The sequence below is a fragment of the Eublepharis macularius genome, chromosome 4 (genome assembly GCF_028583425.1).
Source record: "Eublepharis macularius isolate TG4126 chromosome 4, MPM_Emac_v1.0, whole genome shotgun sequence".
Classification (NCBI taxonomy): Eukaryota; Metazoa; Chordata; class Lepidosauria; order Squamata; family Eublepharidae; genus Eublepharis; species Eublepharis macularius.
In genome coordinates, this window is record NC_072793.1 from 70,948,883 (window position 1) to 72,094,599 (window position 1,145,717).

Sequence of the window (1,145,717 nt, forward strand, 5' to 3'; positions counted from 1 at the left end):
TCAGCTCATCAAGAGCAACTGTTTCTCCTTCCCTCACCCAAGTCTCGGTCACGCATACCAGGTCCATATTAGCTGCCATGAAAGTATCACGCAGCAAACTGGTCTTATTTATGGACCTGGCATTGCACAACATCAGTGTCGAAGGAGGATTTTTCCTAGCTCCAACACCGGCGTGCCTCAGGATGGGGTGTAGTTTAGAAGGGCACCGAGCCTCTCCACATCTCCGTGACCTTCTCCCTTTAAACCAGGCCCCACCGCCATACCTCCCCCGTCCCCAGAGGACTGGTATCCCTGGCCCTGTCTCAGATGCCTTCCTCATATCCATCCCCCTATCACAGCATACAAACATCCTAAGCAACAAAAACCATAAAGCAGTTCCAGTTCTAATACATAGGGAGCAGTACTAATCTCATAATTTAATTTCCAATTCACATAGGGAAAAATTCTAATACATAGGGAGCAGTACTAATCTCACAAGCTAATTTCCAATTCTCATAGGGAACAGTGCCGGTCCCACAATTTAGTTTATAAGTCACACCACTTCCAGCACTCTAATTTAGTTCAAGATCATCCCTTAAAGTTGTTAATATCTGATATCTAACATCCAGTGTCTAGTATCTAACATCGCTTTTAATCTAATTTCTAATAACCATCCCCCATGTCTACCTAATTCCAATCTACTACTACTCTCTACAATTTCGATCTTTCATCACTTCGTCTTTGTTGGTTATTTATCTCTCCGTTCTTTGATGGTTTAGTAACTAAATGTTCTCTGGTATTTTGCTGATCAGACGCCCCCCCCCCCCCCGGTATGCTGCTGTTCAGACACCGCAACTCCGCTCACACTTCCTTTCAGCTCTTTCCTTTAATTCTTTGCTCTACTCACTGTTACCGTCACTTCTAAACATCCATATATAGTTGTTAGTTAATTTATCTTAGGTGTTATTCAGCATTTTAGTTGTTATCTGCTTACTCATAGCGGAGCTCAGTTCTCAACACGCCACTTGTGCCGCCATCTTGCTGCTGCTGCTGATGATGATGATCATGATCATGATTACAATGACCAGAAGGAGAACTTCCCACTGGATGGAACCCAATGGCAGTATTTGGTCTCAAATGAATACAACACTTCTTCACTCTCTCCCTCCCTCTCTGGCAGCACACGGCTCCTGGGCAGTGTTCTTAAAGTGCCCCAGGTGCAGAGCAGGGCGGGGCCGAGCATCTGGCTCACTCACCACAGCAGGCTGGAGCTTGTTCTTCTTTGCTCTCTCCCTTGCTCTCTGGCAGCACATGGCTCCTGGGTAGTGTTCTTAAAGTGCTCCAGGTGCAGAGCAGGGCGGGGCCGAGCAGCTGGCTCACTCACCACAGCAGGCAGGAGCTTGTTCTTCTTTGCTCTCTCCCTTGCTCTCTGGCAGCACATGGCTCCTGGGCAGTGTTCTTAAAGTGCCCCAGGTGCAGAGCAGGGCGGGGCCGAGCAGCTGGCTCACTCACCACAGCAGGCTGGAGCTTGTTCTTCTTTGCTCTCTCCCTTGCTCTCTGGCAGCACACGGCTCCTGGGTAGTGTTCTTAAAGTGCTCCAGGTGCAGAGCAGGGCGGGGCCGAGCAGCTGGCTCACTCACCACAGCAGGCTGGAGCTTGTTCTTCTTTGCTCTCTCCCTTGCTCTCTGGCAGCACACGGCTCCTGGGTAGTGTTCTTAAAGTGCTCCAGGTGCAGAGCAGGGCGGGGCCGAGCAGCTGGCTCACTCACCACAGCAGGCAGGAGCTTGTTCTTCTTTGCTCTCTCCCTTGCTCTCTGGCAGCACATGGCTCCTGGGCAGTGTTCTTAAAGTGCCCCAGGTGCAGAGCAGGGCGGGGCCGAGCAGCTGGCTCACTCACCACAGCAGGCAGGAGCTTATTCTTCTTTGCTCTCTCCCTTCCTCTCTGCACCCAGAGAGCCTCACTGCACCCAGTCAGTGCTGGGCCATGCAGACTCTCACTGTGCCTCAGCAGTACTGCTATGTGGGAGACCCCTTAGGCCCAGGGAAGACCATAGGCCTGGAAAAAAGGTAAACGCCAGGTCCTCTTTCTCCCACCAGGAGACTAAGGGGGCCTGGTAACCCTAAAGGGGCGGTAAGAGGTTTTGTGGAGGGAGGGCTTTACCAGGGAAGGAGGAGAAGGTAATGCTGCTTTGGAGGGAGGTGGAAGGGTAAGAGTGGGAGGGCAAAGAAATAGAGTAAGTTCTTTGGAAAGGGTGGGGGAGAAAGGAATAGAGTAGGATCTTTGGGAAGGGGGAGAACAGGGAGCGATCATTGGGAAGTGGGTGAAAGAAAGAGGGAAGGGTCTTTGGGAGGGGGAAAGGAACAATAAAAGGGGAGAAGCAAAAGCAGGAGGAATGGGATTTCCTCTCCTTGCAACTGCCCTGTTCCATCCCAACATCACCATCGCTGGCATCCTCTGGGACTGCCAGAGTTGCCAGACCTGGTGCAGCTCTCCTCCTCCTCCTCATATCACCCTGACACAGTTCCACTTGTCAATATATGTAATTCTCAACATGATCAAATATGTGGATACTTAAATCCAGAGACTGGGTCCATGAACAGAAAAAACAGATCTTTCAACAAATGTGAGAAAGCCCCAGGTTTGCAGAAAAATTTGAAATCTAAAAAATAATCCTAAAATAATGTAAGTGAGGACTGTAGCTTTAAGAAATGCCCTCTCAGTGGCCATTGCAGGGGTTGCTATGCAACCACTGTATTGCCAGTTTTCATGCCTTGGTTTCTGTCAGTAAAATGCTGGGGGATGAAGTAGGGTATTTCCAGGGCTGTTGTGGCCTTTGAGATAGGACTCATTCAGGCCACCAGCAACCACCAGGCAACTTGCTGCCATCCAAATTGTATGACTCACTGAGGCTGGCTGATGTCTACTGTTGAAAAGCTGCCATCCCACAAAAGCCAGTGTGCTGTAGTGGTTACAGTTTCCTACTAGAATCAGGGAGACCCACGATCGAATCCTCACTCTGCCACAGCGGGATTTGAGTTTAGTGGCACATTAGAGGCCAACTAAATTTTCAGAGTATGAACTCTGAAGAGTCATAACAACCTTCTTCAGATACAAGCTATTCTACTGCAGACCAACAAGACTACCCACCTCTACCTTGGAATCTTGCTGAGTGACTTTGACAGTGTCACAAACTCTCAGCCTAACCTACCTCACAGAGTTGTTGTGAAGATAAATGAGGCCAACTGCTTTGGGTCCCTATTGTGGAGAATGGTGTAGTAGAAATGAAATAATAAATATTGTTGAAGATGGGGTTAGATAAAAGATAGGTTTGTCGGTGAGTGGGAAGAAGAGATGGAAACAGGAAAAGGGGAGGATATAAAAGGTGCAAGAAGGAGGAGGGAAAGAGGAAATATTGTGGAGAGGAAATATGGGGGGAAAGTTAAACACCCTTGCAAGTCTGAGTGGGTTTCTCACTATGCAACTGGGCCCAGCCCAGCAGCCGACACTGTGCAAGTGGGTCACAGTTTTCCCGGGTAGAGGCTGCCAGGGAAGGGAAGGAGGGAAAGATGAAGATAGGGCAAGGCGGGTGGGGATAAAGGTAGATTTGCTGGTGAGTGGGAAGCAGGAAAAGGAGAGAAGCTATGGGGGCTTTCAGGGAAGGGAAATAAGAAATAGTGGGGAAGGTTAAAATGAGATGTCCCCTAAAAATCCTTGCAGGTCCCTAGTTTGTTTTTTCCTATTCTGATGCGCGTCAGTGCCTGCTCTTCATTCTCTTCTCTATTTCCCACAATGCCCACTTTATTTGACTCAGCACTTCCTCTTGACACCCCCATGTTTATTTAAACGCACTTTTGCCCTTCACCTTTGGTATCAGCAGAAGAAACTAATTAAATTTAGCTACACATCACCAACAATTTGCAGCAGTCACAAAAAGTAATTACATGTAATTGAAGATGCAGCTTCTAAACAAGGATGCATAGGTATCAAGCAGTATTTTTGGCATAGGAGGGCACAAACAATTAACCGAGAAAATGAAAAAAAGCAAGGTGATGATGGGAACGAAAAGCATTATTTTGCATTCTCTTTTTTGTTCTTGTATTTTGTTATTCATTGCAGGATGCTTTCAGCCTAAGTGTGTGGGGGTAACATGTTACCAAAAAGAAAAGAAAAGAAAAGAAAGAATGAATGGATGGATGGATGTTAGCATAAATTGTTATGTTGGAAATAATAGGAGTTGGGAAGGGAGATCATTTTTTTCTTTTCTCCTTCCCCTTCCAAACTTCTTTTCTACTTCTTTCTTTTATGTCTTGCAGTTAGCCCCCCCCCGCCCCCCCCCAAATTGGAAAGGAATATGATGAGGTTGCTGAGAAGGGGATGTCTTCCTGTTCTCATTTTTGACACTTTGAGCCAAACTAGATGCAGGTTTTTTTACATGCTCTCACTTGTTCTTTAATTTTGCTGGATCCCTTCCTGTCCTCTGCAGTGCCATTCCAAGCCTGTTTGGTTCTCCCTTTTGAAAAAGGAAGGAAGGAAGGAAGGAAGGAAGGAAGGAAGGAAGGAAGGAAGGAAGGAAGGAAGGAAGGAAGGAAGGAAGGAAAAGTCGCTTGCAGCTGTTGTGTGACTGTGGGGAACATGTTAAAATATGTGTGGAAAGTAACATTTAGTTACTTGATTGTCTGAAAAGGACCTAAGGGCCTCATTGTTTTGCTTATGGAAAATCTTAATCGCTAACCATTTATAGAGATTAAACCTGAAACCCATTTGTTGGGGTTTTTGGGGTTTTTTTTGTAACTATGCCTGTATGACCACTGTAAAGAAGGAAAGAAGAGCTGCTTTAGCACAGTGGTTAAGTGGTTCGGCTGCGAATCAGTACTCTGCTGGTTCAAATCCCACTACTGCCCTGAACTTAGTAGGTGGTCTTGGATAAGCCACTCCTCTCAGCTCCAGCTTCCCAGCTGTATTGTGGGGATAATAATAACACTAACTTGTTCACTGCTCTGGGTGAGGCACTAATCTGTCTAGAAGAGTGATATATAATTGCAGTTATTTTTATTATTATAAAAGCTTAAATACTTTCCACTCAAATAGTTGGACTTTGCTCACCTTAGAGTGGTGCCAAGAGACAACTTGGATGAATTTAAAGACATTATTTACTGCAAGTTTTTGTTGTATGATGTGTTTGGTTAGAAAAACCTATTTGTAATGTTCTGTCTATTGGAAAGTTTTTATTTAAAGAAATTCCTTAACTTACTTTTGTCTGGCAAGCTTGGTTCCTAATTTAGCCCCATAGAAGCCGTACAGAAAGAGGTTACAAAAGCTTCAGTTTATTAGCCTGCATCCACTCTGAAATGCCTCCAGGCACTGGTTCAGGGTTCCTAAAGCCTCTCTGGGATTTCGTGGAAGTGTGTTATAGAGGTGATTGTCATCTACATATTGGTGACAACCCGTCTGAAATCTCTGGATGACCTCATCCAGCAATTTCATGTAGATGTTGAAAAGCATAGGGGTCATTGCCTTGAGGGACCCCACAGGCCAAGCGGCTGAGTAGCACTCCTCCAGCACCATCTTCTGAAACTTACCCTCCAGGCAGGACCAGAACCACCACAGAAGAATGCCTCCCGATCCCAGTCTGGAAAGGTAGCACAGAAGGATACCATGATTGATGGTATCAAAAGCCACTAGAATTCAGAAGAATCACAGAATTGCATACTCTCTGTCCATCTCCTGATGCAGGTTCATCAACAAGGACAAGCTGTTTCAGTCCCATAATAAGGCCTAAACCCAGACTGGAAAGGAGCCAAACAATCCACTTCATCCAGGAAAGCTAGAAGTTGTCCAGACGCCATGCTTTCAATGACCTTGCTCAAGAATTTGAGGCTGGTCAATAATTATTGAAATCTTCTTGATTTAGACTGTATGGCATTATACCCTGCTGAGGTCCCTTTCATCCCCAAATCCTGCCCTCCCCACTATCCACTCACAAATCTCCAGGAATTTCCCAGCTTAGAGTTGGCAACCCCACTCAACACCTACATCCACACATAAAACCTGTGAGAAGCAAGGCCACAAACACTGGCTTTTGTGGTGGTGGAGGTTGGAATTGCTCTTTCAGTTTAGTTTATTAAGAAGATGCCCTGCCATGTAGCTTTTTGCTAACTATTAAACCAATAGCATGATTGAACAGTTGTGATGACCAGATAGCGTGGCTAACATCCCTCCATATGCAGACTACTGAACAACCATTTGCTTTGCTATTTGCACACACCATTTACTCTGCTGTGTGTACTCATCAAAATTGTGTGCCAAGTTGGCACACAACTTATTTAAGTACAAATATATGTTGTGTGGGCTGTTTGTAAGAGCAAACTTGCTTGTTTGAACCAACTTCAATCAGTCCCATCTTTGGTTTCCAAAATATCTGTGCAAGAAAGAAAGGGCTGCTGGAAGGCAAGGGTGTAAGTTTTTAAAAACCTAGCAAGAGTATTTTGTCAAAATATAATGCATAGTGGTAAAAAAAACTCCAAAAGAAACAAAAGGTTATACTTTTAGTTCAGAGGAGTTAGCCGTGTTAGTCTGTAGTAGCAAAATCAAAAAGTGTCCAGTAGCACCTTTAAGACTAACCAATTTTATTGTAGCATAAGCTTTCGAGAATCACAGTTCTCTTCGTCAGATGCATGGAGGGCAAAAAGAAACTGGTCAGATATAGAGGAGGAGAGGGGAGGGCGGAGTAGATGCAAACAGCTCCTTCTGATATGGAGATCAGTTTGCTTCTGTTAAGGAAATCAGTTACTTTTGATAATGAGATAACCATTCATAGTCCCTATTCAGTCCCAGCTTGACAGAGTCAAATTTACATATGAATTCCAGTTCAGCAGCTTCCTGTTGGATTTTGTTTTTGAAAGGTTTCTGTTGAACTACAGTGACCTTTAAGTCTTTGATGGAATGTCCTGGTAGATTGAAGTGTTCTCCCACTGGTTTCTGGATGTTGCCATTTCTAATGTCAGATTTGTGTCCATTTATTCTTTTGCGTAGAGGTTGGCTGGTTTGTCCAATGTACAGAGCAGATGGACATTGTTGGCACATGAGGGCATATATCAGATTGGAGGATGAGCAGCTGTAAGAGACAGAGACAGTGTAGTTGACGCCATTGGGTCCTGTAATTGTATTCCCTGGGTAGGTATAAGGGCAGAGCTGGCATCTGGGTCTGTTGCAGGGCCTGGTACCTGTGCTGGTGACTCTGCTAGCCGATTCATGATTGTAAGTGAGACGTTGTTTAAAGTTGGGGGGCTGTCTGTAGGCAAGGAGAGGTCTTCCACCCAGGGCTTCTGAGAGAGAGGTATCATTTTCCAGGATGGGTTGTAGCTCACTGATGATACGTTGGAGCTGGAAACTATAGATGACAACCAGTGGTGTTCTGTTGTTAGTTCCTTTAGGTTTGTCCTGGAGAAGGCTGTTTCTGGGTACTAGTTTGGCCCTGTTGATTTGTTTCCTCACTTCATTTGGTGGGTACTGTAGCCCCAAAAATGCTTGTTGTAAATCTCTTAAGTGGGAGTCCCGATCAAGAGCATTGGAGCAGATACGGTTGTAACGTATTACTGTAGCATAAGCTTTCAAGAACCACAGTTCTCTTTGTCAGAGAAGTACAATCAACTTAAATATCACAAAGTGATAACAAAACTTTTGCGTTTCTGAATAAACCAATCAATTATTGACTCATTCCATGAGCCTTAAGTAGTTCAGTTAGTAAAACAATAGAGCAGAGAAGCATTATTTCTCTCCAAAGTACATTGGCAGTCAACGTGTTAGGTTTTCAGGGGACTAGGCAGAGAAGTTTAGTGAAACAGTCTGGACCATTTCCATGGAAACATTACCAATGCCAAAAGGAAGAATAAAGTGATTGTTGACCAATGCTGGCATTAGAATCCAGAAATGAAGACAAGAGGGAGTAAGACAAGAATACAATAATGAAGATCAAGCTATAGAAAAGATGGAAACAGGGAAAAGCTGGAGTACCCAGTGGAGAAGACAGGAGATGTAAGCCAGGAATACAGGAATCTAGAGCAACTCAGCAAGTTACCAAAGGGGCAAGAGGGGTAAGATTTGCAAGCAGTTCAAGGCTTACTTTATTTTTGCTTTAGCAGCACTTGTCTTCCACAATCTGTAGAGAAAGAATTGGTTGCTCTAGCCCTGGCAAGAATGACTTTCAGAGCATTGTAATCATCAGCTTTTACAAGAGCCTTGAGTGGTTCTTGTGGCTCCAGATTTTGTAAATGGTTGTCTTTTGCTACTTCCCTGTATTGCGAAGCAAAATCTATAAGAGGATAGGTTGGAAATATTACAGAAAGGGAGCATTTCAGTTCCTTGTCTGTAATGATATTACTCAGTGACTTTAGTGGGGAAAGTGTCAAGTTTTCGTCAACTTTTAGCCTCTCAGCAATGAAATTGACTATTCTTTAGATCCATTTTCATTTCTATAGCACTTAACTTTCATTTGTCTGAAATTTCTGTTAGCATTAGTTGTTTTAGCATGTTCAAAGCTGAAACATTTCGGGCTATTCATTGTTCCTAAATTACTTACTGGATATCAAATCTGCTGAAATAATCTTGTCTGTAACCTTGGTGGATTAACGCCAAGAACGTTTCTAGCTCCTTTGTGATAGAATAGTAGCCGCATATTAGTGAAGCAGTTGCCTCATTACAATAACGAAACTGAAGAAATCCCAGTCTTGACTGTGGTTGGCCTAGTTTTGCTAGTTTCATTATTGTCATAAGACAACCACTTCAATAATATGGGGCTACTAAAGTGGCAGAAAAAGGTGTGTAGTAAATTAACCAAGAGAAAAGTTTAAAAAAAAAAAATAGTTTGGTGAAGACTGAGCACGTTTGAGGAGTCACAGAAGGTTGAAAAAGGGGAAATTGAACTATTCAACCCCTGGAGAGCTTACAGAATCCTGGAGAAGGACATTTGTGTGTGCGTTCAGAAATATTCAAGTCTTCCCTTTCCTTGCTGCAATCTTTTGCAGGTCTCTGGAGCAAGAATTATGGTTAAATGCCTATCATAAGGGCTTGGAACTATGGCCACCTACAAACAAGGTAGTTTTTTACATTCTTAGTGGAACTCCCCGTATGAGCTGAAAAATAGGTCTTTGAAATTAAACAAGACCTCTTTCCAAGTGGTCTGGTGGTACTAGCAAAGGATGCTGAGATCAAAAGTGTGTTGCCAGTTCCAGGGGGATTTAAAAAAAGAAAAACAGGGAATGGTGCTACTGACCTCCTCAAGCTCCAAAAAGTTTATAGTACCTTTGAGGAGAAATTTGACAGTGGTAGGATATGAGCTTTTGTGAGCCACAGCTCGCTTCAGCCTAAGCAGAGTTACATCACTGAAATCATCAGAGGTACACCCTTTTAAGTCCACTGAAATCAGTGAGTGTAGACGAGTGTAACTGTGCTTAGGATTGCAGTGTTAATCATCGATCCAGAGGAGTTAGCCGTAGCAAGTCTGTAGTAGCAAAACTCTTCATCAGTGTTAATCAGCCATTCAAAAATAGAAGGTAGAAAAAGCTGGTGCCAATATTGGCCAACCAAAACCTTTGAGGCAATAAGAAGATTCCAAATCTTGTGGAGGCCGACAGAGTTCTTCAAGTCATCACTTGATATTGACTATTGATAGCTTGGCTGTTTGAATATTTCATCACATGATAACTTTCCCTATAATGGCCTTATCGTGCTGTAGTTGACAATGCACATACACAACTCTCTAGCTAAAATGTAGCATGGAATAAGAAAAAACATGGCTTTATCTCAACAAGGCGTAGGCCTGTGCATGACTTTATTTGTTTGGTTTTTATGGATGGTTCAGAATGGCTCTGAAATTTCAGGGCTCACTCCCTCTCCCTTGGTTTTCTAGACATAGTTCTTGCATCTCTTTAGTGAAATAGTCTATATGCTTGACTAATATGTTGACTAGTGACTTTGTCTCATTCCTGTAGCTGGAGGGCATCTCTGCAGCACTGCAGGGGTTGTACCTCTGTATTTTGTCATTCATTCAGATGCTTTACTGAGATGTAATGTACCAGTACAATGTCAAATACATTTTGCCTGCAGCAGCAGTTAATAGACCTCCTGATGTCAATCTAAAGTCAATAATTCAGGCTCTTAATTGTCTGGAATGCTCTATCACCTATGATTTGTTCTAGGTAATAACATCAGGTGTTTTGGAGCCAAGCTTCAAGCCTTTTAGAAAGGCTTTGCAAAGCAGTCATGAAGAGTAAGTGCTTGCATTGTCTGAATATCTTTGAGTCCAAGATACTTTTAGTAAACAAACTCAAGGAGCGCCCCAAAGTTCAGCATGGCAAGCTAAATGCCAAGAGGACTTAAATTACCAAGCTAAATACTGCTACTTTACCTGTCATGGGAATGCAGAAAAGTAGCCCCAAACCTGGAGACAGATCTTAATGTCAAAGCAAATCATTTTCATAAAGTATAGCCGGAATTCAAATATTAGCCTTTTAAAAGGATTGGGCTAGTAGAATAAAATTAATATGAAGTGATCTTATGGGATCATATAGATATCTTCACCACACAGATTTGGTGTCTGACTCCATACCTTAAATAAAAGGCTGACCTTAAGCCATTTTACTCTTCCTCCTAGCCTGTCTTTTTAGACATTCCTGGGCACAAATGATATCAAGACAAACAGAGGAGTCCTTTAAAATGTGTTGGATTAAGCTTTTTACATGACATTGAAAAATGCAGGTCACTGCACTATCTACCTAGCCACAGGCAGAGAACCACAAGAAATATTTTAGAGGACTGCATAATCTTAATGGTTGCATGAACCAGCTTCAATTCATAACACTTCAGCAGCTTCTAAGTGGTATGGATTTGAGATCTGGGATCTCAAAGCACCTGGGCGGAGGCAAGAGCACATGATGGAGAGCTGCTGCTAGAAGGTAAGGGGTTGTTGTCTTTATGGCTCTTGGCCTGTGGCTCTTAGCCTGGGGATCTGCCTGGGGGACCCAAAATTCTGTTGGTATACTGGTACTGCTGGTATCTAGGTATATATTTGGAAGGCAATCGTGTCTACTGAAGCCCCCTTCACAGTCGCCTGCATGGAGTGTGCCATGTTTGTTTTCCTCCCAGAAGAGAAGACGGAGTTGACTTGCCAGAAGTGTAAGCTGGTCAGACTTTTGGAAGAAAAGGTTCAGAGCCTAGAGGAGAGGATCACCACCCTTCAGGAGATCAAGGAGGGAGAGGATTTTATTGACAACAGCTTGGGGGCTCTGCACAGCCAAGAAGAGGAAAGTCAAGGAGGAGGAGAAAGAGTCGATCTCCCTTCTGAGCCTCCTCTCAGATCTACGGTACAAACCCGAAGATGTTAACAAAGAAGACGCTCTGGTCCACTTGAGCTCAAGAATCATTTTGAAGTGCTAGAGATGGTGATGGAGATGAGAGTGGACGGAGAACCACAAAGATCTGGAAGAGGGTGTGCAGAGGACATGGGGCCACACGGAAGTGGAAAAAACCAGAAGGTGGTAGTCATCGGGGACTCTTTGCTCAGGGGTATGGAACGCCATGTCTCTGGGCCAGATCCCCTATTCTGAGAGATGTGTTGCTTGCCGGGGGCCAGAATTCAGGATATTACCGACCAGCTGCCAAAACTCATCAAACCTGATGATAAGTACCTGTCTGTGCTGATTCATGTGGGAACAAACGACATGGCTGTGAATACTGTCGCAAGAATTAAAGAGGATTATGAAGCTCTTGGAAGGCAGTTGAAGACATTGGGGGATTCGGGCGGTATTCTCTTCTATCCTTCCAGTCATAGGAAGAAGAACACGTAGGGAGCGGACCATACTTGAGGTGAATCGTTGGCTGAGATTTATTTATTTATTTATTTAATCGCATTTCTAGACCGCCCTCCCCGTCAGACGGGCTCAGGGTGGTTTAACGACAGCTTAAAACAATAAAAACATTATAAAAACATTAAAACATCATATCAAACAATTAAAATTGGCGGGTATAAAATATTAAAATACAGCATTGTCCTGCATGGGTGGTGGAAGGTCTTCCGTGGTATGGCCAGCGAGAGGACAGCCTAGCCCCCACCAAATGCCTGGTGGAACATCTCTGTCTTGCAGGCCTGGCTGAAAGATAACAAATCCTGCTGGGCTCTAGTTTCCTCAGACAGAGAGTTCCACCAGGTCGGAACCAGAACTGAGAAGGCCCTGGCTCTGGTAGAGGCCAGGTGGACCTCCGTGGGGCCAGGGACCATCAGCAAGTTCTTAGTAGCTGATCGAAGCGACCTCCGGGGAACTTATGGGGAGAGGTGGTCCCGAAGGTATGCTGGGCCCAGTCCGCATAGGGCTTTATAGGTCAACACCAAAACCTTGAACCGGACCCGGTACTCAACCAGTAACCAGTGCAGTTGACGGAGGATAGGTGTTATATGAGCCATGATTGGTGCTCTGGCAACCACCTGTGCAGCTGCATTCTGAACCAGCTGCAGTTTCCTGATCAAGCCCAAGGGAGTGAGTTGCAGTAGTCTAATCTGGAGGTGACCGTTGCCTGGATCACTGTTGTAAGGTCATGGGTTGATAGGTAGGGGACAAGTTGTCGAGCCTGTCTTAGATAGAAGAAAGAGGATCTAGCAACCGCTGCGACCTGTGCCTCCATAGACAAGGAAGCATCCAGGACCACCCCCAGGCTCCTCACTCTCGACACCGGCGTAAGTGGCGCTCCGTCGAGAGCAGGGAGCCAGAGTCCCGCACCCATGGACCCTAGACCCACATGCAGGACCACATGCAGGACCTCCATCTTCAAGGGATTCAATCTCAGCTGACTCTGCTTCAACCATCCAGTCACAGCTCCGAAGGCATGTTCCAGGACATCTGGGGCAGAGCCAGGGTCTGCCTGTTGGTGGTGCCAGCAGGAGCACTTTGGGTTCTGGGACCATGGAATAGGTTTTCTTAGAGAAGGCCTTCTAGCACATGATGGGCTTCACCTCTCAAGGGCAGGGAAGAAAACGTTTGGAACGAACCTGGAGAATTTCATCAGGAGAGCTTTAAACTGATGCCGCAAGGGGAAGGGGACAATCGACATGGTGATTTCAATGATGAAGTGAAAATAGTGGGGACCCACCTGGGTAGGTCAAACAAAGGTACAAGGCTACAAGTGTCTATATACCAATGCCCAAAGTATGGGTAATAAGAAAGAAGAGCTTGAGCTTCTATTGCAAACAGAGTGCTACGATATAGTAGGAATTACTGAGACTTGGTGAGATGATTCCCATGACTGGAATGTGCTAGTGGATGGGTATGAGTTGTTCAAGAAAAACCGGAAGGGTAGAAGAGGAGATGGAGTGGTGTTGTATGTGAGGAGAGGGCTTGATTGTCAAGAAGTTATGGAGAATGGGGCGGACAGCCTGGTAGAAAGCATATGGGTAGAAATAAGGGGAAGAAGGACAAAGGGTATTATTGTTGGAGTCTGCTACAGACCACCTGACCAGTGAGAAGAAACGGATGCTGCCCTCTTTGGACAGATTGGTAGAGTATCCAGACATCAGAACCTTGTACTTATGAGTGACTTCAACTTCTACGATGTGTGCTGGGAGACAGGCTCAGCAAAGCGTCATAAATCACGCAATTTCCTGACCTGCCTGGCCGATAACTTCCTTTTTCAAAAGGTGGAGGAAGCTACAAGGGGCTCAGCCATACTAGACTTGATATTAACCAACAGGGAAGAATTGATAAATGAGATGAAGGTGGTGGGGACCTTAGGGGGAAGTGACCATGTCCTCCTTGAATTCCAGTTGCTGTGGGGGGCCAAGGAAGTTCGTAGCCAGACTCGTAGGTTAGATTTTTGTAGGGCCAACTTCGATGAACTCAGAGGCTTGATGAGAGTCATTCTGTGGAGCAGTGTGCTGGAAGGGAAAGGAGCAAGTGAAGGGTGGGCCATTCTCAAACACAAGCTTTTGCAAGCTCAAGCCCTCACTATCCCAGCAAGGGATATCCCTTGCAGAACTCCTGTCCATCATCTTCAAGGCCTCCTGGAGGACTGGGGATGTGCCACAAGATTGGAGAAGAGCGAATGTTATCCCAATCTTTAAGAAAGGGAAGAAGGATGACCCGGGAAACTACAGGCCGGTCAGTCTGACTTCTGTTGCTGGGAAGATATTAGAACAGATTTTAAAGGGATCAATCTGTAAGCATCTGAAGGACTGCTCAGTGATCCGGGGAAGTCAGCATGGTTTTGTTCCTAACAGATCTTGCCAGACCAACCTGGTTTCCTTCTTTGATTGAGTGACCAGCTTACTGGATTGAGGGAACTCTGTTTTTTTTTTTTTTTTTTTTTTTGAAAATTTTTTATTGGGTTAGAATCCATTATTTCCACATTTACATTCAATTTTCCCCAATTTTTTCATCTCTAACCCCCTCCCTTTCCCCCCCCTTTTTGTTGACTTCCAACAGCTTTCCAACCCTTTGTCCCCTTTCCCTTACTTTTATTAGCTTCCTCTATCTAAAACAAATATATATTCTCCATTATTCTAAGCAGTACATCCTTAACTATTTTTAACATTATATGCCCAAACTGTAAGCCTTTGTTTCCATCTTAGATAAACAATTTATCCCAATTTTTCAATTTCAGGTATTTCTATATATCATAAACCATATAGATCATACATTCGTTTATATCAAACAATTTGACTTATTCTCTATATATATTACTCATTCTATCTTTTTATAATAGTTCTATATATCTCTCCTCACGTAATCAATCAATTTGACCCATCTATATCTTCAGACATTCAGTTTGGTACAAAACTTGTCAGAAAAAAAAGAAAATATTGTTAGTTAATCGCTCCTTATATTTAGTCCTTATAATTAATTATTTTCTCTATGTTCTATTTGTTAACCTATATATATCTATATATATTTCAATCTATTAATCTGACTGCTTATTAATTCACATTTATCTCTTCTCCCCCCGGTAAAGTCTCCCCCCTCTACTTCAATACTTCAGTAGTTCTCAAACTGCCACAGTTTTCCTCCCACCTCCCATTTCTTCTCCAGGTATTGTTTCAGCTTCTCCCAGTCTGTGTTGAACTGCCCTGAGTCCAGATCTCTCAATTTTCTTGTCATCTTGTCCATTTCAGCCATATACAGCAATTTGTAAGTCCAATCTTCAATAGTTGGCACTTCTTGTACTTTCCATTTTTGCGCATACAAAAGTCTAGCTGCTGCTGTCATATAAAATATCAACGTCCTGTGTTGGGCTGGAATTACCTCCATTCCCAAGTTCAGTAGCAGGAGTTCTGGGTTCTTATTAATTTGAAATTGTAAAATTTCACTCATTTCTCTTATTATTTCCCCCCAGTACTGCCTGGCTACCTCACACGGCCACCACATATGATAGAGGGAGCCCTCATGCTTCTTACATTTCCAGCATTTATTAGAAGTATTCAAATTCCCTAGCGCAATCTTCTTTGGTGTCATGTACCAACGATAGATCATTTTATAAATGTTCTCTTTGATATTAATACATGTCGTTGTCTTCATTGTAGTTTTCCACAAGTATTCCCATGCCTCCATTGTTATTTCTTTATTAAAGTTTATAGCCCATTTCACCATTTGTGTTTTAACTATCTCATCCTCGGTATACCACTTCAACAGTACTTGGTATACCTTGGATATTCTTTTCTTATCTTCTTTAAGAAGGGTCTGCTCTAGTTCCGAATTCTCTATTCGTATACCTCCCTTTACAGAGTCCGAATTATATAAGTCTCTGATCTGTCTATACTGGAACCAATCGTAGTTAGGTGATAGTTCCTCTTGTGTCTTTATTCTAAGTTTGGATGCTTCAGTTTTAGTTATTTCTTTATACGTTAAACATTGTTGTTCATTATCAACAGCTCTCGGGTCTATCACCTCATATGGAACCACCCACAAAGGGGTTCCTTCTTGTAGATAAATTCTGTACTTCTTCCAGATTGTGTATAGACTTCTCCGAACAAAGTGATGCAGGAACATCGAGTTGACCTTTACTTTGTCATGCCATAAATATGCGTGCCATCCAAATATTTTTTTATATCCCTCTAGGGCTAATAGTTTCTTGTTCTTTAATGTCATCCATTCTTTCAACCAAACTAGGCAGATTGCATCATGATAAAGTCTCAGATTGGGCAGTTGCATTCCGCCTCTTTCCTTTGCATCTTGTAAAACTTTCACTTTCACTCGAGGCTTCTTGCCTGCCCAAACAAAATCTGATATTTTCCTCTGCCATTTTTCAAATTGTTTGGAGTCTCTGATGATTGGTATTGTCTGTAGCAAAAACATTACTCTTGGTAACACATTCATCTTAACTGCTGCAATCCTGCCCAACCATGACAAATTCAATCTATTCCATTTAATCAAGTCTCTCTCTATCTGAGTCCATAGTTTTTCATAATTGTTTTTGAATAGATCTATGTTCTTTGCAGTTAATTCGACTCCCAAATATTTCACTTTACTTGTTACTTCACAATCCGTTGTTTCCATTAACAATTGTTGTTTCTGCTTAGTCATATTTTTGCATAATACCTTTGACTTCTTTTTGTTAATGAAAAAACCTGCCAAGTCTCCAAACTCCTTGATCTTATCTATCACTCTTGGCATGTTCTCCAATGGGTCCTCTACAATTAACATTATGTCATCCGCAAATGCTCTGACCTTATATGAATAGTCCTTTATTTTTATTCCACGAATTTCATCATCTTGACGTATTTGTATCATCAGAATCTCCAATACTAAAATAAACAACAATGGAGATAACGGGCAACCTTGTCTTGTTCCTTTACTTATCGTCAATTTCTTGGTCAATTCATCATTCACCACAATTGCTGCAGTCTGGTCTCTATAAATTTCCTTAATTGCTCTGATGAATCTTTCTCCCAATTGTAGCTTTTCCATAGTGGCAAACATAAAGTCCCAGTTTAAATTGTCAAACGCTTTTTCAGCGTCAACAAAGAAGAAACCAACCTCTTTGTCACTGGATTGAGGGAACTCTGTTGATGTATCTGGATTTCAGTAAAGCTTTTGATAAGGTTCCCCATGATATTCTGATGGGCAAACTGGAAGACTGTGGACTGGACTATAGGACAGTTCGGTGGATAGGGAACTGGTTAGAGGACCGCACTCAAAGAGTGTTGCTCAATGACATTTCATCAGATTGGAGGGAGGTGTCCAGTGGGGTGCCTCAGGGCTCGGTTTTGGGCCTGGTACTTTTCAATATTTTTATCAATGATCTGGATGAAGAAGTGGAAGGGCTGCTCATTAAATTTGCTGATGATACCAAATTGGGAGGAGTAGCAAACACCCAAGAAGATAGAATTAAAATTCAACAAGACCTGAATACTCTGGAGAAGTGGGCAGCTGTGAATAGGATGCAATTCAACAAAGACAAGTGCACAGTATTACATCTGGGCCACAAAAATGGGAAGCACAAATACTGGATGGGGGATACACTTCTGGGCAGTAGTATATGTGAAAGGGATCTTGGGGTAAGAGTGGACTGTAAACTAAATATGAGCAGTCAGTGTGATGCGGTGGCAAAAAAGGCTAATTCAGTCTTGGGTTGTATCAAAGGGGCCATAGCATCGAAATCGCAGGAGGTCATAGCCCCTCTCTATACAACCTTGGTCAGGCCGCACCTGGAGTATTGTGTGCAGTTCTGGAGGCCTCACTTCAAAAAGGATGTGGACAAAATTGAGAGGGTGCAGAGGAGAGCAATGAAGATGATCAGGGGTCTGGAGACTGAGGGCCAAGCTACACATGATGAATGACACTTGAATGGCAAGTGTATTTCTCCCTGTTCACTTGCCCTCCACTCAATCCACTTGCCATTCAAGTGTCATTCGTCATGTGTAGCTTGGCCCTGAGCCCTACGAGGAAAGGCTGAGGGCCTTGGGAATGTTTAGTTTGGAGAAGAGGAGGTTGAGGGGGGACATGATTACTCTCTTTAACTATTTGAAAGGCTGTCATTTGGAGGAGGGCAAGGAGCTGTTCCAGTTGGCAGCAGAGGGTAGGACCCGAAGCAATGGGCTTAAATTACATGCACAAAGGTACCGGCTGGATATTAGGAAGAACTTTTTCAGAGGAGTTCAAAAGTGGAATCAGCTGTCTAGGGAGGTGGTGAGCTCCCCCTCACTGGCAGTTTTCAAGAAGAGGCTGGATGAATATTTGTCAGAGATGCTTTAGGCTGATCCTGCACTGGGCAGGGGGTTGGACTAGATGGTCTGTATGGCCCCTTCCAACTCTATGATTCTATGATGATCATGCTGAACCAATCACACATGTAGTACCACACATTCATTCATTTGCAATTCCCAACAAACCAATTTAGTTGTGAGAAATGTGGCATAATGCAGCCCATCCAACATTGCCCTCTCTACTTTGACCTTTGTTTAAATAATGGTGAATTTCATGTATGATATCTCCTCCTCCTATCTTGGTGGCCTTTTGCGTTTTTAAGAGTTTGGTCAGTGGGTGAAATGTTAATAGACCATTTTAGCGATGGTAGCATCATTCAGTTCACTGATGCTTTCTGATTAATTTCTGCATGCTCAGTCTTTCCTTCAGTAGCTCAGCAAGGTTACCAATAATAAAAAAAGAAGTGAGAAGAGCAAAACAACATTGATCCAAAAATACATAGGAGTACAAAGCATAGGCTCAGGAATGCATTTTAAAGTGGCAGGATGACACCTTATTGATCTTAATATTAAAGAAGTAAGGGACTTGACCTAAATAATAATAAAAAAGAAATAAAACCACAGCCATTTTGCTGACAAGACAGTAACCTTTTTCTCGTTTTGTTTATATCTCAGTGAAAAATGCTTAGACTTCAAGAAAAAATGAGTAACTGCCTATGTATGTAAGAAGGCCAGTGTCTAAAGATGTGAGATAGTGAGAACATTCTGGGCTGGATTTTTTATTTGGTTGTATTCAGCTGAGCTGCAAAGTCTAGTCTACATGCCTCTAAATGGGAATATATGAAGATGGCTACACTATCCCTTGTCAGCTGAAGGGAGTTGTTAAAGGTATGTAATGAAATCCCAAACAGATGGTGGGAGGCAGAAGTTTGCAGCGGAGAAGCAGTAAACGGATGTGCTCTTTAAACTTCCACTCACATTCTTCTTATCTCTCCAAATGCTTCCCTCCTCAGCTGCATCTCCTTTGTGGGGTTCCAAACATGTTTGTCCCTTAAAATGCATATGCCTAGAGGAAGAAAATGCCTTAAATATCCAATGAGAAACAGAAAAGTAGCAGGTGGGGGAAAGGTGAAGCAAATTTCTCTTTCCTCTTTGCTTCTCCATTCCAAATTCCTTTCATAGAACATTCTTGTCCTAAGCTGTGGCTCAGAAACTTTTTGAAGGGAGACTCACTTCTAAATTTGCATAGCTTTTGGGGACTCACACCACTACAGTGACTCCAGCCAAGGCTCAGCTTGGCCCCAGGCATTTCTGGCAAGGCTCCAGGAACCAATGTTGTATTCTATGCTTACTATCTTCCATGTCAGCATCAACTGAGAGTCAGCATACCTCCAGCACAGGTACCAGGCCCTGCAACAGACCCAGATGCCAGCTCTGCCCTTATATCTACCCAGGAAATACAATCACAGGACCCAATGGCGTCAACTACACTGTCTCTGGCTCTTACAGCTGCTCATCCTCCAATCTGATATATGCCCTCATGTGCCAACAATGTCCATCTGCTCTGTACATTGGACAAACCAGCCAACCTCTACGCAAAAGAATAAATGGACACAAATCTGACATTAGAAATGGCAACATCCAGAAACCAGTGGGAGAACACTTCAATCTACCAGGACATTCCATCAAGGACTTAAAGGTCACTGTAGTTCAACAGAAACCTTTCAAAAACAAAATCCAACGGGAAGCTGCTGAATTGGAATTCATATGTAAATTTGACTCAGTTAGGCTGGGACTATGAATGGTTATCTCATTATCAGAAGTAACTGATTTCCTTTACAGAAGCAAACTGATCTCCATATCAGAAGGAACTGTTTGCATCTACTCCTCCCTCCCCTCTCCTCCTGTATATCTGACCAGTTTCTTGCCCTCCATGCATCTGATGAAGAGAACTGTGATTCTCGAAAGCTTATGCTACAATAAAGTTGGTTAGTCTTAAAGGTGCTACTGGACTCTTTTTGATTTTGCTACTACAGACTAACGTGGCTAACTCCTCTGAATCCATACCTCCTGGAGCTTGGCTTGGGCTTGGCCACCAGCCATGTGAATGAGGCAGTGGGTTTGGCCACATCTATTGCCTTCTGTACTGCTACTAATTGGGACTGAACTAAGCCTCTGGGAATCAGGATGCCATGCACTTTGTGGTGAACATGTTCAGTAAGTGAAGATAATATGAGTTGAACCTCTAATATGTACACCCATTGGCCATCTAAATGGTGTGCAGTAACAAAAGGTCTGTAGGGGAGAGAGTGGGAAAGAAGGAATACCATAGGGCTGTGTGAGGATGCAGATGTGTGAAACACTGTTAATTGCACTGCACTGTACTTTACTGTTTTCATCCATGAAAAGTACCCCTGCAAACAGTCTTGAACTGTTTGCTAATAGCCAAATTGATGAAAAACTGGCTCCCTATTTGCAGCTGGTAAATAGACTGCAAGCAGAAGCATTCATACTTGGGAATGAATGGTATGAAATTATATGAACATATGAATTGCTGAGTTAGATCGTTGGTCCATCTAGTTAAGTTTTGTCTCCTCATTCTGATAGTGGCTCTCAACACCTACTCTTGAAATCTGCCATGGGGATTCCAGGCACCAAACCCAGGGGCTTCTGCATGCAAGCATATGCTCAGCCATACAGGGATTAGTTCAGCTGCTGGTAGAACAAATAAGGAGCTGATGCTTTTAAAAGATATCTGCAATTGCTGAGGAGGAGGGGATGGGAAGACTTGAGATAATTACTCATGTTTGTTTCTCTTCTTTCCTCTCTGATGTCACCATGAGGCAGCCTTCAGTTCTCCTTTAGATGTCAGAAATATTTAGTTCTTTTAAAGTATACCTTTTTTTCCAACTAAAACACCCAAATAGAATAATAATTTACTTAAAATGCAAAATAATCTATGGAGCCATCAACACAACAAACTAATAAAATAAGGATCAACCAGAGAGGCATAAGAAACTGAAATACATTGTTAGCAGAAAATTAACACAAATGTCAACAGAAGATTTTCCCTTACCACAACCACTAATTTAAAAGGAAAACATATTAAAAGAAGATAGTCCTTGTCTGTCTTCTGAAAGGAAAGAGGGAGTACATCCAGCAGAGGAGATTTAAAGATATCAGTGTTGTCACCAAATGCTGGTTATGACCAGTGACTACCTGCTGAACTGCTGAAGGTGCATAGATCATGGAGCAGTGGCTCTTTAGCCGCCTAAATGCTTGGGTAGGCTTATGTTGAAGAAGGCAGTCCTTGAAGTACCTTGGTCTCAAATCCTTTAGTTTTAAAGATCAAAGCCAGAATGTTGAGCTTGGCCAAGAAACAAACTGAAATTCTGTAAAGTTGGATCAGGGTTGGAGAAAAAATTCAGAGAGTAAGCCTCTCATCATTCTGGGCCAGTTTTCATTTCCAAAAATATTTCAAAAGCAATAGAGCATATTATAATAGTCCGGTGTGGAAATCACCAAGATGTGTATAAGTAGCCAGGTCAGACTTCTCCAAATTGGCAGCTGTGGCTTCAACTCTTGGCATTGATCTAAATTTAGAGCCTCCACGTTAGAAAGCAGAATTGTAAAACTGTCACCTTGCTAGGAATGGGTCATTGATCACTTGGTTCTGCTTAAATGATGGTTGGCTATTAAAAAATTACAGCACTTTCATGCAATGAAGTCACAGAAAAGCATCTTCATGGAAGCGGCACTCACTAGCTTGTTTCCCCTGACTATTTTATTTATTTATTTTTATGTATTTAATTCAATTTGTATTTCGCCCTTCCCACAGCCTGCAGGCCAACTAGTGGAAGGTGCCACTTTGCCTTTTATTCCAATGTGTGAACTGAACCAAAGACTCAGGGGAAAAAAGCATTATTGAACTGAAGGAATGATCTCCTTACAAATTAGTAGTCAAACCAAGTTTTTAAATCCTGATTTGAAACACAGGTGCTAACCATAGTTGGCCAATTTGGATCTATTGATAGCAGTCACCAACTGATGGAATGTGTAAAGGGAAAGGGAAGCATGTGTGCACAGGAACATTAGGAACAAATTAAATATTGCCGTTATGGATGAACCATGTGGTGCCTCAACTGGAGTTCTGTGGATATGCATTGTTATGTTAATACATGAGTAAAGAACTTTGTGCATGCACTATTCTACAGCATGAGATTGTCATGGAGAAAAGGGAAAAAAGCAGCGACGATGTAATGTTTTAGGTGGATAGTCGTATTGGTCTGCAGTAGAATATCATGATTTGAGGCTAGTGGCACCTCAGAGACCAACAAGATTTTCAGGGTGTGAGCTTTCAAGAGTCAGAGAACCCTTGGTGCCACTGGATTCAAATCCTAATATACAAAGTAATGAAGACATGTGCAGAGCCAACTTAATACCATAGCCAGTTAGTTCAATTTGTCCATAACAGAATAAGTGGATTCATAGACAGATACTTGTGGCTTAAAAACCTCTTGTTAGGCCAAAAGATGGCACTATTTTTCTATTTCTTTCAACATGAAATCTCTCACTCTCAACTCTTTCATTCTCTATTGAGCTTTTTGCAATTTGCAGTTTTCTCAAGGCTTTACATAAAGTAAAGCCCATTATTTGCAAAGGCCAAATTACTGCTTTTGTATAGCCCTGTCGACCAGGAAAAATATATAGCTATAAAATATATAATATCACATTATTTTGTTTAAAAGTAACACAAGGAAGAATCGCTCCTTAATAATTAATGTTATGTTTGTTTAGTTGACAGAGCAATGCAGCTTCAGATTGCTCAATGCTATAAGGTTACAGAGGAAAAACAAAGACATAAGAACTGATCTGAAAAACATTATTTTAAAAAGTATTTTACCTATTATATATATATATATATATATATATATATATATATATATATATATATATATATATATATATATATATATATATATATATATATATATATATATGTGCGTGTGTGTATTCAGAACTGCTGTCTGCCCCTTCCCTTCATTTAACAAGCACGGTGTTAAGGAATATGGAATCTAAACTTGAGTGTGCTTTTGGGGGTAAATATATGTTTGAAATCCTGTAAGGTGGAAAAAAAGCTACTGGTCATCCTACCAATTTTTCCATGGGAATCTCATTTGATTTAACTTCTCACTGCAGCCCCCATCCAATGCGGTTTTCTTTCTTATGGGTTCCATGATAGCTAGCACAGCCTTTTCGTTGGTTAAAAGGGATCCCTCTTCCCTCCTTTGATTGTGAAACAGTTGATAGATTCTTCGGAGTTTAATTTGTTTAACATTCTTTGGTATACTGTTACCTGTGTTATTGGATAACATCCAGTTAGACCCTGAATGGAGTTCAGAATAAACAATAGAAAGATATCCAAAGCAAATCATGTCATTGTTTATTTTTTATTTAATGTTAATATTAAAACGTCTTTGTTTAACTAGGATGTAATTTCTGGTTTCCATGCATGGAAAGATGCCTTTCTTAGCAAAGTTTGCTTATTTTAAACTACAACTAAAAAGCAGGGAAGCATGTATTAAGAATGTATGTTACTTTTACCATTTTAATACCTCATACTAACTATACAATGTTAGCAACACAGGCCAAGTCACTTGTTTTCCCCTTTCTAGCAAAGGAATTCATGCCTTAGGCACAGATACCTATTACATAATTTTGTTTCATTAGCTATTTCTATAGTCACGTATAGAACCCCAAACACAGGGGCTATCTTTTGAATCACATGCTAATTCAGAGCTAAGAACACTATGATCCAGTCCTAAAAGTAAGCTCCAGAATTTAAGGATTCTGTGATCTGAACAGAGGTGTGATCAAGCATCCTTGCCCCCAAGTTACTGATATTTCTCTGTGGCACAGCAATAGGTGTAGCTCCTACCAAACTATCACTATCTAGATCTGAAAATTGTCATTGTATAATAAGCAGAAAGTTCCAGCCAGACTTCTTGTATGTTATTTTTTTCAATAGGTGCTAACATGATTATCAGTTTCCAATTATGCGGTAAGGTGTATTTTCAAGCATTGTATCACAAAAAGTAATAAAGCCATAAAGAGCGATAGGAATCCATCCTAAGTAGGTCTACTTGAAAGCAAGTCCTATGCCATTTAATGATGTTTACTCCCAGGAAAGTACTCATAATACACCTGACTCGTTAAGAAAATGAAGGGGGAAAAGAGTGAACATTTCAAATTTGCACTTATAATATGTTAAACCTTGGCCGATTCCAGACGACTAACCTGAAGGCGCTGTATGCCGCCATGTTCCGGATCGCGACGGGGAAAACGCGAAATATCACGTTTTCTCGCGACAGTTTGGCGCGATGTCGCGCCAAACTCACGCGACAAAACGCGATAGTTCGCGTTTTCCCCGTCGCAATCCGGAACATGGCGGCATGCAGCGCCTTCAGGTTAGTCGTCTGGAATCGGCCCTTATGAGGCTTCAGCGTTGTGACTTGAAGTCTTCTTTAGGTTCCCTGAAATTGGCTTTGCTGGCAGAGAAATTAAGGTGTTCTATAGAGGTCTGAGTTAATTTGAGCAACTCAGAATTTCACAAGGCTATCTTAATTAGCTAAAAGTCAAGCTGTCTTCTTCCAAAGCTTTCGTTGCTTTGGTCTATCAAGCACCTCTCTTGGAATGTTTACTTTCATTGCCAATAATATTGAGGGATTTCTGATAAAGAAAAACTTATTTTAGTACTGTAGGTGAACCTACTAGAACAAAGCTGAAGTGACAGATCTCAGAGTTCTATTGAGGACCAACCTTAAAACCCTGCTTCAAATAGAACAGCCAGATCTAAGAAGCTAGTTCCTGGAAAAGTGCGTCATCAGCTGTTATGCCTGAATAGTAGCCAATAGGACTTGGCTGAATAAAGGCAATAACTACATGATGGCTTTCCTAATTAGAGAGATCCTCTGGAATATCAGAGCTGAATGCATCATATTCCATTTTTAAAGCAATGGGTCTCTTATTTAGAAAAACAAATAGACAAACAATTTCCTGCAGATCCATTGGCTGAAGTTCTTCTCTGGTACCTAGAACAGCTTTTAAAAACTCCCAAGCATACACTGCTGCTGAGAGATTCACTGATAACTTTTTTTGTTAAACTTAATTTGTAAAGGTGTAATGTGCATCACTTACAAGTGTGCATACATATTGATTTTATTAATAAAAATGAAGCATGTAGAAATCTGCTGCAACAGGGACTGCTGGATACAGAAACAGAATGCTAATCGCTTTTAGTATCTGTCAGTTGCATCTTCAAAATTCTTTACACATCCTCAGTGTCAGTCCTTTGATTAGAACGCTGGAGTTCCCAGCTGCCAGCCAGTCCTTGGCTTATGCCTGGCGATTGTGACATGCACTCTCTGAACAACAGATGAAATGGAAATGTTAAGTGTCAGAAATAATGATCTGAAAGATATCTTAGAATTTCCAGCTGGTCACAGCATGTTTTGAGTGCATTGGTACAGGCTGAGAATTTAGCCAGAGAAATAGTTGCTTGATTCAAGTATAAATATTCTCTAGCTCTAGCTAGGATCCTGTACCCAGACCTGAAATGACCCATTGGGAATAATCTTCCCTTGGAGAGGGAGGCTACACAGACAATTCTTCAGAACATGTGCAGCCACCTACTGGGGCAAATAGTACCCTATGGGGCCATCTCAGATTGGGAAAATGGCAGGGGGAGAAGGCAGGAGTCCCTCTTCCTCCCATGTCATGATTCCAATCCAAATAAAGTTCCCAGACAGAACTTACAGTGCAGCTGTATGGTGATCATATGGCATATGTTACAAGTAGTTTGGACCTAAGAGTTGGTGTCTTGCTGAAGGTTATGATTTGGAATTTGAACCTGGCTTTCTCACATTCAACACTTTAGCAACTAGTTTTTTCTAGATGTCCACTTACAGATGGAAGCCATCTCTTAAGAACTTCATGGTAGAGAACAAATACACAGCCACCGCACCATTTATATACTCATTTGTAGAGGTGGGCACGATCCAAAAAAAATTAACGATCCAGCTGATCGTGGATCGGGGCTGGCAACGATCCCAAATAAACGATCCACACCGATCATCTCCCGTTCCCGATTCGTGGATCGTGGATCGTGGAGGCAAAAGTGGAGGGGCGCCCCGCTGTTCCCAGTGATACAGGAACGGTGGTTGATGCCGGCGGCCTCTGTGTTTGTGTTTGGCCGTCAGAGCTGCCTATCAGGGTTTGCAGGGATGAGATTGGAGTGCCCATGGCTACAGAACACCCCCTCCCCTCTCCCTCCCCTGGGTGTCTTCTCCCAACTGGTGACCGCTTTGCTGCTCCATGGTTGGAAGGAAGCCCTGCTGATCAAGGAAAGCTGGGCTTCCATTTGGGTTTCCAGGGCAACAGAAGGAGGGCAAATACACCTCAGGCATTCCCCTGGCTCCGTTGGCAGGGGAATAGATTGCTGGCGCCTGAGTGTCTGGCTTCCCGATCTGAGCACGATCGCCCAGATCCAGCCCCGATCAAGGCCCCTCCTGACCACTGCATCATTGGCCGTGGACGAGCACGATCTGCCGATTCATGATCGCACGAGCGCCATTATCGTGGGTTTTTTTCGATCATAATGCGGATCATGCCCATCTCTACTCATTTGTTTGCTGTAGTAAGCAGGATTATGGTTTTGCTGCAGCAAGAAGAAGTAAGGAAGGTTATTTGTAGGGTGGGAGGCACAGTATTGGCCACTCCTCTCCTCTTTGAAGGGGCAAGCACTGTTCCTGAATGAATAGTTTGAGCCCTCAAGCTCACACTGGCCTTCTGTGTTGCTTTGGCTTTGGGTTCAGCTCTGTATGTCCTACATGCACATCCTGCATTTATGTATGTACATCTGTTTATAAGAAAGAGTTAATGTAAGTTTATTCTTCAAATGAAACTAGGGATCAATATCTGGATAAAAGTGTGGGTTCAATCACTTGTTCATGTGTTAAATATGAGTACTGCTGAATATACGTATAAAGAACAAACAAGTACACAGATTTATGTGTGTGAACAGGGCTTTTATTCTGCTCCATTCCACATGCTGCATTCCACTTTGCAGTCATACATGGAGGTACGATGATTCTCTTCACAGATCTTTTATGATGGTCAAAGAGAACCCTCCATCCATTTTCATCAGCAGTAAAGCTGGTTGGATTTAACTTGTACACTTTTTCTGTTCTCATGCTCAGCTTGCTGGCTGCTGCAGAGTAGCTACTGGACAGCCCCTAGAAGAAAAAATTATGACAAGATCTGATCTATGGTTTCTTTTTAAGCTTTTGTTTTTTAGGTTTTTCTCTGTGCTGCTTAGCTGACAGCTTCATTTCTGGTGCTCTTGGTATTCTGTGTCTATACCAGTTTGGTGTAGTGGATATGAGCAACAGGACTCTAATCTGGAGAATTGGGTTTGATTTCCCACTCCTCCATTTGAAGCCAGCTGAGTGACCTTGGGTCAGTCACAGCTCTTCAGAGCTCTCTCAGTCCCACCCACCTCACAGGGTGATTGTTGTGAGGATAATAATACACACTTTGTAAACTGCTCTGAGTGGGTCATAAGTTGTCCTGAAGGGTGGTATATAAATCAAATGTTGTTGTTGTTATTATTATTAACTCATTTCTACTCCACCTTTCTCCCCAATGGAAACCCAAAGTGGCTTACTTCATTCTCCTCTCCTCCATTTATCCTCATAACAACCCTGTGAGGTAGGTTAGGCTGAGAGTGTGTGACTGGTCTCAGGTCATCACGGAAGTTTCCAGAGTGGGAATTCAAACCTGGGTGTCCTATGTTCTAGTGTGACACTCTAACCACTACTCTCCCTACACAGGGAGGGGACAACAAGCATAGTATAAATGCCTTTGCCACGTTTTCTAGAATCTTTTCTGGACTTCTGACCTGTTTTAAAAAGTCCAATAACAGCCATTTCACTGTAAGGCACAGATGAACACAAGAGCCCTGCTGCATCAGAACAGTGCTTTATTTAGTCCAGTATCCTGTTTCACACTGTGGCCAACCAATTACTCTGGAGGGCAACAACAGGGCACAGAGACCAAGGCCTTCTCCTTATGCTGCCTCCTAGCACTTGAATACCAAGTGTATAGGGTTTTTTTTGTTCCTAGTATCTTAAGACAGGGAAAAAAATAAATGCCACAAATATGCTGCTTATTTTACGCTTGTACATTTTGTCTTTCATTTCTCCTGAAATGAGAAGCCAGAGAGATTTGTTTAGGCTGTAGTACATAAAGAGTATTGGGATTTGCATGGGTCAGAAAATTCTGTTCTTTCTTATGAAGAGATATTTTAAAGGAATATTGCTTCCAATATGGGTTGCAGTAGTTGTCTGCTACTCAGTTACGTAAAGGCAACTGTATATGAGGAAGAAAAACTCCCTTGACAGAGATGAAGTGGAGAGGGTTTAGGCAATTCTGCATATAAATGACTTATTTATTTTGATAAGATTTTTTTATTGAAATCCAGGAAAAAACTATTTGAGAGAGAACTGTAAAATGCCTATGAGCATGAAATAATAGCCTATGCAGATGTAATGACCAGCATGAGTGTGATTGTGTGTGTGCATCAAGAGGACTGCGATTGTACCTCCTCACCCTGTTCCTTCTGCAGTCTTGATGTACATATGTTGATTATGCAAAGGGTGCTATGTGCATAGAGTGGAATTACAAGATCTAAGCAAGCAAAACTGGAATAGACAGATCATATGATTCTTTCACATTGGCTGTAAAGTTTGTAGAGTGCTTGTGGCCAGAGTTGTGAATGAACCCTCTTTACATACCTTAAGCCCAATACAAAGAATATGGTGTAATGGTTAGACAGTTTAAGTAGGACGTTGGAGAGTCAGGTTCAAACCCTCACTCTCCCATGAAGTTCACTGCCTAGTCTTGGTCCAGTCAATCTCTGTCAGCATATGATGTAGCTCGTTGAGTTGTCATGTGGACAAAAATGGGAGAGGGACAGCCATGTATGGCAAACTGAGCTATAACTATTTTTTAAAAAACAACTATGACTTTGACTGCAACAGCAGCTTTTGCTGCTATTATTACGTACATAAGATTGAAATCTTAGAGCTGATTTTAACGAAATATCTCTGTGAAAAAACATGCATTACTGACGTTGTGTAAGAAACGTCAGAATCCAAAATCCATATGCGCTCACGATTAGAATGTAAATAGTTTAAGTGGTCATATTATGTGTACCATAGTTATTGTTTCAGGTTATTCTGAGGCATCTAGCATAAAAGTAGGAAGACAAGGGCTTTCATTACCCACATGTTACCAAGTGTGCACACAACACTGCATGCTAGAAGAATATAATTTTCTTCTATGACAGTAAACAATGAACCAAAGCCAGGAGTAGAAATTCATTCTGTAGCCATTGCTCATTTCCAGTCAAAATTATTTTTAAATTGTTGCATTTGTATCAAGCAATGCATGACAGAAACATCATGTGCATGCCAGTGTTCTAAGTGACTTGAGATAAGATTAGGAGTTGTAATCTTGACTTCTCCTGAACTTGCATTTGGACCTCTTTGCTTCTCTATTTATGTATCCATTCATTGGGAATAATAATAAAAAAACCCTCCATTGTGATATCAGATAATTAAATTCCTAAAGGATCTCCAAGGATCTCTAATTCCATTTCCCCCCAAAATTGCAAGAATGAAACAACATATAACTACTGCAGATAAGATGACCTAACAAGATAAGGTTGATTTTTTTTGGCACCTTCTAAAAATAGCACCCTTTCAATGCATTCCTGAAGTAGGTTTGCCAGGTCCCTTTACCCTCTGGGTAGGAGGTGGAAGACCTGGCACTTATCTTGGTTGTTGTGCTCCTCGGCTGCATGATGATGTCACTTTCAGAAAATGATGTCATCACACAGGGCCTCATGGTGCCCTGGGAGTGCTCCCACACACTGCAGTGGGCCGATTTTGGCCTGTTTGGGGCCAAATTAGGCCCATTTGGGGCTTAAATTGACCCACTGTGCCAAAATCCACCTACTGTGGAGCACGGGAGCACTGCTGGGGTAGTATGACAGGCCTTGAAGTGCTCGCGTGCTTTGCAGCGGGCCAGTTTCAGTCCCAAATGGGCCTGATTTGGCCTGCTGTGGCATGCAGGAGCACTGCCAGGAGGGCCCTGGAGAGCTCCTGCACTTCACAGCATGGCAATTTAGCCCCAAACAGGTCCGATTTGCCCCATTTGGGTCCCAAATCGGCCCACTGAAGAGCATGGGAGTACACTGTGCCATCTTTCCTTCTGCTGGCCAGGTAAGTGGAAATGGGGGGTGGATGGTGGGAGCAGGGAATCCCCCATTCCCAGCAGGGTGTGTATGAAAGTGCACAGAGAGATAACTAGCAACTACGCCAGTATATGTCTGAGATATCATGGCGTATCTCCAAGATGCACCAGTGAAAGGCCCAGGCAGCACTGCTCCCTGGCTGGGCATTGATGTGATGCTAGTCAACTAGCAACCTATGCTAGTTGACTTGGCCAAGTGCCCTCTCCCACAGGTGCAGCCCCACCCAAAAGCCCTGGTAGAGCACAGGGTGCCAGCTACAGCTGCAACCAATCATTCCTTCACAAGCAGTGAACAGACTCTTTTCCCGCACTCAATCACAGCCCCCCCCCCAACACTGCATAAACCCCAGACAGGACACCTCATAATTCAATAGGTAAGGCATATGGCATAAAACGTTGTCTTAGAGGTCTTTTTTGTGCACAAATAGAACACACAGTATTGCTCTTTGGTGGTGGGAAAAGCACAAAGAGGCACTTAGCACAGCTGAGAGGGGACTTAGCACAAACACCCAAGGGGAAGAGCAAAGTCCATACTGTTTTGCTGATATGTCTCACTTCAAAATGCTAACACGAGCCCAGGTGCTACCTCAACAATGCTTTTTCCCACAACTGAAGCCAGTAGTGTGTGTATAAGGGGATGAGTCAAGGCAGGCGCACGAGGGGACCATGCCCCATGTCATGCAATGGGACATACTTTTAGGAACATGTACCTGAAAGAGTTGGCTATGATGGAGGAGGGGCAGACAAGTGGCACTGCTTTTGCATCCATGGCTGGCCACCTCTATCTTGGCGGCTTTAGGAGCTGGCTGTTCATATAGTACCCTACTTTCAGAAAGTTCTATCACATAAGTGATATCTAGTGCCATTCTAAGCAGAGTTCCACCCTTCTAAGTTCATTGAAGTCATAGAATCATAGATTTGGAAGGGGACTTACAAACCTACTAGTCCAATCCCCCTGCCCAATGCAGGAACAGCCTAAAGCATCCCCAACAAGTATTCATCCAGCCACTCCTTGAAGACTGCCAATGAAGGGGAACCCACCACTACATCCCTATGCAGCCGATTCCACTGCTGAATTTCCCTTAATGTGAAGATTTCATAATGTCCAGCCGGTACCGTCCCTCCTGTAGTTTAAACTTGTTTTGAGTCCTATCCTCTGTTGCCAATAGGAACAGTTCCCTTCCCTTCTCTAAGTTACAGACTTTTCAATACTTAAAGAGAGAAATCATGTCTCTCTTCAACTTCATCTTCTTCAAACTGAACATTCCCAAGTCCCTTGGTCTTTCCTCGTAGGGCTTGGTCTCCAGGCCCCTGATCATCCTGGATGCTCTCCTTTGCACCCGTTCCAATTTGTCCACATCTTTTTTGAAATGAGGCCTCCAGAACTGCACACAATACTCCAGGTGGGGCCTGAATGGACTTTGAAGGCTGTAGTTGCTTAGGATTGCACTGATCATTATCAAATTTTCTTGACTATATATGTGTGTGTCTGTGTGTGTGTTTGTGTAAATATTTAAAACATTTGTATCCTGCCTTTCCACCCAGTTGTGGAGTTTAACTTTCAACCATTATTTAGGATGTTGCGACCCAGTAGGTCTGAGTCTGCTTTTAGGTTTTTTGTAAATCTGTAAACAAGCAATTTTCACTGTTCTAGCTAACTTAATAGTTTTCAGCCTTGAGAAGAATAACATATGAATCAATGGCTTTATGCCCAGAATAAATCCTAGAATAAATAGAATAAAGTTTGCAACACTTAGTCTTTGGAATGTTCAAAGGTATTTAACATGATGTTTTTAGAGAAAACAAATTTGATGGGTTAAAAAAGTCATGAGATGCTCACTTAAATTATGTGTATATAGCACACCCACATCCTAAAACCCCCAAATCTGTCAAATCTAGGTAGCAGTCAGACTTCCTCATCTTTTCTGAAGAGGTGTGCTAAGAATTTTGGAAACTGTATTTCATTATAAAATGCCGGCTATGTAGGAGAAGGGATGACATATATGCTTTTATTTATAATCTCATTTACATATCTTAGCGTTTTCTGTGTAATTTTGATTACTGCTTATTTAATCAGTTTAGGGATAACTAGAGTAATTTTAAATAAAGTTCTTAAAAGACAACATTAAATGATCATTGGCTGGCATACAAGGTTTTCATCAAAAGCTGGAATAAACAAACTTCTGACTTCTCTTCCATCATAAGTCTGGTACCTGTACAGAATGCTCATTGAACAGACTGATAATTCTTCATACAGCCTCATGTTTTAGTGGTTAATGAATTGCTTTAAAACTGTTAAAGAGACTTTTAGTTTCTATGTGCCTGTTTTAAGTCATGCCCCCACAGGTGGAAATAACTCTTTAATAGTCCAGTTTGAGCCCTCAAGTTGGTGAGCAATTTAAAAAGACATTAAAATCAACTTTGAAAACAGTGCATATATATAAAACCAGCAATTAAAAATGAACAAGAAGGGGGTTCAGTAAGAGAACACTAGACAAAATAGAAAAGTGGAAGACAATGATCCAGGGGTATAGACAAACCTCTCTGAGGGTGTTGTTCTGTGCAGAATTATTTGGATGAACTCTTACTTGGAATGTAACATGTAACACTTGGAAGTTAACATCCATCAGCACTATGCTGTGAACCAGCAAAATTAATGACCACAATAAAAATAATTAAGCCTGAAAAGGAATAGTTCAAAATAAAAAGCTGTTTTCTTTTCCATTGAGAACACTGGCTTTAATTGCCATTGTAAAAAACTGGTTAATGTTTTGTTTTGACCTAAGGAGAATTTGGCCATCCCGGCCAGTGGCAACAGCCACTCAGGCCGGTGGCTGCTCTTTGCCTCCTTGGAAGGAGGAAAGCAGAAGGTGCACCCTAGCATCCAGGGCTAAGCATTGGGGGCGGAGTCTGTAGCCTTAGCTGGTGTCTCTGCCCCCATTGCCTTCAGTTGCGCCTCATGCTCGGCCTGAGCAGAGCTCATCTCAAGCTCTCTCAGCTGAGCTCTTCTGAGGCTGGTTTTACTAAAGGCCCTCAGGGCTAGGTAGCAGCAGCTGCCTTGGAGAAGCTGTTATATTCCCCTGCTTGCTACCTTCAGACTTCAAGAGGAGAGCCAAAGCCCAATGCCAGGCTCACTGGTTTGGCAGAGACATTTTTCTTCTTATTTACATTTGGGGCCTCTTGTCTATCAGTTAGGAGGGCTAAAGCAGGATTATACCCAGCCCTTGAGGCCTCTGGCCTACCTAGACTCCTCTCCCCCCAACACTGTTTTACTTCCAGCAGCAGCAGCAATAGGCTTTGCTGTAGGTCGCAGCCATCTGAGGAGTGGGTTAATTCATACTTTATTGCTACTGGCCTACCAGGGTGGATTCTAGTAGTCCCTGCCCCCCATCTAGGCTTTTCTTTCCCCTGCCGTTTACACTTTCTTGAGAGGGAGTATTTCCATCAGCAATAGCTCAGCCTAAGGCCTTCAGGCACCAGGGGCCATTTTGCAGGAGGGCTTGGTAGTTTATTCAGTTGGGTGCAGCCATTTTGAGAGTGGCACACAGTGACCTTCTTAGCCTCCTGGCAGTGCAGCTATGTTATGAAGGCATCACAGCTCCAAGAGTGGCCATTTCGAGTGTGGCATTTGTGTGGCCTGATTTGCCTCCTGCTTACTAGCAGTAGCAGTCATTTTGGTGGGGCTTGTGCAGCTACCTGCAGACTCATCCTTTGAGGATGATGAGACCAAAAGGATAAAGGAAATACTGGGCTATCAGTTTCTATCAGTCAGGAGGGCTGAGGCAGGGTTAGGCCCAGCTAAGGTTGACAGGCCCCCTCAACCTCTGGGTGGGGATAGGGGCCTGGCACTTACCTTGGGGGAGAGGGGTGCGCGTGTGCAAAGAACATGTGCGTGCACCCCCACAGGCATGATGACATCACTTCAGAAGTGACGTCATTGTGCAGCCCCTGGGAGCAAGTCCAGGCTCCACGGGGGCTCAAAACAGGCCCGATCTGTGCTGAAACACGCCCATTTTGAGGCACTGTGGAGCGAGGAGCGTTCCTGTGCTCCAAGGTGCCTAAAAATGGGTCCATTTTGGCACTGGTCAGCCCATTTTTGAGGTGCTGCGGAGCGCAGGAGAGCTCCTGCGCTCTGCAGCACCTGAAAATGGGCCCAATCCGTGGCAGAACGGCCCCGTTTTTGGGCACTGTGGGCGCTCTGCAGCACCTCAAAATGGGGCTGATATGCACCAAAATGGGCCCGTTTGGGGGCTCTGCGGAGCGCAGGAGTTCTCCTGCGCTCTGCAGTGCCCGAAAATGAGCCCGTTTTGCCACAAGTTGGATCTGTTTTCATGCGCTGAGGAGCACAGGAGTGCTGCTGTGCTCTGCAGTGGCCTGGATCTGGGCCAAAATGGGCCTGATCCTGGTGGCTGCTGTGCACGGGAGCGTGCAGCACCACGGGGGAGCACACAGGGAAGGTAAGTGCGTGCGGGGGATCCCCCCACCAGGTAAGTGGGGGCGGGGTGAGAGGAGCGGGGGCGGGGGATCCTCCACCCCCACCAGGGGTCTGGGATCCCTAGACACAGCCCCTGCAGGCCTCCAGCCTATCTAGGCCTCCCCCACCCCATTGTTTTACTTTATTTGGAGAGAGCAATCCACCCAACAGGGGTGGATTGCAGCCATCTGAGGGGCAGATTGCTTCACACCTGGGCTGGTAGCACACATTATTGCTTTCTCACTCATGCCACCAATGGTATATTGTGTTATTGCATCTGTTTTAGCAAGTACTGGGTTTTTGTGCAAAGAAAAAGAGGCACCAAAGGGTGAGAAGAAGTTAACCATTTGATTAGCACTGTGTGGGATTTGATGAATAACATTTCATTTATAAGAAACAGAACAAATTGATGTTGGAGGACAATTATCATAGTTACTAGGTGTCAGGCTTTGTAGGTTGCTGTAAGAGCATGGTGGACTGCCACCAAAGAAAGCTATCCAAAGCTTCTCCAAAGAAGGGGGAAGCATGTATGCCCCACAACCAGGAGAACGCTGAGGCAAGTTTCTTCCTCTGCTGAGTACTAGTGTCATCAGGGACCTAGTGGCACATCTAGATGCCAGGAAGGGCCTGGGCCCAGAAGAGGAAGCTAGGTGGGGAATCTTCTGTGGGGGGGGGGGGAGTGCAGAAAACTGTGATGTTGTCACATGGGGCACAGAAGTCTAAAATGTTATCTGTCCTTTCTGACAGTTTAGCACAACTGATGGATGGTAGCTGATCTGACCTAGTCTGCCTTAATCCAGTCCAGTTGCATGGCAGTGGAACCGATTGACAAAGTTGGGTCCATTTGGCTTGGGAGGATTGTTCAGAACCCCTGGCAGTGACAAGTCTGGTGAACTGTGAAAAACAACATGGATATGGCTGAAGGAGGCTGGTTGTTGGAGTCTGGGCCGGTAGCAGTGGCAGTGCAGTCACCTTATAAGGAGGTAATGGGAGCATCTGCCATGTTGGCAGTGAGGGAAGCAGATTCCAGATTATAGAGTGCATGGCTGTGAGGCAGTATCTATGGCAGGTATCTGGTGGTCAGTGATGGTAGGTCCATTTGGGTATGCCTGGCTGGGGTATGCAAACCAGCAAAATTAATGACCACAATAAAAGTAATTAAACCTGAAAATGAATAGTTCAAAATAAAAATCTGTTTTCTTTTCCATTGAGAATACTGGCTTTAATTGCCATTATACAAACTAGTTAATGTTTTGTTTTGACCTAAGGAGAATGAAGTTTGGAGATGTTGTTACATACCTAGTGTGTTTGTCAGAATGTACTTTAAATGGACTAATATAGAGTGTTGTCAGCTGTGCACTACGCAATCAAGAAGCCATCAACCAAGATTCCAAACATTGCCACAGCCATTATGAACCTCCTTTCAGTACAATAACACAGTGTTTAGAAATTGTTTTTGGTTGGCATATCTTATCTATTGAAACTTACAAGTATAATTTCCAGCTTGTATACATTTTCCATTCAATTACAAAAGCAACATTATTGGTGTGAGAAGTAGTAGGCAGGAAGGTTGCATTACTTTAAAAAATATGGTCTAAAGATCTTTATGGTCAGGTGATGCTCTTATTTCATGTCATCTCATTGCTGCAGCAGAGATGTCTATATTTCCATGCTTTTGGTAGAGAGTTTAAATTTCTTGCTCTGTACTTCACTGACTACTGCTTTCATGGTGTTAGAGAAATGCAAACATGATCATATCATATGGCACATTTTTGGATTACCAAGTAAACACCAAAAGATTCATGGGTCAGCAGCATCCATGCTATTCTCTTAACTTGTGATTAGGGTTTGAATTCCTGCCTGTGCTAAAGGAATTGACATGAAATATACTCTGCCTCTCTGTTTAAAATCAAACACTCAAGGTGGTGATGGAAGCATTTCCACCATAGGAAAGGATTTGCTAACTGACATTTGTGTAAACAGAGTTTTAGGGAACAAAAAGTTGATGTGAAAGTATCTGGCTGAATATCCCATCCTAGAAGTAACCTCACCAAGAGGGCATGTAAAAATTTCATAATAAATAATTTTGCCATTTTGGAGCAAAGTTCAAGCACCAGTCACTAATACGTCAGTACTATCAATGTGACACTTGACTTTTAAAAACACACAGACAATCATAAAAAAGCATGTCAGATGCACACAAAATACCAACAAACCATTCTCAATTAGTTGGTTAATATATTTATTGTATTTATTTATTTCTATTTATTTATTTATTTCTACTTATTTGTTTATTTAAAACATTTCTATCTCACCTTATCTCCCTGACCTCAAGGCAGCAGGACCTAAAGTAGCAAACCCCAAACTGCTTAGAACTAATAAAAGTACAAAAAAAAATAAGTCAAATGCCTGGAGGGGAAGAGCAAACAAACACACAACTGAGGGTCACTCTAGACGTTACTTCTTTTATGTGTTCACCATGGAGTTAACCCCTGCTCTGTGCTGTCAGCATAACAGCTCTGGCGAATGGGTTCAATAAAAAAAGGGGAGCACAAATGTCCTCGGAAGGCTGCTGCTGGGGAAAGGAGTGCTTCTGCCTTTCTTCCAAGCTTTTTCCCCCATACAAAAACAATGAAGAGGGGAGACATTTCCCCATTTCTTCTGTTGCATGTGGAGGCATTGTGTGCCCATGTGGCAGCAGAAACAGGAAAACTCTCTCCCCCTTGGCACTGTCTTTGCACAGGAAAAAAAGCTTGGGAGAAAGGCAGAAGCTCACCCTTCTTCAGCGGCAGCTTTCCAAACCCATTTGGGTTCTCCTTTTTTGGTGTAGTTGTTAAGAGTGACAGGACTCTAATCTGGAGAAATGAGTTTGATTCCCCACTCCTCCGCTTGAAGCCAGCTGGATGACCTTGGGTTAGTCACTGCTCTCTCAGAGCTCCTTCAGCCCCACCCACCTCACAGGATGATTGTCATGAGGATAATAATAACATACTTTGTAAACTGCTCAGAGTGGGTGTTAAGTTTCCCTGAAAGGCGTTATATAAATTGAATGTTGTTGTTATTCTCTTCTCCTCCATTTGTGTAATTTGTTTATAGAAGCTGTTCCCTGGAGCTACTGTGTGACTGTGTGGAGCATGCGTTAGCTCCATGGCAAACTCATAAAAGAAGTAACGTATAGACCCTAAGATGTTGCCACTGTTCCTTCCAATCTGCCCTCCCTGCTCATGTGCAATTACTGTATGTAAGTCTGGCCAGCTCTTTCTGTATCTTAATGCTCAGACACACAACACTGTGGTAGTTCCTTATTAGTATTAACAATTAGAGATGGGCACAAACGGCAATATGAACAAAAAACTCCCACGGACAGCCCAATCTGCTGATTGTGAACAAGCTGTTTGTGAGGCTCCATTCTAAATGAACAGGTGGGCGTTGCAAGCCTCATTCGTTGCTGTTCGTCTTGCTGTTCATCAAGCCAGACAGTCTGGCACCTGCAATCAATTTCCTTGGCAACTTAGGCAGGGATTGTCTGAACTCTGTCTGAACTCCTGCTGTTGCCCTGGAAATCCCAATCTAAGCCTAATTTAGCTTGATAGGCAGGTCTTCCTTTCAAGTGTGGAGTTCCAAATTTGTTACAACAAGGGAGCAAAGAGCAGGGGGGAGGGGGGCTCCCAGCTCCGACTTTGCAGACAGTGGAGAGGGAGAGAGACAGTTGCAGTTGGCATTTTGATAGAGAGAGTGCATTGGTGCTTGGATTTTCTTTGTGTGTGGTGGGATAGCCCCTTCAAGTTCCAGGGCTGCTGCCAGGTGCTGGAGCCAAGCTATTATTTATTATTGGTACCTTTCCTGCTGCCTGCTCAGGTCAGGTTTCTGGGAGTGGTGCAGTAGGGATCTTGACTTGGCTAATGGCTGGAGGAAAGCCTGCTGGATCCCACGAACAGCCAACCACGAACATGTTCATGAACAGGTCCATGTTCATGGTTGTTCATGAGTCCCTGTTCGTGGATGGCAACAAACAACGAACATCATGTACTGTTTTATTTTTCTGTTCGTGCCCAACTCTAGTCAGGACACTTTTAAAAAAAAAATTAGTTTCACCTAAACCACAACATGAAGACATCAGACAAGATGCATAAGTTCAACTACAGTTTATTATTAGTCTGAACTTCACAAACAATTAAACACAAACATCATGTTCGGGTTTTTTTTCTGTTTGTGCCCATCTCTATTAACAATACTAGTGTGGTTGTTGTTTCTTCATAAGTATCCTAACTCAGTTGATGGCAATTGTCACTAGTCTTATTGTAGAAGCTTGTTTTTCTGTACCTACTCTGGACACAAACATTGCATTGCATTGCATCTTACAGGTATGTTAAAAACATGGCAGAAATCAGAAGCTTGAATGTTTCCAATTAGAGAAGGGGAAGTACTTGGGGGCAGGAAAGGTGCAAATTGCTACAATCCAGGCTATTGATGATTGTACAGCAGGTAGCTGCACACATTTCCTTTGAATTACACATAATAGCAGAGTTTGAAGCTGCTTGCAGCCTGAGGCTCATTATTCTGGTCACAACTAGTAGCTCAGATGGCATTGTGACAGTCAACAAGTGAGAGCAAGGATGGCAGCAGATCTCCAGAAATTATCATCTGAAAGTATATTTATTCTAATTCTACTCTGTTTTTCTTTTTTCATGCACAACTGGGTGTATGAAGAAAGACCAACAGCTGTAACTCCTGATCAAAATGCAGTTTTATTCTATTTATTTAATTTAGAAAATGTATATGCTTCCTCTGCAGAGATCTGCCTGAGGTAAAACCTAATATTACTATTAAATAATTCCTTAAAATTAGCATTAAAATAAAACCACGTGAGAATGAAGGCAAAAGCCCTCCGAAGGGAAAAACAAACTATCCTATTATTCTGTCACTGAAACACCAACTGGGTGATACAAATCTCTTGCCAACATGCTGTATTGTTTGATGTGGTAATCTTATGCCTTTGATAAAGTTTGTATACGAAACGGGATTGTAAAAGCTGGCAATGCCCATTAGGCTCTGCCCATCTGCTACTTGGAGATGGTGAGAGTATCCTGTCTTCTAAAGTATTTTGGCTTCAAGCTCGTGTGCTTATAATAAGAAAGAAGAAACAGAAGATAAGCCTACTTTGGAACTATTTCCACCTTATTAATAGGATAGTTTGTTTTTTCCCTTTGGGGGGCTTTTGCCTTCTTTTTCACGTGGTTTAGTCCCAAAGGAGCCCTTTAATTTCCTCAGTACTTATTAAAATAAAACCAGAAAAAGGAAATACTTTTTTACTTAATGAATAACTGACGTGTGGAATTCACTGTCAAGAGGACAGATAGCTTTAAAATGGGGTTAGACACGTGAAGGTTCATCAATGGCTACTAGCCATGGTGACTGAAGGGAGCCTCCATATACAGAGGCAGCAAACCTCCAAATACCAATGCTGGGAGACAGCATCAGGGGAGGATCTCTCCCTCTATACTCTATTTGTTTGGGCCTACAGGGCAATTGGTTGAACACTGTGTGAAACAGTATGCTGGACTAGATGGACCAGCGATCTGATCCAACAGGCTGTACTTATGGCCTTATGGTGATAAACAAGTCATAAAAACCAGCCAGGGAATAAAAACAACATAAAACATTCAGCACTGCAACTGTGCAATCCTATGAAGAGTTACTCAAGTTTAAGCACATTGATTTCAATGGAGGTTAGAATGGAGTAATTCTGTGTAGGATTGCACTGTAAAAGATCTTCATAGTCCTCAGGCTACAAGCTGAGTGAATCTTTCAATTAAAACTTGGTAAAAAGGAAAAAAATGGCCTGGAACCTGAAGAAGACTAAGTGGCTAAAAATTTAATGTTAAAAATCAGTGTAAAACTAGTGTCATTCTACAATAACGAGAACAATCTGAACCTGGAATTTAGGGCTAAACAGATATTAAATAACACCTCAAAGAATTAAAAAATGTATAAGTGTGTGCATTCCTATGTAATGGTTTTGCTAATGGCATCTATTTCTGTGTGAGATGGCTAGGTTGTCAAAGAAGAGTTTTAGCAGCACTTATTCCTGAACTCTTTATTAACTATGGATTGAGTCAAACCTCATTGACTATGCTGCTTGATGTCTGTTTCTTTCAGATAGCCCCCTACAGGGGCTTCGTATGCATACAACAGACTAGGAAAGGGCTATGTAATGATGGACACAAAGTAATGGAGGTCAGAAGATGGAGGGCAGATGCTCTTTATCCTTAAAAGCCCTTCTGTGTGAAGTTTTATGTCTTAGAACAGCCATACATATCTGTTATTTCAAACAAAGCAGTACTTACAACAAGGATTCACTGAAATCAGAGGCATCTGGTCTTTTCCCCTCTCGTTTTAGCATCTCAGAACTCTCAGAGGGAGATGGGATACACACTAATTGAAATTGCCCACTGTCTTTTCTGGTGAAAGCATCTTATTATCTGAGGTTAGACACTGAAGTACTATTAGGTTGATCACTTCAAAATCAGCTATCATCTTGCAGTGCTTTCCCAAGAGATTATTCCTGTTCTTCTTTTCAAGAAAACCAACACATTATTTTAGCGGCTTATTTGTAACTTCAGTATTAATACTGCACAAGAATGATCCTTTGCTCCTCAGAAAGTCAAAGCAAATCAGACATCAAGATTAAAGTTTAATCTTGAAGAACAGGAAAGTAAAGTACAGAACAGTATATTCATTGAAAAATATTTGTAATTTGTTGGAAGAGCAAATACTTTGACATGTACAATGGTTTGGGGGAGGTTTTGTTGTTAGTTTGCAATGTTTATAACTTTATTTTCATTTGATTTCATGTTTATATAATCTATGTATGATAATGATTTGACCCGGGGGGCAGGGGAGGCAGAAGGAAAGCAAATCAAACTTCAGTTTGTAAAACAATATGAAACCTCAGCTCTTGAACTCAGCTGCCAGCTCTGGCTTTACCATGCAAAGGCTGTCTTTTGATTTGTAATCTTCGAAAACTAAGAATCAGAAATAATTTTTCTTCAGTTATTTTTGGATGGGTCACAAATGCAACAACATAGAGCTTAATAGTTTCCATGCCCAGTAGCTGCTGGCAATTGCTTGCAAATTATCCTTTTTGTACAGGTCTTAAGTATGGGACTTTTCAAGAGAGCACAGAGAGACCAAGAGAATTACAGTGTCTCTCCCCCCCCCATTACTATACCTCTAAACCTGCTTCTGGGTGGCAACTCAGCATACAGCAGAGCAGCTATTTGGATAAATGTCTTGTAGCCTTTCTCTCAGCCTCTGTAAATGGGGATTTATAATAAGCCATGGACACGCAATGTGTGTTGAAGGATTTTCTGTCACAGGTTCATTGTATGTGTTTAAGGATTTTCTGCCACAGGCTTTGTCTCTCTTCCTCCTATTTTCCCCGCATACTCTGAGCTTTTGAGAACAGTCTGGGGATTTGCTCTTGTAAATGCAGATTACCCTCTTGTTTGGGTATCTCAGTGTGGGGTGCAGTGGGAAGGAATTGCCTGTAAGGCTTTTTCTGCAACTTTCCCTGGTACGTGCAGTGTTGATTCTCTTTGTAGTAATGATTCAATGTCTGACTGAAGCATCACAAAGCATCTGACAATTGGTTTTATTTCTTTGCTCTGTTGATTCATTCTATATAAATAGGTCTTACTGTTGATTGGGAGGGAAGGTGACATGACATAGGCTGATCTTGTCAGGTCTAGAAACTAAGCAGGGTTGGCACTTAGATTGGGGGAACACCAAGGAAGATTCAGCAGGAGAAGACACTGGCAACCCACCTCTGCTTCTCACTTGCCTTGAAAGCCCTTGCTGGGGTCATCTGCCCTAAAACATACAGGGTGTCTTAGGGCATAAGGGTGCATACATACATACTGCTGCTCTTGTCCCTGGTTTGGATTCTGTTAGAGAACAGAAGGATGCATGATTCAAATATCACATGAAATAAGCACTTAATTAAATGAGTATGATGAATAACTTTGGTGAGTTAAGAGTATGACAAACCAGTACCTGAAACCATGGTTTGAAAGTGGATTATAGCCATATGTTGAAGGTTGTTGGGGAAAAGGTGAGCCTAGAAATATTTTAAATGAATAAATAAAAACTACCACTTTAAAGTATGTTTTCTCATTATGTATAAATTTCTGATTTAATACTGGTGTCTTGCCCAGTGTGTACCTCCTTTTTTCCCCAGCTATAAAGCTGGCTACTGCCAGAGCAAAAGCCATGAAACCAGCAACTGCTGAAGCAAACCAAGACCTGAATGATCTTCTGCAAGCTGAATTCTGGTTTCCTAAACTAGCATAGTGAAAACAAAGTACATTTCATCCTATGTCTAAACTGCATCATAAAAACATTTTCTTTCTTACTTTTATTTGTATATATTCATTTCAGTATTTTTAATATTTTCTTTGTGCACAGCAAGTGCACATAAATACCATGAGGAAAAAAAAGAATGTGTGGACAAATTCAAAGCACCTGATACTGATATAGATCCTGAAAAGAGCTTGGAGCAACAAGCAGGTAACAGTGCAATCTTAAGAAGAGTTACTCCATTCTAAACCCATTGATTTCAATGGGCTTAGACTGGAGTAATTCTTCTTAGGATTTCACTGAAAGGCTTGTAAATGTGGAAGTGAAGAGGGTGGAACAAGTTTTGAGCATCAGCAATTTTAGAGGGATCAGCTGCTCCTGGTATAAGGCATGACAGTAGAGTGAAGGTCAATGTATTATATTAGTTTCTTTAGTCTGAAAATGGACATCTTTATCGACCATAATTTAAGATATAGTTGCAAGATTATTTGGATAAGAACTGGGTCTTCATACATCAATTTTGATACCACCAGATATTAAAATAAACAAGAAGCAAACAGATTAACAAATTAATAAGTGTGGCAGCAAAGAGAAGACATTATAACTAGTCATGAGTTGGCAAAACAAGTTGAACAGAGCAAATAAACCCCTAACAAAGAACTATTATTTATTTTCTATAATGAACTAGTCACTTCCAGGTTTAACCAAGTTCAAGAACAATACTGCAAAATTTGCATATGAATTCTAATGCCGTAGCTTTATTCTGGAGTCAACCTTGAAACTTTTTTTGTTGAGCTATGGCTACTTGTTAAGTTACTGGTGCTTTCTTACTGGTTTCTGAGTGTTTATGTTTTTATTGCCTGATTTGAATCCATTTATACTGCAGACAGCACATTAGTAGATATAAGGAGGCAGCTGTGGTTTGCTGCAGGGAATAGGACCTGTATATCGCACCCCTAGATATTGTTGTCTGCTGTGAGAATGGACAGAATATGTTGAACTTTCCCAAACTATTCCATCTTTTAGCAGTAGACTTATACCAGTTCCTGGGAGAAAATATATTTACAAAAATATTAATAGTATTACATGTGTGTCTTTTATTCACAATGCAGGACTTTATTTGTTTCAGTTACACTTAAAATGAAATTGGATGAGATTCCATTCTCAATATTATTCTTTGGTTTAAACACCGATATTTAGATGGAAATCTTGTCTTAATAATGACATTCTTATTTGCCAGCGAAGGTTCTAATATGTTCTTTGTTTTTCTGTGATGGGAAATGTGAAACAGTTTGTATTAGGCAATGCATAATAAAGCGTAGGTGCTAAATAGATATAATTAGTTTCAGTAGAATGTTCTTGTGAGTAAGTGTAACCAATTTCTCCTACTAAGATTGGACTATGGTTCCTACAAAGGCACTTAGAGGTTATTTGATAGATATTCACATCTGGAACCTGTAGAAGAAAAAGTTAATACTCTTATGTCAATCAGTTATAATGATAATGACTTTCTACGAAACCAGAAAGCTGTAATGACTCATTTCTAAAATTATCTTGTTCCATTACTGTTTTATATTATTTAAGGATGCTGATTATTCTGCTAATGTTTTTGTTCTCCAAATTAATTGCAGGAGTTGAGAGACAGAACTATTAATAACAAAGCTTAATTAACCCACACACAAAAACGGAAAAGCACCTGGCCCTGACCTAATTCCAGTGGAATTATTTAAAATTGATCCAGATTGGTGGGCACAGATTTTGGCCTTCATTTTTACTGATATAAATAAGAGAGGAGATATGCCCAAAACTTGGCACAATGCAATAATTCTTTCAATTTATAAAAAGGGATCTGATGGACCTGATGAATTATTGTCCAATAAGTTTGTTATCCACTGTAGGAAAACTTTACATTGCAATGTTTTCTGAAAAACTCAGATCCTGGATTGAAGGAATTTTGGGGAATGAACAGGCTAGCTTCCGGAAAGGAGCAAGTACAATCAACCACTGCCATATACTTCAGTACTTGGTAGACAAATATACGAGCTCTGGAGAAGGCATGTTGGCAATTGCCTTCATGGATCTTAAATCAGCATTTGATACAATCTCCACTTACAGGGAAAGCTGAAGAAATATGGCATTGAACTGCGTCTCCTTTATTTAATATAACAGCTATGCTTCTACTCTACTTCCTGGGTTAGATGCGGAGAATCAGGACAGCTATCTGGACCATTTATCCAAGATAAAGGTATTGAGCAGGGGTGTATTCTTATGTCCCTGCTGATTGATTTATATATAAATGATCTTAGACCCTGTCTCCTGAGGAACGCCTGCTATCTCCCGTACATAGCTATGTTTGAAATTCCAATCCTTTTATACACTGATGATGCAGTGATAATATACAATAATGATGATGCAGTGATAATATCCAGATCAGTTGTGGGACTCTGCAAATGGATAAAGGATTTTGAATATTATTGTAATTGAGAAGGCTTGTCTATTAATGTAGTGAAATCTAAGGTCATGGTATTTACCCCAAAGAAAAGAGGTGGTATATAGTAGGCCAACCTATAGAACAGGTTAACCAATTTAAATATCTGGGAATCTATTCTGCAGTTAGGACTGTCAGTGGCTGATTTCCTTGTGAAACATCTTTGTGAAGATCATGTGAGGCACCTGCAAAAGAAATAACATTTGTTAAAGAAATAAAGGAATTACTCTTTGGATACGTACTTACCATCTTTTTCACCCACGGAGTTCTTGCCCTGTTCAAAGAAGGAACGGAATGGGGTTTGGAGTCCCCTGCGGCTATTGAACTTATAAGATATGATGTGAAAACACTAAATGAATTAGTACTGTTGTATATATGATGTGAAAACACAAAATGAATCAGTACTGTTGTACAATGAATGTAATTGATTGATGTGATTGCACTGTTTGCACTATATATTTATTTGTATCTTTTTAAACACAGATAAAGTTGATTTTGATAATTTTTGTGAGATATCCGGGTGGTTTCCACATTGTGTGTATTTGGCTGGTTACGGATATCAGGCTTGTGAATTGAGCAAGGTATGGATAAAAGCATTTCTTTTTAAAGTAAAGATTTTAAAATCTGAAGGAGGGCCTACTTTACTTGGACTCATCCAGGCAGATAAACATAACCGTCAATGGGACTACCTACTGGGAAAGAAAATGAAATGCCTAGGAATAACAAATGACATGATCAAGATTACAGAGATGAAAGATATAATCGGGCAAATAAAAATGTGTGTTAAGAAGTTGAATATTATGAGTACGTCAAGGCACGGAAGATATGTTTGACTCTTTATTTAGGTATTGCCAGTTTGGTGTAGTGGTTAAGAGCATGGGACTCTAATCTGGAGAACCGGGTTTGATTCCCCACTCCTCTGCTTGAAGCCAGCTGGATGACCTTGGGTCAGTCACAGCTTCTAGGAGCTCTCTCAGCTCCACCCACCTCACAGGGTGATTGCTGTGGGGATAATAATAACATACTTTGTAAACCACTCTGAGTGGGCATTAAGTTGTCCTGAACGTCAGTATATAAATCGAATGTTGTTGTTATTATTGCCCTCTTAATGCAACTGACAAAGTATTTTTATTATTTGACAGTACCAAAGCTTAGAAGAGCTTTTACTTTGGCAAGCATGAATACTCTTCCCTAAGCGGTTTTGGAGGTTAGATACAAGAAAGTACCATATACTAACAGAACATGCCCATATGATACAGTTGAAACCATTGAACAAATGATTGTAGAGTAGAAATGGGCATGGAATGGAAAAAACAAACTGGTTTGTGGTTCATTCATTTTCATGGAACATGAACCACGAACTTACGAACCTCAACCAGTTCCTGAATTGGTTTGAGGTTCGTATGAACCCAGGGCGGCCCCCTTCATGCGCAGAGAGCCCAAACTCACAGGGAGTTTTCAGAAGGCTCTCCTCCAGCCACCCTCCAAGTTTTGTGAAGATTGCAATACGGATCTCTGATTTATAGAGCTCCAAATCTGGTGCCCCCAGGAAAGTCCCATTCAATAGAATTGGAGCCATCAATAGTAATTGCCTTATGCCTCCATTTGAAGTGATGGCCCTCCAGATGTGGGTCATGTCAGTGGCCGCCCCCTCCTCACAGGCAGGCTCAGGGAGGCGTCTGACCCCCAAACCAGCCTCCACCCAGTCACTGGCCCCAGCTACACAGATGCTCAAAATGACAAAAAAACCAACAACAGTGTGGGCACTGATGGTGTGTGCACAAAGGAAAAGCGAGCTGCACTAGAAAAGTGTGCAAGTGGGGAGCCTGCAGACAGTAGAGCAACCCATGCGGTTGTGAGAAAACAGGCAGCCCCCCAAACCATCTCCACCCAGTCACTGGCCCCAGCTACACGGGTACTCACAAATAATCACAGTGTGGATGCTGATGTTTTGTGCAAAGCACAAGCGAGCTGCACTAGAAAAGCATGCAAGTGGGGAGCCTGCAGACAGTAGAGCAACCCGTGCGGTTGTGAGTCAGCAGGCAGCCCCCAAAACCATCTCCACCGAGTCACTGGCCCCAGCTACAGGTGCTCAAAATAAAAAAAAACCAGTATGGGCGCTGATCATGTGCGCAAAGTGTGCAAGCACTACAGAAGCATGCAAGAGGGGGCCTGGGCGATGGAGTGAATGGCTCCAAAGTGTCTGGCTTCCCAAAGCAGCAACGGAACTGTAGGTAAATTCATTTGTTCTGTAAAAACGTGGATACACGGAACACATTTCTTTGCAAACGAACCAGCTGTTCCGTTTGGAATTTTGTTCCATGTTCTGTTTCATGCCTATCTCTATTGTAGAGTGTCCCATATTTAGTGAGTTGAGGGTTAGTTTAATCACTCCTCTACTTAAAAATATGGAACTACCTGATATTAGAGCCCAGATGACATGGTTATTATTGGATACAAATGATTCCGTTACCCTTTCCATGACAAAATATATAGGGGAAATAATTAAATATCAGAGAAAAAATGTTAAGTAAAGTTTTTCCCATTTTAATTTCTGCTTAAGGCAATAGCTGTATGAGCAGTACTGGGTGGGTGGACGGACGGACAGATAGATAGGTAGACAAAACTGCAAATAGGATCCAAATGGTTTTGATAATATCATTCTGATGTTGTTAGGGCAAGGTAAGTTTTCAAACTGCACAAAAGTCTTCTTTATGAAGCAATAAAAAGAGGAAAAGATGAACCAGCAAACAGACATTTATGCACAGTCCAGTCCCATGCAAGAGACTTGTACCATAGCAGCTAAAATGCCACTTCGTGGGGAAAAAGTAGGCAATAAAACCATGTAAAGAAAGGCAGAATAATTTCCTGTTTTGGCACAAATATAAGTGTTCCTCAAGAAAATCCATCTCTCTGGTTATTATGAAGTTATAACCAGTAGTCAGCACATAATTTTGACTATATCCAGGAACTGTGAATCTTGCCTTCCTTGTCATTGTTGAAAGTTGTGCCCCTGATAGAGGTGGCTCAGGTACATCATTTGAGTAGTGTCAGAACTACACAAAGAACTATCTTGCTCCTGCTGCCAAAATCATTGAAAGTACAAATAAACAAGGTGCCTTGTCAAAGGAAGAAACTGCATATTCAATAACAGCAACATTGGAAAGTAGAGATCTGTCAATTTTTCTTTGATTGATGCTGTGATTGAGGAGAAAGTTTCAAAGAATTTGTCAGTTTAGCTAAGTTAACAACATTCTTTTCAGTACAGAATATAAAGTGCAGACCAGTAAAGAGTGACGATCAAGTTCAGGCTGTAAGAAATGGGCTACCTGTAAATTTTTTAGAGCCTCAAGAAGTTTTAAAACCTAGAAGCAGCAGTACTTCATAAAATCTTATAAATCTCTTTTTCAACTTTCCTCTGAGGAGAAAAGGCTCTTTTCCCAAATCATCTTCCTCTGTGTACTGTAAATCTTCCATTGCTTAGTCATTCTCTTCCATTAATCACACAAACCCATACCCTGATGGCTGAATTATTACAGGGTTGGGGGGGGGGGGGTTGGCCAGGGAATCTTTTGGAGTGGGTATGGAAAAACAGCCCACTCTTATTTTTTAAATTCAACCAGGTGTGATCTCCACATAACTTAAGATACCCAGTACGGCAATATTACACCACATTCCACAGGTAATTTGTAGAAAACCTATGGGTGAGAAATGTTTAATTTGTACTCTGCTGATGATCAGAGGTATAGAAAGTAGATGGTAGAGCATGTGGGTTTTTTTTCTAGTCAGCTTTTAGTCTGCCTGAATGGAGAAGATGATAAATGTTGGCAGCCAACAAAACCAAAGGATTTTTTCCTGCAGTATCAGAACCTTCAGACATGCTTAAAAATCTTCTGGATTCAATAGATTGTGGGTTAGGTTCTACAGAAAATTTCTACTGATGGAAAGGGAGAGGAATAGAAGGATAGGTGGCATTCTGATAAAGAGATTGAGGATACCTTGATTTACACTCAGGGAGGCCCTGACTGCAGAGAAATTCTTTCTCTGGGAAAGAAGATAATAAATTTCTCAAACTGCAGGCCAAAAGGAGTTCAGTTTCCTTTATTGAGACAAATAGGCAGGATGCAGAAAACTTTTGGCCACCTGCCAGGAAGAGACAAGAGAGATGGCTATTTGGAAATCCTTAGTTGGGTCATAAAGGGTTTGGGACATGTGCCTTAATTTGGTTGGAGAATGGCTCCCACCCCAAATTTCCTAATAGTAAAGTAAAACCCACCCAGCTGGGTCAGGAAGGATTAAAAGGTCTGGACATGCTGTCAGAAGTGTGCAAATCATGGTTCAGGGAGGGACCAGCCTCCATTTTCAAGTTCCTGCAAGTTTATATCCATTCTAGGGAAATGGAATGCCAACAGTGCCTGTATAATTTAGCCAACAGTTATACAACTTAGCTTCCTCTCCTCCCTTTCCCTCCCCCTCCCCCCCCCCTATCATCTCTTTTCCTCTCTTCTCAGTTTTCTATTGGGCTCTGGTGACTGGAGGTTGTAGTTTGATAAATAAAGATCTTTCTTTTTAAAGATCTCAGATTGTGGTCAAAGATTTTCACTCAGGGCACCTGATTGGTCATTCCTGACTTGGCTACAGACAGCTGTTTGGGAGGGAGGGTGTGTGAGGCAATATACAGTCACACACATGCATGTAGCCCCTATCTGTGACTTGAGCCACAGGTAGAGGAAGAAAGGGCAGAGCTTTAGTGGTGGCCTGCTACTCTGTTCAGCAGGAAGGTAGAAGGCACGTAGCGCAAGCCCTCTCAAATGCCCACAGATTCCCCTCTGTGTCTTGGGCAAAGACAGAAGAAAGGAAAGGGGAGGAGAGGAAACTGTTGTTCAAGTGGAACTAACATAACATAATGAATCAGTAACTAGGGGCAGAAACTTCTTGAATCTAGAGGAACATTCACCACACATTCTTGCGTTACACACAGAATTTTATAGCCTTCTGCTGCTCCTCCAATACCTTACATATCTCTAGTTTTAGTAATTTTCTGGCGAAAAAGAAAGACAGAAGGCTTCCACGTGTTTTAAAATAAGATGGCATGCCTACAGGCAATCCTAAGCATGCATACTTGAAAGCAAATTCCATTGATTACAATGGGATTTACTCACTAATAAATATTATGACTATACACCACTCACTCCCCTACTGAGAGGTAGTTTTTCCCTTCAAAACCAACAAGATTGTTTGCTCGGTCTCGGAAGCCTTTGGTAGCATCTATTTGGGTGTAACTTATAATTCCTGTGGTTCCACACTTAAAGAACATCTATATAGTTTATTTATTACCCATACCAAGATTAAGTAGAGGAAAAGCAGAGGCCCACGTCTCCTTAAAATGAAAAGGCACTAGAGGCTAAAGTTCAAAAAGTTAATAGCAGTTTTATTCAACAGGCAGGGTTGGTACGGAGATAGGCAGGGAAAGGAAAGGTTAGGTAAATTTTGTTTGTTGAACAGAATTAGAGATGAGTTCAAACTGGGAAAATTCCAAACCATGCAATTTGTGGTTCATCACGTTTCACGAACCATGAACTTTCATGAACTTGCCTCGGTTCGCGAACCGGTGTGTTCAGTTCATGAAAACGTCACTCCCAGGTCAGCAGAAGTTCTGCAGAGAGCCTGTTCCCCCCCCAACGTTGCCTAGGAAACTGATTGATCAGTGCCGGGCTGTCTGCAGTGACGAACCAAACACGAACCAAATGAACCAAGCTAAAATTCATTATGGTTCATGAGAAATGAGCTCTCATGAACCGCTGGTTTGCAAACCACAAACTAGCCTGGTTCATGACAAACTTTGGTTCGTATTTCAGTTCGTGCCCACCTCTAAGCAGAATGCTTTAGAAGTATGAGGCACAATAGACTTAATGCTTATTTTTAGATATTTACAGATCTTAGATGCGAGAGGTTGGTAGTTTCAAACTTCAGTTACTTAAAGCAAAGTTCCTCCAGAGATTTCACTTCACAGCTTAGGAGTACAGACTTCCACACAACACTGTTTTTCTTTTACTCCAGACCGAGGATACTCCACATAGTCAAAAAACCCTTTTCAGACACTGGGCAGGAATTATTCTTCCACTAAAGACATACTCTTGATTTCTTGGCTGAAGGGGAGTCTTTTTTTACTACCCACTTCCTTTGCCAACCACATGCTCACCGTTCTATCTTGTCTGAGTAAAATTAGTACTGGCTTTCCCACTTTAGTTAATCAACTAAAAGTTTTTTATCACCCTTAAGTAGAGGTGGGCACAAACCGGAAAATGGACCAAAATTTTGTACAGACCAGGCCGGTTTGGCGTTTGCAAGCCGGCAGGTCATGGGACATGCCTTTTTTTCACAGATGCGATGGACTTTGGCCATGGTCAAGTCACTTCCAAATTATGGTGACCCTATTAATTAACGACCTCCAAAACCTCCTATCATGAATAGCCTTGTTCAGATTTTGCATACTGGAGGCTGTGGCTTCCTTTATTGAGTCAAGCCATCTCACCACCCATTTTCACTCCACCTTCATCTAAATCTAATCCATCTTTCCTTATGATATGTTCTGCATATAAATTGAACAGATAGGGAGATAATATACAACCTTGTCTGTCACCTTTGCCATCTGGAAACCATTCTGTTTCCCCATATTCTGTACTAACAGTAGTCTCTTGGCTGGACTACAAGTTGTGTGTCAACACAACACCATGTATTGTTTTTATGATTCACATAGTCAAAAACTTTGCTATAATCTATAAAACACAGGCCGGTTTTCTTTTGAAATTCTCCAGTGTGGTCCATTAACCATCGTAAATTTGCAATATGATCTCTAGTGACTTTTTCCTTTTCTGAATCCACTTGACCATCTGACATTTCTGGCTCCATATATTGTAAGAGTTTTTGTTGTAGAATCTTGAGCATCATTTTGCTTGTGTGGAAAATTAATGTGATGATCCAATGAGTAAATCTGAGTTTTTAATTGTCTCCAGAGAGTTCTATTGAATGGGTGCAATTGGCTATCCCACTGATAGGATATCCAATTGCACCTAAACAGGGAAGGGGAAGAGCCTGTATGAAAAAATCAGGAGCCCCCTGCTTCTTCTTCTTTTTGTGCATTTGACAATGAGGTTTATATTGGTGGTTTATGAAGTGCAATTCTAAACAGGTTTAGGATTAGGTTTAGAAGGGTATAACTCTGTTTACAATTGCACTCTTAATTCCTGTGTTTGCATTGTTTGCAATCAACTTGCTCTGAGAGCAATTGGAATCAGTATTCTCCTTGAAAATAAGCAAAAACATGAACAATAAAATCGGCTGCTTGGATTTGATTTCTTTAGAACGAGACTTTCCCCCCTTCTTGAACATCAACCTTTATAACTTTCTGCATGGTGATTCTGATCCACATCATTATGCAAATGCAATAATTTGCAATAAAATCAATTAATGTGCGATCAAGCCTCATAAAAATATGTAATTGCCAGCTTACTGCTGAGACAGTACTTCTGCTTTGCTTGTGTACAGCCTAATGGTCATGGCAGGAGAAGGCACCTTGGCTAGTAGAGTTGCTGAATTAACATGGAGAAAAGTATAGCTAGTAGTTTGTTCATATTTGCCATGCAGTGATATCCTCCTGACCCAGAATTTTCAGCCATGCATAAAGGCAGGCGCTTTGTAATGAGATAATTCAGTTTACGTGGAGATGTGTAGTTTCCACTAATTTCTAAGGTTGTTTCAGTTCCTTTGTGCTTCTTATACAGTCATCTCCTTTTCGTTAGATACCATTTTGTCCTTTGTAAGATGTTTAAGGTTGGTAGCAATATTTCATGGAATATGGAAAAACATAATGACAGAAGTGCTTGGGAGAATGGCAGAGCAGGAGATCCAGAATTGGCAGTGAGGAGGAAGTACTAGGAAGAATGTTACTGGCTGATCATTGGACTTTGTTCCTTCAGAATGGCCACACTGAGTTTTTATATGGCTATTGAAATACAATAAATCTAGAGTGATTAATGACTTACACAGTGGGTCCTGGGCATTATATTCAAATGCTCAAACAAAAATGTATTGCCTTTTCCCATGGTCATTGAAATACATTGAAATGGCAAGGAGGGAAGAGCCTATATGAAAAATCAGGAGCCCGCTGCTTGTTCTTCTTTTTGTGTATTTGACAATGAGGTTTATATTGGTGGTCAGCCAGTAGCTACAATCTGTTCTGTCTTGTCCTCTTGTTTTAATATTGGTTTCGTTTCCATCTGAATGTCCCATTTGAATTAGATTTCCCCTTCCTATTAGGTTAATAATTTTTGAAAGGCTACATAACTTTTATTTTTTCTTGCATTATTTTCTTTAAGAATCACATTTTTGTTCTGTACATATCTAACAGTGCAAATCTATGCAGAATTACTCCAGTTTGACTGAAATAATTTTGTATAGGTTTGTACTGTTTGTATGGTAGTAGTGTATGTCTCAGGTAAAACTACATGGAGGTCTAGATGCTGTGGATGTATCTAAAGTATCTGCATTAATTAATCCATCTTTGACCTTAAAGATGTTATTGTGAATGTCTGAGGCTAGACCTGACTGAAGACAGCACAGGGGAGAGTGTGATGGGGTAATAAAGAATCCACTTCATTGCCAGGGCCACCTCTTAGTGTAGCCCTTTAATGCACCATAAACTCAAATGTACCATGTATTTCATTCCATTTCAAATGGCTCTCACAGGGACTGAAAATGAAATAGTGGCATCAGACCATATGCTGTGCAGACTGAGGTGCTGGTGAAATTGCAGTGGGAGCAACATGTGCATAAGTGCTTGCTTTCGTTTTTCAGTTTTTTTTTTTTACAAAATCAGGCCATAAAGCTTATCCAGTAAAATATAACTCATTTCCCATCAGTGTATTTATTATGTGTGTGTCCAACAAGTTTTAATGTGGCATATCAAATTTAAAGGCTGCTGCCTTCCTGGGTATTTGGGCTTAGCATTCTGATTATCAGGGTGGCCATGTTAAGCCCACAAACACACCTGGCAATTGTCTTCAGCTTTCATTTGCTCAGTGGACTAGGAATGCTTCAGAAAGTCCCCTATCTGGATTTCTTCCTACATTTTAGAGTCCAAATACTGTTATCTTGTTTCAGAAGTGGAACCAATATATGAGGAATTATCCTTCAAAACAAGCTTTCTGAAAGTTTTCAGTTAATTCAGATAATGCACATCTTTTACTGCCTCGGGTTCCCAATATGGACATGTTGCTTGATAAAACACTGCAGAAAAAGCAATCTTGATGTACTTGTATGTACAGCTGGATATTCTTTTTATGTATTTTACCAATACAGAGGACCATTTGTATGCATCAGTGAAATGCTGTTCAAAGACAATTTTGCATGCATCTGACAAAGAGAACTATGGTTCTTGAAAGCTTATGCTACAGTAAAGTTGGTTAATCTTAAAGGTGCAACTGGACTGTTTACTATTTTGCTACTACAGACTAACATGGCTAACTCCTCTGAATCTTGATGTTATCATATGAACAAATATATCAAGTCAACTTTTTTGTATGGCATTGGTAATTTGCGTGGGGGAGAGTTGAATATAAGGAATGGACTGCAGTACAGTAAGAAATCACTGAAAAATACAGAATTGAAAGAGGAGAAATCTGCTCATCCAAACCATGCACTCCGTCAGGATCTAAATGGGAATGTCTGACTAGTTAAATGTAAAAAGGCATCCTGCCAGATCTTATTTTCATGATGCTGTTGCAAAAATAGTATTGAAAAGATTTAAAACTTGAAAAATAAAAATAACCATCTGGGGGGATTTTCGACAAAAAACTAAAGGCAGGAAAGTGAATTAAGCACATTTCTGCCCGAATAGTGGCAGGGTTTTGCACCCCTCCCCCTCAGAATTAGAGCCACCAGATACTGGGGAAAGGCTGCCTCATACAGTTTAGCCAGTGAGAGGGTTCAGATCAGAAAGCTATTCCCTTGTTATCTATTATACATTTTTGTCATGTAGTTCCCTACCCTTTCCTCCCTGTGATAGCTATGTGGGTTTGTCTGGTCAATTTGGGGCTAAGCAGGACATTTTTAGATTCATATTTGATTGACTTGGATATGGGCCCTTTTCTCTTCTGCTTTTCTCCTGTTGCTGTGTAGTTGGGTTATACAAATTGATCCTGAGGGGTTGGTGAGGCTGTAACTGGAGTTGAGAAGTTGGAGTGTGCAGATTAGGAACTTGTTTAATTAGATTGACAAGCACTCTGAGGCATCCAAAGATGGGAAGAACCACCGAAAGCAGCCACTTGACAGCTACATGGTCCCAGAAGGCTGATGGGTGTTAATCCCTCACTGTGTGTGTGTTATGTGCCATCAAGTCACCTCCAACCTATGGTGATCCTATGAAGGAAAGACCTCCAAAACATCCTATCATTAATAGACTTGCTCAGATTCTGCAAACTGGAGGACATGGCTTCTTTTATTGAGTCAAGCCATCTCGTTTTAGCTCTTCCTCTTTTCCTACTGTCTTCCACTTTTCCTAGCATTATTGACTTTTCCAGAGAATCTTGTCTTCTCATGATGTGACCAAAGTATGACAGCCTCAGTTTTGTAATTTTAGCTTCTAGAGAGAATTCAGGCTTAATTTGACCCACTTATTATTACCCACTTATTTGTCTTTTTGGCTGTCCATGGTATCCACAAAAATCTCTCCCAGCATCACATTTAAAATGAATCAATTTTCTTCCTTTCAGCTGTCTTCAAAATCCAACTTTCAAATCCATACATAGTAATGGGGAATACCATAATTTGGATTATCTTGATCTTGATCCCCAGAGAGACATCTTTATCTTTAAGGATCTCTTCTCACTCCCTCAGAGCTGCTCTTCCAAGTCTCAGTTTTCTTCTGATGTTTTCATTGGTGTTTCCCTTTTGGTTGATGATTGAACCAAGGAATAGAAAGTCTTGAATAAGTTCTATTCCCTCATTACTTTTGTCTTCTTGACATTCAGCTACAATCCTGCTTTGGTGCTTTCTCCTTTAACCTTCCTCAGTAGCTGTTTCAAATCTTCACTGTTTTCTGCCAGTAATGTGGTATCATCTGCATATCTAAAACTGTTAATGTTCCTTCCACCAATTTTCACTCCACTTTCTTCTAGATCTAATCCAGCTTTCCTTATGATATAATCTGCATAGAGGTTGAAGAGGTAGGGAGATAATATGCATCCTTGTCTGACACCCTTACCAATTGGAAACCATTCTGTTTCCCCCTATTTTGTCCTGACAGTAACCTCTTGTCCAGAGTATAGGTTACGCATCAAAACAATCAAATATTGAGGCACTCCCATTTCTTTTAAGACTGTCCATAGCTTTTCATGATCTACACAGTCAAAAACTTGTTGTAATCTATAAAACACAGACTGATTTTCTTTTGAAATTCTCTAGTATGTTCCATTAACCATCATAAATTTGCAATGTGATCTCTAGTGCCTTTTCCTTAGTACTGTATGTTAAAATTTGAACCTATCTCTGCTCACTTGAACCTATCTCTGCTCAGGGAAATGCAAAAGTGAGACCTCTGGCCATGTCGAGCTTGGAGCAAAGATGGGTTGCCCAAATGCTGGCAACCTCTGAGAAAATCTGCATGATGGGGCAGGAAGTGTTTAATCGTTTGTGAAGTTCATACTAATAATAAACTGTAGTTGAACTTATGCATCTTGTCTGATGTCTTCATGTTGTGGTTTAAGTGAAACTAATTTTTTTTTAAAAAAGTGTCCTGACTAGAGATGGGCACGAACAGAAAAAAAACCCGAACATGATGTTCGTTGTTTGTTGCCATCCATGAACAGGGACTCATGAACAACCACGAACATGGCCCTGTTCACGAACATGTTCGTGGTTGGCTGTTCGTGGGGGCCAGCAGGCTCTCCTCCAGCCATCATCCAAGTCCAGATCCCTACTGCATCACTCTCAGAAACCTGACCTGAGCAGGCACCAGGAAAGGTACCAATAATAAATAATAGCTTGGCCCAGAGCCTGGCAGCAGCCCTGGAACTCGAAGGGGTAGATCCCTATCCCACCCCACACAAAGAAAATTCAAGCTCCAATGCACTCTTTCTATCAAAATGCCAACAGCAACTCTCTCCCTCTCCACTGTCTACAAACTAAGCCAGAGCTGGGAGCCCCCCTCCCCCCTGCTCTTTGCTCCCTAGTAACAAATTTGGAGCTCCACACTTGAAAGGAAGACCAGCCTATCAAGCTAAATTGGGCTTAGATTGGGGTTTCCAGGGCAACAGCAGGAGTTCAGACAGAGTTCAGACTATCCCTGCCTAAGTTGCCAAGGGAATTGATTGCAGGTGCCAGACTGGCTTGACGAACAGCAATGAACAGCAACGGACGAGGCTTGCAACGACCACCTGTTCATTTAGAATGGGGCCTCACGAACAGCTTGTTCGCGAACAGCAGATTGGGCTGTTTATGGCTGTTTTTGGTTCATATTGCTGTTCGTGCCCATCTCTAGTCCTGACTATGAGAAAGAACTGGAAAAACTCATTATGCAGTGATTGTTATCATTAAAACCACAGTATAAACTCACCCTAAATGTCTTGCTTGCATATGAACACCGGCTTGCCTCCATACTATTAAAGTTGTTATTATACAATGTTCAAAGAATACTCTGTATGTACAAATGATTCTGACCTACATGTACAAAAAAAATTCCTGGGCATTTAACTGCATCTTTAGCCTACATTAAACACTGGCTGCAGGAAGCTGTATGTAGGAGAGCTCAAGCCACTAGGAACTCCACTTCCTCTCTTTTTCTACTTTCTTCTTAACTTTGTTAAACATAAGTTGTTGCTGATCCTATGAAATTATTTGAATTTAGTTACTGTTGCTCATTTAAATATGGCAATTGGCTAATTAAAGTCCATGGCTTGCAGTTTTTGACAGTGGCTTCAGAATTCTTTGTGCTAGTTCCTCATGGAAAAATAGATCAGAAGTTAAAAATAGATAGGAAGTTCTGTGAAGCTTTTGGAGTTTGGGTTACTGATCACTAAGAACTGCAACTTTAATTCATTGAATCTGAGATTGCTGGCACAACCCAGAATTGCATTGCAGGACTCTGATGAGCCCTCAAGAAGAATATGGATGGAACAGTGGGGAAAGTCATAGCACCTTGACTTGCAGGAGTAAAAGTTTGAAGGAAGTTGGTGTATGAACAAGAAATATCTACCCTTTCCACAATCTATGCATTGTTAGGCATTTTATGTTGTCTCTGCCACTTGGGTATGTTGCACTGGCAACATAGTGTGCAGTGGGATTTTATCTGCACTAGACATGGGCACGATCGCAATTACGGTCTGAAAATTGCCCCGATTTTGGCGTTTGCGCCATTGGGACCGGGCTGATCAGTTCCATCCATGGCTCCCGGTTCAGCGCTTGGGTGGGGCGCTCTATCGGGTCTCGATTGGATTGATCGGTTTACGTTCGGGATTGCAGTCTGCAGACAGTCTGGCACCAGCCACCTGCTCCCGGGGGAACGGAGCCCCGTGGAAACGGAGCCTGGGGAATGCCGGAGCTGTTTGCCCTCCTTCTGTCGCCCTGGAAACGCGAATGGAAGCCCAGCTTTCCTTGATCAGCAGGGCTTCCTTCCAACCATGGAGCAGCCAGAAAAGAGCGCACCCGTCTCATCCATTTGGGAGAATAGAGGGGAGGGCAGGGGAAGGGGGTGTTCTTCTGTAGCCATGGGCACTCAAATCTCCTCGAATCTCCTCACCCACCTCCCTTCCTTAGCGGGGAATACGCCCCGCTCTACTTTGGCCCGACGGCTGGGCACATGGGGGGTGCCCCAGGGGAGGTGGCTTGCTGCTGCCTCCCCGGGCCTGCTGGGCCCGGCGGCCGCTGTCACCCACCATTCCTTTAGCACTGGAAACTGCGTGGTGCCCTCCTGCGTCAGCCTTCCCAATTCCCGATTCTCGATTCTGCATCGGAAACGGAACTTGATCGGTGAGGTTCGGGAACCAGGGGTTGGCGGTGCTGTGGAATCATGATCAGCTAAATCGGGATTATTTTTTGGATCGTGCCCATGTCTAATCTGCACAATGCTTGACTCACATCCTGAAACAAATATTGGATTTCAAATTCATAAATGGAATTCAGTTAGTTTTCAGTTTTTTTCAGATCAACAGGAAATGATCTTTCAAAATTCAGACATCAATGTCACGTGAAAAAATGTTCTTGGTAACCACTTCTCAGATTTGGAATGTTTTTCCACTGATGGTTCACTAGAACTCTAACCTTCAAACAATTTGGAAGTTTGTGTAGCCATTTGGTGTTGGATCATAACAACTGTGCAGCCAAGACACTCACAGAGGTGAATCATACTTGCCTCCCTGTTCCCCTAGCAGCTTCCTGTGCCCCACCCCCACAATGACTGCTCTGTTGGACTCCTCCGCTAGTAGAAGGATTCTCCTGAAAGCCACCCATGTCATTTGACATTTTGCCCAGAGGATTCCTTGACAACCCGCCCTCCGCCCCCAGTGTGAAGAGGTTACAAAAGACAGTCATGGAAAGAGAAAGACCTGTGTGATGATCACCTTCAGTCTGTGGTGCATAGGGCCTTGCTGGTTTGGTGTTATGATATGGACAGAGAAATAGGAAGGAACAGGCAGAACCATCCTACGATATACCACTGTAACTGCCTGCTAATGCAAGCATAACAATGAAAAAGCTTAAGCTGGTGTCCTAGCAGAGATACTGGCGAGAGGCAACCCCCCCCCTCCATCTTCACAATAAACAATAGAAAGCATTGCAAAACCACTGGAGCACAGTACGACCGTTCACCCATTAGAGAGCAGCATGCCACTGCCACCCTTTCATTAGTCATTATATTATCCTTCTATGACATTATCATGTTACACAGCAGAACATCAGTGGAGCTGAGTAGAGCTGGAGTCAGGGGGACCTCCATCTCAAGATACATTAGTGGGGTCAGGACGGAGGACCTCCACTGATAGAAAAGGCAGGAAAAGTGATTTTTTTCTTTTTTCTTAAAGCAGTCCTCCCACAAGGTTGATCATGTCATGTTTCATGGCTCTGAATTCAACTTAATGGTTCTAATATACTCCTGATGGCAGGGGAATGTGGGAAAGATCTGTCACTGTCGGTGTCTTCCTCTGACAGATCACGTGATCCATTCCCCTAACCTTTCATATCTGTAATTGTGGGGAGATAATCTGTTGGTGAGTAAGTTCAAACAACCCCACTACAAATGTGATGCCTACTGTAAACCAACATTGCCTGAAAATGCAAACCTGGGATTAAAAACGCTTTCAGTTTTTGATTTATTAATTTGATCATTTCCACATTTGCTCAGGTTTTAATGTTTGCATTTCCATAATCCTCGCCAGAAACACTTTGCTTTATGCTAGTTAGATTAAATAAGAAGACGCCCAGACTTTTTAGAATCTGGGTCTTGTACATGAGTCATTCCAAACTAATCAGTTTTTCTGTTACAAAACATGCAGTATTTCTGGCCTGCTATCCCAACTAGCATGAGATGTGGAATCCCCAAGTCTGTTTTGTACATGGTCCTCCATTAAGCAGAACAAAATTGGCCCATTTATAATTCATTTCAGGATCTAAATCTCAGGATGATGTAGAAATGGCTTTAGCTACTTGGAAGACAGCCAGGATTTGCTCTATCCTTTTCCTGTTCTTTAGAAGGAAATTCATTTTCAGCACAAAAATTCAATTAGGACAGCAAAAGTGAACTTGGCACCACAGGGAACCCAAGCTTTTTCCTGGGCTTTGACCTCCTTTCATCAGCTCTTCAAACAAAAGGTGAGTTTGGGTTCTGGCATGTTGGAGTTTGCTGACAAATGTATTCTTCAATGCCCTGTATACGTCATGCCACCTGAACCTATTACAAGATGTCCTTCATTTGTTTAGCTTTGAAAAAGTTTTTTTCTTTGCCTTCAGAGTCATTGATAAATACTAAAAATACTAGACCTGTCTCCTCAGAGACTAATTTCTAAATCAAAGGAGAAATTAGTGCTGCTCTGGGAATTCAACAGATTCGAACCATTAAGGGGAAACCTCGAAGCCAAGTTCATCACTCTACCTAGCACATTTAGGACATACAGGTTACATTTCAAGAGGAAACATTTTGTGTCAGAATTTTATTGTTAATAAACAGGAATTTTAATGAAAAATTCTGCAAGAATTTCTGATTCTGTTATTCTGAGTCAGTTTGCTGAGACAGTGTTGTGCAGTGGCTAGAGTGTTGGACTAGGATCTGGGAGACCCAGGTTCAAAGTTCTACTCTGTCATGGTAGCTTGCTAGGTTTCCTTGGGCCAGTCACACACATGATCTGCTGCCTCACAGGATTGTTGTGTGGATAAAATGGAGGAGATGAGAACAATCTAAGTTGTTTTGAGTTCCTATTGGAGGAAAAGGCAGGCTCTGTAAATGAAGTAAGTAAGTAAATAAATAAATTTTAAGCTTCAATTATTTGTAAGAATATTATAACTTTTTCACTGAAAATGTTCACTTCTGAGAAAGCAGTAAAACTTTCAAAACTGCATATAATTCAAGGAGAAAGTAACTTCAAAGACCAGCATTGACTAGCATTTTTCACCCCTGGGGTCTTATGAATTTTGTCTGGTTGATTTCTGCAAGGCAGTCATGTTTTCAGCAAGTTTCAGTTGGTATTGCTAATTATTTAAGTGCTCCCCCTCCTTTCATCTGGATTCTCCTTTTCTTGCCCAATTCTTCAAAACTCATGAAAATCGAATGCAAAGATGGCCTGAGATATTTTGCTGCCTGAGGCAGACTATCCCAGTGGCATCTCACTAGATGATAGAACACAATATGAGACTAAAGAAACTGAGAATTTTCTGCTTAAATGGTACCCCAGAGTCTCCTGCCTTGCCCTGCACAGTGTAAGGACCAGTCATTAGAATCCACTGGTCCTGACTGAGCCAGACAAATGTAAGCTCAGCAAACAGCTGCATGATCATTATGATGCCAAAGTTTGTAATTAGCTGGTTCATAATATGAATTTGTCAAGTTTGAAGTGTTCCGTGGCATGGCCGTCTCAACCTATTTTGGTGCCCCAAACAGTGTGAGCATGGCACAAGAGAAGACCTGCCCCCCTCATGTCATTGCTGCTCAGCTACAATTAGAACTAGGGGGGAAAGGATGGGGAAGACGTTCATAACCTCCTTCCTTGCTGCTCTGAAGGAGACTGAAGATGCATCTGCATCCTGCCTGGAACCTACTCTGGAACCTATTAAGTAAAATGTTTATATGTTGCCTTGCCTTGAGGCTGGAAGTGACTGAAAAGTCACAATGAAAAACATCCCATGACTGACACAAGTCACGCCTATTACCTTCCTCCCACCACTGGCACCAGGGTTTCTGGTGCCGGTGGTCACCCTCCTGTGCACGTGCACGCAGCACGCGCACGCACCCCCGGACTGCGTGATGACATCATCACATGATGACATCATCATGCAACAAAGCCGGGCCCATTGGCCAGTGGGTGGCTGAGGCGGCACGAGGAGGCTGCCCGTGCGGTGCCCGCCTCACCACCTCAATGGTGGCACCGGCCGTGCTTCCTCCACTCCTTATTTAACTATTTAGAAAATGTATATGCAGTCTCTCCAGAGACCTGCTTTGAGGTGGTTTACAGCTAAAACAATGTAACAAAGCCACCAAAAACACAGCACAGAGCCATTTAAACAGAGCACTAAAGCTGAAGCCTTTAAAACAAGCCACTAAAAGAACAAGCCATGGTATAAAAGCAGCATGACACATAATACTGAGCAGCCTAAAATGATGTGGCATCCCTGCCAGTTTGGCTCCTAAGCAACTTTAGAGTGAACTGCCCCTGCTCAGTGGTATGACAAATAGACCTCCATTTCCTCCAAAAAGAGCGTATGTAGCTCAAAGACTAAAATGATGTATGGTTCTGCACGTGTTCAGCAGACCAGACATCCAAAGCCAGCTGCCTTTGTTGGCAATTGCAAATCTTAAATATTAACCCCCTTAGCTTTTCTGAATTGGTTTCAGGTAGGTGCCCATATTAGTCTGCAGTAGAGCACTGGATTTGAGTTCAGTGGTACCTTAGAGACCAACAGGGTATAAGCTTTTGAGAGTAAAAACTCTCCTCTTCAAATACCAGTATCTGAAGAAGGGAGCTTTGATTCTCAAAAACTTACACCCTGAAAATCTTGTTGGTCTTTAAGGTGCTACTGGACTCAAATTCTGCTTTGTCTTTCTGAAATCCTATTGAATTATATGAACTACAAAGCCAAGTACTTTGTGAGTGCAAGTTCAGAACTTTTTAAATTGGCTCTTTAATCTCCATGGCTGATGTCTACGTACCTCCTTGTACACCATATTTTTATCCTATCATTCCTCCAAGCAGCTCAGGGTGCTGGGGGGGGCACTCTCACATGGACTATCTTTTTGCCCAGCCAGACCCGCACAAGCCATACAACTCTGTGTAGACTTGGAGGCCTATTTTAGATGCCTAAGACTGAAAGAATTCCTCAACCACTCTGTTGAACAAAACACTGAACAAAGCACTGAAAAGACACCATCACAGCAGCAATCACCCTCCCAAACAAGCAATGCATAATCATCGTTACAAAGTTCCAGAAACAAGAATTCCACATGGACACCCCCTGAGGGCTGCAACTCCTCACTTGACTTTTACATTGAATGCTTCTGTCAACGTATCCAGGCTGCGATAATTGACAAACAACATCACTTAAAGCAAAATCTCAGCTATGAAAAACGAGATGCCATAAACAGCCTCAAAAATAATTCTGGCATCGTAATCGAGGAAGCTGACAAAGGCGGTACAGTCATAATCATGGACAAACATAAATACATACAGGAAGCAGAGAGACTACTCTCCAACACAACATTCTATAAAACACAACCTTCTGACCCTATGGAGCAATACAAAAGAGAACTCAATAAAATATTAAAGACACTCCCCATGGACATACAAGAACGTATCCATATGGACACACCCCAGGAACCACAACCAGGAACATTCTACCTACTACCCAAAATCCATAAACCAAGTAACCCAAGATGTCCCATTGTTTCAGGAATTGGCACTATCACACTAGGAGTTTCAGGATATATGGACTCTATCCTCAGGCCCTATGCCACCAGCATATCCAGCTATTTATGGGACACTACTGACTTTCTCAGGAAAATACAGTCCATTGACAACCTACCAGATGACACCATCCTAGCAACTATGGATATTGAGGCTCTGTACACCAACATCCTACATGTGAATGGACTGCAAGGCATCAGGAATATTATCCCGGAGAAAACCAAAGCACATGTCACCATTGAACTTTGCCACTTCATGCTTACTCACAATTACTTGAAATTTGGCAACAGCCTATATTTACACGTTAACGGCAGAGCCATGGGCACACACATGGCACCACAATATACTAACATATTCATGACAGACTTGGAGCAATGCTTCTTAAGCTCGCATCCACTGAAACTACTCCTGTACTTAAGGTTCTTGGATGACATCTTCATCATCTGGACCCATGAGAAGGAAGCCCTTGAGAGATTTCATCAGAACTTCAACAACTTTCACCCTACTTTCACCTGAGCCTGGACCATGCTACACAACAGGCACACTTCCTGGACACCACTGTACAACTACATAATGGAAAGATAAATACCACCTTATACTGGAAACCCACTGACCAGTACTCATATCTACATGCCTCCAGCTACCACCCTAAACATATCACTCAGTCGATTGTGTACAGCCAAACCTTACAAGTTTGACTCAATCAGACTTAGATCGAATGAGACTCTGGATAGTTATCTCATTATCAGAAGTAACTGCCTTTCAGGCATTCCATTCAGATTCAGCTATGGAGGGGAGGTGGTCACACCTAGTCTGGGATTGTGCACTCCTCCTCTTTCATGACTTTTGCAACAGATTTGCATCCACTCCCCCGCTCCCCTCACCACCTATATCTCTGCCCCTCCATCCATCTGATGAAGAGAGCTGTGGTTCTCGAAAGTTTATGCTACAAAAAAGTTGGTTAGTCTTAAAGTTGGTTAGTCTTAAAGGTGCTACTGGACTCTTTACTATTTTCCCTGCTTAGGGCGTCGAAAGTTCTTGGGCCAGTCATGGATTAATATGGTGAGGGAATTCTCAGTGAAATCCCTCACAGAAGCTGTAATTGCTTTTTAGGCACTATGAGAAGCAGTAGGACAGTGCCTGGTCTTTGTCAAGAAAGCCTGTTGCCTTTGCTCTCAACTCTCAACAAGCTGATTGCCCTTAATTGATAGACTTCCATGGGTCTTCTAATTTATTTCACAAAAGGATTGTTCTTCAAATGTGCAGGTAAGGTTCTGGGATGTACATTGTTTCTTCCTACCCTTTCACATCAAGTACTTGTAGCCTGTTGTACTTCTACAACAAATTCTGATACAGGATCCCGAGAGTGCAAAGAAATCCTCCTCATGACAAATGTTCTAACGTGTTTATATTAAGTCATGTGTATATCAAGTATCAGAATTCACCAAAAGTCATTGGAATATGGTTATTAATATGGCATCAAAGAGTATAATTATTGTTAGCTGGGATTCTTAGTGGACATTTAGCTGCAGCTTCTTGTGCAGAGGGAGCCATGCTGAAGATGGCTGTGGTGGTAACACTGTACATGAGAACAAAGGCAACATGATTGTCTCCAATTTTAGATAGGAATGATTTGTGGATCAGTTCGAAAAACCATTTTCATTATGCGTTACCAGAACAATGAGGTTAACATATATAGAACAATGAGAATATTGTTATGCATCCTCCCACTCCCCTAAGTTGTGGAAAGTTCCAGTAGGAGTTTTCGTTTAGTTGGACTGAAAAAGCATTCTTATGATTTATTTGCAATATTTCCTTTATGTACAAACATACAAATAGAGCATAATAGAGGCAAACAAACTTCCAAATTGCTACTTGTGCATTACTTCAAGATTAGAGATGTGCACGAACCGGGAAAATTCCGAACCATGCCATTCGGGGTTCGTCATGTTTCATGAACCAAGAACTTTCACGAACGTGCCCCAGTTCACAAACCTATTCGTTCAGTTTGTGAAAACATCACTTCCGGGTCAGCAGAAGGTCTACAGAGAGCCCCTTGCCCCCTGTTGCCTAGGAAACTGATTGATCGGTGCCAGGCTGTCTGTAGTGATGAACCGAAATACGAACCAAATGAACTGGGCTAAATTCATCACAGTTCATGAGAAATGAACTTACACAAACTGCTGGTTCGTGAACCACCAACCACCATTCATATTTCAGTTTGTGTCTGCCTCTATTCAAGATACACCCCATTTTTCAGCTGTGGCTGCTGGAAACTCTTAGCTTTGCCCCTCTGCCTTGGACTCCATTTATTTAAAACAGGAAATGTATGTTTTTTATACAGCATTTGTGTACATGACAGGACCAAGATCCCAGTACTGCAAGAGAATTGCCTGTTGGACTATCTATAGACATTAGGAAGCATTACCATTCTTTTTTTCAGGTCACAAATCCTCAGCAATGAAGCTAGACATATGATTATTGATGTGGTCAAGGCAATTAACTTTTACTTATTTTGATAGCATTGATAAAATGCCAGCTTGCTCACTGTTATTAATATATTAAGTGGGAAGTAGAAACAATGGGGTTAACATATATATGCCACATTTACTAAAACACCAGTGAGACTTTACTAGTTTATGAAGCAGCTTTGCTATAGCTATGATTATGCTCATACAGATGCAGTATTATGTAGCTCAGGAGCACAATACATTTATTGAACAAATAGACACATGAATCACATATTATTCATCTGTATCTATGCCCAAACCGTCTAATAGCATTTAAGCAGGCAATGACATGCAGACTCAAATGGTAAAAAAGAATCGGATAAACTCATCTCAGGTTGTAATTTGTTTTGGCAGTGGGAAAAGTAGGTTAGAGTGAAGTCTGCATGAATCATGGATAATTATGAATTATCCACATGGAATTTTGTAGACACAATTAACTTCTTGTTACTGCTAATTTTAGTACTTTACAGATTGAAGAATGTGAAAAAAATACTAGAAGTCCAATTTATGTTTGAATATTAATGCTTCCAGAAATGTCTGGATAAATTAAGTTTTGCTTATTCCAGCTGTTTGTCCAGGAAATCACTGTAGCTGATAGTTCAGCATCATATAGATATGTTGATCCATGAAAATGTCCCGTATGGTGAAGACCTGTTTTACCCAATGACTACACAGAAATTGTTATTTTGCCTGAACATAATGTTCCATTTCAGTGACTAAGAAAACTATGTTCTCATGAATGTCAATGTAACAGAAAGACAACTGCTTGGGATACCTGGCAAATTCCCTGCTTCCTGAATCAAATATTTCCATAGCTCTACATCAGCTCTTTCTGGTCACTTGCCATTTGCATTGCCAGATGTAGCCAATATGCAAATTCATGACTACCTGGTCTAGAGGTTACTACACATTTAACAGAATAAAGCTGTCAGAAAAAAATCTTGATGAACAAAGCAAAAATTAGTGCTTAGTTCCTTCAGAAATTCTTTCTTTCACAGATTTGTACCCTCTGTCAGCAAAAACAATTCTCAAGGTGATGTGGCTGGACTAAACACTTTGCCTGTGAAAGTTCACTTTCTCTAGCTCAGAATGAGTACAATTAAAAATACAAATCTAAATTATAAAGTTGTTTTTTCGAGGAAGCACAAACAATTCTAAGAGGAAGACACCTTCTCATGGAAATCTGCTGTGCTGTGTGGCTGCAGGTCAGTAGACCTGAAGAATGAGTGTAGGGAGCAAATTGGCAAATACCTCCCTCCCTTCCTTCATAGGTGGAAAAGCTGTTCCATTGGAGGAGCTGCTGCTGCACAGATAGAATGGCATCTTAAGAATCCAAGCTACAGTTTTCTTTGCCCCACCCCTCCTGGTCTACCACTGCAAAGAATTGGGCTTTTCCCAAGAAATTGCAACATTTGGGTCTGATGTGGGGCAGGGTGGGTAGAAGCCATGGCTATTGCCACCGTGGCCCTAAGCCTTCGCCCACAGTGGCTTCTCCCTGGGGGTGAGATGGGTGGTTCACACTCCAGGCAGCAGGTGACTTGCCAAGACAGGTCAGAGCAAAGGTCCAAAAATGACCCCAGGGTCTGACCTGTACCGCTAGTTAGGCCCTTACTGTGTTAATAGTTATGTTGTTGTTATTTAATAAACCGGTCCTTTAGTTCCTAACTCTTGTGTCTGTCTCTTCATTCTGATTGGGGAGGCAAACAACATTTTAGGTAAAACATTCATTTTAATCACAGATATCTTCCCCAACAAAGAGTTGTAATTTTTCCCATCTTAACATATCTTTTAAAATTTCTTTCCATGTATTATCATAATTATTTTGTAATAACATACAATTCATATTTGTCAACATAATACCCAAATATTTTACCTTCTTTTCAAACTTAAACTCATTTCCCCATCAATTGTAATTGGTTTTATGCTTTCATATTTTTGTTAACATAAAAGCAAGTCATCTGTAAAGGCTCTTAGCTAATAGGTCTCTTTTTTGATCTTTTCTCCCTCAATTTTCTCATTCTGTTTTAGATGTCTATTCAATATCTTAAGGACCAAAATAAACCAAAGAGGGGATAATGGACATCCTTCTTGTGTTCCTTTTTGTATCTCAAAGGTTTAGTTAAATCTCCATTAATAATTATTTTAGCTGTCTCTGAAGTATAAATTGATTTCACTCATTTTATGAAATTCTTGCCAAAGTTCAAATCTTCCAAAACCTTAAACAAGAAAGTTGAGTTCAAATTATCAAAGGCTTTCTCCGCATCTAAAAACATCAAAGCTGCTTGTTTTTCATTGTTTTCATAAATATTCCCAAACGTCTAATACAGTTCTAACATTTATCTTTCAACTGTCTCTTGAGTAAAAAGCCACATTGGTCTCCACGAACAAAGTCTTGCAGAATTAGCTTTAATATTTCTGCTAAAATTGTGGTAAACAACTTATAATCATTATTTAGTAATGAAATTGGTCTATAATTTCTTGTCAAAGTCAGATCTTGTTCTTCTTTGGGTATCAATGTTATATTGACCTCCTTCTAGGTCTCTGGCATTCTTCCCCCCTGTAAAATAGAGTTCATTATCTTTGCAAAGGTGGTAAAATTTCATCTTCAAAACATTTATAATACTGACCAGAAAGACCATCTGGTCCTGGTGCCTTTCCTAATTTCATCTTTTTTATTACTTTTACCAACTCTCTTATTGTTATTGGACCATTCATAATTTGTCTTTGTGCATGCATTACTAACTGTAGTGGCTAAGTGAGAGAGTGGTGCTCCGGCAGCTGCTGAGGCAAGGAGGCTCAGGTGCAGGTCCTTGCACCTTCCTCATGACCACCACCTCACCATGGCAAAGAAGTCTATGTATGAGTGTACCTGCCACTGCCTTCTTGCCAACTAATGCCAGTGAAAAGGCAAGGAAATGGTGACCACACATACCTGGATTGCTGTCCATGCAATGAAGATGTTGTAGACTGCTGTTGATGCCTCCTCACAAAAACATAAGTGCAGAGGCAATCTTCTCTTGAAAAAGTTCTTTTTGCAACCCTTCCAAGAACTGGCCCATCAGAAAATCTTGTAGTCAGTGAAAGGGCCAGCTACAGGTTGCAGCTTTGAACCTTAAGAAGACATTACAAAAGCTAAGTATTAAAACAGTCTTCTAGTTTGAAAGCACAGTCCACTGTCTGGAGCAGCATTGCTCTGACAATTTTACTGCCTGATAAATATGATTCCCAAGAGAGAACTTAGAATCAAATAGATTTCCAAGGTTATGGGCCATGAGTATGGATAAATAAGGGGAAAAAACACCCTGGTAGGTCTGAAAAATGTTTCTTATCCTCTTCCTCTCTACAAATTACCCCTCCCATTGTCATCTATTTAGATGCTCCATCACTGAACGTGATTTCTTGCTTCATATTTATGATGAATATTGCTTATTATTTATCTTAATGTTTTCAGTAACCTTACTTACAGTTTCCACTTTTGCTTTTCTTATCTTTTATTACACTCCCTGAACTTCATTTGTCCTTTGTGACTGATGTTTCATAGCTCCCACATCCTGCTTTAAAACACTTATTTCTTTATCCCTCTCCTCTAACTCTTCATCTCCCTTGGCTTCTGTGTTTCAATGGAAGCCAAAGCTGTGGCATGTTTCAGTCAGAGCACAAATAAATCTGAAAGCAGCCTTCCACAATTTTACAGAAGGTAGCTATATACAAAAGCTTTCTACAGCGAATCAGGGGAAGTGGCTTTCCATGAAGATGGCTGGTGTTAATGGAAGGAAAGCGAATAGTACATAAAATAAACCAGGAGTTCATATTATGTAACTGGTCAATTCCATGCCTCTGCAAAGAATTTATGAAACAGAAACCTCAACATGTGCAACATTTATTGATTCACTGACATTTTTATTCCAGCTTCCCGAGAGTTAAATGCAACTTTCAAAATAATTTAAACAATGATAAAATATTTAAAAATGTAAATGATCAGCTGAAATGAACAATTAGTAAAAAAAAAAAGTGTAACAACAAACATAGCAACAGTTTTAGCACTGAAAAGATCACATTTAGAGGACACCATACCAATGGCAACCAGCAAATCATAAGAACACCAATAACTTAACTAAAGACAAGAGAAAATAGATAAATCTTCATTCTCAAAGGGAGAGAATTTTACAACTATAATGCCACTCCCCTCAAATGCCCTAACCATGGTCACCACACACCTCATTCAAAATGCAGAAGCATTTGAAAAAGGTCTTTGAATAAGACCTTAATGGAAAAGTACACTCATGCATAAGTAAGTTATGGGCAGCTCAATCCTAAGCCCTGAGGCAGCGCCATCACCCATGTGTCAACATAAATGCGGCACTGCTTCACCACTCTCTTTGGACTTTTGCAGGAGAGTCACAACAGCGCAAGAGCTCATTATGGTGAGGCGTGGCCGCTACCAAGAGCACCCGCCCGCTGTTCCCCTGATAACCCCACTCACACCTGCCAATGGCCACACTAATCCCCTGATAGGCAGGCAAGGGGCAAATGGCAGTGTAGCCAACGGGGATGCCATGATTCCTGCTGCCCACCAACATCTCCCCCCCCATCAGGGAGCAGGCATCCCTGCTGGAGAGGGGAGCGGAGGTAACAGTGAAGGTCTGGATCAAACACCCACCCTCTTGCCCATACAGCCCCCATTTCCAATGAGGGCCAGGCCTGTGTCTGCACCTGAAAATTCCCCTGCCACCGCCACTACCATGAAAAACAGGTTCCCCCTCCCTGAAAAGTAGGACCAGAAAGCCTGCAGCACTTGAGATCAGCCTCCAGGATCTGGAGAGGAAGGGGGGCGGTTCTTCAATGATTGACAGGAATGCTCATTGGAAACCACACAAGAGGCCAGAAAGGAGCAAAAAGTGCACCGTTTGAACACATCACTGCATCACAACAATATGAGAAGTTGGGTTGGATCTTGAGATCCATGCTCTGGTCCAGGGGTGATGCCCCTTCAATGGACTGACAGTCCGCAGGAGCAGAGAAACTGCTCCTGCGGGCTGCCGTCCACCCTCTCCCTGTGCCAGATTTCCCAAGTCCATCCCTGCTTCTGCAAACAGCAAAATGGAGGAGAAGCCCTAGAGATCCCAAGATGTTGCTCCTCATCCCCCACCTCCCAACAGCAACTTCCTCCTTCCCCTGTATGCAGCGATCATCTGCCTGGCTTATCAGATGCAAGCAGCTCAGTCTGTCAGAGAATGAACATCCTCAGTGATGCCCTGCCCTGCCTTACCAGACATTTCTGGGCCACACTTCAATTCCCACCCTACTGAGGAGGGAAAGGGGGCAGGGAAGCTAGACAGGGTGCCATGACACCTGCTCCTCCCATCAGCAGAGCCCACCCCATCCATCCCAGCCCTGAGCAAGGAAAAATTTGCAGGGATGTGTGAGAAGACATCTCAACGGGGAGTTGGGGGTGGCAGCAGCTACTGTCAATGTCAGAGGAACAAGCAAACAGACAGCAGTTTGTTGTTTTTCCACACATATTTGATTAAACTGGAAAAGGCACAGAGGTTCTCTGGATGTGATTCCTGCCAATGTCCCTTGGCTGGACAGGGAGCAAAGGCAATTTGCACAGCAGTCAGAGCTGCAAAATCCGTCCTGCCCTCATGCAGGCGTGGCTGAGCTGCGGGCTGCCTTGGGAAACTGCTCCCTGGACTGGACCTGAATGGCACTTGCGGAGGCTTGTGGTGGGGGCCCACAGGGCCAAGCTACACATGACGAATGACACTTGAACGGCAAGTGTATTTCTCCCTGTTCACTTGCCCTCCACTCAATCCACTTGCCGTTCAAGTGTCATTCGTCATGTGTAGCTTGGCCCTCAGACAGCCATGTTCCATTGTCTCCCGGATGAGTTGCGACCTGCCTGCAAGGGAAACAGACACGTGTTGCAAGTGAACCAGGCTGGTATGCAGCCGAGGCCAAGCCCAATCTGCAATGTCTAGGAAGGTGTCCATGGTTGAGAGCTGTGGCGGCAGCTCCACAGGTGCAGCTTGCAACCACATGATGCATGACCCTCTGGTGAGACAGCGCTCTGCCTTGGGATAACCTTATCCTGTGAAGGATAAGCAGGGAAAAAGCAGCAATGTTAGGAATTGTTCCTGATTTTGAAAAGAGAGAGAGAGAGAGAGAGAAAGAGAGAGAGAGCATACATGTCCAGGGGGGAAGGAAGCCAATGAAGAAGCAGCCTTGTGATCTTTGCCTTGCTTTAATGATAAAATGGCAGAAAAGGAGTTCAGATAGCTGAGATGGGTGGGAGTGGTTAATTCTGCACAGACCAATCAGCTCCTGGAGAAAAGAAGAGGGGGGAGAAGAGAAGCAGAAGGGGAGTATAGAGTTTCCACTGACATTAATTGGGCCAGATGCGGCTTGGTAGTGGCTTCTAAATAAAATCGTGACATGTTTGCAGGGGGAAAAATTGGGGATACTGAGAACAAACTTGGTTCTGCTTCCCATGACTGCCTTGCAAGTGTGAAACTCCTACAAACATGGGAAGCAGAACAGATACTGAAACGCTTTGAAGTCCCAGTGTGAAAAGGACCAAGATTGGCTGTATGTTTGTGAGAACTGCTTATATGATATATTTCTGATGGACTTAGCAAACTGCCTTTTGGGCCAGATATGGTGGAGAGGCAGGCTAAAAGACATGCTTTTAAGTAAATAATAAATAACATTTATAATAAATAAAGCTGTAACCCCAGAAGCAACTTATTTGCTCTTCTGTTGAAAATAAATGACTCACTGTTTCTGTCAGATGGCGCCCAGTAGGTTTTTCGGTGTGTGTGTGTGTGTGTGAGACGCTATTGTAGTTCATCAGTGCAACTCAAGCTCGTACTATTTCCAGTTATTTATTCATTGTTATGAATAGCAATTGTAGTCACTTTAACATTGACTAGTGCTATAAATATACCAGAAAAAACCACTCTTTTGGTATTAGTTTTGTTTAGTAAATTAGAAACTAGTGATTAGGTTTCTGCATTCAGGATTATTTCTTTCTCTCAGTTGGATAATACAATCAACATGATGGACTGCAGCCTTCTCTTTTAAGAAGAAGTGGATAAATAAGCTCCCCAATTGGTTCTTATTTCATTACCTGTGGATTTTGATTCTTATGTCCTCCTTTCCTCATGCTAAATAAATATGCACTATTTATGACCAGCAGAAGCATATAGGATTGGAGGCCACAAATCACAAAAGGAAGTCTGCGGAAGAAATGTCCCTCTTCTCCTTTCAGCCCCCTGTGCAATTCCCAGAGCTGCTGCTCAGGAAATTCTCAGTAACAGGGGTGCAGCTTGAAGGGACGGAAGCAGAAATCAAGAGCTGTTGTACGTGTGATTTCTGCTGATTTCCCCTTCTTGCTGTAGCCAGTCCTCTGTGCCACATCCCACTCTGTCCCCAGAGATCCACCAACATTCTGGAGCAGCTATTGGAGTGCAGGAGGCTGGAGCAGGAAGAGGGACAGATACGTTCTACACATATCTTTGATGGATGGACTGAGGGATGGTGTCTGGGGCTCATATACAATATCACAATGTGAAAAGTTGTGGAAATGTGAAAAGTTGAGCCTATCTCTAGCGTAGACATAGCAAAAACAACTGGCTGGCAGGAACTCCTGTATTCAGATGTATTGTCCTATAAGAGTTGGTGCATTCCTTGTAGGCTTGCCATTCCCTCACCCAGGATGGGAGATCCCCTGCTCCCAACTCCCCACCCCCACTTTCCTGGCCAGACAGGGGTATGTCCCCTGGGGTACCCCCCAGTGGCACAGCATACCCTCAAGGCAGCATGGCACGCTCCCGCGCCCCTCATCAGGCCTGTTTCAGGATGAATCGGGCCCTGCAGAGAGGGATTCAGCCCTTTGGTGAGTGCGGGAGTGCTCCCAGGCCATCCTTTGTCCTCTGTGATGATGTCACTTCCCAGGAGTGACATCATCATGCCCAGGGCTCATTTGGAGGTGGAACGTGCTGGAATGGCATTCCTGTAGCTCTGAAAAGAGGTCACGTGGGTTTTGGCCCTGCCCATGCTATTCCTTTTCCTCCTGGCTGTCCTTGTCTTTTGCAGCAGGCTCTGCTGCTTTATTTTCATTTGTGATTTGAGGGAGAGGGGGAGAGAGAGAGAGAGAGAGAGAGAGAAAGAAAATGAGTGAATGAGTGCAAGCCGAGTGGGGCTGGGCTCCAAAGGAATGTAAGCTGCTTAGAATTCATTCTGCTCTGCTGCTTGCTTTATTTTCATTTGTGACTCGTGAGGGGGGGGGGGAGAGAGAAAGAGAAAATGAGTGAATGAGTGCAAGCCGAGTGGGGCTGGGCTCCAAAGGAATGTAAGCTGCTTAGAATTCATTCTGCTCTGCTGCTTGCTTTATTTTCATTTGTGACTAGTGAGGGGGGGCAGAGAGAAAGAGAAAATGAGTGAATGAGTGCAAGCCAAGTGGGGCTGGGCTTCAAAGGAATGTAAGCTGCTTAGAATTCATTCTGCTCTACTGCTTGCTTTATTTTCATTTGTGACTTGTGAGAGAAAGTGAGTGCATGCATGCATGCGTGAGTGCAAGCAGGGCTGGCTCTCCAGAGGAGGGTAAGCTGCTTTGAGTTCATTCTGCTTTAAGGAAATACCTAGAGATTTTTGGGGAAAGGGTCCTGAAGGGTGGATGGTGCCTTCAGACACACTTCTGGTGATGTCTGGGGGTGTGGCATATGCTAATGAGATATGCTAATGAGTTCCTGCAGTTCTTTTTCTAGGAAATGACCCCTGATCATGCCAGCTGAGAAGAAGAGTAGAAGAATGGGGGAGGTAAGAACCAGCATCCCAATCTCCCACCAGGAGAGTGAAGGGACCTGACAGTGACAACCCTAATTCCTTGACAAATATACATTAATTGTGCTGCCACAACTACAAGAACCATGTGTGTAGGAGAGAAGAAGCCAAAGAAAGTAGGGAAATGATATAACATACCTCTGTGTAGCACCATCACTGCACATAAATGCCAACACTGCAAGTGGGACGAGAACCATCAGGAAACAAGCCTTTTCTAAACTTTCACACCCAAAATGTATAAACGCTGAGCCAATTCTGAATCAAAGCAAAAGGATCTCAGACTGATAAGAAATATGAAAAGTTAAACCTTAACACACGTACAGCTAATCACTGTCTGAAAACAAAAAGGCAGCTTAGACTTTATCAAGCATCGTACTGCGTAACGACGTTAAAAGTTTCCTCTCTTTTTTTGTTAAAAATTACCGAATAATCAAATACTATAAATTGTCAGTGTGAACAAGAACCAGAAGGATCAATGGTAGAGAATCTTGCTTCTTTAAAGGAACTAATTATTTTTGTGAATTAGGCTCAAGGACACATCACTGAGAAAATAAAGTTGCCTTGCATTATATAGCTCCTGTTTTTACATTCAGATCTGACATCAGAGACATCCATAACTATTGATACACAGATTGAATCAATGTCAAAAGAAGCAAAAATAATGATCTTGATTGCAGCAGATGAAAGGTTGGATCCAGCAAGGCACTGATGGTCACAGATTTTCCCACATCTCCTCCCCGTACCAGTTCTTCCCAGTCCCAGGAACGTTTATTTCCAGGGTTATGGGACCCACTAGGATTAATAGCTATGACCACTGACAGGCTGCAATGGGGAAGGGTACGAACTCATTCTTCCTGCTTCTTCTGTCAACAGAGCTGAGCAGAGCATGATTCTGCCCCTCTCCTCTGGCTATTAGTCCAAGCGGGTCCTGTGATCCCAAGAAAGCACTGCTAGGGGGAAGGGAAAATGGGAAAGATCTATGATCTTTGCATCTTTGGATTGCTAGATCTAATCCCAAACAGGGACACTTAGGGAAATACAGAATGTGCTTTTTGATCACTGCAGGCAGCATTCTTGATTTTCACATAAGGATTCTTGTACTCTCAGATGTCCACAGCTAGATTCAGCTGTCTTGATTGAAAAAGGCCTAGTAATCTGAAGACCATTATGTGTGACTTTCAACACTGCAATGAAGTACTGCACTTAAGAGAACTGTATCTTTTCCTGCCAGACTTTAACAGGCCTCTTATTATGAAAATTCAGATTAAAACAACAAGACTTTGTTTATTGCCCAAGATAAACATTCGTATGTTTTATTATTAACACAGAAAGGATGACAAATGGGAGACTCCCTTCAAGCAGAAAAAAAGAAAATTCATAATATGAAATTGTAGTTCAGTCGATTAATGCAAGCTTATCTTTTCTCCTGCAGCATTTAAGGTGGATAGTTATTTTTCTAATAGGGCCTGCAGAGACAAAATTTTAATTGATAATAGGATGATATTCCCCGCTGACATCAATATGAAGTCATTAGGACCCACCTTCTGGCTGGCACACATAACTTGCTACTATTCTCTCTTTCTCTTGTAAACTCCAGAGCTTCTCCAGTTTATTTATTGAGAACACTTTAAAACTGTTTTCCATGAAGTTGAGGGCAGCACACATGGTTCTCGCCTTCATTTTATTCTCACAACAACCCTGTAAGAGAGGATAGGATGAAAGACTGGCCAAAGTCACCCAGTACATTTCATGGCAAGTAGGACTTTGAACCCAGATTTTTCTCAGTCATACGCTGTAATCACCACACGATATGGGCTTTCTAATTGCTGCTTACAGTTTTGCATCAGGAGTATGGCAACTGCCTATGACAAAATGACACATAGCCTAAGAATAAATTTCCGGGTGTGAGAAAAGAAGAAAAATTCTAATTTTCAGTTTAGTTTAATTAAAACGTTCCTATTCCCTGTCTCAGCCTGAAAGTTTATGAAGCCAATTACCATAAAAACTTAGGTTGAAACAATAATACATTAAAATACATCTAAAGTAAATATTTATAAAATTAGTAATAAAAACAAATTCAACGTTCAGAAATTTCCCTACATAGAAGGGAAAAGAGGGGGAAAATCAGCGAGAATCTTGAGTGAATAGAAATGTTTTACCTGATACTTGGGAGCTGCTGTAACATAGTGGTTAAGTGGCTGGGCTCTGAGCCAGCACTCTGCTAATTTGATTCCAGCTACTGCTATGAACTCTGCAGGTGGCCTTGGGTAAGCCACTTCCCTCAGCCACAGCTCCCCAGCTGTATTGTGGGGATAATAATAACACTGACTTTGTTAACTGCTCTGAGCATGGCACTTATTTGTCCAGAAGAGTGATATATGAGCATGTTGTTGTTGTTATTGTTGTTGTTACTATTATTATAAAATTAGAGATACACTGTACCAGGGGGTTAGCATGGAGATAGCATTCCATAGTCAACATGCCACTGCAGAAAAGGCTATCTCTTGTGGTTCTCCACCTCACTTCAAAAAGTAAGGGGACATGAAGAATGGTCTCCAGGAAACATTAGGTGTTGCAGTTGCTGGGCAGGTTAACATATCCTTTTGGTCCTCAACCAATTTAACTGAAAGAGTTTTGGCAGTTAAGTGATTTTAAAAGCTGCAACTGATTTTTTTTCTTCAAAAGTTATGAAGATTCAATATTCATTTAAAAGTATGTTTTCTACTCTCATGGTTTAATTATCAGATAACCAGCACTCATAAAACATCACTAAACCTAGGAAATCATCTAAAGAAGCAGTTGCTCCCCAAACAGAGTAGCAAAATACCAGGAAACAGAGAAATTCAAACCAAGCGAAAGTGACAATATGCAATTATTGACTTGTTGAAATTTTAAAAGAAGTCTTGTCCTGGTGTTGCAAAATATATAAAGAAAAGGGGGAAGGGCATTCCATAATCAGGGAGAGAGTAGTTCATTGTGACTACTTGCTTGCCTCACCTTTGCTGATCGAAGATTTCTGTGCAGGAATATATGGGAACGGGTATCTTGAATTGGGCCCAGGAATGAGCAGACACTCAATGAAGATTCTTGATGCTTCCTGTTAGTTTCAGGTGGGTAGCCATGTTGATCTGCAGTAGAACAGCAGGAGCTGAGTAGACCTGGGCACGAACAGGAAAAAAAATGAACGCACTGTTCGTTGTTTGTTGCCACCCACAAACAAACAGTAATGAACATGACCTGTTAATGAACATGTTTGTTGTTTGTTGGGGCCAGAATGGCCCCGGTTAGACTTAGAGAGCCCATATTCACAGGGAGTGTTCAGCAGGCTCTCCTCCAGCCATCACTCAAGTTTGGTCAAGATTGCAATACGGATCTTGGAGTTATACATTCCCAAATCCAATGCCCCCAGGAAACTCCAATTTGATACAATTGGAGCCATCAGTTGACTTTGGTCCTGTTTAAAAATTGTGGACTTGAAACCCCATGGTGTGCCGCCTCCCCTCTAGGGGGTGGGGGGTTTGGCCGCTTGCTGGTGGCACCCTCCATGTGCCTGCCTGCCAGGCCTCAGAGAGGCCACTTTCCAGGAGCCAGGGAGATGGGTGATGTTGGCAGCCACCAGGCCTGGTAGGCTCAGGGAGGTGGTGGCAGGCCACCTCTCCTCTAGGAGGCAGGAGGTTTGGCTGCTCGCTGGTGGCACCCCCCCATGTGCCCACCTGACAGACCTCAGAGAGGCCACCTTCCGGGAGCCAGGGAGATGGGTGATGTCGGCGGATGCTGGGCCTGACAGGCTCAGGGAGGTGGTGGCAGGCCACCTCCCCTCTAGGGGGTGGGGGATTTGGCTGCTCACTGGTGGCACCCCCCATGTGCCCACCCGCCAGACCTCAGAGAGGCCACATTCCAGGAGCCAGGGAGATGGATGATGTCGGCGGCCACCGGGCCTGGCGGGCTCAGGGAGGTGGTGGCAGGCCACCTCCCCTCTAGGGGGTGGGGGTTTGGCTGCTCACTGGTGGCACCCCCCATGTGCCTGCCCGCCAGGCCTCAGAGAGGCTACTTTCCAGATGCCAGGGAGATGGGTGATGTTGGTGGCCACCAGGCCCGGCGGGCTTGGGAAGGTGATGGTGGGCTGCCTCCCTTCTAGGGGGTGGGGGTTGGCTGCTTGCTGGCAGCACCCCTGATGTGTCCACCTGCCAGACCTCAGAAAGGCTACTTTCCGGATGTCAGGGAGATGGGTGTTGTCGGTTGCTGCTGGGCGTGGCAGGCTCGAGGAAGTGGTGGTGGGCTGCCTCCCCTCTAGGGGATGGGGGGTTGGCTGCTCACTGGCACCCCCCCCCCCATGTGCCTGCCTGCCAGGCCTCAGAGAGGCTACTTTCTGGACACCCGGGAAATAGGTGATATCGGAGGCCACTGGGCCGGGTGGGCTCGGGGTGATGGTGGTGGGCCGCCTCCCCTCTATGGCATGGGGGGTTTGGCCACTTGCTGGTGGCACCCTCAGAGAGACCACCTTCCAGGAGCCAGGGAGATGGACGATGTCAGCAGCCACCACATTACCAAATGACCCAGCAACAATCTGCTAAGAAAACCCTCCAGCAAGACATGGTGGCGTACGTGGAGGCCTTACACACACAAACACACACCCTGGTGGGTCAGAGACACTAACATACTCCCAACAGATGGGGACCTCATAGCATCTGGGCCGATGCTGTTGTCCGCACCTTGCATGGTGCAGAGGCTGTCACTGCCAAAACACACTGGCTGGACATGGAGCATTGGATGGCTAGGTACATGGGATAGATAGGTTTCTCAATAGACAGGTGCATAGATGTATGAGATAAATGTATAGGATAGAGGGATGCATGGATACATTGAAAACCTGTATTGGATTGACAGGAGAGACAGATACCATGTTCAGGGATATTGGGGAGACAGGTGTATTGCATAAATATCTTGGTTGTCCTGGCATTAGACAGTTGGAAGGAAAGAACCAAGGGTGGGAGGTGGGCCCACCCCTAATGTGTAGAAGTGGAGGCTCATATGCTGGCCGTTGAGGTGGTGGAGGATGCCTTCCCCCGCGTTGTGGGGGAGGCATCATTTCCCCTAGGAAAGGGGATTGTGAGCAGACAGGTAGGTGCCCACATGGAGAGCTGTGGGATTCCCCCAGCATCACCCACTGGCCTGCCGTCACAGATGTGGCAGCCTATTCAGCACCCTACAGAAGCGGCATTGCAGTGAAGGCTGATGCCATTGTGGGTCCCTCAAGCCAGAAACGGTGGAGCCAGGAGGATAGTCAGCCCAAACTAAGCACCCTGGGTGACAGGGTTCACCTTTTGCACTGGAGACAATTGTCCGCCCCTCCTGTGTTGAAGTGGAGGCTGTTGCCAACATCACCCACCTTCCTGCCTTTGCAGAAAGGATGGGATGGGCAGGACAAGTCGTTGAGAAGGGACGTAGTGGTTCCAGAGAGGGAGAGGTTGAAAGAGGGACCGGGAACTTGTAAGGGAGAGGAGGACAAAGAGTTACCAGCCACATTGCGGAGCAGTACTGGGAAGACCCAAACATTTGCGAGCCATCATCCGAGAAACCTAATGAGCTTGGCACCAGACCGTTGATGCAGCTCCGAGAACTGAGGGGGGCTAGAGCAGCACCCCACCGTTCAGAGACACTTCACCAACACAGGCAGGACAGGCACTAATAACAACCAGTGTGAGCCCTCATCTGAGCTACCCACTGAGCTTGGCACCCGACCATGGAAGCAGCACCAGGAACTGAGGGGGGCTACAGCACAACACCCCCACTCACAAAAACCTGACCTGAGCAGCCATGGGACAGGAAATAGCAGTAAGCAGCTTTGCCCTGGAGCCAGTCAGCAGGCCAGAGATTTTGAGGCTGCTGCAGAGGAGCTTTGCCTAGAACCACAGCAGACTGGGTGTCTCGGTCCAGGTAGGTCCAGGTCCAGGGAGGGATATCCAAGCAGGTGGAGGTTGACCTTAATGAAGGTCAACATATCCACCAGTTCCGGGTGCAGACATGCGCGGCAGGGACAGAGGAGGTCTCCCAGATGGGAGAACACCAATTTGTTCTGCACGCTGGTGGGAAGGCAGGACAGGATGTTGGTTGCCACGATGGACAGGTCCGGCCATACGGCAGATTTACTCACCCAATACTCCAACAGGTTGGACTGGGGGGGCTCGGTGGGCTCCGCAAGGTACTCTCACACCCTGGCCCCCGCTGAGTCCTCCACTGTGAGAGAAGTGCCCACTGTGCTGCGGCCAACCACACAGCCCATAGCAGAGGATCAGCGATCGAGTGGTCCCGTTTTGGTGGGTCTCTCCTGGCATGGCTCTCTTCCCACCTCCTCCCCCTCCTCCCCCTCCTTCTCCGCCACCTGCCCCTTGCCCCTGCCTGGTTCCCTCTGTCCTGCCTTCTTTGCCTGGAAACAGAGCACTGCTCTATGGAGATCCTTCTTCCGGTGCTGCATCTTGCCCTCCCACATGGCGATGCTTCCCTTGATACGGGGGTCAGAGAGGGAGGCCATTTGGTACGGCACCTCATGGCACAGAGGATGCAAGTGCTCAGCCACACATGCCTGCATCCTCCTCACAAAGTCCCTGACCCTTAGGAGCAGCTCTCGCTTGTGCTTTTTTTAAAAAAAATTTTTTTATTTTATTTTAATTTGCTTGTGCTTGAGCGCTGGTCGAGCCCGTGGATCAGGGAGATGACCTGACCCAGGCTGGCCTTGTATGAGCACAAGAGCTCAGTGGCCTCCTTAAAGGGTTTCAGCAACTGTGACATCTGGGCAAGGACTCTCTATTCCATGGAGCTGAGGCTGAGCTCCTCTCCCTTCCTCAGAATGTCAGTGGATGACAGGATGTCCTGCAATGGGCCCTTCTGCTCCAACAGACAACATATCATGTTGTAGGTGGAGTTCCAGCGGGTGGGCAGGTCCTGGAAGAATTGGTGCTTGGGGTCCCCCCTCCCCAAGCCTCTGGAGCAGCTTGAAGAGTTGACCCTGCGGGAGAAGTGGAAAGCAATGCGCCAGCAGCTGTCCAGCAGTTTGTGCATCCACAAAGTTCCCTCATCCCAGCTGTTCCTCGGTTTGCTCCCTAGCCCAAGAATGTCCCTCATGACCAGGTGCAGCTTGTGTACCATGCACACCAGTCCTGGGAGGGAATGCCTCTTTCAGGGCTGCCAACATGTTGCTTCCTGCGTCTGTCATCTTGAAGCCATGGATAAACCCTTCCCCCTGGCCGTCCACTCCATCAAAGCCACCTTTATGGTAGTGGCAATGTTCTTCCCAGTATGAACAGCGTCCATTCCCCGAGCCTTGAGAAGAACTACCCTGTAGCCCAGTGTCAAGCATGGCACTTTTTTTCAAGTGCCAGTTCTTGGCCTGGGGAGCCATAGATCCTCTAGTTGCCACCAGTGGGCTGTGATACCAAGGTAGCTGTGATGGCAGCCACTCCACAGGTCTGCCGTGAAGTGTACAGTACAGCCTTTGGCAGGTGACAGCTCCCTGAGCACCATGTCTCGCACGCACTGGTTGAAGGCGGGAAGGACTCAACAGCCAATGGTTCACTGTGATGGCATGGAGAATCATGAGGTGAAATGCTGAAGCAGCCTGTGGAAGCCCACACCCTCCATGACGGATAGGGGGAATCCTTGCTGGGCAATTGTCTCTGCCACGATGTGAATGCCCGCCTTCTGAGCCCTCGACTTCACCATTTTCAACAGCAGTATCCCTGACCCCGAGGGAACAACCTCCCCAAGGGCGGCCTGCCTGACCATTCCGCTCCCACCAGCAGCAGCCTCGGGGCAAGGCTTCTTGCTCGGGGTGGATTCTGGTGACCCTCCCATTGATCCCTGGTCAGAAGAGCTGGTAGCCCTCTTTCTCCCCCCACCGGATGTTTTGCTGGGCAAGGACAGAGACCACAGGCTCAGGTGGTGCGTCTTCAGTTGCCTACTCAGGACCATCGATGAAAGGTGCTTTGGATCATTGCCCCATGCACACCAGGCAATCACAGGCACGGCACTGCAGCACCCGAAGGTAATTTGGAATGGTCTGAAAGTGCCTCCATACGGAGAGTTTGAAATGTGGCCCACTAACTGTTCCACAGGAAGGAGGATGAAGGGTTCCAGGCCATGCTGTGGAGCTTGCACCAGAAGATGGAATGAGGGGTAGACTGCAGGCAGGGACAGCAATGAGAGTTTGGGATGGGGACGGAATGGATGTTTCATTGAACCCCAACCATTCCTCCATGGATTCCTCCCCCTCCCCCTCCTCCACAAAAAGTTTAAAGAGATCCTCTTCCCCCAGCAGCAAGACCTCTTTGGCCTCCTCCACAGCCCCCACAGGTGAATCTTGGGGAGCAGGAGTTTCTGTTGCCCCCAAGCCCTGCCCAGTACTGCTTCCCACGGGGCAACTGGGACAATCTTTGCACTTCCCCCCACGACCACCCTTGGCCCCTGCCTGAAGCCTCATTGTGCCAGCAAACAAGAAGTAAAGAGGAAAGAAAAGGAGAGAACACTGTGAGCCCTCAGCCGAAGTGCCCACTGAGCTTGGCCCCAGGGCCTGGCAGCAGCCCTGGAACAAGAAGGAAGGGGCTAGAGCACTAGCCCAGCACTCCCAGATACCTGACAAGATCAGGCAATAACAATAATCAATGTGAGCCCTCAGCCGAGGTGCCCACTGAGCTTGGCCCCAGGGCCTGGCAGCAGCCCTGGAACCAGAGGGAGGGGCTAGAGGTCTAGCCCAGCACTCCCAGATACCTGACCAGATCAGGCCCTAATAATAATCAATGTGAGCCCTCAGCCGAGGTGCCCACTGAGCTTGGCTCCAGGGCCTGGCAGCAGCCCTGGAACCAGAGGGAAGGGCTTGAGCCCTAGCCTAGCACTCCCTGATACCTTACCAGATCAGACACTAATAATAATCAGAGTGAGCCCTCAGCCGAGGTGCCCACTGAGCTTGGCCCCAGAGCCTGGCAGCAGCCCTGGAACCAGAGGAGATATATCCTTATTCCACCACACACACACAAAAATTCAAGCTTCAATACACTCTCCCTGTCTCTCCCCCCAAATGCTAGCAACAGCTCTCTCCCACTCCACTGCCTGCTGAAACTGAAAGCCAGAGCTTGAAGCATGCTTCCTTTTATAACTAGAGGTCCCATAGAGCAAAACAAGATGTCTGTGGTTGGCAGTCAGAACTGCCTAACAGGGTTTGCAGGGATGAGATTGGAGTTCCCATGGCTACAGAACACCCCCTCCCCCCTGGTCTTTGCTTCCATGTAACCAATTTGGAGCTTCACACTTGGAAGGAAGACCTGCCCATCAAGCTAAGTTGGTCTTAGATTGGGGTTTCCAGGGCAACCGAAGGAGTGCAGGCAGAGTTCAGGCAGTCCCTGCCTCCATTGCCAAGGGAATTGATTGAAGGCGCCTGACTGTCTGGCTTCACGAAAAGCGGATGAATGCATGAATGAGGCTCACAACGACCACTTGTTTGTTTAAAATTCCGCCTCACGAACGGCTTGCTCACGAACAGCTGATTGGGCTGTTCGTGGCTTTTTTCGTTCGTATTGCTGTTCATGCCCACCTCTACAGTTGAGTGCAGTGGCATCTTAGAGATGCTGCTTATATAATCCATCAATGATAGCAGCCTTAAATGCTGAATCTTCACTAATTTTAAGTTAGTCAACCAACTTCAAAGAAACTCCTCACAGAGCTAAAAGACAGTGCTGCTGAGTATGTTTGAAAATAATGGCAGGAGTACTTTCTTTTGATACAAACCTGTCAGCTTGTGGCTAGATAAGGCTCTTCCTACAGGTTCCCTTTCAAAAGCAAACAAGAGTCCATTGATTGAATAAGGAAACTTTACTGCAGAAAAGGTCCATTATAGTCCACTGTCCTGAATAGGAGACTCAGGATGGTACACAGTCATTGTTACCAATGAAGGGCAAAGCATGAGGTACAGAGTAACAGTTCCCATCTGCATCAGCCTCCCCCCACAGTTCTCAAAACAACATCTTTCAGTCTTGGGAAGCTGCTCTCCGTCAAGGCCAATGCCTGGTGGAACGGTGTTAGACAAAACAGTCTCCTCCGGTGGGAAAGCTGCCTGGGAACTGGTGCACCTGCGGGGAAAGCACTTAGACACTAGAAACATTAGAAAATGGAGTCAGTACAGTTTAAATATACACTGGACCTGACACAAACCATCATATAGTAACATGCAACTGAGTAATGTAATTTAATGTGTTGGCAAATGGGGTTTGACTATCTGGCTAGGACTGAATGTGCAAGGTGGCATTGACAGACCAGTTATCAAACTTCCTGAGCCCACAAAAGCCTCCCGTGACCATCTTTGCAAATAAGTGTAGTCAGAAGACCGAGTTGTTGGAGCATGTGGCCATCAATCACATAGCCACATAGCAACAATAGAAGTATAGTTAAGCTTCCAGTATTAATTTTACTTGTTATTACGTAAGACATTAATTAGATTATTATTTTGCGACTGGGAATAGAGCTCAGTAGCACAACATATGTTTAGATGTAGAAAGTCTCAGATTTACATTCTGGCATCTGGAGGTAAAGGCTATCAAGAAGTGGAGCTGAGAAAGGTACTCTGCTTGAAACTATGAAGAGTTCCTGTCAAACTGTTTAGATAAACCAATGGTTGGGCTCTGCCTAACAGAACTCCTTTTATTTTTTCCCAATATACTTGGCATGGTATGTGATGTAAAATTATGTTGATACGGCTTTTCATGAACAACAACAACTTAGATATCAGGGCAATTTACACATTTCATTGCAGTTTAAGTTTGTACCAGATAAATGTGTACCTTGAAACTGATAAGCATGCAGAATGGATATTAAAACATTAGAACATGAAGCAGAAATGATGCAGACCTCCATAATTGTTTATAATAAACAAGGCAGGAAGCCTGAGAATCAAGAGGCCAATATATTTTGCCAGAATCCCAAGAGACAATTATAAGCAGTTTAGCTTATTTGATATGCAGTTATGGAAGCCTTTGGTTGCAAAAAGTCATAAATGTGTAATTTATAGGGAAAATGGCATTCATGCTTCCTCCTTGACAAACAGAGCCACTTAGACAATGATACCAGAAAGTGTCTCCATCCCTTCCTCTCTCTCAATCAATTCACCCTCAAAGTCTCTCTATACAAGACATCTTACACAGGGACGCTCAAGTGAAAGATCTTACACTTGTTCTCCCATTGTGAATACACATGCGGTGCTAAGGAGAAAGAGTACACTTGAAGATAAGACCACACAGAAAGTAAGTCACTTGAGCATCCCTGTGTAAGATACCTTGTGAAGAGAGACTCTCAGCCTACTTGCAAGCATGGCTGGATAATGTGACAAGTGACTCCTCTTCTTGTTGAGCTTCACAAGACTGACATTACATGGTTCCCCACCTCATTTTCATTGACTGTTCCATGGGATAGATACACAAAACCTCTCCTCCTCCTGTAGAAGAGTCAATGGAAACTTACTATAGCGCCTCCCTCCCTATCAGCTTACGCAGGGGAGTGGCTATGTGACTGATGGCCATGTGGTTTGGGGATGGTTACTGTGATTTTTCGGAACAGTTATACAAATCCAGGATTCTTAGGTATTACAACCCCCGCCCAATCCATGGCCATTTCCAGATGACTTACCTGCACCCAGTATGTCGCGCCACGTTGCGGGGAAAATGCGAAATATCGCGTTTTCCCCGCAACATGGCGCGATGTACCGGGTGCACGTAAGCCATCTGGAAACGGCCCATGTAGTTGTTCATGTTTAGTTGCTTACCATCATTATCATCAAGCTTTTTTTTTTTTTAATTATCTGAATTTCCCAGGCAGTGGCCTAGCAAAGGCAGCTCCTGGCCAGCACAAGCCAGGTGCGGGACTTGGCAGAGCTACAGTTCTGGCTTAGTCTTTCTCCTTCCCTCCATCCTTTGTGGGACGAGGTTGTTTTGTCTTATGCAAGTAGAATGGCTGGGGACACCTTGTTCAGGGGCCTGTAGAATTGTTCCAATTCACTTGAAACTTGGGGGTTCTTTAGTGGACAGGGAGCTCTTTTCATTTGGTTAAAGAACAGCCAGTCCAGCCTCCCCACTGAAAACGTCCCCTATAAGGAATAATCGCAGAGCTGCCATTCTCCTTTCCTCTCTCCTTCCTCACTTTGTGAAAGGAAACAAACAACAGACCACAACAAGGAAGGATGGCAAATACAGAATTTTCAAGGGAAAGGCAATTTTTTAAGTGTCAGTCTGTTTCTATAAAAGTAGGAAAATAAAATTAATGTGAACACTTTTTTAAAAAAAATACTGGTGGCCAGCCAGCACTCTCCTGCTAGACCCCACCCCCAGGAATCAGTAGAGAGAAAGGTGTGTGCGCTAAGAGGCACCTATTTTGGAGTGTGTGTGTGTTTGTAAAATCAACCCTCTTTGCTCAGTCTGCTTGAAATGTAGGGGTTGTTTAGATTAGAGGGCAAATTATGTTCTGTGTATATGTGATGCTATTATTTTTATAAACAGCTGACTATGAGAATGAGCAGTATGAGAATGAACAATGGCATGTCCATCTTCATAACTTCATCACAATATAGCATTTAGCATTCTACTTGACTTGGGCTTCTGCCCTGTAATTGATTGTCGTTTGATTTCTTTTGACTACTCAAAAACACTAAAAAGCTTCTCTGAACTCTGAACTCCTTTTCCACATTTTTATATTCTTCTTCACAGCAATTCTTTATCAAAGGAATTAATTGCTTCTGGATGAGTTGCTGATGCCAGTTCTTGATCATACATAGTTTTCATGTTATTTCTTAATATAATCCAGCAGGCAATACTGCTTGCTAGTGGTAATTATTCTAGTTTCCCACCCTTAACTTTTAAAGCTGCTTAATACTTGGCTAGCCTTGCCAAGGAGAAACCCATTATAGCTGGCAGTGCTAGGACAGTAGGATGGAATCAAAGAGTTTGAATTTAAACTATTTGGTTGAATAATGCATACTAGGAAATGTGCATTTAAGTCAATGTGACACAGAAGCTAAGCAATGAGTAATGAAACGGTACAAACATAGGCAGTGGGTTTTGTAGAGGGGGTCACAGGGTCACACACGGAGTGAACTGGGATGGGCCCTGAAAAGTGGCCCCCTTCTCCCAAAGGAGGGAGGGAGGGAGGAAGAGGTAGCCTGCTTGCCCAGCAAGACACATCTCCCCAAGCCCCATGCAGACCTCTAGTGAGCTGGATTCACCTCCCCCACTCTGTGCAAGCCTTGAGACGACCAGATGCTCCCTTCTCCAACTGTGCAGGCCCTGGGCAAATCGGGCACTGCCTCCCCTGGGCTTCAAGGACCTTGGATGGGCCAGGTGCCATCTCTTCTGTGTGGGCCCTTTTCTCTGCTAGGCTCTCCTAGCCCAGGTTGGGGTAAGTGGCCATTGGCCAACTAGGAGAAATCCCATTGGCTACAATGGCCAGTTTACCGCTTTCTTTGCAGGCGCACAACTTTCTGATCATTGTCTGATCTAAATAAAGGGGATTTACAAGAATACATTGTGTAAGCCAGTGTAAGCCAAGTAGTAAAATGTTAGGGCTGCCTACTAGCTATCTAAAGCGGGTTTGTTATTACCACAGGCTTTCTGGATGCTTGTACAAAATCAGGTTTTCAAACTTTCTCCACCACGGAGTTCTCTCCACAGTGCCTCGTCTGCTGCATTTTTGCCATGGAATGCCTGCATATTGTAAAGGGCTCTGAGGATCAAACTGGGACAGATACTCTTTCAAGCAGTGCTAGCCAGGCCTATTTAGCCTTGACAGATGTTCTGTATGAACTGGAATTGCTCCCTAGAACATACTGAATGCTCTTCTGCGCTATGCAGGAGAAAATCTGTAATGGTGAACAAGATCCAATTACTGAGGAACCCTTGATGGGCCTTTGATGAATTCCCTGGGACAAAGTTGGAAAACCACTGTCCTAAACAATTTGTTAAAATGACCTGGAAATCCTTGACACTACAAGATGATTTGTCCACACTTTGCTTTTTCTGTATTAGAAACTAATTATCTGGAAGAAAATGTTTATATGCTGTGGGAATAGCTTTGTATGAATGAAGGCCCTTCTCTATTTTAACCTCCTTCTTTCATTATTCTGTTACAACACTGTTGATTGAACTGTTGTGACCAGGGCCGCTGAGAGAGGGGGAGTAGGAGGACAAAATTCATGAGGACCCCAGAAGCTGGATTAATCATGCATTCAGAAAATAATTTCATTTTAAAATTATTTTTGGTGCAGTTGTGCCTGTGGCCACTAGGGAGCACATGGAACACTGAGCCCAGCAAACAGCTTCCTAATAATGTCTTCATTGCCTTTTTGTTGTTGTTGTTGCAGTGATTAAAAAAAAAAGTTCTCCATGTTGTGACGAGGCTGAAGCAAACCTGGGCTTGTCAACCAACTACCCCCTTCTATTTCTCCCTGTATTTGTATCTCACATCATCCTTACCCTGGCTGGGAAGTTAAACCGTATTTAATTGCAGCAGTACAGAAAACCTTTGTTCATATTACGTTCAGGAAGGGTGAATGTTAGGGTTGCCAGGTCTACTTCACTTCCTGGGGGGGAGGGGATGGGGACACCTGCCACTCATCTTTGTTGCTCTCTTTGCATGTGTGCAAAGTGCAGGAGCACTCCTGGGTGGTGTGTGATGATGTCAATTCCAGGAAGTGACATCATTATACAGGGCCCAGGAGCGCACCTGCACTTTGCAGTGGACCGATTTGGACTCCAAACAAGCCCGATTCTGCACATTTAAGACCCAAATCAGCCTGCTGCAAAGTGTGGAAGTGCTCCCAGGGTGGCATGATTTTGCTTCTCTGTTAGAGTTCACCTATTGTTAACTTGTGGCTCAGAAAAAACTGCATCATATGCTGTGTAATCAATTCATTAAATAAACTACTATAAAAGATGAAATCTGCTGGTTTAGAAGACTTTAAAAGGTGATTAAAAGTATTCATTGAGGTGGACAGGTCCATGAGTGGCCATTAGCTGTAATGGCCAAATAAAACGTTCATGTTCAGAGGCAGTATCCTCTTGAATGCCAATTCTGTGGGGTAGGTGTTGCCTTTATCCCCTGCTGGTGGGATTCTTAGAAGCATCTGGCTGGCCAGCATGGGAACCACAACATTGTACAATTTTATTTTTATTTATGTTATTTATAGTCTGCCTTTCTCACTGAGGTGCAAGGCAGATTTCACAGTATAAGTCAATATGATCAATAGCTGGGACATCCAATAAACAACACAATTGGGAAAGAATTGCAGAAATTTGAAAACTAGCAGAAATCCAATACAGAGCTGAAAACAATGCTGAGATAAAACACAAGCAAACTGACATGACATATTAAATGGACGTGGGATTAACGATCCAGTAGGAGCATGCTTATGGTAACACAGCTAAACTTTTTAAAAGCACATTTGCAAGTAGAAATAGAAGTAAGCCCCATTGTATAAATTTCTTACTTCTAAGGAGACCTGCTTAGGATCTCTCTCCAAAGAAATTTTCAGTTCTTTACCTTTTGATACGTATCTTCAATCTGATCAGGAGCATGTATTGGGCCACTCTGGAAATTATTTCCAGGGTCATTTCAATTGCCCCAATCTGCCATTGCTGGAGGAGAAGGGAGGAGAAAGGAACTGGACCTAGTGGGACTAGAATTTCTTTCTAAAGTTAGGGCAGGTTCAGGAAGACAATAGCATATGGTGACTCAGCTCACCAACCTCCTCTCTCTGCAGGATAAAACTGACTTTTCACATCTCCCCAATTTTCCTTCCCTCTTTAAGCACCTTCATGTTGCCGTGAGTTTGCTTTTTTGGGGCAGGGGGGAGGGTTGAAGAAATATTTTAAAGTATTTTTTTTCACTTTAGTACTTTTTGAGAGGCTGATGTCTCACTTTATTCAACGGTGCTCAGGCCCTCTGGCTTAGGCCAGCAGTAGCTGCCTTGGAGAAGCTGTGCTATTCCCCTGGTTGCTTCCTTCAAACTCCAGGATGGGAGCCGCCCTTTGGCCATACCAGCTTGGAATTCTGCTATGCCAGTCTCTATTAAGTGGGGCGGAACAAGCACTGCTGGAGCACAGTGGGAGGCTGGCCTTTAGGGCCCGCTTCTAGGCTTAACTGTGGGCAGAACCCAGCGCAAATGTACGGAGCTTGTGAGCAAGTTTGGAAGGGCCAAAGGCTCCCAGCAGGATAGGGATGATTCCAACCATGGGGCCACTAGGATTTTTGTTGGGCAGCTTTCTTTCAGCAGGTGTCTCACTGCAGCGTCACCCTCATGGAGAGGTTTCCCTGCCTCTAGGTGAATATCTGTTACCAGCCATGAAGCAGAAAATATGGAGGGGGGAGTATGTGGATATTGTGTCTTTACTATTTAGCGAGCCTGAGCAGAAAGAGGGAAGTAAGGAGGAGAACAAAGGAAAGACTTGGTCTAACTGGCTAGCCACCTAATTATGCAAGCGCAGCTCAGCGTAGCTTTAATGAAATATTTAGACATAATTCATGGAGCTTTTATAGAATATGCTGACCCAGCATGGTTTAGGTATGAGATGTTTAAGATGTGAGCTGCTCTGGATCCAGGCTTTCTATGGGATAGTTATGGGCACATAGTTATGGGCACAGCGTACTGGTCCTGCTCAGGCAGTAGTAGTTATGGGCACAGCGTACTGGTCCTGCTCAGGCAGTAGGTGAGCCAGTTTGGTGTAGTGGTTAAGAGTGCAGGACTCAGATCTCGAGAACTGGGTTTGATTCCTTACTACTGCACTTGAAGCCAGTGAGATGACCTTGGGTCAGTCACAGCTTTTAGCTCTCTCAGCCCCACCCACCTCACAGGGCTTTTTGTTGTGGGGATAATAATAACATACTTTATAAACTGCTCTGAGTGGGTGTTAAGTCATCCTGAAGGGCGGTATATGAATTGTATGTTGTTGTTGTTATTATTTTATTATTATTATATGGACAGTGGCCATCTGGTTTCCAAAGGTGTGGCTAAAGCCTCATGGAGTTCCACGAGTAAGTAAGCAAGAGTTACACCACAGATAACATTCTAGGTTCGTTACCAGGTATTGTACACAAGTAATACTATTACATAGTCTCTGCTTCCATTTTAAGCCTTTATATTTGCAAAATAATTATTCAGTATTCTTGATATTAAATCAATCAACAGAAAATCATACCATCATTAAAGGAGAGAAATTACATGAGCACAAAGGGCAAATGACCTGATGTCTTGGCTATTCATTTAGTTGAAAATGATCTGGTGTAGTCAAAAGGGGCTTCAGTCATAAATAGGGCATGGAAGGATTAGAAAGAATTAGATAGTTATACCCTGGACTGCTGCTGGTTTGGATGGACCTCCTTCAGAAGAGGGTCTGGTCGGGTGCAAGCAAACTAGCTGGAATCGAGAAGGCCAAAAGGAATGCAGATACATCCATTAAAAAGGCTGTTTTGGCAAATAAAAGGGCCAGCATTTCATATCCTTTGATCAGGCACAATATGCCACTCCTGTGTAGAAGTGATGGGGTTCATCTTTCTGAGGAGGGACGTGACCAATGTTTGGCTAATCTTCATTAGGGCCTGAAGAACATAATTGTCAGCAGATGGGGCAAGGGGTGTTAAGCTCAGCCAACCCCATTGTTTGCCAGGAATAGGGTGGGTTGCTCTGGAAAGGTTCAGTTAATCAGCAAACAACCTGAGGCACCTCAGTGATGGGATGTGGGTCAGGATCAGGCCATCACATGCCTTGCAACTGGGTGCACTGTGAAGGATTGCCCCAAGTGCTGAGTGGCATCTATTGAACCTGGTAGGTGCCTTGTGGCCCATCAGGGGAGGCACCTCTCAGTGTGGAAGGGCCATGCAGGCTATGATAAACAAGGTGGGTGAAACTGCCAGCCAAGTTTGGAGCCAGGGTGGACTTGCCCAGTTGACAACCAAGGAGGAGGCCTATTGCAGCCTGACCTCAAATTGTCAGCTTATGTTATATGTGTTGATGAAGATCAGCAGTTTAAAGTTAAATGGTTAAATAAAAACAAACTAGTTGAACCCAGATGTACTTGTCTATGTAATTATGGCTTTCTGGGTGCTGGGGCAAGTGAGGTTTATGGCTCTAGTTTGTCTCAGTCCACTTGATTATATTTGGCACGATGTCTGATTATTGGGGCTGAGGAGGCGCAGCCAATCAGATAGAGGCAGCAGGAGATGTCTCTAGCTGCCCCTTTTCTTCTCCCTTGTTGAGCGCATCTCAGGACTAGCTGGTCACCAGTCAAGGTCAAGCAGGAATTGGGGGGGGGGGGGTTTCACCAGGATGGACTTGCCCAGTCAGCAGTCAAGGAAAATACCTATTGCAGCCCATCCTCAAATTGTTAGCTTATGCTATAAGGGTCGACAAAGATCAGAAGTATAAAGTTAAATGGTTAAATAAATACAAACTAGTTGAACTCACACACTTGTCTGTATAATTATTGCATTGTGTCATAGTTGGATGCTGGGGCAAAAACACAGCTTGTAGTGATGAAGAGCATGTCTTCTGCTGAATTGTGGAAATGCTATTTACACAGACAATTTAATTCTGCAAAATAGATCAGGAATGCTTTCTCTCAGTGTTCACTATTATGATAAAAGCATCCAAGTTTGTAAGTCTGTTCAGTAATTAAGTAAAAATTGAATAAAGCATTCAATCAATATTTCAGTTCAGTCTTAAGCAGTGACTAATAGGGATGGGCACGAAATGAACCACAGAACAAAATTCCGTATGGAATGGCTGGTTCTTTTGCACTGGAACACGTGTTCAGTGGGAACGTGTTTTTCTAGAACAAAAGACTTTTCCCAGCCATTCCGTGCATTTGGAGTTTCACAGACCCCGAGGGCCTAGCTGGCCGGGTTGCAGCCATTCCTGAGATGGCCTACACCCGGGGCATTGGGGCTCGCCCAGACAGGCAAGGCGGTGGTCAGTGTGCTGACCCCAGGGCTTGACCTGTACCGCTTAGTTAGCTCTTGCCGTGCATTACCTTTATGGTCATTTTAATAAACGGCCCTTTATTCCAAGTCTGTGTCTGTCTCTTCCTTCCGGCTGGGGTTGCAAAAGACTTTTCCCAGCCATTCCGTGCATTTGGAGTTTCACAGACCCCGTGCTGGTTTCATCCCATCAGCAGCAGGAGAAAGAGGCTGTCAGTTTCACAGATCCCGCGCTGGGTTCAGCTGATGGGCTGAAACTGGTGCGGGGTCTGTGAAACTGATAGCCTCTTTCTCCTGCTGCCTGGACTGTCAGTTTCACAAACCCCGCATTGGAACCACTGTGGGTCTGTAAAACGGACAGCCTGGGCAGCAGGAGAAACGGGCTGTCAGTTTCACAGATCCCGCGCCAGTTCCAGCTCTTGTGGATCTTGTTTAAGAGCTCTGCAATTCAAAAATAGATAAGAGTAGATATTGTGTTCTTGTCTGGATCACCTGACATTGCCTTGAACATGGTAGAGTGCATCAGGGGAGGGGTTAAAACTTGCTTTCTCTCTCAGCCTAATCTATCTCACAGGGTTGTTGGGATAAAATGGAGGAGAAGAGAATGATGAAAGCTGCTTTGGGTTCTATGACCGCCCCCTCCCCCCATGACTTCCCCACTCCAAGGCAGATTTTCCCAACAAAATCTAGGTTGCCTGCTTTGGCTGAGCACCCCCAAGTAGCATGTTTCTATTTGTGCTTTTTAAGTTCTTTTGTGTCTCATCCTGATAAGCAGTTACAATTTTGGCTTTTTAGCCCATTCCAGGAAGTTGATGGGGGGAAAGCAGGAGGCCTCTTCCTCTATGTCTGAAACGGCACTGGGGACAGTGTAAAGTTCAAAAATTAACAGCAACTTTATTGAACAGGCAGGGATGGAATAAGAACAGTCAGGAAATGAAAGCACTGAGGTAAAATTTGTTGGTAGAACAGAATTCTCTTTAAATAACAAGCAGAATTTTTTTCTTTAAGCTTAGTTTCTATGTTCTTGATCCTTAATAGTGAGAGGTGCTTTGTTTATTGCTTAGGTTGTAGCAATGTTTTTTCACACTTTTACCACTCAGGTTTCCACCTGGGGCATGCCCTGGGAGGTGTGTTCCCCCTGCCAGCCAGGTAAGCAGGGACGAGAGGTGGAGGGTGGGAGAGGGGCATCCCCCGCCCCTGGCTTATCACAGAAGACAATTGAGTTATTTGAGGCTGAGTTATTTGTATTCCTACTACACTATAGACTGATTTGTGTATGAAAGAATTATTAATTTTCTATAGTGTGCGAGAGTGTGTCAGTACTGCTCACGGTTGTTACTGCTACTTATGTCTATGGGGATTCCAAGGGCCATGTGTGCCAAATTTATTATTGCTGCTTTTCTTAGGAGACTCAAGGACCATCTAATTTTATAACTGTATACACAGACACACACTTGGGTCTTACCACTCCACCGAAGTAAATGTAGAGCTTTTCAACAGTACAAAGAGCTTTCCTCCAGAGGAAGAGCCTCTTCCTCCAGAAGGAGGTTCTTTACACAAGTTAAAAGTTCTCTTTAGCCAAGTGGAGTAGTAGGATCAACCCATATGGGGGCGGGGGGAAGAGAATTATAATTTCCAGTGAAGGATGAGCAAAATGTCTGCTGCTGTGTAACTTTTACTTTGGGAAACCAAATGAGGTGTAGCTCTTAAATGCAAAGTAATTTTCATAGCGCTTAACAGAGCTCTGTTTTCTTTCAATCCCCTGCTTAGCACATGTAATCAGCACACAACAACAGTGCAGAGATTAAGAGGCCTATGATTGTTTCCCCTATCATCATCATCATCATTATCCAGGCATCAGTCTTCTCTGAATCTTTGAATACCTTAATGAAATAGAGGAGGTGGATCGGATGAAGATATGGGAACTGTGCCCATATATCTCATTTTCTCATTGCCCAACATACTGCTCATGTACACAAACGTGTGTTTATAAAAGAGAAAGGAGAAGATGAAAAGGGTAGAAGTGCACCCTATGGCATGGTCTGTCTAGGTGTCAGTACTATGCTTGTATGGAGAGGTATCATGATGACTATAGTTATTTATCCTTCAGAAGTTAAATTAATGATCAGCCGAAGTCAGCTACTTAACTATTATTCTTGTGTAATAATCCTAATCAGGTTTACTCATAAGTGTGTCCCACTGAGGTCAATGGAGTCTAGTTCCCAATAAATGGGATTTAGGATTGCTGTCTTTAGTTTAAGTGAGAGGATACTAATCATGCAATTGCAATAACTGCCTATGGTGGATAGTGAGCAGAATATCTCACAGCAAAATCTGTACTCTTTCAGATAGTTTCCACTGAGAAATGCATAAGATTTCAATTTCTACGGCTCCTTTGACCATTTATCGCCTTCTATTAATTCTTTCATAATCTTTTCAGGAGATTTTGCCAACTAGCTCTGATTGCTATAGCGACTGTAATGAAATAATTTTCCTTAAATAGCCCTCCCTATTTTACTGGGTCAAAATCTATCTTTTCCATCTAATTCTTTACCTTTTGTGGGATATTTTCTATCTTGTCCAAGTAGAAAATGTACTATAATGGTTATACCGGAATTATTAATCCATTTTTCCTTTGCCTGTGTCTTAAACAGTATTTTACCATCAGTGTATTGAACCATGCATATGCTGGGGAAATTTTTAAAACCCTCAAGAGATGTAATCATCCTCTTTCATGGCATGTGATCATTGGCACTGCTGTATATATTTCTCAGTGAAATAAGTGAAAAATTCATCATAACAAGCACACAAAATGATATAGTGGAGACACTTTAAAATAAACCTATGCAGAGATTTCTTCTCACTATAAAGTACAGCTTAGAATGACTCTGGATGTAATAAGCATCCTGTTTGTAGCTGGTGAAAAAAGTTCAGTGATGAACACAAAAATTAACACCTGAACCCATCTTGAGGAAAAAAAACTGTCATTAATCAAACAGTTGTATAGCAATGGGGCTAGTTCTACAGCTAGTCCTATTGGTACTGAAATTTGTCCTATTTGGGAAAATCTTAAAAAGGTATAGTCTCATCCTGGAGCCAGTGCAGGAATAGTCTTTACATCAGTCAGAATTGATCAATCCTCACAACTACAAGGGGGCTGTGAGGAAAGGGTCCAGGTTATTATTTGACATCTAAGTGATCCTGAACCAGAGCAGCAGGTGCGCATGTTTGTGAGTACCTCAAAAAACTTAAACCATCAGATAAACTCTCCTGAGCATAAAATGTTTTAATGCTGCAAAGCATTGTTACAGCATTAACAAGGTAGAGAAGCCCTTCCTCCCCCTGCATTCTGAGGCTGTTTGGCCTCTCCTTTATTTTTAAAAGCCACTCCTCACTGCTGAGGTGGGGCTATAGGAAACCTGAGTTGGGTCTGGGGAACCTGGACCCAACTCTTTAAAAATCTGCATGTTTTGTTTGACCTACAGACTTTGGGCCAGCAGCTTCTATACCACAACAGAGTTTTTACCACAGATCTGTCAGCTCTATCCATCCTGGTATAATAGTGGAAACCCTGAGGCGGTTGTCAGATCATGTCTTCAGGAGCAGAGCTTGGAGTTTTGCCAGGAAAGAACTTTTTTTTTTTAAAAGGCTTCTATTAATGTCTGCTGTCATCATTGCTTCTGGATCCAGGGCTGATGGTGAGGAACCTAAAGCATAGAAGGAACCAAGGTATGGGACAAGAAGTGCATCTTGGAGTTCCTAGTTATGGCAGTGTCCAGTGTTGGGTTGTCTTTCATAGTTGTTATTCCATTTCTTACTGGGGGTGTTGTGTTCTTCTTCCCCATCATGCGCCAAGTTCAGTGATGGGTTCCCTCTTCTTCTTCCATCCGACTGACTCAGGGAACATTAACAATAGTAGATCATTATTTCACTTTCCCAGGTAATATGCAGTAATATAAAATGTATGACAAAAGACTGTACATTTAACTGAAAATGGCTTGCTCAGACATGAAACCTGCAACAAGATGAAATCATGTTTCCCATTTTATATCACAAGAGATTACCACCAGTGAGATTGGAGAGTGAGTTACAGGACTGCTTGTCTGTGTGGTGGTCCCACATCATCCTGAGCAGCTTGTTCTGACCTGAGTACTGAAGCAATGTCTAGCTTCTGAACAAAGATAAACGGAGCTTGGTGAGCTTCTTCCCTACCTTTGGAGGACTGTTTTTGTTGCCAGACACTGGATTTTGGAAGCAATCTCTTAATCTTTAATTTTCCTGTTGAAAATTTATTCAGTAAAATCTCACTAACTCATTCTACCTAGGTGGCTGAATAATCTCTCTTCTTTATTGATACTGGTTAGAGAAGGACGTCTATGAACGCAAAAAAGCAACACATGCCTTTAATATTTTTCCTTCATTTCAAACATGAAATGCTTGTCTGATAACTGATGCTTATACATTAGGGTGAAAGAGTCATTTTGTCATTTTGACTTCTAGAATTAAATATTTTGCCACAATAAGAAATTTGTTCTCAGTACCTTGTGGTGAAAGCCTTTGCAGACTGTGTACTTTATTGAAACCATTTACTTTTCTAGGATGCAGGGCACATGATGAAAGCAAGAGTTCTGGGTTACAGTAGAATTCTGTATTTTGATTTGCTGAATGCACAGGAATGATTTGTAAATTCTAGAAATCTGAACTGTTCCTGAAACTAAATTACCCTCTGCTGCCTGACAAGTTTTTTTGCCAAATAAATGGCCTTAGTTGAGCCTATAAATGACAGTACTCTAATCATAAAAAGCCACATTTCAGAGGTTATAACCAATAGTCAAAGAAAAAGTCCAGCTAATGTGCATTAAGATGCTTTGAAAGGAGTATTGTGAAACTTCCATTATATCCTCTTACATTTTACATGAAATAAACCTTTGCTGCTGGATCCTCTTATGTACTTTTCCCATCATTCAGAACAAAGTACAGTATTTCCCCTCAGGCTGTAGACTTTGCGTGATTAAATAGTGTAGCAGCTCACAGGCCTCAAATAAAAGACTTGCTTTATCAGCATACTACCATGTTGCCAGATTTAAATTACTATTATTGGGCTTACTTTCACAGTGATAACTAAAATACCAATTGTCAGAACGTAGACTTTCAAGAGTCCCAAGGAATATTAGACTTGCAAAATCCCGAAGGGCCTAGATTACGCAGCTCCCTTTAACTCTTATTGACCCTTAGCTCTAACTTTGTGTGGGTCAAGAGAAAGGAATTCCCCTTGTTTGCTAGCAGTTCAATGATAAGAGCCTTGTGTGATGCATTTTCTCATTCGTTTACTGTTGATGCTCAACCAGTAGGAAATTTCTAAATAGACCTGGGCCATCTCCACACGGCTTACCTTGTTCTGGAAAACAATGAAATCTCGCATGAAATTGCGCAAGAAGACGCTGTTATCACGTGAGAAGGCGCGATAACAGTGTCTTCTCATGAGATTTTGCTGTTTTCCGGAACAAGGTAAGCCATGTGGAAACGGCCCTGATCTTATAGATTTTCTATTTTATAGAACCCTGACTTCAAACTGCTAATCAAATATACAAATGAAGAGGAAAGGATGAGTTCCTTCTCCATTCAGATAAAGTTCTCGCTTGGTTTGACATCTTGAGTATATAAGGGCCGATTCCAGACGACTAACCTGAAGGCGCTGCATGCCGCAATGTTCCGGATTGCGACGGGGAAAACGCGAAATATCGCGTTTTCTCGCACGAGTTTGGCGCGATATTTCGCGTTTTCCCCATCGCGATCCGGAACATGGCGGCATGCAGCGCCTTCAGGTTAGTCGTCTGGAATCGGCCAAGGAGTCACCATAGCAGATAAATTCTACAAGAAAAAGTGATGTTTCTGTTAAATGTCAAACACAAACATAATTACATTCATATTTGATAAGTAAGAGCTTGTGAGACAGTGTTGCAAGACTTGGTGATGGACATCATGAAGCAAACATATTCATAAAATGATAAAGCTGTTATTTATAACATTAGCATCTATCCAACAGCTGTTTCCCATCATTTAGACTTTTAAATTAGATTTCAACAACTTGTACCCATATGTGTCACATATTTAAATGCCATTATGAAATAAAAAGGACTGTCATCATTAATGGTCATACACAGATGCTTATTTTTGGGAATTCTGAGTCTCTTTTGCAAAAGAAACGTGTACAAGGTTAAAAATTACATCCAGTTATTTGGTGGTTGTTTGTTCTGGTCAGCATTGCTGGAAAACATGCCCACTTGACACAGGCTGTATCTGCACAGAATCTTTATGTGCCTGCATTTACTCAGAGAAAAAAGTTTACTAAACCATTTAGAAGGGACTCAGAAAATTTACAACAAATGAAGAATATGAGTTGGTCCAGATTACCATGAGTAAAGCAGTAATTTTTTATTTTATTTGTGAAACAAATCTGCCTTGAGGCAGCTTATGACACTCTCAAAGACAATGAAACATAAAATAAGAATAACAATTAAAATAAGCAGAAACAATAAAAATTTATGAAACAGCTCAAAAAATGCTCTGACCTACACTAGGAAAACTAAAACGGCCAACACAATAATGCAAAAGAACACCTCAAAGCTAAAAGCCAAACTATAAGCAAAGGAAGAAAAACTCTAGTATCAGCTCAACAAATGAAATTTATTCCATAGGGGTAGCCATGTTGGTTTGTTGAAGCAAAATAGAACAGAAGTCCAGTGGCACCATAAAGACAAATAAAATTTATTCCAGCATCAGCTTTCACAGGACAGATCTCGCTTCTTCAGATGCATGGAACAAAACTTAAGGAATTTATGTTGTGCTTAGTGCTGCATATGCACATTTTGCTGCAGCTTTCAGTTCCATTTCAGTTTCATATATATCTTTCCACCCCATATTATGGATGTGCACATGTGCATTAATAAAATGCTGCAAAAATGCAAATGTAATGTGACAGGTACAGTTACATCCTTTTTTTTTTGTCTGCTGCACAATGCACAGAAGTACATGTGTGATTAACTGCAGTAAAGCGAGCTACTGGCAGAGAAGAGAATCAGATAGTGCTTTCTTCCGCTTTGTCTATATTACAGCTGGCATCCAGATCAGAGTGTACTGGTGCTATTTTTCTGGAAATAAGTTTGCAAAGGTATCACAGTTAATTGCCTGTTCTTGAGACTAAGTTTCAGATTTAGGAGTCAGAAGATGTCAAGATACCTCAAACAATCAGGATGGCCATGACCTAGCTGATGCAATGGGTGCAGGGATTAATGTTGCTTCGCCACTGTCATCGCTGTTTCATAGGTTTTCCAATGTAGCATGCTCTATCAAGTTCAATGTGTGTTTTCCACCATTATCTTTCAAGACATCTTCTAGCCCTCTTTAAGTCATTCATCTCCATGGTAAACCATGGGACTGGCCTCCATCCCACAGGAGGGAACGTTTAATGAGAAACAATCTTGTCAATAGATTCATGTTCCAAGCATCCACCACAGCCTCGACAGAGTATGTGTTTGGCGCCACTAACTCCTTGGATTTACAAAGTCTTCTGCAAGTGCCACTACAAAATCAAGATTAAGGAAGAATGGGGCCATTTTCACACGTCTGTAAATAACGCAAAACTCACAGAATGAGGGCGTCTTTATGGCGCGATTTCTGATGTCATCATGCCATGAAAATGGAATCATGGTGCGATGATGTCAGAAATCGCACCATGAAGACACTCTCATTCTGTGAGCTTTGTGTTATTTACAGACGTGTGAAAATGGCCTAGAATGCAGTGCAGAAAGAAATAACTGAATGGCAAGAATCACCTTATTTCTATGAGAAATTGGTGAGATGAATATCCTTCAAAAATGTTAAAGAGATTTTAGTTTATTTAAAAAGGACAATCTAATTTACTTCAAACCTTTCAATGAGATGGGAATATCCCCTACAAACAGGTATCTTTATCACCAGCCTTTCAGGAAACTGTTAGAAAAAGAAAGAAAAAAAATGAGCAGAGCTAACTATTCACAGATGTTTGGAATGGCAATAATTAGAAACTCAGCCTTGGTAATGGATGTATTCTCTTCTGTAAAATGGTAGATTATTTGATCACAAACTCTGCAGCCACTCAGCCCTATCAAATGCCCTTGAAGATTTGATTGGGGTGTGCAAGTAGCAAATATTAGCTATTGTCATGTGAAAAGGCAATATAATATTATAAGGAACTGGAACTTACCTAATAGAATCTGGCATTCTAATAGCAGTACTAAACATATCTACTCAGAATGCTATCACATCTATTCAATGGGGCCTACTTTTAGGCAAGTGTTCTTAAAATTGCTCTGAAGTGTATTTAATATTAATTAAAATATAAAAAGTGACCATAGTGGTTTACAGTAAGGACAATATCTAAAATTACAAAATTAAGTAAAACATTCAGCATCAAAACAATCCAACTTAGAAAAATGACCTGCCCTTTAATAGAGTTTTAATATGTAGAAATGGGCAGCTGAAGATTTTTCATAGCATAGATATAAGTAACATCCTATTAAACCTCTATTAAAGGGACAGGACATTTTTCTCTAGGGTCCTTGACACTCTAGTTAAGGTACAGTGAAAGAACTAGAGGCTACAGAGGCTAGCCCCCACACTAAGTGTGGGGTTATACAGTGTCCACTGGCCTCAGCTGACAGATGCTTTCTTACCTGGCTGTTGCTGCCTGGTCTCAGCCAACTGTGCCTCTCGGGCCTCCGGGGCATTCATGCTCTCCCATCCCGCACACCAGATCCAGTGCCTTGGTGTCTCCCCCCAGGCATGGCTCTCCCAGGCAATCTGTGTGCCATTTGTGCTGCGGCTGCTGTCTCAGCTGTCTGTCAGTCTCGCCTCTCATTTGCTGCTCTCTTTGCTGTTTCCACTGACACCCAGCCCCTCACTGGCTGAGTGTCCACTTTTAAAGCACGCACCTCCCAGCCTTGGTCCCACTCCTCCAGTGGCATCCCCATGCCTTTCCTGACCTGGCCCTGTTTTCTTCTGGCTGGACCATCAGAGGCTTGCCAATGCTGCTTGGACTTCGTGGAATGTTGTCGAGAGTCATGCCAGGTACCACGTCACCACAGTACATATGGGGTCACAGAAGTTGTATCAAGAAACTGCAGGCTCTGCTGGTGAAGCACTTCATGACCTCGAAGCACTCATATAAGCAGCTGAACTTCTGAGTCATTGAAGAACTTCAAGCTGATTCTCTGCAATGGTATTGGCTTCTGAAGAAAAGGGAAATGTTTTGATTTTCATTTTGAGGACTCTGGTTCCAAATGGTTTAAGCAAGAAGATTGACAGATGTGTTTAACATAAAGGATTTCTGGGTGTCTCTGTTGGTTGATATTCTTTGCTATTAAGAGTCTGGTAGGATAGAGAAAAAGACTCTCATTCACTTTAATCCCTGTCATGAGGCTTGAACCTTAGGGAAACTTTCAGCACACTTGTTCCTTCGGTGGCAACTGTTTCGATGTAGAAAGGAACCACTTGCCAACCACAAGCTCCACTGGGCAACGGCCTTGCCCACTTCCCTGAAACATGGAGCAGGTGCCATATTGGTGGACAATGCTTAGAAGAGCCATATATGGCTCCCTAGCCACTGAATACATATCAGTGCTGTAACAGCTCACATACAAGTAGGGGGGCAAGTCATCACATTTTTAAAAATAATCAATATATTCTTTTAGAAATGAATTATTATAGTACTGGGGGTGACCTTTAAAGCCCTATATGGTTTGGAACCAACATATCTGAAGGACAGCCTAATCCCTTATGAACCTACCTAACCACTTTGGTCATCTTTGGAGGCCCTGCTTTGGATGCCCGTCTTCTGAGATTAGGTCAGTGGCAACACCAGGAGAGAGCTTTCTCAGCATTAGCACCAAAACACTGGCAATCTCTCCCCAGGGAGATTCATCTTTCTCCTTCCATTGCCATCTTCTGCTAGTGGTTGGAGACTTTTTTTGTTTTGTTTGGCATTCCATCAATTATTCCTCCTTGCTACTCAATGTTTTAATTGTTCTATGTATTTGAATGTATTTTAGCTCTGTTTTAAATTGTTTTAATGATGTGTTGAATTTTTTGGATTGGTGTTAATGGTTTTAAAATGTGGTCTTATTATGTATATTTTAATTTCTTAGCTGCCTTTTTGGCCTTTGTGAGGGCATAAAGATGGAGTAAAATTTTGTAAAATAAAATAAATACGTAAATAAATCCTTGATACGATACCTTTCCCCCTATATGTAGATGAAGAACTATGTGTAAACTATGGTCAAAATAGCTTAGAGTTTACTGACTGTTCACTAATTATGACCTCTCTCCACCCAGTAATCTGTTTTTGGGGACAGGGATATTTCCTTCAGTTGAACATTCAGTATTTTACAATAGCAGAATTTAAAATACAGATGGAATGCCATAAAAACATATATACATGTCTTTCTTCTGCATGGAGCATAATTCTGTGATATGATCCAAACAGCTTCCCCAAGGTGAGCCTTATTTACAAAACGTATGTGAAAATGGGGAAAAAAATGCTTCCCTCAAGGGGAATTCAGTCAACATTTCTAAAGTGTTGTTTGTTGACAGTGACATTATATCATCAATATACTACCACCTACAGATAATGGAAAATAGACAAGTTGCCTAGTATGATACAAATGTATTATATATATTTATATCTGAGCACTCAATATGAGAAGTTAACATCAGCAAGGTATGAAATGTTGTACTAGAAAAAATAATAATGCCTTTATCTCTGCCAGGTAACAACTTGAGAGTTTTATAATGGCCAAACTGAGGCCAGTGGCAGTAATCCCACTGTGGGGTCATTCTTCCATTGAAGACGGTGCATAATGAAAGGGAACTGATTGTTAGTATGAATCTGAAAGATGACATAGAATAAATGGAATCTGCAGAGTCCTTGGGAAATTATAAAGGATGCTATTGATTCTAGCAATGATCTGCAACAGGCAGAATATTCAACATACTCAAGCTCAGTGCAGGTAATAAAAACTACCTCTGTGTGGAAATGTCAGGTCTCTTTTGTCCAAGCACCCCTGCTGTCTAGGTAAGTCAAAAGCAACTTTGTGCATTTCATCTGCTCCTCCTTGCTAAACAATTACTTATGTTATGGGAAGGCATGTTATATCTTTTCTTGGTAGAGAATACCGTCAAGTCATAGCTGACTCATGGCGATCCTCTTCCCCCGGTGGGTTTTTCATGGCAAGAGACTAACAGAGGTGGTTTGCCATTGCCTGCCTCTACAATCCTGGTCTTTGTTGGAGGTCTCCCATCCAAGTACTAACCAAGGTCGACCCTGCTTAGCTTCTGAAATCAAATGAGATCAGGCTTACCTGGGTTATCATGTAATCTTTGGATTACTCTTCTAGACAAATTAGTGCAACACTTAGAGAGATGAATAAAGTCAGTGTTATTATTATCCCCACAATACAGCTGGGGAGCTCATTCCACATAATATGACCCAACTAGCCAACTCTAAGCAGTTGCGAGGGAAGATGGGTGCTGAATCCACTGAGAAAGAACCAGGGAAATGGCAGTACAGTGCCTTAAGGGGGTTGCCTTTGAACATCTCTCTTGTTGGCCAGCTGTGCAGCACACTGGTATGTCTGCCATTCTCCAAAAGATCACCTACAAGTACTGACCCCTTATCTGAGAGGGGCAGGAACTGCATTCTAACTGTTAACAAGTATTACACTATTCTTTTTCTGAAGGAAAGAATACCCACTCATCATTTTTAAACTGTAAATTACCTTTAGTATAAGAACAGAAATGAAATTAACTACATTTTAAAATAAATAAATACATTAATAAACTTTGCACAGTTTTGCAGGTAGCAAAGTAAAAAGGTAGAACTATAAATCCCAAGAGGGCTGGTGTAATTATTTCCATAAACAAGATAGACAGAACCACTGATTGGATCCTTACTGTTCTGGGGAATTGAGAGGTCTTAAGAAAGCGAAACGCTGACTGCTTTTCTTGCTTTTGTGTTGGTGCAACAGACAGCTGCTTAGAATGTTCTATTCTTAGTGGATCATATAATAGCTGCTTAAAATTTTACCACATGAAGGTTCTTGAAGAGGGTCCTTGTATGTAGCCTCCAGGCATGCATCTAAGCCCAGCATTACCATGATGACTCAGATAACCAAGCTGTTGAAAGAGTGTGATATTGCTGAAGCTATTATAGATCCAGAAAAATGAAGATTACTTTCCCCATGCAATGAGAGCATTGCTTCTGGCCTTGGTCCTGCTGCTGGTGTCCTATGGAAGGGTGAATGTATCCTTGTCAGGTGAAAGCTGCCAGCAGTGGCACAATGAGAGGCAATGGCATGATTTGCCAACCCAGCAGAGGTCATTGCAGAGCCCTGTGGTCAACAACAACAAAAAAGGTGTAATACAGCAAGCTGCTTTTGAGTTGGCTGGCACAGCAATGGGACCCCTGTAAAACACAGCAGGGTTGCAGAGTTTGGAACCAAGAGCAGGAAATGCCAGGGCTGCTATAAGCTTTCCTAGCCAAAGTACATGGCTGGGCAAGCTCCTCTGCCAGCCACTGAAGCTGAAAGCTATCAAAAGGGAGGAGGAAGATATGGGTGAAATGTCACCACATGCATATAAAAGCCAGCATAGAGCAGAGGTTAGAGTGTAGAACTTGTAACCCTGCTCTGCCATGGAAACTTGATTGGTGACTCTCTCTTGGCCTAACCTATATTACAGGGTTGTTTTGTGAGAATAAAATGGAGAAGTGGAGCAAGCTATTCATCTCTCCTTGTTAGAAAGAAAAGTGGCGTATAAATATCTAAATAGATAAATAACCCTCTTGCATCCCTACCTGAAAACTCACAAAGTGGGTGGATTAGTATGCAAGGATGCCCCCAGGCAGTAGTAAGACCAGTCTCAGCTCTGTACATAAGGATTATGTGTATTATCCTGAAACCTATGGAAGAAGAGAAAGTAAAAATGAGACTATGAGCGGAACTACAAGTGACAAAAGGCACAGATTGGACACTTGTCAGCTTCCCTCAAGTTTTGATGGGAAATGTAGGCATCCTAGTCTTGAAGCTTGGCTCTCTGACTGCTGTCCAATGGACTTTTCAACTGTCACTTGTCCAACATTCCGCCAAGCTGCCTACATTTCCCATCAAAACTTGAGGGAAGCTGACAAGTGTCCAATCTGTGCCTTTTGTCGCTTGTAGTTCCGCTGTATTCTGAACAATCTATTTTTATAGTAAAGAAATATTCTAGATGCAGTATAGACTAAAAGAGTAGAATAGTTCTCTGCTTGGATGCTGACTAAAGCCAATTTGCTGTAGTGGTTAAGAAGACCGCAGGACTCTAATCTGGAGAACTGGGTTTGATTTCCCACTCCTCCACTTGAAGCCTGCTGGATGGTCTTGGGTCAGTCACAGCTTCTTGGAGCTCTCTGAGAGCAGAACCACAAGTGACAAAAGGCACAGATTGGGCACTTGTCAGCTTCCCTGAAGTTTTGATGGGAAATGTAGGCAGCTTGGCGGAATGTTGGACAAGTGACAGTTGAAAAGTCCATTGGACAGCAGTCAGAGAGCCAAGCTGCGAGACCAGGATGCCTACATTTCCCATCAAAACTTGAGGGAAGCAGACAAGTGTCCAATCTGTGCCTTTTGTCACTTGTGGTTCTGCTCTCAGCCCCACCCACCTCACAGGGTGATAGTTGTGGGGATAATAGTAGCATACTTGTAAACTGCTGTGAGTGGGCATTAAGTTGTCCTGAAGGGTGGTATATAAATCGAATGTTGTTGTTGTTGTTACGGTTATTATCATCATGGGCTAGAGATGAAAATGTAGGGAGAAAAATCCAAGAAGCTTCTTCTTGTTTCAGAATCTCAAAATATATGTAAACACCATAAATAGCTTGATAGGGAGATGTTGGTAGTCCCATAATGACTTGATGAGAGACCAAGTGAGATTTGCTGAGCAACACTAAGAACATCTCCTTGGGAACAAGCCCTATTCAGTAGACCTGAGTAGGATTCTGAGTAGACCTGATTAGGATGGCACAGTTTGACTTATAGGTTGTGAAAACATCTGTGCCCAACATAGTTAGATTCATGGACAATCCATGTGGACTCTATTTCAAGCGTCTGCATTGACATGAAACCAAAATGAATTTTTCACATTGCTGACTGATGCATATGTTTTTAAAAATTGTTTTGAGTTTACCAAATATGTGACAACTGTTATTGCACTTGCAGGGAGCATCTTTGTGGAGTGTACTCTTCTGTCATGAATATGTGAGATGCCCAGTTGTTTGTGCTGAGTCAGCTTCATAAAGGCTTGAAGCAAACTTTGGCTCAGCTATGCCTTTATAACCTGCTTCACTATAAAAATTCATTGGGACAATGTATTATCAAGTTGGATCAATTTGCTGCTGTTAGCACATTACCACGTGTGGGAAAGGAATATTTGAAAAGAGTATGGAAAAGATAAGAGCCCAATTTTATAATAGTACTAGGTGAGCAAACAATAATGGTGCAGCCTGTCTGACTAAATCAATGAAACAGAAGGAAGGAGAATAATAGTACTCAAAGATCTGCTGCTGAAATCTTTATCCACTCATAATAGACATTTAGAGGCAAAGAGTAGTAGTGTAGCATAAGAGTAACAGCAGGGCTAAAATGTAGGTTCAGTACTGACACTGTGGGTACTGAGGGAAGAGAAAGCCTTTATTAAATTTATCTGGTCTTAAAAAGAACGGATTTCTAAAGAAAGGTTAGGGACATATACCTAACTACATTAACCTGTGATACCTCATTTTCTAATATTATCTTTATTATCATTTTCTAAGTCTTATGTAGGGGGTCTATTAGTAGCAGTGTAATTGCTGCATACAATATTTTATTTAACCACTTGTATGACAATTCTAGTGTCCACTGAATTTATAATTGGAGGGCCAAGCTACACATGATGAATGACAATTGAACAGCAAGTGTATTTCTCCCTGTTCACTTGCCCTCCACTCAATCCACTTGCCGTTCAAGTGTCATTCGTCATGTGTAGCTTGGCCCTGAGTTATGGACTAGAAAGGACCCCACTCCATTGTATTGCAAAAGATTCTGTAGGAATTCAGGAAGGTACTGTGATGGACAGGAGGCTGTCCTGCCCCTGAAAGGTAAAACAACACTCAGCTGTTTCATCCCTGAGTCTGTGGCTGATTTCCCACTCACGTTTTAAATCACCATTAGTGAGCTTTCGCCGCGATCTCAATGGCATTGGTTTTGTGCCCGCGCGTTTTACACTTTAACAACAGATTCAATTCAAAGTCCTGCATTTGATTTTATACTTCTTATCAGACACCATTTCAGTAGCGGGTTTTGTGGGCTTTGAAATCCACATCATGACTTTTTCCCCTTAACCCTCCCCCTTCAAAATGCCAGTCCTCCATTTGTCTAACATGCCCACGAGACAACGTTATGGGTGTGTAGTGGCTGTAATGTTGCATTGCATTAAAAAAAAAATAAAACCTAGGAAGTGATGGCGGGGAGGGGGGCACAATGGCAGGATGTTTTTATATTGGTGTGCGGGAGGATATTTGCCCTCCTGCACACCAAGCACTTCCAGCCCATCCGGTGAGGCATCGAATGATGCTTCACTGTGCAAGTTCGCAGGCTCAGCAGCACCCACCTGCCCCTCTACACACCAAGCGCCTCCAGCCCGCCTGGTGAGGCACCGAACGGCGCTTCACCATGTGAGTTTGCAGGCACAGCAGCACCTGCCTGCCCCCCCACACCATGCACCTCCAGCCCACCAGCAAGGCACCGAATGGCGCTTCACTGTGTGAGTTTGCAGTGGCGCCCGCCTGCCCCTCCCATGTTTAAGAAATGGAAAATTTGCTCAGCAGAGATCCTGAAGGATTGCAACAAAACGGAAATAGAGAGAGGATACTAGATATTAAAGAAATCAGTGTGCACACGTAGCAAAATAACACTGAAATGTTACTGCCATTTTAAAATCACCAAAATAAAGGAACAGCATGAATGGGATGTGGAAGGTGAGTGCGGTCAAATCAGCTACGACCAATCAAAAACCAAGAAGAATGGAGGGGTGGGGGGAAGGAAACGAAAGTGTACACACTGAGATGAATCGGGCTAACCTTGATTCTACAGCTGATTCAAATAAAAATCGGGGCATGTCCATAGCGAACAGAATTGGGGATGCCCCAGGCTAAGTCCGGAGCTGTGTCACATGACTAGCTCAGACATGTAAAATGCAGACAAACATGAGAAGTGAAAGGTACGGAAAACGATGCAAAGCCTGGATGTGAAATTACCCTACGGGAGTGCTGCCCCATCATCCAAGCATCTTTCAGAGTGGAGATGGAATGCTGGAGGGAAATGCAGCAGCCGTCAGTTCAGGGTTGCCTCAGCGAGAGAGCAGGCAGTTTCCTGTATAGCTCTGCCTAGTACTGAGACAGAGTGGTTTAACTCTACCTCAGGGAGAGCACAGAGTTGTGAGGCCTATCTCTGATAACGAGGCAGTATAAGCCTATTTGTAACCCCAAGCATTAAACGGAATTTCAATCACAACCCAAAGCCATAAGTAGCTTAAGTTTAAGTGCCTCAGCAAGGCTTCTCCTGTTACTGTCTGGAGAAGCTGGGCTGCTGTTCTGTTCTTTAAAATGTAAATAAATGTTCTTTGTTGTTTTGTTGAACCTCCTGCTTCAGCGATCTCTGTACTCTTCAGGCACAATACAATACATTGTTTACCTTAAAACAATGAACCCAAAGGCCTGACACTTGCTACCACAAGAATATTTAGTAACCAAGGGGAAGGTTCCCATTTCAAAACAAACCTACGTTCCCCAAATTATAGGAGGCTGTGTGGATTGCTTCAATTAATAGAAAAAGTCTGTCACAGGCAGAAAGCATGGCTCCTCAAACAATAAAGAACTCCCAAAGAACAAAAAATGTATGTAATTCTTAGTTTGTCTGCCAGTTTGACAGTCACAGCAACCTTGTAAGGTAGGTTAGGCTGAGAGTTACTGGCCCCAGGTCATCCAGTGTGCTTCTTGGCAAAGGGGAGATTTGAACCTGGATGACTCGGTCCTAGTTTAGCACTCTTAACTTGTACACTATGCTAGCACACTTATAGTGGAATCCTAAGGGGGGCAGGGAACTGATCAGGGAGCTGATTAGCCCTTACGCCAACATATCTCACATTTATGTTGACATATGATCAACTTACTGTGGTGCAGCTCCCAAGCACAACCCTGCCAGGCTGGAGAGCCAGTAAGGATCCCATTCCGCTGGTAGAGGAGGGGGATTCCCCACTCCCAGCCGCCACTGCCCTACCACCTCTCACCTGGCTGGCAGGGGGGAAGGCGCAAGAACAGGGCAAACCCCTCCCCCTAAGCATGCTCCCTTGTATCCTTGAGCACTTCTACATTGTATTGGGAATGACGCCATTCCCAGCATGATGTGGAAGTGCAGAGTTGCACCTGGACTTGATTGGGTAAAAATAGATTGGCCCCTGGCGAGCTAATTCCTCCCAGCGCACATTCTTCCAACCCCTCCTCCCATCTTCCACTTTCAAACCCGGGGGTCTGGCAATCCTAAGCACCGGTGGAGGTGTTGGGAGTAAAAACCTAGACTGGCATGGGAGGGGGCAGGTCAGGAGGCAGCTGCAACCAATCCTCTTGCACTCTGGTGGGGGCCAAGACCCCTCTCCAACACTCAGTCATGATCTCCCACCCTACACAAACCCCAGCCAGGACTCCCCTGAACTTAAAAAGCAGGGTGTGTGTGTCATAGGGCTGTGTTTTAGAGCTCCCTGCCCAGGGCTGGCACGCCCATAGAGGCCAGGTAGATGGTGGCCTCAGGTGCGAGGGCCCTGGAGAGGCACCGGGGGGGCTTTCGGGGGCGGAGGTGCGCGCTACGGAGCTGGCGTGGCTGGCCGACAGCTGCTGCAGCCAGCCAGCCCCGTGCTGCTGCCGCCACCACCACATGCCCCCAGCTGGGCGCAGCAGCCATGAGCTGCTACCGGGGCGGCATGCGGAGCGCGGAGCAGCCTCCGCCCGCCACCCCAGCCATCCGCCGTCGAATGCCCCGGCTTGCACTGCACGATGACGTCATTGCGCAGTCTGTGGTGCGCACGCACTGTGAGTGCATGGGAGGGGGTTGTTGCAGGCACCAGAGACCCTGGAGCTGGCAGTGTCCCTGCCTTGTGGACTTAGAATACAAGGCACCTTGGTGGCAGGAAAAGCAGAGTGGGCACTTTGCAAAAGTGGGCAAACAGTTAGCACTTATGCCTCTAGGGGACAGTGGAGTCCAAAATGTTTGATTAACATCTCTCATTGCAGACCACTAACAGGTACCCTGTTTTCAGTGGCTCAGCTTAAAGGACACACTGACAGGTAAGCAAGAGCAGGAGATCCTTCCAGCCCGGCTCTCTCATCTATATTTGCCTCCCCCTCACACAAGGCTGGTTGTTGCCCTCACAATGGTGGCCTCCACAATCAAGGCTAGTGGTGTGTTGGGAGGGCACCATGGCTGGTGTCTACAATGAGGCAGGCTCTCAGGGAAGCATACTTGACAGAGCTGCCTCAGATGGGGGTGGGGAGCAGGGATGCTTGTAGCTTGGCACAGGTCTTTTATCAACCTGCTTTGACCAGAGCCCCTCTGGGCATAACTGTGGGTCGGACTGTGCGTGTCAGTCCCTGGCAGTTAGATCCCCAAGTTCTCCACAGTTAACACATAGGTGTTCCAGTTGAAGAAGACTTATTAGAGATCCATTCAGTACAAGGTACTCAGACTCAGTTGGCAGAAGTGACATATATGGGGCCACCAGTGTTAGTTATAGGGAATATTCCCACCTTTGGGAAAAGGACCGTTAACAAGGGGGGTGGGGTGAGGTGAGACATTGTTTTAGACTAGACAGTGAGTAAGACGAACTTATCTTTGGCTCTCCAGAAGGATACATCTTGAGCCAGTTTCAGCTGGCATTCAAGGACACTGGCTCAGTGGAGCGTGAAAAAGAAAGTAAACAATTGCAAGATAACCTACTGGTGTTATAGCAATAAAGAACTTCCCATGCCCTCAGAGACCAGAGTCAGAGACAACATACATTCATGGCAGATATCTAGAAGGCATATATGACAGTGTGACAGCTGTCTGTCTGTACTCCCCCATTAAGGTGGCTACACAACCCCTGGACTCATTTCCTTGCAGGATCACAGCAGCAGCGGCAGGAGGAGCCAATCAATCTGACGCAGTTGCAGAGCATTTCCTTGCTGGATGATTATGTCATTTGGATGCCAGCTGCATCTGCCTCAGTGGGGTCTCCTGCCCCCCCCCCCCACAGGGCCATGGCTTCTCCTGAGGCACAGCAAACCTGGCTGTGGCTCACACAAGAAAGAGCCCTTTGCTTTGCTGCACATGTTTCTGTTTTCCTTCATGCAGTATGGAACGAAAGTAGATTTATTAAATCCCTCCAGTAATTTATAGGAAATTAATGAATATGTACAAAACAGAGAACAGACACAGAATAGAGTTAATGCTTATGGCCCTATTCTGCTGTTGGGAACTGCTGGAGACAATCATGGGAGGATTCTTGGTTCTGGCTGGTTGCATGGCAGTGATTGCAGTTCAGCCCAAGCTGAGATACTGCAGGGGAGGGGGTTTCTAAGACATATATAGATGCTAAGTTACAGTCCCATTGTTACGCTTGGTACTTGTTTTCCCCTTCAGAAAGAGAAGACAGGCTAACTGATAAGCAGTGCATCTGGTAAGTGTCCAAGATGAAGAGTGTTACTTTCCTCCCTAAACCTCTGGAACCAGGTGCTAATCTAAATACCTCACTCCTAAATGCAATAACATAACACCATGATTAGATAAATGGACATTAGATTGAAAAACAAGATCTTTAAGAGAAAAAACATCTTATGCTGTTAAAAAGGAATGTCCAGGCCTGGTCTGCACAGCAAACTGGGTATAAAATGGAGGAAGTGTGGCACACCTCTAAACTCCGTGAAACCACAATATTCTTCTGTATGTACCACTCCCTGTGGTACATACGTCCCTGTATATACCAGTATCTCCCTGGGGAAAGTCCTTAGGGAGCAGACTAGTGCCCAGAAGTTACATTGGCACTTGGATGTCTCCGCCATGACGCCTCTTTGGATTACACTTTTAGACTAACACGGCTAACTCCTCTGGAACTTTTAGTTCTGTGTACACAATAAGGCAGTGCTAAAGATTCCAAGTTCTGAGTTCGTCTGTTGTGAATGTGCTCGAAACCAGCTTGATGAGCTGCCCAAATATCAAAATTCCACAGTTCCATCAATAGGTTTACTATCCTCTTGGAATCTCAGCTAAGGGCTTAGAATGAAAAGGTCAGAGAATGGTAGAGCCTACCAATGAAGCAGTCATTTTACAATGAGCAAATGGAAACCTTCTGTGACTTCTGTTTATAGCAGCGAGATGAACAAAATCCCCAAGCTATTCCTTCCAAACTGAAGATGTTTAATTCAGTTGCAATATAAGTTCAACTTGTATAGATTGCTCCTTTGCTGGTGTTTGTTTATATAAGAGAACTCAGGAGTCAAAGAGTGCTATGTGGAAAAAAACAACACTTGTGGAACATATTTGCAAAAGAGTCAGACAGACTGATGGGAGGGGAAGTCTGGGTCAAATTGGAAGATGAAATGGAAAAATTTGGAGTGATTAGAATGAATAGTTAAGGAAGTATCTAGGGAGGCCCACTACTGAGACACTGCATACAAATAAATGAAAAAAAATTGCTGCATGGCAATTGAAAGCAATAATTAACTGGAAGAGGAAAAACAAATGTCTACCAAAATAAAAATGATCCAGCTTGCTTCTTTACAATTCTAAGTTTTGTTTCTCTGGAACATAATTTAGGAATTCCCAGTAAGCCTCAGGAAGTGGGAACTGTGCAGCCCCTTAACTGGTCCTTGAAATATGGTTGCCAATCTGGGAATGTTCAGTTTGGAGAAGAGGAGGTTGAGGGGAGACATGATTGCTCTCTTTAAGTATTTAGAAGGTTGTTACTTAGGGTCTCACCACAAAAGACACAATACGCTCGAATTAACATGGGTAATTCGAGTGTATTTTGTCTCCTGTGGTTTGCCCCTTAGAGGCAGGAAGGGAGCTGTTCTTGTTGGTAACAGAAGATAGGATTCAAAACAGTGGGTTAAACTACAGGAGGGAAGGTATCTGCTGGACATTAGGAAAAACTTCATGTAAAGAGTAATTCAGCAGTGGAATCAATTGCCTAGAGATGTGGTGGGTTCCCCCTCCTTGGCAGTTTTCAAGGAGTCGCTAGACAAATATTTGTCGGAGATACTTTAGGCTGTTCCTGCATTGGGCAGTGGGTTAGACTAGTTGGTTGGCAAGGCCCATTCCAACTCTTCTATGATCCTATGAATAGGTCTGGAGAAAAATGCCCTGTCACTTTATTGTGATGTTTTTGAGCTCCATGGCATGAAAAGTGTCAACAGCTCTTTTCTACATTTCTACATTTTCTACATTTCAAGCCTCTGTTAAAGGAATGGGACATTTTTCTCCTGACATGTTGGCAACCCTGCCTCAAAAACCATGCTGCTTTATAAGGAAAGAGCATAGCTCACCACTAAGGGCTATGTTCAGAACTGAAGTGATCGTGTGTTCATGACTATTCATATACCCTGTGTAAATGCTTCCTTGGGAGTGAGAATCGTGGTGACACTACTTAAGGAGGCAGTAATTAGACCTTGTTGAAAAAAAACTCTCCCTGAGCCCTACTATGTTGGAGAACTTCTGGCCAGTCTCTAACCTTCCGTTCTTGAACAAGGTGTTAGAGCAGGTGGTTGCTTCTCAGCTCCGGAGTTCTTGGAAGAGACTGATTTTCTTGACTTACTTCAATCTGGCTGCAGGCCAGGATTTGGAACAGAGACTGCACTGGTTTCCTTGGCTGATGAAAACTACTGAGAACTAGACAGGAAGAGTTTGAGCCTGCTAGTCCATCATCATCAGCCATGGTATTCTACTGAGTCGCCTTTTGGCCCGGGACCTAAGGGGCACCATGTTATAGTGATTTGAGTACTATCTGGATGACAGGTCTCAAAAGGTGGTATTGGAAGACTTCTGCTGTGCCCTATAGCCACTGTCCTATGGATTCCTGCACTGCTTGATTTTATCCTCCATGCTACTTAATATTTATATGAAGCCACTTAGAGAGATTATCAGGAAGTTTGGGCTGAGTTGTCACAAATATGCTGATGTTACCTTTCTTTTCCATCTAATTCCAAGGATGCTGTTGATGTTCTGAACTGGTGCTTAAAGTCAGTAATGGATTGGATGAGGGTGAACAAGCTGAAGCTTAATCCTGATGAGATAGAGGTTCTCTGGATTAGCAGAAAAGACGACCAGTGATGAGAAATCTCTCCTGTCTTGGATGGGGTTACACTCCCGTTGAAAAGTCAGCTTCACAGCTTGGGAGTACTGCTTGACTCAACAGTTGCCTTAGAAAGCCAGGTGGCTGCAGTGGCTCAGAGAGCATTAGCCCAGCTTCAGTTGGTGTGTCAGCTGTACCTGTTCCTGGTTCAGTCGGATCTAGCCACAGTGATCCATGCCTTAGATACATTTAGATTGGTCTATTTTGAGCTCTGTTTGGGGCTATCCTTGAAGAGTTTTCAGAAGCTAGTACAGAATGCTATGACTAGACTGCTGGTTGGGGCCAGGTACCAGGAACATGTGATCCTGATATTACAGCAATTATACTGGCTACCAATCCTCTCCTGAGCCCAATTCAAGGTGTTGATTCTACTCTTTTTACTGACTGATGTTTTAATTTATGCTACCATGTTTTTATTGTATTTATTTTATTTTGTGATCTGCTCTGAGCCTGCTTGTGGGGAGAGTGGAATATAAATAAATAAATCCCTACATGGCTTGGGACTAGGGTATCTGAAGGACTTTCTTTTCCCATATGTTTCTGCCTAGGAGAAGATCACAGGAAGAGGCCCTCCTGACTCTCTAATCAACCAAAGAAACTCAGGGCCAAGCTACACATGACGAATGACACTTGAACGGCAAGTGGATTGAGTGGAGGGCAAGTGAACAGGGAGAAATACACTTGCCGTTCAAGTGTCATTCGTCATGTGTAGCTTGGCCCTCAGTTGGTGGGTACATGAGAGAGGGTCTTTTTGATGGCAGCCCCATGATTATGGAACAATCTCCCCAGTGAAGTGTACCTAGCTCTCTTACTCTCTGTCTTCAGGAGGCAGCTGAAGACTGTTTTATTTAAAACAGCTCTTGTTTAGCCAATTTTAAATGTATGGGTTGTTTTTAACTGTGGTTCTGATGTATTTTTATGTTTGTTTCTGTTTGATATAGAAAGCTGCCTTGAGCTCCTATAAGGTGGAAAGGCTGCTAATAAATGTTATAAGCAAACAAACTAAAGGGGCGGAATATTTTTCTCCTGGCCTGTTGGTAACTTGTTGCACAATGAAGTGATACAGTGTATTCTACTTCCTTAGATCTTTAACAGCTACTTTCTACCTCAATCTGTTTCATGTGTTGACCGGAGACAACTTCAAAACAATCACTTTTGTTGTAACTTGGTGAAATTCAGCTTTCAAAAGGAAAGGTTCAAGCTACATGAAAATTAAAATTCAGGAAAATCTGGCTATCATAGAATCATAGAGTTGGAAGGTATCTCTAAGGTCATCTAGTCCAACCCTCTGCACAACACAGGAAATTCACAAATACTCCCCCCGACTGCCTCAGTGACCTCTGCTCCATGCCCAGAAGATGGTGAAACACCTCCAGGATTGCCAGCCAAACCAGCCTGTGGAAAACCGCCACCCAACCCTAAGATGGCGATCAATACCACCCTGGGCATGTAAGAAGGGTCACAAAAACCAAGCACTGATGCAACCCCCTCTGCCCTCCCTCTCATGATCTGCCCAGGCTCACAGAGTACAGTACTAACCAGAGTCACACTCTTCTAAGGCCACGGAAGTTAATTGGACTTAGAATGGTATAGTGCTGAATAGAATTGTATTATAAGCCCTGCTATCCCACACTCTTGACAATAAGAACAGAATTCATGCCACTAGAAAACTGCATTGGGAAAACCATGGTTCTTCTGTTTCTTCATTTTTTCTGCTTTTTCTAATAATGTGGTTCCTTTTTGACATTGTTTTACAGTGAAATTTTCTGGGAAAATGTATGAATCTCTTTAGTTACACTTGTTTCATATATTTCAAAATGCATTTATAAAGGATTCTGTGTGGTGTAGTAGTTTGAGTGTTGGAACAGTATTTGAGAAACCCTAATCTCAGCTCTGCTATGAAAGCTTGCTGAGTGATACTGGGCCAGTCATGTACTCTCAGTCTAACTTGGGTTGTTGTGAGGATAAAATGGAAGCATGATGCAAGCTGCTTGGGGTCCCTGCTGGGGAGAAGTATGGAGTATAAATGAAATAAATACTTAAGGGGGTTGAATTCAGGTTGCCAGGTCCCCATACCCACCTGGTGGGAGGGGGGAAGACCTGGCTCTTACCTTCTTCTTCCCCTCTTGAATGCTTACTTGTGCGTGTGCAGCACACATTGTCCCGTGGCTGCATGGTGACATCACTTTTGGTGATGCCACTTCTGGTGACATCACCACGCAGGTGCATGGGTGTGTGCGTGTCAGGTTCAGAATGCTTTCCTGTATGCTATAACCAAAGAGACTCCATTTTAATTCTTTTAGTATTCTGAGTGCTTTCTTCACAGGTGCCAAGATGTTCCCTAGCAGCTATCTCACAGAAGAGGAATGTTTTGACTACAGCTTTTCCAGCCCTGGGAAACTTTCACTTTCTCAGCTTCAAAGGGATTGTTTTGAGAACTATGGGGGGAGGTTGGGCCTGCTGGGTCTTGATACTTTGTATCTTATTCTTTGCCTCTCATTCGTAACAATACACGTGTACCAGACCAGATATTGCATCTGGGTCAGTGGACTATAATGGTTGCTTTTTTCAGTAAATCTTTTGAAAACAATGGACTCTTGTCTGATTGCAGAAGGTAGTCTGGATACAACTATTATTTAGCCACAGATCTGACAGTGCGCAGGGGCTCGTGCCCGTTTGGGGCCCAAATCGGCCTGTGGTGAAGCACAGGAGTGCTTCTGGGGCGGTATGATGATGTCAATGATATTGTAGCATTGCCCTGGGAGCTCATCCAGGAGGCCCATTCCCATGCCTTCCTCCCCCACCGGCCAGGTAAGTGGAGGTGGGGGTGGAGGGTGTAAGTAGGAGATCTCCCACCCCCAGCTGGGGGAATGGGATCCCTAAGTTGAATGTTTGTATCATAGAAACATGATTGTCTGAACCTCCTTGGATGCATGCATTTTTTCATAATAGTGTGGTTTAAATATCAGTTACAATATTTTGAGTTGTTTAAGAAAAGTGTTACATAAATAATATTTTTAAAAAATCCATAAAGAGTAGAGCTATATAAGCATAAATAACAGCACTACTTTCCAACAGACTTTCTCTTGGGATTCCTTTGTTCCTTTAAAAATGTGAATGTAAAAAGTAGAGGTCCTAGTCCATCAGAGAGCATGAAGAGCAGCTAACTTTTTTTTCAGACCCCAAGTCCCACAGATGAGCTGTCTGGAGGGAAGCAGAAGTAAGTAGCAACTTAATCTAGCCTATGATTCTACACCCAAACATCTAATAAGTGATATTTCAGCATTTAAAAAAGAATTACATCTATACTGCCTGGACTGCTGGATCAGAATGGAGAAATGCATGTCTGCAAGACTGATTCTTTATACAGTGAGGAATATGTACTTAGATGCAAAACTGGACCTATGTATGGCCACTAGTTAAGCTTGGGATAAATGTCTAAGTTCAGCCAATATTTAAACATCTTTAAGCTATATGTTGCATCTCCCTACCATCATATATAGTTCTGCCTAGGAAGGGAAGCCAAGAGGAAATGTGACACTACTCATATACCAGAATAGAAGGGGAGAACAAAAGCTTTAATGGTTGTGCAACAAATTTGTGGATTGGACCATAGGATAATAAGACTGGTTCTGTTGTGAGTACCTATGTGTTCAATTAGCTCTATCTCAGGGGATATTTTTAAAAAGACAGTTCCTTTTTTAAAAAATGAGGATGCTGTGATACTCATTTTGTTCCAGTTTTGCTGAGTTTTGAATCTGGAGTTTTCATTATCCAACTGTTACATTTTTACAAAAAAAAAAGAAAAGAAATGATTTTGTGGAAGTAGCCAAGCTCTTTATCTTAAAACACATGCATGCATGCAAAAACCCTTGAGTTTTTGAGAACCATCTGCTGTATGTAATGGATGAGAAAACGTTACAATGTGAACAGCATTCTCTTTGATTTAAAACTGTAGTGCAAGCAAGCAAATATATTTGATATATATATATTTAATATTGTATTTGAACAACACCTACATAGAGGAGGTATGGAGTAAGGTATAGTTCAGAATTTCCCCCTCAGTGCCCAGGTTGAGAGAGAGTAGTGGGTTGGGGGAGGGGGCAGCAATGCACATGCTTCCACACTCCTCTGTCACACCAGAAAATGACATCATTTTCTGGCATGACCAGAGAGCTGCGGGTCATGCTGAAGGCCAGTTCATTAAAAAATCACCTCCAAACAGGTGGTTTTTAATGGGCTTCCACATGACCTGCAGCTCCCCTATTGCACTGGAAAATGACATTATTTTCTGGCATGACAGGGAACTGCTGGTTGTCCTGAAGCCCAGTTCATTAAAAATTGTCTCCAAACTGGTGATTTTTAATAAACTGGGCTTCAGCATGACCCACAGCTCCCCCATTGTGCTGGGAAATGATGTCCTTTTCCAGCGTAATGGGTGAGTGTGGGAGCATGCATACTAGTCTGCCACTTAACCATCATTTAAGTATCAGTAGAGAGAAGTGCATCTGAGAGGCACCTATTTGGGGGGTTTATAAAATTGAACTCCTAGGCTAGATTAAGTTGCTACCTCCTTCTGCTTCCCTCCAGACAGCTCATCTATGGGACTTGGGGTCTAAAAAAAGAGTTAGCTGCTCTTCATGCTCTCTGATGGACTAGGACCTCTTCTTTATACATTCACATTTTTAAAGGAACAAAAGAATCCCAAGAGAAAGTCTGTTGGAAAGTAGTGCTGTTATTTATGCTTATATAGCTCCACTCTTTATGGATTTTTTTAAACAAAATGATATTATTTATGTAACACTTTTCTTAGTTTTTCCCAGTCCATGCCCACCTCTAGTCCTGAACTCTGGAACCCCTGAACCACATGGATATGAATCTTGAACCAGTAATTTCCTACCTGGAAAAAAGCAATCATGGTACCCCCACCTCCAAAGCCCAGATCTGAAACTGTAATGAATTTTTTCTGGGTGCACAACCCTATTCCCTCCATGTTGTTCTCTCTGGAGCACTGGTGGGAGAGGGGCAGTATTCTGAGCTGCAGGCTGAAACAGGAAACTTCTGCTATGCTGATGAAATCTCTTCTTCCAGTGAGACTTTTGTGCAGGGTCCAAGCCTAGAACTGACTTCCTAACTATGGACAATAGTACTTAAAAAAAATCTGTTTCTTGACTAGAACTCTGATTTTGTTTTTGGTTTCATCAGTGATATGGTACGTAGGGAAATTGTAACACTTAGGATTAGAAGAGTATCTATATGGTCTACAGCAGCAGTCCCATACTAGAGCAGCCTTCATAGGCTTAGCACATTTTCTTGAATGATGATGGTTAGAGACTCACAGTGCCATCCTAAGCAGATGTCCAGGGGCATAGATGTTCCCCCAGGTGGGTGGTGGCTCCCCTGGTGTGGGGGCAGCCATGAGGAGAGTGCCAGCCCCTGGCATGCCAGCTGCTGAGAAGGCTGCAGGGAGAGTGGTGGTGGCCATGTCAGGCTGGAAAGTGGTGGCGGCAGTTCACTTGGCCAGCATGGGCAACAGGGAATGGGGCTTGCACCTGTGTGAGCTGGAAGCTCACTGGCTGAGCCCAACAGGCAGAGGTGCCTTGGCAGGGGCTGGCCCAGCTAGTCGAGCCTCTTCCCACAGGGCTTGCAACTCCCACCGGAGGACAGGGGCTGCCACAGGGCTTGCATGAGATGCACAGCCCTATTTAGGGAACAGAGAGGAAGTGTGGCCAAGGAGGATGCACATGGGCCTGCTCCCTTTTGCAAGGGATGGGCCATATGGAGAGGAGGAGGAGTATGGCATTGTATATCCATTCCCTCTCTGTCTGAAGCCACAGGAGGGAAAATGAGCAGAGGGCCTTAAAGATGGAGGCATTAGTGAGATCTAGTGGCTGTCCTTCTTCTGTGCTGCAGCCACCCCTCAGCACCCCTCCAGGGATGTGCCCCAGCAGCCAGGATGGGTGTCTGAAGTGCAACAGAGCAACCACGTGGGTCTGCTAGTCATGAAATGAGTATGATGGCCCTTTCTGCTAATTTTCCAATGGGATGAAGGATGGAATTGTGGTGCATGTGCGCTGAAGATGTGCTGAGTGAAAACTGCCTCCAAAGGGGTGGTTTTCACTCAGCTCCATTTCAGCACACATTGGGATTCCTCTGCAAAGAGGAAGTGTGAGAGCATGTGCATGTGCTTCTCCCTATCTTGGTACCTCCCCACCACCAGCCAGATGAGTTGGCCCAGGGGGAAGCATGTAGGGGTGGGGAATGTCAAGCTTATTTGAAGCTGATTGATTGCAGTGGCTGTAGAAGTGTGCAATTTTGCTTAGAAGGGCACTATCAGGGATGTGTAATGATAGAGAATGGGAAAATTGCCTGGCAAGCAAAATATTATCATGTTATAAACAGCTCTAGACTTTGACTAGGCCGGTGCATTTGGTTGATTAATGAAGTTAAAAAAGTGCTGCTTTCTGTGTTTTGCACCCACCCCCATCTCTAATTATACTACTAATTTATCACTGGCTCTTGTCCCCTACTCAAACATGCACTCAGCATAACATAAATACACTCTAATTCAGTTTTACTATGCTTACAAATTTTGGGGGACAAGGAAAGCAGTCTGCTTCATCTTGGTACCTTGTTCAGTTTGGTGTGGATGGATCAGAATATATTGCAGGGCCAAGGTGCTCAAGTGAATAACACCCAAGAGTAACCAACAATATATAAATGAGCCTGTAATATGCTATGTAAGAATAGAGAAAGTAGGTTTTATTTTCTTTCCCATTCTGTTTTGTTTCAAAAACAATCTTAATTTTTTATTTGCTATATTTTTACATTTCTGTTCTTCCCTCTATATACCCTTCTTCTTATGTGAGTTGGATTCTAGGGATTGTGGCAAGATACCCGCATGATAGGAGCCAACAGGCTAATAAAGGCAGGAAGAAAATAGCTGTTTCATAGATACTCTTCTGAGACATCCAGAAGAATGGCGCTTTGGACACATTGTAAAAAGCATCCGAGCACCAGGGGAGGCTGCAACCAAGAGATTCTCTTTTCACCAACCTATGCCAAACTTGATGTGCAGAAACTATTTCCAGATTCAGCTCACAGACCTAGATTTAGTGAGTGGCTAAAGATCAGTAATAGAACATATGACTGGTATGACGATGGAAAATCTGTTGCCCAAATAGGCGATCTCCTTAATTTGTTGGGGGAATTAGCATTAAAGGAGCCACAGCGAGAAGGGGTAACTAGGAATCTTCACATATGTATAACTGAATTGTTCCCTTAGAGAATTCTCAAATAAATCAGGCAGATGTTCAACTGGAAGGGGCATTTTTTAATTAACAGGGCGGAAAAAAGGCAAGCATACAGAAAACACACAGAATACACACAGAGCTAATTAAGAAGACAATGAGGAAATGGGAAAGCAGTTTTGCAAGAAGGACAATAATTGCCAATCTTGGAGAAAAGAAGAGGTCCATGGAGGAGCAGCAAAATGACCAGCATTTCATGGAGAGAAGAAGCCCAAATGGACTGGGGATTCGTGGATGGATACTGAGGCACACATACGGAGCACATGGCTGGGTAGCTCAATTATTGAGCAAAATGTACCCTGTGGCAAAACTGACATCCTTGCCCAAAACAATGGCTTGTTTGGAGGTAGGACAATGAGTTAGGAGGACATGACTAGCATAAGATACTTTATTTATTTAACCCTTCCCCCAATCATAGTTTTGTAGAGGCACCTGAGAATAAATACATCCATAAACTTTAGCAAAACAGAATAAGCATTCATTCGGAAATGGGGAGGGGGGAATTAGGAAATACAAAACAAGCATTCAACAGTAACATGAATAAAAGGTAAGTTAAACAGCCGTGAAAAGTAATCATACATCATGAAAAGCCTGTTTTCGGAAAAATGCTTCACTTGTCATGTAAAACTGTTAAGAGAAGGCATCAAGCAAACAGATGCCGAGATTCAGCTGATTGTATTCATGGACTTTCTGAACTCTAAACCTTGCTGAAGAAGGCAATACATTACTGGTTATTCTCCTGCAGGCTTCTGAAGTTTGAACAAACTATTTGAGATGGATCATTTTATTGACTGTTTACAGACTTTGCTGTTGAACAGATAGGGCCATAATGCTACAACCTATGATTTCACGGGTTAATATGACTATTTTAGGAGTATTATGCTTACCACACTGAGCATAAAATCACTGGGACAAATAGATGTAGTGGGAAAACATCTATGAACTTATAGCAGTAGAACTCTACTCTATAGCAGTAGAACTCTATAGCAGTAGAAAAGAGCAAGAGTCCAGTAGCACCTATAAGACTAACAACATTTGTGATAGGGTATGAGCTTTCATGAGCCTGTGTCTGTACCTATCACAAATTTTGTTAATCTTATAGGTGCTACTGGACTCTTGCTCTTTTCTACTGCTACAGACAGACTAACATGGCTATCCACCTTGATGCCTCTCTATAAGGCTTAAGTAAAGGTTTGAATAAAACTTGTCTCCGCATAGGAGCTGACAAGGTAACCTATTGGCTCTGCTCTTGATAGTATACCTACTGTGGGATGTAAAGCTTACCACTTCATAAATGGCTGTCTATATCTACTCTTTTTCTTTTGCTCACATATAAAAATACTAAGGGGATAGTATTCTAGCTTTGGGCTGACTTCAGGAAGCTGCTGAGCAATTAGTATGATGTATGATAAACTGTACAACCATACTTCCGTATTCTTTATGCTGGGGAAACACCTCTATGCTAGATATACCAAAGTTATTTACTGTCATACATGATAATAGAAGGATGTTTGTTATTTTTACATTGTAGTATAATGATCATAACTAAAGCTGAGAAGGTTACTGGTTACTGACAAAAGGCAAGAGGATAAGACAGTGACAAATAATAGAAAGCCCTGTCTAAGTTTGATGGTTTCAGACTCAGCTCAGCTGCACATTTAGTTTAAAAGAAAACAAGTCCACACAAGTATAGCCAGGATAGAAAAAAAAATCTGGCCCAGTAAAAGGTTTTTCGAAAATGAGTGTGAAAACTAACATGAAACATGTGACACCCAATTCTAAATGGTTCTTTGAGGTAAAATATAAGGAAATAGGTTGAACAGAGTGTGAACAGAAAGGCAATAATACCATCTTTGTGGTTCTTTTGGTGCCTCTGCCAAAATTTCATACTAAGCCAACATACTATGTTTTTAAAATTGTTTCAGATTTTAATAACATCATACTCTCCTCCTGCCCCCTTAGTACAAGATTAAACTTTGCAGTGTTTCTGTAGAGGAAAAAGCCTAAGGGAAAAGTGAAAGTGAATCTGAGAGCTTAGTCAAAGGCTTGGTAACTGAAATATGTATTATTTATTTATTTCCTCCAAGAACCTTAGGGAAGCATACATGAATCTTTCCTTTTCCATTTTACTTTCACAACAATATTGTAAATCTGGTTGCCAACTTCCAGATCTCTTGGAGTAACAACTGATCTCTAGATTACGAGATCAGTTCCCCTGGAAAAAAATAGCTTCTTTGGAGGGTGGACTCCCCAAACCGCACCCTTCACAGGCTCCACCCCCAAATCTCCAGTACTTTGAAGCTCTACTTGTGATGTAGGTTAGATTGGAAGAGATGATGGCCCAAGGTCACTTCATGAGCTTCATGATCGATTTGGCATTTTAACTTGGATCTGAGCGGAAGGAAAACCAGCTGATAGTATTTTTGAAAGAGAATTGGACTCTCTTTGAGAGAATCTCTTTGAAAGACAATCTCTTCAGTTGAGCGGCTGTTCTTTGCAAGAAAATCCACTTCACTGGGGGGCAGGGTGGTGGTTAGACTACCATTCCCAGAAATGATTGTGTGACCAATCAAGTGCTCTTCACGTGAAGTTTGTCTTGTGTGTTCTGACTCAGCCCACGTCAGTATTCTCATATTCTTGTATTTTGACCTTCTCTGTTCTACCTTTTCTTTCCTTCAGCCATTTATGCTAAACCTCTGCTGTCCTTCTCTTTTCAGAGTAAAGCCAGTATGCTGTCAAGATTAAAGTGATGGAGTCAGATCCAAGATAAAATGCCAAATCAGTCATGAATCTCGTTTCCCCACTACCACTATATGTTTTCCAGCTGACTATCTGGACACTACAAGGAACAAATGTGCACATGAATTATAGAGCTGCCAGCTAAGGATGCCAACTGGCCTGAAAAAAATGTCCTGTACCATTCATAGAGGTTTAATGTATGAAAATGAGCAGTTGAAGCTTTTCATGGCATGGAGGTAAGTAACATCACCTGGTAAATAATAGCCAATTAAGCCTTTATTAAAGGGACAGGACATCCTTCTCCATGCCTGCAGGCCTCCCTAATTGGCAACATGTGTTTGCTCAGGAAGGAGGAATTGCCATCTTGGCCTGTCTAATCAACATGTTAGACAAACAGAGAAACAGTTTCCTGCCATACATTTTTTACTTCAAAGAAGGATCTGTAGAAAGCCGAATTAGGTCCATTTGGGGTGAAATTAGCTTGCTGTGGATCATGAGAGCACTGCAAGGGCAGTGTGAGAGGCCCTAGAGTGCTCCTGTGCTTTGCAGCAGGCTGATTTAATCCCCAAATGGGCCTGATTCGGCCTGCTGCAGAGAGCTGCCGGGAGGGCCCTGGTGAGCTCCTGCTCAATTTGGCCTGTTTGGGGTCCAAATTGGCTCTAGGGGTGTGCACAGGAGCACACCCCTACAGGTGTGTTCCCCAGCCTTCCCCCCCACCAGCCAGGAAGCAGGGGCAGGGGTAGGGTTGCCAGCTGCAGGTTAGGAAATTCCTGGAGATTTGGGGGTGCAGTTTGGGGAGGGTGGGGTTTGGGGAGCAGAGGGACATCAGCTGGGTATAATGCCATAGAGTCTAGCTTCCAAGGCAGCCATTTTCTGCAGGGGAACTTGTATCTGTTGCCTGGAGATCAATTGTAATTTCAAGAGATTTCCAGCCACCACTTGGAGGTTGGCAACCCTAATGGGGGGTGGGGTGGGGTGGAGGGTGAGAGTGGAGGAATCTCCTGCCCTCAGTGGGGAACTTGCAACCCTCAATACAAGGAGGAAAATAACAATGACAAGGTATTAACTGCCGCTGTGCAGATCATTGTATAAGGGATAAGAAGCACATGCTGTCTTCCTGGCTTGCAGCTCAGCATGTGAGGCTGACTGGCTCCATAGGTGCAGGATGAGGGCAGGCAGAGGAAACTGAGCAATCCCCCAGCATCTGTCTCTCACTTGATGTGTGTACTTAAGGCACACCAGCAGCAGCTGAATGGGTGGAGGCAATCTAGGGAAGCTACATTGTATTGTGTTGGCTATTGGAGAATTGTGTTCCTATGGTCCCCCTCTCTCAGTAGCCATGTTAGGTGATCCAGTCCCAATAATTCTCCTGGAAAAAAATGGTTTCCAATTTAAAATAGGTTAGGCATGTCATGTCTAACTTGGTATAACTGCATCTTTACGGGCACCTCCCTTATCTGGTGGAAGAGGTCAGGCAAAGCAATCTCATACTTAGAATCCACATGTGAAGTGCTTTGTAAATGTCTGTCTGTCTTTTTATTTATTTATATTCCGCTCAGCCCACAAACAGGTTTAGAGCAGATCAGAACCAAGAATAAAATCAACAGGATAGCATAAAAATATAAAAACATCAGTAACAATTCATTAAAACAGCAGCGCATGTATACTGCACAATATTCTTAAGAAAGTGCTTATTTTGATTAACAGTTCAGGCATGGTGTTACAGGCTATGATGTGACAGCACAGCATCCATGTTTACTAATACTACAACCTGAAGCCAGCTAGTAGTGCCATAGGGAAAGTTCATCCTCAATGATAGCTCTGTCTACTGTGCAGCCATAAGAATACAAGTAAATTGCATACACAAATGGTGTTACTCTCACCTACTGTTTCACAAACTCCAGGTGAATGCACCCCCCCCCCCCCAAGAATTCATGGTGAAATCTAGTGCTCTAGATGCAGGGTTCGGTGTTTTTCACACCCTCCCTTCACATAAGGGAACGAGAAAGGCTTCTTGCATATGCGAAAGACAAAGTCTTTCAGGCCATCCCGTCAGAAAAAACATAGCTGCTTCCTCTCCCTCCCCATCAGCATCTCTGTCTCTCTTCCACTTATGGGCACAGGGATTAAGTCTTTTAACTTAGAGCAAAGCTACAAGTGACGAATGACACTTGAACGGCAAGTGTATTTCTTCCTGTTCACTTGCCCTCCACTCAATCCACTTGCCGTTCAAGTGTCATTTGTCACTTGTAGCTTGGCCCTTAGTTAACGTAGTCATTTTAATTTTAATTCATATAGATTTGATGGTTCCCATGCCTGTCCCTGAATAAACTGGCAACTCCGCCTTATCTCAGGAAGAGTGCAGCTCTTTGCACCATCTCTGTACATTGATGGATAACCCATCAACTTATTTGGTATATCCTTCAGGGCAGTGCAACCCACTCCAGGACAAACTGTCTCTGTAATCCCCGTCTTCTTCATTGACCAACAGCTGCTCAGTTATGTCTGGAATGTGCTTCAGTTTATTATCCCTCATCCATCCAATTGTCTTGTCTAGGCACCTATTCAGGACTTCTAAAGACTCATCTGATTCAGCTGTTACAGAGAAATAGAGTTGGATGTTATCCACACATCAATGATACCTCCCACCCAGTGCCCCTCAATGACTGTTCCCAGGGTTTTCATGTAGAGAGGCTGAACAGCATTCCCCCAGTGCAATCTTCTGGAACCAGCCAGTCAAGTAAGGGTGGAACCATGGAAGCACAATGCCCTCCACTCCCAACCCAACCAACCTATCCAGAAGGATATCATAGCTGATGGTAATGAAAGCAGCTGAGTCATTAATGAGATTCAGTAAGGATGCTGTTCCTCTGTCACTCTCCCAGCGAAAGTCATATGTCAGGCCAACAAAAGCTGCTTCCATCCCAAACCCAGGCCTGAATCCAGACTGAAATGGATCTAGATAATCTCTCTCCTCCCAGACTGTCTGAAGTTTCTAACCATCGCCCATGCAAACATCTTTCTCAAGAAGGGAATATTAACCACTGGGTGGCAGCTATTTAGATCATTAGGGTCCAGGGATGCCTTCTGCAGGAGGGGGTCTCATGACCGCTTCTTTCAAAGCAGTTGGAAATACACCCTCCCTCACAGAGGCATTTTTTACCTCCTGGACTGACTCGGCTTTGCAAGTAAACATTGATCAAACAAACCTTGCAGTTAAACAAGAGTAACAGTTGGGAGTTTTTGTGTAAGCACAAACACATTTGGGTAAATTTTGCCCAATAGCAATGGTTTCTATTCAACCATGCAGTAAAAAAACCTTGAATACCCTTATGTTTTATTCAGAGGGGCAGTTATTTCTGCGGACTCTCCTCCTGTTGCAGCCCACTGAGCCCCACAACATTTTATTCCTGCAGATCTGTGAATCCCCAAAAACAGCACAGTGGGGATCTGTAGTGGGTGGGGGAATGAGTAAAAACTGTTGCCCCTTCTTAAGTGCCCTTACATCTTATTAATATGGATGGGCTCAGAACAATGAAATTATGTAAAATATACATTTTACCCAAGGAGGCCAAGAAAAGGAGGAATCTGTAGAGTGCCTTAAATAACCTCCCAAATTTTTACTGACTGTGGACTGATAACTGAACATGTACCTTTGAGCTCAAGAGTGGATCAATAATTAGAGATCTGATAATGCTGGGAAAGTAGTGGTTACCTGTGCATTATGTCCATTTCACAGTTTTAATTGTTTTTATTGATGTTTTCTTTTTGAGGTAATCATGTCCTGGGAAAAATCAATATGCTGTTTTTGTTTTAAATCACAGTAAAGGCCAAGCTAGCAAGGATATTTTAGTCTTTAGGCTGTAATAGAATGGAACTGATTCCTAGGGACACAGTGGGTGTAGAATGGGACGGAGGCCTTGGTTTTTATTTTCAATACTATTGACTACTGAAAAGGTTTAAGATTTGTATCAGAAACAAGTTGTAAAGAATTCTCCAGCCATGCTATTCTTGGAAATATATATATATTTAAAGACAGTCTTTAACTCAGATTTTATTACTAGCTCACTATTTTTAACAGTGCAGTCTTAAACAGTTACACCATTTTGAGCCCATTGCTTCAATGGCTTTAGAAAGGTGTAACTTTGCCTAGAATTGCACTGTAAATCAGACTAAAGAAGATACCTACAGAGTGGCATATTAGTTATAGTTCAGTATGCATCACTTAATTTTAATATTTATAGATTTCTCTCCATTTCTTTCATCTGCATTAAATCTCTGCTCATAACTTTTACTTTCCAATGAGGCACAGCAATAATTTCCCATATCACCAAGCTGTATTTGTACAGAAGTCAGCCTAATGAATTGGGCCCTTGAAACATAATTGTACCTCCATTTTCAAGTGTTGAGCTCAAGAATATTGTATGATTTTTTAAAAAATAATAATTTGGTATACAAATCTAATTGCTTCCCATAAGAATATGAATGGAGTACTTTTGTGAGTTGAGTCTTTCTTTAAGAGATGATGCTAAATCTACACATTTATAAAGGGCAAGCAATGGTAGCTACTAATGGTACACTCCTACAGAAACAAAAAATATGTGGAATGGAAGAGATAGCAGCCTTTGATATGAGGACTGGTTAGGGCTACCTGATCTATGTGGGAAATTATTGGAGATTTGGGTGTGGAGCCTGTGGAAGGTGAAGTTCGGGGAGGAGAGGTACCTCAGTGGGGTATAATGCCATAGAGTCCAAAGCATCCATTTTCTCAGGGCAACTAATCTCTGTAGTCTGGAACTCAGTTGTAATTCTGGGAAATTTCCAGGCCCCACTTGGAGTTGGCAACCCTAGGACTGGTAGTAACCCCTTTGCCTGCAAAAGGAGTCTCAAATGGTTGTAGGGCTATCTGGCTTCTTCAGGAGGGAAGGGGTAAGCTGAATGGACACAAAATATGGCTTATGTTAGAGTATTTCTTTTTAAAATTAGTAAACATTAATTAGTAGCTGGTGTGCACCACTGTAATGAGGATAATCATTTCTCAATAATTCAGTCAAATTTGAATTTACGAGTAGATAATTATTGAGCTAATCATGTATTTAGATCTTCTTTTTTAATAACTCACTGCAGAGAACCATAACATGGTGTGGCTAACTGGCAGCAATAGCTACTGAAAACAAGATCGAGTATTGAGGCATTCATTGATAATTTTAGAAATTCTAACAAAGGAATTAAAACTACATTTAACTAACTTGCATGCTTTCAATACCTCAACATAAAATGGCTTATAAGACAAAGAAGCGGCATTATATAAGAGCAATTCACATGTACAGCTGAAGCTGTGGTTGCTTTATCAGCTGCATCTGGTTCTAGGGTTGCCAGCTACAACGTGAAAAATTCCGAGAGATCAGGGGGCAGAATTTGGGAAGGAGCTCAAAAAGGGTGTGATGCTATTGAGACTGCCCTTTGAATCTGCTCTTTCATCTAGGGAACTCATCTCTGTAGCTGGAAGATCAGTTGTAATTTTGGGAGAATTCTAGGCCGCACCTGGAGATTGGTAATCCTATTGGTAATCCTGTCTGGTTTCACTGCTGAAGGGTCAAGCCACTCTTACAACTGAACAGTAGTTTGACTTTTAATCAGTAGAAGGGGAAAAATCCTGCAGCAGGACCAAGATAATGCCTCTGCTCTGAAAATCTTCTAATTGTATCCTGAAATAGGGCTTATACCTATTCTTGCTTGCTAGTTAGGTCAGCCTTATTAGCAGGTAGGTTTCAAAGAAATTAATGGAAAATAAATTATTTCTGCAGAAACTTCTAGAATTCTATTATCAAGCTCAATTTATAGTGCTATCCCACATGGAGTCACATGCCCTCCCTGAAAAATTGTGTTGTTTTTCAAGGGCTTTTTTTCTGGGAAAAGAGATGGTGGAACTCAGTGATGGAACTCAGGACTGCCAATGATGTCACTTTGGGTCAGCTGGAACAAGGGGGTTGTTTTTAAAAGTTTAAATCACCCTCAGTGAAAATGGTCACATGGCCAGTGGCCCCACCCCCTGATCTCCAAACAGAGGGGAGTTTAGATTGCCCTCTGCACTGCTCAGCGTGGAGGGCCATCTAAACTCCCCTCTGTCTGGAGATCAGGGGGCGGGGCCACTGGCCATGTGACCATTTTCAAGAGGTGCTGGAACTCTATTCCACCGCATTCCCACTGAAAAAAAGCCCTGATTTTTCATGTCCAGGCTCTTACCATCAGCAAGTGTTTTGTTTTTCTTTGATTCTCCAAATTTCCCAGGCACCAGAAAGAAGCATCCCTCACGTTGTAAAGGGAAACAAACAACAGATCACAACAAGGAAGGATGGCAAATGCAAAGATTTCAGCAGAAAGGTAAAAATATTTTATTGTCAGTCAGTAACTGTAAGAGTAGGAAAATGAAGCAAATGCAGACAGGTTTTTTTTTAAAAAAAATGCCAGCGGCTGGCCAAAGACCTCTTGATATTTGACTGCAATTTTAAGAATCAGTGGAGAGAAGTACAGTTGCACAGAGAGCCACCTACTTTGGGCATCTATAAAATGACCCACTTTGTTCAATCTGCTTGAAGTTTAAAGGGCGTTTAGATTAGATGGATGACTGTATTTGGTGGAAATTTTGTGACATTATAAACAGCTGCCACGGCCCTCTTATACTTTCCCCTTTGAAAATAATGGTTCTAAAATCTGGAACCTGAAAACCACAGTGATTTGAATCCCGAACCAGAAATGACCTATTCAGAAATAAGCAATTACTGTAACACCTCCCCCAACCCAAAGCCTTGATCCAAAATTATAACACATTTTTTCTGTGTGCACACCCCCCCCCCCCGGCCATCAGACTATTTTCTTCATCTGTTTTGCTGTAACAGACTAACTCAATTACCCTCATTAGTAATAGTAAGCTAACGACAGTTTCATTAAATTGATCCTTAATCCCTGAAAGAACCTGTGCATACTTGTATTCATATATAACAGCTAATTTTTGTTGTTGTTGTTAGATTACTAGAACTGGAAGAAGGATATCTTGGTAAGACTCTACTTGCTGCGAGGAGTTAACTGCCTTGCATCCACTACATTAATCTATCTAATCAGATTCCTATTGCCTCACTACATAGCGTTATCATCTAAACTTATTTTCCAGTTTGGGGCCACCATGGTTTTTCAACTCCTGTCAGCCTTCCACAGATCTGTGAATTCCAGATAGTATAACACTAGACAGGTTTCTGATGAACTGTTGATTTTTATACTTTCAAATAGAGAAACTCAATTTTTGTTTCTTCATCCCACTGGTTCCATGGCATCTTGGTATCTGATTTGCATCTAGTACCATGTAATCTAATTAAAACTGAAATGCCTCCTGGTCTCAGTTAAGAGAAAGCTACAAACTGCAAACTTCTGAACTTTTGACAAGCTTTGGAATATATTTTCTATCCACTTCCCCCACTCTTCTTTTGCACTTAATATTGAGCCCCAGGATGACTTTGGGCGAACTTGAAATCTTGTGCTCACTGTTTGGAGATTTTTCTGGGGGGTGGGATTTCCTCTAAAATCAAACAACGAAAACCAAACAAAATGTATTAGATGAACATGTAGAGTTGCCAACTCCAGACAGGGAAGTTCATGGAGATGTGGGCGTACAGCTGGGTGGTGGGAGTTGGGAAGGGGAGGGACCTTGGTAGGGTATAATGCCATAGAGTCCACCCTCCAAAGCAGCCATTTTCTCCAGAGAAACTGCTCTCTGAGGCCTGGAGATCAGTTTTAATTCTGGGAGATCTCTAGGCCCCATCTGGAGGCTGGCAGCCCTACCACTGTGGCTTTCAGGCTATAGTTGATCTATATGACAGTAGTAGTTATGTCACTTAGAAAATACAATATGATGGCAGCATATAAAAAGTCTGTGCTAACAAAATATGCTCTAGGCTAACGTGTTTTTTGCTTCTAGTATTTCTCTGTTCTTTGAATGGAGATCAAAAATGCTTTGTATTTTCCTTCACATCAAAATATTTCCATATTACATCCTTTGAAATATGTTTCCATTTCACTGATTTGTAGCCATAAACAATAAGTATGTAGACGCTGCAGTCATCTGTCCGATAGCATCATCTTAGGTTATTGTTTTTGGCCTGAATGTATATTTTGTTGAATTGTGTGCAGATGATCAGACAGGATGTCAGTTTAATTGGACTTCTTATCAAATCTATTTCTCTCCCCCCACCCCTGTTTTTGCCAATACCACAGCTGAAGAGTACAGTTTTATGACTCCCTCTGTGGAGTTCTTTGCCACAATGGTTTGTGCAGATGGTGATACATGGCTATGCTATTGTTAATATTGATCTTTGTTTCTTTCCCTTCTGAAGTGATTTGCTGAAAGTGTATAACAAATGAAAGAGATCTGGGCTGTATGCTTTCTTGCCTTTGAGAAGTAAAAAATAAAATAAAAAGACCATGTTTCTTGGCCAGTAGTCAGTATATACTTGGGACCTGGTTTTAAAATGAAGAAAAATAGACTGAATTAGATTCCTCCCCTCCCTCGAGGTAGTTAAATAACTTATTGGTCTAAAAACTAGATCAAGGATCCCTGACCTTTTGAACCTGAGGGAAAGTTGGAATTTTGAGAGGAGCTGCTGTATGCCACTTCAAGAAGGCTGCAACAAGAGGCGAAGCCAACCCACATGGCTCCCATAGAAGGCAGAGCCAAACACAATACCTCCCTCCTTGCCTTGCAAAAGAATTGCATGGCAACCACACTTAACACATGAAGCTGCGTTATTCAGAGACTAGCCATTGATCTGTTAAGGTTTGAACTTTGGTTGGAAACATGGTCCAGCCACTAGGAGGATAGCAAGCCTGGAGAAGGAGGGACTGGTCTTCTACTCCTACTCTCATCTCCCCTCATGCAACAACCCAGCTCCACTGACTGCAAGACTAGAACAAAGCTCCCTCTCTGCAAACATTTTTGGTGGTATTGAAAAAGAAGCTCATGGCAACAGTTGGTCAGGTTGCAAAGTCCACTCCATCACTCTCACCCAATCTACCTCATTTTATTCCACAATTAACACATGGAGCAGCCTTATACTGAGTAAGACAATTGGTCTACTAAGTTCAGAATTGTCTCTACTTGGACTGGCAAACATTTTTGGTGGTATTCTATTTAGCGACATGTCATTTGAATTTCTGTCTGGCTTCCCATGTTATTTGTATGGGGTGCTGTTTTTTAAAAAATGTTTTTCTGTAAATGTTTTATAAAAGCATTCTTTTCAAGGAGAGAATAAAAAGAAATTAAGGAAAGCTGAGTGCAGAGGGAGAAAGAGATTGGGGAATAAAAAGAGGGAAAACCTAAAGGGGGAATGGAACCACACACTGACTAAAGCCTGGGTGCTTAGCAGACCTCCTGATCTTCCAGTGGCTTCCTGAGGCTGCTATTGTAGTTGTGTAAAATCCTTTCATTTAGACAAGGGCAGTCGATAACAAACTGCCTTACAATGCCCTTGCTCATTTTCTGAAAGTTCAGCAAGTGACAAGGGAAGTACTGGTAGGTGCAATGGTGCCCACAGGCACCATGTTGGGGAAGTCTTAGCTAGATTATATTCAGATAAAGATATAAGGCAGAAAAAGGGCTAGGATGCTAAACATGGTGGAACTGAATTTAGTAGACCTGGTTGTAGACCACTGAAGGCAATGGATATGCCTTCCAGTGCCTTCCAGGCACAATGAACTATGTTAATCACATTCCTAGGATTAAATGGTTGTGATCTTCAGTAATATTTGTTAACTTGCCAGTAACTTGTCTAGGTGGGATGCAATGTATACCTGTCCACGTGCTGATCTGAATTCCAAAGTCTAATTTCACACCTGTTCTTTATAAAAAGTTGGTGGTAATATTCAGCTGTGCAAGAAACAGTGGCATGTATCCAACCATTTATGGGCTTTGTGAAGAAGGACTTTGAGACTACCTCCTCCTGATATAGTCCACTGATCCCTCCCCCATGAAATTTTGTTGGGGGAGGTCTGTCAGTGGACCATCACGAATTGTGATGGTGGAATGTGCTATCAAGTAGTGGCTGATTGATGGCGCCCCCTGCTGGGGTTTTCAAAGCAAGAGAATAACAGAGGTGGTTGGTCATTGCCTGCCTTTGCATAGCGACCCTGGTCTTCCTTGGTAGTCTCCCATCCAACTACTAACCAAGTCTGACCCTGCTTAACTTCTGAGTTACAATAAGATTGGGCTTTCCTGGGCTAGCCAGTCTAGGACTCCTCAGAAATACCATGGGGCAAAGTGGGGATCTATAGTGGCCACTTTGTCTTCCACAAACAGATACACTATTCTATTACAGGAACTGGATGATTGGATATGATGGATACATGCCACTACCTATACAAGCATCTCTAGTGAGGAGTACGTATATGCTGCTGCAGTGTTTCCTGTTCCAGCTATTCTGCCATTATTCCCTTTCAGATATGTCCCCTTATTTCCTTGCTACATACTTGTCTCCCCTCCTCTGATTTAGTAATGAGAAAAAAGAATAAGACTTGAGATTTGTTCTCACTGAGGTGGTAAACACTAAAAGAATCATAGTGATAAAATATAATCTAAATAACATTCCTGAAGAATTTAAAGACCATATAAAGAACACATTTGCATTACTGAGTTTAATTTACTGTGAACCAAAAGAACTGTGGGTAGAAACCAGAGGTATTATCAAGGAAGAATGCACAAAGACTATTCCTGTAGCCAAAAGACAAGAAAACCAGATAGATGACTGAGGAAACTCTTAAAATTGCTAAAGATAGATGAAAGCAAAGTGATGCTCAAAATTTTACAACTGAGACTCTTGCCATATATGGAATGAGAAATGCCAAATATCCAAGCTGGATTCAAAAAGGAAGAGGCACTAGAGATCACATTGCAAATTTACAACTGCTAATGGAGCATACCATGGAATTTCAGAAGAAAATCAGCCAATGTTTTATAGATTATAACAACTACTGATGAAGGTTAAAGAAGGAAGTCCCAAAGCAGGATTACAGCTGAACATCAAGAAGACCAAAGTAATGACTACTGAGTAATTATACAATTTTAAGTGTGACAATGAAGAAATTGATTCTATTCCTTGACTCAACCATCAACCAAAGGGAGACTGCACCCAAGAATTTAGAAGAAGATTGAGACTTGGAAAGGCAGTCATGAAGAAACTAGAAAATATCCTTAAGGATAAATTTGTGTTGCTGGGGTTCAAGATCAAGATAATCCACACTACAGTATTCCCCATTATTATATAGGGAAGTGAGAGTTGGACACTGATGAAAGCTGACAGTAAAAAAGTTGATTCATTTGAAATGTTGCTCTGGAGGAGAGTTTTATGGATAACGTGGGCAGCCAAAAAGACAAATAAGTGGGTTCTAGATCAAATCAAGCCTAAATTCTCCCTAGAAACTAAAATGATGCGACTAGTGCTATTTACTTTGGTTGCATCACGAGAAGACAGAACTATGTTATGAATAATGCTAGAAAAAGTGGAAGGCAGTAGGAAAAGAGGAAGACACAAAATGAGATGGCTTGACTCAATAAAGGAGGCCAAGTCTTCCAGTTTGCATGATCTGAACAGGGCTATTAATGATAGGACGTTTTGGAGATTGCCATAAGTCAGAAGCAACTTAATGGCACATAACACACGAACGATATATCTGTTGTATGACCTGAAGTAGGATATAGCGGAATGATACAGCTCACACACCAGTTTATGTTCCCAGTGAGTTTAGATTGATGCTACTCACTCAATTGCTCAGGAACCACATGTGGCTCTCTGACATGCCATTTATGGCTCTTCTTAGCACTGCTCCCCTGTGTGGTATTTGCTCCATGTTTAATGAAATCAAGCAAGGCTTTTGCTTGGTGGGGCCTATGGTTAGTAGGTGGTTTCCACGTTGAAACAGCCACCACCAAAGGTACAGGTAAACTATGAGCCTCCTTGTGGGGTGGGCATCATACCAGAGATGGATTTAAGACTCTTTTGGTTGATAGTAGTTGTGAATGTGACTCTTTGCAAGCTGCTGAATGAGTACCACTGGCTTAGATGGTTGCATAACTCATACCATGTGTAGACCCACACAGAGGAGGTGTAAGGTATTATGACAACTCTTAAAGAACCACAGTGCTGAAAGTTGCTAGAAGGTCAACAAATGTAGCAGAATTAATTACGCACATAAGGTATGTTTGTGTATAAGGAGAGCAGTGTACAAATTTTACTACATCAAGGTGGAAAGATCACCCCCCAAATAAACTTGTGCTGCTCCTGGGGAGGCGAAGAGCCATGATCGACAGCTGCAGAAAAATAAGAGAAAATCTTGGGATGAACGTGATGGAACACTCACTACAACTCATTTTAGACTACACTGAGGTGATATTGGTGGCAAAAATAGTTATTTTCCTGTCATCAGTACATCTGCTCAGAGCCATACAATGTAACTGGGTTTGAGTGATGAAGAACCTGCTTCGTGCAGGTCAAGCTGACAATTCTATGAACTTTCAACTGGCACTTTGCAGATAAAATTGCATGTAGTTTTTTTTATCTGAACACCAATATTGGTACAGTTGTGTCTTTCTGTCTTAGAATTATATCCCACACTCTCCAGAATCTGCTTGATACAGATCTGCTGTTATTAGGGGTTAAAAAATTCCTGGGGAACAAGTTGTTCTGGGTTCATGGCAGAAGGCTAATGCCTGTTGGGATCACTTTTATTCTCCTTCCCTACCACTTCCTTGATCTTCCAAAGGAGAAAAGGAGAGAGAGAGAAAACAAAGGAAGGGGGAAGGAAAGCTAACACTCTTCAGAGAATATTAGATTAGCCCTCTGCGATTAAAAACTGCATATTGTAAGGGAAAAGAATGCATTTTTTGTGTGAGAAGAAATGGACATGGACTGTGTTCAACTTATGTAAGACACAGTTATACTATGTTCTGGAAAGGAGCTGTATTTTTAGTCTTATACTTTAGGTAATCCTTTATTATATTTTTGGTATGTGCAGAAGGATGACTCTTGAGGCTAGACAGTGTCTGTCTGTGTCAGCTAGAGATGGGCACAAACCAAAATATGAACCAAAAAACCCCATGAAACAGCCTGGTTTGTGGGTTGCGAACCAGTGGTTTGTGGAAGCTCGTTCCCACGAACTTCCATGGAACTGGTCTACTGGTTCAGTTTGGTTCACATTAAAGGGCAATGCCCCTTTCCCTGCTGCTATAAAGCGGCAGGGAAAGGAGCAGTTTAAATGGCTATTTCCCAGGGGAAATGGCCATTTAAACTTTTCCTGCTGCTTGCAAGCAGGGGATCCCCCCCTCACTGCCTGCCAGCTGATAGTTTAAAGGGACCTGCCTCTTGCAAGTGGCAGGGCCCTTTAAACATCCCAAACCCCACAAACTCCAGCCCCAGCCCCCCACCTCCACCCCCCAGCCCCAATCCCAGCCCCACCCCCCAGCCCCAATCCCAGCCCCACACTTACCTTGTCTTGCAGCTCCGGTGTTCTCCACGGCTGTGGCATCCTCCGCCTCCTCCAGCGAGGGGTGGGAAGGCTGCCCTGTGGGCCCACAGAGCAGTGGAGGAGGCTGAAAACAGCCTTCCTGCCCCTCAAATGGCCACCGCAGCAGCCATTTGAGAGGTGGCCACACAGGCCCGCAGGGTGGCAAAGGAGGCCAAAAACGGCCTTCTCGCCCCTCAAATGGCTGCCGCAGTGGCCATTTTGTGGGGTTTGGGCCGTTTAAAGGGTCCTGCTGCTTGCAAGCGGCAGGTCCCTTTAAAGTCTCAGTTGGCAGGCAGTGAGGGGGGGATCCCCCCCACTGCCTGCCAGCTGATAGTTTAAATGGACCTGCCGCTTGCAAGCAGCAGGAAAGGGCCCTTTAAACGATCAAATGCTCCTTTCCCTGCTGCTGCTAAGCGTCAGGAAAGGGGCATTTAAACTCCATGAACCACGAACCACAAACTGGTTCATGAACTTGCCCCAGTTCGTGGGAGTTTGTGGTTCCTGGTTCGTGGAAACCCCATGAACCACAAACTGTATAGTTCGTTTTTTTTGTGGTTCGTGCCCATGTCTAGTCTCAGCCCCAGAACCAGTGTGTCTCAACAGACGCCACCAGTGTCAGGAAAGCTGATTTGGGATTGGAAGCCTTGGTTTGGTCAGCAGTAGGAAAAAAAGGAGGAATTTTTAGGACAGCTCATGACATTCTCAGCACCATCATGACGCATGAGCACCAATGGGATTCTGAATCATTCCAAGAATTGGCATGCGTGGGGGGAAATATACATATTTGCTTTCCCCACCAAAATAGCTATTGAACTAATTTTCATATTTAAGATTCAGGTGAGCAAGCCCATCTCCATTCTCCAGGGTTTATGGTAGAGAAATGTCTTAAGGCCTGCTGTCTTGTATGTGTTATGTGCTGTCCAGTCGCTTCCAACTTATGGCAACACATTATTACTTCCTTTATATAATGACCCGTAATGACTTCTTTCCCTGGCTTCCTCTATAGATTCAATCAATCACACGTTAGGTTTTCCTCTTTTCCCACTGCTTTCAACTTCTCCTAGCGTTATTGTCTTTTCCAGTTCATCTTGTCTTTTCATGATGTGATCAAAGTACAATAGCCTCAATTTAGTCACGTTAGCTTCTAGAAAGAGTTCAGGCTTGATTTAGTCTAGAATCAATTTATTTGTCTTTTTGGCAATCCATGGTATCCATAGGAAGAGCTATGCAGAGTGCTTTATAGTAGTCTAGTCTTAATGTTACCATGGCATGAATCCAGATCAGCCAGGTCAAGGTAGGGGGCCATCTACCAGGGTAGTCTGAATTGGGAGAAGGTCTTTTTTCAGCTAATTTAGTTGCTTCTCTGACAGTAATGCTGGATTCAGTATAATCTCAAGGCTCTTAACAGAGTTTGCAAGGGCCAGCCGTACCCCATTGAAGGTGGGAAGTACAATTTCTTTCAACATCTCTGCCTTCTCAACCAGCACCACTTCAGTCTTGACTGGGTTCAGTTTCAATTTGTTTCCTTTCAGCCATTTGATCACAGCTAGGATTGACATATAGCTGAAGCGAAGAAATGATCCAATGTATTACATTTGCAAATTGTCTCAACTTTGTTTCTCCATAAGGTAAGCAAGTAGTATATTTGTAATTGTGTAAGAATTCATTATGACCCTACAGAGAGATAAGAAAAACTCCAAGAATTTGTCTAGAGTCCACCTCCACTCTTCCAGCCTTTCCCAAGGACAGTTGGCGCATGTGTTGCCCATTCCATATTAGTGTACACTATTGGAAAGAGTGGAGTGTGGACTTGTGGAATGAGCATAGATACAGCTGAGACTCCTGGCTCTGCATTCGTCCACTAAAGGCTGCTCCAACCCAGCTGGAGGTAGTTGTGGAAATGGGAGAAATTATCACCTTTGACGAGGCCAGCTGGGTCTCATTGTTCTGGGAGAGGGTGGGGCATTTTTCCAGGTGATGACATTTGGATCTGGGGCATTAAGAGTCAGGAGTTGGGTCCGGGCCTATTCCATTACATGTGGAGCTCTTAAAATGGAACTCAGACATACAAGGAGGAGCTGGGTTGCTGGATATTCTCTGACAGCTCAGAGATGCCAGCCAGGAGGTGAGCCAAAAAGTGGGTAAGTAGGAGTGACTGGAACCCTTCCTTCAAGTTTGTTCTGCCTACACTGAGGCTGCCTCTTCTAAGGGAATGGAATGCTAGAGGGTGCTGCAGCATCAGACCCCTGTCTCAACTTTTCCTCTAAGGATTAAACAGCAGGATGTGGCTAAAAACACTGGACCCCTCGTTCATAATGCGAAGGACTTGACTAAAGTGAAGTTGTTGCTAAAGAATAGAATTGTGAAAAAACAACCACTGAAAGATCTAAGAATCCCTGAGTCTGCAAGAAGTGTTCCAAAGCTTATAGGTTCCAGCGGACCTAGGAAATGGCAAATTGCAGCATCCTATAGACCAGGAGTGGTGTCTTCTCTTTAATATTTTGCTTCACATTGGTGGTTTGAAGAGTTTGAAGTCTGGCCCCAAGAATATTAGAATCTGGGGGATTCTTTTACTTGCAGCTGGGGAGGGGAAAACAAGATAACTTCAGGTGGTCTCTAGCCTGCTGACTGTTATCAGGAACTGCTAACAAGGATACAGACTCTTGCTGTTGGGAATAATATTGGGAGTGTTATGAACCTCACTTTGAAATGCAGGGGAAGGGGGAGAAAATGCTAAGAATAGAATGCAAAGCTGTTGGCAAGATGAAACATAATTTATTTTCCTTGCAAAATGCTTCTGTAGCAACTGGGGATAGACACACTTCAATTTCTGCATTCCCTATAGTCCCTCTGAACCGACTGAATGTTTGCTTTGCCTTATTCTATTACTTTGCATTTAGATTTAGAAATGCCCTTCAAACTTTCATTGCATGTTATTTTTCTATGTTCAGCTTATGCCACCTTTTATGTGCCATTAGTAGAGATCAGCCAACAAGACAGCTGTGGGTATCAGATCTTACTATCCAATTTTGCAGTTATAAATAAGAGACATAATTACTATAATAAAAGGAGGCTTTCCACTCACCATTCAGGGGGTATGGGCAGGGATAAAGCATACAGACACATTGTGCTAGATGCTTGTTGGACCGGATACATTCTGCATGCTGTCTTATTGGGCTGTAGGCTATCTTGTTAGCAGACTGATATTCAGGGACAACAGTTCCAGTTAGGGTTGCACACTACAAGTTGGGAAATTCCTGGAGATTTGGGGGTGGAGCCTGGATAGGGTAGAATTTGGAAAAGAATAGACCTCAGAGTATGCCAGATAGTTCACCCTCCAATGTAGCCATTTTCTCCAGGGAAACTGATCTCTGTAATATGGAGATCATTTATAATACTAGGAGATCTCCAGACTCCACCTAGAGTTTGGCAACCCTAGTTCCAGTCCTTTTCCCAGGCCTCAGTGACTTAGAATGCTATATCTATGTAGTCCTGAGTGAACATGGTGAAAAGTGCTGAATTTCCAAACCTGTTAAAACTGACAACAAAGGAGTTGAATCTGGGAGACAGCTGAACAATTCATTCAGTACCTACTAACTAGCTTGTGAAGCTCAGTAGGCCCAATATTACTCATATTCAGCTAAACTACATCTAATTATGCTTATTAGCCTTGCCAGGCTATTTCTAGCTGATTATTCCCCATTGTAAAGGGCTGCTTTTATTTTTTTCATTTGTGTAATTTTTTTAACATCTTTATAGTATTTTAATTGATTATTAGATGTGCTGTGCCATGGTCCTGAATGTCATTCTGAAATTTTAATAATACTTTTAAAAATGTTTTTCATCTCTTACAGTTTTCAGTATCCTCAGATATGAATAGTGTGCTGTCCATTTCTTCAGGATGCTGCTAATCCTGTGTTTGCTTGGAAATATTCCAAGAATATGCACAAGATTATGGTCCAGATTACTAATGAAGGGGATTCCCTCATCCCATGGTTTTGTTTAAGCCTGTCACTTCCCCACCTCAGATGGCAGCACAACATTCTCTTTCTACAGGAGAAAGAGGCAAAATTTTGCTTGTCCTCCTAGGAATGTAGACAAATTTAAATAGGAAGGTGCCAAGGTAGAAGTCAGACCATGCTACATTCATGCCAAAGGCTATATGTAGATGAATTATACATGTATAGTCCATATGTAGATGAACTTGCATATGCACATTCAAGTAGTGCCTCATCAGAAGTGTAATTCTCCCCCCAGCCCCAGCCGGACCACCAAATTCCTTTGGTACCAAGGTTGTTCCACTATCTTGAGGAAATGTGGGTTGAGTTCTTGGCCTGTCACACAAGGATAACCTGTTATATTTTTTATATAAGAAAGGTAGGCAGTAAGGTTGCCAGCCTCCAGATGGTGGCTGGAGATCTCCTGGAATTACAACTGATCTCCAGTTTACAGAAATAAGTTCAGCTGAAGAAAATGGCTGCTTTGTAGGGTAGACTTCCCAAACCCTTCCCAAACGTGGCCCTCTCCAGGCTCCACCCCCAAATCTCCAGGAATTTCCCAACCTGCAGCTGGCCACCATATCAGGCAGTCTGCTCAGATGTGGAATATTTAATGCATGTGTATTCTCACAAGAGTAATAATTAACTTTTTTTTGGTGGGAGGGGGAGACCCATGATTCATAAGTCAGCTTTGTGTTTCTCATATTGCTTCAAATCACCACTCTAATTGACTATCTTCATGAACTGGCCTTATAGAATATGAAGCAATTTATGAAAGAATGTTTGTTGAAGAAGCTGTTCAGGTACAAAGCTGTTTAATGTGGTATTCAATTTGAACTTCAAACAAGGCCAGTAGGAGTTTGACTCATTTGTATATGGACAGTTAAATCATGGTTAGTTTGAAAGTGCACCCCACAGTACCACTCCTCCTTCAGCAAAGAATATTGTTGATTCTTCTTTATCATCCATTGTTTTTAAAAGTAATTTAGAACTGTCTCACAGGATTATACCACCTCCATTTTCACATGGAGTTACTTGTTTGAAAATAATTTAAGGTGGGTAGCCATGTTGGTCTGCAGTAGATGAGGAAGGTAGTACCTTAAAGACCAACAAAAGAAGTACCTTAAAGACCAACAAAAGTTTCCAGGGTATAACATTTACGTGTATCTGATGATGGGAGCTTGACTCAAAAGCTTATGCTTTGGAAGCTCTTTTTGGTCTTTAAGGTGTGACAGGATTCAAACCTTTTTTGAAAATGCATTGTTTAAAATATATTGCCCTCTGTGATGGAATTTGCTTTAAAAGGAAAGTTTACTTAAGTGCAGCACACAGAGAGTGGAAGGAAAGGAGAGCCTGGAAGGGAAGGAGAGCCTGGAAGGAAAGATTGATTGACAAGCCGCTCCCCCCCGCATCTCTGATTGGCTAGTCAGAATGACAGTTGATGCTGATAGGTTTTTTTTCCAGTTCAGATAGGATTTTGAGTGGAGTGTGGAATCTAATAAGGAGGGTCAGACTGGTACCCCTCAGAAATGAGGAAAAGGGAATGTTTGCCCGAACTCTAACAACATTGTCTTAAAGAGGACTTCCAGTTGATAAGTCCAAGTAAAAAAAAACAGCACAAATTGAAACCAGTTCACATAGCCAAGATAGAACTAGGGGTGGTTTTTTGTCAGAGTGAATGGGTAGTAAGTGGAGAGACTCCCATTCAGACAAGTGAACAGGGTTGTGTCTTACGAAGTAGGATAATTCTTGCCCAGTGTCCAGAAAGTGGGGTTTGGCTCTAAGGAGGACCCTGAGTCTGTTGTAAAGGGAAAATGTGTTGAATTAACATCAAAACACCTAAGTTGTAAAGGATAATATATGAAGAAACGTCGTTTTAACCAAAGTATGAAACTACAAACTTCTCACTCTTAAGGATTATAAACATTGAAACTAAGCTGCAAGCAAACTATTGGGCCTATTACTATTACTATTCTGTTCTACCAACACATTATACCTCTGCATTTCATTCCCTGACTACACATATTCCATCGCTGCCTGTTCAATAAAGTTGCTGTTTCTTTTGTGAGTTACTCAGTCTCCAGTGTCATTTCATATAAAGAAGAGGGCTCCTGCTTCTCCCCTATTCAGTTTCTAGGCTGGGCTAAAAAGCTAAAAACATAACTGTTTTTTAAGGTGGGACAAAAGTAACTTTAAACTATACACAGAGACACATTATGTGAGGCCACTCAGCCACAGTGAGCAATCTTGGATTTTGATGAGAAAATCTGCCTCAGAGTGGGGAATTGAAGGGGAGGGGTCCATCATATCCTCTTTCAAAATTTAGCAACTTGGAGAGAGGATAGATTTTTCAAGCGCTTTTTGGGGGGGCATGGCCTATGATACTCATATAGGGTGAAGGAATGCAGTACCAAGAAAGGATTATTCTCCCATAGCCAGTAAAGAAACATTTGCATGCCCCCTTATTTTTACTGGCTGAAATGGAAGATAGTAATGTATATGGCAAGACTACCGGTGCTCATTAGAAGCTAATCTTTATATTTTCATTTTGTAGTTTTCTAGTTATCTTCCAACATAAGTGGAGTGGAGGTAGGATAGATTATGTCTCAGAATGAGTGATGTATGTAATCAACAAGGACACAACCTTATTGATCAGAATGTTTCTGTCTAGCCAAGTGCAAAAGATTTACTCTTCATGATTTTAAGCTCATCTGTCTATAGACTGAGGGAATCATTTTTCCATGCATGTTATCAAGCAGGAAAAACACTTCTGTGCAGAAGTTAATAGGTTTCTAGTTTAGAAAATTAACATAAGAGGTTGTGATGAAGTTTTTAAAAACCATGCTGCTCAAGTTTTTTCAAGTTTGAATTTTATATGTACATGTATTTAATATGTATAATAATAGTGTTTTTACTACTAAGCAACTTGATGAAAAGGCAAAGGTTTTCTCAGTGACCATTGTCACTAGCTGATCTTGGAGAAAACGAATCTGCCTTAGGAAGTAACACACGATGGTGGTGGGTTAGGTGTTTATTATTTGGCAAAAGTCTCATAATCCAGCTGCAGTTCGCTGGTTACAATTAGTGGACCAGGTTAGGGATATTTATCCCCATCAGTTCAGAAAGACCTACATAAATTGTTATACAGTTTGCATCCATATGTACCTTTGCATATGCACTTGCTATGCATGCAGTGTGGGGGTATCTCCCTTGCTGGACTGAGATAAAAACCTCTTTGGTTTCATCTGTTCAGGATAATTAAATGCATAGTGCCTAGAAGTATATATTTAAATTCAGAATTTATATTCCATTCAGAGGACTCATTGCATGAACAAGAAATTCTGAGTTCAAGTGAACTGATTGTTGAACATCTAGAACTTGGATCTTATACTAATGTTTACTCCATCATTACACCTGCAGATCAGGTTAAAGTGACCTATTCACTACTTTCCTCATACATACACTGTATATTAGGATCTATGAAATATCATTTTAAATATTAAATAATAATGCTTTTTAAATTTTAACTCTGTGAAATATATACCAGCAATACCAAATAATAAAATAACAAAATGTAACTCTAAACAGAATGGACAAATTGTCTGTGTATGCTGAGGTGGCCATTCATCTGGTATTGGTGCAATGTTTCTTGGACATGGAACCATCAGAATATCAAGGCTGAAGGAATGGAATGGCTTGCTTCCTCCTAGGGGAATTTGGGCTTATATAAATAATAGAGCCTCAAAGGGTTACTGTTGAAGCATCACATAATTCTGTTCCATCATATAGGAAACAACAGAAAATACATAGCTTAGTACCTGACTACTGAGGGTGAGTATGGAGAAAGGTCATAGTACATTTTATGTGAAGTATTTGTGAATAAAATATTAGCTGGATAAGATATGAGTGAAAACCACGTTATTTAGACCTGAGGGGGAAAATCCTGCAGCTGGCCACTATTAATTATGGCAACAAAGTATCCAACTTTAGCACCATGCTGAACAGCTTTTGGGTTGTACAATAGTTGTGATAGTAGAATTTCACTTCCTTTGTCCTTGTGATCACTCTTGCACCTGCATAATAACTAAAACTGATTTCCTTCTAGGATCATGTTAGGGTCAGGTAATTAAAAGATCCTAGGTGTGGGATGAAACTATGACTCTCAGGGGATGTGCAACAATGAATATATGCTGATTGCTGCAGATTCAGACAAAACTGGCAGTCATTTAGGATGTGTCAGAAAAACACCAAATGGTAAAAATCTTTTTTTAAAAATACTAATTCTTCATTTAAACAAATAGCAATAGAGTACAGTGGTGTGGCAAAGATGAGTGGCATGATTAATGTGCACTCTGGACAACTGTCTGTAAGCGCAGAAAGTAACAGGCTCTTAACAGGCTTTCCAAGCATCCAGAACTGATGGCTGCACAATTGGCTCCCTACTAGTAATAGCAAGCAGGGCATGCACCATGATGTTTGTTCAACCATCTCATTATGTTGATTATTTGGAATGATTGGCTTATGTTTGGTTATTTAAAAAAACAGGAGATGTATATCGTTCCAGGCTTCATTTCACAGTGGAGAAGTTTTGTTTAAAGGAAATACTTTGCAGTAGAGATGGCTACGAACAGCAATACGAACAAAAAAAGCCACAAACAGCCCAATCTGCTGTTTGCAAACAAGCTGTTCATGAGGCCCCATTCTAAACAAACAGGTGGTCGTTGCAAGCATCGTTCATTGTTCTTCGTTGCTGTTCATCAAGCCAGACAGTCTGGCACCTGCAATCAATTCCCTTGGCAACTTAGGCAGGGATTGTCTGAACTCTGTCTGAACTCCTGCTGTTTCCCTGGAAACCCCAATCTAAGCCCAATTTAGCTTGATAGGCCAGTCTTCCTTTCAAGTGTGGAGCTCCAAATTTGTTACAAGGAAGCAAAGACCAAGGGGGAGGGGGGCTCCCAGCTCTGGCTTTGGAGAGGGAGAGACAGCTGCTGTTGGCATTTTGCTAGAGATAGTGCATTGGAGCTTGAATTTTCTTTGTGTGTGGTGGGATAGGGATTTACCCCTTCATGTTCCAGGGCTGCTGCCAGACTCTGGGCCAAGCTATTATTTATTATTGGTACCTTTCCTGCTGCCTGCTCAGGTCAGGTTTCTGGGAGTGGTGCAGTAGGGATCTTGACTTGGATGATGGCTTGAGGAGAGCCTGCTGGCCCCCACAAACAGCCAACCATGAACCTGTTTGTGAACAGGGCCATGTTCGTGGTTGTTCATGAGTCCCTGTTTGTGGATGGCAACGAACAACAAACATCATGTTTGTTTGTTTTCTGTTCATGCCCATCTCTACTTTGCAGTCAGCTAGGGATTTTCTCACTTGCTCCCCGTTTCCTCCCTCCATTCTTTATTAATGCAACACAAGTTACACATCAGGAGACATTGAGAAAGTGCTAACCACTAAAAATGATGGGCATAAAACATATAGAACAATAATGAAACATGGGTTCAGCAGTTATTTAATATTTGGATCATCCCAACTTAGATTCGGGGCAAAAGAACCAACAGAGGGATTGAAGCAGTGCTCTCTGAGCATTAAAGAGCCGCAAAAGAACTGAAAATTCACATCCCCAGTAGAATTACCTCTATAGCATCCCAAACAGCAGCTCTCTTCTTTATTGTGTGGAGGAAGGGATGATCCCTTCTTTGTGAGAATAATAAACGTATTTTACACAAACGAGCTGACCTAGGATAAAAGAACAGGCACCTTTCCAAAAAACGGAATTGTTCCTCATTAGTAAGAAAAGATTCAATGGATTTCATTACATGCAATCAAAAACCTAACAGTTACTCATTGTGAGTCTTTGTGTGTCACAAAAGTTCAGAAATATAAACTCCACCCTCCTTTGGTTGTATAGTTAAAGAAATTGTGTAGGGTTTATTGTAGTTAGTCTCTTTGAACACTAACACTAAACTCCTGTCAGAGAGGTTAGAATGGGAATGAAAATCCCTCTTTTGAACAGTTTCTTTTCTGAGGTATCTTCTTGGTTGACTTCATCTATATTTGGATGGCTGCTTTCTGCTTGTTCTTGTGCTGCTTCTCTTTCTCAGATGCACCCACAAAGTTCCATGCTCTGCTGGGATATAACAATGTAACTAATAGACACCAGAAAACTGTATGAAACTTGTCCATATGTTAGAGGCTTTGGCTCTATGACAGTTTTCATGAACATCAAACTTATCAAAAGGATATTTATAATTTAAATAGGCTGCCCTCCTGTTTCTACCACGAAGTATTTCTGTGTTTTGTTTTGGATTTGCCCTGCAAATGTTGAAATGCATTTGGTAACACGGTGAATTTTAAAGCACATTTTATTCATATCAAAAAGGGCTACTTGGTGGTGTTTTTCATCTCTGACTTCAGAGTTGTTAGTGTGAAATTGCCTGGTCAATAAGGCAAATGACATTTGTGATAACCCAATGAAGTATTACCTAATCCACTTAGTGTAGCAGATGCCATTAAATTATAAAGAAGATGACCAAGTACCAGTGTGTGTGTGTGTGTTCCTATCGTGCCTAAGATCTGAAGTATGTGTGCATCATTTCTGTTATCCTGGCCCTTCAAAAATGGATAGGAAGTCTGTGTGAATGCAGAACCGATATGATAGAAACATGCAAATAAACGTGTTCTCCCAGACCTAAATATACTTAGGTCCTGTGTGTGTTCCGGGACAACACACTTACTTGTATGCTTCTATCATATTGGTATTGCATTCAGGGGCATGCGCAACAGGACCTGGGGTGCTCCTGTGCTCCACAGCAGGCCAATTTAGGCCCATTTGGGGCCAAATTAGGCAACTTTTGGGGCTGAAATAGGCCCACTGTGGAGCATGGAAATTCCACTGGGCTGGCGTGATTGGCCCTGGAGTGTTCCTGCGCTCCACAGAGGGCTGATTTAGGCCCATTTATGAATCAGGCCTCAGGCTGAAATCAGACCACTGTGGTGTGCCCCAGGAGGCACATTTACCCACTTTCCCCCTTGCCGGCCAATGAGTGGGGATGTGGGGGTGGAGTGTGGGAGCAGGGGATCCCCCACCCCCAGCGGGGGACTGGCAACTCTAGGCCTTTAACATTTTAAAATGGAAAGGATCAAAATAACTTGGGGCTTACCATGTCTGCTGTCAGTATTGAAGGCCATATGGCCCACCTCCTAAGCCAGAAAATGATAGGTGGGCTGGTGGGTTCCTGGACTTTCATGAGATTTGGCTGTCATAGCAGCCATTTCCTTTCCTGCCACATGGGCTTTTTATTTTTTTAAAAACCATCAATTGAATAGCATTATATGGATATAACAGAATGGCAGTAAGTATATATGGTTTTCTGAATTCCCAGCTTTCACTTTAAGTAAGTCTCTAGCTTCTTTGGTTGTAGAGGTGTTTCCACAATGGAAGGAGACAGAGACTTAGGTGGTGGGCTCCACTATCTGTAGCAGAGAGAATGAAGCCACCAGTGGGAATGATGCTGGCATGGTAAGTAGAGATGGGCACGAACCAAAATTCGTGATGAACCAGGCCGGTTCATAGTTCACAAACCAGCGGTTCATCAGATCCCATTTCTGATGAACCGCCACGAACTTTAGGCTGGTTCATTTGGTTCATTTTTTGGTTCATCACTGCAGACAGCCTGGTGCTGATCGATCAGTTTCCTAGGCTACAGGGGATGGACTTCCTGCAGACCTGCTGACCCTGAAGTAACCTTCTGCTGGCCCAGAAGTGACAATTTTCTGATCTGGATGTGACGTTTTCATGAACCAAATGAACCGGTTCACAAACCAAGGGCAGGTTCGTGAAAGTTCATGGTTTGTGGTTCGTGAAATATGATGAACTACGAACCAAATGGTTTGTTTTTTTCCAGTTTGTGCCCGTCTCTAATGGTAAGTCTGAGACTGGAGTCCTCACTTTCCTTCCTTCCCTCTCTGCTACTGCTGCCTCTGAGAAGAAGACTTACAGAAAATTCTTAATTTTCAGGAAGCCAAAAAACCATGAACTGGTAGAAATACTTCCCAAAAATCAGGATAACTTCCAAAAACACTTCCAAAAAAATCAGTGACCATTATAGAGATTGCCAGGAAAGCATAACCACTTTGTCATCGTCCAAACTTTGGTTTCGGTCAGTAAAAAATTGAAGAGGGGGGGGGGACATTTCATGGGCTGTTTTGGCCTTTGATGGAGGACACCTCAGGACCAGACCTGGCAACAACCTCTGAGATACCTCCTAAAAGTCCTTGTGTGTCCTCTGCTTGTCAATATATCTAATTCTCAACATAGCCAAATCTGTGGATAATTTCATCCAGCGACTGGAACCATGAACAGACAAGAACATATTTCTACAAACTTGAGCAGTGCCCCAGATTTGCAAAAAAATTCTGAAATCTAAATAAATAAATAAATAAATAAATAAATAAATAAAGGAGGGGTTAAACCCTCCAAAATGACTGAAGCAGCACTTGTAGCTTTAAGAAACAAATGACCTTTGTGGCTGCTGCTAGGCAACCATAATAGTATTGTCAGCATTCAGGATTGGAATTCTATCAGTAAATGGCAGGGGACAGGGCTCTTTCCATGGCTGTTTCATGGGAACTCACTGGGTGACATTGGGTCAGTCATGCACTCTCAGTCTAACTTACCTCATAGGGCTGTTGTGAGAATAAAATGATATAAGGTGCTTTAGGTCCCCATTGTAGAGAATGTCTGGGTATAAATGAAGTAAATAAATAATAAATATAATTAAGATGGGAGACAGATAAAAGATACATTGGTGGACAGGTGGGTGGGTGACTGTGAAGGAGAGAAAAAAGTAGGAAGGGTGAGGGGGTTTGGCACCATACAGCTGAACCAAACCCAGCAGCCAGCCTGTATCAGATCGTTGGTCCATCAAAATCAGTACTGTCTACTCAGACTGGCTGCAGTTCTCTCCAGTGTTTCAAGCAGATGTCTTTCATATCACCCACTACCTGGTCCTTTTAAGTAGAGATGCCAGTTGACTGAACATGGGACCTTCTGCATGTCAAGCAAATACTCAACCACAGAGCCACAGCCACTCCTCAGAGTCAGTCAAGTGATTTTCTCTCTCCTTCTCCAGGTAGCTTAATACACAAAGGTGATTGCCTTTGTCGGTGCCACTTTATCAGAGGTTGCCAGAAATCACAAGTGAAAGAAGAGCCAGTGCTGTGGCTTTCAAAACAGTTTCCATCTAAAGGACTGAAGGAATAATTTCTAATGGCTCAATTATTGTTTTATAGAAATGCAATGAAAAATAAAGACACAGCTAAAATATTATAGTGATCTCAGTGTAGGAAGATTTGATGGACTGTAATCCTCACCATGTACCAAGATTAAATATAATCATCAGCTGAGAAATGAAAGCAGTTTTGTTTAAAGTGATCTGGGAGATGGTGTATATTACGCCATTCCAACAGTGTGAAGCATCATGCAATGCAGCCCATTTAAAATGCTGCCAGTCGTGACAGACTAAGCAGCTTGTTAAAACAATACATCTGCTGAGATGAATGTACGCCGCTCTCCCTGGGTTATGTATAATACATTCCCAAATCCTCTGCAAAGAGTGTTTCTGGAGAGAATAAACACATGAACTGAAGCCAGCTTCATGTGTCAAACAGTGGCATATGCTGATTACTATGCAATCTTTATGGCTAAACCTTTATAGGCAATAAATTCAGTGCATCTGTCATTGCTACCTAAGATGATGATTTCCATTTGAGGTGACTTACAACAAAAACCGATTGCCCATATTTGCGTTAGACCTGGCTCAATATGTGCATAAAGGCTTATAGTAAATCCTAAACAAGTATATTCAGCAGCGGGTTGAGTAAGTTTCTTCCAAGAAAAGCATGAATTACATCTATAATCTTGGGTATACTTACTTGGGAGTAAGTCTCATTGAAATAAAAGGATGAACTTACAAAAATGCATAGGGTTGGCTGTATTTTGCATCCAGCTTCTCAGAGCTAAGAATGTGAGTTTTGAGTGGGAAGTCTTTGCATCATGCTGTCCTAACTAGATGAACAGGCCAGCTATATTGAGGTACTTGTTACAAAGTCCTCATGTCCACTCTAGTCCTTTTGACAGATGTGCTCTGGAAGTTCTATGCTTGGAACTTTATTCATAGGTCTGAAACATGATGAATGAGAAAGAGGGAGCTTAAGCCTTCCCTCTTCACCACTTTTCCAATCTGAAATGGTCCTGGGGGCAGGGTGTGTGTGTCACTGACTGACTTGTGTGTCTGGTCAGGGTATGTCATTGGTGATATGGAAGTGGAGGAACTTTATGCAACCGTAATAGACTGATTCTTATCAGGTAGGGTTAAAGTGAGAGGTAGCACAAAGTCTTGCTGCAGTAGAGGGCCATTAGAAAAGTCTGCCTCTGGAAAAAGATGGCTTCAAATGGTTTCTGGCTGCTAGGGTTAGCCATTGTGTCAGTGAATTAGTAGGCCCTTGGAACTGGGCAACCACCTGTGTGATAGACGTAATTGCTTCCAAGGGCTTTTTGCTGTATTATATTACATCTAGCCCTATGGTTCTCAGTAGACTGTGAACTTTGAAATGGCAGGGATGGTGGCAGGTATGATGGGGAAAACAAGTCATGCTGAATTTGATTGAACACACTTTAGAGTCTGTGGTAGTGGTGGTGGTAAAGTAACTCTTCCTTTCTGCTGCTATTGACTCTGCATGGTGCCATCCTGTGATGCTTAGAGTTGTAAGTGGCTTGTTACATTTTGCCCCCCCCCCAAAGCAATAGCTCAGCAGCTCATCATATCCAGTTTGCTGTTTGCTTTGCAAACAAACAAGATTGAGTGGAGATACACATTGTGAATTACTTGGGGCCGCTCAAGTGCAGGATTTTACGTGTGGTCCTCAATCCGCATGCAGGCTGTGTCTTGCTCGACACACATGCATGCCACTTTCACAGGCGCTCCCTTTATGTGATTGTATTTGAAAGTGAGTGCAAACGCCAGTCAGGAGGGCAGCGCTCCAATTCAGCTCTGTTTTTGCAGCTAGAACTCTCAGAGATGGACACTGTAGAGCAAGTACTTTAGGTTCCTCTGACTTGCCAATTTGCATTTTTTTAAGGTGTGAGAAAGTGTCAAGATCTGCATTTCAATGAATGGATGTGGGAGGTAGGGGAAACTGGGAATTTGTTAGTTGTAAACAGCCTGGGATACTTTTAGCAGTTGAGGAGGAACTGATATCGAACGTGTGAATGTACTCACATGGAGCAAATTGAACTGTGACTGTGCGAGTAAGTACATGGGAAATTGGAGGAGGGGAAATGTGAAATGAGGTTCACTTCCACCCTTTGTATCTTATGAGACTTGAACATTGTACTTAGTACATAGGCGCTGAATGTTCCTGAAGTAGCATTGTTAAGACAAATCTCTTTATCCAATTTTCCTCTGAAATCCAACAGCCATGGCCCAGTGACGTGAAGGGGCAACACAGCTGCGGGAAGGGTGCTAGAGCACAAGCCGAAGGGCCAGAGGAGGCAGAAGCCCCCAATCTCTTCCCCAATCCATCCCTCGACTGATGCCGTGTGCAGAGGCATGGGGAGGAAGTGCTGCTAGGGCCCATTGTATTGTTCTAAACAGGCCTTATTGCTAGTGTTGCTAGTGTTGAGCTGCAGCAGACAAGTAAATGGCAAGAAGTTCTCACACTGATTAAAATTTGAGCTGAAGAAGAATTCAGGGAGCATAATGTTTTCCTTATACTGAGGGCTAGTGTTACGAACCAGCAAGGTTTTCATATTCGAAGAATTATGAACTTTGACAACAATACTTTTTGGGTAGTAGACGTTGCATGGGCTTCACAGGTGGGAAGAAGAAATGCCTAAGCTGTGCCAAGAAGACTTGGTGATGCAAACAACATCAATGTAACAAACCTAGATGGAACAGAAAGCTCAGAGTTATTCAATGAAGTGTTCTTATTGCTTATCTGGCCTCCAGCCTACACAGTGTATACCTTAGTCATTATAGCAATCCCTGGTTTTCATGATAACAAAATGAGCTTGTTTTTCAAGAGGAACAAATGTCTTGCTCACATATTCAACATCCATCAGTTGTAATCTTTAGATAGCATGCGTTTCCATAGCAGACAGGCCGAAGTGTGCCCAACTACCCTGATTTTATCTGATGAAAAGGTAGCCTAGTGTTGCTATTTGGGTCTTATTTTAGTCAGTCCAAATTTAGAAAATTCCAGAACTCCCCGTTTTTCCATATTGTTTTAGAGTGTCATTTTGATGACAAGGAAGCAGATGCAGAAAACCTATTATTCATTGTGAGTGGTTTGTAATTGCATTGTATTTATTTTCAGTTCTTTAAATAAAAAAAACCCCTCATTTGCTGGTAGGAACAGATGTTAAATGCAGGGTTCTTGTCAACTTGTTGATGATACATGAAATATTTTAAAATTAGAAGCTTGACTGAATTTTAAGTACACTGATCCCAGTGGCTAGATTCAAAGTTATTGACATAGCAAATCGTGATTGTAAGAAAAATATTCTATAATGGATGGATTCACTTTTTTGAAAGTTGTGATTTCATCAGCATAGTCTCACTATATGTTGATTGATTAACTTTATATATTTAAACATATATTCTAACCTATCCTGAAAGCTCTTATTTTAAACATATAGAGGACTTTCACAGTAATAGATAAGAATGATTTTTAATGCCTGATAGAGATAAGCATGGTCGAATCCACATTACTCATTCTAAGTCGCATGTTCCCCGCATTCCCCACGCAATCCCGAGTGCCGGTCACATTACCTCATTAAACAGACGCATTTCATTCGCATTTCTCCCGAATATGTGGTCACAGGTTTTCAACGGGAGTTTCACGGTGGCTGTGAACGGGCCAATGCGCAATTTATGCGGTTTTTTTAAAAACCACCCCCCTTCCTGTCTCTCCGGCCGTTCCGAGAGTTCCTATTGGCTGATTCAACTTGCAAGTGCTCCGTAGTCTGCAAAAGACTGTTTTTGACTTCGTAGCATTGGATTTATTGATTATGCTGTTTCTGAATCAAATCTGGTAGTTTGAAAAATCATTTTGGGGTGAAGCCATCCTCAGAACGGACTTGCAAAACTTCCTTTTTAACTGTTTTTTATTTTTTTTATTTTATAGTACTGTAATATCGAAATTATGAAATATTGAAATAATGACACTCCAAGGAAGTGAAACGTCAGTAAAATTCAGGCACTGAACTGTCCTGCATAGGAAATGCCCACGAAAGCTTCCCACATGCTTCCAAATTTCCAAAAAAGAAACGGGAGAGAGCCATCAGTGCTGTCAGTGGGGGAAAGAGAGGCATCATTATCTTCAATGGTGTTTCTTTATAAGGCAAGATCGAAATAACGGAAAAGTGCGCTCAAAAAAATAAAAAAAAATGGGCAGGAAAAAAGGTCCCGCCCCAAAAAAGCGGTTTTCGAGCGGCCGTGTGACTGGAGGGACGTGCGAGAAAGACGGATTGGAAGCAGGAATGTGAACGAAGAGGAAAAAATCACGGATTGGAGGCAAACGGAAGATATCCGATAAACATGCGGGTAATGGGTGAATGTGGATTCGACCCATATTTCTTCTTTTCTGTTGTTTTTTCTCCCTTGCATTCCACTTCTCTTGAACTAGGACAACTTTGAAAATTAATCCTGAAGTTAGAGCCAGCACAGTTTGCAACAGTACTCAAGTTCCTTAATTTGTTTGTAGCTTCTGATTCTATGCCACAATACATTTATATGTACTGATAAAAGATTGCCAAAGGGAAATATGACTTGTCTACATCATAATTCTTCTTGTACAATGTCTTAATTATGCACTCATACCCTAGTGCATTGGCAAATTTTAAAAATATGAGAGTTCTGTCATAGCCTCATATACAAAAAAATCAAGTTTAGGGATGATCCAAGATTTGCAACAGGATATAACAAGAACAATGTCACTTTTTTTTTTGCCATCTGGTTGAAGAAATCAAGGAAGCATTCCCAACCATCAACCCACAGAGTGCTGGAAGAGTACAGCCTTCACCACCAACCGTATCTATATTGTTAAGTAAGATTCTCACTGATGTCAATGAAATGGTGGTAACGGAAAGAACCCATCTTTCCCACTGCATCATACTGTCAGTTGGTGCAGGCTTCCTACTGCAGTTCCTTGGTTATGCCTATTTTGCCACTTGGATAGCTTTCTAATCTCTTTCCACTTCATCTCGAGTGTATTTTTCCAATCAGACAGTCCATAATATACCAAACAACTCAGTTCATCTCTGCTTTGAAACACTTGTGCCATATGCAAGCTCTGTAACAGACAGACAGACAGACAGACAGACAGAGATCTTTGTAAAATATGTAACCCAATCTTCAAACAATTTTCTCTTTGAACGGCCTGTGAAAAACAGGAGGTTTGCCACCAAAACACAAAGTAGCATTGATATTTGTTATGAAGACAAGTACCAATGTTTATTCCATACCTCAATGAAAAAAATATTTGCTAAATCCATATTTTGTTTACTGGATAAAGCAAATCCATTAAAAGGAAGAACCTATTTCCCCACCAGCATTGCCTAACAATAAAGCAAAGATGGACATAAGAAGTTGCAGATGCAATATCTGTTCCTCCCAACCATTTTCTCTTCCACTGAAAAAAAAATCCAATATGCATTGCTTGGTTAATTGAACGTAAAGAATGGGCTTTAGTTAAAGGCCTCCAAGGTGACACTAATCCTGTTGAGTTAACTAAAGAAGGTTAGATTCCTACCCAAAGGTGAAATGCCTTCATTGGACATTTGGCATGTGGCAGCACTGATCGCTCCTGCAAGATTTCTCAGGATCCAGGGGGTGCATCCTTCATATGACTGGTGCCAATCAATTTCTGTTGTGTTTGTAAAAATGGGAACTGGACTTCTCTGAATACACCCTTTCTTAACAACTTTCCATCTGTTTCTGTGATTCTAAACAATATGAATCAACAGGGGACACCCATTCATCCTTGATTAACTCATATTTGATGGTGATTTGAGTAATATTTTTCCTTGTCATTACAAAGAATTCTGAGAACCTCCATTTTACTTTTCAATATCAGTGTTACAGAAGAGGAATTTAGCTCAGTTTTTTAAATGGTGAGTTTGGAGTCTGTGAAGTTGGCAGATTAAAAAAAGGCATTTGAATTGCTGGCAAGCGGAAGGTCTCGTTTTTATTTGAAATTAAGGTGAAATTGCCTAGGTAAGAGTTTCATTATATTCTCTGTCATTTTTATGGTAAAAGATTAGTCTCACATTTATACTGCATTATTTTTAGAATAATAGGGTATGAGACAGTTACTAGTGATGAGGGAATAAAAGTCAGAAATGTAATGGAGGCAAGGCACTTACAAAGCTCTTATATTCTCAGGAATGCTTTTCTGTTAGTTCATTTTAGTTTAGTTGCTAATTATATTTTAAAGGTTCAAGGGTTGTTGCATACTTCCATCCTCCAATTCAAATTTAACATTAGCAGTTTTCTGTGGGTGGAGCTTCAGGGATGATGCAAACTACCAGATAAATCACATTTCCATTTTATAACCTTTATCCTAGCAGCAGAATCTCCCTAGGAAGATGCAGTTAAGGTGAGTACAAGTGGGGACACATAGGGAACTTATAGAAGTAGCAGTCCCATCCTCCCATCTTTACTTCTTTCCCTCTCCCTCCACCTCTTCTCTCTTTTTCCGGCCCCCACCCTTCTCTCTTTCTCTTACAATTTCTCTCTTTTCCCTTTCCCCTAAAAACTACTGTCACTCTCTCTCTTCTCCTCCCATCACTTACTGGGTATCCCAACTGCTGGCAACACTGCCACTCCCTTCTCACGCTGCTGCAGCAGGGGAAACGTGGTGGTACTGTGGTAGAAGGCAGGGGCAGGTCCCGGAGTAAGGGGCAGCTCCTCTTCTGGCAGAATGGTAGGTGGTAGTTCATCCTCATCTACCCACTGCACTGCTGAGTAATTTTAAAGACTTTTCTGCAAACTGAGAGGGTGTCTTCCAAGTTTGCAGAAAAATCTCCTTTTTCTCCACCTGGCCGCATTCCAAAAATCTATACAGATGGGGCTAGGCTCACTATTAGATCTATTGATGGGGTAAGCATTCCATGAGAGGATGCCAAATCATACATAATTCATTGTTCATAAAATTGATGCTACCAACATGAGAGCCAATCCACACTGATACAGATTTCCATAGCTGCCGCAATACTAATGTGACGCTTCAGCTTGCCAACTTTATGGAGAAAGAGGGAAAGTTTTGAAGAGCATAAACTTAATAGTCTGAGATTCATAACATACTAATTCTTGCTATCATAAAGACTATAGTCACCTGCAGTTCTTGTAGTCAAATAATGGTATTTTATTTAAAACATTTTCAGAAGAGTCTTTCACCCTCAGTTAAAGGTGACTGATTACTGGTAATTTCCTGCAGCACTTCTCAGAGTTCAAAATGTTCCTTTCCATTTTCATTTTACCTCAACAATCCTATCAGCTAGATTAGATAGTTCTCACACATTGAAGCCCAGTACTGTGCTTCCTCTGTTCCTAGCCTTCACAACCTGGAGTTGACCAGTCCACAAGAAAAAAATAAAAATAAACCCCAACTCAACCCCCGCCCCCCCCCCCTAAGCCAGGTGCCAAATTTTATGTTTAAAAGCTGGAATTTAGACTAGCTGACAGATTCCCCCATCCCCAATAAGGCTGGATATTTAGAGCAAAAATAAGAGTATCATTTTCACTTAGTGCACACATTTGAACTATATAGCTACATACACACACTAAGAACTGGGTAGCTGAGCTCATTCATAGTGGTACTTGACAGACATTCATATACATTAGACCCTCACCCTTTGCAGATTCATGACTAGCAGTTTCACTTATTCACTGTCCAATACATTTGTGCATTTCTTTTATTATTAATTACAATAATTATGATGAGGCGTTTTGTAATTATAGTAATTATTATGAAAACAAAACAAATTCCTTATGTAAGCCTGTACTGGAAAAAGGGTTTGGGGCCTAGGATCTAGGTCTGATTAATAGACTGCTGATACATAGATAGATCAGACTAGCAGATAACTGAGCTGTACCTAGGGTTGTATTAATTTGCATGTTTAGCAAAGGCTCATGGGGCATGAGTATAAAAAAAGAGGTCACCATGACTAGGAGAGGTGGTATAATACAGGGCCGTTTCCAGATGGCTTACCTTCACCCAGGACGTCACGCCTTGTTGCGGGGAAAATGTGAAATATCGCATTTCCTTGCGCGAGTTTTGCGTGACGTTGCATGACATCGCGCAAAACTCGCACAAGGAAATGCAATATTTCGCATTTTCCCTGCAACGAGGCGCGACGTCCCGGGTGAAGGTAAGCCATCTGGAAACGGCCCAGGACTAGGCTAGCTGGAAAGACTGGAGGAAAGAGAAGAGAGGAGAGCTGAAGCTGCTGCTCTTTGGAAGGCAAAGTTTGTTTCCAAGTTTTGGAGCTAAGATCATAGAGCTGAAACTGCTAGCTGGGAAGAGCTGAAGAATCAAGGGAAAAAAAGAGCAGGAATTGCTGGCAGCTGAACTTGTTGACTGCTTGAGACCAGCACCCTAGTACAGAGCTGCCCCATGTCATCTTGCTAGGAGAAAAGGGAAACTGCTCCTAGGGCAACAAGCAAATTCCAGGATTCAGACAGGGTCTTCACAAAAAGAGTCCTGCTGTGGCAAGGCCTTCTGGATATTTGGGCCTGTTCCAGGCGTAGCCTCTAGCCAAGTCCACAGAACTGTCTGCGCACTTTACCAAGGGATTGTGAGTAGGACTCTGCTCTGGGGTCACTGGTTACTGATCCAGTATTGATAATTTTGGGAATGTTTTCATAGTTGTGTTCTGTTATATTTAAATAAATTAGATCTATATTTTGAATTGGTAAACCTATCTCTAGACATTGAACCTGGTCCTCGGGACTCTGGGGGTTACACTTACCTAAGGCTATAATGGGAAAAAAAAAAAGATTTTCTTTCATTTTGTTTAGCAGCTTTATTTATTGCAGGACAGAGTTTCTCCAAATCTGTACTATGTTTTCCTAATAAAGGGATAAAATTACGTTCACTGTGGGAAGGGGAGAGAACCTCTAGGTTTGCTTGATTGATTGCAGACTGTAGCCAGTAAGATTACATATATGTGTGAGGTAGTCCAATCCTGAAGCATATGGAATGGGATTTTGAATCATATGAAAGTTGGTTTCACATATTGCAGCTTTTCTTTTTGTAGGAAAGAGGGAAGCAACTCAAAGGGAGAGGAATCAACTGCAAATTTTATTGTGCCAAAGTTCAGTGTACTGTTTTATACTATGTTATTTCTTTCTTAGCTGTGTGACTGAAGGTAAGCTGCAGCAGCCATTTTGTGGCAACCATTTTGTTGCTGCACCTACCACACTATGTCAGAATTCCAAATGTGCCCACAGGCTTGGAAAGGTTGGGGACTGCTGGTCTACTGTAAGTACTCCCTCCATACCCATCCCACAGAATCTGTTGGCAGAATAATATGGTAATATTGCAACAGTAATTGTAGCAATAGATGGGTTGTATGCAACCTTCTAGAAGTATAGCTAAAATGTGTTTTTAACAAGTTTTGTCTCCCCAACTCAACATGCATGGGGATTATGACCTTTAGTGGGTCATTGATAGAAAGCAAGCACTACCCTCCCCTTCTTTTTTTTACAGCTTCTGAAAGGGGGTGGGAATAAGAGCCCCTCTGCCCCCATGCATGTTGCATGCATGTTGAGTTGGGGAGACAAAACTTGTTAAAAAGATAGTTCATGGTTTCACCCTGATACATCTCCCCATGCATGTTGAGTTGGGGAGACAAAACTTGTTAAAAACATAATTCATGGTTTCACCCTAATATATCTAATTTAGAACTAATGTATAGACTTAACAGTTTTCCAGCTTCTGAAAAGGAGGGGTATAAGAGCCCCTCCACCCCCCCTCCCTGTGCATGTTGAGTTGAGGAGACTTAACTAGTTAAAAACATAATGTATGGTTTCACCCTAATACATCTTATTTAGAACTAATGTATAGACTTAACAGTCTGCCCTTTAAAATTGAATATTATCAATATTATTAGTACTTTTATCTTCTACCTCAAACTGAATGCTATATTGATGGATATACCTATATTATTGTTATTCTTAAACAAGTATGTTTCCTTATTTTGTCTCTTATTATTGTCTGGTCTACCTTTTGAGATGTAAATTATCACACTGTTGGCTAAACAATTAGTGGACAAGCAGGACAAGGAACACATGACAAAAATAACTGATAATTGTTTCATTTTTCTTCCAAATTATGGGTTGGATCTAGAGACATTGTGACAACTCTCCCCCCCCCCCCAACTCTCTGGGAGCAAAGTGTCATTCTGGAACTGTGAGGAGCCTTTCTCTAAACCTCGAAAATCTGCCAGAAAACCTTTCATAGGTTCAAAGGTGGTCTCAATAACAAATAAATACTATGGTTGTAAAAATATAGAAATCTTTATTAAATAACAGATAGAATAAAATTATTTAAAAGCCAGTACAGTCTCAGCAGATCATATAGCATTAAAATAACAAAGCTAGCTGACTAGATAATACAAAACCATAGAAAAGAGAGAATCACGGAAAAGGTAACCCAGCACAAGAATAACCGTGACCAACTAACTAAAAGTGAATAAACAATTGCAACTTCAAACAAATGTACAAAATATACTTTATCACAAAGTTAAATGAAAATAAAGTGAACTCTAAGTGGTATTGGAGCTGGCACAAAATGCTAATAGGTACAGTGCTCAGTTATATCATCTCATGCTCTACCAGATGATCTGTACTGACCAATAGAATCCCCTGCTTCTGAGAACTTTCCGAAAGTCTCATGTCATTACTCCTTTCTTCCCCCTTCCCAACTCTAAAATCAGTTAAGGATGTTCTTCTGGACATACAACCTTGGGGAGAGAATGAGGGAACAAGAGTATCTCAGGCCAGGTGCATTTCATTAAGGAGACTAAGAGACGAATATTCACACTAACTCATTGGTGGAATAAGGGTCCCACTGCATCACAGAGTTTTCCACCAATTGAAAGGGGGATAATTTTTGCTGATTTCCCTCTTCTGCTGCAGATCCCAGTTAGTTAGTCATGCTGACCATGAGGGTTTTCTGTCCCCCAGAAGCTGCATTTGGGGAGATTAATGAGCTGTATCAGAAGGGGCAAAACAGAAAAGTTACATTCCATTGAAGTACCTTCTGTTAGCAGTAACAGAAGAAGTAACCTTCAGTTACTGAATGCAACCCTATGTAATCACTTCTGTAGATCTGAAAAGGCATTGGATTAAGTAGGGTGGGGTATTTGTGTCAAACTTTAACTTTATTTTTGTTTTCCATTATTTTTATAGAAAAGATTAAAATATATTTAGTGGATTATGATTAATGGAATCTTTACCCAATATTTCTTTTTGACATGGAATATGAAACAAGGGTTCCTTTTTTGTTTTACCTGTTTCATTCACATCTAGAATCCATTGATTGAGCAATAAGGAATAACACAAATATTGTGAGAGTGGTGATAAATAATTCAGAAATAGAAACATAGACAACATAACAGTTACTAACCTTGGTTAACAAAGTTGCTTAATATGGTAGGAAAAGGTTAGTGGGTAAAATAATTGCTTATAGTACTTAAAAGACTAAGATGAAAAGATATGGTTTAACAGCATCAACTTCCATGTTAGGAATGTCCCTTTGTTATATAGGCTTGAGTGCCTTTTTAAGGGGAATTATATAAGAACAATTATGGAGTGCTGTTAAAAGCAGTTACAAAAAAGGATGGAGGAGACTAGACTCCCAGTATCTAAATACACAATTGTTATGAAAAGATAATGAGATCAAGACATGTCCAAAGGAACATGAATTATTGATATTTAATGTTAGTGCACCAAAAATAATCTATGCAAATACTGTAAAATATATTCCAAAGTTGAGGAATGGTTTAAAAAATTGTGTAACTTTACGGCCCAAAATTAAATCATACATTGTGTAAATGAAGAGTTTCAAAAAGTTGATAAAATTGGAGACTTGGAAATAGTCTAAACATTGTTCTAACATCAAACTAAAAGATATTAAAGATCAGACTTTCACCTTACGACATTGTATATTTTTTTGCATTTAGAGTTTGTTCTCTTTAGTATGATATGATGAATGTGCCATTTTAATGTAATGTAATGTAACTTATAATTTTAAATAAATGGCAAATGACTCTGCAAGGAAGGTGGAAACCACTCTCTACTTGTCATTTTTATGTTCAATTGAGACCATATAAGCACCACACTAATTGTGTTTCAAAGAGAGTTTAAGAAGATGAATGATTTTGAGCAAGGGCAAGATGAAACAGCCCCTGCTCCATGACATCTCTTTCTTCCTCCTAAATTAGTTTTTTTAGTTTTTATAAGTTGACATTACAAGTGTCTGAATGTAATGTATACTTTGATTCTATAGTTTGATCCTAAAGTGGCCCTTAGTCTTAGCAAGTAATACTAAGTAATACAAGATTTCTGACATATGTAATTTCTTATCTGGAGATGGAAGGTGGAGGGTTATTACAAAATTGAAATTAAAAAGGAATTGTGCCTTTAAGTATAACTTATTATGCAAAGAAAGCAAGCACAGAAAAAGAAAGCACAGAAAAGAAAGAATGTTGCAGACTACTGAATGTGCAGTCCTTGGGGGAAATGGGTCTGATTACACGTGCACTAAATGAAAATTTGATAGGGGGAAACCCCAACTCAAATCAGCTCCTATGCCAGGGGGAGCATCTTCATTGCCTTCTTTCCATCCTTTGGGGAGGGCTATTTGTCTTATTGCTGGCTCCATGCATTTGTCCAGGCATTGTTGCCAGCCACCCCCTTCTGAATTATGGACTGTTACCACTGCTAGTCTGAATTGGGGATTCTGCTATTTGTGCCTGTCTCTTGCCTTCCGGAGTTATGGACTCTGTCACCGATGCCTGTCCTCTGCCTCCCTGGATTATGGACTCTCTCTCTCTTGCCCTAAGACCCATTGCATGCCTTATGCTGGGCATGAACTTTCCTTGGGCCATGGACCTGGCAGCCAGCAACAGATCACAAGCAGGAAGGACTCTCTGTGAGACGGACCAGGCACCCCCTGGCCCACTTCCACAGGAAAGCCGCTGCAGGACAAACCTGGGTCCACCATCCTACCCAGAGCAACATGCTAGTGAGCCCACAGTCGTGTGTTATCAGTGAACCAGAGGAGAGCCATGTTCCCAGGCAACAGGCAGTTACTACGGACACTTTTCCTGAGTCCGCCATCTTGCCACAAGGCGAGATGTCATGTTCTGAGCTCAAGCCTTCCCTTGATATGCAGATCGCTTGCGAAAGCCCTGGGACGAGAGCAATGTGCTGACTGTCCAGGAGGAATAATGGATGCTTATCAATATGGCCATCGAGCATCGACATTCAGGGCTGATCCCATCAAGAGCAATCCGGCTTCTTGACAAATCCAATCAACCCGCCAGGCACTCCTTCCTTTCCTTTTGTCCCGTCCCCAAGGGTATCACAGTCACAGAATTAGACTCTAAAGTGACCCATCAAATTCCTAACGTTAATCCATCATATCTTTTGTTAAAACACCCTGAGAACCATTTCAGAGGCAGCCCCGAAGGGTCCTACCTCAGGACACATTTCAGCTATTTGAGCAGGCTCTGCACTGCGCCTACCCTTGCCTGATCCAGATAGACCCTCTGCGTGTATAGTGCGGGCACTAGACTCTAAAGTGACCCATCAAATTCCTAACATTAACCCATCATATCTTTTTGTTAAAACACCCTGAGAACCATTTCAGAGGCAGCCCCGAAGGGTCCCACCTCAGGACACATTTCAGCTATTTAAGCAGGCTCTGCGCTGCGCCTACCCTTGCCTGATCCAGATAGACCCTCTGCGTGTATAGTGCGGGCACTGTACATCGCTCCCCCATCCTCGCTGCTGGAATCTCTGCTTCTCACTGTGATCAGGTAACGTATTGCCTCTCTCTCATTGATCTCGTGGGAACCTGCTAATGCGAATTTCTTAATCCTCTCAGACCTTCTTTTCTTAGCTCTTTTTTTTTAAAAGATTTTTTATTCTTTTTATTAACTACATTAACTAACGATACAGAGGTAAGGAAGGGAGACAGGGGAAGGAGAGAAAAAAAACCAACAACATATAACAACACTACACTACACAAAATGCTTTCCCTTCATACTGCCATTATTAAAAAAAAAATTAAAGCTTTGTATGATATTGATGGAGTGATTGACCTTGCGAAATACAAATTACAATTCAAATTAAGTCTTCCTCCCCCTCCTGGGCCCCGGACGTAATTCTCTCTGAGCAACTGCAGCTGCAGTGCTCGTTTCCTCCCCCCCCCTCAGACTTCGCCTTTTCTTCTTGCTTGGTGTTTTGCTGGAATTCCGGATTTTTGTCCTCAAAATCCCTTAGTTGATCTTCTGATATAATCATGCAAGCTTGATCTTTGTAACTGAACCAGATACCTTCCGGAAATAGCCATTTGTACTTTATTCCACGTTCCCTCAGAAGAGCTGCGAGCTTTTTATACTTAAATCTTCTTTTCCGAACTAAAAATGGGACGTCTTTCAGTATCTTGACTTTATTGCCCCAAAAGTCCAGATCCGCATTATATGAGTTGTATAGGATAGTGTCTCGGATCCTTTTAGATGAAAGATCGATGATGATCTCGCGAGGCAACTGACGCTTCGTTGCATATTTTGAAGAAGCCCGACGGACTTCCAAAATGACGCTTTTAACCTCTTCTTTAGTTGCCATCGCGGGTGTCGCCAATAGTTCCGAGACCAGACCCCATAAATCCTCATTTTCCTCCTCTTTCACGTTCTGGAGGCGCAAAATTGTCTGTGTTCGTTCCACTTGTAGCCCGATCAGCTGGTTCTCCACCAGCTTTAACTCTTTATTCCTAGCCCTAACGAGTGACGCACTTTCCCGAGCAGACTTCTCTGTCCCCCCCCCGCTGCTTCCTTAATGGTTTTCACTTCGCTCTCAATTAAGCCCACCCTTTGATCTGTTTCATTCAGCTTGTCAACAAAGGTTTTTATGGCTTCGATAACCGACCTCTTCACCAATTCCTCGAGCGACTCTCCTTTCCCCTGCAGGGCAGCCGAAATTGACTTGCCCAAAGTGGGACTCTGTTTTTTCACTGCCATTTTAGGGGGGGGACCGCCAGCCGAATTCTGAAACTCAGTGAGGGGGAAGAACAAGCCTTCTTAGCTTCAGATCCCATCACTCCTTCGCGTGCGCTTGTAATAACAGAAGGGATTTGCTTACTTGCAGGCTTCCGCCTAGTTCTGCTCTTTGCCGTTTTCCATGGCCCGGCAGCACTCGAGGCGCCGCGCACGTCTGCCGGCCTCCATAGGGACAAACGGGCAATTTACCCCCCGCATTGATTTTCAGGGGGCTCTTCCCGCAGCGCCCCGGACCCTGCCTCCCTCACTGGGAGTCTGGGGGCTAATCCTCACAGATCAGCCGCCCGGTCAGGGTGCTCGGGCGCTTCCTCCCGGACCTGCGGAGAGGAGCGTCCGACATGGCTGAGAAAACAAAACCGAATCCTTCTTTTTTTTTTCTTAGCTCTTGAATGTTTGATGTGTGTAAGTGTTATATTAGGCATACTCAATACCTTTAGTAAACATTATTTATTTGAATATTGGCCTCCTCTTTCTTGTTTGAGTAATCTGGAAGACTGACTCTGGTATACATTAGCTAAAGATCTGCGCTAGCTCTGACCGAACTGTTTGCTAATTTCCCCTCAAAAGGCAGTTTGGGTAACAACATGATTAGATGATACGGGTGGATCTTGAGCCCTAGCCTCCACCAGCCTCTCCCCCCCACAGCTACTCACTTGATTGGCGGAGAGGGAGAAGGCATCTAGAAAAGCTGAGGAAGGCTTAAGTGACATGCATATGAGGTACATGCACAGCCACATATTGTGCTGGAAAGTGACATTATTTCTGACACAACGTAAAAGGAATGGGTCATGCCAAGGGTCTCTAAAAATCAGCTCCAAACACTAAATAAGTACCCAATGTCCCTGTCCCCCAATCTGGTCCTCAGGGGACCTGCTGACATGTGCAGGTGAGTCACTGAGAGCTAAGCTACAAGAGGCAAATTACACAAGGAGGAGTACATACAGGGAGTCACAATGTTGGCTGGGAATCTGAATTTTAAAAGAGATCGGAAGTCTTTGTCAATTTCCCCTCTCTACAGAACCAGGGAGATTGCTGCTCAGAGGGTTTGTTTATTTCCTCTTTGCCTCTTAGAAGGGGAGGTGAAACTGACAGAGCCCTTGGGAAGCAAAGAGGAAATTAACAAACCCCCTGAGCAACTACCTCCCTGGCTCTGTAGAGAGGGGAAATTGACCAAGCCTTCTGATCTCTTTTAAAACTCAGCTTCTGGCTAACATTGCAACTCCCTTCATGTGCTCCTCCTTGTGTAATTCATCTCTTGTAGCTTGGTTGTCAGCAGGGACGTCGTTCCTGAGCTTTGGGTGCCATGGGCAAGGAGGTCACTGAGGTGGCAAGTCTGGGATGGAAGGGTACTCTTCCAAGGACCCAATGCTGAGAACTGCCCCAATCCTGAATTGCCAGTCTAGGAGGAGATGGGGGTTGATGCGGGGGGAGGGGGGAGCCCCCAGAGCTCTGGATACAGATGCAGAGGGAGAAGAAGAGGAGTCAGTAACAGGGGTACAAGATAAGGCCCCGCATGGAGAGCCCAGGAGCCTATTATCCAACAGAGCTCTTGAATTTGTCCCCCGAGGTGTCTGCACATTGACATTCTCTGCTGGTGTGGTGGAGCATCTTCATGCTCTGACCCCATCAAGATAGACCATGGTGGCTGGGAATCACTGGGTCCTCAGAGCTGGTGGCTGCAGGGGATCCAGCAAAGCAGGCAAACTCAACAGCCTCAGAAGGAAGTGGGGTGAGGCTAACTGGAATTGGGGAGGGGGCAGCAGAATGACAGGGCAGGTGGGCCAGGAGCTGGGTGTTGTTGCCTCCACAGACCAGGGGGACATGGGAGACTTGGAGCCCATGCCAAGTGCCTGTACATGGGGCCCTCACCTGGCTCAGTGCATTCCTCCCACTCTCTCTACCATGTTGGCTGCGATTGAGAGGGAGTGGCTGGAGACCCACTGCAAGTGGAGGGAAGTTGTGTCCCAGGCACATTAGTGAATGACAGGGCTGGCAGCATCTGTGACAACAGTTACCGATTGCCTGGAAGAGCTGGTGGCTGTTGCTTGCAATGGACAGGCACACATTGAGGACTGCCTGGGCAGATGGTGGCTGTGGCTTGAGGCCTCGAGCCAATCCCCCTTTTCATTACACCGCTTGCAGGTGGAATGCACTGCGAGCTTGCCTTTGATGATAAGGGTGGCCTACTGGGAGACTCCTCCTGCTGTTGAGCATGGCTCAGGCTTGGGCAAATGAACCCTTCCTCTCTCACAGAGACCCTGCCATTGGCTCCCCCCTCCACCTAGGCCAGGTGAACTGATTCCTACCAACCTGACCCATCTATCACCAACTGCCTGCCTGACAGTAGTCTGCACCTTTGGTGGGTAGAAAGTAAACGGCATCCCTCCTTTGCCTCCAAGGTGAGCTGAGTGCTGGGTCTCACACCCATAGCTCCTGGAGTTGTCAGACCTTCTATGCCTAGTCCCATGTAGCTGACAGTGATGTTGTGAGGGGCTCTTGATTCCTTCCTTGCATGTCTCCAGGGAGCCACTTCTCTTAGCTGCAGGGCTGGGGGCTTTCCTGAGAGTCAGGGGCTATGGGTTCAAGCCTGGCTAGGGGCTTTGGACCTCCAGGCTTTCAGTTTTTAATTTCCCTAGGGAGGGGTGTGTGTGTCTTGCAGTGGAGAGGCATTTAAAAATAGGTGATGCTCTCACTGCTAGCCTGACCCTTGTAAACAATAGGGAGAGCTTCCTGTCTGCCATTTGGATGTGCTCCCCCACCCCCGTCCAAGCTGAGAAGGATACCTCTTGAGCCATGTGCCTCTCTTGGGCCATGGTGAACACACACACAGGGATTTTTGTGCCCTGTGTGCCTACTCTCTGCAGGTGAGGGGAGTGGCCTTGGCAGGTAGGGCTGTGTCAACAGCAGCTGCCATGCAATTGGTGGATGCTGCCAGGGTTTCCAGGATAACAAGTGAGCATGCTCGCTGACTGTGTCTGACTAGGTTCTCCAACCAGCATATCTGCCTCCTGAAAGTCCATTGGGAGAGAACAGGTGGTACCAAAGTTAGACAAGTGGCTGGCCACCTGTGCCTTGGCAACCCTGAGGATTGTACTGCCTGACTGGAAGTTTTCAAATTTTGCTTGGATTAGGATCTATGACACCATGGCTAGTTTCAGATCCCTATTACATGAACTACTTTATTTTTGAGCAAAAACATTTATTCATTTCATTTTTAACACTCATTTCTCAAAATAAAACTAACATTGGGTAGATAATGATTAAAATTGAAAAACAGACATTTAAGGAGGTGTCTCTTCATTAACACCAGACAAGTAAACCTTTTTCAAAAGATCAGCGGAAGGGCTTGCTAAGTCTCAGCCCCATCTCCTCTAGGAAAAAATGCCTAGCAATGAGGCTAAGCTTTACTGTTTATTAGGGTTGTCTACTCTAAGCAGGGAAATTCCTGGACATTTGGGGTCTGAGGAGGGCAGGGTTTGGGGAGGGAGAGACTTTAGTGGGATATAATGCCATAGAATCAACCCTCTAAAGCAGCTATTTTCTTCAGTTTGGTGTAGTAGAGAGCCAGTTTGGTGTAGTGGTTAAGAGTGTGGGACTGTAATCTGGAAAGCCGATTTGTTTCCCCATTCCTCCACTTGAAGCCAGCTGGGTGACCTTGGGCTAGTCACGGCTCTCTGGAGCTCTCTCAGCCGCACCCACCTCACAGGGTGTTTTCCTGTGGGGATAGTAATGACATACTTTGTAAACCGCTCTGAGTGGGCATTAAGTTGTCCTGAAGGGCGGTATATAAATTGAATGTTGTTGTTGTTGTTGTTGTTGTTGTTGTTGTTGTTGTTGTTGTTCAGGGGAACTGATCTATGTTTGGAAATCAGTTGCAATTCTTGGAGATTTCCAGGCCCCACCTGGAAGTTGGCAAGCCTGCTATTTGCCTATCTGATGAATTTTTGTTGTTGTTAATTTCATGTCAGTGCAATTTTGGAATCCACCAGGGATGAGAAGTTGTTAGCTCTGAACTGCCTTCGATACTTGCCTCAAATCTTATCTGCTTAGGCATGTTTCTAATTTGTATTGTCATTATAGTAGTACCATAGGAAAAGGCCTGCTGTTACTAACTCTCAGTAGCAGTTTATCTGTTCAAGAAATTATGTCTGTTTTACCAGAAAATACAGTTGTTATTCTAATACTTCAAATATTAAATCCTTGGAAAGCAAAGTTTATTTCTTTTCCTCTTACAAAATAAAAGCAAAATTAAGTGTCCCCCCCTTATTTTGTGAGTTCAAACATTTTCTTCCCCAAATCATTTACCCTTCCTCAGAGGTTAATAGCTCGAGGTGCCTTTTTGAATGAAACACAGAACTTGTGTTTTAGAAATTGACATTTTGTGGGTCGTGAGTGTCCAAAGGGAATTTAATAACGGAATACACTGAAGAAACTGAAATGCTTTGGGTACGTGCCCAAGAGTATTAAATCAAGGAAGGAAGATTAACTAGAATCCATTAATATAAAATCATGTACTCCTAAGACAAAGAAAGGCCACACTGAAGATTAGAGACTGGGATGGAATTTGAAGAGAGAGTAAGGTGTAAGATGATCAGTATTGGCATTTCTCAGGAATTTTATTGGAAATAAGACAGTTTGTGTTTTTGGTTTAGCATTCTGTTTACTTATTAGAGTCTCCTATTCCAATATTGCTTAGGTTTTTAAAATAATGTTATACTCAAAATGGGTGCATAATTATTTAAGCATAAGATTCTAAAGCCTCTGCTGGTATATAGAGTTTCTTCACCAGTGCTACCATATATGCAGAAAGAGTAATAAGTACATGTGTGTGTCTCCCCTCCTACCACTGTACATGCTTTTGTTGCTGAAGGTGTGGCAGATAGGTACGTAGGATAAGATACTCTCAGTGGTGGCAACAGAACTACCTTGTCCCCCACTTACAGCTTCTAGGTCATTGGTCAACACAATTTTGGTTCAGAATGCCTTTAGAGAAAATTGGTTTGATTACAAACTGAACTGTTAGCAGTACCACATGTCAGGTGCGATCTCAGCAAAAACTGCAATAGCTTTAAAGTAGAAATCACAAAAACCTACGCTAGCAAATTGGTACTCTAAGTTATGGGATCACTACATTATAAATTATAAAATCACAGATGGTCTCCTTCAAGCTGAAGTATGCCCCAGAACAACAGATTTTACAGAAAAATGGCTCCCCTTCATTGAACATATAGCCAAGAATGACATACAACCCAAAAAATCCAGTGTATCAAACCATGAAGTTACGCAAATTTCAAATCTACAAACACTCATGACTATACATCCTTAGTCAGACCTTGCCCAACAACAAATGACGTGCACACAGTTTATTCAATTGCATGATACATCTTAGCCCCCTGAATAATCGACAACAAAATAAAGCTTTCAATCTCATGTAACATTGAAAGAATCCATGCAGATAATCTGAGTTATTGATTCAACAGAAATGTAACATAAGAATGTCAATATTGTACCTTGCAGCAGCTGGTTTTATTGTTATCTTTAATGTTGTTGTTGTTTATAAGAAATTAAAATCAATTTTAATAAATGTTTTTTAAAAAATTTAAAGACCAAAAACTCCAAATTGAACCGTTTAAATGCTGTTTGCTTTTGGTCCTAATCTTTTTCTGCTGTAGACGTAGTGCTACTGCTGATTGTTTTTAATTGGTTTGGCATTGTGCAATTTATTAGGTTTTTTTACTGTAGAATTTTCAATGTTTGTTTGATTTCTGCCTTGTAACCCTTAAGAGGCCAAAAGGTAGGATAATTAACGGAGAGAGAGAGAGAGAGAGAGAGAGCTAGTACAGAAATTTCCTGCTTCATATACTGCAATAATATGATGTCTGGTGCTACATTTTATTCCTGTAGTGGGGTAAGTAATCTCACTATTTCTGGAGGAGACTCTGTGTAGCTCTTCTTACTTATTTGTGCGTCTGAGAGCCAGTGGTTGGCTGGAAGCTATCCCATTAATTCATTCCTCAGCTCAGTTTTAAACAAGGGTCTTCTCTGCTCATTACTCGTTCTCTAATCCACTGCTCTAAACATATATGATGTGATTAGGTTAACAAACAGGATCAGTTCAGGTTAAATTTTGGCTTGTTGTTATTCAAATGCAACCTTGACTTCAATAGCCCAGGCAAGCCTGATCTCCTCAAGGTCAAGAATGGGTTGATTCCAGTCACCAGTGATGCAATTTTACCTGGGAACTGCAGTTTTCAGAGACAGAGCCATGGGCTTGCTGGGGGACAGGAGAAGGGAGGGATTCTCTCACAACCCTCTACTGCCTCTGCTGGCTTTCTCTCTCCCCTCTCACTCTGGGTGGCAGCATGGCAGTGGCCATGTGTCTGGGGCTATGGGCCATCATTTGCCACCATTGCCTTCCTCCTGCCATTTGCTTCCTCTGGGAGTGTGGGGATGCAGCCATCCAGAGCACAGTGGAGGGAATCTGCTGAGCAGCCAGCAGAGACAGCCAGGCAGAAAACAGTAAGGGAATCCTTCCTGTCCCCCAGCAAGCCCTCACTGTTCTCTGTAATTGCAAAATAGTAAGAGTCCTGTAGCACCTTTAAGACAAACCAATAAGCTTTCAAGAACCACAGCTCTCTTTGTAGCTTATGTGCTACAATAAACTTGGTTAGTCTTATAGGTGCTACAGGACTCTTACTATTTTGCAATTACAGACTAACACAGCTAACTCTTCTGTCTTTGAAAACTTTAGTTCTCAGATGTTGTAATGTATACGGGCAGCCTCTAGGGAACAGCTTTCTTCTTTGCATGTCCTTTAGTTTTGGCCCTGTAGGGCTTCTATAAATAGTTGGCTGCTGCTGATGGGTGAGACTGAGAGCGACTGAGAGGCCAGCTGCAGGTTGGCTATGCTGGTGTGGTGACAGCTAACTAAAACCTGTTATGTTGCTATCAGCTGGTATGTCCTGATGTTCACAATACTATACTAGGTAAAATTGTGTCACTGGCCATTGGAATCAGCCCATGCCTGGCGTTTCATTTAGCTCATCCCTCAGATCCCAGATGCTACGCAGGATCAGCCTTGGTTAGTAGTTAGACCTCCAAAGAAATCCAGGGTCACAATGCAGAGGCAGGCAAAGGCTACCACCTCTGAATGTCTCTTGCTTTGAAAATCCAACCAGAAATTGCCATAAATCAGTTATGACTAGGGGTGTGCAAGGCCAAAGCGATTCAGTATTCCTGTTTCGGTTATAACCGAAACAGGAAACCATTTCGGTAATCGTGAATACCAAAATGGCAAGTCGTTTCAGTATTCGCGATTCGGTAATCGTTTCGGTATTTCGGCTTGTTTCGGCCATTGATTTCAATGGGAGAACCCTCTCCCGGCTTTCTGGAAGCCTGGGGGAGGCATTTTCCCACCGAATCACGCCAAACTTGGTGGGGACCTTCTCCTAACTCTTCTCTACCTCCCCAAGTTTCAGAAAGTTTGGACTTTGGGGGGCCACGTTATGCCCCCCCCAAAACAAGGTTCCCCATCCTCTGTGCTGGAATGCAGGCAGGGAGTCTGCCACGAGCTTCTCTAAAAGTCCAGAGTTCAACCAAGCCAACCGGGGAGCAAGCAGGGAGCGTAGTCCAGGGAGCCGAATTCAAAGGTCAGAGCCAAGAAAGCAGTCAGAGCAGAGCTGGGTCGCAGTAGAGCCAGGCGGGTCTGTGTGCAGGTGCTTCTGCAACGAGGGAAAGGGTGTCCTGGCTTAAGAGCTCTCACCTTTAGGGCAGTGCTGCATCCTGTTAAGACTCAAGGTCATTACACCGCTGTTTGAGTGCCTGAAGCCTTGCACTTTGCCTCCTTTCCTGTGCAGCAAGACACTGCCTCACTCTGCATTGCCTATCAGGCTCAGGGGAGCTGGGTGGAGATGTTGCCCTGGTCTCCAGTGCTGGTGCAGGTAAGGGAACAGCCTCTGTCTCTGAGTCTGCCCTGGATTCCTCAGCCTGCTCCGGCAAGGGTTCCTGCTGTTCCATTCCCTGCTGGTCTTCCAAGCGGCTGACTCTGGAGGGGCTTGGAATATCCCCACTCCTGTCGTCCTCCCTGAGGTCTTCATCCTCTGAGGACTCAGAGCCCACGACATCCTCCTACACTCTCCATTGTTCTCTATGGGGAAAAAAGTCCTCATCTTGCTAGGTGGCCTGGGGTGGCATTTTGCAAGCAAAATGCCCCCAACCCTCAGGGGCCCCTCTCCCACCTGTTCTCCCACCCTCCACCAAGGCTCAGCCTGCTCCCACTTTGGGGGGCCATATTATGGCCTCCCAAAGTAGGTGCCCTTTAACCCCCCTCCTTTTCTCCATTATTTACTAAGGGGGAAATAAGAGAGGCTTGTCTGGCTAGGGGTGGCATTTTGCATGCAAAATGCCCCCAATCCTCAGGGGCCCTTCTCCCACCTGTCCTCCCACCCTCCACCAAGGCTCAGCCTGCTCCCACTTTGGGGGGCCATTTTATGGACTCCCAAATTAGGTGCCCTTTAACCCCCCTCCTTTTCCCCCTTCTTTCCTATGGGGAAAGAAAGGAGAGACTTGTCTGGCTAGGGGTGGCATTTTGCATGCAAAATGCCCCCAATCCTCAGGGGCCCTTCTCCCACCTGTCCTCACACCCTCCACCAAGGCTCAGCCTGCTCCCACTTTGGGGGGGGGCATTTTATGGCCTCCCAAAGTAGGTGTTCTCAGCCTCCAAAATCCACCCACTACAGCCCCACACAGACCCAAATCCCCCCAGCAGCCACATATAGACCCCAATCCCCCCATCAGCCCCATGCAGACCCAAATACACCCTCAGCTGCCCCACACCCACCAGAACCCCTGGAGCAGGCTGCCCAGCCGTCCCCCATTGTTCCCTATGATGGGACCTTTTGAACTCTCTTTCCCAGGGCAATTCTGCACAGCCCAGGGGTGTCACAGTGTTGGGCGCAATCCTGAGTGCGAGCTTGTCCCTGTGAAAGAGCACCTGATACACAGACACCCTCCCCCTGATACCTCCACCACCCTCAGAGATGAATGGCCAGCCTGCCCCATTGTTCCCTATGATGGGAACCAACCTCACAACAAAGAATGAACCGCAAACACACACTGAATAAAGTTTAAAAAAAATTATTTTCTCACTTTCAAAGTACAATTGGGCAAAGCATCATGAATCATGATACATCACACTAGCAGTCTCCCACACACAAGAATAACACAATTCACTTCACATCAAATAATTGCAAAACAACAACTCTTTTAATAAACACTTAATTTTTCAACAGCTTTAGGTTACACAGTAGGGAACAGAAAGGTGGGATGTTAGCAGAGATTCATAAACTGCACAACCCCCAACAGTCAAGGCTCAGGTCTGTTTTGGGCCTAGCCAGGCCCACAGCCACGGTGCAGAGCCAGGCCAGAGAGTTAAAAGGCAGGAAACAAGCAAGCAGGGGTGCAACCCCCGCCCCACAGTAAAAATGCTCCCAGTTTGGTGCCATGGCCGGCCCCCAAAAATGAAACAGGGAACAATGATCCAAGCCATAAGCAAACCAAGGCCCACCCTGCAGTGCAGAGCCAGTGTCACAGTAAAACATTTTTTAGGAAAGGCCAGAAAATTGGCCCAGCATCAATTTGAACAAACTCTGTGCCTTCCCTTCCTCCCATCTCTCCCCTAAAAAGAAAAATATCATACCAGTCCTCTCCTGAATGTCCAGCCCTGAGTTGATCCACAGGCAGAAGTCCACTCCACAGGCAGAAGTCCACTCGGTGCAGTCCAGAAGGCCAAGGCAGAGAAGAAGCAGCAGTCTCTCACTCTCTCCAGAAGTCCACAGTCCAGCACAGCAGCAACAGAGGCTGTCCCAAGTCCAGCCTCTAATTTAAATCCCCTTCCTCATCTTCTGCCAAAGATTTGAATCTATTGGCTGGAAGAAGGATGCAGCATTGGGATTGGACACTCCTAAGTCCCCCCTCCCTTGCCTTACCCCCCCACATCCCCCTTGGAGTCCTACTCTATCACTCCTTCCTGCTCCCCCTCCCTTACCTGGGAATTTTGGTGGGAATCTTTTGCTGCTTGCTTTGCATTGCATTGCAAAGTGCAATGCAACAAGCAAGCACCTTGCAAAGCAAGGATTCCCTCCTTTCCTAGCAAGAGGGGTGAGGGGTGAAGAGGATGTAGTGAGTCATTCACTCCTTCTCCCCCCCTCCCCTCTTCTTAAGAGCCTGCTGCAGGATTTTGCTAGCCGCTTGCAAATGCAAATGGCTAGCAAAATGGCGATTCTCTGATTGCCGAAACGATTACCGAAACATACCGAAACATTTCGGTAATTGCTGTTTCGGTATTACCGAAACGTTTCGGTATGTTTCGGTAATGCCGAAACAGGTTTGTTTCTGTAATTTTTCGGTAATCAGATTACTGAAATGCACACCCCTAGTTATGACCTGACATCACTTTCTGCTGCCATCATCCAAATGCACACCCTGAGGGATCACAGGCAGAAAGGCTCATTTAGTGAAAACAATGGTGTACAAACCAAAATTAGGCTACTTAATATTTTAAGGGGAAAATTGTTGTATTAGATAGAGGCAGGTCAAAGGGACCCACCATTCCTTCTGCCACAAAATAAATCAATAAAGCCTGTAGGAATAAATTGAGGTATCAAAATAAAGAAGTCCACAAATGTTTCATAAGGTTGGACTTAAGCAAGTGCCTAGTGGATGGGAATTCACTATCAAAGGGGCAATCACTGAATAATCATTTGGTTTCCCTTTTCATTGTGGAAAGAGATACTGAGGTCAAAGCAATACCAGATTAATCTTGGACACTGAGAATGCAATAGTGATCATGATGGTGGTTCCTTAGATATCCTCTTAGTATACTTACATGTTTTAGAAGTATTGTACATAAAGATAATTAAGTGGTTGGTACAATGTGCCCCCCCGAGGCTGAGTTATAACTTTTCCCCCCACAAACATTTGATGCACATACTTGCTGGTTTTCTGCAGTATATTTAAATAATCATTTAACTGTGTGATTTTCATATTTAACTTCTCCACCAAAATTAAGAGTTGGTCAAAGTTCATTGTCCATCACAGCAATGTTTTACAATTGTGGTTCATTAATGTCTGGAATTTAAAACCTATATTTTTATTTGTTCTCTGATTCACTTGCTGGATACTGGAAAACAAGCACAAAATTATAGAAATTTGGCAGCTGACCTTACAGTTGGAGCAGTTAACAAGTCAGTGACATTATTATCCCCACAACAGACACCCTGTTAGGTTGGTGGGGCTGAGAGAGCTGTGAGAAAGCTGTGACTGACCCAAAGCCCCCCAGCTGGCTTCATGAGGAGGAGTGGGGAATCAAACCCAGTTCTCCAGATTAGAATTTTGCTGCTCTTAAATACTACACCAAATTTAACCACTACACCAGATGACAAAAAGGTTTTTAATCCTTTGACAACCCCCAAATCTTTATTTTTCTCATTGGCTTTTCTGGTCAATAGTTGGGTGGCTCATATATTTCAGATGCACATTTGTTTCATTTCAAACAAGAATCAAGAGATAAGACAGAATAATACTAGGGAAATTAGTCATTTAGGGTACTCCTGTGGATATTTGGAGAGCTATTATGGTACGGTGGTTACAGAGTCAGAACAGGATCTGGGATATCCAGCTTTGGATGCCCACTCTGCCATGGAAGCTTGCTGGGTGACCTAGAGTCAGTCATGCACTCTCAACCTAACCTGGCTCATAGCATTGTTGTGAGGATAAAATGGAGAAGAGAATGATGCAAGCCGCTTTGGGTCCACATTGGGGAGAGAGGTGAGGTATAAATCAAGAAGATAAATATAAATTAAGTAAAAAAATGTTTTTTCTCTTGAAGAACTTAACACTGTCACATTTATAATGCTGCTGAAATGCAAGAATCCAAGTCGAGTGGCCCACAAGACTAGGGTTGCCAGTGCAGGCTGGCAACTAGTAGGAGACTTGTCTGTGGAGCTTTAGGACTGTAGGCTGTTGGGTGGCGCAAAGCAACTACTTAATCTGCAGTCTGGGAGGACTGTATGTCGTTTAGGGTTCCCAAGTCCCTATACCCTCCTGGTGGGAGAGAGGGACCTGGACTTACTTGCTTGAGTGTCCTCTTGCATGCAAAGTGAGCATGCTCCCAGAGAGGTGTGATGACATCACTTCCTGGGAGAGACACTATCATATTGGCTACAGGCGTGTGCCAGTGCTTGGTGGGGAGTTTAAGTCTGGCCCATTTGGGGCCAAAATTGCCCCAGTGAAATGCACGAGCATGCCTGCGGCCAGTGCAATTATGTCACTTCAGGAAGTGATGTGGCCAGGCATGCTTTCTTGGGTTGCCTAATGGTGGAGGGAAATTGCCGGGGAGATTGCCACCTCCTGCCAATCTCCAGTGATCAGCAGGAAATTGGACAAACTCCCAGAAGATTGCCCGCCACCAGTGGCTACAGGCCAAGTACGGACATTACCTGAGACCTGCACTCTTAGGGGACTGTGTAAGGCTCTGGCTTCATAGGCCATCTTTCATCCTGGGACTCTGGGCCTTTGGGGGGGGGGAGTTTCATATCCAGTATTATAAGTTCTGTTTATCTTTTACAGTTTTGCTTATACCAAAGTGTGTGAATAGAAAGTGGGGTACTTGTGAACTCATACTTGATTCCAATGCGTAGGTTACATATTAGCTTGGTGGGCAGGGTGGCTTTTGATAACATCATGCTTTTGTCTTATGTTTAATCATGGAGTTTTGGGCAAATGCTAGAGAGTTGCCTTTAAACAGTGGCATCACTTCTAGGTGACTCCAGAAGGGATGTCACTGTGTGGCAGGGGATTCTCCTACCCCTGTTCTCCCAACCAGGCCACTAATTAGTAGTGGGGAAAGAGGGCTGCTGGCAGGATGTTCCCTGCCAGTCCAGGAGACCTGTCAGCCGAACCCATGGACTGGTCATGTAGTTCAGATCTTAAGTTCTAGACAGAGGCACTGGATCACATCAGTCTTTCATGATATCAATTACACACTGGCTGTAGTTGAAAGTTATGAAGAGGCATAACATTTCTTTGAAAGATTTATATTATTGCAATCTTCCTGCTGAAATGTCAGTTACAATATTGTCGTATTGGTAGATCATATTTTTAGCTTGTTGTGAGCTAACTTGTAGTAATAATTTGCTTATGTTAGAGCTTATTTTCCCCACAGATCTTCCAGTTCCCAAGTCAGCATGTAGCAGGTTGCAAATGGTATTTGGAAAAGGGACTGGAAGCATTTTAAAGACAGAATCTGAAAAAAGGAGCATGGATTACAGGCAGAAATCAAATTGCAACACATGGTAAGTTCCCTGCTGAATGTTTCTTACACAGCCAACAGATGGAAAATTTGGCATCAAATCTTAAGATTTCTCAAGAGATATTTCAGGTTACTAACATGAGAGGCTCATATCGAAAAAGAGATCTTAAATTGAAAATAATTATAGCAAAGGAAATATGGTTTGTGCAGCGAACCACTGTTACCGTTAAGTAGGTCTGGCAATGGAACATGCTGGTCTTATCTGTTTTATATTGAATTTTATATGAGGATATGGATTTTAGAATACAGATTCCTGGACCCCAAGCCATGCCTTCATAAACTGATGTTTTGGGAAAATGCCTATGGCTGCTTACCTTCCCTCTTATCTGCCTGGGGTTGCCAACCTTCAGGTGGGGCTTGGAGATCAGCTGGTATTACAGTGGCTCACCACACAACAGACATCACTTCTCCTGGAGAAAATGGCTACTTTGGAGGGTGGATTCTATGGCAGGTTTCTCCCCTCCCTAAACCCTGCTGTCCCCAGGCTCCACCCTTCAAATCTCTAAGAATTTCTCAACCTGGAACTAGCAATCCTACATCTGCCCCCTCCACTCTCCTATAGTCTACTCTAGATGTACCGCAAGCAGGCCGAGGAAGTGGATGAGCAGAAGAACCAAAAAGTAAATAGCTGGGAGAGAGTTCTACTGCCTTAATTCAGTACAGAAAATTCAAAAAGAGAAGTGAGAGAATTCCAGAAAAGGTGCTGTTTGAAGGACGCTCTTTGCTTTTGTGAGTGTTCCTGTCCATGCCTGACAGTGTCCTTGCATAAGAAAGAGTAATGCATGAGCTGAGAGCCCTAGGACCTTGGCTGTGGCAACGTTCTCTATCTTGGTGGCACATTTTACAGCTGCAGGGTATTAGAGGCTGAGCACAATACAGCTGGCAAAATCTGTGGGGAGGAGAGCCTGCAATATATTTTCTTCCACTTCTGCATGGATGTAATATCATTGTCTTCTGGCGCTGTCATAAGAATAGTGTACTGAATTAGGTTGTGGCGGAAGAAAATATGTTTTGTGGATATCCACTTAAATTGGTGTGGAGTACAAAGTGTCATATCTCATGAACAGAAAAATGGTAGTGATTAGGAATTATAATGACTATCAAGTATTGCTTTTTGTCTTGTGTTCTCTCATTCAGAATTGTCATTTTTTCTGCTGATTTGATTAAAAGTGGTATTCAGTATAGCTTACAAGATATATATGCCTTGAGTACAAAATATTTTGACTAAACCTCTTCGTTTTCAGTTTTGTGGCATATAATGCATCCTGCATCTGGAAAAGTACAGTATACATTTGGCTTCTAATGTACAGCTGCAGAAACTCTTTATATGTATGTTCTTGTCAGTAATAGCTACTTAACAGTTTAATCATAGATTCCATCAACTTCATCTAAAAGTCTACTTTCCTCAAGTAAAAACAGGAAGCAAAATGATAAATTAAGCAAGGTTAAGGAAAAGATTTTTTTAAAAAATTAATCTACATTTCTTATTTATGGGAACTAAAAAACCCAAGTTGTTAAAGATGAGAATTTTGTAAATCCTTTTTATCTCTACTAAAATTTCCTTATTTTTCCTAACTCCTTCTCCTGCACTCATACATCAAGTCAATGTAGTGTGACTTGCTCTACTAAAGTGGAACCAAAGGTCAAGGTTTTCAATCTCATTGTACTCATGGGGACACCTTTTTGTGTAACACCTGACTGATTCAAAAATGGAATTCTGGTTACTGAATCTATCAGGGCATGGAATAGCCTAATGCTCAATCTTTGCATGGGGTGAGGGGGGGGGGGGAATGAAGCAGTACTGTACAAGTGAAAAATAAACACAAATAGAGTTATATCACGGGTGGATTTGGAATAGTGTGGTTGTTTTCTTGTGTAGTTATTACATCCTATAACTTTTAAATAACAAATGAATACTGAAAATACTTAGACTTGAATAATAGTCACTTGGTTAACATTTTTAGAAACGGTCTATATGCTGTACTTTATGAATTACTTTATCAGTGAGGGCAGGAAAGCTACTGCTGGAAACTGAGGAGGGGGAAGTAATCTGTCTTGCATCCTTTCACACAAAAGCTTCCTAGATGCCAGAATCATAGTGACAATCATGCAGAAAACTTGGTTACGTGAATGAATCCTTGCTTCTTCACTTATGAAGTAACTTCTGGAGGTATGGCACTTTACAGAGGATGATATATATAAATTAAGATCTCTAGGATATGATCTGAGGAATGTGACTTTTCCTTCCCCTTACGCTTTAGGAGCGGACTTCAAAGATATCACAAAATGATAGTAAGCAGGCTAAGATGAGGCATGTCTTCCTCACAATCTGTGCATTCTTTATTTAAAACAAAGCCAATACTAAATAAAAGCATAGAAATATAATATAAAAGTTGTGAATGCCTCATTAGAAGATGTCTTTTATTTCTTCTAGGGTGGTTTTCATTTTATTTATTTACAGCATTCACATATGGCTTTGCTTTAGTAATAAAATTTTCAATTCAGTTAGCAGAAGCAAAAAACTCTTTAAATTAGAACATCGATCAAATCAAACAGAAACAAAGTATAAAAATCAATCTAAATATGAAAATGATTGAAACAAAAAAAAGAGACCAAAATAAAGCAGAAATTAATTCCCCAGAGCCAGGCAGACTTTAAATAAATACATCTTGAAACAAAGAATAGTTGTGTAGAACACTTCCTTCCAACAGCAATAGCATTGTCTGATTGTTACTGGCAGAATTTGTCCCAGTTATCCAAAAAAAGGAGGGCCTACCAGCCCTCCGTGCCATTTGCTTGCCCCGGTGAGGAGGCAGCCAGCTTGCCGCACGCTCCCTGTCCTGCTGGGCAAGCGAGTGGCACGGAGTGCTGGGAGGCTGCCCGCACCATTCACCTGCCCTGCAGGACAGGGAGCACGTGGCAAGCTGGCTGCCCCCTCACCGGGGCAGACGAGTGGTGCGGGTGGCCTCCCAGCTGCTGGCGCTGCCGCCGTTCCGCTGGCGGCATGCCGCCCTGCATGATGATGTCACAAAGTGACATCATCATGCAGTGCCGAGAGTGCGTGTGCACTGCGCGCATGCATGAGGGCAGCCAGACTTGTGCTGTTCTGGGTGCTGGGAACCCTAGATCCAGCCCTGGGAGTCTCACACCATTTTATGAGCTCTCTTTGTTTTGTGGTTGGTTGGATCCAACACACTGGATGTAACTGTGCCTAACTCTGTGTTGGATTTATCCAGTGTATTTAGGATCTCAGCCTTAGTGCCATAGCACTATGAATTAGTGCCATAGCACTATGAATTAAACAGACTGAGGCAGTTTCAATTGATTGACCACTCTTCATAAGTTTTGGGCAACCATTTTGACAAGATTTTTTTCCCACAGTTGCTGGCTGCCACTCTATCACCTTTCAAATAAACTGAGTTCAGGCACACAAATGTCAAAAGACAAAACCAATTCTATTCACAGCCCTGGATATCAAAGGGTGAGACGTTCACTCATCCCATTTTCCCTCAGCAAACAGAAGAACAAATTATCTCTCTTTTCTGCCAAAGCAAGCAATCTCCTCTCTCCCTTATGAGCTCTACAGGCAAGGAATGAGCTAGGTTTCTTATTGGTCCAGAGGCAAATCCTGGACAAAGTATTTTACTGTGTCTGAAAGAGAGTGGCTGGTTAAAGAAAATCAACCCCAACAAATCATTTAAGATAAATCTTTCTCACTTCCCATTTTTCTCCCTTCACACTAGCCGAGGATAAATACTGCATGCATTCATGTTCCTGGTGTGCTGCCTCCCACAGATGTCATTGTGTTCAAGCTGACGTATTACATTAGCCTGAGTGCCTAGCAATGAGGATTCCTATAGAATAGTACTGAGAGAATGGTGCTTGGCAGAAATTTAGAGAACCAGAATAAAATAAGCTTGAATTGAATGTCGCATGTTGGCAGCAATGTGTGGTAGCGAATGAATACTTTCCCTTCCCATTTTTGGATGTAATTTTAAGGAAAAGATGTTCCATTTACGCTATGTCATTTTAGTTCAATAGGCTTCACCCCACGAGAGAAAATGCTAGCCAGATATGATTGGGTTGTAAAGACAGGGGATATGAAGAGGAAAGCTCTGCACTGCACTTTTGCCAGCTTTAAAATTTACAAAGCTCATGAGTCACGGCTCATAGTCCAAATTACAAGGCATCAACAAGTTCTATTTGTTCCAATTCAATGTGTACACATCATGTAAACCACCCCCAAACACTTCCCTGACATCAATGGGCTTAGACTGGAGTAACTCTGCTTAGGATTTCACTGTTAGTAAGCAGCCTTTCTGTTTAGGTGAAATTAAATTATCTCAAGTTTTGGCTATGTCGAGGTTTATGGGTTATTTGGGTAGAGTTGAGTCAGATAGCAGAAGAAGGAAATGTACAGCTAGACCATATGGTGGTCCAGGAATCAATTCCTTATGCTGCAGAGTATGTGAGTGAGCCATGTCCATTGTTCTCTGTGCTTCATTGGTAATGTGTAAAGAAGAGAGTCATGATGAATCTTCTGTGCAGGATAAGATGCATGAGCTTGTATCTACATCAGATGTGTCTCTTCAGAAGGAAGGTATGCATTTCCAATGTTAATGTTAAGAAGCATGGAAAAGGAAGCATGACCTGTTTTGACCTGTCCTCATAATGTGTAAGGCTGCCCTTTATACAACATTTTATAAATGTCAGTGAGCTGGGACGAAGTGATTTGCTTTCTTGCCCTCGTTTAAGGATTGCTAGCCTGCAAAATAACCAGATTTAGTCTAGAGCAGTTTGACATCTTTATGCCTTTCTAAAAATGAAAAAAAGATTTACAAAGCATGTTGGGCTTCTTACTAATAATATTGATAATGTGGCTAAGAGTGTGCCCGTGCTTTAGCTCAGTGTCAGTGATAATTCAAGAATTTGTGTAGCTACCTGAAGTAACAATCTGAAATCCAGTGATTAACCTTCATTGGCTCAGTTATCAAAAAAAGGGAGGCTGCACCCAAGAAATCCGAAGGAGACTGACACTTGGAAGGGCAGACATGAAGGAACTAGAAAAGATCCTTAAGGATAAGGATGTGTTGCTGATAAGGATCAATTCATGCTATGGTATTCCTTATACTATGTACGGATGTGAAAGCCGAAAAATGTACAAAGCTGACACATTTGAAATATTGTGCTGGAGATGAGTTTTATGGATACCATGAATGTCCCAAAAGACAAATAAGTGGGTTTGAGATCAAATCAAGCATGAATTCTCCCTAGAAGCTAAAATGATGAAACTGAGCCTATTGTACTTTGGGCACATTGTGAGAAAACAAGACTCATTGGAAAAAAACAATAATACTAGGAAACATGGAAGGCAACAGAAAAAGAGGAAGGCCAAAATGAGATGGCTTGACTCAATAAAGGAAGTCACAGTCTCAATTTACAAGATCTGAGCAAGACAGTTAATTATATGTTTTGGAAGTTGGTAATTCATAGGGTTGCCATAAATTGGAAGCAACTTGACAAGACATCATACACAAGCACGTTCCAAGCCTTGAGTCTATATTATGCAAAGTGGGTTTTTTCTTGAATGAATTTCAAAAACATTTATTACAAAATAGGATTTTCCCAGAGGTTAGTAACTAGAGATGGGCACAATCTCCATTACGATCCAAAAAACCGCACGATGATGGCAATCACGCGATCGAGACTCAGCGGACCGTGATCGGCCACGGCCAATGATCCAGCAATCGGGAGGGAGCTGGATTGGGGCTGGATTGGGGCTGGATTGTGCTCGGATCGGGAAGCCAGACACTCAGGCGCCAGTAATCTATTCCCGGGGCAATGGAGCCAGGGGAATGCTTGAGCTGCGTTTCCCCTCCTTCTGTCGCCCTGGAAACCCAAATGGAAGCCCAGCTTTCCTTGATCAGCAGGGCTTCCTTCCAACCACGGAGCAGCAAAGCAGTCACCAGTTGAGAGAAGACACCCAGGGGAGGGAGGGGGAAGGGGGTGTTCTGTAGCCATGGGCACTTCAATCTCATCCCTGCAAACCCTGATAGGCAGCTCTGACGGCCAAACACAGATGGCCAAACACAAACACAGATGCCGCCGGCATCACCCACCATTCTTTTCTCGCCAGCGCGCTCCTTTTTGGCCTGGTGGGCGGGGACATGGGGGGTGCCACCGGCAAGCGGCCAGACCCCCTGCCCCCTGAGGGGAGGCGGCTCATCGCCGTCTCCCCGTGCTTGCCGGGCCCGGTGGCCGCCGCCAACACCCGCCTTCCCACATAGCTGGGAATAGCAGTGCGCCCCGCTTTGGCCTCCACGATCCACGATCCACGGATCGGGAACAGGAGATGATCAGTGTGGATCGTTTAGTTGGGATCGTCACTGGCGCCGATCCACGATCAGCTGGATCGGCAATTTTTTTTGGATCATGCCCATCTCTATTAGTAACACATTCAGCCTTTAGTCTCAATGAAGTTATTGTATAAAACAGTATTGGATTAAACAGTTGACATATAAAGCTGCCCACCTAAGTCAGATTTTCAGTATAACTGACTGAGAATTAGATTAGATTAATATAGCACCTCTAATATATGAGTCTATAAGGAATCAAGATTGCATTGTGGAAAGAATATTCTACAGTAAGTGAACATTTATGTTTTCCTCTTTGTTGCTATAAATCACTCTGTAAAGTTGCTGTATAGGTATGTCTACAAATCTTTCTGGAATACTTTTATTTATTTCCCTCTCTTCTCCCCATAGGAACCCAAAGTTGCTTACAACAGTACAAGAAAACAAATCAATATAAATAGACAATAGTACAACTGGAATAAAACAACAGCCCTCACATAATTATTGATATTTTGGGATAGTGCCAGATCTAGCAGGCCAATAAAGCCACCTGGTATGAACTAGGGGCTAAGAACCAATAGCTAAGAATCCTTTGGACATAGCCAGAATTTATAAATTGTGACAAGAATAGCAGACAGATGTTCAACTGTCATAGCTGGTAGCAATGTTCCTCTTATTCGGCCCTCTCTGCAAACACTCTAATACACAAATCTTGAAGAAACACAGGTTACATATGGAGCTGCCTTATACTGTTAAACAAGAGAATTTCCTGATTGGATCCTGTTCTCACAGACTTATGGTGACTCATCCAACTCCTAGTTACAGGTTTTCTGCAACTAACAGGGGCATATTGTCCATTATGGGGCAGAAAGACCCTGGGGTTTTTCCTGGCAGGCCAATGGCTTGGGTCCTCACCTTGGCTGGTCCAATCCAGTGGTGAGAAGGGTGGCACCCAGCCATGTGCAGGGCACTGGGAAGACAGTACCCAGTCCAGCTGTCCATGGTGAAGGGAAGGTGGTGCCCAGCTGAATCATGCTGAAATGGAGCTGCCTGGACAGGCAAGGTGGATGCTACAGTACCTCCTTCTAGCTGGGTCTTTTTCCTACCTTCACTATGGGGAGGTAGCCTTAGAAACCAGGCCCGTTTTCTCCCTCCCAATCCTCCCCTGCCAACTAAGCTACCTTTAATTTGTTATGCAAGGTAGTGGACCAATGGCTGCATCTGTCAACTCTTTGAGCAAAAATAGTGAATTGCAGGAAAAAATCAATATAGTATCCAGATAGAAATGAGTAAGCAAGGAGATATTGCCTATTTTGTACTCACACTGTTACTTAACTGGGCTATCTGCTTCCATAATGAGGGATATTTGTGCAAATTTTGATCTGTGATTTACAAAACCTGAAGTGATTATTTGAAGGAAGGCAGAAGATCTTTTTCCTAACGTCTCTTAGTATGGATCTTGAGTGTATAAGGAAAGTCTTTGAATGCTCTCTCTCTCTCAAAGCTGTGTGTTCCACATTTTATGATAAATAAATGTAACCATCCATTACTGCGAAGGTCATAGGTAGCATAGGCTGAGTTCTCTGTTTCGCCTATGCCCAGATCAACAAAGAGATATGTCTTTGTCTTCACCTAAAGAACTAAGTGCATGATTGAAAATAATTACTTAATGCATGATAAATCCAGTATGTATTACAGCTGGCTGGTCAATGAAGTTCGCATATGTGCATTATATTAGACGCTCAATCTGCTGTTCAGTGCATGATGAACTATTATTTCCACTATCTACTCTGTAGTTAGCCATTAGAGTACATGATGGAAGTACTTACATGGCTGGTGTTGCAAGTGGTCATCTATAACATGCTACATTTGCTTCCCATTGCAAGCTGGTATTTTGGCATATGCATTGGACTTGTTTATGCTTGGTGGTTTGGATGGGAAAAGGAAACTTTCTAAGATGGAATCTAAGCAGGTTTTGAAATAAGCCTTATTCTTAGGAATCATGACCACTAATTTCCCATAAGATGCGTATGTGTGAAAATGAACAAATGATAATAATATTTGGTCTCTCTCACAAAAAAATGTGGATTCTATACTGAGGAGTCTAGTCTCCTTGTAATGTTTGCATTTTAAAAAATTATCAGAACCACACTCTGAAACTGTAATGAAAATTGACTGAGCTTTATGCCGATATTTTGACATCATTCATTTCAGCCTGAACACATTGACGCGATGCATTATTTCCCCTTGAATGGTTTTACCACCATATGGGAGATCATGAATTCTGAGCCATCTGCTTCTAACAGTCTGTCCTTTGACTGCTTCCCTCAAGCCTGATTGTTTGTGAAAGTAGCACAGAGGAAGAAGAGGACGAGTTGACAGAAGTGAAGCTAACATATACATGAATTACTTCATTTGAAATATTATAATTAAGAAACATTTTTAGAGGCTGATGATAAATAGGAGCAGACTTTGCAAGACCACCATTTCTCAAGCAAATCAAGATATGAATGAAATGTTCATTAACATATAAGGAAATGAGACTCTGGTCAAATTCTAGCATCAGTCTAGTCTTGCTTAAATTCTTCAAATAATTGTATTAAGTAACATCATTAACTTTGTGCTGATTTATGCATCTTGAACACATGAAGCTAACTCATAATGAGTCAGACTATTAGTCTCTTATGGATAATACTGTCCAGTGTTCTGTGAAGCAGCCGCTTTCAGGTACAGGTGTTTCACCTCATCTACTACCTAATCCTTTTAATTGGAGACACCAGGAATTGAACCTGGTGGCTCCAATTAAGAGGATATTCTATTTATGGCCCCACCCCATTAACTGCAATGATATCTAAGCTATTTGAATTCAAGTTTCCAGTGATTTAAGTAGATTTGGGGTTGGGTTATCTTTGTGTAAACTTAATGTATTGCCAAGAGACATTGGTTCTTTTCCTCTCAGGAATATGGAAAATAACGAGTACACTTTGTGAAGGAAAATAAATTTAAATAGTATGATGTAATCTACAGAAGAATATCACATCTACAGAAAGGTTGATGCAGGAGAATAATGTGCATATGTCCCTCCAGCTGTCAAGAACCCCGAAGCATGACAACCGAGGGGGCCTTCCTCAGCAAACTGCTCTGCTTTATGAGATAAGTATGGGCTGAATATAAAACAATAGAATATAAAACAAACTAGCTAACTTTGGATGAGTTCATCAGCCTTTTGTTCCCTCAAATGCTCCATATTGATGAGAAGAAGGTTGCTGTGGTTAGACTTTGTATTAAATCCATCATTCGTATTATAAATAGAGTCTCTGGGCTAGTCCATGAGAATTTCTGCAGCAATCATATCTAGCTGTATAGATAAAGCTGAATATTCAACATGAAAGTCAACAAACTTAGGAAGGACTCACTGGGTATTCTGGAAATTCTTCAAAGGCTTCCTGTCCTTTACCATTAAGAACAGTTGCAAAGTATAACCCCCAGCAACATTTGTAACAGTTAGTTCTCTTGACAAGTCAGGATGTCTTTCACTGCAGCCTTCATGTCTTAATTAAGTGGAATTTGTTTCAGCAAATAATGCTTGTCACAAAGTGCTTTTTTGCCTTAGGATGACTTCAAAGATGCTATTACACATTTAGATGATCAGCCATCTGTGTCTTAGAATTATACTGGCTTCATGAAAGAAAAAAAAACATAGCCAAGCTAATTTTCTTCAGACTGGAGGAATAAAGTTAAAGAACTTATGGAAATGAAATTGTTAGTTCTGTAAGACAGCTACTTCTCATGTGCCTTTCTTCTATCTTAGAGGCTTTGTGATTCTACAAACCTCTTAATTGGATGGGGTATGTTCATACAATTGGTTGGAGCTAAAGGGCTTCTTCCACAAGCTGGAGATATTGTGTTTCTTCTTTCCTACTACACCACCCCTTAGTACATGCCAAACAGTTTTTGAGGATTCCTCTATCCACCAGTGCAGCTGTTCAGGTGGTGCTTGGGATGTGGTGGTGGAAGGCAAGAAAAGCCCCATTTTAAGAATGGAACTCTGCTTGCAGTTCCTGTTATCCAAACCAGGGGACATCAGATTCCCCCCACCCCTTTATTTATAGTTCACTTTCTTATTGATGGGTGCATCTCCTCTTTTCACAGTTAGAAAACATGGAAGGAAAAAAGAATCTACATCATGTAGACAGGAAGTGTGTGATGTTATAGTTAAAGTAGTACTTTAATAATAACGTTCGATATACACTGCCATTCCAGACAACTTAATGCCACAGAGTAGTTTACAAAATGTGCTATTATTACCCTCACAACAATCACACTGTGAGGTGGGTGTGTCTGAGAGAGCTCGGAAGAACTCTGACTGATCCAAGGTCACCCAGCTGGCTTCAAGCAGAGAAGTAGGGAATCAAACCCAGTTCTCCAGATCAGAGTCCTGCCACTCTTAACCACTAAACCAAACTTGCTTTATAGTAAAAGTCATTTTTACAACACCTTGTGGCAGTAATATTTCTATTCACCAACCCTATGTAATTGTGGACAGCCCAAGACCTTCTTGAAAGTATAGAGATAAATCAGCTAACTGTGGTATGTGCATATATAAGGAGAGATGCAGGAGTGAGCAGTCAGTGCTGAATGTGTGCATTTAAGACAGTGGGGGAAAGAGACAATTAATAGAAACCTAACTGCTTTTTATTAGCAAACCTCTGCCTTTGAAACACAGAATTTACAAGAAGATAATGATCTTTGATCAGCTGCTGTTTTCTGCCAGCAGTCTCTTGGATAAGTGGTTTTATTGGTCCTTTTCTTTACTTCTATTATCTCTCACTGGAGTGCAGGTAAGTGTTCTCATCTTAGGGTTGCCAACATAGGGTTAGGAAATTCCTGGAGGGGTGGATCTAGGAGATGGTGGGATTTGAAGAAAGTTGATCTCAGTGGACATCTTTCTGCATTTTTTTACAGAGTCCACTCTCCAAAGCAGCCAGTTTCTCCAGGGGAACTGATCTGCATTGCCTGACAATTAAGATCAGACAATGGAGAGCTAATTTTGAGAGCACTCCAGGCCTTGCCTAGCAGTTGGCAACTTTATGTCACATTCATAAAATTAGCCTTCAGGACATGGGATTGCATCTCCTGTACAACACAAAATATTGCCTTACGTTTGCTTTGAAGACTTAGGTTGGGTGGATTATAAAACGAAATTAATAAATATTAATGATGGTATATAATTTAACAGTAAAAAAACCAAAAGACCAGACAATTTGGCAAGCTGCCAATATACAAATGACTGTGGGAACTGAAGAGTAAACAACTATTTTTCAGCTGGCTTAATAAGAAAAGTCAGAAGGCATACAAATTTCACTGCAAAGGAGCATGCATAACCAGTCACATGCTTACCACCACCAGCAATATGAGGACAAACATGCTTAACCTCACTGAGGACTTGGTCCTCATTTCACCTAAGAGATTGCAGAGGAATTTTCAAATAGCTACTTTGTCATCCAAGCAGACATGTTTTGTGTCTGCTGTTACTTTGTTTGTTTTCTCATTACATGGTGTGCTATTTACTATTTACTAATTATCTTAATTTCATTGAGGGGAGTCTGCTTGAGGTGGAAATACACATTACAGATTACAAAGGGATGCTCAAGTGCACCTCATTTCATGTTTCCCCTCCAACTTCCCATGCCCTTGCTCACACAGGCACACTTCCATTTGCTCCATGTGAGTACATTCACACCTCTGATATCAGTTCCTCCTCAACTGCTTTTCCATCAATTGACACCAGGTGTCACTTTTCTTTTCCCTGAGAATCACTCCCCTCTTCTGTTCCCGTTTAACCCCTGCCCCCAGCTTGTTTATCTTCCCTTGTGAGGTATTTTTTAGTGACACCAAAGCCTTTTTCAGCATTACCTAGTTGAATTCCAAATATTAAGCACTGCAATTTTAAAACTATTTTAAACTATTTGTTGTATTGATTATAAAGATTTGCCTGTCCAAAGATCAATGTATCATGTTTACTAGTTGCCCCTTGCTGTTTTTTTTTTTAATTTACTGTGTGGCGCCAGTATTTTTCATTTTTCCCTTCTGATAACAATGTAGTTTAAAATTGATGCAAACTATTGCATTAAATTTTATAAATAAATAGTTTTGGCTATGCCTTTCTTTGCTACCTTTGTAGTTAATCTTTAACAAGGAAATTGTCTGTTTACATCTGCCAAATTCCCAGTTTCCCCCACCTCCCACATCCATTCATTGAAATGCAGATCTTGACACTTTCTCACACCTTAAATAAATGCAAATTGGCAAATCAGGATCCTACATTACTTGCTACATTACAACTTACTACATTACTGAGGGGAAATGTTAAATGGAGGAGCTTCCATGACATACTGACTCTTTGCCCACTGTAAGTAATGTAGTGAGAATTTCAGGTGGAACTGCAGAAATATCAGCACAAGATCTGCTTGTTGGGTGAAGGGTGTGTGTGTGTGAAATGGCCTGATGAAAGAATGGTGGGGGCCCGTTATTATACAGTGAGATATAACTCAGGAACAAAATTGAAATAATCCAGAGGACATCTGCTTTGACTGATGTAAATGTAAAGAAAGGGTATGCATGTCTCTTTTAAAACCCACTGAAGTTATTTGAAAGGGAGTAGACAAGAGCAGTGTCTTCCCATAAAGCACTGCCCTCCTGATTTGGTGGTGGTGTTCCTACTCCCATGCAGATGCAATCACATATATGGAGCTTCCTTGAAAGCAGCATGCATGTGCACTGGGCAAGAGACAGCCTGCACGTGAATTGAGGACTACACACAAGGTCCCCAGGTAATTCACAACATGTATTTCCACTCTTGGTTTCAAACCCTAGTGGCTTCTACTGGAATCCCCAAGTACAGGCATCTTGTTTTATGTAAGGACTAGGAATTTTGAAGCCATGAAGATTCTGAATGAGGGAGTTGGACTTATTTTCTGAGCCTCTCGGGTGGATAATATAAATGAATGAAAGAATTTTTGCCTTACCAATAAGGTTAGTGATGATTATATGGCATAGGGACTTGCTGAAAGGGCTAAGGATTTCAGTGAAGAGGCTGAAAGAATGCTATTAAGGTGAAACTTGTAGAACTCCACTTGATAAAAAATGATGTTTTATATATTAAACTCTGACCTGGATAGTTCAGGTGAGCTCAATCTCATCAGCTCTCGGTAACTAAGTAAGGTCTGCCTTGGTTAGTAATTGGATGGGAAGCCTCCAACAAAGGCCAGGGTTGCAGAGCCAGGCAATGGCAAACCACCCCTGTTAGTCTCTTGCCATGAAAACCCCACCAGGGGTCACCATAAGTCAGCTATGACTTGACAGCAGTCACCACCACCATATGCAACCACTGTAATGGAAGGAAATGTACCTATGGGAGCCATTGCTTGTCTTCTATTATCCACTGAAGGTCTCTTTAGTTGGCTGCCATGAGGTGTCCACACTTGACCATTTGACATTTAAAGTGCCTTTCAATCTTGGTGAACAAACTGCAGGCTATTTTTGTCAATGCTGTGGGGCTAGGGAGAGAAGGTGAATTTCATCCATGCACATTTTTTCTGAATGCCTGAATAAGGCTAACATTCTTCATTCAAGGATGAAAGCTAGATTGATCTGCTGAGCCATATTTTATGGGGCAGGAAATATTTATTACATGATAAGGCTTTATACAACATTAAGGTATTTTGTGGCAGTGAAGCTGTAGTGACTAAACTGTTGTGATGACATGTAATGTTCACAGATCTTCAAACTGCTCCAGAACTTGTAATTTCAACAATAACTTGAAGCTTTTGTGACAGAAAAAGCTGGATTGCCTGAGAATAAACTTCACACTGTCTTTCATACTGTCAAGGGAATCAAAAGAGAGTGATACAGGTTTAGAAAGCAAACTATACGTTATGTCTACCAAGTAAGTTATTAAAAAAGGTGATGCTGCCATCTTGAAAGCTGCCATCAACTCTCCCAGGCCAGGAGGGTATATAAGAGCTCCTTCCAGCCCCAATCTTCAGCTTTTCCAGCTCCCAATCTGATGCTGGGATTGAGGCTCGGTGGATATGAGAAAACTAGCACCTCCAGAATACCAGGGAAAGTCAGAAGGGACCCTCTCCCAGAGCACTCGGGGGTGCAGGAGATTTCTGGCCAGCCAGATGGTGAGCCTTCCCTGTTCCTGCACTCCCACCGTGGTGTCCTGCCTGTCTTCCTTCCCACTGGCCTGCCCCAGCGTAATCCATGGAAAGGGGCCCTTTTCAACCCATGCTGGCTCGCTTCAGCTGATCTGCGGGGAAGTCCCTGCTGGCCAGCTGAAGTCATGTGAGTTTAAAAGTTAAAGAGTCCCTTTCCCCATGGCTTGCAACCTGGCTTCAGCTGGCCTGTGGGGAAGTCCCTACGGGCCAGCTGAAGGCACGGATTTAAAAGTTAAAGAGCCCCTGTCCCCGCGGCTTCACATATCTGAATAATGTCTTTTTCTTTGGTGAGCCTCCTAGCTAATTTCAGTGAGCTTTGGCCTTTCTGATGGCTGCCCTACAGTGCCTAGCTTCTCCTAGATACTGTCCTTTGAATGCATTTCCTTCCCTGCATTTCTTGAACATCTGCTTTTTCCTCCTTAGCTCATCACAGAGCTCTCTGTTAATCCTTGCTGGCTTCTTAGATCCTTGACCGCATTTCCATCTTGCTGGAATGGTGATAACTTGAGCTTGCAAGAGTTCTTCTTTTAAGATGGCCCACTCACTCTTTCCCTTCCTGTATTCTTGTCCATGGAATAATTTTCATCATGTCTCTAACTTTATTAAAGTTTGCCCTATTAAAATCTAACCTGCATGTTTGGCTACAAACTCCCTTTGTACCCCACAGCAAAAGGACTTCTAGGAGAACGTGATCACTTATCCCAAAGGTTCCCACCACCTTTACCCCATCAACCAACTCTTGTTGGTTAATATCAATTCCAGTATGGCTTATCTGCTTGTAACTCCCTCCCCCATTTGTGAAAGGAAGTTGTTGGTCAGGCAGGTCAGGAAGTTTGCTGATGATACCAAATTGGGAGGAGTAGCAAACACCCAAGAAGATAGAATTAAAATTCAACAAGACCTGAATACTCTGGAGAAGTGGGCAGCTGTGAATAGGATGCAATTCAACAAAGACAAGTGCACAGTATTACATCTGGGCCACAAAAATGGGAAGCACAAATACTGGATGGGGGATACACTTCTGGGCAGTAGTATATGTGAAAGGGATCTTGGGGTAAGAGTAAAATATGAACAGTCAGTGTGATGCGGTGGCAAAAAAGGCTAATTTAATCTTGGGTTGTATCAAAGGGGCCATAGCGTCGAAATCGCAGGAGGTCATAGCCCCTCTCTATACTGCCTTGGTCAGGCTGTACCTGGAGTATTGTGCGCAGTTCTGGAGGCCTCACTTCAAAAAGGATGTGGACAAAATCGAGAGGATGCAGAGGAGAGTGATGAGGGTGATCAGGGGTCTGGAGACTGAGCCCTATGAGGAAAGGCTAAGGGCCTTGGGAATGTTTAGTTTGGAGAAGAGGAGGTTGAGGGGGGACGTGATTGCTCTCTTTAAGGGTCTGAATGGCTGTCATTTGGAGGAGGGCAAGGAGCTGTTCCAGTTGGCAGCAGAGGGTAGGACCTGAAGCAATGGGCTTAAATTACATGCACAAAAGTACCAGCTGTATATTAGGAAAAACTTTTTCACGGTCAGAGTAGTTCAAAAGTGGAATCAGCTGCCTAGGGAGGTGGTGAGCTCCCCCTCACTGGCAGTTTTCAAGAAGAGGCTGGATGAATACTTGTCAGATGCTTTAGGCTGATCCTGCACTGGGCAGGGGGTTGGACTAGATGGTCTGTATGGCCCCTTCCAACTCTATGATTCTATGACCCTGGGCACGTAGCAGAGTTGGTCTCCCAGCATACATCAGGAATGTTGAAGTCTCCCATAACTGCAAGGTTGTGTTTCTTGGATACCCTATTAAGCTGCTCTCAGAGGGTAGAATCCACCTCATCTCCTTGGTCAGGCAGTGTGTAACAGACACCAACCACAATACTGCTCGTCCTTCCCTCCCTTATCTTCATCCAGACACTTTTTACTGGTGTGTCACTCTCTTCCTCCAGTATCTCCTCACAAGGGACATTCATGACAGTAATGCCATGGATTCAGTTTGCCCTAGCGCCACATCAAAGTAAATGGGACACGAGACATTACTGGTGAGGATTAAAAGAGCCTCACTCAATTATGGGGAGGGAAACAGGAAGCTATTTGCTTGTAATACCTTCGCCTTCTTCCAGCAGGCATTTTGCCATGGTGACTGAGAGAGAGAGGTCTGGGTTCGATACCACCTTAAAAACCAACTAGATTTCCAAGGTAGGAGCTTTTGAGAGTCAAAGCTCCAGATGCGGTTGTTGAGGCTACTTGTTTGTGATCCAGGTTGCTAGGGTGCATATTTACCTTTCTTGCTATATCCCACCTTTTTACTCTCTTCCTGGTTAGCCTCACATTGATCTTGGCTGGAAGCAAAGAGACACGGCTAGAAAGGGGAGGAGGGGAAGGTGAGTGGAAGCAAGAGGGATAAGATTGTTGCTTTTACTTTATCATGGGCTACATAGAGGGAGGAGAGCAAGAACATCCAGACAACTGGCAGGGGTGTATCTGGGTGCCCTGAACCCATCCTCGGTCCCTACCCATCCTCACCCTTGTTCCTCCCCTTGCTCTCAGCTGGCCATCATGGATCGGTTTTGCTTCAAACAAACAAAAAGAGGGGAGAAAGGAAGAAAGAAGGTAGAGAGGGACAGGAAAGCAGCCAGAGAGGTCTTGGTGGCTCAAAGTGGTTGCACCTGCCAATTGTAGGGTATGGTATATCTTAGGAATGATCTTGAGTCTGATTAAGGAGTGAATGAAGAGAGTTTATTCAGGAACTACAACTTTGATAGAAAGCTGAGAGAAACAGAATAGATACTAACTGCCTCTCTAAACAGGGAGAAGGACTTATGGGAAGAAACAGGAAGTAGCCTAAGAATACCAATCTGGAGACATGCAAGAAGGGCAGAAGAGAGGAGGAAAGAAGGATCTTCTTTGGCTATCTAACTGTCAGATTTGCTGCCCCCTGCAGGTATACAGTGTCTTCTGCCTTCTCTGTAGACAAGACATTGTATTTCCAACACCAATTGGTGGCCTCTTTCTCCTCTGCACAAAGCATCAGGGACAACAAAGAAGTTCACACCTGGCTGAGCTCTGAGTGCACGAGGGATGGACAACAGGGGTGCCTTGTGGGCATATGCACATGCACATGCCCAATACAAAGAAGATGGAGCAAACAAGGTATCTGTTTATGTCTAGGACTGTATATCATTTTCACATTTGCAAATAAGCAGACAGAATGAAATACCATAGACAGAACTAAATTGAGGCTGCAGCCCAGTGATAGATCATCTGTAGGGCAGCTTGCTGATACTGTTTTCTCCTCCCTCCCGCAATACATCTTATATCTGGTGTTTTAAAGGCAGGAAGGCATTGTAGGTTTTGAGATTATATTTTGTGGCTAACTGTTTGATTTGGATGAAGGAATGGATACTGCTAAAAAATAGAAGATTACTGGACCTGGAAGGCATGATCTAAAATTTGGGAGGCATGGGTATCTATGGCATGACAAAGTTAAAGCCAACGCAGAGTTTAATAATCATTATGTAAGGCGTGCAATCCTGAAAATATGGAATAAGTAGAAACTTAGGTTTTGTTTGAAAATACCCCTTTGGCTGTCATCGCAAGAAGCTCATTTTAGAAGGGAAATGGTTAGTCCACCTAAATGGTTATCTTATCAGGATTTACTGGAATTCTGTCAGGACCAAGTTAAAATTAAATCAAGATTGGTCTTAGAAGCAGAAGGGCATGCTTGTCAGTGGTTTCCATATATGCAAATTTTGGAGACATTCAAACTAGACAAGAGTCATTATGACTTTGAGAAATCTAAAACTGAATTTGAAATAGCCCTTTGTTCAAATGAACATGTTATTTCTAAAATGTATAAACATTTGTTGAGGTTTGAGATGGAGGAAGAACAAGTAAAAGAATGTATGATTAAATGGGTGAAAAATTGTGGACATGATATATTAATGGAGAAATGGGGAAATATGTGGACAAGAGGGCTGAAATCTACATTATGCTCCAGTATTAAAGAATTTTTTTACAAAATGATGCATCGTTGGTATATGACTCCTGAAAAATTGGCTAGAATGTATAAGGGGCTTCAAATGTATGTTGGAAATGTGCTAAACAAGAAGGGACATTTTTTCATATGTGGTGGACATGTAAGAAATCAAAGAGTTTTTGATTGCAGATATAATCATCGATTCAGAAGATTTTGAAGATTAAACTTCAGCAGAAACCAGAGACTTTTCTGTTGGGAATAATGGACAGCCAGTTGGAAAAAAGTCTTAGAACATTGTCCTTATACTTAATTACAGCAGCAAGAGTACTTTATGCACAAAAGTGGAAAACTATGACATTGCCTACAGTGGAGTTATGGTTGACAAAAGTTTTGGAGTTTGAGTTAATGGCAAAAGTTATTGCATTAATTAGAGAAAGGACATTGCAGCCCCAGCCGGAAGTAAGAGACAGACACAGGCTTGGATTAAATGGGCCATTTATTAAAATGACCATAAAGATAAGCACGGCAAGAGCTAACTAAGCAGTACAGGTCAAGCCATGGGATCAGCCCACTGACCACCGCCTTGCCTGTCTGGGCAAGCCCCAATGCCCCGGGTATAGGCCATCTCACGAATGGCTGCAACCCGGCCAGCTAGGCCATAGGATCCCAACTCAAGCACCTGTTACGCCCCAGCCATCTAGCATGAGGTTAGGCCTTGTGTCAGGGGATCCCCTCAGGCGTCTGCCCGTGTAACAGTAGCTGCCACAAGCATACCGCTCTAATGGCAGACCCTGTTCCCCACCCTTGGGGAATGCCACAGGGGCTCACTGGCCTGCACCCTATTCCCAAAATCTCCTGCCACCGCAAGGATCAAGCCTCTGCTTAGACCCTCGCGCCCAACAGGTGGCCTAGAGCCACCTGAAGCCCTTGCCGCAGGTCATCTAAAAATATATCATTGCCCTCAGGTGACAGATGGACACCATCTCCTCTGTAGAGGTGGGCAAATTCGGCCCTAATCTTGGGGTGTGGCAAATAAATGCCCAAGCCTTGCCCCAAAGACCTCTTAATGGCGTGGTTAGCCTTACGTCGGGCCCTCTCTATCGCCGTGGGATCTAAGGCCTCTTGCCAAACCCGTCATTGTAGCATCTCTGACCATACTATAAGCATGCCCAACCATCGGCTGCTTACATAACTCAGGTCCTCAGCTACTTGCATCGACAGGGCCTTGCCCTGTACCAGCCCAAGGTCATTACCACCAAGGTGAATGATCGCAATGTGTGGGGTAGGACCCTTCCATCCCCTAAACAGGAGGGGCAGCAGGCCGGGCCATCTGAGGCCACACCGGCCCTGCCACTCCACCGTGGCCACAGCGCTCAAACCCAGCTGGGATCCAATCAGCTTGCTCTTGGCTTGATTGGCTGCCCAGAACACCATGCTGTGGCCACAAATCAGGATCCTCTTCCTCTCTTGGCCCAGCACAGCACCCGAGGAAAGAGCAATTAGTTCGCCATTTAAAACTGAGGCAGGGGCCATATATAGGACCAAAATGCCCTTGACCGCCACCTGCCCACTCTCTGAATCGCCTGCTGCGGGTATCCCATGGCCGCTGCTGTAGAGGCCGCTCCAATCCAGAAGGAGTGGGTTCCGAATTTGACCCCCGACAAACCAATTTTCTTAAGCACCCTCTCTGTCACAGCCCAAAATTGATATTTAGTCAAAAGGGCTTGATCTTCGTGGTGGAATAAGACCCCTCGGTCATCTCCATGAAGCATGACATACTCCCTGAGGGCCTTAACAGGGCACAGCTCCTGCTCAGCCCAGGGGCCCAAAAGCAAGGTGCTCCCCTGCTGCCGCTGGTCTGCCGCTGACCTTCTAATCCCAATGGAGACTTTGTCCCCAACAAATTTAATGTCCTGGGCATTCAAGGCCCTGCCAGACACGTCCATACACGACAAGGCCACCAGCTCACTGACTCGCAGGGCCCCAAAGAAAGCCGTTAAGGAAGCAGCGTGAAAAAGCTTCCGTTCAAACACTGATGAGCAGACTTCCGCCCACGCGGTCCCCAACCCCTTCAATACTGATGGGGAGATGGGCTGCCTAGGGTCACTCGGCGTTTTCAGCTCCCTGGCCCAGCCTTCCAGCATCTTTCGAATCCTGAAGGCACCCGTGAATTCAGGTAAGCCATGTGCTTTGCTGGCAAAGGCTAAAGCGGCCAGCTGTCCCCTGATAAACTTCACAGCAAGGCCCCGCCCACGCTGCACTACACAAAAGTGCATCAGGTGCTCAGGCAGGATGGGCCACGACTGCTGGAGCCCCGCCGACGCCCTAAACTGATAAAGCTGCCCTACCGCACGGTCGTAGGCCCGGCGTGTACTAGGGGCAATGGACAGCTGGATTGCTCTATTTACTTTCGCTGTCCAAGCTCCCACAGCTCCTGCGGCATCCTCGCTGGTTGCCTGTCGGCCCAGGGGGCAAGCTGCCAGAATCGTTCCATCTGTTGGCAAGACAAAACGTCTGCTACACCATTGTTAACACCTGGAACGTGTCTGGCCCTAAACAAAATGTTCATCTGCAAACATTTCAATGTAAAAGCCCTTACCAGCCTCATCACCCTGGGGGATCTAGAAGCCAGGGAGTTGACCACATGCACTACAGCCAAGTTGTCACACCAAAAGTGGACTGCTTGGTTCACTAATTGTGATCCACAAAGCCACACAGCCACTAACAAGGGAAAAAAATCCAAAAACGTAAGGTCTTTGGACAATCCCTGGGCTACCCAATCTGCGGGTCATTGGTCAGCACACCAATGCCCCCTAAAAAGACTCCAAAGCCTGTAGACCCGGAGGCATCAGAGGTGACTTGAAGTTCGGCTTCTAGCAAAAGCTCCTCCCTCCAAAAAGTCACCCCATTAAAGGTGTCAAGGAATTCCTTCCACACCAACAAGTCATCCCTCATACCTTTGTTAATGCGTAAGCGATGATGGGGCAACCGCAAGTTCCCCATAGCATTACACAGCTGCCTAAGGAAAGCCCTCCCAGGCACAACTGCCTTACAGGCAAAGTTCAAATGGCCAACTAATTGCTGTAACTCAAGGAGGGACACATTGTCTCTACTCAAGCAGTCCTCCAACCTGGCTCTAAAGTCCACCATCTTTTCCAGTGGCACCTCAAGGTCTGGTGAACCGTGTCAAGTTCAATGCCTAAAAATGTCAGGACAATGGCTGGTCCCTCCGTTTTCTCATGAGCCAGAGGAACCCCTAGTTCCTCAGTGAGCTCCATGAACCCTGCCAGTAGCCTGGCACACTGCCCAGTGCCAGCAGGCCCAGACACCATAAAGTCATCTAAATAATGGACGGTGTCTGGGCAGACACAGCGGCGATGCAACTCCCATTCCAGAAAGGAACTGAAGCACTCAAAAGCAGAGCAAGATATGGAACACCCCATAGGAAGGGCCCTGTCCATATAAAACTTGCCCTCAAATGCAAAACCCAAGAGATCAAAGTCTTCTGGGTGAACAGGGAGCAGGCGAAAGGCAGACTTTATATCACACTTTGCCATTTCAGCTCCCACCCCACACCAACGCACAACCTTGACTGCTTGGTCAAAGGAAGTGTAGTGCACCGTGCAGAGTTCCTCAGGAATGCCATCATTCACCGATCCCCCTTTGGAGAAAGACAGGTGGTGAATGAGGCAAAACTCTCCTGGCGCCTTCTTCAGCACCACCCACAAAGGAGAGACCCTCAAGGACTGGACTGGAGGGGCGTCAAAAGGCCCCAAGACCCTGCCCTCAACACACTCCTTCAAGATCTTTTGTTGGACCACTTCTTCCATGCCAGCCACTGACCTAAGGTTGGCTGCCATGAAAGGTGTCCTGGGACCCTGGAAAGGGATCCTGAACCGAAACTGAAAACCTGAAAGTAAATAGTCAGCATCCCTGCACCTCGGGTACACCTGAAGCAACTGCTCAAGTACCTTCAGCCTTACTGGACTGGGCCCATTTACCAGGCCCTTGCTGACCATCACCGCCCCCAAAGCTCTTCCCACCCTGCCCCCCTTGTTGTCCCTTGGGACAGGCGGAATGTGCGTGGGATCCAGCGCAGGTAGGGCTCTCGTGCCTATATTTGCACGCCCTTCTATGGCACACTCCCCTGGACGTAAAGTCCCAGCAGAGCAGCCGTGATTGAAACTGCTGCCCCGCGGGGGTGCGGGAACCTGAACCCTGAACGGGCCTAATAATCATATGACCGCTGTCGGTCCTGTCCCCAATGGTGGACTTAGAGGGGGCCATAATCTGAACCCAAAGTTGGATCAGTATTTGATCCCAGGGAAGGCCAGGGGTCAAAGCTGCACGCATGCGGAACTCTTCGTCATAACCAAGCCAAGCCGCCCCTTCAAAATCAGTATACCTCCTATATATTATGTTCATGTATTGAAAAAGGGGGAGGGCCCTGTGTGGCTGTACCCTAGCCAAAACCCCGGCATAAACCAGGAACCCAGGCAGCCAGTGTGCCCATGTCCTGTCAATCCGCCGTCAGCCAATCTTTTCTTTGTCCCTGTCGTCAAGATCATCCTTATCCTTCTTCTCCAGTTCCCTGAAGAGAAGGGTAAAGACGTCCATGTACTCACCCCGTATTATTTTATCACGGGTGGCTTGCGTCAAATGATCCCCTAACGGCAAGGCAGTATCCCCAGGGGGCAACGCCCTATAAGGGACCATGCCGTATCCCTGGGCTCCGTAAGGGGCTGGGCCTGGCTGGCTGCCATATCCGCAAGGCCACCCAATGGCTGGAGATGGATAGGCTTGTCCTTCCCAACCAGTAGCACTACCAACTGTTGGCAAAGCAGGCGCCTGCTGCTGTTGCAAGGAGCCGCTGGCATAATTGGGCCACATTGATGGCCCCGCCTGAGGCCAACCCAGCATGGGATAAGCACTAGAAATGGAAGGGGCCGAAACTCCAGAGGTGGCCAGTTGCCCCCAGGGCCCCCAGGGCCAAGCCGTGCTCTGTTGTGGCAGAGAATCCTTACCCGCAGGCACAGGCGGTTCCACCACTATGGTGACTTGTCCACTGTCATCTGGCCCTTCTAGGTCGCCGTCCGCCACTCCCTCCAGTGAGGTCGGATGATCCTGGCCTCCACCACTGTCAGTCGCTGCCATACCTGATAGTTTCTTGAGGGCAGAAAGGCGAGAGGCAAAATCTTCATTAAACCCCACCTTAGCGACTCTTTTGGCACCCCTGCGTGGCTGAGCGGTGGCACAGGCAGATGCCATGCCCCCCTTCTCCCTCTCGAGAGCGACAATGCGCTCCATCAGTTCTTGTCTACTCGGGCCTTTGTCCTCGTCCGAGGAATACAAAGCCGGAGGTGGGTTCCTTGGCGCTGGCCTTTTAACAGGCCGCTTTCCCTTGGAGGGACCCCCTCCCTTTTTGGGCAGCATAATTAATACCCCAGGCCAACCCGACAGCTGAGAACGAAATGATGTAACAACTGTTCACAGCCCAGCCACTTAACCAATACCACACCCCCCTGTAAGGTAGGCCGAACCTGTCAAATGTGCAAGAGCCCTGGCCGGGACAATAATCAACTCCACCACCAGGTGGCACCCAACTCCCCCAGCAACAAAGCCAGCAGGATCAGGTATGCTATGCCCCCACTAGATGGCAATAGGCGCACCACAAGAAGGCCACCCCACTAACAAAATGGCCCCCAGGCAGAGTAAATTGGCCAACACCCAGCAACAAGATGGCCACCCCACAGAACCGTTGGCCACCCAGCCCCAACACCACTTCTATAACCCTTTTCAGTGGTATATAAGGGGTTAAGCTAGGGTGGGAGGTGGTTAAAATCAGGAGGGGGTGCATCCCTGAATAACGAGGGGGGGCAACCAAATAAACACCCCCACTCCCTCAGCCGCCCAGGGCCAATGTATAGGCCAACCAACACCCCGGATTAATTAGGGGAGGGGGAAATTGACAATATCACTCAGGCTACGCAGCCACCACTGCAATGGGGCTGGATGAGCCAGGGACGTCCATTTCAAAAGGACAGACGCAAAATGTTGCCCTTGCTGCCGTGAGGCCACGGCTGTGAGCTGCCGGAAAAACAGCCCCCCGTTGCCGTCCTCAGGCCCCTCTAGGGCCTCACAATGACGCCAATGTGAGGCCAATGGCCGAGCCGACAAGGCCCACGTCCTCAGGCCCTGTAGTTGCCTCCCAAGGCCACCACCGCGGCAGAGGCCAGGGACGAGAAAGCAGAAGATGCTTGGAGAAGGGAAAGGAGAAGCCGCTCCTTCCTCTCCGAGCAATCTGAAGCAACTGCCGCCGGGGAGAGTGGAGCCGTCACGCAACGGTGCTTGGCTCCGCCCCCCAGCTAATCCCTGGATGCCCGGGAAGGGAGCCTGTCTCCCTCTCCGAGCGGGCTGGCAAAGGATGGCTCCCAGCCAAAGCGGCGTTATGCCGCGGCTGGGAGAGCTGCATTAGTTAACTTCTTGACTGAATGGAAACTGTTAATAGACTTTTTGCATGAAATGGATAACAAGGATTTGATGACATCTGGATTTATGGAGTAAGAAACAGGAACAATAGAAAAAAGAGGGTTTTTGTGACTAACTTAGAATAAGTGGGACTCTAGAAATGATATATACTTGTTGCGGGGAAAATTGGAACTCAACTTGTAATGTAATTTAGGGTTTTTTTTCTTTTTTCTTTTCCTCTTAATTTTATAGATATATGTATTGTTAGTGTGTTATGTTTAGATTTGTGTGTTTTTTCTTGTTCTCTATGTTTGTTGTTTATTGTGTTGTGATGTGTAGTTTATAGTTTAAATAAAGAAAAAACAAACATTTAATAACTCCCAAGGAATGAAAAGTTTACAGGCTTCTGCATTACTACTGAAGGGTTTTCCTAATAGTGCCTGTATCTCTTTGTGAGACTGTGGGGTTACCAATAAAGAAATTTGGCAGCACTGATCCCCTATCCCCTATCTCTTTAGTGGTGGATCAGCTACAGATGTTTCTGGAAGAGACCTCTGTCCAGGACCCATACCAGTCTGGGTTCCGTTTGGGTCATGGGATGGAGACAGTGTTGGTTGCCCTCATGGACGATCTCCATAGGCGCGTGGATTGGGGTGGGTCGGCACTGCTTATCTTGTTAGACCTTTCAGCAGCGTGGTCGATCATGAGTTGTTGGCCCACTGCCTTGCCGATGTGGGGATTCGTGGGACGGCTTTGCAGTGGCTTGTCTCTTTTCTCCACAGTTGGGGACAGAGGGTGGCGTTGAGGGAGAGACTGTCCGCATGCCAACCTTTGGCATGTGGCATCCCTCTGGGGGCGATACTCTCTTCCCTGTTGTTCAATCTTTATATGCGCCCCCTCGCCCAGTTGGTGCAGAGTTTCGGACTGGGTTGTCATCAAAATGCAGATGACACCCAGTTGTATCTGTTGATGGGTGTCTGACCTGACTCTGCCCCTGACACACTGTTGAGAGCTCTGGAGGCCATGTCTGTGTGGGTAGAACAGAGCAGGCTGAAGTTGAATCCCATGAAGACGGAGGTCCTGGACTTGGGCCGTGGACTGTCGGAGGCAGGGATCCTTCTGCTGACCTTTGGGGGGGGGACCACTTGTGGCCATATCGGTTAGGAGTTTGGGCATGATTTTGCATTCCTCCTTGTCTACGGAAGGATACATTGCGGCTGTGGCTCGGGCGGCCTTTTCCCACCTTCGGCAGGCCTGGCAACTGGCGCCCTACCTCTCAGCCCAGGACCCAATGACAGTGATCCATGCAACAGTCACTTCCAGGTTAGACGACTGTAACTTGCTCTATGCAGGGCTGCCCTTGGGCTTGATTTGGAGACTTCAACGGGTCCAGAATGCTGCTGCGAGTGTCCTAACTGGAGCTTTGTGTAGGACACACATTACGCTTATCTTGCAGCAGCTTTACTGGCTCCCAGTAGAATTCTGGATCCGGTTCAAGGTGTTGGTTTTGACCTATAAAGCTCTAAACAGACTGGGACCAGCATACTTTAAGGACTGTCTCTCCCTTTATGTGCCTCAGAGAGCACTTCATTCAACTGGAAAACATCTACTGGTGATCCCTGGCCCTAGCGAGGCTCAGCTGGCCTCTACCAGGGCCAGGGCCTTTTTGGTAGTGGCCCCAACCTGGTGGAACTCTGCCTGAGGACACTCGGCCCACCAGGATCTTGTACAATTTAAGCAGGCCTGTAAGACAGAGATGTTCTGCCAGGCATATGGAGGAGGCTAATTTTAGCCCATCGTTGCTGAGCCTTCCACTGGTCTCCCTCTATAAGGGGTATGGAGAGTCCACTCATGCTGGCTGCCCTGAAAGGGGTACAGTATTTTATCTGTTGCTGTTTTTATGATTGATTTTAAGTTGTATTTTAATCAATGTTGTGCCTCACCCTGAGCCCACTTGTGGGGAGGGTGGGTTAAAAATAAAATAAATAAAAATATAATTAACTATGTCTTAAAGTCAAATCTCACAGACTTTGTTGCTTGGTGTCCTGTCTTTCAAACATCCACCTACAGAAGCTGAAGGATGGACTCAAATTGGGGTGTTGAGAGGTTCCCTTTTAGACCTGTTGGGGAAATTAAAAAATTAATTAAATAATCAGCGTAAGAATAATAAATTAGAATCCAGATCCTGGTGGCATACAACTGGGAGTTTGTATGAAATTGGCCACTGCAAACTGGAGAGTGGTTAACGTTACTCCAATTTTAGCAAGGGGTCTGGAGGGGAATCAGGCAATTACAGGCCAGTTAGCTTAATATCTATCCCAGGCAAATTAGCAGAAACTGTAATTGAGTATAGGATTATAGTGGAACAAAGCTGATTGAGAACAAATCAGTATGGTTTCTGCAAAGGAAAGGCTTGCCTCACCAATATCTTGGAGTTATTTGGTAAGTTCACAAGCTGTCAAACACTTTGGATAAGGTTTTCCAGCAAATGCTTCAGGGTTTGCTTGGTATGGATCCATATGTTGGCTAAACAACAGTAAGCAAAGATGTGGAATAAATGGGTGTTTCCCACATGGGGAGAAGTAAATGGTAGAGTCCTACAAGGATCGTTATGGGTTTTTTTATTTGTTCATAAACTATCAGGAACTGGGAGTGAGCAGGATAGTGGCCAAGTTTGCAGATGACACAAACTATTCAGGAATGTGAACATCAGAACCAGCTGTGAAGAGCTCCAGGAAGATTTCCCCAAATTGTATGAGTGGCAACACTGGCAAGAGAAGTTCAATGCGGGAAGCTGTAAAGTGATGCACATTGGAACAAAACCCTCCAAACTCCAAGTACGTGCTAATGGGGTCTGGATTTGCTGACAGTGAGACATAAAGTGACCTTAAGGTCACAGTGCATGGCTCAGGTAAAGTGTCAACCCAGTGTGCTGCAGCAATGAACAGGCAAAACTCTCTGCTGGGGATTCTTAGGAGGGGGATTATTATGAAGACATTTCCCCTCTCTTCCCCTTTTACCCTATCCCCACTCCCTCAATCTACCCCCTCCCCCTTATAACTGACTACATTTCTTTTCAATATCTGTGATTTGTACTCAAAAACCAATAAAAAACTAATAAAAAAAGAAATAAAGTGACCAATGCTATAATGCCCCTATATCAATCTCTTCTATGGCCTCATTGCGACTGCAGTGTGCAGTTCTGGGCACCAATTTCCAGATAGGACTTTGCAGAGCTGGACAAAGTACAGAAGAGGGCAAACTGAGGTGGTTAGTGGGATAATTGGCAGGTGGAACACCTGTCCTGTAAGGAAAGGACAAAGGGTTGGAAACTGTCCCATTTGGAAAGGAGATGGCAAAATTGGAGCGGGGGGGAAGAGAGATGATAGAGGTTTTATGACATTCTGCATGGGGGAAAAGAGGGTGGAGAGAATCCCCCCTCCTAAAATATTAGGATATGGGGACATGCCATGAGGCTGAGGGACAGTAAATTCAGGGCAGACAAAAGGAAATACTCCTTTACACAACGAGAGATTGAGACACAGAACTCGCTGCCAGAGGATGTAGTGATGGTCACAACTGTAGCCAGCTTTAAAAGGGGATTGGAGAGATTCAAGTACAATAGGCCTATTAGTGGGTACTAGCCATGGCAGCTAAAGGAAGCGTCCGAATACAGGTGCCAAGAGGCTACCAAGGGAGGGCCTCGGCCTCTATGCCAAAGTAACTGGTTGGCCACTGTTTGCGACAGGATGTTAGACTAGCTGGTCCATGATTGATTCCAACACAGCCCCTCATGTTCTTAATCAGGGATATCTCATAATTACCGAGGAGCACATATAAGGAGGTTAACCTGGACATTGGTTAGATGGTTAGACTGGGATCAAGGGGATCCAAGAGCAACCCCCCTCCCATGAAGGGCTGCTTAGAGGATGGAGTCCCAAGAAGGCACTTTACAGGGGGTAGAGCTTGTGAAGAAACAGGAGGATGCTCATAGCATGGTCAAGCTGGCAATGGGGATGAAAGCTTGGAAGAAGGCTGCTCCACAGCCATGAGTCTCCATGGGGATGATCAGCTGGTTATATATGGGGGAGTCCCACCCCAGGAGATATGAGGGAGTCTGTCAGGCCAAAAGATATAGAGGAATGGCAGGTGCTGCCTTGTGCTGTGCAGTCTGGGATAAACAAGGCCAGCAATAATGACTTGCTGAGTTTAGAGCCAGGGTGGACCTGCCCAGTAGGCACCCCCAAGCGGTTGCCTAATGCAGCCTGCCCTCAAAATGGTTGGCTTTATTTAAATAAGCAGTGAAGTAGATCCGCTGTTTAAATGAATTTAAATAAATAAATAAATAAAACTATTTGAACCCAAACTCAGTTGATTTCCCCTTTATTGTCTCATGTTGTATTTGGGGGTGCAGGGGCAATCAAGCAGTGTCCTCACATACAGCACTGCTCCACCTCCTCTAGGATACTTCCTGTTCCTCTTGAATAACTCAGACCCATCCACTACTCTCTTCCAATCATGGAACTCATCCCACCAAGTTTCTGTAATGCCTACTAGTCATATATTTCCTTCTGCATTAGTAGACAAGTTCCTCTTTCTTATAGCCCTAGCTTTGGGCATTTGTATCTAGGCACCAGAAGTCTTGCAACGTTCCCCCTCTTTGGCCTGGACTTCCAGGTCAAAATAATTTAGGTTTTGCTCTTGAAAAAAGTATCAGTTATTAATAATGGCTGAATGACATCTGGACTGTTCTTTACTGGAATTTTTACTACAGTCCATTTATTTTTTCAATTTAAAAAGCATTAATCATAGAAATACTTTATCATGCTCTTTGTGTCCAAAATTTTAATTTAGTCTCAAGGATCAGGCCAGTGGTTCCTTGAACATTTACATGACAAAATGTTGCAGTCTTGCACAGAAGGTTTTAATCTTTTCATGGTAATGATCCTGCAAAACCTCAGCGGAATGGCTTTTTTTTGGTTTTAGGTATTGAAGAATACAAGCTCTGTTTTCATTCACTGTATTTTCTCTTGTGAAAAATTGGTTCTGGGCTAAACAAGCTGGCTTGATTCTGAACTTTGCAAAAATGAAAGAATAACAATGGAGTGAATGGATAATATTTTCTTGGATGATTGATTAGGTATCACTGTTTCATCTGGAGTATAGTGCATTAGTCCCTACATGCTTCATATTCTTTGTGTGTGCTCACCAAAAATATGCCATAAACTAATTTTATTCATTGGGATGATTCTCCTGTAAGTAAAAATACTATTATAAAAAATTGGAAGAGTACAGATTTGCTGTGGGGGCAGTAGTCTTGTGTGGCACTGACTGAGCTGCGTTCAATTTTTTTAAAAAAATGTGGTTACATGTTGACTCCTGCACGCTTCCACAATTCTTTTTAACTCAACAGAACACAGATAACCATTAAATAGAAACTAAAACAATTTTTTTGTAAAATTGCACCGACACCAGGGCAACGTGCAATTCATTGCAGGATACAGCAGCTGTAACAGCAAAGAATGGCCTGGTTCTTGTATTCAGCTGGGATGGCAGGAACAATGCAAGCTCCTCTCCTTCACGTGGACGTGTGAATGGGGTGAACTGGACTCTCTGCATTAGCACCTGATCGTGCAGAGACAGGGCAAAGGTAATATTCAACTACTTTTCTGAGGGAGAAGAATTTCTCACTTGCATATATAAGTTATACATCTGAAGAACTATGTGGCCTATGTGATATGGACTACTGTGGGAATAAATAAATACTGTGGTTATGCTGACTTCAGGAGCATACGACTCAGTATAATTACTTCATTCTTCTATGTATACATGGGCTTGTATTTCTTCCTTGACTGTGGCTGTGTTCTGTGCATTCTTGAGGATCTCCTCATTGGAACTGTAGTTCTGGCGCTGAGTGAATCCCTCATCATATGACTAGGCCGTTACAGATACAGATATCTGAGCTTATTACATTTGTATGCTGCACTTCCTTGTGAGATCTCTGGCTGGTATATACCTGCAAAATAACACTGAATCTGCACAACAACCATGTGAAGTAGGTTAGAGCAAAAATAATGACCACCTAGAATTAATAACTGAATATATAGAATTACCACATTCATACTTCAGTGAATTTGAGAACAGAGTAGACAGCATGTAGTTCCTGTTCTGTGCTCACCCCCCTTTTTTTGAGGATGTTGAGTGCTTCAGGAGCCCTTTAAACATTATCTTACATGCACGAGAATTTCTTTTCTATGAGGAAATCCCATTGTATAGTGGTGCCAAGCCTGGATTTGGAAGACCCAGTCTGAAATCTCCAGCCTATCATGGAAGCTGACTGTCTGACCAGTATTGTCTGACGGCTTACTCTGTCTGGCCAGTCCTTCTTTCTCAGCTAAACCTACCTCAAAGGGTGGTTGTTGTAAGGGCAAATGGGAGAGAATGATGCTGTAAGCTTCCTTGGGGGCCTATTAGGGAAAAATGATATAAATATCTAAATAAATAATAAGATTTCTAAATGATCCAATTGAATTACATGAATCTGCATGTGTTCTAATATTAATGTGGGGAACCCATGAATATGAGGAATACTGATTCTATGGGAACAATCCCATGATGCCGTTGCTTATACATATGGTTGGGTTGTTTTAGTGTTACCCTAGACACAGGGAGCTGATCGGTGAAATCCACGCAATGTGAGTGATGTAAAAAGGTCATTGGGTGATTTGTGTTTCTGAGTGCAGTACGGACTGATACTGATTATTTCTAAATGACTATTTTTCTTCAGGATATGCACTAAAAACATCACCAAACTATCCTTATGGGAGACATTTTCTTCTTGCACTCTGATTTACAAACATGGTTTTGTATTGCCTCTGTGACCCTTTTTCTGTTTTTATGAGATAGAAATCATGTTGACCCCCCCCCATGCACCTGTCATCTAGTGTGGCTTATAAGTGCAAGGGGAGGGTATGATTGTTGATTGGTAGTGGTGAGCAGGTCAACTTTGCTATTTTAGATTAGTAACTAGTTTTGCTGTTGTTCTCCATTCTAACTGCATGCCTTTCTAGTTCAGGCTGAAGGGCATACTAGAAACAAGAAAGTTTGATCTCTCCCATTCTGCCAACTTTCCCCATCTATATTGCATTGTCAGAATTACAGTAACAATGCATTTCCATGACAAATTGGGCTATTTGAATTATAATAGTTTATAAATATTCTCCCTTTGCACAGGCAACAATTCATAGCAGCAGTTGTCAAGCTGTATGATAAAACCTCCTGAGAAGGACAAAGAGAGATACAAAGCTATTAGAGAGCTAATATTGCTGACTAGAGTGATGGATGGCCCAGGGAGACTTGGGTTCAAATCTCTGCACAGTCATGAATTTCAATGTTGGTCCTTGAGGAAGTCATAAGTCTAACCTTTCTCACAGGATTGTTGTGAGAATTCGGCTCTCCCAGCCGCGGCTCGCCGCGTAAGCTGGGAGCCGGCAATTGGAGCCCTTGGACGGAGAAGGAGGCAGACTCCCTCCCTCTCCATCCGGGTTCTGGGAAGGGGCGGAGCTTAGCGCTTTTGTGCGCGTTCTGCCCCTTCCCGGCGTCAGAACGTCCAAGCGCTCGGAGGAGTCAGAGGACTTGCTCCGTGCTCTGGCGCTTTGCAGCACAGCAGCAGGGAGCTTGGCCGGGCCGGCTGGGCCTGCTGCGGGCCGTGCAAGGCCCGGAGTTGTTGAGCCGGCGGCGGAGCGTGTGGGGTGCCGACGCCGCGGTATCGGCGGCTAAGCACGGCGCGGATCTTTGCGGGCCCGGGGGGCTTTGGTGGGCTAGCCATTTCAGGGCCGTCACCACAGTGAATTGGCCCTAGTGGGCCTGGCTTTGCCCACGGCACTACCCTTGCCTGGTGGGCTTTTCGGGCCCGTTAGGGGCTCCCCCCCGGGGCTATTATTCCCCCCATTGCCCCCCCATTGCTGAAGGCCATTGGCTTCTTGTAGGGTGGGGTCATTTGGCTGGGTGTGTGTGTCTGATACCACCTGGTGGGTGTTAGCTGCACTGCAGGTGACTCCTGTTGCTGGGGAAAGTTGTGCGACATCTTTGGGGGAGTGTGGCCACTGCAGCCTTGGCTTGTTGCTGGGGAGGTTTGGGCGACTCCTATTGGAGAGAGCTCTAACTGCTCTGTCAAGGGCTTCTGGTGACACCTACTGGGACGAGGCTGATACTTTTGTTTCTTGTACTTCACCTTGAGCCTGCTAATGCATGCCACCCAAAACGGGAGGGGGCCCTTCTAAGGGCAAACAGCCGGTGAAACGGCCTGCACCCAAGAAACCTCCTCCAACTCTGTCCTCATCGGATGATGAGGATGGCCCTAGTAGGCAGGAGTTGATGGAGCGCATGGCCGCTCTGGAAAAAAGGGCAGCGGGTTTGGCAGCGGGTGGAGATTTACCTCAGCCACGTAGGGGTGCGAAGCGAGTCGCAAAAGTGGGATTTAACAAAGAATTTGCCTCTCATCTGTTGGCACTAGAGAAGATGACAGCCCTGAGCACAGGTGAACCCAGCTCCAGTCATCACCATCCTACTGCGCCTGAAGCGGAGGGAGAAGGCTATCTGCCTGGGCCTGAGGACTGTGGACAGGTGGCTGTGGCGGTGGAATCTCCTCTGGCTGACGGTACGGAATATCAGCCGCACTTGCACACACACCAGAACACTGTTTGGCCGTGGGGGGCTGGAGGGCAGTCCACTCCTTCTGGGGTGTCGCTTCCTTCTATCTCTGGCGGTTATAACACACAAGTTTGGCCCCCATTAGGACAGCCTATTTGGCCTAATTGTGCCAGTGGTTCTTTGTACCAGCAGTTGCCTCCGTTGCCATCAGGGAGTGGGGCCACTGCCTGGGACGGGCAGGGGCATAATCCATCGAGCACTGGCTGGCCCTATGGTTATGGGAATCAGCCCGGCCTGCCCCCCTATGGGATGCAAGGATTCGGTATGGTTCCATATAGGGCCCTACCTACTGGGGATACGGCACTGCTGTTGGGGAATCACCTGACGCAGGCCACCCGTGAGAAGATTTTGCGGGGAGAATATGTTGATGTCTTTACCCTTCTCTTCAGGGAACTGGAGAAGAAGGATAAAGATGATCTTGAGGATAGGGACAAGGAACGGATCCGCCAAAGGCGGATCGATAGAACCTGGGCCCACTGGCTTCCGGGGTTTTTGGTATATGCTGGTGTTCTGGCCAGGGCGCAGCCGCATAGGGCCCTTCCCCTGTTTCAATACATGAACATCATTTACAGGGGTTATACTGATTTTGAGGGTGGGGCCTGGCTGCGCTACGATGAGGAATTTCGAATGCGGGCCGCCTTAACCCCTAGTTTGCCGTGGGACCAGATTTGGGTCCAGCTTTGGGTCCAGGTCATGACTCCTTCAAAGTCCACGGTGGGTGATAGGACCGATAGCAGTCATTTGATTATCAAGCCAGTTCAAGGTTTGGGTCCCCGCACCCCTGCGGGGCAGCTGGTTCAATCACGGCTGCTCTGCTGGGACTTCATGTCCAAAGGGGTCTGTTTTAAGCGAGCATGTAAATTCCAGCACGAGTGCCCCACTTGTGCTGGACCCCATGCCCAATCTGCCTGTCCCAAGGGACGGCAGGGTGGCCAGGGAGGAAAACGATTTGGGGGCGGCGGTGGCCAGCAACCTGGTGCTGGTAAAGGGACCCAGCCCAGTAAGGCTGAGGGTACTTGAGGAATGGCTTCAGGTATACCCATGGCGTCTGGACGCTGAATATTTGATTTCTGGTTTTAAGTTTGGCTTTCGTATTCCGTTTCACGGCCTTAGGACACCTTTCATGGCAGCCAACCTTAAGTCTGTGGCTGGCAGGGAAGATGTGGTACGCAATAAGATATTAAAGGAGTGTGCTGAAGGGAGGGTATTGGGCCCTTTTGATACCCCCCCTGTCCCGTCCCTTAGAGTCTCTCCTTTAGGGGTGGTGCCGAAGAAGGCGCCAGGGGAGTTCCGCCTCATTCATCACCTCTCTTTCCCAAGAGGGGGCTCGGTGAATGATGGCATACCCGAGGAACTCTGTTCAGTGCGTTACACCTCCTTTGACCAAGCAGTCAAAGTGGTGCGACGCTGCGGGGTGGGAGCCGAGATGGCAAAGTGTGACATCAAGTCTGCCTTTCGCCTGCTCCCCGTTCACCCGGGAGACTTTGATCTCCTGGGTTTTGCATTTGAGGGCAAGTTTTATATGGACAGGGCCCTACCCATGGGGTGTTCCATATCTTGCTCTGCATTTGAGCGCTTCAGTTCCTTTTTGGAATGGGTGTTGCGTCGCCACTGTGCCTGCAGGGACACCTGTCACTATTTAGATGATTTTATGGTGTCTGGGCCTGCGGGTTCAGGGCAGTGTGCCCGGCTGTTGGCAGCCTTCATTGAGCTTGCTGAGGAGCTAGGGGTCCCCTTGGCCCATGAAAAAACTGAAGGACCGGCGGTGATCCTGACGTTTTTAGGTATCGAGCTCGATACCATGCAACAAACTCTGCGGTTGCCACTAGAGAAGGTGGTAGACCTTAGAGCGAGACTGGAGGACTGCTTGAGTAGGGACAAGGTGTCCCTCCTTGAGTTGCAGCAGTTAGTTGGCCATTTAAATTTTGCTTGCAAGGCTGTTGCGCCCGGCAGGCCCTTTCTCAGACGGCTGTGCGATGCCATGGAGAACTTACGGCTACCTCATCATCGCTTACGAATTAATAAAGGTATGCAGGAGGATCTGTTAGTCTGGAGGGAGTTTCTTGCCGCATTCAACGGGGTGACTTTCTGGAGGGAGGATTTGTTGCTAGAAGCTGAACTCCAAGTCACCTCTGATGCCTCCGGTTCCACTGGTTTCGGAGTCTTTTTTAGGGGGCATTGATGTGCTGACCAATGGCCCTCTGTTTTTTTTTTAATTTTTTTTTATTGGATTAGGAATCACCTTAATATCCATTACAATCAATTTCCTTTAAATATTCCAGTTCTAACCCCCTCCCTTTCCCCCCCTTTTGTTGACTTCCAACAGTTTTCCAACCCCTTATCCATTTTTCCCCCTACTCATTTCAAACTTATTTTATTCTATTAAACATATACTTTCATTCTCTTCTAAGCTTCTCTGTTATAACACAGTGCTATCTCTATTCCCTTTCCCACTTAACTTATCAACTAAATATTACATTCCTGGCATATATTCTTTAATAATAAAAATCATTTGTCTAATTTTTGTACTCTGTATTCTATCTTATTCATTCTAGTCTCGTCAATATGGGACAAACAATTTGTCCCTTATTCTACATAGCTTTAAGTACTTCTATAAACATTGTATACATTTAATATAAGTCAATCAATTTAACTTGTACTCTATATGTTGCTCTTTACTTCCTTCTATCTTATATTCATTCTATTTTGATTATATAATTTCTCCATTATACAGTTGTCTGCCGGAAATAATCTATCATTTTGACCCATACTCTACATATTTCTAGGTACTTCTGTAAACTCAATATGCATTCGGCATAAGTCGATCAATTTAACTTATATTCTATATGCTACTGTATATTTCTTTCCGCCTTTCTTATATTCATTCTGACCAATGGCCCTCTGATTGGGTGGCCCAGGGATTGTCCAAAGACCTTACGTTTTTGGAGTTTTTTCCCATGGTAGTGGCGCTTTGGCTGTGGGGGTCTCAGTTGGCAAACCACGTTGTCCACTTCTGGTGTGACAACTTGGCGGTGGTACACGTGGTCAACACCATGACTTCCAGATCCCCCAGGGTGATGCAGCTGGTGAGGGCCTTTGTACTTAAATGCCTACAGCTGAACATACTTTTTAGGGCCAGGCACGTTCCAGGCGTTAGCAATGGTGTGGCAGACGCTTTGTCTCGCCAACAGATGGAACGATACTGGCAGCTTGCCCCTTGGGCCGACAGGCAGCTTGCGAGGATGCCATGGGAGCTGTGGGAGCTTGGACGGCGGAAGTAGATAGAGCAATCCAGCTGTCCATTGCTCCTAGCACATGCCGGGCCTACAACCGTGCGGTAGGACAGTTTCATCAGTTTAGGTTGTCAGCCAACCTCCAGCATGTTTGGCCCATTCCGCAGGAACACTTACTGCACTTTTGCGTCGTGCAGAGGGATAGGGGGCTTGCAGTTAAATCTATTAGGGGCCAACTGGCCGCTCTGGCTTTTGCCAGCAAATCACGGGGCTTATCGGAATTTACAGGGGCCTTTAGGATTAGGAAAGTGCTGGAGGGATGGTCTAGGGAAAAAAGGATGCCCCCTGACCCTAGACAACCCATATCTCCTTCGGTCTTGCGGGGACTGGGGGCAGCATGGGCTGAAGTGTGCTCATCCAGGTTTGAGCATAAACTCTTCCATGCAGCAGCGTTAACTGCATTTTTGGGGCCCTGCGGGTTAGTGAGTTGGTTGCCTCATCGCGCTCAGATTTATCGGGTAGGGCCTTGATGGCCAGGGATATTAAATTTGTGGGAGACAAAGTCTCCATTTGCATCAGGAGGTCTAAGACGGACCAGCAGCAGCGCGGAATCACCTTCCACTTGGGCCCTTGTTCTGAGGCGGGCTTGTGCCCTGTTAAAGCCCTCAAGGAATACACCACACTTCGGGGTGATGCCCAAGGGCTGTTTTTCTTACATGAGGACCAAGCCCCTTTGACTAAGTATCAATTTTGGGCGGTAACTGAGAGGGCGCTCAAGAAAATAGGCTTGTCGGGGGTCAAATTCGGCACTCATTCCTTTTGGATTGGTGCGGCCTCCACGGCAGCAGTTTTGGGATACCCCCCAAAGGCTATTCAGAAAGTGGGTAGGTGGCGGTCGAGAGCGTTTAGGTCTTATATCCGACCCCTACAGCAGTTTTAAATGGCGAACTAATTGCTCTTTCTCCAGGTGCCGTGTCGGGCCATGAGAGGAGAAGGATCCTGATATGTGGCCACAGCATGGTGTTTTGGGCGGCCAATCAAGCCAAGAACATGCCGATTGGATTCCAGTTGGGGTTGAGTGCTGTGGCCACAGTGGAGTGGCAGGGATGGCGGGGCCTCAGGTGGCCAGGCCTCTTGCCTCTCCTGTTTAGGGGGCGGATGCAGCCGCCCCTGCACATTGTGGTCATCCACCTGGGTGGGAATGACCTTGGCATGGTACAGGGTAAGGCCCTGTCAGTACAAGTAGCGGTGGACCTAGCATACATAAACGACCAATGGCCTGGTGTGCTGGTTATATGGTCCGAGATGCTGCAACGTTGAGTTTGGTGGGAGGCTTTGAATCCCAAGGCTATAGAGAGGGCCCGCCGTAAGACTAACCATGACATCAGGAAGGCCTTGGGGCAAGGCTTGGGCATTTATCTGCCACACCCCAAGATTAGGGCCGAATTTGCCCACCTCTACAGAGGAGATGGTGTCCATATGTCACCTGAGGGCAATGATTTATTTTTAGATGACCTTCGGCAAGGGCTTCGGGTGGCGCTAGGCCACCTGTGGGGCGCGAGGGTCTAAGCAGAGGCTTGACCCTTGCGTTGGCAGGAGCTTTTGGGAATAGGGTGCGGGCTGGTGAGCCCCTGTGGCATTCCCCAAGGTTGGGGAACAGGATCTGCTGTTAGGGCGGTATGCATGGGCGGCTACCGTCAGGGAGGGCAGACGCCTGAGGAGATCCCCGGGAACAAGACCTAACCTCATGCTTGGTGGCTAGGGCGCAACAGGTGCTTGAGTGGGATCCCAGGGCCTAGCTGGCCGGGTTGCAGCCATTCAGGAGATGGCCTACACCCGGGGCATTGGGGGCTCGCCCAGACAGGCAAGGCGGTGGTCAGGTGCTGACCCCAGGGCTTGACCTGTACCGCTCAGTTAGCCCTTGCCGTATGTTATTGTTATGGTCATTTAATAAATGGCCCTTTTATCCAAGCCTGTGTCTGTCTCTTACTTCCGACTGGGGGTACAATTGTTGGAAATACAATGTCTTGTATACAGAGAAGGCAGAAGGCACAGAATACTTGCAGGGGGCAGTGGATCTGACAGATGGCAAAGTGGGATCCTTCTTTCCTCCTCTTTTCTGTCCTTCTTGCATGCCTCCAGATTGGTATTCTTAGGCTACTTCCTGTTTCCTCCCAGAAGTCCCTTCTCTCCCTGTTTAGTGAGGCAGTTACTATCCTGTTTCTCTCAGCTTTCTGTCAAAGTTGTAGTTCCTGAATAAACTCTCTTAATTCACTCCTCAATCAGACTCAAGATCATTCCTAAGAGATACCATACCCTACAAGAATAACATGGGACAACCTCATGTGTTCCCTCCTGAGTTCTTTAGCAGAAAAGAGACCTACAAATGTGATTAATTAAAAGTAATGTTTTGGACAAGTAAGTCAGGAGTACCACTGTATAAGCATAAGAATCTGTTTGAAAAAAGATAGTACTGCACAATTATGGTACATTGATTTTTCTCTTTTGCCAAAGTTAGCCAGTAGCAGAATTCAGTTATTGTGGTTCTATTGTGAATTCTGCAACATCATTGGTTCAGGATGCTTTCTGATTTGCAGGGAGCTTTATGAATACATAGAACAACTTTTGTCAAATCTGTATTTAAGTGTTTTTAGGAATCCAGCAAAAGGAATTCTGTGTTTTCACAATATCAGTATTCTCATTAGACTTTAATTATTTTGAACCAAATCACCTTCTATAATTTTGTGCAATGTGAAAACATCAGCTTTAAGTGCTTACTAGGGGCCCAAATTGTAGTGTGATCCAGAGGCACGATGACAGAAGGGAGGAGTTTTCCTTCTCTTTTCTTCCCTAAGCAGTGGGGATATCTTGCTGCTATGGCTAGCAACAATATGTTGAGGAGCCCTGTCTGCAGGAAAAACATGAATCCGCCCCCAGTGTCTGTGTTGTTAACTCAGTGGGGGGAAAGCATGACCTCTGGGGAGTGGAGTGCAAGCCAGTTGAACATTGGTTCTTAATATTCATCCCACACTAAACCTTTAACTGTTTCTACAACTTATTTCCTGTAAATAAATCTTGGCTGCTGTGTGCTGTCTGACCAGTAAAAACAGCTGCGGGAAAAGGGTTTTTAATCACTTCACTATCAAGGGCCACATTATTAGGGTAACAAAATCTCATTAGTGAACACAAAGCTATATACTACCATCCAGTTAATAAAAGCTTGCCCCCCCCCCCATTTTATTTTGATGGATGGGATTTAAACAGAAAGAAAGTAGACACCAGAGTGCAGGGGGAATAGGACAGTATTCCGTCCAGAGAGCTATTTACCTCAGAGGTCTCCCCCTCAGCTCTCCCACTTTCTCCTTCCACCACAAATAAAATCAGTGGCAACTCAAGCTATGCAGTCACAAAATACAGCAAAAGCAGTGACAACCAGAGGGGAGACTGTTTTGGCTGGCTGTGTCAACTCATTTTATATGTCCCCTTAAGAGATCTGGGGGGAAGCCATACATGCCCAGCTTGGGGGGCCAATGTTCAGCTTCACTCTTGGGTATTAGGGAACCACCGGGGTTATGCCCAGGTGGGGATCAGATCACCTGCTATCCCATGGTAGGCAGGGTTAAATGATACTATCAGATAGTAGGTGGGGTCATTTGATGCCTGATTATGTGCTCTATGCCACACTAATGCTCCAATGGTTGTATTCAATAAATGTTGTGGCCAGTTTCATCCCAACCTAGTGCATCTTGTTTTTGCTCCAGTGCCTTCCAACTCACTGCAATTTGAATGCTAAAAAACAAGTGACAAGATGTGTTAGTAGCAGCATTCAGCCTTAAATTAAATCAAGAAACTGTTGAACAATGGTAGCATATAGTGAAGTGGGTAAATTTTGAATCAGCAGATTTTTCTGTGCAAGTCTGTTGACTGACCATGTTGTATCTATGCATTTCTGCTTAGGAAGTGGACATAAAGCAGAAGTGGGATAAAGCATGTGTCATGGATATAGCTAAAACTATAGAAGAATAGTTGCCGGATATGACCAAGAAAGTCATAGAAAATTCCTTTGCATGCAGAAACCGGGCTAGACCAGCCCCATAACTAGAAATGCCACAGCAGGAGTCTAGAAGCGTGGAACAGAACAACCTTGGAGAGGAGCATGAAACAATCGAGTAATGCAGTTGTATGGCCTTGTGTAGATTAGAAGAGCCATCTAACATATCACTATATACAATGTACTAAGACCCAGGTGCAAAGAGTGTCTTAGAATGGCAGAAATGCCTAGCTGGTGATAGTACTCAAGTATAGATGTACTGGTTGAGGGCCAGAAGATATTTATATGTATGAGAAACTTGTAATCAATAATTTTACATAGCCTTGGTTAAAATAAGAGGGAGGAAGAATGAACTACCTTGTAAAATATATTTTAAGGAGATGTTTCAAATAAGGATAACCTTGTCTGATGTTTGAAGTTATAAGATAATAAGTTAGCCAAAAATGAGAATACCCTTTGAAGGGGGACAGACAGCTATTGTAAGGAGATGGTTCTGAAACCTCATAAATATGACCAGCTGAATAGATCAGGAGCTTCCTCTTAGAAGAGGATCCTTTCCTGTGAGCTTATGTTTGGGTAAGATACTTTTTCCGACTCATGTAATTGCTCTCCTTGAATGATCTATGATGGTATGATTTTCTGTTGATTAAGCTGATATTGAGATTACTAAATAATTATGTTTTATTAATAAAGGTTTAGAATGGAAGCAGAGATTCTGTAATTGTATTACTTGTGTACAATACCTGGTAACAAACCTAAGATGTTAGCTGCGGTGTACCTCTTGCCAGGAGTTACATTAGTTGATATAGGAAAGCTAACTAGATGCTCAGGGTTTCTTATTGCATGCCTATATCTGAATCAGGCCTGATCTTGTCTGGAATCCAGTGTGGATTGGTGAGAATGAGTGCCTTTGCTCACTACAAGAATGAAGGAAAATCACTGCAACAATTGGGTTGAGTGGATTTTCCAAATGGAGAACTCAACAAACAGAAACTGGACAACATCAGTTCTACAAGGGATGGTGCTTATTTACTGGACAAACATCTCAGCCTCTCCCAGCTTTCTCCACCCTTACATATTACAAAGTCCTTGGGTCTGTGAAGCAATAGCACAAGAGCTTTGAATCAGATGTTCAACTGGAATTTTGTACCTCCCAGACTCACGTGCTGCCTTAATCTCCTGGCAGAAGTGGTGACATCCTCCCCTTCACACTGTGTTCTGCTCCTTAACCTGTCCTGTGGAGTTGCTGCTGGCTATGCTGCAAAAATTGTGCAGCCACGAAGTAACATGAATTTGAAAATGGAGCCAAAAACAGCTTGATGAAGAAGAGAAGAGAAAAGGAAGACTGCAGATGGGAAGGCTGCAGCGCTTCTGCCCAGTTATGAGCTGAGAAGTGCACAAGTGAGTCTGGGAGACACACAACGGCCGCTGAATGTCTGATTTGAAGCCTTGGGTCATCATCATCACTAAAATAACACAGGGACTTTGTAACATGTAAACTGGCCCTTATAAAGGTGTATATGTATTACTGAATCAATTTCCAGCCTAAGGATCTTGCAGGCATCTACCAGTATAGTCTGGTTTTGTACGTAGCACATTTAGAGCTTTGCTGTAACTCAGGGATAGGCTGGGGATTTGAAGCATGAGGATACTGTAGAAAAAACTTACATGTTAGCACTGGCTCATGTCTAGAGGTTTAACTAATCTAATTCAATTTATATTGAATGCCTGTAATGTAGTTAAGGAGAGCAAACCTAGTGGACAAAACAGGTTGGTAACAAGCTATTATCTGCAATATAAAGCTGAGGAAATTCACATGATCTATTGTAATCTTGGTGATGAAATCAACTTAAGTAGTTGATTTCCCCATTGTTCCCCATTGTTTAACACAACAATATTCACATTTGAAACCATCAGATGATATACCCTGTCATTATCCATGTAGCGACACAGCAGCAAAACATTCTTATTTTTTTAATGGATAATAAATTTCAGCTGTCATATATGATACTTAATTATTCAAGAAGGACAAAATTATGCTGTTGCACAAGTAATTATGATAGATTGATATTATCATATTGTTTGTATCTACAGACTAATTTGTCTGTAGACACTTATCATTATATATATATGAAGTAGTAGTAGTCGGACCCAGACAGGGAAAGTATCTTGGGACTTTATCGAAGTATTACTTGGTGTTCACGAGTAATTGTAATAGTGGAAGAATATGCTGTTTAAAGTGTGTGTGTATTAAGCAAAGAAAATATGAGAGTTTTCCACATTCAGTGACCACATTTAAGAAGAATTACAATTTCTCTCAAGCTCCTTGCAGTATGCTCAAGCTAACTCACAAGGACACTTGGCTGTCTGTCCTTGAGCTCACCCCTCGCACTCTAAATTAAAGTCATGGTCAGGAAGAATCCCTGTCGTTACTTTTCATTTTCATAACTCTGTTCACCGCCGTGTCTGCAGCCACTTGAATTTCCCAAGGGTTTTTGCATTGCTATTTCTAGGCTTGTGTTTCATGGCAAACTAATGGACACATTCAGGCCCAGGATGAAGAGTAAGCCCTCCTGGGCCAATGGCAATAAACTTTCAAGACATCACTTCGGCAAGCAGTCAACTGCAACCCCATTAAAGTGCAAACAAGAGCTCTCAAATTAACCTAACATCTGCTATCACCACCATTGCAGCCTCAAGTACTAGAGTACTTTGCACAATGGGATGAATGATGTATGCTCATACATGGAGCTACAGAGCAAGAGGGAGCTCTGTCATGGAGTTAACACCCCCACCCCCTGCTGATCCCTGGAAATAACAATATTGTACAATTTGTGAGCACCAATGCTGTGGCCACTGCCATCTCCTTCCCTGGTTTATCATTCTTTGGTTTAGAGAATGTTACCAAAGCACATCATACTTGGCAACATAAGCAAAAAAGATAGGTCCCTGCTACCATGGAACTTACAATCTGGGGCTTGCCAATGGACATTAGTGCTGAACTGAATGCAGGTTCACATATTTTTTCATGTCTTTCCAGAGCCTCTGACAATGTTTTTGTACATCTACAGGTGTATCAATGTAAAGCAAGATGTCTTTCAAAACAGGCCTTTTCACACATCTTTAAAATGTACATTTAAAATAGTGTAATACTTATGGAAGGCTGGCTTCCTTGTGCAATGTTTGATGCCATCTGTGATGATGGTGCTTTCCTGGCTGCCTTCCTCCAATTTGTAAATAGATGGTGTCAAAAATCGCACAAGGAAGCCAGCAGGCAGACTTCTGTGAGTATCGGTGCTATTTTAAAGACGTGTGAAAACGACCACAGTCTTAAAAAAGGATCAGTGCATGACAATGGTGTGGAAAAATAGCACAAGTAATGTTCTTTCAATTAAAAAAATGGGACTGAAGAAGAATAACAATGGCTGTGAACAGGCATAAAAATGTATGACGGTGATGAAGATTAGGGATTTATGCAAGGGTTTGAAGAAACGGAGGTGATGCTTTTAGGATAAAATGGAGAAGAAGATCCAGAGGAGTTAGCTGTGTTAGTCTGTAGTAGCAAAATCAAAAAGAGTCCAGTAGCACCTTTAAGACTAACCAATTTTATTGTAGCATAAGCTTTCGAGAATCACAGTTCTCTTCGTCAGATGCATGGAGGGCAAAAAGAGAAACTGGTCAGATATAGAGGAGGGGGGCAAGGTAGATGCAAACAGCTCCTTCTGATGTGGAGATCAGTTTGCTTCTGTAAAGGTTAAGAGGACTTAGCCGTGTTAGTCTGTAGTAGCAAAAAAGAGTCCAGCAGCACCTCCAAGACCAACCAATTCCACTGCAGCACAAGCCTTCGAGAACCACAGCTCTCCCTGCCAGACGCATCTGACAAAGAGAACTGTGATCCCCGAAAGACAATGCCAGGTGCCACTGGACTCCCCCTGACCCCGCCTCTGTAAAGGAAATCAGTTACCTGTGATAATGAGATAACCATTCATAGTCCCTATTCAGTCCCAGCTTGACAGAGTCAAATTTACATATGAATTCCAATTCAGCAGCTTCCCGTTAGATTTTGTTTTTGTAAGGTTTCTGTTGAACTACAGCGACCTTTAAGTCTTTGATGGAATGTCCTGGTAGATTGAGGTGTTCTCCCACTGGTTTCTGGACGTTGCCATTTCTAATGTCAGATTTGTGTCCGTTTATTCTTTTGCGTAGAGGTTGGCTGGTTTGTCCAATGTACAGAGCAGAAGGACATTGTTGGCACATGAGGCCATATATCAGATTGGAGGATGAGCAGCTGTAAGAGCCAGAGACAGTGTAGTTGATGCCATTGGGTCCTGTAATTGTATTCCCTGGATAGATATAAGGGCAGAGCTGGCATCTGGGTCTGTTGCAGGGCCTGGTACCTGTGCTGGTGACTCTGCTAGCCGATTCATGATAGTAAGTGAGAAGTTGTTTAAGGTTGGGGGGCTGTCTGTAGGCCAGGAAAGGTCTTCCACCCAGGGCTTCTGAGAGAGAGGTATCATTTTCCAGGATGGGTTGTAGCTCACTGATGATACGTTGGATGGGTTTGAGCTGGGAGCTATAGGTGACAACCAGTGGTGTTCTGTTGTTAGTTCTGTTAGTTAGGTTTGTCCTGGAGCAGGCTGTTTCTGGGTACTAGTCTAGGCCAGGGAGGGGGAGAGGGCCAAGGGAGCCAACTGAGAGCATGAGAAGGGCAATTCCCCCCAGGGAGAGAGCATGGGCCAAGTTGAGGAGATGAACCTTCCCTGCTATCCTGGTCTAAAGTCCGTGAGGAGCCCTTTGGGCTAGGGTGGTCAAGACAGCAGATGTTCACAGATAGACCTGTGCCTCTTCAGAGTTCTTACAAATATCATGGCTAAATAAATGGTGCATGCAAGTGAAATTACATGACTTTTATGGAAACATCCTTGAGTATTACATAGGTTATTTTGTGTTTTGTCTGCTACTAAATGTAACAAACAGCAACCCTTGTACATGAGGAATGCATTTAAAATACAGCTTTCTGATTCTTCTCCCCCTAGTTTTGATCATTTCTATCAAAAAGTTTCTGGCTTTGTTTTTGAAATTAAAATGATGCACAAAGAACCTGCTATTAAGGAATCTGCTATTGTTATGCTTTTTTATTTCCAAATTTTGTACAGTGTTGTGCATGTGCAGTTTCCCATAGCCTACTATTCTTTTGGTCTGCATGTGCCTTTTTTATTTATGCTACTGATTCATTCATCCACATTGATAAAAAGCAGTAAGTTTTATCAAGGTTTGTTTCTGTGTTATGTTTTTCTAATTTACCAGAGTATGTGTAATATTAGTAAAAAAACCACAGCATAGACATGATCACATCAACATTTCTTTTTTTGCAGTGTTTTATCAATATGCAAGTATACATCAGGGCCAGAGGAAGGAAATTGAAGGAACTGAAAGCTGTGGCCAACTGCACACAATCCAATTCCAGGAATAATTTTAGAAATCTGCCTTCTTAGGCCTATGAGAAACTTGAAGGAGAGGGGAAATCTCCCCATGTTTCCCACTCCCCCCTGCTGCTTCATTCTTCATTCTGCCAACCCCACAACCTTTCTCGCCCTTGCACTTTTGCTACTGCCTTGTACTTCTTGTCTACGTTACCTTCCTTGCCATCTTCTCCCTTCCCCATTCCCTTGCCCACCCTCCTACAATATCACTGATTTCTCCTTGCCCTGTTGCCTATACTTCCACTATCTCCTTCTGATTCCCCCCTATCCTCCCCTCTTCCTAACTTATTCACCTGTTCAACCAACCAGTCGCCCCTCCCTTCCTCAATATCTTTACAGCTTCCACTGTCTCCCTACCTCCCTTACTTGGCTGACCAGCCACAGCCTCCTCTTTTCATTTTCATTGCCATACTGGTTGGTTGGTTGTCTGCCTGCTGTCCATGCAGCACTGCTCTTCCCCAGCTTGCCTTTCTCCCTTCATGTGGTGGTGGTGAGAGCAGTGGCTTCTCCCATTCATATGCCTTCCTGAAGGACTACACTACCTCAGTGTTGGGTGGGGAAGAAGCTGGTCATCTTCTATTGTCTGCTCGCCCACCTCTCCACCCACTGAGGACAGGTGGTGGTGGCAGGGCTGGCATCAGCAGTCATACCTGAGCAGAAAACTGTGCCTTGTACAGGTACACCATTAGGCCTGCCAGGCTCCTCCTCTCCTCATCCCTTGCACAGACAACATTCCTTTATTTTGGGGACGGGGATTTAACCTTCCTCCTTTTTGGGTAAAGTTTCTATGTTTTCTGCAGACCTGGTGGTTACTTTGTGTCACCACAGATGGGGCCATGATGAGAATTAAATATAGTGGTAACTAGACATGGGCATGAACTGCATTACAAACGGAAAAAAACCCATGAACAGGCCGTTTGTCTGTTTGCGAACGGGCCATTCGTGAGGCGCCATTCGAGACGAACAAGTGGTCGTTGCAAGCCTCATTCGTTGCATTCGTCTGCTGTTCACGAAGCCAGACACTCAGGCGCCTTCAATCAATTGCCTTGACAACGGAGGGAGGGACTGCCTGAACTCTGTCTGCACTCCTTCTGTCGCCCTGGACACCCCAATCAAAGCCCAACTTAGCTTGATGGGTAGGTCTTCCTTCCAAGTGTGGAGCTGCAAATTGGTTACAATTGGTAACATGGGAGCAGACACCAGGGGGGAGGGAGGAGGGGGGTATTCTGTGGCTAAGGGAATTCCAATCTCATCCCTGCAAACCCTGTTAGGCAGTTCTGACTACCAATCACAGACCTCCTACTTTTCTCAATGAGACCTCTGCTTATAAAAGGGCACTGCGCTCCCAGTTCTGGCTTTCATTTTCAGCAAGCAGTGGAGTTGGACAGAGCTGTTGATGATAGCCATTTGGGAGAGAGACAGGGAGAGTGCATTGGAACTGGGAATTTTTTTGTGGGATAGGGATCTATCCCCTGTGGTTCCAGGGCTGCTGCCAGGCCCTGGGGCCAATCTCAGTGGGCACCTCGGCTGAGGGCTCACATTATTATCAGTGCCTGATCTGATCAGGCTTCTGGGAGTGCTGGGCTAGGGCTCTAGCCCCAGCCTCTGGCTCCATGGCTGCTTCCAGGCCCTGGGGCCAAGCTCAGTGGGCACCTCAGCTGAGGGCTCACCTTGATTATTATTAATATCAATATCAGTGCCTGATCTGGTGGTCAGGCTTCTGGGTGTGCTGGGCTAGGGCTCTAGCCCCAGCCTTTGGTTCCAGGGATGCTGTCAGGCTCTGGGTGGGGCAAGCTCTGTGGGCACCTCGGCTGAGGGCTCACATTGATTATTATCAGTATCAGTGCCTGATCTGGTCAGGCTTCTGGGTGTGCTGGGCTAGGGCTGTAGCCTCAGCTTCTGCTTCCAGGGCTGCTGCCAGGCACTGGGGCCAAGCTCAGTGGGCACCTCGGCTGAGGGCTCTCCCTGACTATTATTATTAGTAGTAGTAGTGCTTGATCTGGTCAGGTCTCTGGGAGTGCTGGGCTAGGGCTCTAGCCCCTCCCTCTAGTTCCAGGGCTGCTGCCAGGCCCTGGGGCCAAGCTCAGTGGGCACCTCGGCTAAGGGCTCACCCTGATTATTAGTGCCTGATCTTGTCAAGTCTCTGGGAGTGCTGGCCTAGGGCTCTAGCCCCTCCCTCTGGTTCCGAGGCTGCTGCCAGGCCCTGGGACCAAGCTCAGTGGCACTGAAGGCTCAGTGGAGTGGGAACGAGCAGTTACTTGGGTGAGAGACAGGGAGAGTGCATTGAAGCCTGAATTTTTTCAGTGTGTGTGTGTGGGGGGGGGAATAGGGATCTATATCTCCTCTGGTTCCAGGGCTGCTGCCTGGTCCTGGGGCCAAGTTCTGTGGCGCGCACCTCTGCTGAGCACTCACAGTGTTCTCTCCTTTTCTATCCTCCTTAATTCTAGTTTGGTGGCACAATGAGTCTTCGTGTTGTGGTGGCCATGGGTGGTCGTGGGGGGAAGTGCAAGGTAGTCCTCTTGGTTTCCTCGTGGCAAGCAGTATTGGGTGTGGCTTGGGGGAAGCAGAGAGTATTTCCGCTCCCCCAGATTCACCTCTGGGGGCTATGGAGGAGGCCAAAGAGGTCTTTCCGCTGGGGGGAGAGGATCTCAACATTTTGAGGAGGAGGAGGGTGAGTGATCCCCGGAGGAATTGTTTGTGTTTTATGAAACATCCCTCCCATCCCCACCCCAAACTCTCGGTGGTGTCCCTGCTTGCAGTCCACCCTTCACTCTGTCTTCCATGGCCAGCTCCGCAGCACAGCCTGTAACCATTCATCCTCCTTTCCCTGGGACAGTTAGTGGTCCACGTTTCAACACCTCTGTATGGAGGCACTTTCGGGCCCTTCCTAATGATCCCTGTGTGGTGCAGTGCCCCCTATCCAAGGCACCTGCTGTCCTCTCCAAGCAGTGGGGGACGGGTCCCGCCGCTCTGTCCTTTCCGCAAAGGCAGGAAGTTGGCCAATGTCAGCTGCTGCTGCTGCCCCGTTTCTTCCTCTCCCTTGCTGGCCCCACTCTGACCCTTCCCAGCAACTTCTCCTGTCTCATCCATCCCCTCCTTTCTGCAAAGACAGGAAGATGGGTGATGCTGGTGACAGCCTCCTTTGGGCACTTGTGCAACAGCTCAAGAGATGTTGCACATGTTGTTGTGCCGCATGATGCCCTTTATCCAGGGCACCTGCTGTGCCCTCTGAGCAGGGGGGAATGGGTCCCTCGACTCCTGTCCTTTCCGCAAAGGCAGGAAAGGCTCACAGTAGGGAGTAGTGCCTGCTCAGGTTAGGTGTCTCTGAGAGGTGGGTAACTGCTCTATCCCCCCCTCAGATCTCGGGGCTGCTTCCACTCTGATCCTTCCTAGCAGCCTCTACTGTCCTTTCTCTCCCGTCCATTTCGTGAAGGCAGGAAGGTGGTTCATGTCTGCACATTTCATCACTCACATGGTCCCTGTTTCTCCTTCTACGAACCCTTTGGAGACCTCTGCTGTCCATCCCATCCCATTCTTTCCACGAAGGCAGGAAGGTGGCTGGCATCTGCTGGTGCCGTCAAAACTGTTATCAGTAGTGCTCATACTGCCTGCTCAGGTGAGGTGTCTCGGAGTGGTGTGGAACTGCTCTGTCCCCCCTCAGTTCTCGGGGCTGCTGGTCCCTCTTTCTACCTCTCCCCCTGTGGAACCACTCTGACCCTTCCAAATGACCTCTCCTGTCCTGCCCATCCCCTCCTTTACACAAAGGCAGGACGGTGGGTCATGTCAGCCACCGCTTCACAAGGGACTACCATGTTACTGCTGCCTCCTTTGTCACGAGGGACAGCTTGGCTGAGATTGCACATATAATTGTACAGTTTAGTGGTACAGCATGGTTGCACAGTATGGTGGCTCCCCTGTTAATGGGACTGACTGGACCCCTTTGAGCTGGGGGGTTGGAATGTATCCCACGACTCCCGTCCTTTCCGCAAAGGCAGGAAGGTGGGTGATAGCAGCTGCTGCCGCTGCCCTATTTCTTCCTCTCCTTCTCTGGAACCACTCCAACCCCTCCCAACTACCTCTCCTGTCCTGTCCATCCCATCCTTTCTGCTCACGCAGGAAGGTGTGTGATGTTAGCTGCCACTGCAAAGTACCTCTGTGGTTTCCTCGGATGAGGCTTTACAACGCTTGGGATCTTTCCAGTTCCTGGTCCATACCTCTCTCTCTCAGGTATTGCCATGACCCTTCCCAACGACTTGTCCCGCCTCGTCCCCTCCTTTCTGTGATGGCAGGAAGGTGGTTGGTGTCTGCCGCTGCCACTTCTCAGCAACAGGTCCAGCTCAGCTGCTGTTGTGCAGATGGTAGTGCAACACAGTGACCCCTGTCCATGGCACCGGCTCTCCCCTCTGACCGGGGGGAATGGGTCCCACCATGACTCATGTCCTTTCTGTGAAGGCAGGAAGGCAGTTCATGTCCACAGATGCTGGGTTCAGGCACGAGGGGCAGCTCAGGAACTGTGTCACATGCAGTTGTCCTTCATGGTGGCCCCAATCAATGGCACCTGCTGTTCCCATTGAAGAAGGGGGAATAGGTCCTGATACGTCATCCTTTCCACAAAGGCAGGATGGTGGGTCATCTTGGAGGCAGCCTCTGCTTTGACACTGGAGGGGCATCCAATGCTCCATGCATGTCCAGTTGGTGTTTTTTTTCCGGGCTCTACGCCACGTGAGGTGCGGACAACACCATTGGCCCCAATGCCCTGAAATACCCAATCTGGTGAATGTACGTCAGTGTCTGACCCACCAGGTTGTGTATTTGTGTATACAAGGCCTCCACATTCGCCAACTTGTCTTGCTGGAGGATTTTCTTAGCAGATTCTGGGTGGGTCATTTTGGACTGCGGTGGCCAACGACATCACCCACTGTTTATACCTTCCAGAAGGTACCCTCTGGGAGGACTGGTGGGTGGGCACATGGGGGGGTGCCGCTGGCCAGTGGCCAGACCCCCCTGGCCCCTCCAAGGGAGGCAGCCTGCCGCCACTCCCAGCCCACCAGGCCTGGTGGCGGCACTCATCACCCTCCTTCTGGCCTCCGCAAGGAATAAAAAGACTTAGGCTGGGCAGGTGGGCAAATGGGAGGTGCTGCTGGCAAGTGGCCAGACCCCCCCACTCCCTCCAGGGGAGGCAGCCCCCCACTGCCTCTCCTAGCCTGCCAGGCCTGACGGCCACCAACATTAACCACCTTCTGGCCTACGCTGGGAATAAAAAAAGTAGGCCTGGTGGCAGGCACATGGAGGGTGCCGCCAGCAAGCAGCCAAAGCCCCCACCCCCTAGATTCCACCACTTGTACATGGGGCAAAAGACAATTGGTGGCTCCCATTGTGTCGAATGGGAGTTTCCTGGGGGCATTGGATTTGGGAATGTATAACTCCAAGATCCACATTGCAATCTTGACCAAACTTGGGTGATGACTGGAGGGGAGCCTGCTGAACACTTCCTGTGAGTATGGGTTCTCTCAGTGCTAAGGGGGCTGCCCTGGTGCCAATGAACACCAAACACGTTTGTTAATGGGACATGTTCATTTCCGTTCATCTGTTTGTGTTTGTCGGTGACAATGAACAACGAACGGCATGTTTGTAGTTTTTTTCCATTTGTGCCCATGTCTAGTGGTAACACAGTGGAGACAGAAATTCTGGTACAGTAAAGGCACAGAATAGTTGTTCATCTTTACAGCATACACACTCAGAAGCTGCATTTAAACTTCATTTGAACAGGTATAAAATATGTTGGCATTTGAGTGAAATGTGAGAATCTGGCATTCCCATATGCAACTTTAGATTTGACACCTGAAGGACTGGAAGCTTGGTTTTATAAAAATGAAAATGACATTGTTAGATTGCTGACTTCTCTGCCTAGCAAATTCTACAATGGCAGGAAGTGTTTGCAGAGTACACACAAGGTGGACCAGCAACAGTACAAGCTTCAGCTTCAGGAATGGATTTCTGTATATTATAGATCCCAGCCAGCAGTTTTGAAGGCAGATCCTACGAGCATAATGAGCACCCACTCCTTGCAGTCCACATGCACCAATTGCTTCACCAGGGCCATTTCCACATGGCTTACCTGTGTCCGTAATGTCCTGGTAGATTGTGCAAAAACCACGGAAGATCGCGTTTCCTCGCACGAGATTTGTGCGACATCACGTGACATCACGCAAATCTAGCGCGAGAAAACGCGATCTTCCACGGTTTTTGCACAATCTACCGGGAAGTTACGGGCACAGGTAAGCTGTGTGGAAACAGCCCTGGTCACTCATCTGGCCTCTCTGTGCTCTGTAACTGCGTAAGGCAACTGCAGCAGTTGCCATGCAGATTGTATGGCACAAGTCACATTTTTCAAGACATGTTGGACCACCACAGCAATTGTTAGGATGGGACATATCAACAGTGATATTACTATATCACAAATCAGGGCATTATCCAGAAATGTTGTGCCCATGCCGTAGAGAGATGTCTCAGCAGAAGTGGTTTGAATTAAGATGCTAATCTCTCAGTGGCTGTCCTATTCAGTTATGTCTATCTATGAAGACAGGAGAATAGTTGAGTTTTCATCCTCTAGTGGATGCTCATCTTTTAATACAAGCTTGGGGGCTTGTGTCATAATTTTGAATTAAGAGCTTCTTGGAAGAGGCTTTGAGCACACATGCCTTTCAAATGAATCCAAAAAATGCCTGTAACCATTCTGAAAAAGAAAATCATTTGACTTGCATTTCATGAAATGCCAGAGCTGTAAGGGGAAAGGGCAGCTAAATTTGAAGTAACCTTTCAAAGTTCTGGAAGGGCTTGTTTGGCTTCGACTAAATGCATCTTGCTGTGCTCACTGAGCTCGGTCTCGTGCCCTGTCTGTCGTTTTGTGTTGACTGACTTTATCTGAACGTGTCTGACAAATGCGCCAAAGATAACATGCAATGCAGAGTGCTATGTGCTGAAGTACTTAATTAAGCAAGACTCAAAGAAACATAAGGCTTTCTGTTCCTGTTTTAAGTTGTCACATTTGGACAAGTTAGTACCTCATTAAAGAGCAATTTCCTCAGTAGCATCATGTTCTCCTTCAGAAAGCAGGCAATGCATTGAGCCACACTGGAGAATGAGATGCCTGTGCATGCCTCCCTTATCCTTATGGTCTGGATGGAGTACTAGGACTTTGAATGGGAATATGGGTGGTATGCACAGTTCTTCTATTTCCCATAATGGTCCATTGCGCTTCCTGTAGATATGTCAAGAAGGGAATGTGGGCGAATGCCTGATATTGGACTGCTGCAAAAAAACGTATCTGGTAAGTGGATGGACTGAATATTGTAGTTAATTTTTTTCTTTTAAAAATCACCCATTATAATAATGATATTTCTTCTGTACTGCCCCTTCATTTAATCTAAGCCATGAGAAAGCATTACACTGGATCTCAGGGCTTGATTTCTTATCTTAAATCAGTGACTTTGTTCATCGATTTCTATGTCCATCAAACAGAGCTTCAAGTGATTCATGAGCATGTTAGGGCAACTAATGACATGCTAGATCCATTTAAATTGCTTTCATTTAATCACTGTGACTATTAATTTATTGGCCAAAAAGAAGTAGTATGTAATGGTACTCCAAATGAAACATACAGACCAAAAGAATTAATCAGAAAATGCAACCAATAAAATTTAATATGTTTGAGAAACAAAAGCTGGAAGGAGACAAACATGATTTATACTTTTTGTGGTACAGAGAAATTGTGATCAGTGTATAATAACAGGAAAAAAAGAGTATCAAATGTGCAGCACTTCTTATATTAGATCAAACATCATTGGAACTGTTCACAAGAGGTGGGACATATCTAAATTAAACATCATTTTCTAAGAAGGGTGAAGCCATTACGATATTTTAAAAATACATCCATGGACCTTGAGGGCAGAGAAGAAAGGAGGATAAGGGTGTCTTTGGAAGATAAAGTTTTGGAGTTAACTCTAGTCTGCTGTGTTAAGATTAACCAAAAGAAGTGAAGTCTATTACCCATCCTTCACATCCTAATTTCAAATATATTTACTTGAAAATATTATTTACAAGGATTGGTTTTTAAATAAATGTATAAACATAACATTTTGCTATATCTATGTCACAAAGTTCTTAGGTTATGGGAAATGTACCTTAGTCAGAGTAAAATATTTTTAAAAATCAGAAAAAAGACATTGGAGCAGCGGCTAGATCCAGTAAACCCCTCCAAAATAAGTTCAATGTATGGATACAGTTTGATTTACTATTACTGACCAATGAATTTTAATAAAAAGGAGGTTATTTCCATTATTAATTATCTATGCTCTAACCTCCTATGGCTCTTAGGAAAAGTTCTGTAAGCTTTAGCAAAAATTATGTATAACTTAGCATTGATCACACTGGGATGGGTAGTAGACAGCCACTGTCTATTAATAGTTATCCTACCTTTCTTTCATGTAAAGGTGCTGGAGCACTCTACACTCATGTAAAGTTTAAGCAGTGGGTTCAAGATAATTTCAAGAGCTTTGTGCTTCATTAATTCCCAAGCTTCAGATCTTCTGCATTTGCTGTCCAACCGTTTCAAAGCAACCGGAATAAGCTGACTTTTAGTTAAATCTGCTCTACAGACTTCACCTGTTGTAAAACTAATGGCTTCACTGAAAAAAAGGGGGGGAGATGTAGGGTTGTGAGGACACTGAGAATACTTGGTTAGCAATCCTAAGTACTGTCACATACACTTATGGTTGTCTGTTCAACAATTTATATTCGCAGTGCAGATGCAGCCTTGAGATACACAGAGATAGACTTAAAAAAAGATATCATTGGGGGAAAACTAATAGGAAATGCCTCTCTTTCAGTACTGTGAATTGTATTTTGGGATTAATCTCAAGCATTTTTGTTAAATCATTCTTCCAAACATCACCATAAGTATTCAGTAAATGGTTTTGTGTTAATGTTGGTTGACAAGCTCACACCAAACAGAATAAATCAGCTTCCATATCCATCAATAAACTCAGTACAACAAATATTGCTCTTGAAAAAAGTAAGTTTGAACCAACTTTGCTGAGGCTCATTGGTAGAGCATCTGCTTTGCATGCAGAAAGTCCCCAGTTTGATCCCTGGCATCTCCAGTGAAAAAAGGGGGGGTGGTCAGGTAGTAGATGACGTAAACAACTTCTGCCTGAGACCCTGTAGAGCTGCTGCCAGACAGCATAGACAATAATGACCTTGCCGGACCAATGATCTGATGATATAAGGCAGCTTCATGTGATTTTTGATGGCTGAGACTATACTGAGATTGTGGCTGTTGATTATATAGTGTTAATTATTCCTTCTGTTTCCAAATTGTGATATTAATGGGTAGCCATGTTGCCCTGCATTAGGACAGCAAGACTCAAGTCCAGCAGCACTCATGTCTGATAAGGACCTTTGATTCTCAAAAGCTTTTACCCTGAAAATCTTGTTCATCTTCAAGATGCTACTGGACTTGAATCTTGTCAAACTGTGATTAGTGGCTGATTCCAACCTTAACAAGGTACATATATTTTACATCTTCTAACTATGAAAATGGATGTAAAGTTTTATGGTAAATCAGCTTACAGTTCTCAGTGTTTGCTGCTGCATCTTCGGGTATTTTTTAATTGGTTTTAGATTACTCTATTTTTTCATAACTGAATGATAATTGACTATAAATGAGAACATTATGAATGAGGCAAGTATGAACAGCAGCAGCAATGTCCCTGCTTCTTTTCCAGGCTCTTGGGTGACAGATGTAAATTAAGAACCTGATTTATACAAAGGCTAAAAGTTTTCTGCACAGAAATATGCTGCTGAAAAGGGTGCCTTTCAAGACATAGCCATTGTTTTTATGAAGAACCCAATTACTTCGAGTAATGGTAAATTTTTAATGAAGGGGAATAAATGATTTCTGGAAATGTTTCTCTCTACAATGGGGATGCCACTGCTTATTTTCATGTCTGCTAAAACAGCAGCTCATTTTACACACTTTGCATGGCTTCTGCTGCTTAAAAATAAATAAAAAGCTTTATTTCCTGATTACATAGAAGATTTTTGCATATTTTCCCACATGTTTTCTAGCTTTCAAATCTACCCCACTTTTATTTTTCAAAATGTCTCATACAAAATGTTCTTACCAGTACTGAAGAGGTGTGGGTGGGTTCCAACCACATCCATTTTAATGTGAAAGTAGAGGTGGGAAGGAGGGGAAAGGAGGTGACAGTATACGGTTCTGTCATGTTTGGTTTCAAAAAAGCATCTCAGCTTTTTAAGGTTATTGTTAAGCTTTCTCACAAAAGAAACAATATTGTTTCCTAAAGATCTGGTTTTTTTGTGGACCTTTGCATTCTGAAGGCTGTTTTATGTAACAATCTACACTCTCAGAGTGATTTCTTGTCTCCACTAATATCAGTTTCACCTCTTACATTTTTCCTTTGATGTTAAGGATGATGTCCTCAGTGGAGGTCAGAGGCTAAGGGAGGTCTCGGAGAGGAGCATTGCTGCCCCTGTAAGTGTTGAAATGATATATGTAGAAATTATATTATTGTTATTCATTCTTAAGTGAGTAGAAATTTTATCCGTTTGAATCTTTAAATTTTCTAACTGGATAAAATTTTGTATTTCTAACAGTAATATATGTATTTTTAAAAAGCTGTAAAAGATTTTTAACTGATACTGCATCTTCTGCAAAGTACATGAATTCTAAAACCCTCCATTTGGCCTGTTTGTGTCAAATAGTCTAAGCTACAGGCCTTGTTTTTTGCCTTGTGACACACACTTCATAAAATGGTTTGGTGGGCCAACAGAATGAATACTGATAAGCGAGATAGAATTTAAGGATTCATTGGCGTTCCAACTCAAAAGTGGTTTTATTCTACAGAATCACCAAGGAATGAGCTGTATGTAATCCCAGGTGGAGAAATTATTCCCTTTCCCAATATACTTTCCATAACTCAAGCTGTAAAGTCTATGACTTTCATACAAATTCTCAGCAAAACCAGTTCCTAGTAGCAGAGCATACCTTATATTATGAATCTTGCAAGTAGGCCAATGTTGCACCATGAAGCTTATACAGTTTTCTCCTCAGTGTAAAAATATACAATGCTACTGCATATTTTTTTTTGTGCAGTGAAAAGGTCCAATCAGTACTTTTCCCCCTGAAACTTGTCTTCTGTCCCTTTCATACATCTCCAACCCAAACCACTGTATTGCCCCTCTTGATACCTGAAACCTCACAGCGTAATGTGTTTTGTCGCCCGTTAATAATAAATAGTGAATCCTTGGCTGGTGTAATAAGGTATTGCCCAAATAATCCACTGTCTTGGATAATTCTGTTGTAGCTGCTCCAGGGCCAGTCTTTAGATTTGATAGGGTCCTTTAAATTCTTCAATATGTCCATTTTCCCTGTTGACAGCTCTACAAAAAGTACATCTGTTTGCAAATGTGAAGTAGCATATATATAATACTGATTGCCTTCAGTGAAAGAGGACAGAAATGTCAGATCAGATATCTGTATGGTGGTTTGTAAGTCATAAATCAACTTGATTTCCCCTTGGACTGTTATTGCCTGGACTCGGATCCTTCCGCTGTGTTCCTCAGTGCTGACCAAATAGCGTCCATCCGGGGAAATATAGGGAGTACCTGATACGTCACTGTTGGGACCAATAACAGAATCTGTAACACTGTCAATTATAAGCTGTGGAGTTATTAGTATTGATGTATTCATTTTACACTGGATGAACAAGTAGCCACCCAAGTGGGTATAGGCCATGGCTTGGGGCAAACAGCTGTAGTTCTTAAAGCTGATAGTCTTGATGAGAGCCACAGTTTCCAGATCTATTTTGTGAACTTCAGATTTCGATTTGTTAAAGATGAAACCAAATCTGAAAAGAAATAAATAAATAAATAAAACAAAATTGTGTGAAGACCTGTACTTGACAGGTACCTCAAGGCATTTGGCAATGTGGCTCAGAGAATACTACTAACTGTTCAATGTATTCTATTGATATGGTCAGAACTATTATTGCCACCAAAAAGTACTCAGCTGAGCTGAGTGTTTAACTGGTGATTCTGACATCATACCCTGACTCTTAATCATTATGTTATGCCAGAACAGCATTGCCTGTTAAAGCACTCAGATGGTTGAAAAGGATGCATATTAAAAATGAATGCTGTTGATAAGACTACTGAATTATTTCACATAAATGACTTGAAGAATTAGCTTGCTGTTCTACATATTATTGAGAACTGTGATTAATATTGGACTAAAATAAGAAACTTAAACTGCGATATAGCTGGGTGTGGGTGTGTTTGTTTAAAGCTGGTTTTAGTGTTTTTGATTGTTTAACAATGTAGTAATGCATTAAATTATTAGTTTTATCCTGCTACCCTCCAAGAAGCTCATAGTAGCATATATGGTTCTTTCCTTCTCCATTTTGCGCTTACAGGTATGTGATATAAATTGGGCTAAGAGAGTGTGGCTATTCAAGGTCGCCCAGTCAGTTTCATGGCTGCATGAGCTGAACCTGGAAATTCCCAATCCTAGTCCAACACACTAAGATTTTACAAGATATTGGGCTATTCATGCCACCTTCCCTCCCAAAAGGAAGTATGACAATGGTAAAATCCTAATTAGAGTGTTTCCAAGTAGATAATGAATTCACTGAAACTGTTATCTCTTCGGCACATGAAGAAAAAATTGAGAGTGGCTGCACAGCAAGAATGTTAATTGCATCTCATGCTGGTCATACTGCTTTATTGCTTCCTTGAGTGTTTCCTGTTTATTGGCCTTTTAGTTCTTGTATATCTATGGTTTATATTTCCTAGCTTGGTGAACCCACAGTTGATTAGTGAAGCTTCTAGTAATTGCCAAAAAAGTAAAGCAAGTAATCATGATTAATAACAGTATCAAAATGAAAGTACAAACTACTGAGGCTAGGAGGTTTCTTACCTGATGTGATTAATAATGAGATTTGTGGTTGGAATAAAGTAATCATCCATTCCATCCAAATGGGTATGAATGATATGCAGATTCTCTCCTGTACTTGCCTCTGGTATTACCTATAACAAACAATCAAAACATTGGGCATGGACAGAGCAATGAATGAGGCACTAAAATATAAATCTGAGGCTACCTATATGTATATTGCAGAATTCAATAAATCAAAATGATGGTTGGATTGCTGCCTGGAATAAAGGAATGTTAATGAAATGGTGTTTTTGTGAATATGACATTTTCAAGGCAAGAGAATAAGCTGCTTTCAAGCTGTTTATATCAAAAGACAAAGCAATCATGTGGGTGTTGAAATAGAGTCCTTGTTGCCAAGTAGGCCCCCTCCCCTGCTTTAAGGCCTGCCATGAACTGTGGTAAAGTTTCCTGCATCACTGTTTTACTGCTGCACCAAAGACTGCTTTGCACGTGTGTGCTCTGATACACGTGTCAGTTTCCTGCCTGCGTGTCAATTGCCTTGCTGCTGCTATAGACTGTGCAGTTTGCTGACTCCATGTTTGGTTAACTGCACAAAGGACTCTCTCTCTGGGCAGCCCTGCCCTGACCTGTATCTGGATTTCCCAGTGTGTGTTTGGACTCTGTTACCAGTGTTCCCCGTGCCTGCTTTGCCATCTGCCACGGACCGTGCCTGTTCCCTGCTTTGGACTGTGCTTTAAAGTGTTGTTCCCGCTGCCTCCATGGGAGCCTGCCTCATATGGGCCCAAGCCGCTGCTAGCAGCCGGGCGCCCGCCGGGGAAACCTCCAGCGAGCCTGGCTAGGCGCTCCCTGGTCAGTTCCCGCCTGGAGCCTCCCGCGAGCCGGTCCCCGAGCTTGCCCTCGCTACCGGGCAACCTGCAAACCAGCCCAGCTATGCCCAGCCGGCATCCATGTTCTCAGGCAGCCAGAAGACCCTGGGAAGAAGACTGCTTTGGGAAGCCATTTCGGCGAAGCGGGCACACCACGTCTGCAGCGAGAGCCCCTCGCCCCGCTCTGCATATCTTAGGAGCCGCCCCGGAGAAGAACTAAGTGCTGACCATCCCAAGCACTTAGCGAATGCATCTCAAAGAAACCTCCGCATTCCAGAAGCTGATGACATCAGGACAAGCCCTGTCCGCTGGAACATCCTTTCAGCCCACTTGGATTTCCCCCTCCCTCTTTTGTCCCCTCTTCCTGAGGTGTCACTTATCACAATCTGATTACCAAAGTGGCCCATCTAAGCCATTCAGTAGCCCATTAGACCCTTTGTTTTAATCTGTGAGAACCACCAAGTGCAGCACCAGCCCCAGGGTACGTTTTGGGGTATTTAAGCTGGTCTCTCAGACCACTCGGTGCTCCGGCCATTCCCTATCCAGACCTCCTTGCTGTCCGTCTGTGGTCCCAGTGCTGGCATTGGGCCACCCTCGCTGCTGCGTCTCTGCTTCGCTCCAGGATAAGTGAGTATTCCCCCTATCATCGTTGGGAACCAGCTAATGCGAACGTCTCTGTATTTCATACCCTGTATTTCTTGGGTCTTGTGTGTTCTCTGTATGATTGTGCAAGCTAGGCTTACGCTACACTCAATACACGTGTTTGTACCTGACTCGTTGTCTGCCTCTTTTTCACTAGAGTGTCTGGGATCGGGACCTCCGTAAACATAGGTTATGATCCTCGCTTAATATTAATAGTTACAGACTGCTACAGCTAATTCCCCATTATAATAAAAGAGCAGTTCTGGTAACAGTTTACTGGTGGAGAATGCGGGCATTACCCGGTTCGTGTGAATACACGTGAGTCGACACGCGTGTCTTCAGCGAACTGACTTAGAGGAAAATTTTCCAGACCTCAGTGTAAAGAGCGCAATTTTAGCTCAGGGAATTAAAAGTGTGATTGTGTGTGGCTCTAGCGAGCATTTCTATCTTGTGGGTTGGCTTTTCCCCATTTCCTCCTTCAGCCAGCTTTGGACTACTTGCCTTTTGTGGTGCACCGCGAGGCCCTCCAGCCGTTATAACCGGTGTACTGTGGGTGAGGACCTCTGAACTGGTGAAGTTCCTGGCCACCTTCCGGGCCGCCTAAACGCGTCTATGTGGGTGGGATCCCAGAAGTAGGCTCTAGATATATACGCATATATATACTTCCTGAAGCAACACATATAAAATTCTTTTCCGCCCTCCCCCGTCTCTCCTAAGTCCGTCCAAACCCCGTTCCTGCCAGCACTTAGGCTTCAATCCCCGCTCCGGAGGAAACGTGAAGGGATCGATAGTCCGTTTGGTCAGTTTAGCTTTGGGAATCTAAAGCCAGGTTCCTGAAGCCCCGCGGCAGCCAGCCGCACCGTGCTTAAGAGTTTTAAGTTAGACTCTTGGGCGCCTTTCCGCTTGCGAGTTTTAAGTCAGACTCGTGGGCGCACCTCGCTTGGGAGTCAGTGGGACTCTTGGGCACACTTTTGCTTGGGAGTTGTTAGAACTCTTGAGCGCACCTCGCTTGGGAGTACAGTAAGCTTTACTCCTGAGCCATTTTGCTTGGGGACTTGCAGAGGCAGTCCTTGAGCGCTTTCAGTCTTTTGGTCGAGGCTTGGAGACAGTTTAACCGTTTGTCTCTGAGCACGAGGCCTGGGGACACTTTGAGTATAGTTCTTGGGCAGAGAGCTTGAGAGCATTTTGGCTTCTGAGCAGAGGCTTGGAAGCACTTCAGTTCCTGAGTAGAGGCTTGGGAGCATTTCTGGTTGCCTGAGCAGAGGCTTAGGAGACCCCTTAGTTGCAGTTTCCGGGCAGAGGCTTGGGAACCCTTTTTGGTTTTCTGAGCACATAGGCTTGGGAGACCCCTGAGCTTTAGCTTCTAGGCAGAGGCTTGGAAGCACTGAGAAGTTTTTGTTCTTGGGCTTAGAGAGCTTGAGAGCACCCTCTGAGCCAGTAAACTTTTCCTGGTCCCGTGGCTTGTAGGCAAGCTTGAAACGGGAATAGGAATTTTCCTTCTCCCCCGGTGGAGAAGAGCTGAGTGTAGGACCCTTAAATACCCTGTAAACCCTAAAAGTAGAACCTTAAAACCCCCTGGTAAAAACCCTTGAGGACCTGAGGGAAGGATAAACCTCCCAAAAGGGACATAGAGAGGAAGAAGTTGTTAAAACCCTTGAATAGCTTTAATCGCCCCACCCCTGGTGTCGCTGATCCACTCTGTAACCTCCCCCGTGATCAGCCTTAAACGAAAAAGAAAGATGTACCGGGCAGCCCCCACCGTGCCCCGCCTGGAGAAGTGGCTAGTTAAGAAGGGAGATTGCCCTTGGGAAGCCGGTTCCTTCAAGGGACCCGACCCGCTCCAGATAGTCAGAAGCGCCTTCCAAGATTTTTGTGAAAAGGAGAAACCCAGGTCCAGTAAGAAAGATAGATACGGAGCTTGGGCACTTTTCACCGCCCTACAGGACAGCGTGTCCCTAATTAATAAGCTACAGATAGCTCAAGAAGAGCAGGAACAGGAGATAGAGCAGTTAAGGAAAGAAAAGAAGGAACATGAGGAAAAAGCAGCCGAGTGGCGTTCAGAACGCGTTAACTTCATGCTGGAGAAGCAGGGTCTAGCCGCTGCCCTCCAAGACGCCCAGCACAAGGCTGAAGTGGCCACCGCTCGTGCCGATATGGCTGAGCACGCAGTAATTGAAGGACAGGAGAAGATTGCAAAATTAACCCATGCTGCCCAGTTCATGGCAGAGCAGAAGGTTGCAAAGATAGCCGCAGCAGACCACTCCGCCTGTAAGAGGGAGCTAGAGGCCCTAAAGCAGCACCTGGGGATGCAGCAGGCCGTAATCTCCGCCGTGCATCCCGCAGCCCTCTTGGCCCTCCCCGAAGGTAGTACCGACAGTTGGTCACCTCCTTCGTCCCAGCCCGAGGAAGCTCCACAGCCCCTCCATCCAATAGCTACTAAAGAAATTGTCTCCACAGACGAGGATGGCAGGAAGACAGACCGAATAGTTAAGGAAACCCGCAATTGGAGGCCCGATGAGCTCCAAGCCATAGCGGACCGCATGGGACCCCTGAACCGAGATTCAGCTATACAATGGTTTGCACACGTGACCATGTCCCAGCCCTCCGCCAGTGGCTCCGATGTAGCTCAGCTGGCCCGCCATTGTGCCAGCCCCGAAATAGTCACCTCTCTCAACGCATATATTTCTAACCGGAGACTAGCTACTCGCAGTCAGTATGGTGCCATGAAAGAGTTGTGCGCCTTCCTGTGGCCCACCAAGAGTTTGAAAGCCCTGTACATCGCAGAGTCTCAAAAACCCGGAGAGGATCCAGAGGCATATTTAGCCAGGAAACAGCTCCTAGCCGAACTAGCAGACGAGGTAGATTTAGATTTGAGCGACATGCCGGACTTCGACGACTTAGAATTCAGGAGGGCAGTCATAGATGGACTAAACAGCACCACTCGCCTAGCCCTAGCAGGAGTCGAGCCCGGGAGCATTACATGGGGAGAACTGGAATCCCGCATCAGGAGCATTGCTGGCCTGTTGCGAGAGACCGGTGCCATCCGCCATGTGAAGTCCCCGGCCTCTCGTAGAAAGGAGAGCGAGCCGATAAGTGCAGTCACCTATGCCAACCATGGCCCCCACTCTCAGTACCGACCACAGGGACGCAGCCCGTACCCGGAGGCAAGGGGAGGGATCCTGAGGGGAAGGAGCAGTAGCTTTAACCGGGGAAGAGGGCCGAGGGACTACCGTCCGGGAGTTTCCTTTGCGCCCACCCCGAGTTACAGTTCCTCCTCCCAGCAGGGACCCCACGAGCCCCGATTACAGGAGGCGCCCCTAGCCCCTTCTCACTCGCGAGCATCACACCCGTACAACCATCAGGTCTACCCGCCTCCAGATCAGTCTAACGCTTGGGGAGCATCGCAGGGCGACCACGAGGGCTACCGGGACCGTGGCAGCACGCCCCAGTCCAGGGACTCCCTCCGTTGGGAACTATGGATGCGCCTCAAAAACATTGGAGCGAACATGGAGCTATTCGATGGGAAGCCCACGTCCGTTCTAATGAAGGCGATCATGGAGTGGGAAGACCAGCAACAGCCCCCAGTACCTCCGTCAGCGCCCCCTTTACCGCCGGACCCTCCCTTCTCGAGTCCCCCGATAGCTGCGGTCCGGGAACGACCGAGCCCCAACAACCCCTTTAGAGGAAGCGCCGCTTCCACCGACCAGTGTGCAGGATCAGAATAGGGTTGCCCCGAGTCCCAGTCTCCTTCCGTGGGCATAGTTGCCAAACTAAAGCCGGACACATGGGGGAGACCGACAGTAAAGGCAGGGATCGGGACTCCCGGGGAAAAGAAGAAGCCTGCCACTCTCCTCATAGATACCGGAGCTTCACTTAATATACTCCGGCCCACCTTAGTTACGAAGGGCACCCAGACCCCCACAACCATGCAGCTCGCCGGTTTTGGAGGCGGCATGCAGGAATCCCAGGTCTGGCAGGATATCCCCCTCTCCGTTGGGAACCTGGCCACCCGGATTTCGGCATGCGCAAACCGGGGAGAAGACGATGGACTTTTGGGCATGCCATTTTTCCGTGCCGAGGGACTGACCATTGACCTAGCAAATGGGCTCCTGTGGCGCATCCCAGGAGGCCCAGACTTCGTCAATGCAATCCATCGGTGCGCAGCCCTTAAGGCCCCCCTCCCTCTCGCCCCCATCACAGGAGACCCCTGGGTTCAGGACTTTCCCGAAGTGTGGGTGACAGACAAGGCCGAGTGTGGGATAGTGAAGGGCGCCTGCGTCCTGATTGAAGGAAAGGACCCCCCTCCCCAAAGACAGTACAAGTACCCAGCGGAAGCTGAGGCAGGGATAGCCAAAACTATAGAAGGACTCCTTGAGTGGGACGTCATACTCCCGATGCAGTCCATCTGCAACGCCCCATTGTGGCCAGTTCTAAAAGCAGATGGAGTGACCTGGAGAATGACGGTCGACTTCCGTGCCCTGAATGCCACTACCCCTCCAGTTGCCCCGGTTGTGGCCAAGTATAATGAGATCCTAACGGCCATTGCCGCTGGGTCCCGGTTCTACTCGGTCATAGACCTGGCCAATGCTTTCCACTCTATCCGGTTGCATGAGTCTTGCTGGTACAAGTTCGCGTTCACTTTCCGCGGCCAGCAATACGCATTCAAGCGGACACCCCAGGGATTCCACTCCAGCCCCAGTATTTGTCATGCCCATGTGGTTCAGATGTGGGAACGCCTCCAACCCTCCTCGAGGCCCCACGTACTGAGCTACGTGGATGACATTTTGGTCCACGCCCCCACGGAAGAATTAGCCCGCCAAATCACCAGGGAAGTCCTGGAACTCCTCCGCGAGACTGGGTTCAAGGCAAGCAGGGAAAAGGCCCAATTGGTTCAGACCAGCGTCAAGTACCTGGGTCTGACCCTGGGACCCGAGGGTCGCACCCCGGACGCCCAGCGAATGGAGGTCATTTCCAAGCTGCCTGCACCCACCGATGTCCCCTCCCTCAGAGCCCTTTTAGGAACTTTCAACTTTTCCCGAGACTTCATCGAGTCCTTTGCAGACAAAGCTCGCCCCCTTTATGCTCTCCTCAAGAAGAACACTCCCTGGGAGTGGGGACCGGAGCAACAGACAGCCTTAGCCGAGCTAAAGCGCAGCCTGGCCGCAGCCCCGGCCCTAGCCCATCCAGATGTCACCCAGCCGTTCTTTATTCAGTTAGCAGTGTCAGACAAGAGCATAGGAGCCACGCTCACCCAGCAGCAAGCGGGAACCGCTAGAGTAGTAGCCTATGCCTCTCGCAACCTAACCGCAGTAGAAACTAGGTTTAGCCCATGCGAGAAGACATGCCTTGCCCTGGTTTGGAGTCTGACCCATTGGGAATTTATCATAGGAGGTTCACGTACAATAGTGCAAACCACTCACACGCCTCTCAAATATATCCTGTCGGGAAAAATACAAGACGGACAAGTCTCAAACGCCCGCATAGCGCAGTGGACCCTGGCCCTAGTCAACCGCGGAGTGGAATTTAAAAAGGAGACCACCGAACCTCCAGCCCCCTATGGCCTATTGGTAACCGGGACCGAGCACGAGTGCCCCCTGGACCCGCCACCGCAGGTTGTCTGGCCAGTCACTTGGGGAGTCCCGCTAGAGGAAGCCCGACAGAACGGATTCACATGCTGGTTCTGTGACGGCTCCTCCTTTCACGTTGGAGGCTCTCCTCGGACAGGCTACGGCGCCGTGCGAGTGAGTGACGCCCATACTCTCAAAGGTCCAGCCCGCCCCCATTCCAGCCAAGCGGCTGAGGTGCAAGCGCTTCTGGCAGTGCTCGAGTTTGAGCCCCCAGAAAGCCCGCTGGCCATTTACACAGACTCGGATTGGACGGCCAAAGCCGCCACGGTCTGGCTCCCGGTATGGCAGAATCAGGGGTGGAGAGCTAGCGATGGGAAACCCGTAGCCCACCTACAGCTATGGCAGCAAGTAGCAGCACTCCTTCAGTCCCGCTCAGGCCCAACGCAGGTTACCCATGTCAAAGGACACCAGAAGACAAACTCAGAGACCGCTTATTGGAATGACCAGGCAGACCTCGCAGCCAAGGCAGCCGCCACTGAAAATGCTCCCCTACCGGAACCAGCTACCGATTGCCCCTTACACCCTGTCACCACTCGAGCACAAGCCCGCAGCCAGGCTCAGGGAACTACGGGAACACTAGACCTAGCGCAACTACAGCTATCTGACCCAGAAATAACTGACCTCCTAACCGCAGGGAGAGATCAGACAGGAAGACTAATGATCCGAGAAGAGGAAGGCGTAGTTTGGGCAGTAGATGCAGCCGGCGAACGCCACTGGGTAGTGCCACTGGAAGTCAGGGCCGACCTGATTCAGTTTGTCCACGAGCAGGGACACCGAGGCAAGGACCTGACTCTGGAAAGGGTAAAAGAGGTTGGATGGTGGCCTGGCATGCGCACCGAAGTAGCGCAATGGGTGGACAACTGTCTGTCCTGCGCTATGGTCAATGCAGACCCCACCGGACCTAGAGCCCCCCTCCAGCATCAGAGAATTAACGGACCCTGGGCTCGCATACAGATTGACTTTATCGGCCCCCTTCCCCCCACTCCTCGCGGCAATCGCTACTGTCTCACTGTCATAGACCCCTTTAGCAAATGGGTCGAAGCGTTTCCGTGCAAGCGCAACAATGCAGCCACCACAGCCAAACTATTGTTCAACAATGTCTTTTCAAGATGGGGCATCGTGAGAGTCATGGACTCTGATTTAGGCTCACACTTCATCGGAGAAGTCACCCAGGAGCTGTGCAAGGCGCTAGGCATCCAGCAGCGCTTCCACATAGCCGGCCACCCTCAAGCCTCGGGCGCCATAGAAAGAACCAACCGGACCCTCAAGGAGGCTCTCCGCAAAATGGTTCGCTCCTCCGGGAGAGACTGGGATGAAAAACTCCCCATAATCCTAATGGCCATCAGAGGCACCACCGCAGTTCACGGGCTCACCCCCCATATGGTAATGACAGGGCGAAGAATGCAGCTCCCGGAAGCCTTCTGGCTAGATACGCAGCTCCCTTCTGATATGCAGCCCGTAGTGATTAATGACGCCTGGGTCCAGGATCTGCTCTCATCCATACACGCTGTCCACATGCAAGTGGCCCAGAAGTTGGGCACCGCTCAGAAAGAGATGGACCGCAAATTAGGATGGGTCAGGAACCCCAGGCAGTGGGAGGAAGGACAGCTCGTTCTGTACAGGAAGTTCTCGCAGAAGGCGCATTCACTAGCAGCCAAATGGCAGGGCCCAGTCCCCATCACGAAAAGAGTCTCCCCAGCCGTCTATCAGGTAGCTATCCAGAGAAAGACAGGAGGCACTTGGCTAAAATACTTTCACGCCTCTCAATTAAAGGAATGGAAAGGGAAGCCGCTGCGAACCGCCCCTCCTGTGTATGACCCTGGGGGAGCCGCCACCAGCCTAGCCCCCCTCTGCCCAGTGATTCGCCAGATATCCCTTCACCCTGGGCCAGAGATACCCTGTGTCCCCTTAGACCAGACCTTTGTAGCTTTAGAATAAAAGAAATAGTAGAATATGTAGATATCGGTGTAAATGTCAAAAGTTTTTCCAGTTCTATTCTTTAACTTCATTAGGCGGGCCCCACAGTTGGGACCCTTGGGGAAGACACGGCAACCAAAGCCAAATAGGACCACCACCGAGAGTGATTCTTAATTGGATTGTCAGCCGCATGTTCGGAAAAAATTGCACAGGCAAAAGAGATTTGCTGTGTGAAAGTGGTTGGAGAGGCTTTAGCCCAAGAGTGAATGCATTTCCAATATTGGAGACACACCAATAAAGGTGATCTCTGTATTTGAAAACATTTCACCCGCCGTGCTGGTGAAGATCCCGCATCTACGTAGATTCGGGGTCTCACCTGCCAGACCCACGCTTTCGCATGATGGTCGGCTTTGGCTTTGAGGGCCGTGCCTCCCCTGGAAAAGGACCCCCAGGAAACCCAACATCCCTCTTTTACTAATGTTCATATTCGTCATGGTGAGTTGCTATACGGCGCCACCATCTAGTACGCTTTAGTGCAAAGGTAAAAGACCCGCCAGTATTTTGTAAATATGTTACCTCTGGAATGTGTTATTGGGGTGCGTTCGCCACGCACAAGGGGCAGCGTACCTCATTTACATAGCCAGAATCCCCCGCGCCAAGATGACCCCCAAATAACCCAGACCCAGTGGCGCCGGCAGATCTCGGCCGTCTCCGCCGCTTTTCGATAAACGCCGCCGAGCGCCTTCGGCTCCACTTCGGCCCTTTCCGCCAGCAGCCGTCTGCCCCACGTAATCTTTTCCCTTGCCCGTACCGCACAAGGGAAAAGAAGGGGGGGAGACATGTTGAAGTTTTAATGAAGCCCTGCCAGGCCTTCCAAGTGAGGGCAACCCAAAAGTACCCCACACCCGTATGCCTCTTGCTCCGTGTATTTTTCTTTTGGCTCAGTGCATTTTTCTTTTGCTCAGTGTATTTTTCCTTTTTGCCCGGTGTATCGTTTTTCTCTTAACTAGAAGATGGGGCCTCCCGAGGGAGTCCCCCCCAAAAATTGGTTGTCCTGCAAACATATGACGAAGGCCTATTTTTGAAAATTAAAAGCGAGGGCCCCCGTCTGCAGCAACCCTTATAGTTAATGGAAGCCGCTCTTTAGTTTTTTTTTTCTTTTTAAAACGGCAAGGCCAGGCCGAGCCGGACCGATAGCTCTCAGCCCGCAAAATAAAAGTAGCCCGCCACCGAGCAAGGGGCACCTGAAGGCCACATAGTCCAGGCACCCAGGGACCCCTGGGGCGAGTTTGCATAATCCCGCCTAACGCACAGCCGACCCTTGCTCGACGTAAAGACGTTCCCCTCTGAAATATACACGCTTTAGAAAGAAACCTTCACACAGGAGTTCCCCAGAGCAACAAGCTGGAAGGCTCGCTTAGTGCTCCGGGACTTCTCGTTCGAACCCCGCCTAATAAACAGTGCTGGCAGAAAAACGCCCTTTCCTTTTTCCCCACTTCACTTCATTCCTTTATTATGCTGCAACAAACTCAGGGAACCTGTACTTATATCCGCAGGTCTCCCCAGGATATTTTCACCACAAAAGGAAAAAGAAGGCCAGGAGATGGGGCACCTGGCTACTCTGTGTTTGCTCGTGCTGGCAAGCACCCTAATAGAGGGACGCCCGTCCAAATTAATGCCCTACCCCCACTGGAGATGTATTAATACACTGGCAGGAAACGAAATGATGGTCTGCAAGGTTGTGCAGCAGATTAATATGACCACCCCTACGGATCGCACTAACTTCCGCAGTTGTGAAGAGCAGTGGATCCGACCCCCAGAGCTTGTTATTTTATGTGTGGGAATAAAAACCATGTCCCAAGAATTAGTATGTTACTCGCCTACCGATACAGTTTCACCACTTGCTCCAATTCCATGTATGTTTCTTCCCCGTATAAGGCCAGCCCCCACCGCAGTCCCGGTGGTAGACAAATATACCACCCCTGCCAACTTCGAAACCTCGCCATTTGTCACTGAGGCTTTCGGACCATACTGTGAAGTCATTTTAGTGTCGGCCGCAGTATGGAAGGCAGGAGACCCCTTTAGAATGACCATCCTACTAGGCACCACTACCACTGAATCTGCATCAGTCACTATCACGCCCCCTTCAGGCGCAGTTCTCTCCTTTGCTATAGAACGCTGGGAGAACCTGACCTGGATTGTAAAGGAGGAAGACCTAGCCAAACATGGCCCACCCGATTGGATACTGGTTCAACAGACGCCCGAATGCCAAACTAAGCCCCTAGTAGAGAAATTTCACCGGCTTGGGCTGCTCTTTGTAAATTTGACTCACGAACCAGGCAATTATTCCCTGCTGATCCGGACCCAGGAGACCCACACCATCCAAATTGACCCTTTGATTGTTAACAATAAGCAATTAAGCCAAGGCGGCACGCATATAGTGGGCTCCCATGTTTTGAAAACTGACATTCGAGAGAGAGTTCTAGTCCGCCCGCAAATGTCTTTAAAAGAGATCCGCATAGACTTAGCTGAACTAAATATAACCCAGAGGCTGCCGCAGTGCGCTCCCTATCTGGAGGCCGGTAGCAAGGGTTGGAATGCATGGCTACAACTGTGGATCGATCCCTCCCCCTCTCTCTCGCGTGCCAGACGAAGCATTGCCGACTGGACTGCTCCTGCAGCCGGAGGCTTAGCAATCATGGATTCGGTCAATATTGAGACTCTCGCTAATAAGTTTGCCCATGTCACGACTAGCATCTCCGACTTAGGTAAGCCGGTGGTGCAGTCCCTAAATTCCATTTCAAATGGGCAACACGAGATCAGCTCCATTTTAGTTAACTGGGAGAGTCAAATTGAAAGAGATTTTTCTCTGCTGCTCAAAGGGACACAGTCTTTGGAACGCAACATGTCAATAGCCATGGCATGTATGCAAGCCCAACAATTAAACCAGGCTGTGGCCATGGGGCTAATTCGGCAAGCCACGGATGGGCATTTGCCCCTGGAAATTAAAAGATTGATTATGCCCAAATTGTCACCCCTAGAACTGGAGCTTGAATCCTGGTGGTCTCTTGTAAATTCCTCATTCTCACCGACCACCCAGGAGCTTAAATTATTTTTATTAACGGCCAGTGCGCACGAGTCATTCCATGTGTATCCAGTCGTGCCTCTGGGACTCCAAGTCAGCGACACCGAAGTCCTCTACGCTCGCCACCCCGACCATTGGGCCCGCTTCACCCCGACCGGATGGCAGCTCGTCAGCCTCCAAGGGTGCCAGCATCGAGACCAGACCGGCTTCATTTGCCAGGACCAAGCCTTTGCACCTCATCACCCCTGTGTAGCCCCGCAAGTCGACGGCCTCAACGAATGCCCCTTCGAGGTTGTCCGGGAGAACAGCTCCGCTGTGGTCTACCTTGGGAAAGGATGTGCCTGCGTGCGAACGGCCTGCGATTTTGTGGTCCTGAACTCGTTCCAGCTGAAGCCCGTGATCCCGGGAGTCAATCGCTGCTTTTGCAACCTGTCTTCGGTGGCAGCCTGCGACTTCACCTACACGATACCGGTCTGGACCCAAGAAGAGATCCTGGTGGCACCCTCCATCTATCGACATGTGAAGCCCATCTCCCTCGGCATCGGTCTGGAGCTAATCCACGAGCTCCTGACCCACCCGCAGCTCCACCGCACCCTCCAGAGCATCCAGAGGGACGGGGACACCACTGCTTTGGTTGTGTCCCACAACGGAAAGGAGATTTTGGATCTTGTCCAGCGGATTAAGACCACCGGAGAGCATTCGTGGTGGGAAACCCTCTTTGGCTGGAGCCCCACTGCCACTGGAATTTACAATTTGGCTCTGCACCCAATCGTTGTGATTTTGGCCTTTCAAGTTTTGTTGTGTGCCTCACTACTCTATTTGGGCTGTTGGAGCCGCCGACAGCTCCAGCAACTCCAGCTGTCTTACCGCTTGGATCACTATAGCCCCGACCTTCTTCTGCCTTAAGGGTTGTTCTTGGCGCCCCGTTTTAGCCTTTGTTTGTTTTATTGCTTGTGTTGTTATGATCATGTGTACGGATCCTGGACCAGCCCCATGGACGCTTTGCTGCCGGACACCGCTCCGAGGCCCTCTTGTGGACTAGGGGGGGACATATTTCTCTGCCTCCCAGCCCACGGCCCGTCTCCAGACGACCGCCAGCAACGCCACCGCCATGAGGACTAGAACTGTGTGCCTGAAGCCCTTCTTGCCGCCTGCCGACCCTGCTCTGCGGATTGACGCAGACAGCAAGGGGGGGTGGAAGTGTGTTTTGGAGCACATGGACTAAGTTTGCTTGTTCCTGTAAATATGCAACCCAGTCCAGCAGCTGTACTACGGACTGAGCCGTCTGTGATCTTTGTTACTCTATGGTTTTATGAATTTCTTCCCATTACTTTTATGAATTTTAACTCCCATGAATTTAGCCCCGAACTAGTCCCTCTCTCTATCTATTGCAAGTGCGCCCATGAACTTTATCCCTATGAATTTGATTTTAACCTTTTGAATTGCCTTCTTAACCCAACTCCCTCCGCCGAGGCAGTTCCAGTCTATGAGTTTGATTTTAATCCAGCCATATTGATTTGGTTTTTAATTGCAGAGTGTATTTTTCTGCCCCCATGAGCCCTTCCGCCGCCTACCCCTCATGAATTGTTTCCACGCACTTGCTTTTATTCTTGCTGCTTTTGACTTCATGAACTATTGCTTTTAATCACATATATGTATTTATGATTTTAGCCATTTATGAATTACTCTACCCTTGATGAATTATGCCATGCTTGCACATTCCACTTCACCCTGTATGAATTGCTTTTAATTGTCCCTGCTTTTAATCCTATGTATCTATTTATGATTTTAACTATCCATGGATTGATCCATGTATATTAATTGCTCCTGGTTTTTAGTGCTTTTAACCCATCATGAATTCCGTATGAATTACCTTCAATCATGAATTAATCAATGTACACAATTATGAATTATTGCTATTTATATGCATGAATTGATCATTGCTGCCTATTACTATGAATTACTATTGCTATGAATTATTACTATTTATTCTGACAATTGCACTTAGCACACCCCCTGGTGTGAACCCAGAGACCTGCAGCCCATTGGCTGATCTAAATTGCACTTATTCGGTCAGGTGGTTCTCCAAACTAAATTTTTGAGTGACGCCTCCCCCTCCTTCCCTTCCCACTCCTCTTTCGCTCGAAGCTCGACCACCGGACATTGCCGACCACCTCGCCTTTGAAGTCAAGTTCGGAGACCCGCGCGCCTGACGTCCCGGGGTCTCCGAGGGGGGGAATTGTTGCCAAGTAGGCCCCCTCCCCTGCTTTAAGGCCTGCCATGAACTGTGGTAAAGTTTCCTGCATCACTGTTTTACTGCTGCACCAAAGACTGCTTTGCACGTGTGTGCTCTGATACACGTGTCAGTTTCCTGCCTGCGTGTCAATTGCCTTGCTGCTGCTATAGACTGTGCAGTTTGCTGACTCCATGTTTGGTTAACTGCACAAAGGACTCTCTCTCTGGGCAGCCCTGCCCTGACCTGTATCTGGATTTCCCAGTGTGTGTTTGGACTCTGTTACCAGTGTTCCCCGTGCCTGCTTTGCCATCTGCCACGGACCGTGCCTGTTCCCTGCTTTGGACTGTGCTTTAAAGTGTTGTTCCCGCTGCCTCCATGGGAGCCTGCCTCATATGGGCCCAAGCCGCTGCTAGCAGCCGGGCGCCCGCCGGGGAAACCTCCAGCGAGCCTGGCTAGGCGCTCCCTGGTCAGTTCCCGCCTGGAGCCTCCCGCGAGCCGGTCCCCGAGCTTGCCCTCGCTACCGGGCAACCTGCAAACCAGCCCAGCTATGCCCAGCCGGCATCCATGTTCTCAGGCAGCCAGAAGACCCTGGGAAGAAGACTGCTTTGGGAAGCCATTTCGGCGAAGCGGGCACACCACGTCTGCAGCGAGAGCCCCTCGCCCCGCTCTGCATATCTTAGGAGCCGCCCCGGAGAAGAACTAAGTGCTGACCATCCCAAGCACTTAGCGAATGCATCTCAAAGAAACCTCCGCATTCCAGAAGCTGATGACATCAGGACAAGCCCTGTCCGCTGGAACATCCTTTCAGCCCACTTGGATTTCCCCCTCCCTCTTTTGTCCCCTCTTCCTGAGGTGTCACTTATCACAATCTGATTACCAAAGTGGCCCATCTAAGCCATTCAGTAGCCCATTAGACCCTTTGTTTTAATCTGTGAGAACCACCAAGTGCAGCACCAGCCCCAGGGTACGTTTTGGGGTATTTAAGCTGGTCTCTCAGACCACTCGGTGCTCCGGCCATTCCCTATCCAGACCTCCTTGCTGTCCGTCTGTGGTCCCAGTGCTGGCATTGGGCCACCCTCGCTGCTGCGTCTCTGCTTCGCTCCAGGATAAGTGAGTATTCCCCCTATCATCGTTGGGAACCAGCTAATGCGAACGTCTCTGTATTTCATACCCTGTATTTCTTGGGTCTTGTGTGTTCTCTGTATGATTGTGCAAGCTAGGCTTACGCTACACTCAATACACGTGTTTGTACCTGACTCGTTGTCTGCCTCTTTTTCACTAGAGTGTCTGGGATCGGGACCTCCGTAAACATAGGTTATGATCCTCGCTTAATATTAATAGTTACAGACTGCTACAGCTAATTCCCCATTATAATAAAAGAGCAGTTCTGGTAACATCCTAACTGTAAACCTGCAATAATTTTTCCACACTGCCTACAATAAGCATTGTTTTCATGTTCACATTTATTAATCTCACTTAAATGCACCCTGCTAATTCACTGGGTTGAATGACCGACAGCAAAGTCACAGCAGTTAATTATCTCTTCCTAAGGGTATCTTCTGTGCCAGTGGTGGAAAAATATGCAAGGAAAATAGAATTGATATTTTTATATTTATATGCTATTCTGGAGGATTATGAAGCCTTGTAGAAGGCTACTATAGTCTTTCATGTAACTCCATCATAATGTAGAGGCAAAACTTGTTAAATGTAATGTCAAAATACTGACATTAATTATTTGAGAGGCTGTTTGTGTATTAAGATGCCCACACATTAGGAATGTTTATTAAGGCAGCATATTCACAAGATGGCTTTAGAATTTATAGCTAAGTAATTTATTATGGAAAGTGCTAAAGCCTTAAAAGATGTGCTTCAAATATTTTGGCCAGGCCATTTAAGGTTTTCTAATCAAACCTCTCAAGACACTTGCCATTTCTTGAGTATTTTAACATAATCAGAAGAATGAGGAGGACTATGTGGTCCACCTGTGCTACTATTAGCAAAACAGATGCAGCACATTTTATTAATGAGACTTCATCTACAAGTGTGAAAATAACTTGTGAAGTGGCTCAGATGTGCTACCATGGTACCCCTCAGCTCTCTGACATATTTCAGCAACATCTCTACAGATGGTTACAGGATGTTGCCACAGATAGTGTGGTACAGATCAGGTGATATAATGGACCAATACAGTTCTACCTGATTTAAAAAATCTCTGAATTTATACCTGAGTGACAAGTTTCTCAGATTCAGAAGCCATGCCAGACCAAGTTGTTCCCAGGCTTTACATTTATCTTCTATCCAGGTTAATCAAGAATTTGCCAACAAACCTGGCATAATCTACACATACATGTATGAAATAATCCATGCAATTCATTCAGTTTAGCCCCAAGTATGCAGAAAAATCTGAAATCTGTCTGTCTACCTATCTACTGACCTACTTATCCTGGGGGATAACCCTGCCATGATAAAAGGAGTGCCATAGTTTTAAGAAACAGATACCTTTGGTAGCTGTATCTGGACAATCAAAATAGTATCTCCAGTCTTTGTCTCTGTCCGTAAAAGGCAGAGGGAGGAGCAGGGCATTTCTGGGGTTGTTTTGGACTTTAAGGGAGGCCAGGTTAGCCAGCAACTGCCTTGGTACTTGCTGACTTGCATTACTTATCCAGGCCTGACTGCTTTCTACTTTTTAATAGCAGCCACTAAGTGCAGTGTAGTGGATAAAATGGTAGATTAGGATCTGGAGACCTAGGTCTGAATCCCCACTCTTTCTTGAAAGCTCACTGGGTGACCTTGGGCCAGTCACACTTTCACTCTAACTAGGGTTGTTATGAGGATAAAATGGAAGAAGAAAGAATGATGTAAGCTGCTTTGGATGCCCACTGTGAAGAAAGATGGGGTATAAAGGAAAAATAAAGCTGAAGATGGCAGGGCCAGATAAAAGGTAGGTTAATCTATGGGTGGGAAGGAGAGAAGGAAGCAAGGAAATGTGAGGATATAGGGGCTGCCAGGAGAAGAGAAAGAGGAAAGAGTGTGGGCAGGGGGATACAGAGGAAAGTGATGTACCCTCACAAGTCCTATTTCTCCACACACATCTGGGCCCAGTGCAGATTGATGGCTAACACCACACAAAGAGTTTTCCTGGGGAGACACTGCCAGCAGAAGGAAAGGAAGGAAAGTTGAAGATGGATGAGCGGGGTGTCCCGCAGGTGCCAGCCTGCACATGGGCAAAATCAACAGCAGCCTATACACCAGGGCTTTTTTCTGGGAAAAGAGGTGGTGGAACTCAGTGGGTTGCCCTCGGAGAAAATGGTCACATGGCTGGTGGCCCCACCCCCTGATCTCCAGACAGAGGGGAGTTTAGATTGCAATCTAAACTCCCCTCTGTCTGGAGATCAGGGGGCGGGGCCACCAGCCATGTGACCATTTTCAAGTGGTTCCGGAACTCCGTTCCCCCACGTTCCCCCTGAAAAAAAGCCCTGCTATACACGGGCTTTCTCTGTGGTGGCCCCTATCCTGTGGAACGGCCTACCTGAGGAGATCAGGAGAGCCCCCAGTCTCCTGGCTTTCCATAAACAATGCAAAACTGAATTATTCAAAAAGGCTTTTTATTCAGATAGGAGAGCTGTATTGTAGGGAGGGATGTGTTGCTAATGAGTTAGGGACCATAGACTTCACCACTATGTTGTCTTACATATTATCTGTTGCTTAAATATGTATTCCTATATACTGCCTGTGCTTCATGTTGTCTTATGTTAGTCCTAAAACTGATTATGTTCTGTTTCAGCATTCCTTCAACTCTGTCTTGGATCCTTGATAATGTTATGTTTTTGTAAACTTGTATTTATTTACCCTATGACATTGTTTATGGAAATATCTTTGATACTGATTGCACTAATCTCACACTATGTAATCCACCTTGAGTCTCAGTGAGAAAGGCAGGCAACAAACAAACAAACAAACAAACAAACAAACAAACAAACAAACAAACAAACAAACAAACAAACAAACAAACAAACAAACAAACAAACAAACAAACAAATGTTGGCTGATGGGTGAGAGAAGAAAGCTGGAAAATGGAACAGGCTATGGGGGATTTCAGGGAAGGAACAGAGGAAATAATGGGGGAGAAGAAAATAAGATGTTCCTTACAAGTCCTTGCAGGTCCCCAGGTGGTATGTGTGTGCACGTGTGTGTGTGTGTATTAAATGTATTTCATACTACCAAAACCTTTTGTTAAAAATCCAATATAAAATTATTTTTCCCTGTTTTTCTTATGTGGAGTAAAGAAAATAAGAGGGAACAAACTAAAACTGAAGTTTGCTGTTAATCTTCTGAAATTCATGTGTATCTGCAGTATATGAGATATCAGAATATATATGCCTAACAAGTTTCCAGCTGTGCAGATAGCATATTTTGTTAATAATAACACAAACCCTGAGCCATATATCCTTTAATTACAGTAGCTCTGCACAGCTGGTCAGAAAAAATGAAGTTGGGAAGGCTAAATAAGACCTGTTCTGTCTTCTTAGTACCTAGTATGTAAAGCTGTTTTAGGCATTAGGGAAGCTGCCTAGGAAACTCTTCTTTGTGATTCCTTTAAAATGTTTTTGTACCTGTGCTTCTATTACTATAATTTTATTTATTGAAAATACCAAGGAGTCATTCTAGGGTTATTTTTGTGTATGGATGTAATAATCTATAGCTATCACTCTGCATATTGGTTTCCTTATTGGGGAAACTTGCTGAAGTTCTGTAGAGCTATGGACCCAAGTGGTTTGTAAATATTCCTTAGCAATATTATGCATGTTGTGAAGTACTATGGAACTCACTGAAAGCAGGCATTTGTCTACAGGAGAAACCTTCGGCCTAATGCAGTGGCCTTCAACTTTTCCAGAACCAGTACACATTTAACATTGGGCCCACCAAATTGCAACTACAGGAAGTCATGTGACATCAGTCATATGACAGGGGAGAAATTACTTGCATTATGATAATTATGAAAGCTGTTGTAGGTAGGGTTGCCAGGTCCCTTTAGCCCCCTGGTGGGGACTGGGACCCTGGCACTCACCCTCCATGGCGTTGCTGTCCCTTCTGCGAAGTGATGTCATTACGCGGGTCAAAGGGCGGCCCAGTGTGCACTCCTGTGCTCGCTGAAGGGCTGAATCACGCCCCTGCTGAATCCCCCCCCTGAAGGGAGGGCTCCCCACTGGCCAGGTAAGTGGGGTTGGGGGAGAGGAGGTGGGAACAGGGGATCCCCTGCCCCAGGCAGGGGATTGGCAGCCCTAGTTGTAGCATAGTGGTTAAGTGGAGGAATTGCTAATCAGCACTCTGCTAGTTAGACTCCTGCTACTGCCATGAACTCTGCACGTGGCCTTGGGTGAGACACTCCTCTCAGCCTCAGCTCCCCAGTTGTATTGTGGAGATAATAATAACACTGACTTTGTTCACCACTCTGAGTGTTGCACTAATTTTTCCAGAAAGGTGGTATATAAGCACACTATTGCTGTTGTTTTTATTATCATCATCTCAGTAGTGGGTAGGGAAACTCAGCATAACAAGCATGCATGGAGTACTGAGAACAAACAGGTAGGAGTGACTAAGTCTCCTGCAGCAGGAAAGAGAAGGCAATGGAGAGCTTTTGTGAGGTGGGTATCTCTGACTCTGCTTGTGCCCCAAAGAATACTGCTGAATAACTTTGTTGTCCTGCTGCTTCTGTTAACATGTATGCAAAAGGCAGATGCCACGGTACCTACATTTGTGCTAGTACACAAGCAGCAAGTCCTTCCCAAAAGCATTAAAATTGTTTCTTTAGGACACAGCCCTTGAAATGGAAAACATTTGGCCTAACAGCTTTTTAAATTTATTTATTTATTTCAAATTTCTATTCCGCCCTCCCCACAAGCGGGGTCAGGGCGGATAACAACGTATTAAAATACAATTAAAAAATCATCTACATTAAAACAACAGTGTATTAATACACATTTAAAACAGGATGGTGGGCAGCTTTCACAGGGAGGGTTAAGATTTTATACACCCCCTTTTTCAGGCCAGTGGAGGCCTGGTGGTGGGTACAAGTGTTTGGAAATGAATACAGAGTTCCTATTCTCTGACATCCAGCCCAATTACTGGTGGAAATGGACCCTCCTGAATATCAGGATATAGGAGTGTGCATTATGAAATTCCCAAGCTGAAGAAATACACTGAAATTACAGTTTCAGTTCATTACCATGATTTTCTGGAATAGTACCACAAATCCAAGATGTTTGGGTATTAAGAGACCTCCTTCCCCGAATAATCTATGGTATGTTTGTTTGTTTGGTTTTAGTTCAGGTACTTACCATTATGCAGCATTAGCTCATATTTTTCTTTGATTTCCTGGATGCTTGCAAGGGAAGAGCACAGAGCTCTCCCAGCCAATCATCTTTGGAGAAATGCAGCAGAGAGTTGCCGTTCTCCTTTGGTCCTTATGGGGATGGAGCCCTTTGTTGTTCTGCATGTTGCAACTGGGCACCTTGTTCAGTGGCCCATAGAACAGGAACCCTTGGTCCAATTCTCATGAAACTTAGAGGTTCTTTAATGGACAGGCAGTCCTAGATTCATTGAAATCAGACATGGGCACGAACCAAAAAAAATTAACGACTCTGCAGTTTGTGGTTCGGTGCCAACAACGATCCCAAGGTCGCGAACTGCAATGAACATTGTCCATTGCCGAACCGGTTCGCGGGGCACGGAACAGCCCCCATGGCATGTAGAGAGCCCATATTCCCAGGGAGTGTTTTGCAAGCTCTCCTACAGCCATCACCCAAGTTTGGACAAGATTGCAAAAGGGATCTTGGAGTTATACCCTCTTCAATCCAAGGCTCCCAGGAAACTCCCACAAAAATCCAATCTAAATTATACTCTCAGTCTTTCTCCCCAAAGGCTAGCAAGTGGCAAGCAAGAGCTCTGTCCCACTCCACTGCTCGCTGAAAGTGAAACCCAGCCTGGGAGCCCACGGCTATTTATAAGCACAGGTTCCATTGAGCAATGCAGGAGGTCTGTCTTTGGCCATCAGAGCTGCCTATCAGGGTTTGCAGGGATGAGATTGGAGTGCCCATGGCTACAGAACACCCCTTCTCCTTCCCTCCCCTAGGTGTCTACTCCCAACTTGTAACTGCTTTGCAGCTCCGTGATTGGAAGGAAGACCTGCCCATCAAGGTAAATTGGGCTTCCATTTGGGTTTCCAGGGCGACAGAAGGAGCGCAGACAGAGTTCAGGCATTCCCCCGGCTCCATTTCCAGGGGAATTGATTGCTGGTGCCTGACTGTCTGGCTTCCTGAACCGTGGCCGAAAGCAGCGAACCAGGCTTCTTCTGAACGCAGGTTCGTTGGACAAGAACAATCACGAACTGCTGGATTGCGATCGCCAATTTCGTGGGTTTTTGAAGTTCGCGATGCAGTTTGTGCCCATCTCTAATTGAAATTCTGTGGAAATTTTGTTGAAAAACAGCCACTCTACCCTCCTCCACTCCCCCAGCTCAATTCTTTGCAAGTACTTCGGCTGGAGGTACCTTGTTCATGGGTCTGTAGATTGGGCCCCTTGGTCCAATTCACTTGAAACTTGGTGGTTCTTTAGTGGATATATAGTACTAACTTCATGGTAATTTTGGTGCTATTTGGTTGAAAAACAGTCATTTTAGCCCTTCTCTAAGTACCCCACAGGAAATAATGGCAGACCGAAAGAACAAAGGTGGGGGGATCTGCAAAGGAAGTCTTCTTTACTTTGTGAAACAAACAATAGTCTGCAGCAAAGAAAGTTGGCAAACACAGAGTTTTCAGCCAAAAGATGTTTTTTTAAATTGTCAATCAGTCACTGTAAGAATTGGAAAATGAAATGAATGCAGACATTTAAAAAAATAATAATTACGGCCACCAGTTGGAACTCTGCTGCTGGCTAGTGTTTGACAGCCATTTTAGGAATCAGTAGAGAGAAGTGTAGTTGCACAGAGAGCCACCTACTTCAACATGCTGTAAAATCTAATCCCTTTGTTTAATCTGCTTGAAATTTAGGGGGTCTTTGGATTACAGATAGGGGTGCGCACTCAAAAAATTCAGTTTGAACCAGATCTGGGAATCAGGAAGACCATACAAATTTGGTATCCCTGATTAGAGAATCCCAAATTTATCCAGCCATTATACCCTATTGGGGAAACTATTATGGGGGCTTGGAGGCATTTTTCAAGCAACTCCACAAAATTTTCAGGGAACCTATGCCTTCCTGTCCACTAAAGACCCGCCAAGTTTCAGGAAGAGTGGACCCTGGGCTCCAATTCTATGGTCCAATTCTTGATTTTCTATCAAGAAAAGAACAGTCAGGAAGATATAGTAACCATAAATATGAGTGATAAAATTAAAAGCGGAACTCCGATGTTTCACATTTCAGAAGACAGAAAATGACTAGAAGTTATCTTTACATAGGGCTCTGCATCTGCATTTTGATTGAAACTGTGTCCAAGAGAGCAAAATAAGACAAGCATATTGATATGCAGGGGATGTTACTATAACTATATGACGAGAATAAATTATATATCAAAAATAATTCTTAATTGATTATGATGCTTACTTGCAGTGTTGGGTGGGACTTTTCCATATCCACCCAGCTAAGAAGCCACACTTGGTCATGTGATTTATCATAATGTAATTTCACTGGTAGAGGATCAACAGCTAAGGCCTTCAAAGGAACAGAAACAATTACATTAGCTTTTTAGGAAAAGAAGTGTAATCTGAGTATTTGATTCATATTATTAATAAATTTTCTGTGTATGCCATCTGCAAATTAGGTATCATATTGTTTCATGCCAGAGGTATACGAAGTACCAGATTGTTGCTGTATTTTGAAGCCTGCTTCATATTTATTGGGTGTGCCCTATGGCTACTCCCAAACATATTCAAATTCTGCCCAAATGTGTGGCATGCATTATATTATACTCTTTGAAGTGTCAGAAGAACTATTACACCTGTGCATATAGGTATTAAAATATGTATTTCCCACACTCCCACCAAGACTGCTGCTGAGGTGGCTTTCAATAATTAAAACAATAAAGCATAATCAGTAACATTAGTATACCAACAATAAAACCGGTATAGCAATAAATAGCAACATTAAAACATTTCATAAAATAGCAGCAAAAATGGCAAAAACATAATATTTAAAGCAACATGTTAAACATATTTCACAATTGGGGGGCAAGAAAGAAAAAAAGATGTGGAATTGCCCTTTAAATAAAGAAATAAAGTTATGGAGTTGAAATCAGCATCAGTTAGCCACAAAATCCCTTTTATCAGGGTTGGCAACCTGAATAATATGTAGCCCAATTCTACGTATGCATAAGTTTCACTGATTTTAATGCCTAGACTTCGAAGCCTCAGAATCGTATGTTGCCCACAGATCAGGGCCCATGTGGCCCTGATCTGTGGATACATAAATCCGTGTATTAGGGCCACTTAGCTACATGGCAGATGCTTCTGAAACCTTGGAGAACTCCCATTGGTTGCAGAAAAATCTGAAAACTATCAGAAATACATTGGGGGAGCGGTTAAGCCCCCCTCCCAAAAGAATAATATTGTCTGGGCAGGGACAAAGCATCATCTGCCTCTGGCTTCCACAGCTGAGGAGGCAACGCTGCCACTGCCCCAGCTGCTGAGGAAATGAAGCTGAGGTCTGGCAGAAAGTCGCTACTACTTCTGCCACTGAAAAGATGAAGCTGGGGCAGGACAGCCAACCGCCTGTGGAGTCGCTGTAGCCATTGCCAAGCCCGGCAACAGACGCTAGAAGCCCCTTCTCCAAGCTTCTTGCACTGAAGCTATATTGCTACCTGGAAGAGTCATTGGCACAGAGTGAGGAAGGTGCCTCTGCTGCTGGTGATAGTGCTGCTGAGGGGGACGGGGAGGCCAGTGGAGCTCTGTGTAACCCACCACCATGATCTTCACCCCCTGCCAACTGCATGCCACTTTACATTTCACCTGTTCAAAAATTGCCATGAGGCACTGATCCAGACTGCGTGCACAGCATGGCATCAGATTGGATCCTTTCACCAAGTTTTTAACATCTAAAAGCTCATGAAAAATGGCATTGCTGGATAAAGCTGATAAATAAATCGTTATGAAGGCCCCAGGAATCTAATTAAAGGATTTTACGTTTGGGCCGTTAGCAGAGTCTATCATTTGGCATAGGAAGCATGATTATAGATGGCTGTGAGCTGGTTCTGCTGGCTGGTGTGTGTGCAGGAAAGAAAATAATAAATCATACACTTGCTTTATATTTAGAAAAGAAATGAGAGTTCTTTATTGTAGGAACGCCATACTCTGATAGAAAAGAAGGCGAGACAGATCCTAACTATCTATCTAGTCTAAGGATGGACATGGATGGCAGGACAAGGCCTGCATGCATGTTGCCAAGATGGAGGGAGAAGAGGGAGGGATGTGTTGCCTGGAACAATGCCAAGAAGAGAAGAAGGGAGGAAGTTAGGAGAAGGAAATCCTGAGAATAGCAATCTACATATCAAAGGACAGTCAGAGCAGTAAACAGTAAACAGAGTGCCCTGACCTCTCTATCTTTCTAACTCTTTGATTTGTCCTCCTCTGAAACTTGAGGAAAAGGACAGCATTTAATCCTCCTCTTCCAACAAAAGCAGCATCAGGGGAAGCAAACAAAGCCAACTAGCTGCAAGGAGTTGGTTGGGGGGGCAAAGTAAGGAGGGGTTTAGCGCCAAGATCTTGCTAGGCTTGAGGGCAGGACAACCAACAGTAAGTTAAAGTCAAGGGAGTGTGAGTTGGAGGGGAGAAAGGGTAACGGGGAAAGTTTGGGGTGGGGGAACAGATTAATAGAGAACAGTAGATGGGAGGCAAAGGGTAACAAGGAAAGCTTGGGAGGCAAAAGGGTAACAAGGAAAAGCTGGGTGGGGGGACAGAGTAAAATGGAAAAGTTGGGTTGGAGGAAAGGGTAACAGGGAAAGGTTGGGTGGGTGGGAAGAGTAACAAGGAAGGATAAGTGGCAGGGGGGAAAGCAAAGCCAGGAGGAATGGGATTCTGACCTCCTTGCATGTTCTCTTCCCCCCATCAACCCTACTACCACCACTCTGGTATCAGGGCACCTCTTGGTGTCATCACCACACCTCCTGTGGTTCCCTCCCCTTCCCAATCATCATAACACAAACTGCCACATTTTTGCAGTCCTTTGCTTGTCTTATAAATTAATAGTCAAGTGGCCCTGATCTGAGGATACTTAAGTCTAAAGATTAGAGTCATGAATGAACCAGACAGATCTTCCTACTCATCTGAAAAATGCCCCAGGTTTGCAGAAAAATCTGAAATCTATAAAAAATACATTGGAGGGTTAAAAAAACCCAGTGATAAAAGGAGTGCCTGTAGCTCCCAGGCAATTGTAACAGTTTAGCCAGTATTCCAGGCTTGTTTTCTGTCAGTAAAAGGCATGGGGAGGGGACAAAGCCCTTTGCATGGTTGTTTTGGCCTTTGAGGCAGCACTCATTGGGACAAGGCCCAGAAGCAACCACCAAGCAACTTGATACCACATGACTTGTATGACTCACTCATGGCCTGGGTGCTTGCTACTGTTCAACAGCAGCTCCCTCCCCAGCCCCCAAGCCAGTGTATTGTAGTGGCTAGTTTCAGAATAGAATGTGGGAGACACAGGTTTGAAGCTCACTGAGTGACTTTGATCCAGTCATACACTCCCAAACTACCTGTCAGGATTGCTGTGAGGATAATATGGAAGCAAAGAAGGTGATGTTAGCTGCTTTGGGTCCTCATTATGAATGTATATAAATGAAGCAAATTAAGAAATATAGGTGAAGATGGGGAGCAGATAAAAGATAAGGTGTGTTGTGGGTTTGAAGGAGAGAAGGATGTAGCATATGGAGGCTGTCAGGAGGACAGAAAGAGTTAGTACTATGGGGAAGGGAATATAGGGAAAAGTGAAGTATCCCCTGCAAGTCCTTGCAGATTTCCAACCATGCAAAGGAGCCTGGCTCAGGTGGAACCATGCAAAAGGGTCATAAAGGAGAGGGAGACAAAGATGGCTGGGAGGTGAGAAGGAAGCAGGAAAAAGGGGAGAAGCTGTGGGGGTAGGAAGGGAAAGAGGACACGGTGAGGAGTAGAAACTGAGATGTCCCCTGCAAGTCCTTGTGAGTCCTCACTTGTCATATATCTAACAACAAAGGTATTTCCCCAAATGCAGATCAAATAATCCACAAAGGGGGGAGCAGCCACAACTACCACACTCCAGGTTTACAAATAATACAAAGCATTTAAAAAGCAAAAAAAAAGTGGGTTAAAAGAATAACGAAACTAAGTGGTTTTCCTCATAGTTTTTTTTTCATCAGTTCAGGCCCCATACTGCTTCAATTTATCCCCGATTTCTGCATGTATTTTTTTCCTTTTTGTTTTCTCTTTGCGTTTTTCAGTTTTTCCCTGTTTTTTTCCCCTTGGTTCTTTTGAGACCGTTTTTACCCTAGTCCAGGCGTGGGCAATTGTTTTGGCTTGGGGGCCACTTTGTGGGAACGGAGGTTAGCGGAGGGCCACACCTTTTAAAATGATTGCATTCATTAGTTAACTTTGCATTTCAGAAAAGGTATAAATTGTATCATAAAAATCACTGAAGTTTCACTAAAGTTGGAAATTTATAGATTTACTGTTGCAAAGACAAAATTGAAATTAACCAGATCAACCGGAAAAGCGCGTATCTACACTGTGCATGCATACTGACGTAGCCGTCCTAGTGGAAAATACGAGACGAATCTTTGGTCGCGCACGGGAAGGAAATCTCGGTTCAAGGTGGATTTTTCTGACTGTCTTGGCGGGTCACAAAAAACTCTGTAGCGGGCCGCATGTGGCCTGTGGGCCGCAATTTGCCCACCCCTGCCCTAGTCTTTGGCCGTTTCTACACAGTTTACCTTGTTCCAGAAAACAGCGAAATCTCGCATGAAATCGCACGAGAAGACGTTGTTATCGCGCAAAATTGCATGAGAAGACTGTTAACGTGTGAGAAGATGTGATAACAGCGTCTTTTTGTGAGATTTTGCGCAAGATTTCGCTGTTTTTTGGAACAAGGTAAGCCGTGTGGAAACGGCCTTTTTCTGGAAGCCGACTTTGAGTTGAATTTGTTCTCATGTGTAATAGTTTTGTTTGTCCCGCCCATTCTCACCCACCCCCACACATTTTTCAATGATTGGGCTTTCATCAACATTGAACCACTCCTCTCCTCTTCCTTTCCCTCCTCCTGGTTTTGTTTTGTATCTTTTTAAATCAACATTTTCACAGCATTGCATTGACCTACCATTATAGCAATAGCTGTAGCAGATTCTCTGAATTCCCAGCTTTCACTTTAAAAAGAGGTCTCTAGCCCATCCCATTGCAGAGTTAAGCCTCTTTCTTTATATCTCTGCAAGGGAAGGGGCTAGAGACTTTCTTTTTAAAAAAATGAAAACTGGAAATTCAGAGAATCTGCGGCATATATTGTTACTATGGTAGCTATGAAAATGGCCTTTGTCAGACACATGACAAAGGGCACTTTGATTCTCAAAAGCTCATACCCTGGACATTTAGTAGGTCTCTAAGGTGCTACTGGCGCTACTGGACCTGAATCTTGCTCTTCTACCACAAATCAACATGGCTACCTCCCTGAAATGATGAAAATAACGATTTTTTTAAAAAAAAATTGCAATCCTTGGGGGAGGGGGAAGTTGGCCACTTCTGGTGCCGGAAAAAGCAGGGCAGTTTAAAAAGCAGATCGCCACTGCTGCTCTGGGTACCATCCCAACTGAGGTTGGCTTGCCCAGCCTCTGCTTCCTAGTTTGGTGTCAGCCCAGGTGGGGTTCTCTTTTTTTGGACCACAGTGGGGGGACTTAGTAATGGGTGAAAGCTGTTCCCCTTTTAGTCTTCTGCAATGCAAAGAGTTCCTTATCTGTTCATTTTCAATCTTTTAAACAAAATTCAGCTCTTATATCAATATAAGCTTGTAAGTATGTGCAAAAAATAAGAGGTGTGAGGGTGCTGTGATGGTGACAGCATACTCGCTTGAAAATCTTGATTATTTAAGGCTCATGCAGAACAAAATAAATTGACTCAACAACTGTAAAATTACAGAGGTAGGGCAGACATACAGAAGAACCATACCCAAACCAATTCCAATGTTTGGGGAATCCAACTGCTAAGAAAATCAGAAATAACTTGATTCTGCAGAAAAGCCCTAACTGTGACATATGCGCATGGGGAGAAAGAGAAAGCATACAATGGGGGAAGCTAGAGTGAGCTATGATTTTCCACCTCTGCTTTGCTGTGCTGGGTAGGACTGGAAAAGTGAATGGGTGGAAGGAGGAGGCAGAGAAAGCAAAGGAAAACAGTGGGCAGAGGGACAGATGAGCAGAGGAAAAGAGCAGTAAAGTGAGCAGGCAAACAAATAGGTGGGCAGGTGAATATGCAAGAAAGTAAGACTGGGTTGGAAGTCCAGGAGAACAGAAAAAACAAACACCTGATGGAGGGAGGAAAATTGAGGATGTGGAGACAGAGCAAGAGAGGGGAAATGGAGGATTTTCCCTTCCCAATGAGTCCTCATGGGCCCCCCTCATGTCATATATCTTATAGCAATGGGTGGCTTTCCAATGCTGATCAAAAATACAGAATGGGAACAACCAGGACTAGGGTATTCTCCCGGGTTTGCAGAAATATTTTTAAAATTACACAAAAATAAAGTTTTTTTTAAATTAAAAAGTCTGGTATGGCCAGTGGTGGTGGCTGATTAGGTGGCAGGAGTGGGTGAAAGAAATAGGTGATTGGTGAGAGTAGATGTTGAATCCAGCAACAGTGGAGGGTATCTGGGGATTAGGAAGAGAAGAGGAAGCAACAGCCAACAGGGAGAAGGCAGGCGGTATTTCTCCTACCTTGTGAGTCCTTACATGTTGCCTATTTGTATGATGTATTCTTAATACAGGGTAATTGATATGTTATAAGCCTAGGAAGATTTGTGGCAAGAGAAACATGCTTTGTTATTCCTACTCCCCAGATCACATCTCTAGGATTCTATCAGGGTCTTGAGCACACTCCATCCCATTTGAACTTTTAAACTGAGATTTAACTCATGTTAACTTCTGTGGTTCCTGGAACACGTTCAGTTCTTATTATTCCATTTATAGTGTACATTTTGGTTAATGAATACAACAACAACATTCAATTTATATACTGCCCTTCGGGACAACTTAATGCCCTCTCAGAGCAGTTTACAAAGTATGTCATTATTAACCCCACAACAACACACCCTGTGAGGTGGGTGGGGCTGAGAGAGCTCCTAGAACCTAGACTCCTAACTAGACTCCTAACTAGCAGCAATTTAGCTGCCTGCATCCTCCTCCTCCTCTTCCTCCTCCTCATCAGAGGTGGTGGTGGTGGTGTCAGGTTGTAAATCTTGCCAATCTAATAAAGAATTTAACTTGGATCTCCTTTGGGAAGGGTCTTCATTCTTGGCAATATCAAAGCCTTTTTTTCCATCCTAAAGCAATCAGTTGCTCTGGAAAGTTACCTGAATGACTTTCTGAGTCTGGATATCGAGGATCATTATTCTATTCCACTTAGGTTGTGTTACATAAATATATTTATCTCTGACATTGACAGCAGAAGCCCACAGGCAGAACTGAATGTTTTCACCTTCAACTCTAGGACAGATTTCTGCCTGAAATAAAAAGAATTAAAGTCAGTTTAATCTGTTTAAGTTCAATACTATGATCTAGACAGTCTGCCCTGTAGAACGATGGCAGAAAATAATAGATGGTATGAAGTAAAAATGATGTGTTTGCTTTTGTATTCAGGGACATGAAATTATTGCATTGAGAAAATCCAAGTCTAAACAGATCTAATATTAGGGCATATTCAGCTTTTCTCTCATCAAAACAGGGTACTGAGCTGCTGTAGACTGACGTTCATACTCAGACAAGCAGATATTCAAACAAGCAGTCTCACTGAGAAAGACAGACCATAAATAAAGCAAATATAGACAATAGAGGAGTATATCTCTTGTTTGCTTCGGTATATGCTTAAACCCACACAAGATCCCAGGTTTAATCCCTTGTTTTCAGTTCAAAGAATTTCAGGTGGCCAGGTTATAAAAGACTTCTGCCTGAAAGGGCCATTCAGCACGGTAAAAACTATGTTGGACTGTGAAGAGCTCTAGGAAGATCTCTCTAAATTTGGCTGATATTGTGATGACCCTGTACAGATCCATGGTGCTATCTCATTCGGAATACTGTGTATAGTTGCTGCATGGCAGATAAGGTATTGCAGAGATGGGAAAAATGCAGACAAGTGCAACCAAGAGAATAAAGGGGTTGGAGAACCTTTACAATGAGGAAAGGGTCTGGGTTTTCAGTTCATGAAAAAATATATTTAAAGGGGATATCATAGCATTTTATAAAATAATGCATGGGTGTAGACCATAGATAGATGGAACTTTTTCTCCCTGCCCCATGGTACTAGAACTCAGGGTCACCCAAATGCAGTTGCTGAGCCGGAACTTTCTAGAATGATGCAGTGAATGAAAACAAAAATTTAATATTTTCTAGCCCATTCAGATATACAAATCATTTGTCTTAATTACTATGGATTGGATCTGATCTAAATTCCATACATGGAAGTGCAACTTCCCCACTTCCCCCTCCTGAAGCAGCCTAAGATGTCCCATGAAACACTGCTTTTGGGAATGACAGGGAATGCCTCACCTTGGGCATGCAGAATTTTCTTTTCTTGTTTGAAGACATTCCAAAGATGTGTCATTCAGCTAGATGAATGTGTGAAACTATGAGAGCAAGTTTAGGGTAGTGGCTAAAAGACTAACAGGAAATCTCTGGTTCAACTTTTGTTTCATCCATGAATCCACTAGGCAGCCTTAGACAAATCATAGTTCCTCAACCTCATAACAACATGTATGTGAACAACATTTGGGTCCAGTAGCGCCTTAAAGACCAACTAGATTTCCAGGGCATGAGCTTTCAAGAGTCAAAGATTTGACTTTTGAAAGCTCATTCGCTGGAAATCTATTTGGTCTTTAACATGCTACTGGACCCAAATCTACTACAGACCAACAAGGCTATCCACTTTAAACTACCAACATGTATGTGTTAAACACTCCAAAGTGCTATGCAAATGCTTGGTATTATTTATTACAGCAATGGAGTTCTGTGAAACTCTAAGGCTTCACTTAATAGTCTACAAGAAAACCAGGCCTACTTCTCTACATCTCCATGTCATTTCAGTCATAACTTTTTGCTTTCCCAAAATACCTTTCACAATTATATAACAAGGTCAACATTACAGATTACCCCAAACTTACATAACTTGTAAAAACCCTGTCATTTGGTTTGATGTGTCTCTGGATCTCACAGTCATTTGGCTGAATTATTGTGATACCATCATCAGCAAAGACATAGAACATGTTTCCCACACAGAGGCCTTAAAGAGAAAAAGAAAAAACAAAAAAGAGTAGGAAAAACATGGCATAACTTCTTAAGTCTGAAAATAAATATGCAGGCTAAAGAAACAAAACGCTATATAAAAAACTGGTAACAGATGCTTGTGGTGCATTCACAAAGTTCAGGTTCATGTCACAAGTAGGGCTTCAAGGTGTGTGGAGGGAGGACAGATAGGCTCAAAAATGCATTGTCTTGGTGGTAGTACTCATAAATTCAAGTAAGCAACTGGGGATCATGTGTTTACAAAATTCTCACCAAATTTATATGCAGGATTCTTTCCTTCCTATTAGAAACAGTTTGCTATTCATTTTATTTTTCAGACAATGCAAAAAATGCAGCTGATCTATGCACATAAACAGAAACATTATTTTAAAGTGGAATAAAATGCATACTTCATTGTTCCAAGAAATATGTGTTATGGTGTTGTATGGTCATTGGGAGGAAATCCTTGTAACCACCAAAACAAATACATTTTTGAAAGTCCGCAAACTGTAATTCACAAATGTGGGATCTTTTTGCATTACAACAGCACTCATCTATCAAAACTGGGGCATTCCACAAGCTTTAAGAACTTAGCCTCTAACTGAATTTCCAGCAAGATACCCTATGCCGCATAGGGGATCTTCTCTTTCATTTTGTTCACATTTAGATATTCCACAAGACATTATTATAATGGTTGTGTCATCTCAAATTATGCTGATAGTGTACTTATCTGCCAAACTTCCATAGTTGTGCTGCTGAGAAATTTTAACTGTTTTTTGTGCCACGATACGTAAATCCTTAGTTACAAAAAGTGTCTCCTCTTTTGCATGTGAATGTAAAATCTGTTTAGATCAGTAATCTATTAATCCCTTGGGGCCTGAAAAGTTACTTGAGGACATTAATCACAAAGGGCAAAACTCTACCAAAGTCAAATTTTCATTTCCATCTGTTACAGAGGGAGACAATTGCCAATGCAGTCCTAAGAAGAGTTATTCCAGTTTGATTGATTTCAATAGATTTAGACTGGAGTAATTCTTTTTAGGATTGCACAGTAAGAGTATGCTAGCAGTCCCATTGAAAAATGCTGTTCTTAAAAGTAGAGGTGGGCACGGTCTGGAAAATGGACCTAAATTAGACACGGTCTGGTCCGGTTTGTGGATTGCGAACACACAGTTCATGGGACTTACCTTTTTCATGAATTGTGGTCCATTTGGGCTGGTCCGTTGGTCCGTGGTCTGTGATTCCAGACATCTTGGCACCGATCTATCAATTCTCTAGGCAAGGGACCTTTTGCAGCCCTTGAAAACTTAATAGGTAGCTCTGCCTACCGAACAGAGAGCTCCCATTCTGCTCTATGGAGCAAGGAGCAAGAATGAATTCCCTAGGCAATGGAGAGGTGGATGCTCTGCAGCCAATCATAGCCCTCAAAACCTAGATAGGCAACTCTGACTGCCAACAGAGAGCTCCTATTCTGCAAGGAAGGGGTGGATGTTCTGCAGCCAATCTTAGCCCTCAAAACCTTGATAGGCAGCTCTGCCTGCCAATCAGAGAGCTCTCATTCTTCTCTATGAGAGCAAGGAGAAGAATTAATTCCCTAATTCCCTAGGCAAGGGGGCTCTTCCCCCACCCTTTTCTGTTTGATTTTGCCTGATTGCCACTTTTTGGTGCTGCTAGCCAATGCAAGTCAATTGGCATTTGTGACTCCAGTATCTACTGGAAGTTTCCTGGGGCAGCCATTTTGGGTGTCTGTAACTTGGACGTCTGAAATGCATTCTTGACCAAACTTGGAGGGTCACTGGAGGAGAGGCTGCTGAAGATTCTCTGTGAGTTTGGTCTCTCTGAGTATGAAGGGGGCAGAGCCTGGGCTGCCAGAAATGATGGACCACGGATCAACGAACCAGTCCACGAACCGGGCTGGTCTGTGAAAAGTTCGTGGTCCATGAAAATAGATGGACTACAGGCTGGTGGTCCGTGGAGTTTTCCTGGTCTGTGCCCACCTCTACCCAAAAGTGCTTAACTTGAGCTAAGTTGTGTCCAGACAGTTAATAAGGAAAAAATATTTTGCAGAATATCAATTACTTGGATCATTCATGCAATATTTGCTCTATTGATCTACTTGAGGTGTCATATGAAAGAGCAAATATATCTGTAGCACAGATCCTGCAAACTATTCTGCAATTAAATTTGTGTATTTGCAAGATCCCCACATCCCACCCCATGTTGATTACTTAACACCAAAGCACAGCGGTAACTAAACATACAGCTTTGTTTGATGCATTGAGAGTTTAGTATATGAAGTTTAATATTTGAATTATATCACAGAAATACCCCAGTTAAGGCATCAAAATGGATCTAGGAGCAATGATCCTTAATGTGATGCAGTGAGAGATCATGCATTTTCTGCAGCATAGCCTGTGCTATCATCACTATTGTAGGACTGAAGTAATTAGGCTTAAATGTTTTACACTGACATTTTCAACATAAGCGGACCAAAATCCCTTCTTGCCACATGTACACAGTTCCTATTAGTTCCAATGGGGACTGAATACATAAATGAGAAGGCAGGATTTTGCCCTTGATGCAATGAGTGCACAATTCTGCAGATGTTTAAAATAGGGACATTTTAAAACAAATGATAACAACCATGCAGTAACTTATGATAACTGTGAACTATGCCTATGAGCAGATACATGCACATTAACCATTCTATTCTCTGTGATCATTTTAGTAAAAATGCATGTTCACATATCATTTCATTTGCCCTGCCCTAAAGCAGATTTTAATAACAATGTCATTCAGATCTGTAGACTTCTTGTTACTTATGCTTTAGTGGTTTGTATTATGGGCTTATAAATTTTCCATTAAGGAAAACATTACAATTTGTGCTTTGATGATCTTCATTATCTCAGCATTGCATTACACAAGATTTATAAACCTAGTTTTAGTAATTAAAATATTTTCTTCTGATTAGTACATTTTAAACTAGATTTTAGCTCTTTGCTTACTGGACCATGAACTTCATATCAGTAGACACCAAAATCCTGCTTAATTTAACTATGCAAGGGTGCCTGCTGTTAGCAATATAGTTCTGTAGCAGAGAACAGAATTATAGACACAATGATGTTTCCATAGGCAAATCAACAAAACTTACAGAGCGATCCTAAACAGAATTACTCTAGTCTAAGCCCATTGGTTTCAATGGGCTTATACTGGAGTAACTCTGCTTAGGATTGCACTGTTAATCTATCATCGTATGTGAGGCATATTTGTAATCAGGAGTGTGTCTTTAACCTTTTCGCTGTAATAAATTTAGAACACCTAATAAAAGCAGCAATGACTCCTGTCATGGCATCTATTAATCAAAGGAGGTTAGTATTGCAACTATTAATATTAGTTTAGCTTAATAATTTTTATTTGTAGGAACTTCAGTAACTTCTTTCCCCTATATACAAAATATAGCTTGGATGGGATTACTTTTTAAGCACAATGATAAACATAATATGGATGCTTGAAACACAGAATCCTTAAAGCATCAGAATACCACTACAGCACCAAAGAAACTCTGGTCATTATAGGATACTGTATTCAAGTTTTCCCAAATGAATTTCACAAATATTTCCTTTATTGGGTGTTATTGCATTGCAGAGCTTTTTATCCCCAAGAGACAAAATGGCAGGGTCATATGCTACTTATAGAAACCTTACTACATTAGGTGAAGTCGATACAGAACAATTTAATCAATTTGGGCAATATTGAATAGTTCAAAGCTTATAAAGCTCAGTGATTAATTTACCACCAATACAAAAGTCATTTCCCACCTTACTTTCTATTTTAATAAGACTAATAAAGATTCTTAATACCTAGTGTGTCACAATTAAAAACTGTTGAGGAAATTAAATATATGTGAAGCTCCAATAAGTTTGTACACTTTTCTAATGCAGATGAACTTACAAACTGCGGATAGATATATTTGTTCTAGACTTGTGCATGGGAGTTTGTTCTGTTTTTCCAAAAGGACTGTTTTGTTATTGAGTTGTTTCATATGGTTTTGTTTCATTATTGTTTCTTTCATTATTGTTGTTTTGTTTTCATAACTCTATTTTTGATGGTTGTTGGGGGTTTTCCGGGCTGTATTGCCGTGGTCTTGGCATTGTAGTTCCTGACGTTTCGCCAGCAGCTGTGGCTGGCATCTTCAGAGGTGTAGCACCAAAAGTAACTCTTTTGGTGCTACACCTCTGAAGATGCCAGCCACAGCTGCTGGCGAAACGTCAGGAACTACAATGCCAAGACCACGGCAATACAGCCCGGAAAACCCCCAACAACCATCGTTCTCCGGCCGTGAAAGCCTTCGACAATAACTCTATTTTTGTTACTATTTCCCACTGATTTAAATAGAAGGCTCTACCCTAAATTGCTTTCCATCAAAATCTGACAAAATTCAGGGAGATTGTAGTATTCCCCAAGGACACCTACTCTACCAAATTTCAGACAGTAAAAAGCCCCTTCCACCTTTTGAGGCAATGAATGTTACTCATATTTAATATTAAAGTCTAAGGGAGAAACAATAGGAAAGATTTCATACAGTAACAGAAGATCAAACAGCACTGCAGCTGCTTTGCTAGAAGAACAATAGCATGAGGAAAGGAAGCAGACAGACAAAGGGCATTTGGTGGCACAGGGAGTTCAAGGCATCTGAGTAGGCAGGTAGGAGGGGGAGGACATTGAGGAGGATTTGCTTGAATGAGGTACAATGTTTGGAAAGCAGCAAGTAAGCAGGGGAGTACAAACTGCAAAGGGAAATTTGGCACAGCGCATTGGGAGGAAAGAGGAAGGCAAAATCCCTCCCCATGTCCTTCAGAGCTTGAATACCTCACATATGTATGCAGTCCAAGTGGCTACAGCTTGCAATCAATTAGAAAGCCCCAGAGCATCCCTCCCATTCCATCTAAGGAAAACGGTGCTGTCTTTATGCTCTTATTAGGTAGATGCTGGCTGTCTTGTAAAAGTGAAACCAATAGATGGTAGAGAGACTGCAATAATGAAAGAAACTAGAACAAAATGAAAGAAAATCATAGGTTTTATTGCTTCATTTTCATATTAATTATGATAATTATGAAACATTCCAGCTCAGTAATTATTATAATTAATAACCAAAGAAACACACAAGGCTGGTTTAATCATATGCCACATTTTATGCAAAAATTTAATATTCATGGCTAGAGTTGTCAACTCCGTCTTGGGCAATTCCTGGAGATTTGTGGGTGGAAACAAGGGTGGGTGGGGTTGGGGAAGGGGAGGGACCTCCATGGCATATAATGCCATAGATTCCATTCTCCAAAGTGGCCATATTTCCCCCCAGGAATCTGATCTCCATAGTCTGAAGATCAGTAGTAATTCTGAGGGATCTCCAGGCCTCACTTACAGGTTAACAAAACTATTCATGGCTTCTTCATAAGGCACTGCAGTGGCATGAGAGCAACATCCCACAATGCTACAGTAACATTGGAAAGGCTGGACCAACACTGACATGCCAATCCCATGTCATCTTTTTCTGGCTGAATTGCAATTACCTGGGAAGAACCCATACAAATTGTTCCACTCACATGCCTTTTCAAACATTACCTTGATGGCATTGGTAAAGACATGGAAGAATACCTTTTGCACACTGCAGTAACATGTGAAGGATCCCTCAGCTGATTCTAAGAAGATTTTTACAGTTATTTTAATTAGTATACAAACTACAAATCATATAATACCTGCAACTATTATATTTCTGATCAAGCTGAATGCATAAGTGTCAAACAAAATAAAAACAGATGGGATTTGCAATGTGCTACATTATTTAAAGGAAGGAGTACAGGAGCTTTTTAACATAATTATCCTGGAAAGTTTTGAATGTGGGTTATGAAATAATCATCTGTTTAAATAGTGAATATGCATGCATTATAGCTTGAAATTTTTGTGTGTAAATAAGAGCATGATGTACTTACAATTCACTTAATTCAATGAATTGTGACCATGATAGTGTTTTTGTTGAAGATTAAACATTTCATAATCTCTCATTAATTTTAATATTAACTATCTAAGCACCTATTTTGCTGCTTGGAAAAAACTTACCACCCCCAACCCCCCCGAAAACTTACATCACTATTGTACTAGCAGTATTATACTATTTTTTGTATTGGTCTGCCTGTAAATTAAGCTGGTATTCATACCAGAGACCCATATGGTTAGTGGCAAGTTAGTGGAAAATGGCCTGTTATGGAATTATTAAAGCAGACAAGCACATTATCACTACAACAAGACAATTTCACTGCAGTACCTTCCTCTCGCCACAGTATGTTTGCAACTGCAGCATCAGAGAAATAGGAGAGCCAGAAAATGGTCAAAGAAAGGAAACAAAAAACAATGTCAACATTTCAATGCAGCAGTTAAATGAATTTTACATTCTACTTTGGTTAATAATCTTATAGTACTAATTAAAGCAAACTAGGTCATTAGAGTAAGGGTTTGACAAAAAATTTCTCTCCAATTTAAATTATTTCCTTTTGGTGTCTTTCCTTGTCAAAGCCTTCCAACACAAGAAACTTCCATTAAAATCAATATTTCTTGAGTTCTCCAGAGTAAAGATCGCAAAACTATTCATATCCAACTCGGAGGAAAATTGTGAATCTGCAAAAAATGCCTTTGATTTTGCAGAATTCCACGAAAGCGGTAGTCAGATAAAAAACCTTCTGTAAAATAATATTTTGATAGGTAATTAGAACAAATACTAAACAGACATATTTCCTTTCAATGATAACGAACAGTTTTAAGGTGAAAGGGGTTTTTAAAATATACAAAAGCTGAATTACACAGATAAACATTATTAATTATTTTTACTATTCCATAGATATGTTATTAAAGAACACTATGAGTAATGGCAAATCTGCATTTGCCCCTAAATACATATTTGCTAGTGAACCACAGTCAACTCCTGTTCCTTGGAACTATCCCTCCATTTGGCAAATTAATGCATTACATTTTTAAGTATATGTGCCAAATATTTCATTAGTACTCCTTCAAAAAATAATATGTGTGCAGTGGTCTTCAGAGAATGTGACTGTCCAGTACAACCCAGTGCACACAAACCAAGCTTTTATATACCTAAAAAAAGAGTAAACTTTTGTTTGTTGTCAGTCTTCTGTGCAGTCACACACAGAAGACACTAGACAAACAACAGTTACAGGTAAGTGCAACCTTGTCATCTTAAAAAAAAATGAGTATATTTGTCTGTGGGAGTCATTTAAGGTCCTGTTCAATTTCACTGATGATTAGGTCCAAATCTGCCTACCAAATGTGTGTGTGACCTTTCCCCCCCATATCAGAGTCTCTTGTGAAGACATCATAATAAGTCCAAAAAGCCTGTAGACCTCAGCATATTACTGAATATGTCATCAGGCAAGGCCCACAGCCTAAATGCCTTGAAGATTGCTGGTATGGATGGAGTGGTCCCTGTGATTCTGACCCCTTGAATGACTCTGTTGGAATGGCATGGCATCAGGAAGGCTGTATTAGGAGAAGCACAGAAAGTTCAGAGGCCTCTAGGATCCAGCATACTCTAGATGACATAATTGACACTAGACACAGGCATGAACAGAAAAAAAAAATAAACATGGTGTTCGTTGTTCGTTGCCATCCATGAACAACAAACATTGATGAACATGATCTGTTCACAAACATGTTCGTTGTCCATTGTTCGTGGGGGCCAGCAAGCTCTCCTCCAGCCATCAAAATCCCTACCACACCACTCCCAGAAACCTTACCTGAGCAGACAGCAGGAAAGGTACCAGTAATAAATAATAGCTTGTCCCGGAGCCTGGCAGTAGCCCTGGAACCTGAAGGGGTAGATCCCTACTGCACCACTCCCAGAAACCTTACCTGAGCAGACAGCAGGAAAGGTACCAGTAATAAATAATAGCTTGTCCCAGAGCCTGGCAGAAGCCCTGGAACTTGAAGCCACCACACACAAAGAAAATTCAAGGTCCAATGCACTCTCCCTGTCTCTCTCTCAAAATGCCAACAGCAACCGTCTCTCCCTCACTGTCTGCAAAACCAGAGCTGGGAGCCTCCCTCCCCCCTGCTCTTTACTTCCTTGTAACAAATTTGGAGCTCCACACTTGAAAGGAAGACTTGCCTATTAAGCTAAATTGGGCTTAGATTGGGGTTTCCAGGGCAACAGCAGGAGTTCAGACAGAGTTCAGGCAGTCCCTGCCTCCGGTTGCCAAGGGAATTGATTACAGGTGCCAGATTGTCTGGCTTGATGAACAGCAACAAACAGCAACAAATGAGGTTTGCAATAACCACCTGTTCGTTTAGAATGGGGCCTCATGAATAGCTTGTTTGCGAACAGCTGATTGGGCTGTTCATGGTTTTTTTAGTTCGTATTGCTGTTTGTGCCCATCTCTAATCGGCACTTCATGGCCCTAGGGGTTTCCTTTTAACCTGTCCATCTCTCTACCTGGATGGAATCCATCTCCTGTAGAGCTTCCTGGTTGCCTGCCATGCTTATTCCTGCCCTTATTGTACAGAGCAGCAGGAGAGGAAATGAGGGTTGGGGATTGGTGCATCTACTGTAGGAATTTCTCAGATCTCTTGGGGGAATTCCTAGAGGATTGTGTATGTAGCAATTACACTTCTGGCGACTCAACAAAGTGATGCCACAGCATTTGTGATGCTCCCTTCACCAGACTCTGCCCACAAAAAGATCCCAGGGATTGCCAGGGGGTGACTAGTAATCCTAATCTCCTAGTTTAGATTATTTATTTGCAGGAAATATCCTGTTCACGTTCCAAGGAGCACAGTCTTCAGGGAGATCTATAAGTCTTTGTACATTGCTGGTGACATTGGAGGGAGCATGCTAAATGTTCAGTGGATGTCCCATGAATCAGTATATTTTCTAGAATTGATTCTGTATGGGATCAGAAAATAAAAACAAAAAAGCACAGTACCCATCACAGAATTGCACATGGTCTCTGTGGAATGTAGGACTGAATTTCAAATAGTTTTGCAAAACAAAAGTAATTAGTAGGGGTGTGTATAATGGATAAAAGAGCCAAAATAACACACAGAATTCACTGGTTCAGCTCATTAAGGCAGCTTCTGAAACACAGAACTGAATCTGGGGAACTAAATTGGAATGAGACCCTCCTGCCAAAAGGTTTATGTGTTCCATTTCATAGCACATGGCATGAGGGAGGCACTGTGCTCACCTGGCAGGGCAGCAGCTTGTTTTCCTGAATAGCACCAATCAGATCACAAGGGAAGAGAGACCTTATGTTATTAATTTACTTTGCTGGAAGGAGGAATAAGACCAATGTGCATGGCATGAGTGCATGTCCCCACTCGTCACCCCATAGCTACCCAGGAAAAGGCATTCTCTGACTCACTTCAAATCCAGTCCTCACAAGGGAAGACCACTCCCCTTCCCTCCTATCAGCTTTAGAAATGTTCCCTGGGAGTAAACACTATTGAATAACATGGGACTTACATCTGAGTAGACTTGTTTAGGATTGCTTCCATGATGTTTCAGGGCTCTCTCTTCTGAATCAAATGCCAAATGTGTACCTACTTCTCCCTTTCAAAACAATCCTGCCTGCCCCCACAGCAAAAAGAAAACTTGTAGGGAAAACATAGGTCTGTTTGGGCAGGGGGTGGGATTCAGTCAATCATTCTTCCTGCCTGCCTGCCTGCACTTGGGCAATGGAAAGGATTGGCAGCAAGAATGTCCTGTTTTGCAGTGGAACGCTGATCATCAAAAGGAAGGATTTAGATTCGCCTCTCTTTGTGGGAGCAAAGCACAAGGAAATCTGAAATCAACAGGCAACTGCAGAATGCAAAGATAATAAGCTATTGGTACTATAGAAAAAGAAAAAGTGAACATTGAGCAGGCTTGTTTTTAATGTTCCGGGACTGCACTTGTTGGAGGGCTCTCCTACTTGGGAATGCCCTGCAGCTCCACCCACAAACACTTGCCTTCTATGGGTTTGTTATTGTGTGTATATTATTGTGCTTGAAGAGAAGCTCAATGGATAAATGGTTTATGAGGGGAACTAATGGTTTAGGAGGGGGACTAATGGTTGATGCTGTTTTTGGTTAAGCATGAAAACAGCTGTCCCAGAGCCTTGTTTCCCCACCTCCTAGTCTAAACCCTTGAGAAGAACAACATGCATTTGTGCATGTCCAACCAACAGGCGTGCAATGGACCAAAATGAAAACCCCCCAAATGGATCAGTTCCGAGCTGGCACTGGCTGACCCAGAAAAAACTGATAATGGAACAGAATTATTCTGGAACCCTTCTGAACTAAAACGGAAACTTTCTTGGTGCACACCCTATTAATTAGACATTAGAAGAGATATGATTGTACTTTATTGATTTATAACACTGTATCCCATCATTACTCCACGTAGTTCAGGACAGTATGCATGATTCTCCCCTCTCAATTTTGCCTTCAAAATAAAAGTAGGTCAAGCAGTGAGAGAGATCAAACTAAAACAGAGTAATTGGGCCAAGGACCCCCCATGACTATTGAAGATTTAAATCCTGATTTTTCTGGTTCTAGTACAAAACTATGTCCTCTGGTTCACATTACCAAGGAAAACTGTGGAACATCTTTACATAAGCTTTAAAGAAACAGATTGGATAAGCAGCTTTTGGAGAAACTTTCATGAAAAGTGTGTTTAAGCTCAATATAGATATCTGACATTGGAACGAGCAAATCCCCCTGGCTCCAGTTTGCCATTCTTTTTCTGATTACCTGCATGTAAGTCTGTGTTTTTCCTGGTGTTTCACTTGGATATATGTATTAGAATATGTACTAGTGGGGACCAGCAATGACTTGCAGGGCACATCTCATTCCCCCCCCCCCACCACCATTTTTTTTTTAAATTTCAGATTTCTTTTTTCAAACCTGGAGCATTTTTCAGGTCTATAGGAAGATCTGTCTTGTCTGTTCAGACCTCCAATCTCTGGATTTAAGTATCCTCAGATCAGGACCACTTGGGTATTTGTCTATAAGATTTTCTATCTATCTATCTATCTATCTATCTATCTATCTATCTATCTATCTATCTATCTATCTATCTATCTATCTATCTATCTATCTATCTATCTATCTATCTGTCTGTCTGTCTGTCTGTCTGTCTGTCTGTCTGTCTGTCTGTCTGTCTGTCTGTCTGTCTGTCTGTCTGTCTGTCTGTCTGTCTGTCTGTCTGTCTTCATTTATACTTCTTTCTCTCCAATGGGGACCCAAAGGTGTGGGTCATTCTCCTCTTCTCCATTTTAGCCTCAAAATAATCCTGTAAGGTAGGTTACATTGAGTATGTGTGGCTGGTCCAAGGTCACCCAGCAAGCTTCCACGGTAGAGTTGGGATCTGAACTGGATTTCCCAAATCCTAGTCTGACACTGTAACCACTACACCATACTAGCTCTCAAATACATATCTGAAAACTTATTTTCCTTTCCTAGTTGATATGAGATTTCATATGTGATCAGCTGAATGAATAGTAGAATCAGACATTGTTCCTGAAAATAGGTATTTGAAATATGTACCATATTTTACTCTAGCATTTAATCTGCAAAGTAAGGAGGAAAAATGATCTACAAAACAAAGAGGAAAGGAAAAGGCACCATGGGGTCAGTTTTGATGTGTTGTGCTAATCAAATCAAATTTGGCAGAGAAATTCAGCAACACAGAATTTTGTGAGTATCCAAAATCTGTCTGATTATTAAACAAAACCAGTAAATGGACCATGAAACCTCCTTGAACTATAAGTGTTGCTAGTAATAAATAGAAACAAATTGGTTACTTGATGGTTAGGCCTGATGATGTAAATCAGGAAAATCCTCATTGCCCCTCCCCCTCCCTCCTTTGCAAAGTAAAGGTGCAAGTTAAGCTTACGAGTCTTTCTAGCTGAGTCTTCAATGAAGAGAGAAGAAATATCCTCATCGACTCCCACGTCATTTTTAGCAATGCAAGTATAGGCACCTGTGTCTTCATATCGAACACTACTGATGTGAAGTTCACTTCCATTTGCTGCAACACAGAAATCCATAAGCAGCTGTAAATTGTAACACATTTTGGAAATCAAGGAGATTTAGGCTGTAGTCCTCCTGAGCACATTTATTTGGCACAGAGCACCATTCAAATCAAATAGGATCAGAGTTAATGCCTTCTAGTCATGTAGCTTCAGAACTGAGGTGGTGGTGCAGATGGAGGAGTCAAGAATACTGAGGATCAATGGTAAATTAGCATGATTCTAGAATAGCATGAAACTAGCAAAACTGACACATTTTGTAAGAATGAGGAAAGGATGACTGTAGACTATTAGATTCTCAGACATATATGTTTGCCTTCAGAATACCATTTCTGAAAGCTTGAACACAGGAAACTGCTTTATGCTAACCATTGGTATATCAAGGTCAGAGTCTTTTGCTTTAGTGTTGCTTAGTATTAACTGAAAATTCCATGGAATGGCTAGGGACCTTCAGCAAGTAAAGCAGATACTGTACTGCTGAGCCATGGCTTCTTCCCATTATGATGTATTGGGCTGCCTATTATACATTCATTGGGTTGCCAATGGGAACTTCATCCTGAGCTCCCATTGCCCACTGCAATTCCAAGTAGTGGTGGGAGGAAGATTTTTAAAAAGGTGGTGGCATGGGCCCAGAAATTATTGCCAGTAGCTCTAGAAATTGCCAGAAACTCAATGGTTACCAGAGTTTCTCACAATTCCTAGTGCTTCTGGCCATCATTTCTTAGTTTTCTCCAAAAGCAACATCATCATGCCTGCAATGCCACCCCCTGCCATGTTCCCACTCCTAACCATCTGGTAGGTTGTCACGCTCAGCATTCATAATGTTTAATATCATAGTGCTTAATATCGATAGGCTGTGTGCAAAATGTCAAAATGGTTACTATGAGAAAAATGTGAAATTGTTCAGTAAGTATTTCATGCATTAGCTGGATTTGTTTTCTTTACACAAACATAAAGAATTAAAAACTCTTCATTTCAATAATGTCCATATGAAAAGAGAAAATATACAAACCTACATTCTGATTATGTAAGACTAGCTTGATACCTGTGCTTCACTACGGTATTTAACTACTTTAAATTGTTATAATACTTATGGGTATGTAACATTTTGGGTTTTTATTTTTTAGGTGGCAACCCTAATGAACTTTTAGGGGAAGACTGGGAGGTGCAGTTTACCTCAGGACACATTCAATGACTTCCAATAGCAACTGCATACTGTTTAGAATGTGGTGGGTGAGGACCAACCGGGCTGCATAGGCAAATGATCTTTGTGTTCCAACTGTCTCGGGGGAGATAGGGTGGGATAAGGTGTGGAATGTTGTGAGCCCCAATCAGCCCGCATATACAAATGACCTTGAAAGGCTGGCCCAATCAGGGAAGAGTGGCCAAGCTGGCAGTGGGAGGGGGCGCAAGCAGGCAGCAGCCTGCCAGCCACACGGGAAAGCTGTATCTGTTTGGGAAAACACATTTTACCCCTTTTTACCCCCTTAGGGGGATAATTTCTTAAAATCCCTTCTTAGTGGGTGTTTGCATCATGAAAGGAATGTTCTCCCCAAATTTCATGTTTCTGTATCCATGGGTTTGGGCTGGGCATTGATGAGTCAGTCAGGACACTTGTCTTTATTTATATAGATGTGGAACTAGCTATGTTTCATTACCACTGCCTTGGGATGGAAAGGCAGTATACAAATGTTTTAAAATAAATAAATAAATAATACAGCCATTGATGGAAGTTTTACCAGAGAAGCAGTAAACATATCTGGCATTAACCTACAGCTGTATGCTAATAAAGAAAACAAAACGAAAGTACAAAGATTGTCCTGTTGAAAAATATATAAACATCATTTTCTTACCCTTACCTAACAACATCAATTGCTTGGACGACTTAGGTGTGATACCAATGCCATTCTTTAGCCAGGAAATTTTAGGATTTGGAATGCCCTCAGCATGACATTTGAGACTTGCTGATATGCCAGGTTCTTGTGCCTGTGTTTCAGGATAGACACGAATCACTGGTGGCACTGCAGAGAGAGAGAAAAAAAGAATCAGTGTCTTCAAACTTTGCTGCCAGATGTTTCCTGATATTGTTCCTTAAAATTCAGTAATTTCAACCACTTGACAACCACTTACATATTGCATGAAGTACTGTGTTTTGTTCTCCTTTTTTTCACCAGAACATCCTCAGAACATGCAACTGAGAGCAGAAGAGTAGAGGGAAGGTTGAGCAAGTTTAACCTTTTCGCTACCTATTGCTTCTCAGCTTTTCCCCGTCTGCCAGCTAGAGAGGTATAGGATTTCTGTATCTTTTCCCACACAGGCAGAAAAGCAGCTTAGGAAGAATTACTTTGAGTCAACAAATAACAGAAAGAGAAATGATTAAGCATCTTCCTTTCTCTCCACTGCAGAATTTTGCTGAGTAAAGTCTGGAACTGTTTATGGTTTTATTGTTTGCAGGCTGGCTTGGCAACTTGGTTGCAGAAAGGTAGGTTAAGATTTAAATAAAATCAATGAATAAATCTTTTTGTAAGACTGGCTTTGATTTTTTCTGCAGTAAATTTAATTCTGATCCTTTTGTTTCAATAAAGTATTCCAAATAAGGTTGCCAGTCAGTGCCTGGAAACTATGGTAAGAACTCCTGGCTTTACCATAGAACTTTTCCTAGAGCTACCCTTTGTTTCATCTGGATAGCTCTAGGAATTGCCAGAACTCAAGGGTAAAAACTTCCTGTAATTAGAAAAGGAATTATATTTCTTTTTACTTTTTCTCCCACCTCCACTTCTAGCAGTGGTGGGCAACAAGACCTTGGAGGTGGGAGCTCTCTCACCCCTAACAGAGCTTGGCAGCCTTAATTCCAAGACTTGAATAAAAACTTGTAATTTTGCAACCAGTACACTGATCCTACGCTGGGCTGTTAACTAACCAGCATTTTAGTGATGACCTAGTAAAATCATGTTCTCTCCAGTATTGGGTCTGAAAAGCCATTGATTTCGGAGGCCCCTTTCACACTTACAGTTTAAAGCGCTATTTCTGAGCAGTCATGGCAATCACAATGGCTTAGGCACTGCACCTGCTCTTTTCACATGGCAGTTTCGATTTGGTGTCTTGTGATTTCTTTCAGACCTGCTTGGAAACCTCCATTCAGACTCAGGCTTTGGGGGCTTTGCAGTGCATGTCACCAGGGTTTTTAAAACTTTGAGCAGTTGTAGTAATGGGAGGCTTTCCTGTTGAAGTTGTGCTTATGGTTATGAATTTCAATGGCTTCCCTGTGCAATCTGACAAAGTAGTTGGAAGTGTTGTCCAGTATTTTAGTGTCCTGGAATAAGATACTGGACACTAAAATACTGGACAACACTTCCAACTACTTTGTCAGATTGACAAAGGGAAGCCATTGAAATTCATAACCATAAGCACAACTTCAACAGGAAAGAAGAGACTTTAAGAATGAATAGAGCATGGTTTCCAGTCCTGAAAAACACCAGGCTAACAAAATACTCTACATCTTACAATAGGCCTGCAGATAAGATTAGCATATCAAGCACCAATCCATATGCAAAAGAACCTCCTCAGGATACAGTGAAGCATTAGCATTCCATTAGCATTCCACACCCTGGGAAACTCTTACAGGATGACGCAACCCAAACCCACCTTCCTGAGTAGATATAAATTACCTGCTAACATCTTCTGCACAGTTTGACACTGAGAGATCTCTGTCTTTCAGTGCTACACCTCTGAAGATGCCAGTCACAGCTGCCGGCGAAACATCAGGAACTACAATGCCAAGACCATGGCGATACAGCCCGGAAAATCCACAACAACCATCGTTCTCTGGCTGTGAAAGCCTTTGACAATATATCAGATTTAGGAATGCTGATAAAGTCAATGGCTCACCTAATGCTAATAGCTGACCTGATGATGGCAGATCAAACAAGAACTGTTTAATTGTTGCCCCCAAATATGAAAGTGTATTTCAATGGGCCATTGATAGTGGTGCATTGAACCACTTGTGTAAAGATAAAGGATTATTTGATGAATTGAATACACATTATGAAAAACTCTTCGTAGCAAATGGACAAGCAATGATTGTTCAGGGACGAGGCCATGTAACGGTGTATTATGCACTATCCAGTGGCCAAGTTAGAGAAGTGCATATTGTTGACTGCCTCTATATACCTCAGCTGAAAAGCAATCTCCTATCCATCTCAGCAATGGCTCAGAAGGGGATAGATACTGCGTTCAGAGGAGAGAAATGTTTTATTAGCAATGAAGGTGAATTGATTGCAAAAGGCACATTAAAGGATGGACTGTATATGCTTGATTGCTCTGAAAGGGAAGTGAATCTAGTTAAAGGATGCAACCATAAGAACTGTTCTCAGCTTTTACATAGAAGGCTTGGACATGCTAACATAGATTATATATATCAACTTAAAAGGCAGAATCTGACTAATGATTTGCAAATGAGAAAATGTCCCGATACAGAGAAATGTGTTTGCTGTATTCAAGCCAAAGGCACCAGACCTTCTTTCACTAGGCAGAGTGAGAAGCAAACCACAAGACCACTAGAGCTGATTCACAGTGATGTCTGTGGACCAATGGGCATAGTAACATCCATTGGAAGTAAGTACATTCTAACTTTTACTGATGATTTTTCAAGATTTACTGTAACTTATCTGCTCAGAGAGAAGAGCCAAGTACTGGAAAAATTCAAGCTGTACCTAGCAATGGTGCAGAACAGATTCCAGAGAAAACCAATGGCTAGACGCACAGACAATGGAGGCGAGTAGGTGGGGAAGGAGATGACAAGCTTCCTAGCAGCTGAAGGAATAGAGCATCACCTAACTGTGCCCTACATGCCTGAACTCAATGGGATAGAGGAAAGAAAGAATCAGTCTCTCACAGAAATGCGCAGAAGTATTCTCCAAAAAGCAGAGCTACCTCAAAAATGTTGGGGAGAAGCTGTCAACACTGCTACCTATCTGCAGAACATGCTGCCTACAAAGGGTGCAAGCAGCACACCATTTGAACTGTGGTACAACCGCAAGCCCAATGTAAGGCATCTGAGAGTGTTTGGATCAAATGCCTACACTTACATTCCAAAGGAAAAGAGGTCTAAGATGGATCTCAGAACAGAAGAAGGCATATTTGTTGGATATGCACTGGGATGCAAAGGATACCGAACCCAGAGACAGACACGGTGAAGATTCACAATGTGATATATATTGATGAAAGAGAGAAGGCAAGCAAGCCAGACACCACAGAATCTACACCAAGAGAAGCTGATGCAGCACAGTAGCCAGAGATGGTGCAACTGTGGGACCTGACTGAGACACATGAGACATCTGCAGAGCCCACAGAAAGAGAAGGGGAAGCACAGCCAAGTGTCAGATGCTCAGCTAGAACAAACAAAGGAGTTCCACCAAGGAAATTTTCCTACCTGGAAAAAACAGAAGCTGTACCAGAACCTTCTAGCTGGGAAGACATAGAAGGAATGCCAGCAAGAGAAGCAGAGAAATGGAGAAAAGCTGCAAAAGAAGAAATTGGCTCCCTGATCCAGAACAAGACATGGATTCTCAACAGAACTACCACTTGGAAAGAGGACAGTGGGATGCAAATGGATCTTCTAGACCAAACTTGATGCAGATGGAGAAGTACAGAAGTACAAAGCAAGACTAGTTGCAAAGGGATATTCCCAGAAGTCTGGAGAAGACTATGAAGAAACCTTTGCACCAGTAGTGAAACACACTTCAGTAAGAACACTACTGAGCATAGCAGCTGCAAGGAAGATGCATGTGGAGCATCTGGATATGAAGACTGCTTTTCTACATGGAGAGCTGAAAGAAGATGTGTATATGACACAGCCTCCTGGATTTGAACAGTCCAAAAAGACAGAGGACTTGTATGCAAACTGCAGAAGAGCATTTATGGACTGAAACAGGCTGCAAGGGCCTGGAACCAGAAACTGAACCAAATGCTCATCAAAGAAGGATTCGAGCAAGGTGGGGCAGAACGCTGCCTGTACCCAAGAAAGACAGACAACAAATGGACTTTTATTCTGATTTTTGTTGATGATCTTCTCCTTTGTTATGAAAATCAACAAGATCGTGATGAAATAATTCAGCATCTGAACCAAGAGGTTGAGGTGAAGCGTCTTGGAAATGTCAGCTTTTACCATGGCATCCAGACAGAGCGAGAGGAAGATGGAAGCTATCTCCTCAATCAAAACTTCCTAGACTACATGAATATGAAAGATGGAAGACCAACATGCACTCCAATGGAAACAGATTTCCTGAAACAAGATGGAAACATTGAACCTCTGAGAAACATCAAAATGTACAGAGAAGCAATTGGAAAACTGCTCTACGTAAGTACAGTAACCAGACCTGACATAGCAGCAGCAGTTGGAATACTGTGCAGGAAAAGTGCATCACCAAGTGTGAATGACTGGAATGCAGTCAAAAGACTGGCAAGATACCTAAGAGACACTGCACAACTGAAGCTCAAGTTACCAACAAGCGACAATCCCAGACTAGTGGGATTCATGGATGCTGACTGGGCAGAAGACACTACAGACAGAAAGTCTACCAGTGGATGAGTGTTCTTCTACGGTGGAGGAGCAATCAGTTGGACAAGCAGAAAGCAAGACCTTGTAGCGGCATCAACTACAGAAGCTGAATACATATCAGCAGCAGAAGCATGCCAAGAACTCAAGTGGATTCTACAACTGTTAGAAGATTTTGGGATAGATGAACCCAAACCTATACAACTCTGAAGATAATCATTCATGCATAAAACTTGCAAAGACAAAAAGAATTGGATCAAGAACCAAGCATATTGACATAAAGATTCACATTGTGAGAAATATGCAAGAAGAAGGGCTTGTTGAGCTACAGTACAGTCCTACAGAAGAAATGATTGCAGACGTTCTCACTAAGCCACTTACCAAAGAGAAGTTTCAAAGTCTACGTGAAAGACTGAACTTTGTGGACTTTGTACACTAGACATTGAGAAGGGGTGTTGGAAATTGCAACGTCTAGTGTACTGCAGCAGCCAGAAAGGAAGAAGTGCCTTTTATGCAGGGGGCAGCAAGGATCACTTAGTTTAGACAGTGAGAGTAGCATCTCTCTTGTTTCCTGGGGGTAATTTCCTTGTCTTGTCTCCTATTGGGCTAAACAGGGCAATATCCTGCTTCTTCTCTCTCCTGCCTTATTCATTCTTCTACAAGATGTAGTCGGATAGCAAGGACCCTATCTCTCTCTCTCCACTTCACTCTCAAGTATCTATTTCTTAAATAAACTTTTAGCCTCTTTAATCAGCACAGCATAACTTCTCTGCTCTGTTAACACTCTGCCAACACAATCTCTCTGAAACTTGGGGGGGTCTTCGGAGGACAGTGAGGACTATGTCCCCTGCAAATTTGGAGGGTATTGGATATTGGGAAGGTCATTTTGTAACCCCTCAAAGTAGCTTCCAGCAGAGAGTCCTGTTTTTGCCACTGTGAAGAGAAAATTACAACGAAGGGGGAGACCCATGCATCATGCCTTTCCTGGGGTACAGTATCTCTGAAACTTGGGGGGTCTTCAGAGGACAGTGAGGACTATGTCCTCAGCAAATTTGGTGTGTATTGGACATTGGGAAGATCAGTTTGTAACCCCTCAAAGTATCTTCCACCAGAAAGTCCCGTTTTTGTCATTGTGAAGAGAAAATGAAAGCAAAGACCAATGGGTCATGCCTTTCGTGGGGTGCAATCTCTCTGAAACTTAGGGGGGGGTGTCTTCAGAGGACAGTGAGGACTATGTTCCTTGCAAATTTGGTGGGTATTGGACATTGGGAAGGTTAGTTTGTGGGGTGCTTAAATGGTCCTGCCCCTGGCAGGAAAGGGCCCTTTAAAGGGCCACAAACAACAAACAACAAATATGTTTGTGAACAGAGTTATGTTCGTTACTGTTTATTGTTCGTTGTTCATGGATGGCAATGAACAATGAACAGCTTGTTCATTTTTTTTTCTGTTCGTGCCCATGTCTAGTTGCAAGTTTGCAGCGGCTTAAAAATAAAATTGCGGTATGTCCTCAGGGGGTGGGGGAAATCAGGGATAATGTGGACAAAGAGCAGCACTGCATCCCATGACTAACTTGCAAGTGTGAAACCCCTGCAAACATGGGACACAGAACAGGTACAGAAACACTTTAAAATCTGAGTGTAAAAAGTACTGGATTCTCCCAGATTCTAGCCATAACATTTCAGGTTTGGCCTTGGTTCTACCTCTACACTATGAAGTCCAAATTACTGGATCCACTCTGATTAAGCATATTTTTCTAGGCCTAGGTTCTGCCTTTGACCTTCTTTGACCACTACTTTGGTCTTAGTTGAGATGGTATGTTACCAAAAAATAAAATCCTAACATAATGCTCTCTGAGTAAACATAAGCTGACAATCTGACAAAATAACAATATGCCAGAATTAGCAGGTTAGAAAAAGTTACTTTTTATTTACATTCTTGTTTATTAAAACAATTATACCCAGCCTGTCCACATGGTTCAAGCCACCTTACAATAACAGTTCACTGTTCAAATAATATTAAAAGGATAGCAGTGCCAAAGTTTTCCTTATCAAAACCTTGTCTGAAAACTTGCAGTTGTATGATAACAATCAGGTGAAACAATAAGGGCCGTTTCCTCACTTCTTTAAAATAGCGGCATGCTCCCAGAATGCAGGTGGCTTCTTCACGTGATGTTTTTTAAAAATGGATGTGGGGCATTTTTTCAGCGCATATTGTGTACAGAAGCGGCCAGTGTTCTGGGAGCATGCCATTATTTTAAGCAAATGAGGAAACGGCCAAGGTAGCAAAGTATACAGGTAACAACAAAATATATAGTATAGAAAATCCGAAGCTTTCCACCCCATTTTCAGACTGTTGAAGTCTTTCTCTTCCTGTTGCCTCAAGCTCTTACTTCCTAATTTAGGAAAGCTTGTTGAATATGTTTGGCATCTCCAGTTTTATCCCTTAGGTAAAAAAACCCCGAATGTGAAAATTTCAGCATTCCAGCTCAACTAGCAACCATGAAAAATTCTTTTATGCGCTCAGGAAAAAGCAATTTGTGGAGATTCTGATAAAATAGCAGAGAAAAGCAGTAAGCATCCCATTGCTGTTCTTAAAAAATTAAACAAAACAGTGTTTGGGGTGTGTGTGGCAAAAGCTGAATGTGCTTTTCAGTAATAAATAGAAAGGAGATGTAGCTTGGCCCTTAGCAACTTTAATCCCAAGGAGTGCATGCAAATTGGTAGAATATTCTATAGGAAACAAATCCACTTGAGACAGGTATTTGGGCTTGGATCCTAAGCAGCATGGGTAAAGTCACACTACAGAAAGGCAACTTTCTCAGTTCCTCCCTCATTGCAGCCTTCTGTGCTCCCCACTACTTCAATACTGTGCAGGTGGGTGACTGAGCCCAAAGAAACACTCTGGGAAGCACATGGGAAACCTCTGTGTGTGAAAGAGCAACAATCTCCCTCCCATCCTCCAAAGATGGGGAAAGAACTGTTCTTTCACCAGCAGCTGTTGCTGACAGAACACCATATTGGGATCCAAGCCTTACAGTACAATCCTAAACAGAGTTACTCCAGTCTAAGCCCATTGAAATCAATAGAGTAACTGGAGTAACTTCTCTTAGGATTATATTGCAAGTCTTATTAGTTCTGAGTTAGTTACACTTCTGAAGCACAATGGCCCCCTTCGCACTTATGGTTTAAACCACCATGTATGAACATTGGCCCCCATTGCAATGGCTTCGGCATGGCACTCCCATGCTCCACATTGTCCAAGGCAATTTCAATTTGGGCTCTTGTTTTTCATTTTAGACTGGCTTTGAAGGCTCGGTGCAGTTTCGGGCTTTCGGGGTTTTGCAATTTATGTCATTCTTCTTTTTTTTTTTTTAACTTTGAGAATGCATAGTAACATTGCAATGTTGGAACCCATCCCCCACCTGTATTTGCTGATCAGACTGTGGAGGGAGAGAAAAGCAGCCATTTATCCTTTTCCTGGCTTTTAAAGCCAGGAGGAAAGTGCAGTAGCATTACAACACTTCAACATTACAACACTTTTCTAGCACCAGTTTACCAATTTACTTACAAATGGAAACAGTGTTTTTGGGGTGGCATGGCAGAAGCTGAATGTGCTGGTAGCATATGTATTAAACTGACGGGGTGTGGGTTGGGAGCAGGAATGTGTAGGAGCTTTCTGAAGCAACCACATTCTGCTGTGGTAACATAAATAGGCCCTTAGTCTTTAAGGGACCAAAGACTGGCTATTAGCATGATTAATATTATCCAGACATATTAAAACTACATTTCAAGTAAAATTAATCAAATGTGGCAACAGGAGTTTAATGTATAATTAAATTGCCCTGAAAGAAGTGAAATAATGCAGGCTTAACTGTTCTACAGAATTACAATCTAGGAAAAGTGTACATATGATGTACTTGTAGTTTGGGCCTGATCTTCATTGCCATGCAATGCAAGTTAGTCATATTAGCATCAGAGAAAGAGTTGAAGGATGAAGAATGTTTCTTTTTTTCTGCCCGAAGAGGAGTTTTGAGATGACTGAAAATGTTAACGGTTTTTCCAACAGAAGCAGATCTAATAAAAGGTATTGTTCAGTTCATTTGTCTCTAAAAGGCCGCAAGGAAGGATTAAGACCCCATTTGCAAAAGCACACATTTATCCATCGACTAGTGCTAAATAAAAGAAACCCCCTACCAAAATGCACTATTCCTAATTTATGGAATGAAAAGGAAGTTTCACTCTATTAACAAGCATCTGAAACTTTTGTTTACGATCTTAAATTCTGTACCACAGAGTGCAGGGATATGAATTTTGATTAATAAAGCAATTGTTTAAACTATCAGTTTAAACATTTTAACATTAGGAAGCTCACAATCTATCTAAACCTATTGTTGCATATTATCAGCTCTGTTACTGATTTTTGCTCAGAAAACATAACATTGTTATCATCCTCCAGTATCACTCAACAATAAGGCCAGCTTTGGAAAACACGTGGAGGCACAGATGATGTGGAATCTACAACTAACCATTTATCAGTTTTCCAAGCTGTGCAAAATGTTTAAATATTTACAGCAATATATAAATATACAATTTTATATATATATATATATATATATATATATATATATATATATATATATATATATATAAAACCAACAAATCCTTATTGTGCATTGTCTCTATTAAGACGAGCCCGCTTGCAGGAAGGGCGGGGTATAAGTCAAATAAAATAAATAAATAAAATAAATGTACAATATAGGTGAAGTCTCCTGAGCAGGATTTGAATTGCCTTAATATTCACAAACTTTCTTGAAGAAAAGGTGCTTCGCCCCTCGAGCTTTCCCCTAGAAATGTTAGCATGTGCCTGTGGATGCATCTTATCATTTTTACTGCTTCTCAAAATTTCAATTACTTTTGCTCCAGTCTTAGACACTCAGCTCAGATATAACTTTGCAAAAATCCTGAAGTTTAATTTTAAGTCTCCAAGGAATATGCAGCATCTCAGTTATTAGGCAATAGGGGTAATTATTTCCATAGAATCTGACTTGAACAGATCTATTTGTTAATATTGTTACTGTAGCTAATTCAAATAGGAAAAGTAATGATGTTTAAAATAATGAGGGGAAGATAATTAGTCTTCCATTTATTCTCTGCTTTCTTGATAAACTTTGTTTCTGTTACATGAAGAAGTCAGGGAAAGAGGGGAGATACCATTTAGTGGATAGATATATACCTGATAAAGACATTGCCTTTCCAAAAGTGTTTGCTGATGTTTCTGTTGAACAGGATCATGCCAACTGGATTACCTGTACATGGGTTTTTTATTGTTTGTTAATCATTGCTCCATCTCAATGGCTTGTACAAAGGATGGGTCATTTCCTTGTGAACTATTTTATTATTTATTAACCTGGCTCCTAGGCCGTGGTTTAGGGAAAACTTTGCCCTCTAGTAGGCTGGCAGAAGTGCGGAGATTGATGGTGAGGAGTAGAAGCAGAGTTCCAGACTGCAGACTGCCTTGTTGACAGGTAGTGTCCTTTCAGAAGTAAATGCTTTACTTGCACTAGTTGGCAAGACAGGCAGGGGCTGCAAAGAATGTGACAGATAATTGCAATGTGGGAGCCAGTGTGGTATGGTGTATTCTTTAAAATACTGTCTGTGTACACCAAAATGTACTCCCGGCATCTTATTGACCAGTCACTGAAAGGTCACCACCATTCCATGGAGGCTGAAGGGTATCACCTTAAATTGAAAAAGCCTCAGGGGTGGCAAACATTTCTTTTCTCAGTCCTCTGGGGTCATAGGTGTCAGGGCTTGCCGCAGCTGCTGCTGGGCATGGCACTGAGCAGTCTGCTCCTGACATCACAGGGGGGCCAGGGACTCTGAAGGACCCTGCTCTGTGGAAGGAGGGGCGGTATACCTCACCCAGACTCCCTCTCAGTCCACTTGCTGGCCTGCTCAACCTGACCTGCTTACCCTCTGTGTCCTCCTTCATCTCCTCCTTCCAGAACTCTCCTCCAAGCCTCCACCCTTGCATCCTACTGCTCTCACTCCACATCATCACTCCTCACTCACACCCACCACCTCAGAGCTCTTCCCAGCCACCTTATATAGGGTTTCCTTTCCCCGCCCCGCCCTCCTTCTAGGCTTGTTCCCTCTCCTGACTTGGCCCAGCTGTGCCTTCCCTCAGGTGTTTCCCTCCTACCACTAATCCCTTCTTGGCTTCCTTGCCTTGCTGGCAGGGTGGGATTGAATGCGAGCCATCCCCAGCTGAGGTCTCCTTGGCCTTGCTCATGAGGAGCTGCCGCAGCCGGCTTCTGTGCTGCTGAGCCTGCCTGGCCTTGCTCATGAGGAGCTGCCCCAGCCGGCTTCTGTGCTGCTGAGCCTGCCTGGCCTTGCTCGCGAGGAGCTGCCCTGGCCAGCTTCTGTGCTGCCTGTTCATTGATGCCGGGCGGGGCTACCCATCTCCTCCCCCAGAATGCCTGTGGCAGCTCCACCTGGAGGGGCTTGGCTCCTAGCACCTCCTGAGCCAGGCTGCTGTCCTCTAGCCAGGGTGTGGCTCTGGGCTGTAGTGGCTGCTTCTCCTCCTTGGAAGGTAAGGGCTCTGTTTGGGCTGTTGCTGTATCCCTATTCCCCTTGCCTTAGCCCTTTTCCGCTAGCCTGCTTAGCCCCCCTCAAGTGTCCATATGTCCAAGAGTGGAAAAAGGACGTGTCCAGAGACACCTAGCCGACGGGCTACAGCTTGCTATTTCCAATTCCCGTTTCGGTCTTTCTTCATCCTGGGCTAGACTCTATGGATGTCCACTGGCATCTCCCCTTACTCCACACACCATTGCAGTTCCAAGTACACCGATAGTTACTATTGGAAATAGTATTGGAAATAGAATTGGAAATAGCAAGCTGTAGCCCGTCGGCTAGGTGTCTCTGGACACGTCCTTTTCCCACTCTTGGACATATGGTGGGGAAACATGCTGGACACATATGGACATTTCCTGTGTGCATTCTTCCATCTGTCTACACTCTCCCACCACCAGAATATTCATTGTATATAGAAATATATTTATTGTCTACCCGATAGACTACCTCTTCTTGTATATATATGCACTTTAAATCTTGTTTGATATATATTGCACCTCTGCACTGTTGCACTTTGGATTTAATACAAAAATTTATATCAACCTTACATGATTAATTTTTGTGACCCTGGTTGTTGTACTTGTGTTGTCTGTATAGCCAGGGGGTTCCTTTTGTTGGTTTGCTCCCAATAATCTACGCAGAACCTGATGCTTCCATCAGGCTTGGGAACCAGGATGACTAGACTCTGCCAGGCTCTGTATGAGGGCCCAATTTTATTGAGATGCTGCTTATCTTTGACCTCCCGTGCTATTGCTTTCCAGCATTTTTGGGGAAGGGGTCTCTAGGCCCCCCAGGAAATGCACCCTGGTGGACTGGGGATGGCTTGAGCCAGGACAGACATGCACCCTGGGAGGTGGGGAAACATGCTGGACACGGTTCCAAGCAAGTCCTTCACCTAGGAGATTTAGGTGGCGAACAAGTCATGATCTAGTTCTGGGAGAGCCTCTCTGTCCTTCATGAGCCCCTTGGCAAGCACCGGGGTGGGGGGAGGGGTCATCAGCCAACTGGCATTCTAAGGCCAGCCGTTTCCACCATTATTTTATGTTGTTTACATGGAGGTGCTTGCAGTGGCGCTTTGAGGGTCCTCATTGAACTTTGTACAAGGGGGTGCCCAAGGCCCATGTAACATGAAAGGGGCCCCACCAGGGTCCCCTGCTGCTGGCTTCCATGACCTTTTGGCTGACAAAGAATTGCTCCTCAGATGTAGCTGTCTCTCAGGAGTGCCCCTGTCATAGTGTTTTTTTGGTAGTCCTGGGTCACCTGGACTTTCAGGCCCACTCCAGTCTCTCCTGTAGCCTTTGGATACTGTGGTGTGCCCCATTTCTTTACTTGGGCCAGCCCATGGGCCACAGCCAAGATGCCCAACAGTTCGAAGGGTTGAGAAGACAATGGAGGCCTGGGGTGGTCTCTCGCATGGCGAAAGTAAAGGGTCCACATAGAGGTCTCAGTGGCTAGGCTTGTCGTAGTTCCAGTCTGTGGAGCATCCCTTTGAGGATCTGGTTGAATCTCTCAACCAGCACATCAGTCTGAGGATGATGGAAGGATGTGGAAGAGTTGGCGGATCCCCAACATCTGACAGAGCTGGCAAGTGATTGTGATGGTGAAGGGAGTTCCACAGTCTGTGAGGAGCTCCTGTAGCAGCCTCACTTGGGCAAAGAACCTCAGAAGAACCTTGCAGCCCCCATGGCCTGCATTGTTTGGAGGGGTATCACCTCTGGGTAGTAGGTGGCATAATCCATTAGCAATAGCAGGTAACAGACACCTCTCCATGTTCTGGATACGGCCCCACAAAGTCCATTGCAACGCCTCAAACCATGTGTGCACCCCTAGAAGAGTGGAAAGTGGGTCTGGGGGGGTGCCCTCTTGTCCATTGGCAGATCAGACAGGTACAGCAAAAGACTTTAACATCTTGTGATATAGACAGCCAGAAAAAGTGGACTAGGTTTTGGTCAAGTGTACTGGGGCCCCTAGTGCCTCACCCAGGTGTGGTCGTGGGCAAAATCTAACACTTTCCCCCGATACTGGGGCACCAGCAGCTGCTGGACCTCCCCCTTTTTGAGGGCCTCCTGGTACCATACTCCTACCTCCTGCACAATGTGGTGGAGCCTGTAAGACCAGCATTCATCCTATATCTCCCCCTCACTCACTGCCATGCTTTTGTGTAGAGCTCTTAAGGTGTCATTGGAGACCTGGATGGCCTGGAATTCATCGTCCAACTCCCAGGCATTGGGGTCGCCTGCTGGCCTAGCACATGGATCTACTAGAGGGAGCGCTGTGGTTGGTGTTGTCACCTCATGTAAGGTACACTGGAATCCCAACACATCTCTCCCCAGGAGGACCAGAAATGGCTAAGCAGGGTAGCTCCACCCCTCAGGTCTGCCTCTGGTACTAAATTGGAACCCAGACAACTGAGTATTCTTCTACATGTTGGTGGAAGCTGGCAATGGCTGCTGTATGGACCACTGGGAGGTTAGTGGGTAGGAAGTGTGACTGGGTCATTGAGACTGAGGTGCCACTGTCAACACTTCTATGATGTTGTTCTGCAGCTTTAAGAATAAAATGATCATTGAGCATTCAGTGGCCATTTTGGAAGTGTCTAGGCAACCACAACATTGCTGAGCATTACTAGCCTTGGCTTCTGTAACTGCAAGGCCAGAACAGCCCTAGAAATATACCCTCCCCCTCTCCTGCTATGTTTCCTGATGATGGGGGACTGGCCAGGAAAAGGCTTGGTAGCAACTCCTGAACACTCATCACCATGCAACTGGGCTCACCCCAGCAGCAGCCACCACAAAGAGGAAATAGTGGGTGAGGGTAATACAGGAGAAAATGAGATGTCCTCTGAAAGTCAACTTGTCTTATGTTAGTATAAATGTGGTATTAAAAGTCTACATTAAAATGATCTTAAAATGATCTTAAATTAAAATTATATTGTGCTATGTCACTATTTCAAAATGATGAACAGGAATTATTCTTTCAACTTCCAAGTAAGCACAACTGTTCCATTTCTGCACTACTTTCATCCTTTTCTCCCAGATTTAAATGTTTAGTTTATTTTCCTTTTTCTAGAAGATTTATGGCAAAGGTAAGTTATTGCTTACTATTGTTTTCTGGTGACTTGGAAACCATACAATGAGTTTCTATTTTACTTTGTTTATTTTATTTTACTTAATTTATATCCTGTCTTTTTCTCCAATAGGGATCCAAAGCAGCTTACCTCATTCTCCTCTCCTCCAATATTAATAAATTGTAGGTAAACAGGGGGTTTGGGGGGGGGGGTTATAATTGAAAGATCATCAGAAGATGACTGGAATTAATGGGAAATATCCTTCACTTATTGAACAAAAATCTTCTACATCCAAAAGCCATAAAGAATCATTATGAGCAAGAATCTGTATAATGGGCATATTTATTTATTTAGGCATTGAATCTGCCAATGTGAACACATATTTATTGATTTTCATTTATATGCTTTTGATTTGATGGATGCAATTTTCCCCTTTCTGTTGTGGTATTCACATGACTTGCCATTGTCTGCTTTTTGCTTCTAGATATTTTTAATGGGAAAACAAGCAACTTGAACATCAGGTGCTAAACACACAACTATGGCCTGTAGAGCTAACAAAGTTCATTTGGATGAATATTTCAGTATCAACTTGATGCACTGCTGAGCCATTGTGTTACTCTGGAGTTCCCATTCTCCTTATTCTTGTTCCATTTGAGTTCTAAATCTAACATCAATATTTATTTTTTACCTGCCTGCATATTCAGCATTTTCTGAGGAAAGGCAAATGTGACATTTCAAGAATAGTGGCATTATCCTGATAGTACTACCACAGTCCTGCAAACAAATGCACATTTTCTGTCCTGTTTTAAGATCAGGAAACAAAAATATGTTTTTGGAGATTTTCAGTGTGCAAAAGCTGGCCTATTGACATGACATTCCTCCAGCACACCTTCGTGAAACCCTGAACAATTTTTGCAACACTTTTTAAGGTATTGGTGTTTTTTTTTTAGGTAAGGAGAAGAATAAATGTACCTATAAACAAATACAGATATGCTACTTTATCAAAAACCTGCCTATGTAAAGGTGGGGTCAGATTAAGACCTGCCGTATTCCCTTGACATGGGAATTAATCACAAGTTCAATTTGCTAATATATGCGCTTATAAGGGGATGATGTGGTGTAGTGGTTAGATCTTGGACCAGGAAGACAGATTTGAATCCCTGCTAGAGTGATAAAGCTCACTGGATGATATTGGGTCTATCTATGTATCTTAGTGTAAGCAAAATCATGGGATTATTATGAGTGAGATAATGGTAATTGCTGTTTCAGTTCATTATCATGATTTTTGTGACTAGTTAGACAAATCAAGGCTTATAGGACATTACAAAAAATACACCCCCCTCTGAAAAATGAGTTCAGAGACAGGTTTTTTTTTTAAATGCTAGTTGTCAGTCTGTGCTGTCCTGCTAGGCCACCATTTGATCCTTCACCCCTTGTAAGAATCAGTAGACAGTAGTGTGCCTGCTCCAAGAGGTACTAGCTCTGGAGGTCTGTAAAAAAGTTCCATCAGCTTGAAATTTAAGGCACCTTTAGAGTAGAGGGACAACTGTATTGGTGCCATTATCTTTATAAACACCTGCCCCTGACACTCAAATAAGATCCCCATTGAAAATAATGGTCCCAAAAGTCTAGAACCTGAAAAACCAGAAGTTTGACTCCTGAACTGGTAATTCCCTGTCGGAAAATCAGCAACTACAGTAAAATTTCCCCCGAATCCCAGATCCGAAATTATAATTAATTATTTTTGGGAGCACATGCCTAATAATTGGGATAATTTCACCCATGTTCATCCACCTACAGCTTTTTGAGAAAGGGTGAGATAGTTATATAACAGCAGCAGCAGCAGTGCACTTATATGCCACCCTTCTGGACAGATTAGTGCCCACTCAGAGTAGTGAACAATGTCAGTATTATTATTATCCCCACAATACAACTGGGGAGTAGGGCTGGGAGGAGTGGCTTATCCAAGGCCATCTACTGAGCTCATGGTAGTAGCAGGAGTTGAACTAGCAGAGTGCTGATTCAAACTAGCACGATGCTGATTTACAACGCAACCACTTAACCACCATGCTACAGAAGAATGAATGAATATAACATATATGTTAAATCGAGTTCACACCTGCTGTGACTTCTTGAAGCGTATGTGCTCCCTCATCATTTACCAACAGATGCATCATTTACTCATATTCCCATTGTTTTTTGATATGTAACACACATTTGGCACAATATGAAAATCTGCTAAATACCCAATATCATATGATGTGGTATAACACCCATGGCTAAAAGACTTCTTGAAAGCAAGAGGCATAAAGGCAAAAATCAAGCATCAGATTGACAAACAAAATGTTAAATCCTGGTGGAAATAACACAAGGTAAAGCAAAGCTGAAGTAGCACTTTGATCTAGTATCAATTATTTACATAGATAAATAGATTGTCTTTGACATTTTTATTCTTTCTAATCACAAATGTGGAATGTGCTCCCTCTTTGCGTTTCTGCTAAATGCTAAATTGTTGTCCATTACATTGTTCAGAATGGATCTGTCTCCTGGTGGATCTCTGAAATTAGATTGAGGAGCCAACTGCCTTTGGTAGCCATTTTAATGGAAGATGTTACTATGATTTATGTCATCTTATTCTATAGTGCAGCAACCGAGGAAAATGATTCCCTGCACTCAGAGGTCTTTTGGTTTGCAAACTATCCATTTTCACAGCAGATTACTGTTTTATGAGTCTCTTTATTCCTGAAAGAGCTTTCTGTTAGAAATGATAAATGGCTTTGCTTCCACTTGATGTATAAAATACAAATATCTAATGTTATGTGAGCACATATAAGGGAGAAGGCATGTTCATGGCATACTGACTTTTTATGATGCATGTTAAATATTCATGCAAGGAGGATGGATTTAACTGGATTAAGTCCATTTCTTGACAAAACTGTTTTGAAAGGTAGCTGAATTCACAAAGGCACTAGCAGTTTTTTCTTTCGTAAAGCTATACTGGTTCAACCTAGCCCATCATGTGTTTCATGTTCCTCTTCTTCCATACCCTCAGTTCCACGTTCAATGCTACTTTTGTGGTATGGAACAACTGCAGCATGTGTTCTTCTCACGCTACTTCTCTAAAGTTGGAAGCTCCAGATCATATGGGAAGAGATCACATTGAGGTTTCTTTCCCAGTGTTGCTCCAGTTCCTTCCCTGATTCTTGGATCTACTGATATTATTGGAGCAACATGGAAAATACATGAATTTGCAGCAGCTACCATACAACCATCATAATATTGGGAAAGGGTCTTAGATATATATGCTCTTTCTTCCATTACTATTACTAAAATTACTGCAAGCTTGTTTAATCCACTTTGCAGACTGAGTTTCACTAAACAATATTTGGGTAGCTGTGAGTCCAAAAGGGATCAAAGTACTGGATTCAGATTGAAGCTTGCAAATTCCCAAAAAGCATAGAAGGTTATACTCAAAAGTGTTTATTAACAGAACTGCAAATGGGTACAAACATACAACAGTATTAGCAGAGAGGAAAACAACAAATACTTGATAACTAAACTAACAGCACAATCCTAAACAGAGTTATTCCAGTCTAAGCCCATTGAAATCAACACACTTAAACAGACTTCCAGTCTCCCAGCTCGAGGTTTCCTCTCAGGCTAAACCAAAAGAGTCCAAACAAAGTTCCAAGGTCTCAAAATCCAGAGACAGAAATCCTGGGCTGGCACCAATCCAGGTGAACAGGTCCAGAGCACAAAAGCAGGTAGCAGAAAACCCTTCAGCAACCATACAGAGTCCAAAAGCAATAGGGATCCAGGGGCACAAGTTCAAATGAAGACCCTTGTTTGTCCAAAACTGTAGCAATTGGCTTGGTCCCAAGTAGCCAAAGACAGTGCACGAGCTCTCACCCAATGTCCTTTGCTAGAATGATGCAATGTAGATGCCAGACCTTGAAACTATGACATCATTGTACCTGCATAGTTCAATCCCAGCTCTGAAACTGCAGAGTCATGATAACTTTACCGGCTTCAACCAGACCCAAAGCCTGAACTGAACTAAGACACTGACTGGGACAAGTCAGTTTCTCAACACTCCCCCCATTCACCCCAGCTCAATGCAAGAGGAAGGCAAAAAACCTCCAGGATCCCTGGCAATCTGACCTGGAGGAAAATTCCTTCCTAACCTCCAAGTGGCAATTGGCACACATAAGGAAGAGCCAGTGAACCAAGCACAGACTCATCCCCATAAAACACATCACAGTATTTTCATGACTCTAGTAATGAAAGCTTTGAATAATGTGTTCATATTTTACACTATAGTCAAGAAGATATATGAAAGGAGTTTGCCTTTGAGTGCTTTCTCAGAATGAAAGGGCTTGGAATTGGCAGCATTTCAAAGGGAAAGTTATGACTGATACACAAAACTTTTCATAACGAATGCAATGCATTTGCATTTTGTACTTCAATATTTGGAAGTGACTGAAAAAGATATTTGTAAGCCCATTATATTGCCTATTAGAAATAGGTACGGGGAATGTGTTTCTTCTGAATAGCCCTTTTTTCTAAAACCCAGTTCACATATTAATGAGTCTCTTCCTGAGATGATGAAGCAGATACCTAATCATGCATGCTTATGTGAAGGGCTGTACATGAGTATAGGTAGGAAGTGCAAATTGGAAGGGCTTATGCCTACACTAAAGGAAACGACTGAGTGGCTTGGTAGCTACACAGATTGGCCATAAAGTACAAGATGATTGGCTAAATAGCTACAGGATACAGTGGTCAGGTGAAGGGTTATGCATAAACTAACTCCTGAGTTTTATCAGCATATAATCATTAGGGGTGTGAAATTAGCTTTCCTGATCTAGCTGTAAAGCCAGATTTATGCTGATTCAGCAAAATCTGGCTTTGTCAGTTCATATTAGAGAATCCCAGATCAGATCCAGGAAGCTGGATCAAGCTAGCTGGATTAATCCGAGTTAATTCAGTTAATATGGCAAATGAAGCTTCAGCCTATTGGCTGGCTGCTTCCTAGACTTCCTGAGTCTTTCTGGGCTTTCTACCAAGATGAGAGGGGGAGGGGGAGGGAGTAAGGCAGGAGGGAGAGGGGAGTGAAGCAGGCAGAGGGACTGAGTGGCCAATCTGTGCAGGAGCTCTCATTGTCTGGCCAATGTGGATTCTTTGATAGGAGAGAGCATTTTTCAAACTGCCTGCAAAGATTTAAAAAAGCAGGCTTGGCTTCATTTTGTGTGGGACTGTTCTTCTGGAGACTGTGCTGAGTGTTACTGTTGCTTGCTCTTTGGCCTGCTCTTCTCTCTTTGCCTTTGGGGTAACCCAGGCAGAGGTAACCCAATGGATTTGTTGCCTGCTGTGATTAAATTGCATGTCTGTAGTTAGCTGATGTTTGTTTATTTGCTAACTGTTCTTTGGGGGACTTTCCCTTGTTGTTTTTGCTTGCATGTTGCTTTAAAGGCAAGAAAATTGCTGATGGCTATGTGTTACTGCTGTTCTTATGTGTGATGAGACAGAGAGCTGAACTAGAAGAGATGCCTGACATGTGGAGGACATGTGTCAGTTTCCCGCAAGTTTTGACAGGAAGTGTAGTGAGTGAACTGGCAGTGGCAAGCAAGGGGAAGTGCCAGCTCATGTGTCTGATGTGCAGCCCCGAACATCAACCCACTGACAGCCACAAGGAGCTCTCGCAGGCCGGAGACCAGCTGGGACACCTTTGCTGAGCTGAGCTGTCCTGCTTCGGGCTTCCTCTGAACTGCTGCCCTCCGCCATCCTGAGCCTTCCAGAATTGTAGAGCTGTGGCCTCCCTGCACAGCTGCATTCAAGCTTGAGGGCAGCTGGACAGAGGCTTTGCTCCCATGAGCTTGGCGGGAGAAGGGTGCTCAATGAGCCTTGGTGGCACCCACAGCAAAGCCCCGTGCCCAGGAAGATGCCACAGCCCTGTGTGCCCCCCCTTCCAGCCCAGCTTGCTTCTTGAGCTCTTGCCCCTCTCTGCCCCAGGCAGGTCACACTGAGGGGTAGAGTGGCTCAGCAGCTTGGGAAGCAAAGGGCCTCACCTCGCTCATCCCACGCCTGAAGCTTGCCTTCAGCGAGAGGGAGTAATTTGACACTCCACCATTTAGTAGATCCAGGTGATCTCCACCAGGATTGTTCCTTTAGATAACTCTCAAATAAACAGGCAGATGTTCTACACAAATGTTTCTTTTATTAACAGAGAAACAAAGGGCAAACATACTGAAAACCACACACAACATTCATACAGAGCTAGATAAGAAAATAGTGAGTAAAAGGGGAGAGCAATTCAGGGTAGGGTAATATTTACCAGACCTGAAGAGGGGGAAGGTCCATGGGAACAGCAGCAAAACAACCAGCGCTTCACAAAAGAGAAAGGAGGGCTCAGATATAATCTGAGAATGCATGAATGGGTTCCAGAACACACACACTTCACATGGCTGAGGGCAACAAAATTACAGTGCAAAACATACCCTGGGGCAGACTGAAGTCTTGCCTCAAAGACAATGGCTTTTCTGAAGGTTTGGACAATAAGTTAGGAGAGGTTTAATGGCTCTACCTGTGGTAGAAAAAAGTTGTGAATGGGGCTTGATGACCCAGCAATGCTGATGGGGAGAGCTAACAAGTTTGCTGACTAACTCTTAGGGAAGGTGGGTGAGGAAAGGTATGGAAGGGCAACGAAGAGATAAAGCAGGAACTCCTGGATGATCTGTTTGTTTCACTTAAGTGCTTCTCTGAGGCATGGAGAGGCAGCTACTCAATCTGACACCTTCTGGTAATTTTCCAACTCCAGCCACAGTTGGCATTTGTTCTACCTTGCCAAGAGGTGTTTTGTGCTTAAGGCACATGAGAAAAGGGGGTTTGTGATATTCCATATTCATAATCTGCCCTTTCAGTGTGAGGAAGGGATCTAACTGCTAACTCTATGGTGTTCCCCCACTGCCCCTGGGTTCTGCTTCTGTGAGTGACACTGATTCTTTTGGGCTTGCAACAGACTTACAGTGCAATCCTAAACAGAGTTATGCCAGTCTAAGCCCATTGATTTTAATGGGTTTAGACTGGTGTGTCTCTTCTTAGGATTGCACTGTTAGACAACTTAAATGGCACTGGAGGTGTTTTTAAATTCAAAGATAATACAATATTTTATTTAACATAGAGGAAAAGGTCAGGTGAAATCAGAGTTGAAAATTTCTGAGGTAACTCAATATAGATAACTCTGAGAGCCAAGCTACAAGTGACAACTGACACAGGTTGGACACTTGTCAGCTTCCCTCAAGTTTTGATGGGAAATGTAGGCATCCTGGTTTTACAGCTTGGCTCTCCATTACAGCTGCAAGACCAGGATGCCTACATTTCCCATTAAAACTTGAGGGAAGCTGACAAGTGTCCAACCTGTGTCAGATGTCACTTGTAGCTTGGCTCTGAGGTAAAATCAGTACATGCACAGACCTGTCTAATGTTTCAGATTAATAAGTTTTGTAAACTCTTCACAGATTATTTAAATCTTTATGTTGAGAGGCATTTGTTCCAATGTTTTCCAAACACTCTAGTACACTTCCTTCGAGTATTCTCTTACTCTTTTTGGTTTTCAGAAGGCTGGTACTCTCTTTCTAGTACCCAAACCTCTTCTCTTAAAACACCAGTACTCATCTTTAGTTTTTAACTGATCCTTAAGGTCTCCAAAAGCAGTTTATAACCACATCTGACCAGGAGTCTCTTCACTCTTCAGAGCTAACTCCCTGTTTGACTGTTTGACTCCCCTCCTCTCACTAGAAGATCTATCCTCTTTCTTTGTCCCAAATGGGAGTCTGTGCCTACTTTCCAAACTTCATTGTCAACTTTCTCCCAGTTCTCCTGTCTGTTAAACTGCTCACAGTCAGGTCTGAATCCTGAAACTGTCAGTACTCAGCTCCTCTCAGCTAGGGCTGAAATCAGACTCCCTTCTCCCCAGCATCCAGTTCAGAAGTCTTTCCCTGTTTAGCTCATGCTACCCAATCAGGTTCCTTGCAGTAACTTGTCACTCAAAACTTACTATTTCTATGAAGTATGAACTTTTCACAGTCCTTCAGTTGTTTCTACATCACTTCTAAGCTTTTAAAAAGTGCAGTCCATTACAGATCCCTACAAGTTTCGTTTAGTCCCCCTGGATAATTTTCCTCATATGGAATAATGGCCTCATAAATTCAAGATTTTCTAATCTTGCTGAATCAAATTAGAGAATCTTACCTAGATTTAAAGATCCCTTTAAAGATCCCTTTAAACTATCAGCTGGCAAGGATATCATTTTTTTTGTATCGATGTATCCAATTTTTTGAATCCATTTTTTTGTGCACAATGATCATTTGATAATTATTTGTGTACATGATTTTGTGACAGAAAAAGTTCACTCATGGATTTGCTGACAACTATAACCTTGACCTGTATAGATGCCTTTGATTTGGCATAAGGAAAAGGAATGCACATATATATTTACTCATTATTAGGTATGGGTATTTAACTATTAAAACTGCTGCATACTTGATTATCTGCAGAAGATTTCCAGATAAGTATGAATACTAAAGCTCATATCATAAGGATATTAGCAATGTAATCCTAAATAGACATGGGCACGAATGCAAAAAAACCGAACACGCTGTTCGTGGTTCGTTGCCGTCCATGAAAAAAAACAACGAACATTGACAAACATGATGCTGTCATGAATATGTTCATTGTTTGTTGTTTGTGGGGGCCTGCACCCCCCCACCCGCCACCAGCTGCAAACCCCCCCCCACTTAGCCACTTACCTGACCCTTTAAAGATCCCTTTAAACTTTCAGCTGGCAGGCGGCAGGGGGGATTTCCCCCTGCCGCCTGCCAGCTGATAGTTTAAAGGGTCCTGTCCTGCCACTTGCAAGCAGCAGGGCCCTTAAAAAACCCTACCCCCCACCCCCTTGCCCCACTCCAGTGCTGCTGGGCTCCTTCTGCCCAGTGAGAGTGGATAGAGCCGGCACCGCTGGGCTGCTTCTGCCTGGTGCCAGCACTTGCACCTGGCAGAGCTGGTGCCACGGGGCTGCTTCTACCCTGGGTGAGCAGGGCAGGGAGATTCTCCCCATTCCGGTGCCTCAGGGCTGCTTTTACCCAGTGCAAGCAGGGCGGGGAGATTCTCGCCATCCCGCTCACACCCGGCAGAGCCGGTGCTGCGATGCTTCTACCCCATGCGAGCAGGGTGGGGAGATCCTCCCCGTTCCACTCGCACCCGGCAGAGCTGGCACCATGGGGCTGCTTCTACCCCATGCAAGTGGGGTGGGGAGATTCTCCCCATCCCACTCGCACCCGGCAGGGCCAGCACCATGGGGCTGCTTCTACCCCATGTGAGCTGGGCGGGGAGATCCCCCCGTCACACTCACACTCGGCAGGTCTGGTGCCACGGGGCTGCTTCTGCCCAGTGCTAGGAGGGCGTGGAAATTCTCTCTGTCCCGCCCACACCCGGCGTAGCTGGCACTGCAGGGCAGCTTCTACCCCATGCGAGTGGGGCGGGGAGATTCTCCCCGTCCCTCTGACTCCAGGCAGAAGCAGCCTGGTGGCGCCGGCTCTCCCAGTGCTGAAAGGGACGGATTCTCCCCCCTCCCACCGGGAGAGTGAGTGCACCGGACTGCTTCCACCTGGTGTCAGAGGGATGAGGAACATCTCCTAGTCCCTCCGACACTAGGCAGGAGAAGCCTGGTGGTACCGGCTCTCCCAGTGGGAGGGGGGGAGAATCTTCCCGTCCCTCTCAGCACCAGGAGAGCCGGTGCTGCTGGGCTGCTGCAACCTGGTGCGAGAGGGGTGGGGAGATTCTCCCCATCCCTCTCGCACCTGGAGAGGGGCAGCTGGCACTCAGCCACTCGTTTTGCTGTTGCTTTGGGGCATGGCTGATCTAGCCGAGTGTTTTACTTTCACTGCGGAGGAACGGGACCAGCTGCTTGCCAGCAATGTTTCCCTTTTGGATACCCAATCCATGGTGCAATTGGGTTGGATTGTATTTAATTATTTACACTGTAATAGAAATTTTGGGTGTGTTTCCTTATTATTGCCCTGAGGAAGCCTGGTTGGTGAAACGGAAATGTTGTAGGATGCAAGCATTCGTCCGTTGGCGGCTTTCCAACAAAGTCATTTGTTATCTTTAATTGGAGCACTACCCCAACACAAATTCCTTTGATTCCATGAACTGTATATAAACCTACTGCATGAAGGACAGTACCAACAGATTTTTTGATTGCTGGTTTATCATTATTATTGTACTTGCAACTTGCTCTTTTCAAATATTAACTGCTTGAATGCTGGTCCATTATTATTGTGCTGGTTTATCATTTTTATTGTACTTGCAATTTATTTGCAACTTGCTCTTTTCAATTTTTGTTCTTTTCAATTTGTGTACATTTTTTATCAATTTGCATATTATACTATATAAACATTAATTGTTTATCAATTTGCATATTACACTATATCAACATTAATTGTTTGTTAACTGCTTGCTGCCTTCCTTTCTTCCAGGCAGAAGCAGCCTGGTGGCGCCGGCTCTCCCAGTGCTGAAAGGGATGGATTCTCCCCCCTCCCACCGGGAGAGTGAGCGCACCGGGCTCCTTCCGCCTGATGTCAGAGGGAGGAGGAGCATCTCGTGTCCCTCCGACACTAGGCAGAAGAAGCCTGGTGGTACTGTGTCCCTCCGACACTAGGCAGAAGAAGCCTGGTGGTACCGGCTCTCCCAGTGGGAGGGGGGGAGAATCTTCCCGTCCCTCTCAGTACCAGGAGAGCCAGTGCCGCTGGGCTGCTGCAACCTGGTGCAAGAGGGGTGGGGAGATTCTCCCCATCCCTCTCACACCTGGAGAGGGGCAGCTGCACTCAGCCACTCGTCGTGGAAGCCCCTGACGAGCAGGTGATTCAGGTGTTTAAATCCCTCTTTCCGTGCAGCTGAGCAGTGGCACAGAAACGGGCATTTAAACTCCGAAGTTTCCCAAAGCTATACAAATAGCTTCAAGAATCTTTGATTCGGGGTTTCCAGGGCAACAGCAGGAGTTCAGACAATCCCTGCCTGAGTTTCCATGGGAATTGATTGCAGGTGCCAGACTGTCTGGCTTGAGGAACAGCAATGAACAGCAATGGAGGAGGCTTGTAACGACCACCTGTTCATTTAGAATGGGGCCTCACAAACAGTTTGTTCACAAACAGCCGATCAGGCTGTTCGTGGGTTTTTTGCGTTCGTAATTCTGTTTGTGCCCTTGTCTAATCCTAAACAGAGTTACAGCCCTCTACGCTGACTGTTTTAAATTGACTTAGAATACTGTAATTTTGTTTAGAATTATAGTGCAAGTCATAAATGGAAGAATAAACAACAGAAACATACTGTTATTTTAAAGACTGTACTCACTTAGAGCAATGATAATGAAATCACTTGGATCATTTGTGTAATATATGCAAGACAAATTATTTGAGGGAAGTTAACTCCTTGTCTAGCATTCCGCCGCCTCCTTTAGCAGCTCTTCGTCCCAGGAGGAAATTTAACTCCTGAAAAACAATTTCTCTTGTGCTAGTACCACTGCCTTCTATAGGTGATATAGCACTGTTTGACCATCATTCTTTGATCCATTGCCCTAACATCAGTTGCCAGAACAAGTAATCACTGAAGTGAAAAAGGAGAGACATGGAGGGTAGTGAAGCACATTAAGAGCAGCAACAAAGCACTTCAGGGAAAAACCTCAAGAGGTAACACAGGAAACCTCAATGCTACATAAGACAAATATTTTCTGCAGACCACAGCATTTCTATGTCAAAACTGATGTCCCCACACTTGACATGTTTGCTTATGGTTAGTGGCAGTTTGGGCATATTACAAGCCAAACAAGGAGGAACATTTGTAATTAGAAGCTTTCTTTTTGATATAAAGAGCTTTTTTAAAAAATCTACTTCCTTCTGCTTTCATCTACAAAGAACATTCCTCTCCCAACTTCTTATATCGGAAAAGACAGGTTGGAGTATGCTTCTAATTTGAACTACCATCTACAATATGATCATCTTTGAAGTCTGGTTTAAATTTCAAATCCTTTGGGGCTTTAAATCTTAGAGATTAGAACATCCTATATTGTAACCTGACATTAAATATACCAACATGTCACTAAAAATATATACAAGTAAGCTGTTCTGCAGTTTTCCTTGTCAATCTTTCATCATACAAATAATATTTTTCTTGTTTTCACCATGAAACATGCACAGCATATCCAGCTGCATTTATACTGACCCATAGAAAAAAATGATACTCATAAACACTCCTTTAAGACAAACTAGTTCTCTATAAATTAGGTCATTTCAGGCCTCCTTCAACCTGCTCAGCGTGTATATATAACATGTTATATATAGTACACACAAGACAACTAGGCTGACGTGAACTAGGCTCAGAAGAGAACTTCCTACTGTTTGAGGAAGTTGGGTTGAGTAAAGCTGTGGAAGCAACAAACTTCTGTTGCTTTAGATTGCCTGTTGACGAAAGATGAGCCCTACCAATAGGAAGCAGTATTTGGCCAACTATTAATGTTCAGAAATAGAAAAGGTATGGATTGGGAATGACACCTGTCTTTTTAACTCAAAAGCTGTATTTGCTGTAGACAAAAGAAAGCAGCTGATAGTTTGATACATCAGTTGGGTTGATATCTCTTTATAGTTTCTTTTTTACTATGCATTTCTAAGTGGACAAGTTAACAATGAAACAGATTTTTTTTCTTTCTGCAGAAACAATGAAAAGCTATGGTATGCATTGTTTGTTGTTTTGTGAGGATAATATTAACATTCAGCATTGCTCACAGGAACATTTCAGTGGATTGTCATGTGTGCCATTTACTAACCATTCACCTGAAGAATGTGGGTCTGATAGAGTTCTTCATAGCCATAGGCATGACACGTGTAATTGCCCATGTGAATAGTTGTTACCTTGGTGATGTAGAGAGAATCATCTTCTCCAAAATCCTGTACGTAACAAAAGACAAGGGGGAGGGGAAAGATCTATTGTTTAGAAAATTCGTTTAAATGCTGCAAAAGGCTAAACTAACACTTTGGATTGTTTTGACAGGTTCTTGGCTTTCTACGGGGCTTAAATTTGAAAAGCCGTGTTTCTATATAGGCAATTCAGTAAGCTGGAATGAATAAGAGACCACTTATAAACATTTATAAACCCATTAAACTAAAACTAATTCAAGTGAAAACTAAACTTTCCCCAATTCCTGGTAAAGCGGCAGACATATAAAATGATGATGATCTGGGTCTAAGATTTAATATTTGACAACAAAATTATAAAGCACATGCTGTTTTGTGGGTGTGTAATGAAAATGGTTTAACCTCTGCAGACATTTAATGACAGGACCATAACCTAAATTTTCATTGAAGAATTGAAACTATCATGGCATTAAAATATATCTTCTCAACTATGTATGTTTTTTTTTTAAAAAAACCTCATTGTGAGCTAAGGAGTGAGAACAAAGAATATCTCTTTTTTTAAAAAAAAGAATCCTTTTGATTTTTAATTGACTTAGTTTGCAATTAAAATGATAATGCTAGAGAAGGTGAAACACTTGCAATTTTGCTTGGTTTCATATCTGGATCAATCACCCTTGTGTTCTGCTTACTGGGATTTTGCACATTATGCTACCCAAACTTAATTATATTGAGAAACTAACCCATGAAGTGGTTTCTCTGTCATTTCATTTGCATGTAGGTTTGCCAGGCCTAGTCCAGCCTGGAAATCAGCAGGAAACTGGGTGGGGAGGGGTCATGGGAGTGGTAGCTAGCAGCAAAGGTATGACATCACTTCTGGCAAAACCTGGAAATTACATGTCAGTCCTGTCTCAGAATCTCCAAAAACTTTATAGTTTTACACAGGGCCTATTCCCTTTTTTGCACCCCCCTGGGGAGATAGTGCTCAGGGCCCCCCATGACCACAACTAGGCTCCCCTTCTTGTCCTCCCACCAACATGCCCCCACTTGCCTGCTATGCATCCTTCCTTTGCCCACATGCAACCTTTCTCACCACTTGCAGTCTCACTTGCCCACACTGCCTGAACACCCTTTCTCTGATGGTGCTGGGTGGTGCATGCAGCTGGAAGTGTCACTGCCATGGCCACCAGGAATGCTGATGCTTCATGTACCATCTACATCCAGCAGCATTAGGTAGCATATGCAGCAGGGAGCAGAGATGACAAAGCACTCACAAGCAGACAGTAGAAGGGTGTGAGCATAGGTATCAGAGGAGATATTGAGTAGGGAGTCAGCAGCAGTGGGCCCCCTAGGCCCTGGCAACTGTACCACCTTGCTGTGTGCTGATACCAACCCTGTTTTTACTACAGAGTTTCTGGAAATTCCTAGAGAGGCATGACATCAGTTCCAATCATTTTTTTAAAAAATCTTTTATTTCTCCAGCTATCTGCTGGTGTGCCGGCAAGTAAGGCCCACTGGTAATGGGAGATCTCCCATCCTAAGTGAGCACAAGACAACCCTATTTGCATGCAGGTTTCTGCTACATTGGGATGTTAATACTTCTATAAACTAGTGGTTCCCAATGTTTTTGATATGGTGCCCCACAAGCCCAAATGTTCTTCGCATGGTGATCCATTCAGGGCTGGCCCAAGAAATTTAGAAGGTGCGAGGGGGGGGGGGCACTGGGTTGAGGAGATGCAGGAAGATGATAGATGTTGGCAAAGAGGTGGGTAGTAAGTGGCTCAGTGCAGTATATCTCCCACAGCAGGTAGAGGGCAATGAGGCACTTCAGGGGGCTGGACAAGAGATTGGGCTGCTGTAGGCCAAGACAGAGCCTACACTTACACATATTTATCTTTCCTCCTCTCACTTTTTCATGTGCTGAATAGCTCCTACCTACTTTTCCAGACTTCCTCTTTTTCTACCTACTATTGTAAAACTATTAGTTGCCAGACAACTCCCCCCCCCTCATTATTGTTGCAAAGGGGGAGGGGGAGACAAGAATGTGATAAATTGGAAAGGAAGAAGAGGATATTGGTATTGCTGACTTTATGGGCTCTTTCTCTTCAACCTGTTGGAAGCCAAGTGAGGCTGGAGAAGGGGCTTTTCTCTTTCTCTGCTATCACCAGCACTTCTGGGCTAGGAATGCCCTCTCCCATTTCCTTCCCTTCCTTTGGAGATTCCCTGAGTCAGGAACTGCTGCCAAGAGTGTTTCTCTGTTTTGTACCAGTTCTGCTCTTCCCTTACCCTGGGAACGGAAGAATAGCAGCAGGGAGCAGTGGAGAAGTGCTTTTGGTTGTAGTTTTTGATTCAGGGGGCTCTGAGGGGAGGGAAGAAAAAGGGGTCAATTCCCAGCCTCCAAGCACTGATAATAGTACACCTGAGCTTGGCTTTCAACAGCTTGATTAGAAAAGAGAGTGTGCCAAGCCTTTTGTAGTTCTAAGTATAGATGTATCTGCCTGATGGATGTACACTTCATGCCTCTCATGAAGAGAACTCTGACTCGGGAAAGCTTGTGCTGGAATACATTTTGTTAATCATTAAAGTGCTTCTGGATTTTAAGGCACTTCTGTTTAATTTTGGTCCATGCGATTACTTTTTTTCTGACAGGAGATAAATCTTTGCAGTTAGACTGGCAGATGAACTGTGCATGTAACACCCATTTTCTCAGCTTCTACACTGTGTGTGTGTATCTAGATCAAGTTGCACATCTTTCATTGGAGATAAACTCTTTACAAAAGAGTACTCTTCAACATTCATTTTTTTCTGATTTTATTTATTTACAAGAAGTTGTGACCCATATACTTTGCACAATTTAGGAGCAGGAAAAGTTAATAGCTTTTGAGACCAGAAAGGCAAAATACAACATAGGTTACAATCTCAAATCTCTACAAAATACATATAAAAAATACTTGAGAACAATTGTCATTATATTGTTGTTCCCATGTGGATTTCAGGTAAGATAAAACAAAATTGGATATAAAAACAATGCCAATGCCAGAAATGAAAGGAGCAAATAAAACAAATCCAAAGATAAATTACTAGAAGAAAAAAGGAACCCAAAAATTTGCCAAAATCATAAATATTAATATATTTCAAAAAGTGAAATACTTCATACCACATGCTTATGGGGGAGGGCCATTAACTATTCACACTTCATGGAATAAATAGTTTGTTCCTGATGTATAGTGCCCAGGTTGGTTTATACCACATTTCACTTTGGTCCAAATGGATGGATGGGAAGGAAAGCAAACTTTTGAGCTGCACAAAACACTTTTTTTAGATATGAATAAAGATGGTCTATGGAACTTGACTAAAGTAGCTGTGTTTAGGCTTTGCTATACACTGTGATTTGCATCCTAGATAGAATTGAGGACACTAAAAGCTATATGGCACTTTTTATGGGATGATTTATCACAGAGCTGAAGAAAAACAAAGCAATAACATTCTCTCTCATTCAAGTGTTGCTCTCTAATAGCATAGCATCTCTGACTAATATTATGAACACTTGGTGCTCTAAAATGTCTTTTTTGCATGATCTATTGTTCTCTGCTATGTAGTATAACTAAATATACTTGAAGTCTCTATTTTACTATTTTGTTTTATTTACTAAAATATTATTTATGATGTTTAAATTCTATATTTGATTCTTTGAAATTAGTATAGTGGGTTGGGTATGTGCAGTTGTTATTTTGTAACAGATCAACAGTCCTTATCTGACATGGAGGTATCCCTGAGAATGCGGTACTCCCGGCTGCCACACAGTGGCTTGAGCTGGGGACTGTACTTTGCCACTTTGGAAGGAGATACAATACACAACAATTACTGTATGATCGTTTATAAATTATTTATATAGTGCTAAGTGCAAAGTGCAAAATAACATTCAGTCAAGTGATAAATACAATAAATGAATATGATCATAAATCCAAGGTCTGTCTGTCCATTTTCTATATGTTAAATAAGCTACACTGAGCCAATCAATATCCAAAGAGCGGAGTACTGGAGGTGCGTGTGCAGGTAGGTGGTCAACAGTCCAAGATGGAAATACAAATGCCAAGGGGCATATAGCCGACGGGCTTGTGCTTGCAAATTTCCAGTTCCCATTTCGTAAGATCACTTCTTCCTGGGCAAATTTATGAAGGACTGGAATAAAACATTACAATAAATACAGTATAAAATGCCATAAATATCTGGTTAAAAATGCTTACAAAAATTACAAAGTTATATACAATCATTATTAAATACATTCCTTAACAGATCCTACTTACCCACTCTACACTCAGTGTAGCTTATTTAACGTATAGAAAATGGACGGACAGACCTTGGATTTATGATCATATTCATTTATTGTATTTATCACTTGACTGAATGTTATTTTGCACTTTGCACTTTGCACTATATAAATAATTTATAAACGATCATACAGTAATTGTTGTGTATTGTATCCCCGGTTTGGTGTTTGCTAGCGTACTCTATATACCGGCGGATCTCCCTTTGTTGCTTTACTTTGGAAGGAGAAGCAGGCAGAGGCATCTCCCAGGCATATGGGGATATGGCTGGGGGGGCAGAGACAAAGCCTACAGAAGACGGCTCCACCCTCCCTGCTGGCAGTTGCTCTGCATGCTCGGCCCACCCACCTCACCCTGTAGTAGTGCAGGATTAGCTGGCTGCTGTTCCCAGAGCCAGGTAGGAATTTTTTCTCCTCTCCCCATATTGGCAAGGTAGGAGAGGTGGTTTTTCGCCTACCTTGCACTGCAGGCAGAGGTTTGAGGTAATTGGCAATGGTGGTGCATCGTTGTAAGTCACTGGCAGGAGAGAGTTTGGGGATAGGGAGTGGGCCGGTGAGCACCCCTTGGCAATTCCCCATTGGTGGGGAAATGGGGTCTACCAGGAGCGGATGGTATGCTTGTGATGGCTACCACCACCAGGAGATTGCCTGCAGTGAACCCCATGTGTAAGTCCTTCCCTCATGCTGTATGGCTGAGGTTTTAGGAGCTTGAAGGGGAGAACCATTTTGCCTGGCTGGCCGGGGAAAAGCCATTACATGGATGGCTCCTACCCAGGGCTGTGGGGCTCACCCAGACAGGTCAAGGCGGTGGTCCAGGGGTGACCCCGTGGCTTGACCTGTACCGCTAGTTTGCCCTTGCCGTATTTAATGGTTGATGTTGTATTAATAAAGTGGCCCTTTAGTTCCAACTCCTGTGTCTGCCTCTTCATTCCAACTGGGGTAGCAATAGCAGGCTTCTACAGGATAAAGACACTGGCTGCAGAAGTTGAAATGAGAGAAACATTGATGAGAAATATCAGAGAAGATTCCTCTGACCTACTATCCAAATTCTAAAGACTCCAGCAGAATTTTATCCGGTTTCTTCTGGTGATATTAAAATGGTCTTAGCTTGATTATTATTTTTAAAGCTTAGCATCCTTTAAACATGTAAATAAACTATTCCTTCACAAAACAGGGCCCAAAATAATTCATTTGGACCCATACTCATGCTACAAAGAGGCAAGTAGAACCAAATAGTCACTTTAAAGTAAACCATTTTCTGTGCAGTCAAGTGACTCTTCTGATCATCCTGTTAATAGAGGTCTAAACTTTCAGATGAAAATTTTAAATCAACTTTAAATGATATATAATTAATAAGATTAGAAGTAATTACACTTTTACTGTATTTTGAGGGAATAACCAGTAATTCAGCCAGTGTGGTATAGTAGTCAGTGTCTTGGACTAGGATCTAGGAGACTCAGGTTGGAATCGCCACTTTGCCATGGAAGCTCTTGCAGAATGTACTTGGGCAAGTTACATACACTAAGGGGCCTCATCCTGCTCAAGGCTGTAGTGCAGGGAAGAGGATGGCTCCTGTCTCCCCCCTCCCTCCCCAATCTGGAGGAGATACAGGACCTCACCATCATGCCACATGAATTTTTAAAGCAAGATAATTTGGCTGCCCAATCTAACAGAGTTGTTGTGGGATAAACCAGAGGAGAAGATAAAACTTTTGGACCCATTACAGGAAAAGGCAGGGTATAAATGAAGTTAATAAATAACTAAGCCAAAAAGAGTAGTAAATTGCCCATAATGCCCTGACCTGGATAGCCCTGGCAAGCCTGATCTTGTCAGATTGGAAGCTAAACAGGGTCAGTCTTGGTTAGTAATTGGATGGGAGACCTCCAATGAAGACTGGGGTTGCAGAGGCAGGCAATGGAAAACCACCTCTGTTAGTGTCATGCCATGAAAACCCCACTGGGGTTGCTATAAATCAGCTGTGACTTGATGGCATTCTCCACCACCACATTGTCTATAATAATACAAGCAAGATTGCAAGGAATTTCAAGCAACTTCATGTTCAGTTAGAGAAATCCCACAACTGATTATAAATGAAACCCACCCAAATGAAAGGAGAAATCTACAACAAAAACAAAAAAGTCATTCAACTCACATACTCTCTTTCAAAGGCAACAGCACGAACAGCAGACATTATTTTAAAGCAAACTCTATGTGGTTTTAGTTACTGTTACCTTTGGAGGTTGTATGTTTTCCCTGTAGGGTAAGTTGAGTCATTTCCAGTTTCACCTCCAATACCAGAGTTTCAAAATGTTTGCGGCAACTCTACCCTGCCATTTCACTCATGGAACCATCTCTGCCAAAGATGAGATCAGCACTAGTAAGGGACCACACTATCACTTACTAGGAAGTGGGAAGAAAACCTTGGCAGGTCCTAATACATACAGGTGCCCTCTTTCCCTGGCCCTACATGATAGTATGTGCTGTTAATCTGTGCAGGTGGCAACAGGATCATCCTTATATGTTATGAATAGGACACTCACATGCTCATAACTGGCTAGGTCTCCCCATCTGAACAAACTCATTACAAAACTAATCCACATTCAGAAACTTTCCCCACATGACTGGCATTCACTAGATTGATATGTTTACTTTGAGAGATTCTCTAGTTTACTTGAGCCTAAGATTGTGTGGGGAATATCCTGTACGGAGTGGAAATCAACATGAGGGATGGAGGGACTAAGACTGAAACTTGCCAGCAACATGAGAACTCAGATCACACCCACACCCAAATGAAAACAAATGATTTTCTAGTTAGAGATTCAGCCACCATCCTTACCATTTACTGAATTCTAAATGTGAAGTCTTCTATTTAAGTTGTCTTAATTTTTTTTCTCAACATTGAAATTCTAAAGTAATTCATGAAGAAACCAAGGTAACATTTCTCTCCTTAACTTATATTTGTTTGCAATTTTAATGCCCAGTTTGTGTCCATTTATGTTCTTTATAGAGACTTTCTCTTTCAGCCCTCCTTAAATCATAGCTTTTTGTGAAATTGTTCATGGCTTTAACAGAATTCTTATGCTTCTGTATTCTCTTTGGCGCTATATTCACACAATGTCAGATGGCAAACTGCTTCATTCTTTGGTCTATTTTGCTTTTTATTCTCCAAAATAAAACTCTATATTCTCTAGTGTTTCTTTTACATTTTACAGATACTTTCGGAAAATAAGATTACATAAATGATCCCAATACACTTTCAAACTTTGTAAAAAAAAAATGTTCCAGTGTTGATCTCAGCTTGGTTTTGTATTCAATAATCTTTAAAAGCCATTCTTATACACAGACAATAAAAAAGTCTGGTGTCCGGGATCTCAGGCCCAGCCCCTGGACTTACCGGGAGGAGGGGATGGGAGGCAGCCAGGAGACAGCTCCTCAGCCACCCCAATGGACACTCAGGGCCAGAACCCACTGGCACCAGAGGGAGGGAAAGAAGCACCCAAGCCTCAGAGGGTTAGACGGGGCAGGTGGAAGCCAGCTAACCCCACCCTCTGTTGGGAAGCTATGAGCCCAGGCAGGGAGAGCGAGGACAACCAGGAGGAGACCAGACAAGAGGAAGAAGGCACAGGAAGCAGGGACAGCCAGCCAGCAGCAAGCAAGCAAGCAACCTTACCTGAAGTAGAGGAAAGGCAGCACAGAGCCACACCCCAACCTGCAGGCAGGCTAGAAGGGATCAGCCAGAACCAGGGCCATTTCCACACAGCTTACCTTTGCTTGGAATGATCTGGAACGTCACGCAAAAAACACAGAAGATCGCGTTTTCTCGCATGAGATTTGTGCGACGTTGCGCAAATCTTGCGCGAGAAAACGTAAGCTTCCGTGTTTTTTGTGCGATGTTCCAGGTCATTCCGAGCAAAGGTAAGCTGCGTGGAAATGGCCCAGGTGGGGCTAGGAGCAAAGCAGCCACAGGTAGGGCTGCTTGAGGCAATTAGCAGAGGAAGCCCAGCAGCCAGCAAAGGAGGCACAGGTGTGGCTGTCTAAGACAGCCAGGGTCATGGCTAGAGTGCTGGGGGCGTGGCTGGCAGGTGGAGCCAGGAACGGTTGAAGGGATATAAGGGAAGTCCACCCACAGGGCAGGGTGGGTTGTTGTGTAGGATTGTGGTAGAGTTTAGGAGCTGGAAGGAGGAAGAGTAAGGAAGATGAAGGAGAGGAGGAAGAGCAAGCCTGGAGGCTTTGGAAGGCAAGAAGAAAGGGGAGGTAACCGGGGCTCTGTCAGGTTCAGCAGGTCTGTGAGTGGATTGAGAGAGAGGAGGTTGAGGTATACCTCCCCTCCTTCCACAGAGAGAGAACCCGCATGGTCCCTAATGGCTTCCCAAGATCAAGGGCAGGCGTGCTGGTGACCAGCATAGCGGCACCCGTGGCAGAACCTGACATCTGGTGAATTGTCAGATAATTTTTCTGTGTCACATTTCCAGTTGCTGCAGAATGCCACAGCTCAATTATCAGGAGCAAGGCAGAGCATGCATAGTACTTCCATTCTGTAGTCACTCCATTGGCTGCCCATCAATTACTGGGCTCAATTTAAGGTACTGGCTATCACATAAAAAGTCCTTCATGGCCTTGGTCCCTCATATCTGCAGGACTGCCTCTTTCTGCACTCTCTCAAGGAAGCTTCACTCATCTGGGCAGGGCTTTCTGCAGGTGCTGCCCTACACATGGACAAAATCAACAGCTGCCTGTAAAAATGCATTCTCTGTATTGGTACCCACCTTATGGGATGACCTGCCTGAAGTGGTCAGTTCAGCTCCCACTCTCCTCGCTTTCTACAAACTGTGCCAAAGGAGGGCTTCAGGAGGGCTTTCCTTCACAGGTAATAAAGCTGCATTGTAAGGAAATGGTTCAAAGAGTTGCATTGATACAGGGATACTTCTGTGTAATGTCTGTTGCTGTTGCACCTACTGGATAGTTCTGCATTGTTTAATATGTTATAGCAATATGCTTATGTTTTGTTTTAGTGTTATTTTTCAGCTCTGTATTGGATTTCTACTTGCTTTCAAAATTCTACTATTTAATGTCCCAGCCACTGATTATATTGATTTATACTGTGTAATCCACCTTCAGTCTTAATGAGAAAGGCAGACTATAAATGACAAAAATAAAATAAATAGAAATAAATAAAATTTCCATTCTCTGATTGAGCTGAGGTTTTTATCTCTTAACAGAGGCATTTCCTATTTTGTTATCACATTCTTTCTTCTGAACTAATTTGGTATAGTGGTATATGTTGGGCAATGTGGTATATGTTGGACTAAAAGTATATGTTAGACTAAGACCCACTTCCAAATTTCCATACTGTCATCAAGGTCATTGGGTGACCTTGGGCCAGTTGCTTTCACTCAGTCCAATCAATCTCACAGGGCTGTTGTGAGGTCAGAATTGAGGAGGGGAGAAACCTGTATGCTGTCCTGACTTTGCTGAAGAAAAGGGCAGAATAAAAATATGATAAGAAGTATACATTTTTGTATGGTAATAAATGTCTGGCAGAAATTGCATGACAGATTGTGACAGACAGGACAAGGTTCCGCTCTCTGTTCTCCTCGGTCAGAGCAGACCAAACAGATTCAAAAGGCAAATGAAACTCTGAAGTGAAGAGAGGGGGAAAAAACTGAGCAGACAACTGGCAAGTAGGATAGTTGGGTTTTGGCGGGAGAAGGGATAGGCGGTATCATAGGCTAGGCATAGAATCTACTAGGGCCTGTAGTGATTGATTCTGACAGGCAGGATTTGGGTGCTATTTCCAGATAAAAACAGTGAAAAATGCCAAGTTTGTCTAGTTAACCATTGTTATGTTAAAAACAGCTGAAAGAATAAACATTGTAATTTACAATACGCACCTTTCAGTATTGGGACTGATGGGAGTGGTAAGTAGAGGAGGGCATAGACCAGGAAATGGCTACAGACTGCTGGTCCATGGGCTCTCATGGACCATGAACCTTTAAATGGACCGGCCTGGTTCGTGAACTGGTTTGCGAACTGGTACATGATTTTAAAGGGGCGGTCCCATGTTGACAGTGACCGCACCCTCCTTGCAGGGACCTCCTCTCCTTGAACTGGGTGGGTTGAGTGGGGAGAGGGCAGCCACCACGTGATAGGAGTCAATGACGACCGCCCCCTCCCTGCAGGGGCCCCCTTCCTGGGGACAGGGTGGGTTGAGTGGGCACTGGGCAGGCAGATGGCGGCCGCCACATTGGAGAGGCTGGTGTCGGCGGTGGCTGCCTCCTTCCTGTGGAAGCCCCCTTCCCTTGGACTGGGTTGGATGGAGTGGGGAGAGGGCGGCTGCCACATTGTAGAAGTCGGTGTCAGTGGCCGCCCCCTCCCTGTGGGGGCCTCCTTCCAGGGACAAGTTTGGTTGAGCGGGCAGGCAGAGGGCAGCCGCCACATCAGAGAGGCGAGGGTTGGCAGCCACCCCCTCCCTGCGGGGACCCCCTTCCTGGGGACAGGGTGGGTTGAGCAGGCAGGCAGAGGGTGGCCACCACGTCAGAGAGACAGGTGTTGGTGGCTGCCTCCTCCCTGCGGGGGCCCCTTTCCCTTGGACCATGTTGCAGAGGTGTCTTTTATTTGTGGCCTCACCCCTCCTTGCATGTGCCCTGGAGTCTGCTGGAACTGGCCTCTCCACTTGGCCTTAGTGTTCGCAGAAGCAGGATGGTTGCCGACGACACTCACTTCACTGAACGTGGCGGCTTTGGTGAAGGAAGGACATGCGGTTGCCGCGGCCACCTTCCCCAATGCCTGGGGGAAGGCTATTCTAAGTCCCCATGGCTGGGGGAAAGGAGCGGAACTGGCCTCCCCACTCGGAGGGGCCGCTGCACTTGCAGGAGCAGGAAGGTCACCAACAACACCCACTTCACCGAATGTGGTGGTGTCAGCGAAGGAAGTACGTACAGTTGCCATGACCGCCTTCCCCATGCCTGGGAGAAGGCTGTTCTAAGTCCACACGGCTGGGGGAAAGGGAGTGGAAGTGGCCTCGCCACTCAGAGGGGCCTTTGCACTTGCAGGAGCAGGACAGTTGCCAATGACACAAAGAAAAGGCCCCACGCTGAGACCAACAGGGACCTACTGAACCCACCTCACGGACGTGGCGGCAGAAGCAGGTCAACAACATAAGGCCTGAATGGGCAGGATGTGGAGGACTGCTCAAGTGAGTGGAGGACCATGTCCATCGCCAGGGGATCATGCACAACCTACACATGGGGGCCGTGAAGGATGCAGCCGCCAACAAAACCCATGGTCTGGCCGTGGCAGCAAGGATAGGACCCCCCCCCAGTGAACAGGAAACCATAGGTTCCATGGATTGGAGGGGTCTCAGGGTTGTAAAATTTCATGTCCAAAACCATTCCTCATGCAGAGGAGGAGTGGCGGTCATGGAGATCACCCACCTGCCTGATGTTGTGGTGATGATGGAACCTATTCCCCCTTAGTTGCGGGGAGGGATATACCAGGGTTGGGGTTCCTGCTATACTGCACAATTCTATGTGCAACACTGTCCCTTGTGCTCAACTGTGGCAGCACTAACAGGACCCTTTTCCCCAGCGCAGAGGAGACAGACGGTCCCATTAGAGACTGTGGAAGGATGCAGCCTGAGACATCACCCACCTGCCCGCCATAGTGGAACCGATGGAACCCCTTCTCCCCATTGGGGGTGACATACCAAGTCCCATGTATATGGGGCTTTAAGTGAGCAGATGGGACAGAAAGATAACTCTCCTTTGCATGGGACCTCTACACCACCACACACAGAGAACTGGCCCTAGCTGGCAGAATAGCTTCACAAAAAAAAAAAGGATGATAAGATGAAAAATAATGAGGTGAGCCTTTGGCAGAGGTAGCTAGAGAGATTGGACCCATAGCCAGTGGGTGGCTCTGAGAGCGGGGCGTGGGGGCAGAATCCTACCTTGCCACATGCAGACACTGGCCATGAACTCGCAGTAAAGGTGCCCAAAAGAAGGTGAAGCCCACTAATGTGGAGACTGGGAAATCCTGGGGTGCAGTTGCCAGCCCAGAACAGCATGAGAAAACCACCTCACTGACTTGGTAGCCATGACCGAAGCATTCCCCAACCTCCATTGTCATGAAACAATGGAGGGAGGGCCAGAGACAATGAGGGAGTGCCTAGCACAGGGGAACTAGTACGCATCTTCCTGAAAAACACGATTGTGACAGACAGTGCACCCACTGAAAGGAGCTTGCCTGGAACCCACCTCTCCGATGTGGTGTGCCTGTTGGGAAGGTGCCTGCTTGGTTGGTGCAGGACTATGCCCTTCATAAAGGTCAACCTCCCCAGAATGTTGTGTCAGGTGCTGATAAGGAACAACTACCCTTCCCACCTCTGGTCAACCAAAACCCACCTCACCGATGTGGTGGGTGGGAGAAAAGAGGAGGTTGGATGGTGTCATGATGAGATGGACATGGCATGAGAAGACAAGATGGAATAAGAAGCAGCAATAAGAAGTGGCTGTGGAGATCCCTCCACAGAGAGTGTTAGCAGCTGAACTTCCACTGGCAATGCTAGAAGTTCTCCTGCCTCCTCCTTGAGCCCGACACGCAAATCTGTAGAACAAGGCGCTGCCTCCAAAGTCTCCCTGTCCCTGGTACAGCTGGTACTGGGTACCGATGGGCACCCAGGACAACCTTTGCAATTCTTCCCACCACAACCACTCTTATTCCTCATTCCAACCCTCATGGTGCTATGATGAGAAAAGATCTCTACAAACAAGTAAGGATTTTAAATGAAGCACAGAGCCCCAAAAGGTTGGTGCAGGGTAGAGCAGAGCCCAGTGGCACTCAGCTGCACCCCTAAAGAGAGGTAAGAATGTACCCCAAAAGGCACTCAAGAAAGACGTTGAAAGAACTTAAGCAAAGAGCCCCCAAAGAGTGCTGCCGGTTGTCAGAGAGTGGGTGTTTCACAGAGCCCAATAGCAGCACCCTTGCACCTCTAAAGCCAGGCAGGAGAGCACCCCAAGAGGCACTCAGTATTTGGGGAAAGGCTTTGAAAGAACTCAAGCAAAGAGCCCCCAAAGCATGCTGCCAGTCATAAGAGAGTGGGTGTTTCACAGAGCCCAGTAGCAGTCCCCTGTGCACCTCAAAAGCCTGGCAGGAAAGCACCCCAAGAGGCACTCAGTATTTGGGGAGAGAAAGGTTTTGATTTTTGAAAGAACTCAAGCAAAGAGCCCCCAACGCGTACTGCCGGTCGTCAGAGAGTGGGTGTTTCACAGAGCCCAATAGCAGCCCCCTTACACCTCAAAAGCCAGGCAGGAAAGTACCCCAAGAGGCACTCAGTATTTGGGGAGAGAAAGGCTTTGAAAGAACTCAAGCAAAGAGCCCCCAAAGTGTGCTGCCGGTCATCAGAGAGTGAGTGTTTCACAGAGCCCAATAGCAGCCCCCAGGGAACCTCAAAAGCCAGGAAAGAAAGTGGGAAGAAAGTGACAAGAAAGGAAGAACTCAAGCAAAGAGCCCCATAAGGGGCCTTGTAACCATTGCAGGTCTGCGAATGGGTGGAGCCAGAGATCAATAGACCACACCAGGAATCCAAAAGCAAGAACCAAAGCCCAAGAACTGAAGGATTTAAAAGGGGAAAGAAATTAGGGTTACCCGATAGCATGATAGAGGATTTTAAAAAAAGGGCTCAATCAAGAATGGAAAGGTGAAAAAAATTAAACAGGAATGGAGGGAAGAGTAGCTTTCTCGCAACCAAATCCCGATATCCCCTTACTAAGGCACAAGCTGCTCTCGCAATGTGCAATGCAAAAGAAAAACGCGCATCAAGCAGTTGCTAACTTGCGCTCCCACCCACAAACTGAAGCCGCGCTCCGTGTGCTTTCTCTTATATAGGAAACACTGCAGAATAGTAGGCGCTCTCTGTTTGGCTGATAGAACTGCCCATCAAGGTTTCTTGGGCTGAGATTGGTGTGTTCCAAACAGGGAAGGTGACTCCACACCCTTGCCTAGGAAATTGATTGAGCAGCAATGGCGGGAATCCTGGCATAACCGACCAACAAACAGATGGACAGAACGCTCCAATGTTCAGCGCATTCATAAAAAAAAAACCGTGCCCATGGCCCACATGTTCCCAAACAACAAACAAGGTAAATCTGTGGGGAAATTAGGACCGTTATCCAGTCCGTGTCCACCTCTAGTGGTAAGGATTACAAGCCATGCTTACCACCTAAATACACTTTTTTGGTTCTATAAGCCTACTGTCCTGTTCTCAACCCCGATTTCCCCATTACACTGTCTGGAAAAGGATTCTGGACTCTTGGGGACAAGATTAAGTGTTTCAGAGTAGACACACAGAGTGAAACAAATCTATCTCACACACTGACAGAGGACTGTGACCCTGGTATTAAATAAATACATGGAGGGTGTGGGCGGTGAGGTAAGTGCACAACTCTCCAGCCTGAAGGACTTGTTAGTGTTAAAGTGGTACAAATACCCTAACATGAAGGGCCTGGATTGGGGTTATGACACAGGTGTACATTCAGCCACAGTAGCATTCTTCATTCAATATTTTTATGCTGCCTTTTGAATTTCTGTCTATCACACAGCTGTTAAAAGCAGGGAAAGCTGCCATTGATACAGATTTTGTGAGGAAATCATGCTGGGAGCTTAGAAGTTCAATATGAAGGTAAGCACCAAACTTCTGCACCAGAAGAATAATGCTCCTTTTTTGCTTCATGATGTTTGGAGGTGAGATACTCAGTACAGGAATGATTATCCCTGTGATGACAGTAATGTCTATAGTGATTCTTTTGCCATATTTCTGGGGTGTGGCTTAATAAGGATAGGTCCAGGTTTGCCACATCCCCAAGGGGAAAAAGTACGGTGGGAGGAACTTGACTGCACATGTACACTTACCTACAGAGCCAGAAAATGACTCTGCATAACACTGCATAACTCTGCATTTCCAGCATAACACAGAAGCAATGGGTCACACTGCAGGGGTGGGGTGGGGGTGATTATCTAAAAATCAGCTCAAAATATTGTTTGGAGCTGGTTTTTAGGGAATTGGTCCCTGGTACAACCTGTTTCTGATACCATGGGTGGGCATGTGCACACTTCGCACCGATGTCCGAGGTCTTCATGCCCCATTTTCCAGTGCCCTTTCTCCCTGCTGACCAGGTGAAAAGAGGCAGGGAGCAGAAGCTGGCAGAGTCTGGGGATTCCCCACTACAGTGAGTGACCTGCCAAGCCAATAGGTCCCGTGGCTTTAGGTGGTGGAAACTTTGTGTGGCACTTAAGCCCACATGCTCTGCTTACATCTACCCTTAATCCCCCCAGCTTCCAGCAGTTGATAAATACCTGCTTCAAAGGTGACATGAAAGGCCTTGTCAGTTTCCTAATTTGATGATGATCATGTGTTACCATTGCCAGTAATTGCCAGCAGCTGTCAAAAGGTTGATGTCAATCTCAGCTAATGATACTGACTTAGCTTTTTAGTCCATGAAAACTTATCTGTTGTGAAACATTGTACATAAAAGAAGTACTAATCAGTTTTATTGAGCTGCAAGATCAAGGCATGGCTGTTGGCTCTGACTGTTTTAGAAAACTGACCTTTCCAAATTTTACAGATTATACCTTCTCAGGAAAAGGTTTGTGTTAATTAAAAATAGTTTGTAATCATAGGATACTCGTTTTACTAACACAAAGCACAGGACAGTTTACATGTTTAAACAGAGAAGAAGAAAATAAACAGAATTTTAAAAAAAAATCTGGAAGAAGCAAACATAACTATAATCCCACAAAAAGCCCACCAACTTCACAACCAATTATATCTATTAAAAACCAGAATAAAAAGTGTTACAAGATTTCATGAAAATTCTGACTCAAGCTTAGGACCCCTGTGATGCTTTTCCTTGTTTTCACTGCATGGCCAGTTTATAAGAAATCAACAGATTTTATGCCAAGCAGAGGGAACATTTCAAAAATGAAGGGCTGCAACAGAAAAGGTGCTTTTCTTCATGAGTTCTCATCTCACCTTCGAAGGCAGGGGAACAAGCTCTGTCCATGACCCTTCCAATACCTTGGCCCCAAACTGTTTAATTTAACTGTATGAATTATATTCTTGTATTGGGCTCAGAAAGAAATTGGAAACCAATTAGAATCTTTAAGAACAGGAATGGTTTGTGATTAAAAAAAATTATGTCTGTAAACATGCTTGCAACTATATTCGGACACAGCTGACTTCCTAACCAAGGCAGCCCCACATGCAGTGTGCTGAAGTAATCTAATTTGTAAGGGACTGTGGCATAGATAATGGTAACCAGATGCTGCATTTCAATGAAGAGCCTAGCTAGCAAATCAGCCCAAACTGATGAAAGTGCTACAGATGTAATCTGAGCATCTATTCATAGAAGTGGATCTCATTGTGAAGCAACTCCTTATAGTGATTGTAACCTCTTCAAAAGGAAGTTGAATCTGAAATCAATTTGGAGACTCCAGTAGGTATAGGATGCCACACTTTATTTATTATCAGTAGCTAGATGGAGCATGCATAATACACCCATTCTGCAGTCACTCAATTGGCTGTCCATCATTTACCAGGCTCCATTTAAGGTACTGCCTCTTATATACAAGGCCCTTCATAGCTTTGGGACCTCATATCTGAAGGACGGCTTCTTCCCCTATGCTACTGTACAACAGTTTCACTCATCTGAAAAACACCTTCTGGGGATGCTGCCCTGCAATTGGGCAAGATTAACAACTGCCAATACATATGCAATCTCTGTTGTGGCCTCCATCTTGTAGAAGGCCAGGAAGACTACCATGCTTCTGTCATTCTGAAAACTATGTAAAACAGAATTGTTCAAGAGAGCATTTTTATTAAGGTAATAGGGTTATATATTACATAAACATAACAAAACCATGGAGCTGGAAGGTACACCCAAGGGTCATCTAGTCCTACACTTGCAAAATGCAAGAAATTCACAGCTATCTCCCCTGCCCCAACTCTCTCAGTAACCCCTGCTCTATGCTCAGAGGAATGCAAAAAATCTCCAGGATCCCTGGGCCAATCTGGCCTGGAGGATATTTCCTCCCTGATCCCAAAGAGGCAATAAGCATATAAGAAAGAGCCATGAGAACCAAGCACTGACTCTTCTGCTCTCCCTCTCGCGATCTGCCTAAATTCATACTGATTGGTAGAATCAGCATTGCTGACAGATGGCCATCTAGCTTCTGCTTAAAAACCTCCAAAGAAGACAACCCCACTGACTCCCAAGGAAGCCTGTTCCACTGAGGAACCACTCCATCATGAATTTTTTCCTAATGTTTACCTGAAATCTCTTCTGATTTAATTTTTTTTAAATTGCCCTTCCACATTTGTGACCATTGCTCTAGATCAATTGTGTCCTACGTTCTCTGCCCATTTTATCATAGTATCTTTAACGTCTTCCCCCTGTAGTTTTGCATTTAGGAGCATACTATATATTTTCTTTATCATTTTAACAGTGGAACCACACATTATCATATCAATAGTCTCATCCTTTTCATAGAAGCCCATTATCTTATCTTTTTTTATCTCTAGATTCCAGTTGTGCCTGGCCCCACCGTCCCAACTCAATGTCTGAATCCGTCATTTCTTTTGAGTTTTTTAATAAACCGCCTGGTTTCAACAGTACCTTGAAAGTAGGGGCTTTGCCCTCTTTTTTCAAGTTAGGTTGTGTAAATGCTTCAATTGGAGAAAACCACAAAGGAATTTTCTCATAGAAGGCAGATCTTATTCTTTCTCAGACCATCACTAATGCCTTCCTTATCCAATGGTTTTTAAAGTATTTATGGTATTCCCATTTTTTATACCAGAGAAATGCATGCCAGCCCATCAGTAAATCATGTCATTCCAGGTTTAAGAGTCTTTCATTTTCCAAAGTAATCCACTCTCTCAACCAGGTCAACGCACAGGCCTTATAACCAATCCGGTAAGGCACAACCTGCTTTTTCCTTTGTATCCTGTAATGCTTTCAGCTTTATTCGTGGTCTTTTATTTTGCCAAATAAAAGACTGTACAGCCTGGTTAAGTTCTTTGAAAAAAGCTTGGGGTACCCCCACTGGTATATTTTGAAACATAGAACTCTTGGGAGAACATTCATTTTTATTGCTGGAATTCTTCCCAACAATGATATCTCCAAATCTTCCCATCTTTCCATATCTTTTTGAATTGCTTTTATTAGTATCAAATAATTATCCTCATATAAAGAGCTACATCTATTTGTCATCCAAATTCCTAAGTATTTTATCCTCTTTTCAATTGCAAATTGTGATTTCTGGGTTAGTTCTTCCATCTGCTGTTTCTGGATGTTTTTTGTGATCAGCTCTGTCCTTTGGGTGTTTATTTTTAGGCCTGCCAAAGCACCATATTCCTTAATTTCTTGCAGGAGCTTCTGTACTGATGTTAAAGGATCTTCTAAAATAAAGACTAAATCATTTGCAAACGCTTGTACCTTATATTCTTGCTTCTTAACTTTAACTCCTCTGATTTCCTCTGAGTTTCGTATCTTATTCATAAGTGTTTCCAATATTAGTATGAACAAAAGAGGTGATAGTGGGCAACCTTGTCTCGTTCCTTTTTCTATTTCTATTGGTTCTGTTAGTTGGCCATTGACTAAGATTCTGGTTTTTTGCTTATCATAATTTTTTTGAATTATTCTGAGAAAATTTTTCCACATTGCATCTCTCTTAGTTGCTTAAACATGAACTGCCAGTTAAGATTGTCAAAACCTTTCTCCGCATCAAGAAACATTAGGGCTAGCTGTTTTTCTGGATGGGTCTCATAATATTCGAAGATATTTAATATTTTTCTTATATTGTGACTAGTCTGTCTTCCTGTTAGAAAGCCAGCTTGGTCTTGGTGGATCATCTGGTCCAATATTTTCTTCATTCTCCATGAAAGTATAGTTGCAAAGATTTTATAATCTACATTCAACAGTGAGATTGAGCTGTAATTTTTAATTTCTTTCAAGTCCGTTCCTTCCTTTGGTATTAAAGAAATCGTGGCTTCTTTCCATGTCTCTGGTAAAGATTCTGCATCCCATACTTTTTCCATCAAGCACTTGAATGGAGCTATCAGGGTTTCTTCAAAACATTGGTAAAATTCAGCTGGAATGCCATCTGGTCCTGGAGATTTTCCCTTATTTCGTTTTTTAATTTCCTGTGATATTTCATTCATAGTGATTGGATCTTCGTTAAGTTTCTTCAATCCCATTTTCTTCAAATAGGCTTATTGTTCTGGGTGAACAGGCACTTTCCCATAAAGCTTCTTATAGAAAAGTTCTGCCACCTTTTTTATTTCCTCCGGAAGGATTTTCTCTTCTCCTTTTTCATCCCTCAACGATATTTCTGAGAGACACTGAGAGATCTCTGTCTTTTGGTGCTACACCTCTGAAGATGCCAGCCACAGCTGCTGGCGAAACGTCAGGAACTACAATGCCAAGACCACGGCAATACAGCCCGGAAAACCCACAACAACCATCCTCAACGATATTATTTGTCTTTTGACTCCTTAAGTTATAGGCTAACCATCTTGTAGGTTTATTTGCATTTTCAAAATAGTTTAATTTTGCAAATTTGATTTTTTTCTCCATCTCCTCTGTTAGCATCAGGTTGAGTTTATGTTGCAGTATCTTTATCTTCAGTTTTACTGTATCTTTTCCAGGGGTGTCTTTTAAATTGCCAAGGGCAATCAAAACTCCCCTCTGTTTGGAGATCAGGGGGCGGGGCCACCAGCCATGTGACCATTTTCAAGAGGTTCCGGAACTCTGTTCCACCGTGTTCCTGCTGAAAAAAAGCCCTGCTTCTCTCTTTCTTTTTATGTGCTGCTTTACTTGCATCCCACACTACATCCACAGTCATTTCATTGTTTACATTTTGTTTAAAGAACCATTTCATTTCTTTGGAGGCCATTTCTTTAAATTTTTTATCTTTTAATAGGCCTATGTTCAGTCTCCACCTAAATTGTCTTCTTTCTTCTTTTATCCTTATTATCAGGGGGTTGTGGTCTCCAATCACTTTCGGTAGAATATCTATTTCTTCCATATCCGCCACTACCGATGTTGAGGCCCAGCACATATCTATTCATGACCAAGATTTGTGTCTATCAGAATTGAAAGTATAATTAGTTGAATTCGGGTTTCATGTTCTCCATAAATCCAAAAGGGCCATTTCTTCTGCAAATTCAAAAAAAATTGGGGGGAGAGTCCCCCCCCCTTTCCCCATTCTTCACCTGTTTTCTGTCCAAACTTTTGTCTACCACCACATCGAAATCTCCCACTATATATATATATCATTGTAGTTCAAGTTGGATATACGCTCTGAAAGTTTTTGGTAGAATTGTTCTTGTTGTTCATTTGGGGCATAGGTATTTACTACTAAAGTTTTTCTTTGGCCTTTCTGGAATTCAGTCATTAGGATTCTTCCTTGGTCGCAAGCATAAATTAGCTTTGGATTCAATCTTTCCTGTATATATGTTACTAATAGTCTTTTTAAAACTTTGTCAGCTGCAATAAATGGGGATCCCAAATTCTTACAATTAAGCAGCCTTCTTTCTTTATCCTTAATATGCATTTCTTGAAGACATATTATCTCTGCCTTAATTTTTTCCAAATATGTAAATGTTGTTCTTCTTTTTGGGGGAGAGTTCAATCCATTGACATTCATTGAAAATATTTCTAGAGATTTAATTTTAACTCACTTGTTCTGGTTTGACCCTCTGGGGCAACAGAAAACGATTCTGCTCCATCCTTTATGAGACAGCCCTTCAAATTACAACAGAATGGTTTGGGTAGGTGTCTTTATAAAGGGAACAGGACTGTGGATTATACCACTATTTATAGTATGTTTGCTGTATGTATTATCCTGCATTGTTTACTACTTACGTAATTCCATTTTCTGCATTGTTTTAACATATCATGTTTAATACTTTATGCTTTGTTTCAGATTTATATAATGCTAGTCCATTATTACATAGTTCATTAGATGTCTCATCCTATTGATTGCATCTCACACTGTGAAATCTGCTTTGAGTATCAGTGTATATAAATAAAATTGTTTAGAAGCTCTTTATAAAAGAAAGTAACATAAATTTGGGACTCCCATATCTCTGCACCATACCTGTCCCACTAATGGTCTTTCACCACCCTACCTTTAGGTGGTCCATAGCAAGGCTGTGTCATTTACCTGTGGTATAACTTTGGCCTTACAGATACCTGTCAGAACTCTTGGTCTTAGGACAGGAAATTCTATATTTAAGAGAATCTCAATAACAAATGCCTGCTCAATTTTTTCTCTTGATTATCTCCTATGATTCCCTTAAGCACCTCTATACTGACTATGAGCATCTTTATTCCGTTCAGTGAGAGAACACCTGTTTTATTTGATGGAAGACTGTGCAACAAAACTATAGTACTTACGAAAACGACTTACTCATCTGTATAGCAAAAATGTCTATCTGATGATGCTTACAGAATTTCACAACAAAATATCCCAGTATTTAATGAGATTGTCTTATGCAAAACTTGCAGTGTCTGTCACTTTGAAAATTACTTTCTCCATGCTCATCAAAATGTCCTTAATCTTAATTCTTATAATAGATTCATGAGTGATTCATATTAAAAAAAACAATAAATTTCCAAATTAATCATAAACTCCTAAATCATTTTCTTTGTCCCTCCTAATAATTCATTTCCAAAGACAAGCTGGAAGTGTATGCTTCATTAATGTAACTTTTTCTTGGCATTATGCATTCTTCTCATTTCTGTAATTTAAAGAAAGCAAAAGTCCCAAGTACTTAGAAACACAACCACAATACAGTTCTTGTTTCCTTTTCTTTTCTTATTTGGTGCAGATTCCACTTTTCATGACAGAATTAGACTTAAAGATTACAAACAGACCCTACATTGTAAACAACAACTCTCTCAGTCAGTATTATCCACATTAACTATTTATTCTCTTACATCCAAAATAAAGATTGCATTTCTTCATTTTCTAGCCTTGCCTGGTGACAGCAGGGCCAGAAGTCAAGGGTACTATAAGCTGCCACAGTCCCTCGCCTATAAAGATTATCTCAGGTCTCTCAAACGTTTAAACAAACACAAATTAAGAAGGAAAGAAAATCAGAAAGAAAAATGGGTATGTAGGTAGTGAGAAAATTATTTAAAAGCCTCACTGAACTCAATGGGATGTACTTTACTTTTGTCTCTCAGTATGCCAGATCAAAGGGAGAAAAACTACCACATATTGTGAGAAAAGAAGGGAGTAACTTGCCAGTGCTTAAGTAAGATGATCAGGAGAAAACCTCTCTACGAATTCAGATTTTCTCATTTGATTAACAAACAGATTATGCTGGGCTGCCTTTGGGCTTGACCCAGAAGTTACAATTGATCCAGAATGTGGTTGCACACATCCTCACTGGGACGCCATTTCAGGTACATATCCATCCTGTGCTGTGCCAGGGGCACAGGCTTCCAGTTCAGTTCCAGATCCAGTTAAAGATGTTGGTTTTAGTGTTTAAATCCCTTTACGGAATGAGACCTACATACCTGTGGGACTGACTCTCCCACTAAGTTCCCTGCAGGCCTTGTGATCTGCAGATAAGCAGCTCTTGGTAGTCCCTGGCCTGCAGGACATTTGCCTGGCCTCGATCATGGCCAGGGCCTTTTCAGCCCTGACTCCAGCCTGGTGGAATGCACTCCCAATTGAGATCTGGGACCTGTGAGATCTGTTACAGTTCTGCAGGGTTTGCAAAACAGAGATGTTCCACTAGGCCTTTGGTTGAGGGCCAGCGAATTGTCCCTTTTCTGTTTGCAACATCCCATGCTCTGCTGGCAGCTGCCCTGGGCCTGTGTCATAGCTATATCCATGGGTTTTAGATATTTGTTGTAGCCTGTATTGTTTATGGTGCCAGTCTTTGTTCATTTTGTACTGTTTTTTATATTGCTTTTTAGATATATGTATATGTTTTAATGTATAATTATATATGATGTACTTTTTGTTGTTAGCTGCCCTGAGCCCATTTGCAGAGAGGGTGGGGTAAAAATCTAATAAAATAAATGCAATAAATAAACATTGTGGAAAATATTGGTAACAGTGGATGCCAAGCTGTCCACTGGAGAAGAAGCTTGTTCATTGTTACTGACATCTTTCTTAAGGTATCTCTGATAAGTTTCCAAAATATGCAAGGCTTCTCCCAAACTTAGGTGAAAACCTGTTTTGTTGTTTTGATTTAGTGTTTGTTAATCATTTATAAATGCTGTACATTGTGAAATCAATCAGGTTCTTGTCAGCTATCTTAAGTTAGTGTCATTTTAAATGGTTTGGTGAATGTAATTTAAAACCTTGACAAATTACAGCCACTTAACACTTTATGCTGCAAATTAAAGCCACTTGGCAATTTAGACCCACTGATGTTTCCTAAAGCAAATGCATAAAAGGCAAAAGACAAATGCAAATTCCCAAACAGCCAGAGAACTCTGATTGGTCATGGCATGGGCCACAGCACATGCTCACTATACTTTTCAGAATGTTTCATGTTTAATGAAGGAAAGGAAGCAACAGGGTAAATGTGGGAGACACAATTACTGAGCGACGTAGCTTTTACATGTGGCTGTCATTGTACTTTTCTTCCTTAGCCCATTCAGGGTCTACTCTAAGCTTCCCCTTCCCTCCTTCCAAGTAGCCTGTACATCTGCCCCTGACAGTTGATGACCACACACACAAGAACTGCTTTTAATCAAAAGAAGGTGGAGGAAGAAGGTAAACTATCATAAAGAAAGAAACATAGCATAGAAGATATGAAGCAATAAACATGACAGAATTAGAAAGTGTTTTTTTCTCTTTTAGTCTTTCTTCTTATCTACTCATTGTAAAAGGACAGCTGACATCCTCATCAAGCTTCATATACCCACAGACATTTATTTCTCATTGAACAATTTTCCTCATTGCTTAGAACATGTCCAGTTGCACATCAGAATAAACTCTGACACTAATAATCCCACAATCAAAAAGAGTCCAGTAGCACCTTTAAGACTAACCAATTTTATTGTAGCATAAGCTTTCGAGAATCAAGTTCTCTTCGTCAGATGCATGATACAAACTGGTCAAATACAGAAGAGGAGGAGGGAGGCTTAACAAAGCCTCTGTCAGCACATGATGGGCTGCACCTCTCAAGGGCAGGGAAGAAAACGTTTGGAACGAACCTGGAGAACTTCATCAGGAGAGCTTTAAACTGATGCCGCAAGGGGAAGGGGACGATTGACATGGTGTTTCAATGACGAAGTGAAAAGTGGGGACCCACCTGGGTAGGACAGGTCAAACAAAGGTACAAGGCTACAAGTGTCTATATACCAATGCCCAAAGTATGGGGAATAAGAAAGAAGAGCTTGAGCTTCTATTGCAAACAGAGAGCTACGATATAGTAGGAATTACTGAGACTTGATGGGATGATTCCCATGACTGGAATGTACTAGTGGATGGGTATGAGTTGTTCAAGAAAAACTGGAAGGGTAGAAGAGGAGGTGGAGTGGCGTTGTATGTGAGGAGAGGGCTTGATTGTCAAGAAGTTATGGAGAATGGGGCGGACAGCCTGGTGGAAAGCATATGGGTAGAAATAAGGGCAGGAAGGACAAAGGGTATTATTGTTGGAGTCTGCTACAGACCACCTGACCAGCGAGAAGAAATGGATGCTGCCCTCTTTGAACAGATTGGTAGAGTATCCAGCCATCAGAACCTTGTACTTATGGGTGACTTCAACTTCCCTGATGTGTGCTGGGAGACAGGCTCAGCAAAGCGTCATGAATCACGCACTTTCCTGACCTGCCTGGCTCAAAACTTCCTTTTTCAAAAGGTGGAGGAAGCTACAAGGGGCTCGGCCATACTAGACTTGATATTAACCAACAGGGAAGAATTGGTAGATGAGATGAAGGTGGTGGGGACCTTAGGGGGAAGTGACCATGTCCTCCTTGAATTCCAGTTGCTGTGGGGAGCCAAGGAAGTTTGTAGCCAGACTCGTAGGTTAGATTTTCGTAGGGCCAACTTCGATGAACTCAGAGGCTTGATGAGAGTCATTCCATGGGGGAGTGTGCTGGAAGGGAAAGGAGTGAGTGAAGGGTGGGGCCTTCTGAAACACGGGCTTTTGCAAGCTCAAGCCCTCACTATCCCAGAAAGACGGAAACATGGTAAGGGCTCCAAGAAACCGATGTGGATGCACAGAGAGCTCCAGAATAAGCTAAGAGAGAGAAAGGAAATGTTCAGGAAATGGAGAGAAGGACAGACCTCTAAAGAGGAGTATATGAGGGTTACTAGGCACTGCAGATCAGCCATCAGAGAGGCCAAAGCTCAGTACGAGCTGGGTCTGGCAAGGAGGGCTTGCTACAATAAGAAAAACTTCTACATATATGTGAGAAGCAAACGCAAGGTAAAAGAGGCAATTGGACCACTGTTGGGAGTAGATGGAGAAACTTTGATGCAGGACAGAGAAAAAGCAGACAGGCTTAATGACTTTTTTGCCTCTGTTTTCTCCCTGAAGAACTCAGGCACATCTAGAGATAGTAGAAAATGTGGCAGGACACCTGAGTGGCTAATTGACATTGACAGAGAGGTTGTGGAGAGGCATCTGGCTGCATAGGATGAATACAAATCCCCTGGGCTGGATGGGATGCACCCAAGAGTGCTGAAAGAACTTTCTAGAGAACTTGCAGAACCCCTGTCCATCATCTTCAAGGCCTCCTGGAGGACTGGGCATGTGCCACAAGATTGGAGAAGAGCGAATGTTATCCCAATCTTTAAGAAAGGGAAGAAGGATGACCCGGGAAACTACAGGCCAGCCAGTCTGACTTCTGTTGCTGGGAAGATATTAGAACAGATTTTAAAGGGATCAATCTGTAAGCATCTGAAGGACCGCTCAGTGATCCGGGGAAGTCAGCATGCTTTTGTTCCTAACAGATCTTGCCAGACCAACCTGGTTTCCTTCTTTGATCAAGTGACCAGCTTACTGGATCAGGGGAACTCTGTTGACGTGATTTATCTGGATTTCAGTAAAGCTTTTGATAAGGTTCCCCATGACATTCTGATGGGCAAACTGGAAGACTGTGGACTGGACTATAGGACAGTTCGGTGGATAGGGAACTGGTTAGAGGACCGCACTCAAAGAGTGGTGGTCAACGGCATTTCATCAGATTGGAGGGAGGTGTCCAGTGGGGTGCCACAGGGCTCGGTTTTGGGCCCAGTACTTTTCAATATTTTTATCAATGATCTGGATGAAGGAGTGGAAGGGCTGCTCATTAAATTTGCTGATGATACCAAATTGGGAGGAGTAGAAAACACCCAAGAAGATAGAATTAAAATTCAACAAGACCTGAATACTCTGGAGAAGTGGGCAGCTGTGAATAGGATGCAAATCAACAAAGACAAGTGCACAGTATTACATCTGGGCCACAAAAATGGGAAGCACAAATACTGGATGGGGGATACACTTCTGGGCAGTAGTATATGCGAAAGGGATCTTGGGGTAAGAGTGGACTGTAAACTAAATATGAGCAGTCAGTGTGATGCGGTGGCAAAAAAGGCTAATTCAATCTTGGGTTGTATCAAAGGGGCCATAGTGTCGAAATCACAGGAGGTCATAGCTCCTCTCTATACTGCATTGGTCAGGCCACACCTGGAGTATTGTGTGCATCTCTGGAGGCCTCACTTCAAAAAGGATGTGGCCAAAATCGAGAGGGTGCAGAGGAGAGCGACAAGGATGATCAGGGGTCTGGAGACTAAGCCCTACGATGAAAGGCTAAGGGCCTTGGGAATGTTTAGTTTGGAGAAGAGGAGGTTGAGGGGGGACATGATTGCTCTCTTTAAATATTTGAAAGGCTGTCATTTGGAGGAGGGCAAGGAGCTGTTCCAGTTGGCAGCAGTGGGTAGGACGCGAAGCAATGGGCTTAAATTACATGCACAAAGGTACCGGCTGGATATTAGGAAAAACTTTTTCACAGTCAGAGTAGTTCAAAAGTGGAATCAGCTGCCTAGGTAGGTGGTGAGCTCCCCCTCACTGGCAGTTTTCAAGAAGAGGCTGGATGAATACTTGTCAGAGATGCTTTAGGCTGATCCTGCACTGGGCAGAGGGGGTTGGACTAGATGGTCTGAATGACCCCTTCCAACTCTATGATTCTATGAAAGGTGAGATTTTGGTTGAGCATATCTCCCTTAATTCCAATACCCTGTCCTGAGTCCAAGTTTATATTCATTGCACTACACTGAGTCTCTGCTTTTTTATGCTAGCTGTTTCAACCTTTGAAGATATTTAGCATGTGAGTAGTTTACAAGTAACTCTACTCTTACTGCATTTTTTCAGAGGAATTGGTACACACAAGTGACAGTAGTAAACAAATTGTATTTTGCAGTTTGTGAACTCCTGGGAGCAATGCAGGAAAGGGAAACTATTGATTTTTCATCAAAAGCATAGAGAATGAGCTTCTAGTTTCAAAGAACATTTGCCTTTCTACATTACATTCCCTGATGTGCCTTATGCAAACCCCTAAAGTCAAATGCTCCCTTGTAAATGTCCTTAAATCGAATCTCAAGCTAGCAAATAAGTTTCATTCCAGCACCCACCCTCATGTCACAGAGAAGAAAAAAAAAGTGCATGATGAAAACCATATTTTGAGACTAATGACTGAATGTGGTAAATGAATTAAATGAATTATGTAGGATAGAAGGATCAGCTACCAATGTTATGTTTGGTAAAATTACAAGGAAAATCATCTCAGATGCTGAAGTTCATTTGTTTTGTGGGCAATTCCAATAGATTTCATAATTGTACCACCTGTTATCCTGGAAGGTACATCTAATACTTTTATAGATTGAGACACTGTCATTCATTGAGTTGCTTTAAAACCATTCCACATCTTAGGGCTGTATATAGTTTATCAGAAGTATTAGTAATGAATTATTTTTATCTTCTATTAAGGAAGCTGGTATTACTTCATTTTTGAAATGTAGTATAGAAAGAACACAGCATACTTTTTCTACAGAAAATTATGCATTAGAGAAAGAATAATTTTTTGGAAAGTAAAGGTGGCATCCAGTCATAAAGGCATATTGCACTATCACTGTACTATGGATTTCCGATGTGGACAAGCCAATCCAGGTGCTAATGCTGTGACAAAATGATTGTGCAATACCCAAAGATTTACAGTCAAAGTTAGCTACTCAAGAACCACTGATGTCCATGGGAGAGTTTAATGCTTAAATCTCTCCTTTGGTAAAGCAGTAATACAAAGAAGTACAAGTTTGGTGTAGTGGTTAAGAGCACAGGACTCTAATCTGGAGAATGGGGTTTGAATGATTCCCCACTCCTCCGCTTGAAGCCAGCTGGGGGGGATTCCGCATGATCAATTTTGATCGGACTTTCTGAGCAGTCATGCCACAGTGGAGTCCTACGAATCCACTTCCCCCCGATTCCACATTAGGCTTTTGTTTCGCACATTTCATCGGCTCAAAGTCCATCATGCGGAATTTTTGACAGGATAAAAATCGATTCCTCATCGCTTTTTCCAGGGGAAGTGTCGAAACCCACACATTAGAAAAAAATTTATCACAAAAAAAGCTGCCACATAAAAGTTGCATCAAATAAACATATTGGATAGGCCAGAGCACTTCCCGCCGATATTGTGGAAGAGTATTGGCTATTGACATTTGGAGGGAAAATTGTTACCAATGACCCCGCATCTATCTTTCCCGCTTTCTTCGTGAGCAGTGTGGTTTAGTGATAGGTGTTGTGTTGAGGACGGTCTCTTTCTCCCTCCATGAAATGCCTAGACCACTAGTTGAACGCTGAAGTCCCTCCATCACACTTCCACTCTACCTCAGAAGCTATCAGCTGTCAGCGAGCAACAAGTAACAAATTTGGCGTGTTGTAAAATGGACCCGTTATTGGCCAGCTATTGTCATGTGACACAGGATATGTTTCTGCATAGATTTGTAGAAACGTTGCAATGTTTTTTTACATTTTTTTTTAAAAAAAAGAGGGGAAGGGAAAGGGTAGTGGGTGTAGCTTAGAAAACATGATTGGCCAATCAAATTAAGTTGATTCGAAGGGCAAGAGAAAAGGGCAAGGGTGGGGAGAACATCGTATAAAGAATTCCGCATGGTTAAAATCCCTAGTCTGCTGCGCATGGACAAATAAGTCGGGGGAAAGCAGGATGGGAAAAAAAACGGACAAAACATGCAGTGACTTCGAATCTGCTGCTAGGATTGCCTTCCCACGTGTGGAAACACAAGAAAAAATCGAGGTCATTTGGAAGCTGAAGCAGGGAAAACCATTCGTGTGGAATCACCCTGGGTGACCTTGTGTTTTCCACTTCCACTTCACAGCTTCTAGGAGCTCTCTCAGCCCCACCCACCTCACAGGGTGATTATTGTTGTGGGAGTAATAATGACATACTTTGTAAACCGCTCTGAGTGGGTGTTAAGTCATCCTGAAGGGTAGTATATAAATCAAACGTTATTGTTATTACTGTTATTACCAAACTCTAGCTGGATCATGCCCAGTATTATGGCATAATGAGTCCCCCCACTATATATCAACTTGATTAAACTGTCTAGTGTAATAACACATCTTTTAATTCTGACACTGCATCTCACAACTTTAAAAGTCTGAAATTCATTTTAATAATAGATTGAGATTGAAGTGATACCAAATATTTGGTATCTCAGTGATACATAAGAGCCAGTTTGGTGTAGTGGTTAAGAGCATGGGGCTCTAATCTGGAGAGCCGGGTTTGATTCCCCACTCTTCCACGAAGCCAGCTGGGTCACCTTGGGTGAGTCACAGTTCTCTGGAGCTCTCTCAGCCCCACCCACCTCACAGGGTGATTGTTGGGGGGTAATAATAACACTTTGTAAACCACTCTGAGTGGGCATTAATTTGTCCTGAAGGGCGGTATATAAATCGAATGTTATTATTATTAATATTATGATTATTATTATTAACTTTAAACAGACCATATGTTTTAATGTTAGCATTTCAAAAATTCACTGTGAGAGGATATTCTTACCAACAAACCCACTGTTTTTCACTATAGTTGACTACACCATCTCTCTTAACCCTCACACTACCACCTGTCCCTATCAGCTTGTGTTTTTCTCTCAATGGCTTCAAAATAGTCATTGTAGGACTCCCTGCCAGTGACAGAGCAGAAGAGGATCTCAACAGGTTCCTGGAGGGAAATAAGTTTGCAAGGTACTTCGTTTATTGTCTAGCAAGCCACCTAAAGGATTTCAATCTCAGCAGCAGAGCAGACCAAGGATGTTCTATAATTCTTGCTGTATTGCCTTCTCCCTGTTACGTTGCAAATCATTAAAGCTGCTAGAAACCTTTTCAGGAAGAAGAAAACTGAGTGACAATAATCTTCACTGCAGGCAGGACATTGCCAGGCATTGGCCACTTACTGCAACACAAGGACACTTGTTTTCTTCTGCCTCATTGGTGCTACATTATCAACACAAGAATTACAACTATATTGTTGTATAGTTTAAAATCCTGGCTTTTTTCTGAGTGAACTAAACTGACTTCTTTTTAAATGCACCCTACTCAACAGTGGTGTTCATTCATTACTATTAAATATATCATATGGTCAGTTAAAGCAATCTTGAATGTTTGCAACAGCATTTTTCTGCAAAATTGTCACAAAATTGTTAAGGTCTTAGCAGACAAGAGAAATTGCTCTGTTGTTTTGGAAATTTTTTCATTAAAGGAGCTAGAAAAAGGTGGTTTTTTTGTTGTTGTTGCCAATTGAAATAGTGAAGAAAAGGAAAACAAGAAAATAAAATAAAACAAGAGAGATTTATTTCTGTGTACACTTGGATTAGCTAGTCTTTTTATTCCAAAATTATCAATTTCTATTTCAGATTATATCACATGCCTGCCTTGGACCAGTATGGGGTATAAAGGAGCTGGGCTCACCGTGGTATTAGTGTCAGATCATTCAGAGTGAAGGATTTTCAGCCACAATCTGTCCTTATTTTGATATCTTTTCTGAATCACTGTTAGCTTTCAGAAGAGCAAAGCTTAATTGAAATACGATATGTGGATTTTTTTTCAAGTGTCTGAAAATTCTCTAAGCTTGTATGTGATTTTGACTGTGCCAGAAGCAGTGAGGATTTCCTTGAAGTTAAAAGGTACAATTAATCTCCTGTTGCACTTCCAATTAACTAAATTGCTAACCTTATTGTGAAAAGAAGAAATGCAATTGAGTTGCTGCTTGAGGCATGCTAAAAGGGTGGGGAATGAAGTAATTTAATTAACTGACTTCAAGTACATTAAGAAGCATGGTGCCTTTTTCCCTCAGTACCTTTAAATAGATCATTGAATAATGTGAATTTTTGTTCTCACAAGAGGCATAAAGCATAAAAATCTGGAAGAGTTCAGACTGCTTTCTTTTTGATTGGCAGAGGGCCCAAATGTCCCCTAAAGAAGGCATTCAAGACAAGTCTTGTTCTTAATATGTTACCCTACTTATCTGTGGTTGTTTCCTATATCACTGTGGTTTATACAAGTGGTGTCCTAGTCCTGAGGGCACTGCCATCAAAATAATAATATTTTATGTACTTCTGGTGGAGTCTTCTAATGAAGGAATGCAGTCTGATCATGGAAGTGCTGTCATTCTACTTCTTTAGGATGTATAAGTGCATTACAAGAGCTTATCATTTGAAATTGTAGACTGTGTTTTGAAGGACTTTTTTTTGATAGAGTTCTTCTTTAGCCATCTTGTATACAGTATTTCTCATGGCCTATGCTCTTTTCCCTTTTCAGTATATTTCAGATGGCACAAGCAAAAACACTTTCAGATCACCTTTTCATTTGTATGTCTGCCTGGTGACATCATGCCTACCTGTATTAGGAATTTTCATGCTTGTAGAAATGCTACATAATAATTTTCTACCCTGGGATGTTGCCATCACATCTCCATTTTGGCTAACATTTCTATTCTCCCCTCTATCTTAATTCTATAAACAACTCATTCTGCTACTTGTGCTTATTGAGGGGGGTTCAGTTTTCGGCCATTGTGAATTGCCAGAGAGGGGTCAGGATCAAGACACACCCATCTTGATTCCATTAGAACAGAGTTTCCCAGCCTGTGGGTTGGTACTAGACATGGGCACGAACAGCATTACAAATGGGAAAAAAAACCATGAACTCGGCTGCTCGTGAACGGGCTGTTTGTGATGTGCCACTCCAGCTGAACAGGTGGTCGGCGCAAGCCTTGTTCGTTGCACTTGGCCGCCGTTCGGGAAGCTAGACACTCAGGCACCTTCAATCAATTGCCTTGGCAAAGGAGGGGGGGAGTACCTGAACTCTGTCTGCGCTCCCTCTGTCGCCCCGGACACCCCAATCAAAGCCCAAGTTATCTTCCTTCCAAGCGTGAAGCTGCAAATTGGTAACAATTGGTAACGTGGAAGCAGACACCAGGGGGGAGGGAGGGAGGAGGGGGTTGTTCTGTGGCCATGGGAACTCCAATCTCATCCCTGCAAACCCTGTTGGGCAGTTCTGACAGCCAACCACAGCCCCCCCCTGCGTTTCTTCATGAGTCCTCAGCTTATAAAAAGGCACTGCGCTCCCAGTTCTGGTTTCACTTTCAGCAAGCAGTGGAGTGGGACAGAGCTCTCAATAGCATTTGGGAGGAGAGAGTGGAAGAGTCCATTGGAGCTGGGCTTTTTTCTGTGTGTGGTGGGTGGGATAGGGAGCTATCCCCTCTGGTTCCAGGGCTGCTGCCAGGCCCTGGTGTCAGGTTTGTTGCCCACAGTCCTTCCATATTGCCTACTCTGAGTATGTTGCAATAGTCTCATGTGTCTGTTTTCCACAGTTGCTGTCTAGTTCCCGGGACGGCTGAGCTCTTATCTGAGGTGGCTCGCTGCAGCGGCCTTGGGACAGCTCCTTCCTTCTCTCCCACTGACTGTACCCAGCTGGATGGGCACCGAGGGTGGGGGGCTTGTGTAGAGGGATAGATATACTGTAACAAGTATGTCATTCTCAACAAGAGACCTGTGTACAGTCAGATGCTTTTACTTGCCTCTGTGTAACCTATGGACATATATATATATATGCTGGAACTATGATTTCTCATTAAAGAACCTTTTACTCAAGAGAGCTTGGATTTCTTGCTGCAAGGGGTGGGAGTCAACTTCAACATATCCTGTTTCCATAGACTGACACCTGGGGCCAAGCTCACTGGGCACCTCAGCTGAGGGCTCACAGTGTTCTCTCCTTTTCTGTCCTCCTTAATTCTAGTTTGGTGGCACAATGGGTCTTCCTGTTGTGTTGGCAGCCAAAGGTGGTGAGCGCAGAGGCAGTCCTCCTGGTTTACTTGTGGAAAGCAGTACTGGGTGTGGCTTGGGGGCAGCAGAGAGTCCTTCTGCTCCCCCAAATTCACCTGTGGGAGCTGTGTAGGAGCCCAAAGAGGTCTTTCCACTGGGGGAGAGGATCTCTCTCAACATTTTGAGGAGGGTGTGGGTGACGGGTCCCTAGAGGAATGGTTTGCGTTTTATAAAAGATCCCTCCCATCCCCATCCCAAACACTCGGTGGTGTCCCCGCCTGCAGTCCACCCCTCACCCTGTCATCTGTGGCCAGCTCCACAGTGCAGCCTGTAACCATTCATCCTCCTTCCCCTGGGACAGTTAGTGGTCCATGTTTCAACGCCTCTGTATGGAGGGACTTTCAGGCCCTTCCTAATGACCCCCATGTGGTGCGTTGCTATGCCTGTGATGTCCTGGTGCACAGGGGCAAAAACCAGAAGCACCTGTCTTCGACGGTCCTGACTCGGCACCTGAAGATGCACCACCTGAGCCGGTCTCTGACCTCGCCCAGCGAAACATCCATTGGGGGGAGAAAGGGGGCGACTAGCTCTTCTGAGCGGGGATCAGCGGGAGCATCACCTTGCCCTGAGGGTGATGCTGGTGGGAGAGGAGCACTCCGGCAGGCCGCGCTGGTGGAGGTTGTCCCCTTGGGGTCTAGTACAGCGCCACTTATAATGGTGAGGTCGAGGGCTCAGGAGGTGGGTCATCACGTCTTGGCAGAAATGTTTGCATTACATGGCTTGCCCATGTCCATCGTGGAGAGTGTGGGGTTCTGCAGGCAACTAAAACATTTCGCCCCTTGGTTCTCCATGCCATTGCCGCACACCCTTGCCCGTCGAGTCCAGTGGGTGTCTCGAATGAGGGCTGGCACATTTGGGTCAGGTTTAGCCAGGCCCACTCCCACTGCTAACAGGCTTCTGAGACCTTGATAGGCCTTCCTGGGACAGCCAAATTATCATGACACCTCCTTTCTGCAAAGGCAGGAAAGTGGATGATGCTGGTGGCAGCCTCCTTTGGGCACTTGCGCAACAGCTCAGGAGCTGTTGTACATGTAGTTGAGCCACACGGTGCCCCTATCCACTGCAAACGCTATGCCCTCTGAGCAGGGGGGAATGGGTCCCTCGACTCATGTCCTTCCCGCAAAGGCAGGAAGGTGGCTGATGTCAGCTGCTGCTGCTGTCCTGTTTCTATCTCTCCCTCTCTGGAACCACTCTGACCCATCCAAGTGATGTCTCCTGTCCCATCCATCCCCTCCTTTCTGTGAAGTCAGGAAGGCGCTTGGTGTCTGGCGGTGCTGCCCAAACTGTTATAGTGCCCATACTGCCTGCACAGGTAAGGTGTCTCGAAGCGGTGTGGAATTACTCTGGCCCCCCTCATTTTTGGGGCTGCTGGTCCCTCTTTCTTCCTCTCCCTCTGTGCAACCACTCCGACCCTTACAAATGATCTATCCTATCCTGTCCTGCCCATCCCCTTCTTTCCGCAAAGGCAGTACGGCGGGTCACGTCAACCGCCACTTCACGAGGGACTATCCTGTTACTGCTCCCTCCTTGGTCATGAGGGATGGCTCGTTTGCGTTCACTCAGCCGATTGTACCATATAAGGATACAGTCAGTTGCACAGCATGGCGGCTCCCCTGTCAATGGGACTGACTGGACCCCTTTGAGCCAGGGGGAATGTGTCCCGGCCCGTGACTCCCATCCTTTCCACAAAGGCAGGAAGGTGGGCAATGGCAGCTGCTGCTGCTGCCCTATTTCTTCCTCTCCCTCTCTGGAACCACTCTGACCCCTCCCAACTACCTCTCGCTTGGGAGCTTTCCAGTTCCCAATCCATACCACTCCCTCCCAGGTACTGCCACGAGTCCCTTCCCCACCACTTGCACCACCCCATCCCCTCCTTTCCATGATGGCAGGGAGGTGGTTGATTCCAGTAGCTGCTGACAGATCAGGGTCTTCCAGGCCCTGTCACAGGATCTTCCAGGTGTGGCTTGTCACCGTGGCCGGAACCCCTGGGTCCCCCTCTCAGGTACTGCCACAAGTCCATTCCCCAACACTTGCACCACCCCATCCCCTCATTTCTGTGATAGCAGGGAGGTGGGTGAAGCCAGCAGCCACTGACGGATTGGGGTCTTCCAGGTCGCAGTATCTTCCAGGTCACTGCGGCCAGAACCCCTGGGTCCCCCTCTCCCACCCTGACCACTTCTTGTTCCCTTTTTCTTCCTCTCCCTTTCGGGTACTGCCACGAGTCCATTCCCCAACACTTGCACCACCCCGTCCCCTCATTTCTGTGATAGCAGGGAGGTGGGTGAAGCCAGCAGCCGCTGACGGATTGGGGTCTTCCAGGTCGCAGGATCTTCCAGGTCACTGCGGCCAGAACCCCTGGGCCCCCCTCTCCCACCCTGACCACTTCTTGTTCCCTTTTTCTTCCTCTCCCTCTCGGGTACTGCCACGAGTCCATTCCCCAACGCACCACCCCATCCCCTCATTTCCGTGATAGCAGGGAGGTGGGTGAAGCCAGCAGCCACTGACGGATCGGAGTCTTCCAGGCCCTGTCGCAGGATCTTCCAGGTGTGGCTTGTCACTGCGGCCGGAACCCCTGGGTCCCCCTCTCCCATCCTGAGCACTTCATGTTCCCTCTTTCTTCCTCTCCCTCTCGGGTACTGCCACGAGTCCATTCCCCAACACTTGCACCACCCTGTCCCCTCATTTCCGTGATAGCAGGGAGGTGGGTGAAGCCAGCAGCCACTGACGGATCAGGGTCTTCCCATCCCCCTCGCAGGATCTTCCAGGTGTGGCTTGTCACCGTGGCTGGAACCCCTGGGTCCTCCTCTCTCTGACCACCCTGTGGCCGCAGTCTTCACCCACCTTGCTGCACAAGCGGATGCGTTGTCCGCCTCCGACTCGGAGGCCTGGTGGCCGGGCACATGGGTGCCACTGGTGGGCACTTCCCCCAACACTTGCACCACCCTGTCCCCTCAATTCCATGATGGCAGGGAGGTGGGTGAAGATAGCAGCCGCTGATGGATCGGGGTTTTCCTTTCCCCCTTGCAGGATCTTCCAGGTGTGGATCATCACCGTGGCTGGAACCCCTGGGTCCTCTCCCTGACCACCTGGCGGCTGCAGTCTTCACCCACCTTGCTGCACAAGCGGATGTGTTGTCCACCTCTGACCTGGAAGCCTGGTAGGCGGGCACCTGGGGGGTGCCACTGGTGAGTGGCCAGATCCCCCGCCCCGAGGGGAGGTGGCACACCACCGCCTCCCCGTGCCCACCAGGCCCGGCGGCCGCAGTCTTCACCCACCTTGCCGCACAAGCGGATGTGTTGTCCACCTCCGACCCGGAGGCCTGGCGGGCGGGCCTCCAGGAACAGGACATGTTCGGGTCTGGTCGGCTGTTCATGTTTGTCATCGGGAATGAACAACGAACAACCTGTTCGGTTTTTTCCCCCTGTTTGTGCCCATATCTAGTTAGGACACAAAAATGGGCTTGTGAAGCCTCTGAAAGTGAGTCCCAGACCAACCATCCCTAATGCTGAATCCTGCCCTTTGCACTCTTCTCTCGCTCCTGTCTCCTGTGTGATTGCTTCTGTATTGTAGTACTCCCCCTTGATAAATTTTGTTTTTAGTATGTTCACATTTTACTGCTATTTTCAAGCTTTTCTACTTTAGGTACAGATGTGTCGTCCTCTTAAGGCAGGTAAAAATCTTAAGCCAGGAGCTTCTGTAGTACAGCAATGACTGACAGCAAACAGAAGCTCCCTTTCTTAAGCATTAGTTTTCCCAGAGTGAATTTGGACCAAATTGGAAAGTAGGCATTATTCACATGGACATGTGTCTAATATCCAAGTCTCACTGAGAACCCTGATAGTGTATTTCCATAAGGTAGTGCTGTTCATTTTTTGTATTAATCAGGTAATTATAGTATATATTATACAGCATTGATTGACAATACATTGATTGATTGACAATACATTGATTGATTGATTGATTGATTGATTGATTCATTCATTCATTCATTGCTTGACTGACAGATAACAGGTTTTTTCCCTGTATTAAAATGAAAGGCACTCTTAAATTCTGAATCTACACATATATTTTCTTGGTCACAGAACAGTGGGTGTATATGCAGATAGCCTAGTTAACACTGCCTCTTGCTGACTAGCTCTCCTTGTGCCCAGTAAGTCAGAACTCGGGAATGGATTTGTGTTCTCTGGGAACAGTGATTGCTTTGGACATTGCCCACAGCTGGCGGCTTGTATTCCATGTAAATTTCTGCTAATGGAAGGTGGGGATTTTTGCCAATGCCTGTCACTCACAACATACCTCCATTCATTTCTCAAGCTGTGTCTGAGTATCCCTTGTCCCCCAGGGTGAGGAAGTCTCATTCCACTAACAAAAATTCCTTTTGTTAGAGGTTTACCATAGGATCCAAGCAGTCAGCTGTATCAGAAAATCTCTGCATGTCCTTATTTTCTTTCTCAAGGTAAGTTCACTGTACATATATTGAAAGACAGAATGACGGATGTAGCACATCTGTACACAATTTGGAAACTTGCTGTAAGATAAACTGTACCATTTTCATAATCACATTAACAGGAAAAGATCATCCTTTATCTATTTCACAACAAATAGTGAACATTATATGAATTAAAAATGGCTGTTTCCTACATTACCTTACATTCTACACAATTGAACACAAGCTCAAAATCCTGTGCTAGAAACAAAAAGGAATATTTAAAATCACTTTTAAAAGCGGAGAGATACTGAGATGCCTATCAGAGATGTTCTTTCTTAGCTCTGATATTTGCTATAAGTTGTGTTTATAAGTTTTACTCACGGAAGTTTACAGAATGTATTAAAGAGAGATATATTACCCAGAATACATTTAAAACAATCTATATCCTGAAGATATAAGGTTATCTCTGTTGCAATCAAAAGAAATATTTGATTATAAAACTATACAGCTGAAAATAAACTGTTAAGACTTTAAACAAGTATAGTAAGTAGATAGATACACCAAGGTTGCCAGATACTCTGAGGGCCAGATTGGGAGACTGGTGGGATATTTACCCTGCACGTGCATAAAACTTAGAGTTTGAGACTGATTTTTAGATAATTGTCCCCTGGCATAATCCATCATAATCCATCACTTCTACATAGGGCTGGAAATGACATCATTTTCTGGCAGTGCAGGAACATGAGTGCTCATTTCTGCCCTGTGTCTCCTGGGCGGACTGCATGCAGTCAGCCAATTCCCTGCCCCTCCCCCTACTAGCCAGATGAGCAGTGCGGTGTGTGTGCGTGCGCGCGTGTGTGCGCGTGTGCGCGTGTGCGCGTGCGCGCGCGTGCGCGTGCGTGTGCGCGTGCGCGCGCATGCGCGCAGGGGACCGGCAGCCCCATTTTGCATAGTGTCATGATCAACAGATGATTGATACTTACCTGAAAGGGTCATTGTGATAATTGATTAGTAATGTGATTTCTCCACAGGCTATGGTTGTGATATGAACAAACCATTGCTCAGTTGTAGAAGTATATTACATTATTACATATGTTTTGACCAAAATATTGCTACACTTGATTTGACCTATAAATTGTATTTATTTATACTGAGACAATCTTCATTATTGTATTAGTGGTTTCTTAGGAATTTCCTCCTTTGTTTAGTGTGTAGAATAAGAACAACAAAGAATTAAATAGACAAGTCAAAGACGTTATTGCTTGTCAGTATTAAAATTATTATAATTTATTATTGCCAACTTCTGGTTGGGAAATTCCTGGAGATTTTGTTTTTTTTGGGGGGGGGATGCGGCCTGAGGAAGGTGGGGTTTGGGAGGTTTATACCTCATCAGGGTATAATGCCAGAGTCCACCCTCCAAAGCAGCATTTTCTCCAGGAGAACCGATCTCTGTCATCTGGAGGTCAATTCTAATTCTGGGGAATCTCCAGTCCCCATCAGATAACCCTATTATAATTCAATGTTTTTCATTCGTGTTGTACTTGTATTTCTACAGACTATTAGAAGTTGGAAAAATATTAACTGCTTTAATCTTGAATTAGATAAAACTCTCAGTTACCTTAACTATTTGAAACTGAAACTAAACTATGATTTGCTCTTGATCAAGATGGCTGCTAATTGCCTGTGTAGATGAGGTGCCTGTGAGGTGAGCAGTGCCACCGAAAAAGCCCTGATATAACCAATAAGTTCAGGGAAATCATTTCACACTACCTCTCCCTCAAGAGGAATAGGTGATTCATCAGGTGCCACTTCAGGTTATGATGAATTGTTGGTTGGGATGCATCTTGACTGGCTGTTTATGCTAGTACCATGGATATATCAATAATGTTACAGACATCTTTTTCACATGGGTAGGATTAGCTAGCATGTTATTTACCATGTCCATTTAATAAAATTGTGGCCCATTTAATCTGTGACTTGTGTCTATCTCTTTTTTTTCTTCCCTCCTGCAACATACCAGTTTTGCATCTCCTCTGGTCCTGTAGGGGGAGTTCTCAGCGAGCTAAAAGAATACTGTTATTCAAGTCACTTTATATTATCAATCTTTGACGTCTGAAAGAAACTAAAACAATCTAGTTCACTTACATCACCAGTAGTATAATTTGTTTTTTAATAATAGCTGCAGTTTAGTACATTCAGTTTCTTCATGGGTGAAACATGATGAAATAATATTTACAGATGTGATAAAAATAGTCATTGCATATGTCTAGACAAATTAAAGCAGTGACTGAATAATGAGAACCCTATATAGTTCTATTACTTTACATAGATTTTGTAACTGTTGGATCATTATCTATCTCTAATGGCATTTGAGATAGTAGCCTCTCATGCCAAAGAAACCAAAGGATCATTATCAAGATATTATCAACTTATTATAATGAAACACTGATTGCTTGGAAATAATATTAATACTGGAAGAGGTTCAAGAATCAGAGAACCTGATCAGAATAAGTTGTTTAAGGAGTTCAATGACTAGAAACTGAGAAGTATTCTCACTATTTACCCTGTTTTTCTGTGTCTTTCTTTAAAAAAAATCAGGTCCCTTATTCTAGCTTGGTATTCAAATAATAACACAACAGGCAACACTTAAAATCTGATAAATGATTAAAACATATTTTACCCATTTTCCTTGTAACTTGAATGTGAGGGAGGGCACTTGAAAGGAAAAATTAGTAGTTGGGTGGGGGCATTTTACTATTAGCTGCAAAATTTGTGTTTGGGATATGTATTTGCTGGCATAATGTGTATAACATTTTGGACCTATTGAAAGAGAGCTTTCCCTGAGGAACAATGGCCGTTTTCACACTGCTTACCGGCCATGGAACATTGCGCTGAGCTCCTGGAATGACAATGTCTTCCTGGCGTGATTTTGCGCAAGAATGGGAGTTCTCACATGAAATGGTGCGCCAGGAAGATGCTGTCATTCCGGGAGCTCAGCATGATGTTCCGTGGCTGGTAAGCAGTGTGAAAATGGGTAATGTTTAAAATACACTGGAAATCCTGAGAGAATTTCAAATCAGTTTTTCATTATGTCATTTCTTTGCATTTATTGACTTGGCCATTTTAGGGTTTCTCTGCTGATTGCCCATTTAAAAATCATGTTAACTTCCTACACAGAAAATTGCACAAGGTACCAAAGACTTACATTGATATCTTCCAAATCTAAAAAATTCAACGTGACTCCGTTGCGTTTCCAGATGATTGGAGGCCTCAGAGGTCCATGGATAGCACAGGTCAATACAGTGCTCAGCCCTACGGTTACTGTGGTCATGCTAACCATTTGATCTTCAGGAAGTGTGAGTTGGACCACCTCTGTGAAAGTAATAGCAAAAAGTAATTATTATCATGTACACAATGAATCTGGCCTTTACGCTGATTGATTGGGGGAGGTTTCAGAAATAGCTAAGATATGAACTGTAAAAAGGTCAACTTTAGAACAACAACATGAAATAGGATACACTTCAATAAACCAGATTACAGCCTAATGCTTTATTTCATGCTTCCTGGTTGTCAGACTACCTCCCAGCTATTTAGAGAAAGACAGTAATATCATCCATTCTCATTTCTGTCCTGCAGAAATCGAATTCATATTAAACAGACTGTAGGACAAACTAAGTATGATAATATTTTAAGTACAAGTTTTTCTGAGACTAGCAGGGATGAATAAAAGCACAATTTCTACTGCTCTTATAGGCACTATACCTGAGAAACTTCTAACTGTTTCTGGATCAGTACCAATTAAACCTTTCCTTCTATCCTCTTCTGGTTTTATCTTGATGTGCTGAAAAGCTCCTATCCATTCTCCAGCCTTTTCTTCTGGCTACTACTGTAAACGCAAAAGGTAGGAGTGGCCATTAGTGACCTGAGACCCACTTTTGGAGGTTTTGGACCCAAATTTGGGATCCCAACCTCTGGGCTGCAAAATACTGCATTGACGGATAAGGCAGGAAACTCAGAAACCACAGGAAAAACAAGCCAATCCCATTGATTCAAAACAAGTATTTAATCCCAGGGTATCATTTTGTATTGGTAATTCTTTGTCCTCCTTCATATTATAGAGGACAGCTCAGGATGAATCATGAGTTGTGCCTGGATCAAAGTAATGAGGATTCCAGGGTGGAGCACATTCAAACTAGTTAAAAAAAACCTGAGGAAACCTAAGCTTGGAACCTACATTTGGGTTTGCATAGTTTCAATTCAGAGACACTTCTCTGCTGTAAAACATGTTTCTCTGGACCTAGGGGCTTTCTCCTCATTGAAAAAATTGCTTGAATGCAAACGGACCCTTGGGGCACTTCAGATATTCAGATTTATGGATTAGAGCTCACTCAGATGCATCAAATGTATCCTCAATAGGCATATATAGCTAGAAACAAGACTACAGAGGGAGTCAAAAGGCTAGTAAATGCAAGTGGCAATGGGTTGGATCCAGCATTGTGTATTCATAGATGCAAGGACTTATTTGTCTGTGGCACACAGCTTTTGCAACTTCTCCTGTAACAGCCTGAAATGCCCCCCACCCCACTGCTCATACCAGGAACAGGAGGGGGAAAGTATTTTGGACTACCACAGGAAGGAGGAACTGTGAAAGTTGTACCTACTAATGGAAATCCTTGTATCTGAGGAAACACTGTGCTAGATTAGGGTTGCCAGGTTCCCTTACCCTCTGGGCAGGAGGTGGGAGACCTGGCACTCATGTTTTTAGAGGTCTTCATGCGCACACAAAGCACTCATGTGCTCCCAGGCTGTGCAATGATGTCACTTCTGGGAAGTGACATCATCATGCAGGCCACATGCCACCCTGGGAGTGCTCCTGTGCTTCACAGTGGGCCAATTTCAGCCCCAAATGGACTCGATTCAGCCAGCTGCAGAACACAGGGGTGCTGCCGGAAGGGTCCTGATAAGCTCCTGTGCTTCACAGTGGACCAATTTAGACCGCAAATGGGCCCAATTCAGCCCGTTTTGGGCCAAAGCCAAGCCACCGTGATGAGCAGGAGCCATATTCCCCTGCCTTTCCCCCTGTCGGCCAGGTAAGCAGGGCAGGGGGTGGTTGGTGAGAGCAGGGGATTCCCCCCACCCCAGCAGGGGACTGGCAACTCTATGCTAGATCCAACTAAATGTCAGTGGCATTTCTCTGCAAAGCTCAAATGTATGTAAGATAAGCACAGAAGTCATTCACAATTAGTAATGCACAATATCCCTAATACTGCTAAGCTAACCCTAAACAATTCTAATTCAGAGATTTTATGATGAAAAGTATCTTTGAAGGATTTTTTGCGGGGTGATGGTGGAATGGTGATGACTTTCAGACATCATAGCAGGCTGAAAACTTTCCTATCATTTCCTGAATTCTGCCATTATTATTATATCAATTTTATGTCCAGTATTCTTATGCATAGAGACTGACCTGTTTGACCTAAGGAGGGAGCTGTTGGAATGTGATGGCATATATTATTTTGGAATGTGAGTATGTAAATGAGTCCCTAGGTTTGCATTAAGGTAAAGGCTACTAACTTTTAAATGAAATGGCTCCTACATCTTTGACAATTGCATGGTATAAAGAAATTCAATCAAGACAGTTTTTTCAGCATTATGATGTAATAACAGGAAAACCTGATGGTTGAAATTCTACCTGCTGTTTAGCTGTTCAAGAGACAGATGATCTATGGGGAAAAGGTGGTAACTTTGGGTGAGATACATGATGGGGTATAGATCATACAAATATATTGAGAAAAATGGATGTGGATCCCTACATAGGCTTTATAGAATGACTAATTTTTTGTCTGGCTGACTGTACTTTGCCACTGAAATATTTCTCCTCTTCCTTTAACATTATATTTTGATTAATGTCAGCAAAAAGAAAAAATAACATTTCACAGAATTCAATCACTAGTACATTTTGTACTATAGACACACACATAGCCCAAATACCCCACAATAGTATTATTATAATTTGCCTAGTGGACTATTATAAAACATGAAAACAAACACTGCCTATACAGACAGGTAAGGCATTTGATGCTGGAATTACTGTCAGTAGCAGAGAGTTGTTATTAAGCATTTCAAAGAGAGACAGTGAGGAGTGGTAGAGCAATCAAGATGCATTGTCGAAATTGAAACATTTACAGTTTTATCATTCCCTGGATATCTTTTCTTGGCTCAGACACTAAGGCTCTGGCAAAAACAAGGCCTTGGAGCGATATCACATTTAAATGTGCCAAACCGAGCTTTCAAGTTAATAGCCCATTAAGATGAAAGGGAGGAGGTATTTCACACCACCATTGGTGCTATAATACTCCAGTCTTTGGATGCCAAACAAACAAGACAACAAGTGCATTGATTCCAAGAGGGTTGACATCTCTTGAATCCACATACTCTGCGTGCCTGCAATTTCAGTTTAGTTGTGGCTGAATATCACGAACTGAAAAGCAAGTGCCATAAAGAAAGAGGTAAAGAAAGGTGTTTTTCTCTGTCGTTAAAAAACAAAAGAAAGAAATAATAAACCTTGAAATCACTGAAAGAAAAAATTTGGTTGAAATCTGCAGAATGTCAGGTGCTTAGGAGGTTCACCTGTCATATTCAATACCCCCCTGCAGCTGAAGCTGGTGCTGTTGAGGCGACTCTGTTATTTGAACCTGTGGTGGGAAACTGAAATTGGGAGGTGTTTGTTCCTGTTGTAATCTCTCCCTGGTCTAGGAGTTTGCTTGACCTTGAGCAGTCCATGAATCACACAGCCTGTTTTCCTGTCTGCAGAGTTAGAGGACTGTTAGGAGAAAGGGGGGCGGAATTAGGAGTAGCCTTGGGGAACCTATATCTGCTTGATACTTGTCTGTAGCCACCAGTCCTAGCAAGAATGGAGTAAGTGGATGATACTGGCGTCTTATCAAAAAAGAACTTTTACTCATGAAGTGAAGTCTCTTGAGAGGTGCCTGGCATTCTCACATAGGAGTCTCATCATGATTAAAAAGCAAGAGTCATCAGACCTTGGATCAAGCAGTTTCCCTTCAAAGCTGACATTTTTTCTAGTGGCAATATTTTTACCACATTGAAAGATTGAGTACTCTTCATTTTGACAACAATGGCAGTGCTTTAGGAAATGATGTTGAAGTGGATGAACTAAACAAGCAACAGAAGCTGGAAAACCATTCTAAAAATACTACTCCACAAAATGTTGCAGCTAAGGATGGCAACACTGAGAGAACGTCTACTTGGTTTTTGTGATTGTCAAATCTAGTTAGCCTTTAAGAAAAACTTTGATTAGGGATTAGTTCACTGGATAATCTGACCACATCCCTTCTACTGCCTTGAAATATTTTCACTTTATTTATGTCCAGAGAAATTAAGTTAGCTACAATGAAACAAAAATCAGGAAACTAACATTGCCTCAGCCAGTTTTAAGAGGAAAGAACTTTTCACACTGCTCAAGTTGACATAAGGAAAGATATGCTATATTATTTTCTCTCTTTGTCGCAAATGATAGCTTTTGGACGCATAGAATTCACTTGGATGGTATTCACATACCAGTGGGAACGAACTGCTTGTCAATTAGGGTTCAAGAAACTGGGTGAGTTTAAATGAACATATTGAATTACAAATTCCAAGAAGTTGATGGTATCATCAAATATAAGCAGTTGAAATGGCATGAGTGTATGAATACACAAAAGTTTCTAACCTTTGGTAGATGAGACACTTACATCATCCGAAATATCAAACAAAATGAATATACATGTGTTGAAATTTAGATTTTTAAAAAATCTACAAAATTATAGAAGGGTGTTTCACTTTTCAATTTAAGGTCTCAGGAATTGTCCTTCCTGTCCTGAAGGCCTTTACCCCTACCCACAAGATGACTGGGGGTTAGTTCCAATGCTCTCGATGGGGACTCCCACTTAAGAGATTTACAACAAGCATTTTTGGGGCTACAGTACCAACCTAATGAAGTGAGGAAGCAAATCAACAGGGCCAGACCAGTACCCAGAAACAGCCCGCTCCAGGACAAACCTAAAGGAACTAACAACAGAACACCACTGGTTCTCACCTACAGTTCCCAGCTCAAACTCATCCAACGTATCATCAGTGACCTACAACCCATCCTGGAAAATGATGCCTCACTCTCACAAGCCCTGGGTGGAAGATCTATCCTTGCCTACAGACAGACCCCAACCTTAAACGACTTCTCACTTACAATCATGAATCGGCTAGCAGAGTCACCAGCACAGGTACCAGGCCCTGCAACAGACCCAGATGCCAGCTCTGCCCTCATATTGACCCAGGAAATACAATTACAGGACCCAATGGTGTCATCTACACTATCTCTAGCTCTTACAGCTGCTCATCCTCCAACGTGATATATGCCCTCATGTGCCAACAATGTCCATCTGCTCTGTACATTGGACAAACCATCCAACCTCTACGCAAAAGAATAAATGGACACAAATCTAATATTAAAAATGGCAACAACCAGAAATCAATGGCAGAACACTTCAGTCTATTGCAACATTCCATCAAGGACTTAAAGGTCACTGTAGTTCAACAGAAACCTTTCAAAAACAGAATCCAATGCGAAGCTGCTGAATTGGAATTCATATGCAAATTTGACTCAGTCAGGCTTGGATTGTATAGAGACTATGAATGGTTATCTCATTATCAGAAGTAAGTGATTTCATTATCAGAAGCAAACTGATCCCATTATCAAAAGCTACTGATTGCATCTACTCCCCCCTCCCCTCTCCACCTATATATCTGACCAGTTTCTTCTTACCCTCCATGCTTCTGACGAAGAGAACTGTGATTCTCGAAAGCTTATGCTACAGTAAAGTTGGTTAGTCTTAAAGGTGCTACTGGACTCTTTTCTATTTGTAACATTATAGGTGTTATCACTGTTGATATTTAATGCTAATATACAGGGGTTTTAAAAATAAAAACACTACTATATTTGGAATGCACTGATAGGATAAAAACTAGTAATTAGCACAACACATGTTAAGCAGCTTTAATAAGGATTGCTTTCTTTTGAAAAGATGTAAAGCAAGAGTACACTCATTGAATTTTATGTCCTTTAATAACATTCTCTTAATCCTGCTTCTTATACTGATTTGTATTCTCCAAAACACTTAAAAAATCTTTCAGCATAGTCTTCCACACAAGCTTTTGAGGGTTCTTTTGTAGTGAAGTGTAAAGGCTTATTTTCACATTAAACCAAACATTATTTAGTTTCAAATAATAGCAGAAGTTCAGGAATGCAAAAGTACTTCTGTTCTGAGAAAGAAGAAAATGTATCTATCAATTAGTGGTTAGAAGAAGCCACATATATTAAAATAATAAAGATTAAACAGAGGCAATAAGTTTGGAAATGAGCAAAGTAGCAACCATAGGTTGATTCACCACAGGTACTGTTTGAAAATACAAAATCTCAGAGTTGATAGCACTGTGGGGGAGGGTTGCCAGCTCTGGGTTTGGAAATTCCTGGAGATTCCTGGGTTTGGAATTCCTGAGAGGAGGCTCAGCAGACATGTAACATCATAGAGTAAACCACCTTTTTCTCCATGGAAGAATATAGACTGAAACAAGTTGTAATTCCAGGGGAATTCCAGGCCCTACCTAGAGGTCAGTAGCCCTCCTGTGGGGAGATGAAACTGGATTCTGAGAACAACTGGATAAGAAGAAAGCCAGTACAGAGAACAGTTCCTGGATCCAGTAATTAAATTCAGAACTAGTTCATGTGTCAAGAACTAGCAGGGCCAGGAAAGCAAAAACTGAGGTTGGGCCAACCATGGATTCAATTGCTTCTGGCAGCAGGGAAGAATGGAGGGATGCCATTTAGGGATGCTAGGTCCCCAGCTCTCCCAGCAGGAGAGCAGGGGACCTGGCATTTACCTCTTTGGCATTCCTGAGTTCTCCTGGGAAGTGATCACACAGCCGTGGGAGTGCGCACTTCTCAGTGGGTCGATTTTGGCTGTAGATGGGCCCAATTCAGCCCATTTGGAGCCAAATTCAGCCCACTGAGAAGTGCTGGAGCAGTCTCGGAGGCAGTGCAGTGACATCACTCCCAGAGATGACATCATTGTACTGCCATGGGAGCATGCCTGGGGTGGCGATCCTCCACCCCCACTGACGAGGTGAGCACAGGTGGGGGATGGAGGATGGGAACGGGGGATCCCCTGCCCCCAGCAGGGGAATGGCATCCCTAGTGACATTAAAGTCCTGATTAATGGCTATTTAATTTAATTTAATTTAATTGCACATTAACTGCTGGATGACTTGTTTATTTTTAGGGGCTTTATAATGAATTATTTTATATAAAATATAAAATTTGTTTGTCTCCTGTAAACCATTTTGATATGGGATATCAAATATTTAACATCAGTAATGGATAGAGAATAGTGGTCTTGCTTTACAGTCTGATAATTGGGGCTATGGGGTGGGAAGGCAGCATAGTATAGCCCATGCTTGTTAGATATTGGAAGCTAAGCAGAGTCAATACTTGGATGGAGGACTATCAAGGAAGACTCTGTAGAAGAATACAATGTCACACCATCTCTGCTCTCACTTGCCTTGAAAGCCCCTTGCTGGGGTGGCCATAAATCTGTTGTGACTTGATGCCACTTCACATACACACAAAACTGGGGCTCTAAAAGTGATTTTTGGTATATTCAGATGTTGGAGAAGAGCAGTACAAACAAATGATTGCCATGACAACAGCAGCATATTGATTTGGGTGCATCAAAGACTTGGGAGCCAAAACAAGTGTATGTATGGACATTCCAAAATGTGCACACATGTTCATCTGTTACCTGAAGGCAGTGGACAATTTTTGACTAGTAACAAGTTTTTCATTCATGATTTTTAGGGCATGTTTATGTTTCAGGAATTATTTGCATATTAGGAAACTTACTGCGGATGGCGTCTGTGCATTAGGTCTTAGTAAAATATGACTTGGCAACAGACCAACTATGGGGAGCAAAAGGGAAAGAAAAGTCAAATTCAAGACTTTTTGTCTATTTTATATGGTGGGTGGAGACATGGCCAATGGGTATGAAAAGTATGTGAGTATAGGGAGGAAAGATTCAAAGTTCAGTCTTATGCAAGATGACAATTTAATTTTAAACTTTATAGTTTTGAAAAATCCCATTGCACTTGAATATGACATCCCATCTGGTATCTTTGAAACAAGCATCCTTATCTTCAGTCATGTAATCATGCCTTGTTAACTTTTCAACTCTTACTAAAGTCCAGAAACCCTTGCCTATTTCTCCCCTTCTCTCATTTCCTTAAAAAAAATAATCAGATGATCTTTAATAGGGACTTCGCTGACTTCAGTAGCATGCTCTGCATGCTAATTCAGTCAGGTATTACTAGTTGTGCTATTTTATCATGGAAATCTTTCCTCTGCTGTCATTTGCAGCCCACCAACGGCAATCATAATTTCACAATGAAGACATGTATAATTGAGGTCATTACAGGGAGCAACCTGGAATGAGCATCTACAGAACAAAACTCATTGATTTAGCATGGCTCAGAGATAATTTACATAGCAAATGTCGGTTGCACGTTCTTCTTTTCTCATGTTATAGTATGCAGTGAACTCTATTTTAGTTTTGAAAATGCTTTTTGTATCTTTAATTAGATCTTTTCAGTTTAAACTTTGGACGTGCCATTTTGAAGTGAATTGTTACTACTTTTAAATCTTTCTTACAGTTACTCACAGATATCTTTCGAAGTCTGAAATAGAGAAACCATTTCTTTAAGGTATCAAGCAGGAATATTTTGAAAAGATAAGAATTGTTTAGTTTTTTTATTTACTATGTATTATTGACTGAGGCTACAATATCTACTGGCATGTATCCAATCATGAACTTCCAAAGACTAACAGGTACCGACTATTTCCATCAATTTTCTCCCCTAACGGCAGATCCCCTATTAAGTTTGTCAACCTTCAAGTGGTGGCTAGAGTTCTCCTGGAATTACAGCTGATCTCCAGACTTCAGAGGTCACATCCCTTGGAGAAAGTGGCTCTTTGAGGGTGGGTGGGAGTGGACTTGTCTGCTGACATGAGACATCCACATGTCTGCTGAGCATTCTCCCCAAACTCTGATTTCCCCAGTCTCACCCCCACATTTCCAGGAACCTGGAGTTGTAAAATAGAGTTGACTGTCATCTGCAAATTGGTGAAACCTCATTCCAAATCTCTCAATGAATTCTTGTTTCCAATTCCATGTTAATTGTGGTGTTTTTTCAAGTTTGCACTGATCCTTCTGCCCAAAAGTACAGTATAATTAACAGCCAATTTCATACATTTTACATGTCATAGTAAAAATCATAAATCACATTTTAGGGAAATAAAATAGCTGTCTAACAGTCAAGCAAAACTAAACATGTTTTTTTAAAAAAACTAGGTTCCGTAGTGATGAGCTAAAGCCCAGGGTGATTTTTTGTTTAAAGGGATCACTGGGTGAGACAGATGTACTTCCTTCAGGCCCTTCAGGTGGACCTGGAAAACTTAAAAAGTTACAGCTCTCAGAATTACAATTCTAGTCTATAGAGAAAAGTTGCTCAGGAGAAAATTGCAACTCTATGGCATTACGTCTATGCTGAGCTCTGTCCCCTCCCCAAACTCCTGTCCTCAGACTACATCTACAAATATTCAGAAATTTTCAACCCATCATCAACAACCCAGCTTCCATGCAATTCCACTTGCTCCCAAGGAACACAATTGGGAGGGCTCAGTGCATAGAACAGGGAAATGGGAGTCCCATTCTGTGGTGTCCATGGATAGCTAGATACCTGCCACTGTCTGTTGTTACACAAGAATAGGGGAGACTAACCCGGTTAGTCAGCTCAACAAATTACAAAGACCGGGAATCAACCAATTAACCAGTTCACACTGGTGTTTTAGTAACAAGTGCAAAGTGCAAGTGCAAGTAATGTAAACAGCGTACAATAATAAATATTCAAAGTCCGTATGAGCAATGCATAAATAGTCTACAGTGGGAGATCCAGAGGTAGGAGAGCAGTGTGTCAAGATGCCAGTTGAATAGTTCACAATCCACACAGGGATGGAGAATCGCCGTGCCGACGGGCTAGTGCGTACGTATATTTTTCAATTCCCGTTTCGTGTTAAAACACTTCTTCTTGGGCACATCAATCACTGAAAAATGCAGATCTCCTGGTCACATACCCTCCTGGATCATATTCTATCTCTACTGTTGCTCCGCAAACAGTCCGTTGGAAAGCTTGTAGTAGAGAGAGAATATGATCCAGGAGGGTATGTGACCAGGAGATCTGCATTTTTCAGTGATTGATGTGCCCAAGAAGAAGTGTTTTAACACGAAACGGGAATTGAAAAATATACGTACGCACTAGCCCGTCGGCACAGCGATTCTCCATCCCTGTGTGGACTGTGAACTATTCAACTGGCATCTTGACACACTGCTCTCCTACCTCTGGATCTCCCACTGTGGACTATTTATGCATTGCTCATACGGACTTTGAATATTTATTATTGTACGCTGTTTACATTACTTGCACTTGCACTTGTTACTAAAACACCAGTGTGAACTGGTTAATTGGTTGATTCCCGGTCTTTGTAATTTGTTGAACTGTCTGTTGTTAGGCAAGGTAGAATTAGCTTGTTACAGAATCAACTTTTTTCACCTTAAATACTGTTGAAAGATTTTAGTATATTTTATAAAACAAACATTATAACCTTTTATTGGATAGAACCAATTGTCTCTAGCTAGCAAAAACAGGCACTTGAAAAGAGAGATGTAGGGCTCAACCCAGTCAAGGTTAGGTATTGTTAAGTTGCATTGCTTTCAATAGGAGATTGAAAAATGTGCTGAACTTTCTTCCTTTGCAATCATTAGAACTAAAAGTGGATATTTGGCTGGATTGTACCCTTACTATCGTATTTACCCCAAAGGAAGATGACCTTGAATGTAAGATGACCCCCCACTTCCAAAGAAGAAGGACATAAAAGCTTCTGTTGGCTACATTGGACAGCAATCACAGCTTTTGTCATTGGTTGCCATTTTGGGCCAGAAAGCACCAATCATAATGATCCAGCTGATAGCATTCCCCTCTCTCTCCTTCCATGTCTTGTGACTGAGCCAGAAAGTGTAGAAGAAGCATGTATATCTGGCGGCTTGGTCAAGCAGCCTGCATGCAGCCCCCCACACCAGCTGAAGCAGAGGCTAGCCTCCTTCTCCCTCTACATTTTCGCACAGAGCGATAAAGCAGGGAGGAAGAAAATGTACCCAGCAATTGAGAGGCAGGAGTGGCCCCTGACTGGTTGGTGAAGTTTGCTTGAAAAATGGCTCAGTCAATAATATGTAGTAAATAAAAAACAGAAAACAAAATGCCCCTCAGATAATTTTCCCCACAGGACGTAAGGACTGGATAAACCCAGGATTCTCTAATCTGTCTGAACTGGATCAGATGGTCTTACTGGATTTCAGGAATCTCAGATGTTTTGAGGATTCATGAAACCAGATCCGGATTTACCAGATTTTGGGGGGGGGGGGGGGAGGTGTAATCATTTGTGCCCCTTTCTCACAATATCCCATGAAACTTATGTGATAAAGAATTACAATCTAATTTTCTGTTTGTGAGAACTAGGTTGGTATAAATAGAACAGGTTCAAGATAACTGTAGATGAGCTCTACTATTATGTCAGGAGTTCCCAACATTTTTTTAGCCTGTGGGCACCTTTGGAATTTTGAGGAGGGGCAATGAGTGCCATCCCAAAATGATTTTTCCAGCAGGCTGAGCCAAACCTCAAATGGCTTCTGCAGGAGGCACAGTCAAACATAATACTTTCCTTCTTGCTTTGCAACAGAATCACAGAAGAGGAATTAAAAAGAAATGAAGAGTCTGATAGGACAGGGAGGGGAAAAGAAATTAGGGATTAAGAAGAAAGGAAAGAAAGCCTGGGAGAGGGGGAGGAAGAGAGGAAAAGAAGAGGAATAAAAAGAAAGCTGAAGGGAAAATGGAACCACATTTCTGGGTGCTTTCCAGTCCTCCTGATCCTCCAGTGGCTGTGGCTGCTATTGCAGGGCATGGAAACCCCTGCATTTGCACAAGGGCAGTCAGTAACAATGCCTTACAATGGCCCTGCCCACCTCCAAAAAAGCTTAGCAGGTGGTAGGGGAAATATTGGGGAACCCTGTACTATGTTATTTCAACAGTACATTTACAATGTTTTTGCAGGGTAAAGGGAAACAACCAGAATGAAATGCTCATATGTCATTTCTAAGATGAATAAGCATGTGTTATTAAATGATTTCTGAAGCCTAGGAAAAATATGCTAATCTTAGCTCTATTTGGTAATTGCCATAATTCAAATTATTAATGTAATGCACACCCTGCTTACCAGAGGTATGTTACTTCAGTGCATGTTTTATTGCAAATTCTGTGCTAAATTAATTATGCTGTTCTTTTCATCATAAAAAGGAGTGACAAAGAATATATCATCTTCAACTTTTCGTGTCTGTTACCCATGAAGTCTATGACTCTGCTTAAGCTTATGTGCAAAATTTGTCAACTTTCTGCCAAAAAAATGACCATTCAGACCTCTTCCCTTGCAGTGTTAGCTTCTGAAATCTGACAAGATAGGGCTAACCTGGGTTATCTGGGTCAGGGTGTTTTTTAATTATCCAATTATTATTAGCAATCTAGTATTTATAATATGTAATAGAAACATTCTATATTTTAATTGAATTTAATTAATATCTGAATAATTAATATCTGAACCTAACAAACTTTTGTTCCTTTAAAGCTGTAGTATAGATTTTTACCTTCTATAAGGCTTAAAAAATAGCTTATGGTGTTGTTGTTGTTTTTTTAAGATTTTTTATTCTTTTTATTAACTACATTAACTAACGATACAGAGGTAAGGAAGGGGGAAAGGGGAAGGAAAGAAAAAAAACCCAACAACATATAACAACACTACACTATACAAAATGCTTTCCCTTCATACTGCCATTATTTAAAAAAAAAATTAAAGCTTTGTATGATATTGATGGAGTGGTTGACCTTGCGAGATACAAATTACAATTCAAATTAAGTCTTCCTCCCCCTCCTGGGCCCCGGACATAATTCTCTCTGAGCATCTGCAGCCGCAGTGCTCGTCCCCCCCCCCCTCAGACTTCGCCTTTTCTTCTTGCTTGGTGTTTTGCTGAAATTCTTGATTTTTGTCCTCAAAATCCCTTAGTTGATCTTCTGATGTTATCTTGTAAGCTTGATCTTTGTAACTGAACCAGATACCTTCCGGAAATAGCCATTTGTACTTTATTCCACGTTCCCTCAGAAGAGCTGCGAGCTTTTTATACTTAAATCTTCTTTTCCGAACTAAAAATGGGACGTCTTTCAGTATCTTGACTTTATTGCCCAAAAAGTCCAGATCCGCATTATATGAGTTGTATAGGATAGTGTCTCGGATCCTTTTAGATGAAAGATCGATGATGATCTCGCGAGGCAGCTGACGCTTCGTTGCATATTTTGAAGAAGCCCGACGGACTTCCAAAATGGCACTTTTAACCTCTTCTTTAGTTGCCATCGCGGGTGTCGCCAATAGTTCCGAGACCAGACCCCATAAATCCTCATTTTCCTCCTCCTTCATGTTCTGGAGGCGCAAAATTGTCTGTGTTCATTCCACTTGTAGCCCGATCAGCTGGTTCTCCACGAGCTTTAACTCTTTATTCGTAGCCCTCACGAGTGACGCACTTTCCCGAGCAGACTTCTCTGCCCCCCCGCTACTTCCTTAATGGTTTTCACTTCGCCCTCAATTAAGCCCACCCTTTGATCTGTTTCATTCAGCTTGTCAACAAAGGGTTTTATGGCTTCGATAACCGACCTCTTCACCAATTCCTCAAGCGACTCTCCTTTCCCCTGCAGGGCAGCCGAGATTGACTTGCCCAAAATGGGACTCTGTTTTTTCGCTGCCATTTTAGGGGGGGGGGACCGCCAGCCGAATTCTGAAACTCAGCAAGGGGGAAGAGCAAGCCTTCTTAGCTTCAGATCCCACCACTCCTTCGCGTGCGCTTGTAATAACAGAAGGGATTCGCTTACTTGCAGGCTTCCGCCTAGTTCTGCTCTTTGCCGTTTTCCATGGCCCGGCAGCACTCGAGGCGCCGCGCATGTCTGCCGGCCTCCATAGGGACAAACCGGCAATTTACCCCCCACATTGATTTTCAGGGGGCTCTTCCCGCAGCGCCCCGGACCCTGCCTCCCTCACTGGGAGTCTGGGGGCTAATCCTCGCAGATCAGCCACCCGGTCAGGGTGCTCGGGCGCTTCCTCCCGGACCAGCGGAGAGAAGCATCCGACATGGCCGAGAAAACGAAACCAAATCTAAAAATAGCTTATGGTGTTGGACTTTAAGTGCCAAATTCTCTTTGGAGTGAATTTCTATGGTTGTTCTTTAAGCCCCTGGGGCATATCATGAAAAATATTGACAGACTATTAAGCAGAGCAGCATTCATTTGAAAATTAATTTGAAAATAGAGAGATCACAAGCCATGGGATGTTTGAGGAGGGCTATTGGGGCAAACTGGAGGATAAGCGGCACAATTCTGATAGTTTAAAATTTTCTTTGTCTTAAAAATCCTTCAGTTAGAGTATTCTGATATACCTTTTTGCATTTGTGCTTTGTTCTTTGAGGATAGTATTTAAGAATGTGAAATTTGATAATGTAATATAATAATGTAGCTAGTATGAAGAACATAAGGCCAAGCAAAAAAAAAAAACAGATAACAAATACAACCAGAAAAATTGTTAGGATTATGAGTAGAGTTGCTAACTGCCTAGAAAAACAGTGTCTGTAATAAAAATGTAAGAGTAATTGTGCTTCATTAGACTATTCAGTCTGGCACCTTGTTTTCCTCATTGACCAACAAGATACTCCAAAAGTCCCACAACAGGGGCACAGAGACCAAAGCCAACCCTTCCCCCAAACAACAGACATTCTCAGCTATCCTGACTGAGCTTGAAAATTCTATTTAGCCCCCATGTCTGTTGAGAGACTTCTTTTCCATGAATTTGTATAATCCTGCTTTTAACTCATCTAAGCCAGTGGCCATCAATACAGCAACCAGTAATGAATTCCACAAGTTAAGTGTGCATTGTGCGAAGAAGTATTTTATTTTATCTGTCTTGAATCTACTGGCCAAAATTTTTATTTTGCATATCTAAGTCCTAGTACTTTGGGAGACAAGTTTTCTCTATTCACTTTTTCATACCATGTATAACTATAAATTCTTGTCTTATCTCTCTTCTCCTTGTCTTTTTTTCTAAACTGAAAAGCCCTAAACTCTTTACCATTTAGTCACTAGAAAGATGTTTCACTATCTTGATCATTTGGGTTATTCTTTTCTACAGCTATCCCAGTTCCTTTTTGAGACTGTGCAACTGAGCTGTATAGGATATTTCAAATGTGGGCACACCACCATAGAACAGATTCTATTCAATGGCACCATAATACTGGCCAGTTTAGTTTTAGTCTCATTCTTAATCCCTGGTGTAGAATTTGCTTTTTTCATCATTGCTGCATACAGAGAACTCAACATTTTCACTAAGATATACCTCAATGGCAACATCTCCTTCCTGGTCAGTCACTAGTAGACACCATCATTGTATAAATGAGGTTAGAAGGTACTGCTCCAATGTGCATTACTTTACACTTTCTTCATTGGTATTCATTTGTCATAGTGTTGTTCATTCATAAAATTTGGAGCTTTTCTCAGTCTACTTTGCATTTCAATATCCTTAACAACCTGCTATCATCTGTAACCCTGACCACTGCTATCTAAGATTCTAGATCATCGATGAGCCTTTATTTTAAAGCACTGGTCCTCCTAATCCTGGAAGACCACTCCTTAATGTTCTCCAATGTGAAAACTGTCCATGCTAGGAGACTCCACTGCTTAATAATGCTGTCTAATAACTGTCTAATAACTGTTTCCATCAATTTATCCAGAAAAAAGTTAACTAGAGTATAATTTCACAAATCACTTCTGATCTCCTTTTTAAAAATAGGTGTATTGTTTGGTAATTTGCAATTCTCATCCATTTGCAATGAGGATTCATGACAAAAGACCAGGATGGGGCCCCAGAATCACAGTCGTCCCCTGATCAAAGAAGTCAGAGATTTCATTCTTTTTGGACTGCAAGCAGCATTACTAATATTTTCTCATGCTGAAAAATTGCTTTTAAGGTGTATTCTCCAAAAAAAATCTTTTAAAAATGATCCTAGAAATTAGACAAAATATGGATAACAGGAATTGTATACTTTCAGTTCATATTGTTTTTGTAGAACTTTATTTTGACACTGATGCTTTGAAATACAGTTATCATACTGTATTTACTTGAAAGGAAGATTATCCTGAATATAAAACACACACACCAAACACACACACCTCCACCTGATGAGAGAGTCTGCTGGCCAGCTTGAGGAGTCATGCCACCAGCATCTACCTTCCAGCCCACTCAAGCCCCTCCTGCCTCCTCCTCCTCCTGTCAGACACTGCAATTCCTTTCGTGGACAATGAGCTGAGAGGCACCCCTGCTTTCACCCTCCACCCACCACCACCATTCACCTGGCAAGTGGGGGAGTAGGGTGTGGGAATGGGCCTCCCATGTTACTGGAATGGGTCTCTTTGTGAGTTGAGAGAATCAGCAAACAAGGAGAAAGCTGAGAGAGGTGGTAACAAGCGAGATTTTCCACCAATTTTTACCAGGTCCCCTCCTTGAGGAAACTAATAAGAGACAGGTGTTTTCCAAAACAAGAATATTTTTATTTAAAGGGGGAACTCACATACACACAGCAACTAGTAAGGCAACTCACAAGCACACAAGATTCTTAGGAAAACAGTGGAGAAAATGGGAATAGATTGCAGGATTTTTGGGTGATAATTACCAATCAGAGGAGTACAAAGGTCCACGGAGGAAGAAGGCTTCAAATGGCCCGTGTTCTCAACCAGGAGGCTCAGAAGGATTCTGAGACCACAGTGCTTGGATCTGAGTAAGCATGTACAATTTGGCTGGGGCAAAGCCATAGAACTTATAGGGCAAAATGGGCCCTGAGGCTGGAGAGTGATTTCAGCCCATGAAACAAAGACCTAAGTGGTTGTCTCCTGGAATACACAAAAGACTTGAGTAACTTTGACTGGCCTGCCGGGGTGGGACAAAGGAGTTAGCTTGCCTGCTCCCGGTGCCTGACAAAGAAACTGTGAATTTAATTAAATATCTCCGGGGCTGGCTGTGGAATAGTAGCCAAACAGCCTTCCCCCTGCCTCATTATTGTTGCAAAGTGGGAGGGCAAGGTGAGAATGTGAGAAACTAGAAAGAAAGGATAGGCGAGAAAGAGAAGGGTGCAAAGGGCAGGATCCACCATTAGGAATGGCTAGCCTGGGATCCACCTTCAGAGGCTTCACAACCCACTTTTGTGACCTCACCCACAGGTTGAGAAACACTGCTGTAGACTCTACTACTGTGTACTGTCTGTTACTGTAAGTATGCTTCTACTAGGAAATTTCTGCATTGTTTAATATGTTATGTTTAATTGCTTATGCTTCTTCATCATTGTTTTAGCTCTGTATCAGCGCTTATTATCCAATTTTATGCTATTCAAACCCTATTGCATTGTTTATTGGGTGTCCCAGACATAGATCATAATGACTTACATTATATAATCTGTTCTGAGTCTCAGTGAGAAAGGCAGACTATAAATAACAGAGCTAGTTTGGTGTAGTGGTTAAGAGCTATAAAGAGCAGACTATAAATAACAGAGCTAGTTTGGTGTAGTGGTTAAGAGCACTGGATTCTAATCTGGAGAGCCGGGTTTGATTTTCCACTCTTCTACTTGAAGCCAGCTGGGTGACCTTGGGCTAGTCACAGCTCTCTGGAGCTCTCTCAGCCTCACCCACCTCACAGGGTGTTTTGTTGTGGGGATAATAATGGCATACTTTGTAAACCACTCTGCGTGGGCATTAAGTTGTCCTGAAGGGCAGAATATAAATTGAATGTTGTTTTTGTTGTTGTTGTTGTTGTTATTATTATATATGAATGAATGAATGATCTAATTAAGCCTTTAATCAATGGGCTTATTAGAAGTGTACTACTCTGTCTATGCTTGGTTTGTAAGTTTACCACATGTAACATGTGGTTACAGAACATGTAAGTGTGGAATGCTTCTTGGTAATGGTCCAGAATAGAGATGGGCATGAACTGAAATATGAACCAAAATTCATGACGAACCAGGCCGGTTCATGGTTTGTGAACCAGCAGTTCGTCAGATCCCATTTCTGATGAACCGCCACAAACTTTAGGCTGGTTCATTTGGTTTGTTTTTCAGTCCATCACTGCAGACAGACTGGTGCTGGTCAATCAGTTTCCTAGGCAACAGGGGATGGACTTCCTGCAGACCTTCTGCTGACCCAGAAGTTACCTTCTGCTGACCTGGAAGTGGTGATTTGTTGGCCTGGAAGTGACATTTTCATGAACCAAAACAAATCAATTAATGAACCAGGGCAGGTTTGTGAAAGTTCGTGGTTCGTGAAACGTGATGAACCACGAACCACATGGTTTGTTTTTTTTCTGGTTTGCGCCCATCTCTAGTCCAGAACACTTTCTGATATATGTAGTTTGTTAAGTGCTTATATTAACAACTGTGTGCTAGTAGTCTCTTGACTGTAATAACAGCTGTGATGCACAAAAGTTTCTACTTAGTAAAATATATAGTGTTGTTTTCTAGAGCTATGATGTCTCCTTTTTTCATTTGCAAAAGTCATAAATATTGTAGCAATACTTTGCTTGGACTTTTCTTTTGCACAATATATGTAGACTTAACTAAATATCCAACTATATAAAAGGCTAACCATATTCCAGACAACTCACAAGGGGCTTTGTTACTAGTTTTGTATAAAAGCTACTCTTGAGATCATAGATGGATGGCAGGTAGATTTGTACACACACACACACACACACACACACAGAGAGAGAGAGAGAGAGAGAGAGAGAGAGAGAGAGAGAGAGAGAGAGAATACTACTTGGGTGTAAAATATTACGACCTGCCACTCTTCTCTATCATCAATACATAAACTGACTCTTGCAGTCATATCAATGGTAGTCATGGCAGGGAGGAGTATAACTTCAAATTTCTCTGGTTTGTGGTTGTCTTATGGCACTAGCTTACTTTCAAAATTCTACAGGAGAAATTTTTAGAAATTTTCTGCACTTTACCTGTGTTAACTAAATACACTCAATATAACACTGTTATATTCACTGTTTCTTCAGCTAGATGTGTTTTCAGCCAGCTCTGCCTTCTCCATATCATTATGAAGATTCTCCCCGCAAAGGACTGACTCTTCAAGTAAGTCCATTTTCAGTAGGTTCTAGCCAAAATGTAAAGACCTCCAGTAACAATGTACAACTAGCAAGCCTGTTGTAGAACGATCCTGATGATCTCTGAGTTTAAAACTGGCATGCCTTCATAAGCTACTCATGTCTCCTTCTCTTTTCAGAAAAGATGCTACAAATATCCAGAATCTTTTTAAATTTTTTTTTGTTTTTAATTACTAAACTCAAAAAACTACAAAAGGGAGAACAAGGAGAAAGGAAAGGAACAACATATAAAGCACACACACTACAACTACAACTAAAAGTCTTGCATTCCCTTCATAATACAGTTATTTAAAGTTAAACTTTCTAATATGCCATTAGATTGGTAGACCTTATAAAATACAAACTACAGTCAGGATCAGGTCTTCTTCCCCTCCCTGCGTCTCGGTCGCAGCTCTCTCTGAACAGCTATAGTAGCTGCGCTCACTGCCTCCTCCCCCCTCCCCCTTCAGATTCTGGATCTTCTCCTTGCTGAAACTCTTGATGATTAAATACAAAGACCCTCAGTTGTGCGTCTGATGTTATCTTGTAGGCTTGATCTTTATAACTGAACCAGATGCCTTCCGGAAATAACCATTTGTATTTTATTTCATGCTTCCTCAGAAGAGCTGCAAACCTTTTGTATTTGAATCTTCTTTTCCGAACTAGAAATGGAACGTCCTTCAATATCTTAACCTTGTTACCCAGAAAGTCCAAGTCCACATTATACGAATTATATAAGATGGTGTCCCGAGTCTTCTTAGATGAAAAGTCAATAATAATCTCACAAGGCAGCTGACGCTTCGTTGCATATTTTGAAGATGTCTGGCGGACTTCCAAAATATCGCTTTTTAACTCTTCTTTAGTTGCCTTTGTGGATGACGCCAAAAGTTCCGACACCAAATCCTTTAAATTTTCATTTTCCTCCTCCTTTACATTCTGAAGACGCAATACCGTCTGAGCGCGCTCCACTTGTAGCCCTATCAGTTGATTCTCCAAAAGCTTTACTTCTTTGTTTGTCGTTTTCATGAGTGCTGCGTTTTCCCAAGCAGACTGCTCTGTCCCAGACGCTACGTCTTTAATGGTTTTCACTTCATTCTCAATTGTGTCAACCCTTTGACCGATTTCATTTAGCTTATCAACAAAGGGCTTCATAGCTTCAATGATTGACCGTTTAACCACCTCTTCAAGAGACTCTCCTTTCCCCTGCAATGCAGCCGAGACAGATTTGCCCACAGCCGGGCTCTGCTTTTTTGTCGCCATCTTGGGGGAGGGGGGAGTCCGCCAACTAAGTTTCAAAACTCAATGAAGGGGAAGATATCCAAGCCTTCTTAGCTTCAACTCCCACCAATCCTTCGCATACGCTTGAAATAAGAGAAGAGATTCGCTTACTTACAGGTTTTCACCTTAAATCTGCTTGTTGCCGTTCTCCATGGCCCGGCAGCACGCGATGTGCTGCACAAGTCTGCCAGCCTCCGTTGGAGCAAACGGGCAATTTACCCCCTGCATCGACTTCAGGGGGTTCTTCCCGCAGCGCTCCGGACCCTGGCCCCCTCACTGGGAGTCCTGGGGGTTAACCCTTGCAGGTCAACCACCCGGTCAGGCTGCTCGGGCGCTTCCTCCCGGACCTGTGTAGAGGAGCGTCCGACATGGCCGGGAAAACGAAACCGAATCTCAAATATCCAGAATCTGATGGACTCTCATATCAGACTTTGTGTTGGATCCAGAAATCCATGGATGCAAGGATCACAGATCTTCCTCTATCTGCAGTGGTCCCTTCTGACTCAAGAAATGTTATTCAGGATGGTGGGACCCACATGAATTAACAGCCATACAGGTTGGGAGTAGAGATGGGCACGAATCCAATTACGACCCAAAAAAATGCATGAACCAGGCCAGTTCGTGGTTCACAAACCACAGTTTATGGAAGCTCCTTTCTACGAACTTCCATGAACTGGTTACTGGTTCAAGTTCGTTTGGGTCGTATTGGGAAAGGGACAGTTTAAATGGCCATTTCCCTGTGGAAATGGCCATTTAAACTTTTCCCTGCAGCTTGCAAGCGGCAGGTCCCTTTTAACTATCAGCTGGCAGGCAGCAGGGGGGGGATCCCTCCCTTGCCACCTGCCAGCTGATAATTTAAAGAGACCTGCCGCTTCCAAGTGGCAGGGCCCTTTAAATGGCCCACAAACCCCAGCCCCAGCCCCAGCCCCCCACCCCCCACTTACCTTGATGACTCCTGTGGCCTGTGGTGGGGGCTGGGGTTTGGGCAGTTTAAAGGGCCCTGCCACTGGCAGGTCACTTTAAACTATCAGCTGGCAGGTGGTGAGGGGGGATCCCCCCACCGCCTGCCAGCTGATAGTTTAAAGGGACTTGCTGCTTGCAAGGCAGGAAAGAGCCCTTTAAACTGTTAAATGCTCTTTTCCCTGCTGCTGCTAAGCGGCCGGAAAGGGGTGTTTAAACCCCACAAACTAGAAACCATGAACTGGTTCGTAACTGGCCCCAGTTCTGTGCCAGTTTGTGGTTCCTGGTTCGTGAAAATCCACGAACCACGAACCTCAGGTTTAGGGTTTTTTTGGTTCATGCCCATGTCCAGTTGGGAGGCCCCACTGTGGATGGGCAAGGGGGTGAAGCCATTCCCTTCCCCCTCTTTAGGCAGGAGAGCTGCACTTCTGTTGACAGAAGATACAGGGCAAGAACCTTCTTCCTTCTCATTGCACTCTCCCAACCCACATGGCCGTTAGTTTAAGCAGCTCCCATAACCCTGGAAATAAACCCTGGAAAGGACTGCTGCAAGAGAGAAATGTGGAAGTGATCCATGACCAATAGCACCGTCCATGGATGATTTGCTGGATCTGACCTAATGGCATTTACCATATGAAAAACAGAATTCCCTTTATAACTCCATATTGTTAAATATTTACACTTCATTGTACAGCATGCTCTTAGTAAGACAAATACATATCACTGCCTTCACTGGTATTATGAAGGTGTTCCATTTTATTTCTAAGCCTGCAAGCTTTCCTACTATACTTTTTTCATTTGCACGCATTTTGAATATTTCAGCAAGATTTTCCGTAGGCCCTTCTTTAAACATTACATGCGCATCTACTACAATGGTTTGTTGAAGACAGTGACACCCCACCCCCCAAGAAATCTGGTTAATTATCAGGGAAATATTATTATTTATTCTAATGTATTTAGCTTAGACTATGAGTATATTGATTTAAAATATTGAAATTCATACAATAGTAGTTATCTATATTCGTGCAAGATCAGGTTGTTTATTAACAGTGGCAATTGTGAAATGTGGGAACCACCCAAAATAAACGCAGTATTATAAAGGAACATGGCATTATTAAAGAGGAAAACCTAAAGAACCAAGGCCAAGAGAAGCAAGAGATGAAAGAGCAGTAAATCCCCAAGAAACCTGCTAGATTCATTTTATCAGCACCTCTATTGTTGCAACTGAGTTTTACTGCTATTACTTCTTTTAAAGTTGGAACCCCTGAAGTTAAGAACCTTTGACATTACTGCATAAAGTGAGGAGGTAATTCATCAGACTTCATATTTGATTCTTGGCAGGCTCCCGGGGCTTTTAACAAAATTTTGAATCAGCATTTCAAAGACATCATAGCTTGGTGTTTCTGTGGATTTAGCCTCCACAGGGAATTCTAGTATTCAGAATGAAAGACTCGGAGGAGACTGATAAATTAGTGCAGGCTCATGCAGCCAGTGAGGCAGTCTACCCTAGTAGAGAAGAAACATTTGTAGAAATTCAAAAGAGGATGGGATGGAAAGAAAAATATGTTTTAGCAAGTAAGGTGGTGTGTGATAGGCACATTTTTTTCTGAGTGATGACCAGCTATGTATTCTAAAGATAGCAATATTTTATGAAAGTATGTTGGCTGAGGTAAAAAAAGAGACTTGATCCAACAAAAGTTAATGCACACAGATTTAAAGACAAAACTAGCATTTGTGTTTATTGTGCAGAATATTGCAATAGATACCGGGTGTCCTACTGGGGTCTGAACCCTCAGGATATTCTATTTTGGGCCAGTTCAACATCTTTATAAATGACTTGGATGAAGGAATAGAGGGGATGCTCATTAAATCTGCAGATGATACTAAACTGGGAGGAGTTGCAAATACAGTAGAAGACAATCAAGATTCAAGGTGATCCTGACAGGCTGGAAAACTGGGCTAAAAATAAAATGAATTTCAACAGAGATAAATGTAAAGTTCTGCATTTAGGTAGGAAAAGTCAAAGGCATAATTATAGGATGGAGGAGACATGTGAAAAAGGATCTAAAGGTCTTAGATTATACACTGAACATGAGTCAGCAGTGTGGTGTGACAGCTAAAAAGGCAAATGCAATTTTAGGCGGTATCAACAGGAGTATAGTGTCCAGATCATGCAAAATGATAGTATCACTTTGTTCTGCTCTGGTTAGACCTTATTTGGAATACTGTGTTGGGTTTTTACTGCCCTCAAAGTCTTTCATCTTAGACCTCCACTGTTTAACTGGAATTACAGGAAGGCTTCATTATAGTAGTGTGACAGAATGGTCAGCACAAGGGGTTGCTGTGAGGTAAAAAAAAAGAACCTTTTTTGTTTAATCTGCAGTAAAATTTATTTATAAGTACATAAACGTAGTGCCTGCAGAGTTTTGATAAGCATATTGGTTTCAGAATAGTTCTTAAATTTGTTGGTTTCAAGATATTTATTCTTAAAGATATCTTCCAGACAGATTTTCACTAACGGCATAAACACTCCTCTTATCCACACAAACATAGATTCATTCAGGCCTTTCCACTTTGACTGCCTAAGCTAGATAGAATGAGCGCCTTTCAGACTTTCACACAGTTTTTAAGACTTAGACAGAACTGGGCTCTCAGGTTTCCCCACATTTCTCCTATCTCTAATCCCTTGTATCTCTAATCTCTCTCTGAGATACAAGAAGTGTTTTGAATTTCTCAGAACTCCACACATAACTGCAGTTCACTCTGCCCCCTAGGGTACAGCTACCATTCAATCACAGTACATTCCAATCACTCATCCAGCCCCCTTCCTTCTTTCCACAGAGGCCTGCATTTAAATCCATAGTAACAAATATTAAACCCATCCTTAAGCAGCAAAAATAAAATACTCAAACTTATTTACATTACAACTACTCACCCACAATGATAAACTACTTAACAGCAACATAGACTCTGGTACAAAGACCTGCAACAAACCAAGATGCCATCTTTGCTCTTATATAGAACCTAGCAACACCACCAGTGGACAAACTACATTGGACAAACTGGCCAGTCTCTTCAATGAAGAATTGACATAAGTCTGACATCAGAAACCACAATATTCAAAAACCAGTGAGAGAACATTTTAACCTTCCAGGACATTCAGTTGGTAGCAGTTATCCTGCAGAGGGAGATTGGAGAGACTGCTGAACTGCAACTGATAACGAAGCTCAAGACAATGCATCCACCTGGATTGAATTGAGACCTAGGTTTCCTGTTCTCATTACCAATGCTGATTTCTCCACACCCACTACCTCTCTGCATACCCCACCTAATCCAGTCATGCCTGATATTGTCATTCACCAGCTATTGTCTTTTGGCATTAGAAATCATTCCACTTGCCAACATATAAGGACAGATGGACTCACATTCTAGCTGTATCTGAAGAAGTGAGCCATCATGACTCACAAAAGCTCATACCCTACCACAAATTTTGTTAGACTTACAGGCGCTACTGGACTCTTGCTCTTTTCCAATTCTAGGTGAGGTTACCCTTCCAAGTCTATTGAAGTACTTAGGATTTCATTGTTACTATTGCAAAGCAGTATTAGAAGATATCATTATATTTCCTATCCACTTTAAATTAAAAAATATACACATTTATATTACAGTTAAGGCATAGAAAGAAATATCATTTGGAACCAAATATAATCACTCAGGTTCAGTGATTACTACCTGACAAAATAATCTCTTTGTATACAGAAAGCAAAAGCTAACCTTTTCTGAGTATAGGAAAAACTAAAGCAATCTATATATTATATATATTACATACAATTTGAGCACAAATTTTAAAAGCATTTTATAGCTTTGGGGCATTAATGGGCTCAATGGTTTGTTTGTTATTTCCCAAATATATGATGTGTTATTTACATCTTAGCTTTAGTAATGGAATGTTTTTTCACAACCATAACATGGTATTCATTAACTGGAACACAGTATGTACCTACAGGGCATTTGATAATTTTGAAACATGTTAATTTATGTGCTCTTCTTTTCTGAATAGTATCAAATCATTTAACATATAATTGAGTCTACCTCCTAAAAATAAAAAAGTACTAATCTAACCAGCTCTGACTGCTATAACAGTAGATCCAGTATGGTGTAGTAGTTAGAATGCTGGGCTTGGATCTGAAAGAGCCGGGTTTAGATTCCCACTCTGTTACGGAAGGTTACTGGGTGATCTGGAGTCATCACATCACTCTCACCCTAACCTATTTCACATATGTTATTATGAAAAAAAAAACCTCCATGGAAGACCAGTTTTGCAGAAGCAGACAAGACCAAACCGCCTCTGTTAGTCTCATACTTTGAAAACCCCAGCAGGGGTCACTGTAAGTCAGCTATGACTTGACACCACTCTCCATCACCATACCATCACCATACCAATTAACTAAAAATGTCTTTGATATTGACTGTACTGACTCACACTGTAATCCGCCTTGAGTCTCAGTGAGAAAGGTGGACTATAAATAACAAATAAAAGTAAAATAAACCATTTCTGGGTATACCTGAGTCATGATATTCTGTTTAGGAACCATGAAATAAAGCTCCTATATTTCTGTAATTGCACAGAATATGTAAAACAGAATTGTTCAGGGAGACATGTTTATAAAGGGAATATAGTTGTAGCAAACTGGAAATCTTCAAGAGGATGCTTTTATAAAGGAAATGGGGCTTATTGCACTGTGGCATCTATGATTATATTTCATTGTTTTTATGAGCAAGATTTGGGTCCAGTAGCACTTTAAAGACCCGACCAGCTAGATTTCCAGGATGTGAGGTTTCTTGAGATTCAAAACCTTCAACAGATAAGAACACAGGCAGAATTCATCAGATAAGAACATAGACAAGCAGCAAACACATACATGTTAACCATTTTGTGTATACACGCTATCTCTTGATGTGGCAGTTGCAAAATGGTTAACATGTATAATTGTTTGCTACTTGTCTATGTTCTTATCTGATGAAAGGAACTCTGACTCTCCAAAGCTTATACCTGGGAAATCTAGTCGGTCTTTAAGGTGCTACTGGACCTGAATCTTGTTCTTCTACTACAGACCAACAAGGCTACCCACAGGAAACTATAGTTTTTATGCTGGTTTTACCTATTTATTTTTAAGGGCAGAGAGCAAGGCATTTTAAATCTATTAAAATGCTTCCCATTATGTGAACTGAGAAAAAAAACAGTTTGCAGTTTACACTTCTAATAGTTGTGAATGATTTACATTATGCTGTCTTATTTTGATTTCCTTTCTATGGCAAACTAGAAGATAGAATCTCTTCTTTATAAATCAATAAATCTTAATAGGAACCTTCTTTCTATCAGCCAGTGGATATTGTTGCAAATAGAGCCTGCTGTTCTCACTCAGAAGGATTTTTTTAAAGAAATCAGTCCTCCAAAGGTTTTTAATAGCTCAATGTGACTTAACTTTGTGTTAATCTGCACAACTTTCTTTTAATCACACACAGAGAAACATGTATATCCCTAGGAAGACTCATCTCCTTCAACTTCTCAATATTTAACCCAATCTCCAGGGTGTGATCTTATAAAACTTACTGGCCATTGCCAGCCAACCATTCTGGGCCATTAACTCAAGAAAGTATAAGTCAACATTCACAGCAAAACTAATACAGATTACAATGGGACATATGAGTGTTACTCCTGAGAAAACACACCCAGCAGGGAATCATCATGATAGCATTCCAAGTTAGAAAAAAAAAACATATTGAAAGGATGTTTTTAAAACCTCAGAAAAATAGATCATGGAAAAAAACATACAAAATTGAATGATATATGATAGAAATACATTAGAAACACTGTGCCACAAACTTGATAAGCAATTAAAAAGAACTCGGTTGCATTTTCCCTGTACTATAGTACAAAGGAAACAATTTTTAAAGGTGTGCTTGAGTCAAGCAGACCAAGAAGAGAAATTCTTTTCATCTCCTAATATATCACTTAATCATGGCCCATCTCATTGTTTAAATAACATGGAAGGCCAGCAATAAGGACAGGATCAATGTGAAATAGAGACATTCTGAAACGGCACCTTGTTTGCTCTTGGTCTCTAGTGTGGACTCTGTGGAGGTAAAGTTTAGCAATAAAGACAATGGGAGGAAATAGAACTCCTTATGGCAGTTTTGGATCACTTTAAATTTAAAACAAAATTACATCTTCATTACTGTTACATGGTGATTTTATTTAGCGATTTACATCACAATAATTCCCTGCTCTGCCTTAAAGAATTAAAAAATTCTTGAACTTAAATTAGTTTCACAGATTTTTTAAAAAATTATATTAGTTTAACCGAATGGATGAATGGATAGATAAGCGGTACAAGGAAGAATACCTCCACAGTCACCAGTGGTGATTCTCTCTTACGACTGCAGTGGCTCACGTTGTGCTGTGGAGACTCTTTGGCTTGCAGGAATAGCTTTTGTGGAAATAAGAGGGGATTGTAGTATGAAGGGATGTAACATTTTGCCCCCTTTATGAGACCTATATATTGCTGCATCCCTGATTTCTTTAGAGTTCCCAAAAGATTTGGGTTGCCACTAAAGGCTCTTGCCTTAGTTTTCTGTCAGTTTGATGTATTGTATGATCAGTAGTATGACAGATCAGTTTGCACTTGGGCAGGGGGCTGTGAAGTAAAAAAGGGATCCTTCATGTTAGATGGAACAAGCATTTTGCTTAACCAGAAATTTCTAAGTACATAGGTGACTCTATGAATAAAAGACCTCCAAAACACCCTATTAACAGTCTTGTTCAGATCTTGCAAACTGGAGGACAAGGGTTTCTTTATTGAATCAAGCCATCTCATTTTCAGTCCTCCGCTCTTCCTACTGCCTTCAACTTTTCCTAGCATTATTGACTTTTCCAGAAAGTCCTGTCTTCTCATAATGTGAACAGAGTATGATAGCCTGAGTTTTGTCATTTTAGCTTCTAGGGAGAGTTCAGGCTTGATTTCATCTAGAACTCACTTATTTGTCTTTTTGGCCACCCATGGTACCTGCAAAACTTTCCTCCAGCACCACAGTTCAAATGAATCAAGTTTCTTCCAGTCAGTTTTCTTCACTGTCCTACTTTCACATGTATACATTGTAATGGGGAACACAACAGTGTTGATTATCTTAATTTTGGTCCCCAGAGAGACATCGTTATCCTTCAAGATAATTTCTAGTTACCTTATGGCTAGTTTTCTCAATCTCCTGATTTCTTGCTTGCATTCTCCCTTTTGACTGAAGATCAAGCCAAGGAACAGAAAATCTTTAACAAATTCAATTTCTTCATTGTCAACTTTAAAATTGTGTAATTCCTCAGTAGTTATTACTTTTGTCTTCTTGATTTTCTGCTGTAATCCTGCTTCAGCACTTTCTCTTTTAACCTTCATCAATAGTATTTTCAAGTCTTCACTATTTTCTGCCCATAACGTGGTGTCATCTGTATATCACTGTATATATCTGTATATCTGTATATGCGCACTTCCAGGGACCGACTTCCAGGGACTTCCAGGGACCGGTCCCTGGAAGTGCGCAGAGTTTCAGCACGTGAAAGAGTTTGTGGGAGAGTCGGAGAAATACCATCGTGGTAGGAGAAACCACGCCCCGTGAAGAAGTGCTCATCAAACAAGCTTGAGATACCCGGAGGCTTGTCGGGCGGGGAGGTCCCCCTCGGGGGCTCCCGGTTGCTGTTCTCCACCTGCACATTCCATTCTCCTCCCAGTCTTCCAGCTCCTTTCCACTTTGTCCGGAGGGACTTTTCATCTGCCCCCGCGGTTTCAGCGGGAATCCTCAGTGTACTGACTGAAGACAGCTCATAAGAGAACTCTTGGGATTCTTCCCTTTTCTGAGGATACACATGCTACTCGGTGTTGTAACACCTTGCTGTGTGTAATTGATTGTGATGATATTACAGTGATTATGATGTTTTAGAATTTCACATGTTGTATTCACTCTTGTATATTACTCTCAAATTCACTAAATTATTTTTGTGAATATTGTGTGAAGAATTTAGTTCACTGCATCAGTGCTCATTTGTGTTTTTTGGCAAGTTTGGGTGGGTGAGCATCTTTGATAGCCTCTTTTGGTTTGAGTTATATAAAGACCCAGTCACAAAGACAAATTTTCCACACAATTGCCACTTAGGCTAAGAATATCCCCAAAAGAAAATAATGGAATTGTCTGAGTTCACTTGGTACATAGGGTGATTTTCTACACCAAGGAAAGACACACAGATCTCTTCTCTCAGAACTTCACACACGCAGCAACTGTCTCTTCTCACCCACACAAAGCCTTCTATATAGATTGACTGATCCTGAATTGGACTGACTACCTGTGATTTGTGGTAAAGGGAAGGTAGATAGGGCAATACACTTCAAGCTTCTGCTGCTTTCCCCCTATTACTGCCCCCCCTAGCCACTTTGTTCACAAGCCACAGTCCTGGATGAATGTTTGCTTGTGTCATGATTGAAGAAAAGTGACTAGGGAAGGAGTTTCAGGGGAACAGTGGCAGGGAGGGAAGTTAAATTCTCATTCTTTGTTTGTAGTAGGTTGGCAGAATGCCAGGTTGAAAAGAAAGCAGGAAAGGAAAATATACATACAAAATGTGACATAAGCAAGTGAAAGAAATTTCTATGTTTTTAAGACAAGGAGGCACTTGCCTAGCATGGGATATGCTACAACTGATCTGTTCAATTGGTCTGCCTCTCTCAAATCTGAAAGCAGGCTGTCACAAAATAGTTGCATAATTACCAAATATTATTCCTATACTTCATTCCTTTTTGCCAACCTTGTAGGAAGATATTCCTTTTTGGCAGCATCTTGAGAAACAAATTACCATATCTAGGTAGATTTCCTGCTTTAAAACGTTCCAGTTTTAACATTTTTAAAATTGATTTTAATTTGATTGTGCAGGCCTAATTTTAACAACAACAACAACAACAACAACAACAACAACAACAACAACAACAACAACAACAACAACAACAACAACAACAACAACAACATGTTTATTGCTTTTCCGGCCGAAGCCATAAGCCATACAAACACCAACAAAATATGAACTGTACACTTGAACATACCCAATTCACATAGACATAACTCGTCATTATCACTTTAAACTATCTGAACTCATGAAAATCTTTTCTTGATCACCGTGGCTAAAAAGGAAGCCACTATAGCAGAGGTTTGATTGTCAGGAAAGTTATCAGACAAGGAAGGAAGGGAAGCTTTTCTTTTAACATAATAGGAATAATAAATCTCTCTCTTTCCTTACTCCACTTAGGGCAAAAAACTATTATATGATCCAAGGTCTCTAACTTTCCTTGTCCACAGTCACAAACTCATTCAGAATAAGGGAGTCCAGAGAAACGACCAGAAAGCACTTTAGAGGGGAAGGAGTTAAGTCTAGCCAATGTGAAGGCTCTGCGTTGAGCTGGAATCTTTAAAGAATAGCAATAAGATGGAATAGCCTCTGGGGGTGAAAGTCCCAGGGATAAGCCCGAACATGTACGTCTGGCTCTCTGGAGAGTACTGCTGTAATCGAGATCCTTTAGTTTTAATTTTATAACTCTTAGGGCCTCATTTGTCTGTAAAGATGTTATATCAATATCCAGAATTTTTAGTTTCTGGTTAATTAAATTAGTTTGGCTACTCTTATAGGTATCCTGAGAGATCAAACGTGCAAAACCTACTTTCCCTGAATTGTCCTTGTAAATTTCCTTGTTCAAGAACAACTTAAAGGCTGTAATCCATGCTCTCTTCTCAACTGAGGGTTGGACGTCTAATTTTACCTCAGTAAATAGGCTTGCTTTCTATGTTATCTAGAGTACATAACACAATAATGATCTTGAACTGACCTTGAGTGAGTTTTCTTCAACTATTTAGTTTTCCAGGTTCCTCAAAACATGAGATACCTGTCTTGTATAAAGTAATTTAAGAACTAGCTATCAAGCTTATGGCAGTTTAGATTTTACTGCTGTTAGTTTAATGTGTACTGTAATATTGTAAAACTGATCAAGTGGAGAAATGTCTTCATTGGATATCAAAAGCAATAGAGCTAGTAGCTTATCAGAAATAGTTCCCAGTATTTCACTATTTTTAAAAAATTGCATGTTCAGAATAACCTAAAGCAATAAGGAACAATAAAGCATGCTGGGTGCAATCATGTCATTATGTACCATTACAATACATTACTCCTATGATTTGACATGAATACATGACATGAGGATATATAAGATTTAAATTGCATGCTGAAATTAACATGGCATGATGAAATTAACATGTAATAATTGCTAACTCATATGCAGGTGCCATCCTGCACACAGGCAAAATAAACAGGTGCCCATATATTTGCATATGGTCCCCACTTTATTAAATGGCCTTCCTGAAGAGGTCAGTAAATCTCCCACTCTCCTGATTTTCCACAAGCTGTGCGAAAGTAAATTATTCAGGAGGGCTTCCATACACAGGTAATAAGGCTGTACTATACGAAAATGGTTCAAAGAGATGCTTCCATAAAAGCTGTTACTATCATTTATTTTGTCAAGTCAAATTGCTTATGTTTCATCATTGCTTCAAATTTCTGCAATCTATTGAATGTCCCAGCTGTTGATCACATTGAATTAACTATGTAATCTATTTTGAGTCTCAGTGAGAAAGGTAAATGATAGAACGGCAAATAAATAAATAAATAAATAAATAAACACTTTAAAACTCTGCCTTCCTTAGTGTTCAGACTGATGATGACCCTTCACAGATCACCAAAATATTACTTTTTATGAGGCAGACTCATCTGCTAAAGCAACAGAGCTATGGAATATATACAAAAAATAATGTAGAGCATTCATGTTAATCAGATTATTTCATCCATGACAACAGAGAGTAACATTAAAGACCTCATGCTCAGGAGTTAAGTCCCATTGATTTCAGTAGTATTTATTCTTCTGCAAATGTGTATTGGATTGCACCCATTATGGATATCTAGTGGACTTGCATCTGAGTAAACTTGTATAAAATTTGATAGTAAGAATTTGGTAGTAAGCTTGCTAAAACACCAGAACCATTTCAGCTCAGGGATGCTGAGAACTTAGAGATGAATCTGATCATTTATAATCTATTTGAACCCTGATTATATCACCTCACTGTATCTTTCAACATTCAAACTGCCTGTCATTTTGAGCAGTTTGTGCCTGCTCAGTCAGTAGCCCTTTATAAAAGTTTTAACCTTTAAAGCCCTTAGTGGATTGAGATCTGCATATCTATGGGACCATGTCTTCCTGTATGTTCCCTGGAGGGCATTACGCTCAGCAGATCAACATCTGGTGATCCCTGGTGCTCAGAAGATCAACATCTGGTGATCAATGCTAGGATATTCGCCTAGCATTGACCAGGGCCAGAGCCTTTTTTGCTCTGGCACCAGCCTCGTGGAACAGTCTCCCAGTCGAGATCCGGGCCTGTAAAATGGAGATGTTCTGCCAGGCTGTGGTTGAGGAATTGGCAAATTGTCCTGCCCATCCCTTGCCTAGTCTAACCTGTATCCAATGCCGTGAGTAGATCTGCTGTACTTATCTGCACCTACGCACAGTAATTTGTGTCTGATATATTGGATTGAAGCTGCATCTTGGAGGTTTTGCTGGATGTCTGTTTTACTGTTTTATACTGTTTAAGCCGTATTTTATAGAATTTTATTGTGTTTTATATATTGCTGTACCTATTTATTTATTTATGTCATTTATAATCCACCTTTCTCACTGAGACTCAAGGCGGATTACACAGTATGAGATTAGTACAATCAGTATCAAGTACATTTCAATACAGTATCAAGGACATTTCATACCTATGGTTATTTGATGTTGTGATCCATCTTGTGCCTGCTTGTGGGAAGGGTGGGATATAAATAAATAAATAAATAAATAAATAAATAAATAAATAAATAATTTTTTCTGTATAAGATGATTCATACAGTCTGGGGTCAAGCCTTGGTAAATAGGCTATATTTGCCGTTTGCAGTACCTTTTGCACTTCGCAGTCAGCGTATAGGAACTTCTTGATCACTGGTGAAATCATGTAGCTTGTTCCCTCTTTGCAGTTGTATAAGATGCATGATTTATAAGGGCTACGTTGTGATGTGCATGCTGATGACAAATGATGAGTCAAGCAGACATAGGAACACAGCTCACACATGTAAATCACCTTGAAAGATTTTTTTTAAAAAAATGAGGCAATGGTGAAAGCATCTCTCATAGAGGTTAAGGAAAACTTGAAGGAAAGGGGAGATCAAGCATCCACAACTGGCTTTTCAGCACAGTGGAACACACACAAATGATTTGAACCCCTATTAATGTTTTGTCAAATGTTTTACTCTGGTGATTACAAGCACATTGTAGGAGAGTGATTTCCTTATATCAGCTGCAATATCCCTTTGACTACAGAGGGCAGTGCCTAACAATGCTTAGAGAAACAGAAGTTTTTTCTCTCACATACATTGCAGAGCTGTTCAAACAGCATTTATTCTAAACAATGCCAAATAAGGCATTTATAGCAGTTGTATGATCCATAATACCAACCACTAGCACAAGATGGTTTGTAGATAATCCTTTTAAGATCAGAACCTACTGAATTTTTGGAAAAGTCTTCAGGATATATGTGAAAAATAACAACATTATTATTACAGTTTGATTACTCATAATATTTTCCAGGAGAAGCACAGTTTGGCACCAATAAACTAGAAATCTTTTTTGTGTTGCTGTTTGCTGAATTTAAGGAAATTGTCAGTCTATGGATGACAGGCTATGGCAGAAAGATCCCTGTACCATTGTAGCAAGAAATCCAGGCTCTTGGTTAAATGGCTTTATTCAGAAATCAGATCATTTCCACAGATATGTCCATAGAATTACTCAGAAGCAAGGTAAGCATCTAAGCAGCAAGAACAGGTTGATAGGAATAGTGACCTGTGGGAAAATCCTTCCTCTTAACACACGTTTGCTCCTTCCCCCTCCCAACAGTCAAACAGGACTTTTGGTGCAAACTCATCATGAGAACATCTCACGTATTTGTACTGTTAAGTCTAGACACTGAGAAAGCAAGAGATCAAAGTTGAGGCATAGCAGTGCATGGGAGTGAGCAGTATACAAGGTCAGAGGCACTGAAAGTTTCTACAGTCCATTAGATAAGGCACCTGGAGCTTCAATAAGTCTGTCAAAGGAAATAGTTATGGCACTGGCAATATGACATCAAGTTATAGCATGAAACATTGGTTCAGAAACAACAGGTCAGCATTGAGTAGTGGCATGGATGGGGCACAGACGTGACATTAATGATGTTGTTGGCAGTCAAACCAGCAGGCATAGCAGAATTTTTCTTCTTGAAGAAGCTAACACAACTAATTGAACTAAATAATGATTCAAGAAAATTAATAAAACAAGCACTTTAATGAATAAAACTGTACCTTTAAAAATTTCCAGGTGGACTGGTATATGGTAACATTTTGAAAGGGACCTAAGGGAAGTAAGTGCCTAATTCCCATTCTCCTTTAATAGTAAAAATAATTGGTTTCAAATCCCTTCGGCAGCTTTCAAAATCCTAGAGATAGTTTCCATTTATAGTGATTATAAAAGTGCTGGTAATAAAGAGTTAAGAGGACTTCTATATTAGTAAAAGTATACCACCCAAAAGCACTATTATTGTTTAGTTGGTGGCTTAGAAAAATGCTATTGGAAAAGTATTTTAGAGAGTTTAAAATGAGTTTAAAATTGGTTCAATATTTTATTTTTCTTTGCCAATTGGTCAGAATCCTATAGTATCATGAGTAGACATGGGCATGAACAGCATTACGAACGGAAAAAACCCATGAACAGCCCGTTGGTCTGTTCGTGAATGGGCCGTTCGTGAGGCGCCATTCCAGACGAACAGGTGGGCGTTGCAAGCCTCATTTGTTGCATTTGTCTGCTGTTCAGGAAGCCAGACACTCAGGCACCTTCAATCAATTACCTCAGCAACGGACGGAGGGACTGCCTGAACTCTGTCTACACTCCCTCTGTCGCCTTGGACACCCAATCAAAGCCCAACTTAGCTTGATGACTCCAAAACAAATTACAAACCTCGAAGGTTATATGTTAAATATATTTTGTAAATTTTTATATTTTTAATTCTTACAAAGGTGCAAGTGCTCAAATGTGATAAATATTCTACAATAAATATACAGCTAATAAACCTTCATAAATAATCCTAAATATTCATCAAGTGTCCAATCCTTCCAGTCCACTTTGAAAAATCAGAGTTGTAAACTATATATCCTTAGTACTTATTCTGTTTCAAAGCTGTTAATAGCTGTGTGGAGCTTGAAAATTATAAATATCTGTGTGGAGTATCCTCAGATGACAGCATTTCTTAGTGGTTACAGCTGAAACTCTCCAAGATTGGGCTATGAGAATCTGTATGATCTTGTTCTTTGTTCTGTTTCAAAGCTGTTGATATTTGTTTGAAGTTTCAGAACTGTTCATATCCATATGGAATATCTTCACACAACAACATCGCCCAGTGGTTATAGCTGAGACCATCCAAAAATAGACTGTAAGAGCCTGATGGGTATTGCCAGTCTGCTTTCCTGTTTTGACAATGTCTTTTTCAAAGGCTCAAATCAACATACACTGTAATCAAACCATATGATGTTGAATTAAGTATTACACTATTACAACCTCCCTTATTCAAACCATATGTATGCCTGTTACTTAGTTTTAAGTTTCAGTTTTAACAGTAATGAAGCCCTCCTTGAACTATGATGTCCAACAAAAGTTATTGCAAAGGGAGTCTGAATGGATATTCAAATTAAAAACATTGTTTCCTTATGGGTTAAATAATGAGATGGAACACTCTTGCTATTTGTGATATAATTATGCATCTGTTTAATACAACACTGTAACTTTAAATCTCTAATTTATGGCTGTAGAAGTGTATTTATATGACATCATGAGTATTAGAACCCTATGGCAATGGTCCGTCGGCTCCTTCATCTTCCAGGAAATGAGTGTGTTGGTGCTGGAGTGATTGTAAGTAACAGGCATACATATAGTTTGATTAAGGGAGGTTGTAATAGTGTAATATTTAATGCAACATCATATGTGGAGGAGGTCAAAGATGTCTTTCCACTGGGGGGAGAGGATCTCTTCAACATTTTGAGAGGAGGTGGGTGACGGATCCCTGGAGGAATGATTTGAGTTTTATGAAACATTCCTCCTGTCCCCATCCCAAACTCTCTGTGGTGTCCCTGCCTGCAGTCTACCCCTCACTCCGTTGTCTGTGGCCAGCTCCGCAGCACAGCCTGTAACCACTCGTCCTCCTTCCCCTGGGTCAGTTAGTAGCCTATGTTTCAACGCCTCTGTATGGAGGCACTTTTGGGCCCTTCCTAATGACCCCTGTGTGGTGCAGTGCCGTGCCTGTGATGTCCTGGTGCGCAGGGGCAATAACCCAAAGCACCTGTCATCGATGGTGCTGACTAGGCACCTGAAGAGGCACCATCAGAGCCTGTGGTCTCCGTCCTTGCCCAGCAAAACATCCATTGGGGGGAGAAAGAGGGCTACCAGCTCTTCTGAGCAGGGATCAGTGGGAGGGCCACCGGAATCCACCCCAAGCAAGAATCCTTGCCCTGAGGGTGATGCTGGTGAGAGCAGAGCACTCAGGCAGGCCTCACTCGCAGAGGTTGTTCCCTCGGGGCCGCTTAGAACAGTGAGGTTGTGGGCTCAGGAGGCGGGCCTTCAAGTCTTGGCAGAGATGATTGCCCTACATGGTTTGCCCCTACCCATCCTGGAGTGCGTGGGCTTCCACAGGCTACTAAAGCATCTTGCACTTTGGTTCTCCATGCCGTCGCTGCGCACCCTTGTCCATCAAGTCCAGTGGGTATCTCGAATGAGGGCTGGCATGTTTGGGTCAGGTGGGAGTGGCACAGTCAGGCAGACCACCTCTGTGGAGGTTGTTCCTTTGGGGTCGGGGACAGTGCCATTTAGAACGGTGAGGTTGAGGGCTCAGGAGGACTCATCAAGATGCGGGCATTTGTGCTACCACGGCTTCCAGGCCAGGGGCCAAGCTGGGGGGACACCTCTGCTGAGGGCTCACTTAAATCATTATTAGTACCTGAGCTGGTCAGGTATCTGGGAGTGTTGGTGTCGTGCTCTAGCCCCCCTCAGATCCTGGGGCTGCAAAGGTCCAGAAGCAAGCTCAGTGGGTTTCTCGGCTGAGAGCTCTCATAGGTTTGGGTCTTCTCAATCCTTCCTGTTCCACTGGGTAACCCTTTGTCCTCCTCTCCCTGAAAAGTTCCATGTCACTGTTTCTACCTCTCCCTCTCTGGATGGAACCACTCCGACCCTTCCCTACGACCTCTCCTGTCCCGCCTATTCCCTCCTTTCTGTGAAGGCAGTAAGGTGGGTGATGCTGGTGGCAGCCTCCTTTGGGCATTTGTGCAACAGCTCAGCAGCTGTTGTACATGTGGTTGAGCCACACGGTGTCCCGATCCATTGCAACCGCTGTGCCCTCTGAGCAGGGGAGAATGGGTCCCTCGACTACTGTCCTTTCTGCAAAGTCAGGAAAGGCTCTCAGTAGTGAGTAGTGCCTGCTCAGGTTAGGTGTCTGAGTGGCAGGTAACTGCACTAGCCCCCCTCAGTTCTCGGGGCTGCTTCCACTCTGACCGTTCCTAGCGACTTCTCCTGTCCTTTCTCTCCCATCCTTTCCATGAAGGCAGGAAGGTGGTTCATGTCTGCACATTTCATCACTCACACGGTCCCCGTTTCTCCTTCTATGAACCCTTTGGAGATCACTGCTGTCCAGCCCATCTCATCCTTTCCATGAAGGCAGAAAGGTGTCTTGTGTCTGGCGGTGCTGCCCAAACTGCCTGCTCAGGACTGCCTGCTCAGGTGAGGTGTCTCGGAGTGGTGTGGAACTGCACTGTTGCCTCTCACTTCTCGGGGCTGCTGGTCCCTCTTTCTACCTCTCCCTCTGTGGAACCACTCTGACCCTTCCAAATGACCCCTCCTGTCCTGCCCATCCCCTCCTTTCCACGAAGGCAGGACAGTGGGTCATGTCAGCCGCCGCTTCATGAGGGACTACCATGTAACTGCTGCCTCCTTGGTCACGAGGGACAGCTCAGCTGAGATTGCACATATAATTGCACAATATAGTGGTACAGCATGTTAGCACAGCATGGTGGTTCCCCTGTCAATGAGACTGACTGGACCCCTTTGAGCTGGGGGGAGGGGAATGTGTCCCATGACTACCGTTCTTTCCGCAAAGGCAGGAAGGTGGGCGATGGCAGCTGCTGCCACTGTCATGTTTCTTCCTCTCCCTCTCTGGGACCACTCTGACCCCTCCCAACTACCTCTCCTGTCCTGTCCATCCCATCTTTCTGCTCATGCAGGAAGGTGGGTGATGGTTGCTGCTGCCACAGAGTACCTCTGTGGGTTCCACAGATGAGGACTCACAATGCTTGGGAGCTTTACAGTTTGCAGTCCATATCTCTCCCTCCCAGGAACTACCACGACCTTTCCCAACGACCTGTTCCACCACATCCCTTACTTTCTGCGAAGGCAGGAAGGTGTGTCATGTCAGCAGCTGCTGTTGGACTGGGGTCCACCCATTCCTGTCAAGGGGTCTTCTGGGTCAGGCGCCTTCCTGTGGTTGTAACCTCTTGGTACCCCTCTCCCTGAAAACCTAATCTTCCCTCTTTCCTCTTCTCCCTCTCAGGAACTGCCACGACCCTTCCCAACGACTTGTCCCGCCCCGTCCCCTCCTTTCTGCGGAGACAGGAAGGTGGTTGGTATCAGCTACTGCCACTTCTCAGCAACAGGTCCAGCTCAGCTGCTGGTGTGCAGATGGTAGCACAACATACTGCCCCTTGTCCATGCCACTGGCTCTCCCCTCTGACCAGAGGGAATGGGTCCCGCCACGACTGAGGTCCTTTCCATGAAGGCAGGAAGGTGGTTTATGTCCACAGATGACAGGTACGGGCAGCAGGGGCAGCTCAGGAATAGGGGTGTGCAATTCGGGTATATGATAACCGGAAAACCCCCCGAAACAACCTGTTTCAGGTTGTTTCGGGTTTTTTTCCGAAACGTTTCAGAAAACCCAAAACGTTTCGGTATTTCAGCTTGTTTTAGTAATGCATTTCAATGGGAAAAAGCCTCCCCCAGCCTCCCCCAGGCTTTCTGGGAGCCTGGGGGAGGCATTTTCCCACCAAATCAAGCCAAACTTGGTGGGGACCTTACTCTAACTCCCCTATAACAACTCCCCAAGTTTCAGAAAGATTGGACTTTGGGGGGCCAAGTTATGCCCCCCCGAAACAGGTCCCCCTATCCTCACCTAAAAGGGAAAGGTTTTTGCTTGCTGCTGCTGATCTCTTACGTTGTGAATGCTGCTGCTGATCTCCATGTTTCCTATGGGGGGGAATGAAGAGGCAGGCTTGTCTTTCTAGGGGGGGCATTTTGCATGCAAAATGCCCCCAACCCTCAGGGTCCCTTCTCCTACCTTTCCTCCCACCCCCCACCAAAGCTCAGCCTGCTCCCACTTGGGGGGGGCATTTCATGGCCTCCCAAAGTAGGTGCTCTCCCCCCGCCCCTTTCTGCACTATTTCCAGCTGGGAAATAACAGAGGCTTGTCTTGCTAGGGGTGGCATTTTGCATGCATGCATTTTGCATGCAAAATGCCACCCCAACCCTCAGGGGCCCTTCTCCCACCTTTCCTCCCACCCCCCACCAAGGCTCAGCCTGCTCCCACTTGGGGGGGGGCATTTCATGGCCTCCCAAAGTAGGTGCTCTCAGCCCCCAAAGTCCACCCCCTACAGCCCCACACATACCCAATTCTCCCCCAGCTGCCACACACAGATCCAAATCCCCACAGTAGCTCCTCACAGGCCCAAATCCAGCCCCAGCAGCCCCACACAATCCCAGGAACAGGCTGGCCAGCCTTCTCCCTTTGTTTCCTATGCTGTGAACTATAACACTCTGTTTTCCAGAGCAAATGTGCACAGCCCAGGGATGCCACAATGGTGGACACACTTCTGAGTGCCAGCTTGTCCCTGTGAAAGAGCACCTGAACCACAGACACCCTCCCTCAAATTCCCCCACCACCTACAGAGATGGCTGGCCAGCCAGCCCCACTGTTCTCTATGATGGGAACCAACTGGACAACAAAGAATAAAACACAAACAACACGAAGTTTTTTAAAAAACATTTCTCACTTTCAAAGTACAAGTAGGCAAAGCATTATGACACATTACACCAGCAGTCCCCCACACAGAAAAATAACATGACTCACTTAACATCAGAGAATCACAAAAACACAATTCCTGTCAAAAACACTTTATTTCTTGAACAGCTTTACGATACACAGCAGGGGGGCACAACAAAGGGCATTCCAGCATTCCACCTCACAAAAATAACGACTCACTTAACATCAGAGAATCACAAAAACACAATTCCTGTCAAAAATACTTTATTTCTTGAACAGCTTTAGGTTACACAGCAGGGGGGCACACCAAAGGGCATGGCAGCAGTATCTTACACAAAAATAACACAACTCACTTCACATTAAAGAATCACCCCCAAAAATGCTGTCAAAAGCACTTTATTTCTTTTCTTTCTTTTTTAAAAAAATTTATTGGTGAGTACATAAAATAAAATACAAATTCCCCATCTTACCTAACTTATATCAACCCCCCCTTCCCCCCTCCTTATAGACTTCCAACAGCTTTCCAACCCTTAGCCCATCTTATTATTTAAATTACTCTTAACTATAATTTTTCTAAATCTTATATATATTGTATCACTTATTCTAAGCATATTCAAATTCTTCTATATCTCCAATTTACTAATATATCCAATCTACGTCTCCCTGTTTAACCGATCTATTTTTAATACATTCTTCTTAATACTAATATTAGCTTAGATTGATTAATAACTAAATTTCCCCATTAATGGTAAAGTTACTTCTCTCTCCCCTTTATAAAACCACGCATTAATAATTCTCAAACTGCCACAGTCCTCCTTTCACATCCCATTTTTTTTTCTAAATATTGTTTCAGTTTCCCCCAGTCTGCAATATATTCTCCTGGATCAAGATCTTTCAGTTTTCTTGTCATTTTGTCCATTTCTGCCATGTACAACAATTTGTAAATCCAATCTTCTATAGTTGGTATTTCTTGCACTTTCCATTTCTGCGTGTACAAAAGTCTTGCTGCTGTAATCATATAAAATAGCAATGTTCTATACTGCTTTGGAACCTCTTCCATTCCCAAGTTCAGTAGCAGCAATTCTGGGTTCTTATTTATTTGGGTTTGCAAAACCTCATTAATTATTTCTATTATATCTCCCCAGTATTGCTTAGCTACCTCACAAGTCCACTACATATGATAAAATGATCCTTCATGCTTTTTACATTTCCAGCATTTGTCTGACATATTTGCATTGCCAAGCTCAATCTTCTTAGGCGTTAAATACCACCTGTACATCATTTTATAAACATTCTCTTTAATATTGGTACAAGTTGAAATCTTCAAAGTGTTTTTCCACAAATATTCCCATGATTCCATTGTTATTTCTTTGTAAAAGTTTATTGCCCATTTCAAAAAGCACTTTATTTCTTTAACTGCTTTAGGTTACACAGTAGGAAGGCACAACATGGCGTAAAAGCAGTATACTACACAAAAATAACACAACTCACTTCACATCAGAGAATCACTCAAACACAATTGCTGTCAAAAAAGGTGAAGTGGGCTGTATTATTTTGTGTAGTACACTGCTTTCATGCCCTGTTGTGCCCTCCTACTGTGTAACCTAAAACAATTAAAGAAAAAGTGTTTTTGAAAGCAATTGTGTTTCCGGGTGATTCTTTAATGTGAAGTGAGTTGTGTTATTTTTGTGTAAGATTCTTCTGGCATACCCTTTGGTGTGCTCCCTGCTGTGTAACCTAAAGCTGTTCAAGAAATAAAGTGTTTTTGACAGGAATTGTGTTTTTGTGATTCTCTGATGTTAAGTGAGTCGTGTTATTTTTCTGTGTGGGGGACTGCTGGTGTAATGTGTCATAATGCTTTGCCTACTTGTACTTTGAAAGTGAGAAAATAATTTTTTAAAAAAATTATTTTGTGTTGTTCGTGTTTTATTCTTTGATGTGCAGTTGGTTCCCATCATAGGAAACAGTGTGGCAGGCTGGCCAGGCTTCTCTGTAGGTGGTGGGGGTGTCAGGGGGTGGTTGTCTGTGTGTCAAGTCAGGTGCTCTTTCCCAGGGACAAGTTGGCACTCAGAAGTTTGCCCACCATTGTGGCACCCCTGGGCTGTGCGGAATTGCCCTGGGAAAGAGAGTTTAGAAGTTCCCAGCATTGGGAACAAAGGAGGAGGGCTGGCCTTTGCCAGCCTGTTCCTGGGGTTATGGGTGTGGGGCTGCTGGGGGTGGATTTGGGTCTGTGAGGGGCTAATGTGGGGAACTGGGATTTGAGTCTGTGTGTGGCTGCTGGGGGGGAATTGGGTTTGTGTGAGGCTGTGGGGGGTGGACTTTGGGGGCTGAGAGCACCTACTTTGGGAGGCCATGAAATGCCCCCCCCCCAAGTGGCAGCAGGCTGAGCCTTGGTGTGGAGTGGGAGTAGAGGTGGGAGAAGGGCCCCAGAGGATTGGGGGGCATTTTGCATGCAAAATGCCACCCCTGGCAAGACAAGCCTCTCCCAGCTGTAAGTAGTAGAGAAAAGATCCCCTACTTGGGGAGGCCATGAAATGCCCCCCCAAGTGGGAGCAGGCTGAGCCTTGGTGGGGGGTGGGAGGAAAGGTAGGAGAAGGGACCCTGAGGGTTGGGGTGGCATTTTGCATGCAAAATGCCACCCCTGGCAAGACAAGCCTGCATGGCTGCCTCTTCATTTTTCCCCCATAGGAAACATGGAGATCAGCAGCAGCATCCACAACGTAAGAGATCAGCAGCAGCAAGCAAAAACCTTTCCCTTTTAGGCGAGGATAGGGGGACCTGTTTTGGGGGGCCATAACTTGGCCCCCCAAAGTCCAAACTTTCTGAAACTTGGGAGGTTGTTAGAGGGGAGTTAGAGAAAGGACCCCACCAATTTTGGTTTTATTTGATGGGAAAATGCCTTCCCTAGGCTTCTGGGAAGCCTGGAGAGGCTTTTCCCCATTGAAATGCATTGAAATGCATTTCCAAAAACCCAAAACAACCCGAAACGATATCCGAAACTCAAAACCCAAAACGGCTTGCCATTTCGGATTTTGCTGTTTCTGGATCAGATTCTCGTTTCGGATATATCTGAAACGAGAATCCCGAAACAGTGTGCCTTTGCACACCCCTACTCAGGAACTGTGGCATATGCAGTTGTCCTTCACGGTGTCCCCAACCAATGACACCTGCTGTTCCCTCCGAGGAAGGGGGAATGGGTCGCGCAATACCATCCTTTCTGTGAAGGCAGGATGGTGGGTCGTCTTGGAGGCAGCCTCTGCTTTGACACTGGAGAGGCGTCCAATGCTCCATGCATGTCCAGCCGCTATGTTTTGTCCAGACTCTACACCATGTGAGATGCAGACAACACCATCAGACCCAATGCCATGAAGCACCCTATCTGGTGAACGTACATCAGTGTCTGACTTGCCAGGTTGTGTATCTGTGTGTATGAGGCCTCCACATATGCCAACCTGTCTTGCTGGAGGAATTTCTTAGCAGATTGTGGGTGAGTCATTTTGGTCTGCAGTGGCCAACAACATCACCCAGGACACCTGGTGGGTGGGCACATGGGGGGCCATCAACCAGCAGCCAGATACCCCACCACCTCTGAGGGAGGCAGCCCCCCACCTCCCCTAGCCTGCCAGGCTCGGCGGCCACAATCATCACCCACCTTCCAGCCTCCGCCGGGAATATCAAGAAGTTAGGCCTGGCAGGCATGCATATGGGGGTGCTGCCAGCAAGCAGCCAGACCCCCCACCCCCTCCAGGGGTGGTGGCCCCTTGCCGCCTCCCCTAGCATGCCAGGCCCAGTGGCCACTGACACCACCCACGTTCTGGCCTCTGCCGGGAATAACAAGAAGGCCTGGCAGGCGGGCACATGGGTGGTGCTGCCGGTGAGTGGCCAGACCCCCACCCCCTCTGGTGGAGGCAGCCCCCCGCCACCTCCTCTGGTCTGCTAGGCCTGGCGGCCACCCTCATCACTCACCTTCTGAGCTCTGCCAGGAATAACAAGAAGTTACACCTGGTGGATGGGCACACGAGGGGTGCTGCCAGTGAGTGGCCAGACCCCCCACCCCCTCTGATGGAGGTGGCCCCCCACCACCTTCCCTAGCCTGCCAGGCCTGGCAGCTGCCTACATAACCCACCTTCCAGCCTTCTTCGGGAATAAAAAGAAGTTAGGCCTGGCGGGCGAGCACATGGGGGGTGCCGCCGATGAGTGGCCAGACACCCTGCCTCCTCTGGTGGAGGCAGCCCCCTGCCACCTTCCCTAGCCTGCCAGGCCCAGCGGCCGCCGACATGACCCACCTTCTAGCCTCCACCAGGAATAACAAGAATGTCTGGCAGGCGGGCACATGGGGGGTGCTGCTGATGAGCGGCCATACCACCTGCCCCCTAGAGTCCACCGCTTGTACATGGGGCAAAAGACAATTGGTGGCTCCCATCATGTCGAATGGGAGTTTCCTGGGGGCGTCGGATTTGGGAATGTATAACTCCAAGATCCGCATTGCAATCTTGACCAACCTTGGGTGGTGGCTGGAGGGGAGCCTGCTGAACCCTCCCTGTGAATATGGGCTCTCCAAGTCTAATGGGGGCCACTCTGGCACCAATGAACAACGAACGCTGAACACGTTCGTTAACAGGACATGTTCATTTCCGTTTGTTTGTTCGTGTTCATCGGTGGCAATGAACAACAAACAGCATGTTTGTGGGTTTTTTTCTGTTCGTGCCCATGTCTAATCATAAGTTCATCTGTTCTGGCTAAAGAAGGAAGGATGTATTAACAAATCTTAAGAGTTCACTAAAAATTAGTCAACTACATTTCTAACAGGGCAATCCAACAGTTACGCCCTTCTAAACCTACTGAATTCAACAGATTTATAAGGATATAACTCTGTTTAGGATTTGATTATTAATGTAATAACATACTACAGGTACATTAGCACATATATTAAGATTATAAGCAACATAGCTTTATATAGATTTTTATTTGGGCACACATGGTGATTGGGGTCTAAGCTGAGTACAAGTTTTTGGGCCTTCAGTCTATTTTGGGATAGAAAGTCATACATCCTGATATGAAAACTGATGGAGAATGGTCACCATGTTTTGGTGAGTTTTTTTGTTTGATTTTTTTATCCATAGAAGCTTGGAAATTGCTGAAAAGTAAGGACAACTAGAATTGTACTTGGAACTAAAGCTGCAGAAGGGAAACCAACAGGTAATATATTGTGACATGAAGGGGTTTATACAAACCTAACAACATATGATTGGATATCAGGGGCTAGGCATAATTTCTGTGGACCTAGTAGAAACTTGTAATATGCCTTTCTATCCATCCAGTAGCTTTCCATACATACAATCCCATGAACCATGAAAGGAAAAAGAATTTTCTGTTTCTGAAATGACATAAACAGGGTCCATGTATGCTTTCTGCTTTCACCACCAATCATTTTCAATGACAACAATGTTCCATATTTGCCACTGTTCGGTCCTTTTCTGTCTTCTTTTCTAGTAATGTTTACAGCTCCTCAAGGTCAGCATTTGAGTTGAAACATCAAGAAACAGCAGGAGACATCTAATTTACTTACTGAATGCTTGATCTCCCTCTCACCAGCAAATAAATACATCTGAATGCACCCTATTTACTGCTTTTAATACTGTTGCTACTCCTGCCTGGCCAATGGGTTAGTCCCATTGGGGAATTTGAGAAGTAGAGATCTACTGGATCTTTGATTTTAGCATCTCAAAAGAAGATGGAAGAGGTAGTAAACACACATTTTAAGTTGTTTTTATTAAATAAGTATCCCTTTGAAGTATTCCAAAACTCCTAAGTCACTCATACACCAACGGGATAATCAAATACACAGTTTGACTAAGCCTAAGAAGGCTTAGTAACAGATGGTAGATGGTAGAATGACATAATGGTCAACAGGTGGGGGGGCTGTGAGGTTAAAAAAGGATCCTTTATTCTAAATGAAACAGGTGTTTTATTTAAGCAGAAATAGAGTTTATTTATAAGTACATATGTATAATGGTTTCAGAGTAATTCTTAAGCATACTGGTTTCAGAATAGTTCATAAGGGTAGCGATTTCAAGATAAGTACAGATCTTCAAACATTTATAAAAGAAGTCTGTCACACTAGTTTTTCCCCAGTGGCTAACTTAGTCTGATTTCATCCACAAAATCAAATCTTTTCTTTCTTGCTCTGCTCTTCTGATTTATAAGTCTTAAGTAATAACTGAGAATATGAGGAAGGAAGGAAGAATTCAGGCCAGAGAAAGTTATACAAACTACAAAAGGGGTGATTCCTTATAAGTTGCCCAAATTCCCATGGCCTGAACTAAAAAATTAGCTATAATGAGTAAATTTTCCACTCTGTTAGTAATTTAGGGAATAGAATATCTGGTGTAAAATCTGCCCAGTCTAATGTCAGGGGTTTGATCCATTTCTGTCTTGCCTTGTTGTACCATGGACATTCAAATAAAACATGGGTTACTGTTTCGATAACACCCAGACCACAGCCACAATATCTGTTTGAAAAAGGTATACCCAGAATGCGGCCTTCAGAGACTGCAGAAGTAGCACATTTACAGTGCAATCCTATGGAGAGTTACTCCAGTTTAAGCCCATTGACTTCAATGGGATTAGACTGGAGTAACTCTCTATAGGATTGCACTGTTAGTCTTACAAGCGTAATTGCTCATCTTTATTTAGGGACTATATTTAGGGACAACTCCAACAAATACACTGGAGTCATAAAACTTGGAGGGATCCCCATATAAAGGGAAGAACAGACTCTCCTAGCTCTACAGATGGTGCTGTTCATATCTATCTTCAAAATTAATTCCTTGATGGTTTTACGAGCTGAAGACCATCCTAGAGCAGTGATTACATCCTCTGCACATTCATAAAATTAAATACTTCTTCACTTACAGAATAACTCCTCTCATACACACAGGCATGAAATGTATTCCTTTCTGACACATCTTGACACGTTCCTGTCCCAGAGGTATATAACTTGTCATCTATCCCTCAGTTCCAGAGATAATTCCCTCACGCCAAAGGTAAGGATTCAAGGAGGAAGGCATTACTGATAGGATTTCCCTCATTTCCTCAAATAGCTTGCTTGATGCACATATCAGTCACATATTATATGTTCATGTTTAACTTTTCTTTGACAAAAGATTAAAAATATTCACAACATTAAGGGTTTCTTTCCATGTTTTTGGTCAGTATTACCCCAGTCCTGATTGGACCAAAATTTATGGCATGTTAAAATCATCCAGACCTCCTGTCTACTCTCATGCATTCTGGACAGTCTTCTTATTTATATGTCACTAACCTCTTTTACCATTGGGCTTGAAATGTTTCTCTTATGACATCTTGATTACTTTTTTTTTTTGCCACAGCTTTGGACCCACCAGATGTAGCCATTTACAAAATGCAGTTGTCACTTGTAATAAAGTGCCTCCCACTGAGCTAGTCACAGTTACCTGAAACCATAGCTACTGAAAGCTGCTACAGTAACCTAGACAAGGTTCACTCTCTAGAAAGCTTATCACCAGGGGTTTGCGATTAGGGTTTCCAGTTTGGGACAAATACCTGAATCGGACCCAATTAGTAAAGATTTGGGATTTCTGAATCAGATCCAGCATGCTGGCCCCAATTAAGAAATGATAACTCAAAGCTTCCCGAAGTGATTTGGGTCGCTTAGGAAAGCTTCGGAGCACTTTCAAACCCCGTGGCTGGCTTCAGCTGACCAGCAGGGAGCTCCCTCCTCTGCTGGTCAACTGGAGCCAGCCTTAAATTTAAATTGCCTGAATTGAATTTGAATTTTGGGTTTGAATTTAAAGTGTCTGAAAGGGGCTTTAAACTCCAAATGGGCACTTTAAACTTCAGATGGGAGGTGAAGTATTCCCCCCTCCCAGCTGAAGCTGGGGAAACCCTGAAATGTGCTTTAAACTTCAGCTGGGAGGCAGGGGATTCCCTCCTCCCATCTGAAGCCCAGGGAAGTCCAAAAGGATGCTTTAAACTTCAGCTGGGGGTAGGGGATTCCCCCCCTCAGCTGAAGTGTGAGGAAGTACCCGTTTCCGTGCTGCTTGCAAGTGGCATGGAAAGGGATGCTTTAAACTTCACTTGGGGGGTGGGGGACTCCCTCACCTCCCAGCTGAAGCTCTGGAAGCACCTGCCCCCACTTAAGTAATAGTACGCTGACCCCTCCCCTCCATTTGTGTCAAGGCCACAGTGTGCAATGAAAAGGGGGGAGCTTCGGTGTTCTCCAAATCTTCATGGAGCATACCGAAGCGGGTCAATAAGAGATTTCCAAAGCAGTTTGCCACTTCAGAAATTGCTTATTTCCAACTCTTTTTCCTGCTTTGGAAATTCTGAAATGGGAAAACCAAATCTTTCTGGCATGTACACCCTTACTTCTCACATTTCCTAGGCTTAACCAAAACAATATAAAAATAAATATGTTCCACTCTGTGGGCTCCTAGGGTAACCAGAATGCTTGAAATTTTGTCCTTGTCAGCTCTGTCTGCTGTACCACATAAACCATAAACTTGTATGCCTCACTGTATATGTACAAACTTACATCTCAGTTATTACATAACAGAGATTCTAACATCAAACTTAAACATATTTCATAAAGACCTGTTCAAGGCAACCAAATAATTCTACAGGGAAGTAACATTGCGGATTAGAAATAAATGCATATCCCTTTTATTTACAATTTTTTAAACCGACAATTCAGGTTAGTATTCTTGGTTATGATTTTACTGTAGAACCACAGCTGCAGCATGGCCAACTAGACAAGGAATCAAGATGGCAGGACTAGGCTCATCCTGAGAGCTATATTTAAACCAGGGTAAAGTGGATAATGATAGCTTCTAAAGCAGGAGTTTTAAATGTACTATGATCCAGCCCAATGTGGAGTAGCAGTTAAATTATTTTACTAGGGTTAGCCACCAAGCAAACAGGGTGATGATAGGCCAGAAATCTCTGATACGGATCGAAACTACGGCATGAGAAGAGGGTTCTGGCATACAGTTTGTGAGTATGTTGCCTGTGTGATTCCTCTAATGGGAGAAACATCAGTTCTGTGAGGTGTTTCAGGTCAGAGATGGAATCAGGGAAAAGGCTGAAGCCTTTTCACTGCACACTGTGGCCTTGACACAAATGGAGGGGAGGGGTCAGCATACTATTACTTATCCATTAAACATTTAGGAGATCAATTCTCCTAACATCTTCTCCAGTCTGGCTCTTAGTTTTGGGAAAAGAATCAAACTCACATGGGCCATGTTCTCTGTGAGTTTCAGTAGGCAGATATATGAATACATTCATTCCAGTGGCTGCTTAACCCTACCCAATTTGCTTTCCATTATTGTTCCCAGGAGACTACAAATACTGAATGACTGGCATGCCACAAGAAGTAGAAGGGGGCCCTCTGAACCACTACCTAGATATCCCACCCCTCTTACCTATAATACATTTGTGGGCCATACATTCCTCAGACAAGTGGTGATTCTTTTAGGAAGTTTTTATCATTGTAGGGGAAATCACTGATTCTATTAAGTTACTTGAGGGTAGGAGTGACCTTCAACACAGAGAGGTTCTTGTGGCTGATGTTGCACTACTAGATGCCAAATGCAGATTCTTTTGGATTTAGTCACAAGTTAGCAATTCCCAGTAATGCTACTGCTCAATGCCATTTTGCATTTTCTGGAACCTTATAGTCTGCCTAACTACACTGACCATCCACATTTTCTGTGAATAAGCTGATAACTCTTAATATCAGCAGTAATTATAAATTATCTTACAGCCAAGAAGCCAGTTGGAAAACTTGTAATTTAATGCTTTGGAAGAAGTGCATTGACAAATTGCAGCAAGTAACAAACACTTGCTAAAATAGATGTCAGATTGATAGACAGCCAGACCACTAGGGCAGTGGTAATTGATTGATTTCTGTAGAGTTTTAAATACATGTTAATCATCTGAATATTCCTACTATTCCAATACATTACTCAGATGCAGGAATACACTGTGATTAAAAATTGTCACCCAAAAGATAATTTATGACATGTTCATCCTTTCGTGAATACTGCAGGTTTGATGGCATTCCATGTTGTAATATCACTGATTTTATTACTGTAGGAGTGACAAAGTTATATTTTATATTAACCAAGACCCAAGTACAGGAGAAGATTGCAATACAGTAGCCTCAATATCAAGACTGGAGAGCTGTTGGTACTAAAAAGAACATAGATATAGAGAGGGCATCAGGAAGCTGATATAATGGTGAAGATCAATGAAATACTGATATCCCTGGATATAAAATATATAAAAAGGACACGTATTGGGGGTAATAATTATTACTCTGCATGTTGCATATCATAGAGAAGATAGTATTCATAAAACTAGAACACTCAAGAAGAAAACTAGAACACTTAAGAAGAAGCTTAAGAAGAATAAAATCTTCAAAGTTTTGAGAGAGAGTACAGCAATTCTGTGTGGTACATATCATCTAACAGAAGATGCTAACTTGTCATTTGGGAAAAGTGACCACAACGGTCGTAAAATAACAATGCCATGGGGCTTAATGAACAAAATCATGACAGCAATAAAAGTCAGGATGTTTTCCTGTCAGACACAGAAATCTTCCAAAAGAAGGAAAATGAAAAGGAGAACGCATCAAATGCTAGTTCACTGCATCCATGGTGAAAATAAGCAACACACATAACTCAGAACAAGCATATTGACCTCATCCCCTGCGACATGTGTGGGGAAATGTGAGCACGGAGCCTATGTGCATACTAACTGGATGTACTTAAGCTCTTTCCTCTCATGCCAAAATCACTAGCTATGGAGCAAAAAATGTCCCCTGCAAGATAACTGGAAAGCAGATAATGTGGCATTCTGCTGGATCCAGCAGAGGATTTCCATGGACAAAAGGGGACTGTTCCTATGCAGACTTCTGATTCCCACCCCCATGCTGTTTCTGGGGACTGCTACCCCCCAGGAAACAGCAAGGAGGGCATTGAGGGCTACAATGAGAAAGGGGAGGGAAGAAAGTTGCACTCTTCTGGGAGAGATCCCTTTTGTTAGCAGAAATTTCTGGTGGTTCCAAGACTCCACTTTTGAAAACAACACCTTGTGAATATCAGAAATCACAGGCCCAGTACCCTGTGATGCCATGGACCAAGGACTGGCAAGTCACCACAGGTGTCATTCACAGAGCCATTTAGATATTCCCCCCTCCCCCCAGGACTACAGAGGTATGCACATATGTATGTATAGACTGTTGTTCTCTCTGAGACTCAAGGTGGATTACACTGTGTAACAGCTATTGCACAGAGGTATAGTTTATAGTCCCCATCCCTTTATTGAAAGATTTCTTTGAACCATTTCCTTACAATACAATTGTAGTAGCTGTGTATGAAAGCCCTCCTGAATAATTTGGGTTTTTTTGCAGAAAGCCAGGAGAGTGGGAGCTTTCCTGATCTCTTCACATGAGGCTCAGTATTACATTATAAATATCACTCAAAGAACATGGATATTTACCCTCAATCTCATGGAGATGCTGTAGCGTACAGTGTCTTGCCTTAATAGTTCTGCATAGGAACTATTACCAGCTGTTGGAGAGATTATTTTTGTCAACAGGGAGTGGGACATAGCTCAAGGAGTAACACTGGAAAGAAGTACCTCCTACATCTGATTCCAACCCACAGCTGTGAATATAGGTATACATTTGGCACACACAAAGAAGCAAAAAGAAGGCCCATGGCTAAAAGAATGGCTATGTCAACATAAAACTATAGTATAGTTACTTCTGTTTATAGTATAGTTACTTCTATTGGTTAAAAGAAAACAAATTTAAGAGACAAATGGATAGGCAGTGACCACTCATAAATATAAGGTGTGGATTGCAAAATGATTTGTAACTGTCAAAAGAGATAAATTTTAGAGAAGGAGCACAGAAATAGTCTGGACAGATGCTTAAATGATTTTGATTAGACTCACCTAGTCTGGTTTTTGCATATAGATCAAAGACACTTGTTTGACATGTAGGGATCAAAGATACTTTCTCATCTTCCTAGACTGGGAGCAAGGGAGGGATAGTGCAATGAAATCAAAACACATAGTCCACTAGAAACTCATCCTCATCTTCTTGATCCTATGAAAGCCAATCAATAAGGTAAGAGAAATCTTCAGTTGATACGGCTCTGGATATTTATGAGAAGGTTTTTTTTTCTTCTTCCATTAGGCTACAGGCAACATTTTGTTTTCTTAAATAACTGGAGCAGACAGGAAAACAATGTTACAGCCCTTCCATTCTTTTGCCAGATTGTTTTGCCTTTTCCGCAAACCTTCTGTCAGTCCAGGCCAGAGTGGTGCAAAACTCATCCACAGAGATGAGTCTCCGGCTGCATTGGGAAATTTACCCGTCTGTGTTACTTACTCTCTATCACACCTTCCCTGTTCTCCAGAAACAATAATTCTACTGAGGACATTGCTAATCTACTAATTTACAGTGATGACATCTATTCTCTTAATTATAAAAACAATTCAAGTAATTTTCCAAAGCAACTATCCTGAGGACACTAAAATAGTCAGAGTGGAAACAGATTTTCACAGTACTTTTTGTACATGGATTTGCTAGGGGGACTTTTCTTTCAGATGATGCTGAATTTTCTATTAGATCACATTTTCTAGTGGGGGGGGGCAGAATTGTATTTTTTTCTGAGTGTGTGATTGTATGCAGAGATTACAGATCACTGTTGCTTAGGCAGACCAATATCCAATTTTTCAATTAAGGAAGTAGTCTTAGTCCCCTGTTGTGTAATTTTCTTGTATCTTCTTTTCAATTTTACTGAATACATTACTTCAGTTCAACATCTGGTAAATGTATATTTATATACCTGTGATAGTGTACTTCTGTAAGTATCTTTCTATACTCTAATGAAGCCATTCTGTAATTAAGCAGTTAATAAACAATAACTGGTAAAAACAAATGTGGGATCTTCTCCTTTTTAGTAAAATTCCTACTATTTTCATTTCACAGTTAGCTACTTTATTCACTTTTGGATATCTGGGGTTCAATAGCACTAGATGCAAGTCATAAAATCTTGTGAAATGGTCATGAATTCTTAACTTTTTAATATTGGTTCACTACTACTGTTGGAATGTCACAATAGGTAAATATGGATTTTTTTGTGCCTAATCACTTTACTTGCTGTTATATGCCAGGTAATCTGTTATACACCTTTTGTGTATGCAGTGATACCACCTATGGCAAATTTTATAAAGTAGCCTTTATGAACATGAGTGAAACAAATCAATTCTGTCATTATCAAAAATAAGCATTAATTGTTTATGTGGGACCATTATTTATTTCTGATAAAAATTCTTGGTATTTTGATATATTCTATGCTTCCTCAACATTTCTACTTCAATGAGCCTGCTAGTAACTCTGTATCACACTGTATAAATAGTGCTTAGATGCCCTATGTAGGCAGGTATGGCACGCCCATCGAGGCCAGGTAGGTGGTGACCTCAGGTGCGCAGTGCCGGAAGGAGCGCCGGAGGAGGCACGGGAGGCAGGAGCACATGCCACAAAGCAGCAGCCTCCTATCTTTCCCTCCCCATGCCACTGCCACCACCAGCACAAGCCCCTGCCCGGGTGCAGCCGCCGCGGGCAGACATCTGCGGCAGCGCAGTCAACCGAGTGGGAGAGTTCGGAGGCTGCCTGCTGCAGCGATTGGGCCACCGGCGGTGCGCACGCTCCCCTGACGACGTCACACGTGACGTCATCACGCAGGCTGGTGTGCGCGCGGGGAGGGGGCGCCTGGCCGGCTGGCTGCAAACACCGCAAACCCTTGCACCGCCCCTGTATTTAGGGCTATCACAGCTTGATGAGGCAGCGTTTGTTTCCAGCTGGCTTAAGAAATACATTTTAGTTCTGCCAGTGAGGCTGTATGTTTCAGTGGAGTAGCTGTCATCATAACCATTGATTCTGTAATTATTTACAGGGATTTTTTTTACTTAATGATTTTGCATATTTTAATACACTGAAAACTGCATTATTTGATGAATGTATTGCTATTCTTTTCCCCCTTCACTTTCTACAAGCGTTATCAAATGTTATTTACATATAAGCATAGTTTATTCTGAGCACTTACAATAATATAGTAGCTTCTAAATAAAGGAAATGACACACCAAAAAAAAAAAATCTATCACAACTCTCAAAAGCTCATACTCTGGAAATCTAGTTGGTCTTTATGGTGTTACTGGAACCAGATCTTGCTCTTCTACTACAGACCAACATGGCCAGAATAAAACTGACTAGAGTCAAACTGATTATTCAAATGTTAAATAGGGGTATGCAGCAAAAAAAGGTTTTATTCAGATCTGGGTATCTGTGAATGTGTGAATATGTGCCATCATAACCAACTTATGGTGACCCCAGAAAGGGGCTTTCAAGTCACGTGAAAAGTAGAGGTGGTTTGTCTGCGCCTTCATCTACAGAATCTTCCTTGGTGATCTTCCATCCAAGTACTGATCTTGCTTAGCTTCCAAGATCTGATGAGATTGGGTTATACCATGCCATCTTCAATCCCCCAGGTATCTGTAATACCATAAATATTTTGTATCACAGATATTCAAGTCCAAATAAACGAGTATGGTATCTGGATTTTTTGGGGTGGGTGGGAGGGGGAATCCTGAATATTTGGCCATTATTCCTTATGGGGAACCTACTGGGGGGAGCTTTTTCAAGTAAACTCCACCAAAATTGCAGGGAACCTAGTCCGACTCCTGACTGTCTGTGACACCCTAAGTTTAAAGAAGATTGGACCCAGGCATCCAGTTCTAGGGGCTTCTGAACAAGTTGCCCCCACCACAGTCTCCATTGTTCCCTACAGGAAGATTCCAAGCTGGCTTTCAGGCAAAAACACACAGGGGTAAGGCAGCACAGGCCAAAGGCCCGGTCTCAATGCAAGCTGAACCAAGAACCAACATCAAACCAGAGAATACCAGCAGAAACAAAGTGGAACAAGGGACACTGTTGCAAGCGCACAGTCTCATTCACAGAGACCATGCAAAACCCAGGGCCAATGACATGACAGAACAGAATCAAGTACCAACACATAATTCAACCACACAGCAGCAAAACCACCTCCCTGCACAACTGTCAGCCCTGGCAATGGCAAGCAAACACAGCTGTTGTAACTTTATTTGACCAAAAGCAAGCAACAAGCTACTAGTACTCAGAAAGAGCTCAACCCAACAAAAAAGCCCCTAAATTCCACTAACCGCAATGATAAAGCAATTTCCCTCCACCCCCCCCGCCAAAGCAGCAAACAAGCAACCAATAACTTAAAAAAACAGCAATCAAATACAACACCCCCAACAAGGTGAAAACTCTGAACAGCAAGTAGGCAGCAGTAAAAAGCAACACCCCCTCAAGCAGCAGAAAAACAACCAACAACTTTAAAAAACAGCAATCAAATACAATCCTCTCCTCAAAGAAAAGGAAAACTCTTATAAATTAACAACAGCAAAAACCTCTTCAACCAGGAAAAAGCAACCCTCCCATAGACAGTCAGGCAACAAACTCTCAAAATTGCCAAAGCACTGCCCCACAACCATATAGGGTTGCCAGGTCCCCTTACCCTCTGGGCGGGAGATGGGAGACCTGGCACTTACCTTTGTTGGTGCCCTTGCACATGCACGCTTCCAGCCTGCACAATGACATCACCTCTGGGAAGTGACATCATTGCGCAAGCCATGTGCTGTCCCAGGAGAGCCCCTGCACTCCACAAGGGGGCTGAATCAGGCTGCTGCAGAGCATGGGAGCACTGCTGGGGTGGCACGATGGGCCCTGTAGTGCTCCTGTGCTCCACAGCGGCACTCTCCCATCTTTCCTCCCACCAGCCAGGTAAGCAGGGGTGGGGGTGGAGAGTGGGGGTGGGGGATCCCCACCCGCAGCGGGGGACTGGCAACCCTACCACCACAAGAAATTTATTTATCAAAATTAAACTTTAATTAACAAAAAGGTTGTCCCTTCCTCCTTTACTGTACCCCCACCCCCACCCAAGGCCAAGCCCTCTCCCCTCAAAACAATGATGGAAGAAGAATGAGGTGAAGGCCCTCCTCAGGCAGGCATACAACTCCTTCCTCCCCTCAGTCAGGTCTTCTTCTAGGCAGGCAGCAGTGGTTAATCCAAAAGCCAGAAAGCATCCAGGAAGCAAGCCCTTAGGGAGCACTCACAGCACAGTCTCTTTACTCTCCAGAAATCTACCACAAAATGGAGTCTGCTCTGAGCCAGTCCTGCTTTTTATGTCCTTGAAGAGTTTGAAAAAGCTCTCTCCTATCAAATAATTTCTGATTGACCAGATAACTTCAATCCCTGCAACCTTGGTTACTCAGTTACTCACTCTTCCTCCTTCCTGCCTCCCCGGGGGGGGGGGGGAGTCCAGGAAAGGAAAAAATCAGCTTGGAAGCAGCCAGCAAGTTTAAAGCAGCTGGAGCGGCATTTGCCGGGTATTCCAAATTCTCTAATTTGATTTGGTATAGCCAAATGGTATAGCCGAATCAGCATTAACAGCCTATATATTCAACATAGTAATACTGAATCGCACACCCTTAGTTCTAAACTGTTTCCTTAAATGTAAATACTGCAGTACAGAGTAAATGAAACCTCATTCCCCAAGAACCTTAGAAGCCACAGCATCAGGTTTTAAAGCATTCTGATTCATGCCAAAGCACTAAATTCACAGGGACCCCTTCTCATTATACTTGCAAATAAGCTGTTTATTCCTTACTAGAGCAGAAACAATTTTGCATAATTTCTTCTGCTTTGTGGCTGATAGCCAATGAACAAAATAAGGTTAAGATTTAACCATTTAACTCATTTTTCTGATAATAAGGAACCTGTTTGAATAGAGCCCATTGCATCCAGGTCAGTTTCCTAGGAGTTATTAGCTGTTAATATGTGACTAAGAAGGCTTCTCCTGCTTTTTAAAGATCACACAAACATAGTAAATGCAGATCTACTAACAGTTATTAGCCATGATGCCTCAAGTAAAGCTCTGACTTCAGAAGCAGTATACCTCGGAATGTCAGATACATGGGAATGAACAAGAGGGGAGGACCACCAGCGCCAGGCACAGCTCAGGTGCCTCCAGAAGTATCTGGTTGGCCATCATTGGAATAACAGATTCATTTAATAGTTTTGATGCACTGAAGAGTAGGGTATAACTGTAGTAGAAGTAGTAGTAGTAGTGAGCTAGGTATATCTTGGTCTGATATAGTAAGGAAATTTTTGTCTTATACTCATAGAAAGCAATAATATTCTTTGTTATTCCTTTCCTAATACACTTTTATGTATTTTTCATGGCTCTGATGCAAGGATGCAATCAAATTTTGCACGCTTGTTTGTTCAGTTCAAATATCCCCATTTAGGTCTTGCTTCTTCACTGGGTAAGTTGAACCTGTGTTTATTTTCCTGCCATTTTCCGTTTCCTTGCCTTGATTTTTCCCATAAAATGAACACGTTTAACTTTATGCTATCTGTATGTCAACGAATCAGTGCTAAAAATATTATACATATAAATTGCACATAAAAGCACAAAAGAAACACACAGTTCTATCAAAGAAAGCATGAAATACTAAAATAATTTACAATGACAACATGCAGAAACGAAGAAATGAAAATGCATATCACTTCACTGATGTTTGTGCTTTCTTTTCCTTGGATGCACTTACTGATTTCAGTCATCAATGTACTATGAGTCCCAGACCTCATTAACAGGGACCTGAGATGCTTTGCTAGCATAATATAAATTTCATAGTAGGAGACATATGGACAGCTTAGATGGGCCTAAATCTTGTTTTACCTGGGAGTCCCTTCTCTTGCCCCCCCCATGCACCAAGCATAGCAGTTCCTCACCCACCCAAGCCACTCTTGTCTGTGTTATCTATGTCATCATTTGCATTCCCTGTCTCTTTCATACACAGGAATAAAAATGAAGAGAGATGCAAGAATCAAGCTGACAATGAATTGGAAAGCTTATTCTTGTGAAATGTGAATTATAACAATTCAAAGAAAGGATCCCCAAAGACTTCTTTTTGAAGAAAAAAGAACATCAGACACTATTGCCTTAAGGAAGATTTTAATAAAAATATGTTGGGCTTTTTATGATTATCATTCTACAAGAACAAACCTTCCAATTCAAGCCAGCTTGAGGCCCCTTCTCTTTTCATGCTACCCCTCCCCCTTTGTTCTCTCTCATATGATCCAGCTTACTCATATTGCCTCCCTTGACTGCACCATCTCCATCTTCCTGATTAATGTAACTTGCTGGGAAACTACAATGCTGCAATGGACAGTTAAAGAGGCATTCACTCGGCTTGCTTTACAGCCAGTGCCTAGGACCATAAACACAATTTCTCTGCTCTGCTTATTGGATTCCTCTTAGCTGTTCTCTACAGCTAAATATTATATTTTTCTTATATTTTCTTATATTTTTCTTGCTGCTGGTGGTTTTTTCCGGAAATATGTCGGAACTGCACAATTTGTGATCTACCAGAGTGAATATATCATGGCAGCCTTTCATTTTATAGTCCCAGGCTAGAAATAACAATAACAGCAGCAGCAGCAGCAACTCCACAGTTGCAAACAGCCGCTCTGCATGGAACATGCCACATACTGTGGTGATACCTCACTGAATCCCTAGACTCTTGGACAAAATCCGAGTTGGTGATGGACCAAAACAAAAATCCAGTCCAACCATCTGGTGGACTGTGATAACATCATTATCATCATCCTCATTGTCACCATAACAACAACAACAACACAGAGATGTTTTATTAAGTTCCCCGTAAACCATTATACATGACTGACTGAGCTGTATTGTGAACTGGGTGGTTCACAAGTTGCAGAGGCCGCTCTAAATAACAAAGCCAAATATTCTTTTCAAGTGAATAACTAGGTAGGTGCTTTACAAGGGGAAGACAGAATCCCAAAATGTAGGGTACATACAAATGCACACAGCTTAGTCACCCTGATCTGGATGGCCCAGGCTAGCCTAGGCTTGTAAGATCTTGGAAGTTAAGCAGAGTAGGACCTGGTTAGTACTTGGATGGGAGTCCACCAAGGAAGGCCATGATTGATATGCAAAGGCAGGCAATGGCAAACTGTCTCATGCCGTGAAAACCCTACAGGGGTGCCCTAAGTCACCTGTGACTTGACAGCACTTTCCATTACCACAGCTTGGACACACATAGGCTCTGTTCAGAAGATATGATGAAGAAGGAAGGGAGCAGGATCAGCAGGCATGATCTTGAACCCCACACTGCCATGCATATATGACATGTTACCAACACAAATATTTAATTTTTATTTTTAAAATCTCTCTCTCTCTCTTTCTCATCCAATACAAAGCAGTTAACAATAAAATTAAAGTACAATATAAAACATCCATCACACCAGCATGTCAAATAAGCAATAGTACCACCAGGGCCTAATTCAAACAAGTTAAGGCAGTGGCAAAAAATGCTTTCTACAACCTCACTCTACCCTGGAAGATGGCTTCTTATCTTGACATGGCTGACCTGGCCACTTGGATCCATGCTATGGTAACATCAAGGCTTGACTATTGTAATGCTCTATACATTGGCCTCCCATCTAAGTTAACTAGGAGGCTCCAATTAGTGTAAAATTCTGCAGCTCGATTGTTATCAGGAGCAAGCAGGAGCATGAACATCACTCCCATCCTACAGTCACTCCACTGGCTACCCATCATTTACCGTGCTCAGTTCAAAGTATTAGTTATTACATACAAAATTCTTCACGGCTTTAGTCCGGCATACCTACGGGACCGCCTCCCTCCTTATGTTCCTCCACAGCAGCTTCTCTCATCTGAACAGGGTCTCCTGCAGGTGCCAGGCTACACACAGTTGAAGTCACCAGCAGCCCGTACACGGGCTTTCTCTGTGGTGGCCCCTATCCTGTGGAATGACCTGCCTGAGGAAGTCAGAAGAGCCCCCGCTCTCCTGGCTTTCCGTAAACGATGCAAAACCGAACTATTCAAAAAGGCTTTTTACTCAAATGGGAGGGCTGCATTGTAGGGATGGGGTCTCAGGTGCTTCACTAACAAGTTGGGGATCACAGACTTCATCACCATTTTTGACTCATATATTATCTGCTGCTTTAAATATGTACTCCTATGTATAACCATCGCTCCATGCTGTCTAATGTTAGTCCTAGAATTGATTATGTTTTGCTTCAGTATCTCTACTATGTCTTGGATCCTTGCTAATGCTATGTCTTTAAACTTGTATATGTTTACCTTATGGTATTGTATTGAAATGTACTTACTTGATACTGATTGTATTAACCTCATACTGTGTAATCCGCCTTAAGTCTCAGTGAGAAAGGCGGACTATAAATGACGTAAATAAAATAAAAATAAAATAAAATGGCACAGAACCTCTGGAGCCAAAAATGAGAAAAACCAGAAAATCCTAATCAAGATTGATCTGTAAAAGCCATTTGAACAGCCTTACATAACTGAATAAACCGGGACAGCACAGGAGTTCTATGAACCTCCATTACAAAGAACAGCAACATAAAAAGAATAGGACATCTCCAGGCAGGTCTGAACTTGGCAGTTGTGGTGTAGGTAAAAGCGTGTAGGGTACAACATGCCACAACACAAAGAATTATTACATGGGAGAGAGATGCGTACTAAATTAAATGTTACTGGATTTTCGAAGACAAGCTCCGATGTATTGTTAGAATATAATGTAAGTGAAAAAGTGGCTCAGATGCAATAAAAATATAAAGCTTATACAGATAAGTGCAGGGGTGCTAAGGGTGTTAAATTTGGATGTGGTTCATTTGTTAGAGTAAGACGACCTGGGATTTTGTGGAAGAGAGAACTCAAATTTACCTCACCTGTTAAGATTGTGGAGAAGAAAAGGCCATATACCTATAGATTGTCTGATGGACATGTATGGAATGCTTCCCACTTGGTACCAGCGTGTTCTAGGAGTAGTGAAACTGGTTCTGAGCCAGATGGTTCCTTTTTGTTATCAGTAACTCAAGATGAGGCTGGGTCTGATCAAGATGGGGTTAATTCAAGCCTTCAGTTGGCACCTCCAGATATATCTCAAGAGACATTACCACCATCATCTCAAGATATAACAGCAACATTCGATTTATATACTACCCTTCAGGACAACTTAACACCCACTCAGAGTGGTTTACATCTGTGAGGTGGGTGGGGCTGAAAGAGCTCGCAGAAAGCTTTGACTGACCCAAAGTCACCCAGCTGGCTTCAAGTGGAGGAGTAGAGAATCAAACCCGTTTCTTCAGATTCGAGTCCTGGTACTCTTAACCACTATACCAAACTGGCTCTCACCATCTGCTGGAATATTCGAGAAAAAAGAAGCAAGAATGAAACAACCACCTGTTTGGAGTAACAACTATATTATTGGCTAAGAAGGGGGGGAAATGTGTATGTATGCCTAGAATCGGGGGTCCCCTCCTGCCCGGCCTCACTTGGGCAGCCCTCCAAGGGGGCCGAAGAGGGGGTTGGCGAGGGAGCCTCTGCTGTCGGCAAGGGAACCTCCGTGGCTGCTGAAGCCAGGAAGAGGGCCACAACTGCAGGCAAGCCAGCTGGAGCTGCCAAAGTCCCAGGATGGGGGAGGCAAGTGGCACAAGATGCGGGTGGCCTCTCATTCACAAGGGAGCAGGCCATGCTGGGCGTGGCTCAAGGGAGGGCACAGGGCCCCGTGGACACGGGGCCGACAGAGCTGCCAGCAACAGCATACCAGCAGAGGCAGGCAGGGATGAGCCAGCCTGCACTCGTCTGGCTCAGGGAAGACCCTGCCACCATGACCAGGGTCTGTGGAAGCCCTGGCACACTTCCTAGTGGCCACAAGATGGCCAAGCCAGAAGGGCGGGGGCAAGGCAGGTGGCATGTGCCCAGGCCAGGTGAGCCTGGAAGCCAGGAACCACCAAAGGAACAGCACACCCTGCCACGGCATTGGCCGACTCTCTGCCACTGGCTGGGCCTGGCCAGCCCCACACTGCAAATGGACAGAGAGAGGCAGAGGAGGAGCCCTGAATGGGGGGAAGTCAAGGGAGTCTCTCCCACTGGCTGGGGGAGCCGTCCATCGTAAAGGGTGGGGGAAAGCGAGGCTGGGCATAAGGTGGAACCAGGAGGGGGTGGGGTAAGCTACCAGGATGGCCCCATAAATGAAGGCAAGGCAGGAGGACTGGGGAGGAGTAGCTGGGGGACCTGGAGAGCGAAAGGTGCAGAGAGAGAGGAAGCAAAGTTCTGCCCGGGGGGAGAGAGAGGGAGTAGGGTGCTGTAAACCCCTCTCCTCTCCCCAATTCTGAGGTCCATCCTGAGCCAGCGAGAGGGGAGGACAACCTGGCAACAGCGCCCCCCACTCGTTCCAATGCCCAGGAAGGTGACTCCCACAGTTTCTTTAACAGAACTGTTGCTGTGGGAAGAGGTGTATATAAGTCAGATGTAGGTAGTGAGAGTGCATACAGCTGTAGGAATGTTTTAATTGTTATCTTGTCAGAGACTTTAATAAACAGATTTTGGACTTGGGATGGAGGCATTATTGAGCAAACGTAACAGCAGTACAATGGAAGTAGAAACAGCATTTGTGGAGAGGAACTCAAGTAGATTGTAGGTTAATACAGAGAGGAGATCCTTCAGGTCCATGAATTCAGGTTTAAAAGGCTTTATAAGCTGTAACAAGGACTTTGAATTGGGTAATAAGTAACATATTAACATAATGATACACAGCTAAATATATGCACTACTTTCATTCAAATGCACTGGGGCAATATGAATGAAAGTTCTCTTTGTGATTACTGAGTTGTGGTGGCTACATCAATGCATACAAGCTATCTCTTGATGTGGCAGTTGCAATGTGGTTAACATGTATGTGTGTAATTGTTGGCTACTAGTCTGTGTTTGTATCTGACAAAGCGAGCTTTGACTTTCGAAAGCTCATACCTTGGAAATCTAGATAGTCTTTAAGGTGCTTCTGGATCTGAATCTTGCTCTTCTACTACAGACCAACATGGCTATCCACCTGAAACTGTTAGCTACTTGGTGAATGCTGACAGCCAATGCATTTCACCAGACAGATGTTTGATGTGGTTCTAAATGACTGGGTTCAAATATTTTCTCTTGCTTATTCTGAACCTACTGCTAAACAATTTAATTGGTTGACTCCAAGTTCTAGTATTATGGAAGAGTGCGAAAAAATGTTACCTTTGTCCATATCAGTCATAATTTTATAAACCTCTATCAGATTTATATCTAAAATGCCATACTTGATTCTTTCTTCCTAAGAAAGATGCTCCAGACCCTTAAGACTTTGATTTGCCATTTTATTTACTATGATGATACCTACTGGTAGGAGGGCAACTACGCTGTTGCTGTAGTTTTTTAAAAAAAAATACAAAGCATTTGATTATTAGTGCCTTCATGAATAATTCCTAAAATGGATGTTGCCTGTTTCCAACATCATCACTGTACACTGTGATCATGTTTTTAGGGAGTTGGCCACCACAACTTCAAGGTCTTATTCAGAAGAAGTCACAGCCATTTCAAAACCCATTAAGACATGTTAAGTTGATACTTTTTGGCCCCCGTGCATCACTCTACTCTTACATCAAATCTCATTTGCCATTTCATTACCCATTCACTTAGTCTGGAGCGATATTGGAGTTCTTCACAGTCTGCTTGGGTTTTTTATTATCCTGAATTATTTGGTGTAATCTGAAAATTTATTTTCTTCATTGCTCACAGCTGCTTTCTATCATTTATAAATAAGTGATATTGCAACAGTCCAGTTCAGATGCTTGGGAAACCACACTGCTCACTTCTTTCTTTTGTAAACACTCACTATTTATTTCTGCTTTCTGCTTCCTATTGAACCTATGGGCAATCAGTAACAGGACCAGTCCCCTAATCCAATGACGGGTGAGTTTTCTTAAGCATGTTTAGTTCTCCTAAAGACTTTCTCAAGGGAATTTATCTAAAGGTTTAGAAAGTCCTAATAGATAGAGTCTACCAGAGCTATATGATTTACACATTCAAAGAATACTTCAAAGTCTGTGAGGCTGATTTGTCCTCTACAGTGCATGCTCTTCTATAACTAAGTAAAACTACCAACGTTCAGAGACAGTAAGCCTCTGAGTACCAGGGACTAATAACAGAAGAGGACTCTTGACTTAACGTTTGCTTCTAATGTTCTCAGAGGTAGCTGCCTGACCACTTTCAGAAACAAGATACTAAACTGTATGGAGGTCTTGATCCAGAAGGGCTCTTACATTCTTATCCCCTCAATTATAAATGCCTTTGGCAAGCCATTATTGAACTGATTCAGGTCACTCCTTAAAAGTGTGAGCTAGGTTATTATAATTCAAAGTAGTTATGAAGATGAATATGGGAGATAAATAGATATCTCTACATGTTCCTCTACAGTTTGTGTGTGTATGTGCTTGTGTGTGAGAGAACTGAGAATCTATAGAACTGTGAGAATCTATAATTTATAGAACTGTGAGAATCTATAACAACATTGCTTCTATTTGCTAATGCTAAAGCCTTTGTCCTTCCTTCTGTGTAAAGATGTTATTATTGCTGAGGTGTCTCCTAACGAAACAAAGTGGTTTGGCAGGAAGCCAGACAACTGCACTTAAAATAAACCTCTCAGTGTGTGCATATTACACCACAGGGCACAATTGCAGAGCTTTAAACCAAAGGACATATTTGCAATGAGAAACAGCAGTAAACCACAGGACATACTTGTAATATTAATAGCTTCACAATATGCATATTGATATTTCTCTTAATGTAATAAATAGTTTTGCTTATGTGTATTTATAAAACCAAAGACCCCCTGCATGAAAAGGAATGGAAAGTTGGAAACTATGTCAAAAATAACAGTGCTTAATTGATTGCCACGCCTTGATTCAAATGTTTCACCATCTCCAAAGAGTTATTACTACATGCAATTCCCATGTTCTACTAATGCCTCTGAGGGGGGGGGGCGGGAAACCATGCAATTTAATTTCCTAACAAATGTCTATCATTGTATTAGTTCAACACAGAATCACTGTTTTGTGTGTTCCACCCTCTAATGTAAGGTGTATAGGGTGGGTATCAGAGACAGGGCTTTTTCTGTTGTGACACCTCATCAGGAGAAATCCTACATTTCTTTGCCTGGCAAGATTCATTTGAATTTTACTGCAGACATCCCCCCCCCAGACGTTTTACAAGAGGTAACACCTGTGTTTTAGATCCTGAGGAGAGCCGTGTTAGTCTGTAGTATCAAAATACTAGAGTCGAGTAGCACCTTTAAGACTAAACAACTTTACTGTAGCATAATCTTTCAAGAGCCACAGCTGTCTTTGTCAGATTTTTGCATCTGACAAAGAGAGCTGTGGCTAGAGATGGGCACGAGCTGAATTACGATTTGAACCCCCTCCCCCCCCCGATTATGGTGTTTGCGCCATTGGGACTGGGCTGATCAGTTCCGTCCATGGCAACCGATGCAGCTTTCTGGTGTGGCGCTTGCTCGGGTCTTGATCAGATCGATCGGTTTCTGTTCGGGATGCAGACACTCTGGCGCCAGCCATCTATTCCCGGGGAAACGGAGCCCTGGGGAAACGGAGCCAGGGGAATGCCTGAGCTGTTTCCCCTCCTTCTGTCGCCCTGGAAACGTGAATGGAAGTCCAGCTTTCCCTCATCTGCAGGGCTTTCTTCCAACCACGGAGCAGCCAGCAAAGCGCGCGCCCGTCTCGTCCATTTGGGAGAAGAGAGGGGAGGGCGGGGGAAGGAGGTGTTCTTCTGTAGCCATGGGCACTCGAATCTCATCCCTGCAAAGCCTGAGAGGCAGCTCTTACAGCCAAACACAGCCCTCCTGTGTTGCAGACCCAGGCTTATAAATAGCCATGTGCTGCGCAACTAAGTTTCACTTTCTGCTTGCAGTGGAGTGGGACAGAGCTCTTGCTTGTTGTCGCTTTTGGAGAGAGAGCTTTAGCTTTGGGCTTTAGCGCACGGATAGGGAATTAGGGAATAGGGATCTATCTCCTCTGGTTCCAGGGCTGCTACCTAGCTCTGGGGCCAAGCTCGGTGGGCACCTTGGCTGAGGGCTCACATCACACACTTTAGTAGTGCCTGGTCACTCAGGTCTGGGGGAGTGGTGATGGTGGTGGGCAAAGGCTCTATTCCCCTCCCCCTCTCTCTGGTTCCAGGGCTGCTGCCTATCTCTGGGGCCAAGCTCGGTGGGCACCTCGGCTGAGGGCTCACATTATTACACACTTTAGTGCCTGGTCACTCAGGTCTGAGGGAGTGTTGCTGCTGGGGTAGGGCTCTAGTTTCTCTCTCTCTCTCTCTCTCTCTGGTTCCAGGGCTGCTGTCTAGCTCTGGGGCCAAGCTTGGTGGGCACCTCGGCTGAGGGCTCACATTATTACACACTTTAGTGCCTGGTCACTCAGGTCTGGGGGAGTGTTGCTGCTGGAGTAGGGCTCTAGTCTCTCTCCCTCTCTCTCTGGTTCCAGGGCTGCTGCCTATCTCTGGGGCCAAGCTCGGTGGGCACCTCAGCTGAGGGCTCACATTATTACACACTTTAGTGCCTGGTCACTCAGGTCTGGGGGAGTGTTGCTGCTGGGGTAGGGCTCTAGTCTCTCTCTCTCTCTTTCTCTCTCTGGTTCCAGGGCTGCTGTCTAGCTCTGGGGCCAAGCTTGGTGGGCACTTTGGCTGAGGGCTCACATTACACACTTTAGTGCCTGGTCACTCAGGTCTGGGGGAGTGGTGCTGCTGGAGTAGGGCTCTAGTCTCTCTCTCTCTGGTTCCAGTGCTGCTGGTGGTGGTGGGCACCTCCTCGGCTGAAGGCTCACACAGTGTCATCACCTCCTGTGTTGTTGGCTGGCAGTATGAGGCTCTGGGTGGGGGGAAAGATTGGTTGTGGGGGGAAGTGCAAGGATTGTCCCAGTTGCGGCATGGGCAGCAGTGCTGTGCAGGGCTCTGGAGCAGCAGTGCCAGTGACTCCCGCTCCCCCCAAATCACCAGTTGAGGTTGTGGAGGAGGCCCAAGAACTCTTGCCGGCAGCGGAAGAGGAACTGCTAAAAAGTTTGGGGAGGAGGAGGAGGAGGCTGAGGGATCATTGGAGGAATGGTTGGGGTTTGAGGAAACCTCCAGCCCGTCTCCATCCCAAACTACCGGTGCTGCTGTCCCTGCCTGCTCTCCACCCACCACTCCATCTTCCGTTGCCAGCACCGTGGCACAGCCAGCAGCAACCCTTCGTCCTCCCTCCCCTGGAACCTTAAGCGGGCCACAGTTCAAGAGCAATGTTTGGAGGCACTTCCGGGCTGTTGGTAATGACCCCCACGCGGTGTGGTGCTGTGCGTGTGGGACCATGGTGCGCAGGGGCAACAACCTGCAGCACCTGTCATCATCGAACCTCACTCGGCACCTGAAGAGGTACCACCCGAGCCTGTGTTCTCCGTCCTCGGGCAGCAAAACTTCTTTGGGGGGGAAACGGAGGGCGGCCAGCGAGTCTGATCCGGGATCGGTGGGAGGTAGGGGTGTGCAAGCCAAAAATTTTCGGCTATAGCCGAAAGTAGAAAGCCGAAAGAAGATTCTCTATCGTTAAAGCCGAAAGCCGAAACAAGAATCTCTTTCGGCTTTCGGCTTTCGGGATTCTTTCGGCATTATTTCGGCATTCTTTCGGCTTTTTTCTATGGGAAAATGCCTCCGTCTTCCAGGACGCCTGGAGGAGGCATTTTCCCACTGAATAAGCCCAAAATTGGTGGGGACCTTCCTCTAACCCTTCTCTAACAACCACCCAAGTTTCAGACAGATTGGACTTTGGGGGGCCATGTTATGGCCCCCCAAAGCAGGTCCCCCCATCCTCCCATAAGAAAGCGAAGGAGCAGCATATTGTTAGCATGCTGCTGCTCATCTTTCTTCATTATTTCCTATGGGGAAAAAATGAAGAGGCAGGCTTCCTTTGCCAGGGGTGGCATTTTGCATGCAAAATGCCCCCTTACCCTCAGGGGCCCTTCTCCCACCCCTCCTCCCACCCCCCACCAAGGCTCAGCCTGCTCCCACTTGGGGGGGCCATTTCATGGCCTCCCCAATTAGGTGCTCTAATCTCTACCACTGACAGCTGGGGGAGGCTTGTGTTGCCAGGGGTGGCATTTTGCATGCAAAATGCCCCCCAACCCTCTGGGGCCCTTCTCCCACCCCTCCTCCCACCCCCACCAAGGCTCAGCCTGCTCCCACTTGGGGGGGGCATTTCATGGCCTCCCCAAGTAGGTGCTCTGCTCTCATCTCTACCACTGACAGCTGGGGGAAGCTTGTCTTGCCAGGGGTGGCATTTTGCATGCAAAATGCCCCCCAGCCCTCTGGGGCCCTTCTCCCACCCTTCCTCCCACCCCCCACCAAGGCTCAGACTGCTCCCACTTGGGGGGGCCATTTCATGGCCTCCCCAAGTAGGTCCTCTCAGCCCCTAAAGTCCACCCCTTACAGCCCCACACAAACCCAATTCCCCCCCAGCTGCCACACACAGACCCAAATCCCCACATTAGCCCCTCACAGACCCAAATCCACCCCCACCGTTTTTTCACCGTTTTTGACAGCAATTGTGTTTGTGTGTTTCTCTGATGTGAAGTGAGTTGTGTTATTTTTGTGTAGTACACTGCTTTCCTGCTCTGTGGTGCCTTCCTACTGTGTAACCTAAAGCAGTTACAGAAATAAAGTGCTTTTGACAGCAATTTTTTGGGGTGATTCTTTAATGTGAAGTGAGTTGTGTTATTTTTGTGTAAGATACTGCTTCCATGCCCTTTGGTGTTCCCCCCCTGCTGTGTAGCCTAAAGCTGTTCAAGAAATAAAGTGTTTTTGACAGGAATCGTGTTTTGTGATTCTCTGATGTTAAGTGAGTTTTGTTTTAATTTTTCTGTGTGGGGGACTGCTGGTGTAATGTGTCATAATGCTTTGCCTACTTGTACTTTGGAAGGGAGAAAATAATTTTTTAAAAACTTTATGTTGTGTTGTTCTTGTTTTATTCTTTGTTGTGCAGTTGGTTCCCATCATACGGAACAATGGGGCTGGCTGGCCAGCCATCTCTGTAGGTGGTGGGGGAATTTGAGGGAGGGTGTCTGTGGTTCAGGTGCTCTTTCACAGGGACCAGCTGGCACTCAGAAGTGTGCCCACCATTGTGGCACCCCTGGGCTGTGCAGAATTGCCCAGGGAAAGAGAGTTTAGAAGTTCCCAGCATAGGGAACAAAGGGAGAGGGCTGGCCTTTGCCAGCCTGTTCCTGGGGTTATGGGTGTGGGGCAGGTGGGGGTGGATTTGGGTCTGTGAGGGGCTAATGTGGGGATTTGGGTCTGTGTGTGGCAGCTGGGGGGAATTGGGTTTGTGTGGGGCTGTAAGGGGTGGACTTTAGGGGCTGAGAGGACCTACTTGGGGAGGCCATGAAATGCCCCCCCCCAAGTGGGAGCAGTCTGAGCCTTGGTGGGGGGTGGGAGGAAGGGTGGGAGAAGGGCCCCAGAGGGCTGGGGGGCATTTTGCATGCAAAATGCCACCCCTGGCAAGACAAGCCTTCCCCAGCTGTCAGTGGTAGAGAAAAGAGCACCTACTTGGGGAGGCCATGAAATGGCCCCCCCAAGTGGGAGCAGGCTGAGCCTTGGTGGGGGGTGGGAGGAGGGGTGGGAGAAGGGCCCCTGAGGGTGAGGGGGCATTTTGCATGCAAAATGCCACCCCTGGCAAAGGAAGCCTGCTTCTTCATTTTTTCCCCATAGGAAATAATGAAGAAGATGAGTAGCAGCATGCTAACAATATGCTGCTCCTTCGCTTTCTTATGGGAGGATGGGGGGACCTGCTTTGTCCAATCTGTCCAATCTGTCCAAGTCCAATCTGTCTGAAACTTGGGTGGTTGTTAGAGAAGGGTTAGAGGAAGGTCCCCACCAATTTTGGGCTTATTCGGTGGGAAAATGCCTCCCCCAGACGTCCGGGAAGACGGAGGCATTTTCCCATTGAAAAGCCGAAAGAAAGCCGAAAGAATCCCGAAACGTTTCGGCTTTTTTCTTTCGGCTACCCGAAACGTTTCGGCATTCCCCGAAACGTTTCGGCATTCCCCGAAAGAAGCCGAAACACTTTTGTTTCGGCATTCTTTCGGCATTCTGAATGCCGAAACGCACATCCCTAGTGGGAGGGTCTCCAGAATGCAGCCAGAGCAAGAAGCCATGCCCTGAGGGTGCAGCTGGTGGGAAAGGAAGGCTCAGGCAGGCCTCCCTGGGGGAAGTTGTTCCCTCGGGGTCGGGGGTGGTGCTGCTGAAAAGGGTGAGGTGAGGTCAAGGGCTCAGGAGGCGGGCATTCGTGCGGTGGCACAGACGATCGGCCTGCAAGGCTCCGCCTGTCAGTCGTGGAGGGCATGGGCTTCTGATTCCTGCTCGATCACTTTGCCCCATGGTTCGAGATGCCGTCACGGCGCACTGTTGGGTGTCGAGTCATGCCCACCCTGTACGAGGCAGTGTGAGACATGGTGCGCAGAGACCTGTCAGCTGCTGAGGGCAGAACAGTCCACTTCATGGCCGACCTGTGGAGCAGCTGCCATCACGGGTACCTGGCCATCACCGCCCACTGGTGGCAACCGCAGGAACTCCGCCTCCCCAGGCCAAGATCTGGCCGCCGTAAAAAGTCCAAATTGAGCCCGGGCTACAGAGCGGTTCTCCTTGAGGCTTGGGGGATGGACGAGGTCCACACCGGCAAGAACATTGCCACCACCATCAAGGCGGCTCTGAGAGAGTGGACGTCCGGGGTGGAACGGTTTGTCCATGGCTACATGGTCACGGATGCGGGAGCCAACATGTTGGCAGCCCTGAGAGAGGCATCCCTTCCGGACCTGGTGTGCATGGCTCACAAGCTGCACCTCGTCATGTGGGATGTGCTTGGGCTGGGGAGCAAGCCGAGGGACAGCTGGGACGAGGGAACCTTGCGGACATGCAGTCTGCTGGACAGCTGCCGTCGCATCACTTCCCACTTCTCCCGCAGCATCTACTCGTCCCGAGAGCTGTTCAAGAGGCAGGGGGAGGAAGGGGACCCCAAGCACCAGCTCTTCCAGGACCTGCCCACATGCTGGAACTCCACCTACGACGTGATCTGTTGTCTGGTGGAGCAGAGGCGTGTGGTGCAAGACATCCTGTCGTCCTCGGATGTGCTGAGTAGGGGAGAAGAGTTGGGCCTCAGCGCCGTGGACTGCTTTGGGGCAAGAGAGACGTCTCCAGAGAGGTTGCCGATGTCAGAGTGGGACCATGCGTTGTCTCCCCCTTTGCATGGGCACCTGCTGTCCTCTCTGGACAGGGGGGAATGGGTCCCCTGACTCATGTCCACCCCGTGAAGGCAGGAAGGAAGTTGAGTTCTATTGCTGATGCTGCTGTCATGTTTCTGTCCCCCCCTCAGGAACCACGCTGATCCATCCAGCCGATGTCTCCTGTCCTGCCCATCACCCACATTCCGCACAGGCAGGATGGCGGATCTGGTCTGCCCCCCACTTCACGAGGGACTCTCCTGTGACTGCTCCTTCCTTGCTCACATACACAGCTCAGTTGTGCGATCGAGCAACCGATTGTACCATATAGGGGTGGAGTTGGTTGTCGACGTGGCGGCTCCCCTGTCAACGGGGCTGACAGGTGAGCAGGGAGATAGGCTTGGGTGGTGCTTCTTCAGGTGCCGAGTCAGGGCCATCGAAGACAGGTGCTTCGGGTTTTTGCCCCTGCGCACCAGAACATCACAGGCACGGCACCGCACCACATGGGGGTCAACATGAAGGGCCCCAAAGTGCCTCCGTACAGAGGCATTGAAATGTCGACCGCTAACTGTCCCAGGGGAAGGAGGACGAACGGTTACATGCTGTGCTGTGAGGCTGGACATGGATAACGGAGTGAGGGGTGGACTGCAGGAGGGGACACCACTGAGAGTTTGGGATGGGGATGGGAGGGATCTTTCATAACACACAGACCATTCCTCCAGGGATCTATCGCCCATCCACCCCTCCTCAAAATGTTGAGAGAGATTCTCTCTCCCCTGCAGAAAAACCTCTTTGGCCTCCTCCACAGCCCACATAGGTGAATTGGGGGGAGCGGGAGGACTCTCTGAGGCCCCCAAGCCACACCCAATACTGCTTTCCACAACTGAAGCAGGAGGACTGCCATCGCACTTCACCCCACAACCACCCTTGGCGGCCAACACAACAGGAAGACTCATTGTGCCACCTAACTAGAATTAAGGAGAACAGGAAAGGAGATGACTCTGTGTGCCCTCTGCCATGGTGCCCACTGAGCTTGGCCCCAGGGCCTGGCAGCAGCCCTGGAACCAGAGGCTGAGGCTAGAGCCCTAGCCCAGCACACCAAGATGCCTGACCACCAGATCAGGCACTGAGCCCTCAGCCCAGGTGCCAACTGAGCTTGGCCCCAGAGCCAGGCCCTAACACCAGAGGGAAGGAGGGACTAGAGCCCTAGCCCACCACTCCCACAGACCTGAACAGATCAGGCACTAATAATACTGTGTGAGCCCTCAGCTGAAGTGCCCACTGAGCTTGGCCCCAGGGCCTGGCAGCAGCCCTGGAACCAGAGGAAGGGAGGGACTAGAGCCCTAGCCCACCACTCTCACAGACCTGAACAGATCAGGCCCTGATCAATAATCAATGTGAGCCCTCAGCCGAGCTGCCCACTGAGCTTGGCCCCAGAGCCAGGCAGCAGCCCTGGAACCAGAGGAGATAGCTCCCTATCCCCCAAATCCAAGCTGAATTATACTCTCAGTCTCTCTCCCCAAAGGCTAGCAAGTGGCAAGCAAGAGCTCTGTCCCACTCCACTGCTCGCTGGAAGTGAAACCCAGCCTGGGAGCCCACGGCTATTTATAAGCACAGGTCCCATTGAGCAACACAGGAGGTCTGTGTTTGGCCATCAGAGCTGACTATCAGGGTTTGTGGGGATGAGATTGGAGTGCCCAGAACACCCCCTTCCCCCTCCCTCCCCGGGTGTCTTTCCCCAACTTGTAACCGCTTTGCAGCTCCGTGGTTGGAAGGAAGACCTGCTGATCAAGGTAAGCTGGGCTTCAATTTGGGTTTCCAGAGCGACAGAAGGAGCACAGACAGAGTTCAGGCATTTCCCCAGCTCCGTTTCCAGGGGAATTGATTGCTGGCACCTGACTGTCTGGCTTCCCAAACCGCAGCCGAACGTACCTAACCAGGTTTCTTCCAAAAGCTGGTTCGTTGGACAAGGACAATCACGAACCGCAGGATCGTGATAGCGTGATCGCCAATTTCGTGGGTTTTTGAAGTTCGTAATGCGGTTCGTGCCCATCTCTAATCGGGACTAAATGCTTTTTATTCTAATCCCAGACTTGCAGAAGGGAGACGAAGTAAGCGTTGTTTCGAATTGTTTTGGGATGATCCATTGAACGTTTCCAAATTGTGTCACTGATAGTATACTGTTTAAGAAGTGATTGAAGTATGCTTGCCCAAATTGGGGGACCTGAATGATGCAAAAGATGTAGTAAGTTAACCAGTCTAGCAGCAATATGATATATAGAGAGGTCTGGGTAGTTAAGTCCTCCATTCAACCTTTTTTGACATAATATATCAAACACAATTCTTGGCTTATTTTGCCAGAGGAATTTATTCAGCGTCCCTTGCCATTGATGTATTTGCTTATGCGGAATGTTGGTTAGTCTTAAAGGTGCTATTGGACTCTACTATTTTACATCTGTGTTTTGTAATTTGATCTTTGTTTTATGATTTCCTGATTGTTTATAGTTTTGCATTGCTGCTTATACAGTTTTGGTTTATATTTGGGCAAGTTAAAGATTTTATTCTACGTTGAACACATAATGGGCTCCCATATATTCTTCTGTATATATTTGTTCTCCTGTATATTTCATTGTACATGTTTGTATAAATTGTGCATCCATGCTACTCCCTTGAAAATAGATCTGGTCAAATTACACTTTCGTTTGGGTTTATATTTCATTATATCCTTCCATCAGGGATTTATACATTACATATAACTTCACTTGATAATTCCTGCCTTTTTGATGCTCTGGATGGTCTTGGCTCAGTTTGACTGAGTCAGACCATTGGTTATCAAGATCCTTATTGTCTACAGTGGCTCTCCAGGATTTCATGTATTTTAAATCATGTACTACTTGATTATTTTTGGTGGCGATGCTGAGTGTTGAACTTTGTACCTTCAGCATGTGTAGCAGATGCTCTACAGATGACCCATGAATGATCCATCTTTATTAATGTTCATGTATACTGGTTGGATTGTAAATTTTTTGGAAGCCACTTCAAAAACTATCTTATGAATCTGCATAGAATTTTTTTAAATATGGAAACAAGTTGTTCATAATACACGAGAACTTCTGGTTGAAGCAATCTCTTGCATTAAAAAGTGCAACTGTAACAGCTTTGAACTTCAAGAGTTCAGCTAATTTTTTGTTTCTGGCTGCTATTATTAGTTTTTAATTTTATTTATATGTAATGATATCAACTGTTTACTCCCAAAGCAAGTTTAACCAACAGCCGTATTTTCAAGTGCTTCTGTCATTCAGTGCTGAGTATTGTTTAGATTCCATGTGACTGAGGAAGTTGAACAATATATTTTTATCCCCACAGATGTTTTACTTCTTTCCATTGCTGTTTATATGGCATAGTCTATTGAATAATATTGGCACTGGACAATTTAACATGTGCAGTGGATATGAACTTTATGAGTAAACCCATTCATATGCTTTCACTGGCACAATAGCATTGGCTAGTGTCCAGATACGCATTTGTACAATGGCAGTATATAAGAAAGAGACACTGAACACTTATTTCTTCTGCTCTTCAGCTTGTGAAGTCTTTAAGCAAACACTTTTCAGCACACTACCAACTTTCCTGCCTTCCTGAATGCAATTCAGCTGGCAGTGGGATGAAAATTGCAGGTTGAATGGGGGGGGGCAATTGGTGTCCCTGGTGTGGTGATGCCACCTCCAGTGTGATCTGAAATGATGCCATTGTGCCAGGGGTAATCATCTAGCAGTCGTCTCCCCTATTTCCCACCAGTTACCAGGTAGTATACGTTATCTTACAGCCCCTTCAGTTGCTTCCTACCATTTTAAGACAATTCCAGATACAGGCACAGAGGTACTGAGCTGAGGTAAGATTTCTAAAATAAAAATTAGAGCTCACCACACTAATTAGCACATTCTGTGGAAAATATTGAGTCAATCATGTATTATCTCCACAATCAATCCATTCTTCAGGATCTCACTGTTGCGGTGGTTTATGATGCACTGGCCTCAGTGGCAGGTTCAAGAGAAAGACACGACACACCAAGCTATAGTTCCAATGGTGTATTGTACAATATTTACAGGTGGATAAATATTCAAGAAATATTATGCTGACTGACAAACTGCTCCGCCAGACAACCTGCAGAGCTAGAGCCCCCAAAAGCAAAAGACTCTATTCTCTTATATAGTGTATGCTAGCCTATCACAGCCATAGTGCTGACTCACTGTGCCAGCCCAAATGTCCTTTGCATACAGAGATAAAATCATCACCTGGCTAAAGTCATGTGACAGGTAACTGTCATCTTGCTTCAACTCTAGATGACTTTGATCTGTCACTGCTAGCTGCCTCACTATGCATGTATACCTCAACACTCACCACAAACTGAAACCTCTTCATTTTAGTTAATATACTACCTCACAATATGAAATAAGGAGAAATTACACATAGCTTTGTTTTGAAATGTGACATTATCTTCACAGTTGCAGTCACAAGATAATACATGCTTAAAATGCTTTAATCAATAAACACTGTTTATGATGACATTTGCTCCATGAATAATCCCCCCATCCTGTTTTAATCAGTTTTCTTATCTGGCACCTTGCAGCTGTTGGGAGCATAACAGACAAATTTATTATGGAAGAATTATTTCTGTTGTATTTTGGACAAAAGGTTAACTAGGTATTTTCAGTGTTCTTGCATCTTATAGCTGATAGATTTCTTTGCTCATTTCTAATTTTAGGGAAATAATCATTGTGCCAGTGATAAATGTTATTGCACATAATACATTTAATATTATAAATATTATAGCCTCATTTTACAACAACGTCAATGTTCCTTGCACTAAGCTTGGTACTCCAATGAGAAAGGCAGATTTTTAGAGACTGCCCTGTAAAAGCCTTTTAAAATCTCAGACAAGGTTATTTCATGACACACAGATCTAATTAGCAGAGCACTGCAAAAATGGGTTATATAAGTCTCATTATTCCATTATGTGGCAAAACACTTCTGCTTCTCATTTGCCTTGAAAACCCTAGCAGGGCTCTCCATAAGTCAGTTGTGCTTTGATGGCACTTTACACACACATTCCATTATGTAGAAACTGGAATGGATCTTTAGAGTTGCATTGATTCAGACCCTGTTAAAGTGAAGAAGTTCAAGGATTGTAGCTATCTACTTTATCAATATCTCAGAGTCTAAAGCTGTTGTACACATTACATAGATTTAAGTGCTAGGCTGAGTTGGTAGAATTCTGGACTGCATCACTTCAGAATGCAGTTTGGGAGCTAAGTTTTTAATTTTTTTTCATGTAAAAATACTTACTGTATTCTAGCACGTAGGGGAGAAGGATATGTTAAACTTCTATTTGTCAAAAATGCCAGTTTACTATATAGAGTTTATTAATGGGGGAGCATTAAAAACATGATATCTACTTACAGTCTTCAGTGGCACAATGCAGGAATTTTCCACTTCGGCCTACTACCTCCTTCTGTCTGTGGAGGTCAGCTTGAAAAACAAGGTTAATGGGAGTGAGCTTAAGGGTTCTACAAGCCCTCCCTCCAACTCCAAGCATAGAGGATATATGATTGAGCCCATGGCTCCGTGTAAGATGGATATCTTTGACTTTTCAATCAATTATCCCTTTCAATAAGGGTGGTACTACTGGATAAAGGAGAATTCCATATACAGTAGAGCCACCTATCTAGAATGTTATAATTCTGCACTAAGGAAGATGGGAGAAGGATGCATGCAGACCAGTGATTTGCCTTCATCTTTCTTTCAGAAAATTTGCTATGTCTGTATTCAGCCATGAAGCTCATTGGTTAATCTTGGGTCAGGCACACACTTGCTCTTAAGATAAGCTTGATCACAGGATCACTGGAAAGATAAAATGGAGGAAGAGAGATTTATGTGTGCAGTCCTGAGCTCCTGATGGGAAAGGCAAGATAATGTTGTGATAGATAAATGAGCCTGGGATTCATCATGAACCACCAAAATACATGGAACTACATGAAGTCAATGGAAATTAGCATGCTAAAACTGGAACATTTCTGTTTATCTGGTTTACAGTTCAAACAATCCATTTTGAAAACAAGTTTCCACAATGGAAAGCACCTTTTATTCTGAATGCAGAAGTTCCTGGAGATAGTCTAGATATGTCTATATGGGGGGAACTGAAACACTAGAAACTCGGCAATAGAAGAAACCAGGGCTTTCCCCCCTCTATTATCACATGTGCACGTGTGAAGTGGGTGCGTGCCGCCAGATACACAAGATGACATCAATTCTGGAAAGTGACATCACTTCCGGAAGTGACCTCGCTTCCTGGAAGTGGTTTTGCTTCCCAGAAGAAAGGTCATTGAGCAGGGCGCAGCCACGCCCCAGAGTGCTCCCTTGATTCGGGCCTGCTTGCCTCCCCACCCCTTACCTGGCAGCAATGTTCCTCTAAGCGGTGCAGTGTTGTGAGCTAGAAATCTACTTTTTGAGCAGCAAATTGCAAGTTTGGTCACGCCTTTTCTAAAACCAGAATCCATTTGATTAAAGACTTTTGAATTAGATTGTCTGAGGCACTGTTATTGGGTGCCATCAATGTTTTGATGACATCCACTTATGCATATTACAGATGGATGGTTGAGAGTACCTAAGGCCACCTTGTGAGCTCCTGGAAGAAGTGAGATTTGAACCTGGGACCTCCTGGATCACAGCCCATAGTTATTATGTTACTTCAGCTTAATAGGAAACCCTAGAGCAACAATATCTCATGGCTTAGATTGGCTTGTCCAGATACCATAAAGGATATAGCCACCCATCACTAGTTTATGACTTTCTACCTAAATCTGACAGAAAGCAGTGGCATTAAACAGTCTTAAATCCAGATTCTTCTATTTTCCTAGGTTGTGGGACGAGGTAATGTCCAATTTATTTACTTATTTATGTTATTTATGGTCTGCTTTTCTCATTGTGACTCAAGGCGGATTACAGTGTAAGTCAATATGATCTACAGCTGGGACATTCAATAATACAATCGGGTATGGACTGCATACATTTGAAAAGAAGCAGAAAGCTGATACACAGCCGAAACAAAACAGAAGCAATTTAACATGACATACTGTTAGTCTCTTGACCATTTAAGTCATGCTATGCAAAAGACTGCATGAAAGAGTCAGCAGAAGGAAAAAAAATAACCGCTGGGAAGTAAAGATCTCTTATAAGCATCTCCTTCCCATTTCCGCATTGACTGAACACAGACTCCACTTGACCAATGAAGCTCCACACTGAGAGGTTGGCACCAGCTCATGAACTGATCTCTGCTGAAACATTTCATCTTTTTTAATTCCAGGTTTCTGAGTGTTTTCATTTTTAATGTCTAATTTGTGAACATTTGTTCTCTTCCATCCTCTCTCCTAAAGACCCCCCACCCCACCCCAAGAGGGGTGCTCATAGAACAACCCTCTCTACCAGAAAGAGAGGGGCTCATATATCTCTTCAGAAGAGGGGGGCTCATAGAACAGCCCCCTCTTTCCCATGTGGGACCGGCTGGCTGGACAAACAAGAGCCGGCCGTGAGCTCACCACTGGCTTCCACGGGGGAGTCTTCGCTCCACATGGCTGCTCTCAGCGTACAGCTGGGTGTTGCCACCTTGCCTACTGTGGCTCCTGCTGCTGGCTCTTTGCCTGGCTCTACCAGGAGTGGCAGCAGCAGTTGTCCCCCCTGGCGCTCAACCAGTGCCACCGTGAAGTTGGTGGGCAGGAAGGGGGCTCTTTCCCTGTAGGGCGGATGAGGGGGGAGTGCCCTGCTGAGCTGCTCTTTCACCATCGCTTCCAGCCAGCCACTCATCTCCTTCCTTCCCTCACCCCTTGCTTGGTGAAGTGGCAGTGGTGGTAAGACCAACAGGATGGTGGATTCCTCTTCCCTTCTTCTCTCTCTTGGCCTGCCTCTCAGCTAGCCAGGCAGTGGTGGTGCCTCAAGAAGAAAGGTAAAGAAAAGGAAGAAGAAAAGACATGGAAAGGGAAAGGGAGGGAGGAAAAGAAAGGATGAAGCAAGGAAAGATGGAAAGAAAGAGAAAGGGAGGGAGGGAGGGAAAGGCTAGGGAAGAGGCTGAGGAAGCAGGCAGCCTGGGAGAAGCTCCACCCAGTGAGACAGCCCATGGGTCTTTGGGTGCTGGGGGAGGGGCCACCAGGCACATGATCTTTTTTCAGAGGTGCTGGATCTCAGATCCCAGGATATCCCTCTGAAAAAAAGCCCTGGAAGAAACCTTGCAGACTCTCAATTACTTTGACTTTTAATGGCTCTCAATTACTTTGAAAAAACTAGATCTCTATATCAAAGGTTTCTTTTATTGCAGAGTCCCTGGCATTCCAGTTCCCTCCAGACACACAAGTTGTTTTCAAAATTTCTTTGTTAGACAGATCCAGGAAGTATCTACATAGCTATGGTTACAAACTAATTTCAGTATCAGATGAAGGAGGATGGAGGATTGATGCAGTGCTGGCAGCCTGATACCACTTCTGGTGAATACCTGGAAGTGACTTCAATGCTGTGAATCCTACAGCATTGGTCTGGTGTGATGATGTCACTTCTGGGTATGTAGTGGAAGTATCTACTTGGGCTGTTGGCACGATGCCAATTTTCCTTGGCAATTTTCTCCTGCTGCCTTGCTGAGTGGGGATGGGCAGAGAAGTCAGAGGGAAAGAGCTGAGATGGGAACCAAAGTGCAAGACCTGATTCATTTATGCTCCAAGTCTTTTAGTGGATTTTAATTGCTTTTTTACATATGACATTTTATTTTGAATTTTTTTTACTGCTGTTCATGTCGGTCCCTAATTATTGTTGTCTCTTTTAATTTTTTGTAACTGGTTAAATTTGATTTTTGAATTATTTGTTATTTGTAGAAAATGGCTCATGCCTTTCTTAATCAAACAACCATTGCAATTATGAATATATATATAGCAAGATGAGTGATTATGACATCCCTACTGACAAGGCACACAACTCTTTCCTATGCTTATAAATATACTAGCTTGATACTCATGCTTCGCTATTGGATTTAACTATTTTAAATCCAGTTATAATACTTATGGGTATGTAACATTTTGGGGTATGTAGGGGTTTTTTTCAGTTGGTTTTGTAGTATAATAGCATAGTACCTGAGCTTCACAAAGGTGTTAGAATAAAGCGAAGCATGTTGATGCCAAAAACTGATGAAGAGAATTTCAAAATGTAACATTTATTGAAGGGATGGTCACCTTTCCCTTGGACTCAAGATGCTCTCTGTCCCCTATTTTTAGTTGGAGAATTCCCCAGTGGACACTTCACCTCTCAAGTGGACTCTCATGTTCTGTCTTAGTGAGAGTTTCCTGATGAGGGGCCACAGATACAATGCCTTGACACACATGGTAACCTCATCAGCTCGAGTTCCCCTTGGGACTACTGGCAGATTCCACCAGAATTCTCCAGCCAGCAGTACAGTGACTCCCCTCATCACTCTCTTGTTGCCTCTGACATCTTTGAGGATTATGCTCAGGGCCTCAAAACACCCCTTGTGCACCATGGTGCTCTCATTCCAAACAATGAGCTTACATTGTCGAAGGCTTTCATGGCCGGAGAACGATGGCTGTTGTGGGTTTTCCGGGCTGTATTGCCCTGGTCTTGGCATTGTAGTTCCTGACGTTTCGCCAGCAGCTGTGGCTGGCATCTTCAGAGGTGTAGCACCAAAAGACAGAGATCTCTCAGTGTCACAGTGTGGAAAAGATGTAAGTCATGACCAACAACAGCCAATGAGCTTACAGTTCCACAGCACTTGGGCCATGTTGCTTGTTTTGAGATGCTGAACAGGGGTGTTTCTGCATGGATGGGGTTAAGAGGCAGCTTCAAGGTAGCGAAGGATCATATGCTATGCGCCTGAGCGAGCGTTGACCGTCCATGGAAGTGAGCACCTCTCTACTTGTCTTCCAGGATTGCTTTGCTCGTAGATAGACTCTGTTGCTCTGTGCACCTCGGGGTGCTGGTTTTTGGCCACTGCTTCTTGGTGCACTGCAGGAGTATGATGTGCACACTTCTTCCTCCTTTTAGTGTCGATGTATCTTGCTTGACATCTGCCAGGAGGCTTCTTGGGGGCAGTAAGAGGTGATGGCTGCAAGAGGTGAGGTGGAGTTGGACTGAAGGAGGGGTGGTGTGGTGGGAACTTGGCAGGTTCATGTGAGAGATTCACATTGAAATGGTACTTGGCCACTGCTGCTCGGTGCACCACAAGAGTAAGATGTGCATATTTCTTTGCCACATCTCTAAGTTGCTTTCCCCTTTTAGTGCTGTGTATCTTGCATGATGTCTGCCAGAAGGCTTCTTGGCAGCAGTAAGAGGTGATGTTTGTGAGAGGTGTGAGGTGGAGTTGGATTGAGGGAGGGGTGGTGTGGTGGGCACTTCAGCAGGTTCATGTGAGAGGTTCACATTGAAATGGCCCCTAGAAAGGTTGTTGCACCATCTCCCCATAAGCATTTAAAAACTTAGTAGCCATACTGACTTTTATATAAAATTCCTATTCAGAAGTCTTGTACTGTCTTTCTTCAACTGTATGCAGTTTCCTTTACCTGATTTTTACCTCAGAACACAGAGTTCCACAGCTGACCAATCAGGGGGAGGGTGCAAGCAGCCAGGAGCCTGCCAGCCACACCAGAAAGCCAGGCCCCACAGGGAGATTGGCAACCCTAGAGGGGGACTGGGAGCTATATTTAACCTCAGGACACATTCAATGCCTCCCAACAGCAACTGCATACTGTTTTGAATGTTGGGGTGATGACCAATCAGTTCGCATATGCAAATGACTTCAGGGAAGAGTGGCCAAGTCGGCAGTTGGCGGGGGGGAGCAGGCAGCAGCCTACCAGACCCACAGGGAAGCTGTATCCCTGTGGTAAAACACATTTTACCCCTTTTTACCCCCTTAGAGAGCAAATTTCTTAAAATCCCTTCTTCCCAAATTTCATATTTCTAGATCCAGGGGTTTGGGCTGGGCATTGGATGAGTCAGAGTCAGGACACTTGTCTTTATATAGACATAGATTAAAACATTTATTTATTATTTTATACTCTTCTTTAGAGTCTGAGTACTCCCATTGCAATTTCACTTTACTGTGGGAAGACTCATTTAGGACTTTACAAAAAGAAAATATGAGGCCAGCAAATCTCCCTTCAGCACTAAGGTGAATATGTCCTCCCTCTGTCTCCTTTCTTCATTGCATAGGAGAAAGGTATTAAACTCAATGATAGGTAAATTCTACCAGGCTCGAGAAGGAAAGGGCAAGACAATTCCTGAATAATAACAGATATTTCTGTAGAAAATATTTTTTGCCTTTTAATTCTGGAGTGCTTCCTTTGAATTCTACAATCTCCTTCCCAGCAGCTTCCATCTCATCGCTTTTGGCTATTTCTGCTCATTCACTGATGAGTGATGGTGACAACACAAAGGCAGGGATTCTTTCCACCTGCCATGGAAAGAAGGGACAGTGACAATGAGGTCTGTGCCTTCTACTCTTTCTCTCCCTTCCTCTTTCTCCTCTGGTGGAAATGATGAGTTGGAGAAAATCTTCAGGGCTGCATGAAGCTGCCTTATGCTGAGTGAGTCCATTAGTCCATACATGTAATACGTAATATTCAGATTGAAAAGCTCTTGAGTTTGTATTGTAAATTTTAGGAAAAGAAACCTTTTGACACCACTAATTGTGTATCACTGGCTCTGGGGTAAACTAGCATAAATTTAGCATGGAATACATATTTCTTAATCCTAGGAACACTTCCTAGAGCAACAGTCAGTATAGATAAAATGACCACCATCTGGAGATAACTATCTCCAGTGTGGCCAGTCTTCATGAGCTCAGATAATCTGGATGTGGTTTGCCATGTGCACAAGGTGATTTCTGCATCCTACAGCAAACAAATTTGGGGAGGAGAAAAACCTGAGCACACCATTTGTGGCAGCTCTTCATATGGCAAGCTGATTCATGTTGTGCACTGGTCGCGACTAGATACCTACCTGGTTCAACACACATGTTCACTCAAAAAATGATTTCTAGAGGCACATTCTGAATAAAAAATTATGACTATACTATGAAGCAACATTTGACAAACACACAGAGTCAGATTTACACCTCCAGGTTACTAATATTGAAAAGCCCCCGGCCCCGCTCTTACCAGGGCCGGCATTTGTGGAGCTTGCAGGTAGGGGAAGGATGAGCAGGAGCAGCTCCTTCCTTGCTGGCCCCGGCTCTGTTATGCACGGCTTTAATCTGAGCCGCACAGAGGTAATTCCCAGCCAGCCAATCAGTGATGCTGGCTGAGGAATTCAACTGTGGGACCGTTGCAGGACCTGAGGAAAGAAGTTTTCCTTCAGGTCCTCATGCAGCCCACTTAAGCTGGGGCCAGATCGCGTGCCCATCAGTCGGCTCCGGAACTGCGAATGGAGCAGTAGCCCGATTCGCAGCTCCGGACTCCCAGCTGCCTTGGGGACGCGCCGGCTGGCTCCTCATACCCGCGCCTCGCTGCAGCGGCCCAGACAGGGCCTGCGGGGAGAATCTTCCCCGTTTGAGGCAGCACCGGCGCGAAGGTAGGCCTGTTGGCTCCACGCCTTTTGGGACGGGTGGCGACTGTGCGCCTCGGGGGAAGGGCGCTGCCCATTAGGCAGCAGGCTCCTTAGGCCCAGGCCTTCGCCTGCTGACGTTAGGCCCCAGGCCAAGCCCATACTAGGCCCAGGCAGGGTGATAAGGCCGCAGACCATGGGGCGTTGCCCATCTGAGGCCCGATGGTAGGGCCTAGGCAGGGTGCTTCTGTACAGCCCGGGACCCCGCCCCTTGTTCAGGTCACATTATAAGCCGGCCATAAGGCGGCATGCAGCATGCCGTATAAGAGGGCAGTGACAGCCCTTAAGGGCAAAGGAATACCCCCTGGTAAGGCCAAGTCCAGAAAAAATAAAGGACAACCCCGACGTGGGGGAAGTGCTGGAAACACTCGTAAGGTGATGCCACCCTCTAAAAGGGGTGGAGCGCAGAGTGCGGAGCGCAGCCCTCAAAGGGATGGGGTACAGGTGCACCATGCCCCTGCCAGAGGCAGGGCCGTTACATCAAGGAACAAGGCTGATGCAGTCCAAGTTACTAGAGCAGCTAGACAAGACAGCCCATCGGTTGGCAGGAACAGGCCAGCCACTAGGCATGACATCCCATCGGTTGGCAGGAGCAGGCCAACCACTAGGCTTGCCTCAGGAGCTCTGAGGCATTTACGGGTGCCATCTGCGGCACCTCGTTCAACCAAGCCGTGGGCAGGGGCTGAGCGGTGTTCTGCCGCTACATGGAGGGGGCGGGAACCCGCTCCCGTCGGGTCGCCGAGGACACGTCTCTTCATGTAAGGGCTCTTCTCTACGTGGCATTTCCGAAGCACTTCAACAGCTGCAAGAAAGTGTAACTATGATGGAGGCTCCCAGCTCTTCGGGGTCCTTGGCCGCTGAGGGGGATGGCTCTCTGGGCCAGGAAGTAAGCCCGGGTCCAGCGCGAGAGGGGCCTTCCAGGAGTGGCCATCGGGCCTCTTCGCCTCCTACTGATCAGCCCAGACACCAGGAAACGCCCAGTGGTAAAAATAGAAGGACGATGGGAAAGACCCGACGGGCATCTAAGACATGGAGGAAGACAACTACTTCCTCGAGTGAGTCTTCCTCAGAGGAAGGGGATAGGGACTCAGAAGGGGATTACTGGGGGGTGGCTTCTCATGTTCCCAGGATCCCGTCTTGGGTGGCCCGTAGGCGTTCCAGTAAGGGGTCTCAAACACCAGGCCCCGGGGCAGTATGGGGGGAAGACCGGGGTGTGGAGGCAGGTTACCCCGTGGGGACCCGCGGGGAAGAGGAGCACCCCCTGGGGGCCCATTTATCTCGTAAGATGCGTAGGCGCATCTTGGATGGATATTATGTGGACTTTTTTTCTCTTATACGTCCGGAGGCGGAGGAGGGCCGTTCCCGCCCCCCTTTCCAAAAAATGCAAGGGAAAGGATAAGAAGGTAGAGGCCAACTGGATGGAAGGCTTTATGGTACTCATGGGGGTGGTCCAGCTGGCATACCCGGAAAGGAGGTGGCACTTGTCCAGTCATGTGTCTAATGTATTGCGGGCCAGGGCCCTGGCTGGGGACGGGGCGGCCATGGATTATGATGAGGCCTTCCGGAAGAGGGCTTCGCATAATGTCTGGAGACGATGGGATTTGATCAGCCAAAAATTGTGGTTGTTGTTGGTCGGGCCCAGCATGCGAGGTAGGGCTGACGCCTCTCGGCAGGGGCGCTGGGGCACCAGAAGAGAAAGGAGAGCTGTCTGTTGGGAATATAATCTAGGCAAATGTCAGCGTACTTGATGCAAATTTGAGCACCTGTGTGAGCAGTGTGGTTGTTGTTGGTCGGGCCCAGCATGCGAGGTAGGGCTGACGCCTCTCGGCAGGGGCGCTGGGGCACCAGAAGCGAAAGGAGAGCTGTCTGTTGGGAATATAATCTAGGCAAATGTCAGCGTACTCGCTGCAAATTTGAGCACCTGTGTGAGCAGTGCTACAGGTCCCATTCTCGCTCCTCCTGCCCATGGGGAGGCTCCAATCAGCCCTCTTGGGGGGGCGGCCCTCCAATGCAGGTGCCCGTAAGGAGGGAGGTTCCGCCGGCTCCAACGGCGCTGCCTCCCAGTTCACTTCCAGCGGTAAGTAGCGGGGATCCCTGGGGACTGGCCATTGCTCCCTCTCCCATTCGGAAGGAGGCACTGCGCCCTCTCTTGGATCTCTATCCCAACAGAGCTGCAGCGGATTACTTATGGGCAGGGTTTAATTTCGGTTTCCGCATCCCATTTATGGGTCCTAGGGTGCCCACTATTTCCGGCAACTTAAAATCTGCCAGGGATATGCCAGATATCGTTGCCAGCAAACTGGACAAGGATTTTAAGGCCGAGCGGATTGCTGGCCCTTTTCCGGCACCTCCATTTTCTAATCTTCGGGTGTCATCTTTGGGAGTGGTCCCCAAGAAAGCTCCGGGTGAATACCGCCTTATTCACCATCTTTCTTACCCTAAGGGTTCCTTGGTCAACGATGCCATTCCGCCAGAGCTTTGCTCTGTACGCTATGCATCCTTCGATCGTGCAGCGCACTTGGTACGGTCTTGCGGCACCGGAGCCCTTATGGCTAAATGTGACATTCAGTCTGCCTTCCGGTTGCTGCCTGTACACCCTGACAATTTTTGTTTGCTAGGCTTTAAGTTCGAGGGCTCGTGGTACGTTGACAAGGCCATGCCCATGGGTTGTTCTATTGCTTGTGTGGTCTTTGAGGCTTTTAGCACCTTCCTTGATTGGGAAGCCAAGGGTCAGCTAGGGTGCCCTCAGGACACGCACTACCTGGATGACTTCCTCCTGGCAGCACCCCCTGGGTGCTGCCAGGCATGGATGTGCCAACAGGTTAGCGGGTTTCCAGGCCCTCGCCTCAGAGCTGGGGGTCCCTTTGGTGGGGGAGAAGACAGAGGGTCCTGCATCCAGGCTCACCTATCTGGGGATTGAGCTGGACTCCATGGTGGGATGCTCCAGGCTTCCCCAGGATAAGATCTTAAAATTGCAGGAGCTCATAAGTGGCATGTTGGCTCGGCCCAAAACTACGCTAAAGGGGTTGCAGTTGCTTTTGGGTCACCTCAATTATGCCTGTCAGGTGGTTTCCCCGGGTCGCCCCTTCTGTGCTCGCCTGGCAGGGCCATGTGCATGGTATCTTCCCCCCAACACCACATCAGGGTTTCTACGGGCATGAAGGAGGACCTGAAAGTTTGGCTAGATTTCTTATCCCGGTACAATGGGGTGTCTTTCTGGCAAGACGCTTGGACTGCATCTCCAGCTCTTCAGGTTCATTCTGATGCCGCTGGCAGCGGGATTTTTTGGGTTTATCTCGACGGCCGCTGGTGTGCCCAGCCTTGGCCTGCCCGGTTGGATGGGTCTGGTTTGTTGCGTGATCTTACATTCCTGGAGCTCTTCCCTATTCTGGTAGCAGTCATCATCTGGATAGAGCAATTCAGGAATAAGAGGGTGGTGTTCTGGTGTGACAACTTGGCTGTTGTCAAGGTGTTAAATAAGCAATCCCCGCGCTCTGAGTGGGTTATGTGTCTGGTGCGCAGGTTTGTCCTGGTGTGCCTTGAAAGTAACATCTGTAAAGCACATAGCGGGCACGGATAACGGCATCACAGATGCATTATCTCGCTTCCAGACAGAGTGGTTCTTTGCCTTGGCACCAGAAGCATGTTGGGATCCGGATCCATTCCCGCAGGACCTCTGGAACCTTGGGAACATTCCATAGTGCAGGGAGTATTAGCATCTGTTGCTCCATCTTAATTGACAGCGTACCAAAGGGCCCTCACAGGTTTTTTAGCCATTTCTGTTAAGTGGGGTGGGTCAGGCAGGCTTCCCACCTCGGAGGTCCTGGTGCTTCGTTATCTGGCACACCTTCGGGAGAGAGGTTTTGCCCCCAGAACCATGAAATGCCACCTAGCCGCAATTTCCTTTTTCAGCAAGGCGTGTGGTCTGCCTGATCCCTGTGCAATTTATGCGGCTCGCAGGGCAATTGAAGGGTGGAGGCGCATGACCCCCCCTCCCCCGGATACCCGCCGACCCATCATGTATTCAATTCTTAAAGGGCTTATCCGGCAACTGGGGGGCATCTGCACTTCATCATTTGAAGCACTGTTATTTGAGGCAGCGTTCATTTTAGCCTTTTTTGCTGCATTGCAGGTGGGGGAGCTGGTGGCCGGCTCCTGTCATGAGGTAGAAGGTCGGGCCCTCCAGTTTGGGGATGTTTCCTTGCTGAGCAGTGGAGTTCTAATACGTCTCCATTATTCAAAGACAGATCAATGGGGAAGAGGGACCCAGATTTCCCTGGGTTGGTCTGATTCTGGACTGTGTCCCTTAAGGGCTCTCAAGGCTTACATGGGCGTATGCCCCACGGTTGGGGGCTTCCTTTTTGTTCACAAGGATGGGATCCCCCTTTCCCGTTTCCAGTTTGTCAGTGTCTTGCGCTTGGCCTTGGACGGGGCTGGTTTGCCAGCCTGGGAGTTTGGACCCCACTCTTTTAGGATAGGGGCTGCCACTGAAGCCTCTGATATTGGTTTGCCTCCGGGACGCATGTGGGCCATTGGCCAGTGGTGGTCCGGGTGTTACAAGACATATCTCAGGCTAGAGCTGGTACTTAATACATCTTCTTTTTAGCTCCTTCAGGCCATCACAAGCTGGTGTGGATCATGGGTCATAGCATCGTCTTCTGGGCGGCCCGATATGCCAAGGCATCTGGCTGGGGATGTGATCTAGGCCGTGCAGAATTGGTTACCATAAAGTGGATTGGATCGAGGGAATGACCTGGAGTTCACTGATGCCTCGTTTTCAACATCTTGCGGAGCATGAGGGACCACTGGACGCGGTTATCTTGCAGCTAGGGGGAAACGACCTGCCCAGAAGAACCAAGTTGGAATTATTACAGGACATGTTATGGGACTTGGGTTTGTTGAGGGATAGTTATACAAATTTGATGCTAATTTGGTCTGCTCTGCTTGAGCGTTGCACTTGGAGGGGAGCATGGGATAACTCTAAGGTGGACTTGGCCCGCAGGCGGCTATCCAAAAAGGTGGGTCAATCTGTTAGGGAGAATGGGGGACTAGTAATAGATCACCCTGACATTTCTTTCAGGATTTTGGCTTTGTATCGCCCGGACAGAGTTCACCTGTCCAGCTGGGGTCAGGACATATGGTTGCAGGATGTCTGGGACAGTCTGTTGTGTTGGTTGCAGGATTAGGAGCATTGGCGGGGAGCCATTTTGTGGCTCCAGTGGTGGTTGGGCATTGGGCACCGATCCCTTTGGGGGAAATCAGGGCCTGCAGGCACTGTTTTCCCATAGATGGGGATCCCCATAAGGGATCTTGGACCAGGCATGGCAGCGGCAGGCCCAGCTCGGGGGGCCGCCAAGGCATGCCTGCTTCCAGGTGATGGGGGAACCACCCAGAGGTTTCCAACCGGTGTGGACCCCTCAAGCATCATCCCGGGGTGTCCCCCTTCAGCAGGCGTGCTGAGGGGGTGAGAGGGTCATTGGCTGGCAGGCGGGTCACCCGATGCTGGGATCCGTGCCCTACGCTGCCAACGCTCCTTTCCCTTTTCTGTAACCAATAAAGTTGTAGCCTGTTTTTATCCAACAAAGCTGTTGCGTAATTTTTCCTGCTCTAGACCCCTGCCTTTGAGCTTGCCCCGCAAGCAGGTTTCACCACTATTGACTTAGTGAAGAAAAATAATAAAGTTTGCTTTTCTTTCCTTGATGATCCATTTAGTTTTCATGAATCCAGAGAAGAACACTGGACATTTTAATGGAAAATAAATACATGGTCCTTCTTTTGTTGTGTTGTACACACAATAAACAAGGGGGTTTATAGTAGAAATGAATGCAGAATTTCATAATATTATAGAGTACAAAAGACAGAACCTTTGTATCAAAGGTTCAGCATTTTACTCACAATGGGGAAAATGGAATAGCACAGCAATGCAACCGCCAGCATCTAATTATGTTAAGATGATTACCTGTGTATGCTGTTATTATTGCTTCTTTCATGATTATTAAATGTATATACAAAAATAAAAAGATGCCTTGCAACAGATTACCATAGCAAAATTATGCTACCCACCAATCATGCAGTACTCTGATTCATTCTTCTAAAAGAGCCACAACAACCAAACTATGATAATCTTGGATGGAGGGGGCATAACATTTTCCACAGAGAAAAGATCTGCTAGCTCTGGAATGGATGTAGTTGACATACATTTTTGAAGGAAAACTGGACCTGGGGTCAAAACACTTTCCAGCCACAAATGCACTGAAGTCATTACCTCTCAATTTCAGTTGCCCAAATATTAAATGTAAATTAGATCATGTTTATTAACAAAATTGTAATCCCAGGAACAAAGGAGAAAAAACAAACAAGGTTGCCTACTACTAGTATTGTTCCTTCTTCCTCTATGCATACCAGGAATGAGACTGGAAATTACAATCTGCCATTATCCTTTGAACAACTTATCAGTCATTCATTTCTTAGAGAGTTTTCCAGGCTAGCCCGATGATCTAATCAGATCTTGAAAGCTAAACAGGGTCAGCCCTCCTTGGAATTTGGATGACCACCAAGGACGTCTTGGCCTGGGTCACTATGCAGAGGTAGGCAATGGCAAATCACCTCTTAATGTCTCTTGCCTTGAAAACCCCTTGCTGGGATCACCACAGGCTATAACTTGATGGTACCTTCCACCCCCCCCCCCCATATCATCCTATTCCATATTGTTCAAAATAAATCTTGGGGCTCAACCTGGAACATACTTACAACACCATGCATTCTTACCCTGTTAGAATAATTTATTCTAATTGTTGTGTATCCATGCAGGGGCATGTTCAGGCTGGAGCCCAAACACTATGGCCCATGGATGCAATTCTCTTCCCAGGCCATGGCGGCAGTTTTATCTGCCATGAGTTATGAGTAACAATCAGACACTAACCCCTGTAATAAACACAATACTCAATTAATTATACACAATAACATTTCTAATAAAGTGCCAAAGGTAGGGACACTATCCTATATGATTTCAAACCTCTAAATACATTTCATTATTCAAACTCCACAATGTCTCATTTCATCCTAATTGGAGCTGCTAGAAATCCAAAAGTTAATTGAATAATGGCTATAGCTCAATAATCAATACAGTAGTCTTGAATACAATAATGGTTATACAGAACTCATTATTCTAATTCCTCTAAGTTTCCGGAGGCAGGTGCTGGAGGTAGATGTCGCTCTTTCTTTGTAGCATATAGGCGGAAAAACTGTCCGTTCATGTGATTCTCATCATAAGTCCACCGAGTACAGCTGTCACCGAAAGAACACCTCCTGAAAAATTGCCTTGTAGAAAGGGGTCAATGTCAAACACCACACCTCGGGTGCGCCCCTTATTCTCCGGTTATTCTCCTGTTTCATCACACCTCTTTCTCACGGGAAATTCTTCATATTTAAGTCACAGCGCTTTCTATTTACAGCCGCATCTGGTGCGGTCATTGACCAGAAGCACTTTATTAGAAATGTTATTGTGTATAATTGATTGAGTGTTGTGTTTATTACGGGGGTTAGTGTCTGGTCATTAGCATTTAACCCGTAATTGCCCTTTTTGCTTGTCACATGAGTTATGGGGTAGCTGTAGGAAGAATGACAGAAACAACCATTTTAGTATTTTAAGTATGAAAAAAGTTTGCAGGGCCAGTCTGAGGGGCACAACAAGAGGTAAAGCTGCCAGACACCGAGAAACATGTTCAAGTTAAAAAGGCCATGACTTCATTGAATACAGCTTAAATGAGCCTTGGTGCTACATGGGGCATGGATCTCCAGTATCAGCTGGCCCACCTACCAGCTGATGACCCCCTCACCCCCTCAGACCACTAGCTGAGAGGGGGGGCCCATGGGATGACAGCAAGTGGGAACCACCTGGGCATATGCCTCTTTTTCGCTTGTCTGTCACCTGGGAGCAAGCTTGCCCTGACAGCCCCCGAGCTGGACTTGTGTCTACCTTGCATTGTTCCCAAGATCCCTTAAGGGGATCCCTAGCTATGGGGAACCAGTGCATGCAGGGTGTGTTTCCCCCCAAATAGTAAAGAGTCCAGTAGCACCTTTAAGACTAACCAACTTTATTGTAGCATAAGCTTTTAAGAACTACTGCTCTCTTCATCTATGTATCTGATGAAGAGAGCAGTAGTTCTCGAAAGCTTATGCTACAATAAAGTTGGTTAGTCTTAAAGGTGCTACTGGACTCTTTACTATTTTGCAACTAGAGACTAACACGGCTAACTGCTCTGGATCTTTCCTCCCAAAGGGTCCATATACACAATGCCAAACTGCCAACCTCAAAGTTGCCACAGTATACAAAGTGCAGCCATGGAGACCCCACCCTGCACAGACCCAATACATATAATAAACAAAAATGTCAGCCTCTGCTCCCAGATGAGGGATGGTGGGTTGGATGCCAACCGCGCAGAATGACTCAGTGCCCAGTCAGCTAGCATTTGATTGGCTGGGCAGTTCAAACTGGTTGGCTCCGACACTGCCATCTGGAGCCTCCAGAGACTGCTGGAGCCAGTAGTGGAATGGCACCCCATGCGCCCCATGACACACAAACTGGGCCACTAGTATGTCTGCAGTCAGGGCTTCCTAGTAAAACTTCAAAATCTTCCTAGATTTTCAGAAAACAAGAAAAGGCATGTTTTGAGAAAGTTCAAAGGCATCTTTCTGAAGGGAAAGGATTTTAATTTGACATCTCATTTTCCTCTTCCAGCTCTACAACAGGACCATTGTTCTGGTGGTCAAATAAAGATTGTGTGTGTGTGTGTATGTGAACCCTAATCAAAACCAAACACGGCCATTAATATCTCACTCTGTCCCACAATTGTGCCAAGGGTTCCATGTCAACAGGTGCCCACACCGATGCAAAACACCTGCCTGAAAAAGATGTTAATGAGTTCATTTGATAAATTACAACAAACAACAGCTATGAACATGAAAGTATCTTATAATGTCATTCTCCCTGTATACTCCCTGATCCTTTGAACTGGGGATGTCAAGTGTTGAATACAGGGCTTTTTTCTTGCACAGCAAATGCTCTATAACCTTGTTCTTTTTACTTTTGTTTCCTACACAGTACTCTCAGAATAGTTCGAGCAAATGTAGGTTTCTAATTAGAAAGTGTTTACATTTGGAAAATCTGCATCAACTTTAACAGACACCCTGTGAGGTGGGTTCAGTTTCAAGGTGAAGGACAGGCCAAGGCCACACAGTGCATTTCACAGCTGACTGGAGGTTTTAATCTAGTTTCTAGGTTTAGTGGCATTTTCAAATGTGACATTAAGAAGTGCATCTGAGACTCTTTTGTATCTTTCAACTCACAATTATCCCTCCTATTACTCTAAGTGAGATGGTAGTACTGTTCTGCACAGGTCTCATTCAAATGTAAAAAACTTAATTGTTATTAGGATAAAAAGTCAAATTTAGTTTTTTTGGGCCAAAGCTTGCACTTTACAGGCACTTCATTAGCAAAATGGTGAAAATTAATACTAGCGTGATGATCAAAGTACTAATTTATCATTTTACACAGGACAAAGGTCACATATTAGTCCCATGAGAAGACAGAGGAAAGTTTGTTCAGGTTCCCCTTAACCACTAAATGCAATTTCGATTTCATAGAACTTTGAGCAGTTAATTTCCTGTATCCATTGCTCCCATCTGTGTTAGCAGCAAACTCTCTAAAATGTCTAATGAAGGATTAATAGAAAAACCACATAAAACCATCATGCTAATTTCCTTTCTCAGTGGAGTTATATTATGAATGTCACACTTACTGGGAGAGGGGACTCTTTGTGTCTTTAGTAGACATGTAATAAAATAATGAATCTGAATTTCCAAAGCAGTATGTGATTCTGAAATATTAAAATATGTTTTAGGTAATTTTTTCATTGAAGATGTAATTTTATCAGACATTTAAAACTAAAACAAAACCAGTTACCTTGAGTAAACAAACAGTATTTTAGAAATACCCCACACTATCAAGTTACTAAGCACATGTAATACATGTGGAATCAAATACTTGAATTAAAACTTACAACTGAAAAAACAAGTACAACAGCTCCAGGTAATGGAAAGGACACTGTATAAATACTGTGCCTCTGGAGATTATATTGCTTCTACTTCAGTAAATATACATTGCATTGCTAATCATGGATTTTTAATATACTCCAATGGCAGAATAAATACAATTACTTTAAACATGTATGTTGTACATTTTATATTAACAGAAATGCAGATAAAATTGAATATAATTACAAGTGTACTGCCAGGGGCAGGGTATTTTGATCAGTGTTATTTTGGAACCCAAAAGATTTCTAAAGCTACAGCTCCAATATACAGATGTCTCAGATGTGCAGGAACATCAAAGACCTTGCTTCTTCCCTGCCCACAGCCTGCAGGGGACCTTGTCCATCATCCTATTTGCCTCTGGTAAGTGATTCAAAATGACTGTGCATATTATTACATTGGTGTTTGCAGGGGTCGGGGATGAAGCACTATGTAAAAGATCTCTCTCATTCTCATTACAACAACACTGATGTGCAGGCCTATACAGAATACAGCAGTATATACTGGTTACGTAATGGAGATAAAAAATGGCTTCCCAAACTCACAGTGATCAAGGTTCTTAGAGTAGACAACTGGCCGCCTCTCACTACAGTTCCTTTTCATAATATTACACACAGCCCCAGCAAAATTTGAGATATAATTGCCTTTACTTCCATGTCTGACTCTCATGCTGTTTCAGTTTTAAAACATTTATAGACAAATCTTTCTCCAGGAAACTGGAACCCAAAGCAGTACCAACAATAAAACCTCTACATCATTAAAATTTCAAGCAAGAACCTTTAAAATAGCCAGCACTGAAAACAGAGCCTAAGCAGTTGTCCTTCAAATCCAGAATGTTTAAAAACACTCAACCAGATGAATGGAAAGCTCCTCTAAAAAGCTCCATCTACATTGCTCTAAAACTGCAGAAGTGGCTTTTAAAATGTCCTCTAGGAGACTGTTCATACCACTGGACTGGATATCAAAAGAGCCTATGAATGGATTTGGAAGCACTAGAAGGTACTGCTGTGCTGAGTGGAGCACCCTCATGGACTCATACAAAAAGAGATGGCCCTTCAGTTATGTGGCCCTAAGGGCATTTAAGATAAGCACCAGCACTAGGGGTGTGCAAAGGCACAGTGGTTCAGCTTTCCTGATTCGGGTATACCCGAATCGAGAAGCCAATTCAGGAACAGCTGTTCAGAAGCCGATTCAGGAACAGCGATTCGGGTATCAATTCGGCTTGATTCGGGGGTTCGGGAAAGCTTTTCAATGGGAAAAAGCCTCCCCAGGCTTCTCTGAAGCCTGGGGGAGGCATTTTCCTACTGAATCAAGCCAAAATTGGTGGGGGCCTTCCTCTAACTCCCCTCTAACAACCCCCCAAGTTTCAGACCGATTGGACTTTGGGGGGGGCATGTTATGGCCCCCCAAACCAGGTCCCCCAATCCTCGCCTATAAAAGGGCATAGCTTTAGGTTGCTGCTGCTAATCTCCTATTTTGTGCTTGCTGCTGCTGATCTCCATTATTTCCTATGGGGGGGAAATGAAGAGGCAGGCTTCCTTTGCCAGGGGTGGCATTTTGCATGCAAAATGCCCCCCAACCCTCAGGGGCCCTTCTCCCACCTTTCCTCCCACCCCCACCAAGGCTCAGCCTGCTCCCACTTGGGGGGGGGCATTTCATGGCCTCCCCAAGTAGGTGCTCTTTTCTCTACTACTTACAGCTGGGGGAGGCTTGTCTTGCCAGGGGCTTGTCTTGCCCCAACCCTCAGGGGGCCCTTCTCCCACCTTTCCTCCCACCCCCACCAAGGCTCAGCCAGCTCCCACTTGGGGGGGGGAATTCATGGCCTCCCCAAGTAGGTGCTCTCAGCCCCCAAAGTCCATCCCCTACAGCCCCATACAAACCCAATTCCCCCCAGCTGCCACACACAGACCCAAATCCCCACATTAGCCCCTCACAGACCTAAATCCACCCCCAGCAGCCCTACACCCATAACCCCAGGAACAGGCTGGCCAGCCCTCCCCCTTTGTTCCCTATGCTGGGAACTTCTAAACTCTCTTTCCCAGGGCAATTCCGCACAGCCCAGGGGTGCCACAATGGTGGGCACACTTCTGAGTGCCAGCTTGTCCCTGAGAAAGAGCACCTGAACCACAGACACCCTCCCTCAAATTCCCCCACCACCTACAGAGATGGCTGGCCAGCCAGCCCCATTGTTCCGTATGATGGGAACCAACTGCACAACAAAGAATAAAACACGATACCCGCTTGCCGATTCGGGTACAGCTGTTCCTGAATCGGCTTCTTGATTCGGGTATACCCGAATCAGGAAAGCCGAACCACTGTGCCTTTGCACACCCCTAGTCAGAACTCATGAAGACGCTGGCACTGCAATTGAACTAACATGTGAAGTCAGCATGGATCACATGGTGCAATAAACATCATAGAATGCTTGGGCATTGGTGCATAGTAAATATTCGGCCATCATGTATATAGCTACTGGTTAAGACATGCCATAAAGCTCCTTGAATGTTCTTACCCAGATCATAAGATACCCCCTTCTCCTGGTGACACTATGGATGGATGTGAGCACAAGCAAGAAAGTACATGTCAGATTTTGACCGCAGAATTTTGAAGACCTGCCAGAACTCTTTCCTACCCCCAACTGACTTCTTTCAGAGCCCTAGAAAAAGAGTTAGAAATGGGGAAGCAACAGAAGATGGGTGTAAAAATTGGATGTATATGCAAATGTGTTAAGTTGATGTTTATATGAAACGTGGTATAAAGTTATGGGATAAATCAATAGCTTGTATTGGTTTCTTTCCTAGATAAAGAGCAAATGGTACGCATTGACAGTGCAGACTGCTGCCTACAAGAGATGTTTGCAAACATATTGAAGCCATTGGGGAGGAAATAGTGGGGGGGTTTTTCAAGAACAAAAACTTGGACATTTTTATAGAAATGTGTCTTAGTTTTCTTCAAGCAAATACACCCAATACTAAAATCAGAAACAATTGTAAACTGCTGTACCCTGTGCTACTTTAGCACATTTCATCCACTCCAAATGAAAAAAAAAAAGTTCTTTTCACTGCTCCCCCAAATTTCCCAATTTTCCCAATGGAAAAATTGAAAAGTCCTCAGATTTTTTTCATGTTATACATTTTCAGTGAATGAAACCTTATCTTAAAAAGCATTTCACTCATTCTAAAAGATATATTTTCCCCAAAAGAGCTTTTTCAGTGCTTCTTGAAACATTCATTGGATTTTTTTCCCAAAGCCCTCACCTTTTCATGCTATACATTTTGAACGAGTGAAACTTTAAAAGTATTGTACTCATTGCATATAAAAAAATAATCATAGGAGGGTTTAGGGGGGTGGTTCTCTAAAATTTTGCAATTTTTACGCTGGAAAGTGGAGGGGAAATACAGGGGAAAAAACATGTTTTTAAAAATGAATCCTTCTTCCCCCCTCCAGCCTTCTGCACTACCAAAAACAACTGCCCTCCCCAAGCGAGCAACTGAATGTGCAGCACCCAGGAGCATCTGCCACCAATGTCCAGGGAGAGACATCAAGTTAGAAAGAGAAGGCTGCTGTTAGGTGCCACCACTCCATGAGGACAAGGGAACAAGTGCAAGGTGAGCATCTGTCATCCCCACCTGCCCTGCAAGGGGAGGAGGATTAATCATTCAGGAAGGCAAACAAGGAGGTAGCTGGAATCAAAGAATGCAGCCACTGGCAGCAGAGAACAACAATCCAAATCTCTGCCTTCCCAGATAAGGTATTGGGAAGATGAGCTGCAGCTTAGAACGGTGACCAAACAATCATCGGCAACAAAAAAGAAGCCAAGATTATCTTCTCCTCCATGATCATGGGTGAGGAGGCGGCTTCATACCTCAGAAGAGATGGGCCTAGAAGGGAACTAAGCAATAAATGAATGAAGTCAAAACCTCACTGCTGCTTAAAATGGAGAGGGCCAGTAGCCACTACTGGCATCAGTCAGCAGGTATGGATAGAGAAGGGAATTTGCGCGGGGCGGGGGGTGTAGTGGGGGTGCAGTAGTGGACTCCACTTAAGCACTGATACCTCACTAACTGATCAAGAAGACTGCTAAGTCTTGTGGCTGTGCTCCCTATTGGAATTTGACTTGTATAGCTTTGCAGATGAAATCCTCCTGCACTATGTCAAAAACAGCTTTTGAAATTCCCCTCAAATTCAGAACCAATTTTTCAAGCAGCATTCTGCGGGAGGGGGTGCTGCTCAAGCAACAAATGTACAAACCCGTTTTGAGAATGTTAACTAGTAGCATGGTTCTTTAGATGCTAGCCAGTGTTTTTTTTAACTTCTTGTTTTTCACAGCAGCATCTTAACTTTTCTCTCAGCTAAATTCCCTCTCATTCCATTAATGGAGGTGACCTTTCCACTGTGTTCATTTTAAAGTCTTATTTACTTGTTCTCCCTAGAACAATAAAAACATTATTTCATGGTTATTTGTACAGCCACCCATATGAAATCAATAGCACTTAGAAATGAATTAAGCGATGCAATCAGTAACAATGAACACAATCTGAACTTACCAAAGACCGCTCATAACTATTAGAATTACAATTTGCATTTAAAGAGGTAGCAAATTTCCCTATTAAATTATGCACATATAAAACACACTATGGTTACACCTCAGGTGCTGAACACAGTCAGTACAAACACAGTGGCAGAGCTTTCACTTCCCATCTGCAAATATATTATGTGCCAGGAAATCTAATATAATTAAAAATAATATAAAACACTGTGCAAAATTAATATTTTATGCATGCGCTACTCTGTGCTCTACTGGAAATGATATTTTTGTCAAGGTCCAAGTGGCAGGAATATTGCAAATATGCCAGAATACGTAGGCTTGGTGTTTCATTAATGGTATAATGCAGAAATATTGTTCCTGGACTGTTAATAGTGTTGAAACAATCTAAGCACATTATTAACATTTGTATGCCATTAAAAACTTCCAGACTGGATTAATTATTTTCAGGCCTCCACAACTTTCTTGTCTCTTTTAACTACTGACTTGCTAAGAGCAAGGAAATACCAGCTAACAAAAATATGGTTTCTAATGCAGAGATGTTCTGTAGCAGAGTTCATTTGACAGAGATCAGCCTCAAAAGTAGGCAATCAGGCCTAACTTTTTGTCTTGTTCACAAATAACAGTGAACGCATGTACAATCTGTGTGCAGTGTACACGTTATTGTTCTTTATAATGTATTAATTCTTACATTATGCCTGTACAATTGAACATGTGATTGAAACCTCACATTTATCCAAGTACTGTTTCCTATTTTCATTTGTAAGTGAATGCTCTAGGGTTGCCAGGTCCCCTTACCCTCTTGAAAGGAGGGGGGGCACTTACCTTCCTCGCACACGTACACATTGCCAGAGCAGTGTGATGATGACATCACTTCCCAGGAAGTGACGTCATCACACAGATGTAGGAGCGTGCACATGCTTTGCAGTGGGGTGATTTGGGCCCGAAATGGGCTGTTTGGAACCCAAATCAGCCCACTGAAAAGCGTGGGAGTGCTCTCAGGGCAGTACAATGACATCACTCTCTGGAAGTGATATTGTTGCGATGCTCCAGAAGTGCACCTGGGAGGCTCCCCCACTAGCCAGGTGAGTGGTTGTGGGGGCAAAGGGTGGGAGCAGGAGACCCCTTGCCCCCACCGAGGGACTGGTAACCCTGGAATGCTTGTTGGCGCTTCCTTACAAACCAGTGTACATGCAGAGGTGTACATACATTCATTGTAACATGTGAACAGGGCTTTCAATTTATTAAGCCTTACAGTGCCCAGATCCTTCACTATACAGTATACTCTTCTAACTAGTATATTGATTAGTGGGGTGGAAGATAAAGAACATATTGAAAGATCTCTTTTCTTGGACTGGGCTGTCCAGTGAAGTAGTGACTAGAGGTGTGCACGCAAAAAAATATTCAGGTTTCAGGATAACCCAGTTCAGGATAACCCAAATCCTGAAGTGGCAAGCTGCTTCAGGATTTGGGTATTTAAACACTTCGGTATGCTCCATAAAGATTTGGGAATCTTTACAGAACACACTGAAGCTCAAAGCAGCATTTGTCTTGCCATTTGCAAAGAGCAAGAAAAGTGTTGCTTTAAAATGCCCACCTCTTTTCAGAGGATGGGAGGAGGATCCCCCAACAACTGAAAAAAACTGCCAGCATTTGAAAGCAGAAACATGCCGTGCAAGAAAAGTGTTGCTGCTTTCAAATGTCTGCAGCTTTTTTCAGCTGAGGAGAGGGAGGAGGGGGTTCCGTCCCCTCCCTCCCACCAGGTGAAAAAAGCAGTGGGGCAGGAAGTCTGAAACTTTTCTTGCTGTTTGCAAATGCAACCTGAATCGGAAACATGAAGGACACACCCATAATGACATGTAAAAGTGCATTATATTGGAGCTGTGTAGTAATGTGAAGTAATTCAGTCTGCCTGAGTGGCAGTCATATCACTTCCATAGACTCATAACACATCAGGGTTGGGTCAGTATGTATATTGTATGCGTTTTACTGGCCAAAACAAATATTGTGTGGCTACCCTCAAGTTCTTTGAGAATATTTGTGATATATTAGACTTCCAGGTACAGCAATCACAGGTAGTTCAAATGAATTATTTTTTACCATTTCCTTATTGCAAATTTCATTTATTGCAATGAAAAAGCATATTTTTCATTGTGTATACCACCTGGATTTTCACAATGGAAATAAGGAGGGATGCATATGTAAATATTTCTTTTTCTGTTATTTCTACTGCATGAAGTTGCTATTATTATAACTGAAAAATTCCTTTTGACACAATACATTGCTTATGGGACTTGTTTGCCATACCTCCTGTGCTGCCTGGCAATATTCCCTAAATTTTTCAGGCCCTTCCATTAATTCATCTATGCAGTATTGCAGGGCATGAGAAAGTCAGATTCATTTCAAGGGATAATGACAGAATACTAAAGAGACTAAAATGACAAAACTAAGGCTATCGTATTTTAGTCACACTATGAGAAGATGACTCACTGCACTGGAAAAGATAATAATGCTAGGAAAAGTTGAAGGCAGTAGGAAAAGAGGAAGACTCAACAAGAGATTAATTGATTCACTAAAGGAAGCCACAGCCTTCAGTTGATAGTATGTTTTGGTGGTCATTAATTCATGTGACTTGATAACGCAAAAAATGTTTTCTTCCACCTTCATTTAGCTCAAAAGATGGCTTAGCTGATCCATGCCACTTAAGGTTAGACTAGTGCAATGCACTCTATATCAGTCTGCCCTTAAATTCAACTCAGAAACTCCATCTGATACAGAATGCTACTTCATGGTTATTATCAGGAGCTAAGTGAAATATGTATATTGTGCCCCCAGTTGGAATAAAGAGGCAGACACAAGGCTTGGGCACTAATGGGCCACTTTATTTAACAGCAACAACTCAACTGATAATGTGGCAAGGGCAAACTAGCAAGCCAGAGGTCAAGCCAGGGGTCACCCCTGGACTTCCTCCTTGACCTGTCTGGGTGAGCCCCACTGTCTTAGGGGCAAGCCATCCATGTGCATGGCTGGAACATGGCTGACCAGGCAAATGGTTCTCCCCTTAAACCTCCAAGCGCTCCAAGCTGTGAAGCCAGAAGGAAGGACTTGTACAGAAGATCCCACCGGCAGCCTGCCCTCACAGCTGGTACCCATACAGCACACCGGCTGATCCAGACAGACACTAATTCCCCTAACAATGGGGAGGTGTCAAGGGTGCTCACTGGCCTGTTCTCTTTTCCCAAACTCTATCCTGCCAGTGACCAAACTATTTATAGCTCTACCATGTCCAATTACTACAACCTCTGCCTGCAGTGCAAGGTAGGTGAAAAAACACTTCTCCCCATCAGTCAATTGTGGGAAAGGTAAAAAAAAATCCCTACCTGGCCTGACAACCAGAAACCAGCTAAACCTGCACTGCTACAGGGTGGGCAGTTGGGCCATGCATAAAGCAGCAACTGCTGAGCAGGAGGATGGAGGCACCTTATCAGGCACCAAACTCCACCCCTGAGCTCTGTAACTGGATGGTCAGGAAATGAAGCTGCCTCTCTCTCCTTCCGGGGCAGCAAAAGTGGCCCCCATTCCAAGCAGGTGATGTCTGCTGGCTGGGAGGGCCAGATTACACCTATACTGCAGTCACTCCATTGATTACCAATCAGTTACTATATTCAGTTCAAGGTACTGTTTTTCACCTATGAAACCCTTAATGGCCCTGGACCCACACACCTGCAGGACCACATCTCTTGCTTTACTCTGCAATGACAACATTCATGTAAGCAAAGCCTTCTGTAGGTGCCACCCTGCAAACTGCCCATATGCATGTATTCTCTGTTGTGGCTTCCACTTGTGCCTGAGGAGGTCAGGAAAGCGCCCATGCTTCTTAGTCCCATTGATGTAAATCGAACCCTCTGCCATTGACTCACTCTGACAGCTCAATTATGGCTATATAAATCTCCTATAAATTTTAACCCAAATATTTACACATAAAGTCCATGACATGCAATTCTTCTTTAAGGGACTTAAAGGAAAACCCTGTAAATCAACATGTCTATAAAGTTCCAAGTGATCTTATTGAATAAAGAACAACAAACAAACAAAACAAACAAAAAACCTCCTCTCAAAAAAACTTAAACATATTCCTCATGCACACAGCTGAGAACAATGAAAGAGCTAAAACAGAAATTAAGTGAAAGAAATTATGAGTTTGTACAATAGTAGATTTCTGGTACTTTGATTTTACTGCTTTTTAGTGAGTGAGTATTTGGAATAGTCGTGTGTCTGCAATATGGGCCATTTAGTTCTTGTTTGATCTGTTTTGGGCATAAATGAAAAAGTCAAAACAAAATATAGGATTGTACTTTCATGAGCTGAATGCTCTGTATTTTCTGATTTTACAACAAAGGCATCCAATTTCTGTTTTCACGGAATGAAAACTTTTGAACAGCAAGGATTTCATGTTCAAAGACAAAAGAGCACACTGTAACACCGACTACTACAGTATCTGTCTTAAAATGAAACATTCTGCATTTTCAAATTCAGTCAATTTGTAACACTTGAATAATTTTGCTGAATGTGAGATATCAGAAGAGGCTCAAGAAGTTGAAGAAGCTCAAGAAGCTGGAGAATGGCTGGATTCTTCACTACATGGCAAAAGAAGACTGGGCCAGATTACTAGAGTGGTAAATTACCACTATATAAATGATCATCTGTACTCCACTTCAATTGAGCCAATTCTCACAAATATATCTACAGTTTAGGCATGCTGATCTTGCCTAACAATATTTTAGAACTTTAAAGTTAATATTTCCTCCTAGAATTCTAAATTAATGTAAAACTCCCATCAACTACTTTACAATAACCTGCATTATATCCTTATTCCTATGTGCTTTAACACTTAGCATGTGGAACTAATACAGAATGATGCCTAAATGGATAAGGCTATATTAACAATTGTTGATTCCCCCACCCCCCAAGACCTCTTTGAATGTGGATCATAATAGAAAGTATATTATAAACCTGTCAACGGCTTTGCTAAATTCCATACAGTCTGTCAGCCCTAACAAAATTATTGACCAAACCTCTTGCTCAGAATATCTGAGTTAACATAATAAGGCTGCTAGAGAACATGCTTATTCTTGTTTTTTCCCCAGAAGACATAAGTAATGATAGGATATGACCTATGCTATCACTCCAAATTTTGGGTGGCTAGCCAAAACTAATAATTATGGTTTCCTTTTCTGCTCAAGGTTTAGCAAAGAAACTCTTTGCACAGTAGCTTGCTTCACCTTAAATCATAAAGACTTGTCCTAATTAGGGATGGCATCCTAATCAGGGATGCCACTGTGGTAGGAAACCTTGTGCTGGCAACTGTCCTTGCCTGCCATCACTCCAGGCAGCAATGCAAGATTTTTAAAAAATGTTGACATCCTGTACAGTGCTATGTCATTTCTAAGAAAAACCTGGAAGTGACATAGGGTAGCTCTAGGAATCAGCAGAAACTCTATGGTACCACCGAGTTTCTGGTGATTCTTAGAGCTACACTACATCATTTCCAGGTTTTCGCCAGAAATGACATAGTGCTGTACAGGATGTCATGCACCCCCAAGTTCCCACTCCTGAATGGTTGGGTAACTTTAGTCTTAAACTATATATTGCCTTTGTTCCCATTAGAAAGTGTTTTTTGCAGTCATATTATGGTGAGAAATATGTGTGGGGAAAATTTGTAAATGAAAATGTGTATTGAACTCTTTAATAACTACATGTTCAGTGAACCTTAAAAACATGGCTTGGCAAATATAAGATGGAATGCAATGCATGTTTGATTCATTTGCAAGGAGATCAGGAAGTCATCTATCTGGATTTCACCAAAAGATCCAGCTTCATTGTAAAAACAAGGCCCTGATGGTGATAGGATGTAATATTGTCCAATTATTGTTACTAATGTATTTGTACATGACATACAAGTTACAGAGGCAGATTGTGTTAAAAAGAAAGTAAATGCTGTCAGGGCTTGTGGAGGCTGCTGCTGGGCAGGGCACCAACATGTCCAGCCCTGGCATCAAAGGGATGTCAGGGATGCTGCAGGACCCTGCTCTGTGGAAGGAGGGGTGGTATACCTCACCCAGACTCCCTCTCAGTCCACTCGCTGGCCTGCTCAACCTGCACCACTCATCCCCTTTGCTCTCCGCCATCTCTTCTTCCTCCTCCATCAACTTTCCTCCTCTCCTCTGCTCTCACTCCATCACTCCTACTCAACTCCACCATTCCCTGTGGGTGGACTTTCCTTATATCCTACCCCTCATCCCAGGCTCCACCTGCCAGACCACACCCCTCCTTTGCCTTCCAGCATTGTCATGGGCTGCCTCAAGCAGTTGCAGCTGGGGTAGCTGATTTGGCTGCATTGGCCCGCTACAGCTGTCTCTCGTTGGCTGGCTGTCAAGCCTCTCTGGCTGAGCTGATTGCTGAAGGCAGGCCCAGCTGTGGCCCCTTGGCTGGCTGCCCAGCTTCTCCAACAGAATGCCTCAGGCAGCTTCACCTGGAGTTGCTTTGCTCCTGGCATCTCCTGAGCCAGGTTATTGCCTTCTAGCTGGGCTGTAGGCTAGGGCGTGGCTCTGAGCTGCTGTGGCTGCTTCTCCTCCCTGGCTGGTAAGGCCTCTGCTTGGATAGCTGCTGGGGCCCTGTCCCCACTGCCTTTGCCCTCTCCCTCTGCTCTGACTCCCTCAGGGTTGACCCCACTCTCCCTGCTTAGCCCCCTATCCTCCCACTGGAGGGTGGGGCTAGCTGGCCTCCCCCTGCCCCTTCTAGCCCCCTGAAGTTTGGGAGCTTCTCTCCCTTCCTCTTGAGTAGGTAGGGCTTCTCTCTCTCCCTCCTGTGTAGGTAGGTCCATGCCCTGGGGGTCTGCTGGGGCAGCTGGGTGGCTGTCTCCTGGCTGTCTCTAGTCCTCTCCTCCCAGCAAGTCCTGGGGCCGTGCTGCAGACCCCAGACAAATGCTTGGTTTTTCTAACTAATCATTCTGCAAATAGGTATGCTGGCATTCGCTCATTTGGTATGAGAGCTGTGGATTGCTCAAGACAAAGATTCAGAACTCATCACTATTGCTTGAATATTCCAAAACTAAGCATGGTAGAGGTTGATATTTCTAATCTATGATAACATTCCTTTTCAAATTCTGTTATGGTGGAAGGCAGAAAGAATTCTGTTATTACGGGGGGAAAGGCTGAATACTGGTCTGCAAGGTCTGGTCAACACTAGCAACTTTAATAAATTGTTGGTGGTATAATCGAATACTGAAGGCAACAAAGAAGTGGAAAATGGAGATTCCAGCCATGAGCTGAGACTATAGTGTTTTCTACACCACAATCTCGGCTCCTGTACAAAATGTCATGCTACGTACCTTTTGTTGGTCAGAAAACAATTTACTTCTTACTGCCAAGGTTAGCATGTACACACAACACATAACAATTATGACATTTCCATATGTTGATTGGCTGAAGTGTTCAGGAGGGAAACTTTAAAATATTAGGGATACAGGACTCTTTGTAGAGTTTTTCTGTTAGCCATAGTGCAGCATTTTTCCCATCTCATGTAGTCCAATGACCTGTAATGGTTTTGAATAGGGGTGTACACAGGGGAAAAATTGGTTAATTCACTTCCATAATACTGAACTGGGGGGGGGGGATTCAGAATTTGGGACAGACTTTCTAAACCACAGCCCAGTCCAGGAAGTTGATGAGGGAAAGCAAGAGCCCTCTTCCTTTTGCGCTAGAGACTCAAAAAGAAATAAAAATTTATTTAACAGGCAGGGATTGAGTAAGTGTAGTCAGAGGATGGAAGTGCAGAGGTAAAATTTTGTTGGTACCACAGAATACACTTTGTATAACAGGCAAAACAGTATCCTTCAAGCTTATTTTCATATATTCTTGGTTCTTAACAGTGAGAGGTATTTTACTTCATAATTTAGTTACAGCAACAATGTTTCTTTTTTTAAAAGTTTTTAAAGTTTTTAAAGAAGAAAAAATGTGAAAATAGAAATTGCAAAATGACATTTATAGCAATGATGTTTCTTCAGGAAGTTTCCTATGACAATTCAGGTTTTCTGGAGTTAGTCACTTTCTTTGTGTAACTTCTTTCCTGAAACTAGAGGATATTTCTATCTCCTGAGTAGAGATGGGCACGAACAGCAATACGAACAAAAAAAAGCCATGAACAGCCCAATCTGCTGTTCGTGAACAAGCTGTTTGTGAGGCCCCATTCTAAACGAACAGGTGGTCATTGCAAGCATTGTTCGTTGCTGTTTATCTTGCTGTTTGTCAGGCCAGACAGTCTGGCACTGGCAATCAATTCCCTTGGCAACTTAGGCAGGGATTATCTGAATTCTGTCTGAACTCCTGCTGTTGCCCTGGAAACCCCAATCTAAGCCCAATTTAGCTTGATAGGCAGGTCTTCCTTTCAAGTGTGGAGCTCCAAATTTGTTACAACAAGGGACCAAAGACCAGGGGGGAGGGAGGCTCCCAGCTCTGACTTTGCAGACAGTGGAGAGGGAGAGACAGTTGCTGTTGGCATTTTGATAGAGAGAGTGCATTGGAGCTTGAATTTTCTTTGTGTGTGGTGGGATAGGGATCTACCCCTTCAAGTACCATGGCTGCTGCCAGGGGCCAAGCTATTATTTATTATTGGTACTTTTCCTGCTGCCTGCTCAGGTCAGGTTTCTGGGAGTGGTGCAGTAGGGATCTTGACCAAACTTGGATGATGGCTGGAGGAGAGCCTGCTGGCCCCCACGAACAGCCAACCATGAACATGTTCATGAGCAGGGCCATGTTCGTGGTTGTTCATGAGTCCCTGTTCGTGGAAGGCAACAAACAACGAACATCATGTTTGTTTTTTTTGTGTTCATGCCCACTCTCTACTCCTGAGTAGTCTAAAACCATTTCCCCTTCACAACAGACCTGAGGTCCTCCTCAGAGTCAAAACCCCTTTAAAACTGGAGCAGAATTAATCTTCTCCTCAGAAGATATAACCCCTCTTTTTCTTTTTTTTTGCTTGAAAGCAAATCTCAACTCACCAATCACTCTAGCCACTGGTGGAAATACATGTTATGAAGTACCTAAGGATGCTCAGGTACACTTCAATTCACGGGACTCCTCCCAACTTCCATGCACTCGCTTGCACAGTCACACTTCCATTTGCTCCATGTGAGTACATTCACACGTTTGATAACTTTGCTTTGCTTTCTTTGCTACCCCTGTAGTTAATCTTTGACAATGAACTTCTCTGTTTACACCTGACAAATTCCCTGTTTCCTTCACCTCCTACATCCATTCATTGAAATGCAGATCTCGACACTTTCTCACACCTTAACAAAATGCAAATTAGCAAGTCAGAGGAGTCTACCATCCCTGAGAATTCTCACTGTGAAAACAGAGCTGAATTAGTGTTTTGCCCTCCCTGACTCGCTGGTGGCATTTGTACTCACTTGAAAGTGAAATCACACAAAGGGAGCTCTGGGGAAAATGTCATGCATCTGTATCAAGCAAGATACATGAATTGAGGACCACACATAAAATCTTGCACTTGAGCATCCCCAGGTACTTAGTAACCAACTGACTTCCTTCAGAGTGGTTCTAACTGACCAATCAGAGGAGGCAGCCTGTCACTCAAGCTCTTCATTCTAGGGAATAGTTAATCCTTCCCCTCCCAGCTCTCTGATTTTGCTGCATTGCGGAAACCTGCTGTTAAGTGCAGTCTGTCACAGTTATTCTCTGGTGGATGACTTTCAGGGTGTCTCCTTGCCCAGCCTCAATATACAAGTCTGGATCTTTAAGATGGATACTGCATTGGGCAGAAGTATAACTCTCTTCTCCAAATTTTCTTCCTGGTTTGAGTTGTTCAAAAGGGACCAAGGCAAAGCCTTTAGGCTTCCACATATGAAGACTTCCCCATGTGTTCATTTTCAATCTTTTTTTTAAAAAAATCAGCCCTCGTAATTAGTTATATAAAGATTATTGGTAGAATAGACTGCATGGTAGATAATATTGAAATATTGGCAAAAATTCAACATTGTTATTGTTAAATAGAGTATAAATAAAAGGTAATGATAAATATAGGGGATATAAGGATTTTTTCAAGATGAGTAGAAATAGGTTTTCCTAATAAGGGCATAATTTGTTTTTCTTGTGGCAGGGTGGGGGACGGAGAGCCTCTGGGTCTTCCTGATTGATTGCAGACTGTAGCCACTGAGATTACATTTATATGTAAGGTAGTCAAATCCTGAAGCATATGGAATGGGACTTTGAATCAGATAAGAGTCGGTTTCACTTTCTGGAGCATTCCTGTTGATAGGGAATAAACTCAGGTTTTCCCACATGCTTAATTTACTCCTGATTTTCTTAGCAGTTGATCCCCATACACTGGAATTGGTTTGGGTACAGTTATTCTGCACATCTGCCCTTCTTTTGAATTTTTACAGATGTGGAGTTGGCTTATTTTGTTCTGCACAGGCCTTAAATAACAGTTTTAAGGAGGGTGCTGTCATCGTCAGTGACATCACTGGTGATGTCATAGCACCTGCTCTTTTTAAAAAAATTGTGCATGCTTATAATGTTATCTTAATACGTGGGCTGATTTTTTTAAAAAAAAGATTGAAAATGAACACATGGGGAAGTTTTCATATGTGGCACCTACAGATCAGAGAGAAAAGTTGCTCAAACAGAACAAAATAAAAGCATGGTTAAACAATGGCTGATATATCTTCAGGCGGTTTCCAGATTAAATTAAGCTCTTAAGGATTACAGAGGCCAACTGAGGGATCTTTCTGATTTTGAGAAAATAATTACACAGAAAAAGAATCATATCCTGGTCCAAATTAACAACCTTCTACTTCAATATGACACAGAAACAGAACAAGTTAAAATGTTAAAACAAGATAAAATGGATACAAAATTTTGGAGAAGAAATAACATTTCAACAGTGGGAAAATGTATGGACTAAGGGCATAAAATGTATGGCAAGCCAAATAGAGAAAATTGGTACAAAATGTTTTTTAGATGGTACATAACACCAAAGATATTGAAAAAATGGGTAAGAAATATGTAGGGTCATGCTGGAAATGTAAAGAAGCAGAAGGTTCCTTTTTTCACATGTGGTTGACATGTAAAAAAAGTTTTAAAAAATTGTAAAGATCTACACACAGATTCAGAAGATTTTAAAAATTGATTTTGCCATGAAACCCCAGACTATGTTGTTGGGAATAATACCAGATAATTTTGATAGAACACTAAATGTACAATTTTGGTATTTGCTGACGGCGGCAAGAGTGATAATGGCAAGTAAATGGAAAGAAGGAGAATGCCCAACCAGGGAAATTTGGAAAGACAAAATGTCAGAATTTGCAGTGATGGCAAAATGGACAAACTAGAAAAATAGAAGGCCAATTAAAGAATTTGAATTGGGGAAATTATTTTGCTTATAACAGATAAAATTTATATGATGTCTTAGTAAATTTGAATTTGATTGTAAATTTGAAAATGATTGCATATTGATATATTTTATAATTTGATTGTAAGATAATTAGTTATATAAAGATTATTGGTAGTATAGACTGCATGGTAGATAAAATTGAAATATTGGCAAAAATTCAACATTGTTATTGTTAAATAAAGTATAAATAAAAGGTAATGATAAATATAGGGGATATAAGGATTTTTTTCAAGGTGAGTAGAAATAGGCTATAATCTTCAATAGTACTTTATCTTAATACTCTTAAAGGTTATGACAATTAGTTACATTCAGTAATAAGCACTGTTATTGTTAATAATTGTTATTGTTAGGAAAAAGAAAGGATAAGATGGAACAATAACCAAATAATTCTATTGTTTATTATTATTACTAAAATAATGAGTAGAAATAGATTTGAATTTTGCATGTGTTGTTTATTTAGAAAACCATACACTAAATAGGTTTAATTATTATTCCAATTACTATTCTAACATCTATAAAGGTTATCACTTTTGTACTATATATTTTAACAATCCTTGTAGCAAACAGCTTTATATTTGCCTTGCTTGTCCCCTTTCTTCCCTTCTTTTCTGTACTCCCTTTTTGTTTTAATAAAATAAAATACATTTTAAAAAACCATGTTTTTTCATTATAAGCTATTTAAATAGGGAATTTGTTTTGTTTTCATATTACTTACTATAATTACTATAATTAATAACAAAAGAAATGCACAAGTCTAACAATCATACTCTAATCTTCCTCATATGATTATGGTGAGGTTAAAACTGAGAAGGGGTGAACCCTGAGCTCCGAGAAGAAATGGACGGATAATGCTATAGATAAGTCAGAAGAGGAGCCAAAACATTCCAAGCTGATCATAGAAGAGCATGTTATCTATCATGCACAGTTGTGAAAATCATTCAGCTTTAACATTCATTTCCATATTATCATTTTCATCATCATCATTCCCAAGGTTATCCACTTTGAAGGTGTATGATTTGGATATGCCCTACTAAAACTGTCAGATTTTATATTGACTATTTACTGGTAAACAAAGGCAAACCTGTTACAGAAAAGGTAGCTTTATTTGTTTTGGCAGAAGAGAAATCCAGATGACAGTACATGAATATTCAAGATGTACATTGTTTTAAGGATGACTGACTATTGTAATTATTAGCTTTCCCTCGTTTTGTACACAGATCTGTAATTAGATATGCTTGTTGACCTTTACACTTCCTTCTTTTATAATCTATGGTCCAGATAAGAAATAATTTGATTTGGTATCTTACTGGGATACTTTTTTGTATGAAGTATCACCATGTATATCATTATGATGTAAACCAAAGGTACTTTCATTAATCTGTGGAATGCCCCACAAACACTCAAGGGCTGGTATTTGTTGTTTATATGTAGAAATCTCATCCTCTGCAATAGGCAGTGGCAAAATTGCCATGGGTTTTTGTCTTGCTGTAATGCTTTCAAAATTTTCTTCCACAGGAGAGCTCATTTTGTCCACTGATAGGTTCAATGCATAAGTTCAACCTAGCCAACTATATATAGCTCTGTCTTGCTTTATTCTTGAAACTTGGCATAATTTCCCATCTATTTGGGTCCTGCTAGAGGCGTATCATAATAGTACTTTGGAAGGGTACTGATGGCCAACAGATCAAGTCCAGTCTACAGATGACTGCCAGATTCTCCTCTTGACAAATCCCTTCCAAAAACTTTTGTTATCCTGTATTGCATCCTTAATACCAGATTTAGGAATGATGAAGCAGCTTTATTTCAATAGGAAAGAGTTTTATTCAGTTTCCATTCTGCATCTACAATTAGTGTTCTGGTGCCCGTACATACACACACACCCCAATCCATTTGGGCCTTCTCTTCTGGTCGTTTTGCTGCTGCCTCTCTGGATTTCCATCCTAAAGACTGGTAATGGTAGCCTTCCCCAAAACTGTTTTCTTCCCTCTCCTTCCTGATTTCCTCTTGGTTAGCCTTGCCTGTGTTCTGTGTGTGATTGTATGTTCTCCCTTTTATTCCTCTCTTAATAAACCTTTCTGGCTGAACATCTGGTTGGTATATTTTGAGAGTGCTCTTTGGGAAAAAAATCCTCATAAACGTTGGTAGAGAATTCCAGTTACCCTCTCTTGCTTTCAGAGGAGTTAGCCATGTTAGTCTGTAGTAGCAAAATCAAAAAGAGTCCAGTAGCACCTTTAAGACTAACCAACTTTATTGTAGCATAAGCTTTCGAGAATTTCCTATTCAAATTCAGAACTGTGATTCTTGAAAGCTTATGCTACAATACAGTTGGTTAGTCTTAAAGGTGCTACTGGACTCTTTTTGATTTTCCTCTCTTGCTTTGCCTCCTTTAAGCTAATTCCCCCCTAACTAATTAGGGGACTGCCAAGTGAGAGTTCTAGTTGAGGATGGTGGCCACAGGCTACCCATTGTCAATCTACTACTATTTCTCTCAGTTACATTCTGTTTGTAAATTATCATTCATCCTAAACTTGGCTGACCTAGCCATGCTAATCCTCTAGGCTGAACTACTGTAATACTGTACTGTACGTGGGAGGGCCCTTAAGGACAACTCAGAAACTTCAGCTACTAGAAAATGTAGTTGCAATTACTTTCCTTGTTCTCTATTCCACTTCTAGAGAGATGCATCATTCCTGAGCCCAGTGCTTTCTCTGTCAGTGCTCAAATGTTATAGAATGGCCTGCCATCAAGGGTTAAGGCAGGTCAGTCATCACCAGAATTTAGGGGAAAAAAATATGTCCTGAAATTTTTTTCAAAGGTCCTTACATGGAAACACCTTTGAGAATGTATTTTTACCTTGTTGACGGTGCTGCTGTTTTCTGGGCTATGAAATTATTAGAGTGGACTATGTTTGCCACAGATTAGCACCTGGGTGTGTTATTTTTTTATTGTTTTAATATAGTATTGCCTCACAAGCATACTGGGTTGCAAGCAGACTTGAGCCTTCCCTTGAGAAAGGCAGGATAAAATGTTTTAATGAATAATCATTATATCAATAATTAGGAAGTATGCATGTGTTTATTTTCAAAAGTAGGGGGTGATTTCTGAAAAGAGTGGCTTGGTCTTTAAATCTTGGAGACTGAAACTGAGAGAAGATCAGGAGGAAAGCAGATTCTTCTGTTGCCTTTGGATTTCCAATAAAGATGTTTTTTCCTCTATACAAATGTTTGCCGAAGATGAGTCCCAGTTCAACATATGATGCTGTGACTACCATGTCCATTGCATCTCTCCACAGCATCTAATTGTCAGTCTTTTCTCACTCCTTCAGATTTCCTTAAACATAGTATGGCAAGCTGTGTGTCGCCATTACAGCTTCCTGAAGTTCTGCAAGCTTCCTCCTTTTTGCAAGAACTGGACCATTATGGATCAACCCTGAGCTAATCCAGTTCTTGAGGACTTAGCACACTTAACGGTACTGAGCAAATGAAGAATAATTTATCTAACAGCAGAAGTGTTAAAACACAAATGTTTCTTTAAAAAAAAGATGGCCATTAATGAACAAATACTGTATTAGTGAAACCAATAAATGTAAACAAATAAAATGATCAACCTACAGTTTTCAGTCTGATTAATGAACATCGCCATGTTTGATGATCCCTCAGCCTTAAACCACAGAAATGGCAGCAGAGGTGTTTTTAAAACTCAAAAATAACCAAGGGAAAGCATAGGTGGAGTCAGGAGTTGAAGCTTTTTGAGGTAAAATTCAACATATGTACATCAAGATTAGGGAGCCCCATGGTGCAGAGTGGTAAGCTGCAGTACTGCAGCCCAAGCTCTGCTCATAACCTGAGTTCGATCTTGGCAGAAGCCGGGTTCAGGTAGCCGGCTCAAGGTTGACTCGGCCTTCCATCCTTCTGAGTTTGGTAAAATGAGTACCCAGTTTCCTGGGGGTAAAGTGTAGATAACTGGTGAAGGCAATGGCAAACCACCCCGTAACAAAAAGTCTGCCAAGAAAACGTTGTGATGCGATGTCCCCCTATGGGTCAGGAATGACTCGGTGCTTGCACAGGGGACTATCTCTACTGACCTACATCTAGATTACTGAAGCAACATTCAGAACATGCACAGACTTCAGCTTTTAGGCTCTTCGCTGCTACTTAAGGCTTATGTTGTTTGGCTTTTGTTTCCCCCCCCCCCCACTCCCAAGCACTTGAATATACTTTCTTTTTAGTATTCTCCTTCATTTTCGGGGTTAGGAAGGCTAGTACCCTCTTTTAGTCCCTTCCTTCTTCCTTCAGTCCTCAACTGAATCTGGACATTTCTTCAGGCAGTTATTCACCTCACCTGCCCAAGGATTTCTCCTCTCTATAGAGCTGTCTCCCTGTTTAACTGGGAAGGGACAATCTCCTCTCCTTTAGAAGATCTACTCTTTTCTTTTGGGCTCATTTGGGAGTCTGCACTTACTGCCCTAAACTTCCTGCCAACTTTCCCAGTTTTCCTGCTGGTGTTGAAAACTGCTTTCCGTGAGGACTTCATCTCTCAACTCCTTCACACGCTCTAATCTCTCTCTCTGCCAGAACTTAAAACCCTCCTCTCTCAGCTCAGCTACCCAATCCAATATCTAGGAGTAGCCTGCCACTCAAAGCTCTCTGAGTCTGAGAGAGGTTAACTCTTAATAGTCCTGCAAATGTTTGTGTACACAGCCCTTCCAGGCTTCTCAAAAAACATGCAGAACATTACACCATGCTACTTTATCTGCCAGGCTTTCTTTCTTAAGCAAGGAAGGTTGAATATAGTCTTCCACGAAGCATGAAATTCTACTTTAATAGAAAATTGTTCTCAGCAAACAACCTATGCATGCTTTTCTTTGTCTCAATTTCAGTCTGTCAGTACATATTAAGGCTGTTATTAATTTCATTTAAGAGGACAATGTTGTCATTTACCCACCATAAATATACACTGGTAGATTAAGATAGGGAATGTATGTGAAGCTTTTCACTCCCCCCCCCTTTCATCAGGTGTTGTTGCTCAACAATTGCCAAGTAGGGATGAGTAAATATTACTCATTTCAATTCTATTTACATCTTTATCATTTTGAAATGGTTTTGAGTCTCCAGTTTTCACTGTTGGTTTTGGAGATTTGTTTAAATTGTGTATATATTTCACAGATTTTACAACCTATGTGTGTGTGTACACAGACTGTCTTTGGATGCATATATAATGTTGATATAATGTATAACACTGAAAAAATGTGTAATGAAGAAACAGAAAACAGCATGAACACAAAGAACTGTGGATTATTGCAAGGGAGAAGTGAAATCTAAATGGAAATTTGTGGATCAAAACTGCAAGGATGACAAAATTGAAACTATATATTTTGTTAATATTCCTCTGATATTCTCAGTAGGATGGATCAAGAAATCTACTCATATAAGGATTGCAAATCTTCCTTACTTTCCCATCCCTTCATTTCTGGGTATGTAGGACATGTGTGGGGTAACCACATGGGGCAAAGGGTTGCAGTGTGGAAGGGCACGTTGCTTATCCTGCCTCCTTTGATGGAAGAGACAGGAGGGAGCAGTTTCATCTCCACTGCAGTCTACTGATCCATATGGGTCCTGCAACCCTAGGCATCAAGTTTCCTAGATTTGGAAATGGCTGCTGAGGGGAAGGGAAAGCATGGAAAATCTACAACAATCAATGCCTTCCATGCATAGATTCAATCCAGTATATTTATGTTACCTGGCTTTAATATGTTACCTGCAAGGGCAGCAAGCTTATTTATGCTCGCCCGCGGAGACTTATGGATCCAATTGGTTTCCAGAATGCTCTGCAGGATCCAATGCTCCCTAGCGGTTTGTTGGATGAGCTGGTAGAAGATTGGCAAGTCCGTCTTTCCAAAGCCATCGATAAAATCGCCCCCTGTCACCCTCACCACCCCCGTACCAAACTAGCTCCCTGGTATACAAAGGAACTACGTCAGAAGAAGCAGGAGCTGAGACGGCTAGAGCGAGTGTGGTGGCGAACTCATGACAAAGAGGCAAGAGCATCTTATAGGACGTTTATGAAGGCCTATGAGATGGCAGTGAAGGCTACAAAGAAAGAGTTTTATACAGCCTCCACTGCATCAGCTAGCTCACGCCCAGCAAAATTGTTCAATGTGGTGCGGTCCTTGGTCTCCTTATCAGGAGGGGACTATCAAAATTCAAATTCAGATACTAGCTGTGAGGCTTTTGGGAGCTTTTTTGCTGATAAAATCTTGTATCTCCGCTGTGATCTCCCAGCCACAGTTGATACAGTGTGCAAACTGGAGGCCCCTTGGCCATCTTCTGGGATAATATTAGACCATTTCAGTCCACTCTCTGGGGATGACATTGACAGGATCATGTGAGCAGTTAGGCCTACCACATGCTCCTTGGACCCGTGCCCTTCGTGGCTGGTGAAGGCCAGCATAGATGGGCTCCGGGATGCCCTGGAGGCCATTATCAACAAGTCTCTGAGCTCTGGGATCTTTCCGGAAGCATAGAAGGAAGCTGTTAGGCCTCTCCTGAAAAAAACATCTTTGGACCCTACCAACCCGGTCAGTTACCGCCCAGTTTTGAACCTCCTATTCCTGGGCAAGGTGATTGAGCAGGTGGTGGTAGAGCAGTTGTAGGTCTTCCTGAATGACTCCTCATCCCCAGATCCTTTCCAGTCTGGTTTCCATCCGGGACATGGGACAGAGACGTTGCTAGTCACCCTGATGGACGATCTCCGTAGACAGCTGGATCAAGGCAGGTCGGCACTGCTGATATTGTTAGATCTATCAGCAGCATTCGACATGGTCAGGCATGACCTGTTGATCCACTGCCTTGCTGATGTGGGGATTCGAGGGACAGCCTTGCAGTGGTTTGTCTGTTTTCTCCACAGTCGGGGACAGAGGGTGGCACTAGGGGAGAAGTTGTTATCCCACCACCCATTGGTGTGTGGTGTCCCTCAAGGGGCAATACCGGTAGCTGCACTGGTTACCAGTTGAGTACTGGGTCCGGTTGAAGGTTCTGGTGCTGACCTATAAAGCCCTATGTGGACGGGGCCCAGCATACCTTCGGGACCGCCTCTCCCCATATGTTCCCTGGAGGTCACTTTGATCGGCCAATAAGCACCTCTACCAGAGCCAGGGCCTTTTCGGTCCTGGCTCTGACCTGGTGGAACTCTCTGTCTGAGGAAACTAGGGCCCAGCAGGATTTGTTATCTTTCTGCCGGGCCTGCAAGACGGAGATGTTCCACTAGGCATTTGGTGGGGGCTAGGCTGTCCTCTCGCCAGCCATACCACTGAAGATCATCCACCACCCATGCAGGAGCTCATAAGTGTGATGCGGGGCATGATGCAAGAGCCAAGCCTTGCGTCTAAAATGCTGTATTTTAATATTTATATCCACCAATTTAATTGTATATCGAATAATGTTTTAATGTTTTTATAATGTTTTTATTGTTTTTAATCTTTATGTAAAAATTGTTTGTTACACCGCCCTGAGCCTGTCTGACAGGGAGGGCAGTATAGAAGTGTAATAATAATAATAATAATAATAATAATAATAATAATAATAATAATAATAATAATAATAATAATAATAATAATAATAATAATAATAATACTTAATAGTAAAAAGAGGCACAAATATAATACATTTCAAAGCAGTTTTGTTTGCTTTCTACATAGACATCTGTACATATGATCTGAACAAAAAATGGATATTAATTAGTAGCAGCTAAGCGGTTTCATTGAGACTGATTATATTATATGGTCTTAGGAGAATTTTCAACATCTGTCATTTCCCACATGAACTGAAAACAGAGCTGAAATGTTCTGATACAAGGATTCCTTCTGAGGCGCTGAACTGATGTGCACTCTGACTGTTGCATTCGTTACATGTACTCATCAAATAAAATTATAATCTCTGTATCATAATGTTATATTACTTAAGACATTGCTTTTCAACTGATGGATCACATCCTGGTCTAACAACAGTTTTCGTTTTTATTTCATAGTTTGAATTTCATTATCCTTACTCGGTATGATGGTCACTAGGTGCCCTTGCCCCAGGTACACTCTCTCTACTTAAACTACCCCATAGGGTAGAAGGAGGGGGAAACCATGTTGTAGTAGCATTTCTTTTTAACCTCCCTTGAACCTCCTTCTTACATTATCATAAACTTTTACCACTGGAGGGCTCTGGTTACAACCAACACTCATTTTTATTCCCCTACACACAGAGATTCAGATGTTCTCTACTGTATGTGATCGATATATTGCTGCCTCCTTGACTTCCCCATTGTCTTCAAAAGGTTTTTGCTTCCTTGAAAGGCTTTTGCCTTAAATCTCTTAAGTTTAACTGGTATTATAGGAAGGCTTAGTTACTGATAGTGTTATGACAGAACGGTCAGAGTGTGGGGGTGGCAGTGAGGTAAAAAAGAGATATCCCACTGGCATTTTGCTTAACTAGAATGTATTTATAAGTATATATACATGATGGTTGCAGAGCATGGAAGAGTACTTGTTTCAGAATAGGTTCATAGTCTTCAAATATTTGAAGTGCTGTCACAAAGAGGATGGAGCCCCAGAGGGACAGACCAGAAATAATGGGCTAAAATTAATTGATAAGAGTATTCCTGACAGACCGGTTCCTCAGTGGAACAGGCTGCCTTGGGAGGTGGTGGGCTCTCCTTCTTTAGAAGTTTTTAAGAAGAGACTAGAGGGCCATCTGATAACAATGCTGATTCTGTGACTCAGTATGAATTCAGGCAAATTGTGAGAGGAAGAGCATGAAGGTATGATCCAGTGTGAGGAGCTCGTGGCTTCTTATTACATGCCCAGGGGAATGTCGATTGCTACTTCAAGGCCAGGAAAGAATTTTTCTACAAGTCAGATTGGCCAGGGATCCTGGAGGGTTTTTTTGCTTTCCTCTTGGCATAGAGTAGGGTCATTGGGGGAGTGGAGGGGGCATTGTGCAGGGAATTGGACTAGATGACTCTTGGTATCACTTCCAACTGTATGTTTCTATAAGCTTGGTGGTTTAAGTGTAGTTATGTATTCTTAAAGGTATATTCACGAACGCAGTGACAACGACTAATTTTCCAGACAGTTCTTCATTCACAGTATAATTCTCTCCTTTCACCCACACAGACACAGTCTCTCTCAGGTGTCCACACAACTTGCCTGACTGAACTAGACTCCATTGTCACTTAGACTGTGTTTATCCACAAAGCAGAACACTCAGACTTCCACATTGATAGACTGAATCACTGAACTAGACATAATAATCTCTCTCTGAGATACAAAAAAACCTTAAAACCTTTCCTTCTGCACTCTCCTCAAAACTGTAGTTCACTCTGCCACTAGGGTACAGCTACCATCCAATCATAGCTCACCTTACTCAACCATCCATTCCTCCCCTTCTTCTCCCTTCTAAACACATTGAAAGTCCCACACGAAAACACACACACTGACCCATTACATGGCAAATATTACACTTCAATACTGCCTTGAGCTCCTTGGAGGAAGGGTGCGATAAATATATATGTGACAGTGAGAGAGAGAGAGGATGAAAATGGAATATTTGATTTAAAAAGGGAGTGAATCTCATGTTGAAATTTGAGATTAATTTGACTTCTTGATATTAAAAGGTTAAAAACTACTGGTTAAAAAGTTATGTTCCTCATGGGAAAGTGGATAAGAGAACAGTATAACTCTTGGTTGTTGTGGGTTTTCCGGGCTGTATTGCCGTGGTCTTGGCATTGTAGTTCCTGACGTTTTGCCAGCAGCTGTGGCTGGCATCTTCAGAGGTGTAGCACCAAAAGACAGAGATCTCTCAGTGTCACTGAGAGATCTCTGTCTTTTGGTGCTACACCTCTGAAGATGCCAGCCACAGCTGCTGGCGAAACGTCAGGAACTACAATGCCAAGACCACGGCAATACAGCCCGGAAAACCCACAACAACCATCGTTCTCCGGCCGTGAAAGCCTTCGACAATACAGTATAACTCTTATTTAAACCTGATGGCACAGTGATCAAGGGTTCTTTTGATATAATCTGATTTGTCAATGAATCAGGCTTTCCTTCCTTTTGGGCTGTTCCCTTGATAGACTAATCATGACTATTGTTCCAAAGAGATTACACAATGTTATGTGGAGGCATGAATCCAGACAATTATATATTATTTCATTTGGAAGCATAGCCTTGTGGCTAAGCAAGCTTGCCTTTCCGTTCTGGTTTCAGAGCTATTCTTCCGTGCAAACTAATGCTCTAAAAATGCTCATCAGGTCTGAAAATGAAAATGATGGTTTTCAGCAGCTAAGAAAGACTTGATCAATTTTATTGTCAATACAAAAGGTGCACACGGTGTATAAGTTTGCATGGAAGGGATGTGTAGACTTTATTCTTCCTGGCCCCTCGGTACAGGGTGGGGTGTTTGCTCAGCTTTCTGCCTGGCTCACCCCTTGGAGGGCGGAGTAGATGCAAACAGCTCCTTCTGATATGGAGATGCAAACAGCTCCTTCTGATATGGAGATCAGTTTGCGTCTGTTAAGGAAATCAGTTACCTCTGATAATGAGATAACCATTCGTAGTCCCTATTCAGTCCCAGCTTGACAGTCAAATTTACATATGAATTCCAATTCAGCAACTGCCTGTTGGATTTTGTTTTTGAAAGGTTTCTGTTGAACTACAGTGACCTTTAAGTCTTTGATGGAATGTCCTGGTAGATTGAAGTGTTCTCCCACTGGTTTCTGGACGTTGCCATTTCTAATGTCAGATTTGTGTCCATTTATTCTTTTGCGTAGAGGTTGGCTGGTTTGTCCAATGCACAGAGCAGATGGACATTGTTGGCACATGAGGGCATATATCAGATTGGAGGATGAGCAGCTGTAAGAGCCAGAGACAGTGTAGTTGATGCCATTGGGTCCTGTAATTGTATTCCCTGGGTAGATATAAGGGCAGAGCTGGCAACTGGGTCTGTTGCAGGGCCTGGTACCTGTGCTGGTGACTCTGCTAGCCGATTCATGATTGTAAGTGAGAAGTTGTTTAAGGTTGCGGGGCTGTCTGTAGGCAAGGAGAGGTCTTCCACCCAGGGCTTCTGAGAGAGAGGTATCATTTTCCAGAATGGGTTGTAGCTCACTGATGATACGTTGGATGGGTTTGAACTGGGAACGATAGGTGACAACCAGTGGTGTTCTGTTGTTAGTTCCTTTAGGTTTGTCCTGGAGCAGGCTGTTTCTGGGTACTAGTCTGGCCCTGTTGATTTGTTTCCTCACTTCATTTGGTGGGTACTGTAGCCCCAAAAATGCTTGTTGTAAATCTCTTAAGCGGGAGTCCTGATCAAGAGCATTGGAGCAGATACGGTTGTAACGTAAAGCTTGGCTGTAGACAATTGACCAAGTGGTATGTTTAGGGTGGTACCTGGAGGCATGTAGATATGAGTATCTGTCTGTGGGTTTCCGGTATAAGGTGGTATTTATCCGTTCATTATGTAGTTGTACAGTGGTGTCCAGGAAGTGTACCTGTTGTGTAGAGTGGTCCAGGCTCAGGTTGATAGTAGGGTGAAAGTTGTTGAAGTCCTGATGAAATCTCTCAAGGGCTTCCTTCCCATGGGTCCAAATGATGAAGATGTCATCCAAGAATCTTAAGTATAGTAGTGGTTCCAGTGGATGGGAGCTGAGGAAGCGTTGCTCCAAGTCCGCCATGAATATGTTAGCATATTGTGGTGCCATGCGTGCGCCCATGGCTGTGCTATTAACCTGCAGATATAAGCTGTCACCAAATTCGAAGTAATTGTGAGTGAGTATGAAGTGACAAAGTTCAGTGGCGAGGTGTGCTGTGGTTTTGACCGGGATAATATTCCTTATGGCTTGCAGTCCATCTGCATGTGGGATATTGGTGTATAAAGCCTCCACATCCATGGTTGCTAGGATGGTGTCATCTGGTAGGTTGTCAATGGACTGTATTTTCCTGAGGAAGTCAGTGGTGTCCCGTAAATAGCTGGGTGTGCTGGTGGCATAGGGCATAGGGCCTGAGGATAGAGTCCATGTATCCTGAGACTCCTACTGTGATAGTGCCTATTCCTGAAACAATGGGGCGTCCCGGGTTACCTGGTTTATGGATTTTGGGTAGTAGGTAGAATCTTCCTGGTCGTGGTTCCTGGGGTGTGTCCGTATGGATGCATTCTTGTATGTCCAAGGGGAAAGTCTTTAATATTTTATTGAGTTCTCTTTTGTATTGCTCCGTAGGGTCAGAAGGTAGTATTTTATAGAATGTTGTGTTGGAGGGTGGTCTTTCTGCTTCCTGTATGTAGTTATGTTTGTCCATGATGACCACTGCTCCGCCTTTGTCAGCTTCCTTGATTATGATGCCAGAATTATTTTGGAGGCTGTTTATGGCATCTCTGAGGTTCTGCTTTAGGTGTTGTTGTTTGTCAATTATCTCAGCCTGGGTACGTTGACAGAAGCATTCAATGTAAAAGTCCAATGAGGAGTTCCAGCCCTCAGGGGGTGTCCATGTGGAATTCTTTTGTCTGGAGTTTTGTAATGATGATTGTGTATTGCTGGGTTGGGAGGGTGATTGCTGCTGTGATGGTGTCTGTTCAGTGCTTTGTTCATTGTTTTGTTCAGCAGAGTAGTTGAAGAATTCTTTCAGTCTTAGGCGTCTAAAATAGGCCTCCAGGTCTCCACAAAGTTGTATGGTTTGTGTGGGTCTGGCTGGGCAAAAAGATAGTCCACGTGAGAGGACAGATTCCTCTGCTGGGCTCAGTTTGTGGCTGGAGAGGTTGATAATGTTGCTAGGTGGATCCAAAGTGTTCTTGTTCCCTGTTGCATGCAGGAGTTTTGAGAATTTCTTCTCCTTCTTGTTCTGTAATTCAGTAAGTAGTGTGCAATAGATAGTTGCTCTGGTTTTGGTAAATATCTGCCAGTTCCTGGTCTGTGCAGAGGGAATGTTTTTCATGGAAGAGTCTAGTTCAGAGATATCTTGCTTGATCCATTGTTGCTTGCTGTACATCAGTCCAATGAGGTGAATTAAGAGTTTCCTGGATAAGGTGTTGCATAGTTTCTCATTGTAGTCTGTGTAGTAAGTGGATTTAAGTGGGTTCCTCACACAGAGTCCCTTGGGTAGAATGTCCAGTTTTTTTGCATTTTGAAAGGAAAATGATGTCTGTTTGTATTTGTGCCAGTTTCTTCATGAGGTTGATGGATTTCCTCTCCATTCGGCTGTATGCGGTGCTTTCCATGGTCATAGATCCAGAGGAGTTAGCCGTGTTAGTCTGTAGTAGTAAAATCCTGGAAAATGATACCTCTCTCTCAGAAGCCCTGGGTGGAAGACCTCTCCTTGCCTACAGACAGCCCCGCAACCTTAAACAACTTCTCACTTACAATCATGAATTGGCTAGCAGAGTCACCAGCACAGGTACCAGGCCCTGCAACAGACCCAGATGCCAGCTCTGCCCTTATATCTACCCAGGGAATACAATTACAGGACCCAATGGCATCAACTACACTGTCTCTGGCTCTTACAGCTGCTCATCCTCCAATCTGATATATGCCCTCATGTGCCAACAATGTCCATCTGCTCTGTACACTGGACAAACCAGCCAACCTCTACGCAAAAGAATAAATGGACACAAATCTGACATTAGAAATGGCAACGTCCAGAAACCAGTGGGAGAACACTTCAATCTACCAGGACATTCCATCAAAGACTTAAAGGTCACTGTAGTTCAACAGAAACCTTTCAAAAACAAAATCCAACAGGCAGTTGCTGAATTGGAATTCATATGTAAATTTGACTCTGTCAAGCTGGGACTGAATAAGGACTATGAATGGTTATCTCATTATCGGAGGCAACTGATTTCCTTAACAGAAGCAAACTGATCTCCATATCAGAAGGAGCTGTTTGCATCTACTCCGCCCTCCCCTCTCCTCCTCTATATCTGACCAGTTTCTTTTTGCCCTCCATGCATCTGACGAAGACAGCTGTGATTCTCGAAAGCTTATGCTACAATAAAATTGGTTAGTCTTAAAGGTGCTACTGGACTCTTTTTGATTATGCCAATAAAGGACTGACTGACTGACTGACTGACTGACTGACTGACTGACTGACTGACTGATTGATTGATTGATTGATTGACTGACTGACGATTATAATTATGAAAATAATAATAATATATCTATATAATATCCGCAGAGCAGTGCTATACAAACAAAATGAATAAAAACCAAGAGGTCTCAACGCGAGCGGGGCAGACTTGGCACCTGTGTCAAGCTGGTGTCAGCAAATGAAATGGAACAAGATCAGGAAAACTGACAAAATGATGATACTGTGTCAAATAATGAACATTTCCAAACCTTTTGTGGTGAGGAGAAGGGGAAGACAGCATCACTATGACAGATACATTTTCCACACCAGTTTTAGAAACTGCTTTTATCAAATAATTCAGCAAAAGGAATTAATAGTCCCATTGCAAGTTAGGCAATTTTCATTGAAACAAACAGAAAAGCAACATGGTGTTTATCTAACAGTCAAGGTACATTTCCCCCCCCCCCCCCATTCATTATATTCAAAGCAAGTCAGGAAAAATACTCTCTTGCATTTTGCATTGACATGGACAACACAGGATGCGTAGAGCCTGTTTTCTCTTTTGAAAGAAATGACAGTAGACACCCATCAAAGAGTGTGAAATAATTAAGTCACTATTGTGTTTGGAATTACCTGTTACAATGATGGTTGAGATGTATCACCTTTGAAGTACCCAGGTTCAAAATAACAGACAGGAGTCATCCCTTGTCATGTGAACATGAATCACTGTTTTCTCAACAGATGGAGTGAGAAAAGCACCTATTTACCCATTACCTCTCAGACAATTTTTTCCATCAATTACTTGAGAGTTCTGAATGTTTAAGCTAACATGTATTCCAGAAAGGATGAAATTCTCCTGAAGAATGAAATGCCTTATTTCTTTTTGCTTTAATTCAGCCAACATGTTTCTCAGCTTCATAAATATAAAGTTAAAACAACATGCTCAGGAGTAGTAGGCTTTTTTTAAAAAAGACAGAGAAATATACTTCAATACTAATGACATACGTAACATTTTATGACCTTCATGGAAACATTAAATTCATTTTAACAGCCCTGGCAATAAAGTGACAAACTCCCAACAGAAGTATTTGCAGGCTTCCTGGGCTCATTTAAAGTCTTATTTAAAATGCTGTTTAGAAGTTCAAAGTTCATGTTAAAAATGGCTTGAGTGACACTTTCAATTGTTGAACTTTCTCATTCAAGTTCTTTCTGTGCTTGCAGTTATCTGGCATCAATCCTTGGTTACCAGTCACTGAGAAGGATTACCACAAGGGGGAAAAAAGCAGTTAGTTATAAGAAGGAAGTTATCAGCCTAATGAACCAGTACTATCCTCTCTCAGGGCTACGTTTCCCATGTCATGATTTTCAGCCACAAGAGTACTCTCACATCTGCCTTGGGGAAACTATAATATAGAAAAGAAACAAAACAAAACAAAAAGGAAGGGAAGAGAGGAAAAAAGGATGTCAGTTGAAGATAAGGCCTCTTTGCAGCACATCCTGCACAAGATAGAGATAACTTGATTAGATTAAGTGGTGTTGATATCAAGTTGCATCTCAGCCTTCTGTTACGAAGGTGGAAATAATGGCAGTCTCCATTTCAAAATAATGTAGTACTTGATCAAATCTCTCTCTAGTGCCAAATGGATCACACCATCCTTAAAAAGCTGGGAATATTGAGGAGCCATGGTAGTTTATTCCATAATTAATGTAGATGATCCGCTAGGGGAAAATTCAGTGGAAATCAAATTGGGTAATACTAGAAGTAAGCAAGAGAACCCCATGAGCACCATTTCTTCCCATTCTTTGCCACCTGTTACCATAATGCTTATGTGATATAATGGGAGCCAGACTGAGATCAGGGAGATCAAATCCTTAGTTGATGCTCACTGAGTGACTGTGGGATAATTGTTTTCGCAACCTAACCTACCTCACAGGATTGCTATGAAGACAAAATGTGGGGACCATATACATGATCCTAACCTCCCTGGAGGAAAGGTGGGATAAAAATGTAATAACAGGTGAGTAAAGGATTATACTTCTAGCCACTCACAAAACAGAGAGAGGGAAACTAGATAACTCTCAGGGTCTCAGCAAACACATTTCTGATTCACAAGGAAAAATAGTTCATTCATCCATCCACATATCCACCATCCACCCGGGCATCTGTGAACATATAAATGCTTTCCCAATTATTTTGTTTGCTACCGGTGTCTTGCAAGAATGCTCACATGGATGAAGATCCAGAAGTGTTAGCCTTGTTAGTCTGTAGTGGCAAAATAGAAAAGAGTCCAGTAGCACCTTTAAGACTAACCAACTATACTGTAGCATAAGCTTTTGAGAATCACAGTTCTCTTCATCAAATGCATGGATGAAGGCATTAAGAAGGAAAGTTGCCCTCAGTGGATAGATATTTGATTGTTCTTCTCACCTCAGTAAGTATCTCTGATAGTGGACACAGAAAGTAGGCATGTAGAGAGCCTTCAGTGCAACAGTGCCAGCTTTCTAGAAAACAATGTCTTCTGGGGACTGGGGTGAATGTAAGTAATTTTCTACTTCTGGCCTTAGCTCTCCCATTCTAATTTAGACTGCACATTTGACATATATAGTAGTCTCAACTTTCCTTTAATTTCAGCAATTGATAATCCATGTCATTAGTCTCATTCTGATTTCTTCCAGAAGCAAACACTGATACTAGACAAATTAAAAGTAGTCAAACCGTTGTGAGCCATTTCACCTCTCTTTTTGGTCGAAACTCAGTGACCTTTGATACTGTTGGGAGATTCTGCAAAGTGTAGGGTGAAATGTACAGAAGAGCAGCCATGAACACATTGGCCTTTAAATCATATAAAATGATGCAGCTAACTCAGTAGGGCAATAGCAAAGGTTAATACAAGACAGCAGAAAGTCCTGCTCTCTCTTGTCAACAAAATGTAGGCTATCTGAACACATACAACTCGAAGAGGGCAAGGATGTATTATTATTCTTAATATAGTGAAAAGAGAAGGGGGGGAACTATATCTGCCTCAAGCTATCTAGATTTTACAAATTTTATACCAAATCAATTACATGAATAAAGCAACAAAACACTTCCTGCGGTGCAAAGTGTGCTTGGGTGAGCAAAGATTGACATACATAATGCGTACAATTCAATTTCTTCAAGATTCAATAAACAATCATTTAAAAGGTAAGGATCCTTGCAGCTGCCAGCTGCCAGGTGAGAAAGGGATTTATATTTGCCAACAAAACAAGGAGGAGATAAGAGAGTATTCCCATTTGGCTTCTCAATAAAATTGGTTTAAACTTCATTTTTCTATTAATATTGCACTATAATTTATATTTATTCCAGTGAAAAAATGATCCTGAAGAGCAGCTGCTCACAAAAAGACATACAAATGATGCAGAAGAATTGCCTGAAAGTTTGCTTGAATATAAAAAGGGGGTTATTAATGTAATTTGTGTTTTCTACTTAATTTCCTGGGTTCAAATGTCAATGGATTAACATTGAAAATGGCTACAAGGGAAAAATGACTAAACTAGTACTATAATTTCAAAATTGTCCTCAGTAGTGCCTGGGGAGGCTTATCCTAGGTTGTCTTGTCATAAGGTTGATCATTGTGACAAAGCATTAGATAAACTTAGGCAATCCACCTCATTTACTATAAGGTACTTCCTTCATTGGGAAAGTGACATGGTATAGCCTGATCTCCTCAGAATGTGGAAGATAAGCAGGGTTGGTCCTTGGATGGGGGACCAGCAAGGAACACTCTGCAGAGGAAGACAATGGCAAACCACCTCTGCTTCTTACTTGCCTTGAAAACCCATTCATGAGGTCATCATAAGTCAGTTGTGATTTGACAGCACACACAGACATACATAATTCCTTCACTAACTACAAACTACATTCAGCATAATTGTAGGGCCAAACCAGATGAGATGCTAGGTGATTCATTTCTTGAGTTCCTGCCATTTTTCAAGATTCACTTAACATATGTGTGAGGGCTCAATTTGGATTGTGAATGGAGGAGGTGGTTAAGTTTTCCTTCATGTAATTTTCCCAAACTGAAATCCTCTAATTGCCCTACCAGGAAAACATGAAGTAATGCACGGGTTGGCTCCAGTAGAGGATCTCTGCTAGTTTTCAGCAAGCCCTACTGTTCCTGGAGGATCCTATACTCAAGAGCATCATTTCAGGCATGGCAACTGGGTCTGCAGCAGGGGAGGAAGAGATGAGGAAGTAACACACTGTGGATGGAAATTCTTCTGCTAGCAGATATGTTTGGGAGGATCCAAGCCCATATCTATACTTGCAGGTTTCTCTGAAGAGGTAAATATCTGCTTTCCAGAGCAATTCAGTGAGGTTGAATTTAAGTCCCTCTCCTCTCACATCATGATCTTTGCTCAAAATAGGGCCCTCACATGCATGATTATTTAAATTTTTTAAATATTGGGACACTGAGCTATGAACTCCTAGCATTTCATCAGTTTTATTTCACAGACTGAGGAAACTACAACTACGTTATCACATATGAAACCCCTCTCCACACTTAGTAGTCCCACTCTCAAATTAGTAGCCCCCAATATTCACCAATCGATGGCTGCTGCAAGGGTCAGCATGTAGTTCAATATTATCTCAGTTTTAGCTACCATAGGCCTAAAATGGTACTTACAGTCTTCCCCTCCTTTCATTTATGGAGAAATGGGATTCAAGATAAGATTACCTTCTCTCCACCTGCAGCAGCAATGAGAACACAATGGAAAATGGTCTCTGTGTGAAATCAACCGACAGCAGAGACAACTACATGGAACGAGAAGTATCTTTCTGGATAACCTTACTTTCTGTTCAATGCCTAATGTCTTCTTTGAAAAATCAGAAGTTCCTTAACATTCACTTTCAATACTCTCATATGAAAGGAGAAAGATAAAAGGTGTGAGTGGGCTGTTTATCTCAGATGCAGAATTATAACAGTACATGGAAGAAGCTGGCCACCATACAGGAAAATAAAACACTATATAGTGAGAAAACAAGTAGGAATAACAGTCTAACATCTGCTTTCTGTGGTCTGAGTTGTCAAGACATAATCAGAAAATGTTCACACTTAAAAGATGAGCTCCCATTATACCGACTGTTTCCCCCAACATCGGACAATCTCAGAAATAAACAGGCCAACCAGACTAGACCTTGGCAACATTTATACAGAGATGCAATTGAGAATTGGTGCCTCAATGCAGGGACAATTTAGATAGCTAACCTGATTTACACAGTGTCCTTTTCATAACCCACCACAACTGCACAAATTATAGCATCTCATATACTGCTTCTCACAAAGGTGTCTCTGCATGAGTGTTGCCAGGAGCACAGATGTATGGAACTGTTAATTTTGGGGTTGGGTTTTAAATTTTTTTATATAATTTTTTATTTCAATTAATAAACTCACAAACATAAAACAAACTTCAGTGTACAGTCATCTAAATCATATGTCTACAATTGTCCACTACTACAATTGTCTACAGTCAGCTCAGTCATAGATAGAGGGGTTCTTAAATTTTTGAAGAACCCCACTACAGCCCTCCGTGACCCCTTTACATACTTCTACCCACCACAAACCTGGCTTCACAGGTTTGGGGCTTCACACGTTTTAAGGCCAGTCACAATTTGCCACCTGACCCAAATCCACACCAGGTCCTCTCTCTCACCTTTGCAGATGTTCCACCAGACAGGCAGCCAGCTCCCCACATTCACCACCACCCCTCACCCAGCTACTGCCCAAGGCTACTGGGAAAAGGTTCACTCCTCTATACACTGCCACCATTTAGTAAATTAGGCCAATTGGTCATGACCAGAATGCTTGATGTCCATATGTATATTTATTTCCCCTTAGCCAACAGCTTCAAGACAGCCAGTAGGGGTGTGCATAATGGAAAAAGAAACCAAAATTACACACAGAGCTCACTGGTTGGCTCATTAAAGCAACCTCTAGAACACTGAACCAAATCCAGGAAATGAGACTGTAATGACTCCCCTCTGCCAAAAAGTTTGTGTGTTTTATTCGGTACTTACTGTGCAGGCAAGTCAGGCAGTCAGGGGCCATCTGGCAGCATCTTTTTCCCCTTAATAGCAAGTCTGTCTGTACATGCAACCAATTGGGTCCAAAGCGGAGTGACTGATCCCTTAGCATTAACTCTGTTGCCAAGAAGGGTATGTACATAGTACACTTGAATGTATTTTTTTCTGCACTTTCTGGTCAATGGGGTTATGGCATTGGTACTGAGTGGTCCATAGGGATCACAGGTTTGCTTTGCACCAGGGAGGGGAGCGGCAGCTGGTATGGTGCCATCAGCGCCAGCATTGCCAACTCTTTCTGTGCACTTTTATGCACATTGCAAGGAAAGGCTAGCCTTGGCAACATCCACATGAAACATGTGAGTTTCAGGAGGGAGGAGTCTGCTTCAGCCTCTAAGCCCCCAGCTGCCACAGAGACTCATGTTATGCAGATTAGAGTGAAAATTGGAAAGAAAACATAATTATTAAAGGAGAGGTGCACTGAGGAGGTACCAGGCATGTGGAGCTGGTTCATGCCCATTCAGTAGCCTTCTGCTGCTGTTGCCCTTTGCTTAGATGCCACAATGCCCTAGGAACACTCACTGTGACTAAAGAAGTCCTACAAAGATACCAGGTCGAGCAGTACCAGGAGGGATTTCATCTGGCCTAGAAAGCCATCAGGCTTCGGGGGCTTTTCTGATTAAAATTGTTAACTCCGTGTTAAATGATGAGGAGGTAGCAGACATGTGTATTGCATACTTGCTCAGGGACACCCCCCAACTCTTTCCAGATCAGTATTCCATGTGGAAGGACTGACCAGTTCTTCTCAGCACTTTTTCTTCTTCTTCAATTCATTCTGGGTTAAAGATTTTAGTTGGAAAGAGAGACTGCCAGCAACCAGTCCCGTCTCCCAATTTTACTAGTAAGAAATAGGGGTGGGGGAAGAGGGCCGTCCTCCCATGAAGGAAAAACCAACATCTAGCTCTCCCTTTCTGTGCACTTTTATGCACAGTGCAAGAACAGACTGGCAGCTTGGAGGTTTAAATAGGGAGTCCTGGGCTGCTGCAAAGCAGATTAAAGTGAGGAGAATTCACCCTCCCGTCATTGTAGAAATGGCACAGGGAAACAAGGCAGGAATAAAAAATAATAAATTATTGGCTTTCCTTTCATAAATAAACACTTTTTCTATTTTGCTGCATGGTGCTGGTTGGCAATGGAATGTTCTCCTGCTTGCGCATCGTGCTGGCATGCCATGCTAGCACTGCTTTGCCAGCAAGTTTCCCACCATTCTGTGTGCCTGCCAATGCTTGCCTTCTTTGGGGTATATTGCCATGTAAATTTTCATGTGTTTGCAGAGAAACTCATTGGAATGAAGGGTTTGGGACAATGTAGTTTTTGGTTAAGTGCCAACAGAGCCTTATTTTTCCAACTCCCCCCTCCCCCCGGCTGAAAAGAACAGTGTGTTCGTGTGCTCTGCAAAACATAATAATTACCTTGACCAGTACCTTGCCCAAGCATTCTTTGGGGTCCATAAACATGGAATCTCAAACTTGGTGTGTTGTTGGTTTAGAGGGAGAACTGTGTTCTGTGAGATTTTGGTACTGTTGTGTGCAAAAATAGTCGTACCAGAACCTCATTTCCCCACCCCCCACCCCTTGAAAAGAAGAGTGTGCATTTGTGCATGGGTGGCCAATGAGCACAACCGGACAAAACTCATGAATGTGGAAAAAAACAAACAGATCAGTTCTGAGCCAGCACCAGTCAACCCAGAACAAATCAGTAATGGAACAGAATTATTCTGGAACTCCCAGAATCAAAACTGAAACAGAATTTTTTTCAATGCACATGCCAACAGCCAGGGAGAAAACAGAAACAAGAACTTTTATTTACAAGATGTATAACACAAGAGTGAATTAGTTGTGTGTGTGTGTGTGTGTGAAGAGATACACCTATAACCCACATACTTATAACATGAAGGTTTATAACAGACATTATCAGGGATCAACAGCCAGTTATTATTTGCTGCTACTCCTCAGTCGCTCCAAAACATTCCCCCGGTCTCACTAAGTGCATTAATAGATTCCAGCCACTCCTAGCTCCAGCATTCTGCTAGCTCTCATTGGTTGTTCCCCAGGAGAGGCAGAGCTGAAACTTTTCCTGTCTGTCACACCCTCCTTTCTTCCCACCCGAGAAAGGGCCTATATGGAGGTGGCTATGAGAAAAAAGGGATCCTTTATGCTAGATAGGCATTTTGCTTAACCAGATATATACTTTATTTATAAGTACATATGCATAATGGTTGCAGAGTATTTATAAATGTATTGGTTTCAGAATAGGCTCATAAGCTTGGCGGTTTCAAAATAGTCATAGATTCTTAAATATTTGTTCACAGACCCTGTCACAAAGCCTGATTTTCCACAATTTTGCCTTTTAGGCTAAAAATAACAGACTCAGTCACAGAGTTATTTCCCTCAGTTCTTCACTCACAAAATTAACAGAATAGCTCTCTCTTCTCACATACTTTCACACAGACTTCCACATAGACTCACTGAACTAGACTGACTACTTTCCTTCAGTACTCTGACTATGCACTCCACCCCCTAGGATACATTTACCATCTTTTTCTTTCTTTCTTTCTTTCTTTCTTTCTTTCTTTCTTTCTTTCTTTCTTTCTTTCTTTCTTTCTTTCCCATCTAATCACAGCACATTTCACTCACCCATCCAGCTCCCATTCTTATTTCAGAGGCCTGCATTTTTAACGATATTCAGAACCCCTGAATTAACCAGTGGAAACAAAACACACACTATTTATATGGCGAAATGTTACATCTTATTTTAAATGTTTTAATGTTTTGATGTTCACCACCTTGGGGACTGTATTTGGATGGAAAGGCAAAATAGAAATGTTGTAAATAAATAAATAAAACAAAAGAGACTACACAATCTTATTTACAAAATTAAATTATTTTGTTCACAACGTAAATCTCTTTCAGAAAAATAAACATCATTGCTTCATGAAATTATGCACTATGTTATGAAACAAACTTAAGACTACTGTTCTTCTCATATATACAGACATACTGAGACAGTTTACCTCCTCCAAGATCCCATGAATAGTGAACAAGATCAACATATGGCTATCTCTGAACACTCATTGAGGAAGCAACCAGCCCACCATTCTGAGCCCTTAACCCAATAAAGTTATGGTCAGCCAACTTTTGCAGCAATATCAATGCATATTGTGAATGGTTTTGTTTTGCACCTTCATCTCCTAAAGCTAGTATCAGAATTTGTACTTTGGTTTAGTCAGCTGTTTATGACAATAATAATTTTATCATCAAGATTTTTGGATATGTTGTAAACAGCCATGAAGACTTAGTATGGAAAGAATCACAAAATCAAGTTAATAAACCCAAATCAAGTTTACAAAATTACTAGGTGTTATTGGGGCCTCCTTTCTACTCCTTTCTAAAGGAATAGAAAGGCAATCTTGACTTTGAAAGAGATGTACTGCTTTGGCCTTGACCATATGTAGTTATTAGGAACCCATTAGACCTTATCACAAGGAGAATATAAATCATGATGTGGCAAGATTCCAGTTTCTGTAATTATATTTTTTACATTTAAATGGACTGGCCTCCAATGTTTTATGGATCTATATAGGCAATCGTATCTTCTTTAACAGTAATCGAAATATAATGAAGGAGGGCCTGTCACTGAAAGTGAATAGGAATGGCACCATGTTAAACTGTTATTTTTCAAATATATGCAATTATCATTTTCTCACTAATGCTAAAAATGTTGCTAATCATGCTAAATCTTTAAATGATGTTCTCTTGTCCTTTCTTGGAATGTTCATTTTACAAATGAAGTGCTTGTACAAAGCTGGAAGGTTACCAAACTGTTATCAAAATACAACTACCAATTAAAGTAGGGAAAGAGAGCTATGTTCAGAAATGAAATGATGAATATTGTCAGCATGTGGATGAAAACTGGTTAGAAATATGAACCAGTGCTTGCTTGCCAAAGGTCTTGCTCTATCATTTTTAATGCCACCCTACAGGATAATAGTAGTTTTATGATATATTTTAATTATCTTTTGCTAAAGCTGAACAGAAACAGCCCTCATTTACCCCAATTATCTAGTACAGCTTTACTATTGGTTTCAGTAACATTAATTCTAATTTTATCAAGTGCATTCAATAACAGAACAGAAGTGAAGTGAGACCATCTCTACCTCAAATACATTACTGAAGCTCAGTATTCATTTACCAGCAGCAAAATATTTATAGCCCCCATTATACAAATTAATTGAGAGCAACAAACTCTGTTCACATTAATTCTTTTAACTGTAAAATGGATTGTCAGAAAGACTCATGCCTGATATGAAACTCAGCAATTTATGATACATAACTTTGTTCCACTATTTTCATCAAACAAATAATCAGCATACAATACCCTTATATATCCATAACTGTGAAAGCCTATTAGCCTGTCTTTTTGTTTTTGAAATCTAGTCTGTATTGAGTTCTTTCTAAAATCCTACTTGACTACCTGTCTACCTATGAACCTCTAAGATGACCCTTATGTATGAAGGGAAGGAGGGAGGGGAGAAAGAATACTTCTTTCATGTTTCCTTTTAGACAGCTATAGACAGAACAACTATAAACTGAAATCATGGAAATCAGAAGTAATACCTGTTAATGACAGTTACCTCCAATAGATTATTAATGAAATTACAAGGCATTGACTACAACTGAGGATAGTTATAGCTAGACATAGGCATGAATTGAAATACAAATCAAATTTTGTGATGAATCAGGGTGATTCATGTATCGTAAAAATGCATTTTGTGCGGCTGCGTTTTTCATGAAATCCACGGCTTTTGGAGCCAATTCATTTGATTTGTGAATGCTTCATGATGCCAGACAGGCTGGCTCTGATCCACTGATTCCCTAGGCAACATAGGCCAGGAATGTCTGCAGACCTTTTGTTGCCATGGAAACTCCAATCTCCACATAACCTTGATAGGCAGCTCTCCCTGCCAACCTGAGATCTCCCATTCTGTTCTATGAGAGCAATGAGCAGGGGGGAGATAGGCCTTCTGTAGCCATTGGTACACCAATCTCATCCCTCCAAACCCTGTTAGGCAGGTCTGTCTGCCAACCAGAGAGCTCCTGTTTTGCTCTATATGAGCATTTCTTATATAAGGCACAGCTCTGTGCCTCCTGCTTTCAGTTCCAGTAGACAGAGGGAGGAGCTGTTGCTGGGATTTGGAGTGAGAGAGAGTAGATTTGGGAGCTTTTCGCTGGATTTGCTGCTGCTTCAAAAGAGACTGAAAAGACTTTCTTATTTTCTGCTCTTGTCCTTGCTGGGAAGGTTATTGAGTGAGGGTGCCTTTGAAGTCTCCCTGTGAGTTTGGCTTCACTGGGTACGAATGGGGCCGTTGTAGGGCCCCGGGATCTGATGAATCACGAACCTAACAAATAGTTTCATGAAACAGGACAATTTCATGAAAGTTCATGGTTCGTGGAACACAACGAACCACAAAACTCAGGGTTTTTTTCCTGTTTCATGTGCATCTCTAGTTATAACATGCATAGTTCAGAAGGACAAAGCTTCACAATCACTATTTCAAAAATGGCTCTGACAGAGAAAATCATAGCAGCAAAGAATCACTAGATACAGTCCTGTTTGAATATGTACTAACAGGCAAGGTTGGGTGGGACAACTGTGGAGACAACTATCTCCATAAACTGCAATATTTTGTTGAGGAACTCCACTTGTACAAAACTATACTGATTTGTCATTTAGGAGCCCACCTGAAGCCACTGATCTGAGAATGTAAGTACTAAAAATATTATAAATTTTAATAATTATTTTCTATCCACAGTATCCCTTACATAGAGACAATTGATCACTATACCCCTATAAGCTAAACAGACAGTCTTCACTTGTTCTATATCCATATATTGGTTCATACAGAAAAATCAATGTGCCCTTTTGTAACTTCAGCCCTTGTGGAAGGTCCTATAGCAGGAGGATAGGAAGGCTTGGGAAGACATTGCCTGCTTCTGAGCATCTACAGATGCTACAGAGAATACAAGATTTCTCTTTTATTCTCTTAATTCCTTTTTACCCGGTTTATCCCTGAAATCCAACAAGCCTCTTCTTTTCCTCTTATTAGGAATTCAGAGTCAGTTTCTAATCAAATGCTTTTTGATAAAAGCGAAATTTGAAGAGAGGTGGGGCAGGAAGGGAAGTTCTGCAAAATTTCAGAATTGCTAACATATTATAAAAATGCCATCATATTATTCAATGATAGAATGGCATTTGTGAGTGGTTACCCAGATTAAGGTGCTTGCACTAGAATGCAAGTCGACACACTGCTTCCTTTACTGAAAAAGTCTTGCAACAACCCAAAAAAGTCAAGAGAACTAAATAGTGTGCTCAGTGAGATCATAAAAATTGTGAACTATGTAATAGAGAATGCTTTAAATGAGAAACTATTCAATGTGATGATACCAGAGCTGATCATATACAGCTCCTACTTGTTGCCAAATTTACATTGGTTATCAATGGGGAAAGTCCTGCCCAGTATATTTGGGCTACGAGACAAGCTTGCCAAGTTTCCTAAAGACAAAAAATCAAATTGATCACAAATTGTTCTGAGATATGATTTGAATAGCCGAGCTGGCAAATTTGGCTGATATGTTTGCCATCTTTAATGATCTTGACATCCCTATGCAAGGAAGGATGGCTTCATGTTTTCCATTGACAGACAAGATTGACAGACAGAAATGAAAGATAGAAGCATTGAAAAACTGATTGTCAAGAGATTGTTATGCCATTTCCATCACTGCTGATGAAGGTAAAAATTTTAATGTTGCATCTCTGCAAAATGTCATCAGCGAACACTTGATGAATTTGGCAGAATGTTTTGAATGTTGCTTTCCAGCAGAAGAACAGCCACTGAAAGGGACTAGATGGATCCAAAATCCATTTATTCCATTGAAAGATGACTTATCTGTCACAATGGAAGATAAATTGTTGGAGGTGGCTGCTGTGCTGAGTAAAAACTGAAGATGAGTTTCGAAACTACATCACTTGCTTCCCTTTAGATAAAAGTGAAAGCAGAATATCCTGAGTTTACTGAAATTACTCTGAAAACTCTTCTCCCATTTCCTTCAACATATCTCTGTGAGACTGGTTTCTCAACCATGAGTGTCATTAAAAAAAAGACAGGAATAATATGGATATCCATTCTCCCTCACGCGTGGCATGGTCTTCAATTGAAGCATGGCTGAATAAGCTGATGAAGAAGCATACTCACCTTTCACATTAGTAAAGATTAAGTTTTAACATGCCTATTATTGTGTTAATAAAATAAATCATCAGTTTCATATTTTAGTATTATGACATATTTTCAAAATTACTGTCTTTAGCTTAATGTTACCTATTCCTTCCAATCTTTTCAAATTATTTTTAACATCTTTATTAATTGAGATTTAAAATAATATAATATTTTCTTGGATCGTAAAAGAATAATAATCATTTCATACTATCCTCACAGACATACAGCCTTTCAGTTATTCTTCAACGTATTTAAATGGGATCCTCTCCAACAGTACGCTATACTTGGTATACACACTCCCATTTATATAGTGAAGAATGTTAGTTTTTCTGATCTCATATGCTATGTGTCTATGCAAACATGGTAATAATATGACACAAGTATGGTATCAGTCCCTGGGACTTTGGAAAAAACACGGCTGATCTGCCACATCACATCAGATAGTTGAGTAGAACTGGTTTAAACCCCTTAGAGCTGGTTTAATTTGGGTACATAAGCCCCATGGCTGTGGACAACCTCCCTTACTAGTTTAACAGCAACAATGTAGTGTAGGGTACAAAACAACAAATCCCAGACATCTCCTGCTATGCAGTCTTTGCCACACAGCTTAGGAATTTCAGAAAGAAGAACTGACTGGCATGCCTGGGGCCTATGATGGAAGTGGAATATGAAACAAGCAAGTGCACAGTTGCTTGATTTGCTCCTGTTCCTCTCATCACTTAGAAAACTAACTTGTTGGAGACTACATTAAAAAGTAGTGGGCAAACCATACATTTTGAGTTTTTGTGTGGGCTGAAGAAAGCACACACAAAAGACATTGTCGGGAGTTTGAATAGGTTTCCATTCTCATAAATAAATAAAAATGAATCACCAATTCTGTCTTTCTTAAACGGATTTTTGCACAAACCTGTATATCTAATGTCTTTTTAAAGCATAGACAGCAACAACATCTCACTAGATAATCAAAACTCACCCCTCCCCCTTTTTTGTGGTATGCTTTCAGTACAGACATGGCATTGTCACTCTCTCAGTAACAGCATTACTAGCCATTTGTTTTTCAGATTTACTTTTCTTCATGTGCTAGAGTCAGATTCAGATTTTCAATGGAAAGGAAAGCTCCTGGATGAATGGCAGCTCTTGTGAGATTCGAAAAGCTAGCTAAAGATTAACAGCCAACTCTCTGCCATTCAGTTCAATTACTGTTAGCAGGTAGCAAGCAATGAATGGCAAGGGACAATTAGGTTGCAACTCAGATATTCCTTTTGTACTTCTAAACCCACTTTTGAAATCTGAGACAAACAGAGCTGTTTTTCCTTGTCCTTCCCACATGCAGATACACTCTATTCATTTCAGCCCTATGTGTAATGCTTTAAGGATCAGCTTAAACCGTTTAGCAGAGATCTTTATCTTTTTAAACAAGTCATGTCAGAGCTTCAGAATTTGTGGATCAAAGAGATCTAAACTGAAGCCTGATGTTCACAGTGCAAGGGAGTTATTTGCTTGTAGGTGCCTGAGTGCATTGCTTTATTAAACAAAGCTAACATGCCAGACAATAGACATGGCTATACTGCATGCTGGCAGAAATGAGCTCTTATCCTTTTTCTGTAGGTGTTCCTACCTTTTCCACTGTTAGAGTATCAATCCACATATATTTCTCATACTCTTACTAGTTATTGAATACAACTTTCCATTTTCTTAGTGCTAAATTATATGTAGTGTTGTATAGATGTAGTCTTAGATGCAATAATTTTGTTTACATGCAATGAACTGGTTTGGGGGGGGCACAAACACATATACCTACATTTCCAGGGAGAAAAAAAGAAGCATGTACTGAAAAACCAAAAAGGAACACTTGGCAGATTGCCACAGAAAACTCTATTATATAGAACATATATAGAAAATGCCACCTACTTGTGTACTGTGATAAGAACATAAGAGAAGCCATGTTGGATCAGGCCAATGGCCTATCCAGTCCAACACTCTGTGTCACACAGTGGCCAAAAACCAGGTGTCCTCAGGAGATCTGTCAGTGGGGAAGGGACACTAGAAGCCCTCCCACTGATTCTCTGCCCCCCAAAACACCAAGAATACAGAGCATCACTGCCCTAGACAGAGAGTTCCATCTATACCTTGTGGCTAATAGCCACTGATGGACCTCTGCTCCATATTTTTATCCAATTCCCTCTTGAAGCTGTCTATGCTTGAAGCTGCCACCACCTCCTGAAGCAGTGAATTCCATGTGTTAATCACCCTTTGGGTGAAGAAGTGCTTCCTTTTATCCATTCTAACCCGACTGCTCAGCAATTTCATCGAATGCCCACAAGTTCTTGTATTGTGAGAAAGCGAGAAAAATACTTCTTTCTCTACCTTCTCTATCCCATGCATAATCTTGTAAACCTCTATCATGTTACCCCTCAGTCGTCGTTTCTCCAAGCTAAAGAGCCCCAAGCGCTTTAACCTTTCTTCATAGGGGAAATGTTCCAATGTTGATGAAAAGAAGGTCACAGGTTAGTCAGATTTCACAATCACTCACCCAGTTCTTATAGCTATACTATTTTCATTTTCTCTGATCAATTGCTGTAGTTTAACATGTGCACAACACATGAACTACACACACAGAGGGAGAGGGAGAGGGAGAGAGAAAGAGAAACCCAGTTCTCAGCAGGATGTCTGCCAATTTAGAATGGTGAAATAATTAAAACAGGAGTCCAGTGACAGCTTAAAGGTTAATAAAAATTAATCAAAGATAGTTTTCATTACAGTGGATTCTCATGTTTCTGGGGAATATTGGAGAATATTGCCCCCTCCTCCAGTCGAAATAGGAGGCAGACAAATTGCTTGGGTATAAACATGGGCCACTTTATTATTTTCAACATAAACTTGGAAATGGCAAGGGATCTAACTAGCGGTGCAGGTCAAGCCCTGGGGTTGCACAGGACCTCTGCCTTGACCTGCCTGGGTGAGCCCCACTGCCCTGGGGGTTAGCCCTGCAAAGGATGGCTGGTACCTGGTGGCCAGGCAGGTGGTTTCCCTTTAAAGTTCCGACCCCCACTGCCGTGGAGCCTGTAGGGGTGGACTTGTCCAGGGGTCCCACTGGGCAGTCTGCCCTCACAACTGGCTGCTGTGAAGCCTACCAGCTGCTCCGGACAGACCCCCCCAATTCCCCCAAGGGGATGCACCAGGGGGATCACCATCCTGCTCAAATCCCATCCTATCCTGCCAGTGACCAACTATTTACAGCTCCACCATAATAATTTATTAACCCCTACAGTGCAGGGTAGGCAAAAAAACTCCCATCTGTGGGTGCCAATAAGGACAGGAGAAAACATTTCTACCTGGCCCTGATAAACAGTGACTGGCTAATCCTGCACTGCAGTGGGGAGGGCGGGTGAGCCGATCAAAGGAGAAGGCTGTGAGCCTGGGAGGTGGAGCAGGTATATATGCCCTTCAGCTCCACCTCCCTGGGAAATCCCCAGATGCCCGGGAAAGGAGTGTCTGCCTCCCTTCATCCAGGGCTGCAAACCCGTCTCCCATCCCAAGCAGTATGCGCTGCCATCCAGGAGGGCCGCATTCTATCTAAAAGTGATCATATAGGAAAGGTTCGCACATTTATTTATTTATACCCTGCTTTTCTCCCCAATAGACATCTAAAAGACTTGTCATCATCTCCCCCTCCTCTATTTTACCCTCCCAACAGTTCTGTGATATACTGATAGAGAGAATGAATGGTCTATGGTTACCAGCAAATGTCCATGGCAAAATAGGTATTCGAACCTGGGTCTCCCAGATCCTAGTATAGCACTCTAATCACTACCCCACACTGGCTGTGCAGCACCCACATCATTAAAATGTTTATACATAATCTCCAGAGTTCAAGCTGGCGGAATGGGTTCAGTATGAAATGGCTCCATTCCATTGTGATGGAGATAAATCTAGAGTAAAAGTTGTGGCCAGAACAGGCTGTTTTTTCCTTAATGCTACAGAAGCTACACCCTGCCAACTTAGCGGCGGGCCAGTTTGCGGGACTGTGGAGTGAGGACAAGCAGCAGAGGCTCTTGGTTGTGGCTCAGCCTGGGCAGCTCTTGCATGAATATGTGGGAGCCTATCCCAGTGCAGGGCCAGGTTGGCCAATCAGGAGCTGGTGGCCAGCTGTGGGGGGCATGCTCTGTGCACACTTGATGTACAGTTGCCTGGGCCCCCTGGTCATTAGCTGCATGCCTGCACCTGATCAGGTGGCACAGCGCATAACAGCATCAGCCTCCTCTGGGCCTGTGACTAGCCTCCTCCAGGCGTTGGCCTCCTCTGGGCTTGTGACTAGCTCTGCTGCTCAGCCTGGCCAGTATCAGCAGAGGAGTGAGTGGGCTGGATGCTTCAGCTGACCCTGGAGCTTTGAGGAAAAGAGGTAGGCTGGGCCATGTTGTGCAGGTGCATGGTGGTGGCTTTGGCCTCTCCTAGGCCTGGGAGCTTGGCGGCCCTGGTGACTCAATCACAGCAGCAGCAGCATCCTGGGACAGTGATGGCAAGAGAGTAAGTGAGCCAGGCACTTTGGCAGAGCATAAGCTTCTGAGGAAAGGGGGGAGGTCATGCAGGCTGTGCAAGTACACGGTGGTGGCTTTAGCCTCCTCTGGGCCCATGACCCTAGCAGCCATTGCACTTTGGCCACAGCACCACCAGCTTTGCTTCTTGGCCCGGGCCAGTGATGGTGGAGGAAGCAAGTGGACTAAGTGCTTTGGCAGAGCATAGGCCTATGAAGAGAGGGGGAGGGGGAGCCAGGTTGTACAGGCACATGGTGCTGGCTTTGGCCTCTTCTGGACTTGGGAGACTGGCAGCCACAGCACAATGCTTGGCCCCGGGGCTGGTGGTGGTGCAGGGCTCTTTTGATGAGGCAGGGCTCTATTGGCAGAATTGAATGAGGAGGCTGGGCTGTGGTGCATGGCAGCAGCATCTGGCCCCTCTGGGCCAGCGATCTTGGCAGCCGAGGCGCCACGCTTGCAGCACTGCTGGCCCTGTTGAGGGTATTAGTGCCATTTTACATTTTAGAAAGGATTCCAAGTAGATTGAGTTTAACTTAGTGTGACTTTGGGCCAGTCATTCTTTCTCAGGCTAAACTAACTCACATGATTGTTGAAGGAAGAGAAAACCATGTATACTGCCATGAAGAATGGTGGACTGAGAATTCGACCATACCTCCGGGCAGCATCAGCTGCTCAAGGAGGGGAGTCATGCATTACTCCCCTGGATGGAGGGAGAGCAGTGTCCTTTCCTGGGCATCCGGGTTTGTGCTGGGGGGCGGAGCCAGCAGCCTTGTTAGGCGGCTCCACTTACCAAGCCTCAGTCGCCTTTTAACGCTCAGGGGAAGCAGACCTGTGTTGGTTCTCCTGAGCAACGAGGCAAAGGCTCCAGGCGGCAGCGTTTTGGTGGCAGTGGCGTGGTCCTGTTGCGGCACATTACAGAGTTCAGCCGCAGCTTGGCATTCAGCCAAGGAGGAGCGCATCGGAGAGCAAGAGGCCTCGGGCTCGGGCCCACCTTCAGCGGCAAGGCGGCAGAGCGGTCCAGTTGCGGCGCATTGTGGCTTCGGCCGCGGCTTGGCATTTGGCGGAAGAGGAGCACGTTGGAGGGCATGAGGCCTTGGCACTCGGGCACACCTTCAGCGCCTAGGCTTCGGGCTTCCCTGGGCCGTGGGCAGCACGGCACGAGTTCCCTTGCTGCGTTTGCACTTGGCACACTGTGCCGCTGGGCGGACAGCGTGCAGTACCTTTGCGACTGCGACCCCCCCTCCCCCTTTTGGGTCCTGGGCTTTGCCTTTGGGGATAAGGGTGCCCTATTTTACACCCCACCCCCAGTTCTGTTTGCTGGGGTGGTTGGGGCAGGTGGGCCTTGTACTCTTTCCCAGGGTGCCATTGGGAAGTGGCCATTTTGGGTTTTTTGCCTGGGCCTGGGTGCCAGCGGCCATTTTGGGAGCACCTTAGTATATTATCCCCTGGAGTGGTTCTTTGCTGGGCTTGTGGGTTGCCTTGGTTGGCACTTTCACACGGTGGTACAGGGGGCTTTAGGCTGTTGTGGGGTAACAGCTCCTGTCCCATTACTTGTCCATTGGTCGTTGGGGGAATTTTCTCACTCAATTTGGGGTATTATCTGCATTATGCCCCCCCCAAAAGGCACTGGCCCTTCTAAGAGCAAGCAGCCTGCTAAGCGGCCTCCAAGTAAGAGGCCTGCCCCTGTTCCTTCCTCTTCAGAGGAGGAAGAAGAGCAAATTGATCAACAGACCATTTTGCAGCATTTGGCCACCCTTAAGCGGCAGAAGGGGGTTGTGTTGGGGGCTGCATTCAGTAAAGGCCAGACTCGGTCAGCCCAAGGGGCTTCCAGGGATGCAGTAAATAGGGAAATTTTAAGGTGCCTTTCTGTTTTGGAGGGTGCTGCAGGTGAAGTTCCCATGGCTCCTGACAACTCCAGTCGAGCCCAGTCTTCAGAGGGCCAAGGCAGCGAGATGCCGACTGTGGACCTGGAACAGGAGGCTGCGCTGGAGTCCACACCTGGGCGTTGGTGGTGGATCCTGCTGAGAATGCTGGTAAGGAAGCTGCACCACAAAGTAGTTTCCAATGGCCCTGGGGGCCTTGGGGGCAAGGCACATCTCAAGGGACTCAAGCAATGCCTGTAGGTCCTGGTCCCCTATTGCCAGCTGCTTGGTTGGCTATGGGCCAGTACCCCTGGGCACCTCAGGGTGAAGGTGTAGTGGGTTCACTGCAGCATGCTCCAGCCCAACCAGCATGGGGAGGAGTGGACAGTTCGTGGGGCCAGGGCCAGATAGGAATGTGGCCTGGGATTCCAGGTGGACCCTGGGGCTTCTATCCTTATTCGGCCCTTGCTTATGGTAATGTACCTTTTGGTGCACTCCCCTTTGGAGACACAGCACTGCCATTAGGTGACCACCTGACAGAAGCAACTCATGACAAGATTGTCAAGGGTGAATACATTGACATCTTTACCATCCTTTTCCGCGAGTTGGAAAAAAAGGATAAGGAGGACTTAGATGACAGGGATAAGGAGAGGCTCAAGCGGCGGTGCGTGGATCGGACCTGGGCCAAGTGGCTGCCTGGGTTTTTGATCTATGCCAGGGTACTGGTCAGGACGCAGCCTCAGAGGGCTTCTTCCCTTTTGCAGTACTTGGATATTATATATAAAGGTTATACTGGCTTCTCAGGTGCTGCTTGGATGCAGTATGATGAGGAGTTTCGGATGAGGGCCGCTCTTAATCCCAGTATACCTTGGGATCGTATTCATCAGCAGCTTTGGCTGCAGGTCATGTCCCCCGCGAAGCCCAATATGGGGGATCGCTTTTACAGTGATCACGTGGTGCAGCGCTCATCCCCTGCTTCTGCCACTAACAACTGCTCCCAAGCGGGGCAGCAGGTTTAACCCCAGCTGCTTTGCTGGGAGTTTGCTTTCAAGGGAACGTATGTTAGAAAGCCCTGCCAGTTTAGGCACGAATGTCCTTCCTGCGCTGGGTTCCACTCTTACAATTCCTGCCCCAAGGCCAGAAAAACAGGGGGAGGCAGGAATTTGGGGGGGGGGGGTGCCAGCAAGCAGCAGCCTCCTGGTAAAGGGTCCAAGCCCAGTAAGGCTGAGGGTCCTTGGGCGCTTGCTGAGGGCTTACCCAAGGGAGCAGGATGCCCTTTTCTTGTTGCAGGGTTTTTTACCTTGGGCTTTCGAATCCCAGTTCAGGGACCCCGTTCCCCTTATATTTCTAATAACTTACGTTCAGTTATAGGGATGGAGGGCATAGTGCAGAATAAAATAGCCAAAGAGTGCACTGAGGGCTGAGTTTTGGGCCCCTTTGATGCTCCCCCAGTTCCTAATTTGCGGGTGTCCCCATTGGGTGTGGTACCCAAGAAGGCGGCAGGGGAGTTTCGCCTTATACATCACCTCTCCTTTCCTAGAGGAGAGTCAGTGAATGATGACATTCTGGAACATTTATGCTCAGTTAGGTATACATCGTTTGACCAGGCGGTCAGGGTGGTGCGTCGCTGTGGGGTGGGAGCTGAGATGGCGAAATGTGACATCAAGTCTGCATTTCGTCTTCTCCCAGTGCACCCTGATGATTTTGAACTGTTAGGGTTTTCGTTTGAGGGCAAGTTCTATTTGGACCGAGCTCTGCCTATGGGCTGTTCCATTTCTTGTGTGGCATTTGAACGTTTCAGCTCATTTTTGGAGTGGGAGTTGCAGCGCAGAGCACGTGGTCATGACTCCGTGTATTATTTGGATGACTCTTTGTTCATGGGGGCAGCAGGCTCGGGCCGGTGCACTCAGATGTTGAATACTTTCATCAGTCTGGCCAATGAGCTGGGTGTTCCTTTGGCGCATGCAAAAACGGAGGGCCCTTCTCAAGTTTTGATGTTTTGGGGCATAAAGCTTGACACGGTCCATCAATGCTATAGACTTCCCCCAGCAAAGGTGGCCGAACTTAAGGTTCGGCTTTCCGAGTTTAGGTCCAAGAGTAAAGTGTCCCTATTAGAGCTTCAGCAGCTCGTAGGCCACTTGAATTTTGCTTGTAAAGCCATTGCCCCAGGGCGGGCCTTTTTGTGGCGTCTTTGTGATGCCATGTCATCTCTGCGGGCTCCCCATCACCACCTCAAGGTCACTAGAGGGATTCAGGAGTATTTGGATGTTTGGTCCGATTTCCTCAGGGATTTTAATGAGGTTACCTTCTGGCGTGAGGACCTGTTACTCGAGGCTGAGTTACAGGTCACATCGGATGCATTGGGTTCATTGGGCTTTGGAGTATATTTCCGAAGACACTGGTGCGCAGACCAGTGGACCCCCGATTGGCATACGTCGGGTTTGGACAGGGACTTGACCTTTTTGGAGATCTTCCCCATCCTGGTGGCAGTGCACCTGTGGGGGGAGGAGTTGGCCGACCACGTTGTCCACTTTTGGTGTGACAACCAGGCTGTGGTGCAGGTGGTCAACTCCTTAACTTCAAAATCAAGGAGGGTTATGAGGATCATCCGGGCTTTTACTTTGTCTTGTCTCCGTAGGAACATTATGTTTAAGGCCAAACACATTCCGGGCATAGTGTGGCAGACGCTTTGTCTCACCAACTGATGGAGCGGTTTTGGCAACTTGCCCCAGAGGCTGACCCAGAACCAGTGCAGATGCCCCAGGAGCTATGGCTGCTTGGGAGGCTGAAGCGTACCGGGCTATAAGGCTTTCAGTCGCCTCCAGGACCCAGCGTTCCTACGACAGAGCGGTAGGACAATTTACAAGGTTTAGGAGGGATTTGGGCCTTCAGCAGGTATGGCCTATTTCTGTGGAGCACCTCATGTGCATCTGTGTTTATCAGAAAGAGCAGGGGCTAGTTATTAGATCCATTCGGGGCTAGTTGTCTGCCTTGGCATTTGTTAGCAAGGCTCGTGGGTTCCCTGAGGCCACAGGGAACTTTTGGGTCAGGAAAATGTTGGAGGGATGGTCATGGGAAAAGGTTTCTCATGCTGACCCTAGGGAACCTCTCTCTCCAGCAGTGCTGAAGGGGCTGCTGGTGACTTGGGGTAAGGTTTGTAGTTCTGGATTTGAGGCCAGATTGTTTCATGCAGCTGCACTGGTAGCCTTTTTTGGGGCATTACGCATTAGCGAGCTGGTGGTCCGATCTAAGGCGGACAAGTCTGATCGTGCCTTGCTTATGCAGGATGTTGAGTTGGTAGATGGTTGAGTTTCCCTCACAATTCAGAAGTCCAAAACTGATCAGAAGCAAAAGGGGATGGTCATCAGTTTTGGGGCTTGTGCAGACACTGAGTTGTGCCCAGTCTCTCCGCAAGTGCTCTCCGCAAGTACCTGCATGCTCATGGGGATGACCCGGGGTTTTTGCTTCATCACATGTATGGATCTCCCCTGATGCCTTACCAGTTTTGGGCCATCGCTGAACGGGCTCTAGCTAAGCTGGGGCTGGGGGGCGTTAAATTCGTCACGCATTCGTTTAGGATCGGGGCAGTGTCTACGGCTGCAGCTTTGGGGTACTCAGTGCAGGCTATTCAGGGTGTCAGTAGGTGGAAGTCTTCTGCCTACCGTTCCTACGTTCGTCCCTTGAAACAGTTTTAAACGTTTTACTAATGGTGTTTTCCTAGGTGCTGTGTCCTGCCGAGAGAAGCAACGAATTTTGATCTGTGGGCACAGTATGGTGTTTTGGGCTGTGAATCAAGCCAGGAGGACATATTTTGGGTCCTAGCTTGGCCTGAGTGAATGGGCTACTGTAGAATGGCAAGACAGGCATGGCCTCTGTTAGCCTGGTTTGTTACCGTTGCTATTTTCTGAACGGAGGGGACCAGTGCCCCACATATTGGTCATCCACCTGGGCGGGAATGACCTTGGTTTTGTCCATGGCAGGGCCTTGTCTCTGCAGGCCAAATGGGACATGCAGGAGGTTCTCTAGTGTTGGTCTGGAGTGCTTATCATGTGGTCCACCATGTTGCCTCATAAGGTCTGGTGGGAGGCGGAGGACCGTCAGGCTATTGAGCGGGCTAGGATGAAAGCCAACAGGGCCATTCAGAAGGCCTTGGCTGAGGGTTTGGGGGTTTACTTGCCTCATCCTAGGATCAGGGCCGAATTTGCCGACCTCTACTGAGGTGACGGGGTTCACCTGTCGGAGACTGGCAACGAATTGTTCCTCAACGATTTACGGCAGTGCACATTCCTGGGCATCTGGGTTTGTGCTGGGGGCGGAGCCAGCTGCCTTGTTAGGCGGCTCCACTTACCCAGCCTTAGTTGCCTTTTAACATTCGGCCCACCCTCCTTACCCTGTTCTTGGTGTGGGATTAGCCGGTTGCTGTATTCAGGGCCAGGTAGGATTTTTTCCCTCTTTTCCCAATTCAAGCTGGGAGGAGGGGTTTTTCGCCTACCTTGCACCAGGGCATGGATTGAAGGAATTGGCTTAGGGTGGTGCCTGTTAGTGTTGTCACTGGTGGGATAGAGTTTGTGAGAGGCTGCAGGCTGGTGAGCACCCTTGGCGCTTCCCTATTGGTAGGGAAGAGGGGTCTGCTAGGAGTGGCTGGTACTGCTTGTGACAGCTACCAGCGCGCGTGGGCAGACTGCCTGGGGAACCCCATGTGCAAGTCCTTCCCTCACTGCTGTACGGCTAAGGCTTAGGAGCTTGATAAGGGGGACCAAGTTGCCTGGCCAGCCAGGTTGCCTACCCATCCACAGGGATGGCTCGCACCCGGGGCTTCGGTGCTCACCCAGACAGGTCAAGGCAGAGGTCCAGGGGTGACCCCGTGGCTTGACCTGTACTGCTTTCCCCTTGCCGCAGTCATGACCTAATGTTTAATGTTGAGGTTAATTTAATAAAAGTGGCCCTTAGATCCAACACCTGTGTCTGTCTCTTCATTCCGACTAGGGGGGCAATTCAACTGATGGATAATAAAATATTTGGCCTGTTAGTAATCTATTCAGGACAAGTCTGCAGAGGGCTTTGAGTAAAACAATGCTGGAAATTTACAGTGCTTCTATAATAGTTTATTTATAAATGTACAAACACAGTCTACTTGAGGCAAACATTGCTGTTCTGCAGGCCTCTTTTACATACGTGCTAGACTGGATTACAAAAGCAGTGGGTCCTAAGGCTGTTTATTATAAGTGCTTTTAAATACTTCATAAAGATCAGAGATGGGAGGGAAGGTGGCATGGTATAGCCTAATCTCATCAGATCTCGTGAGCTAAGCGGGATCAGTGCTTGGGGAAGAATCTGAAAAGGGGGGCAAACTGCCTCAGTTTCTTGCTTGCCCTGTGGGGTCACCTAAGTCAGTTAGACTTGGCTACACTTTACTCACATGCACACAAGAATGAGAGATATTAGCCTAGGATATAACAACATCCTGACACACAGGATCGAGAGACTGCCCTTTTATAAATGACACCCCGGTGGCACATAGGCATTACCAATGGTATGATGTAGCTTAAAGTAGCTATTATACTCACTAAGTAGCTGAAAGATGTCACACTGACTTTCTCAAGGCCCCATAGCAAGTAAGAGTTCCTCCTCCTGCATGGAGCCATGATTTTCCCGTTTTATGCTATGATCTACTGAAGTACTCTTTCATGAACAAGAGTGGTTCCATTTTGCAAGGGCTGATAAAAATCCAATATTGTTGGAACAACAGGCAGCCTTTTATGACCTCTTAAGTCCACCTCTCTCCAATTTTTTGTATTAAACGCTTAGCTGACCAGATATCGGATGACACTTATAGCAACTTTATGAATCATTGTTGAAAGAAGTACTATACTTCCTTGACATATAAAGACATATGTTACAACTGCCTGCCATGTGCGAAATGTATTCTCTGATGGAATAGCAACCACTTATAGATGATTCATTTTAGGATAGACTTTGGGTACCTATTTCTGTTTACAACCAATTCAGTACGTTTTTCAGCATTTATACAGGACAGCTTCCAGATTCCACATCCAGTGGCTGAGTGGTATGAAATGGTGGAAACCACACTTAACAGTGTCTGGTTTACAGATAACAACCTACAACTGACTGACGCATGACGGAAGGGCAGGTTTGAACGAAACCTATTTGTTACATTTCAAGGCATAAGGAGAACAAGAGTGGTCCTGAGGAGTTTGAGTTCTAAATTACGCAGAATTTACTTCTGGTAATTCCTTATTTGCTTCAGAGAATGATTAGTAACAAATGGAGCCAGGGGTATGCAGGATCCCCTCGCCCATAAGAATAGGCTCACAATCCTCAGCCGGTATTGGAGCAATTTAGATACTGTTAAAGGATCTTCCACCAGTCTTAGGTTCCTCGCCACTCAGGTCTTCAGGACTGTCTATTATCATTGGCCTTTCTCACTCTCATCAGCTGTTTTCACTGAGAGGTGGGCATGCTGCCCAGTTGTTTTACTTGGACACACCACTGGGCAGGGGTCCCCTTGTGCCTCCCCCCCTCCCATGAATCCATTGTCTGATTGTATGCTTAAAGATAAAGTATACATGAAGCATCTATTCCTCAGTGGATGGTTTCGTCTCACCTGGCGCTATGTGGCCTCATGGACCTCAATAAAACATATGGCCCTTTCTATGCATTCATCTCTAGCGTCCCATTCACATCTTAGTTATTGAAAGCTGGAGAGTCCATGCACTGATGTATGTATGGTACTGCTCTTACTGCCTTATTGTTAGCGTCACCTTGCCTGGGGTCTAAGGAAGAATGGTGGACCATGAATGTAGTAAGTAAGGAGTAGCTTTGTTGGTGCAGAGGGTCCTGTTTACATATACTGGACAATTACCAGGTGGTACCACTGGTTTCCTTGTAGTGCTATACACACATTTAATTACTGGTAGCGCTCAGCAAACATAAATGTGTGAGCATGAAGTGCTCTGTAAACATAGGATGGGTTTCCAAGCAAGCATTATTATTGCACGGACAACAGACTGGCCACAGAAGAATCTGGTCAGGGATGAATTTGACAGAGATTATCTTTGGTGAGTTATGTCATTGTCTCATTACCTGAATGCTGAAATACACAAGTGATATCTTTACAACTTCATTTGGGATTACACACAAATGTGGTTCATTTGTTGCTTACATATCAATATTTCAGGGAGATGGCCAATTCAGGAACTGAACACACTCATTGCAGTAAACTGTTGTTCGCGCTAGGCAGTTTCTGTTTTGTGTCTGATTATAATGGCTGGCTACTTTGTGGATAGGTAAAAAAACCTTAGAGCTTCTGGAGCACAGTGATTAAGTGGCTGGGCTGTGAATCAGCACTCTACTGGTTTGAATTCCATGACTGCCATGAGCTCAGGAGGTGGCCTTGAGCAAGCCACTCCTCTCAGCCCCAGCTCCCCAGCTGTATTGTGAGGATAATAATAACACTAACTTGTTCACTGCTCTGGGTGAGGCACTAATCTGTCTAGAAGAGTGATGTATAAGCACTATGATGATGAAGATGGTGATGTTCTAGTTCAATCTAAGGAGAACACGGTAAACCAGCTATTAAACAGTGTAGGGCTACAGATCCAGAGGTCTGAGATCAACCCAGCTTCCATCAACTTGTCCATCAAAGGCAAAACCACCCGGTGCCACTTTCCATTTAACTCTTATCATTCGTACATCTTTCCGTGTGATTGGAGTGACGTATTTAGATCTGGCTGCCAGTGGTGGTATGTATGAACCAATTGCACAATGGAAATTCGTGACAATTTTTACCCTGGCAGTCCATCTTTGCCCTGAGGTGGTCTCTTTTATGCCCATGGAATCTCACATTTTCTCACAATGGGGGCTAGGCTCTGATGGCCCTTTCTTATGTAATGCTGATCATCACTTTGGGATCAGGAAGGAATGTTCCTACAGGCAGGATTGGCCAGGGTCTTGGAGGTTTTTTGCCTTCCTCTGAGCACAAAGCAGGGGTCATGGGAAGTAGATGGCAGGTTCTAAGCATGGCACCAGGGGGGCAACATCATGTCACCCACCATCCAGCAGTGGAGCAGTGGTCCTTGCCATGGGTGCAGGGAGGCATAAGTGTCTTGGATTCACCTGGGCCAAAACTCTCTCTGACCTTGTCTATTCCCAGCCTGACAGGCACGCTCATTAGGACTCATAGGTGTCCTGAAAAACTACCAGTTAAAGTTAGACTACTGATCTCCATACATCTTTCTCAGTCCTAAACAAATAAGTAGAAGTTACTTCCTTGGACATGCTAAGAGAGGTCAGGCTAAGGGAGGTTATTATCATTAACATGGATTCTGAAATATCAATGCACTGAAACAGAAAACAAATGATTCAACCCACTAGCAAATACAGTTCTGCCTTTGTGTTTTTTTCACTTTAGAGAAAGCATTAAAAAAAGAAGGAAGAACTAATTTTCACAATTGCATTTATATTCAAAAGCAGCAATGGTAGCTTCCCCCAGCCTTTCCTAATATACTGTCACTTGCCTGAAAATGCAACATATTAAAGCGCACAAAAAGCTTTTTATCCCTCGAAGAAGAAAAAAGTCAAAATGAAAAATGAGTGCTCTGAACAAATCTTCCGCAGACAATTCGTTAAGCAACCATGCAAGTTTCTTGTGCTTGAAGCAACAAGATTTGTATATACCACAAAAGACGCCCATGGATTAATTATTTGATATTACCCTGTGTGAATGTGAATATGGTAAATGAATGAAACAGAGTTTTATCTCGGCAGTTGGCAAGCGAAGAAGCTTGTTTAGCTGATTTGCTGCAGCAAATGAACACTGAGTTATAGACTAATCTATCAAGCTGCTCCTGGCCTTCTCCATACAGCAGTTTAACCTCTTCCAAGCTGAAGCCTGGATGATAAGCCAAACAAGAATGAATGCTTTATAGCAGAATCATGAAGCTATGCACACAGTCCAAAAGGGGGTAGGGGGATGAACTGTATGCATTACACACATCTTTTAAATGAAATACAAATAGAAGTTCCAACAAACCTAAACAAATCTGCTCCACAAACCAACTCTACCTCATTTTTCAGCATTGTTCATAGACAGTTGTCCATTTCATAGAGAAATATAGTGACTTGGGAATGGGATAGATTCTCATGTCAGTGGAATAAATGTGGAATAAATCTAAAGTTTGTGCTGATATAAGTATGGTAAGCATCTAGCCTCAAAGTAGTAGGTGAAACACAAAAGATTTGTAGAGCTTACATTCTGAAGAGGCTTCACTTTTAACTTGAATGAATTGAATAACCATGTGTTCAAGGAAATGTAATGCACAGAAATCCAATTTGGTCTGTAAAGAGCCTTTTGTAGCCAAATTATATCATGCTTTCCAAAGCAATGTAAATGTGTGTAGTGAACTAGTGATCTAAAATGCAGTCATATTAGTGACGATGATGATGTGCCAAGTGGAAACTGGCTATACGTTTTATGAATTACAAATTCACATGGGGGCATTCCTCAACATATAGTTGGATTAGATTTGTTTGGCAAGTCATTTCCATTTCAGAATGGATTGTTTCAGAAGCTCAAAAATGGTCAGACTTTGTCTGTAGGAGAAATGTTACAGAGAACTTCATTCAGGACTATCTGCAAGTATAGTGAGCTGCATTATGGGAGACATGGAGGAAAGAGAAGCTGTTGTCTTGCTCTCTGGTTTTGCTGGCAGTTCTTGTGTCCTTCATTGCAGGGACTTTAGAAAGCGTCCTTTGTCTTTACCATCCCCCCTAACTGACTCTTCTCTCAGTTCAGAACACAACTTCTAGAAATTTCCTCTCTCTGCTCTTCTTCACAGCAATCTTAAGACAATTAATGGTTCAACAGGCTCGTCCAAACACTAGGCAAACCTAGGTGATTGTCTAGGGCACCAGATATTGTGTGGCATTCAAAAGGCAAGAGGAGCTTCCTGTTTTGACTCGAAGGGGAACTTGGTGTTAACTGGCTCCTGGACTTTCTGTATCTGTTGACTTGGTCTTCTTTAACTGCCATGATGGAACATGGAGGACTTTCGAAGAACTTACTTGTTTTTTTACACTGTTCATTTCAAATGACCAGAAGTAAAACATTCATTCTAAACTTCTCACTTTCCCCTCTATTGGATGGAGTGAGTGCCACACCAATAAACCTTTGGCTGGTCTTACCATACAATTGTAAACATACTTACATGATCCTTCTAAGACTATTGACTGCAATGGGATTAGAAGGACGTAACTGTTTAAAATTGTGCTGCAACAGAACAATGTACAGCAAAAAAGCATCAGAGAATGACATTTCTGGTTTCAGAGTCATCATGGAGGAAATTCTCCAATACAGTCCTTTCTGCTTTGTTGCTGGCCAGTTGCTGCTTTGTTTTTCCAACAGTGACTAGCTAGATGCTTCCAGGAACCCCACAAGGGTGTGAAGGAAATAGTCATCCTCTGTTGCTAGTCTCAGCATATTGTCCTTATTAGTAAAGTAGAGGTTCCATTAACTATATCCTTATGCTCAAGTACTGTCATTTACCAAGAGCTACTGAGTGCTAAGCTACAAGAGACAAATTACAAGAGGATGTGCATGTGAAGGGAGTCACAATGTTAGCTGGGAAGCTGAATTTTAAAAGAGATCGGAAGGCTTTGTCAATTTCCCCTCTCTACAGCGCCAGCAAAGATGCTACTCAGAGGGTTTGCTAATTACCTCTGCCTCCCAAAGGCTCTGTTAGTTTCACTTCTCCTTCCAGGAGGCAAAGAGGAAATAAACAAACCCTCTAAAGAGCCATCTCTTATAGTTTAGCTCTAAGTGGCTAACACATATAAAAATTCCCAGGTGTTAAGCTGACAAACCATGACTGGGTAAGGAAAGAATATGGGGAAAATATATGTGCACACAGAAATGTTTGGTAGTTGCTGGATCTCAGTCAATGGGTTTTAGGAGCTGCAGTAGTATAACACACATGCAGTTTTGCAGATTTGTATTTTTATGTTTTGTGTTGCTGGCCATTTTTATATATTTTAAATAAAGCAGAATGAAATGAGCATATACATATAGCATCTTTGATCAGACTGACTCATTTATATAAAGTTTAATATCTATCTCATTTTTATTCCAACATCTGTCCAGGGTGCTCAGGAAAAATATTATTTATCACTCTCAGTGACCATGGTGGTTTACAACATGGTATTAGTAATAATCAAATAGATTTAACATGCACATGAACACTATGATGCATGCACTATTTTAAGGGAGCTACTTGAAATACAAGTATACAATGAAATAAAATAATTTGCAATGGCTGAACTTGTGTAACCTTTTACAGACGACCTGCCTTCAGAACTTCCCTTCACAGGTTCAGGGATTCAGGCAGGTAAGAAAGGTCTTTTCTACACACCTGATTTATCCCTGATTTTCTTAGCAGTCGATCCCTAAGTATCGGAATCAATTTGGGTATGGTTCTTCTGCACGTCTGCTCTTCCTTCCATGTTTACAGTTGTGGAGTCAGTTTCTTTTGTTCTGCATGTGCCTTAAATAATCATGATTTTCAAGTGAGGGTGCCGTTGTCATTGGTCGCATCATTGATGACATCATAGCACACACATCCTTTATTTTTTGCACATGCTTGCATTGATAGATAGATAGATGGATATAAGGCCTGATTTAAAAAAAATGATTTAGATGAACACATGGAAAAGTCTTTGCATGGGAAAGCCTAAAAGTGGAGTAGCTCACCCATATTTAACTGGAGAGTCCTGCCCAGGCTGGCCCAGAGTCAGGAAGTACAGGCTGGCACTCATGGGGTAAACTGACCTCTGTTGGGATGGAGCTCAGAACAGCAGCAGCTATGTGCTTTATAAACAGCACTGCTTTTTCTGACCTCTTCCCCCCACCCCCAGGCCAGCAGGGCTTTTGCCTTTTTTTTTAAAAATCAGATTCATTTTCATAGATCAACTAACATTGTAATAATACTTGCTGCAAGATTTTTGAATTCCCAGCATTAATTGTTTTAAAAGTAAGTCTCTAGCCCCTTCCCTTGCAGAGATATAAAGGAAAAGGCATACCTCTGCATGAGAAGGAGCTAGAGACTTACTTTTTTATATGAATGCTGGGAATTCAGATAACCTGCTGCATATATTATTACAATGGGAGGTCAATCTATCAATATGAAATTGATGACTGAAAAAAGATCAAAACGAAATGAGGTAGGGGGGAAAGGAAAGTGGAGGAAAGGAGTGGTTTAATTTTGATGAATGTCCAATCATCAAAAAGTCTGTTTGAAGAAAGCGGGAATGGGTCAGACAGACAAAACCAAAGGAAACATTAGACATGAACAAAAAATCAACCCCAAATCACTTTCCAGAAAAAGATTTTTTTTGGGGGGGGGGGGAATGGACTTAAAAGAACTGGGGGGGGGGAACATAGGGGAAAACAAAAAAAAACTTGCATTTCCTCTCCTTCCAGATTGCTTGTGACCAAACCACAATTCAGTAGTTTTTAGAGGCTCAATGAATTGTCTGTACATTCTACCTTTCCCCCTAATTTGAACCAAAGCATCTTATCCTATAGTTCTCCACTCTTCCAATATATCTTCACACCAACTCTGTGAGATTGGTTAGGCAGAGGAAGCTCAAAGTTACCCAGCAAACTTCCATGATAGAGAGGGAATTATGGGCTCTTTCACATTTCAGTTTTAACCTAGTTGTTACCTGTTGCTGCCCTGACTCCATGTAAAGGGTTGTGGGGATGGCAGTTTCAAACAGCACTTATATCAGTTTATGAACCATATGCAAACTGTATGTGAATCGCTGAGGCCATTTCAAGCAGCACCACTTTTTTAATAGTGTTGCACAACATGTTTTTTTAATGGTTTGAACTTTGGCACTATCATGCCAATCTACTAATATAATGATACCATGCCATATATGTGGTACCACTGTTTACTAGTGTAGAGCTATTGCATTACAGTGAAAACCACTCTCTCTTATAAAAAGGAGAAAGAACACACTGGAAATGGACAAGGAAAATTAAAATGGTGGCACAGGCAGGGCTGCAGACATTTCAAACAGTGAACTGTAGTGCATCAGAAGCACACTCAAATACACTTGAGAATGGAAGAAAAGGTTGGTTGGTTGGTCGGTTTGTTTGTTTGTTTTCAAAAAAAGCTCAAACCCACATGGCAAATGGGACACTAGTGGCTTTGTGGGGAAAAAGTTTAAAAAATGCATTAGCAACTAGCAGCCAAACAGGTTATGTCAGAAAGGGCACATAAATCCATTAGCAACCACCAGTCAAAACTGTTTAGAAAGGCTGTGTGAAAAGGGCTTAGGGCCCAGTTGTCCCAGGTCCTATGCTGCCACTAACTAATATGGCATGCCAGCTCTCAAGAGGCACTGCTCTCTAAGAGGTACTAACTGTGTGCCACAAAGAACACCCTAACTTGAAAATCTTGACTCCAATTGAAAGATTAAATAATAGAATAAGGAAAACACCCACTCACTTTAAGAAGCCAAGCACAATATACAGCAATAGAGCCGAGACAAAGGAAGTGGAGACAGTGCTGAGAATAAAGAAGCTACTTCATTTAGGTGTCTCAGCTGGATATTTTTTTATGAGTACCTGATCCATTTGACACCGTTATCACTATATTTTAAAAAAGGTTAAATTCTTTCAGTTCATTCAGGTCTAAGAAAAAGACCAAAATCTATGAAGAAAAAATAACCATTTTTTATTGGCAGAACCGAATATTGTAAGACATAATTGAAAGCAATGTGAACAATAAATCAGGAACAATGGTGAGAGGGGGGAAAAAACACAAAGAACGTGGCCTTGGGAGCAGCTGCTATTCTTAAATTCTTCCAGAGAAGCTGGTTTAACAGTATGCCTCATTCATGAAACCAACAGTTTAAACCAGAGTGTATCCTAAGAATTTTCCTGTCAGTCTGAATAACTAGAAAACAAACACAGAATTGCTTTGTTATTGTATTATTTGGACCAAGAACCCATTATTTAGGGATGAGTTAACGGTCCTCACTTAATTTTTTAAAAATTGATTTATGTTTTTGTCAATGGCTTCAGTTCTACTGTTCATTATTAATTTTAATGAATATTACATACAATTGTTACAGTAACACTCTAACTATACAGTTAATTGCTGATGTACTGATGTATGACGTAACTGAAAAACAGAGCCATTTTATGAGGGAAAATCAGCATGACCAAACAGAAATCCATGAAAATAATCAGAGGTTAGATTTACACAAGATCAAGCCAAATCTGAACAGTTTATTTCAGATCAAAACAACACTGGTAAGAAATCCACAATCATCCCTATTATTATTTAATTCTTTCTTCTAGAAAATTCAAACAGAAATCCAGTGACACCTTAAAGAATAACATTTACTTTAGTCTAAGCTTTTCTGAGTCAGGGTTCATCAGATGCATAGAATGTGCATCCATAGAAGATATATTTATACCTAAGGTTATGTGCAATAGAAAAATGGGAGTGGGGTGATAATGCAAAGAGGTACCAGTTAGAAACAATAACCAAAGTTATTGAAATCAATGGGCTGAGACTGGAGTAACTCTGCTTAGGGTTTCTCTGTTAGACTGGGTAAGGATCACTCCCAAGTGTAGATAGGTTAAGGATAAAATTGGATCTAATCGAGAAAGGTACAGCATAAGATTGATAAGCAGAACTAAGTAACATCTGTTAAAGGATGGGTCATGCTGAGCTATTATCACCTATGAAAAGAGAGGAAACAAATAGAGATAGGCAGGGACCGGGGGGAAAATGAACTATGCAGTTCATGGTTCGTCATGTTCACAAACCACAAACCACGAACTTTCATGAACCTGCCCCAGTTCATGAACCGGTTCATCTGGTTCATGAAAATGCCACTTCTGGGTCAGCAAATCATCACTTCTGGGTCAGCAGAAGGCCACTTCTGGATCAGCAGAAGGTCTGCATAAAGCCCATCCCGTTGCCTAGGAAACTGATTGATAGGCGCCAGGCTGTCTGCAGTGATGAACCAAAAAACAAACCAAATGAACCAGTCTAAAGTTATGGTGGTTCGTCAGAAATGGGCTCTGACGAACCACCGGTTCATGAACCACAAACCGGCCCAGTTCATGCCGAACTTTGGTTCATATTTTGGTTTGTGCCCATCTCTAAACATAAGTCCTTATTCAAGACTGTTAAAGTTAGCATTTTCATGCTGGATTTTCACTTTGAAGTTCTTTTGTGAAAATACAAAAGTTGCATCTTAATGACCAACAACATTTTCCAGGGTATAAATTCTTGTAAGAAATGGGCTTTCAGTCACAAAAGCTATCCTGGAAAATACTGTTGGTCTTTAAAGTGCTACCAGATGCCAGCCTCCTAGTGGGGGCAGGACCCCTGCCCCACTTTTCACCGTCTGGCCACCCAGCCACTGGCATATATAGAGAAATGGCATGCGTACTCCTGAAGCCCTGATGACGCACTGCCAGTTGAAAATTGGAAGCTACCAGGGCTCAGTGGGGCCAAGTCGGCCTTGGCAAAAATACTATGCTTGGGGCCAATTTTGGCCCCGCTGAAACCCCTACGTTTCCAGTTTTCAACCAGATGAGATGTTATCAGGGCATCTGGAGTGTGCACACACACAAGGAGGGTGGATTCCGGACCTTGGGGCCTCCCTATCAATCCCCTGTACCCCACTTTTCAGGTAAGGAGCTGGCTGACAATCCTATACTAAACTCAAATTTTGTTCTGCTACTGCAGACTAACACATTTACACATGTGAAACTTCCGGAAGAACAATAAACTTTAGGTCAGCAACAGAGGATTAAAACATTCCCTCACTGATTTTTAGATACTGCCATTTTTTGTGCCAAATCTGTGTCCATTTATTCATTTGAGTATTCTGACTCACAAAACTTTATGCTGAATCAAACTAATCGTCCTTAAGGTGTCTCTGGCCTTTTGTTTGATTTTTGCTGCAACAGACTAACATGACTAATCAGTATGACATTTTTGCACTATTGGTGAATTAGTGATAGGCATTAGTAAATTTATATTGATAGATATTACAGATTTCTTACTAATTTCATCAACTTGGGCATTGTAATTAATGGAATTTGCCATCACACACACACAAAATACACATGAACTATGGGGGAAAAGACGCATCTAAAGTCAAATTCATCCCCTTCTCCTAATCTTTTGTGTATCCATGTGTATCTAATATTTAGTATTTTTCAGTCTTGTTTTGTATAACCATGAGGACCACAAACCAATCATTCAAATTCAAATGGAGGTACTCATCTCTATAAAAAGAATTAGCTGGAAATACCTTCAGTTTTATGTAAAATGTTCAAACAAATTCTTTTTGCAAGTATATAGAGTTCCTGTTTGTCAAATCATTTTGGATGATTAACAGATGGACTCATGAGGACCCTGGGCCTCAGGAAATGTCATAAAAGGTCCGGCTGCATTTAGTATTCAGTAGCTGCTGAAATATCATGTTTACAGCAGAGGAAATTTGCTCCCCAAAGAATTATTTAAAATTGCTCTGATAACAAAAGAATCTAGCAGTTCATTATTTCTAAATGTTGAACATCCTCCAAAACATAATTGTATTAGCACTTAGTTGCAAAGCTTGAAATGTAACATTCATACACAGCTATATTTATTTTCCACCAGTACCATATTTACGCTAGTTACTCATTCACATAATTTCATACATTAGACTCAACAGCCAATTATTATTAATGTATCTGAGGAAACAATCTTACTTAACTTATAATTCATTGTTCTAAAAGAAACACCATTTAAGAAGCAAATTCAACCTTTTGAGGTAGTGAATTTATATACCCTTGAGAGAAACTAGATCTACACATAGCCTGGGGTTGGGGTGAGGTTAGGGAAAATGGATGCCAAAACAGAACAGTTCTTATGTTAGACAGTTTGTCTCTACTGTTTAACACAAGACTAAATCATGGTTTGGTATCACAGGCGGTTTTCACACTGCTTACTGGCCACGGAACATCACGCCGAGCTCCCGGAACGACAGCAAAATCGCAGCAGGAAGACGCTGTTGTTCCGGGAGCTCAGCGTGATATTCCGTGGCTGGTAAACAATGTGAAACCAGCCACATTTCAAATATTCCAAATATGGGTCAAAGGGCAGTGCATATTTATGAGATTCATTCACAAAATAAATTGGTGATAAACATAGTGAACTCTGGAGAGAAAGGTAGGCATTGTACGGACATCCAGTGCCAAGAGTTCATTAAAACAATACCATTGTCTCAAGGACACCAGAGAATGCCCTGTTTAAAGAAGGCAGGAGAAGAAATACATAAAAAGTTGGACAATTAAGAAAACTGAAAGAATAAAATGTACTCATTTGAAATGTGCTGTTGGGGAAGAGTTTTATGGATACATGAGTGACCAAAAAAGAAAAACAAGTGGATTCTAGATAAAATCAAGCCTTAATGCTCTCTAGAAGATAAAATGACAATTGAAATTTGGTCACATCATGAGAAGACAAAATTCACTGGAAAAGATAACAATGGTAGGCAGTTAAGGAAAGAGGAAGACTCAAAATGAGATGGAGGATAAAGGAAGCCACAGCCTTCAGTTTGAGCTAAACTCATCCAACTCTCACTACATCAGCTTTGTAGTACTAACTAGAGATGGGCACGATCCAAAAAAAAATACCAATTAAGCCGTTTGTGGATCAGGGCCACTGCCGAACCCAGGCCACCATTTCTAACTGATCAAGTCCCATTTCCGATCCGGAATCGGGAAGGCCAAAGCGGGAGGGCGCCCTGCTGTTTCCAGCGATATAGGAACGGTGGTTGGTGGCAGCGGAGGCCAGGCCCGGCGGGCAGGGGGAGGCGGCGAGGGGACATTCACACACACACACACACACACACTTAGAGTAGGGGGGGGGGAGTTTTTAACCCGGCAACGAGCCGTCTCCCCTCAGGGAGGGGACATTCCCAGGGCCAGATCTACGGTTGCCAACGCCCAGGGCAACCGTAGTCAGGCTCTTGCACGTGCACGCACGCTCCTGAGTCGCCCCCCGCCTACGCAGCAAGCTGGCTGTCCCAGTGCGCTGCGGAGCTGGCTGCAGCGCGAGTGGCTCGGCGGCTGCCTGTGCTGTTCACTTGCCCCGCAAGACAAGGGGTGGCCGGCTTGCCGGTGCACCCCTTGTCCTGGGAAAAGGTGAACGGCGCAGGCGGCCTCCCAGCCTCCTGGGCTGCCTTTTGCCTTTCCCCAAGACAAGGGGTGGCTGGCTTGCCCACGCGCCCCTTGTCCTGGGGAAAGACGAATGGCACAGGCAACCTCCCAGCCACCCGTACTGCCTTTTGCCTTTCCCCAGGACAAGGGGCGGCTGGCTTGCCCGCGCGCCCCTTGTCCTGGGGAAAGACGAACAGCGCGGGCAGCCTCCCAGCCACCTGCACTGCCTTTTGCCTTTCCCCAGGACAAGGGGCGGCTGGCTTGCCCACACACCCTTTGTCCTGGGGAAAGACGAACGGCGCGAGTGGCCTCCCAGCCTCTGTGCTGCCTTTTGCCTTTCCTTTGTGCCCATGGCTTCAGAACACCCCCTTCCCCCTCCCTCCTCTGGGTTGCTGTTCCGTGGTTGGAAGGAAGCCTGCTAATCAAGGAAAGCTGGGCTTCCATTCGTGTTTCGAGAGCGACAGAAGGAGGGCAAACACAGCTTATTCCCCTGGCTCCGTTGCCCCGGGAATAAATTACTGGCGCAAGAGTGTCTGCAATTCCGAACAGAAACCGATACATTCGATCAAGTCCTGAACAAGCAAACCCCCGACTGCCGGATCTGTTGCCGTGGATGGAACCGATTAGCTGAGTCCCAATGGTGCAAACACCAAGATCGGGGTTTTTTTGAAATCGTAATTCAGATCGTGCCCATGTCTAGTACTAACCCTTTTGTGTAAAAGAGCTAGGAGAAGTATGTAAGCAAAGATACCATCACATACATGCTCCTAGGGCAGCCCGGCTGACCATCTTTACAGTTCTGTTTTTCAACTCCTCTCTTCTCTATCCCTCTTTGTCATTCTCTTTCTGGGTTATTGTTTTCTATGGTTTTAACTGTAATTCTCATTGTAATTCTACAAGAAAACTTTTGTATTTTATTAATATTGTGAGCCACTTTATGAGGTTCTAGTTGCAGGCAGAGGACGGGGCCACCAAAACCTAGAACTGGCACTACTCATGATTGTTGATCAATCCTAGATATTGGTAAGGCAACTGGCCTAAACATTAAAAATTACATGGGAGTCCAATATGGCCTCTGATCTCAAGGACTTCCTTTCAGCTCTCTTATGTGGGCCCTTTTGTCCTGAGCTGATATGAAGTTCCCTCATCCTTAAACAACTGAAATGGCACCAGAGGCAACTTTAAAATTCCAAAAACTAAGTAGTTTATTTGCTTTAGAGGGGAAAGATCAGGTGAAGTCAGAGTTGAAAATTTCTGAGGTAATGCAACATATATATATCTGAGGTAAAATCAGAACATGCAGAGACTTCAATTCTTATGCTCTTCAGACTTAAATGCTTATGTTTGGGGGCTTTGATTTCTTTGTTTTTCTCCAAGCACTCTAGCATACTTTTGCTTAGTACTCCCTCTTCCGGAATTAGGAATGCTGGTACCCACTTTCTAGTACCCCCAATCCCCTTCTCTTCACACACCAGTGCTTTCCTTTAGTTGTTAACTGAATTTGAAGGTCTCCACAGGCAGTTTCCAACCACACCCAAACAGGGATCCCTTCACTCTCCAGAGCTACCTCCCTGTTTAATTGGGTAGGGAAAATCTCCTCTCCTTAGAAGATCTTTCTTTGGCCCGTTTGGAAGTCTGCACCTTCTTCCCAAACCACCTTGCCAACTTCTTCACAGTTGATCTCTCTCTGCTAGGACTCAAAAAAGACCCTCCTCTTTCCAGCTCATGCTACCCAATCAGACCCCTTGGAGTAGCCTGTCACTCAAAGCTCTCTGATTCTGTGAGAGATTATCCCTTAATAGTCCTGCAGCTCTGTGTGTACAGCCCTTCCAGGCTTTTTAAAACATGCAGTCCATCATAGCTGATATAGGAGTGGGAGTAGACCCTGTGGAGAGTGAAATTTGGGGACAAGAGGGATATCAGTGGGGTAGAATGCCACAGAGTCCACCCTCCAAAGCAGCCATTTTCTCAAGGGGATCTCAGTAGCCTGGAAATCACTTGCAATTCCTGGAGAACTCCAAGCCCCACTTAGAGGTTGGCAACCAATTCTTTGTAATGAGTTACCAGAGTGCCTTCATAGTCTACACCCAGGAAGGCACACAAAACTGGTTTATTTACAAGGGCATTGGATGGAATGCAAATTATTTTGGCAAATTTGGCTGCATTTTTATCAAATGTGTTTTTATCTTGTTGACTGAATATTGCATTATTTTTAATGTGTTTGTACCTTGTTTAAACATTTTCAAAACATTTGTGATATTATTCAGTTTTATATTTGGGTGTTTTATTGCTGTCATTTTAATGGTTGATATGATTTTTGCCTTGGTGTTTATAGTGATTGTAAAATACTGTTATCATATTGTTTATAATGTAAGCTGCTTCAGATATATTCATATAGGGAGGCATGGTAGAAGTACATTAAATAAATAACCGCAAAACAAAATCACTTGTATCATTCCATTTCTTTTTCTTCCCAGTGAGCTGAGGATTGGGATAAAAAAGCATATTAACACCCTCAAACATCAAAATTAACTAGCAGCCTACCTTCTTTGTGCTGATCCCAGTTTGTTTTAAAAGCATACTAGTTATTTTGATTTAAAAAGGTGACTTGCCTTTGAAAATAATTAGTTGTCTTTTGTGTTTTTTCTAAGTTTTCTTTTGCAGCTTCAAAGCATTTATAACTGAGGCTAAGCTCTATAGCTAGAACATTAAAGTCCTGGCAATGGAAAAATCCACTAGTTTTGTTTTATTTAGAAGTGCTTTAGAAATACCCACATCAGTAAAAACATGAATACATACTTAGCCCAGAGCAATTTGTTCTCATTCTTCAATTCAGTGTTGAATCAGCTTGATATCTCAATGTGTTCATTAGAGTCCAGTGTATGTGTCCATCATAGAAGAAAAAAGCATTCAATAAAAAGCAAATAATGACTAGAAGTCTCCATAGATCTGTCTTGTTTAACCAAGGGATAACTAAAAGGATCATTAAAAGGTGTCTGAGACCTCTAAAGAAGGGATGGTACTGCTCTTCCATGAAAAATTTAGGCAGAGGCACCTTTTGTATTTCAAAGTTGGCAGAGTGCATTAAAAGCAAAGCATTCTTCACCACATGCAAAGAGTCACATCTTTACATTGAGGCAGTTCCTACATATGAATAAGAAATTCAACATCAACCAGAAGTATGTAATTGTGCTGGACAGAATGTTGCAAAGAAGCTGCACCTTGAAGCAATGAGGCCAGTATCACCTAATTGCCTACATGATAAAACAGATTGCAATACAAAGCATCAGAGGTGTGTAGAAGAGTGCAATTTTTTTTTACATGTTCAGCTGATGCTGCTGGTGTTGATAACGATTTGTATAGCATTTAAAATAAATCAATCACTTTAAAGAGAATTTAAACTGGTGTTCAGGCTAAGAATAGCAGTCAAAGAGTTGACAGGAGGACAGAAAAATAAGTGTTTTAAAGTTTTAATATGTGTTCAGAGGAAGAGGATACCTGACTAGAAAATTTTGGTGTTTAGCAGTTTACAATGTTCAGAACATCTATTGTTACTTTTACATATTCCTTTAGTGTCTATTATGTGCCCAGAAGAGCAGAACAGAAATAGCATTGTCTCTTTTGCTCAAAGGACACAAACAAAATGAGATGGATGAGATAGAAAGATGAAAGTCAGGGAGTGGCAGTTGTCCCAGCAAAAAAAAAAACACTGACCCCCAAATGTATGAATTCAACTAGTTTTATTTATTTAAATTGCTGATCTATGTCATTGCTTATTACTGTAAGCTATCTATCCAAGGGCAGGTTGTGCTAGGCAGCCTACCAGTGGCTGCCTTTTATGGGCAAGTGTGAAGGCCAGGGTCTTAAAATGGTGTTGAAGCAGAGAGAGCATGATGTAAAGCTTGATCAGCATGGTCTCTACCCCAACACTCTACCTCACAGATTCTATCAGAGTGGAATGAAACAAGTTCAGCACCCGTGAGTAAAACAGAAAAAGGACAGTCACTTTTCTTAATACAGAGGGATAGAAAATACAATAGAAACTATTTACAGGTATAACCCTGGCTGATTCTGCACACGTTGAATAATGCACTTACAATGCCCTTTATCAATCGTTTGAGGTGGATTTTTTGTTCCACACACAAAAAAATCCATTCCAAATGATCTATAAATAGGATTGGAAGTGCATTATCCAATGTCTGCGGAATCACTCAGTCTTACTAAACACATTTATGTATAGGTTACAGATGATAAATTAGGAACAAAGTGAGCAGTTAGTAGCCAAGTTAGTATTCTTGTGCTGAATATTGGGCTCAGGGTTCTCACACTGTAAATGTGAGCTTATCCAAAAAACTACAAATCTTTTCCTAGTTTCCCTCAGAAATTGGGTCTTCAAGACTGGTCCAGCATTAGCCTGCTTATTCACTGACACATGCACACATGCATGCACATATACAAACATTTCAAACAGGTTCTGAGACTTTCAAAGTCTCCTGAGACAGGTTCTCTCCCAATTAACACTCTGGAGACTCAAACCTATCTGATCCAAGCTGACAGTGTAACTGCTTTTTCTCTCCCTTTCCCCTCCCATATGGCTCCTCCAGTCCTTTCAGGGATTCTGATTGGCTGGTAGCTGCTCTGCTCACATGCCAACTAGAACCAAAGGGTGTTTTTCAGAAAGGGACAGGATCTTCACTATGCATCACAAACGGTCTACACTGACTCCAAACTTGGCCAGCACTTCCACCAGTGTTGTTTATCCTCACCTGCACATGAACAACATACCAAGAGCTGCCAAGCTTAGAGATGGGCACGAACCGGAGAAAAACTGAACCATGAGGTTTGTGGTTCATCGTATTTCATGAACCACGAACTTTCACAAACCTACCCCAGTTCGCAAACCGTTTCATTTGGTTTGTAAAAATGTCACATCCAAGTCAGCAAATTGTCACTTCCAGGCCAACAGAAGGTCACTTCTGGGCCAGCAGAAGGCCACTTCCAGGTCAGCAGGTCTACAGGAAGTCCATCTCCTGTTGCCTAGGAAACTGATTGATCAGTGCCAGGCTGTCTGCAGTGACAAACCAAAAAACGAACCAAACAAACCAGCCTAAAGTTTGTGGTGGTTTGTCAGAAATGGGCCCTGACAAACCACCGGTTCACAAAACCATGAACTGGCCTGGTTCATCACGAACTTTGATTTGTATTTCAGTTCATGCCCATCTCTAGTCAAGCTCAGTAGGTGGTGTTGGATAAGCTATTCCTCTCAGGTCCAGCTCCCTAGCTATATTGTGGGGATAATAATGACACCAACACCGACTTTGTTCACCACTCTGAGTGGAGCACTAATCTTTCTAGAAGACAGTTATTATTAGAATTATTAAGTCTCATCCCCTTCTCCTAGGGTTTCCAGTCCCCTGCTGGGGGGAGGTCCCTCGCGCCCACCCCAACCCCCCACCCCACTTACCCAGCCAGCAGGGGAGGCACATGCCTCCTGGAGGCACAATCCCGGGTGATGCAGCATGTTCCCACAGGTCCAATCCAGCCCAGATTGGGCCTGAATCAGCCTGGATTGGGCCCAAATTGGCCTGGTGCAGGCCACTGCAGAGCGCAGGAGCACTCCCACACTTTGCAGTAGCCCAATTGGGGCCAAATTGGCCTGAATCTGACTCGGTGAGGGAGCGCTCCCGGGATGGCTGCAGCCTACGCAATGACATCAGTTCCCAGAAGTGATGTCATCACACAGGCCCAGGAACATGCGTACAAGGAAAAGAAGATAACCTGGGTGCCAGGTCGCCTACCTCCCACTGGGAGAACAGGGAGACCTGGCAACCCTACTTTCCCCTGATGTGTCATAAGGCCCCTACCAGGTTTGGAACAATGTAGCTTATTGGCATGTGATAGAGTCTTTCAGTCAGCCCCCCATCACATACAATGCCTCAGAGTGTTTGCTGATTATCCCTACCTATATTGAGCAACCCGTCTTATTCCACTAGTTGTGGCCTAACAGCTTTAAGAGCAGGTTGATTTAACTAAACTCTCCACCTTCTGGGACATCATAAAGCAGGGAAAAAATGTTTTACTAAAACCGATCCCAGTGAAACCTCCAAAATTCCTGTTTGACCTTATAAAAGTGACTGACTAATCCTACAACATTCCATAGGGTGAGGTGAATGGTCAGCCACAGAAACAAACGCTTGCATGGTAGGGGCCCCAGCTCCTCTATGTAGCTATTTGCTGCCCATTCCCCATTGACTAGACACTCTCCATCTCTGGCCAATGCTGCCTCGTGCCCCCTTTGAAAGAAGGGGCCAGGGCAAAAGGATCCACACCACTAATGCTACGAATGTCTCTTAACAGTCAGTTGTAGAGAGGATGGGAACACACAAATGAGTCCAGAATAATTTAGGATGGGATTTGGCAGATTATTCCTTTTGAAAATACAAGAAACAGTAATGTCTTACTCTGAAAGTAACTTTTCCTTGTTTCTATGAGTATAAAACAAATATTTTACTAAACCAAACAGGGAACACAAAAAAACATTAATCCATTAAATGCACTGGATTTTTAAAAAAATTAAAAAATTATTTACTCTATTTATACCTTACCTTTCTTCCCCATGGGGACCCAAAGTGGCTTACATAATTCTCTTCTATTTTACTCTGTGAGATAGGTTAGGCTGAGAGTGTATGACTGGCCCACAGTCACTTAGCAAGCTTCCATGGCAAAGTGGGATTTGAATCTGGTTCTCCCAGATCCTAGTCTGACACTCTATCACTGGTTTTTTATTAGCAGCAACAAACCCATGCTTTCATCCATAGAACTGAGTTAAATCTTGATATATCAACTTACATCTCAGAGCAGGCTATGACGCTTTTCAGTTAATATATAATATAAAATAACATTCGATTTATATACCACCCTTCAGGACAACTTAACATCCACTCAGAGTGATTTACAAAGTATGTCATTATTATCCTCACAACAATCACCCTGTGAGGTGGGTAGGGCTAAGAGAGCTCTGAGAGAGCTGTGACTGACCCAAGGTCACCCAGCTGGCTTCAAGTGGAGGAGCGGGAATCAAACCCGGTTCTCAGATTAGAGTCCCACCGCTTTCAATCACTACACCAAACTGGCTCTCATACTAACGCCTTCTGTCCCATTAACTATGGCAAAAGTGAGGGTGTACCACCAGTGAATGTTACAACCAGTCGAAACTTTATGGCTCCCATGTGAACATTGCTGAAAAATGCTTACTCATGGTTGGACTCCATGTAGAATGTAACAGTTGTAAACAACTTACCATATAGTTGAAGGTGAATAAGTGCCATGCCAGGACCAACTATAGCTAAGGAACAGCATTTCTAATGTAGAGACCCTTTGTGTGATCAGTTGAAGTAGTATGCTACGTTGTTTACAAATAAATGGCTTTTGTATGGAAAACAGCAAGTTTTCAGCTGCTTTACCATTCATTTAAATTTAGCCTTTAGGCTGCATCAAGACAGCAACTTTTTACTAATCCAATGCAGGTTTTAGTTGAAAGAGACTGAGGCTGATGTTCTTGCTAATTCTTTTCTCATCATAGAAAAATAATATTGAACGTTAACTTTTAGCATCTCACTCTATTCTCTTAGGCATGATCTTATCTTTTACAGTTTATTTCGGGAGCACAGAGATTAACAAGTACATTCTGAGCCTGTAGCAAGAACTAAGCAGGCTGTTTCGGCTTGTTTCATTGTTAACAAGAACAATAATCCCCACATACCACACTGGACATGAACTGTGAAGGACGATAATGGAAGAAGTGATTTTTATCTTTTTTATCATCTGTACAAAGGAAATTCTGGCAGCCTATAAGAATAAAACAACTGCTCTGGCATCTTTGCTGTAGCCTTATGATCAGTATCAAGATGTTCACATTTTTCATACATTCTATCCATGTTATATGTTGTATTCTGGCACAGATATCTAAGTATCCAAGTACAATATACATTTGTTTAGAGCCAACAAACAAGGGCAAATATAAATTAAATGTACAATTCTCTCCAAACAAAATATACAGATGCAAATTTCAATCCTTTTACAGTGGCTACTCTCTCCACCCCCAAGGTTGTGGCTTAAATATTGGTGTGTCAATTTCAATTTATATGCAACATGTATGATATACATACTACATATTATGTCCAGAACATAACTTGTTAAAAAAGTCGTTTCCTCCCAACATTTCCATCCCAATGCAATTGAGGCATTATAAAGAAAAACGATAGTTCTTTTAACCTTTCAAAATTGATAAAGCCGTAAAATATATAGGAAGATAATACAAGGTATTGATCCAGGTCCAGTAGCACCTTAAAGACCAACTACATTTCCAAGGAATGAGCATACAAGAGTCAAAGCTCCCTTCATCAGATATAAGGAGTCTATATATTGCAGGCAAAGTGGGGATGGGTATTTGCAAATAAACTCCATTCCAGCAATCTTGTGCTGTAATTTCCCTTTGCAGTTTCTCTGCTTGAGAACTGCTACTCTTAGGTCAGCAATAGAATGCCCTGGAAGATTAAAATATTCTCCGACTGGTTTTTAAATGTTGTGATTTTTTAAAAATCAGATTTATGCACATTTTTTTGTGAAGAGGCTGACCTGTTTGTCCAATACAGATAGTTGAAAGGCACTGCTGACACTCGATGGCATATATAACACTGGAAGTTGAACAAGTGAATGAGCCTGACATGGTACAGCTGGTGTTGTTAGGTCCAGTGATTGTGTTGTTGGAGTGAGTATGGGGACAGAGTTGGCATCTGGGTTTATTGCAGGCCCTAGTCTCAGAGTTCATTGTCTTTGCTTTAGTACTGTGCCTTTTCTACCAGTAATACTTTGCTTTTTCCAGTCAATAGAGAAGCCAACCTGGAAAAAAATCCCATTGATGCTCTAATTTTTAAAGTAAATTAAAACTCCTATAGGACCATAGCTATATTCATAACTTAGTTCATATTCAGACATGCTACCAATTTTGTTTTGTTTGTGTTTTGTTTCAGGTGGAGTGATAAATAGATTACAGAATGTGAACTTCTCTTTAAAATGATTGATGTTACACCGAAGAAAAAACCACATTATTTATTTATTTATTGTCCATGCCAGGGGCCAGATCAGCATGCTAATCTCTCTACATCAGTAAGAGGTAACACATGCTTAGGAAAGAAGTGAGCTTGGCAGACAATCTCAGTACAAGGAGGGGAAACCCTACTTATATCCTGCAGATAGCTTACAGATCAAATCCATGTCTCCCATTAATATCCAGGAAATAGTGCAATGAAAAGTACAAGTCAACTTCATAAACTCCACATGGTATGCTCCCACCTTCAGAAATTAAAGGGATCACAAACAAGGTTTTCTGTGGCACCTCACCTGTGTACCATCTTCAAACATTACCATTCTACCTGATTTTATATTGCCTTTGTTAACTGTTTTTTTTACCTGATGTTGTTGGTTGATTCTTGTTTGATTGTGTTTGTTTAGCTCCAATCATGGATTTATTTTATGGTAGGACCTATTATAGCTGGCTTTTATTGCTGTTTTAAAGGGTTTTTTGACTAGCTGGTTTGATATTATCATCTTCAGGGTGCTTATTTCATTGTCGAAAAGAGTCCAGTAGCACCTTTAAGACTAACCACCTTCACTGTAGCGTAAGCTTTCAAGAATCACGGTTCTCTTCGTCAGCCCAGAAAACTTTGATTGGCAGCTCTGTCAGCCAAACAGAGAGCGCCTATTATTCTGTAGCGTTTCTGTATATAAGAGAAAGTGCACAAAGCACAGCTTCACTTTGCGGGTGGGAGCTCAAGTTAGCAACTGCTTGCTGCTGAAGTTTTTCTTTTGCATTGCACGTTGCAAAAGCGGCTTGTGCCTTAGCAAGGGGCTTTGGTTGCAAGAGGGCTTACTCTTTCCTCCATTCCTATTTCCTCCTGAATAGGGGAGGGAAAGTTGTTGTTTGTCTAAGTCTTTGGAAAAGTGATAATTGAAGAGTGTTACATGAAAACCTTTGGGGGGAAAGTCTACTAAAATGAAAATCTGTGGGGAAAACATCTACTGAATAAAAACGGTTCGCGAACCAGTGGCCATTTCCCAGTCTGTGCCCATTGCTAATGATGAGACTGGGCTTGCCTGAGCTATCCAGGTCAGGGCACTATACCTTATATACCATTTCCCCCTGAACTTATTTACTTGGTTTTTGCCTTAACAGTCATTCAGTACCAATGGGGCAGGGGAGGCAGAAGGGCTATTTAGCCTGGACCTGAAGCTCAAGGGGACTCTTGTAAATTTAGGGACATTTGATAAAAGTTTCACAACTTTTTTTGATACACATCCCCTCTGGGTATTTTATTTTATTTTATTTTGTTAGTATGACTAAGAGCTACTCTGGATCTCTAGAGGTCCTGGACTCATTCTTTGTATTCTTCCATGTAGTTTCTTTTTAGTCTTACATTTGATCCACTGGTAAAGAACAGTATATGAAAAAGGAAATGTATGAGAGCATGTTTGTGTGTGAAAAAGAAAAAAAAAGTGAAGGGGACTTACCAGCCTCGAAGAACATGCAGCAAACTGATCATTATTTACAGATCAGAATAAGTTGATGTAAGGACATGCCATCAGGCAGCAAGAGAAAGAGAACTGCAGGTGTTCCCAGTGGCAAAACCCATTATTACTGTGCCACTGCCCAGCTAAACATCCAGCTGCTCAGATGGATGCTCAATTACCAGACCTCTATGTGCAATTACACTGTACTTGCACACAGAACAATACTCACAAATGAGCTGATAAATTTTCAGTGGACTGACCTTGTTTTTCACCAGAGTGTTAGCCTTATGAGAGTCACTGAGCTCCAAGAACAGGAGCACAAATGTTTGCTATTTATAGTACGTAAACATTTTCCCTTTAGTCAGTCTCATACATGGTGGCAACACAGATAAAACAAAGAAGCCAACCATGATAGCAGTGAAGGTTGCAATCCTATGTGCACTTCCCTGGGAGCAAGCTCCCATTAACAAGATTTTATCCTTAGCAGATGTACAGAGGGTTGCCTGCATGAATTCCATTCACAAGATTGCTCTCCAACTCAGTTGGGATCCAACAGAGCATTTCTGTAGGTGAAAGGATTCCTGCCACTGTAGCATGATTTTCCTACTAGCCCCAATAACTATATATTATTATATATTCAATGATGCAAACAATATAAAGTTTTGATTCTGTTTGCTGGTTTATGTCAAGTTGAGATTGATAACTTTTGTGACTAAGTTTTTAGACATGAGGCTAGTGTGACAGGATGAGTGCTTAAGAGAAAAATGAAAGAAGTGTTGAAGAATGTCAGATGGTCAGGCAAGATGTGTTAATGAGGTGCAGATCAAGAACAGAGTCAATAAGAAATCAGAAAAGCAGTCAGCTCCTTAAGATAAGGAGGCCAAAAGCAATGGAAGGAAGAAAATAACAAGACCAATTTTGATTTGAAATGTGGGAAAGTTATGCACAGATAATAATAATAATGACAACATTCAATGTATATACCACCCTACAGGACAACTTAATGCCCACTCAGAGCAGTTTACAAAGTATGTCATTATTATCCCCACAACAAAACACCCTGTGAGGTGAGTGGGGCTGAGAGAGCTCCAGAGAGCTGTGACTAGCCCAAGGTCACCCAGCTGGCTTCAGATGTGAGATGTTCATTCCAAAGAAGACAAAGACAGCAAAACTGTAAGAAGAGAGGCTAAACTGGCACTCATCCTGACACTGCATATGTACAAGACAGCCACTCCTTGGTCAACTATTCATATGTGTGAGCTGGCCACCCAAAAATATAAATATGGGAAATGACTGAAATGACCTTGTTCTAAAGTTTTGTTTCTTTTCTGCCTTTTCTGAAATAACTCCATGAAAACTGCCAAGCTTGCTTTACCAAAATCAATTTAAAAACAAGGTAAATCACCAATCACATGGATCCTTGCTCATTTGCTCCTGAAAGATCCTGAAAATGCTGCTTGTGGGGCATAGGGGTCCTAGATGGGGACAGGGAGGAGAAGCAGTGCTTGCACTAAGGTGGTGAGTAACCATTAGTGGTAAGAAATGGTGGCTAGCCACATCCATTTTACTACTTCTCTCTCCATTGGGGATGGCTAGGAAGGTAGGAGGTTATTGCAGCACAGATGGGAGCACCAAATCCTTGCCACTGCCTAGTGAATGCTGCCAGGGTCAGGCAACCATAGAGGCAGCTTCTTACAGCCCCCTTCTTAGGAGTGGTGAGCAACTGTTGGTCCTCCAAGAATGGTGTGAGCCTTAGGTAGTTCTGCAAAGGCACCAGCCCTAAAGCTAGTTGTGTCTAACTTCCACAGGCAGGGAAAATGAAAGAATACCCCCAAACCCCCTCAAGAGCATGTATTGCTGCCAATATGACCCCCCCCCCCCCAGCTCCTTTTTCCAGGGTGAAAAATAATCACAGAGGATTTATAAAACTTTTCTGAGTTACACCATGGATGTCAAAGTTTAGATTCCAATTAAATAAACAGCATAATTCACAGTATGTTTTAAAATGTAAAATCCATTTTTAAGTCCATATAAATGGTTCTATGTTTCATGTAAGCAAAAAAAGTCTGTTATAGTACGGTAATAGTTTCAGATAGGGATGTGCACAAGAAAAAATTCAGTTGATTTGGTTCAGTAATACTGAACTGCGGGGGGGGGGGGGGGAATCAGAATTTGGGAAATACTGAATTCATTCTCTAGTACAGTTCGGTAATACAGAGCAAATTTGGTAAAATTCAGCCATTGTTTTAAACCAAATTTCAACAAATTTGCAGGGGACCTACTCCTAACTGACCTCTAATGACCCTCCAAGTTTTATGAAGATTGGACCCCAGGGAGGCATTTTATGCCCCCCCCCCCAAGAAGGTGCTCCCAGTGAGCTCCAATCTCCATTATTCCCTATGGGGAAAACCTACAACTAGCCTATCTTAAAACTCTTTTTCAAAGTTCACACTTCACAACTCTCCCATAATACCCCAAAAGTACACTCAAACACTATTAGGTTAAGTAAACAAACTGAACCAAGAACCTGAACAAAAAACACCCAAGAAGAAGAACAACCAATCATTGAAAAGCTGACCAAACCAAATTTCTATGCCAAGAGAAAACAGAACCCAGCAAAAAACATCAACCACATTTCTGCAAAGAAAACCCAACAACAGGAGAAAACACTTCCCCCGCCCACAGAAGAACAAGAAAATTTAATAAAATTAACAGGAACTATAAAACTCCAAACAAATTACCCACAACAGGATAAAACACACACACCCTGCCAGAAGAACAAGCAGCAAAATGAATAGTAAATATAACCAACTTCAAAAGCCAGAAACCAAAGCCCCCCTACACAAAAGCCCAACCAAAATCCCCACTCACAGCAAAAAAGCTGTTTTTAAATGCAAACTCAAAGAACCCTGTTCCCTTTCCTCCCACCCCCGATCCCTCTTAGCCACCAGGCCAACACCCTTCCCAAAGAGAGAAAAAAGCCAGTCAAGAATCCACTCCACTCACTGGGCAGCAGGATCCAGTCACAGACAGTCCAAAGCAGGCCAGGAGAGAAAGCCAGCTGCCAGCAGCAACAATTAGGCAGTGTCAATCTTCAGGCTAGAGCAAGACGAAGGCAAGATGGAAGCAAGCCTCCTAATTTAACTCCTTGCAGCAGTTTTAAAAAGGCATTGCCCTTCTTAAAAATCCCATTATCCAGATAAGGAGAGCTGCTGCAAGGATTGGCCATTCACACTCCGCCATCCTTCCCCCGCTCCATCCCCCTTCTGCCTCTGACTCACTCCCTTTCCCTTCCTCCCCTCTGATAAAAAAAAGGTGGGAAGCAGTGTTTCTTTGCTTTTCCTTATCAAAGGAACAGTGTCTCCACACTTCCTGAACTTTACCAAATAAATTCAGTAAACTTCATTTGCACCCCCTCCCCCCAGTCAGAATGAAGAGGCAGACACAAGTGTTGGGAATTAAAATGGGCTGCTTTATTAATTTATAACAACATATTTGTCAACACGGCAAGGGCCTAACTAGTGGTACAGGTCAGGCCCTGTGATCACTCCTGGACCTCTGCCCTAACCTGTTTGGGCGATCCACCAACTGCCCCTGGGGCAAGCCATCCATTGTATGGCTGTGACTTGGCCGGCCTGGCAAAGTGCTTCACCCCCTTAAAGCTCCCCCCTGGCCGTAAAGCCCCAGAGGGGACCAGATTGTCCAGGGGTTCCCCACAAGGGTGTCTTACCTCGCAGCTGTGTTATACAGCCACCAGCCACTCCTGACAGATTCCAATTCCCCACCAATGGGAATATGCCAAGGGTGGTCACCGGCCCGCTCATTTTTCCCAACTCCTAACCTGCCAAAGGATAATAAACTTGACCCACCAGAGCCAATTACTCACCTTTCTAACAGTGAAAGGTAGGCGAAAAACTCCCCACCCGGTTGCCAATTGGGGTGAAAATTAAAAATTCCTACCTGGTCCCAGAAATGGCGACCGGCTAATCCTGCACTGAAAAAGGGTGAGGCGGGTGGGCGAGCATGAGGTGAACTGAAGCACCGAGGGCAGAGCAGCCGAACAAGGTCGGAGCAGCTCCATCCTACATGCGCATCCCCAAATTGTGGGGCAGAGCTCCGAGGCTGCCTCCTCAACCTCCAGAGGGGCAATGCACAGCCCCCGGCCGTAGTGGCTGTTGCCGCCAGCCAGGAGTGCCGTATTGGTAAGATAGATTTAAGTTTGGTAATACTGAATTTTACCCAAATTGCACATCCCTAGTTTCAGTTATGTAGCACTGTTAGTCTGCAGTAGAACAGCAGGATTTGAATCCAGTAGCACCTTAGAGAGACCAACAAGATTTTTAGGGTATAAGCTTTTCAGAGTCAAGGATACCTTCTTTAGGTATCTGAAGAAGGGAGCTTTGACTCTTGAAAGCTTATACCCTGAAAAAATCATCTTGGTTTCAAGTACTGTACTCAAATCCTGATATAGAATGATAATTCACACAGAGAGATGAAAGAAAGATTACATTTTTATTATTTTATTTATTCTTCTCTCCCATAGGGTTGCTATACATTTAAATTCCCTTTACACACTTTTCTCACTCATAGAGTTTGCCTTAAAATTATTTTTCTGTGTTCCTTTCAGCACATGACTCCATCTCAGTCCTTTCACTTTTCAATTCTTTTATGCCAGTTGATGAAAGTACTGAATGCTCATGCAATGATCCTGACTAATAAGGAAATTAACCTCTGGCTTGTTATAATTTATGAGAGTGTGGAAGTTCCTTTCTAACAATTTACTTGAGCTGGTGTGGCAAACTGAACAACAAGTAAAAGGGGCATTTCCTTCTTCTATGAACAAATCATTGGGGGACTACAAGTTGCTTTTCCATTTTTTTCTCAAAAAGAAAAATAATCTTTTTGCAAACTGCAAGCTTAAGAGTAATATTGCAAAGATGTTTTAGTTCTTTCTTGTGAGGAAACCTACAAAAACCAGTTTGCCACAAATACTGGTCTGTTTGATTGCATTTGTCAGCATGTCAGCATATCTGGACATTTAAAAAATGCACAATTCATGCATTCAGATGAAAAACTTCTCGGCAAGAACTGCAGGATTGACTTTGGATACACGATGCAACAACAATCTACAACAGATTGATGAATTGGTCTTGCTGTTTTCCTTTCTTTCTCATTTCCGGTCGTGGAACATGAAGAGTCAATAATGGTTTTTAAAATGATGTTTGAAAAAAACTGTTGCTGAATCACAGATATGATTGCACATGTTGCTTTCTACAATCTAACACATGAAATATGAAGTATGTAACACAATGGGCTTTTTATTAGAACAACATTTGTTTGTTTGTTTTAATATATTTTTTAAGATTTTTCCAAAAAGAAAGGAAAAAAAGAAGATTTACACATTTATGAGCTGAGGGCTCACATAAGTGCCTGAACTGTTCAGGTCTGTGGGAGTGGTGGGCTAGAGCTTCTGATCTTGTCATTATAATCCCAGAAGTTTGGGATCTCTACTTTGAATATCAACCTTTGCTTGGAACTAGCATAGATTCTCAACAGTATGTATCTACAGCTTTGGCCTTTTGCTACACGTACTTCTTTGGTCTCTTGCCTCTCCTCTTTGAGACATACACACACATTGCCCAGTGTTTGTAGGAGTTTGGAGAATTGTATTATTCTAATATTGATAGTAATTGCTATATGTTTAGTGTTACCACGGCTACCTGAATGTGCTAATTAACCCCCCGATATCATCATATTAAATATCTCATTTCTTCACTTATACTAGGAGTTACATCACTTTATCAATCGTGCCTTATTACTGCTTCTTTGTGTCACTGTGTCAGGCTATGGATGACAGGATATGGCAGACAGATCCCTGTACCATTGCAGCAAGAAATCCAGGCTCTTGGTTAAATGGTTTTATTCAGAAATCAAATAGTTCCCATATATATGTCCATAGGACTACTCAGAAGCAAGGTAAACATCTAAGCAGCAATAGTAAAAATTGACAGGAATGGGAACCTGTGGAAAAACCCTTCTTCTTAACACATACGCTTGCTCCTTCCCCCTCCCAACAATAAACATGATTTTGGTGAGCACTCTGTGTGAGAACATCTCGCATATTTGCACTATCAAGTTGAGTCACTAGAAAGCAAGACATAGCAATGGACAGGAGTGAATAGTATACAAGGTCATGAAGACTGAAAGTTTCTAGTTTGCTAGATAAATACCTGCAATCATTCTGTGAAAGAATTGAACAGAAGAAACAGTTATGGCACTGGTAATAGGATATCAAGGTACAGCATGAACCATTGATTTAAACAGCATTAGCATTGGCATGGATGGGGCTCAGACATGACAAACTGCACAAAATGGATGCATTCTTGTTGGCAGGTATAAAGCCAGCACCTTTAGCTTGGGAGTGTGATGCAGCCTCTTTTTGCTCAGGCTAATCTTTTATGAATTTGGGTTGAACAAGGAAAACAGGACCGATTCATATGGGTGAGTTTTTACGATATATGTACTCCTATTGTACACTGTAACAGTTACCTTGAAGACTGAAAATAAAATAATATTATGTTGTTTTCAATTATTTACATCATTTCAAAATAACATTGTTTTCATAACTGAGAGATACAAATATGTAATCAAAGAATATTTTAACTCTCTAAAGAATCATAATTCTTAGAGCAGTGGCAAATCATTTTCTTAGCTATACCACCTCAGATTGAAGCTCATGATTCAATGTTCTTCAATATAATAAAAAATCCCAGTAAATAGGAAACTCTATGGCGTAGAGAACGCTAAATGCAGGATGAGACTTTTTAAATGGAGGAATATTCAATTATATGACCCCCCCCCCCTCAGCAATCTGAACTGGTACAGCCCAGGCACAGGTTTATAACCTCACGAGGACTATGCCTTAATACATTTTCTTTGCAATTTGTATTCCATAGATTTCCATTATAAACTATAATTAGCTAAATTTATCTTATGCAGTCATTCTATCTTACATTCATTGACACAGTCTGATGGATACCAGTTGAAAGTAGAAGTATTTGAAAAATGGCTACTTATTTGTAAACTGACACATGTGTGTTGGTTTATAATTGGATTGGGTTATGGAGAAACAGTGAAACTGATTCTATGCAAAGTTCTTTCTCTATCAAGTGAAGTATTGAATAACATTATTTTGATGAATCTTTGCTTAAAAGTCATTAATCTCTATGAATACTAAAATCAATCTTGTTAATATAAATACCCCAGTTAAATCTGTTATAACAATTATTTGATGAAACTCGTTCATTCTACAGAGTTCCCAAAATCAGAACTAATCCCAGTAAACTGATAATCTTTCTGCTTTTGCTACATGTATGATGGCTCATATGAAGTTTTGCCAAGCAATCCCTTTTACCAAAAAGGTTATTGTTTTGATATGATTAATGGATTTTTATATGTGTTAAGTGATTGTTTTATATGTTATCTTCATTGGTAGATGGTTCATAATAGTTTAATTGATGTTTTAGATATTTATGATCTGATTGGTAATTTTTAGCTTTATTAATCATATGGATTAACGACTGTGTTATGCTTATCTGAATTTATTATATCTGTATTTTACAGGTTAAATAAAAAATTATAATTAAAAATGTATGATGGCTCAGAAAACTATTGACAATGATGTTGCCTTCATTTCTCTTACTTAATAGTCTAGGATATACTGACAAATTAATTACAACTTTTACATAAGCACACAGTGAGTTTCTAGAAGAGTACCCTGCCTTCCATTGGAAATGAAGGGTGTTCACTAATTCTATGCACAGAGGTGTGTAATCATAACCATAGTGTATTTGAATCTCCTTTCTAGGACACTGTAAATATCAGATTATCAGCTCTTTGCTCTTTGGAGATCTTTGAATCTTTGCAGTTTTGATGTCATACCATCTTTGATGTCATGTCCCTAAAGCCATCCTTAGATGGCTACAATCCAATAAGAGTGTTTAAATCCCACATTTAGCTGTGCAATGATTTTAGTGGAAATGGAGTACACATAATGCTCATGGCTTACAGCTATTGTTTATCATATCAGCTAAGAAGCCCTTTATTCCTTCTCTCTGTTGTGTTTATAGGCAGAAATAGGTGTTTCGGATTAGCAAAATGAGGGGTTTTTTCTATATATTTTCCCACATGGTGCAAAATCTGTTTTATATCCTCAGAAACAGAAGAAACGTTCTTAATAAAAACAAACAAAATAACCCATAATGAGAAATATGTTTCACAAAAAAATCTCACCAATCCACAGGCACAGCATATTTCCTGGGCATTGATTAATATTGTACATACTAGGCATAGGTGATAAATGATGTCCCCTACCACTTTGCAGTTGCTGAAGCAAAGCAAGCATTTTTTCATGGATTAAAGCTGAAAAATTATAAAGCATGAATGGGCCTGGGTTAACTGATCAGATCTTTTGTGCTACAAATACTCTGGAACTAAGTGATAGGCCCTACACATGAAAGATGCCACACCCTGGACATAATATTTTGCACTGAGTCTTTGAAGTAAACTCTTGTTTCAGTGTTGGAGATTCAGCCTGAACCATGGTCAAACCACTATCTGTTGAAGGCAAAAGTGAATACAGCCCCAACACCCCACAAAAAAGGGGAGTCCAATTAAAATGATTAACCTTCAAAAGCTCATGGATCCATCTAGATTCCAAAACATCTTGGGGGATTTTAGAATTCCAGGCACATGTTCCATGGAAGCTGCTGTAGGAGCATGGAATGTGAAGCTCCTTAAAGGTGTTGACCCCATTGCTCCTTGTCAACCCTGCCTGCCCTTGGGACAGAAGCCAGCCCCATGGTTTACCGCAGAACTGGCTGACCTAAAGAGGGATAGAAGACACTTATAAAGATGCTGGCAGAAAACTCACAGAGAAGCTAATAGAGCATGCTACAGACCACACTGGAGGACCTATGAATCAGAAGAGGACATCAAAGGATGTGTCTTTGACTGGTTTAAATTGTTTCTAATGGAACAAACTCAAAGGGTTGTCATCAGAGATCAGCTATCTCCAGAATAGGATCTATTTTGCAGGATTCTGCAGGGTGCAATCTTATCTCCCATGTTATTCAACATAAAACCTTTAGGAGAACTCATTCACAGCTATGGAGTGGGATCTCATCAATATGCTGATGACACCCAACTCTCTATCTCACTATCCAGATCCCCACAGGATGCCATAGAAATCTTGGATTGCTGTCTGACAACTGGTCAAATGGCTGAAAATGAAAAAAATTGAAATTTAACCCAGACAAGATAGAAGTGATGTTCGTTGGGAAGGCAAATATCTTGAAGGACATTGTACTGCCCACTGTTGATGGAGTTCGTTTGACTCGTAGACTCGGTTAAGAGCCTAGTGGTTATAATGGATTGAGCGCTGCTGCTACTACTAGAAAAGCAAATTAAGGCAGCCACAAAAAATGCTTTCTACAACCTCACTCTAGCCTGGAAGATGGCTTCCTACCTTGACATGGCCATCTGGATCCATGCTATGGTAACAGCAAAACTTGACTATTATAATGCACTATAGGTCTCCCATCTAAGTTAACTGGGTGGCTCCAATTGGTGCAAAACGCTGTGGCTTGGGGGGTTATCAGGAGCAAGCAATAGCATGAATATCACTCCCATCCTGCAGTCACTCCATTGGCTACCTATCAGTTACTTTGCTCAGTTCAAGGTATTGGTTATCACATACAAAGCTCTTCACAGTGCCCCCTACCCTGTGGAACAGCCTGCTTGAGATCAGGAGAGCCCCCACTCTCTTGGCTTTCCGCAAATGATGCAGAAATGAATTATTCAAAAGGGCTTTTTACTCAGATAGGACGGCTGTATTGTAGGGGGGGGTCTCAGATGCTTCACTTACGACTTAGGAACTGTAGAGTTCACTGCTATGTTGCCTTATGTCCTATCTGTTGCTTTAAGTATGTGCTCCTACGTGCTACCTATGCTCAAGTATGTTCCCACTGGGTAGTCATATGTTGTCTAATGTCAATCCTAGAATTGCTTATGCTTTGTTTCAACATTTCTTCAACTCTGTATTGGATTCTTGCTAATGCTATGTCTTAGTAAACCAGTATTTATTTAACCTGTGGCATTGTTTCTGGAAATGTCCTTGATGTTGATTGTACTAATCTCGCACTATGTAATTCGCCTGGAGTCTCAGTTGGAAAGGTGGACTATAAATGACCTAAATAAATAAAAATTAATAAATAGGCTCTTCTGAAAAACCTCCAGAGACAAGAGATTCTACGATTTTTCCATAAACCATAAATGTTAGGAGATTTCTGGAGGGCAATGGAAGGGATTAAGAATTATATCACAATGCATATGACTTCTTTGTTACATCCCAATCTAATAGGAAATAGAAACCTTCTTCTGTAGGTCAATTCAAAGGATTCTTAGCTGTTACACTGGGAATCAAGTATAGAGACAGGATGGGAAACAGGACAAATGAAGTACAGAATGCAGCTTTAGAGAATATTTTGCTCCCTTCCTCCTCTTTCACATTTTATCTTAGACAAACATATGTGTCTAGCTGTCATGTGTCTGCTGATCCCATGCCTTCATGCCATATCAAGGATTATATAGAGAGAAAAGAGAAAAATAACAAAATAATGAAGTATGGTTTCAAATATAGCACTGAGGTCAAGCATATCTGAAGCAATTCGCCAGGCTTTCTTATTGGCATGTTTATTGGAGGTGGAGGGTTTTCCCCAATAGATTATAAGGTTATCACAGAAAAATTGCTTATAATTCATTCTTTTGGGAGGCATTGAATAAACAGGCTGTTTAATAATACTGTTGCAGAGCATATTTTTGAGGCAAGTATGGCTCAAAGGTAGTTGCTTCAGTCACTTTGAAGGAAACTTCATTTCTTCCCTGAGGAGTCTAAGTATCATCTTCCAACATTGCCTCAGTCTGATGCACTAGGGAGTAGGGGAGGATGAAATCCTCTTGCTTTCTCTGGCATGTTTGAAGTTTAGCTATGGCATAGCTCACAGGAGAAACAATTCAATGTGAGCAAACTAATGAATTATTTCCCACTTTATTACTTTGCCATGTGGTCTTCTTTCAATGCTCCTGCAGTTATTGATACCCAAGTCGAATGGCTAAAGCAAAATATGAAAACAGCTGCTGATACTGCAAGACTCTTATAATTTACCCTGTGGATATTAAGGTTAAAATAGGATAAAGCAACATAATTCCTGTTGATCATTATGGAGGACACTTAACCTGTCCAAATAGGGTTGCCAGGCCCCCTCGATCTCCCAGCGGGAGACTGGGGCCTGGCTCTTACCTTGGAGGAGCTCGTGTGCGCGCACACTCCTGCAAGCGTGATGACATCACTTCTGGGAGTGATAACATCACGCAGCCCCCGTTTGAGCACTGATCGGCCTGTTGTGGGACCCCTGTGGAGCATGGGAACATTCTTGCGCTCCGCAGGGGCCCACAACGGGCCCAATCCATGCCAAAATGGACCCGATTCATGCCAAAATGGGTGCGGATTGGGCCCATTTTGGTGCAGATTGGGCCCGTTGTGGGCCCCTGTGGAGCACAGGAATGCTCCTGCGCTCCACAGGGGCCCCGATCCAGGCCAAAACAGGCCTGATCCTGGGGCTGCTGTGTGTGGGGGCGTGCAGCACCGCAGGGGGGTGCGCATGGAAGGTGCGTGCCCCCCCGCTGTCCAGGTAAGTGGGGGTGGGCATAGGAGGGTGGGGGGTGGGGGATCCCCCGCCCCCACCAGGGGTCTGGCAGCCCTATGTCCAAATGAAGTATTTTTTAGCAATAACCAAGTTCAAAAAGAAGCTTAAAACCAAAATGGTTATATGTGCAAACACAATGGGTGAGTATATAGAGATACAAATGCAAAATAAAGTGAATACGGCTAGAATACATATTTGCTGCTGTTATATCGGAAAGCTGTGAATATATACATTTATACACATAATTTTTATATACAGGAATGAGAAATGTGCCCCTGTTCTTTTGTTTATTAGACATAGATACATGCCTAAACACACACACACACACACACACACACACACACACACCTGCCATGTTGGGTTCCACATGCACAATAACTACAGTTCCCAGGAGATGGCTCTAGACCTGTACCTAAATCAAATCTTTTTTGCACTAGGTCAAATGCAAGATGCTGATTTTGAATTTAAATCCTTCACACCCTGGTACCTACTTTAAGGCACTTACTTCCCTAATATGAGCCCGTATGCCACCTAAATCTGGCCTGCAAGCTTTGCTGATAGTGTCATCATTCCTCCAGGTAATAACAGTGGGCTATCCCTCTGGCAGCTCCCACTCTTCAGAAACACATCCCAAAGGGTGTGCAGAAAGTTAAGCTACACTAACCAATAGAAGCACATGCACACATTCATCATTCAGTTGCTGCAACTTAAATGGGCTATTTGCTCATGTGAAGCAACCATTATGTATTGACTTCCATGGACAAGCTCGTATCAGCTTAAACCCACCATAATTCAATGGTGGCAGCTCACATATTCATCCAGATACAGTAAAGTGTTGAACAACCAATCCTGGGCCTTGCACACATGTGTGACTCAATCTCAAGCTGCCGTTTTTGCTTAGTTTCAACTAAGTATATATTATAATTTTTAACATTAGTGAGTGGGTTAGTCTATAAAGGAGAACAACCAATATGTAAAAACACAATTACTAATAGAAGTTTGATAGTTGGAGAGGGGACAGAATGGGCAGGGTAAACTCTCACAGCAAAATGGCTCTGTACTCACAGCATTAGAAGCATGTCTCCCAAATGTCTTTTATTGATAATGCAACAGAACTTATGTCTGTAGTATTCTGAGGTACATTTCGCACTCGGTTTTTAGAGCGCGTTTGTACCTGTTCCACATCCCATGTTTGCAAGGTTTTCACACTTAAAGGCAGTCATGGGATGCAGTCCTGCTTTTTGTCCGCTGTATCCCCGATTTTTCCCCCTGCGGACATACCCCGATGTTTTTTTAAGTTCGCTGCCGACTCGCAGCTGGCCCGCATCTTGCTAATGTGAACACTTTTGCCTCCTTTTTGCTTCTCTCCCCCCCTCCTTTTCCCTGGGAGCTGATTGGTTTGTGCAGAATTAACCACTCCCACCCTCCTCAGCTCTCTGAACTCCTTTGTCCACCATTTTTTTTTAGTAAAGCAAGCTGAGGGTCATAAGGCTGCTTCTTCGTTGGTTTCCTTCCTCCCGGTATGCATGCTGTTTTATTTTTTTTTCAAAAGCCAGGAATGATTCCTAAGCTTGCTGCTAATTCCCTGCTAGCTTTAAAATCAAGGAAAGTGTTAAATAGCTGCTTTCTCCTTCCTCCCTTAGGGTATGCACACACATTCTTTTTTTTTTTTTTAAGACAAGAATGGGTTGCAACGTTGTAATGTTCCTGCACTTTCTTCCTGGCTGTAAAAGCCAGGAAAGGATTAAATGGCTGCTTTTCCCTCCCTCCCAGGCATGTTTCAGACTTTGCCAAAGAGGGGGAAAAGCCCCAAGCATTTTGCACAGCCCTTTGGAAACAAGCCTCTGCTTCCTGGGAGGAGATTAATCGGCAGCATTTTAACCCTTTCCTGGCTTGATTTAAAAAAATGAGAGTGGTACATGTTTTCCCCCAGAACTCTGCCACCAATTCCCTCTCCCGTGGGCAGGGGACAGCCCAATCAGCAAAAAGGGGGGAAGGGTTCCAACATTGCAACGTTACTACGCATGCTCAATTTTTTTTAAAAAAGTGTGACGTGAATTGCAAGGCCCCAAAAGCCCAAAATTGCACTGAGGTTTTGAAATGAAGCACAGACACCAAATCAAAATTGCAGTGGATAGTGTGAAATGAACAGGTGCAATGCCGAAGCCACTGCGATCGGGGCAAATGCTCATAAATGGCGGTTTAAACCGTAAGTGCGAAAAGGGTCAGAGTCCTCTTCAAGGTACTACTCCCTTTTTAAGTAGACTGAAGGTTGTGTTACCAACTAATTGATACAACTAACCAGGGAGAAAATGAGGGAAACTTATAGCTTCATACACTGAATTCATAAGGCAACAATTGGCTCAAACACATGAGTATTGTCAAAGGGGTTAGTGTAATAGCTTGGGACAAGCAAAAGCTGTTCAGCATTGTTTTTGTCAGTCTTTCAATGTGTTTTTATTAACACAGAAGCAATGACTATTTTCTAACATTATCTTTTCTCTAATTCGTAACAAAATAAAAAGCAAAAACAGAATATTTCCTTATATACCTTATATATTCCTTATATAATAAGGAATATTTCCTTATATACATATACATATTAGAGCCAGGAAAATACTGAACCATGTGGTTCATGGCTCATTGAGTTTCATGGACCACGAAGCAAGAACTTTCACAAACTTGCCCTGGTTCGTGAACTGGTTTGTTTGGTTCGTGAAAATGTCACTTCCAGGGCAGCAGAAGATCACTTCTGGGACTGCAGAAAGCCCATCCTCCCCATTGCCTAGGAAACTGATTGATCGGCACCAGGCTGTTTGCAGTGACGAACTGAAAAACAAAACAAACGAACCAGCCTAAAGTTCATGATGGTTCATCAGAAATGGGCTCTGACAAACCACCAGTTCATGAATCATGAACCAGCCAGATTCGTGATGAATTTTGGTTTGTATTTCTGTTCTTGCCCACCTCTAAAACATATACACATATACATATATGTGAGTGTGTGTGTGTTTAGTAGAAATCAATAGTACATTGGTCAAAGAATTCACATATTTTTCTGTACTGAAGTTTAGATATTTCAAAATGTCACTTAAACTGCAGCAGCAAAACATATTATACTGAAAATCTGAAACAGCTATTTGGGAGCTTCTAGAGCTGTATTTCAAGACTACCCAGAAAAAAGAATGGAGAAACCTTTTTGAACAATAAAATGCAGTGAGAGTTAGAAAGTACCTTATACCATTATTTGTGGCTTGGCCAGCTAACAAAGCTGTGATATTATTAGCAGTTTCCCAAAAAAAGTTTAAAGAATGTGTGTGTTGTGTTTTTACTAGACACTAGAGCTCCTTAAACAGGTGATACATCTTCTGAAGAGCTGTTATATATTGTCCTGGTGCCTGATACAATGAGCCAAGTTGTCATAGACGGATGTCATCTTGTAGAAACCCTAATGAGTATTGAACTATAATTTAGAGGCGACTTTAAGTTCATCGTTAATGACATGTTATTAAATCAAACTGTGTTGACGAGACATAATCATTATGATTGAATACATGCTTTCCTTCTTTTTGACACATTTGTATTGCTAATTGACCTGCCCACATTGATTATATTATGTAGTGCTGGAAGATTTCACTATTTTTTTCCCTGCCAGAACATCCCATCTGCCAACTTTCTCCCCTTCCTCTCATTAAGGAATGACATAAAGGTAAAGCCAGAAGTGACTTGTCTATTTTTAATGTCCTCCAATCAGATTTTATTTCAGAGGTTCAATCACTTGAATGTCTTACTCAATTGAGATATGAACTTTCCATATTACTATACTTTCCCACTCCAATTAATTAGGAACATCTTGGGATCTAATTTATCCATAACTATTTATTTATGTATTGTTTTTATTTAGTTAGAAAGTTGAAAAGCTGGTAGGATAGTTCCCTTAACATGCCTCCGAGGTCTGATTCACACACAAACACTCATCACTTTGGTGACAGCAACAAGTGTTGGCTTTCACATGTGAAATGCTAATTTATTGTGCCTTCTTCCAAGTAAACATGCTTAAGTTTTGCAGACATGTTCAATGAATGGCCTTCCCAATTTTCCCTCCTTCAGATATCAGACATGTTCAGGAAGGGAGAGGAAGGGAAGGAGTTTAAACTTCCTCCTGCACATTTTCCACACCTGAAACTTCCTCACAGAGCTGATATTTTCTCCCCTAGAGAAACATACTTCTGAAATGGGTACTTGGATGTTTGCCCAAATAGGGCATATAGCACTTCTAAGAGGTGGTTTGAAAATGAAAATATTTTAGTGAAGCCTAGTCCTCACTGTCGAGATATCCAGTGACAGTATATGCATATATGAATCACCTTGAAGTAATTTGATATTGGCATCTTGAGATAATGTTAATGGTTTATTTCAGCCACCATTCTTCCAACTCAGATGTCATTTATTTACCATATACAAAATTCAGCCAACTTCCAAAATCTCAACGTGGCAGCAATGCACATCAAAATGGAAATGATAAAATGGTTGCACTGTTTTTTTGGGGGGGGGAATAGAAGGTCTGGGAAACGTTCTGCCAGCCTTGCAGCCCCAATCAGTTACAGAGAAGTCATAAAGGTTTTAAAAATCTAATGACAGTTTGACAAATTGAATAGTACAGCTCGTCAAATCTCCAAGGTCATCTTCATACTTCCTTCGAACTGCTGCACAATACAGATGCTGAAATAGGTCTAACATAACCACTTGGACAGAATAAATTTGATTCAGATTTAATGACGTTGGAACTATTGCAATAATTAGATTGCAAAGCATGCTGAACAACCATATTTTAAAATATTTCCCAACTTTTAAAAGGAAGGCCAACTTAAAAATATGCAGATATGAATGATTTTCTGTTCTCATCACCTGACCAGAAGCTCTGCAGATACAAAAAGGCATTCTTCTCTCACACCAGGTCATCAATAATACCAAACTGGCAGAAAATCCAAAAGTATATGCGCAAGAAAATAAAATCCTAAATGCAAAATGAAATCATAAGTTCTGAATAGTAAAATTAATAGTTGGCTTTCATAATTGTAGATTTCTTAATAGTAATTAGAAAAACTGAAGTCCTTATAAATAATATTTAATACCATCGTAAATTATAACAACAATATTGTTGGATTGATTGACTATAAGGATTATTTTCCCTTTTCATTGCATTGTGAATGTAGTGGTCCATTGGATCAGAAGAATGTGTCATCATAAGCCCCGAGGGACAGTTGTTCAATTACAGCCCAAATCAGTTATGAATGCTGCATACAAATACATCACAAAAGTGAAGTGCTGTACAACACAAAATGTAAGTTCAAAACCATTAGATTCAACTCACAAAATGCATCTTGTTTGCAGTGCTTGTTTGCAGGTGAGTCAAGCCCAGATGATTTGTTTGCAACACAAAACAAAGCAGCATTTCAAGTTGTGTTCACAAGTTGTGTTCACATTCAGCCTAGAGGCAGACTGAGTTGCTGCTGTTGATATAAGCTCATCATTAATTGGCTTGCTTGGACTGTGTATTCATCTGTGGGCAGTCCTATGTCATTTAAAATTAGCTATGTTAGTGTATGTGCGTGCGCACCATTGCACCTGTGCAGTTGGTTGCATTCACTGTTCAATGGCACTTGTTTTACTGGCAATGCTCAGAATTTCCTGGATTGAACTACATTTCTCAAGCTGCAGCATGGGAATTTGTAAATCAATTCAACTGAGACAAAAAATATATAGTTATCTTGAGATGGCATACAGGCAGGCAAAAATAAGCATGTCTGGAACACTAGAAAGACCCCCAACACAACGGACACAACCAAGCAAAACACCTCTTTCCCCTCCTGTTACATGCATTGGGTGCATGGATGGAGGAGGAAGAAGACAGCTATGAGGAAAATAGTGGAAGCATACACAATACCCCAACGGTCCCATGAAGAAAAGCTAAGTTGGCCATGGAAATGGGCAAGGTTCAGGAATAGAAACAAACCACACACCTCCACAGCCCCACTAGCACTGGCTCTTTTAAAGTAGGCAAGGCTAGATCAAGAGTGCTGATTGTTATCCAAACAGAGAAGTAATCAATCAAGTATCCCTGCCAAACTCAGGCAAACCAAGTGTGAAAAATCGGCCCTGTGTAGGTAGTCTAGCACTTGACAGAGCTAAATAGAGCTTCCAATAGACCATGCTAAGAATTTGTTTGATATATATTTCTCTACTGCCCCATCTGTAAAATGGTCATAAATTGCAACACAACACAAAGGGTTGGAAGGGGCTGCAGGAACAGAGAGGAATACAGAAAATGCTGCATTATGTGCCCAGAGTGGTCACTCACTCACCAATATTCCACCTCAATTGTACTTTGACTAAAAGGGAAAAGATTCTAGTCATCTGCTTGCTTCAAGAACTAACAGGTATTTGCACAGTAAGGAATGTGTTTAGAAAGTCACCTCCAGTGAATATTCTAGAATACAGCCCATAGTTATTCAGCAATGGACTATAGTTTAGTAAGTGCTTAACTACCCAATAATTTTGAACACCTCTTACTAATTTTGATCTATATGTAATTTCGTGCACCTGTCTCACATTCACTGCTTATTTTAAAACCACTGAACCACAAACACTTTCAAAGGGCTGTTGCAATTTTACTTATATTCCCAGTGACTTTGAAAATCCATTGATCCAAACATGCTCCTCAGTAACTGCATGTCACGTCTTTATGGACAAGGTTAATTCACTTTATAGCTTTCTTAATGCACAAGGCTTTATGTTTTATTACATATCTATTACATCAGAAAGGATGCAATGAATTAAGTACATGTGCAGTGCAAACAGATAAGCAAGAAAGCTGAGCTCAGTATTTATTCCTCAAAATTTTAAACTGCAACATAAAAACAGAAGCTTACAGCCTTAATTTTGTTTGCATTTGAGAAGGGTAAAGAGCCATGGGGGGAGAAGGGAAAATAAAACATGTCCTTCACACCCATGTGGTGCAGCAGACAATTCGTGTCCTCCGTGTCCAAGTGGAATAACAGACAATGTTACTGTTCATGTAATCCCTGATTAATAACACAAACACCACAACCCCAACAAAACCTGTACTTAAGTTCCATATATTAAAAAGGGAGTGATTGCCACAAATTAAAACTCCAAAAAATGTTTTTGCCAGTTGCACATTGAAACCATAAGTTCAAAATTTTGTTGGGAATGCTTCACTGTCAACAGTCATTCCCACAAGTTATCTTGTGAATCAATATTATAGCCGCTTCCAAATTTCTTCCCTGATTTTGGTTTTGAGTTAGCTAAACTTGTTTTCACAGAGCATCTAATGCACTGGAAATTATCCACTGTTCCCCTGCCCTCAGCGTAGAGAGAGCATTATGCATGCATAATTTGCACCAACTTCTTTTGATGACTTCTTTGCCCCTCTTCTGTATCACTGGGATTGCCAGCTCTGGATTGGAATTTCCTGGAGATTTGGGGATGGAGCATTGGGGAGGGCAAATTATAGGGAGAGGAGAGTAGAATCAGCAGCACTCAGCAGGTATAATCCCATGGGTTCCATTTTCTCCACAGTAACTGCTGTCTGCTGTTTGGAGATCTGGGAGATTTTCACACCCCAGCCAGAGGCTGACAACACTAAACATTGCCAATGCTCACTTATGTAATGATAACGTATTACAAAAAAGCCATCTTCATGTGATTATACTATAATTGCATCCTGGTTGTTTTGCTACTGTGTTTTATTGATTCACATGTACATTTATATAAAAATAAAACAAAAACAAAAGAATTGTGCTGTGCACATGATGGAACACATTATAGGTTCTTTTTGCATTTCTTCTTAAAATCACTGAACTTGAGTGTGTAAATAACAGTGATTAAAAATTAGTAACAGAAAAAGATGGAAATAAACTTAAGGGCCTGAAAACTGCTACAGATTGTTCAACTTCAGACTTAATTTTAGAAATATTTCCAATTAAACTGGAATTAAAATCAATGGAATGAAAAACAAGAATGAATTTACTGAACAATTTAAAAACTGATTGAGAAAAATCCCATCAACCCTAGTATCTTTAAGAGTGATGAGAGAGAGCTCTCCCATATTCATTTTGTAACTAGCTCAAAAAAATCTCTCAGAGCAACTTGGAATCATAGAGTTCTTTAAGAAAATTTAGAAAGACCAGCCAGGAAAAGTTTACCTGTGTTTGCCTTGGTATGAGGACAGGCTAATGACAGAAGAGGTCATCTAGGTCTTAAGGCAAGTTAGGTTGCCAGCCAGGAGTGTTGATGGAGCAAGACCAGTTAGATGTGGAGAATGGGGAAATGCTAGCTTGCAATGCCCTAGGAATCCCCCCAATCTCAATAGTAAAAACTATAGATAATATGGGAATTCCTAGAGCATTGTGCAACAATATGACATCACCAACTTGGAAGTGATGTCACAGTTTTGCGTTATGCTATCTCCCCGCCCCCTGTTTTTTTCTCACTACTCCACTGAGCAAGGGAGGGGGCTGCAGCAACAGAGGAAAGAGGTTGCCCATCATGGTTTGCAATCTGTTAATTTGAACTGCAAGCTTTCTCTGCTGCTAGTTTAAGGGACCACAAAAATGGAAAACTTCACAAAAATTGTGATTAACATTTGAACTTATCTTGTTTAAAACATTTTTTAATGTCCAGCCTCTTTTTGATCACCACAACGATTTGCTTTCAACTTTAGAAGCAGTAGCAGATCAGTTTTGTAGTAGTCCATAGTATGAACTGCAAAGCCTTAAATAAAATCATTTCCCAAATTCTTTGGCATCTGGAATGGTGACGTTGCTACATTCTAACACCAGAAAGGCAAAGCATGTAAGAAGAAAGGTGGACAGAAGGAAAACCTCACAGAATGAGATTTCCCTGCCAGGTATAATAATTGATAATACTAAGCTTTTCAAAAACACTTCAGTTTTCCAAATTAAATGAAAGGAAGTTTGAATTAAAGTCCACCTGCTCACCTCACAACCTACTCAACAGTTGCATTCAGCAAAACATTCAATAAACTGTTCCCTGAATTCCAACATGTGCTTAAAAGCCAACAGCACTTCCACCTCCCTTTTAATTTTAATAGGTTTTGCACACTGACTTAAGGATGTGAGGTCTTTCTGTGTCCCTTATGGCTGCCTGACTCAACATTCTTAAATGCCAAAAGCAGATGAACTGTCCAGATGTGGATGGATTAACACATACACATTCTCAGATCAAACTTTTCTTAGCTAAGGAGTACAATAAGACAGAGGCATTTCAACTTGCTCCCTAGGTCACTTTTTTAGCTGAGGAAAGAGGGCTCAGTCAGGTCACTCAGAGCTGCAAAGAATTATAAAAATGTAGGAAAGGAAAACAGGTGGTAATTATAGCAATGAGGGCTCAATGAGCCCATTATTCAACACCTCTAAACCTCAAAGAAGTTTGAGCCTGAATCATAATGGGCTTGGAGTAGGCAGTCATTTGAAGAATCAGCAATATTATTCATTATGACTGCACATTATCATGGTCGGAGCATGAAAGTTTCAGTTACAATCAATTATTTGTATGGTTTAATTCAAGAGTTTTCAATGAGAATAGTCCATTCTGCCAACAGCAAGAGAACAGGAAGTGGTGGGAGGAAGTGTTCGTATAAAAAAGGTTTGACACACTACACATTTTATTAAACTAAGGTAGTTGTTGAAGACAGTATGATTGCTGAACACAGTTCTAGTACCACTGCAAACTGAAAACAAAGCAAAGAGTTCCAGGTTCACACATCAGTTCTTTAAGATGAAAATCAAAACACTAAAACCACAATGTTTATTTGCTTCTCCCCAGTCTGTCTCCCCAGTGGGGACCCAAAGCGGCTTACATTGTTTCCTTCTCCATTTCATCCTCACAGCAAGTGTGAGGTAGGTTAGGCTGAGAGAATGTGACTGGTTTAAAGTCACTCAAAAAGTTTCCATGGGAGAGTGGGGATTTGAACAGGGGTATCCCAGATTCTAATCCAATGCTCTAACCACCACACAATGGAACAGTTTCATTTCTCTCAATGGTAAAACAAACCAAGAACTGTCAAGATTACTACAATCAAATCCCAGGAGGCAGAGGGGAGGAATGAAATACTATCAGTGATAAACTGCTTCTTCTGAGTAGCAAGGAACAACTTGCAAAGATATACATAAAACCACCACTAAAAATGAAACACCTCAATAATCCATCAATCAAAACCATTACCAAAGCAATTTTTCTACTAGCATCTGCTCCACAAATTCGTAAGCACAACCTCACAAAATCAGGGGGGAAACTCTGATTCTTTTACCACTTAAACTAATTTCTTCCCCATATCTTCACTGTAGGTGTAATTAGAATGTTGATTGCCCTCCCCTGCCCCAATAACAAAAACTTACCACAATGCCAAATTATAGAGACAATTAAAGAAACTATTTTCTCTTCCGCTCATTGAAGAATTGAGTTGTGCATGGTATACTTTTATAAAACTTCTATTTTGATGTCCTTAAAGTAGAAAAATGTATCACTTACGGAATGCAGTGTAGAGTTCTGGCAGATTTAAGTAACCATCATTGTTGTAGTCATCAAACTGGAGAAGATTCTCTGGTGTACAATCCAAAAAATCATCTTCCAAATCTTTCCTTTTCATCAGCTATTAAGAAATAGAAAGATGGAGTTATTAATATATGTGACCATTATTAATTAAATACAGATGTTTTTTCTTTTGAAGATACATGACAACTGAACAGTAGGTTCATAATGGGGAGAAGTTGATGGACCATGATGATGCCATAAATTTGACAGGCATAGACCAAATTTTTTTGCTACTAATGTACATGATCCTCTAATGAGATTTCCTGAGTTATCATTGTCAAGGTGAAGCGAAAGATAGCACAACACATAGAAATATTTTATGTAAACAATCAGATCACATAGCTTTATTTGTTCTAGCCATTGGCAGAACAATATGACACAGTATGCTGGAATAATACAAAACCACAATTAAATATCAGAAAAATATTTTTGGAAGAAAGAAGACTAATTTAGCTGAGAATCAAAATTAAAACCAAGTGACTAACACATAAGGAAATGTAGGGAGTGGACTCTCACCTAAGAACTATGACTTTTTGACATGGTAGCTGCCAGGGGATCATGCTCTCGCATGTACCAGTTCCAATAGGAAGCTGTGAGGGTGGGGACTGGGGAGGCGATAATTGTTGCATTCTGTGGGTATGGCATGGGGGACAGGCCAGGTGAGATGCAACACCCTGTTTCAGTAATTACTTCAATAATTCTGTCTCCTTCCTGACATTGTTCTTTTAACTCAGACAATGCCCTTCAGAGATGAAGAGGGTGGTTAGGACAGTGACACATTTCTTTGCTCCTTAAGCTGCCAAGAGGCTGCCTACTGAAACCAGCAGTTGTTCTGCAGCCCTGTAGAACAGGACCCTGCCAGTGATCCAGGTCAAGGTTGATACCAAGTCAGGCTTCAGAGATGGTTCCTCTTCTGCGCCTACCCTTTCTGAGAACAATATCAGCTGAGGCAAAATAACTGGTTAAGGAGGGTGGGATGCTTGTGTAGAGGAATGCTCTAAGGGTCTCACCACAGGGGACAAAATACACACAAATTACATGGGTAATTCAAGTGTATTTTGTCTTGTGTGGTTTGACCCTAGGTCTACCCACCCCCAAAGCCAGCAATGACTGCTAGAAACTCTGTGGGGAAAAACACTTTCCAGGAAAAATCACAACATATATGTTATTCTGCTCCAGCACTTTCTAAGGTATAAAGTTTTAAAATAAGGAAAACTCAGAATGAAAGTGAAGTTTGACTATTTTATAGTCCTGTTATACTCTAGATGAACAATATAACTGGAGAACCCACCAAATGAAAAATGTGTGTTGTTCCTTTTGTGGCAGATAGCTATCTATGGTATTAGTCAGCATAAATAGAGTTGCTTCCAACTTCTTCACAATCGCCATGGAAATGACCTATGAACCACACCAGTGGGTAGCACAGTTTGCTACAGGTTTTATCCATCTACAATTGATAGGATTAAAGATCTTTACTAGTCAACACAAGGTGACAAAGTACACTTTTTGCAGATTTTATTGAAATATTCATAAAACCATGTGCTTCAAAATGGGTCACAACAGCCCTATATCACAAAAGCTCAGAGATCCAGCCTCTTATCAAACCATACCCTCTAATCCCAACACTGCCATCTATTTATTGTCGAAGGCTTTCACGGCTGGAGAACGATGGTTGTTGTGGTTTTTCCGGGCTGTTTTGCTGTGGTCTTGGCATTGTAGTTCCTGACGTTTCGCCAGCAGCTGTGGCTGGCATCTTCAGAGGTGTAGCACCAAAAGACAGAGATCTCTCAGTGTCACAGTGTGGAAAAGATGTAGGTCATTTGTATCTACTCAGGAGGGGTGGGGTTGAGCTGAGTCATCCTTTAAGAGTTTCCCAGGGTGTGGAATGCTAATGGCGGGAGGCTTCACTGTATCCTGAGGAGGTTCTTTTGCATATGGATTGGTACTTGATGTGCTAATCTTCTCTGCAGGGCTATTGTCGGGGATAGAATGTTTTGTTAGCCTGGTGTTTTTCAGAACTGGAAACCATGCTCTGTTCATTCTTAAGGTTTCTTCTTTCCTGTTGAAGTTTTGCTTATGCTTGTGAATTTCAATGGCTTCCCTGTGCAGTCTGACAAAGTAGTTGGAAGTGTTGTCCAGTATTTTGGTGTCCTGGAATAAGATACTGTGCCCTGTTTGCGTTAGGCTATGTTCAGCCACTGCTGATTTTTCAGGTTGTCCAAGTCTGCAGTGTCTTTCATGTTCTTTTATTCTTGTCTGGATGCTATGCTTTGTGGTCCCGATGTAAACTTGTCCACAGCTGCAGGGTATACGGTATACTCCTGCAGAGGTGAGGGGGTCTCTACTGTGTTTTGCTGATCGTAGCATCTGTTGTATTTTTCGGGTGGGTCTGAATACTGCTTGAAGGTTATGCTTTTTCATAAGCTTTCCCATCTGATCAGTAATTCCTTTGATATATGGCAAAAACACTTTTCCTGTAGGAGACTGTTTTTCCTTGGTTGTTTGATTCATCCTGGGTTTGATTGCTCTTCGGATTTCATTTCTGGAGTAGCCATTTGCCTGAAGTGCGTGGTTTAGATGATTAATTTCCTCATTGAGAAAGTGCGTCTCACATATCCGTCTTGCACGATCCACTAATGTTTTCATTATGCCTCTTTTCTGTCGGGGGTGGTACCTTGCAACAAGGTTCCAAGGTTCCAGTAAAAGACACTATTGCACTTATTAATCAGATTTTCCCAGAGGATGTAACGGCCTTATTCCACCATTGTCTGACAACCAGTTACTTCCAATGGGACAACGAATTCTATGAACAGATGGATGGGGTGGCCATGGGGAGCCCACTCAGCCCAGTTATAGCAAACTTCTACATGGAACATTTTGAAAAAACAGCTCTAGAATCAGCACCCCACAAACCTAGTGTATGGTTTCGGTTTGTGGATGATACATTTATCATTTGGAGCCATGGGGAGGAAGAATTGATGGGGTTTTTGAATCATCTCAACAACATCCACCTGAACATACAATTCACAATGGAGAAAGAAATCGAGGGAAAACTCCCATTCCTGGATACCTTGGTCATCCGCAAAGCAAACTTTCAGTTAGGTCACAAGGTCTACAGGAAACCAACTCACACTGATCGGTACTTACACAAAAACTCCAATCACCACCCCCGACAGAAAAGAGGCATAATGAAAACATTAGTGGATCTCTTGTATGTACTCTAGAGCTGTTCCTTTTTGCTCTGGGAATGATGCCATTCCTGATGCAACAAGGGAGGGAAGGTCCCCATGGGGTGAAAATCAGCCCCCAAGTCAAATCAGCCCTATGTTCCCTTCTTTGTTGCACGAGGAATGATGTCATTCTCAGAGCAACAAGAAACAGCTCAGAGCTTACTCCTGCATGCTGGAGCTCCTGGGCCCATTCCTCGTGCTTTCCCTCCACTAGCCAGGTGAGTGGGGGGGGGGGTGAAGGCTGAAAGTGGGCAAAGATCACTCCTAGAGGATTTGTTAAGTTCTTCTTCACCTCCCCTAAGGGGAGGTGAAATTGACAGAGCCTTCAGCTCTGTCTTTTTAAACTACGCTTCCCAGCAAGTATTGCATATCCCTACACTTGAGCATTCTTGAGTAAGAAGTCTCATGTAGAGAGACTCTGAGTCCTACAGAAATCAGAGGGGAGCACTGAGCTTTGTAGCTGCCCCTACATCTACATTGCTCCATTTTAAAATTCCTGATCTTGGTTGCTCTGGTGATATATCTATATCTATATCTATATCTATATCTATATCTATATCTATATCTATATCTATATCTATATCTATATCTATATCTATATCTATATCTATATCTATATCTATATCTATGTATGTATAAATAATTTTATAGCTTTTTTGCAAAAAATAGACCTAAGGATGCAACTTGAATTGGGACTTTGATTTGTCTAAAGTACAATCTCTTGACAGTCTTTTGTTTATGCTGTTATTTGTGTATTTATTTTATAATATCAAGGCCAAGAGAAAAAAAGGTTTTTGAGAAGAGTACTGTCAGAAGAGTACTACTAGAAAGTCATACATGTTGAACTGGTTCTTAGCTAAAGAAAACCCTTCAGTATTTCTTGTGTTCACTTTGGAGGCTCAGTTGTAGAGTGGAAATGTTTTATCAACATAGAAAATATGAGTTGCAAACAGATAATTTTGGATAACCACTGAATCACTGCCAATTTCCTTCCTAAGGGACTCACCACACGAGACAAAATACACTCGAATTATACCAGTAATTCAAGTGTATTTTGTAATTCAAGTGTATTTGAGTGTAATTTGAGTGTAATTCAAGTGTATTTTGTCTCGTGTGGTTTGACCCTAACTCTCCCAAATGTTCATGTAAAACAAATGAAATAAGATAAAATATGGGATTTAGCCCTGCAAATGCTGCCAACTTATTTATTTCAGTGAATGTCAATGAAGGAGCCTATTTGGTATAGTGGTTTAGAGTGGCAGGACTCTAATCTGGAGAACCAGGTTTGATTCTCTACTCCTCCGCTTGAAGCCAGCTGGGTAACCTTGGGACAGTTACAGCTTCTTGGAGTTCTCTCAGCCCCACCCATCTCACAGGGTGATTGTCGTGAGACTCTGAGTGGGCATTATGTTGTCCTGAAGGTTGTATATAAATCTAATGTTGTTGATATTATTATTTTAAATGAGAAAATAACCTTAACAAAAAGGAATCAAAGGCAATTTTTGTCTTTTAGTTCCTGACCCAAATCCAGTTTAGGTCACTGGGAAACTGACTGAAATGTTCCCTCTGGGCTTATCCTCATGAAATATCAAACACGCGCCTGAGATGTGAGTATACAAGCATATTAACAGCTTTGGTAATTGGAATGTTATTTCCATTTAAAACTTTAATGCTTTCATGGAGTCAGTTTCATAAATCTAATGAACACATAGCTGCTAAAGTGGTTTCCTTCTTGGCATTAAATCAAAGAAGGTTGTCAGTATTATGTAAAATTAATCAATTTTTAATACAAAAGTAGACACAGGGAGATCTCCATCTTGAAAAGTTTGATCCTGGAAGTTATGGTTGATCTCACCTTTATTGAATATTTCTACATGGTAGGTGAAGGGTCATTTTTTTTTAGTATTATTACTAGAATCAATTAAATGACCCAACTTTAGTTTAAAACAATAAAACAAAAGGTACTGGTACTATATAATGGGGGGGGGGGAGAGATGAATGTCTTGGAGCCTATACATTTTAGAAATTTTCTTGTGATACAGCTTATATAAAAAGATTTTATACTAATCATCAGTCTCCTAATAATAAAGTGTCAGCCCTAAAGAATGAGCCAATAAGGCTACTTTCATTTCTTTTTGACTATGGAGGTAGTTAATCCCTCCTCCACCAACCCTGTGAGGTCACCCAGTGAGTTTCATGGCTGAAGATGAATTTAAATTTGGGTTCTCCAGGCTTATTCTGACACCCTATTAAACTACACTTATACTGTTAAAACAAGAATAATATGTTAAACTAGATCAATATATTATCATTGCAATGTGGGAAACAGTTCTGTATGGTCTGGTACCATCTTGCACAGATAGCACATGTAAGGCGCCACATGGTTCACTTGAATTATGTGCTTGTTTCTCCACCCAGTAGGGAGAAGTGACAGCAACAATGACTGGATCATGTGAAGTCTCTCTATGCCACAACATGGAGAACTGAGCCAGATATCTTAGCATGTCTGTTTGTACAGTTATCACTGGGCAACTTCCTCAGTGATCTTTTGCTGGTATACAACCTCAGATGATCAGGCATAGCAGTCCTATTTTGCCTGTGATTCAAATGTGGAAAAGTATAAGCAAGGAATTTCTTCAGACAGTACATACCATTTACTTCCCCCAAGAGAGTAGATGAAAGTGTGTGTGTGAGTCTGTGTGTGCACGCATGTGTGCACATGCGCATGCACGTGTATGAGAGAATAATAGAATCATAGGGTTGGAAGGGACCTCCAGAGTCATCTAGTCCAACACCCTGCACAGTGCACGAAATTCACAACTACCCCACACACACATCCAGTGACCCCTGCTCCATGCCCAGATGATGGCAAAACATTGTCAAAATCCCTAGCCAAACTGGCCTGGGTAAAATTCCTTCCTGATCCCAAAGTGGCAATTGGCATTACCCTGGGCCACAAGAACTAAGTACTGATCCTGCCCTCCCCCTCATGATATGCCCAGGTTCACAGAATCAGCATTGCTGTCAGATAGCCATCTAGCCTCTGCTTAAAAACCTCTAAAGAAGGAGAGCCTACCACCTCCTGAGGAAAACTATTCCACTGAAGGACTGCTTTAACTGTTAGGATGTTCTTCCTAATGTTTAGCCGAAAAGTCTTTTGATTTCAACTCATTGGTTCTGGTCTGACCTTCTAGGGTGACAGAAAACGACTCTATGCCATCCTCTATATGACAGCCCTTCAAGTACTTGAAGAGTTATCATATCACCTCTCAGTTGTTTCCTCTCCAGGCTAAACATACTGAGCTCCTTCAAGCTTTCCTCATAGGACTTGATCTCCAGACCCCTCACCATTTTTGTTGTTCTCCTCTGGAAACGTCCCAGCGTGTCTATATCCTTAAATTGTGGCGCACAAAACTGAACACAATACTCTAGGTGAAGTCTAACCAGAGCAGAGTAGAGCAATCATTTCAGGTGATCTGGACACTATGCTGTTGGTACAGCCCAAAATTGCATTTGCCTTTTTAGCTACCACATCACACTGCTGACTCATGTTCAGTGTATGGTCTACTAAGACCCCTAGATCCTTTATGCACATACTACTATCAAGACAATTCTTTCCCATCCTATAATTATGCATTTGATTTTTTCCTACCTAAATGCAGAACTTTACATTTATCTCTATTGAAATTCATTTTATTTGTTTTAGCCCAGTTTTCCAGCCTGTCAAGATCATCCTGTATACCGACTCTGTCTTCTACTGTACTTGCTACCCCTCCCAATTTAGTATCATCTGCAAATTTAATAAGCATTCCCTGTATTCCTTCATCCAAATCATTTATAAAAATGAGAGAGAGAGAGAGAGAGAGAGAGAGTTGGCATGCTCCCAAGTGGTCACCTACAATAAAATCAGGAATGGTTGCTAGTGACTTAGAGTCAATCTACAAGTGATGCCTTACACAGGTTGGATACTTGTCAGCTTACCTCAAGTTTTGATGGGAAATGTAGGCGTCCTGGTTTTACAGCTTGGCTCTCCATTACAGCTGCAAGACCAGGATGCCTACATTTCCCATCAAAACTTGAGGGAAGCTGATAAGTGTCCAACCTGTGTCAGGCGTCACTTGTAGCTTGGCTCTTAGAAACAACCACAAAAATCTAGTCTTCTCCTAATAACATCTATACAGTTCTCATTGTTTGATTTATACTTTGTCTTGTCAGCACCAATAGTGTATCTTTTGAATTTAAATTTCTATATCACACCTTATCTCCTTTGGTACTTGAAAAATATTGTTAACTGCTCAACAATAGCATTCACCTTACCTGCCACTATGCAAAATACAAGTTAAACCAAACACCATGAACATTACTCCTCACAGGTCAACTAGCATCGTCTGGCCCTTTTATCTGTGTTTCAAGGGCTTACTTGAAAAGTTAAATATGGTGAAGGAAGAAGTTTATGATAAGAACAGTAACCCAGTTACAAACATGCCTATAAATAAAGTGCAACATAACCCCAGCAAGTCCTTGCAAGTTCTCCACTATGCTACTGGGCCCAGCTCAGCCAGCACTAGAAAACTGGGTCATAGGGGAGAGGCTGCAGAAGGGTAGCGGGGAATGGGAAGGGTGAAGATGCGGGCAGAGAAAGGTGAGTGAGAAAGAAGAAAAAGGGGGAGAAGCTATAGGGGGCAGGGAAGGGAAAGGGGACATGGTGGGGGGAGGTGAAAATGAGATGCCCTCTTCAAATCTTTGCACCCCTAAGGGGTCTCCAGACCTCCTCTAGAAAGGATTTTTAACTTTTTTGCAAACTAGGAAAACTCCCCGTGTCAATATCAGCTTCCTCTCCACTTTAACATCTGGGCCTTAAATAATTTTGCAGCACTTTTTCCAGCTACTGCCCTTGTGTGGCACAGGTCCCTTGGAGACACAAGCTGATCTCTGTCTCTACACTCCACTCTTCTGCTCTTCACATCAGGATTCTACAAGATTTCCAGCCTCTGAAGGACAGGTCATATGCTTCCTCCCCTTTGTGTTACGGAAAGGTTTTTTTGTTTGTTGCTTTGCAATCTCTCTTTTCATTTCTTATAACAGTTGTTTTATTTGGCTTGTGTTATCTCAATAAAAACCCTTTTCATTTTAAGAGTACTTATTTCCCCCTTCTATGCTAGATCTAGACCTGGGAATACACTGGTTAAAAATCCCAAAGTATTGTTTCAAATGCCTTGCAATATACGTGTTTGTTCTGGGTCAGCAAAGGGACACCTTTGCTTACTTGTTACAGGGCCTCCATGTATATAGCAATTTGGGTCTCTTCATACCAGGCAGATCCAAAGTAAATCAAGGGGCTAGCTTCAGAGAGACTGAATGACAGAGAGGCTGGAAGGCACAAGAGTAAATATGTTGCTAGCTTATTATTCCAGGCTCCCAACACAGCTTTGACAGAATTGCCATTTGGGATCTTAAAATCCCTTAAGAAATTCCAGAAACCAGTTGAGTCCTTTAATCTCCACTGGAGATTAAAGGATCTCCACTGGAGATTAAAGGATCCATTTCAATTGGATCCTTATCACGGCAGAGCATCAGTGCAACTTTAATCTCCACTGGAGATTAAAGGATCCATTTCAACTGGATCCTTATTACTGCAGAGCATCAGTGCAATTTACGCCCTTATATTGAGGAAGCAATGGTAGGAAGTAGGGGTGTGCAAGCCAAAAATTTTCGGCTATAGCCGAAAGTAGAAAGCCGAAAGAAGATTCTCTATCGTTAAAGCCGAAAGCCGAAACAAGAATCTCTTTCGGCTTTCGGGATTCTTTCGGGATTCTTTCGGCATTCTTTCGGCTTTTTTCTATGGGAAAATGCCTCCGTCTTCCAGGACGCCTGGAGGAGGCATTTTCCCACCGAATAAGCCCAAAATTGGTGGGGACCTTCCTCTAACCCTTCTCTAACAACCACCCAAGTTTCAGACAGATTGAACTTTGGGGGGCCATGTTATGGCCCCCCAAAGCAGGTCCCCCCATCCTCCCATAAGAAAGCGAAGGAGCATCATATTGTTAGCATGCTGCTGCTCATCTTTCTTCATTATTTCCTATGAGGAAAAAATGAAGAGGCAGGCTTCCTTTGCCAGGGGTGGCATTTTGCATGCAAAATGCCCCCTTACCCTCAGGGGCCCTTCTCCCACCCCTCCTCCCACCCCCCACCAAGGCTCAGCCTGCTCCCACTTGGGGGGGGCCATTTCATGGCCTCCCCAAGTAGGTGCTCTAATCTCTACCACTGACAGCTGGGGGAGGCTTGTGTTGCCAGGGGTGGCATTTTGCATGCAAAATGCCCCCCAACCCTCTGGGGCCCTTCTCCCACCCCTCCTCCCACCCCCCACCAAGGCTCAGACTGCTCCCACTTGGGGGGGCCATTTCATGGCCTCCCCAAGTAGGTCCTCTCAGCCCCTAAAGTCCACCCCTTACAGCCCCACACAAACCCAATTCCCCCCCAGCTGCCACACACAGACCCAAATCCCCACATTAGCCCCTCACAGACCCAAATCCACCCCCACCTGCCCCACACCCATAACCCCAGGAACAGGCTGGCAAAGGCCAGCCCTCTCCCTTTGTTCCCTATGCTGGGAACTTCTAAACTCTCTTTCCCTGGGCAATTCTGCACAGCCCAGGGGTGCCACAATGGTGGGCACACTTCTGAGTGCCAGCTGGTCCCTGTGAAAGAGCACCTGAACCACAGACACCCTCCCTCAAATTCCCCCACCACCTACAGAGATGTCTGGCCAGCCAGCCCCATTGTTCCCTATGATGGGAACCAACTGCACAACAAAGAATAAAACAAGAACAACACAAAATAAAGTTTTAAATTTTTTTTTCTCCCTTCCAAAGTACAAGTAGGCAAAGCATTATGACACATTACACCAGCAGTCCCCCACACAGAAAAATAACACAACTCACTTAACATCAGAGAATCACAAAACACGATTCCTGTCAAAAACACTTTATTTCTTGAACAGCTTTAGGTTACACAGCAGGGGGGAACAGCAAAGGGCATGGCAGCACTATCTTACACAAAAATAACACAACTCACTTAACATCAGAGAATCACAAAAGCACAATTCCTGTCAAAAACACTTTATTTCTTGAACAGCTTTAGGCTACACAGCAGGGGGGGAACACCAAAGGGCATGGAAGCAGTATCTTACACAAAAATAACACAACTCACTTCACATTAAAGAATCACCCCAAAAAATTGCTGTCAAAAGCACTTTATTTCTGTAACTGCTTTAGGTTACACAGTAGGAAGGCACCACAGAGCAGGAAAGCAGTGTACTACACAAAAATAACACAACTCACTTCACATCAGAGAATCACACAAACACAATTGCTGTCAAAAACGGTGAAGTGGGTTGTATTATTTTTTGTAGTACATTGCTATCATGCCCTGTTGTGCCCTCCTACTGTGTAACCTAAAGCTGTTCAAGAAATAAAGTGTTTTTGCCAGGAATTGTGCTTTGTGATTCTCTGATGTTAAGTGAGTTGTGTTATTTTTGTGTAAGATAGTGCTGCCATGCCCTTTGGTGTTCCCCCCTGCTGTGTAACCTAAAGCTGTTCAAGAAATAAAGTGTTTTTGACAGGAATCATGCTTTGTGATTCTCTGATGTTAAGTGAGTTGTGTTATTTTTCTGTGTGGGGGACTGCTGGTGTAATGTGTCATAATGCTTTGCCTACTTGTACTTTGGAAGGGAGAAAAAAATTTAAAACTTTATTTTGTGTTGTTCTTGTTTTATTCTTTGTTGTGCAGTTGGTTCCCATCATAGGGAACAATGGGGCTGGCTGGCCAGCCATCTCTGTAGGTGGTGGGGGAATTTGAGGGAGGGTGTCTGTGGTTCAGGTGCTCTTTCACAGGGACCAGCTGGCACTCAGAAGTGTGCCCACCATTGTGGCACCCCTGGGCTGTGCAGAATTGCCCAGGGAAAGAGAGTTTAGAAGTTCCCAGCATAGGGAACAAAGGGAGAGGGCTGGCCTTTGCCAGCCTGTTCCTGGGGTTATGGGTGTGGGGCAGGTGGGGGTGGATTTGGGTCTGTGAGGGGCTAATGTGGGGATTTGGGTCTGTGTGTGGCAGCTGGGGGGGAATTGGGTTTGTGTGGGGCTGTAAGGGGTGGACTTTAGGGGCTGAGAGGACCTACTTGGGGAGGCCATGAAATGGCCCCCCCAAGTGGGAGCAGTCTGAGCCTGGGTGGGGGGTGGGAGGAAGGGTGGGAGAAGGGCCCCTGAGGGCTGGGGGGCATTTTGCATGCAAAATGCCACCCCTGGCAACACAAGCCTCCCCCAGCTGTCAGTGGTAGAGATTAGAGCACCTACTTGGGGAGGCCATGAAATGCCCCCCCCCCCCAAGTGGGAACAGGCTGAGCCTTGGTGGGGGGTGGGAGGAGGGGTGGGAGAAGGGCCCCTGAGGGTGAGGGGGCATTTTGCATGCAAAATGCCACCCCTGGCAAAGGAAGCCTGCCTCTTCATTTTTTCCCCATAGGAAATAATGAAGAAAGATGAGCAGCAGCATGCTAACAATATGCTGCTCCTTCGCTTTCTTATGGGAGGATGGGGGGACCTGCTTTGGGGGGCCATAACATGGCCCCCCAAAGTCCAATCTGTCTGAAACTTGGGTGGTTGTTAGAGAAGGGTTAGAGGAAGGTCTCCACCAATTTTGGGCTTATTCGGTGGGAAAATGCCTCCCCCAGACGTCCGGGAAGACGGAGGCATTTTCCCATTGAAAAGCCGAAAGAAAGCCGAAAGAATCCCGAAACGTTTCGGCTTTTTTCTTTCGGCTACCCGAAACGTTTCGGCATTCCCCGAAACGTTTCGGCATTCCCCGAAAGAAGCCGAAACACTTTTGTTTCGGCATTCTTTCGGCATTCTGAATGCCGAAACGCACATCCCTAGTAGGAAGCAATGGTAAGACCACAGCACAGGTTGAACTTCCAGCTGTCAAACTAGACACTTCCCCAGATATTCAGCAGAAAAGAAAATTAAGTCTGTAGTATGTCCTTTGTTGTGTGCGATCACAAAATACACAAAAATCAATACTACTTTCATTACTACGTTTGGTTAACATTACCTATTAGTTATATTCAAAGAGCCCAGCATGCTACTAATTAAAGATCACTGTTTTCTCAGAGACTGATTTTTTAAAAACGTTTTTTAATTTTCTTCTGATAATCGCTTCAGCAACTACAAAAGAAAATCATGTGCGTAAATGAGGGATAGAGGTTAATATCATTTTTGCAACTGAAGCATCTCAGAAGAAAGTGGGAGAATTTATGCTGAGGTTGCAATTTAAGTATTTTTGATGCAAATAAACTCACACTTGTGTTGGCAAGCTGGGCACTTTTTTAAAAAAAAGATGACTTCCCACACAAACCTTTAGTCACCAGGGTGGTAAAAAGCCAAGCTGTGACATGGCATATATTTTCATTTTCCAAAATAATATTCCTGCTGCTAATGCAGATGGGAGAAAGGATTCAGCTACAGCAAGAGATTTCATAGTCTAATTTTGAGTTGACTGTTACAAACGGCTATTCTCGTGAGAATTCCACTGTGTTACATTCAATTTACACTTTGAATGGAAAATGCAGTCCACTTCATAATTTAATTTTCATCTAACAACAAACCCACCTGAGCCAATTCAGGGCTGCTGAGGTGTCCATCACCATCTATATCCAAGTGATTAAACATATCTTCAACTAAGAAACGCTTTTGAGTTCTATCTTCTCTTGACTGAGTCTGCTGCCTCTGATGGTGAGACTGAAGATCCAGAAGTATACCTTTTAGTTGACTGTACTGTGCCATTGTGCATGTTTCACCTAAAAGACAACACATCATTTATCTATTTAAAACATTTTATATAACCTTTTCACCAAACCTAGGTCTCCAAGGTGGCTATCATTAAAACAAGCTTTAAAAATACTTATTATTAAAACAAGCTTTAAAAATACTTATTATTAAAACAAGCTTTAAAAATACTTATTATTAAAACATTTAAAATACTTATTATTAAAACATTTAAAAACAACAATTAAACAAAACCATAAATTGTTAAACAAAAACAGGATTAGTGGGGTATGCTGTACAAAACAGGCAAGTCTTCAGTTGATGGTGGAAGAGAGTGATGGGGGGTGGGATTCTTTAATTTGGTGTTACAACCAAGAAGGCCTGTTCTCAGTCTATCACCAATTATCACCAATACATGATAAGGGAACCAAAAGAAGGACCCCTGAAGATGACCACAATGGTTGGGTGTGTTCATATGGGAGTAGGCAATAAATTAGTAGTACATTGGTCTCAAGTAGTGTAAGACTTTAAATGTTAATACCAGCACAATGAATTGGGCCCAGCAGCTGATTGGGAGCCAGTGTAGGTGAACAATACTGGAGTGATATGGTCTCTAAAACCCACTCCAGTCTGCATTCTGGCTAGAACATTCTGCAGCAACTGTAGTTTCAGGTGGGTAGCCATGTCGGCCTGCAGTAGAAGTGCAAGATCTGAGTCCAACTAGCTTTCCAAGGCATGAACTTTCAAGAGTCAAAACTCTCTTTGTCATCTGAAAGCTCATACCTTGGAAATCTAGTTAGTCTTTAAGGCTCTTGGACTCAGACCTTGCTCTGTGGCAGCCGTAGCTTCCTAACAATCTTCAGGGGCAGCCACATGTAGAGTATGTTGCAGCAATCTAATCTAGATGTTAACAGGATATGTACCACATTAGAAACATAGTGGCAATATCTTTTTGTTTAGGAAATGCCACAGTTGGCTCACCAGCCAAAGTTTTTGAAAGGCACCTCTGGTCACTGCTGCCTCCTGCAACAGAATTCCTGGTCCAGCAGCACCTCAAGCTAAGAGCCTGCTCCTTCAGGAGGAGTTCAACCCTATCCAGAACAGGAGATAGCTCCATTCCTGGGTCAGTCTATTGACTGTGTACATCTTCCTTGATCTGTGTAAGAATTACACTTCTAAGAAACAAGGTAAGACATTGCCAAAGGCAGGTGACCTGCAACATCCAGCATCTCTCAAAAGCAATGCTTTAAAATGATTCTTGAGACATTCCTTTTGTGAAAGTTAGAATTTTTCTCCCTAAATCCTACCTTCAAGCAAGCTCATCAACATGTTACTTTACAGATTATAGAGTTCCAATCAGCAGACAGCCATGTAAATTGTAATAATACTTCATTAAATTTGCTCTAGATAGTTCTTAAAGGTAAAAGTAAATGCAGGTGATCTAGGATATTCATTCTTCTTTTCTCCCCAATACATAGAAATAATTTTACACAGAGCTTTTTTTTTCTGGGGAAAGAGGTGGGGGAACTCTCACCCAGGTCAACTTCTGGCAGGAGGGTTGACGCTCCTGTCACTACATGCATGCTCACAATGCACGTGTGTGCTCCAGGAACCATGTGATGATGTCACTTCTGGGAAGTGATGTCATCATGCAGGGCATAGCCCCCCCAGAAAAAGAAAGAAAAAGGAGAGAGAGAGAGAGAGAAAGAGAGAGAGGGAGGGAGGGATACATGGAGAGAAGGAAAGAGGGAGGGAGGAAAGGAAAGAAAGATGGAAAGAAGGAAGGAAAGAGAAAGGGAGGAAGGAAGGAAAAGAAAGAAGGAAAGACACAAAATGAAAGAAAAGGAAAGGGAGGGAGGAAAAGAAAGTGAGAGAAAGAAGGAAAGAAAGACAGAAAAACATGGAAAGAAGGAAAGAAACATGGAAAGAACGAAAGAGGGAGGGAGGAAGGAAGGAAGGAAGGAAGGGAAAGGAAGGAAAGACAGGGAAAGACATAGAAAGAGAAAGGGAGGGAAGAAGGGAAGAAGAAAAGGAAAGGAAGGAAGGAAGGAAAGAAGAGCCAGCTGGAAAAGGAGGGGGGAATTTTAAATCACGCTCCACTCTACTCTTGAGTGGCACTGAGCCCAATTTAAACTTTAACCCCCCCCATCTCCAGCTGACTGGGCCTCCCAAGCCAGCTGGGAAGGGGGGAGTTTAAATCATGTTTTGCTCCACTCTCGAGTGGCACGGAGCCCAATTTAAACTTTACCCCCCCCCTCCAGCTGACTGGCGGCCTCCACTAGTCAGCTGGAGAAGGAGGGGGAGTTCAAATCACGCTTCACTCCACTCTTGAGCAGCACAGAGCCCAACTTATATTTTCCAGCTTCTCTTCTCCAGCTGACTGGCGATCTCCAGCTGAGACATTTGATCTCTCTGGAGAGGTGCAGGAATGCCGGTCCCGGGCGTTCCAGCTGAAAAAAAGCCCTGATTTTACACATTTCTGTATTTCTACTGAATAGTCAAGTTTTTCCTCTACACAGCAACCAAAAAACCTTTCTATACCAGACTAGTAGTTTACCATCTTGTTTCATACATTGGCCAATAAGTTGTCTTGAAGGGCTAACAGAGTATTGAAGCCAAAGTCATCTGCTGATATTGCTTCCCAGCAATTACTTCCAAACGTTTCTTTTAGTCAAATGGCTAGTTCCCATTGAGGGATATATTCTCCAGGAGAACAGATTAGGGGTGTGCATAATGGAACCAACAAGCTGAAAATGCACACAAAAAGTACTGGTTCTGGTTGTTGTGGGTTTTCCGGGCTGTTTTGCTGTGGTCTTGGCATTGTAGTTCCTGACGTTTCGCCAGCAGCTGTGGCTGACATCTTCAGAGGTGTAGCACCAAAAGACAGAGATCTCTCAGTGTCACAGTGTGGAAAAGATGTTGGCAGGTCATTTATATCTACTCAGGAGGGGTGGGGTTGAGCTGAGTCATCCTGTAAGAGTTTCCCAGGGTGTGGAATGCTAATGGCGGGAGGCTTCCTGAGGAGGTTCTTTTGCATATGCATCCTCAGGATACAGTGAAGCCTCCAGCCATTAGCATTCCACACCCTGGGAAACTCTTACAGGATGACTCAGCTCAACCCCACCCCTCCTGAGTAGATACAAATGACCTGCCCACATCTTTTCCACACTGTGACACTGAGAGATCTCTGTCTTTTGGTGCTACACCTCTGAAGACGCCAGCCACAGCTGCTGGCAAAACGTCAGGAACTACAATGCCAAGACCACGGCAATACAGCCTGGAAAACCCACAACAACCATCGTTCTCCAGCCGTGAAAGCCTTCGACAGTACTGGTTCTGTTAATTAAAGCAGCTTCTGGAATGGTGGAACAAAATCTGGAAATGATACTGTAACAATCCCTGTCACCAAAAAATTTATGTTTCATTTCAGTTCTTAGCTGTGCAGCAGTGGCGTAGTCAAGCAGGCTAGCCAGGCAGTGTGGGCATTACTGTATAGATCTTGTTTTTCTTAACACCAAGTCTGCATGCAGCCATCCCAAGGGGACAGACTGAGCTGCCCTTAGTATTAACTTTGTTGGTGGAAAGTGAAATGTGTGCAGTGCTCATGAGTGCTGTGAGGCTCCTTCCTCACTGGCGCCCTCACCTGATGGCCTGCCATCCTACCAGCTCTCCAGGCAGGTGTCCTCCAGCCTCAGATGGGCAGGGAAGGGGGTTGCACCACCTTGTTCCTTCCCCTGCCCTGGGAGTAACAGCACACTCCAGCTGTTTCTCCCTGCAAAATCCTCCTTTTCTTTCACTGGAACCTGAATTTAAAGGCCTCCCCTTGCCCCACGTCACTGTCTCTGCCCCCAATTGTCACCCAGTCTCCCTGACTGGCCCTGCTCCCAGCCTATCTGATAGGAGGGCTGGGTAGACTCTACAGTCTCCTGGCCCCACCCACTCCATCCCAGCCTAGGGTGGGGCATTTGGTCTGTTCTCTGCCTAGCTCACCCCTGCTGCTTCTGAACCCTCCCCAGTGGCGCTCTTGGCATCTTGGGGCCTGGGCCTGTCTGGCATGTGCTGATGGCAATCTCCTGTGAGCCTGGATGAAGTGGAGCCATCTGGGCAACTGCAGGAGAATGGTGAATCTGCTGAGTGGCTGCAGGCTGTTCCCCAGAGTTGTGCCTGGGCGTCGGCTGCAACTGGCCTAAGGGTGAGAGAGGCCTGGAGGCCTGTAGAGGCTCCTGCAACTGAGGTACTGCCAGAGGATGCACTGCAGGGCCTGAAGAGGGTGTCTGCTGCTGCAGAGCTGGTGATGAGGGTGGACAAAAGGCCGGCATTGCCGGACAAGTGCATTTTTCCCAATGCATTTGGGTCATCGAAAAGGGAGGAGCACTAACCACTCCCCCTGCTCATAGGCTTTGAAATGTCTGTTCAATTTAACTCCATTGGAGTGGAGGAGGGAAGGTGCTGGGCATCTTTTGATGGGGGTGCCCCGCATCATGGGAACAGAACTATAAAGCACAGCAGGACATAACGTCAACAAGCAACAGTAAAATACAAAGGTATTTTATTGCTACTGTCATAAAGCAGGACTTTTTAAAAAATTCACCGCACTGGTTAGCAATGAAGAGCTCTCCTGCTTGGGCATCAGCCCACTGGCCCACCACCACTGCTTTGCCAGCCAGTTTTCTGTCATTGTGTTCACCTTTTGGGGTCCATTGTTCTTGTTTATGTGTATTTTGTGCTGGAGTAGAAACTCATTGGATCAATGGGTTATTGGACTAGAACAGATGAATCTGTGGCTTTTGCTTAATTAAGCATGAATAAAGCTTTGTCCCCGCTAATACCCTGAAAAGAACAGTGAGCATGTGTGCAGCCACAACTCTCAACACATTTCCCATCCTCTAGCATTCTTTGGTGTCCATGACTGAACCCAGTTGTTGTGGTGTGTGCTCTCAAACTCGGTGGGTCAATCAAACCTTTGTCATTCCAAAGAGCTGACCTTTATGGTCTTTGTTCCAATGGCTGAGGGGGCTCCCCAGCCTCAGGACATGTTTTGCCCTATAAGAACCAGGGCTTTGCCCCATTCAAACTGTGCATGCTGTGCCTTCAAATCTGAGAGTTGTACCCTTATGGCCACTTTCCGTAAGACTCTCTCCTGGCAGAGAACGCAGGACATTTGAAGCTCTCTTCCAACATGGACTACACTGCTCCTCTTATCAATAAATATACCCCCCTCTATTCCAACCTCTGGCTAATTTCTTAGGATTCTCTGTGTGTGTGTGTACCAAACCGTTTTTATTTGTCTTTTGTCTGCTGCCTTGGGGAGAGGACCCAAAATTGGTGGACTATCCCATTGTTACTCCTCTTGCATAGCCTTCCTCCTTGCTGCTAATTCCTCCCCCTTACTCATAAGGAGTCCTATTCTGGGATCAGTATAAGGAATTGATGATCATAAGGGAGTTCTGGGAGACTGTATTCCATTGGGCAAATATAGTTTATAAGCTGGGTATAAATTTCTAAATTTAATTCTGCAGCCATACCATACCATATAATAATGGTTTATTTTAGAGATGCTTGATGCTTTGAGTACTATGTCACAAAACGTGATAGATGCGGGTCTGGCATCAATACTTACGTAACCCAGATATTCATCTAAGGTTCTAGTAACCAGTTCTCAAGTCCTGATATAGTTGCAACTGTGGAATAAAAGAGGATAAAGACACCAACTAATTGGATCATTGTGCTGGCCCAAGATCAGAAACAGTACTGAGAAAGAACTTGGTAATTGGTTCAAGAAGTTATTCCTCCCTTCTTCCTATAGGTGACAGATAACTCAGGGGTCCTCAATTTTGATCAATCTGTAGGCACTTTTAGAATTTAGTGCAGTGGGTATTACTACAAAACGGCTGATATGGAAAGTGGGACCAATTGCAAAATGAAGCAATGAGGCAAAAGGTTGGGAGGTCCTCAAAACAAACATCCTCCTATGATGTATGTAGCTATTTCTGAATGGACAGTCCCTGCAAAGTAGGTGCCATACTGCAGATCTCAGAGTTAGCCTAACCTGGGGCTTGGGTCCAATTATCTATGTCCCTCAACATAGCATGGGGACAGGAATACCAAACAATATTATGCAAGCATTGCTGATTCTCATTGGGTTGGCTGTCTAGTAATGTGTTTAGTATTAGGATGCAAGTGATAGCAATTAAACACTATCAATACTTCTGCCCCATAGCAAACCCTTGATGGCTGATGGCTTCCCCTTATGTCAGTGGAGGTTGGGACAGGGCTGAAGGCTGAGAGAGGTAGTAGTAACACTGGAGTAGTAAGCCTTAAGGGAGAACTAAAATTCAGTTTCCAATAAGGAGGCTTGCTGACTTACCAGTTGGGTACATTGCAGCTGGGAAGCAAGGCTGGGGCAAAGGACAAGTTGTGTTGCAGTGGAAGCAGATTGTTGAGGGGGAGAGTAGGGATGATCACAAAAGGGACTTGGATCAGCTGCCCCTTGAGGTTTTCACCACCACTGCTGTGCAGTGGAGGAGGAGAACAGACTGTCTCCCTTCCTCCCTCTCTAGGTTTCAGCAGTCATTGAAGATGCCTGTTGTAACTTGAGTGAGATGGTTTGGGGACAGTGGACTGGATCTGCTGGGGTGAGTCATACTGGTGGGGCAGCTCACTCCCCTGTCTCCCATAGCCCCTTTGGAAAATCTGCAGGAAGCTGAAGGGTACATGCCTGGGTTGGCCATTGCAGGCTTCACCCAGGCTACAGAGTTCTATTCTTGGTAGCAGTTTGTGTAACTCAATTCATTGGCAATGGGAAAAAACAAAGGAAAGGAAAGCAGATTCCTTTTTGAGCCAACAGTAAGTAGGACTGTAAGCAGAAACTGCTGGATCAGCTAAACATTTAGTTGATTCATCAGATGAGGCCAGTTTTAATCACCAAGAGCAAATTTTAATCAGTGGGCTTGAGAATTAAGGCAGACAGTTAATTCTGTAGCAGTGTCACAGTAACACGGAATGAAAGAAGAAAATATTAAGGAAGGCTATGGCAATAGGATTTTACCAGCAATTCTAGCACTTGGGAACTTGTACAGAGTCTACACACTCAAGCAACTATTGCATAATTGCAACACAACATTACCAACAGTTTCTGCTTAACTGGTAGCTCTTCCAATGCTTGACCCTAACTACCACTATTCTGCTGAGAAGTGCCATTGTGAGAACACCATTAAAATACACTATTCACTTTTTCCTACCCCCATCCCCAAGGATATATTGACAAAAAACATGTATGACTACTTCGAATGAAAAAAGAAAGATGCCTAACTTACTTACATGCCTTTTCACCCATTTCAGAGATTTATATCAAACAACACTGAACACAAAATTCCATTTGACATAGCAGTCTTTCATATCAAATTGAACTAGCCTCACACACATACAATGACTTACAAAAGCTGTGTGAAACTTGCTTTTGCTGCAGGCTTGGAAGAAAAATGGGAGGAGGGTAGGTTAGTTAAAAGAACTTGCAAATCACAATATATGTCCGGCAGACAGCATTTGCTCAGAGGGACCCATCTTATAATCTGTTTACTACAGCTTTTGATTCTTTTACATAATATTGGATAATTTAGATGGCTTCAGTGCATGAGTCACTACCATATGATCCTATTAAGTTACAAACATCTTCACTGCCGGATCTTTTCTGTATGACTCCGACCCTCTGAGGTGAACTGGTTGCCTACTAAAAACAAGTCCTTTTCTGACATGGTGTAATTTGTTGAACTATCTCACTGTACTTGCTCACTTGGTTTTGTAAAAAAGAGTTTTGCTTCTCCTCTGTTCCCTTTTGAGTTTCTGATATTGTATGGTGCTAATATGGCTGCATGTTTGTTTCTTTTGTTTTCTTTTGGGTTGTTTGGGGATTTGAAAGAACATAGTTGCAGTAATGACTGATGTGCTCATTGTTTTCCTGTTATATATATGAATATATCTAAGTCTCAACATGGCCCCATCTGTGGATACTAAAATCTGCTGATTGGAGCCACTTTCAAACAAAACAGATCTTACTACAAACCTGAAAAAGCCCCAGTTTTGAAGAACAATATGAAAACACTGAGGGATGTTAAAAAAAAACAAATAGTTATAAAAGGAGTGCTTGTAGCTTTAAGAAACAGATACCTTCAGTGGCTGTTGCTGGGCAACCACAACAGTATTGTCACACCTTGGTTTCTGTCAGGAAGAGGCAGGGGAGGGGGCAAGGCCCTTTCCAGGGCTGTTTTGGCCTTCGGGGGAGGACTCATTGGAGCCAGCCCCAGAAGCAACTACTGAGTGACTTTCTACCATGCAACTTGCATGATGCACCAGGCCTAGCTGCTTGCTACTGTTCCACAGCAACCACCCCTCAAAAGCCAAGGTGGCAAAGTGGTTAGAGTTTCAGACTAGGGTCGTGGAGACCCGTGTTCAAATTTTCACTCTGCTGTGGAGGCTCACTGGATAACTTTGGGCCAGTCAAACACTGTCAGCAAAACCGACTTCACAGGGTTGTTGTGAGGATAAAATGGAAGAGAGGATGCTGTCAGCTTCCTTGGGTTCCTTTTGTGGAGAAAGGTGACCTATAAATGAAGTAAATAAGTAATAAATATAGTCTAAGATTGGGGGGCAGGAAAAGGTAGGGTGTCTGATGGGAGGGGAGAGAAGGAAGCAGGGAAATGGAAGAGGCTATGGGGGCTTTCAGGGAAGTGAAAGAGCAAATAGTGGAGGAAGGGAAAATCAGATGTTCACTTGTAAGTACTTGCAAGGTAGTGTAAAATACATTAAATAAATAAAATATGTGGTACAGGACAAGACTATGGTTTTAACTAAAACATAGAAGAAATAGGTTTGTTGAAAAAATTCTATGAATATTACAATAGGGAACAAATTCAAGAGCAATTTGGATATATGTGTGTGTTTGTGTTATGTACCATCAAGTCATCTCCAACCTATGGTGACCCTATGAATGAAAGATCTTCAAAATGTCCTATCGTTAACAGACTTGCTCAGATCTTGCAAACCAGATGATGTGGTTTCTTATATTGAATCAAGCCGTCTTGTTTTATGACTTCCTGTTTTCCTACTAACTTCCACATTTCCTAGCATTGTTGACTTTTTCAGGGAGTCTTGTAAATAGGGTTGCCAGGCCCCCTCAACCTCCTGGGGGGGATTGGGGCCTGGCATTTACCTGCGGGGGTGTGCGTGCACGACCGTGAAGTGCATGCACTCCCGCAAGCATGATGATGTCACTTCCAGGAAGTGATGTCATTACATGGCCCCTGGGCACGTGCCCACACTCCGCAGGGGACCAGATTGGGGATGCTGTGGAGTGCAGAAGTGCTCCTGCCCTCCACAGTAGCCCCAAATGCGCCTGTTTCAGGCCCGTTTTGGCACAGATTGGGCCCATTTTGAGCTTCTGTGAAGCACGGGAGCATTCTTGCACTCCACAATGGCCCGAAATGGGCCCAATCTGCACCAAAATGGGCCCAAAACAATCCAGATCTGGGCTGAAATGGGCTAGTTCAGGGCCACTGTGGAGGGCAGGAGCGCTTCTGCACTCCGAAGTGTCCCCAATCCAGGCCTGATCTGGGCCAAAACAGGCCCAATCCAGGCAGCTGCAGCACACGGGAGTGTGCATTGCCGCAGGGGAGCGTGCACGGAAGGTACGCTCCCCCCACTGTCCAGGAAAGTGGAAGCAGGGGGTGGTGTGGGGGTGGTGAATCCTCTGTCCCTGGTGGGGGTCTGGCATCTCTACTTGTGAACTCATGATGTGATCAAAGTACAATAGCCTCAGTTCTGTCATTTTAGCTTCTAGAGAGAATTCAGGCTTGATTTGATCTAGAACTCACTTCTTTGTCTTTTGGTCATCAATGGAATCTGCAAAAAAAAAATTTCCTTCTTTTCAGCTTTCTTCACTGTACAACTTTCACATTCATGCATAATAATAGAGAATACCATAGTCTGAATGATCTTGATCTGGGTTCCCAGAGAGACATCTGTATGTTTAAGGATCTTTTCTAGTTCCCTCACAGCTGCTTTTCCAAGTCTCAATCTTTTTCAGATTTCTTGGTTGAAGTCTCTTTTGGTTGATGATTGAGGTAAAGAATAGAAAATCTTGAACAATTTTAATGTCCTCATTGTCAACTTTAAATTTGTGTAACTCCTTAGTAGTCATTACTTTTGTCTTCTTGATGTTCAGCTGTAATCCTGCTTTGGCGTTTTCTCCTTTAAGCTTCATCAGTAGTTGTTTCAAGTCTTCACTGTTTTCTGCCATTAACGTGGTGTCATCTGCATATCTCAAATTGTTAATGTTCCTTCTATCAATTTTCACTCCACCTTCTTCTAGATCTAACCCAGCTTTCCTTATGATATGCTCCACATAGAGGTTGAACAGGTAGAAATATAATATGCATCCTTGTCTGACAGCTTTTCCAATTGGAAACCATTCTGTTTCCTCATATTCTGTCCTAATAGTAGCCTCTTGTCCAGAGTAGAGGATGCACATCAGAACAATCAGATGTTGTGGCACCTCTATTTTTTAAACAATATTCATAGCTTTTCATGATACACACAGTCAAAAGCTTTGCTGTAATCTATAAAACGTAGGCTTTTCTTCTGAAATTAATTGGTACGTTCCATTAACCATCATAAATTTGCAATGTGATTTCTAGTGCCTCTTCTGAATCCAGCTTGAGCATCTGGCATTTCTTGTTCCTTATTCTTTGCTGTAGAAATTTGAACATCATTTGGCTTGCATGAGAAAGTAACACGATAGTCTGATAGTTGCTGCACCCTTTGGCATCCCCTTTTTTGGAACTGAAATGTAGACTGAGCGTTTCCAGTCTGTGAGCCATTCTTTTGTCTTCCATATTGGTTAACAGATTCTTGTTAAAATGTTTATGGACTCAATTTCTGTTGCTTTAAATAGCTCTATTGGTATTCCATTGGATATTTGGGTATACCAGTGTTTGATACATATACATTGAGTTCTCTCATATGCTTAACAGTCATATTTGTGAAATTCTTCATCAGCTCAGCTCTTCAATTTGCTAACACTTGACTGCCACATTATTTTTCCTTTCTTATTTCTTTGTTTTTTCTGTTATTTTGGCACCATGTCATTTGGCTGCCTATTGAAGGGAAGATTCACAGTTACATCATTCTAACAACAAAATGAAAGTGATCTCTAACAGATTTTTTGCACTTTGCACTTTCACTGACATATTAAATTTATACTTTATATACAATGGTCTCTTAGGACTGTGTCTTTGAATGGGGTCCTCTGTGTATACTTGCAGGAAAAAAATGCCTTATCCCAAATAATTAAAAATTCTATTACTATAGTATACATATGGCCTTACTGACTAAAAGAATGGATCTCCCCCTTATTTGAAAACTTTCTTTTCACAAACACAATTTGTTTGAATCAAAAGAAGATGAAGAAGATAGGAATAAGGCTCTATATGTACAAACATTGATAGATCTCCAGACAAGATCTGTAAAATTGTTGAGCAAATTAGAATAATGTCTGGTTTTCTGTAGTAGATGGACACAGCTACGGATGAAGTCTAATCAAATGAGTGGAACACAGAGATGGCCTGAGTGATTTTGTCTATTTGGGGCAGAAGATGAGGAAAAGCAGGACCTGCAATAATCATGCGTAAGTGGTAGTGGGGAATCCTATCCTTCTTTTCACTTAACAGTAGCAACCCCTCCTGCCCTAGGTGACTTGGAACCTCCTTTTGGTCACCATTGACCAGCAGGCAAAGCACTGGGAGATTGCCCACCACTGTCCAGCATCTGGGATTCCTATGCATACTGTTTGATGTATGTATGAATGAGTGAGTGAGTAAATGAGTTTAAATATTTGTTAAAGAATCTGAGGCAAAGTACCAAATGGACTAGTAAAATAACTGGTGGATTAAAATCCACTTGACTCTGTCAGTAATTTATATGCCTGTTGATGATGGCTAGGGATTGTCAGGTGATGATTATGCAGAAGGATAATCATGTGCCTCAGTAGAGTAACTTGGCTGTTTGAAATGGGTATCTCTAAATGTGATCGGCCATTCATATAAAATTGTATCTATTATTGAAAGACAAGAAGAAACATATTGTGTCAAATATCTTCTTGAAGTGGTCATTTTTCATTGTATTTTAAAAGGATTTATGCATTTATTTTTAAGTTAAAATGCAACAAGGACTTTGGAGGAAAATGATATTTATTATCTTCCTTACTCATTTCAAAGACAGATTTATGAAACATATTGTTGATGTCTGAAGATATTTGTAAAACCAAAAGAACTGTAACATGCACATTTTTGATGGAAGAAAAGTTCTCCCTTCTGTTTGCGATACATACAAACACTTTATCCTTTACATTACACCTGTGTATTATCTTCAGGCATTATAATGCACCTGTTTTTTAAACTGAGAGAGAAAAACTCTCTCAGGTGGTCAATGTAATTCTGAAGAAACAGCTATTTTCTTCAAAACTTTATCCTAACTTTTCAATTGAAGATTACCTCTCTTTCTTCTTACACAGCCAGGTGCTGTTCTGTAATCCTGTAACTTCATTTCCTTCTTCACAGGAATGTTTCTAAAATCCTATTTGATGTGTCTGTACAAGGCTTAGCAAGTATAGTGGCTACATTGGTTATCATGTCCCTTGACCCTCTTGCCTCTGTCAATGACACTTGTAATCTTCTTACACTGTGCTTGGAATTCAGTAGCTTTATCTACTAAATACTCTCAGGTTGTTGTTTTTTTTATGGAAGCACCACTGGTTCATAGTTATTGGTGTCCTTTCAGACTGTCTCTGTGACTGACAGAATAATGGAAACATCATTTTTATAAACTCTTCACTTATTTCCATTCTGGTCTCTGCTTTGTTAGGTGGCCTCCAGCAGTTTTCTTTCATTTATTACATGAACTCATCATTAGTGGTTTATCTCATTTCAGAATATCCTCATTGATAGGTTTTGTTAATAGGTAGCTCACAGCTGGATTATCTTGTTAACAACTCCTGGGCACTCCAGAGTCTTTCATAATTGGAACCTTTTTTTACAGCCAGTTTAATGTCTTTAACCAGTTTTATGTCCTCAGAGGTATATCTGAGGTTTGCCACCTATTGCCCAAAACAGAAATATAGTTTCCATTGTTTCCTCTCCCCTTCTCAAGACAGGTTTTGAAAAAAAACCCTCCTTTTTGGAAAGCTTTAGAAACATTATAATTCTGAGATAATTGTATGAAGTCAAGTCTTAATCTTTTAAGTTTCTAACCCTTAGTGTTGAAAATATAATCAGAACACGACCCACTCCAATAACTTTTGCTTGGATAGTTTGTTGGGTGGACCAAGCTGATGTGGCAGTAACAGTGGTCAGATTGAAAGGGGGGGGGGTTGCCTCCCTTTTCTCATTTCCCTACATTTTACAGTCTAGTGAGAAGTGGAGGAATAAACACTTGCCAAGACTAATAAAGAAAATGATTGGGGAAAACAAATGAGCAGAAGGTAGAGAAAATTCAGAAGTCATGCAGTTGATTTGACATTAGCTTCAAAAGAAAAAGAAGTGGTTGGTCTGCAATCATATTGGTCATTAGATGTGAACATGAAATGCAGTGAATTAAAATCCAATCAAAAATATGCACTATTCATTAACATTGGAAAGGTAAGTAATCCAGATTAAATTTCCTTTCACTTAGATATTAACAATTCTGGCCAATTCTGGCATAAAGGGATCCTTATATATAGGATCAGGATGGCATCCTTCAATTAATTCTGATGTTTGTGGGCTGATTTTTTTAGATGTTTCAGCTGAAGACTTAGGAGTGTCAGTGTGGCCACACAGTTCGTCCATGGGATGTCTCCATAACAGTCCATCTGCAGTCTGCACTCTGTATGAAAGGAAACAAGGTCCCAGGAATGAAAATCAAGTCACTTAAAAGCACCAGTACTAGGTATAGAACCAAAACAAGATATAGTTTTTTTCTAATCAGTAATCTTCATATTTACAGTCAAAATGACAATACAACAAATGTGACAACATGAAATGCAGTCAGTATTTCCAACAATCAATATCACAAGTGGTCTATTAATTTTTGAAAGGAAAAATGAATCCTCCAATGAACCTCCTTCATTGGAGGATTCATTTTTCCTTTCAAAAATTAATAGACCATTTGTGATATTGATTGTTGGAAATACTGACTACATTTCATGTTGTCACATTTGTTGTATTGTCATTTTGATTGCAAATATGAAGATTACTGATTATAAAAAACTATATCTTGTTTTGGTTCTATTCCTAGTACTGGTGCTTTTAAGTGACTTGATTTTCATTCCTGGGACCTTGTTTCTTTTCTACTGTTTCCTTCCCAAGGAATACCTCTTGTTTGTTTGTTTATATGCACTCTGTACGAGACAGACCCTGTGACTTCCTTGATTATAGCTGGAACCCGCTGTGAACCGGTTCCATAGTTCCAAGCTAGCACTGGTTCCTGAGGAGAGAAGGTACGTAGATTCCTAGATGTCAAAGAGTACAGCTCCTGTTCTTTCTTTGACTGTAAGTCACTTGCAATGCCAAGTTGGACATGATCTTGACATGTCCTGAGATGATGTCCCATAAGCAACACAGCTGGGCTGGCCCCAGGGAATAACATGTTGTGCCAACAGGAATCTTGCCAAATCTGTTGCCTGAACCCCACAAATTATGCTTTTCAATGTATTGTTTGTGGTCTGTACCATCTGCTCTGCATGCCCATTCACTTGTGGTCTATATGGTGCCACTGTGATGGTCCTAATGAAATTGTTATTGGCAAAGTCTTTGAAAATTACAGAAGTGAAAGCCATGCCATTGTCTGAAACTATTGTGTCTGGCACTCCATGAATTGAAAAAGCTGTCTGAGAACTGTGATGGCAGCATTTGTGGTTAGGGCTGGGATGATGGCTACTTCAAACCATTTTGAAAAGAAATCCACAATAATTAGGAAGTTTTTGCCTTGGAAAAGGGCCAACAAAGTCTATGTGGAGACATGACCAAAGCTTTTTTGTCACTTCCCAAGGAAAAACAGGAGCTTTTGTTGGATTGTGGTGTGTAGCTTATCCCCAAAACATGCTATTAAATATTCTACCAAGCATTATTACAAAAGAACATGGCAAACTTTTCAAGTATATGGTGACAGCTGTGAGAGAACTATACTTGAGGGACTGTCTCTTCCCATATACTCCCCGGAGGATGCTGAGATCAGCTGGTAAGCACCTACTGGTGGTGCCTGGCCCCAGGGAGGCTCAATTGGCCTCAACCAGGGCCAAGACCTTTTCGGTCCTGGCCCCAACCTGGTGGAACTCTCTGTCTAAGGACACCCAGGCCCACCAAGATCTTGTCTCCTTCAGGTGGACCTGTAAGACGGAGATGTTCCGCCAGGCGTATGGTTGAGGCCATCAGGGTTTCCACCAAATGAGCCTTTCTCCTGGTCTCCTCTATGTCTGTAGGGGGTATTGACCATCTACCCCCTATATATGAGGGACCATGGATGGTTAAGCCACACCTCCACCCCCATCAGATGTTATATGGTTTTTATACAGTGAGCAGGTGTTTTATTAGAAAGCTGTGTTAATTTATTGTGATTTTATTTTGTATATTTTATCTTTTGTTGTAACCTGCCATGAGCCCGCTTGCAGAGAGGGCAGGATAAATATAAATATAAATATAAATATAAATATAAATATAAATATAAATATAAATATAAATATAAATATAAATATAAATATAAATATAAATAATATATGCAGCAAAACGAAAAACAGAATCTTGCTCAGATATATATTGATGGCTAAATTAACTTGTTATGTGCACAACAGGCCAACATCGGAATTCCGGAAAAATTGAAAGATTTCTTTGATTACGTAGCTCAAAGTTAAGAAAAATTAAGAACATATTGAAATAGATTAATTACAAAATACAGACCCTAAAAACGTTGAGTATAAAATATAAAATATATGATTGATTAGATTATTGATATGAAATTATGATAAGATTATTGATATGAAATTTTAGGTATAAGTAATTAAGGAGAGGGAGGAGAGAAACATTTTATAAGTTAGCTGTGTTACCTCCACATATTCTAAATATTCTTTTCTGTTGTAGCTTAAATTTAGTATTCTGTATTTTGTACAAGGTTCTATGCATTTTCTGTTGTTATTTCTATTTCTCCTTTCAAATAAAATTCTAAAAATAAAAAAAACAAAACAAAGTTATACAGACTACATCACTAGTTCGCAGCAGAAATGCCAACCATCTTTCTTTTGTTGTAATGTGGGGAACATCTTTTATTTCAGTATTTCCTAGTGGATAAGCATTCAGTTGCCATTAGAACAGCTATAAATATCTAATCTCCAAATGAGTGTGCAAAGTGCAAAAATACTGCAGTGGGACACTGCTCCTTTATAGAGCCTGTTGGTAATAGTAGCTCTAACAGTTTTTTTTTAATGCTCACCCCCATCCAAGATCTTCCTATTCATAACAACTGAGGAGGATGGACCCTTAATTTCATGGTCTTTCCAAATCTCATTTCATGACCTATAATTTAGGATCTGCTTAGAGTTTCATTTGATATATATGGAAATTAAGTGAAAAAATCCATCCCTTATTTCTCAGGTTTCTTTATAATTGGATTTTTTAAAAAAGAAGCCTTTAGCCCAACCTCATTACAAGGGTTTCAACTTTCAAAGTCATCCATTTCACCTCTAATGATATGGGTTCACTAAATACATGTGCCATGTAATCAGTCAACAATTATTGTGTCTTCTTTAGCAAAATCTCCCCCCACCGATTTTTTTTTTTTTTGCTGTTCAGATTATGGGAGCAAACTAATGGATTAGAAATGGTTTTGTGTATGTAATATGCCAGTGGGGCAACACATCTCCCCTGTGAACTGCCACTTGTTAATGTATAGGCTGTACTAGAGAAACATTTATGATACTATACTAATAGTGCAATCCTAAGCAGACTTACTCCAGTCTAAGTCCATTGAAATCAATGGGCTTAGACTGGAATAAATTTGTTTAGGATTGTACTATAAGTATACAATGTTAGCGGTCAGACTTGCCCCCACAAGATTAGAAGGTTTATGATTATGATGATTATGCCATAAGCCCCTTCTCTAATATGTTTTGAGCATTAAAATACTACTCAGGCAGGCAGAAACATGGAAGCTACTGCCCAAGCAGGCAGGTACATGGAAGCCAGATCCTGGCCGGGAGATGGAATGTGCAAATGTGGAGAATGACAGACAAGGCCAGCTTGCCCCCTTCCCACACCCCTGGAGGCATGCTAAGGATCCCGATACAATAGGGCCTTCCTAGAGTTCCTGAATTAATCAACACCACACATCCTATCGATCTTCGTTTAACCATTTTCCTATTCTTAGTTGATTCAGGGAACTGATAGCCTCACCCATCCATCTCACGGGTCGTCAATCATAATTGATATCTTGGGTTCCACCCAGGAGGACCTATCAAACCTTCCTAATTCATTGTCACACTCGGATCATGGTTTGCTGGTTCATTGTCCCACCTTGGAGACAGTGTGCCAGCTCTTTGTCTCACCCTGGAAACAACTTCTCAATCCTTTGTCCCACCCTGGGAACCACCACTCAAATCTTTGTTTTGGGGGCAGAAGATGCAATCTTGCTCCTGTGTAGGAGCCATGGTATAAATAAGACTACCCTTCTGCTATAAGCTTGTTTGCATGCTTTGGATCCAGCATCCATCCTTAAACCTCCGTTTGAGTCCTGCCTTGACATGCAAGTTGCTCAGTGCTCTCTTTCTCTCCTGGATGCCTGGATGGTAAATATCACCTATTCCCTTGAACTCTATCCAACAACTGCTTTCTAGTTAGTTTTGAATGAGTGTTGTGTATGTTTTGTGTGCCATTGATCTTTGTTATTTTCAATAAACACCCCCCTTTTGGTTGAAACATCTGTCTGGTCATTGAAAGAGTTCTCTAGCTGGGATATACTGGAGTGCTTGCCTAGATGCTGTCAAATCTGTTTTGCTGCAGTTGCCATAACTAGTTGGGGCATTATAGGAGCTTTCTCATGGTGCACATCTTGATTACAATGGAACACAAAGGTAAAAAAAAAATCCTAGCCATTTTTTTATCCAATTAGGGCCCCAAAGGCAGTAAATACTTTTAAAAACCCACCACAAACATTTTTTTTTAAAAAGCTCCTAAGTATAAACTAACAAAGGTTTGGATTGTGATATTTGGAGGAGGATTAAATTTGGTGCATCAGAAATGTAATTTTTGGTTTAAAAAACTGAGTGATGCATTTCTCAAGATTAAAAATAAGGGATTTCCCCTTATCTAGCTATGTTTTAGCTATGCTATGGATTGTTGGATTCTTTGACCCAGTGTTGAGTGATAAAATTATGTTCCCTTCCTTCTACTGGGTAGTTCCAAAGGGAACCAACTGTTGGGATTGTTTTGCTGCTTAAGCATTTTGGATGAACATGGACCAATGACGAAAGTGAGGAAACATTTTCATAGAACTTGAGACTGTGGCTCCTCTATAACAATATTTGTAATAGGAGTGCACAAAACTAAGCAAACAATCCACAAATAACACCCGGAAATTGCTATTTCATTTTGTTAAGGCAGCTTATGGAACAGTGAACTAAATCAGCGAAACCAAATGACACCCTTTCACCAAAAAGTTTGTGTCTTTCATTTCAGCAGGCAGGCACTGGGCCCACACAGCAGCATCTTGTTTTCCTTAACAGAATTCACCAATCGATCCCAAGTGGGGGTGAGCCCTTAAGTAACTCTGTTGGAGGGAAGAGGGAACATGCATAAAACACATGAGTGCATCTTTTATTTGAGGGAGTCTTTGGAAGGGGGTATGTGCACACTTCAATCATAGGCTTCAAGTGTAAAGATACTTCCTTGTGAATAAGCACTATTGAATAACATGAGACTTACATTTGAGTAGACCTGTTTTGGATTGCTCCCCCATCATGTGAGTCATTTGCCTACTCTGCCCATAGCAAAAGTAAAACTTATGGGAAAAAACACAGGTATGTATAGAAGTGTGTGTGTGTGGAGGAGAGAGAGCTTCAGACAATCATGCTTGCTGCCTGCCTGTTGGCACTTAGGTGATGGAGATTGGTGGCAATTAATGTGAGAACACACTCTCATTGTGGGAACAAAACTGCAAACCAAAAGGAAACATAGCACCAACAGGCAATAGCAGGATCTAAAAGTGATGATGTATTGGCCCTATAGAAAAAGAAAAAAGTGGACATAAAGCAGGATTGTTTTTAATGCTGCCACCACCCTGCTACCCCTTTGCCAGCCAGTTTCCTGCCATAGTGAGCACCCATCACTTGCCTTCTTCAAGCTCTGTTGTTGTTCTGTGTGTAATTGAGGGGAAAAAATCAGTGGATCGATGGTTTGGAGAGAGGACTATGTTCTATGAAATTTTGGTTCTGTTAAGTTCAAAATCAGTGCCCCAAAGTTCCTGGAAGACCTCATTGCAAGAATGGGGATGAAATTTATTTATTTATTTGATTTGGTTTATATTCTGCTTGCCCTGCAAGCAGGCTCAGAGCGAATTACAACGAAGAATAAAATCAACACGGTAGCATTAAAGTATAAAAACATCAGTAACAATTCATTAAAACAGCAGCACACATACATTGCACAATCCTCTGGTATCAGCAAATCTGTGGGCAGGGTGGCCAATTGATAAGCAACAAAACCAGAGGGGCATATGCCCCCCCTATTACCAGAGTAAGCAAATTGAAATAGAAAAGGGAGTGGTTAAAGAAGAAAGGGGAGGAGCCAAATGGAAGGGGTTTGTTTAGAGAAAAAAGGGGTTGTACCAAAGAAAAAGTGGGGCTGATTATACTTTGCTGTCCAAGGCCCATGGAAATCTGGAACCTTTTCTGTGTATGGGAGGAGGAAAGTATTCAGTTATATCAGCCTCCTGCTGCAGCTTGAACTGGTAGAACTCAGACACAGCTTTCCCATCTCAGTAAGAATTAGGACAGTATGTTCTGCCCAATACCGTAGGGATAAACTGTAGTAAGGGAGAAGATTTTTTTTTTTATCGATCAAGGCTATTAGGAATGTTGGCACAGAATCAAATGGGTATAAAACTGGTGATTATGAACACATTTGAGCTGAAAATAGAAATAATTTTGTACCATTAAGATTGCGGGTGCTGTCACCATCACTGTTAGAAAGCAACATGTTTCAGTAGATTTTTTTAAAAGTATGTGGTAATTTCATGACTGAGCCTATATTATGTGTTTCTATGATCAAAGAATTAGGCTTTGTAATTCAGAGCTCTCCCTACCTAAACACAGTATTCTTAATATTATTTCCCACTATGTCCCTTCACCATATTCCCTCTTTAATACCTATATCCATTTAGAGCCAGTACAGAATATAAGAGGCAGTTCAATATAGAACTGTGAGATCCACTTAGTAGTAGTGAATACTGGTGAGCGTAAACAAAACTTCAAGCCACAAAAATCATGAAAAAACCTGTTTTTGAGCCTTAGTTGTGACACTATGGAATGGAGATGCTGTCTGGGGCTGCTGGTAGTCATGAAAACCCTCCATCATGAAAGCCATGTTTTTTTCCAAGTTCCAGCATTTACCAGCATGGCAGCATGAGTGCTCATTTCATTTGAATATGTATACTGAATTTTCCCCTTCCAATGAGATGACCTACATCTTTTCCACACTGTGACACTGAGAGATCTCTGTCTTTTGGTGCTACACCTCTGAAGATGCCAGCCACAGCTGCTGGCGAAACATCAGGAACTACAATGCCAAGACCACAGCAATACAGCCTGGAAAACCCACAACAACCTTCCTTTCCAATTATCTCATTGGAATTATCTCAGTAGAGATAATTATCTCAGTAGATACATTGGATTTGTATCTACTCAGGAGGGGTGGGGTTGAGCTGAGTCATCCTGTAAGAGTTTCCCAGGGTGTGGAATGCTAATGGCGGGAGGCTTCACTGTATCCTGAAGAGGTTCTTTTGCATATGGATTGGTACTTGATGTGCTAATCTTCTCTGCAGGGCTGTTGTCGGGTGTAGAGTGTTTTGTTAGCCTGGTGTTTTTCAGAACTGGAAACCATGCTCTGTTCATTCTTAAGGTTTCTTCTTTCCTGTTGAAGTTTTGCTTATGCTTGTGAATTTCAATGGCTTCCCTGTGCAGTCTGACAAAGTAGTTGGAAGTGTTGTCCAGTATTTTGGTGTCCTGGAATAAGATACTGTGCCCTGTTTGCGTTAGGCTATGTTCAGCCACTGCTGATTTTTCAGGTTAAGCTTTCCCATCTGATCAGTAATTCCTTTGATATATGGCAAAAACACTTTTCCTGTAGAAGACTGTTTTTCCTTGGTTGTTTGATTCATCCTGGGTTTGATTGCTCTTCGGATTTCATTTCTGGAGTAGCCATTTGCCTGAAGTGCGTGGTTTAGATGATTAATTTCCTCATTGAGAAAGTGCGGCTCACATATCCGTCTTGCACGATCCACTAATGTTTTCATTATGCCTCTTTTCTGTCAGGGGTGGTGACTGGAGTTTTTGTGTAAGTACCGATCAGTGTGAGTTGGTTTCCTGTAGACCTTGTGACCTAACTGAAAGTTTGCTTTGCGGATGACCAAGGTATCCAGGAATGGGAGTTTTCCCTCGATTTCTTTCTCCATTGTGAATTGTATGTTCAGGTGGATGTTGTTGAGATGATTACTGATCAGATGGGAAAGCTTATGAAAAAGCATAACCTTCAAGCAGTATTCAGACCCACCCGAAAAATACAACAGATGCTACGATCAGCAAAAGACAGTAGAGACGCCCTCACCTCTGCAGGAGTATACTGTATACCCTGCAGCTGTGGACAAGTTTACATCGGGACCACAAAGCGTAGCATCCAGACAAGAATAAAAGAACATGAAAGACACTGCAGACTTGGACAACCTGAAAAATCAGCAGTGGCTGAACATAGCCTAACGCAAACAGGGCACAGTATCTTATTCCAGGACACCAAAATACTGGACAACACTTCCAACTACTTTGTCAGACTGCACAGGGAAGCCATTGAAATTCACAAGCATAAGCAAAACTTCAACAGGAAAGAAGAAACCTTAAGAATGAACAGAGCATGGTTTCCAGTTCTGAAAAACACCAGGCTAACAAAACATTCTATCCCCGACAACAGCCCTGCAGAGAAGATTAGCACATCAAGTACCAATCCATATGCAAAAGAACCTCCTCAGGATACAGTGAAGCCTCCCGCCATTAGCATTCCACACCCTGGGAAACTCTTACAGGATGACTCAGCTCAACCCCACCCCTCCTGAGTAGATACAAATGACCTATATCTTTTCCACACTGTGACACTGAGAGATCTCTGTCTTTTGTTGCTACACCTCTGAAGATGCCAGCCACAGCTGCTGGCGAAACGTCAGGAACTACAATGCCAAGACCACAGCAAAACAGCCCGGAAAACCTACAACAACCATCGTTCTCCGGCCGTGAAAGCCTTCGACAATACAAATTGGAAAGGAAATTTTTCAAAATACATACCCCTAGTAGTGACCTGTCCTCACAGGGCATCATGCAATATAATCAAAGACATATGTCTGTTGATATGGTCCGGAAGAACAATTGCGAGCATGGAGCCCATTGTTTAGTAACCTATTATAATGTGTCTGAAAGAATTTAGATGTGTCCATTATGACCCTTTTCTCTCAAAATTAGCCTTTCTTGAAGCTGCCACCCCTCTCAACTGCCACTGCCTCTCAATTTTAAAAGGACATATAGTAAAATGGGAAAATTAGAGAAATTTTTAGAGTTGACACTTACTACTGTCTCTATATGCCTTTGGTGTCTGCTCCTCCTGAGCCCAGCTAATTTTGCAATTAGTTCTTGAAATCACTTCTCAAATAGATGGCACCCACTGCATAGGTACAAAAAGTAGGCAATACAATCTATCCAGTGTCAGCCGATTAAAAGATGCATCTTACTGCACAAGCACAAAGAGAGCACAATCTGCTAGCAACTCCATGCTTTACACAAGTTGGTTAATTTAATGACCCAGTCCGCTATGACCCCAGGGGATACTGTCTCTTGTCCAGTAAATGAGATGATTCAAATGGACAAGAGCAGCCACAAGATGTAACAACCAAGTAGCATTTGCACAGATGCAAAGCTGCTCAGCATGATACCATGCTCCAGACAAACTTTGCCAAAAACCACCAAGGCAATCTAATCAGTAGCTCACCCAGGTGTAATTGAAGGAATTCAAATGAAGTGTAACAAGTGATGCCATACTCCCATCCAAAAATCTGTTTACTGTGTCTAAAAAATAGAACTCTGTGTGTGACACCAGACCCAATAATGCTGCAGATGTCAAGAAGGCATGGTGAATAAGTGGATGAGCCATCCAGAAAAGAATGGCAAAGCTGCCCCAAAGTCTAGCCAGTTCACTGAATACCATAGCTTTGGGAAGCTGACATGGACAACCTGCAACCTCTGCATTGGTCACTGGATCCCCACCTGACAAGTAAGGGAATTAGGTTTTATGCTGAAAATGAAGGAAAGATGGGAAAGCTGTATTTCTGCGAGAGGAATGGCAATAGGATACAACACTATATTTTTAAGTTTATACATTAATAGGCTATAAATTTTGGACAAATGATTTTGTTTTGCTGGAATCTGTATAAGCAGGTTTTAAAATGGCAGCAATCTATTGTTTTATGCTTATTTAGAGTCATATACCTGGGCCAGAGAAGCTACATACTTGCAGCATTCTAAACACTATGACAGACAGAAACACATAGAGTTTCAGACTGAAATATGTTCAATATTTTGAATATTCATTTTGATTAGAGATGCAGCCAGAGCTGCAAGATTAAGGCATTGGTAAGATTCTAGGTAGGTGGCTGGGAATATTACGGGGATAATCCAAGCATTACAAATAATTAGAGAACTTTCAGAAAAACAACATCTTATTGTCAAAATTCTCCAAAATAAATTATTTCATGCAATATCGTGCAACTTTTATGATTGTTGTGTAGATTCTTCCAAATTTACTGTGTCATACTCTTTCCAATTTATTGTTGATTGTGTTTTGGTATATAGAACTAGCCATTACTTTTCGTCTGCTACCATTTCAAATTTGATAGAGATTGTGTTGTTTTGTGGTCAAGTAACACATCTAGTGGCTCTGAGTAGAAAGGATGGCTTGTTTGTCTTGCATTCTTTATCCAGTGATCAGGACTCTGTGGACAGAAATGCATGGCATGCATCAGCAGTATTTGCATTCACAATTAGGGGCGTGTTTCATTTAATGTAGCTTCTAGAATGGTGAACCCAATTCAGGAAAAGAAGCTGTTAACAAGCCCCCACCAACCCAAAAAGTTTGTGTGTTTCGTTTTGGTTCTTACTATGCAACAGCAGTGCAAGAAGGCAGTCAGGCATTGGGCTGGCAGCATCTTGTTTTGTTTCCTTAACAGCAAGTTAAAGCAATCGGATTCAAAGGGGAGAAAGAGTTTAGCACTACACCGATTAACTCCATTGGTGAGAAGGGGAATGTGCATGCTCTGCGTTAGTCCTTTTTTTTTGTTCGGTGCTTCTTAGAGTCACAAGTACACAATATATATCTCTGCAACTGTATGCACAAAAAAATTAGAAAGAAGCCTCTTTTTGATGGTGTAAACATTTCACAGCCTAGCTGAAATAAATTACATTGAAATATTTTCATTCTGAAACTGTGCTGTTACCTGTTTTTGAAATACATAATTATGTACCCTCTGCCTTAATAGATTATGCATACCACACACCTTAAAACAAGTTTCGTTTATATCTCTTCCTTAAGAATTGCAGAAATTTCATATTTCTAGTCTGGTAACTCAACATTTTTTGTTGTTGCCTGAAACTGGGGAGTTAGGATGCCTGATTGGAAATTGCATTAGGAGCTGTCAATCTCCAGCCAGCATGCTGAATTACACATGATTATGCATTCACAATTGAGAGTACACAGTACCCGCAAAGTCACATTTTGAAATTGGTCCTTAGTTGCGGGTGTGTCATAGCAAGAGAACTTTGGCCTTTGGTGAGACAGTCACCTTGTGCCTTACCAACTAGGCTCTTAGCGAAAGTGAACTCAGATTTTCTGGACTACTCTTTACTACACTACCAAATGTGCTAATAAAGAGTTGCTTATTATTTGTTGCAGTGTGAAGAATGCCATTTTTAATGCATATTTACGTTGGAGGTGCCATTCCTTTGTCAGTTACTTCAGAATGCAGGGACTACTGCGTAGACTCCATAGTGAGCGTGCTGATCCACAGATTTTACAGCAATTATCTAGGTCAGGAAAAAACCCTGGCCTATAAAAGTGAAGAAAATAGTTTAGGCATTTGTTGTTTTTAAAATCTGAGGGCCAATGATACACTTACAGGTTTTTGTAAACTATTACTTTGTCAATTTTATTGTTCAGCTTAATGATCACTGGACACAAATCTATGCACATATGCCAGACTACTTATCGTGAAGAGATGTTGGATTCGACAGCAGGTAAGATGGTAGATGGTAGACAAGGCTGCAAGATTAGACCCTGTCATTGGAACTGTTCATGTATTATGCAACACACAACAGTTGTATTATGAAACTCATCCTCGATTATCCAACAGTTACTGAAGAGTTATTTTAACTAATTAAAAAAAATCAAGGAAACTTTCAAAACAGTGCTATCTTTTGTTGTTCACAGCTGCTGTGGTAAGTGGTTTGTGACTGTTCCTGTATGAGGACATCTATCACTTGCCCTCTTGCCTTCCACAGCAACTCTGCTCTTGTGATATGAAGATCACAAATAAAAACACTATACCAAACACTGATAATCATTTATTCCCTTGTAAAATGTATCATGATTGACGGCATCACCTGTATGTTATTAGAAACCCCATAAAATAAACTGGCATTTTCTGCAAATTCTTATGGGAAAGAATTTAATACATTGCTGTTACAATAAAAAACAAACAAACCCAGATTTTTATGATGCAGTGCTCTGTTCTTCAAATTTGGGCAAAATATGTTTGGTTTTAAATGATCTTAGTACATGCCATCTTCCTTCCCATTTTTCAGATCATTAAGCCCCTTGAAATCCAAGAACTTCTTTTTACTCCTAGTTTAAATTTATGAGCTAGCTATAACTTTACCAGAGCTGTGCTGAAAACTAGCAGATGCTTAACGTGATGTAAATTCATGAACATTAGCAGTCCTTTAAGTGCTACTTGTAGAAAATTTCAATTAACAATAAATGCCAAAACTAACTTGCTTCTCTTTCGAATATGTTTCAGTTAGCATGGTGCCACATTTTTCAAACTGTCATAGTTTGAAAAGGAGTCAACAGAGATATGCATGTTGAATAATATAAATCAGTGAAATACAACAGACTACAGAATCAGGTGCCATTAAAAAAAAACCTAGCGCTTTATAACCCACAGAAATTAAAAGTCACCTCATAAACGATTTATTTTTATTTTATAGTGAAAGGTGAAAAAACCACCACGAGTTGATCTAGGAGCTTTAACAATGTATTAACAGTACAATCCTAAGCAGAGATACTTCTTTCTTAACCCATTAAAGCCAACAGATTTATAGAGGCATAATTCTGCTTTGGGTTGCACTTGACTATTTATTTATTTACTGTCTGGCTTTCTCACTGAGACTCAAGGCAGATTACACAATGCAATTTAATATAGCCCCTGACCTCAGACTTACCTGGGGCCCCTGTTTGCAGACAGTGGGCTAAATGAAGATGGCCGCCATAGCTTTGGGGCCTGAGCAGCCCCCAGCAGCCTCTGTGTGGCTATGCAGGAGCCAATCAGTTCAGATCGTCCAGTCAGCAAATCAGGATTAGAGATGGGCACAAACCTAAATATGAACCAAAAAAATGCACGAACCAGGCCGGTTCATGGTTTGTGAACCACTGGTTCATGAAAGCTCGCTTTCACAAACTTCCACGAACTGGTCTACTGGTTCATTTGGTTTGTATTAAAGGGGCAGTTTAAATGGCCATTTCCCTGGGGAAATGGCCATTTAAACTTTTCCTGCCCCTTGCAAATGGCAGGGCCCTTTAAACGATCAGCTGGCAGGTGCTGCCTGCCAGCTGATTGTTTAAAGGGACCTGCTGCTTGCAAGTGGCAGGGCCCTTTAAATGACCCAAACTCTAGCTCCCTCCCCCTCCCCTCCAGCCCCAACCCCACACTTAACTTGCTGCTGAGGTGGTGGAGCCACCCTGTGGGCCCACGGCCTCCTCCTGCGAGGGGTGGGAAGGTCGTTTTTGGCCTCTTCTGCTGCTGTGTGGGCCCGCAGAGTGGTGGAGGAGGCCGAAAATGGCCTCCCCACCCCTCAAATGGTTGCCACAGGCCTGCAGGGTGGCAGAGGAGGCCAAAAATGGCCTCCTCCACTGCCACACTGACCCACAGGGCAGTGAAGGAGGCTGGAAATGGCTGCCTATGGGCCCACGATGACCATTTGAGGAGCAGGAAGGCCTTTTTCTGCCTTGTCCACCACTCTGCGTGCCCATGCAGCGCAGAAGAGGCCAAAAACGGCCTTCCTGTCCCTCGCAGGAAGAGGCCATGGGCCCGCAGGGCGGCTGGGCCACGGCCTCCACCACCCCAGCAGCAAGGTAAGTGTGGGGCTGGGGGTTGGGCCATTTAAAGGGTCCTTCTGCTTGCAAGCAGCAGGACCATTTAAACTATCAGCTGGCAGGCGGCAGGGGGGATTCCCCCCTTGCCAGCTGATAGTTAAAGGGACTTGCCCCTTGCAAGCAGCAGGAAAGGGCCATTTAAATTATTACAGGCCCCTTTCCCTGCTGCTTATCAGCCAGAAAGGGGCATTTAAACCCCACAAACCATGAATCAGAAACTGGTTCATGAACTTGCACCAGTTCATGGGAGTTTGTGGTTCGTGAAAACCCGCGAACCACAAACTCCATGTTTCGGGGTTTGGGGGGGGGTTCATGCCCATGTCGAATCAGGATCAGGCTGTTGGGCTCTCTAGGGCAGGTCCTACTGCCAGACCTGGAGAGTTCAGTCTCCAGTCAGTTCTATGGGATGGGCTTACATTCCAGAGCTGGCTGGGCCCCTGTAGCAGTTGTCTCTGATCAGCATTTCACCTAACCCTCCCTTGGCTTAAGTTCCTGATTTCAGCATCTGGTGGGTTATGTTCTTTTCTATGGGCATCTGGGTCTTCTATAGAGTGCTGTTTTCCTTGGCTGTTCTGCTCTTGTCCCAACTTTAGAGGGTAGTGGTTTTGGCATTGGGCACAGAACCTGGGGGGTGGGGGCAGGGAAAAGACTGCATCCTCATAGCTGTGGGTGCCCTTAAGGGATCTTGCAGGCTATGCATGACAGGGACAAGCCCGGCTCTTGGGTGATCAGGGCATGATCACTTCCAGGTGGCAGGGGATCCATGCAGACGTTTATGCCCATGTGGAATCCCACCTACTGTTATCCCACAGTTCACCCCCTTAGTAGGCAGGCTGAGGGGGTGGGGGTGTCATTTGCTGGTAAGCGGGTCAGCTGGTGCTTGGAACTACGCCTCATGCTGTGCCAAGGCTTCAGTAAGCTGTAATCAATAAAGATGTGGTCTTTTTAAACTCAACTTGGTGTTTCTGTGTCTTCCGCACCTTTGCCCTCACCCTTCACCCCTTGTGCTGGTCCCACAATCAACAGCTGAAGCATTCATTTAAATTTATTCTGACAAGCAGTAATAATCATTCCCATCTTCAGAAGGATCCCAAACCTGTCTATGTAGGGGAGACAGAAAGGAAGGAATCCCATAGAGGCCAGAAGGCTAGTTGCGATGGACTGTATTGTGGGCTTCCGCTTTCTGCTGCGTAACTTTGATCAGTGGTGAAAATGGAACTTTTAGAAGTCATTGAATCCAGTGGAAACTGAGTGATATTTTGATTTTAGATCTTTGCAGATTAAAGTTTATTGCTGGATTAAATCACTCATGTGCCTCCCCCTTGGATGGGATATTATATTAAGATTCCACTCAATGATTATAGAAATGATAGTTGTATTTGATTATATTCTGTTCATTTTTCTTTCATTGTCACTAGTGCTCTGTGACTGGTGAGGTCATAAGAGTTTACCTCCAGACAAATTCTTTAATATGCTAGGGACTACCAACTTGAGATTGTTAAAAGGTTTCATTGGTTTTATTCCTAGAGTCAGATCAAATGAAGCCATTTCCAATCCAGAGATGTTAAGCGCAAAGGAAATGAGGCAGGCCCCCTTTTTCCTATAATAAACATTCTTTCTATAAGGACATATATGACTTCTTTAGAACAATACTTCTCTCTGGGATATTTCTTTGACGCTCTTCCCTAAGTACCAGATCACCTGGGCACTACATAATTTGCTATAAGGTATTTTCCAGGGCTTCCACAGTGTTACTTTGTTATTGGGCTAGGACTGAGCTGGAAGGAAGCCTTCCCGCAGGCCAGTCTAAATGTTCTCAAGAGGTCCTGAGTGGTGGCAGCTAATTACCAGGGTGCTTTCCAGGGAACCCTTGGCCTAAGGGAGTTCCCAGGAAAGACTACATGAACACTCAAATCAGCACTTCTTTGTTTTGTCATGCTTGGGCAGTTCCAGTACTGCAGCATAGCAAAATAGGGAGTGTCAGGCAAGTTCCTCAGGAAATGGAGATGCATTCCCTCTGTATCAATGCAATATCCAGGCAGGATGGATTTTTGCAAATCAAACTTCAATGTTAGAAAAGCAGTATATTGAATAGTTTTGCATCTGTGCAGCAGGAGACATTCAGAATGGTGGCTGACAGGGCAGCTGCTGTTGGTATAGGTTCACAGTTGGTAGCCTACAGCGCTTATCCATGACTCATCATGGGCAGGTCAAACACCATTAAATACTGCTACATTTTGAATGTACATGTTGCTATCACAGTGATGACATTAATCAGACAGTGGCATTCATTGTGTTAGCACGTGTTTAGAATTTGCTGGAGTAAACTACACTTCATAGGCAGCAGTGTGAGGATACATAAAGCATTTGCAATCCAACTTAAAACATTGAGGCTCTATTTACACGATATGCTGGGAGTTCTGTGTACAGAGCACCCAGCATTTTTTAAACTCACCAAGAGTGCAGCGGGCTTGATTCAGAGTGGGACGTCAGTGTGAAAGGCTGGGGCTTTTAAGCCTTCCCCTACATTATTTTCTCAGTTAAAAACAGCCATGGGGTGCATGCACTGTGGAGTCCCACAGTGAGGCAAACAGGCTATTTTGGCTCAAGAAAATGCACACAGCAAGGCTTATAATCATATCATTGAATCATAGAGTTGGAAGGGGTCTTACAGACCATCTAGTCCTACCTGATGCCCAATGCAGAAACAGCCTAAAGCATCCCTGACAAGTATTCATCCAGCCACTCCTTGAAGACTGTCAATGAAGGGGAACCCACCAAATCCCTAAGCAGCTGATTCCACTGCTTAATTACTTTTAATATGAAGACATTTTTCCTAAAGTCCAGCTGGTATCTTCCTGTAGTTTAAACCCATTGTTTTGAGTCCTGTCCTCAGGTGCCAACAGGAATAGCTCCCTTGCCTCCTCTAAGTGACAGCCTTTTAAATATTTAAAGAAAGCAATCATCTCTTCCCTCAGCCTCCTTTTCTCCAAATAGAACGTTCTGAGGCCCCTTGGTCTTTCCTTGTAGGGCTTGGTCTCCAGGCCCCTGATCATCTTGGTTGCTCTCCTCTGCACCTGTTCCAACTTGTCCACATTCTTTTTGAAGTGTGGTCTCCAGAACTTCACACAGTGCTCCAGGTGGGCTCTGACCAATGCAGTATATAGTGGGGCAATGACATTCTGTGATTTGGATGTTATGTCTTTATTGATACATCCAAGATAGTGTTCGCCTTTTTTCTGCTGTATCACACTGACTGCTCATATTTATCTTCCAATCCACTCATTTCCCAAGATCTTGTTCACAGACTCTGCTACCCAGAAGTGTATCCCTCTAGTATGCATGCTTTGCATCTTTGTTACCCAGGTAGAGAACCCAGCACTTATTCATGTTAAATCGCATCTTATTCAACTCCGCCCACTTTCCCAGTTTGTTCAGTGTGTTGTCCCTCCTCACTGCACTAAGCCAAATCAGGCTCTTAGGAATATTTCTTTGATGATTACTCTAAGTCAGGTCAAGGGGTGACCCAACTCATGTCAAATGTAATGTCTAGTTTGGCCCTCAGCCAAGGTGAACTGCAATGCTGTATGATCTGTGACCTCCTCTTTCTATCAATGTGCACGTGCACACACAGACAAACTCGTGGTGTTTATCAAAATAACCTAGTAGGTATTTTCGGCTGTTTGGAAGTCATCTTGTTGACTGAGAGCATGTTAAATATATCATAACCTTCTCTTGTATAATTCAAAAAAATAGTTCTGTTCCTGGTATTATCAATAACATCAAGAGCCAGAAATAAGGTTTGCAGTCTTTCCTCATACATTTTGCACCTCATGCCTACAGCACCATCTGAATGCGCTGCCATTTGCAGGAATACTGAAAAGTCTTAAGCAAACCTTTTATATGGCATGCTTATCTCTTAACATCTGTGACATACATAAGCCAAATAGTCTTTTTCTTCATAAATTTGCTTTGCATTTTTATTTTTATTTTCGGCTGCTGTTAACTTTCTATTTCTTCTTACCTCTTTGACAGATACAGTTTTCTTCTGAGTATCTTGTCCAGAGACACCTTTATTCACTGTGAACACTAGAACAATTTTATTGAACAAACTACACAATCTTCCTGCATTTCACAATTGACAACTAACTTATATTTTATTGGTTCTGTCTCTTTTAGTTCTCACTTCCTATATAGGAGAGCTTCAGTCTCTTGAAAGGATGGCCAGACTATCGATAAAATATCTTTCTATAGAACTCTATCATCTCCTATTTATAAGTGTAACTTGCCACTGTAAGGGGGTGCTGCATAGTTTGGATTCATTCCAATTATGTTTTGTTTTCTTTATAACAGTATTTCAAATAAAGCTACTAATAAGCTGCATATTGCCAGTTTATTTCAAAATCCCTTTATCCAAAACTAATATGCAATTCAGACGACAGTAAGCAATGTAAAAGCCCTGCTTCTATATCATGTTAAGGACTACCAAATATATTATGGCATAAGCTTCATGGACTACAATCAGCTTTGTCAGAAGTGTGCTATATAATGTATAGAGAAAGAAAAATGCTAAAAGAAAAAATACCAACTAAAGGCCAAGGCTAAAGGAATTATTTCTTTAAGATGTATGGTTCCTTCCATCAGAAGCAATGTAATATGAATGATTGACCACCATTTGTAAAGTGGTAATATTTAATTACAAATGTTTTTTGGTCCAATTTTAGCAGTGGCTGTGATTAGAGATGGGCACGAACAGCAATACGAACAAAAAAAAGCCACAAACAGCCCAATCTGCTGTTCGCGAACAAATTGTTCATGAGGCCCCATTCTAAATGAACAAGTGGTCATTGCAAGCCTCGTTCATTGCGTTTGTCAGCCATTCGTCAAGCCAGACAGTCTGGCACCTGCAATCAATTCCCTTGGCAACGTAGGCAGGGATTGTCTGAACTCTGTCTGAACTCCTGCTGTTGTCCTGGAAACCCCAATCTAAGCCCGGATTAGCTTGATAGGCAGGTCTTCCTTCCAAGTGTGGAGCTATAAATTTGTTACAAGGGAGCAAAGAGCAGGGAGAGTGGGGTCTTCTCTGTAGCCATGGGAACACCAATCTCATCCCTCCAAACCCTGTTAAGCAGTTCTGACTGCCAACCACAGACCTCCTGTTTTGCTCTATGGGACTTCTGGTTATAAAAGGCACCATGCTCCCAGCTCTGGCTTTCAGTTTCAGCAGACAGTGGAGTGGGAGACAGCTGCTGTTGACATTTTGAGAGAGAGACAGGGAGAGCGCATTGGAGCTTGAGTCTTTTTTGTGTGTGATGGGATAGGGATCTACCCCTTCAGGTTCCAGGGCTACTGCCAGGTTCTGGGGCCAATCTATTATTTATTATTGGTACCTTTCCTGCTGCCTGCTCAGGTAGGGTTTCTGGGAGTGGTGTGTTAGGGATCTACCCACCCTCAGGTTCCAGGGCTGCTGCCAGGCTCTGGGGCCAAGCTATTATTTATTATTGGTACCTTTCCTGGTGCCTGCTCAGGTCAGGTTTCTGGGAGTGGTGTGGGGGATCTTGACCAAACTTGGATGATGGCTGGAGGAGAGCCTGCTGGCCCCCACGAACATCCAACCATGAACATGTTCGTGAACAGGTCATGTTCATAAATGTTCGTGAGTCCCCATTCATGGATGGCAATGAACAACGAACATCGTGTTTGGGTTTTTTTTGCTGTTCATGCCCATCTCTAGTTGTGATATAAAACAACAGTAAAATTGGGGGAGCAGGTCTGTTTTGTGGGGCTTACTCTCAAGAAAGTATCTTTGCTGCCTGCATCTCTCACCCTGGATACTTGATATTGGATACTTGGGCTACTGGTCAACAACCCACTGCAGTAGAATTTCAGTTAGTGATCCCTTTGTTCACTGGCTTTTTAAAAAAGAGCTCCCATCAGAGTACCAAAGTTCAAGATACCAGTTTGATCAATACTTTAAATCCAGAACCATATAATTCAAATTAGCAAAACAGGAGGGTAACTTTGGAGATAAGTGGTATGTTTACTTTGTATGTTAGCCTAGATAGATGCAGCTACACAATCAGCTATTTGACATTTACAGTGCTCTATCTTACTCATATTATAGAAAGCAAAATTGGATGGATCCCTCAGAGAACTATCCAGTGCTTGCTTTTAATGGAGGACTGACATATCTGTCACATAGGTCTAGATAGCAAATATATTAGTAAAAACCTTTAATAAATGTTAAACCCCGCTGGTATTAAGGGTTTTTACTGATATTCTTATGGTCTCAATAAGAAACATTTAAGGGTGCAATCCTATGGCCAATCAGCAACTATTAACCCCATGCTGGAAAACTAGGAAAAGCACCAGTTGGAAATTTTTCTCCTTTCCCCTTCCCCACCACAGCCTCCAGTCCCCTACGGTTATAAGTCCATGGCCATTTTCACACTGCTTACCAGCCACAGAACATTGCGCCAAGCTCCCAGAACGACAGCATCTTCCTGGCACGATTTCGCACGAGAATGGTTGTTCTTGCACGAAATTGCACCAGGAAGATGCTGTCATTCCAGGAGCTCAGTGCGATGTTCCGTGGCCAGTTAGCAGTGTGAAAACAGCCCATGTGGGTCCCATAACCCTGGGACTAAATTTCCTCAGGGCTGGACAGGGCTTTTGGGGGAGGGTTATGCAGGAAATATCCATGATCTTTGCATCCATGGAATGCTGGATCCAACATGTAAATGCTCCAACTTAATTCAGAGGGAGGGAAAAAAATTGTCCCAATTTTTCCCACAGCACCTACACACCCATGCCATGGTTTAGGCAATAACAACTAAGGCTGTAGTCAGTCATGGTTCTTCTAGCTATAATACAAACTGTATTCCAGGGCATCCATAGCTCAGATGAAAGAGTATACAGCATGGAGGTGTATCTGACTGGCTTTATATTGTGAGCACACATACTGGGGAGGGGGGGTTGGAATGGGAACCCTAGAAAAAGGACACTTTTCACAAAATGGAAGCACTTAGCACAGACAGCCAATTGTTATAGCATAATGTTAATGCTTTGAACCTTATAGATACTTTATCTGAGTACACAAACGTTAAATGCACCTTCTGTTCCTTCTACTAGGGATGCAAGGGCAATGTATCACCAAACAGGTGGTAGGATCCTATGCTTCAAACACCATTTCAAATCTCCTCTCCTTTCCGCAACATGTCTCTACTGTATATTGGTTCAACATTTCCTCCTCTTCCACATAAGGAGCACACGGTGTATACATAGTGCAGAAAGAGGAGGAGTTACATTGGCAGTACATCACTGTGATATTGGTGGGATGTTATGCCAGTCTAACCCCACAGTCAAGTGGCGGAAACAGGAGCACAGCTGGTGACTAGTCACCACTCCAGCCATTGCTATTCCTAGTTAAACACTCATGATGCCTTTGCCCCAACAAGTGAATCCTGCTGTTTGGGAAATGGGACACACCCCATACATATTATAGTGCCAACTACTTGCTGAGCCTACCAAATGGTCAACAACTGCAGTAACCCTTGAGCATCTAGCTGCTTTGCTGTGGACTTGATGACTCTGCTTCTCCAGCCTGGGTCCTATAACCATTGCAACATACTCAACAAATGACAGGTTAACCAACACAGTTGTACCCACTGGAAGGGTGCAACTCTACCTGTGAGTTTGCAGCTTTCAAAGTCACTGGAGTCTTGCTCATACTAGCCCATGTCTCTAGATCGTCTTCCAAAGCTCTGCTGTCTGTGACCCAGCCTACTGTATCTCAAGACAGGGCTCCCCTGGAACTGGCTACAGGATTCATGGATATGCTGCTTCGTAGCACTGAGTCGTGGTGCCCTCTGCTGATGTCAGTGAATAGTGGGAAGGGGCAGAGGCATGATTAGAACTGAACCACCTGCTGTGTGAATGGGAAAATCTGGAAGATGAATTATTTTAATGACATTATGTCCACCCAGTGGATCCCCCACTGCAGTTCTGCATGCAGCTGAATGCAGAATTCAAATGACCGAGGAACCCAAAGGACTTTTGTGTGTGACCAGCCCACTAAGTGGTAGCTTTTGTTAGTACTGTTAGAGTGTGAATGCTGCTTTGTGCAAACAATGTTTTACTGCTAACACAGTTCTTTGGCTTGAAGATAACCGTTCTAGTCATTGTTACCTACTTTGCACCGTTTTTTTCTGAAACTGTCACAGTGAAACATCAATCCAGGCAATATAGCAACATGAGAGAAGATAACCTTTATACAGGATTCAGTGAAACACTCAATCATGCAATTGAAAAACCATTCATTATATCAGCTTGTCGGTCAAGGAGCAGACAAGTGTTAAGCAAATAGGGCAATTTTGAGACTGCATATTGTGAAAACCAGTTTCAGGCGCCCTGGTAAGAGTTTTATCTGCTAAAAGCAATATATTTGGCGATCAATTACATGCAAAAAAGTTTATGATGAGCAAATAGTTGTGTAAGTATCACCATAGCATATATTTCCCAGTTATTTCAGATACAGAGCACATGTTCTGCACTGAATGCAACAGGGAGGGGGGTGAAGAGGGTATATTCTTGTTATTAACTAATTTCATATGAAGCCTCTAGTCTTTACACATTACAGACTGTGCAGATTGGGTCTGTAGTCCCCATCCCATGTCCTGTGTAATAATCAATATTCACTTGCAAGTTCTTGCTTTCCAGTTACACAGTGTCCAATTCAGATTGCAACTATGGCATTCATACACTCATGTGTTTCCCCAACAGGCCAAATAGCATCTACTGGACTGTTTCAGGATGGGAAAACAGTGTAGAGGAAAGGTTGAAGTCCCTTCTCCATGAGCACCACAACCGCAATCTGAGGCACAAAGGAATTGCAGATAATGTGCAATTTATATCTGGCTGTAACATGGAACACTAGGGAGGGACCACCCCAGACCCGCCCTGTGTGTTCTGTAATATCTTTCAATATGCCAAAAAACATAAAAATTGCCTTCACGTTGCCTAAATATATAAAACAGCAACAGTGAATGTTATTTTCTCTGTTAAATAACATGTTTCTTGCTACCCAATCTTGCAACTTATCATGACATCTATATACAAGTAGGATTCAGTTCAAGTATATGGTGTTGCAAGTGCATCCAAAATAAAGATTTAGAACAATGGCAACTGATGTCAGGAAAATGAACCTCTACTCTTGCCTGATATAACAGCGACATTGCATACTGCAGTGTCCCAGGACAAAAATGGGTAGGGATAACAGATTGGCACCTGCAGCCAGCCAGAGTTAATTACGATAATATATTGAAGTTTATCATTGTATATACTTATCTGCTGCTGATCATGCCACCTTGTTGAGGCACCTGGAGGCAGACGGGGGTATCAAAGGATGTGCCTTAGACTGGTTTAAATTGTTTCTCTTGGAATGGACTCAAAGGGTAGCTGTTGGGGACCAAGTATCTGCAGAATGGGAATTATCATGTAGAGATCCACAGGGCACAATCTTATCCCCAATATTGCTCAAACTCTATATAAAACCTTTAAGAGAACTCATTCATAACTATAGAATTGGATGTCATAAATATTCAGAAGCCATTCAACTTTATATCTCACTATCAAAATCACCATGGGATGCTGCAGAGATCTTAGGTTGATGTTTAATATTGGTGGTCAAATGGCTGAAATCAAACCAATTGAAACTTAACCCAGACAAGATGGCAGTGATACTGGGAAGACAGAGATATTGAAGGACATTGTGCTTCCCACTTTTGATGGAGTTCATCTGACCCTTGCAGAATCAGTCAAGAGCCCTGGGGTTATACTGGATCCAGTGCTATTCCTAGTAAAGCAAATTAAGGCAGCTGCAAAAAATGCTTTCCACAAACTCAGCCTAGCTTAGAAAATGGCCCTACCTTGACACAGCCAATCTGGCCACCTGCATCCATGCCATGGTAACATCAAGACTTGACTACTGCAATGCACTGTGCTTTGGTCTCCCCTCTAAGTTAACTTGGAGACTACAGTTGGTACAGAATGCTGCAGCTTAGTTATTATCAGGAGCTAGGAGAACTATGAATATTACTCCCATTCTACAGTCATTCTATTGGCTTCCTATCAGTTAACAAGACCAATTCAAGGTACTGGCTATAATCTATAAAGCTCTCCACGGCCTTGGCCCATCGTATCTATGCGACCGCTTCTCTCCCTATATTCTACCACAGCAACTTTGCTCATCTGAATAGGGCCGTCTGCAGTACCACCCTCCACATGGGCAAATTGAACAGCTGTCTATACACATGAATTCTCTGTGGTAGCCCCTACTTTATGGAATGGTCTACCTGAGGAGGTTAGGAAAGCTTCCACTCCCCTGGCCTTCTGTAAATGATGCAAAACCAAATTATTTCAGAGGCCTGTACTGTAAGAAAGTGGTTTCAAGAGATCCACCAGTAAAGGGACCACATACTTCACTATTATTACTGTAAATAGTGAGGGACTACAGACTTCACTACTATTGCTGTAAGTATGATCCTTCTGGATAGTTCCTATGATATTTAATATATAAGTCATAGAATTTACCTATGCTCTGTTTCAACATGGTTAAATCTTTAAACCTTTCTTTTCATTCTTTCTTTCTCTTTAAATCCTGCAAATTGCATGCATATATCCATACATGTATATTGAAATGTTGTGATTAGACATGGGCACGAACCAAAAATTTTTAATGAATCAGCAGTTCGTGGTTCGGTGCCGACGACGATCCCGAAGTTGTAAACCACAATGAACATTTTCCATTGCTGAAACGGTTCATGGTTTGCAGTTCGTGGCTGCCAGAACGACCCCCGTTGCACTTAGAGAGCCCATATTCACAGAGAGTGTGTAGCAGACTCTCCTCCAGCCAGCAGCCAAGTTTGGTCAGGATTGCAATAGGGATCTTGGAGTTATACCCTCTCCAATCTGGGGCCCCCAGGAAACCCCCACTCGATACAGTTAGAGCCACCAGTTGACGTTAGCCCAGTGGACAAGGGGGGACAAGGGGGACTAGGGGGCGGTGGGTATGGCCACTCGCTGGTGGCACCCCCCATGTGCCCGCCCGCCAGGCCTCAGAGGAGCGCGCCTTTATTCCCAGTGCAGGCCGGAAGGCGGGTGATGTCCCCTCTCTTTCTTTTTCTATCTCTATCATTTTCTACATACAATTCTCTAGCTCTGTAACATTCTCTAACTGTAAACATACATTCTCTAATGTATGTACACACATTCTAGTGTACGTTTATTATACTTATACATTCTCAAATATTTGTCTCTTCCTCTGTTTTTGATTTTCAATCCTTTTATCTATGGATGCGTCGTGTTCTTTTTGATTAAATAGCTCTTTGTTGCATTCACATTCTGTTTCTAGATCTAGAACAGTAGATATGTATGTACCCTCGGCTTGCTCCCCAGCCCAAGCACGTCATGAGGTGCAACTTGTGCGCCATGCACACCAGGCCTGGGAGGGATGCCTCTTTCAGGGCTGCCAAGATGTTGGCTCCCGCATCCATCACCATGAAGCCACGGCAAACTCTTCCAACCCGGACGTCCACTCATTCAGAGCTGCCTTTATGGTGGTGGTGATGTTCTTCCTGGTGTGGACCTCGTCCATCCTTTGGGCCTGAAGAAGAACTGCCCTGTAGCCCGGTGTCAAGCTGGGCACCTTTTTACGGCTGCCAGATCTTGACTTGGGGCAGTGGAGGTCCTCTGGTTGCCACCAGTGGGCGGTGATGGCAAGGTACCTGTGATGGCAGACGCTCCACAGATCAGCCATGAAGTGCACTCTTTTGCCTTGGGCGGCTGACAGGTCTCTGCGCACCATGTCTCGCACTGACTCGTAGAGGGCAGACACAACTCAACGCCCAACGGTGTGCCATGATGGCATGGAGAACCATGGGGCAAAGTGCTGGAGCAGCAGTTGGAAGCCCACGCCTTCCACGACCGATAGGGGGAAGCCTTGCAGGGCAATCGTCCATGCCACCACACGAATGCCTGCCTCCTGATCTGCTGGATCACAATCGCATGATTGCCAATTTCGTGGGTTTTTGAAGTTCGTAATGCGGTTCGTGCCCATGTCTAGTTGTGATACTGATTATACTGACTCACACTATGTAATCCTTTTTTGAGTCTCAGTGAGAAAGGCAGACTATAAATGACGTAAAATAAAATAAAATAAATATGTGTTGTGCTGTTCATAGCAATTTTTAGCTATCTACATTTAACTTTAGCTATTTTAATATAGGCTATTATGAATATCAACTAAGCATATTTGAAGGGCTGAGTGTTTCTATGTTTATCTGTGCATTCCTACAGACCCCAAATGAAGTGAACATATATGCAGCAGAATTAAGTCTCATTTCGCCTCTGTGAATTGTAGAAAGAACAAAGCCCTGTTTCTTACACTGACACCTGGGCTGATTCTAATTACCATATTTACTCAAAATGAAGAGGCCATTTTAAAATCCTTTTCCAAAAAAGGAGGTGAAGGGTCGTCTTCTACTTAGGTATACAGATCCACTGAACGTGAGAGGTGATTCTCTTTGGAGAAAGTCAACTTATTTACTAGCAGAGAGGAGTGACAGCAAAAGCCACCCTGCAACTCCAAATACTGTCCTTCAAAAGCTGCTTTGAAAAAAATAAAACCTGCTTTGCATTTCAATGGGAGAGATTAGTCAAGTGGACTTCCGGGTTAACTTTAGAAACTGCAGCTCCTTGCCTGGCAAATGGTAAGAAGCATTAGGAACAGTGTGTGTGTGTGCAGGGGGTGGGGACGGGAGTTTGAATTTGTTTCCTTACTGGTACAGTTGCCAACCTCCAGGTGGGGCCTGGAGAGCTCTAGAATTACAACTAATCTCCATACAACAGAGATGAATTCCTGCTTTGGAGGACCCTGTGATTCCCCGCCTCCCCACAACCCACCTTCTCTAGGCTCTACCCACAAAGTTCTCAACACAGACCTGACAACCCTATCTACAGACTCATGGTTTTGGGCTCAGAATAGCATCCCACACCAGCTATTGCTTCTTTCCCTGTGCCTCAGGCCAGAGTTGCTGGACTGTCTGGCTTTTTTTTCCTCCCAGGAGAAAGAAACTCAAAAATCTCCTGTTTTACTGCACTTTACAGCACAACATTAACTACAGCTGTAATGAGTTTGTGGACATTTTAGACAAGGAAGGATAAAGCAAGTAGTTCATTTTAAATGGTACTGCTGGATGGGAGATACAACGTCTTCTGTTGGGAAAATGTGACTTTCTAGACTGCAGAAAGCATTGTGAGCAATATGTGCATGTGTGCACATGCAGTTTAATGCCGCATTCCTAAGGAGAGTAACACCCTTCTAAGCTCATTCATTCCACTGGATTTAGAAGGCTGTAATTTTGTTTAGGATTGCATTACCAAGTGGTCAGTTTATCTGAGCCTTTGCCTGAGCTCTTAGTTTAAAAAGCTAGTCTCTTGCCTTTTTAAATTTAAAATAGCATGATTCAATACTACTTGTGAACAGTTACAAGGGAAGGAGGTAGAAAGAGTCAAAGAAATTATTTTCTTCTTTAGTTTACATTGTTTATTATATATTGATTATTATGAAATAAGAACTTGGTTTATACTGCTGCCTTTCGAGAAAGGGTTGTTTTTAAATTCAGGGTCATCTGCTTTTATGAATAACCTTCTCTTTTGGGGGGATGGTAATTTTACCTTCAAGTTTGTCTTCTTTTTAAGTAAATAAGATATAAAGAGCAACAATTTTTTAATTTAGATTGGATGCAGTACTAAACCAAGAAATACTTTATTATTTGCTAATTTAAAAATACTAACATGAATTAGGTGATATAAAGACTTTTTAAAAAAGTGTATGAATTCAATTTATGTACCAGACTAAATTCTTGGAGGAAACTTTCTATTCTCTTTTGGCATTTGTTTCTCATATGTTTTGTAATGATAGATGATGAATGGTACAGTCAACTGAACACTAGTTGTTTTTTTGCTGCTGACAAGGCAAATAACCTTTTTCTGGCTCAGGGTACCAATTCTGAGGTAGACCGACTTGAAGCTGTCAAGATAACAATATCCCCAAACTGAAAAGGTGGCTGTGGGATTTTTCATTATATGTCATTAAAGTACAAAGTAAAGCTTCTTACTGAAGAAATAAGAGGATGGGAACAGAAGCTTATTTCTTAAGCCTTTCAGTGCTAGGGATGGCAGTTAAATGGGAGCAAAGTGCAAATGAAAATTTGATGGCTGCAAATATGATTCACATGCCGGCCATGCTGACAGCTTGGGGGATGGGTAGAAACATCATTCACTCAGTTTGCAAGATCATATAGAAGAAAGAGATAGTGAATATTCAGAAGTAAGCACTTCATTTTTATAGAGCTTAGCACTTGTACTTTTCAGAGGCCTCTATGCAAAGTCCTAAATGCAGTTTCCATTCAAATAATTAAGATAATTAATTTTTTAAAAAAGAAATATATTATTTATGAACACACTTCCCAAACATTCTCCAAAAAGGGTGGCCGCCAACACCAATGAAACTAAATACACTGCTAAATTCCAACAATTACTGAATTCAGCGATGGATTCATGATTCCCCCTTGACTGGTGCTTTATTTGAATCCAGTGCTTGAGCACTTGTTTGTTTGGATCACAAGTTGTTCACAAACTGTAAGCAGGATTCTCAAAAGGTGTATTGAAAATATTCTGAGCATGCTCACTTTCATACTGTCTTCCTCATTCTCCCTCCATTATAATATGTTAAAAATCAATTTTAACAGGAAGCATTTGGGTCCTTCTGGTTTGCAGAGGAGGTGGGTGGCTTGTCTCTCTTGCCCACTTAACTAGTCTCATTCAGAGTTCATCAGGTCCAAATCCCAGATATTTCCCCATGATGCTCCTCTGTCCATCCAAGGTATCCAGAAAGAAAAAATCAATTTACAACAGAGATGATTTTCTTGATCATGTTGGGTTGGGTGCTGTGAAAACTGCATGTGTTCCAACCTTGCCCACTTTGTCTCCTGGCTTGACTTTAAAATAGGAGCATGTTTGTGTTTGTCTGCTTTAATGTGATTTATGTATTTTTGTTCTGCCACCTGGAAACTGTAGTTTGATTCAGTCAGTTCTAAGTATGTGTGAATGTGATGATTGCTACAGACTGAATAATGCCACCAATTGTGCAGGCACAAAAGCAGCCCTAAACAGATGGGGACCAGCATACCTGAGGAACCGCCTCTCCCTGTATGTGCCCTGGAGAACACTCCAATCAGCTGGAAAACATCTGCTGGTGGTCCCTGGCCCCAGGGAGGCTTGATTGGCCTCAACCAGGGCCAGGGCCTTTTTGGTCCTGGCCCCAACCTGGTGGAACTCTCTGTCTGAGGACACCCGAGCCCATTAGGATCTTCTATCATTTCAGCGGGCCTGTAAGACGGAGATGTTCCACCAGGCGTACGGTTGAGGCCAGCATAAGGTCCTCACTGAGCCTCCCACCAGTCTCCCACTAAGTGTGGGGTTATACAGTGTCCACCGGCCAGCTGCCTAACGTATGGGTACAGCACAGGGCTATGTAGTGCCCATTCGTTAGCTTACCCACGTATGGGTTGCAGTACATTATCTGTCCACTTCCCTCCCCCTGTATGCTGATGGGCAGGAATCTGGAATTGACCCATCGTGGGACAGTTATTATCTGTTTGTTGATTTTATGATGAACTGTTGTTTTATGAATTGTTCTTAATATTTGTATTGTATTTTTATAACTGCTGTACCTCGCCCTGAGCCCGCTTATGGGAAGGGCGGGTTAGAAATGTAATAAATAATAATAATAATGCAGTTTATGTAGGAGATTTTAAATCATGCATAACATGTTCCTAATGACCCTGGGAATACATAAAGCAGGCAGGCAGTAAATTATGTGCATGGATCAGCTGTGGTTTATCATAATGCCACCACTGAGCAGATGCAAAACTACTCAAAATTTTTGTTGCTTTGTATTTCAAGCAAATTACCATGGTGATCATACATGGTGTTCAGTTCAACACAAAATGAGCATTACAAATAAGGAAAGTAAGTTCATATGTTGATTACTGTGTGTGTGTGTCTATGACAAGCAGTGTCCTTGCTTTAATTGGGACAATTTTGCTTTGTTAGTAGTTCCTCCCATGGAAGAATTTCATCCAACCAGATCAGTGATTTACTTGAATCTGGACAGTTTTGCCATATCGGCATAAGAGGGATCTTCTCAGAATCTGTGATCTCTAAGCCTTTTGAAGCTGCCACAGCTCAGTAGAACTACTAGATTCCAGGCAATTTGAAGGCAAATATGGCTCTTCTCTACAAGCTGAGACAGATTCACAAAGAGAGGTTGAGGTGGGCACCTGGCAAAAAAAAGTCTTCCAAATTTATCACAAACTGAAAATAAGCAGCTCTATAATTAAAACATTTAGTATCTAAGTCATCAACAATAAAAGGAAAAATCCACAGCAAAACTAACAGAATAAGTCTGTTAAATAGCTGTCTAAAATAGAAAAAGCCTAACTAGAAACAATCTGAATTAAAAAAAAAATGAACTCTTGAATTGCCTGAAAGTTTAGATGGACATAGGAAAGACCACGATAACTCAATGTAGTGGTAGGCAAAGATCTTTTGCAGTCAACTGAAAGAATAACAGAGCATAACCACATGATACATTCCCAGGTCTACTCCATGTATGGTTAAACATATGTCTGCTGGGAAATCCCAAGCAGAATTTCAGTTTCCAGGTGGTCTAATTCAGACTGGGACCATGGTGTGCATTTTTTCTGATCTGGAAAAAACCCCATAGCTATTTGCCCTGTTATAGAAAGTTACACATAACCAATTAGTACATGTGTAACTCCCAGTGGGGCAAATAGCAATTCCTGGGGCTGATTCTGGTCAGGAAAATGGCACGGGAAAAAAGGTTTTAAGCCACTCTGCACACACCACACAGTCCAAATCATTCCCCATGCAATGTGGAATCACATTTCATTCAGGAATTGCCAACACTCATCTGCTTAACAGCCAGAGATGAACCCAGGAACAATATATTGTGTAATGAGGGTTTCAGTTTTTAGCTTACTACCATTGTTTGTGAAGTGTTTGCTGACAACATATCTAAAACTTGACCCTGTGTGTGATAGTGGTATACACAGAATAGGTTTTCATGCAGTTTTTCCATGGCTATAATCTGTTCATGGCCACATGGAACAGCATAGTATGAACAGTGCACAAGTAAAAAATAATTAAGGATTTAAAGCAAATGATGAAGTTAATGTTTCATCTGAATACTTTTTTCTTAATCTATTTCTTCCTAATGGGTATTTTAAACCCTTGTGATTATAGAGGATAGTGTCCTGATCAGTAGTGTCTCAGTTTCATCTTTTACTTCATATGAATAAATAATTTTTAATTATGTAAAAATGCTTGCAAAATAACTAAGATGTATAAATACAATGTGTGATGTACACCATTGCTTCTGGTACGAAATGAAAATCTGGTGAATGTAAAACAAGATGCTATTACTGAGTATCTGCTAGACATGCCAATGGTGATTTACATCCTCTTTCTAAATAATTATCAATTATGGCATCATTCTTCCATTTTCCATCACCATTTAGATGCAATACACATTTTATGATACTGTACTGGCATGGCTGTTGGAACACTTTTTCATAAACTGCTATGCAATGGCACAATAAATTTTAGAATTGGTCTGTTAGTATCAATTATACTATAGGTATCTGTGTATCAATAGTACAAGACCTAAACGGAATCACTGATGATGATGGGGCGGCGGGTGTGTGTGTGTGGACTTTGCATTTTATAACACTTACAAGATGAGAGTTCAGTCTTGCACAAAGGAATGATGCTAAGATTCTTTTCTGATTTCATTGTGGTTCACTCAAGTAGAAGACTTTGTGCTGGCAACTCAGTTGTAACACTATTTATGTGAATACATTGTATTTTTTATTACCTTCCAAGTAAGAAATATATTTTCATTCGACATTAAAATGTCCTAAAATGAAGGGGAAGACCACTTGCACTTTCCATAAATCTGACTGTTTGGACCACAGACAAGGAAGAAATGCTCAGAAACTGTATTTCAATCCACTACTTATTTAAATTCATTGTAATAAATAGTAAAATACACCTATTTATCTCAAGTCAACTCAAGATGCATTTTAAATGAGTGCTTAGTGTGACTAGCTGTATTAGGACATGGTTTGGGATATGCCTGAAAATATATCCTACTAGAAGTAAAGCACTACAGATAGGATCAACACTCAGATTCAAAAGTTATGCATACTGAATATACATTACAATTAAATATGAAGTTCATAATCCAGTAAGTGAAACACAGAAAGTAGCTAGCAGATGTGTATGGGTCTTCTTACTGGACTGCGGTAATTAAACTGTAAAAACTGCTGTATTTAATAAAGAGGGATAGAAAGGAGGCTTGGAGGTGGGGACACGGAGAATCGTGTATGATGTTGTCTGTGCTGTTCCATTGCTTTCAAGGGAAACCTGGAAGTGATGTAGGGAAGCCCTAAGAATAGACAAAAAAGGCCTTCCACTGGCTGAGGAAGTGCTGAGAAAGACCTAAGTCATTACAGGATCTGGGCCCCATTATTCCTCATGAGTAGTGGAGCTGACTCAGCTTGGCTATGACTCTGCTTGAAGAAAGAGCCCAATGAGGGACCCCACCTCACCTGTAGGGGAAACTACAGTGAGGCAGGAACCAGTGTGGGATCAATTTGTGTGTAATTGTGCTGAGGAACTTATTAATTGTCAGAGCTGACTGTTTCTAAGCTCTTGGGTCCTTGGTGCCTGAACATTGGACTACCTTTGAACCTTGATTTTGGAATATGTCACCTGACCCTGCACTTTGGCTTTGTGACTTGGGACTATAACCTGAGAACGCTTGTTGTGTAGCCTGTTATTCCTGTGACTTGCCTCTGACCTGGTGAGCGGAACCCCTACATCACTTCCAGGTTTTCCTGAAAGTAATGTAGTAGCACATACAATGTCACAATTAAAAAATATATATTGCTGCCATTGCCTTGAATGTCAGCATGTGACTGGTGAGGGAGGTCTGGCAGCCCTGACATGTTAGCTTGTGAGATGCTAGATGTCTGTATATGTTTTGTGGGCAAGCATTCCATCATGAGAATTATAGTCTCAATTGGTACAATTCAGAAACAAATCTGTTTTCTTGTAATAATTAAATCTAAGATTCTGATGCATCATGGTGAACAAAAAATTACAAAATGATACTCTGCAAGTACAGCAAATGACTTCCCTAAATCAGCATAAATAATACTTCTGGGTTTTGTGGAGGATTTCTGCAAGGTAACTAGCCAGTGAAAATGTTTTATCTTTATTAAAGACCCAACTGTGCTATTCTGCAAAGATTCCTGGTTGCTTTTTCACATCATCTCCCATCAAACTGCATAGCAAAATTATTAAGCCCATTCCTTTTAATACATAAAGAATTCTATAATAGGAAAGGATACAGGCTGGGTAAAGGTTTTTGGGGACACAGCACAGGCGCATGAGGGGCCTGTGGGTGCGGCTGCGCCAGGATAAAAACTGAGTTGTCAGTGTAGCAGGCCTCTGAGGGCCTGTGGAGCCAATGGGGAGGTGCAGCATGGGGAAGCCCTGCCCCCCTGCACGGCCTTTCTGCTGCCTCTATGTAGCCTGTGGGTCTTTGGGAGGTCTGTGCCGAGTCTCTGATAGCAGGCTTCTCAGGGACCAAGGAGCCAGAGGGGAGAAAATGTGGGGGACCCTGCCCCCCCGTGGCCTTCCTGCTACCTCCAGGCAGCTGCAGGGCCTTTGGAGGTCCATGCCAGGCCTCTTTGCCACCAGTGGCAGACCTCTGAGGGGCCATAGAACTGGCAGGGAGGCACAGCACGATTCTGCAGCCACCACACAGGTGGCAGGAAGGCCATGATGGGGGGCAGGGCTCCCCATGGCCACTGTGGGGCCTTGGAAGGTCCATGCTGGGGCTCTGTGCCACCGGCGGCAGGCCTCTGAGGGGCTGCAGAGCTGGTAGAGAGGTGCAGTGTGGGGAAGCCCCACTCCCTGTGCAGCGTTTCCACTGCCTCCGCAGTAGCTGCAGCCTTCCCACTGCCTCTGCAGTGGCTATGTGGCTCTCTCAAGGCCCTGCTGCTAGAGCTTGTTGTATTTATTTTCACAACAAGCTCTGTTGCTAGTAAAGTGACAAGTTGTTCTACAGTTGAATGATGGCAAGGAAAGGGAATTGCAATTCTAAATGGTGAATCTTTTAAGTTCTATTTTTCTGCTGTATGTGTGGTCAAGACAATCTGACAAAATATTTGACATCTCAGAAACATAAATACCATGCTGTTTTCTTTCATGGTCTTGGTATCTTCATGTTTTAGAGGCAGAAACTAAACATGGATGAAAACATGCACCATCAAAAGGATAACATTCCCCCAACAAATCCTCTAAAGGATGTATCTATATTCTACTGTTTAAATATGCTACTGTATCGTTTATGTATGCTTCATGGTCATCTTGTACAAAAAAGGAGACAACCTTGGTATCTGGACAAGAGAAAACCTCACCAAGGAAATACTACAGTCAACACATTTGCAAATTATCATGGAATTTTATAGACTAAATTTGACGTGCTAAAGTGCTCTTAGTGCAAAACCTACAATACATAAACTTAACTACAATAAATACCCATAAATATTCCCATATACAAAAATAACATTCAATAATTACAAATTGTACAAAAGTGTCAAGCCTGTAACATCCAAATATATGCTTTTGTTACAATTATAAGACCAGGGATGTCGAGTTCCTATCAAATCCAACAAGGTAAGTATGCAGTGGACAAACTACCAAGTAAACCTGTAGTGGACAAACGTTTTCAGTAATAACTGTTATGTTCTTCTCCCCCGCTTTTTTATAGACATAAATCTCCACACTGTAACAAATCTCATGAGAAAGCCTTGTATATCCAACAACTCTATATGCCTTGAGGAAGCAAGCTGAAACAGGTTACAATCAGCTGGCTAACTCATTGGGCATATGGAGCTGTTGGATGTACTGATCTCTTGTCTGATGAAACAATAGGCATTGTAAATCAAAAGCCTCTGAGCTTTCATGCTACATATTAAATATGACTAGATCCAATCTTGCTCCAAACTAATTAAAGGTGCCCAATTAGGAATTTTTTGTGATTGGAGTGAGATACTTTTATCACTATTATTGGCAATAGTAGTTTTAGTATTTTGGTCTTTGTTAACGCGGGATCAGGCTTAAGGCTATGGCCAAAAATGCTGTACAAGGAAAGGAAAGGTGCCCAATGGGAAAAGAAGCATATATGACATGTCTGTATTAACTTGCCTAATTTCCATGGCATATTAACTTGAAAGCTATGAAGATGACCCCCCAAAAATTGTTCTTTGATCACCTTGGGATTAAGTCCTTTGTGGGCCATTTTTCTCTGGATCTATTTTGTCCTTTTGGAATAAGTCCTTTTGTATCTGCTTGTTATCCTCTATGGAACCCAGTCTTTCTGTCTCTAAATCCTACTTTTGAATTTAGTTTCTCTATTTGGGCTTTCTGCAGTCTGCCTGCTTTCTCTTTCTTTCTGCTCAACCACTCTTATGCCCCTTTGCTCTACTTTCTGAGTCCTTTGTCTCTGGAAATATTTTACTTCTTATCCTAAGCAACTCACTTGTCTGTCACTCCTCTTGGCTTACTTTCTACTCTAAGTGTGTATGTATCTTTTGGCTACTTTTTAGTGTCTCTACATGCCTTTGACCTTTCTCTGTGTGTATGTTTGGTCTCATTTTTGCAACACTACGGATATGATCAGAGGGATGCTTCTAGAGACTAGGAAACAAACTTGGGTATCAATGGAGGGAGACAAGCCATACTGTCCTCCTACAGGCCCTGCAACTATAGGCCAGGATCCAAAAGTAACCCCTAGACAATTAAGTGATTATTGTGCAACATAAGAATAGAGAAAAAGGCCCATGGTTAAATCAAATTATTATTGGAATTGTGTTCAAAATGCTTCTGACATGTAGTTCAAGCTCACTTAAAACTGTAAGGAAAAATATATATGTGTTCATAAGAGTAAGCAAGCTCAGCTAGAAAAATCCTGGATACCATAATTGGTTTTTAGAATTGAAGACATACACAAAAAAGTAATCCCATCATATAATCTTCATCTTCTGTGTATTCTGCTTATGTTATGTGCCCTATGTATTCTGCTTATTTTAAACCCTTCTTGCAGTAAAAATTCCATTTTTTCCCCTTCATGGGTGGTGGTTCAGTTTTCAGAGGAGAGGTAGTTGAAGAGATTCAGTAGAAGAGACCAAGATCAAAGACCTACCCTTTTGGATAAATAGCATGTGAAAAGCCAACCCTGCCATTAGCCCACCTCCCAATGTCACTTACTGGCATCAACAATGGCCTCAAATTCAGGAAGGAAAGGGGATTCTTCTTCCTCCTGCTGGTTTTCCTTCACATACCCCCAAGCTTCCTTTTAAAGCTGCACACGCCCCACCCCTGATCATCCCTATCATCCCTCCTATCAGGAGGACCAACCAATGGTAGTGCATTTTTAAAGGGCTGAAGAGAAGAGCCACCATTAGGAGTGTGCAAAAAAAAAAAAGCCAAAAATTCACCCAGAAATCGCAGTTTCATTTTGTTAAAGCAGCTTTCAAAATGGTGAACCAAATCCAGGAGACCAAGTTGTAACAGCACACTCCAACCCAAACGTTTGTGTGTTTTGTTTCAGTTTGTACCTCCAAGCAGCACTAAGCACTGGGCTTGCACAGCAGCATTTTCTTTTCATGAACAGCATTCACCAATTGGATCCCAAGGGGAGAAAGCCTTTATGCTATGAATTAACTTTATGTTATTAAAGAACAGATCCGAAACTCATGACAATAAAAAAATGGACTAGATCTGAGCTGGCAATATCCCAGCTGGGAAAAAAAAACCAGTAATGGTGCATGGTTGGTTTAGAACCCCCGGATCTAAAACAAACTGAATTTTTTTCAGTGTGACTGTGCACCTCTAGTCACCACCAGTCAGATGTTGTGCTTTTTTAAAGGTGTGGCTTCTGGATGGACATCCAAATGGGTGGTAGCACGCCTCCTGTCCTTCAGCAACCCTCCCTTAAGATTAGGGGATCCTCTACTCCCAGATATAGAAAAAAAAAGCATAGGACATTAAGAGGTTGTTGTGGATTTTCCAGGCTGTATAGCCGTGGTCTTGGCGTTGTAGTTCCTGATGTTTCGCCAGCAGCTGTGACTGGCATCTTCAGAGGTGTAGCACCAAAAGACAGAGATCTCTCAGTGTCACAGTGTGGAAAAGAAGTTGGCAGGTAATTTATATCTACTCAGGAAGGTAGGGTTGGGCTGAGTCGTCCTGTAAGAGTTTCCCAGGGTGTGGAATGCTAATGGAGGGTGGCTTCACTGTATCTTGAGGAGGTTCTTTTGCATATGGATTGGTGCTTGATATGCTAATCTTCTCTGCAGGGCTATTGTTGGGTATAGAGTATTTTGTTAGCCTAGTGTTTTTCAGGACTGGAAACCATGCCCTATTCATTCTTAAGGTCTCTTCTTTCCTGTTGGGAAGTTGTATGCAAGATATTTGGCAAACAAACTTAAGTTGTGGATATTAGAACAACAGATTGTAGGCCCAGAACAAGTTGGTTTTTGTCAGGGGAAGTCAACCCTAGATCACTGTATTGTGTTAAGTCATTTGGTGAATAAATATACAAAAGTGAAGGGGCTTAAATTATATGTAGCTTTTTTAGCTCTTAAGGGGGCCTTTGACTCTGTTGATAGAGATCTTCTGTGGAAGAAACTAAGGGCCATGGGAATTGAGGCGAGATTGCTTTTGTTGATTAAAAAGCTTTATTCTGAAACCACATGTCAAGTTAGATGCTCCAAGGATGGTGATCTAACTCCTAAGTTTCCAATTAATATTGGAGTTAAGCAAGGATGCATCTTAGCCCCCATATTATTTAATCTTTTTTTAAATGACTTGGCCCCCTTTATAAAAGGAATTGATGGTAACAATCCAAAACTAGGAACAATGCACATTCCGCTGCTTTTGTATGCAGATGACGTGGTGCTCCTGTCTGTCTCGGAAATAGGAATGAAAAGGATGTTATCTCGCTTTTTAGACTATTGTGAATTGAACAAATTGACTTTAAATTCTGATAAATCCAAAATCATGGCTTTTGGGAAAACCTGGAAACCAGTTAAGTGGAATAAAAGAGGGAGAGTGATTGAACAGGTCAAAAGTTTTAGATACCTAGGAGTCTATTTCCACCATAAAGCTAGTTGGGTAACTCACAAAAAAGAAGTGATAAAATCTGTGAACAACAACGTATTAGCGATTACTCGCTTTTTCTACACTAAGGGAAATCAATATATCACAGCAGCCCTTAAAGTGTTTAATCATAAAATTAGTGCTAAACTGCTCTATGGCATTCCAATATGGATCACAGCCTTTAATAAAGAAGCCGAATGAATACAATCTAATTTTCTAAGGAAAACTTTAGGGCTGCCATCATGTGTGCCCTATGCAGCTATTTGTTTGGAGACCAACCAAAGACGCCTAGAGACAAAAGCCTGGATTCTAACAATTAAATTCTGGCTGCTTTTGCACTTCAGGAGCAGCCCCAATAGTATTATTGCATACATGCTAACTGAATCCCAGTCTTCTGCATGGTTAGCTGATATAGAAAAAAAAATCTCTGTAATCGGGCTTTGCCTTGATGAATTAGTTTTTCTTTCCAAGAGGTCTGCATTTGCTTTGATTAAACAAAGACTTGTAGATATTGAGATGCAAGAACTTAGGAGCCTCGCCTCTGGTAGATGTTCCCCTATGAGATGGGGGATTTCCTCTAATGGTTCTTTGGCAGAGTATTTTTCTGGTTTGACTTCCCCTCACCTTCAGAGAGCATTTATGTTAGCGCGCTTTAATGTTCTTCCTTCTGCGGTACTCCATGGGAGGTTTAAGAAAATTCCTTACTCCACAAGGTATTTGCCTGTGGCTTGAGGGATATAGAAAGTACTGAACATGTTCTCCTGTACTGCTTATTGTATTGTGATATCCGCGCCATTTATCTAGAACCTTTGCTTCAAAATCATGAAGGTCAGTCAGATGACAGTAAGACACGCCTTTTACTATCCACACATAATGCTGGGATCATTGAGTCTGTGGCTAAATTTCTTTGTTGTGCATTGAAGAGAAGAATGGTTTAAGTGATGGGGCAAGAGATTTTTTGTTGTTGTTGTCTCCTTGCTGACTGTGCATATGTATGTCCTGTTATGCCAATAAAGGTATTCGAAATAGAGCATGGTTTCCAGTCCTGAAAAACACCAGGCTAACAAAATACTCTATACCCGACAATAGCCCTGCAGAGAAGATTAGCATATCAAGCACCAATCCATATGCAAAAGAACCTCCTCAAGATACAGTGAAGCCTCCCTCCATTAGCATTCCACACCCTGGGAAACTCTTACAGGACGACTCAGCCCAACCCTACGTTCCTGAGTAGATATAAATTACCTGCCAACTTCTTTTCCACACTGTGACACGGAGAGATCTCTGTCTTTTGGTGCTACACCTCTGAAGATGCCAGTCACAGCTGCTGGTGAAACGTCAGGAACTACAATGCCAAGATCACAACTATACAGCCCGGAAAATCCACAACAACCATCATTCTCCGGCCGTGAAAGCCTTCGACAATACATCGACATTAAGATGGTTCATTAAGGTTGTTTTAATGCCCTGCAGGTGCTTCTGAGGAATAATCTCTTATGGTTAAAACTCTCCTGTCCTTTCTAAATGCATATTTTGTTCTGTTGCTCAGTGCTTTTTAACATCCTACTAATCCAGCTTCATTTTTTAAAACCATTACCTGAGAATTCATTCAAAACGTTTGTCCAAGCAACGTGATCATTCACCTTTTAATACTGCATGCTGACAATATAATTGTGACTCTTTAGCAAAGGAGAGTTGTGGCTAATCAGCAGTTGATCAGGCATCTGCCCATTTTAAGTCTGATTTTGTTTATTTTGTAATTCATTTTCCTGTGCAGTCAAATCAGAAACTCAATAAAAAGAGTCTACCACAGGGATGCTATTCATCTAAAGTACAGGAACAAATCAGAAAAGAAGTGAAGATCTCGGGTAAGCTCTTTTATCAGCCAAGCTTGCTAACAGGCTTGGTAATGGATTGTAGGAAGCTTATGAGCTAAAGCTTTGTTCTTCAGAGTTTGAAACTGTAGCTCTAACAGCATTATGTTGCATTCATTTCTGTCAAGCAAGTCACCCTTGGGGTAGATGCTGTGCCTCCCATTTAGCTGTTAAATTGAATTATTATCTGCATTGTCTTTTGATAGCAAAGCTGTGTTATTAATGTATCTGCAGATTATAACCACCTCCAATCTACTGCGGAACATACTGAGGAAACCTTAATCAGAGATCTTTGGAGCTTGGCTGTATAGATTCTTTCAGGCCTTAATCCTTTCCAAATTATTCAGTTTCAGCGTGGGGAGAGGGAGCTGTGGGGTTTTCTTGAAAAAAGAATGATTGCTTGTATTTCAACAGCTCCTTTTGTCTAATGATAGATACACACATATGGACATACATGCCTACATTTATTTCCTAAGTAAATTAAGCATTCAACAGTGTACCAGTGTACCTAGTTGTACATTAATTATCTGTCGCTAAAAGCCTATTTCAAGGATAGATCAAGGAAATAAGTCTAGATCATAGAGTCTGATTGATAATCTTTCAGTTCTACATTCTGGAAAGAATAGTGTGTCTATATTCCTACTAAAATAAGGTAGTGCTGTGGCTCAAGTGGTAGAATATCCACTTTGCATGTAGAAGGTCGCAGGTTCAATCCTTGGCATCTCCAGTTTAAAAAATAATCAGATAGTTGGTGATTAGAGAACCTGAACAGTTGCTGCCAGTCAAAGGAGACAATATTGACCCTGATAGACAAAAGGCAGCATAAGGCCACTTCACGTATTCATGTGCAGCATATGTGCGCTTATTGTTTCACATGCTGGACCAATATGTAAGATGTCATATAAGAACATTACTATGGAAAAGGCTTGGGGTACAGTTACCATAGTACAACTGTTCAGGACAAAGCAAAACACCTATAGAGAGAGACAATTGGTATAGTTCTTCAGTGGTATAACTACTTTCTTTACCACTAAAGAAAGAATCATCACTTTTTCACCACCAGAAAGAGGGAGAGGGAGCAGGAGCAAAAGCACAGCTGCTATAGTTCTGCATCACAGTTTCCACAACTGCAAAGAACAGGATAAGGGTCTCCAGTTTGTCTTTCTGTTATATTAAAGACCCCAAGGGGGCACTGTGCAGATATTCATGGGGATTTTTTTCCAGCTTCTTCGAGAATAATCCTAAATAGTTCTATTCAGAATCCTACTCAGGTGTATTCAATGGGGTTTACTCACAGGAAAGAGTTCCAAGGATGCATTGTTAGTGTAGTTTAAAAGGAAATTAATCAAACCACATATTCTGTACTTGATATCATTTTAATAACATGAAGGCTGAATAAATATATTTTAGTATCTGATAAAGAGAACACTAGTAAAAGCTACCAGGAATGGGGTTTTAATGTTATAGGCTAATATTTGGAAAAGAAGTGAGTTTAATGGATTGGCCAGAGACCTCATTATAGCAAGGTATTCAAACCACCATATCACTGTGCCTTCACCTCTGCTCACAGGAATTTTAGAATTTCAATAGTTGGTATCTATGAGTTAGGATGTTGGTTTCTAAGACCTGAAAATTGATGGAAATACAGATGTATATGTATTTCAGTGTCACCATCTGACAATCTTCTTGTCTAGCTAGTTAGGCATTAAATGTAAATATAATTTATATCTTATCACAGCCTTTGTGATTTGTTAGCATTAAGTCATTTAAGAGCCATAATCACAGTCATTTGATAGGCATGCATGAATTTCTGTAAGTGTGAAATAAATATAACAAATCTGCAACAAAAACTCATATTTGTCATTGATTTCTGTGTAAGCTACTTAAACTAGCAATTTAGGAATTTTAACTAATAATATTTATAGATAAACTGCTCACACACAAATTAGATGGAGAAAGATTAGTTTCCTGGTGTGCTTTTCAAGACCTGGATAATAAAATGTGTGGTAGACAATTTCTGAACTTACTATACTACAACAACAACAAGAACAACATTTGATTTATATACCACCCTTCAGGACAACTTAATGCCCACTCAGGGTGGTTTACAAAGTATGTTATTATTATCATCTCCACAACAATCATCCTGTGAGGTGGGTGGGTCTGAGAGAACTCCGGAGAGCTGTGACTGACCGGAGGTCACCCAGCTGGCTACAAGTGGAGGAGTGGGGAATCAAACTCGGCTCTCCAGATTAGTGTCCCACTGTTCTTTTAACCACTACACCAAACTGGCAAACAAAATGACAATTTACACAGAACAACCCAAACCCATTACCAATACTGTGGTTTTTAATTTAGGATGCCTCCTAAAAAGGGTAGTGGGCCATCCAAGGGTAAGCAGCCGGTTAAACGGCCTGCGCTGAGGAGGCCACCCCCGGTGCTTTCATCCTCAGATGTTGATGACAGCGGTCCCACCAGGAAGGAGCTTCTGGACCGGATTGCTGTATTAGAGAGGGAAAAGGGGGCTGCTCCGGTGGCGGCAGCGGTGCACCCACGCCGGGTGGCTAAGAAGGTGCCTACGGATGTGTTTTATAATGATTTTTTGTCTTGCCTCTCTGCCCTCGAGGGTTCCTCTTGGGACATGCCGGGTACTGGTGGCGGCGGCAAGCAACTTTTGATCTCTTTGACGGAAGTGGGAGTCGAGCCGGAGGGTATGGCAGAGGATGGTCAGGTGGCCTTAGCAGTGGAGCCACCTTTTGTTGATGCACCAGCAGAGCGGGCGCAGCTGCTCCAGCTGCGCAGAGAGAATTGAGACCGAGACGCAAGGGGGGGGGGAAGAAGTCCTGATCCTGAATATAATCTGTATTGTATAAGACCTACCAATCTGATAGCATATTAGAAAGTTAACTTTTAAGAAAAATTGCAGCATGAAGGGAATACAAGACATGTAGTGTAGTGTTTGTTTGTTTGTATGTTGATTTTCCCTTTCCCCAGTCCTCCCTTCCCTTTTTCCCCCCCTCCCCTTTATACTTTTGCAGTCTTTTGTAGTTTTTTGTTAGATATTAAATAATAATAATAATAATAATAATAAAAGATGATGCACCAGCAGGAGGGCACTTGGCTGTGGGGTTTTACGAGTCACCAGGAAGCCTCTGGTGTTACTGTTCATCCCTCTTTAAGTCAGGGCTGGCCATCATATCCACAGCCCTCTATGGGCTGGCCTGTGGCAGGCTTGCCAGTATTGCTGGGTTGCGCACCCGGCCTGTGAGGCCAGCCACAGGCGCAGGGTCCCCCTGCTTTTGGGGGTGGTTTGCCTCTTGCATCGGTGGGTTGGCCGTATGGGTATGGCTCCCAGATGGGGTCTGCTCCTGTGAGTTTACCTGCTTATGGCATTGTTCCATATAATGCATTGCCCCCTGGGGATACAGCATTGCCCTTGGGTGACCATTTGACGCAGGCCACCCGGGAAAAAATTATATGGGGCGAGTACGTGGACGTCTTTACCCTTCTCTTCAGGGAACTGGAGAAGAAGGATAAAGATGATCTTGACGATAGGGATAAGGAGAAGATCCGCCGCCGGTGGATTGACAGGACATGGGTACATTGGTTGCCTGGTTGCCTGGTTTATGCGGGGGTTCTGGCCAGGGCACAGCCACATAGGGCCCTCCTCCTCTTTCAATATATGAATATCATATACAGGGGGTACACGGATTTTGAGGGGGTGGCTTGGTTGTGTTATGACGAGGAGTTCTGCATGCGTGCGGCCTTGACCCCGAGTCTTCCCTGGGACCAGATCCTAATTCAGCTCTGGGTGCAGGTTATGGCTCTGGCCAAGTTCAACCCCGGAGATAGGACCGATACCGGTCACATGATTATTCGGCCTGCTTCAGGTCCTGGTTCCCGCGCCTCTGTGGGGCAGCAGGTTCAATTACGGCTGCTCTGCTGGGACTTTACATCCAAAGGGGTGTGCAACAGGAGGGCGTGTAGGTATAGGCATGAATGCCTGGTGTGCGTGGGACCCCACGCACATACTGCTTGCCCCAGGGGAAGACAAGGCAGGAAACGCTTTGAGAGCGGCGGCGGTCAGCAGGGGCCTGGAAAAGGGGCCCAGTCCAGTAAGGCTGAGGGTACTTGAACGGTTGCTTCAGGTGTACCCACGGCGCAGGGATGCTATTTAATTTTAGGTTTTACATTTGGTTTTAGAATCCCTTTTCAGGGCCTCAGGACACCTTTCATGGCAGCCAACCTTAGATCAGTAAAAGAAAAAGGGCAACCCCGCAGGAAACACAAACAGTACATGTTCACTTCCCCAATTTATCAATTAAAGTGCAAATGCTAATTAACTTATCAGCGCATGAAATATCAATAATTTAACAATCATTTCATATTAACATTTCCTATACAGTAATAGCAGCAATAAAGTATAAGGAGCAGAAAACAATTCATATGCATCTTATACAAATCCGGGCATAATCAAAGGTCCTTTCTTATCCAATCTTTATAGTCATAGTTCCTTTTCTTTAAGTCGGACTTCCTCGATCCCCTCGAAGTGTGGATGAGTCATAGACTGTAGTGCATGTGGTCAACACCATGGCTTCTAGATCCCCCAGAGTCATGCGGCTGGTAAGGGCCTTTACTTTGAGATGTTTGCAACTAAACATTTTATTTAGGGCCAGACACATTCCGGGTATTAACAACAGTGTGGCAGATGCTTTGTCTCGGCAACAGATGGAACAATTCTGGCAGCTTGCCCCTTAGGCCGACAGGCAACCGGCAAGGATGTCCCAGGAGCTTTGGCAGCTTGGACGGCAGAAGTGAATAGAGCAATTCAACTGTCTATTGCCCCCAGCACTTGCAGGGCCTACAACCGGGCGGTAGGGCAGCTCTATGAGTTTAGGGCATCGGCCGGACTGCAGCAGTCATGGCCTATCCCACCTGCACACCTGATGCACTTTTGTGTGGTGCAGCGTGGGAGGGGACTATCTGTGAAATCAATCAGGGGACAGCTTGCTGCTTTGGCCTTTGCCAGTAAGGTGCACGGCTTTCCTGAATTCATGGGTGCTTTCAGGATTAGAAAGATGCTTGAAGGCTGGGCTAGGGACATGAGAGTGCCTAGTGACCCCAGGCAGCCCATCTCCCCATCTGTGTTGAGGGGGTTGGGAACAGCTTGGGGGGAGGTGTGTACATCGGCCTTTGAAAGGAAGCTATTTCATGCAGCTTTCTTGACGGCCTTCTTTGGGGCTCTACGAGTCAGTGAGCTTGTGGCCTCATCTCGCAAGGATGCTTCTGGCCATGCCCTGGCAGCCAAGGATGTTAAGTTTGTGGAGGATAAAGTGTCCCTTTTAATTAGGCAGTCCAAGACGGACCAGCAGCAGCGGGGGAGCACTTTGCTTCTGGGCTCCTGCGCTGAACAGGAGCTGTGCCCGGTGAAGGCCCTTAAGGAGTATGTCACAGTTCGTGGGGAAGGCCAGGGGGTCTTGTTCCACCACGAAGATCACGCCCCATTAACTAAGTTTCAGTTTTGGGCTGTGACAGAGAGGGCGCTTAAGAAAATTGGCCTGTCAGGGGTCAAATTCGGCACCCATTCCTTCCGGATTGGGGCGGCCTCTATGGCAGCAGCCATGGGGTACCCTCAGCAGGCAATACAGAGAGTGGGCAGGTGTCAGTCAAGGGCATTTCAGTCCTATATCTGGCCCCTGCCTCAATTTTAAATGGCGAACTAATTGCTCTTTCCTCAGGTGCCGTGTCGGGCCATGCGAGGAAGAGGATCCTGATTTGTGGCCACAGCATGGTGTTCTGGGCAGCCCACCAGGCCAGGAGAACACCGATTGGATCTCAACTGGGTTTGAGTGCTGTGGCCACTGTGGAGTAGCAGGGCCGGCGTGGCCTTAAATGGCCAGGCCTGCTGCCCCTTCTGTTTTGGGGATGGAAGGGTCCTCCCCCGCACATTTTGGTCATTCACCTCGGCGGTAATGATCTGGGGTTTATGCGGGGCAAAGCCCTGTCGCTGCAAGTAGCAGAGGACCTGAGATTTATAGGCAGCTGATGGCCAGGCATGCTTATAATGTGGTCAGAGACGCTACAGAGACAGGTTTGGCGGGAAGCCTTAGATCCCAGGGCGATAGAAAGGTCCCGGCGTAAGGCTAATCACGCCATTAAGAAATCTTTGGGGCAAGGCTTGGGCATTTATTTGCCACACCCCAAGATTAGGGCCGAATTTGCCCACCTCTACAGAGGCGATGGTGTACATATGTCACCTGAGGGCAATGAATTATTCCTAGATGACCTGCGGCAAGGGCTTTGGTTGGCTTTAGGCCACCTGTGGGGCGCGAGGGTCTAAGCAGAGGCTTGGCCCTGGTGGTGGCAGGAGATTTTGGGAATAGGGTGCGGGATGGTGAGCACCCAGTGGCGCTTCCCCAAGGGTGGGGAACAGGGTCTGCCATTTAGTGCGGAATGCTTGTTGACGACTACCGTAGCACTGGCAGAAGCCTGTGGGGATCCCCAAACACAAGGCCTCCCCTCATGCTGTACGGCTGTGGCGTTAGGTGCTTGATGGGGGGATCCATTGCCTGGCTGGCCGGGTTGCAGCCATTCATGGGATGGCCTACACTTGGGGCTTTGGGACTCGCCCAGGCAGGTCAAGGCGGAGGTCCGGAGTTGACCCCAGGGCTTGACCTGTACCGCTTAGTTGGCCCTTGCCTTGTTAAGTTATGGTCATTTAATAAACGGCCCTTTAATCTAAGCCTGTGTCTTCCTCTTCATTCCGGTTGGGGTTGCAAAAGTTGCTAGAGTCCATTCCAGGTTCAAGTCCATGGCCCTCCCTAATGAAACCTGATCCCTTCAGCACACAAACTGATGATGGGGGGGGGGCAGAATTAGGAAGAATATATTCACAGACAGCCCACTATCTACAACATTTCTCAGTTTTCCATTTCTCAGTTTTCAAGTATTATGTACAACAGGCGAGGAGAATGCTAAGTTCAAAAAATGTTAATCCAATTACAAGTTCAACTGTGAGACATATCAAAAGGAAGCAGCTTTGGGGAGCAAATGCTGGAAAAAAAAATCTACCTGTGAAGACAGGGTTGCCAACTGATCAAAAGAAAAATATCCTGCCCCTTTAAATAATTAATATGTGGAAATGGGTAGTTTTAAGCATTTCAGGCATGGAGGCAAGTAACATAACCTGGCATTTGCTGAAAATCAAACTGATATTAAAGGGAAAATTAGACGGTCCAGTTTAAAAGGTGGAAACCTCTTTTGAAGATGGTGATGTGCCAGCAAACAAATGGTGATGGAGATGAGAATTATACATGGTCAGACCTACTGGGAGTAAACTAAAGTTGCCAGGTCCCTTTACCCTTCAAGCAGGAGGGGGGACCCAGTACTCACCTTATTCTGTGTCTTCACATGTGCACTTCATGCATGTGTGCTTCCAGGTGGTGAAATGACATCGCTTTAGGGAAGTGACATCATGTCACAGGGCCCAGGAATGGTCCTGCACTTCACAGCAAGCCAATTTGGGCCTCAAATGGGTCAAATTCAGCCAATTTGGGGCCAAAGTCAGCCCACTGCACAAGGGACCTGGGCTCCCTAGAGCAAACCAAGACTCAGGAACACTGCCAGAACCTCAAGGGATATCCTCAAGCATAAGTAATGGCTGCACATGTTCAGGAAGTGATGACAGGCATAACTCATGCCTGTTACCTACTTCCTTGCTGCCAGCTCCAGCTGCATTGCCCTTGCCCAAGAACTTCCCTGGCATACTGAGAAATGGTTCTGCATGGTGTTAGTAGGCACACCTGCAAGGAGATATAACAATTCTTTAACTTGATTCAATGTTTCATACTCAAGCAACTACAAATATCATATTTTTATATGCAGATACAGAAAAATGTTTCATTTTCATTTTTTTAATTTTGATGTTTGACTACTCCCAGTCATACATATTCTGTTATCTGTTTTTTGAAAAAATACAATATTAGACAGTTATGAATCTAAGTCAAGTCTCTTGCCCCTACTGAAATTATGTATATATCTTTTTTTTAGCATGAGTTCTTTTAAAGTCTTTCAAATCTGAATTAACTAAATAGGAGTCGGTTGGTAGAATTTGACAGGCATTATATTCTATTAAGTACTGATAAAAATAGTTTTTTCATTTCATGATATAAATTTATCTGACAGCCATAGATGCATTTTCTGCTTGACTTACTGTTGCTGAAAACACAGTGTGATATTATAAAATGTATTTCATGAAATATATTATATATTATCATTTTCAAAAGTTTCCAGATGTTTGAAGAGTATTATACTATTTAAAAAAAAGAATTACAGAGTAGATTGATGGGTTAAAGTGTATGCAATAAATAAATATATTACATTAAGAAATGTGTAACCCAGGTATTGAAACCAAAGGTGAGTTCAAAGGAGGGAAATACAATCTGTACCATTGGATATGGTATTCCCCACTCTCGTTTCAGTTCTCAAACCAAAGATGAGTGATGGCCTATTAAGCCAGGGCATTGCTCAAGGTCTATTAAGAGTGCAGCTGTTAAGGTAATGTGTGTGCTTCTGTAGCCAACATCAGGAAAGAGCCACTTTCTTGTAGAATCTGACAGTGCACCGCAGTTCCTTTGTATCAAACAACCCATTGGAAAATAAGATGCCAATGCTAGCTTCCTCGTTAGGAAGTGAGTTTAAGCAGGGCTTTTTGTCAGCTGGAATGCGGTGGAATGGAGTTCCGGCTCCTCTTGAAAATGGTCACATGGCTGGTGGCCCCGCCCCCTGATCTCCAGACAGAGGGAGGTTGAGATTGCCCTCCATGCTGCTCGGCAATCTAAACTCCCCTCTGTCTGGAGATCAGGGAGCGGGGCCACTGGCCATGTGATCATTTTCGCCGAGGGTGATTTAAACTTTAAAAAACTCCCTGACAGGCTATGGATGACAGGCTATGGCAGATAGACCCCTGTACTATCACAGCAAGAAGCCAAGCTCTTGGTTAAAGGTTTTATTCAGGAATTGGATCATTTCCACAGTTATGTCGATAGGATTACTCAGAAGCAGGGTAAACAACTAAGCAGTAAGAACAAGTTGACAGGAATGACAGCATGTGGGAAAACCATTCCTCTTAACGAACAAATTTACTCCTCCCTTCTCCCATCAGTAAAACAGAACTTTTGGCATGAACCCGTCCTGAGAACGTCTTACATATTTTTACTATCAAATCTAGACACTGAGAAAGCAGGAGATCAAAGTTGAAACATAGTAATTCATGGGAGCAAGCAGTGTACAAGGTCAGAAGCACTCAGAGCTTCCAAAGCCGTTAGATAAGACACCTGCAGCTTCAATAAGCCTGTGAAAGCAAAGCAGTGATGGTACCGGCAATATGACATCAAGTTATAGCATGAAACATTGGTTCAGAACAACAGGTCAGCATCAAATAATGGCATGGATGGGGCACAGACATTATACCGCCCTTGTTCCAGCTGACCCAAAGTGACATCATTGTGCAGTCCTGGGAGTGTGCACACACTTTGCGTGCATGCATGTGGTACCGTGTGTATCACCTCCTGCCAGGAGTTTCCCCCTGTGCTGGCAACCCACTGAGTTCCACCACCTCTTTTCCCAGAAAAAAAAATAGAGGTTGACATCAGAAGCAATGAGATCTGGTGTCTGGGGCCAACTTCCTTTCCATGAAATGAACAGCAGCAAGCTATATAAATGTATGGTTGTTGTGGGTTTTCCGGGCTGTATTGCCATGGTCTTGGCATTGTAGTTCCTGTAGGCATTGTAGGAACTACAATGCCAAGACCACGGCAATACAGCCCGGAAAACCCACAACAACCATCATTCTCCGGCCGTGAAAGCCTTCGACAATATATAAATGTAGTTTATCTAATTTACCACAGAGCAATTTTTTACATAAAATATGCTATTAATTCACTTTACCTCCCCTTTTTCCATTAATGCTGAATATTCATATATTCTTGTCTTGTCTGAGACCCTTTATTTCATGGCAGTGAAGAAAAATATTAAGCTTTAGTCTTGGCTTTGGGAGATGACTTTGGTTTCTCTGGTGGACAATCTCTATTGATAAATAGTAAATTGGTAATTGGATAAATTGATAAATGTTAAATTGATAAATTTATCTCTATAGATAAATGGAGTGCATCCCCCCATGTATCGCTTGATCTTGTAGCTAACTTAAATACAGTTGACCACAGTACGGTTGCAGCTATTTATTTATTTATAATCTATCTTTCCAACTGAAGGTCAAGGTGAATTACATGGTGTAAGTCAATAGAATCAACAATTGGGACATTCAATAAACAGTACAATAGGGAATTTGAATTGCAGAAATTGCAGAAATTTGAGGAGAAGCATAAATTAAAATACAGTAAAACAGAGAGAGAACATTGCTGAAACAAAAATTTAAGTAATTTGATGTGACAAACTAAACAATGCAGAAACTACCAGCAGGAACATATCTATATCCACAAACGGTACTCAGTAGTATAATCCTGTCCTTTTCCAAAGCATCTCTATGAACCATTTACTTACAGCACAGCCCTGCTGTTGGAGTAAAAAATCCCTTCTGAATAATTCAGTTTTGCATTGCTCTGATCAGATAAGTGAAGCTGCAATGGTGGAGAGAAGGAGAGAGGCAGTCATGTAGATATGAGGGGCCAAGGCCATGAAGGTCTTTGTATGTGATGGCTGCTGTATCACAGGGGTCAAGTGGTTCGGCTGCAAATCACCACTCTACTGGTTCAAATCCCACTACTACCATGAGCTCAGTAGGTGTCATTGGATAAGCCACTCCTCTCAGCCCCAGCTCCCCAGCTGTATTGTGGGGATAATAATAACACTAGCTTGTTCACCATTCTGAGTGAGGCATTAATCTGTCTAGAAGAGCAATATATAAGCATAGTTATTATTACTGAAACCTTGAATTGAGCTTTCTAACTGCTGGATAGTCAGTGGAGGGACTGAAGAATAGAAGTAATATGCATGCTCACCTAAATTCTGATAATAATCAGAATGCAGCATTCTATACCAACTGGAGTCTCTGAGTTGACTCTGAAGGGACAACTATGTAGGCAGCATTACAGTAGCCTAGTCACAATGTTACTGTAGTATGAATCCAGGTGGCCATCTTCCAAGTTCTCATCCTGCTTTTGGAGGGTATCTTAAAATATACTACCTCATAAGGTTATTGCAAGGATAAAATGCTGCTCAGATCTCCTTGAAGAAAGGACAAGATTGAAATTTAAAACTGTTTCATGCTATAAAATATAGATGGCATTGCATCCCTGTGGTAACAGTCTAGTTATCATGATTTTGAATCCTTGGCTATAACATAGTTTCTTAGGTTCATTTATTTTAATTTTCTAAAATGAGAATAGTAATCACAGAGTTTGGCTGAAGGCTGCACTTACAGTTATACATTCAAGCCAGACAAAGGTAACAGGCCAATTTAGATCTCTAACGAAGAGCTCGTTGATTACCAGAGGCATGGAATGTTAAGAGTACTCTAGCCATATTAGTTGAGAAAGAGATATATTTTTATCTTCTTTTAAATATATTTTTATCTTCTTTTTGTTAGACTCTTAACAAAGAAAGCTTAAAGAAGTAGAGCATGTCTTCTCTCCTTGTCTTAGAATGTATAAATATATAAATAAATAGGGTCAGATAAGAAGAAAAGAGTTCCCTCTAAATCCTAATTAATTGCATTCCCATCAGGTTCTTTAATCTGTGAAGAGGCAATGCCTCTAACAGCTTGAAATATCTTGAAAGAGGGATCGAAAATACAGATAGAAGTAAACTTGCCAGGTTTTCCAAACTTACCTCCTGTGCCCACCTGTCATGACAGAAAATGACATTTTCTGGTGTGACAAGGAAGCTACAGATAGGCCAGGGAGTAGGCAATTTGCTAAAAATTATCCCCAAATTTTGGGATAATTTGGTAAAAAATGCCCCCCTGGCATGACCTGTAGCTTCTGCATCCTGCCAGAAAATGATGCCATTTTTCAACATGATGCGTAATCACATGCATACTTTGTGTACATGAGTCCCTCCTTCTAGATGCCTTTCCCCACTGCTGGTCAGGTGAATGGAGACAGGAGGCAGGGGGCAGACCAGTGAGGGGTGGCAGACCTGGTCAAGAAACGTTCCTTTTATATTTATTACGTACAACATTTATATCCCACCTTCAGTCCAAACATTATAAAACATACCATAAAATCAATTACAACTCAAAATAAAACAGGTACAAAAACAGCAATTAAAACATAAGACAAGGAGGATAGTTATTTTAGTTTCCTGCACTGTACCATTCAAGTTCAGGACTAAACGATCAACCTACTGTTCATCAGTTAGAGATATGAGGCAATCACATTCAAGTGCTGAACTACTAAGAGCCAAGCTACTAGTGACGCCTGACACAGGTTGGACACTTGTCAGCTTCCCTCAAGTTTTGATGGGAAATGTAGGCATCCTGGTTTTACAGCTTGGGTCTCCATTACAGCTGCAAGACCAGGATGCCTACATTTCCCATCAAAACTTGAGGGAAGCTGACAAGTGTCCAACCTGTGCCAGGCGTCACTAGTAGCTTAGCTCTGAGATTCATGTCTCAGCAGAAATCTACGTATATAGATGGGGTCTTCAGCAATATCTATCTTACTCTTGGGAGAATAAGGACTGCACAATTGTTATCACCTGTGACTTTCCAGGGGCTCACATCTTGTTTGTGTGTGTGTGTGTGTGTCTCTCTCTCTGTGTGTGTAACATGATGATGAGGCTTTTTTACAGGGTTAAAATTTGCCTATGGTTTGTTGAATTCAGTGAACTGCCAAAGACATAAGATATATTATTTGTCATTCATCCTTTGTGCTACAAAGGAAATGTAATCTTCTGTTATGAGCATTTGATCTATTTTTTTTTACTTCTTTTCGGCTCAGTTTGGAATATATTTGGTGCACACATTACATACTATTTGTAGTGTATCCATCAGGAGGAAATACATTTTACAGTAGCTTAAGGTATGTAGCCAAATACATTTCTGGATTTTATTGAAAGCTATCACAGATACACATTGCTTGCTTAGTTCATACATAAACTCCTAAAATATGGGTACATGTCTAATAATTGTATCATGGGCAAAATGAAAGCAAAACTTTGTGGGAAACTAAGCCCACTTATACTTAGTTCTTCAATAACTGTCTTTACATCTTTCATTTGTGGTGTTCTTTTCTAGGGGCACTGTGAAGGATTGTTTTAACACTGTTGTTCAGGTAAGGTATTATTAAAATATTAAAATGGAAATCACATGTGAACAGCAGGACTAGTGCATATGATACATGTTACAAACAAAAACTGTGCAAATAATAATATATAATAATAAACTGTGCTTATATATCATGATTCTAGACAGTGTCCCACTTAGAATAGTGAACAAATTTAGTGTAGTTATTATACCCACAATACAGCTGGGGAGCTGGAGCTAATAGAAGTGGCTTACCAAAGGTCACATGCTGAGCTTGTGTCAGCAATGGGATTCAAACCAGCAGAGTGCTGATTTGTAACCCAACCACTTAACCGCTATGGATGTTGTTACCTTAGTTGGTATTTATTTAGATTAAAAATCAACCAACAGCAGCTGTTATAATGTCTAAAAATAATCACTATGAGCAAGGAGATATCCTGGGAAATATAGTTTTGAAGGACTGCAAAGCTAGAAGACTGTTTTATGAAGACATCTCCCAGTACTACTTAGTATTACCTTTAGCCACGGTTTCTCTCAAGAGATTCCAGAACAAAAGGTTTGGGCAGATCTCAGAAAAACTCATTCCATCAAAATGCCAAAGAAACTAGAAATATGTTTTTATTTTAATGATGTTTTAAAATGTTTTATGGAAATGGAATTTTATTGTATTTTAATGATCCACCCTGAGCCCACTCGTGGGGAGGGTGGAATAGAAATGTGAAATAAATAAAAACATTATAAATAAGATTTTACATCTAGAATAGATTCCAGCCTGGAATATTGTGTGGGAAGTAAATGTGCAGTAGGACTTAGTCTGGGTTGGTCTGTAATGAGACACTGCATCAGGTCTATGTTCTGAGGTGCCACAATGAGGTCATCATATTACATAATCTCATAAATATGCCAGATATGATATCCAACATCTAACTTTCAAGATCATGTCCAGAATGCATCTGAGTTCCTCATTCAACTTCATAAACAATTTGTTCCCAATTAGAATCACAAAGATCCACATCTTGCTAATTTGGTATATGCTGGATGTTGGTACTGGAAGAAGCATACATTTACACCCTTAGCATTGCAAAAACACATATGTCTAGATATAATGGATATTCTTTGGGTTATCTTTAGGCTGTGTCAGGAGCCACACCATGGCATGGCCCAAAGTTGAAAATGGAGAGGTAGCACCAGCCAACACCCTTGCAAGGGTTATCCTACCAGGAACCCTTAACAATTCTCATTGGGACCCTGCTGGGGGAGGCGATGGTTCGAAGAACCCCAGAGGCTGGCAGGACAATGCTGGGAAGAACAGAGGCCTAAAGAACAGCAGCAGCTAGTGGCTTGAAAGCAGGGTGAGAAACCAGCCCTTGCCCACATGAAAGATACAGCCAGGCCAGCAATGCCTGACTATGACATTATTATCTGGAGCTGCAAGGCAACTGGCTGCCATGGCCCAGGATGGCAGCCAAGGCTCTCGGCCCACCTCATACCCCAATGGGTGGGGATGGGGACAGTGCTGCTAAGGGGTAGCTGGGCTAGGTAGAGTTCATCTAAATAGGACAGAGACAGGGCTGGGGCAAGGCTGCACTGCAACCCCTGGCCCAGGTGTGGGGTCTCACCCTGGGGAGGGGCAGATAGGGCTGGGGCTGATTGTTCTCCAGAAACGGAGGGGAATAAAAGGATGGCTCAGAACCCCAGCTGATTGCCCGTGCCCCCTGCTGGCCAGCTGAGTGGTGGTGGAGGGCAGATGCTGGGAGTAGGCAATCCTCTGCCCCCATGGGAAGACTGGCAGCCCTAGGAATCAGTCACAATTAATTGTTGTCCATGTAAACTATACTCTGGAGAAACTGCATGCATAAATTTCATGACTCCCCTCTGACCAGCTCTCTGACCAGTCCACTGATTGTGACCTGGAGGGCTCAAACAAGGATCCTGAGGAGCCACAGCTGGGGAACCGGGAGAATCAGTGGGATCAAGAAAGGCCTGAGCCTGCAGAGGCACCTGCTTGACTATACTCTAGCAATTCCAGAGGCTGCCCTGTCAGAGCCTGCAAATGAACCCCTGCCATTGGCCCTTGAGAGAACAACTAGGCCTCTACCAGGCAGGACATGAACCCAGATCCATGCCCCCCAGGACCCTCTCCCACTCTGCAGAAATGCCAGAACTGTAAGTCCAGGCTGAGGTGGCACAGAGAAGGCGAAGTGCCATGCTGACTGTGCGTCGCCTCCCTGTAGATCCAGAGCAGAACACTGAGCACTGTAATTTCTTGTAGGATCCTAGCCAAAGCCCAGCACAGTCTCAAGAGTCTTGACAGCTACCTGCAGATAAAGCTCAGCCTGTTTAGGCTGGTGCTTGAGAAGGCTGCATTTCTGGATGAACTGATCCATTAGGTACAAGTCCTGTGTTCCAAGCACCAGCCTGCTGTTGGTCTGTGTTCCTGAACCTAGCGGGCCAAACCAGAGACCCTTTTCCAGAAGAGTCCAGGCAAGTCTGTAGAGTGCAGAACAATAAGTACAAACACATCTGAGTTACTTTATATTAAAAATTCCATCATCATTCCTTAAAAATGCTCCACAAACCCAATTAATGTGACCGCTAGGCTGCCAATTAAACTACCATTTTACAGCTGAGGAATACTGAGGCTGTGAGGTGATTATCCCTTATTTGCAATTTGAGTCAGCATTCTTATTTATGATTTTACTACAAAGAAGAGGCTGCAGTGCAGCCAGCCAGACTGGTTCAAATTAGACTTGTGCATTTCTTTTGTTATTAATTGCAATGATTATGAAAATTTGGTGTTGTAATTATAGTAATTAATATGAAAATTAAACAAATTCTCCATTAAACAGCCTAAAACAACAATGACAAAACCCATAATTTTCTTTCTTTTTTGTTTAGAAGATTTTTGTTCTGTTTTCTCTGCGCTATGTTTTCCTAAAACGGGTATAAAGCTGTGTTCTATAGGGACAAATGGCTGGAGCGAGGGGCGGGGGAGAGCCTCTGGGTTTCCTTGCTTGATTGCCATTTATAGCCACTAAGATTAGATATATATGTGAAGTAGCCCAATCCAGAAGCACATGGGGTGGAATATTGAATCAGATAAGGCCTGGTTTCATTTTCTGCAGCTTGCCTGGTTCTGGCTCAGAGGGAGAGAGATAATTTGCAGGTTTTCTCATGCCAAAATACAGTGTAATATGCTATACTTGGTTATTCTTTTCTTACCTTCTTAACTTTCATCTTGAACATAGTTTTTGTTTTGTGAGGGGTGTTATGTCTTCGAATTCTTTCTGAAGCATTTCATTGTTTTTAGTTGGGATTTGATCTGCCCCCTTCCCTGCGTTATTTGTGGCTTATCTTCTATATCTTGCTTCCTCCCTTTTTAAATGTAATTCCCCTCTCAGGCTGTCACATCTGCCCTTTGATGCTGCATATTCTTCCCACCAAAGCCAGAAGATCCCCTGCCAGTTGTGATGTGCTATGTTTGACACTGATGTCAGATAAGATACAATAATTTGTGTATAGGGCTACGGGGTCCAGGGAGAGGGTGATATGCTGATTAGATTGACTATCTGTTTGGGGGACTAACAACTGGCACAAGAGATACACTAGTTGTACATGTTTGAGCTCCTCTTCACCTCACAACTCAAGGAGCCCTGGGACAGGATTAGGCTGCAACCAAGAGCTATTCTTTTAGATCTTCTGAAGTAAATATGGCTGCTTTAGAAAAAGTTGCCAACATCAAGATACACTTATGGATTTATCTCTGCCTTCTTCTTCCTTCTCTGCCCAGATCCTTCCATATTTTTCAGTTGTGCCTGTGCTATGCCATCTGTTTGTGCATGCCTAAGTCTGTCTAAAGCTCTCTGTTGTTGTGCCTTCCAACAACTGACCTTTTTACACCCTGAACTGAGAGCCAGTTTCGTGTAGTGGTTAAGACCGCGGGACTCTAATCTGGAGAGCTGGGTTTGATTCCCCACTCCTCCACTTGAAGCCAGCTGGGTGACCTTGGGCTAGTCATGGCTCTCTGGAGCTCTCTCAGCCCCACCCACCTCACAGGGTGTTTTGTCACGGGGATAATAATGGCATACTTTGTAAACTGCTGTGAGTGGGCATCAAGTTGTCCTGAAGCGTGGTATATAAATCAAATGTTGTTGTTGTTGTTGTTTTCCTGAGAATCAAACCATACAATCTTCAACTGAGTGTCTGCCTTGATACTGACATCAAGACATACCAGTGGCTTGATAGACTCAGTTCAATCAAGACCAGCATCCATGCTACCCCATGCCCTTTTTTAGATGAAGTTTCCATCATGTAAAATAGATTTCAGTGGTCTTAGCCTTTGCATGGGGACCTACAACATATTAAGCTACCCCAAAATATGTATCTATGTACTTGAAAATGCACTTTAAAATGTTTAGCTCTATCTAATCCATAAACCAAGAACCCTTATGGATAGTGTCCTAAGAGCTACTCCCAAGAACTTCAGCTACTTCCATATGGGCATCTTGCTCCAACATGCATTCCAAACTAGACACTTGCCCAGCATCTGCATGATATTGTCGTGCCATCATCCACCTTATGTTTTTCCCTCTGCTTCACTGTGATCTTCTCAAACCTGCTTTGGTATGATCACTCCAAAAAGATCATAGTCTAATCAGATTTGTCCACCTTGGGGGAGGGGGGGAAGTGTGGTATATTGGGTTTGCCCACTCACACTGGCACCATTTTCCATTGAGATCTTCTGGTGCTTGTTATCACTCATCTCTGTTTTGATAGCTTCTAAAAAAAACCCAGTAGTTGCTAATGCTATAGCAACATAGCACTATTGTGATATAGCCGCTACATATAATTTATAAGACTTTCTAGTGGTATATGGGAAAGGAAGGCCCAAGGGAATACAAGGTGAAGCATGGGCAATACCCCCATATGGACTCTCCATTAGCACTGTTGATGCATCTACATTCATATCAGCAATGAGGGAATCATCACTGTGTGGATGCAGCCTTGGAGAGTATATGCTGAATTGTATATGTATTTCAAACACCTGGTGAGCAAATGAGGTGGTAAAATGGAATGCAATCAGTTTTCAATTGTCTGGAATTAAAAAGGCAGTTTTTGTTGAATAGCCAACTGCCCTTTCCTTTTCTCATTGGGTTCATTTCCGGTGTGTAGAATATGTTATTGTAAGTACTGCTTCTGATCTCTGGAGCATTATTGTGCTTCCCCCCTCCATATTTTTAATACCCACTAGCTGTTCTGTGATGCTTGGTGTCACCATATTTATATGTTGAGGAAAAGCCCTTTTCTGTTGTGAAATGACTCAAGAGTCAAGCAAATTAATAAATGACAACTTCACTTTATTTGAGGACAGAACTTCAGCTTAAAGTTGCTGGTCTGTATCAACAAGGGAGAGCTGATGACAGCGGAGAAGCAATTTCACAGTCATTAGTTTGTTCTCCTTTTTGAGTTAAGGAAGCTTCCAAAATGTGAAAATAGCTTCTCAGTTTTGAAGTTCATGAACATGATGTTATAAATTGCTTACCTGCTTCTGCCAGCAGTAGGAAGTGCTCTAACTACTACTAGTTTTCAAAGGGGGAAAACCAATGAATATTAGGGTTTAATTATTATATCGTTAAGGTTTCCTACATGGAATTTTGACATTGTAGTTTTGTGAAAGGATTGAGCACTCTCTGAGAAGATTTTATGGCACCAAATTTAGACCTAGAATATTATGTTGTGAACAAGAGTATGGCTTCAAGGAAAAGGTGGCGATAGGGGAAAGGAACAAAAAAAATAGGGGGTACAAAAACAGTAAAGTTAAATTACTTGAGCCTTCACACACACTGTCCAAGCTATAAGATTTCCACAGACCCAAGGAAATGTGGAGAAGTCCACAATGCAAAGTCTGGTTAATGAAACAAACTATAATATACAGAACTACATCAGACGAGTCTTTCATGGCTGATCAACAAGGTTCAAATTATGAAAGGGAAACAGAGCCAAGCTATAAGTGATGCCTGACACAGGTTGGACTCTTGTCAGCTTACGTCAAGTTTTGATGGGAAATGTAGGCATCCTGGTCTTACAGCCTGGCTCTCCATTTAATTGAAGTTTACAGAACCCCCCCCCCACACACACACCCAGAGGAGGGGAAGGGGGTACCCGGTGAGAGCCCAACACCTGCGTTCCCCTCCCAACTGCATGTTCTCCCTCCCATAGACTGCCGCTCTGTATACTTCAATTAAATGGAGAGCCAAGCTGCAAGACCAGGATGCCTACATTTCCCATCAAAATTTGAGGGAAGCTGACAAGTGTCCAACCTGTGTCAGGCATCACTTGTAGCTTGGCTCTCAGCTAAAATTAAAAGATGCACTGCAAATGCTTCAGATTTTGGAATTTGGAACAGCTAGGAAACATGGAGTAGACTTCTACATATTATATCTGAGCAAGATTCAAATCCAGTGGCACCTTAAAGGCCAATAAGATTTCCAGGGTATAAGCTTTCAAGAGTCAAGCTCCTTTCATAAGCAGGAATGGAAATCCCTGAGCCCACCTTGAGTCTCAGGCCAAACTAGAAGCGATGGCTTTCCTGGGTTTCAATCTGTGGGTGCAAATAAAATTTTAATTGATTTGTAGTTTTTTAACACAGAGATGTGAGGGCCTAACTTCAAAATAGGCATGCAGCAGGGCAGCTCTGGTCAAGTGGGCTTGCTGACCAACCAACTCACCCGAGGAAGAAATAGGAGGAAGATGGCAACCCAACTGCCCCTCTCCACACTGCTCTAATCATAAGGTGAACAAGTGCTGCCTGCCCGGACTCTCCTTGCTCAGCCTAGCATTGAATCTGCATGTGGTGAAGGGAAGGCTCAGGCTTCCCTTCCCTGCCCGGACTCTCCTTGCTCAGCCTAGCATTGAATCTGCATGTGGTGAAGGGAAGGCTCAGGCTTGGCTTTGGTGGTGCGTCCTTGCGAAGGGGCCAGGAGAGGGAGGGCAGGGCAAGCGTGCTGAGCTTCCGTGGATACAAGGAAATGGAGGCATCTCTCCCCCCCCCCCCCAATCCTGGCTCTTTTCAGTTTGGAAAGCTCCCTAAATCCATTGCTGTCAACATTCACAGGACCCTGTGCGGGGTCTGTAAGCTGGGCAGAATCTGTGCTTTCCTTTGAGCTCTTTCACAGTGCAAACCCTCCCTCCTCCACTGCTTCCATGTGCTCATGTGTCACTCTGTGCTTTTCCTGAGGAACACTGTGCCCCTGCTTTTCAAAAGAAAGAAATACAAGGTAGCTTATAATACAAAATCTGTTCACTTTTGCACACAGTGAGGATTGCCAAGTGACACCTCCAGGCAGAGTGAAAAGCCCAGCAGCCTCTTGTGCCTTGGACACATTTCATAGGTATAGTTAACAGCCCAGAGACAGAGGTGAGGGGGAGTCACCAGCCTGGTCACCATCTTCCTCTTGCGAAAGGAGGTGACAGCAGGAGGAAAGTTGTGGTGGTGGTACAGGGAGGGCTGAGGGGCAATCCCTCTGCTCCCCCCACCATGCTGGGTCGAGGTAGCAAGGCCATGCCTCCAGGAAAATGGCTGGCCAGCAAGCACGCATGACTAGGGCTGCCCTGCTGCACATCTATTCTGGAGGGGAAGGGGCTCATGGCTCTGTGTTAAAAAACTACAGATTAATTAAAAATGGTGTCAGCAGACATGGATTTAAACCCAGAGAAGCCATTGCTTCTAGCTTTGCCCTCTGTAAGAAAGGCAGGCTATAAATGATAAGTCCATATCCCAGTTAGATGATGGGAGGGTGTGGGAAAGGAGGGTGTCAGGAATCGGATATAAAGGTACAATGCAAAATGTAACCAGCTTAGGTCATGTAGAGCCTTGATGGTCATAACCAGAACCTTGAACTGAACTTGGAAACAAACTGGCAGCGGATGTAGTTGTTTTTCACTAGGTATGATGTGCTCTCACTGGCTAGCCCCTGAAAATAATCAGGTTGCTGTATTCTGAAGCAGTTGCAGTTTCTGGATTATCTTCCAAGGGCTACTAACTACAATGTAAACTTGTACAGTGCTAACTGTTATAATATTCTTGTGTTTTGGTTGGGAAGAGGTAAAAGCAATGTAGTTACTTTGCAGGAGGGCCTCCAATAAGGTGATCTTTAGATGTAGCTACAGCTAGGTGGAACCAATATTCCAAGATGACAGATAGAAGAGACATTGTGGTCAGCCCCACTCATGGTTTTGTTATTTGCATGTAGCCCCAAACTCCTGGGATCACCTTACAGAACTGCCACACGTATGTGCTTGTAGTAGCTACATTAAAAATATTAGCTGTTGTTGTTCAGAGCAAAAAAAAGAAAAATTGGGATATTTCAAACATTTCATCAGACCTGCACAAGCTGTTAAAACATTTTTGTTTGGAAGACTGTGCTAGTTCCATCACATTATCATTTTTTGCTCTTTATATAGGTTTATGAACTTCTAAAGACATGAAATTGGCTACTTTTCAGAAGCCTGCAAGAAGGAGATTGGCAAGGGAACTGATTCCCAGCCATGAACTTTATGAATGGGTTTCAGGCAACATCATATTCCAGCTCTTTAAATTATCTCTGCATTTTAAAGGCTCCACGACTGAACAGCATATTGAAGTCATAATTTGCAGCTACATCATGTGGCATAATTTGCTTGAATTTAGGGCCAATGTAAACATTATGCCCCCTATAAGGAAGTTGCCAAAAACATTCCCCAAATTTTATTCCTCTAACATGTTTGGACATTTTTATTGCACAATAGTAGTGTGCTTAGTGTTTTTGTATTCTATCTTTGTATACTATCATCTGTTTATTTAACAGCATTTTGTTTGATGAACAGACCTATGTTGGAAAAAACAGTCAGATTTCAATTTGGATTGTGTTATTTTTAAAATTTGAGCAGCATTCTTTAATACTGGAATTAAAATTAGCCATATGCTGATAATCATAAGTGACTGGAATGCAAAAGTAGGTGATAAAAGCAGAATGAAACATAGTTGGAAAATTTGAACTAGGATCACGAAACAAAGCAGGTGAGCAGCTCAAAGAATTTTGTGAAGCCAACAACCTGTTCATTGCTAATACATGCTTCAGGCAACCAAAAAGGCAATTGTATATGTGGGAATCACTGGGTGACCAATACAGGAACCAAATAGATTACATAATTGAAAGCAGAAGATGGAGAAGCTCTATTCTCTCAGCTAAAACAAGACCAGGAGCTGATTGCGATACAGATCATGAGTTGCTAATATCAAAAATTAGAATAAAGCTGAAGAGAAAAACTAAAATAATTATACTGCCAAAATACAATCTAAATAATATTCCTGAAGAATTCAAAGACCAGGTAAGGAACAGATTTTAAATACTAAGTTTAATTGATCATGAGATGGAAGAACTATGGGCTGAAACCAGAGATATTATCAACGAAGAATGTGCAAAGACTATTCCTGTAGCCAAAAGAAAGGAGAAGCCTAAATGGATGACTGAGGAAATGCTTAAAATTGCTGAAGATAGAAGAGAAGCAAAAGGCAACAGAAATATGGTCAAAATTCTAAATGCAGCTTTTCAGAGGCTTGCAAGCAAAGACAAACAAATCTATTATAATAGCTAGTGCAAAGAAATAGAAGAGAATAACAAAAAAGGAAGAACAAGAGACTTGTTCCAGAAGATCCAAGAAATCAAAGGGAGATTCAAACCACGGCTTGGGATGCTGAAAGATCAACACGGAAATACAGTATCTGATCAGGACAAAATAAAGGAAAGGGAAACAATACACTGAAGAACTATACAAAAGAAATGGAAGTATGACAGATACTTTTGATGAAGAATCTTTTGATGAAGAACCAGAAGTCCTAGAAAGTGAAATTAAAACTGGACTCAAAACAATTGGGAGAAACAAAGCACCTGGAGTAGATGGAATACTAACAGAGCTATTTCAAGCTATAGAAATGGAGTCCATCAGAATCTTAACAAGAATATGACAACAAATATGGAAAACAAAACAATGGCCCACAGGCTGGAAACACTCAGTCTACATTCCAATCCTCAAAAAAGGGGATGCGAAGGAGTGCAGCAACTATCGGACAATTGTGTTAATTTCCCATGCAAGCAAAGTGATGCTCAAAATTATACAGCATATATGGAATGAGAAATGCCATATTTTCAAGCTGGATTCAGAAAAGGAAGGGATACTGGAGATCACATTGCAAATTTACAATGGCTAATGGAAAGTACCAGGGAATTTCAGAAGAAAATCCGCCTGTGTTTTATAGATTAAAACAGCTTTTGATTGTGTGGATCATGAAAAGCTATGGAGAGTCTTAAAAGAAATGGGGGTGCCACAACTAGACATGGGCACGAACAGAAAAAAATGAACATGGTGTTTGTTGTTCGTTGCCATCCATGAACAATGACCAACGAACACTGACAAACATGACCTGTTCATGAACATGTTCGTTGTTCATTGTTCATGGGGGCCAGCAGGCCCTCCTCCAGCCATCAAGATCCCTACTACACCACTCCCAGAAACCCTACTTGAGCAGGCAGCAGGAAAGGTACCAATAATAAATAATAGCTTGGCCCCAGAGTCTGGCAGCAGCCCTGGAACCTGAAGGGGTAGATTCCTACCGCACCACTCCCAGAAACCTTATCTGAGCAGGCAGCAGGAAAGGTACCAGTAATAAATAATAGCTTGGCCCAGAGCCTGACAGCAGCCCTGGAACTTGAAGGGGTAGATCCCTATCCCACCAAAAGCAAAGAAAATTCAAGCTCCAATGCACTCTATCAAAATGCCAACAACAGCTGTCTCTCTCCCTCTCCACTGTCTGCAAAGTCAGAGCTGGGAGCCCCCTTACCCCCTGCTCTTTGCTCCCTTGTTGTAACAAATTTGGAGCTCCACACTTGAAAGGAAGACCTGCCTATCAAGCTAAATTGGGCTTAGATTTGGGTTTCCAGGGCAACAGCAGGCGTTCAGACAGAGTTCAGGCAGTCCCTGCCTCCGGTTGCCAAGGGAATTGATTGCAGGTGCCAAATTGTCTGGCTTGATGAACAGCAATGAACAGCAATGAATGAGGCTTGCGACGACCACCTGTTCGTTTAGAATGGGGCCTCACAAACAGCTTGTTCGCGAACAGCTGATTGGGCTGTTTGTGGCTTTTTTTTGTTTGTATTGCTGTTCGTGCCCATCTCTAGCCACAGCATCTGATTGTTTTGATGCACAACCTGTACTCTGGACAAGAGGCTACCATCAGGACAGAATATGAGGAAACAGAATGGTTTCCAATTGGCAAGGATGTCAGATAAGGATGCATATTATCTCGCTACCTGTTCAACCTCTATGCAGAGAATATCATAAGGAAAGCTGGATTAGATCTAGAGAATGAAAGTGAAAATTGGTGGGAGGAACATTAACAATTTGAGATATGCAGATGACACCACATTACTACCGGAAAATAGTGAAGACTTGAAACAACTACTGATGGAGGTTAAAGAAGAAAGTGCCAAAGCAGGATTACAGCTGAACATCAAGAAGACAAAAGTAATAACTACCTAGAAATTACACAATTTTAAAGTGAACAATGAGGAAACTGAAGTTGTTCAAGATTTTCTATTCCTTGGCTCAATCATCAACCAACATGGAGACTGCAATGAAAAAAACAGAAGAAGATTGAGACCTGGAAGAGCAGCTATGAGGTAGATAAGATCCTTAAAAATAAAGGAAAGAATGGGGGATCTGTGAATGTTAAGTTTGGAGAAGAGGAAGTTGAAGGGGAGATATGATTAAGTATTTCAAAGGCTGTCACTTAGAGGAGGCAAGGGAGCTGTTCCTGTTGTCACCAGAGGACAGGACTCGAAACAATGGGTTTAAACTGTAGTGGGTACCAGCTGGACATTAGAAAGAACTTGTTCACATTAGAAGTAATTTAGTAGTGGAATTGGCTGCCTATGAATGTGGTGGGTTCCCCCTCATTGGCAGTCCTCAAGGAGCAGCTGGATGAATATTTTTGGGGGATGCTTTAGGCTGTTCTTGCATTGGGTAGGAGCTTGGACTAGATGGTCTGTAAGGCCCCTTCCAGCTCTATGATTCTGCGATTCTATGATTCCATACTAAAGGAATTCATATTCTGAGCTTCAGTTCTGAAATCCTCCCCACTAGCATTGATGTGAAGCTGGAAGATCTGGGATCTCAGTATTTCTTAAAGGAAAATCACAGCTGTACAGGACCCTGATTCAGTTTGGTCCAGGTGTGCGTGTGTGTGCATGTGTGTGCATGCGCGCGCACACACAAGGGGTTAATTCTTACTCTAGTGTAGTTTAATTAATTAAAAAAACCATTTATCACCCTTCCCCATGCTCTTTCGAAGGAAAATCAGACAAAGGTAAGGTTCAGATTGTTAAAACTGCATTGGTGAGGGGGGTTAACACCTACCCTCTGCTTTCAAATTCCAATCCAAATCAGGGCCCCAAGGAATTTGCTATTTCCCTTTTTAATGGTAGAAAGTACTGCTGTTTGATTAGTCCCGGCAGGTAGCATTGAGAGTGACTTTAACGTTTACTCATGTCTCAGTGGAGAGGTTTGTGTGATATAGGGCACCTGGTGGTTCAAATTGCTGAGGACAGGAAAGGCTAAATGGCTGAGGGACCAGAAAAAGGGAATTTTCAGAGCCATTAACATTTTGAACCAATGCTTCTGAAACTCTGACATTCATTAGCTTATACATATATCACAAAATGAGAAAGAGGGGGATGGTGTTGATTTAGCATGGTGTTGATTTAGCATATTCCTTTTTCATTCTGATTCCTCGAAGACAACTGCCTTTTCAGTTTCAAAGGCAATAGGTCAGCTGTTGTACAAAAACAACAGTGACACCTTTTCAGGGTTCATGAATGGATGAATGCAATTCCTTCCTTCATCATTAATGTTCAGGGTTCCATTTCCCTTTCCTATGCAGCTTTTCATATGGAAGAGGAAGCATATGATGCTCCCTTTGAAGCTGCTTCACGGAGACTTTATTGTGCTGCCCATTGTCACAGCTTGTCAGCAACTAATGAAAAGCTTTTTGGCAGGGTATAGCAAAGCAGATGTATTAACAAATGTAACTGTTATTAAATCCTCGCTCCCTGATGATGCTGGCGGGGGAGCTGACAGCATGCTATATTGCTAGCAATGACCCTTAGTCTCCATGAAACACTCTCCAAACAACTTTCAGCTGTGAGTCAGAGCCTGCATACAGGGAATATTTTCAGTGACTTATGACCCTCGTAGCATAAAAAGGATTACTCACTGCCAGACCAAAGGTTATGCACACAGAAAGATTTATAATCATTAGAGGGTGTGTGATACTCAACCCCAAGGTCATCGGTGACACAAATAATAGCTGCCTCATTGAGGCTCCATCTCACCCCTTGTATTGGCATTAACCTATTCATGCTGAGGCTTGCCCTGGCACCTGTGTTTGTGTCCTCACACAAAATTACACCATAGCCAATGAGTGATTGCCTAGAGAGCAAAGCTTTTAATTGCAAGACACAAAAGGTGAGCCTTCCCTTCCAGTATTTTTTAGGGGGATAGTAGACTGTTCTTGGTTTGCAATAATACCGAAAAGAACATGGGCCTCCAGAAACTTGACCTGAAGCCAAACCTAGTATTTAGAAGCAAATTCATGAAACCACTGAAATTATGCTGAGTCAAAGGGCTTAGATACAAAGTTCATTCCAATTTTAGCAAGCCTGACAAGCAAATTTCTTGGGCACTTATCACATAAAATGGCCAAATTGGCTGGAAAAGAAAACAAGTGAGTGTTTCATTAAATGAAGCGGCTTAACAAAGCAGTACAATTCAATGAATGAAATAGATTAACTCTGCCTGGGCAGTGTTGCCAAATTATGTGCTGTCAAACCTTTGTAAAATTGTGCAGTGTATAATTCCAGTACATGTTTGTAATTGCTACATGACATGATATTTGGACAAATGTACAGAACTGTATTCATTTTGACATAATAAAGGCAGCAGTGTTTTCATTGCAAGTTACATTTTGACACATCTAGTGGTGACTTCCATAACTATAGAAACCAGAGTTACTGAAGCTACTCGTCTAACCAACTACATTTATTTGAATACAAATTAAAATGTTATGACACAATATGTGAAATTGTGCAGAACGGCACCTGTTCATTTGTTATTAAAAATGATGAATATCAAAAAATTGGAAGCATAATTTAAATCTATGTACTATATAGTACATAGAAGCCTATGTACCATATAGACTACTTTAAAGAAAGAAAGGATAAATAGATCCTTCTTGCTTGCCTGGTACATTCCATTTTATTTAAAAATAGCCAACTCCTTACTTTTTTTGATAGCACTTATTTGACTTCCCTATCAAGGCTAAAAGGAGCTGTAGGGGGACAATTTTTCTCAGGGAAATAGGTAGTAGAGGGAAAAGATTAAATCCTCAAATCACACTTTTCCCCATGGCTGCTTTTAAGGAACATTACAAATATTAAGAGATATCAGGTCCCGCTTCATCATTGATCTCTTTCATCTCATTGAGCTTATCTTTGTGTCTTTCTTTCTCCTGTTACTACTCATAGTGCATCCATATTAAAGTGGCACAGATTCTCTCTACACAAGATATCTGACACATGAAGAACACATGTTGGAAGATGCAATGGCATCCGAAAAGAGTAGTTTGAAAAGACAGAGCCAGCGGCAGGACAAAGTCTTTGCTATACAGTGGAGCTGTGTAAAGGGGGTGTGAAATGCCAAAAGGGAAAATTCAGCCCAATATAACCTCTTCAGGTACAAGCCTGGCTCTGGAAGGCAGCTCCATCCCATTTCCATTCCTTGCTGCCCTCTGGTTGTGATCCTGCACAGTTTTAGACTGGAGAGGTGAAACTGACAGAGCCTTTGAGGAGGTGAAGATGAAATTAACAAACCCTCTAAGAAGCGATCTCCATGGGCTCTGTCTTTTTAAACTACGCTTCCTGGCTAACATTGTGTCTGCCTACACTAAATCACGCACTGAAGCATCTCGTGTAGAGAGATTCAAAGTCCATGCTGCCTGGCATCCAAGGGAGCACACATGGCATTTGCTTATTTGCCTGCCCCCATCGGGAGCACTGTCTGACTGCATGGCAATTTATGCAAGCAAAACATTTGCTTCTATCTAGCTAGTGACAAGGCTGCCTATCACTTTGGAGGGAGGGGAAATTAAGTCCCTCTATATAGATGAATACTAAATAAAGGGTATTTTTGGTTATTTTTTAAAAAATCATGAATAGCTAAATGCATATCCCTAACTAATATTCTTTGTCACATCTTTCATGGTACAATTGTATGTTAACAGAACTTTATCAGTTATGGTACCATTATCTATTATTTTGGCAACCAAGATAATATTTTGATTTGAAGCGATGATGCTGTTGTGGCATTTGCCCAGGTAAGGAAGCAGCAAGAAACTGAGATGCTTTCAACTGAGATGATTTCAAAGTGTCCACAAGCTGCATCTGATGAAGAGAACTGTGATTCTCAAAAGCTTATGCTACAGTAAAGTTGGTTAGTCCTAAAGGTGCTACTGGACTCTTTGCCATTTTGCGACTACAGACTAACATGGCTTATTCCTCTGGATCAACTGCTAGGTGTCTTTACGGTTTCAGTTTCTGTTACTTCATGGATCTCAAAGTAGAACGCAGTCTCTGTTCACTGGGTTGGAGCAGAGGGCGGTGGCAACCCAGGAGATTCAATCCACTGTTTTTGTACACACAGACAATGGTGCAGCAACTGTTGTTGTAACAGTATCAGGATCCATCTAAAGAAGACATTCTATCCAGACAAGGAGTGTACTTGAGAAATGATGCCTATAGGATGAAGTGACATAAGAACAAAACAAGAGTAGCTAGCCATAGTGTGATTTATGAACAGCATGCCTTTGTGTTGCCCACAGTGTGTTAGACTTTCACCTGTGCCCTTTGAAAAAGACAGGGCACATTAGTGATGACATAGAGGTCAGGATGCATAATTGACGTAGCCAGCGCTATGGAACATACAATCAGGAGCCAAACACAATTGTGTTTGTTTTGTGCTGAGTCACTGTACTCTGCTAAATGTCTGATATCTGCATTCTTGAGACTGAATTTTAAAGCATCTCAGCGCTGAGTTCACAAGCTGTCACGCTGAGCAAGGCTGAATAATTGGAGTGGCAAACCAAAAAGAACACTGTGAAGGACTGCAAATTTCATATCGGAGTAATCTATTCAAGGCACTGGTGCTGACATATAAAGCCCTATGTGGGTTGGCAACAACATACCTGAAGGACCACCTACTCCCTTATGAACGCACTCAACTACTGCAGGCATCTTTAGGGACCCTGCTTCAGGTGCCCCTGCCTTCCAAGACTAGCCAGGTGGAAACTGAGGAAAAGGCATTTACTATAGTGGCACCAATACTAGTCTGGAACTCTTGCCAGGGAGATTTGCCTGTTGAATTCTGTTACTGTCTTTTGCCACTGGGCAGGGTCATCCCCCACCTCTTTCTCCAGTGTTTTAACTGTTCTTATTTTTTTGTATTAATTTTATGCTCTGGGTTTAAGTTGTTTTAATGATGTGCTTGTGTACTGATTTTAATTATTTTTAAGATGAGATTTTGTTTTAATTTGTAGACTGCCTTGGTGGCCATTTGAGGGTGAAAAAGAGGGGATAAATTCTAGTAAATCCTACTATATAAAAGGCAAGTCATATTGGCAACAACTCACTTTTTATCCCCGCACAGGCTCACTCGCGGGCCCCTCCACAGGGATAAAAAGTGAATCATCAGCAACACGGCTTTTCCACTGCCATGATAGCCTCCTTGGGGCCTCCAGAGGCCCGGGGAAGCCTAGTGTAGTGGTGGAAAGGACTGGCATGGCGCTGTAGCCCTCCAGAGGCCCAGCGCAGCAGCAGGAAGGCCCAGCGTGGTGGCCTGGCCCTCCAGAGGCCTGGGAGACCTGGCATGGTGGCACAGCCCTCCAGAGGCAGTTTGCTAGTGCTATTGGGTTTTAGTTAAGGCACGTTTATTTATCTAAAGAAATATATTTACATAAGTTTAGTGAAGAGAAAGAACTAATAACTGATCCAACTAGCTAGGATGGCCTTAGATTGAAAGTAGGCCGTCTCTCTCAGGAGGAGACACCATGCTGCCTCTCCTGGTGCATGCAGGGAAGAAGAGAGAGGAGGGGGAGAGAAGGGAAGGAAGGAAGTTGCCCTGGAAGGAAGGAGACTGATAGCAGCCTATCTATGTAACTGACTCTATGGTTGTTGCCTTCCTTCTTCTCTGCTGGCAATCCTAAAGGCCTGAGCAAGAGACATCACTGGTCCCTTCTTCCAATATGTTGCTAATAAATAAATATTGTCTGTTTGGATATTATACTTTCTTTTAATTCGATCAGTTCTCAAGTTAAACTCTATATTGTTATTATAAATTATTTATATTTTTAAAAGGTAAAGGGCAAGCACCATTACTGACCCATGGGGGGACATCGCATCACGATGTTTTCTTGGCAGACTTTTTATGGCATGGTTTGCCATATTTTGTTATTATTCTTATATCTATATTTTAAATCAGTATGTGTATATGTGAATGTGTGTATAGTTCTACATTTTCTTGAGTTTTAAAATTAACCATTTAAAATTTATGCTTAGATTTGACCCTTAGCTCAATAATCAAAAATGCTTTATTTCCTTCAAAGTAATCTCTACTGAAAAGGTTTTTTTTTTGTTATGGCTAAAGAAAATCTCAGGTCTTCATCCTTTAATAAACATGGCGCTGTCTTAGTTCTGTCAACAGATACTAAATTCCTTAGGATTGGGTTCAGCCATTTCACTATTTATAAATCATAGTATGGACAGTCCAAAATCATACAATCCAATGTCTCAAATTCTCTCTGTCTATATCCACAACATCTATCCTGAAATGTGATCTTCATATAATAGCCCCTCAAAATTGCTGATTTGTGCGCATTCATTGTAGCTAGGAAGAAAGCTGGACTATAATTGTTGGACTATAATTGTTAAAAAATTTTGATAAGCAAGAAGGGCAAGCGGAGGACACAAACCAATTGAAAATAACAAGTAAACCCTAGGTTCTCTAAAAGAGGTACTAATCCTATCTAATTCTACTATTCTCTTTTTTAAAAGTGAAATTGCTGCAGTTTTACCTAACTCCTGCAGGGTTTCCATTTTTATTCCTAACATTCTTATTTTTTCATCATCAAAAAGAGTCCAGTAGCACCTTTAAGACTAACCAATTTTATTATAGCATAAGCTTTCGAGAATCAAGTTCTCTTCGTCAGATGCCTGATCAAAACTGGGCAGATACAGAAGAGGAGGGGGAAAGAGAGAGAAAAAAGGGAGGGGGCATAAATCACAAGAAGGCAGAATGCAATTAGCATGGAGGCTATCAAAACATTCCTTTGCTTGGAAATGTAAACATTTCCTTTTGGTGTGCAGTCAGTTTGTAGCAGTGAAGGTATCCAATTCCTATGTAGTATAAGCCTTCGATGACCACAGCTCTCCCTGCCAGCTGCATCTGACAAAGAGAACTGTGGTCCCCGAAAGCCCACACCAGGCGTCACTGGGCTCCCCCAGATCACGCCTCTGTAAAGAGAATCTGTTACCTGTGGTAATGTGATAACCATTCATAGTCTCTATTCAGTCCCCGCTTGACAGAGTCAAATTTGCATATGAATTCCAATTCAGCAGCCTCCCGTTGGATTTTGTTTTTGAAAGGTTTCTGTTGAACCACAGCGACCTTTAAGTCTTTGGTGGAATGTCCTGGTAGATTGAAGTGTTCTCCCACTGGTTTCTGGACGTTTCCATTTCTAATGTCAGATTTGTGTCCATTTATTCTTTTGCGTAGAGGTTGGCTGGTTTGTCCAATGTACAGAGCAGAGGGACATTGTTGGCACATGAGGGCATATATCAGGTTGGAGGATGAGCAGCTGTAAGAGCCAGAGACAGTGTAGTTGATGCCATTGGGTCCTGTAATTGTATTCCCTGGGTAGATATAGGGGCAGAGCTGGCATCTGGGTCTGTTGCAGGGCTTGCAACAGCCCTGCAACAGACCCAGATGCCAGCTCTGCCCCTATATCTACCCAGGGAATACAATTACAGGACCCAATGGCATCAACTACACTGTCTCTGGCTCTTACAGCTGCTCATCCTCCAACCTGATATATGCCCTCATGTGCCAACAATGTCCCTCTGCTCTGTACATTGGACAAACCAGCCAACCTCTACGCAAAAGAATAAATGGACACAAATCTGACATTAGAAATGGAAACGTCCAGAAACCAGTGGGAGAACACTTCAATCTACCAGGACATTCCACCAAAGACTTAAAGGTCGCTGTGGTTCAACAGAAACCTTTCAAAAACAAAATCCAACGGGAGGCTGCTGAATTGGAATTCATATGCAAATTTGACTCTGTCAAGCGGGGACTGAATAGAGACTATGAATGGTTATCACATTACCACAGGTAACAGATTCTCTTTACAGAGGCGTGATCTGGGGGAGCCCAGTGACGCCTGGTGTGGGCTTTCGGGGACCACAGTTCTCTTTGTCAGATGCAGCTGGCAGGGAGAGCTGTGGTCATCGAAGGCTTATACTACATAGGAATTGGATACCTTCACTGCTACAAACTGACTGCACACCAAAAGGAAATGTTTACATTTCCAAGCAAAGGAATGTTTTGATAGCCTCCATGCTAATTGCATTCTGCCTTCTTGTGATTTATGCCCCCTCCCTTTTTTCTCTCTCTTTCCCCCTCCTCTTCTGTATCTGCCCAGTTTTGATCAGGCATCTGACGAAGAGAACTTGATTCTCGAAAGCTTATGCTATAATAAAATTGGTTAGTCTTAAAGGTGCTACTGGACTCTTTTTGATTTTGCTACTACAGACTAACACGGCTAACTCCTCTGGATCTATGACCTTATTTTTTCATCAATAACTGTGTGATCTTAAGCAGCATTACCCCAGTCTAAACCCATTGTGGACATGGCAAACTTTTGTTTTACTATTATTTTTAATTCTTAAATTGTGTTTATAGCATATGGCTTATGGGCTATTAAGTTTGAATAAACTGAAACTGAACTGGACTTTGACTGGATTAACTTCGTTTAGGATTGCACTATATGTTGGAACTCTCCACTCTTGGAATGGTCTTGCTTTACTCTGGCTAATAGTTCAAAGTCATCTGTAGAAATGAGAACCTTCATTAGTGGCCGATTCCAGACGGCTTATCTGCCTCCGGAACGTTGCGCCATCTTGCGGGGAAAACGCAAAATATCGCGTTTTCTCGCGCGAGTTTTGCGTGACGTCGCACAAAACTCGCGTTTCTGCGACGTGTTTTCGTGTTTTCCCCGCAAGATGGCGCAACGTTCCGGAGGCAGGTAAGCCGTCTGGAAACGGCCCATGACTTGGAGCCAAGCATGCTCCTCCAGCAATCTCAGTAGAAGTTCTTCCCTTAGGGCTGTACCAGACACACAATTAAAGACTCCCAGGATCCTTCTCACAAAATGTATTAGAGGTTGATCAATTTTATCATTTGCTTCCTCAATTCATATCTCTGCCCAATAGATTACCTGCAGAGTTATTTTAGCCTTAAATACAGCCAATGCTGAAGAAAATACTGTCACCCCTCCTTATAAAAGCATCTAAAGATAGCATTAGCTATTATTCTGGCTGTCTCTAGCATTGATATCTGATGGAATTTCCAATCTAAATTTTATCTGAAAAGAATCCCTAGGTATCTAAATTGTACCTGTTCCAGAGTCTTACCATCCATTATCCAATTAACTTTATTAGGCTGAGCTCAATTACTATGATTTATCATAATGAATTATTAATTTTTCACCTTTACAAAACTTTGAAAAATATCTTAGAGCTCAGTGTAGGCCAGTTTCTATACAAGAAAGCAGAACTACATTGTCTGCATAAAGTAGAAATGCAACCTCCTTATTAGCAAGTATGGGGGAATGGTAACTCTTGTCACCAAAATAACGTGGATGATTATTAATGAAGTGATTGAATGAGGTTGGTGATAGCAACAAGCCCTGCTGTACTCCCCTCTCTTCCACAATCCTATTTGATCATTTACCATTCAGCCCCCTTCTCACTCTCATACAAATGGCATTATGAAGTTTTTCACTAACCGTAAAGGCCTGCAGCCTTAACATATTAGGTAATGCACAGGTCAGGTCAGCTTGAGGTCTTTCCTTTCCATTGCTCTGAATTACTGGAGCACAGAACACAGTATAGTCCTCAAGATGAAATTCATCTGTGAACCAATGCTTCATGTAACCCAATTACATCAAAAGTAGTGAGTATATTCCAAGAAGAGATATAACCTTCTGAATCTATATGTAGTCTGATTATCTCCATAATTTGCTCCACTCAACTCCCCCATTCTAATTCTCTAGATCCAGTACCTGATCTTGTTAATAAATACTGTAAGTTCTAAGGGTATTACAGTATGTCCGCTTATTAGGCCAGTTTTTCCATTATGTCCCTCATACTTACCTTTAGACCACTACCTTCTGAATAAATGGAGATACTGACTTTCGTATAGATTCTACTACTAAATAGGAAGATATGTTCCCTTCTTTTTCTATCCCAGCCTCTACTGATTGCCTTCTACTATATATAGGATTCTTTCCCTCCCTAATCCCTATCAAAGTTAAATACAAATCATGCAACTGTTGAATTATATTATTTTTCTCTTCCAACCTCAAAATGTTAAAAGTGGGTAACTGATTTACTTCCACCATATCTAGGGTCCTTTCACCATTTTCTAAATGTTGGTTTATTGGCTTATTTCCAGTCAATTTCTTTTCTTGGATCTTTATTGGTGTCAGAGATATGAAATCAATTAAGGAAATATTCACAGGGTCTTTCACTTGTGTTGGCTTAGCCCTAAATTGGATCTTATTAGGAACCAGCAATCATGCTTTTTGATTCCAGAAATACTTCCTTTCTCTTATCCCATAAGATTGTTTGCCTATATGAAGGGCAAACAATCTCTCTTTTATCCTGCTAGACTGTAAGGTAAGGAGAATTCTCTGAAAATACAATGAACAATATAATACCTCAACTTGTTATAGAACCAACCTATATGTGGGGATATTTAACAATATAGCCAGATGGCAGCTAGACCATCATCTAGTATTCCATCTTATCAACCTGTAAGGATATATTTCTAAGGGTATAATTTGTACTTCATATTTTAAGGCTTGGTTATCTTATTCCCCATTCATCACCATGCCTAGCTCCTGTCTATAAATATTACCCCTTACAATAATTTGTCCTTGATTATTTCTTTATTGGGTTGTCTCTCTACCCCTTGCTGATTGATTATGAACATACCAAGTTATCAATACTATTTTCACACAGATTTTCTGTCATATGTAAGCAATTAAATAAGTTTATTTTGCCGGGAGGCTATAATTCTTTGAATTATTATTAAATCTTATGCAATGTGGAAAAGACGATGGTGCTATCATGCAAGAAGTTCCCTCTAATTCTTTAAATACTTTATCATCTATGTTTTTATCTGGGTCTAAAGTCTTACCCACTGAAGAGTTTAAAAACATAGAAGCTTCTAAAGGTTCAAATGTATTATGTAATTATATAGGGTAAAAGAAGTCCTCTAATTTGGATTGTTTTTTGTCCCTAACATCATGTTCTTCAAATGGGTAAACCCATTTCCTTCCCATTTTCTAAGCCCAAACTAATTCACAAATCTAAGAAATTAATGGAAATTAGATAATAATTAAATGAGGATACGTAACAATATCATTTTCCTGCTTAAACAAAACACACACAAGTGGGGATATAAAAAGTGGGTTGCTCTAGCTTGCCTACCTCCAACAAAATGACTTAGCCTGCAGTAGAATAACTCTAGTAGAATTTTCAACCATGCTTGTAAATACATTAACTTTTTAGAGATCTTAATCAAATCTTTATGAAAGAGGAATTGATTTAAAACTGACTCAAATTCCTTATAAAAGGAATAGAAACAGATTGCCAGATTTCAGGGAGAAATTTGGCAAAGAGAAATTAAGAGAATTCCATGCAACATACCTATTCAAATGGAATGATTTAGCCAGCTAAAAAGGTAATAAACAAAAGGTAATAAAAGATTTACCCTGACTGACATAACACCAGTGGCTTCCTCCTTCCCTGCTCTGCCTCTAGTTTTATATTCTGTTTCAAAGGCAGGCAAAATGTTTCACCAAAAATTAACAGATAGCACCTGGCAATAGGTTGACATGGCTCAATGTCTATGAATAGATAGAGACTGTTGGCTATTGCACTTATTGATTAAAAAAAAACCCCACTCATTCCTCCCAGCAGTCCCAAGGTTAACAGGTATGTCTCTTTTTTTCATACTTACAAAATATACTGTCCCTGGAGAACTAAGGAGTTCTTCTGTATTATAGTCTTTGTCCCATTAACACCATCTAATTTCTTCCCCTAGGACATACACTTGCATTATTGTTCTTGGAGCTGAAAAACATTTCTCTCTTTCTCTTTTGTCTACTGTTCTTTGGGTGAAATCTACAGTGCAATCCTAAACAAAGTTACCTGCTTCTAAATCCATTAACCCTGTCCCTTCCAAGACCATTTGGGGAAAAATGCTTATACAATCTCTATAATAGTTGTCTATATCATATGATAGTTGTCTATACCATAAATTTGAATTCCACATTGGTATCAATGAGTTGTAATTTTCCAAGATAAAATGAAATATTGAGGAAAAAGCAGAAACTGACATAATTTTAAAAGTACAGACTAGGATCAATTAAGTGGAGAAGGAGATAGGACATTAGGAGGAAATATAATGTCAGCCCCCCAGCTGAATTACATTGTCATTTAATTAAATTGTCATTTAATTCAACCAATTTTTATTCTCCTATATACAGATGATGCTGTCTTGTTATCACTCTCAACAGTTGGTATCTGCTGTACTTTAAAAATATTCGCCAAATATTGCAAATCTGAATCCTTGCACTCATAAAAATGCATCATTGAAATCGCAGCTACTGCAAAACTTACTAGTTCTAATTTATACTGTGTGAATCCTTTAACCTGAATTGTTTTTATATATGCAAGTTTTTATTAGCTCCAAACTAAGGAAGTCCAACAAGCAACTGGACCTCGCAGAATCCAGCCAGTAGCCTGTTTTCCCACCACTGTTGCTTTTTAAAAACAAGTATTTTCATTTTTCTGACACCGCTTTTTACAGCTTAGATTTAGCTCAACTATATGAAATCTGTAGACAGCTGCCTTATATTGAACTTGTGTTGAGCTGCTTCAGATTATTTCTGAGGAATGTATAAGAAAAACCCTCACCTAATGTACAGAAGCATGCAGTACATATTCTGGGTAGCTAATCAAATGTGACAGAACTTGTCAGCTGTCCGTTATGTATCATAACTGTGGATGATCTGATATTTTAGCAGCCAACCTACATGTCATCTCCTTAACAAATTTTGCAGACTTCAGCTCTTGTGATAAAGGAATGGAAAGAGAAAATCTGATTGTTGATTTACCTTTTCAGAGATAAACAGCTAAAATGTACAGAAGAAAACAAGCACAGCTGTCTGAAATAACTGAGATCCTAACATGCACAGACAGGCTTCAATGAAGAGGCACAACAGAACATACATGAAATCCAATCCAAACATGGATTTTTTAAATAGATACTTGATATTACATATAAAAAGGCAGGCCGATTATTCTCTTTAGCCCAAGATACATTTCCAAGCATTCAATGAAGCCACTTGAAATGTACTTTTGTTTCTGAATCCAGTTTTATATTTTATTTGCATCGGTCACTATAGAGTCCAACACATCTCATTTGCATCCCTCACTTTACCTTATTAGGCTATTTCACCTTATTACAGTAATATAAGTCCTATTAATTTCCAGTAATTGGAAAGTATTGAAGGTGCCCAATCAGCTCACCAGGCGTCCTATATAACTTCTGGGTGAGGTGCCCATGAATCCAGGTAAGTAGGCAGGCAGCTGGAGGCTCTGCTTGGCTGCCACCTGCTGCTAACGAGCAAGCTGGGATGCCACTGCCCCAGCTCCTTCTTACCTGTCAGAGCACCCTCGCCCCTTCACAAGTGGGACTCAGGTGTCAGATAACCTGCAAGGAAACTTGGGTGCCACAGGAACTTAAAGCTGTGGGGACTTTGAGCGCGAGGTGGGAGAGGGCGCTCACGATGGTAGAGCACAAATGCACTTGGGGGACTTTGAGGAATCAGGGAGTATTTTGCACTCACTCAAGGGAAGAAGCACCTAGTCCAGAATGTCATACTAACAAACTCCACCCAAGTTTCCTCGCAGGTTATCTGACACCTGAATCCCAGCTTGTGAAGGGGCAAGGGTGCTCTGACAGGTAAGAAGGAGCTGGGGCAGTGGCAACTTGGCTTGCTCATCAGCACCAGCTACCCCCTCCCCTCAACTGCACCCTCCTCTGCAGGTGGGGCTTGCCAGTCAGGGGCGGTGGCTGCCCCCACTGGTCACGCCCTTAACACAGCCATTCAAGGGGCTCCAGCTTCCCATTTGCGGGCTCTGTTCATATCCCCTCAGTTGGCACCCCCTGGCAGAGGAGGAAGTGCAGCCACAGGTTGGGGTGACTGGGTTTTTGTAACTCTCTGTTGGTGGTGGGTGCTCAGCCCCTCGATTGTCTCCCTCACAGGATTTGGCCATCCTGAGGCAGATGAGGAATAATTTCTCACTGGAGGAGCATCAGTCATCTGCCTGTGAGCTGCACCCATGCCAATGGAGCTGGCATGGCCACTCCCACCCATAGGCACCCTCCCAGAATGTGGCAGACTGTGCTGGGGCTTGCACAGGGCCAGGTCCCTTGCCACACATGTGTCAGGCAGGTCTTGACCCATCAGGTAGGCCAAGGAGCATGGCGGTTCCAGCCCCTGATGATCCTCCGCGAGTGCAATTCAGGTCCAACCCAGGGAACAGATGCCCCTGTGAGAGCAGGATAAGAAATGGATTTTGCGGCTCTGACTGCTGTGTAACCTGCCTTTGCTTCCTTTCCAGCTGACAGCCATTGGCAAGACACATGCCCAGACAACCTCTTCACCTTTTCCAGTTTAACAAAATATGTGTTGAAAAACAACAAACTGCCTGTCTGTTTGCTTGCTTGTGTGACCAAGACTCACTGTAGGGATGTCCTTTCACACATCCCAAGGAATGATTCCTGGCTCAGGGCTGGGATGGATGGGATGGGCTTTGCTGCCAGAAGGAGCAGGTATCCAGTGACACCTTGGGGCCCAAGCCAGCTTCCCTGTCCCCTTTCCCCCCTCAATGTAACTTCAGGCAGTGAGGTGGGAATTGTAGTGTGGCCCATGTATGTCTGGTGGGGCTCCATTGAGGACTCACATTCTCTGACAGACAGAGCTGCTGGCATGTGATGAGCCAGGCAGATGACTGCTGCATGCGAGGGAAGGGAGGGTTGCTGCCAGGAGGTAGGGGATGTGGAGCTATATCTTGGGATCTCTGGGGCTTTTTCTTTGGGAGCCTGGACCCAGGCTATTTATGGAGGCAGGGATGGACTTCAAAAATCTGGCACATGGGCATGTGTGTGGACAATGCCCCCTGGTGCAGTTTCTCTGGTCCCACAAGCTGTCAGTCCACTCTGGAGGGGCATCATCCCAGACCCAGAGCATAGCTCTTGAGGTCCAACCCACATTCTCCTCGTATCTTTGTGATGTAGTGATGTGTTCAAATGGTGCCGCTGCAAGTCCATGGGCGTTGTCATTCCCATCACCTCCAATGGGCCTTCTGGCCTCTCATGTGGTTTCCAATGGGCATGCAGCTGCAGCCACCTGGCCCTCACTGGAAATGGGGGGTTGAATAGGCAAGAGGGTGGGTGCCCAGTCCACACCTTCAGTGTTACCTCTGGTTCCCTGGGCAGGGATGCCTGCTCCCTGATGGGGAAGGGGGAGTTGTGGCCTCCCCATTGGGTGCATCGCTGCTTGCCCCTTGTGTGCCTGTCATGGGAGTGGTGTGGCCATTGGCTGGTATGGGTAGGGTTGTCAGAGGAATGGTAGGCAGGTGCTCTTGGTGGCAGCTGCACCTCGCCTTGCCAAGCTCAGGTGCTGGCATGGCTCTCCTGCAAAAGTCTATAAAGAGTGGCAGAGCGGTGCCACTTTTACATCGTTGTGCAGGCACTGGGACAGGCCTTAGGATTGGGCTGCCCATATGGGTTTGGAGAGATGTACTATAAGTTTGGTGTTAATATCTACATGCTACTAGGCACTCTAGATTTAGATTTTTTCTAATCTGGATTCACACTTAGACATATTATGGGAGCTGTCTGTTAAATAATCTATGCTGATCAACAGACAGGGATCTTGCAGGATCTTTCTCTGGCCTTTCCTAGCATTGAATCCCTCTGGACTGTTGGGCTGATATGAGTCTTGGAAGATCAATATTGTGCTGGCTTCAGTTCTTTCATGAAAGTAGATACTAGAAAATGGTGCTGGAGGGCTTTTGCTCAGTCCTGAAGCTATTGGGCGGTGGGATGCAACAGTGGTTGATCTTGTCCTCCAGGGATTTTTAACATCTTCATGAAATCACCTGGTAAGCTCTTTAAGAGATTTGAAGGCTATCTGAACACTAATAACATATAGTTCTCTCTGTCCAATCCACAAATCCAGGGAGGCAACAGTTGTTCCTTAGCAATGTCCAGAAGAACTGGCTTAATACTCTGAAATATTATGCAGTCAAGACAGAAATGTTCTGGGTAAGAAACAAAGCTAATACAGGAACATGTGCTTCACCTATTTTAGATACTTTCATTGAAGGATCAGGTTTCTGAGGAGGCATCTGGACTCCATCATTATCATTGGACAAACAGGCACTGGAAGCTGCCTGGAGCTGAGGCCACTCTGTCAATTTCAGCCACTTCTAACACAATGTACAAGAGATTGTCCTCAAAAATGAAAACTTCAAATGATTTAAAGAGTGTCTGGGAGGTGCTTATGAGGAAGAACTAGAATGACGATATAAATTCAGTTCTATCTCAACTGCACTGGTCTGTTTCCAGGTGCTATTTTTTAACCTTTGAAGCCCTACTTGGCTTGGATGTAGAGTATCTGAAGGACTGCTTTCACTCATAATAAGCTACCAGAAATCTGAGATCTAGCTATTGTATGCTTCTGTGGGAAGCAACGTTAGTTGCAACTAGTTGGCAGGAACCACAGGAGTGTCTTTTAAGCCACTACTCCTTGACTGTGGGACTTCCTCCTCTTATCAGCTTTATCTGTTGTTGGACGGCCGGCCTGGATTGACCCCTGATGTCCTGGAGTGTGTTTTTGAGGCTGTGGATGGTTGGTTGAGACAAAGTCGGCTGAAATTGAATCCTACGAAGACAGAGATCCTGTACTTGGGCCGTGGGGAGATGGCTTCGGGACCCCGGCTTCCTACACTTGATGGGGCAGTACTTACACTGGCCCAGAGAGTTAGGAGCCTGGGAGTGATTCTGGATTCCTCCTTGAAGATGGAGGACCAGATCGCTGCAGTTGCCAGGTCTTCCTTTTATTATCTTCGACAGACCAGGCAGCTTGCCCCTTATTTGTCCCCCCACGACCTGACTACAGTGATCCAAGCAATGGTCACCTCTAGGCTGGACTACTGTAACACGCTCTACACTGGGCTTCCCATGGGCCTGATCCAGCGGTTACAACTGATACAGAATGCAGCAGCGAGGGTTATTACTGGAGCACTGGTGTGGGAGCATATTACACCAGTGTTACGCCAGCTGCATTGGTTACCAGTGGAGTACTGAATCAGGTTCAAGGTTTGGGTGTGAACCTATAAAGCCCTACACGGACTGGGACTGACGTATCTGCGGGACCATCTCTCACCGTATGAACCCCGGAGGACTCTTCGATCAGGTGGAAAACATCTTTTAAGGATCCCTGGCCCTAGGGAGGCCCACCTGGCATCGACCAGGGCCAGGGCCTTTTCAGTCCTGGCCCTGGCTTGGTGGAATGCTCTGTCTTACAAGATTAGGGCCCGGCAAGATTTGCTTGCATTTTGCCGGGCCTGTAAGACGGAGCTATTCCACCAGGCATATGGCTGACACTGGGCGGTGCATCCCCCCCTCGTGGAGGGGGGGTTAATCCGTTGCCCTTATGCGAATTCAGATGCTGTTGCCCACACCTCCTCTGCACTACTACATGTATTTTCTCTGGAAGAACCGCTGTGTGGGATATCAAATTTATATTATGTGTTGCTTTTAATTATTTATATGTAAATATATGATATTTTTATTTTTGCATAGTTGTAAGATAATTGATTAGATGTAGTGTTTTTAAATGTTTTAAATGGTAATTTTTTTTGTATTTCTGTTATCCGCCCTGAGCCTGCGAAAGCGGGGAGGGCAGAATACAAATGTAATAAATTAAATTAAATTAAATTAAATTAAATTAGAGGTGAGGTTGGTGCCATCCCTGCAGGCCTCCTGGATTAAACTAGTCATTTCTTTTCCAAAAGACGCTTATACTAAATTGATATTGAGATGGCATTTACTTAGGTTTATTCTCCTGTATATGCAGAAAAAATTTAATGCAGACATTTTATAATGACTTTTTAAAATTTGTTGTGAGCCACCTTAAATTCCTAATTGCCAGTTTGACATGCATAAGTGATTAATATGGATGATGAGAAACTTGAATATCATGAAATGTAAAACTTCTACACATTTAATAGGTTTTTTTTAGGATGAAAAAGATCCTTCAATCTGCCTACAAGTAAGGTTTAGATGAATTTTTCAGAGCTAGGGAAAAAACAAAGTAATTTATTTTTGATGAGAAATAGTCAAATCAAACACTGAAAGGTTCCCAGCAATGTTGCTGATGACTACACTCATAATTTGTTTTTAAAAACAATGTGTCTGCTCTTCCTTTAGCAAAGACACATTTAGATAATGCAACACTTGCAGCTGTATCCTTGAATCCCTTTTCAGAATTCTTTCTTCTTTTCACTTATACTTTCTCTTTGTCATAATAACCTCTACCACTAGATTGGGCAGAGAAAGTGTTGTAGTAGCTGTCACATACAAAGCCCAGTAGGATGGAATGGATCAAAAGGATCCCTCTGAAGTTTCTCTCCTTGAAGGTAGAACTGTACCCCTATTGCACTCTCTAGGATCTTATACTCTTGCTGCTTGCACAGCAACCTATAAGACAATGTCACGGAATATCAGTCATATATTGTAGGTAATCAAACACATTAGAACACTCCATAATAAAGACAAATGGGTTTACTTGACACTGCAAGTCAGACTCTCAAAGCCAATAATGAAGCTCATACTTTACATTTCTAGAGAATTTCTAGCATATATCAGTGGGTACTATAGTAATGTAATAAAAAGGTGTTCTATCTCTATTGGAAGAAGAACATGGTAGAAAATTAAGCACAACCCAGCATATACTTGATCACATCCCAGGTGCCAAAAGCCCTTTCACAGATTACCAGTCTTGTTTCTATTAATGTATCATTTTTAATCAACACTCTTCCCAAATGCTTTTTGTTCAAAGGTTTGCTCCTAACAACCCAAGCCAATTCACACCTGGCCAAAGAACTGCTTTGAATGGTGGAAGAGTGAGCTTGCACACTATATACATAGCATAATACATGATGCAAGTACTCACAGGACCAACAGTATATGAGTTTGATAATTAAATCTCTCATCTTTTTAGAGGGGACCATTGTGTGGTTCAAGTTGACTCTTGGAACACCGGATCACACCTCACCTTAAGTGCTGTAGTGGCTGTGTATGTGTTAGTCCTTGACAGTTAGATCCCAAGTTCTCCACAGTTAACAGACAGGTGTTCCAGCTGAAGTAACTTTATTAGAGATCCATTCAGTTCAAGATGCTCAGACAGTGGAATTGGCAGAAGTGATGTATGTGGGGCTAGCAATGTTAGTTATAGGGAACATTCCCACCTTGGGAAAGAGGACCGTTAATGGGGGGGGGGGGGGTTGGAGTGAGACATTGTTTTAGAGTAGACAGTGAGAAAGATGAACTTATCTTTGGTTCTCAAGAAGGATACATTTCGAGCCAGTTTCAGCTGGCAGTCAAGGACGCCGGCTCAGCGGAGCAAGAAAGAGAAAGTAAACATTTGCGAGATAACCTACTGGCACTGTAGCAATAAAGAACTTCCCATACTCTCAGAGACCAGAGGGAGAGCCCATATACATTCATGGCAGATATGCAGGAGGCATATATGACAGTATGTGTGTGCCCACTCCCCTACTCTGTAAAGAGGATATTTGGACAAATGAGCGTGTGAATCAGCCCACTGGAGTGAACATCCTAAAGAGATATAATGTAAGGATGATCAAGATAGTATCTGGAAACATCAGGAATTGTGCAGATCTGAATCTTCCCACTCCACTCAGCAAAGTTTGAATCCTTTCCCCAGTCTAGGCCTCTTCCACATGGTGAACTTTATATCGGGCTTTTTGTGTATTCAACCCATGTTGATTGGATCCACTTTATGCATCGGTTCTGGCCCTGTACTGCTTCTGCTGCAGGCTTTGAGGACTCGTCAGTTTCTTCAGTCCGTCCACCGAGGATTCATCAGTTTCCTCAGTTGATTGCTGAGGAAACTTACAAAAGGGTTTTTATTTTGTCTTTTTTAATGGCACCAACATTGCCATTTAATTTTTTTTTAATGAAAAACGATTGATTGCTGTTCAACCGATCAGTATGCAGGTGAATAAAGGAGAGGGTGAAAGGCAGAGCAAGGGCCTGTCCTCACACCAAAGAAAGTATTCTACATTTCAAAAAAAACCCAACAACCCTGTTTGACTTTACTGGGGGAGAAAAATCGAGTTATGCGCACAGGGAGAAAAGCGGCAGAAAAGTCCAGGAAAGATCGATTCTGCAGCAGTTGCTGCACAAAAAAGTCTGGGAAGCAGTTTGGATACTGAATGGGAGTATTTTGACCATATGTGCAGAAAAGAAATCAATGCAGTATGGGGCCAGAACCGATGAAAAAGCGCTTGCAGAAAAGATCCTAAGGACATTTCCTCCATTAATCAGGCTTTTCCTCTGGTGAATGAGCTACTTAAGCAGGAGGATGGCTCCTTAGGCTGGAAAAAGACTTATTTTTTTTCCTGAGCAAAATGGTAGGATACCAACCAATGACTTGACTAGAGCTATTTATATATGTTTATGGCTGCATAGGTAGCCTCTGTCATGGATTGAGTGTAAATTATAGAACCTTTTAAACTAAGGAACCTCTTTCTCCTGTTATGAATTGTGATCCAGTCAAACTGGGAACCCAGTTATTCTACTGACTCAGATCTTTTAAAGAGAAAGTTAGCAGGAAATGCATTAATGAAACTCTGTGAGAAGTGCGGGTTGAAATAAGAAAACCGATATTTCACCTTTTCTTGCTTTTGCTATTTATTTTTCTGTCCAAAGACATGAGAGAAGGGAGGTACAGATGTCATTGCTAATTAGCTAAATTATTAGGATGGTAGCAGAAAATGGTGAAAGCTAGAGACAATAAGAAAAATAAAATACAAATTTCAAACCACACAGGAAAAGAAGTTATTGGGGAGGGAGATAGGATGTTACCTAACAGAGGTCAATCTTAGTTTTACCCACAAGACTATTTTCAATAAGGACAAAAAATGACTCAGGAAAGATTGTTTATATTCAGCATTTACTTAGATGTGGCCTGATCATAGCCTCTCTTGACTAGAGATGTTACCTTCAAAATAGCTGTAATCTAGCAGCTTGTCATTTCATATTGCAAATGGCTGCTTCTGCATCCACAATTTCATCTAAGGGGCTGTAACAGTGATGAGTTCCAGTTTTTCATTTTCCTTCTTTATTACTGTATTTTGCCTTGAGAAAGTTTATCGAGAAGCTCTAAAGGTCCTAAATTGTGTATCTGGTCATATTTGCATGCTTGCCTCCTTCCCCCCTAATATTTGAATTCCAAGAAATTGAAAGCTTGGATATGCAATAACACACATACAGTTCAAGGTATTTGATTTCTTTAAAAAAACCACACCATTTTCTATGCTTAATATTCTCCTTTACTTGTTTTCTCCAGTTTCTCATATGCAAACCAAGAGTTTGGAATGATGTTGCAATGATTGAGGACCCATAAACAAAGCACAGAGTGAGAGGACTATGCCCTCTTTGAATGACTCAGATCTACACACATGGCCTTTCAATGTACATTACATCACCATAGTGTCACTAACTAACCAATGAAAATGTAAAGTCGGGATGCTGGGATTTCTAATTTGGGGGGGGGGGGGTCCTTAGGGGGCTTCTTTAAAGTCTGATGAGCCCTGCTTCATCCCTTCAGAAATTCTTTCTCCCCAAAATTAAATTCAGATTATTATTTTATGCTCAAAAATTGTTTTACACTTATTTAAAATATCTCTTTCTTCTGATTTAAGAAGTCTTTTTTATTATTATTAAAATATGTTATTTTATGTACGGTACCACAAAACTCCTTTCTACTTTTCAGATACACGAATAGACTGGCAATCACTCCCATGAAAACCAGTGAGGCTTAAGGGTATGCTCTGAGAAAAAAATGTTATAGAAGTCGATTTTGCTGATGAGGGATAGCGCAGGTGGAGGAGGGGGCTCTTGCTTCCTCCTCATCCTTTTCTTTATTCCTAAAATATCCCCAGGGGAAAGTTATTCACATAAATTTGGAGCTGTATGTGGAGTGGTATGAGCACTGACAGACTCTTCCATGGAAATTCCTTCTCTAGGGCTTGTCTTTAAAAGAGATTGGCTGGAAGTACTCATCTCCTGATCCCTTGCAAGGAGCCAATTAGAAGGTAGAAGTACCACTGCCTGGGAAATTAGGAGAATCACGGAAAAATGACATGTCTGCTGCTGCTGGTAAGCACCTGAACACCAAGGAGAGGGGTGTGTGATTTGTAATGCGTAATACAGTTAAAGTGGAATTACCGTAATTTCTCTTCACCGAATTTCTCCCTAAAATCCAGCAATCCATTTCTATTCTTCCTTTTAGGAATCTGAGTCAGTTCTGAATCAATTTCTCATTCATGAAGAGGAAGATTAAATTGAGATCGATATATTGTCGAAGGCTTTCACGGCCGGAGAACGATGGTTGTTGTGGGTTTTCCGGGCTGTATTGCCGTGGTCTTGGCATTGTAGTTCCTGACGTTTCACCAGCCACAGCTGCTGGCGAAATGTCAGGAACTACAATGCCAAGACCACGGCAGTACAGCCCGGAAAACCCACAACAACCATAAATTGAGATCGCTAAGAAGAAATGTATTAAGAACAAGGTGAGCCATTAAGCAATGATTTAAACACAAGTCAGGACTTCTCTGAACATATCTTTGCTGCATCAGACTACTTTTTACCCTTTCTATCATGTTATTGTGGTACAGCAGGCAGAAAAGTGAGGAAAACTGTACTATCACATGGTTACTATCACTCAAAGATAAAGTAATGAGAAATCAAAGAAAACTCCTCTTTTGAAAGAGGAAAAGAGAATAAGAAGAATCAGTTGCTACTTCTAAAAATAAAAAAATTCAGAAAGAGAAATTCTACCCCCATAACAACCTAAAAAGAACCCCAGACTACCCTTCCAGAGAATCATGGTAATTACCCCAAATATGTTTGGCTCAGGAATTTTGGAATGCATACCCCTATTAGGGCTTCAAATGACCCTTTCTGTCTTCTACTCTAGGTTCTCCAGAATATTATATAAATTGAATTTCCCCACTGTACCCAGAATCAGTGTTTCAGTTTAGACACCAAAGGCTTTTAAGTGATCAATGTGACCTGATTAACTATATTTTAATCAGCAGTTTCACTTGTTCTTCCATTTTACACACACATGGACATACATCTTCTCCCTACACTCAGCTGGGCACGGTCACCTTCTCCAAACTTCTGTTTTCATTTAAGAGAACCTTTGAACAATTAATGTCATGCAGCCCTTTGAAACATTAACCTAATATAGGCATTGTCAGCCAATATTTGAAGCAATCCTATTACAGATGACAATGAGACTTGGTATCAGCTCCTAAGGGAACATGTCCAGCAAGGAACTATAATGACATCTTAGGTCACACAAAAAAAAAAAGACAGTAAAAGAATGAACATAAAAGACAACAAAAATTAGTGGATCAGATGTATATAAAAGGTAACATATATCATAGAAATTTTCTTCGTTTTGAACTTTGACTTCTGTCAAATGTGTTCAGTACTTGCTGTTAGACATGGGCACGAATTGAAATACAAATCAAATTACTTGATGAATCAGGCTGATTCATGTTTCACGAAACGCGTTTTGTGGGGCTGTGGTTTTCACAAAATTCATGACTTTCTGGACCGATTCATTCGATTCATGAATGATTTGTGATGCCAGACAGGCTGGTGCTGATCCACTGATTTCCTAGGCAACATAGGCCCAGAATGTCTGCAGACCTTTTGTTGCTATTGGAAACCCCAATCTTAGCCCACATAACCTTGATAGGCAGCTCTCCTTGCCAACTGGAGAGCTTCCATTCTGCCCTATACAGTGAGGTGCAGGAGGGTTAATCCCCAAGGCAACTGAGGAGATGGGCCTTCTGTAGCCATGGGAACACCAATCTCATCCCTCCAAACCCTGTTAGGCAGGTTTGTCTGCCAACCACAGACCTCCTGTTCTGCTCTATGTGAGTGTTTGTTATATATATGTGTTTATATATGTGTGTGTTTTATATATGGGTTTTATATATGTGTGTTTTTAGTTCCAGTAGACAGAGAGAGAGGGAGGATCTGTTGCTGGGATTTGGAGTAAGAGAGGGTGGAGTTGGGATCTTTTGGCTGGATTTGCTGCTGTTTCAAAAGAGACTAGAAAGCCTCTTTCTTATTTTCCTCACTTGTCCTTGCTGGGAAGGTCTTTCGGTAAGGGTGCCTTTTTTCCTCCACCCCACTCCACCCAAATCTCAAGCCTTTGCCTGGCTCTAGGGCCTAGCTTGACTGAGGCCTCTCTTATTTTTTCTTTGCTTGCCTTTGTTTCTTCTTAATTCTTTCTCTGCTCTTTTGAGGGTTCACACTCTTGTTGTTTCCTTTGGTTTTATTTTGTGCACCTCCCCCACCTTGGCAGGTGTCTGTGTGGTGGTTTTGGGGCCCTCCCCCAATCCCAGTCTCAGGGCCACTGCTTGGCTCTGGGGTCCAGCTTTGTGGGTTCCGGTCAACGTTTTGTAATCTTGGCCAAACTGGGAGGGTGGGTGGAAGAGAGCCTACTGAAGTCTCCATGCGAGTTTGGCATCTTTAGGTATGAAGGGGGCCATTGAAGTGCCCCAGGCTCTGACAAATCACAAAAACTAACAAATCGTATCACAAAATGGGACAATTTTGTGGAAGTTCATGTTTTGTGATTTGTGGAATGTGATGAAACACGAAACTCTCATTTTGTTTTTTTCCCGTTTCTTGCCCATCTCTACTTGCTGTTTCATCCAACAGCACAAAACTGTCTGAAACTTTGATCCGAGTTGAACTGGCAAATGTGAGAATTTCTTTAACATCTATAATCCAAAGTAGTATTCCAAACTTGTTCATTTATAAGATTTTATGGCAATGTACTTTCTGGCATTGACATTCTCGGTTTGTTTTTTCTCTGTTTACATTGCTCATTGCAAAATAAGCAGAGGCCATATAAGGTAGAAAAACCAAAAAGTGAAGCACAAATGAGAGCCAGTTTTGTATAGTGGTGAACCAAGTTTGATTCCTCCACTTGAAGCCAGCTGGGTGACCTTGGGTCAGTCACAGCTTCTAGCTCTCTCAGCCCCACCCACCTAACAGGGTGTTTTGTTGTGGAGATAATAATAACATATGGTTGTTGGGGGTTTTCCGGGCTGTATTGCCGTGGTCTTGGCATTGTAGTTCCTGACGTTTCGCCAGCAGCTGTGGCTGGCATCTTCAGAGGTGTAGCACCAAAAGACAGAGATCTCTCAGTGTCACAGTGTGGAAAAGATGTAGGTCATTTGTATCTACTCAGGAGGGGTGGGGTTGAGCTGAGTCATCCTGTAAGAGTTTCCCAGGGTGTGGAATGCTAATGGCGGGAGGCTTCACTGTAACCTGAGGAGGTTCTTTTGCATATGGAAGCCTCCCGCCATTAGCATTCCACACCCTGGGAAACTCTTACAGGATGACTCAGCTCAACCCCACCCCTCCTGAGTAGATACAAATGACCTACATCTTTTCCACACTGTGACACTGAGAGATCTCTGTCTTTTGGTGCTACACCTCTGAAGATGCCAGCCACAGCTGCTGGCGAAACGTCAGGAACTACAATGCCAAGACCACGGCAATACAGCCCGGAAAACCCCCAACAACCATCGTTCTCCAGCCGTGAAAGCCTTCGACAATACATCAATAATAACATACTTTGTAAACTGCTCTGAGTGGGTGTTAAGTCATCCTGAAGGGTGGTATATAAATAGAATGTTATTAAATATCACATAAGAGCTCCAAAGCAACGTTATCATGGCACAACACAACAACAAAAGTACTATTTAACAAATACCTAACTTTTGGGAAGTCAGATGCATCATTTTATATCCACTTTTAAAACACTTTACACATGACATGGCAGAGCCACTTCACTTGAGCCAAAATTCCAATATAAACACCATTTCCATATAGTGGTATTTAGGGAAAGCAGTGTGTAGTATCTAATATGAGATGACAGTCCATGTGCACCTTGTAATGTGTGTCCACCTGCAGAGAAGCTGTGATTTAGCATGGCTACCTAGCACATGCACACCATCTTTATACATGCAAAAACCCTGATCGGTAATCATCAGTTTTGTAACATACGAAGCAGCCCACAGAGCTAGAGTGCTATAGCAGTTAAAACATGAGACTAAGACCAGAGAGACCTGATTTCAAAATCTCATAACAATCCTTTGAGATAGGTTAGGCTGAGAGAGAGTGGCTGGCCCAAGGTCACCTAGTGAATTGGATCTCCAACTAAACCATAAAGTTCACTAGGTGAGATGGGGCCTAACTCATCCCAAAAGATTGTTATGAGAATTAAATTGAGGAGAGACAGTGTCAGGCTTTGTAGGAGAATAAAATGTTTCTAGTGAAGCGGCATGGATGCCAAACAAGCACTATCACTAGCTCCCCTAAGCAAATTGTGTGAAGAACTCTTTTTAAAAATTCCTTACTGGAAAAAGTACTAAAATATTAAAAATAATTAAGCATTAGTCCAATCCATTGCTTTGAATTCTCACCTGGAAACCATCATCATTGTCTTTAATTTATGATTGATTCTCAGTGAATTAGTGTTAATGGAATTTGTGAGTGTGCTTTCTCAGAGGAAATAAGTACAGAGAGAGGTGCTAACAATCTTTCTGTTTCATGTAAGGTGTTAATTCATATAAAGTAAAACCAACCAGCATTCACTTCTTGAAGGCACAAAGCAGTAGTTAAATCACCATAAACTGCATTCCTCCTATATAAATCAACTGCTACTTCTGACTCTTCCATACAGTTCATCCATTCTTTAATCTTAGCTACACATAGCTGCAATGCACTGAGATGGAACACTTGTTTTATTCAGTGATCCTGGATTTCCACTGAGCTATTTGTATGCAAAAGACATAATAGCTATACTTTTACCAAACCATACACTTTTAGATTGAGATTCCACACATTTAGCTTTGCTGTTACAAAGCTATCTGTTAAAAGCTTGAATCACCATCTAATAGTTCAACCTCACGAAGTACTCATTAGTTCTATATACGTCAAGTTATAATATGCCAGGTGAAGTTTCATAGTGTTTTGGAAACCATATTTTACATAGGTGCTAAATATACCTCAAAAAATCTGGTTGAAATACAATATGCAAAACAGCAACCCACAAATTATGCTGGAATTTTATCAACTTATCATTGTGCAGGTCTCCTGCTGAGACCTGATTTTAAATAGCATTCATTAGGCTTCCTGACACCCTCCTATAGGAACTTTTCCTCTGAACGTGCATTAACAAAAATGTTTGTTAAATCACACATCTATGAAGCTGGGGATTAAATGAACTCAAACAGGAGATATACAGTCTGTTTCTAAGCTACTTAATTGAATCTGCAGCACTGAGGCTTTTAGTATTCCCTAGCATTTAGAATTTCAATTTGCTCCACCAATTCTTACTCTGCACTCCCAGTAAAAATTAGCATTGGTGCAGAATAGCTTTTAATCAACTCTTCCCAAATCTCAGTCTCCTTTATCTTCAAAGTATTTTTAAAATTGCTGTCTACTACATGCCCACTTAGCTCTGAGACTGTGTCTATGCATTCAGTTTCCTTCCATTTCATTTCCATTGTTCTTGACTTTAGTTTCAGGTTTGTTTGTTTTTGAAACAATCACCTGTGTTGCTCAGGGTTCATTAATCTATTAAGGTTTCCAGATGCATCCATTTCCTAGCCGAAGAAGCCACTATATGAAGCTCCTTTTCAATAAGGTTTAGTTTAGTACATGGAAGGATAATTACTTGGTCAATAATGACATTAATTATTTTACCTTTAAGCTTCTTGCAATTTGTAAAATAAGCAAATCATTACATTGTCTTTGGTTGTAAAAGGAACTGAAAACAGTAATTTGGTATAGTTATACATCTTCAGGAACTAGAAATGTTGATGAAAGACTCAGTTATCTCGGTTACCTAAAAAGGAATAGATGCAGAGGAGTTAGCCGTGTTAGTCTGTGGTAGCAAAATCAAAAAGAGTCCAGTAGCACCTTTAAGACTAACCAATTTTATTGTAGCATAAGCTTTCGAGAATCAAGTTCTCTTCGTCAGATGCCTGATACAGACATCTGACGAAGAGAACTTGATTCTCGAAAGCTTATGCTACAATAAAATTGGTTAGTCTTAAAGGTGCTACTGGACTCTTTTTGATTTTGCTAAAAAGGAATATTCCTCATTTTCATTTTTCTTACCAAAAAAAAAAAAAGCTTCAATTTTCTTTACACAGGTTGCATTCCTAAGAACACTTTCCTGGGAGTAAATCCAATGGTATAAATTGAGATTTACTTCTGAATTAGGGTTTCCAGCTCCAAGTTGAAAAATTCCTGGAGATCTGGGAAGTGAAACCTGGAGAAAGTAGGGTTTGGGGAGGGGAAGGACCTGATCGTGATATAATTCCATAGAATCCACCCTCCAAAACAGCCATTTTCTCCAGGTGAACTGATCTCTGTGGCCCAGAGATCAGTTGTAATTCCAAGAGATCTCCAGTCTGGAGGCTGGCAACACTATTCTGAATAGACCTACATAGGATTGCTCCCATAGTCACAGAAACAGAAGATGAAAATGGTGACTAATTTTATTTACTTTCTTCTTTATGTTTATTAATGTAAGAAAACTTACCATACACAAGTTCAAAAATGATTGTAGTCACTTATGACTCCAGTATATTTTCATATGCTGGCTCACAGATCCTGGTGCATGTGGTCTAGTACTGGTTAGAATGTTGGACTTGAGCTAGGGAGGCCTAAATTATTGTGCCCTGTGGTGGTTGGGAGTAGAGATGGGCATGAACAGCAATACGAAATAAAAAAAAAACCATGAACAGCCCAATCTGCTGTTCACGAACAAGCTATTTGTGAGGCCCCATCCTAAATGAACAGGTGGTCATTGCAAGCCTTGTTCGTTGCTGTTCCTTGCTGTTTGTCAAGCCTGGCACCTGCAATCAATTCCCATGGCAGCTCAGGCCGGGATAGTCTGAACTCTGTTTGAACTCCTGCTGTTCCCCTGGAAACCCCAATCTAAGCCCAATTTAGCTTGATAGGCAGGTCTTCCTTCCAGTTGTGGACTGGAGCTCCAAATTTGTTACAAGAGGAAAAGACCAGGGGATAGGGGGGCTCCCAGCTCTGGCATTCAGGGAGAGACAGCTGCTGTTAGAGAGACAGGGTGAGTGCATTGAAGCTTGAATTTTCTTTGTGTGTGGTGGGATAGGGATCTACCCCTTCAAGTTCCAGGGCTGCTGCCAGGCTCTGGGGCCAAGCTATTATTTATTATTGGTACATTTCCTGCTGCCTGCTCAGGTAGGGTTTCTGGGAGTGGTGCAGTAGGGATCTTTTTTTTTTTTTTTTTTTGTGCAGTAGGGATCTTGATGGCTGGAGGAGAGCCTGCTGGCCCCCACAAACAATGAACAACGAACATGTTCGTGACAGAATCAAGTTCATCAGTGTTCGTTGTATGTTGTTTGTACAACGAACAATGAACACCATGTTCATTTTTTTCTGTTTGTGTCCATGTCTAGTTGGGAGCGGGGGCAAGAAGGGAGGAGCTGCTGTACCTTGGCTCACTTCTGCACCACCTTGCTGCAGGGAATGAGGGAATGAGAAGTCGGACACTGCTGTGCCTCTGTGGTGGTGGAGGGCTGAGGAGAGTGGATACTGTCATGCCACACTGTTGTGCTGCCTCACCACAGGGTGAGTGGAGTTGAAGAATTTGGGGAAGTGAGAGGGGCAGCTTGGGCACACAAATTGCATACAGTACCCAAAATCATTGGGCCACCCCAATGCTCCTTGTTGCTTAACTACTCAAGATCTTTCTTTCCTCTGCACCTTCTGAGTTCCATATGCTTCTACTTGATAAGAACTTTGATGGAAGGAGAATTGCCTGCTTCTGGAAGGTGACAACTTTCAGTTAGCGTCTAGGAGCAGAGAACAACTGGAACCAGTTTTGCAGTTTAGAATGACAAAGGGACAATTGAACACTGACTGAGAGAGTTTGATGCTATCAGATGAATAAAGCTGAAACATCGTGAGGTGCAGAAGCTTTCTCTGGGAATCATAAATGGTTGACAGATTTGTTGCCTGATGTTGGAATGTGTACTGGTTGCAGATTTACAAATAAAATACTCTCTGAATGTGGCTGCTTCACTTATGGGTAATATCAAATGACTATTTTAGATCTGTTATTGTTAACGTTCTGCACCTTCCAAATGACTGTAATGTTTCCTTATGTGCCAACTGTTCCCACTGTTGCAAAGTTAATAATTACATGTGAAAATCCAAAACTGTCTACAAAGGGCTTTCCTTTAAATATTTCCAAACTGATGAATCTTTCCCTATTCCTATAGTCTCAAGTTTTTCTTATTTTCTAGTTTTCAGCCCAGGCTTCAATTCATCACCCTGAGCCATCAATTTAACAAAATGATCAGCTAGAAATGGTGGTGACGGCAGGGATTACCTACTGTCTCCAAATCCTGAACAACAGACATTAATATCAATGACTACTTTTTATGTCAAATTTGGTCTTCAAGTCAAACATGTTTGGGATCCAGAATTTTGTTCTTCAGGTTAACAGTACTCATTCAAGGCAACAAAGTTCTGACTGAACCTGAAAAATCCTTTTACATTCTTATTTTCCTTCTAAGCATATATCTCCTTCCTTCATTCTCATTCCTCAGGGCTGGCGTGCCCACTGAGGCCAGGTAGGCGGTGGCCTCAGGGCGCAGGGTGCCGGAGGGGGCACTAGAGGCACGGGGGGCAGGAGTGCGTGCCATGGAGCTGCAGCCTCCTATCCCTCCTGCCCTGTGCCACCACCACCGCCAGCACACGCCCCCAGCCGGGTGCAGCAGCCATGGGCAGGCGTCTGTGGCGGTGCAGGGCAACCGAGCGGGAGAGCTCGGAGGCCACCCACGCATTGTCCCAGCCGCCTGCCCCAGTGATCGGGCTGGCGGCGCGCGTGCTCCCATGATGATGTCACATGTGACATCATCACACAGGCCAGTGCATTCGTGTGTGCACACGTGCAGGGGCACCCGGCCCACCGGCCGGCTGCGAACACCAAAATCCCTGGCGCCGATGCTGTCATGCCCTATTTCTTTTGAAGGTCATCTTCTGCCTTTGGCCTGCTTCTTCTATTGATGAATTTAATATTCATTCAAACCTTCACAAGTTCCATACATTGTTTATGGGATCTACCACAGTCACATGTAGCACACACAGCATACTGAGCCAGTGTGGTACAATGATTAGTTAGAGCTTTTCCATACGTCATCACTTTCCTTTCAAAGCCCTTTTGTTGCTGTGGCTGTCAAACGGTGGGTTTTCCCACATTTTCCCTCTCCTATCTTCTGCAGTGGCCATTTGCCCCCCAACTATTGGTGTGCTTTTTCAAGGATTTTTTAAAAAACCAGTAATCGAAACAGTGAATATTATTATACTGTTATATCAACTTCCATTTGCCCTCAGTGGTATGGGGGGAGGGGGAAATGGCTGCCATAGGGCCTGGGGAAGGAAAAGTATCTGCCATGCAGGTTGGATAATGTGAAGGATAGGGTTTTAAATGCCATTTAAACAGAAGTAACATGCTGTGCAGTTTGACCAGAGTGGTCTCTATCCCAGCCTTCAACTGACAAACTATGGCCTTCATAAATGAAGTTATTTCATATGAGACATCAAGGAAGTAGAATTTTTAAAAAATAACTTTTATTCACTAGGAGAAATAAGGTTGTTCAGGAAAGGCTTAAAACTTTACAGGTACACAATTTTCCTTGGTACTGTTGTTACAATGTTTCAGTTATCAGTTGCTGGGTACACTGAACAGTTGAGCCAAGACTTTCTTCTTGAGGCAAATATTGGCCTTAATCTCAGGATTCTCACAGGATAAATGTGAGCTGTTCCTAGAAACTACAAAACTTTAGCCCATTTCCCATAGAAACAGGGCCCTACTACAGCAACAGTCTCTTCCTCAAGCATTCACTATGCGAGCCTGCTTTCTCAAAAAAATCAGACTGAGACATCCAAAGTCTCCTGAGAATTTGGCTCGCTCAGCAGCAGCTTTGCTGCTTTCGCTGGGAGCTGGCCTTTGCAGCCCCGCCTGGAGGAAGAAACAGGCTTCCTTCCTAGGCATACGGAGCTTTGGCTGGGGGTGGAGCCAAGAGCCTTTGGCAGGCAGCTCTGCTTTCCCCCAGTCGCAGTTGCTTCATTCACTCGGAGGAAGCAGGAGCACTTCCTCTGTCTTCCTTCCAAGCAGTGAGGTGTAGGCTGAGCTGGCTGCGGGCATCTGGAGCTGTGGCACTTTTGGCCTGCGGGGCTTTCAGCGGCATTTCGGCGGTAGCATTTCAGAGGCGGCATTTTTGGTGGCAGCTTGGTTGCTGCTTGGGCCACCAGTCTCGCAACGCCTGCAGCTGCGGTGAGGCAACTTGCTCTGCTGTGGGGGCGCCTACTGAGTGTGCTGGGAGTGTGGTATGGCAGTTTGTCGGCCCCCAGCTGAGTTTCACTCTCTTGGGCCTGTTCCTTCAGGATGTCTATTCAGGTGGTTGGGGAGAAAGTGTGGGCCTTTAATCTTGTGAGGCTTGGGGAAGCATTCTCATGGGGCTTAAGTGGCCAGGGCCACTGGGTGGAGGTTTTGCCACCTCTTCTGTTACCCCTGCCTAGCTACATTCAGGGTATTTACACATTAGCCCATCTTTTGAGGTGCCTGGTAGCCAAGTTAGCTGTTGGTGCTAAGGGGTGGTAGTGGTTGATTTCAGGAAGGCTTGCCTTACTTGTTATATGGCTTGGTGGCCATTTTGAGGCTGGTTACCCCTTTTGACCATTTTGGGCAGCCTGTGCAGGGCTTGGCACGGTGCCACCTAGTGGTTGCTACGGCTGGTGTAACTTCAGTTTTGTTCTGCCTCTGCAGGGCTGGGCACGGCGCTGCCTAGTGGTGGCTGAAGTTACTATTTGCTTAAGTGGCTAGGCTGCAAACCAGACCTATATGTTAATTTAATTGACTGGATTAGGATCTAATACAGTCTTATATTAAGCGCTTTAGTGGTGGTTTTTAGCGTAGCATCCAGACAAGAATAAAAGAACATGAAAGACACTGCAGGCTTGGACAACCTGAAAAATCAGCAGTGGCTGAACATAGCCTAACTCAAACAGGGCACAGTATCTTATTCCAGGACACCAAAATACTGGACAACACTTCCAACTACTTTGTCAGACTGCACAGGGAAGCCATTGAAATTCACAAGCAGAAGCAAAACTTCAACAGGAAAGAAGAAACCTTAAGAATGAACAGAGCATGGTTTCCAGTTCTGAAAAACACCAGGCTAACAAAACACTCTATACCCGACAATAGCCCTGCAGAGAAGATTAGCACATCAAGCACCAATCCATATGCAAAAGAACCTCCTCAGGATACAGTGAAGCCTCCCGCCATTAGCATTCCACACCCTGGGAAACTCTTACAGGATGACTCAGCTCAACCCCACCCCTCCTGAGTAGATACAAATGACCTGCCAACATCTTTTCCACACTGTGACACTGAGAGATCTCTGTCTTTTGTTGCTACACCTCTGAAGATGCCAGCCACAGCTGCTGGCAAAACGTCAGGAACTACAATGCCAAGACCACGGCAATACAGCCCGGAAAACCCACAACAACTATCTATCTATCTATCTATCTATCTATCTATCTATCTATCTATCTATCTATCTATCTATCTATCTATCTATCTATCTATCTATCTATCTATCTATCTATCTATCTATCTATCTATCTATCTATCTATCTATCTATCTATCTATCTATCTATCTATCTATCTATCTATCTATCTATCTATCTATCTATCTATCTATCTATCTATCTATCTATCTATCTATCTATCATCTCCTTAGGTCCCTGTTGAGGACAAAGGTGAGGTATACAATAAATAAATAAATCCATAAATAAATAAATAAAAGTGGGTTTGAGAAAGCTCAAGAAGAGCTGGGGGAAACCCAGGAAGTACATGGATGTACCATGATGCTGTGGAAAATAACCACTGCATTAAATCTGTGGGAAATAATCTGGAATAGGTCTTACATTAGAACTAAGGAGATCCAGGTTCAAATTCCCATTTTGAGTGACCTTGGGGCATTCACTCTGTTCAGTCTTACCCACTTCACAGGTGCAGATAAAAATGGCAAAGCCCTGAGCTTCTTGGAAGATGGGAAGGAGAAATGTGTTAGATAATTTCTGCACAGTCATAAAAATGTAAACCAGGGGGAATGCATGTGACCATTTACCATGTAAAAACTTATCACAGGTGGCATACTATCATGCTTAGAACAAGTTTATTCCTGTAGGCATCTTTTGTATGTGGAGAATTTTACCAAGCCTGCATTCCTAGATTCTGAACAAGTTCAGATATTTGGTAAAAATTCTCCTTACTTTATAAACAAGACAGTCTAGTTGACCAGCTCTTTGTGTCAAGCTATGCTCAGCATTCTAATTCATCACTTAGAAAATGGTCTTCAATATCCATCCAATACTAATTTTATCAGAAGTGAAATTTTCATGTATAAGAAAGTAAAAATTCTATATATGCTGGTATACACCCTTGGTTTGGGAATATACCACAACAGAGCTAATTACAGCTTTCCAATCAAATTCTACTATTTTAAAATCAGGTATGGAATCACATCCCACCTCAAAAGCCCTGCATTTGGAATGTTAGCTCATGACGGTTCTGGCCTAGCTTTGAAGGCCAACTTCTTCTGCAATTGACAGACTGTCTAAAGAGGATGGTACTATTTTCCTGCCCCTGAAATATGAAATCATCTACTTTTTAAAAAATGTGAGCAAATTTTCTAATATCTCATCTTTTAACATTTAAAAAATAATCTTCATAGGAAAATAAGGTATATTTGTATTTAGTTAAGAGGTGTAATAATTATTTGACTTCTGTCTGCATTTCTCATTGTTCCTCTTCTTGTCTGTCCACTTTTGTTAAGCAATAGAGAAACACATAAATGGAAGGTTATCTGTATTTTTCTGGACGCATCAGCCACTTTTTTACTCCTTCTGGTGTTGAATATTGCACTTTTGCCTGTGGCAGCATTTTAATCTGGGCAAGAATGACGAGCCATACCAGATGTGATTCAGTACTGCAATACACCAATAGAAAACCAGATCAATTTTTTTAAAGCTCCTTCTAAAAACAGCACAATCAATATCAAAATGAAGTGATGCTATTTTAAAGAAAACTGCTCAGCAGAGGCCTGAAATGTATTTGGTATCCTCTAAAGAGGGAAATAAATTCTGAGTCTTGAAAGCAACCATTCTCAACAGAGCCAAATGTATTGCCATCATGGAGAATCTAGTCATTTATACCAGACAAGATGAGAACATCACAATTTTGGGTGCTTGGACCAGTCTTTGTGACAAGATGGGGCTATCAGAACTCCAGTGCTAGATAATTTGGAGGTAATAGAAATCTGTTATGCTCCCTTGACCTTTTTAGTATTCTGCAATTACATGGGAGGGATCACTCATCCTCTTTTCTAGATGTTCTGCAGTGCTTAGTAGAAAATGTGCAATGCTCAGTAATCAGAATACTTAAAAAATGGTGCACTCACTCTCTCATATACATGAAAGAAGGAAAAAACACGATTTAATGTTGTGTTTTATATCTATCCCTATCTATAACTACAGAGGAGAGAGAGATGTTGAAGTGATTACTGAGATACAGAAAATTCCTGCAGATCTCTAATAATGTTGTTTGACTAACATTATCCCAAAATACATTAAGAGACTTTAGTAAAAAAAAATGCAAATGCAATGTGTATGACTCTGGATGCATCATTCAAGATACTTTAAGGAAAAAAAGAATACTATGGGTACATGTTACATTTCAGGTGGGGGAAGGCAGGGGAGAGCATTTTGGGTTCTTGGAATACCCTATGGTCATCTGAACACTTACAGCAAGAAGGAATTTTGAGGATGAGTGAGCATGCAGCCAGAAACACCAACATACTATAGTAGTCTTCTTGATTCATAAGAAAGGATGACAAATGGAAATGAAGTGTTCCCTGGCTGGTAATGTTTATTCTGTTCCAATTCCACATTTTATACTTATTAAAAATAGGCAATGGTCTACTCCGGTGTTGTTGGAGATATTTCCTCAGAATGAGGGCAGTGGCACCTCACCTCAGGAAAAGAAAGGGAAGTTCATATCCCTCTCTCAACTCACTTGCTCTCATTCATGTACATATAAAGCTCATGCTCGCAATGTCTTATTAAATGCATATTACTACTTATTGACACTCTTCCACACTTGTATTAGCAATATTATTTCACCTAAGAAAACAAACCCCAATAATATAATTAGTTATGTGAGGAATGATCATTCCCTGTGATCCTCCATCACCAGTCACGATGAAGGGGGCTCATATGACTATCGCTGTGCCAAGGAAGATTTCAGCTCTCAACACAGAACATTGATGAAAGGGAGGTGGACATTGTGCCACCTGCAGGGCTTTTTTTCTGGGAAAAGAGGTGGCGGAACTTAGTGGGTTGCCCTCAGAGAAAATGGTCATGTGGCTGGTGGCCCTGCCTGCTGATCTCCAGACAGAGGGGAGTTTAAATTGCCCTCCGCGCCACCGAGCGGCACAGAGGGCAATCTAAACTCCCCTCTGTTTGGAGATCAGTGGGCAGGGCCACCAGCCACGTGACCATTTTCAAGAGGTTCTGGAACTCCGTTCCCCCACATTCCCCCTGAAAAAAAACCCTGGCCACCTGCATAATGTTCTTCTGTGTAAATGACTGCCTACAAAGTGATACTAGCACTTCATGAATAAAAGTTGTAACCCATCTCTGCCTATTGTGCTGCTTTATTGCTTACTAAGCTTAAAAATAAACCTGGTTAGAGCATTCAAAATTAGCATGCCCTGTCTGCAGTCCAAAATAATAATTCTATTACCTCAGCATTATGTTGCCTCATTCCGCTGCATGTGTAGCCCAGGCCCAAGAAAGAAACAGTACAAACCAGACAGAAAGGGCTGCTAATCTATGATTAATCTGGAAGTTAAAAACAAGTACTAAACATACAAGACTCGGGATGCTAGATGAGAAACTTTGGCAGTTCACACTCCTCTCCTGCCAATTGCTGTTTACTTTTTTTGCTTTCCATTCCACTCCGACTTCTAATCTACACTGTATCCATGATACTTTGCATTTCAGTGCTTGCTTTCCAGTCTTGGCTCTCCTCGCTTTATTTTAAAGTATATTTTGCTGAAACTCAACATATTTTGGCTTGGGGGGACTTCCGGTTTGGGATCATGGTGGTCTGATCCAGCTCAGGGAGCTGAGCTGTCCGAGCCGCTGTTTGTGAGGGCTGGTGAGGTGCTAGATCACCCACGACCCCCTGTTCTCAGGTAGAGGACAGGCGTGAACGCTCAGGATCCGGAGGGTGTGTTGATCTCGGCTGTGGGGGGAGGTCTGCGCAACGATCACCCACCCAGCCTTGAGGTCCCACTCTACGAAGGATGGCAAAGATCTCTGCAGCGGCTCTGGAGTCATCGAATTGACATAAGATCATCGTACCCAAGCTTCAGTAATCAATTTGGACTAATTTGTAGTATTTGGAGTATTGAAGCAGTGATTACAACCCGCAAATAGAACTGTTAAGGTAAAGATTGCTATCTCTCTTTGCGAGAAGAAATTTAATAAGAGGAACTGAATTAAATTGGAAGATAAAAATTGCTAAGTTTTAAAGACTCATTGGCTAGGTTCCGGCAAAGTGACTGAGTAAAAAGGATTTTATTTAGAAGAATTAGAGCGGAAAAATAATTATTGTTTACATACCTGCGGTCTAAGAGAGATAGTGAAGTGTGGGAAACTCGAAGAATCGCGAGAAATGCTGTGTGGCTGAGACGGATCAGGAAGTGCGTCAAAGCAATAGAGTAACGGGCTGGAAGCGGCTGTTAAAGGAAGTCTGGAAAAGGAAGTGCGCCATCTTGGAAAAGGGAAAGGGCAAGACCTCAATTCAAGTGGAAGTGGGCCATCTTGGAAAAGGGTAAGGGCAGTAGCTTCGAGTCAAAACCATAGAGAAAAGATGCCCGCCATTTTGGATACCGGAACTTTTTAATTGGAGAAGAATTTGTTTAAAATAAAGGTTTTAACTTTGATAATAATAAAATACTCTCGCCACGGAGTTGCGGAAGAGAGCGGACTCATGGGAGCGAGGTAAAGCTAGCCCCATGATGTCAAAGAAGGAGTGGCAATCGGCGTTGGAGAGTCTTGATAAGAAAGTGGCGGAGGGAAATAAAGAGATTAAAGACATGATAAAGACACGGTGAAAGATTTTAAAGAGGCACTTAAGTCAGAGGTGGCAGAATTAACTAAGAGTATCGATGAGGTCAAGAAGGAATTACAAACGACACAGCTGAAAGTTAAAGTAATGGAAGATGAAGCTGATAAACTGTCTGCTTCCTTCAAGACAGAAACCAGGGGTTTGAAAGGAAGAATGGCCATGATGGAATGTAAACATATGGAAAAACAACTTAGATTTCGTGGAGCCCCGGAAGCAGAGGGAAAATCAGCCCAAGAGCAGATATCAGAAATACTTGCAGAATTTTTGGATAAGGAAGTTGAAGAGGTTGTGGCTTTTCTGGATGTGGTGTACAGAATTAATTCAAAATATGCAGCTCAAAAAAAAATTATCAAGGGATATGATAGTGCAATTTACAACAAAAAGAACAAGAGAAGATATTGTGAGTAAGCAGTTTCAAAATCCTCTGGAAATTGACAGAAAAAGAGTGCGAATAATGAAAGAGTTACCTAGGGGAGTCTTGTTGGAAAGGAAGAAATACAGAGAATTGGTCCAAATGTTGAAGGAGTTGAACATCAGATACAGATGGGAGATACCATTGGGTTTGAGCTTTGAATTTCAAACAGTCAAGAAAACTATCAGGTCCAGTCATGAGATGGAGATGTTTTTCATGGAAAATGAAAAAGACTTACCTAAAAGATCCAGAATTTGATCATGGAATGCAAAATCATATCTTGGAATGTAAATGGACTGAATTCACCTTCTAAACATAAAACTATTTTCCATTGGCTATTTAAACAGCATTGTAATATAATCTGTTTACAGAAGACCCATATTAAGAAACAAGATGTGAAATATTTAAAAAATGCCAAATTGGGAAGGGAATTTGCGGCTACATCGAAGCAAAAAAAAATAGGAGTTGTTTTATATATTAAAGAGGAGTTGCAACCTAAAATGATATTTAATGATGTGGAAGGTAGATATATAGCCGTGGAAATTATTTGGAATACAGAAAAGATTTTGCTGATTGGGATTTATGCACCTAATGGTGCTAAGGACAATTTTTTCAAGGATCTACAGAAACAATTGGATGGACTAACTTACTCACAAATAATTTTGGCAGGTGACTTTAATGGAGTTACGGCTTTAGATGTTGACAAAAAAACAAAAGGTGCACAAAAAAAGAGGACTTTTGCCAAAATCCTTTTTTGAAATTAAGGATCAGGAGAATTTGGAGGATGTTTGGAGGAGGAACAATTCTAAAGTAAAGCAATATATGTATTATTCGCCAAGACACTCGACATTATCAAGAATTGATATGATCTGGGCCTCTAAGGATTTGGTTGTATGGACAAAAGATGTGGAGATAATGCCAAAAGGAGGCTCAGATCATAATCCAGTTATGTGGAAAATGCACCAAAAGATGAGGATGGAGAATAAATGAGAATTTGCTGCAGAAAGAGGGTAATTTAAAATTGTTACGAAAGGAGACCAAATTCTTTATACAGTATAATTTGAATAACACCGTTCCAACCTACAAAGTTTGGGATACTTATAAAGCAGTTATTAGAGGAGTATTAATGGACTTAAATGCAAGGGACAAAAAGAGTTAAGAAGAAAAAAAGAAAGAAATCATGGAAAATATAAGAACTAAGGAGGTGCAATTGAAGAAAAGACCAGGGGAAAAGAAATTATATCAAGAAATTAAAATCTTGCAAGAACAGTTGAAGGCGATGGAGAATAAAGAGTTGGAATGGGAACTGAAGAAATTAAATCAAAAGTCATTTGAAGGGGCAAATAAACATGGGAAATATCTAGCGTGGCAGTTGAAAAAGAAAAAAGAAAAAAAGGTGATAACTAAGATCCCAGAAAACGGAATGACATTGAAGGATCAACCAGCGATCAGTAGAGAATTTTTTAAATTTTATGCAAAATTGTATCAAAGGAAAGAAGTAAATGTGGATGCCATTGAACAATATTTAGACAAAATTAAATTACCATTGATATCAGAAAAATGGAAGGAAAAGCTGAACGCAGAAATCACAGAGACAGAGATAAAAGAAGCTATTCAGTTGACTAAAATAGGCAAGGTACCAGGACCAGATGGAATTACAGCCAAATTTTATAAATCATTGGCAAATGAATTGGTATCTTTTTTGAAGGAGGTAATGAATGAAATCTTAAGAGGGCAAAAGGTTCCAGAATCTTGGAATGAGGCCATTATATCATTGATACCAAAGGAAGATCAGGGCTTATGTAATGTAAAAAACTATTGACCTATCTCGTTGCTGAATAATGATTATAAAATTTTTGCAAAAATTTTGGCGGAGAGATTAAAGGAGGAGCTTGTGGAATTTATTGCAGAAGAACAAGCAGGTTTCCTTCCAAATAGACAAACTAAAGACAATTTGAGAACTGTTTTAAATGTGATAGAATATTATGACAAACACTATGAGAAAGAAGTTGGTTTCTTTTTTGTGGACGCAGAGAAAGCTTTTGATAATCTAAATTGGAGTTTTATGTTCGCCACAATGGAAAAACTGCAAATGGGAAAAGATTTTATTCAAGCGGTAAGAGTGATTTATAAAGACCAATGTGCAGCAATGGTAGTTAACAATGACTTAACTAAAAAATTGGAAATCAGAAAGGGTACAAGGCAAGGTTGCCCATTATCTCCATTGTTGTTTATCTTGATTTTGGAAATGTTATTGATTCAGATTCGACAAGACGATGCTATAAGAGGCATAAAGATTAAAGACTTTACCTACAAAGTTAGAGCTTTTGCAGACGATGTGATGGTTATTGTTGAAGACCCAATACAAAATATGCCAAAGCTGCTAGATAAAATAAAGGAATTTGGAGATCTGGCTGGATTTTATGTTAATAAGAGAAAATCAAAGATACTATGTAAGAATATGATCAAACAAAAGCAACAAGAATTGATGGAAATCACAAATTGTGAAGTAACACACAAAGTAAAATATTTAGGAATTGAGCTTACAGCGAAGAATATTGATTTGTTCAAGAATAATTCTGAAAAGCTATGGCAGCAGATTGACAGAAACTTGATTAAATGGAATAAATTAAATATGTCATGGCTGGGAAGAATAGTGGCAGTCAAGATGAATGTGTTACCACGGATTATGTTTTTACTGCAAACAATTCCAATTATCAGAGACAGTAAGCAATTTGAAAAGTGGCAGAGGAAGATTTCTGATTTTGTATGGGCAGGCAAGAAACCCCGAGTGAAAATGAAAGTTCTGTGCGATGCCAAAGAGAGAGGTGGACTGCAATTACCGAATATTAGACTATATTATGAAGCAGTTTGTTTGGTTTGGCTTAAAGATTGGATGTCATTGGAGAATTGTAAGCTACTAACTTTGGAAGGCTATAAAAAAATGTTTGGATGGCATGCCTACTTGTGGCACGATATACTGAAAGCTGATTCTATGTTTCTGCATCATTATGTTAGAAGAAGTCTCTTCACAATCTGGAAAAAGTATAAAAGTCATCTGTGTGAGGGTATCCCCTCGTGGGTGGTACCATTTGAAACTATAGACCCGAGAGTTATCTATAACAGAGACCAATGTCTGTCCTATAAAAAGATTCTTATCCAGGAACAGAATATGATAAGAATTAAAACAGAAGAAGAGTTAGCTTTTTGTTATGGATGGTTTCAATATAGGCAGATAAAGGACTTATATAACTCAGATCGTTTAAAGGATGGAATTAAATGGAAAGACTCAGAATTGGAAGAAGCAATACTACAAGAAAGTAAGAAGAAAATTTCAAAAATGTATAAAATACTTTTGAAGTGGTATACAGAGGATGAAATTGTTAAAGTCCAGATGGTGAAGTGGGCTATAAATTGTCAAAGAGACATAACAATGGAGGCATGGGAGTATTTGTGGAAAAATACATTGAAGATTTCAACTTGTACCAGTATTAAGGAAAATGTTTTCAAGATGATTTATAGGTGGTATTTGACGCCCAAAAAAATAGCCTATGGAAATGCTAAGATGTCTGGTAAGTGTTGGAAATGTAAAAGTCATGAAGGATCATTCTATCATATGTGGTGGACTTGTGAGGTCGCTAGGCAGTACTGGCGAGATATTTTATAAGTGATAAATGAGATTTTGCAGATTTCAATAATAAAGAACCCAGAACTCCTGCTACTGAACTTAAATATGGAAGATGTTCCTACGCAATACAGAACATTGTTATTTTACATGACAACAGCGGCAAGAATATTATATGCGCAGAAATGGAAAGTGCAAGAAATACCATCTATTGGAGAGTGGATACAAAAGTTGCTGTACATGGCGGAAATGGACAAAATGACAAGAAGGCTGAGAGATCAGAATTCTGAAGAATTTTTTAATGACTGGGGGAAATTGAAGGAGTATTTGGAGAAAAGTAAGTTATAGAATAAGATATGGGTTGGAAAGCTGTTGGAAGTCTTTGAAAAAGGGGGGAGGGAAAGGGTGGGGGGAAATTGATATTTAGGTTTTTAATTAAAAAGTGTATTTGTAATTTGTACTCACCTAATAAAAAATTAAAATGGAAAAAAAACACATATTTTGGCTTTGATCTCAAGACTGGTAATAAACAGATACTGCTAATGCTAATACACAGATAATGTACAGTAATGAATAAATGGAACCCAGATTCAGAATCCAGTTCACATGTTATAGTGAATGCAGATACATCTTGCCTGCTTGTTTGTTTACAGTCTACCATTTTCACTGGGGCCAAAGCGGATTACACAATAAAAGATAAACAAATCTTTTATTTTATTTTATCTTTTGTGTTTTAATTATGATGTGAGCTGCCCTGAGTCCATTTGTGGGGAGGGCGGGATATAAGTCAAATGAAATAAATAAATAAATACTAAACAAATACATTATGGCATGGGTTGTAGAAATTTGTGAAAAGGGTTAATAGAGTTGTGTGTCAAATATCTGCTCAGATATATAAAGATATAGAAGATATAACGATATAAAGACAATGAATCTTCAGGATGAAATATAGTAGGAAGTATGAATAATATTATTTAAAATATATGCCATTGGAGTTCAGATTGAAAAGATACCCCAGGTGCATTCAGCTATATAGCTGATTTCTACCCAACTGCAATCTGTAGCCAAGTTATTTAGCTTTCAGACACTGAATAAGTATCAAACTTAGCGTAGATAAACCACCCCTTAGGCAGGCACTGCTAGCATTCTACTGAAATTAACTTTTAGTTACTGACAGAATCCCTTACTGTTTGGAAATCTACCTGCTTGGCATTTTCCAAACAAATGTCTAAAACATACAAACATACAGTAGCAATCCTTGTCAATGTCAAAATCATCATACGATTAGAAGACTCTTGCAAAATTATTCAACAACTATTGTTCTAATGCTTTAACCCGAACAGTTAATTTTGCCATTACTTGACATTTTGTAGACAAAGTCCATTTCACATCAGATTAGAGAAGACAGTTTATGTGACAGTGAAATACGGCTACATCAGTATCTGCTGAAACACCCATGATCTCCATGATGCTCTTTGTTATAGCTTATAAATTCTGGTCAACAGGATCACTCCTAGCGCATGAATGCCTTAGGCTGGTTTATTGCAAATTATGGCCCCCTTCCATGAGTGCTACTTCCTGCTTTTGATATTATTACAGATGAGATCTCAGTTTACCTTCTTCTTCCTATATTTTTCAATGAGCTCTGGTCCTATTAGATCTGATTGGCTGGCTACTGCTCACACACTCATTTTTTATGACCAGTACTTATTCAGCAGTAGTCCTTGTCCATCCAACAAATGCATTACCTATTGTATTTTCTTGTTGTGTCCCCTTGTAGTAACAGTATCCCTTCCCAACCCAGTTCTGGTTAGTTAAAAGGTTTATATTAAGACACAATAAAAAATGAAGTCCCATTGACCAAGAATTGCAGAAATAATGCTGCCCCTTATAAAATATTGCCCATGATTGGATTTGAGGAGCAAGGTAAGTGACAGATCAAATCAAGGGAGGGAGGAAAAAACAAGGCTGAAAGTTAATTTACTGACCAAACCCAAATTCTATGGCATTATAGATAATGGCTAAACTTGCCTCCTAGGAACTTACATTGGCTTTTTACTTGCAGATGTTACTGGAGGAAAATGGCTTATGGAATGGTTTGAGATGATGGATCCAAGAATATTTGGTGTTGGCATGGAAATGTCCACTTCTTAGAAACTTACATGTGACAAGCTCTCGATATTAAAGCAGTACATGAAGAAAGAGTCTGACCTATGCAAATATGATTGATCCAATAAAAGCTCTCTTTTTAAAATAACAGATAAGTATGTATCAACACCAACAGTTACATTGTTTACTGTGTAATCCTTAGTCCGGTCTAAGCCCCTTGATTTCAGTGGGCTTAGACTGGAGTAACTCTTTTTAGGATTACACTATTCGTTTCTTAGACCAATTGATATAAGAAACTGAGCTGTTTCCTCACATAAGAAATGGATCAGACCAACAATCTATCTAGAACTTTCTTCTATCTAATCCTGTTTCACATGAACTATATGTCCCTGGAAAGCCTGCAAATAGGAAATGTAAGTTAAAGCTGTTATTATCCCTAACTAGTATTTAAAAAAAAGCAAGCTTGGTGACGTTGTTACAATGTCAAACTAGGATCTGGGACACCCAGGTCTGAATCATCACACTACTATGGGCCAGTCACTTTCTCATCCTAACCTACCTCACAGGGGTTTTGTTGTGAGAATGAAATGGAAATGAAATGAAAAACACACACACACACAAATAGACCCTGAAGAAGGTGAGTGTCAGTGGGTGCACACAATGGTGGGAAACTCACTTTTAAAGCAGTGGCAGCAAGCTGGTGCCCAAGCAGAAGAGGACTCCATTGCCAGCCAGCACAGGGCATAATTTTGTTTTACTCCATACCCAAAATGTGATAGAGCACTGGCAGAGAGATGGTGGGGTGTGTGTGTGCTGCTGTGCCATCAATGCAAGAGTCAGTTTTATGTTTCACTCACAGCTTCCTACACCAGTGATTCCTCTTCTTCCTAAAACTGTTCACACAGTGAGATTGGGACTGGGGGGAGGTCCTTTGGTTTTGTTAATGTTACATTGAGGGAATGAGGGTTCACCCTCTTTCTTTTCTTTATTTTTTCCCCCCGAATAAAAGCGGGAGACTGGGCAGGTTGTCCAGTCTCCATTTTCTGACTAAAACCATTGACCCAAAGTCACTGTCTCAATAAAGAAAATAAAGGAAGCCCAGTCTTTAATCAGACTGGTCCACATGGAATATTGAAAGGAAGCCCAGTCTTTAATCAGACTGGTCCACATGGAATATTGATCTGGAAAGACAGTGCACAGCCTTGCTATCTCTGCTCATTTAACACTGGGTTAACAGTTATAATCAGAGGCCCCAAAAGACAAAGAAGTCTTTTCTAGGCAAGTTGAAGCATCTCCTGGTGCTTCTTGACCCATTAGCTTAGGTTGGCTTCTACAGTCACAATTGGCTTGTGGTGGAACCTAAGGGAAGGACAGCAGCAGCAGAAGGCTGCTGAGTGAGCAGCAACATGGCCCACATGCATGGTTTCTCCTCAGTGCAGCTCTCCCTTAATAATGCTTTATTATTTTCAATTTTCACCCTAATATGCATAACATGAACCTTTGCGGCTGCCAGGGACTCAGAGCCCCCTCCTTCTTTAAACCTGCATGAAGATATGCCTTCCCTGTCACTGGCCACCAGGTTTTCCTTCTATTGTGCATAAAAGGACACAGAAAGGGAGGGACTGATCTTTGGTTTCCTTCACAGGAAGGCAAGTAGAGGGATGGTAACTGTGGGAGACTGGACAGGTTGCCCAGTTTCCCTTTCTGACTAAAAAATTAACTCAGAGCTTAATGAAAAAGGAGAATTAAAGAAACAATCCCCTCCCCAAGTTTCAAGCAAATTGAGCAAAGCGTTCAAACTCTATGGGTGCCTGAGAAAGCCCCTCCCCTCTCATTAGACTTTTCTACTTTTACAAGAAAAAAATCTCTCCAGCCGACAAGGAGGGGGGAAAGGAGGAAGGAGGGGGGAAATCTCTCTTTGGGATTGGCTTGGAGTGCACTTTCTCCTCCTTTGTATTGATCTGATTGGAAGGGAGAAATTCAGTACAGAATTCAAAGTGAAATGCAAGCTCATGCTGCTTTGCTGGTAAATGCCAGAATTAAAAAACTCCCACTGATTTCATGAGAGAGGGGTTTCATGACTACCAAGCAGCCTGGACCAGCATTTCTGTTCCAGAAAGTAACAAGTAAAGCTAGAAAACAGTTTTTCTGTGATTTTTATGACTCAGGATTTTTGTTACATACACCATTAATAATTATAATATTGCAAGTACAGTACCAAATTAAAAAAAAAGATCATTTTTTCTTTTTTCCCTTCCTTTCTTTTTTAGCACTATTCCAACTTGGTTCTATATTGACTAATTATTGTAATATTATTGAATTTTCTGGTGCTAATGCGTAATAACTATGCTTGACCACTGAAAAAAGCCATAAGACTGAAATGCATTTGGTCAGGGTCTCGACTACAGATGGGCACGAACAGCAATATGAACAAAAAAAAAGCCATGGACAGCCCAATTTGCTGTTCGAGAACAAGCTGTTCATGTGGCCCCATTCTAAATGAACAGATGGTCCTTGCAAGCCTTGTTCATTGCTATTCGTTGCTGTTCGTCAAGCCAGACAGTCTGGCACCTTCAATCAATTCCCTTGGCAACTTAGGAAGGGATTGTCTGAACTCTGCCTGAACTCCTGCTGTTGCCCTGGAAACCTCAATCTAAGCCCAATTTCGCTTGATAGGCAGGTCTTCCTTTCAAGTGTGGAGCTCCAAATTTGTTACAACAAGGGATCGAAAAGCAGGGACGAGGGAGCCTCCCAGCTCTGGCTTAGTTTGCAGACAGTGGAGACAGTGGAGAGGGAGAGACAGTTGCTGTTGGCATTTTGATAGAGAGAGTGCATTGGAGCTCTGCAGAGGAGTGCTAAGATGCTTTGAGTTCATTCTGCTTTCATTCAGGGGTGGGGTGGAGCTGTGTGTGTGTGTGTGTGTGTGCTGCTTTGAGTTCATTCTGCTTTCATTTCATTCAGGGGGTTCTGTGTATGTGTGTGCTGCTTTGAGTTCATTCTGCTTTCTTTTCAGGGGTGGGGTGGGGCTGTGTGTGTGTGCTGCTTTGAGTTCATTTTGCTTTAATTTCATTCAGGGGTTTCTGTGTATGTGTGTGCTACTTTGAATTCATTCTGTTTTATTTTCATTTGGGGTGGGTAGATGGGTGGGAGCTGTGCGTGTGCTGCTTTGAGTTCATTCTGCTTCTTTTCATGGGGGTGGGTGTTCTGTGCATGTATGTGTACGTGTGTGTTGCTTTCATTCTTTTGTTGACTGAAGTTGACGTTGTTATGGTTCCCACAGCTTTTGAATACAGATTGGTTCTGTGTTGGTTAAATATATCAGTTATGGTTATTTGTATTAGTTAAAATATCAGTTATGGTTATTCCAGTTTTATGCTAGGAATGGATAGCTGTGTCCAAGTCACAGAAGGCTTTCATCAATATATTCATCAGCATATAGGTGTTCTTATGTCTTAATAGCTGTAACTCAAATGGTTCTCCCCACCCTCACCTGATTAACATCACTGAAATTGAAGTGGACGTATGGGTGTTAAGGAAGTTTTTATGAATATTGTTTGTCTGGGACATTGGAATATTTATGAGCATTTCATGATGTCACGACAACTTAGCCACTGGTAAGGTAGAGTTGGCAGGCAACAACAAAAAGCCATTTTAAACTCAGTTTAAATCTAATGCAGCTAAAGTTGAGTATCTAATTTTGAATTGCTCCAGTAAAACAAAACCCTGCATAAACATTTGAAAATTCAATATTCATTAGATTAGAAGTTTCAGATTCTGTGGAATTTTGAGAAAAAAATTTAGAATTTTTTTTCTACGCTGGCAGAGAGAATCTGTTAGAATTTTGTGAGATGGGTTTTGGATTTTTAGAGGACCCCTCTTTCTTGCATATTTTAAAATATGATTTCAAAGAAATGAAATGTTTGGGAAAGGGAACGGAAGATTTCACTTTTTGTAGAGGATACAGAAATTCTCATAATAGTATAATTTCCCAAGCTTACTAACATTTATCTCATCGTAGTGTGTTGTGCTGGATTCCGGGAAGCGGCGTCACTTCCGGGAAGTGACATCACTTCTGGGAAGTGGCGACACTTCCAGGAGTGATGTCACTTCTGGAAGCAATGTCATCACACATTTTTGGGAGCTCATGCACACTTTGCGCGCACACTTGTGATAACAGAGTTCTACCACCTCTTTTCCCAGAAAAAAAGCTCTGTGTGTGTGTGTGTGTATGTCCTATATCAAGTAATTTTAATACCAGGGCCTTTAATTTGGATTTATTTAACCTTCTAGCTTCTTAATTAGTCCCCACCCTGTGTCCTGTGTAACAGCCGCAAGTGAATTGCAGGTTCTTCTCAATTCCCCTGTATATACTGCCTGATTTAGATCATAAGCATGGCATGTGTGGAGAAAGAGCTTAAGCCTTCCCCTATGTGCCATCTTCCTGACTAGCAATATTCGTCTGAGGTGAATGATATTTGGCCCATTGGGTAAATTCACATGTATACGTGTGGGTTTCCCTAACAGACTTTTCAGGAAAGCAGCATGGGGCAAGCCCCTTTTCCATGTGTGACAGACTTAGCACTCACATGGGAATTGAGAAGAACCCCCCAATTCATCTGTGACTGTCACACAGGATGCCAGGCCCAACTAATTTTGTTTTAATGTTGTAAACTGCTTTGGGCCTCATTCGAGGGAGAGGCAGTATAAAAATCTAACAAATAAAATAAAAGATGTTCTCTTTAACATGAGAGCCTCCTCTTTGGCCCTTTGGCTGCTGGTTTCTTGTGGATTTTTTGCATCATTTCAGACACAACCACTATGGCTGCCAATTGCTAATGGGTTTTTTAAAAACCTATTTAGACAAAGCCACTTTTCTTCCATTTGTAATGTGGATTTTTGCAAGGTAGTTGTTTTTAAATGGTTTTCCCTGTTCTCAAGTTTTCAATGCACCTCCCATTTTACTACAAAGCCTCAACTATAGTTCATCTATATATCTGAGGTATTCAAAGTGATATTTGAGGGGGGCTGGCAACACAATATTTATTTTTTAAAAAGGTCTTGTTCTTCCACAAATGCTCAGAACTCAAAAAAACAGATTAAAAAGAAGAAACCCTCATAATGCAACATAAAGATAATACTGATTAAATATCCATTTTTTTAAAAAACCCTTGCTAATGAAGTCATATTGCCCCAAAAGAATGTATGGTCAAGAATGATTGTGGGTAGGGTTCCCAGGTCCCCTTACCCTTCCAGCAGGAGAATGAGGACTCAGTGCTTACCTTCCCAACACTTGTGGACTGTCCTTCTGCATGCATAGTCCCATGCGGGCGTGATGACATCACTTTTGATTCAGCCAATTTGGGGCCCAAATCGGCCCGCTGCAAAGCACAGTGGTGCAATGATGTTAGTGATGTCATCATGCTGTCCCTGGGAGCATGCTTGGGAGGCCTGTTCCCTGCTTTTCCCTTCACCAGCCAGGTAAGTGGTAGTGGAGGGTAAAAGGTGGAAGCGGGGGATCCCCTGCCTCCATCAGGGGAATGGGATCCCTAATTGTTGGTTGACCTCAGTATGCACTTAGGCCTGTACTAGGAGAAGCAGTTCCTCAGAAATGTGGGACCGTGTGATGAAAGCCAAGACAATTCATGTCACAGCATTCAAATATCACTTCAGCTTCTTCTCCAAGAGGGACAGGTATGATTTCCTAGGCAAATTTTCTTGGCTAAGTTTGGCTTCAGGTTCAAGGTCAATAAATCCCAAACCAAGATAGAATCAATAATATTTACTGTTGGATTTCTCATTTCCTTTAGATCAGAAGTTGATAAAGTTGGCAAGATTACCTAAGAAATTCTTGAGATCTTTAGGACTTGGAACAACAGGAAGGTGAAAGGCCCCTCCTAATCTTTGCTAAATTACCACTACTGAATTCCCTCATCTATTTGTCTAACAGGAACATTATAATATTTGCAATATTTAAAAACCATTGCATTTTGTCAGCTGAAGGAATATTTGCCTTTAGCTGTATGCATATTGAATACAAAATAAGAAAACGAAAGCAATATCCTTGCCTTTTATAGGCAGACATAGTGGGAAATTGGCTTAATACAATATCACGTACATAAATATATAGAAGCGACTTAAGCAGCAATGAAATTGCTAGCACTAAAAAAAGATGGATAACATCGGTAACCCCTGTGGAATCAACTCTGCTAGTAACTGTAGTAAATCTGATTTTAAAAATAAATTCTGTGCTTTACTCTGGATCCATTATATTCTATAACTTATTTATTTAAGATCATTATGGTAATATAAATGTTATCTTTACTACAAGAATCTCCTGTAAATGACCAAGAATGTTTTTTTTCCCACTTTTCACAAAGGGTATTCACAGAAATTTAATTTGCATTCATATTTGATACATTTTGTTTGTTAATAATTGTCTGGGTTTTTTTTTAGTATTCTTAAATGTGTTTGGACTGCTTATTTTATTCTACTCTTTATTTCACTTAGTCTTCTCACTTGCAGAGTGGGCATAGGGAGGCATTCAGCATCATAAGAAAGGCAGGCTGAGTTACACAATAGACCTAGAAGCTTGCAAGTTGCATCTGGAACCCAAAACGACAGCACTAAATCATTCTATTTCATACACAGAGATTAAAAACTGCAAAGCAATTCAAGTTATGCTATAGAGATTTTGTTAACATTCTCTTAGGTCCTAACCATATGTTGCATTTTTTCCCTGGGAACATCCCTAGGTCCACAGGTGAGAATTCATACCTCACAGGCATGCGCAGGCCTGATTTGGATTGGGACCACAGCATGCAGGCAGAGGGTGCTTACGCCTTCTTTTTATGCCATTTTCCTGCTTTAAATGTTCTTGTTCATATTATTTGCCCTATTAAGGGCTCCACATATAATGATAGATATGCATAGGCACATCTGCCAACCCATCCCAAGAAAAATGCATCAGGTGGTGAGACTCAGAGAGAAAAAAAAATATTTGACAAGTAATCTTTGATAGTGCAATGATTGGCAGAAATGTTATGAATAGAAAGGAATCCAACAGCACAATTCTCTTTGGCAACTAGATTGATACTGGTTGGCCAACATGCCTGTCTGCATCTTCCATTTTATGTTGAGTATTTTGCAGAAAGCTAGAATATATAATTACACTAAAGACATATTTAAAAGCTTGGGGCAATAAAATAACAAATGTTTTCCAAAATAAAATTGCATTTACATGAATTCAGAAGACCATTATTATTATTATTATTATTATTATTATTATTATTATTATTATTATTATTATTCAGAGACAAAATCTCTCTTTTAAAAGAGAAAAAAAGAGAATAAGATGATTTGATGGCTGTATCTTAAGAAAGTGAATGGGATGGAATTTCCCTCTCCACAACAACACTATTTAAAGATCAAAACCACAGGTTGAATTGGGACCAGAGAAGAGTTAACAGCCCATGTAGTCGACTGGAGTAATATAGTCTCTGCAATGGGTTCTAAATTTTGAACCAATTCAACTCCCAAGTATTTTTCAAAGACTACTATCTAATCCCCAATATGAATGATTATGGCCAGATGGGTTCATTTTAGGAAAATGAACGTATCAAGTCAGTCTAATCTGGTTTAAAAAATCATCTACGACCTGCTTTTCAAGCAAGAGACCTGTATCCAGAAATAACTTTGTGGAGAATCAGCCCTCACTAGAGACTGTTCCCCTGTTGGGAAGAGAAAGCCGCTCAGCCAACTGGACCTCCATCCATCCCAGCTCTCCCTTCTCTACTCCCCTAAATCTGTTGTCTCTGAATAGCCATCGCCACCACAGACAGTATCAATTCACCACCTGAGCAGTCTGAGCTCAGTTTCTTTTCTTCCACTACTTTTAGAGGCTCTTCTTGGATGCTTCTTGCTCTCCTGGCCTTGGAGATCCAGGGGACTTGTACCTTCACTTGCATACTAGAAGACTGAAGAGTTTAACTGCTGCCCTCCCTTTAAGTCCAGCCATGTTCACGATCTGTCATTTTTTATATGACTTAGACAGAATGAATATTTTCTCTCAGAAACACACAGTTCAGGCTTCATACAAATTGCCTGACTGAACTAGAATGAGAATCCTTTCAGGCTTCCACAACAGGTTGCCAGCTTTGGCCAGAATGAAAACTTTTCTCTCCGCTCAGTAACTAAAAAAAACCCTGCAGTTCACTCCGCCCCTAGAATACTGCTACTGTCCAATCAGATTTCATTCCACTCACCATCTCATCAACCAGTCACCTCACTCACTCATCACTCTCTGTCACCACCCCCATTCTTCATCTGTAATATACCAAGCATTTATAAACACACATACACACTTAAAATCATTACAAGAAGATCCTGTGACTACCAAGCAGCCTGGACCAGCATCTCCTTTCTAGGTAGGTAAAGGTCTGTGCAAGCACCGAGTCATTACTGACCCATGGGGGGACGTCGTATCACGACGTTTTCTTGGCAGACTTTTTTTTTATGGGGTGGTTTGCCATTGCCTTCCCCAGTCATCTACACTTTACCCCCAGGAAACTGGGTACTCATTTTACTGACCTCAGAAGGATGGAAGGCTGAGTCAACCTTGAGCCGGCTATCTGAACCCAGCTTCCGCCGGGATCGAACTCAGGTCGTGAGCAGAGCTTGGACTGCAGTACTGCAGCTTACCACTCTGTGCCACGGGGCTCTTTATAGAGAGACGGAAATAGGGCTCAAAAACAGTTCTTTCTATGATTTTTATGACTCAGGATTTTTTTTATGCATGCCCTACTATTAAAGTACATGGCAATGTGCAAAACAGTGTAAATGAAGAACACAGACCCCAAATCAAGGAGTTTACAGCCTGCAATTTGACCATTGTACTGGGGATGAGAGGAAAAACAAACAATTGATGAATGTGAGCAGCCCCTTGCTTATCAGGTGCAATAACTCCCTGAGCAAGACTGCTAGAAAAGGATGATTAGACTATACATGCTAACAAGTGGGGCCAGCTTTAATGCATGCGAGGAGTCCCGTTTCAGGTATCCCCTTCTTCTTGGCAGTTACACAGTAGATAAAAAAGGTAAGTCACACAAGTTTGTAAGCACAATGGCCACCTGCTCACTGGCGTGTGCAAACCCATAGCAGTTACATTTGGTGGGATTTGCCACAAGTTTTCCAGCCGTTTGTGTCTCCCATCGGTTTATTTATTTGGCTGCAAGCCTTCCAGCTGCTTTGAAATCAGTTTGGGTTGTCACTAATTCAGTTTATTGTTTTGTGCAAGTCTTTGACTGCATATATGTATTTTTGCAAATTCGGAAGGGGATTCCTTGATGTTTGTTGAGACAGCTTTAGTTTTGTGAACCCTTGTGGTCTGAATTATTAAGAGTTATAGCACCTTGCACTTTATAATTGACACATCATATGACCTTTACAGGGGATTTCATGATACTTTGAAGTATTTTCCTGTCTGTATATAACCTTTTTGACTTTTTTGGTTATTATATTATAAAGACACATTTGCTATAACGGTATTTATTTCTTTAGATAGTCGGTCACGGTGTTCTTTGTTGGTTTACTCAATTTTCCGTGACTCTCTCTGTTTGTTTCTGTTCGTCAAGCCAGACAGTCTGGCACCTGCAATCAATTCCCTTGGCAACTTAGGCTGAGATTGTCTGAACTCTGTCTGAACTCCTGCGGTTGCCCTGGAAACCCCAATCTAAGCCCAATTTCGCTTGATAGGCAGGTCTTCCTTTCAAGTGTGGAGCTCCAAATTTGTTACAAGGGAGCAAAGAGCAGGGGGGAGGAGGCTCCCAGCTCTGGCTTAGTTTGCAGACAGTGGAGAGGGAGAGACAGTTGCATTGGAGCTTGAATTTTCTTTGTGTGTGGTGGGATAGGGATCTACCCCTTCAAGTTCCAGGGCTGCTGCCAGGCTCTATTATTTATTATTGGTACCTTTCCTGCTGCATGCTCAGGTAAGGTTTCTGGGCGTGGTACAGTAGGGATCTACCCCTTCAAGTTCCAGGGCTGCTGCCAGGCTCTGGGGCCAAGCTATTATTTATTATTGGTACCTTTCCTGGTGCCTGCTCAGGTCAGGTTTCTGGGAGTGGTGCAGTACGGATCTTGACCAAACTTGGATGATGGCTGGAGGAGAGCATGCTGGCCCCCATGAACAGTCAACTACGAACATGTTTGTGAACAGGACCGTGTTCGTGGTTGTTCATGAGTCCCTGTTCGTGGATGGCAATGAACAATGAACATCACGTTCATTTTTTTCCTGTTCGTGCCCATCTCTACCCAAGAGATAAAGTAATGATGTGAGTTATCAGTGTCCTTTCATGAGAATTCTTCTGTTTGTCAAAGGTATTTAACGTGTGCTGAAAATGTGGATGGCATCTTATATCTCATCAGCTTTTTAGGCTGACAAGAGATGCCAGTCCACAGCTGTGGAACCTTGAACATGTGTCTTTTTCTATGTATCTTAGTGTGTGTCTTTGTGAATTTTAATTTATTCTGAGCTTGCACCTATTCTGAAATAAAAAGGTCTTTCACAGATCACTGTTTTCAAGTTCCTGGGTTAAAACTGCTACAACACAGAAAATCATAAAATGTTTGAGTTGGGCTGGGATGGCATGAGAGGGATTCAAAGAAAATCTCTCTGGCTATAGTTGGCTTGATGGGTCACAAGTCATACAAACCTGACTTTGTATTTTTGCGCTAAGCATCCAAAACATGTGATGCCACTTTTGGAAAATACTGTAATTGGAACTCAGCTGATTCTTTCAAAAACAACAGGTGAAATATATGCTTCCTCTGTAGTTCTAAACATTGACTGTGTACCAAGGGCAAAGAGAGAAGTGTTTCTTATTCTTTAAATAAGGAAGAATTTGGAGCTTTTCTTTTACATGATGTCTTCTTTGTAAAAGAGCATTATCAAAGAATAAGCAAATTTGTCACCATTCATAGGATGATTATGAGTAGATGTGCTTTTAAAAAACTCCCTAAGAATGCAAATGGAAATATTAAAGAGTGGCAAAAGAGATAATGAGATCTTGATTTCGTAACGCAACTCCTCACTGTGCTGTGTCTTTAAGAACTCCTCAGGTATGGTCGTCTTTAAACACACATCAACATTTCCTTTGGGCAGGGAAATAGCTTACAGTACATTTTCATAAGTGTTGATATCATTATGGAACATATCCATGTATTCCATGCAGTAGAAAAACTGAACTTGGTAACCAACTGTTAGTACAAGGATGGCAGATGTTTAAGCGATTTCTTGAGTCTGTTCATTTCTTTGGAATAATTTGGCACAAACACAGCCCCAGATGAAAGCAAGGCTGGAGTTTTCTGCCACATTTATATGTTTGGAAAACGGCCTAAAATGGCTTAAACTAGCATTGGTTGTTTGTACTCTCCTGAAGCCCAATAGATGGTTTTAGTATTTCAAAAATGTCAGCTCTCCAAATATGATTTGATTATCTACTGATAATGAAGCAATTATTCTTCCTAGCTAATTTGGCTTATCAGATATACTCAAAGAAATACTTAATTTGTGAAAGAAAATATAGTCCGTCCCTCATTCTCTTTGCAAAAGATTGGTGAATCACGGGGCTTTTTTCTGGGAAAAGAGGTGATGGAACTCTCTATTACCACATGTGCATGAGCAAAGCACGCACAAGCTCCCAGAAATGCATGATGGCATCACTTCCAGAAGTGACGTCACTCCCGGAAGCGCTGTTGCTTCCCAGAAGTGACGCCACTTCCAGGAACCCAGCATGATGCATTATGATGAGATAAATGTTAGTAAGCCTGGAAAATTACACTATTGTGAGAAAGGGTTTTTTCCCCTTTTTGTATCCTCTACAAAAAGTGAAATCTTCCATTCCCTTTCCCAAACATTTCATTTCTTTGGAATCATATTTTAAAATATGCAAGAAGGAGGGGCCCTCTAAAAATCCAAAACCTATTCCACAAATCTAAAATCTAACAGATTCCCTCTGCAAGTGTAGAAAAAAAAATCCAAAATTCTTTCTCAAAATTCCACAGTCTGAAATTCCTAATCTAATGAATATTGAATTTTCAGGGAGGGTTTTGCTTTACTGGAGCAATTCAAAATTAGATACTCAACTTTAGCTGCATTAGATTTAAACTGAGTTTAAAATAGCTTTTTTTTTGTTGCCTGCTAACTCTACCTTACTAATGGTTAAGCTGTTGTGACATTGTGAAATACTCATAAATATTCCAATGTCCCAGACAATCAATATTCATAAAAATTTCCTTAACGCCTATACGTCCACTGCAATTTCAGTGATGTTAATCAGGTGAGGGTGGGAAGAACCATTTGAGTTACAGCTATTAAGACATAAGAACACCTATATGCTGATGAATATATTGATGAAAGCCTTCTGTGACTTGGACACAGCTATCCATTCGTAGCATGAAACTGGAATAACCATAACTGATATTTTAACTAATACAAATAACCATAACTGATATATTTAACTAACAGAGAACCAATCCATATTCAAAAGCTGTGGGAACCATAACAATGTCAACTTTAGTCAACAAAAGAATGAAAGCAATACACACACACACACACATAAATGCACAGACCCACACACCCCCATGAAAAGAAAGCAGAATGAACTCAAAGCAGCACACACATGCTCAGCTCCCACCGTTCCATGAAAAGAAAGCAGAATGAACTCAAAGCAGCACACACACACACACACACACACAGCCCCACCCCCTGGAAAGCAGAATGAACTCAAAGTGGCACACACACACAGCCCCACCAACCCCCTGAATGAAAATAAAAAAGAATGAACTGAAAGCAGTGTATCATCCCCCTGCAGAGCCCACACTGGGCCCCAGCTTGATCTCTTTCTCTCTCTCACAGAGGAAAGAAAAGAAAGCAGAATGAACTCAAAGCAGCTAGCCTCCTCTGCAGAGCCTGCGCTGGGCCCCAGTTTGCTCTCTCTCTCTCTCTCTCTCTCTCTCTCTCTCTCTCTTACACACACACACACACACACACACACACACACACACACACAGAGGAATGAAAAGAAAGCAGAATGAACTCAAATCAGCTAAGCCTCCTCTGCAGAGCTCGCACTGGGCCCCAGCTCTCTCTCTCTCTCTCTCTCTCTCTCAGAGGAATGAAAAGAAAGCAGAATGAACTCAAAGCAGCTTAACCTCCTCGGCAGAGCCCACCGGGCCAAAGGAGGAAGTAATCATGTGGGCGGATTTCAGAGCTGCCAGGACGCCATTCCAGGGTGTTCCCCCTCAAAAAAAGCCCTGGTGACTCGTATTGAGTCATTTAGCTTATTCAGCTGAAAGGATTGCATAACTAGATAGCTATACTAAAGTATGCAGAGGTAAATAGTGCCTTTGCTCTTGAAAATTAATTTTTATTGCTCATTTCCCTCCAAAGGAATTTTTGTGTGTTCACCTGGTAGGATTTTGAACTCTTTATGGTTTAGAGGAGTATCTTGGAAGTATAACGTTAAAAGGGTGCAATTTCGATGATAGAAATAACCCTAACAATTGAACCCTATCCTCACCAGCATCATCCCCACCTTTTCTGGCTTGTAAAATTCTAGCATGTTTCAGGTCTAAGCATGTTTCAGGTAATCTATATTTCTAGATGGTTGACAGTGGCACAGGGAAGAGCCTGGGCTACAACCCCCTTATGTGATCTAGAGTTTCTCACCTTATCTCAGCACATAGTAACTTCTGCCAGAGTCCTTATTATAAATTAAGCTTCCAACTGGATGTTCATTGTGATGCCTGAAGGATGCACTGTGACAAGAAAAAATAGACTGAATATTGACTCTCTATAAGTAATCAGGTCACACTGTCATGGCCCAGCAACGCATTTCAGTAATGATATGGATTCACCATGTGCATGTACATAAAACTGATTACTTTTTCTTTGAAAAGTGACCAAACCTCTTATTAAACTTTCATATTGGGGATGTACAAACCTGTAAAGTCAGGTGAAAGAGTGCGGTAGCAAAGTTTCCAAATGACAAATTATTAAAATATACAAAATTCCAAGATGCTACTGCTTTGTTTTAAAACAAAAAGTTTCAATTGCTGAATTCCTTCCCTTCATATAGTCTTGCATTATTTTACTTTACAGCAACAGGAGGATGGTTAATCATTCTGAGGCATCAATGTAACAAAACAAAGATTTGCCAGAATTTTTTTTGGTCAAATTCCTCCTGCATGTTGAACATGTTCATCAGCCGCAATTTCATTCTCAATTTCAAAGAACCCACTCAGCCAATCAAAGTGTAAGTTGAACCAGTGAACATGCAAAATTCTTCTGCATCACTACATCATAAGCATTTTATAAGGGTTTTCTATATTAAATATTTATATACCATCATCTTGTCTAGGGAGTATTTACATGATCAAACACAGCAACCACGGTTATTGTTAGGATTAATCAGTACTAATTTTCAGGTGACCAGTGCTCTGGATCTGTTAACACATACATGTTCATTATATGTTTTCTCATTGCTTGACTCTTCTGGAATGTGAAAGATGGACAGTGAAGAAAGCTGACAGGAAGACATTTGATTCATTTGAAATGTGGTGCTGGAAGAGAGTTTTGCAGATACCATGGACAGCCAAAAAGACAAATAAGTGGGTACTAGATCAAATTAAGCCTGAATTCTCCCTAGAAGGTAAAATGACAAGACTAAAGCTATCATACCTTAGTCACATCATAAGACAAGATTCTCTGGAAAGGTCAATAATGCTAGGAAAAGGTCAATGCTATTGAAAGGTCAATAATGCTAGGAAAAGTGGCAGGCAGTAGGAAAAGAGGAAGACCTAAAACAAGATGGCTTGATTCAATAAAAGAAGCCATGTCCTCCAGTTTGCAGGATCTGAGCAAGTCTGTAAAGGACATTTTGGAGGTCTTTCATTCATAGGGTCACCATAGGTCGGAGGCGACTTGACGGCATATAACATAACACACAAATATTGATACTCAAGCTTGAGAGCTGATGCTGCTTTAAGAAGTAGAAAAGCATACTTTGGTGAATATTTAAATTCTAAACATGGTGACAAAAAGATAACACCACCAGTTTTATTTATCATATTTGGTCACACTAAAATGCTCATGGAAACTGCTTAGCTCCTGTTGCACATTTCAGAAAATTGCATGCACCTCGTCTCAACTGGGTCTCAAATAAGCAGTTTTCTAGGAAGTGATGGGTTTGGGTTTGAGTATCAAGCGTGCTGTCAGAATGTTACTAGTCTAGCAAAATTATAGGCCTTGTATCATATGAGAATGCTACATAGTAAAGCATATATTTTCAAAAGCACACTAATTGTTAAGTGTGAGCTCCCGCCTTGCCTCACATGTTGCATTTTTATTTTCCCACTTCCTATGTTGCTAGTTTCATTTCACATTTCAAGTGCTAATGCAAAACATGAAGAAATTAGTCATTATCGCCTCAAGATTTCTGTTAAGAGTTCCAAATGCTCTAATCTGAGTTGGAGACATTCTGTTGTCAAAAATAATTAACCGTATCCATCCTGAGCAACATTTAGTTGGTCTTTAAGGTGCTATTAGACCCAGATCTTACATTCAAATGGATTCAGCTTGGTTTAACTAATTGTCCCTGTTTCCACTTCTTTTGTTTTGAAGGAAAGTGCTCTTTATTTGATTTTTTGCTGTTTCAACAAATAAATACCGTCTGTCTGCCCACCTGTCACTGCCAACCTCTCCTTTTAAAAAAATGACAGACTGCAGCTTTAAAAAAAAAACTTGGGTACAGATGACCTGTATGTTCTGAGAGACAAGAATTACTGAAACTGGGAGGGGGATCCCAAGGATTTCTCTCATCAGCACTGACCCTGACTCTTAAACTCAGTATAAACAAAATGCCTCATTTTGATTTGAACAAAGCCTTTTAATTCTATCAATCAATGGTTCTACACTGGCCCATTCACATGTAAGCAAAGATCCAGGCAAATTATTTAACGTTCTTCTTTCTCTAAGGGACCAGCAGAAGAAATATTGGCAGAGTTCTTTATTTATTAAATGTATTTAAAATATTTATATCCTGCCTTTCCACAGTGACCAAGGCAGGTTACAAAATGTAAACATACACAGTTATAAAACATAGTTAAAACAAATACAATAACATACATAAAGTTAAAACATTATCACTATTAGCTCCCAGAGACATTCACTAGCTACTTCGGCTAGGCATATTGAAATAACTCTGATTTACACCTATTATGGAAGGAAGAAAATGTGGGAGCTTTCTGCGCCATGTCTAGTAGGATATTGCAAAGTTGGGTGCAGTCTCTGAAAATGAGTGTGAATGAGACAAAGCTGACCAAAACTCTCAAATAGAGGGAACAATCAGAAGTGAGGTGCTTGATTACCAGAGTTGGCACTCAGGCTCAGATGGGGAAAGGAGGTCCATTAATATGTAGGTCCCTAGATTGTCCAGTTCCATCGGAGCAATGAGACATGGCTTTAAGCCTTATATCTGTTGCTTCTGTAGATGTTAAGCGATGACTTATTCAGTAAAAAAATATGTTTAGGGTATATTGGACACCACAGCTCCTTTTAAGCAAAGGATTAAGGACAGTGTCCAATTGCTGGCATTGTAACTTACAAAATGCATCGCTTAAGCATATGCTTTGGACATGTCCCATTATTTGGTCCATTTGAGAGGAAATCATTATTCATATTAGTTTTGTATTAGATTACTCATTTGTTTTTGAGTATATTTATGTACTTTTAAACTATTTACCTGTCTCTTGGAACCCAACTGATGGTCAAAGGAAACGGACCCTCTGTGCCCTTACAGTTGCTAAAAACTATACTACAGCATTGAAAAGATAGAAGCCCACTTCCCGCAATTCACTGGACTGAGGACCTTATAAACTGGGAGGAGGATGTAATATATTTATATGCTTATGTGGGAGAGGTACAATTAGAATCCTTGAGGAGTCTAGATGGGAAGTTCTTGGGTGCCATAATGCATAATTTGTTGTCAGTTGCCTATCCCTAACACAGACTTTATTTTAGGGGAAAAAATGATTAGTTCAGCCATTAGGAATTAAGTCTTCATTTCAAATTGTTTCCATTTCCAGTACTATTGTTAGAAATACTGTGACCATTTTGGTAATTTGGACATCATGATGAGACAGTATCCAAAGAAGTGTACAAATCAGATGAGATGTAAGAAATGAAATCTAATAGATTTTCAGAATTAGTTCCTTAGACATTTGTCTAGTGTAACTTTATACATGGGTCTATACAATTGTTATTCTTACAAATGCATATTTATAGCAAACTGCTTAACTGCAAACATTAGGAAACAGTGTGTGATTCCATTCCACAAATTAAAATTCAATTAATTCTTTCCCTCCTCTATTCTTGTACATTAGTGTGGCTAAGGTTCTAAGAGCTTTTAATCTGATGTGATGTCTTTGATAAAATGTTATGTAGTTGTAAATGGAGAATGCATGGATCCAAACAATATGGGAATGTTAATACACTCAAATGTTAATATGATTAATGCTGACGTCTGCTCATCATTTCTATGAATTCCTCATATTTAGGGAAATCTGTCTATGGTCATTTACACTTGAGTTATTTGCCCTGGCTTGAATGCTATTGAGAAGTAGTGCCCTGCCCCCTTTCCCCACAGCATCACTGGGGTTTTGAACACATCCTGGCTTCCCAGAGTCTTCTCTGTGATTTTTTCTAAACATGCTTTGGTTTGATGTTTTATACTCACAACAAGCCTGTGAGGTAGAGTAGGCTGAGAAGGAGTGACTGGCCCAAGGTCACCCAGGAAGCTACCACAGCAGAGTGAGGATTTGAACTAGGGTCTTTCAGATCATAGACTGGCATTCCAAACTACACTACAGTGCTGAATGCCTCTCAACAACAATTGCCATGTGGGCAGGGAAGTCTGGATTTCCAACCCAGATTGGCAGTTTTTCTTGGCGCAGTTCCCTGTGGCCATTCCCCTTACATACCACAAGATTTTAAAATGCTTTTTAAAAATAGAAATTCATATAATGATATGTCAATAACTGATTTTTTTAAGTTGAAAAGGCTCTCCTGTGGTATGAGGGGAAATGGCTGGTATGAGATCTGGGGCACGGAGATTGCAGGGAGACCCACTATGTGAAAGGCCCATTGCCAATGAGCTCCATTTGCAGCCACAGGGGGATAAGCCAGTGAAAATGGTTGCCAAACACAGTTTTGTTTTTATAGATAAAACCTTGCCAATGCTTTTAAAATAACCATAAGTTATTTTAAGAAACAAAATTCCAACAAAAATAGCAAAAGATATGTCAAAGAGTATAAACTTGGCAGAACAATAACCAATTTAATTATGTTTTTTCTAGCTATCCAGTACAGGCTATACTGCCATTGCCTCATGTAGTTTCAGTTCAATGCTGCCAGACATTGAAATTTCTACCTGTGTTTAATAATTAAAATAATGAAAACATTGACTTGGTTCAAACATCAAGTGAAATCATGATTTACTAACTCTGGTAGTGTGATCATTCAAACACATCACTCCTCTAATTATGGCTATGTGCTGTAGCACAGTGGTTAAGTGGTTCAGCTGCAAACCAGCAGCACTCTACTGGTTCAAATCCCACTACTGCCATGAGCTCAGTAGGTGGCCTTGGGCTAGCCACTCCTCTCAGTCCCAGCTCCCCAGTTGTATTGTAGCAATAATAGTAACACTAATTTGTTCGCCACTCTGGGTGAGGCACTAATCTGTCTAGAAGATCGGTATATAAGCACAGTTATTAATCTTATTAGTTATGAATGGAGAACCAGGAACTGAAACCATGGTTTAAAGTTTGTTTATTAACTAGAGTTACATTGATTTCAATGAACTTAGAATTTATTTATTTATTTATTTATTTATTATATTATATTAGATTTTTAGTCCACCCTCCCCGCTGAGCGGGCTCAGGGTGGTGCACATTTTAATTTACATAAAAATACATAAAAGCAGATAAAACATTACAATAAAATTTAAAACACTACAAAATATAACTGTGCATAGGATTGCACTATTATTCTTGTAGATATTGTGTTCAAATATGGACATCCTGGGTTTTTCCTGGTGTTGTTCTCTCTACAATGCAGGCTGGGATACCAGATGGATTTTTGTATGGGAGGTGGGGGAAACAGCTAAGGTGTTGACATCAGTATTTATTGAGGAAAACCAGGATTTGAATGATCATCTGTGAGCAGAATACTGGTTTCACCAACTAACCATAATTAAAATAAACCATAGTTTCATATGTCTGAATAGAACAGGCTTGCCATTTGCCTCCTAGGGCACTAATTTTCCCACCTTCTGTCAGTTCTATGGATAACAGGCTATGGCAGATAGACCCCTGTACCCTCACAGCAAGCACTCCATAGTCTTGGTTGAAAAGGTTTTATTCAGGAACCAAATCATGTTCATAGATATGTCCACATGTTGATCAGAAGTTGGCAGGAATGGTAAAATATGTAAAAAGCATTGTTCATATAGGCTCCAAGCACTCTCCCTCCTCCCAATAGGAAAACATAACTTTTGGCGCAAAGCGGTCCTGAGAACTCCCTAAATAGTTTACATGCTTTGTCTAGACATAAGAGAGGCAATAGATTAAGAATGAAACACGATTATTATTCTTCCCCCTGAGAACCAGCGGGGTTACAAGGTCAGAGACAGAGCTTCAAAGCATAAAAGATAAGACACTCTGGATACAGCAGGCCTGTGAATACAAGGCAAGTTATGGCATCAGCAATATGATATCAAAGCACAGCACAGAACAATGGTTCATCGCAACACATCAGCTGAAATCAATGGCATGGAGGGGTGCAAACATGACACCTTCAGCTCCCATTGCCCACTGACACTTTCCAGCAATTTCAGAAGTTACATCACGTTTAGGTTTTCCCCAGAAGTAATGTAATACCATTACCTGATGGCACTCTATTCATATCCCCAGCTCCTGGACTCCTGAACCAAGCCAATATAAAAAGATGGATACTTATGATTGCATTGTGGTTCCAATAAGACTATTATTTTTTCTGCTGCACAGAATTGTTAGTGTGTCAATAATTAGCTAGTATTTACCATATCATAGCTGAAGTAGAAAAGACAAGTTTAGAGCAACGGTTGGACTAATCCTTCCTGTAGCATAGTGGTTAAGTGGTTGGACATTGAATCAGCACTCTGCTGGTCTGAATCCTCCCACTGCCTTGATCTCACTAAGTGGCCTCTCAGCTTGAGCTCTCCAACTGTGTGGGGATAATAATAACACTAACTTGTTCACCGCTCTGAGTGGGGCACTACTCTGCCTAGAAGAGCAGTATATAAGAGCAGTTATTATTATTATATGGCACAGGAAACTTAACTTTCATGTAGTTTAAATACCTAAAAAATACCAAAATACTGTCTCAAGGCTACAACAAACATTTACTTCATCAACATCTGTTTTGTATGGGATATTTGATTGAAAGACTCATTAACTCCAATATAATTTTGATGTGACTTAGTGGTACAAGCAGCAGCAGCAGCATAGTATTTGATAACATCCTTTGATTCTACTTCTTTTTGTACCAGTGGGGTTGCTATTATATTATAGAGAGTGATGTTCCCAAACAAAATTGAAAAAAAATGCATGTCAGACTCTAATCAGTTGCTTTTGTTCTTTTATGATTAATCTTTGTTAGTCTAATTTCCATTTGGTGTGCCTCTGTGGGGTTTTTGTTCTGTTCTCATTCTCTCTCATTCATTTTTTATTCTATTTGAGTTAATCTGTTTTTAACTTCCAGTGATCCTGATCCAACAAACAATGAGTTCAACCAGGTCACAATGTAGGCCACAGAAGGCAAAGATCAACAAGTATGAATGATTCTCTAAGTTAGAATAAGAAAGCCTCAGCTGTGTGCTCAATGAATTCAACCACTAGATCACATCTGATGAGAGTAAACAGAAACATGTGCCATATATATATATTTTATGTTCTTTGCCAGACAAGGAACCTTTTTATGTTCTTTGTGAGACAAGGATCCTGTGAATTCTGATTAGTGAAACAGATTTGAAACAGATTCCTATATTTTAGGAGTGAAAGCAAATATTTAGGTCAGTGTGAAGTGCTGCTAGGAAAGTGGCTGAAGTAGTACCTCCCATCATAGCCACTTTAAGTCCCAACTGGAAAGAAAATCAGGATACAAATAAATACGTACATACATAAAAGTGCAATATATCTTACGCTTTGAGCCCCCCGAGAGACACAGTACAGGAAAGAACTAGATCTTGGGATATGGGTGGATGGGAAGCTAAATATGAGCAGTCACTGTAGGGTTACCAGATCCCCCTAGCCTCCCAGTGAGAGGCAGGGAACCTGGCCCTTACCTCCTCGCTGGGCCCATGATACTCCATACAGACGGTGAAGTGTGCTCACCCCCCCCCCTTGCCAGTGTGATGATGTCACCTCCAGGAAATGATGTCATCACGCAGATGCGAGGATGCATGTGTGTTTTGGAGCGGGCCGATTTTGGACTCAAACGGGACAAAATCGACCCACTGCAAAGTGCAGGAACGATGAAGTCACTTCTGGGAGTGACTTTGTCGCACCGTCCCAGGAGCATGCCTCGGAAGCCTGTTGCTGGGCCTTCCTCCCCTGCTGGCAAGGGAAGTGGAGGCAGGGAGGCGAAGGGTGAAAGTGGGGAATTCCCCACCCTCACCAGGGGAATGGGATCCCTAAGTCAGTGTGACTCAGCAGAAAAAAAGGTAAATGCAGTCTTGGGGTGTATCAACAAAGGCAGAACATCCAAATCACAAGATGTCATTGTTCTGCTATATACTGCATTGGTCAGGCCCCAAATGGAGTATTGTTTGCAGCTCTAGAGGCCTCACTTCAAAAACACTGTTGACAAATTGGAACAAATGCAGAGGAGAGCAAGCAGGATGATCAGGGGCCTGGAATCCAAGTCCTAAAGAGGAAAGACTGAGGGACTTGGGAATGTTCAGTTTGGAGAAGAGGAGGTTGAGGGAAGATATGATTGCTCTGTTTAAGTATTTAAAAGGCTGTCACTTAGGGGAGGAAAGGAAGCTGTTCCTGGCACCAGAGGATAGGACTAGAAACAATGGATTTAAACAACAAAGGGGAAGGTATTAGTTGGACATTAGGAAAAACTTCTTAAGAGTAATCCAGCAGTGGAATCAGCTGTGTAGGGATATGCTGGACAAATACTTGTTGGGGATGCTTTAGGATGTTTGTGCAATGGGCAGGGGATTGGACTAGATGGTCTGTAAGGTCCCTTCCATCTCTATGATTCTATAAAATAAATATTTCACTGCACCTTTCAATATGAATATTTAATTCTAGTATCAATTATTCCTGTCTATTCATATGTAACTGTCTGGAGGGGAAAGGTGTGGATCATGAGCACTCCATAAGCATGCCAGCAGCACAGTAGTGGGGCAGAAAAGGGGTCAGTAAGGGCATGGCAGGAGCAGATAGGAGGTAGGACAACCAGGGTCAGTACCCAAGACAGAAAAAACCTACTTGATGGCAAAGGTCTCCTTGGGAGGAAAGATATACTCAGGAGTAGGCACAGGGCAGAATGAATGGGAGGTCTAGGAGGAGGAGGATAAAAAGGTCCATCTGAAGGAGGAAGGAGGCAGTTAGCTGACTGGGAAAATCTAGGAATAGGGAAGGAGAGTACACAGTGTGGTCTGAGTCTATAGGGACACAGGACTCCGGTGGCTTGGGGAGATGGTATTTCTGGCCAAGAGGACACAACTACCACTGTCCCCAGGCCTGGGTGATGAGCTAGGACTTACTGAAACTGGGAAAAGTACTTCAGCATGGAAGCAGGCCTAAGAACTTGGGTGAAAGCAGGTAGAAGTAATAGGGGATAAACCAGCCAGGCTGCAGGGTGACAGTTCACCTTGGGAACTGGTGATTGGAACTGAACTAAGCAATAAAAAGGGCAACATGAGCATCTTAGGAGTATTGACTCATCTTTGACAATGCATATACACCATGGTGCATCCCTAGGGGGATGCAGCACCTGGCCCTGATGGCAACACAATGCCTTAGATGTTTAATATATTCGATAGATTATAATATTAGTGTTGTAAGACACTGAATATTTTATGCCAGAAACACTTGCATGTGGTTTACATGAAATATTTGAAATATTTCAATTAGTTTCCCATGTGGGTTGAATTATCTTATGAAGTACCAATGGCAGTGCAGCACCTGATGAAATATTGTTTGAAACAGCTCCATGGGAAACACATTCCTGGACTTAGCTGATGTAGAAATAATGATGATTATAAATGAAAGCCTTCGACAATACAATGATGATTATAAATATGTTCACAAAGTTCATTGATTGTCATGAAAAACACTCAAAGCTATATTAATAATATGGTTACATTTAATCATGACCTTTGTATCATTTTGACAGAACTATGACATTTGCCGAGTTATACCTCATATCAGTGCTTAGTGTACTGCAAGAAAAGCTTCAGGCTGTAGATGACAAATAGAACGTCGTGCATTGTCTATTGAACCTTACCTCTTTTTTTTTAAGCCTTGATATTTGTGCTGGTTAAACAGAGCAGGTTTATTACCAAAATTCTGTACGGTTCCCTGGCTAGGCAACAAGGCTTGAGCCCTGCTGCAGGTTATCTGAGGCAAGGAATAAGACAGAGGGATGCAACCAGGAGTTTGGATTATATTTAAGGGGACAGAGGACAGTCAGTAAGTCTAAACAAGATTGTTCTTATGAAGGAAAGGGAAGTCCAGTTTGGACTTGCTGTGTCCTCCTTTCCATCATTATCTTATACTTGCATATGTTCTTGACTTACTGTGTTTAATGTTGAATAAAATTTTTAGACCTCTCCCCCATAGGGTTACCAGCTCCTGGTTGGGAAATTCCTGGAGATTTAGGGGATGGAGCCTGGAGAGGGTGTAGTTTGGGGAGGGGAGGGACTTCATTCGGGTATAAGGCCATAGAGTCCTCCTTCTAAGGCAGCCATTTTCTCCAGTGGAACTGATCTCTGTCGCCTGGAGATCATTGCAATTCCGGGAGAGCTCCAGCCACCACCTGGAGGCTGGCAACCCTACTCCCCTATAGTTTGAAATCATCTGGGAGATCCAGCTTAAAGTTCCATCTACACATAGCAAGGCTTTCTCTGTAGTTGTTCCAGAGCATTGGAAATGCTCCAAGAGATTAATTTGGCCCTATCTTGATAGATGTTCTTTTGAGGAATGAACACTTTTTTGTTCTTTCTCCAGGGTTTTAATCAATAAGATAATTTAAAAGTTCTACAGCATTATGTATTGTTGTATGACTACTTGAATTTATCTTCTAATTAGTTTCCTATTTAATTGTTGTGGCTTTAATTATTTAATGATTCTATGATTATTGAACTTAGTGACTGAATAATTTTACCTGTTGCATAATGGTTTCTCCCCTCTTCCTCGGGCATAGCAAAGGATCACATTTCACTACTGCAAGCTTCAAGTTTTTGGCGTTCTTCCCTCAGTCCTCTTCTCAGCTCTATCAGGAACCCGCTCTCCAAATTAGTTCTGTGTTCTGTGTCACATAGTTCATGTGGTACTCCTCCTCAAACTTCATTCCCATCCAAACCCATTGCAAATCTTTCCCTTTCATAAACTTTTTCTGGGATCATCACACTTGACATTTTTGCCCTTATGTCCCTGTCCATAACTTTTGCTGTTCCAGCTCAGTGACCTTAAAATTTCCTTCCTTTTTAAATAAATGTGCTCATATACACTGCAACTCTCTCCTACAATACATACAGGTATGAAGTAAAGTGAATAGTAAAGTGGAAAACAGGAGAATGAACAGACAGAAAAAAGGAAATAATGAATATACAGAAATAACAAAAATGCAGCCATGGGACAGCAACTTAATGATAGGAAATCACTATGCAAAAAATTGTATTGCTTTGCTGCTTGAAGAGCCTATTCATCTATTTAAAGAGGAAAAGGCACAAACTAGCACACTTTAAATAAGCAATAAGTGGAGCAATTTTTATCATGAAGACCTTTTTTCTAGAATGGAATTTCAGTTTTCTATTTTTTATTGCCTCAATAGGGTCAGTGAGCACTTAGGCATGAAAGGAAATACAACGGTTAAAGTATAGATCCATGTAAAAATGTGGGAAAGCCTTAGGCTATAGACCTATACTTAGTTAATGCTCACTTAAAATTCTATTGATTTCAATGGAACTTAAACTTGTGCAATTGAGCATGTGATGATAGGAATGGGATACTCGCTGCAATCACTTCAAAATGATAGACGATAATACCTCCTTTCCCTTTATTGCCATAGCAATGAAAGATAAAATACAATAATGGTTGTTTGGCAATCAGATGTTATGCTGATGAGTTTATGATAGACACAAGAACACTAATATTTACATTTTGAACACCAAATCTGCATGCTAATTTTCATTAGGAATTGCTAGATTTCAGACAGAAATCTACAAACATCATCTTTAAATAATTTGATTTGACAATTTTGGCTTTTCTTTTCTTACCATTGTCACCATCTTTCAGTCATTTTGATAAATTTCAATGATGAAATCTGAAGATTGAAATTAATAAGACTTAATTATGTGGTTGTTCTGTACTAGACATTTTTTGCTCCTTACTGTGACAGACGTCACACGCTGACAAGAGTAAATCTGTATTATAAATGTCCATATAGTAAAAATGTAATATATAGTCATCACTATATATGTAACAAATATCTCTTATGAATATTATAACAAATATATCTGCAACTCTCATGGTGATCTCATTAAATTATCTTGCTATCCGGCTCCCAACAGCCCTTTCCACCCTCCACTTCCTCTTGTTCCTGCTGTCTCCTTCTACTTATCCCGGTCTGACCTAATGGTGGCATCTCTCTCATCATCCCCACTGTTCCCCTCCCTTTCCTGCTGCTTCTTTGTTCACTGCCAGGTCTGCAGGCCCAATTTTGCTCATAGTGCCAATGCCTTTACCTGCCTGCTTCACCTGCTCTCCACTCTGCTTCCTTTCTTTCCCCTGTTACTAGGGTTGCCAGGTTCCTATAGCCTCCCAGAGGGAGTGGGGGGAACCTAGCACTTACCTTGTGCCAGTCTTCGTGTACACCTTCATGATGACATCACTTCTAGAAGAGATGTCACTGCACGGGCCACAGGAGTGTTCCTGCACTCTGCGTGAGGCTGAATTGTCCCATTTGGGGCAAAAACCAGTCCCAAATGAAGCATGCAACCACTCCTGTAGCCAACGCAATGACATCACTTTTGGAAACTGCTTCACCCAGTGGAAGCATGTGTACCATGTATGTTCCCAGGGTACCTGATGGTGGCTTGCCACCTCACGCCGATTGCTGACAGATCAGCGGGCAAGGGGGCAAATCCCCGGGAGTTTTCCCACCACTGGCGGGCACCAGGAAACCCTACCTGTTACCCTTTCTGTGGAATTTGTGGAAGAGGGAAAGGGAGCTATTGGGTCTCCTCCTACCAAGTCTGCCAGATCTCCTGCCTGATGATGTCACTTCTGGTTGAGACCTGAAGCTCTGGCATCTCTCTAAGAATTGGCCCCAAACATAGTGAAAACGTTATGTTTTGGGCCTGCTGAGATACCATAGCTTCTGGTTTAAACCAGAATTGACATCATTGGGCCTGTGCAGCCTGTGAGCAGCATACTCTGGCTTGCCTATGCTCACTTAGCAGAGGTGGATCATCCTCCACACCCCTGGTTTTCAGATAGGGGGCCCAGCAACCTATCTCCTCTTCTTCTTCCTGGTCTCTACTTTTGCCACTTCAACACCATCTCTGCCTGGCAGAGGAGGGTGAAGAAGGAGAAAACAGCACCTTCCACCTTCCTCCATTTTTAAAATGTTTGGCATTTTCCTGCAATATTGGGGTTCCCATAGGTCACTCTCCTGTTCAATTCTCAGTTTTTTTAAAAAAAATACATTGGGGGCAAATTCAGAATTAGATATATGATTTAATTGAAGAATATAAGTGTGCTGTAACTGTACACACAGTATCTAATCAGCCAGTCATGCTTCATCTTTGTAGCTTTATATGTAAGAATAATGAACCTTTGTTATAGTGAGACCACTAGCCTATACTGTCTACTGTGGCTGGCAATGGCTCTTCATAGTCTTGGTCAAAGAAATATTTTCCCCAGCATCTGCAAACTAAGATCTTTTGACTGGAGCTGACAGAGACTGAATCTCCATGTGGATGTTCTATCATGGATTCATGGTCCTCAATGGTTCACCAATGAGCAGCACAGACCCATGCATGTCTACTCAGAATTACGTTAAATAGCATTTGATTTGAGTCCAGTGTAAACCATGGAACTGTTGCACTAAGGAACATACAAAATTGTCCACTTTTGTTTCATAATCCTTTTATTCCTTTCTTCATGTGGGGTAAATTTTTGCTTTCCCCAGTCCTCTGTGCTATCCATCCCTCAATCTTTGCAAGGGTAAATTGTTGACATGAGTAGGCCCACATGAGGAGAAATCACAGCCGGAAGGTAGAGCTGACAGCAAACAGGCATGCACATAGTCTCATTTGCATAGCCTGATTTAGTCATGTAAAATAAGATTTTTCATAAAATCATAGAGTTGGAATGGGCCTTACAGACCATCTAGTCCAATCCCCTGCCCATTGCAGGAACAGCCTAAAGCATCCCTGACAACTATTCATCCAGCCACTCGTTGAAGACTGCCAGACCTCTTGGACAGAGGTCTGTAGTTCCCAAGATTGTCCTTTTTCTCTTTCTTGAAGATTAGAAAGACATTTGTCCTCCTCCAGTCTTCTGGCACATCACCTGTCCTCCAAGAGGCCTGGAAGATGATTAACAAAGGGTCTGCAAGCTCTTTCAAAAGTTCTTTAAGCACTCTTAGGTGCACCCCATCTGGCCTGGGGGATTTGTACACATCCAGTGCAGTAGGGTGTTTCTCAATAACTTATCTGCCCATGTCAACCAGCAGCCCTGAAATCATGCCATGCTTTTGATGTTGGACCCTAGTAGAATATAATCCTCAGTATAGGTAGGTAATATTTCGGGTGAGTTTTCTACTAAGTATAACCTACAGGAGGATACACATGTGTTTGCATCATACTTATAGATAACATTTTAAGTATACATTTAAAATACTTCAAGTGTGCAATTAAAGACTATAATATAAATCTGCCTGAGATTTATATTATCCAGCCCTTGATGGATATGAACTGCCACAGAAAACAACATCTTAGATTGATTAAAGTGTTTTGGCAGAGAAAAGTATTTTTTACCTCCCTTCTCCCACCACACTTCAAAATACCCCTTGAAATGCTGGTCCTGGTGAACTCACAGAAATTGTCTATGTAGCAGCACTGGGGGCTGCAGCAGGAGAAGGCAGGTGTGAAAGTTGTGCTCCACAAGCACAAATCCTTTTATCCACAGAATCATTCTGGTGGATCAAGCAAACTGCTGTCTGAATAGCAGCATATAATAATGAATCCACCCAAAATAATGGGTTTTTTTCTATTGAATGATACACCAAAACTATGTTCCATTAGTGGTTTCATTAATATTTAGGTTCCGCTATCCCTAGTTTCCTTGCTTTGTCTTAAAAATGAACAAATAAAGCTTAAATTTGCTACAACACAAAACTGCAATTGAAAAGGTACTCAATGTCAAACATCATTTGTTTAATAATTTGCTAACAGGAGTGTATTCCAAAGTGTTGCTTATCAGTCCTGAATCAATCTTTCCTTATATCTTTCTAACCCCAACTAACTAAGCAAGAACTCTCAAACTCAAATTCCGTTGGTGCACTCAATGTACATACATGGAATACGTAAAAGAACAAAATCACAGCCACTCTTGAACTGCTGCTTTTGTTATGCAGGGAATTGCAGACATCTCTATAGGTTCACACTGTATCTGTGAATTGTATCAGTAGAATAAAATCTCAATCACAAGTTTACAGAGAAGAAGAAAAAGTGTTGTGAGATGATACACAAAAGCCTTACAAACTAAGATGATTTGTCCCAAGTTTTCCCCTCATGTATTAAATGCAGAATTTGTTCTGCAATTGAAACCATACCAAAGTTCTTGACCTCTAGTTCAGTTTTAAGGACATGAGGTTTGTCATTTTAGATATTAGCTAATTATGGCAAAACAGGAATTCAGTCTGTAACATCAGTTAAATTGATCAGGGTAAGTTTCATCTACAGTGAAGAAGGCAAAGGGACAGAACTCAGAGAAGCTCTCTCATCTGCTTAATGTGCTACCAATATACTGTATAGGATTGCCATTTGGCCAGGGGAAGGAGGCAATCTTCCATTAAAAGCTCAGATATTCCACCATGGATCGATCCAGCAGCAGGAGAAAAAATGGCACTATTCGCCATAGAGATTAGAGCATTGCCCTAGGTGGTGCTAGAGCAAGCGAGAGAGATGAGAGCTAAGTCCCTCCTCCATCTTCCACCAGGATGGCCAGGACTCCAGCACATAGTCCTTGCTGAGCCACTGGCTTAGGTACACTGCTGCAGGCTGGTGCCACAGCATGCCTTCCACCACCACCCTTGTTTCTGATCTGGATTTAGCTGTTCAGCTCAGGGGCTGTGTACTCCAGCAAGTGCCCACCCACCTTTACTATGCAAACAATAATCAGGATGAGCAGTGAGGTCCCTCCTCAAAAATTGTGGCAGTGCCCACCCCCTTCCTGTGGCTGCCTGTTGCATGACACATTTTGTTGACTGCTGCTAAAGCCCAAAGAAAAAAGGCAGTGTGGCTGATACCACCAGTCTACATTCTTTCCTTCTTGCTCTGGAAGCCTGAGTAAAGAGGGGCCTCCCTCATGGAGGAAAAATGCAGTGTCTGTCTCACTGCAACCATTCCTGTCAGGCAAGCCATACCACCAGGAGTAAGAGGTTCAAGCAGTGGAGCATGGAGTCAGCAGCATCCAGTCTGCTCCTCCCGAAGCAGCAGCAGCAGCTGGATCTGTCCAAGGCTAAGCAGCAAAATGGAGCAGCCAGCCAATGCCACCTTTGCTCACACCTTAGCCCAGCTTCTTCCACTTGCCAGGTGATGCCCAGGTAGGTACCCAGCTTAGCAGATGAGGAGTTTGTTCCTGTATCCAATTCTGGCACAGGAAAGGTTCTGACAGGGACAGCTGAGTACCTACCTGGGGGGCACCTGGCACCACCAGATTCCCCTAGGCCCAGAGCTCCTGGATCCTGAGTAGAGATGGGGGTGTCTCTCTCTATTTGGAGAGGCAGGGATGGGTTAAACCCCCCCCCTGCTCTAAGTGTGGCCTGGCGGTTGCCGCCACCACCCACCTTCCCACTCCCCGATCCGATCCACAGATCAGAAATGGGAGATGATCGGTGTGGATTGGTGATTTGGGGTCGTCGCCGGCGCGGATCCATGATCAGCTTGATCAGTAATTTTTTGGGGATCGTGCCCACCTCTAATCCTGAGGCCTCACTCAAAGGGCCTGGCCCTGAAGCCTCAGCTCCAGATAATGTTGCTAATGTATCAGACCCAGGGCAGCCAGTCCCCTGCCTCACAGGGACAGATCCTGTACTGCTAGTCCCTGAGGTTCTCCCTGCACTGGGCATGTACTGCAAAGACTAGCCTATGAGAAGGCAGATGAATGGTGATGACATGCCAGGCTAGTGGCCCATGTTCCCTATTGAACTAGACTGAGCACACACAGTGTTTTGCAGGATTCAGGCTCAATCAAGCCTCAGCTGGTGGAACCCCAGGAACAGGTAGGGCTTCTTCCTGTCCAGGATATTTAAGGCCTGGACTAAGCTGAGCAGTCTACTAGTTTGCATGACCAGTATGTTTCTGCTAGACTGAGTTAAATGCATATTGTGACATCTATGCTGCTTTGAAGGCCTCACTTTGCTTCCAGCTACTGTGTGGATCCTTGCCTCTGAGGAGTTCCTGTCTGTCACAGCCCCCACTAGGAGTCTGGAGTGGAAGTCTAGAACAAAAACACACTATTGAGGGCAAAAACTTCACCTCACAGGGTAATGGGAGCCACCACTAGTCTCTCTTAACTAACTCTCAGCTAAGAGACTGAGTAATAAAATCTCCAGCTCTTCTGGGTATTAAGCAAGAAGTCTGCCCTGACAGTGAGGATGCCTGCAGGCTGAGTTCCACAAAAACAATTACTTGGTAGGTGTAGCCAAATTAGGCCAATGTACTGGATATCGATTGAAACCTCAAAGCCCAAAGAACACTGCAGAAGAATAATTAATACAGTTTATTAAGAATTGTGCAAAAGATTACAAAGGTAGCCTAAAATTCTGTACAGGATTTGATTTCCAAACACAGATGTGTGTCAGGTCAAACCAGAAAGTCCAATGAAACTCCAGAAGTCCAAAGTCCAGGAACAAAAAACTAAGAGCTGACACCAAGATTGGTTATTAGGTCCAGAGCTCAAGTGAATAGTATACTCTGAGGAGGAGGAGATAGTATACGAGACTGCCCACACTCTGCCCATAGTGCCTTGAACACAATGAAGACCCTTGCTTTATACGAGACTGCCCACAGCATGGCCTGGTCCTGCTTGTCCAATCAGGGGTGTTACTACAACATGTGACCACATCTCTCTGCAACTGGGATGTGTTTGCAATCACAGCAATTTCCCCTACCACTGTTTCCTTGTGCTAATTAGGTGGAAGGCAGTAGAAAGCCTCCCATTCTGGTCTATGGCCTTGAAGCCCTCTGATCCCATGACCTCATCCGCACCCGTGTTTCTCTTTCTCTCTCTGAGAAGCTGGCTCAGAACTCAGTTAATTTTCACAGATTTCTCTTTCTTTGGACAGATTAGGCACAAAAGCCTGAACCAAAGTTTTGAAAAGTCAAGAAACGGACTAAGAGAGGCCAGCATCTTGACATTATCTACTCAGTATCTGCTGCCAAAGTTAGAACAATCCATTTATATGCTCTGTTAGGATATTAATATGGCTTCTCTCTGGATCACTGGAGTACTCAAAGTGCATATGTGTGAAAAACAATTTGAAATAAGACACAAGACACAGTGGAATCTTGCATGGGAGAGCGCTTTGCCTCTGCTCGTTTTTTCCCATAAACAACCACTTTTTTCTATTTATTTATTTATGTCATTTATAGTCCGCCTTTCTCACTGAGACTCAAGGCAGATTACATATTGTGAGATAAGTATATTTTTCTTTAGTTTAGTTCTGAATATCCTTGCTTGAGGAAACATTGTACAGAGTTCAAGAACTTGCATTATGTTGAAAAAAGTAATATTCATTGACAAAAAGTATATCTACGAATCCTGAGACTGTAGAGAAAATATGATAGTTCCCTGACCTATGTAAATTGCTATAAGTAGTTGCTACTGACTGCTTTTTGCAGCCCAAGCATCAAGGGGGGTTGGTTAGGGGTAAGGAAGGACAAGACAACAGAAGACATTGACAACTTGGAGTTAAAAAGGCCACAACATTATTTGTTAGAGCTTATCACAGAATCACAGAGTTGGAAGGGGCCATACAGACCTTCTAGTCCAACTCCTGCCCAATGCAGGATGAGCCTAAAGCATCCCTGACAAATATTCATCTAGTCTCTTCTTGAAAATTGCCAGTGAAGGGAAGCTCACCACCTCCCTTGGCAGCTGATTCCACCTTTGAACTACTCTGACCGTGAAAAAGTTTTTCCTAATATCCAGCCAGTACATTTCTGCATGTGATTTAAGCCCGTTGCTTTGGGTCCTATCTTCTGCTGCCAACTGGAACAGCTCCTTGCCTTCCTCCAAATAACAGCCTTTCAAATATTTAAAGAGAGCAATCATGTCCTCCCTCAATCTCCTCTTCTCCAAACTAATCATTCCCAAGGCCCTCAGCCTTTCCTCGTAGGCTCAGTCTGCAGACCCCTGATCATCCTCGTTGCTCTCTTCTGCACCCTCTCGATATTGTCCACATCCTTTTTGAAGTGAGGCCTCCAGAACAGCACACAGTACTCTAGGTGCAGCCTGACCTGGGCAGTATAGAGAGGGACTATGACCTCCTGCGATTTCGATGCAATGGCCCTTTTGACACAACCCAAGACTAGACATTTTATTTATTTATTTATTTTCGATTTTTATTCCGCCCTCCCCACATTTCCAGCAGGCTCAGGGCGGATGGGCACGAACAGAAAAAAAATGAACATGGTGTTCGTTGTTCGTTGCCATCCACGAACAATGAACATTGATGAACATGACCCATTCATGAACATGTTCATTGTTCGTTGTTCGTGGGGGCCAGCAGGCTCTCCTCCAGCCATTAAGATCCCTACCGCACCACTTCCAGAAACCCTACCTGAGCAGGCAGCAAGAAATGTACCGATAATAAATAATAGCTTGGCCCAGAGCCTGGCAGCAGCCCTGGAACTTAAAGAGGTAGATCCCTATCCCACCACACACAAAGAAAATTCAAGCTCCAGTGCACTTTCTCTCTCTCTCAAAATGTCAACAGCAACTGTCTCTCCCTCACTGTCTGCAAAACCAGAGCTGGGAGCCCCCCTCGCCCCTGCTCTTTGCTTCCTTATAACAAATTTGGAGCTCCACACTTTAAAGGAAGACCCTCCTATCAAGCTAAATTTCGCTTAGATTAGGGTTTCCAGGGCAACAGCAGGAGTTCAGACAGAGTTCAGGCAGTCCCTGCCTCTGGTTGCCAAGGGAATTGATTGCAGGTACCAGATTGTCTGGCTTGACGAACAGCAACAAACAGCAACGAACGAGGCTTGCAATGACCACCTGTTTGTTTAGAATTGGGCCTCATGAACAGCTTGTTCGCAAACAGCTGATTGGGCTGTTTGTGGCTTTTTTTTGTTCGTATTGCTGTTCGTGCCCATCTCTACCCAAGACTGAGTTTGCTCTTTTTGCCACCACATCACACTGACTGCTCATATTTAGTTTATAGTCCACTCTTACCCCAAGATCTCTTTCACATACACTACTACCCAGAAGTGTATCCCCCATCCAGTATTTGTGCTTCATATTTTTGTGGCCAAGATGTAATACTGTACACTTATCTATGTTGAATTGCATCCTGTTCACAACTGCCCACTTCTCCAGAGTATTCAAGTCTTGTTGAATTTTAACTCTATCTTCTTGGGTGTTTGCCACTCCTCCCAATTTGGTGTCATCTCAAATTTAATGAGTAGCCTGTTTACCCCTTCATCCAGATCACTAATAAAAATATTGAAAAGTACTGGGCCCAAAACCGAACCCTGCGGCACCCCACTGGACACCTCCCTCCAATCTGATGAAACACCATTGACCACCACTCTTTGGGTGTGGTCTTCTAGCCTGTTCCCTATCCACCAAACTGTCCTATAGTCCAGTCCACAGTCTTCTAGTTTACCCACTAGAATGTCATGGGGAACTTTATCAAAAGCTTTGCTGAAATCCACTTTTTGCGGCCCAGATGTAATACTGTGCACTTATCTATGTTGAATTGCATCCTGTTCACAACCGCCCACTTCTCCAGAGTATTCAGGTCTTGTTGAGCCTTGGTGCCTCATAGGGCATGGATCCCAGCACTGGCCAACCTGCCTGCTGGATGATGACCTCCTCACCCCTTTACCCCTTCTGTTGAAGGGAGAAACCGTGGGATGATAGGCCATGGAACTCCTCATGGGCACAAACTTCTATCTGGATCACCCTACCATCTGAGTGAGCATGCCCCAACAACCCCCACCTGGGCTTGTCTTCCGATGCCTCACCCTAAAGATCCTTTTAGAGGATCCCCAGGTATGGGGAAATTGGGCATGTGGCCCTGTTCCTCCGCCACCCAAAGGATCTGTGCTCAATTCCAAAACCACCCACCCAAAGTTGTGAAGGAGATAGAACAGCTGAGATCATAAAGTACAGATTATTAAACCCAAGAACCAATATAAACCCCCATAACCCCTACAGTTAGGGTGCGCTGGGTGGGAAGCCAGTTCAAGAGCTGAGTGCTTGAAGCCCGGCAGCTCTGTGACTTTTCCTTCTAGCTGGCGGCCAGAGGAAGACTGCATCCTCCCAGCCAGCCATGGGAAATCCCTCCTAATGAGGACCCAGCCAGTCTGTTGCCAATTGGCTGGCTGGGCACCTGGAATGTAGGCTGTTGTGCTGCCCTACCTCAAGGCTGCTGGGAGCTGCCAGGCCCCTGAGAATGGCAGCCACCATGCCCTGCACCTTTCTACCCCCTGCAGGTTGCAAACTGGGGTCCCTCAGAGCTTCTAACCACTAAGCACAAATTACTTTTTCATCTAATTATCTGGATTACAATTACACAAACTTTAAATAACTGAATGTTATTCACTGGAAATTTTCCTGGTACTAAAATATGCTTAGTGTACAATGCGTGGAGCTATGTTAGCTAATTGTTCATATATTACTTAGCTTTTAATTACAATCATGGAATTAATAGCTAGTGATATAGCATTTTATATAATTTTAGAACAAATAATGCTTTGAACAACTATTTTCTATACACTAAATATATCACAATCTAATATATGGCAAAGAAAGTAGCATAAATTTTAGTGAACGGGATTTAACTTATCAGAGAAGAATCCTTACCTTTGAAGAAGCAGTCTTTGCTGTGAATAATGTAGATTTTTTTCCTTTGCAAGCACGAAGCTCGGTGGAGTTCACAGTGATTTTCATAGAATTTGCCATCTGAGCCACACACTGGCATGTAACTGGGCTTGCAATTATCTATACACCTGCATTCAGGCTTATCAGTCTCTTTGTTTATGACACACTTACTTCCCCGAACACAATACTTCTTCTCACATGATGCATGGAGTCCACCTTCCCCATATTGCACTAGAAAAACAAAAGAAAACTGTTTTAGTAACTACTGCAAGCTGAGCAGCAAAATGTTACCACTTTCCATTTGCCAAAAAACCTTTAACTTGGATACAGATCCCCACTTTAGCATCCTGTAGAATTTTGGGACAACTCCTGCTGTTTACTTCTGGAACTTATTTTTGAACAAGTATGTGTAGACTCTCTTCACCTTCAGATGATGAGTCCTTGTTTGATATTCACTGTCATTTTCCGTGCTCTTTACCAAACCACTGGAGTGCTTTGTGCTGACTTTTTAAATAATTTGTAATTACTATAGCATTATACCACCACAGAAATTACAGAGTTTTTTAAAAAGCCATCAAAAAGCACTCTAGGAAACAACAGTGAAATTGGTGGCCACAAAAGGATGACAAAAGTAACATGGTGCTGATGTGGGTGAGACTTGTGCAAATGCATACATTCATCTCCAATTTGCTAACGTGCTTTGCCTGCATTCTTTCAGAAATTTTTTTAGTGTACCAGGTTTGAGAAAGGGTATGCTAAGGACAGGGAAAATCTGAAAATAGATAATTAGAAGACGATACTGTGGTGTATATATTGTGTGTATTACAATGGAATAGTTTGTTCTCCACTCTGATATTTGTGTGTGTTGGTTTGATCTCATGGAGTGAAGTCCCTGCTCCTTAGTTCTGTTTATGAGATGTAAACTGCTTGCGCTTCCTTGTCCTGACACCAGTTGCTCCCATCCCTGTATTCTTTTACTAATAAATGGATGTTGTTTTGAACACACACATCTCTACTGGGTGAACCTAAGAGCAAGAACCTGAGTGAGTACCCTATTCATGACTTCTAATCCAAAGAGAACATTACAAATACTGTGTGGATGCTCCAAAAAACAGTGCTCCGTTTTGGACACAAAGGTGGACAAACATGTCTATGTGGAAGCAGCCTGTGTTGGAAGTTCATTCTAGAAGACAGAGACATTTTTGCTTAAAATATTTAACATATGCTTAAGTCATTGGATAAAAAAAATCCTAACTGTTTAATATGTAAGTATTTAAGATAATGAAACTTCATCTTGGGGAATCTTTTAAGAAGGGCTTTGGAAGCACTCCAGAGTAGAACCATGAGAAACCTAGAAACATTGTACCAGGCGTTTCCATAGATAAAAGTTGAAAAAAGTTACAAACAGCAGTTTTAAAGACATAAAAGAACCATTATTGCCAAAGGAGCATAAATTAATTTCTTTTGGTCCACTGTTTTACTGGTCAAATAAATATTGCAGGTCGTTGAGGCACAGCAAATATTTGCCAAGTTTGTGTGACCAGAGATAACAGTAGAACAAAAGAAATGAGTGTGTATACTATATATTGCGATGGCTCTTTCATACCACCTTCAAATCTCTGAAAAAACCCTATTATCTGTCTTGATGTCTGGGCCCAATTATGAGCACAGTTACATAGGATCCACATGTAGGAGCTGAGGTTCATATTTATACTGAGTGTAACATTAGTCAGTAATTTCAGATGTATACACCACCAACACATTCTAACTCCTAAAACGATGCTAATGAATGGAGATAGAAACTTTAAGAATATTTTAGGGGTTAATAGATGTATGTACTTAAAACATTTACATTTTGCATACAATTAAAATTCTTATTATTTTATTTTATTTACTTCATTTATAATACATTTTTCTTCTGAGTGTGGACTCAAAGCAGCTTACACTGTTCTGGTGGTGACGGAAAGGGCTATCAAGTTGTAGCTGACTTATGGCAACTCCTACTGGGATTTTCAAGGGAAGAGATTAACAGAGGTGACTTGCCATTGCCTGCCTCTGCATAGCAACCCTGATCTTGGTCAGATCAGCTGTAATTCTGGGAGATTGCTAGGCCTTACTTGCAAAAGGACCTTCTTGCAGCTGATGTGACTCACTAGTCCAAAATTTTGCTGTTAGGGATAATGGCTCTAGGATGCCTCCCATGAACACCAGTATATTTGGCTGGTAGTGTGGGCAGTTATATGTATATTGGACAATAAGTTTTTTTTATTAACCATCAAAGTGCTAGTTCTCTTCATTCCATTTTTGTGTGAAGAAAACATTTTCTGCCCAAGACCCTGGAGAGTTACTGCCAGTACAAATAGACAAAACCACTGGACTAGAGAAACCAACAGTCAGACAGCATAAAGCAGCTTCATATGTTTTATTTTTTATTTATGTCATTTATAGTCCGCCTTTCTCACTGAAACTCAAGGCGGATTACACAGTGTGAGATTAGTATAATCAGTTTCAATGACATTTCCATAAACAACGTCATAGGATAGATAAACACAATTTTACAAAGACATAGCATTATCAAAAGTAACTGATTTCCTATACAGAAGCAAACTGATCTCCATATCAGAAGGAGCCGTTTGCATCTCCATATCAGAAGGAACTGTTTGCATCTACTTCGCCCTCCCCTCTTCTCCTCTATATCTGACCAGTTTCTTTTTGCCCTCCATGCATCTGATGAAGAGAACTGTGATTCTCGAAAGCTAATGCTACAATAAAATTGGTTAGTCTTAAAGGTGCTACTGGACTCTTTTTGATATAGAATTAGTAAGAATCCAATACAGAGTTGAGGAAATGTTGAAACAGAACATAAGAAATTCTAGGGCTGACATTAGACCACATGAAGCACTAGCAGCTCATAGGAGCACATATTTAAGACAACAGGTAATAGGTAAGGCAACATAGTGGTGAAGTCTATAGTCCTTAACTCATTAGTGAAGCATCTGAGAGCCCCTCCCTACAATACAAAAACCTTTTTGAATAATTCAGTTTTGCATCATTTGCGGAAAGCTAGGACAGTGGGGACTCTCCTGACCTCCTCAGGCAGGCCGTTCCACAGGGTACGGGCCACCACAGGGAATGCCCATGTACGAGCTACTGTTGATTTCACCCATGTGCAGGGAGGCACCTACAGGAGGCCCTGTTCAGATGAGCAAAGCTGACAAGGGGGAACATAGGGAGGGAGGCAGTCCCATAGATATGCTAGACCAAGGCTGTGAAGAGTTTTGTGTGTGATAATCAATACCTTGAACTGAGCATGGCAGCTGATAGATAGCCAATGGAGTGACTACAGAATGGGGTGATGTTCATGCTCCTGATAACTGTCATGCTGCAGTGTTTTGCAGCAACTGGAGTCTCCTAGTTAATTTGGATGGGAGACCTATGTATAGTGCATTACAATAATCAAGTCTTGATGTTACCATAGCATGGCTCCAGGTGGCCAGGTCAAAGTAAGAAGCCATCTTCCAGGCTAGAGTGAGGTTGTAAAAGGCATTTTTTGCAGCTGCTTTAACTTGTTTTTTTATATATCTCCAACATTTGTTACTGTACATTTCCACTAGAACTGCATATTACTTGTGTGATCTAATACTAGATGACATTGAAACACTAGAAATGTAAACATTTTTTCTCTAGTGATGTGGTACCTGATGTTTCAGATAATGCAAATCTTACAGCTATTAGTGTAAATTGAACATAAAAGGAAGGTACTGTACAAAGATTAATAACTAGCATTATGCTCAATTATCCAACTTCCCCCAAATTAGTAGATTACTGTGCAGTGTTAATTGTAATAAACATAATGTAGAGCATTACAAAGGGGTGTTGCAAAAGAAAAAAAAATCAAAACAGCTTGATTTGCAATTTGCAGCAAGCTTTAATCCTGCTGCTGTTGCTTTATCATTTTTCCACTATTATAATCAAGCATAAAATGCTTGGAAGGTAGGAACTCTCAACTTTGTGCAGCCCCAAATGAGTGAAAATGTGAAATTACAACATCAATCAATAGCTTCTTGCAAGTAAAAGAAAATGTACAACTGTAGTTAAACCATTATTTTCATCACTGTAGATGAAAATAAGAGAACTGTTATTGGAGGATTAGCTGCTTCACTCAATAACTCATTAAAATTCTACCATCCTTGGCAGGCTTGGAAATATTGACATTTTTCTTGAATCATAATAAACTAGAAGGTCAAAGTGTCTCCACACAGCATAAAAATTACAGTCCCTAAGTGGCATATCTGAATATCCTTTAGTCACTTTACTAATTGTTCAGTGTGCTTCTGCAACAATGTCCAAGGGAATGGTAATGCTATAACCTATGCATGGCCTTACTGCCAAGGTCACTTACAATTACTGTGTATACTGTACATTTATCAGAACCATGTCTCAAGGGCTAGAGCACAGAAACCCTCTGGAAGAAAATTAGCACAGCTACAGCCATCCGTTCATTCTTACATAAGATAAGACATTTTTGAGATTAAGATATTTTTTTAAAGTACCATTTTATATATACAAGCCTTGGGAGGGGGGAACAGTTTTAGATTTGGAGTATCCTGCTGCATTTGTAACTGACTCTTCTTCTTAGCATTCCATTACCACAGTGTTCCTTGAATGCCTCTTCTCCCAGTCCCACAGAAATGTGATGGAAAAACTGAGGAGCCAAAAAACAAATCCCCAGGTATCAGTGACCTCAGCAGGATATCAAGTTTGAGACTGCTCAGATCCATCTCCAGAACAGGTGTCCAAACAAATATTTTATTTTTCCCAGTGAATGGACCAATTCCATAGCAATCTTACACTCACTGAAAAAAAACAAAAAACAAAAACTAGTTCTTAAACATCTATTGTACACTATTTTCTTTCTGGATTTCTTATAGACTGATTTTTTAAAAAACGATTGTTACGCTGAAAATTGACCTTGATGGTTTTATACACATTATAAAAGCTAGTCTGAAACATTAGAGCACCCTGTATTGTGACCAAGAAACCAAAATCAGGATGAAACTATGCAGGTAGGATAAGATGAAGCTTGATCATTAGTGGTTTGGGCCATCAGGGAGCCAGCTTAGGGCACATCTGTACATTACAAAGTCCTCATATTTTATGAGGAACAACACAAGGACTTTGTATTACACACACAATGGGTGTTTTTATGCCTCTTTTTGGTTTGTAACCACAACACACAGAGATCTGTGGCTATAGTTACCAACACTGTTTTCACATCACCCCATGAAGCCACTATTTGCTCAGTTGTAAAAATCATGCTACTCAAGTGGCTACACATAAGTTTCACAATGAAACTTGTTGGGGATGAGAAAACAGCATGGAGGGGGCTGCAGTTGCTTTTACCTGCATGCTGTAGTTGCAAACCAAAAGGAACCAGTGTGCATTTGAGAGACCCAAAAGTCCAATTGCAGATGTGATACAAAGTACTCAGTTTTCCAAGAACACAATGACTTTGTAATAGGTAGGTGGAGCCTTAGGCTCATCCTAATTATATCCCTGAGTATATTTTGTTATTTCTCCTATATGATCAAACAGCTCCCATGCCCTTCTTGGAAGAAAAATAAAGCAGTGCACTTCGTGGCACTATTCCTGTTGTTATATACTTGCCTTCTATCTATCTGATACAGGATGGTCTTTGCCACCTGGTTGTGTCCCACCCCCAACATTGTTGATTGTATTATTGTGGGATCCCTCAACTGTAGTGACATACTTTTTAGTTTTAATATATCATATTTATTATTGTTTTTAATGTAAACTGCTTTGGTCCTCATTCAAGGGTAAGGAGGCATAAAAGTCTGAAAAGCAAGTAATTGTTTTTTTTAAAAAATAATTAAAGAGAAGATATCCAGCAGCTCAGTTTAATATGTCTCTCTGTGTAAAAAGCCCTCTCTCTACACACACCTCAGCCATCAAAACTAATACATTTCCTGGAGTTTTCTAGTTTACAACAACTTTATACCCATATAGAGTCCTTCTAATAACCCTTTCCAAATTGGAAAGGACATATGATTTTCAAACCACTAGGTTATTAATAGAGAGGAAAAAAATACTAATTTGGAGAATACTTTTCCAGAAGGAAAGGGATAAGGATTGGGATTTATGTTCAGCACAGTTGAAACATTTGAAATAGCAAACTCTGACCTTGAAATTTGTGAGCTTTATAGAGAATCCTCACCAACTGCATAAGGAACAATGAGCTCCAGTGCTCAGTTGTCCAATTCAAGCATTGATTCTCTGAGCTACTTGGCAAGGACATGGCAGAGAAGATTATTAGACTCAAGCAAATTAATATTTGTATAGTCCTTTGAAGAGCTAAGGACCTCACAAGTATTATCAGTTAGTCTTCAGTTCAAGCATAATGAACAATAGATGGCTTTCGAATATGAAAGAACTAATATAGGAAAAGCCTCCAAGGCATTTTACTATTAAAAGGACAGTTCTCTTTTTCGATTAATGTAATTTGATAATTCCTCAAATACAAGATTGTCCTTTTTTCAGATAGGCCCATCAGATGCCAGTAGAAAATACTTGCTTATACAAAAGAATTCTGCACAAACAGCAGGAATTTTCAAGCTATCACAAAGCTATGCCTGCTGTCTATTTATGGTCCACTGGGGGTAGCGGCAATTACCAATATTGTTCAAGGATATTACAAATTCTGCCAATCGGTAGCTCTTTTGAAGAGGCAGACTTATGATGAACACAATTGGGCAAACTTGCTATGAGCTTGTGAATAAACTGGCCCCTTTCCAGAACAAATGCTAATTAACATCTCAGCACATTTGGTGTTGCTAAACTTCAAGCCCCTCATGATAGTGAAATGATCTCTTTGAAGCTCAGATAAAATCTAATTCAAAGGATATTTAGGGATCCTGCTGATGTTCTTCACCCTAGTAACCATAAGCATAATTGGTTTAAGGGGGACTTACTCTCAAGCAGGGATTTTTTTTCTGGGAAAAGAGGTGGTAGTACTCTGTATTATCACATGTGCACACGCGAAGCATATGCACACTCCCAGAAATGTGTGATGGTGTCACTTCCGGAAGTGACATCACTCCTGGAAGTGACACCACTTGCCGGAAGTGATGCCGCTTCCCAGAACCCAGCACAATGCATTACAATCAGATAAATGTTAGTAAGCTTTGAAAATTACACTATTATGAGAAAGGGTTTTTTTTCCTTTTTGTATCCTCTACTAAAAGTGAAATCTTCCATTCTCTTTTCTAAACATTTCATTTCTTTGGAATCATATTTTAAAATATGCAAGAAGAAGGGGGTCTCTAAAAATCCAAAACCCATCTCATAAACCTAAGTTCTAAAAAATTCCCTCTGCCAGTGTAGAAAAAAAATCCAAAATTCTTTCTCAAAAATCCACAGTCTGAAATTCCTAATCTAATGAATATTGAATTTTCAAATTTTCAGGGAGGGTTTTGCTTTACAGAAGCAAATCAAAATTAGAATCTCAACTTTAGCTGCATTAGATCTGTACTTAGTTTTAAATGGCTTTTTTTGTTGCCTACCAACTCTACCTTACCAATGGCTAAGCTGCTGTGATATTGTGAAATACTCATAAATATTCCAATGTCCCAGACAAACAATAAAAACTTCCTTAACACCCATATGTTCACTGCAATTTCAGTGATATTAATCAGCTGAGGGTGGGGGAACCATTTGAGTTACAGCTATTAAGACGTACGAACACCTATATGCTGATGAATATATTGATAAAAGCCTTCTGTGACTTGGACACAACTTTCCATTCGTAGCATAAAACTGGAATAACCATAGCTGATATTTTAACTAATACAAATAACTATAATTGATATATTTAATGAACACAGAACCAATCTGCATTCAAAAGCTGTGGGAATCATAATAATATCTTGGGTCAACAAAAGAATGAAAGCAACACACAAACATGCACACACATACATGCACAGCCCCACTCACACCCTGAAAAGAAAGCAGAATAAACTCAAAGCAGTACACACATACACAGCCCCTCCACAGCCCCCACAGCCCCATGAAAAGAAAGCAGAATGGACTCAAAGTAGCACACATACACACACAGACCAACCCACCCACCCCCAAATGAAAATAAAACTGAATGAACTCAAAGCAGCACACACACATAGCCCCCTGAAAAGAAAGCAGAATGAATTCAAAGCAGCACACATATACACACAGCCCCACCCACCCTCTCCCCAAATGAAAATAAAACAGAATGAACTCAAAACAGCACACACACAGAGAGAAACCCCTGAATGAAGTGAAAGCAGAATGAACTTGAAGCAGCTTAACCTCCTCTGGAGAGCCGGCCCCAGCAGCTCTGCTTGCACTCTCTCTCTCCCTTTCTCTCTCTCTCATAGAGGAATGAAAAGAAAGAATGAACTCATAGCAGCACACGTACACACACAGCCCCACCCACCCACTCCCCCAATGAAAATAAAACAGAATGAACTCAAAGTGCATACACACACACACAGAAACCCCTGAACGAAAGCAGAATGAACTCAAAGCAGCTAAACCTCCTCTGCAGAGCCTGTGCCAGGCCCCAACTCTCTCTCTCTCTCTTTCTCTCTCTCCCTCTCAATCACCAAGGAATGAAAAAAGCAGAATGAACTCAAAGCAGCTTAGTCTCCTCTACAGAACCTGCGGAGCTGAAGGAGGAAGGAATCATGTGGGCAAATTTTAGAGCTGCTGGAATGCCATTCTGGATCATTGCCCCTCAAAAAAAGCCCTGCTCTCAAGTAAGCGTCCACAGCAATTGTGTCTCAGTAGAGACATTGGCTATAAAATAACAAAGGCCATTCCTCATATGCAATTATTTGGGAGACTGCTGATGTGAAAACCTTGAAGGTAAGTGTGGTAATCAACCCCAAAGTTCCACCTGTCCCTAGGGTTCTGAACCAGGATTGGGGAATCTGCCTTCAGGCAAGCCCTAGAGAATGATCAGCCAATCAGATCCTTTAAAACTTCTCTGGGTGGAGGAGAATGAGCCACCTCAGCTTTAAAAAAGGGAGAAATGATATATTTTTCTTTTGAATAGGGAGATTGTGGATGTGAGTAACAGCATAAGCTTGGTCAGGTTTTTAATGTGGGCTTTTTAGTTAGGATTTCGAGGGACAGGGTAGGGTACAAATCTCATTTTAAGGAATTAAACAAACACCGTGTAAAGAGCCCATCCAACCCCTAACCTTTTTAAAAGGCCTAGTTCTTGAGTAGAAGACTGACAGCCTGTCAGCTGAGATTACAGAGGTACAACTGAACTTTGAATGCTGAGAAGTCTTGTCTGGAGAAAAGGCAGTAATTTCTTCCCTCAGTGTTTCTGTCTTAGGCTCAGATTCAACAAGTTAAGACCAAGTCAGGAAAAAGTATAACCTATGGATAGTGCAGTGTGAGCTTGTTGGACATTTTTTCTTATTATTTATTCCACACTAAACCTATAACTTTTTCTACAACTTATTTCCTGTAAATAAATCCTTGGTTGTTGTGTTCAACTGTGTGCTGTCTGTCCAGTCAAAAATAGCTGTAGGAAAGGGGTTTCTGGTTGTTGTGGGTTTTCTGGGCTGTATTGCCGTGGTCTTGGCATTGTAGTTCCTGACGTTTCGCCAGCAGCTGTGGCTGGCATCTTCAGAGGTGTAGCACCAAAAGACAGAGATCTCTCAGTGTCACAGTGTGGAAAAGATGTTGGCAGGTCATTTATATCTACTCAGGAGGGGTGGGGTTGAGCTGAGTCATCCTGTAAGAGTTTCCCAGGGTGTGGAATGCTAATGGCGGGAGGCTTCACTGTATCCTGAGGAGGTTCTTTTGCATATGGATTGGTACTTGATGTGCTAATCTTCTCTGCAGGGCTATTGTCGAGTATACAGTGTTTTGTTAGCCTGGTGTTTTTCAGAACTGGAAACCATGCTCTGTTCATTCTTAAGGTTTCTTCTTTCCTGTTGAAGTTTTGCTTATGCTTGTGAATTTCAATGGCTTCCCTGTGCAGTCTGACAAAGTAGTTGGAAGTGTTGTCCAGTATTTTGGTGTCCTGGAATAAGATACTGTGCCCTGTTTTAGTTAGGCTATGTTCAGCCACTGCTGATTTTTCAGGTTGTCCAAGTCTGCAGTGTCTTTCATGTTCTTTTATTCTTGTCTGGATGCTACGCTTTGTGGTCCCGATGTAAACTTGTCCACAGCTGCAGGGTATACGGTATACTCCTGCAGAGGTGAGGGGGTCTCTACTGTCTTTTGCTGATCGTAGCATCTGTTGTATTTTTCGGGTGGGTCTGAATACTGCTTGAAGGTTATGCTTTTTCATAAGCTTTCCCATCTGATCAGTAATTCCTTTGATATATGGCAAAAACACTTTTCCTGTAGGATACTGTTTTTCCTTGGTTGTTTGATTCATCCTGGGTTTGATTGCTCTTCGGATTTCATTTCTGGAGTAGCCATTTGCCTGAAGTGCGTGGTTTAGATGATTAATTTCCTCATTGAGAAAGTGCGGCTCACATATCCGTCTTGCGTGATCCACTAATGTTTTCATTATGCCTCTTTTCTGTCGGGGGTTTCTAATCACCTCACTATCAAATATCACATTATTAGGCTCACAATTACAAGCACAGGAAATAGTCTGGTGTTTTCAAATTCCAGGCTGAGCATTGGAAATAAAAAGCTTGAGGAATTGCTAGGAACTCTGTGGTAAAAACATATGGTAAAATAGACAGGGACTATGATATACAGTTTCTGGCAATTCCTAAAGCTACTTGCCATCATTTCCAGGTTTTCACTCAAAATGATGTCATCACAAATTGATGCCATTGGTTCCTGTCCCCTCTACTGGGGGCTTGGCAGCCCTAAAAGAGTGCCTTTCCTAACAACTAAATAACTGCAGTCTCCTGCTGCTCACAACTTGATCATTCAAAAGCAGACTGCTCCTGGAGTGTAGCTCTGTTAATGGTTACTAGCCATGGTGAATAAAAGGAGCCAAGCTACAAGTGACGCCTGACACAAGTTGGACACTTGTCAGCTTCCCTCAAGTTTTGATGGGAAATGTAGGCAGCTTGGCGGAATGTTGGACAAGTGACAGTTGAAAAGTCCATTGGACAGCAGTCAGAGAGCTAAGCTGCAAGACCAGGATGCCTACATTTCCCATCAAAACTTGAGGGAAGCTGATAAGTGTCCAACCTGTGTCATTCGTCACTTGTAGCTTTGCTCTGAGAGGCATCAACTCTCTGAATAAAAGTGCTAGAAGGTAGCATCAGAGGAAGGCCTTGGCTTCTGTGTCTGGTTTGGAGGCTCTCTAGGGCAACCAGTGTGCTGTTATGTGAAACAGAATGCTAACTAGATGGACCACCAGACTCAGTGACTACTTATAGCACATTGAAACAAAATGGCATTCCCGGAGTGCGCGCAGCGTGCTTACCTGGGTGCTGCCATTTGCCTTCCCACATGTAAGGAGAGAAGGATGCCGCATTCCTGGGCATCCGGGCATTTTGGGGGAGGGGCCTGGGCCTATATAGGCCGGCTGCGCCTTCCACTCCTCAGCAGTCGTCACAGAAAGCTCAACCCACCCACCTTACCCTTCTTTGCAGTACGGTATTAACTGATTGCTGTTTAACAGGGCCAGGTAGGATTTTTTTCACCCCTTTTCCTGATTGGCCTCATGGGGAGGGGTGTTTTTCTCCTACCGTATACCGCTATTTAGTGAGTTTTTCCTGAGTTTCAGTTTGTAGTTGTTGAGGTTCCTGGCAGGTTAGTTTGGGTAGGCAGAGCGGGCCAGTGAGCACCCGGTGGCACCTCCCCATTGGAGGGGAATGGGGTCTGTCTGGGATTGGCTGGTGGGCTGTATGACTGCCAGCTGAGAGGGCAGACTGCCCGTGGGACACCCTGTACAAGTCCTTCCCTTGGGCTTCATGGCTGGGGGTGTATGGAGCTTTAAGGGGGGAACCATTTGCCTGGCTAGCTGGGTTACAGCCATGCGCTTGGATGGCTCATGCCTGGGTCAGGGGGTACTCACCCAGGCAGGTCGAGGAGGAGGTCCAGTAGACCCCTTGGCTCGACCTGTACCACTAGTTATACTCCTTGCCATTCTTAAGTTATTATTGATCAATAAATGGCCCTGTTTTTTCACCCAAGCCTTGTGTCTGTCTCTTCATTCCTAATGGGGGGCAATGACGTATGTTTTAAAAAAACAACTGGAGGTATCGGGTATTGAATACGGATGTCATGCATGTGAAGCATTGAAATGAACACTGTGGATCCTTCCAATCAAAAAGCTATGGAGTCAGGAATACAGAGCAATGGTGTTTCATGTTGTGATGACTGAAATCTAATGCAGTATGAACAAATACCCTTTCATAACAAAATGTATTGTTTCTGATGTCTACACATAGATTCTTTCTGTAACTGTAAAAAATATGTTTTGTTTTGAAAAATGAAAAGGTTCTAAGATTCATTATATGGCTGTACTTGTTTCTAGACCTCCTGAATACTGGTTGGCACAAGCATTAGCCATAGCAAATAAGGAGGGTTTGGCTATTGTTAGATTAAAGCCATAAAGCATATGGAACATGATTTCAGTAGAAGTTGCTTCCCCATCTATACCTGCTTCAGTTCCTTGCATTGGAACCCCCTCATCCAATAACTTATCTGCTCTTTCTTTTCTGGTCTTCTCCTTCCAGACAGATCCCTGTCAAGAGTTCTTCAGGGAATAGATCCACATTCAGTGTTTCTGTCATAGGGAAATGGGACAATATAGCAACACTGAGGTAGAGGAAAGAGGGAAACAGCAGGTTGTATGCTGCTTATATTCCTAAAGCTGCCTTTGTTTTGAGTATTACTTCAGCAAAGTAGTTCTTTTTAAATAAAGGATCCATGAGGAGAAGCTGTGCTGGAATCATATCTCCCAGTAGTGAAAGCGCTACAAAGAACAGCTTCATAAGAGGATTTTCCAAACAGCCATAATTAATGAACAGGTGGATAATAGCTCCCTCCTAAACTTTTGACCTTGGTCACCTGGTATATTAGGTAAAGTGGCTCAGTCTGCAGGCCTGCTTTTTCATATGATAGCTATTTTCAACTAAACACATCTATTTAAAGCCATATAGCTGTCTGAAGTACTCTTGAAGGTTTAAAAAGAAACCAAGGCACAAGAAAGATGTATCAGGTTACTTCCCAGGTTCTGAGACAAGAATGATATTCAGGATGTAGTTCACTAATTAAACAAGCCCCTTGTCAATATTTCTCTCATCTTATTAAAGCTGAATGAATTCTCTGCTCCTACAAGGATTATAAAAAACAGTAATGGAAAAGGTAATCAAGTGAAACTACTAGCTAACTGCTTGGAGGATTTATGAGCCCCACCACACTGCATGAAAAAGATATAATTCGTTTAATTTATTAGTCATAAAGCAAGTCATTTACTTGGGTTAAAAACCGATCATCTTACAAAACAAGTCACTTTTCAACACTAATTAAATTTACCAAATATGGCCCAAGACTGGAGGTGCTAATTATATTAAAGTTAGTTTGACAGACAGGAAGAAGTCTATTTGTCTTCTTCACTGACTAGACTCTAGTTCTCAAATTAATTCAAGCAGAAGATGGAAGACATATGGAACTCTGGGAGGAAAAATATGTGCACCTTAGTGGGAAAATGTCTGTGAAACCATGATTTAATATTGAATACAAATTGGCATGAACCAACCAAAACTGAAAGTTTAACTCCTGTTTAGGATACAAATGTCAGTCAGTCATTATAAGATTATGGATTATAGAAACTGGATGCAGCCAGGATTTTTTTTAACTTACTAGTAGCTGGTACTTTCCTGCTGCCTTTACCCTAGGGTTGCCAGGTTCCCCGGAGGCCAGCCCATGGGGTTTTCCAGTTCCCTCCACTCTCCCAGCGGGAGATTGGGAGCCCCGGCACTCACCTTCTTGCTCCCTGGGTTTCGCTCCCACATGCGTGTGTTGTGTGTGTGCTCCCAGGGGCTGCGTGATGACACTATCTTCCGGGAAGTGATGTCATTACACGGGGTCAAAGGGTGACTGGGAGCACTCCTGTGCTCACCAAGGGATGGATCGGGCCCTGCAGGGCATGATCCAGCGCAAAACTGGCTTAATGTGGGTGCCACACTGCCTGGTGTGTGTGTGTGTGTGTGCCACCCCAAAAGTTAGAAAAATAGAGAGGTCAGGGCACTCTGTTTTCTGTTTAGTATTGTTTACTGCTCTGTCTTTCCTTTAATATGCAGATTGCTATCCTCAGGATTTCCTCCTCCTGGCTTCCTCCCATTTCTTCTCTTCCTGGCTTTGTTCCATGCAACACCTTTCTCCTCCTCCCTCCATCCTGGCAACATGCATGCAGTCCTTGCCCTGCAATCCATGTCCATCCTTTGACTAGATAGGTAGTTAGGATCTGTCTCTCCTCCTTTCCTCTCAGAGTATGGAGTTCCTGCAATAAAGAACTCATTTCTTTTCCAAATATAAACCAAGCGTATGTTTTTATTATTTTCATTCCTGCACACACACTAGCCAGCAGAATGAGCTCACAACCACCTATAATCACACTTCCTGTGCCTAATGATAGACTCTGCTAATGGCCCAAACATGGAATCCTTTAATTAGGTTTCTGGGGCCTACATAATGATTTATTTATCAGCACATACTCCTAGTCTATGTGTCACTGTGTCAGCACAATGAGTTAGTGCAATCAAGAATCTGAGAGCATCATCCCGATGTGGTAACATCACTTCCAGGTTTGTACCAGAAGTGACAGCATGCCTTTAGCTTGACGTCACCCCCACCCCCTATACCCACTCCTTCCCTCCCTCTCCTGCTATTCCTTTGCTTTTTATTCCATAGCTTTTGCCACCCAAAAGGAAACGGGAAGTTATAGACAGCATGGGGAAATGTAAACTGAAAGCAGAGTGAAGCCACAGATATTGCGGTGTCATCAGAAAAACAGCTGTCATGATAAATTTAGATACAAAAATTGGAAGACATTTCATCTGAAATAGTTACTCTTAGAAGGTTAAAATCAAATCACTACCTAGGGAGGAAGCTGTCCCTGAGATCTTCTCTTCAGATTGGTGGCCTGGTACTCAGGAACTGTGCTGCATTACCAAATTATGCAAAAAGACAATACTTCTAGACAATCAGCTACATGGCAACCCCAGATATTAGCTGAGAACTGGACTCTTACAGTGCAATCCTATGGAGAGTTACTCCAGTCTAAGGCCATTGACTTCAATGGGCTTAGACTGGTGTAACTCTCCATAGGATTGCACTGTTAATGGACCCTGAGTAAGGCCATGGCTTGTTATGCCACTGCTCATCTTGGGAAAGGAGTTTGGGGTGGAGGGCAGGAAACACTATATCCAACAGTGCAAATTCTGTTTATCTTTGTTCTAATAAATACAGTCATTTTGGTTATATCAAGGTGTGTGAGTGCAAAGTATGATGCTTTAAGAAAGGAGATCCTAGACCTTAAACTTGCCCTTGATTCAAGCACCCGGATTCAAAAAAGACAGCTATGATCAGGAATTCAAATTCTATGCAGTATGCCTAATTGAGCAGGGAATTCTTTATATACAGAATTACAGAACAGTTCAGTACATAATTGGGGGGTATTCTCTGTTGTTTACAATTCTAGTTATGGCTGAGTGGCACTTTCTTTATAAGCAGTAGACATACATGGTCCAATCCAGCTGCATAAACTTCAAAAGTTGTTTTGCCTTTGATTTTAGTCATTTATAAATCAAGAATATCATATCTAGGCCATCTAAATACTATCCAGTGTCCACTACACATTAATGTGTAAAGAATAATAGGTAAATTCACATAGCTTGTATTTCTTCATCATAGTGAGAATGTATCATTTACACTGCAGTAGATTTAATAAAGGTATCCTCCTCCAACCATTTGCGATGCATATTTGTGATTTATTCCTCAGGTAAATTCATGCTGTGGAACAATATGCAAGTATTCATATTCTTTAAAAATCAAAGTATACCTTTTTCTAATATGAAAGGAGAAGCAAACTTTTGTATGTGTGACAAGTCCAACTTTACAGACAAATATTGCTTATTATAGACCAATGGACAAGAGTAAGGAGCTTTTCTGGCAACAAATACATGTGTTTAAACAAAAAAAAGAGCAAATTTACTTTCTACTTTATGGTTTGCAAATTGTCAGTATGCAAGCTGTTTGTTGCTATCCTCCTCAAAAGAATAATAGGTTTTTATTTTAACCATAAGGGCAGCCCACTCTTTCAGGTGAAGGGGAAGTCTGGAGGTCATGTGCTTTTTTCAGATATGTTATCTAAAGGGGAAAGGAGGACACTAACATGTCACAACTGCACTGGAAAGAGATAAGGGTCTCAAAGGAGAATGACAGAGTCTTATCAGCCCCCACATTAATGTGAGGACACTCTGTGAATTGGAACAGGAGGACAGCATGCCTGATTTATAATCAGGGAACACAGCTATACAAAATGAAACTAGAAATTTTACAACCACAGTGGAGAGGTTTTTGCATACTAATCTGACAAATGTATGCGCTCTTCTCTGGATAAATATATGTGGACAGATGGACAGAAAGACAAGGATTGTGTGGGTGGCAGTAGGATGGAATTGTAGTTAATATCCTACCACTTTTATCTACAAAGTTTGAAGCCTTTCTCCAACCTAAGGAGCTGTCCTTCACCAGAGGAAGAATGAGTTAAGTGAAATGATACAAGCCAATGCCATAATGCTATAAAACTAATTTAAACAACAGGCAGGTTACAGGTTCCATCAGTACCAGGGTATGCCCTAAAGGCACATAAATACAGTCTTACTGAAGCTAAGGAGTTCTCAGTCTGGTCAGTGCCTGGATAGGCAAGCTGTCATGTCTGTGCCCCATCCACACCATTATTTGATGTTGACCTGTTGTTCTGAACCAATGTTTCATGCTATAACTTGATGTCATATTGCCAATGCCGTAACTGTTTGCTTTCACAGGCTTATTGAAGCTGCAGATGTCTTATCTAATGGCTTTGGAAGCTCTCAGTGCTTCTGACCTTGTACACTGCTCGTTCCCATTAATTACTATGTTTCAGCTTTGATCTCCTGCATTCTCAGTATCTTGACCTGATAGCAAAAAATATGTGAGACTTTCTCAGGATGGGTTCACGCCAAAAGTCCTGTTTGACTGATGGGAGAGGGGAGGAGTAAGTGTTCGTTAAGAAGAATGATTTTCCCACATGTTGTTATTCCTGTCAACCTGTTCTTACTGCTTAGTTGCTTACCTTGCTTCTGAGTAATTCTCTGGACATATCTGTGGAAATGATCTGATTCCTGAATAAAATCTTCTAACCAAGACCGTGGATTCTTACTGTGATGGTACAGGGGTCTACCTGCCATAGCCTGTCATCCATGACCTGACATTTTGACAGGAATCCTTTATAATTCCTCGGTACCTGTAACCTTTGGAGAATGGCTACTGGCTTCATGTCAGAGCCAGACCCGGGGAATATGGAGCCAGGGGACTCAACTAGTTACCCAGACTTGTGACTGGGACCAGGTGCAACTCCTGGAGGAAATTATAGAAAGCTAGTGCCTGTGACTCAACCGAGACTGGAACACCTAATGGACTCAAATATAGCGGAGATTAGGGGTCTTGGTGCCTGGAGAACTCTCCCCATGTATCCAGAACTGGGAGCAATCCCCAGGGCCGGGGCTACCTATTATCAGTGGAACCTACCACCTATGCGTGAGTGGGCCCCTCACAGATCCTTGACTGCCAAGGGCAGCATTCAACATCATGGAAGGACAACATATTTTCGTTGCTCTTGGATCATTCCCCCAGTCATGAGTGGCGCAGGGGCACAAATTGCCACAACGGGGATGAGAGTGTCAAGGAACCTACAAGTTCAAGCTCCCTCAACAGTAGTGACAGTTCCCATTTTACAACCGCAAATAAGAGTGGGGCCCCTGCAAGAGGGGACACAGCCAGTGAGTGTCCCGCCTGCTGCAAAAAGTGCAGGGGCATCGGTTGCCACCACAGGGATGAGGGTGCCCCGAACTGGCCAACCACAGGGGGGCCCTATCGTCGTTCCAACGGGGACAGGATTACAAATGGGCAATCTGCAGCTCCACAACCACAATGCCTCAACAGAGGCACCTGGATTGACAGGCATCCTCCCCAGTTCAGAGGGGATGCACAACAGATCAGCAAACAGGGCCCCCCCTCCACCATTGGTTGCAAGGGGAGGCTGGCGGCCAAAATACCACCCACTTGCAAAGCTCCCCCTTCTGCCATCCCTGCTCCAAGAAACACACACCCCTCTCCTAGAAAAGTTAAAACAGAAGGGCAGCAGGACTAAGAATTCCTTTGTCAGGCTTGAAACAACAGCCCCTGACACTCTAGCCCTAAAGCCTTGGAGCCAGGAGAGCCGGTTCCCTAGAGATGGGTCAGGACCCGTCTGTAACTCAGATGTCCCCATGATACACATGGGATCAGACAGAGAATACCTTGCAGATCAGCATGGCTCAGTGGAAAAGTTCTGGGATAGCATGCTTGGGGCTTCTGGAGCAACTCCCATCTGGGCAGGGGAGAGAGGTGGGCTAAAGCCAAAGGTCTGATCCTCCCCCTCTCTACAGACAGCAAAAGGGGGAGTAGGCTGGCCTAGCCAATGAGGCTCCCTAGAGATCTACTAAGGTGCAGCCACTCCACACACTGTCCTCTCCCTGCATCCTTGTCAGCGGAAGCCTGTCATGGTCCTAGGATCCTCCTGTATGTGCCAACCATCTGTCTGGCATATCAGATGTCAACAGTGCCATGGGAAATTGTGGAATCCCCTCTGAGTCCCCCCACCCCAGGGCAGACGCGCATGGACAAGAGTTCCAGTCCCACCCTACTCCTTGAAGTGTATCTAAAGGGGAAGAAGGGAGGTGGGTGGGAACTTAAGTGTGACCTCAGCCTCCAAGATGCCACTGCACTGCTGCTTTGTTGTGCGCCAGAACAAAACAGAGGTCCACTGCTACTTGGAAAATCTTCTGGAGCCACCCCATCCATACCAGAGGCAATCCTATGGGGTCTGTAAAGGGCATCCCTATGGGGAATTGATGGAAGTTGGAGCTGGGAGGTGCATAGAGCTACTGTCATCCATAGGCAAGCAAATAGACAGGGAGAGAATTGTGGTACAACACAGATTTTATTGAACTACCACAGGTTGCCAAGTTCCATCATATGGAGTGGCAAGTGTGTGTGTGTGTGTGTGTGTGCGTGCGTGCGTGCGTGCGCTCTCAGGCAGAACCTCATGCCACATTCCTACTTATTGAGTTCATGGGTGTCCTGGCAGGAGTCGAGGGTGGAGGGGTCATGGTTGGGTGCTGAGAAGGGGGTTTGGCAACTGCTGGGCCAAGAGCAGATTGGTTTTAGCTTTAGTCAGCATCCTCTGCTCCTCCAAGCCATTTGGGCAGGTCTGTGCATGAGGAGGCAGTTGCCTTTGCCCATTATATGGGAGCCTATGGGCTATGCCACTTTTTTCATGGCATAACTTTCTGCTGCTGTTTGGGGCATTCACAAGCCTGGAGCAGTTCAGGAAGCTAACTCCCACCCTGCCCCATTGCCTGTTCTCACCCACACTGGTGTGGAATTTATGGTTAAGGTTCATTAACACTGGGTTGTGGTGGCCCCTCACCATTGTGAAACCCTGGCAGGGCACTGCCAATGAGCTTCACCAACTTAACTGGGATTTATGATGATGTAATTGCTGTATATGCTGGCATTTGAGCTAGCTGGCTCCCCCCATCTTAGGACTGCACTGTAAGTAACTGAGCTGCAGTGCAGAACTTTTCTGGTTTGAATCCCACTGCTGCCATGAACTCACCAGAGAGCCTTATGTAAGCCATTCCTGTCAGTCCTCTTGCTTCATAGCATGGATAAAGTCAGGTCTGGGGAAGTATATTGACCTTTCCCAGAACGGAAACTTCTTTGTCATGGAATTTGGTTAGAGAAAGAATTGGCTCCAACCATTTAAGGTATATGCATTACTTACAATTGAGAGGCTCTTATCAAAAAATGAGTGCTAAAAACCATTTAAATAGGCTGCTATCAGGTGTGGAAAGGTGGTTGTATAAGTCATTACCATCCAAAGGATTACTTTAAAAATGCATGCTTCTTTGCAAAGGAATAAAAAATAAATAAAGCATATACAATTAGGTGGATGAAAGATTTAGGGTATGAAATTACAAATAAAACATGGAAGTATATTTCTTTTACTATATTCTGCTTTTTGAGGAATGTGGAGATCAGAGATAAATGTATTAAAATTTTACCCCAACCTCACACCTATGAGGTTGGGGTAAATGTTTAAGAATTTCTCTAATATCTCTTGGAAATAAGGTAAATCTGTTGGTGACTTGCTCCATTTGTGGTGGAATTGTTCCATCGTTAAAAGGTACTGGAGAAAGGTGGTGAAAATAATTTGTGAGATCACAAGGGTAAAACTTGTTATATCATTTTAATATGTTTGTTGAGATTTAATGAAATAAGTCTACCCAAATGTAAATGGTACAGCTAATGCCAGTGGCTACAAGAATTCTTGTAGCTAAATGTTGGAAGCAGGTGCAAGTGCTCAGTACTGAAAACTATCTATGTAAGATATGGAACAGTATGTTAATAGACAAAGTAACTATGTTGAAAGTGGACACAACATCTTTAATGTACAGGCTCTATATATTGAACCCCATTCCTTGCTTTCTGGAATCACAGTAAAGTGAAATCTTAAACTAGATTTAAACTAAGGGGGGAAATATGGCTATAGGGATAGTACCATTTAAATACAAATAAGGTCGTTCAAGTAGAAATAATTAGTTAAAATATTGGTATTCCAATACCAATACTTGTCCTCTCATACTGGTTTGGTATTTGGATCTGGGTTTGGGGGGGAGGGATTCAGAAATTAACTGGGTCTATTATTCCCTATGAGGGATCTTTCTGGGAGACTGGAATAGCTGGTTTTCATGCAAATTGCAGCAAACTGAGGATTCCCCCAACTTCCAAGAAGGTTGAGTCAAGGAATCCAATTCTATGGGCCCTGAACCAGGTGCCCCCAGCAACTCTCCATTTTTTTCCTATAGGAGGAAAAACCAATGCTTGCTCCAGGGTAAAGAAGCCAATACCAAACACACAAAGCAACTACTAATCAAAAGCCTCCCAATGCAAAAACAGCCAACGAAGCCCAAGAGAACTAGAGAATCCCAGCAGAACTAACCTGACAACAGGTAGCAGAAGTTAGCACAGATGAAAAAAGCAGCCCAAAGCATGCACTCACACCAAAAATCTCACCCTGGAGCTGCCTGCATCCAGGCCAGCATTTGTGCGGGCATTGAGAGAATTGGACAGACAATTGAGCTCCCCCAACATATGATGCCATTTGCCTGTAAGAGTTGCCTTCACCCCTCCCCTTTTTTGCCTGAAAACCTCCAAAAGCAAGAAAAAACCCTGTTGCAACCTTTAAAATTACAGTCCTGATGATTTCCAAGTATTTGGGGGAATAAGGAGAATTAGAATACAGTATATTCGAGAATCTCAGATATAGATCCAGATCCCTAAATATACCCAGAAAATACCTATAAGGTATTTTGGGGTATATTTTAAAACTGGAAATAGTGAAGAGCTGAGTGTATATATACACTTCAGTATACAGTATATATGTATACACACACACGCACACACCAGTTTACAGTATATATATACAGTGTATGTATACAGTATGTGTGTGTGTGTGTGTGTGTGTATACATATATATATATATATATATACACATACATACATACATACACAGTATTCAGTATACATACACTTCAGAAGTCACTAAGAGTCACCATGAACTCCCAGACCATGGGCCCCTTCCTGCTACTGAGTACCAATCCAAGTATAACATGAAAACAAATCGTATTTCCCAGCTCCATTGTATACTTACCATTCATTTATCCCTAATGAATATGTATTCATTTTCTACCTGATCTGGGTATCTGAATGATACACAGCTGGGATTTAGTACATTTTTTAAGCTTTGGAGCGGTAAAAATGTTAACTGGAAAAACCACAAATAACTGCCCAAATAATCATGAAACCAAAAATGTATGGTAAAAACCATTTGAAAACTTACATCAGAATATGCACATACCTGCATATAAGCAAACTTTTTATAATTTTCTTTCTTGCTTTCCTAGAAACTGGCTGACGTTCAAGGATTGTAACATCACTTGCAGTGCATTCCTAAACAGAGTTACACTTATCTAAGTTGATTGACTTCAATAGGTTTAGAAGGGTGCAACTCTGTTTATGATTGCATTATTGGATGGACACTTAGCAATCTGGACATCTAATGGGTGGTCTCGGTGTATAAAAGAAGCCCCTTTTAAATCCATTTTCAAAGAAAAGGATTACCCACAACTTCTAACCAAAGCAGCCACCAATCTTGAAGTTGACTATGCCTCCTAAATGATGTAGGCTCCATGGGCTATTTTTCCTGTATAACTAAATCCACATAAAACAAAGCATGCGTAACTTGCCACTTAACTGTATGCTTAAAACTGTCTCACTAATATTAGTGAAATATCATGAAATTTATGGCCTGATCCATTTTATTTAGAAGTAAAGCCCAATGGTATATTTTCTGATGTATTATATATTTCCTTGTATCTTTTTGTAGGGTTGCTTTTTACAGGCATCCAACTTTCTCTCAATTGTACTCTATTATTATTTAGAGAACATTGCCATTACACTTAATTACACCTGCAATTTCTAGGCAAATTATGAAAACTAACATTTTATGTGCAGGCAAATCACATTAGGACTTTTTGTCCCTAGCTATAGGACCAGGAAAAAGATGCTTCTGCTCCTGAGGCTTTAACCATCACCAGAAGTGCAGAAATCAGCAAGTGAAGCTTTTCACAGCATGCTAATGTTTGCACATCAAACTGTTGTTACAGGCAAAACAGCAGGTGTCCTTTGAAAAGTTGGCAATTCTAGATGATGAAATCCTGTTGTTGAGGTTTCATAATAAATCCAGATCTATGTCTCTTGGAAGGACATTCCCTTTTAGAACTTAATTTAATGTCAGGCACCCAAATTTAAAGCTTAGTTGGTCATCCAATGAGCCCATTATGTAAGCTAATATAAGTATATGTTTCTTAAGAAGACCTTATCTCAGCACTGTAGAACATTAAACAGAAATAAAGATATGTCCATTTACCTGTGTGGTAGGATACAGATGGCAACCAAGTAAGGAACTGTACTATTAAACCTAAAGATCTCTAAATATTTCTAAAAGCATGATATGAAATCCCAGTAGGTCACTGCTCAAGGCTGAGCTTGTAGAATCTCATTTCTTTCATTACTCATTTACACTGCCCTTGCCTTCCTCTCTTAATCCCAGAGCCATCCTTCCTTTTCTCTTATTTTCCAGTTGTCTTTTGCCCTTTGACCAGAGCATTGAGCGCTTACACTCTCAGGGCTACTCTAAAAGATGAGCAAGATCAATAGCTCAGTGTCACATATCAATTTGCTTCAATGAAATTCCTTTGGTAGGGGGGACAAAATTTGTGATATGATAATGAAATGACTTCAGAAGAACACACCAGTTATCACAGTCATTTCTTCAATGCTAAAGCTGGTGGAAATAATCAGATGGGGAAAAAAATTAGTAAGACCATTGCATCATTTAGATTTGTCTCTAAATCTGGGTTTCCAGAACCCTAAATGGTTCACACTTTGCACAGATTTTGTTGTCTACAAGGGGTCTGACTCGGTAATTATAAATAATTATTATTAATATTGACAACAATATATCTGTTTAGAGTATAAAAATTGTAGAGACTTCCTGATCCACAGCTCAGTTTTTAGCAACTAAGCTACATTAGCTTTCAATCTTGAAGCAGCTTTGGTGTTAGTGTGTATGTGGGGGGGTCCATATTTGAATAAATTCATCATTTTAAGGTTTTTTTGAAGCACAAATTATTCTGCATATAGAATTGCTCTTCCCTCCAGTATCCCTATCCATTAGGATCCTTGGGTTCAAATCAGACTTTTGCATAGATTAGACTTCTGTCTGCTCATTTCCTGAGTGCAATAAACCTCCATGGAATGGGTTGGAAAGGGTTGGAATCAGAATTCTGCTCATTTCCTGAGTGCAGTAAAACTCCATATTCACTCTGCAGAAACAGATGTGCAGACCAGTTTTTGAAAAGCAGAGCTGTCTCTACTCCTTGTTGTATTAATGCAAATTACCTTTGTAATGGATAAGGGAATAGGGATGGTTAATGGTAGGAAGTAGTGTAATGGAAAGACCTGGAACTATGTCTCTCCCCTTCCACTCTTTTGATTTGATAGGTATTTAACAGAGGTGGGCATGAACTGAAAAAATGGTGATCAGCTCGGTTCGTGGTTCATCACGGTTCATGAACCACAAACTTTCATGAACTTGCCCCAGGTTGCAAACCGGTTGGTTCAGTTCATGAAAATGTTATTTCCAGGCCGGGAGAAGGTCTGCAGAGACCCCATCCCCCCATTGCCTAGGAAACTGATTGATCAGCGCCAGCCAGGCTGTCTTCGGTGAAGAACCGAAATACAAACCAAACAGACCGGGCTAAAATTCACCACAGTTTGTGAGAAATGAGCTCCCATGAACTACTGGTTCACAAACCATGAACCGGCTTGGCTCGTGATGAACTTTGGTTCATAATTCAGTGCGTACTCATCTCTAGTTTTAACCAGGAATTCATGACTATACTTGCTGTTTGAATTTTAAACCTTCTTCTAAGAAGTGGTTAGTCAATTATACTGAACAGAACCAAGGATAATAACCAAATTTGTGCATCATCTTTTGTGTTAGTAATCTTAATCAGAGATCATGCAGAGCTAGCTGATCCATATGGACTTTCCCATTAGTTAAAACTTCTTGGAAATCATTGCCATGATACAGATCTGTCGCCTTGCCTTGCGCCGTTCCTCCCCTGCTCGAGGCTGTCCTGAAATCAATGCCATGAAGCAGATCACCACCCGCATAGAACTCCACACTACATCAGGGCCACAAAGTCAATAATTCTTTCTGAGGAAATGTATACAAGTAAATATAGAGTAACACTTTTTGTTGAATCTTCCTGTCTGGAACTTAACTTCGTAAACCAAGCTTTAAAAAAAAAAGGGAAATCTCTCTTTTAAAGCCTGATTCTGAGCATCATAAACCAAGTATCTCATATGCTATGAGCCCTGCAAAAGTAAGTCTCCACCTCATCTCATACCTTAATATCAGATGCCCATTTTGTCAGGCTTTTGGTGCTTCAGATGTTGCAGAAATAGTACTGAAAGCACTGTAACATGAAAGGGAGGGTAAGGGAGGGCTGGAAAGACAGCTCCTCCCTCCTGCTGTCTACCTGCTGCACTAATGAAGAACATGGCCGTTTTCACACTACTAACCTGCTTCCGTAACGTTGCGAAACATTGCGCAAAAAACGCGGAAGATAGTGTCTTCTCACGAGAGTTTTGTGTGACATCGCACAAAACTCTTGCAAGAAGATGCTATCTTCCGTGTTTTTTGAGCAACGTTTTGCAACATCATGGAAGCAGGTTAGTAGTGTGAAAACGGCCCATGAGATTTGGATGGTTGAGGACCAGGAGGAACTCTTCTCTGGCAAGCATTATGAATTGCTCATGTACACTCTGAGCCTAGGGAATACAAACATTTGTGATGTAACTGGTAGTGCCACATGACACCCAGGAGAAAGGGGAGCATTGCAGTTACCTGATCAAAGCACTGTTTGCCCCACTCATACATAATAACTCCTGAGCAGCACAAGGGCACAAAATAATGGTCCAATGGTAACTCTTGAAACCAAGCTATCTTTGAACATCTGCCAATACAACTAACAACTCAATTACAATCTAACTCAAAACACTTATGCTGGAATACATTTTGTTAGTCTTTAAGGTGGTGCCTAATACCTGTTGTATTCTGTTAAAATTTGGATTGCAGGGATTTGCCTATCATCTGTTTTTAGCACCGCAAAATTTGAGTTGAAAGCATTTAACATAAGATATAAACTCTGGAACAGGTTTTCTGATATATAAACATTATACAGTGGATCCCAGAATGTACAAAATCTGGTCTATACGGGATTTTTTTTTACATCTTCGTATGCAAATTAGTTTTTTGGTTTACTATTTTGTTTAGCCCAGGTTAAATTATTTCTGTTCACACTCAGGTTCACATGCAATAGACAAGATGACTAGGTGGCTTAATCATTATTGCCCCATTGTAGAATACCTACAGTTTTGATGAGCGCTAGCTTACTAAAATTTCTTTCAGCTTCTTCCACAGTCACTGGCAGTGTGCAAAGAATCCAAAGGGCACACTTGTTTGTAAGCCACCTGGAATCTGCCCCAGATTCAAGGGGATCTGGTGTCTGAATTGGAAAAAGTATACATTTTGCAAGCAGGGAAATATTCTCTTTCTGAATTTTCTGCTCAAGATTCATTTTATTACTAATGGTCACATTTAATGAATACCAACTTACTTTCTTCTGACTTGAGGCCACTGCAGTAAGAGAGGAAATCGTATACTCTGGAAAAGATGTTTACAGCCCTATCCCCATGGCAAATATAATACCATATTTATAGTATTCCAGGCAGCTTGCTGATGTTGGTGGGCAGGATTTTTCTACACACTCAAACATGAAACTGAGAAATGAAGAGAAACATAAAAGATTCAAAGGTATTGGTTCCTTTGTGAATTTAAAACAGAACTGTCCTATGCAACAATAGCAAACTATTCTAAATATTTCATTTCCTTAACCTTTTCTCGGACCTAAGGAACTTGGAAAAGTGTCCAGAATGTGGAAATCTGATGTGAAGATCCTACATCCATACAACTGCATGTTGCTCTCTCCATGCAATCAAGAACCCTTCTTTTTGAGTTCCTGATTGCACGGAGACAGCAGCGTATATTTAGATTCTATGAAAACATACAAATGAAAACCTATAGATTGGGGGTCAGAACTTGTCACTGCAGCTCTCCCCCAGTTAACCTACATTCAGTAAACACATTTTGAAACTCTGAAAACAAGAGACTTCTGGAGGAAAAGTGCAACTTTCTGCTGTGCTACATTAAGGACATTTCCATACAGCCCATTGTTCCCATCTTTTCCCTGCTTTAGGTCTGTTTTGCTGAGTCACCTTGACAACTCATCCTCTACACGCAGTACTCACAAGCACTTACTTTTCGTTGTGAGGTTGCAAAAAAACCCTCTAAGGATTCCAAAAAATAGTGGTTTAGGAAGGGAGATCAGGTACTTTTGTCATCATAGATGAAAAGCACATGTCCCCCCTTTTTATTTTTTTTTTAAATTTTGCACATGCATTGTTGCATGCAGCTACTGTTGCAAGCGGGCTTCTGCATCTGAACAGAAATGTGAAGAAGGAGGGGCAAGCTTCAGGGGAAGAACTGAGTGGAGGCTGAAAGAGGAGTGGGAGAGAAATCCATGGAAAACCCAGTAAAAAAATCTATATGCACAATGCTGGCAAACAACAATGTAAGCATGCTTGGGGGAAAGACAGCACAGTTTTGAGGGTGAATGCACCTCTAAGGAAGTGCAGAAACACTCCTAAGAGTGTACGCGAAAGCATAACTAATTAATATTTTCTCTATTAAGACTTCAGTGAAATGAAGTTATCTTCAAACAGAAAATCTGTATTAGTATAATATATATTAAGGAAAATAGTAAAAACGCTTTCTATCATGGTTGGAGCTGTAGCTCCAGATATAATACCTCATTCAGACAAGAAACATTTTAAAACAAAATTAGAAAGTCTCCCAAAACCACAAAGCAGGGCAATGATTTGTAGAAAACTGAAATGCTTTGCCAGAAATGCTAATCCTGATGATACTGTTTGATGGGATGATTGGCTAGCTGCTCTGATTGGATGACATCCCAATCATACAAATATCTCCGTCCTGAATCACTCTCTCCTTTCACTTTCTCCATTCACTGCTGAACCCACTGCCCAGGAAGATGAAATCAAACAGAATCACTGAACCAGCTGAAACTTTCAAACTGAGTTAAAGGGCAACTCTACAGAATGTACTGTAGTAGTCCAGCCTGGTTGTTGCAGGAACATAGACCAGTAGGCCAAATTATCTGAATCTAGACAATCCATGAGCCAAATGCAATCTGTTTCTTCAGTAACAGTGTCAGGCCCAGGATCACCTGTAGGCTCAACACTAACAAAAATCTGGGAGTTGACAATCAGTGGAAGCAATCCACAGAGGTGTGTGTGAGAGAAGAAAGTGTAAAATATCTGCCAGCATTTGTCAGTAATATAGAATAGGATCTGGAGACTCACAATGTGATGGAAGTAATCTATGACTGCTTTCACACATGTTGGATAATGCAATTTCAATACAGTTTCGGTGCACTTTAGTAATCGTTTGCAATTGAACTTAGGAAAATCAAATTGAAAATGACTGCTAAAGTGCATTGAAAGTGCATTGTCCAACATGTGTGAAAGTAGCCTACAGGGAAGAAGTCATAGACATTGCAGCCAGCCTGGGAACAGGCAGATTGTTTTCAGAAGCATCCCTGTGGCAAATGTGGGGGGTAATCTGGCTTTGTCAAAACTCTGCAACCAAAAAAGAGGCGTCTCCGAGACTAAGCTGAGCACCAGAGTGAAAACCACACTTGGAGATAAGTAAAGACTCTCAAATATGCTATTTATAAATGAATAAATTTCTAGATATATAAGATGCCAAGTGCAACCAAAATACATGTAATCCACTGCATCAGTTTAAAAAAACACAGTATCAGAACATTTCATACAAAATTAATATACAATGTATCCAATCTGAGTAGAAAAATTATAGACAAATTTTTGCCAAGACATTTGTCCAAACATTTAACGTAGACCGTATATTCAAGTCTTCTCATATTTAAGGTGGGCCGTGTATTCAGGTCCTTTAATGCTACTTCCCAAAAGTTTTTTATGAATCAATGAACTTTGGTGGTTGTATCCAAAAGAGTTTACCAACGTTGTTTCCACAAGAACTTAAGCTTTCTCTTTATGCTTTCTTGTGGGTGGAACTGAGCAAACTCTAGGAGGGGGATCCCAAAGGATCTCCAACAAAACAGACAATGATATCCAGGTAAGTGTATCAACGTAGTTTCCACAACAATTGATGCTTTCTTTATTTGCTTTCCTGCAGGTAGTGCTGAGAAAACTCGAAGAAAGGGACCCCAAAGGGATCCTCAGCCCAACAAGCAGCCGGCTGAGATCTTTAAGCTTGTTTCACTGAAATACAACTTCCTCAGGGGCCAATTAATAATTCCAAATTTACGAACAATTATCATAACTAGAGGTGAGCACGAACAGAAAAAAAAAACTGAACATGATGTTCATTGTTCATTGCCATCCACGAACAGGGATTCACGAACATCGATGGACATGACATGTTCACAAACATGTTCGTAGTTGGAGGTTCATGGGAGCCAGAACAGCCCCCTTGGGACTTAGCTGAACTTGAGCTGGGAAAGGCATGATCCATGGGTCTCCCCCTTTAATGTCACTTTCTCTTCACAGTGGCAAAAACTGTCTGCTGGAAGCTACTTTGAGGGGTTACAAACTGACCTTCCCAATGTCCAATACCCACCAAAGTTGCAGGGGAAATAGTCCACACTGGCCTCTGAAGACCCTCCATGTTTCAGAAAGATTGCACCCAGGAAAGGCATGATCCACGGGTCTCCCCCTTTAATGTCACTTTCTCTTCACGGTGGCCAAAACTGGACTGTCTGCTGGAAGCTACTTTGAGGGTTGCAAATTGACCTTCCCAATGTCCAATACCTACCAAAGCTGCAGGGGACATAGTCTTTACTGTCCTCTGAAGACCCCCCCCCCCAGTTTCAGAGAGATTTGACCCTGGGAAAGGCATGATCCATGGGTCTCACCCTTTAATGTGTCATGTCTGTACCCCTACATCCATGCCATTGTACTATGTAGTGAACGCTGTGCCCTAATATCACATTATTCATCCCATAAGTGCTTTGTTGCCACAGACATTCTACAGGTGTCTTATCTCTTCTCTCTCTCTCCTTCCGGACAGCTCCCAGTGCCGCAACCATGAAACTGACTTGTAATTGACTATTTCATGTTGCAGCTTAATCTGGTGCCTTCCATAGTGTCTAGATGATATGTAAACTATGTACAAATTTCCCTGCCTTTTTGTGCTCAAAATGATGTTTTCTGTTCAAAGGTAGGGGGAGAGGATTTGTGCTTAAGAAGAAAGGGCTTTTCTCAGTTCCTTATTCCTATCAAGTTATTGTCTGCTTCTTATTTGCTTACATTGCTGCTGAGTAATCCTATGGACCTTCTATGAAAATGATTTGATTCCTGAATAAAACCTTTTAACCAAGAACCTGGATTTCTTGCTGTATGGGTACAGCAAGCCTGTATGGGTACAGCAAGCCTGCCATAGCGTGTTATCCATAGACTGACATAATGTCACTTTCTCTTTGCAGTGGTAAAAACTGGACTGTCTGCTGGAAGCTACTTTGAGGGGTTACAATGTTACCTTCCCAATGTTCAATACCCACCAAAGTTGCAGGGGACATAGTCCTCACTCTCCTCTGATGACCTCCCAAATTTCAGAGAGATTGCACCCCAGGAAAGGCATGATCCATGGGTCTCCCTCTTTAATGTCACTTTCTCTTCACAGTGGCCAAAACTGGATGGTCTGCTGGAAGCTACTTTAAGGGGTTACAAACTGACCTTCCCAATGTCCACTACCCACCAAAAGTTGCAGGGGACATAGTCCTCACTGTCCTCTGAAGATGCCCCAAGTTTCAGAGAGATTGCACCCCGGGAAAGGCATGATCCATGGGTACTTCCCTTTCCTGTCATTTTCTCTTCACAGTGGCAAAAACTGTACTTTCTGCTGGAAGCTACTTTGAGGGGTTACAAGCCAGAAGGAAAGCCAGAAGGAGTTCAGACAGAGTTCAGACAGTCCATGCCTATGTTGCCAGGGGAATTGATTGAAAGGTGCCAGACTGTCTGGCTTTACAAAGGGCTGACGAACGCCACGAAGAGGGCTTGGAATGAACACATGTTCGCTGGGAAGAGGGCCTCACGAACAGCTTGCTCGCGAACAGCTGATTGGGCTGCTCATGGCTTTTTTTGTTTGTATTGCTGTTTGTGCCCACCTCTAATTGTAACATCATGAAGCAACTTTTACGTGCATAGCCTCAGTGCACTCAAACGGTGGCACTCAAAGAAGTGGCATTAGAGAACTTGAATACACGGTCCACCTTAAATGTGAGAGGACTTGAATATACGGTCTACTTTAAATGTTTAGACAAACATCTTGGCAAAAGTTGTCTATAATTTTTCTACTCAGACTGGCTACATTGTATAATAATTTTGTATGAAATGTTCTGATAGTGTGTTTTTTGAAACTGACGCAGTGGATTACATGTATTTTGGTTGCACTTGGCACCTTACATATCTAGAATTTTATTCATTTATAAATAGCATATTTGAGAGTCTTTACTTATCTCCGAGTGTGGTTTTCACTCTGGTGCTCAGCTTTGTTAAAACTCTGGCTGCTATCGTTTCAGAAAGGAGATGGCTGATTTTTCACAATTTCAGAGAACTGAATCATTAATAAATATAGCACATAAACTAATGTGTTTTAAATAGATAATGTGGCAAAAAGATTTACACATTGTAGTAAATGGATTAACAATGTAAATCGGATGCTGTAGAAAAAATGTTGTTGTTTTTTAAACCATTAACTGTGCTCTGAAAGGAAGGGGATTAGAGGAGCTGTGAGCTCTTATTTCAATTTTGGCCAGCAAAGGAAACTTGGGATAGTCTGTTTTCAGAACAGGCCAAAATATTGTCAGCTGAAAACAATAAAGCTAGCCCTTTTGAATGCTTGTTTGTTTTTGATTTTTCAGTTATCTTTAGCTAAGCAATTTTCTTGGCTTGGAGATAAACGCTTTATAAACAATACCATCATTTTAGTTGTTCTAAAATGCTTTGTAGTTTCATTAACAAATTCCCACAGCTTCATTTTCAATTGGCAGCAGCAGATGCTCAGGTCTAGCACAAAGGACATTTAGTTTGACATTTGCACCTGAATTTTGAGATAAACTCTAGGCTCTGTGGGTGGTCAGTCTTTTCTCTCAGTTCCCTGATGGTAATTTTGGGTGCCAACCAAAGACTGAGTATGGTCACACAAAATTCATTGTGCTTATTTTCTGTATACCACTGAGCACCTTTATTTAAGAATGCCTGTGGTTACTCCTTAGTGATTACTGTTTCACGTAAGAAGTTATCACATGATCTTGCAGTTACCAAGAGATGAATATGCATCATCCTATATATTTTAAATACATGACCCTGGAGTTGGTTTGTTGATATTTTTAATCTTCTTTATTATTTTACATTGATAATGACCTGCCAACAGTTTCTATTATTACTATTTATGTAGTGTCACCAGAGTAGACAGTACTTTGCAGAGAAACAAACAAACAAAAATCCAAAGCATATGTTGCAGTTTTGTGGCAGCTGCCCAATCTGAATAGGTCATCTATGGGGGAGCATTGGGATATTTGCTGCTTTGTGTGGGGCAGAAAATTGGCAGCTGGAGTTTCAGTTATTAAAGCTGGTTTGGGCATCACTCTTTTTGCCTTTGGCTCTCCAGCTTAAGGGAATGCCATTAAGGGAAACAGGAATTTTGTGGCTTCCTTTGGATTGGGATTGAAGGTGGCCTTTTTATACCTGCTCCACATTGATCCAAGGCTAGTTATTAGGTGTAATTTGACCTGGTCTTGGGACCAGTTAAACCATAACTAGGTTGGCAGGAATAGGAAAAGTTGCTAAATTATAGGTGTGTGGGGGGGGGAGTGGAAACCCACAATTGGAGGAAAAGTGTAAATGACCCAACAGAAATTTTCTTTTTACTTTTTGTAGGTGCGGCTAGAAGAACAATGGGAGAAGATTGACCAAAAAGTACACATCTTTGAAGTAATAAAGTGCATATATTTTATCTTGCAGATGACGCTGAGATGCCGGGGTGCCCCACTGGGCAACAGACCCCTCCGCCCAACAATGGGGCCAGCTGCAGATCTCAGTTTCATCTATTGGACTTCCATAGGGACAGTTTAAAGGCTCACCTAATAAATCAATTCATGAAGCATGATAATCTCACATAGTACATTCGTTCTCTCTTGTGGTGGTTACAGGCCTGTAAACTGCCCCATCATTCAGACACAATGTCTAGGAGCCATTGATGGATCTCTCCTCCATGAGTCTTTCCCACTTCTAAAGCTATCTATGATTGTGGCCATACCCACCTCTCCTGGCAGTGAATTACAGTTTAGTTATTCATTGAGTAAAGAAGTATTTTTTGATCTGTTCTGAGCTTATTTCCTCTAAGTTCTATTATTATGGGAGAGGGAGAAAAAGCTCCCTCTGTCCACTTTCACCAAACTGTGCATAATTTTAAAAATCTCTATCATGTCTCCTCTCAGCCATATTTTTTCTAGATTGAAAAGTCCCAGGATCTTCAACTTTTCCTCATAGGAAAGATGCTTCACCCACCCAATCATCTTGGTTGCCCTCTTTTGTACTTTTTCAGTTCTGCAATGTCCCTTTTGAGATATGGTGACCAGTATTCACAATGAGACTGTACCTTAGATTTAAACAATGGCATTATAATATTGGCCATTATATTTTCAATCCTTTTCCTATTAATTCATACTAAAGAATTTTTCACCACTTGGTTGACATTTTTATTGAGCTTTCCACAACAACCCCAAGATCTCTTTCAGTCTCAGTCTATGCCAGTTCAGCCCGCCTGAGCATATGTTTAAAATTTGAATTTTTTGTTCAAGTATATACCACCTTTCCCATACTGAACTTCATTTGCCACATTGTTGCTCGCCCAACCAATTTAGAGAGATCCTCTTGTACCTCAGTCAGCAAGAACAAGAACCCTTTCCACTAGGACAACAGAATTCTTTCCACGAACTGCAGAAACATAGTTAAAACTCAGTTTCAGAACCATGCAGCTCCAATTTAAAAAGACACTCACATACTTATGCCCTCTTTCCTTCTTCCCTCAGTTCCCTGATTAGTGGCTTTGTTCACACACCATTTTCACATGCTCCTTAAACTGCTGTCTGCTTTCCAGAGCTCTGAAGCCAGCATGAGTTTGCCCAAAATACTGGTAGCCATGTTAGCCAGCAACCTGTTCTCAAAACTGCATCTTTATGGATGCAGATCATCCATTCATAACTCCTCCTAGTTTAACTAGATGCTCATGTCTCATATCTTCATTCTAGGTGCTGCCTCAAAGGGCAAGCCTCTGACCTGAGGAGTTTACAATTAGGTCAGAAAGGAGAGATAAAAGACAGACAGCAGAGCAGAACTGACACAAAGTTAAACCAAAGAATTCACAAAAGAAGTCAATTTGAAAAGGGGGGTGTTAAAGGAAAGTGGAAAGAATACTAAGCAAAAAGTGCAGCAAGGGACAGATAAGAAGTATTGCAAGGGACAATGATTTTGAAGAAAGAAAGAGAGCTCTAGGCAGGCTGGAATAGTACAGTTGGGTGTTAGAGAATAGTCAATGATACATGGGCATAAGCGAGCAGAAATATTAGTAGGAGTGAGACTGCAGAGTTTAAAAACTACAAGTTTTTTGTGGGTGTGAAGGAGAATAGGATAGATCATAGATAAGAGGTGATGGATAATCAGGGTCTCTTGGTAAAGTATTGCACCCCTGAGAGGAAATTAACCTTTCATGGAGGATATTTGCAAGGTAATATTTAATGATCCTCACAATTCTTAATCTAATTATAGGCTTTCTACTCTGTACTGTGAACTGTAGGACTGAAGTAATGCTCTCTCTTTTCTACCACCCCTTTTGAAAGTAACATGTTGATGGCTCAGAACAAGGAGAGGGCATTTTCTCTACACCACTCAAGTGAAACTATCACATACTTTTGTCATAAAACAAACCCAACTGACTCCCCCTGAAAATCTTGTTGAAAAGTGAATTTAGAGGAGGGGAATGTGTGTGTACATACATACATACGTATATATTTAGAATTTATCTTTCCTCCTAAAAACTATTTGATGAATAAGTTTTCATGGCTGATATTCCCTGATGGAACATCAAGTAACATAATAGCAAGACGGAGACATTGGTAAATTGGCTTAGTTGAATTTTCAACATATTGGATCCCCACTTGGTTAATGCTCTGAATCTGACCCATGGCTCACAAGATCAAACTCATAGTATTAGATGTATTAAGATATTTATTAAGGTAGTTTACAAAGATGCAACCTGCTGCTGTTGAGCAGCCTTCCACAAGTACTCATGGCATATTCATGGTGAGGGCAAAAAGTTCTGTGGTCTAGAACCATTTATTACTTTGGGATATTTCCCCAGCAACAGCTAATAATTATTAATGTTTCGGGAAATTAAAACAGCCCTCTTTGGCCAAAAAAAGTAATTTAATGAATACACAGAGGTGGAGGGAATGCAGTCACAGTAACAGGCTCCACCTATATATATGTCTATAGAGTGGTGCACAATGATGGACTTTGCCTATCTCAGGCCTATTGTTAACCTATTGCTAATCTACTCCCCAAACCTGGGCTCAAACCCCTAAGAAGTACAGCTTGGCTATTCTGAAGAATCCTGGTTGGCCTGCTATATGCTTAGTTATGATGGTCATAACTTAAGGGGAAATAGCCTAATGATATTCCAGTCACCATTCCTTTTTAACTAAAACTACTCTTTACACTTTGAAATCACTCATCAGGCTACCATTGAGACAAAGCAAGAGTTAATCTTTGCTGTTTTCCCCTATTGGTAGCACATGCAGCTTGCTAGCAGAGTCCTGGAGTTCCACTGGTTTAGGATAGAAAATAAAATTGTGATAGCAGCTTATAGGAAATTCATTTTTCCCCTCCATTGGTTTTGAGGGCTTCTATCTCTCCCTTCCCCCTTTTTCCTTTATTGGAAGACAAAGACCCCAATCACTCAATAAGGGTATTATTATATGATTTTTATTTTCATATGATCTCAGGTGTTCAGAGATGCATTAAAATCTATATATCTAATATATAAAAGGCAAGCCATGTTGCTGATGACTCACTTTTATCCTGGCACAGGCGCACATGCAGGCCCCTCCGTGGGGAGAAAAAGTGAGTTGTCAGCAACACAGCTTGCCTTGGAGGTCCTGAGGAGGCTGCAGCGGTGGCGGGAAGGCCCAGCACAGCGGTATAGCCCCCCAGAGGCCCTGAGGAGGCCACCGCCATGGCGGGAATGCCCCGCATGGCAGCATGGCCCTCTGGAGGCCCCAAGGAGGCCGCCACAGCAGTGGAAAGATCCAGTGCGGTGGCACACTCCACTGGAGGTGCCACATCCTTCCCAAGGCCCTGAAGATGCCACAGAGGCACTGGGAAGGCCTGGCACAATGGTGCAGCCCTCGCAAGGGCCCACAGCAGGGTGGCACAGCCCTCACAAGGCCCCACAGTGGGATGGCAGGATCTGGCCAAGAGGCGCAGCCTGGAAGGCCACTTGTCACTGGGAGGAGACCTGCCAAACCTGTTTTCTAGAGCCTGTTTTATTTGTTTGCACAACAGGCTTGGTTGCTAGTTGAAGTATAATTCTGTAATTTGGCTGATGAGATAACAGAAGAATATCTTTGGTGACCTCAGCAGTCATCTTCTTTGGTGCTCCTTGCTGTCTGAGGCTAGGTGGTTGGCAATCCAAGAGAGGGCCTTCCACAGGGATCCATTTCTTCCCTTCTATCATTGTTTTCTGCCAACAGATAGAGACATATCTGTTTCACCTGGCATTCCCTCACTTATTCTCTTTCCTATATATGTGCTTTAACTGCACATGTATTTTAACAGTATATGTGGTCTGTTTTAGTTATTGTTTTCAATTTTCATACAATGTATTTTAATTGCTTGTTTTAATGTTTTTGATTGTTTGCCACTTTAGGGATTCTAAGCTGGGTGGAAAGGCAGCATAAAATATTTTAACTAAATAAGTACAATAAAGTTATATTGAAGTTGAAGTTGCAAAGTTGAAGAAATGCAAAGTTGGCCTTATAATGAACCAAACAATATTGCATGCACCTGTGCTTGGTGATGGGAATGGGATGAATAATTAAGAGGGTTCTTTCAATGGGAATATATCCCCCAAATAAGCTAACTACAGAAGCAGATAACTTTGTCCCCACTTGTAGTAACAGTGAGATGTCACCTCTTGTCCATAAAAAAGAGTATGGAGAAGACCAGGGCAAGACATGGTGATCAGACTTTCCTCTCTTTATTTTTCAAACTTTATTCCATTTTAACTGGTGCTCCTCACATCTTCTCACCAGCATGTCCCTCTTTTCTATTTAACTGGTCCCTCTTTAATTATACCTTTGTCCCTGTCCGAATCACAGCCAATGGACAAAAGGATAACTGAAACATTCATAAATTCACCAACATACCTTACCTTTAAAATATCTATACATTCTTCTGATTTCCCAAATAACAACTCATGCAATATTTTCCCAGGTAACTTGATTTTTTTTTTCCTGTGGCCAGTTCACATGTCAAAATTGGTATGGGTTTGCCACACAACTATGCTCCACTATGACATCATTTTGCAGGTCTGATTGTTGGCCTACAGTTAGTATTAACTGCTACCAACTTCAAGTGTCTCTTCTTGCATTTAAGAACTCATATACTGGCTTCCTGTCTTCAGTGTAGCAGTAGGAGATGGAAGTGAGGAGGAGAAGGAATAATGGAACTGTTCAACAAATACTCAGCTGTGCAGTGACTAGTCACATAAATGTTGAACCAGTAAAGACTTTTGATGAATGCAGTTAGGTAACTAATAAAAAAATCATTTAGTTGCAAATCATGCTAGCTTCCCTGTAAATACAGAGATAATAGAAATTAGTGATGTGTAGACTCTTCTGCAAAAAATGTAAGTATCTTAAATCAGGCTTTAAACTGTTGCTTCTCTCAAAATTTTGCCAGATTGGTCCTTTGAGGGGGACCCCTTTACATTTACTTTGAACTTTGCTTTTGATGAAGCATGCAAGGACTTGCAAGCAACTTGCAGGAGCAGCCATCCCATTACCTCCATTTTTGCTTCTTCCCCTCTCCTCACCTCTTATCTTAGTATCTTTCTCCCTTCCCCACCCCTTCTCTTACTTTCTCTCTATGTGTCTTTCTCCCCATGCCTACTGTCTCACCTCTCTTTTTTCTTTCTCCCTTCCCCCACCCCAGGGGATGAAGCAGCAGCTTCCCTGCCACTTTGTTTCCAAAGGGCTGTGCAGAACACTTGGGTTTTTTCCTCTTTAGCAAAGCCTGAAACATGCCTGGGATGGAGGGAAAAGCAGCTATTTAATCCTTTCCTGGCTTTTAAAACCAGGATGAATGTGCAGTAATGTTGCACTGTTGCTATGTTACAATGTTACAACATTACAACTCATTCTTGCCTTTTTTAAAAAAAGAGAGAGTGTGTATACCCAAAAGGAGGAAGGGAAAACCAGCCATTTAACCCTTTCCTGGCTTTTAAAGCCAGCAGGGAATAAGCAAACTCCTGCAAATATGGGAAGCAGAACCGATACTGAAATGTTATAAAGAGGGGGATGCCCCTCCCCTCAGCTGAAAAAAAAGGAGCAGGCAAGAAAAGTGTTGCTGTTTTCAAGCTGGCAGCTTTTTTCAGCTGATAAGGGATCCCTTCTCCCATCAGCTGAAAAGCAGTGGCACTTTAAAGATCTAAAAGCAAAAGTCATATAATCCATTTTATTCTGTTCAGACAAAAATATCACAAAATACCATGCAAGCTGTCTTCAGAACTCTTCATCAAGATGTACATTCGAAAATGAAACAGGGTGGGGGAGAGGAGAAAAGAGATTTCAGGCTACCATCTGAAGGCCTCTTTTTTCTGCATCTAGTGAAGGATGTGCTGCAGACTTGATTAGATTATGTGGTCACGGTGGATAAAAATATCTCTCATTTTTAAATGATGCACGAACTGCCCTGACCTTGGGGTATATGTGACTTTGCCAACTATCCAGTAAATTCAGAACAAGTGCCAAGAATGGCTGCCAGCCAGCTGCACAGTATATTAGGGATGCCATTGACTGTGTAGTAGCAAAACAGTATATACACGCACAATATATCACTTTTAAACTACAAATAGATCAACAATTTGATAGTATGGATGTATGGAAGAAAATGGGCAGTGCAAGTTGGGTAAATTTGATTTTTAAAAAAATGATCCAATATCTACTATATATTCATGGAATGTGTCTATTTTACATTGTTGTTCAATCGGTACTACAAGAATCCAGGCAGCAATGAGATGGCAACTTGGTAGCTCCATCCCAATGCCTGAATTATGAAGGGAAAGTTAAAGGGTCCTCCTCTATATGTTTCCTGATAGCAATCCTAAAAACACTTTCCTGCGAATAAGCCCACTGAATCAAATGGAATTTACTTCTGAGTAGACCTGCTTAGCATTGCTCCATAAGTTGGATTCTCCATACCCCTCTCCTGCTCATTTTCTTGCTGAAGATTGGAAGGCATATGGCTCACTTTGGGACTTGGGTTCTTTTGGATCCTGACACTGTCCCAAGAAATGTTAAAACAGTTAAGTGAAGCTGTTTCCATTTGGCTCAAAAATGTTTTTAATCAGTTTATCTGGTAGACTTTAGGAAAGCTTTGGTCATGTTGGAATTCAGAATACCAGCAGAACTTAGAACTCAGAGTAGGGGTACATGAACAGAACACCAAGAGTTGCCTTAAGGCATATTTCTAAGAACAGGTTTGGGGCACAACTTGATCAGTAGGACCAACACAGCACAACTCAGATTGTCTAGGATCTATGGGAACTAGGGGTTCACTGACCATAGCGAGGAGCTATGATTCACCAGTCCTACCTTTCACTGTGTATAGTGGTGGGTCAATGGGAACCACAATGTGGAATATAGTATTTTAATTCCATTGGCCAGGCACTTACATTCTAACAAATTTATGACAGCTGGTTCCAACCAACTGGAAGTGGTGGCCTCTAGCTTCTATTTCCCACCATGTTGTAATGTGTCAGAAATTTGGGATAGGCTGTGAGAAACCAAAATCATGTGTCAGCATTGCTTCAGGGGTGCAGGAGCAAGCCTAATCCAGAAGATTTTGTTAATCTAATCCAGATTTTTTTGGGTGAAAGTAATTTGGAGTTAAACAAGGAATCCTACTGTTAAAATTGTTCTAGTCTGATCAAAGCTTGCTTTCTTTTGTTCCTAAAATGCTCTGCCTGAGCAGAAATCTGTAAATTTGCCTCAAAAATTCTCTTTAGGTTCTGTTCTCTGGTGATCTGAAGTTTTGTGTCACTTTTCTCCATAGACATACAACAACAATTTTGATGGTCTTACTTAATCTATTTTCAGTTCTCTTGAATTAGTCAGATATTACGAACATATAGGCAAATTGTGAGGCTGGTGCCTAGGCAAAGAATATACCACACACTGTTTTTCAATGAAAACAGGTCATAATTTTATTGATTACAACCATTGGAGCATTGGCATGGTATAGGGTTATGGATCCTCTACCTCAAATGTCTGCTTGCAGCTTGATGGCATGCATCCCTCAGCACACATTCAAGGCAATGTGGGTTAGCAAGGGGTATAACATCCATCGAGGTGTGACTCTGGTGGTCCCTGCCACCCAGGGTTAAGCCTGAAATGGTCAGCTCAGGCACATACCTTCAGCTTCCCCCAGATCCCTTACAGAGACCCCAAAAAGGGGAGAAGATAAGCCACTCAGTCAGCATAACTCATCCCAGTGGATCTGGTCCAATGCCTCAAAACTGCCACCAAGTTGTGACAAGCAACCCAGCCACAGCTGGCCTCTAGAGAGGGAGGGAGGCCATCAGAAGACATGGGCATGAGTCGAAATATGAATCAAATTTCGTGATGAATCGGGCCAATTCATGTTTCACGAAAACACATTTTGTGAGGCCACAGTTTTCACGAAATTCATGACTTTTTGGCCCAATTCATTTGATTTGTGAACGATTCATGATGTCAGACATGCTGGCACCGATCCATTGATTCCCTAGGCTCCTGAAGATTAAACACTAACAGTTGTGTGTAGATCCTGATGGAGTTAGTTGTTCTTCTAATGCACAGCCCTTAAATTTAAATTTAAAATGAAGAGTGTGTATGTAGAAATATAGTCTTCAAGGTATTTCTCTGATCTTTAAGAGAGGCTTAAGAATTATATAGGCAAATCAGATACTTCCATTATCTGTACTTAAAATTTGCATATCTAGACAGATCAATTTAAATGTCTTTTTTGTCAAAATATTAGAGATCTGAAAGGACAAATAGGTTTGGTCATTGTTGCACTTGTCTGACGTACTGACACACTGAGAAACAAAAGTAAACAGAGAATAAAATTGCTGTGACCAAATAGCGTTCCTTAAAACAAATGTGCATTGGAAAAAATACAGATTTCAAATCCCAGGACTTTTTCTCTCCCCCTAACACAGTGATATTATTTCTGTTTTTGGGTGGGTAAGTCAAAATGACAAGATAGAGTGGGGAAGGAGAATGTAGTAAGAAAATTAAACAAATGTGCATTGGAAAAAATACAGATTTCAAATCCCAGGACTTTTTCTTTCCCCCTAACACAGTGACATTATTTTTGTTTTTGGGTGGGTAAGTCAAAATGACAAGATAGAGTGGGGAAGGAGATTATAGTAAGAAAATTTGCTGCTGATAAACTTGTACTATATGGTCCAAAGGGAGTGTGCAGGCAGGTTCATTCAAGGGACAAAAGAGAATGCATTAATTCTCAATTAGATCATAGTACACAACAAAGCATAGGACATTAGCGTCAGATTTGTTCACTCAAGAATGAAGTGGTTCACTTCAGAGAAACTAAATGCATGAAATGTCATGGGGACTGAAAGCCTCATTCTTCCATACTTTTCTGTCTGCACTGATTTAGCACGCCATACTGTGCTACTTGTTGTGACCTGTTCGTGATGTTTCCTCAGATGCAACTGCACTTTACTTTCCTCTAACTCATTTCTTCGGTACAATGCACAATTGCATCAGTGTAGAAAGTTAGGTCCATTAGATCACTATCATGATCTGCTGTCTTTTTCATGCAGAAGGATATATTTGATTAAAGGCATATTGTAGAGGAAGAAGAAATTCACAGACCTCTCAAGACACAATGCCATGCTGCATGCTAGGGATGCACAGTTGAAAATTTACTAATAAAGATTTGACCTAAATAACGGTCTTTTGTAATTGTAGTAAATGTTTCAGATCTAAACAGAATTATTTCTGACATTCATTAATGATCAGATGCCTTTTGACCATGCAATTGTTGTGGTACCTCATTGTGATTTCACTGGGCAACAAGAGGTGGGAAGAGCAGTGAGGGAGAAATTTGCAGTCGATACCAGCCAGCCTATGCCTTACACAGGTGCAACCAAGCAGAACAACTGCTGATTGTTCTGCCAAAGGTGATCATTCCAACTGGCATTCCTATGCATAGCATTTCTAATTTCTGGCAATTAGTTCATCACTTCACAAACTTCGGGAAAGCTTTTTGAGTCTATATAAAGCACAATTTCAGTTTTCATGAGGTATTTCATACTATGGGACTATGCTCATTATCTCCTAAGCAGTGACAAAGGCTTTGCTTGCAGATGCTGTAAGGTAGTCGGTAGAGGCAGAGGCTTGGCCTAGGGTTGCAGTGGCAATGAGGGTGGCACACAGGAGATGTGAAAGAGATCACTGAAGGAGAAGGCTCAGATTGTCTCTATAAGTAAGAAAGAACCATTGGTTCAGATTCTGAGTTCCATCAGATAATTTTATTGTATTTTAAAGCGCAGCAGTTGAGTTGGTAAAGCTGGGGGTGTCTATTTTTAAACAAAAGAAGGGCACTCAGGTGAAGGGAACTAACCCTGACCTCTAGCTTACCTCCCTGGGGTCTGCTGTTTGAAACATGTGTTTTCCTGATCAGACTCTTCTATTGGAAGTCAGCTGGGCTGGGAGAAAAATACTGAAAGAAACAGAGTGCAGCAAGATAAGGCATGGGAAGGGGCCATGCACTCTGTTTTTGTAACTTCTATTTTAAAAGGAAAGAAACAAAATACTCAGTCATATGTCAGTTCATGTTTCCCTGTGCAAGTAATAATTTCAGTTGCATGCAGAGCAGGGATACTTTCTACTATCTACCTAAAAATGCATAGAGGGAGGATCTCTTGGATGATTATCTGAGTCACTTTCTTGTGGCTTCCCTTCCCTCACCTCATCCAATTATGCAAAGTAGACAGCAAGGTACTAGAATAACAGCTATTTCCCAAGATTTCTGGAGATTACCAAATTACATTATTTTTAGTGATCAGTTTGTTAAGTTAAAGAATAGAGTGGAAATAATTTTGATTTTCATTAGTTAACTTTCAAAGGCACATTCCTGCCAGCTTCTCACTGTGGAGTGTTGCTGCTTCATGCTCATCATCCATATTAAATTGCCTATTGGCTTTTGCCTGCCTCTGTGACATTCAAAATGTGAAATCACTGTTAAACTGCATACAGAAGGGAAGAACAGTTCACGAAGGACTTTGTAACTGGTTACTTGACAACTTTCATGGCAGGTGCTTATGTTGAGTTCCTACAGAAACTATGAGGATACTGCTGTAGAGAGAAAGGGTGGTCAAAAGTCTTCTGGAAGCTGGGAAAATGTACTAAAGAACATGTTGTCTAAAGTTATACATATCACAGAATTATGACCACCTAATTTCCAAGGTAACCATTCTCTGAGGAAAGAAATTCTTCAACAAGCAGCTGCAAAAAATGATAGCATAAGAATACCATTTTGAATGTTTTGAAAAAGAAACATATCTTCCTATTTGTATTAGCATGGTGGCAATGTGCCTTTTGATCTGGTGAAACAACTCTGTTTCATTCATCCACTAATTAATCTCAGCAGCATAAACCATTTTGTATGATACAAGATGCCTGGGATTTTATCACAATAATAGATTCCCAACATGCATTTACAATCTAGTATATTGAAACTTGAATGCATTATATTACCCTGAATACACTTTCTGTCTGAATAACAAACATACTGATGCAGAGAGAGGAACACAGCCAACTATGCCATTAGAGAATATCAAGGGTGTTCAAAACTATTTCTTGTATAAAATGGAGCTAGATCAGGTGGCTCAAGGAAAAAGAGGGAACGTGAAACAAAATCCACAAACTGAAAAATAATATGCCCCATGTCCTTTTCAACAAAGTTTAGTCAGAAGACTTGCTTTAAAATGCACAGTATTATTAAAGTTTTCATTAGAAGCTAGTCATTTATATGTATTGTCAAAGGCTTTCATGGCCGGAGAACGATGGTTGTTGAGGATTTTCCGGGCTGTATAGCCGTGGTCTTGGCATTGTAGTTCCCGATGTTTCGCCAGCAGCTGTGACTGGCATCTTCAGAGATGTAGCACCAAAAGACAGAGATCTCTCAGTGTCACAGTGTGGAAAAGATGTTGGCAGGTAATATATTGGTAAATAAATTAAATTACCAACCCCACCATCCTGAGTAGATATAAATGACCTGCCAACATCTTTTCCACACTCTGACACTGAGAGATCCCTTTCTTTCAGTGCTACACCTCTGAAGATGCCAGTCACAGCTGCTGGCGAAACATCAGGAACTACAATGCCAAGACCACGGCTATACAGCCCAGAAAATCCACAACAACCATCTAGTCATTTATAGTTTTAGTCTTTTATTAGCACATACAACTTAGCTTACAATGCTCCTACACCCGTCTAAACCCATTGATTGGCCCATTCTTTCACAGATAAGGCCTTATTTCAGCCTATGGATCAGAAACAGAGAGAGGATGCAAAGAGCCATAAGCTTTTTAGCTTGTGAGATTCTCTGATTCTGCTTAAGGGACATGCCTGCTCTCTATTCCCTCCTTCAGATGTGAAAATAAATTTTTTTACACAAAGCAATAATAAGGTATCAGTACTTCCTGAAGAAACATACAGACTCAAAAGGCCACCTCCCTTCTCTTGCAAGTAAGATGTTGAAATTTGCTAGAGGATTAATAAGAGTTTAAGGATGCAAAGTCACTTTTGAAAATATAACTGTCACGGCATTCAGAACAGGAAGCTCTTTAAAAGAGCTAATCTGATTCGAATAGGGTATTCTCCTGTGCTTATAAAGACAATTGTTTCTGATTTCGGAAAGGATGCAGTGAGGACATGGATGGAGTTCATGCATAGGCTTCTTGTTGTCCTCTTGAATTCTAGCTAAAGGACTTTTCTGTACAGTTGTGGCTGCAACATATTTCCTTCTTAGAAAAGCATAAACTACCTCAAAACAGTCTGTCAGTCTTCAGATATAAAAACTCCCTTAATGGTTAGGACACACGTTATATGGTCATAGACCACACAATTTTATGCATCCCCTGACTGAACACATTGAGATTATGACTGTTCACTGCACTCAAAGCACATATGGTCACATGGGAATGCTAAAAGCAAGTGCTGGCTGTGTCGATCATCCATAATTCAAGAGAAATCAGGGTTAGAAAAAGTGCATGAGCAATCGACATAATTTATATGTTGCAAGTGGGAGAGATGGCAATCTCTCACATCATAAAGTTTAAATAACGGTAGTTTAACACCAGATGTATCCACAGCTGTCCTGAGTGTAACACCATTAGCTCCATTACGGCATGAAGTAATCCTTTTCCAAGCTCAGCATCCCTAGGAAAACATCACACAGGTCATCTTAACTTCACAAACAGCTGACTTAATATAGGATTTTTCTAGTAACTTAACAAAACTCATCAGTGAAATGGAGCCACTATTCAATAGCTAAAAGGGAAATCAAACCTCAACAACTTGTTCCAGGTAATTGGTTAGAGATGATGATCTATGCAAAATTTAAAAGAAAATGGGAGGAAAAGGAAAACAGAGTTCATTTGTTGGAAAGTCTATGAAATGCTATGTAAATTGTAAGGGACAAACATCTATGAAATGTTATATAAATGAAATGCTATATAAATTTCATCCAGGTCTCCTCTCCCAAATTTTTAACATCATAACATCCCCCATATCTCCTTCCCACTCTCAGTCAAGTTGATTTCATCTGTCTTCTGTCTGAAGACATACAACTCCTTTCAGAAATCACACCACATAGCAGAGGGCCAAATGAGTTCAAGCATAAAGAAAAACAAAGGTATTGTTGATTTGTTTGACATAAAATAGATACAGATGAATGTTTTTTTCTGTCTGGCTTCTAAATTTACTGATGCTTTAGTAATCCAAGCATTTTTAATCTACCATTTCCAGTCCCTAAATTTACTTGGCAACCACAAAACCATAAAAAGTCATATTGATAAATTTGAAATTGAAGTGGTCAGGAAGCAGAGAGTGTATTAAGCCTTTAGGGTAAGAGAGTCTAAATAAATTCCACTGGAAATATGCTGTTGGGAGCTTGCACATTTGTATTTTGGCCCTCACCCAAAAAGGAAGACTCACCCATCACCACTGGATTAAGCTAAATTTTTATTAAATATTGAAAAGGTTGAACTGCAATAGGTAACTATTACCCTTAGTGCAAGCACCCTAAGATGCTATCTGATGGGCTTAGCAGTGTTTAGGCAAAGCCCAAGAGCACTACATAGCTGTTCTTTACTTGTCCTTGCCTGTTCAAAAAACTGTACAGAGAAATACTGCCAATCAAGGCCATTTCCCTACATAAGTCAGCATGCAGGTTCAGGCATTGGACTATCAATACTGAAACAGTTCCCTCTACAGGAACTTGGATTGGACAAACTGAAGTGTTCAGTTTCGTTGTCTCTGCTGTTGTGAGAGTCCTTAGGTTGCTGGTAATAAAAGAAAAACAAAGAGGAGAAATAAGAGAAGAGGAAATTAAAAGAGAAAAGGGTATTATTTATTTATTTATTTTTATTTAACACATTTCTAGACCGCCCTCCCCGCCAGACAGGCTCAGGGCAATTTAACAACAGTTTAAAACAGTAAAAACATTATAAAAACATTAAAACATATCATAAACAATTAAAATTGGCAGGTATAAAATATTAAAATACAGCATTTTCCTGCATGGGTGGTGGAAGGTATATCTAGATAAGTAATTTTGTAATGTAGGAATCCCATTGCAGATTGGGATTAAAACTGTGTCTTGGCTGTAAAAACTCTGATCATCGGATTACATTTCCTCACAGAGCTATTTCTGAGGCTAACAGACCACACTCAGCTGCATGGAATAAGGGCAGGAAAAAAATAAGAAATGCAGTATTAAGCCTTCAAAAGTGAGGGTGAAGGATGACTGCAGAAAACCACTGCAGAAATATCCATTTAGCATGTTCAGAAACATAGCTAAAAACCTTTTCGAGTGATATGGGAAAGTTCATTTATAGAAGATGAGGAAGTTATTTGAAATATGATTGTGTGAATCTTTTCAAGCATAACCACATTAACTGTCAGTGACGGAAATTCTTCAAGGGAAATTTACAACATACAGTTTTCTACAACATGGGGAACGGGGATCAGCAAAAAGGAAAGGAATATCATTTAACTTCTCTCGTGATTTATCTGTTCCCTTCCAGTAGTTCACAGGTATTTAAATCATGTCTGTGTGCCACTAGCCTACACACCTGAAGCCAAACATATAAAAAAAGGTCAGCAGAAAAACTCTGGGAATTTAGATAATCCTTTTGAAAAATTTTCTTTGTGAACACCTTATGTTGACATTTCATCAAAAATAAATAACCCACCTAGACCTAATTCATTGATTTTGCAGCTGCTTCAAATATGATGAGTTACAAAATTCAGCTGTCAAATATATGTGAAATTCTGGGCAGTAGTGAGTGGCTGAGGTGAAAGGAGCCATAATTTTAAAAGACTGTTCAGCTGCTGATGCTGTCCTCCTCCACTACTTTCTTAATAGTGACATGTATCCAGCAATCTATGGATCTTGAAGGTGTTTCCTGCTTCCTCTTCTTGCTGAAGCCCATATTTTTAAGGGGGTGAGCAGGGTGTGCAAGCGTAACGTGCCTTTGGAACTGCATGAGAGCCAGTTTGGTATAGTGGTGAAGAGCGTGGGACTCTAATCTGGAGAGTCGGGTTTGATTCCCCACTCCTCCACTTGAAGCCAGCTGGGTGACCTTGGGTAAGTCACAGTTCTCTGGAGCTCTCTCAGCCCCACCCATCTCACAGGGTGTTTTGTTGTGGGGATAATAATGACATACTTTGTAAACTGCTCTGAGTAGTCATTAAGTTGTCCTGAAGGGCAGTATATAAATTGAATGTTACGTTATTATTATTATATACTAGCCATTACATTTATTTGAGGATTTATTAATATGTTCTTGATTTCTGTCATAGGCTCTGGGTACAGGCCATGGCAGGTCCCTTTAAACTATCAGCTGGAAGGCGGCAGGGGGGATCCCTGCCCTTGCAAATCCCTTAAAGGGGCAATTTAAATGGCCATTTCCCTGGAGAAATGGCCATTTAAACTGCCCCTGTAAATACGACTGAATGAACCAGTATTAAGTGTGTGGAAGTTCTGGAAAAGGAGCTTCCATGAACCCTGGTTTGGGAACCCCAAACCAGCCTGTTTCGTGGTTTTTGGGGGGTCATATTTTGGTTTGTGCCCACTTGTAGTCCTAACTGGGACCCACTGCGAATAACATATAAAGCCAATGATTGTATTAATGAAACTAGCTTCCAATGTGTTTCTGAGCCCACTTTAAAACTCTAAAATATTTGGAACCAAAATATCTGAGTGACTGCCTCTCCTTTATGAAGCTATATGCTGACTGAAATCTACAAGTATTTATCTTCTCTCTGAGCTAACCTCATCTCAGGTCAAGTAGGTAATTCCACCCAAATTATGAAACATTTTTCCATTAGAAGTTTGCTGTGTGCCCTTTTTAATCTTCCAATGGCAAGTGCAATTGTCACTTGCAATGAGAGCCTTTTCATATGGGATAAACAACTGATAAATCAGAAGGTTTTTTAAAATTGCTGAACTTGTAACTGCTTTTACTAATGGATGGTTTTATTTTTATATTTAATACTAATTGTCACTTGCAATGAGAGCTAGTGTAGTGTATTCTTTAGTGTTAGACTAGGGACTGGAAGACTCAGCTTCAAATCTGCAGTCTGCCATGGAAGCTTGCTGGGTTATCTTGAGACAGTCACACATTCTCCGCCTAACCAACTTCACAGGGTTGTTGTGAAGATAAAAAGAAGAAGAAAATGATATATGCTGCTTTGGGTCCCCGTTGAAGTGAAAGGTGAGGGAACTGGCTGAGCTGGCAGAGGTGCTCTCAGACATGGTGGTGGAGACACTTAGACTGGTAGTTCTGAGTGACTTCAACATCCATGCTGAATGCTCCATGTCAGGGCTGGCCCAGAACTTCATACCTTCCTTGGCAGCTCTAGGCTTCTCTCAAAGAGTGAAAGGCCCACACATGAAAAAGACCAAAACGGACTTAACCTTTTGTTCTGAGCCTTTAAGAGAAGGTCTTCTTTCAGAATTGCATATTCGGTGAAGTCAAGGTGAATATGGCTCTGATGTCCCACAAAATGGAAGGCCCAAACAAAATGGTCCACCCATAAAGTCTCATGGATCTTTCTGGATTCAAAAATGCACTGGAGGATTTTAGAATTCAAAACATATGTTCTACTGATGCTGTGGTGGAAGCATAGGATCTGAAGCTCCTTGAAGATTGCTCCTCACCGACTCCTCCCTCCCTTGCAGTGGAAACCAGTCCTGTTGTTCACCACAGAGCTGGGTGATCCAAAGGGGGCTGGAAGATGTCTGGAAAGATGCTGGTGGAAAACCATGCTGAATCTGATAGAGCATGCCATAGACTCCACTGGAAGATTTATGAAGCAGCAGTGATAGCTGCAAAGAAACATAACTTTTCTGCAGTCATGACATCAGCTAGTTCATGTCCATATCAACAGTCCATCTCATCATATTTCAGCCCCTAAATCTGAACCTTCATTGATTCAAAAACAATTAGCTTTGACATCTTTGCAAAGTTTTTTTTTTGATAAAATAGCTCAAATATGCTCTGATCTGGAGGCCATTTGTAATACAGATGAACCAGAAGTAGTGCTTAACACATCATCTGATCCATTGCTGAATTACAATGACGGATATTGACAGAATTGTAGCTTCTGTGAAATCCACTACTTGTACACTGGATCCTTGGCCTCCTGGCTACTAAAATATTGCAAAGACTACATAAAGGAGGCCTTGAGGTCTATTATAAATCATCTGGGGGGCCAGATTGCGGGCGATGTGGGGGAGGTGAGCGGGGAGATGGCATGGTGGCCCCCATGTTGTGGGGGGGGGATGAACAGGGGGTGAGGGAGCATGCTCATGCACATCCGGTGCAGGCCCCTCATTTGGGAGGCTGCCCCCCACCCCCTCGACACTTGGTCCATGGCGGCATCCCGCCCACTCCTCCCTTAAGTCACAACTTTGGGATGAGTAGGCTATTGGGCATTGGGCACTGATCCCTCAGGCTCAGTTCCCCTATTATGGGGATCTGGGGAGTGAGGAATGGCTGGTGCATGCCCAGTCGGGGGCTGTCAGTCTACCTCACTCCTAGGTGGCAGGGGATGTTTCACACAGGGGTGTATACCCACGTGGCATCCCACTGACTGTCATCCCATGGTTCTCCCCCTCAGCAGGGGTGTGAGGGGGCGTATAGGTCATCGGCTTGGCAGGTGGGTCAGCCAATGCTCGTATCCATGTCCTATGTGCGCCTTCGCTCTCTGAGCTGTAATCTTAATAAAGTTGTGGCCTTCTTTACCTCCAACACTGTGTTCATGTGTTTTTGTCGCTGTGCCCCCTCCCCACTCTCCTCCCCCAGTTAACACTCGCCTGCAATCAGTCACTAACTCAATACACCTTCCCACAGCTTCTCAAAGAGGTGATCATCCACCCACTACTTAAAAAATCATCAGATAAAAATGATGTAGCTAGTTATTGCCCAGTCTCTGATCTGCCCTTTCTGGTCAAAGTGGTTGAGAGAGCAGTAGCTGACCAACTCCAGGCCTTCTTGAACAATTTTTGTGCCTTGGACTTTTTTCAGTCTCATTTTAGGCCTGGCAATGGGATGGCGATGGCTCTGTTAGCTCTAGTAGATGACCTTCAACTGAATGTAGACAAAGGCCATGGTTCATTGTTGCTTCTCCTGTCTGCAGACATTAACATAGTAAACGATGCCACCTTGTTGAGGCATTTGGAGGCAGAAGCAGGTATCAAAGGATGTGCCTTGGACTGGTTCAAATCTTTCCTCATGGAATGGACTCTAAGGGTTACTATTGGATACTAGCTATGTTCAGTGTGGGATTATTTTATGTGGTTCCACAAGGCACAATCTTATTCCTCTGTGTTATTCAACCTCTATGTAAAGTCTTTAGGAGAACTTATTTGTAGCTATGGAATTGGATGTCATCAATATACAGATGATACCCAGCTCTATATTTTATTATCCAAATCTTTTTTTTAAAAAAATATATTTTATTGAATGGGTTAACATACATTCCTTTAAAATATACAATTTCATTATCCTTCAAATTGATATATATGCCCCCCATCCCTTCCCTCTCCCCCTTTCCCCCTTTTGACTTCTAACAGCACTAGAACCCCTTTATTTCTTATCATTACCTCTATTCACACTGTAATCCCTAATATCAAAGGTAGAGTTCATATACATTCTCCACACCTCTTAGTAGTTCTCTAAAGTCCACAATTGTCCTCTCCTCTGTGATTGGAACATTTAATGACTCTTTCATTGCATTTGAAATCTTTGGTAATTTGACTTTTTCTAAATATGCTTCTATTTTCTCTAAGTCTATCATCTTTTTTTGAAATAGTTTAGCATAATATTTATAGAATGTCCTTTTTATCCCTTGATGTTCCATTATCTCTTTTCCTTCTTCAATTGTCTTCCCAATAGCTCTTTTCTCCCTTTTCTTTTTCAATTGCCATGCTAAATATTTCCCTGGCTTGTTGGCCCCTTCAAAAGATTTTTGCTGTAAAGACTTTAAATGCCATTCTAACTCTTTATTTGCAAACGCCCTCAGCTGCTCTTGTAATATCCTTATTTCTTGAATTATTGTTTTCTTCCCCGGTCTTCTCTGAAAGTCTTTCTCCTTCTTGGAAATTTTTTCCTGTATCTCTCGAAATTTGTTTTGCTTTTTTTCCTTTCCCCTGCTGTTCAGTGTAATCAAGATCCCTCTCATCACAGCTTTATAAGCATCCCATACCGTATGTGTTGGCACTTCCTGACCACCATTCTGTTGAAAAAAATATTTTGTTTCTCTTTGGATGACTTCAATATTCTCTTGACTCTGTAAAAGATCCTGTTTAGCCTCCATCTAAATTTTCTAAATCCTGTCGAAACTTTCCACATCATTGGATTGTGATCCGAGCTCACCCTCGGCATCATCTCTATTTTCTTTGTGAGCAGACTTAACTCCTTTGTTGCCGAAATCATATCAATTCTTGAAAAAGACTGGTGTCTCACAGAGTAAAATGTAAAGTCTTTTATTTTAGGGTTCCAATTTCTCCAAATATCTTCCAAATTTTCTTGTACAACCTATTCAAAAAATTATCTTGGTAGCTTCCCTGCCTTTTTATACGGTATTTTTGATTTCTTATCTAGCTGCAAATTGACGACACCATTAAAATCCCCAGCCATTATGATTTGCTCATATGAATATTGATCCAATTTTTGAATTATTTCCTTATAAAAGTCATCTTTAGCTCCATTCGGCGCATAAATTCCTAAAAACCAGAGTCTTTTTAAAATTCAAAGAAATCTCTACTGCCAAATATCTTCCATCTTTATCTTTAAAAATTAATTTAGGGCCCAATTCCTCCTTTACATATACCGCAACCCCTCTTTTCTTTTGCTTGGCAGATGCCCAAAATTCTTGCCCTAATTGTCCATTTTTCAAAAATTTGCAATCTTGTTCTTTAGTATGAGTTTCTTGTAAGCATATTATATTACAATTTTGTTTCTTTATCCAATGAAAAATTGCTTTATGTTTTTGAGGTGAGTTCAGTCCATTAATATTCCAAGATATTAATTTGTACTCCATGTTACTACTTTTTAACAATTCCTGGAAAGTCTCATTATCAAGCAGAAACACCGTCATATCCTGTTTTGACTTGATGGTCACTCTTGCAGATTGAAAATTAAAACTCAAACCTTCAGGTATTTCCCACCTATACCTAATACCCTTCTCTCTCAATTTTCCAGTTAAACCTCGGTATTTTTTTCCGCTCTTGCAAAATTTTCCTTGGAAGCTCTTTCATAATTCTGATTCTGCCTCCCTCCATTTCCAATGGATTTTGGAAATGCCTTCTTAAAATTTCCTCTTTCATTCTTTTAGTAGTCAGTTGTGCAATTATATCTCTAGGTAAATTCTTCTGCTGTGCATAGCTGGAGTTTACTCTATAAACCAAATCCAAACTAGCTTCAATTTCTTCTGGCTGCCTTTCTAAAAATTCTGCCAATATTGCAACCATTTGATCTTGTGGATTTTGCGCCATAGACTCCGACACCCCTCTAAATCTTAGCTGATTTTCTGTAATTTTACATTCCATCACCGCCACACATTCCTGTAATGCTTGATTTTCCAATTTTAAGCTAGAGGTCTTCTGCTCCACCTCCTGTTTTGCTTCCGCGGTCTTCTCCGCTCTTCCCACTTCCTTCTTGAGTTGGTCCCTCTCTAGGCAAAGAAATTTGCTGTTCTCAATGTCCTTTTCAATCTCGCAATGCTCAGTCTAGTTGCTCTCACGCTCTCTCCCCTTTCTCACTGCCATTATCTTTTGCAAAACCGCAGGTATGTATCAACAAAACTTATTTTTCTCCTTTAGTGCTATATAGTTCCATCCAATTTTGGCAATTTTCCCAAGGCTGCCTTGCTCCTTTGCTCAACTAGCAGCCCCGTCTTTTTATTTTGCTCCTTTTGCCTCTTTCTTCCACTATTAAGTCCAGAAAACGTGATAGTGATCTTTACCTTTCCTTGCTTCACTTGGGTTGTTCGTGCTGTTTCTTCCGTTTAAAGATGGTCAAATTCGATACAGAGGCTTGGTTTCTGGCGATCTTATGCCGTAATTCGACTCCAAAGAGCTCTGAAGAGATCTTAGTTCGCCCTTCCCAGAGGGGACCTCAAGGTGATGGGGGAAATCCTTTATTCAGAACCCCCCGTCACTGAGATCACACGCTCTCAGGGTCCCGTAGCGTTCTGGATCCTCTCCTACCTGGAGAGGGGTGGCAGCAGGCGATCTAAGCACCTGGCCTGCCTAAAACAGATGCTCTTGCTTGCCCAGCTCCCCGGGCAATGTCAGGTCGCCATCAATCCAAACCGGAAGTCTTATTATCCAAATCTTCTGATGATGCAGTAAAGATACTGCATCGCTGCTTGACAGCTGTTTTCAGTTGGCTGAAAACAAACTAATTGCAATTGGACCCAAACAAGACAGAAGAGATACTGGTTGGAAAAGCAGAGATCTTGAAGGACATTGTGCTTCTGACCCTTGAAGAGGGTTTATTGACCCTGGCTGACTCAGTTAAGAACCTCTGGGCTATACTGGATCTAACACTGCTGCTAGAGAAACAAGTAAATACAGTGATTTTAAAAAGCCTTCTTCCAATTCAGACTAACCTGAAAGATGCCCCTCTATCTTGATATGGCCGATCTGACCAGCTGGATACATGGCATAGTAACATCAAGACTAGACTACTGAAATGCATTCTACATAGGTCTCCCCTAAAAGTTGACTTTGAGACTCCAGCTGGTACAGAATGCTGCAGCTCACTTACTCTCAGGAGCCAGACAGAGCATGCCGACCACTCCTATTCTGCAGTCACTCCATTGGCTGCCCATCAATTACTGGGACCAATTCAGGGTCATGACTATCACATTCAAAGGCCTTCATGGCCTTGGCCCCTCATATCTGTGTGACTGTCTCTTCCCCTATTTTTTTGCTATGTCAGCTTTCCTCATCTGAACAAGGTCTTCTGAAGCTACCACCCTACAGTTGGGCAAAATTAACAGCTGCCTGCACATGTGCTTTCTCTGTGGTAGCCCTCACCTTATGGAATGGCCTGCCTGAGGAAAACTGATCCCTAGGGTCATAGGACTTAACCATGTAGTTCCACAGGCAGAAGGAAGGAGAAAATTACTCTTGTTCCTCATAGAAGAGGCAGGAAGGATGATTTTGTAGCTAAGCACAGAGCTTTCCTCTGGTATAAAAAGCCTTTGTTTGCAGGAAAAGCAGTTTACATTAGAGGAAATATCTTGTGCCAGAGGAAGATTCTGTGCTTAGATGTTCTATGGCAGGATTAGGTAAGTATGTCATAACCTAAGCAGGAGAATGTATTTATTCTCAATTTTAGGAATAATTCTGAAGGGATAGAGCTCTTCCCCACCTCTAAAATCAACATTCCTTCCTGAAACAGTTTTACTTTTTCTTAATATCTGCTCTCAAAATACTGACCACTCTCAACTTTGCTTAGTTTATTGGATACAACAAGATCACAGCCCAAGATGGCATAGCTGTAGGAATTTCTCTAGTAAGACTGATATGATGGAATAAGCTTTTAAATGAAAGGTTTACTAAGTGCAGCACCCATCGAGTGGAAGGGAAACGGTTAAAACATCAGACTTGTAACCCTCTGTGTGAGTAAAAAAGGAAAAGTTTGCCTTAACTGGGACAGCTTTAGGTTTATGGAAAACTTTTAGTTAAGGAACTAAAATGTGAAAGCCAGCACTGAAATACACAGACAAGACAAACTGGTTTGTGTGTGTGTGTGTGGGGGGGGGTTGTTGTGGGCTGAGGAAGTGAGTAGTGAAAGGAGACTCCCCTTCAGCCAAGTGATCAGGCTTATGTCTTTTGGTGAAGAATACTTCCTGCCCAGTGTCTTGAAAAGGGGGGTGGCTGCTGTGAGGAGGACCCCGGGTCTAGTGTAAAGGGGGGGAACACTGTATTGAAGTCAGAACACCTAAACTGTAAAGTGAAATCTATGATGAAACCTTGTTAACGTAACTTAAGTCTGAAAGTACCAACCTCTCACTTGTAAGATCTGTAACCACTGAAACTAAGCTTTAAGATTATTGTGCCTAATGCCTGTGAAGTATTCTGTTCTACAATCAAAGTTTACCTCAGCTTTACTTTCCCTGCCTACCTATATACGAACCCTGCCTGTTTAATAAACTGGCTGTTTCCTTTTGAACTTTACTCCGCCTCTAGTGCTATTTCATTTGAAGAAGGCTCTTGGTTCTCCCTTACCAAATATTTTGGCTGAGATATGTCATAAATACATAAGCTTAAAGTGTGGGACCAAAAGGCCTTTAAATAACACCCAGGGACACACTACCAGAGACTGCCCGGCCACAGCAAGCAGTTTTTGGGAAAATCTGCCTCACAGTGGGGGAGTGAGTAGGGTTTACATCATAACTAGTTGAAAGAATACATTGCAAAATCTGTCTTGGGCTATTCTTTTTTAATTTGAATGAAGAGTATGGAAAGAGAATAGATTATTAGATCAGTTAATAACTGTATGTGAAACCAACTAAGTAAATATACATTTATATCACTTTAAAATAACCTTAGTAGCAATTATTTGTGTATTTTAAATATTGTACAATGAAATTAGCTCTATTTTCAGCAAAATAATATATACCTATGCCATAAAATTGTAGAGGGTATGTGATACGTACCACACTGATGCTGCTGAAAATGGCACCTCCATAGCAAGTTTAGTCTCATATGTAATATTTAGGGATTCTTTCTCCTAGTTTCTGTGGAATTTCTATACCATTAAAAAAATGAAATCATAGTGCATCCACTCTGTTGCCACTTTAGGCTTCCACTGAAACTGTTGACATAATCTTTACTGTATCTTCAAAGTTATTCACCCTTAGCAAATTCTAATGCATCTTGATCATTTAAGAGGTCCATCTTGTTGCTAATGCAAAGTGTTAAGTTTAGTGAAGCACAGAAATGGCAGAGTAGGGCCCTCTAGAAATGTCATATTTATGTTCTGTGACCTATGATGTTTTAAAGAATAACCAGGTAAGTGGCAGCAATAAATAGCACTTCCAGGAATGGCTAACTAAACAAGTTTGCTCTTTTCAAACCTACAGAATAATCTCCTCAAAATTTGAAGGATTTTTCCTTCTTACAGTGTCAATAACTACAATTATGCACCAGAGTGCAGCTTCTTACGGTCATTAACACACACACACAAACACACAACAAAGCTGCACAGGCTTACACAGCTTTACTTATTAGGATTTTTGAAGGTTTTTTTTTTTAACAGCTCTCTCTCTCTCTCTCTCAAACACACACACCACACATAAATATTCTGATACACACATAGGGTTGCCAGGTCCCTCAAGTCTCCCAGCGGGAGACTGGGACGCTGGCTCCTACCTCATTAGGGCTGTCCTTGTTGTGCACGCACAACACGCACAACAAGCACGCATGCACATGCGCAAAGCACGCACGCACATGCTCCTGGTGTGCATGATGACGTCACTTTTGATGTCATCACGCAGGGAGGAAGGGCAGAGAGCGCGGGCAGCTCTCTTTGTCTCTCTCGCTGCCACTGCTGCCGTGCCCCTTGTTCCTGCTGGCGCGGACAGCACATGGGCAGCGGCGGCGGCAAGAGAGCTCTCGCGCGCGCAGAGGCCGCTGCTGCCCCTGTGCTGCCCGCGCCGGCAGGGACAACGGGCGCAGCAGCGGTGGTGGCGGGCAGTGGTGAGAGAGAGAGCAGGCTGTGGCCACCGCAGCTTGCTCTCTTGCTGCCGCTGCCCCTGTGCTGCCCGCGCTGGCAGGGACAAGGGGCGCGGTGGCGACAAGAGAGCAGGCCATGGCCACCACAGCTCGCTCTCTTGCTGCTGCTGCCGCCGTGCCCCTTGACCCTGCTTGCACTGGCTGCACAGCACCGGTGGTGGCCGTGGCGAGAAAGCAGGCAGCGGCAGCAGTGAGAGTGGCGTGCTCTTGCAACCACTGTCTGCTTTCTCTCTGCCACCACCTGTTCTCGCGGCACGGGAGTGCGCCCCACACCCAGGGGCAAGCTGCGCCACCCGGGGAGGGGGCACCCCAGGGAGAGTGTCCCCCCGCCGTCCAGGTAAGCGGGCGCGGGGGAGGGAGGGTGGGATCGGGAGATCCCCCGCCCCGAGCGGGGGGGTGGGAACCCTATACACACATCTCTTCTGACACATGCATGAAATAACTCTCAGTTTTAGAAATAGCTTGCTGCATGTCATAAAAGCTACTATTCAACAGAAAACAGACACCCAGTGGTAAAAGAAATAATGAAGCAACCTCCTTCCCTTATCAAAGCAGAATTGTGCACTGTGCTGCAGCTTGGCTGGGCATTGTATCAATTATAAAGCCAACTTCATTTCCTTTCCAAACAAATTCTCAAGTATTTAAAACACTATGTTTTTTAAAAAGTTAAAATAAAATTTTAAAAGCTTCAAAGAAATATTTAATTGAGTAAACAGGCTACACATTTGAAGGAAAAAAGTGGACAGATTAAAAGTGAAGCATGGCAGAAGGGGTGAACAAGATTCAATCCACAGGCTTTCTGTAGCATACTTTGGGAACAGGGAAATAAATTATATCTTGCACGAGCCAGTTTGGTGTAGTGGTTAACTTAAGAGCAGTGGGACTCTAATCTGGAGAACCAGGTTTGATTCCCCACTCCTCCACTTGAAGCCAGCCGGGAAACCTTGGGTCAGTCACAGCTTTTCCAGAGCTCTCTCAGCCCCACACACCTCACAGGGTGATTGTTGTGGGGATAATAATGACATACTTCGTAAATCACTCTGAGTGAGAGTTAAGTTGTCCTGAAGGGTGGTACATAAATCAAATGTTATTATTGTTATTATTATTTAAAGAAAAGTTAAAGCTGATGGTATCATTGTACATCCCTCCCCTATCTGAAATCTTTCATGTACTGGAAGATTTTCACTCAAAGCCAACTATTCATTTTGGTGGCAAAAGCGCCAACACACACACACACACACACACACACACACACACACACACACACACACACACACACACACACACACACACACACACACACCCCGGGTAGGGGTGGGGAGAGATCCATGCCTATAAGGGCTTTCCTATTCTCTTAAACAGAGATAACTATATGGCATAGAAACATTAGCTTCCAGTTAGCAGGGGTGCTAGATCAAGGTGACAATGACCATTGTCTTTTTCTTCTAGAAATTGTGGGCAAGGGTACCATAAATGTGCCTCTTTAGGCAAAGTTTTATTGAACACATATTACAAGTTACCAATTCACTACTTGTTATACAAAACCCTTCCTCCCCCCAAAATGGCTAAGCATAGTCTTGGCAAGTCTTTTTTTAAAAAAAATTAAGGTGTGGATACTGTGTTTCCTCCTAAATAGCTAGAGGTTAATATAACCATTTTTAGATGTTTTGGGATTTTGCATGTTTGTAGCTCAGTCAACCAGAAGAGGTAGGAACTTTTATAAACACTGCCCCCATTTGTGCTTGAGGTTCTTTATTCATTTATGGATAGAAGTGCCTTAGTGACTGGAATTGCAGGTCAATCATTTTTTTTTCTTGTATTTTCTTCAAGAGTATCTGTTACAATGATTCACAGAATCCAAATACTACACTATGATATTCATAGGTAAGCAGATGGTTTTTATTAGTCCTCTTCAAGCTATGCATAATGCACAATGCAGAATTTCATTAAGCAGGCAGATATTTTGAGGATATAAAAATTGAGATAAGCCCAGGAATTATATTGGCTTGCAGACTAATAATTAAAACATTTTATAAAAGTTCCCCGCACAATTTTCTTGTCACTCAGTGGGAATCTAAGTGATAGATTTCTATGGTTATTTTAAAGACAGCTATGCCATTGAACAAGAATGATACTAGTTATGATCTGAATACAATAGCTGGTTTAATGTAACTTAATGGAGCTGTGAATGGCCATTAGTTTTGTGCATACTCAGATTAGTTATCTTTCTGCATTTTGTGCATTTGATCCTAGGTGATGTCACTGTTGACAGCAAATACTGCAAAATTTGGTGTTGAAAATTAGAGATGGGCACAAACAGCAATACAAACAAAAAAAAGCCACAAACAGCCCAATCTGTTGTTCGTGAACAAGCTGTTTGTGACGCCCCATTCTAAACGAACAGGTGGTCGTTGCAAGTCTCATTCGTTGCTGTTCGTCAAGCCAGACAGTCTGGCACCTGCAATCAATTCCCTTGGCAACCGGAGGCAGGGACTGCCTGAACTCTGTCTGAACTCCTGCTGTTGCCCTGGAAACCCAAATCTAAGGTTGATAGGCAGGTCTTTCTTTCAAGTGTGGAGCTCCAAATTTGTTACAAGGGAGCAAAGAGCAGGGGGGAGGGGGGCTCCCAGCTCTGGTTTTGCAGACAGTGAGGGAGAGACAGTTGCTACTGGCATTTTGAGAGAAAGACAGGGAGAGTGCATTGGAGCTTGAATTTTCTTTGTGGGTGGTGGGATAGGGATCTACCTTTTCAAGTTCCAGGGCTGCTGCCAGGCTCTGGGCCAAGCTATTATTTATTATTGGTACCTTTCCTGCTGCCTGCTCAGGTAAGGTTTCTGGGAGTGGTGCAGTAGGGATCTACCCCTTCAAGTTCCAAGGCTGCTGCTAGGCTCTGGGCCAGGCTATTATTTATTATTGGTACCTTTCCTGGTGCCTGCTCAGGTCAGGTTTCTGGGAGTGGTGCAGTAGGGATCTACCCCTTCAAGTTCCAAGGCTGCTGCTAGGCTCTGGGCCAGGCTATTATTTATTATTGGTACCTTTCCTGGTGCCTGCTCAGGTCAGGTTTCTGGGAGTGGTGCAGTAGAGATATTGACCAAACTTGGATGATGGCTGGAGGAGAGCCTGCTGGCCCCCACAAACATCCAACCATGAACATGTTCATGAACAGGGCCATGTTCGTGGTTGTTTGTGAGTCCCTGTTCATGGATGGCAATGAACAACGAACATCATGTTTGTTTTTTTCTGTTTATGCCCATCTCTATTGAAAATATCCATTGCATTTCTTTTTGCATTTTTACCTTATGCTTTTTTAGCATAAGGAAATGTTGCTAGTTAAGAATAAATATTGAAATTTCCTTTTGCTCTCCATCTTTGTTAATATATAATGATGTTTCCCCCTTCTACTTTGATTTTTTCCTCTGAAGAACTGAAATAACTTTGATATGCAGTTAATTGATGTTTTTTTAAAAAGCACCTTCAGTATTATTTTACAAGCTATGATTATTAAAGTTCCTTTTACTTATTTTTACCTCCTACAAGAGTTTAGCAGAGTGGTCATTGTAGTCATCTTTGATCATACTAAATAAGAGAAAATATATAAATAAAATGTTTATGAAGATAGCTTCACAAATTATAACATGCAGGGAAACGCAGGAAAATATACATGAGTGTGTGAAGTGGAAAGCCTAAGTGCAATTTACACACCTCCATTTCTCAATGTATGTTACAAGATCTCCCTAGCTTGAACAACTAACATTGATGCTAATTATACTCGATTAGGATATGGTGCTAACACAGTCTTGGCTGATACTCTGAGACCTGTTTTACTTTTATTTTCAGGCTCATAACCACAAATTTTACAGAGACGCGTGAGTATACTAAGTGGGGTGTAGGATTGAAAGATTATCATAATCCCAAATCCTGAGACTCATTGTGAGGAGACTGATCATGTCCTGGTAGGGGTCCACTGATGTCAGAAAGTGGGACCTTGTAATGTTAAAATGCAATAGAAATATTAGCAGTAATTATCTGTTTGCAGATGGCACATACACACACACATGCACACACACAGTGATAATCATATAGCTTTGAAGAGATAGGGTATTTATCAGGCTTAACAAATGGAAATTATCAATGTGCTAAATGTAAAGTGTAGCTGAGTTTTTAATGCCAATTATTACCTTTCATCCCCAATCTATATGTGCAGTAGTTACTACAAAACAATAATATTCTGAGTCCTTTGTTGGTTTAGTTATTTCTTCTCTCCAGAGAATACTGCAGAGGGTAAGACTAGTGGGTTAGTATTAAAAAATGTGCTTCAAGTAATTAAAAGGGCAATTCCTAAATTACATCTGCCTGCAAATCACTTTCTCCAAACTCAAAATTATCACATAATACCATGTAGGCAGATGTGTATGGTAAAGGTAGAGTGAGGGAACAGCAGTTGGCATTGCAACTGGCATTCAGAGAAGAGATTGTTTTAATTCATATTTATTCAGATGCTCCCAAATATCTTTTTTTAAAAAAATGAGAGCTGCTGGAACTTTAGATTGCCTGGATATTATGGCACTCAACTCACTTACCTTCTACAATGTAATGCCTCACTTTTTTTAGAGAAAGATTTTGTTTAAACATTCCTTAGCATTGTGCTGCTTCTATCCTTTAGCCCAAATCCCTAATTTTGGGAGAAGTGTGGATAGGAGTTTTACTGGTGAGTAAAAGGCATTATACATGATTAGAGGCACATATTATTTCACACTGTGGCTTGCTATTAAGCAAAACCACCAAAGTGAAACTAGGTAGTAATTTTGCTGCTTCTGCCTCCTCCCCCACCCAAAGATCCACCTACTCTTGACACAACTTTGCAAAATAGTACAAATCTAACTTCAGTTTTTTGCCCAATGTCCTGTAGACAATAAAATGTAAGATAAACAGCAGTGAAGCAAATGGAGCCAAGTAGAAAGGTTATGGATGGAGAAGAGGAATAAAATTAGCCATTAAGGAGTTAACTGCTTGCACTTTCCCTATTATATATGAACAATACATGTACACATGGTTTAAAAAATGAAAACTGGGAATTCAGAGAAGTGGCATGGCAAACTGCTGAGTGGGCATTGCCCCCATACGCTTCATGTAGCTACGGGCCGGTTAATTGTTCAGAGGAAAATGTTTGCTTTTATTCTTTCATACAAGCATGTCATATATGTAATGACACAAAATATGATTTCACTGAAGATCAGGTCATACAACTGTTCCTACAGTCTTACTTGCTTTATAACAAAGACCCCTTAACTGGAATAGCGGTGAATACAGTTACTACCCTAACTGGTCATTTCATTATGTTGCTAAGTGGTGAAGAGACTTTTTACCATACCTATACACATGAGAGGGTTGTCAGGTCCCCTTATCCTCCTGGTGGAGGGAGGAAAACCTGGCACTTACCAGGAAGATGCTCTCTCACATGCTTCTGGTGGGCACGATGATGTCTGTGATAGACTCAGCTTCAAATGCTGGGATTGTCGGGCAGTAAAGAGGGGAAGATGATTGACATGTCCCTCCCTCTTTTCTGTGGCTAGCCTGAAATGGCAGTTGGCAATGGAATGTTGAGTTGACAGCTGGTGCTACAAGAGGGAGGGGTTGGCAATTGGAGTAAACTGAAGACTGAGACAGAGAGTCAGCCAGAGTCCTTGGTGTGAGGAAGTGAAGGGAAGGTGTACCCTTACAAGAAAAATCATAACATTTATGAAGCACTTTTAGTCTTTGGACTAAATTGGGGCAGACAGTACTAACTTCTGTGTAGACACAAGAGATCTGAGAATTATAGTGGGCCAAAGAAGTGGGTAGAAAGGAGTTTCCCCTTCGGCACTGGGAACAGGGTTATAGCTGGGGCATAACCGGGGCTTTTTTTCAGCCAGAACACAGGGGAATGGAGTTCCGGCACCTCTTGAAGTTAATCATGTGTCTGATCTCCCCACCTACCGATCTCCAGACAGAGATCAATTCCCCTGGAGGACTAGTCGCTTATTAACCCCCTTCAGTGTGCTCCATAAAGATTCAGCAAAAAACAAAGAGAAGCACCCTCAGTAACAATAAGTGAAATCTACAGTGGAAAACCACAACTAAGGGATGGAAGAAACATAAACCAACTATAAACAATCCTTTCTATTTATAAATGATTTAAAGTGTCTCAGTGCAATTAGATAGGTAACAATGTGTAAAAATAGATTCTCATATGGTAAACAATCAAAATTACAAGAGAAAAAATACACATACAAAAGCAACTGGGCAGATGGTAAGCAAATAGAATTCTAATCAAAATTTTCTCATTCAAAAGGATTTCCTCATTAGTAGGTGCAAAAGAGCCGGAATAGTCGCAAAGAACTGCCGGACGTTAACAGTAAAGTCCAAGATGGTGTATCCAAGTTCTTTAAAATTATTTCTTAGCCATAGAACGTTATTCTCTCTCTCTATTACAGATGAACATAATGAAGATGGTAAGCTTCCAAGGACCACAGACCTGACAAGGAACCGGTAATCAAAGATGCATGTTTCCAGGGAGAAAACTTCATCAGAGGTAAAACAGACCTTGCCATCATCTCAGTGCTGACGCATGTTAATTCTCAAGCAGCAGTTGGACGCACCCTCCTCTTGGCACACTGACAAACTTTCTGACCCACCTATAGACCCCACCTGACAGCTGAAGCTGGGGTTTAAAGAATCCTCCCTTCCAGCTGAAATTTAAAGTGCCCATTTTGCTTCCCTGGGCTTCAGCTGGGAGGGGTCAGGGTCGCCACCACCTGCCAGATGTTGTCCCAGGTGCTGAAAACTGAGTTCCACCACCTCTTACCCCAGAAGAAAAGCCCTGGGCATAACTATAACTCCTGCCCAGTATCTTAAAAGAGGTTTTGACTCTTTTTAACTCAGGGTGGAGTACCCTGAGGTCTGCAGAAAAGGGGAAGCCGTGCTGAGTAGGTGTTAAACTTGGAGCACCTAACTTGTGAAGAAGTGCCAACCTCAGAAAGAACTCACTTTAACATCTTTTAGTCTGATAACACCAATATCTCTCATACAAGCCAGCCTCTTAAAAACCACACCAAGTGTTTTGTGCCTCACACCAGTGAAGTATTCAGTTCAAAAACCTCTAAGTTATTTCAGTTTTAAACACTTGCATACATGCCTTCTTATTTTACCTACTTGTAAATAAACCTTTTGTTTCATTTTGAATCTCCCTAAGCCTTGTATGCCAGTTCCTTTCTAAGGGAAGTGCAAACCCTGATCTTTCCCCTACTTAGACTTGGCTGGGTAACCAGACCACTTATATGGTTCTTAAGGGTGGGGCAAAAAAGAAGGTTGAAGCTAAACCTCAACCATGCTTCTAAAGGCTTTACAGACCAGTATTCAGCTTCATATGCTTCGTGAGGAGAAGTTTTACCTCAGGGTAGAGGAAGGTCAGCCCAAGCCTGAGTTAGATGAGGGTTTGTGACAACGTCACTTCCAGGAAGTGATGTCATCGCACCCAGCAGTGGGCATGATGCCGTGCTTCATAGATGTCAATTGTATTGGGATCATTTTAAACAGAAAGAACAAGAAGAAGGAAAAAAAGTTCAATGTCCTCAATCTAGCCCAAATGCTGTAGTTAACTCCGATACTTATTGCTTAGTGTGTTCGCATCACAGTGATGCATTGCAATTGTCAGATACAGCAGTTGGACAGTTTCATGTAACTCTTTCCCCTATATTAATGAGCTATTTTAACAGCACAGCATGAACTGAGATTTTCTCAATACCTACTTGTGCTGATGGCTGCATATTAATTGATCTGACACAGCCTATTAGCTGTTGTTAAGGAAAACTGATGATTTTACACAGTTCTTCATTCATTTGCTATAAATCAACTGCTTTTTAAAGTGTGTTTTTCTTCCCCTCTTCAGGGAATATGTATACATCACTGAAGCTGGCCAACTTTGTATAGCTTGTGTGCAAACATGGGCTCGTTTCAGAACATAACATAAGACAGGCTTAGTGATTCTGCAAATTTCCCATCCTCTAATTGGTTCTCTAGTTTAGCAGCACTCTTATGAAACTGTGAAAGGTGAGCTGTTTGCAGACTGAAATTTTCATTCAGCTTTATAATTTCAGCAGCAAGCAAGCAAATAAATCCTGCTTTCATGAAAATTTTGAATTTCAAAACTGTGCTATTCATAACTTTCATCCCCATGGCATCAGAGGTTCCAATCTGTCTGTCTGTTTGTTTGTATATAGTCTGTCTTTCTCACTGAGACTTAAGGTGGATTACAGTGTATTTCAATACAATCAACAGCTGGGGTATTCAATAAACAATACAATAGGGCATAGACTGCAAAAATTCAAAAGCAAGCAGAAATCTGATATAGAGCTGAAACAAAAAGTAAACAATTTGACATGACATATTAAATGACAATGACAGAGAGTGCACAGCAGTATAGTGTACAGACCCTCATCATTTATCGAAGCATCTCTTTGAACCATTTCTTTACAGCACAGCCCTCTTACCTGTGTAAGAAAGCCCTCCTGAATAATTCAGCTTTGCACTTTGAGGAAAGCCAGGAGAGTAGGAGCTTTCCTGACTTCTTCAGGCAACCCATTCCATTAGATGTGGGCCACTACAAAGAATATGTGTATATAGGCAGCTGTTGATTTTACCCATTCACAGGGTGGCATTTGCAGAAGGCCCTGTTCAGACGAATGACCTGCCATGGCAAGGCACAGGGAGAACTCCTGTAGATAGGAGGGGCCAAGGCCATGAAAAGTTTTGTAAGTGATAGTCAAAATCTTGAATTGAGCCTGGAAACTGATTAGCAGCTAATGGAGTTGTCACAGACACTGGGGTCCCACTGCCTTCACCCAAACCAGGGATGAATGCCTGCCAGGCTCCAGCTCTGGTATTGGGATTTACAAAAATGCTAATGAGAGATTGCTCTCACATTAGCCTAGGTGGCTGCCACCATTCCTTTTGTCTATCCCAAAGCACAGGAGTAAAAGGACAAACCTCCCGGCCTATCAGGGAAATAAAACAGAAAGTCTACCCTGCAAGGGTGACTTGCAAGCAGAATTTCTCAGCAACGGGAGTAATATGCATGCGCTGCATAGCTCCTGATAATACATAAGCTGTGGCATTCAGCACCAACAGAGCCTCCAAGTTGACTTTGAAGGGAGACCTATGTAGAGTTCTTTACAGTAATCAAGTCTTGATGTTATCATGCCATGGATCCAGGTGGCCAGATTGGCAGTATTAAGGCAGCAGGGCATTTTCAGGCTAGACTAACTTAACAGAAGGAATTTTTGCATTAACTTGCTTCTCTATCAGCAGTGCTGGGTCCAGTATAACCCACAGAATCTTCACCAAGTTTGCATTGGCCAGCTGAACAACACTGAAAATGGAGAGCACAATGACCTTCAATATCTCTGCCTTCCCAACCAGCGTCTTGTCAGGGTTCAGTTTAAATTTGTTCGTTTTCAGCCAAGTGATTACAGCTTTCAAGCAGCAATTCAAAACATCTACTGCATCCCCAAGAGATTTGGATAGTGAGATATAAAACTGGGTGTCACCTGCATATTGATAGCATCATATTCCATAGAAACAAATGTTTTATCCAAGGGGCTTTACGTAAAGGTTAAATAACATGGGGGATAAGATTTCATCTTGAGGAACTCTGCAAGATAACTCCCACCCTGAAGGTAGCTGGTCTCCAACAGCAACCTTTTGAATCCCTTCCATGGGGAACAATTTAAACCAGTCCAAGATACATCCCCTGATACCCACTTTTGCCTCTAAATGCTTCCATGGGATGGCATGGTCTACTGTGTTAAAGGCTGCAAATAGATCCAGTAGGAGCAACAAAGAAGCATGGTCTTTGTCTACATTCAGAAAAAGGTAATCCACTAATGCTACTAAAGCCATCTCTGTTCCATAACCCCACCTGAAACCAGACTGAAAAGGATCCTGAGCACCAGAGTTATTTGTGAAGACCAGAAGTTGGTTGCTACTGCTCTCTTAATCAACTATAGGAATAGAAGATTAACCATATTGAAGTGAGTAAGACTAAACCCTTTTATAGCCATGTATCATGGCTCAAATTGGTTTGTGAATATACTATAGTAAAACTTGGCTTCATTAAAGACTATATAATGATACAGACACTTGGAAACAATTCAGGATAGTAACAACTAAGTGACAGGCTATTTTGTTTGCTTTTTGATTCTGTGAATTCCATAGACCATGGAAACTGTTGCTGTTATTTACATAATTCTATCTAAAGGCTATGTCGTTCCCAAAATAGATAAAAAGAATCCAGACAGCAGGGACAACAAGGACTTGGATATAAGCTTTTGCAAATTTGTCCTGGAATGGACACAGATTAGAAGGATACATCACTGCTTAGGATCGTGCTGTTAGCCATACACAGTATATCTTCCTGCTGAGATGACCTTGTGATATATTTATATAGCATATACACAACCATCATCCTCCAGAAATGCTCAATTTACCAAACCTAAACACTGGATGTCAAACAACTCTTCCTCTCTCCATATTATATATCTCCTCTCTTTTGTGTAAGTTCCTTATAATAATAGAAAACAGTGGTTTTACTTTGCACTTCATTTTACTTTCATAGGAAAATGAGTTGCCTGTAAAACTGAGACAAAAAAGTGATATATATATATTTGTTTTTCCTTAAAGATCCCAAAAGGTTTTCATTTTGTCTACTTTACCTTCAGTATGATGCAGACTAATAACCTATTACCATGAAAGTGACAATGCAAGTCAACACAGACTTAGATGCCTTTTCCGAATCTTACTCCAGGAGGCAATTTTCTTTCATATTACCAAGGAACTCTTCATAGCAAGTCATGGGGGGGGGGTGGAATATTTGATGTTCCCTAGCATTTCTGGAAAATGCCAACGTGAAGATGAGATTTTATTTCAGACTGCAATTAGCACACCTGCCTTCCCACACAATTAAATCCATTGATTCATAATTTTGGAGCAGATATAAGAATGAAGGGCATTTTAAGTTTTGAACCATCATAACTGCATATCTGCTATCTTTTAATTGATTTGTTGCTAAAACTACTTGTATTTCTTTATCTTTTTTTCACGCAATCATGGCTTTATTTCATTAACAAATAAAGGGTAACTAAGATGCAGTCACTCAGCAGTGTACAGAGGGTCCTCCTGAGTAAACAAACAATAACTTTGTTCAGAATAATCGAACATGGAACAAACAAAAGTAGCAGCTTGCCTAGATCCAGCCTATAGAAGGCTGTAAGTAAAGCCTGACATGGATAAGCTCTAGATTTTAATACTCAAAACATGGAGTAAATTCTGATATTACAGTGAACATCCCATAATTTTCAAGACCCAGAATTTTAAGGGGAACACATTTAAAATTATAATGGCAATAAAAGCTAAAGAAGTTGTCGTACAGAGTATATACTGTAGCTGTTTGATCTATTTATTTTAGGTCAAATAAGCCCAATTGTTACTGGCAGAAAATAGTGAACAGTTGAAGCTAAAGGAGAAAGGGATCTAACAGTTAAAGGAGAAAACACCAAAGTAGGATTACAGCTGAACATCAAGAAGACAAAAGTAATGACTACTGAGGAATTACACAATGTTAAAGTTCTCAAGAGGAAATTGTTCAAGATTTTCTATTCCTTGGTTCAATCATCAACCAAAAGGGAGACTGCAATCAGAAGACTGAAACTTGGAAGAGCAGCTATGAAGGAACTAGAAAAGATTCTTATGGATAAGGATCTCTCTCTGGGGACCAAGTTCAAGATAATCCACACTATGGTACTCCCCATTATTATGTACTGATGTGAAAGCTGGACAGTGAAGAAACCTGACAGAAGAAAAATGATTCATCTAAAATGTGGTGTTGGATGAGAGTTGTACTGACACCATGAACAGTCAAAAAGACAAATAAGTGGGGGGCGTGGCGTCGGCACCGAGAGGAATGGACGCTTGACGCTGAAGCTCCGTTCCAATCCCACCCCGAAACCCCGATATACATTCTACACATCCTAGCATGAAGGGTAAGCACGACCTGCCCCCCAAGAAACAAAATAATAAAGTCATGAGAAGTTTAAAGAGTTATTTTACGGCATCGCAGCCTGAAGGCGCGAAAGGGGAGGCAGAGGGAGTGAATGCTAACATGGCAGCCGCTGAGGCGAATGTTGAGGCGCGAAACTCACAAACGATCGCTTACGACCCAGCACTTAAAACCCTGTTACAAGAGCTAGAAGTAAGCTTCTCTGACAAAATTTCGCATTTGATGGAGCCACTGTCACGACAACTAAATGACCTTAAGATAGTTATGGACTCTGTTGTTTCAAAGTCGGATCAAGCTCTCAATCAAAATGCTGCTCTGAGGGAAGACGTTCATTCCCTGCAATCAGAGAGTGATCGTATGCAAAATAAAATTTTAGACATGGAGATCCAAATGAGGGGCTCTAATTTGAAATTCAGAGGGATAGAGGAGAATATGTCTGCAGATAAGGACCTTTCTAACTTTTTGGTGGGCTGGTTGGCAGCAGAGTTACAGCTGAAAGAGACCCCTTCGATTCTTATCACCAAAGCATACAGAGTGGGTCCTAGAAACCCTGACAAAAGAAAAGGACCGTGAGATATTGTGGCTGTCTTATTCGGTTTCGTTTTCTCCGCCATGTCGGATGCTCCTCTTCGCTGGCTCGAGAGGAAGCGGCCGAGCACCCTGTCCGGGCGGCTGATCTGCGAAGATTAGCCCCCAAAACTCCCAGTGAGGGAGGCTGGGTCCGGGACGCTGCGGGAAGAGCCCCCTGGAATCAATGCGGGGGGTTAATTGCCCGTTTGTCCCTACGGAGGCCGGCGGACGTGCGCGGCGCCTCGAGTGCTGCCGGGCCATGAGAAACGGCAAAGAGCAGAACTAGGCGAGAGCCTACAAGTAAGCGAATTCTTTCTGTTATTACAAGCGTACGTGAAGGAGAGGTGAGATCTGAAGCTAAGAAGGCTCACTCTTCCCCTTTGCTGAGTCTCAAAATTTGGTTGGCGCCCCCCCCCAAAATGGCAACAAAAAAACAAAGTCCTGCCCTTGGCAAGTCAGTTTCGGCTGCCTTAAAGGGAGAATCGCTGGAGGAAATTGTACGGAGGGCGGTTGGTGAAGCTATAAAACCCTTTGTTGACAAGCTGAATGAAACAGATCAAAGGGTGGGCTTAATTGAGAGCGAAGTGAAAACCATCAAGGAAGCAGCGGGGGGGGCAGAGAAGTCTGCTCGGGAAAGTGCGTCACTTGTGAAGGCTACGAATAAAGAGCTTAAACTGGTGGAGAATCAGTTGATCGGGCTACAAGTGGAACGAACACAGACAATTTTGCGCCTCCAGAATGTGAAAGAGGAGGAAAACGAGGACTTATGGGGTCTTGTCTCGGAACTATTGGCGACACCCGCGAGGGCAACTAAAGAAGAAGTTAAAAGCGCCATTTTGGAAGCCCGTCGGGCTACTTCAAAGTATGCAATGAAGCGTCAGTTGCCGCGCGAGATCATCATCGATTTTTCATCTAAGAGGATCCGGGACACTATCCTATACAATTCATACAATGCGGATTTGGACTTCTTGGGCAACAAAATTAAGATATTGAAAGACGTCCCATTTCTAGTCCGGAAAAGACGTTTTAAGTATAAAAAGTTCGCAGCTCTTCTGAGAGAACGGGGAATAAAGTACAAATGGTTATTTCCGGAAGGAATCTGGTTCACCCATAAAGATCAAGCCTTTAAGATATTATCAGAAGATCAACTAAGGGATTTTGAGGACAGGAACCCAGAATTCCAGTGTACCAAGCAAGACGAAAAGGAGAAGTCTGAGGGGGAGGGGGAGGAAACGAGCACTGCGGCTGCAGTTGCGCAGAGAGAACTCCGTCCGGGACCCAGGAGGGGAAGAAAAATTTAACTTGAAATTAAATTGTAATTTGCATTTAGTAAGGTCAACCACTCCATCAATATAATATAAAGCTTTAACTTTTGAATAATGGCAGTATGAAGGGAAAACAGAAATGTAGTGTTTAGTGTTTAGTGTTTGTAGGGTACCTTCCCCTTTTTTCCACCCCTCCCTCCCTCTCTCTTTTTTCTCTCCTCTTTCCTATCCCTTGTGTTATTGTAGTCTTTTGTAGTTACTGTTCTGTAGGGTATGTATGTATGTAGTAGTTGTATGTTAGATATTGAAAATAAAAAATTATATAAAAAAAAGATATTGTGGCTGTCTTTGCGGACTGGAGGGCGAGAAAGAAAGCGCTCGAGGTGGCAAGGGCGCGAAAATATATATCTTGCAATGGAGCGCGGGTTAGTGTCTTCATGGACCTGCCGGCGGAAATCTTGGAGTGGAGGCAACACCTTAGGCACATTACTGAAGAGCTTAGAAATTCCCAGATAGAGTACAGTTGGTCCAGATATTCTGCGCTGCGAGTCAAGGCTAATGGCAAACAACAGTTAATCTCCACTCGAGATGAAGGTCTTCGTTTCCTTCATGAACTGGGTATAGAGGTCACCATGGAAATGAAAGCCAGCTCACAGAAATGAAAGCGAAGCCTGCCAATGTCTCCTCAGAAAAATAGTAAAATACCTGTTCGAGGCACCTGACTTTCAGATGTGTACGATCTATGGCCAGAATGTTGTTGTAGAACGTCCTTATCCCACTGTGTTTATTTGCAGGGAGGGTTGGTTGGGGTGGGTTTGGAAGGTTTGTTTCCTTATTAGCCCTTTCTCAAGACAGTCCTCTTTATTGTTTTATTACACCAGCCTTGATGCAGGAATTCTTCACGGGGCTGCTGAGGACTGTTTAGCACAATTAATTGTTGTTAATCTATTGGAGTAAATTATTACTAAAGGTTATATTTCATAGGTGTATTTATACATATTTTTTGGATCTGAAAAAGGATAAATAGTAAAGTACTGAGTGTTTGTTGTACATAGTTTAAGTTAGGTAGTTGTGACATAGTAGTAATTTAGTTCCTGAGGTAAATTCATAATTCCTCTGCTCTTACTTGAAGTATTTTAAAGAAATCATAATCAATTATTAATCAACTGATTAACTTGTTATATACTTAGAATAAATTGCCGTTTAGTGCATTTCTAGTAAAAGGGGGGGGAACCAAAATCCTAACAGAGCAACACAACTATAAGTCTTGCTCACAGACAGTCTGTCTAATTGTCTTTATATCTCAGGGGGGCAGTGGGGGTTTGATTGACTATTGGAAGTTCTTCTCACAACAAATTGATTTTTCATCGCAGTAATCTCTAATGAATTTAGGTTATGTGATTCTGTTTTTATGCTCTATCATAAATTCATTGTATGATTAATTTGAATAAGTAATGAATTGCTAAATGATTAATTAGCTAATAATAGATAGTGATTTACTTATCTGAAACCTATTGCACTTGTATGTTAAAATTCTACTTGTTATTTAGGGCATCTTTGTTACCCTAGTCAGTCCTGCCAAGGGGTATTGAACCATATAATACTGTATACTCCCTAAAGGTCCAAACGTAAGTGATCCTTAATCAAACATATTTAGCTTTAACTCTAAAGTCATCTCTGATATTCTGGGTTTTTCTTTTCTATGATGCCTTCACAACCAGGTCTTCACATTGTTTCTCAGAATGTAAGGGGTTTAAACAATTTAGTGAAAAGGAAGAGGGTCCTGTCCAATCTAGCAAAGCTTGATGTAGATATAGCTCTGATCCAAGAAACACACCTGCATGCAAATTATGATGAGGAACTTAAGGCCTCCTGGATCCAAATGCAATTCCATGCGAAAGGCTCCTCAAAGTCCTGAGGAGTGGCAATCCTATTAGCCAAAAAGGTTCAGTTTGTACACAAGGCTACTCTAAAGGACCCCAGGGGGCAGTTTTTGTTTATAAAAGGCCAACTGAATGGCCACTTGCTCACCCTGGCTACAGTCTATGCACCTAATACACAACAATTAGACTTCACTGAAGAAGTTTTGCAGAAGTTGGAGGGCTTTCAGGAGGGCCTAGTGGTCGTGGGAGGAGACGTTAATTATGTAGCAAACTATAATCTGGACAAATCTTCATTTAATCATAATAAGGCACCTAAAAAGCTTGGAAAATCTGAAATTCTCAACCCTGATACGAAACTGCTCACATTATTTACCCAATTTCACTTGGTGGATATATGGAGGGAAATGAACAAACTAACCAGGGACTACACATATTATTCTCCCCGTCATGACACTTACACCAGAATTGACTATATTCTGGTGTCATCTGACTTGACTGACAGATTGCAGCTCTCAAGTATAGGGAACATAGAATACTCTGACCATGCATGGGTGAACTGTAAATTATCTTTAGAAAGGACATGTGTAAAAGAGAGACACTGGACGTTTAACAAAAACTTAATTCTTAATGAGGACAATGTTTTAAAAATTGAACAGTATATCACCCAATACCTTAAAGACAATCAGACAGGCATGATGTTCCCCCAAATAATATGGGATGCTCTTAAAGCGGTACTAAGGGGGCAGTTGATAGCTCTATCTGCTTCCCTTAACAGAAAGAAAAAGCTTCAGAAACAGATCATAGTAGATAAAATCCACCAATTGGAACTTTTAAATAAAGAAAGGGGTAGCAAAAAAATTTATAAACAACTATTAAATGAACGTAAAGCTTTGGAATCTCTTGAGACCCACCAAATTCAAAAAACCTCTTGTATCTGAAGCAAAAATACTGGAGCCATTCTCCTAGAACACTGTGCTGTATATCCTGGAAATTTAAGGAGAAAAGACTTAACAGACACATTAAGCTCATAAAAGATGCTAAAGGACAAGTATTCACTAGGTCCCCTGATATTTTGAAAGTGTTCAAAAACTTTTATTCAAATTTGTACACATCAACCAAACCTGATAACAGAATGATCAAAAACTATCTGTTACATCATAAGAATATTAAAAAACTAACAGAGGTGCATAGTCAGATAATGGATAATCCGTTCACTACCACAGAGTTGCTAGACTCTATTAAAAGATTGAAGAGTAATAAGGCTTCAGGGCCTGATGGCTATTCAGCTGAATTTTACAAGAAATTTGCTTTACTATTAGCCCCACCTTTACTACTGGCATGCAATAACATCTGCAAGTCGGGTACCCTCCCCAGAACGTGGTCAGAGGCTACAATAACAATGATCCCCAAAGAAGGGAAAGACCTCTCAAATCCAGGTTCCTATAGACCAATCTCTCTATTGAACGTTGATTATAAAATCTTCACCTCAATATTGGCACATCGCTTTAACTCATTTACTGGAAATTATATACATAAGGATCAGATTGGCTTTATCCCCAATAGAGACATATCAGACAATATTTATAAAATGTTAAATATTTTGGCATTCAGTAAGCATTATAATGTTCAAACCATGTTTCTCTCATTAGATGTAGAGAAAGCCTTCGATACCCTAGAGATCTCATACCTGCAAGCACTTCTTTCCCAAATGAATTTTGGTTCTAATTTCTTACAAATAATTGAAGCAATATATGGGTGCCCATGTGCGAAAATTAAACTTACTGATACATCATCTGACTTTTTCTCTCTCCATCGAGGTATGCATCAGGGATGCCCCTTATCACCTATTCTTTTCACATTGGCTATAGAGCCTTTAGCGGAGGCGATAAGGAAAAATAATAAAATCCAAGGTATAGAAATTAATAAAACCACCTTTAAACTATGTTTATTCGCTGATGACATTCTTTTGTTTATCATACATCCAATTGACTCTCTTAGGTATCTCATGAAGAGCTATCTCAATTTGGGCAAATATCTGGTCTAAATATAAATCAAAGCAAATCCACCATTCTGTCTATATATCTATCTGAGGCAACAACAGGCATTATAAAACAGCAGTTTGGCTACCAATGGGCTAAATCACATCTTTACTATTTGGGTATAAATATTCCGTCTAATCCAACTCATCTACTACAAGTAAATCATATACATAAAATGAAAGAAATTAGACACCTTTTGCTTAAATGGAACAAACAAAACTTGCCGTGGTATGAGAGATACCATTTAATAAAGTCATTTGTCCTCCCAAAATTAATATTCCTATTTCGAACTATTCCTATAGATATCCCCAACAAAACTCTGAGTCAGTGGCAAACAACACTGAACCACTTCTTATGGCAATATAAGCGTGCCAGGATAGCCTTTACAGCCCTGCGTGCTCGTAAGACAGAAGGAGGCTTTAAATACCCGGACATAGGGCTCTATTATGATGCAGCCAGATTGTCTGATATACTTCAAATCCTACATCATAATAGACACTCTGATTGGATTGATATCTTGCAGGTCTTTCCCCACCCAAAAACACTTCGGGAAACATTTTGGTCCAAACAGACTCTGCGCTCCCCCTCTATATATCATAATATATTTCTTAAGGCACTTTTAAAACTCTGGGACAGGCATAGGCATACTCTCCTTCCAACAATATCTAGGTTCTCAGTGATTACAGCACATAAAGGCATGCCTAACCTGCATAATATAACAGTGCTACATTCTTGGGATGAATTAAGAGACATAAGACTGTTGGATGTAGCAACTAAGAGTGGTATAATAGACAGGGCAGAACTGAACAACAGAACGGGTAGAGAAGTTCCATGGTTCTTCTATTTCCAACTAAGCTATCTCTTGAGTGAATTAGAGATAAAAAATATAATAGCCAAACTGATAACTGAATTTGAAACTCTTTTAGACTCCCAATCATTTATTCGTAAGGGTCTGCTATCAAAAATCTACCACATACTGATAAATACCAAGAAACCTCGAAATGAGACCCTATTCAACAAGTGGCAACTTGACTGTGGAATAGATATTTCGCAGGAGGACGGGGAGCAGGTTTGGGCCTCTACATTGATTAAGTCCTCTGTAATCAATGTGAAACTTCAGACCTACAAGCTTATCCATAGATGGTACTGCACTCCCCAGAAACTGGCCAAAATATATCCAAACAGATCTCCCCTCTGTTGGAAGAAATGCGGAGGGCAAGGTACGTTCATACATTGTTGGTGGGAGTGTAAATTCATACCAAGCTTCTGGCAGGCGATCTTTCACGAAATCTCCTGTATCACAACTCATGTGATACCCTTCTGCCAAGAAATTTTCTTAGATCTTTGGAAATATTATGCAATTCCCCAACAGAAGAAGGATTGAATCAGAACTTTTTTGGTTGCTGCCAAAAATGCGATAGCAGCTAGGTGGAAATCACACTTCCTGCCCAATCTTGACACATGGTATAAGATGGTATGGGATCAACTTATGATGGAAAAGATAGCAGACAGAATTCAATTGCTACAGAACCCCTCCAGATTCACAAATTTCTATGCAAAATGGTATCCTTTCTTGGACTTTTTATCTCAGAATGACTGGTTGGTTTCAAAGTTACCCCATTACGCAATTATAAACCCAGAAATTTGAATTATAGGCTTGTTATGTGATGCATTGAATTTACCTGTTTGTATTTTATCCTGATAGGTTGTTACTTGCTTTTCAATGTAATTGGACTTTGTTAATAATACATATTCTCTTTTTACTTGTGTAATAACTGTTGATGTTAATCTCCTAGTTGAGCATAGTTATGTATGGTACTATGTTGTGTTTGTACAGTTACTATTGTTCTTTTTGTATGTTAAAAATTTTAATAATAAAAAAAGACAAATAAGTATGTTCTAGATCACAGTAATCCAAAATTCTCCCTTGAAGCTAAAATGACAAAACTGATGCTATCATACTTTAGTTACATCATGAGAAGACAAGACTCTCTGGAAAAGTCAATAATGCTGGGAAAAGTTGAAGGCAGTAGGAAAATAGGAAGATACAAATGAGATCACCGTAAGTCGGAAGCAACTTTATGGCACATAACACACAAGCCCAATCATGCAGAGGCACCTCCATATATAGAGAATCTGGCCCTCTTGGCCAGGAAGCCATCAGCTGCTAAAGCCAGAGGCCACCTTTGCCCCCCCCCCTCCAGAAGGATGAAGGGGCAACAGGGACCTCTTGGGCACATGAGACTTTGCTTGGGGGCAAAGCTTGGTGCTGTATAAGGCAGCTCCACCCTTCAAGTGGGCAGTTGCAGCCTTGTGCTTGGCCAGGGAAGATCACGTCAACCGCTCTCCCTGTGCTTGCCTAGCGCCAAGGCAAAGAGGTGGGCATCGGTGGAAGTAGCAGCAGCAGCTGTGCGGAGCAGGAAGCCAATTTTGGTCAGTTTAAAGGCCGGCGCAAGGCATGGTTTATGCACAGGGTCAGCATGGAGATCAGCAGGCCTATTTCAGCTGGCTCAGAGGCCAGTGAAGGAACGCATGTGCCCAGGGCTGGTTGGCCTTTGGGCTTTTAAGGCAATGTGGAGCTTTGGCTTCCTACTTTGACTAGCTGATCTGTGCATCCCCTTCAGCCTAGCTGGGCCTTGGTAATAGGGACCCAGGACAGCTGAGAGGGAGTGTTGTGGGTGACTGGCGGCATTGAGCAGAGTGGTACAATTCTGCCTGAAGTGGTTTCCTTACCCCTTAGGGGTTCAAAAGGCCAGTTCAGCAGGAAGCAGGGCCTAGCAGTCTTTCTGGGGCCAGGATTTACATCTCCTCCCCCAGTGGGTGACCCTTGAAGCCTATTAAGACTAGCGCCGAGCAGGACCTTCAATTCAGGCAGTCTCTGGGGGCCTAAGTTTGGTGGTGACCAATTTTTGCCCCTATCCAGCAGCCATTTTAAGTTGGAACCCTGGAATTAGGCAGCAGGCCCTCTAAAAAGGAAACAGCCTGCTAGGAGGCCTCCTCCCAAGAGGGCTCATCCTGCCCTTTCTTCCTATGATAAAGATGAGGCTGCCCTAGCCAGGCAGACTATACTGGTCCTCCTGGCTGCACTGGAACAGGCCAGAGTTATCCCTGTGACTACATCGGGAGGAGCAAAGAGGCAGTGATCAACTATGCAGGCCTCTAAATCAGCCTCTCAAAAAGAGGTTTTAATATGTCTGCTCTCGAGGGGACATCTGGTGTTTCCTGTGGAGAAGGGAGTGGAGTCCAGCTAGTGCAGGACATGGTGGTGGATGTTGAGAGTGTGGCGGCTAACCAGAAGTGGTCTTCAGAGGCTGGGTTTGTGGCTGTGGTGCTGGAATCTGCGGAGAGTGATGGTAAGTCTACCTCGTCCCAACAGGGGTCTGAATGATCATGGTGGCCCTTGGTCAGGAGACTGCCTCTGGACCCCTGTGGCAGCCCCCCCTGGGGTGACCCAGGCTGCCCCCCTGGTTCAGAGCACGGCTGGCATGTGGGCACACTAGGGGAAGTTGGCTTGACTTGGGCAGCATGAGCAGTGTCTGGGGCCTACCTGCACAGGGCATCACAGTTTCCTTCCCCTGGTGTGGGGGTGATGGGCAGGTGCCCTTCGGTCTGTCTGCAACATGGTATGGCAATCCTTGGGCCCATGGACCTATCCCCTGCAGGACTCAGCAGCATATGGGTCTGTCCTGTTTAAAGTCTTGCCTTTCTGTGATGTGCCCTCAGGGGACCACTTAACGCAGGCCACAAGAGAGAAGATTTTGAAAGGGGAGTATGTCAACATCTTTACCCTTCTCTTCAGAGAACTGGAGAAGATGGCTAAAGAAGATCTCAATGATAAGGATAAAGAGAAACTGAGGTGCACAAAGGTTGACTTCACCTAGGCCAATTGGCTCCCAGCGTTCCTGATCTATGCGGGGGTCCTGGCCCATGCACAACCATGGATGGTGATCCTACTCTTCTGGTACCCCAATATCATACATAAGGGATACACTAATTTCATTAGTTCTGCCTGGTCGTAAGAGTTTAGGATGAGGGACACACTCAACCCCAGCTTACCATGAACCAAATTCATCAGCAGCCTTGGCTGCAGGTGATGTCCCTGGCTAAGCCCAACTCTGGGGCCTACTACAACTCGTGGCACCCACGCCTCCATATCGGCACTGAGATGGCAAAATGTGACATCAAGTCAGCGTTCTGCCTTCTCTTGGTGCATCCTGAGGATTTTGAGCTGTTAGGTTTTTCCTTTGAGGGTCAGTTCTACATGGACAGGGCCCTGCCAATAGGGTACTCTGTCTTGTGTATGGCCTTTGAGACCTTCAACTCTTTCCTTGAATGGGCTCTGTACTGCTGGATGAGCTGTCAAAACACAGTCCACTCTTTAGATAACTTTCTTTTTGTGGGCCCTGTGGTTTCCTGCCAATGTGCTTGGCTCCTGGCTGGCTTTGTCGGTTTTGCTGGGGAGTCAAGGGTTCCACTGCCCAAGAAAAGATGGAGGGCACGACTCTGGTGCTGACGTTTCTGAGAATTGCATTTGATACCTCCATGGTAAGCAGTGGAAAAAATGGAGGACCTTCGGTCCCAGCTCGCCTCCTTTAAGGGAAAATGCAAAGTTTCCCTATTGGAACTTCAGCAGCTGGTGGGACACCTGAACTTCACCTGCAAGGTGGTTGTGCAGGAAGGGCATTTCTTCAGCAACTATGTGATGCCATGGCAGCCTTGCAGCTGCCTCATCATAGGCTTAGAATCAACAATGCCATGTTGGAGAACCTGGAAGTACGGGAGGAGTTTCTTGATTCCTTTAATGGGGTCACCTTCTGGAAGAATGACCTGTCACTCGAAGAAGAGCTTCAGGTAACCTCTGATCCATCAAGGTCTACTGGCTTTGGGATCTATTTCTGGAGGCTCTGGTGTGCAGAGCAGTAGCCTGCCAACTGGTGTGAGGGGGGGGGGGTCTTACCAGGGACCTTTCATTCCTGATTTTTTTCCAATATTGGTGGTGGTCTAGCTATGAGGAGGAGGAGCTGGCTAATCATTCTGTCTGCTTTTGGTGCATGTGCTTAACTCCCTCTCATCTAAATCATCCAGGTTATGAGACTGGTCAGGGCATTCATGCTCTGTTGCCTTCTGCTGAACATTGTGTTCATGGCCAAGCATGTTCCCAGTGTATCTAACGGGTCTCTGTCTCACCAACAAATGGAACGTTTTCATCAGCTTGCCCCTGAAGCGGACTCACAGCCAGCCCAGAAGTCTCAAGAGTTATGGCAGCTTGGAAGGCAGAGGTTCACAGGGCAATCCAGCTAGCCATTGCCCCCAGCACTTGGAGAGCCTATGACTGAGTAGTACATCAATTCTCTGGGTTTAGGTGGGAGGCAGGACTGTTAGAGCACAACTATCACTTGATCCATGCTCTACTGCTTCTGACAGCTGCCCCTTTCATCAAAAAAAAAAAAAAGGGAGAGCATCCATGGTTACACATGACTCTGATGGGGGTGTTTGAGATGATCTCATTTTCTGGTAGAAACAAATAAGCCAAGTATTTGTGGTTAGCAAAACTAACTGAAGGCACTCCTGATATATAGCTACAACACAAAGTGGAACCCCCAAAGCCAGGAGAAAAAATACTGAAAACTGTCCACTACTAACAAACAAGTTCACTTTATAGGCACTTGAATAAAGTCCTTTTAAATAGCTTGCAACAATGCTAGGAAAATAGCTCCAGGGAAGATGTTCAACAGGTAAATGGTTGTCTTAAAATCTTTTGAATACGGTGTCTTCTCTTCTTTTACAGATAATCCTGTGGACAATAAGGATAACACAAGTCCAAGCCCTCCTAGCCCTAATGGGGGCCGGATATTACAACACAGATTTCATCCAAAGATTTCCTCAAGGGCAAGGATTCAGTCACCTTTAATGTTATCAATAAGAATGAAAACTTCCATAATGAAGCTTATAAAATCTAGTACTCATTAATCCCATATATGTATACACACCAGACTTGCTCCATGCATCATAATTATTCCTTCATCCTGAGAAGTGGCGCAATGAAATTCTTGGCCGTGCGCACCCTCATTGGTACAATTTACCCATTTAATAACATTATTAATAATAATAACATTTGATTTATAAACTGCACTTCAGGACAACTTAATGCCCACTCAGAGTGGTTTACAAAGTATATCATTATTATCCCCACAACAAACACCCTGTGAGGTGGATGGGGCTGAGAGAGTGCCAGAGAGCTGTGACTAGCTCAAGGTCACCCAGCTGGCTTCAAGTGGAGGAGTGGGGAATCAAACCTGGCTCTCCAGATTAGAGTCTTGCGCTCTTAACCACCACACCAAACTGGTTCAACTTATGAACGATTGCATGCATCAGGTAATTTAAAGGGACAAACCACTTTTTTGATTGAAAACTTCACACATGGTCAAGATACATCTAACATACAATATCCTAGATATAATTCAATGTACTATCAAAGAATATTCTCAAAAAGCACGTCAAAATCATCTCATTATTTAAGCCTCGCGGCTTCAAGCTGCCTAATGAATAAATCCATTCTGCTTCCCTGCCTAGTAGATCTCTCTGTGCTGCCTGCCATGGACCTTTCTTAGTCACATATAGCACCGTGAATAAAAATTCATCCTCTCTCTGATGTTTGCTAACAAAATGTTCCACTAATGGGGCTTCTATAACCCGATTCCTTATTCTAGATATGTGCTCCAGAATGTGTATCCTCAAGAGTGGGTAGTACTGCCCACATATATCTTCTAGCAGTGGCATATCAAGAAATACACTAGTAACTAGTCTTGATGCCTAAAAGGAACTTGAGTATCCAGGGGCAATAGAACCTCTGGATAGATACTAGAAGACAACATCAGGGAGAGGTCTTGGCTCTCTGTTTGTTGGCTCTCCAGGGCAACCAGTTGTTCACTATATGAAACAAGATTATATGGCCCAGGCCCACTGGCCTGTTCTACCAGTGCATTTGTTATATGATTATGATGTAAAAACAGACTCACAATTACTGTATACAAATGATATCTGAAAAATTGCTGCTTCACAGTTAAACTGGATCTTGGGATATTGTTGAAAAGGTCAGAAATATGGTTGTTGTGGGTTTTCCGGGCTGTATTGCCGTGGTCTTGGCATTGTAGTTCCTGACGTTTCACCAGCAGCTGTGGCTGGCATCTTCAGAGGTGTAGCACCAAAAGACAGAGATCTCTCAGTGTCACAGTGTGGAAAAGATGTTGGCAGGTCATTTATATCTACTCAGGAGGGGTGGGGTTGAGCTGAGTCCTCCTGTAAGAGTTTCCCAGGGTGTGGAATGCTAATGGCGCTACACCTTTTGGTGCTACACCTCTGAAGATGCCAGCCACAGCTGCTGGCGAAACGTCAGGAACTACAATGCCAAGACCACGGCAATACAGCCCGGAAAACCCACAACAACCATCGTTCTCCAGCCGTGAAAGCCTTCAACAATACAAGGTCAGAAATGTTAGAAGGGAAACTGATTTTTTCTCAGATAATGCTTGGGTCATATGTTACCCAGACAAACTAGACTTGCCAATTTTGTAAATTAAAAACAAAATTGCTATATGGATATAAACTAGGGATGAAGTTCTTCCACTTGGAGATAGAGTGAATCGGGACAGCAAAATCTAGGGGAAGGATAATGTCCAGCTGATTTAGGAATGTCTAGAAACCTACTTTTGCTTTTCTGGCAACAATCCTGAAAGCAAAAGGTCTGGTCAGGCTTTTTTCTTCTTCTTGCCAATTGGCAATTCTAAATTACCCTCATCTACTGTTTCCCATCAAAAGCCAAAGTCTGTACAGAACGAAGAGTTACATGCTGTTATCACTGCACCTTACACAGAACAAATTTGCCAGGCTGACTGCATATAACTTCAAGTGATGATGATGATGATAACATTCGATTTATATACCACCCTTCAGGAGGACTTTACGCCTACTCAGAGCAGTTTACAAAATATATTATCATTATCCCCACAACAAAACACCCTGTAAGGTGGGTGGGGCTGAGACAACTCTGGAGAGCTGTGACTGACCCAAGGTCACCCAGCTGGCTTCAAGTGGAGGAGTGGGGAATGAAACCCAGTTCTCCAGATAAGAGTCCCACCACTGTTAACCACTACACTAAACTGGCCTAGTGTCAGAAAATTTCCTGGGCAACTGACAGGTAGTTTATGATCTGGATACAGCATAGGGTTATATCAACATTCATGAACACACATGAAGTTGCCTTATAAAGAATCAGATCACTGGTCCATCACAGTCAGTGTTGTCTGCTCAAACTAGTAGTGGCTCTCCTGAGTCTCAGGTAGAGGCCTTTCACATCACTTACTGCCAGGAGATGTCAGGGACTGAACCTGGCATCTTCTGTGTGCCCAGCAGATGCTCTGCCACTGAGCTATGGTGCTTCCCCTCCCAGCTGTCCTCTAAATATATGTCCAAGCAGTAACAACTGAATGACATTTCATATGCCTGCTTCTCTTTCCACTCTGCCTTTCCTTTGCAAACATGAGCTCCAAGCCTCGGTTGGGTTGTTGAGACCTGGGTTGTTGTATTAATTTTCTATGTACTATATGTGTCCATTTACGGAAATAAGATGTAGTGCCACATCTTACTGAGAAAGAAAAGAAGTCTATGTGTCTCTTAATGTGTAATAAATGAAGAGATGAAACTATTCTCTTTCAGCAGTTAGGATACCATTTCAAAAACAACTCTTGGGGTCCTTCCAGCTCTATATTTCTATGGCATTGCAATACCAGGAGATGCCAGGCAGGTAGGTTCATGACCCATAACACTCTTCCTGGTTGCCATTCTTGAGATGGCAACTTTAGCTAATTGAGGTAAACCATACAAATTGAGCTAGGTTTTACAAATATTCTGGAGCTGTGTGCAAATGGCAAGAAATTATGAACTTTAAAGCTGTCCTCATGTTGCAACAAAGCTGGAGGAGAGGAAGTATTAGTGAGTTGAAGGTTTTAATGTAATATAATGTAAACAGGAATGGAGAGTGATAAAATTCTCAAACCTCCACAGGAGAAAACACAACACAGCATATTTCTTTACTAGAGGTGGTTTCATGGACCATGGACTTTTCATGGACCCACCCCTGTTCAGAGACTGGTTCATTAGTCCATGGTCCATCAATTCCAGCAGCCCTAGGACCGCCCCCTTTGCACTCAGAGATGCCAAACTTGCAGCGAGTCTTCAGCAAGTTCTCCTCCAGCCACCCTCCAAATTTGGCCAAGATTCCATTTCGGAGGTCCTAGTTACAGACCCCCAAGGCGGTGCCCCCAGGAAACTTCCAGTAGATAGAATAGGAATCACAAATGCCAATTGACTTGCATTGGCTTGCAGCACTGGCAGACCCCTACACTAGCTTAACACCCCACAATCAAATAAAAACTGAAAGGGAAAAGAACTCAGATAGAAGAGTGAGCACTCAAAAAGCCCAATAAGCTTGGTCCCAAAGCCTGACTGCAGCCCTAATACTGGGTTGGGGAAGAGCCCTAGCCCACCATCCCACAATCAAATAAGAATTGAAAGAAAAAACTGAAACAGAAGATTGAGCCCTCAAGGAGCCCAATAAGCTTGCACCCAAAGCCTGACGGCAGCCCTGAGACTGGGTTGGGGCAGAGCCCTAGGCTAGCCCAGCACTCCACAAACAAATAAGAATTGAAATTTTAAAAAAATATTAAACAGAAGAGTGAGTCCTCAGTTGAGGAAACCCAATAAGCTTGCTCCCACCCAGAGCCTTGCTGCAGCACAAGCCCCAAGCCTCTCTCTGGTGCAATCCAAAAATACTCCCTCAACAAGCAGTTCCTCCCTCGGTAACCAGCTGGAAAGTGAAACTGTGGTTCAGCACTGGGTGTTATATATTCTGCTTACTTTCATAGAGAATAATGGGAGTTCTCTGGTTGGCAGCCAGAGCTGCCTATGAAGGTTTTCAGGGCTGCAGCACAATGTCTGCAGGTGACTCCCTTATGTTGATGTATTGTCGAAGGCTTTCACGGCCGGAGAACGATGGTTGTTGTGGGTTTTCCGGGCTGTATTGCCGTGGTCTTGGCATTGTAGTTCCTGACGTTTCGCCAGCAGCTGTGGCTGGCATCTTCAGAGGTGTAGCACCAAAAGACAGAGATCTCTCAGTGTCACAGTGTGGAAAAGATGTAGGTCATTTGTATTTACTCAGGAGGGGTGGGGTTGAGCTGAGTCATCCTGTAAGAGTTTCCCAGGGTGTGGAATGCTAATGGCGGGAGGCTTCACTGTATCCTGAGGAGGTTCTTTTGCATATGGATTGGTACTTGATGTGCTAATCTTCTCTGCAGGGCTATTGTCAAGGATAGAATGTTTTGTTAGCCTGGTGTTTTTCAGAACTGGCAACCATGCTCGGTTCATTCTTAAGGTTTCTTCTTTCCTGTTGGTTCCCATTGGTTCACCGACATATGAATTAGCTAGACATCTGGCAGATCTCCTGCAGGACCACATCGGGAAAACCTCGTCTTACATCAAAGATTCAGCAGATTTCATCAACAAAATCAGTTCTCTGAAACTCAATCCACAAGACATACTTGTCAGTTTTGATGTTGTATCCCTGTTTACCAAGGTTCCAGTAAAAGACACCATTGCACTTATTAATCAGATTTTCCCAGAGGATGTAACAGCCTTATTCCACCATTGCCTGACAACCAGTTACTTCCAATGGGACAACGAATTCTATGAACAGATGGATGGGGTGGCCATGGGGAGCCCACTCAGCCCAGTTATAGCAAACTTCTACATGGAACATTTTGAAAAAACAGCTCTAGAATCGGCACCCCACAAACCTAGTGTATGGTTCCGGTTTGTGGATGATACATTTATCATTTGGAGCCATGGGGAGGAAGAATTGATGGGGTTTTTGAATCATCTCAACAACATCCACCTGAACATACAATTCACCATGGAGAAAGAAATCGAGGGAAAACTCCCATTCCTGGATACCTGGGTCATCCGCAAAGCAAACTTTCAGTTAGGTCACAAGGTCTACAGGAAACCAACTCACACTGATCGGTACCTACACAAAAACTCCAATCACCATCCCCGACAGAAAAGAGGCATAATGAAAACATTAGTGGATCGTGCAAGACGGATATGTGAGCCGCACTTACTAAATGAGGAAATTAATCATCTAAACCACGCTCTTCAGGCAAATGGCTACTCCAGAAATGAAATCCGAAGAGCAATCAAACCCAGGATGAAGCAAACAACCAAAGAAAAACAGTCTCCCACAGGAAAAGTGTTTTTGCCATATATCAAAGGAATTACTGATCAGATGGGAAAGCTTATGAAAAAGCATAACCTTCAAGCAGTATTCAGACCCACCCGAAAAATACAACAGATGCTACGATCAGCAAAAGACAGCAGAGACCCCCTAACCTCTGCAGGAGTATACCGTATACCCTGCAGCTGTGGACAAGTTTACATCGGGACCACAAAGCGTAGCATCCAGACAAGAATAAAAGAACATGAAAGACACTGCAGACTTGGACAACCTGAAAAATCAGCAGTGGCTGAACATAGCCTAACTAAAACAGGGCACAGTATCTTATTCCAGGACACCAAAATACTGGACAACACTTCCAACTACTTTGTCAGACTGCACAGGGAAGCCATTGAAATTCACAAGCACAAGCAAAACTTCAACAGGAAAGAAGAAACCTTAAGAATGAACCGAGCATGGTTGCCAGTTCTGAAAAACACCAGGCTAACAAAACATTCTATCCTTGACAATAGCCCTGCAGAGAAGATTAGCACATCAAGTACCAATCCATATGCAAAAGAACCTCCTCAGGATACAGTGAAGCCTCCCGCCATTAGCATTCCACACCCTGGGAAACTCTTACAGGATGACTCAGCTCAACCCCACCCCTCCTGAGTAAATACAAATGACCTACATCTTTTCCACACTGTGACACTGAGAGATCTCTGTCTTTTGGTGCTACACCTCTGAAGATGCCAGCCACAGCTGCTGGCGAAACGTCAGGAACTACAATGCCAAGACCACGGCAATACAGCCCGGAAAACCCACAACAACCATCCCTTATGTTGCCTAGGAAATTGATTGCTTGGCACTGGGATGTCTGGTTTCACAGACCAATGGACCAGCAGACCAGCCCAAAAGTCGTGGCGTCTGTGAAAAATGTGCATTCCACGACCCGCCTGTTCACAAATACCAAACTGGGCTGGTCTGTGTCAAATTTTGGTCCATTTTTCAATCCATGCCCACCTCTATTCTTTATATTACGAGTCAGGCCCAAATAAGCAAGTTAGAGTCTTGAAATGTTTCTGGAGCTTGTCTGTTTTAAAAATCAAAGATAGTATCCAAGATCAGAAGTGCTTTTTACCAGGTACAGCTGATTTTCCAACTCCACCTGCTGCTGAAATTTTATTTTATTATTTATCATTTATGTCATTTATAGTCCTCCTTTCTCACTGAGACTCAAGGTAGATTACATAGTGTGAGATTAGCGCAATCAATATAAAGATATGGATACTGCAATCAATACCTTGGTTGATTATGGGTTACACTATTGTAGTGTGCTCTGTGTGAGGATCTTCTTGAAGACTGCCTAGAAACTTCAATTGGTACAAAATGTCACTGCCCATTTTACAATGCATATGGGCAATGGTGAGTGCATATCACTTGGGCCTCAGTATTCATTGGCTACCCATTTGTTTCTCAGTTCAGATCCCAGTGCTAGATAAAAACCACCCTAGCACCAAGAAATACCCAGGTCTGTTATTTGAGGCCTTGCTGACACCTGAGGGAGCAGGGCCTTCTCAGTTTTGCCTCAATCCTTTCACTTTAGAAATCTGGGTACCTGTAGCAATATCTTTTAAGAAATAATTTCAGATGATATGATTGCATTATTTACTGATATCCTGCTGGCCACAGATACAAGTAACACTGCTCTGTCCATCTTCCACTTCCCCTTGCCTCTTGTCCCTGGTTGTTCTACATCTATTTAAAATTTAAATGAGATATTTTATTACTGAGCATTTTATGATCATTTTACTATTCATAGTGCCCATCTACTCCAATTTCTAAGATCTAATTATGATCATTAAAACTCAGTGAAACATGTGCTATTTAATAATGATTCTATGGTATCATAACATCAACTGTCTTCAGTTTATTAAAATTACAACAAAATTCTCTATCTCAAATTCACAGCTACAAGCTCTGTTAGGGAACAGAGAATCTTGTACATCTCTGACATATAATAATCACTTTCATATACTATTGTTTTGTGGTTTAACTGTATGTATTTGTGTTATGGCTAAAAGTAAAATGGCAAATGCACATGACCTATCATTCTTCTGGAAATGTTATGCAGCACTCCCAGTCTGTGGCAACCACCACTCAGCCAGAGATTGAAAGTTGCCTCCTGAGAGGATGTGAGCCAGATGCCACTTTCCAGTCCATCTGGGAACACTCAGAGGAGCAGGGACAGAGGCTTTATAGCCCTGGTTGCAGGGCTTTACTGTTGGATTTCGAATACCCTTCCAGGGCCATAGATCCCACTCTGTGGCATCCAACTTGCATTCAGTGGTTGGCATGGAGGGGATGGTTCAAGCAAAAATCGCCAAGGAGTGTACTAAGGGCAGAGTCCTCGGGCCATTCCCTTCCCTGCCTGTTCAGCATTTGAGGGTTTCCCCTTTGGGTGTGGTTTCTAAGACAGCTGTCGAGTTCTGGCTTATTCATCATCTTTTCTACCTATAGGGGCGTTCAGTGAATGATGTGATTCCTGAGCACTTGTGCTCAGTGCAGTACACCTCCTTTGATCAGGCGGTGAAAGTGATAAGGAGTGTGGGGCAGACACGGAGATGGCAAAATGCAACATTAAGTTGGCATTCCATCTCCTTCTGGTGCATCCTGAGGATTTTGAGCTACCGGGTTATTCATTCAATGGTCAATTTTACATGGACAGGGTGTTCCCCATGGGATGTTTCATTTCATGTGCAACCGTTGAACACTTTAGCTCTTTCCTTGAGTGGACACTGCATCAGCAGCAGAATTGCCAGGACACTGCCCACTATCTGTGGGACCGGTTGTTTCAGGAGAGTGCGCCAACCTCTATCTGTGGGCCCGGTTGGTTCAGGAGAGTGTGCCAACCTCCTGGAGCACTTTGTGAGTCTTATGCTGCAGTTGGGGGTCCCATTAGCCCATGAAAAGATAAAGGGCCCATTGCAAAGTTTGCCATTCCTTGGAATTGAGTTGGACATAGTTTGACAGACCTCAAGGTTGCTGGCCAGGAAACTTCAAGACTTTGGAGCCCACATAGATAGCGAAGAACAGGAAGCGAAAGGTTTCCTTACTGGAGCTACAGCAGATAGTGGGCCATCTTAATTTCTTGTTCAGGGTGGTGGCACCCAGCAGGACATTCCTAAGACACCTGCGTGATGCAATGGGTCCCTCAGGCTTCCACACCATTGGTTGTGGATTGGCACAGATATGAGGGAAGATCTAGAAGTTTGGAGTGAATTTTTGGACTCCTTCAACAGGGTGTCCTTCTGGAGGCAGGACCTGTTGTTCATAGGGGAGTTTCAGGTTTCTTCCAACGCTTCCAGTTCCATGGATTTTGGGATATATTTCTGGGGGCACTGGTGTGCAGCCCAATGGCAGGCAGAATGGGTAGAATGGGGTCTCAACAGAGAACTGACATTTCTGGAATTTTTCCCACTCCTGCTGGTGGTTTACTTGTAGAGGAGGGAGCTGGCAAAACATTCAGTGCACTTTTGGTATGATAATCAGGCAGTGTGTCACGTGGTGAACTCTCTCTCATCTAAATCACCTAGGGTCATGAAACTGATCCAGGTTTAGGTGCTTACAGCTTAATATACTGTTCTCAGCCAGGCACGTCCCTGGCGTGAGCAATGGAGTGACAGATGCAACTGTCTTATCTGCAGATGGACTGGTTTCGTTAGGTTGCCCCCAAGGCTGACTTGCTGCCAGCCCAGATGTCCCAGGACCTTTGGAAGATTGGGAATCTGAAGCCTTCAGGGCTGTGCAATTAGCTAATGCCCCCAGCACCCAGAGGACCTATGACTGTGCAGTTTGGCAGTTCTCGGGGTTGAGCCATGAGGTAGGTCTCCGCCAGTTGTGGCCCATCCCCATGGAGCATCTGATGCAGTTCTATGTGATGCAGAAAGGTAAGAGGCAGACAGTCAGGTACATCAGGAGCCAGATGGTGGCTCTAGCTTTTGCTTCCAAAGCCTGGGGCCTTGCTGACACCACAGGAGACTTCTGCATCCATAGATGCTGGAGGGGTGATCATGTGAAATTGGGAACTCCAGAGATCAGAGGCAGCCCATCTCACCAGATATTCTTATGGGCTGGAAGTTAGAGTGGGCCACAGCTTGCCACTCCAAATTTGAGGAGGTGCTTTCCCATGCTGTTTCCCTGACTGCCTTCTTTGGAGTGCTTAGAGTTAGCAAGCACATCAGTCACTGAAGGATGAGTTGGGCTAACCCTTAATGGCTGATGACATTAAATTTAAGGGGCAGCAGGTCGATTCGGTGCTCTAAGATGGATCAGAGGCAGAAGGGAGTAGATGTCATCCTTGGCCCGTGTGCAGGCAGGGACTTGTGCCCTGTTCTGGCCCTGTTCTGGCCTTCAGGTGTTATATCTGAGCCTGGGAGGAGGAGCAGGTAATACGGTTTTGCTACTCAGTTGGCTCTCCTCTGACTAAGTACCAGTTTTGGACGATCATTGAGTGGGCATTGACTAGATTGCGCCTAGGAGGTGTCAAATTCTGCACCCATTCTTTTCACATAGGGGCAGCATACATGGTAGCAGCTGTGGAGCCAGCCATTCAAAGGGTAGGCCGATGGCATTCTTCCACCTATCAATCTTATGTTTGCCCGTTAAAACTATGGTGTAAACCCTGCTGATGCTGTTTTGTCTTGTAGGTGCTGTTGGTCACCAGGAGAGGCTGTGGATCCTCATCTGTGGCCACAGCATGGTGTACTGGGAAGAACACTAGGCCAGGCGAAGAAGAGGTCGATCAAGTCCCAGCCTGGCCTGAGCCGGTGGGCCACTGTCAAGTGGCAGGGCAGAAGAGGCTTGTGATGGACAGGGCTGCTGCCTCTTTTATTTGAGGGAACGAGTGGTCCTCTGCCTCATATTTTGGTTGTACATCTGGGAGACAATGACCTTGACTTTATTAAGGGTAAGGCCCTTTCCATACAGGTGCAGGTGGACTTGCAAGAGATAAGCAAGCACTGGCCTGGAGTGCTAATTTTCTGGTCTGCCTTGATTCTGCACTGGGTGTGGTGGGAAACGTTGGACCCAAAAGGCCAACGGAGCCCTCTTCAAAGCTTTAATAACAACAACAACAACATTTGATTTATATACTGCCCTTCAGGACAACTTAATGCCCAGAGAGGTTTACAAAGTATGTTATTACCCCACAACAATCACCCTGTGAGGTGGGTGAATCAACCATGACTCGCCCAAGGTCATCCAGCTGGCTTCAAGTGGAGGAGTGGGGAATCAAACCTGGCTCTCCAGATTAGAGTCCCATGGTCTTAACCACTACACCAAACTGGCTCAAAATTTACATATGATTTGACTCAGTCAGACTTGGATTGAATAGAAACTATGAATGATTATCTCATTATCAGAAGTAGCTGATTTCATTATCAGAAGCAAATTGATCCCATTATCAGAAGCTACTGATTGCATCTACTCCCCCACCCTCCCCTCACCACCTATATATATCTGACCAGTTTCTTCATACCATCTATGCATTTGATGAAGAGAACTGTGGTTCTTGAAAGCTTATGTTACAGTAAAGTTGGTTAGTCTTAAAGGTGCTATTGGACTCTTTTCTATTTTGCTACTACAGACTAATATGACTAACTCTTCTGGATCTATTTCAATATGAGCTTTCTTGAGTCACAGCTCACTTCTTCAGACAGATGTGAAGAGAATTCTTAAAGAGCAGAAATTCCCACAAGGGTTGTGAACCATGTGTTAGATAGCAGATGGATCTGCTCCCCAAATGACTCAGGTTTGTTGATAAAATGGAGCTAAGCATTAAAGGCTTTGTTATTTGCTAGCCAGATTCTAATAGTTTAAAAGAATGGTTGGAAGGCTGAAGTTAAGCAAGGCTGGGTTTTGTTAGTTAGTATCTAAATAAAAGACCTCTTAGAAACCCTGTGCAAATTATATTTTGTGATGGCTGAAAGGTGGGACACAAATCAACAAATTTTATTAGAGATAGACTGAAACTGTTCACACAATTTTGGATATTTACACTTACATCAGAAGCATTTAAGGGGCAAGGACTGGTCAGGGTTGCCAGGTCCCCTTACTCTCCTGGTGGGAGGGGGGATTCAGCACTCACCTTTAGTAAGTTTTAAAGCATCAGCCCACTTGGGGCCCAAATCTGCCCAGTGTGAACTGCGGGAGCACTCCCACAGCTTGCACAATGACATCACTCCTGGAAGTGATGTTGTCGAGCCACATCAGAAGCATGCCTTGGGAGGCCCATTCCCATGCCTTGACCCCCCCCCCCCCGCTGGCCAGGTGAGTGTTAGCGGGGGTGGAAGTTGGAAGCAGGGGACCCTCCACCCCCACCGGGGGACCAGCAACCTTAGGACTGGTGTGTTTGCATCATATCAGTGTTCTGACATCACTTCCGGTGAAAATGGGAATATATGTCATGGGATGCTCTAGTATTTACAAGTCTACATGGTTTTCACTGGGAAAACTCCATGTTTTTTCCCCAGCATGCTCCTCCATCCCATTTCTTCCTGCTGCTGCTTGAGGCATCAGCAGGCAGTGAAACAGATTGTTGGGAGACCTCACATCCCTATTTTTGTTTTTTAAAGTTAAATTTTTATTTCAGTTCAAGCAAATAAAAATTCTTATTATTGAACTTTTAAAACAATGTTTCTTATACCCTTGTCAAAACAATAATTCATGCATGAACATAAGCAAAGTTAAAATATAATTCCCACATATTTATCAAATTGAATACATTACATACTCTTTGTAATAAAGTTAAATTTAACAAAATAAATGTCTCTTTAGATTTAGAAATCCATTCACTTATACTAGGTTGAGACTCCTGTTTCCAATATTTCACAAACATAATCCTTGCAACTGTAATCAAGCAAAGAAACATTTCTTAAATCCTTTAGTATAGGTTTTAACACAGTTTATAAGTAAATCTCTGGGATTACCTGAAAGTCCACTAGCATACCTTTCTTAAGGGTTTTCTCTATGTCCTGTCAGTAAACTTTTGCGCTTGAACAGTTACACCACATATGCAGAAGACCAATATTTAATTGGGATATAATTTATAAATCCTAGCAAATCTCTTTGGGATCATATACCACTGGTGTAATATTTTATAAAGGTTCTCCATATACTGTAAACAAATTCAAAAAGATAATCTATATATTTCCAAACATAATAAGGAAATGCATAAGGCATCCCACTTTCTTTGAGAACTGTTATTTGCTTTGTTCATACTGCAAATTACATTGAAAATCTTTAACTTTAAATGGCCTTCATCTTTCTACAATAATTATTCAAAACTAGAACAGCTCCTTATTACATGAATTTTTAGAAAACTTTTTCTTACTTAACTTGGTAATATTTAAACAACCTTATTCTACAATTACTTCTTTTGAACACTTCATCACAATCTAACATCCTATCTGTAAGAGTCTAACAGCTCAGTCCTGAGGGGGGATGGAAAGTACCCAGGAAGTGGACTAAGGGTTACATTGTCATAACTCAGACTTACATTTGTGTAACATTTGTGCTCAGCCGTAGCACCACACTGCAGTTGCCTTTTGCTGGCACCCAGCTGTGGCAACCAGGTGCAGGCATAAGTGTAGCGCAAGTCCCCATGCTAGTGGCTGGGGGGGGGGGTCCAGGGGATGAGGCTTGTGTTAGTTGGCTCCCTAAGCTATTTCGGGCCCAGGAGCACCCCTTGCAGTGGTAGAAAGTTACACTGCGGAAAACAGCTGTGTAGCCCATAGGTACACAGGTGCCTCCCAATGCCCAGCCCCACCCAAGTGGCTCAGCAGAGCACATAATGCCGACTACCATGGGGACCAATCTGCTCATGCCCCACAGTGGCCGAGCCCCCTCCACGGCAGCCAATCACTGCCCTGTACACCCTATATAGCCTCCAGCTGTGGTAGCCATAGCCCCAGGTAAGTGGGGATGCGGTTGGAAGCCCTGCCCGAAAGCATCTAGCCATGGGGACATAAGAGTGTGAGGCAGGAGATGGTGCACAAGGTGGTGGGGCAAGAGTGCACTGGAGGACTTTGTAAAATTTGGGGAGCTCTGAGCACTCACGCAGGGAAGGAAAGCCGGGTCCTGAATGTCTAACTAACTACTTTCACTTAAGTTCCCTTGTAGGTTATCTGACTCCAGAGTTTTGGCTCAGGGAGGGCTGAGTGTGCACCGACAAGTGAGAGTAGTGGGGAAGGCAGTTGCTCCGGGTCACTTATCCATACCAGCCTCCCCTTTCCCCTCACAAACGCCCAACCCCTGCATATGGGGCTTAACAGGGAGGAGGCACAGCCCCTGCTCATGAGCTTGCATGATCCATGCCTGCCAAGGATGCAGATGCCCAAGGAGCCACGCTTGGCACAGCAGCCCATGCCGGGGCTCTGGTTAAACACCCTCGGCTGGGCTCTCTCCTCAGGCAGGGAAGGTGCATGACCATGGGTCAGGGTGACTAGGAGCTCATTCATGTAACTCCCTGTCAATGGTGGGCACACAAACCCTTGACTGTCTTACACACAGGATCAGAGGTGCAAGCAGCCATGGGAGCAGACCATCCAGATGCAAATGAGGAGTGCTTTCTTGCCTGAGGTGTATGCATCATCTGGTTGCTGGCAGTACCTGTAACAACGAAGCTGCTGCTGCCCCCTGCCATGAACACACTCCCAGGACACCACAGACTGGTTTAGGGCTTGCATGAGACTGGTCCCCTTGCTGCACATATGTCTGTTTCTCTTTCAGATCATGACCCATCAGGGAGGCCATGAGGTGTGGCTATCCCAGGCCCGGGTGATCCTCCTTGACTGCCAGTGAAGCTCAGCCTGGGGAGCAGTTCCCCAGGCATGCCATATTTCAACGTTGCTCCCACAAGGGCAGCACTGGAAATGGATCTTATGGCTCCAACTGCCACGCAAACAGGCTCTGCTCCCTTCCCAGCCAAGAGATGTGGGCGAGACACACATCCAGAAATCCTGTTCACTTTCCACTATTTAATAAAATCTATGTTGAACCATCCTCCATGTCTGTTTGCTTGTCTGTGCATGACAGTAGCTCCCCCGCCAATTCCCCAAAGGCCTGCCTTTTTACACTTTTAAGTGAATGGTCTCTAATTCTGGGCTGGGGTGGGTGGGGTGGCTCTGAAGGGGCTCCAGGTACCTCTTTTGTGTGGCTCTGCTGCCCAAAGAAGTAGGTCTCCAGTGGCAGCTTAGAGACTCTGGCCCCGGTCAGCTTCCCCCCCCCTAAAATGCATGGCGGGCAGCAGGGTGGGACTTGGAGTCTAGCCCATTTGGTGGAGATGGGTTGCCACGAAGGGTTCTCATTTTCTGACAGCTTCTCTGGTATCTGATAAGCCAGGCAGAAGACCTCTGCTTGAGGGGAGCAGGGTTCTTGGTGGGGGGCTGTATGGGAAGTGGAGCAGCATCCTGGGATCTCAGAGGCCCATCCCCCATGAGGTCAGACAACTTTGCAAAGGCACGGATGGACTTTGGGAATCCTGCACTGGGAATTTGGATGGCAGCCCCCAGAGCAGGTTCTCTGGTCCCACAGGCATCATCCCAGGACTGGAGCATGGCTCATGAGGTCCACCCCATGTTCTCCTCACACCTTTTTGATGCAGTGATGTGTTTCAATGGAGCTTCTGCAAGCCAATGAGCTTCATTGCTCCCATCACATCCCCTGGACCTTCCAATCTCTTTGATGGTTACCAATGGGCAGTCCTGTCAGTCGTTACAGAACCTGTCCCCTGCTTGCCTCCAAGGAGCTGCCTCTCCATGACCTTGAGGGGATGATCCTGGGTGGCGGGTCCCGCTGCCTTGTGGTACCACTTTTCATGGAGAGGGCATGTTGGTTGGAGCAGAAATGGTAGCAGAAAGTAGAGTTTCCAAGCGGGTGGAGCTGCAGCTGCTGGCTTGGTCCACGTCGGAAATGGGGGTTGGACAAGTGAGAAGGCAAGTGCCCTGTCTGCACCTTAGGTGTTACCCCGCCCCCCCCCTGCCACGGGGTAGGGCTTCACTCAAGGCAGGTGCCTCTGTTGGACTGTGGCAAGTATGGGGAGCTTTCTGTCCTGACTACCCACTCTCTACAGGGTGGGGGAGTACTATGAGCAGTTGGTGAGGGGAGATGCAGCCTAGCCCATAGACTGGCTATGCCTTCCCCTGCCACTTACAGCCATACTCCAATTGGCAGATTCTGCCAGCATTGCCTGGGCAACTGGGGAGCATTCTCTCTTGACTGTGCTGTGTTGGCCCCACCTGCAGAGGGCCGCAGCTCCCACACTGTCCCCAGGGGATATGCACCCTGCCTGATGCTCAATTGGGCAGGGCGTATACCCTCCTGGGTGGCCTCCCTCAGCCATGTTCCCTGGTGCGGGTGCCATGGCCATGGGGGCACATAGTCCCCAACTGTCTGCTCCCTGGCAGGAGGAAGGGGCAGTATTGCAGGGCAGCAGAGATCACAGCCTGTTCCATTGCTTGCCCCTTGCATGCCTGTCAGGGGGCATAGCAGCCATTGGCTGGTCCTGGTGGAGTTTCAGGGGGACAGTGGGGAAAGTGCTCTCAGCAGCCACCACGTCTTGCTTGGATTGGTTGCTGGCATGGCTCTCCTGCAAAAGTTCACAGGGAGTGCTGGAGCAGTGCCACAGCTACTCTGGCACTTTGATGCTGGTGCCCTGCCAGGCCTTTGGCTTGGGCTGCCCACCTCCTCTCTCCCACTTAGACAGAGAAGCCAAATGAAAAACTTCTGATTGTATAAATCTTCCACCTTTTACTGACAACCTTCTATAAATGTTTGCTAATTTTGAGTTATATATGATGCTGATGGAAGACCAGTTGTAATTCTGGGAGATCTCCAGCCACTACCTGGAGGCTGGCAACCCTAAGCTAAGGAACTGTATAATACTCTTGAGAAAGTCTTTCATAAATCAGAATTTTTGTATAACTTGCATACTGGTTTCATAAAAGGTTCTACCTTATCAAGAAGTTTTCATGAGGAAAAAAACCCTTAAAACTTATAAAAATGAGGCTTAGTCCTACTTTTTACAATGGTTCCAGTGTTTTGCAAAAAGAAAAAATGTCCTCCAAAATACTGTAAAACAAACAGTTGCCTGAAGATAGACATATGTTGTTGTTCTGTTGAAAAGTATTAAAAAACTAGAAATAGACAGCAACATAACATATGTGTTTCATATTTCTGCTTCTGGTAGTGTGGAGAATAAGAACAGATGGTCGAATAAGCAGTTTACCCTTGAGCACTGAATACTGTGGTAGAATCGCTCAAGGCAAAATAGCTTTCAGGCAAATGCATATGAAAGAGACATAAAAAGAAAAACAAAAGGTACATCTAAGGAAGTGAATTCGTTATCTATTCTCCTGATCTCATTACCAAACATGGGAAATGCCGCCTCCCCAAATGAATATAAATATATTTCTGTATCTGAAAGTGAGTATGTAGCAACAACATAGAGATGGATGGTGGGTGGATATGAATCCATCCTACTTGAACAGGAGGGTCCTTCAACTAATGGTAGAACATTTTTCCTATATTTATGATACAGTGACAGAAATATGGGGTGAAGGGCTAGAAAGGCTACTGTCAACTGAATAAGACAAAGACTGAATAAGACTATATAAGATTTTTACAGCTATGGTTGTTTTATCCCAAAAGAAAATACAAAGTCTGATGAAAATATTGTCAAGAACTCAAAGTAGTTCATAGGGCCCTTTGCAAAACACTACCAGCCCCTACATTCATTAGATGCCACCAGTTCCTCTACTAAGTCCTAACCTGAAGCTGAGGAACAAACCTTCAAGCCTTACTGGACTGTACCAGAGTATCAGCTGTGTTAAGTCCCAACCAAAAAGTTACACAGATAGCAGGGGCCAAAATTGGCCTTAATGTGATTTCAGATTGAAGCCATAAATCCAATGAAACACCACACCGTTGTAAAATATATTTTTTTTATTAATAAGGTGCATAAAACTATTAGAGAATGCAGGAAAAGGACACATAAAATAACAAAGAATTAGATAACCTAAAACATAACATACATGACAAAATCTCGCTTCAGCATTAAATTTTTCAGGTTCCAAGACATAGTTGTAATCCAAGGTGCCAAGAGTAGGGATCCAGGCTGGACCCCAAACTCAAGGCAAAGGCGTAACTGAACTGATCATTTGTATTTCATATTGGCCCGCAACATGAGGTTGACTTGGTTGGCCAATGACACAAGAAGATGACACTCTGCAGCTGTGTCATGATCAGATATCGTTTTACTTCTTTAGGAAACAAAACTAAGTCCAGATAAGCTAACTGGGTGGAATGCTTCAGTCTTAGCTCTCCCATCTTCCCACTGTAATAGTTTTAGATTTGTACCTGGGGCAGTTAACAAACCTGGACATGTCTCTGGCAAGGAGCTCGCTCATAATAAACAAGCATATCCATAATACATTTCAACTTTTGTCAAGCAGGTATAAACTTTGGAGACAATTTTGAGCCCAAGCAGGCCTGTTTCTTTACAACTATCTCAACTCCATACTCCTTTCCTGTTAAAAAAAGGCGAGTCCAAATGAATTTGTATACTAAGTAGTAATCTACCATGTGACCATATGAGAAACAAGTTAGTTAATGGTCTAAAGGATGTTACAGGTAATTAATTAGCTTTTCATATTGTTTCATACACCTTGGAAAGTCACCATGAGCCTGGTAAGTTACTCATAGGATGTCATTCATAGAAGAAAAGGTGTTGCCTCAATAATCAGAAAAATCAGATCAAGAAAGGTTTCCATAATAGAGAAATACAAAACAATAAGAGGGATATCACAGCGAAGACAATTATGAAAAGAACTGTACACTCCCCATGATCCTGCTGCAAACTTTCAAGTATCTAACAATGAAAAAATTATTCTTCTTTTCAAAGTCTTTGTCCAGAATCCAAAGAACTACTTTCAATATATCAAGTGCATAGTATAATCCAATGAACTTTAGGCCCAGGTCAGTCCAGGAAAATTTGCCTTCATCCTTGAAGGTTCATCATGACTGTTTCAGACACAGTTAACTGTTTTTAGTTAACTATATCCATGGTTCTAAAAAAAGTGCTGGTACTCATATATAAACCATCATATGCATTTGGCCGGACACTGGAAATCCAGGCTTAGCAAGATATAACATTACTTAAGTTTCCACTAGAAATTAACCTATCAAGCTAAAATTGTGACAATGTATGCGTTGAAAAGCTATATTTCACTAGGTTTCGCATTCCCCCGCCCAGGATAGGGGATCCCCTGCTCCCACCTCCTCTTCACTGCCCCTACTTACCTGGCCAGTGGGGGGGTGCTTCTGGGGTGCCCCCACCAGCAGCACTGCGCACCCCCCACCCCACTGTGGCGTGCTCCCACACCCCTCAACGGGCTCATTTCAGGCCAAATCAGGCCCACAGGGGGGCAATTCAACCCTTTGGCAAGTGCGAGAGCACACATCGGGCTGCCCTTTGACCCATGTGATGATATCACTTCCCAGAAGTGATGTCATCACGCATGCCAGGAACACGCACACACATAAGAGTAAAGACTCTGAAGACTTCGGAGGGTAAGTGCCAGGCTCCCAGTCCCCTGCTGGGGGACTCAAGGGACCTGGCAACCCTATATTTTTCACACATGATAAATGCATTAAAGCATTTTTCTTTAAAGTACTTAAAAAAAACAGGGAATAATTGTTTAGCTTTGATTTCTCTAAGGAGCAATCAAAGCTAAAAATTCTCTAAAAAGAAATTAAACACATATTTTAACAATTAAATGTGTAAGCTAAATGTATCAAAATTTCATTACAATTTTTTTCCTTGCAATAACCAAAATATTCTGCCATAAGCACATTAATTAGTAGTTTTCATTGTAATAAAAATGATTCTTTGCAACAAAGTGAGTGGGGGGTTTTGGCTAAAATCATACGGCCTGATTTAATGACTACTGTACTGTACAAGAAGACACAGTAAAATCTATGAAATCACGTTCCTCAGTGCCATGTAATGAAATATGCATTTGTCCTGAACCTAGAAGGTGTTTATCTGAAGAATGTTTGACATCTGTGACAATACAGTCATCAGTCTCCCAAATGCAAATTGTATTTTCAGCTAACAGTATTGCTTGTAGTGGTTTATTTTATATTTATGAAATATATTCCTGTCTGTGAATGTTTTCCTTGCAAATGAAATGTGTTACAGTCTTGAATGAGAGTTTAGGGAAGGGGACCATGGCACTCAAGATGCCCTTGAATCAATTTAAATGCACTTGTATCAATTAATAATTGTCAAGACAGAGTGTAGATGCATTTGGGATTTCATACTTTAATGGCTGCCCCAATACATTGCTTTTCATTTCCACTGGTAATACTCTGATGTGTATGACATCCCATGCACCATTGAATTAACTATGTCCCATCATCATTATTTCACTCATTCTTTATTTAGAGATCAGTACTCACTGTAAACTGTTATTTATAGCAATGTTTAGCTTCAGCACAACCTCATTCTAGAAGATGTTTTACAGACTTGTCTTACAAATGATGGAGCATAACAGTTATCCTATTCAGGCAAATAAATTTTACAATTCAATTTAGTCCTGATTATTTTAATCAAAACTTTTCATACCATAGAAGAAATTATTTTTAAAGCAGAGGCAACATCTTATATATTTAATCATTTTCTTAAAACCTACTTAGTATTCTGAAATAAAACAGATTACAATTCTGTAAGTAGCATCAGATAATGCAGGACCACGCCTGCATTCCCAGCATACGTCTCTGCCTCCCATATTACTTTGTCAGGTAAGTGCCATCTCTCATGAAGTACTAAGCAAAGATGCTAGCTCATGTTACTTATACATTATTTATTATTCTAACATGTAACACATTAGAATTGTATTCAAATAAAACAATAAAAGCACTCAGGCAATGAAATACAATACAATAGAGATGGGCACGAACTGGGAAAAAAAATGAACCATGTAGTTCGTGGTTCGTCAAATTTCACAAACCACAAACTATGAACTTTCATGAACCTGCCCCCAGTTCACGAACCAGTTCATTTGGTTCATGAAAATGTCACATCCAGGTCAGAAAAGTGTCACTTCCAGGTTAGCATACATTCACTTCCGGGTCAGCAGAAAGTCTACAGGAAGTCCATCCCCTGTTGCCTAGGAAACTGATCAGCACCAGGCTGTCTGCAGTGACAAACCAAAAAATGAACCAAACGAACCAGCCTAAAGTTCGTGGTGGTTCATCAGAAATGGGATCTGATGAACTGCTGGTTCGCGAACCACAAATAAGCCTGGCTCATCATGAATTTTGGTTCGTATTTTGGTCCATGCCCATCTCTATAATACAAACATAAAAACAGATAAAAATAGTAGATAAAATGAGTAAATCAAACCAGCACAAAATGTGGGTGTTATGTGCCATCAAGTTGCCTCCGACCTATGGCAACCCCATGAATGAAAGACCTCCAAAATGTCCTAACAAACTTGCTTAGATCTTCAAATGGGAGGACGTGGCTTCTTTCATTGAGCCATCTCACTTTAGGTATTCCTCTTTTCCTACTGCCTTCTACTTTTCCTAGCATTATTGACTTTTCCAGAGAGTCTTGTCTTCTCATGATGTGAATAAAGTATGACAACCTCTGTTTTGTCATTTTAGCTTCTAGGGAAAATTCAGACTTGATGTGATCTAGAACCCACTTTTTTTTTCTTTTTGACTATCCATGGTATCAGCACCACATTTGAAATGAATCATTTTTCTTCCTGTCAGCTTTCTTCATTGTCCAACTTTCACATCCATATATAGTGATGGGGAATACCATAGTTTGTATTATGTATTATCTTGACCTTGGTCCCCAACTGGAAACCATTCTATTTCTTCATATGCTGTCCTAACAGTAGCCTCTTCTGCACTGCACAGGTTGCACAGCAGAACAATCAGATGTTGTGGCACACCCATTTATTTTTACACCATCCATAGCTTTTCATGATCCACATAGTCCAAAGCTTTGCTGTAATCTATAAAATATGAGCTGATTTTCCTCTGAAATTCCCTTGTATGTTCCATCAGCCATTATAAATTTGCAATGTGATTTCTAGTGCCTATTCATTTTCAGAATCCATCTTGAACATCTGGCATTTCTCACTCCATATATGGTAAGAGTCTTTGCTGCAGAATTCTGAGCATCACTTTGTTTGCATGGGAAATTAACTCAAAGGTCTAATAGTTGCTGCACTTCTTGGCATCCCCTTTTTTTGGAATTGGAATTTAGACAAAGCATTTCCAGTCTGTAGGCCATTGTTTTCTTTTTCATTTTTGTTGACATATTCTTGTTAAGATTTTGATAGACTCAGTTTCTGTAGCTTGAAATAGCTCTATTGGTATTCCATCTACTCCAGCTGCTTTGTTTCTCCCAATTGCTTTGAGTGCAGCTTTCACTTCACTTTCTAAGATTTGTCAAAATATTTTTTCTTTGAAGGTATCTGTCTTCTTTCCATCTTCTTCCAACTTTTCTGTACAGTTCTTCAGTGTATAGTTTCAATCCTTCCTTTCTTTTGTCCTGCTCAGATACAGTATTTCTGTGTTATCTTTCAGCATCCCTAGCCATGGTTTGAATTTTCCTTTGATTTCCTGGATCTTGTGGAACAGATTTATTTCTTTGCAATGGTAATTATAATAGATTTCTTTGCCTCTGCATGTTAGTTGCTGAAAAGCTGCATTTTTTGGTCCACCTGACCAGCAGTGCAGCTTAAGGCCGGGGTCGCCTTTTGCCTTCCCGCAGGAAGAAGAGCTGGCAGACAGCTTCCCAGCCAATCCAGGGATTAAGGAGGGGGCAGAGCCCCCTGTCCCCTCTGCCTCACGTTGGTCATTTACTGCATGGTAATTACCTTGACTCGTTGGGCATGGCCCCTTCCATAACAGGTTCACACAGACTTGCAATGCACAGGCAAGTAGTGGCCTGATGACCTGAGGGGAAGTGCAGTCCTCTGCCACATGTGTGGTCATTCACCTGGGTGGTAATGACGTTGGTTCCAGACTTTGCAGGCGCATGCAGACATGCAGTGATAGGCAAGCGGTGGCCTGGTGGCCTGATCCAAAGGGCTAGGCATAAGGCCAATAGACCCCTATTTAAGGTATTAGAGGGTAGACCAGGGATTTATCTTCCCCACCTGCAACTAAGGGCCAAATTTGTTGACCTCTACAGAGGGGATGGGATCCACCTTTTGGTGAAGGGCAATGGCATTTTCTTAGAAGAATTGCAGCAAGGACTCTGGTTGGCAATAGGCCACCTGGTGGGCACGAGGGCCTAAGCAGAGACCTGGCCCTAGTGGTGGCAGGATTAGGAGGGGGAGAAATGAGTGGGCCAGTGAGCACTCTTGGCACATCCCTATTTGGGGGGGGGAATTGGGGTCTGTCAGGATCGTTGGTACTGCTTGATGGCTGCCAGCTGAGAGGGCAGACTGCCGCATGGCTCACCCTGTACAAGTAAGGCCCTCCCTGCTTTATGGCAAGGTGCTATAGGCTTGGAGGGGGGAAACGATTTGCCTGACTGGCCAGGTCCCAGCCATGCGCTTGGATGGCTCACACCTAAGGCAGCAGGGCTCGCCAAGACAAGTCAGGGCAGAGGTCCAGGGGTGATCCCAGGGCCTGACCTGTACCACTAGTTAGGTCCTTGCCATGTATATATGTTCAATGATATGTTGTTGCTAAATAAATATGGCCCATTAGTTCCCAACACTTGTGTCTGTCGCTTCTTTCCGTCTGAAGTGGCAAAGACTTCTGATATATTTCTGTCACCTTTTGCTTCTCGTCTGTCTTTAGCAATTTTAAGAGTTTCCTTAGTCATCCATTTAGGTTTCTCCTTTCTTCTGGCTACAGGAATAGTCATTGCACATTCTTCCTTGATAATATCTCTGGTTTCAGCCCATAGTTCTTCTAATTTACAATCTATTAAATTTAGTACTGCAAATCTGCTCTTTATATAGTTGTTAAATTCTTTAGGAATATTATTTAGATTATATTTTAGCACTAAGAGTCTTCTAGTGTTTTTTTTAGCTTTATTCTAATTTTTTATATTAGCAGCTCATGACTTGTACCACAATCAGCTCCTGGTCTTGTTTTAGCAGACAGAATAGAGCTTCTCCATCTTCTGTTTCCAATTATGAAATCTATTTGGCTCCTGTATTGACCAACCAGTGATTTCCATGTATATAATTGTCTTTTTGGTTGCCTGAAGCACGTGTTAGCAATGGACAGATTGGCATCACAAAATTCTATGAGTTGCTCTCCTGCTTCATTTTGTGATTCTAGTCCAAATCTTCCAACGTTTGCTTCTGCTTTATGTCGTATTTTTGCATTCCAGTCACCTATGATTATCAGTGTATCTTCTTTCGGTATATGATCAACTTCTTGGACACTTGCATAAAAGTTTTCAATTTCTTCCTCATCAGCATCTGTAATTCAGGCATAAAACTGAATGATGGTTATGTTAATAAGCCTTCCATGATGTCAGATTGATATTAATTGGTCAGACTTTGTGTTTTAGCTCATAACTGCTTTCGCTATGTCTTGCCTCACTATTAGTGCAACACCATTTCTTTTGAGTTTGTCATTTCAGCAGTAAAACATTTTGTAGTTTTCTGACTGAAAATGTCCAGAGTCAGTCCATATTAGTTCACTCACACCCAGGATTGCAATGTTTAAATATTCTATTTCTTGTTTTATAATTTCTAGCTTACCTAGCTTTATATTTTTCACTTTCCACATTCCTATTATGTGTGTCGCACAGCTTTGGATGTTCTTTTTGCATCTATTCACATCAGCAACTGGATGTCTTTTCAGCTTTGATCCAGTCTCATTAAGAACAGTGCTATTTGTACTTGGTCCTCTCTTCTCCAGCAGCCAAATGAGTGCCATATAACATTGGAGGTCTTGTATTCCAGCACTATAACTTCTTGCATTTTTGATTGTTTTATCATAGAGTTTCCAAAGTAAGAGATTATTGGAAGTGGTTTACCATTGCCTTCTTCTGCACAGTACTAACCAGGGTATAAGCTGAAGTGATACTGCATCTGTGAAAGCTCCTCCGCCAGTGTCACCTTCCACTACTCCTGTTGTGCCATAGCTAGCCTTTAAAAAAACCTCCACTCTCATTACTATTGGAGCAGTCAATTCTCTTCTGGTGTCACCATTGATTCCTGAAGGGGATGGATGCATTTTAGTCTGATGTCTCAGCTTTGACTATTCTGCCTTGAGGGACTCTTCTAGGAGTTTAGTCTCTTGACCAATCCTGCACTCTGATGGTACTGTTCTCATCTTCACTGACACACTCAAACCCCTCACCACATTAAGCTGTGTATTGAAGAGTAGATAAAATGAGTATGTCAAACTTACATAAAATACCATAATATAAAATTACAAAACATATACTGGAAGAATAAAGTATCCAAAGAAATAGCATGGTATTACTAGATTATCAAATACTAAAAGAGACAATGATATAAAATTGTGTAGGGCCTGATGAGGATCTGCCACGATAGTGACAGATATTGTTAAAAAGCTCAGACAAATAACCATGTCTTCTCTTGGGATCTAAAAGATTATAAACTGGGCACCAAACTAACTTCTGATGGAAGATCATCTCATAATTGTGGCACTGCCACTGAAAAAGCCTCTAGTATCTATTATTATTATTATTATTTATAAACTGCCCAATCTCAGGGGCTCTGGGTGATGAACAACAGTTAAAATCAATAATAACAAGAAAACAATAATTCTAAAATCAACATACAATAAGCAATAATAAAATAAATTAACCAAGTACATTAAAGTGCAATGGTGGGGAGAACCCCCACCCCAAAGGGGGGAGGCTGACATGGCACCGCCCCCTTCAACCACCGAACACCTGGCGGAACAACTCTGTCTTACAGGCCCGGTAGAATGATAATATGTCCCGCTGGGCCCGGGTCTCCATTGACAGAGCATTCCACCAGGCCGGGGCCAGGACTGAAAAGGCCCTGGCCCTGGTTGAAGCGAGGCGGGCTTCCTTAGGGCCGGGGATCTCCAGTAAACATTTATCTGCTGATCGAAGTGGTCTCCGGGGAACATACAGGGAGAGGCGGTCCCGAAGATCTGCCGGTCCCAACCCGCTCAGGGCTTTAAAGGTAAGAACCAATATCTTGAACCAGATTCGGAATTAAAACCAGAAGCGAGTGCAGCTGGCACAGGACAGGTGTGATATGTGCCTGATAATATACCGATCAGGACCCACGCTGCCGCATTCTGGACCAGTTGTAGTTTCCGGATCAGGCCCAGGGATAGCCCAGTGTAGAGTGAGTTACAGTAATCTAGCCTGGAGATGACCGTTGCATGGGTCACTGTAGCCAGGTCCTGAGGCATCAGGTAAGGTACAAGTTACCTGATCTGATGAAGATGGAAAAATGCAGACTTGGCAACTGCCGTGACCTGGTCCTCCATTGACAGGGAGGCATCCAGGAGCATGCCCAGACTCTTCCCCTTTGCCAGTGGTGTCACATCCAGGGCAGGGAGATGGATCACAACATCTGGCAGCCCCTGTCCCAGCTGCAGGACCTCCGTTTTCACCGGGTTCAGTTTCAGCCTGTTCTGTTTCAACCATGCCATCACAGCCTCCAGAGCTCTGGCCAGATTGTCCAGGGCCGTGTCTGGTCAGCTGTCCATCAACAGAAAAAACTGGGTGTCATCCACATATTGATGACAGCCCAGCCGAAACCTCTGCACCAACTGGGCGAGGGGGCGCATGTAGATGTTAAATAACATCTGGGAGTGTATTGTCCCTTGCAGAACCCCGCACACCAAAGGGTGATGGGACGATAGATCTCTCCCAAGCGCCACCCTCTGTCCCTGACCCTGGAAAAAGGAGATCAGCCACTGTAAGGCTGTCCCCCTAATCCCCACATCAGCGAGGTGGCTGGCCAACAAGTCATAGTTGACCGTGTCAAACGCTGCTCTGAGATCGAGCAGTGCCGACTTGCCTTGATCCAGATGCCGACAAAGGTCATCTGTGAGGGCAACCAAGGCCATCTCCATCCCATGGCCCGGATGGAAGCTGGACTGGAATGGGTCCAGGACTACAGCATCATTCAGGAATCCCTACAGTTGTACCACCACCGCCCACTCAATCACCTTGCCCAGGAATGGGAGGTTCGACACAGGGCGGTAACTGGATGGGTCGGTGGGGTCCAAAGATGGTTTTTTCAGGAAGGGTCACACCACCGCCTCCTTTAATGCTCTGGGAAAAACCCCAGAGCTCAGGGAGATGTTAATAATGTCCTCCATATAGTTCCGTAGCCCCTCCGAGCTAGCTTTCACCAGCCAGGATGGGCAGGGGTCCAGAGGACAGGTGGTTGGCCTCATCCCCTGCCAAAGTTGATCCTGTCAACTTTGTCCCAGGAGAGCAGCCTAAAATGATCTAATACAGACCCAGAAGATGGCCAAGGGGTCTCCAGTTCCCTTACTGTATCAACAGTGGGTGGCAGGCCACAGCGAAGGACCAAGATTTTGCCCACAAAATAGCTCACAAAAGCCTCGCAGCCAATAGTCGAATTAAGAATTTGGTGGTCTCCCTGAGAGAGGGAGACCAAGGACTGAACTGTTTGAAATAATTGAGCCAGGTGTGAGCTAGTGGATGCAATGGAAGCAGCAAAGAAATCCCTCTTTGCTGCTTTCACTGCAACCTCATAGGTTTTCATAAATGTCCTATAAGATGTTCTTGCCTCTTCATTATGCCCCCGCCTCCACACTCGCTCTAGTCATCTCCAAGACCGCTTCATCTGGTGAAGCTCCTCGGTGAACCAGGGAGCTACCAGTTAGGGGGCTCGGAGAAGGCGGCAGGGGACAATAACTTCAATGGCTTCAGAAAGTTGGCCATGCCAATCATCCACCAGCTCATCTAACATATTGCCAGGGGGCATCGGATCCCGCAGAGCTGCCTGGAAACAAATTGGATCCACACGTCTCAGTGGGTGAGCGTAAATCCACTCACCACCCACACGGGAAAGGAGCGGCATGCTCAAAAGAGCCTTCAGAACAAAGTGATCTGACCATGGCACTGCATCATAGGCATCCAGGACCACCATCATCCCCACCCCCAAAATCAAATCCAGCATGTGACCTGCTTGATGCATGGGAGCCAAAACAAACTGGAAGAGTCCTAGGGCCTTAACTATCTACCTTAACTCAGAAAGTGGGAACACACAAAGCAGAGTTAAAGAAGGTAAATTTAATTTGCTGCCAGGTTGATGTGGGAGGAGGAAATCCTTCCAGAACCCCCAAACTGTGGGACTTTAAAGATAAAATAAGTTAGCTAACAACTCTCTATCAATTAAATAAAGGTCACAACCTGTAGCTACTCAAATCACTAATTGCCTCACTTGCCTTACTATGAAACAGTTCTTTTGGTAGTTCCTGTCCTAATTAGGGGTATGCACTAAAAAGATTCAGTATTCTTCAGATTCTGGCATTCAGAATACCATATATATATTTGGTATTCCTACTAGTCAGATCCAAAAATACAAATATAGTTTTCAGATTCAGGTTTTATTTAGAGAGAGCTGCTGTAGCCTAGCGGTTGAGTAGTTGGAATGTGAACCAGCACTCTGCTGGTTTGAATTCCCCAACTACCATGATCCAGTAGTGGCCTTGAGTAAGCTGCTCCTCTCAGCCCCAGCAACCCAACTATATTGTGGGGATAATAACAGCATTGACTTTGTTCACTGCTCTGAGTGGAGCACTAATCTGTGTAGAAGAGTGGTATATAAACACAGTAGTTTTTTATGTCATTGTTATTATTGATTCAGAATTCTGAATATATTCAACTCCATTTTTAAAAAAATTATTTATATTTTAATTTATATATTAGATTTATATCCTGCCTTTCCCACAAGTGGGCTCAGGGTGGGTCACAACATCAAATAAACATACCGACAGCAATATATAAAACATAATAAAATGCTATAAAATACAGCTTAAACAGTATAAAACAGTAAAACAGACATTCCTATGGAGATATCTTTCCAAGGGCCGGTGGGGCCATTTTTCAAAATTATAGTGAAAGTAATCCTGCCTGTCCACTAAAGATCCCCCATGTTTTAAGGCCCCTGAACAAACTGCTCGAACTACATTCTATTGTTTCCTATGGGGAGGGGATCTAAGGCTTTCTTCAGGATACAGGAAGTCTTAGCCAAACACACAACAGCAACCAATAATTAAAAGTCTTCCAATGCAAATGGAACCAACAAAGGCCACCAGGCCAACATCAAACCAGAGAGACCCACTAGAACCAACATCAAACCAGATAATCCCTGAAGCAAGAGACACAGTTACAAGCTCAAGAAAACCAGTGTCACTCAAAGATGCCAGGCAGAATCTAGGACCAATGTAAGCCCAACAGAACCAATATCACACTAGAGAATCTCAGCATCCCACCTAGCAAGTAATACCAGACCTTCGAATGGCATATGGAAAGCAAGCAACACTACCACAAACACACACACCATAATGCTGCCTCCATCCCTCCTCTTCCTGTTGCCTGGGAAGCATGCAAAGGATGGGGGAACAAGCTGCTGCAACCTTTAAAGTATGATTCTCAGATATCTCCAAATATAACCAGATAATTCAGTAATGTAAAAACTAGTTTATCCTAATGTGCTGGATAAAAATAATTCTGAATACGTATTTCTCATCACACACCCAGTTCTAATATCTCAAGACAGTATTCAATATGTGGGTGCAATTTAATTACTGTTCTGCATTAAAGGTTATTCCCCATGTTTTGAATTTCCAAAGGACCTCATAAAATCCTAGACTCTTCAAAGTCACACTGCATCATGAATCCAATTCATATGTTACCATCTTATTGTTCAGTTCCAGTACAATGGTTTAGATTCAGTGATGCATGAGTGGAAACATTAATGGACTTAGTGCAGTTCTACTTGTGCAAGATGCTGGGGACAGCAATCCTTATTAGTCAGTAACTTTCAGACAGAAGCAGGTTGGGAGGTAGTCTGGAAAAAAACCCAGAACTGTTCATAAAAATAGAAAAAGAGCAGCAGTACCCAAACAAATATTTCTAGTATTCAGTTAAATAAAAACTGATACTGGCTATTGTTTTCTATGTATGACGATTAGTGTCTCTTTTTCTATTGTGATTTTTTTTCATTGGATAACAGAGTGGAAATCCATTCAACTTTACACCTGATCTAACAGGGATGACTGTATTAATACTAAGTGTGTGCAAAACAAAACAAACAAGCCAGAAATACATCTCAAATTTGCTGGTTTGTTTCATTAAAGTGCTTCTGGAATAGTCAACAAAATCCAGGCAGTAACGGTGTAATGAGTCTCCCAACCAAAAAGTTTGGGCATTTTGGTTTGGTTCTTACCATGCAGTGGCAGCACAGGCAGGCAGACAGCTACTGGACTGGCAACAGTAGGTGGCAGCATCTGTAGCTGCTTTCTATAACTACAACTAACCAATCAGATCCAAGGAAAGACACTGAGCTCAAGCAGTGTTGTATCCGGGGTTTCTGGGTGAACTTTGTTCCATTATTGGTTTGTTCCAGCTGGGACATCGCCTGCTTGGATCTAATCTGTTAATTTTTTCTTGTTTTCATGAGTTTTGGCCTGTTGTGTGTGTGTAAGGTGCGTGTTGGCTGTTCTTTTCAAGGGAGGTTGAGGAAATGAGGCTCTGATGTTTCTACACTTAACAGCACTAAAATCACACAACACAGTTCTCCCTCCTCATCACTGACCCACCGAATTTGAGTACACACACAACAATGGGATTCAGCATGTATGGACCCTTAAAAATGCTTGGGGAAAGACATCAAGGTGAGTGTTGGGTGGCTGAACAAGCACACACTGTTCTTTTCAAGGGAAGAGTGGTTGGGAAAATGGAAGCTCTATTCATGGTTGAACAAAAACCACATCATTACCGACAATTAGTTTCCCCTTCTAGCACAAAAACAGTGATCCAATGAGTTTGTTCTCAAGCACAAAACACACATACAACAATGGACCCTGAAGAAGGTGAGTATTGGCAGGCACACACAGTGATGGTAAACTGGCTGGCAAACTGGTGATGGCAGGCTGGCACAGCAGCCAAGCAGGAAAGTGCTCCATTGCCAACCAGTGCAACACACTGATTTTTTTTTAAAAAAATCCTGCTTTATAATAGAGCCAGTTGCCAATAAATTACCTTTGCATCCTGCTGTTGCCGTTGATGCCATGTTTCTCTATGTTTTGTAATTTCATTCCCATGATGACGGGCAAAGTCTTCTTTTCAAAGCTCAGATGGAGCTGCCTGCCATAGTCAATGCAGGTGCATCAGCTCTGTCCTCAGCTCTCACTCCAGAACCAAGAAATCCAGAAAGAGCATTGTAGACCTCTTTCCAGGCTTTATTAAGAGTGAAGCATTCCCAATTAAAGGCCTTAATCCCAGCATCAGATTTCTTATCATGGTGGACCTGCTGTCACAACAGAGAGACCTACTGGAACTGTGACTGGCACTTCACTCGATGCCCTCTGCTTCTCAACAACTGTTGTTCTTCAAAAGCTACTGTCTTTTTGACCAAAGTTTATGATGCAAAGTGAGTAGCTTTTTTCTGTAAAAGCAGAGCATTTGGAATTAGGATCAGGAGAGGTGGATACAATTTCCTTGAAAAGGGTCAGTTCAGACCAAAGAACATCAGTATGCACATTTGGTGTCTGACCCATCACTGTCTTGAATTATGGGATGTTTTCACCAATTTTAAAGGCATTTCCAGCCTGTTTTGGAAGGCTAGATCAGGAGTTGGAGGAATGGCATCTAGAAAAGGATAGTTCCTGCTCTTCTGATAAATCTTGGTGTGAGGTTGGCATACAAATAAATAAATACATACAGACATAAACGGTGACTAACAGCCAAATAGCATTGGGCTTGATGAGTCCACCCCGCAAAATAAGAGCAACCTTCAGATTATAGTAATTCATCAACATAGTTTATATGGTTGGGTCAGCTTAATACCATTATCTGTCCAGTTTCCAGACAGATGACTACATCATATAAACTCATACCCTCCTGGAAAATGGCACTGGTGATTTCCAGTACCCTTTTTAGTTGAGCTGCTCCAGAGGTACTGGCCTGCAGCTTCATATAGTGAGAGCTGTGCTTTTACAACTAAAGTTCAGTAAAGTAGCACTTTTCAACCAAGAAATTTACACATTCAGATTCCCCCACCCCCAGGAATTGGTAAATGGGGTGCCTGGATCATCATCATCATCATCATCATCATCATCATCATTATCATCATCATCAGGACTGGCAGTGTCTGTTTGATGAAACTATTATTTTAAACAGACAATGGTCAATTTTTAGTATCTTTGTTTTCATGCCAGTCTAGGTTTTTATGCCATATTTTTAATTAATCAGTTTTAATGTTTTATTTTTCTTATTTCTATTTTGTAAGTAGCCTTGGGCAGGTTCCTGGAGAGGCAGCATATTTTTTTTTCTAAATAAATAAATTCTGGACTCCATGGAAAGAAAGTAAGCACTTAGGGGCAACCATGTCCACAACCTGGGTCATCTCCAAATTTCAGAGGTCAACCATTGCTGCAACACAAAGGCCAACTTTGTTGACCAGAAAATCTTCAAGAAATATCAGGAAACACTGAATCCATCAGCTTCCTGGGGCAGACCATCCTAATTGTCCCTCTACTCTGGCAAAGGTTCCTAATGTCTGTGAGTCTAATCTCATAAAATACTGCTGCTGTATCCCGGTGGTGAATTCAGGAATTCAGTATCATCTAGTTTGGCCCTCTAGATGGTTCCATTTTCACATAATCACATGGGTCTGCAAGGGGCATACCCTCAGGCTCATAAAGGATTTGCAGTAATGGTGGAATCACTGGTGTTGGTAGAAACACCAGTTGGTAAAATATTATGGGCTAAGTGAATACTAAGGCATTTCAGGTCTATTGCAAGTTTATAACATTGTAGGGAATAAGCCCAGGGTTGAAAAGTACATTGTTTTCTATTGTCTGCATCCTACGGAAAGACTGGAGTGGAAATATGAAGACAAAGAGAACAATTGCAGGCACTTTTTAATTTTCAGCAATATTTTTTCTTATTCATCAGACATCCTGTGTATGAACAGCATTGAGATTATTGATTTTTTCTGCAGCTCTTGACTGAGATGCTTAAAATAGAGGAAAAACACAACTAAAGTGCCTCTTGGGCTTTAGAACATTTCCCTGGCTAACAGAATAAAATTATTGCATAATTTCTTCTTCTTTTTTCCTGCTAAGTTCTTAAATGGAAAAGATTTAATTTTATAATGCATTGAGTATTTTTACAGTTAACATGAGCAGCGGGGATACTGTGTGTGTCTCTGTGTGTCTCTGTGTATGTGTGAAGAGAATATCAATGTTATCATTTCAGATGGGTGGCTGTATTGGTCTGTAGTAGAAAAGCAAGATTCAGGTCCAATAGCACCTTAAAGACCAGTAAGATTTCCAGGGTATGAGCTTTTGAGAGACAGAGTATCTGATGAAGGGAGCTCTGACTCTCAAAAGCTCATACCCTGGAAATCTAGTTGTTCTTTATGGTGCTACTGGATCCAAATGTTATCATTGTCAGTCATCCTTGGACCTTGGCTTACTGTGGATGCATGAATGTAATGTATGTTCCATATTCAAATGCATAATATGCACCTATGAGAGAACTCCACTGAAAAAAATTCTGTTCTAGTTTTGGACCCAAGGGATTTGAATAGAGATGGGCACGAATAGCAACACGAACGAAAAAAAAGCCACGAACGGCCCAATCAGCTGTTCGTGAGCAAGCTGTTCGTGAGGCCCCGTTCCCGGTGAATATGTGTTCATTCCAAGCCCTCTTCGTGGTGTTCGTCAGCCCTTCATAAAGCCAGACAGTCTGGCACCTTTCAATCAATTCCCTTGGCAACATAGGCATGGACTGTCTGAACTCTGTCTGAACTCCTTCTGGCTTTCTTTCTGGCTTGTAACCCCTCAAAGTCGCTTCCAGCAGACAGTCCAGTTTTTGCCACTGTGAAGAGAACATGACATGAAAGGGGGAGACACATGGATCATGCCTTTCCCAGGGTGCAATCTCTCTGAAACTTGGGGGATCTTCAGAGGACAATGAAGACTATGTCCCCTGCAACTTTGGTGGGTATTAGACATTGGGAAGGTCAGTTTGTAACCCCTCAAAGTAGCTTCCAGCAGACAGTCCAGTTTTTGCCACTGTGAAGAGAAAATGACATGAAAGGGGGAGACCCATGGACTCTCCTTTCCCCAGCTCAAGTTCAGCTAAGTTCCAAGGGGGCCATTCTGGCTCCCATGAACCTCCAACTATGAACATGTCCGTGAATATGTTATGTCTGTCAATGTTCATGAATCCTTTTTCGTGGATGGCAACGAACAACAAACATCGTGTTTGTTTTTTAACTGTTCTGGCTCATCTCTAGTTCTGAACCAACTATGTGTTGTTATTAGTTTTTTTTTTCAGTTGGGGTGTGGCCAATTGGGATCTAATCTGTTTGGGGGTTTGTTACCATGAGGTTTGGCCCTAGAGTTTGCAACAAAGACTTCACAGCTCTTTGGGGCAGCTGTTTTTGCACTTAACAGCACAAAAATCACACAAAATAGAGTCCTCCCTCTAAACTATCGATCCATTCAGGATCCTTATCATTATCCTCACAATACATCTGGGGAGTGACTTACAGCTGAGTGGAGTGACTTACCCATTATTTAAGTGTTATAGTAAAATGAGATTAAAAGTGAAAATTTTTTTGCAACATTTATCCAGAATCTCAAAATGAAGTTTCCTTCAGGGGCCATGGTTCACTGGTAGAACATCTATATTGCATGGAGAAAGTCCAAGGTCCAATCCCCAGTGTCTTAATTTTAAATAAGGCTCAGGTCATAGAGAGATCCACTGCCAGGCTGAGTAGATAATTTCAACCTTGATGAACCAATGGTCAGATTCATTCTAAGGCCGCTTCATTTGTTCTTTAAAATATTTTTACTTACATTTTGATTAAAAGCCAAACAGTCAAATAGCAAGTATTTAAGTAGTTGAAAGGTAATTCTATACTCTATAGACCTGAGCAAGTTTTGTACTAGTCCTGATCACCAGTTCTAATTATGCCACTGATTATCGATGCTTGGATTGAGTATTTGCCAACCCATTTAGCAGAGTTCACTCGGTAGGTCTGAACACAGGATGCACATGTGATTGGTTTTCACACATGCACATCCTCTTACAGCTCAGTAGTGCTGCCATATGCTCTGCAACTAAATTTTGATGTATCATAAATATCTTGGAAAACACACTGGCTTTTTAATTAGCTCAAACCTTTTTCTGTTCTAATTCATTTCTGTTCTAAATAATTTCTGATTTGCTGAAATATGGTAGGATTTTCACATGTGCATGATTTTGCAAAACATAATAGGAGTTGTAGTATCCCACAGTAGTTTGCATCTTTAACCTCTCCTCAGGTTACTCCCAAGGCCATCTGGCAGTGCAGTCATGTTAGAACTGGGTACTTTTAATAAAACTAATACTTTTGTTTGGTGAAGTTTGTCCACATACTCATTCATTCAACAAAAATAGCACAAGACAACATGTCTGGTAGGGATACAGCTCTCCCTCCATTTTGGCTACACAATCTCTCTCTCTCCACCTGTAGTGTAGTGGTGGTGAGTTTTTTTAGAACTTTGATTTTTAACTTCTGATTTTTTACACACATGTTGGAAAGAGGACAGAAGGATTTACTGTCCTCCCAATGGCACCCTGGGCCCTACACTAACAACAAGAGACAGTGTTGTCACAGGTTGGTACTGAATTCACAACCACAGAAGGGTTTAGTGAGGGGAATGGCCCTAAGGTAACTTCCAATATAAACATTCAAGTGATTAAAAAATGAATTCCATCACCCCCATCAGCAAGACCCTTTCATTCATTTCACAAAGAATGTCTGACAACAGCCCACCTCTGCCTTACTCATGACAGTACATGCAGCTGGAAACAGAGATGCATCTTCATGGAAGTTACTGTGCACAGAAAGACTTCATGATGTTTGTCACTAGACATGGGCATGAATGAAAAAAACCCCACGAACATGCTGTTCGTTGCCGCTGACATACATGAACAGACGAACAGAAACGAACGTCCCGTTAATGAACATGTTTGTTGTTCATTGTTCATCAGTGCCAGAGCAGCCCCCCATTAGACTTAGAGAACCCAAATTCACAGGGAGTGTTCAGCAGGGTCCCCTCCAGCCATCACCCAAGTTTGGTCAAGATTGCAATGCGGATCTTGGAGTTATACATTCCCAAATCTGACACCCCCAGGAAACTCCCATTTGACACAATGGGAGCCACAAATTGTCTTTTGCCCCATGTACAAGCAGTGGACTCTAGGGGGTGGGGGCTTTGGCCTCTTGCCGGCAGCACCCCTCATGTGACTGCCTGCCAGGTCTCCCAGAGGCAACTTTCCAGATGGAAGCAAGGAAGGTGGGTGATGAGTGTGGCTGCTGGGCCTGGTGGGCTGGGGGATGCGGTGGCAGGCTGCCTCCCCCATAGAGGTCGAGGGGTCTGGCCACTCACTGGTGGCACCCCCCATGTGCCCCCTGCCAGGCCTAAGGTTTTTTATTCCCAGCGAAGCCCGGAAGGTGGTTGATGTCTGTGGCCACTGGGCCTGGCAGGATGGGGGAGGTGGCAGCAGGCCGCCGCCTCCTCTGTAGGGGGTGGGGGGATGGCTGCTTGCCGGTGGCACCCCCATGTGCACGTCTGCCAGGCCTATGTTTTTTTATTCCTGGTGTAGGCCAGAAGGAGGGTGATGAGTGTGGCCACGGGGCCTGGTGGGCCAGGGCAGCGGTGGTGGGCCACCTCCCCCATAGGGGGTGAGGGGTCTGGCTGGTGGCATCCCCCATGTACCTGCTTACCAGGCCTCCTGGAGGGTACCTTCCGGAAGGTATAAAAGGTAGGTGATGTCGTTGGCCACTGCAGACCAAAATGACCCAGCCACAATCTGCTAAAAATATCCTCCAGCAAGACAAGTTGGCATATGTGGAGGACTCGTACACACAAACACAACCTGGCGGGTCATATACCAACGTACATTCACCAGATGGAGTACTTCATGGCATTGGGGCTGATGGTGTTGTCCGCACTTCGCGTTGTGTAGAGTCTGGACAAAACACACTAGCTGGACATGCATGGAGCATTGGACGCCCCTCCAGTGTCGAAGCAGAGGCTGCCTCCAAGATGACCCACCATCCTGCCTTCATGGAAAGGATGGCGTTGTGGGACCCATTCCCCCTTCCTTGGTGGGAACAGCAGCTGCCATTGATTGGGGCCACTGTGCAGGACAACTGCATGTGCCACAGTTCCTGAGCTGCTCCTGGTGACCAAACCCCGTCATCTGTGGACATGAACCACCTTCCTGCCTTCACGGAAAGGTCGTGAGTTGTTGCAGGAACCATTCTTCCCAGTCAGAGGGTAGAGCCAGTGCCATGGACAGGGGGCACTGTGTTGCACTACCATCTGCACAACAGCAGCTGAGCTGGACCTGTTGCTGAGAAGCAGCAGCAGCAGACACCAACTATGTTCCTGCTTTCGTGGAAAGGACATGATGGATGGGACAGACAGGAGAGGTTGCCAAATCATCATAGTCCAGAGAGGGAGAGGGAGAAACAGGGACTGCGACTAATGCTCTGTGCAGACATTAGCCACCTTCCTGCCATCATGGAAAGGATGGGATGGATGGGACAGACAGGAGAAGTTCCCTGAGGGTCAGTGTGGTTCCACAGAGGGAGAGGGAGAAACAGGGACCATGAACTTGTCAAGGAAAGGGGGACAGGAACGGGTAGACCCCAATCCGACAGCGGCTGCTGACATCAACCACCTTCCTGCCATCACGGAAAGGAGGGGATGGAGTGGGACAAGTTGTTGGGAAGGGTTGTGGCAGTACCTGAGAGGGAGAGGTATGGACCGGGAACTGGGAAGATCCCGAGCATTGTGAGGACTCATCAGAGGAACCCACAGAGGTACTCTGCGGCAGCAGCTAGCATCAACCACCGTCATGGAAAAGAGGGGACGGGGTGGGACAAGTAGAGGATGGGGCGGGACCCGCCATCCAGCCTTCGTGGAAAGAAGGGGATGGGCAGGACAGGCGAGGTCATTCAGAAGGGTCAGAGTGGTTCCACAGAGGTAGAGGTAGAAAGAGTGAACTTCAGCCCTGAGAACTGAGGGGGGCTAGAGCAGTTCCACACCACTCTGAGACACCTCACCTGAGCAGGCAGTACGAGCACTATTGATAACAGTGTCAGTGGCAACGGCAGACACCAACCACCTTCCTGCCTTTGAGGAAAGGATGGGATGGGATGGACAGCAGAGGTCTCCAAAGGGTTCGCAGAAGGAGAAATGGGACCATGTGAGTGACGAAATGTGCAGACATGAACCACCTCCCTGCCTTCATTGAAAGGACGGGAGAGAAAGAACAGGAGAGGTCGCTAGGAAAGGTCAGAGTGGAAGAAGCCCTGAGAACTAAGGGGGGCTGGAGCGGTTACTAAGAATAATCAATGTGAGCCCTCAGCCGAGGTGCCCACAGAGCTTGGCTCCAGAGCCTGGAAACAGCCCTGGATCCAGAGGCTGGGGCTAGAGCCCTAGCCCAGCACACCCAGAAGCCTAACCAGATCAGGCACTGATATATTTTTTTTTGAAAAATTTTATTTTTAATATCTAACATAGAAAACTACAAAAAACTACAAAAATACAAGAGAAAGAAAAAGGGGGGGGAAAGGGGAGGGGGCTGGGAAAAGCAACATACAAACAATAAACACTACACTACATCTCTTGTATTCCCTTCATGCTGCAATTTTTCTTAAAAGTTAACTTTCTAACATGCGATCAGATTAGTAGATCTTATACAGTACAAGCCATATTCAGGATCAGATCTTCTCCCCCCCCCCTTGGTCTCAATTCTCTCTGCGCAGCTGGAGCAGCTGTGCCCACTCTCTCCTCCCCCCCACCTTCCCCTTCAGACTTTGGACGTTCATCTTGATGGAACTCCTGATGGTTGAACAAAAAGTCTGTCAGCTGGGCTTCCGATGTAATCTTATAAGTTTGATCCTTATAACTAAACAAAACGCCTTCTGGAAACAACCATTTATATTTCACATCACATTTCCTCAAGAAAGCCGCAAGTCCTTTATACTTGAATCTCCTTTTACGAGCCAAAAATGGAACATCCTTCAAAATTTTAACCTTGTTGCCCAAATAATCCAAGTCCACATTGTACGAATTATATAAAATGGTGTCCCGAGTCTTCCTAGATGAAAAGTCAATAATAATCTCGCGAGGCAGCTGCCGCTTCATTACATACTTTGAAGATGTCCGCCGGACCTCCAAGATGTTGCTTTTTAACTCTTCTTTAGTTACCTCTGCGAATGTCGCCAAAAGTCCAGACACCACATCTTTTAAATTTTCATTTTCCTCCTCTTTTACATTCTGAAGACGCAGTACCGTTTGGGCACAGTCCACTTGCAATCCTATTAATTGATTCTCCAAAAGCTTCACTTCCTTACTTGTTGCTTTCATGAGTACTGCGTTCTCGTGCACAGACTGCTCTGCTCCGGTCGCTGTTTCTTTAATGGCTTTCACCTCGCTCTCCACTGAATCAACCTTTTGCCCCATTTCATTCAGTTTCGCTACAAAAGGCTGCACAGCATCGAAAACTGCTCATCTCACCAACTCTTCCAGAGTTTCCCCCTTCCCCTGTAGTGTTGCCATCACCGATTTACTCATTGCTGGGCTCTGCTTTTTCGTCGCCATCTTGGGGGGGGGACGCCAACTGAGTTCCGAAACTCGGTAAAGGGGGAAGAAATCCGCGCCTTCTTAGCTTCAGCTCCCACCAATCCTTCGCATACGCTTAAGAATCAGAAGGGATTCGCTTACTTACAGGCTTTCACCTTAAATCTGCTTATTGCCGTTCTCCATGGCCCGGCAGCACGCGAGGCGCTGCGCCAGTCTGCCGGCCTCCGTTGGAGCAAACGGGCAATTTACCCCCTGCATTGCATTCAGGGGGCTCTTCCCGCAGCGCTTCGGACCCCTCGCTTCCTCACTGGGAGTCCTGGGGGTTAACCCTCGCGGGTCAACCGCCCAGTCAGGCTGCTCGGACGTTTCCTCCCAGACCTGCTGAGAGGAGCATCCGACATGGCCAGGAAAACGAAACCGAATCCAGATCAGGCACTGATATTGATAGTAATCAATGTGTGCCCTCAGCCGAGGTGCCCACAGAGCTTGGCCCCAGAGCCTGACAACAGCCCTGGAATGAGAGACTGGGGCTACAGCCCTAGCCCAAAACACCCTGAAGCCTCACCACCAGATCAGGCACTGATACTAATAATGATCAATGTGAGCCCTCAGCCAAGGTGCCCACAGAGCTTGGCCCCAGAGCCAGGCCCCAGAGCCTGGCAGAGCCAGTGGAGAGACAGATCTCTATCTAACCACTCAAAAAAAAAACCCAGAACCAATACACTCTCCCTGTCTCTCCCCAAAGGCTAGCAACAGCTCTGTCCCACTCCACCATTTGCTGAAACTGAAAACCAGAACTGGGAGCACAGTGCCCTTTTATAACCAGAGGTCTCATTGAGAAAAGCAGGAGGTCTGTAAATTGGCAGTAAGAACTGCCTAACAGGGTTTGCAGGGATGAGATTGGAGTTCCCATGGCCACAGAACACCCCCTTCTCCCTCCCTCCCCCCCCCCGGTGTCTGCTCTCATGTTACAAATTGTTACCAATTTGCAGCTCCACACTTGGAAGGAAGACCTGCCCATCAAGCTAAGTTGGGCTTTGATTGGGGTGTCCAGGGTGACAGAGGGAATGCAGACAGAGTTCAGGCAGTCCCTTCCTCCGTTGCCAAGGCAATTGATTGAAGGCGCCTGAGTGTCTGGTTTCACAAACAGCAGACAAACACAACGAACAAGGCTTGCGATGACCACTTGTTCGTCTGGAATGGCACCTCACGAACGGCCCATTTGCGAACAGATGAATGGCCTGTTCGTCGTTTTTTTCCATTTGTAATGCTGTTCGTGCCCATGTCTATTTGCCACACCAACTAATTAATCCCAGGATCAGCTCACTGAAATTGCTACCTTTGACTGTGGTAAATTAATCTGCCAAAATCATTCACAGTGAAGAAGATCATAGCTGATGGAGACAGGTCATGAGATACATACATCATGCCACCTCTTCCCCAGAGTAGCTTCTGGCACTAGGTGCTTTAAAGGCTTCCAGACAACAGGCAAGTAGAATAAATGCATTGGCAGCTTTACAATGCCAGCCTATTCAGGACTATTTAGAATCTTACTTATATCTACTCAATGGGTTTATTCCCAAAAAGTGTACTTGAGACTGTATTGTTAGACTTTTAATAATGTGCAACTGTTGCTGTTTGAAATCATATATCTACAATAATCTAATAGATAGTTCTAAGTACCTCATAACTCATTATCCTTCCCCCATAGAATTCTGCACATCCCAAACTTTCTTGCTGCACCCTTTATATACACGTCCTCACATCCCTCCCTATCATCCTCCTCTCTTTCCTACAAGAGCTCTCTTTTCTTCCTTATCCTAGTCCCTACCACATTACTCACATTTCCATCCTCCTCCCCAATCTCTCCTTAATTGATCTACAGCACATTTTTACTCAACTGAAGCTTCGCGTTTGGGTGATGGAACTGAACTCATTGTCAAGAACAAGGTAGAACATGAGATGAATATGCTAAAGCAACTAAAATTGCACCCAAAGCCTCACAAGATGAGGAATATTGCAAGAGTTCAGTTATCATTTGGTTGCCCTAACAACCTTAACATGCACAGCATGCGAAGAACTGCCCTTGAGGTTGATCTGGAAGTTACAGCTCGTCCAGAATGCAGCAGCACGTATCCTCACTGGGACTCCATTTGGGAGTCGGGACACACATGAGCCCTATTTTGTGCCAGTGGCACTGGCTTCCAGTTGAGTTCTGGGTCAAGTTCAAGGTATTGACTATGACATTCAAAGCCCTAAACACTGGGACCTACATACCTGCAGGACCGCCTCTTGCCATATGTTCCTCAGAGGGCTCTACATTCAGCCAGTCAACATCTAGTGGTCCCTGGCCCCAAGGACATTTGCCTAGCCTCAACGAGGGCCAGGGCCTTTTCAGCCCTGGCACCAGCCTGGTGGAACTCTCTCTCCACCGAGACCAGGGCCCTGCAGGACTTATTACAGTTCCGCCAGGCCTGTGAGATGGAGATGTTCTGCCAGGCCTATGACAGTGGTTGAGGTCTTGGCTGGCTATCTGGTCTGCCTCTCTTCTGTGGCCTTCATCCATTGCTATCTGAAACATCTATGACCTGCTTGCCCTACCCCCTCTGATTGCTGAAGAGGTGTATAGTTCTAATATATTTGCTGCTGTTGAGTATGTTTTTATGGTTTTTAAACTGAGTTTTATACCTGTATTTATATTGTATTTATTGTTATTTAATAATATTGTTACCTGGCAGTAACAGTCATCTGGCAAGACTGATAGCATGAAATGTGTGTTTGTGTGGTTAGACCAACCCTCTGCTCAATGCAGGAACAGCATAAAACATCCTCGACGAGTATTTGTCCAGCTGCTCCTTGATAACTGCCAATGAGAGGGAACCCACCACATCCCCAGGCAGCTAGTTCCACTGCTGGATTACTCTTAACTAGGGTTGTTCACCCCCAAAAGATTTGGGTTTCCCACTTTGGGTTTACCCGAAGCGGGAAAAAAATCCAGAATTACCAGAATCCCAAAGCAGCAAGCTGCTTTGGGATTCTGGTATTTAGCTCACTTTGGTATGCTCCATAAAGATTTGGAGCATACTGAAGTGAGGAGGAACAAACCCCCCACCCCTATTTACCTGGCTAGCAGGGAGAGGGGAGGCTTAGCTGGGCAGCGTGAGGGTGCTGTTACCGTTGCCACAGCAGCAGCCCTCGCAAGGCTGGGATGGCCTGGAGCTGGCTTCTCTGCTGCCACCGTGGCCTGCGTGAGGGCTGGACAGCCCGGAGCTGGTTCCTCTGTTTTCACGCTAGGGTCTGCAGTGGCCAGCTGGCTGGCAGGGAAGGCTCCAGCCACCTTCTCTGGCCCTTCCTGCCCCTCAAATGGCCACCACGGTTCTCCATCTCCTCTGTCACTGCTGCAGCCCTTGCGAGGTCAGGATGGCCCGGAGCTGGCTCCTCCACTGGCTGTGCCGGCTCCTCCACCGCCGCAGCAGCCAGCTGGGTGGCGGAAAAAGCCCAGATCAGCTGCTTGGCAGGGATCTCCCCACCAACAGGTGGGTACAGCTGATCCACACAGGTTTAAATCCAAACAGCTGATCCACGGGTTTAAATGCCCCTTTCCATGCCACTGCAAAGCAGCACAAAAAGGGGCATTTAAACCCTTTGACCCAAAGCTTCCCAAAGCGATATGAATCACTCCAGGAAGCTTTAATTTTGGGTTTCTGAATCAGGCCCAGTATGCTGGCCCTGACTTGGAAATCCTGAATCATTGCAAATCGATTCAGGTACTTTATCCAAATCGGAAACCCGAATCACACACCCCTACTCTTAACGTATATGTTATGTGTCATTTCCAACTTATAGCTACCCTACATCCAATCATTAACAGCTTTGCTCAGGTCTGGCAAACTGAAGTCTGCAGCTTCCTTTATTCAGCCAATCCATCATCATCATCACAATAACAACAACATTCGATTTATATACTGCCATTCAGGACAACTTAATGCCCACTCAGAGTGGTTTACAAAGTATGTTATTATTATCCTCACAACAATCACCCTGTGAGGTGGGTGGGGCTGAGAGAGCTCCTAGAAGCTCTGACTGACCCAAAATCCCCCAGCTGGCTTCAAGCGGAGGAGTGGGGAATCAAACCCGGTTGTCCAGATAAGAGCCCCATGCTCTTAAACACTACACCAAACTTGCTCTCTAATGTTAGGTCTCTTATTAGGTTTTCTCATGTAACTAATGTTCCTAGTGATTGGTGTTTGATTAATGAAATATTTTGGTAAAAAAAAATCAGAGTAACCATAGTAGAGCAAGATTTGGGTCCAGTACACCTTAAAGATCAACTAGATTTCCAGGGTATGAGCTTTTGAGAGGCAAAGCTCCCTTTATCAGATACAAGGAATGGAAAAAAAGGGTGTCCTTATAATCCAGGCAAAGGGTGGAAGGGGTATTGTAAATTAGAGTGTCAGAAAGCTAGCTATAATACATGTTGTAATTATCTAGATGGGTGTGAAGTGCAGACTTTTTTCACTCCTCATATCTCAATAAGTGAGCTTTGACTCTTTTTTTTTTTTTTATAAATTTTTTTATTTTTCATAGCTACAAAACACTACACCAGACTATCACAAGGAAAGGGGAGAGGGAAGGGACAAAGGGAGGTGGAAAAAGAAAAGGGGGGGGGAATGAACTACAAACACTAAACACTACACTTCAATGTTTCCCTTCATACTGTCATAATACAAAAATAGCTCCATAGAATAATGATGGAGTGGTTAATCATACAGAGAATAAACATTTCAAATTCTGATTAAACTTTCCTCCCCCTTCTAGGTCCCGGACGCAATTCTCTCTGTGCAACTGCTGTTGCGATGCTCTCCTCCTCCTCCCCCCCCTCCGGCTCCTCCTTTTCTTCGTTCTTGGTGCAGCAGAGTTCTGGGTTTTTATTCTCAAAATCCTTTAGTTGATCTTCTGATAATATCTTATAGGCCTGATCTTTATATCTGAACCATATTCCTTCCGGGAATAACCATTTGTACTTTATTCCATGGTCCCTCAGAAGAGCTGCAAACTTTTTATATTTAAAACGCCGTTTCCGGACTAGAAATGGAACGTCCTTCAAAATCTTGACTTTCAAACCCATAAAGTCCAAATCCGCATTGTATGAGTTATATAGGATGGTGTCCCGAATCTTTTTAGATGAAAAGTCAATAATGATCTCACGAGGCAACTGTCGCTTTGTTGCATATTTTGAAGAAGCCCGACGGACCTCCAAAATGGCGCTTTTAACCTCTTCTTTAGTCGTCCTCGCGGGTGTCGCCAGTAGTTCCGAGACCAAATCCCACAGATTCTCATTTTCCTCCTCTTTCACGTTTTGGAGACGCAAAATTGTCTGCGTTCGTTCCACCTGTAGCCCGATCAGCTGGTTCTCCACCAACTTCAGCTCCTTTTTTGTAGCCTTCACAAGTGACGCACTTTCCAGAGCAGACTTTTCTGCCCCCCCCCCGCTGCTGCCTTAATGGTTTTCACCTCGCTTTCAATTAAGCCCACCCTTTGATCAGTTTTGTTCAGCTTGTCAACAAAGGGTTTTATAGCTTCCACCACTGCCCTGCGCACCAACTCTTCGAGCGACTCCCCCTTCTGCAAGGTAGCCGAGATTGACTTACCGAGAGCGGGACTTTGCTTCCTTGCTGCCATTTTGGGGGGGGGGCGCCAACAAAATTCTGGAACTCAACGAAGGGGAAGAGCGAGTCTTCTTCAGATCAACCTCTCCTTCACAAACGCTTGTAGAACAGAAGGGATTCGCTTGTTTACAGGCTTCCGCCTGTTTCTTTTACTTGCCGTTTCTCGTTGCCCGGCGGCACTCGAGGCGCCGCGCACATCTGCCGGCCTCCATAGGGACAAACGGGCAATTCCCCCCCCCGCATTGATTTCGGGGAGTTCTTCCCGCCGCGTCCCGGACCCTGGCTCCCTCCCTGGGAGTCCTGGGGGCTAATCCTTGCGGATCAGCCGCCCGGTCAGGGTGCCCGGTCGTTTCCTCCCGGACCAGCCGAGAGGAGCGTCCGGCATGGCTGAGAAAACGAAACCGAATCAAGTGAGCTTTGACTCTTAAAAGCTCATACTCTGGAATTCTAGTTGGTCTTTAAGGTGCTATTGGTCTCAAATCTTGCTCCTCTACTACAGAACAAAATGGCTACCCGCCTGAAATGATCTTCATGAGAGTGACTATACTGGATCAGACCCATGGTCCATTTTCTAACTGGGAACAGCATGAGTGTATACTATGTATTTTAATGCAGTTTTCAATATGTTTTAGAGTTATTGCTTTTTATTGTTAAAACTGTTTGTTACCCTCCTTGAGTCTTGAGTTATCAGGAAAAAACAAGGTTTATAAATATTTTAAAGAAAAAAATATTTATTCCAGTAGCTTTTTTTTTCCAGACACTGGATAGTCAGATATCACAGTGAAGCTCCCAAGCAGGGGCAAGGGGAGGGGGACTCAGTTTGCATTGTAGTTCGGCTTATAAAGCTGTAAACACACTACAAATTTTCAATTTCTGTTTTTGGTATCTCATTTATTATCCTAGAACAGAACCCTGCCATATTTTTTCCAAATCCAAATAGGATTTTCTGAAGTCAGTGTCATTCTTTAATTAACTATTTGACCTGTTGCTATTATTTTATACCTAGTGTCAGTTGTTGATAAATGAACAGCTTATTCATTTCTTCAAACATTTACTGAAAAATGTCCTACACATACAAATCTGTCTTACCTTTTACATGGTGTTCATAGGCAGCCATTCAGGAAGTCCAAGGATAGCATAGAAAACGTTACAAACAAAACCAAATGTTGCCAAATAAATTAAGAAGGTGGATAATTAACTGTGCAATCCTATGCAGAGTTACTCCAGTCAAAGCCCATTAAAACCAAAGAACTTTGACTGGCATAACTCTGGATAGGATTGCATTGTAAATACATCTTGAAAACAAGCAATAGGGAAATTGATTACAGAAGTTCCTAATTCACAAATGCAAGAAAATAGAAGATTTTCACTCTTTAGGAGGCAGTAATTGGAACACAATTCCCACATGGTTTATTATGAGTTGAAATAATCTTGATTGAAAGTTTATAATTAGATGCGTGAAATGCATCAGTCCACTTTCAGAATTACTGATGATCTTTCATTTTCAATACAACCTTTCATTCCTCAAAGATTCTACAAATACGCAAGCAAAAGGGGTGTGTGTGGGGGGAGATGCTTCTACACCAACTTATAAAACTGCAGCTACCAGTGGGTTAAAGATAGGAGTTAGGCAGCACAAAATATTGGTTTGGATCCAGACTAAATTTTCTACTGACCAAAGGAACTTCTGTCAGTGGACAGAAGGTTCTTGCCTCCCCCTCCCCACTACAACCCACTGATCTACTCAAAACGCTGCTCCTAGAGAAGAGGGGACCCTCAGGAACAGCATGAGAGGCAAATTGGGGGGTCTGCAGCAGGAACAAAGATTTGGTAGAAATTACCCCACCTCTTACATTGGCAGAAATTTAGTCTGGATCCAACCCATGGCACATATATAAATTGCTAATCTATACACTGAATAGATCATAGTAATTTACTAAACTTCTAGAAACATCACTTATGGTAATTTAACAAACTGCTCTTATAGCTCTGATTCCTGGACTTCAACACATTAGATACATTTTTGAACATAATCCTACATTTTATTACAGTTGACAGTTTCATATATTACTATTGTTGTCCATGAATGGATACAAATTATACAGAAAGAAAAAACCGTAAGTATGTCCACCATCTGCTTCTAAATGGGAGGTGAGAGCCTTCTATGAGGAAACAAACCAAAACATAGAGATGCTACACTGCACTTTAAAATCCAAGTTAACAACTCACATGAATATTATGATTTTCATGATTTTCTGTGTAAGTATATAGTCAAAAAGGGATCTTCAGCATTACTGAATATCTGGGTAGGCTGTGACATAGACTCAAAGCAGTAACATAAAACGTGACTGGAATTCATGCATCATACATACCATGTATACATGGCAGGACCAAACCACAGAGATGCTCACATCTCTCCTCCCTTGTGGTTATTAGTATGGGCAGTAACTTTCAGAAATTGCTAAATTGTATTCATTTAGTCAAGAAATCTCATCAAACATCAATATAGTGACTGCAGAATAGAGTCACAAAAATATAGCACATCAATTTATGCGGTGTCTGAGACAGGTCAAAACAGCAAATGTTATTATCATAATCTTTTCTACTTCTGGAAAATTAATGGTAAGCAACATTCTTTGCTGAGAAGTTACTTAACACCTGCAAAACAACAACTGATGTAATGGATTTATTACAAAGATCTGGTTCATATATTGTTTTTAATCACATGGATGCCACAAAAAAGTACATCTGTATGGACAAGATTTAAATGCACATCAGCCATAATGTGAAGCAGCACTCAAGTCGCAGCATGAATGTGATTTTTCTCACCCCCACCAGTGGCCAGCAGAAGCAGAGAATGGGAAATGCTTCATGGGGCAGCACTAGTCACATGGTGAGTGTTGTTTGATGTTAGAATGCCTATTTCAGCATCTTCTGCATAACTTAAGTTCCAAGCAGACCAGCTCTCTCACAGAATGATGCTGTTTGTTCTTCACTCATACAAAAACACAATTGTAAAGACCCTCCAAATGAATAAAAAACCTATTATCCATTAATTAAGCTAGAGTAGCTAAAACTTACTGCATAAGAAGGCAAAAGTTTAATCTTTGTTGTCTTTGCCTCCTTGCATGGCCTCCTTGGTATGCTAGCAGCGAGTGAGATTAATTTTGTCCCTGCTATCAGTGAGGGTTGCATTTTAGGAGATTTTTTTTTTACATTGAGCTTGTCTGTATATAAGAAAATAAAGCTATACTGTGTGTAGGAAAAAAGTCTTTCAGAAAACTGAGTATTCACTGAATGAATGAGAAATACATTTAGCATCCTTTTTGTAACAAAATCTCCAAAACTTATGCTACACTTTTAAAATTGTAATATGAACATATTTTTTCAATATCAGGCATACTAGCTAGCTTTGAGGACTGCCAGGTGCTTGTGTTTTCATAGTTCCAAAAAAAATTGTTGGGTTATGGGCCACCACAGAAAGATGATGGGCAATATCTGGGTTCGCAAGGCACAAATCGTGAGGATTCACCTGCATGAAGATAGTTTCCTCCAGGAAAGAAGAAACTTGAGAACAAGCTCAGTTCTTCATACACAACTTCAAATTCACAGTTTGAAACTAAATAGTATTTTCATCCCACTATTGAATGGTCCACTACAAGAAAAAAAGCAAAATATCCAGATCATCCTGTTATACTTGTCCCCTACCCTCAGAGATGAGGGTTGTCACCAAGGACAAGTCCTTCACTTTTCTTCATTTACGGGACACCCTCCCTATAACTAGAGATGGGCACAAACAGCAATACAAACAAAAAAAAGCCCAATCTGCTGTTCGTGAACAAGCTGTTCATGAGGCCCCATTCTAAACAAACAGGTGGTCATTGCAAGCCTCATTCATTGCTGTTCGTTGCTGTTCGTCAAGCCAGACAGTCTGGCACCTGAAATCAATTCCCTTGGCAACTTAGGCAAGGATTATCTGAACTCTGTCTGAACTCCTGCTGTTGCCCTGGAAACCCCAATCTAAGTCCAATTTCGCTTGATAGGCAGGTCTTCCTTTCAAGTGTGGAGCTCCAAATTTGTTACAACAAGGGAGCAAAGACCAGGGGGGAGGGGGGCTCCCAGCTCTGACTTTGCAGACAGTGGAGAGGGAGAGACAGTTGCTGTTGGAGCTTGAATTTTCTTTGTGTGTGGTGGGATAGGGCTCTACCCCTTCAAGTTCCAGGGCTGCTGCCAGGCTCTGGGCCAAGCTATTATTTATTATTGGTACCTTTCCTGCTGCCTGCTCAGGTAAGGTTTCTGGGAGTGGTGTGGTAGGAATGTTGACCAAATTTGGATGACGGCTGGAGGAGAGCCTGCTGGCCCCCACAAACAGCCAACCACGAACATGTTCATGAACAGGGCCATGTTTGTGGTTGTTCATGAGTCCCTGTTTGTAGATGGCAATGAACAACAAACATCATGTTCATTTTTTTTTGTTTGTGCCCATCTCTATCCATAACTAGTTGTATGTGTATATAAAAGGTTCTGGCAAGCCTGCCTGGATCCCTAGGGGGCTGCCGGTCACCTAAGGGTGTCAAAGGGCAGAATTCCAAAAAGAGTGGCACTTGAAGCCTCACTGCCAGGGTAACCAGCCTTTTTTTAACCCACCGCTTAAGGCCAAGAGGCTTATTTGACTCTAATCCCCAGTTTCTACTGAATTCCACCAAATTCTTAGCTGTATCCCACAAAATCTGTAAAATCAAAGCCCAATGCATCTGAGTGGCATTGGACTCAGGTGGAATGTTATTTTTATGCTGGTCGTAATTGTATTAAGTTTTAAAGAGGGCGGGGAATATTGTAGATAAAATTATTGTATTTCTTTCTTTTATAGCTTGGACTTTTATGTATTATATTGTTATCTTGGTCTTAACATAGAGATTTGTGCTGGTTATATACACCGAATAAATTTATTACTTATCAGAGGCCAATCTCAGGCCCCCTGGGTACTAATATAAAAAACCAGCCCTTGAAGGTAACTAACAGGGCCAACCAGCCTTGATCTCCCCAAAGGGGGAAAAAAGACTCCAAAAACCTGAACCAAAATGTTTAAACTAAAAAAGAAACAAATTGATTAAATGAGTTTCTTTACATTGTAAAGTACCCATCAAGTGGCAGCTGACTTATGGCAACCCCATAGGGTTTTCAAAGAAAGAGACAGAGGTGGCTTGCCATTGCCTGCCTTTGCGTAGTGATCCTGGACTTCCTTGGTTGTCTCATATCCAAATACTAACCAGGGTGGATTCTGCTTAACTTCTGAGAGCTGATGAGATCGGGCTAGCCTGGGTCATCCAGGTCAGGTCATAACTAGTTGCATGGTGCCAAATTAGACATCTTCTGGAGTGAGTCTACAACTCTTCGTTTCCTATAAGTAGTTCTGTTGATTAATTTCATTTTTCAGAAATGTTTTTACTTATTTATTCCTTTTTATTAGACAGTGTTTAGCTGCTGTTTTTGTGCTGCTTTTAGGTTTGTCCATACATACTGGTTTTATTGCTGGTATTGCTGGTTTTAATGCTTCAGTCTTAAGTAGAAGTGGGCACAGACCGAAAAATGGACCAGAATTTGACACGGACCAGCCCAGTTTGGTGTTTGTGAACAGGTGGGTCGTGAGATGTGAGTTTTTCACAGACACAATGACGTTTTGGGTGACCCAGTGGTTCATGAATCCACTGGCGGTGGTTCATGAATCCACTGGCGGTGGTGATCACTGGCGGTGATCAATCAATTCCCTAGGCAATGGAAGTGGACGTCTGCAGACCTTTTTCAGTCACAGAGGGAGGTATTTGAAGCTTTTGCTTGAGATTCTGGCTGCTTCTGTTCCACAGCCAGGTTCAGGGGCTAAGCCTGTGAGGACTCACAGAATACATTCATATATTATACTTACTAATAGTACCATTATTATTTAGAGCACTTGTCTCAGCTGGGAAGGTAACAGAAACTAGAGAGTCCTGACAGGGTAAGCTAACAGAAGAATTCAGGACCACCTAACGACACCCACTTCAAAAGTGAACACTCATATATTCAATACAATTACCATTTGCCAGATTACATGCAGTTCATACAATATTCAAAATCCATTCACAATGCAAAGTTATATTAATACATACAGTCTTCGTGACAAGACCCATAAAGTGCTCAGTGCTGGTACAGCAAAATAGTCCATAACCACAGCTATATAGCTATATACATAAATCCATAAACAGAATAACTCAGTCCAATGCAATTCAATGCAACAATATAGATAGCCAGGAAAGCACTATAGGTCATAAATCATATAGAAATATCCATCTGACGGGAAACTGGTGCAGAGTCCTGTTTCTGGAATCCCTTTCCAGAAAGGAAATGGACTATTACATGCAGTGCTCCCTGTCATGGGCCAGTCTGGGCTCAGTGAAAGGGAGGACTCCTTAGGAGGAGAGAAGCCTCTGACTCCTCAGGAGAAGGAGAGTTCGGAGAAGCCAGCCCTGACTCAGCAGAAGCCGGCAATCAGGAAGAACAGCTGCTGGCTAATCAGAATCCACAGCCAGCAGCTGAAACAGAGCCACTGGCACCCTCCAGCCCCAACATCACAGAGAAAGCTCAGCCAGGGACTTCCAACACCACAGGTGAAGCACCGCCAGGGACTTCCACCACCACCTCCAGGTTCGGCCACAACCACAGCACATCACAGACAAAAGCAGAGAGTGGAGCTGCAGGAGAGATGGCACAGTACTCACCTCCTGGGCCGTCGCTAGCTGCTTGTAGATAAAAACAATGAGTAGCATCAGGATAGAACCCAAGCAGCTGGCTGCAAACCATGCCTGGCTAAAGGAACTGCCAGGCATGGAAGCAACGTCTTGCATTCTTGCTACTGCTGTGACCACTCCCTTAAAGCTTGCCTTGCTCCTGTAGCTTTGGACGGTGCCCTGGACTTTGACAACTCTGCTTGGGCTGGCCCAGTCCACAACACTCCCAAATCAATAATGTCATTATTTTATGTTGGGGGGGGGGTGATACCTAGCACTTACCATGTGGTGATTTCCTTATGCGCACACTCCCAGAGGGCATGTTGACATCACATCCAGAAGTGCCGTCATCATGCCCAGCTGTGGGCATGCTCCCACACTTCCCGCTGGCCTGGAAGATTTTTTGCAAGCAAGGTGAGTGGCAGCAGGGGGCAGAGGCTGAGAGCAGGGGATCTCCTGCCCCCATGGGGGGACTGGAAGCCCTAATATTGATGTCCACATAAATTACTTAGAATATTAAAAATAATACTTCAAATATAAACTTCCCAATTCCCTGAGATTGTTCAAATCTAGACTATGTAGTTTACAATGGAGATTGTAATATATAATATAAACCATATTAAACTTGGCTTGTATTCAGCAGTACAAGCAAGTAGGAAATAACGTTATCAGACTTTTTACTTACTTCAGGCAATTGAAATTCTTTTAATGGAAGATCACAGTAAATCTTTCAATCTTATCTCTAGCTTAACCTCAAGGGTTGCTTTCCTAAGAGGCAGACCAAAAGAAACTATTAAACAGAATGGTATATCACCATGAGTCTCAAAACATGGTGAATGCTTGGAATAAATTATAGAACATATTGTTTTTAATATTAACCTTTGTTTGTTTGTATTGCTGTTTCCCTCTATAAAAATATTCAGTCCTGGAGATATCTTTGATAAATACAGCTCCAGGCCTGGAAGAACTTTTGCAGTATATTTCACATGGTAATAAATTCTGCTCCTTTGAATGGAATAATAATAATAAAAAACGTTAATAGGTATCACTGGGAGTGAAACATTAACTCAATATCTGATATTTTCTGAAACTTTACTGCACAGTAACAGGTTAAAGCAAAGGCACAGCACATGTTACAACTGACTTCCAGTTACTACACCAGTGATATGTGCTCATCCTTTAAATATATTTAATAACTGTATGCCTGTGAAATAGGTAGGGTTATACATTTAAAATGAAATCTAGAACTATTATTACACAGGATTTCCTCCTTTTTGTTCATGATCTCAACACTTCCCCCCTCTCTCATCTCTGTTTTTATTTATATGTAACATCTTTATTTCATACAGACTTTCCATTCACGGAGTAATTGATAGGTGTGGACTGAGTTTTCATGAAGTTAATTTTCATAGTGAAAAGTGGCCTTTAGGAGAGGGTATATATTTGTATATGAGGGAGCAGAGTTCCCAGGAAAAATATCATTTTTCTATGATAGCATCCATGCTCTTCTCTTAGTGAAGAAACAAAATAGCAGATGCATCTGATGAAGAGAACTGTGGTTCTCAAAAGCTTATGTTACAGTAAATTTGGTTAGTCTTCAAGGTGCTACTGGACTTTACTATTTTGCTTCTACAGACTAACATGGCTAACTCCAATGGATTAGTGAAGAAGCCATTCATGCTTCGAAAGAGGTAAACATTTTTACCTGCAATTGTTTGTGCCCCTATTTATTTCCCACAGGGACAAAAAACATTCAAAATTGTTTCATTCTAGCCTTTCTAGCTACAACTAGCAATTTATAGGCTGAGAGGATTTACATTCAGCTTTTTTTTTTGTTAAATGTATCAAGTGGATTTGGCTGTCTTGACATACACACTTTAGTGCTACTCTCTCTTGCATTTTAGATGAGTCCCCAATCCAAAGTGCATTAAACTGCAGACAAGTATGTAGAAAATCCCTGGCTAGAATTATTTCATTAGCATTATATAGAGATTGGCAGGTTCATGCTCCACAGATCCTTCAACAGGTCTTTTGGAAGTGAAGCACTATTGTTTCATTCAGACAGAAGGTTCTCTGATGCTAGAATGGCAATACTGTGCAAAATTTATTACATGTTTTACTACATTTTAATAAGGGACTAAACAGTCCTCTTCACAGCTACCTCTTTATTGTGGAATGCAGAGGCCTGAAGGAATGTGCCTCAAGATTCACACACATTAGTTCTTCAACCAAAAATAGTCCTTTCAATGTTTTTGAAAGCATTCCAAATTTCACTATAGAAATTATTTTCTAAGAATCCTTCTCTCTGAAGTCCTAAACCAATGTGGGTGTAAGGGAAGGGGGATTAAATACACATTGAGGAGATACTGAGAACTTCAATGTAATGCAATCACCAGCTGAACTTACTCTATATACATGGAAATAAACCCCTTTGCAAGACTGCCTCAAAGTTGTTCAGTGTTGAATTGGAATAAAATACCAAGCAGCTTAGCACCTGGCTCTGCCTGGGTAATTAAGTTAGATCGGTAACCTTTGTGTTGAAGGTTGTGGCTGCTTTTGTCCTGAAGGATGCTTGCTGCACTTCATTACTGCTGGATTCCATTATATTTAAAATTAAAATATACAGCTCACCAAGTAGTCAATGAGAGCAGCATTTGGTTATAGGGTTGCCACAAGTTGGGAAATTACTGGAAATTTGGGGGGTGGAGCCTAGGGAGAGATTTCAATGCCATTGAGTTTGCCCTCCAAAGCAGCCATTTTCTTTATGATACAGATCTCTGTCATCTGGAGATCAGTTGTAGTTCCAGGAGATCTCCAACCACTACCTAGAGATTGGCATATTTTCTGATGATGCAAGAATATGCAGAAAAATAACGACAATTTCCATGAGGCAGTATGAGAATGCTCTTGTTTGAATTTGTTCCCAGTCATGACAATCGAGCTGCCTTTCATGTTGTAGCAGTTCGGCTGAAGACTATTTTGAAGTTAGTGGTGTGCCACAGTTCCTCCCTCTTATGCCTAGACTGCTTTACAGGCCAGACCTGAACATTCTGTTTTGATAATAGATCCAGGGGCATTAGCTGGTTAGTCTGTAGTAGACATGGGCACAAACAGGAAAAAAACCCTAAACAGGCTGTTTATTGTTCGTTCCCAACAACAGACAAACAAACAACGACAGACAAACAGACAAACGGAACTGAACATGTCCCATTAACGAACGTGTTAGGTGTCCGGTGGTGCCAGAGCGCCCCCCCTTAGCCCTTAGAGAGTCCATATTCGCAGGGAATGTTCGGCAGGTTCTTCTCTAGCCATCACCCAAGTTTGGTCAAGATTGCAATATGGATCTTGGAGTTATACATTTCCACATTCAATGCCCCCAAGGAAACACCCATTCAACACAAATGGAGCTACGCTCCTCAGTTCACTTTGGCCCTCTGTGGTGGTCCTGAAGGTGGGCTGCCTCTCCTCCCAGGGACAGGAGGTCTGGCCACTCACTGGAATCACCCCCCATGTGCCAGTCTGCCAGGCCTCTGGGTCGGAGGCAGACACTTATCCGCTCTAATACAGCAAGGTGGTTGATAACTGCAGCTGCCGGACCTGGCAGGCTCGGGGAGGTGGTGGCGGGCCACCTCCCCTCTCAGGGGGCAGGGGGTCTGGCTGCTCACCGGCAGCACCTCCCATGTGCACACCTGCCAGACCTCCGGGTAGGAGGCAGATACTTATCCGCTAACGTAGCATGGTGGTTGATGACTGCGGCCGCCAGGCCTGGCAGGCTTGGGGAGGCAGTGGTGGACCATCTCCCCTCTCAGGGTGGGGGGCCTGGCTGCTCGCTGGCAGCACCCCCTTGTGCCCACCCACCAGACCTCCGGGTAGGAGGCGGACACTTATCCACTAATGCAGCAAGGTGGTTGATGACTGCTGCTGCTGGGCCTGGCAAGCTCGGGGAGGTGGTGGTGGGCTGCGTCCCCTCTCAGGGGTGGGGGTCTGGCTGCTTGCCAGTGGCACCCCCCACATGCCTGTCCACCAGGCCTCCAGGTTGGAGGCAGACACTTATCCACTTACGCAGCAAGGTGGGTGAGGACTGCGGCCGCTGGGTGGTCAGGGAGAGGGAGACCAAGGGGTTCCAGGTGCAGCGATCAGCCATGTCTGGAAGATCCTGCGAGGGAGACAGGAAGACCCCGTATCAGCAGCTGCTGGCATCAACCACCTCCCTGCTGTCACGTAAAGGAGGGGACGGGGTGGTGCAAGTGGTGGGGATGGGACTCGTGGCAGTACCCAAGAGGGAGAGGAGGAAAGAGGGAACATGAAGTGGTCAGGGTGGGAAAGGGGGACCAAGGGGTTCCGGGCACGGCAACAAGCCACACCTGGAAGATCCTCTGACAGGGCCTGGAAGACCCTGAATCAGTGGCTGCACAGCTCACCCACCTCCCTACTGTCACAGAAAGAAGGGGATGGGGCAGTGCAAGTGGTGGGGGACTTGTGGCAGTACCCGAGAGGGAGAGGAGGAAAGAGGGAACACGAAGTGGTCAGGGCGGGAGAGGGGGACCAAGGGGTTCTGGGCGCTGTGACAACAGGGCCTGGAAGACCCCAATCCATCAGCGGCTGCTGGCATCAATCACCTCCCTGCCATCATGGAAAGGAGGGGACAGGGCAGTGCAAATGGTTGGAAAGGGGCCTGAGAGGGAGCGGTATGGACCATGAACTGGAAAGCTCCTAAGCAAAAGGTAGTTGGGAGGGGTCGGAGTGGTCCCAGAGAGGGAGAGGAAGAAATAGAGCAGTGGCAGCAGCTGCCATCGCCCACCTTCCTGACTTTGCAGAAAGGATGGTAGTCACAGGACACATTCCCCCTGGCTCAAAGGGGTCCGATTGACAGGAGGGCTGCCATGCTGTGCAACCGTGCTGTATCCCTATACAGTACAATGAGATGTGCAAATGCAGCCGAGCTGTCCCTTGTGACCAAGGAGGCAGCAGTAACATGCAAATGGTTGTCCCTCGTGAAGCGGCGTCTGACATGACTCGCCATCCTGCCTTCACGGAAAGAAGGAGATGGGCAGGACAGGAAAGGTCGTTCGTAAGGGTTGGAGTGGTTCCACAGAGGGAGAGGCAGAAAGAGGGACCAGCAGCCCCCAGAAATGAGGAGGGCCAGAGCAGTCCCACACCGCTCCAAGACACCTCACCTGAGCAGGCAGTATGGGTGCTACTCATAACAGTTTGGGTGGCACTGCCAGACACTAGACACCTTCCTGCCTTCGCGGAAAGGATGGGATGTGCTGGACAGCAGAGGTCTCCAAAGGGTTCATAGAAAGAGAAACAGGGACTGTGTGAGTGAAGATGAATGTGCAGACATGAACCACCTTCCTGCCTTCGTGGAAAGGATGGGAGAGAAAAGACAGGAGGGGTCGCTGGGAACGGTTAGAGTGAAAGCAGCCCGAGAACTGAGTGGGGCTGGTGCGGTTACCCACCACTCAGACACCTAACCTGAGAAGGCACTACTCACTACTGAGAGCCTTTCCTGCTTTTGCGGAAAGGACAGAAGTTGAGGGACCCATTCCCCCCTGCTCAGAGGGCACAGTGGTTGCAATAGATTGGGGCACCGTGCGGCTCAAATACATGGGCAACAGCTCCTGAGATGTTCCACAAGTGCCCAAAGGAGGCTGCCGCCAGCAGAACCCACTTTCCTGCCTTCACAGAAAGGAGGTGTCATGATGATCTGGCTGTGCCCGGAAGGTCTAGCAAGGCCTCAAAAGCCTGTTAGCAGTGGGAGTAGGCCTACCTAAACCTGACCCAAACATGCCAGCCCTCATTTGAGATACCCGCCAGACTCGACAGGCAAGGGTGCGCAGCGACGGCATGGAGAACCAAGGGGCAAAATGTTTTAGTAGCCTGTAGAAGCCCATGCACTCCACGATGGATAGGGGCAAGCCATGTAGGGCAATCGTCTCTGCCAAGACACGAAAGCCCACCTCCTGAGCCCTAAATCTCGCTGTTCTAAACTGAGCTGTCCCAGACCCCAAGAGAACAACCTCTTTGAGTGTGGCCTGCCTGAGTGCTCCACCCCCACCAGTGTCACCCTCAGGGCAAGGATTCTTCCTTGAGATGGATTCTGGTGACCCTCCCACTAATCCCTGCTCAGAAGAGCTGGTTGCCCCCTTTCTCCCCCCAACGGATGTCTTGCTGAGCGCAGATGGATACCACAGGCTCGGGTGGTGCATCTTCAGGTGCCTAGTGAGGACTGTTGATGACAGGTGCTTCGGGTTTTTGCCCCTGCGCACCAGGACATCACAGGCACAGCACCGCACCACACAAGGATCATTAGGAAGGGCCCAAAAGTGCCTCCATACGGAAGCATTGAAATGTGGACCACGAACTGGTCTATGGATAATTACTGATGTCCATATGATAGTGGAATTAAAGTTTAGGTAGGAACTTTACCTTTAAGAAACGGGAATATTAGAAATATTAGAATAGATAAAATATGAAGAGAATTAAAAAGGTTTTAGTGCTATTGGAGGTCAAGAGAGAAAGGGGGAGGGAGGGTGGGGAATATATGTTTTAATTAATTAATATACAGTATAAAAGTTGTAGAGTGTTATAGGGAACTGATGTACATATTAGATATATGTGTGTATTAACCTACCCAATAAAATTCTCTTTTTAATAGAAATGTGGACCACAAACTGACCCAGGGGAAAGAGGACAGACTGTTACAGGGTGTTCTGCAGAGCTCGCCATAGACAACAGAGTGAGGGGTGGACTGCAGGCAGGGACACCACCGGGAGTTTGGGATGGGGACAGGAAGGATGTTTCATAAAACACAAACCATTCCTCCAGGGATCCCTCACCCACTTCCTCCTCAAAATGTTGCGAGAGATCCTCTCCCCACAGTGGAAAGACCTCTTTGGCCTCCTCCACAGCCCCCACAGGTGAATCTTGGGGAGTGGGAGTACTCTCTGCTGCCCCCAAGCCACACCCAGTACTGCTTTCCACAAGTAAACCAGGAGGACTGCCTTTGCACTTCACCCCATGACCACCCGTGGTGGCCACCACAGCATGAAGACTCATTGTGCCAGCAAACTAGAATTAAGGATGACAGAAAAGCCAGGTGCCCACAGAGCTTGGTCCCAGAGCCTGGCAGCAGCCCTTGAACCAGAGGCTGGGGCTAGAGCCCTGGCCCAGCACTCTCAGATACCTGACAAGATGAGGCACTAATAATAATGTGAGCCCTCAGCCGAGGTGCCCACTGAGCTTGGCCCCAGGGCCTGGCAGCAGCACTGGAACAGGAGGCTGAAGCTAGAGCCCTAGCCCAGCACACCCAGAAGCCTGACCACCAGATCAGGCACTGATACTAATAATAATAATAGTCAGGGTGAGCCCTCAGCCAAGGTGCCCACTGAGCTTGGCCCCAGGGCCTGGCAGCAGCCCTGGAACCAGAGGGGATAGCTCCCTATTCCACCCACCACACACAGAAAAACCCCCCAGCTCCAATGCACTCTCCCTGGCTCTCCCCCAAAAGGCTATCAACAGCGCTGTCCCACTCAATTCGGTTTCGTTTTCGCAGCCATGTCGGACGCTCCTCTCGGCAGGTCCGAGAGGAAGCGGCCGAGCCGCCTGACCGGGCGGCTGATCTGCAAAGGTTAGCCCCCAGACTCTCAGGCAGGGAGTCTGAGTCCGGGGCGCGGCGGGAAGAGCCCTCTGACAGATCGAGGCAGGGGGTAAATCGCCCGTTTGTCCCTATGGAGGCCGGCAGACGAGCGCGGCACCCAGTGTGCTGCCGGGCTATGGAAAACGGCAAGGAGCAGGATTAGGCGAAAGCCTGCAAGTAAGTAAATCCCTTCTGTTACTACAAGCGCATGTGAGGAGTGGTGGGGTCTGAAGGTTAGAAGACTCGGATTTTCCCCCCTCATAGAGTCTCGGAAGATTGGCGGTTCCCCCCCCCTAAAATGGCAGCGAAAAAGCAGAGTCCTTCTCTTGGCAAGTCAGTTACGGCGGCCTTGCAGAGGGGCGAGACGCTTGAGGAACTGGTTAAAAGAGCGGTTATGGAAGCCATAAAACCCTTTGTTGACAAGCTGAATGAAACAGATCAAAGGGTGGGCTTAATTGAAAGCGATGTGAAAGCCATTAAAGAAGCAGCGGGGGGGGCAGAGAAGTCTGCCTGGGAAAGTGCGTCACTTACGAGAGCAGCGAACAGGGAATTAAAGTTGGTGGAAATCAGCTGATCGGATTGCAAGTGGAGCGAACACAAACCATTTTGCGTCTCCAGAATGTTAAAGAGGAGGAAAAAGAGGATTTATGGGATCTCGCCTCGGAACTTTTAGCGACACCCGCGAGGGCAACTAAAGAAGAAGTGAAAAGCGCCATTTTGGGAGTCCGTCGGGCATCTTCAAAATATGCAACGAAGCGGCAGCTGCCTCGCGAGATTGTTATCGAGTTTTCATCTAGGAGGGTCCGGGACAGTATCCTATATAATTCATACAATGCGGAATTGGACTTTCTGGGAAATAAAGTCAAGATATTGAAGGACGTTCCATTTTTAGTGCGGAAGAAAAGATTTAAGTACAAGATGTTGGCAGCTCTCTTGAGGGAACGGGATATAAAGTACAAATGGCTACTCCCGGAAGGAATCGGGTTTAGTTATAAAGATAAAGCTTACAAGATTAATTCGGAAGATCAGCTAAGGGATTTTGTGGATAAAAATTCAGAATTTGGACCAGACACCAAGCAAAGAGAAGAGGATCCGAAGCCTGAAGGGAGGGGGGAGGCAATGAGCGCTCTGGCGGTAGCTGCGCAGAGGGAATTGCGCCCAAGGCCCAGGGGAGGGAAAAAGTTAATTTGAACTGTAATTTGTAATTTGTATGATCAACCACTCCGTCACTATTTTATTAAGCTATTTTTTACTATGGCAGTATGAAGGGAAAGCATTGAAATGTAGTGTTTAGTGTTTGTAGGTCACCTTCCCCTTTTTTCCACCCCTCCTTCCCTTTCTCTTTTTTCTCCCTTCTTTCCCATCCCTTGTGCTATTGTAGTCTTTTGTAGTTACTGTCTTGTAGGTTAATAAAAATATATATATATAAAAAAAAAAACAGCGCTGTCCCACTCCACTGCTTGCTGAGAGTGAAAACCAGAACTGGGAGCACAGTGCCCTTTTATAAGCAGAGGTCTCATTGAGAAATGCAGGAGGTCTGTAGTTGGCAGTCAGAACTGCCTAACAGGGTTTGCAGGGATGAGATTGGAGTTCCCATGGCCACAGAATACCCCCGCTCTTCCCTCCCTTCCCCCTGGTGTCTGCTCCCACGTTACCAATTGTAACCAATTTTCAGCTCCACGCTTGGAAGAAAGACCTGCCCATCAAACTAAGTTGGCCTTTGATTGGGGTTTCCGGGGCAACAGAGGGAGTGCAGACAGAGTTCAGGCAGTCCCTCCCTCTGTTGCCGAGGCAATTGATTGAAGGCGCCTGAGTGTCTGGCTTTCCAAATGGCGGCCAAGCGAAATGAACGAGGTTTGCAACGCCCACCTGTTCAGCTGGAATGGTGCATCACGAACAGCCCGTTCGCGAGCAGCCTGTTTGTTGTTGGTTTTTTCCATTTGTAATGCTGTTCCTGCCTATGTCTAGTTTGTAGTAGCAAAATAGTAATGAGTCCAGTAGCACCTTTAAGACTAACCAAATTTACTGTAGCATAAACTTTCAAAAACCACAGTTCTTTCGAGAACCACAGTTCTGATGAAGAGAACTGTGGTTCTCGAAAGCTTATGCTACAGTAAAGTTGGTTAATCTTAAAGGTGCTACTAGACTCTTTACTGTTTTGACAATGTGTTTTTCTCTTTTAAAAACATATTTTCCACCTTATTACCCAACTTATTGGATCACAACATCCTATCATTGTATTGGGGAGTGGAATGTTTGATTTAAACCATGCTGATCTGATACAGGGTTCAAATATTTGCCATGTACTGATTATCAACTGGTGTTGAACTCCTCTCCAAAGCCAACTATGGCTGCAGCCATATACCATCTATATAAGTCTCAAAGAATCTCTACACAACAGAACCTCAGGTCAGGCTGTACGGCAGAGCAGTACAGTACTGTGCAACTGACCAGAACTAGGGGTCCACCTGTTGTTTCTTAGGGTTCCTGACAGCAATAGAGGGGCATAAACTTACTCTCTATTCTGTACTTGTTTATTTCTGTGAACTTTTTTAGATTACTTTAATATATCTCTTTTCCTTCAATACTTGTATGTTTACTGTCATCAAATCTAAAAGAAACATTGCCCCTTGGCAACACAATTTTATTTTTCAATATCAGTGAGGTATCTCATAAATACTGTATTGCAACAAGCCCTGAGATGCATTGGTTTTAGTAGCATAGAAGTTTTAAAAAACAAGCTTTTGTGCATGAAGGAGAGAAGAAAAAATTCTTCCCATGAGGCAGCGTAAGAACATATGTGCACACTGATACAGATACAAATTCTTCAACAATCATTGATAGACATTGACTGGTGCTGCCATAGGGCACACAGATACAATTAAGTAGTAAGTCTCATTTCAAAGTGTCATTTTTTTCTTTTAACAATGTGCCTTTTAACAATTGGAGGAAGTTAAGTTGGTGGCAGCAGATGCAGTGAGAGGACCAGCAACAATAAAGCAGTACATAATCCTTCTTGCACTATTTTACTTTTGCAATCAAACATGGTCAAGCTGTTTAGATGCAGCTAAACAGTGTGTTCATTTGGTCTGAACATTTGAAAGTAGTGATTTCTGTGCCCCTCACATGCCAGAAATCTCCCCTTTTGATTTTGAATGTTGATTTTTTTTCCCTCGCTCCCTCCACATAGTGGCTGCAGGTTGCCCCTCAATTTCCCCTTTGAATTGGATTAAATTAGGTTCATTTTGAATCTACCTCAAGGAGGGAATATATGGGAGCAAGATAAGTCATGCATGGATTGGGTATAATGTTACATAGATGCTCCTAAGTAATGCAGGGACTTCCTGCTGCCCATGTGGAGTAAAAACCCTAAACATAACATAACTACCCCAGTTTCTCTTCTATTCTTGGTTCAATCATATCCATAAACTTTTTTCTAATTTACCATCCCAACAAAATCCAACCTAAGAGTTCTTTTAGTTCACAGCCCTATTTTTTGATGAATGTTTAGTCTTTTAGACAGGAAAGCAAAGGCTGTGAACTCTCCAGAGGATTCCTTTCCACAATGTTGTGGCCTCAACTTGTAAATTGACATTATATATGGCCAATATAAGAAGGGAGATCAACATCTGTTCCTTTGAATGTCAATTGTTTTTACATTATCAGCATTCAGATTTGCCCTTCTGGTTCATGCAGAAGAATGCAAAGAGTTTGGTATTCAGAGCTGTTCATTATAAACATTCTCAGCAGTACAAGCACTGCATATAGAACAAGTACCGGTAACAGAAAGACTGGTAACAAGGTGGGAATAACTCTTTCTCCAGAAATTAATCATATGTCCTAATCTGCTGAGGATTGAGCTGCTGCTGGTGATTCATTAACATGATCAACTTTCACTGCCCTTTATATAAAAATGAGAGAAACCACACTGGTTAAGGAATATTGCACTCTTGGGTATGCAGACAAGAGACGATACCAATGTAGATCTTAGGACCTACCAAACCATACATTAACCAGATTAAATTATGTGGGGTTGTTTTCCTACTAAGCATGAGAATTGCCTCTCAGGTTTTAACAACATCCTGGTACATATTAAAAAGAAAGCTTTACTCACTATTGCTTTGAAGCAGAACAGCATCAACCCATCAAGCATCGAGATTTTTCCTAGATCCCTTGCCCATCAAAAAAAGTTACAACCTAACAATTTACTCTTATGGAATGGAGGCTTGGGAATGGTAGACTAAAAATTCAGTCAATATCTCCACAGATATTGATAATGATATAAGGACAGGAGAGCTTGCATTAGCTCTAAAGGGAAAATGCAGACTGTGTGAGAGAAGTGTTTCAATATAAATTTAAGAACAAAGAATATCAGAGGAGGAAGAGTACAACTTATGCTTTTTATTCGTTAGCACTCTACCATGACCCTCACACTAATAGAGGAAGCTTGTGAATACGGCTATTTCATAAGCCCCTCTCCTCATGTGTTTTAAAAACACAGAAATGCTACCCTGGGTGGGTGTTGGAAAATTACTGGGAGTCATGAGGCAAGACTAGCTTTCAGCCCCATATCCCTGGAGATGTACAAAGATCTTAAGAAAAAGGGTCTTCCAGGAGTTCCTGAATTAATCATCTCCATACCCTGCCAGTCTTCCCTTAGCCACTCTCCCAATCTGGACTATTCAGAGATCCAGTAAGCTCCACCTGTTACTTTTAATAACACCCAGGAAGGTTTAATAAAACCTTCCCTATTTTTATTGTCTCACTCTGGAGATAGCCATTAAGATATTGTTTTGGGGCAGAAGATGCAATCCTGCCCCAGGGTGCGTTCCACAGTATAATTGGGCTACCCTCCGCCATAGTTGTGTGCAGGTTCTTGGATCTGACACCCACCCTTGGAAGCGTGTCTAAGCCCCTCTTTCCTGCTGTGAAGCACTGCTCGCTCAAAGCTACTTCCTCACAGACATCCCCTGCCTTCTAGATTGGTAATTATCACCCAACCCTGCAATCCTCTCAATTTTTCCTCCGTTTTCTGGTTAGCTCTGTGTGTATGCTGTGAGTGTTCTCTGCATGTCTGACTTGCTATTCCCCCTATAAAACCATTTTTCTTGAACATCCACTTGTCTATATTAAGAGTTCTCTACAGGAATAATTCCCATATATATTGGAGGAAGATCCCACACTTATCCCCTCTCACAGCATCTCTTTGCATGTTAATTCCTCCAAGTCACATGAAGACCCATCCGTTAGGGTAACATATATGTAAGAGAGGCACAAAGAGTGCAATCTTAAACACAATTCTATGGGCTGATTTATATTTATTCAAAATATTTGTGCTGCATTTCTACCAAAATAGGGTTCCCAAGGTAGCAAACTGGAGTAACAGGAGTTTATATGGAATGAAAAGCTATGGATGATTTAAAAGATAGGGGTGAGCCACAACATCTGATTGTGTTGATGCACAACCCGTACTCTGGACAAGAGGCTACTGTTAGGATGGAATGTAGGAAAACAATGTTTTCCAATGGGAAAAGGTGTTAGACAAGTATGCATTTTATCTCCCTATCTGTCCAACCTATATGCAGGACATATCATAAAGGAAACTGGATTAGATTTAGATGAATGTGGAGTGAAAATTGGTGGAAGGAACATTAACAATATGCAGATAACATCATATTACTGGCAGAAAATAGTGAAGACTTGAAATGACTACTGATGAAAGTTAAGGGAGAAAGTGCCAAAGCAGGTGAAAATCAAGAAGAGAGAGAGAGAGACTATTGAGGAATTATACAATTTTAAGGTTGACAATAAAGAAATTGAAATTATTAAATATTTTCTATTCCTTGGCTCAATCATAAACCAAAAGAGAGGCTAAAACCAAAAAATTGAAGGGAGACTTGGAAGTGCACCTATGGAGGAACTAGAAAAGATCCTTAAAGATAAGGATGTGTCACTGGAGACCAAGATCAAGGTAATACATAGAATCATAGAATCATAGAATCATAGAGTTGGAAGGGGCCATACAGACCATCTAGTCCAACCCCCTGCCCAGTGCAGGATCAGCCTAAAGCATCTCTGACAAATATTCATCCAGCCTCTTCTTGAAAACTGTCAGCGAAGGGGAGCTCACCACCTCTCTAGGCAGCTGATTCCACTTTTGAACTACTCTGACCGTGAAAAAGTTCTTCCTAATATCCAGCCGGTACCTTTGTGCATGTAATTTAAGCCCATTGTTTCGGGTCCTACCCTCTGCTGCCAACTGGAACAGCTCCCTGCCCTCCTCCAAATGACAGCCTTTCAAATATTTAAAAAGAGCAATCATGTCCCCCCTCAACCTCCTCTTCTCCAAACTAAACATTCCCAAGGCCCTCAGCCTTTCCTCGTAGGGCTCAGTCTCCAGACCCCTGATCATCCTCGTCGCTCTCCTCTGCACCCTCTCGATTTTGTCCACATCCTTTTTGAAGTGAGGCCTCCAGAACTGCACACAATTCTCCAGGGTGTGGCCTGACCAAGGCAGTATAGAGAGGGGCTATGACCTCCTGCGATTTCGATGCTATGGCCCCTTTGATACAACCCAGGATTGAATTAGCCTTTTTTGCCACCGCATCACACTGACTGCTCATATTCAGTTTACAGTCCACTCTTACCCCAAGATCCCTTTCACATATACTACTGCCCAGAAGTGTATCCCCCATCCAGTATTTGTGCTTCTCATTTTTGTGGCCCAGATGTAATACTGTGCACTTGTCTTTGTTGAATTGCATCCTATTCACAGCTGCCCACTTCTCCAGAGTATTCAGGTCTTGTTGAACTTTAATTCTATCTTCTTGGGTGTTTGCTACCCCTCCCAATTTGGTATCATCAGCAAATTTAATGAGCAGCCCTTCCACTCCTTCATCCAGATCATTGATAAAAATATTGAAAAGTACCGGGCCCAAAACCGAGCCCTGCGGCACCCCACTGGACACCTCCCTCCAATCTGATGAAACGCCGTTGACCACCACTCTTTGAGTGCGGTCCTCCAACCAGTTCCCTATCCACCGAACTGTCCTATAGTCTACTTCACAGTCTTCCAGTTTGCCCATCAGAATGTCATGGGGGACCTTATCAAAAGCTTTACTGAAATCCAGATAAATCACGTCAACAGAGTTCCCCCGATCCAGTAAGCTGGTCACTCGATCAAAGAAGGAAACCAGGTTGGTCTGGCAGGATCTGTTAGGAACAAAAGCATGCTGACTTCCCCGGATCACTGAGCGGTCCTTCAGATGCTTACAGATTGATCCCTTTAAAATCTGTTCTAATATCTTCCCAGCAACAGAAGTCAGACTGACCGGCCTGTAGTTTACCGGGTCATCCTTCCTCCCTTTCTTAAAGATTGGGATAACATTCGCTCTTCTCCAATCTTGTGGCACATCCCCAGTCCTCCAGGAGGCCTTGAAGATGATGGACAGGGGTTCTGCAAGTTCTCTGGAAAGTTCTTTCAGCACTCTTGGGTGCACCCCATCCGGCCCAGGGGATTTGTATTCATCCAGTGCAGCCAGATGCCTCTCCACTACCTCTCTGTCAATGTCAATTAGCCACTCAGGTGTCCTGCCACATTTTCTACTATCTCTAGATGTGCCTGAGTTCTTCAGGGAGAAAACAGAGGCAAAAAAGTCATCAAGCCTGTCTGCTTTTTCTCTGTCCTGCACCAGAGTTTCTCCATCTACTCCCAACAGTGGTCCATTTGCCTCTTTTACCTTGCGTTTGCTTCTCACATATCTGTAGAAGTTTTTCTTATTGTAGCGAGCCCTCCTGGCCAGACCCAGCTCGTACTGAGCTTTGGCCTCTCTGATGGCTGATCTGCAGTACCTAGTAACCCTCATATACTCCTCTTTAGAGGTCTGTCCTTCTCTCCATTTCCTGAACATTTCCTTTTTCTCCCTTAGCTTATTCTGGAGCTCTCTGTGCATCCACATCGGTTTCTTGGAGCCCTTACCATGTTTCCGTCTTGCTGGGATAGTGAAGGCTTGAGCTTGCAAAAGCTCGTGTTTGAGAATGGCCCACCCTTCACTCGCTCCTTTTCCTTCCAGCACACTCCCCCACAGAATGACTCTCATCAAGCCTCTGAGTTCATCGAAGTTGGCTTGACCAGGCAGAATAACATACTATGTTATTCTCCATTACTATGTATGGATGTGAAAGTTGGACAATGAAGAAAGCTAAAAGTAGGGCTTTCTTTCTACCGGAACACAGTGGAATGCCATTCCAGCACCTCTCAGCACTGGGAGCTGGAGGAGATGGTGGCGGTGGGCAACATCGGTGGGAGAGAGGTCCTCCAAGGCCATGCGGTTGCGTGCCAGTACTGCTCCAGCAGTGCCTCCAGCAAGATGTTGCCCTCAGGAAGCCTGAGGAGGGAGGCGCACTGGCCTGGTAGTGGGGGCAGCTGTGATCTCAGCGGCCTGCCAGTACATCAGCCTTGGCCCAGCTGCAGGCAGACCAGGCAGAAGCTGTGGCCACAAGGGTGGTGGCTGGCCAGGCCAGCAGCTCCAAACAGCTGGAGCAGTGCAGGTTGTCGGCCTCCAGCCACACAGCCACGGGCCACCCTCCTGCCCAGGAAGCCATTGGAGGAGGAAGCAGCCACAGGGAGAGAGGAGGCCGGCACCCTAGGCCCCGCAGTGTGCCCGCCCCAATATGGCCTTGGCTTCTGCATGCCCGGGGAGGCAGAGGCAGCTGTGCGGAGGTGCCACAGCCAAAAATATGCAAAGCTGAAACTTGAAGCGCTGCTGTAATAAGAATGCAATGCTAAGCAGAGTTCCTCCAGTCTCAGCCCATGCAAATCAACAGGTGTAGACTGGGGCTGCAGTTGGGCAAAATCAACAGCTGCTCACATTCACAAAAGGCTCAAGGGAAAGAGCCCGCAGAAGAAGAGCAAGCAGGTCGCATGAGTGCCTCTGCCTCTTTCCAGGTATGGGTTGATTTAAGGGGCATGGGAACAGGGGAAGGGGGTTATGGGAAGGTCATGAGTGTCACTAAAGATGGTGTACTACTTTGATTATCTGACTGTTGAAAACTACTAAGTTTGGAAAAAAATCAAAAGATGCAGGATGGCATCATATCACTCCATCCTGCTGGCTGTGATTGCGAACAAGAATGGAGGGAAATTGAAATAGCTTAGCTTTGCCTGTGAAATGGCCAGACTTCACTTCTGAAATTAGTGGGGGAAATCAGCAAGGGGAATGATGTGAATTCATTGTTTTTAAGTTTTTTCATTGCAGTTTCCTTCTCAGAAGGTACCCCCACAGAATTCTGAAATGACCCAAAAGGTATATTTGGGCATCTCTTTTCAAGGACAATGTCTCTGATCCCACCAATGCTCAGGAATCAAGCTGGCCCTGAACCCCAAAGATCTATAGGGAAGCCTATAATGGGAAGCCTTCTTCTAAATGTGCCAGCTCTGGTTCCAAGGGAGCCAGAGATGGACAGGAATACCCTAGTTAAATGAACAAATGGATGGCCTATTTATCAACACAACTTGAGAACCTGAACTCTTGCTAATCCCTACACAAGCCTATTAATCAGGAAGAAGAGGCCTTGATCCCTAACAATTTAATTTAGAGGGCAAAAGTATAAAGAGACCTACAACTAAAAACACCTCTTTAAAAGCCTCTTTTTTAGAACATTCTCAGAAACCTCCCCAAATATGCAACCCCCCTCCAGTCAACAGCACCCAGCAAAGCAATTCAGTAAACAGGAAGCTAATGATTCAGTGGACCCCCAGAAGCAAAACTGCACCAAAGAAGCCACACTCTGGAAAGGCAGCACCAAAATCAGCACAACAGCAGAAAAAATGTGTGCTTTCCTCCAAGTTGCTCTGCAAAGCTGGATTAAAATGCAGCAATGGAGAATCAAGGCACAGAACGAGGCCAAAACTCAGCCCCCCCTCTCCAGCCCACACTCAGCCAAGCCAGCACCAAAATCAGCACCACAGCAGTAAAAAAGTGCTCTTCCCTCCCAGTTGCTCATCAAAGATGAATTAAAATGCAGCAACAGAGAATCAAGGCAGTGAAGGCACACTCCCCCTGGAGTAGAGCTCCTCAGAACAAGGCCAAAATTCAGTCCCCCCCCCTCTAGCACACACACAGCAATGATTAAACAGAAGCAATAATTAAGAAGCAATAATCAAACAGATGATTTAAAAACTACCCACAACTTTCCCTTCCCTCAAGCCACCAAGACTGGAGAGTCAACCACCACCCTGTCCCCCTAAATAGAAAAAAAAACAGTGCGAGTCAAGTGACTCTCAAACCTGGTACAGACAGTCCAGTCTAGGTCCACCAGGGTAGCCCAGTAAGGTCCAGTTGGTCCAGCAGCAGCAGCAGCAGCAGCTCACTCAGCAGGAGGAGCAGCACAGCCAGCCCAGAGAGAGGCAAGCACATGGCTTAAGCTGGGCAAGCTTGCCAATTTATGGCTTAAGTTGGACAAACCCCCAATTCAAACCAGCTAGTCACTGCAGCAGCATTAAAAAAAAATCAAAAAACCGATCTCCTCCCAGAGAATCAACAATCGGGAAGGGAAGAGCTGCATGCTGCTGCAGCAATCAGCTCTTTATCTCAACCAATCTCAAATCCCTTCCCTGATGCCCCCCTCTGTCCCTCTCTCCCTCCCTCTCCTGACCACAGGGAAGAGAAGAGAAACGGAAGAGCTCTTTGAAGCCTTTTTTCCTTGCTTCACAGAGCAACCCGAAGCAACCCAAATCACTTCAGGTTGCTCTGCTTCAGGTTTCCCGAATCAGGTCAGCACTGCTAGGGCTGATTCGGGAAGCACAGATCAACCCATATCAGGGTTGATCTGGATTTGCTTCGGGTTGCTGAAACCCGAAGCACACATCCCTAACTGTAAGTTGAAAGTAACTTCATAGCACACTCAGCTTTGTTTAGGGACTACACTGCAAATAGAGGGAAACAGATACTATTATAAATTACTTCTTTGGTATGTTCAGGATTGTGATGTTGATATTCAAGATAACTTCGTATAATTTTCAAAATGTAGTATAAGGCACTCCTTTAAAAATAATTGCAAAGTCTTTCTCCTAGTAAATTACTTTCAGCACAGGGTGTAAAGGCTTTTAATTCTGCCTAGATAACCATGTCGTTTACAGTTTATCTGAGAATGTTTTAGAAATCTCTACATTTTAAATTGAAATACAAAAAAGAGAGTCTCCTATTGTCATTTTGATTTGAAGATTATCTTCTCAGTCTCAGCTGTGTAGCACAAAGTCATAATTAATTGCATTAATATAATGTATCATTGGAACAGAAAGAACCAGTTCAGATAACTATCAGGTTTTAAAAGTATTATTCCCAAAATAGAAGGAATAGGGACCCAAACCTTCTTTTAAAAAATTAAAAAGACTTTATAAATCCTTTTTGGAAATGTAAATGTGGAATTAGTAAACTGTTGTTATTGAATGGTGATGATATATTTTTCATTTAGAAAAATTGAGTTACATCTTTTGTAATTGAAGCCAAATAATTTATCAGCTAATTGGCCAATTTCATATATAGTGAAATATATACATTGATGTGTACAAATGGAACTGAGAACATGCAAAATAAATTAAACAAAGACTAAAAAAAATCCACACCAATTTACATGGTAGTAATTAGAACACAGATCAGTGGCCTTCAACCCTTCTAGTACATAACAGGAAATCACATTATGGGTCCATATGGCAAGAAGACAGGAGAAAAAATATGACTTCATCTGTGTCAAGGCTCATCCCTCTTTAAGGCACACCACCTGGTCCTTGGTTTTTGTTTCCTGTCCCAGCTCCTTTAGCAGACTTTGAGGCATGGTGTTGCGAGATCTCAACTGGATTTTTTCCCATTTCAGTTGCAAACATTTCATCTCCATTTATGGGCTTCTTAAAAACATTCATTTTTTTAAAAAAGCTCCCCCTCCACTAGAAATCTGGAGCCCCATCTTTGTAAAAAATAGTTTTCCTTCCTGTACTTATTTATTTAAAATATTTATTAGCTGCCTTTCTACCTTGCAGGAACTCATGGTGGCTTACAATATAAATAACATAAAATCAGAAAATGAATAAAACAAAGATTATACAGTTTAAAACATAACTTTGTATTACAAGATAATTAAAAAGCAGTCCTAAATAAAAACATCTTCAGTAGCCTCCTGAAAAATGATAGTGAAGGGGCCTGGTGTACCTCCCTGAGGATGCTGTTCCATAATTGTAGGACTGTCTCTGAAAAGGCCCTGTCTCATATACCCATGAGGTAAACTTCTTTAGTTGATGGGACAGCTAATTCCCAGGCAGGAATTTATAGAAGAATACAGTCCTTCAGATACCCTGTTCCCAAGCCATGTATGTCTTTAAAGGATAAAGACAACACTTTGAACTGTGCTCAGGAGTAGATTGGTAGCCAGTGTAATTGCTGTGTTATCAGGGTCACATATTCCTGGTACCTGGCCCCAACCAGCAGTCTAGCCGCAGCATTTTTCATTAGCTGCAGCTTCTGAACACTCCTCAAGGGTAGCCCCAAGTAGAGCACATTGGAATAGTACAACCTAGACATAACTAAGGCATAAATCTCTGTGGCTAGATCTGACTGAGCCAGGAATGGGTGCAACTGGTACATCAACCAAAGCTGGGTAAAAGCATTCTGAACCACTGCAGCAATCTGGTTTTCCAAGTCGACTGATGTGTCAAGCAGCATTTCCAAGCTGTAAACTTGGCTTTTCAAGAGAAGTATAACCCTGTCCAAGACAGAAGAGATCTCAAGTTCCTGGTCTGCCTTTCTAATAACCCAGAGAAACTGTCTTCTCAGGATTCAGTTTCAGCTTGTTCACCCTCATCCAGCCCAGTACTGACTCCAAGAATTGGTTCAGAAGATGGACAGCATCCTTAGAATTAGGTGGGGTGGGGGAAGGCAGAGCTGGGTATCATATTGGTAACCCTGCAGCCCAAACCCAGTGCTGAGATTCCGCTCAGCAGGATACTATGGCTGATGGTATCAAAGGCTGCTGAGAGATCCAGGAGAACTAGAAGGGCCCTGTCTAGTTCTTGGTGGAGGCCATCAATCAAGGTGACGAAAGCAAACCATGCTCCAAACCCTGGCCTGAAGACAGATTGAAATAGGTCCAGCAAATCAGACTTTTTCAAGAGTCCTGGAACTGGGAAGCAACCACTTGGACCAACACCTTGTCCAAAAATGGAAGACTGGAGGCTGACTGGAAGTTCTCCAACATAGTAGAGTTCAGGAGAACTTTTCAAAACAGGTCTAATCACTGCCTTCTTGAGCACGTGCTGCACAACTCCTGCTCTCAAGGAAGACTTTATCAGTTCTCTTATACCTATTTGGCCAGTTTCCCTCTGGCAGATTTATCAGCCAAGAACGGCAGGATTCAGGAGCACAGGTGGCCCCATTATGCAGATATTTTAATCCATACTCTGAGGGCAAGTTCTGAATTAACATATACAATTTGGTAAGTAACTGCTTGACAAATGGCTGAAAGCAAACAAATTGCCAAATGGCTGAAAGCAAATAAACTGAAATTGAACTCATACAACATGGAAGTGATACTGGTTGGAAAAGCAGAAATATGAAGGATATTGTGCTTCTAACCTTTGATGGGACCCAGTTGACCTTGTTTGACTCAGTGAAAAGCCTAAGGGTTATATTGGATTCAGCACTACTGCTAGAGAAGCAAGTAAATGCAGCAGCAAAAAAGGCCTTCTCTAAATTTAGACTAGCCTGGAAGATGACCCCCTCCCCCCACACACACATTGACATGGCTGATCTGGTCACCTGGATTCATGCCATGATAACATTGAGGCTAGAATACTGTAATTAGCTCTATGTAGGTCTCCCCTAAAAAATTAATTCCGAGACTCCAGCTGGTACAAAACACTGCAGCTCGTTTACTTTTAGGAGCTAGATGGAGCATGCGTATCACTCCCATTCTGCAGTCATTTAATTGGCTACACATCAATTACCAGGCTCAATTCAAGGTCATGAATATTACATTCAAAGCCCTTCATGACCTAGGCCCTTTAGCTCTGCAAAACCATCTTTCCCCCTATGTTCCACCATGCTAACTTCGCTCATCTGAACAAGGGCTTCTGCAGATACCACCCTGCAGTTGAGATAAATCATGAACTGCCTGTACATGTGTTTTCTTGGTGGTAGCCCCCACTTTGTGGAATGGATTGCCTGAAGAGGTCAGGAAATTTTCCACTCTCCTGGCTGTCCACAAACTATGCAAGACTGAATTATTCAGGAGGGCTTTCTACTTAAATTATATGGCTGTATCATAAGAAATAGCTCAAAGAGATACTTTGGTAAGGGACAGGGAGTGTAGACTAGGCTATTAGATACTGTATGCTGATGTAGATAAGCTCCTACTGGGTAGTTTGATGTTGCTAAAGATGTCATATTAATTACTTACATTTTAATTCAGAAAGGTTTCATCTATGTGTTAGGTTTTATGCTGGTCTTCAAATTTGCAACTACCATACCTTATCATACCTGTTTTCATTGAATGTTCCAACTGTTGATCATATTTGATTTTTGCTGTGAATGCTCTAGCTAGTGATTATATCATATTCACTTACAGTATGTAGTCTGCCTTAGACCTCAGTGAGAAAGGCAGAGTATAAATGAACAACAACAATTCTGAATTCCATTTGCTTGTGCTATGTATGATGACTTTGTATAGAGACTAATCTTGAAAATAATGTAAGATAACATTTTGCTATATATGAAAATAGCCAAGGAACTGATTTAGTTTTGTCATATATAAAATTTCATTTCATTTGAATTGACACAATATCCTTAAACATAAAAGCCGAGCTGTGTTGCTGACGACTCACTTTTTATCTTGGCACAGGCGCACTGAGGGAAAGATCCCACTCTCCTGGCTTTCCACAAATGATGCAAATCTGAATTATTTAAGAGAGCTTCTTACCCAATAGGAGGGCTGTACTGTAAGGAAGTGGTCTCAAAAGATCCATAAGTAAACAGGCAGGGAACCCATTAGTAAAGGGATAAGGAGGGATCCCAGAGTTTACTACTATAGCTGTAAATATTGAGGGACCATAGACTCTTCTACTATTGCTATAAGCACAATCCTATTGATCAGTTCCTAGTTGTTTAATATGTTAGTTATAGAATTGCTCATATTCTAATTCAGCATTTCTTCAGTTCTGTATTGGATTTCTGCTGGTTTAAAATCTTTGCAAATTTGTATGTATATACCCCTTACATGTTTATTGATATTGATTGTAATGCCTCACACTGTGTAATCTGCCTTGAGTCTCAGTGAGAAAAGCAGGCTAACAGTGACCTAAATAAATAAAGGAAAGGAAATAAATAGAATAAACGTTTAGTTAAAAGTTCCTCTGCATGCACAAGACGACTCCTATTCTAGTGACTCCTCTTCTGCACATGCATTACTGCACGAAGAGAAGAAACAGAATTTTCCCAGTTGTATTTGTATAGCTGTTCTTTGTATTCTCTTGGTAATCCTTTCAATTACCCTCTGAACTAAACATTTCATATCACAAAAATACTAATACCAGTTTTATTTGTTGTATTGAATTTTTAATGCCCTGTTGACTTATTTTCTACCTTCTAACAAAGCAACTATGTATTGTGTTAAAACACTGTTCGCAGTATGCAGCCCAATCCTAAACAGAGTTATTCCAATCTAAACCCATTGATATCATTGGGCTTTGACTGGAGTAATTCTGCTTCGGACTGTATGGATGGTATGGTATAGCAGCTAGAGTGTTGGACTAGGATCTAGGAAACCCTGGTTTGAAGCGCCACATTGCCATAGAAGCTTTCTGGGTAACCTTGGGCCAGGTATGCATTCCCAACCTAACTTGCCTCACAGGGCTGTTGTGCAGAAAAATGAAGGAATGGTGTAAATAAATAAACATGAAGATATGTCCTAGAAGAGAAATCCATCAAAAAGCCTAAGGCCACCTAATGATTTTATGGAGGTGATGTGATTAGGGAATGGATCTCTAAATTAGTACTCTAGTTTCTTACATTACTTCAACACAGTGCACAGAAGAGTAACCTCCTGTCTCTAAACAAAAAGTTTTCAAGAATTAAATTTTATTTTTACTCACAAATGAATACTGTCACAAATAAAAGAATAAAGGCATAGGTTGGAAGTTATAATTCAGAAGCACAGGCTAAAAGGAAAACGACTGAGGGAACGAGTACAAAAGAAACGATTGGCTCAGATCTTTTCATATGAATTAAGGCCTACAAAACATAACCACAATAAATTGAGAATTACTTCTATAAACCATGTAAGATTGTGAGTTTGTAGACAGTGTTATTTAATTCAGAGTTAAAGTTTACAATAGGAAGCTCATCTGCTGATAAAGAGATTGTTATCCTAAGCACTGCTGCTTAAGATTTTGGTTGGAATAGTCTTCCACCCAGCTGAATTCATAGGGCATTCAATACAATGTTTGCTGTAAATAATGTCAGAGTTATTATCTTTACTAAGAGTGTACTGTATCATTGTAGATTCCTCTTCCAGGCCATATGTTCATGTTAGATACTGGTGTTTAACTTGAATATCTCAAATGAGGAGTAAATTGTTTACACCTACTCTGTAGCATTATCCTTACTCTCCATTTTGGTGTAAAACCTTGCTGCATTGTTGATTCTAAAGCATAACACCATTTCCCATCATCCTATAAAGCAAAAGCCATTTTTAGTCCCCTTAAAATTGTGTGCAGGGTTGCTGAGGGCTAAAACTAGAGAAAGAAACAACAACACCAGGGAACCACTTATACAAATATTATATATTCTGTATACCGTATGAAAGTGCAAAAGTGCGATAGTGCAAAGATGTCTAATTGTATAATTAATAAATTCACAATGCAAAAATACACAATACAATCATATCCAGTACACATATCATTAAAGAGTCTTTGTAGTCCGTACAGTTCATTCCATTCATTTAAAGTGCAAAATGTCAATTTTAGTAAAAGGCCGGAGGTGGAGAGTCGCGAAAAGATGTTATATCATTCACAGTCCAATAGTTTAAATTAATTCAAGAAACGCCGACGGGGATGTGCAGGCAAATGTCATTAACCCGTTTCGTGAGTGGGAAACTCACTTCATCTTGGGCATGAAAGAATTCGGACTGGACGCACAAAGGATCTCTCTGAGCCATTTCTTACAGCACAGTCCCATTAACTTCTAAACTAGGCAGGCTGCCTTGTGCTGAAAGAAAGTGAAAAACTGAATGGAAAAGAAGAGAAAACTGAACAAAGCCATTCCACCTCTCTCAACCAAACTTTTGCAGGGTTGGTTTGTCTGACCTTTCCACGCTTCAAAGGAGTAATGTGCAAATAGCCAATTCAGATCCAAGCAGGATTTTTGGTGTATTTTTTAACAATTAAATTGGCCAGAAAATTACCTTGGGCGGGGGGGGGGGGGGGTCCAAATATTTAAATAGATCTGATTTCAGTGAAATTGGTTAGGCTCTAACTAGGGAACATGGCTGGAAGCTTTAAGTTAGATTGGAGAACATTCTGCAGTATTTATTGATTAGGGGAGATACCCAAGGTAAATTGGCATGACTGACAAGACTCAGAACTGTGAAGAATTATATTATTATTTTTTGTTTGTTTTATTGTCTGCCTTTGTCATGGAGACTCAAAGTGGAATACACAGTGAAGTTCAATACAATCAACAGCTAGGCATTCAATAAACAATACACTAGGTTATAAGTACCATTAGCTGAACTTTCACACTGCATGGAACTGGAAGGTGGTTTTGATAGTTAGCATCTTTTGGAACAGGTTTCCATGCAGGCAAGGAAGACAAAGGATAAAGGAGTATTGCCAGGCTAAGTGTCAAGCCAAGAAAGAATTATGGTTGTTGTGGGTTTTCCGGGCTGTATTGCCGTGGTCTTGGCATTGTAGTTCCTGACGTTTCGCCAGCAGCTGTGACTGGCATCTTCAGAGGTGTAGCTCTGTAGTGACACTGAGAGATCTCTGTCTTTTGGTGCTACACCTCTGAAGATGCCAGCCACAGCTGCTGGCGAAACGTCAGGAACTACAATGCCAAGACCACGGCAATACAGCCTGGAAAACCCACAACAACCATCGTTCTCCGGCCGTGAAAGCCTTTGACAATACATCAAGAAAGAATTGCCTAAATACTGGCAACTCATTGAAAAAGACTTTTGTGAAGCCTGAACTAAAGAATTTGAGAGATTTAACTAGTCATACATTATATTTTATATTTAATGAAACCATGTCCTCTATGTTTATAAGGACTAATAACTTTAAATAAATTGCTCTGTGGTAACTTGAAGGGCCAGTATAATGGTAATGGGTGGATAGGAACATCTCCGATTGGGACAGTTGTTGATTTCTTCCACTTAATTTTTATCCTGAAAGATTTCTTAGAGAAGCCTTAACTTGCCTAGTGCTTGACATTCAGATCCGGATTAAAAGGCCCTCAGTAATTAATTGGTATCCCTTCAGTCACAAGTGGAACCTGTTATTACTATCATTTCTATTACCTAACAACAGGATCCATGCCCTTATTTGGGTCAGCTCTGTTTCATTCCATTTAAACTAGTTGTTCAGAACTTCCAATTTGTGCAGTTTAAAATTACCACCACCCAGAAGGCCTCCCACTTTCACCTTATTTGGAATCATCCTTGGCCATCTGGATCCTCCCCCATTCACCTTGTCAACTCAGGACACACATCTGGTCTCCATCTCTCCCCTCTTTCTCATGGTGCTTTCACACACACTGAATAATCCACTTTAGTAATTGTTTGCAAATGGATTTTGCCATTTCACACAGTAAAATTCACATGGCCTCCTAATCAGTGTTGGATTACTGTTTGGATCTTTAGGATCAGCAGCTGTAAAAAAATTTTCTGCTCTCTTTTCTTCCCATTTCAATGGTAAACTTTTAAAAAGTTATTGGCATTATTGCCCTCGATGAACCTTATTTCTGGTTTTCACTCTATCCAGGTCTCAGTGTTCCATCAAAACTTATACTAGTTCTTCCCCACCTATTCAAAGAGCCCTTTGTAGTGTACTGGGAGCTTCAAGAAAAGGCTTTAGTAGCAAGGTTATGTACAGCTGCATTCCAATTGGCCAGGTTGTTGAGCCGGCCAATCAGGATTTCCCTACAGACAGGTGAACAGCCAGGAAAAGTCTGCCTAACCATCTGCCGATACAAAGACCAGTCTATTCATTACAGACTGGTGAACTAGCAAATAGGGTTTCTGGATACCGGGTGTTTGCTATTGGTTGAATTTAATTGTGGGCGTGTTTTGGTGGGAAGTTGAGTGTTCTATAACTGCTGTTTTAATGTTTGTGCTCTGAGTGGTGATGTTCCTGTTAATAAAAGAGTTATTGGATATCACTTGAACTGTATATAATATATATACTATATATACTATATAATACCCTTATAGAACTATATAATACCCTTATTCTTGGTGAGAGGGTTATTTTGGTAAAATTGGTGTTCATTTGCTTTGGCCAGTGTTAAATCCTAAGCCAGCAGCTTCCTACTAAAGAAATGAATGGGTGATAGGAGAAAAGTTGCTTTCTTATACAGTGTTATTTTGCTATGGTATTGGGCTCCAGTTAGCAACAAGCCTGGCCATGTTGTGACTACATAGTAACACTGAGGTCAGGGGTCTACAAAAGCTTATCATAGTATAAAAATAGTCTTTAAAATGCCATAAAAACAATTTATTAACTTTCAGCCAATGTCTAGATGACAGATTAATAAGACTCTGCTAAATCAATACCTCATCTGCAGTCTGAAGGCAATTGAAAATACTGCCCACTCCATTTGTACTTCCCACTGCATGATGTTATAAACAATGTTCCTTGTTCTATTTTTGATACACATTATCTTTATAGAACCAAACTGAATACATACCAATTGCCCAAGGGATGCTATTTTTTAAGCATGCCAATTCAAGTATCTATCCTGAGACCTTTAGATCCTCCTCAGTCATTATCACATTTTCCTTTGGTCTGGAAATCATTTATGTGAGGTACATGTCAAATGCCGAGGAACATTTCTGACCCAAACATTTACTCTTTATTTATCTTAATGGCCCATTCATACCTTTTAATTGATAAATTCTGGAAGATGACTAAATGCTTTAATCTTATAAAGAACCACAGCTGAAGAATCTTCTTAGCATATTAAGCTAAATGTAGCTTCAAAAGAAGCATCCTTTGAATGTAAGAGACTGATTCACTATGGTCAATACTTAATTAACATGTTAAATTGGTTCAGTGTCTGGAAACCAAATGGACTAACATTGCAGAGGTTAACCATCTCCTTTCTTCAGATTTAAGTGAAATAAGGGGTCTTGGCCCTATGGAAAAGATATTAATCTATTTCCTTTGGGAAATGTCATGATTTGTCATGATTCTGACAGAGATGTAAGTAAGGTGTCTACTAATTTAACAATAACAATTCAGAACAAATTCAGAATAAACCTTCCAATATGAGCAAGTTCAAAAAGTTAAAAGGATCCCCTCTCCTTATATTTCTTTATGTCACCTATAGTAATTTTTATTTATAGTAGCAGAGGCAGACTGTGGCAATCATTCCAGAGTCCCACATCCTCCAGGGCTCTGAATCAATCCTGGTGATACAGGCCTCATGTACATCCAAGTGATTGCCAGCTAATCACAACCCTGGAATTCCACTAGATGGGGAGGGGGTGAACCAGCTTCACCTTAAAGAGGAAAAAAATACTGTTTCCTTCAAACAGGGAAATTGCAATCCTGGATAAAGGCATCAGCTTAGTCAGGCTTTTTATTTTCGCTTTTTGTTAGGATTTGGGGTCAATATTGCTATTTTTCTGTGAACATGATACTCGAACCATTGTAGTTCAACCTCATCTTCAAGTGGCCCTTACAATAAAGATATTCTTTCATAAGTTTGAGTGACAATGTATTGTCGAAGGCTTTCACGGCCGGAGAACGATGGTTGTTGGGGGTTTTCCGGGCTGTATTGCCGTGGTCTTGGCATTGTAGTTCCTGACGTTTCGCCAGCAGCTGTGGCTGGCATCTTCAGAGGTGTAGCACCAAAAGACAGAGATCTCTCAGTGTCACAGTGTGGAAAAGATGTGGGTCATTTGTATCTACTCAGGAGGGGTGGGGTTGAGCTGAGTCATTCTGTAAGAGTTTCCCAGGGTGTGGAATGCTAATGGCGGGAGGCTTCACTGAGTCATTCTGTAAGAGTACTTTGTCAGACTGCACAGGGAAGCCATTGAAATTCACAAGCATAAGCAAAACTTCAACAGGAAAGAAGAAACCTTAAGAATGAACAGAGCATGGGCTCCAGTTCTGAAAAACACCAGGCCAACAAAACACTCCACACCCGACAATAGCCCTGCAGAGAAGATTAGCACATCAAGCACCAATCCATATGCAAAAGAACCTCCTCAGGATACAGTGAAGCCTCCTGCCATTAGCATTCCACACCCTGGGAAACTCTTACAGAATGACTCAGTGAAGCCTCCCGCCATTAGCATTCCACACCCTGGGAAACTCTTACAGAATGACTCAGCTCAACCCCACCCCTCCTGAGTAGATACAAATGACCCACATCTTTTCCACACTGTGACACTGAGAGATCTCTGTCTTTTGGTGCTACACCTCTGAAGATGCCCAACCCCCAACAACCATCATTTGAGTGACAACTTTGGAATTGTTGGGTCTGCAGTATGTTGTAAATGGCAAATGTACACCAAGTTTTTCTCATTCACTGCTTAGGGCAGTATTTAATTTAGGAAAGCCTGTTCCTTCTCACCTCTACCACTTGCCCAACTTATCTCTCTAGGCTAAGGTAGCAGCTGCAGAAGGAAGAAAGGAGAAAGTGGTATGAGTGTCTCTTCCTTTTTCTGGTCTCTACTACTGCTCGTTGCCTAATTCTCTCTTCTGTGGGGACAGATGTTGGGAAAGGAAAAAGAAGCTGCAACACTACCTCCTTCAAAACACCACTGCTTGTCAGGTTTTCCTCCCTGATGAGAAGAAAGGAAAGAACTGAGCTAATTCTTTCTCCTTCTAGTCACCAGTCATTGCTCTGACTTCTTTTCTGGCTTGTAGTGGCTCCAACCCCCCATTCACTTTTTTTCCCCAAACTGGCCTCTTGCCCATACTCACTCCTTGGTCTCCTGGTATCTTCTCTACTCTAGTCCTACCACCACCATGAGCCACCTTCACTCATACCCTTACTGGCTGAGGTTCTTTACATTGTCTCCACTTGAACAGTTAATGATTTTTCAGTTTGGGGGTTCTTGCAACGCCCTTCGCCCATTTTTTAAATTTGTGGTTTTTCTGCAAACTTGGGCATCTCTCACACACCAGCATCTAGAAAAAATGACCACTGGCTGTACCTGGCCCTATTGTGTGGGTTTTTGACCCACACTCCATGGGACAGTTTCAAAATGAGATATATGATGGAGTAATGTAGGAGGATGGAACACTACCAAAAGGCAAATACAATGATAAAAGGAAAAAATTCAAACTGGTACACGCCACTACATATGAAGCCGATTCTGACACATTTTAAGATATGAAAGATTTGCATATAAACCAGCAGTAGACAGTTACATCTTTCTACAACAGTGGTATGAGTTCTCCTCACAATTAATCCTACATGCACCACAGTGTAGCTTGATTATCCATATCACTTCCCTTGTTAGTATAAAATAGAGATGCACTGGAAATTCTTTCCAGATGAATTTTCATCTAATTTTCAGTTCTTAATTACTAGAGTGGCATTGAATTACAGTTTTTCCAGTATACAACTAGAAGAATTTTTCTTTTTGCAGAAGAAGAGTCTATTCTACTTAATAGCTTTGATTTTCATCACTTTGCACTGGACTCCTGGTACACAAAGACAAAAGGGAAAAATAAATACAGAACAAGTACTTAATTGTTTTTTAAAAATTAAAATCTTATTTTATTTTATTCTGTGTTAAAATACACAGAATAAAATTACTATGTCAAAATATAAACTAATAAGTCAAATCTTATAATAAGATACTAAAACTCTTTTTTGAGGGGAGGCCAGGACAACTAGAAAACAAGGCATAATGGATCCACAGAATAATAACAGAGCAAATGCAAGTAACAAAGAGTGCTCAATAATACATAGACCTATAGGTCTGTCCAGGGCTTTTTTTCTGGGAAAAGAGGTGGTGGGACTCTCTATTATCACATGTACGTGTGCAAAGTGTGTGCACGCTCTCAAAAATGTGTGTTGACGTCACTTCTGGAAGTGACGTCACTCCTGGAAGTGACGCAGCTTCCCGGAATCCAGCACAATGCATTACGACGAGATAAATGTTAGTAAGCTTGGAAAATTACACTATTATGAGAAAGGGTTTTTTTCCTTTCTGTATCCTCTATAAAAAGTGAAATCTTCCATTCCCTTTCCCAAACATTTCATTTCTTTGGAATCATATTTTAAAATATGCAAGAAGGAGGGGGTCTCTAAAAATCCAAAACCAATTTCTCAAATCTAAATTCTAACAGATTCCCCTTCCAGCATAGAAAAAAAATTCCAAAATTCTTTCTCAAAATTCCACAGAGACTGAAACTCCTAATTAATTAATGTTGACTTTTCAGATTTTTAGGGAGGGTTTTGCTTTACTGGAGCAATTCAAAATTAGATACTCAACTTTAGCTGCATTAGATCTATACTTAATTTAAAATGGCTTTTTTGTTGCCTACCAACTCTACCTTACCAATGGCTAAGCTGTTGTGACATTGTGAAATGCTCATAAATATTCCAATGTCCCAGACAAACAATATTCATAAAAACTTCCTTAACACTCATATGTCCACTGCAATTTCAATGATGTTAATCAGCTGAGGGTGGGGAGAACCATTTGAGCTACAGGTATTAAGATATAAGAACACCTATATGCTGATGAATATATTGATGAAAGCCTTCTGTGACAGCTATCCATTCCTAGCATAAAACTGGAATAACCATCACTGATATTTTATCTAATACAAATAACCATAATTGATATATTTAACTAACACAGAACCAATTTGCATTCAAAAGCTGTGGGAACCATAGCAATGTCAACTTAAGTCAACAAAAGAATGAAAGCAACACACACACACACATAGCCCCACCCACCCCTGAAAAGAAAGCAGAATGAACTCAAAGCAGCACACACACAGCTCCCACCCCCCATGAAAATAAAACAGAATGAACTCAAAGCAGCACACACATACACAGAAACCCCTGAATGAAAATAGAATGAACTCAAAGCAGCTTAGCCCTCCTCTGCAGAGCCTGCATCAGGCCCCAGCTCTCTCTCTCTCTGTCTCTGTGTCTCAGTCACTCACCGAGGAATGAAAAAAAAAGCAGAATGAACTCAAAGCAGCTAAACTTCTTCTGCAGAGCCCACACTGGGCCCCAGCTTGCTTGCTCTCTCTCTCTCTCACTCACAGAGGAATAAAAAGAAAGCAGAATAAACTCAAAACAGCTTAGCATCCTCTGCAGAGCCCGTGGGGCTGAAGATGGAGGGAATCATGTGGGCCGATTCTAGAGCTGCCAGAACACTGTTATGGAGTGTTCCCTCTCAAAAAAAGCCCTGGGTCTGTCTAAATCACAAAAAGTTAAGGACATCTACGCTCATCACTTAGAAGATCACAGAGATGATAGCCATAGACAGGCAGCCTTTCTCCATAACAGAAGACTTTGGCTTCTGAGGGCTGTTCCAGCGAGTCTGTCCTTAGCACATGCTCCCTGCTCATACCGTATAGGACCGTATTGCCATCCCTTTACAGGACTGCCAAAGAGCATGTGAAGGCAGAGTTGTCTCATGCCAGTGGGAGAACTGTGAACTTCACATTGAAATCTGAACCTGCCCTTAGTCGCAGCTTGCGTACCTCTCACTAACTGTGCAGTGGTGGCAACCCAATGACTTTTAGGGTGGTGGTGGGATGACTAGCATCAGGCAGGACCAGACTGGAGATCACTGGGCTGGCTACACACCAAGGTTCCCAATGAGGTGCACACAGCTGAGAACATCACAGCTACCATCAAGAGGGAATTACTGGACTGGATAGGTGAGGGCAGCATCACCACAAGATACATGGTGACTGATGGTGGCACCTTCAGGAAGTGGTGGCACAAATGGGCCTCACACTTGCTGTTACACTGTCCTTCGTTTACTGAAGCTAGACAGGATATATTGGGATCTCTCATTAACTCTAATGTTCAGTATTCTAGTAATTACAGTTCTGAAACTGCTGTTTTCAAATTATGTGAGCTGGCTGGAAGCTGTTGCTAGATCCTTTGCATACATTTTAAATGATGTTAGTATTATCGTTTTACTGATTTGCTGTTTTTGTTTTTCTATAATCCCACCAACCAATGGTTGAAGGGATTGAAACAAACAAACAAACAAACAAACAAACAAATAATGACTGGCTATCAAGAACATTTACTGTGCTGCTCACAAACTTCAACTCCTGGTAAAGGGTGCTCTTGGTCTGGGTTCCTCTGAGGAAATTGCAGAGAACATCGCAACTCCTCCAGAAATGCTGGTGACTCACAAGTCACTTCTTGTGCAGCATGAAATCAACTCATCAGGTTTGTTACCAGGAACTCCACGCATGTCATGCTTGAGCGTTAGGTGGAACAGCAAGCCACCCTCACAATGTGGCTCTTGGAGAGGGTGAGTTCAGCCAAGAAGATTGGATCATCATCTCCTAGACAGTGGAGGTCCTGAGGCCCTTAAAGGAATTCACTGTGACAGTCTCATCTGACATAGTGACCCAGGGTCGGGTTATTCCTCTGGTGCATACGCTTTAGAGTGCTATGGCCTTCTTCCTGGACCCAGATACAGGACATGCAGGCTTTGTTCCAGTAGTAAACATGCTCATGAGAAGGCTGCAATAGGGCATCACATTCCAGCATAAGGAGAATTTGCTACTCACATCTAAAAACCCTTGATGATATACATTAGTCATTTGATTTAACTGAATAAACCTAGTTTAACCCCAATACTGTGATCTAGTGTGGGACAAATACTGTTTGTTTGAAACCATTCTGTAACTTCAAAACAATAGTCATAGAGGTGGTACATTTATATAAGGTAAACTTCAGATCAAGAAAGATTTCTCCAGCGGGGTACTTACCAGAATTGCTTTACAAGCAAACCAGGCAGAGATTTGCTTTGACTACATGAGACCCTGAATAACTGCTTAGAATTAAACCAATTACCTGATTCTAGAGTTGCTATGATCTGGGTGGGGCTTGAAGTTCTCCCAGAATAACAATTCATCTCCAGACTGTAAAGATCATTTGCCTTTGAGGAAACAGCAGCATGAGGGGGAATCACATCCCTGCTGAGCTCCCTCCCATACCCATATCCTGTCCTCCCCAGAATCTGCCCTCAAATCTCCAAGAATTTCTCAAGCAGGAGTTGGTAGCCCTACCTTACTCAGTATAAGGCAGCTTATAAGTCAAGGGCATGAACAGCATTATGAATGGAAAAAACCCACGAACAGCCCATTCGTCTGTTCGCGAACAAGCTGTTCGTGAGGCTCCATTCTAAACGAACAAGTGGTCGCCTTCATCAGCCATTAGTCAAGCCAGACAGTCTGGGGCCTTTCAATCAATTTCCCTGGCAATGGCAGGGACTGAAGTCTGAACTCCTTCTGGCTTTCCTTCTGGCTTTAACCCTTCAAAGTACTTCCATCAGAGAGTCCAGTTTTTGCCACTGTGAAGAGAAAATGACAACAAAGGGGGAGACCCATGCATCATGCCTTTCCCGAGGTACAATCTCTCTGAAACTTGGGGGGTCTTCGGAGGACAGTGAGGACTATGTGTCCTGCAAATTTGGTGTGTATTGGACATTGGGAAGGTCAGTTTGTAACCCCTCAAAGCAGCTGCCTTCCAACAGGCAGTCCTGTTTTTGCCACTGTGAAGAGAAAATGACAGCAAAGGGGGGGACCCATGGATCATGCCTTTCCCGGGGTGCAATCTCTCTGAAACTTGGAAGGTCTTCAGAGGACAGTGAGGACTATGTCTCCTGAAAATTTGGTGTGTATTGGACATTGAGAAGGTCAGTTTGTAACCCCTCAAAGTAGCTTCCAGCAAAGAGTCCCATTTTTGCCACTGTGAAGAGAAAATGACAACAAAGGGGGCGACCCATGCACCATGCCTTTCCCAGGGTGCAATCTCTCTGAAACTTGGTTGGGGGGTGGTCTTTGGAGGATAGTGAGGACTATCTCTGAGAAGTAGAGTATGCAAAGTTTAATAAAGTTTGTTTTTAATAGGAGATAGAAGTGACGTTTCCTAAGGTGTTATTGCTTATTAGTAGTATTACAAAGGAGACAATGATTTGTGTGTTAAATGTTGCTATGTAATCATGGTGTTCATGACAAAATCTAATGTTTTTTATAATTTCCTTTTACAAATTAATTCCCCTGAAGAAGAGCTGTGGCTCAAAATGCATTGGATCTAGTGAATAAATATTGATTTGTAGCATTTGGGTTTTTTTACCTTTTTGTTTTTTCTATGAGGTTTACAAGACATAATAATTCCTGACTCACTATTGGAATGTATAAATAATTACTCTGTACAATGTTTGTTTATTACAAAATCAGCTCAGGAAACAATGTGCAAAATTACTTGAGCAGTAAGTTTTATTGGCGTTGAAAAGGCTCCACAAAACAAGTCTTCACTGAATAACTGAAGATCACTGCACAGTTTTCTTGCATTACTGTGCAGTGTGCACACATCTAGGGAGAAATGGTATAGATGGTTCAAAACAGACACTTCAGGTGATTTTCACAAAGTGGTGTACATGTGTAAATGTATACACAGATGGAGATATTTCACAAATGACCATTTCCTAAGAAAACTGTTAGACCATATGCATTATAAAAGAAGGCTATTATCTTTATAACCTCTGTTGCACAATTCAATAGAAATATAATAATTGCTCTACAGAGATGTAATGTATAAAATTGCAAAAAATTGTATCTTTTTTGTCAAATCCCTGGAGCTTACAGTATATGAATAGCCACTCTCTCTGAAGTGGTCCTTCTTCATAATTTTTATCCATTAACTACAGTAATAGAAAGCTGAAAGGAAAATAAACCACAATATCGCCTCTTTTTCATTTTTGAACTTGGTTCCTAAAACAATTTGCACAACAGTTCCATTGCCTGTCAAGAACACACTCAACTGAAAGATTCGAAGGAAAGATCTAAATACAGCAAAGTAAAATAAATTCGGAAAAAGAAAGCATATCATTATCACACCCAGTTAAATTTCTGTTCCTTACATGAAATTTTATAAAGTAAATTGCACGCTATTAACACTTTTTGCTGCAGTTCTTTGTCAAATGAAGAAAAATGCATTTCAATTAGTTTATTTGTACAGCTGATCACTAGCATACCTAATGGAGAAGAATTGTTCCAGTCTCATTGGATAATAAAAAGTAGCACTAATTTCAGTACCATAAATTGTTTTCCTTAAGCTTTCAGGAAAAGACTGTGTTTCCTCCTTGGGCCTCTGTGCAAGAGTACTGCCCCCTCCTGCAGCAAGATCATGTCACTCAGTACTTAACACGTTGTCTGCACTGGTCTCCAACGTGCTTGGAGAGGAGCTAGTGGGCATTTTAGGCCTCTTCTTTGTGCACAACTCCTGTCTTTAGATACTGTGGTTGTTTTTCAGTCTCATGCTGGAGTGTCAGAAGACATGTGGATGATATATTAGGGATCTGTGGTGGCTGAGCAGCTGCCTGAGCTTGCTGATGCCAGTCATAGGCCAGTATAAGACAAGAGATATAAGATAATTTTTTGCTCACTTCCATCAATTATCGAGCCAATAATAGAGAACTTATTTGTATCTTACAGGAAATGTTCAGAGTATCATTACATGGGAGCACCAATAGAAACCTATCAAAGTCAGTATTGTCTACTCTGAGTGACAGTAGCTCTCCAGAGCCTCTGGCAGAGGGCTTGCACATCATCTACTACCTGATACTTTTAAGTGGAGATGCTAGAGATTGAACCTGGGATTTTCTGCATGCAAAGCATGGCCCCTGTCTATAAACAAACTTTGGCTGTGCAGAATTCCTCACTGGCAGCTGTGAATGTACTGTCAATGGATCTTTGGAATGCTTCAGTGTCAGTCCTGTCCTGATGTCCATTCATGACAACATATTGCAGATAGATTAACAGTGCACTCAACAGGAATCTTATACAAAGTAATTGGCTTTGTAATTAAATTTAGCAATTCTAGTGTTTAAAATAGGTGGAAAAAGAACTTTGGAAATTTCTTCAGGTAACACTACCACAATTTGTTTTTTATGACTGTGTGCCTCACTTGGTATCTGAGAGAAATTTCCAACTGCATGGCTTCCATTTTTTTCTTTTGGAGTATAATAAGGGTGCAACCTGACACCATATAGCCACACCTAGTGCCCACTGAAATTGGTAAAACATCAAAAAGGCATTTGATCATGTCCTAAATAGCTCTCTCCCAACTCTTGTTTTTTTTTTAACATCAAGTATGATAAACTCAAAAGTGTGCTCAATGTATTGTGTTGTTTTGTATGGTCTTAATAAAACATATTACATGACTTTTGTTGAAAACACGTACGGCTTCCTTACATCAAACATAGTTATGTTCCTTCCCCTCTGCTCAGTTCTATTTATGAAAAAAAACCCAAAATCTTTTTAAGCTGCCAAGGTTTGCCAGCAGAGGGTTCATCTCTGTATTTGATCAAACCATTCAACTCTTTCCACCTGCCATTTGTCTAATGGGGCACATAATAATGAGACAGTGAAGTCTGCTGCCAAACTTTGTACACAAGTGGTTCTGTCTGTTCTTCAGCCAAATCCATTTGGCCACTTCTGTAGGAGATACTTGAAAAATTGTTTCCTCTTTCCTATGGCAACTGAATTATCCCATTTGAAAATTGCTTTCCAGTTCTGAGAGAGCTCTTTGTTACCCCACTTAAGGTATTGCTGAAGATGGCAATTAGTTCTTGCTGAAGCATAAGTCTAGAAGAGACCATTTTATCATTGTGTTTATTTTCACAGTTGATGGAACACTAGGCAATGTTCCATTGAGCATACTACATCCATTCTATCACTTTTCTTTCTTACATGGTGATGACTATGCATCTACTCAGGAGAGCATTTCTTGCAATTGCAAAATCTCCCCAACTCTTATGAATTGCTGCTTTTTTCATAAACCTTCCTGGAACAGAAGCATCCCTTGTTTTGCACTGATGCCAACCACAACTGGCCATGTCTGTAATACAGAAGATACACAATACTGAATTCAACTTCTAGCATTGCTTGCATTCTTCCTATGATTTAATCTGAATATTTAGCATGAAATAAGGAAAACCAGTGTAACAGTTTCTAGAAAATAAAGTAAAACCCAGGGACCCCACTGGAAGTTGGTGAAAGTCCTGGAAATCCAAAAGGGGCTGGCCAAGGCTGCAATTCCCATTACCCTGAGGAAAAAAATTGAAGAAAACTATAGTTTGTAGAAAGTTATTTCCCAGTCTCTGTTGTCCAAATCTTGTGAGATTTGCTGGAGCCAATCAAAAGCACTGTTAGAGCAGCAATCTCAAGCAACATGGTGAACTTCTGGGCCTCCTGGGTCTATAATATCAAGAACTACTTGTACCAGAGTTCCTTTTGCCCAGGCAGGAGGGAGAGAGGGAGGGACAACTGGTGGGAAGGGTAAAGCAAAGCATGATAGGGCAGTGATAGGATTTGCTTCTGGTAGGATTTTCAGGCCCAAAACACATGTAAGTTTCTAACACAGTCATAAATATACATGCTCTGTGCTGTCATGTCTGGTGGTGACTAGACATGGGCACGAACCAAAAAAAATTAACCAACCAGTGGATCATGGTTCGGTGCAGACCACGATCCCGAATTCCCAAAATGCAACAAACATCTCCCGTTGCCAAACCGAACTGGATCGTGGTTCGTGGAGGCCAAAGTGGCAAGCAAGAGCTCTGTCCCACTCCACTGCTCGCAGAAAGTGAAACCCAGCCTGGGAGACCATAGCTATTTATAAGCATGGGTCCCATTCAGCAACAGAGGAGGTCTGTGTTTGGCCATCAGAGCTGCCTATCAGGGTTTGCAGGGATGAGATTGGAGTGCCCATGGCTACAGAACACCCCCTTCCCCCTCCCTCCTCTGAGTGTCTTCTCCCAACTTGTAACTGCTTTGCAGCTCCATGGTTGGAAGGAAGCCCTGCTGATCAAGGAAAGCTGGGCTTCCATTCGGGTTTCCAGGGTGACAGAAGGAGGGCAAACACAGCTCAGGCATTCCCCTGGCTCCATTGCCAGGGGAATAGATTGCTGGCGCCTGAGTGTCCGGCTTCCCGATCTGAGCACGATCGCCCCAATCAAACCCCGATCCAGCCCCCCTCCCAACCGCTGGATCGTTGGCTGTGCCTGAGCAAAATCCACTGGGTCCCGATCGCGCGATCGCCATTATCGTGGGGGTTTTTTCTATCATAATGCGGATCGTGCCCATCTCTACTGAACGCAATGAACCAGGCCTCTCCCGACTGCTGGTTCATTGGCTGTGGCTGATCACGATCCACTGGGTCATGATCGTGCGATCGCCATTTTCATGGGTTTTTGAGGTTCATAATGAGGTTCGTGCCCATCTCTAGTGGTGACTATAAATACAAATCAGGCAGTCATAAACATAAGGAGATAAAAGAATAGGGTTCCTAGGTGCCTGCTGTTGGCAGGCAAACTCCTGGCAATTTGCCTTTGTGCCTGTTGATCATGGGCAATCAACAAGATGTGGCAAGCAACTTGATGGTAATCCAGGCAAGTGTGCAGTGTGTGTGCTCCCAGCGAGTGCAAAGACATCACTTCCAGAAGTGATGTTGTTACGCTAGACGTGGGAGTGTTTCCACTCTTCACGGGCCAATTGTGTTGGTGCATGCTCAGAAATAACTAGATCAAAGTAGAATTCCCAGGCAGTAGTACATGACTGCATATTTGAGAGTAAACATTCAGTTAACATGAAACATTTAATTGTGACAGCCAGAGCTGACTGGGAAGACCTGTGCAGGGAGGACTGGATAGTGGTGGTGGCCACTGCATATAAGTCTTGGACAGAGCTGGGGCTGCCCTGGCAGTTGGGGGTCTCATAAGCGGAAGCCTCCCAGGCCATTGGACCACTGGGTAACACTCAATCAGGTATAGTGAACAAAGCTGGAATACAATCAATATAAGCCAGGGAACTTTTCCCCCACCCCACAAGCAGGAGTGAGTCCATCAAGGAAAGAATCTCATTTTTAAGTTAATTTTTTTCTGTCAGGTAGATTACATGGACAGGTGGGAAAGGTAACAGCCATGGAAAAGATATGCAAGAATGTACATGGGTAAAGTATCTGTGATTTGAAATCTCAAATGAATGAACACTGAATAAGGCAAAATATATAATGCTGTGATACTGTTAAGCCATACTTTCCCTCCATCCACGCATATTTGGCAGATGTGAAATAGGATGTAGATCAGCTACAGGAAAAGCTGTGTGAAGACACATGCCTGCCAACTACCTTGCAATAGAATTTAGAAACATTCAAGCATTCTCTAAAAAGAGAACACTTTGAGTATTCAAGGATGCTGCATGCAATTTGTGATCAAACTGCCCTCCAAACAGGTGAGTGATCACTGACAGTTTCTGGGAGCACCATTTCCCATGTGTCCCACACCAAGAACTGAAATTTCATACCACCACCTCAAGATAAGTTAGTACTAGATTCGGTTTCGTTTTCTCGGCCATGTCGGACGCTCCTCTCCGCAGGTCCGGGAGGAAGCGCCCGAGCAGCCTGACTGGGCGGCTGATCTGCGAAGATTAGCCCCCAGGACTCCCAGTGAGGGAGGCAGGGTCCGGGACGCGGCGGGAAGAGCCCCCTGAAATCGATGCGGGGGGTAAATTGCCCGTTTGTCCCTATGAAGGCTGGCAGACGTGCGTGGCACCTTGAGTGCTGCCGGGCCATGGAAAAAGGCAAAGAGCAGAACTAGGCGGAAGCCTGTAAGTAAGCAAATCCCTTCTGTTATTACAAGCACACGCGGAGGAGTGGTGGGATCTGAAGCTAAGAAGGCTCGCTCTTCCCCCTCGCTGAGTTTCAGAATTTGGTTGGCGGTCCCCCCCCCCTAAAATGGCAGCGAAAAAGCAGAGTCCCGCTTTGGGCAAGTCAATCTCGGCTGCCCTGCAGGGGAAAGGAGAGTTGCTCGAGGACTTGGTGAAGAGGTCGGTGATCGAAGCCATAAAGCCCTTTGTTGACAAGCTGAACGAAACAGATCAAAGGGTGGGCTTAATTGAGGGCGAAGTGAAAACCATTAAGGAAGCAGCGGGGGGGGCAGAGAAGTCTGCCCGGGAAAATGCGTCACTCATGAGGGCAACGAATAAAGAGTTAAAGCTGGTGGAGAACCAGCTGATCGGGCTACAAGTGGAACGAACACAGACAATTTTGCGTCTCCGGAACGTGAAAGAGGAGGAAAATGAGGATTTATGGGGTCTGGCCTCGGAACTATTGGCGACACCCGCGAGGGCAACTAAAGAAGAGGTTAAAAGCGCCATTTTGGAAGTCCGTCGGGCTTCTTCAAAATATGCAACGAAGCGTCAGCTGCCTCGCGAGATCATCATCGATTTTTCATCTAAAAGGATCCAAGACACTATCCTATATAACTCATACAATGCGGACCTGGACTTTCTGGGTAATAAAGTCAAGATACTGAAGGACGTCCCATTTTTAGTTCGGAAAAGAAGATTTAAGTATAAAAAGCTCGCAGCTCTTCTGAGGGAACGTGGAATAAAGTACAAATGGCTATTTCCGGAAGGTATCTGGTTCAGTTACAAAGATCAAGCTTACAAGATAACATCAGAAGATCAACTAAGGGATTTTGAGGACAAAAATCAAGAATTTCAGCAAGACTCCAAGCAAGAAGAAAAGGCGAAGTCTGAAGGGGGGGGAGAGGGAGGGAACGAGCACTGCGGCTGCAGTTGCTCAGAGAGAATTGCGTCCGAGGCCCAGGGGGGGGGAGAAAGACTTAATTTGAATTGTAATTTGTATTTTGCAAGGTCAACCACTCCATCAATATCATACAAAGTTTTAATTCTTTAATAATGGCAATATGAAGGGAAAGCATTATGTGTAGTGTAGTGTTATTATATGTTGCTGTTTTTTTTTCTTTCCTTTCCCTGCCCCCCTTCTTCCCCTCTGTATTGTTAGTCAATGTAGCTAATAAAAAAAAATCTTTAAAAAAAAAAGATAAGTTAGTACTAGAGCACAGCCTTTTTTGTGCTGGTCCCAAATTATGAAACTTCATCTCAAATTAATTTTTACAGATCCATACCACTAGCCCATACTGAAGCCCCTCCCCCCACAATTGTATCTTGCCATGTTTTTGAGTTTTAAGAAGCTGGAATTTTGATTTAGACATGTTTAATTTTGTGTCCAGTTGCAAGATCTGAGCAAAGCTGTTAATGAAGTTATTAATTCCCAGGGTTGCTATAAATCAGAAGTTATCTGAGCTACTTAATAATAGCAGTGTGCTTATATACCACCCTTCTAGACACATTAGTGCCCGATGCAGAGTGGTGAACAGATTCAGTGTTATTACTATCCTCACAATACAATACAGCTGGGGCTGAGAGGAGTGGCTTACCAAAGGCAACCTACTGAGCTCATGACAGTAGTGGGATTCAAACCAGTAAAGTGCTGACTAGCAACCAGACCATTCTGTATTACAGCAGCTCTACCTGACACATACACAATTTTTGTGTTCATTATAATTTTTAAAAATAATATTTGTTTTAAAATATATTACATTTCTTTTTAGTGCCTTGTGAGTATTTTCTGAAAGGTCACTACAAATTTCTAAATGAATATAGATGCAACATATACATTCTCTCATTCATTTGGAAGGCTGAGAAACTGACAATTCCCATCATTGCCAGCAGGAAATTATGGCTGAGGAAGACAGGAATTAAGTAGTTGCAACAGGTCTCAAAGAGGCCTCTCCCTCCACCCCCAAAGGTTTTGTTGCTGTAAAGGAGCAGGGGACCTAGCAGAAACAGGGATAGATGGAGGCAAGCTCATGGAGGGGAGCCCTATTTTGAGGGAATCCCAGATTTCCAACATCTGTGCCTGAGTCAAAATAGGATAAGCCATTTCAGTTTGTGTGGATTTCCATTAAAGCCCCATATCCTAATCCATCTCATTAAAGAAAATGGGAGGGATATTACATATGTATTATCTGTTGTAACTACTTGATAAATAACATGCATTTAGTAGATATGATTGGATTCTGTGGAGTTTCTCAATGTTTTATTTACACACCAGACCAAAATAACTTATTCAAATTTGCTTGGGTCTGCTAAGTGCAGTAAATAGGCACATGTCATGTATGCCAGCATACCTGCCATGATTGTATTCTGCATTTTATAATGGCCAATGCTGTTTTGTACTGTTTGCCAGAATTATATGCTGTAACTCTGTGTGATCATCTGAGAGTGTCTTAACTTCTGATATTAACTGCAGGAGAGCCAGTGGGCCCCTCCATTATCTGTTGAAAATATGTACTTTCACTTTTTCCAGCAGGTGTCCTTGAGGATAGCTGCTAGCAGCAAACATTGTAACTTTCCCAGAGACTGGGATATTTCCTTTGTACTTCAAGTAGTCTAAACTAATCTGTTCCCATGCAACCTCTTTGGGGTTTCAAGCCAGAATGTCAACGGAACTGGGAGGGTGGGAAGTTTTCCTATAATAGCAATGCCTTTGTTTGAATTGTCACTTCTGCCAATTGTCACCTTCGGGTGAATACCTGTACTGTATGGATTTCAATAAAGCTACTTCAAGTGGAACACCTGCATGTTAACTGTGGAGGGCTTGAGGGACCTAATTGCCAGGTACTGACATTTTGGCAGAAGTCCTTTCTCCCTCTGGACTCAAAACCTCTGGAGTTTGGCTACTGGCATCATGCCGTACGAGGTGGACCCAGGGATGATGGAGCCAGAGGAATCACAACCCATTCTCGAACCCCAGCCGATTCCAATGCTGGGAGATGGGACTGCTGGGGATTTTACTGCTGAACTGGTAATCAGACCTCAACATGGAGTATCTGATTAGGCAAGACCCTGCAGAGACATGGGCTTGGGGCAGCGGGCACTGCTCCGATATACGAGGAGTTTAGAGTGATCCCCAGGAGGGGTATTATTCGTCTAAGCTGGACTCAGCCCAAGACTCCTCGTGTCATGGTGGGAGTGTGTGAGAACATGGAGGACAGCACACACCAAGACCCCGCTAATCGGCGTGGGCTCGATGCAACAGCATCGATGGAGAACGGACTGGAACTGTGGTGGGACTCCAGCTTAGAACAGTATTTCAGCTCCCCACTGAGGAGAGAAAGCTACCTACCCTGGGGAACCAATACCCCTCTGGAAATATGCTTAATGGGGGGACCCCATGGAAGGGAGACACAAATGCAGGCGATGGAAAGGCCTTTGCCGAGGGAGTTTGTTCCTTGATCAGGGGTCCTTGGGGGATGGGGACGACACATAACCCTGCGGAGCGAGGGAAGATTCCCTAACTTATCTCCACAAGGAGATGCATGTAATGAGGTGTGACCTGCTAGCCCTAACGGGACTCACTCGTGGCTGGATGTGAGCAGCCATGCAAAATCCTCCCCACCCGGATATGACTGGACCTGCTTGGGATGGGATAACTGATGCAAGCAGACTGGTGTCAGGGCCTCAACAAGTAGTGCCCATGCAACCATTCTTGGGACTGGCCACTCCCACATGGAACGGGATGGTCAGGGGGATGACCCCCCAGAATAGTTCTCAAGCATTGCCACAACATGGACTGGCAATGGAATTACAGTTGATCCAGGATGATCAACAACAGACCACTGCACCACATCCTAGAGGATCTACTCCTCAAAGTGGCACAGGGAAGTCGCCACAAGCCCGGTTGGCAATGGGATTACAATTAGCTCCTGCTACTTCACAGCAGGCTGGATTACAGCTAAGACCTGCTACCTTGCAGCAGGCTATCAAACAACTTCAGATCGGGATGCCGCCGATACACGGACAGGCGACAGGATTACAAATACCTCCGGTGTTGGTGCCACAGGTTGTTCCCCAGCCCTGAGGGGGACTGGGGGCGCCGCTACTCCAAATGCAGTGGCTGATGGTACTTGCACCCCTGGGGGCCACCATGGCACTGAGACCACCTTCATCTGTGAGGCTGCTCCAGAGAGTATCAATTGGGACACAAGTCAGCCCCCCAAGACAAGGTGTACCAATGGGTCCACTGCCTCAGGGGGCAACATTCATGCAACTATGTCAAGGAACAGTGGTAGGCCTGCTGCCACTTCTGCCCAGGGGGACAACCACCACAACATCCCCCTGTTCCCCCGTCCCTAGTACCGCTAGAAGGGATACAGGTGGCGCAGACAGGGTATGGAATACCATGGGGCCTGCCATCTCAGGGAGTCCCTCCCCCATAACCCTTCACTGGAGCACCAAGAGGGCAGCTGCTGATGCTCCAGCCACAGGTGATCTCTCCACCCTATAGAGGCCCCATGCTACCACCACCCCTGGGGAGGGTGGGAAGGGCCTCTCCCACCACCTCCCCCTGCGGACCCGATTCTTAGGATGCAAGTTGGTCCAGCAGGAGGCCACCATGCAAGGGGCTTACACCCAAGTTGGCTCAAGTTTGATGCAGGGTTTGACGGGAACCCAGAAGAATTGGGATTCTTTATTGTGCAAACCCTACGTTTTTTTTCCAGGATTGGGGTCACCTTTTCCCTAATGAACATAACTGCGTAAGCCACTTAGGATCATGCTCAGGTGGACCCGCTGCTACGTGGTATGTGACCCTATATGAAGCTAACGTGCCCAAGCTGTGGACCCTCAACAAGTTCATGCGAGTGCTAAGAGCCCAATTCAAAGATCCTCTGGAAGAGGAAAGGGCTAGAACAAAACCAATAGCAATCCGACAAGGACACAGACCAGTACAGGATTGCGCTGCTGAATTAAGACACTATGCAGCTAAAATACGTGATTGGAAGGAAGGGATCAAGATCCAGTTCTTCTGAACTGGGCTAAATGCGGACTTAGTAGCAATAGCCCTAGTGGAAGATGACCCCAGAACCCTGCTAGGATGGACCCAGTTGCCATGTGAGGTCGAGAACAGAGACCAAGTGGTGAAGCTCCTAAAAATGCAACAACAGGGGGGAGCCAAAAAGCCACACTTGGAAACAGCAGCAAAGGACTGGAAATGGCCCAAATCTCACCCCACAGAGACAGAGAGAGCCCTACGTTGGAGACAGGACCTATGCATGCAGTGCGGAGCGGAGCGGTTGACCACTTTGCCTCTGAATGTCCTGGAAGGAGAGAACTCACGGAGAGAAGTCACCCCACGAGGAAAGTGGCTCCACCAGCCATAGCGGCACCCAAGAGAACGCTCCAGAAACCGAGTAAAACTGAAACTGGGGTTGAAGCCGTTGAAACCCCGGAGGCAGCAAACAAGATCCCCTCGGAAGGAGAGGAGGACCAAGCCACCCCACCAACGGGAAATGCAAGTGGCCTGTCATGAAAAGGTCCCAACGGCAGATCCAAAGAGAACCCACGCCAACAAAGAAGAGACCAAAGGGGGCTTTGCTTTTCATGCCAGTGACTTTAGTTAACCCCAAAAGGGGGACTCATATGCGAGTGCAAGCTTTAATCAATTCGGGATGCACTTGGGATTTGATAGCCCCAGGGGGCTATCTCAGGATTGGGGCTGAATGTAAATGAACTAGAACACCCCACTGTGTTTGAACAAATGGAGGGGTCCCTCATGAAAGGGGAACCTGCTAGCTATCAAACTAAACCAGCCCCACTAGGCATGGGAAATCATTGGGAATCCAGAACCTTCGTAGTGAGCACAGCTACCAAGTACTCATCGGTGCTAGGAATCCGGTGGCTTTGGGACCATGACCCATATATCAAATGGAAAACAGGAGAATTGTATTTTGATTAGAGGAAATGCCAAGGGCATGTGTGGGCCCAGGAATGGGGCCAAAAAGCACCCCCTCTCTTAGAAGCTGTGTTACTAACTCAAGAACAAGTAGAGCAAATTCCCCCCGAATAGCGGAACTTAAAACAAGTGTTTGGGGGGAAAGAAGCTAATGAACTCCCCCGCCCCCGAGGTATTGACTGTGCTATTGAAATCATCCCAGGACAGAAGCTGCCAAAAGGGAAATTGTACTCTATGAGCCAGGAGGAACGGAAGGAGCTGAGAGACTTCATTGACAAAAACTTGGTGCGAGGATTCATCTGCCCCTCCAGCTCTTCCCATGCTGCACTGTTGTTGTTTTGCAAGAAAAAAGATGGGGGACTAAGACTTTGTACTGATTATAGAAGAATAAATGCTGTTTCAATTTTAATACCTACCCCCTTCCTCTCATTATGAATTTACTGAGAGCAGAACCACAAGTGACAGAAGGCACAGATTGGACACTTGTCTGCTTCCCTCAAGTTTTGATGGGAAATGTAGGCATCCTGGTCTCGCAGCTTCGCTCTCTGACTGCTGTCCAATGGACTTTTCAACTGTCACTTGTCCAACATTCCGCCAAGCTGCCTACATTTCCCATCAAAACTTGAGGGAAGCAGACAAGTGTCCAATCTGTGCCTTTTGTCAGTTGTGGTTCTGCTCTGAGTGTTGTGGCTCAGGGCAAGATTTTCTCTAAACTGGACTTAAAAGTTGCGTACTTCCAAGTACGAATAAGGGAGGGGGATGAATGGAAAACTGCTTTCAACACCCCATTGGGTCAATTTGAATACAGAGTAATGACTTTTGGATTACAAGGGGTTCCGGTTTTTTTATGAATTTAATTAATGAAGTTTTGCATAAATAGCTATACAAAGGTGTGGTGGTTTATCTTGATGGTGTGTTGATTTATTCAAGAAATTATGAGTCCCATGTGACATTGGTCAGAGAAGTGCTCAAAACTTTAAATGACAATCACTTACCAGTAAAACTGTCTAAATGTGAATTTCACAAGGAGGAACTGGACTTTTGGGGCTACCGTGTGTCTGGGCACGAGCTAAAAATGGATACGGCTAAAATACAAGCCATAGTGGGGTGGGATCACCCTAAAACTAGAAGGAAATTGCAATCCTTCCTGGGTTTCACCAACTTTTACAGATCGTTCATAAAGAACTTTGCTTAAATCTCCTTACCCTTAACTGATCTGTTGAAAATAAAAAGGAAGGGACCTCGGGGGATGAAACCCAGTGCTAAATTAAACTGGACTGGAGAATGCCAGGAGGCATTCAAACAATTTAAAAAACTGTTTACTTCAGAACCTGTCCTACAACATCCAGAGGAAAACTGTAAGTTTGTGGTTCAAGTAGATGCTAGCGATGTTGCGATGGGGGGGGGGTACTCCTGCAAGCAGATAATGAGAGGAAATTGCACCCCTGCACGTACATGTCAAAGAAATTCTCTGAGACTGAACGTCATTGGTCAATTTGGGATAAAGAAATGCTGGCTATTAAATTGGCTCTAACTACTTGGAGACACTGGTTAGAGGGGACTAGGGTACCATTCGAGGTGTGGATGGATCATAAAAATCTGGAAGCCCTACGTACCCCCCACAAATTAGGCACCAAACACTTGCAGTGGGCGGAATTCTTCTTCAAGTTCAATTTTACTCTGAAGCACCTCCCAGGAAAATCTAACTTCCTGGCAGTCACGCTCTCATGCATGCCCCAACATAAAAGCCAAAGGGAAGAAGTGATAGACACAATGTTCTCACCAAACCAATTGGGAGGGGCCGTGACATCCTGTAGTCAAACCACAAAGGCAAATAGGAAGCCTGAATTCCCTGACAGGGAGGAAAGAGTTAAAACTGAGGTGGAAAAAGAGGGGGAAGCTGTACCAAAAACTGAACAGAAAGAAAGGGAAAATGGTAACTGGTACAGAAATGATAAATTATATGTTCCAGCCAGCCTAAGAGGAGAAGCGTTGAAACAATGTCATGGTTCCAAATTGGCTGGTCATTTTGGAAACTTTAAAACATTGCATTTAGGGCAAAGACAATTTTGGTGGCCAAATATGAGAAAAGATGACTCTCGATATGTATCCTCTTGTCAAGTGTGTATCATCGGGAAACCCAGAGGAGGGAAACCACCCGGGTTGTTACAACCACTAGAAACCCACCCACCCCAGACCCTGGGCTGTGGTCTCAATGGACTTTATCACTGATCTACCCCCCTCAAAGGGGAAAACTGTAATTCTAGTAGTGGTTGATTTATTTTCTAAAAAAGCTCATTTTGTTCCCTGTGCTACTATCCCCACAGTGAAAAAATTGGCCACCCTCTTTGTGCAACACAAGGTCAGACTGCATTCTTTTCCAAGTAAGGTAATTTCCAACAGGGTAGTTCAGTTTGTTGCCAACTTCTGGTGGGAGCTACTCAATGTAGCAGGGATTGAACAAGGACTTAGCTCCGCCAATCATCTGATGGCAAACGGAGAGAACTAACCAAGTGTTAGAACGGTTCCTAAGATGTTTACATCAATTATCAACAGGATAATCGGACTGATTTCTTGGCGTTTGCAGAATATGCTTATAACAACTCAATACACAGTTCCACAGGTGCCTCTCCATTTATGGTAGCACAAGGCTATGAGGGAACAGCAATGCCTTTTGCTCATACCCTAAAATCTCAGCAGCCAGGACATCTTGGGGAGTGGTGGGATAACTTAACGACCTAATGGGAGGTCATAAAAAAGACTGGGCAAAGCCAAAGAGGATTATAAAAAGTTTGCTGACAGAAAACAACCTGTCCAATGGAAGCTGCAAGCAGGACACCACCACCACCAAACACTGGCTGGGGGAGCAACCTAGTAAAAAACTTGTATGGAAATTCTTGGGACCCTTTCCAGTAAAGAAAATAATAAATGAAATGACTGTAGAGGTGAATCTACCAAAGAACTTAAGACAAATCCACCAAGTCTTCCACTTCAGCCTCCTGAAGAAAGCTCCCCCCATGATAAATGGCATCCAGAGCATGGAGCTCCCCGCCCCATCTTAGTGGATGGACAAGTTCATCATGAAATAGAAGACATCCTAGACTCTAAAATAAAACATGGGGAAAAAATTTATTTCGTTCGTTGGAAATATTTTGCCAAGAGCCACAGAGAATGGATTGAAAGTTCTAACATAAATGCTCCAAGACTTATAAAAAAATTTCATAAGCTCTACCCTGATAAACCTAGCCCGATGTGAGAGGGGGCAAATGTATGCCAGCATATCTGCCATGACTGTATTCTGCATTTTACAATTGTCAATGCTGTTTTGTACTGTTTGCCAGGGACGGACAGCACATAATAAAAAAAAATCCCTATGAAATCTCTGAAAAAGTAATTACATTACCATACACGTAGAGCATTTTTTCCTTTCCTTAACACCAAAAGCAACTGGACCATTCCACAAATTCACGTTATTAAAAATATGCATGCATGCCCACACACACACACACTAATTACTGCACTGGTACCCTGTTTGTAATAACATAGCATGGAGTGAAGAAATAAAGCTAACAAAAGTTCCTTCAGAGCTCTGACTAAAGAAGTATAAATACATTGCTATTGTGGTACATTTATTATAACGGTTATCCTAGTGTATTCATTTAATGAGATGTTTGCTAGCAGACAGACACTTCACTTTTCAACCTGAGCTTACTTAACAGATCAACTTGTTGGTTTGTTCTGAGTAGCATTAATGTTATGAAAATTGCTGCATTCTAGCTTTCCATCCACACCCTTTATTATTAGTAACAACACTTCAGTATTTATAGAGCACTTTCATTGATCAAAGCACTACATCGACATTATCTTCTTGAGATTCATACAATGGCAGGTGTGCATAACGGAAAAAACAAGCTGAAATTGCATGTATAACTTTCTGTTTTGGCTCATTAAAGCAGCTTCTGAAATGCTGAACAAAAACAAAGAAATTAAAATGAAATGAGTTCCTCCCACTAAAAAGTCTGTGTTGAATTTCATTCCATACCTTCAGCACTGGGCAGTCTTGCTTTGCAAGGCAGTGCAGCAGCTTTTTTTCCTGAAAGCAGCTATCAGATCTCAATTATTTACATGATTAATTAACTATATTGGTGAGAAGAGGGAATGAGACCAATATGCTTGAGTGCATCACACTCACCACCACCAATCAGGCCCTCGCAAGGGGAGACCCCCCCCTTCCCTGCCTATTAGCTTTGAAAACATTAGGAAGGGAGACTTCAATCATAGGCTGCAATTTGAAAAACACTTCCCTGGGAGTAAGTACTATTGAATAACATGAACACATACAGGCAATTGTTGATCTCAGCCATTTGCAGGGTGATACCTGCAGAATGCTTGTTCAGATGAATTAAGCTGTCATGGTGAGGAACAGGGGGTGAGATGGTCCCGCCAGGAACATGAAGTGCTTTGACCATGGTAGGCAGTACATTAAACTGAGTCTGGTAATTGATGGGCAGCAATTGGAGTGACTGCAGGGTAGAGATAATATGCATGTTCCACCTAGCTCCTGATAGTAGCTGGCATTTTGTACCAACTGGAGTCTCCAAGTTAACTTCAAGGGCAGATGTATGTAGAGCATATTACAGTAGTTTAATCTTGATGTTAACACAGCATGGATCCAGTTAGGCAGCAAAGTCTAGGTAGGAGGCCATCTTCTGGGCAGCTGCATTAACTTGAGTGTCCAGGGTCTAAAATAACACCTACATAACTCCTGCCAGTGTTAAAACTGGGTGATAAAACTGCTCCTCTTCATTAGAACTCCATCTCCCAACTCTTCACATTGGATTCTTCTCTCTGCTAGGACTCAAAACAGACCCCCCTCTTTCCACTTCATGCTACCCAATCAGATCCCTATGAAGTTATTGCCACATGGTTCAAGAGGCTACTGTGAGAAGGAGAAAATTACTCCCTCCTGACTCTTGATGATGGAAGAAACAGAAGGGAATAATTTCATCTCCCACTCCATATGGCTATTATTCTATTTGGGTTATGCAACTCTGGGAATAAACTTTTATGGGGTCAGAAATGCCTGTTTGGGGGTGGGGGAAGAGCTAGGAAGATCAGAGATATTTTCACAGACCTTACAAGGTCCTTGTACTGGATCCAAACACTAGTGCTTTTTTCTTTGAACCCATAAAATATAAATATCTTAAATAATCAGTTTTAATCACAGCCAGTATCTTGCTGAAACTAAATCTATTAACCTGGCACAAGAAATGATTTTACTTCAATGAAATCACAATACAATCCTAAGCAGTGTTTACTCCTTTCTAAGACCAAAGAAGTCAATAGACATGGGAGGAAATACATGTTACTAAGTACCTAGAGATACTCAAGTGAACCTCAATTCATGTGACCCCCCTCCAACTTTCCATGCACTTGCTCTCACAGTCACACTTCAATTTGCTCCATGTGAATGCATACATGTGTTCGATATTAGTCCCTCCTCAACTGCTAAAAGTTTCCTCCACCTCCCAATTTCAATTCACTGAAGTGCAGATCTTGACATTTTCTCACACCTTAAAAAAATGCCAATTGGCAAGTCAAAGGTGCCTAGAGTACTTGTTCTCTCAGCAAAAACAGAGCTGAATTGGCATTCTGTCCTCGACACACTTGCAAATGTAATCATACAAAGGGAGCTCCCGTGAAAGCAGCATGCAAGTGCGCCAAGCAAGAACAGCCTGCACGTGAATTGAAGACCACACATACAATCCTGCATTTGAGCATCCCCAAGTAATTTGCAACATGTATTTCCACTCTTAGAAGGGCATATTACTGTTTAGAATTGTACTGTAAATCCCCTTCGTAAAAGCAGCTTCTCCAAAATTTGCATCAGGCAGAACTATCAGCCCCAGAGATGAATACCAGCTGGTGCCTGAACAATGTCTTGAAAGACATCAAGTAGATCATTCAAGAATTTTCTTCTCTGAAAAAAGAGAAAATAAACATTTTCCAACACCAATATCAATAGCTTGGCTTATTAAGAGGAGCATGCCTAAGGACTGTCACCCTTTTCTGTACTGTCATGGAGATGTAACAAAATAATCTGATTCACCAAACACTCGCCAACCACAACATATTTGTGAACAGGGCCATGTTCATGGTTGTTTGTGAGTTCCTGTTTGTGGATGGCAACGAACATCATGTTCATTTTTTCCCCTCTGTTCATGCCCATCTCTACTATTAACCAGTTGTATTTGGGAGAAAAGTGTTTGGCAACTGTCATAAACCCTTGTCTAACTCAAGCTTGCTGACTTTCCCCTACCCTGAGGCAAAATTCTCCTCCCAAAGCTTATGGAGCTGAATACTGGGCTGGGAAGCCTTTTGTGGCATGTTTGAGGTTTAGCTTCAACTTTCTTTCTTGTCCCACCCTTAAGGAACATTTATGTGGTCTGATTACTCAGCCAAGTCTAAGTAGGGGAAAGATCAGGGGTTTGCGCTTCCCTTAGAAAGAAACTGGCACCTGAAGCTTATGGAAATTCAAATGGAAACAGAAGGTTTATTTACAAGTAGGTTGAATAAATAGGCATGCAAGCAGGTATAAAACAAGTAACTTAGAGGTTTTTGTACTGAACACTTCACTGGTGTGAGGCACAAAACGCTTGGTATGGTTCTTAAGTTGCTGGCATGGATGAGAGATGTTGGTGTTATCAGACTTAAAGTTGTTAAAGTGAGTTCTTTCTGAGCTTGGCACTCCTCAAGTTAGGTGCCCCACTTTTAACATGCAGATAGTATGACTTCCCCTCTTCTGCAGACCTCAGGGTACTCCACTGAGTCAAAACCCTTTTTAGATACTGGGCAGGACTTACAGTTATATCCAAGCTATAACTCTGTTCTTTTGGCCAAAGAGGAGACTCCTTTCTATCCACTTCTTTGGCCCACTACAATTCCCAGATCTCTTTTGTGCTGTCTTTCCCACTTTAGTCCAAGGACTAAAGGTGCTTCATGAACATAATGCTTTTTCCTTTAAGGGTACACCTTCCACTTTCTTCCACACACAGAGGACTCACTGGCTGACCCTCTTTGGTCAAAAGCCAGACTCCAACTCTTCTCACTATTCAGTTTACTCCTACTGTCAACCCCTCCTTCTGGTAGCACCAATTGTCATCTCAACATTCCAACACTAACTGCCATTTCAGACTAGCCACAGTGGGGGGGGGGGAGAGAATAGTCAATCATCCTCCCCTCTTTACTGCCCGGCAATCCCAGCATTTGAAGCTGAGTCCGTCACAGCAATATTTTACTTTTGGGGGGAAATATGCAATTGGGAACTAGTCCCCTTTGCTACCATCACCTTGGTCCGTGCCACTTAATTAGAACCATTCTGTATTCCAGGCAGTCTCGCATTTTAGTAATTAGTTGGAAAAACTAGAAATAGCTGTTCTATCATAAGGAAAAAAAATATTTCTTTCATAAGATGTCCCCTTTTGCTTTGTATTACTATGCTCTGGTTTAAGTTCTTACTAGAATATTGACAATGGGAATAGTACTGGTAAGACAGAAGGATTATTTTAAAAAGTTTTGAGGAGGCATGCTGTCACAGTATTTCTCACTACATAATGTAGTTAGATCTTTATTATGAAGTTGTGAATTAATTAATGTACAAATAGAAGAATACCAAAAGAAAAAAAAATCTGATAATTTGGGATGGGGAAAAATATATAATTTTCACAACTAGAAACAGAAAAGAAACTTCAGATTTCAGTATTGCAGACTTAAAGTTAGGGCTGGATTAGGAAATTTCTGAAGATTTGAGGGAGTGGAGCCAGGAGTGAGGAGGGTATGGGGAGGGGGGAGCTCAGTGAGGTAGAATGCCATAGAGTACACATTCCAAAGCAGCTGTTTTCTCCAGGGGATCTGATCTCTATCATGTGGTGATCAGTTGTAATTCCAGAAGACCTCCAGAGACTACTTGAGGTTGACAACCCTACTTAAAATCCATATGAAACGTTTAGTTTAACATTAACATATTGGTGCCAAGATTGGTATTAAGATGTCTTTAACAACATTTTACAGCTTGGTCCTTCTGTGCTAATTAGAATTTTCTGGTTAAATTATTACTGGTTTTGGCACTAGTTAATGAATTGATAGCTTTACTCCCTTCTGTTTCTCCCTCTCAAACATACTACATAAACTGATTTCATTTTAGGACAAGAAATGTCAAAGTGATAATTAAGTCTTACCACTGAGAGGTTTGTGATAAAATAATTAACTTCACCATTTTTACATGTTTGAACTGGAGACTATGCCTACTGACTCTAGAAAGATGCAGGTTTATGAATGCCAAGCTGCTGGACATTTGTTTTGTTTTACATTTTCCATGTTTTACTTAGTAACATTGCCAAGAATAATAAATAAAAATGTGTATCTTTAACAAATATGTACAGCCATTTTCATGCACTTTCTCCATTTAATCCATCAAAACTACAAACTATAAAATATATGTTACTGCAAGCATGATATCCGATTAGTGCTGTGTGTAGTTTGTGGCGGTATGTATGAGTTTTGCTTGAGTTCTGTAGAACTTGAAATTGTTAACTAACTGTGAGCCTTTCATGTGAACCAATATAAGTCTTTGTGGCAGACACAATATACAAATAACATTTTACAACACTGAATATTGTTACCAAGCTATAACTCTGTTCTTTTGGCCAAAGAGGAGACTCCTTTCTATCCACTTCTTTGGCCCACTACAATTCCCAGATCTCTTTTGTGCTGTCTTTCCCACTTTAGTCCAAGGACTAAAGGTGCTTCATGAACATAATGCTTTTTCCTTTAAGGGTACACCTTCCACTTTCTTCCACACACAGAGGACTCACTGGCTGACCCTCTTTGGTCAAAAGCCAGACTCCAACTCTTCTCACTATTCAGTTTACTCCTACTGTCAACCCCTCCTTCTGGTAGCACCAATTGTCATCTCAACATTCCAACACTAACTGCCATTTCAGACTAGCCACAGTGGGGGGGGGGAGAGAATAGTCAATCATCCTCCCCTCTTTACTGCCCGGCAATCCCAGCATTTGAAGCTGAGTCCGTCACAGCAATATTTTACTTTTGGGGGGAAATATGCAATTGGGAACTAGTCCCCTTTGCTACCATCACCTTGGTCCGTGCCACTTAATTAGAACCATTCTGTATTCCAGGCAGTCTCGCATTTTAGTAATTAGTTGGAAAAACTAGAAATAGCTGTTCTATCATAAGGAAAAAAAATATTTCTTTCATAAGATGTCCCCTTTTGCTTTGTATTACTATGCTCTGGTTTAAGTTCTTACTAGAATATTGACAATGGGAATAGTACTGGTAAGACAGAAGGATTATTTTAAAAAGTTTTGAGGAGGCATGCTGTCACAGTATTTCTCACTACATAATGTAGTTAGATCTTTATTATGAAGTTGTGAATTAATTAATGTACAAATAGAAGAATACCAAAAGAAAAAAAAATCTGATAATTTGGGATGGGGAAAAATATATAATTTTCACAACTAGAAACAGAAAAGAAACTTCAGATTTCAGTATTGCAGACTTAAAGTTAGGGCTGGATTAGGAAATTTCTGAAGATTTGAGGGAGTGGAGCCAGGAGTGAGGAGGGTATGGGGAGGGGGGAGCTCAGTGAGGTAGAATGCCATAGAGTACACATTCCAAAGCAGCTGTTTTCTCCAGGGGATCTGATCTCTATCATGTGGTGATCAGTTGTAATTCCAGAAGACCTCCAGAGACTACTTGAGGTTGACAACCCTACTTAAAATCCATATGAAACGTTTAGTTTAACATTAACATATTGGTGCCAAGATTGGTATTAAGATGTCTTTAACAACATTTTACAGCTTGGTCCTTCTGTGCTAATTAGAATTTTCTGGTTAAATTATTACTGGTTTTGGCACTAGTTAATGAATTGATAGCTTTACTCCCTTCTGTTTCTCCCTCTCAAACATACTACATAAACTGATTTCATTTTAGGACAAGAAATGTCAAAGTGATAATTAAGTCTTACCACTGAGAGGTTTGTGATAAAATAATTAACTTCACCATTTTTACATGTTTGAACTGGAGACTATGCCTACTGACTCTAGAAAGATGCAGGTTTATGAATGCCAAGCTGCTGGACATTTGTTTTGTTTTACATTTTCCATGTTTTACTTAGTAACATTGCCAAGAATAATAAATAAAAATGTGTATCTTTAACAAATATGTACAGCCATTTTCATGCACTTTCTCCATTTAATCCATCAAAACTACAAACTATAAAATATATGTTACTGCAAGCATGATATCCGATTAGTGCTGTGTGTAGTTTGTGGCGGTATGTATGAGTTTTGCTTGAGTTCTGTAGAACTTGAAATTGTTAACTAACTGTGAGCCTTTCATGTGAACCAATATAAGTCTTTGTGGCAGACACAATATACAAATAACATTTTACAACACTGAATATTGTTACGGATAAATACATATTTCACACCATTATTCTATTTTGTCCTTGTAAAATAGACTTCTTCTAAATGACATAGGAGACAGGAAGGTGGCATGGTATAGCCCAATATCATCTGATCTGGGAAGTGAAGCAGGATAAGTTTCAGTCTGTATGTGGATGGGAGACCACCAAGGAAGACTGGAATTGCTCTCCAGAGGAAGGCAATGGGAAACCACCTCTGCTTCTGACTTGCTTTGAAAGCCCCATGCTGGGGTCACCATATGTTGGTACTGCCATGATAACATAGGCATACAGGGCAGTGATTTGGGTGACTATCATATAAATTTTCTAAAGATGACAACAGCTAGAGAATGTGCAATGAGAGATCAGCCTCAGCAAAAATTGTTGTGGAAACAGGAAAAATAAATACTATGGAAAGTAGTTGCTTTTTCCTTCTGAGGAAGTTGTCTATATTGGGCAGTGTGTGTTGCCAAATCAGTGAACAAAATGATTAATGTATTAATTATTATAAGACTCAGATTATGTAGAAGTAGTACTTTTCTTGATAAATATGTTGATGTTTAGGTTCTCTGGAGAGGATGCTATTGCACCAGTTGTAAACTGCCATCTACTCTTATAAATTTGAGTGAAAGCATAATCAGCTGTCATCTGAGAGTGCAATTCATATTAAACACCAAAAACACACCTACGTCGCTGACTTCTCGAGTACTCAAGGAGCCAGCAGTGAAAGACAAGAACAAAACACACACTACTGAGGAGTAGGAGTGAAAGCCTCTCTTCCCAGGGTAATGATGAGTAGTACTACCACCAATCTCTCTAAACTTAATCTTAGAGACCGAGGAACAAAGTCTCCAGCCCTTCCAGTTTTTAACCAAGAAGTCAGCCCTACAGGTAGGATATTAGCAGATGGAGTTCCACAAAAACAATTAATTGGTACTATAGCCAATTATGCCAAAGTACTACATTTAGACTGAAGCCTCCAAACCCAAATAATACCACAGAAGTATAATTAATAATGTTTATTAGGAATTGTGCAAAAGATTACAAAAGTAGTAGTTGAAAAAAAACTCAATATCCACCCTAAAGTTAGGGATGCCAATCCCCTGCTCCCACCCTCCACCCCCCGCCCCAGCTTACCTGGCCAGCAGGGAGGGAACATGCCTCCCGAGGTGCACCCCTGGGCAGCACGGTGAGCCTCTGGGCAGAGCGGACCAATTCAGCCAGATTCAGGCCCAATTCAGCCTAAATTGGGCACAATTCAGGCCAAATGGAATGCAGTAAAGAGCCTCCCATCCTGGCCTATAGCCTTGAAGCCCTCTGATCGCATCTTATCGGCATGTGTCTTCCTTCCCATTATCTCTCTGAGAATTACTAACCAAGGCTTCAGTTAATTTCCAGAGGTTTCTCTTTAGCAGACTGACTAGGTCCAAAAGCCTGATCCACAGTCTTGAAAAGTCAAGAAATGGACTAAGAGAGGCTAGTTTCTTGACAGCCTATATTACATCAGAATATATGGGACTGCTATCCTTGTGGTTCGTATTTCTTGGACATAATGTTTAGTCATCAGGTTGGATTCAGAAGAAAATTTCCATGGATGGCAATTTCTCCTCTTCCCTCCTCCCTTTGCAGATTTCCAGCTTCTCTTGCATACTCTTTAAGGAGGTTCTCCGATTTTCTACAAGCCATCATTTGGCATTAGGGCCATGTTCAGGATATATGGTCTTTGTAGAGCATCTGCTCAGGGGCTTTTTGTCAGGGTGGGATTGCAAGACTTACACTGCAATCCTAAACAGTTACACCCTTATAAACCTATTTACTTAAATGAAATTGGATGTCTATCACTTTGCTTAGGATTGCACTGTTTAATAACTGCCTAATTAGAACAAGGATGTAGCTCATTGCAGATTCTTGAATAGATAACAAAAATGTGATATTCTTTCAGTTCAAGAAATTGTTCCTTTCCAAAGTATGCCACAGAATAAATAACTGGTAAAAAAATGGTAATGGATGCCATCTTTGAATTCTGGATTAACTGAACTGCAAACTTTATGGCAATATAAAAATGCATATATCTATACTATAACAATCAGAATCAGACCAGAACCACCCATTATTTTATATAGTTATTATAAATAATTTGACTGCAATAATTTCTGACATTTGATAATCTCACTGGAGACATTGAGATCTGACCATTTTCCTGGTACCTCATTGTTTGGTTTCATACTCTTTTCCAAGCAGCAGGAAGGGCAATGAGTAGGGAGAATGAAACAGCAAGTGTTACTTGGCAGAGACATCATCTAATCTTATTGAACAGCATTGCTGTTTCTTATTGAACAGCATTGTTGTTCGTGGCATTGACATACAGAATTGTTCCAGTTTCTGCCACTGCAGCATCATCCCAGTGATTTCAGAAGGGCATTCCAATGCTAAGTAAGTAGGAATGCCAATAATTTCACAGTGAAATTCTTTAGCAGTCAAACATACCCTGTTCAACAGTCACAATCAAACCTCGGGCCTGTCAAGGGTAAGTTCAGCATGTATCAAACAAGAACAGCTGCCAAAGAAGTTTGCAGCTGCCTCTTAGTCTGAAGCAGGCTAGCCTTTTTATCCTAGCCTTGTTGTGTTGAGACATAGAAAAACTGGGAGGGGAGCTGGCTGGGAATTAGCTTCTGATCATAAACACACACACTCAGGAAAAATCACTACATAGTGAAGCAAGAAGAGATCAGAAACTATTGGCTTCTGATTTCTCCAATGCAAAAAAGGAGAGGAGAAAGAGTATCTCTCTTTTTTTCAGCAGCCCAAGTGGACAGCTTGGGGTGGGGAGAAGTGATCTGCTTCTACCTCCCACAACAGATCACCAACAAAAATGCAAATAATAATAAGCACTCTAATAGCACTCTGAAAAAGTATCATCTTTGGCAGATGCCTTATTCTACTTTTCCTTGAAATTATGAAACTCATTTTAGAAAGATAATGTGTTCAGAATCCATTTCTGTGCTGAGTGTCAAAACATCTCAAACTAAGAGCACTAGCTTTGATGAATTAACAATTTAAATATTTTTATAACACAAAGCATGACCTCATTCATGTGCTTGGCAGCTACTGCTTCTCTGTGCAGGAACCAACAATCTTTTGGCATACAGAATAATTTTTTAGCAAGTTGGATCTATCCAATTTTCCTGTTGGTCAAAGCGGCTGCATTATCAGTTGCACAGCCAACAGCCATCACAAGGTGGTACTGACCTGAATACCCAAAATTTCAAGATACTTATGGAGCCTCTCCTCCCCCAAGCATTCAGCCCATACCCTGTAGCACCAGCCTAACAGCCACTTAACTAACTGTGACAAATACACTGCACCTGAATCAAGCCTCTTAATTCTTAGTAAGAAACAGCTATTTTTAAAGGATTTATCCTTTTCCTCACTAATAAATTTGGTTTTATTCATCGGATGATCAACCTCAAGATACATCTCATTTGTTTGACTTAGGCAGATAAGCAGAGAGTGGAAAACTTCCTTGATCATTTCTTGGCAGACTGGAATAAAAATCATCATTTGACACCAATTTCTTGAACGAATGACTGTGAGCAAGATGAAAACAAATGAATAATTATGTCTGAAGTCTCTAAGCCAGATTTTGTAGCTTCATTAACAAGGAGAGTGTTGCTTATGGGGACTTCCGGCTTGGTGTTATGGGGACTTGCGGCTTGGTGTTATGGCAGTCTGACATGATCCAGGGAGCTGGGATCATCCGAGTTGCTGTTTCTTAGGCTGGTGAGGTGCCTCGACCACCCACAGCCCCCCGATTTCAGGAAGAAATCGGGCAGGAATGCTCTGCAGCCCCAAGAGTGAGTGATCTCGGCTGAGGGGGGGTTCTGAATCAAGGATTCTCCCCCAGCCTTGAGGTCCCCTCATAGAAGGGCGAGCCTATATCTCTGCAGCAGCTTTGGAGTCAACGAATTGGCATAGGATCATCGTACCCAAGCTTCAGTTACGGATTTGATCAGAAATTAGCAAAAGAAACAGCGATTACAACCCCAAGGAAAGAAGAGGAGGTAAAGATTGCTATCTCCCCTAATGGGCTTGATTTTTAAACAAAGACCAAAAGTTATTAAATGAGAGACAGAGTTAATTAAAGCAGAAGAGCCAGTAAAGACTTTGGAAGTGAGAACTGTGAGACTCTTTAACATATAAAGCATAAAAGATCAAAAAGGAACTTTTTTTTACATACCTGTGGTTTTGAGAAAGCGACGCGGAGGGAAGGAGTGTGGGAGGCGGCGGAAATATCGTGAGGAGTTTGTTTGTTGGAGCAGCGAGCCGCGTATAGAAGGGCAGGAAGTGTGCCGGAGTAGCAGCGGAAGAAAAACAACAAGGAGGCAAGGAAGAGCTGAAGAGGAAGTGGAAATTCACCATTTTGGATAAGGGAATGACTGGAGACTTCACAATAGAGTTCACCATAGAGAAAAGATGCCCGACATTTTGATTGCTGGAAAAGGTACGGATTTTAGTAACTTTTAAACCTGACATGAGCGCAAAAAGTGACAGGTGAAAACGGAGTTGAGAAAGAGAGCGGACTCGTGGGCAGGTGCTAAGGCAAGCCCAACAATGTCGAAGGAGGATAAAGATTGGCAGATAATGATTGAGAATTTGGATAAAAAAGTGACAGAGGGCAATAAAGAATTAAATGAGATTATACAAAAGACACAGGAAATGTTGCAGGAGTCACAGAAAAATTTACAGGAGTCACAGAAGAATTTATTAAAAGATATTAAAGAGGCAATAAAGTCAGAAGTTGCAGAGTTGGTGAAAAATATTGATGAGATTAAAAAAGAGCTCCAGTCTACCCAAGAGAAAGTGAAAGAGGTGGAGACAAAAATGGAGAATTTGGCCACTAACCTAAAAGCGGAGACATCAGTGTTAAGTGACAGGATGGCTGTTATGGAGTGTAAAGCTACAGAAAAACAACTGCGATTTAGAGGCGTTCCGGAGACAATGGCACAACCAACCCTGAAGCAAATCACTGAAATAATAGCAGATTTTTTAAATATAGAGAAAGAAGAGGTGGTAGCCAATCTGGATATAGCATACAGAGTTAATTCAAGATACACACAACAAAAAGACTTACCAAGAGATATTATTGTCCAATTAACCACAAAGAGAATGAAAGAACAAATTATCAGAAAGCATTTTGAGACCCCATTGGTACTTGAAGGGAAGCGGGTCAGGATTATGAAAGAGTTACCGAAGAAAATTTTGCAAGAGAGAAAGAAATACAGAGATTTGACACAGAAGTTGAAAACTTTGAATATAAGATACAGATGGGAGATACCTGAAGGTCTGAGCTTCGAATTTCAAACGGTAAGGAGAGTGATTAAATCAAGGCATGACATGGAGGTTTTCTTGTTAGAGAATGAGAAAGACTTACCTGACACAAGTAGGCTTTAAATATGGAGTACAAATTAATATCATGGAATGTAAATGGACTTAATTCATCTTCAAAGCGTAAGGCATTATTTCATTGGTTGGCCAAACAAAAATGTAATATAGTTTGTCTACAAGAGACCCACATAAAAGATCGAGATATTAAATATTTGAAAAATAAGAAATTGGGACAAGAATTTGTGGCGGCGGCAAAGCAGAAAAAGAGAGGAGTTGCAATTTATATAAAAGAAGAGCTACAACCAAAGATGATTGTGAGTGACAGTAATGGTAGCTATTTGGCTGTGGAGTTTAAATGTAATACTAAAAAGGCATTAATTTTGGGAATTTATGCTCCAAATGGAGCAAAAGAACAATTTTTCAATGAAGTTATGGCCCAACTGGGTCAAATGACATATGATCAAGTGATTGTGGCAGGAGATTTTAATGGAGTGGTGGATTTGCAATTGGACAAAAAAAAACCTAGGGTGAGTAAAAATAAAACAGGGAAACTGCCAAAGGTATTTTTTGAGCTTCAAAAGCAGGAAAGCCTTGAGGATATCTGGAGGAAATATAATTCGAAGATCAAACAATATACGTATTTCTCGGCTAGTCATCAATCATTATCAAGAATAGATATGATTTGGGCATCTAAGGAACTAGCGGTTTGGACAAAGGAGATTGACATCATGCCAAGAGTTAGTTCAGACCACAATCCTATTTTTTGGAGATTTGGAATGAGACGTAAAAAGTTGAGATGGAGAATGAAGATCTTTTATACAATCAAGTAATTTTGGATGTACTGAAGAAAGAAACAAAGTGTTTTATTCAGCATAATGTGGATCAAGGGGTGTCAATTCAAAAAGTTTGGGATGCCTATAAAGCGGTCATTTGAGGAGTTTTGATGGATTTAAATGCTAGAGATAAGAAAAGCAAAGAAATGAAATTGAAGGAAATACAAGAAACAATAAAGCAAAAACAGCAACAACTAAAGAAAAGACCAGGTAAGAAGAAACTTCAACTTGAGATTAGAATTTTACAGGAACAGATAAGAGCAATGGAAAATAAAGAAATGGAATGGGAATTGAAAAGACTGAAGCAAAAATCATTTGAAGGAGCCAACAAACCTGGGAAATACTTAGCATGGCAATTGAAAAAAAGAGAGAGAGAAGAAATTAATAAGTAAAATTATGGAAGACAGCAAGGAGTTGTTTGATCAAGATGCAATTGGGAGAGCATTTTATAAATACTATGTGAAATTTTACCAGAAAAAACCTATTGATATTAGACTAATTGATAAGTACTTTCGAAAGATAACCTTACCAATGTTACCTGATAAACTGAAAGATAGATTGAACACCAAAATTAAAATAACAGAAATAATGGAAGCGATACAGGCAATAAAAACGGGTAAGGCACCTGGACCAGATGGAATATCGGCTAATTTTTATAAAGTAATGGCTGATGAATTGATACAATTGTTGCAGAGATTAATGAATGGAATATTAGAAGGAGAGGGAGTACCGGAAACACAGAATGAGGCAAACATTACATTGATACCAAAAGAAACCCAAGATTTAACGAATGTTAAAAATTATAGACCGATATCTCTAACAAACAATGACTATAAGATATTTGCTAAAGTATTGGCGGAAAGACTTAAAACTTGGTTGACGGAGTTTATTGCAGAAGAACAGGCAGGTTTTTCGCTGGAGAGACAGATAAAAGACAATCTAAGAGTAGTACTGAATGCCATTGAATATTATGATAAACATCTGGGGAAGGAGGTTGGCTTTTTTTTGTTGACGCAGAAAAGGCTTTTGACAATTTAAATTGGGACTTTATGTTTGCCACAATGGAAAAGATGCAGATGGGTAAGATGTTTATCCAAGCAGTAAGGGCAATATATAAAGACCAATGCACAGCTATTGTGGTAAATAGTGACTTAACAAAAAAACTGGAAATAAGGAAGGGGACGAGACAAGGGTGTCCGCTCTCTCCACTGTTATTTGTGATGGTACTAGAAATTCTACTTAGACAGATACGTGAAGACAATATGATAAGAGGACTGAAAATAAAAGGTCATTCCTATAAAGTGAGAGCCTTTGCCGATGATGTGATGGTGATAGTTGAAGATCCAATTCAAAATATGCCAAGATTAATGGGAAAAATAAAAGAATTTGGTGACCTTGCAGGATTTTATATTAATAAAAATAAATCAAAGCTATTATGTAAAAATATGACTAAACAAAAACAACAAGAATTGACGGAGATAACGAACTGTGAGGTGGTGCATAAAACAAAATATCTCGGCATTGAACTAACTGTGAAGAACATTGATTTATTTAAAAACAATTACGACAAGCTATGGCAACAGATAGATAAAGATATGTTGAAATGGAATAAATTGAATCTGTCATGGCTGGGTCGTATTGCTGCGATTAAGATGAATGTACTTCCAAGGATAATGTTTTTGATGCAAACAATACCAATCGTGAAAGAAAATAAGCAGTTTGATAAATGGCAAAGGAAGATTTTGAGCTTCGTTTGGGCAGGGAAGAAGCCTAGAGTGAAAATGAAAGTGCTATATGACACCAAGGAAAGAGGTGGATGGATTACAATTACCAAATTTACAACTTTATCATGAAGCCATTTGCTTAGTTTGGCTGAAGGAATGGATTTTATTGAAAAACCACAAATTATTGGCTTTGGAAGGATATAAAAATTTTTTTGGATGGCATGCATATTTGTGGTATGATAAGATTAAAACGGATGCTATGTTTTTGCATCATTTTGTGAGACGGAGTTTATTTAGAGTGTGGCAAAAATATAAAAGATATTTTGAGAAAGAGACTCCATTGTGGATTATACCAGCTGAAGTCGTAAACCCGAATGTGGAACATGGTGGAGAGGAGTGGATGACGTATAAAGAAATTTTAAGAGTGGAACAAAATACATATAACTAATGAAGATTTATCATTTCAGTATGGTTGGTTTCAGTATAGACAAATTAAAGACTTATATGATGCAGATCGTAGGAAAGTAGGATTTAGGGTCAAAAATTCAGAGTTAGAGTGTTTACTTCAAGAAGGGAAAAAGTTAATGGTATACAGAAGATGAGGTGGTTACAGTTCAAATGGTTAAATGGGCAATAAATTGTAATAAAGATATTACGATGGAAGCTTGGGAACGTTTGTGGAAAAATACAGTAAAAATTTCAACATGTACCACTACAAGGAGAGTGTTGCTTTTTCCACAGATTGGGAATTCAGGCCTATTGAGCTTAGCCCCATTACTCACTCTTTTTTGGAGATGCCAAAAGCAGTCCATGCTCAGGGATACTAAGCTCTGTCACAGCCTCCTGCAGATTTCCTAGAACCTTGCAAGGTTGATTCCTAACTGCGTGGAACAAGCCATTAGGATGTAATAATGAATTAACTGGATGAGTGGCATTTGATAGAGACAAATTTGTTTGGCTTTCATACATGAATGATGTCTTGCTCTCATCCATTGTAATGCCTTATGAAGCATAGCAACCAGAAAAGCAGAAACGTTTTATTTAGTAAAAGGATGGATTCACCCAAAGGTTAATGACCACACGACTTAAAATTTTCCTCTTTCTAACACACCCTCTGGATGTTAGAAAGGAGCAGCAGGGTTATGAGTTGGGAAAAATTAACCGGTAATTCTTTTATAAAAAAAGAAACCTAATGACTTCCTATGAACTTTCAGATAGGGGCTGGTATCAAAAAGCATGGGAAAGAAATGTAGTTCAAGCAATGTTTTGTATCTTTATTCTGTTGTAAAGGGGGGCCATATTTAGACAGAATAAATGCTACTCATAAAATCCATCTTTTTTCTCTTTGACTTTTACACTGCAGATATACATGGTTACTCCAGACATTAAGTTACTGGTCAACCAAAGGCAGGTCACACAGTACATCTATCCATGGATTATATTATTTAAGACTGCAGGAAGGGACATTGAATATTTCCATTATAAATCCTACACAGAGAATAACCATGCTTGTGGAGAATCCTATGCTAACCTTTCTCCCCAACAGCTAAGTTTTTCTGTGCAGCTGTAAGTTTTAGGTGTAAGGTTGCCAACACATAACATCCAGGTGGGGCCTGCCAACATCCAGGTGGGGCCTGGAGAACCCCAAGAATTCAAATGATTGCTAGACTACTACAGAGATCACTACCCCGGTAGGAAACGGCAGCTTTGAAATAAAGTGTCTATAGCATCGTACCACACTGAGGTCACTCCTCTCCCCAAAGCCTGCCTTCCCCAGGCTCCGCCCTCCCATCTCCAGGAATTTCCCAAACCAGAGTTGACAAACCTGAATGTGGGGAATGTTTAATTGTATGATTTCTGCCCACACACAAGCACTTGCAGTTTGAAGAGGCATAATCTAGGGAAGGTTTGTCTCAATTACTTTTTAGTAGGGGTGTGCAATTCCGGTTTCTGAAACCCGAAAGAAACCCGAAACAAACTTGTTTCGGGTTGTTTCAGGTTATCCTGGGGAATTGGGGGGGAATTGGGTTTGTGTGGGGCTGTAGGAGGTAGACTTTGGGGGCTGAGAGCACCTACTTGGGGAGGCCATGAAATGCCCCCCCAAAAGTGGGAGCAGGCTGAGCCTTGGTGGGGGGTGGGAGGTAAGGTGGGAGAAGGGCCCCTGAGGGTTGGGGGGCATTTTGCATGCAAAATGCCACCCCTGGCAAGACAAGCCTCCCCCAGCTGTAAGTAGTAGAGAAAAGAGCACCTACTTGGGGAGGCCATGAAATGCCCCCCCAAGTGGGAGCAGGCTGTGCCTTGGTGGGGGGTGGGAGGAAAGGTGGGAGAAGGGCCCCTGAGGGTTGGGGGGCATTTTGCATGCAAAATGCCACCCCTGGCAAGACAAGCCTCCCCCAGCTGTAAGTAGTAGAGAAAAGAGCACCTACTTGGGGAGGCCATGAAATGCCCCCCCAAGTGGGAGCAGGCTGTGCCTTGGTGGGGGGTGGGAGGAAGGGTGGGAGAAGGGCCCCAGAGGGCTGGGGGGAATTTTGCATGCAAAATGCCACCCCTGGCAAGACAAGCCTCCCCCAGCTGTCAGTGGTAGAGATTAGAGCACCTACTTGGGGAGGCCATGAAATGCCCCCCCAAGTGGGAGCAGGCTGAGCCTTGGTGGGGGTGGGAGGAGGGGTGGGCGAAGGGCCCCTGAGGGTTGGGGGGCATTTTGCATGCAAAATGCCACCCCTGGCAAGACAAGCCTCCCCCAGCTGTAAGTAGTAGAGAAAAGAGCACCTACTTGGGGAGGCCATGAAATGCCCCCCCCCAAGTGGGAGCAGGCTGTGCCTTGGTGGGGGTGGGTGGGAGGAAGGGTGGGAGAAGGGCCCCAGAGGGTTGGGGGAAGCCTGGCAAAGGAAGCCTGCCTCTTCATTTTTTCCCCATAGGAAATAATGAAGAAGAAGATGAGCAGCAGCAAGCTAACAATATGCTCACCCTTCCCTTTCTTATGCGAGGATAGGGGGACATGGTTTGGGGGGCCATAACATGGCCCCCCAAAGTCCAATAGGTCTGAAACTTGGGGAGTTGTTAGAGAGGGGTTAGAGGAAGGTCCTCACCAATTTTGGGATGATTCAGTGGGAAAATGCCTCCCCCAGGCATCCAGGAAGACGGAGGAATTTTCCCATTGAAAAAGCCAAAAGAAAGCCGAAACAAGCAGAAACAAACCCGAAAGCCGAAAGCCGAAATGGCTAGCCGTTTCGGCTTTTGCCTGTATCCGAAACAGATTCTTGTTTCGGGAAAACCCGAAACAAGAATAACGAAACAGTGTGCCTTTGCACACCCCTACTTTTTAGTTGGGAGCATTTAAAATGGTAATCTTAAACCCTTTGTGGGCAACCTGGGGAGACTGGGTGCATATGGAAGGGCAGAGGAGTCTGTCTCTGGCCACAGAGTTGATCCTACGCTGTGTGTATCCATTCTACAGCATGCACAGATTATGTATCTGAATCAGAACCCTGTGAAGAGGTAGCGGGGAGGCGGGGCTGTCACTGTGATCCCATCCCACACACACAATCAATTAGACATGGGCATGAATCGAAATATGAATCAAATTTCGTGATGAATTGGACCGATTTGTGTTTCGCGAAACACGTTTTGTGGGGCCGTGGTTTTCATGATATTCACGACTTTTTGGCCTGATTCATTTGATTTGTGAATGATTCGTAATGCCAGACAGGTTGGCTCCGATCCATTGATTCCCTAGGCAACATAGGCCCAGAATGGCTGCAGACCTTTTGTTGCCATTGGAAATCCCAATCTTAGCCCACATAACCTTGATAGGCAGCTCTCCTTGCCAACTGGCAGGTCTGTTTGCCAACTGCAGACCTCCTGTTCTGTTCTATGTGAGCGTTTGTTATATAAGGAACTTCTCTCTGCCTTGTACTTTTAAGTTCCAGTAGACAGAGAGAGGGGGAGGATCTGTTGCTGGGATGTGGAGTGAGAGAGTGGAGTCGGGACTCAGGAGCCTTTGGCTGGATTTGCTGCTGCTTCAAGAGAGACTGAAAAGCCTCTTTCTTATTTTCCTCACTTGTCCTTTCTGGGAAGGTCTGTGGGTGAGGGTGCCTTTTTTCCTCCACCCCATCCCACCCTACTCTCAGGCCTTTGCCTGGCTATGGGCCCTAGCTTGACTGAGGCCTCTCTTATTTTTTCTTTGCTTGTCTTTGTTTCTTCTTAATTCTTTCTCTGCTCTTCCACCTGGGCAGGTGTCTATGTGGTGGTTTTGGGGCCCTCCCCCCAAGCACAATATCAGGGCCACTGCCTGGTTCTGGGGCCCAGCTTTGTGGGTTCCGGTCAACATTTTGCAATCTTGGCCAAACTGGGAGGGTGGGTAGAACAGAGCCTGCTGAAGTTTCCCTGCGAGTTTGGCATCTTTGGGTATGAAGGGGGCTGTTGAAGTGCCCCAGGTTCTGACGAATAATGAAACTAACAAACTGTATTGCAAAATGGGACAATTTCGTGGAAGTTCGTGTTTCATAATTTGCAGAATGTGATGAAACATGAAACTCTCATTTTGTTTTTTTCTCATTTCGTGCCCATCTTTACATTCATTCTATCTAGAATGAATGGCACCACAGGGCTTAAGTCAACAGAGTACCACTTTGTCAGTTCTTTTAATTCTTTTGAGTGTAGATGACCTCTCAGATGTTTGTCATACAAGAATAATTGACCGCTTGTTTCTTTCCTCCTTTTTCTTCTTTTTTAAAAAAAGCTCTATTATAGTCCTATTGTAAAGGAATTATTGTTATGAGAATATCTGAGGAATGACACAGGCTGGTGTTTCAGTAAACACAGGAAAAAAATCATTCTCTAGTTTAACAAATCCTCTCAGATATTCTCTGTGGCCAGCTATATATTTACGAAGCTTGATAACATTCTGCTCTTGACTTCAGTGCCACTGCTTGTAAATCTCCAAACACCCTTTGATTACAGATCGGCAGAGTTCAGGCTGGCACTGAAGAATCTCTTCACATCTACTGTTTATGCTGCTGTCTACAATTCAGGGTGCTTGTTTTGACAGATGGTATAGGAAAAAGTGTTTTATGAAAGCAAGGATGATTTAACAAACTATGACAAGTGCAACTGCAAATGCTGTGGGGGAGGGGGAGGTCTCAATGTTCCTGCTCCTTTCACTGCTATTAGTGTTTTCCAAATTCTGCACAAAATGATATCATAACTGCGCACACAAAATCCAATGGCTATTCACAGTTTAAAAAGCTAGGTTTATGCTCCATCACACTGAATCGTGTAGATAACTAAAGAAATCTATAGATAGTTAAGTATTAATATTTTTGGTTAAAAGAAACTATACAGTGTTAACAGGCAACCAGTGAGGGTGGGTTCTATCTTGCTGGGACACCGGTCAACTTGAAAGCCCTTCACCCCCTGCCAGGCCACTTAGGTCTTCTTTCGCAGGACCCTAGGCTTGCTGAATCTGGCCAGCAGCTTTCTCACCCGCAAGGGAGGGATGGATTGGTCCACCATGGTTCCGGCACACAGGGATTAGAGGAATGTATAACCATGCTGTTCCTTTAGGGACTTCCCAGCCAGGTTCCAAACATCTGCTGGTCCTAGTTTGAGACCACCCTCTTATGGGTCCTTTAGGGTGGGAGGACGGGTAGCCGCCTCCACCAGGAATTGCTCTGATGGGGCATCAGGGTTGGACTACGGTCAACTGATGGGAAGGTGCTTCGGGGTTGGATCTGGCAGTCCAATATGGACAAGCAGGGTCAGAGGGTGATGGTATAGTTACGTGAAGCAGCATGGGGGGGCATCCTGTCCAGTGCAGGCAGTGTTGGCCTTCCTGGCCATCAGGCCTCATTGCCTGGGACTCTTACTGGTGCTGGCTGATGGAACTTTTCTCAGAAGGTTCCAATTTGTTGCCATATTGAAGGTCAGGTTGGTAGCTGCCAGGTCCTCCTGGGGATTTTGGATCTCATTCCTTCAGTATCAGGGCTGCAACCACTAAGCCAGAAGCCAGGCAGTCCCCAGCTCGCACCCAATTCTTCAGATATTGGCCTCTTGGGCAAACAAAGGGTTCGTCCAGAGCCAGGTTGGTTGAGAACTAATGCTTCTGTGTTGTAGATGCATGCACTGCAGTGATGCTAGAAATCAGGCAGGCTGGCAAGTAGGTGTGGTTGGAGTACAACAAGCAGCTTCAAGTGGACTGGCACTGTATCTCCCACAGTTGTTTGTGGCCTGGGTGCTCCAGGCCCAGTTGCCCCGGGTTTTGCATACTGGAAGCCCCGGGGCGGGGGGGGGGGGGAGAAGGAATTTTTCCCTAAAGGGCTAGATTGGCTGTGGATCTGGGTTTTTTCACTTTTGTCTGGGCACAGGGCAGTGTGGGTGGAGGGGGCTGGGGCTCCAACTTAGCTACAGCCATTGGAACACTGGTGGGAGTCAGGCAGGACACCACCTTTTGTGTCGGTTTTCAGGCACTGGGCAGGATCCACTGGGGTGAGTTATGCTGACTGGGTGGCTTACTCCCCCCCCCAAAAAAGAGTATATGCCTGGGCTGGCCATTTCAGACTTCATGGGTGGCAGGGACTTACGAGGTCTCACCTGGATGAATGCTATGCCCCTGCTATCCCATGCATATCATCGGGTAGCAAGGGGCCATTCAATGTAGTGGAACTGTTGTCCTATGCTGCATCAATGCTCCAATAGCTGTAATCAATAACGTTGTGGTGTGTTTTCATCCAAAGACAGTGTTGTGTGTTCTTTTCCTAGGCACTAGGCTCACAATACGATATATGAAGTTTTCAAGCATAATATATGTGTGCTTGAAATGACAGCGACATTGTTTGGGGTGCTGACTGACCTCTCACTTTTCTTTTAAAAAAGCTACACAAGTGGACAAACACCTATACTTTCATAAATTAAAACTGCTCCTCCCACTAATGTATCAGTAGTGGAACCAACAACATCGCCTAATCCCTCAGGAACTGCATTTGTCTCCTGTTACAGAAAATGTATCATTTAACCCAAAAAAGAATGAAGGTCTGAAGTGGTGGTGGTGCTTGTATATGCAAACCATGGCAGCCCTCTTCCTTGTCAGGTGTATTTATTCAATTGTGTATGTGAAAAAGATATTTTAGAATATCTCTCCTATTTTAGTCCAAGAAGAATCAATGCTAAGTGCAGACTGGAGTCACATAGTAGTGTGTAATGCACACACTATTGAATTACCACCCAAGACACATGCACCTGACTAGGGCAGAAGGTGATTCCAAATGAGGCTTTTTAAGTACATCTCTGCCTTGAGTTATTGATATTAATTGGAACGTAATTCCAACTGGGTTCTATATTGATTATATTTATTAATTTTTGTTATATTATTGCATTTCTGGAGTTACTGTGCAATAACTATGCTTGACCATTAAAGAAGGCCACATGAACGAAATGCATTTGGTCAGGGTTGCATAAGGTTCTTGTTTGAATTTTTTGTATGATTTTAATCTGAATTGAGACTATATTTGGACCTGTAATTGTTTTTACATTATCCTGTAATAAATACATGTATTTTTGTATATTGATATATATTTATGTTCTACATTTAGTAATTTTTATATTTGGCCCATAGATTGGGATTTCTTTAACCTTCTTGGTTCTTAATTCAATTTTGTCTGGGTTAAGTCCCTCCCCCCTTTTGTCCTTTGATAATCTGCAACACCCATTTCAAAACTGTAGTTTGAAGGCGGTCCCACGAAAGAAAGATGTATGTTCTGGGGAAGGGGGGAGGGAGGTCTTTCAACAAGCATTACCAAAATTGAGTACCTTGACGACATACTGTCAAACTGCTTGTTGGACTACAAATAACAATACAATAAAAGAAAGACTCAGTGACTTCTGGGAGTTCAATAAAATCCTGCTTTAACTACTCATAGCTGTCTGCTTTTCTTCTTATTTGAACCAATTGCAAGGGACAAACAATAGCAGCATACATGCCCACATGGCACCTTTCAATTACTAGAAAGTATGTCACCCTGATGTTTTACAGCCTTATTCAAAATGCTTTGCAAACAGAACTGGGAATTGAAGCAATCTGTTTAATGAAGAACAGTTTTCCACTTCACATTTGTACAGAGATTGATTAGACATCCCCAAAAACATCTGCTAAACAAAACTAAAAGTTAAACAGTAAATAGAAGAAGCTTTTTGATGGCTGATCTTCAGCCAACTGCCAATTAATAAAGAGCAGTTTGAGACAGCTGCCAATTAATAATGGAATAGGAAAATCTGAGGGTATTCACCCCTATATATTCCTGAGCATAATGTTCCAATTTTGTCCACAATATTTTGCGTACAACCATATGCTGTTACCTATGATTGTTTTTATTTTATGACACCTGCCTGCTCACTTTTCCCTCACTGAATTTCAGTCCACAGGGTTCAACCACATGCTTACAGTGATACTTTAAAAAAAATGAAGATGGTTGCTATTAGTCAGCACCTCATGGCTCTTTCCGATCTTTAGACAGATGTCAATCACAAAGCAATCACAAAAGTGTCTGGGACATTTTGCCAATAACTTTCTGGTTTAAACTGGATAGGCAGTTGACAAGAGCTGAATTAAAACAGTTTCTTTCTACACTGGTTGCACTGACTTTGCTCTCTCAAGTGACAGGGAAAGAGAAGCAAAGTGAATGGTTCTTAAGGGCAACAGGTTCAGTTGGACATTGGTTATGACACATTTTGATCTAACATTTTGTCCTCTCTGTTTTTATCAAGACTTGGAGCAAGAGGAAAGATACTAAGGCTTGGTAACACAAGCCAAACATGCCAACTATTCATCTTCCTTTTACAACCAACCTGTTATCCTTATAAGCAACATTTGCAAACAAACCTTCTTTACCATAAAGTTCCATTAATCCAACATGGTTCATTGTTAAAACTACTTTCAATTAAACTATGAAATCAAGCAGAAACCATGCCTTTTGTAGAGTTTATGCTAGCACTGCCAAGCTAGAGGTGATGATGACAGAAGGTCTCTGAATGGCTTTTCTGGTTAGTGATGCGTTGTTTACTGTACAAGTTTCACAGAACTCTGTAGTAATTAAGTTAAATCTAGTCAGCTACTGGTCACAACCAACACTGTATAAAGTTTCTCCCACTGAAACAATCCAACATAGCAGAGTACCCTAAAATGTTGAAGAATTATTGTTTCAGCAAGCATCTGGAAAACATTTGAAATTAAAGTTTACACAAAACTTGAACAAAGAAGACTACTTAAAGCTTAAAAATTCACATTTTCTGCAACAACTTATACCAAGATGATTTCATTGTGACAATGTTGTTCACTTACCTTTTCTTCTTGAAATTTCAAAGCTTCTGGATTCCTATAAGGAAAATGATGTACATTTAATATTTAGAAATATAATTGATACCCTCTCAGCTTATGCATATAGCTCAGTCTTTGGATATATGGATCATCACTTGACATTGCATCTGAAGATATATTATTTGAAAGGTAAAACAAAAAATTATATTGGAAAATAGTAAGTCCATTACAACTAATGTAAGTTTCTCTTCAAATAAGAGAAACACAGACAGAGGAACTGGGTTGGGGAGACAAAAGAGATAATTCCCCATATCCTTCCATAGTGCCTGCTTTCTACAAAGCATGTATAAGAATGCAGCTTACAATGGCAACTAAAAGTATGCATGCTTGAAATTAATGAGAATGAATTTACAAAACAAGTATATATAGATACACATATATTACCACAATGTGATTTTCCCATTATTTACCTGTATTTATTTTTCAGAGGACCCACATGTGGTGAAACAGACAGATGCATACATACATACATACATACATACTATGGAAGCTCCCTGGGTACCCTTGGGCCAGTCACACATTCTCAGCCTAACCTACTTCACAGGGTTGTTGTGGGAATAAAACGGAGGAGAAGAGAATTATGAAAGCCACTTTAGGTTTCCATTGCAGAGAAAGGTAGGGTATAAATGAAGTAAGTAAATAAATAAAAAAAACAAAATCCATATATGGACCGTAATCTAACATGGAATTTGGCTTACTTAAACCTCACAGTAACCACTGACACCTAGGTCCTGGATTGTTTTGAGGATTGCCTGGAGAGGGTGACGTTTGGAGAGAGGAAGGAATTCAGCAAGGAAGTTATATCATGCTCTTTGATATCACACCATGTCAAAGGTTAACTCCTCCCCTTTCTATAAAAGGTTATTTCATAGCTTCATAGTCAAAGGTCAACTCCTCCCCTTTCTGTAAAAGGTCACTTCTTCATAAATTCACATTTTAAATTTAAATTTTTTGCCTTGCATAACTCAACCTAAAAAAAACTTCTCAAAATTGTCTTCATGTTTTTCTCAGCATTATGGAGAAAAATCTAGTCTGACTAGATTTTTCTAGTCAGCAATTGTGTCTCTCTCTCAATCTCTGACCAAACCATTGACCTTAGTGTCATTACATGTAACTATGAATCAGTTTTGTGTAGTCTCTGGGGAATACCATAAAGTTTCTATAATATACAATAAGAAAAATATGTAAGTCAGAGCAACGACTTTCTGTAACCATTCCAGGACATCCATTTCTCCGAGACTCTATGCTTCCTCCAGCACAGCTGATCTCTGTAGTCTGGAGAAGAATTCTAAGTCTGGGAGAACTCCATGGCTCACTTGGAAGTTGGCAACCCTACTTGCTTCCAGGACAAATGTGGAGAAATGTGTTTTACTTTGGAGGTTTGAGCGTTGTAAAACTCTTACCCTTAGCATGAAAAAGTTTTTCTCTCTTTTTAATCGTTTTTAATTCTTGGTACCACCTAGACATCCACTGTTTGAATGCAGTATTTAAAATGGGCAGCAGGAAAAGGAGAGTCATCTCTTGGCAAATTACTAATCTCCCAGTAATGCATAAGTGTGGTAAGGTGTCCCTGTAGTAACCTGATGCTGGGCAGTGGGAGACACAAGCAGAATGCAGGGCCTTAGACTGGTAACACGGGGAGGGGGGGCTGGGAGCTCTGGTCCTCTCAGTGGGCAATTTTTATAAAAGGTCAGTTGGAGGCTGTGGCATACTGAAAAAGGGAGAGAACCCCCCTCCAAAAGTCAGAAAAGCTGAGAGAGTGATATGGGACCAGGCAAAGACCAGGAGGGCAACTGGTGCCTAGACTCCTTGAAGTGCAAAACAAAACAATGCCTGCAGATCAGCGGGGCTGTCCTGCCACAAGAAACAAGGAGGCATTGCTAATACACAATAGTGATCATGAGTGTTCAGCACTAGAATGGCAGATAGTCAAAAGCATTAATATGGAGCACTGATGCTAAATTTACATGATTCACAGAAATAAAGATCCTATTTAATCTTCCTTCTTTCCTTTACTGTCACAGTGTATGAAATCGTAGCCAAAGACTTTTTCCCCTTTCTTAACCATGGAACAGGGGAACTTTCATACTGATATAGTACTTATTATGCCTGTTGTGGGTACTTTGTTTGCTTTAATAATGATGCAATGCTCCTTTGTGGGCCATCTAGAACAAAGCAAAGGAAAACATAGCACCATGATGTCTCTAATATGAAAATAGTCATGTCATGCAGAGGAGGATAAGGCAGGCTTGCTACAGGGCAATAAAACTTACAGAAATTTATCAAGGGAATTTGCGGTAAGAAGAGACAGATGTTTAATAAACAGGGAGAGATACAATACCAACCAGACTATCACACAGGCATTACCTGACAGAATTATCAATGCCAAAATCCCTGAGTACAGTTTAAAAATATCCTTCTAAAAATTATGGTTTATTAGGAACTGTTCGATGTAGGCAATGATAAAACAAAATCTAAAACATTAAGTTTTTAGTCTTCACAGGTACCCTGCCTGTTTTACACAAACACTCACACACTGTAAAACACATCTCATTAATGTTTCCTCTAGAGCCCCATATTTGACAAATGTACAAAGTTATTCTGTAGTTTTTGCTTTCACAACTATAAACCTTTGGAGGGGACACACATTCTCATTCTATAAAGAATTATGATAAATTATTTTTTAAAAAATTTAGAAGGGGAAGTGAAACTGACAGAGCCTTCGGGAGGCAAAGAGGAAGTTAACAAACCCTCTGAGCAGCATCTCCCTGGCTCTGTAGATAAGGGAAATTGACAAAGCCTTCTGATCTCTTTTAAAACTCAGCTTCCTGGCTAACATTGTGACTTCATGTGCTCCTCCTCGTGTAATTCATCTCTTGTAGCTTGGCTCTTAATCTGAGACTCCAACCACTATATCAAACTGGCTTTCATGGGGTGGCCAAACATTAGCAAGCAAGCTTGGGTGAGTCATGCAAGTCAACCCCCATAATGACCACTGTAGAGGCATTCATTTCTTAAAGGCACAGGTGCTCCTATTATTTGGAGGGGTTACCCCCCCCCTCTAATTTATTATTTTTAGACTTCAGATTTTTCTACAAACTTGAGTCTTTTCTCAGATTTGTAGAAAGATCTGTTTTAGCTGTTTTCACTGTGAATACTTAAATCCACTCTCTGGATTTAAGTATCCACAGTTTTGTACACGTTGAGAAGTAGATATATTGTTGATGATACGTGTGTCCAGACTGGAAGCAACCAGTTGCTTTTTTGCTGCTGCTACTATGCTATTACCACCATCACTGGTTTGGCTCATTAAAGGAGCTTCTAGAAAGCTGAACCAAATTCAGGAACCTAAATTGTAACAAGTCTCACCCACCCAAAAAGTTTGTGTGCTTGGTTTTGGTTCACCTTGCAACAGCAGACAGGCACTGGGCTCACCTCACATGTCAACAGCTTGTTTTCCCTGCCAATTAGGTCCCTGAAAAGAGAGACCCCCCCCTCCCCACCTGAGAAGGTAGACTTCAATCACAGGCAGCAATTCAAAAGACACTTGGCAGTAAGCAGTATTGACTAACAGTGGATTTACATCTGAGTAGACCTGCTAGGGTGCATCTTGGTTTGCTTTGTAGCACTACCCAGGCACTGGTCTGTCTCTCCTCCTCCCCATCAGGGCACTGGACAATCACTGTGAGGAAGAATGCCATGGCGGGGAGGAATGGTCTGTTGAGTCAAGCAAACTTGATAAAAGCCCCGGAAAACTTCAATCCTAGACTACACTTCCCTGAGATTAAGCGTTATTGACTAACATGGGACTTATATCTGAGTAGACCTGCTGGGGTGGCTGCCCAGGCTAGTGTTGCCAGGTCTCCCAACTCCCCTAGCAGGAGATCAAGAGCTTGGCACCTACCTTGCTGCATCCTTGTGTTGCCTTTTGCACATGCGCTCCCAGGCTTGCATGATGACATCACTTCTGGGAAGTGACATCATCGCACAAGTCAAAGGGCAGCCTCAGAGCCCTCCCACGCTCACCAGGGAGCCAAATATGCCCACACAGGGCACAATTTGGCCTGAATTTGGCCCACTGCGGGTGTGATTTGGCCTGAATCAGGCCACTGTGGGCCCAAGGGTGCACTGTGCCGCCTGGAGTGCACTACCTGGAGGGCACCCTGGGAAGCATGCTCTGGAGAGGATGGAAGTAAGGGATCCCCACCCGAGGCAGGGGAATGGCACCCCTAACCCCGGCACTGGTCTGTGCCCTCCTGCCCAAATCAGGGCATTTGGGACAGTGGTAAGGAAAAGTATGTGGGGGGTGGTTGTCTGTTGAATCAATAAAGTCAAAGGGCAGCCTCGGAGCACTCCCACACTCACCAGGGAGCCAAATATGCCCACACAGGGCACAATTTGGCCTGAATTTGGCCCACTGCGGGCGTGATTCGGCCTGAATCAGGCCACTGTGGGCCCAAGGGTGCACTGTGCCACCTGAAGTGCACTACCTGGGGGGCTCCCTGGGAAGCATGCTCTGGGGAGGGTGGAAGTAAGGGATCCCCACCTGAGGCAGGGGAATGGCACCCCTAACCCCGGCACTGGTCTGTACCCTCCTGCCCAAATCAGGGCATTTGGGACAGTGGTAAGGAAAAGTATGTGGGGGGTGGTTGTCTGTGGGAGACTTCAATCAAATGCTGCAATTTGAAAGACACTTTCCTGAGAGTAAACACAAGAAAACATGGCACCAAGGGTAATAATTTATTGGCCTACAGAAAAAGGGGAAAAAGTGAACAGAAAGAATTGTAATGTCACCACCACCCCTCCCTCTTTGTTTTCCCTTAGCCAGCCAGAGCCTACTACTGTGTGAGTGCATGTGCACGTAACTGAGGGAAAAGTTCATGGGTCAATGATTTAGAGGGAGGACTGTGTTCTGTGTGATTTTGGTGCTGTTGAGTGCAAATATAGCTCCCAAAAGAGCCTGGAAGCCCATGTTGCAAAGAATGGGACCAAAACTCACAATATATAAAAAAAAAATGGATTAGATCTGAGCCAGGAACACCGCAGCCGGGAAAAAACCACTAAGGGTGCATAGTTGGTTCAGAACCTCTCACTCCAAAAGTGAATGGAATTTTTTTCAGTGCACACTCTTATTTGTCACTGTGAAATATGGATTTTTTCTTGCAGAATTCCACAAGTCCTAAATATTGACAGCAACATGTTATATAAACAGTAAACACCAAATTATTTTAAACGCTTTGTACTTTGTATTTAAAAAAAAGGTTACTTGGAATGGCAACACATAAATAAGTGCCTTATTTCATACAATTATCTCATTTAGAAATACCATGATGCCTCAGACACAACAAAATATAGTAGTTATGCAATTCCATATGTTTAAATTAAAATCACATAACCAAACAGTACACATCCACCTTCCTTATTTTTACTTGCCCATTTCCAAGAACCAGAGATAGTAACCTGTATTCTAAGAAATTTTGCCTGGGATCCAAAGTGCCTGAAACACACATGGATGTTTTTCAGACCCCTGTACATCTGACTACCCCACACACATAGGTCAAGCACACTTCGCAGAAATATTCAGCAGGAAAGATCAGCCACACTTGTTATGTGCATGTAACCAATTTCTTAAGGATATATATAGCAAAGTCTTGTTAAAAAGAGGCATGCTGTGAATTTTGCTACAAATGTCTTAGACAGTCAAGCCATGTTCAAAGGTGTCAATCAGACATGAGTCAGTCACCCAGCCTGTTTAGTTCATGCTGAACAGCTATGAATGCCTGCTGAACAGGTTTGCATCAGGTTTTTGCAGAACTGAATAGAAGCAAAGATGCTGCCCATTCAAACTGATTGGCAGTCATTAGCACCACTATGGATTACTTAGATGGACACTGAAGAGGGACATTAAAACACAGTATTTGTATAGGACCAATTTATTATGACTGATTTGTCACCTAGGGGCTATGTCAGTCTGCGTTACGGCTAAATAATCACACCAGACACTTGTGTGGGTTAGAAATGGCCACAACTTTATTGATTACAGCTGTATGGAGCATTGGCCTGGCATCTGGGCTGGATCCCTGTTGGCATCGTAGGCCTTCCTGCTGACCGATGCATCACCCGCCAGCCTCCCACTGGCCCATCGGCTCCAGATCCGTCGGGGTGAGCAGTCCCGCAGGCCATTGTTTAACCCATTGTTGAATAATCAGTTTCCTGCTTGTGACCTGTGAACAAAATGCGAGCTGAACTGGTTTTAAGCACCCTTAGTGTGTGTGTGGGGGGGGGGCAGAAAGCAAAGAGCTTTCAGAATAAGACAACTGATTTTTAGTGGAAACAGAGGACATATTTCTCAATTAACTTTGAATAAATTTTAAAATCTGTTTTCTTTTCCATTACATTTGCAGAATAGTCAGTGACAATTTCATTCTTACAAGCCAGAGCCGTAAGAACATGCATTCATCCATCTGAAGTGTTATGCCTTTGGAGTAGTGTTTATGTGAAATCTGACCATTTCTGTTGGGACACAAGAGAAGTGTTGTCTACGGCTAAAGCCTTATGACTCTATTTCTGCCAGAAATATCTGAAATACACCACAGGACAAATCAGACAGGTACTGATCATCTTCACATACATTGGTTGCTAAGGGAAGGAAGGCTTGATACAGAGGTTGGCCCTGAGTATACTTTCATGGCTATAAGCTATTCATGTTCAAAAGCAGGAACATTGTCTTTTCTGAAGAGCTACATTTGTTTTCCCCAGACTACTGGAGAAGTTCAAGCACAAAATATTTCCAACAGACTACTGTACTCATGAATAGAGATGGGCATGAACAGAAAAAAAAATGAACATGATGTTCATTGTTCATTGCCATCCATGAACAGGGACTCACGAACAACCACGAACATGGCCCTGTTCACGAACATGTTTGTGATTGACTGTTCGTGGAGGCCAGCAGGCTCTCCTCCAGCCATCATCCAAGTCAAGATCCCTACTGCACCACTCCCAGAAACCTGACCTAAGCAGGCACCAGGAAAGGTACTAATAATAAATAATAGCTTGGCCCCAGAGCCTGGCAGCAGCCCTGGAACTTGAAGGGGTAGATCCCTACTGCACCACTCCCAGAAACCTGACCTGAGCAGGCAGCAGGAAAGGTACCAATAATAAATAATAGCTTGGCCCAGACCCTGGCAGCAGCCCTGGAACTTGAAGGGGTAGATCCCTATCCCACCACACACAAAGAAAATTCAAGCTCCAATGCGCACTCTCTATCAAAATGCTAACAGCAACTCTGTCCCTCTCCACTGTCTGCAAACTAAGCCAGAGCTGGGAGCCCTCTCCCCCCCCCTGCTCTTTGCTCCCTTGTAACAAATTTGGAGCTCCACACTTGAAAGGAAGACCTGCCTATCAAGCTAAATTGGGCTTAGATTGGGGTTTCCAGGGCAACAGCAGGAGTTCAGACAGAGTTCAGACAATCCCTGCCTAAGTTGCCAAGATAATTGATTGCAGGTGCCAGACTGCCTGGCTTGACGAACAGCAACAAACAGCTGTTCGTTTAGAATGGGGCCTTACAAACAGCTTGTTCACGAACAGCAGAATGGGCTGTTTGTGGCTTTTTTTTGTTCATATTGCTGTTCGTGCCCATCTCTACTCATGAACCCTGCTTTCCAAATTTACCTTTTCTGAAATTATAACTGTTTCCCTAAATCAATAACTAAATTGCTAAACAACTTGAAGCTATCAAATTCTTATATGTCTAAGAGGCAAGATGTTCAAAAACAGTTGCAATACATTATAATACTTATTTATGTGCAATTAATAATCAATGAAAAAATAAAACAAGTCGGATTTGTTTGTCATAATCATAACGAATAGAACTACATTCTCTGTTTCATTATTTACTTTTATTTATTTCATTCATACTCCTCTTTTCTTCTGGCTTACATTGACTTACATTGTTCTTATCTCATCTCCTTTTATCCTCACAATACCCCAATGAAATAAGTTAGGTTGAGTGTGTGCCCAGGATCAGCCAACAAGCTTCCATGGCAGAGGAGAGATTTGAAGGAGAATAAAAATTGGGAAAAGCCTATAGGGCAAATAAAGACTGGATATATGAATCTTGGTTCTTCCAGATCCTAGTCCTTTAACCACTACACCAAACTGGCTTAATTCATTATTCTGGTACATAGCAGACTTATTTAGAGAGTTCAAACTGAGTTCAAGCTCCAATGTGTGGGAGGGGGAACTGTCAAAGGATAAAGGCAGCTTTTGGGCAGGAAAGGGTGCAAGAATGATATGAGGTGGTTTGTAGGACCCCACTATGGGCTCAATGCAACTAACAGGAATGCTTTTCAATCAGTAAACCTCACGATGGAAGAAATGTTGTTTCTTTCCACAGTGTTTCCAACAATCATTGCTGCCTTCAGGAGGGCTTTCCTGATTCCAACATAAACAGTTACTCCACCGCCCACCCTCAGTTATTTTCCCTGTGCTAGTACTGTTCACATACAATAGAAGACTGTGTATTTATTGGGTCTGGTGGCCGCATACCTATAGTTTGACTTACATGGATGAGAAAGTGATTGAGCTGCTATTTTTGTTAGTATGCGTGTGTTGCTCTCTGTGTGTTACATACTGTCAAGTCATTTCCAACTTATGGAAACCCTATGAATGAAAGACCGCCAAAACATCCTATCATTAAGAGACTTCCACAGATCTTCCAAAGAGGAGGACGTGGCTTCCTTTATTGAGCCAAGCCATCTCATTTAGGTCTTCCTTTTTTCCTGCGGCCTTCAACTTTTCCTAGCGTTGTTGACTTTTCCAGACAGTCTTATCTTCTTATGATGTGACCAAAGTATGATAGCTTCAGCTTTTTCATTTTAGTTTCTAGGAAGAATTCAAGCTTGATTTGATCAAGGGGTGGGGGGAATAGTTGTGAATTTCCTACACTGCGCAGGGGATTAGACTAGATGACCCTGGAGATCATTTCCAACCCTATGGTTCTACAATCTGGAACCCACTTCTTTGTCTTTTTGTATTCTACAAAACTCTCCTCCGGCACCACATTTCAAATGGATCAATTTTCTTCCTGTCAGCTTTCTTCACAGTCTAACTTTCACATCCATACATTGTAATGGAAATACCATAGTGTGAAATACATCCTTATCCTTAAGGATCTTTTCTAGTTCCTTCCTGGCTGCTCTTCCAAGTCTCACAGTGCAAATCCTAAACAAAGTTACTCCAGTCTAAACCCACTGATTTCAATGGGCTTATACTAGAGTAGCTCTGCTTAGGATTGCACTGTCTATCTTTTTCCGATTTCTTGGTTGCAGTCTCCCTTTGGTTGATGATCAAGCCAAGGAATAGAAAATCTTGAACAATTTCAATTTCTTCACTGTCAACTTTAAAATTGTGTAATTCCTTAGTAGTCTTACTTTTCTTGGCATTCAGTTGTAATCCTGCTTTGGCACTTTCCCCTTTAACCTTCATCAGTAGACTTTTCAACTCTTCACTATTTTCCACTAGTAATGTGGTGTCTTCTGCATATCTTAAATTATTAATGTTCCTTCCACCAATTTTCTCCACCTTCTTCTAAATCAAATCCAGCTTTCCTTAGGATATGTTCTGCATGGAGGTTGACCAGATTGGGGGAGTTGTTGTTGTTGTTGGTTGTTGTTGTTGTTGGTGGTGGTGGTGGTTGTGGTTGTTGTTGTATTCCATTTATATTCTACTCTCCCCACAAGCAGGCTCAGAGCGGATCACAGGGGGTAATAAATATAATAAAAAACAAATAACATAAATTAGATTAAAACATACCAATCAATACAATATATATATCCTTGTCTGACACCTTTGCCATTTGGAAACCATTTCCCCATATTCCATCCCAACAGTAGCCTCTTGTCCAGAGTACAGATTGTGCATCAAAACTATTAGATGCTGTGGCACACAAATTTCTTTTAACACCATTCATAGCTTTTCATGATCCACACAGTGAAAAGCTTCATTGTAATTTATAAAACACAGGTTCATTTTCTTCTGAAATTCCCTGATATGCTCAATTAGCTATTGTAAATTTACAGTGTGGTTTCCAGTGCCTTTTCCTTTTCTGAATCCAGCTCGAATATCTGGTATTTCTCATGGTAACAGTCCTTGCTGTAGAATTTTGAGCATCACTTTGCTTTCATGGGAGATTAATGAAATGATGCAATAGTTGCTGCACTCTTTGGCATCCCCCCCCTTTTTTAGAACTGGAATGTAAACTGAGTATTTCCAGTCTGCAGGCCATTGTTTTGTTTTCCACATTTGTTGACATATTCTGCTTTGAGTGCCACTTTCACTTCACTTTCTAAGATTTCAGGTTCTTCATTTAAACATTCTTCTTTGAAGGAATGTGTCATCCTTCCATCTCTTTTGTATGCTTCTTCAGTGCATTGTTTCCATCTTTATTTTTTTCTGTTCAGATATTGTATTTCCATGTTGATCTTTCAGCATCCCTAGCCGTGATTTGAATTTCCCTTTGATTTCCTGGATATTGTGGGGAAAGTTTTTCCTTTTTCGTTGTTCTCTTTTGCACTTATTATCATAGATCTCTTTGTCTCTGAGTGAATGTTGCTTAAAAGCTGCATTTAGAATTCTGATACTATTTCTGTCACCTTTTGCTTTTACTTCTTGTCTGTCATTAGCAATTTTAAGAGTTTCATCAGTCATCCACCATACAACTTGTGGATCAGGGCCACTTTGGCACAAGGGAGATTTTCCTCAAAACTTGGGGCACCTCCTCGTCTTGTAGAAAATCTGAAAGCTTAAAAAGGGGAGTTATATATATATATATATATATATATATATATATATATATATATATATATATATATATATATATATACATATATATATTGAACTAGAACAATTCAGTATGCAAACACAGTGAACTGTTTGGGGGGGGCCTGCCTTTACCTGGCCATGCAACCCAGCTCCAAGCTGCCCCAAGGCAGAGAGCTCAAAAACAACCTGCACTGAGGCTGGTCATGGCAGGAACAAACTGCCCTGAGGCTGGGAGAGCCTGGGCACCTCAGAAATGAGCCAAACTGAGAGGCTAGGCACTGCAGAAATGAGCCACACTGAGGCCAGCTGGAGGCTAAACAGAGATTGGCTGGTGAGAGAGAGTATATAATACAACGGGCATTGGAGGAGAGAGAAGGAGAAATACTGAGAGATAGGGTCTCACCACACAAGACAAAATGTATTTTGTCTCATGTGGTTTGATCCAGAGAGTCAGAAAGTAAGAAAAGGAGTAGGGGGAGAGGGGAGGAAACAAAAGTGGAAGGATTGGATGGCCATTCCCACAATTTCTCCCAAACACTTTTCCTCTCTACTACTCCCTCTTCCCAAACAACTTTTCACTTTGCCCTCACTAATACAGCACTCCCAGCCTGCAGCAACAGATACTTTGGCTGGGGGCCGCCATTTGCCTCCCTGAAGGAGGAGGAGGCAGCTATGCTTTCCTGGCCATATGGGCATGCTGGAGGGGGTAGAGCAAGAGGCCTTATAGGGCTGCTCCACCCCTCAGTGTCTCATTCATGCCTCGTGCTCAGCCTACCCACCTCATCCTATTTCAGTGCAGGTTTAGTCAGTCACTGTTCATCAGGGCCAGGTAGGAATTTTTTCTCCTTTCCCACAATTGGCAACAAGGTGAGGAGTTTTTTGCCTACCTTGCACTGTTCGTAGGGAGAGGTAATTGGCTTAAGGTGGGTCTGTTAGGAGCTGCTTCTGGCAGGTTAGAAGTTGGGGAAAATCAGCGGGCCAGTGAGCCCCCTTGGCATATTCCTATTGGTGAGGAATTGGGGTCTGTCAGGAGCAGCTGGCTGCTTTACAGCCCAGTTGCAAGGACAAACGCCCTGGTGGGAAACCCCTGGACAAGCCAGTCTCCCCCTGCAGCTTTATGGCCAAGTGGGGGAGCTTTAAGGGGGGGAACCACTTTGCCTGGCCAGGCCAGGTCCCAGCCATGAGCATGTATGGCTTGCAACCGGGGCAGCGGGGGTTCGCCCAGACAAATCAGGGTGGAGGTCCAGGAGTGACCCCAGGGCCTCACCTGTACCGCTAGTTATGCCCTTGACATGTTGACATGTTGTAATTTAATAAAGTAGCCCTTTAGTTCCCAACTCTTGTGTCTGCCTCTTCATTCCGAATTGGGGGGGGGGACATCCTTCTCCTTTGTACCCCTCCATCCCCAATCTTGTTCTCTTTTGCCTTCCTAAGACCCTCTCCTTTAGATGGGGGTTGCAAAGGAGAATAGTGTTTGGAAGGCAGGTGCAAAAGGGGAAGGCTCTGTACAAGTGGGGGGAGGGGCAGAAGCCTGACATGACTCCCTGAAATCCCCTCTCTCCGTAATTTTTGCAGACTTCTGCCTAAATAATAAAGCTGAAATCCTATAGAAGAAACTGCCATTAAAATAAGTACGACTTTCTTCTGAGAATAGGGCTGCCAGGTCCCCCTCTCCCAGACTCTGCCCCTCTGCCACTCATCTGGCCTGTGGGGAGAAAGGCCTGGGAAATGGGCCCAGGAGGCAAAAAAACAGCATAGAAGAGATGTCATTGTGTCCGCCAGGAGCATGCATGAGAAGAGCATAAATGTTAGATCCCCCTCCTCACTGGGAGAGTAAGGGAACCCGGGAACCCTATCAAGAAACAGATATAAAGGGCAGGATGCTAACTTTCCAGGACAGTAATCCAGCTATCTGTCTCAAGAATACTGCAACACAATCTTCATAAACAACGGCTTTATTCTAGTGTGGGATTTTGCAAAAGGATGAGGAAGGGCTGGTAAGTGTTGCAGATGGTGATTAAATTCTGTGTCATTGTACAGTAAAGAAGAAAGACATAATGCTAATAAATAACACTGACTACTCTGTTAAGGGTTTTGTTCGTGAATATACAAACTAGAATATTTGTGCAGCATTAATTTGGAGCTTTTGCATAAACAGAAGGACTTATGTTGTTTACATTTGGGAACATATTGTATTTTATAAAAGGTGCTAATGAAGCAAAAATATTCTCCAGAGCAGGGAACAGAACAATTAGTATTGGTAGTAAGAAACTTTGTTTCAACGTCAGATGTTGACAATTTTAAATATGTCCTGTTATAAACAGTAAGACACTCTGGTAGCCCAACTCAGACAGTATCATCTGCTCATCCAGACGGTATCTAATTGAGATAATCGCTGTGCTTGTAACTTTGCTCACTTCTATTTCTGGACTTCAAATTATAAACCTAGGTAGAGCTTCTAAATCTTTCCACCATTATATTAGAGATCATTATAAGCTGGTTTTAGGAAAAGTGGGGGAAATGTTCAGCAAAGCCCATTAATTTTAAAGCTTCTAAATGTTACGCTTGGAAAGAACAAATTTCTTCACATTAGATAGATGATTTTAAAAATCTACAGAGATTACGCTGTATAATAAATTATTAAGTGGTTCCCATCAATCAATCAATCAATCAATCAAAATATTTATTAGTCAACCAAAGGGCATCGTAGTATTTTAAGAATAACATGACATTACAGCCCCACATTTTTTTTCTCCAAAAGAATGTGGACCTCAAGTTAGTGAATGTTATTTGGACCTAGATTCAAGTATACTGCTGGGATTTTGTTTAAATTTGACTTTGGGGCAAGTTACACCCTCTTGACTTATGATTAGAGATGGGCACGAACCTAAATATGAACTAAAAAAACGCATGAACCAGGCCGATTCGTGGTTCGCTACCAGTGGTTCGTGGAAGCTTGTTTCCATGAACTTCCACGAACTGGTCTACTGGTTCATTTGGTTCGTATTAAAGGGGCAGTTTAAATGGCCATTTCCCCGGGGAAATGCAAGCATCAGGGCCCTTTAAACGCCCAAACTCCAGCTCCAGCAAACTCCATGGTTCATTTGGGGGGGGGGGTTCGTGCCCATGTCTACTTATGCTCCTGATTTGCAAAGTGGAAAGGTAAAACAGGGACATAATAATTATAAATACTTTATAAACTACACCCATTTCAACTGTTCAGGAGATGCTGAATTGTAAATTATGCTTCCTAAACCACAGAATACCCAAACCCATTCAGCCTTCTCCCATATCAGGCTCCTGGTTCTGGGGTGCTATGTTTCTCTGTTAGAGTTGAAAAAGGCGATAAGCAGAACAAGGGAAACGCCCGGATAGTAAAGACTACAAACAAACAACAATAAGTTCACAGCACAGATCTTCAGCATTTTGTTTCCGTTGTGCATCAATGATTTTTCCAAATTCTTGCAGGCCTTAAGTACGTCTTCAGAAGATTTTTTGTTGATACTGTATATATTATACAGGAAGCCAAATAGGGAATCATATTGTTGTAGCTGTTGGATCTCTCTTCAACAGATTGTATGTCCATGTCTAAGGCAGCATAATAGAAACCAACTTTGAATTTCTGCTTTGGATCTTGTGATGCCTCTTCTTGGGTCTCATATTCAAATTGCTGTTTCTTTCTCCTTTTTCTAACTTGTTCTGTCTCAAAGTTTGGTAGTATTTCTAGCTCCTCTGCAATCTCAGTAGCATCTGTCAAAACTTGTTGAAAACCCTCATCACACCTACAGCCCACAAGGTAATTCTTAATCACTTGCAATTGGCTTGTAGCTGAATTTAAATCAGCTTCCTTATTTTGTAGCAGCTTGCTTGTAAGATTAATTTCAAAAAGGATGTTGTACCATGTAACAAAGGATACTACAAAGATGAACTTACAAATTGCATCAGCAAGGGCTTTAGCTTCAGTCTGAGAAGTATCCAAAATAAATTTTTTAGGCTTGTGTCATCAAAGATCTCTATTAAAGCATCATATATACTACCAAGATGATATTTCAGTGATTTCAAAGCATCGACCCAACTCTCCCATGTTGTTTGACTCAATGGCTTAACAGTTATGCCTGATACATGGCTAGTTAGAATTTGCCAATGCTGAGCTGATGCAGAGAAATAATTATAAATCTGTTGAACCAATCTGAAGAAACTTGTTGTTTCCAGACAACACTTAGCAGCATCATTGACTACCAAGTTTAAAGAGTGTGTATTGCAGGCATGAAAAAGGCACGTGGATTTATGTCTAGGATTCTCTTTTGTATGCCATTATCTTTGCCTTTCATGTTACTCCCATTATCATAACCTTGACCACGCAGATTTTCAAGTGGTAATCCCATTTGCTCAAGCTGTCCAAGAAGAGTTTCTGTCATAAAGGCACTTGTAGTCTCCTTTAGTGGAAGAAATCCAAAGAAAAATTCTTTTAACGTAACCCCACGCTCAGATATCTCAGTATCTGATGGTTTGATTACATCAACATAACGCACAATCATTGTCATTTGTTCAATATGACTAACATCAGGTGTGCAATCTAGAATAATTGAGTAGTATTAGCTAAATTTACACATGCTAAAATATTTTGCTTTATATCACCTGCTAGGAGCTGTATAAACTCATTTTGGATATCTTTTCTTAAGTAGTGACCCATTGTTTCTTCATCTTTAATTCAGCACAAGTGTTCATTCATGATAGGATCAAAAAGTGCTAAATATTCCAAAAACTTCAAAAAATTCTATTGTTAGCACTGTACAACTTTTCACTTGTACCACAGAATGCCCAGTTTTGCATGCCAAGACCAAAGCAATCAAGCGTTCCAATATTTGTTGCTGATATTGTTCTTCTTGCCTGATTTGGTGCTGGTTAATATCATCATTGTTTTCCCTTTATATAAGTGCAATTCAAGTTCTCTCCAGGTCTGTTAGTTTTCTAAATGGAGAGTATTCCTCTCATGTAAAGACAGAATTGCTCCAATGTTCTTCCAGTCTTTTGAACCTGGTTCTCGGTCGTTGCACCATTTGATTTGCTGAACCGAATAAACAAAAAAACATGTCTTTGGAGGCAGAATATATCAGCCATTGACAGCACACTTCTTCACCATTTGCTAGTCTCCATTTGTAGTGTATAGGAGAAAATCTTTTGTTTTTTGAGTCCTCGGGAAAATCATATGATACAACCTGCTGCGGTCCATGCTGTACTATAAGCTGTTGCAAATTATCACTGCGATAGTTAGGCCAGTTAGCAGGGTTACTGTAATTCAAGCCGGGCACAATACCTTCTTTTGCAGGCTTTGTAGTACTTTCACTTTCCTCGAAATCCTCTTTTTTCTCTGTGTGTTTTACTGAAATATCTCCAAATTGTGAAACTGGTTTCTTAGAGTTTAAATCATCTGTAGTAGGAGCACCATGTTTACCTTCCTCAGTGGTAGTTTCAACAGGTTATAGACATATTCTTGTTCTTTAATTGCTTTCTGTGTACAAAGGTATTTCCAGAAGAACTCCTCTTGTTTTGCATGCTCATTAGCGATTTCCGCCTTTCGATTGCAGAACTGAGCTCCAGGTGATAGTTTTTTTTATCAGCCATAGCTCCCTAGAAAAATGACTATATTTTCTAAATAAGTTTAAGATCAGTCAGGGATAAGTCAGGACTGTAGTTAGCACGAACCCACCTAGTCCAAGTCAAGCAAGACCAGGAAACAGTTCAGTTTAGGGTGGAGCATGTTGCATGGGAATGAAGCTAGCCAATCATGATGTGAGGTTATAGTAGGTCAACCCATGTCAACTGACCATTCTAGGCTTTGCTGCTGGTGAAACAAGTCAACTAGAGGATTGGAAGATCCTTGAAAACTTTACCACAATGAGTTTTATTCCTCCTTCTTATGGCCCCTCCCCCATTTATTAATTTAGCTTGCCATCTCAACCACTGCTATAGCTGTGGCTGAGATCATTGACTGGAGCCATAGTTGCTGAGTCCCAAGGATTTTTAATGCTGACTTGTAAGTAGATATGGGCACGACCCCCCCCCCCAAAACCCGAACCTGCGGATCGTGGTTTGGTGCCAACCACAATCCCAAATTAACAATCCACAACAGACATATCCCGTTCCTGAACCAAACCGGATCGTGGATCGTGGGTATCTTCCTACTTTCCTCCCCTTTCTTGCAGCCACGAAATGGTCTTTCAGCCCATTACTTTCCAGACACAGCAGAATAGCTGTGGAGATTTTAGTGTTTTCCACTCTGGCTCTCCTCTTGGTGTTGCTGGGGTATAGTTTGCTGCATGAAGTGGTTCCTTTTCTTAGCTCTGGAGGCAGTTTCCCACTTTCCCCCCTTTGTTTTCCTTCTCCCTTCTTCCTTTGCTTCCTCAAGTTGCTGAAAAGTTTCTTTTTGCAGAATTGGAAGCTTTTTCCTGACTGGCACAAAAGAGTGACTGTTAAATGGCAGGAAGCAGAGTGTATGGAATAAATGGACTGTTCTTGCAATGGAGAGAAATGAGCAGTGGGGTCCCACAGAGAACAGTATCGGGCCCAGTGCTATTGACTGAGTGATTCATTCATTCATTCATGCTATTTATAATCTGCCTTTCTCACTGAGACCCAAGGAGGGTTACATAATATTAATGGGAGCTTTCCTAACAGCTTCAGGTAGGCCATTCCATAGGGTGGGTCCAGCTGGACTCGGTCGCCGGCCTGTCTCGGCTCCCTGCTGACAAGCTGGCCAGGCTCCAGGCCCTCATAGCCTCCACCCTCCATCGGGAAAAGTGCACTCTCAGGGAGTTTCAATCCATCATAGGCCACCTTAACTTCGCTTGCAGGGTGGTTTCCCCAGGGCGGGCCTTCTGTTCCCCCCTTACCAGGGCATGTCGGGAGGTATCCACTCCCCATCACCGCATTCGGCTCAACAAGGGTATCAAGGCTGACCTCCAGGTTTGGCTGACATTTTTTGTCCGGCTTCAATGGGGTCTCCTTTTGGCAGGACGCCCTGGACCTGGGCCCGAGCTTGCAAGTCCATTCGGACGCGGCTGGGAGCCTGGGGTTCGGGGTCTATTTTAGGGGGCGCTGGTGCGCTCAGCACTGGCCCCCCTCTTGGGCGGACTCGGGGATTCTCAGGGACCTCACTTTCTTGGAACTTTTTCCCATCGTGGTTGCTGTGGTCATTTGGGGGCCTCAGCTGCGGGACAGGCGGGTCACTTTCTGGTGTGACAACCTAGCAACGGTCGAGGTCATCAACCGGCAGTCCTCTCGCTCTGAGCGGGTTATGTGCCTCATCCGCCGCTTCGTGCTAACATGCCTCGCTGTTAACATTACCTTCTCAGCCCGCCATGTTGCAGGTGTGGATAACGGATTGGCCGACGCACTATCTCGATTCCAGATGGAGAGGTTTTTTGCACTGGCTCCAGAGGCACGACGCACCCCCGACCCCTTCCCGGAGGAGCTGTGGCTGATTGGAGGGATACCGTAATGCAGGGAGTATTGTGCTCGGTGGCCCCGTCCACCCTCCGGGCGTACTCGGCAGCTCTCACCCGCTTCTTGGCCTTTGCTGGAACTGCTGGGGGTGATGGGACTTGGCCCACCTCTCAGGACGTCGTCCTGCAGTACTTGGCGCATCTCAGGGGTCTGGGGCTTTCCCCTCGTTCCATGCGGAGAGATTTAGCAGCCGTCTCCTTTTTCAGTAAGGCCCAGGGCTTCCCCGACCCTTGCAGCGGTTTCATTGTCCGTCGGGCCCTTGAGGGCTGGGCCAGGCTCACCCCGTTTCCCCCGGACCGCAGGCGCCCCATCACGCTGGACATCCTCGAGCGCGTGCTGCACGCATTGCCCGGCCTCTGTTGGTCCCCAGCCGAGGCCCGGCTCTTTCGCGCCGCCTTCACGGTAGCCTTTTACGGTGCTTTCCGTGTCAGCGAGATCGTGGCGGGTTCCCGTTCAGACACGTCGGGCCGCGCCCTGGCAGCCTCTGACCTGACCTGTTCCCCCCGCCTCGTGACCATCACCCTGCGGCGTTCCAAGACCGACCAGCGTGGCCGAGGGTCCACCGTCACGTTGCGGGCAGCTAGGCGCCAGCCGCTTTGCCCGGTTCGAGCGGTCAGGGCCTTCCTGGATTCCCGCCCCCCCGGGCCCTTCTTTATACATGAGGACGGGTCCCCCCTCTCTCGGTACCAGTTCTCCTCGGTGCTTAGGGCTTGCCTGCGGGCCGCGGGGCTTCCCTCCATGCAGTTTGGCTCACACTCACTTCGCATAGGGGCGGCAACCGTGGCTGCTGGCTTGGGGCTCCCACCGCCAGTTATTCAGTCCATCGGGCGCTGGCGCTCCAGCGCTTTCCGTTCCTACATTCGCCCCACCGGGGAGGCCTTGCACTAACGTTGTGGCTTGTTGTTATCTCAGGCAGGAGGAAGAGCGTTTGGGTGTGCGGCCACAGTATTGTCCACTGGGCGGGCAAGTACGCGGCAACCTCTGGCTGGGGCCAGCACCTGGGACTGGACGACCAACTCCGCGTCCGCTGGATGGGGGTCCGAGGCATGCTGTGGGAATCCCTCGTCCCCATGCTTGCGCACCAGGCCCGGCTGCAGGGCCCGCCGGACGCCATCGTGATTCAGCTGGGAGAGAACGACATCGGCAAGCGGGATTGCCCTGAGCTGAAGCGGTCCATGTGTGCCAACTTGGAGCATCTTCAAGGACTCTTCCCTCGGACGACCTTCCTCTGGTCGGATCTGCTGCAGAGGCGGGCCTGGCGGGGGGCGCGCTGCCCCAGGAAGGTGGACGGCATCAGGCAGAGGCTTGCACGTGCCATGGAGCGGTTTGTCTTGGAGAGGGGGGGCCTCCTTATTCAGCACCTGGACATTTCGCACCACCTGGAGGCGCTCTTCCGGCCAGATGGGGTCCATCTATCCAGCTGGGGGCAAGACCTCTGGCTGCAGGACATCAGGGATGGCCTGCTGGCCTGGCTGGGGTTTTAGGAGCGTTGGCGGGGAGCCCGGGAGGCCGGTCTCTCGTGGCGGTGGGCATCGGGTCAGATCTCGTTTGGGGGGGCCAGGGCCTGCGCGCCCAGGCCCCTCCCTTAGGGGATTCCCATAAGGAATCTTGGGGGTGAGTTCGGAGGAGCATGCCCAGCTCGGGGGCAGCTAGGAAAACTCACTCCCAGGTGGCTGGGGAGGCCACTCAGGGGTGTACACCCAGGTGACTCCCCAATAAGGCCACTCCTTGGGTCCCCCCATCAGCATGGCTGAGGGGGGTGGGTTATTCGGCTGGCAGGCGGGCCAGCCGATTCGATCTGGGATCTGACCCTCATGCCGCGCCAATGCTCCTTTGTTATGTTAATAAAGTTGTGGCCTGTTTTACTCCAACATCATTGTCTGTCAGGTTTTGTACCGGTCTTTCTCTATCTCAGCTTTTGTGGGGGGAGGCGGCGCAGCATTCCCTCCCCACTCTCAGCGCAGGCAGCAAGCACGTGTACAGGCAGCTGTTGATTTTGCCCATTTGTAGGTGGGAACCTACAGAAGGCCCTGTTCAGATGAGTGAAATTGCCATGGGAGAGAAAGATCCAGTCCCTTAGATATAAGGAACCAAGACCATGAAGGGCTTTACATGCAATAGCCAAAACCTTGAATTGAGCCCAATAACTGATGAGTAGTCAAAGGAGTGACTGAAGAACGGGAGAAATATGCATGCCCTGCATAGCTCCTGCTAATTGCAATTCACCATTCTTCTCCAAGTTGACTTTGAGAGGAGACCTATGAAGAGTGTATTACAGTAATCAAGTCTCAATGTTATCATGGCATGGACCTAGGTGGCCCAGATCATCCCTGTCGAGGTAGGAGACCATCTTTCAGGCTAGACTGAGTTTGTGGAAGACAGTTTTTCAGCTACATTAACCTGCTTTTCTAGCAGCAGCGCTGAATCCAAGATAACCCCCTAGGCTCTTAACCAAGTCTTCAAGGGTCAGCTAAACCCCATTGAAAGTAGAGAGCACAATGTCGTTCAAGATCTCTGCCTTTCCAACCAGCATCACTTCTGTCTTGTCTGGATTCAGTTTCAATTTGTTTGATTTCAGCCATTTGACAACAGATGTCAAACACTAACCCAAGATCTCTGTTTCATCACCTGGTGATTTGGATAGTGAGATATAGAGCTGCATGTCATCCACATATTGATGACATCTAATTCCATAGCTACAAATGATTTCTACTAAAGGCTTTACTTAGAGGTTGAATAACATGGGGGATAAGATTGTGCCCTGTGGAACCCCACAAGATAATTCCCACTCTGAAGATAGATGGTCTCCCACAACTACCCTTTGAATTTGTTCCATAAGAAACTATTTAAATCAGTGCAAAGCATATCCCTTGATACCTACTTCTGTTTCCAAATGGCTCAATCTCGAGTATCAAAGGCATATAAAATTCCTAATTTTAAACATAGGATGAAGGGGTATGAACCAACTGAGACTGAGATTAAAAGAGATCTTGAGATTGTTGTGAAAATGTTTAAGTAGTGGATGACAGCAGTGACAAAGGCAAGCTCCATGCTAGGAACTATTTAAAAAGTAAAACGGCCAATACTGTAATGTCCTTGTATAAAGCTCTGTGATGTGTCCTCATTTAGAATACTGTGTGCACTTCTGGTAGCCATATGTCAAAATGGATATTGTACTGGGATCTGTAGACTAATAAAGTTTTGGACTACAATGTCTCCTATTACTTGTTCCTTATAAAATGTAAAAACATGATTCTGCCACAAGTGAGCACTTAAACACTTTGACCACAAGTTAAGCAATTTAATTTTGATTCAATAAACCAATCCTTTTGTAGATCAGAACCACCAGTCATGAATGTCAGTGACCCTTCCTTAATTCATTCCGTGATGAATCAGGAAGAGAATATTAATCAGAACACATGTGAGATTATCTGAGCTAAAAAAATAGTCATTTTACTTATGCCAAGATGATTAACTCTAAAAAGTAATTTTAGTTAGTTACAGCTGAGAAATTTTGCCATTTTTCAGTGAGTGGTTAGAATGCTTTCTAGTGGAATGGAAGTCATTTATGTATCATCAGAAGCCACTTAATCACAAAGATCATCAAAAGTCAGTTATTGCTCAATAATTAATAACTGTTTCTTGTTAACAACAAAGCATGCCCCAGCCTCTGACAATCAGATCTTCAGAATCCAGGAACCATAGAGAAATTCAGTCACTGTGTTGTTCAGCAGGAGCAAAAGCTCCATACATAGTAGATATGCAACAAAACAGCAGAAGTTAGCTGAGTGGAATACAGTTAAAACATATCCCCCAAAAGTTAACATTAGAACTAAGAATTTCAAGGTTCAATTTGTGAAATTAATTTATACTTCTCTGGGAGCTCTCAAGAACTATCAGAGACCTTCTACCCTCTCACCACCACCCAGACCTAATCCAAAATTGCATGGCTTGTGTAACTCCATGTGTCCCATGGGTGGCCAGGATCATCATGCATTTTGTCTGCTTAGTGCCCCTCTCTCAGTGGCTGTGATTTCTTCATCCTGCCACCTCACCTTCTGAATCATAAGAGAAGTAAGATGAGCTTCTGTAGCAGGAAGGGCTTTTGGTGAAACTTTGAGCTTTTGGCTCCTGCTTTGCTATTTATACTCATTTTTGTCCTGTTTCAGCTTTGCCTATGTGTTTCTAGCATTAACAAACCAACATTAGACAATGCATATCTTATGACCAATCAAGTCAAGTAACTACATAGTATTTAAATTATTCCACAGAAGATGGCAGAGTAATAAGAAGCAACTCTGTGCTGCCCCTATCTCTTTAGTGTGTTATAGATCCAGAGGAGTTAGCCGTGTTAGTCTGTAGTCGAAAAGAGTCAAGTAGCACCTTTAAGACTAACCAACTTTACTGTAGCATAAGCTTCCGAGAACCACAGTTCTCTTCGTCAGTGTTTTGCATTGATTTGGACTTTTTTTTTTATGCAGCGGTAATTTGCCTTATTTATTGTTGTATATTTTCTCTTACTTTCAACTTGACATAAGTGAGTTTATAACTTTCAAGTATGAACTCATAAGGGGAAAGATACAAAGATGGCCCCTCCTTCCTCCCCTGGAGCTAGTGTGGAAGCTCTCTTGAAAAATATGGGGACTCAGTCAGAAAAACAATCTGAGCAACTAAAACAACTTTCTGTTAATGATATGGCAATTGATAAATTGATTCAACAATTTTGGGAGTCAACTGAGGCTATCAGTATATGAGTTCAACAGATGGAGTTTAAAATCTCTGCCTTGGAAGACTAAACCATTGCACATGAGATGGCTGTCTTAGCTTCACATAAAGTTCTCTCTAACCAAATCTCTCATCTAGAGACTTATATTCGACATCTCAATGTTGAATTTATATAATATAAATGTTGCTGTTGGATTATCAGAAGAGTCTGAAAAGACAGGACAGAAGAGGCTCGTTGAACTCATGGAGATCCTACTTCATGAAGTTCTACAGCTTCCTGCTGATCATCAGTTGCACTAAAGGCTGAAAAGACAAGATCTTCCGTGGGAAGCAAACACGTACCAATTCTTAATTTAATAAAAGTGCACAGTGCTAATATGTGAAGAAATGACAAGACAATAAATATTACAATGTAACCAATAAATATTCACAAAATGTACCAAGAAATATGTTTACATCCTATCAACTCTTAAAGTCACAAATCACTATTTCCAAGGACCATGAAAAATTCTTTGTCGCTGTACAAAAAGGTGTTTGAGTGCAGTCAGCTGGAAATAAATACCAAGGTTAAATCAATATCTTGCTCTAGATACAGAGGTAAGTCCAGTAAAGTAAGTATTCAGTTCATTACTTCCCTTGTATATGTATTCAATCCTTCCAGATTCATCACCTAAGTTCTCATCAATCACTATGCCAACCAACTGAACAGTATTTCAATAACTTGGTAGATCTTAGATGTGATTATTTGTTAGGGAGGGGGGGAATTTAATGTAAATATTAATATTTCTTTAGATCAAAGTACACCTTCTCATAAGGAACATTCTTCAGTGAGATCTATATGGCTGAATTGCATTTGTTTGATCTTTAGTGTATGTTACATCCAAAGGACAGAGACTATACCTTTATTTCTTCTGTACATCATAACTGTCTTCGATAAGATTATTTTCCTGTTTCAGTTGTGTTGATGCTGCAGATTAAAGCATGTGATACAGATGTAACTGTTATTTCTGATCATGCCCCTATTTTATTAGTTCACCAGTTTCCTGATTGGGTTAGACCACCAAGCTTATGGCATCTTAAAATCTCTTTGCTCAATGACAAAACTTCTAAAACACAGATGATAGTTGAACTTGCAGAGTATTTTAATATTAACCAAGGAACTGCAAATACTCGTGCTATTAAACAGAGAATTTGTAAAGCTTTTATCAGAGGCAATATTATTTCAAATGCATCTCACAAGAAAAAGCATAGAGAACGGGAAGAAATGAACATAAAAAATAAGTTGAAATATTTGCTAACTCAGTTTGTTACATCTCCCAATCCAGATCTCTATCGAGAATTGCAAAAGGTTAAATATGAGTTGAATAATATATTGTTAATGAAAGCAGAACATGATTTGAGCTTGCACCAGTCATACTGGGAACGAGGAAAGCGAGCTGGCAGATTATTGGCCCATTGTTTAAGGCAGAAAAAGAACAAGAATTATATTCCTATGATTGAGGATGAGGAGAATTGTAATGTACACTGCTTCAACTGAAATAAATTTGCAGTTTCAAAAGTTTTAGTCTAAATTATATAGTAAGGGGAAAGAACAACCAGAAGAAGATTGAGATATGGCTCAGCAACAGACACTTGCTTATTCTTTATATATGGATGAAATTAAGCCTGTGATAACAAATATGAGCACTGGTAAATGTGTTCCCTAATGAATGGTATAAAACCTTTTCAGATTTTTTAATGCCAAAATTACATCAGTTGTACAGTGAGATTTTTGAATCTGGTGCATTGTCAGCATCACTGCAGGATAAGGTTGCTATTCCCACACTAGGCACAGGGCATCCCCCACTTCCACCCTCCACCTCTCACCCCTGCTTACCAGGCCGGCGGGGGGGAGGACACAGGCCTCATGGGCATGCTCCTGGGCAGTGCAGCACACTCCAGTGGGCCCAAAACAGCATGGATCAGCCCAAATTTGCACACTGCTGCACAGGGGAGTGCTCCCTTGCATGGCAGCAGCTCTTCCAGGCTGATTCGGGCCTGATCTGGACCATTTCAGGCATGATTTGGCCCAATTCAGGACTGAAATGGCTCGGATCAGGCCGCTGCCAGGCAGGGGAGTGCTCCCCTATGTCACAGTGGTGTATTCCAGGCTGATTTGGGCCCAATCGGGCTGTTTCGGGGCCAATTTAGCCCAATTCAGGCCCAAAATGGCCCAGATCAGGCCACTGCCAGGCAAGGGAGTACTCCCCTGCACCGCAGCAGCCTGATCCAGACTGAATTGGGCCTGAATTGGGCCCCCAGTGAAGCATGGGAGTGCTCCCAGGGCAGCCATAGCCTGCGTGATGTCACTTCCTAGAAGTGATGTCATTGTGCAGGCCTGGTGGCATGCACATGCTTTGCACACAGATGAAGGAGACACCCAAAAGGTGGGTGCCGGGAGGCCCACCTCGCGCCAGGTGTACAGGGGGACCTGGCAACCCTACTTCAGGATGCTTATATTACTGTCATTCCAAAGTCAGGTAAAGACCACACTAATGCTAAGATATTAACTGCCGTTCTTGCTAACAGACTTCAAAATGTTATTAGAATCTTGGTGCATGTAAAACAGGTCAGATTTATACAAAGTAGGCAATCTTACATTGGCTGCTGATCTGATTGCATTAAATAGAGATCTAATCAAGTTGCTATTCTTTCACTTGATGACGAAAAAGCATTTGATAAAATACATTTTGTAGAGAAAATACATTTCAAATACATTAATTAAATTTTTGAAATGGATTAGAATTCTGAATTCATCTCCTAGATTTAGGGTACTGAAAGAGGTACTAGGCATGGTTGTCCTCTTTCTTCTCTCATTTTTGATTTATGCTTTGAATCTCCGACTTGTTCTCTTAGACAAAGTAATAATATACATGGCTTTCTACATAATTCTTTAGAATTTAAAATTATTTTATATGCAGATGATATTTTATTATTTATTTCAGAATCTCAGTCTTCCTTTCCTGAATTAATGAAACTGATTAATAATTTTGGTGGTCTGTCTGGTTATTCAATTAATTTGACAAAATCAGAATTGATGCTACTGGGAGACAATGTATCACAAAGTATAATTACTGAGGGACATTTCTGATAGTGCCCAGATGTTATTAATTATCTTGGAATGTTGAGTCCAAGGAATATTAAGGAATTTTAATAAACTGATCTCAGATATATCCTTGGATTTGGATAGATGGACAACTCCAAACATGTCATTGTCGGGTAAAGTAAACACACTCAAAATGATTATAATAACTTTAATTATATATGTTAATCATGGAATCCCTTTTTATATACCTTGTAGATATACTCATAAAATTAATACTTTGTTTTGAAAATTTATGTGCGTTTCAACACCACCCAAGATTTATTTAAAGAGGATGCAACTTTCAATTAATGAAGTATAGTTTGGTCTTCTAGACTTTAGTATTTATTTGTTAGTGTGTACAAACTATTGGAATCTCTTCTCTCACTTTGAGTATCTATCTTGGGCTCTTTTGGAGTCTCTTTTTTGAACTGCATTAGGGTGGACTGCATTAAGGTGTACTTGTGTTAAAAAAGGATTTTGTTCCTCCAACAATTTCTGCAGCTAGAGAAGTATGGCACATAATGTCATGACAATATCAATTTGACCCATTCTCACATGCTAAACTAACATTATGGTCAATTCCAGATTTAAAATTTGGGAAGAAATCTTTCCTATGGAAGGCTTGGACAGGTAATGGAATTTTTTACTTTAGATCAATGGGTAGGTAATGATGAGGAGTTCTTGCTATTTTTCCAACTGAGGTATAAATATGATTTGCCAACCTCTGCCAAATGGCAATATTTACAATTACATTTATTGTGTCTATGTGGACATAGTGACAATAACACTGCAATCTTATTTTCCTGGAAGTAAAGTTCTTTGAATAGACTCCAAGTAGATCTGCTTTGGCCTACACTGAAAGGCTAGCACTGATTTCCTCAGCAATTATCATTACCTAATTTGTGTCATTGCTTTAGTTTATAAGGGCAAAGTACTATTCGTCTTAAATAAATTAACATTAAGATTGTCATGAGCCAGCCAGCCAGCCACCCACCACCTCCACTCAGGATGAGGAAATGGAAGAAACTCAGGCACTGCACAGGAGGAATCCCCACCTGAGCTGCTGGATTCCAAACCAGAGCCAGCAAGAGAAGCATCAGGAAACAAAGGTTGCTTATTCTGGCAAGACACGAAAGAAAGGGAACAGGAGCCAGTGAGTCGGTCACCGCCCACCTCTCCCGAGCCAGCTGAACACAGAAGATGCCAGGAACACCTGATAGCTCAAGAGAGACAAAGAAGTTCCCTGGCCTTCCCAAACTCTGTACTCCCCAGGCACCACCCCAACTCTCCAGGAATTTCCCAAGTTGGCATTGGAAATTAGAGATGGGCACAAATCAAATTACAACCCCAAAAAGCGCACGAACCAGGCTGGTTCATGGTTTGCGAACCAGTGGTTCATGGAAGCTTGTTTCCACGAACTTCCACAAACTGGTCTACTGGGTTGTTTAGGTTGTATTAAAGGGGCAGTGTAAATGGCCATTTCCCCAGGGAAATGGCCATATAAAAGTTTCCTGCCACTTGCAAGTGGCAGGTCCCTTTAAACTATCAGCTGGCAGGCGGCAGGGGGGCTCCCGCCTCAGCGGACATTTGAGGGGCAGGAAGGCCATTTTCGGCTTCCTCCACTGCCCTGCGGGCCCAGGCAGCGGCGGAAGAGGCAAAAAAATGGCCTTGCTGTCCCTCACAGGAGGAGGGGGAGGATGCCGCGGCCCTGCAGGGCAAGGTAAGTGTGAGGCTGGGGCTGGGGGTGGAGGTGGGGGCTGGGCTTTGGGAAGTTTAAAGGGCCCTGCCACTTGCAAGCAGCAGGTCCCTTTAAACTATCAGCTGGCAGGCAGCAAGGGGGGGATCCCCCTGCCACCCGCCAGCTGATAGTTTAAAGGGACATGCCGCAAGGCAGGAAAGGGCCCTTTAAACTGTCAAATGCCCGTTTCCCTGCTGCTGCTAAGCAGCCAGAAAGGGGCATTTAAACCCCACAAACCACAAGCTGGTTCATAAAACTTGCCTCAGTTTGTGGTTCCTGGTTCGTGAAAACTCACAAACCTCATGGTTCGGGTTTTTTGTGGTTCATGCCCATCTCTATTGGAAATCTATCTGCCACAAATACAGATCTATAGCTATGTGAACAGTTTCTTCTAGAATATTGGCATCCACTAACTGTAATTTAAAGGAACAGAAATTTAAAAATTCAGCTGTATGCCCAATAACATAATATGTATATTTTTTCTATTTCTATTGATATTGTGTTTTGTACAATAGAACTGAAGATGTTGGTTGAAGAAACTTTCTCATGCTATAATTTTAGTCTTTTTATTAACAATATACTCCTTGAAGCTATTTCAATATTTTAATAATATTAACACATTATTGGTCCTTTATATAAGCCTGTGGACAATACATCAGCACCTCAACTCTTTTCCCCCTAAGCAACAAATATTAATAGTATGGATTAAGAGTAAAATCAAATAAGTGCCTTTCATGATTTTTCATATTAAAAACTATAACCATTTTACAAAATCATTTGCATAACAAATCTCATTCAATGTAGTATTGTTTTCTTTTAAAGTCAGATTTCCATTTCTTAGAAATGTAAGAATTTGAAACAATTTAACACACTGCATAAAATACAAGTAGTATTGCTGATGCTGGATTCAGGTCCACTAGCATCTTAGAGACCAACTAGATTTCCAGGGTATGACCTCTTGAGAATCAAAGATCCGCTCTTCAGATGCATGGAATGGGAAAAGGTCAGAAGCCACTCTTAGCCAGATGGCAACGTAGCATGGTTCCCCCCAAGTAACATATCATACTAGAAGCCGGCAACCCCGGATGATGCCCAGTGAAGCTGCGCAGCAGCCAAAGTTGGGTACCACAAGCACCACCTCCCCCTGACTAGCAGTCAGTAGAGCTGAGGCAGAGGGAACAGAGGCCTGCCCTCACCTCAGAGGTGGTGTAGGGAGGGTGGAAGATGCTCAGCCTGCTCAGCTGCAGAATAACTTCAGAGTAATTATATTTAATTCATACAACATTTTACCAATATGAAGTTTTGTTTTTTCAGCAAGGTAATGACAACCTTTAGCAACATGAATAGACCGAAGTTAAGGATAAACCTTATTCATATGTATGAAGATCTTAGTAATATCTTACAATTAAAATTTATAAATTACTATAGAAGACAGGGGGAAAGTGACCCTACACATTCCAAAATCATTTATCCCTGGAAAAAGAATCAGTCTTATATCAATGAGGAGAACCAGATCTGAGTAAAGAAGATTATGACCAACTATGATCTTTTTAAAAAGAGAATGTGGCACAATTGATATAATATTGAACTGAGACCAGGAAGATCAAAAGTCAATTTCTTAGTGAGCCTAGAGGCTTGTGGGGTGCCACTGGAAAAAAAACATCTCTCACATAGGCTGCTTCCACACAGACAGAATTATCTGTGTAGCTCTCATTACTGCTGCAAATTCACAAGTATCTGCAGCTGGCAACAAAGCATCCAAACAGCAGTTTTCCCCATACCTTCCTTCCCTTTCAGTCCCCAGCAGCCATGACCACCCATACTGGAGGAATTTTTTAAAAAAGATATGGAATTGTGAAAATGCTACAGCTAAAACAATCTATTGTCATTGTCATTGTCAGCATTTTTTTAAAAAAAGCCTCTGCCCTGTATACTGTGGTATTATAAGGGAAAACGTTCAGTCTGCACCTACAGAAATGCACACCTTCCCATCCACATGGGATCCCAAGGCACTTTGATTATAGTCTTTCCAAAAAGACTATACCACAAGATTACAGCAAAGCAGAGGGAAAGAGAATAAGGATGAATAGCTAATGATGTCAAGTGGATGCCCCCCAACATTCGGTTTCGTTTTCTCAGCCATGCCGGACGCTCCTCTCGGCTGGTCCGGGAGGAAACGACCGGGCACCCTGACCGGGCGGCTGATCCGCAAGGATTAGCCCCCAGGACTCCCAGGGAGGGAGCCAGGGTCCGGGACGCGGCGGGAAGAACTCCCCGAAATCAATGCGGGGGGGAATTGCCCGTTTGTCCCTATGGAGGCCGGCAGACGTGCGCGGCGCCTCGAGTGCCGCCGGGCAATGAGAAACGGCAAATAAAAGAAACAGGCGGAAGCCCGTAAACAAGCGAATCCCTTCTGTTCTACAAGCGTTTGTGAAGGAGAGGTTGATCTGAAAAAGACTCGTTCTTCCCCTTCGCTGAGTTCCAGAATTTTGTTGGCGCCCCCCCCCCCCAAATGGCAGCAAAGAAGCAAAGTCCCGCTCTCGGTAAGTCAATCTCGGCTACCTTGAAGGGGGAGTCGCTCGAAGAGTTGGTGCGCAGGGCGGTGGTGGAAGCCATAAAACCCTTTGTTGACAAGCTGAATGAAACTGATCAAAGGGTGGGCTTAATTGAAAGCGAAGTGAAAACCATTAAGGCAGCAGCGGGGGGGCAGAGATGTCTGCTCTGGAAAGTGCGTCACTTGTGAAGGCTACAAAAAAGGAGCTGAAGCTGGTTGAGAACCAGCTGATCGGGCTACAGATGGAACGAACGCAGACAATTTTGCGTCTCCAAAACGTGAAAGAGGAGGAAAAAGAGGATCTGTGGGAGGTGGTCTCAGAACTATTGGCGATACCCGCGAGGACGACTAAAGAAGAGGTTAAAAGCGCCATTTTGGAGGTCCGTCGGGCTTCTTCAAAATATGCAACAAAGCGACAGTTGCCTCGTGAGATCATTATTGACTTTTCATTTAAAAAGATTCGGGACACCATCCTATATAACTCATACAATGCGGATTTGGACTTTATGGGTTTGAAAGTCAAGATTTTGAAGGACGTTCCATTTCTAGTCCGGAAACGGCGTTTTAAATATAAAAAGTTTGCAGCTCTTCTGAGGGACCATGGAATAAAGTACAAATGGTTATTCCCGGAAGGAATATGGTTCAGATATAAAGATCAGGCCTATAAGATATTATCAGAAGATCAACTAAAGGATTTTGAGAATAAAAACCCAGAACTCTGCTGCACCGAGAACGAAGAAAAGGAGGAGCCGGAGGGGGGGGAGGAGGAGGAGAGCACCGCAACAGCGGTTGCACAGAGAGAACTGCGTCCGGGACCTAGAAGGGGGAGGAAAGTTTAATCAGAATTTGAAATGTTTATTCTTTGTATGATTAACCACTCCATCATTATCCTATGGAGCTATTTTTGTATTATGACAGTATGAAGGGAAAACATTGAAGTGTAGTGTTTAGTGTTTGTAGTTCATTCCCCCCCCTTTTTTCTTTTTCTTTTTTTCTTTTTCCACCCCCCTTTGTCCCTTCCCTCTCCCCTTTCCTTGTGATAGTCTTGTGTAGTGCTGTGTAGTGTTTTGTAGTTATGAAAAATAAAAAAAAAATTATAAAAAAAAAAGTGGATGCCCCCCAACAGTGCTTATGCAAGCCAGACAAGGGGGAATAAAACATCCATCAGGAAACAGCCTTCATCTAGTGGCATGCATTTAGACATAAACAAGTGACAACTAAACCTAAAATTAGTTGCTTGAGTTGGCTCAGGGAAATGACCCAATACTCCCAAAATTCCAGAAGCAATGATGAATTTTCTTTTGGAATTTTGGGAGTGTTTGGGGTTTCTGGAGGCACAGGCATGGGGAAGGAGAGAGAGGAAGTGCCCCTGGTAAACTGTTCTTTGGCAGCACACATGCCCTTTACATTTTAAATTTAAAGGGCTCATGTACTGTAACCACAGCTTAGAAAGCCTCAGTATCTGTGTAGTCAGAACTATGTACTGTCCCTTTAACAATTGGTACTCATGGGAATTGTAGTCCCCCTTCAATATAGAAGTTTATTGTAGGCTTCCTGTGAAGGTGTTAAAAACTTGATTGTCCTCTTCCTCCCTTTGTTTGGGACGCTGCTCCTCAAGCAAGGATGCGACAGTTATAACGAATTTACCGCTTGTCTACAACAAATCTGGACCAATAAAGATGTATCTTGCTTATGTTTGAACCATGCTGCATTCACTGGCTAAAACTGTGAGTAAGGATCCCTTTTACGATCTGGGTTGAGAAAGGCAGCGCGTTGAACTATCTGGAAGCCAGCATCTTTCCCAGCTGCTTCCAGAATAGTAAATTCGTTAAAAGACTCGTCTTGATCCTTCACAAAGTAATTTCAGTAAGAAGCATGTTCTGCTCCTTCATAACTACAGCATGTTTGCTCTTGCAAAGATAAAAAATAACATGTGTGCATGTGCATGAAGACGGGAAACAAAACAAAATCAGCTCCCTCTTCTCCTGGCTGCAAAGGTTCCCTTTGTCCTGTAAATGCTGATACTGGCGCCTTTCAGTTGCTAATTGACTGATCAGCCTGGGAGCCCACCTTCACTAGCCGGAGAAGGAGACCAGCAACTTAAAAATAAGAATGTTTCAGCCGCCTGCATGCTTTATTCTCAAGCAGAGGAAATGTCTCATGCCTTCAACCTGTTGCTTGTGATTTGAATGCTTCTTAACTCAAAGTGGAGGAGAGCTCCAGTACGGATCACCTCTCTCACACCGCTTTGAATATACCTCATGCCCTTGAATCGCAAAACAGCAATATTGCTCAGGGCTATGCTTCACGCCAGCCTGCTCTTGTAATCCAGAACGCTTTCGTCACAACCCCAGATGCTGAGCACACAAAGGAATTCATACTCTGAGGAGCACATGCGTTTGAAAGCATCTCCAGAATCCAGCACTAAGCTGGGAAAAGTTGCTGAGCGCAAACAACTCCTCAACACAGAATTCTGATCCGCACAGCTAACAAGGGGAACCTGAAAAGCATTTAGCATAAGAAGAGTAGGCACAGCTAAGGAGCACACCCACACCCCTAGTGGTCACTTAGAGCAACTACAACTGAATCCTTATAAAGCTCACTCACTGCGCCCCCGGTGGCCAACCTAGGAAGTGCAGCCAACAATTCTGTTCAAGCCATACAGAAGTCACGTGCTTGCGCTACCACAACAGTGCCACCGCAACAGCGCTACCCTAGTGGGCTGAAGTAGTACTGCCGCTTTATCACTGCATCCCAGTGGCCAACCTAGGAAGTGCAGCCAACAATTCTGTTCAAGGTATACAGAAGTCACGTGCTTGCGCTACCACAACAGTGCCACCGCAACAGCGCCACCCTAGTGGTCTGAAGTAGTACTGCAGCTTCAAAAAAAAAATTTTTTTTTAAATTTTTTTTGCCAAAATGGAAACTCCTGTGGGACATCTGGCAGGTGAAGAGGATATCATAGATCCTGCCAACACACCCACTACTCCCTCCAATGGCAATGATGAAGCTGAGTCCAAACGTCCACCACGGAAAAGAACACTGACTCGCAAGATGCGAGATTTGTTATCTGCCAAGAAAGCAGAGAGGCTCAAGGAGTCTGAAAAGCACTGGCTACGGATACAAAAGTGTCTGGGAAAACTGGATAAAGCAGCTGATGTAGACGATCTGCACGATCTGAGAACACTTCTGACTAGCGAGTTTGTGCACTGGACGGCTCATATGGAACGCGTGCGTGACATCTTGGATCAGCTGGACACAGAGGAAGCATTGGCTGAACAGCGACACCTTCAAGAGGTGCACGACACACAGGAAAAGCTCGTTGATGACGCCATGCGTAATTTGGATAGACGCATCAAGGAGGAGACTGACAAACTTCTTGATTCTGCCAGTGGTGAACCACGTTCTAAAGCCGGTTCTTCATGCAAGTCCAGACATCCGTCCTCCACTTCTTCATCGTCCAAGCACAGTAAGTCATCCTCAAAACGCAGTAGCTGTTCTCATCGATCTAATACCTCCTTGTTTGCCTTGGAGGTGGCCAAAGCAAAGGCAGAAGCTGCTGCGGCAACCAAGAGGGCTGAATTTGCCAAGAAGGAAGAAGAACTGATGAAGGAAGCTGCCAACAGGGAAGCTCAGCTACGGAAGGAAGCTACCGACAGGGATGTTCAGCTACGGACACTCCAAAAGGAAGCAGAAGCAGCGGAGTTACGTGCCAAGGCGAAGGCCCTAGAGGACGGCTTCCAGGATTCGGATTCAGATCACAACCTGCCACAGCTGGAGGAGCTGAATCCAACTCTACGGGTACTGACCTATGTAGAAGAACAAAGTGCCTTCACAAAAGGCCTCGCCGCACTAGCGCTTGACCCCGCTGCTCCGGAATTCAAACCAGTGGAGCCTACCCAGCCTGTACCTTCCATGCCAGTCCAGACCTCGCTCAGGCTTGTGGAGCCTCTGGACACCCTGGATCCAGACGTTTTGCCCCGGGCCCCAACTGCTATTGCTGCACCCATGTTGCCTCAACCATCTGCTCCTGGCGGCCCAGCCTCAAAGCTCACCGCTCCTGTTCTTATGCCTGTGTATGCACATCGGTGGACAAAGCGGGACCTTGCTGAAAGAGGCATGCAGAAGTTTTCAGATCACCCAGAGGACTACTTGCTCTGGAAATCAAAGTTCCGCAATGCTACTAAAGACATGGGATTACAGGCAAATGAAGAACTCACACTTCTAGCTGCATGGCTGGGACCTGAGTCTGCAGCCCAGGTGGACCGCATTCATGCAGCTAATGTTGAGGAACCCGAAACAGCCTTGCCGCTAGCGTGGGACCGGCTCGACAAACGTTATGGCGACTCATCGGAGCTTGAGGTCACACTCATGAGGCGCCTGAACAAGTTCCCCAGAATACCCTACAATGAACCACGTAAACTTTGGGACTTGGCTGATCTTCTTACTGAGTTGCAGGCTGCTAAGAAGAATCCAGCACTACCAGGGTTAGCTTGCCTCGATCAGTACTACACACAGAGGAGCATCATAGAGAAACTGCCACGCCCGCTTCAAGATAAGTGGGGTGACACGGTGAGCTCCTACAAAAAAGTACATCGTGGAGCATACCCTCCTTTCTCAAACCTCGTGAGTTTCATCGCCTCACTGGCGGAGACACATAATGATTCCCAATGCGGATATTATGCGCACCCCAATGAGCCTCGTGATGAGAAGACTCATTCTCGGGACATCAGGACTGTGCCTTCACGGGATACCAGGCACAAGCCTCTACGGGACTCCATAGCCAAGACAACTGCTTCGGTGCTAAAAACAGGGGTCTCCACGACGCCTGGCGAAGCCACCGTAAGTAAACCTTCAACATCGAAGTCGCCAGCGCAGCCATCAGCACAGAAGTCGACGGCACGGCCTACGTATTTCTGTCCACTCCACATGGAGGGACACTCTGCGAACAGGTGCTCAACTTTCAGGAAACTGCCACTGACAGTGAGGAAGCTCACGATTTCAGAGCTCAAGATGTGCTCCCGTTGTTGCCAGTCTCGAGAACATGCCTCAACTGATTGCAAGACTTATATAAAATGCTGCGAGTGTGGCAGCGACACACATGCAACTGCCATGCACACAGATGCCACACCAACACAGACAGTTGTGTCGGACAACCCTGCCTCCCAAGGAGAGAAGCCTGTTTCGGCCCACTGCACTCAAGTGTGCGGCGTTGGAAGCAACAACCGGTCCTGCCATCAGATATGTCTCGCCAAAGTCTTTCCTGCTGGCCAACCTGAACAGGCCATCAAGATGTACGTCATCCTAGATAGCCACAGTACCCAGTCCCTGGTCGACCCAATATTCTTTGAGCTCTTCAACATATCAGGGGATGAACTGCCATACACCCTCAGAACGTGTGCTGGGGTCCAGCGCACGGCGGGGAGGAGAGCCGCCGGGTTCCAAATTGAATCTCTCGACGGCAGTATCCAGTTCTCTCTACCTCCACTGTTGGAATGCGATGCCATACCAGATGATCGCGAAAAGATTCCGACACCAGACGTAGCGCTCCATCATCCGCACCTACAATCAATAGCAGATCACCTTCCTGCCCTGGATCCAGATGCACAGATCTTGCTTCTGCTAGGGATAGATGCTGCCGATCTGCTAGTTTGCCACGAGGTGATTGTTGGACCTCCTGGCACCCCACATGCACAGAGGTATGACCTAGGATGGGTCATAGTGGGGAACGTTTGTGTAGATCGCTTACAGATACCAAACCAGATGAGCGTCTTCGCCACAACCATTATGGATAATGGACGAGCCTCACACTTGAAGCCATGTCCAGAACACTTCACACTAACGGAAGAGGACTACGGCCTTGGAACTACAGTGTTCCGAACAACCAAAGATGATAACATGCTCGCCCCATCCATGGAAGACAAGCAATTCCTACAACTAATGGAAAAGGAACTTCAGCAAGATGACTCTGGAAGTTGGATTGCTCCACTCCCTTTCCGCACACCTAGGCAGCGATTGCCCAACAACCGTGAACAAGCCCTATCTCGACTCAACACCTTGCGCAGAACCCTGGCAAGGAAACCTGAGATGAAGGCCCACTTTGTGGAATTTATGGACAAGATGCTGCAGAACAAGCATGCAGAACTTGCACCTCCACTGCGAGAAGGAGAAGAATGCTGGTACCTGCCACTCTTCGGGGTATACCACCCCCAAAAGCCCGGCCAGATCAGGGTGGTCTTCGATTCCAGTGCCCAGTTTCAAGGATTCTCGTTGAACAAGGCCCTCCTAACTGGACCGGACCTAACCAACAGCCTACTTGGTGTACTCATCCGCTTTAGAAAGGAAGCCGTAGCCGTCATGGCGGACATCCAGCAGATGTTCTATTCCTTCCTCGTCAGAGATGATCACCGCAACTATCTACGCTTCTTATGGTTCAGTGATGAACTGCATAGCCAGAAGATTACCGAGTATCGCATGCGAGTCCACGTGTTCGGCAATGGACCGTCCCCAGCAATTGCCAACTATGGGTTGCATCAAACTGCACGCATAGGAGAAGGGAAGTACGGCCTGGACGCAAGGCAATTCGTGGAACGGGACTTCTATGTGGACGATGGACTGAAGTCCTTACCCACTCCAGAAGAAGCCGTGGACCTGCTAAAGAGAACACAACAAATGCTGGTTGCAGCCAATCTTAAGCTGCACAAAATTGCATCCAACAGCACGAAGGTGTTGGAAGCATTTGCTCCAGAAGACCATGCCAAAGGACTTCAGGACCTAGACTTGGGTGGCGACACTCCCCTCCTCCAACGCAGCCTTGGACTGAGTTGGGACCTGAAGAAGGACACCTTCATCTTCCGAGCACCAGCCCAAAAGAAACAGTTCACACGACGAGGAGTCCTGTCAGCAGTGAACAGCTTGTTTGATCCCTTGGGGTTTGCTGCACCTGTGACCATCCAAGGAAAACACCTCCTACGCACTCTCTCCTTGGGCACCCAAGACTGGGATGAGCCTCTTCCCCCTGACCAAAGACAGGAATGGGAGGCCTGGAGAGGTTCGCTCAACTGCCTGCAAGCCGTCCAGATCCCACGCACCTACGTACCAGTCTCACCTGCCGCCGCCTCCCGCAGGGAGCTACACGTCTTCTCAGACGCATCCACGAAAGCGATTGCAGCCGTAGCATATCTGCAGGTCGTTGGCGGGGAGAACCAAGTCCACGCGGGCTTCATCCTGGGGAAAGCTAAGTTAGCCCCGCTACAGGGACACACCATCCCGCGTCTGGAACTATGCGGTGCTGTGCTTGCTGTGGAGCTTGCAGAGATAATAGAGAGAGAGATGGACCTTACCTTTGATGCCACCACCTTTTACACAGACAGCAAAGTAGTCCTCGGATACATACACAATCAAAGTCGTCGGTTCTATGTGTATGTCAGCAACCGAGTAGAGCGTATTCGACGATCCACATGCCCTAGCCAGTGGCGACATGTTCCTACGGATCAGAATCCAGCAGACCACGCAACACGGTCTATCCCTGCCTCAGAGCTGGCTGAGTCCTCCTGGCTGAAAGGACCTGACTTCCTCCTGCGCTCGGTCAATCCAGTACAGCACGAGGAGGAACACTACGAGCTCCTAGACCCAGACCAGGACAAGGAAGTTCGGCCTCAAGTCACCTGCATGAAAGTGGGAGTCAAGGCCGACCGCCATCTAGAAGCAAAGAGATTTGAACGATTCTCCAAATGGAAGCCACTTGTTCTAGGGATGGCACGCCTCATCCACTTTGCTCGCCACCAGAATACAGAGCCAACCTCGTCAGAAGTACGACGCAGGGCAGAGCTCCTGATTTTCCAGAGTGTACAACACGAGTTCTATGTAGAAGAACTTGAAAACTCCAAGAAAGGGTTGCCTACACCCAAGAACAGTCCGCTACTTAAGCTGAACCCCTACCTCGATGATGATGGCTTACTTCGGGTAGGAGGGCGTCTGAAGGCAGCTGATGTAGGCTCAACAGTAGCAAACCCTATCACCCTTCCAGCTCGACATCATGTGACTGTCCTCTTGGTGCGCCACCACCACGAGGGGGTTCATCATCAAGGACGTCACTTCACAGAAGGAGCCATCAGAGCAGCGGGCCTATGGATTGTGGGAGCGAAAAGATGCATCGCTGCAGTTCTACAGACCTGCATACAATGCCGGAAGCTCAAAGGTCCCCATCAGCAGCAGAAGATGGCCGACCTGCCACCGGATCGACTCAGCACTGAGCCCCCTTTCACTAACGTTGGACTTGACGTATTTGGCCCCTGGAATGTAGTGACACGCAAGACCAGGGGAGGACAAGCCAACAGCAAGAGATGGGCAGTGCTATTCACATGCCTGAGCATCCGAGCCGTACATATCGAAGTGATTGAGTCCATGGATGCTTCCAGCTTCATAAATGCCCTCAGAAGATTCCTTGCCATACGGGGACCTGTCAAGCTACTGAGGTCTGACCGTGGCACGAACTTCATTGGTGCCTGCAAGGAGCTAGGAATCAATGGAAGCACAGATCTGGACCCAACCCTCAGCAGCTACCTGAGCGAGCAGAATTGTAAATGGATCTTCAACCCTCCCCATGCCTCTCATATGGGAGGAGTGTGGGAGCGCATGATTGGCATTGCGCGCAGAATATTGGACTCTATGCTAGCAGGAAAACCTTCTCTCACTCATGAGACCTTGGCCACCCTCCTGGCAGAGGTGTCTGCTATCATCAATGCCAGACCTTTAGTTCCAGTATCATCTGATCCTGAGAACCCTACCATCTTAACACCAGCCACCTTGCTGACACAGAAGACAGGCGCCTGGCCTGCACCTCAGGGAGACTTCATCTCTAAGGATATGTTCAAGCAGCAATGGAGGCAAGTTCAACTCCTCGCTAACACCTTTTGGAAGCGATGGAAGCAAGAGTACCTCCCAACTCTGCAATGCCGACGCAAGTGGGAGAAGTCTGAGCCCAACCTACGAGAAGGTGATGTCGTCCTCCTGAAAGACAAGGACGCTCCTAGGAACTCGTGGCCCATGGGACTTATAGATCGAGTTCTACCCAGCGCGGACGGGTTGGTCCGCAAGATTGACATTCGTGTAGCCAGACACGACGGCCCGAAGATTTTCACCAGACCAGTCACCGAAGTGATCCTGCTTGTTCGGAAGACTGATCTTGAAGACTGAAGCTCAAGCTTTGCATGCCATTTGTTGCTTATATGCTATATTTAGCCTTTATTGCCTAGTTATGAGAATAGTGTAGCATGACATATATGCTTAGACTTGTTAGGTTACTCCACTAGCTTGCATGTTGGGGTGGAATCCATAGGATCCCAGGCGGGGAGTGTACTGTAACCACAGCTTAGAAAGCCTCAGTATCTGTGTAGTCAGAACTATGTACTGTCCCTTTAACAATTGGTACTCATGGGAATTGTAGTCCCCCTTCAATATAGAAGTTTATTGTAGGCTTCCTGTGAAGGTGTTAAAAACTTGATTGTCCTCTTCCTCCCTTTGTTTGGGACGCTGCTCCTCAAGCAAGGATGCGACAGTTATAACGAATTTACCGCTTGTCTACAACAAATCTGGACCAATAAAGATGTATCTTGCTTATGTTTGAACCATGCTGCATTCACTGGCTAAAACTGTGAGTAAGGATCCCTTTTACGATCTGGGTTGAGAAAGGCAGCGCGTTGAACTATCTGGAAGCCAGCATCTTTCCCAGCTGCTTCCAGAATAGCTCATTTACCATCAAACAGCTGGGAGTGTGTGTTCTAAATAAAGGGTGGTAGGCCTGGTCTCTGGAGTCAGGAAACTAGCTCTAAAATAATGGCCCTTTGAAGCTTAGAGACATTATTTTAAACGCCCACAGCAGCAGCCAATCCAGCTGCAGGCTCCCTTCTGCCTTGCTGGCAGCAGAAACAGTGAGGGAAGAGGGAGGAAGAACATTCATAATAATGTCTCTTTAAAATGTTAAGGGTTATTATTTTCAATGAGAGGTAGACCTGACCCCTGGGACTCTGGAGAGTGGTATTTAGAGCTTCTGTATTTAGAGCTTCCTCCCCCAAAGGTGGACCTGACTTCCAGAGATCAGAGGTTAGGCCTTCCCATAGAAAACAAAGGTGGAGTAATCATCCTGAAATTCTAGAATCTAATAAAAGTTCTTGAAACAGAATGCCAAACCGGTAAAAACACTCCTCCAAATTTTGGGTAACAATAAGGAGCCCTCTGCATTTTTCATTAAATACATTCTTAACAGATGCAGAAATAGCATTAAAAACTATCAAAAGTTTTATTGTACCTCGTGTGTTAGCCTCCCAGCATCTGAATAAAAGCGCCTGCTCCAGTTTGATTCCATCCATCCCCAAGCAGCTGATAGTAAAATCACTAATATTATGAGAAATGGCCAGAAGCTTCTTGACTTCATTGTTTTAAATCTGAGGAAACAAGACAACAGTATTAAGCGCAGCCAATATAAAACTAATTATGCTGAAGTTATAAGAGCCAGTTTGGTGTAATGGTAAAAGCGGCGTGACTCTAATCTGGAGAACCAGGTTTGATTCCTCACTCCTCCTCTTGTAGCCAGCTGGGTAACCTTGGGTCAGTCACAGCTCTTCCAGAGCTCAGCCCCACCCACCTCACAGGGTGATTGTTATGGGGATAATAATAGCATACTTCGTAAACTACTTTGAGTGAACATTACATTGTTCTGAAGGGCGGTATATAAATTAAATTGTTGTAGTTGTAGTAGTAGTTATTATTATTATTATTAGCAAATGTGAGATAGTGTCACATGATAATATTATTTCAGCAATCACTCACATAGATTAAGTAGTATTTCTATAGAATCCTGAACAGAATCAAAGATTATTTGTCCAGATTAATCGTATTTGGAATGGTTTATCATTTCCCCCACCACTAAAAAACCAATTCTAAGCATTCATCTTAAGTATTAACCCATGCTATTTGAAGGACATTTCCCACAGCAAGTTGGAGGCCTGCACATGGAGAGGGAATCAGCAAAAATCACCCCTCCTCCATATGTGGTAATCTACTGTTGGATCCAACCCAGTAACTTTAGAAAAGAAATTGTCTACAATGCTAGTAGGATTTTCTTCTCCCATTTTTCTCCTGTAAATTGCTGTAGACCTCACTAAAGTCTCCTGAGTAAGCTTAGCAGTCATAGAACAAGACAACTGGTCCTCTTATGGATTAAAAATTGGTTGTGGCAGGAAGCAGAGAGTAGGAATAAATGGACAGTTCTTGCAATGAAGAGAAGTGAACAGTGGGTTCACACAAGGATTGGTTTTTATTTTTTCATAAATGACTTGGAATTGGGACTGAGCAATGAAGAAGTCAAATTCGTAGACAACATCAAGTTATTCAGGATAGTGAAAACCAACTTGGATTGTGAAGAGGTACAGGAGGATCTCTCTAAACAGAGTGATTTGGCAACAACATGGCAAATGAAGTTTAGTGTGGGTAAGTTTCTAGATAGGTAGCTGTGTTGGTCTGCAGTAGAACAGCAGGACTTGAGCCTAGTGGCATCTTACAAATCAACAAGATTTTCAGTGTGTAAACTGAAGGGAGCTCTGAGTCTCAAAAGCATATACCCTGAAAATCTTTTTGGCTCTAAGGTGCCACTTGACTGAAATCCCAATGTGAGTAAGGTGACCCAAAATGGAACAAAAAGAAATCCTCGTATGCTGATGGGGTCTGAACTTGTTGATATTGAGAGTGAAAGATACTTTGCTGTTATTGTGGAAAGGTCAATGAAAATGTCAACCTATAAAGCGGCAGTGGTGAAAAAGGCAATAATTCATGCTAGGAATTATTAGGAAGGCAATTGGAAAAAAACCCAGACATTATTATAATGCTTTGTTTACAGGTATGGTGCAATGTCATTTGGAATATGTAGTTCTGATTACCGTATCTCAGAAAGGAAACTGCAGATGATGAGCAAGGAACAAGTTCTAGGAACAAGTTCTAGACAGCATGCTATATTACAACACAATGAAGGAAATGTAATTGTCATGCAAATATGAAGTGGCCTTGAGACTAAGGGTTTATTCTTTGAGTCTTTCACCTACTGAGATGCCCCGCTCCCACCAGGAAACTGTTAACCCTAAGCCATAGCCTGGTTTCTTTTTTAAGATTGTATAGTTTTTGCAGTTCTAAAGGATTTCGGTCTGTATGCTTGACAGGGAAGGAGTAACATTGTGCTGAGCAGAAGAGAAAAGTATTGTATGAGCATGCATGCAACTTTATGACCAGTTTGATGGACACACATTCATTCCCTTTCATAAACCAGACTTCCTTTTCAACAGTCATTTTCAAGCCTTAATAATTTGAGTGATAGACACAATTTCTTGCTTTGTCTCATTAGAGCTACATGAAATTCTCTATCATTTTCTTTTCACCAAGCTTAGGAGATGCTTGCTAGGAAACATAATATTATTAGAATGACTGGACCAATATATTTTTGGCCCACCATGCAGGACAGCTTGAGGGCTAATCCCTAGTGGGGCACAGTTTCTCCACCAACACACTTGTAACACGAGGGCACAGGAGGAAGAAATTTGAATAAGTCACACTGTTCTACATTGTAGTACCAGAAGTATTTTTAAAAACCCTGTTATAATTTACAAAATGGAGTATTATGGATTGGCAAAATTTATTACAGGGCTTTACCAGTAGGCTAAGTAATAGATTAATAGAATACACTGATGGTTTGATCACGAGAAATAAATACTTCAGACAGGATGTATGTATTAATTATCTGGTATATTGTTTCCTATTCCCTCACATAAACCAAATCCATGGGGATCTGTGCTAGCCTGCTGAAAAGACTGGGCTATAGCAGCCCAAACTTACTAATTCTAATGATCTATTGGCTTTTAGTTCTGCATTGGGAAGGCAAAGGAGAAAGGAGGTTAAATAGAGGTTGCAGACAAATCTTGTAATGACTATAATCTACCCAGTTTAACTCAAAATTATTTCCATAGAGCTGAACCCATTTACAATAGATTTAATTAGTTCCCACTATTTTCTCCCCTCTGACCTCACATTATTTTTTTCATCACCCTTAGTAGCTCTCTATTTTTCAGTGTAATTTTGAATATCAAGGACAAACTAAAAAATTACTGGGTTTTCAACAATCTCATTACATAGTTGTAGATGGAAGACAACTAGAATTATAAAGAATATTTAAATAAAACACAGCCACTACATCAACAAGTAATGAACACAACCCTATTATAATGGTAACTGCTCTTGTGCAGAAGCGCTATTTATTACATTTTGAGAGTATTTTGTGCCTTTTGATACTAATACAACAAATAGAACAATTTCTTTTTGTAATTTGAAAGAGGTGCAAGTCATCAACTAGGAGTACAGAACAGAAACATTCAAGAACTACCATCTTCAGTGAGAATTAGCAAGGAACTGTAGGAACTATAAAGAAATCCAGAACTATATTACTTGGATTAAGGTTGATAATAATCATTTCTATAAACATAAGAGTACTAAGTAGAAGCTACCATTCTAGTAACACCCCATAAAATCCCATTTTTAAAAGTTTAATTTGCACAACGCATCTTTCTCAATTCAATACACATACTTTTATTGCAACTCAGCTGGGAAATTTAAATTAGTTTTACTGAAACTAGAATATATATCTCAAATTACAATTTGAAAGAGCACATATCAGTGCCAGATCTATCTAATGAGTTTATGATCATTTCCCAAAGTTATTGCTAGCACATAACTTTCTGCTAAAATCTGAGTCTTAAGGTAACACACATAGTTTGATCCCACCAAAAGCAAGTATATTTAAGACACATTAATTTCAGTGGGGCAGTTAGACACATTTCTCTGTTTTAATGGAAATGAATGGGATTTAAATGTGTTGGCTGAATAATTTTCTTTAACAGCATTTCTCTAAGTGCTCAGAATTCTTCATGTAGATTATCTCTGCAATCCTTCCAACAATTCCATAAAAAGAAGACATCATAATTATCCCTATATTATAGGTTAGGGAAGTTGAAGAAGTGGCAGAGAACTCATGAGTAAGTGGTAAATTAAACCAGGGAATGCCTCAGCATGTGCTCTTAACTACTCGTAAGTGCAATCCTCACTCAGAAGCGAGCCCTGCTGTGTTACAGGACTCACTCAAAGTATGTGTTATTCATAGAAATACTGCCTTTGTACACAACCTGGCCAAAAGAAAAGTCAAGCAGAAAAGGTCTTCCCCACACCTACTGCCTAAGAGTCTTTAGCTGAAGAAGCCAGGGAATGAACCCAAGACCCTCTGCAAGTAAAGCAGGTGTTCCATCACGGAGCTACAGTTCTTCCTGGGGTTCTTTAAGCTAGTTACTCATTTTCTAGCATTCTACACAAAGCTTCTCTGGATTTTAAAGTCATATTTCTGTTTCTAATCTCTTAACTTGTTTACTTCATTTATATCCTGCTTTTCTCCCCAATAGGGATCCAAAGTGACATATCATTTTCCTGTCCTTCACTGTATCATCGCAGGTAGGTTACAGCAAGAATGTGACTAGGCTTGTCACTCCGTGTACTGCCGGCACCAGGGTTTCTAGCACCGGCAGCCAGTATGTGTGTGCGTGCGCAAGCAGTGCACGTGTGCATGCCCCCAGACCGCATGATGTCATCATGCAGCAAAGCTGGGCCCATCAGCCGGCGGGCAGCTCGGGCAGAGTGCGGAGGCTGTCCACACTCCGCACACCACCCCAGCCGCCTGCCGTGCCTGGCCCGTGGCTGCTATGCCCGGCCAGGGGCGTGTGGCAGTGCGGGGCTAGCCAGCTGCAGTGTCAGTGGTGTGGGGCTGGCCAGCTGCAGTGGCAGTGGCAGTGGACCAGGCATGCCAGCTGTGTGGCACATGCCTCCGCCCTCAGCACCCTTTCCGGCACCCTGGCGCCCACCTCACCACCTCAATGGCAGCACCAGCCCTGACTCCGTGCCCAGGGCAGGAGAACCATCACCACCATCTGCTGTCCCCCCCAGCCCCACTCACCTGGCCAGTGGGGGGAGGCACAAGTGGGGGCCAATGCATATCTTTTTCCGGCATGATGGTGGAGCTGTGGGTTGCTCTGAATCCCAGTTAATTAAAAATCACGTCCAAATGGGAAATTTTTAATGAACTGGGCTTTAGCATGGCCCACAGTTCTCCCATTGTGCCAGAAAATGACAATATTTTCCAGGATGATGCAGGAATGCATGCAGGAGGTAAGTTCCCCATTGTCCCTGCAACTCAGATCCCCCTGCACTTCTGCTTTGGCCCATGACCCCCCAAAATGTGACTTGCCCAAGGTGATCCAGAAAGCTTCCATGTGGCAGACTGGGGGTTCAAAACTAGGTCTCCTAGGTCCTAATCCGACAATTTAGCCACTACAGCACAGTGCTTTTTATTTTCAGTAGAACTCAAATTCTACAAATAAAGCTACTTAAGCCTCAGTGAACTTTGCTGTAACTTACTTCTAATAACCATGCCCAAGGCTAAATTGTAAATGTAGAACTATTGTGTTGTTTGGGGGAAAGGATTCAGATATGTCAACTCAATAGAGGAATAGATTCAAACGTTAATGCTCAGCCCAGGATTAAATTATTCTTCTAAACAAACTTTGCAAATAAAATAGAATGCTGTTCTATATGGAGACTGGTCCATTCTACTTCTTGGCATCAATTCATTTAAAATTTCCTACGGTTCACAACGTGAAAGCTATTTCTTCATCCTGTCTTAGAGTACTTCCCCCGCCTAAGATCAGATTTGCCATCACACAATTACCAAGTTGGAGATAAAATTGGAGCAGAGTGAAATCTAACATACATTGATTTAAATTACTGGGGTTAAATGCAATCAATCCTATCTGCATATTTAAGAGCACCTCATCTTGGGCTGGAATCTGCTTAGAAGTTAGGATTTATGTAATAGAGGAAAAGCGCTGTATTTCTGACCCAATATGCAATGTAATTTAGAGTAATTAAAAGAAACAATGCAATTTAAGCCTAAACCTTGCATCTGGTGGTATATCTTGATTTCAGGTCAGTCAGATCTCTGCAGCCATTTTGACATGGGTTGCAGAGCATTTTAGCATCATTAGCCAGCCACTTATAACACAAAGCACTCATGCAGGTCTGTTGCATTCTGTCTGTATCAACAAAATGGCTCATTTTGGGAAAGCCAGTAAGAGTGGTTAAAACAGGCCCCAAACATGTGGCTTCTGCTTCATATATGCCAATAGGTGCCATGTGGCTTGGATTCCCAGAGGACAGTTGAAAAGGTGGTTTGGTATATGAAAGGGATGGCTCAGTTGCAGAGCACCTGTTTTGCATACAGAGGGTCCAAGGATCGTTCCCAGAATCTCCAATTAAACATATCAAGTAGCAGGTAATGTGGAAGACCTTTGCCTGAGACCCTGGGTTTCTCCAAACAAAACTTGAGTTTGTGTTAACTTGTTTTGTTTGGAGGAACCCAACCCACCTCATGTTTAATGTACAACAGTAAGGCTGTTTCCACACTGAAGAGAACTTGATTCTCGAAAGCTTATGCTGCAATAAAATTGGTTAGTCTTAAAGGTGCTACTGGACTCTTTCTTATAAATAGTGCGAGACTCACGAAAGGCTGCCGGCTTCCTCGCACGATTTTTAACACTATCCGACTACAAAATGCCATAAATCACCGTTTGTGGCATTTCGTAAACAGATGGGGTCAAAAACTAGAGGAAGCCGGCAGCCTTCCGTGAGTCTCGCGCTACTTATAGACAGTGTGGAAATGGCCTGATTACTTTTAAAACAGCAGGGGAGGGGAGCAGATCAACTTCCTTTCACATGCAGGGGGCAGGAGATTCTTCATCCCCCTCCATTTTACCCTGTTCCCTTTAATTAACAGAGAACATCTGTGGGAGGAAGGCTGTTTGCCTTACTAATAGTTCCACGTTTGCAAACTCTCTTCCCCCATCATCTAATCATGCCTGGGCAGATGCATGGAACCAGGACTTAAGGCAAACAGCCCTCCCCCACAGCTTTTCTCTGCTAGTTAAAGTGTGTGGGGTGGAAAGGAGGGGGTGAAGAATCTCCTCCTACCTCTGCATGCACATCTTTTACTCTTTTAGTCCCCCCCCCCAATTGTAAAGGTAAGCTTTCAGGCACATGTTAAACACGAGGTGGGTTAGGGTTTCCTCCAATCCAAACTCCAGGTTGTATAACACGTAAAGAGGCCCCTGGAGGTCACTGACAGTCATTGCCAATTGATCTAAATCAATATAAGGCACCTTCATGAATGTTCATATAAACTGGGCTACATTATGTTTTGGGATGTTGCACTGGCATAGCCATTTTTACAGCCCATTCTCCGACATTTATTGAGGAGCAGCTATAGAAAGGGCTGTTAAATGTTCATTCTTTATGTGGATGTTGATGTCAATATTCTTATTCTTAAGGGGAATTATTTTTCTTTAGGGAAAATATTTTCCTGTTTCTATTTTAATAAGAGGTTGGTTCATAGTATTGTTTCACTGTATATCTAAGCTAGGCTTCTAAATTCTGAAGTACTAGTGGAGAGACTAAAGTGTTCTGACCTATAATTTTTTTTAAAAGAATGATGTGGCTCTTTTAGACACCTTCATGAAGGTCATGCTTAGAAAATTCAACTTTACCCTCCAGGTTAAGTAGAATCCAGACTGTTCTCAGTGTCAAAACAATCTACTGTTCTCACTGTCAAAACAATCTTTATATATATATATATATATATATATATATATATATATATATATAAACAATCTTTTTACATATATATGGGACTTAAGGAAGATTCCACAGAGTAAGTCAATACAATCAACAGGATAGGGTATCCAAAGAACAATACAACAGGATATGTATTTAGAAATCTGGGCTCAATCAGAAATCTGAAAACATAACTGAAGCAAAAATGTAAGTATTAACATTGCATGTTAAATGATACAAAAGTTACATAATAGGATCCTACTTAGAACAGCATCATGAGCTGTAGTATAGACCACAGCCCTAAACTCAAGTAGCTTTCTAAACCATTCTGAATGGTACAATCTGTAAAAAACAATCCCTCTTGAATAATACAGCTTTTCATAGGAAAGTCAGGGGAGTAGGATTCTTCCTGATCTCATCAAGCAGGCCATTCCATAAAGTGGGAACCATGACAGAGAAAGCATATATGTATAGGCAGTTGTTGATTTTGTCCATTTGCAGGTTAGCATCTACAGAAGACTTTTTCAGATGAGAAAAGCTGTTGTGGCAGAGCAGAGAGGTAATGGTGGTGTCACACATACGAGGGATCAAGCTATGAAGGGCTTTACATATGATAGCTAGTAACTTAAATTGAGACAGGTAACTGATGGGCAGCCAATGGAATGACTGCAGAAGGGGAGTATGAGTGTTCCATCTAGTTATCCATAATAGTCAAGACACGGCATTCTGCATCAACTGCAATCTCCTTGTTGATTTTGATGGGAGACTAATGCAAAGTGCATTACAACAGTCTAGTCTCAATGCTATATTTCTCCCAATGGCTGTGGAAATGCTTTGCTTATATCCACTGTCCAGTCAGGGCAGCACCGGATCTAGGTGCGCAGGTGCCCAGGGCAAACCTTGCCCGGGTGCTCCACATGTGCACACAGCGCACGTGTGCTGCCAGCACTGCATGATGACATCACTTTCATGACATCATCATGCAGGGGCAGGAGGCATGCCCACCTGCACGGCAAGCCAGCTGTTCCAGCTGCTCCAGCACCCAGTGAGCCGTGGAACTGGCGGTGGCGCAGGCATGCTCTGGGGCGGCTGGTTGGCTTGCCATGCGCACAGGACCTCCCAGCCCTGCGCTCATCCACCCACGCAGCCGCCAGTTCAACGGCTCACCAGGTGCTGGGGTGGGAGGCCCTGCGTGCATGGCAAGCCAGCCACCCCATTGGCAGGGCTGGAGAGGGTCTCCCAACCCTGTGCTCAGCCTCCCGTGAGGCTGGGAGCCGCGCCTGGTGCCCTCTCTTTGGCGGTGCCGGGGGCAGACTACCCCCCCTGACCCCCTCGATCCGGCCCTGAGTCAGGGGCAAAAAGAGGAACAGATGCTACGGCTCCTCTCAAACACAGTAGATAGGAAACAGGCTGGAGAGATGGGGGCAACAAAGGCTGTTTCTGCACAGCCCATTGCTCCTGCCTTTTTCCTACTTTAGATCTGAGTTTTGCTGAGTCACCCCAACCACTCATCCTCCACATGCAGAACACACACGTGCTTACTTTTGGTTGTGAGGTTGCAGAAAGCCTCCAAACAGCCCCCCACCTCCAAAGCAGTTTTGGAGGGGAGGTCAGGCACTATGGTCATCATAGACTAAAAGCACCCATCCCCCTTAATTTTTTTTTTTACTTTGCACATGCGCAATTGCATGCAGCTACTATTGTAAGCAGGCTTTTGCAGCTGAACTGAAATACGAAGAAGGAAGGGAAAGAGCTTTGGGGAAAGAACTGGGTGGAGATTGATAGGAGTAGGAGGTTTCTCAGAAATGCTTCAAATTCATATGCCAGAAAATGGGGGGGGGGAACCACCAGAAACCTGCAACAAAATAAAACATCACAGCAAATGGGGTCCCAGAGAAGACACAGAAAACCCACATGGTTGGCAGATAATGTGTGCATGCTTGGGGAAAAACCACCAGAATTCTGAGGGTGAACCATACCTCTGAGAACATGAGGAAACTGCCAAAGGCAAATATTGTAGTTTTCCTCTTGTGATAGGAAACTTGGGAAGGATATTTATATACCACACAAGCAGAGTCAGAAACTAAGACATCATTTCTCCTCCCGACAGTAAACACACTAGTGTGTACATGCGCGCGCATGCACAAACACCCACAGAGAGAGCAAGCAAGTGGTCAGTGATAAGGATAGATCAGATCATCTCTCTGTCAAAATGAGTTGCTGATTCAGGATCTGAGATATCTCAATGTTTAACTATTTTCATGTAAAAGCACTAAGCAGACATAGGTTTTCATGAGGTGCAACTGGAGTACTGGGGGGGGGGGCAGAGCGGCTTTATAAGGCCTCTGTCTCCACCCCCCCCCCCCCCCCAGCATTCCCTGGATGCCTGGGAAAGCCCTGCTGCCTCCATCAGGGAGGCAAAATCCAGTCCCCAGCTAAGTGGCTGTTGTTGCAGCCGGGAGTGCCACATTCTGCAAAACAAATAACATACATTCCATTAACTCTGGTAAGGGGGAAAGACAGGCAACTTCTTCTGGTCATATATAAAGGGGATGGTTGAGCGTCTATTTTTCAACATAGAACGTACAGATCAAAGGAGCTAAACTTTTCCCATTCTCTATCTTCATAGATAAGCCATATTTTCTCCTTGTCAGCTCAGACACTGAAAGAAAACTGGAATGAGCCCAAAGAAATAGAATGCAGTGAGGTAAAGATGGGGTCAGAGTTCATGTTGCCTAACCTCCATTTATTTCAAAGAACAGACCCACCCTTCCACTTCAGGATCTCAAATATAGAAACATACACTTAGAGACCAATTAATGCCTCTCTTTTTTCTGTTCTGTTAAGTAAGAATTTAAAGTTGCCTATAGAACAGAAATGTTCTTTCCTGTCAACCTAAAATTTGGCAAGGAACTTACCATAGATGAGAGGTGCAGTTCCTGAAACTTTCATCCCGATTTAGGGGGAGATTACATTTATAAAAGCATTTCCACTGAAATGATTATAAGATTGATGTTATAGTATGACAATGTTTAACAATTTGAGATATGCAGATGACACCACATTACTGGCAGAAAATAGTAAAAACTTGAAACTGCTACAGACGGTTCAAGGAGAAAGTGCAAAAGCAGGATTACAGCTCAACATCAAGAAAACAAAAGTAATGACTACTGAGGAGTTACATAATTTTAAGGTTGACAATGAAGAAGTTGAAATTGTTAAAGATTTTCTACACCTTGGCTCAATCATAAACCAAGTGGAAGACTGCTAATAAGAAATTAAGAGGAGACTGAGATATGAAAGGGCAGCCAGGAAGGAACTAGAAAAGATCCTTAAGGATAAGGATGTGTTGCTGGAGACCAAGATCAAGATAATTCAGACTATGGTATTCCTCACTACTATGAATGGATACAAAAACTGGACAATTAAGAAAGCTGACAGAAAGAAAATTCATTCATTTGAAATGTGGTGCTGGAGGAGAGTTTTGCAGATTCCATGAATAACAAAAAAGATAAATAAGTGGGTTCTAGATCAGAACTGAATTCTGTCTAGCAGCTAAAATGATGAAACTAAGACTATCATACTTTGGTCTTATCACAAGAAGACAAGACTCACAGGAAAAGACAACAATGCTAGGAAAGGCAGAAGGCAGTAGGAAAAATTGGAAGTCAAAATGAGATAGCTTGACTCACAGAAATCCATGGCCTCAAGTTTGCAAGGTCTGAGCAAGGTTGTTAAATGACAGAACATTCTGGAGGTTGTGAATTCATAGCATCACCATTAGTCAGAAGCGACTTAATGACACATAACACACACTTCAAGATTATATTTTCTGACTCAGATATTTTTACCTGACATAATACCTCAATCTGAATCCAACTTCCCCCCCTCAAATGCATACCTTCTGCCTTTGCAATTAGTCAAACAATACTTCAACGCTAACAATTATTTACAATGCTATGGGGATTTTGATAAAACCACCTGCATAACAACTTAGTTCAAGGGTGCTTCCCCCCCGCCCCACCCACCATTCACACTAATCTTTGTTGCTCACAAGTAGAATGAAAAGCTGGTGCAATATCATAGGAGAAATTATGAACCATGATTCATACAGCAACCAAACTGATTTCAGTCTTAAGGGAAATTCCTTTAAAAAGCAAGGAAATCAGATCCTATGTATGTGTTACGTGCCATAGCACAGAAAAGGATTTATGTCACAGTAGTTAAGAAAGCAATATGTACTTGAACTTTGGAGCTGCCTGTCAAATGCATGCAGAATGAGATTCTCCACATAACAGGGTTATTGCTTGAACAGATGTGCTAGCTCAGACAGTAGGGAAGTGCCAGAACATCTACAATACTGCTACTAAGATAAGATCCCATCATGGGGAGGATGGGACCCATTAAGCCAAACTTCCACTAGTGCTGGATCTATACAGCCAGGATTGTGAGCTGCCTTCTCAGTACAGGTTCCATGGAATGGGTTGCGAATAAAGGGATAGAGCATCTATTTTGCATGTGAAAAGTCCTAGTTTCAATTCTCACTATCTCCAGTTAAAAGAATCGCATAGAAGCCCATGTGAAAAACCTCTGCTTGAAACCCTGCAGAACTGCTGTCAGTCAGTGTACACAATACTGACCATGCTAGACCAGGGGTCTGACTAGGTATAAAGCAGCCTCAATGTCTTTCAACTGAATGTTAGAACTGCAGAATAGTAGGTTGGTTAGTCTTTGCTGACAAACACCGATTTAAATCTACAACTTGCTGGATAACTAAAGTCCAAAGTGGGTACACTAACAAGTATCAGCAAAACAGAATATTGTTCTATAATCAAAACTTCTCAGTGACAGTTCTGCCATCCCTGCCAAGGGCTTGCCCTTTAGGCAGGTGGCAGCCATTTGCCCCACTGAAGGGAGTGAGGCAGAGCGTCCCTCATCCGGGTTCTAGCCTTGGGGGCGGAATCTCACAGCGTTCGCTGGCTCCTCCGCCCCTGGGGCTTCAGTCTTGCCTCGTGCTCGGTGGAGGCAACACGTGTGCATTGCTCCCCGGCACGAGGCCTTTCAGGACGGCGTGGAGGCGCTGGGAATCCGCAGATTCAGCCGCTTGGTCTTCGTCGCACAGGCGGATTGTGCAGCAGCTTTCCTCTCTGCTCATTATTCTGTTTGGTGGGGAGGGCTTGGGCTTTCGGGCAGGGCGCTTTCCTGCCCCGCTCCCCTTTGGGAACCCGGGTGCCTTTCCCCTCCATTGCTGTCCCCTGCGCCAGGCGAGCGGGGCGAGCGAGAGTGCAGTGGTTGACCAGGCATCGTGCTCCTTTGGCCGTTTCGCAGCTGTCACCCTTGGGGGCGGTTAACACCGGCCCCAGCCGCCGCGCTTGTTTCCCGCACCCGTTTACAGCCCGCTTTGCTGTTTGTGCGGCCGGCTGCTTTTCCCCGCACAGACTTGTTCTTTGGGGACGAGCTGTGCAGGGGTGGGTACGCTGGCATTTTGCTGGCACGCTCCTTTTGGCCGCGCCCTCTTAAAATTGTTTTAGCAGCCACACGCTCGCCGGCCTCCTCGGCTTTCCCGCTTGTGCTGCTCCGCTTGGGATTTTGCCCAGGCTGCGTGGCTCCTTGCCCGGCTTGTAAGGCTGGGCTGGGGAGGGGGCTGCTGGGGGCAATTTTCATTGTTTGGGCCCGTCGGGCGCTCTCTGTTCTGCGCTTTTGTGGCCATTTTGGCAGACGGGGAGGCGGCCACTTTGGGCTCTGCTGGTGCCGGCGGGTTTTCTTCTATACTGCCCGGTCCTTTAAGAGCCAATTCGGTAGTGGTTCAGGAGTGCTGGTCTCTTATCCATTGGGCTGGGTGTTGAGTCCCCATCATTACTATTGAGGCACCTCTCTGGGTGTTAATCAACGCTAGCTGCTCTTGGGTAAGCGGCTGCAGCTGTCCTTTGCCATTGTTAGTTTTCTGGCATACATCGAGGCCAGCTGGGTGACCTTGGGCTGGTCACAGATCTCTGAGAGCTCTCTCTCTGCCTGGCCCACATCTTGGGGTGTTTAAAAACAATACGGCCTGGCCCTTGGTAGGTGGCTTTGGCTATCCTCTGTATTGTGGATTTCTGGGATAGCCCACTTACTTATAATTAGCCTCATTCTCCCTTGGTCTAGTACAGGATGGGACCTAAGAAAGGTGTAGGCACTTCGAAGGGGAAGCAGCCTGCCAGGCGCCCTCCTAAGCGCACTGCTGCTGCATTGTCATCAGATGAGGAGGAAGGGGTTTCTTTAAGACGTGATATTTTGGCCAGGATTGCTGCCTTGGAGCAAGCAAAGTTGCCTGCTGCTCCGGCGGCAGAACCTGCAAGGAAGAGACCTTCAAGGGTGGCATCTAAGGCTGCATCTCTAAATGACATTCTCTCTCGTTTAGCTGCTTCACAGGGGATGTCTTCTGAAGGTACCTCGGCTCCATCTACTTCCGCGGCCAGTCATGTCATTGAGGATGAGGCGGTGGAGCCTGCAGCGGCTGACGCAGAAGGGAGCTGGGCCCAGGATGCGGGGCAAGTGGCACTGGTGGTGCAACCCCCCGAGGCCGAGGGTAAGTGTTCTTGGCCCCAACAGCCAGGCCCCTGGCCGTGGGGCCAGCTGACTCAAGCCGTACAGAACACCACATATACGCCCCCTGCAGCCCCCATGTGTACAGCAGGGGCTGGGTTGGCTTCTGACTGGGGGCATTGGGGTCAGTCGCTCGTTCCTGGGCAGGGGCTGGGAGCGGCTGGTTGGGCTGCTCTCCCGGCCCAGGTTCAGGGGATGGGCCCAGTGTCTCCTTGGGGGTCATATTTTGGAGTTCCTTGGTCCAATTATGGAACTGTCCCCTATAGGGCCCTTCCAGTTGGGGACACGGCTATGCCGTTAGGTGACCACCTTACCCCCGCCACTAGGGAGAAGATCTTGCGCGGAGATTATGTAGATGTCTTTACCCTTCTCTTCAGGGAACTGGAGATGAAGGATAAAGAGGACTTAGAAGACTGCGACAAGGAGCGCCTCAAGCAGCGCAAGATAGATAGAAACTGGCATAATTGGCTACCCGGTTTCCTAATATATGCGGGGGTTATAGCTCGGGCACAGCCCTGGAGGGCTGCCCCGCTCTTTCAATATATTGATATTATTTATAGGGCGCATACGGAATTTGTGGGCGCAGCTTGGCTGCAATATGATGAAGAATTCCGGATGCAGGCGGCTCTGAACCCGTCTTTACCTTGGGATCAGGTGCATCAACATTTATGGTTGCAGCTGATGACCCCGGCTAAATCTTCAGTAGGGGATAGATCAGATAGTGGCCACATTGTTCAGTGTTCGTCACAGGTTTCTGGGGGATTTGCCCAGGGTTCTTACGGCTCCCGTGCCTCTGCGGGGCAGTTGGTTCAGCCCCGACTGCTTTGTTTTGAGTTCACCTCGAAAGGGGTTTGCAGCCGTAAAAACTGCCGCTTTGGACATAAGTGTCCTACCTGTAGAGGTCCACATGCCCTCAATGCCTGCAAAAGACAGCGGCCATTTGGGAAGGTGGGGGGCCCCCTGGGCAGCAGCGGCCTGGTAAAGGGCCCCAGCCCAATAAAAGTGAGGGTATTTGAGGCCATGCTCGCCGACTACCCCAGCATGGCTGATGCCCAGTTTTTATTGCAAGGTTTTTTGTTTGGCTTTAGGATACCTTTCCAAGGTCCCAGGAGGGCCTTCATGTCACCGAACTTACGTTCGGTGGTTGGCATGGAAGAAGTTGTAAGGGCAATGATTCAGAAGGAATGCGCGGAGGGCAGGGTTTTGGGCCCTTTTCCCTTCCCTCCTGTTCCTCATTTGCGGGTCTCCTCCCTTGGGGTTGTACCTAAGAAAGCAGCTGGTGAATTCCGTTTGATTCACCACCTATCTTATCCCAAGGGCGGTTCAGTCAATGACGCAATACCCGAACATTTGTGTTCAGTGCGTTATACATCCTTTGACCAGGCGGTCAAAGTAGTCAGACGTTGTGGGCGAGGCGCGGAGATGGCAAAATGCGACATTAAGTCGGCCGTTCGCCTTCTTCCCGTACACCCGGACGACTTTGAACTCCTTGGGTTTGCCTTTGAAGGCAAATATTATATGGACAGAGCACTCCCCATGGGTTGCTCCATTTCTTGTGCAGTGTTTGAACGTTTCAGTACGTTCTTGGAGTGGGCCCTACGTCAGAGGCAGCGCTGCTGTGACTCCACCCACTATTTGGACGATTTTATCCTGGTTGGGCCCCCGGGGTCGGGGCAGTGCGCCCAGCTCTTGCGCGATTTTATAGCCCTAGCTGAAGAGTTAGGCGTCCCCTTAGCACATGAGAAGATGGAAGGTCCCACAGAGGTTCTGACCTTCCTTGGTATAGAGTTGCATACTCTGCAGCAAACTTCCAGGTTGCCCCTCGCAAAGCTCCAAGATTTGAGGATGCGATTGCTAACCCTTTTAGGTAAGAAAAAGGTTTCCCAATTAGAGCTTCAGCAGGTCGTAGGCCACCTCAACTTTGCGTGCAAGGTGGTGGCGCCTGGTAGAGCTTTTCTGAGGCGACTTTGCCAGGCGATGGGGAGGCTCCGGCTCCCACATCATAGGATGCGAATTTCTCCTGGGATGAGACAGGACCTCGAGGTTTGGAGTCAGTTTTTGAACTGCTTCAATGGTGTTTCTTTTTGGAGGCAGGAGCTGTTGTTGGAAGGTGACCTGCAGGTCTCTTCCGATGCGGCTGGCTCAGTAGGTTTGGGAATTTACTTTAGAGGGCACTGGTGCACTGCGCCATGGCCAGCTGACTGGGTAGAAGCTGGCCTGTGCAGTGACCTAACATTCCTTGAATTCTTCCCAATCTTAGTGGCTGTTTATCTATGGGGAGAGGTAATGGACAACCACTCAGTGCACTTTTGGTGCGATAATTTGGCAGTGGTGCAAGTTGTGAATTCCCTCACTTCTAGATCCCTCAGGGTAATGAAGCTGGTCTGAGCATTTACCTTGAGGTGCCTGCACCTTAATATTTTGTTCTTAGCCAGGCATGTACCTGGGGTTCACAATGAGGTGGCGGATGCCTTGCCTCGTCTGCAGATAGACCGGTTTCGACAGCTTGCCCCAGAGGCGGATTTGCTGCCCACCCAGGTTCCTCCGGAGCTGTGGAGGATTGGGAATCCGAGGCCTTCAGAGCTATCCAGTTAGCTCTGGCCCCTAGTACCAGGACAGCCTACGACAGGGTGGTAAGGCAGTTTGCTGTGTTCAGGCAGGAGGTGGGTCTCCCTCAGACTTGGCCAATCCCGGCTGAGCACGTAGCTCGTTTTTGTGTCACTCAGAAAGGTAAGGGGCACCAGGTTAAATATATCAGAAGTCAGCTAGCAGCTTTAGGTTTTGCCTCAAAGGCCCGCGGCCTTGTGGATCCCACCGGGGACTTCCGCACAAGGAAGATGCTGGAGGGGTGGTCCAGGGAGACTGCGAAGGATGTCAGGCAGCCTATTTCCCCCAGTATCCTGCAGGGCTTGAGGGCCATGTGGCCCTTGGTATGCAGTTCTCCTTTTGAGGAATTGTTATTCCATGCTGCTTCCTTGATTGCATTCTTTGGAGCTCTTAGAGTCAGTGAACTCGTCCCCCAGTCCCTTCAGGACAAAACTGGTCGTGCCATTTCATTGGCTGATGTCAAGTTACAAGGGGATCATATGGTTATTCGCATTAGGCGTTCTAAGACCGACCAGCGTCAGGGAGGAGTAGACTTGACAATTGGCCAATGTGCAATTAGTGATTTGTGCCCAGTGAAGGCCTTGAGAAAATATCTGAGGATTAGAGGCACGGCACCGGGGGCACTGTTTTGCCATGACAATGGTTCCCAGCTGACAAAGTACCAGTTTTGGACTGTCACGGGTAGGGCCCTCTCGAAGTTGGGGCTAGAAGGGGTCAAATTTGGGACCCACTCTTTTCACATAGGTGCAGCTTCTACAGCCGCAGCGATGGGGTACTCGGGAGCCAAAATCCAGAGAGTAGGGAGATGGCGTTCTGCTGCTTATCGGTCTTATGTGAGGCCTCTGATCGGAGGCCAGTCGTGCTGACGTTGTTTTTCTTTCAGGTGCTGTGGTGTGGCGGGAGAGGATACACATCCTCATATGTGGCCATAGCATAGTCTTTTGGGCGGAGCACCAAGTGAAGAGGACGCAGATGGGGTCCCAGCTTGGACTCAGCTGTTAGGCCACGGTGGAGTGGCAGGGCAGAAGAGGCCTGCGGTGGGCTGGTTTGCTGCCATTGTTGTTTGAGGGAAGGACTTCTCCTCCCCCACACATCCTTGTTGTCCATTTGGATGGCAACGACTTGGGCCTTATGAAGGGTGTGGCTCTTTCTTGGCAGGCACGGGATGACTTTCTGGAGATTCAGAAGAGATGGCCCGGTGTCCTGATTTTTTGGTCGGCGATGCTTCCGCGCCAGGTGTGGCGGGAAGCATTGGACCACAGTGCTATTGAGAGGGCTAGGCGGATGGCCAATAGAGCCCTTTTTAAAATAATGACAGGTGGTCTAGGAATCTATTTACCTCATCCGCAGATCCAGGCCGAGTCTGCAGACCTCTACAGTGGGGATGGGGTGCACCTTTCTAGTAGAGGTAATGATATTTTCCTGAACGACCTGCGGCAAGGGCTGCGATTGGCCTTAAGCCATTTGTGGGGTGCAGAGGCCTAAGCAGAGGCTTGGCCTCTGCGGTGGCAGAATTTTAGTCAGGGAACAATCTGTAGCGGGCCGGTGAGCACCCTTGGCACCTCCCCATTGGTGGGGAATTGGGGTCTGCCAGATGTGGCTGGCTGCCGTACGGCCCAGTTGCGTGGTTGGACGCCCTGGGTGGGGAACCCCTGTACAAGCCAGTCTCCCCCCGCTGCTGCACGGCCGGGTGGGGGAGCTTTGCAGGGGTGAACCACTCCGCCTGGCCAGGCCGGGTCCCAGCCACTTTATGATGGCTCGCACCCGGGGCAGCGGGTGTATCGCCCAGACAGGACAGGGCAGGGTACGGAGCGACCCCAGGACCTGAACTGTACCGCTAGTTAGGCCCTTGCCGTAGTTGAAGTTTTTGCTTGTTGTTTATTTAATAAAGCGGCCCATTTTATAACCCAAGCTACTGTCTCTGTCTCTTATTCCCAATAGTGGGACAAAGAGTATATACTATCATTCTACCACCTACCCAGATTCTGGTAATGCTTTGCCTCCTTCACCCACATTTATTATTATTATTATTATTATTAACATCATTTATAGTCCGCCTTTCTCACTGAGACTCAAGGCGGATTACACAGTATGAGGTTAATACAATCAGTATCAAGTACATTTCAATACAATACCTTAAGGTAAACAGATACAAGTTTAAAAGACATAGCATTAGCAAGGATCTAAGACAGAGTAGAAAAAATACTGGAGCAAAACATAATCAATTCTAGGACTAACATTAGACAACATGGAGTGCTGGTTTTACATAGGAGTACATATTTAAAGCAGCAGATAATATATAAGGCAAAAATAGTGATGAAGTCTATGATCCCCTACTTGTTAGTGAAGCATCTGAGACCCCATCCCTACAATACAGCCCTCCCATTTGAGTAAAAAGCCTTTTTGAATAGTTTTGAATTTTCATTCTGTGGGCTGGAAATGGAACACACTGACCAGCACAGGCACAGCAAAGTTCTAATTTAAAAGCCTTTCAAGCAGTCTCCCAGGTTAATAGACAAAGAATAAGAAAATGTGACGATCTAAGAAGAAAAATCAAAATGATGCCAAGCACAACACAGAAAATGAACCAGATTTAACAGAACTGCAGTATGTATTATAGAGGAAAACATGATTCTTCAAGATCAGAAGATCCAGAGGAGTTAGCCATGTTAGTCTGTAGTACCAAAGTAGTAAAGAGTCCAGTAGCACCTTCAAGAATAACCAACTTTATTGTAGCATAAACTTTCGAGAGCTACAGCTCTCTTCATCAGAAAGAAAGCTGTGCCTCTTGAAAGCTTATGCTACAATAAAGTTGGTTAGTCTTAAAGGTGCTATTGGACTCTTTACTACTTCAAGATTAGAAATAGTTCTTATTGTAAGCACAAACGTAACAGAAGAGAACCATCACAGAAAGCCACTTATAAACAGCTAATAGGTACATCATTTTTCCTGTTTTATTAGTAATATAGAAAAGCAACATGTGTTTGAATACATATTATAATAAACTTCCAAAGCAACTCTGGCCCTCGCGGCTTCAAAGGAAACTGTTCATTTGTTGCTGCAACCTCGTGGATGTGTGAATTTTAAAAAATCTTCTGCAGTCTGGTAAAATATTGTGCTAAAAACAGTATAATTCTAAATTAACCCCTTTTCACAAGCCATCACAGAGATAACTAATTGGGAATTTATCTACCTGATCTTTGAGTAATAGCGCAGATTTTGATCTAAGAGATAGCGGAATGATATCAAATGTAATCTGTTAAATTTTTGTCATGCTTTCCATTTGAGAGCAGGGAGTGCAAGATAAATAAATAGTTATGTAGGCCCCAGAAACCCAATTAAAGGATTCCATGTTTGGGCCGTTAGAAGATTCTATCATGTGGCATAGGAAGCATGATTATATATGGTTGTGAGCTCATTCTGCTGGCTGGTGTGTGTGCAGGAATAAAAAATATCATACACTTGGTTTATATTTAGAAAAGAAATAAGAGTTCTTTATTGCAGAAACTCCATACTCTGACAGGAAAGGAGGAGAGACAGATCCTAACTACCTATCTAGTTTAAGGATGGACATGGATTGCAGGACAAGGCCTGAATCCATGCTGCCAAGATGGAGGGAGGAAAAGGAGAGAGGTGTTGCCTGGAAAAAAGCCAGGAAGAGAAGGAGGAGGTTAGGAGGAGGAAATCATGAGAATAGCAATCTGCATATTAAAGGACAGTCAGAGCAGTAAACAATAGTAAACAGCACAGCCTTTTTTCAGCAGGAACACAATGGAACTGAGTTCCAGCACCTCTTGTGCCTGGTGGCGCCGCCCCCCTGATCTCCAGACAGAGATCAGTTCCCCTGGAGGAAATGGCCATTTTGTAAGAGGACCCATGTGTTGCTCCCTTATTTCCCTCTTGAGAGTTCCACCACCTCTTTTCCCTGAAAAAAATGCCTTGGTAAACAGTAAACAGAGTGCTCTGACCTCTCTATCTTTCTAACTCTTCAGTTTGTCCCCCTCTGAAACCTGAAGAGAGAGACAGGGCTGGATCCTCCTCTTCCAACAGTGCATTCTGGAATTCCAAAGTAAAAAAAATACACAAAAATCATTACTACCACGATTTTCCATGCTGGTCACACAAATCCAGGATGCTTAGGCATTAAAAAAACAGCCCTTCCCTTAAAAAATCTATGTTGTTTTTTTTGTGTTCAGGTGCTTACCATGACCACCAGCAGGCTTTTTTTTTTTAAATTCTCTGAAATTCCCCAGCAGGGGCCTGAGGAAGGTGGCTCCTAGCTGGCTTAAGTTAGGTGCAAGGCCCAGCAGAGCTCTTTTTTCTTTCCTTCCTACTTTGTGGAGAAGGAGCCCTTTTTAGCTGGATAGGGGCATCTTGTTCAGAAGCCCATAGAACTGAAACCCCTTGGTGCAGGTGTCTTTAATCTTTTATGTTCTTTAGTGGACAAGCAATATTAGCTTCCCTACAATTCTGATGCCACTCTACTCCCTTCCTCAGTTGCCCATAGGGAATAATGTCAGAACTGCTGTTCTCTCTCCCTCCTAACTTTGTGAAAGGAAACAAATAGACCACGACAAGGAAGGATGACAAATTCAGAATTTTCAGTGGAAACAAAAGAATTTTATTGGAAGTCACTGTAAGAGTAGGAAATATGAAATAAATGCAGACGGGGGCGGGAGGTTGATGCTGGTGGCCAGCCAGTGCTCTCCTGCTAGGCCACTTCTTGACTGCCATTTCCCTCCTGTAAGAGTCACTGGAGAGAAGAGTGAAGAACCCCTTTGTGCAATTTAGTGGGTCATCAAAGGGAGGACTGTGTTCTGTGTATATCTGGCGCCATTATTTTTATAAATATAGGTGTCCCAGACTCTTGAATAGATTCTCCATTGAAATAATGGTCCCCAAACACGGGAATCTGAAAAGCCACACAGATTTAAATCCCAAACTGTTAATATCCTACCTTAAAATCAGCAATCACAGTAAAATTTTCCCACCTGGATCTGAAGTTACAACAATTTTTTCTCAGAGCACATCCCTAACAAAGAGCTGTCTTTTTTTCTTAACAAATAAAAGGATTTGCTTTATTCCAGTGTCTTTCAATGTAACATATTGATTGTCTCTTATAAAATGTAAACAAGTTTTAGAGAAAATCAAAATCTTCTGTTTATCTTAACTATCTGTTATATTACCCAGGGCAATTTAAATTCCATTAATGGATGAAAAGTGACCAGAGTAAGGCGCGATGGGAAGAAGAAACAAAGCAAATAAAATGAAATACTAATTTAGATAGCATAATTTGAAAAGTGTTCATAAGCTTTCTGGCATTACCAAACCAGAGAGAAAACTGGCAAAGTACACACTAAGATTCAATTTGTATGAACATTTTCTAGCTAGGATTACACTACCCAAAGGGAAGCTGAAAACCTGAATAATTTGTAAGAAACTAAATGTGATTTTTGCATACTATTTAATATAATTTTTGGAGGCAATATAAAATCTGGATGAGAAACAATTTCTATGATACTGAAAGATAATCGCATAGTTTTGGAAAGAGTGGCAGCATTAACAGGTCCTTAATTTTGGGGGGGAAGGGATAAATAACCCTAACAAGATATTTGCACACTAAGAATTCACTGAGGTCATTTTTGACCTATATTGAAATGTCTTTCCCTGGTTTTATGCAGTACTTTTGTGTAATCCACCTTGTGGTACAGAATATTAAAGTTTGGCTCCAGCATTCTTGTAGGCAGATTCCCTGGACTTCTTTCACACATTTGATAAAAGTAGTCCAAAGTCTTAATTTGACTCCTAAAAGGCAGGCTGATAAAAGTCTCAATGCACCTTGTGCTACTTTATTTCTCTAAAAGTCTGACAGTTTAACTCAGTCAACACATCTCTAAGTATTCTATCACTTTGGTCAAATCATATTTCCTCATAATTTCTCTTCTATAATCTGATATCAATTAGGACCAGGAAAATGGTGACTCATTCACAGCATACATTTTAATTTATTTTTGATTGATGCCAGAAGGTGTATGGCAGAATGTCCCAACTTTCATTTCCTGGGGTAAAACATGCATTTCTGATTTAAAGCTAAACTGGTTACAACACCAGAATATTAGCAGTATGTCTATTTTTTTCATTCCATTATTTTGCATTATCAAAGTGACCTTAAATGATACAAGCTTTGAACTGTACTTGGCTAGATACTTGTATTTTGCATGAATTAATGTAACTCAAAACTTACAATAAAACTTTTTGACCTAACTACAGCTCCACTTCCCTCTCCACTATCCAGAAATATTTTTATTGTGGTTTCTATAGCAATTAATCTATTAGTAACTATGTATATTAATGGATTTTTAAAACAGAATTAATAACTAGCAGATTAGTTTTTAAAACTTAAACAAGAAACCATATCCAACAAAGCATGTGGCTGCTTTTGACTTGTTTTTGTTAATGTGAATGGAGACGAAGAGATATAAATCCTTTTATGGTCAAAGAGCCCTTGACTCATTTCATCTTCTGAAAATGCTAAAGAAGTACAGAATATTGTTAACATGAAAACCAACAGCATTTATGTTGTAGAGTTTTGGAAGAAACTAGAAGTCAAGGTAGCTGTAATTATGAAGACTAAAACACTTCTGATTTTTTTTCAGACTTACTGATCATGAAATAAACTAGAACAGCAGATGGGTTTTCTCATGAAAAACTGGGTTGGAGTGTTTACTTTTTTGTTCTCTGTGATAACGAGTCCAGTAACACCTTTAAGATTAACCAACTTTATTGCAGCATAAGCTTTCGAGAACCACAGTTCTCTTCATCAGATGCACTTTTTACTATTTTGTGTCTACAGACTAACATGGCTAACTCCTCTGGATCTATGATAACTATGATTCCTTTAAAAGACCGAATAGGATTATCAAAGTTTCGGGGTGTTAAAGGCAGGGCATTAAAAGAAACGGTACTTATTTGTGGGTTGGGGTCTCCTACCACATATGTTACATATATGTATACCCATGTGTGTGGTAGAAGACTCCAACCCACAAATAACCCAGAAGACAGTTCCAAGATTTCAGAAAGTAATACTGATTTAAATTCTTAAGAATTAACACTGCAGAAGCCATTTCATATGACTGTTAGCATTATTAAGCAGAAATACACATGCACATGTATGACTGGTTAAATGCATGTGGCCACCTATAACCTGTAATCAATCTTAAGCATCTCCTTTCAAGATCTGCATTTTTTTAAAAAAGGTATTCTGCCCCTCTAAAGTGAAATATTATCATTTTATCTAAAGAGCTGCATGGCTGTATGTATTGCATACCACTTACTTAATACCAAACATGACTAAGGCTCCAAGCGCTGTGCAGAAAAAAATGCTAGGGGAGGGAAGCAAACATAAGCACCAGAAAATGACATCTGTCTGCCCTACTGAACTTGGATAAGAAAGCTATTTACAAATAAAACTATTCTTTTTGCAAAATTTAAAACCAGAATAGCAGCAGAGGCGACACCTAGAGGCAAAACAAGGAGAAAAGGCAAAGCTCCAATTAAAAGGCAGCTTTTCAGGACTCAAGGCTCATGGACAGCTCATCCTTACCAGGTACCAAGAAGATGGTTCCCAATGTCCTTTTCCAACCACTCTCAGCATAAATACTGGGACAAACAAACAGCTTTGGATATATAGCTGGGGAAATAAGGAGTCTAAATCTTGAAATGCTATTCTTAAAATTGCAATAGAGGATTAGAAGGAAACCATTCCAGTTACTTTTGATATTGAAAATATTTTGAATATTTTAGCATATTATTTTAAAGAAGATTGATCCTGTCCTTTTACCCTGGGTATAAGAAGAACACAACTGGTATATCTTATTGCAAAAAAAGATGTCTTTAAGTCATTGGCAGATTCTGTATACCTTTTCATGGGCAGAATTTTCTAACCCATCCAATTTCTTCAAAGCTCTTAAGAGTTTGGCTGGTTTGTTTTCTACCTAGACTAAGCTCAGACAAACAATATGCTTGTAATATTACTGTTAAAATCTTTAGCCTTCTCTTTGCAATATAGTTTTTTTGTTATTCAGCACCACACTATCTGCCCATTTCAGAGAACTGGATTTCATCTCTATGCATTTCTTATTCTACTGCAAAAGAGGAAGTTTTGTCCCACCTCAGGGTCTGATAGGTTTGCTTTTTTGCTTTGAAGCAAAATCACACTAGAAGTTCATTGCCAACATTAACTTAGTATCTACTTGGGGGGAAACGTTGCTTCTAAAAAGTGAGCTGAAAAACTTTTGATGATAAGATCATTTGTTTTACTTCCATGCTAAGGCTGCAGTTCCGTGCTCAGGCAGAGCAAGCTCCATTGAACTCAGTTGGACAAACTTCCAACAAGTATCCTTAACATCCCAGCCTCAGCCCCTACATGCTACTGTACGGTATTCAACAATGGTATGAAGTGGTGACGAAGATGGACCTGCTACTGTCTGCACTTGTCCGACGAACGAGTCCACCACAATCGATTTTGGTTCTGGGGCCAAACTGGTTATAACACTCAGTGCCATTTCTCTGGGTGAGTCAGTAACGCTGCGCGTATCGAAAGCAAGCCCAAGGACCCTGCCAATCTCTGCGGGGCATGATCTTCCTGACATTCCGCCCTCGGGACGGGAGGAATGCGCGGCTCTCCTGCCTACTGCAACGCCGCCTCCATTCGCGCCGGAGCCGCCAAGCAGAAGGCGCATTACTCAAGCGAGGGTCACCGCAGAGACCGCCCCAAAGGACCCCAACTCTCCGAAGGTCTGGGAAGAAGGGCCAAGCGCCTCCGGCCGAGGAGAGACGCGGCTTCCCTCAGCCCGATCCAACTCTTCCCATGCCCGGACCGCCCCCTACCCTCCAGCCGCATTCAAACTTGCAATAATGACCCGAAAGCAGGAACGCCAGGAGGGAGTCGCCGCTTCGGCAGCGACGAAGAGCTCCAGAGGCGCGTCACCCCTCTCGCTGCCGGGCTGCCAGCTTCCTCCCGGGGAGGCAAGCCCAGGGAGAGAGCGGCTTTCCTCTCGGGGCTCCCACGAGCCGCGGCGGGAGGCAGCGAAGGTCTCCGGAACAGCTGTACCCCTTCCCCTCCGGACGCTACCGCGCCGCACCGCCGCCACCCCCCACTCGGGAGCTGGGCTCGTTCAGCGCAGCGCCGCCCGCTAAGTGGGCCGCCTCAACTCTCCTCCGTCGAGACTCCGCGGGCCCCGAGGAACGAGAAAGAAGCGGCCGGGGGGAGGGGACCCACCGCCAGAGTCTTTCCTTAACCTTGGGGGAAGGAGCGAAGCGGCGCCGGCATGTCAGCTCGCCCATCCCTCAGTACCTGGCCGACCCAGTCAAAGGCTTACCTGTGGCGGTCCGCAGACAGCGACTGGAAGAGGAAACGCCAGAGTTTGGCTATTTTCTTTAGGAACACGAACCGCCCGTAGGAAGGGGGAAATGAAGTCGGCGGGAGCGTTTGGAAAGAGGGCGGGGAGAAATCTTAAGAGAGGGAGGAACAGGGGAGGGGGGAGAGGGGGAGCCAGCGCGAGAGGAACCCGGGGAGAAGCGGCGCCGATTGCAATCCAGGAGCGAAGAGGTGCAACTGCCGCTTTGCTCAATTCCTGCCCTATTTCTGCTGTCGGGACCGGCGCGGCGTGACGTCACCGGCGTATTTGCATATCCCACCCAATCGCTGACACCTGTGCGGGCAACGGTGAGGCGCCGAAGAAGGAAAGCAAGAAGGAGGCGGCAGTCCCGGACCGACCAAAGGCAAGCAGCGAGGCAAGGCTGGCTGGCGAAGGGTAAAGGAGGCTGCAGGGCAGCGGAAACTAATGCAGCTCCTGCACCAGAGGCATGCTTGATCAGGAAAACCCCTCTGGCTTTCCTGTGGGTCAGGAATGGCTAAAGCACCAGGCTTAGGTGGAGCGCTCAGAATAGGGACCCAGCTCAGCCCCTCCACTCCCATGCTCCCTGGCTCTGCATTCCAGCATGTGTTCTCTCCAGAACACGTATTTTGTTTTCTGCATCCCTTTCTTTCCCCAAAAGGAGCAAGGTTTAATTGATGAGAGGACTCACCTGCCCTTCATGCTGGAACAGCCTAACCTGCGAAGTGCTTTTGAGCATGTACAGTGCATCAAGCCAACAGCCCGAACAAAACAGACAGGTGCATTTCTTTAGTTATATCAATTACAATGATTACAAAAATGTGTTCTGTAATTTTTGTAGGGTATGTCCCTTCCATTGAAACCAGTAGGAAATAATAACACATAGAATTATGAAACTAAAACAACAATAATGAGACAGAATCACCTGAAAATCCACTAACAAAACAATTCCTTTTGAAATTAATAACAAAAATGAAAGAAACAAACAAATCCCCATATGCAAGTCCAGAACCTAAGCATGTTCATTCAGAAGTAAGTCCCACAACATCCTTCTGTTAACTTGATTGTCTCAAGAAATGTAGACATGAGAAGGTTGCCTGGATCCTTCCTAATCTCAAATCAGACTAAATTATACTCTCTCCAGTTTAAGACATGTTCTCCTCGTCTAGGTTCAAATCGTATTAATTCTGACCACTCGTCATCAGTTGTTGTCAGGTCAGATAATCTGCTGAAAGAAGCTGCTCTATGAAGCCTCTGTTTCAGCTTTTAAAGTGGCAATTGACTCTTCCCTATCAATTGGTGTTTGGGGGATATGCTAAAGTTTCATCTATTGTAGCTAATCAAATTGGAAGGCTTCTGCAGGGATCAGCTTCCTCTTCCTTCATATCTCCTCAGAGATACGCGAAGAAGATAACGTTACTGTATGTACAAATGAAACACTGATAAAGTTTTCCAGTTCTTGTATCAGAAGACAGCCTTTTGATAAGCTATTTATCATTAGTACACTTTTATTCTTCCTGTCTCCCAAGGAGCCTAGGGCATAATCATTCTCCTTTTCCTAAAGGTGGGTTAGCCTAGGAGAGAATGAAAGGAGAGGGGGCATCGCTCAGTGGCAGATCATCTCAGTAGAAGAACAACTACTTTGTCTGCAGGTTCAGTCTCTGGCATCTCCAGTTAAAAGGATCAGTAGGTAGTGTGGAAGACATTTTGTGGAGCCCCTGGACAGTTGCTGCAAGTCAGTATACGCAATACTGGGCTTGATAAACCAATGGTCTGATGCAATATAAGACAGTTTTTATGAGTGTTCAGGTGACTGGTACTGAAAACAGTGCTGCAAGCTCAATCGAGGGTATCTCCAGTTTAGTCTAACACCACACTTGCTCTCATTACCAAGCACACAATATTTAGAAAAGTTTAGAGAAAAGTATAAATATTAGCTTTGCCTGCAAAATGCACATGCAACAAATATGAAAGGATCAGGTCTCCCATTCATGTGTCTTTTGGAAACATGTCTGTGCTCTTTATAAATGGCATAAGGGATGTATACTTTGGACACCAGAGGCATTTCATGAATACAAAATGTTATGTATGTTTCTCCCCTCAAGGTTCTGAAAAGTGAACCTCTATCTGAAGGCAGATTCCAGGAACAACATAGCCTGCATTTGTTCCCATCTCCAGATGGGCAAGACCAGAAGCCAAAACCAAGTCATATTACTTGAACATAGAGATGAAGCAATGGGATTTATCCTAGACATTACCCTTATGACAACTTACTCAAGTACAATGGAAATTTCTTCAAATAATTGTGCTTAGGAATGTATCATAAAGCTGCATTTCTTCTTTGCTTCAGTGGCAGAACATAATGGTTGCTTGCTTCTCTAGTAGTAACTACATGGCTTAAGTTTTCATTAAACAATGAAATTTATAACTTATTTTACACCCCCTCTTCATGTAAGAATTTCAGGGTGGTATACATGTTTTTTTTTCTTCTCCATTTTATCCTCACAACAACCCTGTAAGGTACATTAGGGACAGAAAGAGTGACTGGCTCAAAGTCACCCAGTGAGTTACAGGGTGAGTGGGATTTGAATCTGGATCTTCCAGGTCCTAGTCCAACACTCTAGCCACTACATCACTTACACACTTTGCCATCTCTTCAAAATACATTCTGAATGTAAACCAGTCCAAGGATAATGAGTTATGTTTTCCATATGTATTGGAGTAACCACAAGGCCTTTCACAATACATATACTCCTCAATAGTTTACATCCCTAAATAGTTTAATGTTCATTCATTCATTCATTCATTCATTCATTCATTCATTCATTCATTCATTCAGGAATGTTTACCCTATTTCTTCCCCAAAACACAGTTCAAAGAAATTCATAATTTAAACAGACAAAAATGGTATTTAAATAAATAGCAAAAATACACTGATGACAACCTATCTGAACCTATCTATACTTTTGATCATTGTCATTTGATGATTGGCTATGATCAGCCGTACGAAGTTCCAAAAACAATATTCTCCATTTTAAAAATAAACTGCATACTATACTTGATCAGAATAGAAGGGCAGTATATAAAACAATAGTATAACTCAGTTCAAGATTGCTCTGGAAATCTCATGATTTTATGTTTTTCTGAAGCATATCATTTCAATATGTTGGGCACAGTCCAGGAAACTCCAAACTCTGCTCTTCTCATGGAAGAAGGGATAAACCTCTTTGCATGAGCAGAAACACCTTTGTCTTTTTACAGGGGAGGAGAGGTATTTGTTCAACTCAGTAAAAATAAAACTCTGTTTTCCACAGTGTAGTTTCCACATTTTCAGATCAGGCACTGCTTAGGTACATAGATTAAAAAATACAGCTCTTTGCAAAATCCAACTGAATGTTATTGGCTGACAAACAAAGAAGGCAACTGGTAGAATATGTCAATTAATATAAACTCAGGGAGGACAAATTAATTTCAAAGGTGTGTGTGTGTGTAGGTTGGGGTAGATGGAGACCATGCTATCTCGGAAAACACATTGAATGGGTCATAAAAGGAATTTCTAAGTATATTAATCTTTTAAAAAAACTGTTTCTTCATTAGGAACAAATTACACACAGCCCTGGCTCTGTATCACCTGAAATTCATTACAGTTTTTTACTCTTTTTAATATAATTGCAAGGTGATCTATTCAGCTATATCTAAGTAAAGTTACATGCACTGCTTGTAATGTTAATATCAAATCATTTTAATAAAAGCTGTACCAGTAGTGTTTTACTGTGGATTTGCATCCATTTATAATTTAAACAAAATCAGTTATCAGCAATACAAACAAGTAGTTTTTCTCCACTCTTTTGCTATGGGCAGAGAGTGCCAAGTTTTGGAAACAAGGATTAATTTATATAGCAGAAATGACAGACTACTTTTTGCATTTGTTTGGAACTCTTCTCTTGTTCAAATTCAAAATTAAGTGAAATCTTAGGAATTTGTTGGATTTGCATGACTTCTCTCAACTAAAATGGAAGCGAGGACTATGTATTCATTCCTTAAGTTAACATGCAACAGTCAACTAATTACATTTTATGTAAAGCAAGCAAGCAAGCAAGCAAGTCCACAATGGATTGCATTATGAAGAGCACAGTCAATTTCAATGCATAGTATGCAGATTTCTGAAATTTATTCAGATCTTTATACTATGGTTGCAAATCACACAGTGCACATACCAAAGTCATCCTATTGCAATCAATCACATTACATCAGCATAAGAATAACTTGAGGAGGGGTGGGGTGGCCTTGTGTTTGTCAACCCATTCTCTCCTTTCATGACCTCTATTATTATTGTGTGTGTAGTTCTGCCAAGCTCGACTGCAGCAGATGCAATGTAAAGAACACCATATTTCAACCATAAATCACCAGAGTAAATCATGGCTCTACTCTCTGAGCCCGTCATATGTATTGGAAAGAGCCCATTATTGCTCTGCATCTTGCATAGCCCCATACTGCAGTGCAAAACACTTAAAAAGAAGGACCCTGCACATCAGTGAAAACAGCACCAGGCATGATCAGAGTGAATCAGGTCAGATGAGTCAGCGGTAGGCTTTATTTTGGTTGTTGCTGAGAGAATATTCAAGACAATATCTCTGGAAAGGTGACCTGAGGTGAGGGTATTTGGGGCAAGCTTTTAGGAGCTGCTCTCATATTCCATTAGTTAAAGGAAAGAAGAGGGATAATGGGCAAGATGGCTGGATTAGCTACAGCGGGGAAAATCATTTGTAAGGATAAATGAAAGCCAATGGAATGAGACACATAAACACAACAAGTAAGTCAGAAGGAAGAAGTGCATCCTGAGACTGAGACTGTTGGCATGTCTGTAGCCCCCTTGTTTCAGTATTCATTAGTTATCATGCAAAACTCAAGGAAAAAGAGGTGGTCTTAGATTACTGCTATTGTGGCACACACACTTTATTATGAAAGGCGACTGCCTTTGGCTGGTCTGGTACCAAATTATCCATTGCTCATCTCCTTTATCCAGTGCTCCCCCCCCTGCCACCAATCAGTCCTCTTTCTTATAAATGCAATAAAGAGGGTTTTCAGACTCTTTAGGTTCAGAAAACAATTACATGTTGGTGGGATTATGGAGACCTGTGGCTGTATGGCTTAATGAGGAGGTCTGGGACTTCCTGGCAGAAATCTGTTCTAATGTTTAGGGAAAGGTATTGTATGTATTAACAGAAGAAAAAAATGTATTTGGTAACTATTCTTTTGAGAGGATACTGACATCTGAAGTGGATTATTACTTGGATTGCCTGAAATAGTCATAGGAAATTTAGAACACACAAAATATTTCTGTTATCCACAGAAAGATTAGCTGCAAAAATGTAGCGTTCCCTAGAGGCTTCATTTGCAAAATCCATTTTTCTGGAGACTCTTATGAGATTCCTTTTCCAGCTTCATAGTTTGATTCTTGGAATCTGTCCTACAAAGGTGTAACATATTCCATAAGTCTTGCATTGGAAGAGAAGGATGGAGAGAAAAACTATTTTAATGTGCAGTTCCATTTCATATTATCGTGATGGTGTTCTTGGTCTTGAGTCTGGGCAGAAACGTTCCACCTTTTTGACTTGCTTTGTGAAAAGATCTTGTTTAATGGAACACCAGATCTTCAGACCCAGCTCCTATGTGAGGATTTGGTTGTGTTATATGGAAGAAGACTCGTATTTGCATGACAGCTCTGATCTTTCGTTTCAGCCTATTCCTTCCATATTTCTTCAGCCATTCTCTTGACTTGCTCTGCCATTAGACCCCTGTCACCTTTCTCACTCAGCTAAGAATCTGTCCTTCTGCCTAACTTTTTTTCTTTTCTGCTCACAGGGCAAACTGTTGTTGCTAGATTTGGTGTGATGGCCCAGGCTAGCCAGAGCTCATTAGATCTTGGAAGCTAAGCAAGGTCAGTTCTGGTTAGCACTTGGATGGGAGACCACTAAGGAAAATCAGGGACATTATGCAGAGGCAGGCAGTGGCAAGTCACCTCTGTTAGTCTCTTGCGTCGAATGCTCCAGCAGGGTTGCTGAACGTCAGCAGCAACTTGATAGCACTTCACACACACCTCTCCAAAACCAAAATTACCTTCTGCTTCCCTCATAAAATCTGTTATCAATTACCAACATTGTTTGTCACCTTCTTTGCTTCTCTTCCTGCAGTTCATTAACATGCAGTGATTTTACAGCAGCTCACTGGTGTCAAGGAAAAGCTCAGAGATGACAGCCAATGTGTGGGAATTAGCTGTGGGAGTTGGTTTTTCTGGATCCTTTAATGACCTTGTGTGTAACCTGGTTATACTTTGGTTTGATACTGGAAGAAGATGTGCTTGAGCATGCAGAACATAAGGAGCCACAATAGTGAGCATAACAGACATGGATTGATGTGGTGGAGGCTTTTGAATAGACCAACATGGGAGGAAAGAGTCAAGACAGTTGCAGGCTTGCCTCCTTTCTAGTCTGCATCCCAACACAGAATTCCCATGTTGCCTTGCCGAGAATCCCTCAGATCTTAGAATTCAACAGTAACTGGCAAGCATTGCTGGATATTTTGTTCTCTGTCTCTTGGTCATACTTAAATGTGACCACTGAATCAGTGTGGTGTAATGTTGTTATGGGGAGGGGAATTTCTTTTTCTGAAATTCACTTTTTTAGAGTCATTGATTCCCCTTTTCTCTTTCTTAAAACAGGGATTTCTTTTTATTTTCTCTTTGTAGAGAAATCAGTGCATCTTTTTGTAACTCTAGGCCTTGCAGTTATGCTACACAACATAAGGGGGTGCTCTTGAAAGAGACAGAAAGGAGGTAATTTCTCTTACTCTTTCTGAGCCTCTGCAGAGTAAAATTCTGAAACGTTGTATACCCTCCCTTCCTGCCCCTGATCTCCTTGAATTTCTTATCGATCAAAATGGAATTGAGTAGAAGCAGGCTCCAAATTCCTTAAAAGAGGTGGGGTGGGGAGGATTGTTGGATTTCAGGAAGAAAAAACAGGACCGATTCCAGACGGCCCTCCCCATCGCGAAATGTTGCGCGTCGTTGCATGTCGTCGCGCAGAAAACATGAAATATCGCGTTTTCTCGCGCGAGTTTTGCGCGACATCGCGCAAAACTCGCGCGAGAAAACGCGATATTTCGCGTTTCTGCATGACGACGCGCGATGTTTCGCGATGGGGAGGGCCGTCTGGAATCGGCCCAGGTAAAGAAGAATCAAAAGAATTTCTCTTAACAACACTAGTGAATGCTGGCCAAACAACCATAAAGCTCTTGTTCTGACCTACCTCACAGAGCTGTTGTGAGGATGGGGGGAAAAGCCATGTATGTCACTCAAGACTCTTTGGCTGAAGGTATGAATAAAAATGTATAATACATATTTAAAGTGATTCATTCCCAAACTAATGAAAAAAATGAACTATTAATTCCTATTTGTTGGAATAATGAAAACTCGAAAAAAATGAAGGAAGGACATTTATTTACAATTACACAGTGGTTCCAAAAAGACTGGTATCTGATTGAACTCTCTTAATCAACAGAACTGGTCTCATTTTAAGATATGGTTGGCAGAAAATATTTTGCTTTTTAAAAAGTTGGCAACCTTTTCTTGGTATCGAATTACGAGTGTAGCTGTTTTTTTAAAACTGCTCTTCTCTTATGTAATTATAGTTATACCAGTGTTGGAATAGTGTTGTATGATTTATTTTAAACAAAATAAAAAACAAATCATTGGTTTTATTTATTTTTGGGAAGTCTGTCTTAGACAGCTCAAGGAGATTGGAAAATTAGGACGGATCTGGAGACAGGAAACTGAACCAAAGCTTTCCAATCAGTCTGATCTTGAAACAAATAAGAATTATGCTAATAAGGCCCTTCTTCCCACAGCGTTTCCATTAGTCATTATGGACTCAGTGTTTTGTGTCTCTCTCTCCCCATCTCTGTGTGAGTGTTTGTGGGAGGGGGGGCTGGGACTAGCACAATACTAACAGTGCAGGAGTTTGTCCTGCTGTCCACCTTTCCTAGGCTGGCACCTGCATCTTACATCTATCTTTCTAGAGTGGAAGAGGAATGTCTTCCTCTGTTACTTCCTATAACTCTGCCTGACTCCCCACGGTGTAACTCTGACATCTCCCTTGATGTGCTGAATGCAGCACTCTGTACTTTCTCTACTGTGTTACCTGACTTCCTTGAGTACCAAATGCCTACCTCTTGTGTATGGAATCCTGTAATACTGCCTGCCTTCTTTGTGTGGTCACTTCTCTAGGCCCATTCTGCGATGCTACTTGCCTCCTAGGGATTGCCAGATGTATGCCTCTGCCCACTCTACAACACACTAATCCCTTAGTGGCACAAATATCTTAATGTATTTCATAGTAATTGAATAAGTAGCTTTCAAAATGATGCTTTGTCTGATTGTTTTTACATACAGATTTAGATTTAAATTGTCTATAATCCTAGGATCCTTCCTTCCTTCTCTGAAACTTGGCAAGAATGTTCCATTGTATAAGAGGTACAATTACTGAAAATGTCATCCAAGTTGAACAGAAAACAGATTGGACTTTTGGGGAGGGCATGCAATAGCCTATCTGGCATGGACCTTTCCCTCTATCTATCTGAAACTTAGCAGACAGGATTCTTTTAGTTTAGATGAGTTTCTCAAAATTTCATCCAATCTGGATGGAAAATGAGGCCAATGGAAAGCAATTTAAATGAAAACAATAATAAAAATGACCATGTGTACTAATGAATATAATTAAACTGAATGAGACTTTGGAAAGAGCAACAGTTTCCAAAAATGAAATTAAAAGATGTATCGTTGCAATAAAAGAGAGAAATGATGGTATAGCTAATATTTTCAAGCACACCTAAAGCCAATCAATGTAAACACTGTTGTACTTAAATGATCATGGAGAGAAGCAGTGTTTTGCAAGCGTCACACTTTTCGAAATGAGTCCTTTTTTCAATCATTTTGATTGCTTTATATATTTGCATAATGATTAATGAAAGACTCGAAGATGGTTCCCATGCATAGAAATTAATAATGATTGCTCTTGTATGAATTCATATTGTTAACAAAGAGAGGGATCTAGAGATATCCTTTTATATCTCCTTTAGGCAAAATAAGAAGCAAGGTCTACAAAGAATTATTTGCTGTTCATTAAGAATTTTTTTTAAAAGTCCCTTCCTAGTTATACTATTTACTTATTCTTCAAATTATCAAACTGTTCAATTTCAGATGAATAATGTATTTGCTAAAATGCAAAGACATAATTGCACAGATATACAAAGGAAAAAATATTGCCTTAGTAAAAAAATATGTTAAAGTTTTAATTGTTATAACTGGAAATTATATAGTAAAAAGTCCAGTAGCACCTTTAAGACTAATCCACTTTACTGAGGTATAAACTTTCGAGAACCACAGCTTTCTTCATCAGATACATCTGACGAAGAGAACTACGGTTCTCAAAAACTTATGCCTCAATAAAGTTGGTTAGTCTTAAAGGTGCTGCTGGACTTTTTACTATTTTGCAACTCCAGACTAACATGCCTAACTTCTCTGGAAATTATATGTAAGCTGGGCATTTTTAATAGTTTACATTTCTGTTTCACTATGACTACATGAAGTTTGCTGAAGAATACTTGCAGTACAAAGATGCACACAGTAACTGAAGTTGTGAGAAACAAGTGGCCTTCAAACCCCACATGCTGAATGTCTCCCAAACTGTTAGTTAGATGTTGTACTGCAGATGTTTGACTCAACATCTGTAATGACAGGGTGTCAGGTCTTGCCAGATACTGCATCACTGAATACTGGTTTTACTCTGCATGTACTCAGAGACACAATACTTTCACAACCAGAATACACTGAGGGCATGGCAGATATGCTGGCAGATGGTGCCAGGGTGCCTACTTGTCCAGTTTTTTGGGATACTTCTATTATTCAGTCTGAGGCCATGGACAGGATCCTTGGAGGTTCTGTGCCTATCACCTGCTTGTATGAACCTTGTCCTTCCTAGCTACTTATATTTCTGGGGGCAGGCGGGGAGCTGACCAGGTTTGAAAAGTAGTTAATGCCTCCTTGAAAGAAGGGGTGCCCCCCACCCTTGGTGCACCCACTTCTAAAGAAGCCTACACCAGACCCCGGAGATTTCAATAATTATCAACCAGCTTTAAAAGTTCCATTCTTGAGTAAGGTCATCTGATCTGAAGGCAACTCAAAAAATTAACATTCTTAGTATGTCTCTAAATCATAAATTCTATCATTACAATATTAAATATGAATGGAATAATACTATTTTATGACAAAAAACATCTGGTTACTGACCTTGAAACTAGGGGTGTGTACCACCTAAAAAAATCTGGGTAATCATGGATTTCATGGATATTTAAAAAAAAAACCTGGGATCTCTGATTTGGGTTAGAGAATCCCAGATTTAACTTGTCATGGGGAAATGTCCAGGGGGCTGGAAGGGGCATTTTTAAGTAATCTCCACCAAATTTGCATGTAAGTTACTCTTGACTGTTCATTAAAGACCCCTCCTCCAAATTTCAGGAGGATTGGACCCTGGGTTCCAGTTCTATGGGCCCCTGGAAAAGCTGTTCCCAGCCACTCTCCATTGTTTCCTATGGAGGAAAGATTTACAAGGTTTTTAAATTCTGCAGCTCTCCTCCCCACCCCCGTTGGGATTCTTTGGTTTGAAATTACTCACTTGCAAGCTTATTATCACACCAGAGAATCCCAATGTCAAACCAGAGGATTCCATTGAGAATCTCTTTACTTAAGCAAGAGGAGGATGTTGAGGTTTGCTGAGTCACAGGATTTAAAAGGCAGCCAGCAGTAGCATCTTGAATGAGCTGTTTTGGAGCTCAAGTGGAGGGGAGGGTCAGAATGGGATGGGAATCCACTCTGCCTGCTGCCTACCCCCCCTTCCAGCCTTGAGCCATTCTCCTGAAGCGATGTGGAGCATGGTTCCATTTGCACCGCTGCCTTCTCACCACCAATGTGGCTGCCTGAGGCAGCTACCTACAGCTGCATAATCTGGTCCAGTGAGCCTCGGTGCCTGGATTTGACCCAGGGTTCAGGCATGCAACCCATCTTAACTGGATTAAGATGGATTGTAAAAATCCAGTTTTTAAGATAGTTGTCAAACTAGAATTGCACATCCTTACTTGGAACTTGTTGTTGAGTTACCTGCCTTGAGTAAAATTAAATGAGGTGGGATGTAAATATTTTAAAGAAATAAAATAAGGCATACAAATATTTTAGATAGATTTAAAAAATAAATAAGGTTAATGTAGGTTAAACTGAGAGAATGTGCATGGCCCATGGTCACCCAGCAAGCATTCATGGCAGTATGGGATTTGAACCTGAGTCTCCTGGCTCCGGGTCTATACTGCAAGATTGAGCTGTGGTGTTTTCCTCATGGGGATATGCTGGTGTGATTTTCCTTTTGCTGCTGTGGCTACTGATACAAGCAGCAGCAATGGGAGTTCCACATGGCAAGTTTTCCTTTTCCTTTACATCTCCATAACAAAAGGAGCTAAAGGCTTTTTAAAAAATGAAAGCCGGGATTCAGAGAATTTGATATCTGTTATAATGATATAACAATATTGAACAGCTTTTTTAATTATGGAGGAAGGAAAAATGGTCACTGTGGGGACAGAGAGAGGGGAAATGGCAAATGTGCTTGTGGTACTGGGAAAGTTTGAACTATCTAACCTATATGGCAAGTTTTTCTATGATCTTTCTATGATCGTTTGGGAACGATTGGAGAAAAGCACGGGGGATCCTATGAGATGCACAGTGATGCTGTAGGGAAGCAGGGGGCGGGGGGGGGGGGAGGAAACAGCAACAAAGTGATCTTTCACAAAGTGTTTTTTTTTAAACGTCTTTGTTTTGAAAAGCTGAGATTTCCAGGATTTATCACTTGCTTGTAGCTTGTACAACATTGCATGGGAGATGAGGGAACAGATTTTCTTACCCCCATTATTAATTAGAATAGAGGAAAAATCCTTTTCAGTGGTGCTTAGTCCAAGTCAGAGGGATACTGCTGTCACGGCTTATTTAATACTAAGCAGCTTGTGTCAGTCACATGATGGGGAAAGACCAAAGGCTGGTAGCTTTGGCTGGCACGACTGTTAATGTTACATCTTTGTTGCACAATGTTCTTTCAAAGTAGCCCTTCAACTCCAAAAGCAAGTCTATCAAACCTAAAGAGCCCGTATGATATAGTGGTTACAGTGCTGGAGCCTGGACTAGGATTTGGGAGACCCAAGTTCAAATCCCTACTCTGGGTGACCTTAGGCCAGTTATACCCTCACAGCCTAAACCTACCTTAAAGAGCTGTTGAGATGTAAGCCACTTAGGGTCCTCACTAGGAAACCCCACTAGGGTAAAAATGAAGTAAATACAATAAAAACGTTACTGGTTAGAGACATACAGGATTTTTTGTTATTGTTCAGTCCATGGCCGTTTTCACACATCTTAACCATCGCACAAAACCATGCAAAACTCATGGAATAATAGTGTCTTCATGGTGCAATTTCTGAGGTCATTGTGCCACAAAACAGAATCATGATGGGAAATCGATTCATGAAGACTCCATTGTTCCGTGAGATTTGTGCCATTTTGCACAATGCTTAAGACATGTGAAAATGGCCCATATTGGCTCAAATGAGAGAGGAGTTCTTGCTCATTCTGGTCTTGGCGGAGAGTGCTCTCAAGTCATGGCTGACTTATGGCAACCCCTGGTGGGGTTTTAATGGCTAGAGACTAAGGGCCAAGCTACAAGTGATGAATGACATTTGAACGGTCAGTGAACAGACTCACGTGTATTCCTCCCTGTTCACTTGCGCTCCACTTGCTCTCCACTTGATCAACAATATTGAGTGGAGAGCAAGTGAACAGGGAGCAATACATGTGAGTCTGTTCACTTGCCATTCACTTGTAGCTTGGCCCTAACAGAGGTGGTTTGCCATTGCCTGCCTCTGCAAACCTGGTCTTTGTTGGAGGTCTCCCATCCAATTACTAACCAAGGACGACCCTACTTAGCTTCTGAGATCTGACAAAATCAGCCTCACCTGGACTATAAGGTCAGGTTATTCTACACTGTAGTTTTGACAGAAAACAGTTAGACACATCACATATATTTTGTATTCTGGAAAGTTTCCACGGTATTTTCCTCTCAGTTTTGATTTTTTTTTCTTTCTGGGATCTAGGAACAATTGCACAGATTTTGTGAAAGATTTTGAAGAAAATGATGAGGGGAAGGGAACTTTGAATGATGGCAAAGATCAATTCATGTGCACATGTAGAGAACCCTGTAGATAATGAACAGCACACCAATTGCATGCAGAGTAGATGACCAGATGCAAATGCATTCTGAACGAAGTGTGCCAACAGTGTTTCAAAAATAACAGACTTAACCTGCAGGGTAGACATGTCATTTATATCCCCCTCTGTGGATCTCCTTCTGCTCCCTTTCCCCACAATTTCTTCTGCTGTCCCACTTTTTAAAGAGATTTCATTCTACCCCCTATGAAACATGAAAGGTTGACTCTCCTGTTAGGCAAAGCATACATGACAAAAGATTTTTTTAACCATCATTATACAGTTATCATTCAAGGTGTGATAGACTCAAAATTTCTTTATACTGGTTGAGAGAAAGCTATAAAAGAAGATTTACAGGGGGAAAAATAACTAGCAAGCCTAGAGAGAAAATTTGGTGGCAATAAAAGATGGCAAATTTGTTTGCATTCAGTGCTGGAGAAGTTTTAAGGAACACAGATAACTATAAAGAATTTAAGTTGATGTAAGCTGGGGCTACAAATAGAAGGGATTTAAGAGCTCATTGTGAAAGGAGGAGAAAGTATGTTGCCGAATAGGATGCTGGATGTTTCCTGGGTGTGAGAAAATGAAGAAAATTCTGCAATTCCTTATCAGCAATAGGAAACAATATTATGTTGGATTAAAATAATTTAACCAAAGGTGAGAATAAACATTTATGTCTGGAAGTGATTTGAAAAATTGCCATATGAAAAATAAATGGAATTTCAAAATGTTACTGGCAGATATTCGGGTATATATGAGCCAAAAGAGCCAAAAGAGAAAACAGAAGCATGGGATACCACTAGGGATGTAAGACAAATTTGCAGATTCATCTATTTCAGTGTTCCCAAATCATCCCTTTTGTGGTACAGTACAGAGAAAGAACAAACAAACTTGTTTGATTGCATGTTGAGGTTTGAGCAAAAGTATATTTCTATGATAATTTGATGGCGTTTCTATCATCTGTTTTTCTCTTTATGCTATTCTTTAAATAATTCTTTACTATCCGTTTCTTCCATTTGTGATGGGAGATGTCATTATATTCCCATGTTGTGTATGTTTTCAGGGGCTTATTGTGTGCTATTGTAGTCTGTAATATTTATGAAAGCTACACTATGGTTACTTGGATCAGCTTTTGCTGTCCATCTCTTCCCTAGCGAAGTGTGGACAGTGACTACACGTTTGTACTTATTCACAGTCATTGCCTCACTCTTTGGAATTGTCATGTCTCTGTATATCCATGCCATGTTTGTTTGTTTATTCTGTCACTGATGCCACAATATATTGAATGTATTGTCGAAGGCTTTCACGGCCGGAGAACAATGGCTGTTGTGGGTTTTCCAGGCTGTATTGCCATGGTCTTGGAATTGTAGTTCCTGACGTTTCGCCAGCAGCTGTGGCTGGCATCTTCAGAGGTGTAGCACCAAAAGACAGAGATATTGAATGTCTAATGTCTAATCTGCTGTATTCTATCAGTAGCCATGTTCTTTTCATATTATAACTGTTTTTCCTCCAGCCAGGATGGGCCTCCTGTTATCTTACAGAACTATGCATCTCCAAGCTAGAAATGACCTTGGAGACTCCAAACGCTTGCCTTTGTTTGCCCAGATGCTGGGAATTCAATATTGTGTACTTACTGCTTAGCCATAACTATAATGGGTTCTCACAGAACCAGTGTAACCCTGCATGCCAAAACGTAACAGTTGCTGAAACATGGGAAAACTCAAGTATAATATTGACCTATTGTTTTGAATTGTCACTTCTACCAAGCTCTGTGACAGAGATCAGATTTGAACTATAAAATCCTGAATAAAGCCTTTTCCACTGGAACCAATGTGTGTTCACTGGAGAGTGACTGAGGGATCTACCTGCCAGGAACGGACAGGAATGGCCTTCCTAAAAGGTAAGAAATGCTCCCTCTCTTTTAGCATTTTAAAGAGACTGGAAAAGTGAGCTTTTTAAGAGAACTTAAAGAGCTTTTCCTAAGGGATTCCATTTGTATGATATGGCATTTTTACATTTTAAGGTGTATTGTTTTAATATTGTTGCTGTCCATCTATATTAGGGAGAAAGACAGACATGTAAACATTTTAAGTAAAAAAATAAAAATATGAATATTGATGCAAATATTGGCTGACTATGTCTTAGTTAAATTAGTGGCTAAGAATGTTTGGCTTTAAGATAATTGATCTACAAAGGAAATGTTTGTTTCTTTTTGTATACCATGAGAAGGGAAATGAAAACAATGCAACATAGTGCTCATTAATTCATATCTCTGGGTAGTATAAGGATTATAAAAATATTATTAGTAGAAACAATCTGAATTTGGATTTGTGGGAAAAGAACCTAGGATAAAGAAGCAAGGTTCAAGTCCATTAGCACCCTAAAGACCAATAAAGCAAGGCTCCCTGAACACTATAAACTTCCAAAGAACCAAAATTTATAAGTTTGTGCATCTCTGTATGCCACCCACCATTTCACATACAAAGTTCACAATGTGCATCCATGCACATGATATTCAACAAGGACAGCAGGCACCACAGAAGCCTAAGTTTGGTTGAGCAAGACTCTGCACTAGAAAAATGTTGTTAGTTTTATCAAATGATCTTTGCTTCTCTCAAAATATGCACAACATTCTCAAGAAAAGGAATATCAATATTTGCTATAAATTTGATTATATCTCAAATTTCAGTGGCAATGCTACCCATCACTAAATTGTTAGCAATCCTACCCCTTCTCCTTATTGCAAGGGCATCTTATGAATATGAAATATCATAAGCCCCTTCCTTATGTACCTTAAGCACAAGGCACAGCTTTGCAAGGCAGAACAAATGCTAACCGCAGCTGGAGTTGGAAAATTACTTGTAGGTTGTCAGGCTGACTAGTTTCCCTGAAAAAGTTCTTAAATAAAAAAACTTGTGGCCTTCCAGGAGTTCTCACTTATCTCATCAATGCCCTTCTGCACCTTCCTCACCCCTCCTTCCTAATCTGGCAATCAGGTCACCAAGCACTAATAGTTCCTCCCAAATAGGCACAATCAAGCCTTTCTCAATTATTGTTTCACCTCCAGACCAAGCATTAGGTATTGTTTGGGGGCAGAAATACATAATCCTGCCCCAGGGTACATTTTGCTCTATAACTAGGCTGCCCTCAGCCATATGCTGAGTATGCATCCTGTGATCTTATGCACACCCTCAGACTTGTGTCTGAGCCTTCTTTTTCTTCCCACGAAGCACTGATTGCTCAAGCTGCTACTCTATGGATATCCTCTATCTCTTGACTGACCCTGACTCTCTATCTCTCTTCCTTCCTGTTTTTCAGTTAGCTCTGTGTGTGTATTCTGTTCAATTGCTCCTTTATTGCCCTTTTAACAAAAAAAATCCCTGTTGAACCACCTGCCTGGTTCTTTCAGAGAGTTCTCTTACAGAATGATCCTGGTATACATTGGTGGAGATATCCCGGTTATCCCCCTTGCTGCATCTCCTTGAATGCTAATTTCCCAAACTCACAAGGGGACCCCGTCCCAATTTAGAGGAACATGACAAAACACAGCACCAAATCCAGTATGCTTATTACTTATGTCTTTCCTTACTAGAAGAATGTTGTATTTGTAAGCAAGGAACACCTTTATCTATCAGGACACCAAGGCCCTTACTCTCTACTGCTTAGTGTAGTTTCTAATTCTAGCAGATCCCTCCTATGATATGAAGAAAAAGATCCAGCTAGAGAAAACAAATGGATATTCATGACCAGAGCTCCTTAGGGCTTTGTTTATTTTAAAGCAGCCAAGGTGGGTACGTGTGTAGGAACTGGGACTTCACACTGTAGGAATAGACCTTTAGGCCTTCACTGGATACCCTTTTCTATTACAAATTGAAATCCCCTGCTCCAAGTTATTATTCACCCCACAAGGGAAAATGTACAGACACCATACAGGACCTCTTCATATCTTGTTTGTAAGTATATTTCTCCAGATCCCAGCTTTCTCCCCTGGCAGGGGGGGGGGACCTAAAGCAACTTACATGTTCCTCCTCTCCTCCATTTTATCCTCACAACAACCCCATAAGGTAGATTATACTGAGAGTGTGTGACTGGCTCAATGTCACTCATCATACTCATTTGAATGAATTTGATGGGACTGCTCATTAAAGGAATGGCTGAGTGTGCAACCTGTTGGTTTGTTTACTTACACTGAAAAAATACAGTTCTTGATGAAAAAAAAACTTCTTTTGTCTTTTGTTATTATACATATCAGGAGACTCCTGTGTCAGATTTTTAAAAAATTTGGCACTGACATCTCCATGCATGTGAAGAGTATTTGTCATTACAACTATGATTACCCTAAGCTAGGGTATGTACAGATGCATTTGTTTATCATCTAATCTGGTTCACCTTCAGCATGACAGCCAAAGTTAAGCACTTTTAAGTCTCGTTAATTTCAGTATGGCAGTTGAACAAATTAATCTCGCCATTGTAATAAAAAAGCTTTATAAGAACTTAACTTCTGGAAGCTCATGCCTCTTTGTTTTTATTCTTCTCTCCTGTCACTCAGTTTAAATGGTAATGTCCAAGGAGTAGAGCACAGATTTACAAAAAGCTCTTGAGAGCGTTGTTCATGAGGATGGTACAGAAACAACACAGCAACAATATTTTATCTGTAGTTTATTATGGGAATGAGCCATTTGAAAAATGTAACAATAAGATTTATGATGAATTGTGATTAGATCAAAGTACCTGAAAAATTGCAAATTGGTAGAGAACCTTAAATTATATTCTGAAATAAAAGGAATGAGTAAGGGCGACAAGAGAGATGACTGACTTATTGAGATATTCATTTTTTTCATATTTTAATTGCTTGCTTATTTAGATGACAGACCACATGCATTTTATGGAACCTCCTCATTTTTGACACTGATAAAATTATGCAAACCAACTGTCTCCTTGTAACTTAAAAAAAAAATAATTTCATTATATTCCTGGTCACCAACTAATAAGCTGAAAGAGGCTTAGTACCCATGGGAACAGGGAAGAACTGAGCACAAGTAGTACATGTAAAAGTCCAGAGTTTCACAAGCTCATGAACACAGAAAGGGGAACACATCCTGGCAAGCAGTTGAATCTAGTGTACCAATCATCAAAGTAACATACAAAAAAAAAATCATGAAACCACCTGACCTTTAAAAATGGAGTTGAAAGAAAAAGGGGATTTGTGGATCATGAGTAACTGTTACGTACGTTTATTGACATATATGTGTCTTCTTTGCGTCATTCTTAGTCTGTCTGATTCTTAACTGTGTGTGACATCACATAATCTGAACTTTTGAGAATTCTGTTTAGCTAGTTTCCATTGTTTTGCTTGGTCCCCCCCCTGCATTTTGTATGATTTCTTAGGGAATTTACTTCAGTAAGTACCAATGATAATCAGTAGTAAAGCACATGAATTAGCATAGTTCAATGGAGGTGCGCCTGAGATTGTTAACAAGAAGCTAGAGCATATGCAATATGCATCTCCAGTGCTATCATAATAAAAGATACCTCTGTGAAGGGGAGGAGAAAGAGCATTTCAGCCAGGAGCTGAGGGCCTTAGGTATTGCTATTGAGATTTATGAGTGAAAAGTAAATGGCCATTAACAAAATCTCTAAATTCTACCTCTGAACTCCACCAATTTGACTTTCTTGTATCTTTCTAAAAATAGTGGTTGAGTTCTGTCACAAAAAGTAGGAAGCCCCCCTGAAATCCAAGTGGGGATACTTGGATTCTATGATAAAACTTAGGGTCTCTTTACACATGTGCAAACTTGAGTTTGATTGGAGGAAAGCCCAGCTCAACTCATATTTAATGACCTGAAGCTTACCTTTAAAAAGGTGGAGGGGGACACAAATTGGCTCCTATATGCTCACGGAGGCAGAAGTGTCTTCATTCCCTCCTTTGCACCTTATGCACTTTAACAACATTTATTTATATACTGCCCTTTAGATCAACTTAATGCCACACACAGAGTGATTACAAAGTGTTATTATTATCCTCACAACAATCACCTTGTGAGGTGTGTGGGGCTGAGGGAGCTCTAAGACAGCTGTGACTGACCCATGGTCACCCAGCTGGCTTCAAGCGGAGAAGTGGGGAATCAAAGCCGGTTCTCCAGATGAGAGTCCTGTTGCTCTTAACCACTACACCAAACTACATTTTGAACTGTACCTCTTCAGAGGATGCCAAGTAAAGGTTTAAGTAGCAAAGAAGGACTGTAGGAGGGGGGCTATTTGTGTTACAGCCAGTTCCATGTGTCTGCATGGGCATGTTTAGATGATATGTGTAGATCCTGGGCAGACACATAGAACTGGTTGTAACACCAATAGTCCTCTTTGTGACCCCTTATCCATGACTAAAAATTAAAGCATATTCTATTTTCACAAACCTGGTCCTTGAAAAAACAATCTTCTTGTCTGAACTGCTAGAGCAGGCTGCACAGAAGTTCAAAAATATTTGAAAGAGTTCTGTGTAGAAGGCAGACCTTCCCACTTTCTGTTTCTTTTTTCACCTAATTTCATGATATATTACCAGATGGGAACAGACATAAGATGTAATATGAATGAGACTATACGAATCCATTAAATAGAACCCATACAGGCTCTCTACATCAGATTTATATCCAAAATTCAGGTACCAACAGCAGTAGAAAAGCCAAAAGTAGACACCGGAAAGAAAAAGGGGCCACTTGCAAAGTTATTATGTAGTAAACTTACAAGGCAGATAAAATTCCATTAAAATTGTTTAAAATCCACTAGACACTGCAAAAGTTATGAATAAATATGATACGTAAAATACTCAAGAAACCAGAACTGAATGAGCAGCAAGCAATCAAGGACAACAACCTGAGCACCTCAAAGGCTCTTTAAAAGAATAACAATGAAGTAAATGCATTACACACTGTATTTCATCAGACAATCACAACACTAACCACCAAGGAGGAGGCCAGGTAACCTTTATACCAGTTAGTATTGGTATAAAGACTTGGCAGCCACAGTCTGTACCATTCATTCATTCGGTCGTTCGGTCGTTCGTTCGGTCGTTCTTTCATTCTTTCGTTCACATTATTTATACTCCACCTTTCTCAATGAGACTTAAGGTGAATAGACTGGTTAAGCCACAACTAGTTTGGTAGGTATACGGCAAGTTGCTCCAGATAGTAGGGATAATCAAACACCCTGAGGTTTTGGGATGATGGAGTGTGTGTCCAGAACAGGCCATCACATGCCTTGTGGCAGGGTGCACTGTGAAGAAGCACCCTCAGTGCTGATCATCATTTTTCCAAACCTGGTACATGTGTGGCACATCAGTGGAAGTGGATGAGGCTTTGTACTTCTTGGAACCTAGTGCATGTGGGGATAAGCAAAGCTGGTGGAAGTGCTGGCTAAGTTTGGAACCAGGGTGGACATGCACAAAAGCATTCATGTTACAATGCCCAGGACAGCCCTCAAAATAGTCATCTTATTAAATACGCATGATGTAGATCAGCCATTTGTTAAATAAATAAATAAAAGTAGAGCCCATGCAATTACCTTGTGTCTTCATTTGCGGGGGTGCCTGGGCAACCAATAGGATGAGATATTTTATAAGCAGTGTTATAGGACTTGTATTACAGTAATCTGAGCTTAGAGTATTAAATATTGACAAGTGGTGCCCCAAAAGGACTTTCAGGGGACATCTCATTTCTCTCTCCCACCATGCCCTCTTTTTCTTCTGTGATTAGATTGAGTGTGTGTGACTGGATCAAAGTCACCCAGTGAGCTTCCACAGCAGAGTGGTGTTTTGAAACTGTCTTCCACATCCTAGTCTGAAATTCTAACCTCTACACTACACTGCCTTTGGGAGAGGGGTTCTGTTGAACAGTAGAAAGTAGCTGGGTCTGGGTAAGTCATATAAGTAATGAGGTATCAAGTCATGTGGTGGTTGCTTCTGGGCCTGGCCCCAATGAATCCTCTCTCAAAGGCCAAAACATCCCCTGAAAGGGCCCTGCCCTCCTCCCTGCCTTTTACTAACAGTAACCAAGCCAGGAAAACTGACTAAACTGTTAGGGTTGCTTATTAAAGGCACTGAAGTAATCTGATTAAAGCTACAGGCACCCCATTTATCATTTTTATTTTGATCCCTCCCCCCAGTGTATTTTTTCCTGCAAACTTGGAGCATTTTTCAGGTGTAGGAAGATCTGTTTTGTCCATTCATGGTTCCGATCGCCAGATTTAAATATCCTCAGATCAAGGCTGTTTGGCTATTAGTATATAGGATCCTAATAGCTCCTCAGAATCCTATTCAGGCCTATTCAATGGGTCTTACTCCCAGGAAAGCATTCGGAGGATTCCACTGTCATCCAGGAATAGAGACTGTTTATTAGAACAGCTGCTTCCAGGTCTAATGGAGTAGCAACATCACTTGTGGCTCTTAGACAGAACAGACCTGGTCCTATGTCTTGCTGGGGTCAAAACATGAAACTGACATATCCAAACAGGTTCTTTTTCTCTTTCCACCTCCCTTCCTTTTATTTTCTAATCTCCACAGCCATGGTATATTTCTAATTGTTCTCAGTCTTGCATCAGCTCTGCTGGGCTATATCTCCTATCAACTCTGATACAATTCCAGTACTTATGCAAATCCTCAGATGTTTCTAGTTTACTTGCACTGCAACACAGTAAAGCTAGGAAAGCTAGCCAATAGAAATCAGGTTGGTTCACTGGCACAAGGGATTATGTGGTTGGTTCTGACTGAAAGGGGCCCTTATCCGAGACCCTCTTCCATTTTCCTATCCTGAGCTTATTTAGGAGGAAAGGGTTTTTTTATTCTTGGTTATTGAGCAACAAAAAAAAACGGGTAGGAAATGCTGACTTTTACAAAGCCACATTTAACAACATTACTTTAAAATAAAATCAATGGGCTTAACATTTTGTTTCAAAATGGCCCTGAAAGTCATCATCAAAATATGGAACCTGAACATTTTGTAATGTAAAATATGATTCAGATGTTGATATTTTGCTAACCTTGTACATGACTGTGAAATTCTGAGTTTTTCTTTTGCCTTCTTATTTCCAGGATTTCTGCTTCTACCTGACTTCCCTTCCTAATGGATAGATAGTTTGAAATTAGTCCATCTGCAGTGGCCACTGATTTTTGCGTTTGAACTTGGCAATTGCAGGACAGATTTTCTGATGCATTTTGGGGTGCGCATCTGAACTTAGTGCAGGTATAAGCATAATAGCAATACAACTTGCTTTAAATACCAAAATTACTTATTTAATTACTCAAAGTTAGCCATGACATCATATAACAAAAATAACAACAACAACAACATTCAATTTATATACTCCCCCCCTTTCAGGACAACTTAATGCCCTCTCAGAGAGGTTTACAAAGTATGTTATTATTATCCTCACAACAATCCCCCTGTGAGGTGGGTGGGGCTCAGAGAGCTCTGGAGAGCTGTGACTGACCCAACGTCACCCAGCTGGCTTCAAGTGGAGGAGCTGGGAATCAAAACCGGTTCTCCAGATTAGAGTCCCGCTGCTTTTAACCACTACACCAAACAACATATTTTACATGTTGGTCAGATCTCCTGTCTTTTAGACACGGAATCTGGAGGGAGACACTTCCTAGAGTTATAACTATGGCACTGTTGCTAAGACAGGCTGCTGTTTTTTTTAAAAAATCAACATTTGAAGAAGTTGAGGTGTAACTTTGGACTCCTCCAGTTTAAGGCATTTTATTATAAATTTTGCACAATAGGTGCAGACTAACAGAGTAATATTATAAATGCAATAAAGCATCATAGAATGAATTAACATTGAATAAAAATGGTTTCAAGAGATTAATTATCTAGAGCGAATCTGTTTTGAGCCCCGTGTTTGTGACAGAGGTGGCCTTGAGTGCCCTGATGGATTGTTAACCAAAAAAAGTAATATGGGAGTGTTTAACTGTTGAGTGTCCTGGACCTCTCAGTGATGTTTGGTACTAGGCTGTACAATAATGGGAAAACAAGGGAGATATTGGGATGGAGGGGAGATTGTGTTCAGGGCAAAAGGAAGCTTGATTGCCAGTGCCACCTCAACAACAAAAAACAGTAAAAAGAAGGATTTTTTCCCCAAGGTGGTGTTGCTCTCCTGCTTGGGTATCAGTCTACCAAAGGTGTCAGTGAAATGATGAACCTACCTCCCCAACACTCACCTACTCTGTGGTGCATTAACACTGTCCCCATTGTTTGTGTGTGCTGGAAAATTGTTGAGTCAATGGTTCAGAGGGATGACTGTATTCTGTATGATTTTGGTGCCATTGGATGCAAAAACAGGTGCCCTAGAGCCTTCAGTTGTTTCCCCTCTCCTTCCCCATTGAAAAGAATAGCCATGAAAATCATGAGAATGAAAGAAAACTAACAAATCTTAAGTCCAACCTGGCAAAGCCCCACAGGAAAACTACCCAATCACAATAAACATTTCACTCAACAGCCAGGGATTTGAAAACATCATAAACATTTTCAAAATGCACCCCCGTATTCAGTGCCATTAACTATGGTATCCTTCTGGAGAAGATGGCTGAGTTGAGGGTGGAGGGAGTGTGCTTTGGTGGTTCCACTGTTACTTTACTGGGCAATTCCATAAGATAATCCTGGAGAACTGTTTCTTGGCCCCATGACAGTTATAATACAGAGTCCAACAGAGATTGATCTTATCCCCCATGCTGTTTAACATCTCCATGAAACCACTCAGAGAGCTCATCCGGGAATCTGGAATGAGGTATTATTTACATGCAGGTAAAACCTACCTCTGTTTCTCCTAAAGAGCTGATTTGATGACATCCAACACTATTTCTCCTTAATAGCTGATTTGGGTGGGTCTGTGGAAGATCTGAACAGGTGTCTGCAGCAGGTAAGAGTATGGAGGAACCATAAACTGATGATCAATCTGGACTAGTCTGACATTCTGTTAGTCAATGGCAAATCCACTCAAGCGCTGTGGAGCCAGTCTGTCCTGAAGGAGCAGGTTCATAGCTTGGGGGTACTGTTGGATCATGGAGATTCAGGTATCCTCCATGTCATGCCCTGCCTTCAATTCTATCAGCTCCAACTGATATACCAATTACAGCTTTTCTTTGAAAAGTGTGATCTGGTCATGGAGATCCATGCTCTGATTACATTAATGTTAGATTAGTGAAATGCATTCTGCATGCCATTACCTTTGAAAACTGTCTGGAAACTATTGACAATCCAAAATGTGGCAGCCAGTCTACTGCTGGGGGCAGAATACAGGGATCATATCACCCCTTTGCTGAAAGATCTACTCTAACCCATCTGTTTCTGAGCAGAAAGGCATGAGGCCAGGGTACTTGAAGAGCCACCTCCTTCCTTATTGTCCAGGTGCCTGTTAAGGTCTTCCTTAGAAGACCTGCTCTCTTTACCTCTGCTTTAAGAGGTGAGGCAGGTAGCAACCAGAAGCCTTTTCAGTTGTGGTACTTCACCTGTGGAATGCCCTCCCCCTTGCAGCTCATCTGACCTTTCACTTCTTTAAGCACCAGATGAAAACATTTTTTTTTACCCAGGCTTTTAACTAAGAGGTCTGATCTTTTAAAATTTTGTTTGCTATCTCCTTCTAATCTCAGAATCGTTCTAAGGATCATTTAGACCAGGGGTGGGCAATTGTTTTGTCTCAGGGGCCACTTTGTGAGAGCGGAGGTTAGCGGAGGGCCACGCCTTTTAAAATGATTGCATTCATTAGTTAACTTTGCATTTCAGAAAAGGTATAAATTGTATCATAAAAATCAATAAATATAAATTAAATAAAATAGTGGTAGTTTTATTCAATTTATTTATTGTGCTAATTTCAAAAAGCGCGTATCTACACTGCGCATGCGTATTGACGTAGCCGTCCTACGCATCCAAAAAACGGAGCAAAAAGAAGCAGACAGTTACACAGGGCCCAGGCAGCTGCCCAGAATGTGATGGGAAACTTCCTGCCGCCTACCACCTTCCAAGAAGAAGCAGGACCTCCCTCAGAGTAGCCAGGTCCTCCAGCTTCCCACTATACCAGCTTGCCAAGATGGCAAGTAGCAAGTGGGGGACTAATGTTTGCCCCCCCCCTCGGTTTCTTCCCCTGGGCTTCAAACAAAAACTCCCATGGGGGGGCTGCCCAACCCCTCCTTATTCACGTGCAGAGGAATCAGACCTGCACTACTTGTAGTTGCTGACTCCAGGATGGGAAATTCCTGGAGATTTGGGGTGGAGAACATTTTGGAGAACATAGAAAGTTGCACAGAAATTTTCACATCCTGAGTATAGTGGTTCTGTCTGTGTGATCCCCATCAGCAGAGTAGGTCGTTTCCAGCTAGAGGCCAGCTGCCCTCCAGGCGCTCACGTGCAAGGCAGAGCTCGTTTGGATGCTTGCTGCCTTTTGCGTGCACCTCCGGAGCAGCGCCCGCTGGAGGTCACCCGCCTGCCTGCGGCATTTCGCCACTGATCCCCGCTCACCTCCACGGGCTTATTCAGGATGGAGGCGACCGCTGAGCACAGCTTGGTTAGCAGGTCGCAGGGCAACTGCCGGGCTGCAGGCTAGTCTGCAACTCCACAAAGGGCAGTGTTGTTCCTAAAGCAGCCAAAATGCACTACCCAGGTGGCGAGCGGAGCTCTGGGGGAGGAGCAGCACAGGGCGCTCGGGAGGCGGTGCTCGCAGCGCGCTCCCCCGGGGAGAAATGGAATTGGCCCTCGGCGGGGACTCCTGCAATGGGGCCAGCGCGGGCAAACCTCGCCTGCTGCTCTGCGTTGCACAAAGGTAGCCGGTGCTCTGCCTTCCTAAGAACACACTCCCAGGAAAAGACCTTTTCTGTTGCAACTAGTTTGCTTGGGAAACGGCACGGTTGCATTCTGGAAAAGATTGAGCAAAATTTCGGTTTAAGGGGGATTTTTCTGATGGTCTTGGCGGGCCGCAAAAAACTCCTTCGCGGGCCGCATGTGGCCCGCGGGCCGCCATTTGCCCACCCCTGATTTAGACTGTTAGATGTTTGTGTTATTTTAATACTCCAACTGTTTTTTATGACTTAGATTTTTATTGCTGGGTTTAATGATTTGTTGATGCTGTTTTTATAATGTTATCATATTTTAACTTGTAAGCCACCTCAAAGGTCTCTTGAGCAATAGCATTAACATTGTCTAAATAAATAAATGTCATATTTTCAATAACGGTAATATAATTTTTCATCTCTCTTTTAGCACATTGGAATTCTCATGCCTTGGGTGCTATTTCTGGTTACATTGCATGATAAGGCTGCTTTTCACCATATAACCAACATGAGCCTGTAATTACAGAAGTGCATTCTTGCTGTGATAGCTGTAAACCCTCCAAAACATGTTTAGTCTTTTATTTCATAGGAAATGCTAAATGTGGAAACAGTGGCTTGATTCATTTCACAGCTGTAGTCTTTTCTGATTTGTTCGTAATTTTCTACACTGGTGCTTCCAATTTGATATTGTCTGGGCCTAGGATGACAATAAGAATAGGATAACAGATGATGAGCTCAAAATACTGAACACAATCATACTTGCCCTACATGTACCTACAATCAATATGTCACTTTGAGGAAGAAACCATCAGCCACGGGGCAAAGTCTGGAATATAAAATGTCAGAGAACCCAAGATACATTTCTTATTATATTTAGAAGCTGACAATGCATCTAGCGTGTTGACACAGCATGGACATTGACAGAATGGAGCATAATATATTGCTTTAAATCCCCAAATTAATACAGATTCCCCACAAGCATTCACAGTAAAATATATGCCATCATGAAATCCCTCAGGTGAACAGGTGTCCCTCTCCTTATCTAGAATGGAAAGTAAGGCCTTCTTTATCTAAGTTTTGACACCAGAGAGCTAATTTCATTCTAGAGCACTGACTGTGATGAATGCAAACAAGAGAAATTATTTGGCTCTTCAGTACTTCCAAAACCCTGTTTACAAGATCTATTATCCTGGATAACAACCCTGAACTCACTTCATCTTCTAATTGGGTTACTAGTTCAAGAGGTAATTCACAGTTTTCAGAGCAGAAATGAAGGACCACTTCACACATTCCACAGAAGCAGTGAGAGGGGCCCATCTTGCCAATGGACCCTGTGTGGAGATAAGGATAACTGAATGATACTTGTTTCATTTCGTCATTGACTACCATTATCACTTTTCATGTTGGTCTTGAAGTTTTGTATTTTGTAGGCATGTTGTAAGATTTTTATATACAATTTATACATTTATGAAATGTACATAATTTATACATATAATATAAATATAATGCATAATGCTTATTTATTGGCTCACAAACAACAATGAAAATATTTTTAAAAAACTTGGAGGAAGAGTAGCAATAAACCAAAAAGTAGCAAAGGTCTGATAATGCACAAGTGAGAAGTGAAATTAAAATGATTTTGGGGTAAAAAAAATAGCCAGACTTAGAAATCTGAACCCATCTTTGATGAATGGTATATCCGTTCGCCTGAGGGAGGGTTTACATCACTAACAGGATTCACTATCACTAACAGAACTCTGCTTTCACCGTTACACTGTTACATTTCTTCTTCCACTGCTTCTATAGAAAACAACACAGAGTCATTATCTCTAATGAAGCCCATATCCTGTATAGAAACACAATGACCACAATTCAATAAAGTAACATAAAGCAAAAGAGTTAAAATTGAGTTTATTTGCAAGTTCAGAACAATGGATTCCCCCTCCTCTGGGCTTAATGGGGGAATAAGATTTTTCTCTTACTATGAATGCTGATTTTCTGCTTTTCACACCATTACTCTAGAAAGCTAATTATAGTATTATTATATCTTACACCCTTGCTTTAAATACCCCTCCCACCTTCTGGATGCTTTGACTGCTGACACCTCATACCCTGAAAACCTAGTTGGTCTTTAAGGTGCCACTGGACTTGAAACATGCCCTTCTACTGCAGATCAACTTGAAACTATCAATAAAACAGGACGTTTCTTTGAAGTTTCTTTGAAGTTTCCAGTAGTGTTGTAGTAAAGCCTAGCCATGCTTAAAACTGAAAATTGTCTTGCCTCTTCAGCAGGGCAAGTAAGTGCCACAAGAATAGCAAAGAAGCCTCCTGCTCTGTGTGAGGCTTCTCATGTACCTGCTGTCAGTTTGCAGGGGAAGGGTCAATAACTTGTGAATGACCCAAACTAATCAAGCATAATGGAATATAGTCTCCTATCTATAGGATAGAAATCTAAGATGATTTCTGATTTTGCCCCTTAAATCTATAGAACAAACTGCAAACACTTTCTTCAGCTGAAGTTGGTGAGAAAATGACTCAATAGATCTCGCTAGAACAACTCAAGACATGAGAGTATAAAAAAGTCCATATTTTTCCTAAATTGCATTACTCATAGAGAAATATGTGACATGAGCATGTGGATACTTAGCCCTTTAAAAGTCATGATTCTGCCCCAGTTCTTTCAAACTAAAACATAAATAAATGTTGTTGACTATTTTTGCCTCTTGCCTAATACTTGCCACCTTTACCCTGCATACTTTACTTTTATTTTAACATGAGTGAATATTTCTGCATGGAGCAACGATGAAAGATGCCACAACCACAGCATTCTCCCAAACTGTGAAACTGTTCTATGCCACCTAAAATATGTTTACAACGAAAGTAGAGATAGTACTTTGAAAAACTGGAAACGTCCTAAATAGAGTATTAGTGTAGCTCAAAGGCCTACATTTATAAAAATAACAGCAAGGAGAAAATACCTTAGTCCATAGAGAGATCAAATGGTTTAGAACATCTGCAATTTTTAAAGGTGAGAGATGTAATTTCTGTAATATTTCTGAATTAAAGGGTCAGCTATTCTATTTTTGAAATTATGGTTCCTCTAAAAGCTAACTCATTGTCAGTCCATTAGCACCCAGCCAGAACACATCCATATGAAAATAATTGGCTATTGATATACAATAATGCTGAAAAGTTATTCTTATTTTTGGTCCTTGCTACAGAAAGATTTCCTTTCTAACATTTTCAGTCATTAAAAAACCCTTACCCTTTAAAGATTAAAATCTATTTTAGGAATAAATTTAGTTATCAATAAAGCAAGACAAAAAACATTGCCCAGTATATTTTTATGCTCTTATTGATATCCTCTCTTCCACAAATCTCTTTATGTTATAGGCTATTTGCTCTGGTAACAAAAGATGGGGAGCAGGGATGAGGAGTTCTTATGGGGCAAATTCAGGCATATAGTATTAAGGGTTGGTAATGGCTGATCTGAGAAGCAGTTGGATGCAGATCCTGCACAAATATAACTGCATCCTAACTTCAAATTTACAGGCCTTACCACTGGCTTTGTCTATCATCCCACCCATCTACCTGGGGTGATTGTATTTAAATATTTTTATCTTCTTTCCACCCAATCAGGGCTCTCAGGACAGTGAACAGCTTAAAAAGATTAAACCCAACTTTTTAAAAAAGTAAAAATATACACAGGTAGGTGGATCAGTAAGGGAATACTAAATGAAAAAACAAGGTATTTACCTGTGGGCAGAAGATACTAAGCCTGATCACCTTCTCTGCCCTGTGCTGCTCAAACAACAAAGGGCTTGGTCAGCACCATTTCCCCCCCAACACAAGCAAGTGACGAACTGAATGATCCCTCACACTTAGATACTTCATGTTGTTTACTTGTTAGATCTATTGCAATGTTACCATTAGAGACAATCTGAAAGAGACTCCAAAAAAAGGGGGGGGGGCTCCTTGGCCACTAAACAATCAGTTAATCCCTTACAGTTAGCACACAGTAAATGTTTACAATAGGCTGGAGGAGCAGACAGATCAACCTCTCCAGCACCTCTGATTTATGGGCCTCTGGCTCAGTCCTGACAATGATGTCTTGTGCCCCATTTGATAGACGGCTGGGCAGAACAATGCTTCCAACGGTGCCAGGAATGAATTTATGACAAAAGCTTTTAAAATAAACATGTCAAGACTAGACATGGGCACGAACCAAAAAAAACCTCCGAACAATGAGGTTTGTGGTTCGTGGATTTTGATGAAACAAAAACCATGAACTGGCACGGAACTGGGGCCAGTTACGAACCAGTTCGTGGTTCGTGGGGTTTAAATGCCCCTTTCCAGCCTCTTAGCAGCAGCAGGGAAAGGGGCATTTAACAGTTTAAAGGACCCTTTCCTGCCTTGCAAGCAGCAGGTCCCTTTAAACTATCAGCTGGCAGGTGGCCGTTTGAAGGGCCCTGCCGCTTGCAAGCGGTAGGTCCCTTTAAATTATCAGCTGGCAGGTGGCAGTGGGGAGGATCCCCCCCTTCCACCTGCCAGCTGGTCATTTAAAGGGACCTGCCGCTTGCAAGCTGCAGGAAAAGCTTAAATGGCCATCTCCTTGGGGAGATGGCCATTTAAACTGTCCCTTTCCCAATATGACCCAAACGAACCCAAACCAGTAACCAGTTCATGGAAGTTCATAGAAAGGAGCTTCCACAATCTGTGGTTCGCGAATCACTAACTGGCCTGGTTCATTTGGTTTTTTGGGTCGTAATTGGATTTGTGTGCACGTCTAGTCAAGACTAAAAAGTTTAAGAATTTTCTAATTGTTTAATTGGGGGGGTATTCCATCATTCCTGTAAAATGCTCAGGGTGGTAGACCTGGGTCTTACAGAATCTCTCCCTCATAAACACTAACCTTATTTTGTGTAGAAAAGAGCAAGAGTTCAGTAGCACCTATAAGACTAACAAAATTTGTGGTAGAAGTGAGCTGTGGTTCATGAAATCTTATATGCTACCAACAAATTTTGTTGGAATTCTTGCTGCTACAAACAGACTAACATGGCTACTCATCTTGATCTATATCATCTTGGGTGTACTCACATGGTACAGAAACAGACATGGGCACGAGCAGCATTATGAACGGGAAAAAACCCACGAACAGCCCGTTTGTCTGTTCACGAATAAGCCATTCGTGAGGCTCCATTCTAAACGAACAAGTGGCTGTTGCAAGCCTTGTCCATTGCCTTCATGAGCCGTTCGTCAAGCCAGAAAGTCTGGGCCCTTTCAACCAATTCCCCTGGCAACGGCAGGGACTGAACTCAGTCTAAAATCCTTCTAGCTTTCCTTCTGGCTTTAACCCTTCAAAGTACTTCCAGCAGAGAGTCCCGTTTTGGAATTCCCCCTGCCACCTGCCAGCTGATAGTTTAAAGGGATCTTTAAGGGGCCACGAACAATGAACAACAAACATGTTTGTGAACAGGGTCATGTTCATTACTGTTTGTTGTTCATTGTTTGTAGATGGCAATGAACAACGAACAGCTTGTTCGGGGTTTTTTTCGTTCGTGCCCATGTTTATACAGAAATACTTTCTGACATATTAGCCCATTTGTATGGCTGTAAAGCACTAGAGACATACCCTTACTTGGCTAAATTCATGTTCAAAAATAGATTGCATGTTCAGTGATATATATATATATATATATTCAGTTCTATACACACACGTGTAGTGCTATAAATCTTATTTAATTGCCTAGGGACATCCAATACGGTTCCATAATCATTTGTAATATCTCCTAAGAATGTGGTCTAAAAATGTGTTTGTTTCTAATGCTTATACTGCTATGTGTTTTTGTATGTGTGCTACTTAACTACGTTGAGTTCATCTCTTGTGCAAATTTTTTAAAAAGCAGAGATGGCTGGCTCTTTATTAAAAGTAATCTCATCAACATAACTTCTCATCTTTTCTGTCATCTATTAAAAATCAATTTCTTTATTTTCTACTGAAAGAGGGCATACCTCTTGCTTAACCCTCCAGAATAACTCCTGGACCTGAAAGAAATTGGCTTCAATATTTAACTTTAAATCACTTCCCTGCCAATTCATCCTAATCAAATCCTCCACAAAGTCAATAGCAATTACATTTTTCAAGGTGTTGTATAGCTTTGCTCTTTCAGTTTTGCACCAGGAAATAACTGATGTCTACATGAGGGGAGGGGGATGAGATGAAGTTTGTCAAAGAAATTAACAATTACCCAACCTACTTCAAATTCTGAATGAGAAGAACTCTGATTGATTCATGCATGTCAGAGCTGATGTAGTAAAGTAGCTAAGAGATAAGCTGTGATCCAGGAAACTGCCTCTTCACATTTCACTTAGCCACCGACTTACAGGGTGGTCTTTGGCATGTCAGTGTCTCTCAGCCTCAACCCCACATCTGAAGTACAGGAATAATAATACTTATAAAGGAGCGGTGTTAAGTATTACTGTGATGATTTATGTGAACACCTTGAACACTGCAATGCTAAGTTTATTTTAAAATTTCTGTTCTGCAAGTACAGACACTAACTTTCAAGGAAATTCTCAGGAAACATTATTGTGTAATGAACTGACGCATGAGTGATCTCCTTGTGTTCCCTCACTGGAAGGAGCTAAGTCATATTTTTTACTTTCTGAGCTTTCCTGGCCGGGGATCTGTTCAGATGGGTTCCAGCCATCATGTTTATTCTGGGATGAATTAAGAAATGCTGAGGCCTAAACTATGTCAAGTTTAAGAGGCTTTATAGCAATACCAAAAAATAGCAATTTAATTTTTTTTTAATTTGGAGGCCACTCATAATCTGAAGCCCGAAACTGTCATTTACCTAGTTTGTACATAAATTCAGCTCTGCTTCTGAACCACAGCTTCCAGCATTACACAGTCTAACCTATAGCTTCTTCTCCCTTTTGAGACCTGCTGTGTCTTTTTTGAGTGACTGACAGCTGCTTCCTATCATTAGTTTTTATCTGCATTATGTCATTGCTTCCAGGGGTCCCAGTTTCACTTGATGTTGTTAGGTCGGTATGTGGTCCTACAGTGGCTTCTTATGATGTCACTTCTGGGCACTACAGGCCATGGTTAATCCAGGCAGACTTTCTGATGGAGCAGGATTGAAGCTAGGTTTATCATGTTCCCTCATACTGCAGGCAATCTCCTGGTGATTTTCTCCATTGCTTGCTGCCACTCAGAGTGGTAGTGGGAGAAAAATAAAGGAAAAAGTCACTGGTCTCTGAGTCATTACATCACTTTGAGATACAAACCAGAAGTGACAATGGGTAGCACTACGAATCACCAGAAACAGATTTACTATAGAGTTACAGCAATTTCTGGAGCTACCCGTTGTCACTTCTAGGTATGTAGTGATGTCAGTGATATTGCCAATCTCACTCTCACCCCACCCATGTCCCAGCCCCCCAACCCTCCCATTGGATGCCAGGCTTGACCTGTCAACCCTAATTGAAGCATATAGGGAGGTCAGCATATAGGGAGGGGTCGCAATCCTTGCTCAAGAGTCGTTCTCCTTCAAGCTGCTCCCCACCCCTGAGATCTCTGGCAGTGAATGTGTAGGCCTGGTGTGGGGTGCCGAGGAGAGTTTGGCCATCTATCTGGTGTACTGGCCGCCTAGCGCACCAGCAGACACCCTGTCGCACCTGCTAGAGGTGGTAGCGGGGTGGGCCTTGGAGTTCTCCAGAGTGTTGGTCTTGGGGGACTTCAACGTCCACGCTGAAGATGCCTCCTCTGCACAGGCTGCGGACCTAATAAGCTTCCATGGCAGCACTGGGACTCTCCCAATTTGTATCGACCCCCACACACAGAGCGGGCCACATGCTAGACTTGATCTTCAGGATGGGCCTTGATGTGGATCTAGAGGCAATAGAACCAGTGCCATGGTCAAACTTATAGGAAAAACCTTTCAATCTTATACCCTTGATACTTTGATCTTCTCTTATTTGCCTTAACAAAATTTCTAAAGCCAGGATAAACAACAAAGGGGAGAGTGGACATCCTTGCCTTGTACCTTTTCTAACTTTAAGTTTGTCGGTCAAATCATTATTCACACACGGTGCCGCTTGCTGGTCTCTGTATACTGCCTTTATGGATTTTATAAATCCTTCCCCAAAGTTTATTTTTTCCATTATTAAAAACATAAAATCCCAATTCAGATTATCAAAGGTTTTCTCTGCATCCGCAAAGAAAAAACTCACCTCTTTCTCAGGATGTTTATCATAATATTCTATTGCATCAATTACAACTCTCAAGTTATCTTTTATTTGTCTGCTAGGCAAAAAACCTGCTTGTTCTTCTCCAATAAATTCCATTAGGAATACCTTCAATCTTTCAGCCAAAACTCTTGCAAAAATCTTGTAGTCATTGTTTAAGAGAGAGATAGGTCTATAATTTTTAACATCAGTTAGGTCTTGTACCTCCTTGGGAATCAATGAAATATTGGCTTCATTCCATGAATTTGGTATTTCCATTTTCTTCATAATATCACTCATCAAAACTTGTAGGACAGGCACCAAGTCCTTTTTCAGAACTTTGTAAAATTTAGCTGAAATCCCATCTGGGCCTGGCGCCTTACCCAGTTTCATTGAGTCAATAGAATTTGAAATTTCCTCCTCTGTAATTGGAGTATTCAAGACTTCATATAATCTGAAATCTTAGGTAACTTAAACTTATCTAAATAGCGATCCGTATCTTCTTTGTCAATCATCTTTTTCTGAAATAATTTGGCATAATACTTGTAGAAAGCTTTTTATTCCTTGATGGTCTCTCACTTCTTTCCATTTTTCCAAAATTCTGCCAATTACTTTCCTCTCTCTTTTTTTCTTCAGTTGCCAGGCTAAAAATTTCCCTGGCTTATTAGCCCCTTCAAAAGATTTTTGCTGCAATTTTTAAAAATTCCATTCTAGTTCCTTGTTTGCAAAGCCACTCAGTTGTTCCTGCAAAATTTTAATTTCTCATATAATTTTCTTTTTTCCTGGTCTCTTTCTTAATTCTTGTTCCTTCTTAGCTATTTTCTCCTGGATTTCATGAAATTTCTTTTCTCTATTTTTCTTTTCTTTACTATTTAATGTAATCAGGTTACCCCTGATCACTGCTTTGTAAGCATCCCACAGTATCTGTATAGGTACCCCTTTGCCAATGTTAAATTGGAAAAAGAAATTAGTTTCCTTCTGAATATAGTCCACATTAGTTTGCTTCTGAAATAAATCTTCATTTAATCTCCATCTAGGTTTTTTATAACCCATTGAACCCTTCCACATTAACGGATTGTGCTCAGAGCTCACTCTGGGCATAATTTCAATTTTTTTGGTTAATTGATTAATGTCTTTTGTTGTCCAAATCATATCTATCCTTGAAAAGGATTGATGTCTTGCTGAGTAAAAAGTAAACTCTTTTGTTCTAGGGTTCCATTTCCTCCAAACATCTTATAAGTTTTCTTGTTTTACTAAATCAAAGAAAAATCTTGGCAATTTCCCTTCTTTACTTTAAGTCCGTTTTGACTCTTTGTCTAATTGCAAATTTAAAGTCCCATTAAAGTCTCCCAGCAACATTATCTGGTCATAAGTCACTTTGTCTAAGTTCTGATTTAGTTCTTTAAAATAAGCATCTTTGTCACGATTGGGTGCATAAATGCCCAAAACCAAAGTCTTTTTTAAAATTCAGCATAATTTCAACTGCTATAAATCTTCCTTCTTTATCTCTGAAAGCCATTTTGGGTTCCAATTCTTTCTTTACATAAATCACAATTCCTCTCTTCTTTTAATTTGCTGATGAAAAAAATTCTTTTCCTAAAAAAGCATTTTTTAAAAACCTAAAATCCTGTTTTTTAATATGAGTTTCTTGCAAACAAATTATACTACAATTTTGTTTTCTTAGCCAATGAAAAACTGATTTGTGCTTCTGGGGTGAGTTAAGACCATTCACATTCCAAGAAATTAATTTGTATTCCATAATGGTTTAATCTTTACCAAATCCCCCAAAGTCTTTTTGGTTGTCAAACAAAAACCTAGTCATCTATCTGCTCCTTTGTCTTGATATTAATTTTCATTGCCTGGAAGTTGAAGCTCACCCCTTCTGGAAGTTCCCATCTGTATCTTATGCTCTTTGATCTCAGTTTCTCTGTCAGTTCTCTGTATTTCTTTCTATCTTGAAGTACTTTCCTGAGAAGTTCTTTCATAATTCTAATTTTCTTCCCATCAGTTTCCAATGGGACTTTATAGTGTTCCCTCAGGATCTCTTCTCTGAGTTTCTTGGTCGACAATTGTATAATTATGTCTCTTGGCAAATTTTTTTGTTGAGCATAGGCAGAGTTCACTCTGTAAATAAGGTCAGAATTGTCTTCTGCTTCTTCTGGCTGTTTTCCTAGAAGCTTTGCCAAGCCTCTCAGGGTTTGTTCTTGTACATTTTCCTTTAAAGATTCTGGCACACCTCTCAGTCTCAGGTGGGTTTCCGTTGCTTTACGTTCCATCAATATCATGCGCTCATGAAGCTTCTGATTTTCCCACTCAAATTCATAGTCTTTTGTTCCACTTCTTGTATTTTCTGCGTTGTTACCTGTAGTTCTTTTTTCATTTCACCTAGCTTCTTTCTTACTTCACTCATCTCTGCTTGCATCAATTCTTTCATGCTTGTAATTATTTTTTCAGTTTGAGTTTCCTCCATTTTAATTATTTTTTCAGTTTGGGTTTCCTCCATTTTTTGCATGCCTTCTAACATTCTTTTTTCCAAAACTTCCATAGCTGCCTGCCACTCCTGTTTGTCTTTTTCTAATTTCTTTGCCATCTTTGGACTGGGCCTGGATCCACTCCAAGTAGCTGCCCTGCTTCTGAGCTCTGTTGTTAAAATAGGTTTTCAAACAGCAACACCAATCCTTTTATTTTTATATAAGTTCAATCAGTTGTTAACTTGCCAATTAAATCGCTATCTTCTTTTAATTTTAATTTATTTCCTTTTCTTTTATTTTACTAAAATTCAGAAATACCTTCCCAAAATGTCCGATGCAAAAACTCTATGGTAGTTCTCTATGATTCTTCATTTCCACTCCTAAAATGGCTGCTGGCTCTCTTCCTGTTTACATCCAGCCTCCAAATCCTCTCTAGGCCCAATTCACATTTCTCTGTGATTTTCTCAGTCTCATGATATCTTCTACTTGCTCCTTCCGCAGTGCCCCTCCCAACTTAATTCTTATCTGCATTCAAAAACCACAGGCATGCATAAACAATCTTGTTTTCCTCTTCCAAATCTCCAATTTCCATGCAAAATCGCCACTCTTTCTCCATACAATTCTTCAGGCAAGCAGATTACAGCGATATCAGTGAGTTACTTCCACTTTTTAATGTTCTTTCTTGTTAATTTAGTTTGAAAAGTCAGATAGCCATCTTTACCTTGCTTTGCTCTTTGCGGGTTTCAGCGCTGCTTCTTACTTTCAAAGTAGTTCAAATTCTTTTAAAGAAGCCTGGATTATGAAGATCTTATGCCAGATCCTGGCTCAAAAAGGGCTCTGCAGAGATTGAAGCTCCCCCAGCATAGAGCAGACCTCAAGACGCGGTGAGAGTCCTTTATTCAGAACTCCCCCTGCATTGAGGTCACCCACTCTCCAGGGCTTATAGTGTCCCGGCTCTTCCTATACCCGAAGAAGAGTAACAGCAGGTATCTGCGTGCCTGACCCTCCTAAAACAGAGCCCCCGATTGCCCAGCTCCACTGAACAATGTCAGATCTCCATTTTCTCCAGACTGGAAGTCCTCTCCAGACTGGACGTCCAAATTAAAGATTTATATGAGTCAGATAAAAAGAAATTTGGTTTTAGAAAGGAAAATTCAGAAATGGAAAAACTTTTATTAGGAGATGATAGGAAAATAATTTCGAAATTTTATAAGCTGTTATTGAAATGGTATACAGAAGATGAAGTGGTTACGGTACAAATGGTGAAATGGGCATTGAATTTTAATAAAGAGATTACAATGGAATCATGGGAGTATTTATGGAAAAATGCCCTGAGAATATCCACGTGTGTCAATTTGAAGGAAAATTGTTATAAAATGATGTATAGATGGTATTTAACGCCAAAGAAATTAGCAAACATGTATAATGTGATGTCAAATAAATGTTGGAAATGTCAGGAACATGAAGGTTCCTTTTACCATATGTGGTGGACTTGTGATAAGGCAAAACAATTTTGGTCTTCTATTCATGCTGAAATATTGAAAATTTTGAAATGTAATTTGCAGAAAAATCCTGAAATGTTTTTGTTAGGACTTAATTTAGAAACTATAAATGTAAGAGATAGAACATTATTATGGCATATGATCATAGCAGCAAGAATGCTGTATGCACAATATTGGAAGCAAGACAAGATACCAGAAGTTGACGAGTGGATACAAAAACTTTTGTATATGGTGGAAATGGACAAATTAACTAGAAAGCTAAAAGAACAAAGTTCAAACGATTTTCTGACGGACTGGAGAAAACTGAAAGACTATTTGGAAAAGAATTGGGATGTAAAAGACCAATTATGGTCTATGGATAATTTTTGATGAGTATTATGTAATTTGTTGAATTTAGTATTGAGTGTAACTTTACCTTTGAAGATTATGGGAAATAATAGAATTAGAGGGAACAAAATATGAAGTATAGGGTATAAGCGTTGGAAGTCTGATGGGGAGGAGGGGAAGGGTGGGTTGGGGATAAATTTGTACTCAATAGGAGAAAGAAATAGTGAAGTGTATATGTTTTCCTTTATGTTTGTTCTTAACCTATCTAAAAAAATGTTTCAAAGCGAACCAGTGCCATGGTCAGACCACTCAGTTTTGAGGGCTTGACTGGAGATGCCACCCCCACCTCGCAAAGGTGGTGAGCTGATTTATGCTCACCCATGGAGACTTATGGATCCAATTGGTTTCCAGAATGCTCTGTGGGATCCTATGCTCCACAGCGGTTCATTAGATGAGCTAGTGGAGGACTGGCAATGCCGGCTCTCCGAAGCCATCGATGAAATCGCTCCCCATCACCCTCTTTGCCCCCATGTAAGATGGGCTCCCTGGTATAAACAGGAGCTTTGAGAAAAGAAGTGGGAGCTAAGATGGCTTGAGCGAGTGTGCCTCGTGACAAAGAGGCAAGATCATCTTATAGGACATTTATGAAAGCCTGTGAGATGGCAGTGAAGGCTGTGAAGAAGGAGTTTGATACAGCCTCCATCGCATCAGCTAGCTCACGCCCAGCAAAATTGTTCAATATGGTTCGGTCACTTGTCTCCCTCCCAGGGGAGGCCGCCAAATTCAGAATTCGAACATCAGCTGTGAGGCTTTGGGGAGCTTTTTTGCTGAAAAATTTTTGTCTCTCCACCATGACCTGCCAGCCACAGTTGATACAGTGAAGGAACTAGAGACCCCTTGGCCATCTTTAGAGTCAATATTTGATCAGTTCAGGATTAAAGTCTCCAAAGGAAGTTTCTAATCATACTAGACCAGGGATCTCTTGCTTCTACAGAGCAAATTCTCTGACTGGGTAGGGATCTCCTTTGAAGATCCATCCCTTTTCTTTGGCTCAAATGGGAGTCTGCGCCTACTTTCCAAACTTCCTTGCTAACTTTCCTCCAGAAGATTGCCGTGAATGGAATCTACCTCAAGTTCTATCTTTTCTACAGCATAATTGTTTGAAGATTAATTACTGATGTTGAGGGAAATGCTCCTGACTGGGTAAATCTGCTACCAAATAAAATATAACTTTTTCCGATAAATCCCTCCTCCAGGCTCCACTCCCAAAATCTCTAGGAATTTCACAACTTGGAGGTGGCACCCTACTCAAGTTCAACACTGTACACAACATTCACAGAACACTAGAAATCACCCTAGTACTTGAGATGAAATTATGTTACCATTGCTGAGTAATAAGCTATCATTTCTTCTGAAATAGGCTAAAGTGGCATTGACCTTATTCATGATCACATCACATTGCTTGCCTGCTATCCACTATAACTTTGTAATTCATGCTAACTCTTCTAATTGAAAATTTTGCTGCCTGTGTGTTTTTATACTGATGTACATGCCAGGTTCTTTCATATGTGTAAAATATTTCAGATTTTTTATTCTGTTGCCATCTGGCCTAGTGTATTATTACTGTATCATTTTCAATTTCTCCGTATTTTGTACCATACATAAACTTGATAAATCTGACATTTGCAAATGGAATGTGAATGTATTTTCAGTTAACTCTGTATACTTACAGAAGAGCTGTGAAATTTCTCTGCAGCTATAATGATAATGCTTGCCTTTGCTTACCTGCTTGCATTTTTATTCTAAAAATAGTGTCAGTAGTCCATGAAGTTCTCTGCAAAGCTTCCTTAGGTTGAAACTGAAAAACCATATCCTTTCAAATACAGATAAATCTGAAAGTATGTTAACTATACGACACATATTGTATCTGAAAATTAGATTAACACATCAGGCTGAACTGCATAGAAAAATATGTCCCAATCCAATTGGGATTGATCCTGGTCACTATACCTGTTTTTTTTTAGGGTTGCTGGCTGTCATAATAACACTCAGAAATGGCAAACAGGTGTGTCCCTGACCAGGACCAAACCATTCAGGGATCAGTCCAGAGTAGGAATGTGCAATTCAAGTTCAGTATTCAGTAAAAATTACCGGATTTTACCTAATTCAATAAAATTTGGTATTACTGAATTTTACAGTGTGATCTTGAGAACACTTTCCCGGGAGTAAGCCTCATTGAATATACCTGAGTAGGATCCTGAGTAGAACTGCTTAGGATTGCTCTCTAAATCTGTATCACCAAATTTAATCGGTAATACCAAATTTATTCAGTAAAATTCAGGAAGAGGCAGTGCTGTTCCTTGTAGTTCCTTTGCTAAAGGCTTCCCGCCTTTTTTACCAGATGGAGGGGAAAGAAGGGAGGGAGAGTGAGTCAGAGGAGGAAGGGGGAAGGGAGGAGTGAGTGCGAGCAGCCAATCCTTGCAGCAGCTCTCCTTCTCTGGTGAATGGAGAGTGTCTTCTTAAAACAGTTGCAAGGAGTTAAATTAGGAGGCTTCCCTCAGTCAGCCTCCATTTTGCTCTGGGCTGGAGATTGACAGACACTGCTTGCTTGATGCAGCTCACTGTTGGCTCTCTCTCCTAGCCTACTTTGAACTGCAACTGGATCCTGCTGCCCAGTGAGTGGATTGGATTTCTAGTTGCTGCCTGGCTTGAGAGTCGTCGAGACACTGTTTTTTTCCTGGGGTGAGGGAGTTGGCCTGGGGTCTGGGAGGGAAAGGTGGGGGAGGGAAAAGTTTTTTATTTTGCATTTTAAAGACTGTTTTTGCTGTGTGTGTGGGGGGGGGGCTGTGGCTGGGCTTTTGTGTAAGGGGGCTTTGATTTCTGGCTAATGAAGTTGGTTATATTTACTGTTCATTTTGCTGCTGCTTCTTGTGGGTGGAGGGTTATTTTATCCTGTTGCGGATAATTTGTTTGGAGTTTTATAGTTCCTGTGGTGTTTGGCCATGTCCCCGCTGGGCACTAGCCCATCCACCGTGGTACTGCCAGACTCTGCCTCATTCTGGCCCTGTGCCTGGGCTTCAGCACCGCCTGTTCAGCCCCAGGTGGTGGGGTGGGGTCCTGTATTTGGTGGGAGGCTCCTCCCCTGGTTACTGCCCCAGAATTGGGGTTAGCCGGTCCTGGGTGTGTAGCCCAGGCTGGGTTTGGTGTTCCCCTATGAGTTTACCCTTAGCATCAGGGCAGCCTCTGTACTCTTCCCTGGCCTGGACATGGAGCCTCCTTTTTATATCTTCCCCTCCCATCACCACTTCTGCCCTGGTTCCCACCCCCGGCCCTCAGCTTCTGCCCTAACAGCTGGGCCAGGGGTGGCCATAAGCCCTTAGCCCAACCCTCCCTTGTCCCCTCTGGGGGTTGGTTGTCTGTTCCCCTGGCAGCCCCTCCCCCTGCTTGGGGCTGCTGGGCATGGGTTGGATGTGGGCTTGCCGGCCAGCCTCATGCCTGGCCAGTGCTGCAGGCTCCTACTGCAGGCAGGGTCATGATGGCCCTCAGTAAATTTTGGTGTACTTTTGAGGTATGCTAAGAGAGTTGTGAAGTGTGAACTTCTAAAGAATGTTTTTAAGATAGGTTTTCCTCACAGGGAATAATGGAGCTTGGAGGTGGCTGGGGGCATCTTCTGGGGAGGGCATAAAATGGCCCCCTGGTGTCCAATCTTCATGAAACTTGGGGGATCATTAGAGGACAGTTAGGAGTAAGTTGGCTGCAAACAATGCCATAGGATAAATAAATGCAAGTTTAGAAAGGCATAATGTTAGCAAACATCTAATATGAAGTTGAAGAAATGCTGAAACAGAGCATAAGCAATTCTAAGACTAAGAGATCATCTCCCTACAATAGAGCCCTCCTATCTGTGTAAAAGGCCCTTTTGAATAATTCAGTTTTGCATTGTTTGCGGAAGGCCAGGAGAGAGGGGGCTCTCCTGACTTCCTCAGGCAGGCCATTCCATAGGACAGGAGCCACCAGAGAGAATGCATATGTACAGGCAGCTGTTGATTTCCCCCATGTGCAGAGTGGCACCAGCAGGAGACCCTGTTCAGAGGAGCGAAGCTGCCATGAAAGGACAGAGGGAGAGAGGTGGTCCCATAAATATGCCAGACTGAGGCCATGAAGAGCCTTGTATGTGACAGCTAATAATTTGAACTGATCATGGTAACTGATAGGTAGCCAATAGAGTGACTGCAGGATGGGAGTGATATTCATGCTTCTGCTCACTCCTGATAACAGCTGAGCCACAGCATTTTGTACCAACTGGAATCTTCAAGTTAACTTATATGGGAGAGCTATATGTTGTGAATTACGGTAGACAAGTCTTGATGTTACCATAGCATAAATTCAGGTGGCCAGATCAGTGATGTCAGGTGGCTAGATCAGCCATGAGGTTGTAGAAAGCATTTTTTGCAGCTGCCTTAACTTGCTTTTCTAGTAATAGTGCTGGTTCCAGTATAACCCAATGGCTCTTAAATGAGCCTTCAAGGGTCAGACACACTCCATCAAAAATGGTGAGTACAATGCCCGTCAAGATTTCTGCCTTCCCAATGAGCATCACTTCTGTCTTATCCAGGTTCAATTTCAATTTGTTCATTTTCAGCTATTTGACCACAGCTGTGGAGACCTGGATAGTGAGATATAGAGTTGGGTGTCATCTGCATATTGATGACATCCCACTCCATAGCTGTGAATGAGTTCTCCTAAAGGCTTTACATAGAGAATCAGTAACATGGGAGATAGGATTGCACCCTGAGGAACACCATAAGATAATTCTCATTGCAGGAACAATAAGGAGGCATGGTCTTTGTTTATATTCAGACAGAGATAATCCACTAAAGCCACTAGTGCCATCTATGTCCCATGACTTGGTCTGAAACCAGACTGAAAAGGGTACAGAGTCAGGAAATATATGTTTCGTCTATCTTTCCCAGTTATACATCTGGAGCCTGATCTTCTTTTATCACCTGGTAGAGTATTTTTATTTAACCAGGGATTGTATAAGTTTGTTGCACTGACTTTTATTGTGTGTTTTGTGGGTTCCTTGTTCTCTCCCACCTCCAAGTAGTATATTTTACTGGTTTTATCTATTGTGTGGTTTTTACATACTGGTAAGTATTTTATTTCTAAATTGATTTTATGTTATATATTTGTGATGTTGCCAGTTTCTGAACTGCCCCAGGACAAGTGGCTGTGAAGCAGTATGAAGAGGATTAACAACTATTCCTCATTATTTCTGAATGTCATGCTAATCTTCTCTGTATCATTCCAATTTTAGTATATGTACTGCCGAAGTGAGAACTTTTGGAAACTCTTATTGAATCACCACAGACAATGAAAAGTACAACATATGTTTATAAATGTTTGATGTTGGTTAATAAATATAAAGCAATGGGATATGACTTTAAGGTGCAACTTACTCAGCAAAAAATTATGTTTTGGGTATATTTGACACCACAATGCATTTTTAGTAAAGAAATAAGTACAATGTCCTGTTGTTGGTGTGGTAACTTACAAGATGCATCTCTTAAGCATATGCTTTGGACATGTTCAGTTATTCGGTTCTTTTGGGAGGAAGTAATTACTCATATTTTGTATTAGAATACTCATGTGTTTTTTGTGTGGATGTTTACATACTTTTAAACCATTTGCCTGTCTCTTGGAACCTAACCAATGGCAACAGAAATGGACCTCTGTGCCCTTACAGTAGCTAAAAGGCTTATCGTACAGCATTGGAAAGACAAAATCCCACTTCCCATAACTCATTGGATTGGGGATCTTATAAACTTACTGGCTTTATCTGTTGTTTGGTTTTTACATATTGTTAAATATTTTATTTTTACATTGATTTTATGTTTTATTATTTGTGATGTTACCAGGTTCTGAACTGTCTCAGAACAAGTAGCTGTGAAGCAGTATGAAGAGGATTAACACTCATTCTTCATTCTTTCTGAATATTTTTCCCATTCAGATTAGTTAACAATAACTATATTAAAAACAGTGTTTGTTTGGGTTGGATTTTGATTAATTTCTAACTCAATTCACAACTCTAATCTCATCCTGGATTCTATCCATTAAATCTTCATTCTCCCAGACTTGATATACTGTCCACCTAATTTGCACTGATAGCTGATGTGCCTAATTGATTATTCTCCAGGTTAAATAATTTCAGTCATCCTGTCAGAGTCCAGGAAAGATAGTGTATGACAGGCAAGTTTTCAGGCTCTTGAAATAAACTATTGTACCCAGTCTAATTGAAAGCCTGAAAACAGTGCAAGAAATCATCCAAACTAGATTGTGATTATGAGTAATACACAATTGTTGAAACTGGCATTGTATTCAAAATAATTCATAAACCAAAAATGACATTTGCAGTTAAAATTATTCATAATGAATAAAAACAAATTCAAGACATCTTATTGGTTCATACTTTAAAAAATGCAATAGCACAAGAGAATAAAAAGTTCAATCACTCTTCCAATCTCACATATAGATGTTCCTCATAATATTTTATAGCCATATTATGGAAAATGTACCCTCTCAGGGACTGAATCTTTTCTCACCAACATCATTGAGAGCTTACTTGCATATGAAATAGATTTTCTCTATGTGATAAACAGCCTTGCTAGTTTAGTTGCAAATGAATCTATTCTTTAAAGAATACTTATTGTCATTTCCTTTTCTGAGCAAGAAACACATCAAATTCCTGGACCACTTTAACCTCTTTTGCAAATGTATTCCATCTATGATTTTAGTCTCTGAGCTCCGTTCGAAAAAACACAGCTCCCAGAAATAGAGCATAGTAACTCTGTCAATTTTTTTTATTAACATGGATAGATCTTTCAGTTTAGTGAGGTCTTTTATAACCTTGGATAGCACTGAATCAAAAATTATTTGGATGAGCAAAGACCAATAGTTCCAACAATCTACCTTATCCACAACCTTGGCCAAGTGATAAGTTTCTGGTGTTAAAAATGGCTGGAAAACAATGTAGCAGCAAACATATATACTTTAAGTGCCTGGGTGTTATGTAGCAAGGGCACAAATGTATGGAATTGTAGTATGAATATGGGTGTGACAAATGTCTTTGCTTCACAATTCTCGTATCTGTAACATCCATAGATCATAATTTTTGCCAAGAGGAATTTAACACCTGTTCTGGAATTGCAACACGCACGCACACACACACACACATTCAATTTACATATGTATATATAAAATTCAATATGTGCATATGTATATATGTATATGTATATAAACATACAAATGCACATAACATCACAACCAGGGAGAAGGGCCAATAACAGTTATTCCCCTCAAAAAACATTAATTGAATTCAAACACGAATTTGAAATTTCATGTGTTAATGTGCTTCATGTGCTTATGGTATCTTCACAACTTTCATATACAATACAGTTGCTACACTGGTGAATTCAGTATGGCTTTGAGCAGGTATAGAAGATGGTAGGTTAGAAGATTTGATTTCCCTCCTCTACTTCTCCTTTTAATTAGTTACTTTTGAAAAGCTGTTTAAAAGTGGATTGAAAACCAGCATGACAGTAATTCACCAAGTTAGGATGGTTATAGTCCATTTAAAGCCTCCCATTTTTTTTCTTTTGGAATCAAACCACTACTCTGATGAAGCCTACGCTGAATTAAATCCTCATGTTTCAATGTCCCATTACTCTCTCCAATGTTTTTTTAGAGACTAAGCAGCACAAGGCATTCTGCATTATTGAATGAATGCTAATATCTTTTCCAAGGTCTGTAGGTATCCTACTCATATGCAAATTTGTTCAAGCAAATGAAAAGCATATTTGGTGAGTGTGTGTGTGTGTGTAAAGGAGCATAAAACCCTGAGCATTTGTTCTTTTTTTTAAAAAGTCAATTTCAGAACCAAAGCTGCTTTTCTTTAACATGCTGAGACATTTTAGTTCTTTGGATGCAAAAAAGTTGCCTTTATATTACTTGTAAAGTTTACATATATATAAATGAAGATGTAATTTGAAATATATATAACAAGTCCCTTTAATGGAAGCAATAGTATGTGTGTGTTGGACACAACTGGTGTCCTGAATGTCCCTTTAGCCAATCATAATAAGAGACAGACGTGGAGTCTTGCAGATGAAGCAATCTATAACCGTTTATTAAACGATGGAGGAATGATGGTTACACAGAGTAAAAGGTCCCCTTGTGTGCAACGCTCATCAAAACTACAATAGCAGTATAAAACAATTAATACCTTTTGGTTAATTATAATATTTGTTATTCTATTGGCTCAGAAAATACAGTGGCCCCCATTGGCTCAAGTGGGTGACCACCTCTCATGATACAAGTGTCTAAGGCTATTCTTATTGGAAGAAACAACTTAGGTCAACAGCACAATTACAATATTACCCAATTGCCATTGCTTATCTTATCTGTCCTAGTCTATCTCTGGAATGGACAACTTCCTTCCTTTCCCACACATCCCTTTCATAGGCTTTTCATTCATGCCCATTCCTTTGGTCCATGTAACAGTTAGTAAAGGTGCCACACTGTCGCTTTTGGCAACCTTGTGGGTTTCAAGCGGAGAATATTTCTCTGGGTTCTCTATCAAATAAGGAACAGGTGTCAAGGAACAAGCTGGTGCTTATTAAGCGTAATCTACCTGGTAGCAAGCTTCATAGTACTTTGATCTTACTTCTTACAGTGATTTACATGTATAACATACATCCTGCTTTGGTCTTTTGTTTCAAGTCTCATTTTCTTGCAAGTTGCATTACAAATTCTACATTAGCTCCTGAGAATAGTAAAAGTGCAAAACAGTAATGGAAGGCACATAAAGTTACATAAAATCTCTTTCATTAAATCTACTTCCCAAATGTGTGTGGTTAAAATACACTTTTAGCCTTGCAAAAAGGCCATTGTTTTCCAAATGGAGCCCAAATCCACACTAAAACAGTCCAAGTACCAGGAAAAAACTTTCCTTTGGAAACCTCTTACACTGAGTACATTGAAGTGTTGGATTACATTTTATACACACCTTTAAAAACCTAAAAGCTTAAAAGGAGCACTGAAATTCAGATAGAATGAAACCTGAAATCATGTTTATTATAAGGAATAATGCAAATTTCTAGGGAGGGGAATTAGGAGAATTAGCCAACCTCACACAGCAAAAGTAATATCAAACATTCCATGTTACTAAGAGCCCATTGAGCAATTATTTGCGGCATCCATGTTACATAAGTTACTAAGTTCAAGATATGAGGCAAGAGGACAGAGTGAGAGAGCAAAAGGAAGAAATACTACAGATACTGATCCTTGAAGATTCAAGCATGAGTGCGAACAAAGCCACCAACCTGGTGGTTGTGACTCAGCAAAGTTTCAAAACAAGGATACAGACTGGAAAATAATTCTGTGCCCAGTTACAGGGCAAACAGCAGTTTTTTTTTTCTTTGCAAGTTTGGAAGGCAGGAGGGATCTTTGGCAGGGGGACCTCCAGTGTATAATACAACAAATTAAAACGGATAGTGGTTTGGGCCTTTGGAATAATTTGAAATAAGATAAGGGAGGGAAGATCCATATGGGGAAAGGAGAATATTTGGGACAATTGTACCCTGATCATTGAAGAGGAGCTACGGCATGCAATTCAAGTTGTATTTTTGGGACTTGCTGTTTCCTGACACAATTCAAAGTGCTGTTTTTTACCTTTAAGGTCCTAAATGACTTGGGGACAAGGTACCTGAAAAACCATCTCCTACCATTCTATCCCACCTGCCAGTTTAGATCCGCCTGTCAAGCCCTGCTCTCTATACCCCACCTTCAGAAGGCAGGTAAGTGAAGAATAGTATTAGCACCTGCCAATAGCCAATCACAGGAAAGATGTAGTGATGTACACCATACAAAGAACATTGCACAGGTGTCTAGAAAATATAATGCCTTATCCCACAAAGCAAATATAGTTCCTAAGCAACAGCACAAACATTTGCATGTGCAAAACTGTTGTCTAGTTTGGAATAGAGATGGGCATGAGCAGGAAAAAAATGAACACGATGTTTGTTGTTCATTTCCATCCGTGAACAAGGATTCATGAACACTGACGAACATGACCTGTTCATGAACATGTTCATGGTTGGATGTTCATGGGGGCCAGAAAGCCCCCCTTGGGACTTAGAGAGCTGATATTCACAGGGAGTGTTCAGCACACTCTCCTGCAGCCATCATCCAAGTTTGGTCAAGATTGCAATATGGATCTCGGAGTTATTCCCAAAGCCGGTGCCCCCAGGAAACTCCCATTCAATACAATAGGACTAGGAGCCATCAGTTGACTTTGGCCCCGTTTCAAGAGGTGAACCCCAGAACCATGGCAGGCTTGGGGAGGTGGTGGCGGGCCGCCTCCCTTCTAGGGGTTGGGGGGTTGGCTGCATGCTGGCTGCACCCCCTGCATACAGGCCACACAAGACTGCCAGGACAACTTTTGCACTTCCCCCCACGACCACCCTTGCCCCCCACACTAAGCCTCATAGTGCCAGAAAACAAGAATTAAGGAGGAAAAAAAAGGAGAGAACACTGTGAGCCCTCAGCTGAGGTGCCCACTGAGCTTGGCCTCAGAGCCCGGTAGCAGCCCTGAGACCTGAGGGGGGTGGGTAAAGCCCTACCCCACCACTCCCAAAAACCTGACCTGAGCAGGCAGCAGGACAGGTATTAATAATAAAGAATAGCTTGGCCCCAGAGCCTGGCAGCAACCCTGGAACCTGAGGGGAGTAGAGCCCTACTTCACCACACAAAGAAAATATTCAAGCTCCAATGCGCTCTCCATCTCTCTCTCTCAAATGCCAGCAACAGCTCTCTCCCATTCCACTGTCTGTTTGCTGAAACTGAAAGCCAGAGCTGGGAGCACGGTGCCTTTTATAACCAGAGGTCCCATAGAGCAATACAGGAGGTCTGTGGTTGGTGGCCAGAACTGCTAACAGGGTTTGGAGGGATGAGATTGGTGTTCCCATGGCTACAGAAGACCCCCCCCCTGCTCTTTGCTCCCATGTAACAAAATGGGAGCTCCACGCTTGGAAGGGAGACCTGCCTATCAAGGTAAGTTGGGCTTAGATTGGGGTTTCCAGGGCAACAGAAGGAGTTCAGTCAGAGTTCAGACAATCCCTGCCTACATTGCCAAGGGAATTGATTGAAGGTGCCAGATTGTCTGGCTTTACAAACGGCTGATGAAAGCCATGAGCAGGGGCTGGAACAAACACATGTTTGTGGGGAATGGGGCCTCATGAACCGCTTGCTCGTGAACAGTTGATCGGGCTGTTCATGGATTTTTTTGTTCGTATTGCTGTTCATGACCATCTCTACTTTGGAACACTTAATAAAAAAATAGTTTTTTATCAAATGTTTATAGGTACTGCTAATACTTTGTGCTAAAACTATGAGCAGAATAGAATCTTCCCATCACTATTAAGGTTACTAAAACAGCAGGAGAGCTATCCAAGAACCCAAACTACAAGTGGCAGAGGCCATAGGCCATCACATAGTTGCTGATGCCATTTTAGAAGCATTTGTAGTTTGTTTAAAATTACTGTGAGGCCTCAATCCAGAGTGCACACACAGCATAGAGTTGCAGAAGCTCTTCTCTTCCCATCTCTCATGCCTTTTCAGGTGCCAAAGTAGCCCCTCCCTCCCCCATTGCTGCTTTGGCACTTGAAAAGGTGTGTGGGAAGAAACAAGAGCTGCTAGGGCCACTGCACCATGTATGCTTTCTTTTAAAGTTGCCTTGCGGCAATTTTAAAAGAACTACTAATCCTTCTAAAAAGGAATTGGTGGCCACACGATGGACACATGGCTGCTGTCACTTGTGGTTTGGCTCTAAGTAGCTAGAGCTGGAAGCAAGACTCATCTAGGAGGAATTGAGTGTTGCACCAATAAGGTCCAGGCAGCTGGACCACAGTTCTCATCATCATAGTTTCCGCTTGTGTATTTTAAACTGTGTAGACAGAGTGATTTCCTCCATGTCATGCACCCTTTTGGTTTGAGTGGGTGTTTACTCTCCTGGCTGAATAGTTCCTCTGCCTTTCTAGTAGATGGGAATTTGAGCTTCAGCTTCAGCTCCAGCACTGGCTCCAGCATTGTAATGGAACAACACAACCAATAAGAAGCTGTAACAGTTTTTTTATACTCAACTTGCAGCCATTATTAATCCTCTGTGCAAGCTACTATTTGACCTCTTAGTTACCACTTTGAAAACATGGCTTAATTATTCCATATTGAAAATAAAACATTGCATGTTACTGTAATAACTGTCAATTCCAGTTCTGAGGTCTTGTCCATTTGCAATCAGGACAGATGTCTCAATTGCCCCCTCACAGCTGTTCTCTAAATAGACATTGTTTTGGTGGTGGAAAGTTGCATCAAGTCTTACCAGTTTGGCGTAGTGGTTAAGAGTGGCGGGACTCTAATCTGGAGAACCAGGTTTGATTCCCCACTCATCCACTTGAAGCCAGCTGGGTGACCTTGGGCTAGTCACAGCTTCTAGGAGCTCTCTCAGCCCCACCCACTTCACAGGGTGTTTTGTTGTGGGTATAATAACAACATACTTTGTAAACCGCTCTGAGTGGACAATAAGTTGTCCTGAAGGGTGGTATATAAATCAAATGTTATTATGTTATTAATATTATTATATCATCACCATCATTATTATTATTAGAAGAGGCAAGAAATTATCATAGGTGTTTTGCCGTTGTTTGCCTCTGCAACCATGGTCTTTTTGGAGGTTTCTCATCCAATTATTAACCAAGGCTGACTCTGCTTACCTTCTGAGATCTGATTAGATAGGGCTTGCCTGGGCTATCCAAGTCAAGGCATTCATTGTTTTAGCCATTTTCAGTGTTTTTTGTACTGTAAAATGTTCCTATCTGGCTCTTATGTGGTTGATGCCTGATAATATTTTAATATGTTGCAGCAGGAAATAATTAAAATGCTAAATAAATAACCAGTTTTAAGAAGACAACAATGTTCAAAAAGAAGTGATAAAAGCTCAATGATAAGGCCTCTCTTTGTTCTAAATCTGAATAATTATGAGGGCTGAACATTAACAAGCAACACTCTTAGGCTGTCTTCACTTACGCAAAAATTTCTGAATTGACTCAGGCATTTAATATGTTTGTCTTTTAAGGTCTGAATTTGAAAGGTTATCCAGCTAATATCTTTTTTGAAAATTTGGCAAAGGCATTGTACATCACATCCAATTCAAATATCCTTTGTGTTCCTGATGCTTAATAAGCAAAATGAAATGTTTTATGGATTTGGGAATGTGTTTTAATTTGAGAACCACAGATTTCTAAATCACTTTGTGTGTTTTTTATATGTTGTTTCTTCCCTTTCCCCCTGTTCCCTTTTTCCCTTTTTTGTAGTTTTTGAGGTTAGTAATTAAAAATAAAACAATTTTTTAAAAAGTGTTCTAAATCACTTTGATAATGCAGAAATATCTCCACTTGAAAAAAGATATAAAGAAGCAAACAAAATTAAAGATCTGTTTGAATTATGGATCCATTTTTATCAGAAAGGAAAAGGAGTGATATTCTTCTGTCCTATTTTGAAACTAAAACATTTTTTTAGCAAACTTGACAGTTTTGGTATATTGAAAGAATTTATGCATTTATTAGTAAGTGTTGTATTCATACTGATTGTTTGTCAGCCTATGTCTGAACAAAAAGAGAAAGAAGGATTAATTTCAAGAGTTGTTTAGAAGAGTTTTACTCATATATAGAGATGGGCACGAACTGCATTACGAACTTCAAAAACCCACGAAAATGGCGATCGCGATCCAGCGGTTCATTATCGGCCATGGCCAATGAACCAGTGGTCAGTAAAAGCCTGGTTCAGTGCATTCGGCCGCGGTTCGGGAAGCCATACATCAGGCACCAGCAATCAATTCCCCTGGCAACAGAGCCAAAGAATGCCTGAATTCTGCGCTCCTTCTGTCACCCTGGAAACCCAAATCAAAGCCCAGCTTACCTTGATCGGCAGGTCTTCCTTCCAACCACAGAGCTGCAAAGTAGTTACAAGTTGGGAGAAGACACCCAGGGGAGGGAGGGGGAAGGGAGTGTCCTGTAGCCATGGGCACTCCAATCTCATCCCTGCAAACCCTGATAGGCAGCTCTGATGGCCAAACGCAGACCTCCTGCGTTGCTCAATGGGACCTGTGCTTATAAATAGCTGTGGGCTCCCAGGCTGGGTTTCACTTTCAGCGAGCAGTGGAGTGGGACAGAGCTCTTGCTTGCCACTTGCTAGCCTTTGGGGAGAGAGACTGAGAGTATAATTGAGCTTGGATTTTTGAGGGAGTTTCCTGGGGGCCTTGGATTGGAGAGGGTATAACTCCAAGATCCCTTTTGCAATCTTGTCCAAACTTGGGTGATGGCTGTAGGAGAGGCTGCAAAAGACTCCCCGGGAATATGGGCTCTGTAAGTGCCACGGGGGGCATTCCACACCCAACAAATCACAAACCATGAACCGGTTCAGTAATGGGAAATGCTTGTTGCGGTTCGCGACCTCGGGATCGTCGTCGGCACCGAACCGCGAACCACTGGTTCGTTAAATTTTTTTGGTTCGCGCCCATGTCTACTCATATACATTTATTTCATTCATAACAAACTGTGTACTAGTTGTAAGCTTTGTTCTAGAGGGATGAATGTTGCATAAGGAGCATGTTGAGCGATGCATGCTTCTGGGCTAAATAGACACAGCCAAGATCAAATACATAGCTACAGAATTTTTATACATCAGATAGTGAAAAGAATTGTAAGAGTGATGAATGAAACAGTGAAGCTAATTTGTGCAGTCACTGATCCTCTTCCCCTTCCTATCTTTGGTATGATTGACATTCAAGAAGAACCCATGCAACATATCATATGCCTGGCTTCTTGATTAAACCTGCTTGACATGCTTCCAAGTGCAATTTTATTGTACTAAGAATCTATAGCCTAGGTAGTGAGTGTTTCACTATCACGTGCACAGCTGCTAAGGGCCCAGTTTAAACAAGAGCAAAGGTGTTCAGAGCTGCTTCTTTTGTGTTTTTAAAACCTTCCATCCATTTCTTTAGCATCAGAATGAAAGCTAGTTGTATTCACTAATCAGTCGAATACTTGTTTCCATGGTGGACATGGAGGGATGTTACCAATTTTCATGAACTCACTGTTTCAGTTAAAAATCCTGCTTTCTGATATGGTTCTTCCTTCTTGGGATGAAACTGCAGTTATAGTTTTCCCTGATTATGTTAATTAAATTCATTAGAATTATTATTGTTAAAATTGTTGCCTGCTTTGTGACCATTGAAGCTAAAAGGTGTAAAAATGCTATACAAAAAAAAATCAGGAAAACTAACAAAGAATAGAGGTGAACTAAAAAAGACTCAACATTTTATATATTTTATTTAAGTCATTTACATGCCTCCTTTCCACCCAAACAGAATCTCCAAAGAAATGATCAACTATTATAACATTTCAACATAAAAACATTTAAAATAAAGTATATGAAAAATAATTCAAGTAAAAAAATTGAATAAAAAATATAAAGAGACAACAACAAAACTAGGGAGGAGAACTAATAACAGTAATTTGGGGGTATTCCAAACAAAATAAAAATAGCCTTCACCCACAGGCAGAAGACAGCAATAGAGGGAGACAGATGAATCTTCCTGGAGAGGGAGTTCCAAAGTTTTAGTACCACTACTAGAGCCAGTTTGGTGTAGTGGTTAAGAGCGTGGGACTTTAATCTGGAGAGCTGGGTTTGATTCCTCACTCCTCCAATTGAAGCCAGACAGGTAACCTGTTGGGGAAAAAAGGTTAAAATATAGCTTTAAATCATAGGTGCAATGGATCTTGAATCAATAGAGAGTCAGCACACGAGTTTAGCTTTTAAAAACATTTACTTCTAAAGGGAAAAGGGTCACAGGTTGCCTACAAAACAACAAACACCTGGAGCTACATTTTCTCACTACTGTTTACAACAAAGAGCTGGGATAATGGAATGGAGAATCTTCTTCTTCCTCCTTCTTCTTGACCCTGAAAGGACAGTCACCTGACCTGTTGACCAATAACAGTCTACAAACACTCTCAAGTTTCCCGGGCTTGCAGATTATTGGCTTTGAGCCAGGTTCCCTTTCCAGGTCAATCTAAACAATAGCATGGTAGGTAAACACATTAACCCCATAATGACTGAATCTCAGACCTTGCAACACACATATATTCCAACATAACCTTGGGTCAGTCACAGCTCTTCCAGAGCTCTCTCAGTCCGACCCACACCTCACAGGGTGTTTTGTTGTGGGGATAATAATAGCATACTTTGTTAAGTCATCCTAAAGGGTGGTATATAAATCAAATGTTGTTATTACTAAGACAGCTCTTACTTGGGTTGCAACCTATATGATCTCAGATGATGGGACCACCTAAAGCCTGGCCCCCAAAGATGACCAGAGTGGAAGGATAGTTTCATATGGGAGTAGGCAGTTCTCCAGGTATGCTGCTGACTCCAAGCCATTTACAGCTTTAAAGGCCAGTATTAGCACCTTGAATTAGGTCCAGAAGCAACTTGGAAGCCAGTGTCAATGTAACAAGCCTGAAATGATACAGTTCCTACTACTCATTCCAGTCAACATTATGGCCACAGCATTCTATACTTCCTGATGCTTCTGGACAGTCTTCGGGGCTGCCTCATGTATAGCATGTTGTAGTAATCTAATCTAGATGCTTCCAGGGCACGCATACATATCCAGGAAGAGCTAGACAAAGGTGGTAAAAGCTGGTGAAATGACAACATCAGAGGCAAAAGAAACCAAAGGGGCATATTTATACATCCCTAGTGACATGTCTTTGTGAGGAAGATGGAGGGGCAGCAATGATATGAAGCAGAGATGTTATAATAGCACTTTCCAGACAGAATCATTTGTCAATGTTCCAGGCTTCCAGCCAAACAGTAGAAGGGTTTCTAACCTTCATTGATAACTAACCATCAATAGCTTTGGGATGGCTAAGCAAGGGTTCTGTTTGTCAGTTACTTTATTATTTGGAGTTGTGCCTGCTTGGCAGCTGGAAACAAAGTTTCCATTGCACTGGCGTGCAAGTGCAGTATCATGAGTGAGTGAAGAGAGTCAAATGCTCACGCTGCCTCCCCTGCCCTAAATAGGAAGCTTGTCTACTTTGCAAATGGGAAGAAATGCAGAAGCTAGCCACACTACATCATCCATCCCTTAAGTAGGCAAACATAGCCATGAACATGTTTAAACTGGGCTCTTACCTAGAGAAGCACTCACAAATGTAGGCTTTGGATCCTTAGACCACTAAAATTGCATTTGAAGGCAAGTCAGGCAGGTTTAACCAAGAAGCCTGGCATGGGTTCTTCTAGAATGTCAATATATACTAAAGACAGAAAGGAGAATAGGATCAACGTCAGTGGCTGCACAAATTAGTTTCTTCCCACTGCCAACGACACCAGAATAACTGTCAGATTTCTGATAATTTACAAACATTGGAACTAATTCTGTTTAGTTTTGTAACATTTATGATATTAAAGAATGGGTATGGTTTAAATTGGATTATGATAGGTTCAATTTTGACTGCCCATCTCTGGTCTATCTAATGGTAAGTTTTCTTCTCCACCCAGCATTGTGTTTACATCAAACTTTTATCTCTGCAATTGTGTTTTCCATAATCAAGTTTAAGGAAGAGAGGTTAGCTATCTAACCTCCATTGATATGGATTATAGAGGATTTATCTGTGATGCTTCTAGTGAGCTCTAAGAACCTGCTGACTTCCTTTATACTTGCATGTTTTAAAATTGCCTTTTAAGATTACTTTTAGAAGAAGACTAGAATTTGTGCTGTAATTACTTTTCTGTCTAGTCTCTATCGTTTCTCAGCAAAAAACCTCTCAATTTTTGCTGAGAGTTCTCCAGTCACTTGTAATTCTCAACCCATCCACTTGGGCATTAAGGGACGTTTTCACTAATCCCATTTCATTAAATCCCTGTTCACGTTACAGTAAATGCATGCACATCCTGCATGTATGTGTGTACATCTTTTTGTAAGAACCAACACATGTTCGTTTTACAAATAAAACAACAGACCAGCCCCTGGATAAATGTGGAGTTCAAATGTTAACATGAGAATGACTCAATAAACATATAAAGAAAAAAAGTATGCACTGTATATAGTTTGTATGTTTGTCCACTGCAACTTGCGAACAGAACTCAAGAAGATCAGCTAAGGAACTAAAGGAGAGTGAGAATGCTTTTGTTTTAGGCTTGAAAGACATACAAATCTACCTGATGAATCTGAAGTCCAGTGGTATCTTAAAGACTCGCAGCATTTATTCCAATATGAACATTCATGAGTCAGACTTCACTTCTTCAGATGTTACGAACAGGAAATCATATTCCACATTTTATAGGGGAAATTACTGAAGGAGGGGGAGGTATGTGAGGAGATACATCAATTATATTTCCATTTAACAGAAGCTCAAGCCATTTTTAGCAAGAAGGATTCAGGGAGGAATCGCTCAAACTCTGGCAGCTTCTCAAGGTGGCACAGAACCAACCAATGAGTAGACAGCAGTTCCCTTACACCACACTCTGTCACCATCCAATTTTTGCTCTTGCTGTGGCATCATGATTATGCTGGTGTTGTAGTTAGTCTGACTTAACAACGGTGCCACATAAATATGGAATGTGGGCATCTCTTTTGGATATGGCAGCATAAGGGGATGCAGTCAGTATTCTACTACAGCTGGTGTAAATGGATGATAGGTTTGCACTTTTAGGCTGGAACTAAAACTTTCATCCTATTTGCAAATGTGAAATACCTCTGAGGGGGGGTTTTTTTGCTCTCAGCAAAAGAGATTGTTTTCCTTTTTGATCATCAAAAGGCTGTTGAACTGCAGGTTGTTTCCACTTGGCTTGAAAATCATATGAGCATTTCTGGAAAATGAATCAAACACTTTGTTAGAAAGAAGTCAAGACCTTTTCATAGTTCCTGATGGCATATGTATAATTAAGGGCTGTCAGAGAAAGAACATGATTTAAAGATCACCACCCTTTATTTCTGCAACATTTTATTTTTTCAGTGAACAATGTTCTCATACCTATTTTCAATTCATGTCCACCAGCTGGGGACCTGTTTACAAACCAAACGGATGGTGCTTTGAGTCTCCTCACAGAATTTTGCTAGTTCCTCTTCCCACTAAAATCTTAAACAGCATCTCTGCAAAAAAAGAAATCTAAATATAAGCAAAAATAAGTTAGCTATCTCCAAAATAGTGTTGGAATGCCACTGACAAAACATTGTTGGTGAATCCTGCAGGCAGCACGTCCTGTGCCAATCATTTATGCACTGTCCAAGCCCTGAATGGCAAGCTGGATGTCCACTTGTGCAAGAAAAATACAGGAGTCCCACCACCTGGCCAGGCTACCTCAGCACTGAACTAGACTCAGTACTGGGTTGTTACAGTCACCCCCATGACAAGCTCCAGACCCTGCAGGGGTTTATCCATTGGGCCCTGTCCAGCCAAAAATGCACGCTTAAGGAGCTGCAGTCCCTTATTGGTCACCTTAACTTCATGTACAGGGGGGTTTCTCCAGGGAGGGCCTTCTGTGTGCATCTTGCCAGGGCCACTTCTGAGGCATCTGCTCATCATCACCACATCTGTGTAACTTGGGGCATGAAGCTGGACCTCAGGGTACAGCTTTCCTCCCTTCCTCCCTTTAACTTCTGGTTTACAAATGCAATCCATTGCCATGGGCAGTGTGGGCTTTGAGTCTATTTCTAGGATTGCTTAATCACTTGGCAGTGATCAGACCACTGGGCAGGGTCAGACATCATGCGTGATCTCACCTTTCTGGAGCTGTTCTCAATCTAGGCAGCAGTGGTCATTGGTGGGATCAGCTTAGGGACAAAAGAGTCTGGCTTTGGTGTGATAATCAGGCAGTAGTCTGGGTCCTGAACAGGCAGGCATCATGGTCAGGGCAGGTCATGCACCTTTTGTGCAGGTTTGGGCTGATCGGTTTCTATGCTAACATCTCATTCTCAGCCTGGTATGTAGCAGATACCAAAAACAGCATGATGGATGCCTTGTTTTGTTTCCAGATGAGGTTCTTCTGCTTGGCCCCTACTACAAGCTGCATCCCAGACCCATTTCCATACAGCTGGAGGAGCACTCCATAATGCAAAGATTACTTAGAACAGTTTCCCCGTTCACCTTGCAGGCCTACTCAGCTGCACCTGCCACCTCTAGCTTCTTGGCCTTCTTAGCCAGCTTGGGCGGACCATGGTTTTGCGCAACCTGGCCCACTTGAGGAAGAGGGTCTTCACCTGGAATCTGTTTCCTTCTTTAGGGAACCCACTGCTTTCCTGACCCTTGCAACTCTTTTGCCACTTGATGGCCAACTGAGGGCTGGAAAAGAATAACTCTAAGCTCCCCCAACCACTACAAGCTCACCACATTTCCCATCCTGTCCAAAATTATTCAGCAGCTTCCCAGCACCTTCAAGGTGCTCAGTTGTTTGAGATGGCATTTATGCTGGCCTCCTATGGGCCTTCAGGGTCAGCAAACTGCTAGCCAAGTCCCACTGAGATGTTTCTGGGAGAACCTTGGGGTTTTAGGACATTTCTGTATTTGGCTCTGAGGTTTGGCTCTGAGGTTGCCTTATCTTAAGGAGATCCAAGACTGATCAGAGGGATGAGGAAAGTGCATCCATCTCAAGTCAGTGGCTTGTCCCCATTTGTGACCAGTTCAGGCCACCACAGACTATCCTGCCATTTAACCCAGCACACCAACTGCTTCCTCGTTCATGCAGAACACTCTCTGTTCACCAGGTTTCAATTCACTCGTATACTCACTAAGAGCCTCCCTGCCAGGGAGATTGGAGCCCATTCTTTCAGGACTGGAGCTGCCACCATTGCCTCAGATGTCAGTTCCCCTTCTTTCCAGGCAGGTGGTGAACAGAATCAGATAAATCTTGAACTTGTTTTGAGCTGGGAATTTCCACTGATTCTCTCCTTTTGTAGTTTCTGCAGGTCTTCACACATTGATCTGGATCTGCAGGCACATCATCATTCCAAGGCCAGTCTCTGCATCATCATATGGATGGGGAAAACACTTGGGGTTCGGCTGAACCATTACCATCGCTTGGACAGGAGTCAGAGGGGTGCTTTAGGGCTCTTTGATGCCAGCAGTAATTGTCAAGCCAGAGAATCGGGGCACCCAGATAATCTAGTTGTCCAGCCAGGGGAGAAAGATCTGGGCTTGGATTTAACATGGGTCATTTGGGCTGACCTGAGATCTCATCTTGGACATTTTCCAGGAATGTGATTCTTTTAGTCAATCTTGCTTGGAATTTTTTCTTGACATGGGACTGCCTGTCTGGACAGAGTGGCCCTGGCCAGAAAAAAACGGCCAGGGCTTTGGGTTTCTTCATGGAAGTGTTCCACACAATCTGTGGTCCGAATGTCCCTCAGTCAATTATAAGAAGAGACAGACACAGAGTCCTGTGAATGAAGCAAGTCTACAAAGTTTATTAAACGTGAAGGAATGATGGTTACACAGAGAGTAAAAGGTCTCCTTGTGTCCAACGCTCGTCAAAGCAACAATAGCTGTGCAAAGCATTTTATACCTTTTGATTAATTACAGTATTTGTTATTCTATTGGCTCAAATATTGCTGTGATTCCCATTGGCTCAAGTGGGCTACCACCTCTAATGATACAATAGTCCAGGGGTATGCTTATTGGAAGAAACATCTTTGGTCAACAGCATAATTATAATATTTCCCAATTGCCATTGCTTATCTCATCTGTCCTTGGTCTATCTCTAGGAGGAACATCTTTCTTCCTTTCCCACACATCTCTTTCATAGGCTTTTCACTTTGCCCCCTTCTCTAGCTTATGTAACATTTACCAAGGGCTCCCCGATATTGCTTCTGGCAACCTTGTATGCTGGGTTCCATGGGAGGGGATCACTCTCCCTTCCTGAGGAATGTGCTTGCTGTTACATTTAGCACCCATTCTCCTTTCTCTGGGGCTTCTTCTCAGCCTTGAAAGGTACAGCTTAATCTAATTCACTTGCTGCTAGCTTCCTTCTTTCAGTAACACATCTTCTGTCCCCTTTCTCTATTGCTACATTTAGCATAAAGCAGCTTTACTAAGAAGTTTCTGATCAAGTCATGAACAGGTGTCCTGCAGGTGCAACTACCTTATAGCAAGCTTCACAGTGACTGGTCTTTAGTCTTCACAGTGATTAACATACATATCATACATTCTGCTTTGATCCTTTTGTTTCAAGTCTCATGTTCTTGCAAGTTGCGTTACAAATGCTACATTAGCTCCTGAGAATAATATTGCATGGCAGTAATAAAGGCACATAAAGGTATATAAAATATTCTTCATTAAATCTACTTCCCACAGAAGCATCAGGTGGAATGGTGATCCACCAACTGGACATTTCCTTCAGGTTGGAAGCACTTTATCATCTTGATGAGGTAACTTTTCAAGTTGAGGCCAGGACATCTGGTTACACAGCATTTCAGATGGGCTCTGAGGTTGGTTGTAGCTTTAGGAACTTTGATGGGAGTCAAGTGAGGCATCACCTGCCTCTGGTAGCGGTTTTGGCCTTCAGCACTCTTGGGGGGAGAGTGCTGAATGCTTGAGAGCCCAGTTTCCCCATAATTGGAGATCCCCTTAAGGGATCTTAGGGACAAGCTCAGTTTGGGATTGGTTGGGGCAGGTTCACTGCCAGGTGGCAGGAGATCCACACAGAGATTTGTGCCTAAGTAGAATTCCACTTCCTGTCATCCTGCAGTTCCCCCTCAACAGGCAGGCTAAGGAGTGAGGGGGTCATCGGCTGGCAGGTGGGTTAGTCAATACATGGATTATGCCCCATGCTGCATTAAAGCTCCATAAACTGTATACCAATAGCCTTGTGGCATTTTTAATTCCAAGTTTTCTCTGAGTCTTCTGTTGCCTTGCCACCAGGCCCTTAGGCACTGGACCCACAACCTGAGGCTTTTCTCACGTTTATAGAAAGATCTGCCTAGTCTGTTCAAGGACCAAATCTCCAGATTTACGTACCCACAGATGAGGCCATGATGAGAATTAGATATATTTCTGACCATCCAGCATTTAGCACTAAACTGAATGAATACTGCATTTCCTTTCTCATAAAATGGACTAGAACATTCAAAGGATGCTAAATAAATTTATTTCACTTATTATAAGTAAAGGCAACTGACAATTTTTATGGTTTCTACAATACCAAAAGGCAGTGGTGTGTGTGTTTTCTGTGATGTAATTGCAAAAATAAACATAATTTAATTTCTGCATTAATACATAGTCTGAAAATGAAATGTTATTTGTTTATAGAGTGGTGTAACAGCATTAATATAGACAAACAGGATGCTCTGATGCCACTTGAATATAGTTAAATTAATATTTTGTGTTGTTTTATTTTAATTAAAAATCAAATTGGCAACCACAAAGGATAAATCAAACACAAAAGGCAATGCAGGAGAAAGAGATGCGCATTTTACATTATATGCTCTACTGAATCTTTCTTTACCCTACAGGAATTTATAACTATAGCCATCCATGACTGACAAAGAACTATTAACCAGTTACTAAATCCCGAAGTGTCATTCGGTATGTTTATCCTTTTAATGACACATCTGAATTTGAAGATGAATAGAGCAGAATCATTCAGATTTTACTGATGAAGTAAACAACTATTTCTTTGTTGAATGCTCACGGTTGCAGTTTAGCCCCTTTAAGAACTTTAGCACTAAAAATACTGAAAACTACAATGTAAATATTTTCACCAGGAAAATTTACCCTAATTGAACCCCTTTGCTTACATATGTGGTGAGTATCTCAATCTTTCTACCAAAATTCATCTTGAGCAGCATGCTAAGCAGATCTACATTTGTAAAACAGCCATATACTACAAGGCAAGGTGATGCATTGATAAGAAGTAAACAATAAGCTGCAATGTTTGGCTATTTTTGCATTTATACAGATCACAAAGCTAAATCTTCTGAAGTACCAAAGAAAAGGCTTATATCTTCTCGGAGCATGGTTGGGTAAATAAATTAACTTGTTTATCAAGCATGAAATCATTCATAGTTCATTCTTTCAGAAGTATCCTTTAACTAACCCTTTAGAGGATATGTTGCCTTCTTTTTGCACCTGCACACTCAGTAACATCTACCCTGAAGTGATGGCAGAAATTCATTATGAATCAGCTAGGTTCATGGGCAGTCACCAAAGGTACACAGACATATGAAATAGTAAGTCTCAACCAAAATTATCAAATAGATTCCTTTTGCTTTTATGTGCCTCTTAACAATTGAAGGCAGTGGAAGATGGGTAGCAGGGACAGCAATCTGTGACTGTTCAAAAATATCTAAATTTGAACAGCCTGGCATACTATCAGGTCTCTAATATGACATGAGCCAAACTGGTAGGTTTTTGAGCATCCCTGCTCATTCAACATGCAACTGACATTTGTGGATATTTTCAATTTATTCAATCGGAGGATGTGGATAAGATTCTTGGAGATTTGAGGCTACCACCTGCTTATATGACCCGTGCCTTTCCTAGTTACTTAAATTTGCTGGGGGTGGGGCGGTTGACTGGGTCTGAGAGGCATTTAATACTTCCTTGAGAGGAGGTGATTGCCTCAGCTGTTGTGCTTAAAGGCTGTGATATGTCTGCTTATAAATCAGCCTATTCTAGTGTAGTATCTTAAACACCAGGACACATCAGCTTTATTTATTTAAAATGACAGGTTTTTATTTAGCTCTCATGCTGGCTCAGCCTGCATTTCAGTCAGCCACCCAGTCACCCCCTCAGCAGTCTCCAATTGGCTACAGAGCCCTGTAGGACCAAGACTGAAGAACATGCAAATCAGAATGCTGTCCCTAGAGGCTGCTCATACAACACCTGGTCACAGGAGATCTCAATAACTATTGACCAGTCTCAAAGGTTCTATTCTTGAACAGAGTGATTGAATGGGTGCTGGCTGAACAACTTCATTCTTTCCTGAATGAGGTGAATTGTTTAGATCCTTTCCAATCAGGTTTTAGGCATGGTTATGGGACTGTAAAAGGCTGTTTCAGTCCCATAACCATGCCTAAAACCTGATTCCTTGTGGATGATCTGCATCAGGAGCTGGACAAAGGCAATGTGATTCTGTTGATCCTCTTGAACCTCTCAGTGGCTTTAAAAATTTTTTTTATTGAAACTTTATAATGCTCAAAGTTACAATAAGATAACAATATATAACAATAAACAATACATAACAAAATATTACAATTACACAATTTGTAACTTCCTAAAGTACAAGTACAAGTAAAGTACAAGAATTCATGTCTGGTTATTTAAGTACAATTTCAAGGAAAGTATGTTTACAATATTTAGCATGATGGTTCAATAAATAAATGTACAGCAATAACATGAAGATAATTTATATATTTATATACATATTAAACAGTTTTAGTCCAGGTAAAGAACTGTTATTTTCTACAAAATCAAAGAATGGGAACCATTTCTCTATACAATTCGTGGTTTTCGGGAAGTGTTCTACTTGATAGATTTTATCGTATAATTTTTCAGAAATAAAATGATCCCAAATTTTGTTATACCAATTATCGATTGAGGGAGTGGATTTTGATTTCCAAAGTGTAGCTATTGCACTTTTTTCAGCTACAAATAGTGTGGCAATGAGATCCTTTCTTATCTGGGGAATAGAGACCTGATATTTGTCCCATTGATCCAGAAGAAGAATCTCTGGCAAGAGTGGAATCTCATATCCATGCATTTGATTTCTCTTAGGACCTCCTTCCAAAAATTTTAAATAAAGGGACAACCCCACCAGCAGTGTTCAAAATTTCCTTCCTCTCCACAGTTTTCCCAACAGTCGGGTAAAGATGAGGATGAGAACTGGGATAGTTTCTTTGGTGTTATGTACTATCTATTAATTATTTTATATGTTTGTAATTTGGTAACAATAGATTTTGAATTGTAAATGTTGAATGACCATATATGTTTCCATCTTTCAGTGGATTTTTCAGTTTGGCAGTCTTGAAACCAATGATCTTGATATTTCCAAGTTCTATTTTTTTGAGTGGATAAATTTTTGATATCAAGCCTTTACTGTGGTTTGAAGATGGATCTAATAGAATCTCAAATTCAGATTTGAGACAATCCAATATTTTCCTTATATTAATATGGTCAACAAGATTTTGTAACTGAAAATATCTATACCAGTGAATTTTATGATTCATTATTTTTTCTATTTCTAATTTTTCTAGTAAACCTTTATGAGATGAGATATCTATTATTATAGATAAATCTTCCCCATTCCAGAATTCATTAAAAGATTTGTCTTGTCCTAGAGGGGACCAGCGTTGATACGTAAAGGTAGAGTATCTGGAAATTTTTGGTACTAAGTTTTTCCTGTTCTGGTCCCATATTTTCATTAGAGAGGTTAAGTAAATGTTATGACGAGTTGTTTTAGGGCATTCCTTTGGACTGCTTCAAATTACACTGCTAATTGTGTATTGTTTTAAGAGTGGTTGTAATGTTGTAGCCCAGATTGGTGGTTCTGAATGGTGTAAGAGTTGTATCAAATTAACCAGTCTAGCAGCTATGTGGTAAATATAGAGATCTGGATAATTCAGACCACAAGGTCTACAGGAAACCAACTCACACTGATTGGTACTTACACAAAAACTCCAATCACCACCCCCGACAGAAAAGAGGCATAATGAAAACATTAGTGGATCATGCAAGACGGATATGTGAGCCGCACTTACTCAATGAGGAAATTAATCATCTAAACCACGCACTTCAGGCAAATAACTACTCCAGAAATGAAATCCGAAGAGCAATCAAACTCAGGATGAATCAAACAACCAAGGAAAAACAGTCTCCTACAGGAAAAGTGTTTTTGCCATATATCAAAGGAATTACTGATCAGATGGGAAAGCTTTTGAAAAAGCATAACCTTCAAGCAGTATTCAGACCCACCCAAAAAATACAACAGATGCAACGATCAGCAAAAGACAGTAGAGACCCCCTCACCTCTGCAGGAGTATACCGTATACCCTGCAGCTGTGGACAAGTTTACATTGGGACCACAAAGCGTAGCATCCAGACAAGAATAAAAGAACATGAAAGACACTGCAGACTTGGACAACCTGAAAAATCAGCAGTGGCTGAACATAGCCTAACTCAAACAGGGTACAGTATCTTATTCCAGGACACCAAAATACTGGACAACACTTCCAACTACTTTGTCAGACTGCACAGGGAAGCCATTGAAATTCACAAGCATAAGCAAAACTTCAACAGGAAAGAAGAAACCTTAAGAATGAACAGAGCATGGTTTCCAGTTCTGAAAAACACCAGGCTAACAAAACACTCTATACCCGACAATAGCCCTGCAGAGAAGATTAGCGCATCAAGCACCAATCCATATGCAAAAGAACCTCCTCAGGATACAGTGAAGCCTCCCGCCATTAGCATTCCACACCCTGGGAAACTCTTACAGGATGACTCAGCTCAACCCCACCCCTCCTGAGTAGATACAAATGACCTGCCAACATCTTTTCCACACTGTGACACTGAGAGATCTCTGTCTTTTGGTGCTACACCTCTGAAGATGCCAGCCACAGCTGCTGGCGAAACATCAGGAACTACAATGCCAAGACCACGGCAATACAGCCCGGAAAACCCACAACAACCATCAATTGAGACCACCTTTCATTTGTTTCTGACGCAGAATGTCAAAGGTGATTCTCGGTTTCTTGTTCGCTCACAGGAATTTATTTAGTATTCCTTGCCATTGATTTAGTAATTTGCGTAGTATGACAATTGGGATGGCTCTGAACAAGTAAATTAATTTAGGGAAGGCAAACATTGATTTTGATACCATAAATCATGCTGTTCTTCTGGATCACCTTTCTGGGCTGAGACTGGGAGGTACTGTTCCCCGGTGCTTCCAGTATTACCTAGATGATAAGTTACAGGAAGTAGTGTTAGGGGACTCCTACTTAGCTCCTTGCCCTTTGGCCTATAGGCTCCTGCAAGATTCTATCTTATTCTCTATGCTCTTTAACATCTACATGAAACTGTTGGATGAGGAAGACAGAAGTACTACTGGTAAGATGAAGGTCAGACCCAGGATTTAAAGTGGATGGAGTTAACTCCTCTTGAAATAACAGGTCCATAGTTTGGGAGTGCTCTTGGACTCAGGCCAACAGCTGGAGAAGCAGGTTGCAATTGTAGCCAGCACCTTTTATAGTTTTGGCTAGTTTATCAGCTGCGACCTTTCCTGGGCATAAGAGATCTAGTCACTTTGGTATATGCCCTGGTTACATCTAGATTAGATTACTGCTATGTGCTTTTCATAGGGCTGACCTTGAGAAGTGTTTGGAAATTTCAATGGATGCAAAATGCTGCAGCCATGATGTTGACTGGAATGGGTTATAGGGACTATATCATTCCAGTCTTGGTCCATCTGCGCTGGCTCCCAAATTGTTTCTGGGCATGATTCAAGGTACTGTTCTTGACCTTTAAAGCTATATGGTTTCAAACCAACATACTTGAAGGATCACCTACTCCCTTATGAACATACACAAAAACTACAGTTCTCTTTGGAGGCCTTACTTCAGGTGCTTCTGTCTTCTGAACTTAGGCAGGTTGTAACCTGGAAGAGGGGTTTCTCAGGCATGGCACCAAAACTCTGAAACTTTATCTTCATGGAGATTCATCTGTTCCCTTCTGTTGCCATCTTCTGCCCCCAGGTGAAGATTTTTTGTTTCACTTGGCATTCCCTCAGTGATCAACTTATTCTGCTCAACATTTTAATTGTTGTTTTTATGTTTTTGTATGTATTTAAGCTCTGGTTTTAATTGCTTTAATGATGTATGGTGTTTTTTGGTTTTATTGCTTTTAAAATGGAATTTTATTATGCATGTTTTAATTTGTTAGCTTCCTTGGTGAACCTTGTAAAATAAATACATAACATTCTAAGGGCTTTAACTGGTGAATCATCAGGAGATCAATGAATGGGTATCCAAAACATTTGTGCTATAAAACAACACAGAAAGAAGGGGATTTGACCATTGTCTCCTGTGCTCTAATGGCTTCTTCCTCACACAGGGCAAATAACGGTTTTAGTTTTTGACAATGGTTCTGGTAGAAAGGATTAAACTTTCCCTCATGAATAGTCGTAAGTTGAATTTGGGTTTTGGGAGTTTGCAGCTGCTATTTACCAATAAAAAGATTAAGAAAAAATATAGTTTGATTTCAGTTAGATCAAATTGGCACCTGCAAAAGATAAATCTACCTTTTCTTGTTCTGATTATGTAAATTTAAAAACAAAGTTAGTGTTGGTAGTTCTTGGCAGCAAAATTCATAATTATACTCGCATAGTACAGAACAACCTTAATTATGACTTCATGTCTCGGTTTCTTTTGTGTGATATATCATCAAAAGAGTTTAGTTTTCTTTAAAAAAATTACCTGCCCTGCATGTGGATCTTTCCACATGATGAACTATTGCTTAGAGAGAAAAGAATACAAAGATTGAACACTGACTGAATGCTTCCATGAACTACAGAAACAGTTCTTTCAATTTTTTGCAAGTTCATGCATGTCATTGTACAAGTCTACAACTTTATCTTCAATGTGAGCTACAGCTCCAGTATTGATGAGTTTATTCATTTTGGAAATAATATTTTCTGAAATAAATTAATTGAGTGCAATGAACCAAGGAGAAAAAACTCACTTCTGCATATTTCTGTAGCGCTTATTGTTTTTATTGTATACATGAATACATTATCTGGTAAAACTAAATCTACAATTAGAGTTAAATACAGAAAGCAAAGATCAAACATTTTCAGCACTGAAGGTCATAATATAATTTTTAATGAAATTGTTATTCAGGTCAAATTGCATTGAAGGACATATCTGAATATTTCAATTCATGTATCTGACTGATAACTTTATCTTTTCAAAATCCAAAGCAATGATAAATATCTAGCAGGTGCAGAACAAGTGAAATCCTTGCAAAGACCAACAAATAATGTAAAATAAAGCAATAATAAATTCAAGTCCTGAAAACCAATTCTTTAACTCTTAATGTTAAAAGACTATGTCTCAGGTAACATTAATTTAGCTAACTGTTTACCTGCTTAAACTAATCTAATATAATCTGCTTTGATTAGCTTTTTATTTCATGCTGGGTGAATATACAGCTTGACTGAGCTTTTGGTTAATTTGTGAACCATGCCAAAAAGTCTTTTTTAATCACATGTTTAATGCTCCAAGGCTGAGGGAGCACAGAAGATAGCTAGAAGAAATCCAACTGTACTGATATTAAAAGGATCATTAAGCTTAGTATGAGAGAAAGGTCTTATTTCAGGTTGCACTCTTGACTAAAAGTGAAATGTAAGCAAAAGGTATACAAGAGGGAAAAAAAGATGCATGGTGTTACAGAGAACTTTATTTTTTTTTTTACATATGGAACTTTTACTCTCTGTAAGATCTTTGTTTCACTTGTGCTGATTATCTTGAGTATAAATACAAGTGGTGATTGATAGGATATAACATGATTCTGTTCATGCTGTCTTAGAACCATGTAATGGCCTACAACCTGTAAAGAATGTAATTAGTAATATTAATAAAGAGCAATGTGTAATATTAATGTGTAATATGTGTATAATGTGTAATATTTAAGAAAGCACTCTTATACAGGTCCACTCAGAATTTTACTCAAGGGTATTCAACAGGGATTACTCCCAGGAAAGTGTTCTGCTCCAGGGCAGGCCATCCGATGCAGTTACTGCACTGACTATGTGTAATTATAATGCTTTAAAGAATAAACAAAGGATCAGATTCAACCTCCAGATATAGGCGCTCTATTTGTTAATTAGTGTGATGTGAATTAAGGGACCATTCGTTTATTTTGAGGCTATTTTTGCTTTTGATGTATTACAGACATTGGGAATGGGAAAAAATTCTGTCTTTTACCAATCAACACAATTTTTCATTTATTAATTTGTAAGATTTGCAAAAAGGCACCTAAATTAAGGTTTCTGCAGACTTTTTAAAATGTCATTGATTAAATAAGGTAAAAGCCAAATGATAAATATATAAATTGTTAATCAACTGAAACCCATTTCTGCAAAAGAAATGCCACATGAGAACAAATCCTAGAAATCTTACATATATGACTGGGACAAGATTTAGGAAGAGTTTCATTCAGGAGCAACTTCATGTAATTGGGTTAGCCAAGACCATAATAAGTTAGCCAGGACCTGATTCTATGTTTAATTACATGTATTTATTTATTTTTACTTTTTTACTTCATAAAAAAGGGGTTCCAAAGGGAACCCAAAACTGCCTACATCATTTTCCTCTCCTCCATTTTTTAACTCACAACAATCCTGTGAGGTACATCAGTCTAAGTGATTGTCCCAAGGTCACGCAGTGAGCTTCCATGGTGAAGCAGGAGATTGAACCTGGGTCTGTCAGAACCTAGTCCATTACTCTAGCCACTACACCACACATATGGCAAGATCCAAAACCTAGCAGACAGCCTTTCACTGATGCACAAGTGAATTTAAATTTTCTCTTACAATGGGAATTTCCCATGCTCTCCAAAACTGCTCCTCAAATCTGAGCTTTAGCAATCTATGAAGCTGCCAATCTATGAAGCTGCCAAAAGCTTTCCAATTCCACATGCAAGCAGTTTCTGCTTGTCTAAGGGGATATGGGCACAAGTCCGTTGACTGGAAAAAACCTATATTTCACTCAAACATTACATTATACCTTGTTGTGTCTATGTATATAAGAGAGAAAACTTTGATCCCTTAAAAATGTTTCTGTATTGGTTTTGACCTGGTTAAGAAGCCGATGGGAATGGCTCCCAATCATTATCCACCCATACATTCAACTGCTCCCTGGAACACAGAAATCATTCTTTCTGAATTATGATATGGCATATCCAAAATAGAGATGGGCACAAACAGAAAAAAAACCCCGAACATAATGTTTGTTGTTCATTGCCATCCATGAACAGGGACTCACAAACAACCACAAACATAGCCCTATTCACAAACATGTTCATGGTTGGCTGTTCATGGGGGCCAGCAGGCTGTCCTCCAGCCATCATCCAAGTCAAGATTCCTACTGCACCACTCCCAGAAACCTGACCTGAGCAGGCACCAGGAAAGGTACCAATAATAAATAATAACTTGGCCCCAGAGCCTGGCAGCAGCCCTGGAACTTGAAGGGGTAGATCCCTACCGCACCACTCCCAGAAACCTTACCTGAGCATGCAGCAGGAAAGGTACCAATAATAAATAATAGCTTGTCCCCAGAGCTGGCAGAAGCCCTGGAACTTGAAGGGGTAGATCCCTACCGCACCACTCCCAGAAACCTTACCTGAGCAGGCAGCAGGAAAGGTACCAATAATAAATAATAGCTTGGCCCAGACCCTGGCAGCAGCCCTGGAACTTGAAGGGGTAGATCCCTATCCCACCACACACAAAGAAAATTCAAGCTCCAATGCACTCTATCAAAATGCCAACAGCAACTCTGTCCCTCTCCACTGTCTGCAAACTAAGCCAGAGCTGGGAGCCCCCCTCCCCCCTGGTTTTTGCTCCCTTGTTGTAACAAATTTGGAGTTCCACACTTGAAAGGAAGACCTGCCTATCAAGCTAAATTGGGCTTAGATTGGGGTTTCCAGGGCCACAGCAGAAGTTCAGACAGAGTTCAGACAATCCCTGCCTAAGTTGCCAAGGAAATTGATTGCAGGTGCTAGACTTTCTGGCTTGATGAACAGCAATGAACAGCAACAAATGTGGCTTGCAACAACCTCCTGTTCGTTTAGAATGCGGCCTCATGAGCAGCTTGTTTGTGAACAGCAGATTGGGCTGTTCATGGCTTTTTTTGTTCGTATTGCTGTTCGTGTCCATCTCTAATCCAAAAGCAGAATGACCACAATACACCCACTGTAATTCACAAGGCAGAGAGTAAATTAAGATACAAAGCCTATGTTGAATGGTAACGTATTACAATTACAAGGCTTCTGTTCTTAATGGACATGGGAGGTAGAATTCTGCTGAATAACTTCCATTATTTATAGTCTTCAAATTTATTAGAATAAAATTCCTTTATTAAAATGGGCTTTTAATTCCCATTATCTAGAACCTTTCAACTGAAAGCTTTACAATAGTCAGAAAAAAATAAGCTACAAATACTCAAAAAGTTATTAGAATGAAGAAATAATTAATGGCAATCAAGCATTAAATATATCCATAAACTACTGAATACCACATTGTTCCTTCTATGTTGTTTTTCTTCAAGGAGTATTACTGCTGTTATTATTGAATCAACTATTGCCAAATGGTCCTATGCAGCATTTTAATGCTTATACATATGAAGAAAAATGCCCAGTTGTCCTATGCATGCACTGAAAGTGAAAAAATAAATTACCTATGTATTACTCTTTAGTGATTACAGATTAGCAAAAAGGGAGTTGATGGCCTCGGGTCATTATACTTCAGGAAGATCTTTTCTATGGCCCTCTCCAGACCTATGAACACTTGAACATCTAAGAAGTCTGATACAGATGACTATCCAATTACATGGTTAATATGAAGCCTTTACCACTTGGTAAGATCCCTTCCTTTATCACGCATAAAAATAATTATACTACAGAAGTGTTAATACAAATGACAGTGTAACCATGTAATTGAAAAACTGACAATGTAATAAGTAGGTGACGGAACTGGTCTATTTCTCTGTGTTCATGCCACAGTTAGAGAATATACTACTTATGAAGGCAACAAAACCACATTACTTGATTTTATGTACCAGGTAAAACCCTGTTTATTATCTCAGGTTTTAATGTACTATTATAGTTAATATACTAATACATACTTAATGTTACTTTTTAATGATCTCTCCACTGACTGATAATAGTAGTTATTTTTAATATCTTGCTAATTGAAGTTTTATAATGTTGTTCTGCTGATTGTTTTGATTATTACTGATTGAACACTGCATCAGCAGCAAAATTTTTATGGAAAGCCATCTCAGAAAACAAATAAGTATATCTGCCTTAACTAGCCTGAGTGGGCCTGATTCAAACAAGCATGCTTATTGTATAATGCTGCAGTAGACTTCAAGTGTAAATGAGTTACCACATAACAAGCACCACAGATAACATGTACAGCGCAAAGCTTTCAGTTATGCTCAACAATACACATTTAGAATGGATCATCATCAGTTATTAAACAACCAAGTGATGCAATTATATGTAGTTATATGCAGCTGGATATTTACTAATTTAGATCTGACTTGATCCTTCCTAAGTGTAAATGCTCAAAAAATTTTATGACATTCAGGAGAATTTGAAAACCTTCCATTCTGGAGCCTCACTGACTGTTTTCATTTTCCTGACGAGTGAGATGCAAAATGAGCAGCAGCAGAAGAAAAACATTTAGCATATATATATATATGACAGGGACATCCTCAAAACAGAACATTTAGCCATTTCCAAATGATACCAGTATCATCTTGAGTTGTGTTTCTATGCACCGTACTTTCACTTTCTGCCAGTCACCGCATTGTCCAGTGGCTTTGGGAAGACTCTCTGATTGCATGTAAGAAGAGATTTTACTTAATTCTCTGGGGTCGAGGCTCATCTTTAAGGTGCACTGGCCTCCCCCACCTCAGTCAGCCTGAAGTAGTGGAAAGAGTTTAAGGGTTTGATTTCACAGGCTAATGGCTGGACTGCAGAATCCTGGGAGGGAACAGAAGCCAAGGACCAGGATTTACTTCTTGCAATGCTCAGATGATCTACCCTGCTGACTTAGGAAGACAGAAGCACAGGCTCCCCCTGCCTGTGAGTGTGTGTGTTATGTGCCATCAAGTCGTTTCTGACCTATGGCAACCCTATGAATGAAAGACCTGCAAAACATTCTCTCTCTAACAGACCTACTCAGATCCTGCAAACTGGAGGATGTGGCTTCTTTTATTGAGAGCAAAGACTAAACATACACTTATAAGACATGACAGAGATTAGTGATGATGAAGGAGCAGATAATCTCTTTGTGCCAAATAAAACAGCTGAACCATCATATCAGATCTTTGGATTTTTTTAATTTGCCTATATAACAAGGATACATTTTTCCCCTTTCTGCCTGAAATTTGGATGGAGAAATCACTTGCAAGAGAGATGACATTCCTGAAAATTTCACCTCATTTGTGTAGAATGGAGAAAGTTACATCCTGAAATGTCTTTTCCATTGAACCCAAAGGAAATTGATTGAATGGCTTTCCTAATATGACTAATATTAATTCCAGCATTAAAGAAGTTAATTCCAGTCTTTCAAATGATGAACAGCCTATATCCAACCTAGATGCATGTGAGAATAAATATGCCCCCAAACCAGAAATGGATCTATATAGGACAACACAACCCCATTTCAATGAAAAATCTTGTTCCTCTAACCTTAATATAATGCAGAAGTTTGTGAACATAGATTTTGATAAATGTAATAAATTCGTGTTGCACATATGAACTATTAATGCTCCTCCCTTTTGTGATAGGGCCTTTAACATAATACTTTTATTTAGCAACTGTAAACAGCCACCCTTCTCAAGCAAACTTTACAAGGTTATGTAAGCGATTCATAAACCACTAGTTTAGCTTTTTTTTCTAAACCTTTCTAATGGTCTAGTGGAAAAACAAATACAAAAACCAAATTTGCCTTATTTTAAGTGCCATGTTCACTTATCATGAACAATTTTAAAGGTTTCTTCTCAGTCCAGTTTACTAATGCCATTTTTTCTCACAGATTGCAGAGCTGTTTTCCGAAGAGTCTTCAGTCTTGGTGCAGTTGAGAACAACTGAATTCCTGCTTGCAACTGAGCAAACAGTAATGTAGACCTCTACAATTTCAGTTCCACAGCTTCTTTACTCAGTGAAATGTCATAAATAGATTATACATTATTTTGAATAGATTTTTAAAGGTAGCTTTGTCAAAGCAATCACATAAATCATTTTCCTGGAATCTTTGTTTCTATACATGCCACTACATTTTACTGAAACCAATGTTTGGAATGAATCTTGTGATTTTTGCTTCAAAGTATTTCAAGGAAAACTAAAAAATAAAGTTTTGAAAAACTAGTGGAACTCCTCTGAGGAAATGTGCCTGTACTGGTCTGACCCATATGACATACTTATTTTTCCTTCACAAAAGCACACACAGGCAGGTGTGAGGCAGCCCAGGTGCTAATAAAATATCTGATATGCAAGTTCACCCTTCTAGGCATTCTATACTACAATGTATGCAGGTTATCATCATCATAAATTATTCCAGCCGAGAGGAAGGATGTTGTCCACCTCTTGTGAGAAAGCAGGGCATAGTACATAACATGTGCATGGATTTGCCTTGTTCATCAAATAAACAGAGGCATTTGGCATGCGTGGGAGCCTTGTATTTAAGTTGCTGTTGAATTGAAAGGCTAGCTCATTAAAAATAAAACAGTCCAGAGACTCTACATTTTGTTGTACATTATGATTTTCCCACAAGCGAACTGATGTGACCTTAGACAAATTTGTTCAAGATTATTTTCCCCTCAGTAAGAGGTGGGCATCAAAGCATTTAACCTTAATAAGTACCATGTTTGGCAACTGGTCATTGACTTTGCCTGTTATATAAAATAGTTCACAGTAAATATTCACAGTTTAACTAGAGAACATTATATGATATCTTTTGTTTTCCTTTTGCAAAATCTCATGCAAGTGCTATCTGGTAAGAAAGCAAAACTGTTTTCGGCTTTTTAAATTTCTCAGCTACTGTAGAACAGTTACTCATTACTAATTGTTCTTTTCCTCATTAAAGTATTGTTTAAATTTAGATTTATATTATTTGGAGTATATATTAATGGTTTTGAAATGAAATCTTCCAACTTAAAATACATGGTTCTAAATTCATCATATAATTACTGCTTCATCATACTGCGTATTCTCTGAGTATTCCAGCGGAAGAACTGATCATGGGAGACTGGTACACAAAGCCCATTCAAGACCAATCAAAGCACATCCAATCAGAGAAAACAAAGCTCAGTAATACAAGAAAGGGCTCTCTTGTTTGGCTAGATTGGGCCTATACTATTTTCTGTTGATTTCCCAAACATGGCCCCGTGGCGCAGAATGGTAAACTGCAGTCCAAGCTCTGCTCACAATTTGAATTTAATCCTGGCGGAAGCTGGGTTCAGATAACCGGCTCAAGTTTGACTCAGCCTTCCATCCTTCCGAGGCCGGTAAAATGAGTACCCAGTTTCTTGGGGGTAAAGCATAGATGACTGGGGAAGGCAATGGCAGGTCACCTCGTAAAAAGTTTGCCAAGAAAACGTCGTGATGTGACATCCCCCCATGGGTCAGTAATGACTCAGCGCTTGCACACATTTATCTACCAAACACAGCAATCCTTGCCACATGATTTAGTAAACATCTCTCTGTCCTTTGACATATGGGCATGCCAAATGATTCAGGAGGCATTTGGATAATCTCTTTTTTATGATGATGTCATTTCTTATATTTCTCAGTACTAAGCTGGGAAAATAAGCTAAAGAGCCGTACAAACTTGGCATGCCTGAGCAATTGTTGTAACTTTACTTTTTTAGGGGTGTGTGGGGGGGGGGGGTTGACAGAATTTTATTTTACAACTGTGCATATTCATTATTATTTACTTATTGGTATTAATAACATCTACAACGTGATGTTTTAAAGGCTAAGAGCCAAGCTACAAGTGACGCCTTACACAGGTTGGACACTTGTGAGCTTTCCTCAAGTTTTGATGGGAAATGTAGGCATCCTGGTCTTTCAGCTGTAATGGAGAGCCAAGCTGTAGAACCAGGACGCCTACATTTCCCATCAAAACTTGAGGGAAGCTGACAAGTGTCCAACCTGTGTAAGGCGTCACTTGTAGCTTGGCTCTCAGTTACATGTAAATGAATAATCATTCCCATCCTCATTAAGTCCACTCAGTATCCTACTAAAGTTTACTCAATGGGGCTAATTCGCAATTCAGTGAATACCAACCAGATTTTTAAAAACCACCAGAAGCACTGAGCATGCTCCTACATCTCTATATGCAGCCCAGTGGCACATGCATGTACACTAATTCAATGGCAGGGCAAATATTGTGTATGCCTAAAGTTCCAGGTTCAAGCCCTAATGAATCCACATAAAAGACCTCAGGCAGAAAAGCTGGAAAAGACTTGAGACTCTGGAAATTCACCAATAATCAGAGTAGACAATACCCGGGCCCTTTTCACATGTCTTAGAAGTAGAGATGGACATGAACTAAAAAAAAAAACAAAATGTGAGGTTTGAGGTTTGTTACGTTTCATGAACCCCAAACCCTGAACTTTGATGAAATTGAACTGGTTTGTGAACTGGTTTGTGAACCAGTTCATGGTTCGTTGGAGCCTAGAATGGCCCCCTTCAGACTCAGAGAGTCCACACTCGCAGGGAGTTTTCAGCAGACTCTCCTCCAGCCACCCTCTAAGTTTGGTGAAGATTGAAATACGGATCTCCAATTTATTGACCCCCAAAGGCGGTGCCCCCAGGAAAATCCCGTTTGATAGAATTGGAGCCATCAATGACAATTAACTTATGGCTACATTTGAAGTGATGGATCCTCAGACATGGGTAATGTCGGTGGCTGCCCCTCCTCACAGGCTTGGGGAGGTGGTCAGCTGCCTCCCTTCTCAGAAGTGGGGGGTTTGGCTACCAGCCAGCGGCACCCCCCTGTGCCCACATGCACGCCCCAATGGGCGGCCACCGTCACATTTGGGAAGTGGGTGATGTTGTTGGCCACCCACTCCTCATGGGTGCAGGGATGTGGGCGGCCACCTCCCTTCTTGGGGGTGGGGGGTTTGGCTGCCAGCTGGTGGAACCCTTCCTGTGCCTGACTGCATGCCCCAACAAGTGGCCATTGTCATATTCCGGAAGTGGGTGATGTTGGTGGCCAATCCCTCCTCCTGGGCTCAGGGAGGCGGTTGGCTGCCTCCCTTTTGGGGGGCAGGGGGTTTGGTCACTAGCTGGCAGCACCCTCCCTGTGCCTGTCTGCACACCCCAACAGGCGGCCTCCATCAGGCATGGCAGATGGGTGATGTCAGTGGTTGCCCCCTACTCGCAGGCTTGGGGAGGCAGATGGCCACCTCCCTTCTCAGGGGCAGGGGGTTGGCTGCTAGCTGGCAGCACCCCCCCCCCCCGTGCTCACTTGCATGCCCCAATGGACAGCCACCATCAGGCACAGGTGATGGATGATGTCGGTGGCCACCCCCTCCTCCTCTTGATTGGGGAGAGTATGACTAAGTCCCCCGTATGGAGCCCAAGTCCCATGGATGATGTGTGGGGTCCCCCCGAGGATGGGGAAAAGACTGATTGATACCCATTGCTTGTGCTGAGGAGTATTGAGTGAATGGTTGCTGACAAAATTCACCTCCTGGACATGGCAGCACTTACGGACACCTCCCCCTCCTTGGAGGGAGTCCGTTCTAAGTCCTCTTGTGGGGACGGAAGGGATGCCTCTCCCTCTTTGAGGGGAGGCTATGTTAAGTCCCGCTTGCAGAGTTTGGGGTGTGTGTCCTATTACCTCCCATAGCTTATGATCTCAACAGCATGAGGCCCCTCCGCTCTAGAAGATGTGGCTGCCGACCAAACAAAACCTACCCAAACCTCTGCAGCACACAATTATTATCACAGGATTTCATATCACATTGTTGCATATACTCATATTATCAAAGTATTTCATATTATATTGTTGCATACTCTTACATTATGACATATTATTACATTATCAGATTATGTGGATTCAGTTCTACTGGCAAAAGACACCTCGACAACGAGGTGGCAGTCAAGGATGCCTTCCTCACTTTGGGGGGGGGGAGGCCATTCTAAGTCCCAGGGGGATATGATGTGGCAGTCACAAACATCACCCACCTGCTGGCCGTGGCGGCACTGACGGAACTCCTTGCCCTCATGCAGAGGAGACAGCAGGTCCCATTAAGGACTGTAGGAGGACGCGGCCACAGATATCACCCACCTGCCGGCTGTGGGGGCAAGGACGGAACCCCCTCCCCCTGAACAGAGGAGACCACAGGTCCCATGGATCAGGGGTCCTCCCACCATCTTGTACAATTTTATGTGCAAAGCCATCCCTCATGCTGAGGAGTGGCGGCCACAGACATCACCCACCTGCCGGCCATGGCAGCAATGATGGAACCTATTCACCCTAGGTCAGGGGGTGAGGGATACACCAAGTACCATGATAGTGCCCCCCCCCCACAGTACTGCGCAGATATATGTGTAATACTGTCCCTCTTGCTGAGGAGCAGTGGCCACAGACATCACCCACCTGCTGGCCGTGGCAGATGAGAAAGATGCCTCCCCCTCCTCAGGGGGAGGCTGTTCTAAGTCCCACTGCCCTTCATGGTGCGCATCCCATCATAAGCAGGTGCAGCTTATAGGCAGCAGGCAAACAGGGCCCTCAAGAGATGCCTCTTTCAGGGTTGCCAGTGAGGGACAACACAGAACATGCACTGAACTGTTTCTGGGCTCCCATCCACCCCAGAAGCCATGGCCAGACATCACTCACCTGCTGGCCATGGCAATTGAGAAGAATGCCTCCCCGTCCTTGTGGGGAGGCTGTTCTAAGTCCCACCGTCCTTCATGGTGCACATCCCATCATGAGCAGGTGCAGCTTATATGCAGCAGGCAAACAGGGCTTTCAAGGGATGCCTCTTTCCAGGCTGCAGGGGGGGGGGCAACACAGAACATGCACTGAACTGTTTCTGGGCTCCCATCCACCCCAGAAGCCATGGCCAGACATCACTCACCTGCTGGCCATGGCAATTGAGAAGAATGCCTCCCCGTCCTTGTGGGGAGGCTGTTCTAAGTCCCACTGTCCTTCATGGTGCACATCCCATCATGAGCAGGTACAGCTTATATGCAGCAGGCAAACAGGGCTTTCAAGGGATGCCTCTTTCAGGGCTGCGGGGGGGGGGGCAACACAGAACATGCACAGAACTGTTTCTGGCTCCTCACTCCAGAAGATGTGACCAGACATCACCCACCTGTCGGCTGTGGCAGCACCGATGGAACCCCTTCCCCCCGTTGGGGGGTGAGAGACCAAGTCACATTGGTAGGGTCAAGTTGCACCCAGAAGGAAAAGATACATCAATCCCCCTTGTGTGGGGGCCCTAACCCATCACACACAGACACCCAACCTGAGCAGGCAGGACAGTTGCACAAAATAAAGACGTAGTAGCCTCTATGCACCAGGCCATAGCAGGAATGAAACCGTGCCACACAGGGGTCATTGGGAAGGGTCTGAAAGTGCTGCCAGAGTGAGAGATTGAAACAGGGACCGAGACCTAGGTCATGAGGAGAACTAAGGATTATCGTCCGTGGTGTGGAGCTGGGCAAGGAAGATGGAGTGAGGCGTGGACTGTGGGCAGGGACAGCCCCAAGAGTTTGGGATGTAGGGGAGGCTGGAGGTTTCCTCTTCCCCCAGTGGTAAGACCTCTTTTGCCTCCTCCACAGCTCCCATTGGTCGATTTTCTTGAGTAGGAGTCTCTGATGCCACCAAGACTTCCCTCCCTGTACTGCTGGTCGATGGGCAACCAGGCAATCATTGCACTTCCCCCCACGACCACTGTTGCCCCCCACTCTAAGCCTCATAGTGCTGCAAAAGCCCTCCTCAAGATGTGCCCACTTAGCTTGGCCCCAGAGGCCTAGCAGTGGCCCTGAGATGGGGAGAGGTAGAGCCCTACCCCACCACACTCAGACACCTGACCTGAGCAGGGAGGACAGGTGCACAAAATAAAGAGATAGTAATAAAATCAAAAAGAAAGAACAATGTGAGCCCTCGGCCGAGGTGCCCACTTAGCTTGACCCCAGAGCCTAGCATTGGCCCTGAGATGGGGGGGGGAGTCGAGCCCTACCCTGCCACACACAAACACCTGACCTGAGCAGATAGGACAGGTGCATAAAATAGATAATAATTAAACCCAGAAGGAATGAGGAGAAACAAAGAAAATCCAATTTTTAAAAAGGTAGGCCTCTGTCAAGCTAGGCCCCAGCCCAGAGTCAGGCAGTGGCCCCGGGACTGGGGTGGGGTGGGATGGAGGAAAGAAGGTATCCTTCCCAGCAATGCCAAGGCTAAAAGCTGAAGAGGCTTTTCAGTCTCTTTTAAACCAGCAGCAGCCAAGCTCAATTCCACTTTCCCTCTCATTCAAATCCCAGCAACAGCTCTTCATTCTCCCACTGTCTGCTGAAACTGAAAGCACGAGCCAGAGAGCTGTGCCTTATATAACAAATGTTCACATAAAGCAGAACAGGAGGTCTTTGGTTGGCAGTCAGACCTGCCTACCAGGGTTTGGAGGGATGAGATTAATGTTCCCATGGCTACAGAAGGCCCGTCTCCCCCCTGCTGTTGGCTCCCATGTAACAGAATGGGAGCTCCACAGTGTCAGGTCTGCTGCCCACAGTCCTTCCGTATTGTTTTTGCTTGCTGTACTTTTCCAGTAATATTTCCTGTGTGTGTGTTAGCAGGAGCAGCTTGGTTCCCGAGACAGCCTTATCTGAGATGGCTCACCACAGCGGCCTTGGGACAGCTCCTTTCACTTTCCCACCTTCTGGACCAGCTGGGTAGACACTGAGGATGGGAGAGGGTTTAGAGGGTTTGATATACTGTAGCAAGCCCCTAATACGTCATTCTCAACAAGAGATCTATGTACAGCCAGAAGCTTGCTTTAGACTTTGGATAACCTATGGACACTTGTACTTTCTGAATATATAATCTCTCAATAGACTCAAGAGACCTTGGATTTCTTGCTGCAAGGGGTGGGAGACAAAATCAGAGTATCCTGCTTTCCATAGACTGACACACAGTTGGAAAGGGAGACCTGCCTATCAATGTTAGGTGGGCTAAGATTGGGGTTTCCATGGCAACAAAAGTTCTGCAGACATTCCAGGCCTACATTGCCTAGGAAATCAATTGATCGGTGCCAGCCTGTTTGGCTTCACAAACCGCTCATGACTCTTGATGAATTGGGCCAAAAAGTCATGGAGTTTGTGGAAAACACGGCCCCATGAACCGTGTTTTCACAAACCACGAATCAGCCAAGTTCATGCCAAATTTTGAGTTGCATTACGATTCGTGCCCACTTCTACTTAGAAGTAGCCCCATGTTCACTGAACGCTGGCAGCTTCTTTGTGCGATTTCTGATGTCACCGTTTCCAAAACAGATGCAGGCAGTTATGATTCCATTTTCACGGCACAACGATAATGGAATCATAACTGCCTGCATCCATTTTGGAAATGGTGACATCAGAAATCACACAAAGAAGCTGCCAGCGTTTGGTGAGTGGTGGTGGTGCTATTTTTAAGACGTGTGGGAACGGCCCATGTTAGATGGCCAAGTGGTCTAACTAATAAGACTGAGAATAGGTTACAAAAGATAAAGATGGTACAGGTCAAGAAGACACAGCAAAAGACATGAGTGCCAAACACAACTTCCAGGCAGATAATATGCACACAAACACAGTCCTTGTCAGCAGTAATGATGCTACCATCCATGCAAGGTTATGGCCCTACTCAGTCAGCACCAGAGAAGGGCTTGGAATACAGTAAGGTAGCCCAAGGAATCCAGTAGTAACCCATTCTGAACTTCAGAATCCAGTAGTAACCCCAGCACAACCTTTCCTGAATGTGCCATTGCTTGACAATAAGAATGTATGTATTTGTATCCAGTTTCCCACTCAGCAGTCCTACACTGTACGCATGATCTGGCCAATATCCTATCTAGGTACATGTTTCATAGTTTTCAAGCTTCAGTCAGGTCCCCTCCCCATCTAACAATCCTGACAGCTGAGACTTCAGAAGTGCCACAATCAGAACTGATAGCCACCAGGGGGTCTACAATCCAGACACAGGTTCAGTATTCAGAGAAGGCACTGATTTATTCCATTCAATGGTAGCCACTTGCTGGGCAGTCAAAGATGGCTTCAGACAATTCTTACTCATTAGTCTGCCACTTGGTCCAATACAGTCACATTAGACATATGATCATAGAATCAACGAGTTGGAAGGGGCCATACAGACCATCTAGTCCAACCCCCTGCCCAGTGCAGGATCAGCCTAAAGCATCTCTGACAAATATTCATCCAGCCTCTCCTTGAAAACTGTCAGTGAAGGGGAGCTCACCACCTCCCTAGGCAGCTGGGTCCACTTTTGAACTACTCTGACTGTGAAAAAGTTCTTCCTAATATCCAGCCGGTACCTTTGTGCATGTAATTTAAGCCCATTGTTTTGGGTCCTACCCTCTGCTGCAAAATGGAACAACTCCCTGCCCTCCTCCAAATGACAGCCATTCAAATACTTAAAGAGAGTAATCATGCCCCCCCTCAATCGCCTCTTCTCCAAACTAAACATTCCCAAGGCCCTCAGCCTTTCCTCGTAGGGCTCAGTCTCCAGACCCCTGATCATCCTCGTAGCTCTCCTCTGCACCCTTTTGATTTTGTCCACATCCTTTTTGAAGTGAGGCCTCCAGAACTGCACACAATATTCTAGGTGTGGCCTGACCAAGGCAGTATAGAAAGGGGCTATGACCTCCTGCGATTTCGACATTATGGCCCCTTTGATACAACCCAAGACTGAATTAGCCTTTTTTGCCACCGCATCACACTGACTGCTCATATTCAGTTTACAGTCCACTCTTACCCCAAGATCCCTTTCACATATACTACTGCCCAGAAGTGCATCCCCCATCCAGTATTTGTGCTTCCCATTTTTGTGGCCCAGATGTAATACTGTGCACTTGTCTTTGTTGAATTGCATCTTATTCACAGATGCCCACTTCTCCAGAGTATTCAGGTCTTGTTGAATTTTAATTCTATCTTCTTGGGTGTTTGCTACTCCTCCCAATTTGGTGTCATCAGCAAATTTAATGAGCAGCCCTTCCACTCCTTCATCCAGATCACTGATAAAAATATTGAAAAGTACTGGGCCCAAAACCGAGCCCTGCAGCACCCCACTGGACACTTCCCTCCAATCTGATAAAACGCCGTTGACCAACACTCTTTGGGTGCAGTCTTCTAACCAGTTCCCTATCCACCGAACTATCTTATAGTCCAGTCCACAGTCTTCCAGTTTGCCCATCAGAATGTCATGGGGAACCTTATCAAAAGCTTTACTGAAATCCAGATAAATCACGTCAACAGAGTTCCCCTGATCCAGTAAGCTGGTAACTCGATCAAAGAAGGAAACCAGGTTGGCCTGGCAAGATCTGTTACGGACAAAAGCATGCTGACTTCCCCAGATCACTGAGCGGTCCTTCAGATGCTTACAGATTGATCCCTTTAAAATCTGTTCTAATATCTTCCCAGCAACAGAAGTCAGACTGACCAGCCTGTAGTTTCCCAGGTCATCCTTCTTCCTTTTCTTAAATATTGGGATAACATTCGCTCTTCTCCAATCTTGTGGCACATCCCCAGACCTCCAGGAGGCCTTGAAGATGATGGACAGGGGTTCTGCAAGTTCTCTAGAAAGTTCTTTCAGCACTCTTGGGTGCACCCCATCTGGCCCAGGGGATTTGTATTCTTCCAGTGCAGCCAGATGCCTCTCCACAACCTCTCTGTCAATGTCGACTAGCCACTCAGGTGTCCTGTCACATTTTCTACTATCTCATGGCATCCTTGTGGTGAGGCAATAAGAGTTATAGCAGTAGGCATGTCTGAAGTTACCCAAGTGGGTGGCAAAGGACTCTGGAGGTGAAATGTCTCCTTTTAGCATTTCAAAAGCTACATCATCATCTTCCTCTCTATTTTACTCGTAATAAGTGTATCACACTGAGTTTGGTGAACTCAGACCTATAATATACTGTAAATAGCTCAAAGAGAGGCACACACTTAAAAATAGTAAAGGGTAGGAAAATGCCCACAGTCAGGCATGAGCCAGAAGAAAGTGAAGGCTGCAACGAAAGCCATGATTGAGACTGGGTATGTATTCCAAGACAGGCAAAGCACTACCCTCAGCAGCTAAACATTGCACATAATGTTTTAACCTCAATGCAGGTATTGGCCTGAAGTATAAAATAAGCCTCCACACAGCAAAAGTTAGTCTTTTTACAATAGCTGATTAGTCATGACTAGATGTAGAGCAGGGATTTCAGTCCACAGGCAAGCAACTCCATGATGTCAGTGCAATGAGTGACATCCTGGCCATCCCTGAACACTCCATGGTAAGTTCCATGGAGTTTTGGGAAGTGGCCATAGAGTCACCCGATATGCATCACTGGACTTTATTTCCTGCAAGCAGGTGTGGGAAAGATAGACATTGCTGGGCTATTGGTCTGGCACAGTATAAGGCAGCTCGTTATATCAACTATAGGACTAGAGGACTAGAGTTAAATAGAAAGGAGAAAAAAAGGACTATGGGCACAACATTCAGTTCTGCAACTGAAATTTCTGATTCACCTTTTTAATCTCTTTTTCTGTTTTCTATCATATTCAGTAGCTTTCAATAAAACAATAAAATAGAACAAAATAGGTCACACAAAATAGATAACAGAGAGAGCACAGGAAATGGAAGGTGTAGATGTGGGCTGCATAAGAATGTGAAACGTTTTTTTTTCAAAGGGGTTTCTTTTAGAGAGTAAAAGCACAATCTAAGAACTCTTTCCTGGGCATGAAACCCACTGGATAGACCAGAGTAGGTTTCTGATCTGCATAGACCTGCTTAGGGTTGTTCTATAATGGGACATTAGATGTCAACATTTTTTTTTGCCAAACCAGATCATGACTACACCAGAGACTTGAGGCAGAATCACATTCTGTGATAATCATGTAGCAGCACATCACTTTACATCTCATGTTGTAGTTAAATGTTTGTACTACTTTTGTTGAAAGGCATTTGACACAATATTAGGTGATCCAAAAGCTCTGGCTGTATTCTTTAGTCTGTGGTAGAAGCTTTGCTCATGTGACTTATCTATGGATATTGCAGCCTGAAAACAAATACATAGCCTGTTCTCACCTTTTCACACATAGCTTACTTGGAAAAGAGCTAAAGTCCAGTAGCTCCTAACAGACTAACAACCACAACTCACTTCTTCAGATGCTTAACTTGGTGAATCCTGGGTGAAACGGCTGATATTACTCTCATTACAACTGCATAAGAACCTGAATTGTACAGATTTCGACCTTACCTCCGTGCAGCTTCAGCTGCTAGAGGAGGAGGTTGTTCATTGCTCCCCTGTAGGGAGGGAGAGCAGAACTTTCCCGGGCATCTGGGGCTTTGCTGCGTGGGCGGAGTCAGGAGCCGTTTAGGCTGCTCTGCCCACGCAGCTTCAGTTGGAGCCAAGAGCTCGGAGGTGGTGGACGCTTGTCCCTCTCCGAGTGTGTAGCGGCTGCGGCGTGGGCGTCGGCGGCGTCGGCGGCAGTGTGGGACGACGGCGGAGAGGCGGCGGAGACCCACAGAGACGGCAGCGAGTGGAAGCGAGCTTCGCTGGGCTGGGAGCGCGGTGGCGGCTTTGCATACCGGCCAGCTGCAGCTGCTGGGCCACGTATACTGGCCCGGTCTGTGTGCGCATTTGGGCGATAAGCAGCCTGTGACTTGCCACGGCCCAGGGAGCGCGGTGGCGGCAGCTTTTTCGCGCCGGCCGGCGGAGGCTGCATGGCCGCGCATTACTGCGAGCTTCAGGCTGGTGTATTGGGCCATAAGCGGCCTGGTTTAGTGGGGTAGAGGCCTTTGTTGGGCCGCGGTGGGGGGTTGGCTTCACCACTGGGTGACTCAGGTTGGGGGCCTTTTGGTGAGGGCGTCCCTCTGGGCCAGGTCATCTGGCTTACTCTTCGACGGGGTGGGGGCATTGGTGGAACCCCCCCCCCCTATTTTTCAGCAGTCAGTGGACTCAGGGAGAGTTTCCCCCCCTTCCCCCTTTAAAATAATTTTAATAAGAATTAATTAAAAGGGGAGAATTGGTTTTTACCAGTTAAGGGGGGGCGTTGTATAATTTAAGGAGAGCGGGGGTGTTGAGTGGTGGCACCTTTGCGGCAGTTTAAGGTGCCCTCTGCCCCCCCCCCTTTTTGTCCTGGGTTGCAGGTAGCTGGTGGCCATTTTGGTGCCTTCAGTGGCCTTCTCCCGGTGGCCATTTTGTGTGTAGACCTGTTTAGTTGGCTGTGGCTGGTTTTGGCTGGGGGATGCCTGCTAGGAAAGGGAGTGGCCCTTCTAAGGGCAAGAGGCCTGCTACAAAGACCCCAGCCAAGAGGCCTGTTACTGCAGCGTCTTCCTCTGAAGAGGAGAATGAGGTTGCTAGCCATCAAGAAATTTTAAGGAGACTGGCTGCCTTGGAGCAGGAAAAAGGTGTCTCTTCTGGGACGGTGGCGGTCAGGGAGTGATCTAGGTCCATTCATGGGGCATCTCGGGATGTGATTAACAGAGAAATATTAAGGTGTCTTTCTGCATTGGAAGGGGCTGCAGGGACGGTGTCCGGAGAGTCCAGTGGAATCACTGCGACGGTAGGGCAGAGCGGTGGAGCGGAGCAGCAGTTGGTTGACCTGGATCGCAGAGACATAGTGGATCCTGCGCTGGTTGCTCTGGCAGTGGAGCCTACTGAAGGTTCTGGTAAGGACGTCACATCACACAACACTTTCTCATGGCCTTGGGGGCCCTGGGAGCATTGTGAGACGAGCAGGTCTCGAACAATAGCTGCTGGTAGCTACCTGCAGTTCCCCTTGCCCTGGGCTTCGGGGAGCCATGGCCCGTGGCCAGTGCCTGGGTCTGGTGTTGCAGGTTTGCAGCAGGCGCCCCCAACATCAGCTGCTTGGGGTAGTATGGATGTGGGGTGGGGGCAGCCTCAGGCTGGGCTATGGCCTGAGTACCAAGGGGCTCCTTGGGGGTTTTATCCTTATGCCCCGTTGGCCTATGGTAATGTTCTCTTCAACGCTCTCCCTTTTGGTGACACGGCGCTGCCACTTGGGGATCACTTAACCCAGGCAACACGTGATAAGATTGTCAGGGGTGAGTACGTAGACGTTTTTTCCCTTCTTTTCCGTGAATTGGAAAAGAAGGACAAAGATGACTTAGATGACAGGGACAAAGAGAGGCTGAAGAGGAGGCGTGTCGATAGGAATTCGCACAATTGGCTTCCGGGTTTCCTGATTTATGCGGGGGTGATTGTGAGGGCTCAGCCCCAGAGGGCTGCTGCTCTCTTTCAATATTTAGACATCATATACAAGGGCTACACTGGCTTCTCAGGTGCTGCTTGGATGCAGTATGATGAGGAGTTCAGGATGAGGGCTGCCCTGAACCCCAGTATGCCTTGGGATAGGATTCACCAGCAGCTTTGGCTGTCGGTGATGTCACCATCTAAGCCCAACCTGGGGGATCGCTCAGACAGCAGTCATGTTGTACAGCGATCTGCTCCCGCTTCAGTGTCCAGCAACCACTCTGCAGCAGGCCAGCCGGTTCAACCCCGGCTGTTATGTTGGGAATTTGCCTTTAAGGGAGCCTGTTCTCGAAAGCCCTGCAGATTCAAGCACGAATGCCCCTCCTGTTCTGGCTTCCACCCCTACAATTCCTGCCCTAAGGTGAGACAGGGAGGTGGAGGCTGGGGAGGGGGGAGGGGGGGCTGGTAAGCAACAGGCTCCTGGTAAAGGGACCCAGCCCAATAAAGCTGATGGACCTTAAACGGCTTTTGCAGGCTTATCCTCGTAAGCAAGATGCGCTGTTTCTGTTACAGGGTTTTTCTGTTGGGTTTAGAATTCCAGTTCAGGGAATACGCTCGTCTTATACGTGTTCAAACTTGCGTTCGGTGGTGGGGATGGAAGATGTAGTTAGGAGTAAGATAGTTAAGGAGTGCCTTGAGGGCTGGGGGCTGGGCCCCTTTGATACCCCCCCCCAGTGCCCAATTTGAGGGTTTCCCTATTAGGCGTGGTGCCTAAGAAGGCGGCTGGTGAGTTCCGCCTAATTCATCACCTCTCCTTTCCCAGAGGTGAATCTGTGAACGATGCTATCGGTTCGTTACACATCTTTTGATCAGGCAGTCAGGGTGGTACGCCGCTGTGGCAAGGGGGCAGAGTTGGCAAAATGCGACATTAAGTCGGCGTTTCGCCTTCTCCCAGTGCACCTCGATGATTTTGAGTTGCTTGGATTTTATTTTGAAGGAAAGTATTATATGGATCGTGCCCTGCCTATGGGTTGTTCCATTTCATGCACAATGTTTGAGTGTTTCAGCTCCTTTTTGGAGTGGGAACTGCAACATAGGGCAAGCAGCCAGAATTCCTGTCATTATTTAGATGACTTTATGTTCTCTGGGGAGGCTGGGACCGGGCAATGTGCCCAGTTGCTAAGCATTTTCATTCAACTGGCTGAGGAGCTGGGGGTGCCTTTGGCAGGGGAATAAACGGAGGGTCCCTCTCCGGTATTAACATTTTTGGGTATTGAGATAGACACTCTGCAGCAGTGTTTCTGTCTTCCCCCAGACAAGGTTTCGGACCTTAAGCTTAGGCTCCAGGAATTCAAGGCAAAGCATAAGGTGTCCCTGGTAGAGCTCCAGCAGCTCGTGGGACACCTGAACTTTGCATGTAAGGCAGTGGCTCTGGGAAGGGCTTTCTTGTGGCGGTTGTGCGATGCCATGTCGGCCCTGTGGGCCCCGCATCATCACCTTAGGATTTCTAGGGGGGTGCAGGAATACTTGGATGTGTGGTCCAACTTCCTCAGGGGTTATAATGGGGTTACTTTCTGGCGGGATGACCTGCTTTTGGAGGCGGACCTTCAGGTCACGTCTGACGCCTCTGGCTCTACTGGTTTTGGGGTGTTTTTCCGCAGACATTGGTGTGCCGAGCAGTGGCCGCCTGATTGGAGTGCCATGGGTTTACTTAAAGACCTGACCTTTTTAGAGTTTTTTCCTATTCTTGTGGGCAAGGAGCGAGGAGGCGAGGAGTTGGCCAACCATGTTGTTCACTTTTGGTGTGACAACATGGCTGTGGTGCAGGTGGTCAACTCTTTATCCTCAAAATCTGAGCAGATTATGAGGCTGGTCCACGCATTTACGTTGCTGTGTCTCTGACGGAACATTTTGTTTAAAGCTAAGCATGTTCCAGGAGTGAGCAATGGGGTGGCAGGTGCTTTGTCTCGCCAACAGATGGGGCGGTTTCGGCAGCTTGCTCCAGAGGCGGACCAGGTACCAGCACAGATGCCCCTGGATTTATGGCTTCTTGGGAAGCCGAAGCGTTCAGGGCCATAAGGCTTGCAGTGGCACCCAGCACATGGCGCAGCTACAACAGAGCGGTAGGGCAATTTTGGGGGTTTAGGTCTGAGGAGGGCCTTCGGCAGACTTGGCCGATCCCTATTGAGCATCTGATATGTTTCTGTGTGTATCAAAAGGGGCGTGGATTAGCGGTTAAGTCCATTAGGGGCCAGCTATCTGCGCTAGCTTTCATAAGCAGGGCTCGGGGGTTCTCGGAGGCCACGGGGGACTTCCGAGTCCGGAAAATGTTGGAGGGTTGGTCGCGTGAGGTTGGCCCTCGCGTTGATCCCAGGGAACCCATATCGCCCTCAGTTTTGAAAGGGCTGATCTCTAGTTGGGGCGCGGTGTGTAGCTCAGAATTTGAGGTTCGGTTGTTTCATGCAGCGTCTCTTACAGCCTTTTTGGGGGCTTTGCAAATTAGTGAATTAGTGGCTAGGTCCAAGACTGACAGGTCTGACCGGGCTCTTAGGCTTGGGAATGTTGAGTTTGTCGATGGTGGGGTTTCCCTTTTGATTAGGAAATCCAAGACCGATCAGAAGCAAAACGGGGTGACCCTTAACCTGGAGACCTGTGTGGACCGGGATTTGTGCCCGGTTCATGCCCTACATAGATATATGCGAGTTAGGAAATCTGCTCCTGGGGTTTTATTTTGTCATGAGGATGGTTCCCCCTTAACACGTTATCAAGTTTGGGCAGTTACAGAAAGGGCACTGGCCAAGTTGGGGCTGGTGGGGGTTAAGTTTGGAACCCATTCGTTCAGGATTGGGTCTACATCCACAGCGGCGGCAATGGGGTACTCAGCGCAGGCTATTCAGGGGGTAGGAAGGTGGAGATCCTCCGCTTATCAGTCCTACATTCGCCCTTTGAAGCAGTTTTAAGAGTTTACTAATTGGTGTTTTCCTAGGTGCTGTGTCTCGCCGAGAGAAGTGATGAATTTTGATCTGCGGGCACAGCATGGTGTTTTGGGCGGCCCATCAGGCCAGGCGGTCTCCTGTTGGGTCTCAGCTGGGTCTCAGTGAATCGGCTTCGGTAGAATGGCAGGGCCGGTGAGGCATGCGTTGGCCGGGTTTGTTGCCGCTGTTATTTGGGCAGCGGCGGGGACCCATGGCACACATACTGGTCATTCATTTGGGGGGGAATGACCTTGGGTTCATTCATGGTAGGGCTCTGTCACTGCAGGCCATTTTTGTTGCAGTGGCCCGGGGTCCTCATAATGTGGTCAGCCATGTTGCATCGCAAAGTGTGGCGCGAGGCGATGGACCGGCAAGCCATTGAAAGGGCCAGGATGAAGGCTAATAGGGCCATTCAGAAGGCCCTTGGGGAAGGTTTGGGGGTTTATTTACCTCACCCAAGGATCAGGGGCAATGTTGCCGGCCTTTATCGTAGTGATGGGGGTTCACCTGTCGGAAGCAGGCAACACAATCTTCCTCAATGACTTGCAGCAAGGGCTTAGGTTGGCCTCAGGCCAGTAGTGGGGTGCAAGGGCCTAAGCAGAGGCTTGGCCTTTGCGTTGGCGGGATAGAATTTGGGCTTTAAGCAGCGGGCTGGTGAGCACCCTTGGCACTTCCCTATTTGTCGGGAAGAGGGGCCTGCTAGGAGCAGCTGGTACTGCTTGTGACGGCTGCCAGCGCATGTGGGCAGGTTGCCTAGGTTAACCCCCATGCACAAGTCCTGCCTCACTGCTGTACGGCTGAGGATTAGGAGCTTGGAAGGGGGAACCATGTTGCCTGGCTGGCCAGGTAGCCTAGCCATCTCTTGGGATGGCTCGCACCCGGGGCTTCGGGGCTCGCCCAGACAGGTCAAGGCAGGGGTCTGTGAGTGACCACGTGGCTTGACCTGTACCGCTTTACCCTTGCTGCAGTTTGGTTAATGTTAATGTTGAGGTTAATTTAATAAAGTGGCCCTTAGAGTCAACAACGTTGTCTGTCTCTTCATTCCAACTAGGGGAGCAATGTCCATTTGTAATGTTAAATGGCACTTCTGTTTTACCACACTAGTTCTAAAATCTCAAATTTTCGCAAATTAAATAGTATGCTGCTGCATGAGAATTTTTAAATTGGTCAGGTTGAACAATGTAAAGGGTCCACAGCTTTGCTAAACAGCTCAACCCCATCAGGAAATGCTTGGAGAGGGTAATGTTATGAAACTGTTTGCAAGAGTTCATGTAATCTCTGTATGAGATATCACAATTATTGTTTTCACACACACCTGACATGTGCATATACATGCATACATGCATCTACATATCCACTAATTATTTGGACCAAATTATTTCAGGCTCATCTGTGAGCATCTTCTTCTTAAGCTACATTTCCATCCATATTATCATGACTTATATACCTTCCAGCTCTTTGACATTAACACAGGAACTGAAGATGGTTGTTAAGTAAAGTTTAACAGGGTAAGAGGTTCAAAATTATAATTTAAAATGTGTGCAATTGGCATTTTGGAAACAGAAGGTTTGCCTCAGTATCCTAACATTACAGAATCTGCAGTCTCCAAACAGTGGTGACTTACAGGATGAAATACTTTCTCCAGTATTGTTACTGTTTGTCACAAACATAAACAAATTGTTAGCTACTTTGTGCTCACATTTGAAACCTTCAACACAAAAATAATACTCTAGACTCTTAATATTTTCCTGGCCATGAGAATTATATTACTCTGTCCTACAATGACCTTTTCCTAACTGTCTAATTTCATGGGGCTTCCAGCCCTCCTGCCTCTTTATAGTCTTTTCAAGCCAAGGGTAAAAAATAAGGTGGAAAGAAAAGGGTCAACCAGCTGCAACAGAGAATAAAGAAAAGAAGCTTTTAAAAATTCAACGTTTTGTAGCCAACCCACTGAGTGAAATGAGGAACAGTTGTTTTTCTTTAGGAAGATCAGTTGATCCCTTCTTTTCTTTGGTATTTTACTCATTTCTATCAAATTAAGACCAAACCACATACACTAAACTTGACTCTGGTATGTAGATCTTGTACTGCCTACCTGGAATGGTAAAGAAAGAGTCCAGTGGCACCTTTAAGACTAACCAACTTTAGTGTAGCATAAGCTTTTGAGAGCCACAGCTCTCTTTGTCAGATGCATCAATACCTGGAACAGTGGCAATAAATACAAGGAGAACAGCTGCCCATATTACTCAGGCACTGTGGTGAGTGACCATCAAGGGAAAGAGAGGTTCCTGTTCATACTGAAAGCTGTTGATAACGGACAGCAGACAGGGGTAGGGGCTAACAGCACTCAGAAGGGACGTGAACAGTGATTATTATTGGCCCATGCTGGGTGTTATTACCATTCTCTGAGCATGAGCCTGCACCATACAGCCCTAAACCTTCACCACCAGTAAATTGACAGCTTTCTGTAAGTTTATGGGCTTTCCTTCTCTAGGTTGCCATGTCACTTTCTGGCTTAAGAGTGGCTCACAAATCTGAGTTAATATCAGTTATAATCAGTTATAAGTGCACTCCAAAAAAGTTTATTTGGCCATACAAAACCAAAGGTATGGCGTAGCATCCTAAGGAAGGCTTCTGAACTATTGGGAGTATGGGAGCATAATGCCTTAAGAACGTTTGGCCTTAGAATGTTAGAGTATGAGGAAATATATGTTTTCTCAGTTCCCATTGTTTTGTTCAATGCAAAGAACTGATTAAAGGTATTCTGTATATGAGAACAGCACAAGAGTCCAGATTAGAGGTGGGCACGATCCAAAAAAAATACCGATCAAGCTGATTATGGATCGGCGCCAGCAACGATCCTGAATTAACGATCCACACCGGTCATCTCCAGTTTCCAATCCGTGGATTGATTGTGGATCGTGGAGGCAAAAGCGGAGGGGCGCCCCGCTGTTCCCAGCAATACAGGAACGGTGGCTGATGCCGGCGGCATCTGTGTTTGTGTTTGGCTGTCTGTGTTTGTCATAGTAGGTGCATTTTTAAAACATATATATAAGCTGTTATTGTGGAAAACCTTGCTCCTCTTCATAAGGCTCAAGCATGATGGGAAATCAAGTGTAGCTCTGGTAACGTGGAAAAAAATTACCTATTTTTTTGTCCATAGAATGAAAACATTATAATAGCTGCACTGTTTGGAATTGGAAAGAGCACCATGTTTAGTGCTGTGCTCCAAGACACCTGATTCCAAGGTTTTTAAGTAATAATTTTAAGGTGCCAGAGAATGAAGAACTACAAAGGGATACATGGCTTCCTGTTTTAATCTTCAATTGCTAATCACTGACTGGTTTGGAATGAGATGGCAACTTCATACATGCGCTTGACACTCCTAGTCATTAAAGCTTGGATATCATTTCATATAGAACAGATTCCCAAATCTCAGGAAACATGCATGTGTCTTCACTAAAGTGTTGGAGAGGCCATACTAACTAAGCAGTGGCATCAAGTCTCTGTTTCAAGGTTTTGAACATGCCTGAGTTTCCAAGTAATAAGCAACCATAAAATACATAAATGTGTCTTTATTTCTGTCTGTTTTGTCAAGTGTCGACATTCGCCTTGTGCTTTCAATTTTTTCATTCTCCACACAAACATTTCCAGCCTGGCATAATTTTCCTTGGCAAATTGCACACTTGTCAGATCACCTGATTAAGAGCTCAGTTTTCATTACTATAAAAACCAACATGCTTGCCGAATCATTAAGGAGCAGATTGGACAGTAATAATAATCAGTACCCTGCTATAAATATAGCTCAGTATGTTTAATGAAGTAGCCTACTCAAATACTAAGATTTTAATGTAGGCATTACTGAAATTATATTGGCTTTAGCCAATGACATTACTATGTCGCTTTAAGGGGTTAAATGTCAGCTATTAATTTCCAAAGTATGTGGGGTAAAACATCACAAAGTTTCTGCATTTTTAAAAAAATTAAAGTGTTTATAAGGATGAGACTTGGTGTCTACTTCTTTGAATAAGACTTGCATATCTTGACACACAAAAGGCAAATACAGACCGCCAGTCAAGGTGATCTGTGATAATCTTCATTGTCTTTTCATTCTCCATTCTTTCCTCTCAGACAAACAATCAATATGGCTATTTCTCAACATGGCCCCATCTGTGGATACTTAAATCCAAAGATTAGGGCAATGGACAGAAAAACAGATCTTTCTACAAAACTGAAAAAAAAGTCCCAGGTTTGCAGAAAAATCTGAAATCTAAATAAAAATACCCTCTAATAATAGAAGCATAGACTATAGCTTTAAGAAATTAATGTCCTCAGTGGCAGTTGCTAAGCAACAAAAACAGTATTACTAGTCTTTAAGCTTTGGTTTCTATCAGTAAAAGATGAGGCGGGGGGAGAGCTGGGCTTGGCTGTTTCCTGGGTTTAGGCTTTCGACGGAGGACTTACCGGGACCCAGCTTGCCAGCAACCATTGGGTGACTTGATTCCAAATGACTTCAATGACTCATTCTTAGTAGCAACAACCTCACCAGAACAGTGTGGTGTAGTAGCTGGAGTTTTAGATTAGGATCTTGAAGAACTAGGTTTATCATAGCAACTCACTTGGGGACCCTGGGCAGTCATCCAGTCTCAACCTAATCTACCTTACCGGGTGTTGTAAGGATAAAATGGAAGAGAGGAGAATGATGTAAGATGCTTTGGGCCCCTGCCGGGGACAATGGTAAGGTATAAGCAAATTAAATAAATAATAAATATAGCTAAAGAAGTGAGAGAGTTAAAAGATAGCTTGGTTGGTCAGTAGACACGAGAGAAGGAAACAGGGAAAACTGAGGATATAGGGATGGCCAGGAGGAGATAAATGGTGTTTGGGGGGGGGGAGATACAGGAGGAAGTACGTGTTCCTGACAAGTCCATTCATGTTTCCCACTGTGCAACTGGGCCCAGCCTGGTGGCTGGACTGGTATCACACAATTGAGCCAGAGTTTTCCTGGGAACATGCTGCCAGGGGAAGGGAAGAACAGCAAGCTGAAGATGGGGTGCAGGGCAGATAAAGATAGGTTGGTGGGTGGGACGGATAGAAGTAAGTAGGAAAAGGGAAGATGCTTATGGGCACTTTTCATGAAAGAGAAAGAAGAAATAGTGGGGGAGAGGAGAACAAGATGCCCTCACAAGTCCTTGCAGGTCCACTGCTTGTAAAAACTAAATGTTTACCAACTGTAGCTGGTGCAAAATGAGATTTGTTATCTAGGGCTAGTCAGTGGGATCACTTCATTCCTATTTTGAGGTCCCTTCACAGGCTGCCAATTAGTTTCTGGGCGCAATTCAAAGCGTTGGTGCTCACCTCTAAAGCCCTTCATGACCTGGGGCCACATACTTGAGAGATTACTTCTTTCTACATGTTCCTTTACCCTTGCCAGCAAGGTCTACTGTCAGTCCCCCCTCCCTTGTCTAAGGCATGGGCTTGAGACATTTCAGTCGCTGCCCCTTACCTCTGGAATAGCCTCCCAGAAGATGTGAAGGGGGCTCCTTCTCTCAGGAACTTTCCTACATTTCCTTCCCCACACTGATTTTCCAATGAGGCTTCAAAACAGGGATTCTGGAGAGATTTTAGGGGAGCCTGAGGATGGTCAAAGGAGAAGTACTTTGCTGGTGGGGGCATAAATGCTCTTAGATTGCTCTTTTATATATATATATATATATATATATATATATATATATATATATATATATGTGTGTGTGTGTGTGTGTGTGTGTGTGTGTGTGTGTGTGTGTGTGTGTGTCATTTTTATGCTGTTGATAACTTTCTTGGATCCTGAGGTGGTCAGGAGAAAGGCAAGCATAAATACTCTGAAAAAAATGAAAACAGAATATTAAGCAAGCCCCTTTGGGTCTGCTGTACTGAACCAGTGGGCTACACTTACCCATTTTACCCATACTTACCCATTTTCATTCTTAACAAGATCTAATTGTTTTATCACATGATAAGAAGTAATAATATTTCATTAATATAGTGAAAACTTGCATTTTAGGTCATTCAGTTTCATCCTGTCTACAGTCCAGCTAGCAGATTTAGCTGACCCATTTTGGTAAATGTTCATGAGAACATTCTTTCAGATAAAAATTAAAGTTGAATTTTTGAATCCAGGTTCAATTCAAATTAGCTACAATGGAAGCAAAGGAGCACCAGTGAGTAGCTGATACAAAGGAAAACCAAATACATTGCATTTCATTACAAACTACTAATGGAAGCAAAAAAAGAAAAGAAAAGGGAAATGTAAGTTGTATTCGTCATGGATTTGTCATAAGAACATAAGAAAATAAGAAATCAGACCAAAATGTAAGAGCTCAGACCAAGTGCCCATGAACCAACTATTGCTCTTCAGCTGCTCATGGGAAATACATAAAAATTGCAAGACACCCCCTATTGTTCCCAGCATCTTTTAACCAGAGGTATAGTGCCTCTGACTGTGGAGAGTATTTTTTGTTGTTAATGTGAATGGACATTGATAGACCATTCTATGAAAGATGTGCAAAATAGCATGAGTATCTTAACACAAAATGTTACACTTCATCTGCAATAACAAAGTCCACAATCTGAAACACTCAATGCAAACCAGATTTTGGGAGGCACATTGCATATGATGCTATTAGAAGGATGAATCATATAAGGATTGGTAAGCAGTGGAAATAAATCAAACAACCTATTATCCACTTCACAACATGTGAGAGTAAATAAGACTCCCAACAACAACAGCCATTTTATGGAACTGGAAGACTGCAGGAAGACCATATTAAAAAGAGGGAAGTGTAAACAGGATCATAACCACTGTCACTTCAGTAGAATAGGTCAAAACAGCATAAAAGAGTTCAGCAGAACAAATGAGAAGTGAGTACTGTCCAAATGATACTGCCTTTTCAGAATCCATCTGTGCTGTTCTCTCAGCTTGGCTTATAAATGATACATAGTATTATATTTACATATTTGATTCTTAAATCAACCAGAATATTTTCCAGAAATGATTTCTCTCTTACTTCAGCCATAAGACTACAAGACCCACAGTGCACCAAGAGCATAAGGGAACTGTAATTGCATTGTGACAGCATGCAATACAGACACACAAAAACGTCTGGCTCCATTGCAGAAAAAGAGCAACTGATGATGCTGATGGAATGGCAGCAACAATTCAAGAGAGTAAGTGGGGTTTGTATGAAAATCCATAGCTCTGGGTCAGAGTATAATTCCTCCCTTTGTAATTGTTTATATCTCTAATGAAAATCCATTAAATGAAGGTCCCAAAAGAAATAACCGGTAGAAGTTTTAGAACAAAATAAGTACAACAGAATAGTAAACAAGCTGCTATTACTGGTGGTGCAAGAGGATCTTGTTACACAGAAGGAAGTAAAACGTCTGATAATAATCCTTGCCATTTCAATATAATTGTCAAATGTGGTATTACGGAGCTCAGCGGAGCAAGTGAGAAGTGACTGTTCAATGTGTTAGCTTTCTGCGGAGCATCTTTTTCCTGTTTTTATAAATTGCTTTGTAGGTGCTATAAAGCAACAAGCTCTCTCATCCTCATTTGATAGTTAAGGCTAAAGCTTGAATTTTGAGTTGTTTGTTCTTTCAGGTCCATAAATACTGGGAAGAAGGGATTGTGCAGGTGAAAAAGTCCCCTTTCAAAAATATAAATTCCTCTAGTAGTATTGCTGCTAGAGGAATTTATCATTGTCCAACCTAACCCAGTCTGATCCTATGCTGTGGCACTACAGCCTGGCCTTGCTTTTTCAGAATCATGGCAGGCAACATGGGTGGTGCTGTTCTTGCTTTCTTCCTATCCTTTCCATTTCTCAAAAGCAAGAAAGTAGGAATGGCCTTCCTGAGGATCAGAGAATATTGGAGAACTGTGGGGGATGTTGGGAGAATCGGCAGACCGCCCCCACTACCTTGCACAAGCTCTTCCAGAGCTCCCACAAGGATGGGAGTAGGGGTTCTGCTATGCCCACTTCATATTGCAACCTTCCACATCACGTCCTTCATGTTTCCTTGGGTTTTCCAGAGTTTAGGAATGTTTTTTCTGAGGTGCTAAGGGTAGGTGTTATGAAAAAGGCAGCTCAGCTCAGCTCAGCTCCCTTCCATTCACTTCATTCCATTTGCATAAGTTTGGATTGAACTTATTTGCTCCTAGTTAGAGGGACTGCTCATTTACAATACACAGAGGGCAGCACTCCAATCTTTCACATCAGACTACTAGCTGTAGTGAGTAATGGGTCTGCCATGCAGGATGTGGTTTATATATCTGCAGAGGTTCTCAAGGGATAAATCTAAGACTGTCTGGGTTCCTTGTGGACCATCAATCAGAACCAAGGATGCATAAAATATACCATATCTCTGTCAGGAACAAAATCACTTCAATTGAGGGAATATGCAAATATTCAAAAAGTCGACTCTTTCCTAACATTCACCACCCAAAAAATCCCCTCACAAGCCTATATATGTAAGCCACACCTGTAAAACACCTGAAGTAGGCAGAATAGTTGCCTTACAGCCAGTTAGCCTAGGGAAATCCAAGACAGAATATAAAAAACATTATGTAAGAGTGTATTTGGAAAGTCATAGAGCATTATGGAAATTCACACACACAAGCCTCACAAATGTAGAAGGGAAAAGTGCTCTCACTCCTGATGAAAAGATACCTCCTGAGATGTGTTAAAATTCTGCTTAGCAACTGGAACATTACATTTGAACAAATTTGCTAGTTAAACATGCATATTCAATGGTGATTTTTGATAGCGGCAGGTACTCTCTAATGCCAGCGAGCCATATAGCTGCTTTAGAGAAATCCTGGGCTCCCTCGTGATTTAAAATAGCGATAGAAATAGAAGATAAAGACTTAGCTTTGATATACAAGCCTATTTAAATCTCTGAGGTGAGACACTGAGATAAGACCTAGCCATCCAAAACAGCTTGAACAGGATCATTAACCAGAAGCAGTAATAGCTTGGAATAGGCTTCTGTACTATACAGGAAAATTGTAGTAGGTAAGTAGCTCAGTTATTTAGGGGTGCAGGTAGAATATGGAATATGAAAGGCATATGAATCATCTTTATCAAGTTTGTTGTATTAGAGTCCCACTGCTCTTAAACACTACACCAAACTTAGTGTTCTTCTATCCAAGTTCTGACCTGCTCAGCTTCTGAAATCTGACAAGATTGAGCTATACCATGCCATCTTCCCTCCCTACTTCATGGTAACTATGGCTTTTCCACATATGATTCACTGGGGTGGAGTTACTAGTCTTAGTTATAACCGAACATGAATTCAGGTACCTCTCTGGAAGGTATTCCTCCTAAAAGTCAGGCATGGAGTCTCCCTCTAATAGTAGAGGTGTCTCTGCTGATGCAATCAAATGGCCGTCCCATTCTTTGCTGTCTCTGCTGACTACAGTGGAGGCAAGTCTTAGACTACGAAGCGGTAGGGGGACCAAATTCCTTGTCATCCTGGGGACTTGTACAGCTGGGGAAGTCATGTGCTTTGCTTTCATGGCAGTCTTGGATTGGGTCTAGGTGGAGTGAGCATTCCTTATTATTTGCAATTATGTGTTTTAGGTATTTTGAATTGGTTTTATTATGTATTTTTACTATGTTGTTTTAATTGTTGTTAGCTACCTCGATGACCCTAGTTGGGCAGAAAATGCAAGACATAAATGTTCTCAAAATGTTATAAATAAATAAAATATAGCCCCTTTAAAAAAAGTCTCTTTTTACTCTGCAATCACTGGAATCAAGTCTACGTGTGTAAAGCGCCATCGAGTTGCACCTGACTTTCATCAACCCCATATGGTTTCCAAGGCAAGAGATTGACCAATCCTGTTTAGGGCTAATTCAGTCTATAGAGCTTATGAAATAGCCAGATAAATTGGGTTTGAAGCCAACTTGCCTCAATGTCTCCTCTTCAGAGCTCTCATCTCAGAACTGCATGCAGCTCCATTCTCTTCCCGCTTTTTTAAACTTAAAGGGCAATACACCCTACATACTAGGGTTGCATCAACTGCCCAGACTGCTCTCTGGTATGTCTTGTTTATTTCAGGTGTAGTTGATTGTGCCAAAAAAAAAGTCAACTCACCCTGAACAGTGTGGGACTTCATAAAGTTAAACGCACAATCCAGTAACTGAGATCATTTTAAGAAAATCTGAATTCAAAGTTTGACCAGAACTTTTAAAAGTTGATTGCTTTCTTTTTTGTTACCTATTCTGGTGGATATTTCCTAACTGGTTATATGAATGAGTAAAATGCCAACATCTACTTACATGTCAATTGTCAGGCACTTTCAAATGGTAACTACTGTTTCATTTCAACAATTGAATACTGTCAAAATCTGCTGGACCAATTCTTGATCCATGCCGACAGGAGCTTACTCACGAGGTTCCAGTTCACAGCGGTCCTGAGATCCAGCCTCCAAATGGCAGGCCTTCTGCTGGTGGAGTACAGGTCTCACTCATTCTGGATTGGGGCAGCCACAATGGCAGCCAATGAATCAAAAGTCTCACAACAATAAGGACTAGCAACTTAACATAAAGTCTAAAAAGTACAACACACACTTGTGGTGTAAGTTACTAACCACTTTTATGAACAATATTAATCACAAAGGCCACTAGCCTGTTCCTTTTCAATACAAAATGAACACAAGGATTGCACAAACAGAAAGTCCACACTCCCTTATGGGGAAGACGTCCCAAAATTGTCTCTTAATGAAGTGAGTCACTCCTTTTTACTTAATCACAGTGGTCAAATGATGAACACATTCCAATGACCAGCCCCCAGTCGGGAGATTCCACAAAGAGGATGCCAACCCTGCAGGGAGGACGGAAAGCCACCGTGCGCTCAACAGGGTGCAATCTGAACTCCTGTTTCGTATCTTCTTTATCAAGAGCGCTATATACTGGTGGTTGTGCGGTTCCACAAAGCTGCACTCTCTCCTCTAGCTCCGAAATAGATATCAATTCTCAGGAAGCCAAAGCTGGGCTGTCTGCAAACCACTTTAAGGCAATTGGCAGGTGGGCTTCCAGAGCATACTTGGGTTATGTCAGAAGGGAGTGCACTAACATTGTTTGATCTAGTTACAGCCATGGTGTCCCCCTGGGAGAGATGGCGATTGGCTGGTGACATCTGGACGGGCAAAAAAATATGAGTGGTCAGGGGGATGTGGTTGGGCCCCCTGGGGGTCCCTGCAGAGATCCCCAGGGCCAGTTGTGCCGGTCGCCTGCAGAGGCCAGGAAGGAATTTTTCCCACAAGGGTCCAGATTGGCTGGGCCTTCCTTGGATTTTTTTCGCCTTCTCTGGTCATCAAAGTCGGGAACCCTGGGGGTGTGGGTGGCTCCAACTTTCTTGGCTACAGTAGTTGGAGTGCTGGCAGGAGTCAGGTCTTTGGCCTTCCTTTGGTGGTGGGTTTGAGGCATTGGGCTGGATCCCAACAGGGTGAGTGGGGCATTTGGGCAGCTTACCCCAATGGATCAGGAGACAACGGCTGTCCAGCATGGCAGGTGTCAGAAGAATGCTTGCTGTGGTGTACCAGCATGGGGCTGGCATGATAAGCATCAGACAGCGAGTGGGCCTTCCAATGCCAATGGGGATCCGTGCACATATGCCTGGCCAATGCTCCATCTAGCTGTAATCAATAAAGTTGTGGCCATTCCAACCCAAGACCGGTGTCTGTGTGTTATTTGCTGGAATGCATACTGACGTAGCACATAAGTGATAAGAGAAGCTTGCTGACTCACCAGTGGGCTGTATTGGCAACAAGCGCAGGATGCAGTGGAGGCGTGGTCAGTCAAGAAGAGGAGGAGTGTCCATCCCTCTCTCATGCAGCCGCATGGTTGGTGCCATTCCTTCTGGATCCCTGGCAGGAGCAGCACATTCCCTGCCCACCCTCCGCTCTCTGGGCTGAAGGGAGGACTGTCACAACTTTATGGGTTTGGTGGGTTTGAGGCATTGGGCTGGATCCCAACAGGGTGAGTGGGACATTTGGGCCTGATGGATTGGGCCTGATGGATTGGGAGGCAACAGCCATCCAGCATGGCTGGTGGTGGAAGAACACTTGCTGTGGTGTATCAGCATGGGGCGGGTGTGATATGCATCGGACAGTGAGTGGGCCTTCCAATGCCAACAAGGATCTGTGCCCATATGCCTGTCCAGGGCTTTTTTTCTGGGAAAAGAGGTGGTGGAACTCAGTGGGTTGCCCTTGGAGAAAATGGTCACATGGCTGGTGGCCCCGCCCCCTGATCTCCAGACAGAGGGGAGTTTAGATTGCCCTCCACGCCGCCGAGCAGCGCGAAGGGCAATCTCAACTCCCCTCTGTCTGGAGATCAGGGGGTGGGGCCACCAGCCATGTGACCATTTTCAAGAGGTTCCGGAACTCCGTTCCCCCGCGTTCCCCCTGAAAAAAAGCCCTGTGCCTGTCCAATGGTCCATCTAGCTGTAATCAATAAAGTTGTGGCCATTCCAACCCAAGAATGGTGTCTGTGTGTTATTTGCCGGAATGCAGACTGATGCAGCACATAGGTGACAATGAGCAACGAGACTGGGGCAGACAGTTCATCTCTCCCAGCACGTTAGTATTAAACTGGAAAAGCTGGGAAGTAACTCTTCCCCACCTCCTGTTCTAAAAATACTGCCGTAGAAACCATGGCACCTTCATGTGCTATCAGTCATGGTAGGATCTGAGGGGGGATCAGGATGTGCTGAAGTTGCTAGTATTTGTGGACTCCAGAGATTGGAAATTCACTCCAGAGATTGGAAATTCACTGCATGTGATCCCCTTCCTAATCATAATATGAAAGCCTTTTGAAACCACCTACCTGTACCATTCTAGAGAACCTGTTTCCATAACACCCAACTCTTCTTAAAGGCTTTGGAGAAAGTCTTTAAGGATGTTATATTGTCAGATCTTACTTCTTCACATTGACAATTATTAGGCAATAAACAATTTTATTCTTTTGGTTTGCTAACTGTATTTCTGAAAACAAAAGGCAAGAAATAGCAGTAAATTGACAATAAAATGTACCATTCTATGGCATTTTAAAGAAAAAGTAGTAAGCAAGGCACTACATAGTATTTTGCATCTCAATGCATCACGTTTCTTATTGTTAAGTGAACGTTCCCTGTTATAGATTGCAGCACTATAGCTCTTTTTGAGCACATTCTAAAACTTCTTTAAGCTGATGTGCCTTAAAACACTCTGAGCCCTTGATGGAATTTATGTGAAATATAAAGTGTGTTGGTTTTATGCAGGGGCACTTTTAACTTGGCTTGCTGTCTTGGAAGTTTATTCTGATTTTTCCTTAGAAGCCTTGCTATAAACAGTCTAGGCATAAGACTCCCTTAAACTGCTACTCTAACCAGTCTTGCATGTTGCCTGTGGGTACATGGCAACACTATACAAACCACCAAGGGTGGTTCCACACTGGGGCCATTATCCACAATCAAGGAATTGCTGTTCCAGAATTAGCTGCATGTAGTATTATGACGAAGATTCCACATCTTAGTGGATATTACACTTTGAATTTATTTGCCTCCCAGATTTTCCATCTACACAGGGGGCTGTTTGCTATGATCATGAATCCACTTTCCTGCTGTTTGACCTCAGCAGAGATATGCCACCATAAATCTTTTTTTCTCCTCAGTTGAAGTGGATTAGCATCATTACATAATGACACCAGGAATATCACCTAACAGCAGAAACAGGAACCACACAAATCATATAAAAATTGAGATACCAAAAATGTAAAAAAAAAAAAAGAACTGCAGCAAGTAGTTTGGTTGACAACATGTCCAAACATGTCAACCTGAAGTCATGGAGAAACATTAGTGCAAAGACCATTAGGGTATCATAGAAATTGTGCTTCTATCATAACAAATCAGATTCTAGAGAAAAGGGATAATGTGGAAAGAACAAGAAAACAGGATGGATGAGGATGTAGCAGAGGAATCTCTGTTACAACTGCATGTGCAAATGATCAGCATTACACTACCCACTGAAGTCAGTACCAGGAACTATGAAGGCACCTGACAGTGTATCAGGTTGCACCTTCAGTCTTTTGGCTCATAATTTGGATCTCTCTTTCTAGGCTATATCGCTTCTAGGCTTTATTGCTCCTTTCTTCTCTTTGCTTAAATTCATTTCCTTGCTCTTGTCCGTTCTAGTTTCTGCTCATAAAATCCCAGAACTGGAGAGAAACTACTTATGGCCCGGTCCAGTCCAGACATCTGAACAGCTAAGGGTCAAAACCACACAAGACAAAATACACTCAAATTACACTCGAATTACACTCCGATACACTCGAATTACAAAATACACTCAAATTACCTGTGGAATTTGAGTGCATTTTGTTTTTTGTGGTGAGACCCTAAGATGATAAATAATGGCAGCACTACCTGATTCTTTAAGCAATTGCAGACTGCCTGCCACAAATGGACTGGCTGTAGACTACCAGAATACTTTTCTTCTTCAGTCCTTGAAATAATTTTATGTGTAAAGGGAGGCCTTTTTTTCCTATACAAACATCTCCAGTCTTGACAGCAATGCTCGTATCTATTGCCATAGAAAAAAAGAGGGGGTAACCACCTTGTGCATTTTCCATAACAAGCCTTAAATGGGCTAGAAAAGCCCAGACATTTTCTTTATTATGATTACCATTAATAAGAGGATAAATCATCCAAAATGCAGGGTGGTATTGTAACAATGGCAGACAGGCATTTTCATGTCTGCATGTTTCTAGCTATAAAACTTCCCTTCTGTTCTGTTGCTTATGTTTCTCTTGTTCACTATATTTTAAAAAGTAGTAGAGTAGCCTCTACATTTACCTTGCTCAGCATTCATGATCAAACTGTGTAGGGATATGTTTGAATTGCATCAAGCAATTCAAACAGTGATTGAACACTAAGTTTGCAGGTGCCTTTTGGTCAGGGATTGGTTAGACCAGTTTTTAACTATGCCTCAGCAAAATGTATATATACAGCGAATCTGCAAAAGGGAGTTCTTCCCTGCACCCCAAACTGGGCAAGGATAGAAGCAATACTTTGGATGTTTTTACTGCAAAGGAAAAAGCGCTAATTTCTCTCTCCTTTTATCCAAGAGTCAAGCCATACGTGCATGTTTTAAAGTGTTGGGTCTGGCTTCCAGTAGGAGATCAGAAGCCAACTCCTAGCTGACTACTTCTTGTGGCTGAAATGAACAAGAAAGGGCACCGCATAGTAACAGCAAACGCAAAAAGCAACCTACTGCTGTAATATCAAAGTCAAGGTACCGAAAACACTTAAGCAATTATATACAAAACCTTTATGACAAGTAACACACAATGAGGGATCACAACACAGTTCTCCGAACAGTTCAGTAACGTGATATTGGACAATTCTTCCTTCAGTCTCTTGAGGGGATCTCAGAAGCCGCAGGCAGGCGGGGAAGCCAACTCCCTGGCTGAAGATCTTCCAGTGGAGAGACAAGACGTGCTGTGAAAAGGTCGCAGCTATCAAGAGCTCAACAGGGCGCAAGCTGGACTTCTGTTTTGGTGTTGCTTTTTCAAGAGTGTTGACAACCAGCAAACATTCATAATTGATTCCAAAAACAAATTCCACATAGGCAAAATTCTCCTCTCTAATCCCAAATGAGTAACCCACATCTGGGTCAGCTAGGAGTTGGCTTCTGATCTCCTACTAGAAGCCAGACCGAACACTTCAAAACATGCATGTATGGCTTGACTCTTGGATACAAGGGGAGAGAAATTAGCGCTTTTCCCTTTGCAGTAAAAACCCACACCTGGGTTACCCATTTGGGATTAGAGAGGAGAATTTTGCCTTTGTGGAATTTGTTTTTGGAATCAATTATGAATATGTTTGCTGGTTGTCAACACTCTTGAAAAAGTAACACCGAAACAGGAGTCCAGCTTGCACCCTGTTGAGCTCTTGATAGCTGCAACCTTCTCGCAGCACGTCTTGTCTCTCCACTGGAAGATCTTCAGCCAGGGAGTTGGCTTCCCCGCCTGCCTGTGGCTTCTGGGATCCCCTCAAGAGACTGAAGGAAGAATTGTCCAATATCACGTTATTGAACTGTTCGGAGAACTTGTGACTGTGTTGTGATCTCTCGTTGTGTGTTACTTGTCATAAAGGTTTTGTATATAATTAAGTGTTTTCGGTACCTTGACTTTGATATTACTTCTTATGGCTGGCAGTGGCATCTCATGGTGCCAGAAGCCTGTTCCTGTGAATATACAAAAACAGTTTGGGAACAGCCAAACAGCGTCTCAATTAACTGGCACATGTTGGAAAATTCCTACATCTTAGTAGTGACCAAAACAAAATTACTTCATTGCTGTCACTAACGTCTTTAAAGCAATGAGTTAGGTAGTTTTAATTTCTCTATACTAAAATTATTTTCTTTGTATACTTAACATTGAACCTTGGACTTCACTTAGCAAATGGTGCTAGTGCTTTAGAGGGAAAATCCCAAGTATGCATTTTTAAGCTCTTCCAGTTGACAAAATAATGCATATTCTAAGCTTAGAGGACTTACCTCCATGTAAACATGTACTGGCTCATGCTTCTGAAGTTAATTACTGTTTTTGTTGTTGCTTTTTTGTTAATTTTAATATGCTTTTATTACCTGTTCTGGCACTCTGTTAGAAACATATAACAAGTATTATACAGAATAAAAACTATGCCTTGAAACTTAAAGAAAACCACAAGCACAAACATGTACTGCGTATGTCACTTATACCCTTCTCACCGCAGTCCTTCAATCAAGTCTATGGACACATACTGTAAAAAAGAAACATAAAAATTCTAAGGTCGTAAAGATCCTTAGGATTTTCCCTTGGTTTCCACTGTGCCCAAGGCTGTGTACACCTCACAAGATCTTAGGGAAGATCCTATGCCTCTTTCCCATCAGTAGGTTCCTGTACAAGTTCTCTTAGAATCAGAAGACAAGGAAATCTCCGAGTTGACCTGTCTACCTCCTGCACACATAGAGTTTCTTCCAGGGCCCTAGGAATGGAGAAGGCAGAGAGCCAGTGCCAGAATCAAAACCTGAACCAGGCAGAGAAGTGCATGATCTGCAGCTTAGGGCATCCCAACCTCTAGCCTCTGTCAGGAGGAAGAGGTAACTCTATAGACTTTTGCAGGATCAGGGATCTAGCCCTGACTACAAGAAAGGGTGGGACTCTCAGTTTCCTACATAATCCTGCAGCTGAGTACTGACTTCTGCTTTCAACATATCCTTTTTAGTAGCTTGTGCTTTAGCTTAGAGAACAGTTGATTATTAAGTTCCAGCTTTCTAAGACCTGCTTGTTTGTAGATCAATAGTCTCCAGCTTCAGCTCTTCATTTGACCCTTGGATTCTGCCCTGCTATTTTCTTGCCTGCTTGCCTCCTATGATCTTTGAACCTTGGTGTCAACTTGCCAGAATAAGATAGAAAAGCAAATTAAGGCAGCAGCAAAAAGTGCTTTCTTCCTATTTTATCTAGCATGGATTATTTGTTTTTGTTTGTTTGTTTATGGATGGCATTTATATTCCACCTTTCTCACTGAGACTCAAGGTGGATTACACAGTGTGAGATCAATACAATTAGTGGCAAGCACAAGGACAGGCATTTCTGTACAGTGTCAAGAACATTTCCATAAACAATGTCATAGGGTAAAGGAATACAAGTTTATAAAGATATAGTATTAGCAAGGATCCAATATGGCAAGGATCCAATATGAAGAATTGCTGAAACAGAACATAATTCTAGGACTGATATTTGATAACATGATGCACAGGTAGTATAGGAGTATGTATCAGAGCTACAGATAATATGCAAGGCAAGATCTATAGTTCCTAACTCAGTGAAACATCTGGGACCCATTTCCTACAATACTGCCCTCTTTGCTGATAAAAAGACCTTTTTGAATAATTCAGTTTTGCATTGTTTGCAGAAAGCCAGGAGTGTAGGGCCTCTCCTGACCTCCTCAGGCAGGCCTTTCCATAGGATAGGGGCCCCCACAGAGAAAACCCGAGTATGGGCTGCTGTTGATTTCGCCCATGTACAGGCTGGTACCTGCAAAAGACCCTGTTCAGATGAGCAAAGCCATGGAGGGACATAGGGAAGGAGGCGGTCCCATGGAGGGACATAGGGAAAGAGGTGGTCCCATAGGTATGCTGGACCAAGGCTGTGAAGAGCTTTGTATGTAATAACCAATACCTTGAACTGAGCATGGTAGCTGATAGGTAGCCAATGGAGTGACTGTAGGATGGGAGTGATGTTCAAGCTCCTGCTCGCTCCTGATAATAGTTGAGCCACAGCATTTTGCACCAATTGGAGCCTTCTAGTTAATTTAGATGGGAGACCAATGTTTAATGCATTACAATAGTCAAGTTTTGATGTTACCATAGCATGGATCCAGGTGGCCAAGTCAGCTGTGTCGAGATAAGAAGCCATTTTCCAGGCTAGAGTGAGATTGTAGTAAGCATTTTTTGCAGCTGCCTTAACTTGTTTTTTCTAGTAGTAGTGCTGGATCCAGTATAACCCCTAGGCTCTTAACCGAGTCTGCAAAGGTCAAACGAACTCCATCGAAAGTGGGGAGTACAAAGTTTTTCAAGATCTCTGACTTCCCAACAAGCATCACTTAAGTCTTGTCTGGGTTCAATTTTAATTTGTTATTTTTCAGCCATTTCACTACAGCTGTCAGGCAGCGATCTAAGATTTCTACTGCATCCTGTGAGGACCTGGACAGCAAGATATAGAGTTGGGTGTCTGCATATTGATGACATCCAACTCCATAGCTGCGAATGAATTCTCCTAAAGGTTTTACATAGAGGTTGAATAACATAGGAGATAAGATTGTGCCCTGTGGAACCCCACAGGATACTTCTCATTCTGGAGATAGCTGATCTCCTATGGCAACCCTTTGAGTCCATTCCATGAGAAATGATTTAAACTGGTCCAAGGCACATCCTTTGATGCTCACTTCTGTTTCTAAATGCCTCAACAGGATGGCATGGTCTACTGTGTCAAAGGCTGCAGACAGATCCAGGAGGAGCAATAAAGAGATATGACCTTTGTCTATATTCAGACGGAGATCATCCACTAATGCTACTAGTGCTGTCTCTGTCCCATGCCCTAGTCTGAATCCAGACTGGAAGAGTCTAGAGTGCTAGAGTTTTCCAAGAAGATCTGGAATTGGTCAGCTACTGCTCTCTCAATCACCTCCTACCTTGGCTTAGCCAATCTAGCCACCTAGATCAATGCCAGTGTAACATCTAGGCTGGGATACTTTAATACACTCTAAATGGGTTTGCCCTTGAAGTCGATTTGGACACTCAAGCTGATACAGAATGCTGTAGTTTGGTTATTGTCAGGAGCTAGGTGGAGCATGCATGTTACACTCATTCTGCAATCACTCCATTGGTTGGCCACCAGTTACTGGGTCCAATTCAAGGTCTTGGCTAGACATGGGCAAGAACAGCATTACGAACAAAAAAACCCCCACAAACAGCCCGTTTGTCTGTTTGTGAACAAGCCGTTCATGAAGCTCCATTCTAAACAAACAAGTGGTCATTGCAAGCCTTGTTCATTGCCTTTGTCAGGCGTTCGTCAAGCCAGACAGTCTGGGGCCTTTCAATCAATTTCCCTGGCAACAGCAGGGACTGAACTCTATTTGAACTCCTTCTGGCTTTAACCCTTGAAAGTACTTCCAGCAGAGAGTCCCATTTTTGCCACTGTGAAGAGAAAATGAAAACAAAGGGGGAGACCCATTAATCATGCCTTTCCTGAGGTGCAATCTTTTTGAAACTTGGGGGGTCTTTGGAGGACAGGGAGGACTATGTTCCCTACAAATTTGGTGGGTATTGGACATTGGGACGGTTGGTTTGTAACCCCTCAAAGTAGCTGCCTTCCAACAGGCAGTTCCATTTTTGCCACTGTAAATGACAACAAGGGGGGGGACACGTGGATCATGCCCTTCCTGGGGTGCAATCTCTCTGAAACTTGGGGGATCTTTGGAGGACAGTGAGGACTATGTCCCCTGCAAATTTCGTGGGTATTGGACATTGGGAAGGTCAGTTTGTAACCCCTCAAAGTAGCTTCCACCAGAGAGTCCCATTTTTGCCACTGTGAAGAGAAAATGACAACAAAGGGAATGACCCATGGATCACATCTTTTCCGGGGTGCAATCTCTCTGAAACTTGGGGGATCTTCGGAGGACAGTGAGGACTATGTCCCCTGCAAATTCCGTGGGTATTGGACATTGGGAAGGTCAGTTTGTGGGGTGTTTAAAGGGCCATGCCCCTTGTACATGGCAGGAAAGGGCCCTTTATCAGCTGGCAGGCAGCAGGGGGGAATTCCCCCTGCCGCCTGCCAGCTGATAGTTTAAAGGAATCTTTAAGGTGCCATGAACAACGAACATGTTTGTGAACAGGGTCATGTTCATTGCTGTTCGTTGTTCATGGATGGCAACGAACAATGAACAGCTTGTTCATTGTTGTTTTTTGTTCGTGCCCATGTCTACTCTTGGCTATCACAAACACAGTCCTTTATGGCCTTGGACATCATTATCTGCAGGACCACCTCTTCTCCTTTGCTCCACAATGACATCTGAGACAGGCCAACTGAGGGTGTCACCTTGCCTATGGGCAAGATCAACAGTTGTCTACACACAGGTATTCTCTGTTGTGGCCCCCACCTTGCGGAATGGCTTGCCTGAGGAGTGCATTTTTATAAAGGTAATTGGGCTGTATTATAATGGGACTGTGATAACTGTTGTTGTTGTTACACCTTTGTCACTGCGACCCAAGGAGAGTTACACAGTGCAAGTGAAATACAATATAATGAACAGTTAGGACATCCACTGAACAAAGTATAATAATGAACCACAGTTAATCGATTTCGTGAAGAGATAAAATACAGTATGGTAGCAGAAAATTTAAAAATAAGCATAAAGTCAAACATTGGGATGAAATCTTTGTGAAACAACACATAACTAATTTTCCTGGCATGTTTAACAACATGGAAATTCCCTAGTAGGTGCATATCAGCACCAGCAGTCAGTATCCAACAGCATAGCATATAGTCTTTATCCCTACCAAAGCATCTCTCTTAGCTAATTCTTATGACACAGCTCTATAATCTGGATAGAAAGCTCTACTGAATAATTCAGTTTTTTATAGTTTGCAGAAAGCCAGGAGAGTGGGAGCTTTCCTGACCTCCACATGCAGGCTATTCCATAAGTTGGGGCTACCACAGAGAAAGCACATTTGCTTTCATGGGCATCTGTTGATTTTATCCAATAGCAGGGTGGTATCTGCAGAAGATTCGGGCCAGATGAACAAAGCTGCCATGGCAGAACACAGAGGGAGAGGTGGTTGCGCAGATATGAGGAACCAAAGCCATGAAGGGACTATACCATACACCACCATACTATACTATACTATACTATACTATACTATACTGTACTGTACTGTACTGTACTGTACTGTACTGTACTGTACTGTACTGTACTATACTCCACTGTGTATAATATATCCTCTTCTCACTGCATTGCTTTCTACATATGTAGTACCATTTTCTTCATTGTTTAATATTCCATGTCTAATACTCTATGCTTTGTTTCAGATTTATGTGATCCTTATTCTATTACATTGTTTAAGAGATACTACATCCTATTGATTTCATTGACTTATACCATGTGATCTGATTTGAGTGTCGTAAGAAAGGGGCTATAAATATTTAAAAAATAACTATAAAATATATATGTATATACTAATACATATATTAGTATATGTAACACTTACAAAAAGACCTGATAGCATATCACTGAGGACAATCATTCTCTTGAAGTAGCATTACAGTGAGGTAGTGTTACATCGGTGGACATGATCTCTGAAAAGTACAGCCTACAAAATACCTGTATGGTAGAAAAATAATTTTATTTTTGGTCAGCCATTAATTTTTCCACTAGAAAGGGCTAACCTTTCACAGTGTGCTTTAAACCTAATATTTGTTCGCAAGAATAAGATAATCAAAAGTCAATTCCATCTCAGGTTTACTACAGCTGCATTGTGGGTTTTGGATAATTTCTTAGTCCTCAAAGTACACTTAATATCTAACGCACTTCCTTGACTCACAACTTCCCATCACTTGCTTTACTACAAAGAAAGTATTGGGCCACAAAAAAGTGGTTTAGTCTTTAACACCCAACTACATATTACATGTACATATGGAGAATGCACATGCAAGAATTCAGTGCACGTGCATTCCTCAGTGGGTCAAATAATACCCCCGGAGCCATTTTGAGTTGGGAAAATGGTATGGGAGAAAGCTGGAGCACCTCTCCCCCATGCCGCAGTCATGATCTGAACTGTGCCCCAGCAGGGCTTTTAGAACTGAGTTCTCTTGGGGAACTCACAGCTGCTGTATGGTTGCAAGTACCAGTGGTGACCAATTAGCCTGCATTCAGACGTCATGGCAATTTGGTGCTTGATTCAAGGCCTCTCAACTACAGAAGTCTTCAATAAAGCTCCATATGTAAGGGAATGAAGTATGGGGAAAGAGCAAGGGAATCATAGGAGCATGGGAACAAGCAGTGCTAGCATGCATCTGCCTGTGATATCTGAATGCAGCCATGGGAAAAAATTGGATTGTTGAATCATGTCATCCCAAGTTAAACAGAAGTCATTCTAGAGAAGCAACATTTTGTGGGCAATCAGTTAAGAAGAGAAAATAATCATATATGCATATACTCTGCCAAAGGTTACCTCTAAGGATCTAGGGCGGTGACAATGGCAAGGGAGAGGAGGTGGGGTCAAAAGATGGCACTAGGCATTATTCCAATAGCATTTTGTGCTCATTGAGTCAATTTCTTAAACTAGTTTCCATGAGCAACACTACCACAGAAGAAGTAGTAAAGAAAACAGCAAGCAAGAAACAGCATATGGTTCAGATTAGCAGAAGTGGAGAACTTTGATGCCAGGGTCCACAAACATATCGGAAAAATGTCATCCTGATAATCCAGGATCACATGGTGAAGCAAGAGAGGAAATGAATGGATATAGAGACCTTCATGAGGCAGAAGAGCAGGCATACTTTCTCTTCCCATACAGACAACATTTCATGACGTATGTGATCCATAGGATGTTTGCTCATGCTGATATCCAATTCTCCTCCCTCTTTTCAAGAAAAACAGTGTACATTGTGAATGTGCATGAATCAGGTATCTTTATGGAGAATGCATATTGTTCATGACATTAACTACATAGAGTGATGGAAGGAGCTAAGCCATGTAAAGACTGACACTGTCTGGGTAATTAATTATATGAATTGGGTCAAAATTTGTAAATTTTAATTTTAAAAGAGGCAGAAATGTATTTTACAAAACAAAGGAAATGATGATCATCTTTTTTTTAATAACTCAACAACACATAGCTCACTATACCAGAACATGACTCCATTGTGGCCCATTGTCATTACACAGCTGTATACAGAAATTCAACAAAGCACACAGAACTCTGGAATAAAAGTCAAGATATCCTCAAGGGCAGAAAAGTGTAACTGAAGCCAACTTAAATCAAATGAATGATAACTCCATTGGGATAACAGGAGGCATTCATCATCAGTGCGTGCTTGCTTAATATCCTCCATTTTGGAATATTTTTGCTGTCAGTCAGTTGCTTCAGCTGCATAGCAGCTAGGAAGATGAACAGAATGATTTTTAGCAGACTAGCGCTACGGACCATTGAAAACTCTTTTTAGAAAGAGTATTTAACAAGCATCTAAGCCTGCCAATTCATCACCTGTTCATATAGATAATATTCAAGCTGACTAGAGGTGAAGATTAACAGCCATAGTGACTAAGAACTCGTTTCTTTCCAGAGCAACCTTACAATGCCACATTAGATCTACATGCATTACATTCCCGAACAAGAATCTACATCCAAGGAATATTTCAGATTTCTTTTATTTTTTATGATTGGTTTAATTGGCTTCCACATCTATATGTTTATCGGAGAGCATTTTTATCTACATCTATGGCCCAGTTGAGACATTTACCCAAGTGATGATAGTAAAGGTCATGTGCCTTTCCATGCAACTGAAGTATTATGCTTTGAGATATATCTACTTCATATACAAAATCCTGATCTGAGCAATATTTTTGAAGGGAAGGGCTGCCTGAAGGAAAGAGTGACTCCATTTACAGCACTGGGAAATTGCATCTTATGTGATGGTTCCATCACGTTCCATCACATGAAGTGGAGGTAGGAGGTTTCTTCAGAGACAGCCTATCAGTCTCCTAAATAAATGACTAAGAGGTGTCACTCAAAGACTTTTACCTTCCAAGATTAAGCTTAAAAACTGATATATTATAGCCAATTCCTCTTGGGGTTAATCCACAGGCTAGTTTTTAACTTGGAGGGGTGTGTTATTCCCAGCTTCATTTATTGTAGAACACAGGTAAAATGAGGAGAAGGTTTGCAAATAGGATGCTACTAGAAACTAGATTCAGATTTTCTTCTATTTTGAGAAAAGTGGTATTCCTCCAGGAGATTAAGTCAGGTAAACTCACAATTAAGAATAGAAGAGTAACCATTCTGGCCCATCTAACCTAGCATAATGTTTCACAGAGTGACCAACCACATGATCTCAGAAAGTCTCCTAATGGGGTACAGAGGCCACTCTGATTTCTGTCCACTGTTGATATTCAGTAGGTTATTGCCTCTGAACATGGAAGTTACATTTAATCCACCTGGGTGAAAGCCATGATGGACTTACTCATAAATCTGTCTAATGCTTTCTTAAAGTTAACTAAATTAGCAGTCCTCAGTACATCCAGTGGCACTAAATTCTATAAGTAAACTTTTATTGAAGTACAGTAGTCTTTTCTTTTGTCTATAATGATTCTCTTGCCCATCAACTTATAGCATTATTGAAAAGGGAGAAAACATCATTTCTGTCCACCTTCTCTACCATGTGAATCATTTTAGAAGAAGAAGAGCTGGTTTTATACCCCGCCCTTCACTATCTGAAGGAGTTTCGGAGTCACCTTCCCTTTCTCTCCACACAACAGACACCCTGTGAGGTAGGTGGTGTCAGGTTCTGTCTTGGGTGTCGCCCTGTAAGGTGCCAGCCTGCCTGACCTTGATATGGGGATGCCATCAGGGAATATGCAGGTACCAGCTCTGTGGACGGAAGAGGGGGTCTACATCACCCTCACTCCCTCTCATTCCCCTAAGAGGCCTGTTCCACCTGACAGAGTCCTGGCTGCCTTCCATGACAGCTGTCCCCATTCAGCTGCCGGTCTCACTCCTTCTCTTCCTCTCTGTCTTCTTTCCTCCACCTCCTCTCCGCTGCTCTCTCATTCTCTCTCTCTCTTGCGCTCGTGCTCGCGCTCGTGCTCCCCCCCTCCTCCTCCTCCTCCTCCACCCCTACACAACAACCCACCCCGCCCTGTGGGTGGACTTCTCTTATATCCTTTCTCTCATTCCTGGCTCCACCTGCCAACCACATCCCTCTTTTGCCCTCTAGCCTTGGCCTGAGCTGCCTCAAGCAGCTGCACCTTGGGTAGCTATTCTGGCTGCTTTGGGCAGCTACAGCTGCGCTGTCTTGGCTGGCTGCCAAGCCTCTGCTCAGAGCTTAGGCCTCTGGGCAGCTACAGCTGTGCTGTCTTGGCTGGCTGCCAAGCCTCCTCTGCTCAGAGCTTCAGACAGCCTCAGCTGGTCCCAATTATTCCCTTCCTCCTTGTTTGCAGGTTGGAGCATGGCCCTGTGCTGATTCTGCTACCTTTCTTCCCCTGCTGGCAAGGTTGCTGTTGTTGTCTGGCTGGCTGATGGCTGGCTATCCCTATCTCTTGTGCCTTCTCCCTCTGCCCTGGTCCCCTCCTGGCTGTCCTTACTCCCCCTGTCAGGGCTCTTAGCCTCCCACTGGAGGATGGGGCTAGCTGGCTTCCACCTGCCCCTTCTGACCCTCTGTGGCTTGGGTACTTCTCTGCCCTCCTGAGACTGGGGCGTCTCTCTTTCTCCATCTGTTGCCAGCTGCCTCCCCTCCCCCTCCTCTGGCAAGTTTGGGGGCTGGGCCCCAGACCCAAGACAGGCGAGGCTGAGAGAGCTCAGAGAGCTGTGACTGATCCGGTCACCCAGCTTGCTTCAAGTGGAGAAGTGTGGAATTAAACCCATCTCTGCAGATTACAGTCTGAGGTCTCACTCTCTCTTTTATTTTCTTTTAATTTGAGTACCTGTGCTGCCTGGCCAGGGGTCTGTGTGGTGGATTAGGGCCCTCCCCTCCACCCCAGTCTCAGGGCCACTGCCTGGCTCTGGGGCCCAGCTTGGAGTGAGTTCCTCACCTGAGGGCCTGACTCCTTTTCTGTTTGCTTTCTCTCTCTTGCTTGCTGTGCACGTGTTTGACTCAGCTGACTCTTGTTTTGTGCACCCACTGTGTGCATTTTATTTTGAGCACCTCTCCCGCCTGGGCAGGTATCTCTGTGGTGTTCAGGGTCTCTCCCCCCAAGGCCAGTCCCAGGGCCTCTGCCTGTCTCTTAGGCACAGCCTTGTGTGGCTTTGTCACCTGAGGGCGGAAACTCTTCAAAGTTATCTTGGGGTTTTTTTGCTTTCAACCTATTATTGTGTGCAGCCAGGGGTCATTTTGTAGAAAAAGAGCTGGAGGAACTCATTAGCATAACTCATTAGCATAACTCATTAGCATATGCCACATCCTTGACATCGCCGGAAGTGTGTCATTAGCATAACTGATTTGCATATGCCACACCCCCTGACATCACCTATCCTGGCTGTTTTGGACTCAATCCTGGCCATTCAGGACTGAAATTGGGCCCAAAATGCTGAAAAGGAGCCCCAAATGGTCAATATTGGGCCGCTGCTGAGTGGGAGAGTGATCCACCACCTGTCAGAGGCCCGATCTGGGCTGTTTTGGCCCCAATCCAGGCTGAAACGGGCTCAAAATGCCCGAGGGTCAGTGGGTAGGGCCACTTGACATGTGACATCTTTGGGGAACTGCTGGAACTGCGTTCCTGTGCATTCCCCCTCAAAATGAGCCCTGTGTGCAGCACTATGAGGTGGAGAATGAAGGGCAAGGGTGGTCGTGGGGGGAGGAAGTGCACAGCTTGTCCTGGTTGCCCATCAGAGCCCAGCAATACTGGGGGGGGGGAGGTCTCAGGGGCACCAGAGACTCCAACTGCAGTAGATCTCCCTGTGGGGGCAGTGGAGGAGGCAGAACAGGTCTCACTGCTGGTGGGAGTGGAACTGGATCTCCTCATAATTTTTGAGGAAGAAGACAAGGGGGAATCTCAGGAGGAATGGCAGGGTTTTGGGGAGACATCCAGCTCCTCCAAACCCCAAACTTTTGGGACTGTCCCTGCCTGCAGCCCTCCCCTCAGTCCATCTTTCCAGCTCTGTGCCATACCTTGGCCAGTAATCCTTCATCCTCCTCCTGAGTCATCAACTCACAGTTGATGTTTTGGTCAGGTGCTGTGGCAGCACTTCCAGCCCCTTCTCAATGACCCCTGTGTGGTGCGGTGCCATTCCTGCAAGGCCCTGGTGTGTGGGGGCTGTGACCCAAAGCACCTTGCTCCGAGGGTGATACGGGTGGACGTGGAATGCCCAGGCTGGCTACCTTGCAGGAGGTTGTCCCCTCAGGGTAGGGGGCGGTATCCATCAAAAGAGTCAGGGGAGGGCTCAGGAGGCGGGCACTCATGTGCTGGCAAAGATAATTGCTTGGAAGGACTCCCTTTGTCTATCATGGATGGTGTGGGCTTTTGGAGGCTTCTTCGTCATTTTACCCCCTGGTTCGTAATGCTGTTGTGGCAGACCATTGGACAGTGAGTCATTCTCGCCCCCTACCACAGTGTATGAAAGATGTTTGCTCAGGAGCTGTCACATGCCAGAGATCATACCGTGCACTTCACAGCAAATATGTGGAGTGGCTGTCATCACGGCTACCTTGCCCTCACTGCCCATTGGTGGCAACCGGAGGACCTCCACTGCCCCAGGGAAAAACCAGGGCCCCGGGGTGAGGTGCTGCCCTTGCAGCCAGGATACAGAGTGGTTATGCTCCAGGCACGGGGGATGGATGATGATCACATGGGGAGGAATATCGTCGCCACAATCAATGCTGGGCTGAGGGATTGGGCACCCAGGGGTGATTTTGTCTGTGGTCACCAATGCGGGAAGCAACATGCTGGCAGCCCTGAGAGTGGCATCCCTCAATGGCCTTGTCTGCCTGGCACATAAGCTGCACCTGATCATGGTGGATGCTCTTGGGCTGGGTAGCAAGTTCAAGGCCACCTGGGACCAGGCAACGTTGTCCATGTGTTGCTTGTTGGACAATTGCTGGCGTCTGGCTTCACACTTCTCCCACAGTGTGAAGTCTTTATGTGAGCTGCTCCAGAGGCAGAGGGAGGGGGCAATCCTGAGCAATACCTGTACCAGTTCATGCCCACCCCCTGGAATACCACCTATGACATGCTTAGTCATCTGGTGGAGCAAAAAAATCCGGTCCAGGACATCATGTTGTCCGTGGCTATTATGTGGGAGGGAGAGGTCAGCATCAGCTATGCAGACTGGTTGGCCCTCTCCCAGATGGTCCATGTCCTTAAGTACTTTAAGGATGCCGCTGAGCTCCTATGCTCGTACCAGTCCAGCCTGGAACAGGTCATCCCCCCTGATCTACAAGCAGGACCGGGTGCAGGTTGACAAGCTGGTGAATGAGGAAGCTCTTTCCCCCAGGGTCAGGGACTTGGTCGGGAGGTTGCAGGCAGGCATAGCTGCCCGCTTGCATCCTCTCTGCCAGGAGCAGCCATACAGACTGGCCTGCATATATGACCCCGGATAAAGGGCAACATCGCCATGTGGGACGGCCAGCTGCAGGACTGGAAGAAGGTCCTGCGCAGAGCGGTGCGCAGGTATCAGGCACACAACGTGGGATGGAGGGTTGAGGGTGTGGTGAGAGGGAGGAGGAGGAGCGAGAGCGAGAGCCAGGCATCTCCAGCCATGAAAGCCCTCCCAACAATGACTTCTGGTCACATGTGGTGGGCTGCGCGGTTGATGCCAGCACGATTGGTGCATCTGTCACGGTGGAGGACTTGATGCGGGCCATGGTACAAGAGTACCTTGCCAAGCTTGCTGAGTCCTCCCACACCAACCCCTGGAGTACTGAGCACAAAAATCTGCCATCTGGCAAGACTTCTCCATCATGGCCACTAACATCCTGTCCTGCCCTCCCACCAGTGTCTAGAGTGAGTGGGTATTCTCCCACCTGGGAGACCTTCTCCGTCCCTGCCATGCACGTCTGCACCTGGACCTGGTGGACCCCTCCCTGGACCTGGACTTTTCTGGGCCCTGAGCCACCCTAGATCGATGTGTGTCTGCCTGCCTACCACCAGGCTCCACGAAAAAGCTTCCTTCTGTGCTCCTGTTGCAAGGGCTCAGTTGCTCACTCTTCTTTTTGTTTTATTTACTCCTTCACTCTTGTTTTCTGCCATTTACTCATACGGGAAGGTGTGAGAGTTCTATTGCTGATTTGTTGGGGGGGCTCTGGGTCAAAACTGAATGGGCACCTCTGCCAGAGGGATCACAGGAGAACCATTTTGTTTGTGTTCCTCCTTTACTCTTGCTTTGAGCACCTGTCTCTGTGTGCTGTTTGGGCACCAGTCTCGGGGCCACTGCCTGGTTCTGGGGCCAAGCTGAGTGTGGCCACCTCCCCTGGAGGCTCACACAGAACAACCTTTTGTTTGTGTTCCTCCTTACTCTGTCTTTGAGCACATGTCTCAAACAGTGAAGTGTCTGTGTGTTCTTGGGTGCCAGTTTCGGGGCCACCACCTGGCTCTGGAGCCAAGCTTATAGGGATCCTTGCCCAAGGGCTCACAGGACTGATATTCTTTCTTGGACCACCTGTCCTTAATTGTAAGGGGTATGTGGGTTATGTCCCTCCTGTGCCAAAAGTAAAGTGGTCCACTGTTAGGCTCTGTCTAGACCACTCACACGTTCTTGAGAGGGAAGGCCGTGTCAGTTGGTCTGTAGCACTGTCAAATATCTCCTCACAGAGGGAGACATGTTTCAGTTGTGTGCTGTGATAGGTACTGCCACAAACCAAAGAGCGGGAGGCATCTGTCAATGCTGCCAACTCCAACTGGTGGGTTTTACTGGCAGGAGGCAGAGTCTTATTTTGAAAACTGGTCCCTCTTGAGAGGACATGGAGGGCATCCATCGGTACCGCCATATCCAGAGGGTGGGTTCTGCAGGCGCTGGTAGCCATGTAACTCCTTAGTATGAGGGGTGGACATAGTTCAGCTGTGCTGCCCTGTGGTCTCCATGCAGAACAGAGGGCATATTTTGAGAACTTGTGCCACCTGGAAAAGTGTGACCGGCTGGCATGATTCCATTGCATTACTCTGCTGTCCCAGGATGAGGGAGACGGCCCTCCAGGAATTTAGAATTTCCTCCCGCCAAAGGGGGAGGCGTCCGTCTGTCTGTCCTTACCACCCTCCCATTCACGTACCAGGGTGATAATGTCAATTTCATTAAATTTCATGATTCACAATTTGTAGATCGTGATGAAACATGAAACTCTCATTTTTGGCTTTTTCCATTTCATGCCCATGTTTACTTAAATTTCTTGACTAGCAATCTAAAAATTTTCACCAATTCAGCTAGATAGCATATCACGTCTACGATCTTCACACCAAACAGGCAAGAGACTATGCAGTTATTCACCTGTCAGATCCATCTCTCTCTACATTCTTAAATATCGTTTATCTCACTACCAAAGCCCCCCCAAGTCCACAATCAGAGAGGTCTATCCCTGTCATGAGAAGGTATAAGTTCTCTATCTCAGGAATTGTTCTCCTTCTAAGGAATCATTTTCTCCGTCCTTATAATACCTTTCTATCCTGAAACCATTATATCCCCCAAACAGCAAAAGATCTGTTACCATGTGAGTAGACTCACCTCTAGCAAGTCCCCCTCTGCCTCACTTTCCAGGTCACCAGCATTAGCGGCACTCATTACCTGACAGCCAGGAGCTCATTGTACTAAACACACCCACAACTTTTGCTTGGCAAGCAGATATGTATACATGCAACACTGTGCAATACACTTGATGGCCTCCATTCCTCTGCTGATTTTCTGACTTCATGGCTGTTTTTGTCTTTAAATGCCTTTTAATGTAAAGATGCGAATTTGGAACTATGTAGGTACTCAATAATGAGAGGAACAGAGTTTCATGCTCCAATTTCCTTGTCCAGTTCCTGAATTCATTTGCCTATTGCCCTTTTTCAGATGCCTTATTCCTGTAGCCATGAAGCTTTTTTTATTCTCTTGATAAGAGAATAACAACCAAAAAAAAGTAGTAAAGAGTGTTTGCATTTTTAATTTCTAAGAAGTGCTAAAACCAGCTTGGCACATAACTTTGTCAGCTCTTTCAAACAAGGTCAATTAAAACATGTGCATGTAAATGAGTCATAACTCATAAGTGATTTACATAGAAAGATAAATAATTTTTTCCCTTCCATTTAGCTGAAGAAAAACCCAAGGAATATACTTACCAACTTGGAACGACCAGGCAAATACCTGGCATATACTTACCAACCTGCACAATCAAGAGCAGAGCCCACAATTTTCAGTCACTGACCTATGCTACCATCTGAAGTGCAAAATATTGTAAACCTTACAGCTAAATAAGTATTCTAAAAGATCAAATAGGCAGCTGATGACCATTGATGTTTATGATGGTAGCCAGAAGCATTGAAATAAGAAGGTGTGAACGTTACACTATGTGGCTAACATGCTGACAAAAAGAAGGACTTGTGGTCTGGTCATTTTTAAGAGTTATGAGCCTGGTCATAATGTTTTGAAAGCCAACAGACAGTATAACAGAAGTTGGTAGTAGACTATACAAATTTATTATGTTTTAGACTCAAAATATCTAGATAGGACCGGTTCACACATTACTTTAAAGATTGGGTGAGAGGGAGGATACCATTATGTAGCATTCCCCAGAGTTGCTATAAGTATAATTTCATAGATGCATACAGCAGTTCTAATGCCCATCTATTTTGAATGGAGGAATGTTGGGTGCTATAGTTGGATCCAATAGCTTCCATTGCCTCCTCAGGTGAAATGAAAGGCAGACACAGTATTTGGGTTCTAAAATGGGCCACTTTATTAAAATTACAACAATTAAACAAACTATGGCAAGGGCCTAACTAGCGGTACAGGTCAGGCCCTGGGATCACTCCTGGACCCCACCCTGACCTGTCTGGGCGAAACACCCACTGCCCCAGGTGTGAGCCATCCATGGTATGGCTGGGACCCGCCCTGGCCAGGCTAAGTGGTTCACCCCTTTAAAGCTCCCCTACCCGGCCGTAGAGCATCATGGGGAGACTGGCTTGTCCAGGGGTTCCCCACCAGGGTGTCTGTCCTCGCGACTGGACCATACAGCAGCCAGACGTTCCTGACAGACCCCAATTCCCCACCAATGGGGAGGTGCCAAGGACTTTGGCATGGCATAATTCCATATAGAGTCCATCCCCCAAAGTAGCTGTTTTCTCCAGGTGAACTGATCTCTGTGGCCTGGAGACCAGTTGTAATTCCAGGAGATCTCTAGCTACTACCTGGAGGCTGGTAACCGTACCCTTCAGTGCCTGTTTTTCTTTGCACAAAAACCCAGTATTTGCTAAAATAGATGCAGTAACACAATATGCCATTGGTGGCATGAGTGAGAAAGCAACAATGTGTGCTACCAGCCCAGGTGTGAAGCAATCTTCCCCTCAGATGGCTGCAATCCACCCCTGTTGCTGTAAGTACTCTCTCCAAATAAAGTAAAACAATGGGGTGGGGGAGGCCTAGATAGGCTGGAGGCCTGCGGGAGCTGGGCGCCTGCGGGGGCTGGGCCTAACCCTACCTCAGCCCTCCTGACTGATAGACACTGATAGCCCAGTATTTCCTTAATCCCTTTGGTCTCTTCATCATCCTCAAAGGATGAGTCTGCAGGTAGCTACACAAGCCCCACCAAATTGACTGATACTGCGAGTAAGCAGGAGGCAAATAAGGCACACAAATGCCACACTCAAAATGGCCACTCTTGGAGCTATGTATATTGTAGATGCCTTCACAACGTGGCTGCACTGCCAGGAAGCTAAGAAGGTCACTGGGTGCCACTCTCAAAATGGCTGCACCCAACTGAATAAACTGCCAAGCCCTCCTGCAAAATGGCCCTGCTGCCTGAAGGCCTTAGGCCAAGATATTGCTGCTGGAAATACTCCCTCCCAAGCAAGTGTAAACAGCAGGGGAGGGAAAAGCATAGACCGGGGGAGGGGGGGAGAGCTACCAGCATCCACCCTACTAGGCCAGTAGCAATAATATATGAATTAATGTTGCTACTGGAAGTACTCTCTACCAACAAAGTAAAACATGGGTGGGGGAAGTAGAGGCCAGAGTCCTGAAGGGGCTGTGTTTAAACCTGCTTCAATCCCTCCTGACTGATAGACAACAGGTCCCAAATGTAAATTAAAAAAAAAGTCTCTGCCACACCAGTGAGCCTGGCGCTGGCTCTCCTCTTGAAGCTTGAAGGTAGCAAGCAGGGCATATCACAGCTTCTCCGAGGCAGCTGCTGCTGCCTAGCCCTGAGAGCCTTCAGTAAAACCAGCCTTAGAGGAGCTTGGCTGAGAGAGCTTGAGATGAGCTCTGCTCAGGCCGAGCATGAGGCGCAGCTGAAGGCAATGGGGCAGAGACACCAGCTAAGGCTACAGACTCCGCCCCCAATGCTAAGCCCTGGATGCCAGGGCGTGCCTTCTGCTTTCCTCCTTCCGAGGAGGCAAAGAGCGGCAACCGGCTTGAGTGGCTGTTGCCACTGGCCGGGATGGCCAAATTTCCATTAAACTATGAGGTTTTTTCCAGGAGATGCCTTTTTCTATTGAAAGAAGACGTTACTTAGAGAAAGGATTTAGTTCCAAGGAATTTCCATCCCAAATCCATTATCATTCATTGTGGTCCTAGCAGCCATGTGTTTTTGTGAATCTATATATGCATCAGCTCTATTCCCCTTAGGTTCTGCATTGTTAAAACAACTTTTGTTTTGAGATTAGTGAGTCTTTGGCAGTAACTCTAACTGCTTTTGATTACAATCTGAACAGCTTTTGACGTTTAATCATAGAGTACTACCAAGCATGACAGTAACTGGAGCTTGCCCAAGCCTGGCTGGGTCCCAAAGATGAAGTTAATTCAGTGAGTTTACTCTAGGGAAACAGGAGATCATTGCTTTCAGAATCTTAGGGTCACTATCAAAGTTTGGAGTTTGTCAATTCAAAACTGCTTGTATTACAGAGTATAGATAAGCATTCATTGTATGTCAGAGAAAAGAACTTTGAGGTAAAAGTAAAACTAACAAACAAGCTGCATAAGAAGTAGAAGTACCTGGGGCAGCTCTTCCTGGACTGGTTTTTGAATGCTTTCCATATCAAAACACACAATTCCCTCTCAATATTCTGAACAGTATCATCGGGACAGGGTAAAAGCCGGAACAAGACGGAACAGGCCGGAACGGGCAATAAAGAAATGCCAGTGCCACAAAAAAGAGGGGGATGTGTTAGAGACACTCCAGAACAATATTTTAGAAATGAAAACTCTGGACTGGCACCCTTTAATTAACCCATTCCATGCCAAAAAGCTCCCGGAACAGCACAAAACAGCCCGGAATGGGCACTAAAGAAAGGCCAGTGCTACAAAAAACAGTGGCATGTGTTAGAGACACTCTGGAACAATATTTTAGAAATGAAAACTCTGGACTGCCCCGCTTTTATTAACCCGTTCCCTCCCTCCCCAAACCCCATCCCTCCCTCCCCAAACCTCTGGACTGCCCCGCTTTTATTAACCCGTTGTATGCCAAAAAGCTCCCGGAACAGCACAAAACAGCCCGGAACGGGCACTAAAGAAATGCCAGTGCCACAAAAAACAGTGGGATGTGTTAGAGACACTCCAGAACAATATTTTAGAAATGAAAACTCTGGACTGCCCCGCTTTTATTAACCCGTTCCCTCCCTCCCCAAACCCCATCCTCTCCAGACTCTGCTCCCAAATCTCCAGGAAATTCCCAACCTGGATCTGGCAACTCTACAAGCAAGGTGCTCAAGTATGCAAGAGAGGTCTGTGCAGAAAGTGAGCTTGAATTCTAAGGCACTAAGGCTTTTCCACTTTACAAGGAGGGAAAATATCCACCCCATAAGGATGGGGAAAGGGAAGGAGGAGAATGGCAGCTGTCTGCCATTGGGACTGCCTGGAGTGCTCTTTGCTGTGCCTTTGCAAGAGTTTGATTGGAAGGGAGAAATACCTTTTCCAGGAAATCAATACAGAGGAAAAAATGTACTTATGTTGCATGACTGGTAAGTAGAACTTGAAGAAAAAATAACAGATTTTTTCGGGACAGGGTGAAAGCGGGAACGAGACGGAACAGGCCGGAACAGGCACTAAAGAAATGCCAGTGCCCCAAAAAAGAGGGGGATGTGTTAGAGACACTCCAGAACAATATTTTAGAAATGAGAACTCTGGAGTCGGACTGGCACCCTTTAATTAAGACATTCCATGCAAAAAGCTCCCGGAACAGCACAAAACAGCCCGGAACGGGCACTAAAGAAATGCCAGTGCCACAAAAAAAGCAGCCGCGACCCCCGGGGGCCCCCGGCCCGCCGCAGGCGGGGCGGGGGGCGTCGGGGGGAGCGGCGCAGCCGCGACCCCCGGGGGCCTGGCTGTCTTCGTCTTCATCTTCGTCTTCGTCTTCGTCTTCGTCTTCGTCTTCGTCTTCGTCTTCGTCTTCGTCTGGGGGTGGGGGTGGGGGTGGGGGTGGGGGTGGGGGTTTTATTTTTGGCAACCTCTTCTACTTTTTCGGTACAAAGTTGTAATTTTATAAAATAGTGAAATTACAATTTTATGAATTTTTTACCAACAATCCAACTCAAATAAGTTTATAGATAATTCAAACAGTATTGCTTCTATAATCGTGTTCAGCATAAATATTCAACATAACTTTTAAACATTAAGTAAAAAGTATTAAATACTCGGTAGAGATGGGTTGAAGGTTTTTTCTTAAATCCTGAGCAGCTTGAAACCTTCAAGTGAGAACTGAAAACACGTTTCTCTGTTTTAGAGAAACTCTTTGTCAGTACAAAATAATTGCACTCTCCCAACCACGAGACAGACTCCTCCTAAAAGTTTAATGGCTTCTTTAATTAACAAATGCTAGTCGTTTTCATTACGTGAGGTATCAAAATATAAATGTTTATTTAAATAAAACATAGAAAAATAGAACAGATGAACACAACAAGAATTAAGTTTCCTAACATTTCTTAATGAAATCTAACTCTGTCAGATTAACGATGAAATGCATTCAAGTTACTGTAGCACATATTACAAGGGTAGGTTTCCTGCCTAGATCTTCATGAGATTTCTTTTGGCCGAAACCCTGATCTGCTATTTGGATTACCATTTTTATATATTATCTTATGCAGAAATCTAAGATCTTTTCACATGATAACAAAGATAAATATCAAACCAATCATAATTTAATTCTTTTTTACTATTTCCAATCATGTGACATTCTACCTAGCCAAAAGTACCACTATGCCCAGCTGCAAGATAAGAGATATGGATAGTAAAAATGGCAAGAAAAGTTACATGACCAGATCATCCTTGGTCTCTGCTAACAATTACAGAACATGTACCTGATACTGTTCACTATTTTTAATTGGCTGTCAAAGATAAAGCACCAGTTATACACCATACTAGAAAAAGAACTACAGTGATGTTCATACAGCGTTATTTAGAATGCATATATTTCACTAAGTATGTGTTCTAAACCATAATCAGCAGTCTACTGGTTTGAATCCCACTACTGACATGAGCTCAGTAGGTGGCCTTGGGTCAGCCACTCCTCTCAGCCCCAGCTCCATTGTGGGGATAAGAATAACACTAACTTGTTCACTGCTCTGGGTGAGGCACTAATATGTGTAGAAGAGCGGTATATAAGCACAGTTATTATTATTATTTATATTTCCATGACACCATCCCTTGACCTGTGAAATTAAGTATTTGGATAAATATGAAAGTGATACAAAATTTAAATGCATTGCATAATGTGTGAGTGTACATATACAAACTTTAAAAATTGTATTGGATAATACCGCAAAGCATGATGACTGAGAAAGCTGCTTTCACTGCTTTCAGTGTGGAGAGCTGCTTGTAGATCAAAACAACCTGACGAGCTGTCTTCATGCAGAGTACACTTGATTCTCTTGGCTTTCAATTCTGCTTTCGTTCAGCATGGGTGAATCAATGTGTCAGCAGTAAACATTTGTATCACTCCTCTCTGAATGACTTTTTAAATTTTACTGCCTATCGTGTCAAACCAATTAAAATTAACAATACAGTTACTAAGCTGCTAAGATCAATTAATGGCTCTTAGGCTTTATCTATTGATCTAGTGACATCTTCAAAACCCACTGGTAACAGACTATACATACTTCTCTTCTATCCACAATATATACACAAGGATTCATTACATATTCTTATCTTCTAAATTACATATTTAAATGACATATTCTTATCTCCTAAATTAATTAGTCAAACTCTTACATCAAGGATTGGTGACAAGTTGTGGACAGACTATGCTTGGACAGAATGTACACTGAGAATAAATGACATCAAACAAATTGGAAACGAAATAAATCACTTTTATTTAACAAATAAATTTCTTCTGAAGTCTCTTTAGAAATTAAACAATAGAAACAAACTATGTGGCATTCCTCAAATCCACGTGTACGATGCTATGGAAGTGGTACTTAGAGGGAAATTAATCTCCGTTGCCTCCTGTCATGAAGAGCAAAAAGAAAACATTAGAAATGAAATGATATCTAGAATAAGAAAACTAGAAGATGAACACAAAAAAGGCAACCCAATCTATAAACTTGCTTGCATGAAAATTAGAGGGAAAAACCTCCTCACATTCTATACAAGCTATTAAAGGCACCCAGGAAAAACTCAAACTAATTCTGTAAAATTAGCCGATGTATTTGCTGAATACTACCAAACCATTTGTACATCAGACAATCCTGACACTAATCATATTTTAAATTATTTATCATCACAGGAAATTTGGAAAAAAAACTCACAAGAACATAAACAATATCTGGACCAACCAGTCACAACAGAAGATGTTACAGTCACTATCAAATCCTTGAAAAAAATAACAAAGCTTCAGACAGGGATGGATTCCCTGCCAAATTTTTACAAAAAAATACATTCACCTACTTTCAACTCCACTAACTGCCACATGCAACTCTGTTATGTTAGGAGGTAGCATCCCTCTATCTTGGTCAGAGGCTGAAATAGTAGTTACTCCAAAAAAACGACAACCATATTACAAATACTAAATCTTCTCAACCAATACCCTTACTGAATCAAGACCAAAAGATCTTTACAAGCATATTTGCCAAAACATTGTCTAAATTTAAATAACCAACTACATTCACCTTGACCAGACAATACACGTAACACTTTAACTATAATTAATTTCTCTGAAGCATACAAAACCCCTGCATTACTTCTGGCCTTTGATATAGAGAAGGCATTTGATTAAGTGGAAATACCATATCTAAAACTTTTACTTCAAAAAATGGGTTTTGGCGACCAATTCTAAAATGCCATTAATGCTCTTTATTTTTCTCCAAAAGCTACAGTTAGGACTAACAATGTACATTCAATAGATATCCATATATCAAGGGGAACTAGACAAGGATGTCCCCTTTCCCCATTTCTGTTTGCCATAACTATGGACAGGGCCAGTGCTACCATTAGACCAACTAGGCAGCCGCCTTGGGCACAGACCTCAAGAAGGGCATAGTTTTATACAGATTACTTTCTTGAAAAAAATGCAACTGAGAAAACCTATTGAGCACTCCCTAAATGGTCCTGTCCACAGACTTCAAGCAGCTCACAAGCTCACCGTAACTTTTTTATTTATTTATTTATTTGATGTATACCCTGCCCTCCCCACAGATGGGCTAAAGGTGGCTAACATTAAAAAATACATTAAAATCACAGAAACATAAAATCAATAATATTTTTTAAAAAATGATTAAAATAGTCCAGGAGCAGGCTATTTAAACAAATATTGGGAGTCCGTATACAGGCATGGCAGATGGCTGAGGGCAGCTCCGGAAGAAATGGTGGTCTTAGATGGAAGAAGGACACTTGCTGGCACTCAGCCAAAGGCCCAGCAGAACATCTCCGTTTTACAAGCCCTGCAAAAACTGTAACAAGTCCCACAGGACCCAGATCTCCAGCGGGAGAGCATTCCACCAGGCCAGGGCCAGGGCAGAAAAAGCCCTCGCCCTGGTTGAGGCCAGATGGATGTCCTTTGGGCCAGGGACCACCAGGAGTTGCTTGTCTGCAGAGCGCAACACCCTGCAGGGGACGTAATGGAAGAGGTGGTCCCGCAGGTATGGAGGTCCCAGTCCACGAAGGGCTTTAAATACCAAGGTTAACACCTTGAACCGGATCTGGAACTCCACTGGAAGCCAGTGCAGCTGGCACAGCACATGATGAATGTACGCTTGGATGGGCGTTCCGGTAAGGATGCGTGCCGCTGCATTCTGGATCAGCTGTAACTTCCGGGTCAGGCCCAAGGGCAGTCCAGGATAGAGTGAGTTGCAGTAGTCTAGCCTGGAGGTGACCGTTGCATGGATTACTGTGGCCAGGTCCTGGGGTGAAAGATAGGGCGCCAGTTGCCTGCCCTGTCGAAGTTGAAAAAAGGCAGACCTGGCAACAGTCATGACCTGGGCCTCCATTGAAAGTGTGGCATCCAAGGTCACACCCAGACTCCTCACCATCAGTGAAGGTTTCAATTGTACCCCATCGAGGGCTGGGAGCCGGTTCCCAGCTTGATTGCCCCATGATCCAGACACAGAACCTCTGTCTTCACGGGATTCAATTTCAGGCGACTCTGATGTAACCATACCGTCACAGCCTCAAGACCCTTGACCAAGGAATCCAAAGCAAGATTGGACTGGCCATCTGTAATGATTCCAAGTAAATGTGTGCATGTATCTTTAAATGCTTGATGAGATAGGTGAAGAGTGGGGGGTGAAGGAGATGGATGAGTGAGTGATATGTGTTCCAGACTTGATAGTCTGTTTCACTCCCTTCTGCAAGAAGACGAGGTCTTTTGATTTCAAAAGGATTATTGTGAAAGACAGCATTCAAGCCCAGATGTGCATATTCCAGGATTAGAGATCCTAGCCGAGCAAAGCGTTGCTAGGAACAAATCATAGAGCAAAGGTTGTTACATTTCACACTCCCGGAGCCCAGCCTCCCCCCCACCCCGAGTTCATACAGCAAAACTTCTCAGAGGTGCACTGAGCTGGCCAAGGTCGAAACAGCAGATAAGACAGGATCCTTTCCCATGGAATCAGCTCCTTGCAGGTGTTGCCTGGAGGGAAAGAAGTCTAAACACTACACGATTAAATATGGCGTTACTTAGGTTAAAACAGTTTCTGACAATACGATTGGTTGAGGACTGAGAGGGTGGGTGGAGTGAATGCAGTTTGAGACTGAGAGTAGAGAGAAAATTTTTAGTCAGAAGAAATCAGGCTAGCTGTGTGCTGTCTGAATATGTTGAAGTGTTTATGAGAGAAATATAACCTCGGGGAATATAGCATTGGGGAAAGAATTGCCCCCTGAGGGATGCCACATACCAAAGAATGGTAAGCAGACATCTGTTCCCTGAGTGCCACCCTCTGTCCTAGATTGTGAAGGAAGGAGTTCAGCCATTGCAGGGCTGTTCCACGAATCCCCACATCAGCAAGGCAATGGGTCAGAAGATTATGATTGACCATGTCAAATGCTGCTGTAAGATCTAAAAGTATCAGCAGTGCCGACCCACTCCGGTCCAGGTGTCGCCGCAGATCATCTGTGAGGGCAACCAGAGCCGTCTCTGTACCATGGCCAGGCCTGAAGCTGGACTGGAATGGATCCAGGATAGAGGCATCACCCAGGTATACCTGCAGCTGTTCCGCTACAGCTGTTCTCAATTACAGCTGTTCTCAATTACCTTACCCAGGAACGGAATATTCGAAACTGGGCGATAATTGGCTGGATCAGCAGGATCCAGTGATGGTTTCTTTAATATGGACCGCACCACTGCCTCTTTCAATGAGTCTGGAAAAAACCCAGAACTCAGAGAAAGATTAATGATGTCAGCTAATGGTGCCCAAATCCCATCACCACCACTTTTCACCAGCCATGATGGGCATGGGTCCAGTGAGCTCGTGGTAGGTTTCACAGCATGCAGGACCCTACCCACCTCCTCCTGGGAGAGTGGCCTGAATTGATCTAATATCAACCCTGAGGACGACCAAGGGGCCTCCAGTACACATACTGCATCAACTGTGGTGGACAGATCCCCGGCGGAGTGACAAGATATTATCCGCAAAATAGTCTCCAAAAGCCTCACAACTTATTACCGAATTTACATTTTTATTTGTCCCATGTGTGAGGGACGTTAAAGACCAAATCACTCTCGCCCACTCTGGGCGAGAACTAGTGGACGCAGTGGAAGCTGCATAGTAGTCTCTCTTTGCAGCTTTCAGTGCCATCACATAGGCCTTCATAAACGTCCTATAAGATGTTCTTGTCACTTCATCATGGAGTCGCCGCCACACTCGCTCTAGCCATCTCAGCTCCCATTTGATTTGTCGTAGCTCATCAGTATACCAAGGAGCTACTCTAGTTCGGGGGCAGAGAGAGCGATCTCATCAATAGCTTCAGAGAAACGGGCATTCCAGTCCTCTATCAGCTCATCCAATGAGCCACCAGGGGGCATCGGATCCTGCAGAGCGTTCTGCAATTCAATTGGATCCATTTGACTCCACGGGCGAGCATAAATCAGCTCGTCGCCCAAGCAGGAGGGGGTCATGGTGCCCAGACAAGCCCTCAGGATGAGGTGGTCTGACCATGGCACTGCTATAGCTTCGTCCAGATCCACCTGTATCCCGAACCCAAAGATCAAATCCTGTGTGTGTCCTGCTCGATGTGTGGGCATTGATACAAACTGGGAGAGTCCTAATGCTGCCATGGAGGCTATCATGTCCATGGCTTGTGAGGAGGTAGCATCATCGGCATGGACATTGATGTCCCCTAAGACCAGAAGCCTGGGGTACTCCAAGGCCCAGCCAGCCACCGCCTCTAACAGGCCAGGCACAGCATCTGCTGGTGTGCTGGGCGATCGGTACACCAGACAGATGGCTATACTCTCCTCAGCATCCCACACCAGGCCCACACAATCAATGCCAGCAATCTTTGGCAAGGGGAGCAGCCTGATGGAGAAAGACTCTCGAATGAGCACCACTACCTCAACAAGACATTTCCCAATATGTAAAACAAATATGAGAAACCTGTACCATAAATGTGTTGGAATATATGTGTGTTGCAAGGTCTGAGATTCAGTCATTATGGGGTTAATGTGTTTACCTACCATGCTATTGTTTAGATTGACCTGGAAGGGGAAGCTGGCTCAAAGCCAATAATCTGCAAGCCCGGGAAACTTGAGAGTGTTTGTAAACTGTTATCGGTCAACAGGTCAGGTGATTTTCTTTCAGGGTCAAGAAGACAGAGGAAGAAGAAGATTCTCCATTCAGTTATCCCAGCTCTTTGTTTGTAACCAGTAGTGAGAATGTAGCTCCAGGCATTTGTTATTTTGTAGGCAATCCTGTTAACCTTTCTTCCTTTAGAAGTAAATGATTTTAAAAGCTAAACTCGTGTGCTGACTCTCTATTGATTCAAGATCCAATAATCTGCAAGCCCGGGAAACTTGAGAGTGTTTGTAAACTGTTATCGGTCAACAGGTCAGGTGATTTTCTTTCAGGGTCAAGAAGACAGAGGAAGAAGAAGATTCTCCATTCAGTTATCCCAGCTCTTTGTTTGTAACCAGTAGTGAGAATGTAGCTCCAGGCATTTGTTATTTTGTAGGCAATCCTGTTAACCTTTCTTCCTTTAGAAGTAAATGATTTTAAAAGCTAAACTCGTGTGCTGACTCTCTATTGATTCAAGATCCAATAATCTGCAAGCCCGGGAAACTTGAGAGTGTTTGTAAACTGTTATTGGTCAACAGGTCAGGTGATTTTCTTTCAGGGTCAAGAAGACAGAGGAAGAAGAAGATTCTCCATTCAGTTATCCCAGCTCTTTGTTTGTAACCAGTAGTGAGAATGTAGCTCCAGGCATTTGTTATTTTGTAGGCAATCCTGTTAACCTTTCTTCCTTTAGAAGTAAATGATTTTAAAAGCTAAACTCGTGTGCTGAGTCTCTATTGATTCAAGATCCATTGCACCTCTGAAGAAAAACTATTTTTTAACCTTTTCCCCCAACAAAGTGGACCAGTTGAAGTAATTATTAAGGTGAAAAAGATGCTAGCGATTTGTGTATATTGTTCTTTGAATAACAGCAGTATGGTATGGCTTTGGATAGGCAATATGAGATCATTAACTCTCAAAAAAGGCAAACCTTATGAGTTATATCATCCTGCTTTCAGATAATACTGCCAGTCATTGCTGCATCTCAAAATAGTCTAGGAGACTCAAAGTTATCTCAGAAGTCTCAGTCATCTTGAGAGGAACAATCCTTACTGAAACTACTCCTTTTTAGCTCTCCAGAGAGCCAGCTAAAAAGAAGAAAGCAAACAAATTAAGTAACTGCAGACAAAAGTATCTCCTTTTCAAGTACAACATAATTCTCTCTCTCATTGTCTCACAGCAAACATGAGAAGGGGGTGGGAGTAGAAGACACTCTGTTGTGCCAGCCAGGAAAAAGGTGGGGAAATAGCTTCCAATGCTACAAAAAGAAACTTTTCAGCAACTTGAGGAAGCCAAGCAAGAAGTGAGAAGGAAAACAAAAGGGAAAAGGTGGGAAACTGCCTCCAGAGCTAAGAAAAAACCCACTTCATAGAGCAAACTGTATCCCAGCAACACCAAGAGAAGAGGCAGAGTGGAAAACACTAAAATCTTCACAGCTATTCTGCTGTGTCTGGAAAGAAACGGGCAGAAAGTCAGCTTCATGGCTGCAATAAAAGGGAGGAAAGTAGGGAAATTCTGCTGTAGCAATGCACAGAGCATACTTGCTGCAGAGGGACAAGTGCAGGGAAAAATACCTCTGCACTAGAACCTACAACTATATAGTCAAGCTTTTAAGGTTTCCTCAAAATCTGAAAATCCTTTAAAGAGTTATGATGACCTCATCCAATCCTTAAGGCCACTTTTGGTAGGTGCTCGAGAGGGAAAACTGGTCAAGACCAATTTGTCATCTAAACCTTGGTTTGATCAAAGCTGTATTTGTGCTAAAAATGCTTTAATCTATGCCTATAAGTTAGCACTGAGAACTGATGAAAAGACAAGACAAGCTGCATATTGTTCTCTTTCATTTTTAAAAAAGAAATATAAATCACTGGTTGCCCGCTGTAAGAAAGAACATACCAGAAAACTGTGGGCCAATATAATTGAAGCAGCTACGAGCAAAAACTCAGTGGTGTTTTGGAAACTAGTGTCAAACCGCGCCTCCACAGCCGCCTCCCCCTTGGCTTCCTCTATCCCCCCAGATAAATGGACTTCTTTTTTCCAAAAAATGTATGATGATCCTATTCAACCCCCTCCTGCCCTAACAATAGAAAATCTGGCCAAATGCCCCCCAGTTCATGCCGAAGAGGTAAAAGCTTATATTAGCCAGTTAAAGAATGCAAAAGCCCCTGGGCTTGATGGGATATCTCCAGAATTACTCAAAACAAATAAGGACTGGTGGGCAACTTTCCTAGCCTCCCTATTTACTTATATTGATGAAACCGGCTACATCCCCAATGATTGGGGAATGGCTATAGTAGTCCCCTTCCATAAGAAGGGAAAGAAGGAGGATCCATCCAATTATAGACCAATCAGCTTACTAAGCATTGTAAGCAAGTTGTCTACAAAACATCTGCTGAAGAAATTTTTAGACTGGCTAGAACAGGAGTATATAATTGCTGATGAGCAAGCTGGGTTTAGAGCTGGCAGGTCAACAATAGATCACTGCCTAGTAATGGATGCAGAGGAGTTAGCCGTGTTAGTCTGTGGTAGCAAAATCAAAAAGAGTCCAGTAGCACCTTTACGACTAACCAATTTTATTGTAGCATAAGCTTTCGAGAATCAAGTTCTCTTCGTCAGATGCATGATACAGAGACTGGTCAAATATAGAAGAGGAGGGAGAGAAGGGGAGGGGAGAGAAGAGGCAATTAGGGGGGGGGGAGGGTGCAATCAAAACATTCCTTTGCTGTGGCATCGGAGCCTTTGGGTATGGACACACATTGAAAGATCTCCCTCTTCTCCCTCCCTTTTTACCTCGAAAACAGCTGATAACGCTTACCTTTTAATATATTATGAGAAAGCAGAAGCAGGGGGAAAAGAAGAACTACCCTAAATCAGCAAAAAATCTCCAGCAGTTTTTTCGCAGCACAGCACAGATTGAGCTCCAAGAACACAGCAAGGCCGAGCTACTCAAAATGGCCGACAGAAAACTTTTGGAAGCAAATGCAGCAGCAAAACCCACTGATCACTCTTTAGAAGCACAGTTTGCAAAACTGGAACAAAATCTGCTCAAACAAATGACGCTGCTCATTCAGCCACTGACTACACAGCTAGCTGAAATCAAATTGGAACTGCTAAAGACAAATCAAACAGCCGAAAATACTATGGAACTCAGCATCATGTCTCAAAGAGACGTGAGAGACATTTTCAGCAAACTAGAACGCCAGGATGAAAGAATTATTTACCTGGAGGTGTCAGCTCATTATAAAAATCTCAAGCTTCGTGGAATTGCAGAGTCTGCTATGGAAAATGAGAATATAGCCAAACACTAAATTCTTGGCTATCTAAACTACTGGGCATTAAAGAAGGACCATCTCAATTTGTAACTAAAGCTTATCGCATTGGATCCGCAATCCAGCATAAAAAAAGGAGCATGCCGAGAGACATCATAATTGAGGTGCCAGACCCCATCATTAGAAAAAAAATAATCAGCGAAGCAAGATCAAAAGGCTCTTTACTATTTAATGACACTCCAGTTCACGTATACAACGATCTACCCACTGAAGTTCTCCAGAAAAGAAAAGAGCTAAAACCAACAGCAGAAGCCTTAAGAAGAGCCAACATCCAATACAAATGGTGGAACCACACGAAACTACTGGTCTTCCACAAAGGTCGTCGCCTCATCGCTTCAGATCTAGACTCTGCAGCCTTAATGCTGAATGAACTAAACTTAGAAGAACCGATGGAAACAAGCAGGCCTTCTCAAAAACGGAAATTTCCTCAGTCATCAGCTTCATCTCCCCAGAAGGGAAGTAAGATACCAATAAGGAAGAGAAAAACGAGGGGAACGGTCCAAAACAGCAAAAAGGAGAGACGCCGAAAAACGAGTCAACAGACCGTATAGAACAGCTTCAACTGTAATTGTATTTGTTAGAGGCACAAAAAAAGCCTTGGGCAAGGAAAACAAAGGGAGAGTGCCTGGATTTCCTGGCTGCTCTCAACAGCAATTAAGCGAGGACAAAACAACACAGGGAGAGTACTTAATTTTCTCAGCTACTCCCACAGGAATTAGATAAAGAAACCAGAAAGCAAGGGGAGAGCACTGGGGTTTCTCGGCTACTCCCGACGGGAAAATGGCAACGGGCTTGCCAGGCTATACTTTATCCCGTTTCGCACCAAATTAAGCTTCTTCAGCAGCCAAAATCATAAGTTCCTGAAAACACACAAAACACAGTACTTTACATAGTGAGCCTCAATTAAACAGTAAGAATATAACAACATCATGAAATTATTTTGTGTACATATTTACCATTACATCATATGGTACTTCATAACAAATAAAAGTTGCTGGCCGGCAGACAGGAAATAAACGTTTCTTCTCAATTTCAAAACAGCTGTAGTTTCTCCCATCCATCTGCAAGCCCTAGTACGTGGGTGTAACCTAAATAGAACGCCCAGCATACCTAATAGAGACTGCCCCAACAAATTAAAGGGCACATAGCACCAATACACAAAACTTAATGAAGAAGTTGGACAGGAACCAAAAATCAACAAAGCCAGTGAAAGATCCCATCATGCCAGAAATGGAGAAAAATCTATCTCCTGATTGAGACCGCTGGGTGCCACAGTCCTAAGGTTAAAAATCCATTTGGCTTCCAAACAAAGGAGAGCCAAGAACTCTGTGAGAGGGAAAAGCAGATTATATTAAGGGAAGGGGGAAGATCGCGATTAGAGGGAGGGTGTAATTTCTAAAACTTACTTATATAGTTACCTAAGATTTTGAGGGGAAAGCGTAGTGGGTTAGGGAGGAGGAGGGGAAAGAAGGGAAGGGAGGGAAAGAGATAGGGGGGAAGGGAAAAATAAACAGATTTAGTTAATTTGATTAAGCTAACAACAAAAGGAAACAGTAAAGGAACAAGGGGGAAGAGAAAAGGGGAAGGCAGATAGAGAAATTGGAGAAACCCTTTTATAATTTATTTAAGCTACTTGGTGTGAAGCTTTAACACTATAAGTAGACACATACATACAAGCATATAAATATATACTTATCCTACTATTTTCATATATATTCTTTTATTTTCTACTAATATTTGAAGTGTGAATAAAACACTTCAGTAGCAGAACCTTCTCTCTTACTCTGTTTTGGCTGAACCTACAAGCAGAAAATAGAGAGAGAGGAAGAGAGATAAGGGGAACTTTGGAAAAGAACAAGGGAAATTGTTAAGTTATATAAAGCTAACTTCATTATTCAAGTTAATTAAATTTTCACTAGTTGAAAACAAAGAAACCTATATAGTTTTGATTCGTTTAAGCATACTTGATACTTGTATTTAAGGAAAACCCAAAACCTATTCTATTCAAATAGCTATTACTGCAACAATCTGTGACCTCTCCAACCAAGGTTGGATGAGAAAGACTATATATAAAACTTATTGTACTAAAATATATTCGAACTGAGGACTGCTACTTTATCAAACTTGTAATATTTAATATTTACAGTCCATCCTTGATTATAAAAATCCATTTCATAAAGCTAGCAAGTTCTGTCATAAAATTAGAAATCCATTAAATAATTCAAAAGCATTATTTGCAAATTAATAATCAAATCAGAGGGAAATTGATTAGGGGAAACACAACACTACCATTTAGTCACAGCTGATTATATTAATAACAATTCATAAATTGGCATCCCCCCCAATAAAAGAAAAAAATAAAAGCTCTTAATCCTGATTGTATTAATTTATTCTGAGACAGCACTACTAACTAACAAACAGTTAATCAACATAAATAATTAAGAAATCCATTGGTTTAATTAATTAGAGCAAGTATGTCATCAAATATTAAATTTACATCTTATAATGTTCGTGGTTTGGGTAACCCCATCAAAAGAAAACGCATCCTTACAAATCTGGCTAAAACAAGATCAGATATCATATTTCTGCAAGAAACTCACCTCCATCCCACAAACAGTCAAAACCTAAAATCAAATTGGATTCATCTCCAATATCATGCAAAAGGCACCTCTAAGGCAAGAGGAGTGGCTATATTAATCTCTAAATCCATTACTTTCCAGCATCAAAACACTTTGAGTGATCCTACAGGAAGATTTATTTTCGTAAAGGGCATAATAGGCACACAAACTTACACTCTAGCTTCAATATATGCCCCAAATTCAGACCAAATACCCTTCTTAGAAGACAGTCTGAATAAATTAGCTAACTTTCAGGAAGGAGAATTGATCTTGGGGGGGGGGGACCTGAATTACATAATAAATCCTAATTTAGATCGTTCCAAACCCAAAAACAAAAAATATAAGAAGGGGAAAAATACTAAATTAGCAGAAATTTTGGAGAATAACTTTCTAACAGACACATGGAGACATTTACATGGAACTGAAAAGGATTTCACATACTACTCACCTAAATATGATGTTTATACTAGAACAGACTATATCCTAGTCTCAAATACAACAACAAACAGGTTACTTTCATCTGAAATAGGTAACACAGCAATATCAGATCATGCCTGGGTTAGCTGCGATCTAATGTCTTCCCAAGAATCATTGAGGCAAAGGCACTGGTTATTAAATAAGACACTCATAAATAACCAAAGCGCCATTAAAGAGATCAGTAACAACATTGAATTGGCTATAAAAGAAAACACAACAAATGATGTAAATCCATGCATCATTTGGGATACAATTAAAACTGTCATATAATTTCCTTATCATCACAATTAAATAAGAAAAGAAATGCTATAAAACAAGAATTAATTGATAACATCAAATTGCTAGAATTCAAGCACAAAAAAACTGGTAGTAAAAAGGCATATAAAAACTTATTGATTCAACGTAAATTGTTGGAATCTCTGGAAACCAACAGAATTTTGAAGAACCTTCAATATGTCAAGCAAAACTATTGGTTCAATAACCCCAAATCACTTAAGTTGTTATCCCATAAAATAAAAGAGAAAAAATCATCCCAAATCATTAAACAGATATGACGCAAAAGGGAAATTACAATTTAAAACAAAAGAAATTCGATACTTTTGTACAATATTATAAACAACTCTATTCGTCTAAAACACCAAACGAAGAGAGAATCACACTCTTTTTAAAATCGCTTAAAAGCTTAAATAGATTGGAAGATAAACATCGCATAATATTAAACAGCCCTATCACACAACAAGAAATACTAGCAGTAATCAAATCTCTTAAAAACAATAAAACACCAGGTCCAGATGGCTACCCATCAGAATTCTATAAAAAGTTCGCTACACTACTCATTAATCCATTGATGCAAGCTTGCAATACAGTCCTAAACACTGGTCAAATACCCCCCTCCTGGCTTACAGCATCAATTATAGTAATCCCCAAACCAGGCAAAGATATATCAAAAACCACCTCTTACAGACCTATCTCATTATTAAATCAAGATTATAAAATCTTCACAGCTATCTTAACTAAAAGGTTGAATTCATTCATTTCACACTACATAAACCAAGATCAATCAGGCTTCATTCCACACAGGGACATAATCAACAACATTTATAAAACACTCAATTTAATTTCATACAGTCAAAAGAAACAATTAGAATCAATTATTTTATCTCTGGACATAGAGAAAGCATTTGATTCCACAGAAATACCGTATTTAAAACAAGTCTTACATCACATGGGATTTGGTGAAACATTTTTAAAAATTATAAATTCTATATACTCACAAGCAACAGCCCAGATCATCAGCAATAACCAAACATCCAATAAAATACTGATCCAAAGAGGCACAAGGCAAGGGTGCCCCCTTTCGCCAACTTTATTTGCGTTGGCTATAGAGCCACTAGCCATAGCTATTAGAGAAGACCCAAAAATTCAAGGGATTAACATAGGAAACAAGCAACATAAATTAAGTCTTTTTGCGGACAATATGATTGTTTATAACTTCTTTATACTCACTCCAAAACAAATTAACGGAATTCGGCTCAACTTCAGGTCTTACAGTTAATCAATTAAAATCACAGCTCTTTCCAATATTTGTCAACCCAAACACTATAACAAACATCAAACAAATCAGCCAATACCACTGGAATAATAAGCAAATGTCATATCTAGGAATAACCATTCCAAATGATCTTAAACACCTAATAGATCAAAATCATATTAAAGCAATCAACCAAATCAAAGCAGACTTACATAAATGGGGGAAAATTGCCCACTCATGGTTTGAACGTTACCATCTGGTTAAATCATTCGCCCTACCAAAATTACTCTTTTTCTTAAGAGCAATACCAGTGGCAATTCCACAAAAGACAATTAAATCATGGCAAAATATACTAAACCAATTTCTATGGGAGAAGAAACACCCAAGAATTGCCTTTAAAGTTCTTAAACTCAGAAAACAGCAAGGAGGCTTTAAATACCCTGACCTAGAACTTTACCAGACAGCCATCAGGCTGTCCAATACAATACAAATTTTAACTACAGCAAACAAAATTGATTGGATTACTATCTTGGAACCAGAAACTGAATACAGCAACATTCAAAATCTGTTTTGGAACAAAAAAAAAGGACCGGGCCCATAAAATAAATAACCCCTTCTTAGAGTCAATAATCAATGTTTGGGACCACACCAGACTCAAACTTCTGCCACAGGTTTCAAGATTTTCTTCCTTTATAGAACAACAATGATTCCCGCCAGGGCAAACTAAAACCTTCAAAAACATATGGCTTCAGTCAAACGTGACCCACATTATAGATATAACAACAAAACAAGGAATCATAAACAAAACAGAAATTGAACAGAAAACAAAACATAAGATCCACTGGTTCACTTACTTTCAACTTTCCAGCATGCTACAACAACTGAAAATACAGGAAATATTCAAACAAAACCTGACCGAATTTGAACTTTTACTAGATACCAAATCATTTAAACAAAAAGGTTTAATCTCTAAAATTTACAACATCCTATTATCCCTTAACCCAACTGACACTTTAAAATGTCAAACAAACTGGCACTCAAATTGCAACATAGATTTAACACAAGAACAATGGGGGGAAATTTGGACTTCAAATATATTAAACATCAAAACGATTACATCTCGAATTCAAAATTACAAAATAATTCACAGGTGGCATTTAACGCCAAGAAAACTTTCACTTATAACCAAAACAAACTCCCCACTTTGTTGAAAGGAGTGCGGTGAAATAGGAATGTTCAAACATTGCTGGTGGGGATGCCCTAAAATAGAATCTTTTTGGAATGAAATTTTAGATTATATTAAAGAAATAACAGGCTATAAAATTCCTTTAGACCCGAAGACCATTTTTTTAAATTTATGGGATACAATTGAAATCCCACAAATCAGAAAAGACCTCATTGGCAATCTCTTGGTTGTGGCAAAGAACTTGCTGGCTTTATATTGGAAATCCAAAATAATCCCCACAAAAGATAAATGGTTAGAAAAAATTTGGGATCACTATGTACAAGAAAAAATATATGATAAATTATATCAAACTGAACATTACCCAAGGGAAACTGATTTTATGGCAAAATGGCAACCATTTATTGAATTTATTTCTATCACAGATCAGCATCCTCCCAAACATTTACTTTTTGTTACTCAAGATTGAAGTAATAGCTCCCAAAGAAGATCTAGTTATATGAACCTTAACAAAGCTGACTTATTGACTATTATCTGTTATCCTTGTCTCTTGTTCGAAGCTATAACCAATCGTGATTAAGTATTCCTGTACATAATTTTATTTAGTTAACTATTACTTTGTTGTCTTTTTTGTTAACTCTGTTCACTGATTTTAATATGTTAATAAAAATATTACTTAAAAAAAACATTCCTTTGCTAGTATATGTAAACATCTCTTTTTGGTGTGTGGATCAGTTGGCTTCAAAGTAGTTTGCCCTGTATGTTGTAGCAGCCAAACAGCTAGACCATCCATTTCCAATGCAGTATGAGCCCCCTTCGATAACCACAGGCTCTCCTTGCCAGATGCATCTGACAAAGAGATCTGTGGTCCCCAAAAGCCCACGCCAGGTGCCCCCTGAGCTCCCCCAGGACCCCCGCCTCTGTAAAGGAAATCTGTTACCTGTGATAATGTGATAAACCATTCACAGTCCTTATTCAGTCCCAGCTTGACAGAGTCGAATTTGGCTGCTACAAACTAACAGGGCAAACTGCTTTGAAGCCAACTGATCCACATACCAAAAGGAGATGGTGTACATATACTAGCAAAGGAATCGTTTTTGATTGCACCCTCCCTTCCCCCCCCCCCCATTGCCTCTTCTCTCCCTCCCCTTCTCTCCTCCTCTTCTATATTTGACCAGTCTCTGTATCATGCATCTGACGAAGAGAACTTGATTCTCGAAAGCTTATGCTACAATAAAATTGGTTAGTCTTAAAGGTGCTACTGGACTCTTTTTGATTTTGCCTAGTAATGCAACACGTTGTAGAGAAATTGCTACAGGAGACCAAGCATCACTTTACCGGGCATTTGTTGATTTAAAAGCAGCTTTTGGCACAGTCTTTAGAAATAGACTTTGGAGGAAACTGCAGGCCTCCTCTATTGATAGGCAACTGCTGTTCCTTTTGGGGGCCTATGCACAAGCAAACTGCCCTGAGTAAGGTGCAGCCCGAAATTGGGCATTTGACTGACCCCCATTCAAACTTACAGGCAGGTGTGCCTTCTAGCCCCCTTTCTGTTTATCTTCTACATCAACAATTTGGTAAACCTTTGAATGACCCTGGATTGCACCCTCCCGATTAGCAAATAGGCAAATTCACGTACTGCTCTATGCAGATGATGCTGTATTACTTTCTAGGACCCCCCATAGGGCTGAAACCGAGCCCTAAAAAAATCTCTCCCAATTCTGTGATACTGAACACCCCTTCTAACTAATTACCAAAAAACTAAGATCCTGGCCTTTCAGTAAAAATCCAAAGCTCAGACCGATGGGAGCTTCAGGGGCATCAGTTAGAACAAACTTACCAGCTTCAAATATTTGGGTGTATTTTGCAAACCTCAGGTACCAAAACAACACATAGCAGCTTCATTGCTGATGTGGGAGAAAAAACAGCACCCTCGTATACTGAAATTCTATCAATCACAAAGGGGGGGCAGTATGTACCCGGCTGCACTCAGTTTGTTTAAAGCCAAACCATTGGCCCAATTAGTATATGGATCATTCCTTGGGGCTGCCATCCTCTCTTCTCTCTCAACTTTGAGTGCACCTCCAACTTCCTTAGAGCTCTATTACAAGTGCCCCAAATGCATGCCTAACTACCATGGGTAGACTGGAAACAGGAATGTTAAGGGTAGAGGCCAGAATCGCCATCTTTTCGCAAGGTCTGCTCCCTCTGTTATTCCAAGACAAATTTCAATCTAATTGGCAAAAGGCGACTCTGAAATCCCTGGGAAAATTGGGTCTTTCCCCTCAAAGTTTGCTAGTCATGGGGTTAGACAGAGCAAAATCACTCATTAAGCAGAGAATGACAGACATTGAAAGACAAACATTTTCTTAGAGCACCAGGTTTTATTTCTTCAGATACTACTAAATATATTGCCGCTCCTGCAGCCTATTTTTACTTTCTTGAATCCAGTAACTCCAGAAGGGCATTTGCTTTAGCTAGAAGTTCAACTCTACCCTCTGCCGTTCTGGAAGGAAAGTTTAAAGCTGTCCATTACTCTCTTAGGCTTTGCTCCTATCCCCTAAGAGAAATTGACTCAATGGAGCACATCTTCTTCAACTGCCCAAGTCATAGTAAAATTAGAGCGGAAACCATCAGTCCATTAGTAGAAAGATTCCCTGGAAGTTCAAATAAAATCAAACTTGATTATCTTTTGTCTGATCGGAATCACCAGACACCAT

The 1,145,717-nt window shown here is 42.9% G+C and overlaps 1 protein-coding gene and 1 pseudogene across 1 annotated transcript; both read right to left on the minus strand.

Moving 5' to 3' along the window:
* Positions 1–240,872: 240,872 nt before the first annotated feature.
* On the minus strand, positions 240,873–974,312 carry FSTL4 (follistatin like 4). The gene is made up of 15 exons (XM_054977698.1): positions 974,187–974,312; positions 933,371–933,404; positions 725,372–725,620; positions 565,979–566,166; positions 553,030–553,150; positions 357,147–357,313; positions 315,698–315,818; positions 288,425–288,586; positions 286,430–286,564; positions 280,811–280,837; positions 274,368–274,486; positions 272,565–272,714; positions 265,596–265,703; positions 242,643–242,752; positions 240,873–241,575 (listed from the first exon to the last, which is right to left on the minus strand). Exons 1-15 carry the CDS (start codon positions 974,310–974,312, stop codon positions 240,873–240,875), a joined length of 2,520 nt encoding a protein of 839 aa, XP_054833673.1.
* Positions 974,313–1,044,159: 69,847 nt separating this feature from the next.
* Positions 1,044,160–1,044,250, minus strand: LOC129329491 (U6 spliceosomal RNA; annotated as a pseudogene).
* Between the last annotated feature and the right edge of the window lie 101,467 nt (positions 1,044,251–1,145,717).

Coding starts and splice junctions, on each gene's coding strand:
- FSTL4 (XM_054977698.1), bottom strand. CDS start 974,312: ATGAAGTCAAGAAGCTTCTGGCCATTTCTCATAATATTAGTGATTTTA. Junction 566,167..725,371: donor CAAAGACTGCTTCTTCAAAG/GTAAGGATTCTT, acceptor GTTGTCTTTTAG/GTGAAACATGCACAATGGCA. Junction 242,753..265,595: donor AGTCCCACCCAACACTGCAA/GTAAGCATCATA, acceptor TGTTTGTTATAG/GTAATACCAGAGGCAAGTAC.